The sequence below is a fragment of the Eschrichtius robustus genome, chromosome 10, assembly GCF_028021215.1.
Source record: "Eschrichtius robustus isolate mEscRob2 chromosome 10, mEscRob2.pri, whole genome shotgun sequence".
NCBI lineage: Eukaryota > Metazoa > Chordata > Mammalia > Artiodactyla > Eschrichtiidae > Eschrichtius > Eschrichtius robustus.
In genome coordinates, this window is record NC_090833.1 from 48,276,994 (window position 1) to 49,297,925 (window position 1,020,932).

Sequence of the window (1,020,932 nt, forward strand, 5' to 3'; positions counted from 1 at the left end):
AATGAAATTAGAACACTCCATAACACCATACACAAAAATAAACTCAAAATGGATTAGAGACCTAGATGCAAGACTGGACACTATACAACTCTTAGAGGAAAACATAGGAAGAACACTCTTTGACATAAATCACAGCAAGATTTTTGATCCACCTCCTAGAGTAATGGAAAGAAAAACAAAAATAAACAAATGGGACCTAATGAAACTTAAAACCTTTTTGAAAGCAAAGGAAACTACAAACAAGACGAAAAGACAACCCTCAGAATGGGAAAAAATATTTGCAAATGAATCATTGGACAAAGGATTAATCTCCAAAATATACAAACAGCTCATGTAGCTCAATATTAAAAAAACAACCCAATCAAAAAATGGGCAGAAGACCTAAATAGACATTTCTCCAAAGAGGACATACAGATGGTCAAGAAGCACATGAAAGGCTGCTCAACATCACTAATTATTAGAGAAATGGAAATCAAAACTACAATGAGGTATCACCTCACACCAGTTAGAATGGGCATCATCAGAAAATCTACAAACACAGATGCTAGAGAGGGTGTGGGGAAAGGGAACCCTCTTGCACTGTTGGTGGCAATGTAAATTTATACAGCCACCATGGAGAACAGTATGTAGGCTCCTTAAAAAACTAAAAATAGAATTACCATATGACCCAGCAATCCCACTACTGGGCATATACCCAGAGAAAACCATAATTCAGAAAGACACATGCACCCCAATGTTCACTGCAGCACTATTTACAATAGCCAGGTCATGGAAGCAACCTAAATGCCCATCGACAGACAAATGGATAAAGAAGATGTGGTACATATATACAATGGAATATTACTCAGCCATAAAAAGGAACGAAATTGGGTCATTTGTAGAGATGTGCATGAATCTACAGACTGTCATACAGAGTGAAGTATGTCAGAAAGAGAAAAACAAATATCGCACATTAACGCATATATGTGGAACCTAGGAAAATGGTACAGATGAACCAGTTTGCAGGGCAGAAATAGAGACACAGATGTAGAGAACAAACGACACCAAGCGGGGAAAGCAGTGGGGGGTGGTGGTGGGGGTGGTGGTGTGATGAATTGGGAGATTGGGATTGACATATATACACTGATGTGTATAAAATGGATGACTAATAAGAACCTGCTGTATAAAAAAATAAAATTCAAAAAAAAAAAAAAAGGAATTATGAGGCACAGAAAATAGTACAATTCAGGAGTCCTGGCATTTGCTAGAGAGATAAGGAACTTGGGCCAATTATCCTGCATATTCTCCCTTCCCCTCTACTTTGATATCAGAATGCTGAAAAAAATCCAGCTAAAACAAATTTAAAACATGAAAAGAAGTAAAAAAACTGACGATGTTTACCCCACCACATTGGCTTGGTTGTGATGGAGGCAAGGAAATTGTGGGTTGAGGTACAATAAGAGCCCTCAGTTATTTTAAAAAATAATCATTGGTGGGTAGAGCTGCCACCTCCCCACCAACTGCCTCCATGACTCATGGCCCATTCCCCATCAGCCCTGGGGAGCAAGTATGGGGGTGGCTGGGTGATAGACCTTATGTAGTATTCAGTTGTTAGCTTACAAGTTTGGCTAGAAATCCACCTGGTGGGAAGTGTTTCCCAAAGCACTGAAATGCCTGATAATGTCATCCTGGATTAGGCCAAAATCAACAGCAGATAAAGTAGTAGAAACTTATACAAATAAGCATATTATCATCATTATCATTCATAACCCCTAGCACCATCACTGCTGTTGTACTGGAAATGAGAAATCAAGAACTGGGTGGCTTTTCTCCATTAAATAAATTGCCAGCATTTGCCTTACAGCAGTTTAAATATGTATATTTATATCTGTTGCAACTATTTTCCTCCATACTCTCACAGGGCTATTGGGAAAACTTGAAATTGATTTTGTAATCAAAAAGGGAAACAATATACAGGTGCCAAACATTATTTTAAAATGTGGAGATTGGTTCAAGACTGGAGAGTAGAAGGACATGCACTCACTCCCTCTTGGGAGAGCACCGGAATAACAACTAGCTGCTGAACAGTCATCAAAAGTAAAACACTGGAACTCACCAGAAAAGATGCCCCACCTCCAAAGACAAAGGAGAAGCCCCAATGAAATGGTAGGAGGGGCACAATCACAATAAAATCAAATCCCATAACCGCTGGGTGGGTGACTCACAAACTGGAGAAGAATTATACCACAGAAGTCCACCCCCTGGAGTGAAGGTTCTGAGCCACACGTCAGGCTTCCCAACCTGGGGGTCCGGCAACGGGAGGAGGAATTCCCAGAGAATCAGATTTTGAAGGCTAGGCGGGATTTGATTGCAGGACTTCAACAGCACTGAGGGAAATAGAGACTCCACTCTTGGAGGGCACACACAAAGTAGTGTGCACATCAGGACCCAGGGGGAAGGAGCAGTGACCCCATAGGAGACAAAACTAGACCTACCTGCTAGTGCTGGAGGGTCTCCTGCAGAGACGGGGGGCGGCTGTTGCTCACTGCAGGAACAAGGACACTGGCAGCAGAAGTTCTGGGAAGTACTCTTTGGCATGAGCCCTCCTGGAGTCTGCCATTAACCCCACCAAAGAGACTGTAGCTTCCAGTGCTGGGTTGCCTCAGGCCAAACAGCCAACCGGGAGGGAACTCAGCCCCACCCATCAGCGGGCAAGCAGATTGAAGTTTTACTGAGCTCTACCCAACAGAGCAACACCCAGTTCTACCCACCACCAGTCCCTCCCACCAGGAAATGTGCACAAGCCTCTTAGATAGCCTCATCCACCAGAGAGCAGACAGCAGAAGCAATAAGAACTAAAATCCTGCAGCCTGTGGAATGAAAACCACATTCACAGAAAGATAGAAAAAATGAAAAAGCAGAGGACTGTGTACCAGATGAAGGAACAAGATAAAACCCCTAAAAAACAATAAAATGAAGTGGAGATAGGCAACCTTCCAGAAAAAGAGTGCAGAATAATAATAGTAAAGATGTTCCAGGACCTCGGAAGAGGAATGCAGGCAAAGATTGAGAAAATGCAAGAAATGTTGAACAAAGACCTAGAAGAATTAAAGAACAAACAAACAGAGATGAACAACACAATAACTAAAATGAAAAATACACTAGCAGGAATCAGTAGCAGAATAACTGAGGCAGAAGAACAGATAAGTCACCTGAAAGACGGAATGGTGGAATTCACTGCCACAGAACAGAATAAAGAAAAAGAATGAAAAGAAATGAAGACAGCCTAAGAGACCTCTGGGACAACATTAAATGCACCAACATTCGTATTATAGGGGTACCAGAAGGAGAAGAGAGAGAGAAAAGACGTGAGAAAATATTTGAAGAGAGTATAGTTAAAAACTTCCCTGTGTGTCCTCGGAAAGTTGCTGAGGCTCTCCAAACTGCAGTTTCTTACTCTTTAATACAGATGAGAGGATGAGATTAAGCGTGTGCTCAGCTGTGCTTTGCACTGTGCCTGGTTACATAGGAAATACTCCATGAATATTAGTTGTTTACTATTGTTATTGGTTATTTTTGAATTTTTCAGGTTCTTATTAGTTATCCATTTTATACATATTAGTGTATACATGTCAATCCCAATCTCCCAATTTATCCCACCACCACCACCGCCCCCACCACTTTCCCCCTTTGGTGTCCATACGTTTGTTCTCTACATCTGTGTCTCTATTTCTGCCCTACAAACTGGTTCATCTGTACCATTTTTCTAGGTTCCACATATATGTGTTAATATACGATATTTGTTTTTCCCTTCTGACTTACTTCACTCTGTATGACAGTCTCTAGATCCATCCACGTCTCTACAAATGACCCAATTTCATTCCTTTTTATGGCTGAGTAGTATTCCATTGTATATGTGTACCACATCTTCTTTATCCATTAGTCTGTCGATGGGCATTTAGGTTGCTTCCATGACCTGGCTATTGTAAATAGAGCCGCAATGAACATTGGGGTGCATGTGTCTTTCTGAATTATGGTTTTCTCTGGGTATATGCCCAGTAGTGGGATTGCTGGGTCATATGGTAATTCTATTTTTAGTTTTTTAAGGAGCCTACATACTGTTCTCCATGGTGGCTGTATCAAGTTACATTCCCACCAACAGTGCAAGAGGGTTCCCTTTTCTCCACACCCTCTCCAGCATTTGTTGCTTGTAGATTTTCTGATGATGCCCATTCTAACTGGTGTGAGGTGATACCTCATTGTAGTTTTGATTTCCATTTCTCTAATAATTAGTGATGTTGAGCAGCTTTTCATGTACTTCTTGGCCATCCATATGTCTTCTTTGGAGAAATGTCTATTTAGGTCTTCTGCCCATTTTTTCATTGGGTTTGTTTTTTTAATATTGAGCTGCATGAGCTGTTTATATATTTTGGAGATTAATCCTTTGTCTGTTGATTCATTTGCAAAAGTTTTCTCCTATTCTGAGGGTTGTCTTTTCATCTTGTTTGTAGTTTCCTTTGCTTTCAAAAAGGTTTTAAGTTTCATTAGGTCCCATTTGTTTATTTTTGTTTTTATTTCCATTACTCTAGGAGGTGGATCAAAAAGGATCTTGCTGTGATTTATGTCAAAGCGTGTTCTTCCTATGTTTTCCTCTAAGAGTTGTATAGTGTCCGGTCTTACATTTAGGTCTCTAATCCATTTTGAGTTTATTTTTGTGTATGGCGTTAGGGAGTGTTCTAATTTCATTCTTTTCATGTAGCTGTCTAGTTTTCCCAGCACCACTTATTGAAGAGACTATCTTTTCTCCATTGTATATCCTTGTCTCCTTTGTCATAGATTAGTTGACCATAGGTACATGGGTTTATCTCTGGGCTTTCTATCCCATTCCATTGATCTGTATTTCCTTTTTTGTGCCAGTACCATATTGTCTTGATTACTGTAGCTTTGTAGTATAGTCTGAAGACAGGGAGTCTGATTCCTCCAACTCCTTTTTTTTCCCTCAAGACTGCTTTGGCTCTTCAGGGTCTTTTGTGTCTCCACACAAATTTTAAGATTTTTTGTTCTAGTTCTGTAAAAAATGCCATTGGTAATTTGATAGGGATTGCACTGAATCTGTAGATTGCTTCAGGTAGTATAGTCATTTTCACAATATTGATTCTTCCAATCCAAGAACATGGTATATCTCTTCATCTGTTTGTGTCATCTTTAATTTCTTTCATCAGTGTCTTATAGTTTTCTGAATACAGGTCTTTTACCTCCTTAGGTAGGTTCATTCCTAGGTATTTTATTCTTTTTGTTGCAGTGGTGAATGGGAGTGTTTACTTAATTTCTCTTTCAGATTTTTAATCATTAGTGTATAGGAATGCAAGAGATTTCTGTGCACTAATTTTGTATCCTGCAACTTTACCAAATTCATTGACTAGCTCTAATAGTTTTCTGGTGACATCTTTAGGATTCTCTATGTATAGTATCATGTCATCTGCAAACAATGACGGCTTTAATTCTTCTTTTCCAGTTTGTATTCCTTTTATTTCTTTTTCTTCTCTGATTGTCATGGCTAGGACTTCCAAAACTATGTTGAATAATAGTGGTGAGAGTGGACATCCTTGTCTTGTTCCTGATCTTAGAGGAAATGCTTTCAGTTTTTCACCATTGAGAATGATGTTTGCTGTGGGTTTGTCGTATATGGCTTTTATTATGCGAGGTAGGTTCCCTCTATGCCCACTTTCTGGAGGGTTCTTATCATAAATAGGTGTTGAATTTTGTCAAAAGTTTTTTCTGCATCTATTGAGATGATCATATGGTTTTTATTCTTCAATTTGTTAATATGGTGTATCACATTGATTGATTTGCATATATTGAAGAATCCTTGCATCCCTGGGATAAATCCCACTTGATCATGGTGTATGAACCTTTTAATGTGTTGTTGGATTCTGTTTGCTAGTATTATGTTGAGGGTTTTTGCATCCATATTCATCAGTGATATTGGTCTGTCATTTTCATTTTTTGTAGTATCTTTGTCTGGTTTTGGTATCAGGGTGATGGTGGCCTCATAGACTGAGTTTGGGAGTGTTCCTTCCTCTGCAATATTTTGGAAGAGTTTGAGAAGGATGGGTGTTAGCTCTTCTCTAAATGTTTGATAGAATTCATCTGTGAAGCCATCTCATCCTGACTTTTGTTTGTTGGAATATTTTTAATCACATTTTCAATTTCATTACTTGTGATTGGTCTGTTCATATTTTCTATTTCTTCCTGGTTCAGTCTTGGAAGGTTATACCTTTCTAAGAATTTGTGCACTTCTTCCAGGTTGTCCATTTTATTGGCATAGAATTGCTTGTAGTAGTCTCTTAGGATGCTTTATATTTCTGCTGTGTCTGTTGTAATTTCTCCTTTTTCATTTCTAATTTTATTGATTTCAGTCCTCTCTCTCTTTTTTTTGATGTGTCTGGCTAAAGGTTTATCAATTATGTTTATCTTTTGAAAGAACCAGCTTTTAGTTTTATTGATCTTTGCTATTGTTTTCTTTGTTTCTATTTCATTTATTTCTGCTCTGATTTTTATGATTTCTTTCCTTCTACTAACTTTGAGTTTTGTTTGTCCTTCTTTCTCTAGTTCCTTTAGGTGTAAGGTTAGATTGTTTATTTGAGATTTTTCTTGTTTCTTGAGGTAGGCTTGTATTGCTATAAACATCCCTCTTAGAACTGCTTTTGCTGCATCCCATAGGTTTTGGATCATCGTGTTTTCATTGTAATTTGTCTCTAGGTATATTTTGATTTCCTCTTTGATTTCTTCAGTGATCTCTTGGTTATTTAGTAATATATTGTTTAGCTTCCATGTGTTTGTGTGTTTTACGTTTTTTTCCCTGTAATTGATCTCTAATCTGATAGCGTTGTGGTCAGAAAAGATGCTTGATATGATTTCAATTTTCTTAAATTTACCGAGGCTTGATTTGTGACCCAAGATGTGATATATCCTGGAGAATGTTCTGTGTGCACTTGAAAGTTTTACCTGCTGTTTTTGGATGGAGTGTCCTATAAATATCAATTAAAGCTGTCTGGTCTATTGTGTCATTTAAAACTTGTGTTTCCTTATTAATTTTCTGTTTGGATGACCTGTCTATTGGTGTAAGTGAGATGTTAAAGTCCCCCACTATTACTGTGTTACTGTCGATTTCCTCTTTTATAGCTGTTTGCAGTTGCCTTATGTATTGAGGTGCTCCTATGTTGCGTGCATATATATTTATAATTGTTATGTCTTCTTCTTGGATTGATCCCTTGATCATTATGTAGTGACCTTCCTTGTCTCTTGTAACATTGTTTATTTTAAGGTCTATTTTATCTGATATGAGTATTGCTACTCCAGCTTTCTTTTGATTTCTATTTGCATGGAATATCTTTTTCCATCCCCTCACTTTCAGTCTGTATGTGTCCCTAGGTCTGAAGTGTGTCTCTTGTAGACAGCATATATATGGGTCCTGTTTTTGTGTCCATTCAGCGAGCCTGTGTCTTTTGGTTGTAGTATTTAATCCCTTGACGTTTAAGGTAATTATTGATATGTATGTTCCTGTTAACCATTTTCTTAATTGTTATGGGTTTGTTTTTTTTTTTAATTTTTTTTTTAATAGTAATCTTTTATTTATTTATTTATTTATTTTTATATTTATTTTTGGCTGTGTTGGGTCTTCATTTCTGTGCGAGGGCTTTCTCTAGTTGTGGCAAGCGGTTGCCACTCCTCATCGCGGTGAGCGAGCCTCTCACCATCGTGGCCTCTCTTGTCGTGGAGCACAGGCTCCAGACGCACAGGCTCAGTAGTTGTGGCTCACAGGCCTAGTTGCTCCGCGGCATGTGGGATCTTCCCAGACCAGGGCTCGAACCCGTGTCCCCTGCATTAGCAGGCAGACTCTCAACCACTGCGCCACCAGGGAAGCCCCTATGGGTTTGTTTTTGAAAGTCCTTTTCTTCTCTTGTGTTTCCCACTTAGAGAAGTTCCTTTAGCATTTGTTGTAGAGCTGTATTATTGTTATTGTTGCTGTTACTGTGAAGAAGTCAGGCTAACTTGAGGTTAATCTCAATGCTGCCACTTAAAAATTGAATAATTTGGGCCATGTTATTATTGTCCTGTGAAAGTCTCTTTTTTTCTCATTTGCAAAATGAAAATAACATTTCCTACTTTCTAGGGTTACTGAGAAGATTAGGGATCTCATTCAAGACACTCAGCACAGTGCTTGGCACAAAGGAAGCAGTCCCTATCAGGCAGTTATAATCACTCCCTCCCTCTGTCTGCTTACTTGCACATAGTTACATAGTGGGAAAGTGGATGGGCTCTGGAGCCAGACTCCCTGGGTTCAAGTCTAGGGTCTGCCACTCACTCTCTAGTTATATAACCTTAAGCGATTTGTTTAGCCTCTTTTGCCTCAGTTTCTTCATCTGTAAAATGGAGTTACTGTGAGAATTAAATGAATTAATCCACAGAGAGGGATGAAGCCTGGCACATAGTAAGTGCTTAATAAATGTTAACCATTTTAATACGATTGTTATTAGTGTTTTAGTTTCTCATATGCTACTTGGACTTTTAGGGACACTTTTGAATACTACATGAATAAATTGTTGACACTTGAAACTAAAATTACTGCCATGATCTTAATCAGTGTGTTTACTTTACCTCATAAAGTAATTTGGAAAGAATGTGGTCATGACAGATACATAGATTTCTATACATGCATAGAAAAGCTGGCTAGAAACTTTCAACCATCTTGCAAAGTTGTTCACACAGGTGAACGGTTTGTAGCATCCAACAGAATCTGTATTAGTGGGTATGATGGAAGTAATGAACAGGAGTGCTTCATGTGTTTGCCATGACTCCACGTTAGGTCTGGTTGAAAAATACTGGTAGAAAGTAAAGAAAGTGAAGCTAACTAACCAGTGAACAAATACTGAGGCATCATATTGTTAGAGATCTTAAAAATCACTTAAATGTTCACCTTTAGGTAAAAGAAACATTTGTCAATAAAGCCTTAACAGAAAAGAAGCGTTTAGAGCACTATGACTTCCCCATTTGCATTCTCATTTTGGTTAAATTTTTATTTTAACCAGTTTGGCATTGCTTTACATCTTATTGTGGTTTTAACACTGATGAATTTTGTTTTCAAGCCACCAAACTGGACATGTAAGTTCTTTCATTGTTGCAACATAATTCATACCTTTCAGCCAGTCAGACCAACTTTCTTTTCAGCTAAATGGCACAACTCTACATAATTTGGTACATGTATTTCTTTTAACCCAATTTAATACAAACCATCTTTTAGTCTCAAGTGTTATAGTAGGCATTGGAGTATCTACTGAACCTCTTAAGAGCCCATTCACCAGGCAAAGATAATTTGTAATGGAATACATTGTGTTAATGACAATAGCTTGTCTCATTTTTAGCATCTTGTTGTTGGCTTTGTTTCTTTTGTGGAAGTCAAAGGAGAATGTGAAGCACTTGAGAGTTTTAGTTAGTTCATTGAGCCTCTGCCTTCAGACTCTTCTCAAACCCCCATAATGATTTTGCATGAGTTGGAGGAAATTAACTTTGAAATACATCAAAGATGAAAAGGTAGCTAAGCTGCTGTTTCTTGTTTAACTAATTGCTTTCACTTCATTCACCTTTATACTTTGGGGGGGGGAAAAATGCACAAATTTGTTCTGTTTTGAGTAGTGAAAAATGCTTAATAGGATTCTAATTAATATGCTCAAATTCAAAAATCACATTTGAATAATTCTTTTCCAGTGTGAATAGAAATTGTGACTTTAAGAAATATGGGAGTTTTGCATGGTCAGTTACATGTTCCCTTTTCACTCTGTTTTGTATTGGAGCAGATGACATTACTACTTGTCCTTCTTCAGAAAAGGACAAAATTGCACAAAATTATTCAAGTGGACAGTTTAAAGTTTTAGTTTCATAAAGCCATTTAATACACTTACATTTAGGAAACTAAACGTGTTTAAGTGCTGGACCTAACTGTTTAGGACATTACTGAATAGTTTTATTTACCTTTGTGGTGCTTTTAGATATTCATACTTTCTTAAAAATTAAAAAGGAGAAAAAGTAAAGTCTTCCTCTAGTGATTAGACCCTGTGTTCGTTTTGAAGATGACCTTTGATGTTTTCCTGCTCTTTATACTGGACAAACAGAAATAACTGGACTTTAGCAGAAATGATTGCCTTCTGTTTTAGTGGTCTAACTCAGGAGGAGGAAGGAAACAATAGTTTCCCTTTAGAAACCTCCAGGTGCTGCATTCTGTACCCACCTTATCACATCTGTGTTGAGTATCCTTCTCTCCCAATCTCCTGGAGTTCTTGCTACACACCTAAAAAAATCTTGACTTTAGAAAGGTGCTAATGAGTGATAAAATTTAAAGGATTACTCATTGAAGAAGGAGTGACATTTTTAAAGAAGAAAAGTAGTGGAATTACAAAGGTTCAGGTATTCATGATGTCAGAAAAGCAGTTTGAGAAAACATGTGTCCCTTCTAGATGGGTAGCAACCAATTTCTTTGACTGTCAGCAAGACCAGTTCCTCCTGGGGATAGCTGCATCTTCTATCAGTTGAAAAGTCAGTTAAGCTTAAACAACGTATTTTAACTTAAAACATTATATTTATTTACTATTTTTGATATAAGGATAAAGTCTTTTCTTTGACAATGGTACTAGTCATTGAACCTCTGATTTACCTCTTTACATAAACCACATCCATCATGTAGCATCTAATTTCCTGTTTCATTTCTTTAAAATAGAGATATTAATGATAACTGTAGAGCAATCTGGTGGAAGTGAACTTTTGTATTTTTTCTACTTTATTATTCTTATTTTTACAGTTGTCTACACTACATTATTCTTATTGCTTCATCCATGGTTTTGCATGTAACAGTGGTTCATTCATTCTTGTTACTGTATACTATTCCAAAACTTATATATCCATATTTATGCTGATGGGCATTTGTGTAGTTTCTAGTTTGGGACTTTTACAAATAGTGCTTCTGTGACTATTTTTTCAGTATTTTATTGATCGTATGCATGCATTTCTGTTGGGTGTATACCTTGGAGTAGAATTGCAGCGTCATAGTATGTATATCATCAGCTTTAGTAGACAGTGCAAAATAGTTCTCCAAAATAGTTGTACCAGTATACTCCCACCAGCAGTGTGAGGGTTCCAGTTGCTCCACATCCTTGGCAACACTTGGTATTTTTTTGTCTGCTTAAATTTTCTATCTACAGAATTTTAGCCATTCTGTTGCTAGTATTATATTAATATTTAAAAATCTTAGACATTATTTTATAATAGATAAGAATTTAGTTCACTTACGCTTTCCTTTTTTTGTTCTCTCTTCCTTTTTCCCCAGTTTTAATCATTAAATTATTTTCAATTCTATTAATTTATTTTTATAATCCTTATACAACTTACTTTAGTCATGATCTTTTAATTTTGAAATAAAATTTTTAAAAACCGTGTAGATTTAGAAAGAGGGAAAAGTGTTAAAATTTATGCAAATACATCAATGAAAGATAAAGAGGGTTTATACTAAAAATTTCTACAAATCATAATGTGTTTAGTGGGCAATTGGAGGATTTTGTTTTATGTTGAGGGAATGGTCTACAGAAAAGTTAAAAATAGGAAGGAAGGAAGGGGGAAAGGAGAGTGGAAGAGAGAGAGGAGAAAGAAGAAAGGAAGGAAGGGTTGGAGGGAGGAAGGAAGGAAAGAAAGAAAAGAACAGTGCAGATATGCAGCTGGATTCTCTGACCTGCAATGACTCCTGCAGGGAGGACTTGGGTGTGTACCAGCTGTATCAGCTGGTATTTCAGGAAAGATATGACATTGTTTTCAGGAGGGGATCCCCAGAGAATTTCATCCACACAGATGGCAAACTTATATAACCAGGATAAACCTACTGCTCCTTTTCTTCATTAACAGTCGTTGGGAGATCTTTTTGCTCGAATTACAGGAGTAATTGTGTCAACTCTCACATTTGTTTGGCTTGTGTGAGAATCAGCCCTCATATCTACTGAAGGAAATCTAATCATAACTAAACACATCCTATCTCCTGCTTCATGGGTATTGACTAATCCCACTTCACTGTGAGTCCAGTCATAGTGATTAAGCTTTTAGTGAATTCACAAAGCAGTTGGCCCCAAATTCATTTCACACTCACCATTTTCAAATTTCTTAGTATGCTAGAATGCCAGTTCTGACTTTGCTCCTCCATGTGTGTGAGGATGTGACAAAAGGAACCAGACATTGTTTAGCTTAAGAGAAGATAAAAGTTAGGAAGCTTGTAAAGGCCATCTTCAAGGACCTGATGACTATCATGAGGAAAAGAACATATGTTAAATTAGGGTGACTCTAGAATTTGAAATAAGCATAGAAGGCATGGGTTTCAGCTTAGTTTATAAGGATGAGCTTCTAATGCTTAAAATTGTTTAGTAAGGAAATGTCCTGCTTATGAGAAAGAAGATATCTAATGCTGCAGACTGAATGTTTAGGCAGAGGATGAATGATAGCTTGTTGGGTTTCTAAGGACAGACCTCTAAGTGTCTATCTCACTCTAAATCTCTATGATTCAGTAAAACGTATTATTCTGAATTTGAGATACCATCTATTATAAAAAGCATCCCGATTTCAGAGAGGTTAAAACGTAAAAAATTGAGAGTGTTAAAATTGACGAAATATGGTTCATATTCTCTTATTTTGTGAGGAGAAATTGTGGATCAAACATGGCTTTGTAGTTTTTGTCACTTTCTCTATGTTTACTCTCCCCTCTCACACTTTGCTTGAGTTAGTCCCAGGGCATGCCTGTGGGTTTACACGTACTAGAAATAACCAAAGGAAAATATATTTACTGTTAACTCTCCTGCAATACAGTGCATGGCCATGTGACCCAGAGCAAATGGGATTTGGAGAGAGTTTCTTCTGATTATAGACTCATAATAGACTCAACAGGCTAGTAGGACCATGTGAGTTCATAGAGTACCTAGGGCTAACAGAGGACCTTTGGCATCTAATGTTTTCTTGAAAAAAAATTTTTTGAGTCCTACTTGAAGTTCACTTTCCAGAACACTTCACAGTATTATATTTTGATTGATTCATGCATAAAATTTTTAAAATTTTATGTAGAAAATCTATTATTTAACAATATAAGTAATTTTGCCTTAATCTTTATTTATATTAACATTCTTTAATGCCAAGAAACAATGGAGAAAAAAAGGTTTATGTCATACTTCCCGTTTACCTTTTTAATGTATTAACATCCACCTTTGTAATTGTGGTGACTCTTCCAGGAAAGTTAAGGTGCTCTGGAAATGGCTTCTAAGCCTGCTCCCAGAATTTCAATGCTGGTGATTTTAAACATGTTCTTAGTTTTGATGCTGCTATGCTCTGCTAAGTTTGTGAGAAATATGATAGACATTTAACCTAGTTTTCCAGTTCCCGGCTATTAGGGAACTTGAAAAAAGACAGATGAACATCAGAAGAGGAAGGGGTCGATTTTCTGCTTGCTTATAATCATGTCTAATTTAGCCTCTTGTACAGTTCGCAGACATTTTTGGTCCTTGTCAAGTGCAAAAAGAAATGCAGAGATGGTCTTCAAACAAGGCTTTAAAAATATTGCGCTAAGATAAGGGCAATTGAAAGCTCATTTTCAGACCAAACAGCTAAAAAAAATGACAAATGCAATCAAAACTCATCATTAAATTTTTCTAAGTGTGTTTAAAAAACTCATCAGTTGCTCTGAGTGCTCATGGATGTGCTGGTACCATCGTTCATGACAGATACCATTGATTGATAGCAGGGTTATTTTCCCCTTCATAGGCAGATGCAGGTGAGCCAGGGGCTTGTGGCTCTGTGAGCTGAGCATTCTTGGATTTTATGTGCCTTGATATATCTGTGAAGGCCCCTCGTAGCTCCTTTTCAGGGATTTTATCATTACACCTAAAGAATGAACTTTCAAGTCATCCAAGTTGGCACACAGGCTTTTCATCTTCTAGGGAGTTCTCACCTATATTTCCCTTCACTGACAACTAAAGGAAAAGGTAAACATTTACTTTATCATAATTTGTTGACTTTTATTCTACACCCTAATTGGTATTTAGTTCTCATACTTGTCTAATTTGTAAACTAAGCATAATCATTTTGATTTGTTTTTGTCAGGGGGAAGAATCTGGGCTGAATTATTATATTTCCATGAAATGTCACTAATAATTTCAAATCCATGAACCTAGATAGGAAGTGTGAAAACGCAGAATGGAGCCTGTGGTTTTCTCATTAAATGGCATTGTGTGTTGCAAACATTGTTTAGAGTCTCATTTTGTTTAATATGGGTGTGTGATTTCTGGACACAGAGGATTGTTTAAAAAGGTAGAAAGTATGCTCTGTGAGTCCCTTTGCTTAAAATGACAAGATTAATATTAATGTAGCACTACATACAGGTGCACAGCTGTGGGATATTAGGGCTCTGTATTCCATTCCTGTGAACTAGCCAATTCCAAAACCTCCGCTTAATCAGACTGACCACTGACAAATCAAATTATGCTTTTCATAACTGGCACCACAGCACCAATTTTCCCACAGCATTTCTCACTCTCTCTCCTTCCCTCTTATTCCCTTTTCACCTTTTCCTCCTGGGAAGACCTGGAATTACTCAAATAGGAGGGAGAATGCTGGATTTCAGAAAGAAATGAAAATACATCTGTTGCCATTGCAACAGTTAAGCAACCAGACAGCCCTTTTCAACTAGGAGCGAGTTTAGGTCTCCTTCCCTTTAGTAATGAGTAAGGTCATTGTTTCAGTTTTTGTAAATTTATGATGCCCCCTACGGCCTTCTCTCATCTGATCAAGGACATTTCTGAATACGAGGACAGCTCAGTCTGGTAAAATAACTAACACAAAACCGATGAAAGCCTGCCGGCTTTCCTTCTGATGAGCAGAAGGCAGACGCGTGAACACAGGCGGAGGTGGAGGTGTCAAAGAATGTACAACAAACAGAAGCTCAAGCATCATCCTCACTGCTTAACGGCTGTACCACCCTTGCCCCAGGAGTGAAAGGGTAAACTGAATACCCATTCCTACCTCGGAGAGAGAAGTGTGTTGATTTAAGAAGTATCAACCCTCTTTCCCTTCCAAGGATCCTCCTCTGCCCTGTCCCTATAGCGCAGGTCCTTGAAGGCTCTTAATTGCGGTTAGAACAGCAAGAATCACCCGGGGAGCTTTTAACTATCCTGATTCCCAGGCTACAGCCAGGCCAATTAAATTAGACTCTGAGGAATATCAGCATTAAAAAAATTTTTTTTCCTTAGCTAACTCCAGTGTGCAGCCAAGTTTGAGAACAAGTGGGTTAGTCTGACCAAGCGTGAGAAGGAACTAGCGTGGCGTCTGACAAGGGGACGAAGCTTTACTTTCCCCAAGGATACTTGGAAGACAGTTGTTGCTGCACAGGGGAGAAGGGGAAGAAAGAGAAATGGAAGAACAAAGTTATACGTTTCCAGTCTTTCTCCAAGCCAACTGGAGTCTCCACCCACCCAGTGTGGGTAACCCGGGCTTGCACCTGCAGCTCGTGGTGGGGTGAGGTTGATCTCCAGGCCTGGGGGACTGGGCGGGGTGGGGTGACCGGAGGTAGCTACTCAGCGGCGCATCAATAGCCCCAGGTGTGGGCCGTGCCCTCCCTCCCCCCAGGGAAGGCGGCGGCCGCGGGTGGAGAGCAGTTTGGGGGGCGCAAAAGGAAACTGTCTTGGGCGCAGGTGGCGCTCGCAGCCCCAGCCCCCAGTTTGGCCAATCACGGGCTCAAGCGCAGCCTGGTGGCAGCGGCGGCGGTAACGGAGTGCAGCAGGGCTGTGGCCGGAGCCGGCGGAGGCAAAAAGGCGGCGCCAACAGTGAGCTACGCGCAGGCGGGAGTGCGACCCGGCGGCTTGAGGAGCGAGCGAGAGCGCTCGGCGCCGGGGTGTTGCCCGGCCGAGCGAGGCGAACTTAGCATGGGGAAGAAGTGGAGAGACGCGGCCGAAATGGAGCGGGGCTGCTCGGACCGCGAGGACAGCGCGGAGAGCCGCAGGCACAGCCGGAGCGCCAGCCGGGGCAGGTTTGCCGAGTCGTGGAAAAGGTTAAGTTCCAAGCAGGGATCCACCAAGCGCTCGGGACTCCCGTCGCAGCAGACGCCGGTGAGTGGCTGGGGGAGAGCCCCTGGTGTCTTCCCCCCCGTGCACGCGACTCGAGCCCTTTCCATGGTGCTGAACTTGCCTCCTTAGAGGCTCAAGCCGGGAACTTGTGGAGCCGCTTCTAATGAAAGTGTTGGGGGCTGTGAGGAGGGGCAAGAAGGAACGACTTTCCTTTCCTCAGCTAGGGGAGGGTCTCCTGACGTCTCTGGTGTCTCTGCAAAAAATGGAAAACATGTTCGAGAGGCGAGGGCTCACTGTCAGATCATTAGAGTTTTGCAATTAGCGGGGCGTGGGAGATGTTGTCGAGTGTGTTGTTGTGACTCGCATACGTCCCGAGGGTCTGCCTGTGCAGCGTGTTCAAAGGTACTAGGCATCCGCTGAATGAGGGCGGAATAGGGAGGGCATGCCATATTTTTACTCTTAACACTGGCTCTTTTCCATCGCACACCCCCACTATATTAATAGGTGCGTTTAGTTGTTTGCAGAGTCATTTGCACGCAGAGAATAGCAAGAATATCCCAGGTGTTTATAATCCGACTGTTAACATATACAGCGTCCAGAAAACAGTTTTCCCATGTGCCAGCTCCTTTTCAATGTCTAATTAGTGCAATAAAAGCACTCAAGCGAAATTAATATGGGCATCGTATGTGTGTAGAGAAGTACAGTTGATAAAAACTTTAGCCGCATTTGCATTTTTAGTATTTAAATATTATGTTTTCCTTCAGCCTAGAGGGAAAGAACTCTGTTCTAGAAGAGAGTGCAGAGCCCTCCTGTTGCTCCTAGGGAAGAAGGGTACACCACTTTAACTTCCAAGACATCACTGAGAACATCAGTGTGTGTGTATTTATGTTTTACATCCAGAGGAGTTGACAGCAGAGACTGTACAGTGAAGAGAAATTGAATTCATTTTTTTAAAAAAGGATGGTACATAAACATTGTATAGCACGAATAATGTTACCCTGTTCTGTTTTTGAAAGGTCATCACTGCAGGACAAAAATTAATCCCTAAAAAGCAGGATGTCTAAAATATTCCTTCAAAAGAGTAAAATATAAATGCATACCCTTTTTTGGTATTTGTGTTTGTTTTGTTTGCTTGCTCACAAAAACTACTAGCAGAAAATGTTATTAGATATTTATTTGAAATATTTTAATATTTAGTGTGTTGAATGGGTAGGTTTTTAATTAAAATATGGATATAGAACACTTAAAATGCAATTAATTTTATTTCAGCCATTGAAATATTATTTTTCTAGAAATGTAGACTTGAAAATATTTTAAAAAGGAAAATATTCTGAAGATAGTTTTTTTCTGAAATAAATTATGTAGAACATATAAAATTGATGACTTTGGTTTCTATCAATTATGTGAACTAAGAATTAATTTTATCCCCTTTTTAATAAAAAGTCTAAATATCAATTTAAGTAACTTCTTGTGCTGCTTCTTTGATTTTGTTCAACAGGTACATTCAGAGTCTATATCAGGAACATATAAAATCTTCATAAAACTGTAAGTTAGATTAATAAATAGCTTGCAGGTCTGTTAGCTAGAATAAAAATGTGAGAGAAAGAGGACATAATAGATACCATGACAACCAGAAGACATCTGGAAAAGTAACCATGTCTCCTGTTTACTAAGGGTGATGATGGTGCTGTATTTCTCTGTAGTACTTGTTAATTGCAACATTAGTAATTCAGCTAAAAACAAGTTATGGCAAAAGCCTGTGCTTATTCTCACATTGCATGGCAAGTTTGATATTGATTTTGTTCTGAAAAAATCTAGTAAGTGCTCCTAGCCATGATTTTAATTATCAGAATTTTTTAAACAAATATAATGAGGTTTTGTAAATGTTGGAGCTGGGATGATGGTTTTTAACCAAGGTTTGATTCCATTAATACATAACAAAGACTTTCTACTTCATTTGTAAGTAAGACATCCAACTTATTTATGCAAACAGGAGGGAAGCAATAATAATGTTTGCAACAGATATGCTTATAAAAGTTTTTAATCTTTAAGGTAAAATGTTTTTCTCCCTCTTAAAGTGAGCTGGTGCTATTTTCAACTTTCACTGTATTTCATGTAAAAAATAGCTTAAATTATAGAGATTAGGAAGAGATTAAAGCAGTTAATTTGATTAATACTGCTTTTTATTTATTCTTATGAATAAATAAGATATTCTGTGATGTGGCTTTGGATCTTATTCATTTTGTGTTGTACTCAGAAATATTGTGGCATCCATCCTGATAAAAATCGTATAAGGATTTTACTCTTTCCTTTGAAGACAAAATAGATAAATGGGGAAAAAATTAGTTAATAGAACATGGAAGCTTTCTAACATCTTTTTGTCTTCTTTCTTTTGAGAATGTAAAATGATTATATAGTTGTTTTAATAACGTGGCCTCTGTTAACTCTCTTCTCTGCTTTAGTTAGAGTCTTGAAGTCACTTCCAGTTAAAGTTATTCCCAGGGAATGATACAGCCTATGAGACTCTGTCCCCAGTGGGAATGATTGCATTATTTTTCATTTTCACTAACAACAAAGCAGACATACATCATGGATAATGGGGGAGATTTTCTTCAGCAAAGAGAGGTCTGCCATATTCTTGGTTATCCAGAAGTACTTTTCTTCTGTGATCTGAGCCATGGTGATTTTGTGTGTGAAGTATAGAGGAGGTGTGTTTGAATCAACCTTGGCAATTAGATTTCCTACCTATCACTAAATATGCTGGGGTTTTCTTAGAAATATCTTAGAGGCTGGGGTAGTCCCATGATTTTAATGCTGCTATTAGAAGTCAAAAAGTCACGTTCCTGGCAATCCCTTTGGTACTCAGAAAATGATCTCCTGATAGTCTTTACAGAGTATGGCAGGCCCACATTAGGACAATGTGTGCCATCCCTGCCCCATCTCTCTGGGGTCTGCTTCTGTTCTGCAGAAGCAGCACTACCCTGTGCAATAGCTGGAAGAACAGGCAGCCGTTCTGAGTCCTAACAGTGGCATTTAAAGGGCATGTTTTCAATTTCTGGGCCACAGTCCTAGGTGTGTCTGACAAATCAATCCTTGCTGATTTGAAAAGTTTTTTTTTTTTTTTTCATTTTTCTAATTCAAGAAACACTCTCCTCTCCGCTTATTTTTAGTCTTCATGGTTGACAATGAAAGCTTTAATCCAGTAATCTGCAATACTCAAAATGTACCCCAAATCATAAAATTCTGATAGAGTGAAGTAGGATTTAATCATATTCATTCCTTGGAATTTGTTCCTCTCTGAAAGTGCATCATGGATTATTTTTTAAAATCTAAAAATACTGAGTTTTTTTTTTTTTAGTAAATGTAAAGGAATTTTATATCAACTTTACAGTTAAATTAATATGAAAGTTATATATTTGAATTTTGGATATGAAATGAAGTTTCTGGATATTAATGTTTTATGTAATGTCTCTGTTGAATTGGTTAATAAGCATAAAAGTAATTTAAAACTTCTTTGCCTCCATTCTGTAAGATCTGGATTTCATATTTCTCCTTGAAGTATTGTTCTTGTTATTACTATTATTTGTTTTAATTCCACCCACACAGAAATATTTGGAAATCTATTGAAAGCTGAGTCAGCAAGTGCCGTCTGGTGTTACGATATCAAATGTTCACCTGTGCATATAGTACTTTTAATTTTGAAAGGCGATTTCCTCCTCTAGTCCATTTATACAGCTATTTAAAGGCTTGTTTTCAAATAGATGCAGATTTAATTTAATCTCTGAGTAACCTCTGTGCAAAAGAAGAAGAAGCAGTTCTGAGGGAGTCAAATGATGGAGTTGTTTTTCAACCTTAGATGTCATGCTTGTTTCCACTAATGCTGTAATTACCCTCATCAGCAGGTGCCCACCACAGAACATCACACCTTGTGCAGACAAGAGGGCAGCTAAGAGCGTATAGAAGCAGCAGTGAGTCTATGAAACAGCAGTCCTGCGAAGTAGATGAGACCCGTTCAGCTGGTCCTACATTCACTCCTCCCACAGCTGTTTGAGATGCTGTGTGCGCAGGGGGGATTCCATGAGCAAACCTGGTCCATTTCCGAGGCTGACTTGTCTCTTTTGGAGCAAGTGACTTCCAGTTGTTCCTGCCAAAAGCTGGGTTCTTCAAGATCTTAAAATAAATGAGAGAAAGCTGAGTCAAAGGCAGGACTAAAGTCAGAAAAACTCATTTCCCAACCGATTGCCCATTTGAGGATTGTGTGAATGGTAGATCCCATGGTGGCCGTAGAAACAACAGCAACTTGGTGAAAAGAATCCTTGTTTCCTTTTTCAGTGTCTAATATGCTATTGCAGTGTCATTAAACCCTTAATAGTTTGTTCTTGTTACACAAAGGGCTCGCTGGTGAAAGCAGAACAAATCCCCTGTAGTGCTAGTCCATTACTGAATAAACCATTTCTTGACAGGTGATTTTGTCTACTGCCTTTTACTCCCTGTGTTGAAAAAATAAAAAAAGGGACAATGTTGTATCATTTAGGAATATGGCTGTATTTTCTTGATATTGTGATTTTTTTGATGGGGAAAAAAGCCATTTTCTGATAATCGTCTATTTTGCTTAAGCATTTCTGAATTCTTTTTCTAGTAATTAATATAACTAACAAGCTTTTTCTCATCAATCACAGTGAATTAAAAATTTAATTTAATTTAGTTTCATCTTTAATTTGAGGGCCATGGTATTAGGTGGCACGTGAGTAATTCAAATATTTTAAGTTTTGAGGAGGAAAAATATCCTTGTATGGGGATGGTTTTAAACATGGTTTCAGTTATTCCCAAATATATTACAGCAGTTTCTTCTGCCATTATTTATTGAGATCTTGAAAAAGAATTGAATCATTAAAAATCATTTATAAATAGTAGCAAAACATATTCATTTGTTCTGACCAGCTGTGCTGGTCTGTGCATTGGCTTTACTTTTTGTTTCTTTCATTTGCAAAGCCAAATGGGGGGCTGGTAGAGCAAATATGAAAGGATTATAGAGAAGAATGTTTAAAGAAACTTTTATTCCTCTAACATTCATTGAGTACTTAGGAAGTGTTAGGCACCATGGTAGGTACTGAACAACTTCCTCAATAGAACTAATGGTTTAACACAAGACAGAGATATGCAAAGCAACAAGACAGGGTTATACATAGCCTAGCTTCATGGTCAGAATACAGTGGAGCAAAGATGAAAGTAGTCAATGCCTCTTAATGGATGGTGATGGAAAATTTAGATAAGAAGCATCCTAGACTTGGTGCCTGATTCTCAAAAGATGAGGAAGAAAAAGAGTTGCTTGGCTTTGGCAATTTGGAAAGAGGGCAATAATTCCTTTCTCAGTCATTTTAACAGACTCATGAGGGTCGATGCCTGACTGCACAGCAGATGAGACAGAGAAGTAACAGCGATGACAGCAACAAGGCAAAACACGTAGGTAGGACTCAGTATGTGCCAGCATCACAGAATTTATTATCTATTGCCTGACTTCAGCTAGACTGTAAGCAAAAGTGGGGATCTTTGTTTTGTCCACTGATTTATCCAGATGCCTTGAATAGTGCCTGGTGTATAGTAAGCACTCAAATATTTGTTCAATGAATAAGGTGACTAATTAATTGTAAAATGGTGCTTTTTGATTAATGTGAGGTAGACTTTAGGTTCTTAGCTATGAAGGAAAAAAGAAATATAGGCAATTTTTCTTTTTTTTTCAAGATGGGAGAAATTTGAGCTTTCTATTTGCTGGGTGAAGAACCTATTAGAGAAGGAGGGTTTAAACAAGTAGGAAGAGAGAAAAGCAATGAAACTAGTTTATACATCTGGAGGAGTTGGGATTTGTTTAATGGGAGGGTTAAAGATCTGTTTTCCCTCATGTTCAATCCTGGCTCTACCCTCTTTGTCTTAGGGACTTGCCTGGTGGAAATTGGACCCGATTGTTGATTATTTTGCAGGTTTTACTTAGTACATATTTAGTCTATAGTGTTAGTGAATAATTCAAAATTATCACGCAAATATATGTATTTCTGGGAAACTATTGTTTGTTAATAATTAATAGATTGCTGAGATGCTACTTTGTATCTTTGACCTCTCTAAGTACCTGAATTCTTTGATCTCACCAAATACCTCAAGAGATGTGGGAAATTCCTCAGATCTCAACAAGGTGGGAATCAGTACTTCAGTTTTCCTGAGGATGGTTATCTTAGTTGAGTTGACATGGCAAGCTGCCAGTCCCTGCATACAATGTCATGGGATTATATATTTATTTAAAATGCCTCTGTAGAATACCAGAACTTCAACCACAAAATAGTCACACAAAACGGAACACATTCACAGTGATAATCAGTAGGTTTTGTCCTCCACAAGCGTTGATTTTTCTAGGACTTCCTTGGGAATGAACTTTATAATGGTGAGATTAGGAGGGACAACTCTTTTGGGTAAGTGTTCCCAACAGGCTCAATTTGAATGCAGTTCATCTCTACTTGGAAAGTTCTATGGACAATCTGAATTGATTTTAGAGAACAGTATGGTGGCTTTGGAAGCAAGCAGATCTATATTGGAACCCTGGCCTCTCTCAGTTTTCTCCCCAGTTCTATCAGGAGGATTCTGTCTTCCTTTCCCACTGTTTAAGATTCACTGGTGTTCTTTTTTTTTTCCTAATAAAGAAAAAGTAATTATTGTATTTATTTTTATTTAAAATTTAAATTGGCCCAAATAGGCAAAAATAGAAAATACTATGAAAAGAACTCACATACTCATAATACACATTAAACCAAGGTTAACAATTTGCCGTATATTCTTTATATCTTTTTAAGAGTAAACTGCTACAGACACAGCTAAAATATCCCCTTACCATTCTCTTGATTCCTTCCGAAGGTAAGAATTATTCTGAACTTGAGGTTCATTCTTCTCATATAGGTTTATTTAAAAAAATCTCTACTACATATTTATTTATTCATAACTATGTATAAATAGTATGGTTCTGTATGTTTAAAAATTTTTACGTGAATGTATAGTATACTTTTGCAATTTGCTTTTTTTCATTCAACATTGTATTTTTTGAGGTATATCAAGGAGTTAGAAGTAGATGTTGCGTATTATTTCAGTATGTTTGTACAACAGGTAATTTAGTCATTTCTCTACTGGCAAAATTTTAGTTTATTTCCTTATTTTTTTTGGCTATTACAAACAATATTCAATGATAATCTTTGTACTTGTCTCTTTGGTCCTTAACTTGCAAAAATAGGATATAAACTCAGGAACTGACCTCGCTCTTTGGAATATATAAGGACCAGGGCTTCTTCCCTAGAGAAAGTTCAAGCTTGTCCAGCTCCTAATCTCTGAACAGATCCAAAATTTGCAAGGAGCTGAAGGGGAATGGTGCTGGCCTTCTTTAATACTGGATTGACATTCAGATCAGACAGACTTGATTTCCAGTCTGGCTCAGGTCATTAACTGGTTTTGCAGCTTTATCTTTCTGTGTCTCAGTCCTTTATAGTAAAATGAGGATGGGAATACCTGTCTCCAGGATGAATTGTGAATGTTAAGTGTATTGATGTGTGTAGGTATTTCAGTGTCTGCAAGAGCTACTTGTTAAATGGATGTTACCTAACTCTTGGTATTAATCAGAGGTCTTACAACAAATATAAGAAGTTGCCTTTGTTTGATGGGGAAGTGTTTATAATCTTTAATTCTTTTGAAATTAAAATGTTGGTTACAGACAAGAGGTAATATAAGGCTAATGATCATTTGTATTGGGCTTCTGGTTTTGAAAGTGCTTCGGAAAATAAAGTCAGCTTGTCTCCTCCAAGGTGATTGTTTTCCACAGTTGATTCTGGTCCTTGAAATGTCCATTATTCTATGTTTTTACTGAAGGTAAATTTATTGACATTTTTAGAAATAAAATGTGAAATCTGTACCATATTGAAATACAGGATACTCTTTGCTTTTGGTATTTTTACCATTGGGTTCTTTATGTTTTGAAATAAATTATGATTATAAAATTGTTATCTTCATGAACCTCAAGATTTTTGGGAAAGAATGCTTTTTAAAATACCTTTATTAAGGAAAATCCAAACATATACAACACTAGAGGGAATAGTGTAATAACCACATTTACCCATAATCCAGCTTCAACAATTGTCAAAACATGACAAATCGTATTTCATTTGTATACCCCTATTTCCTGTTTTTTCCCTCTTCATTAGATTATTTGCAAATTCCAGATATCATATTACTTCTTCTAAAAAATATCTGAAAAATAAGGACCCCTTATCAAAACAAAACTGCAATACTATTATGAAGTTTAGACAAATTAATAATTTCCTAATACCCACATATATTAAATTGGGATCACATTTCCTTAATGATCTCACAATTCTGTTTTCTACCCACGGTTTGTTTGAATCAGAATACAGCTGTAATTTACACATTACAGTTATTTGTGTTTTTCAGTCTATAAGTTTCCTGTCCAGGTCTCCTTTTTTTCTGTTGAAAATTATTTTTCAAAGAAATTTATTTGTCCTATAGAGTTTCCTACATTATATATTTTGCAGAATACATCCCAATGGTGTTAATCTTACATGTTCCTCTGTCCATTGTATTTCCTATGAACTGGTAGTTTGCTCAGGAGCCTTGATCGGTTTTGATTTTTTTGGAGAGGATACTGCATAGATATTCTGGTTTCCTCTCATTTTAGGTATTAGCTACCATTGATGATCATTGTCTAGAGCAGGTGTTGGCAGACATTTTATGTAAAATCCAAATAGTGAACATTTTAGGTTTTGTGCACCATAAGGTCTCTTAGAACTACTCAACCCTGCTATTACAGCCTCAAAGGAGCCATAGACATTATATAAATAAGTGGACATGGCTATGTTCCCCAGCAACTTTATAAATAAACACTGAAATTTGAATTTCATATAATTTTTTACATGTAATGAAATATTATTCTTCTTTAATTTTTTTAACCATTTAAGAATGTAAAAATCATTCTTAGCTCACAGGCTAAGAAAAAAACAGGCCACAGACTGGATCTGGCCCTTAGCTGGAGTTTGTTGATCCCTGACTAAGATCCATTGCTTTATTAGGGCATTGCAAAATGATAATATACAATTCTGTCTTTCCTTTTTCATTTATTAGCTGAAATTTTATAAATAGGAACCACTGCATCAATGATTTGCTTACTTTGAGTTATAATTCATACCATAAAGTCAAGATAAATATTTGGGAGAGACAGTTTTAAAAAGCTGAGCTAATAATAATAATAGGAGCTATGTGGTGGCATTGATCTCTTAGTTTACTGTCAAGCCTTAGATTTTAATTGGGTCACTGTGTTCAGTTAACCATCAGAAAATATTTGGCCCTTTATTATGGAGACCCATTAAACTGTCATTAAGAAATGGAATATGTAAAAACATATTGTCAAACTATTTCTGTATTAAGGCTTTTGCTCTCAGTATTTAAAAAAACCCTGGGCATTGTGTTAGGTTTCTGCTGCTGCCATAAAAAATTACTACAAACTTAGTGGCTTAAAGCGACACGAATTTATATTATCTTATAGTTCTGTAGTTCGGAAGTCTGATATGGGTTTCTCTAGACCAAAATCAAGGTATTGACAGGGCTGTGTTCCTTTCTGTAGTCTCAAGGGGAGAATCCATTTCCTTGCCCTTTCCAGCTTCTAGCAGATACCAGCATTCCTTGGCTCCTGGCTCCTTTCTCTTTCATCAAAGACAGCAAAGTTGTCTGTCATTGACCCCTGCTTCTATTGTCACAATGCTTTCTCTGACCCTCTCTTTTGCCTCCCTCTTCCATGTTTGAGTCTTATGAGTACATTGGACCCACCTGGATAATCCAGAAGACTCTCTTTAAGGTCAAGTAATTAGCAATCTTAATTACCCTTTGCCAATGGAAAGTAACATATGTATTCACAGGTGCTGGAGATTTAGGATGTGGCCCTCTTTTGGAGGCCACTATTTTGCCTATCATGGGCATTAAGGTATCGTTGTTTGGTTTGTTAAATCTTTACTAGACAGGTTTTTCTTTCTATTTTAAAAAATTTTTGTTGGGGTATAGTTGCTTTACAATACTAGAAAGTTTTGAAGGTGGTGGTGAAAGATCCTCTCTGAGGTGCCTTTAAACCCATGATAAATACTCATCTCCTCAGAATGATGTTCTGCTGGCAAACAAAGGAACAGAATAGATAAGAATTTACTGCACTCTTTTTCTCCCCTATTTTTCCCCAGCTTTGTTGAGCTATAATTGACAAACATTATATATATTTAAAGTATATAACATAATGTTTTGATATAGTATACATTGTGAAATGATTACCACAATCAAGCTAGTTAACATATCCGTCACTTCACATAGTTACCTTTCTGTTTTTGTGGTGCGAACATTTAAGATCTATTCTCTTAGCAAATTTCAAGTACGTAATACAGTATTGTTAACTATAGTCACCATGCTGCACATTAGATTTCCAGAGCTTATTCATCCTGCATAACTGAAACTTATACTCTTTTGTTTTCTGAATGTTGAATTCACAGTGAAAACTGTAGAAGTGAAAATTACCTTTCCTACCAGTGGATATTCAGTAGATTTGGCGATATGAATGTTTTGTTTTGACATACATTTTAATGAGCACCCACTCTATACAAGGTAAAGTCTCAAATGCTACAGGAGAAAGAAATGTGAAAAAGACTTCTGGAAGACTTACTTGTGATTGGTGGGAGGGATGAAACTATAATTTGGCATATAACATGATATATTTACTGTGACATATTAGGTATATAGTTAGCAATTATACATAAATGATATATTTTGACTATTACTCATAAGTATCTTAAAATTGCCTTAATTATATTATTAGTCTGCTAAAAAGCTTGGTAAGACTTGTCAAATGGTTGAGAAAATCAGTTGATTGGACCCATGGTGGAACTTTCAGTTTTTGATCCACAGACTTGAAGCTGTACAGGTAAAATGATTTTTTAGGATATCTTTAATTAGTATTTTCTTTAAAAATTTTTTTTAAACTTTTATGCAATTTTTAAAGGTTACTTTCCACTTACAGTTATTACAGAATATTGGCTATATTCCCTGTGTTGTACAATACATTCTTGAGCCTGTCTAACACCCAGTAGTTTGTACCTCCCACTCCCCTACCCCTGTATTCTGCCCCCCCAGCCCCCCCCCATAACCACTAGTTTGTTCTCTAGATCTGTGAGTCTGCTTCTTTTATGTTATATTTACTAGTTTGTTGTATTTTTTAGATTCCACATATAAGCGATATCATACAGTATTTATCTTTATGTCTGACATTTCACTTAGCATAATACCCTCCAAGTCCATCCATGTTGCTGAAAATGGCAAAATTTTTTCTATGTAGATGTTTCAAAAAGCAATTTTTACTAGTTTGTAAATATTTTATTGATTTTTTTAATGAATGAAAATAACCCTTAACTTGAAATTTTGAATTACAACTACTTTTTAAATAGGGCTCTTAATGTTTTTTCCCGTTATTTGAGTACATCTGATTATTCATATAATTGCTTGTCTCCTTTATTCAATAATTTTAACAATAGATAATTATTATAAATCACTGTTAATAGAAAAGAAAGAAGGATGAATAATTAGCACCAAGTGAGGACATAGCAATAGATAGAGTCTTCAAAATGCTAAGGTCAAATAGGGTGAGAAATTGAGTCTCTCTTTTTAAAAATGTTCCTATTTCTTTTTTTATTGAAATATATTTGACTATAACCTTGTGTACATTTAAGGTATACAACATGTTAATTTGATACATTTATATATTGTTATACGATCACTATAAAAGGCAGAAGGACCAAGATGAAGACAAAAGATCTGGACCTTGACTCAAGATAAAGACATTTCCTTCTATCATTCCTAACTAAGGGTTTTCCTGTGGTTATAGCTACGTATTATTGTTACTATTAATTATTACAACTTATATGTGTGATTAGGTTTAAGGTAATATTGGTGAGTAAACTCCATTTTATTCCCTTTTTCTTGACTTTATAAAGTCTGTCATAAAATAAAACCTTCAGGAATTATTGAGGGGAAGTAGCAGAATTGGACCTGACAGACATTTGTCACCAGCCCATTGTCCATTGTGGGTGCCAGTTTCAGAATAAGATCTATTTCCATTTGTTTGGACTTTATATCACAAAGTTGACCCCCCATGTAAAGACACATTTTTAACAAAAAGATAAAGTTTAAAATTGCTTTCCTTTTTTCGGAGTTATTGGCAACCATTTAGTGGGAATATGGGTTTTTAAGTATTTAAAAGTGTTAGATACCCTAGCACTAAATGAAATTAGTTTTCTTTAAAAGATAAACAATAATGATTCAAATTACTAGAGCCTAGGACAAAGTGGGAATGATTTGGATTACAGCTACAAAAAGAGCTCATTGTTTAAAAGGTGTATCACGTTATCGGATGTAACTATAGAACGCAGTGGTAACAGTAACTAAAACAAGAGCTTAATTCATGTTATGAAAATCACATACTCCAGGTGAATAGACTTTGAAAAAATGAATGCAGAAGGAACCAGTGATAAATAATGGCTAAGTCCTGCTTTTGTCTCATTACCCATTAAGTACACTTAGGGGAGGGGAGGGAAAAAAAATGTGTGACTATACTGTACCTTGTATAATTGGTGCCTTTGGGTCCACTGATGGAGATAGACGACTAAGCTGGTATGATAACATCATGGTCCTGCCTTGATCTGGGCAGTGAGGTAATTCACAGGATATTGTATTACTGCATAGTTTGTGAATCCTACACATTGTAAAACCTTTGGATAGCTGGGCATTATTTCTTCTTCCTGGGGAAAATGTCTGATTGTCAAATATAATCTTAAATGTACCTGGAGTATAATTTAGTCCTTTGGTTTAGGATCTCCTTTAGGATGAGGTTTGTATTTTATTTACCAGTGTAGCCCCACATTTTGCACAGTGCCTGGCATGTTGTGGAAACTCAGTACTTGTATGTGGAGTAAATGAGAGAACATAGTGAAAATGCTCTAGACTTAGATGTTTCATACCTTGGACAGATAAAGGGTGAAGAAAGGAAGAAAAATAAACATTATTTTGGTATTTTTAAATACCAGGCACTTTCAGTGATCTCTTACGTAATCTTCTGTACACTATTCTGATGTAGGATTGATTTGGATGCCCAAAGCACAGATGAAGAAGCAGAATTTCAAAGAAGTCAAGTCAGTTCTTACCAGGGTAACTGGGAAATGGTAGAGATAGAATTCAAATGCAACCATCCATTAATTTTTTTTCAATACTCTGCTGACTTGTGAGCTAGGGATAAGATGATTTAAAAAGCATAAACAAAGTTTATGTATGTCTCTTCCCTCACAAAGGTGGTTTGTTCTTGGAGGTGGCTTAAAGGTCACTATGGGTAGTGAGACTAAATCAGAGCAGCACTGAGTAATGAAAGCAATTAAACTGTATTGTCAACAGTCCTGCCAACAAGCTTAGTCCCAGGAATAAACTATTGAATGGAAAAACAAAAACATGGTAACTTGTTATTGCTGCTACTTCTCTTACTGTTGTTGGGTGAGAATAGGGCAATATAGTTGCATTTACATGATTGTGAGACTTTATTTCCTTTATTTTAAAAAATATGTTGAGTCATTTACTTATTCTTTCAAGTTTTAAATAAACTCTGGTTATTTCATTTTTGTGATGTCAAACAGAACCAGATTTAGAAAACTATAATTTCAAGTGAAACTTGAGTATAGAACCCTTGTTAAATAGGTTCTGTGTGTGTGTGTGTGTGTGTTAGAAAAATGTGACAAATAAGAGATAAATAAGAACCTTTCCTGGGAGTTTAATTTGAGAAAGTAATTACCTTGGTTTGTCTTGAGGTCAGAGTAGAGTCAGGCCAATATACCGTATCATTAATATCTTACATCAAATGGAATTGGTGTCCATAATAATGACCCTGAGCCAAGGTGTTGTACTCAGACATAAGAGAAAGATGGGTTTGTGTCCCGTGCTTCCTACTTACTAAGGCGAGAAGCTGCATTAAGATCAGGAAGAGAGATGTTCAATAACAATGGGTGAAAGAAAATGAGTTGTTGATTAACTAGGAAAAAAACAATCAAAAGAACCCTTTTCACAAGCATTCTTATTTAATCGTACTCTGTGTGCGTGTAAGAAGTATATGCCTATATTTTCACAACCAAGGGTGTTTAAAATCTAATTAGGATATGCTGACATTTGCTGTAAATCTAAATAATGACCATAAAATTGAAGTTTCCATCCATTCTTCTCAGGTCTCTGGGATACTCATTGTGGGGGATGACGGTGGTGGTAGAGATACAAGAGAGGCAACGTGCCCACCCTCTTTACTTGTTATCATGAAGAATGGGAGAAAATGAACATTTGCTGTATGCTCAGCACTTTGTTAGGCTTTTTTTTAATATTTATGAAGGCTTTATATTTTATACATGCTATCTCATTCAGTCCACACAACAACCTGATTAGGTAAGCATCCCTCCTGGAGCTTATATTCTAGTGAGGGCTGACAGAAGATACACAAACAAGCACGTGAATATGTAATAAAATGTCTAGTGATTATAAGTACTATGAGGAAAGATAAAACAAGGCCAGGAGGTAAAGAATGAGCGAGGGTGCTATTTTAGCTAGAGGGGAAGCCTCTCTGTTTGGTGCTATTAGGCAGATGTCAAGATGAAGTGAGGAAACAAGCCATGGAGATACCTGGGGAAGAACATTCCAGGCAGAGAGAACAGCAGGTACAAGTGTCCTGAGGCAGAGGAATGTCTGATGTGTTCAACCAAAGACGCTGGAGCAGAATGAGCCAGGATGAAAGGGGAAGGAGATAAAATCTGATTTGAACCCAGGTCTATCTGACTCCAAACTGATGTCCACAACGTTCCTCTCACACCATGAATTGGGAAGATGTGTAGCACTAGAGAATGACACAGGAAATTGAAAACAATTTGAGACTTTGTAGTATGGACTGTAACTATTGTAGAAAATCAGGAATAGGACGGCAAGATGTTTTGTTGGAGGCAGGGTGACATGGGCTTGGGCTCTAGGATACACATAAATGTGGGCTTGCAGATTCAAACTACAAAGAGCAGATTAAAATGAAAAGAGCACTGACATGGGAATGTTAATAACAGTTACACATGTTGAATTTCATGTGCCAGAAACTGTTCTGTGAGACTTACATGTATTGAATAATTTTCTCCATATAACAACCTCATTGTACCCATTTTATGGAAGAGGAAACCGAGTGACAGAGATATACAGTAACTTGCCCAATGCCGTGGAATTTAGGTTTGAAATCAGGATGCCTGGCTCTGTATTCTGTACTCTTAAAGAATGGTGAGATTGAAAGAAAATGTGGAGCAATTTTAAAAATTCTTTTTTAAATCTTCTCCCATCACTTTCCTGAAGTATGGAACAAAGATTGACAGATGACCTATCAGAAACAAAGTTTACTCTTACCCTTCTGAAAAATATGAAAGGAAGTTTGGGCAGAATCAGTTGGGGAGGATGGTGAAGATACACATTAGTCAAAGTATTTTCTCATCTCAGTTTTCCTCTGGCTTTTGGCTAGGGTGAAAAGGTGATTAGCCAGTGAGGTACAGTACTGTGCACATAGTTGTCCTCAATAAAGAGCTCATTAAATCTGCTTAAAAATATTCTTTATATTATTTTTTCTTTTTTAAAAAATAATCTTTATATTAAATGAAGAAGCCAATTTTTGAAACCTGGGGCAATTGGCTGATTATAATGTATTAAATATGTGCTCAAGGGTTAAAAGAAGCCATGAGACAGTATAAACTTGTTTTCATTATTGCTTTTGTTTTTTTTTGTGTGTGTGTCTGTGTTTTGTGTTTTTCACTGAGCAAGACTTTTAGGCTTGTTTCACTTGTAAATCGGCTGCTGAAACGTGCCAGAAGCATCAGAGCAAGTAGTTTTAGATTAAATTTGTCAAAAGCTCTGTAGAGATACATCAGTGAGATTTAAAACAAACAAAAAATCTATCCAGGAATTCTGAAGGAACTTAACTATGAAATAGGAAAACGGTTCATTGAAATGTGTAACTGATTGTAAATAGCCACAGCATTGGAGAAGTGTTCGCAAATCTGCTGGCCATTGGGATCACCTGGGAACTGTTTGAAACTATAGACTGCTAGACTGGCCACACCTTGCCTGTGGACTTAACATCTCTGTGACAAGGCTGGAAAAACTACAATTTGACGAGATCCTCACGTGATTTAGATGATAACCCATATTTGGATACTACTATTTTTACAAGTATTATCTGTGATGGTGGGTCTCAATGTTAGCACATATCAGAATCACCTGGAGGGCTTGTTAAACCACCTTCCTGTGGGCTCTAACTTCCAGTGGGCCTTAACTTCCGGTGTTTCTAAATAAATAGACCTGAGGCGTGGTCTGAGAATTTGCATTTTGAACAAGCTCCCGGATGTAATGGCCGCTGCTGGTCTGAGCATTGCACTTTTGGAGCCATGACTTATAAGAACTTCAGAGTAGGATGTGGGTGACAGCCGGACAGGTAAGCAATATGACTTTCATTAATGGGATCTGGAAGACTTCATGGTATGGGATAGAATCAGTGACCACTTAAAAATAAAAAATTATAGTGAGTAAGGCAACGTTATTGCTCTAAGGTATATTCAACCAATTCAGTTGTTTGTGTTTTTAGTAAGTTTGTGAATAATGGCTTAACAAGGACAATATAATTTATAAGCCAAAGATTAAGAACTTCTAAAACAATCTAGTTTCACGGAATTGGAAAAAGTGGACGTGCGAAGGAAATCTTTTGTTCAAGGATGAGATCAGATTTAACGACAGACGTGAAAAGGAGATTAGCAAGCATTTTTAAAGACACAGAAAACAAAATAGTGAATTACCTTTGGCAATAGGTCTGGGAATTTCTTTAATGCTAGTAAATGTCTTACAACTGTGAATACCGTGGTAAATCACTCAGTGTACTTAGATCCTAAATTCTTCCCAGTAAGAAAATGCCAAGCTAGTAGAAATAAATTTAGGAATCTCTTCACAACAAAATCTGTGGTACAGGCAGGAGCAGCTGCATAATTTGTGGAGCCCAGTGCAAAACGAAAATGTGAGGCCCATGTTCAGAAATTACTAAGATTTCAAGACTGTGACAGGAAAGTATTAAACGAAGTGTGGGACCCTGTGAGACTAACACGGTCTCACATCCATGAAGCCAGCTCTGGGTATAGAGTCTAAGGGGCTTCAAGAGATTTGGAGCTAGAGCTAGATTTGAATTCCATCCCTGACACTGTGTCATTTTGAGTGATATACTTTTGCTCCTCAGTTTCTTGATATGTACAGTTTGTTGAATAATTCCTACTTTGAAAACCCATTGAGAAAAACAAGTTAGGGAATAGATGAAACTCTCTATGGCAGCACATGGCATAGGGCAGACAATTTTGAAAAATTCTAAATAAAAAAAAGAGTTGGGGGCTTCCCTGGTGGCGCAGTGGTTGAGAGTCTGCCTGCCAGTGCAGGGGATACAGGTTCGAGCCCTGGTCTGGGAAGATCCCACATGCCACGGAGCAACTGGGCCCGTGAGCCGCAGCTACTGAGCCTGCGCGTCTGGAGCCTGTGCTCCGCAACAAGAGAGGCCGCGATAGTGAGAGGCCCGCGCACCGCGATGAAGAGTGGCCCCCGCTCACCACAACTAGAGAAAGCCCTCGCACGGGGACGAAGACCCAACACAGCCAAAAATAAATAAATAAGTAAATTAAAAAAAAAAAATTAAAAAAAAAAAAAAAGAGTTGGTAGGGCTGGAGAGATTATTGATCTCCCCAGTATGGGTGTGTCATCTCTCATATTCTTATAAAACTGACAAATTCATTAAAGGTTTGTTGACTGCTTATAAAGTGCTAGGCAGTGTCCTAGGTGCTGGTGTTTGTGCAGGTCACAGTCTAGTGGGAGACACAGCCAGTAAACAAGTAGATGAAAACATACTTGTGAAATGCAAAGTGCAATGGAAGGAAATAACTGACACAAGAGGTATGGCCTTGGAGGGAGGCCAGGGAAAGCCTCTCTGAAGAGGTGGCATTGAAACTGCTACAATCTACAGGTGAGGAAAATCTAGTTAGGAGACGAGAAGTCAAGTTGGAGAGAGCAACACATGCAAAGCTTCTTAAGCAGGAAAGACTTTGGTGTGTTTCAGGAACTAAAAGAAGACCAGTAAGCCTACTAGAGAATGAGGTAGAGAGTGGTAGGAGATGAAACTGGGGAGGAACATAGGACCAGAACGTAGCCCTTTGTGGGTGAGAGTCAGAAGTCTGGATTTTATTCTAAGCGTGATGGGAAACCATTGAAGACTTTTAAGTAGGGAAATGATGTGCCGATGGATATTGCTAAAATATCTCCAGATGCTTTGCATATAATAGTTGGAAGAGGGACAGAAGAGGAAGTGAGAGGCTATTGTGCAAAACCCAGTGAGAAACGATAATGGCATGGACTAGGTTTGTGACAGTGGAGGTAGGAAGAAATTGACTGAGTTTCTTTCTAATGTATTCTGGTGGGAGGAGCAATTGAATTTGCAATTGGGATTTGTGTGAGTGTGAAGAGAGACAGATGAATCAAGAATGGATCCGAGGTTTCGGGCTTGGGCAACTGGGTGGATGGTAATATTCACAGAAATCATGAAGACCTGGAGGAAAACAGGCTTTGGAGGAGAGTGAGAAGTCCAGTTTTGAACATGCTGATTTTGAGATGATAGTATCAAGTTGGTTAGTTGAATATATGTGACTGGAGTTTAGAGGAGAGGTCAGAATTGGAGATAATCCAGGTGTTATCTGTTTATAGATTATATCAGTATTAAAGCCCTGGGAATGAATGATGATTAGCATGACAGTACATAGATAAGGGAGTCCAGAAAAGACCCCTGTGGATCTATTTAGTAGAGGGACCATCCAAGGAAACAGAGCAACCTCTTATGTTACAGAGGCCAAGAGAAGATCTTTCAGGAAAGGAGAAGTGACCAAGAGGGTTGAATGCAGCAGAGATTGGTCAAGGAAGATGAGGATACCAAAGAGCCCATTGTATTTGGCAATTTAGATTCTTGTGAATATGCTAAGAGCAGTTTTGTTACAGTAATGGGGACAGGAGCCAGATTGGAGTAGGCTGAGGAATGAGGTGTGAAGTAGTGGAGACAGGGTGTATACTCAATATTTTGAGAAGTTTAATGTACAAAGGAGTGGGAAAAAAAGGGGATGAGCATTTAAGAGGGCATGTGCAGTCAAGGTACTTTTTTTCTTTTAGGATGAATAATACCAGGGCATGTTTGTGTGCTGACAGGAATGATACCACATAGAGGGAAAGAATAATGATGGAGAGAAGGGATGCTTGTTAAACACAAAGTCATAGAGAAGGCTGAGGGGATCTATAAAATTATGCAAAAAAGCAGAGTGACTCACTGAGAATAAGTGGCCAGTAGGGTAAACCTAACATTTGAACTATGTCCTGCCTTATGATATTGCTTGTATTTGAATTATTTAACCTGTTTTGTATATTTATTTCTCTCCTTGGCTTGTCAGCTCCCAGAGGAAGAGGACATGCCTAATTTACCTGACCTCTTGCACAGTATCTTGGCATGAGTGTCATCCAGATGAGTTTTCTAAAATGTTGTAGTGGGGAAAATAATGGAAATTTGAACCAGCTATCTTAAGAATTGGTAGATGGTTTGCCATAAGGCACAAAATGACTGTTTCTGAACAGTATAGGAAGGAGTGCAAATGCACATCAGACCTAGGGTTGCTGAATTGGGATAAAAAACAGTAAAGAAATGAGATTTCTTCACAGAAGACTGTGTATTGAATTATCTATAAGACACCTTATGATGTTGTAAAGTTGACGGTGATCTATAAGGCCTCCTTAAGAATGCAAATGATATGAGCTCTGGGTGGAAACCAAAAGGCAGACCCTGGAAAGCTGGAAAACCGTTGAGCTGTACTTACTCTCACTGGGAGCACTCAATTCCAGAAGCTCAGCCAGCCCGATTTCATTCAGCCCTTTCTGTCACCTTGTCCCAGACAAGGTGGAAACATTACTGGATTTGGAAGAGAGGCCGATGAAGGAAGTAGGTTAGTTACATGAAGCCTTGGTTGACATTTTAATAATTTTAGCCTCATCAGAAAAAAACATTGTTTCTCTGGGTTAAGAAATTGGGGGCTGAGGCTAAGATTTAGGAAGAAAAACTGTCAGAAATAGCAGAAAAATATTATTCAATGGCTTAGGCAAGGCTGTCATTGCTCTATAATGTTAACATCCTGAATTATCCTTTGAGATTTTTTCAAATATGTACTTCTTAAATTCCATAGCCAAAGATATAAAAAACAAAACATTAAAAGCAAAAACATTGTTTGTTTTTATTTCTAGAAGAACATGATACTGTTTTCTATTCACAAAAGCTCAGTAATGAGCATAAAATATTGAGAGAAAACAAACTTAAACTATTTTTATGGTGCCAGGCTTTAGTTCTGGAAGACTGTTTTGTAGAGAATGGTGACAGTAAATAACTCCTAGAGAACAAAGGAATGGTTACTCAAAAATGCCAGGTTTATTTATTTATTGCTTAGATGCAGTGTTTGCTTCTCCTGTATTCTGGTCACATTCCCAAATAGTCTGAAAGGATGAATCTTGAAAACAAAATGGCAAATTCCGATTGGTTTTTAAAGGGTAGTTCGTAAAAAAAAAAAAAAAAAAAAATTATAATAATAAATAGAAAATTTAAAAAATCCTATTGTAAGAGTTTTATGGCCATCCTTACTGGATCTTTCCTGTTTATTTTGTATAATGTTAGTTTAAAGTTGTCTGTCAAAGAGTGAAAATCTGCTATGAACAGAAGTAAATTTAATGGTAATGAAAGTGACTTGCTCACAGCAGGGAATGGAGTTTTGCTCCAGGTTTTTTGCTTTAGTGAGCAAGTGATGAGAGACTGAAATGAAAGTGCTAGGAACTGAACGAAACTCTTAATCAGCTATATAGAGGATTGTCATAGAATTCATTTGTTCAGTTCACTGGGATGGGAATTAGAGCAGTTTTTGCTTTGTAGATATTGCATATTGATGTGGTAATGAATGTGGGGGGCACTTCAAAGGTTACCCATATCACTGGGTATGTGGGGTGAGCTGATAAAGCCAAAGGTTTAAAGATTATTCTTAAATCTCCACTGAACAAAAACTTATGAGTTGCTATAATATGTAGTTGTCTCAAAGATTCGGAGATACTGGAAAATTAGTATTTTATCAGCTGAATAATCTTCAAAAGCTAACTGTTTGTAAGAAGTCAAGCATAGCAATATGACATGGGTTCAGCCAAATGTGTCTCATTTGGACTCCCTTTTTAATTTCAGTGATCATGGAAATGTTTTTAGCTCCCTTGAAGCCTTTGGAGATATGCTACTAGAAAAATCTTCAAATTATGTTACCTAAAGTATAAGGAAACTGATTTTTTTTTTTCCAAACTACTTGGTGAAATCCCAGGTTTTCATAAAATGTCTGTTGGGATTCCTTGGGGAACTAGGCGTGTGGTCATGCGGTCATAACTTTTGCCACTGGGTCCAGTAGTGAACGCAGATTGAGGGGTCTCATAGGCAGAAGGTGACCCAAGTCAAAAGGATGGAAAACCGTTGCCTTAAATAATACATACAGATGGCATTGCTTGCTGTGAGTGTCTATTTATAAGTGTGTAGATAATCTGCCACATTTTCCTTCAGCATCTGAGATACTGATTCCTTTTTTTCATATTTTCCTTTTAGTATGATGTCAGAATGGTCATGGTTCCTTCCTAAGTTAGTAGTCATATTATCATACCTCTGTGATATTTGCTTCAGTACTCCCTTCAGAGTCTGTGCTTGACATATTTGCTCTAAACACCATCCTGAAAGAAAAAGGGGTTTATATAAGACACATCTGTTCAGTTAATTAGGCGGCCCTTTACGGGAGAAAGTGGGCAATAGAGCAAGTCCGTGTAGCATTCCTGTCCTTGGTTTTTCTTCAGTCACCTCTCTAATTCTCTCCTTTTCCAGTCCCCTCCTTACCAGACTTCCCACCCACACCACCCACCTGGTGATGTCTCAGATTCCTGCAGGTTCTCTCCTCATTATGGCTCAGATTCCTCAGATTCTCTCCTCATTATGAAGAGTAATGTAAGACAAAGATGGTAGCTAATGTTTATGAAGATTTTAAATATGGAAACTATGAAAACTGTTATTTAAAATGACGCGCAGCAGAACACTTTATTTTATTTTAATTTTTATTTTATATTAGAGTATAGTTAATTTACAATGTTGTGTTAGTTTCAGGTGTACAGCAAAGTGATTCAGTTATACATATACATATATCTATTCTTTTTCACATTCTTTTCCCATATAGGTTATTACAGAATATAGAGTAGAGTTTCCTGTGCTATACAGTAGGTCCTTGTTGGTTATCTACTTTTTTAAAAAATAAATTTATTTTATTTTTGGCTGCGTTGGGTCTTCGTTGCTGTGTGCGGACTTCCTCTAGTTGCGGCGAGTGGGGGCTACTCTTTATTGTGGTGCTAGGGCTTCTCATTGCGGTGGCTTCTCTTGTTGCGGAGCACGGTCTCTAGGCACACAGGCTTCAGTAGTTGTGGTGCGTGGGCTCAGTAGTTGTGGTGCGGGGGCTTAGTTGCTGTGCAGCATGTGGGATCTTCCCAGACCAGGGCTCAAACCCGTGTCCCCTGCATTGGCAGGCGGATTTTTAACCACTGCACCACCAGGGAAGTCCTACTTTTTAAAAAATTTTTATTGGAGTATAGTTGATTTACAATGTTCTGTTAGTTTCTGCTGTACAGCGAAGTGAATCAGTTATATTGGATTGGCCAGAAAGTTCATTCGTGTTTTGCCATAGGCTGTTAAAGAAAAACCTGAATGAAGTTTTTGGCCAGCCCAATACATATATCCAATCTTTTTTAGATTCTATTCCCATAAAGTTCATTACAGAGTACTGAGTAGAGTTCCCTGTGCTATACAGTAGGCCCTTATTAGTTATCTATTTTATACGTAGTAGTGTGTATATGTCAATCCCAGTCTCCCAATTTATCCCTCCCCCCTCTTTCCCCCTAGGTAACCATAAGTTTGTTTTCTACATCTGTGACTCTATATTTCTGTTTTGTAAATAGGTTCATTTGTACCATCTTTTTAGATTCCACATATAAGTGATATCATATATTTGTCTTTCTCTGTCTTCACTTAGTATGGTAATCTCTAGGTCCATCCATGTTGCTGCAAATGGCATTATTTCATTCTTTTTAATGGCTGAGTGATATTCCATTATATATATGTACCACATCTTTATCCATTCCTCTATCAATGGACATTTATGTTGCTTCCATGTCTTGGCTATTGTAAATAGTGCTGCAATGAACAGTAGGGTGCATGTATCTTTTCGAATTATGGTTTCCTTTGTATATACGCTCAGGAGTGGAATTGCTGGATCATATGGTAGTTCTATTTTTAGTTTAAGGAACCTCCATACTGTTCTCCATAGTGGCTGTATCAATTTACATTCCCACCAACAGTGCAAGAGTGTTCCCTTTTCTCCACACCCTCTCCAGCATTTACTGTTTGTAGACTTTTGGATGATGGCCATTCTTACTGTTATGAGGTGATACCTCATTGTAGTTTTGATTTGCATTTCTAATAATTAGTGATGTTGAGCATCTTTCCATGTAGCAGAACATTTTAAATGTAAGAATGTATAACCAATTGGACTGTGATTGGTTGACTATTTTTTTTTTTAATTTTATTTTTTGGCTGTGCCACGTGGCATGTGGGATCTTAGTTCCCCTACCAGGGATTGAACCCATGCCCCCTGCATTGGAAGCGTGGCGTAGTTGTGGGAAGTCCCAGTGATTGGTTGACTATTAATAACAATTCATAATTTGATTTAAAAGAATAGCTTTGTTGGATTTCATTGAACCTTAGGAGCTTTAATGTTTGGTGAGTATCAGAATTATACCTTAAATATGTATCTGAACCAAGATATGAGCATTTGTTTTCCTTATTCTGACCTTCATTATAGAACAGAAACCATTAGTCTCACATATTATGGAAAGGAAATAAGCCAAAATGAGATTTTTTATATCAACTTCTTAATGTATTTTTACTTTATTGTGGTAAAATATATAACATAAAATTTATCATTTTGTCACTTTTAAGTGTATAGTTCAATGGCATTAACTACCTTCACATTGTTATATTAGGACTTTTTTTTTTTTTTTTTTTTTTAATTTATTTAGTTAGTTAGTTAGTTTTGGCTGTGTTGGGTCTTCGTTTCTGTGTGAGGGCTTTCTCCAGTTGTGGCAAGCGGGGGCCACCCTTCATCGCGGTGCGCGGGCCTCTCACCATTGCGGCCTCTCTCGTTGCGGAGCACAGGCTCCAGACGCGCAGGCTCAGCAGTTGTGGCTCACGGGCCCAGCCGCTCCGCGGCATGTGGGATCTTCCCAGACCAGGGCTCGAACCCGTGTCCCCTGCATTAGCAGGCAGATTCTCAACCACTGCGCCACCAGGGAAGCCCTGTTATATTAGAACTTTTAAGGAAACACGTTTTGTGACATGTATTTCTGGTTATAAATTTTTTTTGCAAATGTTTTGATCTCTTTTGCTATTATCCAATTATGAAAATTAAGAGAATTCAAGATTTATGGCCAAAATAAATAAACTGACTTGATACCTGACTGATTTTTCAACATGCTCAGAAATAAATTATTCCTCAGGCAAAGAGAAGCCTACCAACATACAAACAAACAAAAACACCACTGGTATATACACTGGACACTTCTCAATCTTATCTAAACTGTCATTGGATTTCTTGGTCCTTTGGGAGAAATTTTTTAATTCAAAGTCTTTTTATAATACAAATATCCACACATTACTACTACCATAAATAATTATTGTACTGCATTAAATCCTGTCAATAAGACCTTTTCTATTATGAGTTCTATAAGTTATTTTGGAAGAAAAATTGCCCTAGGAAGTAGGTGCTATATTAAGATGAGCAAAACCCATAATAGCTCTGAGGTTTTACATTTTATGATAGATTTTTAGTTTTATTTCCCTTAGGTTTCCATTCACTGCTATGTGTTTTCATATGTCCTCTTTAAGTTCATATCAGTGTAATGAAATGTTAACATTTGCTAGGTGCCTATGGTTTTCAAAGCACTTATGTACATATATTATATTATTAGAGCCTTTTAGGAACCTTTCAGTTGGGGAGGAGGGGCCATTCTCAGAGTTTTATAGATTGAGATATTTAACTTGCCTGAAGTCATTAGTGGAGATTGATTAGTTCCTGAATGCTCAGGACCTTTTTCTCTTTCCTAACAACACATGAATACCCTTTCCCCCTAGATACAGTCACCTAGGGCTCTAGTGAGGGGCCCACCAATACCTGGTCGTGGGGGCAGGTATGAGACCTAAAGCACAGGCGGTTAGAGGCTCCCTTTTTGGAGCATGAACAATGAGATTGCTAGAGGTTGAGGTTACTCCATGTCATCAGAGGCATGTCTTGATGTGACTGTTCCTGCTGAGAGCACTGCAGAGCTTCCAGCTTCCTCAATCTGAAGTGGCCTTGCTTCCTCTTTTCCAGGTTCTGAAGCCTCCTGGAGACGCTGGGAGTCCTTGATAACCTTTCAGTAAATTCCCTTTAGTTTGAGTTTGCTGGAATCTTTTTCTGTTGCTTGCCACCCCAAAACCAACACAAGATCATTCCCAGTGTCGGTGTGGTAGAAATCATTGCTTGGACCCAACTATTCCCTCATGATGTTCCATCAAATATTGGTTCTTTTAAAGCATATTATTAAGGCTAATTAAAACAATTGCTCATCCTTTTAAAAAAAGATTTCCAATTACTTTAATGTTTATTCCCATTCCTTTTCCCCCTTTCCATATGCCCTTCTCACCAAAGAAAAGTTTTTAGTCTTTTTAGACTTTTTAGAAACTTAAAATTTTTTTTTTCTTCAGGCCTTTTGCTGACAGTGACAGAGCATGATAAAGAGAAATGGTTCATCTAGTGCAGGCAAATAATGTGTTTTGAAGAGAAAATAAAAAAATCTTACCTCAAAGTTGAGGTAACTCAATGGTTAGATAGAGATGGGTGTGAAATTGTTTGATATTTGGATTTCGAAGTAATCACGTCTCCTCCTAAACTATGAAGTCATTTTCTTAGAGTTACTTCTTGTTTACATGTCTATGTGAGATAGTAAAAGAACCCAGCATGCTGTGTTCTTTAATATTTCCATTTTGTTGGCACTTTACTTCTTTTATGCCCTCTCACATGTGTTTCTAATACCAGTTTCCTGTAGATTCTTTATCCACTAACTTAGATTAGGACATTAATGTCATAGGATTATGAGATAATACTTCGGAATACCAAGTCATTTATTCAGTCACTATTGAGTGTTTATGGGGTGGGCATTGTGTTAGAGTGGGTAGATATCTTTCAACAAATGGACTATTCTCTGAAAGATTTGACCAGGGACTTCACAAAGGAAGATATAGAAATGGCCAATAAACACACGAAAAGATGCTCATTATCACTAGTTTATCCGGAAAATATAAATTAAAACCACAATGAGATACAGCTACACACCAAACAGAATGACTAAATTAAGATTGACAATACCCAATGTTGGTAAGGACGTAAAGCAAGTGAAACTCCCATATTTGTTACTGAGAATATAAACAGATACAACGCTTCAGAAAACAGTTTGACAGTTTCTCATAAAATTAAACATACACTTACCATATATTGCTGTCTTCCCTACAAAAATATCACCACCCAAAGACTATCACTTGAATGTTCATAGCAGCTTTATTTGTAAGAGCCTTAAACTGGAAACACCCCCAAATGTCCACTAATAGGTGAATTAATAAACAAATTGTGGCATATCCATATAATAGAATATTCAACAATAAAAAGAAATGAACTGATATATAAAATTGCGTGGTTAAATCCTAAAAATATGTTGAGTGAAAGAAGGAGAGAACAGAAGAGTACATATCGTATGCTCTCACTTACATGAGATTCCAGAAAAAAAAAAATCTATAGCAGAGCAGGGATTGCCTAGGGGTGGGAGTTAAGGTGTTTGGGAAGGGGCACAAGGAAGCTTTTGGGGGTGATAGAAATGTTTTGTATCTCACGGTGGTAGTTTCCCAGGTGTATAATTTTGTTAAAACTCATTGACATGTACTTTTAAAATGAGTGCATTTTATTTTATGTAAGTTATACCTCAATAACACTGGCAAAATGTAGGTGGATACTGTCTTTTTGTTTTACAAGCCAATTTGAAATATGACTGTAATTAAAATGGAAACATCACAAGGCACTTAATTGTTATATTTTTAAAAGTATAGTGCTTTTTTGAGAATTTTAAATAAAAATTCCCATCTATTTACAATAATATAGGATGGGGAAATTATCCAAGAAACCAAATATATTTTCCACTATTAAATAATCTTTTATTATGGAACAAGAGTTAGACAAGTCCTCATATCTTTAAGTAGCTTGTGCTACTAGTTTGGGGGAAAAATGTTAAAACAGCAACAGCAAAAAAATTTAGGCTAGGTGGTAATAAATTGTCAACCAATCCAAACTGATTTATCAAATATAAAAAATGATAATTTTAACATACTTAACTCAATATTTTATTATGTTTTATTAAAATTGTAAGAAACCATGTGTTAACTTCTCCCCTGCTTTCTTAAACACCTGCTTTAAGTTATATGTTGTGAAATCATCTCCATGGACATGTATCTTTTAACAGGTGCCAGACAAAACCCAAGCAATACTTTGATTCTGTAGGTAAAATGACTAGGTTCTTTCTTTGTGAAATAAAAGCATATTAAAAACTCATTTATTGGTATGGTGATACTCAGCCTTCCGGTCAACTAATAGAAAGTAATACCTTACCAAAAAAAAATCATTGGGATAGTATAACAGGATTATTAAATGTTTTCCTGAGGCCTCAGGTAATAATAGAAATTCAGTGTTCTACCATCTGTTCTTTTAATGCAATTTCAAAGTAAGTTTTTCAGGAAACAGTCTCCTCACAATTCCTTTAAATTTTTACTTTTCTAACACTATTTCATTTTTTAGTGCTTATATTTTTAAAAAATCCATTTACTATAAATATAGAGAGGCTATTATAGGTGAGAACCTCACAAAGAGTCTCTTGGATACCCATTTGGAGAGGCAGGGTATAGAAAACTCTCCCAGTGAGGCAGCAGTAGAAAGTAGGTGAAGCATTTTATAAACTGGAGTCAATCAACTTCCACATTAAGAGTTTAATGGCCATACATAGCAGTGGAGGTTTATAATTTAAGTCTGTTTGCATTTTTTTTTAATAGTTCTGAAACTTGAGGGTTTACCTCCTTAAAAGCATATTTTGGTAGCACCCTTAATACTTCTATTTATAATTTAGGAAAAAGAGTTTTTCTTATTAGGTTGTCTTTAACAGGTCTAGATAAGTAGAAAAATATTTTTATATGTATTTGAAGAATAATAATTAGATAATTATATCATATTGAAACTTAATTATGACTGTATCAGTTTCCTATGGCTAATATAACAACCACAAAGGCAACAGAAATTAATTTTCTTGTAGTGCTGGCGACCAGAAGTCTGAAATTAATATTGCTATCTGAAATCAAGGTGTCAACAGGGCCATACTCCCTGCAAAGTCTTTAGAGGAGCATCTGTTCCTTGTCTTTTCCGGGTTCTGGTGGCTCTAGGCATTCCTTGGCTTGTGGCCACATCACTCCAATCCTTGCTTCCATGGCCATGTTCTCTTCTGTCTAGGTCAGATATCCCTCTGACCTAGACAGACTTGTGACTTCATTTAGGGCCCACTCAGATAATCCAGAATCACATCTGCAAAGACCCTTTTTTCAAATGAGGTAACATTTACAGTTTCCAGAGATTAGTTAGGACCTCATATCTTTGAATGTCATTATTCAGGCTACTGCAAACACCTAAAAAATGAAGCTTGCTATGCTGATTACATTGCTCTTTTTCCTGTCATTTCAAAGCACATATGGTCTTTCCTACACATTTAGTAGTTTAAATATATTACTTATTTACCCCAAAAAAGACTATTTCTGTTGTATAAGACACTGTCTGTTGTCATTTACAATAATCAGAAGAATCTTAGGTTTTCTCTGCCTTATGAGTTAGTGTCCTGTGTCTCCATTACAGTAGTAAAGATTTTGAGCACAAGACCTATGTGATACTATGCCGTGTACTGTGAACCTGAGAATTTCACTGATAGTATTAATTTAAAATATTCAGTCCTGTTGTTAACCAATGTGTTTATTACATGCTAAATTCTTGATTCAGAAAATGTGATTGCTGTATACAGACCATCTGATAGAGTAGGACTTTTAAAAGTATCTGTTCAAGAGAATAACGGCATTTCAGTTTTTTAAAGCTAGTTCACCATATCCCACTTCTATTTTTTTTCACTTTGGGAAAGGAAGTAAAAAGGTAATCAATGAATAAGCTGTTAAGAGTGGCAATATCAAGTCTGTTTCACAACATAAAATTATGACAGCCTATTGTTATGATGAAATGATTCTTGTAATAAGGCATTGATGTAGGAAAAAAATCCATCATATTAAAATTTCATTTCCATGGTTTCACTTAGATGCTGACATCTTCCCTCAAATGGTGTATATTTTTTTCATTTTAATAGTATCTTTTAGCTTTGTAGGCCACAGAACATGCTGCTTCTGTGTGAGAGGTCAGAGCTACCCTATACGTCATAAAGAATGGAGCTACAACAATTACAGTACAATAGGACAAATTAAATTTTATTTTTACACAGCACAATTAAAAGGTTATATTTCAGTTTAGCCTGATGAATATTACAAAGCAAAGGGTCATTCTTGGGAAGCCATTTTTAGAATAGTGTCCATCAATGAGGTGTGGTGAAGTACAGAAGAGTGAAAAGTGAGTAGACAGTATACAAGCCAGTGAAGAGTATGCACTATTCATTCATCCATTGAGCAAATATAAAGAGCCTGTACAAGGTTGAGAGGCTTGTTAAGGGTGTAGTTTGGGGGCCCTGCCCATATGCATACAAATCACATTGTGACCACTTACTAATTTTATGACCTTGAGAAAATTATTTAATCTCAGCTACCAAAGTCTATTTTCTTCTCATCTATAAAAAACGGATGAAATAGAAATTATCTCATACTTTTAAAAGTTAAGTTAGACGAACTGTAAGAAGCACTTAGGACTGGCACATACTAAATGTTTAACAATATGAATTACTGATTTTCAGGGTCTGAACTAGATATAAAACCATATAGGAGATAATAGCCAGTTTGATGAATTTAAGCCATGACCACCCTCATCCAAATTAATAAGTAGGCCATATTCAATGCATATGACCAACAAAAGTTTTTCCTTCAGTATGGATCAGAGCTTCTTTGCAACTTCCAAACTGGCCCTCAAATTCCCCACATCAAACCTAATCATTACTCTAAACCTGCAGCCCTAAAGTCTGAGTTCTGAGACTCCAGACCACTTTGTTGTCTTTGAGTTCAGTCCTTGATCCCTCAATCAATACCATTATTTCCATTTTTAAAGAGGACTTAATACCTCGAAACAAAGTCCCCTAATCCAATGGAAACTGTTTGTTATGGTTCATAAAGGCAGTGACACAAATGACATGACTGTAACAAAGACGATTGGAACAAAATAAACACATTGGGGTTGGGTTGATTTCAGGTCACTCTAAATATCTGGAGAAGTTTCAGCTACATTTTTTCCATGGACAGAATTTCCATTTTCTCTATGTCAAAACAAAACAAAACTAATTTTTGCTTCCTGTGTATGTGTATTTATGTGTGGTGTGTGTTGTGTTTTTCTCTTGGTAAATTGATGTAAATGGTTTTCATATTTAGGAAGGCAGGCTCTAGCTAAATGCTGATGTTGGAAATGTTTAAGTTAATTCTCAGATGTTTTCTTCCCTTGGAGTTACTCCTTTCTAATATATCTGAATGTCCTCTTATTCCTTGAGGAAAATTTTGGTCTACTTTTACTTACTTTTTTCTTTTCTACAAACTGTATCTCTGTAGACAGAGGCCATATTGTGTGCCTTCTTCCATGCTCTACGTTCATCTCTTTAATTCAACAAATAGTAAGCACTGCCTATATCCCAGGCATTGTGCTAGGTGCTAGGAATACTACAGTAAACAAAATAGACAAGGTTGGATCTTTTTTTATAAAGGGAGCTATTTACCAACTTCTTATTGTTTTAAAATAATGACACTGTATTCAGTAATGGAAGGCTTTATTTTTCTTGTTTTACTCTGTTACCTTTTGAGTATTTATGCACTTAGGTGTGAGGCAATGAAGAATAGGTGTGAGGCAACAAAGAATAGGTACAGAGATGTTTTCTTAGCCTTTGGCATCCTTTAAAATATATTTTCATCTTGAATATGTATTAGTTGTGATCTGCCAACTATTAATTACTGTTCTTTGAAGCATGCCTGGTACAGAGAATAAAGACAAATAAGAGTTGATAATTTTGCATAGCACTGTGAAAAAAGGAATCATCAGGAGGAGATGAAATGCATAAAATGACATTTTTGTTACCAAGCAATTATAATTAGATCTCAATATGTACAAAGCAAACAAAATTTTTCCAACAGAACTCTCTGAACTTACGGTGGTTAGAGTGGTTTAAGCTTACTTTTGTCCTCCTCTCATTTTCCAAAAGGAAAAGACACAAATCTATTTGTATAACATTGACAAGCAGGAAAAAAATCCATATTTATGGTTGAAGTTTCAGGTCTTGTTTACATGGAAAGAAAACCTACCAATTATCTACTACTGTTGAACTACCTCTGGGAATTAGGAGGATGTGGGCAGCTGGTTTGTGTCTCTACCTAATCTAAACCCAATGTCTAATGATTATTTGTGCCCTTTCCTAAATTCCTAGAATTTAGCACAGGAGGAAAGATCCTATTTCTTTTTGACTTTGTATATTCCACTGGGCACAGGACAGGGCCATACATATGGTAAGGAAGTGCTAAATTCTAATAGACTCAGAATGAAGTTGTTTTTATATGATGGTAGAATCTATGGAGACAGTAAGACAAGGAGTAATTATCACTACATTTGCCAGTTGACAAATATTTACTAGTAATTAGATAAATATACCAAGTGTGGAGGATATGAAGTCAAATGAAAAGAAACCTCCAATTTAGAGGTACCCACAGTTTAGGTGTGACCCATGCATGTTAATTATAGTACAATACAGGAATACCAACATGTAGGTATGTACAAAGTACTGCAAGAGCTGGAAGGGTCATGTACCAATGCTGCCTGGATAAGTTGGAGGGCCTTACAAAGCACAGAGATATTTGGTTTAGGCCTAGAAAGATTTTCTAGGTGTCGAACAAGACAAGGGCCGATGAATCTGGTTTGTGGGGAGGTGGCAGAAATTGAGGCAGGATAGTTAGATGGGAGCCAGGTAAGGATGCATCTTGGGGGTTGTGTGTAAAAGTTCAGAATTCAGTCTCCATACAATGAGAAGCCATTGGAGGTTCTAAGACGACCAGTGGCATCATTTTAAGACCCCCATTGGTCAGTTTCGAGAACAGCTTGGAGGAGAGGAAGAGACTGACACAACTAAAGCCTTCAGAAGGTGATAGCACCAGTGCAGTCAAGAGATGACCAGGATCTACCTGACATAAGGACAAGAAAGGGAGGAGAGATTTAAGATTTCATAAGGTAGCTTTGAAAGAAATTGGTGAGTAATTGAATTGTAGGAAAGGGAGTGATGAAAGATGGGTAAGAGAAAGGCAGCTGGAATAATTTCAAATTCAGAATATTCCCATGTTATGCTACATTATTCAAGTGGAATGCATCTGATTAAGGTTGATATTAGCTAAATTTATTTCCTAATGAAAGTCTATTAATGTAACAAACAATCATTGAACACCTGTTTATTTCTTATGTGTTGGACACTCTTTTATCCTTAAAAATCCAATAACAAAAACTAGCATTATTGAGCTACTACTTTGTGTTAGGCATGGTGCTGCGCACTTAGATGTTTCTGTCTAGATATCTTAGATATCAGATGTTCTATCATCCTCACAGTAACCCTGGGATGTGTGTATTACGGTCCTAATTTTATATATGAGGATGCTGAAACTCTGGTATCTAGTTTTCTGTGTAATTGAGCTTATAAGAGGTTTACTAGTTGAACAAAAACTGGACATTTCTGATTCTAAAACTCTGCTCTTTTCATTAGCTTACTCTGCTTCTGTATGTCAGAATTTCATATACCCTGCATTTTCAGGATTTTGAAAGGAGAAATATTCCTAATTGGTCATTAGGAAGCACCAACTTGTTGACATCCTCTGAATTCCTTTAAGTCTTATTCCTGTGAGTTCCTAATTCTCATTAGGAAAATGCACATGTCCTTTATCCTATAGGAGTCTGTGGGGTTCCGTAAGTCCTACCTCTTTGGATGGCATCTCCCGAAGACTTTGTGGTGATAACTGCTTCATACTTGCCTTACTAGTGGTATAGCGCATAGGAGTTATACCGCCTGGGTTCAGACCTCTCCTCTGTCATTCATTAGCTATGTAACCTCACTTCCGTTCTCTCTGCATCCATTTACTCACTTATCAAATGAAGGTTATAGTTTTACTTCAGAGGACTGTTGTGAAACTTAAATGAGGTAATGAATGTGAGAGGATTAGTAGAGTAGTATCTGACAAAAAGCAAACACTAAAAAATGGTAGTCATTATTAATCTTTTTCAACTACCTACGCATGAAGTGCTTTGTAATCTGGTCCATGGTTATCCCTTTAGCCACATTCCTCCCCACTCCCCAAGCACACTGTGTGTTCTAGCTACTCTGAGCCACACACAGTTTGCTTTGAAACAACCAATTTTTTTGTCACTCTGCTATCTTTGCATGTGGTTCCCTTCCAGGATGGCCAAATCCTATCTCCAAATCCTCCATTGACTCTTTCTCTAGAACAAGAGTTGGCAAGTTTTTTTTGCTTTTGTTTTTTGCAAAGGGCCAGACAGGGCCTATTTTAGGGTGTGGTATGTGGTATCCATAGCAATTACTTAATGCTGCCATTGTACCACGAAAGCAGCCATGACAGTAATTGAAGGAATAATTGAGGCTATGTTCCAATAAAGCTTCCTCACAAAAACAAGTGAGCTGGTTTTACTTGCAGGCATATTTTGCCAACCCTCTTTCTGGAAAGTTCTCTGGAAGCTCCCAGTCTGAGGTGGGTGCTCTTCTAGATGAGCCTTTACCCACTCATGCTACCTGTAACCAAGCATTCTTTACCCCCAGGAAATTATTTGTCTCTCTGTCTCTTATAAGACTGAGAAATGTGAGAGCAGGGATTGCATCTTGTCTTTTCTGGCTTTTTATACCTTTCCAAGGGGAGAGAAGTCTCATTAATGTTTCTTGTGGAAATGGATGAATCTCATTAACAGGATGCTGTGCACTGACTTTGTGATTCATTTGCTCTTTACAAAATCTGGGTTAACCTGATAAGATTAGTGGAAGGTTCAAATTGAGGCCAAATCAGCATGGCTCATACTTGCAAAAGGTGTGGCCTCTCTGTCTCATAGATAACATGAAATCGGCATATACCACTCCTTTCTGTTTGCTTTAAAGTATTTTCCCTATAAAAGAGTACAACTTTCAGAGGCCATTGAAGTGAAACAATTTAATAAAAACTGTTCGTTCATTTCTTAGTAATGGGATGATTCAGTTAAGTGCAATTTTAAATTTAATGATGTGGGGAAAAATTTGGAAAGGGAGTGTTGATTGTATGCTTTGGAAGTACCTGTCCTATAAGATTATTGAAGTAGGTAGAAGAAATACCATGGACCTTTGATACATCCATACAAGCCCTTAGGGTGTCTTCAACATAGCTGAGTAGGGAGGAGGTTAAAGATAGGGGTTACCAAAATTATCAAAGAAGAATTATCTGGAGAAGATGGCAAACCAGATATCTTAAATTTGATAATTTTCTATCATCTCTTCTCCAATTTCGGGAGATTGTGTACATTTCTTATTGTTGACTACTGAAGCAGCAAGGTTTTGTGGCATCTTTTCGAATTTTCATTAAGTTATCTTGACACATAAAAATGAATCCAATATCTAAAATAGCTTTGGATTTAAATTTATTTTGGCATGTGTAAGCAGCAAAGTGCCAGGCTATGTAGACTTGCGTGCTGATTCTAATTTGTGACAAGCAGTTGATGACAATTTGTTTGAGTGTTCATTTCTCCATTTCAACCTTGCTGGCTAAAAGGTGGCAGAAACAATTCTGGTATGTAGGCTAGCCGTAACTTTATTGCTTACATATTGATCATGAATCGTGTGCCCTTTTAGAACTCTTTCTCCTAGTAACCCATGAGAGTGATCTGAGGAGATAATATTAGCTTGAAATTTCGATTTTTGCCTCTTCCTAACGGCTGTTCAGCTGGATAAATCATTTACTTGAAATAATTCTTCAGTTATTCAATTGTCTGTGGTCAGATTTGAGTCTAAGCTTTATTTTGACTTAGCCTAAGGAATCTTAGGCTGTGTCAATCTTTTCAAAGACTGTTTTGAAATGACAAACAGGGGCTTTGCCTTCCTCCCCATTGTCATCACTCAAGTTCAGCTCTTTAGCACTTCAGCCTTACAGCTCCTTTCCCATTCTCTGATTACTCTCTAACCACCCTGTGTATTACTTCTGCTTTCAGGAGATCATTCTCTGTTCCAGAATATTCAATGAATCCTTGCTATGCACATCATCAAGAGCAAACTCTTCAGCTCTGCTTTTAAGACTGCTAAAATCTAGCTCCATCCTGTCTGTCCAACCCTCAATTTTCTCTTTCACCTAACTTAAAGCACTATTTTTATATCTCAGCTATTGTGAATAATGCTTCAGTGAACATGGAGTGCAGATATCTGTTGTCCAACTCATAGAAGTAGAGGGTAGAATGGTAGTTGCCAGGGTTGGCGGGGAAAAGAGAAAATAAGGTACAAAGTTATACAAGAGGAATGAGTTCTGGAGATCTAGTGTACAGCATGGTGAAAATAGTCAACAGTACTGTATTGTATACTGGAACACACACACACAATTGTAACTATGTAGAGGTAATAAGTTACTTAGCTTGATTGTGATCTTTGCACAATGTATGCATATATCAAAACATTGTTATATACCTTAAATAATACAATATTTATACGTAGAAGATATAATAAAGTTGTTTTTTAAACCCCACTATTCCCAACAGATGAATTATTTGCTGCCCCTTAGGCCTGCCAGAACCATGTCCCCCATCTGCTTGCCTTTTCTCTGTCTGCTCGTATGAATCCTGGGGGCCCTCTGAACCCCTTCAGTTCCCCACTTCCCCTAACTACCCCAGCCTACTCTGATATCCTTTTCTCATCTTTATCCTACTCTATGTCCATTTGTTTCAATTAAATGGAACTCTAAGTTCCTTGAAAGCAGAGGTTAGTGGCTATATCACTGATTCTTAATGAATATGTGATCTTTTTTTTTTTTTTAAACATCTTTATTGGAGTATAATTGCTTTACAATGGTGTGTTAGTTTCTGCTTTATAACGAAGTGAATCAGTTATACATATACATATGTTCCCATATCTCTTCCCTCTTGCATCTCCCTCCCTCCCACCCTCCCTATCCCACCCCTCTAGGTGGTCACAAAGCACTGAGCTGATCTCCCTGTGCTATGCTGCTGCTTCCCACTAGCTATCTTTTTTACATTTGGTAGTGTATATATGTCCACGCCACTCTCTCACCCTGTCACATCTTACCCCTCCCCCTCCCCATATCCTCAAGTCCATTCTCTAGTAGGTCTGTGTCTTTATTCCCGTCTTGCCACTAGGTTCTTCATGACCTTTTTTTCCCCCTTAGATTCCATATATATGTGTTAGCATACTGTATTTGTTTTTCTCTTTCTGACTTACTTCACTCTGTATGACAGAATCTAACTCCATCCACCTCACTACAGATAACTCAATTTTGTTTCTGTTTATGGCTGAGTAATAGTCCATTGTATATATGTGCCACATCTTCTTTATCCATTCATCCGATGATGGACACTTAGGTTGCTTCCATGTCCTGGCTATTGTAAATAGAGCTGCAATGAACATTTTGGTACATGACTCTTTTTGAATTATGGTTTTCTCAGGGTATATGTCCAGTAGTGGGATTGCTGGGTCGTATGGTAGTTGTATTTTTAGTTTTTTAAGGAACCTCCAAACTGTTCTCCATAGTGGCTGTATCAATTTACATTCCCACCAACAGTGCAAGAGTGTTCCCTTTTCTGCACACCCTCTCCAGCATTTATTGTTTGTAGATTTTTTGATGATGACCATTCTGACCAGTGTGAGATGATACGATGATATCTCATTGTAGTTTTGATTTGCATTTCTCTAATGATTAATGATGTTGAGCATTCTTTCATGTGTCTGTTGGCAATCTGTATATCTTCTTTGGAGAAATGTCTATTTAGGTCTACTGCCCATTTTTGGATTGGGTTGTTTGGTTTTTTCTATTGAGCTGCATGAGCTGCTTGTAAATCTTGGAGATTAATCCTTTGTCAGTTGCTTCATTTGCAAATATTTTCTCCCATTCTGAGGGTTGTCTTTTGGTCTTGTTTATGGTTTCCTTTGCTGTGCAAAAGCTTTTAAGTTTCATTAGGTCCCATTTGTTTATTTGTGTTTTTACTTCCATTCCTGTAGGAGGTGGGTCAAAAAGGATCTTGCTGTGATTTATGTCATAGAGTGTTCTGCCTATGTTTTCCTCTAAGAGTTTGATAGTGTCTGGCCTTACACATAGGTCTTTAATCCATTTTGAGTTTATTTTTGTGTATGGTGTCAGGGAGTGTTCTAATTTCATACTTTTACATGTAGCTGTCCAGTTTTCCCAGCACCACTTATTGAAGAGGCTGTCTTTCCTCCACTGTATATGCTTACCTCCTTTATCAAAGATGTGACCATATGTCGGTGGGTTTATCTCTGGGCTTTCTATCCTGTTCCATTGATCTATATTTCTGTTTTTGTGCCAGTACCAAACTGTCTTGATTACTGTAGCTTTGTAATACAGTCTGAAGTCAGGGAGCCTGATTCCTCCAGCTCCATTTTTCGTTCTCAAGATTGCTTTGGCTATTCAGGGTCTTTTGTGTTTCCATACAAATTGTGAAATTTTTTGTTCTAGTTCTGTGAAAAATGCCAGTGGTAGTTTGATAGGGATTGCATTGAATCTGTAGATTGCTTTGGGTAGTAGAGTCATTTTCACAATGTTGATTCTTCCAATCCAAGAACATGGTATATCTCTCCATCTATTTGTATCATCTTTAATTTGTTTCATCAGTGTCTTATAATTTTCTGCATACAGGTCTTTTGTCTCCTTAGGTAGGTTTATTCCTAGATATTTTATTCTTTTTGTTGCAATGGTAAACGGGAGTGTTTTCTTAATTTCACTTTCAGATTTTTCATCATTAGTGTATAGGAATGCAAGAGATTTCTGTGCATTAATTTTGTATCCTGCTACTTTACCAAATTCATTGATTAGCTCTAGTAGTTTTCTGGTAGCATCTTTAGGATTCTCTATGTATAGTATCATGTCATCTGCAAACAGTGACAGCTTTACTTCTTCTTTTCTGATTTGGATTCCTTTTATTTCTTTTTCTTCTCTGATTGCTGTGGCTAACACTTCCAAAACTATGTTGAATAATAGTGGTGAGAGTGGGCAACCTTGTCTTGTTCCTGATCTTAGTGGAAATGGTTTCAGTTTTTCACCATTGAGGACAATGTTGGCTGTGGGTTTGTCATATATGGCCTTTATTATGTTGAGGAAAGTTCCCTCTATGCCTACTTTCTGCAGGGCTTTTATCATAAATGGGTGTTGAATTTTGTCAAAAGCTTTCTCTGCATCTATTGAGATGATCATATGGTTTTTCTCCTTCAATTTGTTAATATGGTGTATCACGTTGATTGATTTGCGTATGTTGAAGAATCCTTGCACCCCTGGGATAAATCCCACTTCATCCTGGTGTATGATCCTTTTAATGTGCTGTTGGATTCTGTTTGCTAGTATTTTGTTGAGGTTTTTTGCATCTATGTTCATCAGTGATATTGGCCTGTAGTTTTCTTTCTTTGTGACATCTTTGTCTGGTTTTGGTATCAGGGTGATGGTGGCCTCGTAGAATGAGTTGGGGAGTGTTCCTCCCTCTGCAATATTTTGGAAGAGTTTGAGAAGGATAGGTGTTAGCTCTTCTCTAAATGTTTGATTGAATTCGCCTGTGAAGCCATCTGGTCCTGGGCTTTTGTTTGTTGGAAGATTTTTAATCACAGTTTCAATTTCAGTGCTTGTGATTGGTCTGTTCATATTTTCTATTTCTTCCTGGTTCAGTCTCGGCAGGTTGTGCATTTCTAAGAATCTGTCCATTTCTTCCAGGTTGTCCATTTTATTGGCATAGAGTTGCTTGTAGTAATCTCTCATGATCGTTTGTATTCTGCAATGTCAGTGGTTACTTCTCCTTTTTCATTTCTAATTCTATTGATCTGAGTCTTCTCCCTTTTCCTCTTGATGAGTCTGGCTAATGGTTTATCAATTTTGTTTATCTTCTCAAAGAACCAGCTTTTAGTTTTACTGATCTTTGCTATTGTCTCCTTCATTTCTTTTTCATTTATTTCTGATCTGATCTTTATGATTTCTTTCCTTCTGCTAGCTTTGGGGTTTTTTTGTTCTTCTTTCTCTAATTGCTTTAGGTGCAAGGTTAGGTTGTTTATTCGAGATGTTTCCTGTTTCTTGAGGTAGGCTTGTATTGCTATAAACTTCCCTCTTAGCACTGCTTTTGCTGCATCCCATAGGTTTTGGGTCGTCATGTCTCCATTGTCATTTGTTTCTAGGTATTTTTTGATTTCCCCTTTGATTTCTTCAGTGATCACTTCGTTATTAAGTAATGTATTGTGTAGCCTCCATGTGTTTGTATTTTTTACAGATCTTTTCCTGTATTTGATATCTAGTCTCCTAGCATTGTGGTCGGAAAAGATACTTGATATGATTTCAATTTTCTTAAATTTACCAAGGCTTGATTTGTGACCCAAGATATGATCTATCCTGGAGAATGTTCCATGAGCACTTGAGAAAAATGTGTATTCTGTTGTTTTTGGGTGGAATGTCCTATAAATATCAATTAAGTCCATCTTGTTTAATGTATCATTTAAAGCTTGTGTTTCCTTATTTATTTTCATTTTGGATGATCTGTTCATTGGTGAAAGTGGGGTGTTAAAGTCCCCTACTATGATTGTGTTACTGTCGATTTCCCCTTTTATGGCTGTTAGTATTTGCCTTATGTACTGAGGTACTCCTATGTTGGGTGCATAAATATTTACAATTGTTATACCTTCCTCTTGGATCAATCCCTTGATCATTATATAGTGTCCTTCTTTGTCTCTTGTAATAGTCTTTATTTTAAAGCCTATTTTGTCTGATATGAGAATTGCTACTCCAGCTTTCTTTTGATTTCCATTTGCATGGAATATCTTTTTCCATCCCCTCACTTTCAGTCTGTATGTGTCTCTAGGTCTGAAGTGGGTCTCTTGTAGACAGCATATATATGGGTCTTGTTTTTGTATCCATTCAGCCAGTCTGTGTCTTTTGGTGGGAGCATTTAATCCATTTACATTTAAGGTAATTATCGATATGTATGTTCCTATTCCCATTTTCTTAAATGTTTTGGGTTTGTTATTGTAGGTGTTTTCCTTCTCTTGTGTTTCTTGCCTAGAGAAGTTCCTTTAGCATTTGTTGTAAAGCTGGTTTGGTGGTGCTGAACTCTCTCAGCTTTTGCTTGTCTGTGAAGGTTTTAATTTTTCCATCAAATCTGAATGAGATCCTTGCTGGGTAGAGTAATCTTGGTTGTAGGTTTTTCTCCTTCATCACTTTAAGTATGTCCTGCCACTCCCTTCTGGCTTGCAGAGTTTCTGCTGAAAGATCAGCTGTTAACCTTATGGGGATTCCCTTGTGTGTTATTTGTTGTTTTTCCCTTGCTGCTTTTAATATGTTTCCTTTATATTTAATTTTTGATAGTTTGATTAATATGTGTCTTGGCGTGTTTCTCCTTGGATTTATACTGTATGGGACTCTCTGTGCTTCCAGGACTTGATTAACTATTTCCTTTCCCATATTAGGGAAGTTTTCAGCTATAATCTCTTCAAATATTTTCTCAGTCCCTTTCTTTTTCTCTTCTTCTTCTGGGACCCCTATAATTCGAATGTTGGTGCGTTTAATGTTGTCCCAGAGGTCTCTGAGACTGTCCTCAGTTCTTTTCATTCTTTTTTCTTTATTCTGCTCTGCAGTAGTTATTTCCACTGTTTTATCTTCCAGGTCACTTATCCGTTCTTCTGCCTCAGTTATTCTGCTATTGATCCCGTCTAGAGTATTTTTAATTTCATTTATTGTGTTTTTCATCATTGCTTGGTTCCTCTTTAGTTCTTCTACGTCATTCTTAAATGTTTCTTGCATTTTGTCTATTCTATTTCCAAGATTTTGGATCATCTTTACTATCATTATTCTGAATTCTTTTTCAGGTAGACTGCCTATTTCCTCTTCATTGGTTAGGTCTGGTGTGTTTTGACCCTGCTCCTTCATCTGCTGTGTGTTTTTCTGTCTTCTCATTTTGCTTATCTTACTGTGTTTGGGGTCTCCTTTTCACAGGCTGCAGGTTCGTAGTTCCCGTTGTTTTTGGTATCTGTCCCCAGTGGCTAAGGTTGGTTCAGTGGGTTGTGTAGGCTTCCTGGTGGAGGGGACTAGTGCCTGTGTTCTGGTGGATGAGGCTGGATCTTGTCTTTCTGGTGGGTACTTCCCCGTCTGGTGGTGTGTTTTGGGGTGTCTGTGGCCTTATGATTTTAGGCAGCCTCTCTGCTAATGGATGGGGCTGTGTTCCTGTCTTGCTAGTTGTTTGGCATAGGGTGTCCAGCACTGTAGCTTGCTGGTCATTGCGTGAAGCTGGGTCTTGATGTTGACATGGAGATCTCTGAGAGATTTTCGCCGTTTGGTATTACGTGGAGCTGGGAGGTCTCTTGTGGACCAGTGTCCTGAAGTTGGCTCTCCCACCTCAGAGGCACAGCCCTGATGTCTGGCTGGAGCACCAAGAGCCTTTCATCCACATGGCTCAGAATAAAAGGGAGAAAAAATAGAAAGAAAGAAGGAAAGAGGATAAAATAAAATAAAATAAAATAAAGCTATTATAATAAAAAATAAGAAAAAATTATTAAAAAATTTATTAAGAAAAAAATTTTTAATTTTTAAAAATAAATTTATTTTTTGTAATAAAAAAATTATTAAGAAAAAAATTTTTTTATTTTTTAAAATAAAAAATATGAAAAAACTTATTAAGAAAAATATTTTTTTTAATTTTTAAAAATAGAAAATAAGGAAAAAGTTATTAAGAAAACATTTATTAAGAAAAAAAAATTTTTTAAGTTAAAAAAAAACAGACGGACCGAACCTTAGGACAAATGGTGAAAGCAAAGCTATACAGACAAAATCTCCCCCAGAAGCATACACATATACACTCACAAAAAAAGGAAAAGGGGAAAAATTAATATATCCTGCTCCCAAAGTCCACCTCCTGAATTTGGGATGATTCGTTGTCTATTCAGGTATTCAACAGATGCAGGTACATTAAGTTGTTTGTTGAGTTTTAATCCGCTGCTTCTGAGGCTGCTGGGAGAGATTTCCCTTTCTCTTTTTTGTTTGTACAGCTCCCGGGGTTCAGCTTTGGATTTGGACCCGCCTCTGCATGTAGATCGCCTGAGGGCGTCTGTTCCCCGCCCAGACAGGACGGGGTTAAAGGAGCCCCTACTTCGGGGGCTCTGGCTCACTCAGGCGGAGGGGAGGGAAGGGTACGGATGCGGGGCGAGCCTGTGGCGGCAGAGGCTGGCGTGACATTGCACCAGCCCGAGGTGCGCCGTGCATTCTCCTGGGGAAGTTGTCCCTGGATCACAGGAGCCTGGCCGTGGCGGGCTGCACCGACTCCCGGGAGGGGTGGTGTGGGGAGTGACCTGTGCTCGCACACAGGCTTCTTGGTGGCGGCAGCAGTAGCCTTAGCGTCTCATGCCTGTCTCTGGGGTCCGCGCTGATAGCCGCGGCTCGCGCCCGCCTCTGGAGTTTGTTTAGGCGGCACTCTGAATCCCCTCTCCTTGCGCGCTGCGAAACAAAGAGGCAAGAAAAAGTCTCTTGCCTCTTCGGCCACCGCAGACTTTTTCCTGGACTCCCTCCCGGCTAGCTGTGGTGCGCTAACCCCTTCAGGCTGTGTTCACGCCGCCAACCCCAGTCCTCTCCCTGCGATCCGACCGAAGCCCGAGCCTCAGCTCCTAGCCCCCACCCGCCCGGGCGGGTGAGCAGACAGGCCTCTCGGGCTGGTGAGTGCTGCTCGGCACCGATCCTCTGTGTGGGAATCTCTCCGCTTTTCCCTCCGCACCCCTGTGGCTGCGCTCTCCTCCGTGGCTCCGAAGCTTCCCCCCTCTGCCACCCGCAGTCTCCGCCTGCGAAGGGGCTTCCTAGTGTGTGGAAACCTTTCCTCCTTCACAGCTCCCTCCCACTGGTGCAGGTGCCGTCCCTATTCTTTTGTCTCTGTTATTTCTTTTTTCTTTTGCTCTACCCAAGTATGTGGGGAGTTTCTTGCCTTTTGGGAGGTCTGATGTCTTCTGCCAGCGTTCAGTGGGTGTTCTGTAGGAGCAGTTCCACGTGTAGATGTATTTCTACTGTATCTGTGGGAAGGAAGGTGGTCTCCACGTCTTACTCTTCCGCCATCTTGCCCCGATCTTTTTTTTTTTTAATGAAAATTAGAAACCCCTTCTTTGAATGTATTTTTATAAAGTTTGTCTTTTTCCTTGTTAAGACCTCTGGCAAATAAAGTGTAGGAGTAAAATTAACACCTGTTTTCTAATTATCTGAAGATAACATTGTTCTCACTTTAGATTTCCTTGTAGTCTTTGTTTGAATACATATAATACATAACATAACTACAATCACTGTGACCATATGAAATCTACAATTTATCTCATTATTTCCACTTAGACTCTAAGCTCCTTGAAGCAGGGAGTTTGTCTGTTTACTCTCCACTCAGCTCCCAGTGCTTTGAAAATTCTCAGCTGTATGCTGGGTGTTGACAAGGACAATCCCCTCTGCTTATTTCCACATTAAATAGTCTTCCAAGTCCTGATGGTTAATGGCTTCATTATATTCCTTCTTACAATTATACTATATTATTTTAACATCCCCTGTTTTTGTGCATTTAGGTTGTTGCCATATTTTTCCTTATAAAATTGCTGCTATGAAGCTTCTTTTTTTTTTTTTAATTAATTAATTAATTTATTTATTTTTGGGTGTGTTGGGTCTTCGTTTCTGTGCCAGGGCTTTCTCTAGTTTTGGCAAGCGGGGGCCATTCTTCATCGCAGTGCACGGGCCTTTCACTGTCGCGGCCTCTTGTTGCGGAACACAGGCTCCAGACGTGCAGGCTCAGCAATTGTGGCTCACGGGCCTAGTCGCTGCGTGGCATGTGGGATCTTCCCAGACCAGGGCTTGAACCCGTGTCCCCTGCATTGGCAGGCAGACTCCCAGCCACTGCGCCACCAGGGAAGCCCTGAAGCTTCTTGAACACAGATGTTTCTGTACATATTTGGGTTTTCTTAAATGGTAAATATTATTGTTTTAGAATTGAGGCAAAGCATATGGCCAAAATTCTTCTATTTAAAGGCAAATTATGGGTATTGTTAATGCCCTTGATAAATATTATCACTTTTGAGATTGTTCTCTTTCTGTTTAATGATTAAAAGGAGAATTTTAAAGCCTGCATTTCTCTTATTTATGAAATTGAACAGTTTCCTAACATTTATGGATTATATTATCAGTTGCCTGTTCATGCCATGTGGCCTTTCTTTTATGAGGACGCTCCTCACATTTCTCACTTTACATTTATATAGTGATTTACAGACTCAAAGTACAGACGGTCCCTGGCTTATGATGGTTTGACTTACAATTTTTTGACTTCACTGTAGTGAGAAAGTGATACGCATTCAGTAGAAACCGTACTTCAGATTTTGGATTTCGATCTTTTTTTCAGGCTAGCAATCTGAGGTACAATGCAGCTTCCAGTTAGCCAGTGCTATCATGAGGTCAACAACTGATATTTAGAATCATTCAGGGACTTCCCTGGTGGCCCAGTGGTTAAGAATCTGCCGGTCAGTGCAGGGACACGGGTTCGATCCCTGGTCCTGGAAGATCCCACATGCCATGGAGCAACTAAGCCCACGTGCCACAACTACTGAGCCTGTGTGCCACAACTACTGAAGCCTGTACGCCTAGAGCCCGTGCTGCACAAAAAGAGAAGCCACTGCAATGAGAAGCCTGCACGCAGCAATGAAGACCCAATGCAGCCAAAAATAAAATAAATAAATAAATAAAGATTCATTACTATAAAAAAAAAACATTTAGTTTTTCCCTTTCAGTATAGTATTCGCTAGATTACTTTCGATAGTCAACAGTTTGTTATAAAGTGAGCTTTGTGTTGGATGATTTTTGCCCAACTGTGGCCTAATTTAAGTGTTCTGAGTGCCTTTAAGGTAGGCCAGGCTAAGGTGTGATGTTCAGTAGGTAAGTGTATTAAATGCTTTTTTGACTTTATTTTCAATTTATGATGAGTTTATTGGGATGTAACCCCATCTTAAGTCAAAGATCGGTACACATAGCACCTTATTTACTCATTGTAACAACCTTCTTGGAGAATAGGGCCATGTATGAGCCTTATTTTATATATGAAGAGAGACTCAAAAAGCTAAACTGCTTGCTCAGGGTAATGGGCTAACAGATGCAGCTGGGACCAGAACATGCCTTTTTACTGTTATCCTAAAGCTTTTCCCTCAATAGTACTCTGGCCTAAAGGAAACCTTTTCAAAGGAGAGATCCTTGAACTTGTAAAGAAAAATTAATACTATATGAGAGTATCAAGTGTAATTAAATAGATGTATCATGAAGCTTATCACGACACAGACCAGTGTTGGTCAACTCAACAGTCCTATGCCAGTGCCCGACACAGGCGATGCACTTCATACATGGTTGCTGAGTAAATAAACGGGCAGAGTCTATGTTGGATAAAGTGGATAAAGTTGCTGGGAGCGTGCATGTTTTGATTGAAAATCTAACCTGTTTGGATGGGAGTTTGTCTTAGTAAAGAATCCATTCTATTTATCAGGCAATGTTCAGACCTACATTTGAAAGCAATTTTTGCCAATTTAAAGAACCTCTAATGTGGAGTTGATGAGGTTTGATGGACTCAATATTTCTGGAGTATATCATATAGGTTCCCCATCTTTTTCAGTCTTTTTCTTTACGATGTAAAAGTGAGTTCTGAAAATGCATTGTAATATTAGACTCATGAGTTCAGGTCACTGTATTTCAAATTGCATAATCCTCGTCTACAATTTCATTTCAGACTCCTCTGCTTTAGGTGGGCAGATTTTTTTTTTAAATTTTTAAATTTATTTATTTTTGGCTGTGTTGGCTCTTCGTTGCTGTGCGCAGGCTTTCGCTAGTTGTGGCGAGTGGGGGCTACTCTTTCGTTGCAGTGCGCAAGCTTCTCATTGCGGTGGCTTCTCTTGTTGTGGAGCACGGGCTCTAGGTGCGCTGGCTTCAGTAGTTGTGGCACATGGGCTCAGTAGTTGTGGCTTACGGGCTCTAGGGCGCAGGCTCAGTAGTTGTGGTGCACGGGCTTAGTTGCTCCACGGCATGTGGGATCTTCCTGGACCAGGGCTTGAACCTGTGTCCCCTGCATTGGCAGGTGTATTCTTAACCACTGCACCACCAGGGAAGCCCCTGGGCAGATGTTTAATGCCAGGGATTTAACTCTTTGTCATTCCTTGTGCTTCTGAAAAAAGGTATCAGAGAACTATGGGGGACAGAGGGTAAGCCCCAACTTTTCCTCTGTAAAGTTTGCATTTTTTGGGTTTAATCTAACAAACATTCATTGTGATGTTGTATGTAATGATCAAGAGACCTTAGGGTATCAGGAATCAGAGTTATTAAGATATGGTCTATAAGTTTGTTTGATTCAGAAAGACTATACTTTAGAGTAAAAAGGAGAAGCAAAAATCGAAGAGTGGTTATACTTAAAGGCCTTAAAAAACAGACAGTAGAATAGTATTAGAAAATATATGCCTTATAAACAAAACCTATTATCCCTGGCCAATACCCTCCAGATAAAGGCTATACTGTTCTGGCTGTAAAGAAATAATAGTAGCTTCAAAAGTGGTCCTTCTCTAAATTGAGACACATTTCATCATTGGACGGGCATGGTTTTATCCTGGTTACCAACTGTACTATTTTATTTAGAAATATCTTATTGTACTACATGAATGTTATTGAATTTTCTACATTGGAGACACAGCTTCTATTTTATTTGTGATATGAGACTATTTTTCCTGCCTAATAAATTAACATAATTAGATATAAACATCGGCAAAACAAAGCTTGTGTGTGTTTTTATTCAACTGTATATGTTGTATTCTTTTTCTTACAGAATTTTTTTCCAAAGATTGATTTTAATTTTCCTAGACATGGTTCTTAAACATCTATCTTCTGAGCTGATACTCCTATGATTGGAATTTCCCAAGTGTAAGGGCATAATAGGATGACTCACATATAAAACTGGCCCTCTGACTTTAAAATATTCTGTCCCGTAGCAACAAACCTATTGCTTTAAATGAAAACTAAATCAAAGTTTCTGTAAATTATGATTGTTTTACAGCTGTTTAAGACCAAACTGTGTCACTCTCTAGACTCTTAAAAGTTGTTAAATAAAACTGTGCTTTGATAACCGTAATCATTACTGATGTATAAACGTGTACATCAAGAGTATCTTTTTAAACAATAGTTCTTAAAAACAATTTATAAAGTTAAATATAGAAAAAGTATATCTGTTAAGTAGTCTGTGATAAATTCTAAATATCATGAGCCAGAGCAGAAAACAATTTGCAAAGTTATTTCTATTACCAGCCTGCTTGAATCCATTTTATGGCTCTAGGAGTTGTTTTCCACTGGTCATGGAATTAAGACCAAATTACCAAACTCTTCTTCAATGTAATCCTCTTACTTTTGTTAACTTTTCCTGTTTTCATTTTTTTTTCCATTTTAGCTTTTCTAGGTGGTTTTCCTGAACATTTTCTTCACTTGATTTTTTTTTTTTTTTGGTTCCCACTCTTAACCTTGTTCATTCCCCAAATTCACACCCAGTGGAAATTGTTCCCCCTGCTTTCAGACTGTCAGCTCCTAAAAATTTACATTAATTCTGTAATTCCATTTCTCCCACTAAATCTTTACCTGTTAAAGAGGGGCATTACTTTTCCCTCCAGCTGTGTCTTTTCCAAAGCATGCAATTTCTTCTTTGTTCACATCTTTTGCTTCAAGGCTCTCTCTCCTTGACCCCCTACTAAAAAACCTTAGGTCAATTTTAATTGGTATGAAGCTTGCCCAGCACATGAATCTAATAAGTTCTTTTGATCATAATGATAAAGAATGAACTAACCTAGAGTTTAAGACCTTAGTCAAGATGTCTAATCCAAATGTTGAAGTAAGATTTCATTAATTTTCTAGCAGCTAGAAAAATCAGAAAGGGAAATAGTTAATGTTTGATCATCTACTGTGGTACCAATATTGCCTGAGCACAGTACTGCTATTGTCAGTTATACTAAGTTAAGGTTCAGTTCAGCTCAACATGTGCTTGTTTCTTTAAAAATAACTTTCCCTAGAAAGTCTGAAGTTTTTGCAATATCTGACCTCTTTCTATATAACCTATTCTGATTTGTTGACATAGAGCTTAGCATTTCCTAGATGATAGTACTCAGAATTTTCCTAGGTGACCACACACTCAGGACCTCAAGGTTCTGTTGAGGAATGCAAAGCATTTATATATGAAGTTGTTAATCCTTATATAAAAAAAAACATAATTAAGTACCAAACTGAGTTCAAGAGATGGAGATACAGAGAAGGGATGCGATGAAGTGTTTGGGGGAAGTTTCATAGAGAAGATGGATTTGGACTTGAGCCCCATAGGAGAATAAGAGCGTATGGCAAGAACACAGACAAAGGCTCAGTGCTTCTCAGTAGAAGTGCTGTTGGCATTTTGGCAGTACTGCTCTTCATCATGAGGGACTGCTCTGGTCATTGCAGGATATTTAGCATCCCTGGTCCTTGGGTACTAAATGACAGCAGTATTCCAGTTACAGTGTAATCAAAATACCCTACACAGGTCCAAAACACTTGCATGGGTGCTGTGCTGCCCTTGGTTGGGAACCACTGTGGAACATGCCATCCTTTTATGGAGTCCTGATTTTGGCTTTTCCAGGCAGAGTTTATGATGCCAAGTAACAGGAAGTAGAGGTTTATTTATTCACACTGTAACGTATTTTAGAAGGTGTAGACTTGAGTATTTTTAAAGGATAGGTTGGATTTTTCTTTTGAAGTTATTTCGAAATGAGTTTTTCAGTCATCCAGGAGAAACCTTTTTGTAGGTTAGAGAAAATCATGTGTGAGATAGGTAGATCATACATAATTAAAAAGACTGGGATGTGTGAGGACAACATAGGCACCAACAAAATATAATTTTCTGAAGTTGGTGAGTCTCCAGAAAAATTTGGGACTGGTCACTTTTGGCTGACTGATACACCTACACAGGGAAAATATCGTCACATTTAATTCTGGAAGCCTGTACTCTCCATGTATCTTTATAAATTATGTATACATATACAGATTAAGTCTAAAAAGGATAAAACAATACATGCTTATTTAAGAAAATTTAGTGGACACCAAACATTATGGGGAAGAAAAACTAAAAATTATAACCTCAATAATGAGGGATATTTTCTCAAAATGTTTTCTATGGTTCATACATACAATGTAGTTTCCTGCTTTTTTTCCACTTAAAGTTCTGATGAAAGTATTTTACATATATATTGAACTCTTCATAAGCATATTTGTCATGCATCAATAGAATATTTAATATGAATGATTGAGTCAGTTGTAGTGTATTTTGTCTATTATCAGTTCTATGAAACCTTTCATGTTAAATGAATCCTGGCAAGTAGGTGTCATTGATTTTTTTTTTCTTATCTTTTAGCAATGGTTCTTAATTTCTTGCATCCTACATCTCTTTGAGGGCCTAAGGAAGTCAGTGGATCTCCCGTCAAAAAAAAGGCATATATGTATATGCTCAAAAAATTTCTAGACCACCTGAAGACTCTCTGTGGATCCTTTAAAGAAATATAGATCTTGGATTACAAACTCTTATTTTTCAGCATAAACTTTCTCTCAAATGCGGGAAATGTCAGGGGAAGAATGAATGCCACTGTTGAGATGTCTGTCACTTGGTGGTCTCTGTGGAACTTAATGACATGAGTGTGCTGTGTGGTATGCTGTTGCCAACTGTTCTGAACCCTGAGGCCATCTAGAGTTCGCTTATTCCAGGCCGTTGTACCAGAACCTGTTTATTGATGGAACTGGCTGTGTAGTGTTGGAAGGGATATGAAGAGTCTCTAAGTTATTAACATAGGAAGAACTGATGTCCACATTTCCAAAGAGTCTAGAGATAAGGCTTTTTCTCTGAGCACTGCTGATTTGCTGCAGAACTGGGAAGTATCCAGATTTTTGTTGGTGACTTCCCACTTTTCCTTCAGGTGTTTTTATTCCTTCTGTTTGATATTGCATCCTTAAGTTAAGCTCTACTGCCACTCTCCCCCACAAGCACCCTTAAGTAGCACTTATCAGCATCTCCTTTTTCATTTCTTGCCCCATCACAATCTCATCTGTTTTATTCTTTTCAACCTAGGCCAAATTCTGGGACCCAAGAATGAAAATGGATACCTTTTTCTCAATACGTGGAGCATTTTACCCCATATTATGCTATTCAGTATCTATAGAAATACCTAGAAAGTGGTGTTCTCAAACTTAACTCTGTGCTTCCCCTTGGCTGTTTTATTGCCATAGAAACTTTAACAGGTTTAAAAGTTAATTCATTTATCTCACTCCCTTGGCTTGAATCGGTCTCTCCTTTTCTTACTGCTACATTATTTCAATCCCCCCAGACTCAACTGCCCTGTCATCTTTGACATCTTCATCTCACTGGCCGTTTAGAACTATGGTATCCTAATTCCTCCTAGAAAACAAATCACTTCCTCCTTTTAATTCTGACTACTACTGGCCTAATCCAGGACAATAATTTATGTCCTAGATTGGTTTCCTTTCTGTATTCTATATTCCTACCAAATCATGTTCTAGAATATTACTTTGACCACATTACACATGTACTCTAAAACGCTTAATGGCTTTCCCATTTCCTAGAGGGTAAAGTGCTTTCAAGTGAACAGTTATTCAACTAACATGTCTTAAATGCCTTTCTCCATGCTGTGTAGCGTACAAATGTGATTTAGATATAGTCACTCAAGAAATTGTTCAGTAGGAAAACCAAGATGGGCATAGTTAACTATAATGCTAGATAGAAGGTGCTCTAAATTTTGAGAGGTAGGAAGTTATAGTGAATTTGAGAGGAGAGCGATGATGTTTCCCTCTGACTGAGAGAAGTAAGGAAGGCTTGTTAAAGCCAGAACTGAAAGAATGAATGGGATATAGATGAGGGAGAAATGGGGCAATAGGCTTTGAAAACAGGGAGAATAAGAATAAAGACTGACACTGAGCCAAGGCACATTTGGGGAAATTCAAGTTGTAGTTTAAACTTAGTCTTGCATTGAGGGCCTTCCAGACCTTGGCTCAACCTTCTTTCTGGTTAACTTAACTCCTTTCATGTCCTTAAATGCACCCTTTGGTCTAACGAAATTGGCCTATACTTTCTCCTCTGACAAATGCCTTGATTTCCCTGTCTTCATGTCTTTGCCTTTGTGTTTCTGTTAGTAGGCTCTTTCCCATTTTCTCCATAACCAAAGTTCAGACTATCAGTTACAGGTCCTGACTCACTTCTGAAGATATGTCTTGTTAACAGGTACAATGTTTGTTTTTAAATTAAATTTGAATGCCTGAATGTGGGGCACATATGCTCTCATTCACCACAGTTCCCCTAAATTCTCTCATCATATTTTTTTAAAAAGGCTTTTCCTTTTAGTTCCCACCCAGGCCCTTGTCAGCATTTGAGTTTGCAATCCCTATGAGCTTGTTCAAATCCTACTGAATTTTTCTTTAATGATTTTCCAAATCACTCTAGCCCATGGAAATGACTTCTATCTTTAAATTCTCTTCCTTCTCTGAACTTACTGTTTTATCTCCATCAGTTGGAAATTAGGTACTGCTTTAAAATGTCTATGGGTTTAATGATTAAATTTGCAAAGATGTTTAACTATTATACCCGGTATCTTCAGCACCAGATATGTGGGAGCTAGAAATGTTTTACAAGTTCTTCATGCCACAAGAATGCCTTACATTCAGCATGAGTGCAACAAATATTAGGTTGAACCATATGAAATTGTTATTTGTGTTGGTGCAAATGGTTGAATATTAACAATTTCAAACAGTTCAACATAAGAAAAATCAAATTTGATTTTTAAATTTGCAAACTTATGAAACTTCCTAAAATGAATTTTTTAATTGTATGAGTAGAAGTTCATTTATTTAGCATCCTTCATGTGGAAAAATTCCAGTAACATTTAATAAAGTTTGACCATTATATTCATGAATTAGAATTTTAAAAAGTCATTTTAATCTAAGTATATGAATAATAACCATTATTAACCTATACTTATAATAGGAAAAGTTTTGAGAAAAGGTAATATCTTAGGAGAATCACTTTATATATTTTACCTATGTATAAATTTTTTTTCTTCAAGAAATAAAGAGGTAAATAGATGTAGTTGCTTTTGTATTATTGTAGAATCAGTTATCTGAACTTGATTTCTGGTTCTGAACAAGTCACTTCATCTTTTTAACCTCAGTTTTCTACTGTATAAAATAGAAATAATGGTAATAATACCCCTCACAGGTTTGTTGGGAGGATCAAATAAGATAATATACATCAAGAGGCCAAGGATGGTGCCTAGCGTGTAATAGATGCTCATGTTGGTTTCCTTTCTTTTGATCTTCAGGCAGGGATGGTCTTAGGGAGTATGTTGATGATAAATGAGGGTAATTTGTAGTCATCAAGGCTATGGGGAATGTTTGCTTTTTTATTTATTCATATGTTATTCATTTGGATTTGCCTAATCTCTCTGGCCTTGTGTTCAACACCTTTTACCTCTTCATTATACTGCTGTTCCCTCAGTTCTAGCCAACTCGAGGTTATCTTTTAATCTTTGCTCGAACTATAGTCTTCCCCATACTCATGAGGACAGTTCTCCCAGGACTCTGTGCTTTCTCCCTCGTAGCATGTAACCACAACTGCAGTGAAAAGCAACCATGTACTTCAGTGTTTATTATCTTCTCCTTCACTAGATTAAAATCTCCAATACAGTGACTATGTCAGTTTAATTTACTGCCATCACTACAGGGCCAAGCATGGTACCTGGTCCATAGTAGGGTAGGGTTCAGTGAATGTTTGCAGAATCAATGACTGACTGACATCTACTTAGTGAATGTCTAGATCTAAAGTGGTGCATGTACAATCAGGATGGAGGAAGAGTCTGTTAGGTGGTCACCTCAAGGTAATTTGCCAGCTTAAACTGTGTCTAAAAGAGGACTACTGATTCTTATTTATGGAGCTGGTAGAAAGGAGAGTCCTGTCTTTAGCCAAACCAATGATTGTGTTCTGCATTTAGAATGGTCAGAATTTAAAGATATGCAAGTGACTGAAGCTGAAATTTAGACAACTCCTAGAAATATAAGTGCTGCTTAGATGACAACAGCCAAGTTCAATTGTTGATTGAGATGAAGAAAGTTATTTAGTTGTTTGTTATGCACATAAACAAGGGAAACTTAATACTCTGGACATAGTACACTCATTCCTTTCTCCAGTACACTCATTCCTTTCTCCCTCTCATTTCCTTTCTTCCTTTAAATAAATGGGCTCCTAATAGTTTTACCTCTTGTTCTTTTCTATGTGCCAGTGAGATCTATTTATCCATCTCATATGGAGAATGTAGATGAATGTATGTTATGTGTGTATACATGTCTATCTGTGTGTGTATATATGTATATATGTGTGTGTGTGTATGTATGTATAGTCAATGCTGTCTTGTCTAAAATATGAAGTCTTCTAGATGGGTTGTTTGAATTTTATATAGGGTTGAGATTATCTCTTATTTTTATCACATAACATTTTGTTCTCCTCTTTTTGCTCTAAGAAGCTGTTGCTTTGCTATAGTTCTTACAGCACGATAAGACTTTTCAAGTGGCCAAACCTATTCACAGCAGTTCAAGTCCCCAGAATTCTCATTTTGATTTCTCTGAAAAACAGTAGAGTGTTGATCCCTGGGCTCTGGACTGCAAATGTGCATTTCCTCAAACTGTTGAGAGTAATCTCTCCTGGGGAGCTGAAGCCACATTAGGGAAATTAAAGACAAAAATTATTTTTTTGTTCTTGAGTTTTAAATGACTTTGCTCTGAAGATAAAGTCTTCCTTGACTGGTATATGTAGAGAATTTAGAGGCTAGTAAAATGTGCCTGTAGACCCTAATATACTATGTCAGCTATTCTCTAGGCTGAAATAGGTAGATCGGGCAGGAGCATGGATTAATTTCTGCTTCAGCGGCAAATGACTTACATGTTCCTTAAGGGATTTTTCATACTGCCATTGGCTTTCCTACACACATCCCATATTATGAGGCCAAGATAATATAGCAAGTGCCATGTATGTACTCTAAGATTTTATCTCAGAAACTTTGTGGGGAGGGATTTGTGGCAAGCTTTCCTTCTCATTTGTTCAATTTTTATTTTAAGTCCTTCTCATAGCCCAGACTTAATTTGATTCTCTCAGACAGACATAATTAAATAGCCAGATTTTATACTTTTCTTGAAAAAAGATGATGCACTTTGACTTTTTTTATTCCTCTAAGTTTTGTGTACCTATGTGTGTTTCTGTGTAAGCTTGTAAAAATTAAAAGTATGAAAAAACAAGCCCAAAGGCAAGGTTTTCCCCTCCTGGTTCTTCATGTAGAAGGTGGGTCTTCTTTTTCTCGTCTAGCTATGTAAGATGGGTGCTGCCAAAATCTTCCAGACAGTGGCACAGAAATCTCTGACTAATGAGCCCTTGATTTCTGTGGCTTCTTTGAAGAAAGGAAAAGAATCCTTCAACTTCTTAGAACTGGAGCTGTCCAAAGAATATTATTTGGCAATGGAAAAGTTTTTGGAGAATATAGGTGAGTATATATGTGTATGTATATATATGGAAAATATGTTTACAATGTAGGATTGAGTGGAAAAACATTTTACAACATAGTGTCTAAAGTATGATCTTATTTTTATCCAATGAGAGAAGAGTTATATGTGTTTGTATCTGTGTGTGCCTGCATGTGCATTTCAGTGCTAGTAGCAGTTATCTCTGGAGACGGTGCTTTGGTTTTTAGAAAACTTTTATAGTAGAAGTAGCTACTGGTAGGTAGTCTTGACTACTATGTGTCAGGCATTGTTATGCCTTATCTAATTATTTCGCTTCTCATATTTTGTAATATTATACATATTTTAATAAGACACAAGTAATATTTAATGAAAACAATAAAAATTAATGTTTCTAAAGAATGCTACCTTTTTCTTTTCCCTATTTTTCCAACTATACTAAAAGTGATGTATATAGTTATCAAATATTTAACTTGGAAAGTTGTGGCACTAACATTACTTTTCATAAGGATTCAAAGCCTATCCTATTTCCTTGTAGTTTAAGAACCCTCTTCATAGACTCAATTTATGGATGTAAAATACCATGGTTATTGGCAAAAATAAAGATGGTATTTAGAACCCTGTCACTTCTACTTATCTTTGGATCTGCCCACACTGGGTCCTTCCCTGATAGATATCCCCCACAGATAATTTGTTATCAATCAAAGATTAGGTTCTAATATCTGATTTCATGTGACCATGAAGACTTAGAATTCAGAATCATGTTCAGCATCATGTTTGGCAACTGTCAGCTCTTTGGTGTCTGGTGGTCTACAATGTAGTGGTTGCTGAAGCTGTTTAGGAAGCTTCTTAACTGAGTTTAGTCATATATTCAACCCAGATGGTCTCAACAACACCTTATTCTTTCAAGGCTATGTCCTTGAAATGGCTGCTGGCATGGGAACAGTAGGAATATATATCCCAAGGACAAGTGATGGGGTGAGGAGCCTCGATTGCCAGAGTCCAGCTCGTGGGTCAACCAGTAGTCACGTCCTCTTGATGACCTCCTCCAACACTAGTCATTCTGATGTGTAAGGTAACCTTAATGAGTGTAGGAACCATCAGTTGAGTAAATGCTCTCTCTGGGAAAAGCAGCCTACAAGTACATTTTCCAGTATTCTGATTGTTATTCAGCTGTGTGCTCTCAGTGCCACTGGAGAAATGGTGCTCTTACTAGAAAAGTAAATGTTTTTACTTTATGTATATGTCCGTCAGTCAAGCCACATGGTCAACTAAGAATCAAACTGAATTTATAGAATATTTTCTATAAATTTTCTATTGTCATTTTCTTCAGAAATTCTGTTAAGTTCCCAGGTTTTAAAATATTTAAGTTATTCCTATAAACTGAGTCCTTATCCATGGCTTAAGCTACAGGCCAAGTATATATTGAGTGATAGTATCACGATGTACAATATTATTAGTAAAATTTTCTAGGGATTACCATTACTAGCAGCATGAAAATTAATAAAGGTTAGCTATATATACACACACTCCCAATATCCAATTGGCTACCTGATGTATCTGAACCTCAATATTGCATAGGTACTATAAAGCCAATGATTCTAGATTTATGCTCATTAATTCTGCTACCTCTGCCCCTCTGAATGTATCCTCTTCCTGTATTCTCTATTTTAGGTAGTAGTGTACCACTCTTCCCCTTTATCCCCACCAACCCAGAAATCTCAGTCATTCTTAGTTCCACTCTTTCCCTTGTAAGTTCCAAGTGGTGGTAGTCCAACCAACCACCATTTCTTACTGATTTATATGCCTGTATATTCTAAGAATTATTTAAAAATAACAGATAATCTGTGAATGTCAGTGTAGTGACTAGTATGTTTTTATTGTAGATAGGGCTAGTCATTTAACTTGAGCATCACAGTTTGGTTGTAAAGTGATTGGGAATGGCAGGGATTGTGGCAAACTGAATAGTAGCCATGAAGAAGTGCAGACTCCGAGTTTTCAGATATTCCAGTATTTTAAGAGAAGCTGGAAATCTGAATCTTTGTGTCAACTCCTGATTTTTAAATGTAAGCTTCTAGTTTAAATAAAGAATATGCCAGGCTAGTTAATAAACTCTATAAATCCAATTTACCCTCTGGGTTGCCACCTTTAGATCTATGCATATAGATCATGTTGGGTACTATGTTTCATATACATTCAAATTTTTTTTTTCCTAAATAGTTATTAAAGAAATAACTTCTTTTTCAGAAAAATTGATTTTTCTAGATTGATATTTTGAGAATACTGAAGAGACAAATGTGGAGATAATATTCTACCTCCTTATATTCTGGAACCATTCTCTGGGACTTCAAGGACAAACTTTCATAATCCAAATTTAGGGCTCTCCGTGTGCTGCTCGAAGTTTTTAGATCTTTTCTTTGTCTTTCCTTTTATCAAGGGAAGAGTTTAGTTTCACTCTCGAAATGGAATGGGAGGTAACTGTGTCCCCATTATCTCAGGAGATTCAAAATTTTATAATTCCTTGGTTACATTTTGCCAAAGGGGTTAGACTTCAAAGTCTATTATATTAACTTTTCTTCTCCATTATTTGAGAGATTTTTATTAACTGAAGAATTAATGCCTTTTATAACTGTTGATTCTTCTTAAATGACATTATAAATCTTGTATTTAACAATATTGAAAGCTGAGCAGTTTTCAGGCTCACCTGGGATTGTATTAAAATGAATTCTTGCTCATACTGTGTTCATTGCACAGCATTCGATGACTGAAATTGTTACATTTAGGTACAAGATACCAACAGTTTTTTTTTCTTTGTTTGTTTTCTTTTTGGTTTTTTTTTTTCTTTCTGGCATTGCCAGAAAGCCCTGAGACTGCTAAAGCCTAAGAAAATCATAGCGGAAAATTCAGCGGTATCTATGGGAGAGTCAAGGAATAGAAAGGCTAGTGACTGGCGGTTTCCATGGCAACAACGGAATTTTCAGGCTAAAAAGATGTGTAGGTTACACCATCAAATGTGCCAGAGATTGGTCTCCATGACGACAGCACTGTGAATGGGGAAATGTACGCTCATGAGATTTTGTTTTAAAAGCCTGTTGGGTTATTTTAGAAGAAAATCCTTGCCAAATCAATATTTTTTTCTATTATTATTTCCCTAAAAACTACATAGTCAAAATAAGGAATTCCATTTGTTCCAATATTTGAGAAAGTAGCATTCTTGAATATTTGTTACAAAAGGGGTTACTGACTTACAAATAACTCCTTTGGCAGCATGTCTGAGATAAAGAACCCAAAGAGTACAGATTTTTAAAATGTATTTACTTTTAAATTTCAACATTTATTTCAGAGAGCAGTGCCTCCAAATGTGAAAATAACTACAGAGTTATTTAACTTATGTTTCTGAACATAAATCAACAGCCAGAATGCATGATGTATTAAAGCTTTACTCCTGTTGTATCAGAAAGACAGGATTTATTACAGCAGTCATAGAATAAAAGAATGCTCAAGACTAATTACTACTCAAGTTCTTCTTATGCTTCGATTTCTAAGAGCTCTTGGCGAATTTTCCTTACTGCTGCATTTTGAAATCTCTAATGTAAGCACTAGGGAAACAGACCGTGCGGTTAGTGTGTTGTGTGCATAATTAAGGACTCATATACATAGTGTTAGTTAAGGATCGATTCAACCATAGAAATAAACACTGGCTTTATGCCTAAGGTTTAAAACACTTGGTGAACACATTTTGTTTTCATTTCATGGGCAGATGCTTGTGTAATCATTTTTTGAGACCTGCTTGGTAAGATTGATTTGTTTGTATTAGTGAGGAAATGTAAAATTTATGAAACTGTAAACAGGGTTGAGGAAAAAGGGATAGCATCCTCTGGGGTGGTACTAGCTGGAAGCATTTAGGCTAACCAGGACAAGAAGGCAATCCCAGAACTTGGAGAGAGGAGCTGCTGCACTTTTGTAGAGGGACACAGATAACTAACTTGGAGCAGCCTAACAGAGCAGGAGCTGAGAGTAAACACCCCAACCACATTTTCCACCCTTCTCAATCTCTCATTGGTGTTTCCCATCGGCTGATCCCAACAGAAGTCAGAAGGCAAAGAAGCAAATAGTCTCTGAAGGTCCATTGCCAAGGGCACAGAACAGGGAAAAGAAGGGTGGAAAATGAATCTAGAGGGGCAAATACAAGATATCCAGCACTACCAGAAGTGAGACATTTAAAAGTGTCAAGAATAAAAATTAGCTTGATTTAAAAATATCACATAACATACGTGTATGTATAGTAGTTTGGGTTAATAGTGTTGTAAATATTGATGTAAAATGTTAGAGAAATCTTTTTATGCTCTGTTTTTTTAAAAAAAAGCAAAACTGAATAGTAATACAGAATATTGACAAATGTCGTTTTAAAATGAGTTCTATTTCATCTTTGTTCATAGTCATTTATCCAGTATCCATATATAATATACAGTATTATTTGGGGTTTATACAAAGTAAGCTAAAAAAGTCCCCTTTTCTAAAGATCAGTACTGTAGACCTGAAAAGGATTATCAGACGCTATTTTCATGTTTGTTCTCTACTTTGAGACAATATGTAATATCAACTCTCAGTGAATTGATAAATAAAATGCATATGGTGATTTCTGAGTAAAGGTGAAAAAGGAAGTATAAAACATTGCTCTGCCCTTTAAAGAGCTAAAGATTTAATTGAGAAAGAAGAATGTGTATTCGAGAGACTGAAGGACATTAAAAGCAATATGGGATAAACTGCAAAAACTATGGCTTTACAGACATAAAAGTTCTATAACTGTTTTGAGGTGGGTTTTTTTTTTTTAAGATTTTCAAACAAGAAAAATCAGGATATCACTCATTTCAGGGTTCATCTGGTGCTTTTGCTGGGTCTACGCAAGGCAAGCATTTTCTATTAGTTCTCCCTTATATAGTCTTATGTGTGGATGTTTTTCCCCCTCTCTTACTGTTTAAATTCAATTCTAAATACCACGGTACTTAGAGTAAAAAAAACAAAAACACAAATTCACGTCTTGGTTTTACCATTTTCTAGTAGTGTGGTTTGGATTTTTAACATTAGCGCCTCAGTTTCCTTATCTGTAAAATGTGAACTTAGAAGAAAATAATAAATGGAAAGGTTTTTCACATGCAGCTGCTGCACAGTAAACCCTATAAATGAAGTGGAGCCTGTCCTTTTATTTATCAGTTAAGCACTCAGTCAGGTTTTTATGGAGGGTTAGAGAAGTAACCATTTCAAAAGTTTAATTAACTAAAATTCTCATTGACTTTTCTAGTCCATGACTCATTTCCCCCTAGGTGAAACTAGTAGTTCCTTTCAAGGACTCAGTTTAATAACTGAATCTTTAGATTGGCTCCATGAGTTATACATACTTAGCTTCTTGTAAACTTATACAAGTATTTCAAGTTCCAAGTCTATAGATACTATGAATTGGTTTTCTTGAATTCACTGACCGATGTGGTAATTGTATACATTCATGAACAGCAAGAAAGGAGGACATTTGTTCATGTTCAAACTTGTTAGTGCTTGTGCCTAGTGGCATGGAAACGCAGGTCTGTCTAGACTTTAGACCACAGGACACCACCACTTCTAACACCAGAATGACAGCAATTTATTGAGTGCTTACTCAATGTCAGATACTGCACTGAGTGCTTTACATACATGACTTCACTTAACCTGAATAGGGACCCTGTAACTCCTAGGTCTTATGATCCTCATTTTATGGATGAATAAACTGGAGTTTTGAGAAATTACTTACCCAAGGCTGCGTAGGTAATAAATGACAGAAGTGGGATTCAAAATAAAGTCAGACACTAAAGCAATGTTCTTAACCAAAACCAGTTTCAAATACTTAATTGTGTTAAAGGGCATGCATTTATTTATCCATTCATTTATTCAATCAACCGTGGCATGCGTCACAGAATACTGTGATTGTTTATTTTCTCCTCTCTCCCGTGGGATCTGTCAGCACTGTGAGGTCAGGTCTAAGTAGAGAGGAGGTGCTCAAAAACTGTAGAATCACTCAGTATTTACTGAACCCAGCCTCTTCTCTAGGTGTTGGGGACAGATAGGAAGAATGAGGAACTTAGAATATTTAATAATCCCTCTGTCCAAGAACTAAAGCCCTCCCAATATTAGAGAAAACCATGTAACATAATGAATTGTGTGGGCTCTGAAATAGAGATACCCACTTCCACATTTTAATTTGCTTGTTAGAGTGAATTTGCTTGTTTCTGTGAGCCTCAGTTTCCTTACCTGTAAGTTGTGGTTAATAGTGGCTACATCATTATGCTGTCCTGAGCACTTGTATGCTGACAAATATTAAACATTCAATAATAATAATACTTTAGTGCCATATATTTTTCAATTCAGCCACAAATATTTTTTCAACTTTGAACTTGGCAGTTGCCTAGAGTCCCACTTAATCACTGAGAGTACTAAATGACACATGGGGCCTTACCTAGTCATTGAAATGGCCAGGTTCTGACTTGACCATACTTACGGGACTCCTATTTCTTCCTACTCTGTTTTCTTCGGGGATGTACTCACCTGCTCTCTTCTACCTCTGTGGTTTTGATAATATTCATCCTTATGTCTGGGATGATCATCTTCTCTGTTCCCCCATCTGACTGTTACTAGCTCTTTAAGATTTAATTCCAACTTTCATTCTTCTAAAAAGTTTTTTCTATCCTCTAGTGTTTATTGATGGCTGAGTGTTCTAGTCTCTACCACATAATGCAACACTATTTTATGCTGTCTGAGGTCATCTGGTATCATTCCATATGCATGAGGCTTAAGGGCAGTGATTATGTCTTATATTTCTTTAGTCGTGGTTGGTCCTTATTTCAACCTGGGGACTGACCTGACTCTGCTTATCTAAACCTGTGTGTGTATGTCTTTCCAGTGGGTTACAAGATAGTTCCAGCTTTTCATTCTTCAATCTTCTACTCCCTCGTACCTAGGGGCAAGATGCATAACTTCTTCCCTCGTAAGTTTTAAGCAGTTCTGAGTTGAGATGTTGAGTGCTTCAGAGTCGTCTTGGCCAAAGATCAGGGGAGTGCATTCTCCCTGTCAGGCCCTAAGTTACTAAGTAGGTTTTATTTATGATGTAGTGAGTGAAAGATTTAGAAATCCAAGAGACAAAACTCAGGAAGAATGGATTTTTTTTTTTTAGTGAAGTCATTTATTTTTTATGTAATAGAATGTTCAATAATAATAACCAGATATTGGCCATACAGTACTGGTTTCTCATCTCTTTGCTGATGAAGTTTCTTTCCCTGGGAAGAATTGTCTTTCTTAGAAGGGGGTGCTTTAGGGAGGTTGATCCATGTTTCAGCCCTGTGGATTGAAGTTGGTTACTGCTTCTCCAGGGTCAAAATGACCTGCCTCCCTCCTTAGGCAATGAAATGATTGACAAAGATGAAATAAAGTTTCAACTTTTCCGTTCTTAATTGTGGTGCTGAGAGTTGGGATTCTTTGTCTTCTAGTTGATAATATTACAAAATCACAAGCATGCATAATTTCTCATAACATAGGACAAGATTTAAAGTGTTTACGTGCTATTTCATATATTTGTTCTTCTTCTGCCTTGTATGTATTATCCTTTGGGATTGGAATGGCCAAGGACTTACTGTATCAAGCACAAAGAACATCAATGACATTTTATAACCCTGTCTTTTCCTAGAAAGAAGAATTTCCCTAGGCAAATAACCAAGAAGACCACTGCACATTGAGGAAAAATGGCAGTCCTTTCTAATTTTGGGACTGTTGGACACTAACCTTTTAAATCAAGATTTGTACTTCTTGAATCTACACATATTAATAAATTGACTATGTTGAAGGATTGTGAAAGCAGTGAAAATTAATGCATTGCTTTTACAAACCTGGGCAATCATTTTCTTGTCTTAGAAAAATTGATAATATTTAAAATATTATTCCAAATAATGCTCTTTATATTTGCATTAACCTGCTTGAATAATGAAGATCTGTTCTGTCATGTCATAAAGATATGATTAAGAATTTATATCATTTATATTCTCTTATAAATATGCCACTTGATATTTTACATTTATCTAAATTGATACAGCCACTATGGAGAACAGTATGGAGGTTCCTTAAACTAAAGTAGAACTACCATATGACCCAGCAGTCCCACTACTGGGCATATGCCCTGAGAAAACCATAATTCAAAAAGACACATGTACCCCAACGTTCACTGCAGCACTATTTACAATAGCCAGGACATGGAAACAACCTAAATGTCCAATGATAGATGAACAGATCAAGAAGACATGGTACATATATACAATGTAATATTACTCAGCCATAATAAGGAACAAAATTGCGTCATTTGTAAAGATGTGGATGGACCTAGAGTCTGTCATACAGAGTGAAGTAAGCCAGAAAGAGAAAAACAAATATCATATATTAACACATATATATGGAATCTAGAAAAATGGTACAGATGAACCTATTTGCAGGGCAGGAATAGAGATGTAGACATAGAGAACGGGCATGTGGACAAGGTGGGGAAGTGGAGGGTGGGATGAATCAGGAGATTAGGTTTGACATAAATACACTACCATGTGTAAAATAACTAGTGGGAACCTGCAGTATAGCACAGGGAGCTCAGCTCGGTGCTCTGTGATGACCTAGATGGGTGGGATGGTGGGGTGGGGTGGGAGGGAGGTCCAAGAGGGAGGGGATATAGGTATACATATAGCTGATTCACTTCATTGTACAGCAGAAACTAACATAACATTGTAAAGCAATTTTACTCCAATAAAAAAAGAAAAGAAAAGAAAAAAAGAAACAATGTGCTTAGTGATTAAAATACAAAACAAAACAAAACTCCAACATTTTGAAAAAAAATTAAAAAGTCAAAATATTATTTAAGTATTATATGGTAAAGAAAGAGAAACATGGTCTTATTTCCATGTCCTTTAAGTCACCCCAAGTAGTTGTAAAGTTCTGTGATGCAATACTGTACCTAAAATGGAATTTAAAAAATAAGACAACAATTATTTTTGCTACTTAAAATTTATGCTCCTTTAATATTAATATCTTCACACTCATATCACATAGCAATTCTCATTTTACTATCATTAGACTTTTAAGAACAAAGATATATCTAAATTACACCATTGGCTGTTTCAGCGATAGTTGTACACACTGTATATTATTATTCAGTAATATCTAATGCTATAATAGTATCTAAAGCAAAGATGGACATGCTTAGGTTCCAGCAAAGGGAATTTTTTAACAAACAACTTGTTAAAATTTTACATAGTTGGTATTTGAAGATATTCACTCAAAAGGGCATCGTTAAAGTTATAGTCTAATGTTTTGATAATTTGAATAATGACAACATAGAAACATCCCCCAAAGGTTCCAAGGGGCAGCAAGAGGAAGCATCTCAGCATGAAAATATGAGGGAAGAACTAAGTTGGAGTCTTATATCCTCAGAACCTGGTACAATGTCTATGGCTTATTAGGTATTCAGTAAGTGTTTGACTGAATAGCATTTCCATTTTGCCCGAATCAAGAAAATTACGGCAAAGGTTTTCAGTGCCTTGGATGGCTCTAACTGTAGCATTATTAAATAAGGAATATTACAGATGGTGCTACTATGAACATTTTTGCTAAATAGTTTTTTAAAGTAGTTACACCAGTTTACAAAGTGGTTGTATCAGCAGTGTGCCTAAATTCTAATTGTTCCATTTTCTCGCCAGTACTTGGTATTTTCAGTTTTTTTCCACTTTAGCCATTTCAGTCTGTATATAGTAGTATCTTATTATGTTTTAATTTGTATCACCCTGATGCTTAGTGAAACTATAAGTCCTTTTGACATGTTTATTGACTATTTGCATATTTTAACTACCTGTTTCAAATCTTTTGTTCGTATTTCTATAAGGTTATCCTTTTATTTTTGATTTGAGTTATTCATATATTCTGGATATGAGTCATTTAGACATGTGTATGGCAAATATGTTCGCCCACTGTGAAGCTTGCTTTTTATTTTTTGAATAGTGTCACCTGACAATCCAAATGTCCATTAATAATAAAATGGATAAATATATTGTGGTAATTTCATACAGTTGAATATTATATAGCAACGAAAAAAATGGGCTACAGCTACATGGACAACATATTGGGTTGGCCAAAAGGTTCGTTCGGTTTTTTTCCATAAGATGGCTCTAGTAGCACTTAGTTGTCTTTAATTTCATTCGAAATAATTTTGTTAGATTGTATGCGACTGCTGTCATATCAGTGTGCATTTAAAAAAAGACATTGAAATTGGTGAATTTTTGTGTAGCCATTTTAATACTGAAGATGGAAGAAGAAAAGCAACATTTTCAGCATATTATGCTTTATTATTTCAAGAAAGGTAAAAATGCAACTGAAACACAAGAAAAGATTTGTGCAGTGTATGGAGAAGGTGCTGTGACTGATCGAACGTGTCAAAAGTGGTTTGTGAAGTTTCGTACTGGAGATTTCTCACTGGACAATGTTCCACGGTCGGGTAGACCATTTGAAGTTGATAGCCATCAAATTGAGAACAATCAACGTTATACCACGGGAGATAGCCGACATACTCAAAATATCCAAATCAAGTGTTGAAAGTCATTTGCACCAGCTTGGTTATGTTAATTGCTTTGATGTTTGGGTTCCACATAAGTTCAGCGAAAAAACCTTCTTGACCATATTTTTGCATGCGATTCTCTACTGAAATGTAATGAAAACGTTCCGTTTTTAAAATTGTGATGGGCGATGAAAAGTGGATACTGTACAATAATGTGGAACGGAAGAGATCGTGGGGCAAGCGAAATGAACCACCACCAACCACACCAAAGGTCGGTCTTCATCCAAAGAAGGTGATGTTGTGTATGTGGTGGGATTGGAAGGGAGTCCTGTATTATGAGCTCTTTCCAGAAAACCAAATGATTAATTCCAACAAGTACTGCTCCCAATTAGACCAACTAAAAGCAGCACTCGACAAAAAATGTCCAGAATTAGTCAACAGAAAATGCATAATCTTCCATCAGGATAACGCAAGACCGCATGTTTCTTTGCTGACCAGGCAAAAACTGTTACAGCTTGGATGGGAAGTTCTGATTCATCCGCCATACTCACCAGACATTGCACCTTTGGATTTCCATTTGTTTCGGTCTTTACAAAATTCTTTTAATGGAAAAAATTTCAATTCCCTGGAAGACTGTAAAAGGCACCTGGAACAGTTCTTTGCTCAAAAAGGTAAAATGTTTTGGGAAGATGGAGTTATGCAGTTGCCTGAAAAATGGCAGAAAGTAGTGGAACAAAAGAGTGAATACGTTGTTCAATAAAGTTCTTGGTGAAAATGAAAAATGTGTCTTTTATTTTTACTTAAAAACTGAAGGCACTTTTTGGCCAACCCAGTAGCTGTGTCTCACAAACAAAATGTTGAGTGAAGGAAGCCAGATACAAAATAGTATGTGAATGTTATATAAATGGTCTGATACAATGCAAACAGGCAAAAGTAATCAATGGGAGACTAGTAATGTTCTGTTTTTATATCTAGGTGTTGTTCACATAAATATTGGTTATGTTGGTGTGTTTACTTAGTTAAAAATAAACCTTATACTCTAATGATTTGTATACTTTTCTGTATATATGTATGCTTTTCTATATGTATGTTATACTTCAATAAAAACTTTACATAAAAAAGATATAGACTAACCCCACTTACAGAAGGATAATGTATCAAAAATAGAAACTCTTTAACAGAAGATGAAAAGTAAGGGGCATGGTGATTTATTATAGATCTACCTTATGATGAGCTGGTTCTGGTCAGGGTCACATCAAAATTTTGGCTACTGAATACGAGCAATTCAATGGAACCAATATTTCATATTAAGCTTAAACTTGAGATTTGGTCTAAAGAAACTTAGATGAGAGCCTCCATATGATTATTTCCTTCATGTCAAATGACTCAAATGATTATCTTTGGATAGTGGTTAATACTCCATCTCTGAGGTTAAAGAATAATTAGAATGTTTTAATGCCCATATATCTCAGGTTTATTATAATAATCTGTTACCAAAATATCTTTGGTTAATAGGAATTTCTAATAAATGGCTATTGTATTTAAATATTTTATCCATACGAGGCAGTAAAGCAGGGTGGAAATAAAAAAATGACTTGGCATCTCCAAAAAGTGGTTTGAAACTCATTTCGGTCATGTATCAGTTGTTCGCATTTGTGTAATTTCCTTAATTTTTGAGCCATTTTTCAGTTGTGTAGTACTCAGAGAAACACTTTCATAGCAAATAGTAGATACATGATAATTGGTAGCTATTATGCAATTTTTATAGACTTTTGAATTTTAAATTCCATTCTTTGAGAGCATCTTAATTGCAGTGATATAGATGAAGATTACATTTCATAAATAGCATTGAAAATAGGAAACACTTTCAAATTTAACTTAAATATTAAGCAGATATATAAATTTTCAATCCATGATTCACTGTGCCTTTGTGAATAGAAACACAGAATTTCAAAATTTTCGGTTTTCTTAGCATGTCATTAAATTCGAATAGCACTGAATGTAAATCATATTACTTATTTTTGATGACTAGAACGTGGATGTATGCATTTAATATGGAAAAAAGGAGTTATGATTCTAATGATCAAGATGATAATGATGATGATAAAATACGAAGCAATTATTGAGCCCTTACTATGTGGCAGGCACTGTTTTACTAGTTCCATATGCATTTTCCTATTTAGTCCTAACAACTTGGGTAAAATAGAACGTTTATATTCCTACTATACTGACAAGAAATGAGTAAAGTTAAGACATCATTTAAAACATGCTACAAATATAGAACTCTTGGAAGATTACTTATGTAACCATTTACTGATAATTATGAAACACAGTGTTGTAGATTTTAAATCTTACTCTATTAAGGAGTTTCATGTAAATCACTTGGAGGGGAAAGTTGTTTTCTCAAAGTTGCAAGAGTTGGCCTTAGAATTCAGTCATATTTTGTCTGATCTCCCATAATCCTAAATGAAAATGAGATATAAAAGTTTATTTTTTCCAGATTTTATTTAGTTTAATTCAGATTTTTTTACTATAACTCCCACCCCCTCACCACTCAGTGTTAGAAATTACTATCTATGAGTTTGGGGAAAGAGGTTGCACTCTCGTCAGGAAGTATCTAGTTACATAATTTTTTAAAGAAATGTTTTATTGCAGTATAATATACGTGAACAAACAACAGATTATAGGTGTAGAAACTGATTGAATATTCACAAAGAACACATTTGTGTAACCATAACCCCAATCAAGACCATTATCAGCAAGTCAGAAATCCCCCACTAGCCTCCTCTAGATGTAGCACTAGTATATCCCCCTAGATGTAGCACTAGTATATTGTCTGTCTTCATTTAGTTTCTCTAAGTTTTGATTTTTTTAAACAAATGTGTCCTTTTATTTATATTTTCAAGTGTATTGGCATAAAGATCATAATAGCCTCTTATTTTTTAAATGTATAGAGTATTATCCCTTTTTAAATTCCTGGTATTAGAATTAGTATTTTCCTTCTTTGTCTTTTGATCAGCATTACTAGAAATTTTATTAGACCTTTCAGAAAAACAGTTAACTTCTCTTTTTATATGTTTATCTTCATTTCATTCATCTGTGTTCTCTTTCATTTTCATTATTTTTTTCCTTTTACCTTTTTAAAGGATTTAATTTGTATTTCTTTTTCTAAGTTAAGATGGATAGTTTATTGATTTTTAGCTATTTTGGTAATATATATATATGCTTAAGACTATATCCCCAGTAAGCATGGTTTTTTCTATATCCTACATGTTTTGGTATGTCCTATTTTTATAATTCAGTTTACCGGTTTTTAAATTTCTGTTGTGATTTCTTTATTGACCTGTTTTTTGGGGGGAATTGCTGCTTGTCATACATTTTATTTTCACTTAATATTTTATTCTGCAAAATTGAGTGGATTCAACAGAAGTCCATTATTACAAATTGTCTAGCTTGCTTGTTTTAGTATTTATCTAGTTGTTTTGTTATGGATCATATAGAAAATATTTGATTCTTTTCATGAACCAGAGCCAAAGCATTTTGTTTATTGCCTAAACTTAGGTGTGAAAGAACATTTCAGAACAGTAAATCACTAAAAATTATTCCATGCAATTATATTAAAGCTAGAGACGATTATACAACAAAGGTATTATAAATAATACCACATATTAAGCATTACCTATTTTGATTTGTTGTTTTAGAACCTTAATACTAATATAGAATAATGGAAGATTAAGCTCATCTTAGCCTGATATTGAAATTGGTGGATATTTGGAGCTCTGCTTAGGGTACTAATGAAATTTAATTTATAAGGGACCAGAAAGAAACTTTATTTCAATGCTATGACATTTAGAAAAACATAGATTAAAATTAATATGTCATCTTTAAAGTGCTATTTAAATTTTACTAATTAAGTGAAACTTTTGGCCCAAAAAGACAGAGTGTTGAAAGTTATATTAAATGCTTTAGAGGAGCAATAATAACAGTAATTGGTGAGTCATGATCTTATATTTCTACATATCAAAGGATAGTTTAATGATTTTTATGAGGCAGTAGCATTTCAATAGTAAGAAAAATCTTAAAGGTAATCTAAAATCTTGACTCAATATCTTGTATCATATTATATATTTTGACCTAAAGTATACAATGCCTACAATGAAGAGTAACATCATTGTTAGGAAGAAAAATCAGAGGATCCCTACAACAGGGTAAAGTGATAAGACTCTAAAAACAGGTATATGGATATTCCTATAACAGCTGCATGTAGTGCATTTTCCAGTTCCTGGTGAGGAATTTGTGAATGTTCCCAAAGCAATACTCTAGGTATATGAGATAATAAAGTATACGGGAATTTTAAAAGTTGCTACTTGAGTAAATGAAAATCCTTTTTATTTTTTAAAATTTTTATTTATTTATTTATTTTTGACTGTGTTGGGTCTTCGTTTCTGTGCGAGGGCTTTCTCTAGTTGCGGCAAGCGGGGGCCAGTCTTCATCGCGGTGCGCGGGCCTCTCACTATCGCGGCCTCTCTTCTTGCGGAGCACAGGCTCCAGACGCGCAGGCTCAGTAATTGTGGCTCACGGGCCTAGTTGCTCCGCGGCATGTGGGATCTTCCCAGACCAGGGCTCGAACCCGTGTCCCCTGCATTGGCAGGCAGATTCTCAACCACTGCGCCACCAGGGAAGCCGGAAAATCCTTTTTATTTTAAAAAATGTGATGTTTATTTGTACTGTATTACCAAACCTAACGTCTTTAGAATTTGATAATTATGCCTTCTTTTCTCTTAGCTTGAAATTATTGCAACTTTTTGTTATACATTGTTAAAGGGACTTACTGATATGTCTATGCAGGTTGTACTGTAGGCTCAGTGGGGTTTTTTTGGGGGGGAAGGAGGAAATTTCTTTAAAAAATTAGAGATTCCATTAAAATAAGAGAAGGCTTCTGTGAAATAAAACACTTTAGCTTGTACTTAGCATGTATGAAAGTGGGAGGTGGGACCTTATAATCCTCATACTGTGTTACTTTTTCCAAAGCACTTCTTGGGGTGACCAACTATGATTTTACTTTGTTGTGTTGTAGTGAGTTGGTTTCTTCATGATGAAATGGCTTCAGTTAGTTGAACTTGTGATTCTTAAACCTCTTTTAACTTTAAATTTTCTTCTAGCTTTAAGATCCTAGGAATTAATGGGTAAAAAAAATTTTTGTCAGACCTTATTTCCCTTTTTTAAAGGACAGTGGATTAGTAAATACTACCTGAAGTCTACAAATATGAAATTTTAAAACCTTTATTTACATGAGAATGTGGTTATAAATATGGTTATATAGGTTTTTATTCTCTGGCTGCCATTAGATTGTATTCCTGTGACTACTGCAAGCAGGCATTATCTAGATAGCCAATGAAATAGCAAGGTAACAAATCAACCAGCAAATTTAGCTACTGAAATTCTTTTCGAAGAGAAAATGAAAGTGAAAGTGAAAAGAAGAAGAAAAAATAGGTGAATCAGTTAAACTAACAGTGTGGTTTAAAGTACACAGGGCCACATATGTGTATATTTTGTGGCACCTCTTGCTAAAGATGCACATCATGTCTGCGATATGCAGTGTAAATACTCATGCTTCCCATTGTAGTAGGTTACAACATTATGCGATTTGATTAATGCTATTAAGCAGGAAACTCCAGGACACACAGAACTTAGGACAATTGAGAGTTGTAGGAATTCCTATGATTTGTGTCTCTAAACGTTATTGGAAAAAGTCATAGCATAGATAATAAAAATATTCATGTATTATTTATGAATTACCCTAGAGTACATATGGGACTATAATATTTCTTTGCCTTTTTTCCTTTTTTTTTAGACTCAACTTACGTACTTTCAGGAGCTCTGCATAGTGTAGATGCAAAGGACCCTTCGCCTAGATATACATACACATTTTATTGCAGGTCTATTCATTTATTAATTTAATAAACATTTTCCAGACCACATCACTAAATGTAGGCCTTCTGTTCCCCACTGGGCAAACACAATTAAACAAGATAGACAGGGTCCTTGTTTTCAGGGCTTTCCATCTACTGGTTGGGGCACTGCTTTACTCCTTAGGTACCAAAAAAAAATCCAATGATGGAACTTTTTTCCTATAGGCCTTGGGATAAGACTTTGGGATAAAAATTTCCTTGCTGTCACTAGGGTTCACATGGGAGTTCAGGCCTGGAGTTTGGCCAGCTGATTGAGGATTATTCTAATCCTCAGTTTTTCAGTAAAAGTTTCAAGGTAGCAGTAGCTCCCCTGAGCTAATGGATAAACTCTGTAGCTGTCAAACAAGTAATCAGAAGCTCTAAATCAGCTTCTACAGTTGTACTCACAATCAGAGGGAATAGCGCTGTTGGGAGTCTTCATCACATTTTACCAAAGAAAATTATTTTAAGGTCACTGTGGCACATCTAAAATCTTGGTCCTCTCTTTAATGGTTGCAGATCCGTCCCTGGTTACTGATAGTTCTTTAGTCAGTTAACCTAACACACACACAGACACCCCCACACACACACACTCAGAGGAAGATACTATGACAGCCAGTAGAAAGACCAGGTATTTAAGACATTCAAAGTAGGAGAAACATACCTATTAGGAGGATGGCAAAAAAGCAACCTCAGACCATCCTAAGAGTAACTGAACATTTGCCCAGGACCTGGGAAGACACTAATAGCACATATTCCCCAGGAGAGGTGACAAATTCCCCATGGGTATTCTGCCAGTAACTTAGCAACATGGAGAAATTGCTAATTCCTCATGTCTGTCCTCATCTGTTTACAGAGCACTTTTGCCTTTATCCTTTTATTTAATGGTTTTGGTGAGTTTGTACCTGCACTAGATCTTTTTGGATGAGAAAACAGGCTGGGGGAGAGTAGTGAAACTATAACTAGAGCTCAGGTCTTCTTTCTCCTCCTATTACTGTTTTTCTGCTACATGACTGTCTCTGATCAAAACGTCACAAAATGTTATACTTATAAACTTTTATTGTGTAAACCATAGACAGCTTGTTGAACTTCAGAAAATCTCCATTTCCCTATCTTCCAAATGGAGATGAAAATAAAATCTTCATCATTGAGTTCTCCTGAGGATTAATGGCCTTATCCCCAGCACCTCTAACAGAGGCAAACACTCCAGAGGGGTCAGCTGTTATTATGCAACACGTTCCAAAATGCTTTACTGTGTGTAGTCTCTTTTCATTGTTTATACACATCCTTTTCGAATTGTGCTCTTAGCCTGGGGTAAAGCATTGCTAATATCCCCAGATTTTTCAAACTGTTGTTTTAAGGAAGAAAATTTGATTCTGAGATTGCACTGAATGTTTTTCTTATGATCACTGTATTTTGTTTATCCATCTTGTTAGAACAAGACAGTTCTAAAAAAAAAATCTGCAGGAAATCCCTTATTAATTCTATTTATCATATACAAGTTAATGCCCTCTGTCTGCCTGGCACTTTGAAACAGTCAATTAAATAGGTTCATTCGCCTTATGAAAATCTTCCACTTCTTTCAGTTGGTGGAATCTCATCTATATTTGAATTTGAATTTGTAATGATCTTTTAAATTTCTGAATGTGCAGATTCATCACTGCCAAATTATTTCTGCTAGAGAGTAATCTGCATTAGAAAGAAACTCTTCTTCTCATGTCCCACTGCCCTATGGAATAAATTATTAGTAGGAGAATGCTCTCTTGGAGATAATATTTTAAGATAGCACCTGGCCCTGTGCCCTTAAAATACAAAGAGAATTACAGTGGCTCTATAAGGTCAAGTCCTAAGCAAGTTGGTCACATAGGTGGGCTCAGGTGTGGACCCCATATTTCCTTCTCTCCTTCCCACGCCACCTCAGCCTCTCTTCATGCTTGTTCCATGAGACTCCAGGCTGTCTGCTGGCTGCTGAGCCTAAGATGGCCCTTCCCTTCCTCGGCCAGTGTGTGTCTCAAGCCCCATCCACCTCCCTGCTCTTCTCCCTGGTACCATCACAAAGTGTCATTCCTTTAGGTTCTCTAACTCCATTTCTCCTGTTTTGCAAGGAAACAGTAAGAGGATAAAACTGTCCATGGTAAGGTGCTTGTGTGCGCTTTTGTACAAGTAATAACACTTGTGTATTTTAATAACATGGGCCTTAATAGAAAAGAAATAAACTTACAGTTTTGTTACGACACCTACTGTGTTTGAGTGCTTACTAGGTGCTAAGCGTTGACTGTACTAGTTCCTTTATTTGTAAAAATTTGTATAATGGTTAATCTTTGGAAAGCTCTTTTAACAGCCTTCATCTCACTTTATTCACATTATAGTTCCAGTGTAACCTCCAAAAGACCTTCCAAAAGATTTTAGATAGCATGGCACCCTTTATCCCCCTTTTCTATTTCATTATGTTTTATATCATTTATCACATTGGTGTTATATCCAATATTGATCATATGTTTGTTAATATTCTGTCACCTCAACTAAAATGGTAGTCCCATGAGGGTATGACCTTTGTTTAGTTTGCCACCATTTCCCCGTATTTAGAACAATAGGTATTACATGCATATTTGTTGAATGAAGTTGGACATTATCCCTATTTCCACAGTTGAAAAAAACTGGGCTTAGAAAAATAAGCTCAAAGCCACACACTTAGAAAGTGCGTGGAAATGGGTGGGAATCTAGGCTTGTTTGGGCCCAAATCCTCCATGTCTTATTTACATCACGGTGCAACTTTTCCCACCCCCACATACCAACAAGAGATCCTAACTAAATAAATGGCAGATGCCACTAGCTCTTCAAGAGACAGTTCTTTGTTAAGTCACACCATTCAGAATCCCTAAAATCATAATGCTTAGGTTGTTATCAATTCTACCCATATAGCTAGCCCAGTTCATGTTTCTATCGGGGGAATTTTAGACTCTAAAGTGATGTCTTGAGTGAAATGAATTGAAAAGTAACATTACAGGATGAGAGAAATAATATGAAGATCAATATGTCACCTGGACATTGAAAATAGAAAAAATATCCCTATGGCCTCTACATGGGGTCTGGGGTTTGCTTAGTAGGAAAACAAAACTCAAAACCGTGCTGTTTCTCAAGAAAGAAAAACGGAGCTGGAGGAATCAGGCTCCCGGACTTCAGACTATACTACAAAGCTACAGTAATGAAGACAGTATGGTACTGGCACAAAAACAGAAATATAGACCAATGGAACAGGATAGAAAGCCCAGAGATAAACCCACGCACATATGGTCACCTTATCTTTGATAAAGGAGGCAAGAATATACAATGGAGAAAAGACAGCCTCTTCAATAAGTGGTGCTGGGAAAACTGGACAGCTACATGTAAAAGAATGAAATTAGAACACTCCCTAACACCATACACAAAAATAAACTCAAAATGGATTAAAGACCTAAATGTAAGGCCAGACACTATCAAACTCTTAGAGGAAAGCATAGGCAGAACACTCTATGACATAAATCACAGCAAGATCCTTTTTGACCCACCTCCTAGAGAAATGGAAATAAAAGCAAAAATAAACAAATGGGACCTAATGAAACTTAAAAGCTTTTGCACAGCAAAGGAAACCATAAACAAGATGAAAAGACAACCCTCAGAATGGGAGAAAATATTTGCAAATGAAGCAACTGCCAAAGGATTAATCTCCAAAATTTACAAGCAGCTCATGGAGCTCAATATCAAAAAAACCAACAACCCAATCCAAAAATGGGCAGAAGACCTAAATAGACATTTCTCCAAAGAAGATATACAGATTGCCAACAAACACATGAAAGAATGCTCAACATCATTAATCATTAGAGGAATGCAAATCAAAACTACAATGAGATATCATCTCACACCGGTCAGAATGGCCATCATCAAAAAATCTACAAACACTAAATGCTGGAGAGGGTGTGGAGAAAAGGGAACCCTCATACACTGTTGGTGGGAATGTAAATGGATACAGCCACTATGGAGAACAGTATGGAGGTTCCTTAAAAAACTAAAAATAGAACTACCATACAACCCAGCAATCCCACTACTGGGCATATACCCTGAGAAAACCATAATTCAAAAAGAGTCATGTTCCACAATGTTCATTGCAGCTCTATTTACAATAGCCAGGACATGGAAGCAACCTAATTGTCCATCGACAGATGAATGGATAAAGAAGATGTGGCACATATATACAATGGAATATTACTCAGCCATAAAAAGAAACGAAATGGAGTTATTTGTAGTGAGGTGGATGGAGTTAGAGTCTGTCATACAGAGTGAAGTAAGTCAGAAAGAGAAAAACAAATACCGTATGCTAACACATATATATGGAATGTAAAAAAAAAAAAAAAAAAAGGTCATGAAGAACCTAGGGGCAAGATGGGAATAAAGACGCAGACCTACTAGAGACTGGACTTGAGGACATGGAGAGGGGGAAGGGTAAGCTGGGACAAAGTGAGAGAGTGGTAGTGTATATATGGGCATATAAACACTACCAAACGTAAAACAGATAGCTAGTGGGAAGCAGCCGCATAGCACAGGGAGATCAGCTCAGTGCTTTATGACCAGCTAGAAGGGTGGGGTAGGGAGGGTGGGAGGCAGGGAGACGCAAGAAGGAAGAGATATGGGGATATATGTATGTGTATAACTGATTCACTTTGTTATAAAGCAGAAACCAACACACCATTGTAAAGCACTCATACTCCAATAAAAACGTTAAAAAAAACAAAATAAAACCATGCTATTATGTGATTTAATATAAAAAAGCAATTCATTAGGAACCAGTGGTGGGACGTTTGTGGTAGACTCCATTTGCTCATTTATTCCAGGGACCCAGGGTCATGGAATGGAGTGGGAAGAGGGGTCTTTGCCTGTTGTCTACAGTGACCTCAAGGAGTAATCAGCTCTTCTTCTCTTAAATCCCCTATCAGTTAGCTTATTTCCTTCTGTACCTTTTTTTTTCTTTTCCTTTTCCTTTCTGACCTGGTGTCACTAATACCAGGTCTTTCTTTTTTTGTCAGTAGGTCTACATTGTTAAAATGAGCAGATTCTAGTGAGAAACAAGATTGTATCTTATTATTCTGTTTCCTTTCTGAAAAATAGATTCTTTTCCCTCAGGCAAATGTCTATGAACGTTCATGTGATTATTCAGTTAAAAAGAAGAGGGATGTATTCCTGTGTCTGAGTAAATCTTTAGTGATTCACGGTTCATGGTTTTCTTAATTGTAGACTTCTCTGTCGTCACTTTTAGTACCCTGGATCAGTAACTTCAGTCACCCAGGATGATAAAAGACATTTTATTTAATGAGACACACACACTACTCTCAAGCTGTAGGTATAAATATTCTTTTATTGTCTCTCATCCATAGGATCCTTACCACCTCCCCTCTCCTAGGATTTGTGAAGATTTTAAAATCACTTCTTTGTCCCAGTTTAGCTCTGAACCTCAGGTTAAACTCTAAGAGGATTTATAATTTTTTATAGTCATTTGGAATAAGCAGTCAGTTCTGCGATAAGCAAACAAATTAGCCAAGCTTCTTCTAATGACTCTCCCTTTTGCACTGACACTGCCGAAGGCAGATGTGTTAAGGTAATCTGCCCACCACACACGTTTTACCCCAACCAATTAGTGGCTGAAAATGTTCAGAAAAATATCCCATTTAATTAGGCAAAGATAAATGATGACTGCATGTGTCTCATATCTTTGAGTGCTCAAGTTTCCTTAAGTGATTAAGGAATTAGTTTTCAATATTGTTTTTGGAATTGATGTATTCTAATAGTGGTGAACAGAAATATTAAGGCTGCCCCAGGAATGGGCGATGTTCTCTCTGTATATGGGAGCCCAATACTTTATTTTTTCTTGGTCATATTCCATGTGCTCTGTTTCTTATTTATTTATTTATTTTTTGCATAAAGATGTCTTACTCTCCTACTACGAGATAGCACTAAATCTTTTTTCCAGTCCTATTATTTTTCCTGGTTGGCATTAACAAATAAACAGCTTTCAAGATTCAAATGAACTTCAATACCACAAGCTTAGCATATTATTTCATCCATTTATTTCATAAATATTTTTGTACATTATTGTACGTGCTAGGCCTGAGCACACAGTGGGGTCTAAGCCATGTTCAGGGTCTACTCTCAGAGAGTAGCACTTAATTCTAGTGTGATGTATTCTGGTAGTGCATGGGAGCTATGGGAACATGTGTCAGGGTCCTCCTGTTCAGGGATCAGGAAAGAATTCCCAGAGGAGGATATGTTGTAGGCTGAGAAGTGATGGGTGAGAATAAGTTAGCTTAGAAAAAGAGATTTTTACAAAAATACATTTTTACTTTTTATGCTTATGAGCTTCTAGTTCTGACAGATGTATTTCATGAAGATGGCTAGGGACAGAAGGGTTGTTTCAAACGAAAAGCAACTCATTGAGTTGAAAAAATAAAACAGATAATGAAACCACATGGGGCAGTGTGGTGACATGAAAATGGAATGACATTAAAATGATGGGGACTTGGGTTCAAATCGCACCTCTGCTGTTTATTAATTGTGTGTCCCTGGACACATTAGTTAACTATGCCAACCCTCAGTTTTCTCTTCTCTACCTAGGGTTTGTCTGGATGAAATAATGAGGTATAAAGTATCAGCATACAGTAGCTCCTGTCTAAATAGTATCATTTTTGTTACTGATTCAGGACTCAAAGCAATCTATCACATTAAACATTTGCAAATAGGGTGAGCAAATTAGTCAACTGAAAGGCATTTGATTTGAGTGACCATTTTTGCTCTCTTATTCATGACGTGGCATGGGCACCTTTTTTTCAGGATAAAATTTACCCAAGCCAGGAAAGATGGTGATGATCATTGAAATTTTCTTCAGTTAGTAGTGAATACAAATGAAGTTAGCTTTACAAACACAGTGAATTTTATATGTTCTTACTGGACTTAAGAACCTATGCCAACATTTTGGAGTCACCATTGCTATGTGGTTTTCTGGAGCACAACTTTGGAGTTCTGTGTTTTATTCCTTTAATTTAAAAATAGATGAACTTGATGGAATTAAGAGTATTTATTTAACAAGCTCTTAATCCAGATTCTGTGGAGAGCATTTTCATGGCACATTACATTTAAGCAATATGTGTGGGCATCTGCATGAGAAGCAGTCACTGTAGTGGCTGGGGACCAAGATTTCAGAGTTACCCTGACTGTGTTCTAGTTCTGGCCCTGCTACATACTAGCTTGTACAAGTAGATATCACCAACCCTCTCTTTCCCCATCTCTAGAGTAATAATTATTATAATAATAATAGCCATCTGATAGTGATTTCTGGATCAATTAAGATAATGTAAGCATATACTACATGCTTAGCATAGAGCAAGGGCTCAGTTAATGGTAACTATAATCTCTCAGCTTGGTTTGTAACATAAAAATAAAAAACACAACTCCAGGTCTGTTGGCTGGTGGACTGCTTATATATCTAGTATAGGCAGGACTTAATACAAAATTAGTTATTCCATGATCATACCAAGAAAGGATGGTAGAATGGTGTTATTAACCTGGGAGTGATGGCAGGTATCCTCTTATTTAGCTGAGTGTTTCCCTTGATATACTCTTAACTTTCCAGTAGTTATTTAGGTTCTAGCAGAACCCACATGCAGAAATGTTGCCATATGAAAATTTTATCAGAATGATCCCTCAGGAGTAAGTAGTACAGGTGGTAAAATGAATAAAATCAACATTTCTGGTTTCTCAATCGTAGTACTGGCAAGGCTTCTTGTTTTCAAAGTATTGTTCTGAAGAAGATTTTGCTTTTTTAGTTTGCTTGTTTTAAATGAAAGAATTGCTCTTTATGATCTTAAGCAATTCCAATGAAATGCCAGTGTGTTTCCCCAAACCCATGCTTACTAAGCTTAATTCCTAAGATGGTTATTATTATTATCTTTATAAGTTCTGGCCTAAATTTTATGCAGTTGTTAACTAGAGCCATAATCTGTGTTCCCAAGTCACTCAGCTTTAGTAGATACAGGTACTGTTTAATTTGAAACTTTAGATCTAATTTATTATGTTAGAAGAAAATGTATTTAATTAAGTTTCAAGAATTGTTATCCATTATGTTCAGGAGGTTTATCTGTAGTCATAGAGACAGGCAGTAATATTAAAGAGAGGGGATCATTCTGGATGTTGGTAGTTTGAAACTTTAATTTCAACTCGTATTTTTAGAATGTGTGAGTACAAGGGCTACCCTTGCTGAAATTTGCTTTAAATAGGTAAGAGTAAAGTCCTTCAGGGCCAGCCGCAGGGGAAATCGTCAAGTTGACGGTTTTTCTTGGATCCAGTCACAGCTTCCTGTTCCACAACTCTCCTTGCTGTTCTGAAGAAAGCCCTGAAGTGAGCACTTTTGACTTCCTATTCACTGGACCCTGCCCTTCCCAAGGTCAGTAGCCTTTGTTCTGGGCTGACTGTTAATGGCTATGGGCACATCTCCTCCGAGGGGAACAGGGTTTGTAATTCTTTATTCCTGAACAAGGCAACCTTTAAGAAGCCTTCTCTGCAATGAAAGATGTTCAGGCTGTGAACAGGCCTAGACGGGGGATGGAGGAACCTTGCCTGAAGTTCCTCCAGTCACCCATATATACGTGCGTGGCCTTATCCATGGGCATCATTCATGCGGTGAAGAGCACTAGGGGAGTTTGTCCAAGGCCCCATCCCAATGTGGCATTAAGTAAGGTGTGATGATCTTGAAGCAAATCGCCTCCTAGCTGAACCTTGGATCTTTTGCCGGCAAAATGAAAAAGCTTCAACTTGAACATCCTGTGATTCTGTAATCTCTTTCATGTCTTTTTGCACACTTGCTTCCATTGGACTGCAGGAAAAAAAACAATGGAAAGGTTTTATTTTTCAAATATATTTGAAACTAATTAGGGAGAAATGACTAGTCTTTCAACTCAGCAATAAATCCAGTTTAATTACTGTCAGCTTTTGGGTAGAAGTCGTAGAGTAGTGTAGACTTTGAAAAAAATTGGAAGAATTTCATACAGAATAATTCATAGGCACTAGAAACAATGAAAGCCATTTTTACAAACCAGAATTTCTCCATTGCTGTGGCAGTGCCATAGGAATAACCACCAATAAGTAAGCAATCTGGTCAAAAGAGTGAGCTTGGGTGCAAACACATATGCAAGAGAAAAACTTGCTCTCTTTTCCAGCTAGCTTGCTATACCTGAGCCCCTCGTATGTAAAGCTTCTATAGCTACCACTGTCTAATCAACAATTTTGGTATGGTCAACCACAAGGACTGCACATGAACCAATTCCTGCCATAAGTATTTCCACCTCAGCGAGGTAGTGTTTTTGGATAAATTTTTCTCATCCCTTTTGTTTCCTCTGTCTCTAACTTGTCCCTTTCATTTTCCTGAAGATCTTTGATTGAGAGTTAAATTTATTATTCTGTGATCTTTCAAAACATCATAGGGACATTCTCATATATTTATCAGTTTTTGGAAATGCAAGGCTCATTTCAAAGTTACATTAGAGTTAAGATTTATCAATGTCTAATTTTTAAAAAATTAGTATAAAAAATTTCTAATATACCCAAAAGAAGATAATATAACTACTCCTCACATATCTATCCTCTAGCTTCCACAATTTTAAACATGTTGGCAATTTGCTTTCTTCCTGACTATTTTTCTGGAGCATTTTTCTACAAACTCCACTGCTACAGTTAAAAGTGTTGTGATATAAAACGATGTTGTGCTGGGCTCTGGCTATTGAATCTTCTAAACTAGAAATTCTTCTAAATTAGAAAAACTCTGAATGTACAGAAAACTACAACTAGGCTGTGTTGTCTGATTCCAAAGAGATGATGTTATGATGACGCTATGCAATCATACAGTCTCTCAGAGTTGGTATATGGAAACTATCTTATTAGCGAATCATCTACTAGAATGCAAGTTTGTGAGAGCAACTTTCTTTTTTTTTTTTAAAGTGAGTTCACAGTATTTCGACTGTGGTTTTCAATTTAGATTAGAATACCTTAGAAAGTTAGAAATTGAATGAGCTTTTGTTACCCTTTTGCATCCAACTATAATACGTAATCCAACAATTTATGGTGAAATTCTAATTTATTTTAAAGCTGATTTCAGTGAAATTAAGATATCATTTTGAAATTCTTAACATTTTTATTCATTGTTTTAGCTCTTGTGATCTTTGTACCCAGAAATTTTTTTTTTTTTTTTTTAATTTATTTATTTATTTTTGGCTGTGTTGGGTCTTCGTTTCTGTGCGAGGGCTTTCTCCAGTTGCGGCGAGTGGGGGCCATTCTTCATCGCGGTGCGCGGGCCTCTCACTATCGCGGCCTCTCTTATTGCGGGGCACAGGCTCCAGACGCGCAGGCTCAGTAGTTGTGGCACACGGGCCCAGTTGCTCCGCGGCATGTGGGATCTTCCCAGACCAGGGCTTGAACCCGTGTCCCCTGCATTGGCAGGCAGATTCTCAACCACTGCGCCACCAGGGAAGCCCCCAGAAATGTTAATAGCAAAACTGTGATATTTATCATACCATTCTATCAGTTCATTGATTACCAAAATGGTAGAGACTTGTCCAAGGTTGAATAATTGTATGTGGTTGAGTTAGAACTGGACTCCTGATCCCTGACTCTTCGGCCAGGACATTTACCACCAGCTCATAGTGCTTTCTAAAATCCAGTGGGAAATTAGAGGTTAAATAACTACCTTATGGTTACACAGCTAGAAAGTTAAGATTAGGACAAATATGATGATAAGAACAATACTGATGAAAATAACAACCAACAATTATTCTAGCTATGTGTCAGCTACTTTTCCACCAACATTGTTCATTCTTTCTCCTTTATTTAATAAATGTGTATTGAATTCCTACTAAGTGCCAGGTACTGTTCTAGCTGCTGGAATGTAGCAGTAAGTAAGGCCCCAAATCCCTGCTCTCATGCATCTTATCTTGTAGTAGTATTCTATGTAGATCATTCTATTTGAATTTATACAGCAACTTTACAGATAGCTACTCTTTGTTTTCCCCATTTTATTGTTGGGGAAATTGAGTCACAGAGAGTTGAAGTATCTTAAACTCCAGGTCACACAGGTAGGATGTAACACGCAGAATCTGAATACAGATGGTTTGGTTTCAGAAACCATTATTATAAGCATCATGCCCTATCGTCTCCATATTGAGCTCCAAAGCCTTTATTTGTGATCACTCTGCTATGCCGCACCTCTAGTTCTGCATTTCTTACTGAAGTTCTTACCTTTATCCTAAAAAGTGAAACATGGACGGCAAACAGATTTTATATCCCTGTGATTCAACCTGTTTCCAGGGAACTTCTTTTGGAGGCAAGGGGACAGTTGTATCTCCGTACTTGTTCAGTCATTGGTATGTTAGGTAAGATCCTCAATTGTGATTGTGATTTTTCTGATGGTAACACAGAGGGCTGGCTTCTTTCAAAATCTGAGCAGCTTTTTCCCTTGGGATCAATCTTTGAGCTGCCCAGCTGAGATGCCCTAAGTCAGTCAGTATAAAATTGGATTTAGAGGGAAGGAAAATGGACTTCTTAAAATATCATTACCACATTTTAAGTACTTTTTTTTATTTCTAAAAGATAGCTCTTCTATGGGAGAAGAAAGTAGGAAATAAGAAGAAATATAGCATATTTCTAGTATTGACTCATCAAGAATATATCAGAAAGCGAGAGACGTAGTAACCAGCCAAAGACATGAATTAAAGCAGCCAGAAATTGACAACATGGAAATTAAGAATTTGCTTTTAACAACAAAAGCATGCTCTTATAGTGTGCCTAGAAAATATGCCAACTGATGAGATGTTTGAATTTTTTTTTTAACATCTTTATTGGAGTATAATTGCTTTACAATGGTGTGTTAGTTTCTGCTTTATAACAAAGTGAATCAGTTATACATATGTTCCCATATCTCTTCCCTCTTGCATCTCCCTCCCTCCCACCCTCCCTATCCCACCCCTCTAGGTGGTCACAAAGCACAGAGCTGATCTCCCTGTGCTATACGGTTGCTTCCCACTAGCTATCTATTTTACGTTTGGTAGTGTATATATGTCCATGCCACTCTCTCTCTTTGTCACATCTTCCCCCTCCCCATATCCTCAAGTCCATTCTCTAGTAGGTCTGCGTCTTTATTCCCGTCTTGCCACTAGGTTCTTCATGACCTATTTTTTTTTTCCCTTAGATTCCATATATATGTGTTAGCATACTGTATTTGTTTTTCTCTTTCTGACTTACTTCACTCTGTATGACAGACTCTAACATACAGAGATGTTTGAATTTAAAAAGTAAAACAAAGGCCTTCAGAATCGAAAGTTAGGTTTGTTTCCCTATTAAAGGCTTCATACAGAGTAAGGGTAGTTTCCCTCCTTAATGTGAGCTATTAAATATAAGTGTTAAGGACATTAAGTTGGGTCTCAAAGGCCCTAAATTGCAAAGGCTTCTATGGAAGAATCCATGGGTAGAAATAGCCATGAAGAGTTCTGAAGTGGATTAAAACCATTAAGACATCGAAGGCATTTGTGTTGTGACCAAAATCGAGGGTGGTGCTTAATTTAAAATTTTAACATCTTTCATGAGCCATCTTGACACTCTTGCTTAGGACCCAAGAAATACTCCCTGTGTGCCCCTTCTATTAGCCTGAGTCCTGAAAATAATGAAATTTTCTTCTTAATGTGAAACTCCAGGATGGAAATATGCACCCAAAGAGAAAATTATTAAGAATATACAAGTTAAAAATTTAAATATTGGCATAATAAGAACTATGGGAGGTTAACCATAAAATTTGTCTCCAGCAATTAAATTGACAAGTTAATGCAGTGGGTTTAAAATTATTTATATCTTAGAATAATAGCATTTACTTAGGTGCATTTTAGAATTTTCTGTCAAGGTTTCAGTGACTTCTGTTCCAGATTTCCTTTCTTCATGGGTGCAGCTCTACTTGATCACAGATATAGCTCACAAAACAGGCATGTTTCCCTTTTTCCTTACTAACCACTTCTTGGCTCTTCACCAAATGGATTGTTTAAATTCTAACAGATTTATTGCCTCACATTCAAGCTCTAAGCCTCCTCTTTCTTCTACATATTGATTGTTATCCCCTAATTCTATCTCTTTGGGTAGAATAGGATAATTGATATAATTAATCCTCCCCTAACCCCAGTTCTTAACATCTAGGTAAATGACACCTAGCCTTCATTTCAAGGCTCAATGAGGCACCGTATCATCAAAAGAAATATGACTGAATTCTTAAACAAATGGTCAATAGAGTGATTTAAATTTATTTTGATGTATAAAAGTCATAAATTATTTTTAGAAAAATTTAAAAGGCCTGAGGTATAACTGCTGCTGGCAAGAAGTTTGGGAATTACAGGCTATATCTGTTCATTCCTTTAGCAGTAGCATCTGTGTGTTACAAGCCATGATAATTCCCAAAAGTATGCAATTTCCATAAAACTTAACCTATAAATGTTCTTCTTAATGACTTGTGCATTACAGGTCTGCTTGAAGAAGTCTTTGTGACACCAAAGTCACAAATATATTCTCCTACATTTTCTTCTAGTAGTTTTTATGATTTTTTTTCCCCTTCCACATTTATATCTTTGGTATATTTGGATTTAACTTTTGAATTTGATATGTAGTATTAATCTAATTTTATGTTCTTCTATATATAGAGCTAATTTCCCCAACACTATTTACTAAATAGTTCATTCTTTCCAGATTGACACATTCTAAGTTCCCGTGTAAATGCTTCTGTTTCTGTATTCTCTACTATATTTCCTTGTTCTGTTTATCTGTTATTGTTCCAGAACTGTGCTCTTGTAAATTCTGTGGATTTGTTATATGACTTCACATATGATAGGGAAAGTCTTCTGCGTTTACTCCTCTTTGAAAAATTGTTTTATCTCTGTATTGAAAACTTTGTTCCTCCATGAAAAAAATTCTAGATCTGTCAGTTTTATTTCCTTCCCCTATGATCAGATACTTGGTAGAAGAGAGATGTCACATCCCAGTTTTAAAACTTCTGCTGACTTCCCCATTCACCTTGCTTTGTTATCTGTTCTTTCTGGTCTTCTGACCACACCCTATTTTCTATTTTCAGTACCTTTACATTTAGGATCTGAAATTTGAAATATCTTGTGATTAGAGGCATTGTCAGTAGATTGTAAAACATTTCGGTTTATGGTCCATTTAATCTGAAGAGAACAGAAAGCTTGAGCAAATAGGGATGCTTGGAGCCCTTCATTTTGGAGTATATTCTAACCCACAATCTCTAGGATAGACTCCTTTAGTTTTTTTTTTTAAATTAATTTTTATTGGAATATAGTTGACTTACAATGTTATGTTAGTTTCTACTGTACAGCAAAATGAACCAGCTATATGTATACATATATCCCCTCTTTTTTGGATTTCCTTCCCATTTAGGTCACCACAGAGCATTGAGTAGAGTTCCCTGTGCTATACAGTAGGTTCTCATTAGTTACCTATTGTATACATAGTATCAGTAGTGTATATGTCTCCTTTAGTTGTTTTGCCTTACTGGTGGTGGGTTGTATTTGTCTAGCTGTGCATCTCACTTGGCCATGCCGGACAGATAATGCACATTTTCTAAAAGAGTGTTTTAGGCTTAAGTGTCTGTGCTCTTGAAAGTGATGTAGAGTTAACAGATCCATGTGGGGATTGAGCCTATAACCTTGGCCTCATTAATCCCTACCAATGAGTGAATTGTTTAGATAAAGCCAAGAAGAAAAAGAGAAAACAACAATAACAACAAACACTGTTGGGAATGATAATGTTTGATAACAAATTAAATGGATGTTCTGGTAATTACTGAACTTTCAGACTGTTTTGCCGAAAGTGAGATTTGAGCCCAAATTTATCTAGTTTATTGAAGATAAAATGCCTGCTACCTTCTTGTCAGTAATTAGGTTCTGTTGAGGAAGTATTATATTCTCTTAAAATACAACAAATATTTTACCTCCACTGTATTCATTTGTTTCTACACTTTTTCCTACTCCCCAAGGCCCTTGTTGCATTAGGATCTGGGACAGAAATGTGGAGTGAGTAATCTAGCCCATTTTGATAAACTGAAATTTGTTTGCAACAGAGTATTATCTTTCAAATTGCTTTCCAGATGCTTTTGGAATCACTTTCCTTCATCACAGGTTCATGGGAAAAGCTTTAGAACTGAATAGTTATTTGACTCTGGATCTCTTTATAATGATTAAAAAAATTTTTTTTCTTTCAAAGATAGCATATCACTTGAGTATGAAGCAGTTAAGCCTGCTTTGAGCCTAGTTCCAGTGAACTGAGGGCATGATTTGTATTTCAGAGAAGGTCAGTCAGTTTCGGTGTGTGACATCAGACAGGGTTCCCAGTTCCAACAAAACATCTGGCAAATGCATACTGTTGTTAGAGATTACGCCAGAAAATGTTGATGGATGCAAATTCAAGCCAAAGTGAGCGCACAGTAGCGCTGTCTTTGTGAGTGATAGAGTTGTTATGAATGTCAGTACAATAAAACGTGTCTGCTTAGCTTCACGTTTGGAACTCCTGAGCTTGGTTCATTGTCACGTTACACATCTCTCACTGTTTGAGCAAGTGTCACTTGAAGAACGTGAACGTGCTTTTTAGGAAATATTACATTTTGGTTTGAAGATAAATGACATGAAATTGTATCTTTACATGTACCATTTGCTTCTTTAGAAATAACAGACTACACAGAAAATATTGGTAATGCGGCAAGAAGTAAAGCTTGCGATGTTTGAAAATGAGTCAAAGAAATCAATTTTAACTGAGTAGTGTGTTCATTTTTTAAAAACAATTTCCTCCCATAGCAAACCTAGCATTGTGGTAACCCTAAGTGCAGTGGTATGCTGGAGGGTGGGCTCTCTGTTCATATACATCCTGTTGTTCCTTTTCACTATTTTGTTTTTCACGGGTGCCATCAACAACATGGTTTGCCCACTGCTCTGGAAGAATTTTGTCTCCATTTGGTCCAATCGTGTGGTTCCTGCCCTTCCACTGGCCTCTCTCCTTGGGGCTCAGGGTTGGGATACAGAAGGAGTAAGAAAGATTAAGAAATAAATATGCATAATAAACAAAGTGGTAGAAAGTCTCTGGGTTTTGTGCTACTATGTCAAAAAGTTACATTGTTCATAAATAACAATTGAGCGTCTCAAGCATCGACTGAGAATCTACTATGTGCCGGACACTGACTCAAGCAGTTCCCATGGATTATCTCATTTAATTCCCACAGCAACCTAATGACATTGTTATCCCCATTCTATAGCTGTGAAAACTGAGGTCTATCCAAGTGAAGTAACATGCCCATAAAGGTGGAAAGAACCTGAGATTTGAATTCACGTACATCTTCCTAATCACTTCTCTATGCTACTATCTTATAGTATAGACACATTAACCTCTGAATGTCCTGGGTCACAGACCTGCCATGAAAAGAGTTCAGTTAAAAGTACATGATCTTCTGGGCCAGTCAGTGTAGCTGTTTTCATTGGCTGAATGGGTAGTCACTTACTTGGCATGATTTCATGTGTGGCAGAGAGACCCACCTGCTGGTTATTGCCTGAAAGTTCACAATTAGGGGTTTTCTCCAGGAGTGAGAACACATTGATGCCTAATGAGCTACTAACCGGCAGATTTTGTTTTTCCTAAAGTGTGCTTTTTCTAAGTGCCATAGTTTAGATCATTTGGACTTCAATGTGTTAGCTCTCCATTAAAAATCTTAATTTTTTTCAGTGTATTCTCTCCTTTCAAAGGCTTATATATAGCCCCTAGGAAAACCAGGATGGACTGCATTATGCTGTGATAAAAATATCCTAACTATAAGTGGTTTGCAGAGACAAAGGTTTTGTTTAGCTCATGCTGTGTGTCCATGTCCATTGTAGGATTTTAGGGACCAATGTATGAGGGAATGAGAGATTCTGGAGGGTCTCACATCAGCAGTAAATTGCTTTTCCTGTAAGTAATGCAGGTACTTCTCCTTATAGCTTATTGGAGAAAAATAGTCATATAGCCCCAAATAGCCATAAAAGGGCCGTATTAGTTTCCTACGGCTGCCATAACAATTACTACAAAGTAGGTGGCTTAAAGAAAGAACAGTTTACTCTCACAGATCTCGGCTAGAAGTCTGAAATCCAGGTGTTGGTAGGATTGGTTTCTTCGGAAGGTCTGAGTAAGAGTCTGCTCCATGCCTCTCGCCTAGCTTTTGGTGCTCACCAACAATCTTCTTCGCTTGTAGAAACACCACTCTAATCTCTGCCTCTGTCTTCACATGGGATTCTTCCCTGTGTGGGCCCAGAATCTGTGTCTAAATTTCCCTTTTCTTATAAGAACAGTAGTCAGTGGATTAGTGCCCGCCCTAATCCAGTATTACTTCTGCGAAGACACTTTTTCCAAATAGTCACATTCACAGGTGCTAGGGATTGGGATTTGGACATACCTTTTGGGAGGATAAATTCAACCCTCAACAAGGGCCATGAAGTACAATTAGACCATGGCGTTAGAAAGGAAGAGACATGGAAATATATAGCAAAGGGCACTAGTGATGGCTGCACCGCTCTTTGAAATTTGAAGAGGAGACACTTCTTTTCAGAAATTGCTAGGAGTTTAAGAAAGGTTAGCAGCTCAAAGAACTAAGACTTGACTACGGATGTTAACCAAATAGCCTGACCTGCTAAGAATGTATGAATAGCAGAGGGATACTATTTGGGAAGGGAACACAAAGATATTATTTATGGTCTCAGTAGTTTGATGGCCCTGCATCTCTACCTATCTCTGCCACCTCATGGAAGGAAGTGAATCAGGGCTTTTGTGAGCATAGGGGCAGAAATAAAAACGAAGTCTTTTACCTAACTGGAGCGTTTTGTGTAGGATATGTGTATTCTCTTGGTGGTGATTATAACAGAAGATAAATTAGAAATAAGTAAGATAAGACATTTTGGTGCCAGGGATGTCTCAAGGTTGAGGATTTACTACAAAGAACACAGTTTAATTACAAACAATGACTGTATAAACTAATGATAAAAAAAATTCAGGATTAACTGAAAAGTTGACAAGCTGTATCTTTTGGTTAATTAATACTCAGGTATCTTTTAAAGTAAAATTACTTTGTATTTAAATTCTGCAGTTTAAAAATGAATTATATTTGGATAAATAAGCTGTGGGAAATGCATAGAAATAAATGCCTTTGGGGTTAAGAAGGAGGCCCCATCAGAAGCTTGTTTAAAGTATCCATGAATCAGTTCCATGGGGTTTGGGTCATGAGTTTAGTGTAAAGGATGACACTGAATCCATAAATCAAAGTGGTAGCAACTGATCAGCAAGAAGTGCTGATATGGGACCGGGTACAGTTAAGAACGTGTGTTTATGTGTGTGTGTGTGTGTGTGTGTGTGTGTGTGTGTGTGTGTGTGTGTGTGTGTGTGTGTGTAGGGAGATCATCCCGGAAGTAACATTCAAGTTGTACCTTGACGGATGCACACCAGTGAAGGGAGAAGAAAGAAGGTAAAGAGAGAAAAGTGTTTGTAGCAGAGAGAACAAGTGAGAAGAATCTAGAGCTAGCACTTAAACTTTGGACAGGTGCTGACGTAGCAGCTTAAGTTTCACTTGAGATTCTGGTTTGGCAGGTGTGGGCCTGGGCATTTATATTGTGAACAGAGTGGTTTGAATGTCAGGCTGGTTTGTGAACCCTGAGTTTTAGGTTTTTGGCTTCAGGAACCCCACATATTCTAAGGTCCTTCCTGGAGGTTCTGAATCATTTTGGAAAAGGACAGGAAAAGAACCTGGTTGGATGCCAGAGATTACAACCTCCAAGGGAGCTTCCTGCTCTGGGTGGATTTGGGTGGTGTTTGAGACAGACAAAGGCTGGACCTTCTGAGGGCATTCTGGGAGTGGCTTGGACCAGCCAGGGGGCATAAGTTCAAGGAGTTGCTGAAGTGACATGAGAGGACCTATTTTCTTCTTGTTTGAAAAACTGTATTTGGGGAAGTATTTCATTCTCAAAGACTTGTGGCAGAGTTAAGTCACATGACGAGTGGTGTTCATTCAGGTGCCCTCTCTCACGTGTGAACCATGTGGCAAGTGTCTGTTAGTTTTGTGCCAACATTTGTAGATATTTTGCATTAATGTCATAGGCCAAATGCTGTGATAGCTTATCCCATTCTTATCAACAAAAAACCGTAAAGGAATATAAATGGGACCATCAGTTTTGGTTGTCTCAGTGACATCTTTATGCTATTCTTTCTAGGAAAAAGGTTAATTATGTAATCTAGTGAAAAATATCTCTGAAGTTATATTGTATTTGAGTCACTTTCAAAGTAATCACGAGAGAAGTTCTTAAGTCAGTTTTCTTTAAAAATCTTACAGATTTTTTCCTTTCGTATTATGGAACTTTTCTAATATATAAAAGGGTAAAAAGAATAATATAATGAACACCTATATGTATCCTATTCACTTTAAAAATCTTCCTGATTTCCCTTCCTTCTCCCTTCTTTTTATCACCCAACCCCTCCCATAACACTTCTTATTGAACTTGGTGTTCAGTTTCAGTTGGTGTTCAATTTAGATAATGTTTTAAAATGTCCAAATTACTACATATTTTAGAGTTATACCCTTACATAGTAAATGATAACATCTAGGTCATTTAAAAATATTTTTCTATGTAAGTGTATCACCCTAAAAATATATAGTAATTTGGACATTTTAAAACATTTTTAAAATCATAGCTTCCTCTACATATCTTTCCACAACTTTTTTTTTTTTTAGCCCAACATTACACTTTGAAGATCTATCACTATTGGTGTGTATCACTACTTCATTCATTTTCATTGCTTTATAGTATTTCACAATCTAAAAAGACCATGATTTATTTATTCTCCTATTGATAGGCATTTAAATTGGAAACAACCTATCAAGTTCATGACTAATTATACCTATAACTTAAATTATTCAATCTTTGCCATTTATAGCTGCCTCCTTCCTCCATTTTTTCAATGATCATCTAAGGTATACAGCCATTTTTCAGGAAGATTAAAGAAAAACAGACAACATTGCAATAACTAAATTTGTGTGAATCTAATTACAGCGTGAACACTATGTGCCTAAGCTTACAATTGGAACTAATGGTGACTTTCTAAATGGAGAGGAGCCAGTGAGCCATAATAAAGCTGAAGCTCTGGTCATACTCCCTAACTTAATATTTTCTAGGTCCAGTGAATTTGTTAGAGACCAGTAAATTGGTAGGTATCTACAGGAAAATATTTTCATATCAGCTTCTTCAGGATTGCCCAGCAGATTCACCTTTAAAAGAATTATTTATTGTAAGAAATGGTCACCCAATCAGATCCTGTCACACTCTGGGTCTTTTCGGTCTTGAATTCTAAATTTTAAAAAGGCTGTTTTTAGCCATTCCTAATTCAGAAAATTTTAGAAATATTTGTTTCATGAGCATGGAGATAGCTCCATATGGTGATTAGGCCATATCGATAGCTATCATCCTCTCCCCAAAATATCTTCAATATCAGTTATCAGTGATGTTTCAAATGGTCTCACCAGAAGACACATCCTTTCTGCTGTATGAATAAAGATAGCACTTGTTAAATTTGGGTGACATAAATTTTGGCAAATGATTTGTAGGTTAGATGACAGAGGTGGTAACTTCATGCCCTTGAAGGAGAAACCCAAGTCAACAAAATAAAATCCCATTTTTAAAATTGCTTTGTTTCTTTTCTTATTATTGAATTTTGAGAGTTCTTTATATATTTTGGATATATGTTCTTTGTCAAAAATGTGATTTGTAAGTATTTTCTCCCAGTCTGTCGGCAGCCTTTTTCATTCTCTTAATATGGTATTTTTTGCCATGTGAATCATTTTATTTGTATATAGTAGTCAAGGTTATCAATCTATAATTTTATTGAATATAGATTTTTGAGTTATAGTTTGAGAACTTTTCTAACACTTAGGTTACAGAAGAATTCACTCATTTTTCCCCTTCTAATATTGGCAGTTTTATTTTTAAAGTTTAGATCACTTATGTTTGGAGTTTATTCTAGTATGTGGTATGAGGAATTGATTCGGTAGACCCAATGTTACCTTTTTCCAAATGGCTATACAATAATCCCAATACTATTTACTTGAGTATGTTTTGCCCCAGTGGTTTGAGATGCGACCTTTATAATATGCTACATTTCCATAAGTTGTTAGGTCTATTTCAAGGCTTTCTGTTCTGTTTTATTGGTTTGTCTGTTCATGCACCAGTACACACACTGCTTTAATTTTGGAGGCTTTGTAGTATGCCTAAATATCAGGTAGAGCTAGATTTTCCTCGGAGCTCTTTTTTTTCACTGTTTTCCCAGTTTTTATTGCATATCTGTTTTTTCCACTTAAACTGTAGTGTCAACTTGTCTAGCTCCAGGAAAAAAAGATTTTTATTGTGATCAAATTAAGTTTATGAATTAACTTTGAGAAAACTTACATCCTGATGCTGTTGAGACTTTAAAACCAATAAAAGGGATGTTTTCCATTTACACAAGTCTCTGTTTATATGTTTTATGGGTGATTTTATAATTTACTTCATAAAGGTTTTGAAGTTAACTGGCTAAGTTCATTTCCGAGTATTTATCTTTATTGTTGCTACTGTGAATTGTTTTCTCTTCCATTTTATCTTCTAACTTGTTATTTGTTATATAAAGGATATTGATTTTTGCTTGCTAATTTTGTATCTGCTACCTTGTCTAATTCTTTTATAATTTGAGTTAGTCTTAACATTGATTCTCTAGGTGTTTCTTGGTATAGTGGTATGTTACTTACAAATAAAGACAGTTGTATCTCTTCTTTTCTCTTGTCTAATTGCATTGGTTAATACATCCAGTACAATGTTAAATAGTTTTGGAGATAGTGGGTATTAGAATCCTTGCTCTGTTATTGATCTTAATGGGAATGTTTATGCTGTTTCCTCGTCAAGTAAAATGCTGACTCCAAGACTGAGGTAGGGATGGGTGTATGTGTGTGTGTGTGTGTGTGTGTAAGAAGGTATCCATCCATTCTTCATCAAGGGTTTTATTAGAAATAACTGTTGAATATTTTCAAAGGCTTTTTGGCTACCAATTAAATATTTTATTTCAGACAGTGCTTTTTTTTCAGTTCTAGGATTTCCATTGGTTTCTTTTATAGTTTTCATCTCTCTCCTGAAATCCCCATCTCTTTACGCATAAATTCATCTTTTCTTGGAGTTTAACATTGATCAAATGTTCTTTTTTGTTTTCTGATTCTTGTGTGTTAATTCCAAAGTCTGCCTTGTCAGTGGATCTGTTTATATTGACCTTTTTTCTCTTGACCAGGAGTCGTATTTTTTTCTCTGATAATATACAGGGCATTACATATGACACACTGAAGAGATTTGGGTTCTGTCATATCCCTCTGAAGAGTGTTGAGGGTTGTCTCGCAAGCCCTTACATTACTGGCAGATCACCTTTATTTTCTGGAGGCTTGGTTTCAGGTTTTGTTGGAGTGGCCCTGTATCAGTTTTTCCCTTAATCTAAGCAACATCTTAGTCATGGAATATGATTTATACTACTCAGGTAGACTGAGACCTTCAGTGGAATGGCTGAGGTGTTTACTAAGCCCCTCTGACTTAGTATAGTAGTTCTTTCAGTATTCTGTGTTTTTTTTTTTCCCTTGGGCTGTTTGGGGTCTTGCCTTTAATCATGTGCAGTGCAGTTAGAAGTCACCCAAACATCCTGAGAGAAAATTTTATGCAGATTTTGGGACTCCCTACATTTTAGCTCCCTCCTCTCAGGGAGTTTCCTCCTTGATTTATAGTTTTTCTGGCAACCCCAAACTCTGACATTGGCCTCCTCGCTTCATTAAGATTACCGTTTTCTGCTTGAGTTCTAGCCCTTGCTCTGGAACGAATGGACTGTGCTTGCAGAGGAAAAGCTGTATTCATGTGGATCTCATTCAGTGTCATTTCTTTTTTCAAGGGATGGATTCTGTCCAGTTCCTATCTATTTTTCAGTCACTTTCCAGTACCTCCAAACACGTTAAAAATATTTTACTTAGTTTTTTTATTGTTATCGGCAGGATACAATATAGTCTTGATACAATGACTCTGCCATTACTTGAATCCAGAAGTACAGAACCAAGATTAATCCCAGTGGAATTAACTCCACAGTGTATGCTCGTTCCATTTTACCACACTTCCCTACCTACTTTATTGGTACTCCCTAGGTGTGAGAAATGAGTTTTATTTTTTCAAAGCCAGATTGCCAGAAGTAGTCTTCTTGGAGTGAGGTAATAAGCCAACAGTTTGGCTGGTTTTTTTTTTGTTTTTTTGTTTTTTAATTATTTATTTATTTACATTTTGGCTGTGCCGGGTCTTAGTTGCGGCCTGTGGTCCCTGGTCGGGGAACTAGATTCCGCATGCATGCCACAACTAAGAGTTTGCATGCTGCAACTAAGAAGCCCACACGTCGCAACTGAGAAGTCTGCATGCTGCAACTAAGTTTGGCTGTTTTTAATGAATTGATCGGTAGTTTGGAGGAGTAACTACCGTGACTATTTTCTCCTGTACTGATCAGTCTCACTGAACCCATGATAATTTGCCTGACTTTGGTAAACCCCTCTCTTGATTTTATGTTGTTTATATGCAGAATCTGAAGTCAAAGAGTACCATATCTTGCCACTTCTAAAAGGGTTAAAGATATTTTATATTGCAACCCCAAACTAGTTTACGAATGTTATATTTGTTAGCGTCTACTTGATAATAGACCTTTCCCAGATGTTCCTCATGTTTATAAATTTAATGTGAAGATTTGGAAAGTATATCGTATGTCTGTAAGAGAGAAACTCATTTAAAAAATGGTTATTTGCTTGTTCTTTCAAGTAACCCAGTTTATTGGTCCTAGAGCATAATACAGACTAACTTATGATTTCTTTCTCATTATTTCAAATGGAAAAGTGGTGAATGTAATTTTGGCAGTTGTCTTCAGAGTTGTTTCATGTCAATGGTGAGGAGATACTTTCATATGCAGCTTCATCAAGTTATAAAATGTTGGTATGAGTCATATAATGGGAAGATTATAAAAGGTGTGTTCTATTTTAAGAGTACTCAGTATTTGAGAATTTAACTACTAGTTGTTAAGTTTAAGAATGGCTACTCATTTTGTAAAGCATTATTTCCTTAATGTTGGTTTTGTAAAAGTGGTCTTCTGATATAAATAAAATGTAATCTAAAAGAGTTTGATTTGCCAAACTTCTACCCAGGGTTTTAGGGGAGGGTTTAGGTTCACTGAAATCTGTGATAATCTATGCTAAATAGCAAACCTTGCCAAAAAGGAGAGCTAACTACAAGTCCCCAGTGAGCCATGACTATGAGTCATGTCTACAAACTTATTAATATGCTTTCATGTCACTAAAATTGATTATAGTTGCTATTATCCATAATTTTTGGTTATCCATAATCTCCTTCCTAATATCTTATAGTTCATTTCATCCCGTTATGGTGGTTAAAATTTCAGTTGTGATTGCATTTTGTAATGTGGGGCAGAATTCTATCATATTATCATCAACAATTGATATTTTATTCAGTGACATTTTAAAGAGTTTGATATTGGTATGTATGTATAGTATAAATTAATAAAAGGGTGAATAGTTGGAAAGAAAAAGATGAATAGAAGAAAATGACATAGTAATTAGGGTGTTAGTTGGTGAGGGTTTGAACCCGCCGTCATTCTTGTAGAAATATAAAGGCAGTAATGTTTAAGATAATTAGATTAAAGAAATAAAATAAAGAATATCTAATCCGACTTGGTAACTGGATGAAAATGGCTATGGTGGAGCAGTGCAGTGGGGAGGCAATTTGAGGAGAAAAATGAGTGCTGAATAAGAAATAGAATAGCTAAGAGAAAATACAATTTGAGATAAAGGATTGTAGTTTAAGAATCTGGCCAGGGATGAAATGCATATTTGGGATTCATGTTCATAGAAGTGATAGATGAAATGTTGAAAGTGAGTAAAATGGGATTAGCCATCATCCGTATGAAAGCAGATGATGCTATGGTAATTCTGTGGCACAAATTTATAGAAACATTCTGTCTTAAAATATTTTAGTATGACTTATATCCCTAAGTACATTTCTATATTAGAAATTGGCCTCTTTTTCCTAGCAGTTAGGAACTCATGTATATTAACCATAGTATAGGTTTTTAAATTTAAAAAGGAAAAAATAATCTCTTGGGTTTACTTTGCTGCTTGCTTATTACCATTTGGTAGAAACACATGAGCCAAATGTTAAGCAGCTTTAATATTAGAGCTTTGATTGATTCAAGGTCTCTGGTGAATTGCTCAGTTAGTTATGATTTTTTTCTTCTACTTTTATTACTGATTATCATACATCCTTGAAACAGGAACTTCTTACCTTTTAATATGTCATCTCTGTTGTCATGTTATACTTCATAACTGGAAGAAGAAATAGTTTATTATTTTAGAGGACTTTATCCTCATTCCCATGCTTATCAATGCGTGTTCACTTTTGGTCATCATCTCTGGCATTTCCCTTGTTAGTGTATCAGAAACTGGAAATTTGTAATCCCCTTTAGCATTCAGATGTGGCTATATATTTATCTATTAAATGAATTGGCTTTCAAGTTTTAAAGGTTAGGAGATTTCACACACCTGAATCTGAATTTCCAGCTACTTTGGAAAAATTGGAAAATCTGGTGACACTCTGCATTAGCTATCTACCACTTAACACAACAATGTTTGTTATGTCAGTTTCTGGGGGGTCAAGAATCCAGGTGCAGCTTGACTGGCCCCTCTGGCTCAGGGCCTCTCACGAAGCTATACTCAAAGTGTGTACTCGGATTGCAACCATTGTTAAGATTCCACTGGGAGGATCATCCAAGCTCACTGCCAAGGTGGTTGGAAGCATTCAGCTCCTCAGGGGATGTAGGTTTAAGGCCTCCCTCGGTTCCTTTTCATGTGGGCATCTCCATAGGGCAGCTCATCACACGGCAGTTTGCTTCATCAGAACAAAAATGAGACGAGACAGAGAGAGTACCAGCAGGACTAAAGTCACAGTCTTTTGTAACCTAATCTTGGAAATGCCATCCAGACAATTTTGCTGTGTTTTTTTCCCCATCGGACACAAGTCACTAGGTCCAACCCATGCTCAAAGGGAGGGCATTACCCAAGGGAATGAATGCTGTCACGAGCTGTTTTAAAAGTCATCCATTGCTCCCTGTTCACGAGTTTTCACAATACAGGCATGTGTTAGAGCTGAGTCACGACGGGCTCCTTATGAGTGGGTCATGAACTCTCTGGTCCAGAGCTGACCTCGTCCAGTCCCCTTAACCTTTTTATTATGTTCCCTGCTGGGATTCTACATGCAGTTGAGTTAGTGACAATGACATTAAACAGGAATCACAATCTTTTTTGTGGAGATGTTTTTCCACAGTTCCAAATTCTTCCCTTCTCTGCTCTGTGGAGACAAAATAACCACATGAAGTCAGAATAGTAGATTTGAAAAGGACCAGATTTAATATAGACTAGTTGTTTAAAATATACCACTTAGTTTTTCAGAAGTTCTTTAGGTATTCTCCAAATTTTGAATTAAACTTTATTAATGCAGATATTTCAATAATTTAAAAACTGTTTAAGTAAACCCACTAGAGGTATTTAGTAAAAGTTGTCACACTTAGAAACCAGCAAAGCTTCATTTGCACATACATTTTAAAGTATTCTAAATGTGTTATTAATTAGAAGCTTGTGACACTGCACTGATTTTTTTTTAAAAAGTTCTATGAAATTCTGCATGAATGCTCAGTGGTATGAAGCATTTAGGTAGAATGGTATGAAGCAAGTTCTTCATGAAATTGTGTAACTAAAATGAAATATATGAATAAATTGATGATGAAGCTGATATAACACTGTAACTTTAATACTCGGATTTCACATTTTTCGGTTTATCAGATCAACGTATCAATGTATTCTCATTGACTTTATAAGTAAATTTTTTAAAACATGAACTTACGTTAATAAAATGCCACTTTTAGCTCAATTGCAGTACTGTGTAAGAATTCACTTGAGCAAAGAGTTTCACTACTAAAAAGCATAAACAAATAACATTCAAAGCTACCGATCTGGAATAATTTTCTTTTAGGTTAAAGAAACTTTAGCAAGAGATATTTCCAGTAAAAGCTGTATTATTCCTAAACAAAAATCATAAAATAGCCATTTAGAATAAAAGATATAGTGGAGCGGCATATTTAAAATACAAACTCTGAGGTGCAGCAAATTTCTGAAGTGTCTTTTTTAATCTCCAAGATTTAATATTCAGAGTATAGTTTACACCTTGAAGAGATTATCAGTTACCCAGATGTATTATTGTGTTACCTGACTACCATATTCAATTAACCAGAATTTGCTATTCCCTGACCTGCAGAGTTTATTTTATAAACACTATGTCTACACAGTAACCTATCTAAATACTTATTTTATTTACCATGTTTATTTATTACTATTTTTAGGATATCACTTTAATGATAAGAAACATAAAACGTATGCTTAGATCTCCTGAGATTCCTCTTAGGTATTTATCCCCCCCTCTGGGTAGAATTTAGTAGAGAATTGTGGCAGCTATATGTAGTAACAATGTTAGCAAATCAAATGTTAGTTAATCATATTTATTATAAGTCTACATTCTTCAAGGATATTTATTACTTATGCATTAAAATAAGTATGTGGCTAGTTTATCCGAACATTAATGAAAAGTTTATTGTGCTTTTAAACATAGATATTTTAAGAGTTCACAATATAACTTTTTTTGATGCATTTCTGTTGCATAGTATTTGTTTTTATTTCACCCCATTTACCACTCCAATATGGAAATGGCTTTATTGTATTATCTATAGATGTGCCATGTGGTTAAGGAACCTGATACCCAAAAGAATTTGCCTCATCCCATCTTTCATGCTAACCCCCTCCTGACACTCATAAAAAGCCCCTCAGGAGGAGGCCACCACTAGAACTGGGGGTATTAGCAGCCTCCTGGTTGAAACTCTCGAGTTCTATCTGAAATGGCAGATAATTAGTGACAGGCATTTGTACATGGATATGGGAATCCAACTACCATTTATAATCCTTTGCTACAGTAAAGTATGTGCTAAATGCTAGCTTAGAGTTGAAATTTTAGAAGCCCACCTATTAAAGTTGAAGACTTGCTGGTACTCTGGTGTTCAAACAGGTGTGTTATTATCTCGTCAATCAATACTTCTAATACAGGCGGAATCCTATTCTCAGATTTCCCTTTTCCAATCTGAATATAATATTTGTTTTTATAAGAAATTTTATAAATTCGCCTATTTGGATGGATAGTTGCTGGGATGGTTTTCTTTCTTCTCACACTTCCCCTCCACATCCTTGTATCCACTGCAGCCTTTAGCACATGCCTCAGTGTTAGCTTTCGAGATACCCGTCACCTTTGTTCTTGCTTCTCTGAGATGGAGAAATCAGAAATGTATTCTGGGCTGTTTCTATTACACCATATTGAGAATTTCCCAGTATTACAAAAATATTGACAATAATAAATTCTAAGATTTCCGGGCTGGTTGTGATCATTAGTAATATAATACCTGGTAAGTGACTGGTATTCAGTAAATAATGCTCATTACCCTTCTATTAGTGCAACTAATTAGTATAAGATTCTGAATTTTGGGAATGCCATTTATGTATGAATTAATACAATGACTATAAAAAACATTTTTCTCTCATTAAAGCAGGTCCCACACTGAACTAAAAACCTTTTGTTAGCCTAATTGAGTTACTGTGTGTCCTTAAGTAATTACACTACATAACATAAAAAAATTCTGTAATTTAGTTTTTCAGAAATCCAGACTACAATTATTGCTCTGATTAGCCAACATTAGTGAGATGTTCCTCTTTGTGGTCTGACAGATGTGAGTTGCCTGCATGAAGGATGCACTAGGACTGTGCATAAAGAATGTATTTTTGGGTGCTATGTTGGGAACTGTGCTACAGCTGCTACCAGGCTATGATTTGTGAGGGGTTAGCTTTCTTCTATTGTCTTTCTAAATATGGGTCTTTTTTTCTCACTATTTTTTTCCTGGTGTGCCAGCTTACCTCCAACAACTCCTTCAAATTAAAACTCGGAATATGATGCTTCCAAAAAGTTTTCTATATTTGTATAAAGGTTTATGAATACTTGTGTTTGAGTTATTGGATAATCAGCACATAGCAGGTGCTCAGGAATTCTCCTTTAAAAAATTCAGGACTATAAAACACATTTTTACCTTTTTATATAGGGAGACAGTATCCCTCAAATGCTGGGGTCATGCATATATCTCTTTTCCTCAGAATGCAGGAAGAGTATAGATGATCACTCTAGTATTTAGAGATAAGTGGTTTGATGCAAGATATCTAAGATGTGTATTGATTTGTCTTTAAGGTGGCATATCATTTTGATTACCCATGGCAATGGTTTTCAACTCCTCTTTAATTCGGTCCCTTTTACCCAATTTCAATTTCATTCAGATCTCCAAGTTATAAAGCATATAAAGTAAAGCTTCTGTAGTTGAAGTTGTATCTCCTTGGCCACTTTGAGCCCTTTGCTGTATCCCCAAGGCTCGGCTCAGCTATATGGCTTTGGGAGACTCTGTACCCAACTCTTCTTGACCAATTGACATATTGAAGAATCATCAGATAATTAAAACTTTTTTATTCTGACTACTGTATGCTTTAAATCACATTAGATGCTGTACAAAATATAGAAAATATAGTCATGTTTCTCCAGATGCTGACTTAAGAGATGAGATAAACATACATGAAATAAGGGTGAACAATCAAGGCAGTAGAAATTAAGAATAACTTTATCACAGTTCTGGGGGTTCTTGCTGTTGATACTCTTCATGGATGCTGCAAAACCCAAGTTAACAAATAGTGGCTAACTTTTATTCAATAGTGTCAGGTACTTTTCTTGCCTTAACCTGTTTTATCCTCATAACAGCTCTGTTGTCACCCCTCTTTTACATATGAGGAAACTGAGGATCAGAGAGGTTAATGCCTTGCCCATAGGCACCAGAGCTGAGTTTTGAAACCTGCTGTGTTCAAACTATTGATAGTTACACTTTGCTGGCATTTAGAGTTGTCCATATGTGAGTATGGAAGGTCTTGGCCTCTGGGGCATGGCGATAGGGATGCATTTCTTAGTCTGACAGCATTCAAGGTAGCAGTTAAAATATAAATGAGATCTGTGCTATAATGCAATGCATGAGACACAATAAAAATTACAAATCAGCTGAATAATCTTTTGCATTTTGAAAGCAGCTTTTTATACATTATCATAGATATGAATTTTTCATGATAAGCTAATGTTGTAACAGGTTTTGCTATGCACATTGGAAAGATGAGGAAATATACCAAAAGATCTTAAATGACTTGTCCTAGGTTACCGGGCTAGGAATAGATCTAGCAATAGAAATCAGTATACTGGACTCCTTTCCACCAAGGTTTTCTTCAGAATTGGGAGACAGAGTAAAAAATGGATATTTTTGTGGGCTGCCTGAATATTTTTACTAATAGCAATTTTCAGTCTGTAACAATGATTCTTGTTTGTCAAAGCAGTACTGGGTGGGAATTTAACATTAATTGCTTGGACATGGATATTTGATTCATACCTATTTTTCATTTTTTTTTTGCAATCTTTCAAATTCTCCTGGAATTAAACTTGAACCTCTTAATTATTTGATCATATTCTGCCCCAATAGCAATTGTAGAGGAATTCAAACCTGCTTGCGTGAAACCCAATTGCAGTCACCCAGACAGTGGTAGTTACTGGTAATCGTTAGACTCTTGTGGTCAATCAGTTCTTGAGTATTAGTAAATTAGTTAAAAAGACTTTTCCCCTTGGCTCAGAATTTCAGAGAAACTCCACCTCAGTCACATGTTGAGCTCTTGATCATTTGATACCCCATGGCCTGATAGAGGTGAGGAGAGAAGATCAGGATGAAATATGAGGTGTCCTAGTTAGACACCCTACTCACAAACCCGAGAAGTTGGGCTTCCAGAGAGGTAGCAAAGATGAAAGAGAAGCCAGAATATAGATAGGGGATTGAGGACCCTTTGGCCTCTTCATTCTGGTCACTTAGGTAGTTTTTACTCAGCAAAGCATATCTTTTCCTTGGCTAATGCCATCTGTAGTCATTCCCACTCTTTTTGATATTCAGAGACTCATCATCACTCCCAAATGAATCCACCTCAGCAGTGCTGTAGAACAGCCAGCACAGCTTCAGACAGGAGGACTGCTCCTTGAAGGGCTACATTCCCATTGTGCTACTTAATGTTAAATACCACACGTAGCTGGCACTCATGAACTGATTCCCCTTACATCCTTTTTGGAAGCAGGGAAGAGATAATGATTAATACATTACAACATTTTTAAAACATTGGTAGAACCTCTTAGGAAGATGTTAGTAGGTGCAGATTGTTTCCAAAGCAAAGCTAACTTCTGATAGGAATTCAGAGGTTGTTGGAGAGATAAAAGAAGAGTTGAGGGAACCTAGGAACAGTGTGTGTTTTCTTTAAGATACACAGAATTAAAAACCAGGCTACATTATTTAAACCTTTTGAAACACTGATTTATAGCTTTTGGTTTGGAAGCCAGTGGGTGACTCGTTCTGCAGTCTTCCATTTGGTTATAGTGTTAATATCATATTTCATATTTATCTGGTGAATTTTGTCTCAGAAGCTGTCAATGTGACTCTTATTGCACATAAAAATTCTTCTGTATCCCTGGAAAGCCAATACAGCTCTGCTGGAGGCAACATTAGCTGGAGAGGCAGAGTGTATGGTGTGGCTGATCAGTTAGCTTGTTGTAGCATGCTAGGTGCTTAGACATCCCCAGAAGTACTACCATTGGATGGTTGTCCATTGCTCTCCACACTCACCTTTTTTTCAATGATCTTTTGACCCTTGTAACATTTAAACAAAATCCCAACTTGATAGCAAATCTTCGGCATCCCCTTAATAAAAGCTGAGACCTCCAGCCTCAGTACCACAAGAAAGTAAATGCTGTGGTCCAAGGAAGATGGAGTAGTAACATAACTACAAACAGCAGGTCCTAGTCTAAGTGTAAAATCTTGGATCTGTAACTGAGGAGAGTTTTCCATAGTAGTAGATGCTCTGCCAGTAGCACACACAATTGGTCTGGCCATGCAGCCTTATCTAGAGAGGCAGTCCTGATGTCATCATGCCAGGTGAATTCATCATCAGTGTGTTGTGCACCTGGAGTGAGAGAGTTGTGGACTTGGGAGCCACACCAGGGACACTAGCCCTGTTTCTTGTCTGCTGGGTCAGAGGAGGTCATGAGAGGGGACCCTCATCCATTACCAGGGCTCAGAGTTACTAAGGATGTGAAGATATTTCTGGGTTTGGAAAAGCTCCAGTTGTCTATTTCTCCTGTTGATCTTCCCTGTCACAAAAGAGTGTTCTTGGGCTGCTTTGCCAGCCAATCAGAAACACACCGTGGCAGCGTCAACCATGGTAAAAATTGCATTAAAACAGCAATCATCTCCTTATTTGCCTTTGCTATAACTCATGCTTGAGGAGTTTGAGTTGCATTTTACAGATTCTTGACTCATTCAAACAATACTTAATAGCACACTCATGCTGAGCCAAGTAAGTTGTTGGGTGCTATGGATACAAAATGAGTGAAATGCATAGTCCCAAGCTCATAGTCAGCTAAAGAAATAATTGCAATGTTAAGAGCACCTGATAAGCATTACCAACCTGCCGGTCACCTGGGAAAGCTTTATAGTTTCCTCATCTAAAATGGAAACGTTGTATAAGATGGTTTCTTGGTTCTTCTCTAGTTGGATGTTCCATGATTCCTTCTGACCTGTTATCAATAAATGTCCTTCTTAGGAATGCAGAATATTTTGTTTGATAGCCTCAATTTGTTGGTTCAATTACTACATGTGCTCTTGCCCACAGTTACCAAATACTTGAACAACAATATTATGGTAATAAAATACAACGACTATATTTTAACACTTTAAAACCTGAGAAGTAAAGATATTTTCTCACATGGGCAAGTACTGTTGAACTGAAGGAAATATATAAGTCAAGTACCATGCAATATTTATCATATGGCTGGAATCTGATCTTTAGAATGGACTTCTGCTATAGTAGAAATATCTTCTGAACTGATAGTCTTAGATTCTGCCCAAGCTGGCCACAAATGTGTAAAATCCCTAGGTGAATTTGGTTATGATTAGCAATTAAAAATATAAGCAGAGTGAGAGAAATAAAATCCCCAAGGAAAATCATCAAATTACCATGCCCATTTAATGAAGTATGCGGCAGCATCTGGCTCACTGTGTGCATGTGTGCGTGCATGCGTGTGTGTGTGTGTGTGAGAGAGAGAGAGAGAATATGAGAATATGGCCGGCATCTTTGAGAACAAAGAAGGGAGAAGTTGCAGCTTTGTTGACTTGGTTATTGCCATGATCTTTCTGCCTAAGCAATTCTTCCATTCATTAACAAACTTAATTACCTGCTATGTGAAAGGCAGTTCTTCAAAAATGTGTCTTGTCCTCTCTCACATACGGGCAAAGATGTATTTGAAGTTACGTGATGGTTTCTTCAATTCTTAGTTTTATAACTTAAAATTTCTGTGAGTCTAGACTTGGCATTTGCTCTCTCTGAGCCTCAATTTCCTCACCTATGAAATGGGGGACACTTGCCTCACAAGATTTTTATGAGGATTTAACAAGCATATATGTGGGAAAAAAAGGTCACACATATGCCAGTAGCCTTCAAAGATGACATGTGATAATAAACTGGTGCTCGAAGACATGTCAACACCTTTTCTTACCATATCAGCTCTGTCGATGAAAAATTAATCAGTCAATCTAAGAAAGAAATAGAAAATTTTATTTGAGCCAAATTGAGGATTATAACCCGGGAACAGCCCCTCAGAAAGCTCCAAGAACTATTCTACCCATTAGAAGTCAAAGCACAGTTATATAAGTTTTTCGAGACGGAGGACTGTACGTTAAATGACGTATTATTGACAGTTTACACAATCCAGATCTGCAAGTACAAAGTGGTAGGTCATGTGACCCCTTACAAGATCAAGAAGGAACATTATCTTTAAAGGAGTTGTCTTGTTGGTGCTAGGAGAATGTTGCTCTTTATGGTTGAGCAGGTATTTCTGCTGATGGGTAAGTTTGGTTGATGCGTAACGCAGATATGTGACGCACGGTGAAGGGGAGAGAGGAGGCCAAAGGGCAGAGAAAATTTTTTGTTTAAATTTTTCTTGTCTTGCCATAAACTATGAATTTTATTTCACAGCTCTAAATGTAGAAATTGGCTTCTGTTGATATTAGTCCTGTTTCACAGTCATGTGGAAGCCTGTTTTAAAATTTTGTGCTAGGGAAGGTCTGCATTTATGGTTTGGGTTGCAGAAAATTCCATGAGTTTGGATCACGTATTCAAGAGACCTGTGTTTTCCAAGACTCTTTTCATTAACACATTTCCCCTAATTATTTCCCAATTATTATTTTCCTAATTATTTATATATATGATAATTCTATTATATTTATAAATAAAACAACAATAAATCTATATATCTCTATATAGAAATTGAATAGAAAGTTATACCAGTGAGCACATTCTGACACTATTTAAGGCTATCAAAGAAATAGATTCTATAAAGAAGAGCAAATTCACAATTTTGTGCATGACAAAGAACTGTGGGAATAAAATCCAGAGCATGATGGTTCCAATTAGGTCTCTGTTTTTTAGTCAGGGCAGTTTGGATTGTGACAGAGCCCACTCTAGCTAGCTTAAGCAAAGGCATTCATTGTCTCTAGTAGTCAATTTCATTGTCATCCAAGATCAGGAAGTAAAGTGCAGCCAGACCTCATGGGAATCAGAATTGGAAAGCCAGGTACAAAATTCTTTATCTCTTCTAGGTTGCATGGCTCCTTTCATGTTGTTTTCTCTCTGATCTCAGTGTGTCAACTTCATTTTATTTTCTTAACCAGTTTCTTTGGCTTGCTCATATTTCATATGGCTTAACAAAGTCATTTTTTCATCCCTCAGACTACAGTGTGGCCTTTCATTTTTGATGCTTACATCCAACTGACAACAGTCTCTTTGTATCTTGGTTCAAATTCTCAAGACAATCTCATGGGTTGTTCGGGGTCAAATATCCATGCCTGATCAGTTTAGTAGTTTTGGTTGGGAAGGGTACAGACAGCAAACCATATCTAGTAAAACCGTTACTAGTTTAGTAAACTTGGATAAGATTCAGATAAATTTTGTCACCTGAAAAAATGTGAATAACACTACTTCAAAGTATAATGTGAGAATCAAAATCAAATATTGATAGGTAAAGTGTAAAGACTTCTGTTTAGGGGTTAACGGATATTGGGTAAGTTGAAGTGTTCGGCAGCTAGTATTCCTGAGTCTACAGCTATTCCCCTTTACATCCACTCCAACTCATTTCAAGGACTTAAGTCCCAATCGTGCTATAAGACATGAAGGCTGATGAAATGGTATCTCTGAAGAATGAATAGAGACCACGGTGTGTTTAAATTACTGGGGTGTGAAAACAGGACAGATTAGCTTGAACTGCAGAGGAGAAAAAATAACTGTGTTCCCAAATGTTGAAATATATTTAATATCCATCGAATCTTGACATTTAGAATGTATCAGCTTTTTTTTTAATTATAAAAGGCAAAAAAGACTTAGAAATATTGCAAAAAATGTGAATGGAATGGCAGATCTTTTTCTCAGCAAACACACTTTTTAAGATGAACTATTACCTTGAACTTGAACTAACTACTTTTTGTCAAGTCAATGTGCTTAATTTGTGGTTTGCCTTAAGAACATTTTTTTTTGTTGTTTTTTTGGCTTTTTTTGTTTGTTTTTTGTTTACTTTGGAAATGATGGAATCTGGGAAGAATTGCTTAACTGTGCAACTCATCATTTAGAAAATATATCAGAACTTAGAGATCGGCCAAAAAATAAACAAAAAATAATTAACTGGTTGATATGGTGCTTTTACATGAAATCCTGGGCTAAATATCTAGTGTAGTTTATTTTTTAATTGTCTCCATTGACGTCATAAAATATAAATTGGAAAAAACTAACTGCTTTTTTTATGCCTTGTTCCTAAAATGTTGTTCATGAGAGAGGACTTGACATTTTCATTGTAACCACCTCACTCACACAGAACATGCTGGCATAGTCTAACTCTGCTGTAACCTGAGGCAATATGACTGGCTGAGATGTCATTTGTAGGGTTATATATCAGGTTGAATAGCTAGTTATATATGAAGATGCTTAACGAATTTACTGCAACCTTACAAGAAATATTTTGAATAACAGTATTTCATCCCAACAACTATGACATCATCATCTGATTGTATGAATCATTTGAATGATTTCTCCAGATGTGAAATATCTGGGCAAATTCACAGGCCAACATTCATTTAACATACCAGTGGGGTCTCTCCTGCCCTCTAAGATGGCTTATGGCCAAATGAATGATGATTTTAATAATCTAAAATATTTAGGGAATTAAAAACTACTAAACATTATGAATCTTAAACTAGATTAAATATATGGTATACCATTATTCCTCACCATCACAAAAAATCCAAGTTGTCTTTACAACCAAAAATTATTTGATGAAAGCTTCCATAAATCAGAGTTCCTGCCCCAACCCATAGGCTACTTCATCTACAACTTCTTGCTAAACATTTAGATTTCCTACTTCTGTTTATTTCCTACAAAGCTTGTATAAACCTATTAATCTCTTTTCCCTCACCTCATTTTTTCCTTCTGTCATATCTTCTGGTTGCATGCATTTAAACTTTTTGTTATATGTTAGTTACGTCTCCTCAACTAGATTATGAAGACCCTGCGAGTAAGGATCATTTCTTACATCTCTGTACTAAAAGTTGCTCATCAAATTAATGTGCATGTACTCAATAAATATTTTCTGAATAAGTAAGAACTTTTCTCTTTACAGACAGCAGCCCCAGCTCAGACCCCTCAACAGCTCATAGGCACTTTTAATCTCTCATGTCTAATATATTTACCAGGAAGTTCTTTTTATAGTAACTATTAACTTTTTTTTTTAACATCTTTATTGGAGTACAATTGCTTTACAAAGGTGTGTTAGTTTCTGCTTTATTACTATTGACATTTAGTGGATGAAACATGTATGTAAAACAATTTATATCTTGTTAGCCAATGCATAAGTGTTTTAACTTTATTTTATTTTTTAACTTTTTATAACATCTTTATTGGACTATAATTGCTTTACAATGGTATGTTAGCTTCTGCTTTATAACAAAGTGAATCAGTTATACATATGTCCTCATATCTCTTCCCTCTTGCATCTCCCTCCCTCCCACCCTCCCTATCCCGCCCCTGTAGGTGGTCACAAAGAACCGAGCTGATCTCCCTGTGCTATGCGGCTGCTTCCCACTAGCTATCTATTTTATGTTTGGTAGTGTATATATGTCCATGCCACTCTCTCACTTTGTCCCAGCTTACACTTCCCCCTCCTCGTATCCTCAAGTCCATTCTCTAGTAAGTCTGTGTCTTTATTCCTGTCTTGCCCCTAGGTTCTTCATGACCATTATTTTATTTTATTTTATTTTATTTTTTTAGATTCCATGTATATGTGTTAGCATACGGTATTTGTTTTTCTCTTTCTGACTTACTTCACTCTGTATGACAGACTCTAGGTCCATCCACCTCACTACAAATAACTCAATTTCGTTTCCTTTTATGGCTGAGTAATATTCCATTGTATATATGTGCCGTATCTTCTTTATCTATTCATCTGTTGTTGGACACTTAGGTTGCTTCCATGTCCTGGCTATTGTAAATAGAGCTGCAATGAACATTGTGGTACATGACTCTTTTTGAATTATGGTTTTCTCAGGGTGTATGCCCAGTAGTGGGATTGCTGGGTCGTATGGTAGTTCTATTTTTAGTTTTTTAAGGACCCTCCATACTGTTCTCCATAGTGGCTGTATCAATTTACATTCCCACCAACAGTGCAAGAGTGTTCCCTTTTCTCCACACCCTCTCCAGCATTGATTGTTTGTAGACTTTTTGATGATGGCCATTCTGACCAGTGTGAGATGATATCTCATTGTAGTTTTGATTTGCATTTCTCTAATGATTAACGATGTTGAGCATTCTTTCATGTGTCTGTTGGCAATCTGTATATCTCCTTTAGAGAAATGTCTGTTTAGGTCTACTGCCCATTTTTGGATTGGGTTGTTTGTTTTTTTGATATTGAGCTGCATGAGCTGCTTGTAAATTTTGAAGATTAATCCTTTGTCAGTTGCTTCATTTGCAAATATTTTCTCCCATTCTGAGGGTTGTCTTTTGGTCTTGTTTATGGTTTCCTTTGCTGTGCAAAAGCTTTTAAGTTTCATTAGGTCCCATTTGTTTATTTTTGCTTTTATTTCCATTTCTCTAGGAGGTGGGTCAAAATGGATCTTGCTGTGATTTACGTCATAGAGTGTTCTACCTATGTTTTCCTCTAAGAATTTGATAGTGTCTGGCCTTACATTTAGGTCTTTAATCCATTTTGAGTTTATTTTTGTGTATGGTGTTAGGGAGTGTTCTAATTTCATTCTTTTACATGTAGCTGTCCAGTTTTCCCAGCACCACTTATTGAAGAGGCTGTCTTTTCTCCATTGTATATTCTTGACTCCTTTATCAAAAATAAGGTGACATATGTGCGTGGGTTTATCTCTGGGCTTTCTATCCTGTTCCATTGATCTGTATTTCTGTTTTTGTGCCAGTACCACCCTGTCTTGGTTATTGTAGCTTTGTAGTATAGTCTGAAGTCTGGGAGCCTGATTCCTCCAGCTCTGTTTTTCTTTCTGAACATTGCTCTGGCTATTCGGGGTCTTTTGTGTTTCCATACAAATTGTGCATTTTTTTGTTCTAGTTCTGTGAAAAATGCCTGTGGTAGTGTGTTAGGGATTGCACTGAATCTGTAGATTGCTTTGGGTAGTAGAGTCATTTTCACAATGTTGATTCTTCCAATCCAAGAACATAGTATACCTCTCCATCTATTTGTATCATCTTTAATTTCTTTCATCAGTGTCTTATAGTTTTCTGCCTACAGGTCTTTTGTCTCCTTAGGTAGGTTTATTCCTAGGTATTTTGTTCTTTTTGTTACAATGGTAAATGGGAGTGTTTCCTTAATTTCTCTTTCAGATTTTTCATCATTAGTGTATAGGAATGCAAGAGATTTCTGTGAATTAAGTTTGTATCCTGCTACTTTACCAAATTCATTGATTAGCTCTAGTAGCTTTCTGGTAGCATCTTTAGGATTCTCTTTGTATAGTATCATGTCATCTGCAAACAGTGACAGCTTTACTTCTTCTTTTCTGATTTGGATTCCTTTTATTTCTTTTTCTTCTCTGATTGCTGTGGCTAACACTTCCAAAACTATGTTGAATAATAGTGGTGAGAGTGGGCAACCTTGTCTCGTTCCTGATCTTAGTGGAAATGGTTTCAGTTTTTCACCATTGAGGACAATGTTGGCTGTGGGTTTGTCATATATGGCCTTTATTATGTTGAGGAAAGTTCCCTCTATGCCTACTTTCTGCAGGGCTTTTATCATAAATGGGTGTTGAATTTTGTCGAAAGCTTTCTCTGCATCTATTGAGATGATCATATGGTTTTTCTCCTTCAATTTGTTAATATGGTGTATCACGTTGATTGATTTGCGTATATTGAAGAATCCTTGCATTCCTGGAATAAACCCCACTTGATCATGGTGTATGATCCTTTTAATGTGCTGTTGGATTCTGTTTGCTAGTATTTTGTTGAGGATTTTTGCATCTATGTTCATCAGTGATATTGGCCTGTAGTTTTCTTTCTTTGTGACATCTTTGGTCTGGTTTTGGTATCAGGGTGATGGTGGCCTCGTAGAATGAGTTGGGGAGTGTTCCTCCCTCTGCAATATTTTGGAAGAGTTTGAGAAGGACAGGTGTTAGCTCTTCTCTAAATGTTTGATAGAATTCGCCTGTGAAGCCATCTGGTCCTGGGCTTTTGTTTGTTGGAAGATTTTTAATCACAGTTCCAATTTCAGTGCTTGTGATTGGTCTGTTTATATTTTCTATTTCTTCCTGGTTCAGTCTCGGCAGGTTGTGCATTTCTAAGAATCTGTCGATTTCTTCCAGGTTGTCCATTTTATTGGCATAGAGTTGCTTGTAGTAATCTCTCATGATCGTTTGTATTTCTGCAATGTCAGTGGTTACTTCTCCTTTTTCATTTCTAATTCTATTGATTTGAGTCTTCTCTCTTTTCCTCTTGATGAGTCTGGCTAATGGTTTATCAATTTTGTTTATCTTCTCAAAGAACCAGCTTTTAGTTTTACTGATCTTTGCTATTGTCTCCTTCATTTCTTTTTCATTTATTTCTGATCTGATCTTTATGATTTCTTTCCTTCTGCTAACTTTGGGGGTTTTTTTGTTCTTCTTTCTCTAATTGCTTTATGTCTAAGGTTAGGTTGTTTATTTGAGATGTTTCTTGTTTCTTAAGGTAGGATTGTATTGCTATAAACTTCCCTCTTAGAAGTGCTTTTGCTGCATCCCATAGGTTTTGGGTCGTTGTGTTTTCATTGTCATTTGTTTCTAGGTATTTTTTGATTTCCTCTTTGATTTCTTCAGTGATCTCTTGGTTATTAAGTAGTGTATTGTTTTGCCTCCATGTGTTTGTGTTTTTTACAGATTTTTTCCTGTAATTGATATGTAGTCTCATAGTGTTGTGGTCAGAAAAGATACTTGATATGATTTCAGTTTTCTTAAATTTACCAAGGCTTGATTTGTGACCCAAGATATGACCTATCCTGGAGAATGTTCCATGAGCAGTTGAGAAGAATGTGTATTCTGTTGTTTTTGTATGGAATGTCCTATAAATACCAAGTAATATTTTATTTTATTTTTTTGGTTGTTTTTCCCCACATAATTTAATTTATTTATTTATTTATTTATTTTTGGCTGCATTGGGTCTTTGTTGCTGTGCGCGGGCTTTCTCTGTTTGCGGTGAGCCGGGGCTACTCTTCATGGCCATGCGTGCGCTTCTCATTGTGGTGGCTTCTCTTGTTGTGGAGCATGGGCTCTAGGCGCATAGGCTTCAGTAGTTGTGACACACGGGCTTAGTTGCTCCACGGCATGTGGGATCTTCCCGGACCAGGCATTGAACCCATGTCCCCTGCATTGGCAGATGGATTCTTAACCACTGCACCACCAGGAAAGTCCCTTAATTGTTTATTTTTGTGTTCTTTGTGTCTTATGACATTATAGGAGGGGGAAGTCTCATGAATGCCTCTTATGAGATGAAGTATATTATGCATATTCAAAGTTACATGTTAATGAATTTTCTATTTGTATGATTTCAACTAAGTGGTTTAGGCAAGGGAGAGATTAAAATCTTCTGCTTTAGAAGAATCAATTTGACTGAACTTGTAAAACAGATCAGGGAGGCAAAGGCTGTAAGTTAAGAGAATGGTTTCAAAGAACAATTTCAATAATCTAGGCAAGATATGATGATGATGATATCAGAGTCTAGTTGTGAGTGACTTTGGGGGTCGAGAAAGGTGGGTAGATGCAAGGGATATTTAGTAGGTATAATAAAAAATTTTGGTTGAATTTCAGATAGGGTGAGGGGCAAGAGGGGATGGTTTGTGTTTTAAAAGATCCCTCTGACTGAATTGCAGAGACTAAATAGAGGAGGCTGGAAGAAGTATGGGTTGACTTGTTAGGGAGTCATTGCTGTTGTCCATGATGGCAGTTTGGACTAGGACGAAAGCAGGGTGAATGGATAGAGGTGGACTGATTTAAGAGAGATACTGTGTTTAGAGGGTTAAAAACAAGAATTGATGATGGCTTAAATATAGGAGGGGGATAAGGAAGAAGGAAGGGTCAAGGATGGCCCTGATGTGTGGGTAGCTCGATGAATCATTCACTGAGTTAGGGAATTGTTCAAGAGGATCTTGTTTGGGAGGAAGATCAAAAGTTTATTTTTGGGATGTTGATCTTGAGATGGCTTTGGAACATTCAAGAAGATTTTTCAAGTAGATGAGTGAATATGTATGTCTAGAGCTATGAAGGGAGGTCTTGGCTGGAGATACACTATTGTGAGTCATCATGTATAGGTGGCAGTTAAAGACATTGCAATGGATGAGACTGTCAGAGAAAAAAGAGGGGTCTGACAGTTGAGCTCAGAAAAACTTGAGCATTTACCCACTAGGTCGAGGAAGTTACACCTGAAAAGGAGATAGAGGAGAAATTGTCAGGGTTGGATTCTGCTGGGCTGGAGCAATGACAGAACAAGTGATAAAGAGTGTACAGGATATTAATAGAAGAGGGTTTTTCCCTCTCTCGTCTCTGACTGGCATTGATATTTTCTTATTTCCACACTATCTATGTTTGTCTGATTCATTTGTGGAGACTGTTCTGATAAGCAAAGAATTCTGTTTCATGAGCAACTGCTCAGTGCTTAAACCATAGAAAATATATTTGTTTTTCTTTTTAATTAACGTTGCAAATATGTTCGCAACACCAGAATGCAGGAAATATAATTCCAGAATTAACATCACACTATCCTGCTGCTCTTTTTAATAGAACATTCACACTTTAGGGAAGACAGATAGTTTTCTGGAATGATTATGGCCCGGAAGACAGCCCCCCTCTCCCTTATTTAAATCCCGATTCTTCTTTTAGCTTTATAGGAAGTTATCTTTTAACTGCTCTTTGCTCATATGTTCTAATTATAGTAGCACAATTCTGAAAATAACAAAGTTATTTTAACATAACATAATAAAAATGTTTTCTCAAACTGGGATTTTGTAATTCCTCCTTTCAGGCATCACAGGAACCAGCAGTAATGGCACCTGGAGCGTATGTTTTCCCCTCTCCAAATTTCCTTTCCATTTCGTGCAATAATAACCATTTGCTAAGGACCATTTGCTTGTTGCCAGAGTAATGGAATGTCTGAGGCTGAGGTTAACATTTTTTAATAGTAATATTACATTAATTTAATAATATTATATTGCAAAGTGCATGTAGCATTTGGCCATGGAGAAAACCGTGAATGCCAGCTCATTAATTTGTCCACTCAGGGTTCATTATATGAATAAAAAAATTAGGCATACTACTCAGAAATAAAAAGGAAAGAACTATTGATATCAGCAAAATGGACGAATCTCAAAATTATTATGCTGAGTGAAAAAGAAGTTGGGCAAAAAAGAATACATGTTGTATGATTTTATTTTGGTAAGATTTTAGAAAATGCAAATGTATCTATAGTGGCAGAGGAGGTCAGTGGTTGCTGGCGGCTCGGGGCTGAGGGTAGAGCAGAAGCCTAGGATGGATCATGAAGGGGTGGGAGGAAACCTGAGTAGCTAATAGAAATATTCATTATTTTGATTGTGGTGATGGTTTCAAATGTCAAAACTAATCAAATTGAATACATATTTAACGTTTATTATACTTCAGTAAATTATATTTTAAAAAAAACTAAGTGACTCAAGAAAAATCAAATTTAATGTCCCTTTGAACTCTCACTTTCTATGTTCCTCTTATTTTAGAGGTGAGCAGATTGAAAGTGGACAATATATTTTATGAAAGTTTCTCTGCCAAGCATTAGGGCTAGTTGGTTATGATTAGATTGCAATTTCTCAACAACTGCCCTTCCAACAGAGCATCTCCTCCTTCTCAGAACCTTATCTACTGAGAGAAAGAGGCTCTGAAATACTAACATCCTTGATGGTTGAACGAGAGCTGTGCATGTTGTGAACACAGTTACTGAAAAATGAAACACTCTACTTACCACTCAGATGTCCTTTAGTTATATGCTGTAAAACCTCATTATCAACGTAGAGTTGTGGAAGTTCCTTCCAAATTTGTAATGAGTCAAAATTTTACATTTTTAAAGAAAAATGTAATTTTAGTTGTCAAAGATAGTGCTGTATTAATGGAACATGATTGTATTTACAGTTAAACCTCTATTATATAATGGCTCACATTTTAAAACCTCTGATTTTGACTACTTTTTAATAACTTAGAATTCAGTAATAATCAAATACATTTCTGAATTGTTACAAAGTCTGTATTAATAGACGTCTCTTAGAAAGATTCAGTTTTTCACAGTCTATTTAAAATGTTGAAACCCAACATTCTACCTGCAGTTTTTCTAGGATGAATTCAAAAGATGCATTTTTGTTTGTGTTTTATGGATGGATCAAAATTGAATGAACAAGATTAATGTTATTTTTGATAACTTCTGAGTACTTTCTTAAAAATAAAAAATAGTTCATTAAGTGAGAGAATGAAAAGAATAGCAGTTCAAAAATGTAATTAGAATTAAGATGACAGGATTATTTTGCCATTGTATATTTTGAATAATTTATTTTCTTGACCCTATAGAAAACACAAAAGTTGTTTATATTTATCAATCATCATTTTTTACTTAACATGACATCGTTATCATTCCAGCCAAGATACTCACCATTCCTTTTCCAGTAGAGAGAGTTGATTAATCTCTCTTGTGCATTCATTTTTTGAGCCTTTAATCTCAGCATTCATGGGGGTGATGCAGTGCAGATGTCATATGACAGGACAGAATTACATCCTGGTTGTAAGAGTGCATCATTGACATCTTCTGGGGAAGAGAGCAAAACAGTGACAGAAACCGAAAAGCACAGGGAATATGGCTTATGTATAACCTCAAAGTCATCCATGTCCCCCAAAGGTGGGGATTCAATATGTATAAATTATCTTAATAGAAAAAAATACTTTAGAAGTGATAGTGTAGACTCCTGAATGACATTATTTGTCTGAAAAGCATAGTAGTCAGTTGGCCCACAAGACTTTTTGTCCTTTACAATAAGATTCATTCTTGTAGGTTGTATCAGTTTTTTTCTTAATTTTTATTTTATATTGAACTATAGTTGATTTACAATGTTGGGTTAGTTTTAGGTGTACAGCAAAGTGATTCAGTTATACATATATATATTTATTCTTTTTCAAATTCTTTTCCCGTTTAGGTTATTACAGAATATTGAGCAGAGTTCACTGTGCTATGCAGTAGGTCCTTGTTGGTTATCTATTTTAAATATCATAGTGTGTATATGTTGACCCCAAACTCCCAATTTATCCCTCCCCCCACCTTTCCCCTTTGGTTACCATAAGTTTGTTTTCTATGTCTGTGAGTCTGTTTCTGTTTTGTAAATAAGTTCATTTGTATCATGTTTTTTTTAGATTCCACATATAAGTGATATCATATGGTATTCGTTTCTCTCTTTCTTACTCACTTCAGTCAGTATGACGATCTCTGGGTTCATCCATGTTGCTGCAAATGGCATTATTTTGTTCCTTTTTATGGCAGAGTAATATTCCATTGTATATATGTACCACATCTTCTTTATCCATTCCTCTGTTGATGGACATTTAGGTTGCTTCCATACCCTGGCTATTGTAAATAGTGCTGCAATGAATATTGAGGTGCATGTATCTTTTCGAATTATGGTTTTCTCTGGATATATGCCCAGGGGTGGGATTGCTGGATCGTATGGTAGTTCTATTTTTAGCTTTTTAAGGAACCTCCATACTGTTCTCCATAGTGGCTGTACCAATTTACATCCCCACCAGCAGTGTAGGAGGGCTCCCTTTTCTCCACACCCTCTCCAGCATTTGTTGTTTGTAGACTTTTTGATGATGACCATTCTGAATGGTGTGAGGTGATATCTCATTGTAGTTTTGATTTGCATTTCTCTAATAATTAGCGATGTTGAACATCTTTTCATGTGCCTCTTGGCCATCTGTATGTCTTCTTTGGAGAAATGTCTATTTAGATCCTCTGCCCATTTTTTGATTGGGTTGCTTGTTTTTTTGATATTGAGCTACATGAGCTGTTTTTAAATTTTGGAGATTAATCCCTTGTTGGTTGCATCATTTGCAAACATTTTCTCCCATTCTGTGGGTTGTCTTTTCGTTTTGTTTATGGTTTCCTTTGCTGTGCAAGAGCTTTTGAGTTTGTATCAGTTTTCTATTGTTGCCATAACAAACTCCCACTACCTTAGTGGCTTAAAACGATAAAAACTTATTATCTTAGGGTTCTGTAGGTCAGAAGTCTGATGCTGGTCTTGCTGGGCTAAAACCAAGGTGTTAGCAATGCTGTGTTTCCTTCTGGAGGCTCTAAGGGAGTATCCATTTCCTTGCCTTTTTCAGCTTCTGGAGAGCTGCCCTGTATTCCTTGGCTTATGTCCTCCTCCCTCCATCTTCAAAAATAGCAAGATAGAATCTCTCTGTAACCTCTGACTCTTATTTCAGCCAGAAATGTTCTTTTAAGGAGTCATGTGATTAGGCTTGAGCCCACCTGCATAATTTAGGATAATCTCCCTTTCTCAAGGTCCTCAACCTTAGTCGCATCTGCAGAGTCACCTTTGCAACTAAAAGTAGCATAGTCACAGGTTTCAAGGATCAGGGCATAGACATCTTTGGGAGGCCATTATTCTGCCTCCCATATGGGTGAAATTCTAGAACAGTTAGGGACTAAAACAAGGGCAGGGAGAGATTGAATTAATGGATATGTTTTGGAGAGTATCTGTTGGTGTGGTCTTCAACAGAAGAGTCAACAAACAAAAAAATTATCAACAGAAAGAAAATCAGGCATCAGGATAGCACTTTGAGTTATGTACGAGTTGCCACACTTTGCACGTAAAAAGCAATCCTCTTTGTTCAGTCAATATTTAAATAAGCTAATTACACGAATGGGCCTGTTCTGTCATCTGTTTTTCAATCTGGTAGCAGATACAACTCCATCACTTAGGTACTTGAAGTTCTGTAGCAAACATTTATGAGAGTGAGTTGACAATTATTACTGTAAAAGAAAAGCTAGGTTAATACCATTTTTAAACCTAGAGTTTCTTGCTTAGGATGTATTAAAGTTAAGGAAGATAAAACATTTAGAAAATGTTTTTTACTTAAATAGATAAAACTGATATCAATAGGAGTGCAAGATTAGTTCTAGCTTTTAAATTAGCAAAACAAAAAAATTCCAGTTTTCACAAAACTTAGTTGATAAGGAAAGGCAGATTATACTTCAGGCATCTTTTAAAAACACTGATGGATAATCTTTTAAAAACACTTCTTTTTGTTTTAGTTAATTAAATACCTTTAATTCCTTACAGAATCCTTTTAAACTGTATTTTTTTTTTTTAATTAATTAATTTATTTATTTTTGGCTGTGTTGGGTCTTTGTTTCTGTGCGAGAGCTTTCTCCAGTTGCGGCGAGTGGGGGCCACTCTTCATCGCGGTGCGCGGGCCTCTCACTGTCGCGGCCTCTCCCGTTGCGGAGCACAGGCTCCAGACGCGCAAGCTCAGTAGTTGTGGCTCACGGGCTTAGTTGCTCCGCGGCATGTGGGATCTTCCCAGACCAGGGCTCGAACCCATGTCCCCTGCATTGGCAGGCAGATTCTTAACCACTGCGCCACCCGGGAAGCCCTGTATTTTTCTTTTTTAAAATTGATTTTAATAAATGGGCTGGATAAAATTAATATTCAATTGAATCTAATAGATAGCTGCAAATATAGCTGGATTTGATGGTCTTAAAATTAATTGTAGTTTGCAATTTAGAGCTCAAGCAATAAAATCAGTGACAGGTGAGTAAAGCAGAGATCCAGACAGAGTGGGAAGATAATTTTGTGTGTCATGGGAAATTCCTCAGCTTTAAATATGTAGAACGTTTAAAAAATGCTCTCTGATCTTTATAAGGAAAAACTGGTTTTATATATAACAAATAGCTGAACTGTGCAATAGGATTATTTGGTCTGTTTTTTAAAGTTAACTCTATATAGTTGTAAATTAACACCATATTTACTTGTATAATTCTCTTATTCCACCTCCTGGAGTGGGCTAGACACCTAGAAAGAATCCAGACTTTGCTTGATTTCACTCTTCCTTGAGCCTTGGAGGAGAAATGAGAAAGATTGAGTGAAGTGGAGGCCATCTGGAGGCAGGGAAGGGAATGAATGCTTCTTACCACCAACTGTGTGCTAGGTACACTGCTTCATGCTTTACACGCATTGCCACAACTTTAGTTATTATCCAAGAAAGAGAAATGAAACTTACAGTGGCCAAGAATTTTGTCAAACATACCCTAGGCAATAAAGCCTGACTTGAACTCACGTACACTTGACTCCAAAGGTTTGTTCTTCTCATTGTCTCTATGCTTCCTTCCTGAACCTTGAGACCCATTTTTCTGATTCCTCTCCTTAAATAGAAGGCACTGTGTACTGAAAAGAAAGGCGGGTCCCTCAAAACCGGTGACACTGACAGGTTTACAGGATTCCCCAAAGTATCCCAGGGCCCCAAATCAGAAAAGCCTTCAAGTCAAGGAGCCATTCTTGTTACAGTTGTGTGAGCCATCTACTCCTTTAACCGAAGGCCTCACTTCCAAGTTATGAATCTTCTCCAGGAACAGATGGACTATGAAGTCAGCCATGCTCTCTGCATGGTGACAGGGCATGGTTATACTTCAGCTCGGATCTTCCTGTCTTATTGACTCACATGAGATTGCTCGGAGGACTCCTGCTTCCCTATCTGTTGCTCCCTTCCTTATACACATCAGGGGTTAACAGGATAGAATGTGGGACCCAAATCATTTTTCCTTATTTTAAAAGAACTTCAATAATGTGGACTGAAGTTGAAACTAGAGAATAAAAGGAATTATCACACAGGCTACTGAAAGGGGAAAAGAACCTCATACGTGTTGTGGAGTAAGGAAGGCAGGAATACGTGGAAAATATGATGAAAAGGATGCAGATCTATGTGATCTTTGTATGTGATAAAAAATAATATAATTGTGTTCATGGTGTATTTATCACAGATATATTTTATCTTTAAGGCCAGTATGGTATCATTTAGAAAAGCACCTATGGGGGAACTTAAAATATAGGCAGGCTTTACTGTGAAAAGGTGTTGATTACATCATAATGCCCAGCAACAATAAAATGATTGTACCTCAATGTGATATCCTTAGTCTTTAACACTGATGTTTATAAAGAATTAATAGTGATACAACAAAAAACCTTTACAGTAATATTTTAAAAACAAGATGGAAAGTTGGGGATATGATTTTTCTTAATTATGAAATCGCATAAAATTCTAAACATAACTGCTAAAATGTTAACAGTGTTTGCCTGGGGAATTCTGGTTTATTGCTGTTTTGTTTTTTTTTTTTTCTGCTTCACTGTATTTTTTCCAACACTTACAAGCAGAAAAACAAATAAGGTTCCATGATGAGAAAAACAAAAAGCAGAAGATTTTATGAGTATTCTCAAGTGACCAGTGAGGAAACAAAAGATCTTCCTGGCCAGATGAGACTTAATATTACTGCAAGTTAATTGATTCAGTGATCCTTCTGTTTAGATTAAAGCCAGTAGAAATCAGATGGTGACTGTACACCTAATTATCATGTTATTTTAGCAATAGGAAAAAATAATAAGAAAAGTTGTGCAACAATTTTTCAACTATAATGAATCAAGAAAAGGCGTGTCAAGAATCATATAAGGCACATGTTTTAGGCATTAAAATGTTGTTTGTAGAAACAATCATAAGTCAATTATACAATTTTGAAGTAAAATACAAATAGTATGTTAATGCATTTGCTGTGTTCTACTTTTTGTAATTTCCTTTGATATAAGATTAGCTCTGTCTAAAGAACCACACAGGTCATGTAGAAATTTGGAAACCAGCTATCAGGTATCAGTTCATCCTTTTTAAAGTTATTAAAGTACTATATTTGGGGATTAACATCAGTAAGCAATGAGTTAGATTTATGTAAATTCATAAATATATTACTTTTTAAATTCTTAGTGTTTTATTTCTTTTAAATAGACTTTATCAGAGCAGTTTTAGGCTCACAACAAAATTGAACAGGAAGTACAGAGAGTTCCCATATTTCTTTATACCCCTTTCCCCCACATAAATACAACCTCCCTCTCCCCGCCATCATCATCCCACACCAGAGTGGTACATTTGTTACAATCGATAAACCTACATTGACACAACATTATTACCCAGAGTCCATAGTTTACATTAGGGTTCAATCTGGGTGTTGTACATATATATAATGATATGTATCTACCATTATTGTATGCAGAGAAGAGTTTCACTGCCCTAAAAATCCTTTGTGCTCTGCCTATTCATTGCTCCCTTTCTTTAACCCCTGGCAAACACTGACCTTTTTACTGTCTCCATAGCTTTGCCTTTTACAGAATGTTATATAATTGAAATCATACAGCATGTAGCCTTTTCACATTAGTTCTTCCACTTAGTAATGTGCACTTAACATTGTTCCACGTCTTTTCATCGTTTGATAGCTTGTTTCTTCTTGGCGCTGAATAATATTCCCTTGTCTGGATGGACCACAGTTTTTTTGTTTGTTCACCTACTGAAAGTCATCTTGGTTGCTTCTAAGTTTTGGTAATTTAAAAAAAAGCTGCGGGGCTTCCCTGGTGGCGCAGTGGTTGAGAATCTGCCTGCCAGTGCAGGGCACACGGGTTCGAGCCCTGGTCTGGGAAGATCCCACATGCCGCGGAGCAACTAGGCCCGTGAGCCACAACTACTGAGCCTGCGCGTCTGGAGCCTGTGCTCCGCAAGAAGAGAGGCCGCGATAATGAGAGGCCCGCGCACCGCGATGAAGAGTGGCCCCCACTCGCCGCAACTGGAGAAAGCCCTCGCACAGAAACGAAGACCCAACACAGCCATAAATAAATAACTAAATAACTAAAAAATAAATAAAAAGCCAAAAAAAAAAGAAGTTAAAAAAAAAAAATTAAAAAAAAAAAAAAAAAAGCTGCTATAAATGTGTGCAGGTTTTTGTGTAGATGTAAGTTTTCAAATCTTCTAGGTAAATTCCATGGAGCATGATCACTGGATCATATGGTAAGACTATATTTGGTTTTATAAGAAACCGACAAACTGTCTTCCTAAGTGACTATCATTTTGCACTCTCACCAACAGTGAATGAGGGTTCCTGTTGCTCCACATCCTCATCAGCATTTGGTGTTGTCCATGTGTTGGATTCTGGCCATTCTGTTAAGTGCGTTTTAATTTGAAGTTCTTTATTGACATATGACTTGGTGCATCTTTTCAGTAAGCTTTTTGTCATCGCTATATCTTCTTTGATGAGGTGTCCAGACCTTTGGCCCATTTTTAATTGGATTGTTTGTTTTCTTATTGTTGACTTTTAAGAGTTTTTGTGTATTTTGGATAATGGCCTTTGATCAGATATGTCTTTTGCAAATATTTTCTCCCAGTTTGTAGCTTATCTCCTCATCCTCTTAGCAGTGTCTTTCACATAACAGAAGTTTTTATGAAGCCCAGCTTATCAATTATTTCTTTCATGGGTCGTGCCTTTGATGTTGTATCTAAAAGATCATCGCTGTACTTAAGGTCATCTAGATTCTCTCCTATGTTATTTTCTAGGTGCTTTATGGTTTTGCATTTTACATTTAGGTCTATGATCCACATTGAATTTTTGTGTAAGGTATAAGGTCTGTCTAGATAGATTTTATTGCATGTGGATGTCCAATTTTTCCAGCACCATTTTCTGAAGAGGAATATCTTTTCTCTATTGTATTGCCTTTCCTCCTGTCAAAGACCAGTTGACTATATTTATGCAAGTCTATTTCTGGGCTCTCTGTTCTCTTCCACGGGTCGATTTGTCTATTCTTTCACTAATACCACAGTGTCTTGAAGAGATACTACTTTGGAAACTAAAAGAAGGTATTAGAGTTTTTTTTACTTGACTGTGATACATATTTTCTAAAACATAATTGTTCTTGTAGAACATGTTTCTCTAATGTTGAAATTAGTTCTAATATCCTAAAGAGCTTAAATTGTGTTGAAAAAATGAATTTACAGAAAAATACACTTTCCTAGTGACAATTTGGTTTCACTATACATATTTGCATACAAGTTTTAAACTACTCATTTGTGCAAGGATAGACATGAAGTAATTATCAGAATGACATTATATTTTCTTTTGTGTGTGTGTGTTTTCTTTAAAGTCACTGTCCAAAAAGTATGTAAGGAAAAAGAGATGAAGAAAGAAAAAGTATAACATTGTGATTTCTGTTCACCACAGTTCTAGAGTAATTTTTCTAATAATTTTTAGTAGAAATTTATATTGAAGAATAAAACTCAATAGAGGAACAGATTGAGAAGTTAAATCAATATCAGATTAGAAACTGTTTCAATGATTTATTATAATTTCTTAAAATTTTGAAAATTGTATCTCTTATTTCACCTCTTATTTGACTGGCTCTGTGATAAAAAAAAAATACATCAAGCTGTTTCAGGTTTAGCCTTCCTTGGTGCCAACATTTTGGTAAAGAAAGTTATTCAAAATATTGTTCTATGCTTGAAATCTCAGAGCATGTCTGTTCAGCTGGAGGTGATACAGCCTGAAAGATTGATTTGTATTAGCCAAAGTCACAAGAGAATGATTTATAAGTCTTAATGCCCACTCATTAATTTACAGTGGGAGCTACATTTAGTACAATAACTGGATCAGTTATACAAGACACTCCCATTGGGTGAGTAGATGTACTCTAGTGGCCAAACTATAGATAGAAAACTTGCTTGGAGGCTATGAAGTTAGACCAGTGGGAATTGAATATTAATAGATATTTGTTTCCAGCCAGAGGAGCCTGATAATTTGTCCTTTGCCCCTCTAGGAATTTTTCTATTATAATAAGAGATGTTGCTCAGATCTTTCCTTAAATTTTTTTTTAACCTACCACTCCTTTCTCTAGATTGTATAAGGTTACTGAAACATACTGTCATGAAATCATCCTTCATGAAATGTTGGTTTCTATTTCCAAGCTTATAGTATGTTTCTCACTTGTTTAATTTTACTATGAGTTAGTTCTGTTAACTCTTGGAGACAGATCTTCCTCTAAAAAAATGAACTATCTGAAAATAATGGTATAGTTTGCAATGAATTCCAGCTATTGTATGTTGATTCTTACCTCCATTAATTTCAGAGATTGCCATACTTTGATTTAGGGTTCTACCTTATTCTTTTGGCTTTTTTTTCTTTCCCTGTAGCATATTGAATGATAGGTTATACCTATGGTCTGAATTTTAATTTTATATTTTATTTTGATAGTTACAAATATCAGTAGTATAGCATTTTTGCTATCTACCTTAGTATATGTTATACTCTTTCTTTTATGAAAGAAATTCTTTTTAAAGGTTTGTTCTTCATTATAAAGTTCTTTCATAATTTGGTTTATGGGCTGAATGATAGAAATCCTTCATTCAATTTTAAATTCCATAAATCACCTTCAGAAAGTAAAAAAGTATGCTGAGGGAATTTTTGCTGTAATTTTTGTCAACTCTGCCATGATATTTTCATGATATTTTGATGAAAATGAATGTATATTTTAGTTGCAAATTAACATGTCAGTATAAAGGTTGTAGGAAGAATGTCATTCTAAGAAAATCAAAACAATGAATTAAATATTCAAGTTGTGTTTTCCCCTGAAGTATTATTAAATACAGTGTGTTTGTTATTCCTTTGTACATTATTTCAGAATTACAGAGTTGTAAAATCAAGAAAATAATGACAGATCCAGCATTCGAAAAGTGAAGTTTGGTGGATCTTGCCAAGCATACTTTATTTTTGAGTGATATGTGTTTACAGTGATGGCTGGAATACTTTGCTTGTGTCTACTAAGTAATTAAAATGAATCTGTCTTTAACAATTTGTGCTGGGAAATGTCTATTTTGCATGCATTGAAAATGAAACTATTACATTGGTATCTTTATGGAAAAAATATGAAAAATGTTTACTATTACTTTGAGCCTGTTTGTATTAAGACTATTCATGAAACAAATAGAAATTTTGCCACGAATATAACACAAAAGTGGAATATTTATTAAACTCACCTCAAAAAGTCTAGATGTCCTAAAATTATAGCTGTGAGGAAATGGGCAATAGCCTAGAATGTTTGTTGTGGTCCTTTTGAAAAGGATACGTAATCTGAAGAAGCTATGTTATTCAATGCCCATTAAAAAATTAAAAGTGAGTTTCAGATGTTGATGTTTCTATCTCTCACACTAAGTTATGTTTCATAAGGTGACTCCTGTGATGCTTTGGAACATGTAGCGTAGCAGGATCTTCAAATATTGACCAGACAAGAGTGCCAGTCAATCTTATAGTACGATGTCACTTGATGCTAGAACAAAATAGTCTCTGGTAAACTTGAAAGAGAGATATTTAGGGAAGTATATAATTTAATACCAGTACAAGATCTCAGTTCATTAGAATTGGCTTCATAATCTTATGTTCCTAAAGACTGGGAAAATCGGTGTGAAGCCCGTTGGTCTGTATATATTTTCACTGAAAGTTTACCTTGGTTTTCTGCTTCTGTGGTTTCATGGTCTGTCTTTGAGCTTCAGTTACAGAGCACAGCAGTACTGTTTATGTCAAAGCCCCCCATTACTTTGCTGAAGTGTAAAATAATTTTTATTCTGAGCCAGAACAAGTCCTACCTAATCTCCAACTGGCCTCAGAAAATAAAATGACTAAGTTCTTTAATTTAAGGGTGTTAAGTACTACCTTTAGGAGAGGCATTTTAATGAAATAACTGATCATTAAATAGTTATGACAACTATACATTCTGCCTGAATTGCTAATAAGACCAGATAAATGTAGTAATCACAAATTGGTGTTTAAATTATATGTATAAACAACCTTATTAATCTTCCCCTCGGTTCTCCTGGATTCATGCTGAGAAAATCTCAAATAATTCTCTATGCCCAGACGATGACAATGTGTAAAAACAAGTAATCTTTTTTTTTTTTCCTGAGATAAATATTTCTCAGTTATCGTACTTTCATATAGACTGTAAGTATAAATTATTTTTATTAATTTTGAGAGGCAAGGATGTTAAAGTATATTGAGGCTTACATAAACCTTAAGCATTTAATTATTAAATATGAGTAAAAGTTTTGGATAAAAACAGTTTTAAATAAATGGTGGTCAGTTCGGGTGACAAATTTAGTTAGATGCACATTTTATACAATTTACTACAATAATTTCCAAGGAATTAAATTATAATAAATACATAAATGAGAAAAAATAATAAAATTGAGTGTTAGCTCTCAGTTGAAAAAATAATCTGAATTTAAAAGTGCCAGAAGAAGTTTAAACGGAAAAAAATTAACAAATTTAATTAAATAACTTTTTTAAAAAGGTAGGCACCCTAAGGAACCAAAATAATTAGGTAACTAAGTACAATACTTGAAAAATGTTAAGAGGAAATAGAATTTTTCAAAAGACAATGTATTTATATCAGTAATATATAAATGTATAATGTATTTATAAAATAAATGTATGATGTAAATATGTAATTTGGTAAGAAAAGTATTAAGTAGATAAAGGACCAAGTCTAATGTAAAATTCATAAAAGAGGGGCTCTATTGATAAATAAACATGAAAACAGAGAAAGATCAAAGCATTATTATGTTAGGAAAAATTAAAAGAACAAAGCTAAAAGAAATTTTTTTAAAAAATAAGAAGAAAATGGTTTCTCCTGATGAGGTTGCCATGAAACCACTAGTCCCATGTACTGCTGCAACCAGTCCACATAAAACTAACTTCAGGGGCTTCCCTGGTGGCGCAGTGGTTGAGAGTCTGCCTGCCAATGCAGGGGACACGGGTTCGAGCCCCGGTCTGGGAAGATCCCACATGCCGCGGAGCAACTGGGCCCATGAGCCACGATTGCTGAGCCTGCGCGTCTGGAGCCTGTGCTCCGCAGCAAGAGAGGCCGCGATGGTGAGAGGCCCGCGCACCGCGATGAAGAGTGGCCCCCACTTGCCGCAGCTGGAGAAAGCCCTCGCACAGAAACGAAGACCCAACACAGCCATAAATAAATGAATAAATAAATAAAATTTTAAAAAAAATGCTGACAACTACCACAAACACCACACAATCCAGAAAATAAAATATTTAAAAAAAAAAAAAAAAAACTAACTTCAAAAATTATCAATATTCACAGAAGTGTTCCTAGCCTTTGGCCCAGTAATCCCACTCTGGCATCCCAGATTAATCTAAATGATGATAAAGCCAAAATCATTAGGCTTAAAGATGCATGAAATGTTTAGCACAGCAGCATTTATTCTAGTAAGAATAGTGGTAGCAAACTAAATAGTGAACAATATCTGAATTGTTAAATTATGTTTCATTGTAATGTCAAGGGAATCTTTTACGGACAGTGACAATGATACAATATGGAGAATATCAAAATATCCTTGAACAGATACTTGAAGTTTTTTTTTAACTACCTCTATATTTGAAAAGAAATATAGAGAAAACTTAATAGATAGTAGAATAGTGCTTATATATATATCCCACTCTGTTTGCCAAATTGGATTTTGTAATATAAAAAGAATAAACTTTAAATTGAGAGAAAAAGGGAAACTTTCCATATTGACTATATCTGTTTATTACTTATAAAAATATGAAACTAAGAGCAAAAAATGAAAAAAAGTGTTCATGTGGATGTTCCTCATTCAATTCAGGTAGGGTTTTCGCTGCCGAGTGGTGCCAGTTACAAATGCAGGCCCTGGAGGCCAACAGAAGTCATGGTTGTTGAGTCTAGCAAGAACTTGTAAGAAAGGAGAGGTGGTCCAGTCATGTAACTGGAAAGTTAACAGATCTGCATGGATTTCCTGTTCAGTCCAGAATTTAGACTGCAGGATTATGATAAGATCTCAGTAACCAAAATGTTTCTTTCTACCTTCTAAACTATAACGGACCAAATATGTTTATGGTAATAGCAAGTAGCAAAGCAAGGCCCCTGTGCGTTTTTGCTTAAGAGCCTATGCACTTAAAACAATTACGTATATGCATGACAATCAAACATCCTTTTTATTAATGGCAACCATAAAGCCCTACAAGAGAATCAAACTATCAACTTGAAATGCAGAATAGGAATATCTAGTGTACATGAGCCACTTTTCTTGGATGTTCTCCTTACAGTTAGAGAAAATTGCAAAGAAACATTCTGATCAGGAATAAGCCATGATTGCGTAAAGAAATTTCCAAAAGAAATAATTCTGGCATACATAAATAAGGTAAATCCTCGTAATAAGATGATACAGCTGTGAAGAATAGGCACCATGATCTAAAGAAAGAGAGAAAGCAGGACAACACTAGCTCTTTGGAATTTCTAAAACCTAGTCTGAGAGCTCATATTCTATGTCCTTCTCACGTATTCTGTAGAGTGAGTCTCAAGCCTGGCTGCACATGAGCGTCACCTTAGAGTGCTTAAGAATTCCTGACACCCAAGCCATGACAGAGCAATTAAAATGGAATCTCTGGAGGTGGACCCAGGCATCATTATTTTTAAATCTCCACAAGGGATATCAATATGCAGCTAAGGCTGAGAACCAGTGCCTTAATGAAGTGTCAGTGGTTTAAGACAGTTATGTTTATTTTCAACCCCTATTTTATGAAATATCTATGGGGTCCTGATAGGTAGTGCAAATGAGTAAAGCTGACCAGGTTTTTTTTTCATAGTTGTGTCTTCAGTAGTATTTTTTCAAAGCAAACAATTTGCTTACACATTAAATGTATAGGAATGCTTTGTTCTTCCACCCACCCCCCGCCCAAAAAAAAAAAAGTGTTTTCCAAAATACATTTGGGTCTGTTTTTGGCTTGGGCCTATCTTTGGTTTGGCCAATTTTGATAGAGCTCAGCACAAGAAATATTTCACTTTTTACTTTATTGTGTGAAAACCTAGCACTAAGGTGATAATAAAAGACAATCAACATTTGTAGGCTATACCATGGCAGCTGCTCTTCAACCTTGGCCTTTGGTTACCATGCAGGAATGTAGATCCAATCATTGCCATATTTTTCGGATATTTCAGAAGACAGAGATTCAGATTTGTGTATGAAGTCACTCAGTATTTATATATTGGCAATTCAATTTAAAATAAAAAAACTCAGTGTACATCAACATTGCAAGCCAAAGAACACATCTGTGGGCTTTTTCTGCTCACAGACTAAATCTGGCCAGCAGGGTGGCAGTTCATATGTTTTGGTCTAAGGCAAATCTACTGAGGCTGCATAACCAGTTGACCTTATTGCATCATTTCAGAAAGAATCTGTTATTGGCTATAAAATAAGCAGGGTCCAGATTCAGATACAAAAGATGCTTGTCTCAAAAATAAGGTCAAGGCACTAGACTTAAGGCATGTGGTCAGATTTAGACTACTGGCCAAAGAGATTTGATAATGAGGTACTCTATAGTAACATTAAATCGGCTCTTACCAGGGGCAGGGCATATTCTATAGACTCTGGCAGGGCTTAGTGGGGAAGATGAGAACTGTAGGAACTAACATCAGTCAAGTCTGAGGTGTTGGAACAGATCTTTGCACTGTTGACCCATCCTGTGGCTTGCTGATATGGAAATGTTGTCTTCCTCTTGTTACCACCATGATCTAAACAGCTCACATAATCTGCCATATGGCCTTTTCACCAAGTTGGTTCTTGGAGAGAATTTGGGGAGAAAAATATGTTCTCCTTTGGCTGGCTAGACAAAAGATTGATTTTATATCTGGAGAGCAGTGATTCTCAAACTTCAGTGCACATCAGAATCATCTGGGATGATTTGTTAAAACACAGATTGCCAGGCCCACCCCCAGAGCTTTTGATCGGTAGGTAGGTGTGGAATGGGACCTGAGAATTAGCATTTCAAACAAGTTCCCTGCTGGTGTTGATTGCTGCTGGTCTGGGAACTACATTTTGGATCCTCAGGTCTAGGATCTTTAATTCTCATTTTCCCACTAACCTATTTTTGTACCTTTGTCTCTGATAGTGGGAAATGATGTTCTTTTGGTGTGTGTGTTAGAGTTCTCCTTTGAATAAAATAAAATACAAATGTTGAATAAATATTATAAAGTATTTCTTCATAGGGCCAGCACTAATCTTCAGGTTCTATTAATTGACAATTGTAGGAGCCACTTGAGATCCTTATCCTTTTAAGTTTTCTGTGGCAATCAATGGAAGCCGTTTCTGTACTTCCAAACTTCCTGGCATGTTGACGGGGATGGTGACTGGGGAACCCCAGAGCCCGTACCTCATATAGTCCAAATACGGGTTCTTGGATTGTCTGGTTGAAAGTGTGGTGTCTGTCTTTTCCTTGTCTTTGTGTATCTGGTGTTATCTTCTAAGACAGTTGAATCATGAGGCCCATCCTGGAAGCTGCTTATGATTTCCTTGTTATTATGATGTTAGTTACTGGAGCTGCCATTTGTCAGGCATGGACCTAGTAATTGAACTCTCTGGAGGTCAGAATTACTGAGAGAGGGAAAGCATAAGTATATTCAGTTCAGCCAGATATTTTTTCTGTATTATTTTCTGGGAAGGATACCATTTGGAACAAATCTTCAAAGAAACAGGCCAGTGATTCTCAGCTGTGGATGAGACATCAAAAAATCCTAGGCAACTTCGAGGTGAGAGGCTGAATGCTTCGACCCCCAACTCCCACCCCAGACTAATTAAATCTGATGCTCCACGGTGGAGCCTGGTCTTGTTATATTTTCAAATCTCCCTAGGTTAGTGGTTCTCAAATTTTGGCCTGCATCAACATCACCTGCAAAGCCTGTTGGAGATTGCTTGGTCCCACTGCTAGAATTTATGATTGAGTAAGTCTGGGTTGGGGGCCTAAGAATTTACATTTCCTACAGGTTCCCAGGGGAAGCTGATGCTACCGGTTTTGGAACCATGCTTTGATGATTACAGTGTACAACTCTAGATAGCATGGCTGCTCTGGGCAGAGGTTGCCTTTTCTCTGAGCTCAGCTGTTAGCTACTTCATTAACCTCGGCTTCCCTAGCAGGCTAAATAATAACTCTCAAATCCACTGTGAACCTTTTTTTTTTTTACAGACTAAAGTATTTTGGGAGGTTGTGCTCTTAGTTACATTGGAGCCCATTAAATTATATGGCAATTTAATTTTGTTAAACAAAACTATATTTGTATCAAATATGTCACTTTAGTCGCTTCTAGCTGTATCAGTCAGCTTCAAAGAGCTCTATCTTTGCTGATATTTTTCATTATATTTTCCTGTAATTTTATTTACCAGACCCTTAAATTGAAGAAAAATAGCAACCACAACATCAGCAGGCCTAAAATAAATTAGATCTATATGGGCAGTTTTCTGCATTATACTCCCCTGGTATGATAAATTCAGTCATTATTTTATGAGGCTCACCATTCCTGGAAAGGTTATTTTTTACCAAAAATGTCTAAAGAGCATCTTCAAACCCAGTGAACCTTAGGAGTTTCCAAATCTTGGTTCTTGACCTGATCCTGCAGATTTCTGAATGTATTTTAATCATAAGTATACCTTTTAAAACAGGTATGTACATTGGCTTTCTCACTGTACCAAATGTTCATGCCTCTCTTGCTCGTGTGATAAGAAGAGCAAGGCCTTCACAGACATATCTGTATTAGTATTACCAGCAGAGTAGGTTGGGCAAATTACTTGCTCACTCGCAGCCTTAGTTTTCTTATCTGTAAAATGGTAGGAATAATCCCTGTCTCACAAGGATATTGCAAGATCAGATATGAGGAGACCCAAGTCCCCAGCACAGTGCCTGCTAAAAAGTGCTGTATAAGTGGGAGCTGTTTTTTGTGGTGTTGATGGGGCCTAAGAAGATCTTGGAACCCTCTGTGTGGGGAGAGGATGCCATGGTCAAAACTGGATATTCACCCAAGCCACAGAACCAAATCAAACAAATCATATGTAACTCCATTGTGTCTACACATGAATTCACCACGTCTACATTACTTTTGTACTTTATTCTAAAGTATTAAAATGTGTCAGTGGAGAACATTGCAGGTCAGAGTCCTGCTCTAAAAAAAATAACTTGTGCAAATATGATTGTTGACCTAGTTTTTAGTACTGTCTTTCATTTTTACATGGTGGCGTCATATGTCTGTTAGGCACTATTTTTAATGTGGATTCTTGGCAATAATTCATTTAGGCTTAATTAAAAATGGAACTTGATTTAATTAAAGGATTACCTTCACAATAAAAGCTAGGGTGGATTTCTTTGAAGTTTGTAAATCTTCATTCTAATGATCATATGGCTGATGCCTTGTGAGACTGTGCTTATTTACAGCTTAAACCAGTCCTTGCAATACAGACTTCTCATTTCCCTGAACAAAAAGGGTTTTGGAACTTTACCCTCCATTGAATGAGGTGGGTGCACCAAGCAGGCTACTGTAGTTTTTCAAAGTCAGCACTAGTTTGGAAGAAATGAAGTCCATGTGAAAAAACAAAACCAAAATCAAAACCACACCTGGAGAACTCTAATTATTCTTATCTTGATATGTTAATTTAACAAGGTTATGATATGATTATATAACTATATGATATCATTATGTAAATGTATAGTTTATTTTAAGTCCATTAAGCTCAACTTGTTGCATCAATTATGTGTTCAGTTTCTTCAAGTTAGGAATTTTCTATACTGGTTCCCAAAATGTGTGTGTCTCAGTCTTCACAGGTGTGTTGACGTGTGTGTTTTTGTGTAGGTCTGTGAGCATTTTGTTTGGTTGTTTTTATGATGCACAAAAACAACCCTTGAATAATCATTGTAATATAATGACCATAAAGCATAATTTTGCTTTCCTTCAGTATTTCTGTTAAAAACCCATTTAAAATAATATAAAAATCGTTATGTTCTACCTTTTCTCTTGAAGTCTTGATAATAAAAATTTCTGTCTCTTTTTATTTTAATAAGCTAGTGAAACAAGCTAGGCTCTTAGATTTAATTTTGCCTAACTCTAGGTAAGGGTTGAGCTTTCTTCTATAGGGTGACCATTCCTCTCCTCTCTTCCTCAAGGAGCTCATCTCTTCTTCTCACTGCTGAGCTAAAAACTTAACAATAGTGATATGCCAAAAAAAACATGGGATTAAGACCCCTGGATGAGGACAGTCCCCACATCTTTTATCTGTATCCACTGGGCTTCTTGCCAACCTTCTACTTCTCTAGAGATTCTTATTGAACATTTCTGCTTCTCTCTTCTGCCAGTGTTCAAAAGTTAACCCCTAGGAAAGCACTGTCATCTATTGGGATTTACACTGTAGGATGTACATGTACAGAAACTTGACTTTGTTTTCTGTAATTGAACTCAACTTGATCATGAGCTCCCATTTCTGCTGATGGTGGGGGAAAATAAACTTTTACTTTTTCAAAGTAATTTGTTTTCTTCCTTTATACAATTTTGTCTTTAGATAAGGCAGTGGGTCCTGGATTGTTTCCTACCATCCCCTTTCTCTTTCCTTGTCTTGAGAAAGAGGGGAAAGCTTATCGAACCTTATAGTAGTGAGATGGAGTGGGTGCTCAGGATGTCCTCAGTCTCCTTCTGGCCACTGTGGGTGAGGTAACCAGATTTATTCACCTCTGAGTAGTAGTCAGCACCACTGCTAGTGTCCCTGGAGTCTGTGATAGAATCAGGCCTCAAAGTTCAGCAACTCTGTAAGCGTCTACTTTAACTTCACTGTGGCCACCAGGTATTCTCCTCTCAGAGCCCCAGATATGAGCCAGGGCACAATCCCTCTCTAACTTCCCCTTCAGTCTATCTGTAGTTTATACAGTTTCCTCTTGGACCCTCATCTTCACCCCAGCCAGGGTTTCTCAGGGACACAGGCAGTATCTTAATGCTAGACTTCTCATTTTACAGTCTCTTCATTCTGCAATACAGCTTGTAAAGGGCTTTTAAAAAAACCTTTTTTTGGTGGAAAAAAAAAAAAAATTCTTTTTTCCCGTATTCTGCAGTTGACCTTATTTATCTCTGTGTCGAATCTTCCAGCTTTGACTCATTGGTCCTCTGAATGCATCCTTGCAACAATGCCTGGCTCTTACAAAATAAAAGCTTTTGTTCTCACAAGTGTCGTCTTTAAAATGGACATTAAGAGCCTTTATTTGGAATTCAAAAGTAGAGTATCATTTTATTTTCTCTGCTGGATTCTGCCTTTCTCCTGAACCAACCGATACCTCAACTTCAAGGAGCGCAGACTAAAGGTTAGCAATAATTAAATAAATGAAATTATATCAAATAACATTTCAGAATTATTTGATATTACCACTTCAAATAAGCTTATGTGCTGCAGATCTTACATAATGGTTTTGTCCAGTATTGTTTCAGAGACTATTTTGGTGGGTTTTGGACTTTCACATGAATTAGATAGCCCTATTTACTCAAATAGTCTGTTGGCTTTTCAATTTGATCATAAAATAGTATATAATGAGGATGCATAAAATATTTATTGGCAAATTTCTATGATCCTAGACATATTAAGGAGTATCTGCAATGACCCTTATTCTCACTGTGTGATTTAAACAACTATGGTTTATTTTTTAACTGTGTAGGTTTTTAAAACTACGGTTACATAGAAAGCAATTTAAAAACCTACTGTGTAGGAGTTGATTGTGACACTAAATTATATATATAAAACAAAAAAAAAATGTATATTTGGAGTTTGCTCTATTATTCCAAAGCTACGGCAATTATCTCTAATGGTTCAGAGTAACGAAGGGCGGAAACACACAAGCCATTTCTTTTTTATAAATTTACTTATTTTATTTATTTATTCTCTGGCTGCGTTGGGTCTTTGTTGTTGTGCACGGGCTTTCTTCAGTTGTGGCGAGCAGGGGCTACTCTTCGTTGCGGTGCGTGGGCTTCTCATTGCAGTGGCTTCTCTTGTTGCGGAGCACGGGTTCCAGACACGCGGGCCTCAGTAGTTGTGGTGCACAGGCCTAGCTGCTCCGCAGCATGTGGGATCTTCCTGGACCAGGGCTCAAACCCATGTCCCCTGAATTGGCAGGCAGATTCTTAACCACTGACCCACCAGAGGAGTCCCCACAAGCCATTTTAATAAGGTTCATTCAACGCAGAATTGGTAGGGAGAATAACTGATCAGATTTTACAACTATTGAGAAGACCCCTTGAGGGCAAATCCGTGTTTCCACAGAAACATAAAGGGAATTAATATTTATGAAGCATCTACTGTATGCCAGGTACTACACTAGTAGCTCATATGTATATGATGTTTTACTTAGTCTCTATTAGGTAGGTAGTTCTTATAGTGAAAGAAGCATTTTATAATGAAGCAACTGGCACATGGCCAAGCTGGAATTAAAAACTAGGTCTCTCCCCTACAACCCATTGCCAAACACTAAAATCAGCTTTTATAATCTTCCTCTCTATTAGATAAGCAGTAGGTGACATTTGAATAAGGTAATTTTTTTTAAAGGAATTCCTTTATTTTTTATTATTTATTTATTTATTTATTTATTTATTTATTTATTTATTTATTTATTTTTGGCTCTGTTGGGTCTTTGTTTCTGTGCAAGGGCTTTCTCTAGTTGCGGCAAGCGGGGGCCACTCTTCATCGCGGTGCGTGGGCCTCTCACTATCGCGGCCTCTCTTGTTGCGGAGCACAAGCTCCAGACGCTCAGGCTCAGTAGTTGTGGCTCACGGGCCTAGTTGCTCCGCGGCTTGTGGGTTCTTCCCAGACCAGGGCTCGAACCCGTGTCCCCTGCATTGGCAGGCAGATTCTCAACCACTGCACCACCAGGGAAGCCCCAAGGTAATATTTTTAAAAGATAGTCATTCATAGAAAAAAGTTAATCGTATAATTATAAAATGATTAAGAACTTTTAAAAATTGAAGTGTAGTTGACTTACAATATTATATTAGTTTCAGGTGTACAACATAGTAATTCAATATTTTTATAGATTATACTCCATATAAAGTGATTATGACATATTGGCTATATTCCCTCTGCTCTACATTATATCCCTGTAACTTATCTATTTTGTGCCTAGTAGTTTGTACCTCTTAATCCCCCTTACCCATTTTACCCTTTCCCTACCCCTCTCTCCTCTGGCACTAACCAGTCTGTTCTCTATATCTGTGAGTCTGTTTCTGTTTTGTTATATTTGTTTATTTGTTTTATTCCTTAGATTCCACATATAAGTGATAACGTATAGTATTTGTCTTTCTCTCACTTATTTCACTTAGCCGAATACTTTCTAGGTCCACCCATGTTGTTGCAAATGTCAAAATTTTATTCTTTTTTACACCTGAGTAGTATTCCATTTTATATATATATATATATATATATATATATATATATACACACACACACACATATATATACACACCACATATTCTTTATCCATTCATCTGTTGATGGACACTTCAGTTGCTTCCATATCTTGGCTTTTATAAATAATACTGCTATGAACATTGGGGTGCATATATTTTTTTGATTTAGCATTTTCATTTTCTTTGGCTAAATACACGGAGTAGAATTGCTGGATCATGTTAGTTCTGTTTTTAATTTTCTGAGGAACCTCCATACTGTTTTCCACAGTGGCTGTACCAATTTATATTCCCACCAACAGTGCATGAGGGTTCTCTTTTCTCCACATCCTCACCAACGCTTGTTATTTGTTGTCTGTTTGATAATAGCCATTCTGACAGGCGTGAGGTGATATATCATTGGGGTTTTGATTTGCATTTCCTGATTATTAGTGATGTTGAGCATCTTTTCATGTACCTGTTGGCTATCTGTATGTCTTCTTTGGAAAAATGCCTATTCAGGTGCTCTAACCATTTTTAAATCAGGTTGTTTCCTTTGATGTTGAATTGTATTAGTTCTTTATATATTTTAGATATTAACCCCTTATCTGACATATCATTTGCAAATATCTTCTCCCATTCAGTAGGCTGCCTTTTTGTTTTGTTGATGGTTTCCGTCACTATGCAAAAGCTTTTAAGTTTGATTGGGACCCTTTTGTTTACTTTTGCTTTTGTTTCCCTTGCCTGAGGAGACAGATCCAAAAAACTATTGCTAAAACCAGTGTCAAAGAGTACTGCCTATGTTTTCTTCCAGGAGTTTAATGGTTTCAGATCTTGCACTTAGGTCTTTAATCCATTTGAGTTTATTTTTGTATGGTGTGAAAAAATGTTCTAATTTCATTCTTTACATGTAGCTGTCCAGTTTTCCCAACACCAATTATTGCAGAGAGCGTCTTTTCCCCATTGTATATCCTTGTCTCCTTTGTCATAAATTAAATGACCATATGAGCGTGGGTTTATTTTTGGGCTCTCTATTCTGTCTCAGTGCTCTATGTGTCTGTCTTTGTGCCAGTACCATGCTGTTTTGATTCCTGTAGCTTTGTAGTATAGTCTGAAGCCAGGGCACATGATATCTCCAGCTTTGTTCTTATTTCTCAAGATTGCTTTGTCTATTTGGGGTCTTTTATGGTTCCGTACAAATTTTAGAATTATTTGTTCCAGTTCCCTGAAAAATGTCATGAGTATTTTGATAGGGATTGCATTAAATCTGTAGATTTCTTTGTAGAGTATGGACGCTTAAAAAATATTAATTCTTCTAATCCATGAATATGGGATATCATTCCATTTATTTGTATTATCTTCAGTTTCCTTCTTTAACTTCTTATAGTTTTCGGAGTACAGGTCTTTCACCTCCTTGGTTAAAGTTATTCCTAGGTATTTTATTCTTTTCAATGTGATTGTTTTCTTGATTTCTCTTTCTGATAGTTCATTATTAGTGTATAAAATTACAACAGATTTCTATTACTAATCTGGTATCCTGCAACTTTACTACATTTATTTATTAGTTCTGATAGTTCTATTGTAGAGTCTTTAGGATTTTCTATGTATAGTATCATGTCATCTGCAAATAGTGAGTTTTACTTTTTCCCTTCCAATTTGGATGGCTTTTCTTTTTCTTGTCTGATTGCTGTGGCTAGGACTTCCTATATAATATTAAATAGAAGCAATGAGAGTGGGCATCCTTGTCTTGTTCCTGATCTTAGAGGAAAAGCTTTCAGCTTTTAACTGTTAGTATGATGTTAACTGTGGGTTTGTCATACATGGTCTTTATTATGTTGAGGTATGTTCCCTCTATACCAACTTTGTTGAGAGTTTTTAGTCAAATCTTTAAACATTGTTTTCACATAAAGTATAAACATTTACTCTAACTCTTATTTATTGATTCAGTTTATGACTTTGAAACTGGGTGTAAGTGATTTTGAGAACAGTTGGACACAGTAGTTTGGCACAAGTTCACTGACTCTAGGGAGCTGGGAATAACTAATCAACATAACATATAAAGCATTATTTCCCCTCCTGGGAATTATTTTAGAAATAGAAGGATTTCCCGTTTCATGCTTTGTCGTATCCATAAAGTGAAAAATTACTCATCATCACATGCAAGTCCCAAACATTACTTGGGTGGCTGTGGGCAAGGTACTATACCACTCACTCAGAAAACAAAGATGTGATCTCTTACATGTAATCAGATGTCTACACTAAATTAAAAGGTTTTTGGCACATGTTGCCCTGAGATAGTTCCCGGGAGCAGGTGTACTGTGTGTGTGTGTGTGTGTTTGTGTATGTATTTTAAATGTCGTATGTGTAAGAAGTGCCCTATACATATTCATTTGATGGTAATGCAATGAGATCATGGTTAAAAGGAGCCTCAGTGTAGTGGCATGGAGTTTAGCACATATTAGCTATTCAATATGTATTAATTACTTTAAAGTGAATTTCAAAGTACTACTTAGACTTGATTGAGGGTCCAATCTGATTCTGAGAACATGAGTCATTAGCTCATGTCCTTCTAAGCTCCGAAATCCCATATATCTTTTGGGGACATCATTAGCTTTCTTTTCATTTCATAAGGAAAAGATCTTTGAACTATATCATCTAGGAATTACACAACTTGGAAAAAACTGTCAGGGCTTTTCTTACTAATGAATGACCTTGGGTTAAGGATTCTAAATTGGGAAGTGTGAGAAAATTTATGACTTAGAATTCTGTTTAAATCAATATGATCTTTAAAAACAAACATATATTTTAAAAGGCCTTGCTGTATTCATCATTCATACAGTCATTCTGACTTAACTGTACTGAGTTGAAAGTGTTGAATATGTAAATTGTGGTTAAGTGTGTAGGTCCTAACACTTACACCTTCACTCTACATTTTGGCAAAATAGGATCCTTAGGAAGTCACTAAGATACCTTATGTAAGCAAAAAAAATGCATATACTTTACAAATAAATGGAAAAATAATCCAATTAAATAATTTGCTATCTCATTAATAGGCAGGCATCTCAGTTCTGGGCTTCCATGATAGTACCATGAAAACCAGCTTGCAGCTTCATGCATTTTGAAAATATTTTGACCACCAGTGAGAATATATTTAAATTAAATTTTTATAAAGTTAATATTTAAGTTACTTTTCCTTTGATTGTCTTATGATTAAAAATATTTCACTATAAAAATATTTCATTAGAGAGTTCCTTTTATCTTTAAGAGCCATGAAATGAGGGACAGTGCCAGTGATGTCTTGTTTCTTTATTGCTCCAAGCACAGGAAGAGAAAATTTTCAATTAGAAATTCCATTTTCTCTTTATATATGGGAAATAGCACATAGAGGCAGATGAGACATTGGCCTAGCTAATTTTTTTTTAACATCTTTATTGGCATATAATTGCTTTACAACGGTGTGTTAGTTTCTGCTTTATAACAAAGTGAATCAGCTGTACAGATACATATATCCCCATATCTCCTCCCTCTTTTGTCTCCCTCCCACCCTCCCTATCCCACCACTGTAGGTGGTCACAAAGCACTGAGCTGATCTCCCTGTACTATGTGACTGCTTCCCACTAGCTATCTATTTTACATTTGGTAGTGTATATATGTCCATGCCACTCTCTCACTTCGTCTCAGCTTACCCTTCCCCCTCCCTGTGTCCTCAAGTCCATTCTCTACGTCTGCATCTTTATTCCTGTCCTGCCCCTAGGTTTTTCAGAACCTTTTTGTTTGTTTGTTTTTAGAGTCCATATATATGTGTTAGCATATGGTATTTGTTTTTCTCTTTCTGACTTACTTCACTCTGTATGACAGACTCTAGGTCCATCCACCTCACTACAAATAACTCAGTTTTGTTTCTTTTTATGGCTGAGTAATATTCCATTGTATATATGTGCCATATCTTCTTTATCCATTCATCTGTCGATGGACACATAGTTTCCTTCCATGTCCTGGCTATTGTAAATAGAGCTGCAATGAACATTTTGGTACATGACTCTTTTTGAATTATGGTTTTCTCAGGGTATATGCCCAGTAGTGGGATTGCTGGGTCATGTGGTAGTTCTATTTTTAATTTTTTAAGGAACCTCCATACTGTTCTCCACAGTGGCTGTATCAATTTACATTCCCACCAACAGTGCAAGAGGGTTCCCTTTTCTCCACACCCTCTCCAGCATTTATTGTTTGTAGATTTTTTGTTGATGGCCATTCTGACTGGTGTGAGGTGATACCTCTTTGTAGTTTTGATTTGCATTTCTGTGATGATTAGTGATGTTGAGCATCTTTTCATGTGTTTGTTGGCAATCTGTATATCTTCTTTGGAGACATGTCTATTTAGGTCTTCTGCCCATTTTTGGATTGGGTTGTTTGTTTATTTGATATTGAGCTGCATGAGCTGCTTGTAAATTTTGAAGATTAATCCTTTGGCAGTTGCTTCATTTGCAAGTATTTTCTCCCATTCTGAGGGTTGTCTTTTTGTCATGTTTATGGTTTCCTTTGCTGTGCAAAAGCTTTTAAGTTTCATTAGGTCCCATTTGTTTATTTTTGCTTTTATTTCCATTTCTCTAGGAGGTGGGTCAGAAAGGATCTTGCTGTGATTTATGTCATAGAGTGTTCTGCCTATGTTTTCCTCTAAGAGTTTGATAATGTCTGGCCTTACATTTAGGTCTTTAATCCATTTTGAGTTTATTTTTGTGTATGGTGTTAGGGAGTGTTCTAATTTCATTCTTTTACATGTAGCTGTCCAGTTTTCCCAGCACCACTTATTGAAGAGGCTGTCTTTTCTCCATTTTATATTCTTGCCTCCTTTATCAAAGATAAGGTGACCATATGTGCGTGGGTTTATCTCTGGGCTTTCTATCCTGTTCCATTGATCTATATTTCTGTTTTTGTGCCAGTACCACCCTGTCTTGGTTATTGTAGCTTTGTAGTATAGTCTGAAGTCAGGGAGCATGATTCCTGCAGCTCTGTTTTTCTTTCTCAAGATTGCTTTGGCTATTCGGGGTCTTTTGTGTTTCCATACAAATTGTGAAATTTTTTGTTCTAGTTCTGTGAAAAATGCCAGTGGTAGTTTGATAGGGATTGCATTGAATCTGTAGATTGCTTTGGGTAGTAGAGTCATTTTCACAATATTGATTCTTCCAATCCAAGAACATGGTATATCTCTCCATCTGTTTGTATCATCTTTAATTTCTTTCATCAGTGTCTTATAGTTTTCTGCATACAGGTCTTTTGTCTCCCTAGGTAGGTTTATTCCTAGGTATTTTATTCTTTTTGTTGCAGTGGTGAGTGGGAGTGTTTTCTTAATTTCACTTTTAGACTTTTCATCATTAGTGTATAGGAATGCAAGAGATTTCTGTGCATTAATTTTGTATCCTGCTACTTTACCAAATTCGTTGATTAGCTCTAGTAGTTTTCTGGTAGCATCTTTAGGATTCTCTATGTATATTATCATGTCATCTGCAAACAGTGACAGCTTTACTTCTTCTTTTCCGATTTGGATTCCTTTTATTTCTTTTTCTTCTCTGATTGCTGTGGCTAAAACTTCCAAAACTCTGTTGAATAATAGTGGTGCGAGTGGGCAACCTTGTCTTGTTCCTGATCTTAGAGGTAATGGTTTCAGTTTTTCACCATTGAGAATGATGTTGGCTGTGGGTTTGTCATATATGGCCTTTATTATGTTGAGGTAAGTTCCCTCTATGCTTACTTTCTGGAGGGTTTTTATCATAAATGGGTGTTGAATTTTGTTGAAAGCTTTTTCTGCATCTATTGAGATGATCATATGGTTTTTCTCCTTCAATTTGTTAATATGGTTTATCACATTGATTACTTTGCATATATTGAAGAATCCTTGCATTCCTGGGATAAACCCCACTTGATCACAGGGTATGATCCTTTTAATGTGCTGTTGGATTCTGTTTGTGCCTAGCTAATTTTATTAGACTTTCCTAGAAGACCTCTACCACAAATCTCTCCCGTATAAATGTGCCCTTCTTGGGGATTTTTATCCTATTTTCCCTCTCCTTTACATTGCAGTGTGACATATCTCTTTGAATTCAGGTGATCTTTGCCCACTTATCTAGAGTTTGCTCCTTAATAGTTATATTTTTTCACAATTTTTTTTCAGTTTTTATGTTTTAAATGTGTTCAAGACCATTTTAAGGGAAGGCATGCAGTCTTAGTCACAACTCCAAGAACTTTCTAGGTAGAAAGTGTTCTTTGGTTTTTTTTCTGAGAACTGCGAGGCACATTTTACACTAAAACTAATACTTGAATAATGTTACAGTTGGAAAATTGAAATAATTTCTCCATTACTGTAGTCCTTCCTTCCTTTTTTGCTTCCTTCCTTTTTCTTTTTCTCTTTTCTCTCCCTTATTCCCCCTACTTCGTATTTCTTCTCTTTCCTTCCTTTCCTAGCATCTTTTTATATCTATTTTACTCTTTAACTTTTTACACTTTTATTTTGGTATAGTTTTAGATTTATAGACAAGTCATAAAAATAGTATAAAGAATTTCCATATACCATCCATCTAGCTTCCCCCAAAATGAACATGTTTCATAACAATGGTGTATTTATAAAAACTCTTTCTTTTGTATCTTTCATGTACATCAACCGTCTATTGCAATACCTGTCAAGCACTGCTATGTAATAGGACTGTCTTATATCAGTGAAAATAATGCATTTTTAAAAAATAAATTTATCTTTTTTTCTACTTTTGGCTGTGTTTGGTCTTCGTAGCTGCGCGCGGGCTTTCTCTAGTTGCGGCGATTGGGGGTACTCTTCGTTGCGATGCACAGGCTTCTCATTGCCATGGCTTCTCTTGTTATGAAGCATAGGCTCTAGGCATGCAGGTTTCAGTAGTTGTGGCACACGGGCTCAGTAGTTGTGGCTTGCGTGCTCTAGAGCGCAGGCTCAGTAGTTGTGGTGCACGGGCTTAGTTGCTCTGCAGCATGTGGGATCGTCCTGGACCAGGGCTCGAACCTGTGTCCCCTGCACTGGCAGGTGGATTCTTAACCACTGCATCACCAGGGAAGCCCAATAATGCATGTTTCACAAGGATACAGTGAAATAACCTCAGCCCACATCCTCTTTTTTTCCCTCTACCACTTATCCTTATTTACGCTGTGATAGTGTATTTTTATGAATGATTTAAAAAAAATTTTCTCTAATATAATAATCTCATTAAAGAGGCTGTTTCAGAGCTTTTCTGTGGTTTGATATCACCCAGAATTTACTCCTGGAATACTGAAGCCATATCTGAACTATTCCATTTGTCTCCAGTCTTGGCATCTCCATCCTTTCTCCAGCCAGCTGCCAGGGTGATCTTTTTAGAGAGTACACCAGAATCATGTCATTCTCCTGCTTCACATCTTTCCATGGTTCCTCACTGATTATAGCTGTGGTTCCCAAACTGTGTGCTAGGACACCCCAGGCATGGCAGTTAACTCACATCAGTACCATGGGATATTTTAAATATTTGGGGGAAACAAAGCAATCTATCCCTTAAACACCCTCTGTAACAGCTTGAGGTAGTTCAGTTTCAACATTAGATTGGCTCCATTCCTTCTGATGATGTCATATTTTACAAAGCTGAGTTTTCAGTGGTTGCTGTGATGAAAAGCAAGCATTGTGTAAAAAAACAATGTAAAACAAAAAAGGTGGCAGTGTTCAGTCTGATTCCAAAATCTGTGAAGATGTGCAGTGCCCAAGCAAGAATGTCCCATTGGTAAGTAATGTGGCTACTTAAGGATGAAATAAAAATGTTAATTTTCCTTTAAATTTATGTGTATTATGTTTTCAAATGGTTACTAAGTTTTAAGACATAAATATTTATTGGTGTTTTTTAGACATAACTACTTAAAGAGAACTGTTATTTATCTCTTTTGGCCTAGAGTCTCAATGAAAATAGTACTGACACTAAGAGTGCTGCAAACCAAAAAAGTTTTCAAATGTCTGGTCAAAAATTAAAATTCAAACTCCATGGCAAGGTATGGCAGGCACAGTCCTTCAAAATCAGTTTTCTGACCTTAAAATGAGGAAGTAGTACCATTCATGCTTACATTTCTAGGTTTCAAATTCCTTATCTATAAGGTTGGGATAGTATTAGTACCTAATATATATTAAGAGAGTTGTTGATATTAAATTAACATGTACTGGCACTTAGCACAGTGCCTGGCACATGGTAAGTGTGCAGTGAAGTTTTGGTGATTAAATTAAGCACAATGATATTTGCTCTTAAAATTAACATCATCTCAGTCAAAACAGATACAGACTTAGAATCTGAGAGCCCTAATAGTCTTAAGAGTCCTAGTGTTGGTTAACTTGCTTAAGGTAGTTCAGCTAGTTAGTGGCAATGTGAAAACTTGAAGTCAGATCTTTTGGGTCTGTCTCATCAGCCTTTCCTCTACTCTGCAAGCAAGATCAGTGGTTTTCATCCTTCAAAAGGTGTGCATTACGAAGTAACAGTCATGAGTAGAAACAAGTTTTCTAAGTTCAAGGAGGACATTAAGAAATCAAATCCAATAGTGTCTTTTTATTTTTTACTTATCTTTGGACAAAGATTTATCTGGTATTACATTTGTGAAAATGGGAAGAATAAAATACTGAGTTGTTTGCCTTACCTAGAAAAGTAGGACAATGTGGGCTATATAATTTGAATTGGTTCTTATTCCCATATTGCTTTTTTGCTTCTGTGTCTTTTTTTCCTTAAAAGGGAGGGTTCTATAAAAATACTCATATTTATTCTGCAAGTGCAAACACCTTGCTTTAGTGACGCAAGTACCCTGAAGGAGGCCTGTTTTGAGCTAGAGGAAAGTGTAGAGAGATCGTAGAGGTGACATTAGAAGGTCTTTCCTGTGTTGCTACCTGCAGTTTGGTCTTGGGCCCTGGCCAAGCAGTGATAGGACATCTGTTTAGGCTTTGAATTCCTAATATTGAGAGAAACAAAACTAAAACAAAAAGGAGTAGATGATGGTCTCAGGATTAGTGAAGTACCATACTAAGCATTACTGCTGCTGAACAAACTTAAAACTGTGAACCCTGATTTCCTCATCTAAGTAAGAAAAAAATATTTCATCAGATTATTTCTAAAGTCCTTTCTTGTGCCATGATAATTTGGAGGATCAAATTTATTGTTCACAGGGCCATAAACTCATATTCTGCCCCTGGGGCTTAGAAAGGTCACTTAGCTCAGTGCATGAGCTTCCTGATCTGTTGGACTGATCCAGCTGGGTCTACGGATTATATTTCCTGATATCATGCAAAACAAACAAGCAACAAAACCAAACAAATCCTTATTCTAGATCAAATAAGTTCAGCATATAATACATCCTATATTCCTCTTAGAGATTCATAATACACATTATTATAAGACTCAAAGTATCCTTCAGTAAAGATAGATTTATTTGACTCACTGTCTTAAAAGAACTTTTTTGGTGACACAGTTCATTGACATACCATGGACTGACCACTCAGGACTAGAGTATTTCTAAATCCCAACTGTAAACATTTCGACTCTATGTTTCCAAAAAATAATTTGAGATCAGATGAGTTGGTAGCCAGCTCTCTAAGTCTACTGAGCTATGCCTTTCACCTTTTATTATATATGAGGGTCAATTACATTCTGGGCGTGCTAAGTAAACCATGAAATTATTGCAGTCAAGTGGTCCAGAATAAAGATAATGGAACCAGACTGCTTGGATTCAAAATTCAAGCCCTGCCTCTGCCACTTACTCGCCTTGAGGAGTGGGACAAGTTAAGAAGCTCAGTGCTTCATTTGCTATCATCAGTTAAATGGACATGATGATAGTACCTACATTGTAGGGTTCAGACCAGGAGCAGGGCCTGGTACATAATAAGTTTTCAATAAACGTTAATACTACTATGATGATAGTGATGATTGCTAAGGGAACCTGCAGACTTCTCTCCTGGAGATATTGAGAAGAAATGGAAAGAGTCTCATCTCAGGTTCACGCATTGTTAAATTTTTATCTCCTTAAAATTTCTCCTCTCCATAGTGTTTGCCATCTCAGTAAATGGCATTAGCCTTCAGTCAGTAGTTCAGGCCCCAAACTTAGGAGGCCAATTAGTAAGTTCTTTGTCCTCTACCTTCAAAATATCCTTCAAATTATATCTCAAAACCTGTTCTTTTGAGATATTTATTAATATTATCACAGTGCAAGCCACCACCATCCCTTCCCTGGAATCCTGCAATAACCATCTAATGGTTTGTGATCCCCCATAGTCCCTTTATCAGTAGCAACTAGAGTGCTTATTTAAAACTTACATCAAATAATTTGCCTATGGCCCCATTGCATTAGAATAAAATCCAGACATCTAACCATGATCTTCAAAGTTCCTAGCTGCCTCCCTAATCTCATCCCCTTCATTCACAGTGCTTTGGACACCTTGGCGAAACACAGAAAGTTTGTTCTTACCTTCGTCTTTTGTATTTGATGTTCTTTTTGCCTACAATATTCATTCCACAGATTTTTATAAACCTGGTTCCTTCTCTCTCTTCTGGTCTGAGTCCTTCTCTCTATTCTGGTCTGAGTCCCATGTTACCTTCTCAGAAAGACAATCTGCCATCACTGTAGTAGCCCCCAACACACTCTTATCTGAATTTTTAAATTTGTTTATGTGTTTATTTTTCTATCCTTTAACTAGAAAGTAAAGCTGTGCGGGGGTAGAGATCATGCAAGTCTTGTTCATGGGCATTGAGAATAAATTTTATTATTTCCATTTAAGTATATATTTAATGACTGAATGAAGTTTTGCTTGAGGGTCTAATGGTCCCCATCTTGCAAGCTTGTTTTGAAGGTTAAAAGAGAAACTACACATAAAGCAGCTGAATTCAGTACTTAGCAGATGGAAGCTGCTTAGTATCTGTCCTTAGTATTCCTTAGTATTTTTATGCCACTTCCTCATTTTCCTGTTCTATCCCCTCAAAGGTACTGAGAAAGAGGCTCAAGAGACTCCCCTTCCCCCTAATATCTGGAGGGTGCAAAGAAGCAGAGTCAGGGCTGGAGCCTCCATCTTTGGGCCTTTTTTTGGTCCAGGATGTCTCTCACTATGTCACCCAACTTCTATAGTAAAATTTATTCAGCATTTAAGTTTTAAGAGAAATTATGTATATTTTCATACTCCATACAAATAATTCTTTTTAAAGAGAAAGGAAACCACAAGAACAAATTTGAACCCATGATGGAATTAATTCATTATCCTGTAATCATTTAAAATGTTTAAGATATAGCTAATCATCTATATTTTTTCACCTCTGCTAAGATTCAACATTTGGAATGAGTTCTCATTCTATAGTGTTATACTCAGTCTACTTTAAATCCTAATGTAATTGAAATTTTTTATTTCCAAGCTGTAAGTGCTGACCATAATTATTTATCATTTTCCATACCTAATCCATATTCTACCCTTCTGAGTTTCATGTTATTTGCATACTGAATTAGCAAGGTTCATATTCAGGTACCTATGTTACTGATCAAATTGTACACATTGAAAAGTATTGAGATATATCATATGTACAAATGTGTGTAACATGAGCATTTATATACATATATACACATGTATATATATATATATATGTATATATATAGTTTAAACAATAACAAATAAGCATCTCTATTCACCATCCAGGTTGTAAAAATAGAACATGATCAGTACCATTGACATTCCCTGTGTGCCGCCCTCTATTTACAGAATTTGGTAATAATCATTTCTTTACTTTCCTTTATATCACTAAACAATATAAGTTTAGTTCTGCCTATTTTTGTTCACTTCATACAAATGGAATCATACTGTATATATTGTTTGGTGACTTGGCTTTTTCACTTTATGTTATGTGTTTGAAATTCATCCATGTTGATGAATACAACTGTGATTCAGTCAGGCTCACTTTAGTACAGAATTCCATTGTGTGAATAAATCACAATTTATTTCTCCCCCATCTTGTTGATTTGAACTGTTTACAGTTATTTGCTATTATGAACAGTGTTGCTGTGGACAGTTTCTTATGCTTGTTAGTACATATGTGCAAGGGTTTTTCTAAGGTTTATACCTAGAATTGGATGACTCTGTCATAGGATATTCTCATATTCAGCTCTCCTGTGTAATACCAACTTGCTTTCCAAAGTGATTATATCAAGTTACATTTCCCTCCAGTGGTACACAAAAATTCACGGGGCTTTCTATCTTCCTGAACATTGTTAGGAAGACTGTCAGGCTTTCAAGTTTTGCCAGTTTGGCAGGTGTGAAATGGTATCTCCTTGAGACTTTAATTTGCATTTCTTTGCTTACTAAAGACACTGAGCATCTTTACATATATTTATTTGGCATTCCCATTTTCTCTTCTAGGAAATGTTTATTCGTGGTTTTTTTTTGTATTTGTCTTACTGATTTATGAGTTCTTTTTACATATTCTAGGTACCATTTTGTCTGTCATATGTACAACAAACACCTTTTCCCAATTATTTGGATTGTCATTTCATGATTCCTTTTGATATACAGAAGTTTCAAATTTTAATATCGTTGAATTTACCAGTATTTTCCTTTTCTAAAAATTGGCACATAAAACATTCTCCATATTGATGTCATAAAGATATTCTCCTACCTTTTTCAAAAACCCTTAATGTTTAACTCTTCACATTAAAGTCCTTGAATAGATTTTTCAAGGAAGGAATATTGTGTTTTCATGTGAATTTGTAATTATTCCAGCATAATTTATTGAATAATGTGTCCGTTTCCCACAGATGTGCATTACCACCTCTATCATATATCAATTCTCCAATTATGCATGAGTCTGTTTCTGAGCTCTCACTCTCATTTTGTTGGCCTATTTGTCTATCCCTGGGATAATACCATAGTTTAAAAATTGCTCTAGCTTTATAATAAGTCTTAATAACTGGTAGGGCTAACCTTTTTTTATCATTTTCTTAACTCCTACATGAAGATATTTAGAATCATTCTGTCAAGTCCTATAAAACGTCCCATTGGGATTTTTATTGAAATTGCATTGAAAGTGTAGATCAATTTGGGGAAGGGGGTTGATACCTTTACAACATTGGGTATTTCTGTCCATGAAAATAGCATCTCTCTCCATTTATTTAGCTCTCCTTTAGGGTTTTTCAATAAAGGTTTGTACTTTCTACATAAAGAATTTGCACATCTTTATATTAAAATTATTTCTAGGTACCTCATCTTTTGGATTTGTAAATGATGTGTTTTCAAATTGTATTTTCTAATTTGTTCTATTAAAAAGCAATGTACTTTTGGGACTTTCCTGGTGGCGCAGTGGTTAAGAATCCGCCTGCCAATGCAGGGGACACAGGTTCGAGCCCTGTTCCGGGAAGATCCCACATGCCGCGGAGCAACTAAGCCCGTGCACCACAACTACGGAGCCTGTGCTCTAGAGCCCACAAGCCACGACTACTGAGCCCACACGCCTAGAGCCTGTGCTCTGCAACAAGAGAAGCCACTGCAATAAGCCTGCATACCGCAATGAAGAGTAGCCCCTGCTGCCTGCAACTAGAGAAAGCCCGCGTGCAGCAATGAAGACCCAACGCAACCTAAATAAATAAATAAATAAATTTATTTAAAAAAAAAAGCAATGTACTTTTATTAATTTTGATAATCAGGAAATGCTTAAGTTTTCTATATATACAATGATGTTATCCTGAAATAATAGAAGTTTTATTTCTTCATTTACAAACCATTTGTATGGTTTTTTTTGTTTTTTGTTTTTATTCCACTGATTCAAAAATCAAAGGTAATGTTGAATAGAAGTGATAGTGGGCATTTTTTAAATGTAAATTCAAAAGGAATGATTTTGATATTTCACCACTGAATGAGATGTTTGCTCGAATTTTTTTGTAGGTACACTTTTCAAGATAAAAAAGTTCTTTGATTTCTAGTTTTTAAAGAATTTATTATGAAGGGATGCTGAATTTTATAGAATGCTTTTACCAGTTAATGAAGATGAATATGTAGATTTTTTCCCTTTGAACTGTTAATATGAAGTACGTTTCTGATTTCTAATGTTCAACCAACTTTACATTCTTGAGATAAACACAATCTGGTCATAAAAATTTAGGGTTTTTCTGTGCATTGCTGTGTTTTTTGTCATACTATTTTAAATACTTTTATTATTTATTTATTTACTGAAGTATAGTTGATTTACAATGATTAAGGTTTACAACAAAGTGATTCAGTTTTATATATATATGTTTGTGTGTATATATTCTTTTCCATTATAGATTATTACAAGATATTGAATATGGTTCCCTGTGCTATACAGTAGGTCCTTGTTTATCTGTTTTATGTAGTAGTGTGTATCTGTTAATCTCAAATTCCCAACTTATCCCTCCTCGCCCTTTCCCCTTTGGTAACCATGTTTTCTATGTGTGTGAGTCTATTTTTGTCTTGTAAATAAGTTCATTTGTATTATCTTTTTTTAGACTCCACATATAAGTGCTATCATATGATATTTATCTTTTTCTGTCTGACTTCACTTAGTATGATACTCTCTAGAATACTTTTATTTCTATAATTAGCATTGGCCTGGTATTTTTCTTTCCTATCTGCTTCTCTGGTTTTAGTGTCAAAAGTTACTCATAAAATTATTTGGAGATTGTTTCTTTCCTTTCTATTACCTAAGATTAATAAATATGAGATTATTGATTCCTTGAGGATTTGTAGAACTTGCTTTTAAAATGCCCTGGTTATAATGTTTTCTTGAAAAGAAGATTTTTTTTTATAGCTGTCTTTTTTTTTTTTTTTTTAAGTGTTATTAGCATTCAAATTTTCTCTCTTCTTGACTCAGGACTAATAATTTGTACATTTCTAAGACTTTGTCCTTTCTACTTTGTTTTCATATTTAATTGTATTTTGTTGTTTGTAATGTCCTCTTATCTTTTAAATTGTTCCTTTTAGTCCTAAAATTGTTTATTTGTGCCTTTCTTTCTTAAAAAAAAATGTCTTTTTCTGGAGATTACTCAGTTTTTTTAGCCATTAAAAACTAAAAAAATTGACTTCTCTAATCTTTCTCCTGTATCTTTGTTTTCTATTTTCCATTCTTTATTTTCTGTTTCTGCTTTTAATTATGTTGTTTTTTTACTGCCAGCTTTAAAAAATGACTTCCCTTTTTTACACCTTAAATGCCTTAGCCTATTTTAACCATGTATATGTGTACGTATATGCATTCTATACTTTTCCTTCTAAGTGTACTTTATAAGTTTTGATACATTGTATTTTTATCATCTTCGAGTTTTAAGCATTTCTTTATTTTCATTATGCTTTATTTTATACATGTGCTATTTAGAAGCGTATTTCTTTAATTTCTATTTTTCTTTCTCCTCCTTATTCTGTTTGCTCTTTTTGTCTTCCACCTCTTTTTATCTCTTCTATTATTTGTTTCTACCTTGTTTATAATAAGAGAACATGATCTATATGACACTGATCCTCTGAATATGGTGAGATTTGCTTTGTCCTACATTGTGATCAGTTTTCCTTAAATGCCCCATGTGAACTCGAGAATACATACTCTTCAATTAATGATTGTCCATCAGATCAAGGTTCTAATTATGCTATTCAAGTCTTTACTGTTTTCACCAATTTTGTTAACATTCCTTTATGGTATCAGTTATTAAGTGAAGTATATCAGAACTTCCCACTGTCATGGCAGATTTATCATTTTCTTGTTTTTATATTTTTCCTTTTGTGTTTTTGAGGTTCATAGAAATTTGGAATTGTTATACATTCTTGGTAAGTTAAACAACTTATCAATAGATGGTGACAAACTTTTACCTCTGCTAAGATTTTACCTTAGTCTATTATGATTAGTAAAAATAAATTGCATTAGCTTGGTTCAAGTAGTATTTTACTAATATAACTTTTGCTGCCTTTTTTCTTTTAACTTTTTTTGTCTTTGTAAACACATATGTAAATTTTATCTTTTTTGAATCATCTGACATTTTTTATTAATTGGAGATTTAGTTCATTTATGTTGAATATTTCAGGTGTATTTGTCTTCATTTCTAACATATTATTTGTGTTTGTATATATTTTTTTACTTGTCTTTTTTTTCCAGAATTATTTTCTCATTCCATTATTCTCTTCCTTGAGTTTAGAATTTATGTATGCTTTGTCTGTTCTTTTAGGCTCAATACACTTTAAATGCATATTTAACTTATCAGAGTCTAATGTTAATCCATATTTTATTATCCACCCAAATAATAAAAGGATTTTAGAATGATTTAGTTAGTATTTCTTTCTGACTTGTATAATTGTCCTAGCTTTTATCTATATCTAGATTCTTTTAACACCAGAAATAAGGCATGTATTTTTTTTTTCACTAGCTTAATTTATTTATTTTTTAAAGGGATCAATATTTTGATTCTTCCTTTTTTTTAAGGAATGTATTATTATTATTATTATTATTAATTATATATAGTGTCACACATATGTTTGCAAATTTCCTTTCTTCATCATTTCTTGAATCTTATATATTCCTTTTGAGATCATTTTCTTTTTTCTAACATACAAGCTTTAGAAGGGCCTATAGAGAGAGTCTCTTGATTCTAAACACTGTTTCTATCGATTGGTCTGTAAATCTTTGTTCCACCCTCATTACACTGGACATTCTTGGTTGACTTTTTCTCTCTCAGTATTTTGAAAGTATTATTCCAACTACTGGTTTCCACTATTGCATGTAAAAATCATCATTCAATGTAGATTTTTATTTTAAATCTATTTTCTTTGTTTATGGTATTCTGAAATTTCACTATGACATATTTAAGTACGTATCTCTTGTTGTTTATTCATGGGATATCTTGAACTTCTTAAATATATAAATCACTATCTTAGAAATACTAAGTTATTATCTCTTCAAATATTGCCTCTGTCCCATTTTGTCTTTCTTCTTTTTTGTGAACTTTGACTAGATCTGTGTTGCTGTTTCTCATTCTATTCTCTAGCCTTTTAGCCTCTTTTATATTTTGCCCCTCAGTGCTACATTAGAGTAATTTCTTTAGATTTATCTTTTAGTTTCACAATTTTTTTGTCAGCTTTGCTCAACCTCCTGTTGAACTCATTTATCAAGCTTTTGATTTCTATTATAGGTTTTTATCTCTAGAAGTTTTATTGCTTTCTTTTGCAAAACTCTGAGGTTTTTTTTTTTTTAATTAATTAATTAATTTATTTGGCTGTGTTGGGTCTTCGTTGCTGCGTGCAGGCTTTCTCTAGTTGCGGCGAGTGGGGGCTATTCTTCATTGTGGTGTGCGGGCTTCTCATTGCGGTGACTTCTCTTGTTGCGGAGCACGGGCTCTAGGTGCGTGGGCTTCAGTAGTTGTGGCACACGGGCTCTAGAGCGCAGACTAAGTAGTTGTGGCACACAGGCTTAGTTGCTCTGTGGCATGTGGGATCTTCCCGGACCAGGGCTTGAACCCATGTCCCCTGCATTGGCAGGCGGATTCTTAACCACTGCGCCACAAGGGAAGCCCTCTGTGGTTAATTTTTGAAGGTCTCTTTTTCCTTTGAGGTACTCTCAGTGTCATCTTCTATTTGTTGCACTGAAAGCATTTATAGATACTAAATATTTCTGGGTTTTACAGGACTGCCCCTGCAGTTTGTGTTTTCTGCTGACTGTTTGAGTCCACTGCTGCCTTACATGTTTTGTTAACTTTTTTCTTATGAGCTTCTGTTCCTTGGAACTTCACCTGTGGAAATTCTTTCAGGCCTGGTTTTACAGTGTGTTCCTCTAGAGAGGATTTGAGTTTGCTTTGTGTTTGGTGTTAGAGACACTACTCATCCGTCCCTCTTTAAAGTAAATGTGTACATCAGGGATTCTTGAGCGAATCAGGTTGTACAATAGGATGTGGGATTAGAAAGTCTCAGGGAAAAGTTTTTCTCTCATTCCCACCTATAGTCAAGAGCATGAAGGGATGATACCCACTGTTGCCCTCTGCAGGAGGTTTTATTTTTCTCTCAAACACTTAAGAGATTCCAGCTGTATGTACACTGGTCTTCTGTCTGACCTCCCATCTACTTGGGCCTTAAGCTTTGCCCCCCTATTTTCTGGTCATGCAATCTTAAAAAAACCAGGCTCTAGGGAACTATGGTTTGGCTGATACTCCCAGAGTAAACACTGGCTTCAGTGCTATTTTACCTCTCTGAATTCATCCTTTCTTGTCATTTCTCTCCTCCAACGAATTCTCTTCATTTCTCCATCAACTCAGCCCTGCATTGAAATTAATTTTTAAAAATCTATCATTTTTAGTTCTGTATTATAAAGATGTCTGTGTGTGTGTTTAAAACTAGCCTGCCATACTACTGGAAGGTAAATGTGCATAGTTTTCACTAGAGAACTTTTTTTTATATTCAGATGAGCCTTATTTTTATTGTCTGTGTGTTTGTGCCTCTCTGCATATACATGTGTTTAACATATACAAATATATGTTAAACAATTGAAAGCTATGGATAAATAGCATCATAAATTTTTATTTTGCTAATAATCAAACAATTTTAGCTCTACATACAGAAAATAACATATACTATGGATGGCATTGTAGATTTAGAAGTTGTTCCTATGCAAACATGTCTTCTCCTATCCCCAAGGTACCTCTTCTTTTGATGTCATAATTTAGATAAAATTGCAGGCATTTAGAATGAGGAATGATGGGGGGAAAAACCCTTCACTTTCAGGAAGTAGCAAATCTTATAAAGTTTCCCTCCAGCCAGCAAAGGATAAGCCAATTTAACAAATACTTAGGATTGGACTTGGTCACAGAAAGCAGACAGTTAACATAGGCCTTCTATCTTCTAGAAAGTTTAAGTTCAGGGCCATAGGTACCCGTCCTTGGCAGTACCTGTAAATAAGCAAATTGGCAGAGGACTTCTCAGAAATGTGACCTTGCCTGCAGAGCTGGCTTCTAGAGTTAAAATGCCAGTTCTTATTATACAGGTGACATTGGATGCCTTTCTTAACCTCTCTAACCACCACTTCCTCATTTATTAAATGAATTTAATGAAAATAATAAATGTGTCTGTCTCATATAGCTGCTGTGAGAAATAAAATAGTTTATTCAGTTGGATATACAGTTTGTGATTAATGTAAAGTATTAATAGGCCAGTCTTATTTTTCTGAGTCAGTGACAACATGTTCTATGATTCTGAAATTTTTGCCTTTTTATGCACTGAAATCCAGCAACTGAATTTTGAAGGCCTTCCTGCCTATCCCCCAAATTGAGAACCTACACTTGTCATGTTCCCACTTTTCTGAAGTTGATCAGCATTCAAAAACATCTTGTCTATTGCCAGGAGCACATGTAGATTTTTGTACCCAGGTTAGTGTTTTTTCTATACTCCACATAAGGTGGAGTTTGTGTGCCAACCCTATAGTGACTTCCGGTTTTAAAATCTGTTTGATATGCAGCCACGAAAGCACATTGGTGTATATTCCAAGATTTCTGAGACTCAGGAAGGAAAGGCAAGTCATTGTCTCTTCCCTGAATGCCTATAATTCTTCCTCTTGGCATTTGTACAATGCATCCAGGTATTGTTTTCCTCAATACTGTATTTCTCAAATTAGGTGGTAAATCTCCAGAGGGTGGGTATCCTGAAATGGTTGTCTTATGTTAATTATTCAATATATATTATTAAGTTTTTGAGAATAATCGTATCCCTAATTCATTCATTCACTCATCTAACAAGTATTCATTAAGCACCTAAAAAAAAAAAAAGCACCTAAAAGAAAAGTTCTAGGTCCTAGGGTATGCATGTCAGTGAACAAGAGATACAAGGCCCTGTTCTCATGGAATTTACATCTGCTTAAGAGAGACTGGAAAATAAACAAGTAAATTAAAATGGATTATAAATAGTGGTAAGTGCTATGCAGTCATAATGGATGTGGGATGGGAAGGATCACTTTGGCTAAGGTGGAGGGAAGACCTTGGTAAGAGGTGATATTCGAGCTTTGAATTAAACAATGAGGAGAAGCCAAGCATGTGAGGATATGAGAGAAGAACAATCCAGGCAGGGGAAAGAGGTTGGCATTTTGAAAAACAAGAAGAAGGCCATTGTAGCTGGAACATAACAAACAAGGCGCATAGACTGGTACTAGATGAAGTCTGAGAAGCTGACCAGGGCTGGATCATTTAATATGTGATTTTTACTAACAGTATTCCAGATGCAATTGAATAGGATTTACCATATTGACTTCTGTTTCATTTTGTTTCTTCTCCCTGTAAACTTGCTGCTATTCCCTTTGCTTAAGCTGTCGATGCCAGTGAATGTCTCTTTTCCTGTCTCAGCCTTCCACACTCATCATAACTCAAATGACCACAAAAGCTAGTTTGATTAGTAAGGGATTAAGGATTAAATGTATTAAGGTCTGGATTCTCTGGGAAGAGATATTCCCTCTGAAAAGTGAGCTTTGCACATGAAGGGCAGATCACAGCAAGATTCTGGCTTCTTGCAATAAACAGATCACAAATCTGAATAAATTACATGTCCTCCCTTGGCTTAGCTTAATTTGAATTAGTGTTGTCTAATATGAGTTTCCTGAACTGTTAATCATGATTTATCAACAAGTTGATCGTGAAGCTATTAAACTATCTCTAATCTGATGACACAGCATTTCAGTGGTTACCACACCTTCCTACCCATAGGAGGAGCTTATGAAAGGGGATTCTTAGGAGCTTAGGGGACATCGTTAAACCTTCTCACAACCTTCTTGTAGATGCGGGGCCCTTGGTCTTGTGGCTTACAGGTCTCTAGCAGTGTTGACATAGGGCCATTCTTTTCTGACAGTTGCATGGCTTTTTGCATTGGAAGAAATAAGTATTTGAAGGAACATTGCAAGCAAATATGAATAATTTTGTGGCATTATCAATCTTCTGCTTTTGTAAAATGGATATGTTTACTATTTTGAAATTATGGGGCATAATGGTAATTTGCACCTGCAGGGTGACTGTCAAAGGGAGTCTAGTTGGCATTGCTCCGTGAGACTTGATTTTGAAATTTGGTACAAACCCCAGCTGGGAAGTTAGGCTACAGAAAGCAGCAGGAGCAAGCTAAATGTGCATAGAAACTGGTGGTGTTGGCGCTTGTTCTCAGCAGAGAGAGCCTTGTATGATGTCTGAGCACTTGAGAGACTTGGACCAAACAGCACTGGCATTATTTGATTTTGACTAAGTAGCCCTGGGATGAAATGGCCTTTCATTCAACTTTGTTAAACTTAAGGGCATGCTGGGCCTTGCTTCACTCTGAGTTTGCCAAGGACAGGGTTGGCAGCTGCAGAACAGAGCAAGACATTTCTGCCACATCAATCTTTTGATGGCAGCTGTACGCAGTACGGGCTAATAGGCACCTTTTCAACTCTGAGAGTTAGACTGTTTGCTCAGTGTTTCCTTGCTTGTCTGGGTACACAAAAAAGAATAGAAAGACAAGAGGCACAGAGCCTCTTTTTACATAACGTAGCTGGCGCCCTCTAGTGGGGGATGGTAAGTATGCAGGTAATTTGAACTGCAAGTCTGGAAAAATAGGATTATTTCTAGCCTTCAGATAAATGACGCATACCCAGGCAGGATTGGGTTTGGGTTAGTGAGGCCTAAAGCTTATACAATTTAGGGGTCCCTTTTAGAAAAAAATGCAAAATATCTTATTTAAGTTTTACAAAAACGGGCAAACATGTAAACACAACTAGGATTCCTCCCTTATCACCTAAACCTCATGAAATTCATGGTAGATCCACCTCTGGATTTACTGGATTCTGTTTTTGCTGACTTTAAATAAAATAGAAATTATGGAGAATATTTTTTTTTAATGTTTGGGAATTACAGCTTTTTAGTCTATAAAAGTTTGGACAAAATTATAATATAGTTTTTAAGTACAATACAAAATTCAGACTTAACTTAATTCTTTCTTTCTTAGAATTAGTTAATCCAGCCTTTATAGCATTTCTCAGAATGACTATTCTTCTATTCCCTAGCTGAGTTCAGAACTGTATGTGCTAAGTAATGTATAACACATTAGTCTTTAACCTATAAAATCTTACTTGAGTATGGTAAAGTACAAAGTTAGTAAAGGTTAGTAAATAACTTTGCCTTCATTAACCTGAGGAGAGTATTTTAGTGATCAGCATATTCAACTTTGCTTATCCATTGGTAACTCTAGAAATAGATGAACCTCATAAGCAGAAATGTTGGAATTTGCAAATTGGCTTGAAGATCTGCAAAGTGGGAGCCAGAACCTGCCAAGTATGATGGAATAAGATTGATTCAGTCTTGAAGTGCAAAAACATTAATGAAAGACACTTCCCACTCAAACTAGGGCCTTAAAAAGTCCATTTTCTGAAACAAAATAAGCAATCCAGTTTTGACTGTTTCCTTGAATTAAAGGGGATATAGATTTGTGGTTTTGTGCTCAATTACAAGCTCTTTCTTAAAAATTAAAGTTCCAAATAAAGTTACTAAGTCACAGAGTTTTCTCTACTAAAAAGCTCCTAGATAATGATTTATAGATGTTTCCTTTTTCAAATAGTTCAATTTGTGAATGGGTTTTAAGCATATAATGTGTTTCTTTATTGCCAGAAATATGCAGTCTCACCACTCAAAAGGACCGTAGGCTAATAAAACAGTACAGAGTTTTTTGGAATCAGATTCAGAGAGACAAGAGCTGAAAAAGAACTTGTAAGGCCGTCTCGTCCAGTCTCCTTTTTCATTAGACAGGTCAGGAGTTGTGTTCTTCATGTTTTCTTCACACATAAGGATGGCTGATTTTAAAGAAAAACTTAAATTGAACTTCTCTGTCTTCATAAACATTGAGGCAAGCTACCTGAAGTATTAAAAACCCTGGACTTTTAACCTGAATCACTAGCTATTTTTATATAGAAATATAAGTTGATTTTATTTTCTCAAAGATAATGTATTCCAATTTAAAATCTAAGGTAATAATGGCTAGCCTTTTTGTTTGGTTTTTAATATATCAGGCACTGGTCTGTGTATTACTATAGTGCTTATGCTTCTCGTGTGTTATTTCCCTTTTATCCTTACGACAACCCATTGAGGCTGGTGTACTGCAGATGAGAAAACTAAGGGCCGTAAAGGTTAAAGAAATTGCCCAGGGTAATTTAGCTAGCAAGTGGCAGACCAGGGCTCATACCCAGGCAGTCTGGCCTCCTGATATATTATCTCCCTGTTAGAAGACTTTGAGGAACCCACTGGAGCATGTGACAGATTAATGCATTAAAAAAGAAGGAATACAGATTGGATTATAAAACACAAACTTCGGAAGACAATAACTGTACTCACATAGATGTTGGTGTATTAGAAAGTGCACTCAGCTTGGAATCTTAAACTTCTGAATAGTGGTGGTAGTTAAAAATGGAGTAGACAGCCATAAAAAAAAGATGAAACCTTGCCATCTGTGACAACATGGATGGACCTTGAGGGTATTACGCCAGGGTGAAGTAAGTCAGACGGAGAAAGACAAATACTGTATGATTTCACTCGTATGTGGAATGTAAGAAAACAAACAAAACTCCCAAATAAATGAACAAACCAAACAAAAACAAACACATAGATACAGAGAACAGAGTAGTGGTTACCAGAAGGAAAGGGGTGGGGTGGGAGAGGGCAAAATGGGTAAAGGAGTTCAGCTGTATGGTGACAAATGAAAACTAAATTTTTGGTGATGAACACTCTGTAATGTATACAGAAGTAGAAACATAATGTTATGCACATGAAACTTAGATAATGTCATAAACCAGTGATACCTCAATAAACATTAAACTTTAAAAATATAGGAGTAGATACAATTTCCCAGACAGGAATTCTTGCTAAAAGTGGAGGGGTCAGAATGTGGAAGCTTAGGGAACACCAGAGAAGAGGAAAGGTGGCCTGAAAGTGACACGACAAAGGAATGGTCAGTGGGGTGGGAGAGCTGCCGTCTGGCAGTGCCCCGGGGGAGGGAACAGACAGTCTCACCAGTTGAGGGTAGATGGCAGTGCTGGTCATCCAACACACCACACACCGCCTCCTTGAATAAGAACACCTGAAGCTGACCTAAAGGTGTCTGGTCACATCAGCCACATTTAGAGTCTGATTATACCCTTATAATCAGACTGAGTCTTATACTCAGTCTGAAGTACCTGAGTTACTTCACAGGGGGTGGGGGCAGGGTGTTAGTATTCCTTAGACAAGAACACTGATCCAAAGGTTTTAAGTTATCCTGCTGGTGAGCCTCAAACAAGAAAAAGCAGGCTGCTACTTTTGATTTTGAATTGCTATACAGATGGTGCTAACAGATGTTTCCAAGCAACAGACTTCTAAAAATCACAACTCTACTTGAGGCTTCAAACACAAATACACACAGACTTTGTAATGCTTTGGCATACCTCTTGTTTTAAAAATAGTACCACACTCTCAACCCCTTGGGGTGAGCGGAACTCTGTATAATTACCCTTTTCACATTTAGATGTACCTTACTATGGTTGAGAATGTCCATGTACGCTTAAACGTGGTTTTCCTGTCCTTTTAATGGTTTTAACGGGATAGGAACAATATGATGGCTCATAGATCCAGCAAATTCTAGAATAATATGAAAAGCACACTTCTCCAGCTTAGAAAACTACAATCAAAGAGATGTAGATAACAAAAGTGACAATTAAAAAAGAATTTTTTTTAAACCCCCAGCAGCAGAAATCATGCAATCATTAAATATTTGAGTGCATACCAGTTATTTATGTGGGGAGACAGCAATGGAGAAATGCATTCCCCTGGAGCCTTATTCTAGAAAATAAAATAGGTAAATAATGGATGGTATGCTAGGTGGAGGTGAGTGTTTTGGGGATAAGGGGACCCAAGTTTGTTCCTGATCCTTTAAGTGTCTCAGGGTGCTTTAGTACTCTTTTTAAAGGTCATTCTGGTTCTATCACTGTCCCTGCTGAAGTTTGCCTCTCCTCTGTCCCTTGTGTCCTGAGTTGCTGCTGCCTTCTTGGCTTCGTGTATGGTGTAGGTTAACCTGGTAGGGTTACAGCAAGCCAGGATAGGTCTTTATCATATTGATACACCTCTCAATTTCTCTTTTGGGGTCCTGATTTTGTCTGTAGTGGTGCTTCTTCCTCCAGTGTATTCACTGATCATTTCAGCAGGTCTATATTGAGAACACATTATATGTCAGGCACTGTGCCAGGGGCTTGGGGGCACAGTGGTAAGACATACATGGTCCTTGCCTGCATGGAGCTTACTGTCTAGATAGGGGGAAGAAAAACAAACAACATAAAACCTGTAAACACTCAAGTGAATCGGATAAGTTCTACGAAGGAAGCGAACAGACTTTTGAAATAGAGAATAGTAAGACATGGTGGTCAGGGGACTCCTCCTAGAAAGTGTACCATTTAGGCTGAGATTGGAAGAAGGAAAGGAATCAGCCTTTTAATTTATGTGTTTGTGTATTTGTGTGAGGGGAAGATGGAGGGTTGCTTTTCAGGCCGTGAGAACACCATGTACAAAGTCCCTTAGCCAAGGGGAGTAAAATCTGGCGCCTTCAAGGATCTGCACGAAAGCTTTTGCAGGACTGAGTTGGAAGTGGAATACTCAGTGCCCTGAATCTGTCTCTTAAAAGCAAACCGGATGGTAAAATTTGACTCCATTATTTACTTTTCCCTACACACCCCTCTTTCAGGAACTTGGGGATTATTTCCATCCATGCTGGGTATTAGTGCATTTGACAAAGTATGAATCAGCACTGCTCCCAGAACCACCTCTCCCTGTCTACCTTGAGTCCCACCACCTAGACTCCGTTCTCAGAGATTGTTTTCTGAGCATCGGGGGGACCAGTACTTAAATGTTCCCACCGCTGTTCTTCCTAGGATGTCACAGAGTCCCTGTCAGTCTCCCATGTCATACCAGACCTCCTCAGAGGCTTGACACCCTTCTGAGACACCTGTCACCAACACACGTTTGGTAAAAAGATACAATTTTAATTTTTTTCAATTAGATAAAAAAGTTTTCCTTTTAAGTCTAGATTTTGTTTTTCCTTTAAAAATACTGTATTTTCCTAAAGTTCCAGGTAGACAAATATTTAACTACACTCTGAATTGCCTTGGTAAATCTCAATAAGCCAACATACCTTTGAGCTCTGTTGTGTAACTGTCCATATTTGGGTTTTTTTTTTTTCATAGTGTATTTTTTACCCAGTGGGTAACACTCCAGCTGTTGATACTTTCACAGGAAGGGGTTGCCCTCCTCTGCCTGTGTGAAAATTTCGGGCTTAGTAGCTGGGGCAAAGGAAATACTTGTGGTAAAGGACAATCTGTTAAAGAAACTAAGTTACTTCCTTTCATTTCCACTATGGGGTATTCAGCAATTTGGAGAAACTGGAAGAAAATAATAAGCAGAAATGGTCATTGGGTGTTTTTTGTGCTGAAGCGGGATAAGTTTAGTGAGAAGAGAAATCGAGAAATAAGTGTAATCTTTGCCAGTCTGATGTCCAAAAAGTAGCATCTTACTGTTTTAACTTGCATTTCTTTGATTACTATTGAGATGAACTATCTCTAGGTGTACTTGGTGTGCATTGCTTCTTCTTGTCTCTTAGCCATTTTTCTTTTGAGGTTTTACTTTTCTTATTGATAAGTAAGATTTCTATATATGTCACATACGGATATGTTAGTATGTAATCATTAACGCTCTTGTCATATATGTTTCCAGGTTCTTATTTCTGGTCAGATCTGTCTATTTCTTTATATCATGTTGAACCATATGCTGTTGCTGTTTCTGTACTTCAAACATGGTTAAAAAAATAATATAGAAATTACAAATGGTTCAACCTAAATAGTTTATGACTTAGAGTTTGTACTCACCCCAGATTATATTGTTTCATATGTACTTTTTTTCTCATGCCTAATAACCTATATAATCCTTTAAGAGTTGTGTTTCTTTGAAAATAAGTACTTTATTACTCCTTAGTGTATTAAAAACACTCTCTTCTAACATAGTCTGCTTTTATCTGATTTGGTGCCTTTTGCTTTTGTTCTAATACAGTGGTGTTCATACCCTGCCTTAACTCTTTTTAGCTTCAGGTCAGGAATTGCCCCCTCTGGGAAGCCTCCTCTGAACCCCTTAGCTTGGTTTGGTGCTAATGTTCTGTGCTTTGGTGGGACCGTGTATATCCTTCTCCCCTGGAATTTACCACATTTACTGGGATTGTTGATTTCTCCACCTCCAATCTGGGACCACATTTTGTTTACTTCCAAGTCCTAGGATCTAAGATACTGGTTGCCTCATAATAAATTCCCAATTTATGTTCCTTTTACCTGAATTAAACTACTTGAGCAGGAGTTTCCCACGGATCAAGGAATAGAGTCGTTATTTTTATAGCTTATGTGATATACATGCAAGTAACCTTTTCAGCGCAGCACTGATACACATAATAGGACCATGAGAACAAAATGTGCTGAATTGCATTGTGATCCTACACTCTTTCTAATTAGATCTCTCTTCCTTTTTCTTTCCTTCTAATTTATTTTCCTTTTTATATTTTCAAAATAACCTCCTTCCTTACGTTTCTAGTCTCTGCATCCTTTTCCTGAAACCCATCTGTTGAGTGCAGTGTTTAACTATTTCATGTACATGTGTATTACACCATGATGAAGTGTTTTCCTATTTGAATATTTTACTCTTCATTTTACTTAAATATAGGTTAGACGTTTGTTGAAAAAAATGTAATTAGAAGAGTCATATCATTATATTCAGGCTGGACTGTAGGCACTTTCTATTTGGGGAGATGCTCTGCATTTTACCTGATCATGAACATATTGTAGGCCATTAACCTCATTCATAGACTTTAGAATTTCCCACTTTGTACTATTCTTTGCTGACCACATCTTTCTTTTTCAAGCCTGTGTTAAAAAAAAAAAAAATCACCAAATCCAGTCATGCTACTGTGATTTATCACACTAATTTTTCCAAAACTTTCCCCTCATAAATGTTGTCTTTTACATCAAGTATAAATAGTTCATCATAAACTCTTTTTATTTATTTATTTATTTTTCACATCTTTATTGCAGTATAATTGCTTTACAAATAAACTCTTTTTAGAAAGCAAAAATGAAAAAAGATTGTTATTGAGGAATAATGACTACATATGAAAAGGCACAGGAAAACATGAAGTTTAAATCAATAAAGAAATGCATATCTCTATATACTTAAAGCAAGAAATTTATTTACCATTTCACTCTCATCTTTTTTCTGTGCAGGCCTTTGTGGGGAGGGTCATTATCCTGAATACTATTGTGTTAATTATTCCCTTACTTTTCTTGATAACTTTTAGAAAACTTTCTAGGAATTCTGACATATTATATTGTTTAGTTATCTGGTTTTGTAATGTAGGTAATTACAGTAAAATCATACCACATGAATTTTTAGGTGATTTGATTCTATCATTCAACATTGTACTTTTGAAATTTATCTATTTGAAGAATGCAACTTTCATTCTTTTTCATGGCAACATAGTATTTCATAGTATGGATATATCACAAATATTTTTCCATTTTCTTTTGAGGAACACATAGGGGTTTTCCAGTTTTATTGCTATTTCGAGCAGCATAATTGTAAATATACGTATTCCCTGGTGCACATGTGTGAGAATTTTTTCCAGGATAAATACCTAGTAATGACGTTTCTGAATCATAGGCTAGGCAACAAGTTCAACTTTCCTACATGATTTTCCAAAGTAGTTTTACCCATTATCATACCTAGTTTCAATGGATGAGAATCCTCTGTGTATATTCATGGCAACACTTAGTATTACCCTACATTTACATTTTTGCCAACCTTGTGGGCATGAATTGTATCTCATTGTGCTTTTAATTTACACTCCCTTGATTACTGAAAAGGTTAATATCTTTCAATATGCTTTGGGGCCATTTGTTTCTTCTATTTTGAATTCATGTTCATTCCTCTTTCCCATCTTTCAATAGTGTTGTTTGACTTTGTCTTATTAATTCATAGAGTTCTTTATATACACTGCGTAGTAACCCTTTGATTATGTGTTTTAAGTGTCTTATCCAAATTTATAGCTTGTATTTTTATTTATTTATTTACATTATTTTATTTATATATTTATATATATTTTATATTAATTAAATTTTGTACTTCTTTTAAAAATATAATTGCATTTACCAATTTTTCCCTTCATAATTTGCCCATTCTATGCCTTGTTTAAGGAATAATTTTCTATCTCCCAAGGTAAAGAAGAAATAAATCTTTCCTAAATTGCTTCTAAAATCTTGTCTTTTACATTTAAATGCTTAATTCGTCAGGAATTGATTTATCTGTATGGTCTAGAAGGGGATTTTTTTTCTTCCCACATATGTAGTCAATTGTCCCAGTACAATTTATTTTAAAAAGTTCATTCTTTCTCCACTGATCTGTATTATAATCTCAGTCATATATTTTGACTGTGCAGTCATCATTGTATTTCCAGGCTATTTTGGTTCGTTGCTCTATTTATTAATCCCTGTTCCAATACTTGACTACCTTTATTAATATGGCTTTATAATAAAGTTTAGTATCTGGTAGTCAAGTCCCATGATATTATTCCTCTTCTTCATTTGTATATTAGCAATTATTGGAACCTTGAAATTCCTTATATATTTTAGAATCAGTTTTTCAAGCATCACATATAAAACACACACACACCCCCACAGAGTTGGGACTTTGATTGGAATTGAATTTATAGATAAATTTTTGATCAAATAATATTTTTGTAATACTGAGTATTCCAGTCTGTTAATATAATATTTCCACTTTTAAAATTATTCTTTCATGTCTTTCAATAAAATATTATAATTTCCCCATAGAGATTTTGCATGTGATTTTTTATGCTACTCTAAGTGGTGACTTTTTTTTAAGTTGTCATTTTCTAAATTTTGTTGCCAGTGAATAGAAATACAAATTTTTTTGTGTGCACTGATTTTTATATCTAGTAATCTTGCCAAGTGTGTTAAAAGTCAGTAATTTATTGTTTGAATCTTTTTTTTATTGCCTACAACCATTATCATATCATGGTGAATAAAGATAATTTTGTTTTTCCTTTTCTAATTCTTATGCCTTTATTTTTTCCTTGCCTTACTCTATTGGCTAAGAACTTCAGAACAAGGGCAAACAGAAGGGGTGATAACATGCATCTTTGCCTTTCTTTGCAAACTCAAGAGATACTTTCAGTATTTCAACATTGAGAATCAGATGGGCTCTCTCTGTCTGCACTAGATCTTAATATTGTGTAGGCCCCTAAGTTGAGATAAATCACTGGAGGCAAAGGAGAGAGTGCCAGCTTAAATTTATATTTCTGCCACAAAGCATATTAGGATCTTAAAGTAAAAATTAATTTCTATCAGAGAAAAATAAAATGATATTATTTCTTGTACACCTAAGTTTGTAGACTAAGGTACATTCCCACTACATAGTGAATAGATTCAAGAAAATGACACTTTTTCCAGTAAGGAAAATATCGTCAGAGCATTTTCCAGCTCCCTCAGTGGACAATTTCTTAAGGAATTCCTTTGCAAAAATTCTCCCTATTAGAGAGCAACACAGTGGGTGACAGATTAACTAGTCATTGCAGCATTCTCTGGAGGAAGGGAAGGTGGCAGGGTGCTTGCAGTTCCATTTAACTGTCCCAATAAGTATAGGAGGGACCTGGTGTGCTCTTTCACCAGTACTTTACTGGGTAAGTGTAAGTGATGGAAAAAAAACAGGACAATTGTACTACACAGCTGTCTCATTCTAAAAAAAAAAAAAAAAAAAAAAACAGAGCCTCTGAAGTCTCACTCAGTAAAACCACTCAATTCCATCCCAAATAAAAACAGAATACTTGGTGCTGGTCCTGACATAAAGAAGGCTTTCTGTGTAGTAGACATTCATCCTCCTGAAATCCACTTGGAGGCTTTAGAAGTCAACCCCAGGCATAGCAAATCTAAGAGCACCTCTGGTTGACACACCCCTGTCTCAGTGAAAGTGCCCTGAGTCACAGGAGCAGCCTGTTGCTTGGGTGAATATGGACAAGGGAGATAGTTTATTCACAGCTCCAGGGAAGGAGAGAATGAACATTATACAGAAACCACTGGTCACAGATGAAGAAATATGTGGATTGTATCCATGGGCATATGTTATTCTTATACAGTTGCTCAGAGATAAGAGATGGCATATCCTATATTGTCAGGAACTAGAGTTGAGACACACAGGTTAACTCAGGGAGGAGCATCTTGGGGAACAGTGTGTAGGCTATAACTAGGATGTTGGTTGGCCTAGAAAACATGTTTCATTAGGCCTAGTGGACATGTCTCTTGGGCAGAGTAAGCCAGGCTTTGCTCCGAGCACAAACATGAAAAAGATGCAGAAACTTGAAATGTTTTTTAGAGATTCATCATCTCCCCCAAAAGTTCCAAACCCATTATGGGCACAACATGCTTAATTGGCACTTTAAGGAGTAGATTAATAGTAAACATTGTAAAGTTCCCAGAATTACATAAAGTCTTCCTTTTGGTATTGTAAACTTAATTTATAACTTTACTGACATCCTAATGACAGTGCTAACAGGGAAAAATGCAAGGCATAGTGATACTTTATCAAGTTATCATTTATTGATATCAACTTGGCTTGCCAATGCTATCTCCCTGTTCCTGTGATAAGAGATGAAAGGGAATAGAAGACAGGAAAACAGGATTGGTGGTGAGAAGTCAGATGGCAGGGCCATCCTTCCTTTCTTCTGATAACGTGTTGTCATGTTTGTTGTCAGTACCACAATGCAGTGATTGTGGCTTTGCTCTAGTAACCACTGTTGAAGGACTGTATAGATGGAACTGAAAATGTCTCTGATGGTGAAGGGGGACATAGAACAAGTCAGATTTTGATTTTTCCCTTTTAACTTTAAGATTCTGGTCATGTAAAATTATTGTTAAGGAATTAAACATGCTTCAATATCATTTCTATCTTATAAATTCATGTAAATTTTTTAGATCCTGGCTCTTTGCTTTCCTAGAAATGTACATCTGAGCTCTCTCTACATAGAGCATAATTATGAATAAATACTATAACCCTATAATAGATGATCATATAAAATGATAAAATATATAATATGAAATTTTAAATTTGTATGATTCCTATTACAAATGGGCTAATTTCACTGTGTTAGACTTGAGGAATAAACTATATTCAGGCATGTGAGCTTGGTCTGCTGGATACAGGTGCATTTAATCTTTTCATCAGATTATAAACTTCTGAGTCTGTTTCATCTTTGTACTTCCCAGGCTCCTTAAGTACTTATTGAATGAATAAATACATGGATGAGTTAGTAAATTAATAAATGAGCTAATACGTAAGTACATAAATACATAAATACTTGGTATTTCTCTAGGAAAAGTGGTTAGTACATATTGGCTTATTTGGGCTTTGTGCACTATATTGCCAAATAGACTTTCATTATTTTTATACCCCTTACATCAATGTACAAGGTTTTGTATTTTTAACTTAAAAATTTTTTGTTATTGTTTAGAATCTAGCTATGTGAAATTGTAATCACCTTTTAGAAATGTCAGTTTCTTTCTATGCCACTTCTACTTTCTTGATGTCTTCATCATTGAAAATTAAAAAAGAGAGAGAGAGAGAGAAAAATCAAACACTTCTCTTCCATACCCAGGCACTGTTTGAATAGGATGCTCTCTCATTCAGTTTACTACCTGCAGGGTTCATTTGCCAAGATTCCTTCGAAGCACAACTCTTAGCTTTCTAAGTTTTGAATTAAAAGGTATTCCCTCTATTACCCAAAATTATGTCTCAGATGATCCAGCTGGCAAAACAAGGCTGGGATAAGTGGTACAGGTCTGCTCTTCATAAGACAACGGATGAGAGCCACTAGTTTGGCCCCCCAGGGATAGAGAATGAATAGATCTTTATCCTTTTCCTCCTCCCATCACACTCCTGTTCACCCCTTTCTCTCATGTCTTTTGATTGAAGGAGACAGCTTCTGTTACTGTTCATCAAGTGGAAAAATGAGTACGTGTGTTTGGGACTTCGTTTCTAGGGCTCCTGGAGACAATAATGACACCTCCCATTGAGAGGTGTGTTTGCCAGTTTAGTCATTTTCCAAGTCAAACCAGGTCCCTCTGGGAGCCCCTTGTGATTCTTTTATTTTATTTTTAACTTTTGCTTTTGTTTTTTCTACAACCAGACACTCTTCTTCTGCCCCTTAAGTGGAATTTGTGTTCCTGACTTATCATGGTCTCTCAGAAGCCCACTCTCCTTTTCCTTGTTGTAAGAATGATCTACATTTCCTTTACCCATGACCATGATAAGCTGGTGCTAAGTTGCATCCATGGTGGAGAAATCCAGAAAATATATTAAGTCAAAAGATATGAGACCCTTTCCAACTGTGATTCTCTTAATTCAGTAGTTAAGGTTTGGAACTAAAATAGGCTTAATAATTTTGAATATAGGGAAATTCTTTGTCAATTTTGTTCTTAGGTAGGAAAAAGGGAAAAATACTCACACTTTTTTATACTTGTCAACTGGGACTCATTTTATTACTAGCACTTATTGTAAATTATAGGGTTAATATGTTTATTCAAAACTCCAATAGCTCCACTCCCTGCAAAATTTCTGTCTTAACTGCATGGAAAATACTCTCCACATCAAATTTAGGAGACCTGTATTTTATTTCCTCTTAAAATTTTGATTGGAATTAGACACACTGGATGGTTTGTGTCTTTGTAGGTACACGAATGCCATTATACTTCCCACTGCAGCACGATTGGGAAGTCACACTCACAGGAATGCATTGCAAGTATGTGAGGGTGTGAGGGGGTATAACGTTGCTTCATTTTTGAGAGCTCTGATTAAACAGACACCTTCTGCGGCTGTGACTTTGTACAGATGGCAAGACTAAACCAGAGAGGCTGAAAGCGCTTTCTAAAATGAAGCCAAGAAACAGATCTAGTGTTCTCCACTGAAAGTTTGGAGAAAACCACATAAAGTACATGCTATTTGCATGTCCATGCATGCTGGATGTGTGTAGATCTTTTACCCCTATTTTTGGTCATGGAATTGTATATGCCACACCTGCTACCTACTGGTGAAGTCTTAAACCATATACATATTATGTAGAAGTTTTAAAAATGTATGTTTTATTTAACAGAGAAAGTGGCTGGATATAGAGCAGTTTTCCATGCCTTGGATCTTTGAAACTGCTTTGGACAACTTGGGTACAAATCTTTTAGAAGGTCTAAAGACAGCCAAAAGATTACCTCTATTACATTTGTTTGAATTGTTTTCCACCTCCTCATATTTTTCTTTTTCCTTTTTTCTTTTTCTTTTTTTCTGATGATCATCTCTTCTACCTTAACTCTGGTCCCCTAATATTTTCCCCAGTTGGTTCTTGCTTTAAAAAAAACTTCTCTACATCATGTACATTTCTACTAGATCTCCATATTCTCTGCCCTAAAATCTTCCCTAAATAATAGTGGCTCTCACGCAAAACAAGACAAAACAAAAAATTTTACCCTTTCTGCAGTTCAGAACATGCAGTTTTGCTCGAGGGATAACTGAGCCCTGGTTCCTCTTCTTGTCTGGGTTCAAATACTTCTCACTCTTGGATGGAATCTGAGCCACCACACAGGTTGGGAGAAGGATTCAACTCACCATCCTCATATGCCTTGGAGAAAAAAGTGAAATCAAATTTTCACAGAGTGCTAAGTTATTCTCTCCACGGGTATCTATGGAGCATCTACTCTAGTTGACCCAAGTCTTGGCATAAACATTGGTAAATCGGGCAGATAAAGTTTCTGCCTTCAAGAAGCTTACATTCCAGGACTTCCCTGGTGGTCCAGTGGTTAAGACTCCCGCTTCCAGTTCAGGGGCCGTGGGTTCGATCCGTAGTCGGGGAACTAAGATCCCTCATGCTGCGTGGCGTGCCACCCCCCCAAAAAAAAAACTGAAAAAAAAAAGCTTACATTCCAGTGGTGGGGAGACAGACACTAAACAAAATAAAAATGAACAAGACAATAAGCTATGGATAAGTGTAAGAAAGAAAATAAAATGGAGTAATTTCATAAAATGTGACAGGGTCTTAAAATGTAGCGTCTTGGATTATATGTCAGGGGAGACCTATATGAGAAGACATAATAGTTATTATTGCTGTGTAACATATCACCCCACATCTAACAGCTTAAAAACATTTATTGTATCACATGATTTTTGTTAGACAGGAATCCAGTGGTGACTAAAATGGGTAGTTCTATCTCAGGGTCTCTTAGGAGATTGCAACCATCTGAAAACTTGACTGGTGCTAGAGATTCTGCTTCCAAGATAACTCACTCCCACTATTGTTGGCAGGAGGCCTCAGTTCCTTCCCCCGTGGATCTTTCCATAAAAGCACACGAGTGTTCTTGTGACATGTTGACTGATTTTCCCCAAACAAATGATCCAAGAGGGCAAAGCAGAGTAGCAATATATTTCTTAGCCTTGGAAGTCGCATGATATCACTTTCTGTGCTGTTGGTCACACAGTTTAATGCTGGTGCAAGGTGGGAGGACACTACTACAAAGATGTGAATACCAGGATGTGAGGATCATTTGGGGGGTGGGGGGACATTTTGGATGCTGGTTACCACAGGAAGGGTTAGTTGAACTCAGGCCAGGATAATTAGAAAAAAATCTGTTAGGTGAATGCTCAGGGGAAGGGCATCCCAGCTGGCAGGAACAACAGTTCGTATGACACTGAGGCAGGGAATACTTGGTATTTTCAAGGAATCGATACAAGGCTGGATTGAGTAAATGAGAGAGTTGCATAAGATGAGTCCAAAGAGCAAGGGCCAGATTACACAGGACCTTACAGGGGTTTGGAATATATTCTGAACCTGGGGAGAAATTGTTGGCAGGTTTTAAGCAGAGGAATAACCGAATCACATGAGTACGTGTTGAACCAAAGTACACTTTGAAGAACTGAATTGGACCTGAAAAATTGTAATACTAAAGAGAATGAGTTTGACTAAGACTTTTGACTTTGACTCTTGATGGTCAAACTGTGCCAACGCATCAAAGATGTGACGTGTATTTATTCAACTCTGTTGAGTAATAGAACAAAATTGATCCAGAGATTTAAGCATAAAGTGTGAGCGTTTCTGAATTAGCCCTAACTCCCTATTCTGTCATCAAAAGGGGGCTGTACTTTTGACCCCGACCATTTATAGGAACCAAAACCCGCAGGGAATTTCAGGCAGGAATATACCTATTGAGGTATTTTATAAATGTTTCAAAGGTCAGATTGAATTCCTGCTGAAGCAGTTGGGTGTTTTCCCCTTTGTTTGCCAGATAGAATGTCATTCACTCCGATTTCTCCAGTTCTTTTTCGTGCTGTTAAAAGGCAGGAAAATTTTCTACAAATGTTCTCATTTTTAGAAAATTCACTTCAGACGTAAAAGAATAGCTCTTTCTTCTCTTGACACCATGCCCCACCCTCTCAGCTCACTGACCAGTGATGTCTTGCCCTTTAGAAGGTGGTTCTAACCTACAGAGAAAACGCAGCATTTTACTTTAAATGAGATTATTCTGCTCTGTTGCTCTGTGCAGGTGCTGAGATTCTGGCCATGGTTCACTGACTTGGAGGAGGGATGTATTCAGTTTTTCTCTTAACTACCTGCCATACCCCTCAAAACATTTCAACAGTAATAGAATGTATTTTATGCACATAAAAATGTTCATAGTCTCTGATCCTGATCATGTACACAAAATTAACCTTTGCTCCAAGTCTAATGGTTTGATGTGACATTCTTATCTCTTCACTGCTTACATTTCCTTCTTTTTACTTAAGAACAGGAACATTTGACTTGCATATCATGTACCAGCTCCTCAAATACAAATCTACTAAATTTTGTGTGTCTTTATTATTTAAATATTTCTAACAGTTGGAATGTACCTGCATTGTAGAACTGAAAACCCATATCTTGGTTCACTCTCCACCTGTGCCCACACCCTACACCCTATGCTGTTAGTCACCGATGAGTATGCCATGTACTTGTCTGTCTTCACTCCTTGTTCATGTGGTTTGCTCTGCCTGAAATGTCCTCTAACCTTACTTCTCTCATGAACTTATATTTCTCTTTCAAAGTTCAATACAAATATCACTTCCCCTGAGAAGCCTTCTCTGATGCCTATAAGTAGATCTATCTCCACTTCCCACCATAAACCCATGCTAGGACATTCAGGTCTCTGCAAAGAGCATTTAGTTCTAAGTACCATAATTGCTTAATGACATAATTCAATTCATAGTCTCTGATATATCATAGGCTCATAAATATTTATCTTAACCAGTCAGCCCAAAACCATTTTAAGTAATCAATATAAAGTATTTCAGTGTTATCAAGCAAATATGCTTCTGTGTCCTTTGCTCATCAGAATCTTGTAACAGCTTCAAGAAAAGGAACAACTTCAGGGTGACTGATCTCAAGGGATTTTAAATCCACTGAGATGGAAAGTAATTCCTGACTTTTCTTATACACCCTAGAAGCTTTGGTAGCAACAGTCAGGAAGATCAGAGGTTCATATTATTTGTGTGATGATTGTTCTCATCATTTATCACTCACTGGGAACATTATCAAACATGATACTCGCAAGTTCATCGTCTGTCATGTCCATTTATTTAGATTACGTGGCAGTAAACAAATGCCGACTCACATCTCTGGGCATTCTAAAAAGTAAATATAATTAACAATCACACAGAAAGAGTGAGCCTTGGCATTTAAAGTGGGATACGGGCTGTGGAGTTTTAGGTCCTCTGAGGGAGGAATGGCAGAGATGATGAATAGAGTCTGAGTGAGGAGCCTCCCTGGGACTTGTGAATTTCTCTGTGCCTGGGGGAGTGACAGGAAGGAGCTGCAGTACAGAGTCCTTAGGGAAATTATCATCTGTTTACTTACCTGTGTATGTGTTTATTCATGAATTCAGCAATCATCTATGGAGCTCTCCCAATGTGAAGCCACTGTGCTGGGTACAGTGAAAAATGAGACAGAAGCATATTGCCCTCATGTTGCTTCCAGTCTAGAAGGGAAGACAAACATGATTACATGAATAATTTGTCTACTATCCTTCTGATAAATACTATAAAGTAATATTCTGGGTTGTTAGAGCATGTAATAGTGGGTAGGGTGTTAACTTAGTGGGGGCCCTTAGGAGGCCTTCCTAAGGAGGTGACAGTTAAGTTGAATTTTAAAGGATAAGGTAGTCAGGCAAAGAGAATGGGGCATGGGGAGAAGGACAGGTAGGCCAGGATGGGGGAGAGAGATCAAGCTCCAGGTGGGTAGAACAGCCCCTCGGGCACTCTCCATGGATGAATTTGCCATAAAAGATGGACAGAGTTAGGTTTCTTGCTTTTTTTTTAAAGTTTGAGTTATGTGGAATTAAAATTTACTTTTGACATGACTTTTTTTTGGGAAGGAGAAAGATATGATATTCAAAGGATTCAAATTTTGTTCATTAATAAAAATACAGAACACACTAAAACAATTTTTGTTTATGCTTCTGTGCTCATTCTGCCATTTTTGGAGAGAGTTAGGAAGGGAGAGAAAGAGAGATAAAAGGAAGGAGAGGACTCCTAGAAGGAATTACTGGAGGGACAAAGGCAGAGAACGAGAAAATAGCAGAATAAAATATGAATAGAGTGATGCATTGTTTGTATCAGCTATTAAAAAATGATTTTGTCCTTTCTTGCTGGAACATCAAGGTTTAGGTCACTATCTTTTTTCATTCCTTCATGATATAAAAGTTACAAGGTTAGTCTGTGTTTATTTTGACATCTTCAAATAAATTATTCTCCAGGTTTCAGTGCCCAGATCGCCTAATTTTGAGAGCAGGACAAAATGGAGGCAGGGCTCTAGATGGGCTTCAGTTCACTAGTCCTATCAGTGGAATTCAAAGGGGTGAGCTAGAATATGAAAATGGCCAGGAAATAGCAAATATCTTAGGATTCTGTGTTTGGCTGCAGTAGAGTCCCTAGGTTTGAGAGGCCTGACATGCCTCAAGCACTCACGGTGCTGGCACTGGTGAGAGACACCCACTCCCTTTCTCTAGCCTGAGAGGGGACAAGCGCAGCAAGTTGGTTGACACTGAATGGTATGATAAGTTACTTACATTCAAAGAGAAATCAGGGTGCAATATAAGTTGATAATAACCGCAACAGTTTTGAGTTTTAATTGAGTGGGTCACTTGAATTTAGCATATGGGGAAGAAAAGGTGAGAGGGGAAGAGAATAGTCACTGCTTAGGAGAGGTGACCATATAAGGGAAGAACTACTACAGTAAATAGCCAATTAACTCAGCCAACTGTTGGACATTAGAAAGGAAAATGTGAATACACAAAAGATGTTGTTGTTTTTTAATACCAAGGGGATTTGTCCTTGATGCTTGAGCACTTGTAATAAACTTATGAATAGCCCTAGGCTACATATCATGGAGGAGTGAAATCAGTTAAAAGAGCTTTGAGCATCTTTTAAAAACAGATGTTTGAAAACATATGAGGTAGGTGAGGAGGGATTAGAAAATTAGTGAAACTGGAATCAAAGGTGTCTTGAACTCAGTTAACTTGATGTATGTATTCAGACAGGACAATAAAGCAATAGCTATTTAGCACACACGTTCACTTACACATCCCCAGATGTCACCCATTTCAAAGAAGGCTTTTAAAAATCAGTCTTACTAATTTATAGTTCCATCTCTTATCCAAATGATTCTCTCTTCTAAAGGATGTGAGAGAAAACAAGTTTAATAAGCTGCATGAGGAAGTTAATGTCAGAAAGATAACCCAGGATGATAGTCTATGTGACTACCGTAGGACATCTCGGTATCATTATGCTCAAAGAAAATTTAAAATTACAAAATAATTTTTTATATTTTAAAGATATTTTGTAAGTAACATACGAGAGTGGCTTTATTAACCTTTTTCTTTGTGTCAGAGAAGTTCTAATTCATCTTTTCCCTTAATTCATATTGAAATAATAAAGATCCCACACTTGGATTTAAGAGAACCGAGTGGGTATTGCATATTATAAAAATATCTTTCTTTGCTATCATCCAAATTAAATGTATTTCTTTGTTAAAACACCTTGTGGTAAGATTTAAACATTCTTTTCTCTAGTATTAATGAGAAATTATACACCCACACACAACCAACTTACTTCTAAGAATTTTTTTTTTTTAATTTGGAATTAAGTGGATTTTCAAAATATACCTTACCATAAAAATCTCTGCTTTGGGACACAAAGGCTAGAAGATGGAACACTTTTATAATGTGGGAAGAAAGGAAGGCAGAAATGAAGCTTAAGGAAAGACAGAGAGGCACGATGGATATGTGTGCAGCTCTGAAGTACACTTGTCTGGATTCTTACTGAGGCTCCATTCAAGGGCAACCTTGAGCAAGTCACCCAAACTTTCCTAGCCTCAGTTTCCACATCTGCAAAATGGGCGATAGTGGTTCTCCCCTCATAGGGGTTTTGTGAGGATCAAATAAGTGAATGCAAAGCTCACATAGAGACTGCACATGGTACAGCCTCATCTACTATAAGCCTCATGTATTATTTTCTTCTAAGAGGAGGGCTATTCCTATGCTGATTTGGGGACTTTCCTTTGGGTCACTTAATGTGACCATGGAAACAGCATTCACTTTGTTGTTCCCTGGGGATATCAGGCAGTAGAGAAGGTAAGGGAGGTCAAGCCCACTTTTAGCAACATGAGTTCTCCTCTCTACCCTCTAGACCAGCATACCATCCCACACTGTTGTTTCCTTATTCAGCTCTTTACCCTTTTCTTTGTCACTTTTGTTTCCTTTCCCTTCTGCTGTTACTTCAGAATCTTAACAGTTGGATCAAAGGTAACAGCATTAATTGTGTGAGCCAGAACAAGGAGTTAGGGATTAGTTCAAATTTGAACAGGGGGAGAGGGTTGCATGTTTGAGATCTGGGGTGGTTATTCCCTTGGCTGGTTCTGTCACCCTTGTACATATTCATGGGCACAGTATTTCTGGACTCACTGTGATTATGCCTGAATTAACACACAGCTTTGCTTATCTCTTCTATGCAGAATAATCTAAGTGCTAAGAGTATAGAGAAGGTAAATAAGACAAGATCACTTAGCCTAAGGAATGTGTCATCACAGGCATACATGTTAACTGACAGTGCCATGGAGATCTGTGATAAGGGCCATGAGAGTTATGGCTCAAAGAATTGAAAGATGAAATAGATAGTTGTAGGCCCAGAAGTTGTCTTATATTTTGGGATTTTTTTTTCTCATGCTCTTGGAAATAAATTTCGAGCAAAATAAACAGTCTTTTGACTGTATCATCTCCTGCTCATTTTTAAAGTCTAATTTATAGAATTAACCCCAAAGAAGAAAAAAATATGCATAGATTTGGTTACTGTAACTTTTATTTTTTATTTAAAAAATTTTTTTTAAACATCTTTATTGGAGTATAATTGCTTTACATTGTTGTGTTAGTTTCTGCTGTATAGCAAAGTGAATCAGCTATACGTATACATATATCCCCATATCCCCTCCCTCTTGCGTCTCCCTCCCACCCCCTATCCCTCTAGGTGGACACAAAGCACTGAGCTGATCTCCCTGTGCTATGTGACTGCTTCCCACTAGCTATCTATTTTACATTTGGTAGTATATATATGTCCATGCCACTCTCTCACTTTGTCCCAGCTTACACTTCCCCCTCCCCATATCTTCAAGTCCATTCTCTAGGTCTGCGTCTTTATTCCTGTCCTGCCCCTAGGTTCATCAGAACCATTTTTTTTTTTTTAGATTCCATATATATGTGTTAGCATAGGGTATTTGTTTTTCTCTTTCTGATTTACTACACTCTGTATGACAGAATCTAGGTCCATCCACCTCACTATAAATAACAATTTTGTCTCTTTTTATAGCTGAGTAATATTCCATTGTATATACGTGCCACATCTTCTTTATCCATTCATCTGTCGATGGACACTTAGGCTGCTTCCATGTCCGGGCTATTGTAAATAGTGCTGCAGTGAACATTGTGGTACATGACTCTTTTTGAATTATGGTTTTTTCAGGGTATATGCCCAGGAGTGGGATTGCTGGGTCATATGGTAGTTCCATTTTTAGTTTTTAAGGAACCTCCATACTGTTCTCCATAGTGGCTGTAGCAATTTACATTCCCACCAACAGTGCAAGAGGGGTCCCTTTTCTCCACACCCTCTCCAGCATTTATTGTTTGTAGATTTTTTGATGATGGCCATTCTGACCAGTGTGAGGTGATACCTCTTTGTAGTTTTGATTTTCATTTCTCTAATGATTAGTGATGTTGAGCATCTTTTCATGTGTTTGTTGGCAATCTGTGTACCTTCTTTGGAGAAATGTATATTTAGGCCTTCTGCCCATTTTTGGAATGGGTTGTTTTTTTGATATTGAGCTGTATGAGCTGCTTGTATATTTTGGAGATTAATCCTTCGTTAGTTGCTTCATTTGCAAATATTTTCTCCCATTCTGAGGGTTGTCTTTTCATCTTGTTTATGGTTTCGTTTGCTGTGCTCTTAAGTTTCATTAGGTCCCATTTGTTTATTTTTGTTTTTATTGCCCTTTCTCTAGGAGGTGGGTCAAAAAGGATCTTGCTGTGCTTTATGTCATAGAGTGTTCTGCCTATGTTTTCCTCTAGAGTTTCATAGTGTCTGGCCTTACACAAAAATAAACTCAAAATGGATTAAAGACCTAAATGTATGGTGTTAGTAATTGTTCCAATTTCATTCTTTTACATGTAGCTGTCCAGTTTTCCCAGCACCACTTACTGAAGAGGCCGTCTTTTCTCCATTGTATACTCTTGCCTCCTTTATCAAAGATAAAGTGACCATATGTGTGTGGGTTTATCTCTGGGCTTTCTATCCTGTTCCATTGATCTATATGTCTGTTTTTGTGCCAGTACCATACTCTCTTGATTACTGTAGCTTTGTAGTATAGTCTGAAGTCTGGGAGCCTGATTCCTCCAGCTCCGTTTTTCTTTTTCAAGATTGCTTTGGCTATTCAGGGTCTTTTGTGTTTCCATACAAACTGTACAATTTTTTGTTGTAGTTCTGTGATAAATGCCATTGGTAGTTTGATAGGGATTGCATTGAATCTGTAGATTGCTTTGGGTAGTATAGTCATTTTCACAATACTGATTCTTACAATCCAAGAACATGGTATATCTCTCCATCTGTATCATCTTTAATTTCTTTCATCAGTGTCTTATAGTTTTCTGCCTACAGGTCTTTTGTCTCCTTAGGTAGGTTTATTCCTGAGTATTTTATTCTTTTTGTTGCAATGGTAAGTGGGAGTGTTTTCTTAATTTCACTTTCAGCTTTTTCATCATTAGTGTATAGGAATGCAAGAGATGTCCGTGCATTAATTTTGTATCCTGCTACTTTACCAAATTCATTGATTAGATCTAGTAGTTTTCTGGTAGCATCTTTAGAATTCTGTATGTATAGTGTAATGTCATCTGCAAACAGTGACAGCTTTACTTCTTCTTTTCCAATTTGGATTCCTTTTATTTCTTTTTCATCTCTGATTGCTGTGGCTAAAACTTCCAAAACTATGTTGAATAATAACAGTGAGAGTGGGCAACCTTGTCTTGTTCCTGATCGTAGTGGAAATGGTTTCAGTTTGCTCCATTGATAACGATGTTGGCTTTGGGTTTGTCATATATGGCCTTTATTATGTTGAGGTAGGTTCCCTCTATGCCTACTTCCTGGAGCGTTTTTATCATAAATGGGTGTTGAATTTTGTCAAAAGCTTTTTCTGCATCTATTGAGATGATCATATGGTTTTTCTCCTTCAATTTGTTAATATGGTGTATCACGTTGATTGATTTGCATACATTGAAGAATCCTCGCATTCCTGGGATAAACCCCACTTAATCATGGTGTATGATCCTTTTTTTTTTTTTTAAACATCTTTATTGGAGTATAATTGCTTTACAATGGTGTGTTAGTTTCTGCTTTATAACAAAGTGAATCAGTTATACATATACATATGTTCCCATATCTCTTCCCTCTTGCATCTCCCTCCCTCCCACCCTCCCTATCCCACCCCTCTAGGTGGTCACAAAGCACAGAGCTGATCTCCCTGTGCTATGCGGCTGCTTCCCACTAGCTATCTATTTTACGTTTGGTAGTGTATATATGTCCATGCCACTCTCTCACCCTGTCACATCTTACCCCTCCCACTCCCCATATCCTCAAGTCCATTCTCTAGTAGGTCTGTGTCTTTATTCCCGTCTTGCCACTAGGTTCTTCATGACCTTTTTTTCTTTTCCCTTAGATTCCATATATATATGTTAGCATACTGTATTTGTTTTTCTCTTTCTGACTTACTTCACTCTGTATGACAGACTCTAACTTCATCCACCTCACTACAAATACCTCCATTTCATTTCTTTTTATGGCTGAGTAATATTCCATTGTATATATGTGCCACATCTTCTTTATCCATTCATCCGATGATGGACACTTAGGTTGCTTCCATGTCCTGGCTATTGTAAATAGAGCTGCAATGAACATTGTGGTACATGACTCTTTTTGAATTATGGTTTTCTCAGGGTATATGCCCAGTAGTGGGATTGCTGTGTCGTATGGTAGTTCTATTTTTAGTTTTTTAAGGAACCTCCGTACTGTTCTCCATAGTGGCTGTATCAATTTACATTCCCACCAACAGTGCAAGAGTGTTCCCTTTTCTCCACACCCTCTCCAGCATTTATTGTTTCTAGATTTTTTGATGATGGCCATTCTGACCGGTGGGAGATGATATCTCATTGTAGTTTTGATTTGCATTTCTCTAATGATTAATGATGTTGAGCATTCTTTCATGTGTCTGTTGGCAATCTGTATATCTTCTTTGGAGAAATGTCTATTTAGGTCTTCTGCCCAGTTTTGGATTGGGTTGTTTGTTTTTTTGTTATTGAGCTGCATGAGCTGCTTGTAAATTCTTGGAGATTAATCCTTTGGCAGTTGCTTCATTTGCAAATATTTTCTCCCATTCTGATGGTTGTCTTTTGGTCTTGTTTATGGTTTCCTTTGCTGTGCAAAAGCTTTTAAGTTTCATTAGGTCCCATTTGTTTATTTGTGTTTTTATTTCCATTTCTCTAGGAGTTGGGTCAAAAAGGATCTTGCTGTGATTTATGTCATAGAGTGTTCTGCCTATGTTTTCCTCTAAGAGTTTGATAGTGTCTGGCCTTACACTTAGGTCTTTAATCCATTTTGAGTTTATTTTTGTGTATGGTGTCAGGGAGTGTTCTAATTTCATACTTTTACATGTAGCTGTCCAATTTTCCCAGCACCACTTATTGAAGAGGCTGTCTTTTCTCCACTGTATATGCTTGCCTCCTTTATCAAAGATAAGGTGACCATATGTGCGTGGGTTTATCTCTGGGCTTTCTATCCTGTTCATTGATCTATATTTCTGTTTTTGTGCCAGTACCAAACTGTCTTGATTACTGTAGCTTTGTAATATAGTCTGAAGTCTGGGAGCCTGATTCCTCCAGCTCCATTTTTCGTTCTCAAGATTGCTTTGGCTATTCGGGGTCTTTTGTGTTTCCATACAAATTGTGAAATTTTTTGTTCCAGTTCTGTGAAAAATGCCAGTGGTAGTTTGATAGGGATTGCATTCAATCTGTAGATTGCTTTGGGTAGTAGAGTCATTTTCACAATGTTGATTCTTCCAATCCAAGAACATGGTATATCTCTCCATCTATTTGTATCATCTTTAATTTCTTTCATCAGTGTCTTATAGTTTTCTGCATACAGGTCTTTTGTCTCCTTAGGTAGGTTTATTCCTAGGTATTTTATTCTTTTTGTTGCAGTGGTAAACAGGAGTGTTTTCTTAATTTCACTTTCAGATTTTTCATCATTAGTGTATAGGAATGCAAGAGATTTCTGTGCATTAATTTTGTATCCTGCTACTTTACCAAATTCATTGATTAGCTCTAGTAGTTTTCTGGTAGCATCTTTAGGATTCTCTTTGTATAGTATCATGTCATCTGCAAACAGTGACAGCTTTACTTCTTCTTTTCCAATTTGGATTCCTTTTATTTCTTTTTCTTCTCTTGATTGCTGTGGCTAACACTTCCAAAACTTTGTTAAATAATAGTGGTGAGAGTGGGCAACCTTGTCTTGTTCCTGATCTTAGTGGAGATGGTTTCAGTTTTTCACCATTGAGAACAATGTTGGCTGTTGGTTTGTCATATATGGCCTTTATTATGTTGAGGAAAGTTCCCTCTATGCCTACTTTCTGCAGGGCTTTTATCATAAATGGGTGTTGAATTTTGTCGAAAGCTTTCTCTGCATCTATTGAGATGATCATATGGTTTTTCTCCTTCAATTTGTTAACATGATGTATCACGTTGATTGATCTGCGTATATTGAAGAATCCTTGCATTCCTGGGATAAACCCCACTTGATCATGGTGTATGATCCTTTTAATGTGCTGTTGGATTCTGTTTGCTAGTATTTTGTTGAGGATTTTTGCATCTATGTTCATCAGTGATATTGGCCTGTAGTTTTCTTTTTTTGTGACATCTTTGTCTGGTTTTGGTATCAGGGTGATGGTGGCCTCATAGAATGAGTTTGGGAGTGTTCCTCCCTCTGCTATATTTTGGAAGAGTTTGAGAAGGATAGGTTTCAGCTCTTCTCTAAATGTTTGGTAGAATTAGCCTGTGAAGCCACCTGGTCCTGGGCTTTTGTCTGTTGGAAGATTTTTTAATCACAGTTTCAATTTCAGTGCTTGTGATTGGTCTGCTTATATTTTCTGTCTCTTCCTGGTTCAGTCTCGGAAGGTTGTGCTTCTCTAAGAATTTGTCCTTTTCTTCCAAGTTGTCCACTTTATTGGCATAGAGTTTCTTGTAGTAATCTCTCATGATTCTGTGTATTTCTGCAGTGTCAGTTGTTACTTCTCCTTTTTCATTTTCTTCTTTTTTTCTTGATGAGTCTGGCTAATGGTTTATCAATTTTGTTTATCTTCTCAAAGAACCAGCTTTTAGTTTTATTGATTTTTGCTATTGTTTCCTTCATTTCTTTTTCATTTATTTCTGATCTGATCTTTACGATTTCTTTCCTTCTGCTAACTTTGGGGTTTTTTTTGTTCTTCTTTCTCTAATTGCTTTATGTGTAAGGTTAGGTTGTTTATTTGAGGTTTTTCTTGTTTCTTGAGGTAGGATTGTATTGCTATAAACTTCCCTCTTAGAACTGCTTTTGCTGACTCCCATAGGTTTTGGGCCATCGTGTATTCCATTTGTTTCTAGGTATTTTTTGATTTCCTCTTTGATTTCTTCAGTGATCTCTTGGTTATTTAGTAGCGTATTGTTTAGCCTCCATGTGTTTGTATTTTTTACAGTTTTTTTCCTGTAATTGATACCTAGTCTCATAGCATTGTGATCAGAAAAGATACTTCATACAATTTCAATTATCTTAAATTTACCAAGCCTTGATTTGTGACCCAAGATATGATCTATCCTGGAGGATTTTCCTTGTGCACTTGAGAAGAAAGTGTATTATGCTGTTTTTGGATGGAACGTCCTATAAATATCAATTAAGTCGATCTTGTTTAATGTGTCATTTAAAGCTTGTGTCTCCTTATTTATTTTCATTTTGGTTGATCTGTCCATTGGTGAAAGTGGGGTGTTTAAGTCCCCACTTAAATTATTATTATTATTTTTTTTTTAAACATCTTTATTGAAGTATAATTGCCTTACAATAGTGTGTTAGCTTCTGCTTTATAACAAAGTGAATCAGTTATACATATACAATATGTTCCCATTTCTCTTCCCTCTTGCATCTCCCTCCCTCCGACCCTCCCCATCCCACCCCTCTAGGTGGTCACAAAGCACCGAGCTGATCTCCCTGTGCTATGCGGCTGCTTCCCACTAGTTATCTATTTTACATTTGGTAGTGTATATATGTCCATGACACTCTCTTACCCTGTCACATCTCACCCCACCCCCTCCCCATATCCTCAAGTCCATTCTCTAGTAGGTCTGTGTCTTTATTCCCGTCTTGCCACTAGGTTCTTCATGGCCTTTTTTTTTTTTTTTTTTTTCCTTAGATTCCGTATATATGTGTTAGCATACTGTATTTGTTTTTCTCTTTCTGACTTACTTCACTCTGTATGACAGACTCTAACTCCATCCACCTCATTACAAATACCTCCATTTCATTTCTTTTTATGGCTGAGTAATATTCCATTGTATATATGTGCCACATTTTCTTTATCCATTCATCTGTCGATGGACATTTAGGTTGCTTCCATGTCCTGGCTATTGTAAATAGAGCTGCTATGAACATTTTGGTACATGACTCTTTTTGACCTATGGTTTTCTCAGGGTATATGCCCAGTAGCGGGATTGCTGGGTCGTATGGTAGTTCTATTTGTAGTTTTTTCAGGAACCTCCATACTGTTCTCCATAGTGGCTGTATCAATTTACATTCCCACCAACAGTGCAAGAGTGTTCCCTTTCCTCCACACCCTCTCCAGCATTTATTGTTTCTAGATTTTTTGATGATGGCCATTCTGACCGGTGTGAGATGATATCTCATTGTAGTTTTGATTTGCATTTCTCTAATGATTAATGATGTTGAGCATTCTTTCATGTGTCTGTAGGCCATCTGTATATCTTCTTTGGAGAAATGTCTATTTAGGTCTTCTGCCCATTTTTGGATTGGGTTGTTGGTTTTTTTGTTATTGAGCTGCATGAGCTGCTTGTAAATCTTGGAGATTAATCCTTTGTCAGTTGCTTCATTTGCAAATATTTTCTCCCATTCTGATGGTTGTCTTTTGGTCTTGTTTATGGTTTCCTTTGCTGTGCAAAAGCTTTTAAGTTTCATTAGGTCCCATTTGTTTATTTGTGTTCTTATTTCCATTCCTCTGGGAGCAGGGTCAAAAAGAATCTTGCTGTGATGTATGTCATAGAGTGTTCTGCCTATGTTTTCCTCTAAGAGTTTGATAGTGTCTGCCCTTACACTTAGGTCTTTAATCCATTTTGAGTTTATTTTTGTGCATGGTGTCAGGGAGTGTTCTAATTTCATACTTTTACATGTACCTGTCCAATTTTCCCAGCACCACTTATTGAAGAGGCTGTCTTTTCTCCACTGTATATGCTTGCCTCCTTTATCAAAGATAAGGTGACCATATGTGTGTGGGTTTATCTCTGGGCTTTCTATCCTGTTCCATTGATCTATATTTCTGTTTTTGTGCCAGTACCAAACTGTCTTGATTACTGAAGCTTTGTAGTATAGTCTGAAGTCAGGGAGCCTGATCCCCCCAGCTCCATTTTTCGTTCTCAAGATTGCTTTGGCTATTCGGGGTCTTTTGTGTTTCCATACAAATTGTGAAATTTTTTGTTCTAGTTCTGTGAAAAATGCCAGTGGTAGTTTGATAGGGATTGCATTGAATCTGTAGATTGCTTTGGGTAGTAGAGTCATTTTCACAATGTTGATTCTTCCAATCCAGGAACATGGTATATCTCTCCATCTATTTGTATCATCTTTAATTTCTTTCATCAGTGTCTTATAATTTTCTGCATACAGGTCTTTTGTCTCCTTAGGTAGGTTTATTCCTAGATATTTTATTCTTTTTGTTGCAATGGTAAATGGGAGTGTTTTCTTAATTTCACTTTCAGATTTTTCGTCATTAGTGTATAGAAATGCAAGAGATTTCTGTGCATTAATTTTGTATCCTGCTACTTTACCAAATTCATTGATTAGCTCTAGTAGTTTTCTGGTAGCATCTTTAGGATTCTCTTTGTATAGTATCATGTCATCTGCAAACAGTGACAGCTTTACTTCTTCTTTTCCAATTTGGATTCCTTTTATTTCTTTTTCTTCTCTTGATTGCTGTGGCTAACACTTCCAAAACTTTGTTAAATAATAGTGGTGAGAGTGGGCAACCTTGTCTTGTTCCTGATCTTAGTGGAGATGGTTTCAGTTTTTCACCATTGAGAACAATGTTGGCTGTTGGTTTGTCATATATGGCCTTTATTATGTTGAGGAAAGTTCCCTCTATGCCTACTTTCTGCAGGGCTTTTATCATAAATGGGTGTTGAATTTTGTCGAAAGCTTTCTCTGCATCTATTGAGATGATCATATGGTTTTTCTCCTTCAATTTGTTAACATGATGTATCACGTTGATTGATCTGCGTATATTGAAGAATCCTTGCATTCCTGGGATAAACCCCACTTGATCATGGTGTATGATCCTTTTAATGTGCTGTTGGATTCTGTTTGCTAGTATTTTGTTGAGGATTTTTGCATCTATGTTCATCAGTGATATTGGCCTGTAGTTTTCTTTTTTTGTGACATCTTTGTCTGGTTTTGGTATCAGGGTGATGGTGGCCTCATAGAATGAGTTTGGGAGTGTTCCTCCCTCTGCTATATTTTGGAAGAGTTTGAGAAGGATAGGTTTCAGCTCTTCTCTAAATGTTTGGTAGAATTAGCCTGTGAAGCCACCTGGTCCTGGGCTTTTGTCTGTTGGAAGATTTTTTAATCACAGTTTCAATTTCAGTGCTTGTGATTGGTCTGCTTATATTTTCTGTCTCTTCCTGGTTCAGTCTCGGAAGGTTGTGCTTCTCTAAGAATTTGTCCTTTTCTTCCAAGTTGTCCACTTTATTGGCATAGAGTTTCTTGTAGTAATCTCTCATGATTCTGTGTATTTCTGCAGTGTCAGTTGTTACTTCTCCTTTTTCATTTTCTTCTTTTTTTCTTGATGAGTCTGGCTAATGGTTTATCAATTTTGTTTATCTTCTCAAAGAACCAGCTTTTAGTTTTATTGATTTTTGCTATTGTTTCCTTCATTTCTTTTTCATTTATTTCTGATCTGATCTTTACGATTTCTTTCCTTCTGCTAACTTTGGGGTTTTTTTTGTTCTTCTTTCTCTAATTGCTTTATGTGTAAGGTTAGGTTGTTTATTTGAGGTTTTTCTTGTTTCTTGAGGTAGGATTGTATTGCTATAAACTTCCCTCTTAGAACTGCTTTTGCTGACTCCCATAGGTTTTGGGCCATCGTGTATTCCATTTGTTTCTAGGTATTTTTTGATTTCCTCTTTGATTTCTTCAGTGATCTCTTGGTTATTTAGTAGCGTATTGTTTAGCCTCCATGTGTTTGTATTTTTTACAGTTTTTTTCCTGTAATTGATACCTAGTCTCATAGCATTGTGATCAGAAAAGATACTTCATACAATTTCAATTATCTTAAATTTACCAAGCCTTGATTTGTGACCCAAGATATGATCTATCCTGGAGGATTTTCCTTGTGCACTTGAGAAGAAAGTGTATTATGCTGTTTTTGGATGGAACGTCCTATAAATATCAATTAAGTCGATCTTGTTTAACGTGTCATTTAAAGCTTGTGTCTCCTTATTTATTTTCATTTTGGTTGATCTGTCCATTGGTGAAAGTGGGGTGTTTAAGTCCCCACTTAAATTATTATTTAACACAATACTATTATTGTGTTACTGTCGATTTCCCCTTTTATGGCTGTTAGCATTTGCCTATGTATTGAGGTGCTCCTATGTTGGGTGCATAAATATTTACAATTGTTATATCTTCTTCTTGGATTGATCCCTTGATCATTATATAGTATTCTTCTTTGTCTCTTGTTATAGTCTTTATTTTGAAGCCTATTTTGTCTGATATGAGAATTGCTACTTCAGCTTTCTTTTGATTTCCATTTGCATGGAATATCTTTTTGCATCCCCTTTCGGTCTGTATGTGTCCCTAGGTCTGAAGTGGGTCTCTTGTAGACAGCATATATACGGGTCTTGTTTTTGTATCCATTCAGCCCGTCTATGTCTTCTGGTTGGAGCATTTAATCCATTTACATTTAAGGTAATTATCGATATGTATGTTCCTATTACCATTTTCTTAATTGTTTTGGGTTTGTTTTTGTGGGTCTTTTCCTTCTCTTGTGTTTCCTGCCTAGAGAAGTTCCTTTAGCATTTGTTGTAGAGCTGGTTTGGTGGTGCTGAATTCTCTTAACTTTTGCTTGTCTGAAAAGTTTTCAATTTCTCCATCAAATCTGAATGAGATCCTTGCTGGGTAGAGTAATCTTGGTTGTAGGCTTTTCCCTTTCATCACTTTAAATATGTCCTGCCACTCCCTTTTGGCTTGCAGAGTTTCTGCTGAAAGATCAGCTGTTGACCTTATAGGGATTCCCTTGTGTGTTATTTGTTGTTTTTCCCTTGCTGCTTTTAATATGTTTTCTTTATATTTAATTTTTGATAGTTTGATTAATATGTGTCTTGGCGTGTTTCTCCTTGTATTTATCCTGTCTGGGACTCTCTGTGCTTCCTGGACTTGATTGACCATTTCCTTTCCCATATTAGGGAAGTTTTCAACTATAATCTCTTCAAATATTTTCTCAGTCCCTTTCTTTTTCTCTTCTTCTTCTGGGACCCCTATAATTTGAATGTTGGTGCCTTTAATGTTATCGAGAGGTCTCTGAGACTGTCCTCAATTCTTTTCATTCTTTTTTCTTTTTTCTGCTCTACAGTAGTTATTTCTACTATTTTATCTTCCAGGTCACTTATCCATTCTTCTACCTCAGATATTCTGCTATTAATTTCTTCTAGAGAATTCTTGATTTCGTTTATTGTGTTGTTCATCATTGTTTGTTTCCTCTTTAATTCTTCTAGGTCCTTGTTAAATGTTTCTTGTATTTTCTCCATTCTATTATCAAGATTTTGGATCATCTTTATTATCATTACTCTGAATTCTTTTTCAGGTAGGCTGCCTATTTCCTCTTCATTTATTTGGTCTGGTGGGTTTTTACCCTGCTCCTTCATCTGCTGTATATTTCTCTGTCTTCTCATTTTGCTTAACTTACTGTGTTTGGGGTCTCTTTTTTGCAGGCTGCAGGTTCGTAGTTCCCATTGTTTTTGGTGTCTGCCCCCAGTGGGTAAAGTTGGTTAAGTGGGTTGTGTAAGCTTCCTGGTGGAGGGGACTGGTGCCTGTGTTCTGGTGGATGAGGCTGGATATTGTCTTTCTGGTGGGCAGGACCAAGTCAGGTGGTGTGTTTTGGGGTGTCTGTGGCCTTATTATGATTTTGGGCAGCCTCTCTGCTAATGGGTGGTATTGTGTTCCTGTCTTGCTAGTTGTTTGGCATAGGGTGTCCAGCACTGTAGCTTGCTGGTCATTGAGTGGAGCTGGTTCTTAGCATTGAGACAGAGATCTCTGGGAGAGATTTCGCTGCTTGATATTATGTGGGGCCGGGAGGTCTCTGGTGGTCCAGTGTCCTGAACTCGGCTCTCCCACCTGTGAGGCTCAGGCCTGACACCCAGCCGGAGCACCAAGACCCTGTCAGCCAGACGGCTCAGAACAAAAGGGACAAAAAGGAAGAAAGAAGGAAAAATAAAATAAAATAAAGTAATTAAAATAAAAAATTTTAAAAAATTATTAAAATTAAAAAAGTAATAAAAAAAAGAGAGCAACCAATCCAATAAACAAATCCACCAATGATAACAGGCGCTAAAAACGAAACTAAGATAAACATATAAATCAGAAACTAGTCAGTTGCATACAGCAAACCCCAAGTCTACAGTTGCTCCCAAAATTCACCACCTCAATTTTGGGATGATTCGTTGTCTATTCAGGTATTCCACAGATGCAGGGTACATCAAGTTGATTGTGGAGATTTAATCCGCTGCTCTTGAGGCTGCTGGGAGAGATTTCCCTTTCTCTTCTTTGTTCACACAGCTCCTGGGTTTCAGCTTTGGATTTGGACCCGCCTCTGCGTGTAGGTCGCCCCCTGGTGTCTGTTCTTCGCTCAGACAGGACGGGGTTAAAGGAGCAGCTGATTCGGGGGCTGTGGTTCACTCAGGCCGGGAGAGGGTGGGGTACAGAATGCGGGGTGAGCCTGTGGTGGCAGAGGCCAGTGTGATGTTGCACCAGCCTGCGGCGCGCCATGCGTTTTCCCGGGGAAGTTGTCCCTGGATCATGGGACCCTGGTAGTGGCGGGCTGCACAGGCTCCCGGGAGGGGAGGTGTGGATAGTGACCTGTGCTCACACACAGGCTTCTTGGTGGCTGCAGCAGCAGCCTTAGCATCTCATGCCCGTCTCTGGGGTCCACGCTAATAGCCGCGGCTCGCGCCCATCTCTGAAGCTCATTTAGGTGGTGCTCTGGATCTCTTCCCCTCGCACACCCCAAAACCATGGTCTCTTGCCTCTTAGGCAGTTCCACACTTTTTCCCGGACTCCCTCCCAGCTAGCTGTGGCACACTAGCCCCCTTCAGGCTTTGTTCATGCAACCAACCCCAGTCCTCTCCCTGGGGTCTGACCTCTGAAGCCGGGGCCTCAGCTCCCAGCCCCCGCCTGCCCCGGCGGGTGAGCAGACAAGCCTCTCGGGCTGGTGAGTGCTGGTCGGCAGCGATCCTCTGTGTGGGAATCTCTCCGCTTTGCCCTCCGCACCCCTGTTGCTGCGCTCTCCTCCGTGGCTCCGAAGCTTCCCCACCACCACCCCCATCTCCGCCAGTGAAGGGGCTTCCTAGTGTGTAGAAACCTTTCCTCCTTCACAGCTCCCTCCCACTGGTGCAGTTCCTGTCCCTATTCTTTTGTCTCTGTTTGTTCTTTTTTCTTTTGCCCTACCCAGGTACCTGGGGATTTTCTTGCCTTTTGGGAAGTCTGAGGCCTTCTGCCAGTGTTCAGTAGGTGTTCTGTAGGAGCTGTTCCACATGTAGGTGTATTTTTGATGTATCTGTGGGGAGGAAGGTGATCTCCATGTCTTACTTGTCCATCATCTTGAAGGTCCTCCAGCTACTGTAACTTTTTAAAAGTATATTTTAATTGTGAACAAACTAAGTCCAGATGTTTGGAAGAAAGTTAACTAAGTTATAATGTCGACTAAGTGAAATAAGATGTAGCCATTAAAAATGATAATTATAAAAACACATGACATAGTGTTAAGTGAAATCAATATTATAATAGTTTTAGAGAGAAGAGAAAAAAGACAATGCTAGTCAGTGTGAAATGTAGGATTATAGTGATTTTTAGTTTTTTCCTCTTTTCCTTAAGTCCACTAAAGTTCTTACAAATGTAGTTTTAAAATAAAATTGAGGAGGTCAGGTACCCAACTACAAGTATCACCAGGAAATAAGTTTACAAAGCCATCTTGATCCCTAAAATAGTAAGAAGTCTGTAATTTTTTAAAATTGCAGTATACTTTGTTTACAGTATTGTGTACAGCATAGTGATTCAGGTGTAACATGTATAGCATAGTGATTCATTTTTCTTTGCAGATTATATTCCATTATAGGTTATTACAAGATGTTAGATATAATTCTCTGTGCTACACAGTAAATCCTTGTTGCTTATTGTCTATTTTATATATAGTAGTTTGTATCTGTTAATCCCATACTCCGAATTTGTTTCTTCCCCTCTCCCTCGCCCCTTTGGTAACCATAAATTTGTTTTCTATGACTGTGAATTTCTGTTTTGTATATAGATTAATTTGTATTATTTTTAGATTCCACATACAAGTGATATCATGTAGTATTTGTCTTTCTATGTGACTTATTTCACTAAGCCTAATATTCTCTAGGTCCATCCACCTTGCTGCAAATGGCATATTTCTTTTTTATGGCTGAGTAATACTCCATTTTATATACATACACACACACATACACCACATCTTCCTAAGCCAATCGTCTGTTTATGGGCACTTGGGTTGCTTCCATGTTTTGACTATTGTAGATAGTGCTGCTATTAGTCTGTAATTTTTAAGAGGACTACTTTCTGGATGCTGAGACCAGGGAAAATTTCTTTACCCCTTTGATTCTTAGATTTCTCATCTCTAAAATAATCTGTGGATGTTGGGAAGATTAAATATGATGATGCATGTAATGCAATTACCATGGTACCTGGCAGTCAGCAATCACACAAAGATCTTAATGAGTTGGTATATTTAGAAGTATTGATGTAATTAATTAAAATATAAAAACATTACTTCAAGGGATAGAAATTTAAAGTGAAAGTTCTACAAGGTAAATACCAATTTATCATTATCATGAAAGTCATTTATTTTTGAATAAGAAAATAAGAAATAAGAGGAAACTTTTTCTCAATGTAAAAAGTCCAGATCATGGATAGATACAAAGTCTAGACGGATAGATTTCCTACAATAAAAAGAATTCATGGGAACAGTGGGGACACCTGCTTTAAAGGTTAATGCTAGACAAATACAAATAAGTGATGGCCAGGAGGTCAAGAGCTCATACTCTTAGCCAGTTTGCCTGGGTTCACGTCCCAACTTTGCTGCATGAACTTGGACACCTTACCTAACTTCAGTTTCACCATCTATAGAGCAGGATTAATAACAGTGCCTACTTGATACTGTTATGGTAGGAATTAAATGAGTCAATACGTGTAAAGATCCAAGAGCAGCACTTGGTACATTAATGAGTGCCATGTAATTTACTTAGAAAATGTGATTATGAAGTTTTAAGCCTTATTATAAGTTTGTTCCCATAATTTTAGCCATTCATCCAATTTTGATTTGATAAGAAACCACTTATGATATTAATAAAATAAAATATCATTCTTGGAAAATGTAAGCCTTAATGCTTTTAGATGGTGAAAATCTTCAGATGTGTGTTCTCGAGGTGTAAATACTTATTGAATGAGTATAAGCAAATCATTCCATAGAGCAATTTAACACCTAGTGACCATATTACCCTACCCCCAATTTTATGTCTCTTATAAAGAAATATCACTTCGTTCTCAGGAAGTGAAGCCATAAGACCTCTGGATGAAAATTAAAACAGTTCACTCAGTTATTAGGATATTAACTGGAATGGAGGAGTATTGACTGTCAAATGATATTATCAGAAGACTCACCAGCACTCTGCTTATCTCAGATTTAAAAATCAGCAAGCATTCAGATGCAGAGTTAGTACAAATGCATTCATTTGTGATTATAGGTTCTATGAAAGTATTTTCCTGAGGATTTCTATAAGTAATTTCTCTTGGTGTAAATCAACTCCATTTAGATAAGTTGGTATATATAAATATGTAAAGAAAATATGTCTCAAATAGCTCAATCAGACCCATACCTTTGCTATTATGATGAAACATATTTCATATGTAATACTTTAGTCATCACTGTCACATGCTATTATTGACCAGCCATTGAGCCCATGGCATGAAGGTTTTCACCACATCAGCACAAGATCATTATTTGCTCCCAACTTGCTCTTATTTCCCTCTTTTATCAGATGACCCCACCATGTATTAAGTTACCCTGTTTGATAACACAGGGTCCATCTTCTCCTCATCTTCCTTACACAGTACCACCTCCCATCCAGTCAGTTACCACACTCTCAGAAGTCTCTCCCCTGGGAATCTTTTGCTATCCTATTAAAGAACTTGTCGTCTTCATCTGTACCATTATAGCACTTTCCTACCTGTTTCTTCCTCTTATGTCTATTAAATTACTTTAGAAGATGACCTTAAAGCAACTCTTCTAAAATGCAAATTTAATTACAGTGCCAGACACTTCCCATATTGCTCTGCAAATATTCATTCTGCAGGATGTTAAAGATGTTACATTTGGGAAATTCTGGGTTAAATCATGTTAAAACATGATTCTTCATTGTAAGACTTATCAGGGCTTTTGGGATTTATACATTATGATGTCCAAAGGGTGGTTTTTTTTTTAATTTTTAATTTTAATTTAATTCAAAAAAAACTTTTGGCCTTCCAGCATGTGGGATCTTAATTCCCTGACCAGGTATCAAACCCACGCCCCCTGCAGTGGAAGTGCAGAGTCTTAACCACTGAACCACCAGGGAAGTCCCCAAAACGGTGTTTTAATATGTAATTTTTCCTAAACTGTACTGACCAAAAACTTTTTTGGGGGTGGGGTGGGGTATAGTACAGAGAGGGCTGATGTCCTTCGGAATGCACTTTGTGAAATACCATTTTATTTGCCTCTCCAAATCCACATTAACCTGTGAGATAAAGCACAAATTCCTTAACATAACTTATAAGAACTTCTGTGGTCAGCTTCCTGGTATCACCTTAGCCCCATTTACTGCTCTTGCACACACACCTTTTGTTCTGATCCTGTCAAACTATATTTAGACCCAATGTCCTGTATATTGTCATGACTTACATGCACTGCTCTCTCTCTACCTGAAATATTTTCTCTTACCTTGTCTGCTTGATGAACTCTTTATCCTTCAAGATGAAGGATGGGGTACAAATGACACCTACTTTGTAAATGTTCCTGGACCGATCCAAGCAGTCAGTCTCTTTCTCCTCCATACTTGCTGGTACTTACCTCTCTTGTAGTTCTAATCAAATTTTATTAAAAATAAAATATTTGTATATAGTCCCCCTTCTGTGCCAGACTAGGGGTTCCTTAATGGTCAGTATTCTTTGATCCTGTGTCCTGGCATCTGGTCCATGATTGATGCTCAGTAAGAAAAGGAGTGGTGCTTCTGTAGAGGTAAATGGACACCCTGTTGTCAGAGGAGAGACATGCAGTGTAATCAAGTTAAGACTCTAATGAAATCACAGAGGCAAGACTGCGTTTGCTAATTAATACATGGCAACTTCAGACATGAAAACATTTTCAGCAGAAACAGCTTCTGAATACCAGTGCCTTTGTCTACTAACAACGATGTCCTCAAATCAAATGGTGAGCATTTGTAACATTGAAGGTTACTTCCTACCTTTTTTTCTGCTTTCCTGATCACCATATCTCTGAATAAAAGAGAAAAGAACAGAATGGCCTTCAGAGAGGCTGGAATCATTATTGAATATGTCACATCTCAGATCTTGGAAAGAGATCAAAGGAGAAACAATAAATAGGGGTTCCCCCCTTTTAATTTAACCACTCACTCTTGCTTAGCTATATAGATCATTCATTTTTGAAATCAAGATAGTTGTGGCCACAGCTCTCTGTAAGAAGCAAATAGCAGAGTCGGCTTTATCTCAGGACAAAGTATATTCAGAGAGTAAATTTACTCAGAATAATAACATTAGAGTTTTTACAATTAAAAGGGGCAAATAGAACCCATATTATTACACGTAAGAAAATGATGCTGGAACAGGGTAAAAGACTTGCCCAGGGTCACGAGAACTTACATTTTCTAAGTTGCAAAGGTATGTTTTTAGTCATGTTTAAAAATACAACTCACATAAGACTAGAGAAATAAAGCAAAGTAGACTTTAAGATCAGCAGGCAAAATCTTATTGTCAAGCTTTTGTCTCTTTATCTTTCATTTGTGTAGAGCATATGTCTTTTAAGTAATTTTTACACTAACTGATGTTTTACAGAGATACATGGAGAGGGTATCAAGGAATGATTTAGGAAGAGACGGGTGGTGTTTGTAAATTGGGGCAGGGTGGGCGAATGCTTGGCCAGCCAATGGGAGTGATGGTGGATCACCATCTTGTAAAAGTTTTGCAAGATGAATCTAAAGCATTCTTCTTAAATTTTCATTCATTTTTGTTTCCTAGTACAAAAGACCACGTATTATTGACTCACCACTTAGCATTTTCTTTAAAATGAGCATTTAAAATTTTGTTAAAAAACAACAGAAAATTTTACCGTTTATGGAAGCAGGTTAACTGAGAGATGAGGCAATGGGAAGGCAGACGTGAATAGAGATGGTCACAGTAGTAGCTTCTGGTCGTGTTTGCTTAGAGCAGGCCCAGCGATGGACTGGTGGTAGCTGTAAGGACTTTGTCGTAATCCTTTTGTGGACTCAGTTGGGCTGGCTAAAGGAAGGACACAACTCCAGGGCTACCGAAATCAGCCAACAGGGTGTGCCCTTGCTGGGATGAGGGCTATCTATGAAGGAGGGAGGGGCTTTCTTTTGATACTTGGGAAGCTTCAGCCAACCTTATCTGAAGGAGAGGTAGGAGGGATAGTTTATCTTTTCTCCTTGCCCTTACCGCCTCTGCACTTTAGAGGCTGCATGAGATTTGATCTTACCATTGTCAAAAATCCAGCAACAGTAAAAATTAAAACCAGATCAGTAAAATAGTATTTGTTAATAATTTATTGTGCACATAAGAAGAGTTCATGAACTGGGAGCTTTCAAACCCCAAACTGATGTGAGGCTTACAGAATGGCTTGTAAAGTGAAAATGAGGAAGTTGGTTAACCTTTATAAAGATTGGTTATTACAGTGGGGATTTCTAGAAGGAAGGAGATTGGTTAAAAGTGTTTATCTTATACTTTAAGGAAGATGACTTTAATTTCTTTTATGATGGCCAGAAACATTTACCAGCATTTACCTAAATTAAATTTTGCTTATGATTTAGTTTTGCTTACATGGCTTAAATGGTTTGTCTGCTCAGGGAGTATTCAAGTTGAGTCTCCACTTTGTATTTTACTTTAGCACCATCCACACATAAATCTTTACAAACTATCTAAGGATATACAGGGCCAGAATGCTAAAGTGCTTTTGCATTCAACCTCTTAAAAATACTGTTTTGATAGATCATAAGACTTTGGATAAAACCAAAGCAGTTTCTAGTAGGATAAATTTGGGGGCTGCTGTTTCATTTTAATATGTGTGAAAAGTAATAGAAACCTTAACCTAAAGGAGGATGTCTCAGTCTTGGCACTATTGACATTTTGGACCATATAATGCTTTGTTGTAGGCGGCTGTTCTGTGCATTGCATAATGTTTAGCAACATTTCTGTCCTCTACCAACTAGATGACAGTAACACAACCCCTGGCCCACCCAGTTGTGACAACTAAAAATATCTCCAGATATTGGCAGATGTTCCCTGGAGGCCAAAATTGCTCCAGGTTGAAAATTACTGACCTAAAGCACAATGTATTGTTTCCTGCTTACTATGAAGTGAAAACTTGCCTTTGAGTTAGGAAACTTTCAATTAGTGCTGAAATCCCTTTTTCTTTATCCATCACACCTGTGTTGAACATATTACAATTAATCAGATCCTGGGGATACAAAAATAAATAAGAAATTGCCCTTCTGGACTTACATTGTAGTAAGGAAGACAGGTATATGAAATAAATCATTACTGTATAGGGTTCGAGTGTAATTTTGTAGAGGTAAGTCCATGGTGCCATGCAAGCTCCGAGAATGCAGAACCAAGTTCGGAGTGAAGAACTCAGGGAAGTTCTGTAATGAAAGGCATCTCTGGATTATTTCAGAGCTGTTTCTCCCGTGTTAGATACATTCCCTGGGAGATGAGGCCCCTCTTAGCCCCATGGATGCAGGAAAGTCATTGATTTTAGTTATAAGAACCTGCTCCCAATAAAAATTGCACAATTTTATGCTGGAAGAAGTTGGTCCTGGTGTGCGACTTTCACAGCACTGTTCTGTGTTGATGTGGCGAGTCATTGTGACAGAGGTGGTCGATATCACAGACTTCCATCATTTTGAGAAATGTGAAATGAGCAAAGTCCACATCAGGCAAACAGTGCCATCACTTTAAAGACAATGAACTGAACTCAGAATGTCACATAAATTCCCAAGAAAAACTATTGTTACCCTAAAATGCTGTGTTTCCCTTGTTTAAAGAGCCGAGCAGTAGAGTTAATGAAGAATCATGTATTCTACCTCCATTGACTATAATTAGAATATGTGAAAGAATAATGTTTTTCTTTTAGGTTAGAAAAGCTAACAGAATAAAGAAACTCAAAATTAGCTTGTATCTGAATTTTCCTTTGGGGAGGCGAAGGTTCTAATTTTAAAAATTAAATTTCTCTGTTACAATGAATTAGTATTATACGTAAAATTTTATTTAGTTAAGTATTTATTGTATAGCTACCAAGTATAAAGTACAGTATTGTGGGACTGTAAACAATGAAGAAGACAGTGTTTACTCTCAAGCACTTATCGTCTTGTAGGGAAGATGAGCACTAAATAACCAGGCTAATTCATCAGAAGGTAAGATTAGTGCTGTAATAGGGGAGTTCAGATGAGAAAGGGAAGAATTATAACTGGTGAATGAAGAAAAATGAGCATCAACTCTTTGTCTTTCTGATTTCCTGAGCACAATAATATATATCAGGAATATTTGCAGGTCAAAAGTTTCATCCTCTAGTATTAAAAAAGCTGGTAGAAAGCTGTGATATGGTTTTAGTAGCTTGTTCTCAAATTCAGTTTTCTCTTCAAACAAAACAGTAAAAGGAAACTTTCTCTAAAAATGCAAGAATACCCTCTCGTGTCTTCCATCCTTCCTTCCAGTTATTCTGCCTTTTTCCCTATCTTAGGACCATTACATATGCACCTTCAATTCTGTCCCTCTGCTCTTGGCTCCTGCACGGCACTCTGCTGGCTCCTTCTCATGTTTTACATCACAGCTTAAATGTCACTGCCTAGAAAAGGTCCTTATTTACAACATTTGTTCACTTCCTCCATTACACTTCAAAGCATTACGTGAAAGTAGGATCCTTGTCTATTTTGTTCACTAATATATCCCTGAACAAGGCACAAGAAATAGTGTATACTTAATATGTATACTTTGAATGTGTAGACAAATACCTCTCTTCAAGTGTTTATCCCTACACTAGATTACATATAAGCTTCTTAAGGGCAGGATAAATGTCTGTTTTGCTCACCGTCGTATAACCATTACCTAGATCAGTGCCCATTTCAACGAAGATTTTAAAGAAATATTTTTTTAAAGATGAAAATGAATTAATCAAGGTCTAGTTAAGGTAAAAAGCAAAAAAGGAAAACAAGGGCAATAACAATAACAAAAACATATGATCCTACCAATAGCTTGCCAATAGGTATGGGAAGGAAAAGTAAACATTTGATGAGTCAATTTTAAAAAAGTATAGCTTCAAGGTTAAATACATGTAATCATCTTCTCAATTTGAATTTATTATGGTAAAATTCCTTAAACATCATTTACTAAACCAAATGTAATAATTTTAAACATACTCCCTCTCCCCCATAGAATTGCGGCTGATAATCCATTATTAACATTCCTTATGAATCTGTCATTACTCTAAGTTAAAGAATAAGTGTTGTTAATGGGGTTTACTCTGTTAATGGCAGTGGGGAGTTACCAAGCCTTAAACTATGGACCACGTGGAAGACCGGTATTCACATTGTATAGTTTTATCAGTCTAAAATGATTCTCAGTATTGGCCACCAGATGGCAGTGTATGGGAAAACTTTCCCAATTCAAAAAGAATTCTTTCTTCAGCCACTTGATGGCATCTCCTCATTGTTTTCAAGAACTCTTGACCCACTCATCTTGGTTCCTTTTGTGTTCCCTGTCTGCACCGCTTTCCTCCTGCAGTTCTTCCCTATCACATGGACTCCCACCTGCAATGCCAGTCATGCATACAGTTCCCTAAAGAGAAGGTCTTTAGGACATTCCTTTGAATGTATTCATTGTGAAAAATTTCCACTCTAATTGTTTAAAATGTACTTTAAAGAAGAATTTTTTTCTTGTATTTTAAAGGCAACAGAAAGCTGCATAGGATTCTTTAAATATTATGATAAAATTATATATACATATATATATACACACACACACACATTCATATTTATAATGGAAAAAATGTGTGTGAGCGAGTGATGTTTTTGTTGAAAGGGTTTATGATTAGCTTGTACAATAGCATCACGTTGTTGAACTATAATATTATGATTCCATATAGGGAGCTTTAAGCTCTACTCTTCATAGGAAGATATAGACTATTTACACCTCTTTGGCCTATTAAAAATTCCTGATTAAAAAAAAAATTAGGGTAAAATATAGAACCACATCAGCATTCCAGTGTAATTTAGACTTTGATTTTATAGTGTTTGCAGGCAAATTAACCTTTTAAAGTATGTATGTATATGTGTGTGTGTGTGTGTGTGTGTGTGTGTGTGTGTGTGTGTGTATGTATTTTTAAGGGCTGGTAATTTTTCCTCTCAGGATATTATCTCGTTAACATATTTGACTTGTCAACCAAAATTCTCATAAGGCCATTATATAAAGTGAAGCTTTGGGGGATCATACTTTCAGGGGTCACTATTTCAAGCATTTTAAAGATACTCCACAGGAGAGGAGAGGAGGGCATTTGCCCCACCCACTCGAGCCCAGGAAGCCTGCTGGGCTCCCAGGTGAGGTCCCCCACCCTCTGAGACCAGGGGTAGGGGGCACACCTGGGCCCCTTCTGTTCCTTGAGCCTAAGCCCCACCCCCCACAGCCCCCAGGGCCTTTTCCAGCACTGTGGGTCCTGAGCATTGGCCCTGCCCACCATCCAAACCTCGCCCTTGCTTAGGCCCCGCTCTCCACAGCCAAGGCCTTTCTACCCCCCCCCCTTTTTTTTCCTTCTCCCTCCTCCTCTTTCTTACTATGGTGGTACTGTTGTACCTTCCAGTTGTTGATTCATCTATATTTTTATTTTTATATTCTTTCTAACATATCTGTTAGTTTCCTAGTCTAATTTTATTTTTTTCTTTGTTATTGTCTCTCTTTTTTTTTTTGCTACCCCACACGGCTTGCGGGATCTTGGTTCTTGAGCCAGGGCTCAGGCCAAAGCTCCTGCAGTGGGAGTTCTGAGTCCAAACCACTGGACTAACAGAGAACCTCATACCCCAGGGGATATCCATCGGAGTGAGGTCTCACGGAGGTCCTCATCTCAGCACCAAGACCCAGCTCTACCCAACAGCCTACAAACTCCAGTGTTGAAAGCCTCAGGCCAAACAGCGAGTAAGACAGGAACACAATCCCACTCATTAAAAAAAAAAAAAAAAAAAATGAGACGGCAAAAAAAGATGTCACAGATGAAGGAGCAAGGTAAAAGCCTACAAGACCAAATAAATGAAGAAAAAATAGGCAATCTACCTGAAAAAGAATTCAGAGTAATGATAGTAAAGATGATCCAGAATCTCAGAAATAGAATGGAGGTATGGATTGAGAAAATACAAGAAATGTTTAACAAAGATCTAGAAGAGAACTAAAGAACAAACAGACAGAGATGAATAACACAATAACTGAAATGAAAAATGCACTAGAAGGAATCAATAACAGAATAACTGAGGCAGAAGAACAAATAAGTGAGCTGGAAGACAAGATGGTGGAAATAACTGTCGAGGAGCAGAATAAAGAAAAAAGAATGAAAAAAATTGAAGACACTTGGGCTTCCTTGGTGGCACAGTGGTTGAGAATCTGCCTGCCGATGCAGGGGACACGGGTTCGAGCCCTGATCTGGGAAGATCCCACATGCTGCAGAGCAACTGGGCTTGTGAGCCACAACTACTGAGCCTGCGCGTCTGGAGCCTGTGCTCCGCAACAAAGAGAGGCCGTGACAGGGAGAGGCCCACGCACCGCGATGAAGAGTGGCCCCCACTCGCTGCAACTAGAGAAAAGCCCTCGCACAGAAACGAAGACCCAACACAGCCAAAAAATAAATAAATAAATGTAGTCATTTAAAAAAAAAAAAGAATTGAAGACAATCTCAGAGACCTCTGGGACAACACTAAACACACCAACATTCGAATTATAGGGGTCCCAGAAGAAGAAGAGAAAAAGAAAGGGACTGAGAAAATATTTGAAGGGATTATAGTCGAAAACTTCCCTAACATGGGAAAGGAAATAGTCACCCAAGCCCAGGAAGCACAGAGAGTCCCATACAGGATAAACCCTAGGAAAAACACACCTAGACACATGTTAATCAAACTAACAAAAATTAAATTCAAAGAAAAAATAGTAAAAGCAGCAAGAGAAAAGCAAAAAATAACATGCAAAGGAATCCCCATAAGGTTATCAACTGATTTTTCAGCAGAAACTCTGCAGGCCAAAAGGGAGTGGCAGGAGATACATAAAGTGATGAAAGAGAAAAACCTACAACCAAGATTACTCTACCCAGCAAGGATCTCATTCAGATTTGATGGAGAAATCGAAAACTTTTCAGACAAGCAAAAGTTAAGAGAATTCAGCACCACCAACCAGCTTTACAGCAAATGCTAAAGAAACTTCTCTAGGCAGGAAACACAAGAGAAGAAAAAGACCCACAAAAACAAACCCAAAACAATTAAGAAAATGGTAATAGGAATATACATATCGATAATAACCTTGAGTGTAAGTGGATTAAATGCCCCAACCAAAAGACACAGACTGGCTGAATGGATACAAAAACAAGACCCATATATATGCTGTCTACAAGAAACCCACTTCAGACCTAGGGACACATACAGATTGAAAGTGAGGGGATGGAAAAAGATATTCCATGAAAATGGAAATCAAAAGAAAGCTGGAGTAGCAATACTCGTAACAGATGAAATAGAATTTAAAATAAAGACTGTTACAAGAGATAAGGAGGGACACTACATAATGATCAAAGAATCAATCCAAGAAGATACAACAATTATAAATGTTTATGCACCCAACATAGGAGCACCTCAACACATAAGGCAAATGCTAACAACCATGAAAGGAGAAATCGACAGTAAAACAATAATAGTAGGGGACTTTAACACCCCACTTACACCAATGGACAGATCATCCAAGCAGAAAATAAATAAGGAAACACAAGCTTTAAATGACACAATAGACCAGATAGATTTAATTGATATTTATACAATATTCCAACCAAAAGTGGCAGAATACACTTCTTCTCAAGTGCACAAGGAACATTCTCCAGGATAGATCACATCTTGGGTCACAAATCAAGCCTTGGTTAATTTGAGAAAACTGAAATCATGTCAAGTATCTTTTCTGACCACAATGCCATGAGACCGGATATCAATTACAGGAAAAAAACTGTAAAGAATATGAACAGGTGGAGGCTAAACAATACGCTAATAAATAACCAAGAGATCACTGAAGAAATCAAAGAAGAAGTTAAAAAATACATAGAAACAAATGACAATAAAAACACAATGACCCAAAACCTATGAGATGCAGCAAAAGCAGTTCTAAGAGGGAAGTTTATAGCAATTCAATCTCACCTCAAGAAACAAGAAAAATCCCAAATAAACAGTCTAACCCTACACTTAAAAGAACTAGAGAAAGAAGAACAAAGAAAACCCAAAGTCAGTAGAAGGAAAGAAATCATTAAGATCAGAGCAGAAATAAATGAAATAGAAATGAAGAAAACAATAGCAAAGATCAATAAAACTAAAAGCTGGTTCTCTGAGAAGATAAACAAAATTGATAAACCCTTAGCCAGACTCATCAAGAAAAAAAGGGAGAGGACACAAATCAATAAAATTAGAAATGAAAAAGGAGAAATCACAACTGACACCACAAAAATACAAAGGATTATAAGAGTCTACTACCAGCAACTATATGCCAATAAAATGGAAAACCTCGATGAAATGGACATATTCTTGGAAAGGTATAATTTTACAAGACTGAACCAGGAAGAATTAGAAAATATAAACAGACCTATCACAAGTAATGAAATAGAAACTGTAATTAAAAATCTTCCAGCAAACAAAAGTCCAGGACCAGATGGCTTCACAGGCGAATTCTATCAAACATTTAGAGAACTAACACCCATCCTTGTCAAACTCTTCCAAAAAAATTGCAGAGGGAGAAACATTCCCAAATTCATTCTACGAAGCCACCATCACCCTGATACCAAAACCAGAAAAAGTTATCACATAAAAAGAAAATTATAGACCAATGTCACTGATGAACATAGATGCAAAAATCCTGAACAAAATACTAGCAAACAGAATCCAACAACACATTAAAAGGATCATATACCATGATTTATGGGATTTATCCCAGGGATGCAAGGATTCTTCAATATACGCAAATCAATCAATGTGATACATACATCCGTAACAAATTAAGGAATAAAAACCATATGATCATCTCAATAGATGCAGAAAAACTTCTGACAAAATTAAACACCCGTTTATGATAAAAACTTTACAGAAAATTGGCATAGAGGGAACCTATCTCAACATAATAAAGGCCATATGTGACAAATGCAAAGCAAGCGTCATACTCAATGGTGGAAAATCTGAAAGCATTTCCACTAAGATCAGGAACAAGACAAGAATGTCCACTCTCGCCACTCTTATTCAACATAGTTTTGGAAGTCCTAGCCATGGCAGTCAGAGAAGAAAAAGAAATAAAAGGAATAGAAATTGGAAAAGAAGAAATAAAACTGTCACTGTTTGCAGATGACATGATACTATACATAGAAAATCCTAAAGATGCCACCAGAAAGCTACTAGAACTAATCAATGAATTTCCTAAGATTGCAGGATACAAAGTTAATGCACAGAAATCTCTGGCATTCCTATACACCAACAATGAAAAATCAGAAAGAGAAATTAAGGAAACATTCCCATTTACCATGGCAACAAAAAGAATAAAATACCTAGGAATACACCTGCCTAAGGAGGCGAAAGACTTGTAGTCAGAAAACTATAAAACACTGATGAAAGAAATCAAAGATGACATAAACAGATGGAGAAATATACCATGTTTTTGGATTGGAAGAATCAATATTGTGAAAATGACTATACTACCCAAAGCAATCTACAGATTCAGTGCAATCCCTATCAAACTACCAATGGCATTCTTCACAGAATTAGAACAAAAAATTTCACAATTTGTATGGAAACACAAAAGACCCTGAAAAGCAAATGCAGTCTTGAGAAAGAAAAACAAGAGTTGGAGGAATCAGGCTCCCTGACTTCAAACTATACCACAAAGCCATAGTAATCGAGACAGTATGGTACTGGCATAGAAACAGAAATATAGATCAATGGTACAGGATAGAATGCCCAGAGATAAACTCACACACATATGGTCACCTAATTTACGATTAAGGAGGCAAGAGTATACAATGGAGGAAAGACAGCCTCTTCAGTAAGTGGTGCTGGGAAAACTGGACAGCTACATGTAAAATAATGTTATTAGAACACTACCTAACACCTTACACAAAAATAAACTCCAAGTGGATTAAAGACCAAAACGTAAGGCCAGACACTATAAAACTCTTAGAGGAAAACATAGGAAAAACACTCTTTGACATAAACCACAGCAAGATCTTTTTTGACCCACCTCCTAGAGTAACGAAAATAAAAACAAAAATAAACAAATGGGACTTAATCAAACTTAAAAGCTTTTGCACAGCAAAGGAAACCATAAAAAAGACAAAAAGACAACCCTCAGAATGGGAGAAAATATTTGCAAGTGAAACAACAGACAAAGGATTAATCTCCAAAATATACAAACAGCTCATGGAGCTCAGTATAAAAAAACCAAACTATCCAATTAAAAAATGGGTGGAAGACCTAAATAGACATTTCACCAAGGAGACATACAGATGGCCAAGAGGCACATGAAAAGATGCTCAGCATCACTGATTATTAGAGAAATGCAAATCAAAACTACTATGAGGTATCATCTCACACCAGTCAGAATGGCCATCATTAAAAAATCTAGAAGTAATAAATGCTGGAAAGGGTGTGGAGAAAAGGGAACCCTCTTGCACCGTTGGGAATGTAAACTGATACAACCACTATGGAAAACAATATGGAGGTTCCTTAAAAAACTAAAAATAGAACTGCCATATGACCCAGCAATCCCACTACTGGACATATACCCTGAGAAAACCATAGTTCAAAAAGAGACGTGTGCCACAGTGTTCACTGCAGCACTATTTACAATAGCCAGGACATGGAACCAACCTAGATGTCCATTGACAGATATATGAATAAAGAAGATGTGGCACATATATACAATGGAATATTTGTCAGCCATAAAAAGAAACGAAACTGTGTTATTTGTAGTGAGGTGGATGGACCTAGAGTCTGTCATACAGAGTGAAGTAAGTCAGAAAGAAAAACAAATGCCGTATGTTAACACATATGTATGGAATCTAAAAAAAAAAATGGTACTGATGAACCTAGTTGCTGGGCAGGAATAAAGATGTAGACATAGAGAATGGACTTGGGGACACGGGGTGGGAGGGAGAAGCTGGGGCGAAGTGAGAGTAGCATCTACATATATACACTCTACCGAATGTAAAATAGCTAGTGGAAAGCAGCAGCATAGCACAGGGAGATCAGCTTGGTGCTTTGCAATGACCTAGATGGGTGGGATAGGGAGGATGGGAGGCAGGCTCAAGAGGGAGGGGATATGGTGACATGTGTATGCATATGGCTGATTCACTTCAGCGTACAACAAAAACTAGCACAGTATTGTGAAGCAATTATACTCCAATAAAGATTTATTTAAAAAAAAAAAAGATGCTCCAGATAAGTTTAGCTATTAACCAGCAGTTTGCAAATAAATGACCAAGTTTTGCAAATGCTGTTTTTAAGTCAGAGAGTATATTCCACATGAAACATTGTTTGAGTTACCTACTGTTTAAAAGCAAATCATAAACATCTTAAAGCTCATTAGAGTTGATCTGCTTTGCAAGAAATCTGTTTTCATATTCTTCCCTCATGAAAATTTTATCTGTGTATCCTCAAATGGCTTTTCTGTGTACTTTGTGCTATAAGGCTCTTTTTTTCCACAATTCACAGAACTTATATTTATGATCTTGTGGGCTCTTTCAAAATGTTGGTGTTCAGGGAAGTTGACAACCCTAGGGAGCTATGTAAGTGTATAACAATAATTGGATGTGCATTATAACACAGACCAGGGCTCTGTTAAAAGTGCCTTGGGGACTTCCCTGGTGGCGCAGTGGTTAGGAATCCGCCTGCCAATGCAGGGGACACAGGTTCGATCACTGGTCCAGGGGGATCCAACATGCCGCGGAGCAACTAAGCTCGTGCACCACAACTGCTGAAACCCACGCACCTAGAGCCTGTGCTGCAGAACAAGAGAAACCACTGCAACGAGAAGCCTGCGCACCACAACTAGAGAAAGCCTGCGCGGAGCAGTGAAGACCCAATGCAGGCAAAAAAAAATTTTAAAAAAAGTGCCTTTGTTGAATGGGAGAATCAGTCAGAAAATGAGAGACATTGGTAATTAGCTGAGAATAGGAGCTTTCTCTTATGCTGCCCCCCTTTTAAATCAGTTAAGATGGGATTTGCTCCAACTAGCAACAAACAAAAACTTAAAGTAACATGTAAGAAAAGTGTGTTATCTCATATAGAAAAGAGGGCTGAGGTGTGATGTTTCCAGGGTTGGTTAACATAGAACCTGACAGATATCCTTTCTGTCTTCCCCTTCTAGCATTCCCAACCTGTCAGCATTGTCTTCTGGCTTGTCCACTCATGGTTAATGGATGATTGTATCTTTCCAGAAGCCACATTCAGATACCAGAATGTCCAGAGAAAAAAAGATAATGTTTAACCATACCCAGAGGCCGTGCAGGCAACTCCCTCAGGTCTCATTGGCCAGAATTTGTTGTATGTATACTCCTTTCTAAACCAATCCATTCCTGCTATTTCCTCTGCAAAGCAATTTGATTTCCATGATGGCTCAGACTATTTAGTTTACCACTGAGTCACATAGTGGAGGGGAGAATTTTCCAATGAAAAACAGCCAAGAAGGGTGGATGGGCTTAGGGTAGACACCCAATAATTTCTGGTGCCCTACCTTTTTCTCACTCGGTGGAAGTGTGGGAGAGCTTGGAAAAATTCGGTAATGAGAATTTGCTTAAAATCTCAGTAGTTGTAATGTTCTTGGCTCGTGGACCCTTTGGGAATGATGATCCGTTAGCCTTTGAGATTGTGCTGTCAGCTCAGGAAAAACTGATCTCCTATTTATTCCCTCAAATATTTCGCTCTTATATCAGCTTTAAAACCTTCACTCTAGCTAGTAAAATAGAGTATTTATAAAATGAAGACTTGGGGTCCTGGACCTCCTTGTTTTAAACCCTAGTTCGTAAATGTTGGATTTCATATTTCTGCCAGGAATGGTGATTCTAGACCCTCAGTGATGATCAGGCAGGAGAAGGGAATCTGTCCTGTATTCCACTAGCCGGTTTCCCACAGCAGCTGTTCCCTCACACTGGGCTGATTACCTTGTATCCCTGAGAAAATAAAGGTCAGTGCATAGGAATCACATCAGTTGGTCTTCCCTTTGTCATTTCTGAGTCTCTGCTCCTTCCCTCTCATTTTCAAGTATGGAATACCTCTCCTCCCTTCCTATTTCCTCCGCTAGTGTTTTTGATTCTTTTCTTTCCTGACTCCTTGAGCTCTGTCATCCCAGTCCTTCTCCAGGTCACCTGGGCTGTACACTTTGGACTTTGACCCCCACATGCAATGAGGTGCCAATTTCTATTCTTCCTCTCAGGTGTCACTCATTCCTTCCTGCTGCCACTGTTGTCTCATACTGAAATAATTTTAGGTTCTTGGAGCTCAGGTTATGCTCCTTTAATCGAGATGTGCAGTAGTCTGGCATTTGAAATAGAGTTTCTATTTTGCTATTTTTTATCTTCATTAAGTATTCTGAGAGGTAACCTTTTGGTGATCTATATTTGCTTTGCAGTACACTAGAATTGCAGGATGCACATAAAGCCTGAAGAGGCTGAAATGGTAGCAACTAACTACCAAGTACAGAGAGAGCACTAATTAAAGTGTCTTACAATTAAATCTTCCTTATATTAGGATAGATAAATTAGAGCTGTGTGAATTTACAGGGGCCAATTTTGAGATGACAAAATAAATCCCATTATTATTTACTCCCTAAAAGTAGATTGATAGTATTGTAGGCAAATGTCAGTTAGTTTTGTGAAACCAGCTATTTGTATAAAATGGCTATTAATTAGGGCCAATTCAATTCTGGGTGCTTTTCATTAAAGCCATTGTTTACTTTTCTTTTTTTCCTTTTAGTTGAAAATCTCAATCCATTTTATATTATCGCCAAGACTGAAGGGCTTGGTGAAACATCTCATTTTCCAGAACCATATGCTAAAAAGTGTAAAGCGGGAAGCACCTTAAGTAATTTTATTTAGTTTGTGCACAACACTCTGTTCACTGTTCTACTCGTTTTCATTGATTTCATCCATTCACAAACCCAAAATATGATCAGTCTTATTTGCAGGCATGATAAACATGCCTTTTTTCTAATTGTTTCTAAAATATAAATACTTTGAAAATTTAAAAAAAATCATTTAAGCATCTACAAACTCTAGAGAAGAACATAAAACATTCTGGCAAAACCATTTTAGTGTTAGAACTTTTATTGAATTTACTTCTCCACCTATCAGTGGATCAAGTAAAGGGTACATTAGGCAACCAAATAAGGATCCAAATTATTCAGCAATCCATTTCCCAAACCTCATTCAAGTCCCATAATTTTAAAAGTTTTAAAACTATTTAAAACCCCAGCCCTACTCTAATCTCTTCCTTCTCAACTGATGATCTTGGATTCTGCTTCACTGAGAAAATACGAGCCATTCTTTATTAACTTCATGAGATATCCTTACCACTTCTTTTCTGTAAATCTCTTTTCCATTCTTTCCCTCTCTGGGGCAGTTGAGCCCTCCTCTTTTCCAACATAAACTCCAAACCCATGTATTTGATAACATTTATTCCTGTCTCCCGAGCCTTTAGCCACTATCCTTCTAGTTGTCCAGGCTACACACTTTCAAATCATTGTCAGCCCCTATTGGGAGCCCCTTATCAAGTGATTACTCATCCCAGTTTATTCAACTTCTCCATAATTCTTCTATCAAATTCTTTGCATTTCCACCACTACTGCCCTGTGTAAAACCCAGCTCATCTGCACATCCTTGGCACTACTAATTTATTCTTCTTACGAATTCCTTCAGCTATGTTCTCAAAACAATTAAAATTACGTTACTCCTTGCCTCAACAAAATTCATCAGTGCCTCCCTGTGGTCTAAAGATAAAATTCAGATGTCTTCACATTTCATTCATACTCTTGCTTAGTCTGACATAAAACTACTTTTCCAACATCTTCTCCCAGAGTATTCTTCATTCTGCCCACCTTGGACTTGCCCACGATGTACCAGTCACTCTGATTGTCCTGCCTCAGCTCAAGTTGTTCTAGCAACCCAGGAAGTCCTCCCCACCAACCTGAACTACTGAAGTCCTACTTATCTTTCAAGATCCACTTCAAATGCCATCTGGAGTTTCATAAACTCCTTCTCTTGATCCTTCGTTGAGAATTAACCCAACATTCCCTGTACACCTAAACTAAATTTCTTATAGTGCTATCAAATCACTTCACTTATCCTGCTTTTTATTCTATCCAATAGTACATTTGCATTTTCCTCCACAAATGACACATCTTTTGAAGATGGTGACTATATCTTATTTATCTTTGTAGCTATTCTCACTTCCCTGCCCCAAGCACTTAGCAGAGTGTTTTGTACAAAGCAAGAACTCAGTAACATTTGCTGGAATGAAATTACCTGTTATTCAAATAGTCTGGCTTACATTTTGATGTGATCTTTATAATTTCATGGCATTTACAATGAAAAGTAAAGCACAGTGTTCAACTTTCTAGTGTTCAGTGCAGTGGTTTGCCGCAAATGATCTTTGATATGTCTAAATACTGATCCTCTTAGCATTCAAGGCAGCATGACAGGGCTTAGGGTACCTTGAATGATTTACCCCAATATGCATTACAAACATTGTCATTTTCTATGTTAACTGATTTGAAAAGGTTGTCAGAGTGCTTAAAAGCATGGGTATTGGAATCAGAATGGCTGGATTTGAAATCAAACTGCCACTCACTCTTTTAAGGCTCCAACTTTTGGGTCTTAGTTTTAGTTTTAGACTCGGGTGAAAGGGGTCCCTGCTTTAGAAAGCTCTGGTTTTCCTCTGGCCACACCTTTCTTCACAAGATGAAGAGTTCATGCCACCAAAAGGATGTTCTTACCTGGAGCCTGTATCTCCACTTTTAGAACATGCTTCTGGATTCCTGAGGCCTTTTGTGCACATGACCTTGTACCCACTTCCAGGTCCTGCAAAGGCCTCTCTCCTCACCTGTCTTCCCATGGGTAGACCACAGGAACAAAGTGTCCTCCAGGGAGAGCTATTTGATGGGGCAGGGACTGAGCTTGGACATGGGAGCTGGGCTGTCCACAGACTCTACACAAGGTCCCTCGCAGTGTGGGACATGGCCTAGGGTGGGAGATAAGGGAGGTAGGCGGCGGGGGGGGGGCGGTCCACAATGATCTTTTCCCATATCTCTGCATCCTTGTGTGGAATCCGAGGAATTAAAAAATTCAAGCCTGATCTTACGTGTTTTATGATGTTTTATTGCCAAGATAAGAGTAGAGAACGTATTTTATGTAACAGTTTCTTAGCTTGGTTTATAACTTTTGAGTATTTGGACTCAAAGTGTCTGGGTCCCCATTTGTCCTCCTCCCTAAGCTTTGCATATGTTATAGGCTATAAAACTGAGATGATTAACACTTCTTTCCCTTACAGTCTGACACTGCAGATTAATTATGATAATGTAATCACAGCACATCGGTTCTTAGTAAGTGATCAGTAAATACAAGCTCCCATTAATAATGATTTATTCCTCCACTTGTTTGTTCAAAATATTTTTATTGAGTACTTACAATGGATTAAGCACAATTTTACGTGAAAACAGACAAGATTCCTGCCCTCATGAAGTTTACATCTTAGAGAGACAGTGAAAACTTGAACAGAAAAATTGCAAGTTATGCCAAAAGCAATAAAAAGATGAGATGATAATCTAGAGAGTGATAGCACAGCACTGGGCATTCAGGAAAGCACTCCATCAGGAGGTGACAGTTGAACAATGGAGATGACAGTAGCTATCAGGAAGCGCCACACAAAGGCTGGGGCGTGAGAATTCCAGGTGGTGGGAACAGCAGGTGCAAAGGCTCTGGGACCCAAATTAGTTCGGTAAGATTGGGGTCACTGAGGGCCAGTGTACAATGAACTGTGCCTTCCGCTGTACCCCAGCTACACTAGTGTGGTATGAAATTGGTAAACAGGGATGAGATTATTCATGTTTAACAGGATCAGCAGCTTGCATTTTACTTTGAGCAGATGGGCAATTACTGGAGGACTTTCAGCAGAGGTATGATAAGGTCTCATTCATACTTTTTAAAATTTTTTTTGAATTTTATTTTATTTATTTTTTTATACAGCAGGTTCTTATTAGTTATCCATTTTATACATCTTAGTGTATATATGTCAATCCCAATCTCCTAATTCATCACACCACCACCCCTACCCCACCACTTTCCCCCCTTGGTGTCCATACATTTGTTCTCTACATCTGTGTCTCCATTTCTGCCCTGCAAACTGGTTCATCTGTACCAGTTTTCTAGGTTCTACATATATGCGTTAATATACGATATTTATTTTTCTCTTTCTGACTTACTTCACTCTGTATGACAGTCTCTAGATCCATCCATGTCTCTACAAATGACCCAATTTTGTTCCTTTTTATGGCTGAGTAATATTCCATTGTATACATGTACCACATCTTCTTTATCCATTTGTCTGTCGATGGGCATTTAGGTTGCTTCCATGACCTGACTATTGTAAATAGTGCTGCAATGAACGTTGGGGTGCATGTGTCTTTTTGAATTAGGTCTCATTCATACTTTTGAAAGCTCAGTCTGGTTGCAGTATGGAGAATGGATGATAAAAGTGATGAAGGCAATGATGGATAATGAAAGTATTAGAGTAGAGCTAGTAAAATTAGTAGGGAGGCTATTACAGAAGGCCCAGGCAAAGAGTGGTTGTGGTAATGATAACAATGGTCACAGTAATAGATGTAGAACTAATAATAATTATAAAAAGTAACATCAACATTAGTATCAGTAATAAGAGCAATAAATAACAGCAATGATGATAATATAGAATTATCTTTCTTTGTCAGGTTCTGAATTGAATACTGTAGAATTAAATTTTTAGATAGCCAACTTAAATTGATTTCTGTTTTTATTGAAGTATAGTTGATTTACAATATTAGTTTCAGGTGTACAGCATAGTGATTCAGTGCTTTTACAGTTTACACTCCTTTGAAAGTTATTACAAAAAAATAAAAGTTATTACAAGATAATAGCTTTGATTCCCTGTGCTGTACAGTATACCCTTGTTGCTTATCTATTTTATATACAGTAGTTTGTATCTCTTAATTTCATCCCCCTGTCTTGCTCCTGCCCCCCTTCCCTCTCCCCACTGGTAACCACTAGTTTGTTTTCTATATCTGTGAGTCTGTTTCTGTTTTCTTATATAAATTCATTTGTATTATTTTTTAGATTCCACATATAAGTGATATCATACAGCATTTGTCTTTCTCTGTTTGACTTACTTCACTAAGCATGATATTCTCTAGGTCCATCCATGTTGCTGCAAATGGCAGAATTTCATTCTTTTTTATGGCTGTGTAATATTCCTCTGTGTGTGTGTGTGTGTGTGTGTACACCACATCTTCTTTATCTGTTCATCTGTCTGATGGACATTTAGGTTGCTTCCACATCTTGGCTATTGAGAATAGTGCTGCTATGAACATTGGGGTGCATATATCTTTTCGAATTAGCGTTTTCATTTCTTTTGGATATATACCCAGGAATGGAATTGCATCAAAATCTAAATTCCTTCATTGAAATGTTGTTCTGTTAACAAAAGTCAATCTTAAATGAATAGGTTTTTCTCTATTTAACCCATTAAGGACCTAGACTTTTCAGAGCAGGGCTATAGAGTTATAGAGGGTGTTTGGCTGCGGGGAATCAGACACTTCCTCAGCTAACTGATCATTTCACAGGGTCAGCCTTTTAGAGCTGAAAGTCATCCTCTGGATCCTGTGGATCGTTTGCCAGTGAAGAAACTGCCTCTGAGGATTTAGTGACCTAAGCTGGAGATGCCTCAATTTCTTTGTGGCTTCTAGTCTGTATCACAGCCACCCTCTGCACGTAGCCCAGTACCTTGTGCTGCTAAAGGACAATGGAAACTTATGCCTGAAATATTGCTTTCCACATCTGTCTGCCACAAAAAAACTATTTAAAGCTGTTGCGAGGCAGTGATTTCCCAAGTTGACACATATGCAAATGTGACAGATGCTTTTGTCTTAAAGTCTCCTTCCAAAAGCAATGTATATCTGAGTCATCCTGATTCTGTGTGCTCACTGTTGAAATGAGCATTGCTGCTGGATGTCTGATGAAATGAATGTCCTGAATAAAGTCACATGAGATGGATTTTCGCCTAAGAATATTTTAAATCAACACTAATTTGCACAAAGTTGGTTTCTTAAACCTTTACTTTTAAAATGAGTCTGCACACATAATGTTTATTTCTATAACTTGTTTTTTTGCCAGTTGAGTTTAGATTTCATAGCATATCAAATTAGTAAGCTTATGAAGCATTCATACATTGCATAATAGAATTCCAGTATATTCTGTAAAGCATTTTTACATGAACCCAGGCTTCCAACCAGGATTATTTTTAAAGTGTTGAACCAATTGAATTTTTGGCTAGATACGGTTAAGAAAAGGCCACCAGAACTATAGTGAAAAGAGCTATGAGGGCATAAGCAGGAAGAGCTCTAGCAGCTTTGCCATCATTACCACTGAAAAGGATTTTAAATTTAAAGGTGTGAAACAAGAGAACTGGTGAGTGTGTGATTGCCTGAGGTTCAAGGTCTGTTTGAAGAACTGTGCATGTAGGTGAAGGAATGTATTCTACTATTAACTTTAAATCTTACAAAGTGATCATTTTGAGGTATTTTCCTCCATTTGCATTTCTCTTGGAATCTAAGAAACTTAGAGCATTTTTAAGGCTTTTTATATCTTTGGAAATAAAAGAAATAGTTTAACAAGGACACAATGTTCAGAAAAGTTCTAATGATCAACTAATAATATAAAGCAGAATCTACATTGTAGGAAATTTTCAACACAGAAAATTTGGTATCCTTCTAGGAGCCAAAAACGTTCAATTAAAATGTTATTCCTGGCATGACCTAGATACTACTCTGAATTCCTTGTAGCAGACCTAATCCTACAATGGGTAGACTACAGACTTCTGTTTTATTTTGCTTTTTCTCAAAAATGTTGGTATTCCTCTCTCCCTCTCTCACTCTTGTGTCCTTTCTCTCTCTTTTTTCTTTTCTCTCTTCCTTCTCCAAATCTACCTTAAACACTAAAAATGCTTTTGTAAAAGCATTAAACACAAGAAATTGTTTTTTTCAAATTTCCTTTCTTGGTTCCAAACATGAAAAAATACATTTGTTGTTATTGTTGTTGTTTAATTCTGGGTGTTTAATGCAAACATTTAAACTTATATTGACACTTTCAGAAACTATCTGTATTAGAGTAAATGTAGACTTAGATAAAAGATGTTAAACTAATGGGTAAAGCCATATGGTAAAAATAATGCATCCCATTGGCTAAAAGTCATGGCTAGATTTACAATGCATTTACTCGTTCACTCATTCAAGATAACACTTGTTATTGCTTACTCAGTAAATGGGATGCCAGGGATAAAAAGATGACTATGACCTAATTCTTGCCGTCCAGGAATTTGTAATCTGGCCAATCTCTTTTCCCCTGATGGTCATTTTGAAGAGTATGACAATAACTTAACATTTCCCTAAAAGAATCCAAATAATTATTCAGTGTCTATGTAGAAAATTATTTTTAAATTTATAAAATAAATTTCCAATAAAGAATCTGAAACAGGTGCAAAAATTGGTATATGTAAGGCTCATCCAGTTCCAATGGGAAAAAAACTTTACATTTATGTAGTGAATTTCAAGATGCACTACATTATTCCTCTGAGCTATATTTAGATGCTATAAAGTTCTCTTCAGCTAATCCTTGACAAAAGAATGAAACCTTTTAAGCAAATAAATTCTTATATAGCAAATGTGAATAAATTCCACAGGCTGCCCAAATTAATTCCGTTTTCTAAATACAATGAAATCCCTCTTCTAACAAAGATCTAAATAGGCAAAGTAATCTTTGAAAACCCCAATCCATGAGGCTGAATCTTGGTGATATTATAGTTTCAGTGCATAACTTTTATATTTGGCATATTTAAGGACTTGGAGTTGGTTAATTGCATGAAAACATATTTTCCTCATTCCTATTTAACTAAAAAGAAAAAAACAGGCCGTCAATAACTTATTCTAAGAAATGCATAATATATTGTCATTCTAAGGAATGAATAAGTATATTATATTTCCTGTTGAATTATATTCTGAGTTTATATCAAAGGAAACGTGCAAATACTTTCTGTAACTAATGCAATCCCTCTTTTGATTCATGACTTTTGATGTAGAAAGGTGATTTTGTTTTAAATTTATGCTACTTTTTTGTGAAGTTATTTTCTTCAAAATATTTATTTGATGATTTTTGAATGACAAATTCATGGATCAGTGTGGTTGTATGTTTTCCTATAGAACATTGAACTATAGTGATTGTAATTTAATATCTCAGTGATTTAGAAGTGCCCTGAAGATATTTGAATTGCAAGAGCTGTGCACTTTGAAATGTTTATCTGTGAGAGACTTTTCAAAATATACCAGTAGTAGTGGTAGTAAACCTATTCTGCCATTCTGGTATGAGAAATGCTATAAATAAAAACATATTAATATGGTTAAATTTTACTGCATGAAATGTTAAAAATTCCACATTGGATTTGTAGCACGAGATTTGTAAAATTCTGTCATTTTATCCCTTCTTCAAGGGAAGGAGGTAGGGAAGGCCATCTCAAGAAGAGAAGTGCATTTGACAGAATACAATCATATATATTTTGGAATATTCTAATCTGAGATATTTTGTACCACATTGCACAGTTGGTAGGGGGCCATGTCAAAGAGAATATTAATATCTCTTAGAATAAGTGTTGCAGTTTTTCAAAAGTGTTCTTCAAAAGTAATGTTAATACTTTTGAGGTGTGCTAGGGAAAAAGAGAGCCCAATACCCTTCTACAAGGAAGAGTAGATGACTGTTTGTGAGTTGTGATTTAAGTAGCACCAAGAAGAATCCCCTTTCCCTAAGTTTTCTTGACAATCTCACATAATCTCATTGCTTAAAGTTCTACTGATTAGAGGTACATTGAGTTTATGAGTAAATGGCCCTTGAAGAATAAAGATGTGTAATGCCAAATTTTATATTCATGGTACCTTCATTTAATCGTAACTCCAGAAAGAGGGCTTCCTTAAAAAGTCAGTAGATATTGGAGCATGGGAACTTAAGAACTGAAACCCAAGAAATAAAGGAGCAAGATGGTCAGAATTAACTGAGGACAAAATAAAGGAGGACATCAGAGCCTGGTTTCACTTTGAATGTTTTTCCTGTGGTTGAGCTGATAATTTAATTTACATCATTGTGTAACACTTGGATAGGGAGAGATAATTGTCATTTTACCTGACTTTAGGGAATGATATATGGAGAAGGAAGCCAGACTGACTTCCTGAAATACTGGGCATCATCTTTGGCAGACATTGTTCATGATCCATGTGAGATGGAATAAAAGTAGGTTTACTGAGGAGAAAATGGTTATATTAATAATTTAATGCTGCTACTGCTTTTATTTTTCATAGAAGTGTATTATGGATATGCAGAAAATGTGTTACTTTGAAAAACATGTTGAATTTCTGCTAATCCTTCATTGTAATGAGCCATTAGAAATTTGATAGGTATAACCTACATGCCCCAATGGGGAATATGAAGGTGAAAGATCTGCCAATCACTTTTTGGTAGTCTTCTAATCTTTTGCTTGGGAGATTCATTTTTATATTGAAAATGGCATCAAAACCTAAAGAATTAAATCCTATCAGAAGTGCCTAAAGACTTTACAATGGAGTTCATCTTCCAGACCACCTAATAAATAAAAGTATAAAATTTGGGCTTTCTATTGCTACCCATACCTCTTCCCCCAGCCGCTTTGTAAGAAATTGAAGCAGGTTTCTGAAACAGTGTACCTGGATGAAGAAAGACTACCTAAAATCCCAAGAAGGAAGTATTTTGAAAGGGTATGGTTTAGACAAATGTCAAAGTCATATTGGACATGCTCTAGAACTATGTTCACACTATCATCACCTCATTCAGAGAAAAGCAAAGAATATTTGATTCACGAGTATACTAAGAAGACTTTAGATAGGTCAAGTTCATGAATCAGGAAGTGTGAAAAACACACAGCCTAATTGTACCCATTTCTGTTATAGCTCAGAATTAAACTATTTGAACATTTAGCAACTTTTATGTACAGAATTTTTTTTTTTTTTTTTTTTTGCTCGGAATGTACAAAAAGTTTTGCACAAAACTTGCTGTAGGGAGAAACACATTGGCATATTGTGAACAATTATTGAGCATTCTAGTTAGGTAATTGCTGTAAGACATAAGATATATTATCCTGCCTCTGTCCTGAGGGGACTTAATTAATGTTTGTGACTAGGGTGTCTTATATGTGGAGAGTTCAAATTATGAAAGTCATCATAGCTAATTGAATGCCACCTGCCTTTGTTTTAACAGAATTAATAGTGCTGCTTATTTTCCTCCAATTGAACAATCAATAGAATTGTGTATTGTATGACTACTCTTATGACATGAAGTGTGATAACTTAAACCTCCAGAAAATCTTCTAGAGATGAATTGGGAACAGCAGTTGAGGAGGAATAAATAGTACCTTTCTTTTGATTATTATTAAGTGAAATAAGATTATTTGCTTATATACCACAGCTCTAACTCAACTTTTCCAGTTACTTCTTTTTATTTATAATGCAAATCTGAAGGTAATTTATTACATAACGATAGATAATTAGTATAATAATTAAAGGGAAGAGGACTCACCAAGATAGCTATATTCCTTCTTGTGAATCTCAAACTTGATCAGTGGGGTTTCATTCAGTCTGAATTAAAGGAAAAGACTTTTGAGCTTCACTGCAGAAGAAATCCCAAGCCTAGAATGACATTTAAAAGGGCTAACTGAATATTTGGCTAGGATCTTGAAAGTTGGGGTTCTTAAAAACTCTGAAAGACCTTCTAATGCTAATAATAACACCTACAGTGTATTACCTGTAATTTAAAACACATGTTCACATGAGTTTAGTTTAATTTGGAAGGTGGCAATTATTTCTGCAATTTCCTAGAATTTGCATAGTGCTTTTCCAAAACTATCAAGGCTGCTTCCCCATGGGATGATGTATACGATGATGGTTTTGTTTTTATGGCATAAATGATGCCTTTGCAAAGTAAAATAAGACTCTCTCCCATTTTAACATGCCTTTTACTTTTGCATATACTACTTATACCAAGAAAGGAGCAAATGAAGATATCTGCATATAATTAAAGCAGATATGTTGACTGAAATATGAGTATTTGGTATTGAAACTCAACCTTAATTATCAAATTGTAATTTGGAGACAAATGAGATGTCTGTTGACTATAAGTGATTTCGGCTTTTATAAAATGAAAGCGTGGAGTCTGATAAAGTTAATATGGATTGATAATGCTCCTTTTGAATTTTTTTAAAACATCTTTATTGGAGTATAATTGCTTTACAGTGTTGTGTTAGTTTCTGCTGTATAACAAAGTGAATCAGCTATATGCATACATATATCCCAATATCCCTTCCCTCTTGCGTCTCCCTCCCACCCTCCTTATCCCACCCCTATAGGTCATCACAAAGCACTGAGCTGATCTCCCTGTGCCATGCAGCTGCTTCCCACTAGCTATCTGTTTTACATTTGGTACTGTATATATGTCAATGTTACTCTCTCACTTCATCCCAGCTTACACTTCCCCCTCCCTGTGTCCTCAAGTCCTTTCTCTACGTCTGTGTCTTTATTCCTGTCCTGCCCCTGGGTTCATCAGAACCATTTTTTTTTTAGATTCCATATATATGTGTTAGCACACGGTATTTGTTTTTCTCTTTCTGACTTACTTCACTCTGTATGACAGACTCTAGGTCCATCCACCTCACTACAAATAACTCAATTTCGTTTCTTTTTATGGCTGAGTAATATTCCATTGTATACATGTGCCACATCTTCTTTACCCATTCATCTTTCGATGGACAGTTAGGTTTCTTCCATGTCCTGGCTATTGTAAATAGAGCTGCAGTGAACATTGTGGTACATGACTCTTTTTGAATTATGGTTTTCTCAGGGTATATGCCCAGTAGTGGGATTGCTGGGTCATATGGTAGTTCTATTTTTAGTTTCTTGAGGAACCTCCATACTGTTCTCCATAGTGGCTGTACCAATTTACATTCCCACCGACAGTGCAAGAGGGTTCCCTTTTCTCCATACCCTCTCCAGCATTTATTGTTTGTAGATTTTTTGTTGATGGCCATTCTGACTGGTGTGAGGTGATACCTCTTTGTAGTTTTGATTTGCATTTCTGTGATGATTAGTGATGTTGAGCATCTTTTCATGTGTTTGTTGGCAATCTGTATATCTTCTTTGGAGAAACGTCTATTTAGGTCTTCTGCCCATTTTTGGATTGGGTTGTTTCTTTTTCTGATATTGAGCTGCATGCGTTGCTTGTATATTTTGGAGATTAATCCTTTGTCAGTTGCTTCATTTGCAAATATTTTCTCCCATTCTGAGGGTTGTCTTTTGGTCTTGTTTATGGTTTCCTTTGCTGTGCAAAAGCTTTTAGGTTTCATTAGGCCCCATTTGTTTATTTTTGCTTTTATTTCCCTTTCTCTAGGAGGTGGGTCAAAAAGGATCTTGCTGTCATAGAGTGTTCTACCTATGTTTTCCTCTAAGAGTTTGATAGTGTCTGGCCTTACATTTAGGTCTTTAATCCATTTTGAGTTTATTTTTGTTTATAGTGTTAGGGAGTGTTCTAATTTCATTCTTTTACATGTAGCTGTCCAGTTTTCCCAGCACCTCTTATTGAAGAGGCTGTCTTTTCTCCACTGTATATGCTTGCCTCCTTTATCAAAGATAAGGTGACCATATGTGCGTGGGTTTATCTCTGGGCTTTCTATCCTGTTCCATTGATCTATATTTCTGTTTTTGTGCCAGTACCATACTGTCTTGATTACTGTAGCTTTGTAGTATAGTCTGAAGTCTGGGAGCCTGATTCCTCTAGCTCCATTTTTCTTTCTCAAGATTGTTTTGGCTATTCGGGGTCTTTTGTGTTCCCATACAAATTGTGCAGTTTTTTGTTGTAGTTCTGTGAAAAATGCCATTGGTAGTTTGATAGGGATTGCATTGAATCTGTAGATTGCTTTGGGTAGTAGAGTCATTTTCACAATGTTGATTCTTCCAATCCAAGAACATGGTATATCTCTCCATCTGTTTGTATCATCTTTAATTTCTTTCATCAGTGTCTTATAGTTTTCTGCATACAGGTCTTTTGTCTCCTTAGGTAGGTTTATTCCTAGGTATTTTATTCTTTTTGTTGCAGTGGTAAATGTGAGTGTTTCCTTAATTTCTCTTTCAGATTTTTCATAATTAGTGTATAGGAATGCAAGAGATTTCTGTGCATTAAGTTTGTATCCTGCTACTTTACCAAATTCATTGATTAGCTCTACTAGTTTTCTGGTAGCATCTTTAGGATTCTCTATGTATACTGTCATGTCATCTGCAAACAGTGACAGCTTTACTTCTTCTTTTCCAATTTGGATTCCTTTTATTTCTTTTTCTTCTCTGATTGCTGTGGCTAAAACTTCCAAAACTATGTTGAATAATAGTGGTGAGAGTGCACAACCTTGTCTTGTTCCTGATCTTAGAAGAACTGCTTTCAGTTTTTCCCCCTTGAGAACGATGTTGGCTGTGGGTTTGACATGCTCCTTTTGAATTTTAAAAGAAGGAAATAAAGTTGATTTGATTTGAAATCTTATCTAGGTTTTATAGGTTTACTAGGTTTGTTAATTCAATTGTCCTATGCTCTTTTAGGTAAGGATGATGTATACTGTTGGAAAGTAAAGCAGGATGGTAAAATGAAGTCTCTGGCTTGCCTTTTCTGGGCTACATATGGCACTTACAAATGTAACCCCAGATGGAGTCTGGGGCTGGAGGCAGGTCGCTCCTTGATAGAGGCTGAAGACAGATGGCTGATAGAGCCTGCTCATGGAAGCAAGGTGAACCCCATGTTCCCCCAACACAGTGGTGTGATAATGGGGGCTAGAGAGTTAGCACACCAAAGCAGAGGGGCAAAGACAACACAGTGCAGGGAGAAGAGACACAAACTTAAGTTGTGGGCCAGGAAGAGAGATGGCAGAAGTTAAAGGATAGGTACCTTGACACTGAATCCAATTTATATATGCATTAGAATATGCATCAGTGAATGGACAGGGTAAGGAAAATGAACAGACAGTCTTCTCATGGTGAGTACATGGGAAGCAGGATGGTAGAACATTGACAACATGCACATTGGTAACCTCTGGTTCCACACTTTACTAATCAATAGTGTGATCTTGGCAGGTTGTTATACTAGTGCAACAAGATACCTAGCACAGGCCAGACTAACATACAAGAGGTACAAACAATGCTGGTTCTAGTGTTAGTCTAGATTGGAAGCACAGATTCTTTATATTTGCTATATTCTTTTCCTTCTTAGAATCCACTCCACTTGGTATCAACATTTGCTTGAAATCCTGTTCTCTAAGGCTATTTATTTTTAATTTGTAAAGTATGGTAGCTTATAGCTACAGACATCTTTTAAGTCTCCAGTGGAACACAGTGCCTTTGGAGCACTTTGAGTTGAGCTCCTTGAAAGGACTAATCTAAATGTAACATTTAAATAATACCTGATTTTTAAATCTATTATTCAAATGTAATTGTGTTTATATAATATGTGTGTATTAGTTTCCTATCCCTGCTGTTTGACCACCAACTTAATGGCTTAATGTCTTGCTTTGGACTACTATTTGAACGTCAAGAAAATTTAGTGCATCCATTGGTAGTGGTCCAATAATACATTTAGTTAAGACAAGATCAAAGCAAAAAAAAAAAAATTAACTGATTGCTTCTTGAAGGAATCTCTTAAGCTGAAAAATAAGAGGAGTTAAAAAGTTCTATAATTCCATGAATCCTAACATTAAACTCGTGATCCTGGGCATAAATGAATTGCAAAGCGGAGCCCCCAGTTTAACTTAACTTTGGAGGCTTTCACAGAGGAGGCGACAGAGAATGCCTATTGTAATAATACAAACAGATGCCAGGAAACAATGGTATTTGTCTTCACTGTTGGTTTATTGGCATGCTTTTTTCAAATGACTGCTTTTCAATTGTCTGCTCCATATGCAAGCCAAATTCACTGTCTTAAGATACATTAAGAAGTAAGGTTTTTTTAAAAATGTTGCTTTCTAATGAAAATATGAGCTATGTTCAGGGATATTAGTCGTTCAGCAGATACTTTATGAACCACAACTTTTTGTCAGGCATCTGTATTAAGCATGAATAAGGCATATTTCCTATCCTCATGGAGCTTACAGTTTTGAGGGTTTGGGGTGTGTGTGTGTGTGTGTGTGTGTGTGTGTGTGTGTGTGTGTGTGTGTGTGTTGGCAACAGTGGACAGATAAATAACAATAAAATCTGTCATAAAGTAAACAATGATAGACCTATGACCGTCATGAAGAGGCCAAGCTGTAGAAAAGGAAAGGTTTTTAAAGGTGGAAAGAGGTTGAAAAATAGGAAGTTATTAGCAAGGAATGCATTCTTTCAGGGAAGGTCACCCTCCAAAGGGGAACAGATTATCCTTACTAGTGCTGACTAGGTAATTCCAGGTTGATGGGTTAAATGTTACATTCCGGGAGGGACTGCAGTTAGGTTAGATATTAAGTCTTTGTTTGCTGACGTGGGATTTAGCACAAGTGACTCCATTTGGGGCCTGCTGTCTCCTTTTTAACAAGACTTAAGTTTTCAAAGTAAATATAAATTTGCACCAGGGTCTACTGTGGCAAACAGGTTCCATTGTGTGTTTGTGGTATCGGAAAAAATTAGGTGTTCTTGACTTCTGGTCAGAATTTAAAAGTTGGAGATCTTTGTAATATCTCTTGAACGCACTCCCACTTCCTAGTAGCCTCAAGAACTGATGTTTCCCATCTGTAGGGAGATGCTGTAGTGCCTAGTTTAGCAGATATCATAAAAATATTTAGAGATGTTATTTTGACCATGAAATGTCATATTCCTTTATGTTTATAATAGTTTATAATTCATGTTTATAATAGTTATTTATTCTGAGCTTAAATGTCATAAACCAAAGAAAGAAATAAAGTGAATATCTAGTTTAGTGGTCAGCAAACTTTTATCTGTAAAGGCTAAGCTAGGAAATATTTTAGGATTTGTGCACCACACAATCTTGGTCACAACTGTTAAACTTTGCCATTGTAGTGCAAAAGCAGCCAGAGACAAAATGTTAACAGATTTACATGGCTGTGCTCCTATAAAACTTTGATGGACACTGACATTTAAATTTCATACAATGTTTGTGTTGTGAAGTATTCTTTATTTGATTCTTTTCAACCATTTTAGAATGTAAAACTCATTCTTATCTCATGTGCATACAAAAACAGACAGTGAGTTGGATCTGGCCTGTAGGCAGCAGTTTGCCTCCTCACCATGGACAGTTCCCCTCCTTCTCCATCATCTGGTGCTCTTTGCCTCTCCCACAACTTTTGCCAAGCTCACTATTGTTCTTTGTGCGCCAACAGTACATATTTGGTAGATGTAGGGGAGCAACTAAGATGGGCTCCACTACCAGGTATTGTTTTGCTTGAGATTATTTTGAAAAAGTTTTTTTCTTTTTGTCCAGTCGATTTATATTCATGTTAGAGGAGGCAACGTGTTCTTGAGATTGACAGGAAGACAATGTGTTCTTGATTCTCTTGTTCAAGAGCATCACATTCTCTTCCTCTCCTCTCTCCCTCTTTCTCCTCTATCTCTGTCCCTAACTCTATCTCTGTTTCTCCAGTTTAAATTCCCTTGATTTGGTTAGATGTTTTAACTCAAAAAATCACTTTTGGAACTGGCTCCCTTAGACACGAGTTAAAACTTAAGAAATGAATAAATTTTGCTTATGAAAATGTGAATGTTCACTTCCTAATATTGAGAAATTATAAGCTTACTCCTTAAAAAAGCAAGCAGTTAGTTTTAGCAACCATTATGCAAAATAGAAATGGGGCATCAATTTGCTAATTATTCTTTCCCACTCTAACATCAGCTGGAATTCAGTTTCTAGCTATGGCATATGAATAATTAAAAGGATTGAAGTTTCATGATTTACGTTATGTCTGGATGGGCTAAGATATATTCATTTAAATTCTTCACAAGAAAATAGTTTCAGGGACCACTACTAAAAGTCTTGATATTTTCACAACTGGACATATTTTAGGTTTACTAGGGTTTCCAAGATATGTAATAAAACTTCATAGTAACTTTTAAATCCCTGAGGGTTACATTTATGTTTATATTTTCCTGGCCATTTCTATTTTTACCTTGGAAAATAGGACAATAAAGGGAGAGCTGTAGTGCCTAGTTTAGCAGATATCATAAAAATATTTAGAGATGTTATTTTGACAATGAAATGTACTTCTATGATGGTAAATATTTCTGATGAGTTAATTTAAAAAATTTTCATGTTAATTATAGGATGCTTTAATTTGATTGACTTCAAAGACCCAAGTAAATTCTTGGTTCTTTCTTGGAAACTGACCTCACAGTCAGTGTTAATGAATGCAAACCAAATTAGGCCTTTATAAAGCAATTTGAACTATTTATTCTTAACACATGCACCACCACCACCAAATGTTTGTATATCTTCTACTGCAGGAATGTTTTCTATTGACTTTTATTCCAGGTTTTGGGTAAAGGATGAAAGTCAAGGTCTAGCATTTCACTCAATGTTTCCAAAACTTTTTAATACCTAAATTATTGCTATATTTTGTGAATGATTTGTTTAAAATGAAAATTTTAAACTGCAACAGTAAATTGTGTTCTCACCTTTCCCCTTACCCCAGCAATATAATTTTGCGCTATTATTCAGTGGTCAGTTCCAGTGAAGGTCAATATCAATTACTGGTTGGATAGGCATGCCAGATCAAATTAATTAGCTTAAAGTACAAATGTGTTCTGTCTATGCTGTTTTTCTGGAAAAACACCAAAATGCTTTTTTCAGGAGCTCATTCCTTGTCCTTTTCAGGGCTAGAGATGGAAGAACAAAATTGAAATAATTTTGGCCTTTTCCTGTTTTGTTAACTGCCCTCCCTCCTCCTTACCCCTTCTGATATAAGATGCCTTACTCTATTGGTCAAGTGTGGACCTAAGAAAGGGAGGCTTTGGTAATAAGGAAACAATTCCTATCAAAGAATGGATCAGCATAATTTTGGAGCAGTTAAGGAAAAATAAAAATTTAAGCTATATGGAGAACTGATGAAAATTTAAAACACTTGACATACATCAACTCTTTTTGTTCTTTCATATTGATTTTTTTCAAAAGGGCAGTGAAGATCTGTTGAAAGGCATTAAAATAGACCAACCGGTTTTCTGTGACATATTTAAAAATACTTTAAAGTTCATTCTCATTTTGAACAATAACTGATTCAGGGAGTTTCTGTGATTACACTATCCATTACTATATGGAAATTTTATAGTACCACACTATAAAGTGCCAGATTTCCCACTGAAGAATTAACCAAATGGTATGTAATATTTATTACAAAATATATGTTGAATATTTCACATTTATCTCTTTATCTTTTATGCCAAAAATCAATTTAGGGAATAATGACCGATTTGACTTAATTGGGCACACTATTGAAGAATCTCAGTATATTTTTTTCATTTAAAAGAGGTAAGATACATAAGAGATGTATTATTTATTCCAGAAAGTAGGTCTGTAATTGTTAATAGCATGTTAGATGTTTTTATAGTGTCTTAATCCTTTTACTTAAGAAAAAGAAATTTTAGTAGAAATCAGCTGCTTCTTCCATAAAATTTCAAGGAAGAAAGCTATCATTCCTAATCAGTTTCCAGGTATATAGCATGGATTTAAAAGATCAACACTTAATTTTATACTGGTAGCTACTTCTTCAGTCTTCTTGTTTAACTTCTGTACCCATTTCAACTGCTGAAAAGAAGAACATCCCAGTAAGGCCATCTTTGAGATAGCTTCGGGGTCATGAATTATTCTTTGAGGTAAGTTAGAGAAACCTTTTGGTACCTACATAAACCATTTTTGCCCTACAAGGCTTTTGGCAAACTTGTGTACATTAGTTCCCGCTTATCTGCGGGGGATATGGTCCAGGACCCCCAGCGGATGCCTGAAACTGCACATAGTACCCAACTCTATACAGGTGACTCTTGAACACTGTGGGCGTTAGGGATGCCAACCCCCAAGCAGTCAAAAATCCCTGCATAACTTTACTGTCAGCCCTTCATATCAGTGGTTCCACATCTTCAGACTCAGTCATCCACACGATCTGTGGATTGTGTAGTACTATAGTATGTATTTAGTGAAAAAAAATATGAGTATAAGAGGACCTACACAGTTCAAATCAACGTTGTTTAGACACTGTGTATGTTTTTTTCCTATACATACAAACCGATGATAAAGTTTAATTTATAAATCAGGCACAGTAAGGGATTAACAACAGTAACTAATAATAAAATAGAACCATTATAACAATATACTGTAATAGAAGTTTGTGAATGTGGTCTCTCTCTCTCTCTGTCTTTCAGAATATCTTATCATACAAATGTAATGCCTTTTCCATCTTAACTAAGCACTTATCACACACTGTGGCTGTAACTTGTAGTTTGAGGTGTGACAGCAAAACTAACACAGTTTCACAGATAGAAGATTCATTCTGACCCTAGATCTTAGCAACCTCAGCATACGATTTTTTTTTCTTTCCTTATTAAATCAGGAACTTCCATCTTTTCACTTAAAGGAAGCACTTTACTGCTTCTCTTTGGCATATCCGAACAGCCAGCATCACTACTCTTGCGCTGTGGGGCCGTTATTAAGTGACTTGAACACAGGTACTGTGATGCTGTGACAATGGATCTGATAACCGAGGTGGCTACTAAGTGACTAATGGGAGGGATAGGCTGGGCAAAGAGATGATTTCACATCCCGGGCATGACGGGAGTGTGACTGCGCAAGATTTCAGCACTGCTACTCAGAACAGTGCACAACTTAAAGCTTATGAATTGTTTACTTCTGGAATCTTCCATTAAATATTTTCAGATCTCAGTTGACCATGGATAACTGAAAATGCAGAAAGTGAAACAGTGGGTAAGGGGGGACTATTGCATTTATTTTACTTGGTAAGCTTTTTCTTTACCCCAGCTGTCCAGTATCCTTCATCTTAAAACTCCATTTTCCTTTCAAGTTCCTGAAAGAGTGTTCTTAGAATGGAAGCCAAGGCTTCGTTTGCTGTTTCCTTCCCCTGAGGTAACTCTTTCACACTCTTATTTTTACTGAAACCGTAGTGCGCAAACACAAGGATTCCTGTCATTTCTCATGGAAACTACCAGGAGATGGTTCAGTTTGTTCATTTGCAGTCTTAGGCAAGAGATACTTATTAATTCACGTGAATTAATCACTTTTAATGCTACATGAAATGTGAATTTGAGAAGGATGAGTAATTACTTCTTGAGCTGATATCATTCAAACTACATAGTATATAGTTCAAAATGTATCAGCATATTTTTTTAAGAAAATGCATAATTAGTGATATACTTTATTTTGTCCTCAAACAATCCCTAGTGTGTTTTAATGTTTCACACAGCATTGCATATAATTTTATTTTAAAAGTGTTTGCCCAACACACTTGACATGGGTGCCATTCCATCTTCCTCACCCTCCCGTCCAGCCCTATTCCTCCTCAACCACTGTCTACCCCACTGAGAAAAACCTGGGCAGGGCACTCATAAATTCAAGCAAAGCAGAACAAGTTAAATTCATTTTGAACTCAATGAGTAGCTTTGTTTTTAAGCTTTGAGAATAAAGACTAATATGTATTTTCATAGAGGTAATCTTTTTCCTCCTTTTATACTCAAATCTTTGAAATGGTATTAGTAACAATTCTACTGCTATCTGTGGCACCAAATTGCATTTAGGATGATGATAGTTGATGTTAGCTGATACTTCCATAATGCTCTTCACACTGTACCAAGCACTATCCAAAGTACCATAGGTGTATTAATTCCTTTAATCACACAACAGCCCTCAGAGGTAGATACAACTATAATTGCTGTTTTACAGATGAGGAAACTGGGACACAAAGAGGTCAAGCAACATGCCCAAGGTCACACAGCTAATATAGTTGATAGCAGAACTGGGATTTCAAACCAGACAATCTGTCTCCAGGGTTATTCTGCCTTTCTAATATCATTAGCACTCAGTTTTACCCAGCCCCTACTGAGACTTTGAGATGTAATTCTGGCTGAATAAACATGAGAAGATAAACGCATAGAGTGGAATTTGTGTCTGTTGCATTTTGGTACAAAATTAGGAATGGTAGGTTTGGCTACAGCTTACTGAAACATGTTAAAAGGGAAAGGTGGGGGTAACAATAATATTGAATATGCATTAGGAGCCACGATGGTCCAGTAAGGGGGATATTTTTCAGATTTGCAGATAAGGGAGAATGAAGCCAAGAAAGGTTAATAAATGTGCCCAGAGTGACACTAAAGTGGTGAAGCCAGCATTCTAAACAGCTCTGTCCTGCTCCAAAGCTTCTCTGCTTCTCTGGAACTAGACTTTCCTCAGAGAGTATGTGTCAGTGTCAACCAGAGAAGCAGAACCAGCTATATATCTATACTGGCTAAACCAAACACTTCTGGGGGCCAACCTGCAGGCCACCAATTTGTAACTTGGCTTTAAATAATTGATACTGTTTTCATACAGTCACTGCAGTGGGCATACCATGGTATTACTTGCCTATTTGGGGATTTCTCTTTTACAAAAAGAAATGCATAATTCAATATTTTAAAACTTTATTTATTTATTTATGGCTGTGTTGGGTCTTCGTTTCTGTGCAAGGGCTTTCTCTAGTTGTGGCGAGCGGGGGCTACTCCTCATCGCGGTGCGCGGGCCTCTCACTGTCGCGGCCTCTCTTGTTGCGGAGCACAGGCTCCAGACGCGCAGGCTCAGCAGTTGTGGCTCACGGGCCTAGTTGCTCTGCGGCACGCGGGATCCTCCCAGACCAGGGCCCGAACCCGTGTCCCCTGCATTGGCAGGCAGACTCTCAACCACTGCGCCACCAGGGAAGCCCCATAATTCAATATTTATAATGTCTTTGCTTAGAGAACATTTTTCTAATACCTACTATGTATCAAACACTGTTTTAAGCTATTCACATACATTTTCTAATTTAACCCTCACAACACATTTATGAGGTCAGCTATACCATTAGGTTCATCTCACAAATGAGGGTACAAAGGAGGAAAGGACATTGTCAGTGGCATAGCTGGCATTCAGATCTGAGCAGTCTGGCTGCACAGTCTGAGCTCTTAAAAATGACTCTTTGCTAAAGTGTTACAACCAAGAACTGACACATAATCCTACATTGTCCAACTGAGTACCTGGGCCCATGGGTCTTCCCCATGAGGCTTATATGTACCTGCCACGCTATACCTGGAAAGACGCTCAGAGTAAGCACAAAGCAAAAGTCAGAAAGTGTTAAAAATAACAGCCTGGGATCTCTATCTGCCTATGAAGTCTGTGCCGGAAAACTCTATAACAAGATCCTTTTAAAGTGTTAATAATCGAGTTCTCTTGTGAGATGTACACAAGGACCTAACCTGTGATCCATTCTGCCTCATAACAAATAGTGCTGTGCAGTGCCACCTGTATGCATAAACAATGGTGTAATCCCCTGTTCATATCTTAGTTTTCTTTAGAAATATATAAAAGTCTTATAAGTATTACTAAATAAAATTTAAAGAAGAGAAAAGCTCCCTTTTAATGCATCTGATACTTATTTGGTTTAGCAGGAATTTAATTGCCAGGTGTCAATGAGGAAACCAAATATTGGGGATGATTTGGGGTGGAGGTGTGGGGTGAGGTGACAGCAGCAGGATAGGTCAATATATAGGGGAAAAGGAGGCAATCTGGTGAAATACACATGACATTTGTAAACAGAAAATGTAGACTATAAAACTCTACCTGTGATACTAGGGTAAAAATGTAAATACCAAATATGCACATGAACAAGGACCAAAGAATGATAGATTTTCAACAATGCAATTGAGGATGTGAGTATGAAGTAATGTTTTTTTTTTTTTTTGCTTTCTGTTATTTCAATACTATCTGAAATGAAGTATTAAAAAAGAAGGGAAAGAAAACAATTAAAAAATAAAAATAAAATAAAAGAAGGGAAAGAAACATATATTAAAGATCAAGAAATTGGGAAGCCAAATAAATACACCACAAGTAGAGCAAATAAGATACAGAACACTATTTTGTGGGAATTTTTTAAATGCATATATCTTTTATAGTAGTCTTTAAAGTGACAGTCGGTGCCTTTTATAAATTGCTTCTTTTTAGTTAACTCAATGAAATAAGAGATAGGGTGTCAGTGTTTCTATGGGTAATATACATGTCATTGCTCCTAGTGAATTACTTACTGAGAAATTGGTTCAGGGTGATTATTCTTGGTGGTTTTTATTTGTTGTTTTGGGGTTTTTTTTTGATGTTGTTGTATACAGTTTGGTAACATTTGATCCCCTTTTCAAGTCTAGCTGAGTTCTCAGAACTAATTGAAATCAGTGTTTTCTTTTTTTTCTAAGTAACTTCAGCACACTTCCAACTGTATACTTTTAATATGATCCATATACAACTGGTCCTACTCTAAAAATATTTTCTAATGCATGTATATTAGTTAAGGTAAAGCTTGCTGATGTGGCAGATAAATTTAGTGGTTTAGCACAATAGGAGTTTCTCTCTCATACGTGTCAGAGTTCAGTGAGGGTGTCCCTGGTTGGGTATCTCTTCTCCAAACAGTAATTCAGGGCCCAGGCTCTCTCTGTCTTGTGATTTCACTGTCATCAGTTTGACACCAAGGCTCACCTTGGGGGCCATATTCATTCCAACCAGCCAATCACCTGAAGGGGGTTTTCATGGACTGACAGGGTCTGGAAGTAGAATGCATTCTTTTGCCCAATTCTGTTAGCTAGAATTCAGCAACAGGGCCACACCTAACAGGAGGTTGGGAAACATGGTGTAGCTGTGTGTTTGTTAAGGAAGAAGAGAAGGATTTAGTGAGCACATAGTCTCTGTCACCATTGACCCTCTTGGTCACCATATCTCTATTTCACTCTTCCTCCCATACATGGAACATTCTCACCCCCTTCCCATGAGAAATCCTGAACTATTAGAGCCAAAAGTCACTTACTAAAAATTCCAGTGATCTGTAATTGTAAGTTCAATTTTCTAATTTAGCAGAAACAAAGTGAGGGAGGGGGGAACCTGATTCAAGCTACCGGTTACAAAAATCACAAAATTACAACTATCAAGTTACAAAAATTGCAAAAAATATCACCCCTTCAATAAAGTGAAACAACTTCAGCATCAACTATACTTGTAAAATATATCTATTCTTTTTCACAGTCTTTTCTATTATAGGTTATTACAAGGTATTGAATATAGTTCCCTGTGTTATACAGTAGGTCCTTGTTGGTTATCTTTTTTATATATAGTAATGTGTATCTGTTAATAACAAATTCCTAATTTTTCCTCCCCCCCTTTCCCCTAAGTTTGTTTTCTATGTCTGTGAGTCTATTTCTGTTTTGTAAATAAGTTCATTTGTATCATTATTTTAGATTCTGCATATAGGCAATATCATATGGTATTTGTCTTTCTCTGTCTGACTTCACTTAGTATGGTAATCTCCAGGTCCATCCATGTTGCTGCAAATAGCATTATTTCATTCTTTTTAATGGCTGAATATTATTCCATTGTATATATGTACCACATCTTCTTTATCTATTCATCTGTCAATGGACATTTAGATTGCTTCCATGTCTTGGCTATTGTAAACAGCACTGCAGTGAACATTGGGGTGCATGTATCCTTTCGAACCATGGTTTTCTCCAGATATATACCCAGGAGTGGGATTGCTGGATCATATGGTAACTCTATTTCTAGTTCTTTAAGGAACCTCCATACTGTTCTCCATAGTGGCTGTACCAGTTTACATTCCCATCAACAGTAGAGGAGGGTTCCTTTTTCTTCATACCCTCCCCAGCATGTCTTGTTTGTAGACTTTCTGATGATGGCCATTCTGACTTGTATGAGGTGATACCTCTTTGTAGTTTTGATTTGCATTTCTCTAATAATTAGCAATATTGAGCATCTTTTCATGTGCCTATCGGCCATCTGTTATAAATTCTTTTAAAGAAACTTTCATTCATTTATTAGTCTCCTTTAGCCTGGACCTTAAACTGCCAAATTGCTTTCAGAGACCGAAACCTCATGCCTTATTTCAGCCCCATCCCCACCCTGAAGCCTAGATTTGGGAGAAGAGAACATTAAAAATGCTCTAAAAAGGAGAGAATCACAATGATACCCGTTGGAATTTCTGTTCAATAATTTGTGCTTTTGCTATATTTACATAGAGATTAAAAAAATAGATTTAAGACAGTGTCTTCCTTTAGCTTAGAAATAAGTGTTACCGTATATTAAATACATTTTTCTTAAAAAAATTTTTTTTATTCCACTACTGAAAAGTTAGCGCAATAAAGTAACAAATCTATCAGAATGTTGCATTCATTTCTATGTGAGGGAATAAAGCAGTCAAAGGCACCTTCTCACCAGCTCTCCAGGTCAGAAAATGGAAAAAGGTATTGTGTCTCACAGATACTGTATTACCCTGAGGCCAAGGCTCCCAGCAGCTGAATTCACACTTCAGTTCTCTGATCCTTGATGATGTGGTGGGTTCAGAAATTTGCTATTCAGTTGTTTCTTAAGGAAACAAATACAGATTAAAGTTAAAATAATAGTTTGTCCATAACAAAGGATACAATGTTTACATTTGAAAAAGAAGTGCTCCAAATTGTCAAAACAACAATACTTACAAACAGTTTTTATCTCATAGTATTACAGGCAAGTAGTCCAGCACAGAAAATGCCTGTATCCGTTATCACTGGGGACCAGACATTAAGCTAGATGGTGTAAAGAATTCAAAGTTTAAGAATTAATGAGACCATGAGAATAAAAATAAGTGAAACAGAAGGACAACAAATACATAAATGTTACAGGGAATTTGGGTATTAATTATGATTTTCTAGTATAGACCATGAATTAAGGAGAGATTGAGGTAAGCTGCTAAGTCCAGTCATGGAAAGCATTATGGAAGAATGTGAACTTGAGAAAGGGGTTGAAGGTTGTAGGTAGGTAGATGGGCATTTTCAACATAGTCAAAAAGCAAACAAACAGACAAAACCCACAGGATCTTGTTTTATTTATTCAAAAAAAATTTATTGAGTGATTACTATGTACCACGCTGTCACTGAGGATAGAGACAAGTGTTGAAGTCAGAAATTACAGGCCTGTTCAATACAGCTTTAGGTTTAAGAAGGCTTGGAATAAGTGTTCAAACACTGGCTATGTTATTTTTACTCTGTATGGCCTTAGAAAAGTTACCTTATCATTTTAGGCTTAAGTTTCCTCATCTCTAAATATTAAAAAAAAGAAAGAAAAAGGCTCCCTCGCAGGGCAGTTGTAAGGAATAAATGAGAAGAATAAATGAGAAGATTTATCTCCGCTATTAAACAGTTCAGGGTGTGTATGTAATAAGAGCTCAGAAAATGAGAATTGCTCTTCCCTGGATTGAAGCTTATATTTAGTGGAATAGTAAGAAATGTATCCAGGTGCTTGGTTGGGAGACAATCTGTGAAAGGGTTTCAGTGCCAGTCTGGGAATTTGGGCATGTTCTATAGGTTGTGGAGAGTCCTGCCCAGGGAATATCTTTTTTCTTTTTCTTTTTTTTTTTTTTAAATGGATATCTCTGGTAATAGCCCTCTTCCTGGTACAGGAGGCTCTTCTAATGTAAATTTCTTTCTTTCTTTTTTTTTTAAAATGATACCAACTATCATTTTACCATATTCATTTTTTTTAAGGAATTCCTTTATTTTTATTATTTATATATTTATTTATTTTAGCTGTGTTGGGTCTTCGTTTCTGTGCAAGGGCTTTCTCTAGTTGCGGCAAGCGGGGGCCACTCTTCATCGCGGTGCGTGGGCCTCTCACTATCGCGGCCTCTCTTGTTGCGGAGCACAGGCTCCAGATGTGCAGGCTAAGTAGTTGTGGCTCACGGGCCCAGTTGCTCCGCGGCATGTGGGATCTTCCCAGACCAGGCCTCAAACCCGTGTCCCCTGCATTGGCAGGCAGACGCTCAACCACTGTGCCACCAGGGAAGCCCCCAGGGAATATCACAATCACTGTGGTGTATAGCAGGTGGACTAGATCAGAGGGGCAAGGTGGCTAGCTGGGTGGCTTGGCTAGCTGGGTGGGTTTTTTTCAAGCTTGATGTCCCAGAAAAATGATATTGTGGTCTTCTGTGTTTAGGTAGATGTGGAGACTTCATAAGGAAGTGCGTGTTATAAATGTATGGAACATATGACGTTACCTGTAGGAGTTTATAAACTGTTGAACATTCCCTTTACCCAGTCCTTCATTATCCTACCCATCCCCTCTTATAGAGAGGCCTCAGATGCCTGGAAGACTTGAATGTTTTCAGATATTTCATACATTAAATAAAATAATTGGATGTGCAAAGAGGATTGTTGTCTTTGAGCTAATTCCATTAAATCTCTGTGGCAAGAGCTTCTTCAGTTTGATACTCGGATATGTGTGGGAGTACCTTCGTTGGTGAGAATATGAAAAGGATGGGCATTCACTCAGCAGATATTAACTGAAGGCTTAGTACTTAGATATTTGTGCAAGTTCTTTAGAGGTAAGATGGACTGAGCTGCTTTGTTCAGCATATTAGATATCACTTGTAGATCCCAAGTCGAATGGGATTTCAGTACCACTGCTACCTTGTTTATATTGAGCAACTGTGCAAAATGACATGATGTGATTACTGCTCCTGCTTTATGTACTGAACTGTCAACACAGCCAAGCCCATGTACCTTTAATACAAAAGTCAAGGCAAAGGGCAAGGTGTTAGATTTACTCTTTCAAATTCTTACATCCCTGATGGCCATTGGGGAAATCAATTTGTAACTTAAAGTGTATAAAAATGACACCAAAATCAGTCAAGAGGAGAAAAAAATCCTCTGCTGATTTTGCAAATTCTTTCCTAGTTACTATGGGCCGCGGATGGATTTTTATATGAATAGTGCATGGAAGTGGAAGCACTATATATGTCTGTTGATATGTAAACTCTTGGAGATAAAAGATTTAAAAATCCTGGACACCCCAGGAATCCCAGAAATCATGGACAACAGAGAGAGGCTATTGCGGATTACCTGATTTTTGGAAGCATCCTTACTGGCATGGTGTTGGCACAGATTGATTTGAAACCACTTCTAGGGGACTTCCCTGGCGGTCCAGTGGTTAAGACTCTGTGCTTCCACTGCAGGGGGCACGGGTTTGATCCCTGGTCAGGGTAAGATCCCACATTCCACGTGGCGCAGCCAAAAAAACAAACAAAAAACAAACAAACAAAAAACACTTCTAGGTATTACATGCTCAAAGTTTGGGGAAGAGAACAATCAGTCTCTTCCTTTCTTGAATTTGTAAAATAGGTCCTTTTTTTCTTGGTGGACACGTGTGCAAAAAAAGCACAGTAATATAAAAATATCAATTTTATACATTTACTGTATGCCAAGTGCTGTGCCTATTACTTTGTATACATTATTTATTTAATTTAACATAAATTTTAAGAGATAAGTATCATTTATTATCTATAGTTTACAGAAGAAAAAAACAAAGCGTAGGGATGTTGAGTAGCTTGCTCACTGGCACAAAGCTAGTGAGTAGCTACATAGATTCATGTGCAGGTGAGGTAGCATGGTGGCTCCTGGGTCACGACGGAATATACTGGGGTGTCTGCGGACCGTGCTCAGAGGTGGGCTGAGAGCAGTTCTGTAGGTGTTTGAGAGACAGGCACTTTTCCCCTAGCTCCTGGGCTCTCTAAGATCCTGTCTCCCAGCGCACTTCAAAGTCTACAATTAGGAGTTTCTATTATGCAGCGTTATAATAATAAATATCACATGGTAACATCAAAAGTATCATCCAGCAGATTAAACAAGGAGAGAAAATATGAAATTGCTTGTACAGTCTTGTTACAGGGATAGAAACTTATCAAGGGACATGGTTGGCCTATGCATGTCAACTATAGATGGCACTGCTGTTGTGTCGATATGATGTTTTAAATTAAGAACTTCCCTTTTCCTGATCAGATTGGAAAAGATAAAGATGTTGATGGTACCTGGTGTGGGCAAGGATGTGGGGGAACGTGCACTCTCACACTGTGCTGCCAGGAGTGTAAACTGGTATAGCTTTAGAGGTTTCCCATTAAAATTAAAATGGTGCAAAACTTTTATTCAGTACTTCTTTTTCTAGAAAGTTATTGTATAGGTATACTTGCATTTGTGTCCAAAGGAAGGTGTATACGGATGTTGATTGCAGTGGTTTATAATAGAAAAAATGGAAACAAACTAAATGTTCGTTGAGAGAAAAATGTTGAATTATTATAACTATATAATTGAATACTGGTTAACGTAACCATATCTCTGTCTATGTATATGTAAAGGTTTGTGTGTATATGGACGTGAAGAGAGATGGTATGTTCAGAGAGGAGGGTATTGTAGAATAACATGGAAAGTATATTCCTTTTTGTGCTGTAAAAAGTATGTGCCCTTGTATGATCTTATATTCTTGGAAAATGCCTGAAGAAATAACAACAAAATTAGGAGTGGTCCGCTTTGGGTAATGGGGAAGCAGGGAGGGGAGCTTTTAAGTTTTGCATAATATTCTTCTGTATCGTTTGAGTATTTTAACTTTATGAAGAGCATGTTGCTTTTTTTTTTTAATAAAAATGAACATTAGGTTTAAAAAAATCACTTGATTTTGTTACAGTTTTCTCCCTAAGATGATTCTGTGTTTCCCACTTGCGTTAATGCCAGTCTTCCTACCCTAGTCTCCCAGAAATTTCCTGATGGAGTGAGTGGTACAATGTGTATATATGCCTGGTTAGGATGACCAACAGAGCACATCTTTCCTCCTTCTCCTTCCTTCCTTCTTCTAGCCTGTAGGCCTAGAACAATAAGAGGTGGAATAAGAGGTGAGCAAGAATTTGTTGCTGTTGTGACTGGGAATTTCCTGGAGGGAAGAGGAAACTTCATACTGTGTGTTGAAAGGTAGTTCAGTTGGAGCAAACTATGTGGAAACAAAGATTGCGATGCCAGCATATAACCTCTTGCATGTAGATTGACTAATTAGAAATGAGGGAATAATTTAACTTAAATTGAACTAAAGTTTAACTTTATCTGATCTATGAGAAGAGATTTGCCGAGCACAATAGTACTGTTATAAAGATAGCCAAAGGCTTGTTTTATCTGCTCTATAGGACTCCTGTTAACAATAAGTGAGCTAATTATTGGTATGCAAAGGTACTAGTAATTTTAAATCAACCTTATCTTTCAATTAAAACTGGCCCAGAACTGTATGCTCACATGATAAAGTATTATGCACTATTGCAGATGATTTTTAAGAAGAGTTTTTAACTGATAGGGGAAAACATGTTTATGAGATGTGTTTAAAACCCTATGGCATTCTCAGATTTGCTCATAGACCCAGCTGACGTAGAATGAGATGGTTAGACTTTTGCTAGCTCATCTTATACAAAGCATTAGTCAAGCAGCAATACATGCGAGAAAGGCTTAAAGATTTTATAGACATTCAAATCTATTATTTTTTAAAGGAGCTAAGTATACCAATTAATAGCAAATTCTGCCCTTAATATATTTCCATTTAGGAATATTACAAATTTTTATAGAATTCTAATAGATGTCATTCCTAATCTTAGTCTGGGCTGACCACATATTTCCATGATTCATTTATATATTCTCTCAGTCAGACATAGTTCATCATTGGACATTAATCAGTTGCCTTTCTGAGGGATAATTTGCAAACAGAATGCCTTGGAGATAGGAAGTTAAGGTAGGCATAGAACTTGCCCTCAAAAAACATACAGTCTAAAGACAGAGAGGATATGAATTTAAGGAGAAGTAGAGGCTTGGGTGGCCTTTATAATATAATTACTTAGATTTTTCTAAGTTTGCAGTTAGAAAATAGTTTAAATTCATTGGTTAGTTAATCTCTGCAATGTTGTTAGTATAGTAAATAACCTAGGAACTAAAGCATTTAATTAGAATGATTTGCCCATGAATGTGAGATTGTGATGCTTTTCATATGCACGTGCTGTTTTCTCTGCAAAGTTTTCCTGATACCCAGAGTGGTTAGTGATCCCAGGGATGAGTTACCTTATCTCTATGAGCCTCAGTGTCCTAATCTGTAAAATATTTAGACTAATACCTAATGGCGTATTAGTCCACACATGAAACACGGAGGATGGAGCCTGGCACATAATGGATGCTTCAGAGGTACATGTGAATTCTCATGCATTCCCTCTCTGTGTGTTGTGCAGGGCAGAAGGTTACTCCCCAAGAGCCTTTGTCTGAAGTCTGTCCTAATTAGTGTCTGAGTAAGAGAAGCCAGGTCTGTGTCAGTGATTGGGTTTACTCCCCACTGGTCCAAACAGCTTAGCAGGAAGCATAGAGGGTCTATCTACTTCTAAAACAAGGTGCTTTGGGTTTTGTGTTGTTGTTGTTGTTTCTGTTTTTTGTTGTTGGTGGTGGCGGTGGTCATTCCACATAAAATATGTAGATACTTGTGGAATTTCTACAGGTTAATATCTTTGCTTTAAGTCGGATAGGATTATGCTTTCAGTGGTGAGAAGCAGGGAAGTAAAGGGTAGAAATGAAACAGCTGTGGTTGTTCTAAGTTTTGTACCCAGGGTTGCTCTGATTTCTTTCATAATATCTCCTCTTTCCTTACGTGTACCAGTTGTACAATGAATTTTTATTACTGTAGTTGTAGCCTCCCCAAAGCAAGTTTTCCACCCCCAAAAGTTCCCTGTGGTTCGTTCGAGAGCACAGTCTTTGAAAAGTCACTTGGTTTCTCTGAACATTTGTTTAGCCATCAATGTATGGACTTTCATATCTGCTTGTTACGAAAGACCAACAAATCTTAGGGCAGTCATCCTGTATCTTGATAACTGCTGTTCTAATCTCTGTGTGTGTGTTTGTGTGTGTGTGTGTTGACAGTCTTTTACTTTCTCCACTTTTTTGTGTGTGTGTGTGAGAATGAAACAAACTTCTTCATTAGAAATAGGACCTAAATGTAGATTCTTCGGGAATGAGCAATGCATGGAATTAATTGGATGAGCATGCAAAAGCTGGTGTCAGATCCTTACTTGCACTAGTGATTTTTTTTAATGGATCAGAGACTGAAGTAAGCATAAGGATAAAGATTGGGTCAACAAGACAGGAAAAAAGGCAAAGACTGAGGCTGCTTATGAGAATTCTTTGCCTTCTTCATGATTTTGCCCAAGGCTAGTTCTAGGTTAATACTTCACAACAAGAAGATTGTCTGCCTGCTCAATGCAGATACAGAATCTGCTCAGCTGGCATCATTGCAGAAAACAATTATGGAATGAATGGAGGATGAGCAGATATCAGGAGAGGCCCAGCCCACGTCTATTTTTCAGGGCTTCAATAATTTTGAAAAGAAAAGAGAGAAGTGCCAAGTCAGGTCACAAAAACTGTTCTATGGTTTAAATGATTACATTCAAAAAGTTAACACTTCTTTCATTTACAGAGAAAGCCAGGAGTCTAGATTGGAGACCCTTACTAAGAATGAGCATTGGGCTGAGTGGTCCTCTTGGAGCCCCCATCCCAGGCCCTGGCATGGACTGATACCATTAGTTATCCTTTGATCCATTTCCACGTGGAGTGTTTGAGATCAATTATTCCTAGTTAATAGCAAGATACCTCATTGTCAGAGGTGTTTTTCTCTGATGTCCACACCCTGAGGACATCTGGAAGAAGGTCCCCAAAAACTGCTCCTGAAGAGTTATCTTAAAAACCTGGCTACCTGTGTAGCTGGAAACCTGTCGTGATTTTGGCTGAGCTAATGGTAGGAACTGACGATTCCTGACAAGGGTATGAGACAGGATGTGGCAGAGCTGTGATACTATTGCTCACTATTTGTCAGTGGGGCCCTGACTGAATTGCTGTTGAATTATCTACTCTGTGTACAGTAATGGGTGTATGAGTGAGGCCTGAAAGCTGTTAATTGTATTTTCTTCTTCTATTCCATAGCCTGTATTCCACATAGTGGAAACATCCCAATGCTTTTTATTTCTAATGCCCCCATAGGTTACACTGTGATAGATATACTTGTTAAGGAACAGAAGACACTGAGAAAATTATACCACTTCTATCATTCATGTTATTAGTGTGTTCAGTAAGCAGTGTTATTAGCTGTAGTGATAGCATAGAAGCTCTAGAGGGGAAGGTTTTCCTAGCTGTATGTATTTCGATGTGAAAGTGCTCTAGATAAATCATATTAAATATAAATTCTGGAATTAGCATGAAATTGATAAGCAAAGCTTAGAAAAGAATAGGCTGGTATATAATGAAAAATATTATGCAATGCAACTGTGCTTGGCTAGGACTGTTTTCGGAGTAGTTGCCGGAGAAGGAGCCAATAATTGTAATAAGACAGGAAATTAAAGAGCAAAAGAAGAAAGGCACTTTCAAAGGGGCTGGATGGCAAAAGGGAGAAATGCCTCCAGCTGAGGAGAGCTTCCAAGAGAAAGATCTGATTCAAGTGAGATGTTTTTCTTCTCTGTTTGCCTACTTTTATTATCCTTAGAGAATCTGGGAGAAGATGAACAGGTGGTGCTGAGAATGAGAAAGCACAGTAAAGGCCTTGGACTTGACCTTGCAGGGCTGGTGGACTGTGCCGATCTCATTCAGGTGCACATTAATAGGTCCTGGATCATGAATACTTATTTGATTTTGGGTCACCCAAGTGGTGAGTGATGGATAATCTCATAATATATCCTTCTATTTACTAAATTCCCTATTTACTGCCTTGCCAGGTACATTCCATCTGTAATGTCACCAGATAAATGAATGTCTTTTTTTACCCCACTTGAGGAATGAGTAAAATCATTCGATTCCTTGATGGAGTGAACTGCTTGTTTTAAAAATTTTCAGTAGTGAGCATTTTTGGTCATATAAGTAAGCCATTATACTATTTTGTGTTTTGTTATGTTTAATTCGATCAAATAAGATTCAGAGTTGCTAAAAATATCTTTTAGGACAAATTGACTCCTTTATGTTTTTGATAGATATGTATAAATTTAGGACCATTTTCTTCATTGAGGTTTACCTGCCATGTTAAGATAAATTAAAAAAAAAGAAATGATCAGATTTTACTTGGCCATGTAGAAATATTTAAAGATTCAGAGGAATCCAGATTCCTTTCAAACCCTTGGAATCCTGGAGAGCTACTCTTCCTCCTGTGACTACCTTTTGAGGAGGGAAATTCAATGGGTCAGGAAGTATTTACATCACTATTATGTGTGGCCTGATAGATTAGCAATATTTATCACACAACCCCCCTAATAATTGTTTTCTTTCCTATTCTCTGCTATGACTTCAACTTAATCATCTCTGAAATCTTAGTACCAAATTATATTTAGGTGTAGAAAGAAAAACAAATGAACGTTTATTTAACACACACTCAAAGTGCCTGTTATATGCTTGTCTGGGTCTGGTAAAATATGGTCCATATAAAAAAGAAACAAGAAAGCTGAGGATGATAGGCAAAAGGGAGTACAGGGCATGAATCATGTAGATGTTGTGGATTTCATCATTCAGTGTGCTTAAAAATGGCCTGTGGGGCTTGCCGAACATGCAGATCTCCATGCCCCCACTGATTCTGGTTCTGTATGAAGTGGCTCAGGAATTTGTACTTTTACAAACACATTGGGTGATTATGATGCAGGTGGTACAGGAGACACTGAGAGGGTAATCTTAAACCTGTGCTTTATGTTGACCACTGTGAGATAATCTTTAAATTGTTACCTGGGGCCAGACATTTGAGCAAAAGTTATATCTAAGGATTACTCAGCAGCTAGTTCAGCTATAGCAATCCCACATGAGTGAGTGTGTATGGCAAGATACAAGAACACAGAAGTGAAAAATGACCTCTTATTGCTAAAGGACAATGGTAAGTTTGACATTTCGTTTGTAAGTTTCAAAAAGAAAAACTGATCTGTAGAAATGCAATATTATAGTATTTATCTCATAGGGAGGATTAAACATGATAGTGATTGTAAAATACTTCATATAGTATTTCACATAATGTCTAATACTAAGTTTAATAAACACGATGTATTCTTCTTGTTATCGTTTAGTTATTACTTAAGCTATGCATTTCCTATTCTCTGCTTTATTTTTATTTTTTATTTTTTAAAGATTTATTGATTGATTGATGGATGGATTGATTGCTATGTTGGGTCTTCGTTTCTGTGCTAGGGCTTTCTCTAGTTGCGGCAAGCGGGGGCCACTCTTCATCACGGTGCGCGGGCCTCTCACTATCTCTTGGCTTCTCTTGTTGCAGAGCACAGGCTCCAGACGCGCAGGCTCAGTAGTCGTGGCTCACGGGCCTAGTTGCTCCGCGGCATGTGGGATCTTCCCAGACTAGGGCGCGAACCCGTGTCCCCTGCATTAGCAGGCAGATTCTCAACCACTGCGCCACCAGGGAAGCCCCCTCTGCTTTATTTTTAGTAAAGTAAGTTGACCTAAGGGCTTGTTTGTCATCTTGTGGTTTGAAGAGCTAGGTTTTTTCTGCATCAAAAGAAAATAGCAGTTACCGACTCCATTATTCTTTTGAAAAATAACAAAAGTATTTTGATTAAAACAGGAGTTGGAGTAGAAAAAATGCTTACATGCTTTTACTTATAGGGTTCAAAGTTGTAGAGGGATGTGGTAATACAAGATCAGTTTCCATCCAATTTAAAAGAGAACCTTAGATAGTCTGGTGAATGACTGGGATAATGCCTTTGTTCTCAGGAAGGTCACAAGATCTTTCTTGCTCTATAAAGTAGGAGTATTAAAAAAAAAAAGGCACATTACATTAATTTTAATGGAAATGAATCCAATTTCTGAAGCATCTGGGTCCTCAGGTAAGGGCAGTCTTGTCAACCCCCTGTGACTAAATTTGCATGATGGAAGTAAACACTAGAGCCTTTATGAACTGCTTGCTTCTATTCTAGCAACTTAATTCACAGAGGACTGAAAGGCCAAACCTTTAAAGAGTACTTTTATCCTATAATTAGAAAATCCAATATGCCAGAATTTGGGGGGAGATGAAAGGCCTCTTTAGAAGAACTATTAGTCTTTTATTTACTCTAACTGCCTAATCTTGGGATTTAGACGTTTTAGCTGGGGTCAAATTGTTCAAATCTTATTTTACACAAGAGAGAAATTCCTAGGGATTTATGCTTTCTTCTTTTTGGTAAAAATTTTCAGAATTCGTTAGGCAACAAAGAGAACATGTGGTCTAGGACAGCTGCCACTCACTACTAGTTTTAGTGGGGACCATATAGCCACTCTGCCTCCTTCCTTTGTATCCAATAGGACATGTTTTCAGAAATTAATCTGACCTTAGAATGTCTGTTATGGATTCCCATGTGAGGTATTGCAACTCACATTTCTCACTAAGTGTAGTACTTAACAGAGTATATGTTTCTTTCTATTGATAGAAATGGGGTCAGGTCATGGCCCACACACCTTAGGGAATTATATCCAGGTTAAATTCCTGTTCAGATGAACTGAATTTGAAATACATTGTAAATGATGTCCCTTTCTAAGAAAGATGGATGATAAGGATCTCCCCTTCTATTGTGTAATGTAAAATCTATTATATTCTACTGAGAGAGAAATGATTTCCAACATGGTAGTTCCAACAAAGCAATTTCCTACAACGATGAACACCAGCATCCGACACACATTAATGCCATATGGTGAGTCCTGCTGCTATTGCCAGGTGAGCCACTAAAATTTACTTCCTATTCTGGGAGGCAGATTTGATTAGGAAGTCTCATTATGATTTTAAAATTTTGTTTACAGAGGATGCTTATGGAAAAAAATATTCCCCAAATTGGAATATATGTTGGTTATGTTTAATTGGTATGACAAGTAAAGCACTTCTAGATCACTACAAATCACAGCTGTCTTCAGCTAAGTCAGCATCCTGCCCCTTCGGAAAAAGTGTAGAGTCTGGTTTCCTTACTGCCTTGCCTCCTTCAGGACAATTTTGTTTTATGCTTTCAGTATTTACTAAGTAGATGCCATTAAAAACTGACTTGTTCAAAATTATCTAAACTGATCAAATTTACCAAAAATTAGCAAATCCTCCATTTTATTTCACATAATATGCATTGGGATTTGGTTCTTAATAAAGCAAAGCAACATCAAGAACAAAAAACAGGAATATGGGGCACTCTCTTTGCCTGCAACTTTGGATGTGGTGTACATTTTGCTATTTTGCTGGACAAATAAATGTTTGATGTCGAATAACTCCCTTTAGAATCATGAATGGTGTTGCCTCCTGCCTTTCCCTCTCCCTCTTGATAATCAGCTCATCCTATCACTTCTTTTAGGCTCAGTCTAACTAGTCCAGTCCAGGCCCTCACTTTGGAACTAACAATGCATGGTTAGCTGGCACACTGCATTTCACATCAAATTGTTCTGTTTCAAGTGTGTTCGCTTTTTCTCCTAAACTGGGTTATCAATTCCTTGAAAGCAAGGGAAATGCTGGGATTAAGAACTAAGGAAAATCAAGGTTCAATATCTTCTGGAAGTTCTCCTTTATCTAGTTCATCATTCTAATGTATGAAATTTCTATTAATAAAAGTTTAAACTGTCCTCTTAAAATGTTTTTAAACAAAAGTTAATTTTTAGAATCTAGGCTCTACGGCAGCTGCAGTGTCACTGAGGGAATAAAATAGGTTAATTACCTTGACTTCCTAGAAGTAATTCCTTTAAAGTAAGAAAGCAACCTCTGCCTATCAGGGTTTCAGAGTGAAGGATGAAGGCATTTTTAACAGCAGATTGGAATAGCAAGGACAAGGGGATGATGACTCTGATATAGTTACGGGTGCTATAATATTTATGTCTTGTATTTAGTTGGGAAATATTCTGAGAAACTGAATGAATCTTATAAAATTGCTATTTCCTCTTCATGCATATTTTCATCTTATAATTTGCCTACTCTTAAGTGATTATTTCTTTAAATACTATCTTCTAAATACCAGTAACATAAAGATAATGTCTAAAAAGAAAGGGTGCCTACAGTCTCACAGAGTGAGAGAAATTATATTTTGTTTTTACATTCCTTTTGATTTTATTTATTTCCAGCATTATTGACATATAATTGACACATAACATTATGTAAGCTTAAGGTATACATGTTGATTTGATACATGTAAATGTTGCAAAATGATTACCATCATAGGTTAGTGACCACCTCTACCCCCATCACATAGTTACCATCTCTTTTTCCTCATTTCATTATAAATTGCCTGGGTGTGTAACCTACTCTATACAGAAGCTTTTATATTAAACTACTACGAGAAACATGTTATTATGTTTACACTACCTAAAATAAAACATATTGAATTTACGTACCCACTTTCTGTAATATTCTCCACTCTGTTGTATTTTAAGCTGTAAATATGTATAACACATGCATAAGAATTCCTCCTTGCAAGTCTTATCAATATAAATGCAATAATACACTGTAAATCATATATTACCCATTGCTACATTTGCCATGTGTAGGTTTATTGCACTCTTTCTACAGTGTGGCTATATGATAAAAATCTTATCTAGAGGAAAATGAATTCCAAAAATTACCAAGCTGAATAATTCTTATACTGAGTTTAAGATCATATCTTGGTTTAATATAAAACATTTTCTGTTAGCAAAGGCAGGTTCTTTAGAAGCATTTTTGTTCCAAACTATCCTTTCCATTGTGGTACAAAAATACAATCTCCCTGTTAGCTTCAGGAACTTAAGGCAAACAAAAAATGAAAACCTCATAAAAGTCAATTAGGATAACCCTATGTGGTGCTTCCATACGGCTAAAAACTAAGCCTTAGTGTGCTAGTCCCAGAGGCAGAGGAGGCAAGAGCTAAAAGTCTAAAAACCCAGTGACATTTGGGGTCCAGGTTTAGTAACTTTAAGAATATTTATAATATCGTTTGGGTCTTTTTTAAGTTGAGTATTTGTGTGTGGCAATAGCTGGGTTTCCTAATGCATGAATGACACTGAATCCTGTCTATGTTTGTGAAAACTTGGGTGTTCAGTGTGCTGATTGCTTTTCATACCTTCCAGTATTTCTCCTCATGGCTTAGATTTTTAATGCCTCTCCTATCCGTGTCCTTTACCTTTTGATGATTTCAATTTCTATGTTAAAAGCCATTTGTTTCCTCCATCACCTGGCTTTATGCCTTCTTTGATAGCACAGCTACTTAGCAGCAGCCCAGACACTAAGTACAATGAGTATTGCTTTGCTTCAGAGATCTCTTCTTGGTCCTCTTTCTTTCCCTGTTATACCATCCTCACACCCTACCACCACTGAGACCAGCCTGCCTGTCACATCTACATCACTGGCTGCCTGCCAGCTCATCACACTCCTCCCTCTCTTTTACCTCTAGTCTTCATTATATTAGAGATTTATTTTTTCTACCCACATTTCCCTTGGTCTGTCTCATTGTTTCCCAAACGCACTGATAACGCTTGCAACTGTTTCAGCTTATGTTCTCTGCTCTTCTGCTCCTCAACTGCCAGGCTTGATGGGAGAGAAGCATAGAATTATACAGGCCGAGCCTATTCCAGGTTCACACAAATGCAGTTTGGCTATCATTGCAGCTCCGCAAACCATTTACTTCTCTTCTGTGCAATCCGAACCTTACTCTCCCAGAAGCTACTTGTGACCTTTTTTCTCTTCTTTGAATCCAAATCCTGCCTTCCCTCACTTCCAAATTCATGGCTAAGATCATTACAGTCTGGCAGGAGCTGCTCTGCATCTTCGGTCATGTTTACCTCCATCGGTTGCTTCCTTCCTCCCAGTCACCTTCTCCCTAAACTCCCTGCCCCCATGGTATTTGGCCCACCTGCCATTCTCTTTATGACTGCTTCAAGGCTCTCGGTCTCTCATTCAATTCCAGTAGCCCCAGCTGCTCCTCTTCTACTTTTAAGCAAGATTAGCCCTCAGTATCTGAAAACAAAACAGCCAAATGTGTTTTTCTTGGCCTCATTCTCTAATCTTATTACTCAAACATGGCTTTGTCCCTTCTGTTGAGCTGTTAGAATGTGTGGTCCTCACCTGATGGCTGCATCACCTTCATCAGCAGCATCTCTTAATGTTCTCGGACTCTGACTTCTAAACTTGCTTTATCCAGATTCTGCCCAATACATAGTCCTACCCTGTTTTCCTCCTGTTACCTGATAGCTCCTTTTTACCCTTCAGACTTTAAATATATTTTTTAAAAAGTTTATCCTTGATACTTTTCCCTCCTGCTTCTTTGCTTGGCATTCCCCAGTTCCAACTATCAACTGTATTTTCATGATGCCCCAAGATATGTCTCCACATGAATCTCTCTCTAGAATTACAACTCTATTTTCAAAGGCCTACTGGACATTCCAACTTAATTTTCCTATGATTGCTTCCATTTAGCTTGTCTAAAAGTTCATCAGTTATCTTTCTCCAAAGCCTTTCCCCTTTGACATTTTTTTCCAAATGCCTTTTCATTTCCAAATTTATTTTATTTTAATTTTTGAGGGAAGAAATATGATACTAGCGGAAACATACTCTTTTGACTTGGCGCTAAAATAATCATATGCAGACTCAGTTATCACTTCTGTAGATTATGAAATATTTTCCTTCATAGGAAGTACATTGTATTGCAGATGATTATTGTGATCTGGTTTATCTTGGAGTGCAGTGAATGTAGAATGATTTTATTTTTAGCAATTTATAATGTAATGCAATGCCCAGATCATGTCAGTTATTTGCTGATCAAATTCATTGTATTTTTACAAGTAAAAACTCACAAGTAAGAACAGTAATTTCAGGGAATAAGTTGGTCTTCCTAGGTAGTACATCTAAAAACAAATTAAAAGTTGACTCATGCTGTCCTCCGGCCATTTCAATATCATTCTTACCTTGAATGAAGGTAGAAAAAAAACATTTGGACAATTTGTGACATGCTTGTCTCCAAAGCTGGTTTACAGGCAGGTAGTAATCTGTCTCTCCCCTCAGCCCCCCATGGAATTTTCCATAAAGAACCCAGACACCTCCATCAGTGCACAGCCATGGACCTACCTTCTCCCAAATGTAGGGAGATACTTGCCAACTACGTTTTAAGGAATAGCATTTTTGCAAAGTATAACTTGTTTCTTTCATCACCACCAAATGTAAGATTCTAAGGTAAATATACTGCCTTTCCATATATGTTCCATAGGAGGGGAAAAAGTTTTCCTCTTTTCTCTTAGGGTTCCTGGCTAGGTCTGAATATTAAACTGGCAAAGACAGATTAACAGGAGAAAAGCATGCACATTTATTTAATGTAAGTTTTATGTGACATGGGAGCCTTCATAAGGAAATAGAGACCCAAAGAAACAATTAGCCCTGAGTATTTTTATGCTAGGTTTGATGAAGAGTGGTCAGATGTGAGGAGATATGGTAGGTCAAAGAGTATGAGGTAAGTGTAGTAATCTGGGGAAAAATTAGCAAGACCTGTTTGTTCGGGTTCTTCTGGGCATCCTTTGTCTCCAGAGATAAGGATGCTCCTTTCCTGGTATAGAGGAGCATCCTTATCTATACCTCTCACATGTGAGGTTCTGAAGTCACAACCTGTTTCAGGGGAGAAGTTGTAGGGGAAGGTCAGAGTGACCTTCCTGCTTCTACTGTTTTCTTAAACTCCTTCAGCTTACAATATTCAGCATACTAAGGTGACATATTTTGGGATAGTATGTCCTGAACCCCATCATTTACAGTTTACCTCCTGCATTCTTTGTTTCTCTAGCTGTCCTTATTTTTCTGTAATTAGGAAAACTTACTTATAAGACTCTACCAAGGAAAATGGGTGTTTGGAACAAGAAAGTCCTTTTAAACTGTTCCTAAGTGTTTGTATGGAAATTTGAAGAATCTGGGGCAAAGTTAAATTGCGATGCATAAGAAAGTGGTAACAGTATTAGGGGCAGAGAAGGAAGACCAGGGAAAAATGATAAATATATTGCCCCGGTATATTCCCACAGTGTGGGAAACCCCAGTAGGAGGCTGGGTGAAGGGACTGCAGGAAAAGGAACATGTGAAATGAGGAATTAGGAAGTGGGCTGTAGGGAATAAGACACAATGCCTTTCTCCAGTTATACTATAATATGTTCAGGGAAGTCAACTTTGATCACTAATCCTTTTCAGTATAAGTAGATGCTTTCTGGAAATGCAAAGACTCCTACACACTGATGGCACTCCTAAAGACTGCATGGTGGTGGCTGCATAGGGTGGTGTTACAACTCACATAGCAGAAAGCAGTTGTGATGCCATTGTTTTCTACTCATATTCGTCATCAACATATATTCATGGCACGGGTTGATGCTCGAGGCACTATGGAAAATGCAGTTATGAGACAAGGCACTTACAAGTCTAGTTATGAAGAGAGAACAACAATTATAAAGGCAATTGGGTATCATTGACAAGTGGGTGGTCCAGTCAAAAGGTGTTCAGAGGAAGAAGACATGGTTTGCAGAAAAACCATGTCTACCAGCTGTTTCTTCCTTCCCACATCTATGTGACTTTCTACTTTGTCATGTATTAATATTTTGTAAATGCCTTTGCCCTTTAGATACCTCTGTTTTCCATGTATGATGTCCTTGTGAAACTTTACACCATCTTTAATTTTTGTGTTTCTTTTTTTTTTTTTTTTAAACATCTTTATTGAAGTATAATTGCCTTACAATGGTGTGTTAGCTTCTGCTTTATAACAAAGTGAATCAGTTATACATATACAATATGTTCCCATTTCTCTTCCCTCTTGCATCTCCCTCCCTCCCACCCTCCCCATCCCACCCCCCTAGGTGGTCACAAAGCACCGAACTGATCTCCCTGTGCTATGCGGCTGCTTCCCACTAGTTATCTATTTTACATTTGGTAGTGTATATATGTCCATGACACTCTCTTACCCTGTCACATCTCACCCCACCCCCTCCCCATATCCTCAAGTCCATTCTCTAGTAGGTCTGTGTCTTTATTCCCGTCTTGCCACTAGGTTCTTCATGGCCTTTTTTTTTTTTTTTTTCCTTAGATTCCGTATATATGTGTTAGCATACTGTATTTGTTTTTCTCTTTCTGACTTACTTCACTCTGTATGACAGACTCTAACTCCATCCACCTCATTACAAATACCTCCATTTCATTTCTTTTTATGGCTGAGTAATATTCCATTGTATATATGTGCCACATCTTCTTTATCCATTCATCTGTCGATGGACATTTAGGTTGCTTCCATGTCCTGGCTATTGTAAATAGAGCTGCAATGAACATTTTGGTACATGACTCTTTTTGACCTATGGTTTTCTCAGGGTATATGCCCAGTATTGGGATTGCTGGGTCGTATGGTAGTTCTATTTGTAGTTTTTTCAGGAACCTCCATACTGTTCTCCATAGTGGCTGTATCAATTTACATTCCCACCAACAGTGCAAGAGTGTTCCCTTTCCTCCACACCCTCTCCAGCATTTATTGTTTCTAGATTTTTTGATGATGGCCATTCTGACCGGTGTGAGATGATATCTCATTGTAGTTTTGATTTGCATTTCTCTAATGATTAATGATGTTGAGCATTCTTTCATGTGTCTGTAGGCCATCTGTATATCTTCTTTGGAGAAATGTCTATTTAGGTCTTCTGCCCATTTTTGGATTGGGTTGTTCGTTTTTTTGTTATTGAGCTGCATGAGCTGCTTATAAATCTTGGAGATTAATCCTTTGTCAGTTGCTTCATTTGCAAATATTTTCTCCCATTCTGAGGGTTGTCTTTTGGTCTTGTTTATGGTTTCCTTTGCTGTGCAAAAGCTTTTAAGTTTCATTAGGTCCCATTTGTTTATTTGTGTTCTTATTTCCATTTCTCTGGGAGCTGGGTCAAAAAGAATCTTGCTGTGATGTATGTCATAGAGTGTTCTGCCTATGTTTTCCTCTAAGAGTTTGATAGTGTCTGCCCTTACACTTAGGTCTTTAATCCATTTTGAGTTTATTTTTGTGCATGGTGTCAGGGAGTGTTCTAATTTCATACTTTTACATGTACCTGTCCAATTTTCCCAGCACCACTTATAATTTTTGTGTTTCTTATGCTGCACCCTGATTCAATCCGTTTTAGTTCAATGAGAAGAACCTACTTAGCTATTCTGTTTGGGGAGTTCTTTTACATACAACACATTCAGTAAATCTGGGCTACAATGAGAAAGCTTTGATTGTTCCTCTCTGAGACCTCACAACTAAAGATATGACTTATTATTTGGTGGCAAATGTCCTTTAAGCATAACAATGATGAAACTCTTAAGGACTTGTAGTCTATTTTTTTTTTTAACACATTCATCTCACAAGAATGAGGTCATCCCTGTTCCCCTCCCTCTCTCTCCCAACAAGTATCTGTGTAGCTAAATTCTTCTGATACTTTTAAGACTCACGCCAGAAGCAACTTCCTCCAAAAAGCCTTCTATGATGCCAAACTATTCTCATTTTGATGTTAGAAGCTGCCACGTTATGCAGTTCCAGGGGACGCCATTTACTTCCAGTCTATGTGAGTGACACCTCCTGGATTTACGCAGCTCACAGCCTGAGCAGCAGTACACAGCAGCCTTGGGTGCTTCTCTCATAGTACCCTATGCCTCAACTATTACATTATTGTTCCTTTCTATTTATGATTCTGTCCCCTAACACACTAAGTATTTTAGAGACAGAAACTGTAACTTAATTCTCCACCTATAGTAATTACAGAGTAAAGGTTTATTTTATTAGTGAAAAGGAAAGAAAGAAGTTGAATGGAATCTCTTTGTAAAATTCATACCTTAATGATGTCTCTAAAGACCTATGCTTAATTCACACTGTTGTTACATATTCTGACTCATAGGTGTAGCAGTCCAGACTTTCTCCCCAATTCTGACTCCTGATCCAAAATACCGAGGTTTCCATTTTCTAAGAGCCTTGGTCCCTTCTGACCCCGTCTATTCCGCATCCCTTTCTCTATCTGCTGTAATCTTGTTCATTGGCCATTATCACCTTATTCCCCTGACTCATTAACTTTATGGAACAAGTACTGGAGAATCTTTTCTAAACTCTACCAACTCCAGTTTCTCCTCCAGGTCTTTCCCCCTCTTACTTCTGTTGTGCATCTCTCCCATCCTCCTCCACACTTGCCATCAAAAGTTAGAAATTCAGCAATAAAGGTCGAAATTAGATTTTTATATCACTGTATATTTTTCTTCTCTGCCTTCCTCCCAATTGGGAGGAAGGCAGAGAAGAAAAATCCATAGGTTTAGTAATATCAATTAGATATCAAATCTGTTTGTCTAACAGAATAACTGATTAGGGTGCATGCCTCTTAAATAGGTTAAAAATATTTTTTTATTTTTAGAAATAGGTTTTAGGTGACTTTCCTAATCCACCCTTGATCTGCATGCGTGGCCTCATTCTGCACATCATTTGTCTATTGCATATAAACAACATTCACCTACATACTCTCCCCTTTCAAGTCTGCGTTTCCAATTTTCTCTTACATAGAAGAGATCTGGGGGGTCCTGTTTCCAGCCATGGGTGAGCATGAAGAGCAAGCCTTGCAAACTGGGAACTTTGACCTGCAGATGTGCTTTATTTAGAAAGCATACTACTTGGAAAAATTACTTTTTATTTAACAAATGAAACTGGAAGATTTCACATAAGAATTCAACTTTACAAGTTTTCTTTAAAACTTGTTTTGAAATCCAACAGATGATCCGCTTTACAACATGGTAAAAATCAGTGGGGCTTAGTAGCAATTACTTCATTTATACAGATATCCACTCCCCATAGACCACAGTCATCACCACTCCTTATTGTCTCCCTAATGTGGAGGTCCAATGCATCTCTGCTCTTCCACTGTATTCTCTTATTGTGGAGAAATACTTCCTTGTATCCCTGGTTTTGTCAATTATAGGAAAATGAAAAATGACTGGAGAGGGCAGTTTATTTCATGCAAAAAGTGGAAGTAGCTCATTTCCTTGTGCCAGTGACACATATTTTTATATATCAAATGCAAAAAAAAAAAAATGTGTTTGTGGAACTTTAACCAGGCATCTTCACTCATTTAAGTTACTTTCTTGTTCTTGTACTCATATTCTGTGACCCTTGAAAAATAAAAAGAACGATATTATTAAAATAATAACAACATTCCAGGAAGTAACTCATTGTCAATGGCATAGGAGAATCCATGTAGAAGGAAGGTCAGGGTTAAAGGAGGGTGTTGGAGATGTTGAAGTGGCAAACAACAGTGAAGCAAGGCTCTGACTTAAACTCTTGCAACTCTAGATCACCATGTAACACCCACTGCTGTCTCATCCTCTCCACACAAGTGGAATATGGGGCCTGGATTGGGAGAGGACAGACAGCGTAGGATCTGTCTTAATTTACCCTCTGGATACTTAGAAATCCAAATGAGTGAAAACTAGACCACAGGGAAGACAGCACATAAGTTTTATTTTCAGAGTCATTGTAGTCTGTATGCCATTTGGAAGCAGAAGTGTCTTGGTGGCTTCAAAGCCATACAAACACCACCAATAAATAGTATACAATGATGGGTGGTAGCTGTTAATTTGGTTTGCTTTGCCCATTAAAATACCATTTTTGGCAATCTATTTTTGTATTCTCTGTAAGATGATAACAATATTTTTTCCTCTAAATGAGGTATGTCATAGTCCACTTATTTTCAGCTTCAACAAAAACAATTCCATAGCAGTCTATTTGTCATGGTATTATGCAGCTGTTGGTGCGATAACCGTGTACCTAATAAAAAGTATTGTTTTATTTCCTCCATTCTCCCACATCCTGCCCTCCACTTACCCCTTCTAATTTCTCAATTTTTTTTTCTGCAGAGTGAAGCTAGAATGTTGTTAGAGTTTTAAAAAAAATTATGCTGTCATGATTCCCTCCATAATTAGCTTATTGGGAAAGTTTGGGTAAATATCTCATAGCTCAGCAGGGAAAACATTAAAAAAACAAAAACAAAAAACTTTTACTCAACTTGTGCAAGGGGTGAAGTTACTAGGGAGTTTTAATTGAAACCTCAACCATGAGCGTATAGTTCTCAGAATTCTGAAAACTGCTAATTAGGTTGAAAATTAACTTCTGCATGGAATAGAAGACTATTGAATTTAGGAATGTATTATGACTACGTGGAAAAGTGACATCTATAAATAATCCAAAATGAAATGTGTCATGAGAGAAAGAAGTGTGTGTATGTTTTTTGTTTTTTGTTTGTTTTATTTTTTTGGCAGGGGGGCAGGAAGTAATTGGTTCTTTCATTGGTTTTATTGACAAAGGAGGTATTATTCTGGTAAGTTCACTCTTGTGTTCTAGAATAAAATATGGGGATAGCAGAGAAAAATAACAATGAATTTTAAATAAAAGATAACATCTTTATACCGTACTTAGTGTTCTTGAGGAAAAACACGTTGAGGGAGGTAAGATAAATAAATGAGGAAATCATCCAGGTAGGTCAGACTGAAACGAATACGTCTTTTTTCAGAATTATCTGGCTATTGTTCTACTGCCTTTTGGTCAGTGGCTTTATAACAACCACTGACTAGCCCAAATAATGTCTTTCATTTGACTCAAATTTTTGAAATAATGGCTGTAATAAGTAAATTTTAGTTTTGCTTTTCTTTTTATTTTAGATTTGTTTTATTCCTTGTGGTGCCAGATATTTGAGAGAGCCTAGTACATATGTATTGGTTGAGAAATATAGTTTGGCATAAGAGAGTAAAATGATGATCTCTCTGATATAAAGGGGAAACTTGAAAAAAAATCATTGAAACAGCATAAAACATTTAAAGAAAAAATGTGGACCAACTATATTTTAGAGACCATCTGCACTGATACTTACTTGGTATAATATTGGAATATTCAATGGAGTTCTTGAATCCCTTCTGCAATTTACCTCATTTTTCTTAAACAAGATGATAAGAGATTAAAGTGATGTGGACAGTACCTGGGGTATTTCCATGTTATTCACCATAATTCCTTTAATCAATTTAAATTAATCAGTGTATGATTCCAGTCATTTGTATGAACTTTCAATCTGTGCAACACATTATTTTACATTGTTGCTGTCTTAAATAGTCAATTTCCAAATATTTTATGCTTGATAGTATGGCTAAATTTACCTTTTTATGATGAAAGATATATTTAAGTTTCACTTTTGCACCTATATATTGATGGTCCATGAGTCCTTTTAATTCTTCTCTTCAAAACACTGTTTTAAAGAATATACAGGGCTTCCCTGGTGGTGCAGTGGTTAAGAATCCGCCTGCCAGTGCAGGAGACACGGGTTCAAGCCCTGGCCGGGGAAGATCCCACATGCCACAGAGCAAATAAGCCTGTGCGCCACAACTACTGAAGCCTGCGCGCTTAGAGCCATTGCTCCGCAACAAGAGAAGCCACGACAACGAGAAGCCCATGCACCACAAGGAAGAGTAGTCCCCGCTCACGGCAACTAGAGAAAACCCGCGCTCAGCAACGAAGACCCAATGCAGCCAAAAATAAATAATAAATTAAAAAAAAAAGAATATACTAACATGGAAACATTATATTTTTATTTCTTTAGACACAGCTGTCAACCTACTGTGTTTGTTGAATTTCCTGTTTCCTTCCAGTCCATTTTGGCCAGTCACCGTAACTTTCTGGTCACTTTGGTTTATTATAATTAGTCTAATCCTGTTTAACTTCCGATATCATATCTGATTTCATTGTTTTCTTCCCTCCCCCCAGCTGTAGACTGTGATCTTGGCTACTTGGACTTTGGAGAGTAGGAGGGTCTGCCTTTTAGATCTTCATTACCTCTTCCTTTTCAAGGTCCAGTCTCTTGAAATAGGGAGAGAGAGGAATAGTGGAAGCAGAGCTTGTCTGTAACTAAGCTGCTCTGATTCCATCTGTGATCTACTCAGAGAATGGTCTTCGTGTAGATGTTACATTTGGGTGGGGGTGGGGGAGTGAGGGCTTTGTTCATCCTCCTTTTGATGACCTCTATTGCTGACAACTCCTGCAGAGAAAGACAGCTAGTTTCCCGTGAGTCCTTCCAGAAGGCCATGCTCCCAGTTCCTTCTGGTACTTCCTCATCTGTCTCTGCCCTTCCTCTGTCTTCCTTGCTCCTTCATATGGGGCCACAGGAGTCATAGGAGGCTTCTTCTGTCCCCTCTGATGGCCTCTGGGAACTTAGAAGGGGCTGCCCCACCATTTTTCTTCACAAGTGTAATGGACATTAGTCCTTTTAAGACTTGGCTGACAATAGACTACTCTGAAGACCTTTCTGCTTTCAGACAACCCTAGCCCAGAAATGGGCACCAGGTTCTATATTTATTATTATCCTACATTTCAGGGGGTGGATGTTAACCTCACCTGAGAACTTTCTCACTGTTCTCAACTCCAGCTCAGGAATCAGCCAGCCAGGTTTCCTCACCCACTGCTGTACATGAGTCTCCTCCTCCCCTGACATGCTTGGCTTTAGCAAAAAATTATTCTTGCTTTCTTTTATGGTTGGGACAGGGATGAGTAACCTCTCACCACAAAGAGTGCATAGCCATTAAGTCTAAGGCTGACCCTCAGGATCGTTCATCTGCGCACTTGGGGGAATAGAGGACAGAGAAAAAGTTAGTGAATGGGGGCTCTGGTAGCTGCTTCTGCCTCTCTGAGAAGAGGAACATATCTGGGGGGCTTGTTGTTAGTACAATATTGCGCCCTCCCTGTTATGTAAAAGGTCCCTCTCTACATGCTGTTGGGGGTGTGTGTGTGTGTGACAGCCTCTCTCTTCCATGGATTTTAAGCTACTTTGAGACAGAAACCATATATTGCAGCTTTTTCATCCTTCTAACTACTACTTTAACAGTAAAATTGATATCAAAATGGTAATAATAATAGTAAAAATAGTAAATGGTGCTTTTTAGGTCAGGCACTGTTCTAAAAGATTTATATATATTTATGCATTTAATCCTCACAAACCCTACGAGGTCGGTATTGTTATTGCTGCAATTTAGCTTGTGAAAATAGGTTATGGAGTGGTTAAGTAACTTGCTGAAAGTCACACAGCTGATAAGCGATGAAGCTGGGGTTGGAACCCAGGCAGCCTGGCTCTGAGGTTTATCAATATTGATTGTCCTCGTCACAAGCATATGGCCTTACTGTGAACAGGTGTTGGTAAAGTTAATTAGAAACGGATAATTTGCTCAGTCTGATTTAGTATGTGAAGGAACATATTAAATTTTAATTTAAGTGAATTATTTTACTTAAGAGAAAAATCAGATTATTATTATTTATGCATGCAACTTCATAAATTATTGTTGAACTCAGTGAATATGAAACTTTATAGATTAAATGTAAGCCAAAAATTTGTCCCGAAAGAATTGAGAACATTAAAACAATTCCTTCTAAAGATGAGTCAAAACAGTTACTTAATGAGTGACTGTCCCTGAATATATTAGATATGTTTTTAAAGGTAAGTTTAAAAAGTTCAAACCATATTGGTTATCTAGTCTCAGACACTATCTGGTATCTCTTTGTAGATAAGAAAATAAAAATCAGAGTTCAGAACGATGAAGTCCATTGTTCTCACCTTGCATCTCCTTAAAATCACTGATGATCTTCTCCCAGATTTAAACAGATGCTTTTCAGACCATATCTCTCATACTTCCCTTCCCTCTCCTCCTCTGTCTCGAGCTCTGCCCCTTGTTCTCCACCCACTCATTTTCCCCTCAGTCTGTCCACTGCACCAGCTGTGAGATGCACTGAGTCTCCTCTCTGCTCTCTTCCTGCTGTGCGTTCTTTGCCCTCTGCCCCTTCTCTGGCCAGCTCCCTGCAGTTCTGACAATGGGTATCTGGGGCAAATTCAGCTCTCTTGACAATGCTCTAATGGAGAAAAAAAAAAAAGAAAACTGGTCAGCTAAAACATGGCATACATTTTTCACAAGCTCTTATCTCTACCCCATCCAATACACATTTCTGTAAACCATTTCAAATTGTTAAAAGAAGCAGGTATTTCCCTTTCTGACTTACTTCACTCTGTATGACAGACTCTAGGTCCATCCACGTCTCTACAAATGACCCAATTTTGTTCCTTTTTTATGGCTGAGTAATATTCCATTGTATATATGTACCACACAAATACCATATATTAACTCATATATGTGGAATCTAGAAAAATGGCAGATGAACCTATTTGCAGGGAAGGAATAGAGAATGCAGATGTAGAGAATGGATGTGTGGACGTGGGGAGGGGAGGGGGGAATGAATAGGGAGATTGGGATTGACGTATGTTCACTGCCACGTGTAAAACGGATAGCTGGTGGGAACCTGCTGTATAGCGCAGGGAGCTCTGCTTGGTGCTCTGTGGTGACCTAGATGGGTGGGATGGCAGGGTGGCGTGGGAGGGAGGTCCAAGAGGGAGGGGATATATGTATACATATAGCTGATTCACTTCATTGTACAGCAGAAACTAACACAACATTGTAAAGCAACTACACTCCAATTTAAAAGAGAAAAAAGAAACAAGTAGATTCAGTGAACTTGTTACTTGGTGGATTGACTTTCAGCAATCCAGCCTTAAGTGAAGTGGCCATTCAGTCAGCTGGTAAAATGGTGAATTGTCTTTTGGGATATTGGCCCTGAGGCTGCCCTGGTTCCTGCCTTTCTGGTTGTTCAGCTTGTGCTTTGATACCATGACCTATCCCAGCATGCTTTGTGCTTAAGCTGGTTGGCCTCTGTGACTTGATGGAAAGAACCCTGACTGTTTTGAACCTTAGTTCAGCTAGTCTCTGAGCAGGTCTGTTGGGAGTGGCAGAAGCAGAAAGCTCTGGGGCCATCTGGCTCTCCTGTTTTCAGAGTTCCTATGATCACTTGTGGTCTGTGCACCTGTCTTGCTCACAGTATAAACCTGGACTTTTTAATATGTATATTATATTGTAGATACACACTGATGGGGTTAGGATTAGGGTTAGAGTTACGGTTATGGTTAGCTTAGTGCTGGATTTTGGATTCTCTGGTGAGATTCCTCTGGTCACAGAGACCATTGACCTCCATATGGCCAAATCCAGTAGCTACAATTTTGTCATTATATTTCCTGATAATCCTATTGATTTTTGCAATGTTGACCATTCTCTGCTACTTAAAATCTTTTTCTTTTGTTTCCAGAATCCTTCTTTCCAGGATTTGTGGTTTCTCTTTTATTAATAAATAAAAATTTATTTTTTAAATAAACTGTTATTTCTGTCATCTTTACAAATCTGTCTTTAGCCACCCACTCCCTTTAATAATGTGTTTCTTCAGGACTCAGGCTCTGACCCTCTAGTTACCTTACCTTACATTCTTTTTTTTTTTTTTAATATTTATTTATTTATTTATTTACTTACTTACTTACTTATCCGGCTGCACTGGGCCTCAGTTGTGGCACGCAGGATCTTTGTTGCCGCTTGCAAGATCTTTGTTGTGGTGTGTGAGATCTTTTTAGTTGCAGCATGTGGCATCTTTTTTTTAGTTGCAGCGTGTGGGATCTTTAATTGCGGCATGCGGGCTCTTAGTTGCGGCATGTGAGATCTAGTTCCCTGACCAGGGATCAAACCCGGGCCCTCTGCATTGGGAGCACAGAGTCTTAACCACTGGACCACTAGGGAAGTCCCTACCTTACATTCTTAAACATGCTTATCCATGCCCATGACTTCAACTGATGCATCTCTACTTAGAATCCCCAAATTTCTATCTCTTGTTTTGGCCTCTCTACTGGTCTCTAGACACATAACAACTGTTTACTCATTTCCATTTGGTTGTTTCACAAGCACTTCAAACTCATCATCATCCTTCTCCAAATTTTCCTCTTTGACATTGCCCATCTGGTAAATGGCACCACTGTTTACCCACTCCACCTAGCCTTCTCTGTCATCCCATTCAGTCACCAGATCCTACCATTTCCACCTTCTAAGTCAGCATCAACCACTCTCTCCCTCTTTGCTTCTCCCTCTCCTTTTCCCCCTCTGTCTTTCTTTTTCATCACCATTGCTCCTGCCTTAGTGCAGAGCTGCATCTTTTCTCTCCCAAATCATTACAGCTGTTTCTGAATAATTATTTTCTTTCCAGTCTTATCTCCCTCCAATCTGTCCTTCATACTGTGGCCTTGGAGGGAGCTTCTGAGGTGCTGTTCTGATCATATCACTTCTCTGGGTAAACCTTGTCATTGATGTCCGTTCCCTTTAGAACAAAGAGTTATCTCATTAGCATGAACATGTAACCTGGTAACATGTAACATGAAACCTTGTAACCTAGCCTCTGTTTAGCTCTCTATCATTTATTCTTTTGCCTTCTAACATGTATTCATCACTCCAGCAATAGCAAACATGGCATTTCCTAAATGTGCCATGTACCTTAATGTTTCGCACCTGTTTGTAAGACCCATGTGAAGCATCTCCTCCCCAAAGAAACCTTCTCTGACCCCTCAGCTTAACATAGATGCTCTTCCTTTGTGTTCCTACAGCCTCGAATACACACATATCTCTGCCCTAATGCTTATCATACCCTTCTGGAATAGTCTGTTTACTTTTCTGTCTCTTACACTAAGTCCAAACCTATTTACTTTATCTCCCCCAAACCTAGCTCAGTACATAGGAGGTAATCAATAATTGTTTATTAAATGATTAATATATTAATGAATGGGTGAAATATAAGAAAATTAAAACAGAAGAAGTTTTCTTATTTAAAAATACAGACGATTCCTCTGAACAATTTCATTTACGTAATGTTATTTCTATTTTAAAATACTCTTTTGCATGTTTGGAGGGCAGTTGCATTCTTGCTAATTACATATTTCAATTAATATTGTGTAAAGCTAGTTATGCCATGTAAAGTATGCCCATTCTATTGAATAAGAATATAATAAAATGCATGCTACAAAATATTGTAGTCCAAATGATTCAGTCTACATTGTTTTTCTGTCCTTTATTCATTGTTATGACTGTCAATTATTATTATACAGTAGATAAGGGACCTGTAGGTTATGAGAAAGTCAGAAGTATTATATTTTATTATGAACTAATCTTGCTCTAATCCCCAATGCAGCTACTTCCTTTTAATAACATTGTTTTAAAAGATCTTCTGACATCTGCATATACTCAGTAACGTGAATATAGCAAACTTTTAGGTATTTCACTCATCTCTGTGCAACATATTAAATTACTAAGAATGTCCTTTTGGAATCATTTTCCTGGGATATAGTATCTTTCTTAAAGTCTAAGGCTTTTTCCTAAAACAGTCTCCCTTTCCCCTAGAGGCTGAGTAATCAGAGACTCCCCTATTCACCTTCTCCTTAGCATGGTACCAGGTACTCAGCAAGTTCTCAGTGACTGTTTCTTGAGTCTACATCCTTGAAACTCTTCTTCCTTTCAGTTTTACCACATTTAGAGGATTTTCAACCCACCAAAGCCCCTAATATATTCTCTGAAAAGCCAAGGGTTTATTTAAGGGTATAATACAGCAGGGAACAGGAAGTAGAGTGAGTGTTTCTTCATCTCCTTGGAACTGTGGGCCCCTTGAGAATCTGATGTAGTCCTCTCTCAAGGAAAATGCACATACTCATATACTCACAAATGTTAAAAGTTCAGGGGGTCATAGAGCTCTAAAAGGATTTCATTGACCCTCCTGGGTCCATGGAACTCAGATTAGCTCTGAAATCAGGTTTGATTATGGCTGGAGTGAAGGATGTTGTGTTAGGACATGGTAGAAGATGAGGCGAAACCAGAGGTAACCAAGAGATGGAGAAGGACTTGGATTCCATGAAAGCAGTTGGGATTCCTTCCTAAGAAAGCATTAAAACTCATGATAACTAAATCGAAGGATATTTATAAAACCGAGACTACCAAGCCAGAAAGTAAAATTTCCATTTATTTTATGGGGAAGATAAATATAATTTTGCATAAGCATCAAGGGGGAAATACTGAGTTCCTAGTGTTGCCTCTTTGCTCAGTAAAATGCCACTAAGTTGGAAATCTCATATTTTAGCAGACCGAATCTATTTGCACTGAGTTGGCAGTAGTTAAGTACCTTTCTCTACAAAGTATAAGGCTTACTTATGTCTAATATTTTGTCTAGTAAAAAAACAAAACCAGAAAGTTATGGCCAATTCACTCTCATACATATAGTTGAGTGACTATAAAGGGTCAGGCACTATGCTAGGCTCTAAGAGGAATATATAGACAATTTTTAGAAGACTAGAGCTTCTTGAACAGCTTGAAAAAGAGATGCACAAATAAGGTGAATGCTATAACTAAGGTCCAGTTATAATGGGAAAGAAGAAAAGAGGATTTGATCCTCCCTAGTGGAATCTGGGAAGACTTCACAGAGGAGGTGGAACTTGAGCAGGCTTTGAAGACAGTTGGATTCTGACAAGTGGAAGTGAAGTACAGAGACCACTGTAGTTAAAATATGTTCAGAGGGAAAACATGGAAGTTAGGGAGAGCAAGGAGAATGATGAATCATCTCCTTGGGTTGGCACAGAGGTGGCATGATGCACGGTAAGGAAATGCCCTATGTGGCAGAACGTGCTCTGTATTCCACATTCAACAAACCTTGAGCACGTACTATGTGCAAGTGGAGAGAGAGAAATGATAAGCCATAATCATAATAGGAAAGTTTTAAAGGATTTTATAAGTGATAATGTGATTAAAAATAAAAGAAAAAATAAAGCAGGGTAAGGGGGATTGTAGTGCCTTATAGGACACAAGTTAACATTTTAAATAGGGTGGTCCAAACATAATTCATTGAGAAAGTGACCTTTGAGCAAAGCCTGGAAAGGGATTAGGGAGAGAAACATTCAGATATCTTAGGGGAGAATGCTCCAGGAAGAGAGCGATGAGGCCAAAGTGTGCTTGGTTTGTTCAAGGAATGACTTGGACACAAGTATAACTGGAGCTGAGTGCAGAGGAGAGAAGTAGAAGACACAGTCAGGTAAAGTGGTGTGTGATGCAGGTGGGGATGTGTCCTATAGGGTCTAATCGAAGGTTTAGGACCTTTCTTGCTTCCTCTGCCAATATTTTCCCCGAACACTTTTAACAGTTCCACAGTTTTAGAATCTCAAAGAAAACATGGAGGCAGTGTTACCTGGAAGGGATGTAGTGATTCATCTATTCATAGCACAGTGTATGGAATCAACATAGTCTATTTTATTTCACATTTTTTGACTCAACCATACAGATCTCTGGAAGGGAGATGATTTTGCTAGACTTCAAATAGTAAGGAAGCAGTACTTCAGATTGTTACATGTCCCCCATGATTGACATGGTTCTAAGTACTTTCACTGCAAGCATCTTTGCTGCAATCATTTTCACCACATAACTAATTGGCTGTAAGGCAGTTTTTCCATAAAAGATACAGTAACAAAAAATAAAAGAGGCACATTTAAAAGGACATAATGAAATATGAGAAATGAATAACAAAATTAGAAAACTATTGTGAAATACAAAATATTTGATTACATTTAAAATGTGTTGATTCATGGCAGTTCTGCATAAATAACTGATTTTATTTTGTGGGTTGTACCTAAGCACTTGTCTTCCAAGTATTTTCTCCTAGTATTTTCTTCCTTTCTTTTTTTTTTTTGCTTGTTGATTCATGTCCTTATTTGGCATCACACTTTTTCTTTTTTGCGAAAATTCTTTCATTAAGAGAGGTATCAGTTTCCAAATACTAGGATGTATATTCGTACCTGAGCTTTGTATTGCATGTGAAAGCCTTCTACACTGTTGTTTGTTATTGGCATATTGTCACATGTCCGTTGACAGACATTCCAAAGTCCTGTGGGAATGTGCATTCAAGTCTGCACCTTGGAGGCCCCGGCCTCTTTCTCCTCCAATGTAGTGTGTTTCAAAATAAGAAACCAACTCTTGAGGCAAATCATCCTCATCTGTCAGCTGGACAAAGCCATCAGTAACGTCGCTAACTGGAAGAAATGCTAATGTATTTCAAGCAGTTGAAACCAAACTGTTGAACCAAAAACTATCAACCAATTGTATCTTTCACGGCAAAATTGCCTTACGGCCAATTAGTTTTGCGGCAAAATGCTTGCGGCAAACATTTACGGCAAAGAAGCTTATGGAAAAAATACCGGATTCTGAGGCGCTCGCGTGTTGCCTTCGATATAACAGGTAGGAGTTATTTTTCACTGGAAAGGTTTTGACTTCCAGAATATTCAAAGGGAATTTTTAGAAAGAAAGACGGTAGCTATGAAATAAGCTTCTTGGGACTTCCCTGGCGGTCTAGTGGTTAAGACTCCGCGTTTCCACTGCAGGGAGCGCGGGTTCCATCCTTGGTTGGGGAACTAAGATCCCGCGTGCCAAGCAGCTCAGACAAAAAAAAAAAAAAAATTCTGTTAATAAGTTTCTTAAAAACGAAAGATGGAGAGAAAATATGTTTGTAGGTTTTAGGTTCATTAGGATTTTTTAAAAAACGTATATGTGTTTTTTTTTGGCCAGATATTGAAGTATGCATGCTTGATATGTTTTATTCAACATAATGACATTTGGGTTTTCTCTTTAATTAACATAGATGATGTAGCCAAGCATTATTTTTTCACATGACTCTATCTACAGCAAGGATGTACAAAAACATAGTTTTTGTGTTAATGGCCCTCTCTGGCCCATTGTGTTCACTACTGTTTGCACTATACTTTATTTCCTATCCTTACAATGACTCTATAAGACAGAGATTTTTAGTCAAATTTTCAAGAGAGTTACCTGAAGCTTACAGAGGTAAGCTAATTTTGCCCAAGTTACACAGTCTATTTGTTGTGGTGCTGTAATATTAGTTCATATTGCTCTGACCCCAAATCCTTTGTAATTTCCACATGATTGAACTGTCATCTTCCTTGTAATTCCCTTTGAACCATATGTAGCTAGAGTCCAGAGAAGGAATAAATTGTTAATAGGGTAGTAGCTACTGGGTGTTTATCTCTGCCCGATGCGGTGTCCTAGACTAATTTAGGTAGTAGGCATTTAAAAGTCCTGGATTCAAATGCTACTTTCCCTCTATGAATGGTATGACTTTGGTCAAGTTACTGTACAGTTTTGAGCTTTCATTTCCTGATCTATAAAGTGAAGATTCACGCCTACCTTGCAGAGTTGTTGGCAGAATTGAATAAGGGCATATTTTGGACTAAGTAAGCTTTCCGTTTTTGCTAGTTGAATATAGTAAGACCTTTTCTTTGTGTGGTTGGCAGAGCATATTTTTATATCAAGAATTAGTAGTCCAAGCTATGTCACAACTTTAAGATTGCATGTAATGTCGTTCCCTGTGTAATATTATAATAGGTTTCAATTAGAAAAGTTCACGGCCAGTCTTGCATGGCAAGTTGTGTTAACCTCATTTAACCCAGTCAAATGTTCTGTGGTACCAAATGCAAAATTTTTTTGACAATCTGTCCTCATAGTTTTTGAAATAATTTAATTATTTCAGTTTCAACAATCTGTGTGCTCTTCAGCTTAGGTCTTCTCTTACTAAGCTACTTGATTCCTCCTATCCATGAAAGAATAACTAAAAATAGCATATCTTTAACCCAGTTCCTTTATTACTTGCTATCTACCCTCAAATATTGTCGCTTAAATATTAGGCCATCACAGATCTGTAGTTCTTGTGTCCTGGTCACACTTAAAAACAATAATGATGTAGCAAAGCATTTGTAAGCTAATAGCTTGGCTAATTACTGAACTTTGATTAGAGTTTTAAGTTTCTGAAAAAATGTATTAATGGAAAATCAGAATGGCTTTTCTTTGACTTATAGATTTTAATTGATATTATCTTTGTAGTGTAATAAGATTCCTTAGAGGGTGCCCTTGGTTTAATTTTATCTTGCTCTGACTATGAAAGAGGCAAGAGTTGGGCAAATGATACTGTAGGATACTGTAGGTAGTAGAAACTAACATTTTTTGAAATTAATAGCTATAGCTTTTAAAACTTTTTGAAATAAAAAGTAATACTTTTAAAGATGTTTAGATAGCATTATAGACAAATTTATGGTAATTTGCTTCTGATATTTTTAAGTTGTGATACTTTGCTATTTGTTTAGGCAAAATATTCTTTGCCTTCAGAACTGTAACATTTGTTAGCTCAGCAAACCAAAATGTTCCCTCAACATTGTGTAGGTGTTATGCTTTTTGTTTATAATGTACTATTATTCATCTTCTATTAATATTTGGAAAATAAATCTGGAGTCTAAGAAAGTGTGTGTCCAATGTGGATTATTGCAGTCAGGGAAGCCCTCACTCATCCATGTGTGTGGGAAGCAGGCAGAAGTCAAACATTTAAATATTTGATCAAATATCCTTTATGGAAATTATACTGGACTTTGACATTCTTGGACACAATTTTCATGGAAGCCCCTTTGTAACAAGGGTTATGACCTAGAGCACTTTCAAGTGATTTGGTCTTAGAGAATGACTGTCATGAAGATGCTTATTATGACATCAAGTTGTGATCATTTTTCTTTCCAAAGCAATTTGGAATGCTTTCACAAGTGACATCTAGCATTCTTTCATAAGCGTTTGCAAATTTTTAACAGGGTGAAATTTTCCTGATCCTATATTAAGAATAAGTCTACAAGTCTCTTAAGAATCCTGAAGAATGCTTATTATAGCAAGTTTTCCTAAGTACGGTCATGAGTAATTTAGAAATATAAGTACATTTTTGTCTTTCTCATAACTTGAAAAGCATTTATAGCATCATATGGGATTATATGGGTAGCAACCTAAGCACAATCAGTTCTTCTCATTTAAATCTTTAAAAGAGAGCAAGAAATTTGATTTGCTGTAAAAAAAAAGTAGATTAAAAGACTAGGCTAATCATTTAATTATTAATAATCATAGTTGGTATATACTGATCAGTTACTATGTATCTGGTGCAGTGATAAGCTGATGAACAATGTATATACTGGTGGTATACTTATATTCTGTATAAAGAAACAAAGGCTTAAGAATTTAATGACTTGCCCAAGTCTGATGACAGTATTCAAACCAGGAATGATCTGACTGCAGAATTCAGGACCTCAACCAGCAGACGCATGGCCTTTCTCAAACTCCCGATGTACCTGAACTAACAAACATCAGCCTAGGGTTGACCACTAGGGAGAAGAATCCCAACACACAGTCTGGTTACTAGAATATGGCAGTTTCTAGATTAACTTAGAACAATGGCTTTCAACTCTCATTTTGTATTAGAATCATCTGGGCAATTTTAAAACATCCTGAGATTCTGATTCAATTGGTCTTGGGTGAGACCTGGACACTGGTATTTTTTTAAATTGCCCTATAATTGATGTTAATGTGTAGCCGAGATATAGATGCATTTATTTAGGGCAGACTGTGTCTTGTAAGACAGCAGCATTCAGTGGAAATACTTCAAGTTTGTTTCAAGTTTAATTTTTAATATATTTGAACTATTAATTAATTAAAATAAAATATACAATCAGATGTTTTAACTACAAACGTTAAATCTCAGGATGAGCCAAGCTCATTTTAGCCTCAGGGTCTTTGCAGTTGGCCTGCAATACTTTGAAGCTTTGCCTGGATGGTTTCTTCTCTTTATTAAGGTTTCCACTCTGTTGTTCCTTTAGAGAGACTGTCTATGAGTGTCTCCCAAAATACCTCCCCCGATTTTTTATCTCATTGTTTTTAAAGGTTTTCATTAAAACACTTTTAATTTCCTGAAATTGTCTTATTTTTATTTGTTTTTTGTTGGCTTCCTTGCAAAATGTAAACAGAGATCTTGTCTGTCTTGTTTTAATATGTGTCTATCCCTAGCACAAGGAGTGGAGTTTGGCTCAAGTACTCAATAAATGTCTGTTGAATGAATGAATGAACGGCGAAAATTTAGCATAGATTTTTGGTTAGTCCATCTGCTTATAAGCTAAACTGACTCTCCCAACTTTGAACACAAATTCTGTGTACCTTACTTCCTAGATAACTGGAAAAAGAACACACCTGGTACACAGGTAGAGGTATTCTGAATTCAGTTTAAAATTAAGGTGATTTGATAAAGCCTTCATTCGTAGCTGGGATTGTGACTCTTACTTGATGATAAAACCATGTTTCTGGAAAATATTAATTGTGTTACAATAAATTGACATCTCTGATATGTAGCAAGTCTAGTTTTTTAGACTATCCAGCGAAAATAAAGGTCTAAGGTAATGCTTTTCGAGTATGTCATTAGTACACTGGATGTAGTTCTGTAAGTCTATACCATTTTGAAGGGAATCTTGATTTTGAATTCTAGACTGTATCATTCTTTTCTTTGATAACCTTGGCACAATATTCTTTGGATAAAATAAAACTATTAATATTTGGGAAAGTTGAGTTTCTAAAAATGGGAACTTGGATAACAGGGAGTAATTAAAATACCTCATAACTCTTGGTCTTTGTCTGCTTATTCAGGATGGCAGTTCCTAGAAACCGCTGAAGCAAGTTCATAGAATAATATAAAAGAAAGCTCACTTCTTGATTGACATTGGCTTAGTACTTAATGTGAGATGGGGAAGTTTTCTTCAGTTAGAATATTTTGAAGGAGGGAGGTCAGTTGGGTTTCATCCCGTGCAAGTATCTTTTGACCTGCTGCTGATTAAAGTTTGTTAGCTTGCAGAGTAGCAATAGACTTAAGAATCTTTAAATGTGAAGAAGACTTACATACCATTTAGTTCAATCACTTTATTTTACATCAAGGAAACTGGGGCCCAAATAGGAGAAGTAAATCTGGAACTCTGTCTTCCCTCAGTAATTGCAGTGTAGCCACATGCTCTGCCTTTCTAGCAAATGTAGTGAAAGGTTTGCTCTTGTATCTTCTGGTGTTTTTTCGAGAAGTGTTTTGCTTTGTACTTATAAAGGCTAAAAATACATGTTTTAAATATATTAACAATTATATATGTATAATATAAATGCAAAATATCACTGGATAAGAGACCTAAGGCATAAGCAATCATTTGAAGTGCCAATTTGAAGCTAAAGTTTTTCTGTGGATCTATCTAAAATAGAATAACATTTACTTGGAGAATTCAAGGAAAATAAGCTTCAAAGTTTTTTTTGTTTTTGTTTTTGTTGTTTAAGACTTGAACTTTGCCATTGCAGCTTCCCTCAGGTTCACTCTCACAGTGCCAAACTAAATTTACTCCTGGTGTTTTTAACATTGGCCTTACAGAAAAATGGCTACGTAAACCTCAAATTGTGAAACATTAAAGGAATGTGAAAGAAAATATTCTATTTGACTATGTGCAAGTAAATCAGGTTGCTAACTTACAAGAAAAAATGAAGGTGCTCATTATACTTGTTGGGTCCCATTTTAGGGGTATAGAATTCCAACTCCTATGGGAATGTAGTGAAAAAGCACAGACTTCAGTCAGGTCTAACAGGGTACAAGTCTCACTACTGCTTATGAGCCAGGGCTCTAGGGCAAGTGACAGAATATCCCTGACCCTCCTTTGGCTTAGCTGCAAAATTACCCTGAGATAAAAGTACAGTGAAGTGAACTAAACAGGGAAGGGTGTGTCCCAAGGCACCAATGTTAAGGGAGTACAAACCTTTTAAAAATTGAAATTTTAATGATGTCGTTTAAAATAACGTAACATTTGCATATTGACAGCATATGCACTGAGCTTAGTACCTAATTAGCAAGAAAGAGTAATTAAAACAGGAAGCTACCATGTGACAAGTATTGTTACTGATACCTACACCTGAGGCACATTACCAAGATGATCTGATGGTTCTACTTTCTGTGGGCTCAGTATTGCCAGTGACTGCCCTGATAATGCCAACTTCACAAGGGCGTTATAAAGATTCCATGAGGTAACATGCTGCTATGACTGTATAAATGGTAGTCATTGGCCATTGTGACAGGAGCTCTTTCTCAGGTTTCTAAGTTTGGTATTATGTTGACTTTCTTATCAACCTGATATCTCTTTTAGTAGACTTTCTGCAGGGTAAGGTCATTGCACTGTTTTATTCTTTGAGTCTACCAAGTAAGTGCCTGATGTGGAATAGGTCCTCTTTGAATAGTTCAAATGAATGTATACAGTCATCTAAAAGTTACTTAACTGGGGATCTTGTTATCATTTTGAGAGCTCTAATCTCTGTCCTAATAGGACAGATGAGCTAATAAAGGAGAGTTGAGTACCAGTTCTACTCCCCAGATGGCCTCAACCTTCTTGGGCAGCAGTAAGGCCAGGAAGAGTCAGTGGTGATCACTCCATTGTGAGGACAGACTATATCTAATTCTGCTGGCTCTCCCCTCTGTATTTCCATTCATCTGAAATATAATGGGTTGGAATTCATAAAATAAAATTCTCACTTGTTTATATTACTTTCATTGGACATTAATGATCCAGTTAAATGGAAAATAGAACTTTTTTGAGCGGGGGTATGTTAAAGCTGTATTTGCTCTCCCATTTAAGTATTTCCTTGAGATTGAAACCTTTTAATAATGATTTACTCATATAAGTACAATACTATTATAAAGAAATTTGTTAGGTCATTAAGTTCTGAGGAGCAAGGTACAAGGCAGTCAACATCCAGCCCCTTTTTTGAGAATACGTAACATATACCCTCTAAAGTGACTTGGTTTTTTAGCCTTGGCCTTGACTTGAGAAATAAATCTCCAAGTTACTATGCAGTAAACTTCAGAATTATTTCTCTTATAGTTTATAGCAGAGCAAGTTGAAGGTGATAAAATTTTTATCAACAAGGAGTTCACAGTTTTATATGTGATTAAGAACATGTACTTCTGGTTATTTATAATATGTGTCCAGATTTTAAAAACCCACATTACCATAAAATCAGCTATGACATATAAATTGACTGAAAAACAAGCCATGGTTCTTATACCTCTTTTGAAAGGAAAGGCAGATATATCACAGAGTGGTTTTTATAATGTACATTTTTCAGTTGTTGATGGCAGATAGTTGAAGCAAAAACCTCAGAACGGTCCCACGAGAGTTTAACGCATAATTTTGTAATAACGGAAGCATGGTTGTTTTCAACCTTTTTTTTTCCCACTGGGAGCCCATTCCATATTAGTGTGTATAGAATTGCCTTATACTTTTTAAGGGATACTAAATTCCTTTTATTTGGATTTATATAATGTAGTCAACCATTCTCCTATGGATGGAAATTATGCTGTTTCCAAACTTTTGCTGCTATAAACAATGATGCAAAGAATGTCTGTGTCCATGTCATTGAGCTTTTGGGTGAATACTCTGCAGAATAAATACCTAGCAGTAAAATTGCACATTTTATTGCATTTTTTATTTTTGATAAAGATAGCCAAATTGTCTTTCATAGAAGTTGTATTAATTTACACTCTCATCAGGGGTTTGAGAAGATACATAATTCTTCACATCAAGCTTTTAGATCTTTACCAATCCTGATAGGTAAAAAATGGTATCTGAACACGTTTAATTTACACAGCTCTTGTTACAAATAAGAGCATTTGAAGTTATTTATATTTCATTTTCTATGAACCCTCTGTGTATTTTACGTTCTGTTTTTAAATCTTAGATTGTTCTTTTCTGATTTGTTGAAACTCTTTCCATATTGGAAAACCTATGCCTTTGTGATAGGATTTGCAAATATTATTTTTCCTCATTTGTCATTTATCTTGAAGCAGTTTAGTATATGTTTTGTCCTGAAGAAAATTTAGATTCTTTTTTACCTATTCAATTTATGAATCTTTAATTTGATGACTTCTCATTGCAAATTCTCCCCCCTCCCCCAACACACACACACACACTCTCTCTCTCCTTATTTGTTTGTAGGGTTTTATCTGGAATTTATTTTGTTATGAGATAGATATCCAACCTTAGTTTTTCCCAAATGATTTCCCAGTTGTCTCAGTTTTTAATCTAGTTCTCCTACATGCCACTTACATCATAAACTGAAGTCCCACATTTATTTGGTTTTATGTATAGACTCTGTTCTGTTCCATCTTTCTTTCTTTCTTTCTTTCACCACAATATTTTAGTAGCAGTAGATTTATAATAAAACTAGTTTTCATTCCACCCCCTCTTCTTCATTAGAATTCGTTTCTAAAAATTTCCTTTTTGTACACATTTATTTTCCACATGAATTAAATAAACAGATTGGTATAGGTCTAAAAAATATGTTACAATTGTATTTAAGATTTGTGCATCTATTTTCTTAAGTGTTATTCATTTGTGATTTTAGTGGGAGGCTATTTCATTGGATTTTGGCATCCATGTTATACTAAATTCATATAAATAGTTTAAAAGATTTTCTTCTTTTTTAATGCTTTGGAACTGTTTCAATAGTATTGGAGGTATCTGTACTTTCAAATTTGATATGGTATCAGAGCTGTTTACTCTTTATAGACTTTTTTCTCCTGGGAAAATCTGAGACTTGTGCTTAAAGGTATAAGAGGGGGTAGAGGAATCACTCTTCTAGTGTTTCCTCGATTTTATTTTCACCAATTAGGATATTTATATATTCTGCTTATTTAGGTCAGTGGTTTTATAAAGCCTTTATTTTTTTAGAGCAGTTTTAAGTTTACAATAAAATCGAGAGGATGGTATAGAAACCCTCTGCTCTCATACACCCATAGCCTCACCTGTTAACAAGATCATTCACCAGAATGGTACATTTTTTCACCAAGGATGAAGCTACATTGATACAACATCATCATAGTTCACCTTAGGGTTCTTGGTGCTGTACCTTTCAGTGGGTTGGTGCTGTACCTTTCAGTGGGTTTGGGCAAATGTATAATGACATGTATTCATCATTATAATATTACACAGAGTATTTTCACTGCCCTAAAATCCTCTGGGCTCTGCCTATTCATCTCGTACCCACTCTAGCTCCGTTTTTGTAAAATTATATTTTCCTAGTTAACCATACATTTTATACAGATTTTCAAATTCATTTTCAAATTGCTGAAAATAATAGCAGTCTCTTCTTTCTTCTAATTTCCTCTGTTGGGATTATTTCCCCTTTCACTGTGTGCATGTATGTATGTATGTGTGTGTCTCTATCTCCCACTTTTCCTTGCTTGTGTTTATTGTTTATTCAACTGTATTTTTAAAAAAGACTCTTTTGTATTTTACAACATTTCTTTTTTTTTTAATTGTATTTATGAGCAAATATCATGGCCTTCCTTTTTTTTTTAAATTTATTAATTTATTTATTTTGGCTGTGCTGGGTCCTCATCTCCGTGCGAGGGCCCTCTCCAGTTGCGGCAAGCGGGGGCCTCTCACTATCGCGGCCTCTCCCGTCGCGGAGCACAGGCTCCAGACGCGCAGGCCCAGCAATTGTGGCTCACGGGCCCAGCCGCTCCGCAGCATGCGGGATCCTCCCAGACCAGGGCTCAAACCCGTGTCCCCTGCATTGGCAGGCAGACTCCCAACCACTGCGCCACCAGGGAAGCCCCTACAACATTTTTGTATTCTAATTATTTCGTTTTCATTTCTCTTTACTGTGTTTTTTTTCTTTTTTGTATTGCTTAGTTTCATTTTCCTCTTCTGTTTGAAAATTCTTGTGTAATACGTGGATAATTATTAATCAGCGATTTTCTTTTTCATTATTACATAAATATTTTAAGACTAAATTTTCTCTTAAACCTGACTTTAGCTATTTCTTGCCATTTTTAAGATAAATTTCATTATCTGTGTTTGCTAAGTATTCTGTAATTTTTAATTTATTTCCTCTTTAACTCACATGTATCTGTACTAATTATATTTTGGGGAGATTTATTTAGGTTTTTTAAATGGCCTAATACTTGGTTTATTTTTTTGTGGCTATTCTATTATTACTTCAAAAGAAGTTATTTTGTTTGTTTAAAGATTATAGAAATTTATATCAGTTACCTTGTTAATTTTGTCCCTTAAGTATAAGAAGACCTTGTTTATTTCTGTTCTACTTGCTCTTTTGTGAGTGGGGGAAAGAGGAATTCAAATTCCCTATCACTGATGTTTTTCCATCTATATCTCTTTGTTTCCACTAGTCTTTGCTTTATGAATTTTAATGTTATTTGATTCACAGATATCATAGCTGTAAACCTTCGTTGGTTGAAATCATTATCACCATCATTGAATGCTTTCTTTGTTTTTATTTAATGTTTATGGCCCTGAATTTAATCTGTTTGGTATTAGTTCATAAACCCTTAAACCTCTTTTGTTTACATTTCTTCGAATACCTTTGCTCACCCTTTCATTTTCAACCATCCGTAATCACCTTGTTTTAAGTGTATCTCTTGTGTACCACATATAGCTGTTTTGCTTTCAAGAATATCTGTCTTTCAATAGACAAGGAAATTCTTTTTGCAATTATATATAAGACCAATTTGTGTGGCCTAATTCTGTCGTTATATTTAGTGCTATATGTGCTCCTTCTATTTCTTTAGACAATTTATAGGCCCTCCTCTCTATGTGGTCTTTAAATTAGTATACTTTCACTTTGTCTCATTTGCCTTCCCTCCTGTCTTTCCCTTCACAATTTTGGGTGATTACATTTTTTTTTTTAACATCTTTATTGGAGTATAATTGCTTTACAATGGTGTGTTAGTTTCTGCTTTATAACAAAGTGAATCAGTTATACATATACATGTGTTCCCATATCTCTTCCCTCTTGCATCTCCCTCCCTCCCACCCTCGCTATCCCACCCCTCTAGGTGGTCACAAAGCACCGAGCTGATCTCCCTGTGCTATGCGGCTGCTTCCCACTAGCTAGCTATTTTACGTTTGGTAGTGTATATATGTCCATGCCACTCTCTCACCCTGTCACATCTTACCCCTCCCCCTCCCCATACCTCAAGTCCATTCTCTAGTAGGTCTGTTTCTTTATTCCCATCTCGCCACTAGGTTCTTCATGACCTTTTTTTTTTTTTTTCCATAGATTCCATATATATGTGTTAGCATACTGTATTTGTTTTTCTCTTTCTGACTTACTTCACTCTGTATGACAGACTCTAACTCCATCCACCTCATTACAAATAACTCCATTTCGTTTCTTTTTATGGCTGAGTAATATTCCACTGTATATATGTGCCACATCTTCTTTATCCATTCATCCGATGATGGACACTTAGGTTGCTTCCATGTCCTGGCTATTGTAAATAGAGCTGCTGTGAACATTTTGGTACGTGACTCTTTTTGAATTATGGTTTTCTCAGGGTATATGCCCAGTAGTGGGATTGCTGGGTTGTATGGTAGTTCTATTTTTAGTTTTTTAAGGAACCTCCATACTGTTCTCCATAGTGGCTGTATCCATTTACATTCCCACCAACAGTGCAGGAGTGTTCCCTTTTCTCCACACCCTCTCCAGCATTTATTGTTTCTAGATTTTTTGGTGATGGCCATTCTGACCGGTGTGAGATGATATCTCATTGTAGTTTTGATTTGCATTTCTCTAATGATTAATGATGTTGAGCATTCTTTCATGTGTCTGTTGGCAATCTGTATATCTTCTTTGGAGAAATGTCTATTTAGGTCTTCTGCCCATTTTTGGATTGGGTTGTTTGTTTTTTTTGTTATTGAGCTGCAGGAGCTGCTTGTAAATCTTGGAGATTAATCCTTTGTCAGTTGCTTCATTTGCAAATATTTTCTCCCATTCTGAGGGTTGTCTTTTGGTCTTGTTTATGGTTTCCTTTGCTGTGCAAAAGCTTTTAAGTTTCATTAGGTCCCATTTGTTTATTTGTGTTTTTATTTCCCTTTCTCTAGGAGTTGGGTCAAAAAGGATCTTGCTGTGATTTATGTCATAGAGTGTTCTGCCTATGTTTTCCTCTAAGAGTTTGATAGTGTCTGGCCTTACATTTAGGTCTTTAATCCATTTTGAGTTTATTTTTGTGTATGGTGTCAGGGAGTGTTCTAATTTCATACTTTTACATGTACCTGTCCAGTTTTCCCAGCACCACTTATTGAAGAGGCTGTCTTTTCTCCACTGTATATGCTTGCCTCCTTTATCAAAGATAAGGTGACCATATGTGCGTGGGTTTATCTCTGGGCTTGCTATCCTGTTCATTGATCTATATTTCTGTTTTTGTGCCAGTACCAAACTGTCTTGATTACTGTAGCTTTGTAATATAGTCTGAAGTCAGGGAGCCTGATTCCTCTAGCTCCATTTTTCGTTCTCAAGATTGCTTTGGCTATTCGGGGTCTTTTGTGTTTCCATACAAATTGTGAAATTTTTTTGTTCTAGTTCTGTGAAAAATGCCAGTGGTAGTTTGATAGGGATTGCATTGAATCTGTAGATTGCTTTGGGTGGTAGAGTCATTTTCACAATGTTGATTCTTCCAATCCAAGAACGTGGTATATCTCTCCATCTATTTGTATCATCTTTAATTTGTTTCATCAGTGTCTTGTAATTTTCTGCATACAGGTCTTTTGTCTCCTTAGGTAGGTTTATTCCTAGATATTTTATTCTTCTTGTTGCAATGGTAAACGGGAGTGTTTTCTTAATTTCACTTTCAGATTTTTCATCATTAGTGTATAGGAATGCAAGAGATTTCTGTGCATTAATTTTGTATCCTGCTACTTTACCAAATTCATTGATCAGCTCTAGTAGTTTTCTGGTAGCATCTTTAGGATTCTCTATGTATAGTATCATGTCATCTGCAAACAGTGACAGCTTTACTTCTTCTTTTCTGATTTGGATTCCTTTTATTTCTTTTTCGTATCTGATTGCTGTGGCTAACACTTCCAACTATGTTGAATAATAGTGGTGAGAGTGGGCAACCTTGTCTTGCTCCTGATCTTAGTGGAATTGGTTTCAGTTTTTCACCATTGAGGACAATGTTGGCTGTGGGTTTGTCATATATGGCCTTTATTATGTTGAGGAAAGTTCCCTCTGTGCCTACTTTCTGCAGGGCTTTTATCATAAATGGGTGTTGAATTTTGTCGAAAGCTTTCTCTGCATCTATTGAGATGATCATATGGTTTTTCTCCTTCAGTTTGTTAATATGATGTATCACGTTGATTGATTTGCGTATATTGAAGAATCCTTGCATTCCTGGAATAAACCCCACTTGATCATGGTGTATGATCCTTTTAATGTGCTGTTGGATTCTGTTTGCTAGTATTTTGTTGAGAATTTTTGCATTTATGTTCATCAGTGATATTGGCCTGTAGTTTTCTTTGTGACATCTTTGTCTGGTTTTGGTATCAGGGTGATGGTGGCCTCGTAGAATGAGTTGGGGAGTGTTCCTCCTTCTGCAATATTTTGGAAGAGTTTGAGAAGGATAGGTGTTAGCTCTTCTCTAAGTGTTTGATAGAATTCGCTTGTGAAGCCATTTGGTCCTGGGCTTTTGTTTGCTGGAAGATTTTTAATCACAGTTTCAATTTCAGTGCTTGTGATTGGTCTGTTCATATTTTCTATTTCTTCCTGGTTCAGTCTCAGCACATTGTGCATTTCTAAGAATTTGTCCATTTCTTCCAGGTTTCCATTTTATTGGCATGGAGTTGCTTGTAGTAATCTCTCATGATCGTTTGTATTTCTGCAGTGTCAGTTGTTAGGTGATTACATTTTTGCTAGTCCTGAAATTTAAATTATATCTTCAAATATCCTCTCTTTCTGTTATTTGATTTATCAGCTGTATATGATGCATTTTGAATCTCCAGCTCTAAAAAGAGAGAGTATCAGCATACATCCACTACCGTCTCCTTCTTTCTCATTTAAGTTTTGGTAGTTATATTATTTTTACATTTCATATTTCTATTACCATAATGGCCCCAGGGTTGCATTTTTTTTTATCCTAGAATTAAATGACTTCAGTAGCCTTTGCATTTGCTGTTCTTACTCCATTTTCCTCTTCTTCAGCTGCAATTTAGCTTCTGACTTTCAAGACATTTCAAACTCCTTCAAGAAAGCTTTCTGGGAACAATGATCTCTGAGTTCTTATATGTTCAAAAGTGTTTTTCTTTGGCCTTTATACTCAAATGATTGCTTATCCATTCATCCGATGATGGACACTTAGGTTGCTTCCATGTCCTGGCTATTGTAAATAGAGCTAAAGTGAACATTTTGGTACATGACTCTTTTTGAATTATGGTTTTCTCAGGGTATATACCCAGTAGTGGGATTGCTGGGTCGTATGGTAGATGTGGCACATATATACAATGGAATATTACTCAGCCATAAAAAGAAATGAAATGGAGTTATTTGTAGTGAGGTGGATGGAGTTAGAGTCTGTCATACAGAGTGAAGTAAGTCAGAAAGAGAAAAACAAGTACAGTATGCTAACATGTGTATATGGAATCTAAGGGGGGAAAAAAAAAAAGGTCATGAAGAACCTAGTGGTAAGACGGGAATTAAAGACACAACCTACTAGAGAATGGACTTGAGGGTATGGGGAGGGGGAAGGGTAAGCTGTGACAAAGTGAGAGAGTGGCATGGACATATATACAGTACCAAACGTAAAATAGATAGCTACTGGGAAGCAGCCGCATAACACAGGGAGATCAGCTCGGTGCTTTGTGATCACCTAGAGGGGTGGGAGAGGGAGGGTGGGGGGGAGGGAGATGCAAGAGGGAAGAGATATGGGAACATATGTATATGTATAACTGATTCACTTTGTTATAAAGCAGAAACTAACACACCATTGTAAAGCAATTATACTCCAATAAAGACGTTAAAAAAAAAAATGATTGCTTAGTTGGGAGTAAAATTCTTGGTTCATGCTTTTCCTAAGATCTTCCCAGGCATCACTCTACTATGTGCTAGTTATATATTCTGCTCCGGAGAATCGTGTGAACAGTTGACAGAAGAACAAGAGAGGAGATTTTTAAAAATCATAAAAATCTAAAATAAATCCCCTCCATAGCAAAGCATTTCAAGACAACATCCAGTACACCTCAGTTGTATCTAAAAACATTATTGTAGCATGTCATGTGATAATGATATACATTACCATGTCCCAGGGTGTTAAGAAAAATGTAAATTACTTTCAATGTTATTTATAAAAATTCAGGCAAATGTAAATTTGTTTATAAATATCCCTCTACTGATTAATTATATTAATTAGTATTAATTATATTAGTCTAATATTTTAAACATCTGGTAATTTTAGCAGATTAAAAAGTTTAGTTCTGTGAAATTACTTATATCCTAAGGACTCAAGAAAAATATGGTACTTCTGCCTATAACAGTTTTTCTCAAATGGGAGTACAAATGGCATATTTACTTGAGAAGATTTTAAAACATTAGACAATCCCACCACTCCCTGTCATTTCTGTTTGAGAATCGGTAATTTAGTACCAAATGAAATATGGTAGGGAGAAGCAGAAGGGAACATTGTTAGACTAAATTTTTTAAGGCAAGCTTCTTGATGAGGTGACTCTGGACTTGTATAGATTTTTGTCAAGGTAGAGGGAAGGGGAGCATATTTGTAGATCCCTGGAAAATGAAATGCTGGTCAGAAAGTGCCACATAATTAGTACCGCTTGTAAGGGCCCTGTTTATAGTGTTGCCACTTTTTCCAGCTGGTCTAAGATATGAGTCGTGTACCTACCTTTGTCCAGAGGCAGCATTTTCTGTCTCTGAGAACTTGAATCAGCAGGATTGGCAGCAAACGAAGTTATTTTTTCAGTCAATTATGTGATTAGAGCACTTGAAACAGGCTAAATTCCAAAATGCTATCTTAACCTAATTTCCATTCAGATTGGAGGTTGGTTGAAAAGAATCACTGAGTGATTCTCAATTCAGATCTCTTGAGGGTTTATGTCAAGTATGGGCCTAGGACTTCAGAGAAGCTCTGGGAAAAAGTTCCATTATGAGGAAAAACAGTTGAATTTGCTTTCCATTAACCAGCCAGCACTATTTTTATTGTTCTGGGTGTGTGTGGGGAGGTCAGGGGGAGTATTTAATGACAGGTATGTATTTTGTTTTAAAGAAAAATAGTTATCTAAACTGTGGTACAGTTATATTTTAGTAGTTCCTGTATGGAATTTCTGTTCTAAAGGTTCCAAGGTCTATTTTTAACACATGAAGATTTTAAAGCAGGAGCAAATTAACCCATGCCTTTCAATACACTGTGAATCTTTACAGTAATTTCTAGGCTTTTCTGTTTCCTAAGGTACAGCTAAAGGTATGTTACATATTTTAATTCTTTATTTTATTCAACAAACATTTGTTGAGCATTGTGAATTGGAGAAACACAGATATATAAAATACCTCCCATGCCTTCCAAGAATCCATGGAAGCAGTTGTCTACAGAGACCAAATTCATGGGAACTTTGGGAAGTACATGGAACTAAGTGGGGGCTCTGTGGCGTGTTTGGCATTTCCTGGCCTTAGGGATTCTTAAGCATCCAACATCCATTACCCAAAGTCTGTGGCCTCCCTGTGACCATCATTAATAAGTCAGGCCTGTGGCATGTCCTTCTTGCTGCACCTTTACTTTCTAATCAGTTCTCACTCAATACAAGAAAATTTTAAAATTCTCATTTATTCTAGGTGTAGTTTATGAAATGTTTATAAACTTATGATTTGTAGACAGAGATTAGAGACAAATTGCATCTCTGAGCCTCATTAACTATGTGACATTAGGCTCTTAATCTGATCTGTAAAATGGGAACGATGTGAAGGGTCCTTATGAAGATTAAATGAGGTAACATAGGTAAAGGACTTAGCAAAGTGCCTGACATATAGTAATTTGTCAATAATTATGTGTATGTGATATATATTCCTCTCACGATTATTGTTTTCAATAAACTATGAACTCCTTAAAGGCATGAAATAAGTCTACTCAGTTTTTCTATCTGAGAATTAGGAACAGTGTGTTGCATGAGACAGTAATGAAACAAATGTTCATTATGAAGGAATATTAATAAATTATGCAAGGCTTCCAGCTGCTGAGATCTTCAAGAGAAAGCATGTTATTTCAAGGTTCCAGGGACATGGGTGATGCCTCATTTCCTATAATCAGCAGTGTCCTCTAGGATATATATAAGTCAGGTGCTGAGTTTGAAAGACCTGGGGTTGGTTGTTACTGTATCATTGTGTAGATTGTAAAAGAGAAAAGAAAAAAAATCCATAGAATTATAAAAGAAAAAAAGAAAACTCATCCATAGATGAATGATGATACATCCACCTCAGTGGAACTATTTAGCATTTAAAAACAGATGGATCAATATATCCTGACACTTTAAGGAGCACTACAACGTATTGATAAGCAAGTGGAACATGATGCAAACACATAAAACCATACATAAAAGGATTCAGTTATTTTAAACTATATATAAACTACTTCTGTGTCTATTCATTTACCCACATATCCACTCATCAATCTGTTATTTTTATACCTACCTCTGTAGAAGAGGCTATGTATCTACCTATTCATTCATCCATCTATCCATTTACCCTCTCTCCATCTTCTCTTTGTAAACATGAAGAAAAAGGAGTTCTGAGGATACAAACTAAACTGATAAAAATGGATATGGTGGCTGTTGGAGTGGGCAAGGGAAACTTTTGCTCTATCTGCAACATTGTAATGTCTTATAAGGAGAATCCTTTAATGAATTTCTTGTTTTTAAGCTCTGTTGAGTATTAAATAGGAAATCATGGAGTTATCTCCTTGTTGAAAATATTGTATCCTATGTCAGAAGATGTTTTGCCTGTGTTCTCTTCTAGGAGTTTTATGGTGTCATGTCTTATATTTAAGTCTTAAAGCCATTTTGAGTTTATTATTGTGTATGGTGTGAGGGTATGTTCTAACTTCATTGATTTACATACGGCTGTCCAAATTTCCTAACGCCACTTGCTGAAGAGACTGCCTTTTCCCCATTGTATATTTTTGCCTCCTTTGTCTCAAGTTAATTGACCATAGGTGTATGGGTTTATTTCTGGGGTCTCTATTCTGTTCCATTGATCCATATGTCTGGTTTTGTGCCAGTATCATGCTGTTTTGATTACTGTAGCTTTATAGTATTGTCTGAAGTCTGGGAGGGTTATGCGTCTTGATTTGTTCTTTTTCCTCATGATTGCTTTGGCAATTCTGGGTCTTCTATGGTTCCATATAAATTTTAGGATTATTTGTTTTAGTTCTGTGAAAAATGTCATGGGTAATTTTTTTTTAAATTAGTTAATTTACTTATTTTTGGCTGCATTGGGTCTTCGTTGCTGTACGCAGGCTTTCTCCAGTTGTGGCGAGTGGGGGCCACTCTTTGTTGCGGTGTGCGGGCCTCTTATTGTGGTGGCTTTCTCTTGTTGCAGAGTACAGGCTCTAGGCGTGTGGGCTTCAGCAGTTGTGGCTTGGGGGCTCCAGAGGGCAGGCTCAGTAGTTGTGGCGCACGGGCTTAGTTGCTCTGTGACATGTGGGATCTTCCCGGACCAGGGCTCGACTCTGTGTCTCCTGCACTGGCAGGCGGATTCCCAACCACTGCCCCACCAGGGAATTCCTGTCATGGGTAATTTGATAGGGATCACATTAAATCTGTAGATTGCTTTGGATAGTATGGCCATTCTAACAATATTAATTCTTCCTCTGTTAGAAAATTTTAATCTGAAATTTAAATTCCATATTTTTAAAATTAATTAATTTAATTCTGGCTGCATTGAGTCTTTATTGTTGTACGCAGGCTTTCTCTAGTTGTGGCGAGCAGGGGCTACACTTTGTTGTGGTGCGAGGGTTTCTCATTGCGGTGGCTTCTCGTTGCGGAGCACGGGCTCCAGGTGCTTAGTTGTGGCACGTGGGCTCAGCGGTTGTGGCTCCCAGGCTCTAGAGTGCAGGCTCAGTAGTTGTGGCACACGGCCTTAGTTGCTCCACGCCATGTGGTATCTACCCGGAACAGGGCTCGAACCCATGTCCCCTGCATTGGCAGGCGGATTCTCTACCAGTGTGCCACCAGGGAAGCCCTAAGTTCCATATTTTAAGCCATGTTTCTTTCAATGCTTTTTCTGGTATATTACTCATAATAATATATTAACAGTAGTATACTTTTCTTTTTTGATTACACAAAACTAAAATTAGGATTTTACATGAAAAAATAGACTTTGGAATGCTCGTTCTTTCCATTCTTCATATTATGTCTATTTTCTTTTCCCAGAAATGCAGCTTTTTCCTGCAGGGCACCTCCAGGCTTCACAGCAGTTTACTAGGGCTCTCAAAGTTGGCTGAGAAAACAACAAAATCATGACGTGGTATTTAGTGCTTTCTTACTTATAGAGTATTCCAGAATCCATTCTCAAAGTCCCATATCTAAAGGAACCTACATCTCTTACTAGAAAAAGGAAAGAGTAGCAGAAGTCCTTGCCTGAATGCCCACATTCAGTCATTTTTCTATTGTTATTCTCCTCTGGAGTGTATCACCTCTAGGGAAGTTGCCCTATCAGATTTCCAAATGGAGTTCCATCTGGTATCTAAGATAGCATTTACATTTTCTCATATTTTCATATCCTTTTTGACTTCACAGTAGTCTGAAGGATATGTGACCCTTGACTCTTTGGTCTTCATTATAATTATGATATTAAACAGCTTTTCTAGTTTCTCATGAAGAATGATAATCAAAACTTTTCATAATTTTGATTTGCTGTAAAATTGTTTTGCTGGACTATTAGCTAATGGATGTTTATGGAAACATAATTTTATCTTATTACAGTGTTTTAAATAATTTACATATTCCTGGTAACATAGCTATTTGAAAGTCAAAAACGTAAACGTGGGTTGTCATGGATACGTACATGAAGAAACTTACTTCATACATTTATTACAGAACTACCTGTTTATTTTTAGTATGTAATGTAGTGTAATCCAAAAAACTGCTGTTGTAATTGAGGTTCATTTTCGTTTTCACTAAGGTTATTTTATTAAGCATATTGCTCCTTGTTTTTCTTTCGATTTTTTTTTTTCTCTAAAGACATTATATTGCCAAAGGGCACAGTTTAAACTGTGTGTCAAAATGACTGATCAGCAGTCTAGGTTGACTTCTGCTGCCTTTCCTTTCTCCGGCTGATATGTCAAGTCAGGTCTATATATAACTCTCTGAATAATGCTTATTATAATGTGTTAGACCAACTCACTAGGGAGCTCATAGAAATTTAATTGACCCAGAGGGGAAAAAAAAATAAAACCCTAGCTCGCCCTAAAAAAAGTCAGCAAATCTCCCCGTGCTTTGCCTTTTAAGGGTACAATAAAAAAACAAAAGGGTACAGTGTGCAAAAAACATATTGAAGCAATTATATTTTTGGGGTTTTTTGTTTGTTTTGGCCATGCCATGCGGCATGCGGGATCTTAGTTCCCTGACCAGGATTCGAACCCATGCCCCCTGCATTGGGAATACAGAGTCTTAACCACTTGACCACCAAGGAAGTCCAAAAAACACATTGATACCTAAGAAAGTAGGGGAAAGAGAATGAATGGATGGGTAGGTGGAAACAGTATAGGTCAGGTTGCCCAGGAGCAAAGAGTTAGATTAAAAGAATTGGGAAAGGTTTTTTTAGTTTGTTTGAGTAGACCAAGATTGGGTAAGACTAAAATTAAAATGATCAGATGAAACTTTGTTAAAGTAACTTGCTTGGATAAAACATACTGCTGCTAGGTACACGGAAGTTTAAAAATCATGAACCTTATGAAATTTAGAACTCTTACTCATTTTTGTACTTTTTTTCCCCACAGGGTTGGCCATAAAGTAAGGGATATTTTGGTGAAACATAACAGAGAAAATACACATTTTGTTTGATAACTGACAAATATGAAAAGAAGTTTAGAATATATATTTTTAAAAGCCAGCTCTATTAACTAATATAATAGCTAATGGGACAAGGTGCTACCAGTGGAAAAATACAAAACTGCTTTGAAGATTGTGTACTATTTATATAAAGTAACAGAATCTGACAGTGCGTGAAAAATGCATCTTCACATAGGCAGAAGAGACAACTTTAATATAAATTGCAAGGCAAGCTTCTTTTTTATAAATTATCAGTGAAAAATAAATCTGAGAATGTTACCTTTGTTAAAGTTAGTGTGCTCAGATTAACTTGGTTGGTGTTTTTTGATAATATGATTTTAATATTAAAATTTAAACATCTGATTTGATCTCAGGTTAAATTATACATATAAAATATATAGAAAAATGGAAAAGTCTTAAACAGCCCAGAGCCTTAAACATATTAGGTAGACATTCAATATATGCTTGTTGGAGCTGCTACTGCTGGATGAATTTTCCAGCGTGGCTCACCAAGTTTTTGGTGTTATGAATTTGATAACAACATTAAAATGTCAGCATAAACTGTTCCACTGTTTCAATGTCTAAATAATTTGAGTTACAGCGAGGGATGGCTATTTGGCATAAACAACTGTAGTCATTTCTGCATGCTCTGTTTCCTCACAGAAATGCGATAAGAGACAGCTTGGTGAATGCTAAATTTTTACAAAAGAACCACAGGCTTACCCAATAGCATTGCTCAAATAGATGTAGGTAGACTACTAGGCTAGAGATAGAAAGAACTTAGAGTTTAGTGGAGATAGGCATGCAGTGCAATCATTCCTATAATGATGTATGTGGTACGACAGAGCTCGGGAGTCAAGGGAAGCTGTGCACAGATGATACAACATTTGAGCTAGTTCAGAGGATGATCACAAGTCTGCCAGGTAGATTGGGAGAGGAGCGTGGGAAGGAGTGGTGTAGTAGATTCCACCTATGTCCTTTCAACCCATTTCAGTGCACTTTGCCTCAACATAAAATTCCTCACATCTGTATCTCTTTGCTTGATAATGCTGGCTTCTAGAGCCCTGCATGGCAGTCTGGAAGTGCTGGTGAATAGAACTCTCCCCTCTCAGTAGCCCCCAACCAATGACTGACAGGCGTTGGTGTACGAATGCCCTGGCTCCCTCAGCCTTTGGGTAGGATAACTCTGGGAAGCAGGTTCAACATCATACAAAGCATCCCAGTGAAATGAAGCTCCAGGTACTCACTGTGATAACTTAACATCCTCATTGTCTTTCCCCTAACTGGTTTCAATTCTTCCTTTCCTTCTTTGTTTCCTGGGATAACTACCAAACAAACTGCTAGGGCTCAAATTCTTGTTCCAGGGTTTGTTTTGGAGGGAGTTCAACCTCAGATATTTAAGACATTTCAGAACAAGTGGCCACCATGTCCAAAGGCATTTTAGAGATGCTCTGTCAAGGAATTTCCCAGCTTAAGCTCTTCTCTTGAGAAATAGGAAACTGGAGGTCTAGAGAGATTGATGCCTGGTCCAGTGTCACAAACATTAAAGAAAGAATTCTACCCTTTGGGCTCCAAATTTAGTGTTTTGACACTAGTCAACATTAAGTTTTTTTTAATATATATATAACAAAGGTAAAGCTTAAGATAGAAATCCTGCAGCGGTAACAGAACCCTTTCTGCTCAGTTTTGAAAACATTCAGATATTATATACCGGTGTTTTCGATGATATCCTTCACAGATATGGTCCTTGACTGTATTGCAGACCCAGTGAATGGAATTTCAGAAACCATCAAAATACAAGTATAGTAACAGGGTATTAAAGATGTTATTGTGGATGAAGCAGCTTCATTTCATGGGAAATCAAAAGGTCATGCCAACATAATTGGGATTTTGCAGAAGAGCAACTAACAGAATTACAAACATGAGTGAAAGTGATATATAAAAAAATGTAGTCAGCCTATGAAATGTAATAAAAATTTATTTTAAGTGGTAGTAATATTATTAATTCCATTGTTCAAGACCTCACAGATAATGCTTCAAACACTGTCATGTTTTATTGCAGATTCAGACAGTCAGATGTTGTCCATGTAATCTCATTAACTCAGAATATTCCAGGTTTGTGTTTGAAAAGTCCCTTTAACTCAATAAATAACGCATGGAAAAAAAGGATGTCTTGGAACTAAAAGATGAGTGAAGAAAGACCTACTTGAAATCATCGGAAAAAGAATAGAATCAGAATCAGAGGTCAAAAGGCAGTTATATCCATCCCCAAATTAAAAACTAGGTGTTCACAGTTTGTTACAATCATTTTGAACATGAAAATCCATCTTAAATATGAGTTTTAGTATTTTTTGTGTTTATATTAAGTACTCAAAGTATTTGTAAAATGTGCAAGGATATCAGAATCCCAGTCAACTAGATGCTATTTATAAAGATGTCTGAAGCTAAGTGCATTGGTAAATTATAGTACTTTTAATACAACTAATTAAATTATTGAAAGTAGCAGATTAAGAACCAGAAGCTTAAGAACATGCTAATAGTCTAGCTTTCTTAGGTTTTTGTGGAAATTTTAATTTTACATGTCAAAGTTAAATGTATCATGTTCAGTGTACTTGATTTTGGATCTTGTAAATATAAAAAGGTAAAAATGGGATATGCATAATTTTTACATTTAAACATTACTGAACACATGACAGATGAGTTCGACATTAAGGGTATTATCTGCATACTTCCGAGCATAGAAACTAATTATACTTGAATATGATATAGTGCAGCTCAAGCACACCCTCTTGAACCCCTGAGATGACCCCAGACAGAGCCAGTTGCTTTATTCCTCTGCTAAAATCATAGATTGTTTACATTTATTTTATTATGCTTTTCATTGTACTCTGTTTATACAATATGTTAAAATACAGTATTTTTCTGTATAAGTGCATGTATGATTCAACTGTTAGACACTAGTCCTGTTACTTGTACCTCAGGGCCAGGCACATAGTGGAAGGTCAGTAAATGTTTGGGTGGATTGATGGATAGATGAGTGAAAGAATGAAAAATATGCTAATTTAGAGCAGTCATTGAGGAAAGTTATGTGCCTGTTGGCTTTAAAGGTACCATAACATTAAAATACTTTCAAACATTATTCTAGGGTGGCACAAAGGACCAAACTTGAGTAGATGTCAGGATGCCATATTGAGGAAGAAGAGGAGATTAAAAGAGGTAGAATTGGAAAATATTAGGAGGATGAAGAAGGAAAAGGAAGTAACTCTGTTTTCAAACACTGTGCAATTTCCTTTGGAAATGAAAGATGTTGTAGAGCGGGGATTTAAGACACTGGAGACAAACTGCCTGGGTTGAAATCATGTCTCTGCCACTTCTTAGGTGTGTGACTTTGGGGAGGTCAGCTTTTCTGTCCTTCAGTCTCTTCATCCATAATTTGCCTCATAAGGCTGTTTATCCTAAAGCATAAAGCTGCAAGTAACAGAAGACTTACTAGCTGCTTAAATACTAAAAGCACTTAATTATATTGTATAAGTAGAAGTCTCAGAGGTGGTAGATTGTAGGTTGGCTCAATAGCTCAGGATATGAGGGCACTGGATGCCATGTCTGTCTGTCTTTTGACCTCTCACTCATGGCTTCAAGCTGATTGTTATAGCTCCAGGCCTCCCCTTCTCAAATGACAGCATCCCAAAGGTAGGGAACAAGTAGAGGGACGGTAAGTGGCTTGGCATGGGGGCTGCAAGAGAACTTGGTGGCTTTCTTGTTTTTCACGAAGGGAAATCTTTCCCCTAACCCGCACATCAATTCTTTCCCTTTTTGACTAGAACTAAAGGTGAGGGAGGCTTAGAAATCAAGTCTTAGCCTTTCCAGCAGAAGGACAAATAAGAAAGTGGTTAAGAATGGGAGCTGACTTGCCAGCAAGAGTATATGTCACTTTTGTTGTAAGGATTATTACTGCTTAGCACCATGCCTGGCACAGATTTGATGTTGTTATTATTACTATTATTATTGTTATTATTATTGAATACTTATTTGATACATACTACAGTTATTATTTTAACTACTCTGGAATGCATTGAAGAGAATAAATCCAGTATTAGTAAAGGTTTTCCAAGGGAATATAGACTCCTTTCTACCACTTCCAATTATTTTTATAAATTATTTACAAACTCAGACATTACTATTGTTCTCCTCTTAGTATTATCTCTACCCCTACCCTTTCTTTATCACACCTCTACTCTGATTTGTGTAAATTGCCAACTAAGAGAAGTCATTTTTTCCTGTTTTCAGGACTGAAATGTAAACAGTAGTTTTTCTAACGTATCAGTTAAGATGAGTGGAAACTTTTGTTTTAATTATTTTTAATATCGTCAGGAATTAAGGTTGAATTTTACCTCAGAGCTTCACAACTAATAAAATTTTCATTGCAGAGAACCTCTTGAGGTAATAACTTGCCACACAGCCATTTCTATGTGGACTATTTAGCTAATGGGAAAATTTATCTTATATGCTATTCTCATCAATGTAATCTTTGAGGACATCACTTATTTCAGTTATAACATGAATTGTAGTAAGAGAGGACAGCATTTGGGGAAGATTAAAAAGCATGTATTCAGGGAATCAAGTAAGAATACCAAAGAGGTAAACAAAACAAACAAAAATGAAAAATGACCTCTAGAGAAGAGACAGAAAGATGAAAATAATAAAATCTACATCACAGTTTTTATGCTAGCAAATTAGGAGACCTCTTTCAATGTACTAATCACTAGTCTTTTATATTATACAAGTTATATACTAGTATAACTTGCAAAGTCAGAAGCCTTGAACAATAGTATTTTTATGTTTCTAAGTAGAAAAGCAAATAATCACATTTTAAAAATCAATTTTTATATTGGAGCAAGCAGAAACATACATGACTATTTGAAATATATGTCACAGATATACTGAAGGATCAGAAGCCCAATTAGAGAGAGAGTATCTCCCCAGGGAAACCTGATGTGATTTCCGTGTAATAAATGGTTGAAGTATTGGGAAAATGGCACTAAAACCCAGACCTATTATTGTTTGTATGCTGTATTCTGTTTCTTTTTTAAAAACAGTTTTATTAAGATATAATTTTTATACCATAAAATTCACCCGTTTGAAGTATACAATTCAGTGGTTCATTCTATTATTTTTAAGTGAAGCAAACTGAAAAAAAAAAAAAAAAAGATAAAAGATAAAGAGAGAATGCTTGGAAAATGCTGATTTCCAATTAGAAGTTTATGTAAGTACTAAAAAATCAATTGGAAGACAAATTTTTCATTTAAAACCCCAGAACAAATTAAAAGTAATATTTATGCATTGCATCATTCTCTGTGTCCTGAGTTCAGGCAACCTTAGTGTTAGCACAGGATCACCTGCCTGGGAACAGAAAAGCACCAGCTTTTCTCCTCAGATGACTGGGAGCAAATATAAACAAAGACAGAGAAAGCTGGGAGGAGAAGGAAATTGGAGAGACCTTTGATGTGGAACCAGGTGTGTGAGTTTGACAAAGGAGGTTTTTGTTGCCATGCTTCATTTTTATTTTTTCTTGATTTCTAATACTTTCTCTTTCCAAAGTTTCGTTGTCTATTTCTAATTGCAAAAGTTCCTTGAACATAGATTTTCAACTGTTTAAATGATGTAAAAAGGTTACTTTCCTAAAAATAATACTTGAAATGTGTCGTCCAAGCCTGAAGCTTCCTTTTGGACATTTTGCAGAACTTGAATCTTTTGCATATGAGTCCTTCAGTGACATGTCAAAAGTAAGGAACTGATGAGGATTACAGCTCAAAGTCATGTGCTCCTCCATGTGGAAAATTAAAGAGAAATAAGATAAGAACCATCTTTTTGAAAAAAGGATTAAAATAATTGGATTGCTTAGCCATTTTACCAAAGTTTATGTTGACACAATTGCCAAATATGTATATTGTCTGTAATCCCACTAATGAATCTTCAAAACTCAGTTATCATTTCTTCATGTTACTGTGTTATGCTCAGACAAGCTTGTGTTAAGTATTTACTTAAGTGCTTAAGGTCATCTATTCACTTGACATTTGTTAGACTATTAGATTTTTATTTGATACTCGTTTGTTTTTTTTTAACAGAGGAGAGGCTATATCAAATGTAATAGAATTTTGCCTTAGTCTGAAGCTGTGAAAATGGGGGCACTTAATCTTTATTTCTTTGAAGTAATATCTTTGTCTATTTTGTGTGAATTTCAATAGTTTTTTAAATTAAGTTTTAAGGAAAAGCCACAACATAAAGAATAACTTTTTGCATTATGAAGCACATGCTTGGAACATTATGTTTACCTCCATTCTATAAGAAAATTTTACCTTTGGGTCTAGAAGTTGAAGGAAAATTTGGTATCAACCACTAAAAACTGAAGAATTAATAATTTTCTATAATTGACATGGTTTGCTTTCCTTCCTCTTGTTTTGCCCCACTCTGATCTACTTTCTACAGATAGTAGAGTCATTTTCTAAAACACAATCCTGATCACAAAACCTTAAAACCTCTCCCACCCCATCCAGTTTAATGATACAGTTGAAACATCTTAGTTCAAACTGTCCCTATCCACCCCCAGCCTATTGTTGTGCTATACAACACTTCTTATATTCAGAAAGTACCATGGGTCCTCTTACTTCTTTGCCTTTACCAGAGCTGTTCTTACTATCTAGAGTGCTATCTTACTCTCATATCTGTGGCTAAATTTGCCAAACTCTTTTGCTTCCAGAAATTGCATTTCTCTCTGTGCTCCAGACTGAGAGGACACCCCGAGATGCTCCCCTTCCTGTGCTCCCTTTAGCATTTTGTGTGTAGCCCTGTCTAGATCTGGATTAAGGAGCAAACCTGGGAGTCCCTACCTGGTCCCTGCTCTGTGATGGGCATTTAATTTCCTTAGACATACATAACACTGGAAATGTCCCAAGGAGGAGGGCATTACATTTATTAGAGCTCATTTTAAGGAGACTAAGGTATGTGGTTGGGAAGATTTGATTGAAAAGTAAGTAGGATTGAAGAGTAAAAATCCCCAGGACGTAGATTCCAATCACAAGGTGGTCCTAGTCCCAAACTACCTTCTCAGGTATATGAGTCTAGTTACCTGTGACACTTTTGCATTACCAGATGGAGTATCCATATTTGGTGTTAGAGCTGAACGACTCAGGGCAATAGAGGAGAGGCTGGGCCTAGCGATCTTAAATCATTCCCCACGTGACACTCACCTTACTCCAAAGTAAGGTTTAAATGTAGCCCTTCTTGAGCCACTACGTAAAGAATTTGTGTCTTGAGTTTGTCTAGGAGGCTGTCTCTGTCCAGTCTTGCCTTTAGTCTGGCACTTACCATGCTATGTGAACTGCTTGTTTTCTCAAGTAATGTGCTTGTGTGTTCCATTATTGTGTGGACTATATACTAATCGTTTTATATCCTCAGCACCTGGCATAGTTCTGGGCACATAGCAGACATTCAGAGGGTGGTTAGATTAACAAATCTGTCCAGTGAGTTGGTAAATGTTAATTACATCACTTTTAAATGGTGTCTTCATAAATTTGCTAAAATCTTAAATTCAGGGTTAGGCTGCAAGTGTGGCACCAAACAAATTCTAGACCTAGGGATAGATATTTATGTAATTCCTCAGCAAACGATATGTAGTATTTGTATTATGTTAACAGCCCTTAAAATTCTACTCTATTTTACTGAGAAAAATTAAGGCACATCTAAAATTTGCTGATGTTTTTCTTTTTTCCTGAAGATAAGCATATGCTGAGGTATATCTATCTGGCCCAGATATTTCATAGCATAAACTCCAGTAGAATAAAACTCTCCAATTACATCTGTGATGCCAGTTGGCTCTGGGTGAGTTTATGAGGCTGTCCTATTACACAGACCCTATAGTAAGTGTTAGGCAGTATTCACTTTTTATTCAAAATGGGTAATGCTGAAAATGATTTATTTGTGGCACAATGAAATAGATGGAAACTATCTAGGAAGGAATTAGTATTAAAATCTAAAATGTTAGCTCTGGAAAAAACTCAGCAGAGCATCAACATCACTCTTATTATATTTTAAAATTTATTTTATTGAAGTATGGTTGATTTACAATGTTGTGTTAATTTCTGCTGTACAGCAAAGTGATTCAGTTATACATACGTATATATGTTATTTTCCATATTCTTTTCCATTATGGTTTATCACAGAATATTGAATATAGTCCCCTGTGCTACTTCCTTGTTGTTTATACATTCTATATATAATAGTTTGCATCTGCTAATCCCAAACTACCAATGCATCCCTCTGCCATCCACCCTCCCCCTTGGCAACCACAAGTCTGTTCTCTATGTTTGTGAGTCTGTTTCTGTTTCATAGATAAGTTCATTTGTGTCATATTCTAGATTCCATATATAAGTGATATTGTATGGTATTTGTCTTTCTCTGTCTGACTTACTCACTTAGTATGATAATCTCTAGGTCCATCCCTGTAGCTGCAAATGGCATTATTTCATTCTTTTTTATGGCTGAGTAATACTCCATTGTATATATGTACCACATCTTCTTTATCCATTTGTGGACATTTAAGTTGCTTCTATGTCTTGGCTGTTGTAAATAGTGCTGTTATGAACATAGTGGTGCGTGTACCTTTTTGAATTATAGTTTTGTCCGGGTACGTGCCCAGGAGTGAGATTGCTGAATCATATGGCAACTCTATTTTTGTTTTTTTGTGGAGCCTTCATTCTGTTTTACATAATGGCTGCACCAATTTACATTCCCACCAACAATGTAGAAGGGTTTGCTTTTCTTCACACCCTCTCCAGCATTTGTTCTTTGTAGATTTTTTTAATGATGGCCATTCTGACTGTTGTTAAGTGGTACCTCATTGTAATTTTTATTTGCATTTCTCTAATAGTTAACAATGTTGAACATCTTTTCATGACCATCACCCTTATTTTATACCATTATCCTGGGCCCAGAGGAGGGAGGTGCCATCACAAAATTCCCCACTCCTGCTTAGTGGTACAGCCTGGAGAAGAATCCAGCTGCCTTGGCTTCCATACTACTCCCATTCTACATAATCACGTCTCTATGGCTTCTGCTTGTCGCCCTCCTCTCTAACCCCAATCAGAACTGGAGGTGACACATGGCAATTTGTGTTGCAGAGGGAAATAGGGAGCTAAAGGGTGACTGAAAATTTGCTGTCCAGTGTATGGGAAAGATGCCAACAGAATATGACCTTACAGTAGGTCCAAAAATAAGTTTTGGCTCCAGGTGAATGCTTAAGGAGTCACATAATTCGAAGAGACTAAAAATTGTCATAATTGATAATTCCAGAAATTTTGGATTTAGCTAAGTATGTTTTTATAAGGTTGTGTTATGATGAGTTCCTTTTGTTGACTTTCTTCTTTGTCATTTTGCTTCTTGCCCATCTTTCCTATCGTTAAGGTTTATTGAGTTTTCAAGTTGGATTTTTCCCCAACTGGTTTGCTACCAGTTGACAGCTCTTAGAAACAGATGTTCTCCATTTTCTGGCTACTAGTCCAGAGAGCTTAGTTTAAGGTATTGACTCTGATCCTCGAAGTCTCTAGTAGCTTAAGTTCTGGCAAACTCAGAAATCCATGTTACATTTATTCAGTAGCCAGACAATAAGGTACATTCAATCACTCATTGCTTTTACCAGTCATTTTTGTGGCAGAGATCATAGCCACATCGAACCTGCAGGATTGCATCTCTCAGAGACTGAGATGACAGAGATTTCATGGCATTTGGATCCTTTTATTCTATGGAGATAGTGATTGTGGAAGAGAAAAGAAGGCTTAATACTATTTGAAAATATGAAGCAATAAGCTTTATTTAGAACAGATTGTGGATTATATCATAGAACAGAAGATCCCTTTAGTCACAGTTGCTGTTCAAGGAATTTTATCACACCATTTGGATGGGCCTTTAATAAAAAGGGTGATATAGGATTGCAGTTTGGTTAAGTATCAGCAAAGAAATGTTAGTCCAAATAGTTTAAATATAATGAGAAAGAAAGAGAGAATTTGAGACAGGTGTGCATGTGTGTGTGCACGTGCACACACACACAGCCTTTTATAAATAGTAGGCAAAATAATGAAGTCACAAAGGAAGGTGAATGGACCAGAGATGGTGCTAAGAGATGCTAACGGACTATGGAACAGCTATAAGAATATATAAATGAGTATTTATTGGAGCCTGGGTCGGGGATGGCCTTCCTTTAGCTTAACGTGTATGATGGGAGCTACAAAGGAAATGACTGCTAGATTTGAATGTATAAATGTTAAAAAAAATTTTATAAATTAACAAAAAGAACATAAACAAAAGACAAGTGGAGGGACTTCCTGGCGGTCCAGTGGTTAAGACTACATGCTTCCACTGCAGAGGAGTGCGGGTTCGTCCCCTCGTCAGGGAACTAAGATCCCACATGCCTCGTGGCACAGCCGAAATATATTTAAAAAAAAAAAAAAAGTGGAAAACTGTAAAAATACTAACAACTCATATGACGATGGGTTAATACCTTTAGTATAAAAAGAGCTGTTATGGATAAAGAGGAAAAATAAAACTCTATTACAAAGAAGAAGCAATTTACTAGAAGAACTACAATTGGCAACAGGAAAAATGGAGCTTTATAAGTTACTCAGTGAGTGCACAATACATTTCTTTTTCTGTGATCGACTTGGCCAGAAATTAATTTAAATTAATGATATACCTGGTTTTGTAAATGATTCAGTAATAAGGACATTTTTATCTATTGTTGAGGGGCATGTAAAATGGTACATTTTTCTGAATAACAATTTGGAAATACCTATCAAGAACCTAAAAAAATATTCATCACTTATGAACCAGTTATCCTTCAACCTAATTGTATCTTAAGGAAATGAATCAGAGATGTGCACAAAAATGTATGAGCAAGTTTATCCATAGATAGTATTATTTATTACAATGAAAATGGAACCAGGCTGATAACTTGCAGTGAATAAAATAACACAATAAAATTCTATATACCGGGCTTCCCTGGTGGCGCAGTGGTTGGGGGTCTGCCTGCCGGTGCAGGGGACACGGGTTCGAGTTTTGGTCTGGGAGGATCCCACATGCCGCGGAGCAAGTAGGCCCGTGAGCCACAATTACTGAGCCTGCGCGTCTGGAGCCTGTGCTCCGCAATGAGAGAGGCCGCGATGGCGGGAGGCCCGCGCACCGCGATGAAGAGTGGCCCCCACTTGCCGCAATTAGAGAAAGCCCTCGCACAGAGGCGAGGACCCAACACAGCCATGAATGAATAAACAAATAAAATAAAAAAAATTAAAAAAAAAAATTCTATATACCAATTTAATATTATAATTTCTAAGAATATTTGATAACATGGAGGTCAATTTATGATATCATCATATTAAGTTATATATAAAGTATAATTCCTAAAATGCTTGATAAAATTTCTTAAGTCACATGAATAGTTATTTATGGGTAGTGAAATTATAGGCATTTTTAATTTTTTATACTCCTATGAATTAATAAAATTTTGTATTGAAAAGTTCTTTTTTATAATCAGGGAAAAAAATATATTTTCCCCAGCTTTATTACATACAAAAAATTCACTAATTGTATGGTTTGATGAATTGCAGCAATTATATGCAGTTGAGTAACTGGCATTACATTCAAGATACAGAACGTTTTCATCACCCTAAAAAATTCCTCATGTCCTTTTGCAGTCAATTCTATCCTCAAACAATTACTGGCAGTCTCTGCTCTTTCTGTCACTATTGTTTGTCCTCTCTAGAATTTCATATATCATTTTGAGATCCATGCTGCTTATATATGCCATCTTTTTATTCTAAGGATTTTATTTTGAAAGAATATTCAGTATGTGGCTCACTCCAAGAATTAACCCAGGAGTGAAGAGGCGATGGGGCATAATGAAAAGAAGAAATACTGAGGCTGGAGAGTCTGGATAAGTCATCTACATCTTCTGATTCTCAGTTTGCTCATCTCTAAGATGAGGTTAAAAATAACATTTTCCTTACCCATACTTCAGCATCATTATGGGTAACAAATTAGAATATGCTTGTTAAACCACTTTGTGAAGCATGTGTATCAATTTCTGTCTTAATTATTATTGTGAGTATGATTATTATTGCTGATGTGTAGGTCAGTGTACCTATCCCCTTCAAAAGGAGATTTGCCTTTATGTGAAATAGAGAACTGCCTTCGTAAAGGTATATTCTGACATTAAGTTAAGTCCTAATAAATTGTTATCATGGGAGATGTTTGAGAATGGACCAGACTGTCACAAGTGGTAAATGATTGAATTCTCTAGCATGAGTTATTTTCAGATTCAGGTTCTGATATCTATACTTTCCCCCTTTCCTCTTTCTCTTTTCCAAATCCCTCTACATTTAGAGCTTGGTCTCTACTAGCAGGTTAGAGTATAAGAATGTACTCCTTTTATTAACTTTTAAAATATCTAATAAGTAATTCTTAGACTTTTCAAGGGAATGGAGTTAAGATTTGGAGAAACAAAAAGGCAGTGAAACCCAATAAATGTTCAACCCAGTTTGCAGATAAGCACCATGAAATAACTTTAAATAACTTGAAAGGATACAATGAACATGTCTAGGTCATTCATTCATTATTTATTCATTCTACAGTCACCAAATTTTGATTGAGTTTCCATCATGTTCTAGACGTTCTGTAGGACCTGGGATATAGTTGGTAATTGTCCTAATAGAAATTACAATCAAGTAGGAGACGAAGACAAAAAATAAATCATTAAATAGTTACAAATTCTGATAAGGGTAAAAAGAATTCAAACAAAAACTGCAATGGGTGATGGAGTGTAAGGCTAGAGAAATCAAGAAAGGAATCTCCAGGGAGACTACACTTAAGCAAGACCTGAAGCATGAGAAGGAGCTAATCTTGGGAAGAGCTGGAGAAAGAGCATTAGGAGGAGAAGAAGAAACACTACGTGTAAATACCCTGTGACAAGAAATACAGGAACTAAAAAAATCAATATGGCTGACACACGATGAATACGGAAAGGTCCATAGTTGAAGCCGGAGAGTTAATAAGCAGGATCAAATCAGACTGAGATGAAGACTTTGGGCTCTGTCCTAACTCCCTGGGGAGAACTGGATGGTTTTACTCATGGGGGTGCCTTAATCTGTTTTAATCCTGAGTGTTTTCATAAAATCGAACTGATCATTCTCTCATCTGATCTGTAACCAACCGTTTAATTGCAAAGAATTTAATTAAGATGCAAAGAAAACTTACACATATTAAAGCTTTATCTACCTACTTTCTTTTGTTTTTTTTTAATGGTAACTATTGTTTTTATTTATTAAAAAAATTTTTTAAATTTATTTTTGGCTGTTTTGGGACTTCATTGCTGTGTGTGGGCTTTCTCTAGTTGCGGTGAGTGGGGGCTACTCTTCATTGTGGTGCATGGGCTTATTGCAGTGGCTTCTCTTGTTGTGGAGAACGGGCTCTAGGTGCATGAGCTTCACTAGTTGCAGCACGTCGGCTCAGTAGTTGCGGCACGCAGGCCCTGGAGTGCACGGGCTTCAGTAGTTGCGGTGTGTGGGCTCAGTAGTTGTGGTGTGTGGGCTCAGTAGTTGTGGTTCACAGGCCCTAGGGCATGCGGGCTTCAGTAGTTGTGGTGCGCAGGCTCAGTAGTTGTGGCTCGTGAGCTCTAGAGTGCAGGCTGAGTAGTTGTGGCACACGGGCTTAGTTGCTCCATGGCATGTGGGATCTTCCTGGACCAGGGATAGAACCCGTGTCCCCTGCATTGGCAGGCAGATTCTTAACCACTACACCACCAGGGAAGTCCCTATCTACCTATTTTCTAAAATAATAATTTAAGATTTTCGCTTGGAGATAATTTCAGGTACAATAGGACATTATAGTTCTTTCCTCTATTATCATCTCTCCACTTCCTTATTGGGGAAGGCTTCCCAGGAACACCTGGGGGTCCCATGCAGTCAACCAGATACCCCATGCCAACACATGTATTGTTTAGGCTCCTGTGGGTGGCTTTGGCTAGATTTAGAATAACAACAGTCGGAATCTGATTTATTAGCCAATTTAGAAGCTATTGTAAGTCAAATTTTTCTTTGCTACCTAATTTTCTAGTTTAACAGCTTCGGGTCAGTAGTAAAGTTTTGATATTATTTTGTTTTCTCCCCAGATGCTTTTGTACATTTCATACGAGGGTCAAGTAACTTTGAATAATCACCATAATTTTATATGATTACACAGATACCTTTGGTATTTACTTACTATGATAGTTATCAGGCCAAGTGTATTTTTTGTGTAATTGAAACTTCTTGTTACCCTAGTAAGTATCTAGAATATTGTCTTTCAGTCATGAAGACTGCTGGTTTTATGAGCTATCTAACTAAAGTATATGAAACTAATTCTGTTGCCTTAAAAATAGATTTTATTTTTATTTTATATATTATAAAACATTACACAATATCTCAAGTTTATATTTGAATTAAAACCATGGCTCTGAAACTTACTGTATGAACTTGAATAAGTATTTAACCTTTCTGTGCCTCCATTTTCTCATCTAGAAAATGCATGTGGGGATAAAAGTGGGGTAGTAATGAGAATTAAATGAGTTCATATGTGTATATGTATATATATTCAGTATATGGAGAACTTACCCCACATTTGCAAGAATCATGTGAATCCTTCAGAAAAATTCATTTTTCCGCTTCTTAAATACTGTGTCCCGGGCCTTGTGTTAAAAATATTGGCATACCAAATGATTAAGGAGAAATCATTGTCTCACCAGAGAGACCTGAGCTTCTAGCCCAGGACAGGCTGCCCCAGCCAGATGGAACAGGAGAGTAGGGAAGGGATGTGGATGTTAGCAGTAAGAACATACGAAACCCAGAGCCGGGAAGATCCCACATACCGCGGAGCAGCTAAGCCCATGCACCACAACTACTGAGCCTGCGCTCTAGAGCCCGTGAGCCACAACTACTGAGCCCGCGTGCCACAACTACTGAAGCCTGCATGCCCAGAGCCCGTGCTCCGCAACAAGAGAAGCCACCACCATGAGAAGCCTGTGCACCACAACAAAGAGTAGCCCCTGCTTGCCACAACTAGAGAAAGCCTGTGTGGAGCAACGAAGACCCAACGCAGCCAAAAATAAATAAATAAAAATAAACTAATTAATTAAAAAAACAAAGAAAAGAAACCCAGAGCCATTGGGAGAACCATTGGTCCTCCTGTGCTCTGCAGGATTCTTATGTTACGGTTAGATGCGCAAGTTACTTTTTCTGTTTTCAGATTGTGTCAGTGATCAAATACCACCTTCCTTTTGGAATGCAACCAAAAACTTGTATAAATCTTTTTGTTTTTAATTGTAGTGGTGTAGTGTGAACAGCACAGATTATAGAACCAGATGCACAGATTATAGAATCAGATAGACCTGGATTCAAGTCCATTTACTACCCATGTGACTGTTGACAAAAATAATAAATAAACAGTCAGTAATAAGAATAGGAAAGGGTTTTATTTGAGCCAAACTGAGGACTAGCCTGGAAGCGTGCTTCCCAGATTACTCTGAGAAACCGCTCCAGAGAAGCAGGGTTTTCAGTACAGTTTTAGGTCTTGTCAGAACACAGAACATTAAACATTTCTTCAGGGGTTACATTTCTTCAGGGTTTCAAAAAAAAAGAACAGACCAGCATGTACACAGTGAGTCAGTATGGCCTTGGCACCTGGGAAGGTAGCCTTATCATCAGAGGAGTACCAGTGTTGGCATTCTAGGAAGAGGGGCATTTAATCTTTATTTTTAACATGGATATTCTTTATTTCTGGTCAATGTGCGCTTTTCTTTCATTAAAGCAGATGTACAGTGTGTGTTTGATAGGCCACAAACAGACTATTTTAGTTAGCATAAAATTCAAATTAATTCATGTATAAGTCAGAGTGAGTTCCCTGTACCTCAATATGTGAAAATTTCTTTTATTATGACTTACTGCAAGTTTCTTAACTTTTTTGAGTCTTTGGTTTTCTGAGACTATTTCCCCATCTGTAAAATGAGGATAATAATGCTACAAATCTCATAGGTCTGTTGTGAAAACTAAATGAGCTATGCACTTAGAAGGATTAATGCACTTTAGCATATAATAGGTGCTCAAAGTTGTCAATCATCATCTTAACATTATTATAATTAACTAGTATGTTTATTTTAAAGATGAGGATTCATAAAAGTTGTATAAATTGCCCAATGACTTAATGTGGATTCAAACCCAGTTCTTCCTGATTTCAAAATCCATGTTTGCATTGATTTTATGCCGCCTCATAAGAAAAGCAAAACAAACAAAACAAAAACTGGACCAATCCCTCAAAAACTAGAATCGTGTAATCCCCACCACTATTGTTAATTAAAATAAAAATGAAAGGCTCATGGTTGTTAAAAATGTGATATCAGAATAAGCATCAACAGTGATACATTTTATGGTAGGCTGACAAAAGTAGATAGCAAGTATGGTTTTCATTAGCTTTCTTTGTTAAAATCCTCTTTTGTGCAGATCTACTGCTTTGAGGATTTTCCAGATCACAGCATGTCTGTTTCCCAGGTGAGCACACCTTATGGTTCAACACAGTGGTAGCCATTAGTGTCAGAAGCCCAGATGCACAAGGTGGAGTGTGCAGCTCAGGCAGTTTCTCTGCTCTCATGGGTGGGCGTCGGATGGTGTTTGAGAAGGTATATGTGAGGCATGAGCTTGAACTTGTATCTTATTTGAGCATGCGTTAGTCAAAAGATCAGATTTATGCTGCACTGTTAGCAACGAAATATTGAGCTTCCCTCCAATTCACACAGTTTATTCAAGCAGTAATTGGAGATTCACTGCTTAAATCTCCCTCCCAAAAGATGTTCATTCACAACTTTTGTACCAAGTTGGCCAGATTTGTGGTTTTCATAATGGAGAAGTCTCTAAAATACCTGTATTCTCTCTGTGTGTGGTACACTTGAGCGTGTGTGTGTGTATGTGAGATGTCTAGGCTCAGAATAGAGACTATCTGCAGTAATCAATAGCATTGCAAGTATTAAAAGAATGCAAATATTAAGCGGTTTAGAAATGCACATCTCAAATTCCTGTAGTTTTAATAAGCCTCCATAGACTCATTAAAATTTTCGGAATTGTACAAAAAAGCAATCCCCTTTGTGAATGAAAGTATTAGGGTTTCAAAGCTTGCATGAGGATGTATTTTAGCTCTTGGCCTTTGAATACTTGTTATACGTGTGTGTGTGTGTGTGTGTGTGTGTGTGTGATTTCTATTTTTGATGAAACAGAAACTGCTTATATACCTTAATGTTTTCCAATTGAAACATTTTATATATTAAAGCTTTGTACTCTGTTAGTGGAATATATGATCCCCTCCCAGCTGCAGAGAGGAAAGCAGTAAGTAAAGGCAGGTGTGGTTTTCTTCTGTGTTCTCTGAAGCTTATCCTCTTACTGGAACAAGCAAAGGAGGAAATGAAGGCGTTTTGCTTTGCTTTTCCTAGAGCAGCAGCTTTGGGAAAGACAGCACATTTGACTTCATATTATTAATAATCAATTACTAATATTTTTTGAGCTTTTACGATGTGCTGGTTCCTCTTTTGAGGGTTCTGCATATATTAGCTAATTACTTCACAATATTCCTTTGACATCGGTAGTAGTATTATCCCCAAGTTACAGATGAAAAAACTAAAGCATGGTAAGGTTAAGAAACTTCCCAAAGCTACATGAAATGGTAAAGTTGGGGTTCAAATCCAGGCCATTGGCTGTATGGCCTGTGCTCTTAAGCACTGTGCCAGTGTTTCCAGTGAAAGAGATAACAATAATCATCATCATTCATCATAATTACACTTAAATGTGTGTTTACTATATAAGCACTGTGCCAATTGATTTTAATCTTCACAAACATCTTGAGGTGGAAACTGCTGTGGACCCCATTTTACAACATGGAAACTAAGACTCTGGGAGGTTAACCGGCCCAGGGCTACACAGCTGTGAGAGGTGAGACTTGAGTTTGAATTAAATCTGACTGCAAAGCTAGCAAATAGACAGGGAGAAGGAAACACAGACCAATCCCTGCCCATTTCTAGATAACATGGCTTCTCATTAGCCAGAGCTTATCCCTACCTCCATTACAGGGGCAAAAAAGAGGAAATTACATGCACTTCAGGCTTCAGATACAGTGGAGGTCACTTTGTAACAGAGGTTCTATATGGCACACTTCACTTAGGGAGAGAGGGGGAGTCAGTTATTAAACTGTATGTTGAGTAAATTAATTAATTCATGAAGAAAATTTTTTAGAGAAACTACATTATTAGTGAGTTTGCCCTCAGAGCTCCCTACAGGACCTTTATGAGAAGTAATTCAAGGGACATAAGAGAATTAGACACCATTATATTTAAAGTGCCCTATGACATAATATTGACTATAACCATGAAGAGGGTTTTTACATAAAGATACTCCATCATGTGAAGAAGGATCAAAGGTCCAAGATGTCCAGTATGGAGAAGAGGTTTGAGTGGAGCTTGTTGCCTGTCTTTATACTTTTGGAGAACATTCTCTGGAAGAGAAACTCGACTGGGAAGTTCCAGGGAGACACATTTTATCTTAGTTGTAGGAAGAACTTTCTCTCAACTAGAGCTGTCCACCCATGGACTGGGGTGCCTTAGAAACACACCCGCTCCCTGCCACCGCATGCAGAGGGGGGGATAGCACTCAAGGAGCCGGGGAGAAATGGAGTAGACAACTATTCTAATTTTGAGACCTTTTAATTTTATACAGCATAAATGTTGTTTAAGCTACTTAACTGAGTGAGTCATGGGTTTTAATAGATTTTAATGTATGTTAGAATCTGTTATCTATAAAAGATACCAAAAGGGGAAAAATAAGTGTAGAAAAAAATTATTTAATCTATTTGGAAAACATATTTGAAACTAAAGTAAGAACTGTTCTGTATCAATGGAATCTATAAAGAGATTTAACACCTTAGAAAATATTGTTGAAGGATCTAAAATTTCTAAAAATTTTATGGCTGTATTTGAGCGCAGTTAAAGCGAAGAAAGAGGAAAAGCATGGTTTTTTGATAAAAATGATAAATTGCCAGTGCTTACAACACAAATGTTTTTCTGATAAAAGTGATGAATTATCAAACACAACAAATAGGGTGATGATATTGAAATTACAAAATATTAAGGCAAATGAAGTTATCTTGCAAAGGCTCACCTTTGGACTGATTTCTGCTATTTCACTGGGATGCTTGAGTATCGTCCTTCTGAACTAGGTACACTACATTCACTGTGAGAGCCTCGAAATATCTGTTCAATTAATGTCAGATACGTATGAATTTCCGTGTTTTAACAACATTGTGAAAAATTATATTGGAGCATTTTTTAAAAAACACATCTTAGGCGGCAGATTTGGAACACTGAACCACCCGTATACTGTGTCATTTCCTTTCTGTTTTCTTAGGTTTTCATGGATCAGCCCCTTGTATATCTAAGAAGTATAAGGGAAGACAGTGTGCAAAGTGGAGCAATGCTATGTAGAGGATGCCATGATTTTTTTAAGGAGAGGGAATGTGGTTGTCAAAAGGAAGGCAGGCAGCCTGTCTGTACTGTGGCTCGTCATCAGCATTGAGACAGCTCAAATCTTATCATAATTCCTAAATTTAGCATCATTAAGACAGGAAGTAAAACACAAAGATGATCAGTGGGAAGTGGGCTTACATAGCATAGGAGAAAATTAGTTCAAAGACAGGCTTCAGAGAGCAGAGATTTGATGTGCTGGGCTTGCTATTTTGGGGGATACTGAAAGCTGATGTGGTCATGTCAGGCTTTTAAGTCTGTTGGTATTTATTGTGTAGCTTTGTAAACATCCACATTCATAAAATTGGTAAACAGGCATTTTGGATTTATGAGATGCAGACGTCTGGGGCTGGGCTTGCTCCTCTCTGCTCTTTCCTCATTAGACTCCTCTCTAAAAGCCAGGAAGACATCATTCCATGTGAAAATATCATTTCTTGAAGCAGGGCGGGATCCTGAGAACTGCTTCAGATGTTGTGATAGCAAACAATTGTGGCCCAAACTATTCCAACAATGGAAGAAAAACCTCCTCTCAAGCACTGTCATTCTTCTTTGATCTTTACTTCTTTTGTGGTGTAGTCTCCAATTCTCTAGAGGTTTTGTGCTCTCTCCTCTAATTGCCATTATAGAGGGCTGTGAATCCTCCTACTTCTCCATTCCGCGGAGTTCCAAACTATTCTCTTTGACCAAAGTTATTCAGTAAAAATTAAGGGGGCTAGGAGGATCAAAGGCTGTGTGTTTTCAGAATGATGCTGTCCTTTGTGTGGGGTCCTTAACAATGAGGGACAGTGGGGGCAAGGGAGAGGTAACTGCAGTGTTTCAGCATTTTAACCGACCACTTAATAGCATTTAATAACTTACGGAGGTTGGTGCCTGGTAGCCTAACCAAAGGCAACATCTTGCAATCTGATGAATACCACTCTGCAGTATAGCATGAGGAAATCCATACTGCTGTCTTAGTTTCCCACTTTTCTCCTTACCCCATTTATTAATCTCATGGTAACTCATATAAGAAGCTGTCAGGTTTAATCTGCCTTGCTTGACTTCATTACCTGGTACTAAAAGTGTATATACTTGTGCATGCTTAAGGAAATCATCAGCAGGTTCCCACCTCAGCATCAGTGCTTGCTACCTGGAAGATAAATCATGGTATAAGAGACTCAGTATACGCCAGGCACTGTTCTAAGTGCTTTACTGATCTCTTAGCTGACTTAGTCTTCACAGCCTTAGGTGTGTGGTTTCATTTTTATCTCCATTTTACAGATGAGGACTCTAAGGCACAGAGCAGGCCGGTAAGTTGCCCAAGGCCAGGGTCAGAATTAGAGTTTGAACCATGCAGCCTGATTCTAGAATTCATGGTATTTACTATATCAACGTCAAACCAAAGAAATAATTTGAAACAGATGCTGAGCATTTTTTCTTCATGGTCTTTTAGCTCAACTCTTATGTAGGGTTAAATCACCAGAAAGCTGAAGCAGTAGCTTAAATGCTGTGGCTGCCATAACTATGAAAGAAATAGGAAAGAAGATAAAGCTTGTCTTTATAGTCTTGTAGACTGGTTTCAGTCTAAATCCCAGTTTTATTAGTTATGTCATTACTAATTCTCAATTACTCATTACGAATTTCTCAAGACCTCAGTCGCTCAATCTGTGAAATGTGGATATGACAGTAGCATGTACTACATAGAGTTATTGTTGACATGAACTTACATAATGCATTTAGAGTGCCTAGCACAATGCTTGATACAGACATGTTAGCTGTTACTGTTTTAAGCTGCCTTTAATCTTTGGTGGAAATAGAATGGTGGCAGATAGTGAACCAACTGTGTGTGTGTGGGGTCTATAAAGTGATATTGGTTAATAGAAGGAAATCAGATGCATGAATTTTATTACACAAGGCAAGTCAGTAGTCTGGATTCTACCCATGGACTAGATTTTCTATAAAAAAATCCTTAGTGTCTTTAGATCTGTAACACAGGACCACTGTGAGGGAAATACAGTTGTAATGTGGTGTGTCAGGTATTTATTACACTCCAGGGAGGATCCATGTTGCTCCAAATTCTGAATTACAGCAGGGTCTCTGTGTATCACATCTGCTCTCACATCTCCCGTTTCTGCTTCAGAATGCATAATAGTCATGGAGCTGGGATTTACCATTCTCTTCTAGTTAATTCAAAATTGAAAATCAGTCCAGTCATAGGGAGGGACATAAAGAGGAAGAATAAGATGGAAATGCTCTAAGGATGTGAGGGTTCTCCTGGGCAGCCGTCAGTCAACTGCACTCACTGACGTCTGATTCCTCGGGATGGGGGCGTTTACGTGGGGCTTGTGACTTCCTCTTCCCAACCACCTCACTGCCTTCAACTGGAAGAGTTCCCCTTTGTGCTTTCTCACCACAGGAGCCCTAAAGACTATTCACACCAACGCAGCAACTCTCTCTTAAAGCTTCCCTTAGGAAATGGTGGGGGTGGGTATCCCCAATTCAGGAAACTCCATCTTTTATAGAAAGCATTCCTTCCATGTGGCACCTTAAGGGTTAAACTTTTGTTGCAGATAGAGTATCAAGTGGCTTTTCAGGATGGGATAACCCCCAATTTAGAAACAGCTGTTTCTAAAAGGTAAGCCAAAGATACATTAGTTTACACTGCTTTCTATGAAAGGAATAACTCACCGCTCCCTCTGTGTGTGTTAGTTTGCTTCTCTCTCTGCCGTCTGCCTCCTCTAATCTATATAATGTATACATCAGGGTGAGGACTGTCAATCACAGTTAATAAAAAACCCAGAACATGACAGAGATCCCTTTTATTGTAAATCCATTTTACAGTAGCTCTCAATTTATTGTCACATAAATCAAAAGTGTTTATCTTATCATTCGGAGGCATTCCCTTTTCCTTCTGTGTCCTAGCCCCTCCCCCCGTGCCAGTTTCCAGCCCCTCAGAGATGCTTTGTACCAGAAAGTGCAAGTTCCCTGTTCTGGCTTTATTGATGTTCCCTTTTGCTCTCCTCCTGGCTCCCCCCCAAACCAAGTGAGCAGAACAAATGGCCAGGGTTTTCCCCCAATGCCTGACCTGCGTTTACTGGGAGGAGAGTAGGAGAGGGAGCACACATTCTGAGCAGGCTGCTCTGACTCCGACCGCTGGGTGTTCCGTGCAGGCTGTCCCTCTCCTTCAAAACCGTGCATCCCCTCCCCGAAGCAGCAGGCAGTGTGCCTCCATTCAGCCACATTTGGTATGCATGAGCACGGCTGCAGGGAGAGGGGAGGTGGCTTTCTTAAGAAGGTTCAGTGGCTAAGGCAACGCCACTTGACTAGTCTCCCAAGTTGCAGGAAGCCTCTGCCCTGATGGAATTCTCAGGTGTGGAGATGACCATGGGATGCCAGGGCTGTGGAGGACCGTTTATTTTCTAGGCACTGCTCAGGTTTGCGGCTTCTGGTTTTCCCGGTGGAATTTGGACGGGGTCATGAATCAAACTGATGCTCCTCGACCCCTAAACTGGACCATCCGGAAGCTGTGCCACGCAGCCTTTCTCCCATCTGTCAGACTTCTTAAGGTACTGTAACTTGCTGCTTTGAATGGCTCTCATTGTGCTTTGCAGGTCTAAATACCCAACTTTGCACTTGGGCTGGGACACACCTTTTGGGGAGTATAGATGCCTTGTAGTACTGGCTCTGTTGCCCATGGCTGGAGAGAGGTTCTAAACGCCCCTCACCCCATGGTGTCAGGGAGGGAGGATGGTCTGAGCCACATTTGAGAATGAGATTGTGGTGGTATAGAATGGGCTGCCTGAGTGCTCCCCACCCCCAAAATCCCTAAAATAGAATTAATTAACTTCTTTGGGAGGGTGGGAACAGTGGTGGGAGTGAAATCTCTTACTCCCCTGTGTTTGGCTCCTGGATTCTTTTCCCTCCCTGGGGAAGCCTTTCGACCCAGTTTTCCTTTAAATGGAACCTGGGAGAACAAAGGATTCTCCTTATTAGTTTAAAAGCCCTGTGTCCTTAGGTGGTCTCTCAGATAAAGACAAAGAACAAGCCTCATCAGATTGTGACTTTTTTGGTGACTTTTTTTTTTTAAAGCCATGATAATTTTAGTCTCTTAAGTGAAGTCGGTAGTGGGAAAGTATTGTTAAATATATACCGAGTGTGTGCCTCTAGCTTTCTCTCTAGCTGAGTTACACAAAAGAACTATACCTGAGCTAGGATGCTACCTGGTGTCTGCAGCACTCCTCTTTCTAGAAGCAAATACATTAAAGATACTGAGAAATTCCCTACAACTTCATAATAATTCATCTTCATCATCTGCCTTGTAGGGAAGGAAATACAAGTAAAATTTAAAAGGTGCAGAAAACAAGTATTTTCCCTCAGAAAAGAGAATGTGGTAATACTTATTTGGGAAAAGTGCATATCTCTGGATGTTCCTCCCACATCCATGTGGAGTTAAAAAGGCAAGGTGAAGTTCTTAATTCTCTTTTCCATATTAATATGATACTGTGATATAATGACCACTGGAACTTGAGTCCAGTGTCACAATAGAGGATTAATAAGTTAACCCTGAATAAATTACGCTTGCAACATTTTTTTTTTTTCTGAGGCTGTGTTCTAGTTGGGTCAGATTTGATGTGGACCATTAGTTCTGTACAGCTAAGTGGCTTCTTACAGTGGAGTATTACCTTGTCTGAGTTTCCTTTATTCTGTTCAGCACAAACTGAGATTAACTTTCTCAAAGGCTACCCTCACGTACTGTTCAAACACCTCTCATATTGTTGTTATGATGGTGGTTTGCTTCCCTAAAAGAGTATTTTGGAGGAAAAGCAGGTTTGAGAGTGGGAGAGAAGCTTCCTTGGATATAAGGGCTTTTGCTGTATTGGAACAACATGCGTGATAGGGCATGAAAAAGAATGAGGCCAGGGAACTAACAAACAAATGTAAATTGTCTTCCAGAATTACTCCTGAATCCAGGGTCTGGGGCGAAGAGTGTCTTGTCAAACCTAACTATGACTGAGAAAATTGACTTTAGCAATGCCATGTGCAATAAGAAACATTTTTCAGTTAAATCATTCATTGGCTTTACCCCAAAGTAATGCTTTTTAACTTACATAATGATTTTTTAAACAAGTGTGTGTATACCACCTTCAATATATTATTCATTAATACTCTCATTTTTTTAATGGAAATGTTATTTTTCATTTGCTAGTCACAAAACCAGCAGAGAAGCATCTCTTTGAGGTACATTACTTATTTTTAGAAGAGCTCTCATCTTTTTTAGCTGAAAGTACCATCCATGCTATATACCAGCAGACATTGTCAATACTACACCAATACCATGGTTGGCATACAGCTCGGTCTTACCATGGTTTATTAACATGGTGCTTTATAACAATTCATTCTAATAAAGTGCATTCATGAGTATCCTTCCAATTCTCTCAATATCTGAAAGATAGGATTTGTTTTACCTGAGAACTTTCTTTCCAAATGACATCTGTATTTTTTGAAAGATTATACCTATCCTAGGAGACTTCAGATATTGAGCACATTTCAAACTAGAAAAAAAAGTGCTACCAAATTCTTTCAGCAATATTTGGAAAGAAATAAAAGCTGCTTCTGTATATGAGTTATTGTATTATCAACATTCTGGATATCAATGCCATGTAATTTTTTTCCCCTCTAGATTGTTGCTGTCTTGTCTTTGCTTTCCTAGTCCCTGTGTGTTCTTGCTCTGCTTTTACATTTTGAGTAAAATCGAAGTTTCTGAGTAATCATTTGCAACTGTTGCTCAGTGTTCTTCCTGGTTTAGTCTATAAATTAAATATTTAATAACAGCAGTCCTACTGTTCTTTCCGTACTTTCTGCTGGTTCTCTCCCTCTCCTCCTCCTCTCTCAGTCTCTTATTCTGTCCCCCACACTACCACAACCGTGTTAGTATAACGGATGGATTCTCTGTTGTCTATTGAAATTGTAAGTGAATAAACCCAGTTCTCCTATTCAATAGGTGATGTTTGTTCCTCTTTCAAGCTTTTCTGGTGTGATATGCCCTTTCCAATGCCCTGACTTGTCAGTAAATGCAGTTTAGGACATGATGGCATGATTAGATTTAACTAAACTCAGATGGCTCACCGTTTCTGACAGACAGGGCTCAAGCCAATTTCCCTCCCTATCCTTTCCTTGAAAATGTGTGTTTCTTTGCTAACTTACTTCAGTACCATGCTAATGTTTAGAAATGGCTTCATAATCCTGTTTCCTGTATTTCCCATTTCCTGATGAAAACAGGATACTAAAGAATTAGAAGGGAAAGGCCAGCATCTGAAGCATGAATTAAACCCAATGAGTGTTGGAATATACTTATTATTCCTTCTGAAAACATCTCATTTGTTGTTTTGTCCGTCTCAGAGAAAATTTTGAACATGCCAGCCAACTCACATTTTGAATTTGGGATTGCATTCGGAAATATCATTTGAAAATGAATTTTTGGACAGGCACATGACCATGATAGCCAAAAGTCAGAGGCTGTTTTCAAACGGATACATTTCAAATGGGACCCTTACCAAAATGTTTCTCTTCAGTTGTCATTTGCTTCATTCTCATGTGTTTCAAGATTTCATCTTACTATTAATCTCCAAAAGTATAATTTATTTCAGTGATAGAATGTTCTTAGCATATTTTATATTCATTATAAGGTCTGTCTCTGACGTTGTTTTATTTAGGAGATTTTATTTTGGTTACTTCTGTTGAATTTGAATATTAATTTTAGAGCAGAGAGCTTTTTTTTTTTTTTAAACATCTTTATTGGAGTGTAATTGCTTTACAATGGTGTGTTAGTTTCTGCTTTATAACAAAGTGAATCAGTTATACATATACATATGTTCCCATATCTCTTCCCTCTTGCATCTCCCTCCCTCCCACCCGCCCTATCCCACCCCTCTAGGTGGTCACAAAGCACAGAGCTGATCTCCCTGTGCTATGCGGTTGCTTCCCACTAGCTAGCTATTTTACGTTTGGTAGTGTATATATGTCCATGCCACTCTCTCACCCTGTCACATCTTACCCTTCCCCCTCCCCATATCCTCAAGTCCATTCTCTAGTAGGTCTGTGTCTTTATTCCCGTCTTGCCACTAGGTTCTTCATGACCTTTTTTTTTTTTTTCCCCCTTAGATTCCATATATATGTGTTAGCATACTGTATTTGTTTTTCTCTTTCTGACTTACTTCACTCTGTATGACAGACTCTAACTCCATCCACCTCACTACAAATAACTCCATTTTGTTTCTTTTTATGGCTGAGTAATATTCCACTGTATATATGTGCCACATCTTCTTTATCCATTCATCTGTTGATGGACACTTAGGTTGCTTCCATGTCCTGGCTATTGTAAATAGAGCTGCTGTGAACATTTTGGTACGTGACTCTTTTTGAATTATGGTTTTCTCAGGGTATATGCCCAGTAGTGGGATTGCTGGGTCGTATGATAGTTCTATTTTTAGTTTTTTAAGGAACCTCCATACTGTTCTCCATAGTGGCTGTATCCATTTACATTCCCACCAACAGTGCAAGAGTGTTCCCTTTTCTCCACACCCTCTCCAGAGCAGAGAGCTTTCTTTGTATTGATGTCTTGGTAGACTTAGTAAAGGGGCTTCTGAAAAATGGATTGCTTTGGGGAAAAGGAAAATCTGCACTTGTAACAGACTTTGGATACACATGTTTAAGCTAGTTTCTTAATGAGGACCAAATGGTCTGTATCATTTTATGATTTTCAAAGAAAGAGTATGACTTTGCCACTTTGAGTAATGTCAGAAAGAGATTAAAGAAATTGTACTTTGGACAGTTAGGCCTGAACACTGGGTCCTAATTCCTTCATGTTCCTAATCACCTGTGTGACCTTGGGAAATTACTTAACCTCTCTGTAACTTGGTGTCCTTCTCTTTAAAATGAAGAGTTTAGGTCTTGACTTAGATTCAATGCTTTGATTCCTTGTGGTGAAGGCTGCCATGCTCTGTGGGCCTGGAAGAACAGAGTCTATTGAGGCTAAAAGTAGCTAAGCTGGATTGAACATTAAACTGGAAGGACTAGAACAGTCAGCAGAGTTTAGATCATAAGGGGCCTTGTCTGCTAAGCCAAGGCAGTTGACAATGATCCTGAAAACGAGGGAGGGCCATTAAAGGGGTCTTAGCAAAGAAGCGATTGCTAGATTCAGCTATTAAATAGATTGCTTTGGCTGTAGTGTCTAGAGTGGATGGGAGATGGTAGGATTGGAAGCTGAGAGATTAAATTAGAGGCCTGAAGAATTCATGAGGACCAGGGCTAAGGCAAAAGTAATGAAGGTAAAATAAATAGGGACTTGTTAAATCAATTAGTTGTGGTGGAAGAAAGAATTTAGGATACCTTCAGATATCCTACTTTGCTGTCTGATGGTCCCAGTGGTGGTGGTTCCAGTGTCTGAGAATCAGGGTCCTGAGAAGGAAAGACAGAGCTTCTTGATTGGTGGTTCTTTGGTGAGCTAGAAAGGGTATGCCAGTTACTAATTCTAGTGGGACTGAGACAAAAGTAAGGCATGTAACTTCATGTCATTGATGAGTAAGAGCCCCATTGGAAGCCTGATAGCAGAACTCTTTGATTAAGTAATATACAATCAGAAATATCACTTCTAGTTTTCTTAGATTGTTTTTTTTTTGCTCTTATAAAACAATGCATAGTAAATTCCCAATTTTTTGAAATCCAGTCAAAAAGCTCAGAGTTTCATTTCATTTTTCCCCTCCTTTCCCTCTTTTATGTTATTATGCAAAGAGGGATAAATGAAGGTGAACTGGGTATGACACAAGAGAAATAATTGAAAGAGCAGTGATCAAGTTAGGCTACCAGATCACAAATTCTGCCCAAGTACCAATGTTTTCTACTCCTATAATTTCATGTCATGGTAACCAATGTCCATTGTATTGTCTCTGAATCATAGCAAGATCCTGATGACAAAATAAGTTGGGTCTGTCTTCTCCAGTTGATGCCAGGCATTCCAGAAACTGACTTCCCTTTGCTGGTCTCAAACTCTTAGAAAACAATTATGTTGAGATTCATTTCAATTTGTGTGTTAAATTTATTACTTTTAATGTCTTCTTTTCACATCTAAAATTCTGAATCTTTACATGGCAGGTAGAATAATATTAATACACCAGAGCTTTTCCTTAGCCAGGACAAGGCACTCCTAGACCACATGCTGGTGAGTAGCCATTAATTTCCCACAGGAAGAGAGGAAACATACACCTATTATATCTAGACATGTTCATGAATGGTGGTAAGTGAGGTCAGGGAACTTGTTATGGATCAATTCCACTAAGCACCTTAAAGATGGGAAACTTGAAGAATAAATTGCTTTTAGGAAAATGCAGTGTGTGGTTAGGCAAATTTTAAGGGCTACTAATAAAGAAACTTCTGTCTTTCCATCTCAGCATGCCAGCCTCAGATTCCCTTTAAGAAAATAAGAAAAAGAAAAGAAAATGTGCCCAAACTAAAACCCAGGAGAGACAAAATCTGTCTGGTGTGTTTCAAGTGGTGGCTTCAACTCAGACTGCTGAACAGTGACCATGTGATTTGCCTTTTTGTGAAATGTTCCTCGGGCAGCCTGAAGGAAATTCCTGAGGCAACAAGAAACCTGTCTCTCTGGAGAGCTCTGTCTTCTGATGCCCACCATTGTGGAGTAAAGAATGAAAGTGTGTGGTCACTGAAGAATGAGGAAGGGCATAGCTGGGATGTCCAAGCTCAGGGCCATCTGGTTCTGGGATGACTTGTGGAGTCACAGTAAAATGGGGCAAGGTCTGTGTCAAGGAAAAGGGTTCTGCCTTCCCTGTAGATGACTTCCTGCAGGGGGCAGGTGGGGAGGCGTGGGGGGTGGCAGGAACACTGCCTCTCCAGCAGTGGCTTTACATCCTCCCCCTCTCTCAGTCTGTTGGTATAATCTCAACTGGCTCCAAGCTCATCTGTGGACAACTAGATCATATCCTTTCTCCATTTCCATTAGCTAACATGAAAAAGAGTTTTAAAGACTGTGGCTCACAGAAAGTATTCCGTAAATGTTTATTGAAAAATAAATGAGTGAAGGAACATGTGAATGATACATGATATGCTAAGAATGCTTAGGAATCACTTGGGGAGCTTGTGAGCAAAGCAGATATTCATGTCCACCCCTTGGGGGTGCTGACTCAGTAAGTAGGTTGTCGGCCCAGGAATTTTCATTTTAACAAGCTCTCTCAGTGATTCTGGTATGAACACCCCTTAGAAGGACCGCACGCTGAGAAAAACTGCCGTAGATTCAACTGAGCTGGAGGGAAACTCAGTTAAATGCCCTCTCTCTTTTGCTGGCATCTGGGCAGAACAGATTATGTGTTAGTTAACAGTGGGAGCAAAGGGTTTTAAGTGAACAGTTCACAGGTTTTCAAAATTTTTAATCATGAAAGATCATTTATATAGAGAAGTAATTGAGTTCAGCTGCCCCGTTTTGGTTTGTAGATGATATAACATCATAAAGTGAAGGAATGTTTGTCCCTATTCTTTATCTTTTTCATTTATCTATTTGAGATTTCTCTGTGTATTATTTTCATGATGTTTTTCAGGCAATGACATACAATTTTAGATTTTTCTATCCTACTGAATTTATATAGAGGCATGATTGTGAACCAGAGCTCCCAAAGGTAGTGTCCATCGTCAAGATTCTGGAGCATCCTGCTTATGCCCCCTTTAAACTTCCCTATGATGGTACTTGGAATTGCAGTGGTCACTCAAGTGCATGTCCCTTAGATTCCAGTAGTATGTGATAGTACCAACTGAGCAGTGGTCAGTTCACTTCGGGACCAAGGCCAAAGCAGCCATAACTGATGACTACATTAGTAGAGATAATACCCGCACCCCTGCCCCCTGTCTGCTCTACCCTACATCCTTCAAAAACTAAGGAAGAGATTCTGGACAGGGAGGGGGAGGAATGGAACATCCAGGGCTTTCATTTGAAAAAGCATGTTCAAACTCAAAATTAATTTTATATTTGATTTTTTTAAAATGATGCCTGGTATTAAATATTAAATGTGGAAAATTGAGCTGAACAAAATTTTCTTGGCTCCTGAGCATGTGAGAAAGATACAAAGCTATAATTGCTTGGGTAAGGTGGGGGCAGGTATAACAAAACCTCTAAGAGGGAGATATTTAATTTTTACATTTGTCTCACATATAATTTATGTTTAAAGCATTTGGGAATTTTGTTCCAGCCATTGGCTCTTCTCTACTTCCATTTTCAGGGGCACATGCATAGAAATTTGAAGTTTAGGGATAGCATTGATAACTTTTGCTTCTTTTCCCCCAAATAATTAAAGAATTTCTAAGTTTAATATATAGAAAGACAGACAGATAGGTGACAGTTAGATGATAGATAGGTGATAGACAAATAGAAAGATAGATAGATAGATAGATAGATAGATAGATAGATAGATAGATGGAAGGAAGGAAGGAGTGTTTCTCAAAGTGTGGTCCAAGACTGCCTGTTGTTAAGTCTGACTGAGTCTAACTTCTGCCCTAATCATTCAGCCATTGCTGAAATAAGCAAGCTCCCTCACACCTGCTCCTTTTCCTCTGTTTTCTCCCAATTGCTAGAATCACCCATTCACCAGGTTGCCCAAACTGGTAAACTTGGGCTTATGCCTTTTGCTTTGTTTGCTCTCATCCCTTACATAATCAGCCAATCAGTTCTGCCACGTATTCTCATACATATGTCTCTGATCCACCCGCTTCTGTCTATTCCTAGTTCCCAAGACCAGTCTCTCTTTTTCTTGGGCCCAAAATACTGCAGCTGTCTACTTCAAATTGATCCTTTCCACAGCCACCAGAATGGTCCACTTAAAATGCAGGTAAGACCAGGATACTGCCATGTTTGACATTTCTTGTAGAATAAAATCCTAAACTCCTTGGATTGGTATATAAGACCCTCTGTGATCTGTCCTCTGCCTACTTCTCTGCCTTTATACTTTGTTTTTCCCTTTCTCAAATCATGAAATTCCTTTTAGCTGGGCTTTTTGCACAAGCTATTTCCATTGCCTGGAAAATCTGAACCACATCTTCTCCTACCTGACTCCTGCCCATATTTTAATACTCAACTCAAGTGAGTTGGATGAGTTCAAGAAAAATTTCCTGAATCTCTAAAGCTAGATTAGGCTCTTCTTTTATTCTTAAAAAAATTCATAAAAATCAGTGGGTATTTCTGTCTTTGCTTTTAGCATGTTGTAGCATTATTAGCTCTTTCATCTCATTCTGAAGAGCTTCTTAAAATTAGGAACCATATCTTAGACAACTTCCTGTGTACATCATTTAGCAGAGAGCACGGGATAATTGGGGTGCTAGATGAATAGGTAAATGTTGGAGAGCGTGGATAACTATGCTCTTGATGCAGTGCTCTGAAGCCACTGCTTAGAAGAACCAAATGGTATTATAGGGTCTTGGCATTTTTGTCTAGTTAAAGGATACTTTGAGCTTGAGTTGATATACTTCATATGTTCCCCAAATTGGAAGATTAGTTAGGGAATTGAACTAATAATTATTACTCAGTAAAAGTGATGCATAGTAAAATATTTACTCAAGGAAGAAACTGTAAGTAGGTAGCACCAGATGTCTGCTTTCAAAATATTTACTGAAAGTGAAAGTGAGAGATTGAAATTACTTCATCTATTGCTTATGTTGGAGAAAGGGCATTCCTTAATTTAGTGATCTAAGAGACTTTAATATGTTACTTTCAATAATGTTGGCTGGGTTACACTGTGAATTAGAGAAAGTACTATTAGAAGAAAAACTACACTGTTAAACTCAGGCTATTCTTGCTTTAATCTTTAAATATGCCATTGGCTAATGTCTAGAGATAATTATGTAGACAGTTATATTGAAGTATTTTGTCATTTTCATTTAAAAGCAAATGTGGCTTAGGATTTGTTTTTCTGTTAGCATTAGGTTATTTAACTGTATCAGGTATCATGGATAGAAATATTTTATTATATCAGGTATCACGGATAACTGGTATAAAATAGAAGTTTTAGTTTATCCCATTGTGACAACCAAAAATGTCTACACACATGGTCAAATCTCCTTTTGGGGGCAAAATCATCCCCAGTTGAGAAGCACTGCTTTAAACATTTCCTCTTAAAGATGGAGGGTAGGTAATTGATTACACTGGAAACCCAACAGATACATCCTAGTGATGTAAAAGGGATGCTTTAACTTTAGACACACTTCCTTTTTCATTTTATAAAAGACTGAAATTTACATTTACATTTACATCCCAATTTACATTTGGGAAATTAGCTAGTCAAGTTCTAGTCACTAAACACAGGAAGGCTAAGGGATTATTTTCTCATCTTATTGTCAATCATCTCTTGTAAGAAAATTGAATGTGGCCAGTTTCTCTGAAAGTGTTTGAATTTCCATATATTACTGCTTTATGAATTACAAGCAGAGCATGTGTCAGTTGATTGATGTGTTAAGCAAAATATTTAATTTTTACCATTATTTTATTCTACAGTAACTTCTACTTAGAACTATTTAAGAATAATACAATATAAAATTCATTTCAGTGAATAAATGAAGAAAATATTTTACTTCATCAAGATGAATTTTTTGTATAATGTTAGCTTATGTGAGCAAAGATTCTGAGATAAATCTAGTAATTAGCACAAGGAGGCTACATAATTTAAAGATGAGTATAATTAAAGCTAATTTTTAATCGTTAAATTGAGCATGATCAAATGGACAGAAATACTAGGTTTTAGCCCTAATTCTGATTAATTAATATCCTAGCTGAGTTACCTAGAGTAAATAGTTTTATCTTTAGTTTTCTCCTCTGTAGAATGACAGGATTGGGTTAGATAAGGGTTGGCAAACTTTTTCTATAAAAGGCCAGATGGTAAAGTGGCTTTGTGGGTCATATAGTTACCCTGTCTGTCACAACTGTTCAGCTTTGCCATTGTAGTTTGAGAAAGCAGCCACATACAATACATAACAAATGAATGTAGTTGTGTTCCAGTTAAACTTACTTATGAACACTGTGCTATGGTCTGAGTGTTCATGTGCTGAAAGTCCATGTATTGAAATCCTAACCCCAAAGGTGATGGTATAAGTAGGTGGGGCATTTGGGAGGTACTTCAGTCATGAGGGTGGAAACCTTATGAATGGTATTGGTGCCTTGTAAAAGAGGCTCCAGAGAGCTCGCTATCCCCTTCCAGCAAAGAGAAGTCTGTGCCCTAGAAGAGGGCCCTACCCTGACCATGGTAGAACCCTGATCTTGAGCTTCCAGCCTCCAGAATTGTGAGCAATAAATTTCTGCTGTTTATAACCTGCCCAGTCTGTGGTATTTTGTTATAACGGCCTGAACAGACTAAGACAGATTGAAATTTGAATTTCATGTAATTGTCACATGTCATGAAATATTATTCTTATTTTCATTTTTTCAACCAGTTTTAAATGTAAAAACTGTTGTTAGTTTATCGGCTATACACAAACAGAGGGCAGGTGGTCGTTGGCCTGTGGAGTGCAGTTTGCCAATCATGAGATGATTGTTAAGTTCCCTGATAGCTCTAATATTCTTGGATTAATTCATAATAATAGAAAGCCATTTCATGCTCCTGTTTATTTTAAAATTAGTTTGATATTTGAAAGAGCTGAGAGTAAATCATTTATTATAATAATGTTATCTCATGCTCACTGGAGAGCGGTGTGGAGTAGACTTACTGTCTCGTGATGTAGCTCACATTTAGTAAATGTTAGTAGGGAATGCTTGTTTTCTATCTCCAGCAATCTGAATGTCTCTGTCCTTCAGAAGATGTCATTATTCACAAACTATTTTGAAAGGTGCAGAGACTACAAGTGAAATGATATTAAAACTTAACATTTAAAAAGTCCTTTTCAGTTTACAGAGTTCTTTGCTTTACATCAAACAAACTGAACTTCATAGCAACCCTGTGACACAAGTATAGAAAACACGGCTATCCCTCTTTCGAGCTGAAGAATTGACCCACCTAGGTTACCCACATCATTGGACTTTGCTGTTCCCGAGCTCAGAATTCCCTCTGTTGCACGCTTCTTACATCTGCCCCATCCCCACCACCTTCACTCTCTCTGCATCTGAAACCCAGCTAGATGATAGCGTTACTCATGCATTGATAATACACACAAGCAGATCATTTGGGTACTTGCTACCAAAATAATTAAATGGCATATTCTCAAAATTATCATTGACAAAATAGGAAAACTTCTCCAAATTTTAATTTCCTTAATTATAAATTAAATAAAAATATTGCTTTATGTTCAGAAATTAATATGTTTGGTGTCGGCATACTCTATAGCCAGTATTCAGTTAATATGAGTTCCTCCCTTCCAGCCTAATAAAACAGAAATGGTGCAGTGCAAATGAACAAAATTCAAGATGTCTTTTGTAATAATTTAGGTTTAGGGAATACATACTATTCACGTGCAGCTAATTACACTTTGTAGTTATTGTAGGTTGTATTAGTTAGGGTTCTCCAAAGAAACAGAAGCATTTGTGTGTGTGTGTGTGTGTGTGTGTGTGTGTGTGTGTGTGTGAGAATAAAAAGATTTATTTTAAGGAATTGGCTTACATGATTGTGGAAGCTTGGCAAGTCCAAAATCTGATGATGGACACTGGCAGGCTGGAGACTCAGGAAAGGCCTGCAGTTTTAGTCCAAAGGCAGTCTTCTGTAGAACCAGGAATCACTGATGTTGCCGATGAATTTCAAAGTCAGTCTTCTGGAGAATTCCATCCTGTTTGGGGGAGGGTCAGCCTTTTGTTCTATTCAGGCCTTCAACCAACTACATGAAGCCCACTCACATTATGGGGGGCAATCTGCTTTACTCAAATAGCACTGATTTAAATGTAAGTCTCAGCCAAACACACCCTTACAGAAATATCCACAATAATGTTTGGCCAAATATCAGAGCACGGTGGCCTAGACAAGTTGACACATAAAGTTGGCCATTGCATAGATCATTGTTGCAGTTAAAGTTATTATTTTAGATGTAACAACATGGGCTTGAACTGTGCAGGTCCATTTATATGTGGATTTTTTTTTTCAATAAATATATACTGCAGTACCACATGATCTGAGGTTGGTTGAATTCAAAGATGTGGAACTGTGGATATAGACGGCTGGCTTTAAAGTTACATGTGGATTTTCAACTGTGTGGAGAGTCATTGCCCCTAACTCCTGTATTATTGTTCAAGGGTCAACTGTACTTTGCTTGCAAATAACAGAAATCCACTCATGCTAACTTAAATAAAGATTTTCTTCTAAGGCTAATCTCTGGGATATCTAGCAACTGGAATGGAAATACATCCCGACAACACAGGGACCCAAGCTTCACTGTAATGGGGCCCTAGAATCTCTCATTTTGGCTTCTCTTAGCCCATCTATTCTGTATTCCCACTTTTCTTTGTAGACTAGCTTCCTCTATCACTCTATATTTCTCTCATACTTGCCACAGTGTGCAGTTCTATATGATCTTGCTGTTGCATTCCTTACATCTTACCAATTTATCTCTCCCATTCTCCTAAGGAATCTCCCTGACTCAGGTTTGGTCAGATATCCATCCTTGCCTACATATCTTTGGTCAAGGAAATTGAATCACCTGATATAAATATGGCCACCTAGACACATTCTTCTAGTAGGTGATGTGGGCAGGGGCAGATCCTCTTAGCAAGGATATAGGCACAATGCTTCACTAATTCAATTAGCATGAATCCCCTACACACACAATAGCTTAATGTTTCTGGAAGCCATCCAGGCCCAAAAGTTACAGCAAGCGATCCAAAACTAAAGTTTCATTCTGCAAGTGCAGATAAACAATCTGCACCTTTTTGCTAATATGTAACAGGAGGAAGTGGATTCCAATTATAGAACCTGATTTTAGGTGTACTATAAAGACAATATTTCTGAGGAAGGGGCTTAGAGAACCAGGGAAAATAGTAGGCTCCCTCCATTAGAATCAAGAAGAAAAAGAAGAAATGCTTTTTAGAGTCCACTACAAGATGGCATGGTGGGCTCCAGTGTCCCCTTAAATGCCTCCTTGAGTTCTCCCATTTTTCATGGTTTCACCACTGCTGAAAGGTCCTATGGAGCTTTTAATGGGGTTTGTCAGCTCTTCTGACTGAATGAAATTGCACCATCCCAAATGTATATCCCTGAGAAAAGCAAAATAGCACATTGTTTAGAAGTAGTAACGTGATGGTGAACTAGATATGAGAAAAGTTTTATGTTTTTAAAAAATTAACCATGCTAAAGGAATTCAGTCTGAGAGATTAGTGTTTTAGTCAGAATATTCCTGTTTTCCTCAGTGTTCGTGTGAACGGGAAAAGTTCATAGATATTTAATGCTGTCAAAGAGAGTATTGTTTTGTTTCTAGGTGTACAGCAAGCAATTCACAAATCAAAACAGGAATATAAAATTAGCTTTTCTCCCCATTCATTTATTCATTCCTCACACTCTTATTCATTCTACAATTATCTATTGCTATGTGTCAGAAACGTGCAAAGGTATTAGAAATTCAGAGGTGAAGAATAACTAGGCTCCCCATCAAAAGGAGATAAAATGAAGTTAGGGAGACAGACAAGCAAATTGGAAGGGATACTGTGGTTTGATAATTGGTGAACATAGATAAGGGGCACCAAATAATAGCCTGGAAGGTACTAGAAAAGGTAACTCCTGAACTGAATATTGAAAGAGATACCTATGGGAAGTTGGGTAGAAAGAATATTCCAGATAAATAGAGTGGCATGTACAAAGGCAAGGCGATCCTGGAGAGTATAGCTCATGGAGAGCACTCCCATGAGGGAAGCTGAAGTATCAAGTGTAAAGGGATTGTCATGGAGAGAAGTGGGCCAAAAAGAGTGCCATGTAGCTAAGGGACTACTTCTGGTGGTGGGTGTGGGGTGTATTTATATTGCTCTGGCGTGTACAGCTCGTACTCACTTGACAGTCTGCCCAGTTTAGGCTGCTCACATTGAAGTGCAAGCTGCCACCTCCTCACCCTCTGCCTCAAAGAAGCTCTGTAGATAGTACCACTGCCCCCAGCTGCGCAAATGCAGAGACGAACTCAGATTCATTAATCATTAAATGTTGGAATTGTTCAGCAGCTGCAGGATGCTCTATTAAGAGTGTTACACTGTAGGAGAGCTCTTCATTTTTCTTTTCCTTCTTCCTTTTTTTTGTGCCCCTGGCAAACTCACTTTGCCTCATCATGGAGAAATGTTTTGTCCTGTTTTATACATTTTAAAGTGTCTTCATCGAGAGTGATAATGGCCTTATGAAAATTATAGTAAACAAAAGCTACGGCACAGAACATCTTTCTTTTGCTCTGGACAGCTATAAAATATTAGGCACAGGGGATAATGAGCTTACTGTGTAGTTGTCAATAACGGCATATCACTGAGTAGAGGGAGTAGGTGTGCCTTCAGATGTGTCCCCATTTAGCAAACAAGTGAACTCTGGACATCAAAACTGTTTAAATCTAAACTGACTTCTCTGGGATTTCAGTCATCCTCCATCATCCTGTAAAAGCCTCTACCAGGTGAACTACTCAAGTGAACAGTTAAACATCATCAAGAAGACTTTCTACAGTTGAGGTAAACTTACATACAGTAAAATTCATGAGTTTTCATTCTAAGCTCAATAACTTTTTGGAAATGACCTGTATGAGCACTACCCTTATCAAGGCATATTAGTTTACATCACTCCAAAGAATTCTTGGTGCTCTTTCCCAGTTAATACCATTACAACCAGCACTACCCAAGGTAACCACTGTCAAGCTTTTATCACTCTATATTAGTTTTGCCTGACTTAGAATTTTGAATAAGTGGAATCATACAGTGTGTACTCTTGTGTCTGGTTTCTTCCACTCGACATAGTGTTTCTGATATTCATCCATTTTGTTTTGTCTATCATTCTGTGTAATATCACATTGTATGAATACTATAACTGGTTTATCCTTTTTCTTCTTAATGGACATTTGGGTTCTTTCCCACTTTGAGTTCCTATGGATAAAGGTGCTGTAAACATTCTTGTGAACCTATGCACTCATTTGTGTTGGCTATATACTAAGATTGGAGTTGCTGGGTTATAGTGTAGGCATATATTTGACCTTAGTAGAAACTGCCAAAGAGTTTTTCAAAATGGTCATACCATTTTATACTCCCTTTTACACAATATGTGAGAGTTTCAGTTGCTGCATATTCTCACCAAAATTAACATTGTCTATCTTTCTTTTAAAGTTTAGCCATTCTGTTGGGTGTATAGTTGTATCTTACTGTATTATAGTTTTCATCTCCCTGCTGAGTAACGTGATGTTAAATTTCACATGTAAACATATTAAAAAAAATAATAACAATAGCAAAAAATGTATGGATAAACCTAGGGAAAGGGGAGGAAAATTAATTTTTATTGAGTTATTATGGTGGCTAGAAACCATGATGCATGATTTATATCTTGCCATTTAATCTTTAATGAGGTATTATTATCTCCAGTTTTTAGGCAAGGAATTTATGATTAAGAGACATTAAATAAAGCAGGGATAGTTATAATATTAATTACTTTGCAATATAGTTGGAAGAAATAAATGAATCATACACATTTATACACATTGTGTTGTATATTCTCAAGTACTGAGAATAGTGCTTGGCATATGAGCAGCACTCAGTATGTTTTTGCTGTTTTGAAACATAGTGCTACAAATTGTAAATAAAAACCAATTAGTTTGTGGTTTTTAAGGAAAGTCAAGATGTGGTAGGCTATAGATCTACCCATCTGAAGTCAACATGAGGAAGTTTCATACAGTGTTGGCTGTGCTACTAGGGATGTCTCAATATTAGTAGTGATGGTCACCCTTGAAGAGTTGCTAAATGGGTCTGATTATTCTGAGCTATAGTTATTCCACAGAGCTTGGTTTGGATGGAGAGTGTCCACGTTTCAGAAGGAGGGCATAGGATGTCATTAGTTGAGTGATGTATTCACTGCTTCCACCAAACTTGTCAGGTGCCTCCTACGCATGGGATGTCATACTGAGTGCTGGAAATACAAACTTGTATAGTGATTATAGTTATATTTCATGGAGCTGAAAAGAAGAAAAGACTATCTTTCCGAGTGTACTCTATTTTCCCAGCCCATCACATCTAGTTCCTTAATCAGTTACATTTAGACCATGTCAGGTGCTTTTGAAGACTTAACAGCTTCCAGGACTCTGCAGTTAGAAAGATCTTTGTGTTTGGGGCAGGCTTTTGTTTTTGGTTTTGTTTTTAGTTTTGTTTTGAGGTCCCTGTAAATAAATATCAAAGATTACAGTGACCCAAATGACTGTGCTAGTATTTCATAATTTTTTATTCAACTTTGACTTCTGAAATCTCACCTTATTTGGAAGGCTTCTCAAATAGCCATATTTTGACCTCGGCAGCTTGAAAGACTAGTTTTCATAGGATACTCAGGTGATAAGAGAGAAGATACTCATCAGTTTGTTCTAAGGTTCCTATTTCACTTTTTCTTTTTAGTAATTCTCATTTTGTAATAAAATTTAATAGGGGTATTTACATTGGTTACAATCAAGATTCAATGGAAAAAATAGTACAGGTGTTTGAGAAAACTTCAAACAGTGCAATTCAGCATGTGATTTATTAGGGATAGGTATCTTTAAATGACCAAAGCTGTTATCCTCTTTACTTACTTACATTCCTCTTACGTCGAAGAGGATTTGAGGTAATAATATCTTTACTTAAAACTAAAATCTTCTTTGGCTAGTTTTTAAAATTTTTTAGTCATACCTCAGAATTCTGTTAAAACACAAATATTGGGAGGGGGAGAAATGTCCTAGTTTGTCAGAAGGGGCAAAGCATATGTGCTGTTCTCATAATTTCAAGTCAATTCAGTAAATATTGTTGAGCATTTCCTATGTTCCACGCTCCATGCTGAGTGTTAGCAATACGAAGATGAAAATGACATACTCTATACATTCTAGGATCTGAACAACTTATGGGAGAAATCCACATGAACAATTAACCATAATGCTTTCTAATAAAAAATATAATAGAAAAATGTTCCATGTATTAGAAGAGAACACTGTAAAATAACTAATTTTTCCTGAAGAAAAAGGCATCAAAAATGGGTTATATTGGGCTCATATGAATCTTAAAAGTTGATTTCAACATCTTTTAAGGAGGGCAAGGACATTCTGGGTGGAGAAAAGAGTATGTGGAAAAGCATCGTGGTGGGAGTGAGTATGGTGTGCGTGGTGATTTGAAGTTGATCAGTGATTTGAAGTTGATCAGTGTAGCTGAGCAAAGTGGGCTGGAGGGAAAAGGAGACATTGCAGAAGGAACTAGGGCAGGAAATGAGAAGGTTTTCATGTGCAGTGTTCAGTAGCTTGGATTTTACATCTGAACTTGTTTCTAAAATGTTCTTAGGGGAAAATGTATTCAACAAATATTTACAGAAATCAGCTGTGTGGCAGAGTCTGAACTAGGCACTAAGAATACAGTAATGAATAAAAATTCATTCCCAGCGCTGAGAAATCCCAAGTAGAGCTAGACCGACATAGAAGTAATGTGGTTGATTCAAGGATAGGTGGTTCTCTTACCTCATGGGAAGAGAGCTGGGAGCAGAAGGGAAGGTGCTTGTTTTGCTTTACTTTTTTTTTTTTTTTAATATATTTATTTATTTATTTATTTTTAGCTGTGTTGGGTCTTCGTTTCTGTGTGAGGGCTCTCTCTAGTTGAGGCGAGCGGGGGCCACTCTTCATTGCTGTGCGTGGGCCTCTCACTATCGCGGCCTCTCTTGCTGCAGAGCACAAGCTCCAGACGCGCAGGCTCAGTAGTTGTGGCTCATGGGCCCAGTTGCTCCACGGCATGTGGGACCTTCCCAGACCAGGGCTCGAACCCGTGTCCCCTGCATTGGCAGGCAGATTCTCAACCACTGCGCCACCAGGGAAGCCCTTGCTTTACCTTTGAAAGGACACATTCCACTCACTACCAAGACAAAACTGTTTAGGTTATGAACCAAAAGCTTAATAAATCAGTAATGTCATTTCTGATTTTGCTTTGGCATGGAGGGGATGCTTGAAATACATTTGAAAAGAAAAATTTATACTAGAACTCCACTTTCACAGGTTTTGGTTCAAAACACACACATATCCCCCTAAAAGGAAAGCTGGAGTCTTGATTTAATTGCTTCTTCTGAAAGGCCCAGAGAGAAAGCTATTGGGCTTCGCAGGCTTTTAACCAGTTTTGTTATCAATAATATAAGAGATGGGTGCTTAAATGTACCTTTCTCACAGGGGAAATGCTGCCACAGGAGCCAGTGACCTAAATTGTCTTTGAACATCAAACTTCCTAAAGTGAAGAGGACACATCTACCCTTTGAATATTAAACTAGTCACTAAACTGGGTCAGAATGCCTGCGGAGAGTGCATTTACAGTCTTCTCTCTCTCATAGAAAGTAATGTCTTGGGCCTTCATTACCGTGAAGAAAATAATTGTATTTCCTATACAAATTGCTTTTGATGGAACAAGTGTTTTACAATATTCATCTTTGACAGTATAGCCCTGCACCAATTTTTAGATTTTCTTAACTGAGTTTGAACTAATTCCTTGGGAATTACTTATCCCTTGCTACCTGTGTTCTCCACTTTTCTCCTTTATATCTGTCTCAGTTACATATACACACACAATTCAGCCCTCCCTTCAGACATCAGAAACAGTCTTAACAATTGTTTGAGACTACTTCAGCAGTTTTCTTACGTCAGCATCCTTGGAAGGAGGATGTCAGTGAGGACTAAGAAAAGACCCTTGGGTTGAGCGATTTTTAGGGTTCAGGGTGACTCAGTCAGAATCTATGGTAGGGTGTTCAAGGAGCAAAATACCCACAACCATCTCAAGAGCAGAGACCATACCTTTTTCATGTTTCATTGCACAACACCTACACTGAAGTCACGGATGCTTGTATGTTTCCTGAATGGATCAGTAAATGAACAAGTGGGAAGTAGAGGCAGTGGGTATACTATTTCAAGAAGATAAGCAGTGGAGGAGAGGAAACATAGTGAGTTGGCTTCAGGTGGTTACATGGTCCCAAAAGAAAGGTATATTTAGCTTTTAGACACATGACAGAAAGCAAGAAAAAAGATTTAGAATTCAAGCATGATTTAAGAAGAAAAGATGAGTCAAAATCAGAGGCCAGGAGTTTTCCTTGGAGCTGAGAAGTCTAACAGTGGACACACAGTAAATATTTGTTGAATAAATCAATGGGTGAGTAAAGACACTTCATCTTCTAAGACATAAAAAAAGATTGGCTCAAGGTACAAAAATTTTGATGGAGAATAAAAGGAAGTTGGAAACTCTTAAAAATCTAATCATCTAAGGTAATTGTAGTAAAGATTTAAGAAATGATTGCTGTATGCCGGGTGTCATGTTATGTACTTTACATATATTATTTCATTTAATCCTTACTCATAAGCCTACACTGTGAGTGGGGGGTAGTATTTTGGTCATTTGTAGTTAAGGAAACAAAACTTAACCTTATAGTGATCTAGACTTAAGGAACAGTTGTAGCTGAGCTAGGACTTGAACTTAGGGACTCTGCCTCCAGAAGTCACTGCTTCCTGATGGTAAGGGAATGAGGCTGGAGGCTTGAGTATCCTTTGCTTTTTTTTTGTTTGTTTGTTTTTGTTTTTGTTTTTTTTTTCAGTTTTCAAAAGTCTCTTCTTCATCTTACCTTCTCAGACAACTAACTGTTTTGAGATTCTGACATAGGGAGTATCCTTTGCTTTTAATTTTCTGATGGTTTCTCATTTTCTTATGCTTATGTGGATCTTGCTATATGGATTATATATTCATTAAGCGTGAAGACTTGAATTTGAATTTTCTTCAAATTCAAGATTTGAATTTCCTTCAGTGGCTAGCAAAATGCTTGGATTATTGTAGTCAGTTGGCTGCTTGTTAACTGATGTGTTAATCAAAGAAGTTAAATCAAAGAAGTTAAAATTTGGGATATGAAACTTAGGAATTGAAAGTCAGAAAGGAATTAATTTTTATAAAACATGATGAAACGTAGAAATATACCAGTCCCTTGAAGTGTGGCCAATAAGTTCTGGGGCTCTGCTATGTCAGGTAAAATTTCTAAAATAAAGGCATATAAAACTTGTTCCAGTGTTAAAAATAATGGACGAGGCTACAGTGCACTGTCCAGCACATAATAGGCTCAATATACATCAACAGGGATGCAGGATATCATAGGCATTGCTTGGGTCCAAATCTCATCTCAGTCACTGGAAACTTTGGGTAAATTACTTAATCTCTTTAAACCTCAGTTTCCTCATCTGTAAAGGAAATAGATGATACCTCCTTCCTTGGGTTGTTATTAATATTAAACAAAGTAATGCACATAAAGCACTTACTTAAGGCTTTACACATAGTAAATTTTCAATAAGTATTAGAGATTATTATTTGATGTTGAATGAAGGAAAGGGAGCTTAGAGTCATAAGACAAGTATAGCATGGATCTCCTGGAGTCCAAGTTGCATATTCTATCCTGGTATGTATGTAATGGGTACAGTGGGCTTGCCCCAGGCTTTTTGGGAAAGAACTCATCTAGAGGTACAGTCATACATATACTTGGATCATTGAAAAGGCCCCACACCAGAGAGGAGGGTTGGTTGTGATATACAGCATTGTACCTACCCTGTGCATTTCAGGAGACAGGGATTATGAATTAAATATAGTGGGGAGATGGGAGAGCTCTTTTCTGTAAAGTGCCTGAGATATTGGAAGTACCAGCTAACATTGCTTTGGCTTCAGTGTCATGGCATGAGGCCTAAGGAATAGGGAACAGCACTTTCCCCCTCAGCTGAGCAGCCCAGCCTGGTGCCTGCAGCAGCACCACTCTGACAGCTCTGGGAGAGAAGGAAGTAGGGATGCCCAGGGAGGCATGGATATCATTTCCTGAGTGGTAGGTCTGGAGGTGGTGACCCTTGTGAGATGCCGTCATAGGTTTCACCTGGCCACTGAAATCTCCAGGGGAGTCCAAGACATCTTTGGATAAGACTTGAGGAGGATTAGAAATCCTTTGGTTGACGTTAGAGACAGAGAACTGAGCTAAATTATATCCATACATTTACAACTTCCAGGCCATTGTGGTCAGGGGAATAGGAATTACATAGAATTCTAGAGCTGAGAAGAATGTAACCGGTCAGCTGGTTCGGTTTTATCCTTTAACCTGTGGTCCAGAGAGCCTAAGTAATGTTCCCAGGATCACCTGCCATAAGAATCTGTGTAACAAAGTTTGAGTGACAGGGGAGTATTCACCACTGCATATGTCCATTACTTACTAGCATTATGAAAAGTGTGAGTGAGCTGAATATATACGAGAGCGATTGCATTAAACCAGAAAACGCCAGTATGGACAGCCAGGCAGCCTGCTTGGTTTGTTTCCCCACATACATCTGCTCCTTTTGTCTCTCTTTAACGGTTGCTAGCTAACTGATGATGTGAAAACAGACTTCCTTAACTCCTACACACTAAATCAATTAGTGTTGAGGTGCCACTAGGTTCACTGAGAACTGTTGATTTCTACCCTGTTGTTTTAGTTGTTGCTTTTATTCTTTTTCATTACTTTTTGGTTTGGGATTGTGTTAGTAGAGTGAGGACATCTGCGTGATCCATGGCCCTATTAAAGGGACTAATAGGAGATAAGTAAACATATTACAGGTATTCCAGTGTTGACTACAGAGCGATCATTACACAATGAAACTCTCATGGCCTGAGCACACATCAAAGAGGCCATGCTGGTATTGGGTGAATTTTTGCATTTTCTTTTCTTCCTCTTTATAGAAGAATGCTCATGAGAGTCCTGGATGGTTTGAGGAGCTATCTTCTCTGCATCTTTCCCTTCCTGGACTGATTTAATCATATGCCCCTTCCTTTCCCTTCATCTCTAACTTCATGCCATCTGTGATATTTGGCAGCTGCTGGTATATCCAGAATACTTCTTGGCCCCAGCATCTGTTGGTTTGGATGAAGCTGGAAGTATTTTATCTATCGGTAATGTCTTCCAAAACCATAAATGGTTATTTTGTCACCTGTTATGTTGGGATAATCATTTCCTTTATATATGGCACCTTTGGGCACTTAGACCTCTGTTTCTTTTTAGGCCCTAAAATGCAGAGGCACACAAGCTTGAATAATGGGAAATTTGATTTTCCTATGGGGTGTATATTTGGTTCTAGGAGATATTCAGTGGTGGCATTGAGAATAAAGAGAATACAGCGTTAGAAGAGTCAGAAAGTTCCCCGTGGTGTTTTTTAAGCTCAGAAAAGTTTGGAACCAAGAAACTAAAAAGTATATATATATAAATTTATTTTGTGTCCATAATACTAAGTATAAACAAATACCATACAGACATGCAAATTAAACATACCCTCATTTACACCATGTATACATTTGTATATGTATGTGGGTGTGTGTACAAAAAGTGTTGGCCAGTTGTATATGTATGTATATCTGAAGGTGTTCATAATATTACTATATGACAGAATTACAGAAAATTTATTTTTTCTTATATAGTTTCTGGGTTTTTCAAATTTTTAAATGAGCTTGGAGGCCTTTTATAAAAAGGAACAGCCAAACATTGTAAAGCAAATCCATGCTTGGAGTCTTTTTGACAGCACACCATACAAGCTGCCAGAGTCAGGAAGGACATAGAAATTGCAAATGTTCCCTGGGCTCTGGCCAAATAGGTCACAGGAATTGGTCCCCACCCCCCATCCCCACTCCCATCTCCTTCTTTGAGGTCCCAGCTATTTTGAGACAAAACAATATATGTGATCAGTGAGGTGACTGAGATGGTATAACCAAACAGATTACTCCAGCCTCTCTTCTAGAGACAAAGTCTGATTATGTTTGAATTCTAAATTTGTATTTCCTCTCAAATAGTTGCAGAGAGTTCACTCACAGAAACTCCAGAAACAAATTAAGTTGACCACCAGCTGATTTGAAATTTAGCGTTTAGTTATGAAGGACTGTTTTTTTTACAGATAATGATTGCAGCACTCCAGGTACATAAAATCTGCCACTGCCATTGTAGGTTCCTGTACTCCTTCTCCATTTTATTTAATTGGGTGTATGTGCACACAGGGGATGGGGATTCCAGCAGTCAGTGGGAGATCCTGCAAGCTTCTCATCTACTAGGTCCCATTTTCACTCTTAACCTCTGGAAGAGTTCCATAGAGCCCAGAGGTAATGTAGTATGTCGTCTTTGCTTTTTCACAGGTTTCCTGACTGAGGTTATGCTAATGATTTTCAGTTAGAAATTTGACCATGGATATGACTGTTGTCTTCCTTTAGATCCTAGCAGGGTAGTTCCATCAATTTTTAGTAAAGAAAGAGAAAAGCAACTATATCTAAAAATCAGTTGCTATAAGAGTTTACCATACTCTGATGTTTTGATTCTGATAGAAGCATAGCATTTATAACATTATTTGGAATTTACATTTTTTTTCAAACTGCTGATCTATTTTTAGATTGGAGCAAATGAACTTATTTTTGAAACATTAACTTGACTTAAAATCATATTTGGTCCTCCAGAATCAAGAAAGCTAATCTTGGAAAGTTATCCTGCTTGGATAAATACCTTTTTTAAAACTCTTAACTTGATAAAGCCATGGTGGTCTCCAGAAAAGAAAAACATAGGCCCACTTTAATTTTTATGACTGATCTATCTGAAAATGGAAGAGGAGAATTGTAATTCCTTGAGAAGTTATGCTAATGACAATCTCAAGTGTCCATTCCATATCTCTGACAGCTATCTAAGTGAGCAATGGAAATATCCTCATAGCTATTAGAAGAGAATAAACTTAAATGGAAAATTCTCATTCTCCTGCATTGGGAGAGTTACTTTTGTCTTCTGCTTGTTTTAATTTGTGGTTAAGAACTTATAAGAAACAGTCCAAGAGCATAAATAAAGTGTTCTCCCTTTGTGCCCCACATCACACCTCCCTCCAATTCCATGTTCTTTTATGAGAGAAGAAAAAGAAGGGAATCTGGAAAATGGTTCTATCTCTTATACACGATGATAGAGTCAGTTTGACCCCTTCTGTACTCATTTAATAAGCAAATCTTTTGTTAGTGAAAATAGGAGAGTTTTTGTTCACATGAATTTTAACAGCCAAATGTAATCAGAAACTCAGTCCAAGAAGCAAAAAAGGAAAAAGTAATATGTCCTCTGAGCCCTACTCCAGATAAAAGCCAAGGCATTTCCCAGGGCTTGGATTACAGTCCATTTTGTAGATACTCATCTGTAGGGATGATATAGTTCCTCTTTTGAATACGAAGTGGTTGTTTTGGATGGAGTATGCTAAGAGGACTTAGGACCTTCCTGGCTGGAGCCGTGTGTACTTCCGAAACTTGAGAGTTTTATGGCTGTCCTTTTCCTGGTCCTCCCTGTAAACCCTGACTATATCCATTGAGATCAATGTTACATTACTGAGTTGCAAGTCTGTGTTCTATTCTGAGGATAGATTTTTCTCTTTTTTTTTTTTTGAAGTCTAGTTGATTTACAGTGTTGTGTTAATTTCTGGTGTACACCAAAATGATTCAGTTATACACACACACACACACACATACACACATTCTTTTTTATATTCTTTTCCATTATGGTTTATCACCAGATACCAAATATAGTTCCCTGTGCTATACAGAAAGATCTTGTTGTTTATCCATTCTACATATAATAGTTTGCATCTACTAACCCCAACCTCCCACTCCATCCCTTCCCCACATCCCTTCCCCCTTGGAAACAACATGTCTGTTCTCTATGCCTGTGAATGTGTTTCTGTTTCATAGATAAGTTCATTGTGTCATATTTTAGGTTCCACATATAAGTGATATATGGTGTTTGTCTTTCTCTTTCTGACTTCCTTCACTTAGTGTGATAATCTCTAGGTTCATCCATGTTGCTGCAAATGGCATTATTTCATTCCTTTTTATGGCTGAGTAGTATTCCATTGTATATATATATCACACTTCTTTATGAGGATGGATTTTTTTTTCTTTAACAATATATATAATTAAACCAGAGGCAAAGTTTGATTTTTAGAATGTGCCGTGATAGCCACATCTAATGTATCACAGAACAATTACTGTATGACAGGCATGGTGCTTACTATCTTTCATACATTTATCTCTCTCATTTTCCCAACAGACCTGTGACAGAAGATCGTTCTTTCTACATACAGCTTAGAGCATTAGATATTATGCTGGTAGGAAATGGTAGCTGAGGTTTGAACCTGGTCTGTGCTGTTAACTACTAACTGATTTCCTCCTATTATATTCCTTCTGCTTTGCTCTTCTGTCTCTTCCATGAAATACTATGGATTCTCTAAAAAAAATAAAGCATAATACTTAGAAATGGAAGAGAAATAGAGAAGAAGTCAAGCTAATAAAATGATAATATGCAGGCCTGGAAGAAGATGCAATTTTCCAGTCTTACATGTCTGTCAAGAGATGGTTTATACAACAATAAGAACCTTGTCTATTTTTCTTTTTTCATTCTTGCATTCCCTAGCACCTAATACAGTGCTTGGCAAATGGAGGCAACCAAATATTTTTAAATAAATGTTTATATTAAATTTATCACAATGTTTAAAAGATACATTATAATAATGTTCAAGGAGCTGAGGACATTGATTTTATCAATTCAAACACATGCTTCTGTATTGGTCTTAAAGATTCAGAAATTTAGAATCAGGGCAGAAAGAAGTAGAAAACTTATTTTGCCCTTGTTATTCTTAAGTCAGTATTATAGTCTTAAGAAATATACTGACATTATTTGTGGATAACTTCCTAATCAGATCCTGAAATTTCAAATTGAGTCTATTTTATAATTTATAAAATGTTAAGGGAAAGCAGAAAAGTCTGTACTTGGTAAGTGAAGAAGTTAGTCTTATTTCCATTAGGGGAACAAATTTGTGAGAAATCACATTGAAATTTAAATAAATCCATTGTCTCCTTATGTTTATCGTGAAGATAGATAATCAGTGTTATTTTATTTTCTGTAATTTAAAAAGCTTGCTCAGGTTGCTTCACTGCACAACTCCAGAGGGCACCATTCCCAGTGCAGTGACTCTGTGTGAATGGTGCTCTGGGCTAAAGGAGTGCTGTAGTTTCACAGCCATTGACAGCCCTGCCATTCCTTCTGTCCATATAGATGATTTAGGCCTAACCTAAATAGATTCCTATTTGCAAAAACAATCAATTTATCCAGGGATTTTTTTCATATTTGTGTGATGTGATAATTTATTTTAACGTTTATTGAATACCTATGTCAAATTTTGGGCTAGAACCTTGCAGATAAGTAGGACATGATCTCTAAAAGAGATTTACCATCTGTCAGAATGGAAAATACTAAACTGATGTCGTAGTATCTTTATCTACAGATAGACGTGATTGATGGTTAAGTGGTACACATACAGAGGTATAGATGTATAGAGATATATATAATACATGCTTATGCTTGGATAGCTACAGATCAAGGTTATTATGATATTTTAAAATTGGGTCATCCATACAAAATTCTTTATCCCTCAGATACACCCTTGCCATTCGCAATAGCCAAAACTCCCTCTTCCCAGGGGCTTTCTAGTACTAGAAAATGCTTGGAAACTGGCCTTTTTCTAGGGTTTATATCCTTGATTTTCTTTAGCAGTACATGTAACGAGTGATTTCATTTGTATCAGCTGTGGCTCTTTGTGAGCTGAAAATCACAGAAAATGCAATGCCAACCAGTTTAAAGCACAAAGTAAATTTTTTGGGTCCTGTAACTGAAAATCCAAGGAGCTATTTGGCTTCAAGTAGACAGTGTCGCTAGTATTTGGTTTCCTTTGTTCCATCTTTTATTACACTTACTCTGGGTTGTTTCCATTCTCTTGTGACCCAAGATGGTGGCAACAGTTCTGGACTTAATGTGATCGTGTTTCAAAGGCTCTGATCAGATCCTATGGCAAATCCAAACCAACCATTGTTGCAAGGGGAATGTGATGCTCTGACCAGCTTAGACCTACGTTATACGCTCCAACCCTGAACTGGGGTGGATTCTCCAGCTAAAGACTAGTGACTGAGACTGAGAGAGGGGTGGCTCCTCAGAAGTTTGAGTTTCAATTACCAGAAGTGGAGTGAAAGGAATTCTGGAACAATAGATGTCAATCACACAGGCCACAAAGAGAAAATCGACCTTCTTTATCTATCCTTTACCACAATCAACACAAGTTTTGTAATAAAAGCTGCCAATATGCTAAAGAATGAGACGTCCTGTCTGCAAGGGAATGGCAAGCATAGCATTTTTAAGTTTTGATATTTCAAGGTGTTTCTTATCAAGCCAGAGTCAAAAGGTAGGGTCAACAGCCATGAAGCAAAAATTAATTTAGAAAGTAAAAAGTTACAGTAAATTTTTATGACTTGTTAAAAGAAAGGGGTGAGTGGGTGTTAAAAAATTCCTACTATAGATATAAATCAAGAATTTGAAAGTTTTACTGGAGCTTTTAAAATCATTGCACAGTTAGGTACTGTAATACTAACAGTACCTAACGTGTATTTGGTACTTAACTACAAGCCTGACATTATGCTAAATACTTTTAATCCTCACTTAATCTTCTCAGTAATCCCATGAAGTAGGTAGGTATCCTCATTTTACAAATGAAGATGCTCAGGCTTGGAGAAGTTAAATAACTTGTCTAAGATCACAGAGTGAGTGTAGTGAAGCCAGCCCTAAAATTTGGTGCAGTTTGAGAGATAATAACTTAACCTGTGCCTTCAACCCCTTCTAACAGAAACAACCCATAGCAAGAAAAGCCTGCTTTTTGTACTGCTCGGGGCAAACAGGAAGAGCAGTGTAACAGCCTGGGAAGCGTATTTTAGAGGAGACCTTCCTAAACATGAAGGCATGGTGTAGAAGATGGCCAAGATGGTGATGATTCTGGAAATTGGCAGATGAGAAGGTTCATATTGAGGAAAAAGGACATGATGACTTTGCCTCTGTCTTAGTTCAGGCTGTTATAACAAATTACCATAGACTAGGAGACCTAAATAACAAATGTTTATTTCTCACAATTCTAAAGGCTAGAGGTTTGAGGTCAGGGTGCCAGCAGAGTTCTGGTGAGGATCCTCTTCCTGGTTCCCAGATGGCTGTCCTTTCTCTGTGTCCTCACATGGTAGAGAGCAGAGAGAGGGGAAGCAAGCTCTCTCATGTCTCTTCATATAAGGGCACTGATCCTATCATGACGGCTTCACTCTCATGACCTAATAACCTCCCAAAGATGCCATCTCCAAATACTCTCACATTGGGTTTAGGGTTTTAACATATGAATTTTGGGGATACACATTCAGTTTGTACCATTCTACTTCTGAGAATTGGCTCACAGATATGTAATTTTACTTACCCTGCATAGAATGGTTGTTGGATGTTTCAGAAAGACAGTTTGCAGATAAGGTAAGACTTCTTAGCAGTTACCCATTGGCATATTCTGTTACTTCTGTCTACAGTGCTTCTCCATTCTCTTCACATGTCTAGATACAACCCATCCTTGAAAGCTTGAAATGCCATTTATTCCACAAGACCTTGCTTGATTGCCTTCACCACTGCCATCAAGTGAGGTATCTCCTTCCAGTAACTCCCAGAGCACTAAGACACTTGCCTTAGGACCTTGTGCTGTGCTTTATTAATGTAGAGATCTTATCTCTGACTTTAGCCTTAAGTTCTTTGAGGACGAGTGCTTTGCCAGCTTCATCCATGAACCATTCTAGAGTGCCCCATTTGGCCTTGCACACAGCAGATGCTCAGGACACCTCCTGAAATGGCCTGGCTGGTGAGACGGGAGCTCCTGTTCCTAATCATCTTCAACAGAGTGTGCTGAAGACAGTGATTATGGGGATAAATCCCTGCATTAAGTGGAAGGCATATGAAACGACTTCCAAGACCCTATTTATTCTAATAGTCTATGATATTTATGGCATAATTGTGCACTTATTTTTTATTTTTTTCACATCATTGTTGAAACATGACTTTATGCATCTGACAAAAAAAAAATCGTAAATGAATTTCTGGCTCTTAAGTATCTAGATGTCTCTAGCTAGACAGACATATTTTCAGGTCATATCAATATAAAGGAAGATACAGATAACATAGCCATAGTTTGTTACTTTTATCTATCCCTAAGTAGATATATACAAGTTATATGGAGCTATAAATGCCATATTAAGAAAAGTATATATTGTATTTATGTATTCTTGCATGTATGCTATATCCTTGTATAGCATGTTTAGAGTTATAAAACCCTTCTGCAAAAATCATTTCATTTTATAGTTATATAGAAACTATATATACCTATAAACAAATGTTTGTATATATAACGTATATATATAACCATACATACATACATTATATATGTATACATGTATATATACAATGCATATGTATATTATCCACACACATATACACACTTACAGTGATGTATAAACTTGCCTTGATATTTGAGGTTGCCTTTTACCCTGGAAAGCAGCTGAAATAGTGCCGGGATTATTTTTCAGAAAGGATGAACTAGAGAAAGAAGAGAACAGTATATCAGCAGCTGTCTCCTTCCCCCTCAAGTTTCCATTACACCTTCTTCCCACTTTCTTTCCACCTCTCTACTTACAAATCTTATCATCTGGTCTCAATGTACTAGTGCAAATAACAAGTTTGAATGGAGTGAGTTCCAAAATCGAAAGAGCATAAAGAATCTTTCAAAGAGAGGAAAATTGTGTGAAGTGGTGTTGTGGATATTTAGTGCCTTGCCAACAACCACATACCAATTATGTTACCTTGGGCTAGGTGAAAATGAGGAAACCTCATTATGCCTTGGAAATTCTGCTGCTTATACCTAGAAGTGTCACTTGGCTTTCTGGTTAGCACAGAAAATTTTGGACTTTCTGAAATTAAGTAATGGTAGTCAGCTTGAGTCTAGAACAAGACAAAAACGTTGATATATTTGGAAACATTTCGATAACCATATATATACAGTTTAGTTTGTATAATAAGCTATAATTAGATTATATCTATATATTATGTTGCCTTCCAAAGATATTTTATATCAGTCTTTAAAATATGATATAATAGATTTTGGGGTATATCAAACCCATTCAGAACTCCATATATTTCTGTTCTTACTTCGTAGGGTGAAGTTCCTCCCTTGCTTTCTAAAGGTCCCACTCAGAATCTGTTTGAACAGCTTCTATCCTGAAATCCATTTTCTCTTTTCAGCTATAATCAAATGTTCTATCTTCTGTATAACATGGGTTCATAAATGCTTCTCTCTACCAACACTTGTCTCAAACTACTTTTCTTCCACAATTGACTGTGGAGTCACTGTAACCTGATAGGTATAACTGTATCTCATTGTTGACAGGAGATTACTGAAGAACATGTTTTGGTCTTATTTTATTTCTAGCAACTAGTCCAATCTCAAGCATAAGGGAGACACATAGTAACCTCTTGATTAAAGAATGAATAACAGTATAAGGGTTAAGGCAGATCTACTGCCATAGATGCAGTTGCTTTCTGGCAACATTTAAATCCAAAGAACATCATGTCCTAAAGAAAATGTGATATACATGCATATATATACATAATGGAAAAAAAAGATGAAATCTTGCCATTTGTGGCAACTTGGATAGACCTTGAGGGTATTAAGCTAAGTGAAGTAAGTGGAGAAAGACAAATGCCATATGATTTCACTCACATGTAGAATATAATAAACATAAATATAATAAACAAATAAAACAAAAACAAACACATAGATACAGAGAATAGAGTAGTGGTTACCAGCAGGGAAGCAAGGTGAGGGAAAGGTGAAATGGGTAAAGGGAGTCAACCCTATGGTGATGGATGAAAACTAAACCTTCAATGGTGAACATGCTGTAGTGTATACGGAAGTTGAAATACAATGTTGTACACATGGAACTTATATAATCTTAGAAACCAATGTTACCTCGATTTAAAAAAAAGGAACAGCATGTCTACATTTTTTTGAGCTTTTCAAATATTTGAGCTTCCAATACTTATTTGCTTTGTATTTATGCAGTTTGTAATTTTCAAAATACAATTACTCCATGTACTCACCCTGAAGTCATTTATTAGTTATAAGTGTTTTCCTAGTCTTTATACCCAGCAGAATTGGCCTAAACGTGCAATGGCCTATGTTTAAAATCTACTTTGCTGATTAAAAGAAGGAAATGAGCTTGTACTTGGTTGCTTGCTCTCTCCCAAAGTTTATTAATCCATGTACAGTTATTTTACTAAAGAATGTACCCAGTCATGCAGTGAAGTGCAAATATATTGAGTGCCCACCATGTGCTGGATTCTGTGGGAGTACAGAGACAAATAAAATGGACACTTCCCTCCAGGAGTCTAAACGGTATTCACAGAACAGTTATAACTGTAAATAATGTTTTTTATAAAGGATTCCTGAGATACATGCTCTCTCAATGTTGTGAACAAGGAAGGACAAAATTAATTGCTATGGGTGGGATCTGAAAAGGCCTTTCAGAGGAAAGGGCATTTGAATCAAGCTTTGAAGTTCGTTATATAAACATTGTACAGTATAAGCAGTGTGAAGGAAACTTCCAAGAGGAAGAAATGTCTTGGTCAAAGGGCTGGAAGCAACAAGGTTAAAAGCTATTCTTTGGCACAGATGGGATATAGGAGTGGAGATGGGGTATCAGATAAGACTGGAAAGTCAGATTTGGGTCAAAAGTTCTTGGTAAGAGGTGAGGATCTTGCTTTAATTTCCCAGGCAGCAGAGAGAAAATGAAAGTTTTTAAGGCAGAGAAAAGAAGAGACAAGCTGTGATGTTTAAATGTTTTCAAGAATCAGAGGCATCAGAGCCAGTGGCTAGAGAATTTATAAGTAGGAGGAAACCTGATAATCTTCATAAGGAAATAAAATGCCCAGACATTACTCTCCTCTTCTCAAATAAGTGCTGGAACCAGGGCAAAGCATGTGAGGTGAGTAAGGTGTAAATTTATAGGAGGCATTCATTCTTAGGGGCATGAAAGTACATGAAATTGTACCTCTCTCACCTTAATCTAGTTCTGACACTGCCTGGAATATTAAATTGGCATTACTGTAAAAGATACTCGTGACATTTCCTATGAGAACTCGCTTCCTATGAGTACTCTCAAAGTGGTCTATTGGATTCTTTCCTTGGGCCACCATTTTCAGTTTCTGTAAGGGGAGAGGAAGGCTAATTCACATAGAAAAGTTGCACTGCAATGAGATATTACACTGAACCAGGCCAATTAAAAGAAGAAGGTCTTACCTCCATGAGCCTGAAGCTCCCATTTATCCTGACAGGATAAATAATGACTCCCAGGTCTTTTCATTTTGACCTCTTTAATTTAGATTCTCAGTCTGAGGTAGAGAAAAGGACATCGACTGAATGGTGAGGAGCACCAAACTCTGAGCCATGAATTTGTGTCAGTGGTCCATTATGATAATCCAGACTTTCTGCCCATTTTTAAGGTTGCTGAGAAGAGGAGGAAAAAATTAGAATGAATCTCTTCTTTTTTAAAACCAAGAAGTAGGTGACACAGAACATTTGCTTATTTGTGGCCAAGATCCCTTCATGTTACTGCTTGTTCATTATTGATTGCCTATGTGATGCCTTGTACAATCATAGATTCTTAGAGCAGTTTTCATTTTATAAATATACCGTGTGGTCCATTGTTAAAATTAGTGTACACTACATATGACTATCCATTCTACAGTCAGTCAGCCTGTTTCTCACCCATGAGAAACAAAGGAGATATTCAGGAAGCACCTAGCACAACATTGGCACATTGTAGGTCCTCAGTCAAATACTGGCTCATTTTCTTCCCCTCTCTCAAAGATCTCCTTCCTCTGTAGAATCACTCTCTCCCCCACAGACTGGGCCCACATCACTCAACTTCAAGATTCTACTGCTAAGATAATTTTTCTGAAGTATTATTTGAATATCCTATGCCTGGCAATTAATTGATTGGTTTAATATGTTGTACTCCACCACTTAGAAGGAAAGTTGGTTAAAAAAAAAAATATATATATATACACACACACACACACACATATATATATACATACACATGCATGCCCTTCAATGTACAAGTCTACTGAGTCCAAAAACAACACATAGTATGTAAAGTCATAGTCATTAAAAACAGGGCTACCTTAACTTTTTTTATATATGTTCCCATCCATCAAAAAAAGTGCAGTGTGCAGAGCATTGTGATGTTTACAACTTCAGAATACGTAGCTCTTAAGATTGGCTTACCCAGTAAGATTCAGAGAGATGCAGGATGCAGAATGGGAAAGAGCATGGGCTTTAAATCAGGAAGGCTTGGGTTTAAATCTCCTATCTACCAGCCCTGTGACCTTGAGCAGGTGGCTTACCATTCTGAATATTTGTTCAAGATATTAAATTGCCCCCCCTGCAATTCTATAAGTATTAGATGAGATGATATATGTAAATCATCCAGTGTAGTTTCTGATCCATGGTTGACACTCAATAAGTGGTAACAATAAATGACATTGATTACAATTTTAGGAAATTATTTCTGTCTCACACAATCACTCAGCCACTTCAATCCATGTATATTCTAAGGGATTTACTTGGAATTCAGACTCATACCTCCTTTATGTGTTCAGTGGATTCTGTGAAATGCAGTACCTGTCATATGATCCAAATGAAGGCTGTTCTTTGGAACACATACATAGAGATATTTGAAAGATTTCCCTATTCAGGACAAGCTAGACATCTCCATATGAAATCTCCATGTAAAGAATTTTTTCAGATTGTCTTCTAAGATGTTATCTGTCCTGTTCCTGCCTTTTCAATTCCTTCCTGCTATCCCCAAATCTCATACAACAGAAGTAAAATTTAGTACCTTACTGTGTTTTTATATGACTCTTCTTGCCTTTACTACCACAGAGATACTCTTCTTGTTAAACCCACTCTCAATGGTTACATTATTAACCTTTGACTTCTTTTCCCTGACACAGATCATTTTAATTCCAGTAACAACCTGTTCTTTCTTCCTTGATTTGACAGGGTATCAGGCCATGTAAGATCATGTAATCCACTAAGAATCATAGACCATTAGAGCTGGAAGGCATTTTATAGATTATCTAGTTCACTTTGTTCTTTATATACAGGATAAAAGGGAAGTTCTGAGAAGTTAAGGCACCTTGTGAACTATCATTCAATGTCTGAGATTTATGTCTTGAAACCAAACATAGATTCTCTTTAATTACCTGGAATGAAATTAGAACATGGCTCTAACCTGCCTTATGGTCATCCTCTCTTTGCTCCTTGTCTTGGTAGGTATTACATGAGAAGACATGATAGAACAGTAAAATTATGCAGCCTTGTTAATAAGGTAACATTCCATCGATGTCAGGAAAATTGGCATCATTTGAATGGTTTCCTAACTTTTATTTTCGACATCAGCTATTTGGCAGTCTGTACATATACTATTAGGAGCAAGCACTCATAAATCCAAAGCAACCAAATGATCATCAGTAAACACCAAGGGAATTTCCCTTAGCATATTCGATATATTTCCGTGATCCTTGAGATTGGCGCTGGGATTAGTTGAGAGTATACAACTATTAACACACAGTTAACTATATTGGTATTTCAGGAATACTGTCTATTACATGTAAAACATTCATAGCCCGATAGATGCACTTTTTCTGCATTCTTTCCAATAGGATTTATTTTAAAACATCTGTTGATGTTGTTACATCTGTGCAGAGACATAAGGTTCTGCTAGGAGAAAAATTAAAAGATTGGTGGGTAGGCAGATGTGGCTGTTATCTTACTCAGAATCATCCGAAATTATAACTCCACTAAGTCAGTGTGGTAGTACAGCTAAAGGAAGAGCCAGAATGTAAGACAGATGTTTACACTTTTATTAGAACTGCTTGATACCAAATCAAGACTGTGAGTTTGGAAAAACCATTGGTAATCATTTCAGAAATAGCTTACAAAGCATGTAGTTAAACTAAGTCTCTTATTTCTAAGTGCTCCTGTGTGTGTGTGTGTGTGTGTGTTTTCAAATAACAATGACGTAAGGCATTTTCATCTAGATATTCTACCAAAGATCCTTCTTAACAAAAGTTCTTATGTTAAGCTCACAGTTCTTTCTTAGCAATGCCATACAAATTTTCAATAAAGGACTTTTGTCTTGGCACCTTACAAATCTTTCCCCGATTATCCTGAGTCCCTCAAAAACTTCCCTTGTTTGAACCCTTATATTTAACACTGGTGAAGCACTTTTATGTGTTGAGTACTGTTCTAAGCATTTAATCCTTCCAACAGTTACTAGAGAAGTTATTCTAATTATCCTATGTTTAAAGATGAAAACACTGAAATACAGAGGTCAGCTTGTCCAGAGTTACACAGCCTGTGAAAGATGAGGCAGGAGTGGAATCCAGGCACAACCTTCCTAATTACTTCTGTAGATTGCCTCACTTGTTCACTATTAATTACCATTCTCTGGGACATTATATCCTGTCTTTCCAGGTAGTTTGTTAATGCTTTGTAGGCACTGTTCCTCTTTATACTCTTAAAGGCAGAGTAGATTTTGTTTGGTAAAGACCAGTTTAGCTTCATGCCCAGAGAGGAAGTGTCCTGGACTTTCTGAGGGCCAAGCTGGAAGGGGCAGTCTTGCCTCCAACCACCTGGCATTTCTAGTCTCTTCCCTCACTTGCTCCTGGTCCTTGGTTTTATCCTTTGCAGGTGCAGGATCGACTGCAGAATGTGTATATACAAGGGGTTTAGCCACCCTGTGAGAGAAGGGACTTTAGGCACTTCCATGCCTACTGTGTAAACACAAGGCCAGCTACGTAACTTGCTAGGTCTAGTGCAAAATAAAAAGGTGTGACCTTTTATTCAAAAAGCAGGAAAAAGTTTATGCCTTTCTTCTGTGGTCTCTCTCTCAACCTGTCATGGTGGTTTTTATTTGCTATTTAATGTTGTGCTCCCTCAGGCATGGGGAACTCACTAAGCGAATGCACCTAGGGCCCCTGCAGGAGGGAGATGGGGAGAGGGCAATGGCTGAGTGGGGTTGTGGTTGGGAATGACCAAGAGTCCACTCCAGGGAGGCAGTGGGAGATGAGACCATGGTTGAGCCTAGGCTCTGAAGGCCCAGCACATCCTTCATTGTCTCATCAGACATCACAGAACACAAATTCAAAATAAAAGTACTAAGAATTTCAAGATGGTAGCTGCAGAGTTAACCCCCAAGGGTAGGCCCCCCTTTGGAGCACTGGTTGCAGACCAGACCCAAGAAGCTGGCTCTTTATACATATTAATTTGGTTTGACTTAGGGGTCAGAGCTGATGAAGAATATGGCTGAAGCCCGTCTAAGCTGTCTTTTGCTTCTTCCACTGTTAGGGTGATAGCATCTTTTGAGGTATTGTCGTCTCATCCCAATAACTAGATTGTAAATCTTCGAGGGCAAAGCATCTCCTTTGTGTCTTTATGAAGTCTCACAAGGTGACCAGAGGACCACTGGGGGTAATGAGGGCACTATGGGAAGTCCATTTGAGGATAGACAAGCCTGTGCAACCCAACAGAAAGATGACTTGTACCACTTTATGATGGCAGAGAGTCTTCACGTCCACTGGACTCACTGAGAAACATTGTTGACTACTAACCAAGCTTTACACTCCATTGGGAAGACTCTCATGCATTTTTAATGAAGAACCATCTACTTCCCAGCTTATCTCCAAATGGTACAGTCCTGAATGTGCAGACTGAAAGGGACTTTCGAAATCATCCCTTCCCAGCCAGACACTTTACCAAAGAGAAAAATGAGGCCTGGGGAGGTGCCTTGACTTACCTAAGGTCACAGTCCTCCAGAGATACAGTTTTCATTCGGCCTGGTCTTTAACACAGCACACCTTTCCCTCGAAATCTGGCACAAGTTTTTGGAGACAGAAGCCAACTTGAGGGAACAGTCCAGAGTGCTACCCTCTTAATCATTCCTTCACTCCAAACCCCAACTTGTCCGTGTCCACAGATGATAAACTTTTCTTTCCACAGAGAGCACATTCTTTTTTCACCTTGTGCATTTTTCAGGTGTTCTATCCAATGTTTTGTTTCAGGCAAATTATACTCAGAGACTGAGATTGTATTGCCAGTATTTTATTTAACAAAGATTCAGTGTACAAATTATAATTTCACAAGCCAATAGCATACAGGAAAATGTCTCTTAACAAGCCAATAAAGAAGTAACATACTCTAAAACGATGATAATTACACTTCTTCTAGGCGAGGGGAGATGACAGAAATAAAGTCCAAATTTAGTTGAGGTGTACCTTTCTATGAGTTAGTACTCTGGGGAGGCAGCTTAGTTAATCATCAGCTGATGTCCAGCTGCTGGCAAAAACGAAAGTCCCCTGTTGTTGGAGCACGTTGCTAGGGAGTGATGGTGCTGGTTTGGGGGAGATGATCTCCTTCACGGGGCCACTGCTCAGCTTTCACCACTGCCGGTAAAAGAGTGGACTTTACCAAGGGAGGAGCTAATGCCCCAAGGTCTTCCCAGAGCTATTAGATCAGCAACAGCAAAGACCCGCCTTGCCCAGATGGAACACTCTCAGGTGGTCCTCAGAAACTCTGAGTATGTATAGTCTAAATGTCCCATCACCATACTTGCCTCTGTGTATGTTCTTATTAATAAGCCCCAGTGGCGCCCCCAGCAGCTGAGCTACTGAGTGCTCGTCAGTAGTCACACGTGTGGATGACAACATCCCCACATGCAACTTCACTTTTATATCAAAACAACTTATAAAAACAACTTCATTTTTAGACCAAAACAACTTTACTCTTAAAAACAACTTCATTTTAAAAATGAGCCTAGAGTTTTTTGTCATAAAAAACAAGTGGATTTGAAATCCTACTGTCGACTGAAAAAAATGCACAACTTAGAAGTTGAGAGTTATGTTTTATTTGGGTACTTTGCTGAGGGCTATAGCCCAGAGAATCAGCCTTTCAGATAGCTCTGAGGGACTGTTCCAAAGAGGTAAGGGATGAGACAGGATACATAGGCGTTTTTGTTGGAAAAAAGAACATATAGTTGAACATCAAAAGATAACTGCTAATTTACACACAAAAAAACCCAGACATTTCAAGTTAATGATTTTATTGCTTTTCTATATATGGGAAGATGCAAGAGTCTGGGCTCATTGAAATTACTACTTTGATTTGCATCTTAACTATCTAGGTCCAGTATCCTGTTCCCTCCATCCTGAATTACCCTCAGGGCACACCATAGTGGGCTGCTGATGACAGGTAACATTGGTTGTTTACCGGAATGGCAGGCAACATTCTTCGTCTGCAGTATCAAACCACTACACAGCACCCACAAACCCATCACCAACTCTGATGGACACGGTAAAATCTTTCCTCTTCTTTGAGATATTTGGGTTATACAGACAGAGCCCTAGCCAGGCCAGCACAGAGGCTTCTCCTCTCTGCCTCCCCAAGAGTTCAAGGTGGATGTGAGGGTACACTGTTGAGGCCTGATGTGGAAAAACTGGTTTTCATTCTACTCAACTGGCAGTGAGTACCTTGAGGATTCTGAAGTTGACCCAGGGGCTCAGTGGGAAAGTGTACCTTTGCCTTTGGTAGTGGCTTCCTGGGTGCCAGGGCAAAAAGGGTGGTAGTTCTGCCACCTATTTGCTTTGTATTAGCTTCTGTGCTTATTCTGGATTTCTTCCTGGATTTATTATGCTATAATTTGATGTGCTATTGGAAAATATTTTAGCTGAAATTCTAGGCTCATTGATGAACTTTCATAACGGGCTCCTCCATTAGGCCCTGCCAGCAGGAATCCTCTCAGCATATATTTAAAGAAGCAAGATGATTAGGGGAAGAGCCTATTGGTAATCTTAACATTGCAAACTTTTATTTAACAAAATGTTATACCTACATATATGCATGTAAGTCTAAATACTTTAAAACTCTTTTTAGTTATGGTGATTTCTGTTTTTAAAAATTATTAATTGAAGAAGTAATATAGCTTATGGCAAAAATTTTAAAGAGTACAAGAAAAGCATGCAATGAAAAATATTATGACATCTCATCACCAATAATTAATTCCAAATTCTCCATCCCAAGAGGCAATTACTGTTAAGAATTCCTTCTGTATCTTTCTAGAAATTTGCTATATATAAACAGAAGTGTGTGTTTATACACTTGAGAAGATACTTTACATATTATTCTGCATCTTGCTTTTTTTTCCATGTAAAATTATATCTAGGAGGTAGTTACCTATCAGCACAAATAGATCTCATTTTTTTAACATCTACATATATTTCCATTTCAAAGATGTTTTTTAATTTATGTAACAAATCATCCAAAGAGGATGCTTTCTAGATATTTGCAATTACAAACAACACTGTAAAAAACCTCATGACTATGTTTTTGCCCACATATGTACATACATGTATAAGGTGATTTTCTAGAGGTAGAGTTGCTCGCTCGAAAGATACATGCACTTAAAAATTGTGATAAGTGTTTCCAAACACTCTAAGAAGTTTGTGTGACTGGTTAGCATTTGAAAAACCGTGATTGAATAGAAAAAGACAGATATAAAACCAAAGTAGATGACTATGAATTGAATTAATATATTCTACTAAAAGCATAAAGGAAATAGTAATTTAAATGGAATCTAAAAACAATAAGTAGTTTAGTTCAGTTTATCAAACACTTGTGCCTATTGTGTACTGAGCAGTGTCAGATGGATGAGAAGGAGCTGGAGGGCATGGGGAGAAAGGTGTACACAGGTGAGTAAGGCTGCATGCTTGTCTTACCTTGACAGGGTCCCCAGTCCACTAGTGTAGGCAGTTGTGGGTGAAAACACAGGTGTTAGAGAAGCACAGGTGAGAAGGTTTAAGATAGGTGTGGGGTTGGTGGGGAGAGGGCTCATGTTTATAGTACTTTTTTGTACCTCAGATATCTTTCTGCTTCAGCCTATAGCATTTATGTACAATTCAGGAAGAACTGATTTACGGGCTGCTCCCTGTTTAACCATGGGTTGAATTCCAAAAGTTGGGTTTAAGTCCATTTGGAGCTTAGAGGACCTTTCCTCACAGAAACATTGCCATAAATTGTTTCAATTCCTAAACCATATAAAAGCAATCTCTCCCACAGTGTAGCAGAAAAATTGTGCATATGTGGTTAAAGAAGGCAGTAATATTCTGGTAAGATCAGGTAATTAAGCAAAAGACAAAACAATTCAATTTAAATGAGTAGCTTACCATCAGTGCCTGCACTTGAAGACTACTAGGTTTGGTTAGAGGAAGATGAAGAGGTCTGTGGAGATTCTGAAAGGTACCGGCTCTTTCTCTGGAAACTTTCAGGGGCTTTCGGAGCTAGCCAATCCATCCTAATTTCTACTTTTTTGTCCTCTGCACTCCCTTTGTTTTGTAATTCATGGAAATGAGCCAGAGGGAAAGGTTTTCCTGAGGTAAAAAGGAAAGAGTTGGAAGAAAGAGTAGAAAGAAAAATGAATTCAAGTAGGGTGTGTATATCTCCATGAGAAAGAGGTGTCCTGAAATGGAATTGAGGAGTGTCTGAATAGTTGAGTGATGAAGCTTGGAGTCACACAATTTTACAGTCTGCCCAGGAGGTTATGATGTTTGTCCCAAATGCCTTGGCTGGTCTTTGAGAGGGCGGGTGGGCTTGGTAGTGCTTCCTTTAAACCAGTGGTTCTCAAACCTGGAAGTTCTTCACAGTCATTTGGAAATTTTAGAAATGCATACTCCTGGCTCCAATACTGGAGATTTGATAAGAAATTTCTGTTTTCCTGTCCAAGTGCATAATGTGTCTAGGTGATTCTGATATTTAGCCAGGGCTGAGAACCACTACAGGGCTGGACTTCATAGCCTTGGGTGAAAGGGGAGAAAGACTATATGTAACCTGTTGATGGTGTAAAAAACACTTCTTTAAGCCAAGTGATTGTAATGTATGGAATGCTTATTTATATTTCAGAAAAGGGCAGTCTCCTCTTTTTGAAACAGTGGAAGGTACGAATCCTCTGTTCCTGGGGACAGGATGGTAAACAAGATAGGTCCCTGCTGTCTTTGAGTTCATATTCTGGTTTTTACTCTCTTCATTGATTCTGATAAGTGATTCTCAATCACCCTGCACCTAATGCCTGGTCCATTCTTGGATGTGATCCCCTGGTTCCAGGATGGGACTCAAGCATTAATATCTTTTAAAGATCTCCAGGCGATTCTCAACAGTGAAAGTATTGAGAACCTTGTCTAAATTTGCATGAGGTTGAAGAGGGAGCAGTAACCTCTCTCCAGTGTTTCTCCTCTCCCAACTTAGTTCCCCTCTCCTCCAGGATTTCTGGTGTAAGAAAAGATGCTAGTACTGTCAAAAATTTTTGAGATGAGGAGAGAGAGTGTTTTGTTCATCGTACTAAGAGATGGAGAACTCTAAGAGCAGCAGAGCTATGATCTTCAGTGACTCCCAGAGGATTTTCCCGTGTGTGGAGCAACTGTCCCTTTTCCAGCTGATGGTTGATGCAGGGAACTCCCGGCCCAGTCCAAGCATCTGAGAGCAGATAAAAGCTTTTCTCCTCTTCCTAAGAATGGCTGCTTGACCCAGTAGCAAATTAGTCCATTGTTTTTATTGTAAGATTTTGTGATGTGCTAGTGAATGTTTAACAACCGGCTCTGGAAAGAAAACAGAATCCGTGACTGGTAGTGTGTGCTAATTTCATGGTGTAAGTACTCTCCCATGGCTGATTTCAAGCTGACAGCAGTTAAACACCTCACTTGCAAGGTTCCTGAAAGTGGAACAAGTAGCAATCCTGAGCAGTTAGAAGCCAGCACACCACTAGATGTATCTTTCCTCCACCCCTCTGCATTCCAATCATTTTTTATTTTCGATAGTTTCTTTCACATAAATGTACAGTTGGCACTTTATTGTATATAAGTGATATATCAATTAAACAATAAATCAAAAACCAAAATGAAGTATTGAGGCTAAAGTTGTGCCAGTGATTTACATCTCTGCCCTGTTTTTTTTCATTTATAGGGACAACTTATCTTCTTGCTAGTTAATATGACCTCTGAAGACTCTTCATTGACATGAACATCACAATTAAAAATAGTGTACAGTATTTCTTTTCTGAGACATCTTGTTATAAAGCTTATGCCAAAAGAGCTAGTTTTCCTTAAAGCAGAAAAAAATTTTGTTTTAATATTTGCTTCTTTTCAAAGTTTAAATAAATGGCCTAGATATCATTTATGGTTTATTTATGACCCACAAGACACTCATTAGGTGGCTTTATGAGGTTGACTTATAATGTGGAAGTTTTACAGATTTTAAAAAATAAAACAGATGTATATTTAAATTAAGTCTATCAAGTAGTATGGGAGAGCGGGTGGTTGCTTTTTGAACATTTATTATCCAAATCTCTAAGGGAATTAAGGTTGCATAGGGGAGCAAAGTTGAACATATCATAGAAATATTCACAAATGAACTGACCACTTATAAAATTAGCCCCCATTCAAACCACCCCCTCCCCTTGACATCTTATCTATTTAAACACTGAACAAAATGCAACGCAAACTGGCTTCAAAGTGCATTGGAAATTCTTTAATATGAGGAATTTCTTTGAAGGCAGTGTTGGTGAATGGTTTGAATCTTGTGCAGAGCCGTAAACAAATGGTGATCTGATTGAGTCATCTGAATCAAGAGGTGAAGTAGAAAAGAAATCTGAAGATGAAGATAGGATAGGTTTTTCAGAAGTGAATTATTCAACATCAAAATATTGAGAGAGACCTCTGCAAAAATTGATAGACATTTTTGCCAAAATGGCTCTCTTAATTATGGTGCTACAAAGTATCATGTAATTTTGTTAGGAAAGTTAGCTACATTCCCATCCACCAAAAACAAACCAAAAAAACCCCCAGAAAACAAGAACAATTACAGTAGAGCCACTTGTTCTTAGAAACAATAGCCTAATTCACTGTGTACAACAGTACACAGTGGGTGCAATTATAATTTAGTTTTTTGACGTATAACATATGTTATTTTAATAATTTTTATGAATTTATCAAAATCTGCCAAAATTTTATTGTCATTTTTCCTGGGTAAAGTTCCATTCAAACTTCACCCTCATTATTTATAATGAAATGTTTTTTCCTGCTTTAATTAGGGTCATTTCAAGTCAGCCTTTTCCAGGTAATGGTTATCCTTAAATAACCATAATGATGTACTCCTGAATTCAATCCAGAACTTGCCAGGTCCCTACTTTTTTAGTAATAAGGACAACAATAATAATTATTGAGAATATGCTATGTACTATTCTATGCCTATGTGCTATTCTACGTACTTCACAAGTGTCATCTCTTTTAATCCTTACAACAACCCTGTGAGGTAGAAACATTTATTAACAGCATTTTAAATATGAAGTAACTGAATTGAGAGGCTGGAAAGTAACTTTCTATGGAGGGGAAGCAGACACAGGTAATCTGATACCAGAGCCTGCTGTCAGTGTTTACCAGTGACATAATGGCCAAGAAATATTAAAATGCTTAACTCCTCAAATTCTAATGGTGAAGTGACCAAAAGTCATATTCTTATCTACTTTAAAACATAAGATAAATATTATATTAACAGGAGTTAATAAATATCAATACCGGGAAATCCTCTCCCTAATAACTGGCTTATTCACATGTTAATCAGAGTTTGAAATGCTGCAAGAAACAGCTGCACAGACTGCTTGCCCCATAAGCAGAAAAATATTGTGTAATATTTGGACAGTAACTTGAATAAGAGCTAACTATATATACCTTGCCTGTTCTGGTAGTTACTAAAATGGAATTAATTGCAGGCTGTTGAATTATATTGTTAACAGTAATCATGGTGCTGCTAATCTGTTAGGTGAAGAAAAAAAGCATGTTGTAGTTCTTAAAGTTATTTATTATTATTTAAAAGGTCCAAATTAATAGAATCAAAAGATGTATTCTTTACATAGAAGAAAAATGGTACAGCAAAGAAAGTTTAAATTAGAGTAGTTTTGTACACTGGAAGCATATTTTTCTCCTTAGGTTAGTGACTTTCCAACTTTTTAACAGCTCCTTAGGGAAATGAAATCAAGATAATGATACATGCCTTTGTGTCACTATAAAATTCAGCATTCCTTTTTCAACATTATCTCAGCAATATTTTTATGGGTTTTTAAATATTAAATATATTAAATTTGTGCATCGTGGAGTCCCTGCCATATGTAAGCTGCCAGCTTGAAAAGCAAAGCTCTCTGCTTTAATATTATGTGATACAAGAAATAAGATTTTCCAAATAAATTGGTTTATTGTTCATTGATGATTGGTGGAGTGGAATAGGGAAACACATTACATTTTGCTTTAAAATAGAATTCAAGAAAATACAAATGGGTATATTAGAACATGGGCATTAGTTGAAGCTGCATCTCTGGCCAGCAAAATTAAAGCAATTAGATAGTGTCAGAGGCTAATTACTGTTGAGACCTCTGTACTTTCTCAAGCTCAGAACCGGGAAATTAAATGCAGAGCTGAGGATATAGTAAGATACAGCATGTTTCTTTTTGAAAACTGTAATCTTCCTTTTACCATATAGTGAGAACCATGTCATATATTTAATCTTCCTTTTTGTCTTGATCTACAAGAAGTTCAGAGGCACAAGTTTGGCTCAAATACAGGATCTTGCATTAAGCCTACATTTTTGACTGTTAAGCCTCACCTTCCCTCCACTCCTTCATTCTCATCCTTATTATTTCAATTTCCCTTTTTAGCCTTCAGTTCATAGTTTTACTTTTTTCTCATTCCTATGCATTATACTATGTTTTGTTTTAGTTTTTGCAAGTTATTCTGAATCCTTGAAGAGACAGTGTAACTTTATGAGCCCTGGAGTAGGACTGCCTGGGACCAGATCTTGACTCGGCCACTCAAGAGCTGTGCGATCTCAGGCAAACGATTGAATTCATCTGTCATTCGTTTTTCTCATCTGTAGAATTGGGTAATTATGATGCCCGACTCCTAGGGTTACTGTAAGGATTAAATGGGTTAATATATGTTCAGTGCTTTAGAAGGGAGTCTGGCACATGGTAACTTTTCAGTAAGTATTAGCTACTGAAGCGACGGATGGACAGACATGCTCTAGGTGGAAGAGAAATAGGCAAATATAAGATAAAATGCTTTGTAGAGATGATGATAGGTTTAACTACCTGAACTTAAAGGAAAATTAACTGAAGACGACCCTGAAAACAAAATGTGGCCCTGATACTCACCAACTGTAACAGCAAATAGAGAAATCTCAAACAATGTAGGCATTGTCATCAATGAAGGCATTCCATAAACTACTGGAAACTAGATCTGAAATGTTTGGGTCTCCCAAGTCAGACGGGGATATGTTTTGTGACATTAGTGTCAATTAGTTCCTCTCTGAAGTTATGTCTTATAATTCTGGGCCAAAAATCCTAAGATTACTACATTATTAAGAGATTAATCGTACCTAATCAAGAGATCAAATGCCAAAAAAATAAAAAATTGGAATCCCACTTTCTACTCTTTCTTCTTGCCTCCTTCATTCTTGCTTTCCTGGCACTGAGATCTCTGTGATGTCCTTTGAAGGAGTAGAAGAAAGAGGTAAATACACCTGACATTTGTTGATTCCCTGTGCATGAACCAGGTTATCTACTAGAAGCTCTAGCCTGCATCCTCATGCTGCAAGCAGGTATTAATATCCACGCTTACGTTGCAGGTTCAGAGGACTTAAGTGTATGTCCCAACATCTTACATTTAGTGAGTGATAGAGTTGGATTCAAACCCTGGTCTGTATGGTGCTAAAGCCCATTCTCTTATGGATACAGCCTATTCTGTATATCTTATCACTCTACCACAGAGTCTGTGGATAAAGACATAGCTATAATGTGTTAATTCAGTCTTGCTTAATTAGGAATCAGTTGCAGTGGTTGTACAGTCTGGGTTACAATTCGTGTTGTAAATTTTTAAACATTTTTTAAAAAATATTTATGTGTTTATTTATTTGGTTGCACTGGGTCTTAGTTGCAGCAGGCGGGCTCCTTAGTTGCAGCTCCAGGGCTCCTTAGTCATGGTTCGCCAGCTCCTTAGTTGTGGCACACGGGCTCCTTAGTTGTGGCATGTGAACTCTTAGTTGCAGCATGCATGTGGGATCTAGTTCCTTACCAGGGATTGAACCTGGGCCCCCTGCATTGGGAGCGCGGAGTCTTATCCACTGTGCCACCAGGGAAGTCCCTCGTGTTGTAAATTTTTGAAGAGAGGTTTTCCTGGGTAGTTTAATATTGCTTATTTCATTGTCATGATTGAAGTCCTGTGGCTACAATCTTCTAACAACCTCTCATCCTTTATTCTTTGTGATCCTACCCATTCTTGATTACTCATTAGCTAAGCTAATTTCCTAAAACACTCTCCTGTATGAGGTCAGGCTATGCTTTTGTAACCCAAAGACCCAAAACCATAGTGCCTCAAGCAAAAGAGTTTATTTCTGTCTCGTGTAGCAATCCAGGACTAGCAAGCAGCTCTGCCATCCTCAAAACATTGCTTTGAATGTTGCCTCTTTCCAAGAAAGTGGGAAAGAGGTAGGCCAAGGCAAGGAGATAGCCCAGAAATGGCACGTTACTGCCACTCACATCTTATTGGCTCAGACTAATTAATACAACAAAGCTCTCTACAAAACTAGAGAACCCTCTAACCAAGTGACTGTGAGGATAGATGTTCTATGCTAAAAGAAAGAAAAGAAAATATATACTGGGGCACAATCAGTGGTCTCTGACTCATTACCCCCGACTAAAAAACCTCTGAGACTCCTCACTGTCTCTCTGTTATTGAAGCTGACCTAGATTCCAGTGCCCTCTGTGATGACGCCTCACCTTACCCATTCAATTTTTTTCCCTGGAGCCTTGCCAACATAGGGTTATGTCAGCTTTAGAGCTGAAAAGAAATCTTTTAAAGCAACAGTTATGGTTTTGACATATGTAAAAGTCTGTATATCCCAGGCCCATCAGCTGAGTTGGAAAAATGTCCAGCCCCTCCCCAGGATGAAGAGTGCTGCATGTGAGACGGGAAAAATGAGGTTTGTGTTCATATTAACTAGACACGAAGATTTATATTTGTATCATAAAAAGGCAATAACTACACTGCAAAGATAATTTCAGAATTGGATATCTCTTCTTCTCTCCCTCTCCAAACCTCATTATTAAAAAAAAAAAAAGGTGAATATGTTGTTATTTGCATGGGTATCAGTTGACAGTGCGTATCTGGCAACTCAGAGTTTTACAAACGTTGTCCTTATAAAATATCTTGCTGTGGTTTTGTTTTGCTTTGATTTTTTTTTTAAAGAAAATACATCTGATAAGAAATCTGGCCCAAGAGAGTTTAGAGAACAAAGCTTACAGAAATTGCAATGGATTTGTTCCACAACCTGGTGCAAAGCTAAAAGCAAAGTGAAGCATATTTCTCTGCTTTCTAACAGTCTTCTCTGTTTCAATCAGAGTGCAGAGCTGTGTGGCTGAACTTCTTGTAGCACCATGCATCATTCATGACCTGATGGAGTAGACAGAGTGCATAACAATCAGTGCAGAAATCCACTGCATGAATAAGTTCACCAATAGGTTACAGACATCTCCATTTTGTTTTCTGCTGATCTAGGACGTTACCCCCTCCCATTTCAGGAGCAAATTACTGATACATTTTAATCATAACACTTCATCCTGATATGTTTCCTCTTAATTTGGAAGTTGATTTGGGTGATGAGAGTTTTGGCAACTGTTAGAGTGAAATATAATCATTGTATGGTCAACACTCATTAAAATCTAAATTAAACAAAAATGATAACTCAGCATATTAAGTTACTAGACTGGTGACATTAAATCCACTTTTCTTTGCTTAGAATAAATTTATGTTAGGGGAAGAGACTAAGAGGCATACTTTTTAAAAAAAATTAATTTTGGTAAACAGGTCTTCCTGTTCCTCCCTACCTGTCTCTCCCCACCATGTGAGGCCCTATAGTAACCATTTTTATTACTGTCTTTATGCATTTACATATAAATGCAAATACATGTTCCCCTGCCATTCTTATATAAAAGGTATATATTGGGTTGGCTAAAAGGTTCATAAACCCGAACGAACCTTTTGGCCAACCTAATATATACCGTACTACATATACTGTGGTGTACTTTGTTTTTCTTACATAAGACATCTTAGAGAGCTTTTGATATGAGTACATAGACAGCTTCGTCATTCTTTCATTGAGTTGCATCGTTTCTTTTTTGTGGATCTGTCAGAGTTTATTTACCAGTCTGAGGAGCATTGTTTAGTTAAATCCTCAACTCTAAAGTAGGCATTATTAATCTGGATTTTCAGAGAAAACCAAGGCTCTAGGAGCTTCTACAGTGCTTCCACGGTAATCTCTATCTTCCAGGGTTTGGTAGGTGGATTCATATTACATCACCATGGTGGAAGCAATAGTATCAGTTCTTAAATATTGGCTATTATTAAGAAAATCTCCTTCCTTCACATGCTCACAAGTAAGTTTTCCTATGCCAGAGGTTCTCAACTTCAGAGTACAAGAGAATCATTAGCCGCCTTTGAGAATGCAGACTCCTGGGCGGCACTCTCATAAGTTCTCATGAGCATGTCTGGGGTGAGTTGCTGGAACACAGCTCTCCCAGGTAGCCCAACTCCATCATGGCTATTCACATAGAGTGGAACATAGAGGTTCTGGTCTGCAATACTCATTTGAACATATACTCCAGATGGTTTGCGGCAGTGATCCCTGAGCCAAACTCTAACACACAGCTGTAGATAGTCCCTGGGTGTGTATAGTATTTGTGTACAGCATCATGCTTGGTAGTCAGAAGCATTCCCTGATCCCATTGCCACCTGGTTCCCTGTGGTGCTTTGGGCTGGGCTTTGTTCTCCAGCGCACTTTGCACCCTGGCTGTACAGGCTGCCTTAGGTGCCAGTGGGTGCAGCAAAGCATGAGGCTGAATATCTCTCTCTTGTGCCTTTGAGATTGAGAAAGACTCTAGTTCTCTGTAGCAAATTAGCATATAAATAGGTGCTGTTGGAGTCCCAAATCCTGAATGCACCAGGAATTGAAAGTATGTGCAAGGGATTTAATTAGGAAACTCTTAGAACCTCCAATGAGACAGAAAACAGAAATCTTCAGTGAGGAAGAACTGCTTCCTGAACTTACGGTTCACTTCCTTCTTGTTTCCACCATAGTCAGGTCAGGAATTATAAGAATGAGACCATTTCTGTAGGACTGACCACCACAGAATGCCAGAGCTTGAAGAACCATGAGAGGTCATGTAACATGACGATTCTTAACGTGGAGCCTCTAGAAGGGACCCTTTAACTTCCAGAGGTCAGTAAACCCCACAAAATCATAAAGTACTGTGTCAAAGGAGTTTCTGATCTTCTCAAAATGATTAAGGACCACCCATATAGCCTAGCACCTTCATTTTACCAATGATGAAACAATGATCCAAAGAATTGCAATGACTTTCCAAGGTCACATAATTATTTGTGGCAGGGATGGGGCCAGAATATGGGAATCTTCATATCTGGTGATTGATATCTCCAAGACTTTGAAAATAGCATATGAAGGTGGCTTAGTAAGAGCCCTTGGCAAGGAACACGTCATTGCCAGGACTTGCAGTCTTTGTAATAGAAAATGCTAATTGACGGCTTACTTTGTGCTAGCCACTGTTCTAAGTACTTTACATATTAGCTCATCTGAGTCTCATAATCACTGCATAAAGAACACTAAGAATGGATGAATTGTAGGAGTTAACTTTAGAGTACAGAGAGGTAAACAAAGACTGGACATGATGGTGAGATTTAGATGAAAAGGGGGACAGGGACCAGGAAAGACTGGCAGCAGGAAAGCTTTATGATAAGCCACATAGCAAAAGGTGGTCAGAAGAATCAATGATGTTCAGCTGTGATTTTCCCCACCTTAAAAAAAAGTAATTCAATATGTTGTTGTTATCATCCCATTTTATTTATGAGGAAAAGAAAGTACAAATAAATTAATTTATCTGCTACGATTTAAAGTCCAGCAGTTTGGTTCCACAACCATGTTCATCATTACGCTATGCTATTTCTTTCTCTGAAATGATGATTAATGTCAACTGGGAGAATGAGCACCAAATCATTTACAGATCCACATTTTCATGAGACATGAGAGAAGGTAATCTTGGCTCTGTTCCCGCGAACTTCTGCAGTTGAACAGAGCCCTAGAATGAAGAAACACCATTGAGATGCTTTCAATGATAAACGACAAGATGGTTATACACTAAAATGTCCACAGTAGTTATCTCTGAGTTCTACAGTATGCAATTTTATTTTTGCTTGGTGCTTTGCTGTTTTCCCAGTTTTCTACAAAGTATATCTGCCACTTTGATAGTCAAAAAGAAAATAAATATTATTTAAAAGATACTATACACAGTATAAAAAACCCAGAAGTTCATTGCCTCCTTTTTTGTCTCAAACCATTGAAAGGGATCCTTGACTTCTACAGACATTTGCTGTCAGGTTTTGGGCCTCTGGGGTGTATTCTTGTCTATCTTCAGAGTGCTTTTGTACAGTGGGACTTTCAAGGGCTGACAAAACTGCTCTAATGCTTTCCTGGGTTGAAATATGGTACCGCAGCACCAACCCCTAAAAGGAAACAGGTTTCCTTCAAACATTATCCAGAGAACACTTTGAATGGATGAATGGTAGAAGTTAACTTTTGTGTACAGAGAGGTAAACAAAGACTGGACATGATGGTGAGATTAACTGAAAAGGGGGAACAGGGGCCAGGAGAGACAGGCAGGGAGGAAAGCTTTAGGATAAGCCACATACGAATAGGTGGTCTGAAGAATAAATGATGTTCAGCCCTGATTTCCACACCTTTTAAAAAAAAGAGTAATTTAATATGCAACAGCCTTCAGTGCTATTCAGGAATGATCTGTCAGTGTGTGTCTGTTATGCCAAAACTCAGAGTGGTTAATTATAGATAGAGCAGCATGAAATATGGCCTGCTCTGCATATAAGGCCATCAGGGACCCTCTCTGTTCCTTGCTGTCACTAAAGAGTGTCAGCACAGCTTAAAAATGGCACCCTATCTGCCAACACCCCATTTACAAAACATTTTTAGAATACATTTATGGCTGGGAAGGTCTATGTCATGGAGTTTGTTTCAGCTTCAAGTCTCAAGTTAATGGATAATTCCTTGGAAAACCTACATGGAATTCATTTCTTTAAACTGTATCTATTGGTATGAGAATCAGACCCTACCTTAGTCTTTCAGGAAACTTAACATTTCTCAAGTGTCAAGCTGCACCATAAACAAGGTTGCCAATGTTTTAGCAATAAAGTTCACAGAGTCAAGTTTTGCTTAGATATTATTGTCATCAGGATATAAAATATTTCAGCTTGGTAAGTTTTTTCAGAAGACTGAGTTTCATAACTTTAAGGTGTTAAGGCTATTTTCTCTAACTTTAAACACATGTTTTTCTCTCTTAAACATTTCTCAAATATGCGATACATTTCTGTCCCTTTTGAAACAAAGCACTGTACTCTGGGTGACTAGGGGGTCACCACTGTACATGCAATTGATAATTGTCAGACAGCATTGGTGCATATGTAGCAGTCTCCCCCTGCATGTAAGTCCCAGACTGCCTTCTTGGGTCAGTTTGTGTGTCTGCGTTTGAATTTGTGATCTCTTCGCTTACTATCCATCCCACTTCCAGATATCATTTCTTCCTCTTACCAGTGTGCCAGTCATAGACATGCTGTATGAATTTTGATGACTTTCCTTAATCTCCTTGGTTCCAGGATTGCTTTAGGTAATTGAGGTGATTAGACAAATGTTTTTTAGATACGTGATATTTTGCTATGAGCAGCAATAGATATTTTAATGTTTTTTAATGAATTCACTTAATGATACGCTCTCAAAGTATTTAGAATAGGTTAGTGGTCCCATTGTTTAGAAAGGTGGAGTGAGCGACGGAGTCACAGAACTCTGTGTTGGTGATTGGGGCCTAAGACTTAGCCAGTCAGCAGCAGCCCATCAGTAGCAGCACTGATGGTCTCCTAAATCTCCCAGGGGTCAGAGCTCTCATTCATTCATTCATTCATTCATTCATCAAAGTGGTAGTTTAAGCAGAAGGATTAATTTTATACTTGCGTGCAGAATGATTTCAAAGCTATGGAGACTTAAGAGGGAACAGGGCTTCAAAGACGTACAATGTTGAAAGCAGTTGAAGCCAGTTAGAAGCATTTTCAATAACTTAGCATGAAAAGTCACCCTTACTTGACAATCCTACTTGAACATGTTTTCTTCATCCATTAGCTTTGAGATTCTTCAACAACTGTTACCTTTGACAATAAAACTCATTCATATGGTACAGTTCATTATTGCAGAGATTTATACAAATGTCACCTGCAAAATATCATGTAAGATCTGATCTATCAATTGCTTACAAGCCTTACCACCTAAGTGTAGTTGAGTGTGTTATAAATAAGCTACTCCTGCTAGACATTTCACCTCTAATTCACCTTGTTTAAAATTTGATTTATCATATATTTTTCTCAAGTTATCCCCTCGTCCTAATATGCCTATATATTAATTCCAGTTTTTGAACAACTGCAGTATGCCACGCCCTACCCCAGGTACTTGAGACACAATCCCAGCCTGCAGAAATTTATGGGCTATAAAAGAATAACAATAAATCAAATTACACTAACAGTTATTCTGTTACAATTATAATGAAGGCTATGAATTAGAATTTTAGCACATTATATGAGTGTAGTATTAAAACCAACTTTTTAAAACTTTGTTTATGGGACCTTCATATCATAAAGTGTCTCCAGTGCTTATTGGCTGTGCTGTCATTTAGCCTCTCATATCCATTTCTTTTTTTCTGTTTCGCATGTTTGCAAACTAATTCGACCTCTTCTTATTTCAGTAGGCATGCTGTGCTGAAATTTCCAGATTTCTGTTTCAATGATTTACAGCCTCTTTCATACCTCTCTTCAGTTTTGTCATTCTTATACCACACCTCCAGACGAAGCATCCACAAATGCCACATTGAAAGCAAAAGTCCTCTGCTCTGCAGACACCTTTGGTGGTCTTCCCTCACCAGCAAGAGGAATGCCAGCCTTCTTAGACTGCATTCTAGTCTGTCCTCAGCCTGGCTGCAGCTGCCTACCCAGCCTTATTGTGCATTATTCCCTTAAACACAGTCTCCCCTCGGCCACCTTAGTCTACTCATTGTCTCCTGAATGTGCATCTATGCACATTATCAACGCCATCGGAAATGATCTCCCACCTTGGAGCATTGTATACCACCAGACTTCATATTTCAGTGTAGATCCTTCCTGTAAAGATGTTTACATCCTCAGAGGGTTCTTTCCTTTCTGAACTCGTAATAGTAATCTGCATTTCTTACTTAACAACATAGCCTTTCTATTGTTTCATTGGATTGCAGTGTGTGATTACACACCTAAGGCTGATGGTTTCTAGATATCAAGGACTATGTCACTTTCAGGACACAGCACATGTTTTGCATGAAGTAGGTGCCCAGTAAATATTTATTGATTTCCTAAAAGGATTCTAACTGTACTCAGCAAAGGTGAAGGCATTCTATAGATCTATATCAGTGAGCATCTCCATAGGAACAGCATGCCAGGCTCCTCAGAGACGTCAAGTTTGAGAGCTTTCTGACTCTTCCAAGTGGAAGTTCATGGGAGGAGAGTAAGTGCTGTGATAGGAATTTATACTTGCTTTGATAATGTGAGCAAGATGGCCGGATTCCAGAGAAAGAAGACCAGTAGTGTTGTTTGGTTGTTTACTTTAGAAAGCAAGATTTGTCTTCCATGCCAGTTCTTATCTCATCAATATTTTATTTGCTGTTTTCCTCTCCTGAGAATGGAAGAGTAAGTATATTGGATTTTCATTTACTCAAAGAAACAGAAGTATTTAGTAAGCAATATCCAGTTTTAAGCCTTGCTCTACTGGAGATAGTGAAGTTGGCATATATTTTGTAAAATTTGCCTTTTTGGTTTTCGAGTATGTTTGTATTGCTAGTTCTTGCAATTAACAGAGTATAAAGTACAAAGAAATGACCAACTTTCCTAGGTTTTGAATAATAAACTGAAAGTGTAAGAGAAAGAGGCCATTCAGACCGTAACGTTGACTGGCTTAATATAAAGATATAAAATGAAAATGACCTTATTACATTCATTGGCACAACCTGCATTTTAATAAAGGCAGATAAATTAAAGCTATAGAGCATTATGAAATTGGTTTTCTGAACTCCTGAAGGTAAGATGCCATGTTCCTGGGCAAATGCAGGGCAGTGGCACTGGGGATTGCCGGTGGTTGTTTAATATCTATTATTAATCTTTGTTGGAAGTTAGTATATGTCTTTAAATTTTCATTACCCAGCCGTGGCTCACTGTAGACATTTCTAGACCTTAGAGTCGTGAAGCAACTGCCGAGGTGAGAGTTGCCCATTCTAACCCACCTTTGTAAGCCCTTCAGTGGTTGGAGGGGAAGCTTTGATTACATGGTCACTATAGGCTTTGGGGTCAGCAAGGTCACAAGCCCTGTATCAGGGGGCCCTAAGACCACCCTCCCCTGCCCCACTAGGTTTGGTGATTCACTAGGAACACTCAAAAGACTTATACAGTCATCCTCATGGCTAAGATGTGTTACAGGGAAAGGACACAAAGCAAAATCAACAACAGGATGAGATGCATGGGGTAAAGCCTAAAGAAAACTAAATACAAGCTTCTGTGCTTTCTCCCAGTAGAGTCACACAGGACATGCTTAATCCCCCCAGCAGTAGTTGTGAAAATGTTTGTGAAATGCTGTCTACCATGTAAGCTTATTAGACTCTCAGTGCCCAGGGTTTTTACTGCGGACTAGTCATGTAGGCACCCTCTGCCTAGCACATACCAGAATTCCAGACTCCCAGAAAGAAAGCAGGTGTTCAGCAAAAACCATATTGTTTGTACAGTTTAGACACAGTGAGCCACTCTCATCAGTTCTGGGAAGGGTGGGAATCTTCTCAATATCCAGGTGTCCTGTTGCCAGCCAAGGGCCAACCTTGCAAACAGGACTTTTAGGCATAGCAGTGTCAGGTCTGCTGTGCTGTTTGTACATACCACCCAACCTCCATGTGCAACTGCATTGAGGACTATGTGATTGGGATGTCGCAAGCCACCAAGTTATCTCTGTCCTTATGCATTCATTGGTTCATTTAGAAAATTACATATTCTACGTGGCCTTGCATGAAGTGGCTTCTGTCCACCTCTCTGGCTGCATCTGATGCCACTGCCCTCTTTATTAATAAGAAGTCAGGCACCTTGGCTTTCTTTCAGTTCTTCAGTGCTCCAAGTGGTTTCCTATTTCAGGGCCTTGCTATACACTGCACCTGGCTGAGCACTGTACATCCTTCAGCTCTTACCCTGGCAATTACTTACTGAGGGATGTCTTCCCTGACCCTCCAGATGAAATAAGGACCCACCTGTTACTCACTCTCCGAGCACTCTGTTCTCCTTCTCAGCATTGATGACAATTGTAATTAAATACTTATCAATACATTTTTTTAAATGGTAAGTTTTTTTTTTAAAATTTATTAATTAATTTATTTTTGGCTGCATTGGGTCTTCGTTGCTGCACTGGGGCTTTTGCTAGTTGCGGCGAGCGGGGGCTACTCTTCGTTGCGGTGCGTGGGCTTCTTTTTGCGGTGGCCTCTCTTGTTGCAGAGCACAGGCTGAAGGCTCACGGGCTTCAGTAGTTGTGGCTCACGGGCTCTAGAGCGCAGGCTCGGTAGTTGTGGCGCATGGGCTTAGTTGGTCCGTGGCATGTGGGATCTTCCCAGACCAGGGCTCGAACCCATGTCCCCTGCGTTGGCAGATGGATTCTTAACCACTGTACCACCAGGGAGGTCCATCAATACATTTTAATTTAATATTTACCTTCTCTGTAGATGTATGTATCTGATGGGGCTGGGATCGTGTCTATCTTGTTTGTTGCTGTATTCCTGGATGACTAGTACCTGTGATCAACCAGCATTTGTTTCATGAAAGAAGACAATTCTTTCACTTTTAATGCTCTGAAAAATAAAGCATGGCCCCATCACAGATGAATTCACTACATTGTACTCAAGGCAGAGAAACATATAATTAGGGTGCATGTACTAAGGATTGAACAGACAATGACTTGTGGCTCATGCATGAGATTTTGAGTCCTTCTCTCACAGGGTAAGGAGAGTGTTTCCACAGAGAGTTGCCCTCTACACAGTGGCTTCCCAGGGGAGTCTGGGGAGTCAGGTGGGCCTGGGTTTGAAACCTAGCTTTGAAATCTACTTACTGGTTGACTTTGGACCAGTTACTGAGCTTCCAAGAGCCTTATTTTTCCTGTCTTTAAAGTGAGGGCACTAAGGCCACCTTAGAAGTTGGGAGGATGACGTTGTGAAATCAGATATCTAAGTGCTGAGCACAGTGTCTGGCACGCAGGGAAGACTCAGTAAATGGTGGCTTTGATCGGGGAACTGTCAAGCTGGATAGGAGCCTCCAGGTCATACTCTCTCTTCTCACCTAATCAAGAAGAATCTTTTTAAATCTCCTGCCACGTATCACAGTCCTTTTAGAAAGCTGGTCCCTGGGAGCTGATCCAGTTCAAATGGTTCAGTTCTTGTGTTTATTGATCGCCAGTCTGCCCACTGTAACTTCTAACCTTAGGATCCAGTTTTGTATTCTGGGGCAGCACAGAACACGGCTGATCTCTCTTCTGCATTTCAGACCTTCAAATATATGAAGGAAGCTGTCAGATCCCACTTAGACCTTCTTCTTCCAGACTGAATATCTGTAGTGCCTTCAGCCTCTCCTCACATACTGTCATTTCCAGACCTTCCTGGTTTCCAGATCCCTTGAAGTCTTGGCTGCCTCCCTCCCCACACATGCTCCATTTGGGTGGTGTATCAGTCAGGGTTCTTCAGAGAAGCAGAACCAATATGTATTTATTTTAAGGAATTGGCCCATGCCGTTGCCAGCGCTGGCAAGTCCAGAATCTGTAGAGCAGGCCCCAGCAGGCTGTGAAAGCTCAGGCAGGAGCTGATGCTGCAGTCTGGAGGCAGAATCTCTTCTTCCTGGGAAACCTCAGTTTTTGCTCTGAAGGCCTTCACTTGATTAGATGAGGCCCACCCACCTACATTATCAACGGTGAGCTGCTTAAAGTTAACCACATCTATAAAGTACCTTTACAGCGATGCCTAAAGTAGTGTCTGATGAAATAACTGGGCACTGTCATCTAACCAAGTTGCCATAAAAGTAACTATCACAGACGATATACTTAAACTATGATGCCAGAACTGAGCACGAAACATTCGCTCTGACTAGAGTCCAGCACGGGCGACTGTTAGCTCCCTCGATCTGGAAACTACTTTTGTGTTAATGTGGTCTAAGATTTTATTAAATTTTTAAAAAATAGCCAGACCACACAGACTTGTTTGTGCTAAACATATCTGCTGCCCTTGCAAGCAGGAGGTATGGACCCTGCTGCAGAAGCTCCTGGTCCAGGTAAGAGGGTGCCTGACAACAAAGGAAAACCCCAGATCAGAGGAAGTGGGGGGAGGGAGGGATTCTGTCAAGGAGCCTGGAGGAGGGAAGGAGACAGTTTTCTTTGACACAGTCCTACTTTGTTTCCAGTAGCCTTTAACATACCCTTCCCTCATCTCCCAACCAACCCTTCTGTTCACATGTCCCTAACTGCCACCCAGAAGCTAGTAGCATAACACTAGTTAATAGTAACTTACAGTGTTATTTCTCCTATAGGTTATTTATAGCCTAATAGATGACTCTTGAAATTCGAAAAAAAAGTCATAGCAATGTATTTATTGCAGCAGAACTTCAGACTCCAGAGGCAGGCAGGGAGGGAGATATTTTTGGAAACAGGCACAAGATCCATCAGGTGGACCAGCTGCTCTCCATTCCTGACATCTCTTCACTGTCCCTGTCAGGAGGCTGTGAAGGAGGTCAGGAGGCTGACCTCTGCGATAACTGTGTGTACTGGGTTAGCCTTGCAAGGCCACCCCTCCTACATCTTGGCAGCTGTGCTGCCTCTGGCCCTGGGTTGGTTTTCTAATTCCCATATTAATATTAAGAGGGACTGAGCAGCTGACGAATCAGCAGGAGAAAACAGGAGAATGGAGCACGTTACTTCAAAAATATTGTAGCCTGCAATACCCATCAGTCAGAGCTCTGAATTTGAAGCCACTGCCAGGTGGCTGCACAACTTGCTTAAAACATGTATATAGCAGCTTCTGGAAAAACATCAAGGCTTGCACTGGGCTATGCCGTGGGTTATTTTGTTCATAAGTGGCATCAGTTTGTAGTGCAGTATTTCACAGACTATGATACCCATACTCTTGGTGACTCACAGATAATTTTAGGTGGTACATGGATGATCATATTTTATTCTAGATTTGTGTGCTTATTTATTTTAGTATATATTCTTGTGAAATGTGTTGTAAGGTTATATTCATCTTAATGTCTGTTTTAAAAGTATAGTTGTCTCACTGAGCTATATAAAAGTATAGCTGTTGCATACTGCTTAAGACAACGTTAAGGTAAAAATTTGAGGCTATTTAAAGAAAAATGTTCAATAGATAATAGTACAGATAGTATGTAGATATGGTAAAAGTTATGATAGTGACATGAGAATGACCACAGTTAGAAAACACATGTCCAATGAGTAAAGTCTGGGCTTTACTATCAGACCTTTGTTCCAATATCAGTTCCATTATGGCCTCTTTATGGTCTTTTGTGTCTCATCGATAAAATTGAAATGTTAATACTTAACCTTCAGGATAATTTTGAGGATTAGAGCTAATAATACAAAGTGCCAGGCTCATCATAGGTACTCCATAAATGGAAATTATTGCTTTTAGTATTTTAGATCTGTTAGAAGAAAATGGCACAATTATCAAAAAGATGAGATCAAAGGCTAGAGATCTAGCATAAGACATAAAGACAGAAAACTATTTAAATTGTGAGACTGCATCAGTGTAGTAGTTCCTTTAACTGTGTTTAGAGCACTTCATTATCTGACAGTAGCTTCAGATACAAAAGTAGAACATGAAGACACAATCAGGGGAGGCCAGGCTAGACTCTGTACAGAAGTAGACTCAGTGGTATAGAAAGTGTCATGAAAGATTTTTCAGTTAAAGGTTCAGAGAGGAAGGACAGACAGCTCTCTGGCCCTTCAGAGGAAAGGGAGAAAGTGACGTGGACCCTCTGGTCCAGCGGAGGAGCAGTGAGAGGGGCATGGAGATCCAGTTCTGCATCAGGGGTCTCATGAGCCCATTACATGGGTATCTGGAGACAGTAAAATGAAAACAACACTACAGACTGAATCGTTTATCCTCTTCCTCTATTTTGTTGAAACCTAAGATAGGACACTTTGTCACTAAACTCCCAAGCCTCCAAAGCATTTCCTTGTCACTGTTTTGTCCATCTTAGTCAATGCACTAATAAGCTTTTCCTCACAAGGGAGGCCAGGTTCTGGAGTGTGGATGAACCCAAGGATGCTATATTAGTTTGCTAGGGTTGCTGTAACAAAGTACCACAGACTGGGTGGCTTAAACACAGAAATTTATTTTCTCACTCTTCTGGAGGCTGTAATTCTGAGGTCAAGGTGTCAGCAGGGTTAGTTTCTTCTGAGGCCTCTCTCCTTGGCCTGCAGATGTCTGTGTTCTCCCTGTGTCTTCACTTTGTGCTTGTCTGTGCCCAGATTTCCTATTCTTGTAAAGACACCAGTCATACTGGATTATGGTCCTCCCTCATGACCTCATTGTACCTTAAGTACCTCTGTAAGGCCCTATCTCCAAATATAGTCACGTTCTGTGATACTGAGGGTTAGGACTTCAACGTGTGAATTTGGGGAGACACAACTCTGCCCATACACATGTTTGTTAACTGCTCCTGGAAGAAAAGAATTCACACAGTATGACCTGCTGACTAGACCACAAGCTTCATCTTCATTTCAATGAAGAGTGTCTAATTATCTGTATCTTTGCAGTGTTTCCTAAAGATTAGAGTTGAATAATCATCCTTCTCTGAAGTTTTAAAATTAATAAAATCAGATATCCTTTCAACACGTTATGAAGAGATTACAACAAGAGGCAGCACACTGTAATTGGTATCTTAATTTCCATTCACAGCTAATGAGTACTTTGTAAACACTGGAATATAATTTATTCTTCTTCAATTTTTCTAGTCCCAATTCTACACCCAAACATGTTATTTTAATATATCTTTAAGTTTGATTTGAATCATGGCTCTGCCACTAGCTGCTGGAGTGGCGTTGGGCAATTTTGCCCATCTGGGTCACAGTCTATTGCTGTGTAGAATGGGGATGATAATTACCTGATAGGGAAGCTAAGGGGATAACAGGAGATAATGGCTCTAAAGTGCTTTGTACAATGCCTGGCATACAGCAGGTGCTCAGTATGTGATAGGTAGAGCTCTAAGGGTTATTTGTATACAGGGTATATAGAAAGGAGGGTGGATTCTTAGCTGTCAGATTAGGAAGAACTAAAAAGGAAGGTGTGGTCCCCTTCAGCTCATGCTCTCTGTCAAGAACAGAAGCTATTCTGGATTACTACCAAATCATTCAAATCAACATTCATTCACAAGCTCAGAAGGACATGCTCACATTGAACTGTAGTGGCCTCAGCACATGTAATATTATCTTCAAGGAATTGGCATAAAGATCTGAATCCTTATGACTTCTATCTACATTATCCATTCCTTTAAGAGAGCAAGCAGCCAGGCTAGAGATTATATAATAGGTGTCAGAGCAGATAGCACAAAGCAGTAAGTGATACCGCCTGGACAGCCATGCATTTGAATTCTGAGTCATCTGAAGCTGCCTTTTTGGAAAAATGGTCCACTTGGATATAAGAAAGGATGTGTACTGAATGTTTTCCTGCTTCTCACAAGCCCTGACTTTAAAAATATTTGCTGAAAAGTAGGGAATTGGACCCTTTGTCTTTCCTCTCTTGATTCTGTTGCTCAGCCTGAATACTCTACTTTTCTAGGCACTATATTTGAAATCTTGTAGACACCTGACAAGATTATTATTTTTATAACTAGTCTCCTTGACTTTATTCTCTTTCCTCTCCAGTCCATCCACTTACCTGATTAAGTTTCTTAAAATGTGACTCTGTTCAACCCAACACTTGAAAAAGTGAATATTTAGTTAGCAGACTGCCTCCAAAATGGTTTAAGCACAACCTAATCTCTGGCTTCAACATAACTAAACAGCACCTTACCTCCTAACTTGTGTTTCAAATGAACTGGAATCTCCAAATCTGTTCTGAACTCACTACTTAAACTACATATATAGCAAACATTTGTAGATACGAGTGCTTAGTATCTACCAAGCATTGTGTGGAGTGATTTATATGTATTTTTAAATCACCACAGTAACTCTATAGGAAATATTTGTAAGATACTGTTATTATCTTTATTTTATAGGATGAAAGTGGGGCTGAGGAGGTTAAGTGGCTTTCCCCAGGTCACACAACTAGCAGTGATGGAGCTGGGTTTACCTGACTCCAAAGCCTTCCTTTTGCCCCAAACGCTGCTTCTTCACATCTGCCAGTCAGGCCTTTAAGGTACATCTGAAGCATCTCCACTAGTTAAAATTGTAAGTTCCTTTATTATAGGAACCGTGGAGATGCCACTATATGTATGTAAGTATGTGTGTGTGTGTGTGTGTGTGTGTGTGTATATGTGTGTGTGTATATTTGTATATATATTTTGTGCTCATAAGATCTAGCATAGTGTTAGCCTCATAACAGATACTCAATACCTGTTTGAATGAGTGGACAGAACAGATGATTTCAGATAAGGCATAAAACAAAAGTAAAAAGCAAAGTGGTATGCAGTGCTACTGTAAGGACTTACATAAACAAAAGGTGAGCTGAATTAAATTTCATTTCACTTCACAACTACCTCAGTCTGCCTCAAGGGCAGAATAAACAGATTCTGTGAACTTTATGAGTTCATACCTATAAAAGAACATTGCTGATGTGTGGCCTCCTCTGAGAGGGAATAAAGTTTCATAGCAGGCATCCTGAATAACCAAAGATGCAGAACTCTGCACATGGGGAAACATCTTGGCCAGTCAACAAAATCAGGCTGCTGCCTTCCTGGGGACCATTTTGTTTGCTTAGCGTCCACTCAACTTACTTGGTTGTCTTGGGCAAGACTTCACCTCTTTGACCAAGTTCCTCATCTCTAATGCAGAGGGGCTGGTGGAGATGGTAACAGCTACCATGACATAACTAGCACAGCTAGTATGAGCAGAGCTAAGGTTTAAGCTGACTAACTGAATTTAAAGCCTTAATGCTACTGTTTTAAGGCCCCTTGCAGCTCTAAAATTCAGTGAATCTCCCACATGTTCTCTCTGACTCTGAGTTGGTTGGAGGCTCTTGCACTCCCTTGTCTGAAGATCCTTTACTCTGTTTTGTGATGTTTGGTAATGATTTTTATACTTCTACCCCATGCAGGACCTGCTGGAGGGGTCTCAGCCATTATGCAGCTTGGTCTGGCTCACATCTGCTGAGGGCTGCTGGCTGGGGAGGGTGTGGAGGCAGAGCAGACAGTAGAACAAAGCTTCTCTTGCCAAGTCCATGTCACTGAGAGGCAATTCGATACTTAAATTAAAATTTTACATATTTCAAATTTCAGATATTTTCAAATTGTCAGATAACCTCTCTAAAAGAACTGAAAAATAACACATTTTTCAAAATTGGGTAGTGGAATTGTAGGTGGCATCTACACCTCTTTTATAATCTTGTTTTCATACACAATCAGCAGGTTGACCCTCATCTTCTGCCACCGTGACCTTGAAAGAAGACCTGAAATTCTCAGGGCCACAAACTGTGTGTGTGTATTTAACTATAAATCTTTTTACTTCTGGGACACTTTCCCTTCAAACTCTCTGGAGTGATATAAGAGGTACTTAAATGAATGTGAAAGGAAATGAGTGGACAGCACTGTATATTGTGAGGATAATGAGGCAGGATGAGTTAGCTTGAAAGGCCAGCATTGCACAGACATCTGCAGAGGTCAGTGTGGCTCAAGCTTTGAAGAGACTCTTCTTCACCTGGGATTGGAAATAGATGATCTTGAGGTCCCTTCCAGGTTGTTTAATTGCAAGATTTACTGCTAGACTGGAAGATACCTTCCCTCTTCCCTCTCTGCTCAGTTTTTTTTTTTCTTTTTCATAGCATGGTTCTATAAAAAAGGTACATTAGTTTGCTCTGTGTTATAAAACTCCAGATGCATCGCTGATGCCAAGAGAGTTACTGAGATGCACTTTGGGTAGGTGTAAATATTGTTTTGTTATTGTATTTTTTGTAATAGTGTGATATTTTTGCCATGAAAGTACAGCTTCGGACGGTCATTTCAGTAAAAAAGAGAAATAACTACCTCACATGAACTTATGGGAAGTTCATTTTATCTGGTGAAACTGAGTTTTGCTTTGTGCGCTGAAGGAAGCAAATGATGGTACCTTGTTCATTTGCAGCAAACTCTTAGATACCTGGAGTTGTAGGTGTTTTTAGAAGGTTATATGTGTTTTGGCTCAGCTAGTGAATAGAGGTGGAAACAAGCCTTCAGTATGACCTATAAGGTTAAAAATTACTGTAAATTATGATGAGCACTAGTTATTTTCTGCTGTCAATAGGTAGAGTGAAGGTCCTGAAACATGGAGCACTCATGGCCTCACTCTGGCTTGCACACCCGTTGTAGACATAACAGATTGAACTGGCACTCTTTCCTGACTTGGATCAAGACCTCAGAATCCTTTCTCAACACAGCAATTCAGGAAGCTGCTGTCATCTGATGAGAATGATCTAGCACCTAAAACCCAATTGCTATTCCGAGATTCATCCCTGTGGGCATCCAAGAAATAGATGTGGGTTCTAAATACAACACTTTTAATTTAGCTTGATTTGCATTAATGAGTGTGAATTCTTGATCTGCCATTTACTGGCTGTGTGACCTTGGCCAAGTTTCTTAACTTATCTCATTCCTCTAGTATTAAATGGAGATAATAATACGTACCATGAACATATAAACATGGTTCCTTAACATGAAGCCAAATTGTGCCCTAAATTTTCACTCTCCCCCATGATACAGAACCAACCATTTACTGCCTTTAAACTTTCTCCTTCACCCTGCCTGCTTTTCTTCTCCTTCTGATACAGTTATTCCAATGCCAGGAATATGTTTGATTAATAGATATAGTACAGAAGCAGGTAAGACATGCCAGACCTGAACACTAATGAGGATGAAATTAAATGATAATGGATTTTCCCCTCCTATCCCCTAGATAATGATGAGACTGAAATGAACACCAAAACTGTGTTCTTCAGTAATCCATGGTGACAGTAAAAAGAAATGGCCAAATAACATATTGGCCTCAATATTCAGAGCACATTTGGAATGCAGAGTAAGACTGAACAATCCTCCATTTCCCTTTCTCTCTTCTTTTGTGTAGTATAGTCTGAGCAGGTATGTGGGTGAGGCAGTGTGCTCCCCCCAGGTGGGGTAGGGACACTAGGCTTGGGAATCAGAATACTTGTGCTCGGGTGTCAGCTCCGTAACTGACTACCTGTGTATCTTTGGATACATGGCTTCCCAGCTTCCTGATCTTCATAATGGAGGAGAATGATGTTATCGACCTCACAGCAATGTTGAAATGAGATAATGAATTTAGTAATGCATTTTATAAACTGCAAAGCACTTAAACACATTTTAGAGTCTTAGGAGAGATGCTCAAAGACATGCTGAATGAATGCAAATCAGTTAAGCAGTAGAGGCTAAGATCACCATCCTAGTAGATTCTTTATAGTATAATACTTTGTTCAAAGAAAATCTTATTATGGAAAGCCAAGTTTTTGCTGTCTGACATGGCAGGAACTTCAGGACTCATCTGAGAAACACTTCCATTTCTGTAAGCAACATTGTGCCTTATCCCTGTCCTACTGAAAGGTACAAATTGTACTTTTTTCTATTTATTTTTTAATTTATCTGTTACCAAGGTGTATCTGAGACCTACATGAGTCTCACAAAAACTAATTGATGAATCTAATTTATGTGCCTAAATATTAGTTGAGAGCTTCCTGGGTCCCAAGCACCATGCTCTACACCAGCAAAACAATAATGAAAATGTCACAATTCCCATATAACAATTCCCTATATGCATTGTTTTCCTAGCGTTTGCATGACACTGAGGGAGGCACAATTAATAATTATAGGCTACACTTAATAAGGCTCTTGAGCACCTTCTGTGTTCCAAGTCCAGTCGTTACTTTACTTTACAGTATTCCATTTAAGCCTCACAAAATCTGGACGGAGATTTTTTTTTGTTGGCTTTTATTTTATATTGTGGTAAGAACACTTAACAAGAACTATACCCTTTTTTTTTAAATTAATTTTTATTGGACTATAGTTGATTTACAGTGTTGTGTTAGTTTCTGCTGTACAGCAAAGTGAATCAGCTATACATATACATATACCCACTCTTTTTTAGATTCTATTCCCATATAGGTCATTACAGAGTATTGAGTAGAGTTCCGTGCTAAACAATAGGTCCTTATTAGTTATCTATTTTGTATATTTCAATCCCAATCTCCCAGTTTATCCCTCCACCCCCTTTCCCCCTTGGTAACCATATGTTTGTTTTCTACATCTGTGACTCTATTTCTGTGTTGTAAATAGGTTCATTTGTACCATTTTTTTTGGATTCCACATACAAGCGATGTCATACATTTGTCTTTCTCTGTCTGACTTACTTCACTCAGTATGACAATCTCTAGGTCCATCCATGTCACTGCAAATGGCATTATTTCGCTCTTTTTATGGCTGAGTAATACTCCATTGTATATGAGCTCTACTCGCTTAACAAATTTTAAGTGTACAATACATTATTGTTGACTCTAGGTACAGTGTTGTACAGAAGATCTGAAGGGAAGTTATTATTAACCCCTGGGTCACAGATAAGGGAACTGAGTCTCAGAGAGTGGGATAACTTTCCCAGACTCACACAGCTGGAAAGTGGAGGAAATGGGATTTTTAACCTGGGCTGTTGGAACTCTAGAACCTATCCTCTTTTCCATTACACCACAGTGCCACCTCTGCCTTCAAAGAGCGACAGTCCAGCTGGGCAGATACAATCTACCTATAATGACCAGGAAACGTAGAACTGGCTAAGGGCCAGTCGCTTCAAGGACCCTCTCATTCGGCCACTTATTCCCTTCCTCCCTCAAACCCAGGCAACACATATGCCTCCTTACTGGCTTGGGCTCCTTGGGGCCACCCTTTCCTTTCTCCTCTCATGAACCAAATAAAAGTTGGTTAACTTGGTTTCTGCATATAAAATGATGTTTTTAGAAACTAAAACTCACATTTCAGATTGGGACATGCCAGAGCATTATTTTACAGAGTTTTCTCGTGCCCTGAAAGATGAGTACTTAACTCTGGTTATGACTCTGAGCGTTTTGGCTGACGTGGCTATCATTGGGTACAAGACAGGAGCTATGTGCCTGGAGGAGGATCAAGTCATTAAGGCAGGTCAGCATAGCCTCGGAAAGAGGGAGTTAGGGTGTGCCTTGTGATGAAAAGGATAAGTGAGATGGAGTCACTGACAACGACTGTGACACATCAGCAAGAATGGTGCTAAAAATTTAGTGCAGCAAAGATGTGGTGAAGAAAGTGAGGGTCTTCAGCCTGCTCTGGGGAAAGACTCATTTATTGTTATTTCCCTGGAAGTAAAAGATCATGTCAAAGCTATTTTATTTTATAAAACGGCATTGAATAATATGGATTTGAAGGAAATGAGTAACTTTCATCTGATTTCATCTCATAATGGCTAGTGTGGGCCAAAATGGAGCCATAGCTCAGGCTCCTGATGAATAATCATATGTCTCCTTCACATTAGCAGTGAGGGATTTTGAGTCCCTTTCGTTACTTAATGCCCCATGGAAATCTGTCTTGACATTCCTCTCACATCAGCATCAGAGTGAGATTTTTGCTGTCTGTGGCCGTCTCAAAAATTGGCCACTGCTTTTCAGTCACGCAGTTTCTGTGCATGGGTGTGACTGCCTGCAGTTGTCCATCCCTGCTGCAGTGCAAGGCTCAGATTCTAACCCATACATAAAACACGGTAGATTCATGTCACAGAATTGAATGAGGTGAGCAAGACAAGGCTCTCCCTGCTGGTTGGAGCCATAAAGTACCTGGAGAGGAAACAGAACCAAAAGGGAATTGTCCTGATTTTATGGTAGGTGAGAACCATAGTATTGTTGCTGAAAGCACACTCCGACGAGCATTCCTGCTTGGGGAAGGTTGGGTACTTCACGGATGGCTAGTGAGTAAACTGTCCCCAAAGATATAAGGATCTGAGGCCAGTAGGCCTGCCCCTAAATGGAAGCTGACCTTCTGGGCAGTTGAGACTAGAGGAGTTACTTAGTTCTTTGGCATAAAATGAGATAGGTAACTCAATAACTAAATGCTCTAAAAAGTTAAAAGATAGTTTTAGCCATTCTTTCATTTAACAAATATACTGAGCACCTATTCTGAGCAGAACACCAGTCTAGGCTCTGTTGCGGATGGGGTAATGAAAATACTACTCCTCACCTTTCAAAAAAAGTGTCAATAACATATTAGATTAAATATCTATACTAGAGTTGAATGATGATATGGCAAGAGTAGAAAATACGGAATCATTTATTCAGTCAACGAATACTTATTAAGCACATAACCGTGTTCCAGGCACTCCACAAAGCATTGGTGAATCATTGGTGAATGAAAGTCAAATTCTCTGCCCTTGACACCCTTTTGTTCTGGAGGAATGCAACCAGTAGGCTTGCATTTTGAAAGCAGTGATTTTCTCTGGTGATTGAATATCTGTAAACTTGCAGTTGTATAGTTTGTCTGTGGGGCAGATTTAGCCATTGTCAGCTTTCACTGATCATGAAAGAATGAGATTTTTGCATGTGGTGAACCAGAAGACCAGGTCCTGTCTTCTCCAGATACTCTTCAAGTGAAATAATCAGATGAGCAAGATGTTGACTTATCCAGAGGGTAGCCAAAGTTGTAGGAGTTTGGGACAGCCTCCTTTGTATCAGAAGATTTTAGTCCCTACACAAAATCAAGCTACTGATTGAATTCTTTCCAACATTATTTGTGCTGTGCCTAGGTTCTTAATGATGGTTCCTGGTTCTGGGGCATTCGGGTAAAGTATACCATAAGGCTTTCAGGAAAAAAAAAATTATTAAAATGTTTTTACCTGATGATCAGTTCAGGCTAGAACATTTGAATGTTTAGAAGAAAACCAACAAAAACTGGAATAATAGAAAAATAATTGAAAGTCCATGAATGATTAAAGATTATACCATATTTATACATCTGCATAATCAATATATAATAATTCCTATTAATCTCTAATGATCTTGATTCTAAATTGCCAGAAGATCTCCACATATGAACTTTTATCTTGGGTTAATTTGGGACCCTCTTCATCTATTGGAAAAGCATTTCATTAAATGGATTTTACACACACACACACACACACACACACACACACACATTTCTTTCCCTAAAAGAACAGTTTTGAGGAATTCATTATCCTTAAACACTGCAAAGGCAGCTTGCATTTGGCCTTTAAAATATTCCAAGGGGCAGTTCTTAGGGATTACAAGGGTAAGCCTGTTTTGGCATATGTGTGAAAGTCATGTGGTACTTGGTGCTTATTAATTTAAAGTATTATTTTGAACATTCTTAAGTAAATGTCATGGCATTTAGGAAAAAAAATGGGCCACAACTATGAAATATCAAAGACCAGATAGAATATTAACTCTATTCCATTCTGATCAGTTTTTCTGTGCCCTCAGGCAAAATATCTGTTCGATATATATGTTGCTCTAGCAACACTTTCAAGTCATGGTAAACCTATTTTAAATTATGAGTCTGAGAGTTGTATGTGTAGTTAATTTTCTTTTTCCCGCCTTGCTTGGATTGCTAAGAAAATCCCTCCAAACAAACAAAAAAAAAACATGTTTCACAAAGTGGGAATAGGGAAGAGGGGTGGTTAGTGGAGGCTAGAGCTGGAAACAGGCAACAAATAACTGATAGTCTGAGAAATCCTCAGGAGAGGGGACTGTGGAGCAGATAACATTATTTGGATGCTTGAAAGAGAAGTGCCCGTTTTGCCATTTTATGGGCCAGCTAATTTATTTTTTCCATTTCTAAGGTACTGAATATTAGAATTGCCTTCAGTTTCTTATTTAAAAGCTCACAAAGTATCAAGTTGCAGAGGGTCAGTCATGTAGTGTTTCCCAACATGAGTTCCTCGGAAATGCTGTTCTTACAAGATGCTCTGTGATAAAAGACTGTGTGGTCACATAAGTGCAGGAAAATACCACAAGCTGCAGATTCTCCTGGAAAGTCATACATTACTAAATGAAAGATTTAAGAAGTGGTACAATGAAGAATCCTTTTCATTTTTGTGTGTCAGATTTTCTCCAATTATTTGACCGTAGAACCCCCAATTTAAATAGCTAACAGCTACTCATTTTACTCAGAACTAATGTTGCGCAGTATGCTAAATTCTATGGGAAGCACCCCTGTCAAGTATTCTTCCCTAAGAGTCCCTTAGCCTGCAGTTAGCACTCTCCACAATTGAAAACAAATCCACATTACTTCCTTAGATCTCTGCTGGAGGATACTCTAGTCTTTGTTTCTTCAGGTCATAAGACTGCTTGTCTGCTTGCTTTATGTCTCATCTGTTCCTCCACCTTCCTCTTTGGTTGCTTCTTTTATAAGACCCATCAATCATCTCATGGGCAAATTTTAGGCGGAATTTATTCAATTCAAAAATATTTATTAAGCATCTATAGCGTGACAAATTGTGCACTAGGTACTCAGATACTCAGGTGAGAAAGAAAAACTTAGAGACCAGCTCAGTACCTGTCTTTAAGGAGTTTACAGTCTAGCGAAGAAGAGAAGCCATTGTGCACATTATCATAATAACTTACAGATGTGTCACCTGCGATAAGAAGGCTATAAAGAAGGTGAAAATAGAGGAAAGATAATGTCGTAATGGGGGCTACCTAAGAAGGAAACGTGGAGGATAACTGAAATGGTATTCTAGGTTGAGTGAAAGCATTACAAAATAAAATTACAGAAATATTCAAAATAGTGATGAAGCTCAGAGACTCTTTAATGGAGAGTCTCCCAACTTGGCTAGACTATAACAGGGAGCAGTATGAACTAAGCCTGGAAAGGAAGTTTGGAGTTATGTAATGTAATAGATAATCTCATGTGTCAAGCTAATGAATGAAGAGTTTATATGTGAGGTAGTGGCAAGTATTAGAGAATCATTGAATGCCTTTATAATGATACAATCAAAACCTTGAGATTAACTTAGTAGCAATTACTAGAAAAAACTCAGGTGAAAGATGACTAGAGGCTGGGTCTACTGAGAAGTTGATGGAAATGCAAATAATATAAACAGACTCAACAAGACTTGGCAAGTAATCAGTTGTGGAGTGACTGAAAAACAAGGATGAGTCTGAGTCTTTGAGCCTTCTTGTGTGAGAGTCTAGGGAGAGAAATAGGAAAGCTGAAGAGCAGGGGCTTTTGGGGGTGGCGAGGACTGGGTGTTTGGGTTTTGATGTATTCCTTATAAGAAGCCATGGAACACAGAGATGGCATTTCTACTCAAGCAGTTGGAAAGGTAAACTTGGAGACTCTATTCAGATTGAATAAAAGACAAAATTTTTAAAGTCCTGTGACTAAAATGAATGATTGAGATCATAGCGATGCATCAGATTCTCATGGAAGGAAGTTCGAAGTGAAAGGAGGCAAGGTTTAACTATGGAAAACTCCAGATAATAGGGAAAAATGTCAATGAAAGAGATAAAGGAATGGTGTGAGGTAAAAAGAGAATCAGTCAGGGTAGTACAACCACAGAAAACAAGGGAGGAGGAAGTCTCAAGCAGTGATGTGAAATGGTACAGGGATAAAGAAGGATCAGGGCTAGGGTAAGACCCCTAGATTGGGTGAATTAGAGGTCCTTACTGAACTTTGAGAGAGTGGTTCCAAGAGGGCAGTGTTCTGACTGTGGTGTGCATGGGAATCTCTTGAAGGGCTGGTTAGAGATGGCTGTTCAGTTCTCTTCCCTAATCACTCTCTGCCAAAATTTTGATTTTGTAGATCTACAATGAGGCCAGAAATTTCCACTTCTAACAGATTTCCAGCTGATGCTGGTGCAGATGTGCTAGTCCAGGAACCATACTTTGAGAATCACTGTAATAGAGTGATGGAAGATTGTAACAGATGCAAGAGAATAAGGGAATAAAAGATAATCTAGATGTCTGTGTAGCAAATGGAGGCAAGTTCAGAATACTTGCCTATGAATAGAAGATGGGGAAGAGCTGTAGACTGGGGACTAAATCTTCCTCCCATAGCACCCAGCACGGTAGCTCATGTATATTAGGTTCTCAGGGACTAGCTATACACTGAAGATAACCAATAGCCATTTCTTTCTCCTTGCTCTAGTAGCAAAGACTTCTTAAATGTAGCCTTAGGTGTAGTCACCTCTTCTAAACTCCTCCATCTCTTCTTGCCAGAAACTGCCCCCGAATTCTATCTTATGTCCAAAATATACCAGTTGTGTGACAATCACCTCAACTACCAACGTTGGGGGATAGCTAGGTTTGAGGCTCTCTGCAAAGAATTTAGCTATTTAAAGGATAAGGAGAATATGTCAGACATCACTTTAGCCTTGAAAATGCAGCAGTATGTGCATCCTTACATTTATGTGCTTAAAAACTCAAGATCTGTTTTGCAAAGATATCAAATTTTCTGTTTCTCAGAAAACTGCAAGAACTTGGCAGAAAGCCTGTGCTTTGGACCAAATGCAGTCATGCTCGTGTGTAATCCCAAGAAATAAGAATTAATGCAACTCTCACAGTTTAGAAAAGTCATTTCAAAGTCTGTGTAGTGGTTTCCTTCATGACACTATGATTTTATTACCTATAATTTAAAACACCATGGTGCTTCCTGATGAACTGTTTATGGCCCTTTGATTTTTCCCAACTGCCAGGTATGTAATGCTTATTTAAATTAAATTTTTCATCTCCTATTCAAAACCTTTTAAGGACTCTCCTCTTTGCAAAACTGACTCTTACCTGGGTAAGAAGAGAATGAAGAGTTACACAAATGTAATCACAGGCTGTCAGAATGCTGAAGCTTCTATTAATGATTAGAAGTCAGCTTCAGGACATCCAAAGGTCACTTAGTTTGGATGTAAATATTAGATAGAGGAAATTGGAGGGATGACAATTCAATACCACGAGATACTGTAAGAAGAAAAGAAACAGTATAAGAGGCTTAGTGTGTCCCTGCCAGTAATCATGGGATATTTACTGAATATCTACTATTTGCTTAACATGTAAAAGAAACTGAAGTGTAAGGTACATCGAGTTCTTCAAGTAAATACTATCTTTGGGCGACTAAACAAAATTACATAAAATAGCTACAAACAACTTTTTTAAAGTGGCTGTTGAGCGGCATGGTATACATTATGTGGGGAATGCTGTATAATGCATACTACAGAAGAGTAGTGACATAAATTAGCACAGTAGAGGCTGAGTTGATTAATTTCATTTAATGCCATATATCTGAAACATATTTGACCATTGTACTCTCCCCCTTTTTTTTCAAATAACAACTTCAGCATTCTAAGGTATATACTTTAGGAAATGAGAATGGAACAGACAAAGCCAGACAAATAAAAATTTGTCTTAACTTTTGATCTTCAGTTTTCTGAGCTCTAAAATGGGAACAATAATGCCTATCTCACAGAAGATGCAGGAGTTAAATTAGATTCTGTGTGTGTGTGTGTGTGTGTGTGTGTGTGTGTAGTGGCACACTTAAATACTTTACCCTTGAATACTTCAAGGTATTTTCCCCTAACAAGGACATTCTCTTTCATAACAATAGGATAATGATCTAATTCAGGAAATTAACACAAGTACAACATTATCTAATCCACATACCTTATTCAGATTTTGCCAGATTTTTCCTTCTTCCTGGGGAAGTGCCTCAGTCTTCCCTCGTCTTTCCTGACCTTGACACTTTGAAGAGTTTAGGACACTTATTTTGCTGACTCTCTCAATCTTTGATCTTGCCTGATATCTCCTTGTGATTATATGCAGGTTATACATTTTTGCCACAGAAGTGTCATTGTGTCCTTCCCTGTGCATCATATCTGGAGGCACCTGATGCCTGTTTCTCATTGCTGGTGATGTTCATTTTCATCACTAGGTTAAGGCAGTACCTACTAGGTTTCTCCTGTTTGCCTCTGCTTCACTTTGCAATTATGTAAATATCCTGTTACTAATCAAAGTTTATACTACTTGTTTTAGCATCCACTGATGGCTCTTTTTAATCAGTTATAACCATGATGGCTGCCAAATGGTGGCTTTTTAAAGTCCACGTCAAAAGCAATTTTAAAAACTTATGTAATCAGAGAGATGCTACTCTATGTGAATGCCTCTAGTTTACAGAATGCCACCCTGAAATAATGTTTTTTATACAGCATGAGGAAACATCCCTAACACCCAGCTGTGACTGTTAATGTCGTGGGGATAGCACTGCTGAGAAAGTCTGGGAGGTAATATCAGGCTGATGAACAGCTATGCATTTCAAAGCTTCTGTTATAGAGGAAGCTTTGTCCACTAATGTTTATCTATAAAATATATTGAGAAATATTGTGTGCTTTGAGATAAACTATTTTTATGAAGAATTCTAGCTCTGGCCACCAGGACTTGTTGCTGCCTCAAGACGTAAAGAATTTTGTCTTTTGCTTTTACTCAAACAATAAACTTATTTGTAAATGACTGAAAGAATAGAAGCCTTTAAAGGCTTGTTTGTAACAGCTACAGGCTTTCTCTTTCCTGCATACGGACTCCTGCTCCCTTTGCCCCTTACTTGAAAATTATAGCAAAAAATTAATTCTCATAGTACCTGTGAGATGTATTGGAAGAGAAAAAAGTTTATCCACTTTTTAAATTATTGCCCTTATAATAAAATTATCAAGTATTAGCATTTCAAATATTGTATTTTGAAATGTGATCTTTGTATACCATGAATAAAAAACTATAACATCTATTGATCACTTATTATGCCCCAGGTACAGGATATACTAATAGTCTATATATTCTCATTTAATCCAAAACCACTCTCTGAGGTGTTATCCCCATTTACAGAAGACAAAACTGAGACAGAGATTTAAGTGCTCTTCATTTCATTTCCAGTGTTTGTGAGTCCTACTCATAAATCCTGAGAATTAGAACCTATCTTTGTTCATTTGTGTTAATGAGAATAGTCTTGAGATTGAGTTGACCATGCCTGTGGCCCAAAGAGGCTCACTGATATTTTCTACTTTTATGGCCACATGTGGCATTTCCAGACCCAATATGTTTTCTTGAAATAGCACATTCTTTCATCCCTGGCAGTATCTAGCTACAGACTATAGATTTACATTTTTGTAAATCGTTGATATTATTAAAGAGCATCTATTGATATTATGATTTGAAACTTCTACTTTTAAAATGTTACATACCTTTTTACCCACTTACTAAATATTTGTTGAATACTTAATATGCCTGGCACTATGCTGGGCTCTTTACATGTATAACCACCTGGTTCCATACTTCCTGGAGGGTAGTTTTTAATTCTGATTCTGCACGTGAGAAAGCTGTAACTTAGAGATAGAAAGATTTGCTCAAGACCAAAACACCATAAGGTTCAGAGTCAGGATTAAATTCCATGATTTGTCTGATTTCAGAGTCCACAATCCATATAGCACCCTGACAACACTGGCTTTCATAAGGGTGCAGGGATGTGTGGGTAAGAAAAAGACCAACGTTGCATGGTTGAGGTGACAGGGTTTTGACATGATGCAAGGCACATTTTCCTCTATTTCTTTGTTTTTTTAAGTTTACTTCAAAATGTTTATTCCTGATTTATTAATGCAAAGTTCAAAATTATACAGAAATGAAAATATTTTAGAGGAAATTTTGGTCTGGGAATTGGGCCCATGACATTGAAGACAGTCAGATAATACTCTTCTGCCATTGCCTGATGGGTCAGTTTTGCTGAGATCCTCCAGTGGCCTCTTCTGGCAGCTTTCTGCTGTGGGACATTAGCACAAACCATGTCCTCTGCCTGGAATGTTATCTACCCCCATTCTGTGACAGCCTGTCTCCTATCCCTAGGTCTCAGTGTGAATATGACTTCACCAGAAAGCTTTTCCTGACCTGTCCATGTGCCCAACTAGACTATAAGTTCCATGAGGTCAGGGATGCAACTGAAGCCCTAGTCCCTAACCCTATGCCTGGTACATAATAGCTGCTCAGCAAATAATTGTTAAATAGATGGATGGATGGGTGGATGAAAGAGAAAGAGGGAAATGAAAAAGACAAGGGGAAAGAGGTGGAGAGGAAAGGAAGGAGGGAGGAATATTGTTAAAGAGAAAGAGACAAGAGGGAAGGGGAGAGAGAGAGGAAGGCAGAGAGGGGAAGAGAAAAATTCTCATTCACGGTATACAATAAGCATGTTGTAATGCAAAAACTTCCTGGACCTAAGGCCAGTAGAGATGAATTCAGATGCCCCTTTATTCACTTGTTCCATAGCATTGAATACATTATTTCCCCTCTCTGAACTTCTAATTCCTTATCAGTAAAATAAGGATTTGAACTTGAAGACAGGAGGCATCTCAGATCTCTTCAAACTCTGTCATTCTCCAGAATTGCAATTGTTAGTGGATAAGTGTTCTCAAATGCCTGATATGCACTTCTCCTCCAACTCCCCAAAGACTGAAACAGCCCACAGCCTTGAACAATACAAATCTGTTTGAAAACACTTTATGCTCTGTCACTCCAGCTTTTATCTAACTAAGCTAAGACTTCTGAAAATTCAGTAGGGTCATTAAAATCAGTTCGTCGATTTCTTTTCCCTTGTAATCTGTAAGCACTACTATATTTTGACTGAAAAAGACCAAAACAGCGTGTAAAAGCATTAGCAGCAAGAATGATAGGCTGCACCATTTATTTGAATGCATAAATGTCATTTTCTAGGACGACTGATGTTATCCAGGTTTTTCTTGATTAGGATTCGCCTGTGGCATCCACGCTTGATGGAACTGTGTGGGTGGGCAGGAGGGAAGAACAGCAGACTGGCTTGTATTAAACAGGTAGTGGGCTCTGTACATTACTGATTAGATCTGAGGTGATCCATTTCACTGAGAGGCTTCTGCATATGCCTGCCACATCATACCAGTGTTCTGCAGGCTGCTAGCTGAGAAATGAGGTAAACCACACAGTCAGCTAAGGTGGGAAGACTTGAATAAGCAAGAAGTGCAGTTTTGTAACTTCATAATGGACAAGTTATGCTGAGTCGATGGGCAAGGGCCACTTTTCTGCGCATGCACACACACACACGTATGTATGAGCTTGTCTCACTTGAAGCCATACATTTTATGCACACATATCACGTATATACATACAAATGTTTATGAACACATGAGACTCCACTGAGTTTTAGGAAACACTTGGATTCCACCCAGTAAAGTTAAATCCAGTCAAAACACTGGATTTGTGTTACATATTCAAACTTTAAATGTAGTATTTCCCATGGTACCAAAACTTACTCTGAGGTTTAGGGGGTAGCTACTAATTGTTTAAACTAGGCTAGTCTTACATACCTAAGTATCCAAGTGTTGAATTCTCCTCACTATTGTAAGTTGAACATAATCATGATAAGACTTGAACACGGCTGGATGATCAACATACAGTTAATTCTCAATTAACACCCCTAAGAAGAAAATAAATACAGAGTTTATAGCATACCTTTTCATGTGGGACGCTTTTTAAAGTTTTTCATTATTGCTGCTGCTTCTCTTGTTGCTGCTGTCAGTGGTCATGAGCTGAGTATAGCAACTCTGTCTCATATTTCTTGGTATCTCAATCATAGCTTTCTGTCATCATCGATGCTTAATAAATGCTTATAATCATATTGTACTAGATTGTCCTAAATTTTGCATAATTTAAAAATGATCAATCTGTGTTAATTTTGAAATGTGTGTTTTCACTCATATTTGAGTGTCTGTTGTCCCTCAACACCTGTTGAACCACCTAATGACATCCCCAAGGCTCAAAGGAGTTGTCAAGTTCCCCATGCTGCCATTCTTATAAGTTGCTTCATAATGGTAGGCAGCTACTTCAAACTAATGCAAACTTAGCCTTCTTTCAAAAATTCTCTTTATCTGGGCATAGGGCCAAAAACTTTTGTTTCGAAGAGTTTCCCTCAGGCAAAGTAAATTGAGGGAGTTCCCTCATGCATTCACCTGTTCCTTCAAAAATAGTGTGCCAACAAATGTGTAGTGAAGCCTTTGTACTGTTAACTTTTTAGTTAATGCCCAGCAAATGAAAAAGAAGTAATTTAAATGAACTGGGGTCTGTGGAAAAGCCACAAGGCAGTGTAGATAATATACCCACAAATAAGTGAAATTTGGTTGCACTGAGTTTATATGGTCTTAGTAAAAACCATGTCAGGGTGCCTGAGACGTAAGTGCTTTCTGAAGAAAATTGAAGAGGCATAATTTACAGAGATGTGACCTGGAGGTCCCTGCTTCATGCATCCTAATTAAGTAAAGCAGTCACTGAAATTGCTTTCTGTCATCTGGATAAGAAGCAATTACAGTTACACTTCAGTTTGCTGGTTTGGTTAGGGAATAAGGTATTGTATTTAGCTGACTCCTTCAATCAGCTGAGGGTTAATAAATTAATGTCCATAGTTGTGAAAAGGTAATGTGGCAAAGAGGGGAACCTAACTGCTTAGAAGATGGAGACTTTAAAAATTCAGTCTGAAACCTCTTTCCAGATCATAAAATTAGGGTTAGTGGTTATTTTTGTTTTCTCTCTTACAGAAACTGAAAAAAAAAACCCCAAAATTGTTTAAAAAATATTTCCATCACCAAGTTGAGTTTTAACATGGTATACAATAAATTTAATTACAATGGATTTCTGATTTCTTTATAAAACCTCCTGTATAGTTATCTGTATTTAATAAATATTATAATCTGTGATCTGCTGCCAACTAGATGATGAGTTCTTCAAGGGTTGATACTGGAGTTTTTTCTTTGAGAAATCCTAATTATTGCAGGCCCCCATAAAGTTTGATGAAGGAGTAAATTTTTATACTATGTTTTATGAATTGGAAAATTTGTGTCTCCTAATGCCTGTTTTTGAAATATGCTAAGTCTCTAAAAGTAGTTTCTGGCTTGTTGTTGTTGTTGTTAGAATATTTTCTGGAAAGATTTCAAAGTTTGCATTCATTTGTTTTTTGGTAGTTTCATCTTTCTCTTCCTGATCAGTCGGCACTCTCTGAATTGCTGGTTACTTGATGGGTGCAGTTAGCTGAGTGCTTGTTAACCAAGTTTTTACTGATGAAGAAAAGCAAATGAGCTCAACTGCGAAAGCTTTTGGAATAATTCTAATTAACTTCAACAAAAGGGTTGGCCTACTAAAGGAAAGAGTGGGCTGGAATTACCAACAGGTTGAGATTAGTCCACTGTTACCAACTTCCCACTGTAAAAAATGAATAAGCACAAGGAAACTGTTAAGAGATTTTGTAGCTGCTAAAACATATATCTGACCATTTTTTTTTTTTTTTTTTTAGTATCCTATTCTTTTTTTTTTTTTTTTTAATTTATTTATTTTTTATTTATTTATTTTTGGCTGTGTTGGGTCTTCGTTTCTGTGCGAGGGCTTTCTCTAGTTGCGGCGAGCGGGGGCCACTCTTCATCGCGGTGCGCGGGCCTCTCACTATCGTGGCCTCTCTTGTTGCGGAGCACAGGCTCCAGACGCGCAGGCTCAGTAGTTGTGGCTCACGGGCCCAGTTGCCCCGCGGCATGTGGGATCTTCCCAGACCAGGGCTCGAACCCGTGTCCCCTGCATTGGCAGGCGGATTCTCAACCACTGCACCACCAGGGAAGCCCTATCTGACCATTTTTAAATGCATGGGTGAGCTAGAGGAAGATTTAAAGTTATTTTGACTAATTTTCCAGAAATTAAATTTCCAGAATGTGTGCATGCACACACATACACAGACACACACTGAGTAGTGTGCTGATGTATGTTTAACAATGCAAAGCTCTCTGGAAAAAAATAATGATACAAATACCCTGATTTGCAGCATTGTTGATTTCCAGCATAAATTCTCCCATCATGGCCAATTTCAGTCTTCAAAGGTGATGTCACTGAGCACCGTTAGGAAGAGATGTGCACACTCAGCTCTTACACTGAAGCAAACCAGCTCAAACAAACCACTGCACACTCGGCCCCAGTATACCATTTAACTTCTAATATCTCAGGTATTGAATCCTGTGAATCATATATAGAGGTGTGACCCAGAATCCAGTATGAAAGTATCTCAACTGGAAGAAGGAAATATTCGCCTTTCTTTTCCCATGTTTCAGGCAACTAAACAGAACAATGAGGCTTGCCACTTCATGGGAATAAGCTCATTTTGGTGAAACACATTCACTTGATAAATGATCTCTGTCAGCATGAAGCCCTCGCCAAACCTTCTGTCATTTTGCTGATGACCCAAACTTACTGACCCAGCTGAGTGCTGACTGGATCTCTGCTAGTCCAAGCAGAGCTGGGGCATGGCCACCATGAGAACGAGAAAGAGCAGCTTCAGAGTCCTGGCTTTGAAGATATTAAAGGCAGCCTCCCAGTGACCTTGCTGTCAGCCACAGCCTGCTTCTTTGAACAACTCAGTCTGTCTGTTTGGCTTCCCAGCAGTTTAGGACCCCTTCTCCTTATTTCCTGTGTTCCCTCTTGCTTCAGAGACTGCAAGCCCCAGCCTGCTTGAGATGGAGAGATGGCTCATGAATGGAGTATCAGACTGGTGCCAGAAGAGTCAGATGGAAATAGGATCTGATTGTTTGACTCTGCTTAGAATCAGTAATTGGCACTAAGTAAAGCAGGGAGTTGTAATCAAGGTAAATGGGACGGTGATGAATAGATAGCTAAATGGAGTCCAGGAAGTAATAGAGTATAATTCCAAAAGAAAGGTTACATTTAATCCAAATAAGTAAAGTGCTTCTGAGAGGGAGGAAGTTAATAGATAGATACACACCGAGACCGTTGATGGTATGAATAGCTGTGTACCACACAGGAGGAATCTTCATGGAAAAACCGCTATAAAACAGATTTCAAACACACACACACTCATACACATACCCCTTGGTGTTGTGGTAGAAAAAAATAAATGCCACATTTTCAGATGTGAGGTTAATTGGACACAGGTGATTGTTGTTTCAATCTATGGGTCACACTTTTACATCATCCTTACTTAGTTAAAATGTTATTACATTTATGGAGACTTAGAATGACTGTCTTCTTATCCTACCCCTCATCTCTGCAATTTCTTCTCTTCTTTCTCTTGTCCTATTAGCTTGTTTTACTTCTGCAATATTCAGACTGTATTTCAGTCATATGTTGAAATTAATGGTGGGTTTATAACCTGATATTTATTTTTAAAAACCTTGGTGTTAGTAAATACATCAAGGATGGGTCCCAATATCTTCCGTCTAGGTTAATATTTAGGAAGTGTCAAATTTCATTGGTTTTCAAATTATGGTTCGTGAAATATATTTTATGAAAGAATCAGTGGCTAAACATATTCAGGGTAGGATTAGCCCAGTGTCTCCAGCCTTGACCCTCAAGTTAAGATGTTTACCTACGAAAAGGGAGTGTGTAAATGTCTCAGAATCTCAGAAATTGAATGTTTCAAGGCCCTAGGGGACTATAACTTGGCATGGTATTTTGTAATCTGCCTAAAAATATCAACAACAGCCACAAAAATAGTAATAGTGAGTATGCTTTTTTAAAGTATCTACTTTGTGCCAGGCATCTGACTTTCTTAAGTATCACTATGTGCTGAGTATATACTAGGTATTTCATATGTATTGCATTCATTCTATTTTTAAAAAATTAATTAATTAATTTATTTATTTATTTTTGGCTGCGTTGGGTCTTTGTTGCTGCCCGCAGGCTTTCTCTAGTTGCGGCCAGTGGGGGCTACTCTTCGCTACGGTAGGCGGGCTTCTCACTGCAGTGGCTTCTCTTGTTGCAGAGCATGGGCTCTAGGCGCGTGGGCTTCAGTAGTTGTGGCACACGGGCTTCAGTATTTGTGGCACACGGGCTTCAGTAGTTGTGGCTCACAGGCTCTAGAGTGCAAGCTCAGTAGTGGTGGCGCATGGGCTTAGTTGCTCCGCAGCATGTGGGATCTTCCCAGACCAGGGCTTGAACCTGTGTCCCCTGCATTGGCAGGCGGATTCTTAACCACTGCGCCTCCGGGGAAGTCCCTTGCATTCATTCTTGAGAGAAACTTGACAAAGGAGTTAACACTATCCTGTTTTTATAAATGAAGAAATTGAAGCTTAGAAAAGTTTAGAGAGAAATATGAGGGAGAACCAGTATTCAAACTCAGGTCAAGCTGACCATAATTCTGCTCTCTTACTACTATGGCCATCTGATTTTAAGCTCTGAAAGGGCAGAGACCGTGTTGGTTGTGCTCATCTTTCTATCTCTAGCACATAATAATTTGCTTGGCATTCAATGTGTATGTGTGAGTTGAAAGAATAAATGAAATCTCTCATTTAAATTCTTGTTAGCTGTCCTATTTTTTTCCATCTGAAAGTGAGAATTATAATGTTAAAATTTTTTGTTAAACTTTCAGACATTTAATGAGACCATATGACTTAGTGTGGTTGCAGCATTTTAGTTCTCAGCATGCAGCAGTAGGAGCCCCCAAATGTAATCTATGAAACACTACAGAGATGCTGAAATAAATTAAAAATTTTAATGAGTTCAACAATTCAAACTTTATCTCAAATAATTTCTATGGAGATCAATAAATACCCTGTGCCTATGTAATTTCTTTTCATATGTTTCATGTCAATATCAGCATAATAAATGCAAGAATTAAATTCTCTAGGAGAAATAGCTTCAGATTCATTCAGTCTTTATAACCCAGATAAAAAAACTACCAAATAGCTTTGACTACATCCTGGGCATTGAATTCATGAATTAGCTGTTAAAACTTAACATACCCTTTATGTCCAAGTTTGCATTGCTGCACAAGATTCCAAAATGAATAATCTTGTCTATACTAAAATAATGTTTTGTGTTTTTAAAATGCCATTTAGCCTGATTGGTCAAGGAAAACCTGAGTGTCATTTTAGCCATCTAAGCTTCATTAAAATTTATGCTTCTGTCATTAGAAAAAAATTGAATGCATCATGTCAAAGAAGGCATCTCTGTTACCTCTGAAAACAAAATCATGGCAGATTTTTTTTTTTATTTTAAAAAATATTTATTTATTTTTTATTATTTTTTTGGCTGTGTCATGGCTTAGTTGCAGCACGCGGGATCTTCGTTGAGGCATGCGGGATCTTCTTTGTTGCAGCACGTGGGCTCTTCGTTGGGGTGCGCCGGCTTCTCTCTAGTTGTGGCCTGCGGGTTTTCTCTCTCTAGTTGTGGCACGCAGCCTCCAGGGCACGTGGGCTCTGTAATTGTGGCGCATGGGCTCCAGAGTGCGTGGGCTCTGTAGTTTGAGGCACGGGGGCTCTCTCGTTGAGGCGCACGAGCTCAGTAGTAGTGATGCGTGGGCTTAGTTGCCCCACAGCATGTGGGATCTTAGTTCCCTGACCAGGAATCAAACCCATGTCCCCTGCATTAGAAGGTGGATTCTTTACCATTGGACCACTGGGGAAGTCCCATGGCAGATTATTTTTCAATAATTCTAATAACTTTCCCTAACTATAAAATATGTTTACTGAACAAACTCTAGAAAATATGATCAAAAATTTAAAAATAATTATACCTCCTTAGCCTTAGGTGACCACAGTGAATGTTCATTAACATTTGTTTGTGTTTGCTAACAGACTTTATACTTTATTTATAGATAAGTGAGTCAGTAGAAAGGGAACATGTATCAGACATTCTTGTCTTTATAGAAAGCTTCAGCATGTAATTTCAGGCTTTTGGACCCCTGGAGTAGCTTCTTTTAGCTAAGAGTTCAGTCTGTATCCTGGTACATGACTCAAATGATAAAAGCAGCCCACCAAAGTAATGTCATAGCCCTAACTCTACTCTAATTTTCCTACTAAATTTTCTCTCCTGAATTCCAGTTATCTGTCTGACTGTTGTTTATTATCAATATCTATAGTATCTATTGACATTTGAATGCATATCTATGTAAGGATATGGAGTGACCAATGTAGTTTTTTTGCTGAAGGTCTCTCATAACTCATCATTATATACGTTGATTCTTAAAGACTTTCTAATTCCTGAAAGACTGTTCCCCAGAATACATGCATGAAAAATCCGTTGATTTTCCTTTTTTTGGTCATAAGCTTAGATTGTCTAAACTGTATTACGGTATTTCTCTTCCTTTATTATACCTTCACATAGTAATTGAATTTGGAATGGGTAAATCTTGAACTTTTTATTGATGAATATTCACATCTTAATTTGGTGTCATTTTATATTTTGGTCACCTTTCAGTATGCAGCTTTTACTCCATACTGAATTTTGTATATCTTTGGCCCTAGAAATCTGTGAATACATAGAACATGTTAAAAATCCCTCTTACAACTATCAAGCTAATTTCTGATAGTATTTTATTTTTCACTCTCTTTTTATGAGAATATTTGGGTCTTATTATAGGTCAGGAGTTGTTTTTTTTTAATGTTGTGTTTCAGGTGTACAACAAAGTGAATCTGTTATATATATATATATATACATATATCCATTATTTTTTAGGTTCTTTTCACATATAGGCCATTAGAGTATTGAGTAGAGTTCCCTGTGCTATACAATAGGTCCTTATTAGTTATGTATTTTATATGTAGTAGTGTGTATATGTCAATCGCAATCTTCCAATTTATCTCTCTCCCCCACCTTACCCCCTGGTAACCATAAGTTTATTTTCTACATCTGTAACTCTATCTCTGTTCTGTAGATAAGTTCATTAGTCGCCTTTTTTTTTAGATTCCACATGTAAGTGATATCATATGATATTCGTCTTTCTCTGTCTGACTTCACTCAATACGACCATCTCTATCTAGGTCCATCCATGTTGCTGCAAATGGCATTATTTTGTTCTTTTTATGGCTGAGTAATATTCTATTGTATGTATGTACCACATTTTCTTTATCCATTCCTCTGTTGATGGACATTAGGTTGCTTCCATGTCCTGGCTATTGTAAATAGTGCTGCAGTGAACATTGGGGTGCATGTATCTTTTCGGATTATGGTTTTCTCTGGATATATGCCCAGGAGTGGGATTGCTGGATCATATGGTAGCTCTATTTTTATTTTTTTAAAGAACCTCCATACCGTTCTCAACAATTTATATTCCCACCAACAGTGTAGGAGGGTTCCCTTTTCTGCACACCCTCTCCAGCATTTATTGTTTGTAGGTTTTTTGATGATGGCCATTTTATAGGTCGGGAGTTCTTTACCTAGAATCCTCAGACTCCCAGGGGTTCAAGGATTTAATTCATAAGGTCTGTGAACTTGTATTGAAAAACATATACATATGCATATTCACTAACCTCTGACTAAAATTTAGCAGTTTCTTCAATTATAAATGTAGACAACAAACCACAGTACTCTTAGCAATATCTGACTTTGTCACCACTGAAACTCACAGATATTTTCATGTCACTTTATAGTTGCTATAGATATCTTAAAATATCATTACATTCATCACTACTTAGAAATTATGGAAGTTATTAGACCTACTGCTAGATCTTGATATTTAGTGTGTTAATAAGGGCTTGCATATTTTTATAACGAATATCTGGCTTTAATTTTTCAACGACAATATTTAGTGTTTTAGTATTTCAATATAATAGGTTTTCTTTGTAAATAGATGTAGTTTATGCACAAAAAACTGTTTTGATGATGCGACTGTATCTTTCACTTATTTATTTTACTCTTCCAAACATTAGGATTATATACCAACACACAGTGTAAGTGTCTTTCTTGGTACTTAGACTTCAAAAATATCTTTTGATTAGTTTTCATACTTAAAAAATGACTATAGAACTTGGAAGAACTGGATAAGAAAGAAACTTCAAAACAAACAAAAGGGAATGATTAAACGATAGATGGAGAAGAGTAAACAAGGGTGATCCCAGACGATCTAGAAGAGGAAATTTCTTATATTTCTGTTTATACATGATGCTAATTTCATCCAGGTGATGAGCTGCCAGATTAATAAGGATCATTTCAAGAAGGCCTAGTAAGACATGGCAGATGTGCTTTCATAAGGAAAGGTAGTAAATTTGCAGAATATAGTTCTAGAAGGAGGACTGTTAAATCTAGAAGCCGTGGTTGACTGTTTCCCAAAGTGTAGTAGTGTCTGCAGCCAGAGATGCTTCCCCTTTCCCACTCATCTCCACCCTTGCAAAGCTGGTAATCTTCAGGAAAATTTCCAGAAGGAAAAAAAAAAAAATCCTGTGCTGATTATCGTTATACACCCTTGCCAGAGGTATATTTCTGGATCCTGTACTTCCACAAAAGAATAAAGAATATGGAGGAAGTTGAGTGAGTGGTAACTAAAATGATCAGCGGATGGATGTATCCCTTGATTTGAGAAAGTGAGCACTGAACAAATGCAAGGCCTGTAAAAATTTGAAGATTATAAACAAGATGGAGATGGCTCTATTAATCAAGTTCTTGAACATAGAACTCTTAAAAGGGATTTGATTCAAGAATTTGAATAAAAATAAATGACAGAATCACTATATACTGCAAGTAATAAACATATGGGACTGGTAATCTCCAATGGTGGTATTCCTCAATATAAACAAAAAAGGGGGGCTGAAAACAGTTGAGTATGTGAATAGTGGCTTTCCAATGGGATTTCATTAAGGGAATGTTAAAATGATAAACCCACATGCTTAAACTACTGAAGTTATTGACAGGACAACCACTGCATGTGACGAAATACCCTTCAGTGACATTAACAGGAGCCATACAATTGGACTGTATTCTGGTGTTCCCACTGTGTGGTGGTTTTTGTTTCTCTGGCTGCATGTTGTGTATGGTATGCCAACAGCGATGGCTGCTAAGTCAGTGCTTGTCCTTATTAAAGAAGAAATGTGCCAATACCACCAACTTGGTATTTTCCCTGCAAGTGATCATATCCTGGTTCATTAGAAAATATGAGCCTCATATAGTTCATGCCCATAAATATTTATTCCTTTTCTATGCGTCATGTATTCTTGCCAGTAAAGCTCAGGCTCTCGTAGAGTGGAATTCTCACAGCTGTCATCCTGTAGGCTTCAGGGCTACTTCAGCAGCTCCTTCTGCACTACTCAGAGCAAGTCTATCTGTAGGGGATTTAGAGCCAACAAGTTCAGTCTAGATCATTACTGCCTGTCAATCTTCATCAGTCAAGAGGGTTGCAAAATAAGGAAAAAATTTTACCAGCAGGGCTGGAAAATGATGATTACAGTTTCTCTTTGGGGAATGAGTGTTTCATTACTTGTGATGCATTGTACTTCGTCAGAGAATAAATAGGTTGCTTGGTGCTGAGAAGGTGAAGATACCGCAGAATTATCTCTAATTTGTGCTGGACTCACAAAACAAAGATCTTGTTGGAAATCAGTCAGGAAAAGGGGACAGGTTTGAGGGAGATGTATTGAACTGGTTTCCCTCTCCAAGCAACATTGTTTATACTTGGATGGGTAAGCAGCCACCTACACAATACTGTGCTTCTCTGGCCTGCTTTCAAACAGCTTTAGAAATCAGAGATGCAGAGGTGTCAGTTTCCCCAGCTACTGTGGGATAAGCTCAGTTAATAGAAGTATCAAAACACAGTAAGTAATAAGAAAGACACAGGAAAATTATAGCTTATGTTCCCCTGTGATCAGGTAATGATACAATCAGCTAAGACTGAATACCAGGCACTCTTCTAAGATTTTTATATACATTAATTTATTTGGCCCTCGTAATAGGCTTATAGGATTCATATATTATAAGGAACCTGAGGCATAGAGAGGTTTCAGTAACTTGCCCAGGGTCATACTGCTAATAATTGACAGAGTTGATATTGGGTCTCAGGCAGTCAAGTTTAGAGCTCACACTCAACAGTTATATTCTACTGTATATTTTGGATGTATTCTGTTCAAGAAGGCACCACGAGATACTTGCCCTGGATTTTCGTCCCTAGTTAAGTAGAAGCTTGTTACCTCCTCCTTAAAATCTCAGTTTCAGTCTTAACCAATACTTACTTCTACCTCTCTGATACCCTGTATCCAATTTGTTTTTTCTTTTCCAGAAAATGATAACGGCTCAGTTTTTGGTACTCTGCACCTCTATCCTGTGTGTGTGTTGTGTGTGTGTGTGTGTGTACATATGTTTTTTGTTTTTATTCCAGTTTTATTGAGATATAATTGACATACAGTACTATGTAAAGTTAAGGTGTACAGCATAATGGTTTGACTTACATAACATCGTGAAATGATTACCAAAGTAAGTTCAGTGAACATCATTTCATATAAATGCAAAATTAAAGAAATAGAAAAGAATGTTTTTATTCTGATGAGAACTCTTAGGATTTGCTCTCTTAACAACTTTTATGTATAACCTACAGCAGTGTGAATCATGTTTATCATGTCCAGTGCTGTACTGGAAGTTTGTACCTTTTGACAGCATTCATCCAGTTCCCCTCCCCCCACCCCCACCACAAATCTGATCTCTTTTTCTATGAATTTGTTTGTTTTTGAAGTATAGTTTTCCTACAACATTATGTTAGTTCCTGGTGTACAGCATAGTGATGTGGCATTTCTATACACTTCCAAATGATCACCACTATAAGTCTAGTTACCATCTGTCACTATACAAAGACATTACATAATTATCCACTATGTTCCCCACACTGTAAATTTCATACCCATGACTCATTTATTTTGTAGCTGGAAGTTTGTATCTCTTAATCTCCCTCAGGAAAGAAACCTATTTCTTCCCACCCCCCACCCCACCCCCACCGCCACCCCACACCTCTCTGGCAACCACTTGTTTGTTCTCTGTATCTTTGACTCTGTTTCTGTTTTGTTATGTTTGTTCATTTGTTTTATTTTTTAGATTCCACATATAAGTGAAATCATATGGTATTTGTCTTTCTCTGACTTATTTCACTTAGTATAATACCCTCTAGGTCCATCCACTACATATATATTCTTTCTTTGAGTTTATAACAGAGATATATTTTTGTGTTCAATAATTAATTAAACTTTTTTGTTTTGAGATAAATGTAAATTTACATACAGTTGTAAGAAATAATACAGAGAGATCCTGTATCCTTTACCTGGTTTCCCCCCATAGTAACATCTTGCAAAACCACAGTATAATATCACAACCAGGATATTGACATTATCCAGTCCGCCAGTCTTATTCACATTTCCCAAGTGTTACTTTACTCATTTGTGTGTGTGTGTGTGTGTGCATATACTTAGCTCTGTACAGTTCTGTCACATGGGTCTGTTCATGTGTCTGAACCACAGTCAAGATATAGAAGAGTTCTATCACCACAGGATCCTTTGTGTTGCCCTTTTTATAACCACGCCATCTTCCTCCTGTACCTCCCCTTCCCTGTTCCTAAACCTTGGCAACCACTATCCTGTTCTCCATTTCTAAAATTTTGTCTTTCCAAATGTTTATTATAAATGAAATTACCATATGTAATTTTGGGGGATTGGCTTCTTTCACTTAGTGTAATACCTTGGAAACTCTTCCAAGTTGTTGCATGTATCAAAAAATCATTCCTTTTTATTGCTGAGTAGTATTGCACAGTTGGTTTAACAGTTCACGTGTTGAAGGACATCTGGGTCGTTTCCACTTTGGGCTTTTATGAATAAGGCTGCTTTGAGCATTCACACACAGATCTTTGTGTAAACATACGTTTTTATTTCTCTAGGATAAATGTCCAAGAGTATTATTGGGTTATATGGTAGCTGATGCTTAGTTCTACAAGAAACTGCTAAATTGTTTTCCAGAGTGACTCTATCATTTTATATTCCCACTAGCAGTAAATGAGTGAGCCAGGTTTCTCCCCATTCTCACCAGCATCTAGTACTGTTACTATTTTTAATTTTTGTGATTCTGATAGGTGTATAATTATAGCTCATTGTCATTTTAATTTGCATTTTCCTGATGTCTAATGATGTTGAACAACATTTTATGTGCTTATTTGCCATCTTTATATCTTTATTTCTGCTTCTGTGAAATGTCTGTTCATCTCTTTTGCTTATTTCCTAATTGGGTTTTTGTTTTTTTTTTTTTACTGTTGAGTTTTGACAGATCTTTATGTATTCTAAGTAATAGTCTTTTGCTGGATATGTAGTTTGCAGATACTTTCTTCAATTCTGTAGCTTGTGTTTTTATCATGTAGCAGAGTATTTCAAAGAACAAAATTTTAAAATTTTGTTAAGGTCCAAATTATCAATTTTTCCTTTTAGGGATCGTGCTGTTGGTATCAAGACTAAGAATTCTTAACCTAGCCCTAGATCTCAGTGGTTTTTCTCAGTTTTCTTTTCTACAATTTTTATAGTTTTATGTTTTGCAATTTAAGTTTATAATCTGTTTGTGTTAATTTTTATATAAGGTGTGGGTTTAGGTTCAGGTTCACCTATTTATTTATTCATTTTGCCTGTGGATTCCAATTGCTCTAGTATCTTTTTTTTTTTTTAATTTATTTATTTATTTTTATTTTTGGCTGTGTTGGGTCTTCGTTTCTGTGTTAGGGCTTTCTCTAGTTGCGGCAAGCGGGGGCCACTCTTCATCGCGGTGCGCGGGCCTCTCACTATCGCGGCCTCTCTTGCTGCAGAGCACAGGCTCCAGACGCGCAGGCTCAGCAGTTGTGGCTCACGGGCCTAGCTGCTCCGCGGCATGTGGGATCTTCCCAGACCAGGGCTCGAACCCATGTCCCCTGCATTAGCAGGCAGACTCCCAACCACTGCGCCACCAGGGAAGCCCTAGTATCATTTCTTGAAAAAGCTATCTTTTCTGATAAATTGCTTTTGCACCCTTGTCAAAAATCAGTTGGACGTATTTGTGGGGGTCTATTTCTGGGTTCTTTATTCAGTTCCATTAATCTATGTGCACATCCCTTTACAAATACCATATTGTCTTGAGTAATGTAGCCATGTAGTAAGACTTGATTTTGGGTAGAGTGATTCCTCCCACTTTAGTCCTTTTCAAGTTTGCTTTAACTATTTAATATTTAATTTATGATGTTAATTTATAATGAAAAGCAACAGCCCATGCTCCACTTACATTCTTATTCCGACCTCCTGGAGGCAACATCTGTGAAGTAATTGCATTTTAGTTCCTTTTGGTGGTTTACCCTTTATTTCTTAAAAGTATATATTGCTACCTCTTGATTTATCAACTCTTTGATGCTTTTGCATTATTTTTTGCTATAATATATAGTGTCTTAGCTCACTTAAATCAATCCCCACTCCCTCTCCCTCCTACCTTTCGCTATTGTTAAGCCACTAGTTTTAGTTTGTTCACTGGTCATTTGTGTACCTTGAAAAGACATACCTGAACCTTCTTCTCTTGACTTCCCTCTTTGTTAGATGACAGTACTGCTCCCCCAACTCTTTCACCTCATATTGTCTTATACATTGTTGAACTTTTCAACATTTTCATTCTGTTTTGTAATGAATGATAATTGTCTTATTTCTTTATAGTCTGATTTGAAAAGTTGAAAATCAGTAGGTATTATTAGCTTTTTAAAACTGTAAATATTTAATCATAAATTTCTCTACTGTGCCAAATAGTACCCTATGGACCATTCCCATTATAAATGTTCCTAATAACAAGTTGAATAGACTGTCCCCACCATCGTCAAAATTAAGTCACCTTTTAGATTACTTCACACTTGAATGATGCATTTCTTATTATTCCTTGAGTTGCATATTATCAATCTTTTTGGAATAAATTTTCTTATTGAAGTATATGCATACATAAAAAGCAAAGATTATAACTGTATAGCCTGATATATTTTCACAATAAATGGAACATTAGCAGTACCCCCAAACCTTGTTTGCACCACCCCAGTCATCAGTTGTCCTTCCCCAGTCATTTTCCTGACTTCAAACACTGTATGTATTTGTTTTATTTGATTTTGGATTTTATATGAATTGAGAGATACAATATTAATCTTTTGGTCTGGCTTCTTTTACTTAACATTAAGTTTGTGAGAGACATCTTTGTGGTTGCATTCAGCAGAAATTCTTTTATTTTTGTTGCTGTAAAGTAGTTCTTGTAGTAAAATACCGCAATGTCTTTATTCCAGCTCTGATTGGGCATTTTTTTTCCAGTTTGGCTATTGTGAATATGCTGCTTTAAATCTTCTTTTACCTGTCTTTGAGTATATACATACAAACTTTCTGTTAGGCGTGTGTTAGGAGTATAATTACTGTGTTATAGAATATGAATATTTTCAAGTTTAATGAATACTGCTAAACAGTATTTCTAAGTTTATAATCTCACTAACATGTATGAGAATTCTACTTGATCAATTTCTTCACTAACATTTAGTCTTGGCAGTTATTTTAATTTTACCCAGTTTGGTGAGTAGATGTTTTTACCTCACTGTAATTTTAATTTGCATTTTCCTGATGAATAATGAGCTTAAATAGTTTTTCATATTTTTTGGCTAGTTCTTTAAATATTCTGGTTTTGAATCTATTTTTGTTTATTCTGTGGCTTTTCACTTTTTTAAAACTGTCTAAATGAGCAAAAAAAAATTGTAATGTTATCCAGTTAATCTTTTCTGTTTTGGTTAGTGTTTTTTGCCCCATTTAAAACGTATTTGCCTATCCCAAGTTTATAGAAACATTGCATAATATTTTCATCTAGAAGCTTTATTGTTTTACCTTTCTTATTTAGACTTACTGAAATTAATTTTTGTGTATGGTGTGAGGTAGGATTCAAAATATATTTTTCCCATATAAATATCCACTAATTTGGTTCCATTTCTTTAAAAGGCCATCCTTTTCCCAAAGTTCTGCAGTGAAATCTTAGTCATAAATCAAGTGTCCATAGATGTGTGGGTCTGTTTCTGCCCCTCTATTCTGTTACACTGTTCTATTTACCTATCTTTGTACCAGCACACACTTTAGCTTTTTACTGATTCTTGAAATGTGGTTGTGTAAGCCCTCCAGTTTATGATTGTTTTGGCTATTCTTGGCCCTTTGAATTTCCATATAAATTCTAGAATCAGATTATCATTTAAAAAAATTCTCTTGGGATTTTGACATTTATAGATCAATTTGCAGAGATATGACATCTTTACAATATCAGTATTCCAACCTGTGAATCTGATATATATCCCCCCAATTATTTAATTCTTTAAAAACCTCCTCTCAATATATTTTTTTCAGTTTTCTGGGTACTTACACTTCTTTTACTTCTTTTGTTAGAATTATTGCTAGGTATTTGAAGATTTTTTGATATAAACAGAAACTTTTTAAGTTTTCATTTTTAGCTGTTGATGAAATATAGAAATAAATTGATTTTTGTATATTGACCTTTAGGCAATGAACTAAATGATTTCACTTACTAATCCTAAAAATGTATTTTTAGGTTCTTTTCTAGTTACTATAGTTCTTTTAGTCACATAGTACAGGGTGTCAGTTTGGGAGGGTGATAAAAGTTCTAGAGATGGATGTTGGTAATAGTTGTGGAACAGTGTGAATGTACTTAATGCCGCTGAACTGTCCACTTAAAAATGGTTAAAGAGGTACATTTTATGTTATGTATATTTTACCACAGTTTATAAAAGAGATGTTGATGAGATCTGCAGTATACTCACGGTTGGTAATGTCGTCAGAATTTCTTTACCTCCCTCATGATTTATTATTATTACGCTGAAGCAAGTATGTAGAGAACTGTCCAAAACCTGGTCCTCAGTGTGACACATGGATATTCCATTCAAAACAAAAATAGACCCAAAATCTCTACTGAATTAAACTGGACTACTCTGGTTCATTGGCTTTCTTTTTTGCTTAGCAGATTTTCATAAGGAAAGCTCTGATTTAATTGATAGAAAACACAAAACAAATGTAAAAGACCCCAAATGATAAACTCCAGAGTGTAATGGTAAGGGGACACTCTCATAGTACTCTGAAGTACTCTGAACATAAGAAAACGCAAAGAATAAGGAAAATGTCCTTGAACTGCTATGGAATGATTTCCAGGATATACTGTCAAGTGGGAAAAAAAAGCAAGATTCAAAGGATTCAAAATATTTAAACTAAATCTAGTCTTAAAACTATAGTCAGACAAGTCAGTTTGTGGAAAAATCATTAAAGATAACTAACCCTAGGACTCTTTGAAAATGTCAGTATAATAAATAACCAGAAAAAAAAAAAATGAAGGTAATAGACTTATTCTAGATTAAAAGAGATACTAGAGAGACTTGACAACCAAATGCTGTAAGTAATCCTTTAATGAGTCCTGGATCCAACAACAACAATTATTAAAGATATCTTTGGAAAACTTGCATATAGACTATACATTAAATCATACTTTTCCATGTTAAATTTCTTGGTTGAGATATTGGTATTGTGGTTATGTAGGAAAACATTCTTGTTGTTAAGTGATACATGCTGAAGTGTTTGGGGATGAAGTGTAATGATGTCTGCAACTTGCATTCAAGTAATTCTAAAGGATATATGTGGAGAACGGATCTAGCTGAAGATAATATAGAGGTGCTCACTGTACTATTATTTCAACTCAAAATCAGACTTGAAATTTTTCAAGTAAAAAGTTGAGGGACAAAAGGGATGTCCATGATAAAAAATAATTTAAATTAGAGCTATGCCATTTACTTATTTTGTAGTTCATTGCAGTTTGAGCTTACATTTAAGTAACGTTAAATAGTAATAAATTGGTCATCCTAACCAAATAAGCCTTCATTGAATGCCTGTTGTGTCTGAGGTGTGGTAGAGAATAGATATGTATAATGGAAGGAGAAAAGAGTCAAAGCAGAAAAACGATCACCGTGATGGATGAAGTTATAGTGAAGACCTCAGTGTAGAATAATTGTGTTGTGTGTCTAAAAAGTTGGTCTTTCATTTTCTCTGAGACTTCTCATTAAAAAGAAATGTAGTCCCTTGTATTAGATGGTTTCCTGGAGACTGAGATTCCTTTTTAAAGTTTGAAAGCTAAAACCACTGGCTCCAGTTACAATGAAGAGAAGTATTTCTAGCAACTGATGATAGCTTATGGCATATAGTACGTAAAATGACTTAGTACATGGAGTCAGGGAATGCTTCCTTGAATTGATGTCAAAGGTGAACTTTGAAGGGTGATAAGAGTTAACTAGGCAAATGGGATAGATGAAAGTATTCTAAGCACAGGGAACAGCACGTACAAAGAACAAAAACGAGGGGAATGGTGCATTTGGGAACTAAGAGAAGGTCAGTATGCTTGGAGCACGGAAAGGGAAAAGATGAATGTAAGAAACAAGGTTGCAACCCTCCATCTCCCACCCCTTCATTGTTCATTCCTCCATCTCTATTAGCTTGTCAACCACAAGGGGGCTCCCAAGACCCAATACCTGGTCTGTGGCCTGTGTGCCATTCCAAAGGTGTTTCCTTTCTTCCTTGGGGTTATACAGGACCATCTTGAGCAGCTCCCATCTCTTTCACATATGCCCCCGCCAACTGAGTAGCAAAGGGGAAACAAGTGAATAAGTTTCAAGTTACTACCAACACACAATAGGTGCCATGTGTCTCATACTCCCTCTTGGGTTAGAAATCAAAATAGCTGCCTAGACACATGGGGATCAACAATGCAGTCCTCCTTCCGTTAGAATGATGTTTTGCTTTGGATTCTACATCAGAAAGGCTAATTTTTCAGGGTTAGGGACTTGCTGTTTTTATAGGAGGACAAAAAAAGAGGAGAGTGTTTGGTTTTATTTTTTACAATGTCTTTATTGTTCCTGGCTTTTTTGTCCTTAATGGACATTGTATGGCACCAAGGCATTTAGAAGTAACTCAGTATGCCTGTTCAGAAATCATGTAGATCAGTAGGAATATCATAACTTTTGAAACTAGAACTATGAGGTAGCAGAAGTCTTAGGTTTGCTGAGATATATTTAAGCTTAAAATGACCTTAATAGAAAGGACAAATGTAAAAATCTAAGGGAAAATGACATGTGTGTATATATTTTTTTCTTTATCTCTATTTGTTAGTTATCCTAGGGTTGATAAAATTAATCAAAAGGCACAGTGACTACTGAATTGGTTATAGACATAACCCCCACATTGGGACTGCTTTTGGGAAGACCCAAGGGTTCTCATACCACACCACCTACCACAGTCTGGACTCCCAGGTCCGGGCACTGGAGTGGCTCAGAACTGGCTTTGGGTTCCAACAGCACTAATAATCAGAATTCACTCAATCACAGCACTAATAATCAGAATTCACTCAATCACCCATCCACCAACCACCATTCAAATATGTTCTACACCAATGTTTCATCTATTGGAGTGGAAGGCAATTAGGTAGAACTGAGGAAATTCAGCAGGCCAAATCATTATTTTGCATTCTGCATGTAATTTGTTGAGACCCTTCTAATAAGAAAAGGTATTTTGTTTGTTTTCTAGCTAGAATTATATTTATAGGGACAAAACTTACCAGACTAATATCAGTTTCTGCTATGAAAGTGACAGGACTGATAAATTGCAATATGATTATAATTTATCTTGATTTTGTGAAGATTTTTATTCTGTGCATACTAATAAAAAGAACTGGAAGAACAGCCAACCTCCCTTTTCAGGGTGTTGTCAATCCTGTGGACTAAATAGCAGGTTCGCACTTTATTGTCAGCTTCTCATGAACTGTGTGAGGGGTCTAGGTTAATGAGGTAAAGAGCAAGATCCCTTTCCTTTATGATGGTAGATGATTCTGTGATTTAATCAGCGAACTGTGTTTAATTAGCTCTAAAGGTAATAAAACTAGATAAGTTTGACGGCTGGAAGAGGAAAGTCAAATAAATTAAAAAGCAAAATCTAAATTTCTCTGGATCCCAACTAGATTGAAATTTTATTTGGGCTGTATATATACACTTTAAAATTTATTTTTCATGTAAGCACCACAGCTCAGGGGAGTATTTTTACACCATGAAAGCCTGGTCATGGATCTGAAAACCAATTTAGCACTTTCTTTATTTTATTTCCAAAACTTAGCAGTACTTTGGAAATGGCTAAAGAAAAAATAATAACTACAATGAGATGGAATTCAATACTTTAACCTCAGTGTTCAGCCAAACAGAATCTTAAGGCTCTAAATTGTAAACTCATTCCATTTGACTTGATTTTAGGGTCACATGGAGCCAAAACTAATTTATGTGCCTTGAATTCACTGCTTTGAACTGAAAAGTAAGCTATTTACTTGCTCCCAATGGGAATACGTTATGCTGAAAGATCGCTTCCTGTCTGTCCTAGAGGGGTTTCCCTGCCCTGAAAGAAGCCGTAAGTTGGGCCAGCTGTCTCTGCAGGGGCCGCCTCTGACAGCTTTCTCAGGATGAGGTCAGGAAAGCACCAAGCTGTCGCAAGATATGAAGCCAAAGGCTTGGCACAGCCCCGCCCCTCCCTTGCAGAGGGCTCTAAGTTTAAGTGCGGCCTGAATGCTGAAGTCACAGAAAAGGGACACATTTCCCCCAAGTGAATTCCGCTGAACCACACTGTGGATTGTTTCAGATGTTCCTGAAAGTCATTAGGAATGCTGTCCTGCATGGATATTTTAGACCGTCTGTAGGAGGATTGCCCAGAGAGAGTTGCACCTCTCTCTGTGACATTGGAAGGTGCTGGAGAGTAAAAATAATCCTGGATCAACATATGAGTGAAATGCAGTATTTATCCATTCTGCAGTTAGGGAACAAAAACTTAAAATGCCACCTTGCCGAAGATAACAGGCAATTAAAGTAGGCCGAATCCATGATACTACATGTGGTAGCCAAGAAGCATTATTGTAGAGGAATAATTATAATGGGGTTTCCAGTCTTTCATTTACTCTGATATTACCTACCTAACTCTTTACCCTTTTTGCCTTTGAAAAGAAGTGAAGATTTCTTCTGGTTTCATCCAGGGTAGTATCACCACTTCTGCTTATTATTTCTGATCACTGTCCCGGTAAATTCTAAGTATGATGCTAAGTTCTGGCATGAACCACTGCTGGAAGGAGTCCAAATGAAGACGTGTGAACATCCAAAGACTGCCCCATTCACATAGCTGGAAATATCAATTCAATTGAAAGCACAGGTGTGATAGACAGCATATTACCAGGTCAATGCCTTCATAATTCTTTCTTTCTAGTGAGGCCTTGTGGGAGATAGGCCAGATACTCTGACTCATCTTTACTGAGTGCTTTCATGCCAGCGTGCTCCCTTCTCTGAAAGGCAACTGGAATTGAAGGAAAATGGAAAACTCATCTTGAGGTGAAATTGGAAGTGAGCAAGGAACATAAAGAAGGCAGTGATTGTCAATAGGCAGAAATACGGGGCTTTGCTACAATCATGCCTCGTAAATGTGCCTACCTTTCATCACAGTGCCTTATATCTGGCAAGTATGGAACAAAAAATTCTGGAAAGTATGAAAATAAGGAGTGCACTGTGTAGTACTGCAGGGGACCAAGGGGTAGAAAGTAAAAGTTTAAAGAAGATGTGAAGACCATCATTGCAAAATAAATGGAAATGCAGTTCCAGGACTTCTAAAAGCACACTAGTGAAACTGTTGGTGTTGTAATCTGAGTTCTGAGTAAATAACGTATCCTTTTCGTGGGAGAAGTGGGTGGTGGTGAAAGAACACGTACCAGAAAACAACTAAAAAATAGTGATAATGATACAAATAAAATTCAGTAAAAGTGGTTGCATCAGGGTAAGTAAAAAACTGAAACTAAGAAATAGAATTGAAGCATAATATATGGATTATATAAATAGAGAATAAAATTAAAAACAATTTTTCAGCAACAGCGATAACCTGAAAACAATAGAAACAGGCTTCAAGGCATATGGGCAAGTTCTTTCTTTTTTTTTTTTTTTTTTTTTGAATTTTATTTATTTTTTTATACAGCAGGTTCTTATTAGTCATCACTTTTATACACATCAGTGTATACATGTCAATCCCAATTGCCCAATTCATCACACCCCCACCCCCACCCCCCACCCCCCCCACTGCTTTCCCCCCTTGGTGTCCATATGTTTGTTCTCTACATCTGTGTCTCAACTTCTGCCCTGCAAACCGGTTCATCTGTACCATTTTTCTAGGTTCCACATGTACGCGTTAATATACGATATTTGTTTTTCTCTTTCTGACTTACTTCACTCTGTATGACAGTCTCTAGATCCATCCACGTCTCAACAAATGACCCAATTTCGTTCCTTTTAATGGCTGAGTAATATTCCATTGTATATATGTACCACATCTTCCTTATCCATTCATCTGTCGATGGGCAGATGAATGGATAGGTTGCTTCTATGACCTGACTATTGTAAATAGTGCTGCATTTTTGGGGTTCATGTGTCTTTTTGAATTATGGTTTTCTCTGGGTATATGCCCAGTAGTGGGATTGCTGGATCATATGGTAATTCTATTTTTAGTTTTTTAAGGAACCTCCATACTGTTCTCCATAGTGGCTGTATCAATTTATATTCCCACCAGCAGTGCAAGAGGGTTCCCTTTTCTCCACACCCTCTCCAGCATTTGTTGTTTGTAGATTTTCTGATGATGCCCATTCTAACTGGTGTGAGGTGATACCTCATTGTAGTGTTGATTTGCATTTCTCTAATAATTAGTGATGTTGAGCAGCTTTTCATGTGCTTCTTGGCCATCTGTATGTCTTCTTTGGAGAAATGTCTATTTAGGTCTTCTGCCCAGTTTTTGATTGGGTTGTTTGTTTCTTTAATATTGAGCTGCACGAGCTGTTTATATATTTTGGAGATTAATCCTTTGTCCGTTGGTTCGTTTGCAAATATTTTCTCCCATTCTGAGGGTTGTCTTTTCGTCTTGTTTATAGTTTCCTCTGCTGTGCAAAAGCTTTGAAGTTTCATTAGGTCCCACTTGTTTATTTTTGTTTTTATTTCCATTACTCTAGGAGGTGGATCAAAAAAGATCTTGCTGTGATTTATGTCAAAGAGTGTTCTTCCAATGTTTTCCTCTAAGAGTTTTATAGTGGCCGGTCTTAATTTAGGTCTTTAATCCATTTTGAGTTTATTTTTGTGTGTGGTGTTAGGGAGTGTTGTACTTTTGTTCTTTTACATGTAGCTGTCCAGTTTTCCCAGCACCACTTATTGAAGAGAGTGTCTTTTCTCCATTGTATATCTTTGCCTCCTTTGTCATAGATTAGTTGACCATAGGTGCGTGGGTTTATCTCTGGGCTTTCTATCTTGTTCCATTGATCTATGTTTCTGTTTTTGTGCCAGTACCATATTGTCTTGATTACTGTAGCTTTATAATATAGTCTGAAGTCAGGGAGTCTGATTCCTCCAGCTCCGTTTTTTTCCTTCAAGACTGCTTTAGCTATTCGGGGTCTTTTGTGTCTCCATACAAATTTTAAGATGATTTGTTCTAGTTCCATAAAAAATGCCATTGGTAATTTGATAGGGACTGCATTGAATCTGTAGATTGCTTTGGGTAGTAGAGTCATTTTCACAATGTTGATTCTTCCAATCCAAGAACATGGTATATCTCTCCATCTGTTGGTACCATCATTAATTTCTTTTATCAGTGTCTTACAGTTTTCTGCATACAGGTCCTTTCTTTCCCTAGGTAGGTTTATTCCTAGATATTTTATTCTTTTTGTTGCAGTGGTAAATGGGAGTGTTTCCTTAATTCTTTTTCAGAGTTTTCATCATTAGTGTATAGGAATGCAAGAGATTTCTGTGCATTAATTTTGTATCCTGCAACTTTACCAAATTCATTGATTAGCTCTAGTAGTTTTCTGGTGGCATCTTTAGGTTGCTCTATGTATAGTATCATGTCATCTGCAAACAGTGACAGTTTTACTTCTTCTTTTCCAATTTGTATTCCTTTTATTTCTTTTTCTTCTCTGATTGCCGTGGCTAGGACTTCCAGAACTATGTTGAATAATAGTGGTGAGAGTGTACATCCTTGTCTTGTTCCTGATCTTAGAGGAAATGCTTTCAGTTTTTCACCATTGAGAATGATGTTTGCCGTGGGTTTGTCGTATATGGCCTTTATTATGTTGAGGTAGGTTCCCTCTATGCCCACTTTCTGGAGAGTTTTTATCAGAAATGGGTGTTGAATTTTGTCAAAAGCTTTTTCTGCATCTATTGAGATTATCATATGGTTTTTATTCTTCAGTTTGTTAATATAGTTTATCACATTGATTGGTTTGCGTGTATTGAAGAATCCTTGCATCCCTGGGATAAATCCCACTTGATCATGGTGTCTGATCCTTTCAATGTGTTGTTGGATTCTGTTTGCTAGTATTTTGTTGAGGATTTTTGCATCTATATTCATCAGTGATATTGGTCTGTAATTTTCTTTTGTTGTAGTATCTTTGTCTGGTTTTGGTATCAGGTTGATGGTGTCCTCATAGAATGAGTTTGGGAGCGTTCCTTCCTCTGCAGTTTTTTGGAAGAGTTTGAGAAGGATAGGTGTTAGCTCTTCTCTAAATATTTGATAGAATTCACCTGTGAAGCCATCTGGTCCTGGACTTCTGTTTGTTGGAAGATGTTTAATCACATTTTCAATTTCATTACTTGTGATTGGTCTGTTCCTATTTTCTATTTCTTCCTGGTTCAGTCTCGGCAGTTTGTGCATTTCTAAGAATCTGTCCATTTCTTCCAGGTTGTCCATTTTGTTGGCATAGAGTTGCTTGTAGTAGTCTCTTAGGATGCTTTGTATTTCTGCGGTGTCTGTTGTAACTTTTCCTTTTTCATTTCTACTTTTATTGATTTGAGTCCTCTCCCTCTTTTTCTTGATGAGTCTGGCTAATGGTTTATCAATTTTGTTTATCTTCTCAAAGAACCAGCTTTTAGTTTTATTGATATTTGCTATTGTTTTCTTTGTTTCTATTTCATTTATTTCTGCTCTGATCGTTATGATTTCTTTCCTTCTGCTAACTTTGGGTTTTGTTTGTTTTTCTTTCTCTGGTTCCTTTAGGTGTAAGGTAAGATTGTTTACTTGAGATTTTTCTTGTTTCTTGAGGTAGGCTTGTATAGCTATAAACTTCCCTCTTAGAACTGCTTTTGCTGTATCCCATAGGTTTTGGATTGTTGTGTTTTCATTGTCATTTGTCTCTAGGTATTTTTTGATTTCCTCTTTGATTTCTTCAGTGATCTCTTGGTTATTTAGTAACGTATTGTTTAGCCTCCATGCGTTTGTGTTTTTTACGTTTTTTTCCCTTAATTCATTTCTAATCGCATAGCATTGTCAGAAAAGATGGTTGATGTGATTTCAGTTTTCTTAAGTTTACTGAGGCTTGATTTGTGACCCAAGATGTGATCTATCCTGGAGAATGTTCCATGTGCACTTGAGAAGAAGGTGTAATCTGCTGTTTTTGGATGGAATGTACTATAAATACCAATTAAATCTATCTGGTCTATTGTGTCATTTAAAGCTTCTGTTTCCATATTTATTTTCATTTTGGATGATCTGTCCATTGGTGTAAGTGAGGTGTTAAAGTCCCCCACTATTATTGTGTTACTGTCGATTTCCTCTTTTATAGCTGTTAGCAGTTGCCTTATGTATTGAGGTGCTCCTATGCTGGGTGCATATATATTTATAATTGTTATATCTTCTTCTTGGATTGATCCCTTGATCATTATGTAGTGTCCTTCCTTGTCTCTTGTAACATTCTTTATTTTAAAGTCTATTTTATCTGATATGAGTATTGCTACTTTCTTTTGATTTCCATTTGCATGGAATATCTTTTTCCATCCCCTCACTTTCAGTCTGAATGTGTCCCTAGGTCTGAAGTGGGTCTCTTGTAGACAGCATATATATGGGTCCTGTTTTTGTGTCCGTTCAGCGAGCCTGTGTCTTTTGGTTGGAGCATTTAATCCATTCACGTTTAAGGTAATTATCAATATGTATGTTCCTATTAGCATTTTCTTAATTGTTTTGGGTTTGTTTTTGTAGGTTCTTTTCTTCTCTTGTGTTTCCCACTTAGAGAAGTTCCTTTAGCATTTGTTGTAGAGCTGGTTTGGTGGTGCTGAATTCTCTTAGCTTTTGCTTGTCTGTAAAGCTTTTGATTTCTCCATCAAATCTGAATGAGATCCTTGCTGGGTAGAGTAATCTTGGTTGTAGGTTCTTTCCTTTCATCACTTTAAGTATATCATGCCACTCCCTTCTGGCTTGTAGAATTTCTGCTGAGAAATCAGCTATTAACCTTATGGGAGTTCCCTTGTGTGTTATTTGTCATTTTTCCCTTGCTGCTTTCAATAATTCTTCTTTGTCTTTAATTTTTGCCAATTTGATTACTATGTGTCTCGGCGTGTTTCTCCTTGGGTTTATCCTGTATGGGACTCTCTGTGCTTCCTGGACTTGGGCGTCTATTTCCTTTCCCATGTTAGGGAAGTTTTCGACTGTAATCTCTTCAGATATTTTCTCTGGTCCTTTCTCTCTCTCTTCTCCTTCTGGGACCCCTATAATGTGAATGGTGTTGCATTTAATGTTTTCCCAGAGGTCTCTTAGGCTGTCTTCATTTCTTTTCATTCTTTTTTCTTTATTCTGTTCTGCAGCAGTGAATTCCACCATTCTGTCTTCCAGGTCACTTATCCGTTCTTCTGCCTCAGTTATTCTGCTATTGATTCCTTCTACTGTAGTTTTCATTTCATTTATTGTATTGTGCATCTCTGTTTGTTTGTTTTTTAATTCTTCTAGGTCTTTGTTAAACATTTCTTGCATCTTCTCGATCTTTGCCTCCATTCTTTTTCCAAGGTCCTGGATCATCTTCACTATCATTATTCTGAATTCTTTTTCTGGAAGGTTGCCTATCTCCACTTCATTTAGTTGTTTTTCTGTGGTTTTATCTTGGTCCTTCATCTGGTATATAGCCCTCTGCCTTTTCATCTTGTCTATCTTTCTGTGAATGTGGGGTTTTTTTCCACAGGCTGCAGGATTGTAGTTCTTCTTGCTTCTGCTGTCTGCCCTCTTGTGGATGAGGCTATCTCAGACGCTTGCGCAAGTTTCCTGATGCGAGGGACTGGTGGTGGGTAGAGCTGAGCAAAACTTTGATCTGCTTGACTGCTGATGGGTGGGGCTGGGTTCCCTCCCTGTTGGTTGTTTGGCCTGAGGCAACCCAACACTGGAGCCTACCTGGGCTCTTTGGTAGGGCTAATGGCGGACTCTGGGAGGGCTCAAGGCAAGGAGTGCTTCCCAGAACTTCTGCTGCCAGTGTCCTTGTCCCCACGGTGAGCCACAGCCACCCCCCGCCTCTGCAGGAGCCCCTCCAACACTAGCATGTAAGTGTGGTTCAGTCTCCCCTGGGGTCACTGCTCCTTCCCCTGGGTCCCGATGCACACACTACTTTGTGTGTGCCCTCCAAGAGTGGAGTCTGTGTTTCCCCCAGTCCTGTCGAAGTCCTGCAATCAAGTCCCACTAGCCTTCAAAGTCTGATTCTCTAGGAATTCCTCCTCCCATTGCTGGACCCCCAGGTTGGGAAGCCTGACGTGGGGCTCAGAACCTTCACTCCAGTGGGTGGACTTCTGTGGTATAAGTGTTCTCCAGTCTGTGAGTCACTCACCCAGCAGTTATGGGATTTGATTTTACTGTGCGCCCCTGCTACTGTCTCATTGTGGCCTCTTGTTTGTCTTTGGGTGTGGGGTATCTTTTTTGGTGAGTTCCAGTGTCTTCCTATCGATGATTGTCCAGCAGCTAGTTGTGATTCTGGTGTTCTTGCAAGAGGGAGTGAGAGCACGTCCTTCTACTCTGCCATCTTGGTTGAATTCCTGGGCAAGGTATTTCTTGTTATTGTGTGGGCTGTGGGATGTGGGATATTCTATTGTGAGGCTTTGGGAGATCTTGTTGGGTGCTGTGTAAATGGGTATTAGAGGAGTGTTGAGACTTATGAAAGACTCTCAATTCAGAGGAGGTAGACACAGCATATCAGGAAGGGCAAAACAGTTCATTCAAGAAATGCAAAAAAAAAGAAAAGAAAGTTCTAGTAGAAATCCACAGTGGATTATAATTAACATTGATACCCAGGAACCCTGAACACTGAGGATTCTGTCAAATTAACTACAGTGTGTGTGTTCTGAAGATCATCTGGAACTAGACATCAATGATGTGGCCTTCAAAAGAAGCTAGCCTACCTTCTTAAGGGGAAGGTGAAAATCTACTCTGTTTGACTAGATTCCAAAAAGATTGGAAATGATAGTCTGGGAAAGACTGTGCAAGAATCAGATTTTGAAAAGGTAGAAGGAAGCCAAAGAAAGCATTAAGGTTAATGAGTATAAAAATGTGACACAGGGGAGAAAAAAAGAAAAGAAAAATGAATATACATTACTGAAGGTATAAAACAGTTTTGAGCTCTGTAATTGGAAAATATGTTGTCCATCTAGTCCTTCTTAAGGTGCAGACAACAAACCATACTCAGTAGAGCATTAAAAAGATTAAGGCAGAAGAAACCCTAATATGGCCCACAGGAGAAAAACACAGGAGTCATAAACCCCCATTAAAGGTATATTTATGACTGATTATAAGTTTACTCTCATTTATGAAAAAAAATGGCAAACCTTCCCACAACTCCTGAGATCTAAAAAGTGTTCTTCCCATTTACCTGGTCATGGGTGCCAAATAACATCAGAAGAAAGTTAATCCAAATTTCTCGTTACTTTGAGATACTAGGTACTACATGTTAAAGCTTTTGGAGGCAGTTTAACTGGATAATTACCCGACACAACAAAAGAAAACTTGAGGCTACTGTTAAGGTGAAAAGAAAAGGAAATCCCAAATAAACTATTAAATCAGAGAGTATTCAGTACACTAGGAATGACCCAATGGGCTGACCTAAGTGTGAGAAATTAGTGTGATTTAATATTGTGACTTGGCCAATGATTCACTGTTAGCCTTGCATACAATCTGAGTGCTATGGCCATGGGATGTAGATGTAAGTGGAACCATATATTTACCATCCCTGTTTGCTCCGTGGTTCATAAGCCAACATAATGAATGCTCCTGGGTATCTTGTTCACTTGGTTGGACTATCAGGATTTGTTTACAGTAGACATAGATGGCCCAAGTTCTTTGGTGTCATTGTGGAGCAGGGAACAAGAGGACAGAATTCCTCTTATCAGATTCCCCGTGACTTTCAACAGTATTGGATCTATGCGTTTCACCACGTAGGACTTCACTCTCTAGACAGACTGAGCAAGGTGAGTTTGTGTCTATAGATCAAAGTTCTTAATCCCTTCAAATGGTAGGCAGGATTCCATTTCTATGGATATGTGTTTAGTTTTTCTAAGGAGAATGTATCATTGGCCATTCATCTGCCAAAGTTAAGAAGGGCCTTTCATTAATCCAACAATGTATTGTAGTACCTTCAATGTATAAGACACTAGATTCTGTGATTACAAAAGTAAATATGACAGTAGTTGCCCTTAAGCAGTTTTCAGTCCACTGGGGTAAACAAGCCCCAGCCAATTTCAAAGGTGCAGTAAAGACACCATAGAGCTAATGGTTCCAGAGAATTACAGAGGAAAAAGGGACAAGATTAGAGTTTCTTCCTGAAATTGCATAAAATTATGGCAATTAGGAACCAAAGTTGGGACACCAAGATAGAACAATTAAGTAAATGAGTCCAGCAGTATGCATGTGTGTAAATCAGTGTCCGTAGAAGCAGACAGCAGTTGGGTTTTGCAGGGCTTTATTTTGAGCAATTAATTTTTAAGAGCCTGGAATGCTAAATTTATTCATCGTCTTGCCCACACATCTGGAAAGATGCTAGGAACCTCTGACCTAGCTAATTAAAACAAATAGCTCTTGTTGTGGCATTGTGAATGGCTAGGCAAACAACATCGCACTGTTCCTTAGCAGATTCTGCCACACTAGTGGAAGAAAAATGTCAAAAATCCTAGCGGATGTCTTTCCTAATTGATACAAGGACACTTGATGGGCAGGGATGACAAATGCTAAAACAGAAGGAGATATAAAGAAAAATGGATCCAGCGTGTTGGGCTTGGAGATTAAGTTGATGAAAATTTTTTAAAAAGGAATAATCTAATCTGTACACTTTTGCAAAGATAAGAGTTAAAAGCAGCAAGTGATCCATCTCTCTTCCACTTTTCATCTGCCCTGATCTAGAGAAAATTTGCTTGAACTGCTGATTTAAATGTATTTTTTTAGTAAATCCTTTTAGGAAACCCTGATGAGGACAGTTCAAAGAGAGTTAAGTAGATTCCTTAACCTTAGAAAATGACTTTAAAAAATGGTCAGCACCCATGTATTGCACTATAAAGACTCCTAGACCAATTTTCAACCAAATGTAAGACAGAAAAATGTGATGAGATTACACACACACACACACAAACACACATACACATTTACACTCATACAGAGGAGGAAGCAGGAATCGTGGAAACCTACATGCTCTGATTTCTGCAAGAGTCCCCTATACCTGCCTTAGTGGTGGTTGTTCATTAGGAGCATCCACCTGGATCCAATGAATCACCTGTACAAATACAAAGTGGGATGGAGAGCACACTCTGCAGAAAACAAGAAAAGGTGTTTTGAAGATGATCATGCTAGACTGGGTCCATGTTTCTAATTGATCTGCTGGGATAAATTAACTGTCTCCCATCTTTTTTGTTTCTCATATCCACAGTGGTTGAAGATTTATTAAATAGAATGCACAACGAAAGCAGAGTCAGCAGGAATGTAGCTAATCCACATGTTTCACTGCAGTTTGGGAAAAGAACAGTGCTTGTATGCCTTGCTGGCAAGCCCTGCATGCTGAGTAAGCTGGTGAGGTTCCCCTGGAGAGTAAGGTGGGCTGGGAGGAGGAAAAGGGGAAACATTGGGTTTCTCTGGGCACACATTTACAAAGGCCATGTGAAATTACATACTTCCTGCCAGAGAGCAGTAGGCAGAGCCAGTTTCAGGAAGCAGCACCTTCCAATTAAAAAAAAAAAATGAATTAAATTAAAAAATTATTCTTAGGGAGCGTTAGAGAAGTAAACAGAGAAAGAAGGGATAGAGCCAAAATCAGATAGTTCTCAAGCACAGGAGTCGTGGCATGGCACAGCGGAATGATCACAAGCTTTGGAGTTGTGTACACCTGGGTAAACTTCTTAGGCACAGTAACAGGATTACTAACACTGACCAAGGTATTTCATATTAACAGCTAACGCATTTTGGGCATTTACTATATGTTAGGCATTGGACTTGTATCCATTATTTTACTTAATTCTCCTTACAGCTTCACTTACTGATGAAATTTGGGAGACATTAAGTATCTTGTCCAAGGTTATGCAGCCAATAAAGAGTGGAGTCAGGATTTTAACTCAATTCTGTATGACTGTGTACCAATTACATTCTCTGTGAAATAGAGGTGCTGTTACTAATCGTCCAGGGTGACACAGCTAGTAACTGTTGGTTCTCCCCCTCCGTGACTGTAGCCATTTGCTCAGTGCAAAACTCAGAGTACACCTCTGTGGTGTGAACTTTGGGTCACTGATGGTTGGGCCCTTGGAATTTGTCCATTTTGCCCCGAAGAGAAGTGACCCTAATCTAAAGAGAATAACCACTGTGCAGGTGCTGGTCAGCGTACCCAGCCCTCCTGGAGCACTTTCTCTTTTCTGTCTGGGCTCATCCCACAGTTGATTTCATCAAGTCCCTCAGCTTCAAAGACCATTTCTATGCTGCTGCCTCCCAAACCCACATTCGCAGTTCTGACCTTTCCTCAGAATTCCAGACATGACATTTCCACTTGGATGTCTAATAGGTATTTTATACTTGGCATATCCAAAACTGAACTCTTGATTTTTCACCCTTGAGCTGGGTCTTGAATTTACCAGCAGTCAATTAGGGAGAGACTTTTTATCAGAGAGAACAGTGTGCCAGAAATAAAAGAGAACTTTGATGGTTCATTGCATCTGGGAACTTGAAACAGTTTGGAACAGATAGAAAGCAGAGTTCAAGGATCAACGCACAGGCAGCGAGGCAGTGGAAGGAGACATGTAGATCATGGAAGGTCTTCTGTGAAACACGAAGGATTTGGACGCTATTAGGGAGATGGTTTGGTGCCACTGAAGAAGTTTAAGTTAAGGGAGTAACATTATGAAAACGTTAGAAAGATCCTTCCAGAGCAGAGGTTCTTAATTCTTGTATGTGTGCCATGGACTGCTTTAACGGTCTGGGAAAGCCTAGAGATCCCTTCTCAGAAGTGTTTTTTAAATAGATGTATAGAATTTCAAAGGAGACCAATTACATTGAAATACAGTGATCAAAATATAAAAAAGAAACAAATCTGTAATACAGCTATATATGTGCTTCTTTATTAAATGCACTAAATAATAAGATCTAGGAGGAGGTCTAATAACTAAGATAATTTTGAATGGTGGTGCACTTACATGATATTGGGGATATTTGCTGTAACTGTAGTGAGATATGAAAATGTCTGTGGTTATGTTTGGCGACTAACTCACATCTACTACAAATAATACTGAAATTTGTTTCTCCTTTCATCGTAGAAGGAAATGCTAAATTTCGGTTTGAGATTAGTGAAAATAAAGATACTTTATTTTTATCCAAGTTTATGGACCCTGAATTCTATCCATGGGTCCAGATATAGAGCCCCTATTGTAGGTGATACGGAGAATAAACTTGGGGGTGAGAAAGACTAAGGGTGAATGTTGTGAGGCTTGTGATGAGACAGGGAAAGCAGTTAGAAAGATATTACCATAGTTCAGTGAGAGATGAGGAAGCTTGAAGGGAGCAATTCCTTTAAAACAGATGTGGCACAAATTCACTTCCAAAATAGATCATTTAAGGGGTAATTTTTCTGTTAGAAATGATACATCACAAGTCCCTTATAAATAGGCTCCCCCTTACCTTATTTAAGATATAATTTATATTAACTTTGAGATATGTACGTTTCAGAGACACAGTATTTCTGGAGAGAGAAAGTTGTGCTAGTTCTATTTTCTTTTCTTTTTTTTTTAACATCTTTATTGGAGTGTAATTGCTTTACAGTGTTGTACTATTTTCTGCTGTATAACAAAGTGAATCACCTATATGTATACATATATCCCCATATCACCTCCTTCTTGCGTCTCCCTCCCACCCTCCCTATCCCACCCCTCTAGGTGGTCACAAAGCACCGGGCTGATCTTCCCTGTGCTATGCAGCTGCTTCCCACTAGGTGTTTTACATTTGGTAGTGTATATATGTCAGTGCTACTCTCTCACTTCATCCCAGCTTACCCTTCCCCCTCCCTGTGTCCTCAAGTCCATTCTCTACATCTGTGTCTTTATGCCTACCCTGCCCCTAGGTTCATCAGAACCATTTTTTTTCTTTTAGATTCCATATATATGTGTTAGCATACGGTATTTGTTTTTCCCTTTCTGACTTACTTCACTCTGTATGACAGACTCTAGGTCCATCCACCTCACTACAAATAACTCAATTTTGTTTCTTTTTATGGCTGAGTAATATTCCATTGTATATGTGTGCCATATCTTCTTTATCCATTCATCTGTTGATGGACACTTAGGTGCTTCCATGTTCTGGCTATTGTAAATAGAGCTGCAATGAACATTGTGGTACATGACTCTTTTTGAATTATGGTTTGCTCAGGGTATATGCCCAGTAGTGGGATTGCTGGGTCATATGGTAGTTCTATTTTTCATTTTTTAAGGAACCTCCATACCGTTCTCCATAGTGGCTGTATCAACTTACATTCCCACCAACGGTGCAAGAGGGTTCCCTTTTCTCCACACCTTCTCCAGCACTTATTGTTTGTAGATTTTTTGATGATGGCCATTCTGACTGGTGTGAGGTGATACCTCATTGTGGTTTTGATTTGCATTTCTCTAATGATTAGTGATGTTGAGCATCCTTTCGTGTGTTTGTTGGCAGTCTATATGTCTTCTTTGGAGAAATGTCTATTTAGGTCTTCCATCCATTTTTGGATTGGGTTGTTTGTTTTTTGATATTGAGCTGCATGAGCTGCTTGTATATTTTGGAGATTAATCCTTTGTCAGTTGCTTCATTTGCAAATATTTTCTCCCATTCTGAGAGTGGTCTTTTCGTCTTGTTTGTGGTTTCCTTTGCTGTGCAAAAGCTTTTAAGTTTCATTAGGTCCCATTTGTTAATTTTTGTTTTTATTTCCATTTCTCTAGGAGGTGGGCCTAAAAGGATCTTGCTGTGATTTATGTCATAGAGTGTTCTATCTGTGTTTTCCTCAAAGAGTTTTGTAGTGTCTGGCCTTACATTTAGGTCTTTAATCCATTTTGAGTTTATTTTTGTGTATGGTGTTAGGGAGTGTTCTAATTTCATTCTTTCACATGTAGCTGTCCAGTTTTCCCAGCACCACTTATTGAAGAGCCTGTCTTTTCTCCATTGTGTATTCTTGCCTCCTTTATCAAAGATAAGGTGACCCTATGTGTGTGGGTTTGTCTCTAGGCTTTCTATCCTGTTCCATTGATCTATATTTCTGTCTTTGTGCCAGTACCATACTGTCTTGATTACTGTAGCTTTGTCATATAGTCTGAAGTCAGAGAGTGTGATTTCTCCAACTCTGTCTTTCTTTCTCAAGATTGCTTTGGCTATTCGGGGTCTTCTGTGTTTCCATACAAGTTTTGAAATTTTTTGTTCTAGTTCTTTGAAAAATGCTGTTGGTAGTTTGATAGAGATTGCATTGAATCTATAGATTGTTTTGGGTAGTATAGTTATTTTCACAATGTTGATTCTACCAATCCAAGAATATGGTATATCTCTCCATCTGTTTGTATCATCTTTAATTTCTTTCATCAGTGTCTTACAGTTTTCTGCATACAGGTCTTTTGTCTCCTGAGGTAGGTTTATTCCTAGGTATTTTATTCTTTCTGTTGCAATGGTAAATGGGAGTGTTTCCTTAATTTCTCTTTCAGATTTTTCATCATTAGTGTATAGGAATGCAAGAGATTTCTGTGCATTCATTTTGTGAACAGGATTTTATGTATCCTGCTACTTTACCAAATTCATTGATTAGCTCTAGTGGTCTTCTGGTAGCATCTTTAGGATTCTCTACGTATAGTATCATGTCATCTGCAAACAGTGACAGTTTTACTTCTTCTTTTCTAATTTGGATTCCTTTTATTTCTTTTTCTTCTCTGATTGCTGTGGCTAAAACTTCCAAAACTATGTTGAATAATAGCGGTGAGAGTGGGCAACCTTGTCTTGTTCCTGATCTTAGTGGAAATGCTTTCAGTTTTTCACTATTGAGAACGATGTTGGCTGAGGGTTTGTCATTTATGGCCTTTATTATATTGAGGTAGGTTCCCTCTGTGCCTACTTTCTGGAGAGTTTTTATCATAAATCGGTGTTGAATTTTTTTTTTTTTTTTTTATGAAAGTTCATAATAATGCAGTTGACAAGAAAATTAGTTATTTCTGAGATATACATTTTAAAGTAATAACTAGGATTATTACATATAACATTATACCAGAACATATAAGATTTTTAGAAATTTCATGTAATGTCTGAAACATTTATATTAACATATTTCCATACATATTTCCATACAAATACAAATATAAGATTTTTAGAAATCTCATGTAATGTCTGAAACATTTATATTAACATATTTCCATACAAATAACCCAATAAAAGTTTAGTATTAGTTGTTTTGTTTGTTTTTTTATACTGCAGGTTCTTATTAGGCATCAATTTTATACACATCAGTGTATACATGTCAATCCCAATCGCCCAATTCAGCACACCACCATCCCCACCTCACCGCAGTTTTCCCCCCTTGGTGTCCATATGTCCATTCTCTACATCTGTGTCTCAACTTCTGCCCTGCAAACTGGCTCATCTGTACCATTTTTCTAGGTTCCACATACATGCATTAATATACGATATTTGTTTTTCTCTTTCTGACTTACTTCACTCTGTATGACTGTCTCTAGATCCATCCACGTCTCAACAAATGACTCAGTTTCATTCCTTTTTATGGCTGAGTAATATTCCATTGTATATATGTACCACATCTTCTTTATCCATTCGTCTGCTGATGGGCATTTAGGTTGCTTCCATGACCTGGCTATTGTAAATAGTGCTGCAATGAACATTCGGGTGCATGTGTCTTTTTGAATTACGGTTTTCTCTGGGTATATGCCCAGTAGTGGGATTGCTGGGTCATATGGTAATTCTATTTTTAGTTTTTTAAGGAACCTCCATATTGTTCTCCATAGTGGCTGTATCAATTTACATTCCCACCAACAGTGCAAGAGGGTTCCCTTTTCTCCACACCCTCTCCAGCATTTGTTGTTTGTAGATTTTCTGATGATGCCCATTCTAACAGGAGTGAGGTGATACCTCATTGTAGTTTTGATTTGCATTTCTCTAATAATTAGTGATGTTGAGCATCTTTTCATGTGCTTCGTGGCCGTCTGTATGTCTTCTTTGGAGAAATGTCTATTTAGGTCTTCTGCCCATATTTGGATTGGGGTGTTTGTTTCTTTGATATTGAGCTGTATGAGCTGTTTATATATTTTGGAGATTAATCCTTTGTCCGTTGATTCATTTGCAAATATTTTCTCCCATTCTGAGGGTTGTCTTTTCGTCTTGTTTATGGTTTCCTTTGCTGTGCAAAAGCTTTGAAGTTTCATTAGGTCCCACTTGTTTATTTTTGTTTTTATTTCCATTACTCTAGGAGGTGGATCAAAAAAGATCTTGCTGTGATTTATGTCAAAGAGTGTTCTTCCTATGTTTTCCTCTAAGAGTTTTATAGTGTCCAGTCTTATATTTAGGTCTCGAATCCATTTTGAGTTTATTTTTGTGTATGGTGTTAGGGAGTATTCTAATTTCATTCTTTTACATGTAGCTGTCCAGTTTTCCCAGCACCACTTATTGAAGAGAGTGTCTTTTCTCCATTGTATATCTTTGCCTCCTTTGTCATAGATTAGTTGACCATAGGTGCGTGGGTTAATCGCTGGGCTTTCTATCCTGTTCCATTGATCTATGTTTCTGTTTTTGTGCCAGTACCATATTGTCTTGATTACTGTAGCTTTGTAATAGAGTCTGAAGTCAGGGAGTCTGATTCCTCCAGCTCCATTTTTTTGCCTCAAGACTGCTTTGGCTATTCGGGGTCTTTTGTGTCTCCATACAAATTTTAAGATGATTTGTTCTAGCTCCATAAAAAATGCCATTGGTAATTTGATAGGGATTGCATTGAATCTGTAGATTGCTTTGGGTAGTATACTCATTTTCACAATGTTGATTCTTCCAATCCAAGAACATGGTATATCTCTCCATCTGTTGGTATCATCTTTAATTTCTTTCATCAGTGTCTTACAGTTTTCTGCATACAGGTCTTTTGTCTCCCTAGGTAGGTTTATTCCTAGGTATTTTATTCTTTTTGTTGCAATGGTAAATGGGAGTGTTTCCATAATTCCTCTTTCAGATTTTTCATCATTAGTGTATAGGAATGCAAGAGATTTCTGTGCATTAATTTTGTATCCTGCAACTTTACCATATTCATTAATTAGCTCTAGCAGTTTTCTGGTGGCAGTTTTAGGATTCTCTATGTATAGTATCATGTCATCTGCAAACAGTGACAGTTTTACTTCTTCTTTTCCAATTTGTATTCCTTTTATTTCTTTTTCTTCTCTGATTGCCGTGGCTAGGACTTCCAGAACTATGTTGAATAATAGTGGTGAGAGTGGACATCCTTGTCTCGTTCCTGATCTTAGAGGAAATGCTTTCAGTTTTTCACCATTGAGAATGATGTTTGCTGTGGGTTTGTCATATATGGCCTTTATTATGTTGAGGTAGGTTCCCTCTATGCCCACTTTCTGGAGAGTTTTTATCAGAAATGGGTGTTGAATTTTGTCAAAAGCTTTTTCTGCATCTATTGAGATGATCATATGGTTTTTCTTCTTCAATTTGTTAATATGGTGTATCACATTGATTGATTTGCGTATATTGAAGAATCCTTGCATCCCTGGGATAAATCCCACTTGATCGTGGTGTATGATTCTTTTAATGTGTTGTTGGATTCTGTTTGCTAGTATTTTGTTGAGGATTTTTGCATCTATATTCATCAGTGATATTGGTCTGTAATTTTCTTTTTTTGTAGTGTCTTTGTCTGGTTTTGGTATCAGGGTGATGGTGGCCTCATAGAATGAGTTTGGGAGTGTTCCTTCCTCTGCAATTTTTTGGAAGAGTTTGAGAAGGATGGGTGTTAGCTCTTCTCTAAGTGTTTGATAGAATTCACCTGTGAAGCCATCTGGTCCTGGACTTTTGTTTGTTGGAAGATTTTTAATCACAGTTTCAATTTCATTACTTGTGATTGGTCTGTTCATATTTTCTATTTCTTCCTGATTCAGTCTTGGAAGGTTATACCTTTCTAAGAATTTGTCCATTTCTTCCAGGTTGTCCATTTTATTGGCATAAAGTTGCTTGTAGTAGTCTCTTAGGATGCTTTGTATTTCTGCGGTGTCTGTTGTAACTTCTCCTTTTTCATTTCTGATTTTATTGATTTGAGTCCTCTCCCTCTTTTTCTTGATGAGTCTGGCTAATGGCTTATCAATTTTGTTTATCTTCTCAAAGAACCAACTTTTAGTTTTATTGATCTTTGCTATTGTTTTCTTTGTTTCTATTTCATTTATTTCTGCTCTGATCTTTATGATTTCTTTCCTTCTGCTAACTTTGGGTTTTGTTTGTTCTTCTTTCTCTAGTTTCTTTAGGTGTAAGGTTAGATTGTTTACTTGAGATTTTTCTTGTTTCTTTAGGTAGGCTTGTATAGCTATAAACTTCCCTCTTAGAACCGCTTTTGCTGCATCCCATAGGTTTTGGGTCGTCGTGTTTTCATTGTCATTTGTCTCTAGGTATTTTTTTATTTCCTCTTTGATTTCTTCAGTGATCTCTTGGTTATTTAGTAAAGTATTGTTTAGCCTCCATGTGTTTGTCTTTTTTACGTTTTTTTCCCTGTAATTCATTTCTAATCTCATAGCGTTGTGGTCAGAAAAGATGCTTGATATGATTTCAATTTTCTTAAATTTACTGAGGCTTGATTTGTGACCCAAGATGTGATCTATCCTGGAGAATGTTCCGTGCGCACTTGAGAAGAACGTGTAATCTGCTGTTTTTGGATGGAATGTCCTATATATATCAATTAAATCTATCTGGTCTATTGTGTCATTTAAAGCTTCTGTTTCCTTATTTATTTTCATTTTGGATGATCTGTCCATTGGTGTAAGTGAAGTGTTAAAGTCCCCCACTATTATTGTGTTACTGTCGATTTCCTCTTTTATAGCTGTTAGCAGTTGCCTTATGTATTGGGGTGCTCCTATGTTGGGTGCATATATATTTATAATTGTTATATCTTCTTCTTGGATTGATCCCTGGATCATTATGTAGTGTCCTTCCTTGTCTCTTGTAACATTCTTTATTTTAAAGTCTATTTTATCTGATATGAGTATAGCTACTCCAGCTTTCTTTTGATTTCCATTTGCATGGAATATCTTTTTCCATCCCCTCACTTTCAGTCTGTATGTGTCCCTAGGTCTAAAGTGGGTCTCTTGTAGACAGCATATATATGGGTCTTGTTTTTGTATCCATTCAGCCAGTCTATGTCTTTTGGTTGGGGCATTGAATCCATTCACGTTTAAGGTAATTATCGATATGTATGTTCCTATGACCATTTTGTTAATTGTTTTGGGTTTGTTTTTGTAGGTCCTTTTCTTCTCTTGTGTTTCCCACTTAGAGAAGTTCCTTTAGCATTTGTTGTAGAGCTGGTTTGGTGGTGCTGAATTCTCTTAGCTTTTGCTTGTCTGTAAAGCTTTTGATTTCTCCATCAAATCTAAATGAGATCCTTGCCGGGTAGAGTAATCTTGGTTGTAGGTTCTTCCCTTTCATCACTTTAAGTATATCATGCCACTCCCTTCTGGCTTGCAGAGTTTCTGCTGAGAAATCAGCTGTTAACCTTATGGGAGTTCCCTTGTATGTTATTTGTCGTTTTTCCCTTGCTGCTTTCAATAATTTTTCTTTGTCTTTAATTTTTGCCACTTTGATTACTATGTGTCTCGGCGTGTTTCTCCTTGGGTTTATTCTGTATGGGACTCTCTGCGCTTCCTGGACTTGGGTGGCTATTTCCTTTCCCATGTTAGGGAAGTTTTCGACTATAATCTCTTCAAATATTTTCTCTGGTCCTTTCTCTCTCTCTTCTCCTTCTGGGACCCCTATAATGCGAATGTTGTTGCGTTTAATGTTGTTCCAGAGGTCTCTTAGGCTGTCTTCATTTCTTTTCATTCTTTTTTCTTTAGTCTGTTCCGCAGCAGTGAATTCCACCATTCTGTCTTCCAGGTCACTTATCCGTTCTTCTGCCTCAGTTATTCTGCTATTGATTCCTTCTACTGTAGTTTTCATTTCAGTTATTGTATTGGTCATCTCTGTTTGTTCTTTAATTCTTCTAGGTCTTTGTTAATCACTTCTTGCATCTTCTCAATCTTTGCCTCCATTCTTATTCCGAGGTCCTGGATCATCTTCACTATCATTATTCTGAATTCTTTTTCTGCAAGGTTGCCTATCTCCACTTCATTTAGTTGTTTTTCTGGGTTTTTTTCTTGTTCCTTCATCTGGTACATAGCCCTCTGCCTTTTCATCTTCTCTATCTTTCTGTAACTGTGGTTTTTGGTCCACAGGCTGCAGGATTGTAGTTTTTCTTGCTTCTGTTGTCTGCCCTCTGGTGGTTGAGGCTATCTAAGAGGCTTGATGGGAGGCTCTGGTGGTGGGTAGAGCTGACTGTTGCTGTGGCAGTCAGAGCTCAGTAAAACCTTAATCCACTTCGGTGTTGAATTTTGTGAGGAGCTTTTTCTGCATCTATTGAGATGATCATGCGGGTTTTCTCCTTCAATTTGTTAATATGGTTTATCACATTGATTTGCATATATTGAAGAATCCTTGCATTCCTGGGATAAACCCCACTTGATCATGGTGTATGATCCTTTTAATGTGCTGTTGAATTCTGTTTGCTAGTATTTTGTTGAGGATTTTTGCATCTTTGTTCATCAGTGATATTGGCCTGTAGTTTTCTTTTTTCTGACATCTTTTTCTGGTTTTGGTATCAGGGTGATGGTGTCCTCATAGAATGAATTTGGGAGTGTTCCTCCCTCTGTTATATTTTGGAAGAGTTTGAGAAGGATGGGTGTTACCTCTTTTCTAAATGTTTGATAGAATTCGCCTGTGAAGCCATCTGGTCTTGGGCTTTTGTTTGTTGGAAGACTTTTAATCACAGTTTCAATTTCAGTGCTTGTGATTGGTCTGTTTATATTATATTTTCTATTTCTTCCTGGTTCAGTCTTGGAAGATTGTGCTTTTCTAAGAATGTGTCCATTTCTTTCAGGTTGTCCATTTTATTGGCATATAGTTGTTGTAGTAATCTCTCATGATCCTTTGTATTTCTGCAGTGTCAGTTGTTACTTCTCCTTTTTCTTTTTTAATTCTTTTGATTTGAGTCTTCTCCTTTTTTTTCTTGGTGAGTCTGGCTAATGGTTTATCAAGTTTGTTTATCTTCTCAAAGAACCAGCTTTAATTTTTTTTGATCTTTGCTGTCGTTTCCTTCATTTCTTTTTCATTTATTTCTGATCTGAGCTTTATGTTTTCTTCCCTTCTGCTAACTTTGGGGGGATTTTTCTTTTTTTTCCCTCTAATTGCTTTAGGTGTAAATTTCGGTTGTTTATTTGAGATTTTTCTTGTTTCTTGAGGTAGGATTGTATTGCTATAAATTTCCCTCTTAGAACTGCTTTTCCTGCATCCCATAGGTTTTGGGTCATCGTGTTTTCATTGTCATTTGTTTCTAGGTATTTTTTGATTTCCTCTTTGATTTCTTCAGTGATCTCTTGGTTATTTATTAGCATATTGTTTAGCATCCATGTGTTTGTATTTTTTACAGTTTTTTTCCCCTGTAATTGTTATCTAGTCTCATAATGTTGTGGTTGGAAAAGATACTTGATAGAATTTCAATTTTCTTAAATTTACCAAGGTTTGATTTGTGACCCAAGACATGATCTGTCCTGGAGAATGTTCCATGAGCACTTGAGGAGAAGGTGTATTCTGTTGTTTTTGGATGGAGTGTCCTATAAATCAATTAAGTCCATCTTGTTTAGTGTGTCATTTAAAGCTTGTGTTTCTTTATTTGTTTTCATTTTGGGTGTTTTGTCCATTGCTGAAAGTTGGGCGTTAAAGTTCCCTGCTATGATTGTGTTAATGTCGATTTCCCCTTTTATGGCTGTTAGGATTTGCCTTGCATATTGAGGTGCTCCTATGTTGTTTGCATAAATATTTGCAATTTTTATATCTTCTTGCATTGATCCCTTGATCATTATATAGTGTCCTTTTTTGTCTCTTGCAATAGTCTTTATTTTAAAGTCTCTTTTGTCTAATACAAGAATCACTACTCCAGCTTTCTTTTGATTTCCATTTTCATGGAATATCTTTTTCCATCCCCTCACTTTTAGTCTGTATGTGTCCCTAGGTCTGAAGACAGAATTCATACGGGCCTTGTTTTTGTATCCATTCAGCCAGTCTGTGTCTTTTTTTTGGAGCATTTAATCCATTTACATTTAAGGTAATTATCAATATGTATGTTCCTATTACCATTTTCTTAATTGTTTTGGGTTTGTTTTTGTAGGTTTTCCTTCTCTTGTGTTTCTTGCCTTTAGCATTTATTGTAAAGCTGGTTTGGTGGTGCTGAATTCTCTTAACTTTTTCTTGTCTGTAAACGTTTTAATTTCTCCGTCGAATCTGAATGAGATGCTTGCTAGGTAGAGTAATCTTGGTTGTAGGTCCTTCTCTTTCATCACTTTAGATATGTCCTGCCACTCCCTTCTGGCTTGCAGAGTTTCTGCTGAAAGATCAGCTGTTAACCTTATGGGGATTCCTGTGTATGTTATTTGTTGGTTTTCCCTTGCTGCTTTTAATATTTTTTCTTTGTATTTAATTTTTGATAGTTTGATTACTATATGTCTTGGCATGTTTCTCCTTGGATTTATATGTTCTGCGCTTCCTGGACTTGATTGACTATTTCTTTTCCCATGTTAGAGAAGTTTTCAACTATAATCTCTTCAAATATTTTCTCAGACCCTTCCTTTTTCTCTTCTTCTTCTGGGATCCCTATAACTCAAATGTTGGTGCATTTAATGTTGTCCCAGAGGTCTCTGAGGCTGTCCTCAATTCTTTTCATTCTTTTTTCTTTATTCTGCTCTGCAGTAGTTATTTCCACTATTTTATCTTCCATGTCACATATCCGTTCTTCTGCCTCAGTTATTCTGTTATTGAGTCCTTCTAGAGAATTTTTAATTTCATTTATTTTGTTGTTCATCATTGTTTGTTTGCTCTTTAGTTCTTCTAGGCCCTTGTTAAACATTTCTTGTATTTTCTCCATTCTATTTCCAAGATTTTGGATCATCTTTACTATCATTATTCTGAATTCTTTTTCAGGTAGACTGCCTATTTCCTCTTCATTTGTTTGGTCTGGTGGGTTTTTACCTTACTGCTTTATCTGCTGCATATTTCTCTGTCTTCTCATTTTGTTTAACTTACTGTGTTTGGGGTCTCCTTTTCACAGGCTGCAGGTTCGTAGTTCCCATTGTTTTTAGTGTCTGCCCGCAGTGGGTAAGGTTTATTCAGTGGCTTGTGTAGGCTTCATGGTGGAGGGGACTGGTGCCTGTGTTCTGGTGGGTGGGGATGGATCTTTTCCCTCTGGTGGGCAGGACAGCATCTGGTGTTGTGTTTTGGGGTGTCTGTGAACTTAGTAGGATTTTAGGCAGCCTCTCTGCTAATGGGTGGGTTTGTGTTCCTGTCTTGCTAGTTGTTTGGCATGGGGTGTCCAGCACTGGAGCTTGCTGGACTTTGGGTAGAGCTGGGTCTTAGTGTTGAGACAGAGACTTCTGGGAGAGCTCTCACCAATTGATATTACGTGAGGCCGGGAGGTCTCTGGTGGTCCAGTGTCCTGACCTCGGCTCTCCCACCTCAGAGGCTCAGGTCTGACAGCAGGCTGCAGCACCAAGACCCTGTCAGCCACACGGCTCAGAAGAAAAGGGAGAAAAAAGAAAGAAAATAATAATAATAAATTTTAAAAAATTTTTTTAATTATTAAAATTAAAAAAATTATTAAAATAAAAAATTTTAAAAGTAATAATAAAAAAATAGAAGAGAGCTACCAAACCAATAAAGAAATCCACCAGTGATAACAAGTGCTAAAAACTATACTAAGATAAACATAAAAGTCAGAAACAAGTTAGTCGCAGACAGCAAGCCCCAAGTCTACAGTTGCTCCCAAAGTCTACTGCCTCAATTTGGGGATGATTTGTTGTCTATTCAGGTATTCCACAGTTGCAGGGTACATCAAGTTGATTGTGGGGCTTTAATCTGCTGCTCCTGAAGCTGCATGGAGAAATTTCCCTTTCTCTTCTTTGTTCACACAGCTCCTGGGGTTCAGCTTTGGTTTTGGACCAACCTCTGTGTGTAGGTCGCCCTCAGGCCTCTGTTCCCACCCAGACAGGATGGGGTTAAAGCAGAAGCTGATTAGGGGGCTCTGGCTCACTCATGCTGGGGGGAGAGAGAGGTACGGTAGGTATAATTGGAATGCGAGGCGAGACAGCGGAGGCAGAGGCCAGTGTGACGTTGCAACAGCCTGAGGCATGCTGTGTGTTCTCCTGGGGAAGTTGTCCTGGGATCATGGGACCCTGGCAGGGGCAGGCTGCACAGGCTCCCGAGGGGGAGTGTGGTTAGTGACCTGTGCTTGCACACAGGATTCTTTGTGGCTGTAGCAGCAGTGTTAGAGTTTCATCCCCGTCTCTGGTGTCCGACCGAGCTGGTAGCCATGGCTCGTGCCCATCTCTGGAGTTCGTTTAGGAGGTGCTCTGCATTCTATGGGCAGACGGGGAAGGAATCCCCTCTCCTCATGCACCCCAAAACAATGGTCTCTTGCCTCTTAGGCAGGTCCAGACTTTTTCCCAGACTCCCTCCCAGCTAGCTGTGGCGCACTAGCCCCCCTCAGGCTATGTTCACACATCCAACCCCAGTCCTCTCCCTGGGATCCGACCTCCGAAGCCCGAGCCTCAGGTCCCAGCCCCCGCCCTTCCCAGTGGGTGAGCAGACAAGCCTCTCTCAGGCTGGTGAGTGCTGGTCGGCACCGATCCTCTGTGTGGGAATCTCTCTGCTTCGCCCTCTGCACCCCTGTTGCTGCGCTCTCCTCCGTGGCTCTGAAGCTTCCCCCCCACCACCCCACGTCTCCACCAGTGAAGGGGCTCCCTATTGTGTGGAAAGTTTTCCTCCTTCACAGCTCCCTCCCAGATGGGCAGGTCCTCTCCCTATTCTTTTGTCTCTCTTTTTTCTTTTGCCCTACCCAGGTACGTGGGGATTTTCTTGCCTTTTGGGAAGTCTGAGGTCTTCTGCCAGCATTCAGTAGGTACTCTGTAGGAGTTGTTCCACATGTAGATGTATTTCTGATGTATTTGCAGGGAGGAAGGTGATCTCCACGTCTTACTCCTCCGCCATCTTGAAGGTCCCTGCTAGTTCTGTTTTCAAAGCTCATTTCTAACATGGTGGGAAGAAAACTGAATAGTTCTAAATTGTGACTCCAGGAAAAAGATCCCTTCTGTGCATTTTATGCCTTTGTTTTGTTTTTAAACATGTGTGTATGCACGTACACACACACACACACACACACACACACACACACACACACACACACACACACACACACACACACACACACACACACACACACACACACTGCTTAATATCCTGATGTCAGTGACAGTAACAAATAGCCCAGGACCAAGAGAGGTGAATTGTGCCTTCCTTCATTTCAACACAGGCATTTCAAGCACAGGGTGTTTTGGGCCAAGAACATGTTGTAAAGGAACAGGAATCCAAGGAGTCACCTTCAAGACCTATACATCTCATAACTTGAACTGAAAGCTTCTATCTTGTTATAAACTATTAAAGTATACTATCTGTTTTATGGTGCCTTATTGAATTTTTTAGGCTCTAGGCAGAAGCTTTAAAGTAGGCTTTTGTATCCTTCATTTTTCTTGCCAAGAGCAGTAGTGAAGGAGAGGGAAAGGTCTGGACTCAGTTACTGGTTTTTAGATGTTTCCTTGTTTCACGCCTTTGCATTTTGCCTCTCCAAGCAGAGGCACCATTCTTTGACACGAAGGTCCTGCATCTTCTGCTGAAGGCTGCACTTTGCATGCAGTAGATTTGTCGACTAAGAGAAATAATATATCTCATCTCAAAATAGAGTAAGCATTATATACACAACTTTCTGGGTTCCAGCTTCTCCACTTACTAGCTATATGATCTTGGGCAAATTATTTAAGTACACTATATATAGTTTCTGCATTGTACAAAAGGCATAATGTTAGAACTTATGCTACGTTTCTAGAAGAGATGTTATGACAGTTAAATTAATACACTTAGAGTGCCCACAACAGGATCTGGCATACAATTGCTTAATAAATGTTGCGTATTATTGTCTACATGGGAAATGCACACATGTTTCCTACACAAGTAGAAATTCCTATATACACTTGCTTCAGGTTATAAAAAGGGGAAAAGAGATCATTATTCTCCTATTAAATCTGATCTTACTGAGATTGGAGACATGATTTATTTTTACTTGAAATATTTTAGAAGGTAGAGTTTGGTTGAATGTCTAAGTTCCTGGTCTAAATAATCCAAACCAATTGGGATTTAGTTTGAACAACATATAAGGCTGAGTATTCTTACTGAAGTCCCCAGACTTTCAAAAAAAAATCTTGATCTTCTTGATCAGATCAGAAGGCCAAAAGTACCAATTCCCTTCCCCCAACCATATGGAAGGACTAAGAAAATGAAAATTCAACAACAATAACAAGGAAGGAATCTCTTCACAGTTGTAAACCTTTGGGATTTGCTGTTTCTTCAAGTTAAAAGTTCAGTTCCTGTCGCTTCTAGATTCTTAGCTAAGCCTGTGGGCAAGATGGGAACGTTATTTCACTGTAGGGCATTTATAACAAACTAAAAGAGATGGAGTGAAAGAGATGTGCATTTATGTAGTCCTTGGTAATATGTCAAAATAGTGAATATGTTGTTTCTCCTTCCATTTGGCCCTCGGAAGATAAAAACTGTCACTTCGTATTTCTGTTACAGATACAAGCATAGGTGTATGGTGGAAAAGGCAAGAAGAGGAATTTGTTCTTCAAATAATGTTAACTTTTAAAAACAATCATATAATACAATTCTGCTATATATATATTTATTGTCATCTAACAAATTATCACAAACTTAGAGATTTAAAAGAACACTTTATTATCTCGCAGTTCTGTAGGTCAGAAGTCTGGCACAGCATGGCTGGGTTCTCTGTTCAGGGTATGGCAAAGGTGATATCAGGATGTCGGCCAGCTGCATGCTCCTCTGGAGGCTCCTCTAGGGAAGGATCTCCCCCTTTGCTCCTTTAGGTTGTTTCAGATTTCATTTCCTTGCAGTCATAGGACTGAGGTTGACAGTTGGGGACTGATCTCAGCAACTACTCTCAGGTCCTTGCCATGTGGCCCCATAGGCAGTTCACAACATGGATGTTGGCCTTATTCCAGCCCTGCCTAAGTGCATCTCCCTGACTTCCTGTGGGACAACCAGCAAGAAAAATCTCTCTGTTTTTAAAGGGTTCATGTAGTCAAGTCAGACCCACCAGAATAATCTTTCCATCTTAAGATCAACTGATTTGGGACTTTAATTACATGAGCAAAATTCCTATACAGAAATACCTAGATTCGTGTTTAACTGAATAACTGGTGGTTGGGAATTTGGGGAGGACCATCTTAAATGCTGCCTCTCCAGAAATACATATGCAAGGTATATAATGGACACTTAAGTAGCATGGTGAATACTTAACTAGCATGTACAAGGGTATGGTGGAGAACTGATTTTCTTGGGTTTCTTTTCTGGACCAAGTGCTGTGGGAAACTTTCTACTGATTAATGTTTTCATTCTCCTAAAGGCCCAATCATTTTACAGGGGAGACAATGAAGGCTGCCAGACTTTAAAAGTATCTTAGGTTACCCAGCTAGTAAATGACAAGGCAAGATTTCAAACTTTCGAGTATTTGGATTCAAAGTTTGTACACTTTACTCCATACTAGTGGTTCTCAAACATTAGGATGTATTTGAATCAAGGAAAACTGGTTAAACATGTTAATTTCTAGACCCTCCTCCCAGATATTCTGATTCTCTGGATCATGGTCTAGGAGTTACTATTCAAGAAATCTTGCTCTATAGCAGTGTTTCCCAGAGATTCCAAAGAATCTCAGTGGCTAACACAAGCTTGCCTACATAGAGAACAGATATTTTAACCCTGAAAAATTTAGAAGAACATACAGAATAAGAGATAATCTCTTAGGTCCTTATTTTTCACACTTCTCCATAGACTGATAACAAAATTGTCATGAAATTTACTAATCCCAGGTCTGGCATTTGGGAACCACTGTTCTATACCATAGTTGGAGTATTTTTAAATTAGTTATTTACATAACATACAAGTCATTAATTATCCATGAAATAAAATTTTACTATAATTTAAAACATAGGAATATTTTAATATAATGTTAAAATTTTTTAACACTCCAAAGACATTTCAGGAACCAACAGAGAATTAATCTTTGTTGTTCAGTTGATGTGCAGAAGGACTACTTAATGGAAAGTTCCAGCCGATAGATTACTAGATTAACAATATTTTATTCTGTATGTATGACTATAGCCTCAGGATGATAATATGTCAGCAAGAGCCTCTCTGATCTTGTTTTCATAGGTTCTGTTCCCAAAGAGTTTTCATTGCTTGTAAAACACATAACTAATATATGTGTGTGTTGACCCACATATAACCATATATGTGGGAATATATATTCTGACTTATTAGTGACAGTTATTGTATCACATATACTTGTCTCTGGCTTTCAGGTTTCAAAAATACCAGAATTAGTCATTGGACATAATCTCTATGGCAACAAATTGATCATTTCACATCAGAAATAATATTGGTTCTTAAAATATTGGGGAATATAATAGATTTTAGAGATCTTAGAAAAGGACACAAGAAATGGAAGAATTAAGCAGAATTTTCCAAACAGTGAGTATATTACAATTACCATCTACATCAAATATAGCACATGAGAGTTGCATCTGACTCAGAGCCTGTGTTCAGAATTTAGCAGGAAATGCAAAAATTACGTAAAATCAAAATTACCTTTGAAACCAAATAAAGGGATAGAACAGATCATACTTTCTTCAGTTAAGCACTAGTTCAAGTATTTGGCTTAAGTTTGGGGGCCATTTTGTGTTTTAAAAACACATGTTGGTTTTTGTTTTTTGCTTTTGTTGTTGTGTCATCGTTGTTGTGTTGATTTTGCTGAGTCCATATGATTACACTGATGGAGTTTAATGGACATATGATACTATTCTCTTGTAGGACTTTTTAAAGCTTTAAAGCTCTTTGAGTTGGATTTCTATCCGTGACTGACTGGGGGATTCACAGACATGGTGATGTTTAAGCTGAATGCAACTAAATTTGAAAAAGTAGGAAAAGGAGGCAGAGGAAGGAAGAAGAGATGAGCTGAGAATTTAAAAATAAAAAGGAAGTGTCCACATGTATTCCCATCACTGTTTTAAATAAGCATCTTTTGGAAACAGCTTTATGGAAGCTAAAATATTATTTTTCAGCTTTGTTGATAAGGAAACTGAGTGCTTGGGAATTCTTGCTAGGTGTACATTAACAAAGGTTGTGAACCCTTACATTTTTCTTTTTTTCATTAAACTTCCACCTTCACCCATTTCGCCCACTCCTCCCCACCCCCACCCCACCTCTGTGGGTTTTTTTAAAAAAATTCCACATATTAGTGAGATCATACAGTATATATCTTTCTCTGTATGACTTTTTTCTCTTAGCATAATGCCCTCTAGGTCCATCCATGTTGTCACAAATGGCAGGATTTCCTTCTTTTTTATGACTGAATAAGATTCCATTGTATATATACCACATTTTCTTTACCCATCCATCATGAAAGAGATTAATGAGATCTGTAATCTGTTCCTGTACTGTTCAATAAATTAAATGTAAATTAATTAGAATTAAATAAAATTAAAAGTCCAGTTCCTCAGTCACACTAGTTGCATTTCACATGCCCAAGAGCCACATGTGGCTAGAGGCTACCATATTGGAAAGATGCAGCAGAAATATAGAACATTTCCACCATCCAGAAATCTCTGTTGGAATATACTGACCCATCATTGGCTAAATGATGCTCCTAGAAGGTTAACTACAGATAATAAGAGACTGATGTGACCTGTGCTCTTTTGAAGAGTTTTCTAAAACCAGAGATCTGAAGAGGCTCCACTAGATTAAACATCTGTTTTTGCACATTTGCCTGTATTCTGTTTGCCTACATTTTTGGGAAATCACAAATGTTAAAGAAAGAGGCAGAGTAATATAGTAGAAGAATAATAGTGCTGCTTCAAAATCTGGTTAATTCACTTGTAAATGCTGCTACTACAGACCCGTCACCATACATCTGTAGGTCTCTCTTTCCTCACCTGTGAAATAGCATCATAATATTGACCTCACATGGAAATTGTCTGACTTAACTTAGATAGTTCAAGGGGAAAACATCTCAAAGCACCAGATGATTCTGAATCATAACAAACTTCCTCTTGAGATGAATGTGTAGCCAAGTTTTGGGTTTTGGGTGTTTATTAAAATGTAAGTAATAAAATTATAATATTGCAAATAGAGTATGTTTCTCTTTCCCTGTTAGATTATAGGTTCCTTGAGTATAGGGATCATATCTGGCCCACTTTTATACCCACCAGAGCCCAATACAGGAAAAAGTCAGTTCTCAGAAAACACTTGACTCTGGAGCTGAGATTACTAGCAAGTACTTTAGATGGATTTAGAAGCCAAATTTCATTTTTTAAGTAGCATTTTAGTTATAATACTTTTGACCAAAAGTAATAGAATAAATTCCTGACTAAAAACAAATACAGACATTTCATTGCTTGTACAAAAAGAAGTTTGGAAATGTGCATCCCCAGGGCTGGTTCAGAGGCTCAGTGCTGCAAGAGCACTGGGTTGCCCTCTTTAGAATTCTCTTGGCCTCTTCCTCGTGGTTCCAAAATGGCTGCAGAAATTCAGTATGACATGTCCGGACATCAGGCACACCAAGCAGGAAGGGAGGGAAGGAAAGGTCCTCTCTTCATCCATCTCTCTTTAAGAAAAAATTCTTTCCCAGACACTCTACAGCTGAGGTCTTAAATTAGTCAGCACTGGGTATTAGTGTTACTGCTGACATTTTCAGCTTAAGGAATGTCTGGTACTGGCCCTAACAGCCTCTGCCACAGTAAGCTGTCCCTAAGCCCTGTAGATAATAATGCCATAATTAGACCTTCGTGATCTCATTTCATTTTACTTTTTTCTTCTTTTTTCCCATCTGTTCTTTGGCACTCCATGCCATCTGCTGGGTATTGTTTACGTCTGCATCTTAAAGTGTCTTTAATTTGAGATAAAGAACCCAACAGCAGAAAGCTGGAACCTAGGATACAGGTTCAGGAAGCTCCACATGACCCCAAATAATCTGTAGGTAAATGAGACAGTGGATGACATATTAGCGTCCTATTGTTGCTTCAGCAAATTGCCACAAATTTAGTGGTTTAAAACAATACAATATATTCTCTTACAATTCGGGAAGTCAGAACTCCAAAAGGAATCTTAAGCAGCTAAAATCAACATGTCGGCAGGGCTTTTTCCTTCTGGAGGCTCCATGGAATGTTGTTCCCTGCCTCCTCCAGCTTTTAGAGGGGGTTGGCATTTTTTGCCCCGTGGATTCTCACTCCATTTTCTGCTTTTGTTGTCACATCACCTTCTGTTCCATTGACCCTTTTGCCTCCCTCTTATAAGAATCCTTGTGTTTATGTTGGCTTACCCAAATAATTCAAAATAATCTCACAATCTTAAGATTCTTAACACTATCAAGTCCCTTTCACCATGTAAGGTAGTAGATTCCCAGGTTCCAGGGATTAGGACGTGGACATCTTTTCTGGGGGAGGGCAGGGAGAGGGGACATTATTCAGCCTACTACATATAGGAAGTTCCATTGTACACCATCAAAAATATGTGGAAGTAGGAAACAAATGTCTGATCAGGAAACACAACTTATTTGAAGTCTTTATTAATTATAAGGCACTAAATAAATGCTGTTCTTATGGAGTTTTGCATCTCCAAGCAGCAACCTCTTTTCTTTTACAAATAAGGTGACATGACTTACCTGAATTGACTGTTTTGGAATCTAGGGCAGAAAGCGGGTGTCTGAGTCATAATTTTTAAGAAGGATCAGGCAAGAAAAATTACCCCTCAAATGCACCAGTACATTAATGCTATTATGCCTGCCAAAGCAGATTATATGTTATATGCACAAGAGCTTTATTTTTAATGTTTTAAGGGAAAGTTGATCCAGGAGGTCAAAACAGGAAAAACAGAAAAGGAAGCTTCTGTTTCACACTGCATCATGTCTCCTTTCTACTTACTCTAAGTGTCATTCTCATTTATTTTTAAGATGTCAGTTTGATACCAAAAAAAAAAAGTGGCAGTGTGGATACCAGTGCCAATAACAGATAAAGTATGATGTCATAAGAGAACAGTTTTCAAAAGGCCACTTTCTGAAGTCTTTTTCTAGTTTCAAAAGGAAATTTCAAAATCAAGGGCATTTTAAGCATGAGATAAGGTTGTTTTGAGAGATGCCAATAACCACATAACCAGTATTTATTATGCACCTAAGGGCTGCAGAACATTACTGTGCTTTGAAGGAGCAGTTATAAGAATCCTATGAGGGGGACTCATGAATCCCAAACTATGCAAGGAGTTGAAGTATGAATGGAGCTATTTGGGGAAATTTTTCTGAGGATTGCCTGGAAATAGACTTTAAATAAAGGAAGGATGTAATATGGGAGAGAGGAAGAACAACCATAATAGCACCTCTTAGGTACTCTGTTAGGCCCTCTACACAAATAATGGCAAATCCTTACAACCTGCATTGTCCCCATTGTATAGGAAAAATGCTGAGGCTCAGAGGTAACTCCCCAGGGTCATGCAGCTCATCAGGAGCAGGAGCAGGGTGCGAATCAAGATCTTACTTTAAAGTCCATATTCCCTATACTACTCTGCTATGTAGCCTCTAGGGACTAAAACATTTATGCCTTTAGTAGTCGAGGAATCTTTTAGGAAATAAAGTGCTACATTGACAACCCCCTTCTTTTTTAATGTGAAGCAGGGAAGAAGGAATGATCTGCCATGTATCTATGTCAGAATAGACAAAAATCTTCTGTCTTGTTGAGATCATTGTTTACAATGATACATAGTAAATATAAGGATGGAAGAAACTTTCTATGATAGCACATAACAAAAAAACTTGATCTGGACAGGGGTTTTTGGAAAGGTTTCCCTGACAATACCATACTTTAGCTAAAGGATGGGTAGGAGTGAACTCAGCGAAGGAGGGATGGTTTGGATGCATTCCAGATAGATGGTGGGGACAGTATGTGCAAAGGTTCTGTGGTGAGAAGGAGCAAAGTTTATTCCAGGAACTGAAATAAGGTAAGCATGGTTGGAGTATGGGGAGCAAGGGAAAATGTAATGGAAAATAAGGCAGAAGAGCTAAGCAGAGGCCGTGGAAGACTGTTGTAGGCCATGCTAAAGATTTCTATCTTCATCCCAAAAACAAAGCCAGGAAAGGTTTTTAGTTGGGTGGAAACAGAAAGACACGTTCACTGTATGATAAGATTAGCAGTGAGTATTTTCCTGCATCGTGCAGAGGAGATATTATGGTAACTGATAGCAGCGAGGATGGAGAAAAGAGAAAAGATGTCAGTGGTACTGAGGAGATGATGATGGGAAGACTTTGGTGATAGGTTGGGAAATAAGGAGGTGGATAATAGCAACATTAGCTAACGTTTATTAAATACTTACTATGTGCGAGATGTGTTGGTAAATAACTTTTTTGTGGATTATCTCATTTTTCACAGTAACTAAACAGTAACATAGTATACTTTTAGCTTCAAGTGACAGAAATACCAGCTTAACATGTTCTTATGTTGTAGAATGAAAGTCTGCAGGTAGGGCAGTTTTGATGTTGAATTAATTCATCAGCTCTAATGTCATCTGGGACCCGGGTTCATTCTGTGTGTTCACTCTGTCATCTCAGTGCGTACCATAGTGCTTTGGGTAGCCCCCCTCATGGTTGCAAGCTGGCTGCAGCAGCTCCAGCCATCACTATTCATACAGCTATGTCCAAAACGAAAACCTTTCCATCCCTGTCTCCTTCTGTTACCTTCTTTCCTCTTTAGGTAGGCATGTGTTTTAGTTTGGAGGTTATTCTCACACTGTTTCCTTCTGAAAATAAAAACAAATATGTGGATGTATTTATTTCCTCTTTTCTTACAAAGGATAGAATGCTATACACACTGTTCTACCCATAGATTTTTATTGCTTAACAGTATATCCCAAAGATCACTAATGTAAAAAGATCTTCCTCACTCCTTTTTTAGAGGTACATGGCACTAAGTTTATGGCTGTACTAGAATTTATTCAGCTAGTTCCTCATTGATAGACATTTAGATACATTCTAGTCTTTGCTATTACAAGTAGTGTTGTATTGAGCGAACTGTTCATACATGTCATTTCATATTTCTTTTTTTTTTTAAATTAATTAATTTATTTATTTATTTTTGGCTGTGTTGGGTCTTCATTTCTGCGCGAGGGCTTTCTCTAGTTGTGGCAAGCGGGGGCCACTCTTCATCGTGGTGCACGGGCCTCTCACTATCGCGGCCTCTCTTGTTGCGGAGCACAGGCTCCAGACACGCAGGCTCAGTAGTTGTGGCTCACGGGCCCAGTTGCTCCACAGCATGTGGGATCTTCCCAGACCAGGGCTCGAACCTGTGTCCCCTGCATTAGCAGGCAGATTCTCAACCACTGCGCCACCAGGGAAGCCCCATTTCATATTTCTTCCTGTGTATCTTCAAAATAGATTCCCAGAAGATGGATTGCTCTGTTAAAGGGTAAATACATCTGTAATTTCAGCAGTAAACACCAAAATCCCCTCCATAGTGTATGCTGTACCTCTTTGCCTCCCCACTAGCAACATATAAGGCTGTTTGTTTTGTGTTGGCCTGGCCAGTGACGATTATTGTCAGACTTCAGGTTTTTGAAAATCTGATAGATGAAAAGTAGAATCACATTATATTTAATTTTACATCTATCTTATTAGAAGTATGGCTGATCATCTTTTAGTATGTTTAGGACCATTTGTTCTGTGAGCTGCCTGGTCCTATCATTTCCTCGTTTTTCTACTGGGTTGTTGGTCTCTTCTAAATTTTGAGGAAGCTTTTATAGATTACAGATTTAGCTGTTTGTAATTTAATTTGCAAATGTTTTTCCTATTTTGACACACTCTAGGTGGAACATATCTTGGTGTACAGTGTGAGATACCCACCCCATTTTATCTTTTTCCATACTTCTACTCAGTTGTCTCAACTTGATAAAAAGTCCATCCTTTCACTTCACATCACTAATTTGAGAAGTTGTCTTTATCGTATTCTAAATTATCAAGTGTACTTGGATCTATTTGTGAATTTTCTATCCTGTTCTATTGGTTTGTATCTCTCTTCATGTACCAGTGCATACTATTTTAATTGTAGAAGCTTATATAATATTTTAATGTGTTTGCCACCCCTGTCCCCCTTCCCAACATTGATTTTTTTTAAAGTTTTCTTGGAAATTTTGCTTGCTAATTCTTCCAAATTACTTTGTAACTGACTTATCTGGCTCCAGAAAAAAATCAAATGGTACTTTTGTTAGAATTTTATTACGTACATAAACTGACTTCTGAGAATTGACATCTTTTTGATATTGAGTCTTTCTTTCCAAGAACATGTATATCTTTCTATTTGCTCAGGTATACATTTTTTAAAAAAGACTCTATTTTTTAAAGTTTTTGTTGAAGTATAGTTGATTTACAACGTTGTGTTAGTTTCAGGTGTTCAGCAAAGTGAATCAGTTATACATATACATATATCCACTCTTTTTTAAGATCCTTTTCCCATATAGGCCATTACAGAGTATTGAGTTGAGTTCTGTGCTATACAGTAGGTACTTATTAGTTACCTATTTTATATGTAGTAGTGTGTATATGTCAATCCCAATCTCCCAATTTATCCCTCCCCCACCTTATCCCTTCATAACCATAAGTTTATTTTTTACATCTGTAACTCTATTTCTGTTTTTTTAAAGCCATCCAGCTGGACACTTTATTTATTTATTTATTTCTTGGCTGCTTTGGGTCTTTGTTGCTGCACGCGGGCTTTCTCTAGTTGTGGTGAGCAGGGACTACTCTTTGTTGCGGTTTGTGGGCTTCTCAGGGCTTCTCATTGTGGTGGCTTCTCTTGTTGCAGAGCACAGGCTCTAGGCGCATGGGCTTCAGTAGTTGTGGCACTTGGGCTTAGCAGTTGTGGCTCGTGGGCTCTAGAGCACAGGCTCAGTAGTTGTGGTGCAGGGGCCTAGCTGCTCTGTGGAACATGGGATCCTCCCAGACCAAGGATCAAACCCATGTCCCCCGCACTGGCAGGCGGATTCTTAACCACTGCGCCACCAGGGAAGTCCCTATTTCTGTTTTGTAGATAAGTTCATTTGTACCCTTTTTTAAAATTCCACATATAAGCGATATCATATGATATTTGTCTTTCTTTGTCTGACTGACTTTACTCAGTATGACAATCTCTAGGTCCATCCATGTTGCTGCAAGTGGCATTATTTCATTCTTTAAAAATAACTTTATTTTTTTTTTAGAGCAGTTTTAGGTTCACAACAAAATTGAGAGAAAAGTACAGAGATTTCCCATATATCTCTTGCCCTCAACTCATGCATAGCCTCCCCCATTATCATCATTCTCTACCAGAGTGGTACATTTGTTACAATTGATGAACCTACATTGACACATTGTAATCACTGAAAGTCATAGTTTACATGACATTTCACTCTTGGTGTTGTACTTCTGTGGCTTTGGTAAAATGACATGAATCCACCATTATAGTATCACGTGGAGTAGTTCACTGCTCTAAAAATCCTCTGTACTCCACCTATTCATCCCTCCACCCCCCCACCCCCGTCCCCAGCAACCACTGATCTTTTTATTGTCTCCATAGGTTTGCCTTTTCCAGGATGTCACATAGTTGGAATCACACAGCATATAGCCTTTTCAGATTGGCTTCTTTCACTTAGTAATATGTATTTAAGATTCCTCCATTCTTTTCATGGCTTGATGGCTCATTTCTCTTTATCACTAAATAATATTCCATCACGTGATGTACCACAGTTCATCTGTTCACCTACTAAAGGTCATCTTGGTTGCTTCCAAGTTTTGACAATTGTGAATAAAGTTGCTATAAACATTTGTGTGCAGGTTTGTGTGTGTACATAAGTTTTCAACTTCTTTGGGTAAGTACCAAGGAGAATGATCGCTGGATCATATGGTAAGAACATATTTAGTTTTGTGAGAAACTGCCAGATTGTCTTCCTTAGTGGCTTCTATTTTGCATTCTGACCAGCAATGGATGAGAGTTCCTGTTGTTCCACACCATCACCAGTATTTGCTGTTACCAGTGTTCTGGATTCTGGCCATACTTGGGTGTGTTGTGGTATTTCATTGTTGTTTTAATTTGAATTTCTCTGATGATATATCATGTAGAGCATCTTTTCATGTGCTTATTTGTCATCCATATATCTTCTTTGTTGAGGTGTCTTTGGCCCATTTTTTAATCGGGTTGTTTGTTTTCATATTGTTGAGTTTTAAGAATTCTTTGAATATTTTGTCCTTTATAAGATGTGTCTTTTGCAGATATTTTCTCCCAGTCTGTGACTTGTCTTTTCATTCTTTTGATAGTGTCTTTTTCAGAGCATATGTTTTGTATTTAATTAAGTGTACTTATCAATTATTTCTTTCATGAACTGTGCCTTTGGTGTTAATCTAAAATGCCATCACCATACCCAAGGTTATCTAAGTTTTCTCCTGTGTTATCTTCTAAGCATTTTATAGTTTTGCATTTTACTTTAGGTATTTGATCCATTTGATTTAATTTTGTGAAAGTTGTAAGGTCTGTGTCTAGATTCAATGTTTTTTGCATTTGGATGTCCAGTCTTTCTAGCACCATTTGCTGAAAAGACTGTCTTTGCTGTATTGTATTTCCTTTGTTCCTTTGTCAAAGATCAGTTGACAGTATTTATGTAGGTCTTTCTGAGCTGTCTCTTCTGTTTCATTGATCTATTTGTCTATTCTTTCACCAACACTATACTGTCTTGATTCCTGCCTCTTTGTAGTAAGTGTTGGAGTCTAGCAGTTTCAGTCTACCAGCTTGGTTTTTCTCCTTCAGTACTGTGTTGGCTATTCTGGGACTTCTGCCTCTCCATATAAACTTTAGGATCCACATATTAACTTGCTGAGATTTTTATTGGGATTACATCAAATTTATAAATCAAGTTGGAAAAAACTGACATCTTGAAAATACTGAGTCTTCCTCTCCCTGAATATCTCCCCATTTATTTAGTTCATCTTTGGGAGGGTGGGGGGGAGATGCAAGAGGGAGGAGATAAAGGGATATATGTTTATGTATAGCTGATTCACTTTGTTATACAGCAGAAACTAACATACCATTGTAAGGCAATTATACTCCAATAAAGATGTTAAAAAATAAAAAATAAATAAAAAGATTAAAAAAAAGAAAAGGGGGAAAATGAGAAATAACACGCCCACTGAAATATGGCATATATTATATCCTGTTACACAGGAAAGGTCAGGACTCTCTGGTAGAGATCAGTCAGTCATTCTGGTCATCTCTGGTTCTGCCCCAAGGAAGGATCTTTCTTATCTGTTGTCATTCTGAGTGACATCTGAGACATTTATTGGGTAGAATGTCCTTCCTTTGAGCCAATTGTTTTAGCACTATACTTCTTGTAAGTATGAGTGTAGAGCCCCAAAATCACTGTAAGGTTTGTTACAGATTATTTTTAGCCAAGCACGTGGTAAATTTAGCAGTGTAGTACTCAGAAATAAAAAATTATTAGGTTTCCATTCTGGTTTTTTTCCCCACAGGCAGCTCCATGTTGTAAAACCAGCGCCAACAATCTCCTTGTACATAATCCTTAAGAGTATCTGTCTTCTGGTCACTGGCACATTTCCTCTGCTAAACCCAGAGCTTTGATTTTAATGTTAAAATATGGAATAGCATCTTCAGTGATATGGGAACACACCTCCTTTAAGCTTATTTTTGCCATCAGTCTTTTCCCCTTTGTCAAGCAGAGAATGATTAAGATGCCAGGGCCACTGTTTTCTCAAGTGTATATCCTACCTCTCTCTCTCTATTTAATTCAGGTTTGAGAATTCCATTATTCCAACACTGCAAGACTGCAAATTATAGAAGTCTTGGTTAATTTTAATTTCAGGCTATTGGCACAGAGAGCTTCTCTTAGCAAGTTTGACTCTTAAAATACTATACTAAATTCTGCGGGGCTGTAGCTAACACATATGAGTAGGCTGAATTTTCCTTATATTACTATCAGCCTTGTTAGTAAAATTGTCTTCATTACAAGGTAGTAATGCAGTAACTAAACCAAGCATTTTGACCTTGAATGACAAAGCTTATCAACTTCCAATCTAGCAATAGTGGAATTCTCAACACCCTCCATCTCCTTTCTTCCTTCAATCAAATTCTCATTTTTAGGATCTGTTACTTATAATGCACCATTCCTGATTATCACTGGACCAAGAACATAGCCAGTAGTTAAATGTTTTTAACACTTCAGAAAAGTGTGGGTAATGGCTGTTGAGTAGGCAATAACTGTGTCTATGTCAGATAAGTCTCCCATTCTACTAATTTTTAGGTTAAGTAAATGAAAATTAAAACAAAATTTAAGTACCTTGTCCAGAGTTACAGAGCTCATGTGTGGTAGACCTATGAAATATAAACACAGTATAATTCCAGAGCTCACATTCTTATTATCATGCTATATTGCCTCCTTAGTTTCTGGTTTACGAGACCGGACTGAGGGAGTTGAGAGACTGAATATACAAGTGGACAATGGCCAGACCATATATAAAATAGAACTCTGACCCATAATCTGCATCAACCAGCCCAGGAAGTGAACCTCCCATTTATTTATATTTTCTCTAACTGGAGGAATCCAAATATATACCTCTAACCAATCACATAGGAGGCCCACTTCTAGTTAGCCCACGTCCAGCTTTCCCATACCAACAGCCTCTAATCAGGGCATACCTGGAGCCCTTTTTTCTTGACTGTAAAGCATTCCCACTCCTCTGCCTGCCTTTGAGTCTCTGCCAAACACCGGTGATGGTGGCTGACTCCCTTTTTGTGAATAAATAGTCTTTGCTTGCTCTCGTTTGAGTCGTCTTTTTATTTCCACAGAGGTATCTTTCAATGAGAGAGAAAGTGCTGAAATGAAAGAAAATGAATCTTGGATAGTATGTGTTTGATGCTTTTGAAGTATCAAAATACACATGTTAAGTAGGCACTTAGATTTATTGGTCTGAAGGGCCTAAGCTATGAAGGGTGGATAAAGTTGCCTAGAGAAATATACAAAGTGAGAAGATATGAGGTATTAGAACTGATCCTGGAGGAACTCCCACATCTAATGGTTGGAAAAAGCTGTATCAGCCTGCAGAAGAGTATGAAAGGATGAGAAGGGGATAGGAGAAAAACAAGGGCCATGAGGTCATGGATGTCGAGGGAAGAGAGCTTTCAGAAGGAGTTGATCGACAGCATCTAATGCTGATGAGAGTTGAGTGGATTTAGCACCATGGAGGTCAGTGTGCTCCTAGCAGAAATGCTACTGTGATAGCATGGATTCCAGACTTGTGGAGATTGAATAGAAAGAGAGATGAGAAAAGAAAGACCAAAAGTTTAAAGAACTTTCAACAAGTTTGGCTGTGAAGAGGGGGGATGAAAATGTGCTGGGAGCTGAGGTAGAATGTGAGGATCAGAGAGGGACTTGAAAATACCTAAGGTTTGCGCGTGTTTAGATGCTGACAAGAAGGATTCATTTGAAAGGTATTGGTTGATTATATGCGAGGGGAAAATGAATAGTCATGTGTCATGTTCCTGAGGAGACTGGAGAGAGATTAAAGCTTAGGCAATAAAAAGGAAGAACTCCTTTAATCTTAACGGGAAAGACGATGAGGGCTGTTGACTAGGTCAGTGGGTTTGTCATTTTCAAGTGGGTTCCTTTGGAAATCTTTGATTTTCTGAATAATATATAATGATACTAGAAATATTTCAAGTAGTCACTGTGGAAATTAGGCAAGGTAGTTTACCAGGGAAATGATGGGAAAATGCTAGGTATAGTTGAAGGCCCATTTGAAGTTTATAATCTTGATTTTATTGTCACATCAGTAAATTGATCCAAGAATGTGAAGTTGTACAGTACCACTGACTCGGAGGAAATAATCACCAGATAGATTCCATGCTGGGCTGAGAGGAAAAAGAGAATATTCATGATGGGTGAGGTGAAATTAGTCTGGAGAGTGTATGTAACCCAGAACTGAGGATTGGTAAGGTTTAGATGGTGAAATAGCCCCAGTCTTCCAAGGTTTCAGGAAGAACAAGAAGCTTTGCAAGGTTTGCTCGAGTCACACGAGTATATCAAGGCACTTTAGCATATGTCCTCTTGGGACTAGTGTTTTATAAATCTCCTAAGAATACTTTTAGTGCTTTATTGGGTGAAGTCCAATTTGTTTGGAAATAATATAAAGATAATATTTTCTAAGATTAGGATGTTTCTGTGCTTTTGTACTACTTTTTTGAAATTTGTATTACACATCTTAGATGCACGAGCTTCAAATGGAATGGGGAAAGAGATGCTATCATCCTCACATAATAATAATTATTAGCATTAATTGAGTATTTACAGTAAGCCGGACATTGTGCTACATATTTGCCTACATTTCCGCACTCCATCCTCCCAACAACCATGTAATTTAGATAGCATTCTTATCTCCATCTTACAATCAAGGAAACTAAGGTTTATAGAGGCTAAGTGACTTGCTGGAGATCCCCGTACTGGGAAATGATGGAGTCAGGACCAGAACCCAGGACCTTCTCAGGCAAAATTGTGATGTCAGCGAAAGTGATCTTCAGGAAATTCCTGGTTCTCTTCCAGCTTTACTTTCTCAGACCTTGCCTGACACTCCCACCTCCCCAAGATGAGACAGCTTCTATCTCTTTTCCAACTAAGGCAATAAAACATTCTTTGCTAATGGGTTAATCATGTACTCCCAGACATTGTATTCATTATTTATTAGGAAACTTTCTGGAGACACTGGCCTAAATCAGTGAGATCGCTCTAATGTTGCTTTTACTCTCCCATTTTCAAGTCATTCTGTGCTGTAAAACTGCAGAAGAGGTAACTACTGTTTTCATTCAGTAGGGCCCTAAAATCAAGACTCCTGTTGCTCTGGAACAAATCACATTGTCATCTTTCTCAGTAGAAGTGAGTAGGTCTGTGGGGATGGGAGAGCAGAGAAGTGACAGATTGTAGGTTCATCAAAGCTTATGCTAATTAGGAAGCAACTGATTTGATGTGACTCTTGAGCTTCCAGTCACCCAAGGAAAGAGGCATCTTGTGTGTGCATGCACGTGTGTGTGCACTCACATATGTGTGTATTGAAATTGCTTTAGATTTATTTTTGTTTTTTAAAATTTCAGCTTTATTGAGGTATGATTGATAAAGTTGTAAGATATTTGAAGTGTACATTGTGATAATTTGATGTATGTATGCATTTTGAAAGGATTCCCCCTCCACCCATCTAGTTTATTAACACACCTTTTCCGTCACCTCACATATTTATCTTTTCTGTTTCTTGTGGGTTTTTTGGGGTTGTTTTGTTTTTGTTTTCGTTTTTATAAATTTATTTATTTATTTTATTTTTTGGCTGCATTGGGTCTTCGTTGCTGTGCGCGGGCTTTCTCTAGTTGCATTGAGCGGGGGCTACTCTTTGTTGCGGTGCGCTGGCTTCTCATCGCGGTGGCTTCTCTTGTTGGGGAGCACAGGCTCTAGGTGTGCGGGCTTCAGCAGTTGTGGCTTGTGGGCTCTAGAGCGCAGGCTCAGTAGTTGTGGCGCATGGGCTTAGTTGCTCCGCGGCATGTGGGATCTTCCCGGACCAGGGCTTGAACCCGTGTCCCCTGCATTGGCAGGCGGATTCTTAACCACTGCGCTACCAGGGAAGTCCCTGAGATAGATTTCTTAAAACAAATGAATATAATGCATTTCCTGAGTCCTAAAACGTACGGGAGAATGGACAATGGAGAGAAGAGGCCACAGCAGTGTGCCTATCTCTGGTGAAACATCTAGTTAGAAATTTAGGCAAAGAAAGCACAAAGTACCCAAAGATTGAGTTCCCACATTTAAAAAATAGTTCAGTTGATTTTTAATCACTTTTGCCCACTTTTTTTAGAGAGAAGCTCAAGGTAAGGCAGTTGAAGGGGGTATGTGTTGGCAGGGGCCAGGATGCTACCGAACAAATAAATTGGGGGTGGGAAGTAAAGGAGATGGAAACAAGATAAGTGCGTGTAGAGGGATGAGTTAATCAGTCAGCTTGATAGAGACTGGAGCAAAAGAAGAACCTGAAACAGATGCCTTAGAACCACAGGGAGTAGCCAACAGAACTGAACAGAGGGAGAAAGAAAAATGAACACCTACACATAGCCGACATTGATTAGCTTCCTACCTCAGGAACTTGAAGGAAAACCACTTTAAAACCACTTTAGAGGGGCTTCCCTGGTGGCGCAGTGGTTGAGAATCTGCCTGCCAATGCAGGGGACACGGGTTCGAGCCCTGGTCTGGGAAGATCCCACATACCACGGAACGGCTAGGCCCGTGAGCCACAACTACTGAGCCTGCGCGTCTGGAGCCTGTGCTCCGCAACGGGAGAGGCCGCGACAGTGAGAGGCCCGGGCACCGCGATGAGGAGTGGCCCCTGCTCTCCGCAACTGGAGAAAGCCCTTGCACAGAAACGAAGACCCAACACAGTCAAAAATAAATAAATAAATAAATAAATTTATTAAAAAAAAAAAAAAAAACACTTTGGAAAAGCAAAGGGAAAATATGAAAACTCTCCCAGACTGCCCCCTTCATACATCTTTCTTCCTTCTAACACTGATATCTCTCATGCTACCGCTCCTTCTGGTCTTATTATCCTGTGTTATCACTCAAATCTTCTGCCCTCCAAAGATGTCCAGAAATCCCAGTTCCTCCATAAAGCCTTTCCTGGCTAAATGAAAAGAGGTCGCGCTGACTTCTCCTCCCTCCAGCAGTCTGGCAGAGAACACTGCAAGGCCTGATTTAAGAAGGTTACCCTCAGTGTAAATATTTAATGACAAGTGCCCTCACCACAGCATTAGCTCTTGGCTTAGTGTGCTGTGTGTGCATGAGCATGTGCACGTGCTGTGGACTGAATTGCCTACCCCACCAATTGATATGTTGAAACCCTAGCCCCCATGTGACTGTATTAGAGATAGGGTCCTTAGGAGGTAATTAAGGTTTAGTGAGGTCATGTGGGTGGGGTCCTAATCTGATAGGATTTTGGCCTTATAAGAAGAGGAAGAGAGACGTCCCATCCTCTGCCCAACCAATCCCCCACCCCTCACTCCCTGCTACCCCGTGAAGACACAGCAAGAAGGAGGCAGTCTGCAAGCCAGGAAAAGAACCCTCACTAGAACCTGAACCCTGCCTGAACCTTGATCTTGGACTTTTTGTCCTTCAGAACTGTGAAAAAAAAAATTTCTGTTGTTTACACCACCCAGTCTGTTGCATTTTGTCATGGCAGCCCAAGCAGTCTATGGCAGTGTGTGTGGGTAGCGGCAGTTGTGAAGACTGTTAGTTGAATTTAGGTCATCCATTGTTAGAATAAAACTCCCATAAGGCAAGGATTCTCAATTTAACTGTATTTACAATAAGCAAAGTGTTTATATGACGCCAGTACCTAATAAATACCAGTAAATTTCTGCTGTTTCTTTTAATACAGAAATGACAAATGTCTTCTGCCTATTTTTCTTTATGTATCCGTTCGGCTCCCCCCTCCCCTAAATTTCTGTTTACCTGAAACCAGGGACCCAGATATAGCAATACAGGTATTCCTCGTTATATCACACTTGGCTTTACTGCACTTCAGAGATACTGCTTTTTTTTTTTTTTTTTTTTTTGCAAATTGGAGGTTTGTGGCAGTCCTTGTCGAATAAGTCTCTTGGCACCATTTTTCCAACAGCATTTGCTCACTTTGTGTCTTTGTGTCACGTTTTGGTAAATTCCCTCAATATTTCAAATATTTTCATTATTATTATATTTGTTATGGTTATCTGTGATCAGTAATCTTTGATGTTATTACTATGACTCAATGAAAGTTCAGATGATGGTTAGTGGTTTTTAGCAATAAAGTATTTTTTTTTAAACATCTTTATTGAAGTATAATTGCCTTACAATGGTGTGTTAGCTTCTGCTTTATAACAAAGTGAATCAGTTATACATATACAATATGTTCCCATATCTCTTCCCTCTTGCATCTCCCTCCCTCCCACCCTCCCCATCCCACCCCTCTAGGTGGTCACAAAGCACCGAGCTGATCTCCCTGTGCTATGCGGCTGCTTCCCACTAGCTATCTATTTTACATTTGGTAGTGTATATATGTCCATGACACTCTCTTACCCTGTCACATCTCACCCCACCCCCTCCCCATATCCTCAAGTCCATTCTCTAGTAGGTCTGTGTCTTTATTCCCGTCTTGCCACTAGGTTCTTCATGGCCTTTTTTTTTTTTTTTTCCCTTAGATTCCGTATATATGTGTTAGCATACTGTATTTGTTTTTCTCTTTCTGACTTACTTCACTCTGTATGACAGACTCTAACTCCATCCACCTCATTACAAATACCTCCATTTCATTTCTTTTTATGGCTGAGTAATATTCCATTGTATATATGTGCCACATCTTCTTTATCCATTCATCTGTCGATGGACATTTAGGTTGCTTCCATGTCCTGGCTATTGTAAATAGAGCTGCAATGAACATTTTGGTACATGACTCTTTTTGAACTATGGTTTTCTCAGGGTATATGCCCAGTAGTGGGATTGCTGGGTCGTATGGTAGTTCTATTTTTAGTTTTTTCAGGAACCTCCATACTGTTCTCCATAGTGGCTGTATCAATTTACATTCCCACCAACAGTGCAAGAGTGTTCCCTTTCCTCCACACCCTCTCCAGCATTTATTGTTTCTAGATTTTTTGATGATGGCCATTCTGACCTGTGTGAGATGATACCTCTTTGTAGTTTTGATTTGCATTTCTCTAATGATTAATGATGTTGAGCATTCTTTCATGTGTCTGTTGGCAATCTGTATATCTTCTTTGGAGAAATGTCTATTTAGGTCTTCTGCCCATTTTTGGATTGGGTTGTTTGTTTTTTTTGTTATTGAGCTGCATGAGCTGCTTGTAAATCTTGGAGATTAATCCTTTGTCAGTTGCTTCATTTGCAAATATTTTCTCCCATTCTGATGGTTGTCTTTTGGTCTTGTTTATGGTTTCCTTTGCTGTGCAAAAGCTTTTAAGTTTCATTAGGTCCCATTTGTTTATCTGTGTTCTTATTTCCATTTCTCTGGGAGCTGGGTCAAAAAGAATCTTGCTGTGATGTATGTCATAGAGTGTTCTGCCTATGTTTTCCTCTAAGAGTTTGATAGTGTCTGGCCTTACACTTAGGTCTTTAATCCATTTTGAGTTTATTTTTGTGCATGGTGTCAGGGAGTGTTCTAATTTCATACTTTTACATGTATCTGTCCAATTTTCCCAGCACCACTTATTGAAGAGGCTGTCTTTTCTCCACTGTATATGCTTGCCTCCTTTATCAAAGATAAGGTGACCAGATGTGTGTGGGTTTATCTCTGGGCTTTCTATCCTGTTCCATTGATCTATATTTCTGTTTTTGTGCCAGTACCAAACTGTCTTGATTACTGTAGCTTTGTAATATAGTCTGAAGTCAGGGAGCCTGATTCCCCCAGCTCCAGTTTTCGTTCTCAAGATTGCTTTGGCTATTCGGGGTCTTTTGTGTTTCCATACCAATTGTGAAATTTTTTGTTCTAGTTCTGTGAAAAATGCCAGTGGTAGTTTGATAGGGATTGCATTGAATCTGTAGATTGCTTTGGGTAGTAGAGTCATTTTCACAATGTTGATTCTTCCAATCCAGGAACATGGTATATCTCTCCATCTATTTGTATCATCTTTAATTTCTTTCATCAGTGTCTTATAATTTTCTGCATACAGGTCTTTTGTCTCCTTAGGTAGGTTTATTCCTAGATATTTTATTCTTTTTGTTGCAATGGTAAACGGGAGTGTTTTCTTAATTTCACTTTCAGATTTTTCGTCATTAGTGTATAGAAATGCAAGAGATTTCTGTGCATTAATTTTGTATCCTGCTACTTTACCAGATTCATTGATTAGCTCTAGGAGTTTTCTGGTAGCATCTTTAGGATTCTCTATGTATAGTATCATGTCATCTGCAAATAGTGACAGCTTTACTTCTTCTTTTCCGATTTGGATTCCTTTTATTTCTTTGTCTTCTCTGATTGCTGTGGCTAACACTTGCAAAACTATGTTGAATAATAGTGGTGAGAGTGGGCAACCTTGTCTTGTTCCTGATCTTAGTGGAAATGGTTTCAGTTTTTCACCATTGAGGACAGTGTTGGCTGTGGGTTTGTCATATATGGCCTTTATTATGTTGAGGAAAGTTCCCTCTATGCCTACTTTCTGCAGGGCTTTTATCATAAATGGGTGTTGAATTTTGTCAAAAGCTTTCTCTGCATCTATTGAGATGATCATATGGTTTTTCTCCTTCAATTTGTTAATATGGTGTATCACATTGATTGATTTGCGTATGTTGAAGAATCTTTGCATTCCTGGGATAAACCCCACTTGATCATGGTGTATGATCCTTTTAATGTGCTGTTGGATTCTGTTTGCTAGTATTTTGTTGAGGATTTTTGCATCTATGTTCATCAGTGATATTGGCCTGTAGTTTTCTTTCTTTGTGACATCTTTGTCTGGTTTTGGTATCAGGGTGATGGTGGCCTCGTAGAATGAGTTTGGGAGTGTTCCTCCCTCTGCAATATTTTGGAAGAGTTTGAGAAGGATAGGTGTTAGCTCTTCTCTAAATGTTTGATAGAATTCACCTGTGAAGCCATCTGGTCCTGGGCTTTTGTTTGTTGGAAGGTTTTTAATCACAGTTTCAATTTCAGTGCTTGTGATTGGTCTGTTCATATTTTCTATTTTTTCCTGGTTCAGTCTCGGCAGTTTGTGCATTTCTAAGAATCTGTCCATTTCTTCCAGGTTGTCCATTTTATTGGCATAGAGTTGCTTGTAGTAATCTCTCATGATCGTTTGTATTTCTGCAGTGTCAGTGGTTACTTCTCCTTTTTCATTTCTAATTCTATTGATTTGAGTCTTCTCCCTTTTTCTCTTGATGAGTCTGGCTAATGGTTTATCAATTTTGTTTATCTTCTCGAAGAACCAGCTTTTAGTTTCATTGATTTTTGCTATTGTTTCCTTCATTTCTTTTTCATTTATTTCTGACCTGATCTTTATGATTTCTTTCCTTCTGCTGGCTTTGGGGTTTTTTTGTTCTTCTTTCTCTAATTGCTTTAGGTGCAAGGTTAGGTTGTTTATTCGAGATGTTTCCTGTTTCTTGAGTTAGGCTTGTATTGCTATAAACTTCCCTCTTAGCACTGCTTTTGCTGCGTCCCATAGGTTTTGGGTCATCGTATCTCCATTGTCATTTGTTTCTAGGTATTTTTTGATTTCCCCTTTGATTTCTTCAGTGATCACTTCGTTATTAAGTAGTGTATTGTGTAGCCTCCATGTGTTTGTATTTTTTTACAGATCTTTTCCTGTAATTGATATCTAGTCTCATAGCGTTGTGGTCGGAAAAGATACTTGATACGATTTCAATTTTCTTAAATTTACCAAGGCTTGATTTGTGACCCAAGATATGATCTATCCTGGAGAATGTTCCATGAGCACTTGAGAAAAATGTGTATTCTGTTGTTTTTGGGTGGAATGTCCTATAAATATCAATTAAGTCCATCTTGTTTAATGTATCATTTAAAGCTTGTGTTTCCTTATTTATTTTCATTTTGGATGATCTGTCCATTGGTGAAAGTGGGGTGTTAAAGTTCCCTACTATGATTGTGTTGCTGTCGGTTTCCCCTTTTATGGCTCTTAGTATTTGCCTTATGTATTGAGGTGCTCCTATGTTGGGTGCATAAATATTTACAATTGTTATACCTTCCTCTTGGATCGATCCCTTGATCATTATATAGTGTCCTTCTTTGTCTCTTGTAATAGTCTTTATTTTAAAGTCTATTTTGTCTGATATGAGAATTGCTACTCCAGCTTTCTTTTGATTTCCATTTGCATGGAATATCTTTTTCCATCCCCTCACTTTCAGTCTGTATTTGTCTCTAGGTCTGAAGTGGGTCTCTTGTAGACAGCGTATATATGGGTCTTGTTTTTGTATCCATTCAGCCAGCCTGTGTCTTTTGGTGGGAGCATCTAATCCATTTACATTCAAGGTAATTATCGATATGTATGTTCCTATTCCCATTTTCTTAAATGTTTTGGGTTTGTTATTGTAGGTGTTTTCCTTCTCTTGTGTTTCTTGCCTAGAGAAGTTCCTTTAGCATTTGTTGTAAAGCTGGTTTGGTGGTGCTGAACTCTCTCAGCTTTTGCTTGTCTGTAAAGGTTTTAATTTCTCCATCACATCTGAATGAGATCCTTGCTGGGTAGAGTAATCTTGGTTGTAGGTTTTTCTCCTTCATCACTTTAAGTATATCCTGCCACTCCCTTCTGGCTTGCAGAGTTTCTGCTGAAAGATCAGATGTTAACCTTATGGGGATTCCCTTGTGTGTTATTTGTTGTTTTTCCCTTGCTGCTTTTAATATGTTTTCCTTATATTTAATTTTTGACAGTTTGATTAATATGTGTCTTGGCGTGTTTCTCCTTGGGTTTATCCTGTATGGGATTCTCTGTGCTTCCAGGACTTGGTTAACTATTTCCTTTCCCATATTAGGGAAGTTTTCAACTATAATCTCTTCAAATATTTTCTCAGTCCCTTTCTTTTTCTCTTCTTCTTCTGGGACCCCTATAATTCGAATGTTGGTGCGTTTAATGTTGTCCCAGAGGTCTCTGAGACTGTCCTCAGTTCTTTTCATTCTTTTTTCTTTATCCTGCTCTGCAGTAGTTATTTCCACCATTTTATCTTCCAGGTCACTTATCCTTTCTTCTGCCTCAGTTATTCTGCTATTGATCCCATCTAGAGTATTTTTAATTTCATTTATTGTGTTTTTCATCGTTGCTTGGTTCCTCTTTAGTTCTTCTACGTCCTTGTTAAATGTTTCTTGCATTTTGTCTATTCTATTTCCAAGATTTTGGATCATCCTTACTATCATTATTCTGAATTCTTTTTCAGGTAGACTACCTATTTCCTCTTCATTTGTTAAGTCTGGTGTGTTTTGACCCTGCTCCTTCACCTGCTGTGTGTTTTTCTGTCATCTCATTTTGCTTATCTTACTGTGTTTGGGGTCTCCTTTTCACAGGCTGCAGGTTCGTAGTTCCCGTTGTTTTTGGTATCTGTCCCCAGTGGGTAAGGTTGGTTCAGTGGGTTGTGTAGGCTTCCTGGTGGAGGGAACTAGTGCCTGAGTTCTGGTGGATGAGGCTGGATCTTGTCTTTCTGGTGGGCATGTCCACGTCTGGTGGTGTATTTTGGGGTGTCTGTGGCCTTATTATGATTTTAGGCAGCCTCTCTGCTAATGGATGGGGTTGTGTTCCTGGCTTGCTAGTTGTTTGGCATAGGGTGTCCAGCACTGTAGCTTGCTGGTCATTGAGTGAAGCTGGGTCTTGATGTTGAGATGGAGATCTCTGAGAGTTTTTCGCCGTTTGGTATTACGTGGAGCTGGGAGGTCTCTTGTGGACCAGTGTCCTGAAGTTGGCTCTCCCACCTCAGAGGCACGGCCCTGATGCCTAGCTGGAGCACCAAGAGCCTTTCGTCCACACGGCTCAGAGTAAAACGGAGAAAAAATAGAAAGAAAGAAAGAAAGAGGCTATAATATAGTGAAGTAAAATAAAGCTATTATAAAGCAAAGCTATACAGACAAAATCTCACCCAGAAGCATATACATATACACTCACAAAAAAAGGAAAAGGGGAAAAGTTAATATATCCTGCTCCCAAAGTCCACCTCCTGAATTTGGGATGATTCATTGTCTATTCAGGTATTCAACAGATGCAGGCACATCAAGTTGTTTGTGGAGTTTTAATCCGCTGCTTCTGAGGCTGCTGGGAGAGATTTCCCCTTCTCTTCTTTGTTCGCACAGCTCCTGGGGTTCAGCTTTGGATTTGGACCCGCCTCTGCATGTAGGTCGCCTGAGGGCGTCTGTTCCCCGCCCAGACAGGACGGGGTTAAAGGAGCAGCTGCTTTGGGGGCTCTGGCTCACCCAGGCCGCGGGGAGGGAGGGGTACAGAGGAGGCGGGGCGAGCCTGCGGGGGCAGAGGCCGGCGTGACGTTGCACCAGCCTGAGGCGCGCAGTGCGTTCTCCCGGGGAAGTTGTCCCCGGATCACGGGACCCTGGCAGTGGTGGGCTGCACAGGCTACTGGGAGGGGCGGTGTGGAGAGTGACCTGTGCTCGCACACAGGCTTTTTGGAGGCGGCAGCAGCAGCCCCAGCGTCTCACGCCCGTCTCTGGGGCCCACGCTGATTGCCGTGACTCGCACCCGTCTCTGGAGTTCGTTTAGGCGGCGCTCTGAATCCCCTCTCCTTGCACGCCACGAAACAAAGAGGCAAGAAAAAGTCTCTTGCCTCTTCGGCAGCTGCAGACTTTTTCCCGGTCTCCCTCCCAGTCAGCTGTGGTGCGCCAACCCCTTCAGGCTGTGTTCACACTGTCAACCCCAGTCCTCTCCCTGCGATCTGACCAAAGCTGAGCCTCAGCTCCCAGCCCCGCCCGCCCCGGCGGGTGAGCCGACAAGCCTCTCGGGCTGCTGAGTGCTGCTCGGCGCCGAGCCTCTGTGCGGGAATCTCTGTTTTTTCCTCTGCGCCCCTGTTGCTGTGGGGTCCGCGCTGATAGCCGCGGCTCGCGCCCGTCTCTGGAGTTCGTTTAGGCGGCGCTCTGAATCCCCTCTCCTCGCGCACCAGGAAACAAAGAGGGAAGAAAAAGTCTCTTGCCTCTTCGGCAGCTGCAGACTTTTTCCCGGACTCCCTCCCGGCTAGCTGTGGTGTACTAACCCCTTCAGGCTGTGTTCACGCCTCCAACCCCAGTCCTCTCCCTGTGATCCAACAGAAGCCCGAGCCTCAGCTCCCAGCCCCGCCCGCCCCGGCGGGTGAGCAGAGAAGCCTCTCGGGCTGGTGAGTGCTGGTCAGCACGGATCCTCTGTGCGGGAATCTCTCCGCTTTGCCCTCCGCACCCCTGTGGCTGCGCTCTCCTCCGTGGCTCCGAAGCTTCCCCCCTCTGCCACCCGCAGTCTCTGCCCACGAAGGGGCTTCCTAGTGCGTGGAAACCTTTCCTCCTTCACGGCTCCCTCCCACTGGTGCAGGTCCCGTCCCTATTCTTTTGTCTCTGTTATTTCTTTTCTCTTTTGCCCTACCCAAGTATGGGGGGAGTTTCTTGCCTTTTGGGAGGTCTGACGTTTTCTGCCAGCGTTCAGTGGGTGTTCTGTAGGAGCAGTTCCACGTGTAGATGTATTTCTACTGTATCTGTGGGAAGGAAGGTGATCTCCGCGTCTTACTCTTCCGCCATCTTCTCTCCTCTCAATAAAGTATTTTTAATTAAGGTATGTACATTATCTTTTTAGACATAGTGCTATTGCACACTTAGTAGACTACAATATAAAGTATAAACATAACTTTTATATTCACTGGAAAACTAAAAGTCTCATGTGACTTGCTTTATTGCAATGTTCACTTCATTGCTGTGGTCTGGAACCAAACCCGGAATATCTCCAAAGTATGCCTGTACTGGAGCTCTGGATTATACAGGACAAGGTTGGAGTAAAGTTACCTAATACCCCAGAGAATTGAGAGGCTTTGCCAATTAGGTGTAGATCTTTCACACTCTATAGCATTTCTGTTAAATTAAAGCTGTAGCCAGCTGTATGCATTTTTAGTTGTAGAACTCAACTCAGATAAATTATTTCAAGTAAGGACACTGGCAGTTATCAAGAAGTAGGTATTAGATGTCAGCTTAGCTGAAAAAGTGCTTTCCCTACTACCGTAATTATTGTGCTGAAAAACTGCCTAGGAGAAGCCTGCAAGTAATTAGATGCTGTTAAAAGCAGGTGGAGGGACGATGCTTCATTCTCCTCCCTGGGCCAGCACACCCACATGGTAATTTACATCAAGGAATCCTTCCCTCTGACTCAGAAAGAGGGTGATCCCTGTGGGGCTCTCCTCATGTGAGGAATAAATGTGCCCCTGCGAAGTCACCCTTTTTCATCATTAGATACTCCAGTCTAGCAACATGGACCTCAGAAAAGAATATTAGCAAGGTTGGCAAAAAGCACGTTTGCCCTCTATAAGACTTCATTCAGAGCTAGCCTGGAATATGAAATGGCAGTGGCCATTTAGCAGGAAGACTAATTCTGGTTCTCTTCCCATTACAAGGGTCGGGAGGAGGGGGACTATTAAGACCTTCCATTTTCTTGCATCTTTTTTTCCTACATGATACATCAGCACCTCAAAAGCCTTTCTTGCACCAGATTCTGTATGACATATATCAATGAGCAATGCTGATTCCTAACTCTTGCAGGGTGCTGGCCAGTTAGGGGGAGAGGAAGAGAGCCCAGGCTCAACATCCTCCCTCCCACCTCCATCCCTACCCATATCCCCCAACCCCCATGAAAACCAAAAGGGGTCCTAAGGTCAGGAACGAGGACCTGGAACTCTTTCCTCCCCCAGGACCACACATCCTCCTAACTCACATCCCTATGCCCTCTCCTCCCCACAGCACTGCGACCTGGGTGGGATTAAAACCCCTGAGGCCCTAAACCCTGGAACCAATATAGAACCTCTTCTCATATGTAAATCAAAAATGTAAATAAGTCTCAATGGAATAGCCATACACCTTGTCACCCAAACCTGGACACTTGTGAGAAAGGAGGAGCTGTTGACAAATGTCAGGACAGCAGACACAAGCCAGGAATGTCCTGAGCAAATGGGGATGTGTGATTACCCCAACTCAAAACCATAAAAGAGGTATAAGAAAGTTCTTTTTCCATGATGACTAATTTGATTTGGAAATATCAAATTCTTACCCCCTAAATTCTTTCTCTAATATAAGTAGTTTGTTTTTTCTTTTTCGAAAGAGTTGATATTGGGCTGCTTATTGTTAAATCCACTAGTTCTCAAGTGTAGTCCCTGGACCAGTATCATCAGAATCATCCGTGAATGTGTAAGAAATACAAATTCTGAGGCCTACCCCAAACCCACCGGGGGTGGGGCCCAGCAGCTTGTATTTTAACCAGCCCTCCAGGTAATTCTGAGCCATGCTGAAGTTTGAGAAACATTGGGATAATCAGTTCAGCTCTGAAGGCAGCTTGTTAAGGAGGTTCATCAGGGATTTGCTTGAAGTGGTTTCCCTTCCAGTGGAAAAGGAAAATGCCTGGATGGACCTAACCAGCATCTGCTGATAACTTATAAGCCTAGTTGTCTATCAGAGTCTTCACCTGTTGACTAGTTGTTGGATTCTGAAGAAGGCTGCAGCTGCACAGGCCATATCTAGGGTTTTGTAAAATGCTTTAGGTCCTTGGAACTGGATCTCAATATAAAGCATGCAGATATATTGTTTGACTTTCATACCATTGTGTTTCCAACACACTTTCAGAAAATTGTTATGTGTGCCAGAGAGGAATATCTGGACTTCCTAGCTGTGTGACATCAGGCAAGCAATTTCTCCATCTTTCATTTATCAGTCAGAGTAGCTTGGGTGATGCTGTGCTAGCTAACAACCCCCAAATCTCAGTGACTTAAGATGACAAAGGCTGATTTCTTGCTCATGCTTTATATTTATCATGGTTTGGAGGGGTGAGAAGCTCCTGCTCATTGGAGTAACTCAGGGACCAAAGCCACCATCCACAAACATTGCTGATCTCCATATAGAGGCAAGAGAGTTCTAGAGTGTCTCACATCGGCAATTAAATGCTGTAACCTGAAAGCGACACATTGCATTTCGGCTCACAGCTTATTGTCAAAAACTAGTTACATGGCACAACCATGGGGGTATCATATATTAAACAAAAGACATAAGAAATAAGTTACATAATATGTAAGAAAGGGATGAGTGTGATGCAGAAAGAAAACATGGAGCAGATAAGGAGGATGGGATGTACTGGGTAGAGGAGAAAGGGAGGAAGGTTGTAAATTTAGACAGGGTGGTCGGGGAAGACCTCAGGGAGAAGATGACTTTCCAGCAAAGACTTTAAAGAGATGAAGGAGTCAACCATGCAGATACCAGGGGGGAAGAGCATTCCGGGTAAATGAACAGAAGGAACCGCTAATGCCAGTGCAAATGCACACCGAGCATGTTCAGGGCCAGCAAAGAGGCTGCTGGTATGACAGAATGGAGTGGAGAGGGGCTTGGGTGTGGGGCGGGGGGTGTAGGAGGTAAGGTCAGAGAGGGAAAGGGGCCTCATTCTTCCTAAGGACTTGGCTTTTACTCTGACTGCAGTGGTGGTGACCTATTATAGGCATTTGGGAAGAGGACTGATGTGATCTGACTTGCATTTTAAACTGATGCTCTGGTTGCCTTGTTGAAAATAGACTGTAGGAGGGCAACGGTAGAAGGAGGGAGACTTATGGGAAGCTACTGTCATAATCTGGGCTCAAGATGATAGTTTGGGCAAGGGAGGTAACAGAGAGGTTGGAAGTAAAGATCAGATTCTAGATAGGTTTGGAAGGTAGAGACAAGTGAGATTTCCTGACAGATTGGACATGAGGTGTGAGCGAAAGAGAAGAAGAGCCAGGGACCCACTTCGAGGTTTTTTGCCCAAGGAATCAGAAAAGTGGAGTAGCCATCAACTGAGATAGGGAAGTCTGAGAGGGGAGCAGGGTTATGGGGACCAAGAGTTCTGAGTTAGTGTGAAATGTGAGAGAAAGCCTCTTGCAAAAGGCAGCTTCTACTGAAGTGCTATCAGTAGATGTCAAAAGTAAGAGAAGTAGAAAATTCCACATGCTAGCACAGGCTAGCTTCCTTGAATTCACCAATCCAGGCAGATATGAGAGACCTGGGACAATCCTTTTGACAAAAGATGATGATTTTTACTGGTTATCATATGTTTCATAGAGATGCCTCAGAATGCATTAGGATGACTGGGGTTAAAATTAGAAAGTTAACAATACGTCATATTCATCTTTGCATTCATCATGAGTAGAAAATCCCTGGCACATAAGCAAATGATAAATATTTGATAAGTGGATGAATGAAATTACCACACCCACATCTCCCCAAGTCTGAGCAATGGGATGGCAAATGGAGAGGTGTAACAGGAGATAAGGAAAGCCAAGTGAAAGGCGTGGGCTTGAAAAAACAGCCATTTGGCCCAAAGGGGACTTGGTATGTTGACCTGTCACTGGTTTCAAGAAGTACTACACACCTAATCTTAGCAGTAGTTGTATTAGTTGGGATTCTTTTCTGCTCTAGAAAGGTATTCCTTTAAGATGACTCATCTCAAGATATCCACCAGGGCAATAACGTTCAATCTTCCAATTTTCTTTCTTCCTTGGGGGGAAAAGTCTCATTTTAACTTGTTTCTCTCTGGCATTTGCGGAAAAGGTATGAGTGTGGCATTTTGGAACAATTATGTTCACTTCCCTGGAATATGGATGGCATCCAACCTCGAGGTTTTATGTTGAGGACACTGGCAGGGCACCCAGTGAGCATGTAGCCAGGAGACAAACTTCCTGATATAAAACAGAGCCGTCTGACACCAAAACAAATGTGTTTCCATTTCATGCCATTTATGTTTTATGAAGTTGTTTAAATTATGCTGATGGCAAATTAACACTAAGCTTAAATGCCTTACCCCATGATGGGAACTACAATATTTCCTCGTGGAGGCAGTGTTTCAGGAACTTATGATGCAAGCCATGGCATCGGAAATAACTTGAATCCTGATGATGTCTCTAAAGCATTAAAAGCATCTCTCGTAGATGCATGAAATAAATAGGATTGTTGCTGGAAAAAGAGAAAAAAACATAAGTTTTGGGAAGGGAGAAACCTGTGAAGGGATTTTCTGAGCAATTTCAACTGACTGCAAAAGAGTAAAATACACTATACTGACAGATTGTGGAATATGCATGGGGCTGGTTTTTCTTACACTCAGTGGGCTGAATTGCATTTGCTTTGGTCACTAGACATAAATATCCAAGCAGGCAGCTGCCCTGAGAGCATCCAAGACATTTTTCATTTCACCTGTGCACATTAGTCACATGCATTTCTTAAATATTTTTTGACCAGAAACAGTTTAACTTTCTCCATGTTATAAAATTCAGTTATCCATCCTTTCTGATGTTATACTCTCAGGTGTAGCTGAGGGGCAGATAGGAAGAAAAAAAAAATTATTTTTGACCTTCATACTTAAAGTAATGCTGTGCCTTTCTCTTAAAAAAAAAATCCCTGGAATTAAAGGAGAATCACATTATGGTGATTCACAAATAAGAAAATCATGACTCAGAAGAATCTTTCAGAGACTTGCCCACTGTCCATCTGTGGCTGCATCCAGGTTTCTTCATTCTCAGGCAAGAATTTTTATTATTAATAACTATTATTTACATAGGACTTACTAGAATCCAGTAGAGTGATGTATTATCTCATTTAATCCTCACAATAATCCAGTGAGGTAAAAACTATTATTTGTACCTTTTTACAGAGAGAAAATTGAAGCATAGAGTGGTTAAGAGACTTACTTACCCAAGGTCACACAGCTACTAAGGTGAGGAGCCAAGCATTAAATGCAGGCAATCTGGTTCTCAGATTCTTTGCCCTTAACCAGTGCACAGACTGCCTTTTTAAAGACATAAGCACTTTCAGAGAAATGAGCTTTGATTGATTGATTGATTTTTGGCCGTGCCACACAGCATGCAGGACCTTAGTTCCCCGACCAGAGATTGAACCCGTGACCCCTGCAGTGGAAGCGTGGAGCCCTAACCACTGGACCACCAGGGAATTCCCAAGAAATGAGCTTTTAGAAGATGTTCTCAAATTATAGTATACATAAGAATCTCCAGGAACCCTCTGATTCAGAAGGTCTGGGCTGGGGCCCAGAAATCTTTTATGTTCAGGTGCTTGTGGCTGGGCCCGATGCTTTAGAACACCTCTGCTCTCTGGATAAGTGGTATCTGAGATGGGCTGGGATGCTTTTGAATCTCTTGACTTCAGTGTGTACTTTACACATTCTGCCTAGTGACCTGGCCTCGTGAAAACGTTCACCTGGGTGTGGATGTTGGCGAATCAGGTGGAGAAATCACTAGCTGCGTGACCTCCTAGGCAGGAGAAGTTGAGCTTCCCTGTTTTGTGTTTTCTTTCATGGTAGACAAACCCTTCACTTCCTGAGTTTTTAGCTCATGACATAATACTCAGTTCACCCTGCTCCTTCTTGACAATGCCTCATGCTGAGTTGTTCTGCACCAGGAGTGAAGAGCGTGTCTGTGTTCGCCTTCCTCTTATTGTCCAGGAAATTTCACCATGGATAGTCTTCTCTACACTGGAAGCAGACTGATTTCTTATGAAGTAATTGCAATGAAAGTGCATATTGAATACAGTGAAGTGAGAGTCCCCTTGGATTCTAAGGCTGGGAATGGAGATCAGGCTTTAGAGAGCAGGGATGGAAAGAAGGGACACTAAAATATGTGTCCTAGGCACTGTGCTTGATCATTTGGGTCTATGATCTTCAAGGTACCTGTTATCTACATTCTTACAGATGAGGACCCTTGGCACAGAGAAGTTAGGTAACGTGCCCAAGTTTGTTCAGCTAAAAGATTCTGTCCTATCTGATTCCAGAGAGTGTGTTCCTTCCATGATACCATGCTGGCCAAGACAACGCAGGTGGCTAGCTGAAGTAAGCTCCTAGGTGATCCTCACATGCAGCTTACATCTTTAACCTTTGAGCTGAACCTGAGAGGTTCTCCAGGCCTAAGGTCTTACGTGGTATTTATCTACTGCAACTACTTAGAGAATCTTCTTTAGAAATTGTGACTATTCAATGTTAGATAAGTGTACATATAAACACTTATTTTTTTACTGATATGAATCAAAATGCATTCTGGCTTAAGGCCCTGGGTAGTATTATGTATGTGCTCCAAGGCACATAGAGGTGTTCGTAACATTGTAGATGTACAAAAGGTTTTTCCTCTAGGTATTTCCTAGGAATGGCTGTGGTGCAAGTAACAAGTTCTTTTTCCTTTAAAGAATCCTTTATTCATCTCTTATTTCTTACTCTAAAAATACATTTTGAAATAGGAGTAACATGATACTATAAGATGGCTCTACTCAGCAACTCCTTTGCAGAAGTTATCTTTAGCTTCCTGAAGAAATTAATGGTCTTTCATTCTCATGGAACTGTAATCAATTTTGAATTTTTGTCTTTATGTACATTTCTTAACCTTTGTAAATTTCACATTTCTCCTATTAAAAACAAACACAAAAAACCTTTCTCATTTATATCTGGAAATTGTTATATCCATCAAAAAAATTACACATGTGAAAATGTTTCAGTAAATTTATCATGCTGTACAAAGAGAAAGAATTTGCTTTCAAACCATGGTGACTGGATTACTTTTCAGGATTAGCCTGCTGGTTTCTCTGGTTGGTAGGCAGTTAATAGCCTTTGTAAATATCATTCCCTTTTACTTATGAAGTGCGTATGTATACTTCACTTACTATGCGCCAGGCATTTTGTGAATAGTAACTCATCTAACTTATTCAGAATGTTGTCCTTTTAGGCATCAACTACTTTATAAAATTCCCTGTCTGTTAGTGAGGAACTTTATCACAACTTTGAAATTGAGCAATTCTAGGCTATGAAATTTAAAGAACTTTATCTTAAAATTTGTATTCAGTGAAGTTTTTGTTACAGTTGGTAGTCCTTTTTTCAGTGACTTTAGTCTGAATTTTTGATTTTTTTCCAATGGGAGACAGTTTTGACCCAGTGGTGTGCCGTAAATGTTTAATAACCAGATGGATGATGTTTAACAACCAGGTTTGGGGAAGGGATTAAGACCCTAATTTGTATCATTGGCCAATTCCTATGGTGTAACCATGGCTGATTTGGTGTCACAATGTGGAATTGGGAAGAAATGCTAACAAGCAGCTCCTGTGAGTGTGGTCTTTTTATATCTTATCTTAAAGATGCTGTAAATTTGAGTTTAGTGAGAATGACCTAAATTCCTAGATAAGGTTTAAAAAAAAAGTGTCTCATGAAATGGAGGATATTAGTTGCCAGATAGTTACTACCTTCTCATGTAGGTATAGTTGATAAGGTTTGAAATCTTATATAAACACAAACCAGTAGGAAGACTACGTAAGAATGAGTCACTTTTACTAGAAATTAAATGCTTTCACAAATGAATGAGACCTCCTTGCACTTGGGCTAACTCAGCTTAAATAAGCAAAGTAAGCGGTGTCCTTGTCAGTATGATAAGAAGACTAAGGAAAAAAGATCTCTGCTAGTATTAACCACCCACAACCTGTCATTGATGTGATAAAGTCAGTCCTTTGAATTAAGAAATAATTGTACACAGTAAGATGTAAAGAGGACTAGACTATGATTCAGCAGACTCACATTCCATCTATGGAATCTGTCCACATCTTTCTATCTATGTCACTTAAAATCTCATTTAGGCCCCAAATGTTTCATCTTTATATTGGAAATAATAATTATTGAAAGCATAAATACCAAGGTACTTTAAAAACCAAAGGTATTATATGAATGATGAGGCATCTTATGTAGGGGTTAGATTTTTAAAGTGAGGACGTGAGAAGGCAGATCATATGTAACCTCAGTCCATGCTCCCAATCCTTTCGATATCATAGCTTCCACAGAAAATAATAATAGTGGTGGGTCACACTGGGCCCCCAGCTGAATAATGCTTACCAGATGAAACCTTACAACTACTATAAGCCAGATACTGTCTGGGGTTTCTTGCCCCTTGGGATGTAGAAAAAAATTCTGCACTGATACAAGTCCAAAGCCCTCTTCAAGAATCTAAAAAAAAATTCCTAAAGCACTTTTTAAATAACAGCTTTGTTGAGATATTATTCACATACCAAAAAGTTCATCTTTTTTTTTTTTTTTCCTTTTTTGGGCCGCACCGTGAGGCATGCAAGATATTAGTTCCCCAACCAAGGATCGAGCCCATGCCTACTCCAGTGGAAGCAAGGCATCCTAACCACTGGACCGCCAGGGAAGTCCCAGTTCACCTTTTAAAAGTGTACAGTTAAATAGATTTTAGTGTATTCACAGAGTTGTATATCCATCACCACTATTTAAATCTGGAACATTTTCATCATTTCCAAAAGAAACCCTGTACCAGTTAGCAGTCAGTTTCCATTTCCCCTCATCCTACCCCTGGCAAACACTAATCTACTTTTTGTCTCTGTAGATTTGCCTATTCTGAACATTTTATATAAATGGAATTATATATGGCTTTTTATGTCTGGCCTTTTTCACTTTACCATAATGTTTTCAAGATTCATCCATACTGTAGCATGTATCACACCTTCATTCCTCTTTATGGCTGAATAATTCCATTGTATGGTATACCACATCAATTGATGGGCCTTTGGATTGTTTCCATTTTGTATAATGAATAATACTGGTATGAACATCCATGTATACTTTTTTTATGTGAACATACATTTTCAATTCTCTTGGGCATATACCTAGGAAAGGAATCGTTGGGTCATATGGTTAACTCTATTTAGCATTTTGAGGAACTGCCTCCAAAGCAGCTGGACTATTTTACATTCCCACCAACAATGTAGGTGGATTTCAATTTCTCCACATCCTCGCCATCAATTGTTATTGTCCGCCTTTTTCATTATAGCCATCCTAGTGGCTGTGAAGTGGTATCTTAATGTGGTTTTGATGGGTATTTCTCTAATGACTAATGATGTTGAGCACCTTTTCATGTATTTATTGGTCATTTGTAAATCTTCTTCAGAGAAGTGTCTATCAAGTCCTTTCACCATTTTTCATTGGATTATTTGTCTTTTTATTGTTGAGTTGTAAAGTTTCTTTATATATTGTGGATACGAGTTCCTTATCAGATGTATGATTTGAAGATATTTTCTATCATTCTGTGGGTGTCTTTTCACTGTCTTGATGGTGTGCTTTGGTGCACAAAAGTTTTTAAATTTGATGAAGTCCAAAATTATATATTTTTTCTTTTGTCACCTGTGCTTTAGTTATCTAAATATCTGAGATAGATATCTGAGAAAGCATTGCTTAATCCAGGGTCACAAATATTGACCTCTGTGTTTTCTTCTAAGAGTTCTTACATTTAGGTCTTAGGTCAGTTTTGAGTTAACTGAGTTAATTTTTCTGTGTGCTGTGGCACTGATGCTTTTATGGTAACTCCACCCTCAGGCTCCTACTTCTGTACATAGTGTCTCTGTTCTCATATTGACACACAGGAAAACCAGGCCCTTCCTTGATTTCTACACACACACACACACACACACACACACACACACAGATACACATACATACACCTAAACTCCTCTTCTATAAAACATCCCCAGGATAGTGTACTTTACAAAAATTTTAATAGTCACATCATATATCAGACAAACAACCTAAAATCACATTTTAGGCATCTCTAACCTCCAGAGTTCTTTTGGCCAAGGGATATTCACTGTTAATTGTCCCCAGTATGATGCAGTTTCTAAGTGGTTTTTTTCTTTGTTCAGTTCTTCTCTCTCTCCCCTGTACTTCTCTCCAGGCTCTTGAGAACCGAAACGCAAATGTCTCTCATTTTCTCATGTAGCACAGCTTAACTTCTTCATTTCCTTACTTGAGTTCCTCATGGTTTCTCACTTGCTTTTCTGCAAGAATGTATTCCCCTACCCCCCAAAAAGGTTTCTCCCTAATGGAAATTCTGGTACCATTTTCCATACCATTATTCTAAGCAAGTTTTGGTAGAGTAATGGATGGAGAGTGGTCCTAGGAGGGAGTAGAGAGCCCACATACCTGAATAGCAAAAAATAAGAATCACCAAATGAATAAAAGAAAGGCACAAAAGGGGAGACCAAGAACACTATGATGATGAGCTTCAACTATTCCAACATGTTCACAACAGTTGAGGTAGCAGAAAGGGTCTTATAGGTCAGCTCAATACAGTGGGGGAGAGATTAGGTTGTGGAGAGATTGGTCAGTGGAAGGGGGAAGGAAACCTACTTTTAAATATACAAAGTTATAGTGTTTTGATTATACAGATCCACAATACTTTGGGGCAGATATGTTTTATAATTCGGTATTTTTCAGATTTTAGAACATATTACAGTAGGTGTGTCATGTATTATATACAATATAATACCCGGGTAGGGTGAGGCAGCATCCCATAAGCAAACACAGCATCAAAAGTATATAACATGAAGGGGGAAGAAAACTCTAAATAGCTTTATATCGATTATTTAGTCTTGTCAAATGAGTTAGGAAAAAAACTTTCTATTTTTGGTTTTGGTTTTTCATTTATTCTGAATATCATATTATAGAAATATGAGATCTGTAGGTGATAAACCACTATTCCAGTGTTCTCTTTTGCTGAGACTACTCAGCACGGCTAGCGATGATGAGGATGAAGATGAGGATGCTTCCCAAGTGCCAACATTCTTTCTAGCCGGTGCATGTTTTGTAAGTGATTTGCCAGGCAGATCAGCTTTGCTGCTTAAAAGCATTCACTGTAGCCTCATTTCCTCCCAGCTTTCTTTTTAGCTTCAGTCTTACTGCAGTGAATATAGTTGGAACATAAGACGATGAGCAAATGCTGTTCAGGATAATAATGTGAGCTCAAAAAAGAGAGAGAAATCACTACAGCGAGGAGAGTAGCAGGGAAGAAGTAGACTAAAGCAGTATTAGGAAATTGCTACCCACCCCTCAAGGGAAAAAAGGCCTATCAGCTGTAGTAAAGCTCTCTTTGGAAAACCTTGAATGGTAATAAATGAGCACGGGCATCTAGAAGGAGTGACCGGCAGCCTTTGTGGACTTAATGGAGGAATTAATCTTAATTTGCCTTTTGCGTAAAGGAATTCTGATGCAGCTTTGATGCATGAAAAATGCTTAGGATTTGGATTCAAGATACTGGGTCTTAACCAACCTCTTCCTGACTGTGACCCTAACCAGCATCATTTGTTTTCATTAGTGAAGATGACCATTTTGTAAAAGTCACTGTGATCGGGACATTTTACATAAATTAGTTCTAATATTCATAATAGCCTTTCAATGAAAAAATACAGGTCTTAACATCTCCATATAATGGATGAGGAAATTGAGATCTGGAGAGTTTACCTGACTTAACCCAAGTTACACAGTGAAAGATCTGTTCCACTGGGATTAGACACAGTTCTGTCTGATGCTAGAGCTTATGTTCTTCTGTTGTTCAGGATGCCTCTTTAACGGAGACCCTGGTTTAGCACGTGAATACTGATTTTACTGTACAGTGTAGAGACCTGCAGACCTAGCTTCAAATTAAGCTTATTATATACTAGCTATTCAAGCTTGGAATAGTAATAATAGTAGTAGTGGTAATAGTTACCATCACTATGTATCAAGCACTATTCTAAGAAACTTTATATAGATATAGATGTAGGTAGATATTTAAGGGATAAAGATACCAACTTGTTTTCTATGTAGTTCACATGACATAACGTGGATCAGCATTTTCCACGGTTCATTTTAGGAACTACTAGACTCTTGAAATATCCCAAGAGAAGAGGTTTTATGCTAAAACAAATTTGAAAAACCCTGACTATTTTTTTCTTTTATAGGTTCTCAGTGTACATCCACATTGTAATGATGCTGAGAAGTATTTAAGGTTAAAAAGAAATGGTTGAACCTTGTTTAACTCAGGGGTTTCCCCAATATTTTGACCACAGAACCTCTTTATTCAGAGTTTATCTGTTAACACCCTTAACTTCCATGGAACACAGTGTGAGAGATGCTGATATAAATGAAAGTCCTTTGTATACTGGTATAAAGTGATACGATCACTCACATTATTTTGTACAACTAGTATAAGTTTACAAAGTAAACACAGAGTTTGTTTGGGTCAGAACATGTGTCTGACTTTAGCTTCTCATTCTACCTGTGGGCTTTGCCCACTTGAATATTTTTTAAATAAAAATAAATTTTAGGGTTATGTCTTACCATCCAAATTCAAGGCGCTCAAATCCTGGTCAAGGTTTCTCTCTTTCACAGAATCTTCCCAAGCCTCCCTCCCCTCTAGCCCACAGGGATCCCTCTGTTCTCTGCCCTGTCTCAGCACTGATTGTCCCCAAGGAACTGGGGCTTCGGAGTCGTCTCTAAGAAACTAGAATTATGCGGAATTAAAATGTTCTACATTTGATGGAGCTGAATAGGAATAGATTGAAATTTGTGAGAAAGCCACAGTTTTAAAACAAAAGGCAACATTTCCTCATTAGCCTTCCGGAAGAAATTCACAAGGGGAAACTAGCTTTCTTGCTTTCTTTCTTGCTTTCTTCTTTGTGATCCAGTCCTGAGTACACAATTACAAAAATTTTATTTACCAAAAACAGATATTCAGTTTGAGTCTTCTAAACTTGGACATGGATTTACATTTAAATTTCTCATATATCTTTTTTTAAAAATACAACTGCAAAAAATAATGACTCTTCTCCCTGTGTGAGTCCTTGATTGTTTTTAACTTGTAACACTTCCCAGCTATATGGAAATTTGTGAGTCTCTATTCAGAATCATTTTTTTAAAAAAAATGATGAAGTACAACATTCCTAATTGAAATTTAGCACTTTATTTATTATCGGGGACCCCTTTTATTAAAGTTGTGAAATTAAAGTACAGTGTTTACTCTGTTTAAAATGTCCTAAATATGCTCAGTGCTGCTCTTGCAAGAGAACCACCCTTTGGCCCTCTGACTAATGCACCAATGGAAATGTAATCTGTGCTAAAGGGAAATGCCCACGACCTGCTTCTACTATGAATTTTAAAAAATAAAGGATAGCTTGAGGGTGTGGCACTGTAGCTGTCCTTGTGGAAGCTGGAGTTAGGTAGGAGAGGATGATCAAGTGATCAGCCACACCGGGGTGTAGGTACAAAAAGATTGTGTCAGGCACTAGTTTACTGTACTAATTTAAGAACAACCACAAGCTAAATGTGGTGCTCAGTCTACAGGGAGAAAATTAAATTAGGCAGAGAAATAAAGATTGATGTAAATTTCTGTGGCTTCATATAATAGGAAAGAGAAGAGGTTTGATTTTGAAAATGCTCATGCTTCTCTAAAACAGAACTAGCCACCTAAGCAGAATCTTTGGAACACAAAGGGTGATTTATTTGAAATCCTGTGGTTAATTATAATACCATTAGTCAAATTCAAATTATGATTTATGAAAATTAGCCAAGGATAACAATTACACCTGTGGCTCTGACTTAAACTGGTGGTTATTTATAATAATACAGATCAGTTCAGAATATAACTGGAAATTTATCTATGAGTTCCTCAACCACGTTATTCCCACCACACGTACAGAGCCTGGAATGTAGTAACTGCACAGTAACTGGAACAGAATACTTGCTCTCCAGATTAGTCATGTGGGTAAATAAAACAATGAGAGAGATGGAAGCAGCTTAAGTGCCCATTGATAGATGAATGGATAAAGAAGATGTGCAAATATATGCATATACATATATTGGAATATTACTCAGCCATAAAAAAGAATGAAATCTTGCCACTTGCAACAACATAGATGGATCTAGAGCGTACTAAGTGAAATAAGTCAGAGAAAGACAGTGCAGGATCTCATGTATTATACATGGAACCTAAAAAACAAAAACAGACAAAGAAAACAAAATGAAAACAGACTCGTACATACAGAGAACAAAGAGGTGATTGCCAGAGAGGAGGAGAGTGAGGTTGGGCAAAATAAGTGAAGGGGATTAAGAAGTACAAACGTCTAGTTAAAAAATAAATAACCCACAGGGATGTATAAGGAATATGGTCAATAATAATGTAAATAACTTCATATGGGGACAGATGGTAATTAGACTTATCATGGTGATCATTTCATAATGTATGTAAATGTCAAATCACTATGTAGTATACCTGAAACAAACATAATATTGTATGTCAACTGTATTTCAATTTAAAAAACAAAAACCAAAAAATAATTAGGAACCACAAGGAAAAAACAATGATAGTGAGATTGTTGCCTTGACTTAAGAAACACACTTCTGTCATTTACCAAAATGCCTCATAGTTTTTAAACTCATTTTATTCTGTCTCCTCTCTGTTAACTCATTCATTAATTTAAGCATTCATTCATTCACTCAAAACCTCTTCTTTGAGCCTTTTTTTTTTAAAATAGTAATCTTTTATTTATTTATTTATTTATATATTTTATTTTTGGCTGTGCTGGGTCTTCGTTTCTGTGCGAGGGCTTTCTCCAGTTGCGGCAAGTGGGGGCCACTCTTCATCGCGGTGCGCGGGCCTCTCACTATCGCGGCCTCTCTTGTTGCGGAGCACAGGCTCCAGACGCGCAGGCTCAGTAGTTGTGGCTCACGGGACTCGTTGCTCCACGGCATGTGGGATCTTCCCAGACCAGGGCTCGAACCCGTGTCCCCTGCATTGGCAGGCAGATTCTCAACCACTGCGCCACCAGGGAAGCCCTGAGCCTATTCTTTGTTCCAAGTACTAGGTATACACTCTGCCCTCCTAGGGTTTATGGTCTAGCAGAAGAGCCAAAAAACAAGAAAAAATATATATAAAATCATAATTGGGATAAATAATAAGACTAAAAATAATGATGGCGAATACTTCAGTATGACAGGTCTAGGTGAACAGAAATTTCACCTTCCTTTGAGAAATCACTGTATTATATTGATTTGTACTCACTGATTTGCCAGTAAAGCACTTGTGACATTTAAAACAAAGGTTAGAAAGGTCTCTAACCCAAAAAAGACACTGCCAGAGAAAACACATTTTCCAAGGAAAGAATATAAAGTTAACAGGATCTTAAATGTCATAATTGTCCCTCATTAGCTAAAAAGCAACAAAAGAATCTTGCTTTAAAACATTTCTTTCTGACCCCGGACAGAAACTTTCTAGACCAAAGCATGGCCTGCTATTGACGCAAAAGACTCATATTTTATTCACTCTCTTTAAGGGCAGCAGACCTTGGGGAAGACTGTGGATTTTGGTGCCTACACTGAGAAACAAGGGTGTGAATCTGTACTCTTCCACACGTTTTCCATGTGGACATGGACAGATTATTTAACCACTCAGAACCTCATTTTTGTAAGCCTTTTAGTTGACACACAAAATTTGCAAAATATCAATATACAGCTCAATGAATTATCTCCAAAAGAAATCTGTGTAGCCAGGCAAACCAAGATGTGGGCCATTGCCAGCCCATCAGAATCCCCTCTCAGGCCACCTCCAATCACTTCCCCTCTCTCCTCCCAAGTAACCAGTCTTTTAACTTCTTACACTACAATTTAGTGTTGTACTTTCTTTTTTAAAACTTTATGCATATATAGGATCAAATCATACGTATTGTTTGGTGTCTGGCTTCTTTCGCAGAGGCACATTTCTGTATCTGTAAAATGGGGGAAATCATACCCACCTTATACCGTGGTTACGATAATGATATTGGAATTTTGGAGCATGGAAAGTACATGGCTACCAACTAGTTGGGAGAAAAGGGGAGTGGTTTATCCTCCCTAGTTCCATGTTCACAAGCAGCAGGTGAACATGCAGAAATGCTAGTGACAAGGATGGGATGGATTTGGAAGTATTTGATAGACCTGACCTTGCCTTGAGATCTACAGTTAAAACATGAACCTTTATCTTGGCAGTTAATTCTTCTTTTCCTGATGCCATTTCCTCCTGTGGAGTAGCTGTTCCTTCTCCATTAGTCTCCAAACGAGCTCAGGTGGTTTGTGCACCAGACGCTTGTAGAAGTGACCCAAGCAGGTTTTCAGATAGAACAATAGTTATAAGTAGTTTTTCCTAAAGACTCATTATGTGCCAGGCCCTCTACTGATCACTTCACATACTTTATCTCATCTAATCCCACCACAGCCAAATGAGAAAGGTATTCCTATTATCCCCATTGTAGAGATGAGGTACTGAAGCCAGAAAGACTTGAAAGTTTACCCAGCCTCTAGGAGATGGAGTTAGGATTTCAACCTAGGCAGTTCATCTCCAGAATGTTGGCTAGCTGCTGATGTGCAGGGCCCTGGTACAAACAGATCCTGTCATTTTTACTGCACTTCTTTGGGAAAAGTTATCCCATGTAGATTTCAACTTATTGGAGAGATTTGGTTGAAAAAATAATAAGAAAGTGTCTTACACTCTCCCTTCTAACCTTACTAGGAAATGTTCTCAGTGAACAGAGTTTGGAAGACACAGGCCACATATGCCTCATTAAAAGCCCTAAAATTTAAGGCCTAAATCTATGTTTATTGTGTTACCCCTGCACTGGAGCATGTCATGTTATCTAGGAAAGTGCTTTTGGGGATTTTAGTGCCCTCTCTAGTTCTACTACCATTTCCTTCTTTTTATCTCTATAACAGTTTTACGTATTTCTTTATTTTCCATTATTGACCAATAATCACAGCCCTATAGAGTCATTCATGATGCTACTTCAGAAATTTAGAGAGCCCCTGTAAAAACCCACTGCCAGGTTTAATCCTAGGAAGTTGCTGGTAAGACGTTTTGTAATAAATCTTCTTACAACATTATTTAATATGTCAAACCAATACTTATTTAGTATTTTTTTTGTGCACAATACTATTCTAGGGGGGTAAAACAAAAAATTACATGACATAAGCCCCATCCTCAGAGTGCTTGAAATTCAGTTGGGGAAGAGGACAAAGATGTAATCACAGAAAGTTAAATGTTAGTTCAAAGCAGTAGTAGAAATGTTAACTGTAGTGCCTGAGTAAGAGGACATTTAAGGTGGTCTCAGAATAATTACCACAGATGTTCAGAGAAAGCAGGAATCACATGGTCAGAAAAGCAGTGAGATTTTTTTTTTTAACATCTTTACTGGAGTATAATTGCTTTACAATGTTGTGTTAGTTTCTGCTTTTATAACAAAGTAAATCAGCTATACATAAACATATATCCCCATATCTCTTCCCTCTTGCGTCTCCCTCCCACCCTCCCTATGCCACCCCTCTAGGTGGTCACAAAGGACCGAGCTGATCTCCCTGTGCTATGTGGCTGCTTCCCACTAGCTATCTGTTTTACATTTAGTAGTATATATATTTCCATGCCACTCTCTCACTTTGTCCCAGTTTACCCTTCCCTCTCTCCGTGTCCTCAAGTCCATTCTCTCCGTCAAGCAGTGGGATTGAAGGTGCTCCTAGAACATGAATAGGATCTGCAGAGTCAGACCGTAAAACACCCTGGCTGATAAACATGGCTTTACCCAAGGATTCAGGAAGACAAGAAGAGAGAGGGTAGAAGGTTGAGTGCATTTGTTTCCTATTGCTGCTGTAACAAATGACCGCAAACTTGGTGGCTTCAGATAACACAAATGTATCATGTAAAAGTCTGCAGGTCGGAAGTCCAAAATAGATCTATGGCTAAAATCAGGGTGTCAGCAGAGCTGCATTCCTTCTGTAGACTCTAGGGTAGAATCTGTTTCCTTGGCTTTTCCTTGGCTCCTGGCCCCTTTCTCCATCTTCAGAGCATATTATTCCAACTTCTGTTTATGTCATCACATCTCCTTCTGTGACCCTGACCCTCCTGCCTTCCTTTTATAAGGGCCCTGTGATTATGTTAGGCCCACTGGAAATGTCCAGGATTATCTCTAAGTGTATCATCTCTACACTAACTGAATCACATGTGCAAGGTTTCTTTTGCCGGGTAAGATAACATGATCACAGGATCTGGGGGGCAGAACCCGGACATCTGTGGGTGGTGGTGGGGGGGAGGCATTATTCTGTAGATTTAGCTCAGCACCATACTGAGGAGGTTTTTAAGTGATAGGCTTTGAAGTTTACCTGGTGCAACATGAAACCATTGAACATTTCAATCTGGGAAGTGACATGAGCAAAGCACAGAGTAAAAGGCAGAGCAGTGGTTAGAAAAGCATAGAGACAAGGAGACCAGTGCAGAGTGCTGAGTCAATCACTGGACAGTGTGCGTGTGGTGTGTCATCTTTGCCTGTGTGTCAGTCATGCGTGGGTGTGGGTGACAGACCACCCACATGTCCACCTACGCTTGTACTTGTGAACACTGCCTAAGCTTGTTCCAAATGGATATTTGCCTAGCCATGGGAAAGCAGCCACCCGAGGAGACCTGCACCTCTTCCTGCCTCCCAGTATTCCTGCTAGAGCATGGGTGATATGCAGGGATTTTGGTTTCTAAGTAATTGTCATTATACTTCAAAATATGGGACATTCAGAGAGCTGGGAGTAACCTCTCCAGACAACCGACCAGGTGTTCCAAGGGGGTTTCCATACTTTAAGAAGATCTTTTAAAAAGTAGTCTGTGATGGGCAATTATACAAGCTGCAGTGATCTGCCAGAGAGACTGTTTCCTGGGGTGGCAGGGACTGTCACATAGTGGCAGCCAGGAGAAGTGATCTGATTAACAAGAAGTCTGAATGGTGTTCAGAGCAGAGCTGAGATGCTATTCATTAACTTGCCTCTCTATTGTTTTCCCTCTCTATATTGTCCAAAATTTGAAATAAGTTGTCACACACAGTGAGTTTTTGTTCAGACACTGCTTTATTGGAATTAGCTGTAACTATGGCTCTACACGGGTTTGAAATTAGGCAAAAACAAAAAAAACCCCAAACCCCAAGGATCAAATGAATTAGCAGACTTGCAGCAGCCCGAGAAATTTTTAGGAGAATTCTCACTGACATACAGGCAAAGGCTGGAGTTGCCTCTCCGGCCAAACAAATTCAGATAATTCAGGAGTGAGCAAGCCCAAATGGTTTATTAACTCATTTGGGGATCCTGTCATCAGTGTAGTTGCTTATCTAGGGTAAAGCAATTAAGATGGTATCAGATAGCTGCACCCAACTGCCTAGTAAGACTTGATAACATGGAATTTTTGGAACAAAAGCTTGTGTTTTCAGCAACAGGAAAGAAAATTATAATGTTGGTATTCAGACTTTGAGGAATTACAACACAGTCTGAAAGGGATGGATGTTATGAAGTGAACATGTTCCCCCTTCCCAAGGCTGAATGGTATAGCAGAGTTATTTTGGTGACTTATAACTATTACGATGTTCAGTAGCAAAGAAAGATCCTCAGAAATAAGCCCAGAAGTCTCCGAGGGAAAACATAAATATTCAGCTTTGCTTTTAAAGACTTGCTGTTTTCTTTCTTAATTGTGTTTACCTTTTAAACAACAGCAAACAGAAGCCAAAAACTTGGCAGAGGGATGCTTTTTAAGGAGAATGTATTCCTTGGCTGCTAACTGAATATGCCTCTTTTTTTATTTGGTTCTTTTTCCTTTAAAAAAGAAGAAAGGGATACTTCCCATTTTCTTCATTCAAGAACATCTTGCCCTTCAGTCATCAAGAGTGCTCAGACTTCAGAATGGGGTCCCAAGGAGGATAAGTCCAGGGATGTGTTTATCGTTGTTATCATCATTATTGTTATATTGCATGAAATTATAAGACTCAGGGTTTGGAGCATTAGAGATATACTAGATTGATAGAAACATGTGCATAAACAAATAATGACTACACAACATAATAAGGCATTTGTACTTAAAAAATCACTATGGGAGTGTTACTATTTTCAAGAGCGATGACCTCTAGTGAATTCATGCACGTGTTTGCCACCTTTAAAGAGTTCCTCACCTCATATAGCAGAACCAAACAAACTACAAAGCAGTAGCAAACTATCCTTTTTGAACCCGTTTCCCATGCTTGGGGTGTAAGACAGAAGAGGACCATGGCCCTGGAGTCACTGACATTAGGTGGTAGCCACTGTGGTAATCAGGAGAGACCCCAAGAGGAAGGTGACCTCAAGTCGGTGCTCTCCTGCCACCCAGTGTCCCTTTCTGTGCTTCATTGGGAAGTTGCAGGCTCCATGTCTAGTTAGGTGTCTCATACATGGTATTCCGAATTTTCTGGTTGTTAAACCATCTTCCCTGTGCACTCAGAGATTATCTCCATGGAAATGGGTTCAGAAAGTAAACCACGATCTTTTTTACGTAACATCCCTTTACAGAGGCTAAAGCTTGGCAAGAGTGCTGAAAAGAACTAGAGGGGAACTTTTATATCGTAGTAGAGGAAAGTCTGTTTCCTAAATGGAAAAAGTTCTGCCTCTTCTTACTGATTATATTGATGGGGACACCATGGACCAGTTGATGTTTGGGGAAGTTGGAGGAAGGGGGAGCAGGGTAGCTGCTAGGTTTGAAGACTTTGGGCAAAGTATTTGAATTATTGTGGGATTTAGAGAAACTGAGAGGAGTGAGTATTTATTTATTGAGCCTCTGCTAAATAATTTAATATTCATTTCATTTAATCTTAAAACAAAATATGAGGTTTACAGATATGGAAACTAAGGATTTGCAAGAAATTACCCAAATACATTATTGTTCCACAACCACTGAGTGACAAAGCTGGAGTTTGAATTCGGTCCTGCCAGAGGACTTTCCACCTCAACAGTGTAAACACCTTGGGCAGTGGTAATACACTCAGGCCTGCCTCTGAGATGGGTGTTCAGTTCCGGATGACTGCAATAAAGCAAGTCACATGAACTTTTTGGTTTCTCAGGGCATGTTAAAGTTATGCTTACACTATACTTTAGTCTATTGTGTGCAATAGTATTATATCTAAAAAAAAAAACCCACAATGTACATACCTTAATTTAAAAAATATTTTATTCCTAAAGAGTGCTAACCATCATCTGAGCCTTCAGGAAGTTGTAATCTTTTTTGCCGATAGAGGGGCTTGCCGTGAAGTTGACGGCTCCTGACTGATCAGGGTGTGGTGGTTGCTGAAGGCTGGAGTGACTGTGGAAATTTCTTAAAATAAGACAACAATGAAGTCTGCCACATTGATGGACCCTTCCTTTTGCAAATGATTTCTCTGTAGCCTGCAATACTACAGAGCTTTTTACCCACAGTAGAACTTCTTTCAGAATTGGGATTGGTCCTCTCAAACCGTGCCACTGTTTTATCAGTGAAGTCTATGTACTGTTCTAAATCCTTTGTGGTCATTTCAACAATCTTCACAGCACCTTCACCAGGAGTAGATTCCATCTCAGGAAACCACTTTCTTTGCTCATCCAAGAAGCATCTACTCATCTGTTAAAGTTTTATCACGAGATTGCAGCAATTCAGTCACATCTTCAGGCTCCACTTCTAATTCTAGTTCTCTTGCTATTTCCACCACATCTGCAGTTATTTTCTCCACTGAAGTCTTGAACCCCTCCAAGGCATCCATAAGGGTTGGAATCAACTTCTTCCAAACTCCTGTTGATGTTGATATTTTGACCTCTTCCATGAATCATAAATGTTCTAGGATGGTAAATCCTTCCCAGGAGGTTTCCAATAGACTTTTCCCAGATCCGTCAGAGGAATCACTATCTATGGCAGCTATAGCCTTACAAAAAGTATTTCTTAAATAAAAAGACTTGAAAGTTGAAATGACTCCATGATGTTAGCAGGCATGAAAACAACATTAATCTCACTGTACATCTCCATCAGAGCTCTTGGGTGAGCAGGTGCCTCGTCAACGGGCAGGAATATTTTGACAGGAATCTCTTTTTTTGAGCAGTATATATCAACAGCGAGCTTAAAATGTTCAGCAAATCATGTTGTAAACAGATGTGCTGTCATTCAGGTTTTGTTGTTCCATTTATAGAGCACAAGCAGAGTAGATTGATCATAATTCTTAAGGGCCCATGAGGATTTTCAGAATGGTAAATGAGCATTGATTTCAACTTAAAGTCACCAGCTACATTAGCCTCTAACAAGAGAGTCAGCCTGTCCTTTGAAGCGTTGAAGCCAGGCATTGACTTCTCCTCTTTAGCTATGAAAGTCCTAGATGGCATCTTTTTCCAATAGAAGGTTGTTTCATCTACATTAATAATCTTGTTTAGTGTAACCACCTTCATTAATGATCTTAGCCAGATCTTCTGGATAACTTTCAACTTCTACATCAGCACTTGCTGCTTCATGTTGCACTTTTGTGTTGTGGAAATAGCTTCTTTCCTTAAATCTCATGAACCAACCTCTGCCAGCTCCAAACTGTTCTTCTGTAGCTTCCCTTACCTCTCACAGCCTTCATAGAATTGAAGAGGATTAGGGCCTTGCTCTGGATTAGGCTTTGGCTTCAGGGAATGTTGTGGCTGGTTTGCTCTTCTACCCAGATCATCAAAACTTTCTCCATATCAGCAATAAGGCTGTTTCACTTTCTTATCATCTGTGTGTTTACTGGAGTAATACTTATAATTTCCCCCAAGAACTTTTCCTTTGCCTTCACAACTTGGCTAAGAGTTTGGCGCAAGAGACCTAGCTTTCAGCCTCTCAGCTTTTGATCACTAAGCTTAATCATTTCTAGCTTTTGATTTAAAGTGAGAGACATGTGACTCTTCCTTTCACTTGTACACTTAGAGGCCATTGTAGGATTATTAATTGGCCTAATTTCAAAATAGTAGTATCTCAGGAAGTAGAGGCCCAAGGAGTGGGGGATAGATGGGGGAAACAGACAGCTGGTGGAGCAGTCAGAACACACTCAACATTTATGGATTAAAGTTACGTCATATTTGCGCAGTTTCCACGTCCCAAAACAGTTACAATAGTAACATCAAAGTCACTGATCACAGATCATCATAACAAATATAATAATAATGAAAAAGGCTGAAATATTGCAAGAATTAACCAATGTGACACAGAGACACAAAGTGAACCAATGCTGTTGGAAAAATGGTGCAGATAAACTTACTCAATGCAGCATTGCCACAAGCCTTCAATTTGTAAGACACACAGTATCTGTGAAACCAGGTGTTCCTGTACTTCCTAAGTGCTTACTGGTCTAAACTTAACAGGCCAGTTGTTCTGCTCTTAAACTGATGTTGTCATTGCAGTTATACACAAGTGCAGTTTAAAAATAAAACTTCAAAAGTTAGAAGCATTTTTAATGTAAGAAGTAAACCATTAAAACTTTCATTCATTTAGATATGATATACATATAAATGCATACACATATCAATACATCCCTATCTTTAGTCAATGCTAAGTTCTTACAGATTTTCAACATCTTTATCTTTGCATTAAAAGCTTGCTACAACTATTCCATTTGCCTTGCTAATATGTTGCTTTTTTTTTTTTTTTTTTTTTTTTTGGCTGCGTTGGGTCTCTGTTGCTGTGCACGGGCTTTTCTCTAGTTGTGGGGAACGGGGGCTACTCTTCGTTGCGGTGCACGGGCTTCTCATTGGGGTGGCTTCTCTTGTTGTGGAGCACGGGCTCCAGGCACGTGGGCTTTAGTAGTTGCAGCATGCGGGCTCAGTAGTTGTGGCTTGTGGCTCTAGAGCGCAAGCGCAGTAGTTGTGGCACATGGGCTTAGTTGCTGCTCAGCATGTGGGATATTCCCAGACCAGGGCTCGAACCCATGTCCCCTGCATTGGCAGGCGGATTCTTAACCACTGCGCCACCAGGGAAGCCCGCAAATTTATTTTTTCTTATTTTTTTCTATTTAAAATTTACTATCCTTAGGTAGAAATGTTGAATTAATTAACAAACCTTTCTGAAGTGAAAAATGTGTGTTTGTCTAAGTAGAGTCTTGGCTATATTTATTCATGTGACTAAAAAATAAGATTAAATCCTACAAGCTATCTAAATTCTGCATTTATTTATATGTTAAGTATATTCTGTGCTATGCTATTCTCAATATTGCCCAATTTCTTTATCTTTTTATTCTGAAAAGCTTATCTTGGAGTAAGCAAATATGTATATCTTTCTGATTCTCAGTTGGATGCCCTTCAAGTAACACTGTCAAATAGTACAATTAGAATCCTGGGAGTGCCTCTGATATGAAAACTCATTCAGTAGATATTAGACTACTGACTAATTGGCATTGGCCACTGAAAGGTTGTCAGAGGTAATGATATACTGTCACTCTCACTATTGTTATACTTTTCCAGTACACCAAATATATTAGATGCCAATTAATAATCATGGAGCTGCCCCCCAATAATCTTGCAGTTACCCATTGAGCTTGTTATATTAATTTGAAAAATGAGACTCGAAGAATTGACAAAGACTATTCACAGAAAAGAAACATGGTAACTCAGAATTCACGGGCCTCATTCTATAGGAAATTTTCACCAATCATGAAAGATATATGCAGAGTCACCATCTTAGTGAGCTAGTAGAATGCTATCAGACACCCTGGAATAGTAGTGGTCAGAAATCTTGGATTCTGGTTCTAGCATAATCCCTGATTTTCTGTGTGACCTTAAATAAATCACTTCTCTGGGTTTCAAATTTCCCACCTGTTAACTAGGAAGATATAATGCCATTCCATTGTAGGTACAAAAGTACCGTGAAGATCAAGTGAAATAAAATATATAAATATGAATTTAAAAGTATTAGGAACAAGTGAGATGTTTAACTGCTACTGCTACTATAATTATATAGCCATGTGGAATAGTGAAGATATCTAAAGACAGGAGTATGAAGTATAAATATAAATAAGGATAATTATTAGATGAGGTAAGGAACTAAATAAGCCAAAGAATATTCCTCATTCTTCCTGTAATCTCTTCTGCAATGCAGAAACAACCTCCAAAAACAGACTACTCCCTAACTGTTTAAAAAAAATTTGATAGCTAAAGGCAGAGGGATGTTACATAGGAAAAAGAAGAATGTGATTGTCACTTGTTTTCAATCACTCTACTTCAAGCAAAAAAGAATGTAATATAGGGAATTAGAGGCTGATATAACTGTTGGAAGGGCTGCGGAAGCAAAGGTCAGGAGGAGAATGCTGCTGGTTTTCAGGAACTCCAGAAGTGCAGGAAACACAGAAAAGCTGTTGCTGATGATCTTTAATTGCTGGCAATTCCCGAGTGACTTGCCACTGCTCCCATAGTAAGCCCCAGGCAAAATCTGCTCTAGGCATCTGTCAGTGTTCGCCTGGCTGCTGCTGGAGAATGCAGGCTTCTCCTCTTCTGTGCTCCAGCTTTCCTGCAAGGATTCCCACTGGCATAATTCAAATTGGAACCTAGAGGGTGAGGGATCCCAGGAAGTGTGGGTACCAGGCTTCTCCCCAAGGATGGGAGTGATGTGCAGTTGACAACACAGCTGACACACTCCTGCTCTTCAAAGCCATTTCTTTAGTAACACTTGCATGAAAAGACTAGAGTTAGAAAGCAAGGATCTCAAATGTTAAATCAGAATTATTTGAGAGTGAGAAACTAGACTATTTCTGTACTCTCTCATATGTTATACTATTTCCACAGTTCTAAGTTTCCAACAATTAGGAGTTGCACCATTAATTTAATAAGAGCTTTTCAAAAAAAAAAAAAAAAAAAAACAACATAAAAAGTACACATCCAATGGAAGACTTGCCCCCTCCCAAATCACTGTTGTTCATAGTACAGAGATTAGTCTTAGAGACAAGGAAATAGGATGTTACTGTGATATTGGGGGGTTCTAGTGGGAGGAAGTTGGAAATCCCTTATCCTTCTCACATCCTTCTACACACTGACAATTGATCCTTTAATCAAATTGGGTCAGGATCAAGGCATTTTCCTCTACTACCAAAGAGGTCTAGTGGACATGCTCAAGGATATATTATTGGTTATTGAGCTATAGGGGTAATGGAGAGAAAGTCACTGTCCTGGGCAGAGAAGGAAGGGGGACCAGGGGGTGTCACAGTCTCTCCATACATGGACTTCCTTACATTATGCTAGGGAGAAGTAGCTAGTTGTCTCTTTCTCTTTGGTTTCCTTCTGCTCCCTTCTGACCTTTGTCCCCATGTGACCAGGGTAGAGGTGGCCCATTTCCTCCTGGAAGAAGCCTGGTCTTCTCTGTGTATTTCTTTTTGGGATGCTATTTCTTCAGGGATGTTCCTGGTGCCCCAGCCTCAGAAGACCTACCGAAGTTTCTCTAAACTAAATCTACTATAGGCGTTTCAGAAAATGTTTCCTCCATCTTCCTCTCTGAGCTCTTGGGCTGGCTCTGGATGAGAGCCTTTGCAGTGGTGTGGCTGAGATTTGGGCTTGGGCCCAGTGGCGCCCTCTCCTCTGGCTTGTGGTCTTTTCAATCCACCTTGTTTAGGCCATAGTGGTTCTACCCAGGGCCTCTTCCACCTCACTGGAGAGTTCTGCATTGGAGTTTAGTGGTTATGTGTACATAAATTTCCTTTGGGACCTGGTAAAGAGCAATGGCCAATTTACAACCTAGATTCTTGGACTCTTGGCCAAATTCTGTGGTGATCTCACTTTGTATTGAATAATGCCATGTTTATTGCCTAGAAAGTAATTTTAAGTACTTTAGCATATAATCAGTGTTGAGCAACTGGCATATGTTGCCTGTTATCAGAGTAGAAGCCCAAACACTTCCGCCTACTGCATCCTGATATTACAGTTGCCAAGGAAAACACAATGATGTCAAGTACTGGATGGAATAGTGTTTTACTTAATAGAGAAGAGACAGAGCAATACCAGCTGCAGTAGTTGGGCATCCATCACCCATGGTGCCTACATGCACCCCAGTTGTGACAGAGAACAGAAACCCTGTCCCCTCCCTGTAAGGGACAGGTAGAGCTGTGGAGCTGACCAGGTGCCATATGACACATACGCTTAAGCAGAACAAAGGAGTTCACATTGAGTCTGAAACAGAGAAAGATGCTCTTCTTTCTCAAGTCCAACAGAGGCTTTGAGGATTTTTAAATTTTTGGTCAGAATGTATTCTAGGCCCAAGGGCTACCCTGTGCAGCTAACAGGGTTGAAAAAAACTACATATATAGAACTATTTTCCTAACCATCAGGATTTTCAAAAAATGTATTTCCTGATTTCTGAAAAGAGTATATATGTACTCATGATGAAACATTTAAAAATGCTTGATAATGTCACAGATTTTTCTGGAAATGGTATTGTGTCCTACTTTGGTTTTGTTTTTTTTTTTTTTTTGAGACCAGAAGAAGATTATTACCTGCAGTAATCTTCTCCAGGGCTGATTGGTTCACTCTGAACTAGGTTTCACTTTGGAAGAATATCTATGGACACCCTACCCCTATCATAAATGCTAACATGACAGCCTTCTCATCAGCGCCTAAGCTGGTTAGGTGACCTTGAGAAGCAAAAGCACTTTGAAACTGGGTGACCATTACATGAAACATTGTCAGGCAAACTCCCCACCATGGGAAAAGAAAAGAGAATATTTGGGGGTCTGTCATAGACCTTGTCTTTTATTTGTGCCATAGAAGTTCTGTTGAGCAGCAATGAAACATGAAACATTTGGGGTCCCAGAGCTATGGACCAGTATTCAATTTTAGCCAATATATCCTTTTAACCAGAAAAGAAGCACCCCTTTTTGAGGTTATTTCTGTTAATTGGGTCAGTAGAGAAACCATTTTTTTTAGTACTTGGCATGGTTGCAGGAAAAATGGTTTGAATGCTTTATCATTTCTTTGCTGAGTTTAATTCAACTTTGTCACTTCTTTGCTTAAAAATTCCTTCAGTGGCTCTCCCTTATTTTCTGGATAAAGTTCAGATTTTTTCACATGACTTGACTAGGACTTTCAGTAACTGGTTCCTCCTTGCCTATCCAGACTCATCTTCCAATGACCTCCCACAGGCTGCAGCTCCACTACAGCCTGACTAAGCTATTGTCATTTCCTCCGACCTCATGCTCACCTGCTAACCCCTCTGTCTAGCTTCCTATCTCCCCTACTCCCCTCCCTTCCTTCATCTTTCAGATGAATTGCTACTTAACCTTCAGGAGAGCAGACTTTAAGCACCTCCATAGATTGGCCATGTCCTATTCATCTCCAAACTCCTGGTGCTTATCAGAAAATTGGTACATCAGAGGTGCTCAAAAACAATCAGTGTATCTGAAATGAACTTTATAATTGTACATTTTCTGCATGAACTTTATCCCAGTGTCAAGAGTCTTCTGCTTAGGTAATGTGAACGATTACTAGAAATTGCTCATTTAATTTCCGTGACATCTCACTAGCAAGAATCTCTTCATTACCAAAGTCCCTATTAAGAGCTGTATTATGAATTCCACATATAAAAATGTGTCCTAACACACCATTTAAGAATTCAACAAATTGTAGTTGTAGGAGTGAGACCATCCCCTGTCTATGGGCTCAGGCTGTAAGATGAGCAATAAAACTTTGCTGCTAAAGAAAAGTGTGCTTTCATTAGTGCCACAAGTTCATCAAATATTAGAATCTTAGTTGAAAGACTGTGAGCAAATCTTTTAAGGAAGCAGTTTGGGCTCATTGATGGTTAAGAGATGATGCTTTTCTTTTCAGGGCATTGCATTTGTTTTCTGGAGGTAGAATCAAGGCTTCTTGGGTTGTGGATCCCAGGGAGCCTCCTGACCTTGAGCATTTTGGTCTGCCCTAGAGCAGCCATTTTTAGCACGGAGTCAGCCCTTAGGTTTAGGGGAAAGCTTTGTTCAACTGATCAGTAATTCTAGAAGGCTGAAGTGCAGTGAAACAAGTCACAGCTTCTTTGAATGTATATTAGTTGTTTTGCTTGTTTAAATAGAATTCCATCCTCATTACCAAAACATTTGTCATGTTGAGTGCTATTAGGAAACAGAAAAGAACAAGCAGCCCTTCCAGAAGACATTCCTTTAGCTCTGCAAAATCTGTATATCCCTGGAAGTTACTGCAGAGACTCAAGAACAGACTGTATAATGGAAATATTATCAATAAGCTTCACTGCCCTTGGGTATGTAAGCAACAGTACTCACATTCTGTCCTATTTCTCAAATTCTAGAAGGATCATAATGGTTTAATATGCCTGATTTACAGAGTGTGTTTAGTGAGGAGAAGCTAGCAATGTAATAAAATAAAATAGAATATGTTATATTTTAAAAGATTTAGTTTACCTCTTAATGTTGTACCTATATTTTCTTTGATCTTTTACATACATAATATATATTTCATGCTAAACTCCTCTAATCCATAATTTGATTATTTACAGGATAATAGAATGTTGTCAAGTGTACTTTTTTCTTTTTTTTTTTGATTACCTTAGTCATATGGTTCACCAATTTAGAGAGTTACTTACATTGAACTGAAAATTACTCAAGAAGTTTATCATCATTATTTGTTGACATTCTCTCTTTCCACGTATTCAAACATAATTCTTTATTAAGCATCTACTAAGGATGAATCCTAAGATGCAATATCTAGTCATTGTTTCCACAAGCTAAGTTGGTTAAATCATAATATGTTCTTATAAGAGATCAGGAGACCTTGAAGGCTGAATAACTGAAAAATAAATTAAATAAACCACAAGGTATATGTGCTATAAGAAAAAACTTCAGTGCAGTCTGGAGAGGCTGCATAAGATTTAATAGGCCTTTTCAGATTTTTAATTTCAGTCAGTTCATGGGTCATGCTGTTGGCTTTCTTCTCCTCTCTTCATCTTGGTTAATTCCATTTGCTTTAGAACGTGTCTGTCCGGTAACTGTGGAGGAACCCTCATTCTCAGTGCCTCAACTCAAAGAATCCTGTTCCCTGAAAAGGATACCTTTTCCAAAGGATTCCCATGTAATAACAGGTGGTCTCAGTTCTCTTTGTTCTCAACCAGCTTATTTTTCCTTCTGTGATACTGTCAGGAGCCTACAATTAATATATCACCCAAATCCATGAAAATATTGAGGAGGTTTGACCATCAATTTTTGATGGACCAAGTTAAAAACGTACCACAGCCACTTGAAAAATAACACCACGAGTGTGCGACAACTCTTTATTAAGAACAAATAGAGATTTCTTTGAAAGGTTTTTTGAAGCTACAAATCATGTTCTGGTGTGAATTTAAATACATCTGTACTGTGGCATTACTTAAAAAGAAAGCCGTTTTGCTACTTAAATACTTTCTAAATTGTTTAAATAAGGCAGCTTTAGAAGGTTTTGATAGAAATTGCAATACCACATAGACTTTGCCATCTCTATTTAAGAGAAAGATCATGACTGCACAGGGAGCATTTCAGATATTTTTTTTTCCAAATCTTTGTAAACAACATATGAACAACTCATCAGTCAAAGTGAATTGCATTAGTATCCTTCCCAACTGCAGTGCCAAGTTAGCCTTTGGGGAGCTTCCACGTGTCACATGGACTCCGTAACAGGAGTCAGTTTGTCCTATAGCTTAGGCATGGGAAAGAAAAGCAGACCTCGCTTGGCCAAGGCAGTGACTCCCATGTCACAAATGAAAGAGATGAGTCCTATTACTAGAAATAAGAGAATGTTGAATTTTTTCTGGAAACCTGCATCATTCTCTTTTTTTTCACTTTTTTTAAAAATATTGAATTGTAGTTGATTTACAATGTTATGTTAGTTCTAGGTGTATAGCAAAGTGATTCAGTTTTATATATGTATTTATATATTCTTTTTCAGATTCTTTTCCATTATAGGTTATTATAAGCTATTGAATACAGTTCCCTGTGCTCTACAGTAGGTCCTTGTTGTTTATCTGTTTTATATATAGTCGTGTGTATCTGTTGCTCCGAGACTCCCAATTTATCCCCCCACCACTTTCCCCTTTGATAACCATAAGTTTGTTTCCTATGTCTGTGAGTCTGTTTCTGTTTTTTATTTATGAACACACATCGTATCATCTTCATAACATATTTCCTTAAAATCCTTCATTGGCTCCCCTTCATTGTCTTTAGGATTAAGTTCAAACTCCCTGTCATGGCGAAGTCCAAGTCCTTCCAGGATGGCATCTCCCACCCCCAACCTCTGTAGTCTAACTCACTCTCTCTCCCTGAAGCTGCAGCCATATGAATCTTGTGTGTGTCCACACTCACCATGCTCTCCAAATGTGGCTATATCTTCTTAGAACACTGTGCCACCCTACCTAAACCATTCCATTTGTCCCTACCTATTTATCCAGACTCACCTCATGACTCACCTCCTCCATGAAGCCTTTCAGACATATTGGACCACTTCTGGTACCTATAGGACTAAAGTAATATAACTATTACTTCTGTTTATTTCAACTAGATTGTAAGCTATTTATGGGAAGAAATGTCATAATATTTATCACTGTATTCCCAGTGTTCAGCATCATGTTCAGCACAGCATAGTAGAAAAACACTTCTTTTTAAAAACACATTTTGAAAGAACTCCCCCCATCTAGTTAATTAACCTATCCATCACCTCACCTATTTATCTTTTTTTTTTTTTTTTTTGGTGAGAACATTTAAGTTCTATTCTCTTGGCAAATTTCAGTCCCCACAATTTGTTTATTTTATAACTGGAAGTGTGTACCTTTTGACCCCCTCATTTTACCCACCTTCCAAATGCCCCACCCCCATCTCTGGCAAACACCAGTCTGTTCTCTGTATCTACGAGCTTGGATTTTGCTGTCATTGTTCTGTTTCTTTTAATTCCACATACAAAAAATAAGATCACACTTCACTGGAAGATTTTGAAAATAGAAATGCAAAAATGTATTTTTATAAAGGTGAATTAAGTTTTTTAGTTTATTTGATTATAAAAGTAATACAGGCTAATTGTAGAAATGTAATGCAAATAATACTGAAAATAAAAAGAAAATAAAAATTATCCAGATATAACCACCATTAATATTCTCTATTATATTCTCTGTCCTTTTTAATGCAAAGGTATTTTTTTTTTAAAGATTTATTTATTGATTGATTGATTGATTACTATGTTTGGTCTTCATTTCTGTGCTAGGGCTTTATCTAGTTGCAGCAAGCGGGGGCCACTCTTCATCGCGGTGCGCGGGCCTCTCACTCTCGTGGCCTCTCTTGTTGCAGAGCATAGGCTCCAGACGCGCAGGCTCAGTAGTTGTGGCTCACGGGCCTAGTTGCTCCGCGGCATGTGGGATCTTCCCAGACCAGGGCTTGAACCCGTGTCCCCTGCATTAGCAGGCAGATTCTCAACCACTGCACCACCAGGGAAGCCCCTGCAAAGGTATTTTTAAAGAATATATTAGATATGCTATTTGTGTAGTTGTGTAACCTTCATTTTAGACTTCATTATGGTCCACTTTCTCAGTCAATAAATAAATGTAGATGATGATGAAAATTGTCCTTAATGTGAAAAGATACTTTTCGAAGTCTTTTACATATATCAACTCATGTAAATTTCAAAACAGCCCTATTGTAGATTGTCATTATCTTCATTTTATAGATAATTAAAATACAGAGAAATTATGTAACTTGCCCAAGGTCACATAGCTAAGTAGATGAACCTCAGTTTGAGCCTAGACAGTTTTGCTCTAAATCTATGTCTAGAACCACTGGACAACACTATCATCCATCTTCAATCTTATTTTTATGGATGCACAATTTAAAATTGTAAGCATGAACTTTAATTTATTTAACAGTTCCCTTATTGTTAGACATGGAAGCTATTTTTCTAGTATTCAGTATGATAAACAATGCCACAATAAATAGCTTAGTGCAATCATTTTTGTATAATTATCTATTTATTGCCTTATGATAAATACCCATCTTCAATTTGTTCTTTTCTCTTTGGACACTGTACTCCTGCTACATGTGCTTCTTGTTAATTCTGCGGACTCAGAAAGCCCTTCCCTGACTACTGTATCTAACTTAATCCTTACCTCTGTTATTCATTATCATTGCATGCAGTGCATTTCCTTCAAAGCACCAAAGTTCTGATAAAATATACATCTGATAGTCTACATATTTATTACTGTCTCCTTCACCCCCAGTGGCCTATGAGCTCCATGAATCCATAGGTCATGTCTATTTTATAGAACACTGCTTGCCCAGGGTTTGATTCCATGCTCAGCCTATGGTAGGTATTTAAATACTAATTGAAAGAACAAATAAATTTGAGTATAATTGCTGAGTCAGGTAGATGTCATGAAAATTTAAGCTAAGGGCATTACACTTTCTTTCCCTAAAACTACAACATAGAGAAAAATTCCAGAATCAGCAAAACAGTAGATCAGTCTGTAGTAAGGATATAATATGATCATACCTTTGAAGCAAAAAAGTCAGCATCTTCCTGCATTACTTACCACTCTTGGCAATAGGGCAGATGGTTTAAGTAGTTCAGGGAAATCTGTGTCAAAAGTGGCTCCAGGTCCAATGTCATGTTGTGAATTCGCTGGAGGCAGGGATTATCTTTTGGTCTGGCCACTTACCCTGAGTAGTGGCTGGAATACCAACTGCTGAGAGCAGCAGAAATTCTCTTTGCTGCTTGTAAACTCCTAACAGGGTGATATTTGTTTAATAGTCTCTCAACTACCCAAGCCATGTTTTTGAAGACAGTCTCTTCAATTGTTAATATATTCATTCATCTTTAACCTGAAACCCAGCCCACTGGTCACAGTTTCAATTTTTTACCGACGTAACCAAACCAGAAAGCATGTTAAAAAAACTTATTTCAGTCGTCAAAAGGCTCTTTATTTTTCAAGCTTAGTGTTTCATTAGAGAAAAGGACAAGGAATGCATACAGTTGGAACTGTTAAAGTATATTTTGTTTTCTGCAATGTTCACATTGGCACAAATGATTCAAAGTGTACCTCTCTAGTGTTTCCCAAGATAAAAAAATTCTTTTAAATAATTCATATTTGAGAAGGATTCTAAAGGAAGAAAATTCTTTCAAATCCAGGAGAGGAAAAATTGTGTGTGATTTGAACGTAAGCCAAGAACATATATTCATTAGCTGGAACCCTTTTATGAGAATGAAGACCAGTTTAGTGTTCTATCTGAAGGCAAGAAAGGCTTTTGAGGGTGAGAATAAATATGTAGGAGCTGTATCCTGGGTGATACTAATACTGTTATTTATAAAATCAAGTTATGTTAAGGAGTTTGGTGGTGTTTCTGTGCACTCTCATAAGTATAAAGAAAAGCAGGAACAACTTAAGTGTTTACAAGAATTATATCTAATAATACTAATTTTTCCCTATTTACTGTCGCTACAAAAGGCTTTGGAGGAAGTATGGGAGACTTAGGTACACCTGTATGTGCTAACAGTGAAAGTAAAACTTAAAACCCAAGCTGCAATCATGCATTCTCCTGCAAAATACTCACAGATGTGCTGTACTGTCATTATTCTCACACATACACCCAATCTTCCTCCCCGCCACGCACCTCTGGCTCAGTTTCAAACATAAATGTCATGAAAACACCTTGCAGTCACTAAAAACTGTCATGGAGCCTCCAGAAGTAGGTCATCCTTCCTTACTGTCTTCCTCTCCCCCCCCCCCCCACCAAACACTAAGCAGGCCTGCAGAGCCAAGATAATTTTCTAATTCCACTTTGAATGGAAACAAAAGGAAGTGCAAGAAAGTCTTTTATAAAAGACCCCCTTCCTCCCCTCCATTACCAGAGGGTAATTCTCTAAATTACAAAAGAAAAAAAAAGTGAATACAGAATAAAAATAGTGAATGCCCTTGATTTGTAAATTAGAACTTAAAATTCTTTGAAAAGCTTTGGAGAGAGGCAGTTATTTATAAAATGAAAGGTGGGGATATTTATAAAATAAAAAAGAGAGAGCACAGGCTTTTGACTTAGAAAAACCTCAGTTTAAATCTTGGTGTTGCTTTATACAAGATATCCAAATACCCAATAAATAGGTGTTTAATTTCATTAGTCATCAAGGAAATGCAAAGTAAATCCACAATGAGATACCGCTCTACCCCTCCAGAATGGCTGCAATGAAGAAGACAAAGTAGAATTTCCGTATTCTACTCATGGGGAGTACTTATTTACAACTAATCTCTGTTTTACGCTATATTCTAAAGCTGACTGTATTAATACCTTATGAGCCAGAAATTCCACTTGTAGATATATACCAAATAAAAATGTGTATACATGTTCACCAAAAAGCATTGTTGAAAGATTTATAGCAGTACTATTAGTAATAGCGTAAATTTAGGAACTCCTCAAATGTGGATCAGCAGTAGATTGGATATATTAGTTGCGGGAAATTTATAGATAAAATAACATACAACCATGAGAATAAAGGATTTTTATCCACATATAACAACAAGTACAAAGTTTAGTAGAAGAGGCCAGATACAAAATGTTATACATTGTATGATTCCTTTTATATAAATTACAAAAACAAGAAAGACTCTTCTGTGTGTTAGAAGTCAGATTATCAGTTATGAAGGGTGTGGGGATATGACTGGAAGGGGGCATGAGCAGAGCTTTTGGGTGCTGGTAATCTGTTTCATGGTTTGGATGCTGGTTACATGAGTGTTTTCAGTGTGGGAAAATCTATCAAGGTAAACATAAATTTTAATAGCTTTTAGAAATTCTAGTGCCCCCAATAACTAGCTGTGCATCCTTGTATATGATTAGTACCCACTCTTGTGCCAGTATTCTGAGAGCTTTATAAATAGTGATGCATTTAATCATCACCCTGGAAGATAATTATGATTATTATCACCCCGGTTTTACAGAAGAGGAAACTGATGCATGGAAATGTATGTAACCTGCCAGAGACCCTGTGGCTGGTCCATGTTGGAGCTGGGTTTCCGATTCTGCCTGCCTCTCTACAAATTCAGTGTTCTTACCACTACACTGCTCTGCTTCCGTAGGCACTTAATATCTATGAACTACCATTTTCCCTTTTATAATGTCAGCATAATAATACATCAAAAGTTGCACTAAGGATTAAGTAACATATCATTTGATGTAATATAGTCATTCCTCGGTATTTGCGGGCGACCCCCTGCAGATACCAAAATATATGGATGCCCAAGTCCCTTACGGTTGGCCTCCGCATCCGTGGATTCAACCAACCAAGGATCAAATCCATGATTGGTTGAATCTGCAGCCACAGAGCCCTCTGAAGAGGGCCAAATGTATATGACATTTGTCTAGCTCACAAGGTGTTTAACTAACGTTAACTAAAAGCATGTCTGCTCCACCTTTCTGACCAGAGTTGACCCAAGATCTTCCTAGTTCAGGGTCAACAAAGTTTATTATTCACATACTTCTCTCTCCCTTTTCTGTCCCATTGGACCCCGTGTCCTCAACACTCTGCTCCATTTCTCTCTTCTTCTGTACCTCTCCAGCCAGTTCTTACTAACTAGGGCTGCCCTGCCTGAATAGTACAGAACCTCCCTCAATTTTAAATTTAATTCAGAATTACCTTGTTCTGTATTTTAGGGTTGCTAATGGTTGCCAAGTGATAAGAACTCATCTAATTAATATTATTCCACCAAACAAGGAATTTACATTTTAACAATAGTCAGTCACAGCCGAATAAAGGAACCTAATGTTGAAAATTTCAAGCCAGGAGCTATACGGGGAAACATTTTGTGTTGGGTAGTGTTTTGTAGTAATAAGAATAACATTTCTTGGCATTTTACATTATCCACATTAGTTTATGTGGCCATGATTTCATTGAATCGTCACAGCAATCTAGCTGGGTAGGTAGTATTTTGCTCATTGTAAGATGAGAAAGCTGATGTTTAATGAATTTGAATGTATTTATTTGACAAATATATAGAGGGTAACTACCCTGTACCAAATATTGTTCTGGGTCCACAAGATCTTACATTCCTGAGAGAGGAGAGTGATCGTACACAAATAATACACAAGACAAGTATATAAAGATAATTTAAATGGTAGGTTAATGCTATGAAAAAGGAATAAAACAGAATGGTGAGATAGAAAGAGACCAGCAAGGCTGGGGCAGGAACTCTATTTTGTCCTGAGAAATTCAAGGCAGAATCTCCTGGGCCTTCTCACTTCCTTGTAAACAGTGTTTCTCCACTTTGGCTGCACATTAGAATACACTGCGAGCTTTTAAAAAAAGCACCTCTGTCCGTGCTTCACCTGCAGAAAGACTTTAATTAGGCGTAATACCTTTTAAAGCAAAAAACGAATGAGGCCCAAAGAATGACAGCACTAGCTTCTGTTGATGCTTTCAGTTTAATACAAAACATGAACATGCCTACATTGATTTCTGATCCTTCACCTAGTTTTTATTGAGGCTTTTATGTGGGTTTTTCCCCCATGAGCAGAGTAATCTGTCTCTATGCAATGGAAGAAGATAAAACCTTCCCAACATAAATGAGCATAAACATTTCCTTGTAAACCACAAATGATTATTGTTAAAAGTTTAAAATTCAAGGGCTTAATGTCATCTTCCTGAACATTTTAATCAAGAAATCTTTGAAAAGACTGAAGGGAAATATGAAGTTATGTTATAATTTTTCTACTAAGTGTCTCTTAGTCTGCTGCTGGTATATGCTGTCCATATGGAGGAATTTGAATTGGTGTCAAAAAACATTATCATCCACCTTTACCCATTAAGGTATGAGGGGTGTTTGTGGAGAAGGAAAAGGGCAAGTCTTTACAGGGAGAATCTAGAATAACCCTTCACTTATTATCTCATTCCTTGAAGAAAAAAAGAGATAAGAGAAAAAGAGAAAGAGAAAAAGGAAGGAAAGGAATGAGAAAATAAGAGAAAGTGAGAGTGTGGAAATGAAAGGAGGGTTGTGGGCCCTGTGGTCTAAAGTGATGGAGCCGACTCAGAAGTCAGAAGACAAAATAAAGGTACATTAGAGAAACACACGCCTTGCTCCAAGGCTGCTTTTCACTTAGGCTTGTGTCTTCCTTTTTGCTTAATGAAGGCAGGATTGTTCAAGCAGGGTGGTCATTCATGCTGCTGCTGCATGTTTTCTCTTCTCTGCTTTTCATTCATCCACCTCCAGCCCTGCAACTACTTCCTTTTCTGTACTGCCAACTAGAGCAGAGGCCAGATTGAGCTTTCTTCTCTGTTACTTGTATAACTCTATGGAGTCAATTTTTTTACGAAAAAAATTACCTTTAAAATCATTATCACCATTGTAATTACTCATGCACAATAACATTATTATTCAGTATCAGACATTTTTAGAGACTTTGAGGCCTGTACAAAATCTTTTAACCAAATGGTAAGATTTTTGGGGGTTTTTTTGAGTTTAATAGAGTGAAAAAATGGCTTAACTTGGAAGCATAGTTTAGTAACTGTGACCTTTGTTTGCCATTAGCTAGGATTTTGGTCATAAGTTAAGAGGATTTGCACACAGTCAATAAAAATAACTTCTAACCCAGTAAAACAAATATTCCCTCAGTCTTTTAGGGAAAGTTAACTCAGGTTATTGAATGGGTGTAAGAAACCAACCATACAGGAACTATGTGTTATATAATCAAAGCATTTTGTGTCAGAAGTTTTACTGAGTGTCATGGGTAAATGCAGTGGCAGTCATACTTTCAATTTCTACATTCATGATATTTGTGATCTAAGTCTTGAGAAAGTTTTCATGGAGTTAAGCCATGTAAGTTTTGTGTCTAGAAGTTTCTATATATGTAAAGAAATCCAGATGTAGTAAGAGGTTCTTCTTCAGCCAACATCTGTCAGTCACCTCCTGTGAGCCACCTTGTCTCATCAAACTCATGACCCCTTGATGTGGGCATTATCATCCCTGTTTAACAAATGAGGACACTATGGGTCACATAAGTTAAGTGACTCAGCAAAACTCCCACAGTTAGTAGGCAGTAGAACCCACATAGGGATTCAGATCTTGGACTCCACAAAGACAAAAAACGCCTTTCCATTTTACCACATGATCCTAGTTTAAAAACATTTATAGTGGGCCGGGTACTTGTTACATTAGCTTGTCTTTAATCTCCAAAATCAGTGGTTCTCAAACTTTGGTGAATATGAGGATCACCTTGAGAACTTGATGAAAATACAAATACCCAGGCTTTGTTCTCCTTTAATTAGTTTGACCTCTGTGTTCTTCATTAGCTCTCCACTGAAATTTGAGAAACACTGGTCAAAACCTTCCATATTAGAGATGATCTACAGAGGTTAGTACAATAATTTGCCCAAAGGCAATGCTGGAGCCATTGGTGGAGCTCCAAATGGGAGCCAGGACTCAACCCCAGTCTGATCCCAAATCATTGCTTCTGAAATTGAAGTGGGATGCCAGTGGAGATAGAAGGCAAGGAAGGCATATGCTACCTAGAACCAGTCTTTATTACTGAAGAAGGTGGAAAAACATGATATGATCACTGATAAAGAAGAAAATGAATCCCCACCCAGTGAATTTTCCAACAAGGTTTTGATCTCCAAGAGCCAAAGTTGATTTGTAAATAATCTGTGCATTGTGCCAGTATGGTTGTTGAAGGTCGAGATGCTCACCTCTTCTTCCTGAATCTTGCCATCCTTTTCTTTTGCCTCTCCTATTGGACTTCTGTACATTTTTTGGCCTAAATGTGTTTGCCAATCTCTCCTTCGCCTGAGACTCTCTAACCTGAATGGTTAATTCATTTGTCTGTGTATGTATGTGTGTGTGTATACAAACCTACATAACAGCCTGTGTGAGATTCCCAAGTTTAACTCTAAAAAGAATGTCAAAAAATGGTCCTGGTGTAGATTTTTAAGAAGGAAGATTGTCTCTCCTTTTTCAAAAGTCTGTTGCTGGAAACTATCTCAGTTAAAGGTTGGCCAATTGCTCTTGCTAGTGCCTGCTAAACCTGAGCTGCATGATTTATTTGTCTCCCAGATGAAAATCAAATGGCATCCAAAGAGAAGTTGAAAACAGTATGTGGTAAGATTTAAGAGGAAAAAACTTACAGGTTTAGAACAAAATATAAGGGCCTCTACTGATTGTTTTTGGAACCGATAGAGACTGGTTAATTTTTTTTTTTTCACGTAACAGATTTGGGGATAGAAACTACTTGCTGAATTGTGGAGTCAAGATAAACAGTAATCAGATCTATTTTCCAAAGAGTCCAATGAGTTCTCAGAAGGTGCCTGAGATTCAAGGGAACAAAATGTCATCCAGATGCTCATTTGGTACAATTCACTCCCTCTGGGTCTTTTGCAGTGTAAATAGAAAGCTGACAGTTTGCCACCTTTAATAAAATGCCCCTTGCCTTTCTGAATCAGCCTGTGCATCAACAAAATCCACCCAGGGCAGATACCACACTGATACCCTCTTCACATTTTGCCCCGCCCTACACAATGATTTTCAAATTCCATTCTTGCATTCTTATATGCAAACTGTTAGAAATCGTAAAATGTTTATTATTTTAAAGAAGAATCTTAATTAATACTTAAGCTGCAATGATTTCTAAATAGAGAGTTAATTTTGTCCCTCACTAGGACACAGCAATGCTGGTTGTACTCCATTTTTTCAAATACAAACTACTTCTCTCCTCAAGCCCTTGCACACATGCTCCTTCAGCATGAAACACTCCCTTCCCTCCACTCTCCATCCCTGTCCCCAAACTTCTCATTGCTAACTCCTCATCCTTCAGCCTTAGCTCCACTGCCACCTCCTCCGAGAAGCTTTTCCTGGCCACCTTATAGAAACAGGTCTGTGCCTTGGTCTTCTATTTGCTTCACAGTTGTTTCCTTCACACCATTTATATTGTATACCCTTATATATTTTTGTTTACTGCCTTTGTTATATATGTCTTTGTTTCCCCACCATACCATAAGCCCCATAAGGGCAAGGAGTACACCCCGCCTAGCATCACACTTAGCACATAGTAGATGTTCAAGAAATTTTGAATTGGTGGACCACCAAAACTAAGAGATTGAGATTGAGCCACTTTCTTGTCTCCACTCCCTACCGAGTATTCTCTAATCATGCTGTTTTTATATTCCAGTGGAATCCTAACAAAGTTTCAAAGAAACTTAGATAATGTAACTTGATGATGAAAAACACAAGCTTAAATGCCAGCTTTGTCACTTCATAGGTTGGTGAACTTAGGCAAAATATTTTACCTTTTTGTGTCTAAGTTTCCTCTCTATATACTGAAGATAATACTTGTATCTAATTCAGAAGGTTGTAATGAGTCTTACGCAAGTTAACACATTATATGCTTTTTAAAATAGTAGCTGGCAGATAAATTCTGGCCAGAATAGTTTCAAAAGCTCCATACAGGGAGGGGTTCCAACACCTGCAGGAATTCTGAATTGATGACAGGAAGGTTGAAACCACCCAACTGAGAACCTGTGTTGTGTGTTTTAAATACTGAGACATCATCTGGATTCCTCACTTTAGCTTCTTAACTTTAGCTAGAAAGCAGCTTACTGTAATTATAATGGAGAATCTCCCTCATCGAGCTGAATTCTAAAGGACCCTGCCACCTTCACACTTCAAGGAACAACATCTTATGTCATTAGCAGTATTAATTAATTTTACTTTAATAGATGGGTACATTGAGGAGAAGGGACTCCCCAGGGCCATAGAAAGAGTGAATAAAGGTGCTTGGAAAAGGTTACAGCAACTCTGTTTCATAATTCACCACTCAATTCAAATGCTTGAGCTGTCCCTCATTTAGATTTCCTGTTTTCTCTCTCAATATAAATTTTAGTTGGATTTATCTTAGGAAACTTCTCTTTCCAATCTTTCACTGGCAAAATCAACCCTTGTGGGTGTGTCTGATCACTATAACCCAATTAGGGATTTGTTGATTTATCTTAAGAAACTGTTCCTTGAAGCATTAAAGTAAATCTCTCTGCAGCTTTTCAGATCCTGTATTTCTTTAAGCAATTGGGCTGACTAATACTTGCTCTGCTGCTGAAATCGAGTGATAACTCATTAATCTTGCTGAATAATTAACGTATGTGAGAAAAGGGGAGGAAGTACTATCAAGTTCTGAGAGAAGTTTCAGGGACTCTTGGGTAATTAGCAAAGCAGGAGGAGGTGGAAACTCTTGCTCACTTTGAAAAGTTCTATCATCAAGACAGTAACTTTGGTGAGAATTTTGGTAACAAAACTGTAAAGGAAACAAAACTCATTTTAGTGTTCTGTGCCACCCTTTCACTCTTCTCTTCCCCTTCTTACTTAGTTGCTTTGAAATAGCCATTATTTGTGATGCCTCCACCTTTCACAGAGGAGAATGGCTCTGAAAAGCAGGTGTACTTTAACCCATTAGTAGTTTAATAAGGTATCTCTTGCATAAGTTATTGCATTACACAAGGTAAACCATAAAGAAACAAATGTCTGATGGTGGAATTTCAGCTGCTGAGACACCTTGGTAAGAGGGAGAAAGGAGTAATATTATTGATAATTGGCGATATTTCATGATATGAAGGGGGCTGAAAATGGGCAGCATCACTATTTAAAGAATGTTCAGAGGACAGGTAATCTGCAAAGAATGAGAAAGAATCAGCAGAGAGATAGAAGGAAAAGCATGATTAAATGGAGACATATTTACCAAAGGTAGAGAGAGCACCCAGGAGGAAGGTTGCGGTTAGCAGGGGCAGATGTGAGGAGGACTCATAGAAGGTAACTCCCATAAAGCATGCAGGAGTTAGCAACAGAGAGTCATTGGTGCCTTGAGTAGAGTGGGCTCAGGGCTCAGTAAACTGAGAAGGGAACAGAACCTGAGGAAGTGGGAATGACATGGTTACTACATGTTTGAATTGGTGTTTTGGAATCTGTCCAGATCTCTGTATTTTTTGATGCACCCTCACCCATCAATTCAAAACTCACAACACAAATCACAGAGCACTTTAGCCCCTCTGCCCAGCCCTCCCTTACACCATTATAGTGATGCAGCCCCAGGTCCTGTTCCCCACCCCAGAACATTTAGAAGTCCTGAAAGTGGTCTCCAACTACTGCTTACTTACTGGACAGAATATACTGAGAAATTATAATAGAAGAGGTTTCTCATAGGAAAGTAGCAAATTCGAGAACAAATCCTCAGAAATCAACTAAGAGATCAAATTTCTGAACATTATTAAATTGTAAAGGGAGTTCTTTAGAAGCAACCCCCTCCCAAAACGTTGATAGCTTTTAGTCTGAGAGTCTAGTTAGGCTCTCAGCTGATTTCTGCAGGACCTGCGAGAGTGACAAGGGCTCACGGATACAATTGCTGGAGCCCTCCTGCCCCAGGAACTTTGAAAGAGGATTTCGCAGTCCACCCGGTAAACATTCAAATTTCTGTTTAGGGATGGCCACATTTTCAGTCAGTCACACTTTGAGGCTTCTTTTCTGGTGAAGTTTCTGTACAAAAGAGTCAATGGACTATGCTATGTATTCAGTTTCTTTTAACTCAAGAATGTTGTTAGTGAATTTTTTTAAGGGTTTTTTGTTTGTTTGGTTTGGTTTTTTTGTTCACAGGAAAATTTGTAATGTCTCAGTAACTTTGGACATTTCTGTCTGTAATATGTTGCAAAGTTATTTTAGCAAGAATGAAATTAAATATTGTGTTGGCCAAAAGGTTCATTTGGGTTTTTCCATAAGATGTTACGGAATAACATAATATAAAAAATTACCATGTTTACTGATTCCAGTATAGTTCCTACAATTTAGATCCTCAAAAGATTGATTTTAAAGTCATAAATAAATCTTGTCATTTAGAGATGGCTACGCTGAGGGAGAGGTACCTAACAGATTTGCCCAAAGATGATAGTTTGTGGCCAAGCTGAGAAGAGAAACGAGAGAATAACATGAAACCTAAGTCTGATTCCAAGCTCAGTGCCTGTTTCTATGCCTATCTATCCACTTTTAACTAACCACTTTTTAAAACTTTTTCATTTTGAAATGTACAATTATGAAGTTATCTCATCAACTCATGCCATGTGGTGACGGTTCATCAAAATGTATAATAAAACAAGTTCATTAATTCTTTCAAAACTATTTTCAGCTCATGACATATTTCCTCATTGTGTTAATATTGAACAAAAGTATGATAATTGATGCCACAGGCTGATTTGTTTCCGAAGGCTTTTGAGATAGTAGAGATTAAAAACTGGTGATAAGCCGTGTATCTTTTGTATGGTCTGGGAAGCTAAAGGCTGGAAGATCTTGACAGATACGAGTTATGGCACAGAAATCCTACTTAAATTTCCTCTTAGATGCTAAAGCCTGGAGTTAGCTGAGCTGAATACAAATGAGGTTGATCTTAGTTTACTTCACCTATAAGAACAACTCTCCTCCTGAGCAAAGAGTATAGTCATCCCTCGGTATCCGTGGGGGATTGGTTCCAGAAGCCAGTCCCCCACAGATTGGAAGCCACAGATTGGTACCAAAATCTGTGGATACTCAAGTCTTCTATATAAAACGTCTTATGTAGTACTATGAATACAGTTGGCCCTCTGTGTCTGCTGGTCCTCTATCCCCCTGTTCTGCATCCACAGATTCAACCTACCCAGTTTGCAGTTGGTTGAATCCATGGACATGAAACTCTCGGATAATAAAGGTGGACTGTATATCTCATTGAGTCGTAATGAAAATCTATTTACTGAGTCAACAGAACTCTAAGCATAGGAGGAGACTTGTGTGATACAGAAGTCTCATGAACACTTTTGAGGGGTAAAGGTTGTAGCTTTCAGTTCATCTGAACCATTAGGCAAATCACCCAGCAGCCTAGTAGTGATCACACTATTATCAGTTCTGATTTCCACTCCTCCGCTAACCCATTAGTGGTCTCTGAATAAATCAATTGCTTTCCCGCTGAGGTGTCCCATTTCTACCAGTTCAACCTGAATTTCCTTGTCTGATTCCAAAGGGTTAATTAAACATTTTGTCAAGAGCTATAGACTACAGAATCTCATTCTTTGCCAAATTTCACAGAGGATGGACATAATTCTCTCCCTCAGTGGAAAATTCTGTGGCTGGAGGTCTTCATACAGATTTTAGTGAATGGGGTTGAGTGAAGTTTTTGTTTTGCTTTGTTTTAGAAATTCCTAAACATCGAATCAAGGCAAAGCAATACTGTTGTTCACATCTGAAGGGTAGTACAGTTTAGTCATTTATTTACTTACTCATTTACTGCATTTATTGAACTTACAGTACATTTATGCCATACAATCAAGTTTTAAACCCTTGGAGGCTGAAGACTGGAAATTATAGTTACTTCCATGGAGCAATCACCCCAAGAAAGCTCTCTCTCCTATGTTTTTGCAGCCAAAGTTAATCCTATTGCTAAAGCGATGCCAGGTGTCTTTGGCATTAACAGAAAGCTTTTGAAGGAAGGGAAGTGCATAAATGCACAAGTATTTGCAGGCCTTTTGTTCTGTCAATAACTGGACTGCTAATACTCCTTTTCCTAATCTTTGTAGCTTTGAAGCACACTAGAGGAAATTTGGAAATGGGTTACTGATTTGAATGAACAGCATACCTAAAGATATTAGGATGTGGAGCATTTATCATGCTTGGGGGGAAAATCATTTTCTTTTTAAAAAGTTCACAAATATAAACAAGATTATGTTTAAGTCTCATCCAGAAAACATTTAAGTGTCTACCTACTCTTGGAATCAGACTATTAGATATAATTAGTTTGTCAGAGTTCCTATTGGCCAGTGACCCAGACAAATATGTAGGACACACATCGGTGAGGGAAAGATGCAAAGTAGGTGCAAAATGGTAATGGATAATATCATGCATTTTCAGTATGCACAGGCCAAAGTTTAGGTATATGTACAGGCAACCTATAAAGTGTAAACAACTTCCTGTTTAGATGGTATTTTTTTCATTTATATATATATATATATATATATATATATATATATATGTTAGATAATTGTGCAAGTCAGCCTTGCCATTAAAAGTATCCACAGGATTCATTCTTTACTTCATCTAACATTTATTGAGCACCATGGTACCTAGCCTGGAGTAAGCACTAACGTGGTTCCAAAAATGGATTGACTCCTTTGCCCCCTGAGATGCTCAAAGTCTGGTGGGGAAGGCAAATCAATTAACAGACTAATTAAATACAACCCAGTAAGTATTAAAATGGGGGTATGTTCAAAATGTCAGTGTTCTATAAGCCTAGAAAAGATATCTGCCTGGAGAATTGGGGAAATCTTCATAGGAAGGAATATTTCCATTGAGTGGGTGGGAGTTAATGAGGTAGATAAGAGAAGCAGTGGGTGGAAAGGGATGGGATGGGGACTTTGGTGTAGTTGCAAAGTAGGGCACAGGGAAGTGATGGAAGATGAGGTGATGAAGTACGTTGGGGTCCAACTATGAAGGCTTTTGTAAGGATTTGCGTTTCATTTTCTGAGAACTTGATACCTTGGGAAAGGTCTTCTAGACTGCCAATGTCTCTCCTACAAAATTTACAAGCCCATGATTACCCAGTTGTTTTCTCTGGTCATTGTATGCCACAATTCATAAAACCTCAGGTTAAATTTCCCACTAGTTACATGTAAATTACATTTCCCATGTACTTCAGCGGCGCACCGCCTCATTACAAACACACACGGGCAAAAGAAACAAAGATATTTGACATTTATTCTGAGGGAAAGAGGAATTTTATTGTAGTAGTCATTTTACCTACATTATCCTGTTTGATTCTTCCAAGTCTATGGTGGTAGGTATTATTAATACCTCATTTTTAGGATGAAGAAGTTGAGAAAACTGATACTTAGAGTAGTTAAATAGCCCAAATTCACCATCATAATAACTTTGCAAGTTACACTTAATGTATTACAAATGTATTGCAAGTACATTTAATGCATACATCATATATATTTCATATATTGTTTATTTTAATCTTCACAACCATATGAGATCATATTTTATTCCTATTTAGTGATGAGGAAACTGAAGCTAAGAAAGACTAATAAATAAATTGCTTATGATAGAACTGGGGTTTGAACCCAAGTCTAGCTGATTCCAACACCTATTTTTTTCCCCAGTACTGTCACTTATGCTTATAAAGCAAACCTGAAATGCTCTTTGATTTTCCCAGGCATAATTCTAGAATCATCAAATATTATGTTTTCTTACCAAATCCTCTCATTATCCTTCCATACTGTAGATTTTTCAACTGTGCCTTCTTTGTTATTCCTGAGTCTACCTGGGACTCAGCACATCTTGATACTGCTTTGTGTATTCCAAGGATTTTGGTACACTTATGAAAAGATTTTGACAAATACATGTTTTGGACAGCCAGGGGAAGTTTTTTTATTATCCAGCATGTTGGTACAGCAGTGGAAGCCAGGGAATGCAGTTTCGTAGCTTCCGTAACTTTAGGAATTAAGTTTAGTAAAAGAGTTTATGCGGCCTTCCCTGGTGGCGCAGTGGTTAAGAATCTGCCTGCCAATGCAGGGGACATGGGTTCGAGTCCTGGTCCAAGAAGATCCCGCATGCGGCGGAGCAACTAAGCCCGTGTGCCACGACTACTGAGCCTGCGCTCTAGAGCCTGAGAGCCGCAACTACTGAGCCCGCGAGCCACAACTACTGAAGCCCGTGCGCCTAGAGCCCGTGCTCCGCAACAGGAAAGCCCGCTGCAATGAGAGGCCTGCGCACCGCAACAAAGAGTGGCCCCTACTTGCCACAACTAGAGAGAGCCCGCACACAGCAACGAAGACCCAACGCAGCCAAAAATAAATAAATTAATTTTTTTTAGAAGCTTTAAAAAGAGAAAGGTTTATGCATCAAGTAGAATGTTCAATTTTATGCTCGTTATCCTAGAAACTCCCAAATATATGTGATTGACAGACTTCAAGGTTTATTACAAAAATTTGATTTTAAAGTTTTTATACAAATCTAAAAAGCATTGGTGAAACTATTAAAAGGTTTGTCGGGCTTCGCTGGTGGCGCAGTGGTGAAGAATCCGCCTGCCAATGCAGGGGACACGGGTTCGGGCCCTGGTCTGGGAAGATCCCACATGCTGCGGAGCAACTAGGCCCGTGAGCCACAACTACTGAGCCTGCGTGTCTGGAGCTTGTGCTCCGTGACAAGAGAGGCTGCGACAGTGAGAGGCCCACGCACCGCGATGAAGAGTGGCCCCCGCTTGCCGCAACTAGAGAAAGCCCTCGCACAGAAACAAAGACCCAACACAGCCAAACATAAATAAATAAATAATTAAAAAAAAAAAAAAAAGGTTTGTCATTTGGAGAAAATACATATTTCTTCAGAGAGCTCATTTTTCCATTTCTTTCTGATCATTCTCTATGCTGCAAAAAAAAACTATAGCACAGAAAACAAAAAGAGTGAAATAGTGATCAATCCTGCGTTTCACGTCTTTAAATGAAATGTTTTCTTCAAACTTCATTTTATTGTTGTTATTGCTCTTATTGTTGTTATAGCTCTATTTTCTGGGTATTGTCTCCAATCAGTTTTAGTCATCAAGAGCTCACATTTATGAAGCCATTCTTATTTCTTAATTATGGACTTGTTTTCTTTGTGCGTTTTCTTAATGCATTCTGAATACACTGTCTTAAAATTACATAATCTTTGCATTTTTTTATTTCTTGAGTGCACTCACAAAATAGGAGTTTTTAAAATTTACTCTTTTTTTCAAATGCATTTCTAATTATTCTTAAAATATATAACTTATACATGCATTTAAATGCATTTACTATAATTATCATTACACCAGAAACCCTATTGAGCATAAGTTTCTTCAGAGTCTGAACATTGTCTTCCCAAAGTTGCCTTGCTTATTATTATCCTTATAAAACTCATAAAAGGCAGGAAACAATTCTTTACATTAAAAAAATTACTTTTGGGGCAAAGTGAATATTATGCTTCTTTATCCAATCCAGAGCTTGGAAAATATGATTATTGGAGCCCCAATATTCAAAGTTATCTACATTTTCTCTGCTTTGATTATTGCACTTGATACATATAAATGTGTGTGTTGTATTTCTCCCACAGCTAGTTTCCTTTATTCTGCTTTTCCTGCTCCCAACTCCCACATCTCGACCAAACACATTGGCAAGATTTTGTCTTGGTTTTAGTGACTGTTTAAAATGAACAGATTTCTTGCTTTTGCCAAAGTATTTATGGAAACCACTTTTGATATTTAAGTTAATTGAGTTGAAATCATATTTCATTACAAGAAAACAACTGTGCAGTTATGTCACAGGACCTCATTGCTCCTTGATAATCCTGCATTTCATTCCTTAACACCTCCTAATGTAACATTAATAAGAATGTGTGCTGCTCTGCTCTATCCTTAACTTTTTGTTTATTGTGTATTCAAATATTAACACACTGTGGCTTAAATGTTAAGATTTAAATAAATGAAATAAGTCAATCATATACATGTTATTTTTTAATAATCAAAAAACAATTGTAAGAAAATCATAACAATGATAAAAGAAAGTATAAAAATTCACCCAGAGAAACAATTTCCATGACACTGCTGAATCCTCACATAGGAACTTACATAATCTGCATTAAGTGACAACATGGACAAATTGTTGAACTACAGTTTTGAAAAAGATAATACTAAATAGCTACCATTTTCTGTATTCTTTCAGTGTAAGGCATTATGCTAGGTACTTTACAAATGTGACTATATTTCTATCTACTAATTTGTTTTTTCTCACCCCACCCCTATCCTGCATTGTCTCCTGTGGATCTCTTCATTTCTCCCACCACCCTTAAACAAATGTAGAAAGAGAAACTGTGGAAAACCAGGGACACTGCATCCCAACTCCACCGTTTACTATGTTTAGAATCTGTACTTCTCTTCTTACGTTGTCTAAGCCTCAGCTGCTGCACAGGTAAAATGAGAATAAAAATATCTACCTCAAAAAATTGTTGTGAAGAGCAAATCATATGTACACCCAGTGGTTGATACTTAAGTTTCCACAATTTCTCTTGTACCAGACAGACTGAAGAGCTGAAATATTGAGGGCTAATTCTAATTGTATACAGGGAAGAAAGGCTAGACTGAGGGGCTGGGGAGGAGGACAGCAAAAGCGCGTCCTAAAAAAAACAAAACACAAAAAATTCTTTAAGCATGTTCAAGCCCTTGGAGAAGCTCTTGGTAAGATAAGGGTTCTGTGCCAGAAAACCGTGGGAGGAAGCAATTTTTCCCTGACCATATTAACAATAGATTTTCCAGTTATCAATGCCAGCCATAGAAAATCAGCCAGGACCCAGTGGAACATACGCTTTTGGATAGAACTGTCTTCAAGGACCATCCAGAACCTATGATTTTGTAAAACACTATTATCGTATAGCTTAGGCTCCAAGGACATGAAAAAGTATGAGGAAGAATTATATTTAAGAGATGATGCAAAAAAGAAGGCAATGCTTGAAGACTCTTGGAACTTATCAGATACCAACTAAGTAAACCAAGAGGCTACTTTCTACCATTTGTGAATATGGCTGGAAAAACCACAAGGATGTAGAATCCTTTCTTTCCTGTACGTGTGCTGGGTCTTTCCTGGAATGTGGAGGAAGCCATTGTTGGCTGGCCAACTAGGAATCATAGTAATTTTTATCATATATTGTGCTGTGCCAGAACAGGAACTGAGGGCTTTTCTTAGGGACAGCTTGGTTGCAAGCTACTGAAACACATTCAAGCTAGATTCTGTGGGGATGGCTAATTGTCAGGGCAACCTCTCAGATACCCAAGAGCAAAGAGCAAAGGTCAGGCAGGTCTCTCATGAGGTTGCATGATCCTCACTTCATCATCTTTCCACATACCTGCTTTGTTCTCCCACATCTCTCTGAGATCATGTTTTCTCACAGCCTCCTGTCATCCGTGGCTCAGGTTTGCCATGTTTCCTTTGGATCCAGCTGAAAAAATATTCAGCTGCCAGACCCAGTGAAGTAAATAGAGAAGCAACCCCATTTGATAGTCAGTGTCACAGAGTTCCAGTGCTCCATATTGTCTCAACTATATTTGGCCTGTGTGTTTTAGATTGAATTTTCAAGAAAGACACTGTAATAGGCTGTACTTAATCCCTAGGTGTGTTCTCTTGGTGTCAGGTTTCCACATTGCTCTCTCACTTTGGCCAGAGGGTCGAGATCACCTGTATGAAATCCGCCTGTTCCTAGGATCACCCTTTTAGTAAGAATTGAAGAGAGAAGGTGATTTTTTAAAAGGGGTGAGGAGACCTGGTTTATTCAGACAAGTCCAAATATCTCTAATAGAGCTTCAGCCTGCAATCCTGCAGATAGCATTATCTGCAGTTCACAGATGAAGAAACAGAGGCTCCAAGATATTAAAGCTCCTTCCTAATGTCACATACCTAGTAAGTTACAAAAAAAAAAATGGCATTTCATCCCAGTTGTATCTCTCTGACCCCGAAGCTCATGTTCTTCCGATTTTGCCTTAACAGCTAAATATCCAGATGACCCGCAAAAATGGGGGCAATTTGTTTGAAGTCATAAGAACGCAGAAAGAATTAAAGGCTCCAAAATAGTTTCTACACTTCCAAGCAGTGTATTCATTATCTTGGAATTAAGAGATGTCTCAGGAAAGCTCTTCATAAAAAGAAAAATACTGCATTTAAATGCTATTAGAAACTATTAATTAGTGGGAGGTGAGAAAGCTGCTCCCAAGCTAAAAATAGACAAAATAGTCTAAATTAGGGGGGAATGGACGATACCCAAAAGGAGACAAGAGACCCAATTGATTGTGCCTGCTTTTAGCGTTTTGCCCTAAAGCCCTCTGGCTGGCAGGTCCTATCAGGTGCTGTGACATTGCCAAATCTCCCTTTTATGTATAAAGTGGGGCACCTCAGACTCTGTGGCCAAGCCTTGGAGAAACACTGAAAAGAAGAATACAGGAGAAAAGTATTCAGAAAGTCCTTGCGAATAGCAGAGATCATTAAACCAACCATTGGAAGCTGGCAGCCCAAGAAAGTATATAATAAAACATATTTTCTCTATCTCCATGAGAAAACCTTAATGTACTTTTCTAAGTTACAAAATTAAAACGGAAGATTTGGATGCCTTTAAGGTTTTGCTAGTTTCATTGAGATTCCTTTACCTTTTCTCATGCTATGAATTTCATTAAATGTTGTCTGTTGGCCTGCAGAACTGTCCGACAGTTACTTTGTGGACGGCATTTACCAATATCATTCAGGGAGCATTCAATAATGTCTTACCTGCAGCTTAATGTATTTTCACCTCTTATGTGCAGAACATAATAGCATGAAAGTACATCTGAATTTCCATAAAATGTAAGGAGACATTCTTTCTCAAGCTTCCAAATAAGAGAACTTTTCTTTGGCCCCCTCAACATCCCTTGAAAAGAACTAGAGTACAATAAATTCAGATACAAAGTGATGATAAACAGGAAAATGTTTCAGTATGTCAGTAATAACTTACAGTATAAAACCCTGATAAGTAAGACTGAGCCCTTCAACTATGACAGTCGTGGAGAATACTAGAATAAATTTTCATGTTACCTGAAATGTAATTTCCTTAGATATGGTGCATTTTCAGGTTAGCACTTAACCTTTAAGCTGGAAATTTTCCGATTAAATCCAATGCCTGCCGTAGGGAGAGCTGTCAACACAGGTCTCCTCTGGTTGGAAGATTTCGTTGACATGTTCTTGCAGTGTGGGTATTTGCGATCTCAAATCTGCAAGGATGCTGACGACTTTGAAAATTTAGTCCTTAAAATGCCTTCCCTAAGCACACTCGGGACTGATATCTCCCACCAGTTATAGTATGTTTAGGAGCAACACAGCATCAGATGGATGTGCAGAAGACTAAGTAAATTACGACAAAAATTTCAAAAGCTGCTTAAAAATAATAGGTCATAGAAAAATGGTTCTGGTTGTTAACTTCTATTATTGAAGTCCCAGACCAGGATGTGAGTTGTGTTAAAAAGTGCCTCTATGTTTCTTTGAAGCAGTACTACATGAAGAAAAAGTTGTAGCTTTTTTTCCAGGGTGTTTTAAGATCTAAAAAGTAGCTCTGCCTTTGCTATCTACCTGCCTCTTTTTCTAATGCTGCCTTTTGGGAGAGCCTACCTTTCACTTTCTGGTGAGTCTCTCTATGGAATCACATGTAGTCATGTGATTTTGCAGAAGAATATGGTACATACAGTAGTATCTCTGAATTATATAACCACAAACCTTTACAAATAAATACAGATAACTTCATGAACAAATACATTAGTTTGGGCTAGACTTGAAATATTTTACAAATGCTTTGTCTCACTTTGGTCTTGGGGACACCTCACTCTGAAGATCACACAAGCCCCCAAACCCACATTTGTAATTTATTTCCATTTCTTGTCAAGTTACAAATTTGAGAAGGAAACCATTATAGGTGATCTCTTGTCAATATTATTGGCCGGCAGTCTCTATACCAGCAGCCTATGGACCATTTTTGGTCTCCTTGAAAGAAGGGTGACTTTTCTGTGTGTATTAACAATAGTTGTTTGAGATATGCAGATTACAGATTGATTTTTAAAGGTGGGGGGAGGTTGTTTTGTTTCATTTTTTTCAAAGCCTTTTTCTTTTCTAGTTACGAGTGGATCATAAAATGCCTAACTGAAACTGATCTCTCACCTAAACTGACGCTGTTTTCAGAGAAATGAGACTGGCCTTGGTTCCACACTGTAAACAGGAAAGGTGCTGTTCTCCTCCAAATCCTAACTGTGTTGAAGAGAACTTCTAACCTGTATTGACAGTAAGAAATTTATCTCCATTGTGCTGCCTAAAAGGACATATTGTGCTGCTGCTTCCATCTTAACATTAAATTATTTTGGAAAATGAGTCACTGCTAATATCCCAGCCATCCAATCCATATTCCACCAACATTTCTGTGAAGCTATCATAGAAGCAATATAGTCTGTATAATGACTCGTAATCTTTTTATAACTACCCTGTTTAAGACCCACCTCTGACTCCCACTGCCTCCCCAAAAACATTTACCTATGTATCTTTAGGAAAAAGGTCTGGTTTAATACATCATTGCTATTAGGTGGTGAGTCATCGTTTATTTGCCCTCAGTACCCCGGAAAACAGATTTCTTTCAATACTGAGCAAAGACTGGTTTTGTATTTGAAGTCTGTTGTCTCATTTTCAGGTTCAGTTTCGGACCTGTGAGCAATTTCAATAATATCAGTGCGCAAAGTGGACTTCATTGAACAGTCTTAAGCAGGCCTGCTCAAATCAGTCAAGTTATAAATTTGCCGTGTAGCAAATTTAAATGTTGGAAAGACAGCACCATCTGCTGGAAGGGGGCAGGTAGAGAAACACATGTTAGCCAAGTGTTGGAGAATCTGAAGACCAAAATCCCTGACTGGCTCAAGTGTGTGCATATCCATGTTCAAATAATTCATGTTTTGAACTGGCAGTTGTGGTATTTCAATGATAATGACGTTTTATGGTTCAGTGGAAAGAGCACAGAGTGAAAATAGGATTTTGGTCTGGTTCAGCCTTCTTCATCTTTTTTTGTTTTTGTTTTTTTGGTGGTTTTGTTTTTGTTAAATCCATGTAACCTTGAGGAGATCACTTCTTTAAAATAAGAGTTCCTTATATGGGTCTTGGGATGTGTGGCTAGTAGTACCTAAGCTTCCTACCTCACATTAGTCAGCTGAAAGAATGGTTGTTAAAGGGCTTTGTACCCTGTAAGTCACATTAGAGTATAAGATATAAGTGTTAGTGTTAGCATATCAAATTTTAATTCAGCAAGATGCAGTAGAAGCAGAGCAGGCCTGTTGAGTATTCTAATACACTGCTGGAGAGACTGTTAATTGGGAAAGTAATTTGGCAAGAAGAGGAAGAGCTTTAAAAGCATTCATCTAGTTTGACTCAGTAATTGTGCTTCTAGGAATCCATCCAAAGAAGATCATTAGAGATGTGGAAATAGATTTATGGTCAAGAACATTCGTACTAACATTATTTATGGTGTTGAAATACTGGAAATACAAACTGATGAATATCAGTAAGGAGTAAGTCCCATGATAGAATAGTGTGCAGCATTAAACATCCCATTTTGAGGAATAATGATATGAGGAAATATTTGTAATTTAATTATAAGTAAAAAAATATGGGATTTGAATGTGAATGACCAGCGTGATTATAACTTTTGGAAGGAAAAAGAAAAGGGATCAAGAGAGGAAAAAAGATATTGACAGACACTCAGTGATATGTCAACAGCAGTTATCTCTGTTAACACCATCAACACTGTTGACATTGTTGACTATATAATTCTTTGTTGTGGATTTTGGGAGACTGTCCTCTATGTTGGATATTTAGCAGCATCCCTGACCTCTATCCACTGGATGCGATAGTAGAATTTCCCCCAGATGTAACCAAAAATGTCTTCAGACATTGCCAAATGTCCTCTGAGAGCCAAAAATCACCCTTGGTTGAGAACCATTGGTTTAACGGCAAGTAGTAAAAACATTACAAAGTTATTTCTGTGCTTGTACATATACTAAGCCCAGTTTGATCAATAAACTGGTTATAGGAATCAAATGGAGAAAGTGGAGAGTAACTCACTGGCTCTCCAGGATTTTGCCTAAAGGAAGTTCTTGGGAAGTGGATTGGACATCTGGCAAGAAGAACTCATAGGAGATACATATCTATTCACAGATTGAAAAGAAAGATTTTCTGACATATGACCTTTAGGAACTTAGGCCTTTTCCCTTTGTACTAGGTACATTACTTTATGGTCATTTCTTGGCAAAAGAGACTGAGTTCTCATCACTGACAGGTGATGATGAGTAACTTTTTTTTCTTTGCACTTTCTATATTTTACATATTTTTCTACAATTAACATGAATTAACTTGTTATCAGAAAAAGTAAATGTTTTAAGAAACCCTTAGAGCAGACCAGGAAGCAAATGCTTGAATCCTGGCTAGTGTTTTCCTGATGTAATCCTGATGAATTCATCTGCTCTTTGTATCCCTTCCATCATCTTAAAATCGGACAAAACCTGCATAATTGCCATAGTCAATACGAACATGTACTGAAAAGTTTAAAATGCCATGAAAATGAAAACACGTTGTTATCTTAATAACACTTACCTTCAGGTTTTCCTGGCTTCTTCTTCATTAATTAGTTTACTCAAATTGTCAAATTAATAAATCAAGAAATTTTTAGGCTCCAGTTAATTGTTCCTGGATAGGTACCATAGATTATCATAGGCTGAATTGTCTAATCCATTTAGAAAGCCAAAGTCAGAAAGACCAATCACTTTTATTCTTGGTGGACATGATCTTTGCCAAGCAGATCATTTGCACTGTTTCAGCTGAGCTCGTAGAAGGTGAGCTTTTGTGGAATGTGTTTACAGAGTCGATTCTCTTTCCTCAGGCCCCAAATATTACATTCTATATAACATGCTGGTTACCTGCAAAATCTCCCTTTGAAAAATAACCTTTTGGAGATCTAAGCTCAATATGTGGAGAGAAAACGAGCCTGAGACCACTTAGCAGCCCAACAATAACTGAAATCAAATAAAAATGAGCGGGCCGGTTCCCTTTCCAATTTTTCAAAATGAAATTTTCTCAGCAATGCAGTATCAGTGTGTGAGGGTTTAGCCACAAGCTAAGTTCAAGGAGTTGTAATAAATTCTGAAAGCAATGATTTAGTGGAAAAAACGGTAATCAAGGCAAAGTATTACATATCTTCAAATACAGTAGAACGAATAAATATCTGTAGAAGACCTGCAGAGATGCAAAAATATAAGGGCTGACTTCCTGCTATTTAAATCCCTTAACAGCTTTATCAAAGTATAATTTACCTAACATTAAATTAATTCATTTTAAGTGGCTGTTCAATAATTTTTAGGAAATGTGCAGAACTGTGCAGTCAGCACACCAATTGAACTTCTTTTTGAGGCCTAATATTTTATTGTCCAAGTCAAACGTTAATAACATGATGCATCACACATGTGTGAGTGATTGAGGACAGGATTTGGAGAGATGGTATGTATTCAGAATTGAGTCTCTTTTGCCAAGAACTGACTATAAAGGAATGTAGTTAATGCAAAGGGGAAAGGATGCTTAGTTTTTAAGAGTTATATGTCAGAAAACATTTTTTCAATCCATGCATAGACATGTATCTTCTATGAGCTCTTCTTGCCAGATGGCAAATCCACTTCCTAAGAGCTTCCTTTAGGCAAGGCCCTGGAGAGCCAGTGAGTTACCCTCCACTTTCTCCATCTGATTCCCATAACCAGCTTATTGATCAAACTGGGCTTAGCAAGGGAGAAGTACAGAAATTATTTTTTTTACTACTTTCTTTTAAACCAGTGGTGCTCAACTAAGGATGATCCTCCACCCCATCTCAGGGAACATTTAACAGTGTCTCCAGTCATTATTGGCTGTCGCAACAAGGGGGATGCTATTGACATCTCGTAAGGTGGAGGTTAGGGATGCTACTAAACATCTCACATTGCACAGGATATTTTCCCCAGCCCCCCATACACACAACAAAGACTTATTCTGCCCAAACCATCAACAGTGCCAAGATTGAGACACCCTCCTGTAAACTCACTTCATGCATCTGCTAGTCCCCACCGTGGACAAAGTGTCAGGCAGGATACATATCTTCTCATCAGTCATTTTATGGTAATAAAAAGTCCTGTGGTCACTTTCAAGCACTTAAGGATTCACCCTAAGCAAATTATCAAATAACTCCAGTTTCATCTGGTCAAATGTCAAAACTTAAAAGCTTATTTGGAGTGAACATTTTTCCCATGTAGTAACTCAGGCCTGCTGGAAACCTGCAGCAGGAAAGGGGCATGGTTAGAGGATTCTTCCCTCCTATCCTGCCTAGCTTTCTGGTCCCTGAGCTGCTGTTTCTATGCCCATTACAGTCCAGCCCAGGCGGCCAGGGAATTACATGACTGGTACAGTTGCAATTTGGCATCAGTGCTCTCTGGTATAATGCTTGGACAATACAGACTTTTTCATTCATGGGATACTTTTGCTGTTTCTTTAGAGCATACTCTCCACCCCAACTTTCCAAGGTCTTCTCCAACTCCTTTGCTTCAGGCAGTGTCTTTCCTCCTCTGGCTGCCTACTTAAGATTCCCTGCTAGTATCTTGTTCTTCCACTGTTCATCCCTCTCCTGGGGGGTTTCACTCATCAATCCAGATGCCTTCTGCAAGGAGATCCCTTTTTAAGACACTCTCAGACCAGATCCCATTCATGGGGTCCAGAGTTGGTTCCCAAGTGTATTCGTTATCTACGGCTATGTAACAAATTATCTTGGAACTTAGTTGTTTAAAACAATAGCACTTAGGGCTTCCCTGGTGGCGCAGTGGTTGAGAGTCTGCCTGCCAATGCGGGGGACATGGGTTCGAGCCCTGGTCTGGGAAGATCCCACATGCCGCGGAGCAACTAGGCCCGTGAGCCACAACTACTGAGCCTGAGTGTCTGGAGCTTGTGCTCCACAACAAGAGAGGCCGCGACAGTGAGAGGCCCGCACACTGCGATGAAGAGTGGCCCCCGCTCGCCGCAACTAGAGAAAACCCTCGCACAGAAACGAAGACCCAACACAGCCAAAAATAAATATAAATAAATAAATAAATAAATAAAAATTAATTAATTAATTTAATAAAACACAACAAAAAAACAATAGCACTTATTATCTCACAGTTTCTGTGGTTCCAGAATCCAGGTATGACTTAGCTGATTTCTCTGGCTCAGAGTCTCCCACAAAACCACAGTCAAGGTGTTAGCTGTGGCTGCTGTCTCATCTTAAAGCCTTATTGGGAATGGAACCTCATCCAAGCTCTTTCAAGTAGTTGTTGGCAAGATTCAGTTTCATGCTGACTGTTGCACAAAGGCCACTCTCAGTTCCTTACCATATGGGTCTCGCCTCATGGCTACTCACAACATGGCATCTTGCTTCATCAGAGAAAGCAAGAGAGAAGAACCAGAGAGAGAAAGACAGAGCAAGAAGACCTATGCTCTGCTAGTGTTTGAAACAGTCACTCTCTGTCCAGCCTTCCTTCCAAGAGACACTTACCAAACTCTCCTAGTGGGCTGCTCATTGACCCACTTGGATCTATCACTTGGCTAAGGAAAAAGCAACCATCTTTTCCCAGTGGAGAATTGTCAAAGTACCTCATCACCCTCCCCACAAATATTTTGTTTCTTGGACTGTTTAATATTGATCTCCTATGTAGATTGTGATAGTGGGAGGCCTGGATAATTGCTGACAGTACCAATCTGGTGGAGCTTGCTTCTTTGCAAATGCTGTACTGATGAGCTATCATTTTGCTATACAACGTGAAGGAAGTTGGCAATTATTTATAATTCAGCATTTAGAGTTCAGCAAAACTGAGGCAGGAAGTACTCACTTTTAATATCCTGCTACCTTTTAATCTAGAGGTAGCAGAGAATAGAGAAGCAGATTATAAAATTTTATTTAAGTGCATTGTGGAAAACAATTTAAAATGAGAACTGTGATAAAACTGGAAGAGAGACTAGAACATCTTGTATAGAAGAGTATAATCATTCGTTCAATTAATAATAAAATAGGCAAAAAATGATGAGGACACAGGTGTAAGAGAAATGAATCTACTTGTTAATAGAAAATCAGTAGGGAAGGCAATCAAACATTTGGAAGGACTAAGAAAAGGTGATTTGGATCTGTGTTTGATGCCTACTTTTCTCTTACAGCAACACTTCTCTGTCCACAGAGAATAGGAATATTGAACTAAGAGTGTGCAACCTGTATTTGAGGGGGTCTGCTAAAAATGAATCCCTAATATTGGTCTACAGCAAAATTTTCATCAGTTCAGGATGGAATAAGAAGTAAAGATATTATAGTAAGCATTTCATATTTATTCAGTATAAATAAATCTACTCTGGCATTTTATCTTTTATATTTGGGAATATAAATATTTCCTCTTATTTATGAAACTGTTGAGGGTAGATGTCTGATTATTTAGATTGGAGGTTTCATGTTTTTTACTCTTAACCTTCAGAGATTTTTTTTGATGGTGTATTTCATCACTTTTTTTTTTTTTTTTTTGATATTAACGAATATGTAGTTTTAGGAAAATATAGAGAAGCCAAAATCAGCTGTTTTAGCTCCTTGTTAGAGTTCTGGCCAGAAGTTTGATAGAGGAGACTTAAAATTCCAAAATTATTGACATTTTAAAATGGTCTGTCATTTTCCATTATTTTTTGTTTCTATTCTATTACCACATTTCATTATTTCCATTATTCCTATTTCATTACCACCGCATAAAACTAATAGACTTTTCAAAGCCCTGACCCCACTCACTAAATGATGAAACAAAATTTTAGTAAGCACCTACTATGTACAAGGCACATAGGCATTGTGAGGGCTACAAATAAGAACAGGGCACAGTTTTTGCCTTCAAGAAGCTTGTAGTCAATGGGGAAGAAAAGCTTTTATCCCAAGTTTATTGATTTCTCACTAACAAAAATTGAATTCTCTTATAACAGGTACTAGGAACGAAGTAATAAAAAAGACATGCTCCTTACCTTTTTTGAGTAATCACCAAATGATGAACATGGGATAATTTATTATCCACAGTAAATATCTTTGTCTATTATGTCAGTTTTTTTTTAACCTTGGACTTGATGTGACAGATTAGAGAAAGCAAACTGTATTCTTGAAGGTCAATTTAGTTAAACCTGGGGAGAGCCTGTTCTGTACGTTTGACCCCATTTACACAAAAATATCTGCATTAGTTGATGGACAAATGAACACCAAGTTAGACCTTTACAACTAAATATCAGTCATGGACATACATAAATAAAAGATAAGGTAGAATATAAGTACTATAATAGGGAAATGAACAAAATAGCACAGGAGTGTAGAGAGGTGTAAGATTAATTCTGGCTGAGGAAAGTGATGAAAATAATTCTACTTGAGCTAGCCTTCAAGAAACTAACAAACATACATAATGAGGTTTGGGCGGAGAGTAAAAGACCTTCCAGGCCAGGACAGGGTTTGTCCCATTGTGAAGTCACTTGCCGAGGCCGGGCATGTTTCTAGAGCAGGGCTCAGTTTGACTGTGGCATCAGGTTCCTGAAGAAAAGTGACTGGTCAGGCTGGGAGAGCAGATTCCAGCCTGATGATGGAGAGCCTTGGTTGCCATGCTGAGCAGTTCGGACTTGTTTCTTAGCAGATGAGTAGCTATTAAGGGATTTTTCACTGTGAGTGTGATAACCTGGTGCTTTAGGAAAGTTACTCTTTTGGAAGGATAGGTTATAGGATGAATTGGAAAAGGGGAAGGCAGTGGAGAGACAGACAGACAGCTCCCTTGAGAAACTATTGTCTGCTCCATTGAGAGACTATTGTAACCACCGAAGAAAGAGGCAATGAAGGCGCATATTTAATGAGTAGCAATAGAAGTGGAAAGGAACAAAGAGACTGAATAAATTGTGGATTGAATCTATAATATAATTTTTAGGTTTTCTATGGAAAATGCTACATTAATTTGGGTAGAACAATATAAATCTGCTTCATATGAAAAACATGAGCATCATCTTACTGTACAACACTTATTACATATTTGTCACCGTAATTTTTAAGTGGGAACCTAGGAAATTTATTTTTTAAACTCAAAACTGCCCAAATGAATAATCTGTACACCCAAAGCTGACTTTTCTCTCGAAATGTTTGATTTTCTCTTTATCCAGTAGGTGCTCCTCTCTGAGCATCCCCCAAATGGCATCATTTTATGTTTGTACAATGCCCAAGCCAACGTGCTCCTTCATTAGCTCAAGACTAAGGGTTTTACTGCACTGATCTGTCTTTAAAATAAGGGGTTTCTGTTTTATTCTGGGGATGAGGGATGGATGAAAACATATACAAGAAGGAAGAATCACAGGCTCATCCACATCCAAGTCCTAGAACAAAGCAAGTGACAGTCACTTAAATGCTTGAGTAGTGGTGGTCAGTTCCAACAAAATGGCATGAAGATTTCAAAACAAACGCAGGCCCCATTTAACTTGAAACAGGGGTGTTTTTGTAGATGTACCACTTTCTTCAAGACTAGAAATCATTAAAATATATTCTAATGGCATTTCCTTTCTTGAGGGTCTAAATGTTTTTAAAATTACAAAGAAATATGTAAAGTCATTCTTACACACTTTTAAAAGCATAGTCATTATTTAGTTGTAACCGCAGCTTGATCCATGCCCTTTCATCATCACACTGCACATGTCTATTCTGCTTCAGCATCTGTCTCTATAGGAAGTTTTTTTTGACACCGCTTTTTTCTCATTATACCTCCAGTGACTCTGAGAGATACAGATTATGGTGTTTAGCGGCCATCATTAAAGATTGTGATCTAAGTTATTTTGCCCAGGGAACATGATGAGAAATCTGTAACTTTATTTCTCTATTCTTTGACCTGGTCTTTCTCATGCGCAATAGAACATGTTGGTGCACTGGGGTCTAGGTGTGGTTGCTGGCCATCACATAGAGGAAAGCAATGACTTGTAAGCTCGACATGTTTTATGCTTTTAAGACTGATAGACAAGTTAATATTTTACTCCTGGGAAATTTGGGAGAGACAGTTAGATGCTCAGAATACCACAGAGACTTAGGAAATTAGATTTAAACCTAAAAGAGCCTAATTCATCCACTGGTCTAGTAACAGCCTATTGTCTTTATGCTGGTACTACTGGACACCACAGATTCTACTCTAGAACAGTTAATACTTTGTTTATTGAAGTATAGTTGATTTACAAAGTGTTAATTTTTGCTGTACAGCAAAGTGATTCAGTTATACATATGTATACATTCTTTTTTAAATATTGTTTTCCATTATGGTTTATCATAGGATATTGAATATAGTTCCCTGTGCTATACAGTAGGACTTTGTTGTTTATCCATTCTATATATAATAGGTTACATCTGCTAACCCCAACCTCCCACTCCATCCCTCCCCCAGCCTTCTGCCTCTTGGCAACCTCAAGCCTGTTCTCTGTGTCCGTGAGTCTGTTTCTGTTTCATAGCTAGGTTCATTTGTGTCATATGTTAGACTACACATGTAAGTGATATCATATGGTATTTGTCTTTCCCTGTCTGGCTTACTTTACTTAGTATGATAATTTCTGGTCTCATCCATGTTGCTGCAAATGGCATTATTTCATTCCTTTTATGGCTGAATATTCCATTGTATATATGTACCACATGTTCTTTATCAGTTCATCTGTTGATGGAAATATACGTTGTTTCCATGTCTTGGTTATTGTAAATAGTGCTGCTATGAACATAGGGGTGCATGTATCTTTTTGCATTAGAGTTTTGTCTGGATATATGCCCAGGAGTGGGATTGCTGAATCATATGGTAGCTCTATTTTTAGTTTTCTGAGAAGCCTCCATACTGTTCTCCATAGTGGCTGTATCAATTTACATTCCCACCAATGGTGTAGGAGGGTTCCCTTTTCTCCACATCCTTTCCAGCATTTATTATTTGTAGAGTTTTTAATGATGGCCATTCTGACCGGTGTGAGGTGGTACCTCATTGTCGTTTTGATTCACATTTCTCTAATAATTAGAGATGTTGAACATCTTTTCATGTGCCTATTGGCCATTTGTATTTCTTGTTTGGAGAAATATCTATTTAGGTCTTCTGCCCATTTTTTGATTGGGTTGTTGAGTTGTATGAGCTCTTTGTATATTTTGGAAATTAAGCCCTTGTCGGTTGTATCATTTGCAAATATTTTCTTCTGTTCTGTAGGTTGTCTTTTCATTTTGTTTATGGTTTCCTTTGCTTTGCAAAAGCTTTTTAGTTTTATTAGGTCCCATTTGTTTCTTTTTCTTTTTATTTCTATTGCCTTGGGAGACTGACATAAGAAAACATTGGTTTGATTTATGTCAGAGAATGTTTTGCCTAAGCTCTGTTCTAGGAATTTTATGGTGTCATGTCTTATGTTTAAGTCTTTAAGCCATTTTGAGTTTATTTTTGTATATGGTGAGAGTGTGTATTATAATTAAATTGATTTACATGTGGCTGTCCAACTTTCCCAGCACCACTTGCTGAAGAGACTGTCTTTTTCCCATTGTATATTCTTGCCTCCTTTGTTGAAGATTAATTGACCATAGGTGTGTGGGTTTATTTCCGGGCTGTCTATTCTGTTCCATTGATCCATATGTCTGTTTTTGTACCAGTACCATGCTATTTTGATTACTGTAGCTTTGTAGTATTGTCTGAAGTCTGGGAGAGTTATGCCTCCTGCTTTAGAATAGTTAATACTCGATAACACTAAGCTATTCATTTTTTTTTTAAATCATTGATTATTCGTTATTTGTGTCTTTTTCTGCTATAGAAAATCATGGAAATTTTAACAGTGGCTATTTTCCTCTACTCCTTTGAACTTGAACATTGTAAATAAATGTACATGAACTTGATGACCTTTTTTTCTACTTAATATCGCCCTCTAACCCACTCTCAGTGGTGGTGATGTGAAAAATGTGAAATCCAGGGATGATCTTCACCAATCCAGGGAAAAGGAGGTCACTATACTCTGTACTAGTTCTAGCACTGACTTTTGACCCCCAAAGACTTTTTTTTTTTAAATTAATTAATTAATTAATTTATTTATTTCTGGCTGTGTTGGGTCTTCGTTTCTGTGCGAGGGCTTTCTCTAGTTGTGGCAAGTGGGGGCCACTCTTCATCGCGGTGCGTGGGCCTCTCACTATCGCAGCCTCTCTTGTTGCGGAGCACAGGCTCCAGACGCGCAGGCCCAGTAATTGTGGCTCACGGGCCCAGTTGCTCCGCGGCATGTGGGATCTTCCCAGACCAGGCCTCAAACCCGTGTCCCCTGCATTGGCAGGCAGATTCTCAACCACTGCGCCACCAGGGAAGCCCCCCCAAAGACTTTTGACCTCAGAGACTACAGTAAATCATTTCTAGGTAAACCAAATAAGACTATTGGGACACCTCTGTGTACAGGTGAAGTTTATAGTTCATACCTCTGAAACATGTCTAAGAAACAGAGGCCTGGAAAACAAAACCAAATACGTGGAAGTGACTCATTCACAAATTTTGAAAAGGGAAAAAAATGGCTGTTTCTACCATTTTGTTTTGGGTTTGACAATTTCACCATTGGGAGGGTAAACATATGCCTACTCTACATTTATAGGTTGCCCACCCAGCTTTTATTTTACAGGATGCCTTCTCATAAGCAGGATACCCATGTATATAAGTGGTTGCCTGGGAAGGGATGGATTATAAAGGAAGAGAAGGAAACATTGGAGAATGGTTAAGTGTATGTTATCATAATTATGGTAATGGTGTCATGCTTGTATATATATATATCAAAACCCATTTCATGTATGTGTAGTTTATTCAGTGTCAATTGTATTGCAATTACTTTGTTTTTTTTCAAAGATTTATTTATTATTTATTTATTTTATTTATTTTTGGCTGCTTCTGGTCTTAGCTGCGGTACGTGGGATCTTTGTTGAGGCATGCGGGATCTTTCATTGCGGCACGCGGGCTCTTTGTTGTGGTGCGTGGGCTTCTCTCTAGTTGTGGTGTGCTACTGCAATTACTTTGTAAACCTGAAGAGTAGATTGAGAGAGAGAGAGAGAGAAACAGACGGAGAAAGAGACGGAAAGAGAGACAGAGAGAGGGAAACCTAAAATACCTTGCATAATGGGTGACTGCCGCAGAGTTGGTGCCCATTGCATTTCAGCTTGTTTTTCCTTTCCATTATTTATTGTTTTTTCCAGGCTTTCGTTCCAAGTTTGCGATCTCAAACACTTGTTAGGGGGCAATGTCCACATTTGTTTTGGCTTCCCATCAGCTGCTCCTTTCACTGAGCAGTGTTTTCTAAATACTTTCGTTGATTTTCAGATAAGCAGCCCAAACATGTTTTTACATTTACTCTGCTGGGCTGCCCTGGTCTCTCCTCACTCTCTTCACCCACCCTCTATTCTATCTGAGAAATTAGACTAAGAAATTCCAATTTGTTTTAGCTGTTTGAGGTTACTTTGCTTTATCAAGCCTGTTGAGGCAACTATTTAGAATTTTGTAGAACACCTTAGAATTGCTGTTTTTAATTCTTTAACAGGTACCAATGTTTTTTCCAAGCATAATATTTTACCCATGAAAGAGTTGTTTTGTTTTGTGGTTTTAACTTTGAGAAACTGTTTAACCTCTAGAAAACATTCTTAACTTTTAACCTTTGGGATAAAAAATACTAAGTGAGAATTTAAAAGTTCCTGGAAAACTAAAAATTAATATAATGATTCTCAGGGAAGATTGCATTAATCCTTTTAAATATTTATTTGCCTCCTCTTCCTCTCTTTGACTTTTCCTGCCGATATTGGCCATAAAGATTGTCCTGACATCAACTTCTGATTGAGACAATCATGGAGGAATCCACTTTGACTATTCTGACTCTATTCTAACTCTTCTCTTTGGTTAGACATCATTCTGTTTCCTCAAGTCCAAGCCAACTCCTTTATTTTTGTATCACAATCCTCATGCATGGCTACTCAGCCCTTGTCCCTCCAAGCTAGGTCCAGCCATGGCCAGAAGGGATAGAAGGGATGGTGAGGGTGGTGAGGGGTATGCAGGAGATACCTGTTAGTCGTAGGGAAGCAAATGAGGAGACGGGATGATGGGACTTGATGAGGCTTGCTAGGAGGGTGTTGCTGTTGTGCAGGAAGAAGAGATGAAGGTATGAACTAAAACAGTTGCATTGGCAATGGGAACCAAAAGGAGAGGACAGATTCACAACAAATTGAAAAACTAGAATCAGGACTTCCCTGGTGGTGCAGTGGTTAAGAATCCGCCTGCCAGTGCAGGGGACATGGGTTCAAGCCATGGTCCAGGAGGATCCCACATGCCGCGGAGCAACTAAGCCTGTGGGCCACAACTACTAAGCCCACCTGCCACAACTACTGACACCTGCACACCTAGAGCCCGTGCTCCGCAACAAGAGAAGCCACTGCAATGAGAAGCCTGTGCACCGCAGCGAAGAGTAGCCCCTGCTTGCTGCAACTAGAGAAAGCCCGTGCGCGGCAATGAAGACCCAACACAGCCAAAAAATAAAAATAAAAAGAATAAAATTTAAATAAATAAATTAATTAAAACTAGAATTAGTAAGACTAGGTGACTTTTAGATGGTGAGTGGAAAAGTAAACAACAGAGGGGAGACTATTGGCATCCAGGTTTCTAATCCCTGGTGGAATCATGATCGTGCTGCTTACTAATAGAGAATATAGATGAAGCAGGTTTTAGTAGAATCCCATGAGTTCATGTTTGGACATATGAAATTAAAATACCTTTGACATGTCTCACTGGAAATAACTAATAAATAGCTGAATATACAAGTAAAAATGTTGGTATCACCAAATTTTAGATAGTAATTAAGGTACAATTTTGTATGAAGTTACCCAGGAAGGGAGTACAGAATGAGATAAATGAAGAGAGGGCCTAAATGGTGCCGTAGGGAACACCAGTGTTTCAAAGATGGTCAGAAAAACAGGACCTTGCAAAAGAAATCAATAAAGAATGGCCAGAAAATCCAAGAGTAACTGATCTAATAAAATGTTCCCCAAAGTATTGCTGCAGGACAGTACTCCTATGATTTGATGTTAAATGGGGTTCATTTGTCAAATAAATTTGCAAATGCTGCAGGATATATTCTTTCCTGGAAGAGTCCCCATCTGAGGAGTCTTCTGGTAAGGAAAATTGTTCAAGTTATATAATCTAGGAATTTCTCAACATGTTGGGCCACAGGGCACTTTTCAGACACAGTACATCTCATTAACATTCAATACAACTACTACCATTCCTGAAACACACTTTAGAGGTAGTGTAATAGAAGTCTGCATATGAGAACACCAAGGAGGGGGATGTCATCTGTTTCCATTGCTGCAACAAAATCAAGGACAGGTTAGGGCTGAAAGCCATCTATTGCATTTGGCAGTGACTGCAATGGTTAAGAACTCAGACAATACTATTAATTTGTAGAACTTTCTTAAAGATAGAGGGGCTTCCCTGGTGGCGCAGTGGTTGAGAATCTGCCTGCCAATGCAGGGGACACGGGTTCGAGCCCTGGTCTGGGAAGATCCCACATGCCGCGGAGCAACTGGGCCCGTGAGCCACAACTACTGAGCCTGAGCGTCTGGAGCCTCTGCTCCGCAACAAGAGAGGCCGCGATAGTGAGAGGCCCGCGCACCGCGATGAAGAGTGGCCCCCACTCGCCGCAATTGGAGAAAGCCCTCGCACAGAAACGAAGACCCAACACAGCCAAAAATAAAAATAATAAATAAATAATAAATTAAAAAATTAAAAAAAAAAAAAGATAGAAATAGAAAGTGTATGCAAACTGCTGAGAGCAGCTATTATTTGGTAACTCTTATTCATAGCTTGGCAATTTTGGTTGCATTTTATGGCAGAATCTTTATTTCTAGAAGTTAAAAAGTGAGTAGAAAGTGATAAAAGTGATAAAGATTCAGCTTCTAAGGTGTATTTTTCCAATTATAATTTTACCAAGTTTTATTCTTTTTATTTTTAGAAATTTTTAAAATTAAAATATAACAACTAGAAAAGCACATAAACTAAAAGTATATATCTCAATAAATTGATACAAAGTGAACACACCCAAGTAACTACCAACCAGGTGCAGACAGCACACTAAAAGCCCTATTCTTGCCTCTTCCCAGTCACTATCCATACCCTCTTTCCTGAAGATAACCATATCCTGACTTTGAACAGCATGATTAGTTTTACTTGTCTTCAAACTTTGTATAAATGGAATCATGTATTCTTTTCCATATGACTTATTTTGTTTAACATTATATTGGTGAGAGTCAACCATACTGCATGTAGTAGTTTATTCTTTTTCACTGCTGTATAGTATTTTGTTGTGCCAGCATGCCACAATTAATTTATCTGTTCTATAATTAATAGAAATTGGGGTTGTTTCCAGTTTAGGGCTACTATGAATAATGATACTGTGTACGTTGATTTATACATAACTTGGTGACCATATGTATGCATTTCTGTTGCTATTAGCCTAGAAATGGAATAGCTGGGTCATAGGGAATACATATATTCAACATGAGTAGAAATTCCAAGTAGTTATATCAATTTACACTCCAAATTGTAGCAATTTATACTCCACCCAGCATACAAGGGTTTCATTCTCATATCATCATCATCACTCTATATTGTCCATCTTTTTACTTTTAGCCATAGGGTGGGAATGTACTGGTATTTCATTGTGGTTTTAATTTTCATTTTCCTAATGACAAATGAGGTTGAATATATTTTAATATTTATTGGCCATTTGGATATCTTCACAGGACCTCATCAAGTCCTTTGCCAACTTTCCTATTAGACTGTATATTGAACCCAATTTATATACCCTCCACCCAGTTCACTCCTTCTAACCCCAACTTTTTGGGCCCTTAGCTGCTTGATCAATGGACAGCCCAAGCTGCCAATGCTGTTGCTTTTTTTCCTTAACACCACAGGCTGCCTAGGGCTTCCTCAGAATAAGGGCTGGGCTTCAGCATGGCCTCCCTCATGCCCACCTTGCCTGGGGCTACAGCAATTCTGGTTCCCAACCCCAACCCTACCAAACTATGGAGGATCTGGCTTCTCCCACCACCTCCCTAGGGGTTCCCTAGAAAGGCCAAGTGAATTAATCTGGAAATATAAAAATTTGACAGTGAAAGACATGAGCTAGAAGGAAACCAGCATACAAATTATTCCCCTTCCCTCCTTTCCATATACTCTAGGTATTTCTCTATGTCCTCTCTGGAAACTGAGCAATCAGCTAGGTTTTCTTATAAGGCTGTGGGGTAGCTAGGTATTTGCTTTCCCTTTTTCCCTGCGTCTCTTTCCTATTTTCCTTTACTCTTGCTGCCCTGGACTTTTAACCCCCCAATAAAGCATTATCTTGTCTTTCCCTCAGGGTTGATTTTTTAGGGAAACTGGATTATTGATTTAAAAGACTTTATATATGTAAACTTAATTGGTTATGTGTATTACAGATATCTTCTTCATTACGTGACTTCTTATAATGGAGTTTTTTGATTAGCAGAAGTTCATATTTTCAATGTATTATAATGAATCATTCTTTCTTGCTTGTGGTTTATGATCTGTGTTTTAAGAAATCTTTGCTTACTCCAAAGATATAAAGGTACTTGACTGTCTTCTCAAAACTTTATTTCACATTTCACGTTTTTATCTACAATCCAGCTGAGATTGTCATTTGATGATGTGAGATCAGGGTATTTTTTTTCCCATATGGATATGTGGTTAACACAGCATCATTTATCCTTTATCTGCTTCTCTGAGGTGTCATGTTGGTCATATATTAAGTGTCAACATATGTGAGGGTCTGTGTCTGGACCTCTGTTCTATTCCATTGGTCTGTTTGTCTGTGCTTGAGCCAGTACCACATTGCCTTAATTACTGTAGCTTTATAATGAGTGTTCATATATGCTAGTGTGGATACTCCAGATTTGTTCTTCTTCTTCAAGCTTGTTTTGACTATTTGGAGCCCTGGGATTTTAACTGAAATCACATTGAATACAAATCAGCTTGGGGAGACTCAACATTTCCACAAGTTTGGATCATCTAGTCCATGAACATGGAGTATCCCTCCATTTGTTTAGGTCTTTAGTTTCTTTCAGTATTGTTGTGCTTGCTTCTATGGACTTCCCTTTTGTCCTGGACCTTGGCACCACAAGTCCTTGTTACCTTCACAGCTTTCCAATGTCTTCAAAACTTGATGTATATTTTGTCCAGTTCATGTAGTTGTTCTTGGTGGGAGTGTTGCCTGAAGTGAAACTCTCCCTATCTGTATTAAATAATTAAATATTATGTAATCAGTTGATTCTCATTATCTGTAATTATTTTCTGTAAAGTCACCAGGAACACTGAAATAGCAAATATGGGATCATTGCTCCTAGGGGAAATACAGTGTTAGGTTCCTGTGAGCCTCTGCTCATAACATTTTCATCAACTGATCAATACGTAACCTTGATTTATGTGTGTTTCTGTTTAAAGACATCTTATTTAATATATATTGCTTATTCATTAACATTGAATTCACAGCCAAAGCACTATAACTTATATCTGAATGAAGCTTATCTAACACACATTTTCTCTGTAAGGCAAATCACAGCCTTTGCATACTCAAGAACACTAGAAGACACTTACGAATAATGTTAGGGGAATATTTTAAATAAAGAAATCACCAGCAAAAAGCACAAAAATGTAAAAAATGTGTCTAAATAGACCATGAAAAGTATACAGTATGAGAGCTGAAACAAGAAGCCAAGAGTCATCTTGTTCGACCTCAGCTGGGAACACACATGTCAAGCAAGTCAAAGTGTTTGCCCCTCTGCACAGGAATGACTGTGAACACGTGCCATGGGTACTGATTTGGGGTTACAAATAAATTATCATAGGTAGGCTAATTAAAAAATACAGAATCCATGACTAAAAAGAATCAACTGTATTATCCGAGTAAAATTTTATTGTTTTTAATAAGCTCTGCTATAATTAAAGAAATATAAATTTCAAAAGTAAATAGTAAATGTATACAGAACTCATACATTTGGGTATGTTTTAGTCCAATTGAATTCATTATTTATCCCACAGTTACCCTACCTTTCCTGTGTTGTATCTGGACTTTTTTAAAGCATTGTTCTTATCCACTGTAACTGAATATATAAAATCCCCATCTAACTGTTTCTCAGCCTGGAGGATTCTTCCCCAAACTTCCAGAAACTCCCCCAAACTCTTCTGGCATTTACTTCCCTGAAATTTAACAAAGGGATGGCACTAGCTTCACCTGCCAGAGGTCACCAGCCCTCTTCACCTTTGACTTCCACCCTCTCCTCAGAGCCCAGGCCGAGTGAAGAATCATGCAGCTGGCCCCCTCACAGGCTCATGGCAGAAAATGAAACTATGTGCCATTCCCATTTTAAGATTTTCTTCTTTTTGTACCTCTTCATCTCTTTTCTGTGATAGATGTAAACTCCAAAATCCCTGGCTACTACCTGGGATTCTTTGTATACAGTAGGAAAGAGCTACTGATTCACAAGACCTTTTCCCCTAAATATTATTACAGAAATAAATATTCAGAAAAAAGAAGATTCTTTAAGTTATGAAGGAAGAACAAAGTCACAATTGTATTCTGTCTTCCTGTGAGCTGTTATTGTTAGTTTGTTTGTGATGAGAGAAGCCAGAGGATTCTCCAACAAAAAATGATTCCTTTATCAGAATCCAGGTCCAGGAAGTAGAGGATGCTTTGTCTTGGTATTGATCATCCCTTGGGTGTATTTATTAATCATAGAGATGACAAACGCTTATTCATTGCATTTCTAACGTCCAGGTATTTATAAAATGTTGTAGCTTCTACTTATGGCTATAAATCTTGTTGGTCTATTTGCACAGTGGTATGTTACTCTTCCTAGTAATTAAATATACTTTGTTGAGAGAAAATAATATAATTACAGTTAAATAGAGGCCATTCCCTTCAGCTGGTTTTAATGACACTTAGTGAAAATTCCAACACAGGCATTTTGGTACCTTCTGCAAGATATTAAGAGTTGCTACTGGTCTGTAAACAAAGAGGAGAGGGACTTTTAATTTGTTTCGGAAATGTTGATTTAAGCAAAGTTAAACAGCTTGTTTACTGCAGCACTTATGCTCTTTAATATGTCCACGTGTATTGAGCATCTCCAGAAGGAGATTACAGTGTACTGCAATCTTGAACATACTTAACTTCAGAACCATTTTAAGAAACAACTTGTGGGAATAATGCTATGAAAGGCATAAATTTGAAAATACTACTCTAGAATATGACCTACATTATTTTTGTAGACTTAGAAATTCTAGTGGAGGAAAATGGATAATTAGTGATTGGCAGGAACCATGTCTATTTGTTATCGATGCTCTCGAGATGGCTTTTCAGGATTATTATAGCAACTCCCCAGGATATCCTGAAACCTAACAAAACAATTGAGTTTTTGCTTACCTACTTCATTAAACCACACTGTGAATGAAGCAGATGTTATGAGATTCAGGGATCATACAAGGAAAGCTTCCCCAGCCATAAGAAAAATTTAAACTCTGGAATATAAGCAAAAATTTTAGAAAAGCTACCTTCAAATTTTGTTACTCTCAAAAGAAGCCAATTATCAATTAAAAACTCTCCTCTAAGTCTTCTCTTTTTTTTTTGTACTTGAATAGCTTTTTATTTGTTTATTTATTTATTTATTTATTTATTTATTTATGGCTGTGTTGGGTCTTCGTTTCTGTGCGAGGGCTTTCTCTAGTTGCGGCAAGTGGGGGCCACTCTTTATCGCGGTGCGCGGGCCTCTCACTATTGCGGCCTCTCTTCTTGCGGAGCACAGGCTCCAGACGCGCAGGCTCAGCAATTGTGGCTTACGGGCCTAGTCGCTCTGTGGCATGTGGGATCTTCCCAGACCAGGGCTCGAACCCGTGTCCCCTGCATTGGCAGGCAGATTCTCAACCACTGCGCCACCAGGGAAGCCTAAGTCTTCTTTTAAAATGTCTTTAAATTAGCAAAACTTCATTTCAACACCTTTGAAGAGAAAATATTCTATTCGATTACCCTGTGAATATGTGTTTTCAAACTGAGTATGTGAAACCCAATTTAGCCCTTCCTTGAAGGCTGTGTCATTTTGTGACATTTTGTGTTGAAAGGCATTGCTGCTCCAAGCCCATTAATATATGCTGGCCATTTACCCCATCCCTAGATGGGCCCAGGTTGCTCCGCTTTCTGAGATTACTTCTTATCTGCCTCTGAGTTCCTTCCTTCTTACCCCTCTTCCTCCTTCACATTCTTCCCTGGGCTGTTTCTAATCTGCTGGGCTTTTGGAAACCACAATATGTATTACACTTGTTGGTTTAAGTAGTAAATTAGAGAAGGTGGGCCCTTGAGCACCTAATTTGCACTTCGTTGATTAGAAAGAAGTAACTTTTCAGAAAACTTTCTTAGTTTTTTTTTTATCAAACATGTATTCAGCCAACAAATATTATTATGGCTTGGGACTGTGTTTTGGATGGTCAGGTTTGCCAGAAAAGCGAAGAATCTTTATATTTTTATTAATTAATTTCAAAAATAAGCAAAAAAGAAAATATATGATAACTTCAAATCCTACATAATTCTGTATCTCAGAGAAAACATGTTCTCCTTTCTATTCTTGCGTATACACAATGGACTCTTAATTGAACAATATTTAAACAAACTCATTTATCACGTACCTCTTATATATGAAGAACCCTGCTGTTTGCAAACAATACAACCAAAACTGTAGCAAACTATAATAGATCCTTGCCCTAACTGTCTAGTAGTTTTAGCTAATAAACAATATTCTGTAGGTAGAGTTTACCTTAAATCACTCTCTAGTATTTTATATGCACCATTTTGCTTTTTCATTTTCTTCATGATAAATAAACTCAACAAAAAAAGTAAATGTCTTTCAGTTCCCTTGTTAAGGAAAAAAGTATGTTGATTCCTCATTGTGATCTCTTTCTTTTTGCCAAATTCCCCTTTTTTTAAAAATAGTACCCTTTTAATAGGAACACTTTTAACAGAGTACTTTAAGGGAAATTATCTTTTGGGGGAGGTGGATGAAGCCTCCATTCACATTTTACGAGGTCCAGAATGTTAGTGTAGGAGTGCCAACGTGGCATTTCCATATAATGGAGCTAATCCCCACACAAAATGTGTCAGTCATTTCACTGCGTATTAATGCCCCAGCTCTCTTTTAAACAACCAGCAAAGCTCAGATCTTTGTTTCAAGTGCAAAACCCTGCTGATGCGCCAACTTTGTTCAGGCCTCCGGCACATTGTCTGTGCTTCATGACCTGGAAAAAGGACCCATTATATCTGAAAATGTTAACGTTTCAACACAGGAAAGGACAGTAAGGTACAAACCAACACGGAGTCATCTTTCCTTTGTACTGGATTTGGTTTCTGAATTCCTTCCTGGGAAAGAGTTCCGGCTGTAATTTTCCCCTGGCCAGATACGTGGATAACATCTTCACGTCCCCCTCCACTTCGTTTCCTCTTTTACATTTACGGCAGGACACACTATGCTTGTATTACAGCCATCTTATGTGCCTGGGCAACCTCTGCCCAGACTGTAAACTGGAGGCTGGAACAAGGTTATGTCACTCTGCTATTTGTGCCATGACACCGTGAGCTCTTTCAAAAGGTTCTGTGACTTATTCTAGTTACAGTCAAGCCAACAACTTTCTCTTCCCCTGAAACGTCACTAGTGCAAGTCACAGGTACATATTTATTCACTTGTTCATTCATTCATCTAGAACTCCCAGCACCTAGTATAGTGCCTGGGGCTGAAAATGTCCTCAAAAACTGAATCAACGAGTGAATGGCCTGCGTTTTGCTCATTGTAACTTCTCTAGAAGAAGGAAGAAAGCAGCTGACATGATTCTTATTCAAATAATAGGTGAAAGATTGGAAGAAGAACTGAGCTAACCCTAACTTGTCTCATGCAGATGCAATGAATTTGTGTCTCGTGCAAAATTTGAAATGTGTCCCTCCCTTATGCTCCCCGAGATTAAAATAAGTGGCCCCCAGAGTAACAAAATAGATCTTAACCACTTCCCATTCAGTCGTCGGCATTTATTGAATATGTACAGTATCAGGCACAAAAGAAATGAGGCCTCCCAGATCTTGAGTGCAGTGACGTCAAGCATAACCACAGCTTCACAGAGTGTGAGGGATGTTGAGATGAAGGGGCATGCCTGAACTGGAGCTGGAGCCATGACCAACCTTGCAAGATTCTGCTTATTTGCTCCTGGAACTTCTCTCATCCTGCCTTTGCTATGTGTTATTTGCTCGCCAGTGGGGTGAATTTGGTTTCTTATTAGCTAGACATGTTGGAGAGAAGCAGGCCTTGTAAAGGAGAATTACGTAAAAATTGCTGTGTGTTGCTGGCTAGATATTCAGTGTGGACCCTCACATTCTATGTGACTCCTCCCCTAACCACCAAAGAACAAGAATGTCAGAACATAAAGACTGCTTTGTGTGGCTACGGGTGTCTGCCCATGTCATCTTTCCTAATTCTACGACAAGCACAATAAATGACATTTAATAGAAACATAATTATGATGATGAACATCTTCAGCTGGTTTAAAATTTGCAAATATATGCTCTCATGCACTTGCTTATAAATTGTTCTCTGGGATCATTCATTAATTAATAGTAACTTGGAAGTTAATAACTTAGAAACAAAACTCACCTTCTTTTTGTTCTTCTGTGCCATTAAGTAACATTAAACCTTTGCTGCTTCAGATGTTTTAACTTGTCAAAGCCTAATAATTATTCACAACTCCACATATTGCTGCTCCTCTCCTATTATAAACAACTAATTTTTTTTTATTTTTAATGCTTAAATTTTATTTTCAATTTATTTGTTGAATTTATTTCTGGATATATAATAAAATTCCTAAGTATGTTCTTTTCACGGTATATTTCAAATTCCATAAAATGTTTTACCACCATGGACACAACATCTACCATGTTGCTAACCGAAGTCAAATTTTTTAACCTACCTTGTTAAGGAAAAAAAAAAAAAGCTGAATGTTACATCTTGATAATTTTATTCATACAAAGTAAACATGCCTCCTCTTCATATTAGTTGATGGTGTTTGGAGCTGCCTCAGGGGATTTTCTCTCTAAGGACTGACTCTGTAGTATCTGGAAATGCTTATGGGGTCATTAATGAATGTGCCCTTTGAGCTCAATGATCTAGGGTGTTTCCTTTGGTTTTAATTTGTGTTACCATATCCACACTCATAACGATTGTGTAGGTCATTATACTATGCATTTTTACCTAATTCCTGGTTACATTTTAGGTCTCCACCCTTATTTTTCTTTCTTTTTTCATGCCACTTTCATTTTAGTCTATCCTGTTCCTTGTGGAACAAGGTAGTATGTAAATAGTACTGAAACAAAGGACAGTTAAGGCAAACCAATCAGTGATTTCTGTTGAACACAAATGGGGGAAAAGTTGTCCTCTACTTCTCCCTGAGAATATCATAGAAAATAATTTTAAAAGCTCTCTATAAACTTCAAAGACATAAGTATTCATAGAGTCTCTGGCCCAGAAGGGAAACCTCCCTTATGAAAGTAGCGTGGCTGCCTGCCTGTGAGGCCAGACACAGATTCTTCCTCTCGATTGACCCTTCTCACTCATGATCAGGCCTATGACCATGACCACAATTTAGAGCAGAATCAGAAGCCCTGTCAGATTGTATAGTAACTTTGACTTGGAGAAAAATGAAAAGAGTGTTTGCATAAAGGTTGATCCAAGTGAACGATCCACTTATAGTGGGAAAAGACTAGAAATTCTTGCTAAAAGATATTTGTGGATACTGCCCAATTTTTTGCTATAACGTATAGAATGTGCTTTTTGAGGTAAGGTATTTAATTTGCTTCTCTTTTTAATTTTAATAACCTATTTTTATAATGCCTGTGTCCATTTTCTTCTGTTATTCCTTGTTTGTGCCCTTGAATTCCAAATTTCGCCACTCATTTTTTTCTTTTTACTTTCCTAATCTCTGCAAGAAATCTTTGAACCATGACCCACGCTTGTACCTTATATCATTTGATTTTCTAGAAATTTATTTCTTGACCTCCAGTAAGTTTGATTTTATCTATGTCATTAAAGTTATGATTTCCATATTGGAACTTGATTTTTTCTTTTTTGATGAATTTATTGTTAAGGGTCCTTCCACCCCTGAGAGTCTCTGAAATATTTCTTCTGTCTAAGAAAAAAAGGATAATGAGAGTTTATGCAGTGCTAGTTTTTATATTCTTTGCAGACATTTTAAAACAATTTTCATGCTGCAATAGTATAATTAAAACCAGCCTCTTCAAGTATACATTTATCTAGTGATTGGTTGATTGATCCATTCATTCATATATTCTTCAAACATTAAGTGACTTACCTATGCAAACAGGATGCTAAGAACTATTTCTACAGTGATAAAGCAAAGAGGGTTCCTAACCGAGAGAAGTTCACAGTCTTGTAGATAAAAACACACAACTGGGCTTCCCTGGTGGCGCAGTGGTTGAGAGTCTGCCTGCCAATGCGGGGGACACGGGTTCGAGCCCTGGTCTGGGAAGATCCCACATGCGGAGCAACTAGGCCCGTGAGCCACAGCTACTGAGCCTGCGCGTCTGGAGCTTGTGCTCCGCAACAAGAGAGGCCGCGACAGTGAGAGGCCCGCACACCATGATGAAGGGTGGCCCCCACTCGCCGCAGCTAGGGAAAGCCCTCGCACAGAAACTCAACTCGAACAGAAGACCCAACACAGCCAAAAATAAATAAATAAATAAATATTACAAAAAAAAAACCACACACACACACACAATTAAGCAAATGCCATAAAGTGGAATTATTACTACGGTCTAAGCATCTATAGGGTGCATTGGGGCACAGAAGAGTGTGTGATCAGTTCTCCCTGAGGTATAGGTAAGGAAAAGCTTCATAGATGAGATAATGATTCAGCTGAGTTTTTTTAAACTTTTTATTTTATATTGGAGTATAGTTGATTAACAATGTTGTGTTAGTTTCAGGTGTACAACAAAGTGATTCAGTTACATATATACATGTATCTATTCTTCTACAAATTTTTTTCCCAACTAGGTTGTTACCAACAAGGACCTACTGTATAGCATAGTTGAGTTTTGCAAGACAGTAGTAGATTCATAGGGGGGCAGGGGAAGGGACAAAAAGCAGTTTGGGCACAGCAAACAATACAAGAAAAACCAAGGAACGTGAACCAATATACGCAGTTTAGGGTTTTGGAAGTGGTTCTGTGACTCAAGTGTGAGGTGTGAAGTGGAGACAGAGTGGAAGATGAGGAAGGAGATGGAAGAGAGCTCAGATGATAAGAAGTTTGGACACAAATCTGTAGTCAATGAGGATCTGTTGAAGAATCTGATCAGATTGCCTGAGAGACCCTGTTTTAATAAATAAACAGTAACTGTAAGATTACCTCCAGGAATGACAAGTCATCTTTTAAGGCTACAACAAAATGTGGTAACAGGTTTATACTCAGTGATGGTAGTTTGTATTATGCTCTAAAGTTAAATCTTTCTTTCCCTCTTTCTTTCCCTCTTTCAATTTTGGTTGCCCTATTGCTTTCCATTCCAGTACCACTGATGTCTCTGTCTTTGCTCTTGTCTTCCCTGCCCTGCTCCTTTCTCTGGAAGCATCAGATTTCAGGTTCTCTGAACACTTTACACAGGCACTGGCCTTGGCTCTATTCCTTTCTCTGACTGTTTCCTACAGAGGGATAGTACATTTATTTCTATTGTCCAAGCTGCATATTGGTAACAAGCTTGCCAGTTAGGCACACATTTCCCAAAGCCATTTGGACCACCTTCATTCCTAATAAGTCAGTCCAAATTCTACCAGTAGCTTCTGTTCTCCTCAGGCTGCTTTCAAATTGGTAGAAGTAGAGGAAAAAACAAGTAAATCTTTCAAAAACATTTACTTTTAAACTTATTGGGAGCTGTTGAGTGAGAATTCGGGTTCCTTCAATACCAAAATAAAGACTGTTCTAATGAGTTGCTCAATTCGTAGCACTTGTCAGGGATCTTATTCAAGAGGGGTATCCCCAGAGCTAGAAAAGCTCCAGAAATTGAAGTGGTGCTTTATTTTGTCTTGAATTATCTCTGGTTTAATGACAACTACCTAGACAGCTTCAGCCTTGCTGTAATTGATCAGTCTGACTCTCCTTGACCTTCATAAGAGATGCTATTAATGGCCAGTGAGCTGGTGCACGGTAATAAAGAGAATTGTCTTTAGAAGCCATTGTTTAATTTTACAAACCATTAACATACTCTGAGTCTTCCCTTCACTAAATATAATCAGTTCCTTCTCCTATTTGGAGACATTTACCTACAGATTATCTAACTTTTCTAGGAATTTACCTCTGGGAAAATAATTTCCTCTTCAAAACTCAGCCTAGACTTTTTGGAGCTTTTAACCCCAAGACTTACTGGAGCTTTCTGGAGCAACTGTCCAATATAATCAAAGACCTTCATAAGGAATTGTTAAAAAAAAAATTCAATGCCAGGAATGCAAGGATTCTTCAATATACGCAAATCAATCAATGTGATACACCATATTAACAAATTGAAGGAGAAAAACCATATGATCATCTCAATAGATGCAGAGAAAGCTTTCGACAAAATTCAACACCCATTTATGATAAAAGCCCTGCAGAAAGTAGGCATAGAGGGAACTTTCCTCAACATAATAAAGGCCATATATGACAAACCCACAGCCAACATTGTCCTCAATGGTGAAAAACTGAAACCATTTCCACTAAGATCAGGAACAAGACAAGGTTGCCCACTCTCACCACTATTATTCAACATAGTTTTGGAAGTGTTAGCCACAGCAATCAGGGAAGACAAAGAAATAAAAGGAATCCAAATCGGAAAAGAAGAAGTAAAGCTGTCACTATTTGCAGATGACATGATACTATACATAGAGAATCCTAAAGATGCTACCAGAAAACTCCTAGAGCTAATCAATGAATTTGGTAAAGTAGCAGGATACAAAATTAATGCACAGAAATCTCTTGCATTTCTATACACTAATGACGAAAAATCTGAAAGTGAAATTAAGAAAACACTCCCGTTTACCATTGCAACAAAAAGAATAAAATATCTAGGAATAAACCTACCTAAGGAGACAAAAGACCTGTATGCAGAAAATTATAAGACACTGATGAAAGAAATTAAAGATGATACAAATAGATGGAGAGATATACCATGTTCCTGGATTGGAAGAATCAACATTGTGAAAATGACTCTACTACCCAAAGCAATCTACAGATTCAATGCAATCCCTATCAAACTACCACTGGCATTTTTCACAGAACTAGAACAAAAAATTTCACAATTGGTATGGAAACACAAAAGACCCCGAATAGCCAAAGCAATCTTGAGAACGAAAACTGGAGCTGGGGGAATCAGGCTCCCTGACTTCAGACTATATTACAAAGCTACAGTAATCAAGACAGTTTGGTACTGGCACAAAAACAGAAATATAGATCAATGGAACAGGATAGAAAGCCCAGAGATAAACCCACACACATCTGGTCACCTTATCTTTGATAAAGGAGGCAAGCATATACAGTGGAGAAAAGACAGCCTCTTCAATAAGTGGTGCTGGGAAAATTGGACAGATACATGTAAAAGTATGAAATTAGAACACTCCCTGACACCATGCACAAAAATAAGCTCAAAATGGATTAAAGACCTAAATGTAAGGCCAGACACTATCAAACTCTTAGAGGAAAACATAGGCAGAACACTCTATGACATACATCACAGCAAGATTCTTTTTGACCCAGCTCCCAGAGAAATGGAAATAAGAACACAAATAAACAAATGGGACCTAATGAAACTTAAAAGCTTTTGCACAGCAAAGGAAACCATAAACAAGACCAAAAGACAACCCTCAGAATGGGAGAAAATATTTGCAAATGAAGCAACTGACAAAGGATTAATCTCCAAGATTTACAAGCAGCTCATGCAGCTCAATAACAAAAAAACGAACAACCCAATCCAAAAATGGGCAGAAGACCTAAATAGACATTTCTCCAAAGAAGATATACAGATGGCCAACAGACACATGAAAGAATGCTCAACATCATTAATCATTAGAGAAATGCAAATCAAAACTACAATGAGATATCATCTCACACCAGTCAGAATGGCCATCATCAAAAAATCTAGAAACAATAAATGCTGGAGAGGGTGTGGAGGAAAGGGAACACTCTTGCACTGTTGGTGGGAATGTAAATTGATACAGCCACTATGGAGAACAGTATGGAGGTTCCTTAAAAAACTAAAAATAGAACTACCATACGACCCAGCAATCCCACTACTGGGCATATACCCTGAGAAAACCATAGTTCAAAAAGAGTCATGTACCAAAATGTTCATTGCAGCTCTATTTACAATAGCCAGGACATGGAAGCAACCTAAATGTCCATCGACAGATGAATGGATAAAGAAGATGTGGCACATATATACAATGGAATATTACTCAGCCATAAAAAGAAATGAAATGGAGGTATTTGTAATGAGGTGGATGGAGTTAGAGTCTGTCATACAGAGTGAAGTAAGTCAGAAAGAGAAAAACAAATACAGTATGCTAACACATATATACGGAATCTAAGGAAAAAAAAAAAAAAAGCCATGAAGAACCTAGTGGCAAGACGGGAATAAAGACACAGACCTACTAGAGAATGGACTTGAGGATATGGAGAGGGGGTGGGGTGAGATGTGACAGGGTAAGAGAGTGTCATGGACATATATACACTACCAAATGTAAAATAGATAGCTAGTGGGAAGCAGCCACATAGCACAGGGAGATCAGCTCGGTGCTTTGTGACCACCTAGTGGGGTGGGATGGGGAGGGTGGGAGGGAGGGAGATGCAAGAGGGAAGAGATATGGGAACATATTGTATGTGTATAACTGATTCACTTTGTTATAAAGCAGAAGCTAACACACCATTGTAAGGCAATTATAGTTCAATAAAGATGTTTAAAAAAAAAAATTCAATGGATATCAGGTTTGGAACTAGACCTTCTCCCTTGTGCACCTCAATTTTCTCACCTGTCAAAAAAAATTAGAAGGTCTGCTTAGCTCTAAAATGCTCTTTGGTGTTAGGAAGTTCTTTACACTGCTCGGCACGTAGAGCACTATTGTAAACTAGAGGAATTGGTTTTAATAAAACATAAATCTCCTGATTTAGGCATTAGTCCCTACAAATCTCATCATTGTTATTTGTTAGTGGTAATCTTTTAATTAAAATCTGCCTAATTCAATCCAAGAATGATATACAATGAACATGTTAGGCTTTTATTAATAAATGTTCAAATATCTTACTGCACAATGAACACCAGTAGTGATTAAACAGCTCTGTGGGGGTTTTTATGTTTTTTGTTTTTTGTTATTGAAAGTACTCATTGTCTCTATCTGTTCACAAATCGATTAGTACTTTTTGTGTAATAATTCATGCACATTCACTTTTGAGTCCTTTTGTCTTCTAGCATCTGGTTCTTTATTTTCTGTGACTGTCTGTATCTTATAAAAGAAATTGAAGCTATGGCAGCTATCTAATTAGTGTAATCAGTATGTGTAGCTGAAGTAGGAAATTCATCCAGACCCCGGTATATTTTGAAGGGTTTTAGCCTTTGAGTGATCAATTTAGCTAAATAAATTTTAAGATTAAATCACCACTTTCCACTAGGCTATAGAACTATCCTGTGTAGCCTACTCCAGCAGGGCATGACAAGCAGATAGAAGTGAACATCCCTAAAATTTGCCACTGTGCAGACACCTTACACAGCAAAAACATTGTAGTGTGGTAAATTCATTGAAAATGAGGAGTTTTTCCCAAAAGTATAGAGGTTAGCACAAAACAAAAGATAACACCCTAAACCTTTTTTTTAACTAAATCTTTTTTTCCAGTTTTATTGAGAAATAATCGATTGACATACATCACAGTATAAATTTAAGGCATACAGCATAATGGTTTGATTTACATATATTATGAAATGATTACCACAATAGGTTCAGCTAACATCCATCTTCTGATAAAGTTACAATAAAAAGAAAAGAAAAGATAAGAAAAGGAAAAAAATTTTCTCTGGGATGAGAACTCTTAGAATTCAGGATAAAAACTTTCTTATGTATCATAGAGGTGAGTTAGCTATAGTCATCTTGTCGTATATTACATCCATAGTATTTAATTATCTTATAACTGGAAGTTTGTACTTTTTGAACCCTAAACCTTTTAATGAAATGCTGCTGTTCTAATCTCTATCTCTTTTTCTGCGTATTGACCTTCATCTCATCTTTCTCTCCAAAAGTATTCTTAATCTCTAATTATCTTTCTTGTGACTCATCAATTATAATTTTTTTAATTTCTTTTTGATCATTTAGGCCACCTGCTGTCTGACCCATTTGACCAGTAATGCATTTTATAAGAGGGGATGTTTTCCCTATGTGATGAAATTTCACCAGAGCCACTCTCTGGATAATCCCCTCATTCTTAATTTAGGGTTATCTAATACTTTTGCTGTCTCTACTCAAATTTGCTATCTCTTCCAGATGTGTTTCTTATAAGATTATCCCTTTTAGTTTCTGGGGCATTTTGAGGGCTAGTCTATGGTCTGTCTCTTTTTGTAAGGTATAAATATCTTTTAACTTTCTAAGTTTCTTCTCTATCTTTAAAATATATCCTCAGTGCAAATTCCCCCAAAATAGCTTGTAATGTGGTAAATTCATTGAAAATGGTGAGTTTTTCCTAAAAATATAGAGGTTAGCACAATTTAAATATACACAGAAGTATAGAAAGGATTATACTATATTCAATAAGCCCCTATTTACCCATCACCCAGCTTCAGTCTTACCAATTCATGGCCAATCTTGCTTCAATGACTCCACCACCCACTTTCTCCCCTCCTAATATTATTTTGAAACTATCCTAGACATATTTTATCCACAAATACAGTGTTTTTAAAATATATATAAAATATATATTAGAATATATAACATATAGCACATGTCATATGTATGATATATACAACATGTATATAATACATATATAATATTAAGTAGAAAATTGCCTAAAAAATTCTGGGAATTTTCTGTAATCCATTTGTCTATATAAACACTGGGAGTTATCATAAGTCATCTCTAATTGATATGTTTGTAGTATTAGATCATTCTAATTAAAATATCAGATGTGAAGGAGAAGAAAAATTAGAATTCCATCCAGATATTAATTATGTAGTTTCATTTCAAATAGCTTGGGCAGTTAATATGTTCCTCTAGATTTTCCGTGGCACATAAGCTATTTAGTAGATAGAGGGGCCTATTCAGAGTGGGCCAGGTGGTCCTGCCAAGTTGTAGAAAATATTACGGATTTTAAAAACCTTTTGCAGAGTTAATAAGCATTAAGCATAGGAACAAAATTCAAAGTGGTGTACACTGCAGAATTCCATAAAGAACAAAAATGCAGCACTGGATCTCTGCAAAGCTCAGATCTGCCTGTGTTTGGACTGGCATACAGAATTGTCATAATACTACTAATGTTTATATAGCACCTGACACTTTAATATCTCATCTGATGTTCAGTTCACCTTAGAGCTGGGGACTCTTATCATCTTCCCTGGGCTCATGAGGAAATAAAGGCTCTGAAAAGATAAGGCTCTCTCCAAGGCCTGGCCCTAGCACCCAGTAGAGGCAGCTCTCAAGCCGATGTTGTCTGCGACTCTAAAACTTGTGCTCTTTTTCTCATTTAGGATTCTCATGGGTCCTGTTAAACCAGTGTAGCCCTGAGATGTAAGCTTCTTGAAGATATAGACCCTCAAGAAGGTCTATTGTAGGAAGTAGTATTGACATGATGTTACTAACGTTTATGTAGCAAAATGTCAAGTACTTTTATTTAAATGTTAGTAATGTTATCACAATTCTATATGACGGCCCAAACAGATATAGGTCAGGGCCCTGGAGAGGCCTAATACCACATCTTCTATTCTTTACAGAATTCTCAAGTGCACCTAACCTTGTATTTTATTCTCATGTTCAACGTTTTCTTGGTCAATACTATATAACCAAGTTCCTAAAATGGTGTGTGGTACATGGTAGGTGCACAAGGAACATTTGTTGAATAAATAAATGGATGAAAAGTGATGACAGTATCCCTGGCTCTTGTACCAAAGGCACAGACCTTGATTTATAGAGAGATATTCCATGAGTTGCAAACACTGAATATAGCAAACCAAAGTGGTGCAGTCCCAGGAAGCCCAGTTGATGTCCTGTGGTCCCCCTTGCCCAGGTATCCATTCACCCCATAGCCCAGGGCAAAACTCAGCTGGGTCCTAAGCTTGACTGCTCCTAGCTGACAGTGTCACTGGACAACGCCACTGAAAATGTTCCCTTTTGTTTGTTTGTGTAACAGTTACCAAAGTGTCTTCATATACATGGCGTCTGAGCCTCAAAACAACTCTGGAAGGAAAATCCTGGGCCCCTGCACCTTAGCAAGCTCCTTGGTCTCTAAACTCCTTTCACATTCTGGTGCTGTGATTCTGAAGAACTACTCTTTCCTCACTTGTAAATTAGAGACATGTGCTTATCTATCATGAAGTTACTTCCCAACTTTTAAGCTATTGTAAAGCAAAGTAGACTTTTTCTATGGTAATTTTCTGCATATCTTATTTTTTATTTTGGTTTTGGATCATATTCCTGATTGACATGTGTGTGTGTATTCTAAAGCTATACATCATAGTTAGATGACTGTTAACGTGCAAACACAGACATGCATCCACTTCATTTGCACATGATACCATACAAGAAAACTTACATCTTTGTAGCTCAACAAGGAGTACATATCAGTGTTGAAATTTGTTGGGATGGCTTATGAACACTTTTTCATTCTGTCTGCTGTATGTGTTCTCCTCTACGTGTTCCAAACAAGATTCCCAAGTTCTTGGACAACCATGACCCAATTTTCCCTCCAATATAGTGCTATTTCCTATATGTGGGATAAAGCCTTACACATATTATAACTTCTGGTATTTTCCAGGAGAAAAAAAATTGTGCTTACCTCGTCATATTTTTCAACTTCTTTTAAAATAACTGAGAGGCTTAGAATGCTTTGCATAAGACTTCTTTCATATCCCAGGCCTTTTTGGGAGAAAAAAGAAAGAATCCTTTGATGTAAATCTTTTTTGATGTAATCCTTTTCTAATATTAATCTTATTCACTGTGTGTCAGTCTTTAATTACCATTAGCCCTTTAATCTGACCACGTGTGGGATTTGGGGTGGCGCTGGTGGCTTTGCTAGCACAGTAATGTGACTCCAGCTACATGAATTACTTTTCCCTTTTCAATAAATAAGTTTATAGAGCCCTAACTGTTCCATGTCTAAGAGGTGTACTTTTAATCCCAAAGTTATCAAGGTACAACTAAAAATATCCGTAATATACCATAAGCTGCTGGTGGTCACCATGGGGCATCTTGATATTTATGCTGTGCTATTATTATTTGTATTAGTCATATCATTATAACATATTTCTCTGGTACCTTATCATTTATAAAAGAGCTTCCTGTACAGGACACATTCATATTCTTTATTCATTTGACTCTAACAAAAACCCTGTGATGCAAACAGGGATCCCTTTTTATGGATGAGAAAATTTGGGCTAGGAAAGTTGACCAAGGTTCCTTGTGACAAAGCCAGCTCTTTGACCCAAGCCGCTGGTATGGTCTAAGTGACTTCACCAAGCAAATATCGACAGTATGGTTATGCAGCCCTTCCAATCTGGAGGACCTATGGGGAGTAGTTTCATCAGCAAATGTGTTACTGCTATCCCAGGCAATATCTGCATCAATATATTGAAATAGCGATCTGGTACAGGAGACTGTCCTTTGGGGAAATAGATCATCGGTGTTGCCTCTTTTTCAGAATATGTTGTGCAGAGATGGTGCTTTGTGTTTGTTTAAAATGCCATCTCATGTTACAGCATATTAATAACCTTGTAAGTAGTTGCAGTGGGTGGTATTTTCTCAATTTTATTTATTGACATATTTGGTCATGTAATTAAGTGACTTTTCTAAATATGTGAAGGTTACATCAGAACAAGAAAACTATAGTATTCTTTTTTGTTGTTTGAGTTATTTTCTTTTTTTAAAATTTTATTGAAGTATAGTTGATTTACAATGTGTTAATTTCTGCTGTACAGCAAAGTGATTCAGTTATACATGTATATATTCGTTTTCATATTCTTTTCCATTGTGATTTATCATGGAATATTGAATATAGTTCCCTATGCTATAAAGTAGGACCTTGTTGTTTATCCATCCTATATATAATAGTTTGCATCTGCTAATCCCAAACTCCCAATCTTTCCTTCTCCTGCACCCACCTCCCCCTTGGCAACCACAAGTCTGTTCTCTATATCTGTGAGTCTGTTTCTGTTTCATAGATATGTTCATTTGTATTGTATTTTAGATTCCACATATAAGTGATATCATATGGTATTTGTCTTTCTCTTTCTGACTTACTTCGCTTATTATGATAATCTCTAGGTTCACCTGTGTTGCTGTAAATGGCATTATTTCATTCTTTTAATGGCTGAGTAATAGTCCATTGTATATATGTACCACATCTTCTTTATTCATTCATCTGTCAGTGGACATTTAGGTTGTTTCCATGTCTTGGCTATTGTAAATAGTGCTGCTATGAAAATAGGGGTGTGTGTATCTTTTTTGAATTATAGTTTTGTCTGGATATATGCCAGGAGTGGGATTGCTGGATCAAATGGCAACTCTATTTTTAGTTTTTTGAGGAACCTCCATACTGTTTTCCATAGTGGCTGCACAAATTTGCATTCCCACTAACAGTGTAGGAGGGTTCCCTTTTCTCCTTTTTCTGTTCCACCACACACTATGGTTGGAATGACAATTACCAGTTTTAACCACTTATATTTTGGTATTGACTAAGAGTTAGAAGAGTCTCTTTAATTGGAAACCCTTTTGCAGAAATAGATTCCCTAAGTTTAATAGATCCCTTGAATAGATTCCCATCCATGAACATGATAGTTTTTCATAAATGTTTACAGATAGGCTAATTTTTTGATCCCTTTTTTGAAGCCAAATAGGCCAATACAAAGCTTGAATCTAAAGAAGGAACAGTGTATTAATTTGGGATTTTTTTTTCATTTCAAAAGATAAAGGATTGAAGTAACCAGAATTGAATTGAATTGAACCATAGAATTTCTTTCAAGATAATTATTTAAAAAATAAAAAGTGGCACAATCTCAGTAATAGCTAAAACTATTCCCCAGAAATTAATCAAATATCAGAAATTGGCTTTATCTTTAATCTCAAAATTCAAGGTCTGACCCCATTAATGTAAAGGAAGAAAAACAAATTACCCTATTTCTAGATATTTCCACCAGTTTATAGATGCCTAGCTTAATGTCTGACAATCATAGTGCCTTCTTTCTCTGAAAGTTATTCAATATTATTAATTCATTTTACTTTTTATAGTGTATACTACTCTGTTGGCTAAAAAAGTAAATTCTCTACTCCCATGAAAAATTAATTTCTAAATATAGTCTTTCAAAAGTTTAAGACACAAGATGTTAAAATAGTGTGGATAATACATTCTGAAAATAAAGAATCCTCTCACATCTTGCTTTTTTTTCCCTCTTCCTTTATAAATAAATTCCCCCAAAGAAGGATTAAAGTTATCATCTAGATGTCCACTTTATTATGAAACGCTATGAAGGCTAGGAGAAACATGCAGTCCATAACAATTTCCTAGAATCAAGCTTCCATATATAATTAAATGAAACTTCAGAATATGGTGAGAGCATGGAACTCAGGTGAAAAAGGCTTTTGGTAGGGTGTGACTTTGCTAGCCCTCTGACCTTGGACAAGCCTTTGGAACTCAGCCTGAGTTCTCTTATCTGGGATGTGGGGACAAAAATGCCTGCCTCATGGAGTTGTCATTAGCATTAAATGAAATAGTGCCTAAGAGACTGCCTAACACAGGGGCTTGTAATAGATAACACAGGTTTGTTTTAATAACGACCCTGGGGGAGCTGGAAGGATAACAATCCAACCTCCTACTCAAGTTTTATTGTTGTTGTTCATTTAATTCTTATTACATAATTTTATTATATAGCTTAAAAAATAAAATAGAACTACAAGATCTTTAACCCAAAAACTGAGTCCCTTTCCCACTCCACATTCGTGCTTCCCATTCACTTTCCACTCTTTTAGCATCTTTTCCTGATATTTATCTTTGTTTGTAAATAACATGCTTATATGTCTACATTTTTTATTTTTCGTAGTAGATATTTTTACCCTGAAAGATAGGATTTAGCTATTTTACTCTCCTTCCCCAACATACACTTCCTCTTCCCCCTTACTCCCAAAAGACGGTTGATAAATTTTTTTTCAATCCATATTCAGTGTTCTTTATGACTATGCAAACTTTGTTCACTGCCAAGACAAGCAAGATTATTAAACCTCGTTTCCGGAACAGTATTTAAGGTTATCTGTGTTTGTTTGGTTTTGTTGTTGTTGTTTTCATATGCGTGATTTTCTTTGTACTTCTAGCCAGGTTTTCCGGTACCCTCAGCAGCTTTGTAAAATGTCTGGATCCAGTTTTCCCCATCTGTCCTTCTACCCTATTCTGGAATGGTTGGTCCTGTGTGTGCTGTGTAGCTGTCTTGTCAACCTGGCCCTTGGTTTTTCCATCCTCCTCTCACTTCACTCTGCTCCTATCCCATGTTTGGTTCCCTGTTTCTTGCATACCATGTTTCCTCATATTTATAGAGCGTATTTTCCAGTAGCTTTCTGAGAAAGGGTGCATAGCAGGTTAAATTTTGAGGTAGTTTAGATCCCAAAATTCCTTTATTCTATTCTTACACTTGATTAAGAATTACTTTCACTCACAATTTTGAGGTAACCCCCACTGCTTTCTAGATTTCAGACTCTTGATCTTATTTATGAAACCCATTTTCCCCTGTCTGGAGGCTTATAGAACCTTCTCTTTTTCTCAGTCTTTGGATATTCTACAGTGTTATACTGTGGTGTAGGTCCATCTTCATTCACAGTGGCTCCTTCAATTCGGAAATTTATGTTCTGCAATTCTGGAAGCTTTTCTTATATTGATTTTTGATAATTTTCTCCTTCGGTGTTCTCTATTTTCTTTTTCCTGCACACCTTCACTACTGATTCTCTGATCTTATTTTTTTCTCCTGTTTTCTCTTTGTTCTGTTTACTAAGAAATAACCTTACCTTTATCTTCCAGCACTTCTATTTAGGTTTTTTTTTTAAGGTTTTTTGTCATATCTTTAGCTTCTAATAATCCCTTGATGTTTTTGAAATGCCCTTTGTTATAATCTCTTTCCTTTCATGCATGGGGCTTCTTTATCTCTCTGAGACTATTGTTTATACCCATTCTCCTTGTTCTCAACACTGTTTCCTTTGTTGTTGATTTCGATGGTCTCTGTCTTTCATATTAGAGGCTTTCTTCAAGTCCTGGTAACCCTTGGCTGTTATTATATTTAACACTGAGACACTAAAATGCAAATTGGAAATTCTTTTTACTGAGGTGGGATTTTTTTGACTGATGGCCTTTTCAGTGGGTACCCAATATTTTGTTGGGAGAGCCCCTCCCCAAATCAAGATCATTAGGTCTCTGTTTGGTGCTCTTTAGTATTTCCAAAGGAAAGTCCTCCAGTGTCCTGCCTAAAAGTGGGTACAGAATGGAGTAAGAGTGATCAGGGAGGGTGGTGAGGATATTCAGCCAGTCTGCGCATGTGTAGCTGAGAGAGGTAAGGAACTTCTGGGATCTCACTGGTCTGTTTGTACACTTTCACTCAGTATTTTTGTTTTCAGTCTGGTGCCTCATGCCTTGTTTCAGCTCTGCCCCAGAACCCAATCCTCTGAGGTTCAACTTCTCAAAAGAGTAAACCTCTGGTCTTCTGCCTGGGTGGGACAGGGGCAGTTTCCTGGCTCTGTGGAGTGGAGGAGGAAATTTGGCTCCTTCTTTTAAATATTTTCAACTAATTATCCCTGTGGGCTTGGCCTCACAACCCCACCCACATCCCAGCCTTCAAAAATACCCCGATGCCTCTATTTCTAAGCCTGTTTGAGGTTCAGCAGAGTGAATCAGCTTCTTTGTTGTTGGCTTATGCCACCCTTTCCAGTCCCTTAGCTTGGAAGAGTCCCTCATCAGCTAAATCAGTTACCACTCATCTACTTTGAAGCTTCCAAAAATGTTGTTGACATCCTTCATGTGTTCCCACTTCCTTCTCCATGCTCCTGTCCTCATAGGCTATGCCTTTGTTGTTGTTCCTTTACTGTCATTGTAGGAGAATATTTAAGAAGAACCAGGAAAACTGCATATATTCAATCTTCCATGTTTGATCAGAAGAGCTATTGATTCAGTCTCTTCCCATTCCAAAACAGACATCATCACTCCTTAACTTAAGCAAAGGTCAGCCCAAAGGGAACCATATCTCCTTCCTCTTCTCATCCTAGGCCCAGGGGTCAAGTCAGTGTCTCTGCTGAGCCAAAGTAGCTGGACAAAAATGTTAGTGAATTGTCACGACCTTAGAAGGGGAGGGTAAGGTACATCCAGTCCTTCCAGTTATCACGGGAATTTTTTAAAATGGTATGCAATGTACATTAACAGTGGAGGTAAGACAATAAGCAGAAGTTGAAAGCAAAACATGTATTTGTCAATGGCAAAATAAATTCAAAAATAAAATCTCCTAATCAGAGAAATTTTCTGAGAAAAATTTTGGAGAATATATACTATCTGGTTATTTCCAGTTTTATCTTAATTATGCAGAAAATTTTACATCTAAGATTGGATAAGCCACACACACACACACACACAAAAAAAAGCAAAACGTACTCTCTTAACTCCTATTAGCCCAATAAGAAATTTTTAAAAATGAAAATATTGTTATAAAAATTCAAGTTTTCAGGCAACTACTATGTGCTAAGTGGTTATAATAGTTCATAGTAAAGATTGAAGCTAAGCTTCCTTTAGTGATATAAAGCCTCATCATTATAGTGATTTGGGGAAAGCCAAATCTTGTTAATATGCCTTCTTGGTTCTATGGAGCATGCTACAATCTGTGCCAGATGCAATTAAAGAATGGTTCAAATGGCAATCTGTAGAGCTTTGAAGATATCCGTGGGAAATAGGCTGCTTGGCTGTTCATTCCCATTGTAATAGATTAGAAGTGACATCGGTTTAAAAAAAAATAACAACTCATCATTCTGGTCCAGTTGACCAATTAGGGCATTCACACTTGTCATACTGCAGTTGCACAGTTGTTGACATTATTTTTCTTCATATGATGGTTATGGGAAAGGAACACGGTACTTCATAGACCTTTACAATATCTGTGCTTCTGCCCAAATGTAAGTCTTCTTGCATATGAGAGTTAAATATGTTGTGTTTATGTACATAGATAAAATGGAGCAAACCAGTGTCTGGTGATAAGGAATAAATGGATTGATAGTTGAAAAACAGATGTTGAAACACACAGAAAACCAGATATCAATAAAATATGAGATTTGTATGAGCTGCCTCGCTCACCCACATGTAACATAAATGAGAAGAATTAAAATTACTGAAATGGGAAACTTATAGTTTCCTGCCAGAAGTTTATTCTTGTCATTTCAGATATTCAGGAAAACTCTCTTCTGTAATAATTCATAAAAAGAAGGCATCTATATTGACATGAATATTATAGTATAAAATTATACCTATTAGATTTGCATCACTGTATATTCTAAAATGCTCTAAAAATGGAAGAGAACGCATTTTTATATTTATATTCCTTATATTGTTTCTCACTAAGTTTTATTAGCACTTTAGATGAGTAACAATGTAGACAGTGAATAATTAGCTCTTTGAAGATCTTCCCAACACTTAAATAATCTTCCATTTTCCTTTTGTAACTTCAACATTGAAATTAGGAGGAAAACTACGTATAGATGTGACACAATTTGGACTTAATAAGACCTGGAACAATCTAAACTAAGTCACCTGAATTCATATCCTCAGACCCCTTTCTTTCTAAGCAGGAGCCTGATCACTTGGGCACAGGTGATAAGAAAGAACTCCAAATAGCTTAGGAGTTAGGTAGTATATATTGGTAAACTTAGGTAGAATGCAATTACAGATTTCCATTTAGAAGAATGACTCTCCTTTAAAACTTTGTTTTGGTTTTGTCTTCTCCCAGTTATTAGTGATAAAGACACCTTATAGGTAAAAAGAAAAACTCTCAAAGGACCTCCACCACCACCATCTTCCTCAGTAGTCCTCATTTCACCCTTGAGCTGTTGTCCCCATCTCCTCCTTCTGAGTTCAGGGTAGCTAAGGTGGTCAAAATAGGCGCTTTAGATCTGGGCTGAGATTGGATGTTTAGGATCAACTAGATGCATTTGTTATACAACATAAAGTAAGCACACAGGGCAATGAGGGGAGAATGGAGACAAGCTAACTGTTGTAAATTACTGTGATTGTTAATCCATTAATAGAGTAATTCCTAAAACCTAGAACTTCTTGGGAGTTCCCTTTGTAATAATTCTACCAAAGATGCTAACATAGCACCTACTGAATCAATGCTTTTCAAAGGTGATTTGAGGTATAATTTATATCTATTAAAAGCAGGAAAACACTAAAGTGAACATTGCTCATGTGTTGGTTTGGGACTGGTTTTGTTTAATTTTGGGCTGCTTATGAGTAGTTTGGTCACTTTTTCTTACTGATTTTAACTTAACTTTAGTTAAGGACTTACTGCAAATTAAATATTCTAAAATGTTGATGGCTAATATCCTGACTTAAAGTGTAATGCTGTAGGTCTATAGCACACACATTTAATTTTGTTTCCATCATTCTTGGTGAGTCAGTTATAACATATAGATTAAAAAACTTTTATTCTCTGTAGTGTGCTTTAAATGTCACTTTTATTCATTTGCGCAGTTATTAAGGGCCAACTTGTGCTTTCCCTATGCTCAGTGCTAATGAGTTGGGAAGAAATACGTTCTGGTCTTTGCAATTGAGAGGGAAAGAGATGGGCAAAAAATTGGTTGTGGGACAAGTCTGAATGAATAAGCTCTAGATAGAGGCAAAAAAAAAAAAAACAAAACTAGTAGACACAAGGAAGGAGTGGAGATAATTAGGAAAATCAAGAAAACTTTGGAGAAGGTTTATTTTAAGCTAAGCTTTGAAGATGTCAGGTTTTCCTGGGAAAGCAAGCAAAAAAAGAAAAGGATGCTTAAGGCTTGAGAAAAAGCAGAAGCTAATGTACAGAGTTGTGAATATCAATGGTTCTTGATATTGGGTAAACTAGAATGGCCTAGTTCGGTGAAGAGCGAGGATCATTGAGTAGTTTAGCAGTAGGCACGGCTGGAAGCCTGTTTTGGAGGCAGATCACATAGGTATTTGATTGCCATGGTAAAACATTTGGACAATAGAAGAAGAGACCTAAGGTTTAAGAGCAGTGGTTTTCAACCAGGGTCTGTTTTGCCCCAAAGGGATGTTTGGCAATGACTGGAGACAGTTTTGGTTGTTACAACCAGGGATGGGGATGTTACTGGTTTCTAGTGAGTAGAGCCCATAGATGTTGCTAAGCATCCTACAAGGACAGGACAGTACCCACACCCAGCAAAGAATTATTCAGCCCCATGTGTCAACAGTTCTGAGGTTGAGGAATTCTGGTTTAAGAAGATATTTTTTATGGCACTGTGAAGGATGGAATAGGGTGAGAGAGTGGGGAGCAGAGAGGCCTGTTAGGAAACCTAGAGTAATGGTGTTGGAGTGAGAGAGAGGACCTAACCAAGGCAGTGGCAGTGGGTTTGGCATCTTGCAAATAAACATAAATAGCCGACTTCGAGAAACTCAGATGCCAACCAGTGGCCGAGAGGAAATCTTAGCAGTGTTGCTCAGACAGTAGTTCACGGAACTAACTGTGGTTATTATTTAAAAATTGGGATGCTGGAGACCCACTATCACCTACAGATGCATAATCTATGAACAAGGGACCATAATGTACATTTTCCACAAACTCCTGGAACAATTTTTAGCAGGAGTTCCACTTCAAGTCATTGATTCTTAAACTTGTTTTCTAATACATCAGAATGCTTATAATTATCTCCAAGATTATCCTAGTTTTTTTAATCACTTAAATTAGCAAAATACATGTCCCCCAGCTCTGTGAAGCAGGGATATAAATCAACCATATTTAGGATATTGCAAAAACAAAGGCATAGCTGTGTCCTCTGTATACAGGAACTATTTGGGGTATTTGTATAAAATGCCACATCTCTCCTGTAATAAGGAGCACCTTTGCCACATGCCACATGCACACTCTGCCCCATGCTGGGGCCATCACTAGTTCTGCCCTCACATGCCTGATCAGCACATTCTCAGATGAATGGTTAATTCAGTTCTGCATGCTTTCACCAGGTCATTGCATCCCAGGGAGAAATCAGACATTTGCCTTGTAGGCTTCTGGGGTATCCTGTACTTTTCCACCAAGAACATATGCCAACATGCTATCAGAGTTCTCTGTGGGTAGGAGTCAAGATTAGAGGTAACGTATATTTTCTTCTCTTTGTGTAACTGTTTTCCAAAGGATCCTCAGTGAATTAGCACAACTTTTGTAAGACAGAAAGAATGTACAAAATAAGTTGTAAAAAAGCAAATTAAAGAGTTTGCATGTGGGCGTTGTCCCTGCAAGTGATCATTGTAAACCACCCCTAATACAGGAAAACGCCCTAGGAAGCTCTTCATTTCGAACAACAGCAAAGGATGGAGACTGAAAGGGGATGAATCTCACTGTAAATACATGTCCCTAGATTTCTTAAGATCCCCAAAATATGTTTTTCAATATAGCCAAGAAAACAACTACCCAAATGCCAAGAATTATTGGGCTGGCCAAAAAGTTCGTTCAGTTTTTTCCATAAGATGGCTTTAGTAGCACTTAGTTGTCTTTAACTTCATTCGAAGCAATTTTGTTAGGTTGTATGTGACAGCTGTCATATCAGTGTGCATTTTAAAAGAGACATCAAAATTGGTGAATTTTTGTGTAGCCATTTTAATATTGAAGATGAAAGAAAAGCAACATTTTTGGCCTATTATGCTCTATTATTTCAAGAAAGGCAAAAACGCAACTGAAACGCAAAAAAAAAGATTTGTGCAGTGTATGGAGAAGGTGCTGTGACTGATCAAACACGTCAAAAGTGGTTTGCGAAGTTTCGTGCTGGAAATTTCTCGCTGGATGACGCACCACAGTTGGGTAGATCAGTTGAAGTTGACAGCAATCAAATTAAGACATTAATTGAGAACAGTCAACGTTATACTACGCGGGAGATAGCCGACATACTCAAAATATCCAAATCAAGCGTTGAAAATCATTTGCACCAGCTTGGTTATGTGAATCGCTTTGATGTTTGGGTTCCACATAAGCAAAAAAAAAACCTTGACTGTATTTCCACATGCAATTCTCTACTTACATGTAATGAAAATGTTCCATTTTTAAAACAAATTGTGACGGGCAATGAGAAGTGGATACTGTACAATAATGTGGAACGGAAGAGATTGTGGGACAAGCGAAATGAAGCACCACCAACCACACCAAAGGCCGGTCTTCATCCAAAGAAGGTGATGCTGTGTATATGGTGGGATTGGAAGGGAGTCCTATATTATGAGCTCCTTCCAGAAAACCAAACAATTAATTTGAACAAGTACTGCTCCCAGTTAGACCAAATGAAAGCAGCACTCAATGAAAAATGTCCAGAATTAGTCAATAGAAAATGCATAATCTTCCATCAGGATAACGCCAAGACTGCATGTTCCTTTGATGACCAGGCAAAAACTGTTACAGCTTGACTGAGAAGTTCTGATTCATCCGCTGTATTCACCAGACATTGCACCTTTGGATTTCCATTTATTTCAGTCTTTACAAAATTCTCTTAATGGAAAAAATTTCAATTCCCAGGAAGACTGTAAAAGGCACCTGGAACAGTTCTTTGCTCAAAAAGATAAAAAGTTTTGGAAAGATGGAATTATGAAGTTGCCTGAAAAATGGCAGAAGGTAGTGGAACAAAAGGGTGAATACGTTGTTCAATAAAGTTCTTAGTGAAAATGAGAAATGTGTCTTTTATTTTTATTTAAAATACCGAAGGCACATTTTGGCCCACCCATTAAGTTCCTTTAGATGAATCCCAGTAAGGGAAATGTTGGGACATCCAAGACTCATGGATGTCAGAGCTAACACTGTAACTGTTTCCAAAAGCAAAATAACAACTAGGATTATGTCCCTGATACAAGCAGAATGCGTCAGCCTCTCTGTACTTGTCGTACAAATCAGCCCCTTTTCAGAGATGAAAATACTCTGTTTTAGATGCCAGCTGACTCTGCCTTCCATGTGGAGGGGGCAGTGTGATGAGACTGGATTGCACAGGTGTCTGGATCAGAAGAGCTGGCTTTAATTCTGCTTTTGCTGGTTGCTAGTGGTGTGACCTTGAGCAAGTCCTATCTCCCTCTCTGAATGTCAGTTTCTCCCAACATGGAGCTCAGGTAGAGCAAATGAGACACAGCACTTGAGAGTTGGATCTGTGAACTATGAAAAAATAAGGTTTTTTGGTATCTTTTGGCTCATAAGATTTTATTGTTACCTTTCCTAGCTGTTCTAATGAGAATCACTCAAGTCATGTTAGGGAAGAGGAAATTATTGTGAGCCTAGAAATTGACTAGAATTGGAATGGGAAAATCATCAGGAAGCAGGACTACTCTCCCCATCTCTCTGTCTTTCATGGGCTACCTTGTTTCTCTCTCATACACAGCGTTTCTACTTCTAACTGCACAGGCACTATGGAGTACTCTGATAATGCACATGTTCCCCTCTCTGAATTTCTACTTATACCTAAGTGTTGTTACCTAGTTGGAACTTTCTCTGCCTCAAGACTTCTCTGCATTAGTTCCCCATGGTTCCTGGCTTCATTTTCTCTGAGTTTCTAAGTTCAGATTTCCAAGAAAAGGACTATGATTGATCAACTTCTCTTTGGGGTCCTTCATAAGTCAAAGGTAGTGGACAGCCTATGACTTTTTTGCTGTGATGTCAGGCACCACCACTCGTCCACTGGTCTTTCAGTTATGACCATGGTGGGGGGGTAGGTGAGGATATGGTATCACGATAAAAATGGCTACATATGGACAGGCAGGCACTAACTGAGATCTCTAGGAAGCACACTGGTTTGAGTACTTCTTTATAATCCCTGCTTTAGCACTCTTATATATCTATCCTTTTGAGGTTTGTTACTATCGTATTAAGTGTTATAGGGAACATATATGTCTAGGGATGTTGTCTTGAGGAATGGGTCCATGGTTTAAACGGTACCCAGTCTAAAACAAAGTCACCACTCACTCAAATGAAGGACCAGAATCAGGTTTCATTCTTCTCTGCTCTTTATGATGTTGTGAAGTCATTGGGAACAGTTGCCATGGCCTGCAGCCAAACATCCTTGCAAAGTCACTTGCAAGGGAGAATTTTACCAGTAAGTCAAGGTAGACCTCATGTGATCAATAGTATGAAGTGGGAGACATAGGAGTGGGATTAAGTTTAAAACTAATTTTGAGGAAGGTGCTATGTTCCAGAATACTCAAAATGTCTCACTAACTTTGAAGTTCAGGTGTCATTCTGAAAAAAAAAAGTAGCTGAAAAGCCAGTGGAGAAAACAAACCAGCAGTGATTCCTAAGGCCTGAGTCTCCACACCTGCAGTCTTGCTAATAATCTGATATCCAGGAATGGAAGAGAAAGAATACCAAGATTATTTCTAGAAACTTATTTCTAACCATTCCAAACAGCTTTGGCATTTCCTGTTAAGAAATGTTATTTATGTCAGCTCCCCCCAGTATAGCATTTTTCACTGTCTGGTTTGTGACTCTGTTAGAAATATGGCAGACCTAGGAGTCCCAGAGGAATGAGGCCTCTGTCTCTTCATGTTGTGATGACACCAAACGCATGTAACCAAATCAACTAAAGTGAGGACTGGGTCATGTCAAGACACTAAGTTAATTTATTTAGTCGACTAACAGGCTGAATGCTCTGTGTGTCCAAGAATCTATTGGGTAATAAATCATCATTTTACTCTTTCGTACAATCTCTTTCATATGTTGACTCTTAGTCTTTTGGCTAACACAGCAACTTTATACTCTGGCTAAGACTAACTTCCTAGAACTGGAAAACTTGGTGATAATGTTATTTTTAGAGCATACTTTTGATTATTTAAGATAATTCATTGTTTGTTAGGCAAACAGACTGAGTGCCTCAATATGCCAGATATGGTACTAATTGCTAAGGAATCAGATGAGAGACACGGCCCCCACCGTTGAGGTACTTATAATCTGGACAAGGGGGTAGACAGAAAATTTTAGGAAATAGTGGAAAAGTTCTGACTAAGGTAGAGAGAGCACAGCTTGCTCTAAAGTGAATATTTCCATTTGTGGCTCACATTTCATGTAACTAACCTTAATTTCTAAGTAACATAATTCACAGGTGATGGGTTTTGATGTCACTTGAGAGAGATGCGGGAAACTCCAAAGGCAGTGCTCTAAAAGAAACTGCAGAAATGCAGAAATGGCCAAAAGCACCAATGTGATGTCGCCTTTTATTAGTCCACAGAGGAGATGTAATTATTCTGCTAAGTCTTTGTTTGCTATTTGAGAGCAACAAATTAAACCCCACTAATCTACCTCGCTGGATGGTACCTACTGAACCTAAGAGGCTTCAATTATCAACAGCTTAATAAACTTACTAATCTGCATTAAATGAAATCCTTTGCAAAATCACATTGAAACAATGCTTAAGTCATAATCAGCCTGCCTGGTATCTGCAGCCTGCTGTGGCTGAGCCCCAGAATGCACTGTGTAATCAAATTCCATGTTACTTAAATCTTAGAAAATTCCTAATAGTTGGTTGTGTTTGTGTGTGTTGTGTGTGTGTGTTTTGTCACATGAATTCATATAGTGCTTTTTTTAATCCAGAGAAAATTGACATTTAGGTATAAGTCAAGCAAGAATGTAATTTAGAACTGCTTAAATTCAACCACCTATTACCATAAAAAGAAAGCTTAAAAAGAATGTTCTATTCTGCATACAGCAAGCCAGCATTCTGTGTAACAAGTCTTCATATGACACTCAAAGAATCCAAGGTTGTCATCATGTTATCAATCCAGACCACAGTCCCTTGCGAGGTAATAAGAGAAGTATTCTTTAGGTTTGCAAAAGGAGAAACGGAGGCAATGGAATGCTTTGTCCCCAGTCATAGAGGGGAACACCAGCAGGCTACCATTTCATTCCTCTTTCTTTTGCTAAGCAGTCCAGGTAAGGGAGGACTGTTAGAACAGAATCACTAATTGAGTGGTTTAGGATTCACATAGATATTCTCCAAGTGATTTGTATTGATGTCTGGCACAGAAACTCAAGTTGATAGTAACAGTGCCATGAGGAACTCATCAATTAGGTCTTAAATGTTAAATAATGAGCAGTACAGATGAGGGTAGGATTTGTGCACCTAAGAGCAAGGAAAGGGAGCCATAAAAATAACTGAACAAAGCATTTCAGGATTTTGTCCTCAATTTTATGGACTAATTAATCATTTAAACCTGTCCAGGGCACACACATGCAAATGCCAACTAAAATCTATCCGTTTAGGATTCTACTGGCATAGTTTTATTTTTTTAAGGTATAAAATGCAGAATTTTCTATCTGGGTAAAACAGAATCTAGCAAGGACTGTCATTTAAAAGCTACCTAGGTAGTAAAAGTTCTGATCCTCTCTATAATTTTGAATTATGCTGACTAAAATTATTTTTCAGATCATCTCCATCAGCCTGTAGTTTCTAAGACTTGAAAATTTTTGAGCAGAGGGGAGGTATAACGTGTCTAAATTCAGTGGGAAAACATAATTGATGGGCAATTATACTATTTAACAAATGGCTGAATTTAAATAATGACATCTACTGACATTAAGAAAAGACTGCAGACCCCCAAAATAGCATTTGACAATCCAGAACTTTTCTAAGATTTTTATCCTTAGACTACAGAATATTAATTTGAAGGTCCAAGCATTCAAGAATGATCTATGGACCCATTGTCCTTAAAATGCACTAACAAGCTATAATGCCAACAAAAGGAAGGGTGGAGATGAATTACATTTTTATATATTTCTCCGTTTTCAGTGCTTTCCAGCATGTTTTTGTAATATAGAACTGGTAAAAGTAGAACTTGGTGTGTGCCTACCAGATTCCAACAGAAAAAAAGTGTGTGTGTGTGTTTCTGCGCACAAACACGATGTGTGTGGGCATGTGATCAGTGTAATCAGTCAACTCAGTGGCAATGCTTTAAGTCTGACAGTTATATTCTGCTAATATTTTAAGGTTTGACAGTTCATGTTAAGGTTCTGGTGCAGAACGTGTTAGGAAAATAGAGAGCAATGAATATCTAAAAGAATGTTCCACCCGCAGCCGAACGATCTATTTTCTTGGTAACTTTATATTATTTTAACAAAGGTTTATTGAGGTACCAGGCACTTGGGTTTCAAGAAGAAGGTAAAAACGTAAATAGATGTGGTCCCTTCCCTACATGAGCCTGAGGACGTAGGCTAGCTGCACACTATTAGTCAGGACAGAAGGTGTTAATGGGCCAGGAAAGAACAAAGTATAGGGAAGCTCAAGGAAGGAAACAAACACTTTCACTGCAGAGTTGGAAACAGGGGAAATAGGAGAAGAAAGAAAAATTTGAGCTGAATCTAAAAAAGTGTAGAGTTATGAGAACAGGTAATTAAATTGAAACCACCTCCCTGAAACTATGGAAATAGGGAAGGACAAAAGTTATGTAACTCAGCGAAATGCAACCAAAATCATTTAAGTGCCTACTGTATGCTAGGAATGCCAGCTATGTGCCAGACCCAGCTCAAATACCTGTCCTGTCCAAAGTTGACCCTTCCCACATCTGAGCACCCTCTCAGTCAGTCTCAACTTCTCTCATGTCCCTGAAGCTATTCTCATTCCTACATTCTGCTTCCTAGCTGTGTGACATTGAACTAGACGGTTAATCTCTACTGTCTGGTGTCCTTACCTGCAGAATGAGCATAATAAAAGCACTTAACTTCACAGGTTTGTTATGAGGATCAGATTAGTTGATATATGAAAATAATTAGACCAGTGTATGCGTACTTACTGTAAGGGCTGTAAACCTGTTTGCTATTATTGCTATTATTAAATGTTATTGTAATCTTTCATTCGTCTGATTGATTTCCCTGCAGAACAGTGCTTTTCCCCTGTGGATCTTATTAAAATGCAGATGCAGATTCAGTAGGTCTGGGGTGGGGCCTAAGAATCTGCATTTCTGACAGGTTCCCTGATGCTGCTGGTTCATGGACTACTCATCGAGTAGTGCCTTACGGTACACAGACTGGTGCTGGCTCACGAACTGTTTGTGAATGATGAGAGAAGAGCAAAATTGAGAGTAAACATTTGGAAACTTTTAGAGCAACTTGCCACTGCCACAAAATCCAAGTGCATAATCAATTCATGGCATTTTACAGAACTATGAGTTTGTAACCTATCGAAAAAAGTTTTTAAAATGGTCGTTCACCACAAATCATTTGAGAAGCATTGCTCTAGAACACAGCATAAACTTAAAAACAGATAGGAGGTCTTTGTAAAGTTTGGTACCACCTCATCAACTAAAAGAACTTTGTACAAGTTTCGTGTTCAACAGATATTCTTGAATGCTTGTGAGAATTCATTTAAAAATAAGTGAATACAACTCTGATTGCCCGTTTTCAAATCCTCCGTGTGATGGCTGGAGTCAGAGCTCCAGGTAGCATCAACTTTAATGAAGTACAATTAGCAGTTGTACGACTAAGCTTCTGTTTACATCTTATGCTTAATGATTGTTTAAAGACTTCTGTGTTAGAACTGATACGCACAGGAAGGTGTTTTCTCTACTTGGTTCTCTCCTGCGAAATATTAGATTTGTACATTTGTAGACATACATGCCCACTTTCATAATAACTCACTTTCAAATAACTAACATTAGGATCTGAAGAGAGACAGAACACATACACATGTATGTTAATATGAGTCTCATATTTCATCCTTGTTCTTCATCTACTATGGCCTCAGGTAGAGCACTATTTAACAGTAGTATACATATCAGTATGTCAAAGAAAAAAGTAAAAGGGAAAAGAAATACCTGTTTGAACAAAAGAAATATATTATTATTTTGGGTGTGTGTGTGTGTGTGAGTGAAAGTCAGTATTATAGTATATTTTATGCCTTTACCTGTAGTGGCAGTTTTAATGACTGGTCACAGACAGTATTCTAATGAAAAGGATCGCATCCCAGAGTCAGGAATTTCATGTGAATGTGTGTATTTATGATTTTCCTTTGCAGTTATCTCACCAGCTAGAAACAAGGTGTCATTCACCAGAAGAACTTACTTAGTTTTCTACTAAATATTGGAGAAAGGACCTAAGATCTCTTGCAAACTTAGGGTTTGAAGATTAAATTAACAAATGAATTGGGATACTTGGTCTCTGCTCCATGATTTTCCAGTGATTAACGTCTTTACTAATGACTTCCAAAATCATTATCATACTTATCTCTCATGTGCCAAACAGATATCTTAAAATAAACTACATTATCAAATTAAACAAATCTGTGTTACGAAAATTTACATTCAAAATGCGGACGTCAGATCATCCACACCCCCCTCCACCCAGGTCATGAGTGTTATTTGTATCCCCTCAAAAAGGAGTATTCAAATTAAAGAGTAAATTCTATCATGACATTTTTACTCTTCCATCTCTTTTATGTGGAAAAGTTGCAGATCTGAAAGAAGGCTGGTATGGCTTTAGGTAGTGAGTTGGGATGTGACTGTGCAAGGCCTCTGAGACCTGCTAAGGAATCTCGATTTTATTCTGGGAGTCACTGAGTGATTTGTGGTAAGGGAGATGGAATGCCATGAGCTAATACATCATTTTAAATGGTCATCAGTAAAACTATTCTATATTATACTGCTATGATGGATACATGATATTATGCATTTGGCAAAACCATAGAACTGTACAACACAAAGAGTGAACCCTGATGTAAACTGTGGATTTTAGTTAATGGAAATATATCAGTATCAGGTCGTCATTTGGAACAGATGTAGCACAGCAGTGCAAGGAGTTAAATAATATGGGAAACCATGGGGATAAGTGGAGGGAGGGGATATTTGAGAACTCTCTGTACTTCTGGTCAATTTTTCTTTAAACCTAAAACTTCTCTAAGAAAGTCTATTAATTAAGAAAAAAAATGATCACTCTTGTTGCTGGGTGGAGAATGAATTAAAGGGACAAATTAGAAAGCCAGCACAGTCCATTTTAAAAAATTGCTTTACTAATATAGCTTCCTTCAGAAGAATTTTGCTATCAGAATTTCATTTTGGCATCAAATATCCAAAGAATGGAATTCTCTACATCAGAGTAAGGGTGAGGTGGTAAGAAAACAAGAGAAAAATACCACGTTGCCATCCAATGGAATACAACTTGGAAACTAAATCTATATTTTTGCACTACCTACTAACATTTTTTACACCTACTTCTGAATTTTTGTTCGTTTCTATGTGCATCAAATTTAAATTAATATATTTAAAGAAAGCTAATAAATGTATTAGTATCTTCCAGGACCTAAAATCTTTCAGAGAAATTTTTTTATTAACATACTAAGGTAAGAATAAATCAAAAAGATATAGGCTTTGGTAGGGAGTATGTAAGGAAAGGCATTGGCAATATATGGAAGCTAATAACCTTGAACCACTTTAAAACTGTCACATTAGTACAACATAACCAGAGGCTGAATTTATGTGGATGCCTTTATTTTCTACCTAACAATCTAGTAATTTGACAGAGAAAGATGGCTATCAGACAGAAATACATTTATGCTGCATTAACTTAATACCTAATAATTTTTCATTTCCAGAGAGAGATAGGAATAGCTTTACAGTTACATCGCTGGACCTATCTGCTTATAACTTACTTCTGATGATAAAAATGGTATTGATTTGGCCTCAGTTTCTCCAGTTAAGTAATTCTTGATTGTTAGGTTAAAGAAAAATTACAAATCATGGGCAGACTCTGCATATTCTGACTGGAATGACCATCGAGATTTGATTTATCATTTGGTTGGGAATCAGGGCAAGAGAACACCAAGTTCTGGTCTTAAAAACTCTCTCAATAGCAGAAATAGAAATGTCAAGTTATTAATTAATTGCAGTAATGTCTTAATAATACTTGAAGTCTTATTGAAACAGAATTAGGACTTGACACGTGTGCCAGATTGCTAAACCAGGGGCATTCTTAAGAATGGTTGGAGTCTGGGGAGAATTCTTTCAGGGATTATTTATTAGTTCAAATCTCCTTATGTGCTTTGTGCTCAGTAAGCACAAAACTGTGTGCTCTGCTACATTTTTGTTTGTTTTCAGAAGAATAGTGATTTCATGAATTTGTAAAAATTAAAATAAAAATACCCTCTTATTTAAAAAAAGAAAACACCTCTACATCTATTTTGTACACATTAATGAGGAACTAATAACAAAGCTGTCAGGTTCTGATTCCCAGAATCCTCAGCTCTGAGACCTGGGGTTGACCATGAGATCACCAAGATTAAGTCCTCCCCCAAGTTTACACGACTAGGGGTCAACAAGGCATGGCTAGGATGCATATCTTGGGACCCCTAATCAGTCATGCTTCCACTAGGCTCTGCCTTTGAATGGATAAAGAAAATCAGGATTTCAGAAATAAAATCCTGCCCCAAATTTAAGTCTGTACTTTGTGAGGATGAAGAGTTTGAACTGAACTAATCACTCATTGATTAAGATGAGTCTGTTTCTGTACCCAAAATACTTTAAGGTAATTAGGACTGATGATAAAGAAACTAAAAATAATAAAAATGAGAGAGAGAGAGAGAGAGAGAGAGAGACTGATTTCCTAAGCAGTTAATCCTCATTTGAGAACTCTATTACAGATAGAAGTACAGCTACTGATCCATTGTCCCCTTCTTCTTAGCATCTTCATCCTTCCAGGGCAAAAGAGGCAAACAAAGTAAAAATCAGCCTCTGAATCTATGATATCATTTGTCACATAAACTTCACATTTCAACATAACATAGAATGTTCCAATTTCATGACTCAGCACATTTCTTTAGTTCCTGACAAAATCAGAATGATGTGGGAATGAATTGTGAAAGCTAAACAGAATTAAGGACTTAAAGGATGACATTACATTGCCCCAGCTCTGCATTTACTTGACAGAAAACAAGGTTGTATTTCCCATGTATGCGGCCTCCAGGAATGTAGAAAGCCCTCCCGGTGACTTGCTGTACACTGGCATTGTCACACTGATGCTGCTTTCTAACAAATGACCTATCATTTTAAACTTTCTAGCTCTTGAATATGTCAAATCTCAGTCTTATAATTTTGTTAGTCATAATTTTGTCTTTCATTTCCTACTTCTCTGGGTGAAGTTTATCCTATTATTATCTTCCTAAGATGTACACCGGTTTTATAGAGCTGGCTCCAATGTAGGTATGTTTTTTGGTCAATGAAGGCAGTGAAGTCACTAAAAGTATGTGTGGAGCTTTTAAGTTTTTATGTCACCATGTATGGAAATAGCTATTATATTCAAACAGATGTCTAATCCTTGATCATAATTAGGATACTTTTGAAATAGAAGCCTATGTCCTCATTTCAATTTTTCAGCAGTCTTTTAGGCTTGATGAAGTGTGTATATTTTTATTACGATCATAATGATTAAAATGCACTTATCCCACCACAAAGAAGAAAAAGATGACTCAGCATTCCTAAGGTTAGTCATAGCATATAGAGGATGCAGGGTTCTCTGTACCCTATGGAAGCACAAGGGCTTTGGCTCCATCAGGCTAAGCCAATAGCTGATGTACAACTTAGGAATGAGACTAAACCTCTGTAGACCCCAGTTTTTAATTTGAATAATGGAATTTTATAATACCTACCTTACAGAGTTATTGTGAGTATTGCATAAAATACTATGTTTGGAAGCATTTGTGAACTGTAGAATAGTTTATAAATGTAATATATTATTGCCAAGCAATAATTAACTGATTCATAATGAAACAATTTTCCAAAGAAACATGAAATATATTTTTAAATTGTTCACAAAAATTCTATGAGGTTAACATTAGTATATATTCATAGTACATCTATATAAAATTCTGCCTGTATTCTAAGTGTAATTTACATAGCATGACCTCCTGAAAAAAGATGTTTCAGTTATAATTATAAAGCATAATTTATTGAATTTTTTGCAAATCTAGTGATAAAAATATAATCTAATTTAACTTTATGTTAAGGTGTATATGATTTAAGTTTAGAGGCTATAAGGAGAATTTTAGTACAAATAATTTGTATAATTATATACTAATTATAGTAATTAAAATAATTTAGTATAAATAACCCACAAAGAATTATTCCCCAAAGATGACTGACTAGGAGTGAGAAATTGATATTTCTGCAGAAACAATGTTAAAAATAGAAACAGAAGGAGAGTGTCCTAGGCAAGGCTATGAAACTCTAGTTATGCCATGATAGACCCAGAGTACTGTGTGTTTGCAGCAGAAATTGGCAGTGGGTGATTATAAATCTTGAAATGAAAACAAATAATTATAAAATTATATGACTTTTCTTCTAATGGAAGTGTGAGCAAGGTATGGAAGTGGATCAGTAGTTGTGGTGATTCATTCTGTCTGGCAGTGGCCAGCCAAGCTTGTCAAAGAATACAATATTTTGTGCAGTTAGGAAGAACAAACAGGTGTTTGCTAAGTACAGAAGGAGGAACCTAGCATTCCAGGCAAATGGGACAGCATATTCAAAGGTTGAGGAGTGTGGCACAGCATGGTGCATTAGGGAAATAATCAATAATCTAGTGTACTGGAGCATAATGTGTTTAAAGATTTGGAGGGAGATTGAGAGATTTGAACAGATAGTTTCAGAGGCAGATCCTGAAAGGTTTTAAATACTGAACTGATCTGATCTTGTTGGGGTTGGGGAGCTAAAGAAGGGTATTGACCAGGGGGTATCCTGATTGACTGTTTTAGGAAAACCATGTTGGTGGTATTATGCTCCAGAGGCAGCTGGATTTGTCATGTTCCTCTGGCATTGTTTTACTTTATAGGTCAAGGGCAATTCTGAATATTAGAGAACACAATACATTTATTTTCATGCATTAGAATAAAAACAAGGAGCCAAAGGGGCATTTAAGAGGAATTGGTCCTGTGTTTCCCAAACTTCACTTGCTTATGTGGTACCATCATTATCTACAAATCATTTTTAATCTAATTTATTAAATATTTTGGGTGGATTCATTTTTTCATAACTCCACAAAAGAAAATGTATGTCACCAAGCAATAATATTTATTAAATTACAGGTTTAGCCATTGCTTAAATATTATATATTATTATAAATCCAACTGTTAAAAGAAAAATGCATCTGGGTACCACCTCTGGGAAACACAGGTCCATCTGATGTCATCATCTTACAGGTGAGGAATTGATGTACAAGTAAATCAAATGTTGTCCCTAAGTCACCTTTGTATGCTGACCACGTACCAAACACAGTTCTAGGTGCTGGAGTGACAGCAGTAACAAAATAAAATCACTGCCCTCAGGAACTTACATTCTAGTGGAGGAAATAGACAAAAAATAAATACGTGAACACATGGCATACTGCTAGGTAATGTGAAAAATAAATACGTAAACACATGGCATAATGCTAGGTAATGTGAAGGTAATGTGAAGAGGAAAAGAGAGGGAAGTTACAGAGTAGAGAATGATGACACAGGTGTGCCTTCAGATGGAGTGTCCGGGCCTGTCGGTGTTCCTAATGTGCTGATGGAGCAAGTTGTGGGCAATCTGAGGATGGAGCTGTCCAGGTAGAAGGCACAACAGAAGCAAAAGTACCTGAGAACTTGCCTGACATGCTTAAGGAAGAGCCAAGACAAGCTAGTGGTGGTGCCATGGAAGCCTGGTTTTTAGGACCGTCACCCCCCTCCCCTGCTGCCCCATCAGACATACCCCCTTTCTCTATAGCAAGGGCTGATCAGTACACACCAGTTCCAGCCCACTGCCTGTCTTATTGGAACGCAGCAATGCTCATTTGTTTATATATCTGGCCTATGAGCGCTTTTGTGCTGCAACAGCAGAGTTGAATGTTGTGACGGAGACCATGTGACCCACAGAGAGCCTAAATTATTTACCATCCAGCACTTTACAGAAAATGTTTACTGACCCCTCCTCTATATCATGCTCTTGTTGTCATTGTTGTTATTAAATGTGGACATCACAGAAAGGAATGCTTTGGACATCTTTATAAAAATGAATACAAATCATCCATGTCAAAGTCTAGTTTCTACTTGTAGAAAATCTGATTTCATTTTTTAAAATTGAGTTATGTACCAGTGGGAACTTTTTAGTATATTCTATTCAAGTGTGATCTTTTTTCTTTAACGATGAATTGGAAGAATAAGGTAATCTGCCATTACATGAAGATAGGAGTGAAGAATAACCACAGTTCGCATTACACTTGTGGTTTCCTCTTGTTAGTATTCAAAGTATATTCTCTCTAAACTACATCTGAAACAAGATGGTGATATATCCTGTCAGGAGTTGAAGTTGCATTGTTGGGTAATGCATAGGGTTTTTAAAAGATCTGTGTGGACAGTGTGGCCCAGAGCTACAAGTCTCTTTGGAACTAATTACCTTCTCAAATCAGAGTCCTGAAGATCATCTGTGACCTCATATGAAAGAAATGCTGTGCTGATTTTTACCTCAGGCTTCCTAGTTCACATAGACAGAATGCTCGTGGTTCTGGTGGCAGTATTTTTGTCTTTGGTGTAAAGTTCATAGAAGGTGCCTCATATCCTTTTCCCTATCAAATATTTCTCTCTAGGAAGGAAAAATAAGCGAAAAGAAAAACAGCAACAAAAAATGAGTAAGACTAGAGAGAATAAGGCTAAAAAAAACACATGGGCAGGCTTCCCTGGTGGTGCAGTGGTTGAGAATCTGCCTGCCAATGCAGGGGACACGGGTTCGAGCCCTGGTCTGGGAAGATCCCACATGCCACGGAGCGACTAGGCCCGTGAGCCACAACTACTGAGCCTGCGCGTCTGGAGCCTGTGCTCTGCAACAAGAGAGGCCACGATAGTGAGAGGCCCGCGCACCGCGATGAAGAGTGGCCCCCGCTTGCCGCAACTAGAGAAAGCCCTAGCACAGAAACGAAGACCCAATATAGCAATCAATCAATCAATCAATCAATAAATCTTTAAAAAAAAAAACACATGGGCAATATTTAAAAGACTCAGTATGGATCTGATTGAACTCAAGATTTAAAGTAAGTCAGATGAGGAACTGAAGTAGTATCTAGTGAAGTAGATATCAGATCTCAGTATCTCTCAGATGCCTGCCTGTCAGCCAGCCCTCCCCGTCTTCTTCCACCTCCTCCTCCTCTTCTCTGTTCCCTTCCCTGCTCCTCTCTCTCTCTCTCTCTCTCTCTCTCCAGCCTTTATACGCTAGGAAACTCATCCTGTACATTATAGAACTTCCCTTTCCAAATATTAACCACTGAGCCCTCTCTTTTAACTGAGCTCTTCGTACGTCACTTCCTGAACTGCTCTTTCCTAATGACTTCCCATTATCATAAGGTCGAGCTTAACAGCTGGAAAAAAAAATCTGGAAATCTTCTGACCATATAGAATATAATTTCATGACTATAAATATATGGTTACAGAAGAAAACTTCGGAAAATATAAAAAAGCAAAAGGAAGAAAATAAAAATTAGCTACAGTTTCCACTTTAGTATATTCCCAATCATCTCTGTATCTATTTAAAATTTGTAATTATTCTCTACTTAAAATTTTGTCCTGCTTTTCTCACATAACAATGTGAAAATGTATATTTCTCTATGTAATTAAATAGTCTTCTGAAACCTGATTGTGGTCATCAAACAGCATGAACCATAGTTTAATTAGCCTCCCATTAATTTTCATTTGTTTCCAATTTTTCTGAATTATAAATAACGCTGTGGTGAACATCTTTGTGTGCTCACATCTCTGTTGATTCCCTAAGAATAAATGCATAGGAGTGTTACAGCTGCATAGAAGGATAGGTATCCTCATTGTGAAGGCCATCACTACGCATTATTCTGCAGCCAACTCCTGAAGACTGTCAAAGGGACTTCTCCATCTCATGTTTAATGCTCACGCTCAGTCTGATGATGATTCATTTGCATTTTGCTTATTGTAATGTTTCCTCAGTTGAAAGTCACTAAGTAGTTTGTTGCCCCTTGTCTCCGGGGAAACCTTGGTAAGTGAGAGACCAGAAGATGGGGGAGTTTGAAAGAGATCCATCCTGGAAACAGCAGAGAGGCAGGGAGAAGGCTATGGATCTGATCCAAGCTAGAAATAAGTCACCCAGTTCCCACTGTGATTCTCAGGGAGTGCCCACATAACACATACTAGGTGCTTTGAGAGGAGATTGTGGGAAAATGAAGCTCAAAATGACACTGCCCTCAGAGGTTCACAGCCCACAGAGTTGATGATGAACACACCTCTCAGCTCTGACTTCCATCTGCAAGAAAAGATAAGTCTTTTGGAGGTGAAGTGTTCACATAGTCACTTCTTTAAAAGTATTTTTGCCTTGTTGAAAGTTGAGCTCTCTTCTTCCCCAGTTCGTTCACTTATCTAGCTAAGAACTACTATTATCTAAAAAACTTATTCTTGGAAGATATTTGAAAGAGCCCTTTTGTGTTGTGTGAGCCAGAACCTCTAAGTTGCCCTCCACCCGCCCCAGATAAACACATCACAATGCCACTGCTTTCAGCCTGCATCCATGTGCTGTAATAGTCCCAGCTCATCTTTTTTTAATAGGGAAACAGGGGAGTGTAGGTTTCTAGTCACACAGTTACAGTAGTGGGGGAGGGGCTGCAGGATAAGAAGTGTGATCAGTTGTATTATTATTATTTATTGACATCTCAGAAGTTGTGGAAGGTTACTGACAGACCCCAACTTTATTCTCCTTGGGCTCACATTCAGGGACCCAGCTATCCTTTTGAAACATTCAGAGTTTTTAGCAGTTCCTCTTTAAAGAAATGCTATCATTCCATCCTTTGGGGAGGAATGAACAATGCCGCTTGTGTGTTCAAACCACTCGGAGCATTAATATACTGTTTCTTTAGAAGGATTTGCTTTCCAAAGTTGAACTTTTCAGAACTCAGAACACCTTATCACACTTTCACAAGCCTTCTCTCTGAAAATGGAAAAAGAAAAGGGGGGCGAGCCTGTCAGGACTTGTGCCGGTTAAATCCGATCTCTCCGGGGATTTGTTTTTCTTCTGGCGTCAGATTAGATGTTCAAATCAAGCAGTGTTTGAGGGCTGCGAGGGAATGTCCATGGGATTCTTAGTGAGGCTAATCCCAAAGCAGCACATTCCAAGGGGCTAATCTGCCCAAGTTCATTGCTTACTTGAAACGTCTCTTGGGGGAAGAGCAGGGCAAGTGACTTTTTTTCCAGTGGGCGGTCATAAGAGCATTATTAACGGGATGACCAGCCCCAGACGCAGCAAAATGAAAGCAACAAGAGCTGCTCGTGGGACTGCCTTTGCCACCACCCAGAGTCAATGCTCAGGTAAAATGATTTCAGCTCATTTTCTTCTTGTTCAACCTCCCAGTACTGGATCTGGGGATCTAGAGGAAGACCCAGGGAATGCCAGGGAGATGTTGAGGGAAAGCAAAAGGTAAAAATGAACACAGGCATTCAGTACCTTGGGGTCTTTGGTGTTTTGTTCTGATTAGGGCAGAGTGTACCTTTTAAACCTGAGAGTCTCAAAATGAGGGATGTAAAGTTTTGCTCGTAATTTGTTCCTATAAAGTTAGTGGACGCTTTTTCTAATCTTGCAATTACTGGACTGGATTGGTGTCCTGTTAAGTTGCCCTGCTAAAGGGTAGATTGCAATAGCAGTTTCTGAGACTTTCTGTAGACAGATTTAATACATACTCTATGTAAGTACTTGTAAATCATGTTGCCCGGAGAAGGTCTTAATTCTGTAGCTAATGGGGAGTGGGTGGTAGGAAGAGTCAAAGAAGTTTGAGAGACTAATGTTTGTAGCAGAGTCTTTGTGAAAAAGAGTTGAAACCTTGTTAAATGAAACCATTTTTTTTTCTTTTTTCAGTTCCAATTATTTTGATGCTTTATTGACTGTACATTTGACTTTCAAAATTCATACGTACTTTATTCTTTGAGGGTTATTATTATACTTTTCTTGAAATGTGAATGTCCTCATTTTTGTTTTGAATAAGATGTCCTTTAATTATTAGCCTTTGAAAAACAGTTCCCTATTACACATCACACATGACTGATAATGCAGAAAGACAAGAAAGAAAATAGCCCTTTGCCAACTCAGTCATGGTGATGTGACTGTTCTGCCTTTAGAAAAGTGATTTTCTAAGAGCTGATAGAAGCCACCTTTTCTAAGAGTACATGAGCCCTCCAAAGCATATTTAGAAAGAAGAGATTTTAGGGCATGCTGTTGAAGTTTTGCGTTAGAAGAGAGTTAAAGGGTCAGCTAGAAATATGGCATGTCAAAACTGTTTCATGCTTTCTAACAATAAGGATAGCCATTCTGTGCTAACTTAGTTGGGTGTTGCAACCAAGTATAAAGCTTCACACAGAGTAGTTCAAAGCCTTTGAACAAAGGAAAAGGGAACTAGTTTAGGGAACAAGTTAAATCATGATTATACATCAAATATGCCTTCTCCAAGAAAATGATTTTAAAAATCTAATATCCATCCACACTGAAGACTGAATAAAAGCACAATAAAGCAAAGCCCACAATAAAGCATAGTAAATTATGCATGATATTTGGTAGAATTCCTAATTCATGTGCTATACGTGCACTCTTCCTGTTATGTATTATGCTTTTATTCTCAAAAAGAGAATCCGACTCAATTATGAATGATGGAAAGATTTTTTTACATTTTCTCCCCTCCCAATTTTCTATGCCTTTGCAAGAGAAGCTGTTAGTTTGCTAATAATAAGAAATAGAAACTGATCCTCAATCCCTTTGCTGACAGTGAGGTAGCTTTTCACCTTTGAGAAGGTAATTTAGTTGCTAAACTGCACACAAGTCAGTTTACTTAAAGACTAACAAACAAGTTGACAATCCATATGCAGTCATTCTTATTACACACCATCTGTGTAAACCTTCCAGGGCCTTCCAAGTTGAAACCAGGATCCATGAGTGAGAGAAATAATGGAGGTGCCCTTGAAAAGTGTAATCTATTTGTTGTGGCCCCCAGATTCTCAAGTTGGGAGTCCTGTGTGATTACATTTCTTTGGGGTAGCCGTTATAATGATCCCCCCCTTCTTTTACGTCTTTCTCATATTCTGATGTCTGCCTAATGTCCCACCTCAATCCTTGACCCCAAGGAGAGAGGAACAGAGAGCAGAGTGTTCATTACTCCACTTGTGGGGACTGGCAGGGGGAAATAAGGAGGGGAAAGGTGCATGTATGAACTGGTTCCCAGACATGCCTCTAGAAGGCATCCCAGGCAAGCCCAGATGGCACTGCCCAGATCTAGGGTATTTAATACCAATAAAACCTAATTTGGAGAGGCAGTTGAGCAGAGTGGGTAAGAGTGTGAACTCTGGAGTCAGACTGCTCACGTTCAAACTCTGTCTTCTAATCTGCTGCATCTCTGACTCAATTTCTTCATTGGTAAAATGGACATAATAGTAGTACTTCCCTCACGGGGTTCTTGTGCGGCTCCATGGAGATAATACGTATACAGCGCAATTCCAGGTACATGATGAACCCTTAATAAAGGTTAAGCATTGTTATTACCTACTGAGTGCCTACTATGTGCCAGGTGCTTTCTCTGAATCATTTGCTTTGATTAATACAACAACCCTCCAAAGTAGCTGTGGTACCCTCACGTTATAGAAAAAGCTCAGGAAAGTTAAATAGCTTTTCTGTATACCTTGTTTGTGGCCAGCCAGGCCTTCTGAGAGCATATCATCTCCAGTGCAAAGTGAAATCAATTTAGGTCAGATCTGCTACAGCAGTTTCATAGTAATCTCATCTAAACCTTTATCTGAACTTCTAGTACCAGGCCAACCTAGGACCGGTCCCTGTTCTTGAAGTGAAAACTTGGTACCTAAATAATGATAACAACTCTGTGGCAGGCATTATTTTTGTGCCCATTTTATAGATGAGGAAAACCAAAGATCAGAGAAATTATACGACTTTGTCCAAGCTGCAGAATCCCATGCACGACAACTTTTTCTAACTGCAAACGTCATTGTCTACCCATGATACTGCCATTCCTGCTTTCTCTCAATGAGTATTGATCAGAACTCCCTGAAATTCCCAGATAGTGGGCCACAAAAAAAGGGAAAGTATGCTCTCCCTTTTCTGCTCCCCAAGGTGTAGGAAAACTTGGTTGCAGATGTCCAGTGAGGAATATTTTTACCATCTATCTGCCAAGAGATGTTATCAAAGAAAGTATTCAGTTTCTAGGAAAAATCACAGCCTATGAATAGTTTAACTTACAGGCTTTTTACAAAGATCTTTAAAGACTGGTTATCTATGATGCTAAGCTCATTTCTGCTGCAAAGATGTACCCACTAGTTTTTCCTATGTATTTGAGAAGAAAAATCTTTAAGAATAGACACTGGGGCTTTTTCCATGCCCAGATGACAAATGACTGCAAATGTTAGTTTTGTGGTGTGAGGGCGCAGAGGGCCACCTGGACCCAGGGATGTCTGTGGCAGGGTGGGTGCTCCTTTTCACGTGGACAATGTATAAACACTCAGAAATTATGCAACCTGATTGTAACCATGACTGAAACAGGATGCAGGTCCTTTGTTTCCCTCAAGCATCCCCCCGCGTTGCTACTTTTAAAATGTGCTTTGTCATGAATATAAGACAACTGCTTCCTTCTGTGCCACATGCTCGCATAGACTCCACTGTGAGAGAGGAGGCAGGTGCAATATTAAAGGGTTGAGGGCAAACCAGACCTTAGCACAACTTATACAGACATTTGGGTCCCTGGCAGAGTCAATATCAATTACAACCAACAAGCAGGGGCTTTTAACAGTTAACACTGGTCATTGGGACAGGCCAGGTAAACAGCTTAGTTGCGCTTTGGTCCCGTATATTTTAAAAGTAGCAATTTGGTCCTGATGCTGGGTTAGAGAGAAGAGGATGCCATGTAGATACAACATTACATGTTACTCTAGCAACTTCTGTTTTAAACACGCGCTTAGAGAAGGAATCTTCTGAGTAGCTTACTGGATTTCGTAGGAGGCTCCGCTACTGTTTCAAATGCTGCTAAAAAAAGGGATTAAGGGATGAAGGATGGACACTGCTTTGGAACAAGGATGGTACAGTTTGTTGAAACTTCCTTCATCCTTCTGGGAGCCCAATCTCAGTGGCCAGGCTTCTGGGTGGACAGTCCCAACAGTGTTCATTCTAAGAAGCCATGTTTGCTGTGCTGAAAGGCATGTGGGATGCCAAAAAATGTGGTATCTTCCTTCCTTCCAAAGGCATTACCTGTGAAATTTTGGACTGTGATGAAGACATTTATCTTCCTATGTTTCCATTTCCTTTTTTCCCCTCCATATTCAAACATTGCTAATTTGGATTTTAGAAAAAACATGGTGATGGATTAGGGCTCGAATTATGTAATTTCCTCACCGTTTTTCTTTCTTTCTATAAGGAAAATCTAATGGAAGTGTCAGCCATGAAAACCGTATGCTTATTTAGATATATTTCTTCCTACCACTGAATACTTGTTAACTAAAGGGTTATAAACATCCTGCTCTATGGCTTTCATTTTCTCTGTAAATAGCATTATTTTTCTGTTCTTCAGAAGTCATTATGAACTTGTATATAGTTTCATTACTAACATTTTTTATTATGGTCATTTCCTTTAACTCTCATATTATAATGTTAAATAACCTAACCAGCAGATTCTGGTAATAATTGATTTTGTTATATGCATGGTTTATGTGTGAAGTAACCACAATTTCAGTTCAGTTTATGAGACACTAGTCTCTTAAGTGATTATGAAATTTTGCTTTCTAGTCAAAAATACTTAAAGGTTGTGTTCACCTTTCCTCTTCTTTTTTTTTTTTTTTCAGGCTCAGAAGTCCTGGATAGAAAGAGCGTTTTATAAAAGAGAATGTGTTCACATCATACCCAGCACCAAAGACCCCCATAGGTAATCTTGCTGTCTCTATAATGTAGCAAGAACATGAAGTAGCAATTATGGGACCAAAAATATGATACCAATCACTATCCATTGCAAGAGAACGAATGTTAAAGATCATTTTTTAATTGTTGCTGGACATCTTTGAAGCAATCTCATATATACACACCATGTAATATGCCATGCCTGCAGTTAATTGTCTGAGAGCCTGTACAAAATAAAAGCTACACCATTGGGAAGGGAATTCATCACAGTCTATAGGAATGGGATATATATATATATATATATATATACACACATACATACATGAATGGGAGATATATATATTTAGTGTGGTTACTGGTTTTCCCTTTCTAGCATTTCATCAAAATGCTTACTTTTTACTAAAATGCTCTGCTACAGTGAAAAAGAGACTTTTAAAGGAAATACTCCTAGCAGATTACTAATTAGACTGCAGACCTTCAGATTTCTATCCAATCACATTTTTAATATTCTGCTTACCTTCCTGAAGATCAACAGTATATAAGGTGGGAAGCATTTGGGATAAGGTAACATATGAATGTCTGGAAACGCCCTTATGAAAAGGCAGTATAATGGAGTAGTTTAAAATATAGACTCTGGAATCATATAGACCAGCTGTATAACCTTGAACAAATTACCTAACCTTCAAAACTATAATATTTTACCCGTAAAATGAATGTCACACTGTTAGTATTTAATAAATGATAGCTCTGTATCAGCATTATTGCTAATAGTCATAACAGTGCTAGTAGTAAAGTATGAAGGACATTTTCATGGTATGAGGGGTGAATTTTGTTTTCAAATACCTTGTGAATAATTTTTTCATTGTTTCTTCAACAACACTTAAGCTGCAGATCTTCATTCTCAGAATTGGATATATGACAGAGTGTCAATTGGGAAAAGACAAGTTAGGTTGTGACTCACATATGATTGAGAGTCCTTATTTAAATGTACCTGTTAAAATTCTTCCCTCAAAGCTGTTCAGTGTCCTTCGTGCAAGATTTGATAGATGGGAAGAGTGAGAAGTAGAAAAATCTACATGGTGTTCATTCTTTTCGTTCCAATCCTGAACAATGTGGCAGGTGTGAAAGGGGGTAGGTGCAGAAGGATGGGAGGCATGTTACAGCCTATACAGCTAGAGGAAAATGTGGAGGGGCCAGAAAAGAAAAGAAATATATGTCAAGTAAATCCCAAGTTCACCATTTGCCAGGTATGGCCACGTTATGGTTTCCACCTGAAAACTGACTCTCTGGCTTGCTATGGTTTGTAGGTTTACTCCAGCAGGTTGCCTTCAGTGTGTATTACAGTTGTTGCTAATACAAGGGGTTCACTTTGACCTCTTATGTTATAGGTGTTGCTGCGGGCGTTTAATAGGCCAGCATGTCGGCCTCACTCCCAGTATCTCAGTTCTTCAGAATGAGAAAAATGAAAGTCGCCTCTCCCGAAATGACATCCAGTCTGAGAAGTGGTCCATCAGCAAGCACACTCAACTCAGCCCCACAGATGCTTTTGGGACCATTGAGTTCCAAGGAGGCGGCCATTCCAACAAAGCCATGGTAATCAGAAACCATTCAGTCACTTCTCAAATTCTGTCTCAAGTCCTGCAAAGGAATGGTGAAGAGCTGGAGATTTAGTCTTTGGGCTGAATCCCAACTTTGCCAGTTCCTGGCTGGGTGACCTGCTCTAACTGTGCTGCTCCTGTGCAGCTCTGCCCTTCCTCTGTCAAATGGGGCAAAGAAGACCTTCCTCTCTGGATTTTTGAAATGATTAGTATGAGATCAGACACAGTGACTCTTGTTTTTAATAATAATAACAAGTAGCTTTCTACAGTTATCCACTGTTCATTATTTTATTTTCTGGGTCTTATCCATTGAGACATGTTTTTCTAACTCCTTTGGTAAAAAATATCTTAACTTTAGGTCTCTGTTTCATTCTATTGGTAACTAGCATTTCTCTCAATTCAAGGTAGAAATGATCATCCCAGACTATTTCCTTCCCTGTTCTAACAGAGATCTTGTCATCCAAATTGAGTGCTTTTTCTTCAAGCAGCTGTGTTCAATAATGTTCTCAATAGAACAGCTCCATATGAAAAGCATTTTTTTTTTTTTTTTGGAAAGGAGGCAGTAGGAAGTATACAAATTTTACTTCTAAGAGTTGTTGCTTCTAAATTTTAGCTTTCATCATGGACCTCTCCCTACTTGGCTGACAGATTTTGCCAGGAGAAAAGTCTACCATGTGTTTTTGGAAATTCTAGAAATGCTGTATTCCAACAAGCTTGCTTCTAACTGTTGAGAGAGAGTTAGTTAGTTGAGGGTGGAGCAGTTGGAGGTGACTGTTCTCAGGCATGCCACGGAGTTTTCTGAGTTTGGAGAGGAAATTTTGCTTAGAGAAGCATACTGCAAAACGCAGGAGAACTCACTTCACACCAGTTACAGTCTAAAAATGTGCAATAAAGCCACCTCTCTTGTCTCTCTCCTCTTCTCTCCCCTTTCCCCCATCCCCCCCTTCCCACTGCAGTATTTTCTTCACCAAGAGTAGCTGACCAAGCTATTCTCACAGTTCTTCCCTAAGAAAATTAATTCTGAGCAATATACTGAAAAGGAGGATGCTATGTGCAACCCCCAGAAAGGCCTGGGGAAAACAGAGAAAGGGTTAGGTAGTCTTGACCTGGACAGAACCAAGGGAAATGAAGATTTGGTAACTTCCTCATCCACTTAACGGATGGATATGCCCACACAAGATCCTTAAGGGTTCCCAATTACAGTACAGTCCCCATTCACAGTATGAGATTGAACCATATGCAGTGTGGATGCTCTGGAACCGTGCATTAATTAAAAGTCACGAAAGTTCTCCCTATAAGAAGAGTGCTGCAGATGAAGAAGTGGTTTAGCGGTCAATAATCATTATAGAGTAGTATACCCAGTGACTTCATAGGGTGCTTGAATGATGCCTGTAAGCATCATGCCACAAGCCCAGAGGCATATGATAAAGTTTTAGCCGTTATTTCCTTCATTAATATGCAGTATCTGTCAAATATAGAGCATAAATTTGGTCTTAAGTAGAGCATTCCTCCAAAGTCATCACCTAGGGAGATTCTAATTACCGTGATGCATGAGTGCACAGAACGTGTTTTGGGGACTGCTTTCAGACAATTTATAGATCATGAGAGAAAAGCACTCTGTATTTTCTTCAAATGATGTTTTTGATCAGAAGTTAATCCCGAGTACCTAAAATTCAAAAAACTTAGGGCTTTGTCACAAACGGCTTCTGCTAGTTTTTAAAAATCAGGTCTGTTCTCAGAAGATAAAGTTTTCCACCACTAAAAATTCTGGAAGAATGGAGTTCTAGTTTGGAAGTGAAGAATGTTGGGTTTGGATGCAGACAGTCTAAGTTTATCCCAGAACCATCATATATTTGCTGTGTGACATGAGAAACATCAATTAAATTCTCTGGGCCTCAGTAATTTATTCTGTTATCTAGGAATAATAATACTACCATTATAAATGTTAAATAGATGGCATATGTAAGTCATCTGGCACAGTGCCAGGACACATAATAGTTGTAAAATTAATTTTAACTGTTATTTGTACTACTATCATCATTATTATTTGCTTCAGGCTTTGAAAAATTTTTTAAATATTTTGATTAATACTCTGAAGGACATACATTTGGGTGTATATCTTGGTATATTATTTTAGAAAGTCAAATCATAATTTTTCAGTTAACCCTTTAAAATAATTCAAGAAGTTCTGATTTCTTCACCTAGTTCTTAAGCCCCGAATCTGAAACCACATTGCTTTGTTTATAGTCTGGCCTGTCACTTACTGGTTTAAAATCTGGCCCAGTTTATTTAACTTCCCAGTGCCTCAGTTTCCTCATCTGCAAAATGAGGATAGTAATTCCTGCTTTATAGGGCTGTAGCAAGGGTTAAGTGAGTCAATATGTATTAAGTGCTTAGAAGAGTACCTGGTGTTAAAGCTAAATTAATGTTTGCTATGTTATTACTTCCACTAAGTGTTCACTTACTATAGTTACAGGAGAGGCTTTGCAATCAATTAAAATAAAATGCATAATCTTGAAGTCATATAGAACTGTGTCTAAACACTCACTCTCTCTGCCTAGTTAAAAAGTCTTGGCTAAACCAATTAACTTAGCTGAGCCTCAAGATTTCTTATTTATAAAGTGGGCATGTTTTCCTTATGAGATGGTTACAAGGATTAGAGAGAATATAAAATCACCTGGTATACAGCTAGTGCTCAATATATTTATGAAAATCATAGTAATGGCACAGTGAAGCAGCTTCGTTTACTTCCTAGGAATCCAAAGATATGTTAACATATTTCCACAGGAGTACCAGGCTGCATAAGCTGGTGTCAGTGACGGTCACTAACTGGAGGCTACCACTGTGGACACCAGCTCATCAGTGACTGGAGACATGTGGCTTGTAAACCACCACATTATACACTTTGACTTCCGCACTGAGTCAACCTCCTGCATCCACTTACTCTAGCAAAACGGAAAATGAGCTGTTACCTGGTATCCTCTCTACTTTACTCACTGTAGACTTCAACAATTAGACAGCTACTGTGGGTGTGGCATTTGTGCCTTTTATGATGGACAAAGCCAAGATTCCTTCTCATGATACAATTTTCTTCTACCTGAAAATTTTCCCCTCCTAAAAATTTCTAGTGAATTTGAAATTTTTAAGAATCCTGGAGATTGAATCTCCAAATAAATTTACTAGAACATGTGTCCTTCAAAGTATCAATCAAAATACTTCTGCAACTGTTTTCAGGGTCTGTAGCAAATAATAATGACAACTAAAACTTATTAAACATCTACTATGTGCCCAGCACTGTGCCAAGTACTTATCTATGTTGGTATATTTCATGTTTATGACACTAGCATTATTATTCCTGCATGACAGAATAACATACTAAGGCACAGAAAAGTTAAGTAATTTGCCCTGTGTCACACAGCTACTATATGATATGTGTATATTATGGTATTTAACAGTAGAGGAAAAACTTGAAGAGACAGCTAGATCTTTCACTCTGTTCCAGAAGAGTGAACACATAAGGACATTGAACCTTGACAGCCCTCCCCAGGTCCCACATAGCTCTGTCCAACCCAGAGCTGTCTGTTGGCAGTCAGGTTAGGCAAGGTCAACTACATGATTTGTGGAGCCCAGTATAAAATGAAAATGTAGGCCCTCAGCAGGGGTAGGGAAATCCATGCCCCTTTCCCATGACTACAGCCCCAACCCGTCAGTGGATTGCCATCTCCACACTGGGAAGTGCTCAGTATCCAGTGGGGGAGGCTTCCCACAAAGTTGCCCACAAAACCCACCGTGGCACTGCCAGCCCAAGGCAAAGACAGCTACATCCTTACCTGCCCTCAAATGCTACAGGCCACATGCCCGACCCTGCCCCTGCCCTTGCCTGCACCCAGGTACCAGCTAGGGATGGAAGGTAATGATGGAACACGGCCCTGTCCGCTGCCCCAGGCAGGGCTGGGGAGGGGAGGCTAGGCTGGCAGGGACACTAAAGGCAGGAGCGTGTATGAATGAAGTCCCATTCTGGCGAGGCAGCAGGAGGTAGGACGTGGGACTGTAGCGACGTGTGAGCCGAGGCTCCAGGCCCTCTGCACATGCTCCACTGTCCCATCAGGCTTCACTTACAAAACACGGATTCAAGGGTAAATTTGTCAAGAATTTCAAGACAGCACGTGCAGAACATTAAACCCTGAACACTGCCCTTCTGAGCAGTGTGACTGGGCTGGTGGCACGACCATGAAGCCAGCACTGAGGTTAGGTCTCGCCTGCCCTAGGTGGTCTCAGAGCAGTCACTTCAAGGGGAAACCTTTCTTTCTGACTGTAACCTGCCAAATGAGGACCACTTTTTCTTTTTTATTACAACCCAACATTTAACAAGTGGGAGTCCCCACTGTTCATCTAGGCACGATGAGCATTTTGTCCACTTTAGATACTTGGCCTTGAATTATTCCGATTCTCCTGTCTAGACAAAAGGGTGGAGTTATGCATAGGACAGATGACTTGTTTTATCAGGCAGGACAGTCGTTTTGTGCCAACCTGTGCCTTCTTTACCTCTTGTTCTCTCCAACAAACCGACATGCAGTTCATCAAAGGGAAAAATCAGCAACTACTGTCTGTTAAAGAGTGCCAGTCTTTAGATGGGGAAGCCATGGTTAAATATTCACCAAGATTGAAGTGAATCAGGTCAACTAACTTAATATGTCTTTGGTCTCCTTCTCCTGACAAGAATATTTGAAAGTTGAAATGATTTTTAACAAAGTGGTCAAAAAATTCTAAAGGGCAGATTAACTTTGACCTTCATTAATTTTTAAAAATATAAGATATAACATTAACTTTTCCCCTCAAGACAGCCCAAAATAAAGCACTTGGGTCTTCAGAATGCCGATGTGGTCTGGACCCAATTTGAGGCAGAATCTGCCATAGTTTGGTAGAAGATACAGTGGGAGAAAAGGGACTCATTATTAAAATGTGGTGGGCTATGTGAGAACCATATCTCACATATGTATCTCTGTTACCACATAGACAGTACAGCATGGTGTCACAGGACTTTGATCACCAAAGACCCTTGAGGGATCAGTGCAATGGTTCTCTACTTGGAGGCTCACAATAACTTGTGGGGCTACTACCAATGCCCATGCCCAGGAATCATTCCCAGAGAGTCTCCTTCATTGGTCTGATATAGAACCTGGGCATTCAAAGTGTTTTGTTTATTTATTTTATTTATTTATTTTTGGCTGCATTGGGTCTTTGTTGTTGTGCACGGGCTTTCTCTAGTTGCGGTGAGCAGGAGCTACTGTTCTTTGCGGTGCACGGGCTTCTCATTGCGGTGGCTTCTTTTGTTGCAGAGCACGGGCTCTAGGTGCACAGGCTTCAGTAGTTGTGGCGTGTGGGCTCAGTAGTTGTGGCTCACAGGCTCTAGAGCACAGGCTCAGTAGTTGTGGCTCGCAGGCTATAGAGCGCAGGCTCAGTAGTTGTGGTGCACAGGCTTAGTTGCTCCGCGGCATGTGGGATCTTCCCAGACCAGGGATCAAACCTGTGTCCCCTGCACTGGCAGGCAGATTCTTAACCACTGAACCACCAGGGAAGTCCCCAACGTGTTTTAAAAGTTAGCCCGGTTAATCTACTGTTCAGCCAGGCTTAAGAAATACTGAATAATCCCAATCTGTCTACCTATTTTATAGATGAGGCAACTCGAGCCCAGAGAGGTTAAATTATTTTCTGAGAGTCACCCAATTACTTGACAAAGATAGTTCTCAAACTCAGGATCCTTAGCACTCTCCATCAGTTCTGTTTCTTCTCTGTCATGTATTCCTGGTGCAGCCTATAATAGATGTTTTGAAAGGAAGCTAATTACTATTATGTTTCTAACTCTTTATAAGGGTTTTGAAAACTTTCTAATAGAATTATAAAATCTCTAGTATTTGATGAGGTTAATTACACTCAAAAGCTGTGAGCAGGAAGAGCTCTTTGTAAAATTACATCCTAGGTTAATGGAGCCATTTTCTGAGCCCCTCCCAGGACTCTGTGGTATTCTGTCCTCAATTCTCAGACTTGACAAACCCCAGTGAAATAGCAGTGAAATCAGTGTCTCTCACGCTTTACAGAGAAAGAAGTTGTGACACAGAATGAAGACGTTCAGAGCTGACAGTAAGTGAAGGATTCTCGTTCCTCTCTCTTCTCTATACCAAGCCACATCTTACCAAAAACTTCATGGCCCCCAAATCCATTCCTGGGCTGTTAAACAACCTGGCAGTTCATGCAGATGCCTCATAAAAACCAGAACATGAGGACCAAGGAAGAAGGTACTGAGATACTAAAGCTCTGGTTTAGGCATTTTCTTACTAGACTGGGTTCCAGGGAACTTTTTAAAACTGACTGAGAGAGCAATACCAAAATGGCCCAACAGCAGACATTGTTGGGTCCTTTCTCAAAGACTCTTCTTTATCTGGGGCTGAGTCTATTAAATTATTTAGAAAAGGAAGCAGTGCTGGACTTAATTAGACAGACTCTTATTTGCTTACTAATCATCTCTTCCAGTTAATGCTGAGCTGACTTACAGACCAGGTAAGTATAACCTAATTAAGGACTTGTATTTAAACTTCTCAAGTCACCCACATAATTCTCTTTGGGTTTTCCCTTGCTGTTTACTCAGCTTATTAGATCAGGTTGAGCCCCTTATTACAGTTTTTGTATAATTTAGAGAATTATTCCTGTGCTTCATTTTTACACTTAGAGCTGTAACTGTTGAGTCAGCCAGGATGCAAGCCTTCTTCTCTGCGCATTACCAGAGAGTGTGTGAGAGGGAGTAGGTAAAACTGAGGAGATACTCAAGGGGGTGGGGAGGAGGCTGTCAGCTGCTTGACATCTACAACCTTATACTCTTAAAATCCTTTAGGATTAAATCTGATTTTTAAAAAATTATCTTTCTTTGCATTATGCAGATTTGATCTGGGAATCGTTGACTGACGTGCACAAAATACATTAAATAAATCCCAGTTCACAAAACAAAATAGCTAATCACTGGACTATAGCTAACTAAGAAGCTTTATATAGCAAGGTATGGTTTTTGAGGGGTTTTGTAATTGCTCTGTTGCTTTCCAGTTTCCACTTTGAAATCTCTAGACCATTAGACTGGCAGTACCTTTGGAAAACCTTTCTGAAGCTGGGAATAAAACTAGAACGTATCAATATCACTTAAACTTCTGATCTCAATCATAGACCTATAGAGAAGGAAGAACCGACATTCCTCAAGAGACTCATCTTGTTCTAGAAAATTTTATATAAAAGCAATTCTGGCAGAAAATTCATAGAGTACCCCTGCAACTAGGTGATATGCTCAGTGAAGTTTTGTATTATTTCTAAACCTTTAGCTTTGGCTTATCAGCATCCATCACCTGGAAGCACCTGTTATCTAACATTGAAGAATCACAAAAACAATATAGAAGAAATTACAATGGCATTTTCACTCCCAAAGTTTTGTGGGTCATCAAACTAGGAATCCAATAACAGTGACACCTTACATTTACCTTCCACATATTTTCTTTCTAGGGAACTTTTGCATACATTAAACCACCATAAGCATTAAATATTTGGTGCAAAACCAACGGCTCCATGGACTTGGAAAGCTGATATCAGCAAAGTGGTCTCAGCAGTCTGATGCAACATATTCTCCTTGGCCACAACTTTAATTAAAAATACTCATTTAAAATGGGGCTACAGAGAATTAGAAAATGAAATGATGCTTGTCACAGATCTCAACAGAAAAGAAAATGGGACAAATTCCCACTACAGGCTCGGAAGAGAGGCATTGAAAATACTGTTAAAATAGATTTAGCTGTAGTAGTTCCATTACTCAGAAAAAGTACTACTGAAATATACCAATTGGTTATTTCCCCAAATTAAAGATGGCTTCGCAGTGAGAGTTAGAAAGATTTGTCATTTACCATTTCCTAGAGTATAACCAGATTTGTTGTTCTGTAAATATCTTCCCTTTTCATTTAAAAAGCTGGGCAAAATGATGTGAGTAAAAATTTCGGGCTGAAAAGGTGACAGATTAATTATCAGAGACAAATTGCTCCACAGCAAGTCAAGATCAGAATACCAAAGGAAGATTATTATTATTTTTAATTAAACAACCCCAGCCTATTCTAAGTAGTGATGGCTGCTTCTCCACTTTCTGGCCTTCACCCGCCCTGGGTGTTGTAAAGGGAAGGATACTGTCTGGTTTGTGACACCTCTGTACCAGTTTAATGCAGTGAGGCCATAGTAAAGTTGAATTCTGCTTTGACAAGTGAATAGTAACATTTCTAATGATGAAGCAGGCTAGAGTGGCTTTAGAAAAAACTGCAGTGAAATCACCTGCTAAACAAAAATAAATTTAGCAACTGGAAAAAGCAAAGACTCAGGAGTTTTAGTTACCAAAGCCCTCTGCCATTCGAACAAAAGAAAAGCTCTGGTTTGCTATTATAGTCTCACTTGCAAAATTTCATTTGTAAGTTTGTGGTTTGGAATTCAAAGTACGTGTTTTTGTGAAAATCATGCTTGTGTGCATTGGCCTCCAGAGCACCTAGGAATAGATCAAATAGTACAATTTCAAGTAGAGCTAACTTCTGTTTTATACAGTACATTCTTTAGATGCTCTTCTGAATCTCATTAGCTCATCACACAGGCTTTCTGCTGCCAGGCAGGGGCACTAATGATGGCAGTGCAGGCATGGGTAAGTCATTTGAGCTCAATTTATTTCTAGAAATTAAAATTAGGGAGCTCAGGGCATGAGGGAGAAGGATAGGATAGGTAGCCAGACAGAGGTAGCATTTTCCCTCTGGACAGGTACTTTTTATAACTTGCACCAGTCACTCCTCAGATAGCTCAGAGTTGAGAGACAAAGGGCTACTTTGAAGGGGACATGAAAGAGCTGACGGCAAGTTATCTGGACCTGTTGTATGCAGAGGTCATTTATAACGTGAGTGCTCGTAACTCTTATCCAATTTACATATACTGATTTTTCTGCCATTCCAGGCATTTCCCAGAATTTAATCTTTAGTGTTCTGTGTGGGGGTCAGGATCACCCTTATTTCACAAGAGAGGGTCTCAAACTGATCTAAATGACTTACAGTGCCAGTACTGTATCTGATGCTAGAGTGTGATGCCACACGTGATTGGGAAACCTGTAAATAGGAGCACACATCACCACATCAGAGTACTGCCCAGGTAACAAAATTTAATATACACATTAGGAAGATTTCTTGTTATTTGTAAGGTGATCCCTTGGCAATTAATGAGCTCACAAGTGGACAGTCAAAATTGCTTATCTTGACAACCAAAATAGCTCCTAATTTCAAATCACATTGACCTTTGAGCAGGAATGGATTAATTGCTCTGGGTACAACCATTTATGACCTTGAAGCTGCTGATTCGGCACCTGAGTTAACTGTTATATTACAAGCACCGGGAGAATTACTGAATAACCTGATTTTTATGGGTATAAGAATATAATTTAAAAATTGAAATCTCCAGGTAATCATAAAGTGTCATTTTATCCCTTAGTTTTAATTATCCTCTTATCCCTAAACTGTTTCCTTGAGCTGCTAAACAATAACATACAAAAAGTAACAAATTGATTTCATTTAAATGCTTCCTTTTTTTTTTTTTTTTTTTTTAAACAACAGCTCCTGTTTATTTTTTTATTTTTTATTTATTTATTTTTGGCTGTGTTGGGTCCTCGTTTCTGTGCAAGGGCTTTCTCCAGTCGCGGCGAGCGGGGGCCACTCTTCATCGCGGTGCGCGGGCCTCTCACTGTCGCGGCCTCTCTTGTTGCGGAGCACAGGCTCCAGACGCGCAGGCTCAGTAGCTGTGGCTCACGGGGCCAGTTGCTCCGCGGCATGTGGGATCCTCCCAGACCAGGGCTCGAACCCGTGTCCCCTGCATCGGCAGGCAGATTCTCAACCACTGCGCCACCAGGGAAGCCCTAAATGCTTCCTTTTTTAAAAAATCTCTTATTCTCCAAGGGAAGGAAAAAATAAATCTAAAATAATGGCCAACATTAAAGGAACAGGGACACCCAGTATTTCTGTTATTTATCAGTTTCTGGATAATCAGGGATGGGCTGTCATTAATCATGTGTTCCTTTGTATAAGAATTAGTCCTGGTGAAAAAGAATTAGGTAGTTGAAATTGAGTAGCTTATCAGTGGCTGCACTTTCCTACTTCTCATGGCCTGAGTAACTTTCCAGTGTTTCCTCCATTCTTCTCGTTGATTTTCATGTAAAATATTGAGTGTTCTTTCTTCCCTTGGGCCCAGTGATAAACGCTAGACACACCACTTAGAATCTTTGGTCTGGGGAAGAGTTGTAATCCTTGCTACTCCTGTGGTCCCTGGGGAGCTAGTTAGAAATGCAAAACCTCAAGTCCCACCTCATACCTACTGAATCAGAACCTGCATTTTTGAGGTCCCCTGGGTGAGTTTTGCATGTTAAAGTTTGAGAAGCATAGCTCAACCTAGAGTTTCCAGTGTAACAGTAGCTTTAATAATGGGTTAGGTGAGTGGTTAATTACTAGATAACTAATTCTGACTCCCAGTCACTCACCTTCCCTGGGTCTCAGTGTCCTCATCTGTAAAGCAGAAGAACTGAAATAGAGTATTTCTAGTTCCCATGATTGCTAAGATATTTCTAAACTCCCTTTTATTTTTAAGATTGTAACTACATCATAGCCAGTACTGAAAGGCTTATCCAAAATCATAGGTCAGACCAAACATGATCCCTCCACTCAAAGGTCTTGCAAATGGGGAGATAAAACTGACACATACAAGAAACAGCTGGAAAAAAATATATATTAGACTGGGTTTGACTGAGAGTTATACTGAGTCAACATGAGCTTGCATTCCAAGGAGCAGTCAGTAAGAGCCTTTGAAAGACAAGAATGATTTATGTAGATGAAAGGGGAGGGACTGGGTTTTCTAGGACTTGGGGAATAACATTAGCCAAATACAGAGAGAAGTGGGGAAACGCCTCTTAAATAAGTAGGGTAAGGCCAAATTGTGGGGACCATGACAGGCAGAATGGGAGTTTATGTATGATGTAACTATTTGAATTGAGAAATAATAGGATCAAAAAGGAATTGGGGAAAGAAATCTGCCTGTTGGTGTCTCATTGAGAACACAGGGTTAGAGGAGCCAGTAGGACTGTTGCCACAACCCAAAATGACATCCTAGTAAAGAGCATTCTTATTTATTCTTAAAATAGCAACTGAAGCAATAGAAGGAAAGGCCTGGATGAGAGCACCATTTGAGAAATGGATCGTTAGGACTCGCAGACTGCTTGGTTGTAAGTGAAGGAAAAGGAAAAGTAAGGAGAGAGGAGGCATTTATGTTTTTGAGGTCAAGAGCAAGGACGTGGAGTCAGACAGACCTGGGGTGTGGATTCTGTCATCACCACTTAATAGCTGTTGAACTTACTGTTCTTTCCTGTCCCCCGTAAATGTGGATGCCACCAACCTCGTAATTGGGAGGAGTCCATGAAATGATGCATGTAAAGCACACAGTACGTATGTACCTGGAACACAAGGGATTTGATTGTAGGTTTGGGGTTTTTTCTCAGTAGTTAAGAAATTGAGAGTAGAGAGAAATATGCATGGAGAGCGTATGAGCAACATGACCTTACACAGGCCAGACACTGAATACCTCTGTTTCTTCCTCTGTAAGACAGAGAACCAGGGACAAGGTGATCTAAGGTCATTCATTCATTCCCCCACTGGAGCACTTATTAACTGAGTAAGAAGTGTTTCGTGATCACCAGCAAGCTTTTCTTCGTTTCCTAGCTAGGAAAAAGATAAAGCTAGTTCAAAAGGAATTTTAACATATTCACTAGATTCGTTGGTCACTTTCCAGTGAACTGCTCACATGATCAGTAAGTTGGGTTCCTTATTGGTAAGTTGTAACTTTAGAAGCCCCAAAGGGAATTATTTACCAAGTGAGACTTATTCCTAAAAATGCATTAGGATTATTATTACTAATTACTATAAATAATGGAACTCCATAATATGTTATTTTTAAATATTTTTTATTTATTTATTTATTTATTTAATTTTATTTTGGCTGTGCCAGGGCTTAGTTGCGACGTGTGCAATATCTTCATTGCTGGCACGTGGGATCTTTAGTTGCGGCATGTGGGCTTCTTAGTTGTGGCATGTGAACTCTTAGTTGCAGCATGCATGTGGGATCTAGTTCCCCGACCAGGGATTGAACCCAAGCCCTCTGCATTGGGAGCGTGGAGTCTTACCCACCAGATCACAGGAAAGTCCCCATAATATGTTATTTAGCTAGGTTACACATACTAAAATTATTACACATTCTCTGTAGTGATTTAGTATGATTGCCATATCTCTTCATATTGAATTAATTAATAATGTATGTGTGTCTGTTCCCAGACACTACCTGTGGCTCAGAATCTCACATTATTTACCTGGCTAAATGAAACGTGCAGGTGGGGTTGCTCAATGAGGCATCTTGAAGTTCCAAAAGCCATAATCACACTACTTTTCTTGTTTTTCAAAACATTTTACTGTTCTCAAGTAAGCCTTCTCTAATCATTGGGACTACAGCTTTATAGTTCTTCAGAAATTTTAGGAACTACTATCTAGGCTTGCAAGGGGCACGTAATTTTAGAAGGATTTTTATACTTTAGATGTTTGTCTATATTTAGAAATGTAATTTATATCTCACCTTAGAAGAATATGGATTCTTATTTAGTTGGGGTTTTTTGAAGGAATAAGAAAGTGATACTGAAATAAAGTTATTGAATAATTTGAGAAGCAGTTTCTTAGCCTCTCCCACAATGAACATTCTTGGTTTGGAAGCCTTGTGAGTCTCAGTCAGTTCTAGTTTATTTTACTAAATATCCCTTTCTAGAATTATTCAAAATGGTATAAATTTAATCTAGTAAAGCTACCAAATTTTAACATAAATTTAGCATAAATTCAGTGTACAGGCACAGAAAACATTTTATTCTTTTATTTTATAGTGTTCCATTATATAGATAGCTTTCTTATAAACAGTCACTCAATGAGATAATTAATATAACAATAGATAATTTTAAAAGCTTTTAAGAAACCCTTGTGTTTGCTTCCACCACTGCAGTACCCTCTCTCCAGCCCCAAGGCTCCTTGCATGACACAAAAGCACATGTTGTTGAAGATTTCTGCTGATAGATATCTGAAAGTTCTTGCCCTCTACATGAGAGTTTGTGTACAAAATATGCAGCTTCCCACATTGTAAACTCTAGTTAAATTCTATTGATATAAGTGATGTAATTCTTTTTTTTTAACATCTTTATTGGAGTATAATTGCTTTACAATGTTGTGTTAGTTTCTGCTGTACAACAAAGTGAATCAGCTATATGTATACAGATATCCCCATATCCCCTCCCTCTTGCGCCTCCCTCCCACCCTCCATATCCCACCCCTCTAGGTAGTCACAAAGCACTGAGCTGATCTCCCTGTGCTATGCAACTGCTTCCCACTAGCTATTATATCACTTATTTTATACACTACCAAATGTAAAATAAGTGTTGTAATTCTTTTGATATAATGTACTTAGCTAAAATTGCCAACCTTTACTGTTTCCATTCTGGAATTGATTTTTGCTGAGTAGATTAAATCAATATAGAACCAGCTTGTTAGATTCTAACACTTCTTTGGATTTCTAGTATATGTATATGGGAAACTTTAGCTCTTTTGTATTTCTTGATTATGCAGCTTAATTTATCAAGCTACTTTCATATTTTGTATGTTTGTGCCTCACATTTCTGCTAAATATATTTAAAATATACTTTAACAAAAGAATTGACATATAATTTTTAAGGTTTTTGCAACAGTGGGGTCTCCCCGATCCAAAAAATATTACAATAAATTGTCATCTCCTGCATAACCTTTTTTATTTATACATCCAAAAGCGTATGTTTGTATGATTACATGCAAGTCTGTTCTTTTTGTGGTTATGTAACTTCAACATTAATACTTCACAAATTCCAAATTAAAACTTTTCTCTCCCACACAATATATAGACTTTAGAATGCTTTGACTCTAATTACTACTCCCGAATTTATATGCTATATTATCCAGTGCTTTAGTTCTATCCCTTTCCACCATATATTGGACACTATTATCATTTTATATTTTACAACCAGTGCTTTTTAAGATTTACCCTGTATGTGCTAATATCTTTGTTTACCACTCTTTCTTGTGTCTCAGATCATCCATCTGGGATCATGTAACTTCTGCCTGCTACATATATCTTAAAATTTCCTTCAGTGAAGTCTGCTAGAAGTAAATTCTCAGTTTTGGTAGTCTAAAAATGTCTATAATATGCTCTCATTTTGGAAAGATATTTTTGCTGAATTCTACACTGACAGACAATTTCTCTTTGCAAATCGAAGACACTGTTCTGGCATCCATTGTTGCTGTTGAAAGTAAGCCATCAGTCTAATGACTGTTTCTTTGTAGGTAATCTGTCTTTTTTTATAGCTCCTTTTGAAGGCTTTTCCCCCCTACCCTTTGGTGTTCTCTATGAGGTATCTGTGCGTGGGGTTTCTTTTTATTTATCTTGCTTGGGATTCATTGAGCTTCTTGAATCTGAGAATTAGTATCTTTTAGTAATTCTGAGAAATTCCCAACCAATATCTCTTCAAGTATTGCCTCTTCCACATTATCTCTTATTTCTATCTAGAATTCTGATTACATCCTCTAAAATTCTCAAATTTTCTTCTATGTTTTCAATTCCTCTATTTTTCTAGGCTGCATCTGGCTTATTTCTCTGGATCTGTAGTTAACATGTCTGATCTGTAGTTTCATTTATCCCCTGTATTTTTTATTTAAATTGTTATATTTTAATTTCTAGAAGTTCTGTTTTTTACTGTTTTTCAAATGTATGTGATCATTTTTTATAATCACTTGTTCTTTATTCATATGTTCAATTTTCTCATTTATGTTTTTTAACATATTAAATGTAGGTATTTTATATTCTCTGTCTGAGCATTTCAGTATCTTTGAGGATCTTATTCTGCTACCCATTGTGTCTTTTGGTTCTCATTCATGTTGCTTTACTTCCTTTTGTAATTTGTGATTTTATTTTTTTACAATGAAATGCTTATTTTCCCATGGGAATTATTTGAGACCTGGGTTGATGATGTATTCCTCCACAGAGAATTTGCATTTGCTTCTGACAGTTATCTGGAGCCATTACCCCACCAGAACCACCTTATATTAAATACTCTGATGTTTCTCAAACCACACTGAGAGTGTGAATGTGGACCAGAACCTGTATGAGGACCCACTTTTGTTTATAAATAACCAGAGGAGAATTTTTTTTTCCCATCTGCTGAGAGTCAAGGTTGAGGCAGGCAAGTTTCCTTGCTCTGTTCTTCTGACCATCAGCCTTATTTATTTTTCTTCCTTACACTTGAGAGTGGAGCCCTTTGAAGTATCCCCGCTTTATGTGGGGTCTCTCCTTAGGCACTGAGGCACCCCCATACTGCATTAAGCTACCAAAGCAGCTGCTCATGGTCTTCCAGGATTCAGGAGAAAGCCTCAAGGCCAAAGCTTGCTTTGGTATTTCCTTACCTCCTGAGATTCCAGCTTCCACTTTGTTTAGGTATCTGAATATTCTCTCTTTTCATGCCAGCTCAGCAATGCATTTCAAAAGGCTTTCAAGTGCATTTGCCCAGTATTCCAGTTGTTTCCAGCTAGAAATGAAATGTTTATATAATTAAAGACCTAAATGAGTGTGTATATATATATATAGTTATAGTTATATAGATGTTTATCATTATATGTATTTATAGCATTTTATTTATATATACTTATCATAACTTTATTTCCAGTTGCATCTGGTAATACCTTGATATCTGCTATGCACTTCAATTTTTTTCAACTATTCTACAAAAATAATTGGAATGACTTTTGTCACTTTTCTTTGAAAGATAAAGAAAACATTTGGTATGCAGGTATTTTTAGATTTAAATAAATATAATCAGCTGTTACCATATTTTAAAATTCTTGTTACATTATGTAGAACTGTAGAATTTTCAAAACCTCTCAAAATAATAGTCACAGAAACAGTCATGTCTAGGTCCAGTTGGTATAGAGGGATTATTTATATTGAAAATGTTAGCAACATTTGAACTGTTGCACAAATTTTAAGGTTGGTAAAATATAAATATGATTTCCTTTGAGCAAAGAACCCATCCCAGGGAAAGTTGTGTTTACACTGCATTTTAGAAAGTTAAATAATTTAAAAATTTGTAGTCATTCAGAATTTCAAGAAAACCTTTTAAAATGGTGAATCCCTTTGTCTAGAAGGCTCTTTTGGTAAATCAATTGATTTGCCCCTTTTAAAAAATCTAGTTTTTATAAGACGTTTTCTTCAAGTAACTATACATATTATTGCAATCAGTAAAGATAAGCAGTCAGCCCTGCCCTGTCTCCCTAATCAATGGTCGTCCTTCTTCTAGTACGTACGAGTATCTTTCGATACAAAACCTGATCTCCTCCTACACCTGATGACCAAGGAATGGCAGTTGGAGCTTCCCAAGCTTCTCATCTCAGTTCATGGGGGACTACAGAACTTTGAACTCCAGCCAAAACTCAAGCAAGTCTTTGGGAAAGGTCTCATCAAAGCAGCCATGACAACTGGAGCATGGATATTCACTGGAGGTGTTAACACAGGTAATTGGAAGTGGGACAGAGAAGGACAACGTAAGGCCACGAGAATGTTGTGACTAAGATCATTTTCCCCTGAGGTTAAATATATTTACATTCCCCCACCTCATCCCCTACACCTGTGTGTCCACACCTGCTGGTTATTGCTCCTTTCACTGAGTCTCTCTCCTTCCTCTACCTAAATGATAACTGTACTGTCATTTCTCAACCAAGAAGAATTATTTACACTTAAGAAAAGGATTGGGATATTTAATACTTGACTCTACAGAATTTATAAACACGACTAATGGAATTTCACAGGATATTTTCAATACCTCAAGTTGCCAAATAGGCATCCAGTAATTTTTTAAAGAATAACTTTTGCTCTAAATTGGAGACTCTGTTCTTTAAGTGATTTTAAGTTTGATGCAAATAGCTTTAGATTTTGCAGAATGCCCTTTCCATCTGGGGTGACAGCAAAGTCTGGAGTAATATGTGTTTATTACTTAAAGTATTTCATTGAATCAACTCTGCACCAACAGAAGACACACTCCACTCTGAACTCCAAGCGGTCTTTTCTACCTGCCAAATGAGTTTCTATATTGTGATCCAGGCAAGCTGTCAAATCAATTCTTACAAACCCACTTAGAGTTAAGTGCTTATCTGCAGAACATTATGAATGTGCAGCAGATAATGGAATGGATGCTGTAAATGTTTTGATATATTTCCCCAGCCTGAGTCAGAAGTGCCAATTGGAAGAGACAGGTAATGCTGCAGTAAATTAATTCAGACTTGTTTCAAGACTCAAAGTCTGCGCATGTGGACACATTTGAAGTTAGTGGGACATGCTGAACATAACCCTGGACCAACTAGTTTTAAATAGAATGTTATCTCAATGTTGTTTATTCATTTGTTTGTAGTTTAGGTGATATTTGAGTGAGACCTGCACTCAGAATTCTCCTCCATACCTAGAAGTTGGGAACATTCAGCTCACAACAATGTAGGTTCATTTACACAGCGAAATCTGCATATCGCCCGTGCCCGTCGTTGTCATATGAAACCCTGACTCAGTCTGTGTAGTGACATGATCTTAGAATGACCTGCTCAGCCGGCTCTTTACTGTTTACTTTGTGGCGATCAAATATCTACAGAGCAGTTTTCTTCCGTGGCTGTTCAGGCTTTAAGCTCCAACTTTCACTCACAGTTTAACAGGCATCATTTGCCTAGAATTATTCAGTCTTTCGCTTTCCTGGCATAACCTGCATCTCCTGTGGAGATCAACACAAAGGTTTCTAAAAGAAATGCTTACCAATCTTCTGTTTGGGGGAACTTGGAACATTGTTTATTGTTTTTCTTCTTTTGTGAAATGCATCCAATATCAGAAGAAGAATTAACAGCGTAAATGTTGTAAACCAAAGAGTTCACCTCTGCCTCTCTCCAGGCATAGTGTTCAATCCAGCACTCTAAGTGAGGTTTTTTGAGCGTTCGATTGAACGCTCAGCTTGGGTAAAAGGTGAAGGTGGAATTGTGGCAGATGGAGGGAGGGGCTGCCATGAAGTTAACCTTCTTGTCCAGGACTGGACCCCAAATGAGTTTTGCATATAAATAGGAAAAAACTTAACACTAATATTCACACCTTTACTCTTGTAATTTGGTTTTCTTTATCAGTACTTTCTCTTAGAAGATCCATAGATGAGTTAGTAAGTGAAATTGATATTCTTGCCAACGCTCCCAGCACAGCTCAGCATGGATTAGTGGCTATTTACACTACTCTGTTGTCTGATTTTTTTTAAAGGAGGCTCTTTCTGTTTGATCTTAGGAATATTTCAGAATTGAGTTGTTCACACATGTCTGTTGTCTCCTGTGATTAAATTGCCTGGTGTGTTTTGTGTGCTTAGTTAGTTCAGTGCCCAGTTCCTGAGCCCTCACTCTGTGCTGGCACCTGAAGAGAGTGAGCCGCTGATCTCCAGCCTTCCCCTCAGTAAGTTTACTCTGAGCAGAGACATCCTCACATGTGGTTATGAGCCAAAGAAGAATATGTTCAGTGACATATTGAACTATTCAAAATATACAAACTGCAACCCTGTTCAAATGGAGAAGAAATCAAATCCAACTCAGCTTTCATATAGGAGATGGAACTAGGCGTGAGTTTTTCCTTGAAGAATGGGTGGAATTTTCCTTGAAGTATAAATGGAAACATCTTTTCTTAGAGAATGTATTTTATATCTTCTATAAAAATGATCACTTGAGAGAGAAGTTACAAGATTAGAAATTATATCTTCTTTAAATGGTTTATTCAAAGATAAAAGGTAGTTCCCTACCATCTTGTAAACTGGATTTTCTCACTCTTAACTATGGTGAGGAAAGGCGTGGTGATGGGAAGGCCACTATGACAGAAGAGGAAAATAATTAGAATGATGTCTAAAAAGGTGTATTTATGTATTTTTAACATAAATTTTCCACAGAATATATCAACATTTTCTTTACAAGCAGGGTCTCCACATTATGTGTCCATAAATAAGAAGGTGAAATCAAGATTAACAGAATCTGAGCTAAGTAATTACTCTATTTGCTGACCCTAACTCATACACAAACTGTGGTATAGATTTAATATAATATTATTTATGATGCTTTTTATAGGATATTGTCATGTTATTAGTTCTTAGTCATACTAACACATCATTATACTTATAATACAAGAAAAGATTCTCTAAGTTTAAAGTATCGTATTTATTCTTTTTTTTTAAATGAAGTTTTATTATTATCATTATTTTGGCCACGCGGCTTACGGGATCTTAGTTCCCTGACCAGGGATCGAACCCATGGCCCTTGCAGTGGAAGTGCAGAGTCCTAACCACTGGACCACCAGGGAAGTCCCTGTATTTATTCTTTTTATAGATATTGTATACATCTGTTTTTCATATGAGATAGAATAAGAAATGTACTACTAGAGTTCATATACAAGTCCAGCAGATGTATCTGGCATTAGAGCTGCAAGTTTATGTTCTCTCCTGAACACGTGTAGTTCGTGTAGAAATGTGTCAAAACTTTATATTCAGTGCATTTAATCTTAGGAAAAACAGTTACCACAATTTCCTTTAGATCAATGGAAAGTAATTGCTTTAAAAGGCAAGAGTAATACTTCTCTTTTTCCTCTTAGGTGTTATTCGTCATGTTGGAGATGCCTTGAAGGACCATGCGTCTAAGTCTCGAGGGAAGATATGTACCATAGGTATCGCCCCTTGGGGAATTGTGGAAAACCAGGAGGACCTGATTGGAAGAGATGTAAGTCCTGGGAGCTCCCTGTATGTGACTTCTCATAGAGGCGATATCAAAAGAGTAAAATAAAATTAGAATTCAAACTATGCATACTGGATTACTCTGTCAGTCCCCACCTCCCAAAAAGAAACTGATGTTAGGAATAGTTATGGGAGACTGTTTATTTTCCAGTATCTATCTATGTGAACTCCATGTCAACTCTTAGGATTAGGAAAGGTCCTAAGTAAGACTTATCAACTACCCTCTTGGTTTGAATCAAGCAATGGTCTTTTATCACCCATCAAATTTTGCAAGTGCTCTTGGCACAGTTATGTTAAGATTAATTAACAACATGAATTCATTGACTGATACATAAAATGAGGACTTCCCTCACCCCAGGTCTCCAGCTTCTTTATTTGAGTGCCCTTCACCTAGGACAGGAGGCTACAGAGGGAGATTCTTTCCATTCAAACTTGTGGCTTCCCTGGTTGGCCTTTCTTTTGCTAAATGCTTGGGTGAGGAGTGAGCATAGTTGGGATCTTTATTTCCCGCTCTGGAACTACTCAGAAGCCCTTGACCAAACTCAGCAGGTTGTCAACCTCTCTTTCCTGTTCTGATGTCCGAAGCCACACACTGACCAATCAATCAACAGTTTTGCCAGAGATAATTTGGTCCTATTTCTTCCGAGTCACTGTCTTATTTCCAGGGTCTCTTTTTCGTTTGTTTAAAACCACAAACAGGTCATTCCGCACCTCCCTTCTAGGGTTTTTCTCTCCTGCTAACAACCAGGCTTTTTCCCCTATGTAATACTTTCCAAAATTCCACTGGTATGGGTTAAACTATGTACACAGATTGCCATGCATTATTTACTTCTTTTGTCCCCAATAATTTTAGCAATTAATTATTTATCAATGCTTCTCTATATCACATCAATACAATCCTCCATTCCCAATCAAGACCTGCCATAGAGTAATAAATGTGTTTCGCAGTTCTTTCTAAGTAACATGAAGTCTGTCTGAGTTAAAAAAAAAAAAAAAAAAAAATTTTTTTTTTTAATCAACGAGGTTGAGAAGTAACTGGTCCTAAACTGCTTCTTCTATTGTGTTGCAGTATAATGAAACCATCTTATTTCAGTGCAACACAATATGTGCAATTTTTTAAAATGCAATGCAAAATACTTTGAATTTAAAAATCAAAGATCATGAAATGGAAGCAGTAAATAAACACTCTTTGAATCCTTCAGAACTTTATTTAAATGATAAATAACTTTATTTTAAGTGACAAGAAATGTCCATAACTCTGCTACCAAATTACATGTAGAAACACGAATTTATCCAGAATATGTAGAATAAGGAATGAGATAGTTTTATCAGTGTAATATTCTCTTAACTAAAATGTACTTGCTGTTTTGTATCATACAAAAATTGAATATCTCAAGCAGCAATTCCCAAAGTGTTATGTTGGCAGAACTGACTGGAAAAGTAATACTAATTTTTTCAAAGTATCTGGGACTAGTCTTTGATGGAACGTATTTGGGTTAATATTTGCCTTAGATTCCAAGTTGGCTTTTACGTATATATCAATTGCGAACTAGAACAAATACAGTTCTTAAAGAATTAGAATATGCTAAAATGCCCCCTAATACCAAGAGCATCTAATAGTTCATTTTATTAACAAATGAATTAACTATTTAAAATGTCGTGATGATTCAGAAGTCATTTTTAAATGTTCATAGTTTCAGCATCTCTCTTGTAAACCTGAGTTGTTATTATTCAATTTTGGAACTTTCTCATGCAGATGAACTATGAATAAATGAAAGCTGATTATTTCTTTATTCAAGATAGAGTAACCATATAATTACCTCAGTTGCCTAATCATTTGCAGAGAATGCTGGCCTACTGCCTTTCTGTGTCATTTTGTTTGTCTTCTAATTCTGTATGATTGTGGAAGACAATACTTATATTGTACTTACTTGCCTTGCTGGGTTGGGAGAATCACCCCTAATTCATTTTCCTCCAATCCTAGCTTTTTTTCTCTGGTTTCACCTCCACATGTGCTCCTCTTTTTCACTCTTCTTTTCTTTCTCCCTGTATTTCTTACCTGTTCTGTGCCAATAGGAACTTACATATGCCTATGCCAACGGGACTTACTTACATTGTCTGACTTCCCAATAAAAAACTAGTCTTGATCCCAGTTCAGGGGGCAGAAAAAGCCACTTATAAGTTCAATAAAATGTGCACGTTCATTGTCCCTGCTCACAGGGGTCTAATAAAGGCAAGCCATGGCTCACAAAGATCCATGTGAACTTGTGGAGAGACCGAGAAAAGGAAGTAAAATTGGCAGGTTGTAGAGAGCACAGGAAAAACAATTGTATTTTCATTTTTTAGTAAATCTTTGACCAAGATCTATTGAATTTCAACCACTCTGGCATGTTTTTCCCCCAAAATTGGGAAACCAGAATACACATAGGACTTCTCAGGCTCTTATATAATAAGAGTTTGTTTTTCAAGTTGTAAATTATTTGGAGCAAAAGCGCTGTTTTTTTGTGAGGTTTTTTTAATTTAATTTTTTTTTTTTTAATCTGTGTACTGGCCTATTTAGGTGATTCGCTTTCCAATCGTGATTTTCTCTTTCCTATAGATTCTTTCCTCTTTTCTATTTATTTATTTATTTATTTATTTATTTTGCTGCACCGTGCGGCTTATGGGATCTTAGTTCTCTGTCCAGGGATCGAACCCAGGCCCTCGGCAGTGAAAGCGAAGAGTCCTAACCACTGGACCGCCAGGGAATTCCCAAAAGTGCTGTTTTTGGTATACAGGATTTATGACATAGTTTGAGGGACATTTAAATATGTGTTTATTATTCTAATGTATAATTTAAATGATAATTTAAAAGGAATATGATGTTAGGCTGTCATAAAAAGAAGTATTTGAATGAAATATGTAGTCACTGGTGAAAATCTCCCTAAAATTCATTAAAACAGAAGTGCTGTCTGGTAAGCTTCTTAAGTAGTTACAATAATTTTCATAGCTAGCTTGATTTAATACCTTCTATCCTTTTTCTTCCATTTTATATAAACAAACACACATGTAATAAACATCAAAAAGGAAACCTTATAGGATCAGACATCAGGTAGCAGAGAAAAACAACCAACATATTATTAAAAATCCTGATCACTTCAGAATTCTATCAAAATGCAATCATTTGAAAAAATAGGATTGTTGCATTTTTGGTCAAGTCTATGTCTATGTTCCAGAATAAGATTGAAGTGGCACAAAATAAATGTCAAGGAAAATCTAGGAAATTTACTTGAAATAAATAAAAAAATAAGGATAAAAGAAAGGCTTTTATATCTTATGCCAGATATTTTATTACAGTAGATTTATATCCAAACCAATAGAAAATATAGATCATTTTATTTCTGTGGGGCTGGCTCTCAGATGAGCACTTTTAGAAGCTGAAAATTCAAGTACTACTAGAGTTATTTTATTGATAGAAGTAGTAGACATCACAGTTGCTATTCATCTTAGAATTTGAATACACCTTTGGAATGGCACTATAAAGGCAAATACTAGCCCTAAAAATAAAGAAGAAAGATAAATTTGTCCTAGGGTGTGCTTCTAGATATTCTGAAAAATTTACTTCCCTTCAAGTCTGATCTCTTAACTAGACTTTAAAGATATAAGGCATGTATCTTTGGATTCTGAGTTCAACTTAGAGCCACACACATAGTAGGTACTCAGTAAATATTGAGGAGATGGATTGGCCATGATGAAATTCAGGCTTCAGGGAAAATAAACATTATGGAAAAAATATAATGATAAATTTTATCTGGTTCACAACTTTACCACAACTTAATCTCTACTCATATTACAGAGCTTGATCATACTATAGTAGCTATAGTCGAGGGATTTTTTTAACCAAGTATCTGAATATAAAACTATTTTTTTATGTAGCAGCTCAGGTTAGGAGGTGGATGGTGAAGCCTCTACACGTTGGGGATGGAGACAAAGAAATGTGGAATGAGAAGAGGCTCTTCTGTAACCTCTTTGAAAGATGCATGATCCTCCCAACTGAGTGATAGAACTAGCCTTGATTCTTTAAATTTAAATACCTTCAACTCTGTTTAACCAAATCTTTCAATTAATAGATAAAAACAACAGACTTTGGTGAAGAATAATGCTATGAATACTGAGACAGTAACAATCTTTTGCCCTGCCATTAGACCTGAAAATGAATATTGTCCAGCTCTTAAGGTTAACTCCACCTCTGTGATGTCTCCATATTATTCCTACTGCTCTTCTCTTCTATGGCAACCCATAATCCTATACTTCCATCAAACTAAGCTCAAGGCTCCCTTCCACCAAGACGGCTTCCCTGGCTTCACCCACAATATCATATGCCTGATTATAGTTCTCCCACAACTGTCTTTTTCCCCAACTTAATTAAAAACTCCTCAAAAATAGGGATTAAATTGTTTTCTTTGTTTGATGGTAACCACTAACATAATACTTTGCATGAACATAAGGCATTGACATGTCACTTAAACTCTATAAGATTTGATTTCTTCATCTCTAAGTTGACTATAAAACATTTGCTCTATTTTATACAACTTCGATGAGCATAATCATAATAGTAATTGTAATTTATTGAGCTCTTATTTGAGGAAGCTCTCTGTGATTGCATATATTAGCCTGCTGAGATATGTTTTATTCCATAAAAAAAAAAACTAAGCCAAGATCCACTGTCTCCAAAGCCCATACTCTTAACTAGTATTGGGTTGGCCAAAAAGTCCATTCGGGTTATCCCATAAGATCTTATGGGAAAACCCGAATGGACTTTTTGGCCAACCCAATAGTATGCCAAGTGATATATAAGAAAATATTTAATGATATTATGTTTTTATTGTTAGTTGAGATACTGGCAGATATCTTATGCCTGTAAATTGAACTCAAAAGTAGACTCAATGAGAGTGATCTGAGCCCTTTTCTTTGTCGCTAAATACTCTTGATCTGGAATGATGATTATGAAAGTGTCACCAGTGTTAAGTCAAGAAAGAAATTCCAGTGAATTGTGATTTGTATACTACTCATTTCAGACTTAGATTCTTGCTTTAGAAAACAATCTGACCAGAATTGTTTCAAGTAATTGAACAGTTCCTGAAGCCTTTATGGTTTGTCTTTTCCCAAATTTAGATTAACAAAACACATGCCAAATGACAAATCTAGACATGATCACAAGAAAAAGCACTTTTCATTTTAGCCTGAGGATGAAAACACAAGGTAGATTTCCAAAGCATCATCTTATGTGGTTATTAAATTATCTTGACATTCAATATCTTCTGTCTTCCCTAAGCTACATATATATTCTCAGACTATTATAACCTTTAAGAGTTGTTACATTTAATTGGCAAGTGTTCTTTTGAAAAATCAAGTTTAATAATGCAATTGATAATTCTAGTGTAGTTTTCAACTCAATACATTTTTCATTTACTTCAAATGCAAGCCAAATGTGACTTCATATTGTAAGCTCAGAAAACCTCCCAGGAGTGTTCTTACATGGAGTTCATTAGACTTCTATGACTAGGTTAGATAAGATATATTCAGAGGATGTGAGAGGAGAAGTTGAGACAAGGAGACCCACCCAAGTCTTTACAGTCATGAAGGAGCCAATGCTAGCTAATCCTGGACCACACTCAGGTTCAGGGCTACATTCAGTTGCATGGGTAATACAGTTTCAGTAAACACAGTGTTGAGTTTGGATTTGGACATGTTGATTTCAAAGTTCCTTTGAAATATCTATGTGAAAATGTCCAGCAGGACAGTGAGAAAGATCTGGTTACCCACTTAGATTCAGAAGGTGTCTGCATATAGATGATAATTAAAGCCACTGCAGTGGATGGATCACTACATACAGCAGAGTATGTAGAGTGATGAAAAGGAGGGCCTGATGATATCCCGGATCCTGGTGATAGCCAATATTTAACGGTTGAGCAGAGGAAAAGCAGCCTGCAAAGGAGAGCAGAGGAAAAGCAGCCTGCGAAGGAGAACAGAGGAAGGGCTAAGAGGGAGGAGCAAAACCAGGGAGTGTTTTAGAAGCCAAGGGAAGAGTGTGTTTTAGAAGGACTGAGTGAAGGGCAATGCCAAGTACAACTGAGAGTCTAAGGAAGATAAGGACTTGGAAGTGTTCATCCAGTTGATCAAGACAGACATGATTGGTATCACTGGTCAGAGCTGTTTCAGAAGCATGATGGAGGATCAAGCCATATTTCAATGGGTTGAGGAGGAAAAAAAAGAAGTAGAGATGGCAAGTAGAAACTACCTTTTAGAGGTTTGTCTGGGATGAGGAGAAGGGACATGAGTAGCCAAAGGGAGCCATAATTTGAGGGTTTTTTTCTTCAAGATGGGAGAGACCTGAGTTTGTTTATATGTTTATGGTAGAAATGGAGTTAGGGATGGAGAGGAGATAATTAATGAAATAAGTCCTAGAGTGCCCCTGAGGTGCTGGGGTCCAGAGCTAAAGGGGAGATTAACCATCTGTACCCTTGTAACCGAAGGAGACGAGGAAAGAATACGTAGGCAGAGAGTTGATGGCAGGATTTTGAAGTTTAGCTGGAGGTTTATCATTTATCACTGAAATGATAATAACAACAATGATAATATCAACACAATTGTAGAGTTTAATAAGTATCAGCATCCATCTAAGCACTTTACACAGATAGTCATTTAATCCTCATAATGGCACTCAGAAGTTGCTATTTTTAGTATCACTTGTGATCCTTCCCATTTTACTGATGGTGAAACTAAACACAGTGAGATTAAGTAACTTGCCCAATGTTACATAACTAATAAATTATGTAGCTGGGATGTAAACCTAGGCCATCCAATTCCCCAGATCATATTCTTACCTATTATGCAATATTACTTCTTCACATAAGAGCAACTCTCATTTTTTTGAGTTCATATGTGGATCACTTCATGAGTTCTATATCTCATTGAATCCTAAAAATGACCCAGTGAGGTAGTTATAATCATTATTAATCTCCATTTACAAATGAAGACACTGAGACCAGAAGGTAAATAACCTGCCGTGGGTCATCCGGCTGGCAAATGTGTAAACACAGGAGTCAGATCATCTACCAAATGAGGAGAGATAGTGTTTGGGGTCAGACGTATGAGGAGCGTGGAGGATGGTAGTCATAGCCCCAGTGTAGAACAGGAACCAGAACTGATCAGAGCCCAGGGATGGAATGCCAGGCAGCTTAGAGGACTAGAGTGAGGCAGGATGGAGATCATGAAATTATGATGCATCAGTGAATCCAGAGTAGAGGGAAGAGAATACATTTTGAAGTCTCAAAGAAAACGATAATAATGCACTATTATATTAGTTATCTATCACCATATAACAGATTACCCCAAAACTTAACGACTTAAAACATTCATTATCTCACCGTTTCTGCGGATCAGGAATTTGTGAGTGGCCTGGCTGGGTAATTCTGGCTTGGGGTCTCTCGTAAGGTCACAGTCAGGATGTCAGTTGGGACCGCATCATCTGAAGGATTGAATGGGGTTACAGTACCCTCTTCCAAGATGACTCACTCGCATGGCTATTGGGAGGAGTTTTCGCCATGTGGATCTCTCCAGGAGGCTGCCTTATTAACATGGCAACTGGCTCCCCCCAGAGTAGGTGATCCAAGAGAGAGCGAAGAGGGAACCCTCTTATGACCTAGTTTTGGAAGCCACACACCATCACTTCTGTTTTATTCTGCTTAGAAGTGTGTCACTGAATCCAGCCAGACTAAGGGAAGATTTTCGAAGAATTTCTGAACAAATTTTAAAATCACCCCACTGATACATGGTGATTTCTAAAGCAAGTAACCCCTTTCAGAACTCAAGGCCTTTTCCCACAACCAGTAGGCCCTGTATCTGAATGGTACACAGTCCACCTCAGGACAGGGCAGAGGGAGGCGAGCCTATTCGAGCAGAAAGCCTGAAATGTGGACGGTGCAACTCTGCAGCCCGTGAGGTGAAGAACACATTTTCAAAGTGCTGCAAAAAGATGCAGTTGTTTTCCCGTGGATTTTAGTGGGAGTCACGCGGCTCAAGTATCTGGGCATTCTTTAGAGATGGATCCCTGGGTTTGCTGGTTTCTTGTTTGGATTGCTGAGCTGAGAGTCAGCATCTGGGTTTCAATATGACCCTGCTTCATACCTAGACTTGGCAGCTGAGCTGCCTAAATAGGAAACAACAAGCCAGTGTTCCCTCTAGCTCAGGCCTTGCTATGATTCTGAGGATACACAGTGCCTTTCTTTTTTTAATTTCATTCTCTCAGTCCCCTTGTTTCTTTACCTCAGACACAGGTTGTTTCCCACTTCTCTGCAGTATACCCTTATCCCTCCCAGAAACGCATGCCTGATCTGAAGAGTACCTTGCCGCTCCTTTTGTGTCTCTCTCACCAAAGCACAAACCCCGTTTTGCTGCCTGCTGGTGCCTTTCCTGACCTCTTGTCTACTATACAGTTCTGGAGAACTCATCTGGAAATAATCTGATCAGCTGTCAGCAGGATTTTAATGCCCGGCTGAGTCACTGACAAAAATGTCCAGCAGCAAAACCAACCATAATATCCTTTATAAATTTAAAATCAGGCTGGGTCCTCTGTCTTTCCTCTAAATGTCTCCTGCCCTGTAAAGGAATTTAAGGTCTACATGCAATTTATAGGAAACAGTGAGGTTAGTGGGGCAGATCTGGTCAAGACGCTTTACTTCTCTGAGCCTCTATAGTTGTGTCTTTGAAATAAGCATGAAATGGATTAATCCATGTAAAAGTGGCTATCACAGTGCCTGGCATACAATAAGTAGTCAAAGAATGCTAATCTTCTTCCTGCCTAAATTATAATCATGGTGCTATTAGGAGGGAAAGAATGCCTCAGTGGGCTACACATCCCCTACCCTGGTATTGCCTGGGGCAGGTTGACACACACCTCACCAGGTAATAACGTCTGGGATTGCAGAGGACCTGTGATTGATGACTCAGAAACCTGATTTAACTCAATTCAATTCTGTTCAGGAAAGGAGTCACAGATACCCAAACTGCCCTTGCGTTGTGGAAAGCACCACAAAATGGAAGAGACCCCAAGATATGAGCGAACTACTTTTTTTGTGGCCAGCATGCCCAGAAGGTCATTGTTCTATACTAACTTGGAAAAGGCAAATGTATTTTTTAATACAGACTGTTCATACTCAATTTTAGAGGTAGAAAGCCTTCAGAATTTATAGTCAAATCCTCTACCTTACAGATGAGAAAACCACCATCCAAAAAGTTTCTTTCGATTAATATATTTTGAATATTTATTTGAGATATTACTTAGATGCAAGATTATATGTCTCCTCGAGCCAGTCCAATACTTATCACATACATTTCCTAGAGAAATTCTGAATGGGTGTGTGAACGAATGAATGAATAAATTTGAAGACTTGCCCAAGTTCACAAAAGTAATTAGGGGAACTAGAACTTGAAGTCCCATCTCCTGACTTCCTACTAAGTACTCCTGGGTGAGACCAGAACATGCATGAAAATAGCTAGGAAAACTCCAGCAGGTGTCCTAGATCAGCTCCCAAATGATTGATTTCAGCCCATCCAAGTAAAATAAATGCAGCACGCTGCACCAACACACGAACGATGTTCAGTTTCTCCACAGTGTCTCTAGATCGGTTCTCTCCTGGCAATGATAATGGCCCTACAAATATCTTATATAAAGGCCCTCCACCTCATTAACTTCTTGAACAGCTTCTATTACATTCCCTCTTTGTTGCAAAGTCAAGGTACACAGAGGCCTTAGAACCAGAGCTTTACCAATCAGCCAATACAAAATGTGTACAATAGATTAATGAGTGAAATACTAAGTATCTAAAATCCATTTCTAAGCAGATTTCCCTTCTAGGTATAGATACCAAGGTAGTTACCAATCATGAAAGATCACTTGATATGTAGTCCTTTCAGACACAATTCAGTCTTTCTCGACCCAGATTCCTCATTTGAGCTACAAAACACAGAAAACTATTTGAATGACTCTCTTCTCAGTTCTCTCAAGGATGGTACATAACGTGGACCATCCTATATTCTTAGGAGAGAAGGTGATCCATTACATACAACGAATACTGCAGAGCATTAGGGCTTGGTTCTCCCAGGAAACACTGGCTGAGAAACGTGCTAATCTGTATACCTACAGGTCACAATTGTTCTAGCTATGCACACATGCGCATGCACACACACACACACACACACACATACACACATTTCCAAAAAAGTCCTTTTTATGTTATGCTCTTAACAATAAAAGTTTTGCATTACCTCCAAAATTTTGTCAGAAGGAAAAATTCATTTGTATTCATGTGATACAAAGGCATTATTTTTTTCTATTTGAAAAACTTAACAGAAGATCAGCAAATCTTTTGTAGATATGCAAATTGTAAATTGAACAAAAATAGACTGCTGGTATGTTTGTTATGAAGAATATTAAGTGGATTTTGTAGACAAGTTAGACCAAAATGCATTCCTCTGAAGTATTTGGGAAGTTATTTCCAACTTTGCAGTTAATCAACAAATATTTCCAGAAAATCACCGTCTTAAATGACCTAGGAGGACATGCAAAAAAAACCACTTTGCGTATTTTGGCAACTGATAAATTTGTTTTCTCTACTCATATTGATTGATTTAAATCCCTGTGTAAAACAAAAGTGACTGATTTGTCTCCCGTCGTTTCATTTTGGTCACTAGTTTGCAACTGGAAAATCAGTTTATAGTTGTTAAGATAAAGCAGGACTTGAGAAGAAATTCACATTTGTAGATTGCCTACTAGGAGCCAGGCATGGTGCCAGGTACTTTGCACATATAATCTCATCTAACCCCCATGAGGTAAGTGGTTTTATCATTTCCCTTTTACAGATTAAAAATGTGAGACTCAGATTCACACAGCCATTGACAGAACTGGGATTCAAAGAGATTTCCATGCCTCAAACGTTCATGATTGTTCCAGGATTCAGCATACCTTCCTCCAATGATGACTGGAAAATAATTTAGGACATTTAACTTATTTTTTGGATTTATGTCCTCCATTATTCGGCAGAAAAAATCCCTGCCAAAATATAACTACCTTTAACTTACTTTAACATAAGATCCAAAGAAATGGGGAGCAGTAAGATGAAGAAATTAAAATTCATGAGTGACACTGTAAACTTGATCCTCTTATCATGACTAATTCAAATGTACAGTATTTCCCAAAGAGCTGGTGCACCATGTTTCACAAGAAAAGAAGGTCAAAACTCAGAAGGCTGAAGCACCAATGTCCTTAGAATCCTGTGGTGGGGGAAACAGATATATAGAGTATAGTCAGATGATTTAATTATGTTCTTTTATTCTCAGATTGTGGTGATTAAGTCAGATTGACCCAGAATCATTTTCACTCCTTTATTTGTTTGAAAACGTCACTTTCACTGGTGGGCTTTAATTAAGCTCCCAAGAATTAGAAAGCGTGCCCCGTATCTCAGCTAGAACAAGTGTCTGGAGTTCTCCATCACAAATAGTTTAACCTCTAGAAAATCCACTGTCCCATGACCCTCACAGAACTGCTTTGGGGTTCCCTCCTTCTTGGCATGGAGCCTTGGGGAACTGCCGTTAGGAAAGAGAAAACAGTAACCCAAAGCTTTTTCTTTTGTCCAAAAGTACAGTGCAGAGGTACTTTAAGAATAGGAGAAAGTCTTTCTGCTAAGCCTTTTTCAACAAAGCATTAACATTTATTAACTTGCACTCCGTTATAGAATGAATGTTTTATGATCAAAAATGCGTAAGAGCAAAATGGGAATTTTAACCACAAGCGACCTACTCTTCCAGTGATAAAGAACTCAGGATGGGGTTAGCCAACCACTGTCTCTGTAGTTCAGGGGGGACTCTCGTTCACTCATCTAGACAAAGGAGTAATTGAATACTGCTCCATGTGATTACTGGAAACAATAATCACAAATTTATAGGCTTACTTTATAAATGAGAGCCATCTAGAATAAGCTGTGAATTAATGTTATATTAGTGGTATATTAACAAATAGGGGCATTTATTAAAAGGTCTGAAAGATATTTCAAAAGCTCAGAATTACCCATTTTAAATTTAGATTAGATCAATTCCCAAACAATTCAGATAAGAGGGGGTTTTTATTTTTCAACTTTTAATAAAAGCATGTCTGTCTCAAGTCTTTTGAATTAATCCATTCACTATTCATTGAGTAGATGCTGTTTGCCAGGCATACAGAAATGTGGGGTTTTGAATCAGCATCAAGGTGTAAAGTTTGACTTTTATGAGATCTTTTCTACTGACGCTGTCTTTACTGAATCACTTTGTAATTCCTTTAGCAAACTACTCAATCTTACTACAGCTTTGCCTGATGAGTTATTACTTACTTAAAATGAACAAGTGCCTCTCAACTCTATAATTAATGTATACACTGCATAAAGGCCCAGAAATAAAAGTCCCTTAGCATTTATTTCTGTCTTGTCAATTTCAGTGGTACACTACAGAGATAACTGTATGGAGACCGTGTAACAGTGAGTTTGTTAAATGTTCCTTTTCATAGTCTTGAGTGAAATTTCTGCCTAAATATTTTAGGAGTAGATTTCCAACACATCATCTTGTTTCCATTGTGTCTAAGCAGTTTGGGAAAGGAGGAATGAATAAGCATAGATTTTGGAATCAGGCAGACCTGGTTGTGATTTCTGGTGCTGAGCGTGGTAAACTCTTGTAAAACCTACTTAATCTCCATCTCTGTTCCTTCATCTACAAAATAAACATAACAGCATCTACCTTGCAGGATTATTGCAAGGAGTATAGATAATGTATATAAAGCAACTAGCGCACAATAGGCTTTGTTTTTCTTTTCAGATCAAAAGTCTGAAAGACCATACGAAGAATTGTTCTGTTTCAGGTAGTCTGATTCACCATGAAATTAAAATAACACAACAAAAATTTAAGACAGAGATGAACATTGTGAGCCTGATTTTTATTTATCTCCTGATACAGTTATTTTACATTCAGCATTTCCACTTAAGGTGTCTAATAAGACACCTTAAGGTGTCTTAAGGTCTGTTTAAATAACAGACCTTCAGATTGCTGAATGGGCTTGACAAAGAAGATCACCCCTGACCCCATTCTCCACCCTCCACTCCCCACCCTCCACTGTACTCCAGAATCATGATTGCTCTTCTCTGCCTATTAGAGTATGGACATGATGGAGAGGAGAAAGAAAGAAACAAAATAGCTAAATTTAAAAATTATTTTTGGTTCATCAGCATGTGAACAATCAACTTCAAAATGAAACAGACATTCACTTGCCAGTTTTTGAGTACAGTGAAAGCACAAACTCTCATTTCTGTATGAATCCAGAAAATGAATGGAACACTTACTGTAAATCTTGCTTCTACCCAAAGCAGTATTAGGAGGAGGATGTAGACTATCCTTTCACTGTACCAAAGAATTGATTTCCCTTCTCTCTCTCTCTTTCCTGTCTGCCTGGTTCTCCTTTTCATATTTTGCACTCTTTTCTCTGACTTCTGCCCCTTCCTTTTGAAATTCTGCAGGTTGTCCGGCCATATCAGACCATGTCCAATCCCATGAGCAAGCTCACTGTTCTCAACAGCATGCATTCTCACTTCATTCTGGCCGACAATGGGACCACCGGAAAGTACGGAGCAGAGGTGAAACTTAGGAGACAACTGGAAAAGCATATTTCACTCCAGAAGATAAACACAAGTAAGTCGGCTGCTGTTCCCACTCATGCTTCACGGCAAATAGGCTGAAAGTGAGAAAACTTGAGCAAATTTTAAACACAGATCATTTTCTACTGGGCCAGTGGTTAGAATTAGAGGAGGTCATCTAAAGGAGGATGATTGGAGGCGCAATAAGTGTTTACACAATTAGTGGACTCAAGCTCATTTATTATGTGTGAAAAATTCAACCCTGTCTGGGGTTTATAAATGCAGATAAGCTTTTCTTTCCAAACTTTTTTCTACATCTTTTACAATACTCTAAGGAGGAAAAGCACCCTGGAGAATTTTTTTTCTATTTATTAAGCTATTTTTGGTGGCTAAAGAAAAGAAAAAAAGAAAAAGAAACAGGTTTTGATCTTAGCATAGATCTGGCTGTGCAAAGGCATTTCGAGGGAACTGACATTGTCTAAACTAAAGCATAATGTGTAACCATGTTGATGAAACTTTAATTCTGTCTCTTAATTTTATGTATGTATTCATTCACTGTTTCTAGATACCTATATATTTAGATATATGTGTGTATTTATGGGTACCACATAATACTTAGCCCATAGTTACACTGAAATTATCTCTTAAGTACTTATGTGTTCTATGCAGTATTTATTGTGTACCCATTTAACTATGAGAAGGTAGCATTGTAAAAATAGCAACGCTCCCCAGATCACTCAGTGGCTTGCATTTAAATGTGGTAGAGGTAAGAAAATAATCTACTGACCTTCCTCACAAAATAAAGTTCAATTTGTTTTCACAAAGTAACACATGGCTTCGCGGCAGACTCAAGCTTTCTGGTAATTGTATGTTCCATCAGGGAAACTTGGATTTAATTGATTAAACTTTCAAAACCTGCAATTCCAAGTAACAAAAGATTCTCTTTGGCTTGATAAGCTTTCAAAAATTCAGTGTAATATGATTCAACATGTCCAAATGTCTTTTCTCATCTCCAGTCTTTTCTCTGCATCTGTCCCAAATGGATTTTGCTTGCTCTCGCCACCTTCCTCCCAGAAATAGGATATCCAGCCTATCAGACCACAACTTCTCTTTCCTGTACTCTCTTTTCTGGTTCCACCTTTTAGGAGCTACTACTGTTTAAGCAGTCAAGTTTCATACCTTCATCTTTTTCACAGAGAAGTCTGGAATAATAGATTTTGGTGTAGGCCTGAAGTCAACATTGTATTAGAAAACTCTCTTCTAAGAATCTTCAACTATCTTTGGAAAGAGAAAACACAGGATTACCCAAAGGTAAACATCTTTTGGGAACAAAAGAGTAAAAAAGACTAGAAAATCCATCCAGAAACCAGCAGAGATCCAAAGTAACAAAGCACTATAGCCAATGGGTGGTAGGTTTTGTTAAACTAAAATTGAATTTTATTATAATACTTGATAGGAAGGACAAAACTCATATCATTAATATTATCCATTTAGGTTTTTATTGGCTGTAGCATTACTTTTTTTACACCAGCAGGTTAAGAATGAGCCTAAATAGGAGTAACCTGAAAGCTGAAGAAGATGGGAGCAGGGTAGACAAAGAGCAAATGCAGGGTCAAGTTCAGTGCTCAATAGTGAGACCAAATTTGTCCAGACACACAAAGCGTGCCATTGTGCCAGGTCCTGGTGGCAGCTGGGCCAGGTATTTGTTAGTGTTAGGAGGAGAGCTAGGTGTGCGGTTGTGTAAGTTTAAACACCCAGCTACGGTGGTGCCAGCAGGAGTTAAAACCCAGCCAGAGCTCTGTCTGCCAAGCCCTGTGCCTCATAGGCTGCCCAAGGAAAGGATACTCTTTTCTAATTAGTCATCCCAGAGGGGACATCGTTTTGTAACCTTTGTGCCTGGGGAAGCACCTGTCTCCAAAGCTCACAGAGTTGCTATACGTGGGGATTGCCCTGAAGGGGAGGCTCATAGACAGTGGCCAGGCCTCCGTGAGGAGCAGAGCCCAGCAGCATAGAGTCCAGGAGAAGGCCAAGGCTGGTGGTCAGGGCATCAGGGATGCTGGAGGAGCCAGGACCCCAGGCACATGCCTTATGCCACTCGTGTGACGCTGGACCCTTGTGAGCACATCAAGGCAGGTAGCGGCATGCAAACACATTGCCAAGTGGAATCCCAGTCAAGGGTCTAGGGCGCAAAGTAGGGGATAAACACAGACCCAGGTTCCAAGCTGAAGCACCAGGTCAGAGAAGCTGGCTTGAGACTCCTAAAATGTTCCGAGTCCACAAACAGGATTAGGCCTCGGACCTGGGGTAGAGGCTGAGCCCCTAGATTGGGTTAAGTGATAGTAGCTGGAACAGGATGGGGGCAGAGAGAGGCAAATAGTCATTGCAATCGTCATAATTTATAAACACAAGTTTCCTCTTTGTTTTGGAGACTATATTTGAGGCTTAATAGGAATCCACAGACTCCCATTCAGTGCAAATAATTAAATAGGAAGAAGAAGGTTAAAGATGCCCAGAGGAGATCCCTGAGGTCACAGGAAGTTATAAGGCTCAGGGCCAAGAATTTGCCACAAGCTGTAGTGAATGATGCCATGTGTTAGCTCTTCTACCAGTTCTATCCTTGAACTTAGTAGTGGGAGGGTGACCAACTTGTCCCAGTTTCCCAGGGACTTTCTCAGATTTAACATTGAAAGTCCCATGTCCCTGGGCCCCCTCCATCACAGGCAAATGGAGATTGCAGGTCGCCCTCCAAGTCAGACTCAGGAGTCATTAGTTCTACTTCTCTTTTTACTGCATTCACCCCGCAAACCAGGGAAGGAGCAGCGAGGGCCTCAGAGCTTAAGGAGTGGCCCAGGCTCTGGAAGTAGAGCAGGACCTTGAGATCTCCATTCAGTTAGCAGTAAAGCAAAGTGCCCACTGAGAACCTGGAAGCCTCCAGAATAGGACTGAGTGAGAAAAAAGGAGGAAAAGTTGACCTGGTTAAAATAAGAAACAGCAGAACTAAGAATATAGACCTTTAATGTAACTCTCTGTTCTAATCTGAACACTATTTTTTTCTTTATATCATAATTAGTGATAATGTAATTCTTCTTATTAAAATAAAATTTTATTCTATAACAATTCTAAAAATCTCACCTACTTCTTAATTTCCCTCTTCAAAAGTCTAAGAAATCTAAAATACAACAGGGGAACTCAATTTTGGGAAACCTCAATTTAGCCTCCTGAAATTAGACCGTCTACCAGGATACCACAATAATACTATCACCACCTATTACGCTTAGCACGACCCTGGGGGTGTCTGAATACACTCAGCATTTTGCTCATTAAAGTGCCATTCCTCCTCATCACTTAGGGATGACATGCATACCATAGGAATCTTTCCACAAGTCTATTTCTTGCATAAATAGCATAATCTTCTGAAGAATATTTTCAAGAGACCTTTAAGCCCTTTCTCATCAACATGACAATTATGAATAATAAAATATTACAAGCACCAGCATCTTAGACTTTTCTCAGCACTCTGGCATTCATTATCTCAACTCTCCCCTCCCTCCACTCATTCCTGCTGTTAACAGTCCTTCCGGAAGTGTTGTCATTGGTTACTGAAGGACTTCTTTGTTGTTAAAGGAGAATCCTTTCTGACGTGAGCCACTTAGGAACACTTCCATCTGAAATTTTCTAAACTTCAAATTTAACATGCAAAGCCTCAAACAATCCCCATCATGCCTTTAGTAAACGAATATTTCTTGAACTCCTATCATGTACCAGTCATGGTTAAGGTCTAGAAAAGCAGCAGTAGATAATTCATTGAGCTTACGTCAAGAGGGGCAGAGTAATAAGTAAATAAGTAAATAGGCAAATATATGTAGTAAGAGAGCTATTAAGAAAAAGCAGAGGAAGGGATATATGTATGTGTCATGGATACACATGTCTGCATGCATGCACATGTGTGTGATGGGAGGATAGTTTAGATTAGATGATTGGGTATGGTGTAATATATAAGCAGAGACCTGAATGAAGTGAGGGAGCCAGCTCTGAAAAGAGCATTCTGGAGGGAGTGAAAGCAGGAACAAAGACCCAGGTATTTGATGAAGAGTACGACCTTTGTAAAGAGTTGAATTTTATTCTGACAGAGTTTTGATCTGGCAAGTTATAGGATCTCCCTCGTGGTTTAAAACACCACTCTGCTGTTGTGTGTAGAGATCCAACTGACGCAGGGGGCAAGATTAAAAGCAGGTAGATGTTTCAGTAGGCTATTGCCGTAATGCAGGTGAGAGATGACAGTGTTTTGAATTAGGATGACAGCAATAAAAGTAGTAAAAAGCGGTTGGATTCACATTTATACATATCTATTTTCTTAACTGATCTTTCTTTTAATGTGGTAAAATATATATAACATAAAATTTATCAGTTTAACCATTTTTAAGTGTACCGTTCAGTGCTATGAAGTACGTTTACATTGTTATGTAATGATCACCACTATCCATCCCCAGAACTTTTCATCATTCCAAACTGAAACTCTATACACATTAAACGCTCTTATTCCCTCCCTCCAGCCCCTGGTAACCGTGATTCAACTTCATGTCTTTATGAATTTGTTCTAGGTAACCCACATAAGTAGAATCATACGATATTGGTCCTAAGATACATTTTGAAGGTAGAGCTCAAGAGAACTTGCTACTGAATTGAGCATTCAGGGGAAGGAATAGACACATCAAGGATGCTGAACAGTCATCCTTACAGACACCAGTGTATTCTTCAAAGAATGGGGCTAGTGGGAGCCCCTAAGGTGTAAGTTTTTACAGAAAAGGGAGTTGAGGACTAATCTCTGGGGAGTTGGGACAAAGTCCTTGAGAAGGAGGGAGATGATGAGATTCAGTGCACAAATGAAGAATGTGGCCATAGGTAGAACAGGAAGAGTTTCATCCTGGGTAGCAGGAGGGAAGGCAGAGTTTATGTGTGCAGATGTAGGTGGGATGGAACGTTTTCTGCTGGGAAGATCAGGTAGTTCTTTATAGATGCTTTCTATATCTGAAGAAAATAATACAGGAGGTCATTGGCTAAGAGTGTGGAAAGGCAAGAGGTGTAGAAGATTAGGGAGAAAAAAGAAAAAACAAGTGTAGAGCCTGGGAGAGTGAGCTGACTAGGCAAATGTAGGACTGCCCACTTGATATTTGTGGTCATAAATTTGCAGTGGCATGAATCATCAGGGATGTGTGTTTTTTTCCAGGCATGTTCAGCTTGAATAGTAGAATAGGCAGAGACTTGGGTTGAGAGGTTATTGGGATTTTGCTAAGCAAGTAGAAAAGAGGAAGAGAGAGGCAAGGGAGTGAGGCTGTATGTACTCTATATACCTATATCCCAGGAGTATTGTCAGTGTCTGGATGAAAGCAGTGGTTTCCCACCCACATCTGTGCCCATTCACGAGAACATAAAATCATTCATCTAAAAGATCAGAATAAGGTGCAGAGAAGTGATTAAGAGAATTATCAAAGGTGACCCACACCTTTAGTTAGTATTGCCAAGCATTACATATGTTAAGTTCAAACCATTTAAGTAAGCAAAGGTTCATAATAAGCAGTTCCTCATATTTATTTTATTGTTGTTTACATATTCATATAAGTTGAATCAAGTTAGCACAATGCTGGGAACATAGTAGCTGTTCAATAAACACGTGTTACCTGAAAGACTGAATACCAAGGGACTGCTCCAGAAAGTAACATGTAAGTAGCCTGATGAACCTATAAAATCCCAAGCATATTTTCTGCATACATTTTTGCTGTTAAAAAAATTTCCAAAAAAATTAGAGAATGTTATAATAACCCCCGTAACTATCACCCCAGCCCATAGCCAATCTTGTTTCCTCTATGTGTATAACCACCTACATCTTCCTCTGGGTAAGTTTGAAAGAAATCCAAACAGTGTATCATTTCATCTATAAATATTTCAGCACCAAAGCATTTCTTTAACTTGCATGGGCCACACGCAAGGTAGATTTTTAAAGTATTTCCTTAACTTAGGAGCAACATAATGGAAAATACTGATCCAAGAACCCTTTAACAATTCTTTCAAAAAAATAAAAATTAAGAACTATGTTATCACATGTTAAAATTTATCTAAAATTTTGATAATCATTTTTTCTTGTCCCAAATTCTACACTAAGCTGGCCAAAAAACATTTAAAACAAATATTACCTTGCAGTTCTTAAAAAGGAAGATTAGAAAAATCCCCAGCAATTGTGGCTTTCTTTGAATCATTTGAAGGGAAGAATATAACTTTTGGGAAAAAAGGAAGGCTTTGCCTTTTGCCAGTGGTATAAGCTGAGAGAAACAGGGAGACCTGGGGGTTCAGATCTTCATGGCTCTGTGACCTTAGGTAAATTACCGTATTTCTCTCAGACTTTGTTTCTGTGTCTGTGAACCAGGGATAATAATTTTTCACAGTATGGTGATTAAATGAGTCAACCTATGAAAGGATTCTGGCATGTGGCAGTTCAGAAACACTGATTCCCTTCCTGCCTTCTCGGTGGAACAGCGGTCCCCCAGTGGGAAACCATGTTCTGTGTTGATATAGCCTGATGGGCTGCCATAGATTCCAGCCTGAAATCCAGACCTTCATTCGAAGCACATCAGAGTCTAGGGTGTCTGTCAGAATATCTTTACCACAAATCGAACCTGTCTCTGCTTGTTAGGGAAAAGCCATGTATCTCTGGGGTTACAGAAAGGGTCCAAAGAAAAAAATAAGACTCAAAATTGTATTCTGAAACATATTATCAAGCCTCTATTAACATTACTTCTTAAAGAGTAGTTGATTTAAAGTCTTGATCATTGCAGCAATAAACAGAAAACTCTTGTTTTTTCATTATTGTTGAAAATATATTCTAAACTGTAGTTGTTCCTCTTGCTTGAGTGAAGAATATAATGGAGAAAATTTAATATTTCTTTAGAGAGTCAAGCTATTCTAGTGTCTTGGAGCAATCGTTATGAATGTCAGTTAAGTTTGCAGAGAACTCTATTTGGTGGAGGTGTTAGAATTTGGGCTAAATGTGAATTGGTCCAGAATATATAAGATTAGATTTATATGTCAAGTTTAGATTTAGGCCAATATCAGATTTCCTTCTTATAATTTACTATTTTGTTTAAAAAGGAGATTGGAGGAAGAGGACAGAAATCTAGTTGGTTTTGGGCTCTAATTAATGAAAGTGTTACTCCTTTGTGTTTGAATTTTATTTTAGGTTTGGCTAAATGCAAAGTTTTATTTGGATTATATATCTTAATTAATTTGTGAACATTAACTTTGTAGGAAATTTCATTATGAGGCTAGAATTTTCCAACTTTGTCATCTTCATACGATAAAGTGAAATCTATGTCAGACTAAATCTAGTCTAAGGGACTCTGTCCCCACGGCAAGTCATTATAGATACACCCATTCTGCAGTACTAATGAATGGGGATGTCTGAGTAGGTTTAGATTTTTGTAACCATCGCTTTTGCCACCGTCAGGGTTTTCTTGAAAGAGAATTTGATACTGTGCATTTTCTTTGCCCCAGAGTAACAACTGACATTTGAGCATAGCCTCATCTAATGAAGCCACAAAGAATACTTTCTCTAAAGCAGTAGATTAAAATCTGCTTGGCAGTTCTAAGCAAACAAGTAGCAGAAATGATCACAGAACTCATAAAACACAATCAAATTTGGTATTTGAGGATACTGCTATTTAGAATTCTCTGGGAAAAAAGAACAGATGTTTTGTTATGCAGTCCCTAAACCAGTACACCTATTTATATATGATTGTGTGCTTAACTCACACAAACTAACAAAAAATAATAATGATAATAATGTCACCCAGTAGCACCGAATGTCATCCCTGGTAAGTTATGCTTTATGATGGGAACAGATGTTTCTGATTTCCACTGAGTTGTTTGGTACAGGAGTCCCATGAACAGGCTAATCCATAGAGTGATAAAGTCTTATGGGTTCCAGGAGATTTTATTTTAAAAAGATCATGATGCGACACTCATCAATTTTACAGCATTTTGTTTCAGTGAAATTTCCATAATCAGAAAAAATACTCATGACTGTATCCTTGTTCGATTACCACCATTTTTTGGTGATAATTCTTAAACATGGCTGTGGTGGTTTTCAACCAAGGTGACACTGCATCCCGTAGGAGGTATTTTAAAATATCAGAGGGGTTTGGTTGACACAATTTCTGGTGCTCCCAAATGACACAGAGAGGAGGAGGGAATGTTAATATTCTACCTTGTGCAGGACGGTTTCACATGAAGAATTAATTGCCTGGACCAAATGCCAATCCATCCCTTAGGAAACACTACTCTGATTTTGTTTCCTTGAGTTTTGTTTTTCTTTTCCTTTTCTCCCAAATCTTTCCAATAGCCCACACCTGATGTGGTAGGACCACACACTTCCGAGATACTCTGTCCTAGTCTAAAGACGTAGAAGAAGCAGCAATCGTGAGCCAGCAGTGAGATTTAAAATATCGAACAACGTGTGAAGACTTTAGTGTCCTCAATCCACATCATAGGCTGGATGTCAGCCCTGACATGTCCTTCAGATCTTAACATCCCTTGCTGTTGGGAAGTTCTCCCTTATATCCAACTTCATTTGCTCTGAATCCGTTCTCTTCTGGGTGAGGACCAAAGTCATCACCTGTGTTAGAGCTCTCAGCTTATTTGAAAACTGTAAATGGACTTGAATTGACCTTTCTGCCATAATGGCTGTAAGGAAGCTGTTTTTCATTTGAAGAGACACACTGACCTGCTTAACAGGCAGAACTGACTCAAGAAGTAAATCAGAATTTCCATTTCGGCAGCACCCGCTCTTAGCACCACTGCTTTGTATGTTTCAGGCTCAGTGACTCCAGAAATGTGCTCGATGCTGGGGGCTCTACTGTCAGAGTCCTTGATGTTCAGAGAAATCCTACAGTCCACAGTTAATAACTGATTTGGGGGTAGAAACAGAAGCCCAGAAATGTGGTCGCTTTACCTACAGGCCCCTGGAGAGCCTACTAACTAGAATTCATTGCCAAGGGAATATTCTAATAAACCAAGGTTCTAGGAGAATAAAGAGTTGGAAACTGAATACAAAGAGACCTCTAATTTTTAATCTATGTATTACTGAGAATTATGTTGGAAATAAGGGAGCAGGGCGGTAATATAAATCTTGAGTGAATGAATAAATTCATGATGTAAAATGCCATAAAGCAGTGCTTTTTAAAAATTCACATTTAATTTCTAATATATGTCTCTCATTTCCCTGGACTGTAATAGACCCCTTATACGTATTAGTATTTTTCTCTTGTTAAATTATGAAGCCGACTTACCCTGGAAATTTGACATAGATTATCTAAAGAATACTATTGACATCCTTACTATTAAATCCTTACTATTTACCAACCTTTCTGACACCAAAACTAGCGTTAATGTTATGCATAGTAAGTGCTCAATAAAGAGTTGCTGATTTGGTATGAAACAAATTTAAGTGATTTTGACCCAGTCATATTATTATAAGAAATGTGTGAATTTACAGTTTCCAAAAAATTCCAAAGATATTTTAGCAACAGCAGCATTACTGAAATAAGCAGGTAGCTTCCTGGGAGGCTATTTTAAAGGATTGTAGTCATTTATATATAAATAAATAATTTGTATCATAAATACTACATAAATTATTTATTTTTATTCTTATTATGACTGTTAAGTAAGTCTCATTTCTTTGTATTTATACCAAATACAGAGAGACCAAACCTGAGTGTCAACAATAGCACAGAGAGGGAGGCATATGGCAAAGGGAAGGTCTAAGGTATGAGTCACATCAGAGCTTCCTTGGAAAGTTTTCCATTTTGGAGTAAGTTCGATAGCCATACAGTAAGAGGTTAGAGTTGGCATGGAACCATCGGGTCCCTTGCCCACTATTGACATTGCAAACCTAGCGAGACACTTTTCCCACTGAGCCTTGATACAGCTCAGGACCATTTTGCATTCATTAAGACACAGGTTCTGCTGCTGTAACAATGACTCAAAACAATGGATGCCTCAATGAGACAGGAGTTTATTCCTTATGCATGTGTTATTCTGAACATGAGTCCAGGCCTTTTGTGGTAGCCTCACAATGTTGAGGACTCAGATTTCTTCTTTCTTTTGCTCTGCACATCCCTGTTTTCATGGTCTGCGGGAACTCACTATCACATCTACATTCTGCTCAGAAGGAACCAGGAAAAAGTCATAACCTGTTCCCTTAAAGGCACAATGAGGAAGTCATATACAGGATTTTGGCTTACATCCTATGTGCCAATATTTGGTCACATATTCACACCTAGCAAAAGGGAGATTCAAAAATGTAGTCTTTATCCTGGGCATACAGCTAAAGTTCTATCACTATGAAGGAGGAAAATAGATACTAGGGTACAGCCAGCAGTTTTTGCCACACCTTTCCAGCATAGCATTACAGATGGTTATTAAGAATTGGCTGGAGTTGGCACATGAGGTAAAACATACCTGCCATTCATAAGTAAGATACACCTACATGTTCTAGTGTGTTCATTGAGTAGCTTTGTCCATAAATAACTCCTGTAGCATATGCTTCATATCATGCCCTTTCACTCTTCACGTGTGTGTTTCTTAGTCATATGTAGTTGAAGAGTCTTCCACTGGTTCTGGAAATTGTAATTCCCCTTGAAATGGGATTGAGACTAGCTGTCTAAAATTATATACATTATTTTAGACCATCCTGGTTTAGTTAACTTTTTAGGTTAACTCAAACAGATCCTCCTAGCCTCAAAGTAATTGCATAGGCTATACTATGCATAATTTGTATACATTCCATAATGGATCTGTAGCCACATATTTTCTTGCACATCACTTGTAACCTTAAATGCCTAAGTGTTAAAAATAAATAGAAAAGATTCAGTTCTGTGTTTCTATGACATTGTACTTAATATTAATGTTTCAAAGATAAATCCTAGGAAATAATTCTCATGTGACCTACACAGGACTGTACTCTTGGTAACAGGCAGTAGAATGGAGATTGCTCGCCTCTCAAATCCTCCCTGAGGGGAAAAGGTTGTAACTGGGCCTTGGCCCAGTTGGGGAGAAAGGATGAGAAACCCATCTTAGGGAGTAAAAGCAGCAGCGCATCCGCCGACTCTGTTGAGGAAACGTTTGAGGAGACCTGGAAAGCAGATGCATTTGTGAGGGATTTAAAGCTCTCTTATGCCAGTTATCCAGTTTGACATTCCTACATTTTATAACCCCTAAGTGATAACTAATAATTTGGCAAGATACAGCTGAAAGGCTCTTGAAACCTTCTGAATGCCTATAAATATATAATTAAGAGTATTTCCTGACACGGACAGTTATAAGAAGATTAATCAGTAGAACTTCTCTTAACAAATGGTGAACTGGGTCACCTTGTTTTAGAGACTGAGATACATGTGTATCATTGATCCAACCCTAGTTAGTTTTTCTTTTGATTTTAGCTTGTGTTCCTCAGTAAAACCAAAAAGATAGAGCTAAAAGCAGTCGGGGTTTCTTTTCTATCTTAAGTGAATAAAGCCTACGAGGATCTATTGCGGTACAGATTTAATGAAGCCAGAGGCCGGCACTTTAAAAATAAACCTTGCCTTTCCTCTCTGGGTACTCTTTGAATAGAACAGTTTCTTGGCCTTGTTTCTGCCTTGCCTATATCTTTTTCCCTCATCTTTTTATAGTACCAAACTCAGAGGTATTGTGACTTTTCCATTCAGACAAACTAAGTTTCTGTAGAAAATAGATTCAATGTTTAGAAACCCCATTAGAAAATAGTATGAATAAATTCAAAAAACAAATGGGAAAGCAAAGAAAATATTTGCAACCATGACAAAGAGCTCATTTACATAATAAGTAAAGGGCATCTACAAATCCAAAAGGAAAATCCTGTAATAGGCAAAGTATATCAACAGGAAAATCTTGGGGAAGAAAATACAAATGCTCAACTTCACTCAAAATTAAAGAAATGAAAGCTAAGACAACAATGAAATGTTCTTTAACCTATCAAATTGACAAAAAACAAAGTTTAAAAATATCTGGTGTCAATAAGTGTGTATGGAAATCTGTACTGGAGGGTGTGCAAATATGGGCAACCTTATCTGGAAGATAATTTGGCTACCCCTATTAAATTTTAAATGCACATACCTTTTGGCCCTGTAATTTTACTTCTAGGGATTTATTTTATGCATATTTATTGCCATATTGTTTACAGTAATAAAAATGGAAATAATTCAAAGATTCACCAGTAAGTGACTAATTAAATTATACGTAGACATAACAGTGGAAAGACTGTGAAGTTATTATGAATAATGCAATAGCTCTGTTTGGGCTCCTATGGAAAGATACCCAATGGTAGTTTTTATGTCCTTTTCTTAAGTTAAAGCCTGTTGTACGACAGTAGAACTGTGTGTTTATGATCACATTTACGTTTTTTAAAATTATGTGTGTGTGTGTATATATGCTTACAAAATATCTGAAAGGACACAGGTGAACAATTATAGCTTCTAGAGAATGAGACTTGAGGTAAGTAAGAAGTAAGATGAGAACTGACATTTTCCACTAATACCTTTTAAAAACCTCTCAATGTTGTTTTTTGACAATGACCAAATATAGCTTTTATAAAAGGAAGGAAGGAAGGGAAGGAGGGAGAGAGGGAGAGAGAAAAGGAGGGATGGAGAGAGGGAGAGAGGAGGAAGGATGGATGAAGGAAGAAAACTTTTTGGAAGTAGTCAGCCTATCCATGTTCAGTACTTTCTTCCCACAAGTGTATATTTATCATTCTTGACCTGTGGGTAAGGAGCCAACACAGCTGTGTTTGACACACCTTGATTTCTCTTGCCCACTGAGTCTGCTGGCAATTCTTTGCTTCATCTAAGACAAAAGGAAAGAGTCAAGTCAGGAGACCTAAGGGAAGAGGCTGGTTAAAGACACGCCATGGAGAATAATACTCTCAAATCATATAAAGGATGTGTATAAAACAGTAAGACAACATAACAGGTTTGAATCTTATATTTGATGGTGGCTGAAATCAGAACCAAAATTATCTTCCCTGCTTGGAGTTGGTAAATGACAAAATAGCCTAAATTTATTCCCAATCCTTAGCCATAACCAGATAGCCTAGTATAATGGGGCTACTGAAAATGCCCTACTTCTGTATCTCTACCATGAGCACCATTCAGTAGAGCTAAATTATTCATTTTCCTTTTATTAGGCTCTGGGGCTCCCCAAAGTCCAGCTCGCCTCTCCCTGGATCCTACTCCCTGCGATGGAGTCGGCTCACACACAGCTCATTCAACAGCCGTTTCATGTTGAATGTTGTCTACGATGCTCACACTGGACAAAATGGCTCCCACTAGATTCTTGAGTCCACTGTACTCTTAAGATGCTTTGTATGGAGCCAAGATACATGTCAGAAGTTCATCAGCTTTTCTAAATATGGCAAGAGTGAGAACTCAAAATAGCTGTCATCTAAAATAAGTAGTGATCGCTCTCTCTGTTATTTTCCCCTTGACAGTTCTCCCGTTACTCCACCAGTATTTGCTTGTGTGCCTACAATATACAAAGCACTATAGAGGTGGCAAGATAAGACATAGTTGTGCACTTGAAGAACTTAGAGTTGTGCAAATAAGTTAACAATAGCTAGCTCTTGGGTGCTATTCCAAAACTTTACAAGGAATAACTGATTCAGTCCTTACAACGACCCTATGAAGTGAGTACCATTATTATTCCCATTGGCCAAAAAGAAAACTGAGGCACAAAGGAGGTCAAGTAATAACCCCCAAGGTCAGACTGCTAAAAAGTGGCAGAGCCAAGAAGTCTGCCTGCGTCCATGCCTCAACCGTGTGCTCCACGGGCTCTCAGTGTGCAAAGGGCTGCATCAAACAGCAACAAGTGTCAGATGCCCTTGAATGATACGAAATACAACAGGAATTCAGAAAGCATATCTGGATAGAATGTTCATGGGGGCGGTGTAGTCAAGGTATTCTCAGGAAGATTTTGACAGATGGAATGTGGGCAATGGATTGCAAGCCATGCGGGTGAAAGCTTTCAACATTTAGAAAGGTAGTGCACAGCATGTGGTCTAATTACATTTATTTTACTTTCATTAAATTGTTTTTCCTATCTTCATAAGCAAAGTTTCAGCTGCAAATATAAATAAGGTCTACATGTGAACTAAGCTTAGTTTGTTTTTTAGGAAACGCGATCATCAGAATCATAAGGATAAGATATAGATGTTTCATTGTTTCCCTTTTATTGACCCTCCTTAATAGAATGATGTAAAGGTAGAAGATAGTGTAATATGATAAATGAGACATTATTGTGTATACATAGATGTAGATATATAGATGGGGCAGAAGCAGAGCTATTCATACTCATGGGATTCTATATATCTATAACTATATATTATCATTGGTATTTTATATATATATATATATATTTCACCTAGTTCATTGCCTTCATTTTCCAGATAGGAAAGCCCACTTGGAAAAGGTCAATCAAGTGTCCTACCTAAATTCATACAGTGAATTAACTGGCACAGCTTTTACCTGAACTCACGACTCCAAACTCCTAACTGCTACTCTTTGCTCAGCATTGTCACTACCTTAGTTTGGGAGGTACTTCTCTTATTCTATTTAACAAAGCACCAGGGGAACTCAAATAAGAAAAGGTTCTCCAGGCACCTGAGCAAGGAATAAAAGCAGGGCACTTAGGATATCAACGTATTTGATGCAAAATCCTTAGCCCTTTATTCTCCAGTTTTTCCCCTTGAGACCATTTCCTCCACTGCATCTTGAAGGGTAAGCAAGGAAGTATCGAGAGAATTGGAATCACAATCAACAGACACTGGATGTTCAGACATTTCCATTTTTAGCCGTGCAACAAATCGGCAAGAAATCTGGTTGATCTGCACTAAAATGTCATTTAACTTTTGTTCATTAGGGCTTGGTAACTGTGGGGGGAAAGAAAGAAACTAAAAATACCAGTGTGCTGTTCAGTCTGCAGGAAAGACGCAGCTAAGCCAATTTTGTGCTTGGTTCCTTAAACAAGTGCTTTTGTGGTAAATTTCCAGGAGGGTTTGTGTCATCAACTCTTTGAGGTTTTGCTCGTAATATTTAGCAATCTGTCTAATTGTTGCACAAAGTGGTGGAGTGACCTGGGGAGGTGTGTGCTCCCAAGCTGAATTTATGTTCTCAGGAAGGTGCTAATTAGTAACTTTCTGGAAAATGTACAGTAGTTACTCTTGGCTTGTTTTGTTTTTTTTTTTTTTAATTCATGAGATATTTATTAAAATAACACATTTAGGGAAAAAAATCAATACAAATGTATGCATCATTACTGAAAACTGTATACCATCATACAAAAAAGGATTTTATTTTGGGAAATCGATTCCTAATTTATGGCAAGTTCCCCCCCCACCCCCGCTGCTTTGGGTCTTCTTTGCTGTGCACAAGCTTTCTCTAGTTGTGGCAAGCGGGGGCTGCACTTCATTGTGGTGCGCGGGCTTCTCATTGCAGTGGCCTCTCCCGCTGCGGAGCACGGGCTCTAGGCACGCAGGCTCAGCAGTTATGGCGCACGGGCCTTGTTGCTCCGCGGCATGCGGAATCTTCCCCGACCAGGGATTGAACACGTGTCCCCTGCGTTGGCAGGCGGATTCCCAACCACTGCGCCACCAGGGAAGTCTGGCAAGTTTTACTTTCAGAAATAAAACCACAAAACAACACAATCTAATTCAGTCTTAAAGGCTGGCATGCTGAGCAAGGAATGTTCTTATTCTTTATAGGAGCTCCTTCTTTACACTGTCAGGTACCAGGGCTCTGCCTTTTGGTGTGATTTCAGCCACCAAGTCATCAACAGTAATGTGTTCTAGTCCTTTTTCTTTAATTACCTCTTTACAGTGTGCCTTCAACTGATCCTTCCAGCCACATTCAGTTAATTTAGCTCTCAGCCACTCTTTGAGGCATTCTCTTTCTCCAGTTTCTATCAACTTTTGGTTAATTGCTGCTCTCATCTGCGCATCTTTGTTCATCTTGCTAACCACCATCACCGCGGGCAAGGGCCGTCCCTTCCCAGTGACGAAATGACCCTTGCGCTGACGACCGTTACCTACCACACTCTTCGGCTGCCCGGACCTAGACCCTCCTTGGCTTGTTATTTTGCAAACTATTGATAATCCAGAAGAACCAACCCTTATATTTTGTGCTTCAAGTGATATTGCTTTGTGTTTTCCCCAATGAGTACGTTCTTATGAAAAGGCAGCCCTGCCAAGTTATGGGCACTGAGGAATTACCAAGTCATGTTTTATGAAAAATGGGGTGAGACCCTACTATGCCTCTCACCAACCAGCTACCCCCTGCCCAACCAGCAACCAACAACTACCACCCCAAGCTGTGGCTGCGCTAGAAGTCTGGCTTGATCCTGGGACACTAGGGCTAGAAGACCTAACTCAAGGATCTGGGCCCCTCTGTAAATGCTGTTTTAGGGAAGGAGCAAAAACGGGCAGAGGCAGATTCTCCTGAGGCCTAGATTTGAAATGAGATCCTGCCTGAGTCATCTAGCCTAAAACTAGCTTGTTAGTAAGTTAACAATTCCAGAGACATTATTTACCATTAAATTTCTCTCCCAGTTTGGGATAGGATAGCCAGAATTGGTAGGAAACCTATTATAATGAAATGTCTTTGACGACTTTTTTTTGGAAGATAGATAGATAGAAAGGTAGGTAGGTAGGTAGATAGATAGAGGTATATGATAGAGATAATATATGACAGATAGATATAGATATATATGGTTCTATCTATCTATCTAATTGGTCGTTTTCTTGGCCCATGAGAGAAGAGAGGGAAATGCGGGGATCTGTTCAGTAAAGAACATGAGATATGTTGAGTGACACATTGGCATTGGTTTCAGTTCCCTTTTAAAAAGAAAAGTTAAGTACATTAGCCTCTGAAAAAGTACTTCTTTTAGGTCAGAAGTAGCTAATTACCTGAGAATAAGACATGTATCTCTAGAAATCAGAAAAAAAAATGTTTTTAAAGGGAGGGAGGGAGGGAGGAATCCAGTATTTATTCAGCCTTGGAAGACATAATTATTGTTATAATTAGTGTAACAAAAACAAACATTTCTTGAGGATTTACTAAGTGCCAAGCAAGCATTGTTACAAGCACTTAACATGGATTAACTCATTTAACCCTTTAACCACTACAACAGTTATCTAGGCTGAAACAGAATAATGAAGGCTATGTCCTCCAGCAAAGGGAATGTTGATTTTAAGGACCCGTTTATCTGAGGGAGCAATGAGACAAGGCATAGCTGGTACAGAGTGCTGTTTGATGCTTTGCATAGGTCTGAATATGCAATTGGGTTGCCATCACATGTGTAAATTTATAAATTGGGAGATTGGACTGCTTTAATAAAATGTGAATCCAACCATTGGGTTGTAGAAATTTCAAAGATTTTGTTTTTTGACAGGATGCCTGCCGTTTTTCTCTCTTGACTCCCGCTTGTTTTATTCATTTTGGGGTAGTTGCCAATTAGACCCAATTGGTAAGTATAATTAATGGACAACATGAATTTCCTCTTAAACCCCAACCAAGAAAATTAACCATAGAAATAATCATTTCCTTTACAAATTCCTAACACTATCCCTCCCTGTGACTGCTGTTTATCTCTTCTAAGACATCCAACCACACCAGAGATTAATTACTCCCTATTATTTATCATCTTAATAATACCACATAAGACAGAGAAGAGAGAAATGAGTGTTTATTGAGGTCCAAGTATATTCCAGGCACTGTGCTAGCATTTTCATATATACTGTCTCTTTCAATAGTCACAAAAACCCTTCAAAGTAGGAATTATTATCTTCCTTCTTTATAGTAGATGAAATGGCATCTCAGAGTAGTTAAGCCCTTGTTTTATATCCAGTTAGTGGTACGGACAGGTACAAACCTAGGCTGATATGATTCCAAAACCCTTGCTCTTTTCACCCCACATAGGAAGCATTATTTCATTCAAAAAGACACTCCCCTAAAATTTTGTTACCTTGGAGGGTTTGGGGGTCATTATTTCATTCAACAACTATTTGAACACAAACTCTGTGTCAGACACGGGATGAATATTGGTTCAGCTGGGAATAATCATCAGCAGAACTTTGGGTGGAGGACAGTGGTTAGTGGCAAGATGGTAGAGGAATTCACAGGAACAAGATGAGGAGGAAGTAGGACAGGGTGGTGGCATGGGCGGTAGGGGTGAAGGCAAACAGAGGAGCTCCTGATCGTGTGCCCATGGCTACAGTCTTTCTTCATGTGACTCGTGGACTTCCCTTTGTCATCCTATGCCTGAGAATATATGAAGGAGGCTGGGAAGGCAAAGGGACGTTCAATTGTCATCACTGGCATCTTTTTGACCATTGCACCATCATCCAATGCATTGGGATAACCATGACATGAAGTTTTCCATCATTGAGCTCATAATTGTTCCATGAGATAAATAACAACTCTGTAAGTTAAAGGTCATAGCAGAACTTCATCCAGGGAGCCCTGGAAGTAAGAAACAGTGAATTTATATTCTCAGAGACTGACAGGCCTGGATTCAAATCAAGTGACCTAAAAAGGATGTTAAACTTCCTCTGGGCAGGTTACATGTATATCAGGAACATCTCATTGTCTTCCTTGGGTGCCTAATCCAAGACATGTTCAGCCTAATCATTCAGACTTTTTACTACTGGTAGAATCAACCAATCAAGTAGAAGACCATCCAAAATACAAATACCAAATTCATGATCAGTTAACTTTGGACTGTGATAACTTGCCATTTTCCAGATGCTCTCAACTGAATGTGTTGTTTGAAGTTTTCTCTGCCTTTTAAAGAATTTTCCCTTCAAAGGATAGGTTGTGTGAAGAAGACAGTTACAGTTTAAACATCTGCCCTCTCTTCATTTTATAAAATGGCTTGACAGAAGTTGGCTGTGACACTGAACTGTTTGCCATGCTTGTTAATGAAAAGTCACCTTGTCAATCAAGAAAATAAAGGAGTCAAAAGAATAATACTGAAGGAGTAGAACAAATTTTAGTGAAACCTGTTTCTTGGTATTTGCCCGTCTTGTTTATCTGACTTATTTTCCAATTCAAGCTAGGAGCTCTCTCTTTTTTAGGAAGGAACCCCATTCCACACTGGAACTCTCTGTTCAGGGACTGGGACAGTTCCTGTAAACAAATGAGTCTGAAACAGGTAACTGTCCACCATTCTGATAAGACTCTTAGGTTCTTTTACATGTAGGGAAGAATGCTGAGATCTCCTTTCAGATTAGAAAGATTTGGGTTGCAAATGTTTGACTGGCATTTTGGTCTCAAAGTCAGCAACATTTACGGTTGCTGGTCAGAACTAATAGGTTCTTCTGATGGCAACTTTCTGGGTGGGACTCAGTCTCTTCCTCGTTTCACTAACTGGAAGACCTTCCATATCTTCTCATTTGTTGTTTTTCTAGCTTTCGTCTCCTTCCTAATGCCTGTGGACCTTATGTCCCACCCATTCCAAGCTACTTGCAGTTTCTCTTAAAGGACATACCCTGTTCGATGTGTTTTTGTCCCATTTTGACATTTGCTGAAATTCCAACCTCTCCCAACTCTACTTATTGGCAAAAACCTACACTCTTAAGTCTCAGCTTGAAAATCTTCTTTTCTCTGAAATACTGTCAGAAACCATACACACACACACACACACACACCGTGATCCTCTTAGGCTCAGTTATTCACCACATAACCCACGTTCCCACAGCACTCTGTATAAACCTGTGTTGTAGCATTGCCTCTTTGGTAGAGTGGTTGTCTGCCTGCACCTCCTCCCCATCACCTGTAGATTGTGAGCTCCATGTGAGCAGAGCCTGAGTCATACTCACTTTTGTCATCCTGCAAATCTAGCACAGTGCCTGGCACATGCAGGTAGGTAGGTGCTCAATAAATTTTTATTGTAAACATCAGTATATGGTTTTCTGGCCTTATTTTTAACTCTTGTTTCCAGCCTGACGTAAAAATGTAATAGAAGAGTTTAGAAACTAAAAGCTATATAGAAAGGACACATAATAAAACAATAATACATAGTGTCAGGGAGGATAAATAAATAGGAACGTGTACAGGTAAAGACCATCATGCATACTTCCAACTGTCATGGGCATAAAAACGTTTATTCTGGAAATTTGACTGCATTTCTGTTGACTTGTGCTTGTTGTCAAATCATTTCTATCTTGTGGATTTAGAGAGTCTAGGATATACATTTTTGTAGCAGCCAATGCCATCATGGCTTCATTATTTCCATTTACACAGAAAAAGAAATAAGTATTGATTTTTCTGCACTTATCTAAAGTGATAATTGCCCATGGCTGCTTTTCAGTCTAGATTAGGATCAACCATTCAGTAGAAATGCATAGCTAACTTTAGAAAGTTAGATAAACATAAAATAGATGGGAAAACTCGTGCTGACTGAGTACTTTTCTGCCATAATCAACAATTTTACAGTAGGATATATTTGGAGACGATAAGGTATCTCATTCTCTAGGGGTCTTTTAAAAAAGCAGGCTGAGATTTTAATTCACTGGAGATGGGTCAGGCCAGGGCAATTGTCATAGGACCCTTCAAAGCCCCTTCCCAGGATTTAAAATAATTTGCCTATCCTTTGAAAATACTGTTTGGATCATTTCAAGCCATTTAAAGTAGTGGATGTAAGGCTATATTTCATATAGGCTAGGAAAATGACTAGAAGTAGTGCTCCCAAGATGTCAGTAATAAAGTTGTCATAAGTTTTAACAGAATAAAAATCTTTTAACTTGAACCCTCAGCTTAAGATCATTAAGCCCTGAGAAATAGGAGAAAAATAGAGATGTTATGCCCTAATACTGGCCAAATAAGCATGCAGCTTTTTTTTTTTTTTTTTTTTTTTTTTTTTTTGGCATCCATCGCTGAAGCAGCAAGCACTCTTACCCTTACTGAACAGGCTGTCCCTGTTCTGCAAGGAGGCCAGATTTCACAAGCCTCACAGAGTCCCACATGCTGCAACCCGGCAGGCAAACACTCAAGTCCTAAATCCCAGGCAGAGGAATCAACAGTTCTTGTTGGCTAATGAGCCTTGACGTCTCTGGGTCCACATGGGGTTCTGTGGGCAATTCCTGGCGGAATGAGGCAGGGTGGAAAAACAGGTGCACCTTTGCTAAAACAGAGGGATGAGGATTGAAGAGTCAGCTTTCCTGGTCATCAGAAAGATCTGAGCTGAACCCTTCCTCATTAGCAGCATTTCGTCCACCCAAAGGGAGAACACAGGAAGTGCATATTGACTCTGGTTCACATCAGAATTTATTATGAAATCATGGTGGAGTTTGGGGAGAAGTGGAAAGTTCATTATACCCTGTATTTCCATTTTTCTATCCTGTTTTCTTGGTTTGAGTGGAGCAGGGTTTGTTTTGTTCCATTGATTTATTTATTTCCATTATTCAAGTAATAAGAACTGTTGAGTATGAATTATTGTTCATAAACTTAGGTATGTAGGAAATGTCACATAATAACAATTTTCCTTAATTCAAATAAATCCAATTCCAAGCCCCCTTTCCATCTAGTTTTGGTAAATTCAATCTTTATCTATTAGGTCTCTCCCACCCTCTCTCTCTCTCTCTCTCTCTTTCTCCCTTCCTCCCCCCTCCCTCCTTCCCTCTCCCCCCCCCTTTCATTCTTCTTCTCTCCCTCTTCCTCTCCTCTGTCCCCGTATTCCTCTCTCCTCTACCCTTCTCCTCTCCCCTTCTCTCCCCTCCCCTCCTCCCTCCTTCGCTCCCTCCCTCCCCCCTCTCTTCCTCTCTCTCTCTCTCTCTCTCTCGCCTCTCCCCCCACCTCTCTCCCTCTTTCCTCTCCTCTCTTCTCTCCCCACCCCACTGTCCTCTCTCTCTCCCTACCCGCCTCTCTCATGCTTATGGTGTACCTGGAAAACTGAATAAGAGCCTTTTAACCTCCCTCAGCCAAGGTGACCACTGATAAAAACAACTGCCCAAGCCTACTTGGTCCCTCCAGGGTGGAAGGCTCTGGTGCTGCCTGGCCGAGTAAAGCCAGCGGTATCTTTGCTGCAGCTGGCATCCGCGTGCCCAGGGCTCTGCAGCCCCGACTCAGCACCCCAAAGTGCACTTCACAGCAGCCCCCTCAGACCAGATGCCTGTGCTGATCCCACCCTTAAGGAGCTTACATTTGAGTGGAAGGAGACAGAGAACAAACAAGTAAAATACATAGTGTATTGCATAGTGATAAGTGCGGGGGAGAGAGAGAAAGCAAAGAAGGCAGAAAGGCAAGTGCAGGGAAGGGGCTGCAATTTTCAGTAGAGTAGGGGGAGGACTCCCTGAAAAGGGGACATCTGAGTAAAGACTTGGAGGAAATGAGGGAGCAAGTTGTGTGATGTTTTGGAGGAGACCATTTCCAGCAGAGGAAACAACATTAAAAAGGCGCTGAGGTGGGAATGTGGGCAGCATGTTTGAGGAGCATCAGGAGGCCTGTGTGACCAGGTGGGTGGAAGAGTAGGAGAGGAGTGGGGAGGAGGCCAAAGAGGAAACAAGGGCCAGGGCCAGCGAGGACTGTAAGACCTCTGACTTTCACGTTCACTCTTTGGGAGATGGGAGCTTGTGGAGTTTTGAGCAAAGGAATGAGTGGTCTTGTATGTTTCAATAGACTCGCAGTACCTGCTGAGTTGAGAGTCGTCCAAATTGGGAGCAGGAATGAAAACAGAGATGCCAGTCAAGAGAAAATGGCACTAATCCAGGCAAAACCTGATGGTGACTAGACTAGGAGTGGTAGCAGTTGAGGAGCTGAGAAGTAGTCAAATTTGAACTATGATATGAAGGTAGACCAGGCAAGTTTTTTTTTTTTTTAAATGAATTCCTTTATTTTTTATTTATTTTTTATTTATTTCTTTATTTATTTTTGGCTGTGTTGGGTCTTCGTTTCTGTGCGAGGGCTTTCTCTAGTTGCGGCAAGCGGGGGCCACTCTTCATCACGGTGCGCGGCCCTCTCACTGTCGCGGCCTCTCTTGTTGCGGAGCACAGGCTCCAGACGCGCAGGCTCAGTAGTTGTGGCTCACGGGCCTAGTTGCTCCGCGGCACGTGGGATCTTCCCAGACAGGGCTCAAACCCGTGTCCCCTGCATTGGCAGGCAGATTCTCAACCACTGCGCCACCAGGGAAGCCCAGGATTTACCATCAAATTGGATATGGGGTATGGTTCCAGGTTTTGGAGGCTGATCAGTAGAAGAATGGAGTTTCCATTTTCCAGTCTGGAGAAGACTGTGGGGATGGGGATGGCAGGGATGAGACAATATCAGGAACTTAGCTTTGGACATGTCAGATTTGAGAGGCCTCATAGCATGTGTGGAGACGTCGAGAGGGTCACGGTTATGTGAGACTGAAGTTCAGTGGAGATATTTGGCCTCAAATTATAAATATGGAAGTTGTCTGTGTGTCGACAGTATATGAAACCATGTGAGTGGATGAGATCACCAAGGTAGTGTGTGAGGAGAGGACAGGACAGGAGAGAACCAAGAACTGAGCTTCGAGACAGCCCTTCTATCAGAGGAGAGACCAGCAAAGGAGATAAAGAAGGAGCAGCTAGTGAAGTGAGAGGGAAACCAGAGGAGAATGCTCTCTGGAAGCCAAGCGAAGAACATATTTCCAAGAGGAAGGAATGGCCAACTGTGTCAAATGCTGTTGACAGGACAAGTAAGGAGAGACCCGGGAACTGACCATCAGGGATGTTGCGAGTCTTCTCTGCCTGTCCCAGGAGTTGGATAACTTCCTCCCCATCTCATCCGCTTCCACCTCTCCCCATCAAATACATTTGTCTTTCTCTTCCTCCTCTTCAGGGCATCAGCGAGCTTAGTTCTTTAGCAAAAACCATCATGAGAGCTTATCTTCAGGCCACCAACGTAAACCTCTTGTGAGAAAAGACAGCCCAGTGGGCCCTTTTGGAAATAAGGAGAAGAAAAAACGAATTTAAAACGAAATATGAATTAACTGATAACTCAATCAATGATCCTGATACACAGGATTGACTTTTATTGACTTTTAGGCAATGTACCAAGTAGAGAATAAATTAAATGTACGTAATTTCCAGCAGTGCAGTGAAACCCCTGTTGAATTAGGATGAAGTGGTGAGCCATTGGTTTTTAAACGGTTGTAGGGGTTGAATTGCAAGAAGAGTGCATATCTTCCAGTGCGGGCAATAGTCAACCAATCACGTGCAGCTAAAACAGGTGTCAGTGCTTGGCTGACACAGGTTTCCAGCTTGGTTGGTTTCTCATTGATCATAGGCATGCTTGGGCTCAACATACTAACAGATGTTGCAATATATGAATCATATTTCTCACATTAGTTAGACTCAGAGGTTGGCAAATTATGGCCTGTGGGCCAAATCCATTGCATTATTCATCTTTGTAAATAAAGCTCTATTGGAATACAGCCGTGTCCATGCTCCATCTTTCATGCACCGTCTCTGGCTGCTTTCGTGCTACAGTGGCAGAGTTGAGAACTTGCAGCAGAGACCATCTAGCCTGCAAAGCTGAAGATATTTACTATCTGGCCTTTTACAGAAAAAGTTTGCTGACTCCTAGTCAGACTTCAATAGACTGTTAGAAATATAACAGGGACATTTCAGTCCTACTCCATGGGCTTTCATCTTAATTTATTCCAGGGGGCACATCTTAGATTTCACTTCTTTTCACAGGTGAAAAGTCTCCACCCCCTACAGCTTTATGCTAGGGCACTGGTTCTCAGAGTGTGGTCCGTGGACCAGCAACAATAGCATCATCCGGGAACTTGTTAGAAATGCACATTCTCAAGTCCCATTCTAGACCTGCTGATCGGAAGCTCTGAGGGTGGGGCCCAGCAGCGTGTATTTTAGCTGATCCTCCAGGTGATTCTGGAGCATGCTAGGCTTGAGAGCCATCCTGCTAGATCCTAGAGCACACACTGGTAAGAAGAGCTGAGGACTGGAAATGGGCATTTCCACACAGCTCTTCTTGTGATAATTTTCAATGCACAAACTAGTTCTTTGCACATTAGAATCAGGATTTTAAGAGCAGTCCTTAGAGTGCCACGCTCTTCTATGTAACATTAGGGTAACCCATTTACTAGAATGATAGTAGTAGCACTGATTATTGATGTCAAATGACTCTTGGTGGCAGCAGTAGGAATAACTCAAGTGGCTGTTTCACACCAACTCGACAGAGTAGGGTAATGAGGTTAACCGCCCCCATGCCCCTGGGCCTTGACTGTCTCTGATTCCTCATCACGACACTCCAGTGTGCTTAAGCTATAGAATGTAATGGGACATTTATTTATAAGAGAGAAAAGTAGAAGGCATTTATATCCAGCTCCATCAAGGATATGCTAGAACATGAGAAAAACTTTAAATTGATCTTTTCCCCCTACAGGATTTATGCAGGTGCTGTTGTACTGTTGTTGCTATTTTCCTTTGCTTAATGATCTAATCCTTCCCTGGAGCTTCATCCCTCTGTGTGGCTAGAGGAAGAAATATCTCTGATAACAAACAGCTGTGATTTATTTAGATGGAGCTAGAAACTGGATCTCAAGAATCAGGGAGGGGCAACAAGCGAGTCTTAAGCCTTTTTAAGCCAGGAAGAGGTGAACAAAGGAACAGTGAACAAACTCAGGCCCCTTTCTAAATATCCAGAATTGGCATCTATTTTTAAACATCTGCTAGAAACGAGTTTGAGACCCTAGAGTGATCACATGTACAGGTTTGTCCAAAACTAAATAATTCTGGTTTATATTGATGTTTGTCATCCCAGAATAATTATTAATGATGACCCCTTCACTTGCAAGAATGTCCTGGTTTTTGTATGATAAATCACCTGGTCACCCTAGTGAGAGGCAAGCCAGTAGAGTGCAGAGTGCAGGCTCTGAATTTCCTAATAGGTCTCTGAAACCCTGTTCAGACATGAGATTTACTCTCAATGCCTCAATTTATTTAACTGTAAAATGGGGATGATAATACCTCTATCATAGGGTTGGTGAGCAGATTAAGTGAGCATATCCAGCTCGCCTGGCTGAGTGCCCAGCACCTGGTGGGTGCTTCGTAGCCACTACTTCCCCTACAGGAATAAGAAACTGCCTTCAGTCAGTTGGCCGAGTGGACTTCACTACATGAAGTCATTCACTGCAACCCAGAAATTCATAAGCTCCCTTGTTTGGGTTCCATTTTTAATAAGCTTTTTTAAAATCTGTGGCAATTGTTGTTTCCTTTTAAGGAGCTGTAAAGACATTAAGAAAAAATTGTCTTTCAGAAAAGGCCATATTTGTGTCTAAAAAATAAGATCACGTTCACAAACTTGAACCAGAGGTTCAAGTTTGTTAGATGCTGCTGCAACATGAATGCCAGAAACAGAAATGACTGCATTGTAATTCATGGTGTTGGAGCTTGAGGAAGTCCAGTAAATTATAACTCACTCTTGACAGGACAAGATTCAAGTTGAGAGTTGAACAGTGGAGTTATGCAGATGGAGATCAAAATATCACTTTTATTAATGATGAAGTAGTTGAAGATAATGACTTATTGTGAGGGCCAAATGGGTTTGCCTGCTTACCTCAGCCCTCAGACAGGCAACCAGAGGAGAAATTTAGGTCTACAGAAACAATTTTACTAATATCACTGACTGGCACTGGACCATAGAGAAAAACGAAAAAAGATGCTAAATCCTCCTCACTGAGAGACTTTTAGTAGACTAGTCCTATCCAATCAAGAAACATGGACGTTAGTCACCACCAACCAGGTTACTCAATTCTATATATAGAGACAAGAGAAGGACAAGGGGCTAGATGTGTCACATTAATGGAGCCCTCCACATGGAAACTTGACACCAGAGGAAAGAAGGTTTCCCATGACATTGTCACCATATTTCTCACTGAGGATTTAGTAACAGTGAAAATTTGATCAGATTGGACACATTATCTTTTGGAAAAGATGCCAGATAATCAAATAAAAATGTATCGCTTTTCCCAACTGCTGGTCAGAAATTGGATTAAATACCATTACTAGATTCCAAATAATCAGTACCCTTCCTTTGTCTCATACATGATAATGGCAGTCAGTTATTCTAATAACTTAAATAACCTTTGTGGTGAATGAAGGTCACTCCTGGCCTACAGCAAGTTAGCTGCTAAACCATATCCATCACCTCAGAGAGAACAGAATTAGGTTTCTACTTCAGTCATATAGTTCCCTATTTATTTCAACTGGAGGAAATAATAGCTTTCACGGACATCCTTCCAGCAAGGGGAAGAGTGTAAACCTTTGTTCGCGTCTTTCTCCCCAGTGGCCAGGACACGTTGTCACTGCAGCTGCGTCCAATTCTGAGAAATAATAAGGCTTCAATTTAAAAGTACAAGACAGCTGAACTGAAATTGGCTATTCAAGTTCCTAAGAATCTGGACTCTTGCAGACTTAATCCAGATGGACAAGGCAATGTGTGAGCACCCACCCAGGTCACTCAGCGTTTTCTTTTCTTGGTCTCTGACCACCACTAAGGCCAATAGTGAAGGCCTGTAAAAGGACACCAGGGACCACTTAAATGGCTGTCATCTCCACTTTCAGCAGTCCGCATCAGTAGTGTTGAGGTGTGATACTTAGTCCCCTTATAACAACCCATCTATTCATGTCGTTTCAGCTGTGCTAGTCCCAAGGTATAGACCCTAGGCATTGTACCTTCTAATTTTATTTCACAATCATTTATTTGAACTACCTTCTAAGTATGAGGCACTATGGAAACCAGAATTTTGTCTAAGAGGGGTGTGGGTGTTTCTATCCCAAAGAGTTTACCATGTAGTAGATGAAACTTTCATTAAAGCAAGGCAGAATTTAAAAACTGCCAAAGGATATGTAGAAAAATAAATAAATAATGGGACTACAAAGGAATGAATAATTAATACTGCCTGAGGGAGTTAGGAAGGGCCTCAGGAATTAGTAACATTTGAACTGGACTTTGCAGATTGAGTTAGGGTTTCTGAGGGGCTGCAATAAATAGCACCTCTTTTCCTCATCCAAGTTCTAAACACTTTGAGAAATAAAAGAAGTTGTTGATGGAACTCAGAATATCATTTTTAGTTGGGGGACAAGTTAGCAGACATGGCTTTTAGACTGTTGACCAAGTGGGATTATTGACTCCCCAGAATTAGGCAGAATTCCACAGTAAGCCTTCATTCCCCACCCCACCTCATACACCCACAGGGACGGGGCCCTGGAGGAGTTGGGAGATGTCAGGCTTCCGGCAGGCAGGAAGATGCCAAGAGAAAGAAGAGAGAGACTGAGTGGGCAAATCCAGTTATTCTTCTCCAATCTACCAAGGAGTAAAAGTATAGAAAACCCAAGGATCTGCTTAGGAAAAATTCCTCCTCATGAAACCAAGAGTAGGGAAAGATACTCCTCTCTGAAAATTAAGATGGCTAAACGGAAATTTAAGAATAGTCCTAGATGGAGGATAAGGAAGTTAGTCTGGATGAGACTAGAATCAGAATGAACAGAAAGTTCTGGAGAGAGAGATGAGGCTGTGAATAAAGGTTGGGTCCAGAATATGGGGAGCCTTGTCTGTCATGCAAAATTATTTGGGCTTTTATCTATAAGCAATGGGAACCCACTAAATATTGTTACAGAGAAGACTGTATTTACAGATGATGACTAGCAGTTATGTGATGATTGTTGTAGAGGCAGAGAAATCAGTTAGGAAGCAATCTCAGTAGTCCACAGGAAAACCAGTCAGCGCAGAAACCGGGCATTTGGCATCATTCCTGATTTCAGGAGAATTTAAATCAGATCTAAGTGCCCTGGATCTCAGGTCAGTTGATTAAGGGAAAATTGCTTATGTCATAAAACATTTGAAAATTTCTATTGAAATAATTACATTGTCATATAACCTATGAGCAATCAGGATATACTTGAGGTGATTCAGTATCCTGCCTTCCTTCTGTACCCCAGATTTTAGTGAACAACTACTACATGTAGAACACTCTATGATATGCTGGGGATACAAAGATAAACCTACCTACAGAGAAAAGAGATGTCCAAACATGTAATTTAATGAGAGAAAACTTCAAGAGATATGTAAGGTACTATGAGAATTTTTTCCTTGATATCATAGTAGTTGATTGACAAATTTATAAAGTATATTCATTGGTATGGGCTTTTAAGAAAAGTAAATGCTATAAGAACACAAAAGTGAGAATAGTTAATTCTGCCTGGTGGGGGTGAAAGGGAGGGGCCTAAGGAAGACTTGTCTTTGAGCCTGGGAACTGCAGGATGCATAGTAAGTTCTCCAGAAAGAGTAAGTCAGAAAGAACATGCCTTAAAGAGAGAATAGAACTTTTCACATTTGGTGCAGGGAGAAGTAATTGCAGTCTCCTTCAAATGACGCAGAGATTTTTTTAAAAACTTATTTTGGAAGGGCAAATTAATATACAATTTTGCCATTACCAGCAACATTTCCCTCTCTCTCACCATTTACCTCTCCTACCCAGCCGTGCCCTGCACTGTGGGCTAGGTCTTTCCAAATCATAATTCCCCTGGCTGCTCTGCTGCTTACTAATTCTGCCAAGAAGCCAAAGGATCTTGTACGAGCTGTGGACCTAGATCCTGGCACGTTTATAGGGGAGTGTGGGCAAGGAATTATAAAGTAAAATGAGTTAGAATCACTTTGATTACCTTACATTTGAGAAGGCAAGCATGCCTTTTGATGTGGGTTTTGAACAGAGCAGAAACTAAGAAGACTGTAGCTTTGTTTGGGCGAGTTTTCTTGTAGACTTAGATCAGTTACATTAAAACATTCAGCCTGCAAACAGTGGCCCCAAAGAAAAAAACTCTGGCTCTTTCCTTTTATGAGAGTAATACTTGCCTTACAGCCCATGCAATTGGCCGTTCCCTTTCTTTTGAAACGATTCACGTGGAATGTCGCTTGGATGTCCTGGAAACATACGGACATTAATAGCAGAACATTTTAATCAGAGCTGTCTGGCCATGAGGGAGTAACTGTTTTCCATTGATTAATTCAAAAGCTAAGTTTGTTTACTAGCATGTAATATACTTGGAGTCAACTTATGAGTTTTGTTATTTGGCATTTACATCTTTGTCCAACCCACAGAATTCAAAAGACTTAAGCTGATTGAAGCACTGACGAGAGGCCCCTTGGTAGAAGACATCTGGGGAGTGACAAAAAGATCACCTACCCCGAAGCAGAAAGTTTTAGTGTTTTGGATAGGAGATAAAGGAATTTGCCTTCCTAAGCATATTACTGGTCTGCATGAGAGAATATTCAAACTTTGGAAAAGTGTGTTTCAAATTATTTATTTGTCGGAGCATACTTTTGGTTTAAATCCATAAAATGCATTTGTCGTCATGAATCATTTATACAGTTAAAATAGAAACCTTTTACAAACCTAATAAATATATATAAGAATCTTTATATTTGTTTAACCATATAGTTCTCAGTAAGTGCCAGACTCTGTTCTAAGTGCTTGACAAATAACTCATTACTCAAAACAGTGCTATGAATTGTGTGCCAACTCTGTGTGTTAGAAACTGTGTAGAATTCTAAAATGTATTGTTGGTTTATCAATTCATATCAAGATGTATTTATGCCTTTCTAGGATGTGCATAGTTCCAGCTACAATGTTAGTAGTACAATGTCTAGACATGCTGTCAAAGTTTACAGTAGCATGGAGGTAAAATAGACTAGAGTGACCCATGCTGAGTTAGAAAATGGGGGTCAACAAAAAGCAGCAGACAAATGAAGGTAGAGGCAGTCATGGAACTGGGAATCAGAGTCAGAGATCAGAACAGGACAGGTTCAGCCCAGTTCCAGCCAGGCAGCCCATGATCTAAAGAAAAGAGTCATCATCTGAGTGAGACAGGTCCAGGCTTCCAGAGTATAGGGCAGAGATGGTCGTGGTGTTGCATGAAGAAGTGCTTCCGGAAAAGTCCACTGAAATCAAGGCAAAACCCCAGTCTTGGGGCCCACATTGCCAGGGAGGGAGCAAGCAAATGTCCCAGCCTGGCTGGCTTATAGAAGAGGGTGCCACTCTCCAGGAGCTAAGGGTATTCAGAGAGGACAGATTGTTCTCTCTGCTCTTGGGCTTAGAGCTCTCTGAAGACCATCTAAATCCCTTCCGCTGTCTGAGTGAAGTTCCTTGATCGACCACATGAGTGAGTCCTCTTCTCTTTGAGAGAAGCAGAGCAGCTCACCATGACTGGTAACCAGATTTCCCACATGAGCATCAGTTAAGCTTCAAAATGAAGGCCTGCCTGACACTGTGTAGATGGTAGCCTTACACCCAGTTTGGAACTGAATATTGCCTCTTAAAGCCCTACCTCAGGGCTCCCCTGGTGGCGCAGTGGTAAAGAATCCGCCTGCCAATGCAGGGGACGTGGGTTCAACCCCTGGTCCGGGAAGATCCCACATGCCGCGGAGCAACTAAGCCCATGCGCCACAACTACTGAGCCTGCGCTCTAGAGCCCATGAGCCGACTACTGAGCCCTCGTGCCACAACTACTGAAGCCCGTGCGCCTAGAGCCCGTGCTCCGCAACAAGAGAAGCCACCGCAATGAGAAGCCCGCGCACCACAACAAAGAGTAGCTCCCGCTCACCTCAACTAGAGAAAGCCCATGCGCAGCAACAAAGACCCAGTGCAGCCAAAAATAAAACAAAACAAATAAATTAAAAAAAAAAAAAAAGCCCTACCTCAAAAAAAAAAAAAAAAATCTCTGCTATCCTCAATTTTTCTCTTACAAAGAGCCCTCAACTACTCTCTCCCTGTGAGGGTCCTCAGGCTGAGAAAAGAGCATCTGAGGACTTTCCATGTTGTTAAGGACAGGCGAAGACTTCCTTAGGGTCAGCAGAGGTGAGGCTGAGGAGGGGAATGTTTGGTGGCAATAAAGAGAAACTCACTCAAAATACATAAAGGAGTATTTTTGATAAAGAGACAGAAATGTGTTTAGAGGAAGGTTTGCAAACTATGGCCCACCCTGTTTTCATATGGCTCATGGGCTAAGAATGTTTTTTTTCATTTTTAAATGTTTGAAAATAAAAGAATAGTTTTGTGACATATGAAAACTACAGCAAATTCAAATTTCAGCATCCATCTGAAAATTCCATTTTTCTCGTTAGTAGACCTGTAGTACAAAAAAAAAGTATTCAATTGTGTTTTGCAATTCGTCCATAAACATTCTGTATAATTTGTTTTCTCTCTTGTTATATAAGTACGTGCATGATGTCCTCTATTTTGCCCATTGTCCTACAAAGCCTAAAATATTTACTATATAGCCCCTTACAGAAAAAAATTTTCTACCTTTGATCTATAGGGGACTCTGTACAAACTATAGCCAAGTGACTGTATCTTGAACTGAAAAGTCATTAATAATCCAGGCAATAAATCCCTCTCTCTCTCTCCCTCTCTCTCCCTCCCTCTCTCTCTCCCACTCTCACGCTCTCTCTCTCTCTCTCTCACCCCCAAACACACACACTCTTTCCCTCCCTCTCAGGCCACGTGATCTCTCCTCTGTGATGCCCTCTGTTCCCTTCTTCTCTTCCTGCACACAGACTTCTTTGCTTGTTTATTCACCCTGACATGGTCACATCAGAGCCACTAACATTAATAGAGGCTTTACTCCCCAAATACTCATGCCCTCCCAGTCCCTCCCAGTTACTCACCTCAGGTTCAAGGTCTCCATTCAAATTGCAGAAAGGCAAATCTGGCCCACTGCAGGTCTGGAATCTACCACCATTCCGATCAGCTTTGAAAGATGCCAAGTAAGGCTGCCCTTCTGTGCTGCGGACAGCTCAGTTCTCTGATAGGCGAGTGTGGATAGAGAGGACATGATGGGAGTTGCCAGTACACATGCCACAGTGACCTCTTTGGTTGGCTTTCAAGATTTTACATTCAATCCACTCATCCACTCTCCCAGTTCTGGCCTTTGGCCTTCAGTCACTACATGGGAAAGCAAAGCAAGAAGGCAGTGTCCAAAATTATAGTCTTCTGGTGGGGGCTAGTACTAAATTCCTAAGAAAATACCTGCAGCATTGATAATGCGAAAAATAGATTGGTTCAACAACAGAAAAAAATGCATTGGAAACAAACAGAAAAAAAGGGGATTGGCCATATTAATTCAGTAGATTTAACATTCTTAGTCCCCAGGGTAAGAAATGCTATGCACCATCTGTTTTCGGTCTTTTATCATTGTCTCAGAGAGGTGTTTCCATGAATTCAAACTCTATATCTTCAACGTCTTGACAACCTCATATCTTCAGCCAGATTTACTGAGATTTTAACTGCCAAGATAAAATATACATGTATGTTTATTCTGGATTATTGGCACTAGCTTTAAATATGGAAAGATTGTGTATGGATGGGGTCTGTTAAGTTAAATATCGACAAGGGAGTTGCCATAGGGATTGGTGATGATAGGAAAAGACATTTAAGCAATTCTCATTATCTTTACCCCTGCCTAGTACTCCAATGGGTTGGAAATTTATGCCTCAGGGAAAGACCCCAGCCCTCTTTCAAGGAATTTCTTCCCCACTAGAGAACCAAAAGTGTCTAAAAGTGAAGCATCTTGTTGCATGTGGTTTCCTTTTGACTGCTTAATAATTTGTGCAGTATTTTATATTTCCAAATGCTTTTCTAAGCATCCATTTAGGTGCAGAATTATAGTGGCAAAAAAAATGTAGTAAGGATATACATAATTGGTTTGAACTGGTATTGGCATTTACCAATTGAATACATCATCAGGATTTGCTAAAATGAATGGGTTTATTACCCATTTCCAAGTAGGATCAGGCACATTCCAGTAATAGTTCTGTTGTCTTGAATAGATAATGTATTCTATCTCTAAAACATGAAGGCAATATCTAAAACATCTGCTTCCATTGAAGACTGAAGAGACAGTCTAGTTAAAATGAGATGCATTTTTTTTTTCTTATGTCATTCCTAGATATTTTCTTGGGCTCACTCTGTTCCTTAGTAGCTCACAGATTTCCAATCACGTTTCTTTTTGCCAAAAAAAAGCATATTAAAATATTATCTTTCTATACAGTAATATTCTACAGTTGTACCTGAATATTCATGTTCTGGGAATCTTCCTAATTATAAGAAGCGCCTTAAACTAAATAAACAAGAATAGTATCGAGTGTTGTCAGTTAAACACAGCTGATTACCAGCTTTATTTAATTTTCATAAATCCATCCCACAATTTGCAGATCATAGAAGAGATGCATTAAGGGGAGCAAGAACCTAATTCTAAAACTATTTGTGAAAAGCCGTGGCATTATGCAAACTTCAGCCACTATTTCTCAAGTAGAGAGTAAACTGGTGCCCATTAAAATGAGGCAAATAGCTTGACTGCTTCTTCTCCCAGCATTACAGTAATTGTTAATGCCCCCCAGGTCTGTATAAAGTTCTGTTTGTAAAATACAAGATCTTAAGGGGTTAGTGAGTTTTTATGGCCCCATTCTAGTCCAAATACAGGAGATGGTGACCAGTATATCTATTGGTCGAGTCAACCATTGAATCAAAGACCAGACTATTCAAATGAGAAATGGGATAAAGGGGACATGTTCAGTGCTTTTTAATAATATACACATTTTAATAATATAAATTTAAAATTTTGCAACATAAAATATATTGACAAATTCTCACTATATGCACACTTTCAAAGCATATGCATTCTCCAAACAAACTTCTAAATCATCAAGAATCACATAATCCCAGAACTGGCAAAGCCAGTGTGTTAACTGTGTTCATGTTATTGCTAAACAGCTTTAGCTGGTAAACAGAAATGCCTACCCATCACTGACAGACTCATTTTCAAAGTGATTAAGATCTTCAAGAAGTCATCGCTCATGTAAAGTTTGAAGCCTCCTTTCTAAATGACCTGTACTGTAATAATCACGTGATCTGTGGCTTTGATCATTAAGACTTAGCTAAATATCAATCTTCTATGCTCCATCTCCATGTAAATATAAACCGTTTTCCAACAGCAAAAAAAATTATTCCTTAGGCCCACTGGCGTTTTAGATCATATATAATGATGTTGACAGTAAACCAAAGGATTAATTTGGTTTGATCAAAATTCTATTTATCCAAGCATTTCACTACAATACACCAAATATTTTTACAGGTGGCTGAACTGATCGTAGATTATAGTCTCACGTCGGCAGAAAGAGAGAAAAAAAGGGTCTTTCAGAATTTTAAGACATTCTTCTCTCCCTGCCACCTCCCTTCTTTACACCACCCAACCCAATCTTTGTTTACACCAATTTTGACAATATTTGAATTATTGGAAGCCCAGGCTTAACTGCGTAGTGGTCATAACAAAATGGGACAAACGTCTAAGAGGTTATCTTCTGCAAAGGACCATTAACTGGGGTTCAATTTATAATTTGAAAGCCCTAGGTCAACCTGGAATCCTCTAGAATGTAATTGCTAAGTCTATTACTCAAGCTCACGTTTTTGTAGGCTATAATGCTTCCAGTTCCAAAATTACAAAAACTAAAGAGTGTGGCAAACATCTTGCCTCTTCCTGATTAAGCAACTCTGCATTGCTCTAAAATTAAATTCTAATGGAAATCTCTAAGAAGTTTTTGGTTATAGTAGAAAATGAAAAATTATTGCAATCAACTAAGGAATTAGCCTACTTTCCCCAAAACCAAAAGAACAAGTATTGACCAAAAAGATCTCTGAGGGGCCTAGATAAAATGAGAACTTTTTTGGTGATAATAGATAATAGAAGTCATATTTTTTTAAAACTATAAATCTAAACTACTTTTTGTGAACGGTCAGTAGTTTCAGCTGAGCAAGGCTTACATCTGTGAGACTCTTCAAAGGAATTTATGTTAATTTTTTTGTGGGCATAAAGAAAATGGTAGTGGTCCTTATGAATCCAGCTGGATCTGTAGTGAATTCCCAAAATGTTTTCTTTATTTCACTAATAAAGAATATACCATTCTTGTTTTTTAAAATGCTTTTTCTTTACTAATGATGTCATATGCTACAGATTTGTAAATTTGTGGTTTTCTCTAGAGATTTCTTTTAATATCCTACATCCAAAATGTAATTTAGAAAAGAAAATGTGAACAGAAGAAATAAAGAAAAACAAGGAAGAGAGAAAGGCATGAAGGATGGGAGGAGAGATAACCTATAGACAGTGCTTCACCTTGGAAACTTCGGCCAGTCACTATAACTGGGTAGTAATAATGTGATATAGTTTCCCTGGACATAGAGTTTTGTTTGAAAACCCATTCTAGAACCTGTCTCAGAGGCCTCAGTGAGCTTCATAAAAGAACACAAACTGATGCTCTTTGCATATATAGTGGTCCCTCAGTATCCTTGGGGGATTGGCTCCAGCCCTACCCCCACAGATACCAAAATTGCGGATGCTCAAGTCCCTTCTATAAAATGGTGCAGTATTTGCATTGTAGCCTACGCACATCCTCCTGTACACTTTAAATCTTCTCTAGATTACTTATAATACTTAATACAACATAAATGCTATGTAAATAGTTGCCAGCGCCCGGCAAATTCAAGTTTTGCTTTTTGGATCTTTCTGGAATTTTTTTCAAATATTTTCGATTTGCAGCTGGTTGAATTTGTGCATGTGGAACCCACAGATACAGAGGACCAACTGTATATCAGTGTTCTTAATTTAGGGTGGGGCTTTGTAAGGGTCCATTAGCAAGATTTTTATGAATAGGCTTCAGGGATCCATGAACTTTTGAAATGCATAGAAACATTTTTGTGACTGTCCTTATGAGCATTTATTTTTCTGGGAAAAGGATCATTAGCTTTCATCAGATTCACAAAAGTTTTCAAAGATTCTTGTCTCCAAAACATAGGCTAAGAACCATTGCTTTAGGTCATTACTAATTATTTGATATCATTTTCTTTTCTCAGAAAAAAGGTAATATGTGTGACGGGTGTGTGTGTGTGTGTGTGTGTGTGTGTGTTGACAAAAAGGCTTAATGTTACCGTATATCCATATATTGGCAAGTTTAATTTACACAAAGCATATTTTTAGGAACAGCCTGATTCTCTACCACCTATAACTAAGAAAATCAAAAATGCTTTTGTTTTAGGCTATAAGGGTTTTTCATTGTCTGTGGAACAAATTTCCATGTATTATCACTAAAGGAAATGGGAGAGAATTTGGAGGAATAGATATATTGGATATATTCAGTTTATGAAAAAATAGATGATATTTTGATACTTTACTCCATCCAATTTTTAGCCCTGGAATATATATCTGAATTAATGTAGTTCTTTTCATCATTTCAGTTAATTATAGCTTCATTCCAAATATAGGAAATCTGACCATCTAAATGCTTCTGTATTTCTAGAGGTTATAACAATTTGATTTATTGACAAATATAACTGACAGCTTATTGCTCTCAAATCTTCCTATGAAAATTGATCCTTTGCACCTGTGTTTCCTCTCAAAGAGAGGAGAGTTTTCCAGCCATCTTGCCTATTGACTGGTAGACTCTGGGTCACTGGAACATTCTAGAAGGTCCATTCTATGACTTCTTCCTCCATGAGTGGATCACAGTTGGTCTGTGAGTAGGAGTAAAGATCCACTGATAGAATCAGTGCTCAAGAATCAGAATTTGGCCAAGGCCTCTCTTAGAAGATCCTAGAAATAGTCTAAATGATATCATTTGGTATAAAACAGTAGGTATAGCGTATTGTCCCTTGACATGAAACAATATGAGAGCATGTGCTAAAGAAAAGCAAAGGGAAAAACCAAATAGCATAGTATTTTGGAAATACCTTATAAAATCACTTTAAACATTTAAGTTTATGTTTAAACTTTAAACATAAAATACTTTATAAAATAACATTTAATGTAACTTGGAAAAGAGTCTCTTTTCCAAGGCACATTAGAACATAAATCCATATAGGGGTGGGTATTTTTTATGTCAGAAAATTCTCCTCCAAAAGAAGTGTGCTGTATTAACATTTCAAGTTAGCCCTTAATCTTTAACGTGCCTTTCAACAGGAACTTACTTAATCCTCATAAGCAATAGCAGTGGGAAAGTGTCTCCTTCATAGACACCCCAACAGAGCTTTAAAGTGGCCTTTTGTCTGAGTCATTAGAGCTTCTGGGTCAAAGGAGAACAGCATGACCTTTTACTTCCCTCTCCTTGGATTTGAAGGAGTAATTCTCAAAAACTCCCCATCCACAGAAAACTCTGATGGGACTACAGGTCATCTCTCTCTCCCAGTTCCTTCTGGGGAACAAAAAAAAATCTTGGCTTCTTGCCTTAATCAACAATTGTTATTTTCTTACATTTTTTAAATGTAAATTTAAAACAGCACTCTTTTTTTGTGTAACTGGCATTTTGGACCTTTCTTTCCAGATGAAAATCAAACCATGAAAAACACTGACTTAGAAGAGATAAGGCCCTAGGAGACTGATGTACTTATACTTTAGAAGTAAAACAGGTCACACAAGTCTAATAAAATCTCTTACTAATGGAGCAAGAAATCAAACACCAACCTATTATTTCTCATAGGGAAGCAGTTTCTTGATAAAAGATAAAACCATAACAGAAGGAGGAAGAGGAAGGAAGAACTGAGGTGATTAAGGGCTTTTTTCAGTTCATATTTCTGGAAGTGGTACAGAATCTTGACTCTATTTTTTAAGATAACTGCTTTGTGTACCCTACAAAACCCTTTCATTTTTATGGCACTGCCCAATTTCCTAACTATTCTGAGAAGATAGAGTGAGAAAATACAATGTGGTACCAAATTGAGCAAAAAAACTTATTCAATGAACGATGATACTTGAGATGTCACTTGAAAACTAATTTAATTTCTTTCTCATCATGTCTCTCATGGACATTTGTTTTTAATACTTCTCTTTACTATGTTAGGTTGAACATACATAAGTGTTGATGTTAGGGCAGTTTTTACTTGAAAACAGCAATGTCTGTGGCTCAGCATAAATAGCTGAAATCCCTTAATTCAACTGAATTCAGAAAACGTTTGCCCATCATGTGCCTGGCACCTTCCTCAGTAGTGAAGGACACAGTAATGGCAGAGGACAGATGCCATATCTCCTGAGTAATTTAGTATAACTATTCTAGTGTTAAGAATCCATAATCAAGCTTATCACCTATGGTCAGAAATGATAGACCCCTAATTTTGCCACTAGTTGATTCAACAAGTTAAAATATGCCCCCAGCTGATTTTGGTAGTCTTTAATAAAAAGAACCATTTAGGCATTTTCTTAGCACTGTGATGACTTCAGGGAGGTGGCATTTTTTTAACTCCCCATTTTTCATATAGGAAACTGACCGTTGGATCCATATGAGACTTGCTTAAGATCGCATTTAGCTTCCAGTCTTTTGGCTGCTGGCCCAGCACTTCCTCTACTAACCAATTCCTTTCCCACCCTCCTCACTCTACGCCTCCCCTTTGAGGTATAGTCATCAGCGCTTTAAAACCCCAAAACCCTGGGAGTTGCGGGGAGAGGGCAGAGTCGAGTGGACTCTCTAGCGGGAAAATTCTGCTAAAGGGTTTTCTGTAAATTTTCGCTCCGTATGTTAGCCCTTCATATGTTGTTACCTCCCCCATGCTCAGTAATTTTAGTTTGTGCTTTTTGTTTCTCTTTTTGTTTCTTTGGTTTGCTGGCTTTGTGTTCTTTTCTCTTTTTTTCCTTTTCTTTTCCTTTTTTAATGCAGGAATCGGTCAAGGCGTTCCAGTGGTGGCACTCATTGTGGAAGGAGGACCCAATGTGATCTCAATTGTCTTGGAATACCTTCGAGATACCCCTCCCGTGCCAGTTGTTGTCTGTGATGGGAGTGGACGGGCATCCGACATCCTGGCATTTGGGCATAAATATTCAGAAGAAGGCGGGTAGGTAATTTTCCAGGCCCCAGAGTTGACCTGTGAGTGCTAAGCTTGTGTTCCAAGCTTGGAAGAGAGGGTGTGAGTTGATTAATCATTTGGCGTGGGAGGGAGGTGGGGAAGAGCAGGGAAACATATCTACATGTCCTATGAAGTGGGAAATTCCATGAAAGCTCTACTAGTCCACACTGATGCTAAAGAGAACTAGGGGAATGGAGGGGTCATAGGATGTGGTCTCCTTTCTGTTCTCTTCATTCTCCCCTCTTGTCCTCCTCCCACTGAGGAGAAGCAGGAATTGGGTTTTAACACGTGAAGCACAGCTAACCTGGACTATACAGTACAGGTTAGTAACTCGAGAGAAGCTAGGATGTGCAGCTTCCAGGCTTGACCTCCAAACACCACCTTCCCCAAGCTGCCATGTGTGTACAAATGCTAAATGTTTACAAAAGCATTTGGTGGCCTGTCCCATCAGATCCCTCTAGACTGGCTTGGAAAGTAGATTCTCTGCAATGGTAACCACTCTGTCCTGTGTAACCTGCTCTTGACCCCCTCACGCACTTTCCTTGGCCTAGCAACCCCCGGATGCTGCTCTCAACAGTCCAAAGTACCCAACCCCATGGAGGACTTCCTTTCATGGCCCTCCCCCCCAAATCTGAGATCCCCCTCAGTGAATCCTGAAGTGCAGGCACTCCTGCAGAAGATTAGATCAAAGTCATTCATCTGAAGGTGTGAATGACTTTAAGGAAGAAAACTCAAGGGAGCAGTTGAAGTTTTAAATAAGGAACTCTAATCAGTTCTCCTAACACATGAAAGTAGTGGGAGAAAGAAACCCCGAAGGAGTTGGGGGTCTTTTATTCATTCCTTTCATAAATATACAGTAATTGTCTACTGGGTGCCAAGCACTAAGATATGAAAAAGAATAACAAGCTATTCCTACCCCAAAGAGTTCATAGCAAGTCTTGTAAGTAGACAAGCATATCATTATACTAATAGTAATGACAGGTGAGCTTGCCTACTCAGGCCACTCCCTCCTCTACCTCTCTCTCACCCAGCCTGACTTAAAATAGACTCGGCATGGCAGCTCAATACCCTCTCTCTCCCCAGTCTTCCTCTTGTCTTTGCCAGCAGCCCAGCACTCTGGGTGAGCCATTAAATCCGCACACTTCCCTGGTTAGTACATGAACTTAGACATGCGAAAGGAAGACGGCTGGAGACATAAGACTCTCAGCTTAACATTGCAAACATTGACAGTGGCTTTAGGCCCTGTTAAAGCTTTTGATACTAAAAGAAAAAAAGCTAATTTTTGTACGCACCAAGTTGGAGTTTGCTTACTGGCAAATTCAATGAAGTTACTGTTATCTTCTTCTTTAATAGTGAATATCAGTCACATTTGCCTATGTGTCCGCATGTCTGTTACCAAAAAGAGTTCGAGATCCTCAGCTATGCTTTGCTTTTAGCCATAGTTCTCATTGATTTAAATATAGCAATTGGTTCTTTATTCAGAAATAGGTTAGAGAATGTACACAGCTTTTAGCTTTGGTGCTTTTTTTCGTTTTAGTGCTTGCAATTATTTTGCTGTATCCCTAAAAAGTAGATACAAGTTTGCACTCAGAATGCACATTTCGTTTTGAGAAACCTCAGCATTTCAGGTTTCCAGGTCTATATACAGTGAAAGTCTGGACCTAGTGCTTGTTTTTTGTCATTCTCTCGGGTTGGGTACCTTGAAAAATATTAAAATCTCTGTTAAGTTGCTTTTCCTGATTCTGTTTTAATATAGGAGAAATGTTATACATTTTAGAGCTGGGTAAGACTCTATATATTATTTAACCTAGGGGACAGATACACAGAGAAATTAAGTGCTTTCCCAAGGCCACACAGCCCATGATCCCAGGCCATTTCTGGTGTATTATAAAAATTCACTGAAATGTGTTTTGTGGTATGTGCCCTAGTGTTTCTCATATAGTACTTGAGTGATACTATCTTTTAAATATATAGGTGTACTTAAGCTGCCTTCAGTTTCCTCTTTCTGTTATAATTGAATTTTTTTGTTATTCTGTGTAATCAAAGAAAGATAAAATCAATGTATTTCTGGTTGTAAACCAACATCCAAGCTGATCACCTCTACATCATGTAGATTCTTTTCTTTCTCACACCCAGACCATCATACCTCAACTCCAAAATTAAGAGTCAAAAATACCATGCCCTTTCATGCGTGTAACTAGTGTGAAGATAAAGAGTTAAGATATAATTTTTTTAAAATTAATTAATTAATTTATTTTTGGCTGTGTTGGGTCTTCGTTTCTGTGCGAGGGCTTTCTCTAGTTGCGACAAGCGGGGGCCACTCTTCATCGCGGTGCGCAGGCCTCTCACTATCGCGGCCTCTCTTGTTGCGGAGCACAGGCTCCAGACGCGCAGGCTCAGTAGTCGTGGCTCACGGGCCTAGTCGCTCCGCGGCATGTGGGATCTTCCCAGACCAGGGCTCGAACCCGTGTCCCCTGCATTGGCAGGCAGACTCTCAACCACTGCGCCACCAGGGAAGCCCAAGATATAATTTTATATCTTTGGAATTATTAAAATTAAAATTTCAATAATTTTCAGAAACATTTAGAAATGGTTATTAAGAATATAGAAGACTAAAAAGAGCATTATATTTGCCAGTCTAAATATATATATATATATTTTTTTAAGTTATGATAAAAATACGCTCTGCTTCAGGAAACCGGTTATAAATTTAACATGATAAAATGCATTCAGAATGTTTCTGTGTGCCATCTGAATAACTGCCAGAATTAATCATGTTTATTTACCTTGGTAAGAAATTGTCCAGCCACACATGTGCAGCCAATTTTAAAAATCATTAGTGTGCTTTATTATATGCTCCTGAAAAAAATGGCCCACCTGGACTTCATTCATCAAGAAGGATTTCTTCTTTGATTTTCAACAAAGTCCAACAGAGTTGAGACATGTTTCACTGCAAATAGATATAAACGCATAACTATGTGTTCATATAAACAAATCTATGTAAATAAATGTGTGTGATCGTACATATACTGTTGAACATAGGAAACATACATACCCTGTTTATTAAACATGAATCAGGATTTGAAATCACTTATTTTTATTTTTCAGTTACTTTGGTAATTTAAATATGATTTTTTAAATTTTAAGTTCATTTATAGGTTGTTAAATAGTATAGGCCCAAGCACTATAAATTTTTATATTCAGCTGTAAAGCTTTTCAATTTTATAATCCTAGAGGAGTGAATAGAATTTACACACACTTATGTAGTTTAACTTTTGTGAACTTGATATTTTGACTTTAAATTCCCTGTTATCAACTACCTTCCAAGAATATGAATTTGAAGGGGAATCGCTCTGGAAGCAAATTATCATTGGAAATACTGATTAACTTTTGTAGATGAGATTATGTGAGGTAGAAAAAGTCAGACTGTATCTCTCCCAAGGCAAATGGGTTTGGATAGACTAGGAGACTGTATCTCTCCCAATGCAAAGGGGTTTGGATAGACTAGGAGACAATTGCAATTAAATTCTTATTTTTATCTTTTTTCCCCATCTCTGTTCTGTGGACTATACTACCAGAAAGAAATGGTCAAACTTTGTTTTTTTCCTTATTGACATATTGGATTTTCTATTTCTCATCTGTCATAGTTTAGAATGAGTCACAAGTCACTTTCCCTACCTAATTTCATTGCTTTAGAAATATTATGAAATATTATTTCTGAATCACAAATGACTCAACACTGCAGACATAAATAGATTAATGCTGTCTACGTAGCATTAGATTCAATTACCTCAGTTTTTAAATACTAGGATTCCCCTTTTTGCTGTGTTGACTAACCAAGATGACCAGCATTACCCATAGTCAGGAGCACCTTTCCGGCTGTAGGTTTCTGAAGTTGAAGTCGGAGATTGCTTTGCTTGATAATTGTCAACCCAAGTCTCAGATTGCAGAGAAATGTGGTCTAGCCCCTCATTTATCAATTAGTGAGCAATGACTCACAGACGAAAACCGTCAGCATGAAAAAGGCATCTGAATGAATGTGAGTCCTGAGATGATTACCCCCATTCATCCAAATTGTATTATCAATGCTTATGTTTATTTTGACAAGTTTGTCCCAAAAATAATCATCCGGATTTACCATTTTTAGATACCCTAGGCAAGAAGCAGAACTTGCAGTAACAGAAGGCCTTAAAGTTTTAAGTAGTCATAACTTTTGGAAAGTTATTAATGGGGCAAACACCAATAGACTTCACATCCTTATGTGCCAGTGGAATTTGCATCAGGTATTGTGAAGAATAAATGAGCAATGGCTTGCTCTTGAATACGGGAGATAAATATTTTATTTGAAATAAAAGTCTGATTTGCCTGTTTAAAGGGAGCTTAATAGGGTCCCTACATTTTTGGATTAGCTGAAATAAAGGCATAAATGGAACACAAAGTAGAAATGAAGAAGGAAAATTTTGCTGCATGGCTTCAGATTATATAACTCTATCCTACCAGAGATGTGACAAGTTTGTTTCTCTCCAAATACACATCAAAATGACCAAGGACAGGAGAAAGTCACCAGAAAACTAGTCATTTTAGAACCCCAGGTGTAGACTGTATTCCCTAGGGCATATCATTCTGTGCGGTGGCCACTCTTTCCTTCTGCTGCTCAAGAGATTTCCAGCTAAAGCTGAAGGATGCCACAGGCCGATCATTTGTCTCTGTAAGATCTGCTGAAAGAAAGTAATTGATCTCGATGGTTTGTATTCCAGCATGATTTAGACATAATGGGAATGTCAAGTGAAAAGGAAGGAAACCAATAGCAGGCATGCCAACTTCAAGTGTCCATTTTATTTTTTGTTAATTTCATCTTGCCTTGTCTCTTTTCTAGAATTTTCTATAAAAAGCATGTCAAAACTGGATTCTGTTTTGTGACCTCAGAAGGGAAGTAAGAAAAATTGGAAACATCTTGTACAGACACAGAATACTGGTGGCTTTATTTATAAAAAAGTGCTGGTTTTGTAAACTGTTTTCCAAGTTAACATTTAACTGTTAGAGGACGGGCAGGACGTGGCACTGTCGAGGACTTTGGAGATTAAATGGAGACCTCCAACACAGGCATGAATACAGATAACGAGAAGGTCATGTATGCTATGATAAATGTATAAAGTGTTACCAGAGCACAAAGCACTTGAGTGTGGCATTCCTCATGAGAATCTATTCAATGAAAACATTTATGTTAATTATCCCCAAAATGGCAATATTAATAACTCTATTGGTTCCCTTCCCCTTTTCCATCAAAAACTATATCTAAAGTGAGGGTCAGTATGAATGATCAAGGAAAAGCTAACATACAAACCTCTTTTATGCAAGTCAACACAGAAAAAAGAATCAATCTGAATAGGATTGAAGGAAAGCTGGTAAAGGGACAAATTATATGAGACAGTATGGTGTTTTGTGTGGTGGTGTGTGTGTATAGATAGATATTATTAAACTGAATTTATATATGCTCAAATTCAATGTAATGAAGTTAATTGATATATTAATAATAATAATATTTTATAATATTTATAATAAATTCAATAATTTAATACTATAAAATTTAATTTTATATAATTAAGTATATATACTTATATATAAATGATAATAATATGTGTATGTATGTGTGTGTTTAAATTTTAAGTGAAAACTTAAAAGTAGGACTGATAACCTCAGTTTTCAAATCAATCACCAGGTATTTTTTGAATGCTTGTTTTAAGCCTTTCCTGGAGAGGTACAATCTCATTTGAACTAATATAATAGAAAGTAATTTTCAACTAGATGTTAGTTACTGAATTCTAAAAGGCAGAAAGAGGCAGAGGTTGGAGTAGCTGGAGAAAGTTTCATAAAGAGAGTATTATTGCAATTTTTCCCTCCGTGGAATATATAAAGATATAGTTATATGGATACTTAGGTCACTGTATCCAAGTTCCACAAGGCTAGAGTAGCTTCATTTATTTAGGAAGGTGCAAAATAAAATAAATATTTTTTCCTTAGAGTTTGCTATTTGATCCCTCCATGTGTGCCAACATGGGGAGAATGAAGCATTGACTTAAAAAAAAATCTAGATAGTTCATGGAGGAAAGTACCAGTGAAAACTTTTATTTATATAAATTGGCCGATAAGTTCTCTACATTGATTAAATTTACTTTAGAATTGCTCAACTCCAAGTTGGGAAAATGTGGTCTTGAACATAAAGAGCAAACATGAGAAAAACACAGAGCTGGGTAATCCATTACCGTAAAGAAATCCTTTTTAGGGAACCACTGCCCAGAACTTTTAGATAGCCCATCAGTGCAAGTGAAGACTTCAAAGGTACCAGTTGTGTTCCCCTGAGATTTGCTTAGCTAACTCTCGGCCACTTGTTATATAGAAAACTTTCAAAATAAGTATGTGGTTATCACATTTCAGCATGCCTGAGAATCACCTGGAGAGTGAAAGAAAAAGTCCCCTAAGTATCTTGATTCAGTGTAGCTGGGCTGGGGTGCAGGAAACTGTATTTGAAACCAAAACCCCAGATGATTCCAATAAGAGTGGTCCATGGACCACACTTTCAGAAACTTTTTAAAAATTTATTTCATTGAAGTACAGTTGACTAACAATGTTGTGTTAATTTCTGCTGTACAGCAAAGTGATTCGGTTATACATATGTATATACATTCTTTGTCATATTCTTCTCCATTATGGCTTATTACAGGATACTGAATATAGTTCCCTGTGCTATACAGTAGGACTTTGTTGTTTATCCATCCTATATATAATAATTTGCATCTGCTAATCCCAAACTCCCAGTCCATCCCTCCCCCATCCCCCCCCCCTTGGCAACCACAAGTCTGTTCTCTATATATGTGAGGCTGCAGAAGCTCTTTTAAAGTTTATAAAAATTAGATTTCTCTTTATATTTCTCTGGTGTTTCCAAAAACAGCTTCTTCACTTTCTATGCCTCATGTGCATTCTACTCACACAAGTCATTGCATTGTTACCACAAGCACTTTGTACTCTCTGCCAAACTTTGTCTTTGGAACCCAGTTGACTTGAAAAGTGTATTTAGCATGAATCTCCTCATTTCTTTCTTTATCACAGCTGTTCTTGGTTCCAAACATCTGTCAGACTTGAAAATTCTTCCCTTGAAGAGCAAGCTATAGCTCTTCATACAGCATAAAAATACGCATTTAGACAGGACTGGGAGACTTCTCTGTTAGTATTTTTATTTATATGGATTTCTTAAAGCTATTCAGCTCACCTCCCTGCTTCTCTTGAAAATTATTTTCTGAGTAGTTCAAAAGGTATGAACAATTTAAAAAGAGAAAGAAAAGAGGATGAGGAAAGCAATAGTACTTAAAAGTGAAGTAATGCTAGTTGGTTGTGAATGATGGCTCTCAGCTGTTTGAGAAGCCACTGACAGTCACTGGGGCCATTAACTTCAGCATTAGAAGGCATTACCTCACTTTCCTTTAACTTGACGATTGCAATGGATAACCATTTAAGAGTCCCAATTTCCCACTTGCCTCTAGTATTGATTTTCACTTCTTTAAAGCCCCTGGACCCCTTCTCAAATGAAATCTCTGGTAGAAGTGCCATTTATAAAACAGACAAGACACAGGTTTACTCTGTTGAAGCTGGGGTGGAAGGCCTAGACCACTGGTTCTCAATTTTTACCTTGCATCAGAATTACCCAGAAGGCTTCTTAGAGTCCACATGCCACAACTAAAAAAAGATCCAGCATGCTGCAGCGAAGATCCCCCGTGCTGCAACTAAGACCTGGAGCAGCCAAAAAAAAAAAAGATTAAAAAACCATTAGCATTAAAAAAAAACTACCCAGAGGGCTTCTTAAAACGAATTGCCGGATCCATACTTCGAGAACCACTGGCTTAGCCTCCTTCTCTCTGCCTGGTTCTCACCCACTAAAGCAGTTCTGAAGCAGCTCTGGAGCTCATCCTCAAAATTCCAGGGGCTTCTTTGTAGAACCCAGTTGAAGACCATTAATCTACATGTTAAGTCCACGTTCCTTTACTTAAACTCAACACTCTTTGCATTCTGGCCCCAGCCTCTCTCTAGAGCCATCTCAATGAAACTTCCATTTACCTGAAACCCAGCTGAACTGTCCCCCTGCACTGCTCTCCAAGCACAGCATGCTGCCATAGGCCTCTCTGCCTTAGCATGAGATGTCCATGTACATTTCTTTACCCACTTAATTTCTAGGAAATTTTTCTTTCTGAAGTCCAATGCATAGTTTCTCTCTCATGAGAGCTTTAAAACCCACATTTAAAGAGCTTTAAAAATACATTTAAAACTTATCTGGGTGAGGTGCAGATAATAAACTCTCCTGGTATTTAATCCCTCTACCTTAGAGGAAATGAATTCTAAATCAACCTGGCTGACATTAGAACCTGCAGCTGCTAAAAATACAGTGTATTAACATCTCACCCAGTGATCATTAATAATAGATAATGTTTGGAATATTCTTAATGGATTTCCCTCAGATTCCCCATGCAATTCTCAGATGTTGATTATGAGCCACAGGATTTATGAAAACTATTTACAGCAGTAACTACCTGCTTAAAAAAGCTTCTTCATCCAGAGAAACACTAAAGATGCATTAAAGTAGGACTCCAAGGTTAAGTCAAGTTTGTACTTCTGAAAAGTACAAACTAGAAAAGTCTCCATTCAGTTTCAGTAAAGCCTGTCCTTTATTGTCCTAATTGCTGGACAACCATCCTAGAGTTAATATACATGTTCATTGTGTTTTCTGGGTTTATTCAATGTAAATGAAGTGTCCGTCCATGAGCAGTGTCCCCCTAAAGGTCTTAAGTAAGCAATAAAGAATCGGTTCTTCTAACTCCATGGAAACCACAGTTCAGTGTCTTAGAGACAGGCCTAAAATTTGGAGCTCTTTGACCCTATGATCTTATTGGTTTTCACCATTTGACAGTATATTTGAGATTTATTATCTCTGGTAGAGGGATGACAAGTTTTCATCTTGAGTGTCAACGATAATCAACCAGTAGTGGCTTCCTAAGATGATGTGTTGAGAGTGATTCTGAGGCCACATCTGGACTCAGGAAAGATTACTGTGATAGATTAGCAGTGATGCAAAGAAGGAAATTTATAGTCAAAATACCATGGATGTCTATTCTTATTCTTGAATAAAAACAAAATCTTTTAGCTAGCCTGTGTATATCACTACCAGGCAACCATCAAGCAGCACATTGAATTATGAAACCAGGGGAAAAATAAGAACCTTATCTGCCTAAAAGATACTTAGGAACTACTCAGTTTTTTTATCAACACTGTGAAGCACATCAGTCTTTAAATTATCTGATGATATGAGCCTTTTCACACAAGCATAATGCATAGGATATGAGGGACAAGAGGCTCTTTATTGTGGGGTGGTGCTGTTTGGAGCTGGACTGAGGGACAAAGTGCAATTGCTAATGGATAATGTATTAGGAAAAAGAATAACTTTTTCAAAAACTTAGGAACTAATTCATCACAGAATACATACAAAAATAGAGAAAAGTATATTTGCCCCAGCATCTCACAGAGTAGGATATAGGGTTAGAAGGAATACTTTGACAAATTACTTTGAAAGAGAAGTGATATTTACCACTCCTTTTCCTCCACACCCCTGACCCTCCCCCCAATAGCATACTTGAGGAATTGAAATTACTGTTTTTTAAAGCTTCTACATGCAAGAGCCCGATCTAGACACTTTGTTTCATAAATGCTGTGAGGTAACTATGATAATTATCTCAATTTTATAAATGAGGAAATTGAGTAGAGAAAGGTTAGGAAAGTTCAGTATCGCACAGCTAGAGAGTGGTCTGCCTAGGAAGATTAGGGCTGGAACCTCTGCTCTTAGCAGCTGCACCATGTTGCCTCCTAGGAGAATGGGCCCCAGGAACTGCAGGAGGTTTACTTGCCCCAGAGCTGAGTTACTCCGAACAGAGGAAGCTGCACCCAGCTTCCATCTTCTCCTTCTTGTTTCACATGCTGGTTAACTTCTCCTTTGAATTAAATGTTGGACCAATGTTTAAAGCATGTCAGTTGAAGAGGTGCCAGTGTTTTTGCCTGCCCAAGGAGCCTACACATCTCAGTCCAGCTCTGATTCTGTCTCTCATACAGGGCCTAAAACAATAAAAGTTTGATTATTCCTCTTGCCTGGCTATGTGCAATATTCACTGATGGGATTTCACTTGGCATGAAATCAGAGGATGTGTTTTCCTTACAATTTTGGCAGCAGAGAAGCTACCTGACCATGTGGCAGTCCCCATATCCTCTGGCAACAATTCAGTTTCTACTCTTGGGCACATTCATAACCAAAGGCAAAGAGAAGAGGAGGAATTGGAGAGATGCAGCCAACACTGTTCAGGATTTTTCACCTTAAGTCCCGCTAGTCCCTGACTAAGGTGGAGGATTTGGCACCTCTGCCTCAAGAGCAGCGCTATCCACTAGAACTTTCTGTGGTGACGGATATGTTCTGTATCTCTGCCGTCCAATCAGACAGGCACTGAGCTCTTGAATTGTGGCTAGAGTGACTAAGGAATTGAATTTTAAATTTTATTTAATTGTAATAAATTTAAATTTGAATTGCCACATGTGGCTGATAGCTCGCACAGCTCTGGCATTTCTGTAATTGGATTCTACCACACTAGGAACCCTTGAATGTCTGATAGATTTCCAATGTTATTAGAAATTGTTCCCTTCATTTTTAAATTACATTCTTTCATCCAACCAACATTATGTACTCAGTCATTCAATAATTTTGGACACCTACCATGTTCCAGGCACTATTCTAGGTGCGGGCAAAAACACACCTGTGAGCCAAATAGACAAACATTTCTTTTGTGGAGCTTACATTTTAAATTTTAGCAGGGTTAGATAGATAATAAGTAATATACATAATAAATAAGCCTGTAGAACATTTTAGAAGGTGATATACTATGGGGAAAAGGAGAAGGGTGAGGGGAATCAAGATAAGGAGGTAGAGGAAAAGCCTCTGTCTACAGCACATCCATGAACACTGAGAGAAGGAGTACATAAGTAATATAACATGTAGTCCATGCATCCAAGGGGTCAGAGTTAGTGAGGATTTTCTTAGATTAATCTGTCTTTCTTTATGAAATGCCAAATACAAGATGCACAGCACAAAGCTTGTCTTATAATAGGTGTTAACTGCCTCTCTTAGCACCACCCTCAACCCTACCTCACCACCTACCTTCTGTTTCCTTTTGTATGTGTATCTAAGCCTTCTGTTTTACTATATCTGGCTCAGGATTGTAGAGTGGGTTTTAAAAAGTAGATAGATATTAGGTAGGTAGGTAGATAGATAGATAATAGGTAGGTAGGAAGGTAAGTAGAAAGAAAGAAATGTAAGACACATCACTCTATGGTTAGTGGTAGGTGAAATTTGCCAGAGAGCAGACTGTACCATCAAGGTATGTGCATCTTGCCCAATTATAAGCAGCTTCTCTAAGATCCTTCCAACTACCTCACACTGCTAGATGGAAACCCTCAGGAAAAGCCCAAGTGAACAACTTTTCTAGGCCAGACGTTCAAACAAGATCAGAGGTACTATTTCTAACATGTCTTAGCTAATAAAGGCCATTTGTACCTGGAGTTGATCCTCAGTAAAACTTGGGCAAAGTAGTTTGGTCACTTTTCTACATTCCATTCACATCTTCCCCAACTTTCTATCCAACTAGTGCTTCCTGAAAAACATCAACATCAGTCAATTATAGCTAAGTAGTTTAACATGAAATATCACGTTAGGGCTTCTAATTGTTGAGCAAAATAGTTGTTTGCCTTTTAATTAATTAAAAGGAACTTGGGGCATCTGCTAAGTTAAGGGAGTAACTCTGAGAAAGTAGTGGATCCTTGAAATCACATTACTCAGTCTTCTCACATATAAGATATATAACATCCTGTCTCAGGGATAAAACAGAAGAAATCTCTTGTATCCAATTGCTTAAACAAATCACTAACTTTACTACACTGAGCTGAGCCTATATATTTAGGTTAGTATAATTCATTGTCAAAGATTATTCCTTCTTATTCTCTTCTTCTCTTAAGCCCAGCTCTGATGCTTTCAGCTATGTAATCTTTAGCAAGTCAGTTTGCCTGTTCAGGCTTCAGATTCTTCATCTGTAAAGTGGTTGTTCTGAAGTTGTATCATTCCTTTATCCTGAACTTCAAATTCCTCAATAGAATTTTCGGATTAGCACTTTTCCTAGAACACACAGACTCTAGAAATATCAAAATATAAGCTTCAGGAGGAGGTCATAGTCAAGTAACAGTTCTGATACTAACAGCAGTTTGACTTCAGGATGACATAAAATTATCTAGAGTAGTGGTTTTAGGGTATCTTAGGATCACTTGTTTGTTTTTACATGACATTGATGAACATAATACAAGAGCTAATGAACTCTCTTCATTGATACCCTTCTAAGTGGTTTTGAATTATAGCCTCAGGCTTCCCTGGTAGCGCAGTGGTTGGGAATCTGCCTGCCAGTGCAGGGGACACGGGTTCGAGCCCTGGTCCAGGAAGATCCCACATGCCACGGAGCAACTAAGCCTGTGCGCCACAGCCACTGAGCCTGTGCTCTAGAGCCCACGTGCCACAACTACTGAGCCCACGTGCTACAACTACTGAAGCCTGCGTGCCTAGAGCCCGTGCTCCACGAGAGAAGCCACCACAATGAGAAGCCCACACACCGCAATGAAGAGTAGCCCCTGCTTGCCACACCTAGGGAAAGCCCGCGCGTAGCAACGAAGACCCAACGCAGCCAAAAAAATAAATAAATAAAATAAATTAATTAAAAAAAAATTATAGCCTTTCCTATCCCATTCACAGACCTGCTCCATCCAAATTTTATAGAAATACTGCAGTTTTTCCCTCCTGCATAGAATTGGTCTCCTCCAGCTAATTTGCATATTCAGTACCTTGCTTCAGCCCTGAGCTGGGCACAACATTGGGATTCCCTGCAGGTGCGAAAGCCCCTGGGGTATTTAATAATAAGAAAAAACTGCTTATTATTGAACACCTACTACGTACCAAGAACAGTGCTAGGTGCTTTCTATACTTTATCTTTTTCCAAATACATCAACCTACAAAGACATATTCTACCCCCTTTCAACAGATAAGGAGATGGAGGCTTAAAGAGATTGAATAACCTGCCTCAGGTCCCTCAACTAGTAAATGAAAGAACTGGATTCCAACCAAAGGCACCATATCATAGTGCTTTAATTATAACATTCCATCTTCTATAGAAGATTGCAAAACTGACCTCACCCCTTCTATGTATGACATGGAATTAGTTGAAAAAATGTAGATGTATGTTGAGTTGATCTTTTTAATTTTAGTTTATTTTATTGTAGTATAGTTGCTTTACAATTTGTTTAAATTTCTACTGTACAGCAAAGTGATTTAGTTACATATATAATTCTTTTTCATATTCTTTTCCATTATAGTTTATCACAGTGAGTTGATTTTTATGTGATATAATTACTTCCATAAAAAAACAACAAGATCTATGTTAAGGAATTATCTTGATATCACTGAAATCCTTAAAGTCTTTAAACAGTTATTGAGCACTTTTATGGGCAAGACATTGCCCTCAGCATTATGGGGGAGACACAGTGAATATGCATCTCCTCCTGACGAGCTACAAAGCAATTCAAAAGGGGAAAACAGTCTCCAGAAGTAGAACCAAATATAGATTATTTAGTTTGGTGGCCAATTCATTTCTAAATACCCTTTGAGTTTAAAGAAAAACTAGAATATTTCTTAGAGATGGATCTGATTGAATAAAAAACGATCAAGAAAATCAGATTGTTGGGGGATGAGGGGCAAAACCCTATGCCACTTCTCTCATTCTCCCAAAAAGGTTTGAAGTCCATCCCAGCATGAGGAGCAAAGGGGAATGGGGAAGACCACCTGGATAGCTGCCACAAAGTAGCTAATGAGTAGGCAGCTACACATTCACTCAGTCAATCCACAGATATGCTTCTAGAACCAACAATGAACTATGTACTCTTCTAGAGCTTAGGTACAGGAAGTGTTAAGATGCATTCACTCCTTCAAGGAGTTCATAATCTACTGGAGGGAGACATACATGTAAATAAATAATTCCCATACAATATAATAGTAGTAATTAATATGTATCCAGTGCTATGGGAACATCAAGAGAGTGGTAATCAGAGACTTCCACACAGGAGGTGGACTTGGAGCTGAATTATGAATGATGAGCCTGAGTGACGGGATCAGATGTAGAGAGTATTTCGAGCAGCAGGTACAGCAAGTTCAAGGGCATAGAAGCATGCAAGAGTCGGGTGTGTTTGGGTGATAATAGCATTTTATAGAATATGTGTGAGAGAGTTGCAGGGGATGAGCCTAGCTGGGAGAGAGACCATGATAAGCCTTAAATGCCATATGCAAGTTGAGATGTTATCTTGCCCGTGATGGGAAGCTATTGCAGGGTTTTAAGAAGGATATGATAGAATCTTATTTGCCTTGTAAGAGAACCATTCAACCAACACTGTGGGGAATATAGTAGAGGACATAGAGAAGAAACCAATTAGTGATCTGTTGGTACCATTTGCATGAGTCACCTCTGCCTGATTTCTTGGCCCACAAAATTATCAACACAATAAATAAATACTGTTTTACATTGCTAAGGTTGGGGTGTGTTACCTATTAATAAATGACCAGAATATGTTGACACACAATCCTGTGAGTTCCTTGAGGCTAGGACTGAATGGTATTCATCTTTCTACCTCTAGCATAGTGCCTGGCACATAGTAAACACAATATTGTTTGTTGAATGAATTAGTGAATGAATGTTTAGGTGCTGCCTGCATGGGATGTTTGCAAGGCTCCATTATAATTAAACCTCCAAATCTAAGTATCTCTGTCTCAAATGTAAGAAAGAATGGTGATCTCTGACCTCTCTGAAGTCAGAAAGTTATTTCTCCGACTGCATACCTGGCGAGCCCAGTGGTATAAGGATTGGAGTTTCCTTATACCGCTGGGCTCTCCAGGTATGCAGAGCACTGTTGATCCCAGGGGAGAGCTCTGCATTACACACAGAGGCCCTGGCCACTGGTTGTGCTACTTGACAAGAAGGGCTGGTCAGTGATGCTTTCCTGAGGAGCATTGTAGGACTGAGCTCTAATAATAGCAAATGTTTACATAGGACTTGCTGTGTGTCAGGCACTTTTCTAAGCATTTTGCAAAGATTAATCCATTTAACATTCACAAGTCTATAAGTACTATTATAATTCCTATTTTACATATACAAAAAATATGACTTGGAAATACTAAGTAATTTGCACAAGATCACACAGCTAGAAGTGACAGTTGAACTCCAGACATCCAGGCCCTGGTGACCATGATGCTTTTATTCATGATGCTCTCCTGCCTCTCTGGGAAGAATCATGCTGTTACTTGTGACCTCAGCCATTTGGGAAGAACTGATAACTTTTACTAAGGAAGAAAGAGAAGGAGAAATGGAAGAGAAGAAAAGAAAAATACCAGTCTCTGTGACCTTAGACAAGACATGTAAACTTTCTGTGCCCTAATGTTGTATTTAGTAATTTGCTTTGGTTTCAAGCAAATGATAAAATTTCTTTTTTTTAGACCATTAGAGATTCCATGGGAAATGATGTTTTGTAAGTACCAAACAGTGGTATTATTAACAGTCATTTTTATTTATACAAGTAAAATTTCCTCCCATTGTATCTGAATAGGTTAATAGAGAGTGTCTGTGGGGGCATAAGAAGGGCCCCTCTCCTCAAAAGCCATTAGCCTAAGCCTAGCTGTTTGAGTCCCATTGAATTCTGAACGCGTTTTCCAATTTTTAAATCTAGGAACAAAACTCTGATATTGCAGGTAAATTCATTTTGAGAAAAATATGTACATCTGGGTTGAATTGCCAGCATTTGAACAGAATATTAGTAGCAAACTGTGGGAAGTTTTGTTGGTTACTCTGAGCACTGGATGAAACTGACCTATTTCAGATAACTCTGTGACTCATCTGAAAAGCTTCAGATCACAAGTACAGCATTTAAATGGAGACACAAATGCTGTAGTGTAGAGATTTTCCTCACTTCAGTGACTACACTTCCTAATCAGAAAACCTTCTAATTTGAGGTGTACCAAAAATAGCATTGGTACATATGGAACCACAAATTAACAGTTTCCATAAATAGGCACCCCTTTGTCAAAGACCCAATTCTAAAACTAAAATTTTACATAATACTATGACCATGTTTTGGTGTCAAGAAATTTTTAGTCACTATTCTAGTGCCATAAAAAGAAATCTAAAATGAGCTTATTTCTATTTTTTGCTCATGATTAAATATAACAGTCAAGATTTTTAAATCATTCCAGTGTTGTGCAGAAAAAAATATGTGAAGAGCTAGGAAAGTAATAATTTCAAGAAAGTAGGCCTCCCAGTATCGTAAGGAGTATAGTCACAAAATAAGAAAGGTGCGGTGGAGAAGACAGAGTAAGAATTTGTGCCAAATGGAAATCATCTAGGTCAGCATAGAAAATACTTGTGGAAAATTAGAAGCAAATGTAATCTTCAGTGTACTAAATGCACTTTGTCGTTGTCCTCATTTACCAGTTTCCCCTTATCTTCTCCAAACGTGTCTGATTTCCTTCAGATATTTTCCATGTAACTAAAACGAAAAGCAATTTCCTACAACACATACATGCAAATGTCTACCTCCAGTGCAGATGAGTAGGAAACTGAAAGGCATATTTATAGATTACAATCAGGAAAAGCAACACCATGGAAGGAAGGCTGAATTCAATAGACCCAACTGAAGCACTAAGATGATCAAGCTTTGTGACTTTGCACACATCATTTCACCTCTTTGGGCCACAGTCTCCTCTTCTGCAAAATGGAATGCATACCTGCTTTTCTCACAGACTGTTATGAAGAGCAAATGAGATTATCTCTGTGAAGCCCATTGTGTGTCATAAACACTGCTGCACTATGAACACATCAAACCATTATACAGTATCTTTTTAAAAACAATATTATTAAACTCTCTGCAAAGAGTATGGGACCTAAAACCTGTCATTTCTCTGTCAAAAGGGGGGATTTGTAAGTGTTTGTGAGCTGTGAAAGGCAAAGAAGCATCAAAAATGAAATTTTCCTCTTGATGCAATCAGAAGGACAGAAAAAGAAGTAAACCAGGAATAACAGTTATTTAATGTTTAATGAGTATAACCTAATGCTTTGAAAGGACCAAATCACCTTTGTTCAACCTAAATTCATCTCAGCTCCAAAAGAGACAGTTTTCCTACACTCTGGAAAACACCAACCTAGAGAATTCTTGTACTTCTAGAAGTAGAGTCCATGGTTTTTGTTGCTAAATGATTTAACCAAGGCCACAATTTCAGTCAGTTGCATAATTGGACTAAAAAGTATAAGATGCTTAGTGTCTTTCAGCTCTCCTAGCCACTGAAGCCCACAATCAGCTAAGTTGTACATCATTTCTGAATTTTTACAAAGTGACAGACTGGGTACAAGTGACAGACAGATCCCTCAAACAGTTAATGACCTCAGGGAACTGGGATTTCATTACAGATGGTTGGCAATAGAAAACAAATTTTGAGTTGTCAAAATTAAACACCTGCAGATGAATGATTGGATCTATCAAGTGGCTAATCAGGAGAGTCTTTTCTGTTGTTAATCATGTACAACCTTTATGTACACTTGATATTGCAAAAACCTCTAGACTGTCAAGTAGACACATGCCCAGGTATGAGTGCTCATGTCTTGACTCTTACAGAAAATTAATTGGCAACACAAATGTAATCATGTTACTCTCCAACTTAAATCCTTCAATGGTTCTCCTTGCCTGGGGGATAAAATCCAAAATCTCTAACACAGTCTTGAAAATTTCCCATGATCTTGCCCTTGCTTACCCCTTCTGCAGCCTCATCTTGTTCCATTCTTTCTTTTGCTCTCTGTGCTCTAGCCGTACTGGCCTTCTTTATTTTCTCCAAACTAGGCCTAGTCATGCTGTTTTGTTTGCCAAATATGCTCTTACCGAGGCCCCAGCCCCATCCCCATCCCACCCGCTTCAAGTGCTAATGCTCCTCCATTCTTCAAGTCTCAGATAAAAGAGCACTTCCTCAAAGAAGTCTGCCCTGAACCCCTTAGATTAGATTGTATTCAACTGTCACAAGCTTCTCTACTTCTTGACCACTGTAAATTATAGTTGAATTGCTGGATCGTGTCTTTCTATTCCACTGGTGTGTAAGCCCATCGAAGGCTGTGAGTGTGTATATCTCATCTATCCCTGTAGCCCTGGCATGCACCACAGTGTCTGGCACTAAATAGACATCACTAAGCAATTGCTGAATGAATGAATGAATGGATGGTTTCAGAGTGGTTCACAACTAAGAGTACAGAGTCCTCCAGAATAATTCAGTAATCTTGAGAGGATTTGGTGTCATTTTTCAACTTTATCTGGATCATTCTCTTTTTCTGAATGTATATGTTCATGATATAAATCTTCCTGGAGGGCCAGAAGGGTAACCCAATCCTCCATCAAGGTGAGTGACATTCCAGGATCCTTGGTATAATTCTATCATGGGGAGTGCACCTGCCTCAAAGTAGGGCCACCATAATATGCAGCCTCGTGGGTCTAGGTGAATCTTCACACAGTCCTGGGGCACAGCAGGTCAGTGATATGAAGACATTCTCAAGCCTCTCATCTTGCTTTCTTTTAAGAAACAAAATTTGTCCTGCTTTCACGTAAAGGAAATTTTATAATTTCCTGCTCAAGTAGCCACAGTGATGAAGAGAGGCAGTGGTGTATTGCGAGGTGTAATACGAGGCAGCATGGTGTAGTGGAAAGGGCACTGGACAAGGAATCAGAAGAACTAGGTTCTGGTTTTGACTGTGCCACTTGTTTTCTGAGTGACCTTAAGCATCTGGCTCTTTCTGGCTAAAATATCCTTCCCTTTTGAATTGGACAGATCTCTTGTCTATCAAGTTTCTGTAGGCACCAAATGAGATAATAATTATAGTATACTACTTTATCTAGGAGTTGTTGGTACTTCATATGTGAAGGCAATTTGTAGACTGTAAAATACTAGGCAAATTATGATAATTTTGTCATTAGTCCTTAAGAGCAGTTTTATCTTCCTGATTTTGAATAGTATCTATTAATACAAAGTGAATTTTCATTCCTGCTATTTGATGGCTGATAGAGATAGACCAGTTCTCACCAGGCTAGTGATAAAGGAGTTAAAATTAATTGTGATTCGTCCATATGCAAGAGATAATTGAGCTTTAACTTGATATGATGCACCTTCCTTGTTTTAATTCACTCCTCTATAATACGAAAACTATCTTTAAATAAAGTAGTCAATATAATACCTCTTTATGGGTCAGACTCTTGTTGGCAAACAACACAGCAAAAGTTCAGCATAAATAGTGAGGACCTGAATTGTGGGCCAGATCAGCTACTACCTTCATGGAATGATTTTAGAGGAAACATAAGTCCTATTTCTCCTCATTGATACTCAGCAATCCCTTACTGAGACAAAATTTTTCTTTCCACAGTTAGACATGAAGCTGAAATTTAAATCTCCTTCAAATTAGTAATATATTAATAGTAAATTTTTACCAAGATACAAAGGATTAATTGAAGGTATTTTTTTGATAACAGCACTTGAGCAAGAGGGCATTAGACATATGCCATATAAAAGAAAAAAGAGAGAGCCAAAAAAGAACTAAATCCATCTTCTTCCTTTACTCATTTAGGTACTGAGATGTTGAAATGGATTTATTTTTAAATGTACTTTTAAAAAAAAAAATTATCACAATCCAAATAACTGCTATGGAAAAAAAATATGGGACGAAATAACTCCTATCTAAAGTAAATCCTCATAACGCTTTCTCATGTTCTATGTTTGTCAGAAATATGTACTAAATAGGAGCTGAGTTAACCCGCTTTCAACATTTTTTCACTGCAGACTTATAAACGAATCTTTGAGGGACCAGCTGTTGGTGACCATCCAGAAGACTTTCACATACACTCGGACCCAGGCTCAGCACCTGTTCATCATCCTCATGGAGTGCATGAAGAAGAAGGAATTGGTAGGTAACAGTGTGTCCGCGGGTGGCAGAGACCTCCCCACGTTCCCTCTGTGTGTTTAACCATTTTCTTGAATCACACACCCGCTGTTTCTCCTTTCTGGCCAAGCTCACAACCATCCTCAGCCTCCACTGGCCCCTGTAGCTTCCTCCCTTCAGTAGCTAAGAAACTTTTCTGCCTGGATCTAATGAAGTGTGGGCAGCAGGGTTCTAGCATCATTTGCTATTGAAGCTCACCTGAATGCTCCGATTGCCTCAACCCAATGAGGTGAAGAGAACACGGGTTTCGTCTTGGAAAATGCTTCAGTTGATACTCTCTTAGGTTTGGAGTTTCACTTGACTTGTGAGTCGTGAATCACTGATGTGCTTAGTATCAATGATCTTAGTGACACAGGGTCCAGGCTAATCTGTTCATCTGTACAGGTGGAAAATGGAGAAACGTAGCCAAGGAAGGGTGGGAATTTCTGTAATTTCCGAAGTGTCCTTCAATAACTACTGAAACATTTCTTACATCTGGGGAAAATGTCTTAGAAGTGTGTCAGCACAGAGACCTTCTGTTAGGGTGCACAGAAATAACCTGAGCTAACATTGAAGGAGTAGGCAGAGTGCCAGATCTTTCCATATATTAGCTCACGTGATCTTGGCAACTGTCCCAATGTGAGAGGTACAGTAATTATCCTCACCTTACAGAAACCCAAAGTCACCTGATGAGTAAATCAGGAACTAGACTAAAAAGCATTGGTACTTCATCTCTGTGAGAAGTATTTTTATTCAGAAATTGTCTCATTGAAGCAAATGTAGTGAATCGTCCACTCTGGGTCGATTTGAGGTGGGTCCCAGTGAGAGGAGACTATTCTCAAAGGCCACGTGAGCCCACCTGCTGATGCGGAGGCAAAGGAGCAGTTCAGACCTGAGCAGCAGCCTCACTCAGGCTTTGACGATCTCAAAGTCTGCGTAGGCATCCTGGAATGATTATCTCCGGAGACATAGGGCGGCACTGCTCCTCCAGAGGGGCACCAGGGCCAGACCCTAAAAGGCTCAACCACAGGGAGGTAGGTGGTGAGGAGAAGAACTCAAGAGAGCTGCCTGCAGCCTGCTCCCCACTAGACTATAGCTCCCTGGGCCCGGGCTGGAACTGTCTTGCTCATGATGGTGTCCCTATGTATGTGACAGTGGCTGGCACGCACAGGTGCTCACTGAGGCTGCCAGGAGGGAGGGAAGGAGGCAATTTCTGAGTTTAAGGAACTAAATATTTAGAAAAAAAAAGATTTGATTCAAATAAACAAGATCCAACTCCAGAAAGCATCACACAGCCTTTGTGAAAAGCCTTTCAGCTGCTTCTAGGTTTGGGATGAGAGAGAGGAGTGAGGTGAGGAGAATGGGACAACACCTCTAATCCTTGAGTATCCAACCTAAGTAGTCTGGCCGCCCTGCAGAGGGAAGCCCACGTGCAGACTGGGTTCACAGTCATGACTGCTGGTGTCCCAGCAGAGCCTCTGTCAATCCTGAAAGTGCCACTGGCGTCCTCCCATCTCGGAGGCAGTTAGCTCACAGCATTTCAGCCCATGTGCTTCCTGCACTCCGAAGGAGGGCATGAAACTGAGTTTCTGCATGCTTGCAGCAGGGATTTTCTCCTAACTGAGGATTAATGATTTTCCAACGCTAAGGCCAATGACTGTGAAAGTTTACCAGAACTATGCATTTCAGCAGTCCTGCAAGTTTCCTAGAAAGGCAGTCAGGCTCAAAATTCTAGGAACCAGTTAGAAGTCATAAAATCAAATGAGGTTGAATGTACTTTTCTGGGTATGTTATAGGGCTGTTCCCTGGGATTCTTTCTGTCTGATAATTATCTTGTTGCTTAATCATGGCCCCTGCTGTAAGGTCAGCTGCATTTTCACGCGAGATATTTATTCTAAGAAACGTAAGGTATCCCTAGATCTAGGCTAAGGACATGTGATCTTAACAAGCAGTAAATTGTCCTGATTTCCATCCACATCTGGACAGAAATTAGGATTTTTTAAATCATAAATGTAATTAAAATAATTTCCATTTTTGAAGGACTATGTGTGTGGACAGTACTAGATGCTTTAGAAAGGAGGTGGAAGGAGGTAGGCATTATTCTTCTCCTTTTGAAAGAAACAGGGGAGGGAACTGAGGAGCCACACCAGGTCTGTCCTGCTGCAGAGCCCAGGTATCTTTTCCATGCCGCCTGGCTTAGCACACACAACAGCATTGCACAGGGAGCCCCTCTTCACTTTTACATCCTTCAAGTTGCTTTTTTTTTTTTTCTTTTCTCAATTAGGTAGTCTAGAGTTTTTATTCCCCCATTGGAGATTTAATCCATCAAGTATTAGGTACAGAGTTTCTTTGCAACTTTTTTTTAAATTGAAGTACAGTTGATTTCCAGTGTTTCAGGTGTACAGCAAAATGATTCAGTTTTATATATATATAAAGAATTTTCAGATTCTTTTCCATTATAGGTTATTACAAGATATTGAATATAGTTCCCTGTGCTATACAGTAGGTCCTTGTTGGTTATCTATTTTATATATAGTAGTGTATATCTGTTAGTCCCAAATCGCTAATTTATCCCTCCTCCCCTTTACTCTTTGGTAACCATAAGTTTGTTTTCTATGTCTGTGAGTCTATGTTGTTTTTAAATAAGTTCCTTTATATCATTTTTTTAGATTCCACATATAAGTGATAGCATATGGTATTGGTCTTCCTCTGTCTGACCTACTTCACTTAGTATGTTATTCTCTAGGTCCATCCATGTTGCTGCAAATGGCATTATTTCTTTCTTTTTTTATGGCTGAGCAATATTCCATTGTGTATGTGTGTGTGTGTGTGTGTATATATATATATATATATACCACATCTTCTTTATCCATTCATCTGTCGATGGACATTTAGGTTGCTTCCATGTCTTGGCTATTATAAATAATGCTGCTATGAACATTGGGGCGCATGTGTCTTTTTTAATTAGTGTTTTTGTCTTTTCTGGGTATATATGCCCAGGAGTGGGATTGGTAGATCATGTGGTAACTCTATTTTTAGTTTTTTAAGGAAACTCCATACTGTTCTCCATAGTGGCTGCAACAGTTTACATTTCCACCAATAGTGAAGGAAGGTTCCTCTTCAAGTTTCTTTTGATTTCCTTTACAAATGAAGTGGGATGTCATATCCTGAGGTCAACCTAACCATTCATTGCCAAGTTCAACTTAGGGATTTGGTTCTAGAGCTGATCGTACATCTTTCTCATCCCAGCATCCTATTAACTATGTCATAAAAATCTGCACTATAGATGCTTGTGAAACCCAGGCCTCTGGGCTGTGTGGCCTTATGGAAAATACGCATTGATGGGCCCTTTGTGTGAGTACTTTCTACTAACTTCATATTGTTCTTGAAGAAATTCACTTCTCCTCTGCTTACTTCCCAACTTGGGTCAAAACACCTGAAATCCTGTCATCTTCTGAGAAGATATATCCCCCTAGACACCAAGCCATGAGCTAAATTCCATCATTGTTATTCAGGAAAAAAATAAAAATAAAGCAATAAAAACTGTCCACAGCCAGTATAGTAATTTGGGGGCAAATGTAAGGGATCAGTGGCCCTCCACCTCCTTCCTCTCAAGAGGGATCTGGTCATAAAGCACATCAGGACAGGAAAAGTGGCATAGCATACTCTGAGGCTGATTGCGTGTGTAGAAACCATAGAGCCTTTTAGTTCCAGAGGACAGTGCCACCTCCTGCCTCTTGGAGCTCCTGCCTGCCCTCTGAGCTCCTGCAGAAGCCTCCCCCCATCACCACTTCCAACCCACCAGTCCCAGGCTGGGCAGTACCTGTGCTCCTGACACTCTGTAGTGATGGGGTACTGGTCAGACTCAGCAATGTAAGCCCCATGGTACGTGTGGCCCTAAACAAGTCATGGTGGAGGATGGCACCCACCTGGCTCCTAGTTCACTACTTCCATTTACACACTGATGGCTCCTCTAATTTGCTACCCTTCTCTCCTAGCCGTTGGACCTCCTAGGGGCCAGTGCTGTTCATCTGGCTACCACTTCCCAGTCACACCTGAGGATCATGTCTCCACTCAAAACTGATGCTGCTCTAAAATCCAAGACTTTAAATTCCATTCTCACCTCCAGATACAGTCACCCTCCCCTCCCCCCACCACCATCACTTTATTCATATCAAACTTGAATGCCAAGCTTTTCCATAATTTGCTAGTCTGAGATCAAATTCTTGAGATCATCCATGTGGAAGCATATTTTAAAGTGTGGTTTTCTTTGTCCTCCTAGTTGAGAGTCCAAGCCATCACTCCCAAAGCTGAGTCATTGGTTCTAATTCAGTTAGGTCTTCAGTCATACTGGGCAATCTCTTTATTCATCTCTAGTCAGTTCAGGATGTACAGGAATGAAGATAAACTGATTTTTAAAAGGCATCAGATGTCAAGAATCTACCAAGGATGTCTACAGGTATACAGAAGAGGTAGTTTGGGGAGAATTGGAGGGCACCTGGTACCCACCTTTCTTTGGAAAATGATGGACACATGCAACCTGAGAAGCTAAATTTAAGGAATAGGTCACTATTATGTCCTAGCAGCTGAAGCTATAGCATCTCAATATCATCACATTCTCACTTGGGTAGGGCACCTTAAGGCAAGGAAAAGCCAAGGACATAGAAATGTGCTAATGGAATAAGCTGAAGCAAAGATATTAGGTCATCAGGTTTGTGTCCTTTTCAGTAACTTCTCTGTAGCATTTGATGCTGTTAACTCCTCTTCCCTCTTCCAAGTTACATTCCTGAGGAGTCAATGATGTTAGACTCTGTAGATTCTGTTTCCTTGCCATTTCTCTTACAGTTCATTTATCTTTCTATTGCTAGTTCCCCTTCTTCCTCCCCATACTATAAAAAGATGTTTATCAAAGATCAGTTCTTGGCTCTTTCCCCTTTCATTCATTATTCTGACTTCAGTTATCATTTTGAGACAATTCCCAAATTACACATGTTAAGCCTTGTCTTCCTCCAGGCTCCTTCATTTCCAAAGTCCATGCTCTCAGACATTCCCTCATTCTTCCTTTCCGAACCTATCACTCTTCCCTATTAACATGGCTTCCCCTAATCCAGTATCCCCCCAACAATCCATTTTATACACTGCAGAGGTTGTCAAACTTTTTTCTGTAAAGAGGCAGATGGTAAGTATGTTAGGTTTTGTGTACTACATACAGTTCTGTCACATAATTTTTCTGTTTGTTTGCTTATTTGTTTTTAAACCACCCTTTAAAATATAAAAACCATTCTCATCTTCCTGGCCACAGAAAAACAGGCCATGGACCAAATTTGACCCACAAGCTGTGGTTTGCTGACCCCTGCTATATAGTAATGCCAGATACTCTTGCTGGAGCAGAGAACCAATCACATCAGTCATTTGAATATGAAGTATAACATTTTGCCTATAGTTCCAGTCTTACATTCCATCACTTTTTTATGGACCCCTTACACTAACCAAACTAATCTTCTTGCAGTCATTTTTTTATTTCCTACTTCCCTGAATTTGTTCAAGTTTAGAACCCTCTCTTTAGCCATAACCAGTTGCCAAACACATGCAAATACACATGCATGTACATGCACACGTGCACACACACACCTAGAAGACACCTCACTCCTTTATTTGTAACTCTCTTGTGGTACTTATCGTTTATATCTTAAGTTATTTATGTGTATCTCTAACTTCCCATGTAAACTCTTAAGAGCAGAATCTCTGTCCAATTCGTTATTCTCACTCATCCCTAGTTGTACTTAGTAGCATAGCATATATGTAGCAGATGCTCAATAAATCTTTGTTTAATGGATGAGTGAGTGAATGAATGAATTCAGATAAATATACATTAAGGCAGAAAGATACATATTCAGTATCCATAAATTGCCCTAGAATTTTCATTAACACAGCAGCATGTCTCCTTAGGGCGTCGTAGATTTGGTTTATGGACGTAGATTTGATTCAGGGCCATCTGCTTAAGTTGCTCTACCTATGGGAGGTATCCCAATGCAGTGGTTATGAGGAGCAAGCTGTAGAAGCAGACAAGTCTGGATTCAAATTCTGGCTTCAGCACTCAAGAGACTTAACTTCCATTAAGCCCCAGGGCCCTCAGCTTTTAAAGAGAGTGATAATAATACCTATGTGTTCCAGGATCTGCCACATTTAGAGCTTCTTCCTTACTGGTACAGATTATGCTTTGATTCTTTTTTTTCTGACCACGAGACAAATGTCACAATACCAAAAGATTAAAACTGGCACAAGGATTTCACATGCCCTATTCTATGCCCTACCAAGTCCAAGGCCAAGCAGTACCCAGACGTCACTCACATGGCTTCTTGTCCTCTGCTTGATGGTCCCAGGCTCCAGAGCTGATGAATATGCGCTAGACACTGGGGAAGGCAACAGAGGGGTGTTTTCTGTGCCTTACAGGTGAGTCTTTGGAGGCCCAACTCTGCTACCTTCCAATGCAGGGAGATGTATTACTTTTATGAGGGCATATGTAAAGCATATGCTGATGTCCCATCACAACTCTCTAACCACATTTGGGAAACTGAGAGACAACTCTCTACTTGTCATTTCGTAGATTCATAAAAACCAAGCAAGCATGACTTCTAAACAAACAGGTTTCCTCTCCTTTCGCAGATGGGTATCCTGTACCTGAGGAAGAACCACAAAGTGCAAGATGTTCCTTGCTTAGAAAAATAGATGTTTGTAAGACTCTTAATACCATAGACAGGAGCAGTTAGTGTACCTTGACGCATTGATATCTTAGCATCATGTAGGAGGTATTCCTGAAGATCCCAGTTACCCCTCCACCACCCTGGGATACTGGGAGAGTTGTGCAAAGAATGTTGGCACAGTTTGTGGCTCCTAGGAAATACTCAATAACCTCAGCTATCATTACAGTTATATGACAAGTCACTACAGATGCTAATTAGAGTACAAGTACAGATACCTGCTCTTACCTTTGTTTTTTCCCTAGTCCTATAGATAGTTATAATTGTTACTGGGGCACAGTTTGACTTGAGTCACTTGTCATCCATCTTCATGTTCCGTCTTCCTTCCTTGCTCATCACCATGGACAGAGAGGACAGACAAGAGGAAACATATTTATAATGTAAACTCCCATGTGATAGGAGAGGAGTGAGCCTGCGCCTTCCCTGTTTAACACCAATGGCCAAACAAGTGCAGTAGATCTCGTGTGGTCATGAAGGGAAAAAAACCTCTTAGAGCTGAAGAAAGGCTTTTTAGGCCAAACGGCTGAAAGTCATAAAGTCAGGTATCAAGTTTAGAAAACAGTTCTCTCTAACACAGTGTATGGGGAGAAATAGAAATGCTCTTTGAGATCAATGCTGAATTGTACCTAGCTCCTTTTAAGTTCATTTGACTATCATCGTAAGAATTTAAATCCAAACGTCTTAAATGAGATGGAAAGAGGATAGAGGAGAAATATTGTTCCATTAAAAATGTTTCCATATTAGTTCTCAAAACACACTGAGTTACTGATTAATTCTTGGAAGTTCTGAAACTCTTTTAGGTGATAGAATATCACTATTCTAGGAATAAGGATGATGAAGGCTTTGGAGTCAGTTTGCCTGGCTTCAAATCCCAGATCTGTCGTTTAATACTTGGCATTAGCAAGTTATTTAATCTCTTTAGTTTTCTCCTCCAGAAAGTTGAGATAATAATAATATTTATGTTATGGGGTTAATTATAAGGATTAAATGAGTTAATATATGTAAAGAACATAATAAGCATTCAATAAATACTTTTATTGTAACAATGATGATGATGTCTATATAGCACTTTATCTTTAACAAAGACAATTTTCTTGTCATCTTATTTGATACTACAATCAACCTTGCTAAGGTCAGTATTAGAATCTCCATTTTACAGAGAGAAACCAAGACTCAAAGACTTAAGTGACAGGCCCGACGTCGTGTAGCTTAGTCAGTGGCCACCCCAAGACTGGAACCAAGAACATCTTTCTGCAAGTCCTCTGCTCTTTCCACCATATTTCAGCTGATTCTATATTCAAAATATCAGGTATGACCAAGTTAAAATGACTTTAAAGTAGGAGTCAGTTTTCTCTTTCATTCCTGGAATAATCTGAACAAATATTTATTAGATTTTTAGAGTCCTGGAAGGAAAAAAAAGAATACGTTGTTGGTTGATATTCCTGGAATGCCCTCTGCCCCTGTAGCCATTATATTCCTACAAGGAAAATGTAAGTACAATGTCCAAATCACTTGAAATTTCTACATCAAGGGCAAAGTGAAATTATTCTTTTCCAGCATAATATCTTAATCAGACCAACTAGAAGTCCCAATTAGTGATCAACTCTCCTATGTCTTCTCACAAAATATTCATTGAAATAAAAAAGAAATTTGAAGGAAATGTCATTTACACAATTCCTTGCCAAGACAGCTGATCATAACACCTTTCATTTAATGATGTATAATAACACTTTATAATAGACAAAGGTCTGTTGCACTCCTTGTGTCATTTGAGCTGCACAACAATGGGACAAGAATCATGTCTATTTTTCAGCTAACCAGAAAAATTAAACAAATTGGGAAAGACCAGAGAAGTATACAGAAAATGGCCATCTGATTTTCAACCCCACTATGCAGGTCTCACATTCTCTCTCATAACCAATAAAAATGCATAGAATTTTAATGCTTCTGACTTTTTTCAACCATATTCATTAAATATTAGTAGATTAAGGCAAAGGGAAAATATAGCAAGCATTAAAATATAAATAATTAAATATAAATAATGCACAAAAATAAACATATTATTGTATTATTTTATTCCTTTAGGGGCTGACTTACTAAATGGTTTACATGACAATTGGTTTGAGTTCCAACTCTAGGAAGACTCCATCTCACCTCCAATCTACATTTTCCCTCTGCCTCCCTGGTCCAGGGTCTCACCATGTTCACCTAGACCATTGGTGTCTGCTTGGTCTCAGCACCGCCAGGCTCTCCATTCCAACTGACACTCAACTGCTGAAGGATTCCTTTCACAGAGCATCTCTCATAACATAACCTCCCACCCACTCAGAAGTCCCCATCACACTCTCTAGTGTTTCCCAAAGTGAAGAATACCTACTGCTGATTGCATGAGATCATTTCAGGTAGAATGCAAATTCATATTTTTATTTTAGGAGATACAGTTTTTTGCATATGTATTTGAAATGATTACAATAAAATGCAAAATATAAGTGTATATTAAGCCTTTAAAAATATAAGTTTTAAAGGGGAATCAGTTTGAAAAAAAGATCTAATTGTCATGTTGGGATATAGATATGGCAAAAAGATGAAGATTGTACAAGGATGACTGTAGGCTGGAACATACTGGCTTTCAGAATTAAGTTGCAGTTTCTTAACCTAGCATTCAAGATCCTCCGTGATCCAGATCTAGTCCTCCTTTCCAGTCACAACTACCAGTACTACTACTCTTGTCCCTTATACTCTAGCGTCTCCATACCTAATTTTCTTTGAGGAAAAAGACTATGCCTTATACATCTTTCTGTATTTTGTGCAAGCTCTTGAATCCTCTCTCAAATGTTAAATGCAGTAGGCTCTACAAGCACCAGGATGGATTCTTCACCCCTACCCTACAGCCTATTCCCAAATAGGAATTTTACTGTTGTAAATAGAAATACATGGGCTAGCGTTTTCCCTGAATTCAATAGGCTAACAATTCTTAGCCTAGTGTTCAAGAACATCTAGAAGTCTCTAGGGAGTTCTGTGAATCCCCTGAAAATATACATAAGATTCTGTGTGTGTGTGTACGCATTTCATAGAAAGAATGCATTCAATTCTCAGATTCCCCAAGGTACAAATAACCCCAAAGAGTTAAGAACCACTATATTAGAGACCTCTCCATGGCAGCAACCACATTAGAATCATGGGAGCCATAAACATTGTCTCACATTCCTTTTAGTTCCTCAGAGATATCCCATTTGGATAAACATTTAAACTCTGAGCAATTTTTAAATGTGTGAACCTCCACATTTCTCAATAAGAGTTTTGTACACGTAATTTCTTCCATGCTAAACAATCATGCATCTCAGGAAATCATCAGCTTATAAATGGGCTGTGATCCAAGGATCTATTTACAACCCAGAATCCATTTTCTCATAAAGAAATGTAAATAATTTAGCAAAATTCTGGTTTGCTATGAAGAGTCTGAGAGCAAGAAACCAAGAAATGTAGTAGGAAAGAAGGAAAAGATTGTCATTCCCTTCTTTGGGACATCCCCATCTTGTTCCTCCAGTGTTACCCATCTCCCACCTCCTACAATTCCAAGTCCTCCCTGCAGAGCATCTTGTCTGGGAACCTGGAATCCCAGCAGCAGGAGTGACAGCTCTTTGACCTCCGTAACATACTTGAGCTTCCAATAGAGGAAACTTATTGAACCAAAGGAATTATTGATTAGGGGACTTTAAGGTAGTATAACAAATGAAGGGGGAAATACAGGTGGGAAGGGCAATGAAGAGGTAGGATGCTGAGTCTTTTTTGGAAATCTTCTGATGTCAACTGTCATATTCAAACCATTTCCAAACTCTGCTTCCTACAGCATCTTCATGATGGGTAAAGGCAAGGATAAAAAACATGCTGAATATGACAGACACCAGCCCACCCTTTCTCTGTTTTAAATTCATCTTAGTCTGTAACCCGTCTCCAGTAACAGTTCATTCAACTAAAGATGGTAGGACTAAAGTTTGAAAATCACTTCTCCAAGATAGGTGTTTCCCAGCTTATTCCCTTCTTCCACTTCTTTTTTTTCATAGCTCTTTTTTAAAAATTTTATTGAAATATAGTTGATTTACCATGTGTTAATTTCTGCTGTACAGCAAAGTCACTCAGTTATACATATTATATGTATACTTTTTCATATTCTTTTTCATTATGGTTTATCACAGGATATAGCATATAGTTCCCTGTGCTATACAGTAGGTCCTTGTTGTTTATCCATACTATGTATACTAATTTGCATCTGCTAATCCCAAACTCCCAGTCTTTCCCTTCCCCACCTCACCTCCCCCTTGGCAACCACAAGTCTGTTCTCTATGTCTGTGAGTCTGTATCTGTTTCGTAGATATGTTCATTTGTGTCGTATTTTAGATTTGACATGTAAGTGATATCATATGGTATTTGTCTTTCTCTTTCTGACTCAACTTCACTCAGTATGACAATCTCTAAGTCCATCCATGTTGCTTCAAATGGCATTATTTCATTTTTTTTATGGCTGAATAATATTCTATTGTATATATATACCACATCTTCTTTATCCATTAATCTGTTGATGGACACTTAGGTTGCTTCCATGTCTTGGCTATTGTAAATAGTGCTGCTATGAACATAGGGGGTGCATATGTCTTTTCAAACTATAGTTTTGTCCAGGTATATGCCCGGGAGTGGGATTGCTGGATCAAATGGCAACTCTATTTTTAGTTTTTTGAAGACCCTCCATACTGTTTTCCATAGTGGCTGCACCAATTTATACTCCCACCAACAGTGTAAGACGCTTCCTCTACTTCTGATTCCACAATTTTACTCAAACATGTAAGTTTTGTTTTTTACCCACAGTGTTTGCAGGAGGAAGAGGGGAGTGGAGGGTTGGGGTGGGGGAAATAAATGGGAAGGAGCTAGAGAGGCTATTTATATGCATGGATTATTTGTAAACCAGGTTTCTGAAACCAGATACTTTCTGCTTTCTCTTCCATGCTAATCAGTGTGTATAAAATACCTTCTATCATTTGATCTCATTCACCCACACTTCCTTCTGTATTAGTATTTATGCTGCTTCTTATTAGATGTGAGGCTCAGTAAATGAATACATTCATCGAATTCCAAGGTTTCAGGCAGGGCCATTAGCCTGGTGTTGATCACATGTTGCCCAACATATCATTCTCCCAATTCATGATCTGCCTTCCCCAAACCCAAACCTTGACCTGAGAAAATTTTTCCCAGTCGGAAGACAAACATACACTGCCTAAAGAGCACTCCTGCTACTATTATCTCTATCATTTATCTTTGGGTTTTTACTTGACCATCTTCTCCCTCAAAGGGAATTTAAATATTTTACCCACTAACCTCCTCCTTTACATTAAATAATATTTCCTTTCTTTTTCCTTCTCATTTGGCCTTTGTATTTTCTTTATTCTCAGCCCACTTCTACTGTTTGTTATCAGCACGTGGCTATCAACCGTAGGGCCGGTGCTCAGGCCTTGTTCTGGAGCTGGTCTGTCATCTTCATTCCACAGTGTTGTGACTAACACTTCACTCATCCCTGTCCTTGTGGGCCTTAGCATTGGCCCATGGCAGCCACATTAGTTTCCTTCCCCTACTTCTTCTCGTTTTTAATTCCTAGAAACATAGATACATAGTTCACAGAAGTATAGAGCCTTGGGGTGTTAAGAAACCACTTAATAGTGATTCTCAACCTTGGCTGCACATTAGAATCACCTGGGGAGTTTTAAAAACTGCTGATGGCTGGACTCCACCCCTGTGAAATAAATTAAAAGTTAGCTTATGTGAAACTCCTCCTTTTTCAAAGATACCAGCAAATGAAGTATCCTGATACAATGAGAGCAGGCCTGGTGGGGGGCTGGGCAGAGAAAGAGCATTATTAAGTAAAACTGGCCCCAAACTGACTTGATTTTAAATGTTGTGATCGCATCCTCCTCCACGCGCTCGGCCATGACTAATTACAGTGGTGAGAATGACTGTTGGGGTCTCACACCACATCGTGGGCTCTCTGCACATGCCAGCGACGAGCCATTCAGTGATAAAAGACAAGAGGCTCAAGGCGTCGCCGACTGGTGGAGGGAAGGGAAGAAAGGAGGGAAGTGGAAGAGGAGGGAAGAAAGGGAGTAATTCATCCCTAGCTTGCCAGTTGCTTTTTGCAATTTTATCTTCCCTACAGCAGAGGCAAATAATGCCATCCCTATTTTTTTTTTTTTTAATTTATTTATTTTTGGCTGCATTGGGTCTTTGTTGCTACGCGCAGGCTTTCTCTAATTGCGGTGAGCGGGCTTTTCATTGTGGTGGCTTCTCTTGTTGCAGAGCACGGGCTCTTGGCACGCAGGCTTCAGTAGTTGTGGCTCACGGGCTCTAGAGCGCAGGCTCAGTAGTTGTGGTGCACGGGCTTAGTTGCTCCGCGGCATGTGGGATCTTCCCAGAGCAGGGCTCGAACCCGTGTCCTCTGCATTGGCAGGCGGATTCTTAACCACTGCGCCACCAGGGAAGCCCCATCCCTATTTTTACAGACAAAAAAGTTGCTTGGAGTGACTAGAGGTCACTCAGCTAGCGAGTGGTCTGATCAGGCTTCCTCCTACCACTCCTGCCTTACTGTCGTCACCTGTTCAAAGTCTACTGCTCTGGTTTTGAAGGTCAGGGAACACAGACCCTCCAGATCTGAGTGAAATAAAGTTCCAGGTGGGAGGAAGGGCAGTCTCCACCCAGCGGGAGGAGCATTACAGCTCTCAGCCCTCTGGGTGGAGGCAGGCTGACTTGGGACCCAAGAAATGGAGTTTGAGTTTTTCTGGCAGTGGTTGGCCTCCAAGGGGACCTGGGTCAGGGGAAAAACAAATTCCACCAAGCAGGTTCCAGCAGGCGCTACATGAATGCAAAGTCTGGAGTATGAGTCCTTTTGCCAGGCTTCCCCAGGAAATGGGCTGGAGGACTTCTGTTATTGAGCTAATGGGGGGACAGTTTTGTTTGTTGTGGAGAACAGCAGAGCATAGAGTATTCACAAAACCCCACCATCCTCTCACCTAACGACACTAAGAAACAGTCAAATACTAATGATTCAAACATTTGGGCAAACCTGCACTTCAACCAAGTGGCATTGTTTTGTTTCCATACTTATAGAGGACAGAATGATAACCAAAGGGAGAAATCTCTTACAACACAGCATTTAGGGGCGGGAGGTGGCCAACTCTCAAAAAAGATTTTCCCGAGGAATGACTACCAATATTTTCACCCTGTTTTTCTCTCCTTGCTCTAGCACTGGTCTCTCATCTCAGCCACTCTGGTCTTCTTTCAGTACCTCAGACACCCCTGTGTCTTCTTTGGTCTCAAGACATTTGCTTATATCCTTCCTTTTGCCTGAAACCTTTCCCTCCAGTCTTCATGTGGCTGGTGCTTTCTTATTCTTCATTCTCAGCTTGACCATCACCTCCTCCAGGAAGCCTTCCCTGAACACCCTGTATAAAGCAGTTCCCCCTTTCATTCCACTATGTTTCCTATTAGCATTTATCACACTTGACAGTTCTCTCATTTATTTATGTTTGCATGTGTTTTTGTCTATCTGCAGCTTTAGCGTCTACGAAGGCATATCCATCTTGCCCAGCGAGTCACACATTTTTAGATACAACATAGATGCTCCATTTAAATGTTTGCTGAATACATTAGCAAACAAAGCCCACGTCTGCCATGTCTGATGCTGTATTTTCTCCCCCTACCCTTTTTTATAACTTTTTTAACTATTTAGGGTGGGCTCTATTTCAAACCCTATGCTAGGCACTTTGCTCATATTTCATTTAAGACTCAAAACAATCCTATGTGATAGATATTATTTCTCCAATTTTACAGATTAAGAAATTAAGGTTTGAGAAATTAGGTTTCTTGCCTAAGCCAGCATCATAACTGAAACAGTCAGGATTCAAGCACAGATGTATCTAATTCCAAAGCTTTTGCTCTTTTCACTCTGTGACACTATCCCTAAGGAAAAAAGAGGGATTATTGGGGTGGATGAATAATCTTTCCAAAGAATTGAACAACAGTGCTTCTCACTTATCTTTCTTCCTCTCCTTTTATTTGTTCATTCCTTCCCCCCATGCCCCCATTTCACATTGCCAAAAACATGCACATCCATTGGCAGGAAACACAGGGAAGTAATCCCTGTCCCAGATAGTGCCTTTAGAAACACTGAAGTCAGAAAGCCACTTTGAATGGCAAGCTCCTTTTCCAGTCATGGAAATCTCCTCTTTTAGTACCTATATTTCTAGAGCCTCAATGCAGCAGACCTCAACGCACCATACTCAGCCCCTGCAACTTCAGAGAGATGCCCTTGGAAGGGCTGAGTGCTCTGGGGAAAGGGTACAGGGCCCAGATAACACCCCCACCAGCATCCCCAAAACTCAGGGCTTGCAAGAACCAACTTGCAAGTTCTACTGTGGACAAAAAAAATGGATCAGGGTGTGAGAAGACCCCAATCCTGACATAGATAAAGTTTGAGATTGCTAGGACTGTCACTAGCCTATGCATAGCTTTAAATGCCCATGTTCCAACTCAGCCTAAGACAAAATGTTTCTCAACAACTCGATTCCTAACCAGACCTCAACCATCTGCCATCCATGAGCCATAAGCTCTTTGTCTTCCTCTTTCATTGGTCCTCAGAAGCTCTCCATTTCCACTACAGCTGTTTTATCTCCTTGTGTGGGTTCATTCTGTCACTCTGCCAGCTTAGGAATACTTGGTAGCTTTCTCATCCCCAACAGGATAAACCAGAGAGCTCAGAGAGGAGAATTTCTAACCCTTGTAACATGCCAGTCAGCTCCCAGATGCCCTGTGGGCACAGGCACACGGAGGGCCAGGAAGCAGAGCAGATGCCAGGCACAGCACACATCATATACACATAAACATGGGCATTTGCAACTGAAGCTCACTGCAGAAAAATCCAAGTGGGAAATGCATCGCTTTTTAAAGCCAAATCATTACACATGCCAACAAATTATAAGCACTGAACAGAAGTCCAGAATGTGCTCAGGAACTGCTCACGGCATCCATGGGGTGGACTTCAGCTTGGAACATACGTTCACATTCCCCTCAGGGTATCCTTCAGGGAAAGGCAGTCTGTTGTTACCTGCAATCGTTTTTTGCTCAACAGACTACTTTTGCAGTCATTCATTCCACTAACCTTTATTGTGCGCTTGCCACATGCCAGGCACTATTCTAGGGGCTAGGGATACAACAGTACCTGCCCTCATTTCAGCCCACATTCCAGTGGGGAAGAAATAGTAAAGAAATTGGTACTGACCCTTTCGAGTCTGGCCCCAGCAAAGGTCCTCCTGCCCAATGTCATTTAAGCCAATACAACGAGACCGTGTTCAGTGCAGAAGCAAAGCAAAGTTTTATTCTTTGATCAGAGAATGGAGAGATGTGAGCTCACGCTCTAGAGTACACGGTCTCTTGACAGGCTGTGGGCGGAACTCCTTTATAGGGATCGTGTCCTCTGGGAGGGAGGGGAGTTCTGGTGGGTGGGCGGGGCTGTGCTGTTCTGGCTCCAGATGGCAGTGCCGGGCGCAGCGCCTCTGCACAGAGCCCACTGCCGCCATCTTGAATTGCAGTGTCGGGCGCAGCGGCTCTGCACACAGCCTGCCCGGCTGAGGCGTCGAGGCGTCGAGGCGTCAGCTCAGGCGTTTGGCGCTAGGAACTCTGGCCTGAAGGGCCAGGCGCAAGGCCTCTGCAGGCGGCACCCTATGAGCAAGTGACACTAGACTAAGCACAAAGGAAAAAAAGGTTAGATTTTATTACCCAGATTCTATTTTTATTTCCGGGGACTTGTTAATGGGCTTTGCTGGTGACAAAATAAAATAAATACATGGAAATATATATTATCATAAATATATCTTGTGCATTTGACGCATCAAGTACTGTAAGTATTAAAAATCTGCGACCAGATTTAGCAAGATGGAATTCATTGGTGGCCTTAAGGAGCATGGTTTTGGTGGTGGTGTGGGCAAAAATCCTATGAATAGGGTACATTCAAGAGAGAATGAGACTGTAAGGAATGAGACAGAGTAGAAACTGCTATGTGAGGAATTTTGAAATAAAGGAAAAGAAAAAGTGGGGAAGAGCTGGAGGACAATGGAGATCAAGAGATGATATCACAATAACTTGTCCATTAAAAAAATATTCCATGACCTTAAATATTTATCCTATCCAGTACCGGAGACACAGGACAGAGATTTCAGTACTTATCTTCATTCTCTTCTAAACCCAAGAGAAATGGCTTCAAAATACTTCCGGCCTGGGGGCCACCGAGGAATCAAAGAAGTAAAATAATAATGATAATGTTAAAAGCTGCCATTTTGAGGGTGCTTTAATGATTAAGCAATTATATACGTGTGTGTATAGATATTTCCCTCTATTATTTAAATCTGAAAAACACAGTAAGAAGTTGACATTATTGTCAGCTTCCCTCTCTAAAGTTGAGAGAGGTTAAGTAATTTGCCCAAGGGACACAGAGTTATGGAACAGCATTAAGATTTGAATCCAGACTTGTTTGAATAAAAATCTTGTGTTTTTTCTTCTTCTCTCTTCTAATGTGAGAATAACAGGCTTTCAACTCTCCAGCCTAAAAATCTCACCTTGAAATGACCTGATCAGAGGGAACACACAATCTAGATGATCTCTAGGGCCCTCTGGCACTGCTTTTCTTTTATTCTGTGATTCATTTACAAAGAAAGACTTTTTCATATATCAAATTCTTTTTTTTTTTTACAAATTAATTTTACATCTCTCAGTGAACAATCATCTTAAACTTAATTTTTAATGTAGTTTTGATTTCATTTATTTCTTCCATTGGGAAAGTAATATCTGCTGATTGAAAATATGTTTTTTATAGAAAATTTAGAGACCACCAAAAAAATGAAAGGAGGAAAACTATCACCCACAGCCCCACAAGCACCAGTGACTTTTGTTTCCTTCTGTTTTTTCTATGTGTAAATTTTTAGATTTATTTTGTTTTAAATACAGTTGTAGTTAAGCATATATTTCTAAAGTGAAATTTTTCATTTAACATTAAAATATTTGCATTTTTCATACCATTCATAAGTATACATTTTTAGGATTAAATTATTCATTATGTTACAGTGAGATTTCCCCACTGAAAACATTAGGTTGAGTTTTATTGGGAAAAGATATGAATAGTGCACTTAAGTCCCCCCAGCCATGCTATTAGAAAAGAATAGATGTCTGGTTATAAGGATACATGACTCAGTACTACTAGCAGCTTCTTCTACCATGGTTCTCCACCATGATTCTCAAACCTACTTTCAGTAGGGGATCTGCCTTGGCAAGTATAAATTTTGGGGTCATCCTGTTAATCAGTGTTATGACCCTGCTGAGAACACTTGAAAAAACTTTGGATTAAGAAACATGCCAACCCCACCTCTGCTTAACAAAGCCCTTCCTAACCATTAAAATTGCACATGAATGCTGTTTATGATCATGTACTGAATATTCCAGCATTTGAACAGAGGATAATGTAGAGACGACCTTTACTACTTGTCCCTTTTCACTCTTGAAGTTTATATAATACAATTAATTTGAATTCACTTAATGTCCAAACAGTTTATTGGGCAATTTGCAGACTTGGTGAGTGTCATGGATTCTTAGACGTTATGGAATACAACCTACTAGAGAACCTTCGTCCCCTAAATAGACAGTCCATGTGAAGGAGCCACAGCATAACAAGAAATGGCATGACAAAAAGAAATATGAAGACCCAGCTTGTACTTGACATCTGTGATGAATGCAGCCTTTCACTGATGTACTCCTGCCAGTCCTACCTTGTTTGATTTTGCATTCTCCGTGAATGTGGCTATAATGCTGGCCCTGGTAAAAGTTCCATTGTAAGCTTCCTGTTTCCTGGGTATTATACAGCCAGCAAGCTTACTTACATACCAGCTATTGACTAACAAAACAATGACCTATTATTGAAGAGGTCTTGGGTCACTGTGCAGTATATTCTTTATGTTCAGCGAAAGCTGTATCAGAGACAATGTTAGAAACCAGTTCGAACCACCAAAGAGAATCCCCTTTCATTCTTTCTCTCATATGTGCTCTATTTATCTTTTTGTCTTTCTTTTCCTTTTGTTTTTGCAAGGGGTATTTCCAGTAAATCTATGTCTGATCGGAAGTGGTTCATTTTGTAAAATGCCATTGAAATCAAACTACTGATGAATAGCAATTTTTTTTTTCTTCTCTGGACTATTGTTCCCTAGAAAAATTGTACCTTCCTGACTGCTTTGTCTCTCACCAGAATTTTTTAATACTTTTTTTTTAATGCATTTGGGTGCAGTAAATATAGCCCTTGGATTTTGGTGGAGCCTAAATACAGGGAAATGTAAGGTAAAAAATCTCTTTTTCAAAAGAGGACATACTCACTAGCTCAAAGCCTAATTGTAAGCAGCTTATAGCCCCCATGACTAGCATTTATTCTGCATAGGAAGATATTTGAGAAAGAGAGCAACCATTTGGGGGAATGAAGGATTTATAGTAGCAGTTGTTGGAACAACTGGCCGTCAGCCTGTCCAAACATTCTCCCAGATTTATAAAATAGAATTACCGTATCAGAACAAGCGAGCCTCCAGGGAGCTAAAACAACCAGTTGACAAGCTGTTCTACTCCCTGTTAAGGCTGAGCTGGGCCTCTCTCCTTCTGGATCCCAAAGCATTCAAAGCTAGGCCAAGTTTTTAAGCCCCCAGGAGAAATTACCTGCTTATTATCATTGCATCATTCTGGCATTATAAAAAAACAAACAGAAGGTATTTGCATGGAGCAAGACAAAACAGTTATTCTTATGCTTCCATTTGCTGCCATGAGCTCTTAATACCTCAGGGTAAATTTTCATTTGTGTTAAATGTTAACCTGATCCACTGATTTAGGATATTGGTCCCTCCATAGAAAATTGAAGGACTTTAACAGAGGTCACCAAAACAAAGAAACTGTAGGGATCGTCAAGATGAAATCCACCCATCCAGTTTACAGATGAGGAAACTAGGACTTTAAATAATAACAATAATAATAACAATAATAGCAACAGCATTTACTGAGCACTTACCTTTTCCCAGGTGGTTTGGTTTTTTTAGCTCACCTGTAAAGCCAGTTCAGTTTCTCCAAGAATATGCCAATTTCTTTTCTGACTGCTTTACACGTGTTAATTCACTTTTCCCACAACAACCTATGAAGATGATATTGTTAGTGTTGTTGTTTTGTAAAAGTTAGGTGACTTGCTTGAAGCCACAGAGCCAGTTAAGTGACCTAATATATTATGTGGGTGTATACCATTATATTACAATGTCTATAACGTTATTTATATGATAACTGTCAAATGTCACAATACAATGATGTTATATAATAATAAATGTTATTATATTATATGTTGAAACTTACAAAAATCCATTTTCCTGCAAGGTTCTGCGCATTTTGTTTTTCATTGAAGAGGGCTGCAATAAGTCCATTATGTGCCGGTAAAGAAAACCAGGAAAAAATAACATGCCATATCCCACGTAATAAAGGTCTTCTGATTTCACTAGATATTGAATTAAAACACCAACCTTGCATCTGAAGAAGGTGTTCAGAAAATATCTGTTGACTCAAAATCTGACTTTCTCTCTTGGAGTCGTAATAGTGGATAATATGGGTCCAGAAACCATATTTTTAGAACTAAAATGTAGACAGGGTGGCCTTGGATGTGAGCTATAAACTGGGCAGAACATTTGAAATAGGGACAGTTCTGGAAAATTCCATGTGCATAGTGAGTGTGTGTGTTTAATATGTGTACTTGGTGTGAGTGTAAAATGTAGGATGCCATTTTTCAACTTCTTTTGTTTGACGCCGAGTAAAAAATTTGTAAATTTTTAAAACCTGGCTATTTTAGAAACTGTAGGTAAAGCCTGATAAAAATTTGAGTTAGAGAGTAGGAATGTCCAATATTCTCTCACAAGTCAGCATAAGTAAGTCACCAAAGACAAGGAGGACGTCTTCTCCCTCGATTTTATCCCAGTTCCAGAAATGCCTCCTTTCCTTGTCCATATCAGAAAGTATAGGATCAGTCACTGTAAAAAGGTATGTTTAGGATGCTTGATTTAGAAAGCTGCTAAAATGTGCTTTTCCTTTAAGGGACTTTCCAGTTCTCTGCCAGCCTTTGTCACACTGGTCTGGGTGGTTCTGTGATTGCTGAGTGTGCTCAGTGAAGCAGTGCTTGAAAAGCAATTGAAACCTGAAGTTGACTGGGCCCATAACAGCAGCCAGTCTACTTGAAAATACACACTGGACTCCTTGAAATGGAACTTGTCATGCCCAGCAAAGCTGGTGACTGCCTGTCAATCTGGGAATTCTTGGAGGAATTGAACTAGCCTGACAGATAGACTCAAAAAACCAAGCAACCTGGAGAAAAGTTCCTGAGCTGCCCCACCTTTGCAACATCAGGCATGCTGGCGGCTGTGGGCTGTCTTCCTCATTAGTTCCTAGTAGCATGGTGGTCATGTTTCTGGTGGCCTTTTTTAAAAGATGATGAGATACTTGATAAAATATTGTCTTGAGTAACGAAAGGATTTGTCATTCACATGATATTTCTTCTTTTGGAAAAAAAATTCTTCCTGTTGCCCAATTTATTTTAGGGCTGCCACAGTTCTATCAACTCTTAGACCCATAGAATTATGGTATCTCTATATGGGGTAAACTTGGCCTTACATGCTTTTTCAGATTGATGATATAATTATGGAGAGCCACTAACGGTGTCATTCTCTCAAACACACTCTACTACTTAGTTAAAACTAGGTTTTTCTTTTCTGAAGGGTGAATAAAAAGAAAACCTGCTTTCTTTTCAAGGGATTAGCATTATCCATTGTATCTGGTATAAACCCACTAATTTCCTTTTTATTCAGAATTTCAGAGACCCACTGAGTAGTACATAATTGTGTAATTTTTTCACATCTAAATTTAGCTTCATTTAGCTGCTAATATGTTATATTGTTTCTTATTTTAAACAACTATGGCCAGATAAACTCAGGTGCACTTTTCTCATCATCTAAGAACTATATTTGCTTTTTTAACTAATAAAATTACTCCTTTGATGCAGTTTTTAAGGTTATAAATTTTGAACTGAGCTTCACCTAGCTACTGTTCCTATTCCATAGAAACAAATCTCTATCTAGAAAATATATATATGTGTGTGTGTGTGTGTGTGTGTGTGTGTGTGTGTCCCTGCACAGTGCCTGGCCCTTTAAAGGCTCCTAGTTAATAATTTTGGAAGCAAAGAAGGAAAGGAGAGAAGGAATGAGGAAGAAATGAGAAGGGGAGGCTAAAAACATAACTGAAAGAAATGCAGTGTTTGCATGAGAGAGGGACTCAACATTTGGATGTTTCTTGAATGTTCCCATGCATCTCTCCATACATAACTTTCAAGCTAAGGGATGTTCTGCTGCAGTTGAATGATAAGGAAAAGATTAAAAAGGAGAGAAATATTTCTCACTGATGTCCAGAAATGAATAACAAAGTGACAGACTCAAAGACAGGTGCTGGACAGAAAATAATTACATTCTACTTTGCACCACTGTTACTTCAGTTTAATGCAGTAGCTTTATAATTGCCAGCTAAAAATATATGCCTTTCCATGCCATTCTATCAAACCTATTTTTGGGAACTTGACTTTCTTTAGCAGCTTGCTTTATTCCATGTTATTTCTACTTTGGGGCATCTAGGAAATTCTCTATTTAAAAAGCAAAGTCTAAAAGAGCTGATGATAAATGATAAGAATCTGTTTGCATATCTGACAATCAGTAAGTGCTCTTGGCAAAGCAACAGAGAGGAGGTTCAATACTGAATAATAATGCTGTCTCTTTCATCAACATCAAATATGGACACTACCTCTGACCTCAGTGCAGCTTCCATTCATTCTCTTTCTGTCCCTCCATAAAACCCAGGGAACTCTGATGAATCATCCAGCAGAATGAGCGGGGAGGCCTTCAACAGTAGTGTTTGAGCACACACCATGAGAATCCCAGCTATGTGACTTTGAATTAGTTACTTTACCTTTCTAAGCTTCAGGTATCTCTACTGGAAAATAAGAATAATAATACTGAGGGTCATTGGGAAGATTAGTGAGTTGTACATGTACAATGTTTAGAGGAGTGCTTGCACACTACAGCTGCTAATATTATGAGTAAGAGCTCTCTTCTATTCTTACCTTAGGCAGATGTGCTAATGTCACTTAGCAGCTGCTCTCCTTAAAGAGGCTAGACATGTTCAATTCTTAACTCCCTAGTAAGGATTAGCAGAAAGAGTTCAAATAAAATTAATTAGAAAAATTTCCTGCTAAAAGTATGACAATGTCTAATTTATCTGAAGATCTCTTATACAAAAACCTCAACTATGCAGACCAGGAAATAAGAAATGAAAAAAGAGAGTTATTTGAACGCTGTCATTAATATCAGACAATCTGGCACTAAATCCCACACAGTCAAAAGCACTAAATGCCACAGAAACCACCACTCTTTTGTTCAGTTTTGGTCTGGTACTCCTGCCCTTTATGCCTCAGGGATGGTTTTGAGAAGAGTTAGTCAGACTGTAGAGTGAGGAACCAATAAATAGCAGATACATGAACTCTGAACATGAACGGTCTGAGGTCATTTCGATAGGACAAAGTAGTCCTACCTTCCTGACAGTCAATTAGAACATCACAAAGTCACACCAAAAATAAATGGATTTTCATTTTATTTAATGTTGTCTAAGAAGACAAATGTGTCTATTCCATTTTAGAAAAGTTTCCATCCAAGAGAACTAACTTGTTTTCAATTGGTGTCAAGCAATAACTCATACTTAACTAGAAAATTCACCTTTATAGAACAATTCATCATTCTTTAATATCTCCAAATAAGATAGACATCATCAAATAACTGTACAATCAATGTAACAGGAATATGTAAAAAATGCAAGCATTTGATGAAAGTGGTAAATGTAAAGCTGAACATTTTTCTGAGGGTTCTTTGTGGGAAAGGCGATGCTGGTTGAAAGGTACATTCTTCCATACAAGAGAACCACACTCAAATTGTACAGAGTTGCTTTCTGGGGCGGCGGTTAGCATATTTAATATTGCCAAGTCATGTGACTCACAAAACCACTGTGTGTGTGTATGTGTGTGCACGTGCACATACCTCCTTATTGTTGTGATAGGATGTAAGTAAAACATGCCTCCAATTTTGCTCCCTAAAGAGAGCAACTTGATGAGAGCTTCTGTTTTCTCAGTCCTGGGTATCTCCACATACATACACATTGCTCTGTGGCAGTTAAAACCTGAAAAGCTGTTGACAGCCTCAAGTTTTGCCAAATCCTTCCCTTTCCCTACTCTTCAGGATCTCCCCAGGGCTTTGGTGTAGCTCTAGTCAAAGACATTTTAACAAAGAGCTCATCTTTTTGCTTACCAGTGGGAAGATTTCGAGGGCGTATGGGCAGCAGGGATTCTACTCATTTTGGTTTCACTGCCCGGCAGAGCGCTGTCTAAAATCACCCCCTACCTTGTAGTGTGCTGCCCTGGGCCAATACTCAACTTCTGAGTCAAAAAGAATAGAAGTTATGGAAAACTCTTCACTTTTCCTGGCTTTTCTGTTTCTCTTAAGAGCAGCCCCATGCTCTCAGCACCAAGGCTGAAAAATTGAGTCATCTTTGATTCCTTCCTGTCTCTTGACCCCTGAAAATCAACCCACCTTGTGATTCTTCTTGATGTTCCTCGCACAGAGCCTCTTCTCCATCACACAGCCATGTCCTAATCCAGGCCCTTGTTACTTCACCTTAAACCTGCTGCAACAGCCCTAAAGCTGGGCCTCACCTCCAATTTGTACCCTGAGATTAATTTGCATCCAACAGTATTTGACTTCAGCAAGATAGCCTAGCAGGCTAAGAGCATAGCCTTTAGAGCTGAGCAGATCTGAGATCTAATCTTGACTCTGCCATTTACCAGCTAAGCGCTGTTGGGTACTTATCTAATCTCGGAGCCTCACAGGGTTGATGTGAAGATTCACAAGGTAATATATATAAAGTGCTTGGCACAAGGCCTAGTACATAGTAAATTATGTCCAAATTCCTTGACACTGAAGATGGTTCACAACTCGGCCCCAACCTTCCTTCATTAGTTACCTTCCCTTTACACAGTGCTCCAGCCAAATGAATATGTAATGCTTTTATTCTTTTTTATTTATTTATTTATTTATTTATTTTAAGTTCTTATTTCGTTTTATTAGCTTCCTCGGAAAGTGCAAACTTAAATAGCCATATGTGTTCTCCTGGGCAACACCAAGTCTCTCTCGTGTCTTACTTTTAGTCTTGACAAGAAAACTGTCTTTGCCAATTTGCCTCAGAACAGGTGATGGATGTAATATTTATCCTCAAAGAAAGGAGTAGCAAGAAAAACAATAACCTGCATTTATACAGTGCTTATACATGTTTTATATCATTTGATTTTTTTTCTTTTTTTTTAAATTTAATATCTTTATTGGGTATAATTGCTTTACAATGTTGTGCTAGTTTCTGTTGTATAACAAAGTGAATCAACTGTACATATACATATATTCCCATATCCCCTCCCTCTTGCATCTCCCTCCCACCCTCCCTATCCCACCCCTCTAGGTGGTCACACAGCACTGAGCTGATCTCCCTCTATTATGCAGCTGCTTCCCACTAGCTATGTCAGTGCTACTCTCTCACTTTGTCCCAGCTTACCCTTCCCCCTCCCCGTGTCCTCAAGTCCATTCTCTACATTTGCGTCGTTGTTCCTGTCCTGCCCCTAGGTTCATCAGAACCATTTTTTTTTTTGATTCCATATATATGTGTTAGCAAACGGTATTTGTTTTTCTCTTTATGACTAACTTCACTCTGTATGACAGACTCTAGGTCCATCTACCTCACTACAAATAACTCAATTTTGTTTCTTTTTATAGCTGAGTAATATTCCATAGTATATACGTGCCACATCTTCTTTATCCATTCATCTGTTCATGGACACTTAGGTTGCTTCCATATCCTGGCTATTGCAAATAGTGCTGCAATGAACATTGTGGTACATGACTCTTTTTGAATTATGGTTTTCTCAGGGTATATGCCCAGGAGTGGGATTGCTGGGTCATATGGTAGTTCTATTTTTAATTTTTTAAGGAACCTCCATACTGTTCTCCATAGTGGCTGTATCAACTTACATTCCCACCAACAGTGCAAGAGGGTTCCCTTTTCTCCACACCCTCTCCAGCATTTATTGCTTGTAGATTTTTTGATGATGGCCATTCTGACTGGTGTGAGGTGATACCTCATTGTAGTTTTGATTTGCATTTCTCTAATGATTAGTGATGTTGAGCATCCTTTCATGTGTTTGTTGGCAATCTGTATACCTTCTTTGGAGAAGTGTCTATTTAGGTCTTCTGCCCATTTTTGGATTGGGCTGTTTCTTTTTTTGATATTGAGCTGCATGAACTGCTTGTATATTTTGGAGATTAATCCTTTGTCAGTTGCTTCATTTGCAAATATTTTCTCCTATTCTGAGGGTTGTCTTTTCATCTTGTTTATGGTTTCCTTTTCTGTGCAAAAGCTTTTAGGTTTCATTAGGTCCCATTTGTTTATTTTTGTTTTTATTTCCATTTCTCTAGAAGGTGGGTCAAAAAGAATCTTGCTGTGATTTATGTCAGAGTGTTCTGCCTATGTTTTCCTCTAAGAGTTTTATAGTGTCTGGTGTTACATTCAGGTCTTTAATCCATTTTGAGTTTATTTTTGTGTATGGTGTTAAGGAGTGTTCTAATTTCATTCTTTTACATGTAGCTGTCCAGTTTTCCCAGCAACACTTATTGAAGAGGCTGTCTTTTCTCCATTGTATATTCTTGCCTCGTTATCAAAGGTAAAGTGACCATATGTGCATGAGTTTATCTCTGGGCTTTCTATCTTGTTCCATTGATGTGTATTTCTGTTTTTGTGTCAGTACCATAGTGTCTTGATTACTGTAGCTTTGTAGTATAGTCTGAAGTCAGGGAGCCTGATTCCTCCAGCTCCATTTTTCTTTCTCAAGAATGCATTGGCTATTCAGGGTCTTTTGTGTTTCCATACAAATTGTGAAATTTTTTGTTCTAGTTCTGTGGAAAATGCCATTGGTAGTTTGATAGGGATTGCACTGAATCTGTAGATTGCTTTGGGTAGTATAGTCATTTTCACAATGTTGATTCAAGAACATGGTATATCTCTCGATCTGTTTGTATCATCTTTAATTTCTTTCATCAGTGTCTTATAGTTTTCTGCATACAGGTCTTTTATCTCCTTATGTAGGTTTATTCCTAGGTATTTTATTCTTTTTGTTCCAGTGGTAAATGGGAGTGCTTCCTTAATTTCTCTTTCAGATTTTTCATCGTTAGTGTATAGGAATGCAAGAGATTTCTGTGCATTAATTTTGTACCCTGCTGCTTTATCAAATTCATTGATTAGCTCTAGTAGTTTTCTGGTAGCATCTTTAGGATTCTCTATGTATAGTATCATGTCATCTGCAAACAGTGACAGTTTTACTTCTTCTTTTCTTTTTTTTTTTTTTTTAAATTTATTTATTTATTTATGGCTGTGTTGGGTCTTCGTTTCTGTGCGAGGGCTTTCTCTACTTGCAGCAAGTGGGGGCCACTCTTCATCGCGGTGCGTGGGCCTCTCACTATCGCGGCCTCTCTTGTTGCGGAGCACAGGCTCCAGACGCGCAGGCTCAGTAGTTGTGGCTCATGGGCCCAGTTGCTCCGCGGCATGTGGGATCTTCCCAGACCAGGGCTCGAACCCGTGTGCCCTGTATTGGCAGGCAGATTCTCAACCACTGCGCCACCAGGGAAGCCCTACTTCTTCTTTTCTGACTTGGGTTCCTTTTATTTCTTTTTCTTCTCTGATTGCTATGGCTAAAACTTCCAAAACTACGTTGAATAATATTGGTGAGAGTGGGCAACCTTGTCTTGTTCCTGATATTAGAGGAAATGGTTTCAGTTTTTCACCATTGAGAACAATGTTGGCTGTGGGTTTGTCATATATGACCTTTATTATGTTGAGGTAAATTCCCTCTATGCCTACTTTCTGGAGAGTTTTTATCGTAAATGGGTGTTGAATTCTGTCGAAAGCTTTTTCTGCATCTATTGAGATGATCATATGGTTTTTATCCTTCAATTTGTTAATATTGTGTATCACATTGATTGATTTGCATATATTGAAGAATCCTTGCATTCCTGGGATAAACCCCACTTGATCATGGTGTATGATCCTTTTAATGCACTGTTGGATTCTGTTTGCTAGTATTTCATTGAGGATTTTTGCGTCTATGTTCATCAGTGATATCGGCCTATAGTTTTTTTGTGACATCTTTGTCTGGTTTTGGTATCAGGGTGATGGTGGCCTCGTAGAATGAGTTTGGGAGTGTTCCTCCCTCTGCTATATTTTGGAAGAATTTGAGAAGAATAGGTGTTAGCTCTTCTCTAAATGTTTGATAGAATTCACTTGTGAAGCCATCAGGTCCTGGGCTTTTGTTTGTTGGAAGATTTTTAATCACAGTTTCAATTTCAGTGCTTTGTGATTGGTCTGTTTATATTTTCTATTTCTATTTTGTTTCGGGGTGCGCAAGGAGAGGGGATTCAGAGCACCACCTAAAAGAGCTCCAGAGATGGGCGTGAGCCGCAGCTGTCAGCGTGGATACCAGAGGCGGGAATAAGACGCTAAGGCTGCTGCTGCAGCCACCAGTAAGCCTGTGTGCAAGCACAGGTCACTATCCACACCTCCTGTCCTGGGAACCTGTGCTGCCCGCCACAGCCAGGGTCCCGTGATCCAGGGACAACTTCCCCAGGAGAACACACGGCGTGCCTCAGGCTGTTGCAACGCCACGCCAGCCTCTGCCGCTGCAGCCTCGCCCCGCAGTCTGTACCACTCCCTCCCCCAAGCCTAAGTGAGCCAGAGCCCCCTAATCAGCTGCTACTTTAACTCCATCCTGTCTGGGTGGGGTACAGACACGCTCAGGCAACCTACATGCAGAGGTTCGGCCAAATGCAAAGCTGAACCCCAGGAGCTGTGTGAACAAAGAAGAGAAAGGGAAATTTCTCCCAGCAGCCTCAGGAGCACCAGATTAAATCTCCGTAATCAACTTGATGTACCCTGCATCTGTGGAATACCTGAATAGACAACAAATCATCCCAAAATTGAGGCGGTGGACTTTGGAAGCAACAATATATGTATTTTTTCCTTTTTCTCTTTTTGTGAGTGTGTATGTGTATGCTTCTTTGTGTGATTTTGTTTGTATAGCTTTGCTTTCAGCATTTGTCCTAGGGTTCTGTCTGTCCATATTTTTTTTTTTTAGTGTAGTTTTTAGCACTTTTTATCATTGGTGGATTTCTTTTTTGGTTTGGTTGTTCTTTCTTTCTTTTTGTTAATTTTTTTTTTATTTTAATAACTTCATTTTATTTTATTTTATTCCTTCCTTCCTTCCTTCCTCCCTCCCTCCCTCCCTTCCTTTCTCCCTTTTCTTCTGAGCCGTGTGGCTGGCAGGGTCTTGGTGCTCCAGCCGGGTGTCAGGCCTGTGCCTCTGAGGTGGGAGAGCCGAGTTCAGGACATTGGTCCACCAGAGACCTCCCGGCTCCACATAATATCAAACAGCGAAAGGTCTCCCAGAGATCTCCATCTCAGCGCTAAGACCCAGCTCCACTCAATGACCAGCAAGCTACAGTGCTGGACACCCTATGCCAAACAACTAGCAAGACAGGAACACAACCCCACCCATTAGCAGAGAGGCTGCCTAAAATCATAATAAGGCCACAGACACCCCAGAACACACCACCGGACACAGACCTGCCCACCAGAAAGACAAGATCCAGCCTCATCCACCAGAACACAGGCACTAGTCCCCTCCACCAGGAAGCCTACACAACCCACTGAACCAACCTTAGCCACTGGGGGCAGACACCAAAAGTACGGGGAACTACGAACCTGCAGCCTGCAAAAAGGAAACCCCAAACACAGTAAGTTAAGCAAAATGAGAAGACAGAGAAACACACAGCAGATGAAGGAGCAAGGTAAAAACCCACCAGACCAAACAAATGAAGAGGAAATAGGCAGTCTGCCTGAAAAAGAATTCAGAGTAATGATAGGAAAGATGATCCAAAATCTTGGAAATAGAATGGAGAAAATACAAGAAATGTTTAACAAGGACCTAGAAGAACTAAAGAGCAAACAAACAATAATGAACAACACAATAAATGAAATTAAAAATTCTCTAGAAGGAATCAGTAGCAGAATAACTGAGGCAGAAGAACAGATAAGTTACCTGGAAGATAAAATAGTGGAAATAACTACTGTAGAGCAGAATAAAGAAAAAAGAATGAAAAGAACTGAGGACAGTCTCAGAGACCTCTGGGACAACATTAAACGCACCAACATTCGAATTATAGGGGTCCCAGAAGAAGAAGAGAAAAAGAAAGGGACTGAGAAAATATTTGAAGAGATTATAGTTAAAAACTTCCCTAATATGGGAAAGGAAATAGTTAATCAAGTCCAGGAAGCACAGAGCGTCCCATACAGGATAAATCCAAGGAGAAACATGCCAAGACACATTAATCAAACTACCAAAAATTAAATACAAGGAAAAAATATTAAAAGCAGCAAGGGAAAAACAATAAATAACATACAAGGGAATCCCCATAAGGTTAACAGCTGATCTTTCAGCAGAAACTCTGCAAGCCAGAAGGGAGTGGCAGGACATACTTAAAGTGATGAAAGGGGAAAACCTACAACCAAGATTAGTCTACCCAGCAAGGATCTCATTCAGATTCGATGGAGAAATCAAAACCTTAACAGATAAGCAAAAGCTAAGAGAATTCAGCACCACCAAACCAGCTTTACAGCAAATGCTAAAGGAACTTCTCTAGGCAGGAAACACAAGAGAAGGAAAAGACCTATAATAACAAACCCAAAACAATTAAGAAAATTGTAATAGGAACATACATATCAATAATTACCTTAAATGTAAATGGATTAAATGCTCCAGCCAAAAGACATAGACTGGCTGAGTGGATACAAAAACAAGACCCGTGTATATGCTGTCTACAAGAGACCCACTTCAGACCTAGGGACACATACAGACTGAAAGTGAGGGGATGGAGAAAGATATTCCATGCAAATGGAGATCGGAAGAAAGCTGGAGTAGCAATTCTTATATCAGACAAAAGAGACTTTAAAATAAAGACTATTACAAGAGACAAAGAAGGACACTACATAATGATCAAGGGATCAATCCAACAAGAATATATAAAATTGTAAATATTTATGCACCCAACATAGGAGTACCTCAGTACATAAGGCAAATGCTAACAGCCATAAAAGGGGAAATCGACAGCAACACAATCATAGTAGGGGACTTTAACACCCCACTTTCACCAATGGAAACAGTAGCAAAGATCAATAAAACTAAAAGCTGGTTCTTTGAGAAGATAAACAAAATTGATAAACCATTAGCCAGACTCATCAAGAAAAAAAGGGAGAAGACTCAAATCAATAGAATTAGAAATGAAAAAGGAGAAGTAACAACTGACACTGCAGAAGTACAAAGGATCATGAGAGATTACTACAAGCAGCTGTATGCCAATAAAATGGAAGAAATGGACACATTCTTAGAAAAGCACAACCTTCCGAGACTGAACCAGGAAGAAATAGAAAATATAAAGAGACCAATCACAAGCACTGAAATTGAAACTGTGATTAAAAATCTTCCAACAAACAAAAAAGCCCAGGACCAGATGGCTTCACAGGCAAATTCTATCAAACATTTAGAGAAGAGCTAACACCTATCCTTCTCTAACTCTTCCAAAATATAGCAGAGGGAGGAACACTCCCAAACTCATTCTACGAGGCCACCGTCACCCTGATACCAAAACCAGACAAAGATGTCACAAAAAAAGAAAACTATAGGCCGATATCACTGATGAACATGGACGCGAAAATCCTCTGCATCTTTGCCAACACCAGGGGTGGTAGGAGAAGACGACTCTGCTTTTCTTGTTTGACTTTTCTTTTTTTCTGAGAAAGACATATAAATTGAGTAATTGATATTTTTTAAATTTTAATTTCAAATTTAAAAGTTTAGAGTAGTGGAGACATAATATCTCAGGTCAACTCAAGGGAAAATTATGAAATAAATTTCATCTTTGGATCCTCCAGCCTCCCTTTGGTGCTTCCTCTCCCTCTTTCTAGGATCCTTAGGTCCTTCAGTCTAAGCACACCATGGGGATGGGGTGCCACAGACAGGTGGACAGCCATCCCCTCCACACCAGTTTTCCAGAAAATCTGTGAAGCCCCAGAGTACAATGCTATTTCAGGCTCCTGGACAAACAACAGCACACATATCCGCATCTCCACCACCCCCACCCTGAAATCCTTTAGCAGCTCCACACTGTAAACCTTCCTTTCCCCTCCTCAAAGCTGTTCCTAAGAAAACCTGATAATCTTATATTTCAGGGTAAATTTATCTATTTGCTACCTTGGAAGAATTTGCATCTGAAATGGGATCTCTAATTAGGCAGTGAAATTTAGGCATCTGCAGAACAAGTAGGTCAGATGTTTAAGGAATTCCGTTTGATGCCTAATTTCTGAATTCTTCTAAAACAATGAGAGATGTTATCCTGGTAGTCCGCAGCTTGCTACCAGCTCAGCACACGGTAATACCTTTCAAACCCTAGCCAGCCCTGGCTTAAAAAGTTGAAGATTTAGCCAAAATTCCACTTCTGCCCCTTGGTTCTTTCTCCAGTGGACCTGAAGTTTTCTTCCCAATTAAGGCACTTCTGAGTTCAGAACAGAGAAGAACTGCCTCTCATCTCTGTTCTTGATTCCAGTCACAGCTGTTCTTCTAACTTGATGCTGACCATAAGCAAGTTACTCTGTCTCTGGATAGTGGACTAGAGGATTTCTAAGGCAACCGACAGTTTAACAGTCTGTGATTCTAGGTGCCTGTTCTCTTCATCATGGTGGCAAAACTTAGAATTATACATGAGCAAATCCTACAAAGTTTACTTCCTATGTGGTTAGAAACAGGGAAGCCCTATTATTTTCCCATTTTACAGATAAAGAAACTTGAAGTCTGAAGCAGTTGAGTACAGTAGTAATTCAACCAATGTATATATTCAAATAACCTTTTGGCTTCCTTAAGTAGCTTCCATCTGACTTGGAAAAAAAAATCTTCATTATCGTTAAGCATGATGTGGGGACTTCATATTAATCCAACATGTATTAACCCTTCACTGTTACATCTGTACTCTCCTCCCCATCATTCATCCCCAGAGAATACTTTTCTTCCCAGATTTAAGAGGAAAAAAATGTTATTTTATTGTCTGCTTTTTCATTCTTACAACCTGGATACTGCTAAGTCATTCTCAAGAAGGTTTAAGGTTATTGAGAGGACTGAAGGATCTAGAGGCATCACAATATTGAAACCCTTGAATAACTATTGCTGGGGAGAGAGTGTAGTGATGGCTATATTGCACACGTGCATATACACAAAAACACACATGGGCACACATGCATACATAGTGGGGCCACTCACTGAAGGGCATACTAACTAGCTATTTTTAAACAATTTCTCAACTCATAGTTTAAATTATGGCTTACACATTTTTGCAAATCTGGCAAGTTTTAATTCTAAAACTGAAATGGTAGAAGGGGACATTTTCTTTGGTCTCTTGTTTCAGAGATTGTAACCATAATCAATGAATTATCTAAGTTGGTTTCTGTTTGGAGGCTACTGAGGCATCTTCCTCTTAATGAGTTGCAGACCCCTCTAATTGAATTCTTGCTATGCATGCTTTCTCTGTGGTTAAGAATCTACCTTATAGATATTAAGATAGTCTGTGTTCAAATATGGTCTCATTGATTTAATTTCTCTTGAGAGAAAAAATGCATTGCTAATGGTCACCTTGTCTCAAATTTCAGATTACGGTGTTTCGGATGGGATCAGAAGGACACCAGGACATTGATTTAGCCATCCTGACAGCTTTGCTTAAAGGTAAAGATTTTCTACGTCCAGAGAGTGAAAAAATAATTTAAATGGATTAACACAGTAACCTTATGTCTCCTAAGAGTTGGATATAATTCCAAATGATACCATGACACATCTAATTATTGATAACATAAGGGCCTCTGTTGTAAGACATTCTTAATGCTATTAAATTCCCCTATAATAGACCTCTTACAGTGTGACTCAATTTCATGAAATTTAAATGTACTGCAATTCATCCGTGTCCATTGAATCATAAAAATATATTAATTAAAAGGCTAATGTAATATGTAAGAAACTAAGTTACTAAGGTTAGTTAATAATTATTACCCTGCCTACTCTCAAAAACCATTTGATATGGCATAGATGATAGATAGATAGATAGATAGATAGATAGATAGATAGATATGGAGATATTATAATACATTAAAAATGAAAATCAAAACCATTGAGAAGAAGGGAGAAAGAAATAAAACAAAAAAATTGGGCTACTGTATTTGTTATAATTGAGCATTAAATTTAAGCTTCCTAGAAATTCAGATAAGACTAGAAATGCCCTGGGTTGTATGATTTTCCTTTATAAGGTGGGCATTTGTCCTGTTTTCTAGTCCTAATATCATAAAGAGGTCCTTATCCTTGGAACCATATCCAGGAGAAGACCATTTTCCTCCAGGCTCTGCAGATCAGATTCTGCCCTTAATGTCCCTTAATAGGTATATTACATTTAACTAATAATTTTCACTATTAAAATAAACAAAAGGAAATTGCCTCTGTTTAGCACTGAAGTGAAAACAGGAACAATAAGAAAAAACAAAACCACAAACCTTGTTGACTGTGGTTCTGGGTTAGAGCTATCTCCTACATTCCCGCTAAGCCCAATAGTTTATGCCTGCTGCAGCATTTATCACATGGCTGATTACTGCCTGTTTGTAAGTCTCCATTAGACTATAAGCCCTGCGAGGGCAGAGAATGTGTCTTGTCCATTACTGCTTTCTTAGCACAAACAGTAGCATTTAATCAATTTTTGTTGAATAAATGAAGGAATGAATGGATTACTCAATGATTCAGTGGTAGACTCAGCATCCCAAATTTTAAACTCAGAATAGCAGCCATTGTAATCTAAGTTCCATTCTACCTACCCTTATTCCACTATTAATAGTTTCTTGAGTACCCATCATGCGGCAGCCACTATGCTAAGAGCTAAGCTTTTTACAAATACTGTAAACATTAATTACTCCAAAAACTACATCACGTTAGAGCTATTTTTAATCCCCATTTTACAGCTAGAGTAAGTGGAGCTACAAGAGATTAAGTAACTTGCTCAAGGTTACTGTGCTAATTAATAAGCCTGGACTTAGATCCAAAGTATGTCTAGTTCTTCACTGTACCACGTGTGACCCCTTTGATACTAGAAACTGTCTATCCTCTCCATTCATTCCCAAAGGTACATGTGCACATTCATTCAGGATCCTGATCACATTTCGGAAGTTCACAATCCGATGAAGTGTATCGTGTGTCCCAAGTTGAGCATTTCATTCTAATGAACTAAAGCATTTCATTCTAACGAACTAAAGAATATATACATGCAGAAGAATTAAGGAACCATGCATGGGTTGAGCCACAAAGCATCTTCAGGGCCTAATCATAGCAACCAGAGATTTCCACTGGAAAGGGCCCCAGACTTGCCTTAATATACTATCCAGTGCTTATCAACCTGCTCTGTCGGTCACCTTATCCTATCTGCATCCCTCATGCAGCAGTATAAACCTCTTGCTCCAGGTTCAATGAAGCCAGAAAACATCTACTCACAGTAGATGAAGTTATTGTAAGTGGTCCCTTGACCCTTTCTGTGCATAAAATTACTCCAATTTTTTCGTCTTTTCTCATACACCTTGGAGGTTAAATCGTGTGGGTGTATACTCTTTCACTTCTGTACATGCACTGAAGTGTAATATGTGATTATAGCTATCCTCCGTAAATGAGGAATTCTTTTTCTTTGGGTTTAATCTTCATTGGTAAAGAAGTTCACCTGTGGCATAAAGAGAGAATAACTTTTATTGCTTATTTCTTTTTCTGGAAGGTATTTTAAAAGAGAGTGCAAAAATAATAGATTCCTCCTCAAAAATGTCAAAATCATCAAAAACAAGGGTAGTCTCAGAAATTGTCATAGCCCTGAGGAGCCTAAGGAGACATGACATCTAAATGTAATGTGGTTTCCTGGATAATATTCTTGAGCAGAAAAAAGGGGCATTAGGTTAAAACTAGGAAAATCTTAATAAAGTATGGACTTTAGTTTGTTGGGTTTTTTAAATGTTAAGGGAAAAATAAGAAATTTATGCTATCATATATTATGTATCTGAGGAGGAGACATACTGTAGCCAAGAAAACTCCACACTTCTTTCATGTCAAAGTGACAAAAAAAGGAAAAAGCCTCTTATGGGATTAACTGTACAAGTCAAGTACATATATAATCAAAGTACTATAACATGCGTAGGCAGTATTTAATATAAAGAATCTATATAAATCACATAGGCATGGATAATAGCTGATCACTACTGATGTAAGAAACGATTAAAAATACCACTGGGGAATCTAAGACATGTAATGAATACAGAACTAACAGAAAACAATTCGTAGGAAATCAAATGTCCTATGGACTTATACAATCATTTCAGAGATAATTACCATTTTATTTTATACAGTTCACTTCTTCAGACATAACTAATGCTATCAGTAATTAATAAACTAATTAATTACTTACCTATTCTTAAGCAGAGGAAGAAAAACTCTTTTTAAGATATGTATTTGTTAATTTGTTCAAACTATAAAGAAGAAAGTTTACAATAAAAATTCAAATGCCAAAAGAAAGTCAGTATGTTCTAAGTTTAGAAAAAATTTCTAGTAAGAATGCTATTGATTAGATTAGATCATACAAAACAATGAAAATCACTGTTTTCAGAGTCATTTTCCTTTAAAACTATATCTTTAGAAAAAACCCTAAATTTGAAATAAAAGTGGGTAAAATCTAATGTTTTTAAACTACTTCTGAATGCATGCCCCTCCAACTCTATTAACCAGAAAATGCAGAATTATTGTCACAAACTAGTACTGATATCAATACACAATTAGTCTTGCTAAATAACTCATTTTTAAATGGCTTAATTAATCCTTGATAAAACAAAAATTTTGACATATATTCTAAAGTAGTTTCTGTCCAATAATTCTCTGCACCAGATACATTTCATAAGTAACTAACACCCTAGAATGTTTACTGAGAAGCTGTCTTTGCTTAAACTTGGATGATTAATGAATAGGTTTTATGGGAATTTACTGTGGCTCTGCTTTGAAAATTAAAAAATTATTTCTAATTATGTGTTCCATCTTTCCCACCCTTTTTTCTGTGTGTAGGCAGCTTAATATAACACATGCATGATTGCTTTCTTTTTAATATTGTTTTTTTTTTAACCCAGAACTGTTTAGATAGCTTTATTAAGGCCAAAAAAGACATTCATGTTGACACTTTCATCGTTTATATGCAGTGCAAAGTTATTAAATATTATGCAATGGAAATAGATGAAATTTTGTCCAAAAGATATCTCCAGAGTCGAAATGTGTGGCATATTTATTTTAGGTTTAAAAGGGCATAGGGGGTAAACTGTGGGAGAACAGTGAAATATTTCAGGTAGAGATAAAATTCACCCAGTATTTTTTACAGTGTAGATTCTTAACAAAAGTATTATTAAGCCCTTCTCTGTATGAGACCACTTTTAATCTTCCTTGTGTCCTTTGACTGTAAATCAGGCTCCCCCAAATGCACTTGTTTCCTGATGGTTCATTTTACCTCTTTAGCCAAATCTTTAACTCAGATGTCATGGAGCAGATTGGCCATGAGCATTAGAACCTTAGCATGGGCCCCCCAGACCTATGTCTGCTACTGGCCTCTTATTATTACTTCATCCCAAAGCCACCCTGAAGCCACAATACCCTCTTTCACCTTGCTACTCCCTTGCATTTTACAAACTTGGAAATTGAGGCCAAAGAGTCTAAAAGACATTCAAGATCATTAGGCAAATCAGTGGCAGAGCCAAGGCTTAAACTCAGGTCTCCTCACTTCTATTGTTTTCTTTACATACATGTATGAGTCTTTGGGGCATCCAGGATTTCTTGGCTCTACACTGCCACAGAGATTTCAGGCATTTGCCCCTTTGACTCCAGGGGTATCCGAGTGATAACAGATCAGGACATCTACTTCCTTAAAACTATCAGAACACTTACCAGGGCCCTCAGCTGCCAGATGATCTTAGCTGCACACACAATATCTTAATGATGAAACTAGAATGCCCACAATTTAACCTAATGTAATGGAAGAAAAAGTATAGTCTGACACTTGTTTTATTTTTAAAGATTAGACCTCTGGTGAAATATTGACTTAACCAGGAATTTTTTTAGTTACATGTGACAGAAACACAGTTCAACCTAGTTCAAACAAAAAGAAATAAAATGGTTCACATAGCCAGGAAGTCTGAGGGTAAAATGAGTTCAGGCAGAGTAGCATGCAGGACTCAAATCGTGTCATCAGGGTCTATACTCCATTTCTTAGACGTTAGTCTGTACACTTGTTATGCAAAACAGCAATCAGCAGTGCCAAGCTCACATCCAATCCACTGAGCAAACCCCAATTCAAAAGAGCCATCTTTCCTCGTACTTAACAATGAGAAGTCCCAGGGAGCATTTGGATTTGCTTGCCTTGGTTCAGTGCCCATCCCTGAATTCATCACCGTGGCAAAGAAGATGGGAGAATCCCTATAAGCATGAAATACAAGATGGGATCAGCTTCACCTGAGTCTCAGAGTTATAGATTCCCAACAACACATAAAAGAGGTTCTGTAGCCAGAAAGCAGAGGAGGAAAGAGTGCTGAGAAGACCAAAAGCAACTAAAAAATATACACGTCTCTGCAGTTGTATTAAAAGAAGTACTGAGGGTCAAAGAGTGTCAGATTTACCTCACATGCTGGCACCTCATGCACCTTAGTGGAATAAATTCTTCACTCAGCAGACAAAAATGGGAACTAGGTCAAATGAATACTAATCAGGGTTCAGACATTCTCCCAAGGCATTCTCATACACTTCACTTTAGGTAGACCTAAATATGCAATTTATGAATATTATTTACTATATATTGTTATATATTACTATAATCATTATTACCCTTTTCAATTTTAATTGTCTGTACTTGATTATTTCTGCCAAAAATTTTAAAGGAGATTACATTCTTAACACTTTTTCCCCAAGACCAAAGTCTGTCCCTTAGGAAAAAATGATTCTGGGAAGACCAAATCGTCCCAGGCTTTCCCCACTAGACACCATCCACCCCATCCTCCACTACCACCCCAACCCCTCAGAATAGTACTTACCACAGTGAGACCACTAGTAAAGGGCCTTATAATGTTAAGAATTACAGCCATACTCAAAGCATCGCTACTCCCTGATTGAACAAATTGCTTTACTTCATTGAGGCTTGGTTTCCCAATCTGTAAAATTGAGATAATTATCATACCTCACTTACAGTCATTGTAACAATTGTAATTAATAATGCAAGTAAAGCACTTAACAGTACCTGGAAAGTTCTGTTTAATAAATGATGGTTGGACAGATCATGATGATGATGATGCCAAACTAGAAATGAGGACAGGGACCACATCCGTTTTACTCATGATGATATACACATATACACAGTGCCTGGCACACCGTCAGTATTCAGTATGTTATATTTGTTGGATGCGTGAATAAATGATCAACAGGCTTTGGGATAAGATGAGATATATACATATATATACATATATATATATATATATGTATGTATATGTATATGTATATGTATATATATGTATATGTATATGTATATATCTCCTAGTTCTTTGCTGGCTGTAGAATTGACCAAGTTATTTAACCTCTGTATGCCTCAGTTCCCTTAACTGTGAAAAGGGAAATTGTACCTTTCTCATGTGGGTTGGTTTAAAAGGGCCGCATGAGATGGTTACACTGGAAGCTCTCTGAGGGCAGGCACTCTGCCTTCTTCGTGGTAAATACTGAGCACTTAGTGCGTTGATACTCTTCCCCTTCTAAGACAGGCTTTAAAAATTCCTAGGGGATTAGGATGTCCCCCATGTCCAAAATCCAACAGCATCATAAAATGTTAATTTTGAAAGGACACATAAATTTGAAAAAACAACAACAAAACCCTTGAGCATACATGTAAAGAAACAGAACAGACCACAAAAAGAAATTTAATCTTGAAAATGGTTGAGCACATGCTAAGCTGCCTTAAAATGAAGTTAATTTTCTGGCAAGTTTATTTTCTTGCATATCCAAGTAGATCTCAGAGCAATAATAGAGACCATGGTAGAGAGCAATTTTGGACACTTCTGTTTGTCTCTAATAGGAGAATGCAATAAAAGAACTTAAATCTCTTAATCTTTCTATTTGTGTAATGTTTTACAATTCACAAAGCATTTTCACGTAAATTTTATCATCTAATCTTTATAACAACTCTGTGGAATGGTTGCCAGTTTATTTATCTCCAAACTGGGCCTTCTGGGGCATGAAAGTGGGAGGTATAGATAATTATGACAGAACAAGTAGAATGAACCAAGAATGTCCAGGTAAACTGGGAAGAGTGATCATCCTGATTCCAACACCCACCTTCCAATTAGGAAGTTTCCAGAAGAAAAGTATTATGTCTTCTTTGCCTTCATATCCCAATACCAGGAAAAATGCTTGACATATGCTAAGCATTCAATAAATGTCCACTGATTGAAAGAAGTGAAGTTTAGTCCCAAGCCCATCAGTCACTGGCTAAAGTCATATAAACAACCTAGACATAAACTGGGCCTCCTTACCCCTTGAGAGTTCATTGAGATGGACTCCAGCCTTTCAACTCAGTGATCCACAGTAATGCAAATTCCACATCCTCCCCAGGATTTCTGCAAATTCCTGAAAGATGTAAGTTCTCTTGGTCACCCCTGCCTTCAGGTTCCTGATTCCATGTGTGATATTTCTGTTTCTCATCACAGAACGCAAAATGTAAAACTCAGCCTTGCCACAATTTCAAAACAAAAAACAAAATTCACTTACACAAAGCTTTTAACAGACGTAGTAGACTTTTCTAAAAAAGTAGGTAGGGATGGAAGAGAAGTTTACTTCTCAATAATGCACATAGCTTCTAATTGCACAGCAGGCATCTCCAATGTTGACGTCCTTTGGCTATTTCACACAGGGACTTCCCATGGATCCTTCACCCTTGACTTCCCGAATGTCACACTGTCTCACAGTCTTCTCCCCCTCTTCTCCCACTGTTCTCTTCTTCATGCTCCCCTCTAAGAGTAAAACAAAGTCCTTCAAACAGAGCATTTCATCCCTGTTCTCTGACATTTTGGCCCTGGCCCTGAAGGGCTCATCTACCCTAAGCAGCTTTGCAGGGTATTTTTACAAACAAAGACAGCCTCCTTCCTAAGCAGAGTTCTGGTGCCAATGCATAGGAGAGAGTGATTCTTCAGCTCCTTTGATGTAGGTAGTAAGTGAGAGAGTGGGGCTTGGACTTATGTCTCTAATCAGAAGATGAGAGTATGATGTTCTTTGCTCCAGGGCCATAATCACCAGCAGTAAAAGTTACAATGTGTAGGAGACTCAAATGCTTGCAAGAACTGTGAACGTCGGTCCCCAGGTCTGCAGCCGTGGATGGGCCATTTCTAGCAGATTTTCAAGATTATGACCATGTCCATAAGATTGTCTCATTGTAGAACTACACAGCTGGATAGAACCGTAAAGGTCTAGGGTAGGGAGAGGCCTCTGCTGATGCTCAGACAAAGGGGAGCTGGAATCCAGGTCTGCAGATGTCCGGGTCTGTTACTCCTTCCCTGCATCATGCAGCCAGTGCTGGTGGCAGATGTGGTCATCCTTGGCCTCTTGTTACACAAAAGGTAAACACCTTTCACTCTGCAGCTCCCTCATGCCTCAGGATTGGCACGGGAACAATGCCATGTGCACATTAAGCTAATTGCGAACCCAAAGCTCCTGAGCAGATCTCAGCTTGTGAAGACATCATCACTGCCGACTGCCCAGCAGTGCTGTAGAATTGTACCTTTTCTTCTTTGACTTGCCTGAGAGCAATGAATCAGCCATCAGTTAAATCAAGTATTGAATATTCTGAATTACATAACCATGCAGATTGGTAAGAGCATGATTCCAAAATGAATAGTTTACATTAATAACAAAAGTAATAGTGATAACAATAGTAAAACATGTAACAATAACAACTAATATGGCATTTACTATAGTACAAGCATTAACTAATTTAATTCTCACACTACTCCAATGGGGCAGGTACTATCAGTATTAGCCATTTTACACTTGAGGAAACTGAGGCACAGCAGGCTGCCTTGGCCAAGGTCACACAGCTAGAAATTGATGTAGTCTGGACATGAACTCAAGTTATTTGAGTCCAGAACACTTGGTCTGCATCCTAAGCCTCTATGGCCAGAATCAGATATTAAGGACTACCCCCATTTTTTACATGTTCTGAACAATAAATGGTGGCTAAACTTTCCTTGATGTATAAAAAAAGAAATACAGATTCCTAGTTAAATATGGTCCACTGAATACGTGGATCTACTATTATTAGTCCCACTGAATCCCTCTAAAACAAGAGTAAATGGTTATTTATTAAAATATTTTTGTTGTTGGAGTAGAAACAATATTTTGTGTTGGAGCAGAAACAATATTTTGTGTTCACCACACTGATTTCTCTTCTTGCACACTGAAGATTAAATATCCTAGCCTTCCTTCCAGAGAGGTTGGGACCATGTGACTGTGCTTCGACCAAAGGGATGTGATCAGAAGTGGTGTAAGCCATTTCTAGACCTGGAAGATGAAAAGCCAATGTAAGAATGGAAAGTAACATACCAAAGAAAACTGAATACTAAGCTGATACCAAGCTGACTTACACTTCAAAATGCTGAAAAGGCCCAGAAAGGTGGGGTACACGGAGTCTTTTTAAAGAAGTAGCCAGAATGCCATATCCACTCCCCTAGACTCCCCTACACTCCAAAACCCTCTCCAATCAAAAAGCAAAGATTTATTCTCTGAAGAGGGTAAAACATATTCTCTGCACCAGGAGACACCAGGTGCAAGGTGAGGGCTAGGCTATAGAACTGACAATGGGCGTGCTAAATAAATTAATAGATATCAGATGCTGAGACCCCAGCCCTTCGCCCTCCACTTGGTTCCCAGCATGCTGGTGGCTGGGGTCTTCATCCTCCAGTGAGGAGACTGGAAGATCCTTTTTTGTAAAACCACTCTTAACACCCATTGGCAACTCTGACATATATATAAGCCCTTGATAATTTAGGGACCTCAGTACTTATTTCTGAGAATTACTGTTCTCAGTAATTACTGAGAATTACTGTTTCACTATACAGTTGGTATTCTGTGTGGTAATTGTTCTCCATCTAGGAGTGTCTACATGGCAATGGCATTATTAACCTGATAAAATTATTAAAATAGTATTTTTAACCTGGTAAATTTATTGTCGGGAACGTGTAAGACACTCAAAATATTTGCACAGTGCTTTAATTTAACAAAACAATTTTTTCATCTGTTATTCTATTTAATCCTCAATCCCTTGAGGGAGATCTTGTTGACTTTGTTTTACGTGAAGAAACTCGGTCTTGGGAGGATAAGTAACGTTTCCAAGCCCCCCAGGTAATATCAGGGATAAACAACCTAATCGCTGGGGCACCTACTATAAGGCATTATCTTAAGTGCTGCAAAGTCTTCAAAGTCTTAAAATATGGTAGAGTACAGACCCCAGTGTAAAATGTAAACAAAATGCTAAAAAAGTGCAAATGAAAGAGACTGCGTGTCCAGGGGAAGTTTTATTATAGAGGCAGCATTTGAAATGCACCTCTGCAGTTCAGAATACTAAGCCTATTATATTGAATAAACAGCCTAGAGAAATCCAAAATAAATAGTATGCCAATTATTTTTTCAGAGGAATTTAAAATCAAGAAGAAGATACTTGTTTGTTTGTTTTCTTTTTCAAATTATTTTCCCATTTAGGTTGTCACAGAACATTGAGCAGCGTTCCCTGTGCTATACAGTAGGTCCCCGTTGGCTACCTATTTTAAATATAGCAGTGTGTACATGTCAATGCCAAACTCCCAGTCCATCCGTCCCCCCGCCCTTCCCCTGTGGCAACCACAAGTTTGCTCTCCCAAGTCTGTGAGTCTGTAAGAAGAAGATACTTTTTAAAAAAGTCTTATTAAGACTGAAAATCAGAGCCTCCAAATAAACAGGATATAAGAATGTCCAAACAGGGTTTCTTTTGCCTGTACAAGTGTGCATCATTTTATCCAATCAGTACCTTCCTTAAAATGTATTTGTAAATTGTATCTTTTGAACTGTATCATACTTTAGACACACTTGTAAATTCCTAATTAAGGAGAGAATAAGTCCTTTTGCAAAAGAGAATCCTTCTACAAAAATATCACCTAAGTCACTGTTCTGTAAGTATTCACTTTTACAATATTGTTACCAAAAGTGGGGTCAGGCTGCTCATCCCTCTGAAGCCGATAAAGAGGCAAGGCTGGTGGAAAGGAAAGTTTGCTTTATTTCAGAGGCCAGCAACTGTGGGGGAGGGTGGAGTCGTGCCCAAAGGCCAACTCCTTGCAACTGACAATCAGTGGGCAAGAGCTTTTATGGGCGGAGGGAGGGGGCCACATGCAGAAACAGCACAGTCAGCTCTGCCAGTCATCTTGAAGTTGGTTGTGTGGTGGTCTGATCAGTGTCATCTTGATTGTTTTCAGTACAGTTAGTCTTCAGTTCCCGGTCAGTTTGTTCCCATTTCTTTGAGGCCAATTCTCAGAATTGTGGCAGCTTATGTCATGCTACATCCTGGTCATCATGTAGTTCACTTCTTCCACCTGGTGGGGGTTTTAGTATCTACAAAACAGCTCATAGGACATGGCTCAGAATATTATTCATAGCCCTTGAGGAGGAACTAAAGGTCCTTGACTTTGCTTAATGACTAAACTTTTTTTTTTTAATAAATTTATTTATTTACTTTTGGCTACTTTGGATCTTTGTTGCTGTGCGTGGGCTTTCTCTAGTTGCGGCGAGCGGTGTCTACTCTTTGTTGCGGTGTGTGGGCTTCTTATTGCGGTGGCTTTCTTTGTTGCAGAACACGGGCTCTAGGCAAGTGGGCTTCAGTAGTTGTGGCTCGCGGGCTCTAGAGTGCAGGCTCAGTAGTTGTGGCACACGGGCTTAGTTGCTTAGTTGCATGTGGTATCTTCCCGGACCAGGGTTCGAACCCATGTCCCCTGCATTGGCAGGCGGATTCTTAACCACTGCACCACCAGGGAAGTCCCTTAATGACTAAATTTTTATTATTTTGTCCTGTTTGACTGTTTTCCTTTGCTTCTGCATTTTCTCACTTCTCTGATTAAATTTATTCTTTGACTAAAGTTTTTCTACAGACGAAAGGCAGGCAGTGGACGTGGTGGGGAAAGGACCATAGGGTCCTGCTCCGTTTCAGCATGAGACTTTCAAATGGAGAACTCCTATTTATGACTATCAGGAAGGGGTGGCAGTAGAGATGGGATAATTGAAATGAATGGAGCTGGTAGGGTAGAGTGGATGGAGCCCAATTTAGGACCAATCTTTTCTGTTCCAAAGGAAATGAAGAACACTGAATTCATTTTGGGTCACTTCAAAAGCTGGCATAGACTCTTAGGTAGTCGTCTAAGGACTCTATCCAAAATAAGAGACTCAATAATAGAATCCAAAGGAGGACTCGGGAGATTGCATATATATTTATTTTATTTATATTTATATTTATTTTATATATATATATGTGTATATATATATATATATATATATTTTTTTTTTTTTTTTCCTTTGAGAGTAGAAACTTTGGTTCAACCTTGTTTTCCCCAGGGCCTAAAAGAAAGGCTGATGGAGAATTGGAATTCGATAAAAATCTGTTGAGTAAATGAAAACAGCTGGGGATCCAGCTCTCTTCTCTAAAGGCAGCCCCTAGAGGCAGTGAAATGAAGACATCAAGAATTTCAGCAAGGAGTGGGAGGTGGGGGGAGGTGAAATGGGTGTATGAGGTCAAAAGGTACAGACTTCCAGTTATAAGTAAGTTCTTGGGAGGTAATGTATAGCATGGTGACTTTAGTTAACAATGCTGTATTTTATATCTGAAAGTTGCTAATAGAATAGATCTTGAAAGTTCTCATCACAAGAAAAAAATTTGTAACTATGTGAGGTGATAGATGTTAACAAAATTTATATTGTACACCTAAAACTAATACAACATTTTATGTCAATTATATCTCAGTAAAACTGGGGGAAGATGTTTTTAATAAACAAATAAAACCTCAAGCCCAAATGGCTTGACTAATAATCATAATAATAATTAAAGAAGCTGATATGTGAATTTTAGGTAACATTTTACTGTCAATTTTGGACCTAATCATAGGGCATTAGAGAATATTCTGGCTTACTTCATTAATGCAATGTGGGTTATTTTGTGATAAAGGAAGCAAAAACCTGTTTGCCTCCTTCCCTTTTTGTTGTAGGTATGATGTTCTAAATTTCTATGAATCAGAAAAAAAAAAATTTCAGCTCTTAAAACCAGATTGCCTGAGTTTGAATCTCATCTCTGAACCTCTTAGCCATCTCACCTTGGGCAAGTTTCTGTGCCTCGGTTTCCTCATCTGTAAAATGAGGATAATGGCACCTCAGAGCTTGTTGTGAGAATTCAATACATTAACACTTAGAAACAGTGCCTGGCACAAGCTAAGCATGAAAGAAATATTAGTTATTATTATCTTTCTTATTTACTAAAGATAAACCAAGAAAGAAAACTCCATCTCCCCACAAAGGGCTCTTTCACTCAGCTGTCTGGGTTTTCTCTTACAAGCCAAATCTGAATTTCTTCAGCTAAAGTTAATCCAATTTTTCCTGATTCCTTTTAACTTTCTCCTGGGAGTCTACCTGAAGTTATTTTTACCAAGAGGAGATAGTTATCGTTCAAGGTAAGAAAATAGAGCAAAGAATAATTATCCACAGACCTCACATACTTTGTATGTGTGTGTTTCAAGCCTTTAATTTGTTTTTTCTCAACATAGCAGCTGCATTCCTAAGAGAGGTTCACAAGGCTAGGTCATGTCTCTGCTCTGAGAGGTAACTGAAGGTGTATCCTAGCAACCAAGTCACATGGCAGGGCCTTTCAACTACTTTCCTTCCACCTTTGTGGTTTTCATGTAGGTAGAGAATCTGAAGTCTTTAAATGAATGGATGGATGGGTTTTCACTGACTTACTGCATTTAGTTGCAAAACTTACCAGTAAAGTAAATTGATAGAAATGAATAGAATTCCTGAGAAGAATATTTAATCCAGACAAGGTTCTTTAGATAAGACAAGGAAAGGCCCAAAGATCCCAGCAAGAAGAAATGTTCCTCAGTTAATTAGGGATGGGCGGCATCATCCTATATATCACAGAATCAATGCACTACTAAGACCTTGCAAGGTCAGTACCTCCTGCCCTCTCCCCCCACCACCCAGTCCATCAAGCAAGATCATGCTTAACTATCCAGGTCAAATGACTCACCCAACTTTTTTATTTGGAAACTCTCCCAAAGAGGGTCCACAGCTCTATTTACAACCCATTGAAGTGTTTAGTGACCCTCAGGGTAATAAAAAACAAAACAAAACATAACTTTCCCTAATAGTGATGCTCAAGTCCCTAAATAAATATTGCCTGCAACATGTACCCATTGGTGCCATGACATATTTGGGATGCCTTACCTCAAGTGGGCTCTAACTCTGCTCCAAAACTGCTTCATACTTTAAGCCTCAGCCTCAGACACATTCTCCCTGTTCCTTCCTTCAAGTCCCCACTTCCTCTCACTCCCAGCAGATGGTATCCCCTCTTACTTAACTTACAATATTTAGGTTCATCTAAGCTCCCTTCTTTTCCTCTCATGAATATGTTTCTTCACTCAGCCTCATTGCTTTTCCTCCTCTCCCTGAAGACCCCTCTTTGCTAAAACCAACTACTCCCTGGCGTCCATTCGCCAGGATCTCAACCATCACGCACTTGCTCTTTCCTTTTACATTTTCAATGCCTCCCTCACCAGTGGCTTTTTCCCTTCTGCTATAAATACGCTCCAGGTACTTGTCACCTAAGGAGACCTGGCTCCTCTCCACCAGGACCCTCAAGGAAGCATCCTCCTTTTCTCATCTTAACCATCAAACTCTGAAAGGTAGCCTGCCTTTCTACCAGCATTCCTCACCCTCCACTCACTCTAAATTCTTGACTCACTTACTCACTCTGCAAATTCTTGCATTCCATATTCTATCCCAGCCAATTTATTCACACAGCTTTCAGTGACTTGATGATGTCGTCTTTATCCTCTTCTTACTGCAACTCTTTTTTATTTTGAGGGAAGGCCTCAATTTAAAGCCTCGTTCTACAAGTTAATCCACCTCTCTGAGCCTCTATTTTCTTTTCTTTTTTTTAAATTTTATAGTTGCTTTATTTAACAAAATTTATGCCCACTTCTCTATCTACATACATATGTGTTTCAAAATCAGAGCAGGAGACACACAAACTGTTAACACAGGCCTTATAATAATGCTTAAAACATGTTACACAATGTTTTGTTTTCAGATCATACTGACATTGACAGATTCAAAATTATTCCAAAGGCTGAGCAGCATCATGTCTTTATTTTCTCAGGTGGTTTATATGGTATGTCCTAAAGAAAGAGGGATGGAATTTTTGAGGGTTAATACATTGCATTCAGTTTAGTTCAACCAACAGTTCTTGACCCATAAGAGGGGCTCACAAAGTGTTTTGGACTGGGGAGAAAAATTTGAATAAAATAGAATCTATTTGAGTATACTTTAAAAAGCTTTTTTCACTGTCATATCGTAAATATAACAAGGTCATCTTGTTTCTGATCCCCCAAAGTAAGAAAATCTATTTTAAAAAATAAGTTAAAAATGATTTTAGTAGTAAGTACTATGAATAACATTTAGTGAGTAGAGATCCTTCAAAATCAAGGTAAGAAAGAGTAGACAGATACTCAACACAGTTTTGCCCCTTCCTTCTCCAATTTTGTTGGAAATATGTTCGTTTCATGACATGAAGCTACATGTTGACAAGATGTTTTCTAAAGTTCTTTATATGGGGAAGACAGCCATTTTCTGCTTTCTCATTTTTTTACAACTTCCAGGAGCCCTCTTAATTCCTTAAAAAGTAAGTACTATAGTTCTGAAAATCTCAAAAAGCTTAGCTACATATTCTACTCACAAAATTTTTGAGCCTCCGTTTTCTGATCTGCAAACTGGGGATAAAGATATTCACTGTACAGATCTTTGTGAGCATTAAATGAGATAATACATGTAAAATGCCTAGCATGTAATTGTATGTATGATGGCAATTATTTTTATTTTTCATTGGTGTCAGAGATACTGAATATTCTGCCTTTCTGACTACTCCTTTGTTTCTTTCATTAAACTCTCTTACTTCTTCACTCTGCCTCTGTCAAACTTTAAAAGTACCATAACTTTAAACAGCACATCTGCATGAATAACCTCCAGACTCACCTCCAACCCTAGCTTCCCTCCCTGCTCCCTTTTCTAATTGCCTACTGGATAACTCCCTTGGTAGTCAAATTCAATCAAATTAATTATCATAAAAATAAATATAAATAAATGAAAATAAATTCTTTGCCCAAAAAGCTGATTTCTACCATTTATGTTCATATAACAGCCATCCTTTTGGCTATCAAGGTTCAGAGCCTTCATCAAGTTCTTCCTCCCTTTGTTTGAGCAAATTCTTGCTAATTCTGGGCATTTTTACCACCATAATTTCCTTTATGTCTATCCCTTCTTTCCCCTCCTTGCTCAGCATCATTAGACCTTCAGGACTTTTGATCTGAATTATTGCAGTGGCCTCTTAAGGGATCTTCCTGCTTCTTGTTGAACATATTCCTATCCATCTTCTATGCTTCAGTTAGAGGAATACTACTAGTGCAAAGATCTGATCAAAACACTCTTCTACCTACAAAATCCTTCAGGATTTCCAGTATAGACATGGCAACATAAATGTATCTTTCTCTTCCTAGAAAGCTTCAAAAATCAATAATGAAAAAGGAAGACAACAGCAAGCAAACTCCATTTTTGGTAAACTAGGAAAAATTCCAAAATATTTGTATATGTGGGACATCTGTAGGAGGAAAGGGTGAAAGCTGAGGAGAGACAAACCAGCAGTGACAGTCCTCAGAAAGCACCAACAAAAATGTAATTCCTAGATGTGAGGAACACCCTAAGGTACAAAGTTCTCTCCTTTGTCTGGAACAGCATGTGCAAGAACAAGAGGGAGTTGGATGGTGGCAGGAGACCCTCCTGTTCCTGACTTAGTACATATAAGTAGAGGAGGTGAGCCACATATGGAATTATTCAGATAAGCCATGTTTGCAGGAGAGAGTTTTCCTTCATGGTAGCTGGGAAGAAAACCTTCCAGCTGTGAGTAAGAACTAGCCTGGAATGCTACCCTGGGCCCATTATAACCCAACTCACTAAATGATAAAAAATAAAAAAGGAATTAGCACACAGATTTATTCTAAGAAAAAAATAACAAAAGAGCAAAATGTATTCACAGAAGACTAATACTCTATAAAAATGTTTCCAGGGAACAGATGAACATTATGAGTAAATACTTTACCATGAACTTTAAAAAAATTAAATCTCAATGAAGCACTTACCTATGAAGAAATACTTCAGAGTTGGAATACCAAAGTTCAGGTAAGAGTAGGTGAGGCAGCAAGAGGAGATAAAATGTGAATAGCACTCAGGAATAAAGTAAAGGGGGAAAAAATAAAATTATCACAGAATTGCAGAAGAAATGGAAAATGGTACAAGATCAAATACACATTGTGAAAAACCCAGCGCAGGACACAAAGAGTAGAAATGAGGAAAATAAACAAAAATGAAATGAAACAGAGTTAATTGGGATTAAAGAGAAGTTATATTTATAGAAGATAGAAAAGAGATCCAACATAAACATACTTGGTGACTCCAAAGAAGACAACCAAAATAACGGATCAGAGCAAATATTTTGAAATATAATTACATAATTTAAAAATATAATTTAAGAATTTTTATTCAAATTTTTTAAAACTTTGACCTGGATATTGAAAGGGACACGTAATGCTAGGGAAAAAATGGATTCAGAATCCTCAACACCCACACTTAAAATCCTAGTAAAGTTACTGAACGTCCAAGAAAAATAAAAGATACTTTGGGCCACCAGGAAAAGTAATCAAGTCTTTTATGAGGTGAAAATCAAGCTGGCCTCAGACCTTCTTACAGTAACATTCAATGCCAGGAGTCCATTGAGGAACAGATTTTATACTGAACCAATGTCATTCAGCTACAATGACTACTGAAAAAGCGAAACAAAACAGTTTAAAACAGTCGAGAACTCTGGCAGTATTGTTCCCTTAAGTTCCTCTTGAAAAAAACTATTGGAGAATTCAAGCTACCAACCAAGAGATGCTTCGTTGGTAAAATCACTAATTGTGAGCATTGATACTAGAATCTAATAGAACTAAGATTTAAAATAAAAATGGGAATTTGAGTAACAGAACAGAATGTAAATGTTACTTGCCATTTACATAACAACAGCAAAAATTAACAGGAGGAAAAAGAGTGAAGGTAAAGTTGGTAGGCTTTTTGCCCATTATTATATCTATGCCTTTTGCCTAAGGAACATAATTTAAGACACAATTCAAGTATTAGTAAAAAGAAATATAAGCATATTTGACAGCACAGAGTAAAACACTAAAAATACAATCTTATATTCTAAAATTGAATGGTGGCGGAAAGGGAGAAAGAGTACATGCACTTAATTTTATCATGATTGCAATAGAAAACTAATTAATGCTTGCTGTCTAGAGAAACATAATTAGGAGCCCACCCCAGACCAACTGAATCAGGATCACCATTTAAACAAGATCCCCAGGTAAATGATATGCACATTAAAGTTTGAGAATTGGTACCATAACAAATTACCACAAACTTAGTGGCTTAAAATAACAAAAATTTACTCATAATTCTGGAGACCAGAAGTCTAAAATTAAGGTGTTAGCCGGCTTATATTCCTTCTAGAGGCTTCAGAGGAGAATCATGTCCTTGCCGTTTTCAGCTTCCAGAGGCTGCCTACATTCCTTGACTTGTGGCTCTTACCTTGCATCAATCCACCCTGTTGCTTTCATTTTCACATGTCCTACTACTACTTTGATCCCCCTATGTTCCTCTTCTAAGGACTCTTGTGATTACATTGCATTTGGCCCATCAGGTAATCCAGGACAATCTCCCCATTTCAAAATCTTAATTACAGCAACAAAATTTTTCTGCCATATAAAGTAACAGCTTCACTGGTTCCCAGGATCAGGACATTGACATCTTAGAGAGATGGGGGCATCACTCAGCCTACCACAAACTCCATTTGTTCAAGTCTCCCTCATCCTTCCCCATCTCTCAGAAAATTCTACTTCCTCCTTAAAGTTGCTCTGACTTAACTGACAGGAAGTGCTCTAGACTTATTTGTGTAGCTTCTACAGAACTTACCACTTTGTTCTTTGATACAGTGATTTGTATACTTGTCATATCTCTCCTTTTATTCCATTCCACCTCCATTCTTATTAGATCACACTTTCCTTGAGGGAAGAGTTAGGAGACATGCTTCCATTCCCGTACTCTGCTGACAGTACACACACTGTTTTCATCAAGGACTTCTTAATTGCCAAATCCAGTGCACACTTTTGGGTTCATTTATTCATTCAGCAAATAGTTATTAAACACCTATTATGTGCCAAGCACTGTTTTGGACTCTAAGAATACAACAGTGAATAAAGAAGACTCAGTCCCTGACCTCTTGCAGTTTACATTCTGGTGAAGGAAATAAGTAATAAACTAATAGATGCATAAGCTGGTGCTCAGTAATGAGAAGAGTTGTAAAGAAGGAAGACCAGTCTTTTCACTTGCTCTTTTTGCAGAATTTGCCCTATTGACCACACCCTCTTTCTTGAGAACCTCTCTTTCCATAGTTTAGGACACCATGATCTCCAGTTCTCTTCCTATCTCTCTGTTTTTGTGTGTGTGTGTGGTTTCTTTCTAAAGATTTGCTTTACTTTCATACTTTTTAAGTATTGGTTTTTCACTTACCCATCTTCTGCTCTCTTCTTCTTGTCACCTTCATGCTAATGTTTCCCAAATCTGTTTCTCCAGGCCTGACCCCTCCCCTGCCCCAGACCTCAATATCTAGTGGCCTCTGGTCATTCCCACCTGGACATACCACAGGCATTTAAGCTCAACATCTTAAAGAATGAAATTTTTCTGTCCCCAAATGCTTGTTTTATCTTGCATTGCCAATCTCAGTTGGGTTCCCAAGCTGGAGACAGGGGATCACATTTGACTTCTTTTTCTCTCTTGCTCCCCACTTTAAATCTCACCCAAGGCTATCAACTTTGCTTTCTAAATATCCCTCCATCCAAGCTGCTTCTTCAGGTGCTCATTTTCCCTTTCCTAGAATGCTGCAGAACTTTCCTAACTGCTTCTCCAGTGTACTGCTCTTCCAATCCATCCTTCACACTGCTCTAGTGATTTTCCTAAGTCATAAATCTGACTGCGTTGTTTCTGAGACAGAGTCCTCCAGTGGTTTCCTCATGACTTCAGGAAAAAACAAAACTCCTCCACATCATTTATAAGTCTTTCTATTCTAGCTTCATCTCTCTCTGCTTCTAACTCACACTATACCCCAAGCACTGAATCTTCAATGTCTTCCCATGAATTTTCCAAATTCACTGAGTTATTTAACTCCCCAATCTTTGCATATATGATTCCCTTTGCTAGAACACTTTTCTTCCTCTCATTTGTCTAGTGAACTAATCCCATAAAACCAAGTGTGGCCATTACTTATGCAGGGAAGATTACCTGCAGAAAGAGGAAATAATAAAACCATATTTTAATGTCTTATACCTACTTGTTTTCATTTCTACGTCAGGACCTTTGCACTTGATGTTTCCTCTTCCCAGAATGTTTTCCCCCCACTTCTTCACACGATGGCTTTTTCTAATCATTTAGGTCTCGGTTCAAGTGTTACTCTCGGGGGGGGTCTCCTGTTCACTCATTTTAACAGAGCAGCTCCACCACCCTGATCATTATCAGTACCATCCTTAGACCTTTGCTTTCAAGGGCCTTCTCCATGGCCACCTGGGATCCCACACCAGCTAGGGCTGTAGTACCATATGCTGGGGAGGGCAGGGACTGAGCTGACACGAGGACCTGCATAGACCCCAGACCCATTTCAATAATTCAGGGCATTTTTGAAACTTCTGTTTCCCACACGGGATCAACCAGATGCCCCAAAGTATTCCCAGACTTGTGCTATGAGGTTATCCAATGGCTCCATGTCCAGCCTTGGTTTCAGGAGGGCAGCCTGGCCAGCAGATCACTCCAGCTGACTGGCACAATACTTTTGTCCTGGGATCATATGAAATGGGTTGCCAGAATGTTGCTGCCACTTTGATTTGGAATGACTCAAATTTTTTATATAGACACAGGTCCCATATATCCTGGGAATGACACTGCTCCTTCATAGCACTTACACGTTCTGAAAGTATACTGTTTATTAATTCATTTATTCATTTATTTTCTGAGTGCCACTCCTCCACTAGTAGAAGTAAGTAGTAAGCTATGTGAAGAGTGACCTTAGCTATCTTGTTCACCACCAGACATTCAGTGCTGAAACAGTTCCTGGCACCGAAGGTATTCAATAAATATCTATTGAGCAAATAAATGAATGATTGCATGAAATAGTGTATTTAATTACAGACCTCTCTCCTTCTCTAGAATGTAAGCTCTCAAAAGACAAAGGATTTTGTCTTATTCACCTTGGTCTTCATACTGGCATAGTGCCTGCCATATGAGAAGGCATGAGGTCAATATCTTTGAATGCATACATAAATAAATAAATGAGTGAATGAATGACCATATAATATCTAGACTCGAGGTTCTTAACCTTGTCTTCACAATTCTAATGTGTAAATGAGGTTAAGAACCTCTAGTTCTTAAAAGCTGTTAAGAATCTCTAGTTCTTAAAAGCTGTTAAGAAACTTCTAAAACTGCAGTGCTCAGGACCAGTTAAATCAGAGTCTCTGAGGATACATCCCAGGCATGAGTATATTTTAAACTTTCCAGGAAATTTCAGTGTTCCACCACAGTTGAGAATAGGGTGACCAGCCATCCAGGTTTGTGCAGGACTGAGGGGTCTCCCAGGATTCAGAAATTTCACTGCTAACACTGTGACTATACCAGGCAAACTAGGATGGTTGGTTACCCTAGTTGAGAACCACTGATTCGAACTGTCACCCAGCACCAATCTTGAGTGATATATTTTCAATTTTTGAAAAGTCAAGACTCATTAGTTTCGTGCTTTCATTTGACACTTACCTAATTACATTCAGGCAGTTCACATTGACCTCAATGACTGCTTTCTGCTATGTGTTCTTGTTCAGATTTGTGTGGCTACTATTGACTTGGGTGACATACAAATTTGTGGCATACAAATGGCAAAGGGAATGATTAAACCATTACAGCAGGTCAGCAAGGACCAATAGGGCAGCTAAGCTTCCTTAGCTGGAAGTTAGCCTAAAGTGCTACCTTTCCAAATGCAACTCCAGTGAGCCTTCACTTTTCATTCTCCTTCAAAATGTTGACAGTACATTCTGACACGTTCCTATTTATCACTTATGTACGTCAGTTACCCTGGTATGAGCTTGCAGTCCCTGCTGTTATCTGAGGAGACAAGAAATACTTTTCTTAATGGAAAACTCCCTATGTAAACTGAATTAATATTTATCATTCCAATTAATTTAATTCCTAATTAATTTACTACAAGTATGTGATTTATACTGAACCCATCAATATCTGGACACCAGAATCAGAAATGCTCTTTGACCTATGAAGGGAACATAGCACCACAGCTCTCTAGGGCCTTGTTATTCAAAGGGTGGCCCTAGATCATCAGCCTCAGCATTACCTGGGAGCTTGTTAGAAATACAGAAACTCAGGTCCCACCCCAGATGTACTGAATCAGAATCTTTGGAGGTGGGGCCCAAGAATCTGTGTTTTAAAAAGCTCTCCAGATTATTCTTATGCATGCTCAAATTTGAGAAGGGGTCATCTAGAGAACACTTCACTTACCTAATTCTTCACATCATTATCTCAAAGCCCAGAGAGAAGAGGTAAGGGTAAGCAGAGGAAAGAAACATGTGGCACAGTGGTCCCCAAACTCTGCTGCACATTGAAAACACCTGGAGATCTTAAAAACTATCTGCGCCTGGCTTGCCACCCAAGGCACCGTGATACAATTGGTTTGAGGTGCAACCTGGGCACAGGGCTATTTTAAAAGCTTCCCAGGTGATTCTAATTTACAGCAGAGATTGGGAATCACTGATACAGCGGCCATATCCCCAGCTCCTTGCTTTGGGCTTCCACTGATGAAGAACCCAGAGGAATGGGCAGCATCAGCATTTTCTGTCCCTCCTTCCTTCACAAACATCAGAATCAGCAGGGACAAAGTGAAGGGAAAACTCTCTGAGTCTGAATCTCACCTCTGACATAATGAATGCTTATTCTGTTTACCCTCTGTTAGTAGCTGTTCGATCTTTAACCTCTCTGGACCTCAGTATCGTCTGTCAAATGGAGACAGTAAGACCAAATTCCCAGGGTTATTTGAGACATTACATATGATAACATGTGGATGTGCCTAATACTTTGCCATTCGAAAACATCTGATGCAGGAAAGAGTGTCCTCTCTTTATCCTGCTCCCCTGGCGGTGGGACATCCAGCAGCATGAAGTCTGGCAAATATTTAGGGATGTCTCTTGCTCAGTACATCAAGGATATTGATGAATTGAAATAACCCTGTTCACGTGTGAGTTCATTTGTATAATCCCATTTCAGTCTCACATCTCAGCTTGGTAAACAGGATAACTTTTATTGTCCCCATTTTACAGATGATAAAACAGTGGCTTAGAGAGGTCCAGTGCCACACAGCAGTGAAATGGCAGACTCAGATCCTCTGACTGTAGCCCTTTTTTCTCTTCATTCTCAATCTCACATCCCGCTGCTTGGCAGGTTGCATTTATGGACAGGATACATTGATTTAGACCAGCTCTGTCCCAGTAAACCCGTCTCTGTGTTGATGGAACTGTTCTGTACTTGCACTGTCCAATTCAAAGGCCACCAGCCACGTGCGACTATTGAGCACTTGAAATGTGGCTACTATGAGTGAGGAATTAAAGTTTTAATTTAATTTTAATAGTTTAGATTTAAATAGACAGTGCAGATCTAGCGACAGAGTCTGGAGAATAATGGGAAACTGAAAAATTGTTCAGTGGTTTCTATTCACAAATCGAAGTAAACCTCAGCCATTTGTTTGCCTTTCTCTTAAAAGATCCTCTTAACTCTTTTTCAATAGAGTGTTAAAGCTGGCTCACTTTTTTTTTTAATTAATTAATTTATTTATTTATTTATTTATGGCTGTGTTGGGTCTTCGTTTCTGTGCAAGGGCTTTCTCCAGTTGCGGCAAGCGGGGGCCACTCCTCATCGCGGTCTCTCTTGTTGCAGAGCACAGGCTCCAGACGCGCAGGCTAAGTAGTTGTGGCTCACGGGCCCAGCTGCTCCGCGGCGTGTGGGATCCTCCCAGACCAGGGCTCGAACCCGTGTCCCCTGCATTGGCAGGCGGACTCTCAACCACTGCGCCACCAGGGAAGCCCCCTGGCTCACTTTCTTGACAAGGGCACCATCACCATGCAATATATAATTCAAATGATGCCTTGAAACCAGTGATTGGCCAGCAGAAACAAAATGTGTTGTAGAGCAGGCTTCTCAAACTTCAACATGTATAGGAATCACCTGGGATCTCGTTGACATCCGGATTCTGATTTAGTAGGTCTGGGGCGCGGGCCTGGGATCCTGCCTTTCTAATAAGTGCCCGGGTGATGCTGCTGCTGCTGCCCTGTGAACCACACCTTGACTAGCAGAGCTGTAGAGCAGCAGTCGGGTTAATATTGTCTCCCTTCACTCCTGGGGGCGTTTGGCAATGTCTGGAGATATGTTTGATTGTCATGGCTTGGTGGGGGAGGTGCTATTGGCAGCTACTGGGTCCTGAGATGCTGCTAAATATTCTACAATATGTAGGACATGATAATTATCCTGCTCAAAATGGCAATAGGGCCAAGTGTGAGAACCCCTGCTGTACAGCCAAGTCTGCTCTCCAGGAAGAGGGGGTGGATGGGAGAGCGATGGAGTGGGTCTTCTTGGTATAATAACTGAGTGCTGTTTTCTCTCTCTCATTCTTCTCTCCTACTTATCCACACACAGGAGCCAATGCCTCGGCCCCAGACCAACTGAGCTTAGCTTTAGCCTGGAACAGAGTCGACATCGCCCGCAGCCAGATCTTTATTTATGGGCAACAGTGGCCGGTAGAGTATATGTCGTCACCCCTGAAAAGCCCACTTGCTTGGGCAAGGGTATTTGTTTAAGGAAACTCTGAGAGCGGCTCAGGAAAGCGCTGCTTTTTCTTTAGGGTAGAAACGTTCCTTTGTAACTGCCCTCATTCTCAGCTCCCTTTCTTCTATTTAGGAAAACACTGTCATCTGGTGGAAGATATGACAAAGCCCAGCTCCAAATGTTCCAAACATTTCCATCTCTCTGAGTGGCCTTTGATAGCAATGTTTAGCTGCAACTAATGCCATTTCTTTATATGCCTGAAAAAATATATATAAGACAAAATTGTGTTAATTAAAACTAAAGAAGGAGCAGAGTTAGCAGTTTGTTTCTGGTTGTCCCGGAGGTTTCTGCTGCCATGTGGTGGCACCCCATGCTGGTGTGGGGCTGGGTCGCACCTGAGTATACAGAATTAGCAGGCTTCCACGTGCCGGTGCCATCTGGTCCTGGAGGCTGAGCACAGGTCCTCCCTGAACCCAAGAACAATACAGAGGCAACCAAAGCTTTATATAACTGTTCTTGGTTTGTTTCCGTCAACTGGCTCTACCAAAAATAAAAACTTGGAAATTGGCCATTGGGTAGTGTATGCTTGTATGCCCAGGAGGCAGCCAACAGTCTGGGATTTGATTTCTGTGCCTGGAATCAGTGCAGGACACCCTTCATGTACAGGTCTTTTTTAACCCTTCCTCTGCCCCGGAGAGCTTCTGCCTAGGATTGAAACCCTGGCTTCATTTAGTGCAAATGAATTGCTAGTGTGGAAAGATTTGTCAAGGAGTCTGGACACTGGGAAATTTTTGTGAAAGAAATTAAATAAAACCCTAGTAAACAGACCAAATGACCTAAATAGTTATTGGGCCTCCGTGTAGAAATGGGCGAGGTGGAGACAAGGTAGTATCACTTAACTAAAAAAAAAAAGAGCAGCCTTCTTTCTGGTCTGTTTACTAGGATCCCTCCTCTCAGGTCAGCCAGGAGTCCAATTTAGAGCCTAAGGAAGATGACAATGAAGACAGTAAAGTACTCACTTTGGAACTTCACTGGTTTTGTAGAAGTATGGTCAGAGAGTTGGAAGAGGGAAAGCCTTTTAAACCCGTGCACCTTCTCAGAATCTAGAACAAAAAAAGAGATTCAAGGAAGAAATGGCTTTTGGAACTAGAGATCCTTGTGTTCTGTTTGCAAAGACAAGCCCCAAAACACAGGAGAGAGTGTGACTGTCCCAAAAGTGGGGTTGGGAAACTCTTGCTAGCATGTTCTTGGAGGTGCTGAAGGTTTACCAGATGTCAAAGGCATCCATTTCTAAACTATTCAGGAGAATGCCAGAGAACTACATCCTTAGACCCTGGGTCAGACTAACTCTGACTTGATTTGCAGGTGGGGTCTCTGGAGCAAGCCATGTTGGATGCCCTAGTTCTGGACAGAGTGGATTTTGTGAAATTGCTCATAGAGAATGGAGTAAGCATGCACCGTTTTCTCACCATCTCCAGACTAGAGGAATTGTACAATACGGTAGGACCAAGCTAAGGCACATTTTATTTTCTCTACTTTTTTTGTTTGTTTGTTTTACCTTCTCCTGCCCCCCACATGTCTGTGAGTCCCTGCCCTCCCCTCCAAATGCATGGATCATTTTCCACAAATGCTCCCTTAGACCTGTACAGACAACAAACACCAAGTCACCAAGAATCCACTTGTTTTAACTGCTCAGTTGTCAGCATCTAAGAAGCAGAAAGTTACATGATCACCAAAAGTTAATGTTCTCAGGTTCTTACACAAAAGCATATGGCTCTGGAAATTAGAACACACTTTATTCTGTAAGCCCAGAGGGTGTTTGAGGCAATCAGCAGAGGAGGATTGATTTAACTCCAAGCATCAAAGGAGGCCCGATTAACTATCCTGCACCATCTTGTTATCCTCAGAGCTATGAAGTTCATTCATTCCACTATAATAGGATAAAATGTAAAAACCTCTTGTTTGGAGTTACCCAGAAAGATTTGTTTTGTTTTGTTTTATAATGATTTGTTAATTCATTCACTAGGGATACCAAGAAGTAATCAAAAGAAAACCTACTGTTTATGAAGTTGTTGAGAGTATCCAGTGAGCTCTGAGCTGATACTCACTAAAATACAATACATCAGCTCTGAGCTGATACTCACTAAAATACAATGAAGTTTAAAGAGTAGATATTGTTTTCCCCATTTTACAGATGAGGAAACTGAGGCCAAGAAGAGAATTGGCTTATTCAAGATCACAAAATTTCTAAGTAAAGACAGAAGCCAGTACTGAACCAAAGCTTCTTTCTCAGAGACTGTTTTTCCCCTCATTTGTCACAGTGCCTCTTTGTCCCACCACCCACAGCACTAATGAGATGGAGCTTGTTGACCTGTCCCCAGCCAGTGATAGGTATTAGCTGGTGCCACCCTGGCTCTGTAACATTCCCACTGCTGGAAGTAGAAAACAAGTTAGCGGAATGACCCCACGTTTCTGTTTTCTCTGCAGATTTTTCTCAGTTCCACATACTAAGACTTTCAGTAACAATACGCCAGAATGGCAGAGTGGGAGACCCAGCCTCTATCCGCCCCCCCAACAAAGATCAACAATTAGACAGCTATCCACAGACAAAGACAGCTCTAGGAGAGCTCAAGAGTTCAATTAAGAAACTTCAGCAAAACAGTGGAACAAAAAATATCTGAAAATAACCACACAAAAAGGAGAGGAAGAACAGCTTCATTGTGTCTGTATCACCCTGTCCCCTGAGGCCAGCACAGCTCTGTGCCAAGAGGAAGCTCCTCAGCTAGAAATAGTTCCCCTCACTGGAAAAGAGAGAGCCAGTGAGCCTTTCAGGGCACTGCACAAAGGACACACTTCGGTTTCACCCCGCCCAGAGACCTGCAAAGCTGAGACATACTGTGATAGCTAGGAACACAGTATCAGCCAGGCTGAAGGCTGAGTAACCATGGTTCCCAGAGACCTGCTCTGCAGAGGACCCCGGCATTTTTCACCAGTGAAGAAACCAATAACCAGCACAGCTGCCACAGACCCCTGCAGATTTCACTGGCTTTTGCTCTACAGATATTTGCGTTCATAGACACCAGTCACCCAAGCCCCTCACCACTCCCTCTCCCCTCACCCCTGCTGGTGCCTGGGGTCCACACCAGCAGCCAGCCCAGGCCTCTGTGGCTACACGATTGCAAGAACCCAGCCTAGAGCCCCATGGCTGACCTCCACTGCTGTGCACACTCTGAAAGCTAGCACCTCTGGCTGTGCACCTGTACACTGCTGGCCTGACACACACCGCCACTGCTGCGGAAATGCAAGACCCTAGAACTGCAAGACCCTGCAGCTACATGAGTACACTCCATCAGCCAAGGCTGCATGTGGACCAATAGCAAGTAAGGAGATTGAATCAGGAATCAAAAACCTCCCAACAAAGAAAAGCCCAGGACCAGATGGCTTCACAGGTGAATTCTACCAAACATTTAAAGAATTAACTCCAATTCTTTTCCAATTCTTCAAAAAAAATTGAAGAGGAGGGAATGTTCCCAAACTTATTTTAGGAGGCCAGCATTACCATAATAGCAAAGCCAGATAAGGACACTGCAAGAAAAGAAAACTACAGGTCAATATTCCTGATGAATATAGATGCAAAAATTCTCAACAAAATACTAGCAAACCAAATTGAAGCACATTAAAAAGATGGTATACCATGATCAAGTGGGAGTCTTCCTAGATGCAAGGATGGTTCAACATATGCAAATTAATAAATGTGATACATCACATTAATAGAATGAAAGACAAAAATCATATGATCATCTCAGTGGATGCAGAAAATATATGTGACAAAATTCAACATCCTTTCACGGTAAAAACTCTCAACAAATTGAGTATAACAGTAACACACCTCAATGTAATAAAGGCCATATATGACAAACCCACAGCTAACATCATCTCAGTGGTGAAAGATTGAAAGCTTTCCCTCTGCGATCAGGAACGAGAAAATTGTGCCCACTCTTACCACTCCTATTCAACATGGTACTGGAAGTCGTAGCCAGAGAAATTAGGCCAAAAAAAAAAGGAGGAAAAGAAATAAAAATTTTTCATCCAAATTGAAAAGGAAGAAAGAAAATTGTCTCTGTTTGCTGACAACAGCATCTTGTATACAGAAAATCCTAAAGACTCCACCAAAAAATCTATTAGAACTAATAAATTCAGTAAGTTTCAGTATACAGAGGCAACATACAAAAATCAATTGCATTTATGTATGCTAACAATGAATTATCTGAAAAAGAAATAAAGAAAACAATTCCATTTACAACAGCACCAAAAACAATAAAATACTTAGGAATAAACTTAAAAGATCTTTGAGATCCTAAAAGATCTTTCAAAGAAGTGAAAGATCTTTGACCATATATCAAAAACTATGACATTGATAAAAGAAATTGAAGAAGGCACAAATAAATGGAAAGATATCTCATGTTCATGAACTGGAAGTGTTAATATTGTTAAAATGTTCATGCTACCCAAAACCATCTATAGCTTCAATGCAATTCTGATGGCATTTTTCACAGAAATAGAAAAAAACATTCCTACAATTTGCATGGAACCACAAAAGACCCTGAATAACCAAAGAAGTCATGAGAAAGAAGAACAAAGGTGGAGACATCACACTTCTTGATTTCAAACTATATCACAAAGATACAGTAATCGAAATAGTATGGTATCAGCATAAAAACAGACACATAGACCAATGGAACAGAATCAAGAGCCCAGCAATAAACTCATGCATATACAGTTAACTAATATTAGACAAGGGAACAAAATATAGGAAACAATATGGAGGTTCCTCCAAAAAATTGGGGCCGAGGGGCGGGGGAAATGGGGAGATGTTGGCCAGAGGATACAAACTTTCAGTTATAAGATGAATATGTTTCAGGGATCTAATGTACAGCATTGTGACTGTAGTTAACAGTACTATATTGTATACTTGCAAGTTACTATGAGATCAGAGCTTTAATGTTCTCACCATAACAACAACAAAATGATTATTAAGTGAGGTGAAGGATATGTTAACTAACCTTATTATGGTAGACATTTCACAATATATACGAGCATAAAATCATCACATTGTACACCTTAAACTTACACAATGTTACATGTCAATTTTATCTCAATAAAACTGGGGAAAAAATAATAATGGGGTTTTCAGTAAAATAAATAAATGAAAACACAGAGTTGAATGACCTTCATATAAATTAGAGAATCAAGGGAGTAGAGTGATTTATTCCAATGATTGGAAAGAAGTAAGTAGGAAAGTTATAGATCAAGAAAGGCCAATAGATTTCATCACTCCAGTCAAGTCTAATCAACATTCCCTAGAGTACTCTCTTGAAAAGGATTATGGAACAGTGAATGGCCTCAGTGATAAGAATTGCTAACATTTTCTAAGCACTATTTTAATAGTTTTATAAACATTTCATCATTTAATCCTCACAACAGCCCTACCAGATAAGTGGTAGTATTATCCTCATTTTATAGATAATAAGACTGAGTCACGGTTAAGCAGCTTGCCCATGGTCATAGCTGGTAAGCAGCAGGGTCAGGTTTGGAGCCAGGCATTCTGACTCCAGAGTTTGCATGTTTAATCCCGACACAATACTGCATCCCTTAGTGGAAAAAGAGTTCTGATGAGTATGTCCGCCTGAAGGGGCCAGTGGTTGAGGCGGTACACAGGGATTGTCTTGAATACTTGAATTTGTTCCAGCAGTGCTTAAGGATTTGCCATCACTGTTCAGGATCTTCCCATACGGTCACCAGATTTAGCAAACAAAAATACAGAATTCCCAGTTAGGTTTGAATTTCAGATAAAGAGCAAATAATTTTTAGTATGTCTCAAATATTGCACAAGACATACTTATACTCAAAATTATTCATTGTTATTGGTCAAAATGTACAAAATTCCAAATTTATTTATAAAATAAATGTCATGAGGATGTAATATACAGCACAGTGACTATAGCTAATAATATTGTATTGCATATTTGAAAGTTGCTAAGAGAGTAGATCTTTAAGGTCCTTATAACAAGAAAAAAATCTAGGAACTATGTATGGTGACAGATATTAAATAGACTTACTGTAATGATCATTTTGCCATATATACAAATATCGAATCACTATGTTGTACACCTGGAACTAAAATATGTCAATTATACCTCAATTTAAAAAAGATGAGGAAACATAAAAACAAAAGAAGCTGTAAATCAAAAGATTAAGAGATACAGTTACATTTAAAACTTTTAATTTGATACATAAAAAATACATGAATACTAAAAAGAAATACAAAATAGGCCATCAGGGCTTCCCTGGTGGCGCAGTGGTTAAGAATCCGCCTGCCAATGCAGGGGACAGGGGTTCGATCCCTGGCCCGGGAAGATCCCACATGCCGCGGAGCAACTAAGCCCGTGCACCACAATTACTGAGCCTGCGCTCTAGAACCTGCGTGCCACAAGTACTGAAGCCGGTGCGCCTAGAGCCCGTGCTCTGCAACAAGAGAAGCCATGACGATGAGAAGCCTGTGCACCGCAACAAAGAGTAGCCCCCGCTCGCTGAAACTAGAGAAAGCCTGCACACAGCAACAAAGACCCAACACAGCCAAAAATAAAAACAGATTAAAAAAAAAAAAAAAAAGTTCAACATTAAGCATTAATAAAATGAATGAAAATTAAAACAAAAAAAGAAGTTATTCATTGGCTGTCTGGAATTCAGATTTAACTAGGCATCCTGTGTTTCATCTGATATTCCTATTCCTGAAAGGCAAGAGAATGGCAAACCACTTCACTTTATTCTTACCTTAAGCAAAGGTAAGGATCTTTTGCACAATGGCAGAGTTGAACAGTTGCGATGAAGACTGTGTGGCCCACAAAGTCTAAGATATTAACCATCTGGCTATTTACAGAAAAAGTCTGCCAAACCCTGCTTTAGCCAGTTTCTCATTCATTATGGGTAATAAACAAGTTGCGATTGGCAGTGTGCCAAATTGTAGTTCTATTGCAGTAAACTGGCCCTTTTGTCTCCCCCTGCTGCACAACTAGCCTCTTGAATGATGTTTTGGCCCAGCTGTCAACAGAGTTGATGGCCTCCTTTGCAAAGTTTGAATCTAGAACCTCAAGTGGTTTTTCTTGAGGAGCCACAATCCAAAAACCTGCCACTGTATTTGTTTAGAAAAGACAGGTACAACTGAGCAACTAGAACAAGGTTCATCTTAATGAACTTCCCCTCCGCCAGCCAGAACCCTTCCTTCCAGATCCTTGTTGCCTTGCCAATGAGAGCCCCTGACTAGCAAAACCATTTGATTCTTCTTTATTGTTTTCAGAGACATGGGCCCTCAAACACATTGTACCACTTGGTCAGGGATGTCAAAAAGGTAAGCACCCTCTCGACTGCAGGTCGGAGGCCCTGTCTTGACTGCTTCCTGTGATTAGAAAGTGCCTGTTTTGCATGAGCTGCCAGAGTATTCCTGTCCCTGCCAGACCCCCTCATTTCAGGACACAGTGTGCGTGTATGTCTTTTAACTTTGACATCTCTGCTTATGATGCAGCTGCGGTTTTATCGCCAGTCTCCATGGTTTTAGAGGCTTTCATTGGACATAATGCTTTCGGATAGTGGAACCCTAGGCTTTCCCCCCCATGCCGTGTGGATTTATGCCATTACCTGTATTTTTTCCATGTGCTCCTCACTATTTGGGGAACTCGTTTCCATGCTATCCAACTGACCATGAAAGGTATATTTATTTACTAGCTCCTGATACAGTGTATCACTGCCACGTCTAGCATGACACAGAGCATATAGTAAGTGTAGCTCAAAAAGTCTCAGAGAAACAGAGACTACAACATATATATACATTCCATTCTGCTAACACTTTATTTTCTCCAATATATTTTTTCACATCATCAAATTTGATGGGGGAAAAAGCCAGTTGGTTTGGATCTAGTAGATTTATGCCCAATTTAAAAATGAGGAGGTTGAAACACAAGGAGGTGAGAACTGTATTGAGTGGTTAGTAAGGAGCTAGATTTAGAACTCAAATCCTTTAATAATCATAATCATAAGTAATGGTACCTAGGATTTAGTGATGACAAGGTATGTGACACTAATCCTTCTATGTGTCTTAGCTCATTTCATCTTCACAACAAATATATGAAGTAGAGTTATTATTTTATTTTTTTTTACTATATAGTGTTATTCCCATTTATAGATAAGAAAAATGAGGCACAGGGAGGTTACATTTAATCTTAACCAAGTGCTTGTTCTGCCCCATACAATCTCTTTCTGAGGTAGCTTCAGTTCTGAACCCTTGGCAGGGTTCCCAGAAAGTGATGTTTTAACACCAAAGGATAAAATAAATGGTGTCACTTCCCCTACCACATACACACGTACACACACACACACATACACAGGTATACCCACCTACCAGTTGGTAGCAATTCTTTACCAAAGTCCATAGGACATACTCGGAGAAAGCTACAAAGTGAGGTAAAAAGTAGAGTGCCATTCCTTCATCTCATAGGAAGTCATAGGCTAGAACTACCCTTTAGGTGTCCTGTAGCCACTTACTAATTTTTCCTTCAAAAGGCCAATCAAAGGCCCTGGGACTGATTATAATGTACCTATTAACCAGCTGGACCTTTGCTGATAATGAGTAAAGAGTACTAAAAAACCTCCTTCTGTAGGCCCTTGGGAACTTTACTCCCATCTCTGCACAACCTTACTGAAAAATTTCTCATCCGTGTGAGTGAGTGAAGCCTGTAGTTCTTTCAAAGCAAGGGAAATAGATGCTACGCCATCTGTATATTTTACCAAGATCACACCTTTCCATGGTCTGCCTCATTTCAAGCCATAAACATACCTGCCCTCAACAAACCCATTTCTCTTTTCCTCAAGTCTTCCTATTTTGTTTAATTTATCTTGGCATAAAATTGCCTGGAAACTAAACAGAAGTATCTCAGAAGATTAGATGTACACACCCAGCATGTATTCTTTGCCAAGATACTTGTTGCTCATGTTCAAAACTCAAAATGTTTTGAGTTTTTCTAAAATAATAAGTAAAATATCCCCCTCACCTTAATCTAGTCTGTGTCACTGAAGGAATTATGAGGCTTTCTGAAGAGACAGCTGTGTGTCTTTTCCCTTAGTCCCAGCCACTGGGCAGGCCAAGCCTTCATATAAAGTCACTCATCTACCTCCATCACCAAGTTTCTCAATGTCCTGCCTGATTTTCAAAGAGATTTTTGCAGTTAGATTTTAATGAATATAAATGATTGAAATCCCTCCTAATAGGTTCTCTTCCTCGTAGGACTTTGCTTTGCATATCATTTTCTTTTTTCTGAAGTTCCATTAGCTGCCTCTTACATTTGCTTACATTTAGTGGAAGGCATGTAGAGTATTTTTAAGGTAGGGTTTTCTTTAACTTCTTAGCTAAAGGTATACCTCAAAAATAATGTAGACTAACAAGAAAGGACAGGATGGTAACAATTTGGGAGGACTATCAGTTAGGAGCAGTTTTATTTTTCTTTCAAGTGTGATCCAAATACCAGAGCAAGAATATAGTTATATAAGGATTCATTTACTTACTAATTTAGTAACGGGAAAAAAATAAGAAATCACTCAGGATAGTACTGAAATGGCTTAGGAAAAATTTATCCTTTTTCTTGAGAAAAGAGACTGCCAGTCTGGTTGGGAGAAACAAAAGCCTATGTTTAGTTTCTTCCCTTGGGAAGAAATAGGGGCAAGAAATGCAGACTCCATTTATTTCTATGATAAAGGTGAGTGTCTGACTATTGGAGAGCAAGAAAGAATAACAGTGGTAGCCAAAGGAGCTGTAAGTGTCTATGTTTTATGGATGAAAGTAGCTAAAAATTAGGTTTTTTTGTTTGTGTTTTTTTAAGAAGTGAATGAGAGAGAAATTAATATTGGTAAACATCTTCCTCAGATGGTTCCAGATGACTTCCATCAATTTATGCCAGTAAGATATACAAAATCTACAAAAACTAGGTTTAAAATGCTAAGAAAATCTTGGGCAGTTTAAACAGTTTTCAAAATTAAGGAACATAATAATTAGCATGTGCTTTGTGCTTTATGATTATAGGACTTTATGTACATATTAATTGATTTAATCTATGACAAAAGTTAATCAGTAAGTGATAAGCCCTAGTATGAAATGAATGCTGTTCAAAAATTAGAAACACAGTTCGGGACGTTAAACGTAGTGTTTGATAATATGTCTGTAAAATAAAATGTAAATAACTCTTATGAACCCAGAGAATGCATTTAGGAATTATCAGACCATCGTTAAGTTAACCAGCATATCTCCAAGTCCAACTATCCTTTGAAACCAACAGAACTGAACGTGGAGAATTACTCCCAAGCTGGTTTCAAAATCTTAAATTATTTATATCAAGGGAGAAATCTAGGAGCAATGAGGTAGAGTTAGTATCAATCAGAAATTTAAAATATCACCCAACCCAGTTCCCTGAACCTTTCTCGTGCATAAATCCATTGGATGTACCAATGCTCTCATATTAAACCAGAGTGGCCTGAGTCTGTCCGCTTTTCCATGAAATCTAACTTGCCATTTTAGTAGCTAACTGTCTGCTCAATTTGTGCCTCTGTATGTTTTAAAGTAGTAGTTTTTCTTTCTTAAATTAAATGTACTAATACTTTAGATTGCCTCAATTATCCCTCCCCACCAAAGAAGGGTGATATTTGACTATTATGTAAGAGTAGTGGTGAAATTATTATAACTTAAAATTCATTTATATGGGAATCAAGACCCAGAACTTTGCCAAATTTTAAAGAAAAAGCATTTCGGACACACTTCGGGTAAAGAAAGGACATTTTCATAACTCCATCTGCTAAATTCATGCAAATTTGCAAAAGCATTCTTAATTTTTAAAAGATTGGTTGCCCAGTCTACTGCCATGCCAAACACTGAGGGAATGTCCTCTTTTCTCATGAATTTTCACCAGGTTGGTCTTTTCCCCACTCTCCCTTGGTAAATATGACAACCAGCTATCATTTTATACCTTGCATACATCAGAAGGAAACAGTATTCTTTGAAGGCTTGTTATGAGTTTCAAAGAAAAAAAAAAAGTTTCCTAAACAGCTGAAATCTGATAGTGATATCATGAGCTGACATCTGAAAAACAGAGTGCATTTAGAAGAGCAGATCTAATAAGTAAATTTAAGTTATTCTTTTAATTAAAAGACATCCTTAGGCATGGCATGGATTAAAATTTAGCCTCAGAGTAGTATCTCATGGCATGAAAAAAAAGGAGACGATGTTTTCAAGTTGTAAAATTTACCTACCCATGGATCCAAGCCTCTCTATTTTACTCTGTGGATCAAATTATTTGAATCCTGTGGCTTGCTATGTGTTGTTAAGGCATGAAATGGGAAATAAGTGTTCAGACTTTACCAGTTACCAAAGTAATTACCAAAAAATGGGAGCAGGGAATAACAGAAACAGCAGGCAGAATGAATAATTACTCCAGTATATTGACTTCCTGTTCGAAAAGGAGCCAAGCAAAGGAAGACTCCTCCAGAGGTTTTTGGACATTACCTGTGGAATATGAGGGGGCATTTTTCTCTGCTTTTTTTTGAAGGAGGTGGATGTTATGAGCACAAGCCCATCCCTGTCTAACCCTTTACCCTCCCTTTTCTCTAAGCCTCCATCTCTACTAACCAAATTCCAGCAGATTATTAGAAACTGCATCAACTCTGGAAGCTCTGGACAGGGGTCTTTGCCCAGGGACCTGGCAGCATAGAAATAAGAGCAGCCTTCCAGGTAGTGATCAAACTGGACCTTTAGAAACAGACAGGACCTTAGAAGTAACTATGTCCACATTGCCTGTTTTCAGAGCATGAATTGAAGTACAGAGAGAGAACCCTCATTGCCTTGTGTTAGGTGACCATTGCCCCCGTTGTAGTCAAACAGAAATCAGACCAGTTCCTTTCAGGCCGTCACTCAAAGCTCAGTAACCCAGAATGGTCACAGAATCTTTTCTCCTACTTCAGACCAGATCATACAAAAATCACTCCAAAATAATCAAGCTTTATATAAGAAATTTCTAGGAAAAGAAGATTCCAGCACCTTCTTTGGTAGTATGTAAGCCTATCAGCCCTTTATGAATTTGCATAAAATTTTGCAAAACAATGTTGCCAGTGTTTGCTGAACGTTTGCAAAAAGTGTTGCCCCTCTAAAATTTTTGTTTATTTTGAATTTTACTATTATCACTTTCCTGACAACCCACTCTTACAGAGACCTCAAAAGCATAAATATTGCCATTCAATATTGGCCTTCAGGCAATATTGGTTCTTCTTGTTAGAATTCAAACTGATGTTCACACATAGGTTTCTCAAAAGGAAATATACAGGTGTTAGGCTCACTATTACCCACGTTTTAAATTTGGAAAATCGTTACAAGACTAAAAATAGGCACAAATTCATAGACCCACTATGATTGTTGTTCAGTAGCATCACAATAAACCTTCTGGGGATTTTTCTGAAACCTGGTACTTGAGCATTACAGGCCATAAAGGGCATGGAGTTCAGCCCCTTTTACGGGGAAGAAAACTGAGGCCTTGAGGGAAAGTGGATGATTTGTGAAGGATGGACAGAGTCCAGAGCAACTGACTCGCAGCCAGTGCTCTTTCCCCTGCCAGCTTCACAGTGCCAAGGAAAATAGCCCAGATGGGGTGAGCCTCCTCTGGAGGTCATCCGTGTAGAAGCAAAATGCACAGGAGATGAGGCTGACCCAGATGTGCCCAGAGAAGCTCTGGGGCTCTTCTAGTCTTGAAATAATAGCCTCGCCTAACCGTCCAGTAAGAGCCGGACAATACAGAAAGTGCAGTCTTGTTAACCTGCCCAAAATAATGGAGAAGAAGTGTTGCACAGGTAATATTTTTAGATTCAGTTTAATGTTTATGGAAAGGACAATACGTAAAAAGTTACTACCTTAAAATAAATCTCTAAGTTCCCTTTTAAAGAAGTCAGACAATTGGTCTTTCTTGATAACCTGAGGATAGCTGGGGCTTTCCCACCCAGGAGTGACTCATAAACTGTAACTAGTTAGTTGTTACTGAGAACATAATACTGAAGAACCCCAAACTGAGACTTGATCCCAAATACATTGATTAATTTCAGTGTTTTACTTATTCACATTTTTAACCAAAAAAAAAAAAAAAAAATCTTGAATGCCTACCATACACCAGGCATTGGGAATACAAAGATAAATAAAACCATTAAAAATATGAAGTTACAGGTTTGATGGCAGGATACAGTGGGCCACCTGTAATCCTGAATCCCTTTCAAGTGATTGCTGTTGACCATAGGAAAGCTGATAAGGATAACTGAAAACCTACCTTCAGTTAATAAAACTACGTAAGCTAATTTCCTAGTGATAATGATTACCTTCATACACTATGAATTTCCCAATTCTGCTGTGTAATCCCACCTGAACTTTATTTAGTAGACCTCAGAATCACCTGGACAGCTCACAAAGTGCATAGAGTCTTATACTCGAAGCAGGATAGGGTCCAGACCTTTGCATTGTCACCAAGTTCCTCAGATGGTTCAGATGCCACAAAGTTGGAAAACCACCACTGTTATGAGCCACTTCTGTGAAGTGGCAGGAATCTCACACAGCATCCTGGATGGATCCTCCATTAAAGACAAACCCCAAAGTGGACAAAGCCCTCAGGCCCCTCCAAAATGTATCTAAGAATGCAGTGTGCCAGGCTTCCAACACGGTGTGGTACCCCTGCCATTCATGGTATAGAGCACACTTCTGCATCAGGGAACTAAACCAGACAGTGAGACTTGATCAGTTGTACCCTTTGGAACTCACTGTGAGCTCAGAATTTCCCACAAACAGAACTAATTCTTCCTTGACCTAACAAAACAAGGATTTTCCTCAGACCCTGTAGAGCTCCCTTTTGAAGTAGAAACCAGTAATGAGCAGATAATAATAAAAACTCTTGTTTTTGCATCTATATGTACAACATTAAACTTATACCATAGCTCTAGGTCCTTAAGAAGCACTATTCTCTGAAAGAAAATATGAAAAACCTCTTTAATTCTGAGAAAATAAACATTCCGTTGATAAAACTTCTCTTATTTCACCCCTCTTTCTCTTTAAACACAGGGGATGTTCATAAAGGGCTTTGTCATGACATCCATCCTGATCTCCTTTTATTAAAAAGGTGCCAATTTTTAAAAAAAGTTTAATAGAAGTTTTGTATAAACGATATTTGAGCTCTCAGCATATTTCACCTGATGCAGTCCCTGGTAATCACAATCATCTTCTGGAAGGAGTCTTCATTTAGTGAGTGTGAAGAAATAAATGATCAGCAAGAGGACAGTAACAGGCCTGGGTCAGAGGCAGAGCAGCGAGGGGGTCCAGGGGGAGTATCTGGGGAACATAGTTCCTAGTGGCTGGGAGTGGTAGAATTTGCCATGTCTAGCCTTGTGTTTCTTTCTGCTACACTGGTGTTTTTTTCTCCCCAGCTGAAGACTTGAATAAATATTTTGATTTTCTGTTATTGCCGACGATTACTGCATCTTCTTATTTAACTTATGTCTTCTTTCCAAGCGAGAATATCCAGGTTTCGGTTGGATCTATTTTAAGGTGAATTGATTAACCAGAATAATAATACATTCATATGTTTCTTTTTTAATTATTATTATTATTTTACTCTAAAATAGTTACAAAACACATGGAATAGAATCCCTAGTAAACCACGCTGTCTTTTGGATGTGTCTGTTTGTTCCGTTCTTCCCTGATAGGGGAACCTGCCCCCAGACTACAGAATCAGCCTGATAGACATTGGCCTGGTGATCGAGTACCTGATGGGAGGGGCTTATCGCTGCAACTACACGCGCAAGCGCTTCCGGACGCTCTACCACAATCTCTTTGGACCCAAGAGGGTGAGGCTGGCAGCAAATTCCATTTCCTGGACTCCGGGGAGGACTAGTGTGCAGTAGATTTGGAGTGTGGCTACTTTGTCATCTCCAAGGGGGAGATCAGATGACAAGGCAGTTGCCCTGCCTCTTCTTCCCTCTGCCATCAAATCTGTTTAAAAAAGAAGAAAGAAAAAAAGGATTATACTGGGTGTTACACTTCTTTCTTTTCCTCACTAGATCCAATTCAAACCAGAAACTGGCATTGAAAGTGAACCTTTTTTAGCTTTTCTACATGCTATGAATTGAGATGACATGCTCAACTTCTAAATAAGTCATTTTGTATATTAAAAAAGTAATTTTTCTCATTTAAAAAAAGTGAACCTTAATGGTCAGAGAATAGTAATTATATTCAAATAATCTTATTATCTACCTCATCAGTTTTCAAGGTTTTTGGTCTTGGGATCTATTTATACCTTTAAAAATTATTGAGGACCCCCCCAAAGCTTTTTATCTATATGAGTTCCATCTTGTTCTAGAATTTGCTGAGTTGCCTTCTCTTCCGTCTTGGTCTGTGCCTGTTTTGCACATCCCCGGCGTCTCCAGTGGTGCTACTGTGTGTGCTTACACTTTCCATGCCATTGAGTGCCTTTTGCCGTCAGCACATGCCCCTCTGGTCCCACTCACCCTGCTCTACTGGACAGCAGCAAAGAGAGATAGCCAGCATGAAGCATCTCAACATATAGTATTTCTGAATAATATCCCAAGTCTCCAGATAATAGAGGTCTTTCAGAGGTTTGGGAAACATCTCATGGTTTGACTGAATGTCTCATTGTTCACTCAAGTGCTTGATGTCATGGAGAGGTCGGCCTAGCGGGATGGTTTTAGGATGATGGAAGAAATCTTGGTCCACAAAAGAGATTATAAACCTGCAGGCTCTACCCTTGGGCAATCTCATTATGCCTCTCCGGTTTCCTAATTTTCTGTAATTCACCAAAATCACTAAATCTCTAATTCTTTTAGAATTTCTATAAAGAGTTTCCCCTGTGGTATTTTATTTAGTGAAATGAATAAATGCTGTATGGTACAATAGATTTGTTCCATTACCTGTTTAAGATACATTAGGATTCTTTTCTTACCTCTGTAAAGAAAGATCTAACTTTGTGCATAACATTTTTTTAACAGCCCAAAGCCTTGAAACTGCTGGGAATGGAGGTAAGTGCTTGCTCAAATTATTAGTGTCAATTGTTTATTCTCTTTATTAAACATTTCAAAATGTATATATAAGTTCATTCCAGTGGTAGGGCTTAGTACATGTTTCTAAAATAAGGAGGTGAAATTTTTTCCAGTGTCGAGGGGGCAGGTCACAGTAGCTTTGAAAATTCTATCATGGGGTTATATTAGCAATGCAAACAAAAAAATAAATCCTATTTGAAGTACTGACTTGAAAACCAAGAAAGCATATAAATTCCAGTAAGTGAAATCTATTCATGGGTGCTTACAAATGGCAACAGATCCAAAGACCAGAAATTCTCCACAAATGCATCTAATGAAGTATTCAGAAACTCAAGATAGATTATCTGTCTCCCATCTTCTGTTCATGTGGTTATTATCGTATATCCAAGTGCAAGTATAGGATGTCCTTGTCCTTTCAGCAGAAAGGGTAGTGCTGTCCATCATGAGGTACAACTAACCCTACTTGTAGAGGAAAAGAATGGACAAGAGTTAAAAAAAAAAAAAAAGCCCATTAAAAAATACTGTTCTAAAATTAAAGTATAACACTGACATGTTCCCATAGGACTGTGCTTATGCATTTATTATAACTTGTTTTAAAGTTAGGCATGCAGGGGCTTGTGAGTTCTTTTAGAATAGAAGCTAGGAAAAGATAGTTCATTTTTTCTGTATCTATCCCAGAGCTGGGCCAGTAGTAGACATCCAAGAACTATTTACTGAATTGAATGGATTCATTTCTAACTCCATCTCTATGTTTTTTCCCTAAAATTACAGGATGATGTTCCCTTGAGGCGAGGAAGAAAGACAACCAAGAAGCGTGAAGAAGAGGTGGACATTGACTTGGATGACCCTGAGATCAACCACTTCCCTTTCCCTTTTCATGAGCTGATGGTGTGGGCCGTCCTGATGAAGCGGCAGAAGATGGCCCTGTTCTTCTGGCAGCACGGCGAGGAGGCCATGGCCAAGGCCTTGGTGGCCTGTAAGCTCTGCAAAGCCATGGCCCACGAGGCTTCTGAGAACGACATGGTCGATGACATCTCCCAGGAGCTGAACCACAACTCCAGGTTGGACAGCCTAGCAAATGGCGTGGTCAGGGGAAGAGAAGGGAAGGTGGTCCCCAGATACAGGTTTTTTGAGCTATCCAATACTTCAAGGGGAGACAGAATCAACCCAATGGTGCACACAGAGGGTGGACACAAACAGTTAACATTTACAGTGCACAGTGCTAGATACAGAGGTACATACAGATACATAGATTTCATTTCACCCTCTCAACTGCCTCAAGAGGTAGGTCCCTTATGATGCATACTTTACACCTGAAGAAAATGAGACTCAGAGAATTTAAGTAACCTGTCCAAGATCACACACTTGTGGTTGACAAGGCCCAGTTCGGAACTGAGGTCTGTCACACTTAAGAAGACATACTGCACTCTGAGTTTTGGGTCTGCCTTCCGCATCCATATGCCTTGAACTGGGGGCCTTGAGTGCAGGGATTGTGCTTCATTTGACTTACACCCCCAGTTCTAAACATGGTATCTGGCACACAGTGGGTGTTGGGTGTTGGCTGAATGAATGAATGAACAGACTAGACCCCATAAGGAACAACTAGACCACTCAGCGACCACCCTTTGTGGCTTGGCCAGTGGGTCCCCACTTTCATCATCTAAGTCTCCAAGATGGCCAAAAGACAGTTCCTCACATTCTCTCATTCAGGGACTTTGGCCAGCTGGCCGTGGAGCTCCTGGACCAGTCCTACAAGCAGGATGAGCAGCTGGCCATGAAACTGCTGACGTATGAGCTGAAGAACTGGAGCAACGCCACATGCCTGCAGCTCGCAGTAGCTGCCAAGCACCGTGACTTCATCGCACACACATGCAGCCAGATGTTGCTCACGGACATGTGGATGGGTCGGCTCCGGATGCGCAAGAACTCAGGCCTCAAGGTCAGTGAGTCCAGAAGGCCCTGTTGGCTATGAGGACCAGAGGGCTGGTGGGAGCTTTCCGAGCCAAATCTGCAGTGGTAGTAGGCATTCTCTTAACTCGGGAGGGTGGTTCTAAGCCCCAACTGTGCATCAGAATCTTCTGTATAATGGGTTGTTTTTTTGAATACAGAGACGAGGGCCTACCCCAAATTCTGCTAAATCAGAACCTCTAGAGATGGCATGCCTAGACAGTAATATTCTCAGAAGATCCAAAGGTGATGGTCACACACAGGTACCATAGGAGGTATCATTTGCTCTGTCACAAGCCATGCTGCACCAGGAGACACTTAACTTAGGCAACCTTTCACCTCCATGCGAGCCTGAACGCCTTGGCCCCTCCTTGGCACCATAAAGAGACATTGGCTCTTATCAGCTGTACTTTAGAAATTTTTTAAATGAAATAAAAATGAGATAGATTTATATGTAAAGATGTTGCTAGGTAATCCTGCTCTATTCTTCATTGAAGGAAAACAAGTTGCAGACAAATATGTAGAGCCTGAGTCCATTTCTTTGGTTTTTTTTAAAGCATGTACATGTATAGTTCTATTTGTACAACTTCATTTTTTTTAAAAAAAAATAGAAAGGATACACAGTAAATTGTTTGTAGTGGTTATCCCTGGGGTTGAAAGTATAAGAAATAGGATAATAAGTGGCTTTTGATTTTTTGTTTTCTTCAGTGTTTTACAAGGAAAACATTAAACTGAGAGAATTGTTTAAAAGGCAAAAAAAATGGGAAGGGAAGATGGAAAGAATGTTTTTAAATGCTCTATCTGTTTAGAGTCTGTGGCTGTTACAACTGAAGCCAGCCAGGCTTATACTTACCTAGAACTACCTGCTCTAGGTAACTCTGAGGTCAGCCCAAAACAAAAGGGCCACCAGACCAGAGCAATCTGCTGAGGGCACCCTGATTGAACCAGCAACCCTCCCCCACTCCACCCTTTCCGTGGGCTCTTGGCCCAGAGTCACAGAAGGGTTCCATGAAGTGGGTCATGGGCATTCCATCACTACACTGCAAACAACGCCAAGCCTGGCTCTCAGCTCTGAGGACAGGGTGTCATGTCCCCTGAAGACTGCCAGGCATGCCACCTGAGCGCTCCCAGGCCTGCCAGGCACCCTGAGTCAGGGTTACCACTCTCCCCTTTCCCTTAGCTGCTCTCAAGTCCCTGGGCACTCGAGCACAGGCTGTCCCTGCCTCATTACTTGAGGATCATTTTTACTTATCCTTCATGGCCTCTCTTAGCCCCTCACCTTGGTATACTTTCTTCAGGGAGGGTTGTATTCAGAAGCCTTGTACACAGAACCATTTTAGGACTGAGGGAAGAGGTGAGAGAAGATTTAGAGAACACAAATCAGATGTCAGTATTATCATTCAGAAACTTGGTCCCTGGAAATAGAGAATGAAATTATTGCCCTCTCATGAGAAAAGCCAATGAATTTAGTGTCATCACGTGGAGATTTAAGCACGTGGTTTATAATGAGAGAAATACAGTGCTGAGCCTCCTGGGGCATTTGTGCAGAGGGATTCTCATAGTGATGCAGAGCCCACGTGTGTGTGTGTGTGTTCCTGTTGGATAGTAGCAAATGCTGAGGGATGCTCTAAAATGAATACCATTTTCCTACATGGACTTTCTCAAGGTCAACTTAGGACAGTATTTTTTACAGAGATAACCAGATGACACATAATCAATTCCACTTGGCATATTAATAAATAAATGCCAATGGACATAAGTATGAACTGATTTCACAAAGTGCCATCAAGTGACTAAATGGGAATCTGAATTTTTTCCCATTTTTGCCTTGGGTAGAATCTTTTTCCTCCGTTTCCCTCATGCAAAGTAGGTGTTAATTGGACAAGATGTATTTGGGTGAGATGCTTTGTTTCTCCAAAATCAGACTGAGCGACTGTGAGTTAACAGTTAACAGTTCCCAGTCACGTGGGCAGAAGTGACCCTCTTAGCATGGATGTTCTTAGTTACTCAGATATGCAGGTCCCCACGGTGGGCACAGCCAACACTCATACACCCTCACATCACACACACGCAGACCCCACCCCCCAGGCTCTCTGATTCTAAGCAACCAACCTTATCTTAATCCTTTAAATGTGATTATTATTATTATCATTATTATTACTTTAGGTAATTCTGGGAATTCTACTTCCTCCTTCAATTCTCAGCTTGGAGTTCAAGAACAAAGATGACATGCCCTATATGACTCAGGCCCAGGAAATTCACCTCCAAGAGAAGGAGCAAGAAGAACCAGAGAAGCCCACGAAGGAAAAAGACGAAGAGGACATGGAATTGACAGTAAGAAAAAACTATGCAGTTATTGTCAGAGGGGAGAACCCCTAATCCACCTCTCCCATGGATATGGCTTAAGATTTAATAACTCTTGAGGTCAGCCTCCCACCAGGTACTTTCATTTAAGTATTGAGACCAGGTTATTATAAAAGTGTCCTCTCGGGGACTTCCCTGGCGGTCCAGTGGTTAAGACTCTGTGCTTCCAATGCATGGGGCACGGGTTTGATCCCTGGTCGGGGAACTAAGGTCCCACATGCCGCATGGTGCAGCCAAGAAAAAATAAGTGTCCTCTGTGTACACAAATAACATAACTAAAGGGACTGATTCTAATCCTTCAGCCAGGTAAGTGGCACTCAACAACCCAATGAAATTCAGAAGCAAGACACCCTGAATTTTCCAAACAGGCGATACTTTATAAACAACAGGTGATGTGGCAGTCTTAGCACACTAAGAAGGAAAGGGAATCTGATTTGGGAGCAGCTGGCTCCACTGAGCTGGAGCCGTTGTGCTGATCAGAAGCTAAGCCTTTATCTGTCTTCGAGGTCAGGCTCACAAATACAGCGCTAATTGAATTTGGGGGTTTGTATGGAAGGCTTTTATTAGCTCTTCCTGGTATAATTATAGAGCATGGATGGTTTGTTCTGTAGGGGGAATGGGGCAGCTGGGCATATGGGACAGCTTCCTGCAACCCCTGCTGGAGCAGCATGACTACCACTGGATTGTATCCAAAGTCTAAAAACATCACGTGCTATTAAAGGGACAAACAAGGCTTCAGAGCTTTGGAGACATAAGGCAACAGCTCCATAGGACTTCCTGGGTACCCCCCACCCTCCCCACCACCCCGACCAATTACCGTGATGAGCCAGAAGAAGCTGTTTGGGGAAAAAGCAAAACATTGGTTTTGCTCAGGTGACAAAAGGCCTTGGCATTATTATCCTAAGTGGGACCACCCTGCGAATTTTCTTTCCTCCAGATAAACACTATTTCCTTCAGTAGGTCCTTCCTAAAGATCTATTTGCAGGCACATTCCCAGCCCCAGGTACAACAGGGGGCATGCATCGGGCCACTCTTTGGATTGATTAATCATTCACTGCTTTTGACTCACTGAGTTCAAGTCCTATGTTTGCTTTCAATTTCAGGATCCTTATATAAATTAGTGGAGGAGTCGGCTTCCCTCTATGACAGGATCAAATGACTGTCTTCCCTAAAGAACTTACCACAATTTTGGCCTCTGAACCCCTTCAAGGATAGGAAATGATATTTTGATCATTAGCAGAAACGTTGGTAGTAGTAGTACCAAATCTTTATTGAATGCTTCAGCAGAGGGGTAAAGAGTGTGCGCTCTGGAGCCAGAATCCTGCCCTGTCACCTACTTGCTGTGCAACCTTGGGCACAGTTTCTTAACCTCTAACATGGGAATAATGACATTATTAGTATTACTAGCTGACAGGTACATGTAAACTATGTAAAAAGTGTACATGTAACTAATGTAGACTGGTGCCTAGCACATGGTAAATGTTTGCTAATATTGCTATAATGGTGCTAAATGCTTAACCGTACACTTACTCATGGAATCCTCACAACAGGCCCACAAGGTAGATACTATTGTTATACCATTTTATAGATGAGGAAGCTGAGACTCAAGAGAGGTTAAATGGTCCAAGGTTACCCACCTAATTAGTTGCAAAGCTGGGATTAGAACCCAGGCATGCAGACTCCACTGGCCATGCTTTTACCTGATAAACCTAAGGGATGCAAAGAATTTCTTCCTAGTCTCAAATGTAGGAGCTCAGCTGGTTTGGTCCACCACGTAGTAGGAAGAATCCAATAGGGATGCGTGGGCCTCCTGTGTCAAGTATGACATGGCCTTGACATTGGTGTACATCCTAGGAAGGCTCAAAGAAGGAACCTAGGAAGGTAGCCAGAAGCTAAAGCAGTATTCTTTCTGGTTGGGTCTCAAGGAAGATAACAAAAGAGGCAGCTGCCTCTCCTGCTTGGTCCAGAGTTTTGAGGATCTGATCTTTCAAGAAGCCACAATAAAAGATGCATCTCTGGACTAAGAGCAAAGTCTGCTTCCCAAAGAATAGCCCCTGCCATTGTCTACTGAGAACCCAAGTAGAAGACACCACAACAGCATTACTGCCTGAGCTGATTCTCCACAGGCTGAAACAGCAGGGAGAAGGAAAGGAAGGAAAGGACTTATGGGCTGGCAAAGTCAGGGTTGGACAGCACTTGTTTTTAAGGTGGCACTTTCTTTGACCCTAATGACAAGTTCTGTTACTGCTGGACCACTGGTCTCAGCTCACCCCAGACAGGATTGGAGAATGCAGCTTGTTGACAACTCCACTCCCTTCATAGCATTGATATTTGAGCTTCTGTGTTAAATCAGTATATCCTCTCTTGGAATGGAACATTTTCCCTTGGCCCTTCCAAAATTATACATGAAACATCAGCCTCAGTTTGCTTCACTTTAGTAGCCTTTAATAGCTTAGTTCACCTCAAAGGATCTTTCCCGGACTTGACATCTGTGTCTAGCCAGCAAAGATTCTGAAATCCATATTGTGCAGTCATGTCTGTATTTGACCCTGTTACAATCTGCTTTAAGAAATGTAGGCTAAGGAAATGTTTGACTACTGGGAAGAGAAATCAACAAAATCAGCAAGTTAAGCTGGAATTAATGAAATGTCGAAAATGCTTTACTTAAACCATGAAAGACAAGCCTCTTAAAAATGCACTCACTTTGAAATATTTTTGAACAATAAAGGCAAAATAGATTGTTCTGTTTTTCCCTTTGTTTTACCTGCCTTGCTAGGTAAGTGTCTTGAATTTTGCCTAATAAAGCCTCAACACATCCACAGACCCAGGGCATTGTTACAACTCTGTTGGGAAAGCCACCATCCCTAGAGGTTACCCCAAGATGCCATTCTCCAAGATGCCTAAAACCCTCCAAGCTGCATTTACTCTCATCTAATTGTGTACCCAAATGGTCTTGTATTATTGAGCATATAAATAAGCAGAATAGAAGTAGGATAATTATGTTACATATATTATAAATTATAGAAGATAAATATCATGAACTTCAGAGTTTCCTGAGGTCGATGATCGATATTTATAGAACCCTATTGCTGTCTAGTGTGCTATATCCATCACAAAGATTGACTCAGCTCACTGATCAAAATAAATTCTTAGATAGGCCATAGTATGGAATCTTACCTATTCATTAGTTCAAGGTACTTTTCCAGCCAGAGAGTCCATAAAGGAATGGAAGTTACCCTTTCCCGAAATCCAGTGGTTACAGGTAAATCATTTGTGATTGTTACATATTTGAGTAAAGTGGATATTTGAGGCAATGACAAAAATAGTTGAAACTAATATATCTATATTGTGGGTAAGGTAGTTTGAAACCAGAATTATCTAGTGGTTGTCTCTGTTATCAACTTCAAGGTAAATTATTTTGGTAATTAGATCTGCAACTTTAAACCCATATTCCTATACTTTTTCTTCCCCCAAATCCTTGTCTGTCTTCAGTAGTTATAAGGTTTTACCCTGTTCTCACACTTAATAAAAATTTCATTTCCCAAACATTGTAAAACTAACCTTGCTTAGAACAATATGGAAAGAATTAAAGCCAAGAAATTATGCTGTAATAGGTGCCTAATATCACACTTCTTTTTTTCTTGTGAGAGATCCCAACTAGATCATTTCAGTCACGAGTATCCGAGAAAGTCTTAGTTCACTTTAAAGACCAGCTCATCTTTACCGAGCACTTATTACGTTCCAGATGCCGATTGATTTGTAAACCAACCCTCTGTCAGGTGCTATTACTTATTTTACAGTTAAAGAAACTAAGTCTCAGAGAGGTTAAAAGAGTTGCCCAAGGTGCCACAGATTCTAAGTGTCCAGGGTAGGACCCAGTCCCTTTCTGAGTATGTACGCTTTTTCTCAAGTTCTGCCTTTTTTGTGATGTTTAATTGTTGTTGCCGCTTCTCCTGTCAGAAATGAGGAGGAAATAGTGAATTCTTAAGGAGATCTGCAACAACTTGGGAGATGAGGGCCTTTTCTGGTCAGGCCTGACTTCCAGTCCCATCTGGTTGACTCTGCCATGCAGAGGAAGGCCGTGTGCCCAGGAATCACCAAACTAGCACCAGCAGTAATTCAGGCTTTACAGGGTTTGAGATCGGGGAACCGAGGCATATGCCTAAGAGTTGGGTAGATATTCCTAAGTTCAGGCACTACAGATAACTTAACCTCTTGAATATTCAACACCTTTGGATAAATAAGGTATTACTAGTCCAATTTACCCTTGACTTAAGAGTCGTTAGCATGAGTAGAGAACCCAGACCTGCCTGTTTCACAATATATAAAGGGAGAGCGGGGTTGGGAGGAATGACAGATTCCTGGCCTCTCCAGGTTACGCTCTTTCTCTCAGAACTCTGGGTATCTTCCAACAGCTCATCTTCCCGAGGTTCCAGGCTGGAAGAGAAGAGAATGGTCAAGAAGTATCCCTAAGGCCTTCCCTCCCAGGGAAAGGGTACATAGATTCTATGTATAATGCAAATGCACACTTAGGGAAGGCACAATCTCTAAATCTCTGGGGGCCCTGAACAAAGCTCTTAGGTTCTATGAACACACTTTCCCCATCTATAAAATGAGATACATGTTGAAACATGTTCTGCAGAACCCTGCTGTGATGGTATCGGTTCTCTTCCACTGTAGGCAATGTTGGGACGAAACAACGGGGAGTCCTCCAGGAAGAAGGATGAAGAGGAGGTTCAGAGCAGACACCGGTTAATCCCCCTGGGCCGAAAAATCTATGAATTCTACAACGCACCCATTGTGAAGTTCTGGTTCTACACTGTAAGCATCTTTCCTTTTCTCCTTTTCTTAAAGGAGACAAGGCCACAAAGAGCCAATGTCAGTTTCTCACACACCTGGGTGGTTTCTTCTACAAGTCATTATATAAAGACCATACAGGCAGGAATAATGGCTCTATGACCTTGCTTTTTCCTATAGCTTTGCAAGATTTGTGGAGTTTGTGAGGCAGCTTCCACAGCTTCTACATTTCTCCTCCTTGCAGAAAATAAAGGAAATGGTAAAAGTGAGAACTAGCAGAAATAGAGGTGAGATGAATATGAGTCTAGTCTAGAAGGGAAATAGAGGTCCTTCTACAAAACGCTTCCTGTTCTGGATGGACGAGCAATGGATCAGAGTTGCCCATTTTAGACACCAGTCCTGGGTTTGGGGGGACATTTGGTGGGTAAGGGCTGAGCAGAGTGTTAGAAGGAAAACCACTAAAGATGGGGATCAGAAGTGTGTAATTACTCCCAATCCGGTATGTCATCAAACAACCTTTCTTGCTCTGACACGGTTAAACAACATGCTAACCAAAGCAGCAAAAAACATGCAAAGCAACCTACGATCACAGCAAATACTGTCCAGTAAGCACACCCTGCAAATATTTTCTGCCCACAAGATAAAAGATTATCCCTGAAATAGCCTCCTCATGTGGGAGAAATGGCCTGTCTGCCCCTGTTTTTCATGATATTTTAAGCTTACGGTGAGCTTTGACCCAGGTCGTCTCTGCTGCTCTCCAGCCAACGGTGGAGCTGTGCCAGATGAAAGATAGTGCATCTGTATTTTTGGCCTTTATCACAACCAGCTCCACACCAGTCACTTGAGTCAGCAACAGGATAATCTGAGTCTGAGGCCGAGATGACGCAAATGACCAGATGAGGTCCTTTTTGTGTGGTCCTGTATGCTAACACTCGACGCTGGCTTTCAGCCAGGCTTTCCCAACCTCAGCACTCTTGACATGTGGGGCGGAATAATTCTTTGTTGAGGAGGGCTGTCCATGCACAGCAGCATCCCCGGCCTCTGTCCACTAGAGGCCAGTAGCAGTGTCCAGCCCCCAAGGAGGACAACCAAAATGTCTCCAGACATTGCCACATGTCTCCTTGTGGGGTAAAACTGCCACAAGCTGAAAACCACTGCTTCAAAGTTTGTTCTTCAAAGAGGATGGGAAATTATTAAACTACAAATATGACTCTTTTAGTGAGGTGAAAACTTAAATAAGTGTAAATTTATTAACATTAAAAAAAATCCTTCCCCCCCCCCCAAAAAAAATAACTAAGGCATACAGAAATCATTTCTATTTATCTATTGCATGCAGATATACACTATTTTTACCTTGCAGAAAACAACGGAGTGGTGGCAAACATGGACTTTGGCGTCAGACAGCCTAAGTAGAAATCCTGTCTGGGCCTCTTTATTATTGTGTGACCTTAAGCAAGTTACTTTAGCACTACGTTCCCAGTTTTCTTAAGATGGGGATAGTAATAGTACCTACTTTATAAGGTTTGGTAAAGATTAAATGTGTTGAAATATATAAAGCACTTAGAACAGGGCCTGGAACACATAAGCACAATATAACTGTAACTGTTGTTATTCCTAGGCTGGTCCCATTGCAGAGCAACGGTCAGTGTTTTACTCATCCACCCAGTCAATAATGATAAACTATCATTTACTGAATACCTACCTTTCTCTTATATTAGACTGCTTTAATTGTCTAGGACGGAGCGAGGCAAACTAAAGCTCACAGGCCAGACCCAGCCCACTGCCCATTATTGTGGCCTGTGAGCTAAGAATGTTTTTTACATTTTTAAAGAGTTGAAATAAAATCTACTGAAGACTAATTTGTGACACGTGAAAATTACATGAAATTCACATGTAATTCATGTGTCCATAAATAAAGTTTTACTGGAATACAGCCAAACTCATTCATTTACCTATAGTCTGGGTGCTTTTGTGCTACAACTGTTGAGTTGATTACTTGCGATAGAGACCATCTGGCCCACAAAGCCTTAAAAATTATCTGGTCCTTTACAGAAAATGTTTACAGACTCCTGATCTAGAGCATGAAAGAAACCAGTAGTAGTATCAGGAATTATCTATCACCTTTACAAATAGAATACTAGCTTCTCTTATCCTTCCAAGGCATCTCTTTTTTTTCTTTGTCTGAGTTCAGTATTAATTTTACTTCCTTGATTCCTCTAGTCCCCATTTACTTAGTTGAGGCAGTTTGTTAGCCAAGAATGTTTTTAAATCACAAATGCCTTGGCCAGTGGTTCTGAGCCTTGGCTACGCATTAGAATCACCTGGAGTGCTTAAAAAAAAAAAAAAACTGAGTTCTATTTAATCTATATGTTTATCTACTTAAAAAGATGCCTGGGTTCTTTTCCCGGAGATTCTGTTGACATTGTTCTGGGGCACAGCCAGGACATCAGGATATTTCAAAGCTCCCAAGTGGTTGTAGTGAGTAGCCAGGGATGAGAACCACTGCCCTAGACAAAGGGCTGAATTTTCAGCCTGGTATTTCCAAAACTTCCACGATGATAAGGGATTGTGTTAGAAATGCAAATTCCTGGCCCCATCACAGACCCACTAAATGAAATCTCCAGGGAGGAGCCCGAGTGGTTGTGTTGAACAAGCTTCCCAGGTGAGTCTTGTGGTCTGGGAAGCTTGGGGCATACTGCTTTTCTTGTACCATATACTGCAGGTTGTGAGGCTGTCCCTTTGAGAAGTGGGGCCCACGTGTCCAGCTCCCTTCTGCATGGCTGACTGGGTTACCCTCCACAGACCCATCAGACTGGATGCTCCAGTCATGTCTGATTGTGTTTCCACAGTGATTTTCAGAAATCCATATGTATTGACAAAGCCTCAAAGAAGTAAATGGAGATGCGGAGTGTCAATCTTTAAAGTCCCCAGAGATGCTTCACAGTAAAATGCAGCTTTAGATCAAAGGGCCCATTTGCTTTTGGTTGTGTTTTTTTCTGTAAGAGTAGTTCCCACCCTGATTTCCCAAAGTATCCCCTTCTGCACTCCCAAGGTTCTGAAAGGTAGGACACACCTCACTTCCACATAACCTCACTCCCATATCTTAGCAAGTTTCCAGAGGAGCAGGTTGAGTCCTCTTCTGTTCCAAGAAGAAAGGAGGCAGGGATCCAACTGGCTCCAGACCAGTTTGTGGTGAGAGCCTGTTTCAAGTGCCCAGCTGGAGAGGATGCCAGTTCAAGGTGCAAAGTGGTGCCGGGTCAGAGGGCACCGGGTGTGCTCTGGGCTTCTCCAGCAGGAACAGACTCCTTCCTCTGCTGACACGATGGGCCCCTCCACGCTCTAGTGGCAGTAGGAAAAGGCCTGGGAAGAAGCGAGGAATGGCCAGGGCCCACCAGGGATCCCCAGGCAGCTTCAGCAGGCTTTGGCGCTTGCATTTCATACTTTAGGAGTCATGCACCTTGGTTAATGGTAAATTTATAAAAATATATAAGCAAATAAAATACAAATTCTTATAGGATTCCCACTAACTTAAGAATCACAAGGTTCTGTTTCTTTTCAAAGCTATGGCATTCTACACACAGCTTGTTAAAGCTTACAGAATATATATGTGTGTATATATGTGAATATATATTCACACACACACACACACACACACACAATTAAAGCATGTCATGTTAGGGTTATCTGCAGCAAGGCCCCATGAATGTTAGCGAGTTCTAAGATAGGTTTCTTCCAAGGCAGCATCCAGTCCTCTGTTGTACCACTGAAACATGTTTAAAGCCCTATTTTGGAAGTCCGTATTTTGAGAGTTGTCCCAAAATATTATATTGTAGCTTGTTTATGGAAAGAAAAGCATTGTAGAGTAACTGATTTAAAAAATAGGCAGGAGCTAAAAAGGATGGTCGTGGAGGAAGCATAAGCAATGAGGTCAATTTAAAAAAGAAAAAAAAGAAGAGAGGTATGAGTAGTTAAGGGGGGTAAAAAAGAAGGAAGGACTGAGATAAGAGGAGGCGAGAGGCGTAGAAGTTTCTTGAAGAAAGAGGTGTATAATAATATCAGTCACCATTCATTGGGCCTCTATACTGTATCAGGAGGTAGATGCATATTCCCCTCCCCCATCCTTCTGAAAGCTCTACAGGGTCGATAGCAAACATCTCCATTTCACAGAAGGGAGGCCCAGGCAGGCGAAGTGATTTTACACAAAAAGATACAGCTGGGATGTACTTGAGCCAGGATTTAAATCCAAGTTTCACTGACTTTGCGTCTGTATTCCTTCCACCAAACACTAGTCCTTCTGCCAAACAAGTACATTAGACCTGTGTTCAGAGGAGAGAGGCAGATTGAAGGAGTTATTTAAGTACTAAAAGGAAGAGGTTCTGGAAGAATTGTGTGTGTGTCACTGGGCCTACCTGTGACAAGAGAAGATAATGCTTTGGAATGTTTTGTAATGAACTGAGTAAAATGACAAAACCTGGGCAGTTAACAAGGCCCACCAGAAGCAGTGGAATTTGGTCCAACGAGGAGAAGGAAGCAACTAGAAAGAGGGAAGGATTTCAGGTCAGAAGGAGGCTAAGAGCATATTTCACCGTTTATCCACTGAAGTCCTTTCCTTGTGTTTTGTAAAATACAGAACTCACAGGGACTAGAGACTGGATGCCAGTGTATAATAGTAAACAGGAACCATATGAAACAAATTACACTCTAAACACCATCCTACACGATTTCACGTTGAGTAGACTCTTTTCAGGTGAGGTTTTTCACACCGTGCTAATGATCCCGAAGGGGGTGGGGTAGGAACTGAGGCATGGTTATAAATGGTGGTCCTTGGGCGGGGCGTATACCAAAGCGAATCTCGGAGGAGGAGGAGGAGGAGGAGGGGGAGGGGGAGGGGGAGGGGGAGGGGGAGGGGGAGGGGGAGGGGGAGGGGGAGGGGGAGGGGGAGGGGGAGGAGGAGGAGGAGGAGGAGGCCTGCTGATCCTCCAGCATCTATGCAGCTGCCCTCTCACTTTCATACGTGATCTCATTCAACTCTGACATATGCCCACCCTTCAAGAGATGAGAAGTTATATTGCCGTGTCTGTAAATCCGTCAATGTAATAGGGTCTCAGAAAGTACCTTTGACTCATATCAAGGACCTATGTATTCATTTATTTTTTTAAATGAGAAGGAAGAGGAATAAAAGGAAAAGGGGGAAGAAATAAGAAAAGAAAAAAAGGGGGGGAGGATAAAAAGGAAAGAGGGTGAGAAAAAAGAAAAGGGATAAACAAGGAAAGGGAGGAAAGAAAAGGGGAGGAAGAAAAAGGAAGAAATAAAGGGGGAGGAAAAAAGGAAAAGGGGAGGGTAAAAAAAGGGGAGAGGATAAAAAGAAAAAAGGAAAAGGGAATAAAACAGGAAGAAAGGAGAGAAGAAAAGAAAAAGGGGGATGAAAAAAACAGGAAGAAAAAGAGAAAAGGGGAGAGAAAAAAGAAGGGGAAAAAGGAAAAGGGAAGAAAAAAGAAAAAGAGAAGGAAAGAGGTCCGTTAGTAGAGAAAGCAGCATTTCTCTAGCTCTGCAGGGCTGCCCGTTCCCCTGTCTCCCAGCCAGGCTGCATCTTTCTCCACCTTCTAAGCTGCCCTCCTGGGCTCCGGAATCATGCGGTATCTCCAAAATTCTCAAGGTCTCAATCCTTTTGCCCACACCGTATCCTATTCTTTTCTACCTAAGCTCCAAAGAGTGCAGATTTCAATAAATGCACTCTTAGTTCCTATTCACAGCCCCTGAGGCCCCTAAAGGCAGCAGGTACCTTACTCGACCTGAAGCCTTGCCTAGAAAAGGCTTAACTTCTATGCCATTGCCCCTAGGATGAGTTTTTTTCTCCAGAGGCTCCTCAGCCCCTTATGTAAGAACCTCACTAGCCCTCCTATACTTCACTCATCTACACATACCTGAGTCGTCCAGTGACATTCACCAAACCTGAAGCCTGAGGAGTTTTCCTGGGACACCCAGCAACTCAGCTCGTTCCATCAGGGCTCAACCTCCAGTGCTAGTGCCTCCTGAGGATTAAACCTTACTCCAAGCCACAGTAGGCCTCACAGACTCATTCTTTCCTATAAATTGCTTGTCTTCTCTTGCTTTGTTCAAAGAAGCAGAAACCAGGAAGGAATATCCCAGCTTGGATAGGGCAGGAAAGCAGTGCCTGGGATAAGAGGTAAAACCTTCCCAGGGCACCGCCAAACCAAGCACATTAAGATAGGGGAAAAAAAGAAGACATTAACATAGAAGAGAATTAAAGTGGGGCTCCAAGAAATTCCGAGCTATTATTTATGTCGGTTTGACCAATTGACACGTATAGCATGTGTCTGCCTTTCCTTCTTACAGACATTTAATCTACCTGGTATTCGTTAGGCAAAAATTCACTGTGCTGTCCTAGTTCAGGGACCCAAGACTCATGCATGAGCAAGAGCAGCCCCTGAGAGAAGAGGTTCCATGTTTAGCCAAGAAAATACGAGAAACGGGGAATTGCAAAACAAAACGGTGCATCATGACACATAGGTACAAGCAAAGTACTGGGACGCAGAGACACGCAAGGATCAAAAGGAAGATTGTATATCAAATTATTTCAAAATTACAGTCTTTTAAAATTCTTTTGATCGTTTAGAGCCTAGAAGTTCATTTCGTCGTGAATTCCTAGTCCTGCTTGCTGACCTTGTTGTGTCCTAACTCACAGTGGCCTGGCCCAAGGGCAGGGCTCCCAGGTCTTCGCAGCCAGAGCACTGTATTGTGTTTCCTTACAGCTGGCGTACATCGGATACTTGATGCTCTTCAACTATATCGTGTTAGTGAAGATGGAGCGCTGGCCTTCCACCCAGGAATGGATCGTCATTTCCTATATTTTCACCCTGGGAATAGAAAAGATGAGAGAGGTAACTGCTTTCATAAAAGAGAACAGAGGAGAAAGACAGTGGTTAGTTACATCTGTGGATAGAGGGGATCATGGAACACTCGGGATCCAAGTTAAGCCAGAAACTATTTCTCTAACACTGCCCCAGAAATAAAGGACTTGGCTTCCACGGCTGCTGACAGACCTGGGAGGCTTCAGTGTGTGTTTATAGGGTTGTCAGTCCATGCATGCTTGGGATCTAGTCTATTTTCTGCTAGAGTTATCTCTTACCCCCAAGAAACCCTCCAGTTGTCTTCAACAGTGTTTACACCTGTCTTTCCTCGTCCTGATAAACATGACTTTAAATTTTTTTCTACTTTAAAAAAGTTTTTTTTAATCTTTAAATTTTCCACTTTTAACTCCCATTGCAACCCGTTACTCTGTGTCTCTTTGGACACAGTCCACCAATACCTGTGATTCTGCAAATGCATTTCAGCAGCTCTAGGAGGAACTATGCTTTCATTCGTTAATTTATTCCCTAGTTTATTCCTTCTCAACATTTATTATGTCCCTGCTGGGCGCCAGCCTCTCTCCCAGCCCTAAGTGAATTGAACATATTTCTTGTCCTTCAGGTTGAGGATGTGGGTCCCTCTCTTCTCCCCCCAACGCCATCGCATAAAAGGGGCCATCAAAATGCCACCTTCCTGTGACTTGAAGTCAAAGCTAGCCTCGGGTCATCAGATTCAGAGCCATTAGAATAAATGTAGTCAAGCAATAATCCACCAGAGGGCTCTGCAACCCTGCCCAACAAGCTCCCAAAGCCCATTCCCAAGCCCACAGGGGAGGCAGGCTTGTAAGGTATGATGATTCCTCTGCATTTCCCCCTGGAACTACAATCAGCTGGAGAGGTTTTTCTGGAAGAATTACTCCCTGTCAAGTCCACTGCATTCTCGAGAGCTCTGGAACAACCCTACTTGCTGTACTACAGTGAGTAGGAAAATATATTGAGCTCCATAGAAAAAAGGATTCCTACAAACCCACAAATTCACCCTTGCCTTCATTACTAAGGTTAAAAGGGCCTTACTATCTTAGGGCTTAGCTCTAGAATGTTCTCCAGAGAAAAAGGGGGATCATTTTTTTAAAAAAACAAACGTATAAATATTTAGAGCCCTTCCTTGGGTTTTTTAACTGCTTTGGGGATATTTAAATTCTAACCAGCATGCCCCTATCCTGAGAGTCCCATTTTATAAGGGACTGGATTTTTTTTTTTTTTTTTTTTTTTAAGTGGCTGCCTTTGCCTCATTCCAGCTAGTTGTCTCCTCTTAGGCTTTCCCATTCATAATGCCTTCCACTTCCTGACCACTGTTGTGCATTTCCCGTTTGTAAACTGAAAACAGTAATAAATTCGCCTTGGTCTTTGTGTAGCTCTCTGAGAACTGAGGCCGCGACTGCTGCGGGCCCTGTTGCTGTGCAGCGCCAGCTCACTGGCTTTGTGATTTAAAGCCCAGATGCCTATTCCTTCCCCAGGACAAGCAGAAAAGGGAGAGACTTGAGCAGGGAGACTGGAATCTCTCCAGGGACTAGACTGGAAGAAGACAGGGAGCAGTCTGTACTCCACGGACTGTTCTGGAAGAGGCTGCCAAGCCGGCGGGCTGCCAGGAATCTCCAGGCTGGCTATCCATTTCTCCTGAGGCGGCATATAACAGCGGGGAGAGCAGGCTTTGGAGCCTGGGGTCAGCGGGGGGTCAACCAAGAGTCCTTGTTTCCGAGGAAGCTGTGGGCGGGAGGCACTGACCACCTAAGTGTCTGACCTTCTCTTCGGCCCAATGAGGTTGCCCCCTGGCCCCTCACCCCACGTCCCTGAACCCATTAAGGACATGCTCAGGCGCCGAGCGTCCCGCTCGGTGCCTCCTCACAGCACGCGGGCCCTCCAGACCTCAGACGCAGGAGCCTGAGAACAGGGGAAAGGCTGTAGGCTTCCGCGCCCCCGGGGGCATAGGCGGGCTCTGTGGTTTCTCCCTGGGCCCGCCCCTTCCCGGCACACTTGCTTCTGCTCGCAGTCGGCCAAACAAGCCCGGTCATGCCGTAAGAGCCCGTAACAGCTCCCGGGTGCGGTTAGACAGCTTCTCACGCGGGGCCTCCTCCCCGCGACTCGTGAGGTAGGTGGCGCGCTGTGACGACATCTCCACTGCACAGGTATGGGAACCAAGACCCAGGGATTGAGCAATTTTTCTGCATCCCACAGCTAGAGAGGAGAGCTGGGTCTTAAACCCGACTGACCCGGCCCGAGGCCCACGGCTCTTTCCACTTCCCGCGAGGTTGCAAACTGAGACGCGCCCCGGATCCCTGGGATCCTAAGAGAGGCCTCACCCCAGCCACTCTGCTTTTATCTCTTTTTATGTTGAGATTTCAGAAAAATACTTTAACTGTTTAAAATATGTATACATATATGCTAAAAACCTTAGGCGAGTGTGGGCAAAGGGTTAGAGAAACTCTAAGGCATTCCCCACCCCACCCCAGCACGTACGCTTGTGCACAGACAGGTTTTTTCCCCTAGTTAAGGTGGAGCCTGGGTGGGAAGCCATCAGGACAATAGCTGCTGCAGGAATTCCTCATAGGTAGGACAGTGGCTCCCAACCTGTGGTCACCAGCATGACCTGGGAGCTTTTAGAAATGTAAATCCTCAAGCCCCACACAGGCATACTGAAGCAGCAACTCCAGGACTGGGGCCCAGGCAACCGAGTTTTCACCAGCCCTCCAGGTGATTCCGATGCATGCTAAGGGCTAGGGTTTAGGAATGAGGCACTAGAGGATGAAGAATGAGGCTACCACGTGGCTCCTGGTATCTTGCTCAGCCTTCCAAGCCCCAGTCCTGACTCACTAATAAAACCTCCCTTCCTTAATATTTCAGGCCAAGGCAAGCTAGTAAAGGCACCGTGAGGATTCAAATAAATAGCTGTAGATTAGACCTGGCCCCCGTCTTTGCACTCCTCTCCTTTGAGAGGTCCTGAGTCGGGAAAGGGGTGGGTCATGGCTTGAAGAGGTGGAAATCTCAGAGGCAAACACAAGTGATTCGTGAAGGTGGCCCTGCTGTATAGCCTCACCAGGTTCCTCACATCCTGTGCTGCAGAATGGGTGTCAACTCCTACTGTCCAACTGTTCATTTATAGAGTGTGGAGCAGCAAAAAACCCCTCTAGATTGAAGATAATTCAGAGTACCACCCAGCAGTTACGATATACAAGGGAGTGGAGAATTGCTATGAGGTGTCTCTGCAACAATCAGTCAACACATGAGTGTCTATTATGTAGCAGGGCCTGGGAAACAAAGGGTCTGTCCTCAAAGTTTACAGTTATAGATGAGAGGAGAGATGGATGGATGTTGAGAGGGATGCATAGATAGATGATAGCTAGCTAGCTAGACTGGCATGCGTACGTGTACGCACACATATACATGCATGCAGAAGATTTCCATATAGTGATAAAAATCTTCAAAAAATAGAGTAGGGTAATGTATTAGTGGCTTGGGCATGTGGAGACCACTGCAGGGAGGTGGTCAAGGAAGTTCTTCCTAAGAAGGGGAAATTTGAGTGGAGACCTCGAGTATAAGGAGAACCCAGACATGTAAAAATCTGGGAGAAGAAAATGCCCAACAAAAGGAACAAGTGGGGCTTCCCTGGTGGCACAGTGGTTGGGAGTCCGCCTGCCAATGCAGGGAACACGGGTTCGAGCCCTGGTCTGGGAAGATCCCACATGCCGCGGAGCAACTAGGCCCGTGAGCCACAATTACTGAGCTTGCACGTCTGAAGCCTGTGCTCCGCAACAAGAGAGGCCGCGACAGTGAGAGGCCCGCGCACCGTGATGAAGAGTGGCCCCTGCTTGCCACAACTAGAGAAAGCCCTCGCACAGAAACGAAGACCCGACACAGCCATAAATAAATAAATAAATAAATTTATTAAAAAAAAAAAAATGCATCCCTTTAAAAAAAAAAAAAAACAAAAGGAACAAGTGCAAATGTCCTGAGTATAGAATGGATTTGTTATGCTTAAGAGCAAACCACTACGGCCTCAGGGTAGTGAACGGGGATAATATGGTGGGACATGAAATGAGGCCACCGTAAGGAGTTTGGATCTTTCTGTATTCATAATGGAAGCCATCAGAAGGCTTAAATATTCAGTTATCACAATTTACTTCAGTTTTGCTGTTGTTCATATGTCTCTCAAGTCTCTCTCTTTTTTAAATTGAGGTATAATTCACCGGTAAGAAAATGAACAACTCATAAGGGTAGAGCTTGATGAGTTTTTACCTACCCATACAACTGTGTAATCACCACCCAGCTCACAGCTTAGGCTTTTAAAGGTCTTTCTGTGTGCTGCTCAGAGAATACACTGAGGCTGGTCGGGCAACAGTGGTGGCAGGGATACCAGTTAGAAGGCTGTTGCAATCATCTGGGCGATGTAATGGGGCTTAGGATAGAGTGGCGACACTGAAGGTGGTGAGAAGTGGTTGGACTAGGTCGTATTTGGAAATATAGGTAAGAGGACATGTTGATGCAGAGGATATGGGTATGAAAGAGGAATGAAGGAGTCCTCCTAAGTTAGTGGCCTGAGTAACTCAATATGGTGATACCGTTTACTGAGATGAAGGAGGATTTTGGAGATTTGCAGGGTATTAGGAATCAATAATTTTATAGCAAAACCCTAATGCGTGTCTTAGAATTGTAAGGCGTCCGAAAGGATCAAACTTATTGCTTATATACAACTGAGCTAAGCTTAGGCTACCCAGATGAGTAGATACAGGTAGACAAAACAAGCTACTGTTGTCAGCTAACAGACCAAGCACTTTCCAACTGGGCTGAAAATATAGACAGAAATCAAACCTAACCCCACTCTCTTTCCTGACTTTCAGATTTTGATGTCAGAGCCAGGGAAATTGCTACAAAAAGTAAAGGTGTGGCTGCAAGAGTACTGGAATGTCACAGACCTCATAGCCATCCTTCTGTTCTCTGTTGGAATGATCCTTCGTCTCCAAGACCAGCCCTTCAGGAGTGACGGGAGGGTCATCTATTGTGTGAACATCATCTATTGGTACATTCGTCTATTAGACATCTTCGGCGTGAACAAGTATTTGGGCCCATATGTAATGATGATTGGAAAAATGGTAAGCAGGGTCCTCTGATTCCATGTTATAAGTTCTCAGGGAAGGAGTGGTTATCATAGGAAGAGGGAAATCATTCATTTGGGTCTGCTATCAATGTCTGAGATGGCCCTGGGGGTGTTTTATTTTTTAATTCCTTTTGAGTGTTCAGAAGTTTGACTATATCTATATATTATTAATACATAACTGGAGGATTAACTATCACTCACTCACTTACTGACAAATATTTATAAACATCATCTATTTTGTGCCAGGCACCTGGGTAGGAGTTGGGTATGTAAGGACTCTCATTTAATGAGGTAGATGATGAGAGAAAGAGAGAAGTGATTACCATACAGTGTGAGAATGCTGCAACAGAGTTGTGTATAAAATACCTCAGGAGCATAGAAAAGAGACGGTTGGTCAGGGAAGCCTTCACACAGAAGTTACATTTTATATCGGAGAAGGTATGGATCTCCACTGTAAATTTTTAACAGATTCCTTTTTTCTTAATGAAGTTCTAGAAAAACATGTTTCCCTACGCAGAGGGGGAAAAAAACATAGTTTATTTGAGTTGAGTTAGGTTGAGTTTGAGCTGAACATTAAGTTCTGTCAATATATTATGTGTTTTGTTACATTACTGGAGAATGATATCTGTTGAAAACTGGGTTCCAGAATGATGCTCCTACTTATCTTATTCTTTTTAAAAAAGAATCCCAAGTGCCAAGTTAGTATGCTTCCCCACATATGGCTGTGGACTTGTTCCGGTATTCCTGGACCATACACTAGTTTCCAGACTTTCTCCATAAAGACTGAGCCCTCACAGGACAGCATCGGTGTAACCCTGGGAATGCACAAGTAAATCAGCCCCCTCTCCAAACTTACTAGAGGAAGAATCAGAGTCTGATGCTCAGAAACTGGGTACTTTTTATCAGTTACCCCACTTTTCTAAGTGTGTCCCCTTACTTAACCTTTACAGGGCATATATGGAAAAGCCAAGTACATCCATTTTACTGTGGCAAACAGCTCTTACTGAAAAATCTCATTCCTAATGTCCTCCACTCTACTCCCATTGTATCAGCTCTTGAAACAGTTGAACAATTGGTCAACAGATATCTTTCATCATTCTCACTCAAGTTTTACTATTTACATCATTACTGCTTACCTTTCAGTCAGCAAATCAATATTTATTATTATTATTATTTTGTGTGTGTGTATGTATGTAACTCTACTAAAATGAGTCTTAAATAACAAAAACTCTTCCTACAAAAGCACTGGCAAACTCATACAAAGAGAGGGAGACTGAATCTAAAAGGAAAGGGTTATAATACCTTGAGCAATTTATTTAACCTCTTTGAGATGCAGTTCACTCATTTCCAAGTAGTAATAATAAATGCATATCTCGTCAGGTTGTGGTGATAATTAGAAATAACACAGGTTAAGTGGTCAACAATGTCTGGCTTACAGTAGGTAGTTGATAAATTATATCTGTTATCATTGTTAAAGTACAATGGAAAAAGGAAAAATTGGTGAGCATACTTATTTGCTCTATTCCTAATCCTTTTGTACAAAAGCTTGGTGTTTATAAAACCAGCATTGTTTAGGGAAAATATCACAAAGCCCACTCTAGGGTGGAAAAACTTGAATTCAGTAAGCTTGAGTTACTTACCCAAAGCTGAATCCCAGTTCATTTGGGGGGGTTTTTGAGTAGGAAACAAATGCGTATCTTACTGTATAACACTACCTCTTACATCATCTTTGTACTTTAGTGATGAATTTGAGATGGTGGTGAAAATTTCCACATCTAAAAGCAGAGTCTCCACTTAGTCTATGGAAGAGGTTTAGGAGAGAGGATCTGTTGGCTTTCCACACAATTTATGTATAAAAATGTGTAGATGTATGAATTTTCTGGACAGAGGGGACAGACCATCTATGAGATTCTCAAATGTGAAATTCTCAAATATATTCTCAAATAGACCCAGTGAAAGTGAAGAACTATAACAGCTGCAAAATTAAGCCAAGTTTTCTCATTCTTGACACTATTGCTATTTTGGACTAGATAATTCTTCGTTGGGGGGCGGGGGGCTGTCCTGTGCATCATAGGATGTTTAGCAGTATCCCTGACCTCTACCCACTGGGTGCCAGTAACGTGTGTGCATGAGCGCATGTGTGCACGCATGCATGTGCACACACACGCACACACACACACACACACACTCACAACAACAAAAACATCCAGGTATTGCTATATGTCCCCTGTGGAGCAAATTGCCCTCTGTAGAGAACCAGTACATTAGGTGAATACATTATTTGATTGGTTGTTTTTCGTAATTGATCATTACCTTATTTCAATAAATAAAATTGGGAAAGACCCAAGCAAGCCAGATATATTAGTTTTAAGAGGTTGAGTCACATTTAAATACTTGAAATAACTAAAGTCACACTAATGCAGTAAGATGATTTTCTTATTTATTTATTTATTTATTTATTTATTTATTTATTTATTTATTTATTTATTTATTTATTTATTTATTTATTTATTTATTTATTTATTTATTTATTTATTTATTTATTTATTTATTTATTTATTTATTTATTTATTTATTTATTTATTTATTTATTTATTTATTTATTTATTTATTTATTTATTTATTTATTTATTTATTTATTTATTTATTTATTTATTTATTTATTTATTTATTTATTTATTTATTTATTTATTTATTTATTTATTTATTTATTTATTTATTTATTTATTTATTTATTTATTTATTTATTTATTTATTTATTTATTTATTTATTTATTTATTTATTTATTTATTTATGGCTGTGTTGGGTCTTCGTTTCTGTGCGAGGTCTTTCTCTAGTTGTGGCAAGCGGGGCCCACTCTTCATCGCGGTGCGCGGGCCTCTCACTGTCGCGGCCTCTGTTGTTGCGGAGCACAGGCTCCAGACGCGCAGGCTCAGTAACTGTGGCTCACGGGCCCAGTTGCTCCGCGGCATGTGGGATCTTCCCAGACCAGGGCTCGAACCCGTGTGCCCTGCATTAGCAGACAGATTCTCAACCACTGCGCCACCAGGGAAGCGCAGTAAGATTATTTTCAAATTCATATCTATCTTTTTAATAATGGCATAATTATACCCAGTTTTGATGAGAATGAAACCTTACCGTGGAGTGAGCAAGAGAGATTGTACTGCAGTTTTTCTACATTCTAACTTATTCTTGACTGATTAGTGAAGTCATTCATAAGTAGAAAATGAGTATATTTGGGGGCTTTGTTCGCTTTCATGGGGCTTTTAAGATAATTAGTAATAGAGTCACTGATCCAGAAGGTAGGTAAACTATGCCTATAGAAATTATCAGTGAGCTGGATGGACTGCCAGGATGGAAGCTTAACAAAATATGCCCAGATGTGATTATACCGAAAGCCCCCAATATTAGAGAGCCCCTGTTTAGTACTAAACAGCCAAGTAACTCACTATGCCCTGTGGTCTAGGGACTGCAGGCTGCTAAAGTACCTGGACTCAATACTGATCAAGTATGATTCCAATTAATCTTCAGATCCAGGATCACTTAATGGAATTCCAACCCCTTTTCTTCATATTCCACTTCTCAATGGGTCTCTGAACCTAGCACTAAGCTCACTTATATAATGTGGAATAAAAACAACAATAATAGGTTTCATTTACTATGTGCCTAATACCGTGTCAGACATGTCAATCATCATTACAACCCCATGAAATAGGTTTTAGTATTTTCATTTCATAATTGAACAAACTGAAACTAGACAAGGAACAAAGGAAGGATTCAAACTCCTGTCTATCTGACTCCACAGCCTGACCTCCTTTCAATTCTAATAATAAACTTTTCCTGAGAACTACCCACATTGTTTCACACGTTATCTCATTTAATCCTTACAAAAATAATATAAATTATTATTATTATCCCCACTTTACAAATCAAAGAAACAAGACCAAACAACGTGCCCAAGATTACCTAGTTGTTTTTACTACCAGAGTCAAGGTGAAAACTCAGGTAGTCTGACACCTGAGGACACATACTTAACCGCTACAGTATGTACTCTCCTCTATAGAAACCAACCAAAGGGTATTTGAAAGAATGAGACACAATCAGCTCTCTTCATATTAAACCACTTGGACAACTTAGCTTTAAAAACAGAGGTAGCCAGGGCTTCCCTGGTGGCACAGTGGTTGAGGATCCACCTGCCAGTGCAGGGGACACGGGTTCGATCCCTGGTCCGGGAAGATCCCACATGCTGCGGAGCAACTAAGCCCGTGCACCACAACTACTGAGCCTGTGCTCTAAAGCCCGTGAGCCACAACTACTGAGCCCGTGTGCCGCAACTACTGAAGCCCGCCCGCCTAGAGCCCGTGCTCCGCAACAAGAGAAGCCACCGCAATGAGAAGCCCACGCACTGCAATGAAGAGTAGCCCCCGCTCACCGCAACTAGAAAAAGCCCGCACGCAGCAACGAAGACCCAACACAGCCAAAAATAAATAAATAAATAAATTAAAAAATAAATAAAAAATAAAAATAAAGGTAGCCAGACCTAGTTCTCACTAATAATGTCCTGTTTCTGCAGTTCACTGCAACAGATATCAGTATTTGTATGGAAGCTAAGACTCCTTTGAAATATATGAAGTTGAGTGTTTGGGAACAATGTTTCTTTGATTGTTTTGACCCTTTGAATAGATATTACAATCAAGCTGAATGAAAACAGTCCTGAGAAATTAGATTAGAACAGTTGCTGTATTTACTGGCTGAGTTTTCTTGGGTCAGACTAGTTCCTAAGTCTCATAAGTACACACCTTCCTCTCCCCACCCACCTTTTCATCAGTCTAAATAAATATAACATGAAGGACCCATTTGTGTTTTCTCACTAACAGAACTTTTTGTAAATAAATGATGAAGGAATTTTATGAGAGAGAGAGAGGATGAGAAATAGACCCACATTCCCTATAAAACTGTTTCAGCACAGCTGGCTTGCTCACTTTTAAGAGAGTTCTGAGGCCACTAAGTTGTGAAAAGAATAATTAACCAGCATATATTTTTAAGGACAGTGAACAACTACGAATGAACGTCAAATTTTGAGAGATTCTTATTTAGATTCAAAGTCAGACAATACTTGAGAGATTTTTAAGTTGCCTTGAAAGTTGATTAATTTGCCTAAAATGTATTGAGCCCCCAGTGTCCTAAGGCATACAGGAAGGCTGTAATGTTTTAATTCCAATAACTGGCACCATGAAATGTAGTCTTGCAAAATAAAGTTTTAAAACTAATTTAAAGCCTTCATTACCATTTATAAAATTATCATCAGTTTTTCTTTGTGGATGGGCATTCCTTCAGGAAATTTGGTATCCAAGAAAAGATAGCCTTTTGTATTAGGTGGTTTTATGTAAGGGATAGAAACCAATCTCCAACTAGCTTAAGCCCAGGAGGGGTAGATTGATTTACAGCAGGGCATGATGGAACTGGGCTTAAAAGCTACTGCAGCCAGGCCCCCAACTACCATCACAGCCCACTCTTTCTGTCTGGAATAGCTGCTTCATTCACTCTGGTCAGTTTCACTAGTGGGAGACTCAGCCTCAGACACTCTGAATTCACATCATTACAGAGAGAGTAAGGGAGCTTCTCTCTCCTGCTTCAGTTAAAAAAAAAAAAAATCCAAAGAAGGGATTCTGGTTGGCTTGTCTGTGACGCATGCCTACCTCCTGTCACTTGCCAGAGGGCAAGGTACCATGATTAACCCAGCCTGGAAAAGACACCTACCTTTAGGGCCAAAATGGGTGGGAACTGTTTCTGAAAGAAGGAGGCAGTGGGTTCTGGCCAGGCAAAATAATAGTTAGTACATCCTCATCTACTTTCGGTGATAAAAGGAAAGTAATTTGGCATGTGAGAAACAGATCCCAGATAACATGTATCATGAAAACAAGCAAAAAAGAAAGGAATAAAGAGGGATAAGAGATAACACTGTACTTAAATGGAGTCGAGAATTTTATAAACATGTCGAGATGAAAATCCAACATTTCAACAGCAAACACTGGAATGGGCCATTAGGCTACCTGATTCTAATGCCTACAAAAACACGCTCCGTAACTGATAGGATGCACTGCAGAAGAAAGCACAGAAGAAGTGGTTCTCTGAGACTGGTTTGTGGTAGAATACCATTCAGTGAGGTAGGGGCCACAAGGATAAGACAGTATAAGGTGGATATTTGGGTTGTCCTAGCCTTGTTAACAAATGATTTTCTTGAGCTTTTCAGCTCTCCATAAGCCTTTCAGAATTTAGGGAATTTACAGCATTGCAATAGTTGTTGAAATAGTTCAACTATCTCAATTCCAATTTTGCTAAGAAGAAAGAGACCCAGCAAGGGCATTTGCCTTTCCCAGGAGCAGAAAAAAAGTTAGTACTGCATTAATATAAAGACTCAAGCCTCTGTGTTATATGACTCTCATGCCTAGTCTTGACTAGGTCCCACAGAAAATAATGAAAGATGAAGGGGTTCCATTGTGCATGTGCTTTCTTTTTTTTTTTAAATGATTTTTGAGTTACTGACAAGCTTGTATGGACATTGGCTTCAATAGACCAGGTGTTCTCTTACCTGAACACAGCTCCCTATGTCAACATCCCTTATCAGCAGTCTCAAAAGTGCACCTCCTTCAAAGGTTTCCATCAATGTCAGCACCACAGGAATACTCAGTCATTCTGGTTTTCTTTTGTTTCTCCCTCTGCTTCCCCACCGTTGCAGATGATAGACATGATGTACTTTGTCATCATTATGCTGGTGGTGCTGATGAGTTTTGGGGTCGCCAGGCAAGCCATTCTGTTTCCCAACGAGGAGCCATCATGGAAATTGGCCAAGAACATCTTCTACATGCCCTATTGGATGATTTATGGGGAAGTGTTTGCAGACCAGATAGACCGTAAGCAAGTTTATGATTCTCATACACCAAAGTCAGGTATTTAACTTCATTTGGGTCATATCTTTTCCAAGTTCATTTGTTTGTTTTCAATAAATGGCTCAAGATAGAGGACTGATTCCTAGCTTGCTATCTTGGAGAAAAAAAAACAATTACAGAAGGTGAATATACAATTTTAGCAAAGTAGTCCTCGGGTGCTTTTTTCAGGTATGTCCTTTCTGTGACATCTGATGTGCCAAATTTGATCAAGAATGAACCATTTAAAAAGGTCTAAATTCTTTGGGGATTCAAGATCCTAGGGCCATGTGTTGAATATTTCAATATTAGGAGTATATTATGTCACTACTCCCCACCCTACCCCAGCCCCCAGCCTTTAAAAAATAAATTCCTTGGGTTTGACTTCAGAACAAATAAACAATTCTCAATTTCGCCATCAGAATTCAAGAGTGAGGGCAAACATCTGCATGTTTTCCTTGCACTGGAAACTATTCTCCAGCTCCTTTTCCCACTGTCTTAAATTATGTGCTGTTGAGACTCAAAAGAAGCTAGTATTCATTGCCTGGAAGTATGGAAAATGCCTTAGGTTATAAAATGAGTTGCTTGCTTGTAAATGCCAGAAAAAAAAATAGTATCTATATCATGAAGTGATTCATTGTGAGGAGCGAGTGCCAGCAGGCCCCCGATGTTTCATGCCCTAATAGATGCTGATTCTCTGTAATAAACACCCTTCTTGTATAGAGTTTGAAGATAGTTGTGTCCTAGGAGTCTGTTCCAGCATTTTATTTGGATAAAATGTCAGGACATACCAGGCACTGGGAAATTATTTGGGAAGAAAGCATCAGGAAAGAAATATCTTTCAGTGTGGAGGAGTTGAATCCCGGGAGCAACCATTTCTCGTTTTCCCTGAGGAGTTTAACTCTAGAAATAACATCCTTCCAACATTGTTGAATTAACATTTTTCTAACGTTTTTTGCTGACAGGCCAGCCATCTGAGCTCTGGACTATGGACATGGATTAGGGTTACATAACTAGGTAGTATAGCTTATTAAGAACAGGAGCAAAGACTAGTCAGCATCTCCCCCACCCCACCCCTGCCAGTCCCAGGTAGGACTGAGAGCAGGAAAATAAGGACAAAGCACCAAAAAGTGTGAGTCCTACAGGCCTGTGAAGAGCATGTGTACACTGGCCACAGGACACACCAGTCTCTCATTTTCCCTTCCATGATGGGTTTTGAACAAATACTCTTTCCTTCTCACAGTGAGTTATCTGAGGCAAGAAGGTTTTTTGGAACACCTAATTGGAACAAATACTCATTTCATGAGACTTAGCCATCTCACTGAGCAAGAATTTTAACTCCATCTCCCAGTTGGAATATCTTTGACAATGTGCAGCCTTCACCAAGACAGCTTTCCAGGGACTGGGGAAAACTCTTTTGAATTCCTTCTTTCAGATGGTCCCTAAACACAAAACAACACTTAAAAAGCCCACCTATGATCATTCTCCTCAGAGATTAAATGTGCTATTTTTCCCCAAGAAATTGCTTTTCCGCTTACATTATTTTACTTTTTCTATCTTTCCTTTCTTTCCCCAAATGAAATTAAGCCCCCATGGGTCTTTTGACAATGCAACATTTTGGGATGGGAGAAGGAGGGAGGTGTAGGTGTGCTTTATGAGTGGGATTCTGTCCGTCCGTCTACAAGTGGCCATTTATTGATGTTGTACTATGAACCCAGCCTAGTGCAACAAACACCACCATCTGGCTGAATCAGAGGTTCTATTATTGTTATTTTGAAAGAAGGGCTGATTGTAGTTTAGAACTTGAAAAAACCCTGGAGATGGAAGTGCAGTGTTTTGTGTGAGTGAAGTATGAATACAGATTTCCCACATTGTTAATTAGATCTGTGGTGCTCTATGTGTGTGAGAATAAATTTCTACCCCATATCCCACATATCCCAGTATGTAGCCAACTCAGCCTTGGATGGATGTAACCTTCGTGACACCCTTCCCCCGACCACTTACCTTCCTTTTTGATATTCTGAAATTGGCTGCAATGGTGGCCACTGTTCTAAGCTAAATCAGCCAGTTTTCTGTCTAGAGTGTTAGAGTATCTGTCCTTTCTCAAATGGGCATAGAACACTGCCCCCAAATCTGTCATTACACTTGGCCAAAGTCATTGAACATCCCTGTCCTCTAAATGATTTGGTTCTCATGTCATGGCATTGAGTGGGCCAAAGGGGGATTGGGTGATGGCCCTGCCCGGACATTCAGAACTGTCCAGGAGACCCAAGTACCGAGCTATTTGAGAAAGGTACAAATCGTTTATGCTGCCCTGCGGTGTCTTGCCTACTTTCCGTGCCGTGTCCAGGTCGGTTTGTGAAGCATGTATTCAGGCTGATTGGATCTCATATCCACCTGGACCCACAGCCCTGCCCAGGGTCCACCAACCCCATCCTGTGGATGTGCCCTGTGGGGACCTCTCCAAGTGCTGCTCATTCTCGCACACCTTCTCAGAGCAGCTCATTTCTAACGTAATGCACGCGCTCCATGTCTAACTCTTTTTGTTTTTAGCTGCAAAATTGTTAAACCTATTTCATGTTTGCAGAAATAATCTTTCTTAATTAAGATGAGTGTATATGGCTGTATCTTGGGGCCCTCGGGGTGGGTTATTAACATCTGTCTCACACCTCAGAAGGGAGGACAGCTTTAATGCCCTCACTTCTGGGAGGCAATATTACCCAACTACAGATTTTTAATATACATTCCATTTTTTTCTTGTAGTTAGTCCTAAACCCAGAGACTATCAATAAGGCCAAAAAAGCTAGAATGAGACTTCTAAGGTTACTTTCCAAATGTGCTTAAAGACTAAAAGCAAAAGGAAAAAAAGAAGAAAAAAGAATGTAAATTTACAAAATGACATATACTTTGACCTCTAAGCCAAGTTGGGTTAACACAAACGATAGTCCAGCATTAATCTCAATTATCTGTAGAGGCTAAAACATGTGCTTTGGTGTTGGGAGCAGAAGAGAGTGCAAGAACGTGTTTGGAAACAGCAGATAATGAAACTCAGGAAGGAAGAGTGATGATCTGCTCGTCTATACACTTTGCCTAACACCCTGATTAATGGATGGGAATTGAACCTGCTGTCATTGTCTGATTGGTGGGTTTCTGGTTTTTGTTTTTTTTCACATAGCCCAAAATCATCTCAGGTATTTATGTTATATATACTAGCTCTCTAAGACCCAATCTGTGGGCTACCGTGAGGGGACTTGGGCTCCAGGTTGCTAAAAGCATTGCTACCGAATGATGATATCCTTCTGGGCATCTCATTAAATGACCCATGTTGCATGGCTTCTGAGAGCTGGTCAGGATCCCACTGGAGCCTGAGGGGAAAAAAGCCACTTGAGAGTAGAGGAGCAGCAGAATAAATTTCCAGCACATTCATGCCAAGGCGGGGGCAAAGCTAAAATTAGATGGATTTTCGCCAGCTAAGAAATCCGGTTCTACGTTTTTGTGTGTGAGGTGCTTGGAAGTTCACCTCTGTTGGCAGAGAAAATGGGGTGTCTCTAGCTTCCTCGAGCCTCTGAATGAATGAGACTTCCCTTTATTTACAGGGCATCCTTGTGTTGCCTGCCATACACACAGATTCCCCAGGCTGTACCAGGGCAGGGGGAAAATGAATCATGCTCTTGAATACATTAAATCAACATCTAAATTTAGTCCTTTTTTCTGTCTCTCTGAGTATTTTCACAAGTTTGGTTAGTAATGTGGAAGCAGAATGTCCAAAACTTACTTTCTACCATGACAACTTATTATTTAGCCGTTTCTATTCACCCTAAATTAACTATCCAACCTACTTAATGCATGGATCACATTTTATTTCCCTTATTGCCTAGGGCCTTTCCATCTGAAAGTAATAGGTTATCTGGAGTAAGAGGGATATTTGTGTTGTTGTTTGGTTTGATTTGGTTTTGCTCATTTATTTATTTAGTACTGAAGTTTTGCTGTTCAAAAACTCTATAGGCCTGTTGTCTCTGTGATGTTGACTGGATTTAAAGTGTTGTTTTTGTCAGGAAACAAGGAGCATGCATGGGCATGTAAAGCTCAGACATTCTCCTGTATTACTTTTCTGTCTCAAATCATTTGTTGCTCACTTCAGGTGTGGATAGCTCAAGGCCAGTCTCTAAAATATGCCTACTTATGGTGAAGCTTAGAACAGCAAGAACAGAGAAGATGACTATTGTTATGCATTTCAATCCATAGACCCCAGTTCTGGAAACTCAGGGCTCTGCATCTGTTTGGTATTCAGGACTGACCTTCTCTAATGGATTCAGAGCACACTATGCCTGACAGTTGTGGCGTGGGGAGTGTTCCCTGACGAAAGAAAGTATTTTGGAAAAGACAAACTCGAGCCTGTGCCAACTTTTGGGAAAGGGGGTATTGTTTTGCTGGGTTTTGTTTTTGCAAATTGCTAAGGAAGCAAGCCAATATGAGGCACCACCCCCATTTTCTGTCCCTGAAAGTCAGCTTACACTCTAGAGAATCCCCACCCGACTTGTTTACTAATGCAACCTGAGGGTTAGCGGGCTTACAAACAGCAGAACTATCTGCAGACAGGCCATTGTGATGATTCATTTCACTACTGTAACCAACATTTGTTCCATTGTCATCATACTGATTTTAGCCTTTGCTCACAGGTTAGGCTCCATTTTTAATTTGTTCATTTCTCAGTCAATGAATATTTGTTTTGTTCCTACTATGAGCTGAGCATCGAGGTACAGAGATGCATGTGACAGAGACATTGTCTTCAAGGAATTTACAGTCCAGGAGAGGCAGACTGACGTGGTCCATATATGTGGAGATGGAGCCCCAGAAAGAAAGTAGTCAGTTCTTCCTGGGGTGAAAGGAAGAGCACAGTAGATGAAGCCTTGCAAAGAGTGGGAAGGTTGAGCTGAGCCCTGAAATTTAAGTAGATATTTGCTAGACAGATGGGAGCAGGGGGGTGTGAAGGAGAAGAATGACATTCCAAACCGAGACTTAGCATGGAAAGTTCCAGGCACAGCAGGTAGTTTAATATGGCTGACTGCAGGGTGAGAGGCAGGAGGCAGGAAGCAGGACAGATGGGTCTGAAGAGAGACAGGAGTATAGATCTTAGCGGAGTTATACTCCCTGCTCAGGGTAGTACCATGATGTGATATATGTTTTAGTTGGAGCTATCAAGCAAAATGTAAAGGGTCCATAAAAGGGATGGAGATGGAAGGTGGGAGGACATTAGCTAATGCAGTAGCAGTTGGGATGGAGAAGATAGGCAGCATGAAACTTCAGGAAGGTAAAATCAGAAGGACCTGGATAGAAGTCAGATGGTGCAGAAGGCGGGAGTGCAGGAAGTGGATGAGGATTTAAGATGGAGGAGATGAAGTTCACTCCAAGGTTTCTGGCTCAGTCTAAACAGTGCTGTCATCTACTGAGATAGAGGAGCAGGGAGGAGGAACTGTGGGGGGAAGGGGACTTGTTCACTTGGGCTTGGATGGAGCTTGAAGTTTCCATTGGAATTCCAAAAAAATTATGAAGAAGACTATTTTGTTTATAGAACTCTGGAGCTAAGTAGAAAAAGCTGGACTGGAGATATAGATTTGGGGGTCAAGAATATAACCACCAGTCAAAGCCATGGGAGTGTGTGAGCTTTCCAGAGAGCACAAGTAGAGAGAGAAGAGAAGGCCAGAGCAGAACACTGAGAATGGAGGAGTCAACAGTATCAAATGCAAGAGAAGAGTGCAACCAGGTGAATATTTAAAAGAGTCCATTCAGTTTGACCTTTAGAAAGTCACTGGTGACTTTGGCCAGAGAATTTGCATTTCAGTGGGGAGTGTAAAAATCAATTACAGTGATTTAAGAGTAAATGAGTAGCAAGGCAAAGCATTTACCAGGGAAAAGGGAAGGAGACAAGTGTTGTATGTGTATGGGGCTGGGGGTGTCAATGCAATGAGGCTTGGAAAAGAAGAGTATCGTTTTGTAATCACCCCTCAGGAAAGTCACTGACCCATACATATCAAAGAATTGCCTAGGGCTGCCTCTTTGCATAGTTAGGTTGTCTGTTTTCTCAGTCAAGACTCAGCAGCCCAGATTAGGAAAAACAAATAGTTGGATTCAGTCAAGATTGAAGATTTGTTGTGCCATTACAGCAGAAAGAAAGGGGCCTAGGGATTTTGAAGAGGCTTGCAAGGGTTCTTAAAATTATGCATTATAAGGTCTAGGATGGAGGGTGAAGAAAATAAAGGTACAATGTTGGTAAGTACCTAGGAGGAAAAAAGAAAAATCAAAGGACTAGAATTCTAACCTGAACACCAAGGACACTGAGAACTAAGGATCCTGAGAGTAGTGATGATAACGTGCTGTGGTCAGAGAATGGTAAACTGGCCTTCAAAATTGAGAGGTGGAACAATTTAGGATAATGATAAGGTCCAGGAGTGGCTATAAGGATGGGTTCTAGGATATGCTGGAATCAAGGTCACACGTCATGAAGCTAGGTTCTTCTGTGTTTGTCACTTACAGATGTTGAAGTGTCCATGATAATGACAAGAGAGGGGAAGACTTTGAGCAGGATGACCTGAAACCCAAAGGAGAAAGGGCTTTTTGCACAACAGTGAAAAGCAGTGGTTTAGAAGAGGCAAAGAGTATCAGCGAGAATGCAGACATTACTTATGGGAACCACACTGGCAGATGAGCAGAAATGTGGGATTTCCATTTGAGAAGGTTACAGGGAGGTGGTGTCTTCCTACAAAATGGGTTTAGCTAAGCCAAGAAAATGGGGTATTGTTCTTATGATAAGTGTAAGAAAGCAGAGGAGTTTGTGTTCAGTGGTAAGGGTTTTCCAGAAGGCTCTGGGGAAAGGGAGGAAAGGGAGAAATGGGAAAATTCAGTGGGCAGAAAGCACAACATCATATGAGGACAGTAGCATAAGGCAGGATAGTTAACCAGAGGAGTTTGCATTGCAGATATAGAGGATCATAGGTAAGAAAGGTATGGTGGGAATAACTTTTCCAGAGTTTTGAGGCAGCTGGAGACTGGAGCCCTAGTAGCATAAGAGGCCAGATGAGGCTGATGAGATCTAGGTCTCAGAGGCAGACTAGAGTGGTCATTGCTCAGGTTTCCAAAATTGTGTTGGGGACAAATTGCTCTGGTGCCTGAGGAATGGGTGTGGCTCCCAGATCACAGACGCAGAGGCTGCCAGAAAATCAACTTTTTTTTTTATTATAATTCTGCTTATTTCTCTTTTGAACACCTACCCCCTTATGCTGGGGGAAAATCATGACCTCAGGCTCAACCCTCTTTACGTTCCCTGAGGTGGGTTAATGTTGGGGGGTGGGAACAGGTTGTAGTTTTGAGTAATCTGTCCACACAGTTTGCTGCTAAAATGTCCATTATGCCTGTCAGTGTGACCCTCCAAGTGTAGCTGACTTATGAGGTCTCCCCACAGTCCCAAATCCTAGACACTTGCTCCCTCTGGGGCCCTGCTACCCACAAAAGAACTGCCAGGAAAACCACGCAGCCTGAGCCCACAAAGCACATGCAAGCTGGCGTTCACTCCCAAACACCCTCACACGTATACACAGACAGACATTTCTTTCCTCTCCCCTCCAGTCTTGCTCCTGCCAGCATAATTTCATCTATTCCCAAATTCCTCTCTCTGTTACCCCTTCTACAAATGCTTGAAAGTCCTGAGAGCTTGTACATCCTGACCACAAAAGCAGCCAGAGACTCAAAGGCTGTCTCTGGGTTGTGCCTTGCAACCCCTCCTTCCCTGATACAGAGCCATTACCTGCTTGCAAAACAAGCAGGAAATGTGAATGAGTATTTCATAGTGCTATCCCACCACACTGATTTAACCATCTTGTAAGTAAAAACAGGATGCCCCAAATAAAAATAAACTTATTGGCGCCAGGCATGCTAGATGTAATCTCTGTGTTTCAAAGGGAATGTGAAGGAATCATAAATCGTCTCATGGTGTTGCTGCGGGCATTTCCTAAACTCTGAGAATGGTAGTAGGTCTTGCAAATTCTTCTAGAATAGCCCTGTCCAGTAGAATCTTCTGTGATGGTGGAACTGATCTAGTCCTGTACTTTTAGTCACACGTGGCTAGCGGGCCCTTGAAATGTGGCCGGTGTGAATGAGAAACTGAATTTTTGTTTAATTTTAATTAATTGAAGTTTTAATTTAAAGGGCTGCACATTGCTAATTGCTACCCTATGGGACAGCTCAGTTCTAGTCCTTCAGAACACCAGCTCTGTGAGAGCTGGAAACACATCTGCCTTGTTCCCTACTGTAGCCTCAGCATCTCAAACTGTCTGGCACAAAGTAGGTGCTCAGAAAACAGTTGGTGCATGAAATAAACCCCTTGACGTAAGGAATAGAAAGAAAGTAAGGTTGTTATCTGCTTTACATAGTTTAAAAAAAGAAGATTTCAATGATACACATAAAGAAATTTGAAAATTTTCAATTGAGAGGGTGAAAAGTTTATTATAAAGGAATTTAAAATTTGGGTTAAGTCAAATGTAGTGATCATGGATTCATACTTCAAACACACACACACAGAAAAGTGAACTCAAATGGGATCCTAGAGTTGATAACTTCCTGCAATTTAGCTGAATTTGTATTCAAGAAGAGAATTACAGCCACATTCAAGAAATATTTATTGAACAAGTCATCATTCTAGACTATGTGCAGAGATTGATTGTTGGGTAGCTAGAAGAGAGGAAGGAAGAGAGGGAGAGAAGGGAGGAGGGAGGGAGGGAGGGAGGGAGGGAGGGATGGAGGGAGGAAGGAAAGAAGGGAGGGAGGGAGGGTAGGCATTTGGTTGTTGAGGGCAGCTGAGGAAGGAAGAGAGAGCTGTGTGAGCCCAGCAGTGGGACTGGATGAGACCCAAACAGAGAGCCCTGCCAGCTCCACGTTGTGCCACACTGGAGGTGCTTGCCATGCATCCTGTAACTACGGGCCTTTCCACAGGCACAGTGTTCTGACCAAATGCAACGAGGCAGATGGCTGATTTCCACTCAAAGCAGAGCAGAGTACATCCCTTCTGATAACGTGGCAAGATTTTAACTGACCTGTATCAACAACAACCAAAAAATAGACTGACCTCCACACAGGTTAACTATTAACAGACAGGGCCAGCAAGATTCACATGTTAATTGTTTTTTCTCAAATGTGACAAGAGTCCAAATAAGCCTGCAGCCTCAGTGAGGAGGGGGAAGTTAGGTGCTCAAGATCTTTTACAAGATACTGTCCAGTGGAGTGAAGAGCTTCCTGCCGCTAGATTTCAGACTCTGTCTGGCAAGTGACATTTGACTGAATCGCTTGGCCTTCAGCCAGATACTTGGTGTCTAGAGTATCAGGCCTGAGGTTCAAGATGAGGGCATGCTTGGCAGAAGACACCAGTAACTTCAGATCAGGTATAGAATTGTGAGTCCTTGCCATGGTGACACACCCAGTTCAAGTACATGACATCCACTGATGGATCAAAACCTGAGGGGCTATCTCTTGACCTGGGTTGTCGTTACATGGGTTTTCATTTTACACTGGACATATATGTTTTATGGACTCTTCTGTATATATGATGTATCTCACAATGTAATATAAAAAGGAATAAAGCAGACAGGCTGCTATCACATTTTCTAGGTTCTAGTTAGAATGGATTCATTCATTCAGTGACATTTACTGAGCGCTTCTGTGTGCCAGGCACTGTGCGAGGAGCTGGGGAGTAAAAAGAAACATACGTTATTGCCTTGGCTTCGAAAAATGTTTAATAGGGATGATTGACAAGTAAACAAATCAGTATGATATATATTTCCATAGACGTGATGTATAAGGACTTAGCTCAAAGGAAAGAACATACTTTTATTTGAGGGTGGGTGGGGTGAGGGGGACATGTTGAAGCGGAAAAACAAGAGAAGGCAAAGTACAGCCAGAGAAATTCTCCTGGAGGTAACAGTTAAGCTGGATCATAAAGGGTATTAAGAGTTTCCCAGACAGATCATAAAGAGGGCATTCTAGACAGAGGGACCATCATGCACAAAGCTAGAGAGAGGTGACAAGGTATGCCAGGTGTAGGCATGTGGAGACAGCACAGAAGTGAGACTCCCTCCCTGGACCGGTCAGTTAGGGTTAATCCCCCTTACAAGGTGCTCCCAAGCCTCCTTTACCTACCCTGGGTTAACACATGGCACCATATTGTTTTTTTCTGGTTTCTTATGTGTATCCCCCACTGGACTATATGCATTTTGGGAGGGTGAAGGCCGGGGTTCGTGTCCATCTTTTTCACCATATTTGAGTCAATGAATGGAGAAGAGGTTAGAAACGTAGATTGTAAAGCCTTTGTATGCCAGGCTAAGGAATTTGAATCTTTTCTTATGGGAAAGGTACAGCTTACCTTGTGTGGAGCTCATTTCTAAGTTAAGGCTGTAGTTTATGGAATTCGCAGGTTGTGAATGCCGAGTGGGGATATTGTGGCTGGAAAGTATACAACCATGATGCTCATTTCAGGGAAGCTCGGTGAGCCATAGAAAAGCCCTTTGTTCCAAAATGTCTTTTAAAAGAGAAATAGCAAGTTTTGAAGAGTCAAAACATCCCCTGAATGGGTTAAACCTACTGACTGTTCTCCCCTTAGTGTGAAGTATTTGAATCTTTCATCTTAACCCCCCAAAACAGCTGAAATCATCATTCAGGGAAGGAAAGTTAAAATGGGGGCAGGTCACGAAGGAAGCAGATGGCTCCAGCGGAGGGTGAGGCAGACTTTGAGCAGCCAGAGGGCATCATGAGGCGACTGTGTGCCTGGAGGGCAGGGAAAGTGAGACGGGGTGTGGGGAAGGTTCGGAAAGAGAGCTGGTGGCAGAAGCAGCTATGCCTACCTTGCAGTTTTGCCAAGGGCCCTGGCAGATGCCCGGCTTGCCTCCAAAAACCATCTTCTGTGCTGTCTGCAATAAATTGCTGATGCCTGAATTTAAATATCAGGACTACTTGAAGTTCTAAAAGCCTCAGGCTCCCCCCAGTTCAGGCTGCAGGTGCTGGAGTTCCCAACTCCTGCTTCTCCAGTTCAGCCAGGTTTCTCCTCACCTACACCCCGCCCCTTCCTGCTAGGAGACTAACAGATGCAAAAGAGAGAGAGGAAGACAGAGGGGAGGAGTCACATGCATTCAGGTACCACCCTCTCTCACCTTTTCCTTTAGTTCATCCTTTATTTATTTTCAGGTCCATTAAAAATCTATTTCCCAGGAAACTCAAAGGTCTAAAAAAGCCCCGGGAAAGCCAGCAGAAGCTGGAATACCTTCAAAGAAGTTTTCTTGTGACCGCAGAATCTCCCACAGTTAGGTCTGCCTCACTGGTTCTCAACCAGGGGCAATTTTGCCCCCCAGCCCCACCCCCAGGGGACATTTAGCACTGCTTAGAAGTATTTTTGTTTGCCACAACTCGGAAGATGCTACTGGCATCTAGTGGTAGAGGCCAGGGATGCTACTACACAGGGCAACTTCCCAAGCAAAAAAAACCTTCCAACCCAAAATGTCAGTAGTGCTGAGGTTGAGAAAACCTGGTTTATTAGAATCCAAAATTCAACTTATTGTTGCTTCTCAAAAAAAATGGCACAAGGTAGTTGCCGTCAACATCTGCAAAGTCCTAAAGGACAGATCTGAAAAGATCCCAAGTCCTCACTACCTGATGCCAGGAACAGTGTTCTAGGCCCCCATCTGCCATTGCTTACAGAGTTTCACATCTTTCTCCACTCTGCTCACTCATTTGATCTTCAGACCAAAGACCAAGTTAGGACATCATGCAGTTATGGTGTCAGAGTGGTCAACATGACAAGCCACTTTTAGCAAACACCAGTAGGTCCCATCACCTGTTCTTGGGGACCAGTTTTGGATGGAATAAATCCAGCTACCATTGCAGTGAAGAATGAGGAGAACCCAGAGGTCTTAACTTATCATTCAGAATTCACCAAATATTTTGCTGATCCAGGTAAAATCTAGCAAACACTTCCCAAGTTTTTATCTGAGAGATGTCAGTGATTTTTTAATAGGAAAGGATCATCCTGCATGACCAGAGAAAGTGGCTTCAGTGACCTCAGAAGTCCTGTGAAATTGTCCAGTTCAATCAGTCTAGCTCATCATCTGAGATGAAGCAGGAAGGAGAACCACACTCCCCATAATCAGACTCAATAGTTACAGTTACTGACCAACTTAACACCACTGGACCAAATCCAAAACCGTTTTTAAACATTGTGCTGGAGCCAGTGACTCTCTCCTGAGTAGACCACAGGATCCAGCTTTACAAAATCACAGTCCTTGAAGCAAAGGAATAGAGTTTGTGGCATGCCCTTTTTAATATTCTGAACAAGGGCTTTAGAAGTAAAACGCCACTGTGAACTAAGTGGTTGCAGTACTGTTGCAGGAAAGCCGGTTGCTGACAAGTACTTCAAAGTCACGGATGCCACCTGAGGAACATAGTGTTCAACGACCAGAGGAACTGTGTATGGCACATGCGGTTCTATTATACAGCGAGTAATTGAATATACAGGGTGGGGGACATCTCCATCAAACAGGTCAGGCACTAAAAGACTAGATTCTTTTCAGTGGATTTAAGATTATACAACCTGTCAGGAGTCTACATAAGATAACCAAATGTCGAAAATGTCACTGCTTTTTGAAAAATGTACAGCAGTTGCCCTTAAGCAGATTGTACTAAATATAAGGATGCCTGAGTGCTTTATTAGCTGTCAGGTGTGTTACAAAGGCTGTGTCATGAGTTTCATGGGTTTCTTCTGGCATTTCTAGGCGAAGGGAAGTCAATTAACATTTGTTGAGATCCTATTACAGTGGCTGGCACCAGACCAGGCACAGGATATACTGCAACCCACTTAATCCTGATTTACTGTTGATGTACAGAAAGAGCAGAGATTAAATAACTTCCTTCGGGCACACAGCCAGGGTTGCAGAGGCGGAATTGGAACCCAGACCTGTCTAACTGCTAAGTCAGTGCTCTCATTTCTACACTGTAACAGAAGGCTGCTTCCATCTGATTCCACAGGCCTTCTTTCTCCCCTGCACCTTGCTCCAGTGACTGGACCACAGTTATGCATTCATTTACTTAGCAACTACTTATCAAGTGCTCTACTTGGCCCTGGAGAGAAAGTGGTACACAGGAGAGACCTCATCTTTCCCTTAGTGGGAGTTATAGTCTACTGGGGGCAGGAGGGAGGTAGACAATTAGTAAACAAATAAATAAGATACTTTGGGATAGTAATAGGTTCCATAAAGAGAATAAATCCAAGTAGTAGTCTAGGGAGTCATTGGGGCAAGGAATTAGGGTACAATTTTACATAGAATGGTCAGGGGAAGACCTTGAAGTGATAAGGTTGTATTGAAATATGAATGATGAAAACAAGTGTGGCAAGAACTGGAGAAAGAACATTCCAGCAGAGGGAACAGCAAGGACAAAAGCCATGTGGTAAAAATGATCTATTAGTTGTGCTTAACTAGGATCAGAAAGGATACCAGTGTGACTAGAGTTTAAGATCTAAAGCAGCTCAGGTTGGTATTAACATGCCATAGTGGAAATCCTGGGTGCAAATGTGTGGCTTAATTCTAAGTTAGGGACTGGATTTAAGAACAGATCAACAACTCTGCAGTCATTCAGGAAACAGCATGCCACCATGTGCTGATAGGAGGGTAGGGAATCTTCCAGAAGCCGGTGGCTTCCAGGATCAGGAAGGGAGCTGCCTCCACTGTTGGAGCCATCCTGTGGCCTCACTGAAGGGTTCCTTCGACACTGGGATGGTGATACTTTGGACACTCTCAGAAGCACCCATCATGGATGAATTAGACACCCACATGAATAACACATTGTACCTCCAAAGAGGAGATTTACCTGTCGCTATGAGTATCTCAGATAGCATCCATCATCAAAACTGTGAACATCTTAGTAATGTAAACAAGAATACAGCACTTGTAAATGAGACGTGTTCACAGATGGGTCAGAAGATTACAAATTGGGAAGAGGCAGCTAAAAAGTGTTAGCCCTGAGATACCAGCACTGTGCACTGGGTATAACGTACTCAGGGAAAAAAATCTTACAGAAAAGTTTGCTTTGGGGAGTGATCATTAGTCCCGTAGCAGTTCACATTTACAAATGAGTGCCTGGTATGCATGTAGAACTCAGTTAAGAATGGTTTGAGTTACTGTAGCAGGGACAGCCCATGATGGAACCAAGAACCAGGAACTCTGAATCCCAGTTCTGTCACCTCTGATAACTCTGTGACCTTGAGCAAGTTAGTGAACCTCTCTGTGCTTCAGTATTCTTAACAAATTAAGGACAGTAAGGAGGTCTGGCTTGGTAAACCTCCCCCCAGGAACACTGTTAAGAAAAAGAGCAGTCTTTCCCCAATGAGTATAATAAGCCCAAGAAATACAGGAGTTCATGCATATTAGTGTTTATGATGAAGCTAAAATCTGCATCAGTGTCAAGGTGTGATGTGTTCAAAGAAAACATTAATGAATAATAACCCTGGTGATGTGCAGATGTGCCAAATTAATGAAAGTGATACCCAAAGGACTGGAAGTTTGGGAAAGAATGAAACAAAATTTGCACTTTATTTATTTATTTACTTATTTATTTATTTTTGTGGCTGTGTTGGGTCTTCGTTGCTGCGTGCAGGCTTTCTCTAGTTGTGGCGAGTGGGGGCTACTCTTCGTTGCGGTGCATGGGCTTCTCTTGGGGTGGCTTCTCTTTGTTGCGGAACACAGGCTCTAGGCACGCGGGCTTCTGTAGTTGTGGCACGCAGGCTCAGTAGTTGTGGCCTGCGGGCTCTAGAGTGCAGGCTCAGTAGTTGTGGCGCATGGGCTTAATTGCTCCGCGGCATGTGGGATCTTCCTGGGCCAGGGCTCGAACCCATGTCCCCTGCATTGGCAGGTGGATTCTTAACCACTGCGCCACCAGGGAAGTCCCAAAATTTGCACTTTAAAAGGCACAATACCAAGGACTAATCAGAGATAAGGTGTTATTGGTAGTAAACAGGGAAAGGATGAAGTGCGGTTGCTTGTAGGGTTGAGTCCTATAAAGCCAAAGTTTGCAAATCTGTTGCTTGAGCCTCTGTTCCCTTCCAGCAGGGAAGCCAGCTCCAAATAGGTGCAGGAGCCTTGAGTCATCCAAACAACAAGGTGCTTTCCAGCATCCTCTATTCCACTGTGTTCTTTTCAAACAAAGCCCATTGAAACAGTTAAGCCAAAACAATCTGTCTCAAATAATAGTATGCCTCTCTCTCTTTACAGCAAAACAGAACCAAGAGTCTGTTGCTGCTGATCATAATGAAAAACGACGATCTTGTTTGCCCTATTGTGTCTGCCTTCTAGCCAACCCAAAAGTCATTTTGGACAGCTAACACAATTTCTCATCCATTCATGGATTCAGCAAATGTTTAGAACCTACTCTGTTCCAGGCGTTATGATGGGTGCTGGGGGTACAGTAATGAGTAAAATCTGAGTGGGGGCATCAGATAACAAGCATAGAATCACAGAGATACTTAATCATAAGCTCTGTTAAGTGTGTGTTCAAGAAATAGAGGTGATATGAGAACATCAGACATGGAGACTCAGGGAAAGGCTTTCTGAGGAAGTGACTTTTTGAGCTAAGCTATGCAGAATAAGTAGGAGTTTGCCAAGCAACGAGCAGGAGAAGAACCCAGGGAGGAGGAATAGTCTGTGCCAAGGCCCTGAGGTAGGAAGGAGGTAATTCTTGCCAGTAACTGGGAGAAGACCAGCATGGTAGAAGCATAACATATAGGGGAAAATATAGTTTGAAAAAAAAACTGAAGAGCAAATGAAGGTCAAGTTGTCCAGGGCCTTCTAGGCCAGTGTAAGGATATGAGTTTTCTCTTACATTTAATGGAAAATCTTTGAAGGGTTTGGTACAGGAATTTAGCTATAGTAATGACAGTGGTGGTTGTGGTGGTGTATATATGTGTGCATGCTTATGTAAGTGTGTGTTGGTGTATGTGATGTGAATTGCATGATTTGATCAATCAGCCTCAATCCAACAGTTACCATGGGTACTGTTGAGGGCTCAGCAAGCACCAAATCATGCAGGATAGGAGCACAGACCTGAATTTCAGGCTAAGTTTTGCCCTCGTATGCTGGCTACGTGGACCTAAACCCAGCCCCTTGCTGTGGAGTGAATTGATTGGACTTAAACTAGATGAGTGGTGGTCTTGACAGGGCAGCATGGCCTCCATATTTTGGAAATTTTATCTTGAAATTCGAGGAGTGTTTTTGCTTGCCCTCCCTGATTGGGAGGGACACTGGCATTCAGTAGGTGGAGTCCAGGGAGGGCCCCTGTCCTGCTATATACAGGCCACTCCCACAATCAAGCATTGTTCTCTGTCCCACACAGCTTTCCAGAGTCCCTGCAGGCATTCATGTAGGTGAAAAACCTGGTTATGATTATCTGAGCCTAGCTCTGTTTTACATTTAAAGATACAATATTTTTGCATGTTTTTAATAAGCAGTAAATTTTTCCAGGAATGAAACCACCATGAAGATTGACGGCAGTGGTATTTTGTTTGCTTTGGAACTTTCCCAAGGGTTGTTCACCCTTTTAGAAAATCAACTCACCAGTGACCATCCTGCCCATTATACTTGAGTCTTCTGTCAGTCTGCATTTGTGTCTCTCTCATACGTGGAGATTCTTCATGTAGGTGTAAGCATCTGACCACTTCACTGTGGCTTGTGGAATAGTCAGACCTGAGCATTTATATATTGAAATATTTATTATTATATTATAAATCACTGGCCTTTTTATTTTCCCTTTATTTTAAAATTAGGACATTATATTGATTTTTCTGGTTTTTCTGATTATGCATACAGGTAAATTATGCCATCAATAATTTTATTTCAGAACAGTAAAGGAGGCAGTAGAAAATACTTACTATAAAAAAGAGGTGTTGGGTCTGATAAGGTTGATAACAACTGAACAAGCATGTTTGGTAATTCAAAATACTGTGATTTTAGGAATCTTGCTACTTACTATCTCTGAAGAGTCTCTTGGGAACTTTAATACGTCGAGAGTTCTATGTAAAAATTTTACTTTGTTAAATAACCCAGGGAGGTATCAAGGTTGACACCAGCAGTGAGAAGTCATGTGGGTGTCATTTACCCTCAGTAGAATATGATGAGACAGACATTTGACCTTTGTGGTATTCGTCCCTAAATTTCATAACCCCAGTCTAATCATGAGGGGAAAAAAATGCGACAAACACAAATTGAGTGATATTCTTCAAAGCACCTGACCAGTACTCCTCAAAACCTTGTCAAGATCATGAAAAACAAGGAAGACTGAGAAATTGTCACAAACCAGGAGACTAAGGAGACTTGATGACCAGATGCAACGTAGCATCCTGGATGGGATCCTAGAAGAGAAAAAGGACATTAGTGGAAAACTGATTAAGTATTGACTCAAGTCTGGAGTTTAGTTAACAGTAATATACCAATATATATAAATTTCTTCATTTCAGCAAATGCACAATAGTTGTTTAAGACCTTAACATTAAAGGAGACTGAGTAAAAGGTACACAGGAATTCTCTGTACTACCTTTGCAACTTTTCTATAAACCTAAAATTATTCAAGTTTTTTTTTTCAGGTTTCTGCTTTATTGACCAAGGTAGATCTAGGGATCAAAATAAGCAAGGAGCTATATTTTTTTAATCTGCGTATAATAAAATTGGCTTTTGGTAGTGGTGATTGTATACAGGTCTGTGGGTCTTAATACATGCATAGATTTCTGTAACCACCACCACAATGAGGATACAGAGTCATTCCATTACCCCCAAAAAACTCCTTTGTATCAGACTCCCCCTGACCCCAATCCCTGACAACTATATTCCAGAATATCACATAAATGGAGTCGTATAGTATGTAACCTTTTGAGACTGGCTGTTTTCACTCAGCAAAATGCCCTTGAAAGTAAACCATGGTGTTGCATATCAATAATTTGTATTATTAGTTCATTCTTTTTTATTGCTGAATAGGATTCCATTGTATAGATGTATCACAGTTTGCTTATTCACCTGTTGATGGATATTCTGGTGGCTTCCAGTTTGGGGCAGTTATGAATAGAACTGCTGTAAACATTCACGTGTAAGTTTCTGTGTGAACATAAATTTTTATTTCTCTGGGATAAATGCCTAGGACTGAGATTTCTGGGTCATGTGGTAATTCTATGTTTAACTTTTTGAGTAACTGCCAAACTGTTTTCCCAGTGATCGTACCATTTTACATTCCCACCAGCAATGTATGAGAGTTCTGATTGTTCTACATCCTCTTTGGTATTGTCACTTTTGTTGTTCTTCTTCCTCTTTGTTTCGTTTTTATTTTGGCCATTCTGATAGGCTTGTGGTGATATCTTGTTATAGTCTTAATTTGCATTTCTCTAGTGCCTAGTGATGTTGAGCGTCTTTACATGTGCTTATTTGCCACCCATAGGTCTTCTTTGGTGAAGTGACTTCAGATCTTTTGCCCATTTTAAATTGACTTGTTTGCTCTCTTGTTGTTGAGTTTTAAGAGTTCTTTATATATTCTGGACACAGGTCCTTTATCACATATATCTCTGCAAATATTTTCTCCCAGTCTGTGGGTAGTCTTTCCGTTCTCCTACCAATGTCTTTCTTAGAGAAGAGTTCTAAATTTTATGAAGTTTAGTTTAACAGTTTTTTTTCTTTTATGGGTTGTGCTTTTGGTGTCATTTCTAAGAAATCTTTGCCCAATCCAAGGTCACAGAGATTTTCTCCTGTGTTTTCTTCTAAAAGTTTTATGGTTTTACATTTTACATTTAGATCTGTGACCCATTTTGAATGAATTTTTCATAAGGTGTGAGATTTAGGTCAATGTTTATTTCTTTTGGCATGTGGATGCCCATTATTCAAGGGTTTTTTTTAAGTCTTTTTTAAAAAACACAGGAAGACATTAGGGGTCCCACATTTAAAGATCACTTAATTTTTCTAAAGATATAAAATAATCACCACATGAAAAGATACAATTAAAACAGGAGAAATGTCATAACCTTCCTGGACCCTCACACTCCAGGGTCAATATATGAAGAAGACAAAGACAACATGGGAACCACTGTCAGCTGATGTAAAATAACTTGTCCTTAGTGAATAATCAAATGCCAAGAGACATGGCAGAAATGGAATAGAGTGGGGGAGTCGATCACATGAATTGAGACCAAGCTTTGAAGGAGAGAGAGGGGCATTGCAGGCAAGACAGAAAGGCTGATTGACAGAAGCAGGCTATCCTTGGGAAAAGTTTGTGTCAAGCAGTAGTGAGATGTGAGGGTAATAAAAATGATAATAGTAAATACTTAAATAGCACTTTCTGTAATCAGGCATTGTCCCACATGTTTTATGAATGCTTACTCATGTATTCCCCATAACAATCCTATGAGGTAGGGTCATTGCCTCTTTTTTAAATTAATTAATTAATTAATTTATGGCTGCATTGGGTCTTCGTTGCCACGCACGGGCTTTCTCTAGTTGCAGCGAGCGGAGGCTACTCTTCATTGCTGTGCGTGGGCTTCTCATTGGGGTGGCTTCTCTTGTTGCAGAGCATGGGCTCTAGGCGTGCGGGCTTCAGTAGTTGTGGCACATGGGGCTTCAGTAGCTATGGCTTGGAGGCTCTAGAGTGCAGGCTCAGTAGTTGTGGCGCATGGGCTTAGTTGCTCCGTGGCATGTAGGATCTTCCCAGACCAGGGATTGAACCCGTGTCCCCTGCATTGGCAGGCGGATTCTTAACCACTGCGCCACCAGGGAAGCCCATTGCCTCTATTTTTAATGGGTAAGGAAACTGAGGCACAGAGAATATTATGTTCGTGTTAGGTTCAGCCCTGTGAAGCTGCCGTTTTTGTAGGTCAAAAATGATCTACTCTCAGAAAGTTCATATGGTCTGACCTAATAAGTAACTTGCCTAAAGTGTATGGCTATTTTGAGAGGCAGAGCTGAACTTTGAACCCTGGCAGCTGGGTCAGGAGTCTAGACTGGAAGACTACCAGCTAGAGGGCCTCTTATAGAAATGGCCAGCACTTACTGAATGCACACTGTGTACCTGGCACTGTCTAAAGTTTTACATGTATCAGCAACTCATATATCTTTGCGTCAGTACTCTTGAGGGTAGGTATGATAATCACCCAATAATCTGGAGAGGAGAGGCTTTTCCTGTCAAACCTCAGTACAGCTGCTAGGGGCTTTGCATTGGAAGGACACACAAGAAGGGGACATTGTATTTTCTGGCCAGCTCAAAATGAATGACATTGTTATTCTGATGGAATAGAAAATTGACCTCATAATCTCTTCAAAAATAAGGAAGTAAAAGAGAGAATGAATGATAATGGAACAGACTGAGAGAAACATAATGTGAAAGACTGGAAGATGGACTATAGAAGGTATTTCAGATGTTTCTATGCTGGAGATATTTGGAATCAAGTATTTTATTTGCAATTGGCTAGCTTCTTCCTACTCTTAAATGATTGGCTGGCCATTCAGTGGACATCTGGTGCTTGGATCTACTCTATCGAACAGTTAGTAGTCATGTCATAATGGCCCGATGTTCAGTCTACTTAATTTACACCCAGATTCTCTTAGGCAGAGAAGAAAAAAGTACCCAAATGTTGCTCTCCAGCAAATTAACTTTTTAAAGTATCATTTAATAATATGACCTAAAACTCTGCTAAGTTTAACTATCAGATGAATCAAATTAGAAAAAAAAAATCTGAATTACAGAATATTTTAAAATGCAGTTTTATTATTTTTCATGTACAATATCTTAAGTTAGGCTAGCTATGGATTGCCTAGCAAGATGATTCTACACGAATAAAGAGTCTAAGAATCTAAAGTAATTTAAATCTTGAGCATTACATAATTCAGATCACCAAATCTACAAAAATATGGAAACATCCTTAACTTTATCTCTTTAAATCTCAAAATAAAATAAATTAAGTCCCATGAACCATTGTTTGTGGGTCAATATTCTGGGTCAGTTCTGCGGAAATATAACTTAGACTAGAGCCAGGCCTAAACAAGGCATAGGTATTAAAAAATAATTAACTAATTCATATGAACATTTAATTAATTAAATGAAAGCGACTGCAAGGACTGTATTATTGGCACCCCTCTGCCCACTTAGCCCTGTATACCTGCCATACAGTGGCAAGTCTCTTGCATTTTGAAGCACATAAACACGACTGTGAACATCTCTGTTGGTCTCAGATGCTGACACACAGACTTCCACCAGTTAGTAAAGCCAAACCCCTTCATTTGATATTCCTCGACTTGACATCACTGGTTCCTATTGTAATGTGGGACCAGCTGGAGCAGTGTATATCCGTGGCAACTGTCAGTATAGCCAATTCCTTCACTCACCTAGTAATATGAAATAATAGTCTATTCTTTATAACACATAGCAAAACAAGATTTGGTTTTGTTCCTCGATTGTACACTATTTTGGTCCTCAGCCTCTTCTCAACAGAGATCCTACTGCAAACCCAACACTACTATGTTAAATGAAGCTATCAGTCATGGTGGGTGTAAACAGCTGTGCCTAAGCAAACTGCTTATTCTTGGGCCCATCTACACACTCTAGTGAAATAGAGAAATCTCTGTTTCCATGGGTTAAAAACAGACTGTTTACACAGTTAACCGGGGTAAATGAGACCCAAGGAGGGCTTAAATCGAGTCTTCAAGCCTGTGGGATGAAGCGCCTTGCCCAGGGCACTCTAAATGATATTTCCTGGCCTGGAATTATTCATACCCCTTCCAAAGAATATTAGTTTACTCATTTTCAAAGGCACCACTGGACAATAAATAAAATAAAAACTGGGCTTTTAAATTTCTTTCATTATACTTGTGGTGATAAATATACATTTTCCATTTACACTGAATGTATTATCCACACAAATGTGGTTCTAAAGTAAGCATGTTGGCCAAAAATCACTTCTGGTCCAACTTACTCTCAAAAGTCTTTATATCATGGAAAGAGTATTACTTATGGACATCACCACTTGAGAGCCACTGACCCAGACAAAAGAATGAAACACAAGGGTAGTCTAAATACAGATGTCTGGACATTCAAACCTTCATGACTCTAATGTAACTTTCAACTCCCTCACCGTGAGAAAGAGCACAATGCGGTAGTTAAGATGATGGAATCTTAGGTTTGAATCCAGGCTCTGAGGTCTCTTTCTCTTACTAGCTGTGTGGCATTGGGCAAGTTACTTGCCTATTTGTGCCTCAGTTTACACACCTCTAAAATGGACATAATAGAATCCACCTGTTATGGACTAAATTGTGTCCCCCCAAAATTCATGTGTTGAATCCCTAACCTGCAGTGTGACTGTGATGGGGCCTTTGGAAGGTAATAAGATGAGATCACAAGGGTGAGACACTTATAACGAGAGACAGCAGAGACCTTTCTTCCTCTCTCTCTGCCTTATGAGGACACAGTGAGAAGGTAGCCATCTGAAGCCAAGCTGAGGACTCTCACTGGGGAACCAGATCAGCTGGCTGTTTGATCTCGGACTTCCTAGCCTCCAGAATTGTGAGAAATGTCTGTTATATAAACCACCCAGTTTATGGTATTTTGTCTTATGGCTGTTTGAGCTAAGACACCACCTTATTTTTTTTCTCATATTTTTATGAGCTGAAAGTTATAAAGCATGCAGAATAATGCCTAAAATATAGCAAGTGTTTTATTAATTGATTGTCAAATGAAATTTTTAAAAAATAAATGAATGGGTGGGAAATTCTAATGTGTTTCTTGCAGGGTTTCCACCACTTTGTCTTATGATCAGCCTCCATAATCTTAATAATCTTTTTAAAAATGTGTTTGTTATCATGACAAATGAGCTAATATATGTGAAGGCATCTGGCATAGAATCTGATACACCCATCTCTAGGGTGTTTGTAACCACAGTTGTTTGTTGTATAATTATAAATGTTTGTTGTACTTGAGTTTGCAACTTGTTTCATCAGACCCATATCAACCCTGTTCTTTGCAAAGTTGTAGTGAAAAACCTGGCCGTCTGCCTTATGTCTGTCCAAGTCCACATGTCCTGTTGTGGCCCCAAGGAACAGTGATCACACTCAATCCACTGGACATTGGTTTTACGTCGACTTAAGTAGAATTGCGTCTTGCACTGGGATTTGATTGTAGTCAGGTCATACATTAAATGCGTATAGGAGACTGTTCCTTCACATCTTGTTAGCTAACTTAGCAATCAAGCTGGATTTTACCCCATAACTTTCTTTTAGCTTTCCTTCCTTTTCTCTCTGCTCTCTCTCCTGCTGGGGGTGGGGTTGTGTGCATGCATGTATGCTTGTCAGCATTGAGCATGCAGCCCAGAGCCTGCATGTTAACCATCCTCTTTTTACTAAATAGTTGTATAAGATACGGAGAAAGGAAGGCAGAACATTCACTTACAAACTCCCCAAGTTTGCAACCCACAAGCTGGTCCACCAGAGCCCAAAGAACAGCCTTTGTTTCACAATTAGGCAAGGGTTATAGTGGAAAAAGCCCAACTTGTTTCCTTTCTATGTAGGACCCAGAAACTAGCCAATTTTATACTGCTTTTTGGTTTAGTTTTCAGATTTTCCCACAGGTCTATTCAGACCAACTTGACCAAAGGAAATGCCACTGCACAGCATTGCTTAGAGTAGAGCTGCATGAGGCATAGGCTTATGAAAATTGGGAAAGACTTTTAAAAAATATGTGTGTGTGTATGTATATGTATGTCGGCTTTCACATGTCACTAGTTTGTACTTTGTGCAGTGACAAAGTGAAGCCATCCAATTTTCAAATACATGAATCAACATGGTCAACTCAGTTGATCATTTGTGGAAAAAAGCAACATCTTTGTATGTGTGAGTTTTGTCCAGTTACAGGAGAAAAATACAGATTTTGTATAAACCATCTATTTTCACTTTAAAAAGAAGTAACAACCTTCCTATCTTCACGAAGAAAAGAAATGAGAATTTAAATCCACCCTTTCTCTGCATATACTTTGTGGTGGGTAGGCACACTGTTGAATAAAACCGTCTAGAAGTTTTTCAGACTAACTGCTGGCTACAGCCTTTGCTTAGGTTTCCTGCCTCGGGAAAGGTTAGGATACTTAAGGAACAAAGGGGCTTTGCCTGTCCCTAAGCTTACTGTTCTTTGACACACCAGGTACAGCAAATAGTTTGCACTAAGCAGCAAGCACTGAGGAGTTTAGCAGCAATGAGAAAAGCTGGATTGTGCTGTAAAGTCATTAGTAAGAACCTTGTTCCCTCTCCCAAGCCTCATACTGTGAGGACTTCTTCTATTTATAAAAGTTGATTTTGCTCAAATTAGATTAGAAATCAGCTTTCCCTCAGCAGGCTGCTTGTTTGGCCGATAAAGGGAGGATAGCTGTTGATGTGGGTAGGATTGAGAGAAAGAGCGAGCCCAGGCACCTGTTCTCATTAGCCTTCCATCTCTTTATGGTAGGTGGACGCAGAGGGAGTCTGAGAGCTACCGTTCATTGCAGATTGTGGAGAACCAGGATTCAGCTGCCTTCAGTTCACCACCAGGGGACAGAGTGTTGGTCCCTATTTCATTTAGGGGCATTGGGGGTCTATTGGGAAAAACAGAAATAATGAAGAGAGGGCTTACTGAGTAAATCAAAAAACCGTCCAACAGGAGCTGGAATGGATGAAGAGGAATTACTCAGCTTCTTTAATAAAGCCAGTAAGGATTACAATAAATAGCAATGCCTTATTATCTGACTGGGTCCTGGGAGGTCCTTCCATAGGCCCCACATGAAGTTCAACTTCCCTCCACCCCTTAGCACTCTTTTTTTCTTCTCTGCTCTCCTCTGCATTAAGGCAGACACAGAACACAGCAGGAGCACTTCTGCCCCAGGGCCTTTGCCTTAGCCCTGCCTGCAGCTTCAAACACCCTTTCCCCAGATTGCTGCTTGGTTAACTCCCTCATCCAAGACTGGAGTCTGTTCCCGTCTCACCTTCTCATTGCTGTTCCTAGGCATCCACACGCCCGCCTGATCCTTCTTGCCCTGCCTTACTTTTCTTTTCTTCTACAGCACTTATCACCTTCTAACACACCACTTAGTTTACTTATTTATGATGCTGTCGTTTACTTTCTGTCTACCCACCTCTCCCAATGCAGGCTGAAGAAGAGCAGGAATCTTTGATGCGTCATTCACTGGTGTATCCCAAGCACTTAGAACAGTGTCTGGCACATCGTAGGGGGTTCATAAATACTTGTTGAATGAATGATGAGGGAATCTGGGCGTGTATCATCATCATTATTAATATTATTTCTATTACTACTATATTCTATTAACATTACTGTTATTTTGTCAGGCTTAGACATTTTAATTGACGTGCTCTATGACGTGCACAGATGGCAAATGTCAGGTCTAGGACTCAAACTGAGCTCACTAAGATTAGTAGCTTGTGTCTAGTGACTTCAGAGAGTGATTTAATAAGATGGGTCACTTATGGATAGATCCCCAAACAGGAAATGTACAACAAGGAGATTATTTAAAATATTCAAACCACAATTAACAGCGAAGTGCCTTTCCCATCTTGCTCCTTTCTATGCCCCCCACCCTGCTTCTCCACTTGATTGGCACCTGAGTTTCTAATTTTTAACAGATAAATCTTTCAAGATAAAAGTGTTTATTTTATTTTCACTGACATTTGCTAACATTGCTCTGGGAAAGAAAAAAGTTGGTAGTCCACTGTACGAGGGTGTACTGTCACCCAGTCTTTTGTTATAATAATAATAATGTTTATATTCCGCATACAGTTGGACGCCTGTTCACAACATGACAGTAAGTGATGTCATGATGTCAGTAATCTGAGCCCGCCCGTGAACTGACTATGGTCCAGATTCTTTGCTGTGTGAAGAGCAGGAGTTGAAGTGTGAAAAGCTCACATTTTAGCAGTAAACAGAGACAAGTGGGCAGAGGGGCCTTAAAGTAAAAAGAAGAGGGCGGAGAGAACAGAGCCTGGGATCTGGAGGGGGCAGCAAGGGGAGGAGAGACCCCAAGAGGGCCGTGTGCCAGGAGACTGAGCCAGGAGCGTGAGTTCTGAGTACAAATGGATTTCCTGCGTTATCTGTCACTTACCAGGGGATTTGTAAATAATGTCAGCAGGAGCTTGTGTTTGCTTACCAGCACATTCCTGAATATTAGGGGCCACATTGATTGTTTCCCTTTATGTCCTATAATCCCGGGGGCGCAATCCAATGGGAGCTGGCAGGAGCTGTGGATCATTTCCGTGGAGCTGGTCCAGCCTAGTTTCCCTGATGTACATCCGCACACAGATATACATAGCCTGGCTCGCTAGACTGATCCTTCTCAGCACAAAGAACCCTGATGTCAGCTTGCTAGTTTCTTTTCATGAGACACTCCCTCTCGAAGAAGGCCCTGGCTCCTCCCTCTTCATACAGCCAGCAGGACAGATGTATGGGTTTCTGAAAAATTATGCAGTCCCTTTTTAAACAAAAACAAGAAGCATGTTCCTTAACGTGAGGCATGGTGGCTCAGGTAGAATGGACCCACAGGGGAAGCCTTTCCCAGTTAAGGCAATGAGAAGGGAATCACGCTCCCTGCACCTGGGATGGAAGGGACACCTGTTTCTGCCCTTGTAGCTCTGGAGAGTGTATTCTTCCAACATGAGGAGTTGGTACAAGAACGTCATAGTCAAGAGTTACAGTGGAAGTGGACATAGCACAAAATCTGGGAGAGTAAATCATTTATTTGACTTCTTCTCTGAATGTTTGTTTTTGGTTTGAAGCAGAAAAAAGCTTATCTAATCCTATTTTGCTTAGGCAAATATCAAAAGGAATGAGATGAGCCCTCAGTAAAATTGTAAGTTAAATGCTTTTTATTCCCATCCTTCCGACCCTTCCCTGGGCCCCTTTCCCCCGTCCCTGGCCCCCTCCCTAATTGCCATGAGTTCCCAGCCTGCTGGATCTTGGCCTGCTCTGATGAAACTACCAGCCTGAGAAGCTGATTCTCTCTAAGGTGTTAATGGCTGTGCCCTCAACTAGAGAAACGTTGCTTGCAAGAAAACAAAACCCACTCAAACTAGATTAAATAAAGAAAGATTGACTGTAAGTGTCTAAGAGGAAACCTCAAAAACATTCAAAGACAGGAAGCAAAGCATGACATAAACTGACTGGAAATGAAGCTGGAAGTTGTTTTGGGAAGCCAGAATCTGAAGACATGACCACTCGTCTGCTTTTCTTTCTACTTCTTTCCAGGCTCAGTCAATCAATCATCTCTCTTGCTCTCTAGCTCTCTCTCTGCTTTCCTTCCCTTCCTTCCCCTCTCCTCTCTCAGATGGCTTGCTTTCCCTTTTTTTTTTTTTTTTTCTTGGCAGTGTTGGATCTTCATTGCTGCCTGCAGGCTTTCTCTAGTTGCAGAGAGTGGGGGCTACTCTTCATTGTGGTGCGCGGGCATCTCCTTGCGGTGGCTTCTCTTGTTGTGGAGCACAGGCTCCAGGCGTGCGAGCTTCAGTAGTTGTGGCACGTGGGCTCAGTAGTTGTGGTTTGCGGGCTCTGGAGCGCAGGCTCAGTAGTTGTGGCACGTGGGCTCAGTAGTTGTGGTTTGCGGGCTCTAGAGTGCAGGCTCAGTAGTTGTGGCGCATGGGCTTAGTTGCTCTGTGGCATGTGGGATCTTCCCAGACCAGGGATCGAACCCGTGTCCCCTGCATTGGCAGGCGGACTCCTAAGCACTGCGCCACCAAGGAAGTCCCTGGCTTTACTTTTAAATGACCTAACTTGGTCTGATTCTATATGATCGTCAATTAAGTACCTGCCATCACCTAACTAAAGTCTCTGCATCTCAGTTTAATTTCTAAAAACCAAGTCTGATTAGCCATTGGTCATTCAATGGATTTGCTCCTCGCTCCTTGGGTAATGATGGGATTTGACCTGAATTGAGGGGGGAGGATGAAGAAATTAGGAAAGGGTGTGTTAACCTGTGAGACCTAGGGTTGCCCTAGAAGAGGGCTACCTCTTCTAGCTGTGAGCAGGGCAAGGGAAGTGGAGTATGTATATCAGGTATCTTTGACATACACCCCAGAAGGCAGTGGCTTAACGCTGTCAACATTTATTGAGCTCAGGAGCCTGTGGGTTGCCTGGATGGTTCTTCTGTCTTGGCTGGGCTTGGGCATATGCCAGGGAGTCAGCTGGCTGTCAGCTGATCCAAAACAACCTTAGCTCACACAACAGAAATGACTGGGAGCAGAGGCTCCCGTGTTTCATCCTCCAGCAGACTAGCTCAGGCATGTTCCTCGTGGTGATGGCTGAAGTGGAAGAGTGGAAACAAAAACACTCAAGGTTTTTTCCAGGCTTCTATATGGGTCACATTTGCTAACATCCCCATTGCCAAAGAAACTCACATGGCTAAACTCAGAACCAAGGGGCAAGGAAATAGATCCTGCCTGTTTATTGAAAGAAATGAAACTGTCAACTCACATGGCAAAGGAGGTTGGATACAGAGAGAGAAATAGGAGCTATTAATGTAATCAATTTGCTGCATCATGGCAACAAATTCACTGACATGTACTACAGGCTAGTATAGATACACATCCTTTGCTGGCAAAATTTGCATAGGATCTTACTGATACTAATTCCTGATCCCAAATAATGAACTCCCAAGGTTGGAATTTTGAATCCTTCTCAAATAACAGCAAATAAATGACAGGTTTGTCTCTAAGTAAAACTAGAAATTAAGAATAACTAAAACACAGAACGAAGATAACAGAGGGAATTGGATGTTCTCCCCTTCCCCCCTCCCCCGCCCACAATTCACACACAACATACCTAGGCTTATAACATTCTGCTTTATATATATATATGTATGTATGTATGTATGTATGTATGTATGTATGTATGTATTTCTTTTTTTTTCGCGGGGGGCGGCTGCGTTGGGTCTTCCTTACCGCGCGTGGGCTTTCTCTAGTTGTGATAAGCGGGGGCTACTCTTTGTTGCGATGATGCCTGGCTTCTCCTTGTGGTGGCTTCTCTCGTTGCAGAGCACGGGCTCTAGGCATGCAGGCTTCAGTAGTTGCACATCCTGCTTTCTGATTCACTAGATTAAAAAACAAAGCTTATTAATTTAATTGTGCTTCCTAAATAGCTGAAAGCTGAGCGTGTGTAACCCTAACCCTGTGAAGAGTTAGAGGCTCTGTCATTGGTGAGTTTTTTCCCCCTTGGTGGTGGCTGGATTCTCTGTTGTGCGGTGGGGGCTAGGTATTTGTTTGCTTTTCTGACAGGAATAAAAAGAATACAGCTTTTATAGGTGACCTACAGTTAGCTCCTGGGATGGATAATCCAGCCTGGGGCTTATTCTGGTCTTCTGCTCCTCTTCTTAGATTCATAGAGTAATAAAATGTCTGGACTAGATGGGGCTTAGAGATCATCTAGCGTTTCCCAACCTTTAGTTAGTCACATAAACCATTCACTGTTTTGTAACATCTGTCCACTCTTTAATGTTTTTAGTTAAATTGGCTCAATTTTAAAACCTAAATTAATTTATTTTTAAAAATTTACATCATGGCCGTAAGTTGAAAAATCAGTGTGATTTGATGTAATAGAAAATGAGCATAAAATAAACAGAATGAAAACACCGCATTGTTAGGAAATTCTGTCCAGATGCTTGAGCCTTCAGCCTGCCCAGTCTTTACTGAAAAGGAAGTTTAGCAGATGTGAAGGAAGTGTTAAAGAAATATTATCCTTAAACTGACGCATTCTCTCTGATGGAGTCAGGAAGATGGAAAGAGGCTTGAAAAGGTCATCACTTTCTCACTGTCCAATTCAGTGCTGCTTAGTGAGCTGTGCCTGTATCCCACAGTCATCTTGGGCTTCCTGAGTTGTGTGGGCAGTGCACTGTAGGGGGTATCAGTAGTCCAAGCCCCTCTGTTCACAGACGGAGGAGCTGAGACCTCTTACTCCTTTCTCATGGTTGCCTTTTGTACCATGTCACTACCAACTTGCATCTTGCCCAACACTTAGGATAGGGGAAGGGAAAAGAAATGAACTACAAAAGAAGTAAAAGAGCTGGTGGGTGATGCTTTCGACTCTACAAAGTTGGAGCTTACCTGGTATTCAATTACCTCTGTTCTTCCTGACCTCCATTCCTAGAGGACATTGACTATAGCCTATTAAAAGAAGCAGAAAGACCTCCTTACTTACATAAAGAAGACTTCTGCCTGGATGTACTGTTATGCAGGACTCTTAGATCAGGAGCTTCTAGATAGATATAGCCATACAAAAGGAGGCATCTCCAGTTCTTTTGCCAAGGAAAGCAGTGTGTCAGGAAAAAGGCCAAAAAAACAGAGCTATCTAAATCTGGTTCCTTGGAGTAAGCTATAGGAGCTGTGTAATGGCATTCTAAACCCTCCATGGCAAACTGTATGGATTTTCAAAATGAGGTGGGGAAATCCTCTTTGTCTCCTTTTCAGGATGGATTTTTAGTTGAATATCCTTTGTTTAAAAAAAATAGGATAAATGTAGTCATATGTTTAACTAAGCTCTTTATTCCATTGCCTGTGATTTGGAATATGCTATTGAGACATTTCTTCAGCCAGGTGAGGAAGAGATGATCTTCTGGAAATATCCTTCTTCTTCATATTTTTAAAGATGATGCTCATTGTGTCATATATTAGTGTTTCATTTTTAATCTCTCATGCTTTTTGGAAACAGTATGGTATGCGTATTAAGTAAACAAATGTTTCTTTTCCCCATGCCTTATAGGATAAAATCAAAGGGGCAAGTGTCTTAATCTTTGGGATGTGGGTTCCTACACCTGGTACCTGTTATATGAATCAAATTTCTTTCTCCACACTTCGAATTTTAGTGTTCTATACATTTGTACATGATCTGAACAGCTCAGGCTTTACTCGTGTTGATGGAAACAAGAAAAATTCAGATGTCTATCAATCTGTCTTTACATTTGTTCATAGTTGAGATTCCTCTCAACCCCATGTTGGCTCTTTCTTCAGAGGCACAGAGAAAAGATACTTTATAGTTGAACAGGTTTGCATGGACATCCTGATTCTGTTCTTACTGTCTCTGAAATACTGACAGAGATACTAAAATTTTCTGAGCCTCACTTCTTCACCTTTAAATGGGGCAATAAAATCGATCGTGTCAAAGTATTATAAAGATTAAAATAAGGTGATACAGGTACGGCTCATAGCACAGGGCCTTACACTGAAGCTTGCGATTGGTAGTCACTAGCAATATTACACTGGAAAGGCTGTATGAGATAGAGAGGCATACGTACAGGCTTTGGGGTCAGAGAGGAGGAGGACCCATTTCTGCTTCATTCATAAGTGCATCTCCAGAGCCAATTCCCACTGGCACATAGCAGGAACTCATTATTTTTTGGATGGATGAATGAATGGTTCTGGCATATTCCCTTATTAGTTGTGTGATCTTAGATAAGGCATTGCACCCCTCAGTGCGTGTTTCTACAACTATGAAGCAAGGATAATACATTTGTTATGGAGTTGCAAGGAAGCTTAAGTGCAATGGCTGATGTGAAGTACACAGCACAGAGACTGCCACATGCTATGCTTTCCACAGTTGTTTATTCCAAATCTCTACTGTCCTTCACTTTAGTGGATCCCAAATAACAAACTAGGATCAGCAGTTCCACTAGAAGTATCCATTTTAATTTAGTTTTTTTTTTGTTTTTTTTTTTTTTTTTGTCTGTGTTGGGTCTTTGTTGCTGCGCGTGGGCTTTCTCTAGTTGCAGCAAGCGGGGGCTACTCTTCATTGCGGTGCGCGGGCTCTAGGCACACGGGCTTCAGTAGTTGTGGCACACGGACTCAATAGTTGTGGCTCGTGGGCTCTAGAGTGCAGGCTCAGTAGTTGTGGCCCATGGGCTTAGTTGCCCCACAGCATGTGGGATCTTCCCGGACCAGGGAATGAATCCGTGTCCCCTGCATTGGCAGGCGGATTCTTAACCACTGCGCCACCAGGGAAGTCCCAGAAGTATCCATTTTAAAAGGTATCTTTTAAAATGGGCAGTGGGCAGTGTCCAGGAGCCCAGGACGTATGTAGGTGGCCCTTCATCAAAAACGTCAGGGTCTAAGAAAAGCAGGATGTCTAATTTGACCCTTTTTTGTTCCTGGGCAACTTCAAGGTAGTATAGATTGGGCAAAGGCCAGGCCATGTGGGCATAAGGAGGATCCTGAAAAGAGGTATAGAAATTATCTTTCACCGAGACCTCATGTTCTCATTTTTGAAAGAACTAAGAAAGTTTCCATCTCTTGTGTCAACTTCAGTTGGTTAGTCGTGCTTTGGGGAGTTGTGTGGTAAAAAGGATTCCAAGGCTACAACCTGACAGAAGAGTGTAATGATTGATTACCAAACGTCTGCCGTGAGTTTAACATGGGGTGTTATGTCTGGTGTGCCATGGAGATTTATGCAACAGCATTCAGAAGGGAGATTTTCTATAGCCTTTACCAAAGCCAGGCATGTTCCTTTACAAGTTAATTGCAAAAACAAACAAATAATCAAGAATCTATTTTTTCCCCTCTTTCAGATTTTTGCTCTTACAGGAAACATCTCATATTAGCAGGTCATGGTGGCACTTAAGATCTTGAAGTAAATAAGAAAAGAAACACTGACCCCAGTGAAATTGATCGCATGTAACCCTTACAGAAATGCCTGACATTGCAGGTCAAATGCACAGTATGTGATATTCCTGCCTGCATTCATTTGGCAAGTATTTATTGAGCATCTGCTATGTGCCAGGCAATGTTATAGCTGTTGTTTCTTTAGTGAACAAAACAGACAAAAACGCTTTTCCCCACGAAGCTTACGTTCTAGTGAGGGATTCTGTTGACCCTTATTTTAGTTATTATAAAAATTTATTTATGATAAAAATTCCAACCATTGGAAGGCTGCTCTCCAGAACATGTACAGAAAAGGGAAGACTTTCTTACTCTGACCTGCATAATCTGGCTGGATTATAACTGCACAAACCTATCATTGTTCTAGAGCCCAGTCTTCCATTTCACTTCTACTCGTTAATGCACTTCCAACTTTCTGCCTTGTGATGTGTCATTGTGACCCACGTAGATAAACCGTAGAGAATCTGAATTTCCAAATGTTTGATCCCTTCTCATTTGGCCATAATTGCATAGATGTAGCCTTTACACTCTGTACCCGCACCCCACCCCCCGGGGCTTCTTTGGCCTAATCTATCTATGATCAGCTTCTAGAGCAAGGTTTGCTTCACTTTGGGAGTAGCTGGAAACTTTGGCCAGTTTCCCAAGTGTGTTTACCCTGCTGACTTGATAATAAGTGAAATCTGTATCATTAGTTTCTGAGTCAGAGGACAGTTGAGCTTTGAGCAGTGTAGACCCCTTAAGTTCTTCTATGCTTGGGGAAGAAAAAGAGCAACAGAGCCTCTGGCTCCTGAAACCCTGAAACTGTGATTCAACCTTGATGTCAGGTCAGATTTCACATTGCCAGTTGCCTCTTCCAATCTCTTCATGCTACCCCAAGGCTCCAAATGTAGCCTCCCAGGAGTGGTATAAACAAAATACCAACATCCTTAATGACCGTGGACAGGGAACAGGGAGGCAAGGGTGATTGTATTAGCCAGGACTCACTGCAAGTGATAGAAACCCAATTCAAATTGACTTAAGGAAAAAAGGAATTTTATGGTTCATATAACTGAATAATTCTGGTTTTAGGCATGGCTGAATCAGGAATCTGTTTCTCTTCTCTGTGATGGAGTCACTCCTGGGCAGGCTCTCTTCGCTTGGTAGACTTATATCGCATTGTAAAAAGAGCTTCTTTTTAATACGAGTTCTAGCAAAAGTCCCAAGCTTTATGCTCGTTGGCTCTGGTTGGTCAGGCTAGGATCACATGTCCATCCCTGAACTAATCACTGCAATCAGGAGATAAAATACACTGATTAATTTCCTCAATATGGAACTGCATGCAGCTCATTTCGCCCAAACTTCATGGACTGAGAGTAGGGAGGGACAGTTCCACAAAGGGAAACCAGCATGCTCTTAGCAGAGGAAGGGGAAATGTATATACTAGGCAGGTGGAACCACCAAACATCCACCAGAGGCACTCTGCACTGACTGTCACCGACAAAGAGGGAGATGACAACATGTCACTTGGTATAAGGGTGGTAGTGACTGTGCATTTACTTCTTGCAGGAGGGTTGGGAGAAAAACCACTCGTGTCAGGTTCCAAAGCAGGGAAGGAGGAGGCGCAATGGCCACCAGCCCACACGTTCCTAAACATCCACCCGTGTGCCATCTTGGGTCTGTGTGCCCTGGAGTATTTCCCTGGGAATATGAACCCCCAGATACTGGTTGGTACCATTCGACAGTCCAGATAACTTATCCCGCAACCTAAAATCTGCTTGTCAGGGCTTTAAGGCACCCAGTTCATCTTCATCAGTGGTAGACATCTGTAAGTTTGAGTCATAGCACTTTCTAGTGCAGATAAATGCTCTGAGCAAGGACACGGCTAGGAGCCATTACAAAGCAATGTTTTGCACTAACTGCTGCATATAATATCAGGAAACTGCCTCTTTGCTGATATTACCAAATGAAGGCTGTTTCTTACTGATTCATTTTTATTATCATTATCACAAGGATCATCTAATTCATGTATACTGCGCTTGTTGCTGTAGAGTCTAGATGGCAGTCCTCAAGGCTAATCCTGACTACCAGCCTGCTCAGTGTGACCCAGGCTAGAAGGACTGCAGCAGTTATGCTGTGCTTCTTCAGAGCCCCCAGCAGAGCTCACATCACCCGTTAAATGCGATGTTCTCTTCCCTTTCTGTGCCCCCTACTAAACTGCGAGTTCCGTAGCAACAGGGACTGTCTCTTTAATCCGCAGCATCTCCTGTACCCAGCATATTATAACCACTAAATGAATGTTTGTAGAATAAGTGCTATGCTCAGTGATTGTAAAATAAAGAGGAATAAGACATAGTCCCTAACCTTGAGACGCTTCAAGTCTACTAATTACAAAATAACAATACCAATCATGACACCAACTAATGTTAATTAAGTGCTGTATGCTAGATACTGAGCTAAGTGCTTTCCATGCATTATCTCATTTAATGATCTTGACAGTCTCCCCCCATATATACTATTACTACCCCATTTTACGGATGAGGAGGCTGAAGTTCATGGAGTAAGCTAATGTCGCATCATTTGAAAATGGTGGAATCGGGATTTGAACCCAGGTCTGCCAGATTATAATGCATGTTCCTAACCACTAAAGTAATACTACTTCTATAAAGGCAGGATGAAAAAAAGGTGGGGGAAGGTGGAATAAATTAATACCCAAAGAATTGGCAGAGAGTTCCCAGAGCCAATCATGATGACATCAAATCAAATCAAATCAAATCTTGTATAAAGGTAATGAGTTGGTCCAATTTTCCAGCTAGTAGGGGAATAAAGCAGAGATCTAGAGACATGTTAATGACACTATCTGAAGACCCATGGAAATGCGCAGGGGCCACTTGAAACTAGCGAGCACCTACTATTCTCCCTGGGTTTTTCTCTAGGCTGGAAGAAGGTTTCTTCTCTAGTGGAGGAAGTGTCTGCATCTTCACTAAATACGGGGTCAAAAGCTGGATGAGCTCTGCCCCTCACAAGTTTATTTTACGTTCTCCCAGAATGTAAAGAGAAATCTCAGAATGACATCATTAAATGGAGATCAGGGATCACACCTGTAAAAACTGTGTGCACTTTGTACCCCACCCCAAGCAGTTCTTTCTCCCGCTCTTTGTCGGCTTCCCCATAGAGATCTGAGCAGGAACCAAAGAAAAGGGCAGCACAGGAGTGACAGCCCCAAGGGAGGTCAACTCAGGAGGAAGCGGGTAGGGTGGCTGGGCAAGCTTCGCTGAGGAGAGAAAAGCAAAGTGAGCTATTCCATGAGGCCTGCAGCCAAGTGGGTATCAGAGACCCAGGCATCTGTTTGAGCATGAGAAGCCTTCTTGCCAGACCAAGGGCAGGATTTCTTGAAAGAATCTAAGGAAGGAGCCAGCAACTGCTTAGAGCTAGAACTATCCATCATGAGTAGGCCTGCAGAGCTGTGGTGAATGTTAGTGCTCAACAACTAAATTGTGTTTAATGATCTTTATTCACTCAACAGTTTTCATGTGTGGATATTTGTGTATGTGCTGTGTGTACGCACTGAGGCAGGTAATTGGAAACCATGAAGAGACATGTTACCACTGGAAATGTTACGTAGGACACAGAGACCAGTAAATTGGCAGCAGTGATACGGTGTTGAGAAACCCCCCAAAGGGGCAAGCAAAGGGAGTTCTGGGATTATATGGAAGACAAAATTACTAAAGAAAAAATTATTTGTTAAAGAAAAAATTATTCATGACATTTGGTAAGAATGGTAAGGAAGACTTTGTTCAAGGGGAGCTACTGCGGTGGGGTTCTGTAATAGGAGAGAGAGATTGGGCTCGACTCTGAGTGAAGAAAAAAAAAAAAGGAAATTTATAGCCAGGAGCTGGGTGTGGGTCAGTGGATGGAAGATCACTAAGAGGAAACATCAGGAGTAAGGGGGGTTCTGGCTTACCTGACGTAATGGATTCTTACTGAAGACAGACCAGTGTGATCAGACTTCAGATGGAGGATGGTGGAGAATGAGGAAACTGATTAGATATCGATGGTGATTAGAAATTGAGGATGGGGATTCTGGCTAAACGTACTTAGCAGGATTCTTGCTAAAATTGGACAAATGCAGAGACAAGCATGGAAGTCCACAAGTTGAGGCCACAAAAGAGCTCAGAAGAGCCTGAGTGGAGTTTGGTCAAGCAGAGGATCTTTGTCAATACCTGTCCCAGTCCCAGCTGGAAAGGAGCAGAAAGTTAGCTGAAAGCTAAGTGAGCACTGAAAAGTGAATAGGATTTATCCAGGTAAAGCATGGGAGTGGGAGCAAGGTGTCAGAGGTGCCTTCTGGAAGCGAAAGAAGAAGCATGGCTCAAAATCAGGAAGTAAGAGAGGGCATGACAGTTCTAGGAACTGCAAGAAACTTGGTCCAGTTTGTGCTCAGAGGGAGATGTGGGAAGTAGCAAGAGATGGCACCAGGCTAGCTACCCTCAGAGTTTGGACCTCATCCTGGCGTCAGTGCGGGCTCTATCACTGGGTTTTCCTTCCAAAGGAGGAAATGATCAGAACCTCCTACAGGGCTGTCTTGGGTGCATAGTGCCACAACTGCCAACAACAAAAAAGATGCCGGCTCCTTGAGAACATCTGAGTCCATCAACACCTGATCATCTTACAGGCAGGTCCAAAGGAAGCACTTTGGCCATCTTTTTCTGGCCATAAAAACAGAGTCTTGGTGTCCCGATATTACTAGAACCCTCATAAATTGAGAAGATGTATTTTGGACTTCAGAGCATGTCAAAGATCACATAATGTTTCTAGCCTAATTCTAGTTCAGTAGACTCATGTTAGTGGCACCTGAGAATTACCTGGGAAATTTTGAAAGAAATATTGATGCCGGGGCCACCCTCAAAGATTCTGGTTCAATTGACTGGAGTGGAGCTGGGCGTTGGCAGTTTTTAAAGATCCCCACATGGTCCCCTGTGCAGTCAGATGTTTTATTTTTCTCTGTTTGCCCATTTATTCAATGCAGTTGGGTTTTGTTCCCTGTGCCCTGAGAAGCACATTTTTGGAATGGAAATGCTGCTGGAAAAAAAACAGGTGGCTCCAGGCTCCAGGGTCCTGGCCCATCTCCCCTCATTGCCCCTCCCCATGAAATGCCATCCATCAGGAGCACTGAGCTACAGTCCCCCTAAATACTTCCCAAGGTGCTGCCCTGTTTCGTTCCTTCCACACTGAGACAGCAAATCGTTGACTCAGAGTCCCTGGGTTGTTTCTTGAAGCAATTAACAGCTGCCCCGGTGTTAATTCCCAGTCAATAGCCCCTCCATGCTGCTGCTCTTACAGCTGTCGGCTTCTGTCCTCCACAGCACATTTTGAAAGTAACTTGATGGGGCAGTGAGACTCTGCCCCTCCTGCACTCCCTGGGAAAGCCTTCACCAGGCTTCCTGGGGACACCAAGTGCCCCAGGGACTCGGCAAGCCAGCAGGGGGCTCCACCCACCTCTTTCGTGTCAGAGGACAACTTGGGAGACTGTCGGAACCAACTCCCCTCTGCAGAGACAGCCCCTAGAGATATTCATGAAGCTTTCGTTTGTTTGTTTTGGCTTTTCTGGAATTCTTTTTTTCTGTTTGTTTTGAGATGGCTGTATTTTTCCTTCATCTAAAAACCCCTCCTTCAACTCAGTCTGTGATTTCAATCACAGAGCCACACGATTTCTCACATCTTGCCTGTGCTGCTTCCTCCAGCTCCCTGTGGACAGAATGAGACTCGAGAGGATGGTAAAATAATCCAACTGCCTCCCTGCAAGACAGGAGCCTGGATCGTGCCGGCCATCATGGCCTGCTACCTCCTAGTGGCAAACATCCTGCTGGTCAACCTCCTCATCGCTGTCTTTAAGTAAGAGGGTCCTTCTTCAGAGCCCTTGGAAGTAGGGAGACTGAGGCAGGAGCGGGGCATGACGCTCCAGAAAGCAGGGGTGTTCCTCACTTGATTCTCTCTGGTCTCTATTTCAGCAATACATTTTTTGAGGTAAAATCAATATCCAACCAAGTGTGGAAGTTTCAGAGGTATCAGCTCATCATGACTTTCCATGAAAGGCCCGTCCTGCCCCCACCTCTGATCATATTCAGCCACATGACCATGATATTCCAGCACCTGTGTTGCCGATGGAGAAAACACGAGAGTGACCCAGATGAAAGGGACTATGGCCTGAGTAAGCTTTGAGTGACCACCCCCCGCAACTACAGAGCAGAAATCCCCACCACGTCTATAGGTGGTCATGCAGGACCACTGGGCACCTGGTTCCTCCTACTTCCTGCCCACAGCTCCGAAGACCTGGGAGGGATGGGAGGGTATGCGTGATGAGAAATGGTGCTGGAAGGAAGACAGGAGAGGCTGAAAGCGAGCATTCTTAGCCTCACACCTTTCTTAGTGAGATAAAACCAGGCTCTAGCAGGGCTGTTTTAGCACCTTCATAGGTTCTAAGCTTCTTACTTTACAGACATCCCACCACAAGATATATCAACCATGTTAATATGCTCCCAATGCTGCAGTATATATAATTTAAGTATCCTGACATGAGTTGAGTTGTAGGTGACTAAGTTTGATTTTCCATGGTCATTTTTGGATCTATCATGTTTTTAGGTCTTAAACATTTCCCAAGCCTTAAGGGTTGTGCCTATATGGCTTCATGAGGAAACCAGTCCTGCTTTCCATGATTCCAAGGACAAAAAAAAAAAAAAAGACCCTCCCACCAACCACCTTCTAGCCCAGTGTTTCTAGAAGGAGATTAGATTGACATTGGGGTGGAGCAATTCTTCATTATATAGGATTGTTCCACATATTGCAGGAGATTTAGCACATCCGGCCTGCACACATTGAATACTAATAGCTCCTGCAGATTCCTAAATGTCCCCTGGGTACCACCCACAGTTAAGAACCATTGGGAATCCAGCCCCCATACAAGCAACCTACCGTGATTTCTCAAAGTGTGTCAAATAGACCACCTACACTAAATCTACTGAACCAGAGCCTCTAGGATTGTGGCCCAAGAATTACCTCCAGGTGATCACTAGTGCAACTAAAGTTTGAAACCAAAGCCACTTAATAATCAACTGCTTCTCTAAGTCTGAAGCTTTTAACAACTTCTCTGACACAGCAATGCCTGACTTCTTTCGAGACATTAAAATTGGAAAGTTGGAGAGGGGTTAAGAATTCCAAAATTCACTGTTTCCATTTGAAACACCAATTTAGGCAAGTAGAAAGCTCAGGGGGAGAAAAGGTTCAGATTTCCACTGGGCTCTTTCTACCACTGAATCAGTTATGAATTTGTTTACCAGCTATAAACAGAAAACCAGACTAACAGTAACACAAATATGTAAGGTTTTACTTTTCTCACACAACAGAAAGTGAAACGGTAAATAAATAGCCCAGAGCTCAACAATGACTCACTGAAGTCAAAGACCCCAAGTCCTATTTTTAGGCTCAGCTGTTCCTTGTCACACTGTCTTGTCTCATGGTAGCAAAATAGCTGCTGCACTTCCAGTCATCACATTCATGTTCAGGGCAGAAAGAAGCATGAAGGTGAAAAAAGGTAGAAAGAAGCAGCCACATACTTATAGTTTATGAGGAAAGCAAAATCTCTTCTCAATACACAACCCTTTCCTGCAGCAGGTTTTTTTTGTTCCTTGAGCCAAACTGGGTCTCATGGTTGTTGCTAGCTTGAAGGGACACTGGAAACATGTGTATTTGGCTTTCCAGTCTCAGTAGTGGGAAAAGGGAAAAGGGAAACTGGGTTGCAAAGGGCCTTTAGTAAGGTGAATGAACAATGTCTTGTCTGCCACACTCCTCAGCCCAGAAGCTGAGTTTTTAAGAAACCTCCATGCTCTGCATAGCTCCCCTTTCCTTTACTTAGCTACATTCTTGTCCTTACAATATATATAATTCTAACTGGTCTCTGCAGTAAACCAGGTATACTCAGGTGAGCTTCAGAGACCCATAATGAATCTAACACACAGAAAGAGGACAGTGACACAAGTTGCCTGACCACATTTGGATTTAGTTTGAGACTCAGTGAAGAATCTGGGCCCCATTCCCTAACCTTGAGTTAGATTAGGAATGTCATTAGACCCACAAGTCAGGTGCCATCGCTTTTACTTCTCTGCCTCATATCTCTCATTTCTTTTCCACAGAGCTCTTCATAACTGATGATGAGCTCAAGAAAGTACATGATTTTGAAGAGCAGTGCATAGAGGAATATTTCAGAGAAAAGGATGACCGCTTCAACTCGTCCAATGATGAGAGGATACGAGTGACTTCAGAAAGGTGTGTTCCCACGGGCACATGCCTCCTGGGGATGTTTTATACCATGGCATGCCTTATTAATTGATTTTGTTTGCAGGGCTGCAAAAAAACAGAGACCCCATTGTGCTTATTTTTATTGTCCAAGAAATCATCGAGCTTATGAGAGAACAGAATGTTGTCTGAAATGTCTATAGATCAAAGTCCCAGACTTATAGACCCTAGGCTTCTCCAGCAGGCAGTAGCAGCCGCCTTCCTGGACACTAGAGATTGTTGAGTCCAGGACAAGGCAAGAGTTGCTGGCTCAGACCAGAAATTGGAAAGTTCTGACACAGACATAAACCAAGAGAGACCCAGCCCAACTCAAGGCTCTCCATCAAGTTTGTGTTTCATATAGATCACTGAGCTTCTTCTCCAAAGGTGAGGATGGTCCTAGTGCCTGGCTTATATGGGTGCCCAATACCTTCTGAATAAACAATAGCAAGAGACTTGTGAATTAGTTAGAATAATGGTTGAGGGTTTTTTTTTTCAATCGTTTTGTTTTTTCTTCTTATAGAACAAGATAAAAGCAAAGAAATAAAAGCAGATTTTTTACTTACTTATTATATAATTTTAGATCTCATTGGCCAAATAGTTTTGTAGACCAGTAGGGCTGTAAGAAGAAAATCTCAAAATGAAGAGAAGAGAATCCTTTAAAGTTAATAAATATAAGTTTATGTAAATGAACTTACATTTTCTTATTTTCCCCATTTTGCTGTAGACTAATACAAACTTCATTCCAGGCTGGCACTCAGAACCCAGCATTTAGGAACTACTCTTCTAAAGAACACCCCGAGTGTTACAAAGCATTAGTGTAACTTTAAATTTTAAGCACTTTCAATATAAAGATGGCAGAAGCAAATTATAAATAATGGGAAAAGGATGGTATACTGATGACTTCAGATGATATATGACTCAGACTACTAAGATTTGAGTCAGTTGCCTCTAGTTTTCATGAAATGGCATTCTGTCTGCTTACCCATGTCATACATTTTCTCTAGTGGCTCTGTAGAAATTACACAAATGGCATTTTTCTGTCCCTGGCCCTTTATTTCTTTAAAGAGTGCAGTCTAGATAAGTGAGTATATACACATATGCCATTGAGTGATTGTATCCATAGGTACTCAGCCAATATTAATAAAGTTTAAAGCCATGGACAGATTTTATACACATCTGTCATTGCAAAATAGAGCATTTTATGATGATATGGTGTGAAGCAATTTTCCAGCAAACAGAGGAAGGAGCTGCAAATCTAAAGATCTCTCTCATGCTGAGGCCTTGAAAAAGCTATTTATTAATGGACATACAGCCACGTGGTTCCCAGAAAATTGTGCCCTGTGCGACACATTGTCCATTGCTCAGACATATTTCCAAAGCATATGTCCAGGGGCCTTTGAAATGCTTTTTGGATTCAGAAAACCACAGACCTGGGAGGAAAGAAAGGTAGGGGAAGGAGTGTTAAGATGCAAGGAAGTCTTTGTCTTTCTTTCTGGGGAACTAGAATGAGAGGTACAGACGCCAGGGCATGTAAACTGTGACCTTGTCACCAATTCCTTTTGGATGGAAACATAAAGGAACTATAGCACCTCCAACTAAGGCTCTTACCCCACACCTACAAACGCTTCCAGGAGACTTCTTCCCCAAGGCCCTATTCTTCTGTGGGTGGTTACAGAGCCCCACCCTTCAGAGCGTGACCAAGATGAACAATTCCCAGAAATCAGGACAGCGTGCAGGCCCACCCCCCCTGTGTCCCAGGCGTTAGCTGACCTCCTGGAGTAACATTGGCCTAGAGGACCAGGACGAGTTCTCAGCCAAGCCCAGGTGCCAGAGAAGTGAACTTAAGCCCAGGCCTCATTCTGCTTCTGTTGCTTCTGTCTGTGTTTATTTGAGGTTTTGCTTTTGTTGGTGGTGGTGGTAGTTTTGGTTTGTTTTGCATTTGTAAATGTACCCGAAAATAACATCTTTAAACACTAGGATTATACTCAGCACAATAGAAGCACCACGAGGTGCATAAGGGAATCAACCAAGGGAAGAGTGGGTCCATGTTACCAATCTCACACATTCTCTAGGCCGTGTCCTTTCTAAGTGGAGTGGCGTGCGAAATCACCTGTCCTGTTTTACATTAACTAGCTAGATGGATAGATGGATAGATAGATGGTTAGAAAGTGATAAATAGATAAATATGTATAAACACACATTTGAATACATATGTTAAATTTACATAAGTTGACTGTGCACATTCTATATAGTATATAAAATATTTTATAATTTTCTCTTCATATTAGATAACCTCAATACAGAGATTTGAAATCAGAAAAATTAAGAGCTGGTTCTTTGCTCTACTAAAAACTTGGGAAAAGGGTTTTTTCACGTAGTGAGCCCCATGCTTCTCCCCCTGCTACTGCCTTTAGAATACAATTTATTTATACTTGTTCTATTTGCATGAATCTTTTTAGAAATACAAAGATACTTCCATAATTGTCCATTTAAATGGATCATTATTAAATCATATTTTTGTCACCAAATGGTATGTATAGGGCTCAATACAATATTCAGGAGATCATTAACACCTTGGAGGAACTTGATCCTGAAAACTCCTTGGCTTTCCCATTTTTATATAGCAATGACCATGATGTATCTAAAGCAGTACTGTTCCAGAATATAATGAGCTAATTGATTGTAATCAGTGCCCTCACTTATTTGGGACAATATCTAGCTGGTGATAATTATATTAAAATAACCAAATTTTTAAGCTATTAAGCAACATTGGTGACTGGCTTCTTTTCTGAGGATTTTTTGACTATTGGCTGAAGATAACCAATCCTTGGAGTTTGTTCCATCAAATTCTGTGCTCATCATCCTTTAACTAGTTCAGTTCTGTTTCAGTACATGCATACTGGACCTTTACTGTATACCAGACAATAAGGCAGGACCCTGTCCTCAAAAAACACAGTCTCATTGAGTTCCAGTGTACACCCAAGGCAGGAACAGCCAGAAACATCTAACTCAGTGTTGTCAAACTTTAGAAGGCCTGAAAATCATCTGGAAGGCTTGTTACTACACAGGTTGCTGGGCATCCGTCCCCACTCTGGGTTTCTGATTCACTATGTCTAAGGTGGGGCCTGAGAATTTGCATTTCTAACAAGTTCCCAGGTGATGCTGATGCTGGTTCTGGACCACACTTTGGGGACCACTAATAGAATACGATGGACAAGATAAAAGTTAAAGTAGGAGAGGACGGTGGAACGTACAAAATTCACTGTGGAACATACAAAATTCGGCACCTTACATTCAGAATAAGTTCGGGAGGTCAGTGAATACAGATTACTTGTACCCAAAGCAGTGTTTCTCCCACACACCTGACCAACAGCACTTTGACAAGCATGTACTGAGCAGGGCCTGTGTTAGGGGTGGGGATATAAGGACTTTGCTTTGAAAGAATGCATAGTCGTTACACTCAGCCTCTATTTGAGCACCTCCTAGAAAGAGGAGAAATTGCCTTAGATACCAGCCTTATGAATAAATACAGAAAAAAATTAAATTCATTTCTCTCTGAGAAAGTATTTTACATAGGTGAAGATCACTATCATCTCCCCACTTTGCTTTGTCTTTTCTAAACTAAATATCCCAAGATCTTTTAACCACTTACCATGCATACAGCAGGTCTCCCACTACCCTGCTTACTTTCTCAGTATGCACTTTAAATTGTCAACGTCACCCTTTAAATGTGGTCTCTAAATGGAACTTAATTCTGTGTTTTAGTTAGAGCCTAGATTCAATTCCTTTATTCATTCATTTACTGTTTTTATCATCTACTATATGCTAGGCTAATAATCATAGAGTACAATAGAACAAGCAGTTCTTTTCATGTTACAAGAGAAGGAACACAGTATAATGGAAAGATTTTAATACTAATTCTGCAGTAACTAGCTGTGTGACCTTGAACAAGTTACTTAACTTCTCTGAACCTATGTCCCCATCTGTAAAATGAAGTATTAATACCTAACTGTAGAATCTTAAAAGTTATTGAGATAACATATATGAGATATTATGCTTTCAGTAACTGTTAGTTATTGTTTGATCCATACATTTTATTTGCTATGAGATTGCATTACAATCATAGCAGCCAAGTCATGTCTTTGGTTCAGAGTGAGACTACAATTAATTAAAACCAGGGCTTTTTCACGTGAGCTAATTCAACTATCCTCAAACCTCTTCTTGTGTAATGTTTGTTTTTAACCTAAAATCAAGACTTAACATCCATCGCTGTGAAATTTTTCTTTAATTTGTTCCCCCTTTGGCTCATTATTCTAGCATTTTTAAGGACAACTTTGGATCTTGATTTTATCATCAGTCTATTAATTTTTCATCCTATTCTTTTTATATCATTGTTTGCTTGATAAGCATACCTACTATGCCTTCAACATAATCCACCAAAATGTCACCAGCACAGATCAGGTGAACCAAGACAGAACTAAGATATTGCATGACTCCAAAAAATACCTCTCATGGCGACATCGGCCCATTGGTTAATCAGGCAGCCAGGTGTCCACATTTCTTTAGTCACTCCAGTGTGTCAACCTCCCTTCTAAAATCACAATGTACTTCATCAAAAGTATTGTGCATCTGTGTCTCTCTATTAGTCTAGACTATCAAAAGAGAGACAAGATTAACATTGTAATCTTGAGCCCATGTAGTCTCGTGTTAACTAATCCTATCTCTTTAAAGTACTCAAAAGATACCATCTGCTTAATTACCTATGACTAAGCCATTCTGTAATGCTGCCTAGAATTGATGTCAAACTCCCATAATTCCTAGAATCCAGGAATGTTGAATGTCAGGAAAACATTTCCTATCTGCAGTCTCCTGGCATTTCTTTTCTTTTTTTTTTTTTTTTAAATTAATTTATTTATTTTGGCTGCGTTGGGTCTTCGTTGCTGCACGCGTGCTTTCTCTAGTTGCTGTGAGCAGTGGGCTACTCTTCATCGCAGTTCGCGGGCTTCTCATTGCGGTGGCTTCTCTCGTTGTGGAGCATGGGCTCTAGGCGCACAGGCTTTAGTAGTTGTGGCACGCGGTCTCAGTAGTTGTGGCTCATGGGCTCTAGAGTGCAGGCTCAGTAGTTGTGGCCCACGGGCTTAGTTGCTCCACAGCATGTGGGATCTTCCCGGACCAGGGATCGTACCCATGTCCCCTGAATTGGCAGGTGGATTCTTAACCACTGCGCCACCAGGGAAGTCCCCGGCATTTCTTTTTACTTCCCTTTGGTTTTTAAGGGTCACGTACATTTTCTGTTGATCAGAGACGGAAGTTCTTTGCTGGTTCTTTTAACTCATTTAAAGCAGAATTTGCAAACTGGTTGCTCGTGGGCAGCATCTGCCCACAGAGGGCTGTGGTGTTGAGCTTGCAGTGATTGTTAAAATTCACTCCGAATGCCTTTGGACTGGGTGTGCTCTCTGCTGCCACAGAATCCTTGCCTCTGTTCTCTTATGCCTTGCCTGCTTCACCTACTTACTTGATCTGCCCTTCTATAGGCATTTGATTCTCAGACCCCTAACTTAAAGCTTCCAGTTAATCCTCACCATCACCCCACCCGTAGGGCCCCACCTGTCAGAAGTTTCAGTTTGAATTTTCTCCTTGACAGTAACAATTTAAGCAAACTGGGATATACATTATTCCTTGTTGTCATCTTTTAATCTAACATTATCTTTCCCAGACCAATGGGCTCTATACCCTTTTTTCACTTCACCTAGATCCAAAAAGTATTAGACAATGACTGTTAATAGTATATGCAACTTATAATTTTTCATAACAAAGAGAGAGGAATAACTTAGGATATATGAAATTTATAAATAATCCAAAAATAATGTAAGCCAAAAAAATGAGCTTCACCCACTTGCCACCATGACGTTTTCTAAAACTGATCTTTGATATCTCCATTGATAGAACCAAGTTTAAACCTTTCTCCCTGTTTTTGGTTAGTGAGAAGGATAATTGCCCCAAAGGGAAGGGTAGGTGACCCTAAAGGACTTCAATAATTCACAAATTAGGTATCAGTCTGTGGATAAAGCAAGAGTTAGCTTTAGCTGCTCTGCATCGTTGCCTTTGATCTGAAAACCTGTGTCAGTATACCCTTTTCCCCCCCGCAAGAGTCCCCACAATTGGGTTCATGTGTTCTGGGGTTGTTTTTACTCTTCATCCTACACCCATTCTACTGCTAGCGCTCCAGGGAATATTTGATATTTAGAGCAGGCATGGTCTGCCAATTCTCTTTTTCCTTTTACCATATTTGCTTTAACTACATTTTGAGGTTATCAGAAAAGAAGATGAATTTCTGGAAGGTAATACAATAATCCTTAAGAAATTACATATTGAAGTTGAAATTTTCTGTGCCACCAGAATCTTCTTTTGAATGCCCTTTTCCTTGTCACACTGGCTGTTAGAGGCTGGTTGTTTTACTACCTGGTTTTTGTTTGTTTGTTTTACCAGCCTATTGAGTCCTCTCTAATGGGCTCCTTGCTGTCACTTTCTTGGCCTCCCGGGAACAGGAGCCACCTCACATCTTTCCAGGGTTCTGTTGGGTCCCTATTGTGATTGCCTTGTGAGTTATTCTGAAATAAGCCATGCAAGGTCTGGAGATTTGAAAGAGGGAAAGAAAAATAAAGTGTTCCTTCATACAACATCTTCCTTTCCACAGTTCCTTCTTCTTTTCTTACTTAGTCACTTCCCATATCTACCTCGTTAAGGATTCTTATTGATCCTTAAGTTCTTATAATTCTTATCTCCATTTTATCTCCTGATTTATTTGACTGGAGTCAGCTCCTAGAAACTACAATCATGACTCGAAACTCTCGGTTTGTTCCTCAGACCTATTTTTATCTGTGATGCGTGCCCATTTGCAAATAACTTTTCAAGAATTCTTTTTTAAAGATTAAGAGAAGTACTCTATTTATGGAACAAGCATATGTAAACTTGACTCTAGGAAGGTTTATTCTTTTATAACTCCTACATTAAACCCCTATCAGTTATATCCGTGCTCTAATTGATGATATAATTAGGTGGTTAAACACATCTAGAATTCTGAAAGGAAATGGATCAAACAGTCCTTTTTTTTTTTTCTTTTTTAAATTCAAATCTTACATTCCAAAGCACCTCAGAGCCCACAGGAGAGTTAAGATTTGGTGAAGAATAGCTCCTTGGCCCTGTTCTAGCAGGCTTCCCTCCCCTACTTCCATCCCCTGGAGCCATGCTTCTTTATCTTTGCTCTTGAGGCTCCACTGGGCACCTCCTTGCTTTCCTGGACGACCCTCTTCCTCCTTGTACCTCCTCTCTCTTCCTCCCATCCCCTTGGGCTCCTTAGTTTCTGGGTTCCATTTATTCCCCACAACCAAGTCCTTAGTCTTCAATTGCCTCTTGGTGCCTTAGCTTGGCCTCTCACCTGCTAGTTTTCTCTGCAGTATTGGATCCTGGGGCTAAAGCGAGGTGGGATGCAGGGAGGGGAGGGTCCCACGGTGCAGGGAGATAGCTCACCATGCTCAAACCAATGATCGCATGCAGTTATGCTCAGAGAGCATCTTTATTTCTTTCCATACCGACCTTGTATACACCAGACTCCAGGAAAGGGCAGGAGAGGGAGGAAGAAAACTATCCTGCCTTTTGTTACTCTGCCAACACTAAAAAGCTAGGTGGACCCAGTACCTAGAGTATCCAAAACAAAACTCCTCATTCTATAGAAATGTACCATCTGTCCTTCTCTTGACTTTAATGAAGAAGTATTTTTGTCCACTTACGCAAAGCTTATTGAATTACAAAAAAAATGAAATTGTAATACTTGAAAACTCCATAGGCTAGATGGTGAAGAAGTGAATTGTAAGTCTGTAAGACACACAAACTTATTATTGTAAGTAATTTGTTTCTCAGGCTATGTTTATACAACAAAACAAAGTGAAACAGAGGAAAGTTGAATTTTCCTTCTGAATCATCTGTGTTAGCTGAATGCATAACATTGTGTTTGCCAGACACAGAATTGCTCGATTTATAAGTCTTCTGGAAATACACCTGGGCATGATGGCAGAGTGTGCCTGGACCCTGGGAGGCTCTGGATTGGCTATGGAGCAGCAGGAAGGAGCAAAAGAAAAAAATGTTCCCAAAGCAGGGCTCTTGAAAACAGTCCACAACCTTGGACCAGTGAAGGGAAGCTGAGAGGTAAAAGAGCAGAGTAGGTAGAGTCAGTTGGGAGGTTGTTGCTAAGAGAGGCAGAGATGGGCCCCAAGGCCGCAGCAGCAGAGAAGGAGGAGGAGGCTTTTAAAAGGCCTCAGGTCCCTCAGCGAGGGAGACCACATGCCTCTCATTTCATTCTGGCACTGAAACGTATAGTCTTCTCTGATAGAGGCACTGCTACTGTCAACCCACCGTCACCATCACCACCACCACCACCCCAGCTGGAGGGACCCAGGTCTGATGCCCACCGCTCTTCGTAATGCATGCAGCCATGTTCCTTTTCAGGGTCAGCAGTCAAGTGATTAGCTGTGCATACTGGAAGTATTGGAAAAGTATCTTTATCCTCCCCAGAAAAGTTGTGAATGGGTCTTATTTAGACTCTCCAAAAGATTTGCCTTTGGGCATCTAAAAGTGAAAGTTTGAGCTCAAACCAAAACTTGGCTTTGGTTTGTCCTTTCCAAGTTAATTTGAGCAGGTGAAAATGTGGCACAATTTTATTTTAAATGTGTGGTCTCTGTCTTTATAAATAAATGGCCAGGCAACCTATTAGACAGTTGAAATCAAGTTCATCACAGTGATTGACTCAGTGAACCTTTATTGACACCTGGCACGTATTGGGCTGGCAACACGGAAATGGGAACAGGAATATGAGGCAGATCACACGCCTAAGAATTTCCAGTAGGGAGGGTCAAGACCTGGAGAAATAACTGTAATATAAAGCATCTGTGATCAGCTACCCAGAGAGACAGAGAGGAGTAGGACTATTCATTTATTGATAGCCACTCCAGAGTAATTTACCATAAATCACTCTGTAATCTTGGCTGAATTTCTTGATGTTTGATTTTCCTTTATTAATGAAAGGATTTGGTTAAATTAGATCAGCTCCAGGTGACTCAGTAACAGTACTATATCAGTTCCTCTGGAGGCACTCCATTCTAAAAGGATTGTTGTGAATAACAACAACAACAAAAGATTATTATATAAAGGCAAAATAAACATAATCCCAGTCCATAGAATACAAATTTAAATGTACACTGCAGTAAGAACAGCTACATTCTGCAGTTCCACTGCAAAATTCTGGGTAAAGTTATCCAAATGTAACATTCTCATTTTGTTGGTGACTGATAAGCCAACACCCTAATACTTATTTAGGTCATTGAACCCTGCCCCAAGCCACAGCAAAGCCAGGAGGGTGAGAAAAGGTGGGACTTTGGCCCACTTTACTTCAAGAAGAACTACTCAACTTTGGTGTTTATTTATTGGGATTGAGCATTAATTTTCACTGAGGGAAAAGGGGATTAGTAGCTAAAAACCGCTGGATTCAGTAATCTCTAAAACCTCTTCCAGCTCCAGAAGATGGAGATTCTGTGATTCTCAGTGGCAGGGTCACTGCCATCCTCTCCTCCCCACCCCCTTTAGTTTCCCTCCAGTGGGACAGCGAGGGCACCGAGTCTGGGCGCAACTGTGATCCCCTCTGTGCTCTCCAGCCTCCCACAGAGAAACCAGCCCCAGGTGACTCTGGTTCTCTTTTCCCTCCCAGGGTGGAGAACATGTCCATGCGGCTGGAGGAAGTCAACGAGAGAGAACACTGCATGAGGGCCTCGCTCCAGACCGTGGACATCCGGCTGGCACAGCTCGAGGACCTCATCGGGCGCATGGCTACAGCCCTGGAGCGCCTGACGGGTCTGGAGCGGGCCGAGTCCAACAAAATCCGCTCGCGGACCTCCTCAGACTGCACAGACGCAGCCTACATTGTCCGCCAGAGCAGCTTCAACAGCCAGGAGGGGAACACCTTCAAGCTCCAAGAGAGTATAGATCCTGCAGGTGAGGAGACCTTGTCCCCAACTTCTCCAACCCTAATGCCCCGTATGCGAAGCCATTCTTTCTATTCAGTCAATATGAAAGACAAAGGTGGGATAGAAAAGTTGGAGAGTCTTTTTAAAGAAAGGTCCCTGAGCCTACACCGGGCTACTAGTTCCCACTCTGTAGCAAAAGAATCCAAAGCTCCTGCAGCCCCTGCAAACACCTTGGCCATTGTTCCTGATTCCAGGAGACCGTCTTCATGTATAGACATCTATGTCTCTGCCATGGATGAGCTCCACTGTGATATAGACCCTCTGGACAATTCCATGAACATCCTTGGGCTGGGAGAGCCAAGCTTTTCGGCTCCAGTACCTTCCACAGCTCCTTCAAGTAGTGCCTATGCAACTCTTGCACCCACAGACAGACCTCCAAGCCGGAACATTGATTTCGAGGACATCACCTCCATGGACACTAAATCTTTTTCTTCAGACTACACCCACCACCCGGAATGCCAAAACCTGTGGGACACTGAGCCTCCGACGCACCACACCATTGAGCGTTCCAAAAGTAGCCGCTACCTAGCCACCGCCCCCTTTCTTCTAGAAGAGGCCCCCATCGTGAAATCTCACAGCTTTATGTTTTCTCCTTCGAGGAGCTATTATGCCAACCTTGGGGTGCCTGTGAAAACAGCAGAATACACAAGTATTACAGACTGTATTGACACAAGGTGTGTCAATGCCCCTCAAGTGATTGCTGACAGAGCCACCTTCCCGGGAGGTCTTGGAGGAAAAGTGGAGGACTCATCATGCTGCCATCCCGAACGAGAAGCAGAACTGAGTCACCCCAGCTCTGACAGTGAGGAGAATGAGGCCAAGGGCCGGAGAGCCGCCATTGCAGTACGCCCCCAGGAGGGTGATAATTCAGACAGAACCCTGTCCAACAACATCACAGTTCCCAGGATAGAGCGTGCCAACAGCTACTCAGCAGAGGAGCCAAGTGTGCCATATGCACACACCAGGAAGAGCTTCTCCATCAGTGACAAACTTGACAGGCAGCGGAACGCAGCAAGCCTGAGAAATGCCTTCCAGAGGAGTAAGTCCTCCAAGCCAGAGGGCCGAGGGGACAGTCTGTCCATGAGGAGACTCTCCAGAACATCCGCTTTCCACAGCTTTGAAAGCAAACACAACTAAACCTTCTAATAAGCTTTGCAGGAGGCTCAAGAATCCAGCCCTAAAACTCTCCCCAAAATTCACCTGTTCCCCTTCCTTGAAACTTATCTGCTTTATTCTTAGCTGAGCAAAACAAATATTGCCTTGGGAGGTATTAACTCAAAGGTGACTTCTGGCCAGAGATCAAGAAAGCATTTGTTCTGGCCCAGTGCCAAACACGGGATTTAAGTCATGTTCACACTTGATGGGCAGGGAGGGGAAAGAGGGAGAAGAAGGGTTGAGGTGAATGTGTATCACTAGTCACTTCAGAAAGCCATGAGTTCTGGGAATGAATGGGGCTTCAAGCACTGTCCGTGCCAGGAGGCATCTTTCCATTTCTGACCATTATCAAGAGTTTTAGGATGCAGGGCTAAATTGCAAAAATAAAATAAAATAGCCAGCATACAAATGAGATATTCTAAACTTTCAATTCTGTTTTCTTTTCACATTGGCTCCATCACTGGTGACTGATGAAGAGCATCCTTTTTATTCAGTATAAGCCGGCAGCAAGCAGTTCTACCTAACGTCCCACATCCTTCTCATGCCAACACTTCTGTAATTGATCATTATAAAGAAAAAACAAGGTAACAGTCATAGTTCACCTGTCTCTTATATATTCGTTTCTGGTGCCACAACTTTTATCTTTTTTGAAGAAAATAAAGGGAAAAGAAATGCCTTTTTGTATTGCAATCAAAATGAAAGAAGAATTGATGTTAAAAACAAATGTCAAGTGGTTTATTATAAACAGTGGGCATTCAAGCATAGTCAAGCAAGCTCAGGATGAATGTAATTAAATAATTTTATATTTTTTAATTTATTTTGTATCTCACCTGTCTTCAGTGAAGTCACTCACTGAATATGTAATAGTGAACTTAAAAAAATAGTAGGCAGAACTCACCTAAAACTGCCATATGAGATACTGTTATCTTCTCACCATCCATGTCATGTGTGATGCTGCTGTGTGACCTTCATCATTTGTATGAGTCTACCATGTCTTCTGAACGTCTCCAGGATGTAACTGCCAATTTCCTGCACCACTCATCACATGAGCATTTTGTATATGAATATCTGGTTACATGTGGATATTTTCATACCTAGAGTTTTGCCATTTAATCTGAGCTCAGCATAAATTTAATTGGAGTTTTTCAAGGGCTGGTATCTTTTTTATGGAATGTTCCAAAGCACTTTTTAAGGAAGTTTCAAAACCATAAATAACCTTAGAATTGACTGGGAGTTTGGTATCAACCCAAGCCATCAGTTGCAGGCATACCATGAATATTTTTCTTATACACAGAGTTATAAACAAGATACAGTAGACTAAAATAGAAAACAAACATGTAAAGAGTTCTGTAGTATATGCTGCTTATATACATATATATGCATTTACCCAGGGAGACATGTTAATATATAGTATATAAACAGACATATAGAGCTTTCTTAAAAGGCTTGGACTTTTCTATCACCTTGAGATATAACCAGGATTTTTTAATATCCAAGGAGTTCCATTGAAAGAGTTCATTATATTAAATTTTGACAGATGTTGAAATTATGAATTTTTTAAATCCCTATGACCTCAGCTTTTCCTTGTACCAAACTAGAACATGACTCACTGCCTTCCCTCTGCCCCTTTTTGTGCGGAAGCACTTGCTGTCATGACGTCTCATTTAGTCTGGTTTCTCCTACACAAAGCGATTATGCCAAGTACAATCAGAATAGACATGCCAGTCTAAGCCAGATAGTATTATGGACTCGAGAATACAGGCATGTGTTTCTAGATCCGAGTCTGGATTTCAAGTGGGATAAAGAAATCTTGGCCCTCAAATCTTCGGATTCCTATTTGGATCACTGATTTCAAAGCGAATCAAGATCTTTAAGGAAAAAGACTTAATGTCTCTGACCCCAAATACTACCTGGCTCTTTTGTTTCTCTGTAGTTATGAACTCCAAATTGTCTCACTATGTGAAATCAAGTAAGTACGTGGACAAAATCTCTAGCCTTTAAATATTTAAACAAAACCCAAAACCTTCTGCACAAGCTTTTCAGTTGTAGAGATAATGATGTGGCCACATATAAAGAATTAAAGAATTCCTTCTTCACTCCTTGGATTTAAGTGAATAAGAAATAAGTCACCAGAGTCCCTCATATATAATTGCTCTAGAAACATTTAATTTTTATTGAACTCCATATTGGCTATTTCCCCCTCAGCAAACACACATTTGAGAATAGATCAGTTGCCCTTAAACTTCCTTGAGTCACGAATCTCTATGAGGATCTAATGAAAGCTCTGGGCCCGCTTCCCAGAAAAAAATGTACATACGTGCAAAGTTGCAGTATACCTTAAAGGGTTCATGCACCCCTGGTTCCATATTGATTGATAATGAGGAGGAGGAACCATGTTTGTTCATAATCAATGCAGTTGTAATAGGCACTTTACATTTCAAGACCATTTCTCTGTGACTCTCAGGAAGGCCAAGTCTCAGCACCAGAGTTTGAACCAAGATTTTGTTATTTTTGTTCCTTAGATTAGCTTTTGCTAGTCTGACGTACTTACATCCTAACACTTTGATGGTTTTACGTATGGAGCACATTTACAAAGCCAGAAGCCTCTCTAAATCTGTAGAGGAATCTAAGAAGGAGGTGAAATCATTATTCTTTGACCACAGAGCAGGATATCACAGCACCTCCAGAGCCTCATTCTGGACCAGATTGAAAGTAGGGGAAAGAAATTATGAGCATGCGTGTTTCCATTCATCGTGATTTCTGGAGAGAACTGAGCGGAACCTGGGAAACAAAGTATTTAACAGCCCTGACCTTGTGACTACCTGGTCCTTTTGTTGTGCATGAAAATGAAGTTCTTACATCTTTTGTGAAGTGTGTGAAATATATAAGCCAAATTTAAGTGACTTTAAACACAACCTGTGTAACTTTCATGAGCCATTTCTTTCCTCTGCACTTACATGTGTATTATGTTTCCACCCATTTCTTTCCATTTCTGGGTGTTCTGCACACCGACGTGGCATTGGTTCTGTGGCCTTGTACAGTCAGCTTGTGTCCAGCTCATTTATTTCACCATGTCCCTGATCGAGGGGACATTAATTACCTGTCTCTGTGAATTAAGCAGCCCGTGAGCAGCAAGTTACTGAGGAATGTAAATAAAGTCATAGAGCGCTCAAGGAAGTAATAGCTTTGGTTTAATCATATGCTTCTAAGGTGCCAATTTTTATATACTACTATATGTAATGATTTGTCCTAAATTACTCAGTCCTTTTGAAAAAAAAAAAAAAAAGTAAGGATGTCTAATGAAAATGACCATGGAAATTCCTGATTAACTAACATACTTTATACTTATACTTAGAAACTCCCTCCTTAATGGATTTCAGTGAAGCTGCAAAGCTTGAGTGTAATTGTCGTGACTAGTCTGAGTATTTCTCCAGCCAGAAGGTGTATTAGGGGTCAGAATGCAGCACTTTACAGAACTGGATTTTTTTTTAAGTCTAAGCTTCCAGGTCTAGGATATTATATAGCACTTTGAAAGTTCCCCCTTTAAAAAATATATATCAGAATAATCGAATGAGAAAAATGTACTTGCAAGAACACAAAATGTGTTTCTTCTGAATGTTTCAAATGTATTCTAAAAGATGGTTTCTATAGATAATATTATGGTAGATAACTGGATAGCACATTTTTTCTACTTTCTGAGGCTGTACAGTCTAATCTTTCTGAATGTTTGGGCTGTTTAACTTCTGTAATGATAATAAATATTATCCAGTCATCGATCATGCTATATCTATAGGCTATACCATTCGATGTGTGTGGGGCAATGCTGTATTATAAAACACATGTAAACATATATGTAACCTGTGTTTAACTCAGCATAGTTGTAGCATGTGGTTGTATTAATGAACGTTACAGGACAGCTTTATAATCATTTACAAATCTGTAACATTCAATAAAGAAGCACATGTTGCAAGGATTAATGATGTTCCCAATTCCACGTTATTTAGCATCCTCGTGAAATGGGCACTTTTGTTCCTGATCTGCTTTATGTCTTTCACATTCCCGTAGACCACTGTAAAATATTCGTATAAGCTGATGTGCATCTTCTAACCAGCCCTGCGGGCTGTGGTAGGCAAGTTGTGATTCTGTGAAAGACAAACTGGCATGTTATACGAAAGACTATATGACAAATGAACTGAAAATAGTATTTTAAGCTCCAGTTGAATTAGCTGTTTGTTTACATCTGCTAACCCAACGTGGAAGCAGTGTACAGTATTTTATAAATATGTTCATGTAGTAACACTGATATGTTTGTCTCTAGATAAAGTGATGCTAGTGTGTAGGTGGTTATATCCTTGTTCTAGATATTGCATTATAGCTCACTTTTCTTTAATAATAGTAATGTGACTTAAATGAAGTAATCCCGCTCCAAATCCAGTCTTAATTTTGTGGCAACAAAATGCATGCACTGCTTTATGCGTTTCTTTTGACTTTTTAAAGGCACTTAACATTTTACTGTTGCCTGCTGTGACACTTAAACCAGTTAGGAACTCACTCAAAATGTCGGGCTTCTTACACTGTTTGGGGATTATGTCCAGTTTTTTAAAATTAAAAACGAAAAAGCAACCAAGTATTTTTTATTATTTTTTTAAGCTCTGCACAAATAATATGGACTAAAGTATTAACCACAGGGCATATAGCCATGCGAGACCCGGATGTAGCTAGCCAATACTAAGGTCTAGGTGTTGGTGCATCTGTGATATATGAAAGACATGTTTCTGATTCTTTAGGGCCATTAGGTGCAGATTGCTAAAACAGAGATGAGAGGGAGAAGTCCATTCGTGACAGTGTAGAAATCCACATATCAGTATGAATGAATCCAGTGGACAACATATGACCACGCTCCTGCCTTGGGGCTTTTTTCACCTTCTGTGTGAGCCTGGCCCAGGGGAGGGCGAGAGATGGGTGACTGGGTGTGTGATTGAGCACTGGGTGACTCTGAAGAGTTTGCCTTGTAAGGAAATCACCATTTCATTGTTAGAAGCCATTCAACATCTGGACAAGAGAGGAGCCAATTTGCACAATTTACACATCTTACAAATGATGGCTTCTCAACGAGTAGAGAGAACTTTTCTCTCAGCCTGCACTGGCCTAAGCTTTCTCTCCTTTTTACCTGTCAAACAGTCTCTTTCTCAGATTGGAGTCAGCCAAAGGAGGGGTTGGTTCTGATTTAAGGAAAACAAGATTTTTTTTCCTTTTCTTTTGTAATTCGTTTGAGAATGTAGTTGTGTTACCTTTTCTCTGATGAATTCCTTGCACTGATCGCTGCTAATGAAATCAAGACATGACCGTGTCTACATGTCATCTAAGAGAGGAATTCGGTGGCCAAGTAATCCCGACGGCGGTAAGAGTGAGGTGAATTTTCCCTCCCCTAACTTACCTAGTCTACTGGCCCCATTAAACCTTCAGGCCATTGCCTATTTACACAGTGTTGTGTGCTGGGAAGTGAAAAGGACATGTGTGGCCATAAGGCCATAGGCTTTCTGATGAACATCAATGCCAACCTTGACCCAGGCCTTCCTCTGGAGCAGGCAGGCTGCTGAGAGCTGTGGGACACAGAGGGGAGTTCAACCTTGTGCCTGGATGCACAGCCTTCTTCACCCCTTTAACTTTCTTCCTTTCTCTTGACCCAGCACAAGGTGTTTTTTGCCAGACCAGTTGACTCTTGCTCCTATTACCTCAATACCCTCTGGACACTGGCACAGTAAACTGAAACAGTGGTTACAAACATTCAGACTTTGTCCAGCCCTCACCTTCCCACTGGCTTTTCATCCTCCCCGCAACTCTACCCCACATGCTCCTAACTTGGCTGGTGTTTGCATCAGCCTCATCAGTTCTTTGCCTGTCTGAATCCCAACCCTCACATCTTCACCCCAGCTTCTCACATGTCGTCAGCACCGGCCATCTGCACCTAGATTGTGGGGTTGCAAACTCAAATATGTGGAGAGGCTGGATCCAGAACACAAATGTGTCAGTTGGGCTGGCGAAAGACAACAGGAAGAAGTAGGGTTTGTAGGGCACGAGAGAACATGTGTCCCGCTGCGAAGACATTCACATTCAGATGTACAAACACTGTGCTAGCCAAACAAACGTGTCTGCCAGCAGCTTTCAGTCCCAGAGGCAATAGTTTGGGACCTCTGAATCAGAGCCAACCAGGATCATATTCTTGATTCCAACTTACTGAGTATATACACAAAATACACTGAAAATGGAGGCGGGAGGGAAAGAAACTCACCCTATTCAGGGTTCCTCCTGTTCTCCCAAATGATATGTGCATGTATATTTGCTAGCTGCATCATTCTGGACCTAAACTCAGGATCTTTGTGAGGAAGATTCAGAAGAAGAGGACCGTAGCATTGTATCGAGGCTTGTCCGCTTCCTGTCACTACAGTGTCTGACCTGAGTTCTTACTGCTGCTCCTGCCGTGCAGAACACTCCATGCAGTATACTGTACTCATAGCCGTTTCATAACACAGAACTTAGCCCCTCATTTGTAAACGTTCTAACCATAGTTTATAATGGGGAAAATTATTCAAATATCATTTTTAAATGAATTCCTATAAACAATTTTGCAGTTGGGTTTCTTAAAGACATATACATCCTTTCGTTCTTTGTGTATAGACAGACAGTGGTTTGCATATCTATCGACATTATAAATATATATAAAACCTTAGAGGAATTGTTCTTTTTTAAAGGTCTCTTATTGGATTCACAGTGCACTTTGAGCTTGTTCGTTTAGATATATAATTCAAAGCAGAAGTTGGCAGATACTACGGGAGAAACTTTCTGAAATTTCTGTAACAAATGTTTTGCAATAAAAAAAAAAAAAAACTCAGTAGTTCAAAACATGACTTGGACTTCCTTGTGCATTTATTTGCCACCATGTGATCTCTACCATTCTCATGCCAAGAATTGTTGGGGTACAGAGAGACAATTGCCTTGGGCTCCATAAATTACTTGTAGAGCAGAGGCTGCAACTGGTGGTCTGTGGGTCATATCTAGCCAGCAGAGAAGGGGTGTTGTTGTCCAGCACAAATGTTTTCACTTCAAATAATAGTGGGAAAAGAAATTGCAGAACACATATATGTACAATCTTTTATTTTAAAAAATATTTGTTGAGCACCTACTCTGTGCCCAGTAGTGTGCCAAGGTGAATAACGCAGGCAAAGGCCCTACCCCTGTGGAGTTTTAAATCTAACTGTAATAAAGTGTAATCATATATAGTTTTGTAATTACCATTTCGCCGCCTAAGAAATAGAGCATGAAAAGTAAGAATCTATAGGTTCAGAGGAGTGACAGTGCTCTGTGTCTCAGGGCAAGGAAAGCCCTATGGGGTAGGCTACACCAGAATGTGCCCTGAAGAGCAAGGGGAGTTTAACTAGCCGATACGAGGAGGACATTCCACGTAAGGGGGACATTTTTTTTTTTAATTGACGCATAGTTACTGTACAATATGGTATAAGCTACAGGTGTACAATATAGTGATTCACAATTTTTAAAGGTAAGGGGGACATTAATTTGATAAGCAGCCAAATGTTACAGTGCTTCATCCTGGTTAGAACCTCTAAGCAGCCCCAGCTTCACGGGCTGCATCTCCAGCATGGACCCTGATGTTGAGAATGAGGCTTTGTTCCAGTGAGCACCTTTATCTTTACTTTTCCCACTGGCTCTGTCTAGTCAATTTTTTGAAAATGGAATGGCTGGCATAGCTTTCTGCACATTTATGTAACACATACAATATTCAGTCATGTGCCCTCAGATTTCCTGTAAAGTCAGGTCAACCATCATTTGCTGCCAAAATCTCAGATTTAGACCAACATGGGGCTTCCTTGAAGGACGTATTAATGGAGGTAGAGAAAGACTAAACTCTCTAGAGATAATATATCATCATTTCCTTTTTTACATTACCCAATTTGATTAAAAGCCGGAAGACAGCTTACCATAGAAAGGCCTGGTTTACCACACCCTTGTCTGTGGAAAGTTCTCAGTAATTATTTCCTTTTCACCATGCCTGATCTCTGGTCGTTAACTTGGCCTCTGCCCTAACGTACAGCACATTACTTTTTTATAGTATGAACCATTTCCCAGAAGCCTTGGGCTGTGTCACAGTCATTATCTTACAGTATATCATCAGATAGACATGATGACACAATGCGGACACCCTAGAAAGGCCTTCACTCAAAATCATGAACTGTTGTCCCAATATTCTTTACCTCAGGCACTAAACAATTTTTTTTTTTACAGACTGTATTAATCTGCTAGGACTGCCCTAACAAAACAGCACAAACTGGGTGGCTTAAACAACTGAAATGTATTCAATCTAGACCTGGAGGCTGGAAGTCCAAGATCTGGTACTGGCAGAATAGGTTCCTTCTGAGGGCTGTGAGGGAGAATCTGTTCCAGGCCTCTCTCCTGCTTCTGGTGAGTTTCTGGCAATCTTTGGCATTCCTCTGCTTATAGAAGCATCACCCTGATCTTTGCCTTCATCTTCACATAATGTTCTCCCTGTGGTTTGTATTCAGATATTCCCTTTTTATAAGGACACCAGTATGGGGCCCATCCTACCCCAGTATGGCCTTACCTCAACTAATTGTGTCCACAATGACCCTATTCCCTAATAAGGTCAACTTCTGAGGTACTAGAGGCTAAGATTTCAACATATAAATTTTGGGGTGGCAAAATTTAACCCTTAACACTGGGTGAATTTGTGAATAGGAGTGTGATGGTCACACTATCACACACACCTGTCTTTTTAATATCTTTTAAGGTAAATCAGAATTCAAGAATCAATTAGAAATATGTTGATCAATAGGAGAAAAATACAGATCAATTGTGCCACCGCATGGAGCCATTAAAAATAATTAAATCTTTGTACATTGACATGAAAAAGTGTCATTGGTATATTGTTAAGTCTTTTTAAAAGGAAATACAAAGCAGCATAGAGTGTAATCCCAATTTTTATAAAAACTAAACCAAGTGTATAGGTATGGATATATTTGTATATAAATAGTAAAAAGACTGGAAGAATACACCAAAAGGGAGAGAAAGGAGTAAAAGTTTTGCAGTAGAAATTTTTTTTTTCAAAAATTCAAATACTGTTTAAGAGTAATCTAAAGTGGCCTAAGTGAAGTTGGTTTAAGCATCAATAGACATCAACCAGGGACTTCCCTGGCGGTCCAGTGGTTAAGACTCCACGCTTCCAATGCAGGGGGAGTGGGATTGATCCCTGGCTGGGGAAGTAAGATCCCACATGCCATGCACTGTGGCCAAAAAAAAAAAAAATAGACATCAATCAAGAGGGTTTTCTTTGCCTTCTTTCTGCTCTAAGCATTGTCACAATAATCACAAGCCCTGTAATGGCAAGTCCTCTCCCCCCAAGAAATGGTAAAGGTGAAAGAAAAGAAAAGTGGTAGCAATGGTTTAACTACTAATGTCATGAAATTGTAGGCACAAATACAATCAATGCCTTTCCAGCTGGTACTGTTCCTCTGGAAGAACTGAAAATTTTATTAAAAAGGCAAGACTGTCGTGACTAAAAAGATAATTACATATTGCAGTTATTTAATTAGAGCTGCTGAAAAAATGGGATGAGCAGCCCAAGTTTAGCTCATCAACACTAAAAGTGTTCATGTAGAAGCAACATGGCCACCAGGAAGGCAACGTGTGGATGGTTTTCACATTCGGGCAGGAAATTGGGCTATTGGGCTACATGATGTACTCTGACACTCTGCATAGAATAGAGGAGAGACGCCCTTAGAAGTAAGAGGTAAGAATGAGTATTTGTAGCCTAGCAGGGCCCTAAGTAATATGCAGGACTGAAAAGATAGGAGGTGAGGGTCAGATATTTCCAAGGCTGGAGTCCCAGGCAAAACAAACGCATAGCCGTGAGAACACATAAGGCACACTGGGAGAGCCCTGGGCAGCCAACCTGAAAGGGCAGAGGGTTCGCGCTGGAGATTTGTGGGAAAGGATAACAATCCCTAATATTCACTTAATCTTCTCAGTACATCAGTGAATTTGGCATTATTATTCTCCTGTCCCAAATGGGGAAAAGGTGACTTGGCATTTTATACATAAATGCCAGGTTAGAGTTTGGACTTTATTCTGAGATAAAGAAAGTGCCTGAAGAATTCTGGGCGAAAATGTGACATGTAAAGATATGGCATGGCCGAGGAAGGAGAGGTACAGTCAGAAGAACTGCAGGATTCCAGGCAAAAGGAGATAAAAGCCCCTGGATAAAAAGACACTTTGAAGAAATTTCACAACTCTTCCTAATTCCAGAAACATTTCATGGATACTCACTATTTGAAAAACACTTGACCAAGTGCTGGCACATTCTGTTTGAAATGTCAACCTCTTACTTAATTCCCTGGTGAATAACTAGTCATCCTTTCCAGAGGATTATTTTTTACTGTGTGCCCAGCTGAGCATCCTTTGAGATGCCTCCTTGCTGGCAGTTGTTTTATACAGTGTGGAAGAGCTGTACCCTTTCCCTCAGCCACAGTTTTGGCTACATCTTTGGCGAAAGGTGACATTGACCCAAGAGTGCCAATCAGAGCTTTTTCCTTGGGAACTTGGAATAGAGGTAGGGGTGGGGACAATCTCTGGCTACTGAAACCATAACTTACGGACTTAGGAACTGTCTACCATCATGTTCCTACATATGGCTGAGCTGCAGAGGAAGTCAGTCTGAGGAGAAAGACAGAAACAAGGAATACAGAGACAGAAGCAATTATGGAAAACAGAAAAATTCTAGACTCTTCCTGGGACGTGACTGTAGTTCACCTTTGGGGTCTAAAAACATCAGTGTCCTTAAATTCCTTGTGTGGTAGGCTAAATAGTGGTCTCTCAAAGATGCGCACGTCCTAATCCCCAGAACCTATGCGTATTACCTAATATGGCAAAAGAGGCTTTGCAGATGTGATTAAGTTAAGGATCTTGAGATGGGGAGATGAGGCAGCCTCAGGACCCACCAGACCCTTCTATACAGGACCCAGATGCATAAAGCCTTTCAAAAATTACTTAAATGGCATTGCTCTTAGTTATAATTATTCTCCAATAATTCCCCCCACAACACACACACTCCTATCCTTCTCAGTGTTTAATTAAGACACTTTCTGTCTTATCTTACTTACTTGGTAAGCACAGCAGTGCTTCATCAAATAGAGTGCTGTCTCTGTTTCAGAAAGAAAACTGAGGGACTTCCCTGGCGGTCCAGTGGTTAGGGCTCTGCCCTTCCACTGCAAGGGGCACGGGTTCAATCCCTGGTCAGGGAACTAAGATCCCACATGCCACGTGGCAGTGCAGCCAAAAAAAGAAAAAGAAAATCAAGCTCTCTTTTGCCTCTTTTGTGTCAATCCTGCCAAGGGACCCACATTTTTTTAAGACAGTGGGTGAAGGGGCCATGTGGGAAAGGAGGTGGGTGGAGGGATGGAATTTGTTGACAGAGATCTTTTTTAATGATATTTTCTCTCAGAGATCAAATGTAATCCACACAAAAGAACCTAACTGGTCTCCCCCATGACTCTGGCTTCCAGAGACTGCAGGAGCTGCTCCTAAATTATGTTGCCTTCTTAAGGTTTTCGACCAGACTTGCCTCTGCTATTTGGGATCTCTATGCTGACAGCAAAAGCTCCCTAGTGGCTCTATTTCATTCAACCAATTTTACCGGGCCATTAGCTCAGTCTGCAGCGGCAGAAAACCAGGTCAGTCCTATAAAGTATACAGACTTTCCAAAAATTTTAATAACTGCTTCTTTTCCTAATTTGTTCTCTCGGTTTCTCTGTCTGTTATGTGGGGCTTAGAAGTTGGACCAGATCAGTGGCTCTTAAATTTCTTGAATTATAACCACTTATGGGATCTATTGAAAGCTAGGAACCCTTCTTAGGGAAAAAAGCTTAGATTTGGGAGACTGTTTAAAGGGGCTCCTGGAAGCCCTGAAAGCCATCCAGTGTCACCAAGGGAAGACTCTGAGAAACCCAGGTTAAGAACCAAATGTCTCTCCAGCCCTAGAGTTCTGAGACTCCATGGAGCCTGGCAAAGCAGAAAGCACAGGGTCATTTTGAAACATCTGTCTGCAGAAGAAATCAGGCTGACAGCTGGATGAGCCATGATGCAAGCGTCAGGCGCTCACCCGTCCTCCTCCACAGCTGCTGAACAAATGCACGGAAGTCGATACAGAAGGATCCCGAATTAAGTCAGTCAGTCTATTCCCGATGAAGGCGATGTGAACCATCTGTGCACTTTCAAGTCTCCAGCAAACCACAGATTCCCCAGCCCTCCAACTGGAAGCTCTGCCTGCAAATGAGGGTTAACCAATAGTCTCCTCAATTATCTCAGTATGTCTTGAGATCAGGCTTCCTGCCTGCATCTCATGAAGAACTGTCTGCTGATGAGAAAGCCACCCCTATCTAAGCACCCAGCCTTTCTCATCGTGACTTTATGGGGTTGACACATAACTAGATTTCCTCTCTGTCACACCGGGTATGCTAAGTGAACAGGCTTCGTCTGCTATTTTTTTTAAAGCAGTATGAGCTGCTGTTCCACAAACATGCAGTACAACTATTGTCATATCTCTTTGAACCCTCACATCTTGTTAGCTGAGACAAGTTACAGCTCTTGAGTCTCCCACTCCCTCTTTTTTCCCTCTAACTCTTAACTATGAAAATTTTCAAACATACAGAAACATTGAAAGTACAGGACAATGAAGACTTTCATACCCTCTACCTATGTTCAATGATTATTGACATTTTGCTCTATGTGCTTTCTCTCTGTATATATTTTTCTCCAAAACTGTATGAAAGTAAGTTGCAATAATTGAAACACTTTACTTACGCATACTTCAAAATTTATGTCCTAAGAATACTGATATTCTCCTCCATAACCACAATGTCATTATCATGCCTAAGAAAATTATCAATAATCCTTAATGCCATCTAATATCTGGTCCATATTCAAATTTCCCCAGTTGTTTCCAAATTACTTCTGTGGCTAATTTTTATTCCCCAAATCATAACATTTGGTTGACATATCTCTTTAGCCTTTTAGCCTAGAGCAAGGCCCCAGCACACACTAATTTTTCACGACAATGACTTTTTAAAGAGTCCCGGCCAATTGTCTTACAGAACGCCCCACACTCTAAATTTGTATGATTATTTCCTTTTGTCCTGTTCATGCTCCTCTGTCCCCTTTATTTCCTGGAAACTGAAAGCTTGGTCTAAAGACTTCATCAGATTCAGGTTAAACATTTATGGCAGGAATACTTCACAAGTATCTTACATACTTTCACACCACACCAGGAAACGCATAATGCCAGGTGTTTCTGCTAGGAATAGTAGTGCTAAGTTTGACCACCAGATCTCTCCAATGTAAAGATATATTTTACCTCCACAATTCATACACCACCTGTGGGGTGATACTTAGCTAACACGTGAATGTGCCGTTCCCCCACCGACCTTTCACCTAATGGTTTTAGTAACCATTGATACAGCCCTTGACTGAATCAATTATTACATAGCGGATTGCAAAAAGCACCCTCCCTCCCTCCAGAATTACTCAATCCAAAGGATCAGTCCTACTTTCACATTCAAGTGAGGCGAGGATTAGGTCTGATCAGTCTGCCGCTGCCATGACTTCTTGTTGTCACAGGGTGTCACTGTTGAACACTGGCCCTGCACAGCCTCAAATGTCTGGCCCAGATCAGACCACTTCTCAGATCTCTGCCTACCATATTTATTTATATAAAGTACTGTAAAATAATGTTTAGTTTTAGACAGTGTTTATCTTCTCCAAATACTTTTGTGCCAAGAAAGTCGGTTTTTTAAAGCACCCGAATAAGGCACTTTTTGTGTTAAATTTAAAGTCAATAAGTAAAACGGGAGAGAGGCCTGGAGTCATAAATATCTATTTCTTGAGCTTGCTGTAAGCTAAGTTGAAATGCTTAAATGTTTCCCACTTCCACATCACAAAAGAATGACCACAACATCCCATTGCTTTCTATTTTGACAATATGTAATCCATCTCATCCAACTCACCTGTTGGAAGGCAAATGGCTCCACTAAGCAAGCCAGAGATGATAAATGGGGAGCAGAGTCTTTGCTGGCTGTGGTTCATCCATGATGTCTCCCAGGAAGTGAGACTCAGGGGAGCAGATATGAGTGAGGAGACCTCCCATGTGGCCGCCAGGAAGGAAGAGGCCACCAACATGGCATCTCCATACCTGCTCAGCTTCAGGATACAGCATTGCCAGATTGCTTCCCCTCTTATTCAGCATCTGAGTCCTCTAATCTCACTCCTCTGAGGCAGCACCCCCTCTCATCAAGAGACACACAAAAAAAGACAAACTTTCCATGTGCTGTCTTTCAGTTCTCTATTTGCCCACTTTGATAAAAGAGAAGAGGGCTGGTGTTTACTGAGTGCTGGCTCTGAGCCAGCCAGTTTGACACATGTTTACATTGAACAGCTACCACAGCCCTAGAAGGTGGGCATTATTATCCCCCTTTTAGAGAGATTATATCTCTTGCTCAGGGACACGCAAATATCACATAACAGAGTTGAGAAATAATCCCAGGTCTGTGTGGCTGGTTAGTCTGATAACTCTTGACCCTCCTTCTAAGTATGTCCCTCTTCTGTTCTTTAAGAACATGTGTCAACAGGATGGGCATCAAACACTGTTTTAGCCTCTGGAGACTTTGAGCTGAAAGAGAAACTTACTAAGCTACCCACTTTCAATGGCTCTTTGCCTCTCTTCTCTGCTATGATGACTTATGCTCCCTGGGCTAAGCCATTCTGTGCCAGCAGTAGTCTCATTCAAGAAAGCACATCAGAACTCAAATGAGTTGAGTGACATTATGATAGGAGACAGTGCTAAATCTGCTTTCATTTTTTTATTAAGTAAATGTGTACAAACTTTGCAACTTTATTATTTTATCTTTAATTACTGCTATACGTATTATTATCTATTATTCTACCGTAATCCTGGGTTGAAAATCCTGATCTAGTTCAACCAACAGCCAAGGAAAGTAAAGCCCCAGTGAAGATAAGTGATTTGCCCAGGTCACACCACTTCTAAGTGGCTTTGCTCCAGCAGGTCTTCTGAACCAGGTCTTGATTCCTGCCACTACATCACAATATCCAACTATCAGTCCTGGGCAAGGGCAAAGTCTTTTTTTTTTTTAATTTTTATTTATTTATTTATTTATTTTTGGCTGTGTTGGGTCCTCGTTTCTGTGCGAGGGCTTTCTCTAGTTGTGGCAAGCGAGGGCCACTGTTAATCGCGGTGCGCGGGCCTCTCACTCTCGCGGCCTCTCTTGTTGAGGAGCACAGGCTCCAGTCACGCAGGCTCAGTAGTTGTGGCTCACGGGCCTAGTTGCTCCGCGGCATGTGGGATCCTCCCAGACCAGGGCTCGAACCTGTGTCCCCTGCATTGGCAGGCAGATTCTCAACCACTGCGCCACCAGGGAAGCCCAGGGACAAAGTCTTGTTCCTAGTTCTTCCTGACTCCCCTCTCTGTGCCCACTCCTTCTCCTGAAGACCATGCTATCTTCTCATTTCTAAGTCTGCATTCTCCATGGACAAAGACCATCTTTCTCCCCACCCCACTCCCATACCCAGTGCCTTTCTTGACTGCTATCTCAGGAAAAAGGAATTCAGCTGACACTCTGATGAAGATGGCTAGGCACCACACTAGCTATGCCACAGAACAGTGGTTCTCAGATGGTTTGATCTCAGGATGCTTTACGCTCTTCAAAATTATCGAGGACTCCAAAAAGCTCCAAAGCGAAAAAAAAAAAGAGAAAAAGAACAGCGTTGTTTTATGTTTGCAAACTTCTTTAATGTCTAGCTTAAGAGAAGGCAACTGGATTCTCAAATCTGCTTCTGCATTTGATTCATTGTGATATCACCTATCATGTAGCCTCTGGAAAACACCATACAATCATGAGAGAATGAGAGTAAAAAAAGCAAATACTGTCTTAATATTACTATGAAAATAGTTCTGGGACTTCCCTGGTGGCGCAGTGGTTAAGAATCCGCCTGCCAGTGCAGGGGACACGGGTTCTAGCCCTGGTCTGGGAAGATCCCACATGCTGTGGAGCAACTAAGCCTGTGCGCCACAACTACTGAGCCTGTGCTCTAGAGCCCGCGAGCCAAAGCTACTGAGCCGGCGTGCCACAACTACTGAAGCCCGCGCACCTAGAGCCCATGATCCGCAACAAGAGAAGGCACCACAAGGAGAAGCCCGCACACCACAGCGAAGAGTAGCCCCCGCTCGCCGCGACTAGAGAAAGCCCGCGCGCAGTAACGAAGACCCAACGCAGCCAAAAAATAAATTAATTAATTAAATAAAATTTTTTAAAAGTATAATTTAAAAAAAGAAAATAGTTCTGATTATACAGATCAACTGAAATAGTCTCCAGGACCCCCAGATGTCCCAGGATCATACACTGAAAATCACTGCATGGAGCAATAAACTTGGAGTTAGAGGAGCTCCAATCCAGGTGACCGCTTACTAGCTATGTAACCTTGGGCATGAATTTATGCATAAGAAACAGCCTGGCACATACAGTAAATTTTTTTTTAAGCTTTTTAAAAGCTTCTCCATAAGATATTTATATAAGAGGAGATATGCCTAAGGATAGTGCCTGAATACAAAGAATGACTCTAATGATGGGATGTCAGTCAGGCAAGGAAGCAGAGATAGAAAGTGAAATTTGAAACCTGGTAGTGGTGGTGGATATCCCTTGGATCATCTCTTCCCGACATCCTTAGGTTCACATAATGCACGCGACCACTTTTTGGAAAAAGTCTAGCTATAGTTGCATGTGTTCTACTTAGTCCAGCCACATCTGGGTCTTTCAATTTGCACTGACTCGTCTGAACCCACCTCCGCCCACAGCATAGGATAGGAAATCTTCTGAGAGATTGCCCTGCAGAAATGAGTCCCTTGATTGAATGACCTATCTGAGCCTATTGTTGGGCCTCCCTTTCTCCTGACAGAGACCACCTGGGGAGCCCTCATCCTCCCACCCCACCATCCCCATGCCATAGGCATGGACGGCATCTGGGACGCATTCTAATCGATTTTCTCACTAGATGAGCAGGAATTCTTAATTTGACTTAGTTTTTTGGGAATTGTTTCTGTGGGTGTTATAAATATTAGAGAGTGGTCTGCATTCTGAATTGTGAAAATTATTTTTGGCGGCCTGGTGCACTCTGCTATTCCTACTCATCTTTCACAGCCACATAGGACCAAGAATGAGCTCTAAGGTCATATTCCTGCCACTGAGGAAGCAGGGTCTCTAGGACCTTCCAATCGTAATTTTAATTGAATCACACTGTCCAACCCCCACCCCCACCAAAACACAAAGACCTAAGGAAGGATGGTGAGGCCCTAGCTGCCCTGTCTTGCACATCCTTTGAGTTTCAATTTGAATTTAGTTTGGAAACACATGACTAAAACGTTTAGAGGGAGGAAAAGGTGTTAGGGGGAAAATACAAATGCCATTATCTACTGCCCTAAACTAGGCATTACCAATCTGATAATCAGGGAGATAACGTAAATAAGTGGCACTGTCAGGTGGGGACTGTGGTTAGCAGGAGAGCACATGTTCCACCTAAAGGGGGCAGCACCTCCAGGCAACGGCTCTCCACCTCGCTATACCGTGGGCCCCGTGGTACCAAAGCTTTTCTCTCAAATCTCTCTTTTCAAGAAATTCTAGAAATCTGGATTTTTTTTTTTTTATGTGAAATCTTCCAACACAGATGTTTATACATTTTCGAATAATACATTTTTTTCTTTCAGTTTTATTGAGATATAATTGCCATACAGCACTGTGTAAGTTTAAGGTGTACAGCATAATGATCTGACTTACATACATCATGAAATGATGACCACAGTGAGTTTAGTGAACACCCATCATCTCACATAGATACAAAATTAAAGAAATAGAAAAAAATATTTTTTCCTTGTGATGATTTTTTCCTCTTAGGATTTACACTCACCAACTTTCATATATAACATACGACAGTATTAATTATATTTATCATGTTGTACATTACATTCCTAGTACTTAGTTATCCTATAACCGTAAGTTTGTACCTTTTGACCACCTTCATCCAATTCCCCCTTCCCTCTTTCACCCCCTACCTCTGGTAACCACAAATTTGATCTCTTTTTCTATGAGTTTGTTTCTTTGTTTTTGAAGTATGATTGACCTACAACATTGTGTTAGTTCCTGGTACACAACATAGTGATTTGATATTTCTATATAATATTTCAAAATGATCACCATGATGTCTAGTTACCATCTGTCACCATAGATACTATATACTTATTGACGATATTCCCCACCCTGTGCATTTCATCCCCATGACTCATTTATTTTGCAGCTGGAAGTTTGTACCTTTTAATCTCCCTCACCTATTTCTCTGATACTTAAATGTTCACAAATTTTTCAATAATACATTTTTTTGTATTTTTCAATAAAAATTCAACAAATTCTTTTTTCGAAATCAGTTTCAACAAAAAATGTCTGTGGGCTGCCAGTTTGTGTCCTGTAGCTCTGAATCTCATTTCTCATGGTGTAAGACTGTTTCTCCCAACCCAAAACACTGTGGCTCCTGCCTAACATTGCCCAGGGCTCAGTTTTTGTTTCTGTCTTCTATGATGATGAAAACTTGCACTTTACACTGTCATAGAACATATAACACTGTAACTGATATTTCACAATTTCAGGAGCTGATTTGGTGTACTTTTGACAGATCTGACCATGCTTATACAAGAATATTCTTCCTTCTGGAAAGTAGCAGAGGTAACCAAGTAATTATGGCCTTGGGGTTCTTTCTTACTTCAGCTACCATTGTTGCCTCCCCCTGGTCCCCCAGGGTGCATTGCTGCCCAGCATGGTCAATACTTTTTTCTTGGTACCCATTGGCACAGATGAGTCAAAGTGAAAATATCAATCAATCAATCCTAAATCATCGGGGAAAGCTGAAAGGCAAGGTAGAGCAATAAGCAGAGAAACAGAGAGAAAAACACTATAAAACCACTTCAATTTACAAAGTACAACTCTCTGTTTCCTTCTTTCATGGAAAAAAAAGACCTTTATTCATGTTTTAATACTGTTACTATCTATTTATGTAGCCATACATGACACACAGTACTGTTTTATAGATTTCAATTTTTCATAAATGATGTTACTGGATTCATTCTGTAATGTTTTTCTTTAATTTAATATTATGTTTTTGAAATCTTTGTTGTTATATATTGACCTAATTTGGGTCCTCTCTCTTTTCTTCTTGGTGAGCCTGGCCAGAGGATTGTCAATTTTGTTTACCCTTTCAAAGAACTAACTCTTGGTTTTATTGATTTTTTCTATTGTTTTCTTAACCTCTATTTTATGTATTTCCTCTCTGATCTTTATTATTTCCTTCCTTTTTCTGACTTTAGGTTTTGCTTGTTCTTCTTTTTCTAATTCTTTTAGGTGGTAGTTTAGGTTGTTTATTTGAGGTTTTTCTTGTTTTTTGAGGAAGGCCTGTATCACTATGAACTTTCCTCTAAGAACTACTTTTGCTGCATCCCATAGATTTTGTATGGTTGTTATTGAACTAGTTCATTCCTTTTCATTGCTATATAGTTTTCTATCACTTAAATATATCATGATTTAATTTAGCCATTCTCCTTTTGATGGACATTTAGGGTTTTCTTTTTTTATTCTCACTATTACGAACGATGTTGTACACCTTCAATACTAAGTTTCTCTAGAAAGAGAATTGGTGAGTTATAGCCAGAACACTTTTGTCTGTTCTGGATTTTGCCAAATTGCCTTTCAAAGTGGTTGCAACAGTTGACAGTTCCAGCAATTGTGTATGGAAGGTTCTTCTAATAGGGTCTGGTTTTTTCCTGTGTGGTTCTGAAGACTGTTAAGATTTGGTTAGTACATGAATACAGTGGAAAATATGCCCTTTTAGGAATGTGGAATGTCTGTATATGCTACTCAGAATAATCTTCAAGATAGATTGTTAAATACAAAAAAAACAAGAAGGGGAAAAAGTGTGTATTGTAGACTTAATTTATCTAAGAAGTAGGAGGATATAAGTAGATATATTCACATTGCTTATAATTTTTAATGGAATAATAAAACAATTTTTTAATGTTACCTATAGACAGAGGAGAAATAGGTAGAGGGAACAGGAAAAAGGCTAGACTTCTTTGAATATACCTTTGTTTTGTAGATTTAACTTTGGAACTATTTACTATTTTGCATAATTACAACAAAGTTAATATAATACAAAAACAACCTGAGAAGTCAGAAGCGGAATAAAACAAATAAACCTAACCATATGTCTAGTTGGTGGCAGAACCACATAGAGATGAACTAATCTAAATCATTTCATGATATAGAACTGCAAAAAAAAAAAAGACCCTATTTTAGTCATTAAATTATTGGTTGTGGTGTTGGTATTTTTATTTTTAGACTGAGAGGGGCAAGAATAAAGCAATTTAGCAGTTATATTGTATCATTACAAATCATAATTTTTAACATGAGAGAAAGGAGATACAGACATAAGGCTGATAAATTAAAACCCTGTAGAACTAAATTTAAATTTGAAATTTCACTTTGAATTCATAATGTATCTTTAAAACAGAAATTAAAATTCCCTATCTCTGTCTCTTAAAAAAACTTTGAAACAATGACCAGGCCAGTGTTAATGAACTCCTCTGGCACCCCTGACGGTAAAGTCTAAAGATCATTTTCCACTATAAGGAACCAGGCTGACTTAGAAAAATTGCTGATTCTGGTCTGAAGCCAAAAGTGTACAAGACGAGCCTAGAACATTTTGTCATATCTGAAAGCAAGGAATTTCCCAAAGATCACTGGGATCATACCAAAGACTCAGGAACCAGCCTATTGGTCAAAAATGGGAAAACTTGGCAATCAATAAAGATAAAGATACTAAGAGATTGAAAACACAACAAATATGTTTATATCTATATTTTCATAGTGACTTTTTTTTTAAACATCATCATTGATTACTTTTGGAAGATGCTAATGAACCAACTCATTATCTTGAAAAATAACAAATAGAAGGAAAGAATCAAGCATTTATTCTGCTTTCCAAAGGAGCTGTATGTCAAGGCAACCAAATAGTTGACGTGGGAAAGTTTCTCTTCATAGATGTGTTCCAGCCAGTAAAGAAGGATAAAATTAGACTGCTACCATCTTGCAACCCCAATGAATTAATGCATCCAGGCAATCAATATCAATGGCTCAAACCCTAAGGGAGAGATAACCAAACAGAAATACAAGAACAATTCTGAAGTCTTAGCCAAGAAAAGGAGGAGGGGGAAGAGTGGGAGCCGGGGGGTAGGGGTGAGGAGGAGAATCTACCCAAATGTTTGTGTCTAACTATAAATTTTCACGCACCATGCACCACAAGGGATAGAGAAATGCATTAAGTGGCACCAGGGGAAGATGTGAAACAGGAGTGTTGCAGGTTACTAGGTTGCTCTTGGATTGACATCGCTGTCAAACTGCTAAAACTCTTAATGAGTCCTAAGGATTATTGACAATGTGTCCATTTTCAGTGAAGCTGAGCCACCTAACTGCTCAGATTGTTCCACCTCTTCTTGACTTCCACAATCATATCCTCAAAATAAACCCTGAAGTTTCTGATCATGTCTTTCTTTCATAAGGAAGCATCTTACACAAGCATAAGGAAGGACAAAATTCCCTCCCTAGCCCTTATACACAGGTGTATAAATAAATAAATAAATAAATATATATATATATATATATATGTATGTATGTATATACTTTCCACCATATTTCCACTGATGCACCCCCTGAATTTGGATAATACTTTGAACCTGTGTTGAATGGGAGACAGAGGAGATTATGTCTAAAGGGGTCTGATTCCTTAAAGATGAAAGATGCTGTGAAATGTCCATTTCTATCATTTCCATGTGTTGGACAACACCCAGACCATTAGAAAATATAAATTATAATTCATATATATTCTTTATATAAAAATATATAAATCCTTTGTCTAAAATATATATAAAAATATATACTCTTTATATAAAAATGGAAGCTCAGAGAGCATCTCCAGAAACTGTGACCATGCCAAGGGCTGTGACTTTTCTACAGGGACGGGATTTCGGATATATTGTGAACACAGCATTAAAGGGATGAAATGATTTCTTAAAAGAAGGACTAAAAAAAGCAGAACAGCTCCCCTGCTTCTCATGGTGTCTCAATGTTTTCCGTATTTAGTGAGTAAGAGTCAAAAATATCAAAACTCCTGGGAAATTCTCAGTAAAAGAAGTTATTTTTGCTCAGCATAATTTAGTTCCACTTGTGACTTTATCGTGCAAGGCTCAGGATCCCTTATACTTAGAGAGAGAGAGAGAGAGAGAAAGGTTGGAAACAGGATGATCCATGATTGTCAATCAATGGTCCAAAGATTCCTTTTTCATTTGGTCATTTTCTAGCACATGTATATGAAATTAAGAAAATGGGATCAAAAAGAACAAGAACGTGGCCTTAAATAACAAACAATCCTTAGATGAAGAACACTAGGCTGTGATTTCTTCAATGATAATAGAGATCTTATATCATCTATGACCACAGAGTAAAGGAAGCAAATTTATTATGAACAATACAATGCAATGAGGAGGATGTTGGTTTTAATTGCTCTTAATTTATTCTGCAAGTCAGACACAAGGCAAGGCTTTAGAGAAATGAATGGTTCATTTTTAAACCAAAACCCTGACATTGTGGAGTCCATGAGGACAGAGAACTGGGTTCTGCTTGAGTCATCCTTTAAGAAGACATTTTTCCTTCTTCCCAAACAGCTTCTATAGCTACTATCCTGTAATATTGGCCTATGTCAAAATCTTGGACCTGGAGAAAGACTTGCAGTTACTGTGAGTGTAGGATTCCAAGTCTCAGCTAAGAAGGGAATTCAGTGCCATGTAGCTGAAGCAACCAGATTTTTTTTAAGGTGTAATACTTGCTCTAGGTGTTTGGCTATGCTATTTTAGTCCATTTGTAATGGCTGATTTAAAAGTTAGCACATCCAGACTGGAATGAACCTTGGGAATAAAAATTACACCTGAATGACATATCTGCTTGCTATGGACTAAACTGTGTCTGCCTATGTTCGTATGTTGAAGCCATAACCCCCAATGTGACTGTGCTTGGAGATAGGGCTTTTAGGAGGTGATAAGTTTAAAAGAGGTGATAAAGTTAGGGTCCTAATCCAATAGGACTGTGGAGTTATAAGAAGAGGAAAAGGGAAATCTCTCTCTGTCTCTCCATGCCAGCACACTAAGGAAAGGCCATGTGAGAACAGCAAGAATCTGGGCAGTCTGCCAGTCAGGAAGAGGGCCCTTACCAGAAACCAAGTTGGCCAATACCCAGAGTTTGGCCTTATAGTCTCCAGAACTGTGAGAGATAAATTTCTGTTGTTTAAACCACCCAGTCTATGGTATTTTGTTATGGCAGCCCAAGCAGACTAACACACCGCTACTTTTAAAGTTGCCATGCAGGTGCTACAGATAAATCCATCATGTTTGATGATCTCGGGTTTCTAATATAGTATACAATCATACAATTGGAGAATTTTTTGAGTTTAACAAAATTCTAAAAAATGTCTAGTCCTGGGATGTATTGTATCATGTCACTGGTGGTATGTCTGGGGCACTGTGTTCAGGACTCTGGTTAGGGTTGAGCTCAGTGGGAAAAGAGAGCTGAGATCAACTGGGGCTGCAACTGCCACCTCTCGGCCCCTGGAGTGTGTCTGGGGCGGGGACAGAGGGAAGGGAGGGATGTGTGGATTACACATAACACAGATTTGCCACCCCTGCTCAAGACCAACAGCCCATTTGGAGGCAAAAGACCCAGATCTACTCCTAAACTCTTCCACTAGCTGGTCCGGGCCAGGAACATTAGAAAGCAAAAATAAGTCACCTAAAATATTTGAGCCAGGGTTTATTCATCAGCAGTCAAATGAGGATAGTCATTAATGATACTGCTGCAGCTCTCGGAGAAGCCAGGCGATGAGATCAAATAAGAGAATGTCTATGCAAAGGCTTTGTAAGCCCAGAACACTATGCAAATATCAGTTTGATTTTTTTAAAAAAAACTAATCACCCCATATAGATGGCTACTTATCTTTCACTCAAGTGTAACCGCTCCTAGCTGCAATCCACACATGGGCATTCCAATATAATTGGGAAATAAAATCAGATGGAACCATTTTTAAGCAATGTGGGTTTTTTTTAAAGGGGTGAATATTTTGAAAAGTTTCCATTTATTAATTACATGTATTTCTATATCCCTTCTTATCCTCAAAAGCCTTTGAGTCAGTGTACATACCGTATAAAAGTACATACAATACATGATTAATAGAAGCAAAGGCAAAGGGCACGAGACTGTCAGACAAGATGGAAAGTTTGAATCTGAGCTTCCTGGCAACCAAGGAAAAATAAAACAACACAGTTATATAATTCTCATTTTCAGAAAGGAGAAAAAAGTTTTACATAGGAATTGTAATGAAAAGAAACTTTCTTCACCGTACAGATAAGCCAGTATTTTTCCATCAAGCCCCCGTTTGCCCACGTAAATGTGGATGCAGCTAACAATGTCTCTCAGGAGAACTGTAAATATAAAGGAGTCCGTGTCCCCAAGAGTGAGGATGTGCTTTGACCCTGGCACAACATTAATTTCAGGAGCGCAGGGCCGTGCCCCTGAGGCCCCACAGAGGCCTGTTAAGAATATGGAACTGAGAATCTAAATCTGTTCCAGCCCCAGTCTCCCCATCTCTTGGCTGGGTGGCCATGGGCAAATACTTTAATCGAGAGAGTCCCGATTCTCTCTCCTCTGAGAAGGAATAATTATACCTACCTTGGAGAACTGTGATAAGGAAAACGCAAAATCTATTTGGCAAACACTTAACTTGTAAAGCACTAATGACACGTTTGTTGTCATTAACCCTTGTGTTTACAGCCCATGAACGTACCTAAAAGCAATGCCCAGCATGTATTGAATGCACGCTAATGCCACATCTTCCCTCTTGGAGATTTAATGTATCCGTCAGCATATTGCAGGCCTGAGAAGCCCTACAAATAAAATGGTCTGTTTAGCTTGTTTTCATTCAGCATTTCCAGACTTACTGGACTATAGACCCCACTTTCTTTTTGTATGACCCCCTAGTCCATGTCCATTTGAGGAGAACATTAAACTAATCCACTGGGGGCAATTTTGCACCTTAGGAGACATATGGCACATCTGAACACATTCCTGGTTATCAGAACAGGGGTGGGGTGGGGGAGGAGCTCCTGTCATCTGATGGGCAGAGGCCAGATATGCTGCTAAACATCTTCCAATGCTCAGGACAAGAATCCCCACCCCAAACAAAGAATTCCCTGACTCAGAATGCCAGTAGTGCCAAGGTTGAGAAACCCTAAATTAACCCCTTCTTTAAAATATTTATATCTCCAACCTGCCTATTCTTACAGGGCTAACAGGCCCAGAAATATACTACCTTCTGTGGGCCATAAAATCTTTCCTTCCCTCCGATCTTATTTAGTTGGCCTGGTTTATATATCTACAGTGCTCCAGGAATTCACGAACAATCCATGGGGCCCTCATGGATTAAATCCTCACCTTGTCGACTCTCATTAAATCTCCTATCAGCGCCGTGCATTCCAGGCCACAGTCGTAACTACACAGCTGTATCGGGAGTCAGCACTGTCCCCGCCCACTTTCCTGCTTCTCTCACCGCTGCCCATCCCTGCATCTTCTCCAAGGCCGTACAGCCGGTCCTTCCTGGAGTGCAGGACCAGATCCACAGCCAGTACTACAGATACAGGGGAGCCTTGCCGTGAGCTGGACGCTTCCTACCAGAGACCACCGGTATGTTTCCCAGGCCACAGTCAAGAGCCAGAAAATGTCACCTCCTCCTCATTGTTTGAGGAAAGCCTTTCTATGTGTAACGCATACAAATAGCAGCTAAACTGTGCCCACAGTGTATAATAGCTCTCTTTTCTGTGATTAAGTTCCCCTTTTCAGCTCCCACTCTGCTCAGTGGCAGAACTTTAATCTCAGTAAGTTCAGGATTCCTGGAGATCCCCATTCCTTCAGGGCTCCCAGGATTTCAGGGGAAGGCGTCGCCAGGTCCTCCGTGTCGTCATCCACCGTGCTGGCATCACAGAGGGGTCCCCACCCCCACCGTCTTCTGCCATATTGTTCTGGTCCCCCCTGCTCACTGGCTCCCTGAGCCTCGTCTATGCTACTCTCAGAAGCACAGGGTCCAGGCTGCAGTTCTCACACTATCCTGGACTTCAAGAAACTCAGAGGGTTTGTCTGAGGACCTTCATATTCCATACTCTGCTGGGCACTTCCTTGGGCTCAACCTTCATGCCCTGTGCCTCAGTTTCTTAAAACTACCTGGGGTGCCATCATTCCTCCCCCAGACTTGGGCCAAGGCCATGCAGGGCACAGAAATTCTTCCCAAAGGCCCACCTCCCCATATTTCTTCTCCCCACTCTGACTTCCACTCTTGAAGAGCTTTTCCCTTTTTGCCTGTTTTCTTTCTTTTTTTCTACTCATCATATATTTTCTGTGCTCTGAGTCCCCTTATGACACAATGCTTTTGAAACTCCAAAACTTAAGCTTTTCTTTTTTTTTTTTCTCAAAGTACCATCTCTGCCAGGAGTTTCAAAAGTCTGTTTAGACTCTTAGCTCTCTCTCTCTGCATTTTCAGAGTCATTCATTCACCAAGAGACTAGAAGCAGAATGTCATTAGCCTGAATTCAGGGAAGGACTAGGGGCATAATGAAATGAGGGGGAAAACTTTGGTTAAACCTCAAAATAATACAATTATCCCACAATAGTGAGCCCCTGGCCACTTGTGGGTCCACTTTAGCGGCCTGTCCGTGTCTTTTGTATCCATCTTGACAAGGTTTAAAGTTTCACTCCCTGGAAGAGCTGGGTGTAGGGGTAACAGATTTCGTCTCACTTGCTAAGTTCAGTTGATTGGTAGGGGCTGCCTACAGTAGTGTTGAAAAGGTTTTTTCAGGCCTCCGTTGGGCTTACTGGGCAAATGTGGATTAGTCACATCTGCTATGGGTAGGGGAGGAGAAATGTGATAGCATGTGTGCCAAGAACTAGCCATCACTGGCTTACTCTTATCTCATCTAGAACTTCCCTTTTTCGGTTCATATAAGTAATGTTGTTAGAGGGCCTGATGGAAAGTCTAGGATAAGAGGGGGTCCCAAATATAAAGGGTGTTTGGCTAAAAGGCAGGAGCATCCCAGAACCAGCACCCCAAGTGGCACCCCTCAGAACTGGGAATGGGATATGACATATTGTCCCTCCTTCTCCCCAGCTCCCAGGCCTGCACTCAGGGAGGGGTGGCAGAATTTATGGGGTTTGCACCCTCTGGAGTTAAGCACAGGATACCTTGATTACACAGACTAATTATTTATACCACAGGCAATAAGAGCCACTGATGGTTTTTGAGTGGAAGAATAACAAGATACACGGTTTTAGCAAAATGAATCTAGCAGCCACAGAGAGAATGGATTGGAGGGGAGAATTTAGAGGAAGAGAGCTTCTTGGAGAGTTGCCATAGAGGTCTAGGTGAGAAGTCTTTGTGAAGGGGAATAATGTTTAGCATTATTGAAGTGAAGTGAAGAGAGAATGTTTAGACAACAGGGCAGTGGGCCGCCCTCACCTGGATGCAAGCCAAGTCATAGGCCTTACAGAAGCCTGGAGTGTTGCGAACTTTCTTGAAACACCTTGTGCCTCTAGCCTCTGCCTTCACTTTTAGGGGAGCAAGGGATTTGCAAAAGTCAGAGTGCCTCAACACAGAATGCTGCCAGCCTGGTCTGATGTAGGGAGACCTAGTTGGCTAGTTGGAACCCTAAAAGGAGACAGAGTGCAGCCGGCCCCTGCAGGCTGTGGGGCAGCAGGCACTGGGCATGCCCACTTCCAAGTGCCTGCATGACCAAGGGCAATTTCTGGTCTAGGGTGGCTCTAGGCCGTCCTGAGAAAGGTCAGACTGCACTGGGATGTGGCCATAGCTCTGGGCTAGGCATTTCTCCTGGGCTGGGAATAATTCCTCCAAGGCACAAGTCAGTCCCTCCCACTGAAACGAACTAAACCAGACACACAAAAACAAAGCTGGGCACAGCACACAGAGGCGATTGCCAAGGAAGAATACACTCTGGGCTGGGGCTGCTTTTTGACCTATCCTATTGAGGATAACTGGGGAAGGGGGTCAGGGGTGGGGGGGTAAAGAGAGCCTTGAATGCCAAGACAAGCCTTCGGAATTTCTCCATTCATAATAGTGAGATATGGAAGGTCGTGGAGCGAGAGGAACATTATCAAAATAATGTATAAGAAGATATCAAACTAGGGCCTTTCTTGTTGCAGCAGGATTGGCGCTCGGACCACAGCTAAAAACAACAGCAGTTAAGTAACACATATTGTGAAAAATAAAGGAAAAAAATGGGCCAGATAACCACACTCTTCCACAGCTGATTAGCTGTGGCTCCACTCTAATCCCCCCACTTTGAAGAGCTGTATAAGCACTTCCACTGGGGAGGGGGTGGGGGCCAGGAGGGGTGGGGACACAGTGGCTTTGCCTCCTCCGTGTAGCAGGGACACGCCTTCTTCGCCGCCCTACCTCCCACCGGTGTCTGGGAGGGATTCCCATAGAGACTGAGGCACCTGAAAGACAGGGAGGCAGCCATCCTTTGCCTGCTTAGGCAGCAGGGTGCTGCTCTCCCTCTGAGCCAGGGAAAAGGAAATCTGAGTGACAGCAGGTGGAGAGAGAAGGCAGCTGTGGGGCACCTGCACAGCCACCATTTGGTACCACAGTTCTGCCTGGGCTTCTCGTGGTCACCAGGACACCTCAAAAAGTAGCTGTGCTTAAGACACAGAAGGTCACATAGTGTATGGGTCCATGTATGTGAAATACCCAGACTAGGCAAATTCATAGAAAGCAGATTAGTGGTTACCAAGAACTAGAGGATATGAGAAATAGGGAGTAACTGCTTAATGGGTACAGGGTCTACTTTTGGGGTGATTAAAAGGTTCGGGAACCACGGCAAAAGAAATCATAAACAAGACGAAAAGACAACCCTCAGAATGGGAGGAAATATTTGTAAGCGAAGCAACTGACAAAGGATTAATCTCCAAAATATACAGGCAGCTCATGCAGCTCAATATCAAAAAAACAACCCCAAAATGGGCAGAAGACCAAAATAGACATTTCTCCAAAGAAGATATACAGATTGCCAACAAACACATGAAAGGATGCTCAACATCACTAATCATTAGAGAAATGCAGATCAAAACTACAATGAGGTATCACCTCACACTGGTCAGAATGACCATCATCAAAAAATCTACGAACAATAAATGCTGGAGAGGGTGTGGAGAAAAGGGAACCCTCTTGCACTGTTGGTGGGAATGTAAATTGATACAGCCACTATGGAGAACAGTATGGAGGTTCCTTAAAAAACTAAAAATAGAACTACCATATGACCCACAAATCCCACTACTGGGCATATAGCCTGAGAAAACCATAATTCAAAAAGAGTCATGTACCACAATGTTCATTGCAGCTCTATTTACAATAGCCAGGACATGGAAGCAACCTAAGTGTCCATCAACAGATGAGTGGATAAAGAAGATGTGGCACATATATACAATGGAATATTACTCAGCCATAAAAAGAAATGAAATTGAGTTATTTGTAGTGAGGTGGATGGACCTAGAGCCTGTCCTACAGAGTGAAGTAAGTCAGAAAGAGAAAAACAAATACCGTATGCTAACACATATGTATGGAATCTAAAAAAATGGTTCTGAAGAACCTAGGGGCAGGACAGGAATAAAGATGCAGACGTAGAGAATGGACTTGAGGACACGGGGGAGGAGGGAAGGGGAAGCTGGGACGAAGTGAGAGAGTGGCATTTACATATATACACTACCAAATGTGAAATAGATAGCTAGTGGGAAGCAGCTGCATAGCACAGGGAGATTAGCTCGGTGCTTTGTGACCACCTAGAGGGGTGGGATAGAGAGGGTGGGAGGGAGATGCAAGAGGGAGGGGATATGGGGATATATGTATACATATAGCTGATTCACTTTGTTATACAGCAGAAACTAACACAACATTGTAAAGCAATCATACTCCAATAAAGATGCTTTAAAAAAAAGGTTCGGGAACTAGATAGTGGTGATGGTTGCACAGCACTATGAATGTACTAAATACCACTCATTTGTATACTTTAAAATAAATTGGCATATTTCATGTTGTATATTTGACCACAATACTTTTCTTTAAAAAACAGTAGCTGGGCTTCAGCCATCTTGTCAGTCACCCAGGGCTGCCGGTGAGGAGAGGAGATCCAGAAGGAAGATGCCATGGAACGTAATACTTCCAGTAACGTGAGGGGAGGGACAGTGGTCTTCAGCCAGGAGTTTGACCTTCCTTGCCGGAGACGGAGGCCATGCTGAATCTTCTGAAGAACTCACACGTGTGCCCTGTTGTAATCATCAGTGCTGCTCCCAAATGTTCAAATGTTCAGAGCACTCCTTTTGGGCACATGGTAAGATTGTACTGCCTGTTCCCATTCTGGTTGGGTGGGGCCACATGACCAGTCCTGGCCAGTGAGATGCAAGTAGAAGTCATTCCAGGCCTCCGGATTCAGTCCTGGTGTAAGATCTTCTGCAAGCTCTTGTTCCCTCCGTAGGGTCTGACAATGTTGGAGGTGAGGGCTGTCCCATGAGCCTGAGTCCGAGTGATCCGGTGAGCAGAGCTTCTCGTGGCCTGCAGTGGACATGTAGCGTGAAAGAGAAGTAAGCCTTTAATGATCTAAGTTACTAAATTTGGGAATGATGTGTCACCACAGCATAACCTAGCCCAACCTGCAAGAATCAGCATGTGAACTCTTGCTCCATAGACAGCCTCCATTAGCCAGAGACACTAGCAGAAAGACGAAACTATCTCAGCAGCTGGTTATGAAAAGAGAGACCTGTACCTTTTCCTCATCCTTTCTCCAGCACCTGCATACAGGGGATGCCTGGCAGAGGCGGCAGGAAGGGAAAGAGTACACCATGCCTTCCTCCTCAGGTCCCTATTCCTGAGGGGAAGAGAAGAGATCAGAATTAAGTCAGAGATGAGATTAAATTTCCAACCAGACTGGACTTAAGTGGTGATAAATTGAAATGACCAGGATACAATGAGAACTCCCTAAGTGATAGGAGAGGGAAAGTCTGCAGAACTTGACTGACAGCAGTGATTGGGGCCTCAGGACCAGTCAGGGCCCCAGCAGGAAGCACATGGTACCTTCAAATGGAGGTAACTTAAGAGAGTTTAATAGGACAGGACTATTTACAAGTGGTGGGCAAGTTAAGCCTAGCAGTAGTAGGAAGATGCTAGCAGCCCGAGGTCCAAAGGTGAGAAAGTAGGTGTGGCTGTAGAAAGGGCTACCCAACAGGAGCTGTGGTCTATGTGAGAGAAATGTAGCCACTGCCGACCCTCTGGCCATCTGGGAGGCAGCCTAGGAGATGAATACCCCAACCTTATCTTCCTCCTACCCTTAAGAGTCCTTGCCAGTGCTTCTTAACTGGCTGAGCCCAATGGAAGGCTAGAGGACAAGGGAGCCCTTTGATACCTCCCTAAAGGTGTGTCTCCCAGGACTCAGGGCATGATGGAGAAGGAGGAATTGATCAAGAGGGGCAAATGGAAGCTCTCCAGAACCTCTCCGTCCTGAGTGAGACTGCTGCATAAATTGTTTCCAGGGGTTTTGGGAATATTATTTTTTTAATGGGTGATGTTCCAGATAGGGCAGGATGGAATAGAAATTAGAGGACCACTTAAGAAACAATTAGAGTAGTTCTTGTCAGAGAATGAGTGGAAAGGTAGAAGGAAAGGAGGATAGAGTAGCATCTAGGAGAGGAGAGGATAAAGAGGAAGAAATAACCTGAGCACGAGGGGTTAAAAAGAAGAGCAGGGAGGTGTTCTTGGGTACTGTTTTGCGTGTCCCTGGTGACCAGCCAGGGAGCTCTTCCGGAAGAGTGGCGAGGATGAAGGCTGTATAGTTAGTGTCCTGGCAGGAAACAGATGGACACTCAAAAAAGTTGGACTCTAAAGACTTTCACGAAGGGACTTTATAAGGTGTAGGCAGGATTAAAGGAGCCAGAAAGAGATAATGAGTCACCCAGAGACTCATGATTGCTGGAAGCTGTTTCCATCCTTGTGCCTGAAGGAGCAAGAGAGGGGGTGGTGACACTGGAGCCATGGAGGAACCCCTCCCACCAGGAACTGGGGCTGCAGAGGAACACAGCCTCTACCAGAGCCTTCATGAGGCTGCCGTGGAGGGTCAGAGGCAGTCCACACCTCATCCCACAGCCCTCACACCCTCCAGTTTCCTGCCATGCCTCCCATTGGGTGAACCAACCAGAAACCCCAGAGCAGAGGAGCCCAAGAGGGGCAGAGAATGGATCTGTGGAGAGAGGGAGACAAATGGAAAAACCATCTACTTGGAGGAAGGAGGAAGTAAGAGGCAAGGAGACAGTGAGAAAATGGCAGATAGCGCACCAGGCTATTTTCTGGGGAAAGAAGAAGAGGGATGAGGGAAGAACAGCAGTGTCAAGCAAAGGTGTTTTCTAGGCAAAAGACACCTGAGCATGCTTTAAACTGAGACCCAATTTACCTAAGCCACACCACCGATGTCATGGTGACCGGTTACTCCTGGCTCACATCGCGTTGGAAAGTTTCTGTAATTTCAGGTGCCCCAAAAGATACCAAGGTTGAAGTGAAAGGGGCAACACGGTCGCAACAACATTGCAAGCTCGTGCTGGCTCTAACTATCCATCTTTCACACAAGAGAAAGATAATCTTTTAGAATAGGAAGACCTTCACTCATAGTAACACAAAGGCTACTATATTGCATTCCCCAGCTCCCTGGAGGCTGGCTGGATCTAGTTCAAATAATTTCTTTCCGGAGTTGCTGTTACCAGGAGGATTTAGAATAGCAAACAGGGGTGGTCAAACTAGGTGAAGCTGCGTGTGTTTGCATCCCGTCTTCCTGAGCAATTCGGAGAAATCAGCATCTGACTTTCCAGCAACAGACAACTGTGGGCAAAGAACGTGCTGTGCTCATTTTAAAGGCTTAGCTATCCTCTGCAACATCCCTCATCAGGACGGTTTAAAAGGAAGGATTCTCTTCCTTGCAGTTGGAGTGGGATGCGGTGAGCATCTGAAAAGCCAGCAGAATCTGGATTGCTAGTGGGTAGTTAACTAAAAGAGACAGCACAGACGACTGCTGCATTCAGCATGAAGTGAAAATGTGCAGAAAAGGGGAAATTGATAAATGGTCTTAGAAGGTTAGGTGAACTTTGCCAGGAAAATGAGGAGTTAGGCTTTCAGAGTTCAACCTCCTCAATGGTTCATCACCAAAGTCAGGTCCACAGGGTACAGTTGTGCAGGTTGTGCACTGCACAGAACAACCCTCCACCCTTGCCTGCCCGCCCTCCTGTCAATGGGGCAGGGACAGTTGAAATCCAGTGTGCTGTCCCCTCACCAAGCCATGCAACCTAGCATGCAGGTGTCTACCTAGAGGAAGGGGTGGCTTTTTCTCTGCATGAAGATCCTATTCCCCTGCCAAGCCATGTTCCCTGGAAACTGCACCACTCAGAGATGGAGGGAAGGGTCTATTTCTGATTCTCACAGAGATTGTATATATGCTTATAGCAACCCTGGCCAAATTCTTTCTAGTTGCTGATGATGCATTTACTTTCCACGCCTTGCCTGAAAGAGCATTGCATCATAATCAGAGCATGAGTAGGAGAAATTCAGAAAAGATGATACTAGTAATAACAACTACAATCCCTCATTTGGATTTAGCCCTTAACATTTATTATAAAAGTACTTTCCTATACAGGATCTCATTCAAGCCTCAGGACAACACAGGGATCAAATTGGGTAAAGGTATTCTCTCCCATTTAACAATTGTGGAGACCAGAAAGACTCAGAGACCCGGGACTGAAATATCCATTTTTCTGATTTCAAATTCTCCGCTCTTTGCACAATATAAACCAAAAAAATCTACACATTTAGAAAAGCTTCCAGGTATTGAGTTGGACAGCGAGCACCTACTCGCACGTCTTCTGGGTAAACAGAACAGTAATTTCCCCCCGGGTTAACTGCTGCCATTCTCAGTCCACTTTCTTCAATCCAGGGAGAGACTTGTAACTCAGGTCCGGCTATTCAGGGCACTGCCCTAGTGATTGGTTCAGGAAGGGCATGTGATCCAACCAGAGCCAATGAGAGTCAAGAATATATTTGCATAGGGGCTGGGTTTAAGATGGCGAAACGGGAAGACCTGAACTCGTCGCGGACCCACCAAATTCGAAGTTTGGAAGGATTTCCTCCGAGAAAAACTTAAAAACTGGCGGAGCGACCCCTTCACATCGGGCAAATGAGAGGAAACTCGCCTGGAAGCAGGTAGGAAACGCTGAAACACAGTCTCGCCATAAATCCCACCCCCACCCCCTAGCACCGCGACCCGCCGCAGGACGGAACTCAAAACTCGGAGCTTCTCCTTGAGGAGCGAAGGGTTCCTACCTCGTACTGGGCACTCCAACTTTTAAGACATTTGCCTCACCTGAGACTGGAGAGAGACCCATCTCTCTTCCGTTGGTCCTGAGCAGGCGAGAAGGTGTGCCTGGGGGTTTTGGCTGCAGTCTTGACCCCGTGTGGAATGTGGGAATAAATAAAGACAATGTGAGTGATAGGACAGCCAAAAAGTGACTAGAGGCAGGGTCCTAGTGGCAGCATTTGAGCCTGTAGGTGAGTCACACGCCCAAGATCCTTTTTATTTACTTAAGCCCATGTATTTCTTTCATTATTTAGACAGCTTGAATTGCATTATGTGTCACTTGAAACTAAAATATCTTGGCTAGTTCAGGTAGTTTCTTCCTCTTTTGTCCCTTAGCCATATGCAAATGCAGGCAGTGCCATTCACAGCACTGGGGACCAGCATAAAGTTTCAGTGGCCAAAGACTGAACTACAGAAATTCCCTCAGTGCCATTCTTTGGCTACTCACCACCTCTACTCAGCAGCCTGGAAAAGTTGGAAAAATTCCTTTTGCCCAGATGCCAGCAGAGTAGCCTAAGCTACTAGTAATTGTGAGGCAATTGTGTGGTACAATGAGCAGACTCACTTAGTAGAGGTTGAGCCGTGCTCTAATTGTGCTTGGACACCTGCATCAGATTGATCCCTGATGGTGAAAAGTTGCCTCTCAATGGTAATGGAGGCTACATGCAGGAGAAAGAGTCTTCTCCCCCAAGCAAAAGACATAATTTTTCTCCTTCAGTCTTACTGGTCCACCATAGGTCATGTACTCCACTCTGGATCAGTAGTGGTTGCCAGGAGCATGCCATGCATTGATTGATTTAGACTAACCAAGGTCTACCCTGGATCTGGAAATGGTGTCACATTGGTTGTCCCTGAGTCACACTGGGGAAAGATAGATGCCAAAACTGGAATTCTGTTGAAAAGAAAGAAGTAGGGACTAGATGTTGGGTAAGACCAAGAGTGTCATTATAGCCACTACTTGATCATGTGACCCTGGGCATATCTCTCTAACTCTTTGGGCCTCAGTGTCCTTGTCTGCAAATTGAAGAGGACAGAATGAAGGATATCAACAGTCCCTTTCTACTCTAATGTGCTATGACTCTATTTGACTCCAAACACAAAATAGAAAACCCACATAGTATGGTGTGGAAAGGAAATTTGATGATGGTGGTAATTAATTACTCGTGTTCATTCATTTCAAAGTCACTTCACTTTGGGGGAGAGGTGTTGATAGGACACAGGTGTGTCCTACCTTAAGCAAACCCAAAATCAGATCCACAAAACACAAAAACTTAGGTGAGACTACACATGCTATTGATACATTTGCTTTACAAAGGGATTAACCACAGTAAATCCTCTTTCCTGAATTCTATTTATTTCTAGATATTATGATGATATGATGTCTTAAGCTTGAAGAAATTGCTTTTACAACCTTTTGATATTTCTTTGGTTTTTGTTTGAGGAGTTCTGCTGTTTCTCCACACTCGAGAGGGCTTACAAGCAGTCTTGTGCGACGAGTATGGGAAGGAACTAAGGAGACTTTCAAAGAAAGTGTGGGAAAACAAGCTTCAGACGGTGTGGTTCAGTTCAGTATAAATCAGCTTAACATTTGTGTTTTAATAGCTTCTCATATCACTCCTGAACTCTATTAAGGACATTTATGTCCAAACAGTGGTTTTCTCCTTTCCCTCTGCATGCTCCAAAGTCATAAAAATGAGGGAGCACCATAGGTATATCAACTGGTTCCACAGGCAAAATTTCATCTCAAAATCTAGCAGCGTCTAAAGCATGAAGACAAATGAGTCTCACTCAAATCTAACTCTCAGCACCTCCTTTTCCCGTGACAAAATTCCAGTCTCCTCTCAGTGACCTCCTACCTTTGACCTTAAATACTCTACCTGGTGCCTCTCTTTTCTTTTTAAAATTAATTAATTAATTTATTTTTGGTTGCGTTGAGTCTTCATTGCTGCATGCAGGCTTTCTCTAGTTGCAGCGAGCGGGGGCCACTCTTCGTTGTGGTGTGCGGACTTCTCATTGCGGTGGCTTCTCTTGTTGCGTAGCATGGGCTCTAGGAGCGTGGGCTTCAGTAGTTGGGGTTCGCGAGTTCTAGAGTGCAGGCTCAGTAGTTGTGGCGCATGGGCTTAGTTGCTCAACGGCATGTGGGATCTTCCCCGACCAGGGATTGAACCCGTGTCCCCTGCATTGGCAGGCAGATTCTTAACCACTGCGCCACCAGGGAAGTCCCCTCGTGCCTCTCTTGATACTGTTTACTGGACACAAGCAGGGCCATGGTGAGCAGGACCCGTGTTCCTCCATGACACTCCCCTCCTCCCTTTTGCCTCAAGACCCATCCCAGGGACCCTGACCCAGCCAGCTTCGTTCAGAGGTTTGCCAGACTACTGAAAACCACTTAATACAGCAGGTGCGATTCCTTCCAGCTCAGAACTCTTTCCCAGGCCATCTTCCCCACCTAGCATGTCAACTCCTTAAAGCTTAGGAAACTCCCAAAGAACAAACTAATATGTTTTCTAGTGCCTGTGAGAATAGAGAATGCTTCTTCCCCTAGCAAAGCAGCCTATAGAGGAGTCCATCCATAAAACAATGGGAATAAAAGTAAGTTTTAGAAATGAGTGATTTACTAAAAAACAAAAAACCTGATTTTAAACAGGTTCCCACCTCTGTACAGTTTCAGAGTTCATAAAATGATGATCTGGTCCTCAAATGTGCTTCTTGGCGCTCAGTGTTCTTAACACTGAGAGATTCTGCATACAAATACTAATGTGTATATTCTCCCCCAAAGTTGTGGCAACATTAAGACCAGATTCACTTGTCATTAATCAGCCAGAGTGGGGTCAGTGTCTCCCTTGAGAAAGGACTCCTGCCTCAGCCCAGGCCTGTGCTCCTGGCTGCCTGGTATCCTGCGCTTCGCTGGCACTTACCTGCCTTTCCCCAGCCCCAGGCAGGTGTGTGAGGTTGCAAATCCCGGTTTACAGAGCACTGCTCCCCGCACCGCCACTGCTTCATAATCTCACTTAGGCTACACAGCAGTCCTGTGGAACGGGCAAGGTGAAGATGTCCCCCCCTCCTATGACAATTCAAAAAAACAAAAAGTTTTTCCAAATTTCTTTATTATAAAATCATATTCTATGGCATATAAAAAGTAAATTCTAAGCAATGATAACCTGTTTAAATAAAGACTGGATTTAGCTTTTTTTTTTTTTTTTTCCTGGACCTGGTCAGATCATACAAACTACAGCACATTATAAGTACTTGGAAAGTTGTTTGGTTGTTTTTTTTTTTTGCTTTTTAAAAATTGAAGTATAGTTGATTTACAGTATTATATTAGTTTCAGGTATACAGCATAGTGTTTAATTTTTTAAGATTATATTCCATTTAAAGTTATTACAAAATAACGGCTATATTTCCCTGTGCTCTACAATATATCCTTGTTGCTTATTTATTTTATACACAGTAGTTTGTATCTCTTAATCCCATACCCCAATCTTGTCCCTCCCCCCTTCCCTCTCCCCGCTGGTAACTGCTAGTTTGTTCTCTTTACCTGTAAGGCTGTTTCTGTTTTGTTATATACATTTGTTTGTTTTATTTTTCAGATTCCACATGTAAGTGATAACATAGAGTATTTGTCTTTATCTGACTTATTTTACTAAGCATATACCTTCTAGGTCCATCCACATTGTTGCAAATGGCAGAATTTCATTCTTTTTTATGGCTCAGTAATATTCCTGTGTATGTATGTGTGTATGTATGAGACATTTGTATAGTTTGCATATTAACCACTTGTTGGTCATGTCGTTTGCAAATATTTTCTCCCATTCCGTAGGTTGTTTTTTCATTTTGTTGATGGTTTCCTTTGCTGTGCAAAAGCTTCTACGTTTGATTAGGTCCCATTTGCTTATTATTGCTTTTATTTCTTTTGCCTTGGGATGAGGGAAGGATTTATACAGGAAAAAAGGCAGTGTTCCTCTATGCCCAGAGTCTTGCTAAATCAATAGATTCACTTTGATCTGACCCTCAACCCAACCTAAACTGGAATGGGAATCAGTCTAGGCTAATTAGGGAAACCTTTTTAGTTGTAGATTACAGAATCTTAACAGAAACCGACCTAAACGAGATAATTTATTACGTTAAGGTACAGTAGTGGCTGGATCTAAGCACCTCAGAGATGTTATCCAGAATCAGTCGCTTTCCATCCCTCCACTCTGATTTCCTCCGTGTTGGCTTCATCTTCAGACAGGCCCTCTACAAGTGGTGACAATAATAATTGCCAGAAGTTCCTGGCTCAGGTTCAGCCAGCTTAGCGTCCTCGGATAGTTCTAGCAAAAACCTGGGGCTAATTTCCATTGGCCTAGCCAGAGTTACATACCATCTCTGAACCAATAACTATGACCAGGGAAATGCAGTTCTCTCACTGGCCTGGCCTGGCCTCTGTCATATGCCCACTCCTCATTCAAGGTGGGGAGGTCAGCCCTGCTCATCCAACATGGACCAATACTTCAGCGGGTGCCCAAAAGATAATTGGATTATTTTCCTAGAAGGTGAATGGAAGCTGAGTATCAAAAACAACAACTCTGGACTATACTCTGCTGGCCCTGTTTGTGGATGCTGGAGTTATGACACCTCTTCTGACCTTCATTGTCATTGAATTTCCTGTGTCTGAAACTTAATAGGCAATTCAATAATAAATAGTTTTAAAATGAATAAATGAGTGAATCTGGATGACAGTATAAACATGAATCATTTAAATAGTCTACAGTATTTAGTGATGTTCCTAAATGGATGATACAAAAGCAAAGAGGCAAAGATAAAAGAAGAGATCAGGGGAAGAGGCAAGATCTGAACTGGGTCTTGAAGGATGGATAGGTATAGAGAGGGGGAGAGGTAGAGGTGCATTCCAGGCAGGGGCACAATGGGGGCACAGCCACTGAGATCAGACAAGCCCCATGCATCCAGGGACAGAGAGACAACTTGCCAGACTGAGCTTTGTGTGGGGAAGTAGTGGGTGGGGCCAGGTGCAAGTCTGGAATGACCATCTGCAGAGTAGACACAGGGTGGGGTGAGAAGGGTTAGCATTGAAGGGTAGCGCTGAAGGGAGGGAGGAAGCATTCAGTTTGGGACAGGATGAGTTGGCAGTGTCAGCAGGAAGCATGAAGCAGGATGACAGTGCTGCTTTGGAAAGATAAGCCTGGTGGAGATGGGGAGGGTGGAGGGATTGTCAGAGGTGAAGATGGAAGCGGGGAATTAGTCCAGACACTGTCGCGCCAGGTAAAGGTGATGAAGGTCTGGCCTCTACCCTTTCAGATAGCTGTTTGCAACCCAGCCTCAAAAGTCCATTCATCAACCTGCTCCACCCTTCCTCTTTATCTCTTGCTACCTTTCCTGCCTGCACTTCCTGAATGCATGTCAGATATTTGATTATATTCAAGAAATTTGTAAACGCATGGAAGCTCCACTGAGAGGAGTAACGAGTGCCATGAGAAAAGACCAAGCCCTGCCACACAAGGGGCTGATGGCGATGACATGGAAGCCCAGGTGGACCAAAGAAGATATAGCTTACTGTCACTCGCTATTCTGCAAGCTGAGTTTGGATCTCAGCTTCACCATTCACTGGCTGGATGATCAGGGGCATATCTGGGGCATATCTCCCTTAGCCTCAGTATTTCTCATCTGTAAAATGGAGGTAACAATTGTACTTTCCTCAGAGGCTGATTATGAGAATTGTGTTAACAATGTTATGGTTTCCCTGGTGGCAGTGTGGTTAAGAATCTGCCTGCCAACGCAAGGGACACGGGTTCGAGCCCTGGTCTGGGAAGATCCCACATGCCACAGAGCAACTAAGCCTGTGTGCCACAACTGCTGAGCCTGTGCTCTAGAGCCCACGAGCCACAACTACTGAGCCCACGTGCCACAACTACGGAAGCCCACGCACCTAGAGCCCGTGCTCTGCAACAAGAGAAGCCACTGCAATGAGAAGCCCGCGCACCACAAGGAAGAGTAGCCCCCGCTCGCCACACTAGAGAAAGCCTGCATGCAGCAACGAAGACCCAACACAGCCAAAAATAAATAAATAAATAAAATAAATTTATTTTTTTTTAAATGTCATTATTATTATTATTATTAGCAACAGCAGCAGCAGCAGCAGTAGTAATAGTAGTATTTGCATCTGGGAACAAAACAAGCAACACTGCTGGTAGAACCCACCTAGGCTTCCTCCCAAAGCTAAAAATCCCTACAGGAAAGGGAGGCCTTTGGAGATGGAGTTAAGCTTTTCTCCAGGGGTCTTCAGGCTGAGCTGAGACTAGTAAGCTCTGTTCTCTCCTGAAAGATGCCAACCACTAGAGGGAGAGTGGATTTCTAGAAACCACAGCCCCTTAATCCCCATGTCTTTCACACTGCAGTTAGCCACATATTAGCAGTTGTGATATCAACTTACTGGGACACAACCAGCCTTTTTTTTTTAATGGAATAGAATAAAATTGAAAATGGCATTAATTGCAGAAGATTCAGGCAGATATTGTTTCATAAAGCCCTTTGTTTTAGTTACATAATTAAGTATGTATGTGTAAAATGTATTTCTTATTGTGGGACATGACCAGCCAACAGTAGTGTAAGAAACACTGCCTTAAAGGATATGCAAGAGAAAACTACCTTTTTTCTTTAATTCTCAGACAGACACCAAACAAGTAACATTCAGGTGAGTCACTTTTCTGTATTAAAGAAGAATCAGATACAGGAGTAGAAGATTAAACTAATGGTGCCCCATATTGTTAAAAACTTGTGTTATAAAGCAGAAACTAAACACACCATTGTAAAGCAATTATACTCCAATAAAGATGTTTTTAAAAAAAGACTAATGGAATTAAAAAAAAACAAAACTTGTGTTATTTCTTGGATGCTTTTCCTCTGGTGTAAGCATCTCTCAAGGTATAATCAGGCCCTCTTTTCCACAGGTCTGTAAATGACCTGCATAGCTCTTTTTCTAGGTGATAACATCGACTCCCAAGGCTTTCAGTGGTTCCTTTAATGTGGCTGAATCCTGAATTACTTCTTTAGCTCTTAACTCCAGACATGTATTTCCAAATGATGGCTGGAGTTCTCTCCATAAGATGTCCCATATCCCTCAAATTCAACCTATCTGAAGCATAATGTATCATCTTCCCTTTATTTAAAAAAAAAAGTAAAAAGCTCTTCCTGTATTCCTTCTCTTGGCCCCTGTCTTAGTCTTAGTCTGTTCAGGCTGCTATAACAAAATATCACAGGTTGGATAGTTTATAAATAACAGAAATATGTTTCTCACAGCTCTGGAGCCTGGAAGTCCAGGATCATGGTGCCAGCATGATTGGGTGAGGGCCCTCTTCCAAGTCTCAGACTTCTTGTATCCTCACATGATGGAAAGGGCTAGGGAGCCCTCTTGGTGGTGGTCACTTTTCTAAGGCACTAATCTCATTCATGAGGGCTCCACCCTCATGACTTAAGACCCCATCTCCTAACACCATCATTTTTGAAAGCTAGTATTTCAACATATGGATCTGGGGGGACACATTCAGACCATAGCAGGCTCTTGCCTCTCAGTAACCCAATTGAGAAAACTCAGTATTGTCAAGTCTTCTTTCCCTCCTCTATCATCACCAAGTCCTATCACTTCTACCTCCCCAGTGTCTCATCTGTCCAACCCACTTTTCCCTCCCACTCACACCATTCTAGATGATTTGTGTAGTCTTCTTACTGGTCTCTCGTGGTTTCTAGTCTCACCTTTCCCAGGGATCCTTCCCATTGCCATCAGCTACCTTACAAAAACCCAGGTTGAATCATGTCATTGACTCAGATCATCTTGATTCTTAGAAACACGCAGTAACTCCCCAAGAACAACAAAATAAAATGCAAATGTGTAAGGATAGGATTTAAGGCCCAAGCAAAGAATGACAGATGGTTTTATCTCAAGTGCCAACCCCAGCTGATTAGTGGTGGCTTTTTGGGGAATTGCATTGAGAAAGATTCTGAAGCTTCATACAAACTCAGCAAGAAAGACTAGCTGTGGGCATAAGATGAAAAAGTAGACATCCCCAATCTAGGCTCAATCTATTTTTTTTTCTTCTTCCTACGTACTCTAGCAACAACTGCTCAGCCACAAGAACTACTCATTACTACCCAAATAGCATACACAATTCTATTAACCACAAAGACCATCTCTCTTCATGATTTGTTTCTTTTTTTAATTTATTTACTCATTTTTTTATACAGCAGGTTCTTATTATCTATTTTATACATATTATTATATATATGTCAATCCCAATCTCCCAGTTCATCCTACCACCACCACCACCCCCCGCCCCACTTTCCCCCTTTGGTGTTCATATGTTTGTTCTCTACATCTGTGTCTCTGTTTCTGCCTTGCAAACCAGTTCATCTGTACCATTTTTCTAGATTCCACATATATGCATTAATATACGATATTTGTTTTTCTCTTTCTGACTTACTTCACTCTGTATGGCAGTCTCCAGGTCCATCCACGTCTCTACAAATGACCCAATTTCATTCCTTTTTATGGCTGAGTAATATTCCATCGTATATGTGTACCACATCTTCTTTATCCATTCGTCTGTCGATGGGCATTTAGGTTGCTTCCATGACCTGGCTATTGTAAATAGTGCTGCAGTGAACATTGGGGTGCATGTGTCTTTTTGAATTATGGTTTTCTCTGGGTATATGCCCGGTAGTGGGATTGCTGAGTCATATGGTAATTCTATTTTTAGTTTTTTAAGGAAACTATATGCTGTGCTCCACAGTGGCTGTATCAATTTACATTCCCACCAACAGTGCAAGAGGGTTCCCTTTTCTCCACACCCTCTCCAGCATTTATTGTTTGTAGATTTTCTGATGATGGCCATTCTAACTGTTGTGAGGTGATACCTCATTGTAGTTTTGATCTGCATTTCTCTAATAATTAGTGATGTTGAGCAGCTTTTCATGTGCCTTTTGGCCATCTGTATGTCTTCTTCGGAGAAATGTCTATTTAGGTCTTCTGCCCATTTTTTGATTGGTTGTTTGTTTTTTTTAATATTGAGCTGCATGAGCTGTTCATATGTTTTGGAGATTAATCCTTTGTCCATTGATTCGTTTGCAAATATTTTCTCCCATTCTGAGGGTTGTCTTTTCATTTTGTTTATAGTTTCCTTTGCTGTGCAAAAGCTTTTAAGTTCGATTAGGTCCCATTTGTTTATTTTTGTTTTTATTTCCATCACTCTAGGAGGTGGGTCAAAAAGATCTCGCTGTGATTTATGTCAAAGAGTGTTCTTCCTATGTTTTCCTCTAAGAGTTTTATAGTGTCCAGTCTTACATTTAGGTCTTAATCCATTTGGAGTTTATTTTTGTGTATGGTGTTAGGGAGTGTTCTAATTTCATTCTTTTACGTGTAGCTGTCCAGTTTTCGCAGCACCACTTACTGAAGAGACTGTCTTTTCTCCATTGTATATCCTTGCCTCCTTTGTCATAGATTACTTGACCATAGGTGCGTGGGTTTATCTCTGGGCTTTCTATCCTGTTCCATTGATCTATATTTCTGTTTTTCTGCTAGTACTGTATTGTCTTGATTACTGTAGCTTTGTAGTATAGTCTGAAGTCAGGGAGTCTGATTCCTCCAGCTCTGTTTTTTTCCCTCAAGGCTGCTTTGGCTATTCGGGGTCTTTTGTGTCTCCATACAAATTTTAAGATGATTTGTTCTAGTTATGTAAAAAAGGCCACTGGTAATTTGATAGGGATTGCATTGAATCTGTAGATTGCTTTGGGTAGTATAGTCATTTTCACACTATTGATTCTTTCAATCCAAGAACATGGGATATCTCTCCATCTGTTTGTGTCTTCTTTGACTTCTTTCATCAGTGTCTTATAGTTTTCTGAGTACAGGTCTTTTACCTCCTTAGATAGGTTTATTCCTAGGTATTTTATTCTTTTTGTTGCAATGGTGAATGGGATTGTTTCCTTAATTTCCCTTTCTGATCTTTCGTTGTTATTGTAGAGGAATGCAAGAAATTTCTGTGCATTAGTTTTGTATCCTGCAACTTTACCAGATTCACTGATTAGCTCTAGTAGTTTTCTGGTGGCATCTTCAGGATTCTCTATGTGTAGTATCATGTCATCTGCAAACAGTGACAGTTTTACTTCTTCTTTTCCAATTTGTATTCCTTTTATTTCTTTTTCTTCTCTGATTGCCATGGCTAGGACTTCCAAAACTATGTTGAATAATAGTGGTGAGAGTGGACATCCTTATCTTGTTCCTGATCTTAGAGGAAATGCTTTCTGTTTTTCACCATTGAGAATGATGTTTGCTTTGGGTTTGTGGTATATGGCCTTTCTTATGTTGAGGTAGTTTCCCTTGATGCCCACTTTCTGGAGAGTTTTTATCATAAATGGGTGTTGAATTTTGTCAAAAGCTTTTTCTGCATCTATTGAGATGATCATATGGTTTTTATTCTTCAATTTGTTAATATGGTGTATCACATTGATTGATTTGCGTATATTGAAGAATCTTTGCATCCCTGGGATAAACCCCACTTGATCATGGTGTATGATCCTTTTAATGTGTTGTTGGATTCTGTTTGCTAGTATTTTGTTGAGGATTTTTGCATCTATTTTCGTCAGTGATATCGGTCTGTATTTTCTTTTTTTGTAGTACCTTTGTCTGGTTTTGGTATCACGGCGATGATGGCCTCATAGAATGAGTTTGGGAGTGTTTCTTCCTGTGCAATTTTTTGGAAGAGTTTGAGAAGGATGGGTGTTAGCTCTTCCCTAAATGTTTGATATAATTCACCTGTGAAGCTATCTGGTCCTGGACTTCTGTTTGTTGGAAGATTTTTAATCCCAGTTTCAATTTCATTACTTGTGATTGGTCTGTTCCTATTTTCTATTTCTTCCTGGTTCAGTCTTGGAAGGTTATACCTTTCTAAGAGTTTGTCCATTTCTTCCAGGTTGTCCATTTTATTGGCATAGGGTTGCTTGTAGTCTCTTAGGATGCTTTGTATTTCTGCGGTGTCTGTTGTAGCTTCTCCTTTTTCATTTCTAAGTTTACTGATCTGAGTTCTCTCCCTCTTTTTCTTGATGAGTCTGGCTAAAGGTCTATCAATTTTGTTTATCTTCTCAAAGAACCAGGTTTTAGTTTTATTGATCTTTGCTATCATTTTCTTTGTTTCCATTTATTTCTGCTCTGATCTTTATGATTTCTTTCCTTCTACTAACTTTGGGTTTTGTTTGTTCTTCTTTCTCTAGTTCCTTTAGATGTAAGGTTAGATTGTTTATTTGAGATTTTTCTTGTTCTTGAGGTAGGATTGTATTGCTATAAACTTCCCTCTTAGAACTGCTTTTGCTGCATCCCACAGGTTTTGGATCGTCGTGTTTTCATTGTCATTTGTCATTTGTCTCTAGATATTTTTTTTTAACATCTTTATTAGAGTATAATTGCTTTACAATAGTGTGTTAGTTTCAGCTTTATAACAAAGTGAATCAGCTATACGTATATCTCCATGTCTCCTCCCTCTTGCGTCTCCCTTCCACCCTCCCTATCCCACCGCTCTAAGTGGTCACAAAGCACTGAGCTCATCTCCCTGTGCTATGTGGCTGCTTCCCACTAGCTATCTGTTTTACATTTGGTGGTGTATATATGTCCATGCCACTCTCTCACTTCGTCCCCGCTTACCCTTCCGCCTCCCCGTGCCCTTAAGTCCATTCTCTACGTATGTGTCTTTATTCCTGTCCTGCCTCTAGGTTCTTCAGAACCATTTTTTTTTTTTTAAGATTCCATATATATGTGTTAGCATACAGTATTTGTTTTTCTCTTTCTGACTTACTTCACTCTGTATGACAGACTTTAGGTATTTTTTTATTTCCTCTTTGATTTCTTCAGTGATCTCTTGGTTATTTAGTAACATATTGTTTAGCCTCCATGTGTTTGTGTCTTTTACATTTTTTTCCCCTGTAATTGATTTTTAATCTCATAACGTTGTGGTAAAAAAAAAGATGATTGATATGATTTCAATTTTCTTAAATTTACCACAGCTTGATTTGTGACCCAAGATATGATCTATCCTGGAGAATGTTCTGTGTGCACCTGAGAAGAAAGTGTAATCTGCTGTTTTTGGACGGAATGTCCTATAAATATCAATTAAATCTGTCTGGTCTATTGTGTCATTTAAAGCTTGTGTTTCCTTATTAATTTTCTGTCTGGATGATCTGTCCATTGGTGTAAGTGAGGTGTTAAAGTCCCCAACTATTATTGTGTTACTGTCGATTTCCTCTTTTATAGCTGTTAGCATTTGCCTTATGTAGTGAGGTGCTCCTATGTTGGGTGCATATATATTTATAATTGTTATATCTTCTTCTTGGAATGATCCCTTGATCATTATGTAGTGACCTTCCTTGTCTCTTGTGACATTCTTTATTTTAAAGTCCATTTATCTGATAAGAGTATTGCTACTCCAGCTTTCTTTTGATTTCCATTTGCACGGAATATTTTTTCCATCCCCTCACTTTCAGTCTGTATGGGTCCCTAGGTCTGAAGTGGGTCTCTTGTAGACAGCATATATATGGGTCTTGTTTTTGTGTCCATTCAGCCAGCCTGTGTCTTTTGGTTGGAGCATTTAATCCATTCACTTTTAAGGTAATTATCAATAGGTATGTTCCTATTACCATTTTCTTAATTGTTTTGGGTTTGTTCATGTAAGTCCTTTTCTTCTCTTGTGTATCCCACTTAGAGAAGTTCCTTTAGCATTTGTGGTAGAGCTGGTTTGGTTGTGCTGAATTCTCTTAGCTTTTACTTGTCTGTAAAGCTTTTGATTTCTCTCCTGAATCTGAATGAGATCCTTGCCGGGTAGAGTAATCTTGGTTCTAAGTTCTTCCCTTTCATCACTTTAAATATATCGTGCCACTCCTTTCTGGCTTGTAGAGTTTCTACTGAGAAATCAGCTGTTAACCTTATGGGAGTTCCCTTGTATGTTATTTGTCATTTTTCCCTTGTTGCTTTTAATAATTTTTCTTTGTCTTTAATTTTTGTCAATTTGATTTCTATGTGTCTCGGCATATTTATTCTTGGGTTTATCCCTGTGCTTCCTGGACTTGGGTGGCTATTTCCTTTCCCATGTTAGGGAAGTTTTCAACTATAATCTCTTCAAATATTTTCTCGGGTCCTTTCTTTCTTCTTCTTCTGGGACCCCTATAATGTGAATGTTGGTGTGTTTAATGTTGTCCCAGAGGTCTCTTAGGCTGTCTTCATTTCTTTTCATTCTTTTTCTTTATTTTGTTCTGGGTCTGTGAATTCCACCATTCTGTCTTCCAGGTCACTTATCCGTTCTTCTGCCTCAGTTATTCTGCTATTGATTCCTTCTTGTGTATTTTTCATTTCAGTTATTGTATTGTTCATCTCTGTTTGTTTGTTCTTTAATTCTTCTTGGTGTTTGTTCTTTAATTCTTCTAGGTCTTTGTTAAACATTTCTTGCATCTTCTCAATCTTTGCCTCCATTCTTTTTCCAAGGTCCTGGATCATCTTCACTATCATTATTCTGAATTCTTTTTCTGGAAGGTTGCGTATCTCCACTTCATTTAGTTGTTTTTCTGGGGTTTTATCTTGTTCCTTCATCTGGTACATAGTCCTCTGTCTTTTCATTTTGTCTATTTTTCTGTGAATGTGGTTTTCATTCCACAGGCTGCAGAATTGTAGTTCTTCTTGCTTCTGCTGTCTGTCCTCTCATGGGTGAGGCTATCTAAGAGGCTTGTGCAAGCTTCCTGATGGGAGGGACTGGTAGTGGGTAGAGCTGGGTGTTGCTCTGGTGGGCAGAGCCCAGTAAAACTTTAATCCGCTTGTCTGCTGATGCGTGGGGCTGGGTTCCCTCTCTTTTGGTTGTTTGGCCTGAGGTGACCCAGCACTGGAAGCCTACAGGCTCTTTGGTGGGTCTAATGATGGAATACTGGAGGGCTTACACCAAGGAGTACTTCCCAGAACTTCTGCTGCCAGTGTCCTTGTCCCCGTGGTAACCACAGCCACCCCCCGCCTCTGCAGGAGACCCTCCAACACTAGCAGGTAGGTCTGGTTCAGTCTCCTATGGGACCACTGCTCCTTCCTCCTGGGTCCTGATTCACACACTACTCTGTGTGTGCCCTCCAAGAGTGGAGTCTCTGTTTCCCCCAGTCCTGTCGAAGTCCTGCAATCAAATCCCACTAGCCTTCAAAGTCTGATTCTCTGGGAATTCCTCCTCCTGTTGCCAGATCCCCAGGTTAGGAAGCCTGGCATGGCGCTCAGAACCTTCCCTACAGTGGGTGGATTTCTGTGGTATAATTGTTCTCCAATTTTTGCGTCACCCACCCAGCGGTTATGGGATTTGATTTTATTGTGATTGTGCCCCTCCTACCCTCTTATTGCGGCTTCTCCTTTGTCTTTGGATGTGTGGTATCTTTTTTGGTGTGTTCCAGCGTCTTCCTTTCGATGATTGTTCAGCACTTAGTTGTGATTCTGGTGCTCTTGCAAGAGGTAGTGAGCACACATCCTTCTACTCTGCTGTCTTGAACCATATCCTATCGTCATTTCTTATTTGATAATCCATGATTTCTTTCTTTTGCTGTCTAGACTCCACATGACCCAACTTCCACCTATTAGAATCCTCATCTTGTTCCTGTGATACTCTACATTCACAGTTTATAGCCTTGTCCTTCCATTGGACATACATCAACCTCCGTTGTATCACATATGTATACAGTATTATGTGCGTGTGTTTGTGTGTGTGTGTATTTCTGCCTCTCCCAGTGGACAATAAACTCTCTGAAAGCAGTGAACATATCTTACCCATCTCTCAACCCCTAAGTCCCATCTAATAACTTAAACATACCAAGTATTCAATGGCAGTTTTTATAGAATGTATGAACTAATCAACCAAAATTCTGATGGCATGTTGACTTTAAAAAAAAAAAAGATCACAGGGACCCTCCAGGAACTAGAATCATTTCAGAAGTAAAGACACTCTTGTAGGAATCTCCCAGTTGCCAGCAGTGAGCAGTGAGCAAGATCTACAAGACAGCAGCCCCTCAACTATGAGGTAGGTGGTGGAGCTGTGAATGCAAGAGAACGTCTTTCATTGGCATAACAGTATGGCACTGGACACTTATGAATGACTTTGTAAGTACACAAGAAAAGCCCCTTTCACCAGCTGAGTTTTACAAGGCATGACTTGACCAGTATCACATGTGCACGCATAAGTAGAAAACTCAGGGCTTCCCTGGTGGCGCAGTGGTTGAGAATCTGCCTGCCAATGCAGGGCACACGGGTTTGAGCCCTGGTCTGGGAAGATCCCACATGCCGCGGAGCAACTAGGCCCGTGAGCCACAATTACTGAGCCTGCACGTCTGGAGCCTGTGCTCCGCAACAAGAGAGGCCGCGACAGTGAGAGGCCCGCGCACCGCGATGAAGAGTGGCCCCCACTTGCCACAACTAGAGAAAAGCCCTCGCACAGAAACGAAGACCCAAAACAGCAATAAATAAATAAATAAATAAATAAAAATTAAAAAAAAAAAAGAATAGAATAACTATAATCAGAGGTAGCAAAATATGCAGCATCTTTAAAAAAAAAAAAAGAAAAAAAAAAAAAACTCAGACACGCAGCTCTCACAAAATTGTACTCTTCTGCTTCACCAGTGAGTTTTGGTTAATTATAGCATAAAGAAAGGAATCTACTGCTATTAAAAAATAGTAAGTTGGAAAACTACTGCTGCCTATCCTATAGAGGTCTCACATTCAGATCCTCCAAGCAGACCCCCTAAACCATTTATCAATGTGCCCCCAAATTGGAGGCTCGGCCCTAAGACTAGGCAAAGATTGTTTTCAAAGAGAAATTTCAGACCACCTTACCAAGCATTGGTTGTGTCTCAAGTTGGTGATTTATGTGGAGGCAAATGACTCAGAACCCTTACTATCGATTCTCTCAGGCCATAGAGTAAATTGGGGACCACTGTTTGTAACATCATGATAGCCTGAACACCTGAAAGAAGTCACAGGCATTGGAGGCCTTTCCTTTCCCTACAGGAAAATATCTTTTATTGTTGTTGTCCCTTGAATGCCTAAGAGGAAAAAGAGAAAGAAAGAAAGAAATCTAGGAGAGATGGTGACAGACTTGTTTCTTTCCAAAGTGGAAGCTGGAGTACTGACTCAGAGAAAGGACATCACAGGCATTTTGTTCTTCCGAGAACTGTAACGCTTGGGATTTTTAATTTCGAGCAGTGAAAAGCAAATGATCAGGGCCAAAATCAGAGAGAACACAACGATTTCAACAATTTGGGGGTTATCTTCCCTGTTTTTTCCCCTCTGTGTCTGTATGATTCCTCAAACAAAGTGGGTTGGAAAAGTTCAAGCTCAGTTCACAGAAGAGAACGTTCTGTACTCTTCACAACAGGCTGGGCTGCTCTCTGTAAAACAAAATCAACAGCGTGATCTCAGCCACCGCGGCGGCAGGCACTGCGCCGCCAGCCTATGGCCCCAGCGTTTGAATAGACAGGCTGTCAAAGGCACCCCGTGGACAGGACACGCAGAAGGTGCAGCCACACGCGCATGCGCCCCCCCCTCCACACACACACACACACACACACACACACACACACACACACACGACTTTCTGTCCAATTGTTATTTCTTCTCTCCAGAGGGTCAAGAAAGTTGTTTGGGTATTTCTCTTTGGAGAGTTATTATTTCCAAGGAAACAGCCCCCTGCGTGTGCACTTCTGCTCTGGCATTGATTGGAGCTTTTCAATCTGTTTGTATGTTACTGTAATCAAATGACAGCATTAACACTGAATAACGTGGCTGCTTCCCTACTAAAGGGGAGGGAGGCGAGGAAAGGAAAGAGTCAAGTTGGTGTTTGCACCCCTCCCCCACCCCCTCAGCTTTTCAGTTTTCTTTCTGGATCCGCAGCCTTTTCTTCTTTTGTCTAGAATTTAGCATGCAGTTCAGTAAATATTTATTGAGTGCATATTTGGTGCCAGGGACTGTCTACAGAATAATACCTGTAGCAAGGTTTTTCTCGTGAAGTGAAAACCTGGCCTTGAAGCCAGTCAGCGGAGGAAGAAAAGAGAAGCTGTATGTGTCAGCAGTGGAAGGTGGGAGGGGAGGAGAGGGGCTTCTCCAGGAGGGCTGAGGGGCTGAGGTACTAGAAGGCCCTGAACATGGGTGGGTGTTCTTCAGGATGACAAAGCAGACGTCTGGAATGGGGCTGCTAACCCAGTGCTCCTTCCATGCTGGATTCAATCCTGTTTGCTAGAGGAAGAAACAAAGAGAATGCACAACTGCCCGCAGCAGGGGAGTGGAATCGCTGCCCCATGCCTCCTTTAAAGTCACCCTTTCCTGCAGACGCTGCAGGACCCAGAGATGGGGAACTGGGCAGGGGTTGGGGGAAGAAGCGTAGAGAAATGGCAAGTGGGAATGCAGGGGCTTCCGTGCATGTGAGGGGTTTGGAATCCTGGCTTACTGTCTGTGTGGTCTCAGATGAGATTCTCAGACTTTGTGCCTGTGAGTCTCCTCCGCTGTGCCCTCCGTCAGCTGTTAACTGGGGAGAGAAATCCCTGTTTCGTAGAACTATTGACTATTGTAGAATTTAAGGAAGCAATATATGCCTTTGCTTGGCATAGGCTAGGTACTTAATAAATAGTAACCATTGTTATTATTAATTTAAGTACTGTTCAGAGAAAGCTGTTAACTGGGGTGTCAGTTGAGAACTTCCACCAATGTGTCCTCTCAAATGTTTTCATGCCCACGTAGTTCACAATTTATTGACTTAACTGGGTGCCTGTTGAGCACCTATACCCAGCACTGTGCTCTGTGTTAGGCAGCGGGCACCGGGCCAACAAAAGACTTGTCCTCAGGAAGCTTCCTCCCCTGACCAGGGAGGGAGTTTACACAGGGCAATGGCCGCCCTGGGGCTTGATGGATGCTTCCTCACAGCCGACCTTCCTTCATGTTCAGGCTCGTTTCTTCCATGTCCCAGACCACCTCTGTGGCTATCACAGCCATCCCACAGAGAAAGCTGCTGGGGGGCGGGGACTGGTCGGTTTGATGCAAGACATTTCTTGAGACTGCTCTTCCAGAATGTAAACACCCTTTCTCACTGCAGGACCAGAGCTCCTGCCAAGACTTTGAAAAACAGGTTACACAAGCACCTTTGGTGTGGTTGGTCATGCCACATCACGGCTTCTACTTGGGAACATGGGGGAGGGGGGTGGCCTCAAGGACTCAGTCAGGTACAGTGCATAAACCTGTAAACACAAGGCTGGCTCACTGAGCCAGGAGTTCAAGAAAACACAAGCCCTTGGGCACCACAGCAAGCCCCGGCATGGGGAAGGAGTCAGTCATTGCAGATCATTTCACAGACTTCCCTGCTGCCATCACTGAAACAATCCCAGGGTTCAGTAGAAGAATCATCTGCCATTAGAGCCAGGCCTAGGCCAAGGTGGGGCTTCCCTGGAACTGCCTACCATGACGTCTTGAATTCTCTCTCCCCCACAGAGATCACCTCCCTGACTATACCCACCACACCAAGGGTCCTGTTTAACATTTTCGCAGCAGACAGCCTGTCACAAAAACACTTCCCCCACTGGACCTCCTTTGCCAAGGGCTCCTGCCAACTCCAGCTATTTGCAGATGGACTTTCTCAAAAGGGCAGAGTGTGCATGGGACAGCAAAAGCAAAACCCTGAGGATCTGAGGTAGACCAAGCTAAATCAATCCAGGGACTTAGGCAAGTAACCAAGATCTCAGAATAAATGAAGGGAAGTGGTTCCAAGTTCATACCCACCCACACACACTTGATGGGAGGAGAGCCTAAGAGAGTGACATTAGTTGACCATTTATTAAATACCAGGTGCTTTACACACATTCTCTCATTTAATCCCCACAGTAACCCTGTGTGGTAGTTAGTGATGTTATCCCAGAGTGAAAGAGCTTAAATAACTGGCCCAAGGTCATGCAGCCAAGTATATGGTAGAGCTCGCACTTGAACCCAGGTTTGTCCAGCTTGAAAGCCCAGGTTCCTTTCATTATACTAGTCTGCCTCCCTGTATGCAAGGATCTTTTTAGAACACTGTTGGAAGCATCTTGTACATCGATTTTGGTTTTTCAGAGACGGAAGTCTCAAAGTTCTGACACCAAGTCCTACTCTTCAACTTCTGATATTTTACTTTATCTCAGTATATAATCAGTCAGCAATAATTATTGAACATGCATCGGGCATTGTGCTGTGCTCTCTGGGGGATAGAAAGGTGAGTTATGCATGAGTGCTGCCTTCAAGGAACGTATAGTCTGGATAGGATAGATTGTGCTGCAGTAACACACAATTATTTAATTTTTATTTATGTTATTAATTATTCAAACAACCTCTGAATCTAAATGGCATAACACAGTCAAAGTTTAGTTCTTACACCACATACCCATGGTGAATCAGCTGGGTCCTCTATCAGACTTCCAGGACAGTCCACTAGATATCTCAGTCATTGCCAGCCACCAGTGTCGGGGGGAAGACCAGTCACCAGCTCTTACTACTTCTTCCTCTGAGAGCTTCTTCCCTAAAGGGGCTCATGTCAGTTCTGCTCACATTTCTTTGGCCAAAGCAAATTAAACAGCCACACATAACTTCAGAGGTTAGATAAGTACAAACCTACCAAGAGTCTGGAAATGGAGAAAAACCTGAAAAATCTGGTATGTAGACCTGTTAATGACCACATTCTAAGAAGAGGAATGGCCTTAATGCTTCATGCCCCAAATTCCAAACAATGAAAGCCTGAAAGATTAAGTGCCATTGGCACGGATGCATTCAAGACATGTCCTAAGGACTCAAGAGAGAATTATGCCTGGACCGGAGACCTCAGTGAAGTATCCTTAGGAAGTGAAGACCTGCATTGAACCTTGAAGAGTGAAGGCCTTGGATGGACCCACAGGAGCAGACCAGTTGCATCCACCTTGGCCTTCAATAGGGTGATGGTAATGCACCACTAGTCATGCTCATGAACTGCATAGGTAATTCCAGGCCTGGAGAGACCACCGAATGAGTGCCTGAAGGCGAGAATATGCGCGGTGGGGCTTGAGGGGAAAGGGCCCATCACAGCTGGGCAGAGTGCTCAAGTCAGGGAGAAATGGCAGTTGGCCAAAGCATTGCTTTGAGAAGGCATGAAAAAATCTTTAAACAGGAGAAAAACCATGATTACAGTGGAACTTTTTGGATTTTAATCTATGGCTATATTCTTTCATTTCACAAATATTTTAAATATTTTGCATAGGAATTGCAAAGGTAGATAAGGCTTGATTCCCACCTGTAAGTCTTTAGTGGAAGAAGAAATGTGTTTGGTTTTTTACCATTGCCTTTTAAGAGAATTGATCTCAAAGAGATACTTTGTTTGATGAATAGGATCTAAAATTTCAAGGATGTGCATTTATGAAGCAGAAAGGGCTAAAATGGCTAGTCTGCTAAATGGAATTGGGATGGTGGTGAGGAATCCAGGAGTGGGAGGAGCGTGGAAATGGAGGAGACAGAGGAGATCAGGCAGCTGGCAACGAGGAGAGAAAAGGCTTTGGGAATGATGGAGATTTTTAATGGGGATTTTTATGAAGTTTCACCATATGGTGTTCAATGTAAGCCCTCCACTTTTCTCCCTTGTGAGCATTTCTGTAAAATATATATTACTCAAAATACTTTGGGAGGTGACTTGAGAGGTCACAAGGGGGCAATTGAGTAGCAATGAAGTGTTGATTGTGGCCTCAAACTGTGCAGAGTGTGAGCCAGAACTTCTGAAGTGAACCCAATCGTGTTTGTGTTGAATAGATATGTGCAATCACATTTGTACAGGATAAAGTGGCAATTCTAGCTGTGGGAGAGTTTGTCAAGAAGAGCTTCATAAAGGAGATTAAAGGAGATCCTTTAATCTGGGGCCAGGTGTTGAAATATCAGAAAGTGTCCCCGGCCCACCTGGATTAGTGAAAAGCATTCCAGTCCAGTCACAGAGAGCAGCAGGTGCAAAGGTACTGGGGTGTAGAACAGCCTGGTTTATTGGCACTACTCTGAGCAAACATTGATGGGTAGGATTTTGAGGGATAAGGTGAGAGGGAGCAAGTCCAGTAATCTCATCCAGTTGTCAGTGTTTGTGGAAATAAGGACATGTGTTTACCATCAAAACTATTTCTTCAGCATTTGACTCTCAGATACTTTCCAGCTTTTATATTGTTGCAAAACTATTTTGTTTTAATTTGGCCAAAAAAACTGGGGAACTCATGATTTTCTATTTTCTTACCTATTGGTGAGACAAAAGGTGGATCCAGAGATGAACTTTTCTAAGGATATCCTGAGTTGTTTATATTCACTGCTCATGCACAGCATGCCAATATTTACCTGGCTGCTAAGCATCCCCTCCCCATGTGCAGTGCAGAGAAGTGCCAAGATCCTTCAGGTCCTATGTCCCAGGAGGTGAAGGATTGCCTGAGACAGCAGCACACAGAAGCAGAGAGCTGGTGACTGTTAAAACACACTTCTTGATTTACAGTCACCTGTCAGGTAGGAGAATTTATCCCTGCTGATCAGAGCAGAAAGTACCCTGAGTGTGGGGTGTGAGTGTCTGTGTGTGCCTGGGTATATTTAAGTATCCACATGGGAAATCTCTAAATCAGCATCTATTTCAATAATCTTATACATTCATATGACACCTTTCTCCATAAATGCTTCCAAAACAGTTTGTAAATTTTATGTAGCAGGGGAATCATCACTGCTGGAGTAGAAGGAAATAGATGCTTATCGGCTTCCTAATGAGAACTCGGGACTAACTGTACTTTTGTTAAGAAGTACAGAGATCCAAGAATGTGTGTGTTATTAAATGACATTGTATTTCATTAAAATAGTATTCAAATTTCCTCTGAATAATTCATTCAAATTCTACCTAGCCTTCCAGGCCCACCTCTAGATTCAACTCTACAGTTGATGCTAAATTTTGGTCCCCTAGAGCAAAGTACTCTCACCTTGCCCTGGATATGGCTCTTCCCTCAGTACCCAGAAGAACAGAATTGGGCGGGAGACCTTCGTCACTCTTAACGTTATACGTTATGCTTTTCTGGCCCATTAGGAGGATGAGCAGTATCTGAGAGGCCAGGTAGCATCTGAAAGGAACTTCAACTCATTCATTCATTCAGTAAATATCTATTGGACCATTATTATGTTCTAGAAACTCTGCTAGGGTGCTGGAGATAAAACTAAGAACACCAGAGACAGGGCCCCTGACCTCCTGACCTGGAGCCAGCAGTTTGGCAGGGGAGGTGGTCATTAGTGAAATAATCACACAGATCATTGTAAACTGAGAATCAAGATAAGTGCTACAAAGGATGGTTCTGAGAGCATAAGCAGGGAACTTCACCGAGACTGGGGAGTCAGGAAGGCTGCCTGAGAAAGTGAAGTTCAAGGCTTCAGCTCAAGGGTAAGTAGGAGATAGCTGAGAGAGAGAGAGAGAGAGAGAGAGAGACAGGGAAACAGACAGAAAGGGGGGGGGGAAGGGAGGAGGGGAGGGAGAGGAAGGGAGGGAGAGAAGGAAAGGAGTGTGGATGGTGTGTGTGTATGTGACAGCCTCAGTTTCTTCATTCGTAAAACAGTGATAGTAAGTTTTACAGTCTAAGTTTGGGGTCCCCAAAAGCAGATCCTGAGATAAGGACTCATGTGAACGTGGTTTATTGGGAAGTGTCCCCAGGGGAAACTGCTAGAGAAGCTGAAGAATGGGAACATGAAGGGAAGGAGGCCAAGCAAGGTTGAGAAGGAAGCAAAATGCCATGGAGGGGAGAACTGGAGACAAGATAGGTGCCACTGGGAGCTGGGGCACTTGTCCCCCTGCACTGTTTCGTTACCAGTAAGATCCTAGGCACTTATGCTCTCCGGGCTGGGAAGCAAGAGTGGCTCCAGTAGCTCAAGGACTGTCCCCCAACACAGAGCCAGGGTGCTGGCTGCTGGGAGTATAGTACATGGTGATAAGTGTGCAGGAATACGGGGAAAGCATGTGAAGGGATGCGGGCAGAGCACCGGCAGCCTTTGCCACACAGGATACAGGGACAGGTTAAAGGAAGCAACACATATAAGGAACAGAGCGCAGTGCCTGACATGTAGTAAGTGCTCAGTAAATACTCTCCTTGTAAGTCTTGTTTATTGACTAGGCATTGATGTGGCCTGGAACAGGCTTCCTCTGCCCAGTTATCTCTGCCTACTCCAATCCTGAAGGAAGCACTACCACCCACCACTCCCCGCCAGGTCTCCCGAGACAAACACATGTATAAATATAGCAGTATATATTTATATTTCCCAGGATTGTCACACTTCGCTGAGCTCATAATAGAACTGAACAAATAGCCCTGTCATCCTCTGTAATACGTCCCATCATTCACTGAGGCCGCATCTCTCCCGGTCCTTCTGGACTCCTGGTGCTCAGAAATTCACGTGCCTGGCTACTTCTTAAATGTGATCTGTACCAGCCTGATGCAATTCTCAGGGCTGCGTTTCCCAGACAAGTTGATAGGATTTTTATACCAGAGGGACTTCCTAGCTATGCTCATCTTCCTAAGTGGTACACTGAACAATTGTTTGCTACTTCAAAAAGCAGCATTTTAAATAAAAAGGAATGAACTATGGATACACTAACAAGAATGAATCTCAGAACCATTATCCTGGGTGAAAAAAGCAGACGCAAAAGAATGTGTATGGTATGATTTCATATGTTGGAAATTCTAGAACAGGCAAAATTAATCTGTGGTGACGGAAAGCCGGTCAGCGATTGCCTGGGGCAGGGGCTGGGGCAGCTGCAGAAAGGCGTGAGGAAACTTTTGGGAGTTGAAAATGTCCCATGTCTTGATTACACCAGTGTATACATTTGTGAAAACTCACAGAGTGGTATACTTAAAATGGGTGTGTTTTACTGCATGTAAATTATACCTTAGTAAAGTTTATTCAAAATCAAATAGGCGTTTTATTGCCTGACCAGGAGATCAGAAGTAGATCCAAGACCAGTCTCAGGGACCTCCATGTGGCCAGACACGCAGATGCCTTTGTACTGTTCCCCATCCCCACCCCCTATTTTTTTCTTTTGGCAAGAAGTTGGTCATTATTATTTGCACCAATGGAGGGGAACAATGGCCCAGAGAATCTAAAAAGGGTATAATCCACGAATCATTTACATCTGGTGGCTCCAGGATGTGTTTTGTTGCCTATCTGGTATTTGAATAGAGATGTGCCTGCTTGACCTCCTGAAAATACACTTCAGGTGAAATAATGAAGTTCCCTATAAAGACCTGAATTGTTGGAAGCTTGGGAAGCACTTCACTTTCCCTGCCTGACCTCCCTTCTCCCTTCTCATTCCAAGCAGGAAATGCAGTGTTTCACCTGGGCCCAAACCTTCCTTCAGACAAGTTCTCTCTCAGTGGGTGCCTCTACCTTGTGAGATTTGGTGCCTCTGTGTTAACATGCAGTGTAGCTAGAGGGAGCTGAGATACTCAAGCCATTGAAAAGCAGGCTTGAAAAAAGTTTTCTTGCAAACCAAGTGGAATCATCTTTTTGCGTGCAGATAATTGAGAACAGATTCTATAAAAATTGATTTCTTATATTTAGGATACAGTTTAGCCAACTCTGGCTCTGTGAAGCCTCTGGCACCCCCCGCATCCCCGCCCCTCCCAGCCCTGCCACTCCCAAGGCTGGGTTCGCAGCCCCTGCTATTTGTACCGCACCTCCCACCTCCAGCACCCTGGACTTTGTCCTTCATGGCACTCACCACGTGGAGGACAAACGCCTGTTTACTAATCTGTGTCCTGGACCCGACTGAAAGCTCTTTGAAAGCAGGGTCTGCTGAGGTCACCAGTGTATCCCCAGCTGCTACAACAGTGCCAGGCTCATAGTAGGTGCTTAATAAATAGTTGATGAGTTGTTATGATTCTGAACACATCACAACAGAGTTTATTTAAGGCTTTCAAAATCAGCTGCACAGACAGGAAAACTCTGGTGCTTCCAAAAAGAGCTCCACCCAGACAGAGCTCCAGCAGGAAATACCAAAAAGTCAGTATCTAGCACAGAAATCACTGTGTGTGTTTCAGGGCAAACTCGTGTGAGCTGATCTCTGAGAGGCTGTGGAATAGTCTGGAGAATCCAAAGCTTTAGGAACTCTACATAAGAATTCTCCTCCAGGGCTTCCCTGGTGGCACAGTGGTTGAGAATCTGCCTGCCAGTGCAGGGGACACGGGTTCGAGCCCTGGTCTGGGAAGATCCCACATGCCGCGGAGCGACTAGGCCCGTGAGCCACAACTACTGAGCCTGCGCGTCTGGAGCCCGTGCTCCGCAACAAGAGAGGCCGCGATAGTGAGAGGCCCGCGCACCGCGATGAAGAGTGGCCCCCGCTCGCCGCAACTAGAGAAAGCCCTCGCACAGAAACGAAGACCCAACACAGCCAAAAATAAATAAATAAACAAATAAATTAAAAAAAAAAAAAATTCTCCTCCAAAGCAAGTGACAGTCCCTAAGTGGGGGTGGAGGGAAGAGAGGAGAGGCTCCCAGGAGAACACCCTGCGACTCTAGAGAAGCCCTGAACTTGGAGCCAGTGGACCAGGCTGGGCACCGAGACTCTTAGAACCTCTGTAAATGACAGTAATGACACCTCCCACAGAGTTTCATCTGTAAGTCTTTAAGGATGATACACATTTTAGCTGCCTGTATTATCAGGAAAAACAACAAAATACACCTAGGACTTTAAAATCGACAGAACAAGAAGAGGAAGAATGAGGAAATTCTAAATAAAAGTCATAAGTTACTCATTTTTCAAACACTGACTTCCAAGATATAAACCACCCCAGTCCTTTCTTTCTTCCCCATGGCCTCCTGGGTGCTCACCTTGAGCTCATTCATTCCACGTGAGTGAGGAGAGAGCCTGGAGAGCTTAAATTCACTCAGTGCTGCTACATATTATCCACGTTAGAATTGGGAAAGGAACAGTGAAAATGAGCATTTGAGAGTATCTGAATGCCAACTTTCCATAAATTCACCTTGGTGGGCACCTAGGTCTCAACATACAAAGAGTTAAATTCGTTCATTGATTGATGGTGCCTCTTTCACTAAAATGCTTAGTTAAGAAGCGACTTCATGAACTTACCAGAGTTCCGTGACTTAGACCCATCAGATAACTTACCTTGAATTTAGATAATGAATCATGCCAACATTTGGGGGAAACCAAAAGAATTGCAGAACATCAACAATCAGGTCAACTCCTAGTGAAAGTCCAGCTGGTGCATGTCGTGATATCACCAGTCATCCATTCATTAAATCATTCGTTCAATAAAGGAAAAGATCTTCGAGTCTGGTCTGAATACTGGCTCTGCCTTTTATTAGTGATATAACCTTCATCAAATTGGGTGTCCCTTCCTTTGTAGATTACAGGTCACAATTCCTACCTTGGGGATTTGCCATGAACATTAAATGAGTAGTTTTAATTAGTAATAATAGCAGCAATAGCTATGGCTCGGAGCATAATATGTGCACCAGGAACCTAGAGCCATTTTGTTTCTCCCACTTTAAGAATGTTCTTTCCAGCCTTAAGGCCTTAAGTGGGTGTCCTTGCCCTCATGCTTACATTCCACTGGTAGACAGTAAAGGAAATCTTATACAAAGCAAGCTCTGCAAAGTGCTGTGTTTCTAGTAAGACAGTCACAGTTCCATCAGACTAAGCCATCTGAATGTTTTTGGAGAAAGAGAAGGCTTGGATGAGTAGGAACTGGAAAACAGAAAGCACAAAGGGTCAAGGTAAATACATAAGAAACGCAGTTTAAGCATCTCAAATCAGATCTTTCTAGCAAAGAGTTGCGATGAGCACAGAAGCTTCTCTAAGTATGTCCCTGCCTAACCACAATTCAAGTGCAATGTTTTGTAAGTAATGTGTGCTGCCAGTACATGCGGTAAATATTCATCATGCTTCTGTGGCATAAGCAAGGTGAGAGAACCAAACATGAATTACATGGGGCCCTCCCCTGAAGGAATCTGACAGGTAGATGCTTGTTGACTGAAAAAGAAAGTTTTATATTTCAGTTCTAGTTTATCAAATTCCATAGCACTTTACCTGTCCCACTCTTAGGGAGCAGTTTCTCCTGAGCCTATAGCTGACCTCCCTTGCCAGAGAAGGCAAGCAGTTGGGATGGGTCCATGGCTGGTCCACCACTGTGTCCCTCACAGTATGCAGAAGGCTGCCATATAAAGGCTGCCAAACATATGCCAAACAAGCATATTTTCTCCTCTCTCTCCCTCCCCCACACTTGCTCTCCCCCCTGCTCCCTCCCTCCTTCCCTCCCTCTCTCCTGCCACCCCCCCCCCTCCACAGTACTAACTCTGTTTACAGCTGTCACACCTATAAAGGCCTTTCTTTTGAAGGGTGCAAAACTGACCATAGTTTCTTATATCATTCTTGCGCTGATTGATGAGATGGGCAGTGCATTCAGTTGGAATGTCTGAACCCCTGTCCTTTGCCAGTTGCATAACACATAGCTCTCCAGTGAATGAGGACTATCATATTTCCTATTTCTTCAAACCTCACCACCTTCTCCCTCCAATCATGTCTTCCTCTGGCTACCTGTAAATCATTGGCTATTTGGAGTTAAAGGAGCCAATACAGCACAGCCTCCACCATACTTACTATGCAGTGAAATCAGGTAGTGAAGCAGGAGGGTGATGCCCCAGGTCATACAGCCAGTGATGTGGTCAGGAAAAGGACCTGGCTCCTTAACTTCTTGTCTTCCGTATACTCCCTTTCCAAGGAAATTAAATTCCAATTTGGGAGAGAGGCTTGATTCAAAGAGCTAACCTGGAGGGCAGCAGAAATATGGAAACAGTCCCTTCCTTACCTTTGTTGACTTTGAATTTTAAAGGCTATTGGGGAAGAGCTGTTCTATTATATGTAGCAAATGTATGTGTACACACATATGTCTTTTTGCATATATATATTCATCTGTAGCATTAAATCCTAAGATATATGTGTATATATAGCATTATTGTATATTATTATATATATTATATATAGCATTATTGCATATATATTTCAGATTCAGACATGGCCCGTTCAGCTATTGAGATTGGCTCCAGAAGATTTTTATTTGCATGTAGAACCAAGATGCCTTATGGGAAAAATTTAACCTAATGAAACATGAGTCTCAAAGTATCTGCTTTGTTGAAGAAGAGTCAGTTTGCCTTAAAGAAGGATGCCTAGAGGGCTATTCCTTGGAGTGCTTCTGCCCATTCTTCCTGCTCTGTGTTCCTAAAGTTCCCCCCTCTCTTTGATGATGTTATCATATGGTGGATGCTGGGGAAAAAATGTCTGCAGCAGCTGCATCAGAACAGCAACAGTGGAGTGTTACACCTCATGTAGGGGAGGGAGTGACAACTATAGGAATGTGCTATAGCAGTCTTGGATGCAGGCACACAAAGAAAGAAAATGGGATTTGTTCTATGCAAACTGGTCAAGGACTGAACCAAAGAAACACTGTCTGCTTGTCCCTGATCCTTTCAACCACATCAACACCCCTATACCCAAATACTAGACCTCAGCTGTTGTTATTTGAGGGAATCCCTTCCTCACCCAAGTTTGGAACCAATCAAGAAGAAGAGGAGTGAGGCAGATGGAGATGAAAATACCATCTTTATTGCTTGCTATAGGCTGACTATGTGCCCCCAAAATTCACATGTTGAAACCCTAATCCCCAATGTGATGGTATTTGGAGATGGGGCCTTTGGGAGATAATTAGGTCATGAGGGTGGGATATAAGATGGGATTAGTGTCCTTATAAGAATAGACATGGTAGAGCTTGCTTCCTCTCTCTGCCCTATGCCATGTGAGGACACAGAAAAAGGACAGCCACCTGCAAACCAGGAAGAGGGCCCTCACCAGAACCTGACCATGATCTTGGACCTTTCCAGCCGCCAGAACTGTGAGAAATAAATGTTGATATTTGTGTCTATGATAATTGTTATAGCAGCCAAAACTAAGACATTACTCAGAAAGGCTGGGTGGCAAGATGTGTCTGGGGTGTGCAGTAATAATGAGCTTTCTAATGCTGAATCCCAGAATTAGGCAGACTTAACTCACCCAGTCATAGGCAGCACTGAATGATTACAAACCCCAACCGAGGTGAAGGCTGCTCTGTGTAGACGATGCAGGAGCAGAGCAGAATGGGGGCTCTCTGCCGGCCGGCCAGTCCCAAGGATAGGGAGAAACTGAGCCACAGGACTCAATTCATTGTCTCAAACTCATCATTCTCTTATGTCACCTAGCCTCTCCTGGGAGGGATGAGTAAAAGGGTATGGAAAGGCCAGGAATGTTGCCGTAATAAAAGGCCCTCCACATGGAAGGAACATCATGAGTAGGGAGTAAGCATTCCCCAGCATGAGCCAAGACACAAGCCAGGCTTCAGGTAACAGTGGAGGTCCCCAAGAATGGCTCAGAAATGGTGCTTTTCTTCCAGAGTCGTCTTCTTTCCTAACTTTCTAGTTTCACTTTGTTTACAGCCCCTTGGGCCACTCCTCTGGATTTTGAGTCATGGCACTCTTGCATGAGGGAAAGGAATAACAATTAAACCTAGGGGGTTTTTTTTGTTTTTGTTTTTCACTTCAGTGACTTGGCTGGAGTGGCACTTTCCAAGGAGAGAGAATGGGTGGGGAGGAGCAGGTCAGATTGGTGTGTTGGTGAACAGTGCCTCTGCCTGATAACCTTTTCCCCATCTTCCAAAAAGGATGCAGAACATAAGCAAAATTACTCTGAAGTCATAGCCTTGCTTTATTTTACTGTCCAGAGCTAGAAAGGAATCAAATGAGTCGACCTAAGAGCAGACTTTTGGATTTACAAAGCTCATTAGTTCCCAGTAATATTTACTCATGTGTTCATTCAGCATTTTTGTTGAGCACCTAAAAGGTATGAGGCACTAGGTGCGGGGGACACGGGCACAATCCAAGCCCTAATGAGATTTATATCAATCCATTAGTCAAATAAGAATTTATGAGCATTTATTATGCACCCCATTGTGCCAGACATTCAGCAAACCCCTGAGATTTGCCCCCGCCGACCTGCTGAATGTGGCAGTGGAAAGCGCTTACCTGAAGTGTCCAAAAGTACGGTTTCCTTTGGGGAGAGGTTTCTTCAGATTGCCTTGAGAGTGGTGGAGGGTTTAGAAAAACAAAGTAAATGGCTGATTCAGTTAACTAAAATTAAATGTCTCTCGTGGAAGACTGCACAACTTCTGAAGAAGGGCTAGTGAGCATTACTCTTGGGTAGGTAAAACCATTCTAAAAAATAATGTGGTGGCTTTAAAAACGTTAAAGGGTTGAGAGTCTGCATCCCACCCTTGATGGAGGTGTGACTGCTGACCTGACCATGGCTCTTAGAGAGATGGATTTGTACATTTTTAGACACCATAGATTTCTTTCTGTCTGGGTTTCTTCTGAGCATTGTACATTTGGTAAAATTTTAAAACAACACAGCAGGTAAAAGAATAAAGGCCTTTCTTTCCTTTAGTCTCAGTATAACTGTGTATGAAGGGCAGAGAGCCAAAAAGTTCATGTCCAGAAACTCAGGTGCTATTTATAGCTTTCTAATAAGCAAAACTTTTGAGGCTATTTACTCATTCATTCATTTTGTTATTACAAAACCTAACGTGAAGATAGGCACATAGTAGGTGTCCAGTGAGGGCTTATTGAATGAATGAATGTCCAGAGATCAAGCCACAGTCTGTCCAGCTTTCCACAAGCACAGAGTGACTTTGGGACTGGCCAGCGGTAACTGCCATGTTTATACCCCCCCAGGGACTAGGAGCAGAGAAGTTCTCACACGCTGACCCCTGAAAGGAAAAAATGAAGTAGAGAAATAGGGTGGGCTCATTCAGAAAGACTGCTGAACCCAAGACATAGAGAACTAGAACACTGGAGAGATGAGAGGACTGGGGGATTTATAGATCCAATCTTACCAGCCATTGCTTGAGCGCTGTTAGGGGACAAGAGCGTGTCTTCTGGGGCCCAGATTCCTGATTCCTCAGAAACTGTGAGAAAATAAACGTTTGTGGCTTTCATCCACTAAACTTTGGTGGAATTTGTTACGTGACATGGGTAACTGATACAGTTGTGATAGCATTGGAAATCCACTACAAGGTACAAATTATTTTTGAGCCTAAGATACTGTGTTTCTTTAAAATGAGCTTTATTACACAAGGTGCAACTACTCTCCTGACCCACGTTTATATAAGTGCCCCAAAGCATAACATTCTGTTCTTTCACATCTCCCCACCCCATCATGAATATTCAGACCAGTTCCCTGACTTTGGGTAAGTAAAAAACCAGCAGCTTCCCAGTGGGAAGTAGTCCCTTCCTTTTCTGCCTCCACCAACCCTAGTGTGGAGCAACCACTGATGATGGCTATGACCGGTGTAACAGCCGATCACAATCTCACAGAATCGTATCATCAAAGAATCATAAGGTTAGGAAGAGCCCCAATGAGATTTCTTTACTCTAAATTTAATAAAGGTAAAAACTGTATGCCCAATTAGAGAGGAAATCCTTAATACCTTTTCCCTCCCCTACCAAAGAAAGTTAACAGGGCCAAGAGCCCACTGAGTTCTTTCACTTTTACCTTTGCATAATGGAAATGTTCAACATAGAGAAGTAGAGAGAATAATACAATAAACCCATAACTCTTGCATCCATCTCTCATCTTCAACAATTATCAACTCAAAGCCAACTGCATTTCATGTCTTGCCTCCCTTACTTCACCATACACTTAACCCTCACCCTGACCCTTTGGGTTATTTTAAAACAAATTGCAGACATCGTATCATTTCATTTGTATACACTTCAGTACATATCTCCAAAAGATGAGAAGTTGAGAACTCTTTTTATTTAACATAATCATGATACCATTCTCATGCCTAAATTTTTTTTTAAAGAATTCCTTACTGTCATCAAATATCCAGTCACTGTCTTATTTCCTCCAATTGTCTCATGTTTTGTTTTACACTTGGTTTGTCCAAATGAGGATCCACACAGGGTCTACACATGGCATTTGGTTGCTATGTCTCCTAAATCTGTTCATTCTTCCTCCGTCTGTCACTACTCCCCACCTGCCACACCCTGCACTAGCGGTGCATTTTGAGGCAATCTTTCTAACCTTAGTGAACACTCTATTTTCTGATTTCCACTAGTGACTCATCTCTCCTGATCAACAAATAGCAGCACACTGGACCCCCTTCTTTAAGGTATAACTTTAAAAGGTACGCTTGAACTTGGGTCCATTTTAAAGTATCAAAATTTATCAAGGAGAGATAGTCTGATTACACATCATACTGGAGGAGATAGAAGTCAATTTCACACTGCAGTTGATATAACACTTTTTAAAAATGCTACTCTTGGGGGATGTTTCACGAAAGTCAATGAATATTTTGGTCCATTGACGCTGCCCTTGCCATAACTTTTAGATAATAAATATGAAATCAGAAAGTATTTCAACAGCAGTACACATCACTTACATCAGGTGGCCTTTCTTCTAAACCTCCTTAAGATTTTTCTTATTTTCTCTGAAGTGGGATAAAACTAATAGCTTCACAGGAAAAATCTCACTGAGGCCTCTTCCCAAGTTTTTCCCAAGTGGAGACGCATCTGTGGAGAGTTGGTGTGAAGTGAAAACACGGGGAGTAACTGATATCTGTGAGTTTATTTGGGACATCGTGATGCTATTAACTGCAGGGTTTTGACAGGAATGCTGTGAAATCTCCTCCCAAGCTTGGTGTCGCTTAGGACCCAGGAGGAAGCACATTCTCAGGGCCTGTTTACTCTTCAAACCCGTCACCCTGGGCTCGCACTTCACCCCTGCACTTAACACCTGACCAGACAGAGCTGGGCACTGCAAACTTGGAGGTGTGAGCCTCATTATGGCTTTTCCTATGGTGCATGCCTGGGATTTGTCCAGCCTTGGAACAGGCAAGAGTTCAAAGCAGATGGCACCTTTTCATGACTTGAGTCAATTAACAAGTGATTCCAAGCCAGCCTGGAAGGCCTGGTTGCCAGAAGGGCCCTGGAGCAACAGCTGGAATAAAACTAATAAAAACAACTGCAGAGCAATTTGTGAAAATGTCAAGGCCAGCCCAAACGCACTGACCCTCGTAAACCTTGACATGAACTTGGAAGACTGGCCCAGCCTGCCTTCAGGATGGCAGAGCGGGTAAGGGCTGCTGCCTTCTTGCCAATTCTGGGGTCTTTCCAAATCTTCCTAATGCCTTGCTCCACTGCCTGACCCTCTCCTGATATGGCTTGCTCCAGTGGACCAAAGATCTGCGCCGTCCACTCTTTCCCTCTAGGTAGACCCTCCATACAGAACTCCCTCTGCAATGAATGAAAGTGTCGGATGTATCAGCGGTGGCTGGAGCTGGTAATTCTAAGAGCCTGTTAAAAAACAAAGCAAAACAAAACAGCAGCTCCTCAAGCCTATAAAGACACTCAGAACCTAAATAAGTAAATGTTAGGATTCCGGCCTTCTTTTCTTTTCTCCTCCCTCCCTTTAAATGGTTCGGTACTCACCACTGTTTACACAGAAGCAAATGCCTCTCTCAAGATAAATGGACTTTCTGTAAACTCACAGCTGTATCAGCTACAAAAAGTTACAGAGGTGATTAATTGATCAAGACCACAGCTTAGCTTATATAGACACAGGGCAACAGGCAGCCCAGATCACAATTTTGCAGCTACTGTAGGTATTGAACCAAATAACTGTTTCAGGACCCCTAAAGTCAGTCAGACTAAGGTGAAGAAAAATTAACCTATATTGGAAAAGGGAAAATAAGATTTGCTTTTATGTCATATTAACTTGCAAATGTGTGTTTTTTTTTAAAGTACTTTCATGAGGAGAGTGGTTCTCTTTGCGGGGGAGGGTGGTAGGTGGCAGGACAAGAGGACATGAAAGGGGCTGCTGGGGTGCTGGCGGTGTTGCCCAGCATCATGGCCACATCAAAATTTGCTTTGTGATCAGTCACAGAGTTTTCATTCCTATTTTGTATGCTTCTTAGTATGTGAGAGTGCTTCACAGTTATATATGTATTTTGTTTTCAAGATTAATAGACAGTCCAAATAATGCACAGTCCCTAAAAACAGTTTACAAAAGTTTAGTTTTAAGTACTTTCTTCTTATGGGCACTTCTAAGAACTCCCTGTACCTTAAACTGTGTCCCTCGACTGCCTGCTTCTGAGTTATATGGGATGATTGTTATAAAAGCAGAAAGTGGGATCCCACCCAGCCCAACTGATACAGACTTAGGGGAGGGAAAGAAGGAGGGAGAGAAGTGGTTTCTCCAGAACCCATTATCCAAGCCAGAAAACCGAGAATGAGCCTTTGTGCATCCCTCTCATGCACCACCCACATCCAGACAGCTACCAGATCCATTCTGTGACCCAGTACAAAATTGACCAGGCTCTCTACTGCTGCCTTTCTTCCCTGACCTCCTAATATGTCTTCAGGTTCTCTTCTTGCCCTCCACCCCCTCATCCTCTGTATTGCTTCCAGAACAATATTTCTGAAACACAAACATGACTATGTTAAGAGACCCCCTCTGCTAAAGCCCCCCTCCACACACACAGCCCAGCTCCTTAGCTGGGTCTACAACTATACCTCTCCACCCTCCTCTTTACCGAGTGTACCTAGGGCCCCAGCACCTCCAACCTGCTCACTGCACCTTCTTGCCTTTGCTAATTTTGTCTCCTCTGCCTAGAAGGCTGTCCACTCCCTTCTCCAGGCAAAGTCCTACTCAGATGTCACCTCATCTGCCTTCCTTTCCTGCTGCCTGAGACCCTATAAGCTCCTGCCTTGCCATGGCTTCACCACTAGAATGATATGTATGTCTGTTCTTATGGAGAACTTCTCTACAAGGTTATAAACACCTAAAGAAAGGGACCCTGCCTTGTTTCTCTTTGAATTCCTGAAACCTGGCACAGTTTGAGACACATAGTAGGTGCTCAACAGATGTTTTCTCCATTGAATTTAATTGACTCTAACAAAAACCCTGTAAAACCTATCACTTGCCTCCTCAGCCTGGGCTCTCTTACCTAAACTGTTCTCTTTTGGTTCATTTCCAGTCAGGGTGAACACTTGATCATTTCTGGCCTACCAAGATGCTTCTCCTAATGCAAGTCTCTCTCTACTAAGCCTCCTCTCATTGGCCAAGCTTGGGCCTGAGCAGCTAACACTGGTGCCAGCAACTATAACCATTACACGCTTTTCCTGCCAAGAGCAGCCATGACCCAGGGGTAAGATGAGCATGGTCACTGGAAAGCATTCAGTCTTTGCCAGTTGATGGAACCTTCTCTGGTCACCTTCTGAAGCAGCAAGCAGCAGATAGAATTACCCTCACCTGAGGCAGAGGTGTGTCTGGAAGGAAGGATACTTACCTTTCTCCAAACCAAACCACTTTTTCTTCCAAATGCCTCTGCAGTCTAGGCTTCTGCCTCCCTTCCCTGGAACTTGCCTTCTTGGAGGTTGATTTTCCAGCCTAAGGTGGCAGAAAGTCATCTTAGAATGCTTTGAGTTCTATGAGCAATTGCACTGACTCAGAGGCTGAGCACAGCTTTCATTCAGCTGCTCTGGGACACCCAGGACTGAAAACAGTTGGACAAGCACTGAGTCCACAAAGCATTATATTAAAAGATTAGGATACTGGACAACATTTAGAATTATAGCGTGTTCACATCGAAAAGGACATTAGGTGAATCTCAAAATGTCGTAGGAGCAACTTAGAGATCAACAAGTCCATGGTCCCATTTTACATATAGGAAACTGAGGCACAGAGAGGGGGAATGGCTTGCCCATATCACACAGCCGGTCAACGCTGAGCCTCACTCCATTTGGGGCTCTTTTCAGCATCCTTCCATACTTAAGTTGGAGGACTTACTGGCAAAAACAGACTCCAGGGTTTTCCACACCTCTGCCCAGTCCATCTTTCATCTGCTCAGTTGCTTTCAAATGGGTTGCATTTCTGATCCCCTGCTTATTTATTTACAGTGCACATTGACCCCCAGCAGCTGCAGACCATGTCCCCTCTCCTGTGCACTTGGAGGGCTTCCACTTAAGCCATGGTTTCTAAACCTGCACCAGACTACCTGGAGTGATTTTTTAAACATAGAATTCTGGTCCTCATATTGGTATTTTCCATTTCAGTAGGATGGGCTCAAGAATCTGTTTTGTTTGTTTGTTTTTAAACTCCTTCACTAATTCCCCTGTAAGGCAAAATTTCAGGACCACCCTGACAGCTGTCCTTTTTAGGTCCTTTCCAACCTGGAGGTTCTGTGCTTAAATGTCATATGGAATCCCTCACCTCTGATTTACTGGCAATCCATCATTCCTAATTTTAAAAAAGAAAGATACGATCAGAAGTATGGGTTTGTTGTCCAGACTTCTAGCAAGAAAATGAGCATCCAGAGAGAATGAAAGTCGCTCAAGGTCACCAACAGACTGCCTGCCTCCGTAGGAGAGCCCAGGAGTTTTAACTCACTGACCACGAGGTGATGCTGTCCTATAGAATAAGCAGCAAAAAGGAGACCTGTGACCCTGAATGACTCAGCCATTGCCCTGCAAGGTGAAAGTCAATTAATGTCTGTGCACCATTTCTTCATCCATGACATGAGAGTGATAATGCTTGCCTCTATTTCAGGTGACAGAGATGGTTATAAAACACCAAAAGGATAAAAGTGTTAAGCGAAGACAGACTGTCTTTTTAAAATAACTCACATACTATTCCCTCTTAAGTGGCTGTGTTGAGTAAAATTTCCATTAGATCCAGCATGGAAATATGAACTATGAGAATACTGACATCTTAAACCACTGTTCATATAACTTGGGCTGCATGGGTGGCCTCCTTGTGGCTACTTCAATTTATAATTTATTGAAATCTGCCTAACACCAAGATAAAATTTTATCTGGTCAGTTGATTCTTTTAGTCTCTAGTCAAATCCAAAACCCCATTATAGATCTTGCAGTATGGAAGGTGCCTCCAAGGCAAAAGTCATAAACCTTTCAACTGTAAACACTAGACTCAAGGAGCTAGAAGCTAAGAGCTGGCTGAAGACCATTGCTTACTGATCCAAAGAAGATTCCTATAATCATTGTAGATCCCTGGGAGAACCTCTATATTAGCCTTCTACTCCATCTTTGTCCCAACTCCCACTAATCTAATGAACTGATGGGAAACACTTAGGCCTGATCAGTAGAATGCCTTGGATAGAACTGAAAGCTTAAGAAAGCCTTGAGGGACTTCCCTGGCGGTCCAGGGGTTAAGACTCTGCGCTTCCGTTGCAGGGGGCATGGGTTCAATCCCTGGTCGGGGAACTAAGATCCCACGTGTCAGTCGGTGCGGCCAAAGGAAAAAAAAGAGAGAAAAGAAAGAAAGCCTTGAATAAAATTTCACTTAGATATATGGAATTTCAATGGCTACTGTCTTAGAGGATTTAAGATTCTACAATGCTGAAGTTGTTTTGCAATTTATTGTGATCTTCTACTTCTGTCCATGTAATGCTCATACTCAGAGATTCCTATGGTTTTCCCATTGGTTTGTGGATGGGGAACTCTCACCAGTCTTCACATACATGTATTGGGAAACTGCAGAGGGAACAAATGGGCAGAAATACGAGGAAACAGATCAGAAAAAATGGAGCACTGGGACAGACCAGAGAGAGCAAAGTGGACGCACAGTGAAACAATAAGGTCATGTGTGGAAACTAGAGAAGCAAATGCAAAAACAGAGAAGGGAGAAGAAGAAAAGGCAAAGAGGGGAGAATAAGATATCTACCTTTCAAGGAATCCACATGCCAGGTAGATGGTAGATGCAGAAGGAGACAGTTCTCTGTTCCAGATTGTTTTGAGCTGAGGCAGTAGGAATAGAGATGGGAGGTGACAGCAGTTTTGTTGGCTGCAAGGAGAGGAAAGTCATGTCAGCCCGTGTGCTGACCATAGCAACACAGCCCTGGGCCAAGGAAGCTACAGGGAGATCACATGAAGGCCTTCTGGACTGGTGTGCAGAGCAAGTCCTCAGGATGTAAAATCAGACCACCTGCCAAGGTTCTCTGCAGAGCCTACACCTCTGGGAGAAGTCAGGTCTAGAGGAATCACAGGTGTCCACTTGTCTGAGTCAGCTCGGGCTGCCATAACAAAATACCACTGACTGGGTGACTTAAAGAACAGACATTTTGGACTTCGCTGGTTGCGCAGTGGTTACGAATCCGCCTGCCAATGCAGAGGACACAGGTTCGATCCCTGGTCTGGGAAGATCCCATATGCCGCGGAGCAACTGAGCCTGTGCGCCACAACTACTGAGCCTGCGCTCTAGAACCCGCGAACCACAGCTACTGAAGCCCGCGCACCTAGAGCCCATGCTTCGCAGCAAGAGAAGCCACCGCAATGAGAAGCCCATGCACCGCAACAAAGATTAGCCCCTGCTCGCTGCAACTAGAGAAAGCCTGCGTGCAGCAGCAGAGACCGAACGCAGCCAAAAATAAATAAAATTTTAAAAATTAAAAAATAAAAATCTGTTTAAAAAAAAGAACAGACATTTTTTTCCTCACAGTTCTAGAGGCTGGAAAGTCCAAGATCAAGTTGCCCTGCTGGCCAGTTTGATTCCTGGTGAGAGCCCTCTTGCTGGTTCACAGATGGCTGCCTTCTTGCTGTATCCTTACCTGACAGAGAAATAGATCATCTCTGTTGTTTCTCTTCTTGTAAGGGCACTAATCACATTCTTGAGGGCTCCACTCTCATGACCTAATTACCCCCCAAGACTCCTAAGTCCAAATACCATCACACTTGAGTGTAAGGCTTCAACATATGAATTTTGGGGGGACACAAACATTCAGTCCATAGCACCACTAGTATTTGTTTTTTTCTAATTATGAAAAATTTCAAACCACAGGAAAGTGTAATATAAGCCATAGTACCCACCACCCAGACTTAATAAATGTTAATACTTTACTGTATTAGCTTTAAATCTTTATTCTAAATGTTACATCTACACTTGGAAACTTATCCGGACCCTTCTCTGATCCTGTTTCCTGAGAAGTAACCACAATCAGGAAAATCGTGTTTACCCTTTAAATCTATCTTTTTATTTATTTATTTTTTTACTACATCTATATGCGCCTGTAAACAGTAGCTGGCATTGTTTGAGGGTGTTTTTAAAATTTGCATAAAAGATAGTACATAGGATCCTGAAACTTGCTTTTTAAAATTTAAACATTATGCTTTTGAGATTCATTTATATTGCTACTTACAGGTCTAATTTATTCAGTTAGTTGTTGTATGCTATTCCCTTATCTGAATAGCCCTCAATTTTTAAATCATTTTTCTTTTGATAGACTTTTGGTTTTCATTTTTTGCTGCTACAACACTGCAATAAAATCCTCGTGAGAGTTTCTCTAGGATATATGCTTGGTGGTAGAGTATATATATCTCCAACTTTCATAGATATTACCAAATTATTCCTATAACAGTCCTCCCAATTTATGTTCACCAGCACTGTGTGAGGTTTCCTTTTTCTCCACACCCTCAGTATAATTGTTGACTTCTACTTTTCGTTGATGGGTATGAGATAATATCTCATTTTAATTTTACTTTGTGTTTCGATGATGACTGGTGAGACTGAGCATCTTCCCCTTCAGGTCAGCATCTTCTATGAATTTCCTGTCTGTATTCTTTTCTTGTTTTCCATTTTCTTTGGTTAGTAGGTTTTTTCTCAAGTATTTAGAGGAGTTCTTTGTGTATTCTGGATGCTAATCCTTTGGGGGTTTTTTTTTGTTTGTTTCTGGGTTTTTTTGTTTTTTTTTTTTGCTAATCTTTTGTATATTGTGTGTAATGCAAAGTCTTCTCCCAAAATATAATTGTATTTTAACTCTGGTGTTTTGGTGTCTTTTATCACTTAGACTAAGTTTCTTCTTTTTCTTAGTATAGTTCATTAATTTTTCATTTATGGTTGCAATTTTTGTTTTGTTTAAGAAATTCTTCCTTATCCTAAATGATAGTCTGCTATAATTCTTTTTAAAGTTTTGCTTTTTATATTTAGATCTTTAGATATTCTAGAATGTATTTTTTTAGAATGATGGAATGTAGAGATATATTTTAATTCTTTCTCATATAAGATATCCAAGTGCCACAGCAGCAACGTTGAATAGTTCATTTTCCCTATTGATTTGTAATGCCCCTTTATCATATATTACGTTTTCATGTATGTTTGTGTGTCTTTATGGTCTCTCGGTTCTGTTCTATTAGTCTTTTTGCTTTATTACTCCACCAGTATCATACTGTTTTGATTTAATAGCTGTATAATAAGTCTTGATATCTGCTAGAGCAAGTCTCCCCCAACCCACCTTCTTTACGTTTTCAAAATTCTCTTAGCTTGTTCTTGGCCTCTTCATCTTCCAAATTAATTTTCAGATCAGCCTGTCAATTTCTATGAAATGCCTCTTTGGGACTGCATTAGTTAAGAGTTGCATTAATTAGGAATTGATCAGAAACACACAACCACTATGAATGATATAGAATAGGGATTTATTTTAGGGCTGTGTCTGGTGTTGGACCTGAAGTCAACAAGACCAGTAAGAGGGAAACAAGAAAAATAGGGCAGAGCAGAGACAATTAGGAAACCACAAGGGCAAACCTGTGTCTTTCTCTCATTGCCCCCAACCTCCATGATACAGATGATTTTCAGGATAAGCTGGCACCCTTCACCATAGAATTGTCACACAGACGTGGTGCAGCTGCTGCCTCATGAGTTGCAACAGGGCCTGGCCCTAGACAGAACTTCAGAGCATAAAAAATTACTACTGCTTTACCTCCACCTTCCAATCTTCACGCAAACTTTTCCTATGGTTCATCCTAACCTAGGACCGTTCAGTGAAGGTAAGTCTGGGTAACAGAGTTCCTGCCTAGCTAAATTGGCACTGTTCAAAGCTACCTCAGGGATTTTATTTGGAATGGCTTAAAGTTATAGAATAATTTAGACTAATTGGCATCCTTACAATATTTAGTCATTCCATCCATGAAACCAGTTTATCTCTACTTTTATTCAGATCTTCCTTTATGTGTCTTGAAACATTTTATAAATTTCTCCAGAACAGTCTTGCGCATATATTGAACCTTAAGTACCTTACAATTTTGTTTGATATTTTGAATGGAATCTTTTAGTGTTACATATCTTAGCTGATTACTAATGATTTATAGGATTTGATTTCTGTAAGTCTGTTGAAAGTATACCTGCTACTTATAGAATTTCACCACTAAGTATCATGTTTCTTACAGATTTTTGGAATGTACTTTATATTAATGTAAAAACTTTTCCTTCTATTCCTAATTTAAGTCTTTTATCATGAACATACTTTAAATTTTAACTAATGTTTTCGTTTCATTTATTAGAATAATTATGTATATTTTCTCCTATATTCTGATTGTGGTAGCCAGACTCCAAGATGTCCCCAGTAATCCTCACCTCCTGGTATTCACACCTTTGTGTGATGCCTTCCGTTAGTGTGGGCTGGACCTAGTGATGTACTTCTAATGGGAGTGTGGCAGATTGGATGGTATGTCATTTCTGAAATTAGGTTTGAAGATATTTTTTCTGGTTTTAAGAAATGAAGTAGTCAGTTTTCTGTCTTTTGCTGTTCTGTAAAACATTTGTACAGGAGGAATTATCTGTTTCTTAAAGATTTGTGAAACTTTTTTGTAAAATTCTCTGGGTTTAGTGTCATTTAAGTGAAGATTTTTAAAATTACTAAGCCAATATCTTAAATAGTTACTGATAATTCTTCCTGATTCACTTTTTGGTGAATTATATTTTTCCAGCATATTGCCCATTCCATTTAAGTTTTAAAATACAGTGTCATAACCTAGTTCATATTCATCACCTGTGAATTTTTAAATCTATAAGTGGCTATAGCTATGATCACAATACTGTTTATTTATACATTTCTCTTTTATCCCTTAATTAATCTTGCCAGTAATTTGACTATTTTATTAGACTCTTCAAAAAATCAGTTTTGGGTTACTTCCCTGGCAGTCCAGTGGTTAAGACTCCACCTTCCAATGCAGGGGACGCAGGTTCAATCCCTGGTCAGGGAACTAAGATCCTACATGCCACGCAGTGTGACCAAAAAAAAAAAAAAAATCAGTTTTGGGCTTTTTTGAGACTCTCTATTGTTTCTTAGTTTTCTATTTTACTTAATTTCAGTTTTATAATTACTATTTTCTTGATTCTACTTTATTTGGATTTACTCTGTTATTTTCTCTTTACCTTCTCAAGTACAATATTTAATTTATTTTGAGCCTTTCTTCATATCTAATAAGTGTGTTGAATGCCCCACTTCAAGCAAAAACTTTCTTCACTGCTTCTGCCTGATTTTGGACCCAGGGCTTGCTGCTTCAGGCCTACTCACTATTTGTCTTTCTGCTCCATTTCTGATCAACAAATGTTTATCTTGCCTTTGAGCATGGCTATGTAGTTTTATTTTCTCATTTTATTTTTTTATCATCAGTATCATTGGAGCAAAGATGCTGATTGGAGGATGAACTTACAATACAATCTTGACAGAAGTCTCCAGCTAATTCTTATACCAAGCCTCAAAACACAAAAAGCCTTTGTCTACATGGAAAAATTTAACCTTTATGGAAGGGACAGGGATGTTGTTCCAAATGTTGATTCAAAATCTGTGTTTGGAGGCCTGCAGGTTTCTTCTTGTGAATTTTATTTTATTTTTCCCCATCCCATATGCTCTTTTTTAAAAATTTTTTAAAATCGAAGTATAGTTGATTTACAATGTTGTGCTAATTTCTGCTGTACAGCAAAGTGATTCGGTTAGGCATTTACATACATTCTTTTTTTTAAAATTCTTTTCCATTGTGGTTTATCATAGGATATTGAATATAGTTCCCTGTGCTATACAGTAGGACCTTGTTGTTTATCCATCCTATATATAATGGTTTGCATCTGCTAACCCCAGTCCCCCATTGCATCCCTCCCCCTTGGCAACCACAAGTCTGTTCTCTATGTCTGTGAGTCTGTTTCTGTTTTGTAGATATGTTCATTTGTGTCATATTTTAGATTCCACATATAAGTGATATCATATGGTATTTGTCTTTCTCTTTCTGACTTATTTCACTTAGTATGATAATCTCTAGTTGCATCCATGTTGCTGCAAATGGCATTATTTCATTCCTTTTTATGTCTGAGTAGTATTCCATTGTATATATACACCACATATTCTTTATCCATTCATCTGTCGATGGACATTTAGGTTGTTTCCATGTCTTGGCTATTGTGAATAGTGCTGCCATGAACATAGAAGTGCATGTATCTTTTTGAATTAGAGTTTTGTCTGGATATATGCCCAGGAGTGGGATTGCTGGGTCATATGGTAGTTCTATTTTTAGTTTTCTGAGGAGCCCCATACTGTTTACCACAGTGGCTGTACCAGTTTACATTCCCACCAACAGTGTAGGAGGGTTCCTTTTCTCCACACCCTCTCCAACATTTTTTTTTTTTAAAGAGTATTAGTCATTTTATTTTTATTTATTTATTTATTTATTTATGGCTGCGTTGGGTCTTCGTTTCTGTGCGAGGGCTTTCTCTAGTTGTGGCAAGCGGGGACCACTCTTCATCGCGGTGTGCGGGCCTCTCACTATCGCGGCCTCTCTTGTTGCAGAGCACAGGCTCCAGACGCGCAGGCTCAGTAATTGCGGCTCACGGGACCAGTTGCTCCGCAGCATGTGGGATCTGCCCAGACCAGGGCCCGAACCCGCATCCCCTGCACCGGCAGGCAGACTCTCAACCACTGCGCCACCAGGGAAGCCCCCTCCAACATTTTTTATTTGTAGAGTTTTTAATGATTGGAGGCCCACAACTTTCAGTGTTGTCCCACATATTCTCCCTAAATTTGGGTATGTGTGTGGGGGTGCATTTGTTTAGCCTTGCCAGTAATTGTGTTCCTGATCAACATCGGAAGTGATAGTGGCCATCACAGGGTTTACCCCAGGTGCCCCACTGCTTAACGATCCCTTTGTTTGGTAGAGAGATCCTCCCTGAGGTTTCCAGTCAAAGAAAGAGTTTACATACTGTTGGTAAGTAAACACATGTTTAAATTATTAAAACAAAACTCCAAAGATCAATTTACCCTTGAACTCATGAGGATATGCACCCTAATTAGGAGTATGTGGTCATGTGGCAGTGATGGTGGTGGGAACTACACGTAAAGCCACTGAATAAGTACTATACAACCAGCCTCTCTGGGGGGACAATTTCACCATTACATTTGGGTAAGAAGAAAAAACTTTTATATTTTTATATTAAAATACATATAGATATGTAGCATCAATACAAAATTCCTGAGTCGTTATAATAAAACACCAGTCTTCAAAGAAATGACAAGAAATTGCTGTTTTCCTTTGTGGCAAGCCCTTAGAATCTCAGCGGTTCACTGTTCTGGCCTTTTAGGATATTTTGGTAGAAAAGTTGGAGAAGAATCATCATAAGTGAATTAAGTAAAATATAAGGTGGAATGAACCCACCATTCCTTACTCATTCATTCACCTCAGATTCCTGTTTTCCTAACTTTGTAACCAAGGAGGCCAGGACTTAAGGTAAGAGTCAGTGGTTAGGATGTTGTTTAAAGCCTGAGAGTTTAGTCTTCTTTACTTCAAACATTTCTAGTTAATTCTGAAACAGACACAAAAACTTGTGTGCATAGCAGTAAGTACACCCCATAGTTAAATATTCTACCCCAAAGTATACCAGCCAACAGTTGTTTCCTTCCTTTCTTTCATTCACACCAAAAAATTATTTTGCCCTGTCCCAGGTCTTTATAGTCTCCCTGTGAGCACCATATTTTCCAAAGTATGAAACACATGATCTGACAATAGAACAAAATATTTGAAATTAATACTATCCTAGAAAATATTTGATTCATTGGAATTATACTACTGAAAAAGGCTGATGATTGAACAGTATACAGCTTTCCACAAAATGACAAGATGGAAGAATGAAGTCTCAAATGAGATCATCTTGTCACTACACCTAACATGTACTAAATGGTCAATAAATGGTGGCTGGAATTCTCCAGGTTCCTCTGGGCATTCCTTCACCTCCTCCACCATCGTCTGCTCCCCAGTGTTCTCAGGCTTCTCTCATACAACAAGGGTTCCTACTGACAGAGAGCCTTACAGTTATTCGTTTATTCATTCAACTTCCATGTTTTCTTTTACATATTAACAACTTTTCACCATCCCAGCCTTTGAAAAGTTATACCACTTTATTTTTTTTCCTTTTTTTAATTTATTTTTTATACAGCAGGTTCTTATTAGTTATCTGTTTTATACATATTAGTGTATATATGTCAACCCCAATCTCCCAATTCATCCCACCACCACCACCCCCGCCATTTTCCCCCTTGGTGTCCATACGTTTGTTCTCTACATCTGTGTCTCTATTTCTGCCTTGCAAACCAGTTCATCTGTACCATTTTTCTAGATTCCACATATATGCGTTAATATATGATATTTGCTTTTCTCTTTCTGACTTACTTCACTCTGTATGACAGTCTCGAGGTCCATCCACATCTCTACAAATGACCCAGTTTCATTCCTTTTTATGGCTGTGTAATATTCCATTGTATATATGTACCATATCTTCTTTATCCATTTGTCTGTCGATGGGCATTTAGGTTGCTTCCATGACCTGGCTATTGTAAATAGTGCTGCAATGAACATTGGGGTGCATGTATCTTTTTGAATTATGGTTTTCTCTGGGTATATGCCCAGCAGTGGGATTGCTGGGTCATACCACTTTATTTTTGATATAACAACTTTTTCACTCAAAACCTCACTAAATAAATAATGAACAAGAAGTAATATTTCTTCGCTGGGGTTTCAAGCAAAAAACCCACTCACCAATTTTCTTGACACAGGTTTATTGTAGGGAATATTATTTGGAACCAATTTAAATTGTGAGCCATGTTTATATAAACCCCAAACATTTTGTTTTGTGTACATGGGCCCAATGAGAGGACTGAAGAGGTCGTGGCATCTATGGCTCTTTGACCTGTTGAGTGCGTGCACTATTTCCGTATATTTCGAAGCACTCTCATGTTTAACTTTTATTTTGCCATAGAGGTATTCTTCTGTGCTATAATTTTATTTTTAACCCCGTGTAAGTGCAAAAGTCTCCAAAGTGTTGAAAAATTGAACAAGAAAGAAGAAAAAGAAGTATAATAAGCCTTTAATACATTGTTTTATGTATAAACTGTATTAATTTAATTTTCAAATTGCTGTTTATTACTTAACTAAATTTATTTTCATTGTTCAAGTCATATATTTTTCTTTATCTGTAAAGTTGTTTGGTATCTTGGGATGGGCTACAACACAATTTTTTCTGTTAAAATGAATAGAGATTGTTTTTCATGTAATAGCTTTTCACATAGTAGCAGAATTTTCAGTACAAATTAAAGTCATTGAGTGAGAGATGGATATATCCTGTTCAGGGCACCCTATAAGGCATTGGAAATCCAAAGATGAATTGAACAGAGATCCTGCCTCAAACTCATAATCTGATAAAAGACACTGGTGAGTCAACAGACAACTTGGAAAGCAATGAGAGAGTGCTATACTAAAGATTCAGGGAGAAAGTTTAGGTAAACCAGAGGTAGGAGGATGAACTCTAGGAGGGCATATGAATTTGAGGTAGGAGATAGTTCAGGGCTTTTACTTAGCCCTGTCTCCTTCAGCAAAACAAAAATACTTGCATCCTATTCCTTTAGAACTTTTAAGTTAACTAGGTTGTTAATCTGTAATAAAGTAATTTAAGGTGAGGAGTTAGTGGCTAATAATTAGCCAGCTGTCTACTAGGCTTGTCCACTGGACTGTCCCACAGACACTGCAAAGTCAGCTCCTCCAAAACCTAATTCTTTATCCTCACCTACAAATCTGCTTTCCACAGTTGTTGAATCCGTTAACCTAGGAGACATCCTTACCCTCTCCTTTGCCCTTCTCCACCAAACCTGATTCCCAAGCCTTGTCAATTTTTCATCCTAACTGTATCCAGAATCTGCCTACTTCTCTCCATTCCTTTGCCACAGTCCTATTCCAAGCTACTTCCATCTGTTCCCTGGACTCTCATTTCCATTCCTCTAATCTTGGTTCCTTTTGATTCATTCTTTAGACTGCAGGCAGAGTGGTATTTCTAAAATTCAAGTCTATGTCTCTTTCCTGGCTAGAGACCTGAATGGCTTGCCATTGCCCTTAGGATAAAAGTCATATGGGTATTCACATTTAAGATCTGACCCATGCCTTCCTTCCCAGCCTCACCTCTCTTCACCCCTGCCTTCCTAGGCTACACTACTTTCAGTTCCTTATATGTAGCCTGATCTCTCACTTCAGGACCTTCGTACTTGCTGTTCCTTCTTCCTAGAACGTTCTTCCACCCAGTTCCCCTCCTTGCTTGCCTAAATCCTACTCAGCTTAGCTCTCAGTCCTTCCCTGATGCTTTGACAAGGTGAAGGACCCCTATTATGTTTTCTTTGTAGCACCCTTTAATCCTCTTGTCATAGCATTAATTACACTGTATTGCAATTGATTATCCCGCTCTCTCCCCCCACTTCTAGAACATAGGATTGGGAAGACAGTAGTCATGTGTGTTCTGTTCACCATTATATCCCTTGTGCCAATGCTGGCATATATGGAGGCCCAATCTATTGAAAAATAGATGAATGATGAGTGAATGACTTGTTTCCTTTATGAGTAACTGTAAAAACTTATGGGCTCCATGCTCTAGCTCAGGAAATGGATTGTTAAGGAGGACATTACAGACAACTGTAGCAGGTATGGTAGTCCCCCTTATCCAAGGATTCACTTTTCATGGTTTCAGTTACCCACGGTAAACTGGGGTCCAAAAATATTAAATGGAAAATTCCAGAAATAATTCACAAGTTTTAAATTGTGTGCCATTCTGAGCAGCGTGATGAAATCTTGTGCTGTCCCACTCCATCCCACCTGATTCGTGAATCATACCTTTGTCCAGAGTATCCTGCCGTCTTGGTTATCATACGTGGTATCTCAGTGCTTGTGTTCAAGTCACCCTTATTTTACTTAATAATGGCCCCAAAGCACAAGAGTAGTGATGCTGGCCATTCGGATATGCCAAAGAGAAGCCATAAGTGCTTCCTTTAAGTGAAAAGGTGGAAGTTCGTGATTTAATTTTTAAATAAACGATTTTTAAAAATCGTTTGCTGAACTTGCTAAGGTCCACGGTTGAGAACGAATCTTCTATTCGTGAAATTGTGAAGAAGGAAAAAGAAATTTGTACTAGTTTTGCTGTTGCACTTCAAACTGCAAAAATTATGGCCACAGTGCATGATAAGTGCTTAGTTCAGATGGAAAATGCATTAAATTTGTATAGTAAGATAGGTTGAGAGAGAGGCCACATTCACATATGTTTTATTAGAGTATATTGTTATCATTTTTCTCTTGATTTGTTAGTTATTGTTAATCTCTTACTGTGCCTAATTTATAAATTAAACTTTATCATAGGTATGTATGTACAGGAAAATACAGTATATATAGTGTCTAGTACTATCCACAGTTTCAGGCATCCACTGGGATCTTGGAATGTATCCCCTACAGACAAGGGGAGACTATAGGGGGGGTATACTGAAAGTGTCTTATCCCAAAGTGGCCTCTTCTTGGTCCCTAAAGGGCTGGAGCATTGGTTCTGAGCTCCTTGTGAGGTCCCTCTACTTCCTCTCCACATCACCTGCCCACCTCTTTCAGTGACATGGCATGCGCTGGTCATTGCTGTAATGTAACTACCAGAGCAAAATCTCAAGGCCCTTCTCTGACCACCTCCCCCATTCCCATACTGTTGCTGGGTTATTCAGGTCCAATGTGCAGACTGCTGTCTGCGTCCAGGAGCATGTCCAGAGGCTCTGCATCTGGAAGTCGGCCTGCTGAGCCTCACAAAACCCCAAGTGCTGCTGAGTATCTGACTCACCCTTTTCTCTGCTCCAACAAGACATAGAAAGAGCAATAAAAGGTAAATGTAATGATAGACCAGATATGCAAATACAAAAGCAATAACATAATGAATTTTATCACAGTCAACACATTCCCCAGTCAGATCTGTTTCCTCCTTGAAGGGGTGAGGTAGGGAAATTACATACCAAATCTCAAAGAGGGTTACTAATCTGACTCTCTTGAGTTGAGAGGCCAGAGAACTAGTTCAACAACTTTTCTGCTTTTGGAACTGTTAGGAAGTGCTTAGGGGAAACCTTAGGAACTTGCCTATCAGCACTGTAACTAATTGATGGTTGGTTTCCCAGACATCTCTTTACAGTACTAAGTTCAAATTGATATAAACTTGTGGAGAGCAATTTGGCAACACATAGCAGTCCTGGCATTTTCCTCTTTGCTGTCAGCTCCATTTTTGCCCATCCGTGCTCTGTTCTGCAGAACCAAATCCATAATTTGCAGGGTCAGTGCAAAACAAAAATGCTAGACTGTTTGTTCAAAACAAATTTCAGAAGAGTGACAGCATGGGGCTCTTCTAAGGATGAAGCCCTGTGCAACTGCACAGATGGAATGGCCATGAAGCTGACCTTGCTTGGCCTTGTGTCTCTGTATCGCACAGAGCTGGACTCTGTCAACTATTTTTCCAGACTTCTTTGCCGTCTTGCTTCTGATTAGGTTCAGTCAATGGGAGGCATTGGCGGGGTGGGAGGGGCAACTGAAAGGCAGGAAGGAAGAAGGCATTTGTATCCCCCTCTGCTTCTGGCTCCACCTCCAGAAGCAACGGAGCATCCTTTGGTTCCAGCAGCTGCAGTGGTGGTGACTGTGGTTCCCGCATCCTGCAGCGACTCTATCAGTAGCGTGAGTGGTTTCAACGGTTAAGTACAAGTCTTCACCAGTGTCCGCAGTGAGAGTGTCCTGGGTTCTGGCAACACTACTTCCTCCTGTTTGCTCCTATAATCCTAGTGTTGGTAATGGCTTCTTGCAGTTACTAATGTAGGGGTTATCTCACCTTCCCCTTTTTGCTTCTTCAGTCCTTCCGACAATAATAATTATTCCTTAAATTAGGTACCCTGATTGAAACAATTACCATGGTTTTTATTTTCCTGATGGGACACTGGTTGAAAAGTAGCTAAATTCTTAAAATTATATCTACCCCTTGACCCAGCTATTCAACCTCTAAGGACTTACACTAAGTGTATAATCATGGAGTGGGAAAAGATCTAGCCAAAATACTCTTTATTACAGCATTGTCTGTAGTAGTAGAACCCTGGAAAAACCTAATTCCCAAATATCCAACAATGCATCCATTAATGATAATGAGGTAGGAAAGACAAATATTAATGAAACAAAATGTAACATAAAATCCAGAAATGGACTCAAACATTTATGGAAATTTAGTATATGACTCAAGTGGTATCTCAGATCAATACACAGCAAGGACATTACAGGGAAAGACCAGTAGGAGGGATACTGATCAATATCCCTCATGAAAATAATATGAAAATCCTTAACAAAGTATTAGCAAATAGAACCAAGCAATATATGAAAAGATAATAAATTATAACCAAGTGTGGTTTATTCCAGAAATGCTGTTGACTTAACATTCAAAAACAAATTAACATAATTCACCACATTAACAGAATAAAGGCCAAAAAAAAGCACACGATCACCATAGATATAGAAAAAGCACTTTTCAAAATTCATGATAAAAACTCAACAAACTAGGAATAGAAGAGTACTTTCTCCATCTGATAAAGTGTATCTACAACCTACAGCTAACATCATACTTAATGGTTATGGTTTCCTAGGCAACTCCATACACTGCAGAGTAGTTCAAATTGTCATAAACTTTGTTTATGCTTTGAGAGCAGTTTGGCAACACAGAGCCAGCTGGTCCTTTACCTGTTTGCTCTCAGGTAAGATCAAGAGCAAGGCAAAGATGCTCACTCCCCCTACTTCAGCCAACATTTTACTAGAGGTTTTAGGAAGTACAATGAGGTAAGAGAAAGAAATAAAAGGTATGAAGCTCAAAAAAGAGGAAGAAAAACTGTCTTTATTCAGAGATGACATGATTATATCTTTAAAAAAATAAAATCAAAACATAGGATTGGAATAGCTAGATATCATTTGGAAAAAATTTAATTGGGTACATACTTCACAAAGTACACTGGAAAAAAAAAACATTTAAAATAGATCAGTGAAACCATAAGGGCTTTAGAGGAAGCCATGGGACAATTATTTTATAATACGAATGGGGAAGGACTTTCAAATTATGAAATAACATCTAGAAGTAAAAGAAACTGATAAATATAACAACAATAACAAAAAAAAAACACTTCTGCATGGCAAAACCACAATAAGCAAAGATAAAAGGCAAATGACAAATTGGCCAAAAATATTTGTGATTCATACCAAAGACAAAGGGCTAATATCCTAATATAAAAAGACTCTAGAGGGAAAAAGCCTACAGTCCAAAAGAAAATGGACAATAGCTATGGGTTAAAAAAGGAAACATCCAAAGCTCTCAAACACATGAAAAAGTTCTCAACCTCACCTCTAATGAGAGAATGAAAATTTAAAGGCTGAAATATCATTTTTATCAATCAGAATGGCAAAGGTCAAACAGCTTTTTAACCAACTCATTGATGAAGATGTGGAGAAACAGGCACTTTTATACATTGCTAGTTTATACTTCTATACATTGCTATACGGAGTTTGTACATGTACATGGTACAAACTCTAGGGAGAGCAGTTTGACATCTATCAAAATCACAAATGCACGTAGCTTTTAACCCAGAATTACACTCTAAGAAATTTATCCTTCAAGTGTATTGCTCCAAAGTGAAAGAAGGTTATTTAAAGTAGTCTTTTTTGAAATTCCAAAAGACCCAAAGTAACCTAAATGCTGAGCAGCAGGGGAGTCGTTAAGGTACATTTGTATTAGAATTCTATGGCAGTCCTTAGATGTGAGGAAACTGTATGTATTGGTCTGTAGTGATCGTCAAGATATATTATTAAGTTTGTAAAGCAAGATGCAAACACTGGTATGATACTAATCATTTGTGTAAAAATGTGGGCAAGATATGTGTATTTCTTGGATATATATAAAATATCTCCGGAGGGATTTAAAAAAAAAAAACTTAGTTGCTTCTGGAAAGGGTAACTAGGTAGCTGAAGGACAGGGTTGGGGAAGAGATTTTTCATTACATATCCCTTTAAACTTTTTAAATTGAACCATGTGAATGCTTACTTATTCAAAAGATAATTCTTTTAAATAATAAGGTAGAAGAATGTAAAACAATGTGGAAAACATTCATAGAATTGTTAGCTGAAATTGTTCAGCTGACTTGTTAGCTGAAATTGTTCAGCTGACTTGTTAGGTGAAAAACAGGTTATACAAAAATATGTACGGCCTGATCTCGCTTTTATTTTATTTTTTTAATGTATAGTTGTGCATAAAGAGGACAAAACCAATATATCCTGAACTATTAACCACGGTTACCTCTGGGTTTGTGGGGTATGATTAATTTTTATTTCTTTTCTTTGAGTTTATCTGTATTTTTTAACTCTTTTACAATGAAAGTATATTCGTTTCGTAACAAGAATAAAAGTTATTAAGAAAGCCCCACAATTGCATGGTTTACCATCTCAGCTGGGCAGCTGTTGCTGTTTAACGATCCTATTACTCATATTGAGTCAATTCATTCTTCCAGCAGACAGAACCTGCCATGTGCCAGGCACGGTGCAAGGAGATATAAATAAGGTGGCTTATTCTGATGACAGGTGTTCCAAACCCTTGCCACTTTCCCCGTGGCCTCTGTCACATTCTCCATCATCTCCCTTGCACAGATTACCTTGTTTCTACTTCACAAAGAAAACAGGCATGAACTCCCCAGGGCTTTCCTCTTTCCACCTCCAAACTTCGCATTTCAACCAGGCTCACAGTCTTCTTTCTGCCTCAAAGGAAGACAGAGCTTTCCTTTTTCCTTCTGGGCTCTCGAGACACTTTTCCCTTCTGTGCCTTGTTTTATCGGTGATCTCCTCCTTCATATATTTTAAATTTGTGCCTAACCACTCCCTCCTTCTCCTCGATGAAACGTATTCAAGTATTTGCAATCTAGAAAAAATGTCCCGATCATCTTTCCTTCCCTCCATATACCCCTACATCTGCTTTTCCCCTTAACCTTCCAACTTCTTGCAAAACCACACCATAGGCTCTGATGATATGTGTTTACCTATAGTTCAGACCTCAGCTCATTTGAGTTTGATTAATGTGCCCCTAATCTATTGAAACATTTCTTGCTAAATGTGTCTGTTAGGCTGCAAATAACAGAGCATCCAACTGGCAGTAGCTTAAACACAAACACTATGATTTCTCCTCATAAACAGGCCCAGAAGTAGGTCACTGCTAGCAATTCAGCACTTAACCAATTACAGGGCTCTGGTTTGGTCTCAGATATCCTCTTGGCCTTCTTCTCATGGTCATAACAGATCTAAACATCCTACCCTCACACAACTGTGTGAGGGGATCTGAATGGCTCAATGAACAGAATTTCTCCTCCTGTGCCTGCCTGTCAGCAAACTTAGCCTCCTTACACCCAGTTGTCAGAACTGAGTCACATGCCCACCTCCAGAGCAGAGATAGGCCTACTTTTTCTGAGATCAAGGGATCTCCGCCAGAAAGGAGAGGGGAGGGGTAGTTTTTGTTTAGGAAGTGAAGTGTCTGACTCACCAAACTGCCCCATCACCTCTTAATTTTTAAATCCAGTCCTCATCCTATTTGACCACGGTCAACAACTCCCTTTCTCTGGACCCTCTCTTCCTCTGGCTCTTTTTTTTTTTTTATTCATTTTTATTTTTGGCTGCATTGGGTCTTCGTTGCTGTGCGCAGGCTTTCTCTCTAGTTGAGGCGAGCAGGGGCTACTCTTTGTTGCCTTGTGCGGGCCTCTCATTGCAGTGGCTTCTCTTGTTGCGGAGCACGGGCTCCAGGTGCGCGGGCTTCAGTAGTTGTGGCTCGCGGGCTCTAGAGCGCAGGCTCAGTAGTTGTGGCGCATGGGCTTAGTTGCTCCGTGGCATGTGGGCTCTTCCTGGACCAGGGATCAGACCCACGTCCCCTGCACCGGCAGGCGGATTCTCAACCACTGCGCCAGCAGGGAAGTCCCCCTCTGGCTCTTGAGATACACCTTTTCTCCTGTTCTCCACTTCAGCATGTACACCATCATTTTCTCTTTTCCCTTGACATTTGCTCCCTGGACAATCTCATCCACTACCATAACCCCAGTATCAACCTAGACAGATAATTGACTTCTCTAAACCCTAAGACTCTTCTGAGATCCAGTCCTATCTTTCCAAATGCCTACTGGCCATCTCTGTCTAAATAGATCAGTTGTGCTCTTTGTGTTGCAAACACCATAACAAAACTGGCTTTATAAAATAGAGTACTTATTGGTTCACATACCATGAAAATTCACAGGTTGTATAAGCTTTAGGGTCAATTTGAGTCATTAACTCACTGGATCAAAGACCCCAATTCCTTTCCAACTCTCTGATCCAACTTCTGTCTATCCAGCTCACCCTGTGGCTGGCTTCCCTCATGGTCACAGAATGCATGAAGATCTTCCAGACTCTGCCATCATATATTACTACCTCATCCAAAAGGAAAGAGTCAAAAGGAGCTTCTTTTCTAGAAGCCCCCAGGAAAGTGTACAGGTTAACTGATCTAAGATGGATCGTGTATGCATTCTTTTTTTTTTTTAATTAATTAATTTATTTATTTTTGGCTGCATTGGGTCTTTGTTGCTGCACACAGGCTTTCCCTAGTTGCGGTGAGCGGAGGCTACTCTTTGTTGCAGTGTGCGGGCTTCTCATTGCGGTGGCTTCTCTTGTTGCAGAGCATGGGCTCTAGGCATGCGGGCTTCAGTAGTTGTGGCACGTGGGCTCAGTAGTTGTGGCTCTTGGGCTCTAGAGCGCAGGCTCAGTAGTTGTGGCTCACGGGCTTAGTTGCTCCGTGATATGTGGGATCTTCCCGGACCAGGGCTTGAACCTGTGTCCCTTGCATTGGCAGGCGGATTCTTAACCACTGTGCCACCAGGGAAGTGCAAGTTCATGCATTCTTAAAGTACCAGAAGATTAAGTTTTTCTGAAAAGCTTACGTTAAGTAAAGCAAAATGCCCAACTTCCATATCCTGACATAGAGTTCAGATTTCCCAAAACACTTGGACTGCCTAAGGAGGCACTGGTACTCAAACAGAAATCAAAGCCAGCTCCCAAGAAATGGGAGAATTGGTGTTGGGTGGACACCCAATGGCCCTCAGGCTCATCACACTCAAGGTGTCAAAACTAAGTTAATTACTCCAGTCCCTGCCCCCGTGTTCAAATTCACTCCTCCAGTGTTTTTTTGCTATCTCAGTTAATGGCACCAGTCCCCACATTCATAAACCTGGGGCTTACTGTGGACTCCTCCTAATATTCAGTTGGTTACTAAGCTTGGCTGATGCTATTTTCTGACCATCTCTCCCATCATTCCCTCATCCCCAGTACTACTGCCATAGCCTTTGTTCAGTTCCTCGTCATCTTCTATAAGGAATTTTGTAATCACCTCTCAATTAGTTTCCTGCCTCCAGGTTCTCTCTGCCTCAGTTGATCCTCCATATTTACCCTACAGTTTTCTTTGTCTTTGAGGCCCTTCTTGACAGGTTCATAGTTCCTGCCACTCCCAGAGGAAGAATTAGATGACTCTTGGTGCCCCAAACACATTCTGCACCATCTTGCCCTCACATCTATGCCATGTGTGGGATGCCTTTCTTCCTCTCGTCTTTTAATCATCCTTCACAACCCAGCTCAAATATAACTTCTACCATGAAGCCTTTACTTATCTACCCCCCAAGGAGGGCTAATTACTGATTCTCTGGAATCCCAGAGGTCTTTGTCTTTGTACAACCTGTTTTGTTTGCACATACCACACTATGTTGTAATTTTTTGGACATATGTCTTCTTCCACCATACTGTGAACTCTTTGGGAAGGTATACCATAGTAGTCATTAATTTCCTGTACATCAGTATATCTGCTTAGAGTTAATATTATACCACTTCACATAAAATTTAAAAATCTTGTAATATAGAGGTTCACTTACCCTCCCCCATCTTTTATGCTATAATTATTATATGTAGTACACATACATTATGGTGAACTTCACAAGACAATGTTATAATTTTTGCCTTAAATAGTTAATATGTATTTTAAAGAAATGTTTTAAGTCTTTCATATTTACCCACGTATTTGCCATTTCTGATTCTCTTTATTCCTTCCTAAAGAGCTGAGTCTCTATCAGAGTTCATTTTCCTTCATCCCAAAGAACTTCCTTTAGCATTTCTTGTAGTGCTGACCTGCTGGTGGCAAATTCTCTTGGTTTTCTTTCATCTGAAATTATCTTTATTTTGCCTTCATTCTTGAAGGATATTTTCACTAGATATAGAAATCTGGTTTGACTGGAGTTTTTTTTTCAGTACCTCAAAGATGTCATTCATTGTATTCCAGTCTTTATTGCTTCTGATGAGAAGTCAGTGGCATTCAAATCATTATTCCTCGATATACAATATGACTTTTTTCTGGCAGCTTTTATGATTTCCTCTTTGTGTTTATGTTTCAGGAGCTTGACTATGATGTGCTTAGGTGTGGTTTTCTTTGTATTAATGCTGCTTAGTGTTCACTGACCTTTTTGAATATGTCAATTACGTCTCACTATTATTTCTTCCAATATATTGCCTGTCCCATTCTCTCTCTCTCTTTTCTCCTGTGACTCTAATTACACATGTATTAGATATTCTGATATTGACCCACAGGTCCCTGAGGCTCTTTTTTTCCCATTTTTTTCTCTCTGTCTTCTGATTGGGTAACTTCTATTGATATCATCAAGTTCACTGGCCCTTGTCATTTCCACCTGCTGTTTTTAAATTCTATAAATTTCCACTTGATTTTTTTTTGTTTGTTTCAATTTCTCTACTGAGACCTCCTATCCATTCATTACAAGCATATTTTTCTTTCCACCCATGAGCATGAGTATAATGGCTGCTTTAAAATCCATATCTGCAATATGCAACATCTGAGTTATCCAGGGGTTGTTGTCCGTCGACTGTCTTTTATGATGTGAGTGGGTCATATTTTTCTGTTTCTTCACATGTCAAGTAACTTTGGAAAATGCCCTGGATACTGTGGATAACAGGTTGTAAAGACTGTGGATTCTGTTATATTCCTCTAAAGAGTATTGATTTTTTTCATTTAAGTGAACAGTTAACTTGGCTGAACTCAAATGGCAAAACTCCATTTCCCCTACAGTGAGTGGCTGCTCAAATTTCAGGTCACTTGTGTCTTCTTACCTGGGGTGCTTGGAGTCTGTCGCATGCATGTATGATTCAGCGATCAGCCAGAGATTTGGGCAGAGTTTATACCTAGAATTTGGGGCTCCTCCTCTCTAGCTCTGTCTTTTCTGGATTTTCTTCCCTTATTTACCAGCATTTGTGGGTGCCCCAAAACTTACCCCCTGGCTCTTTAAGCCAGTAAGATTGTTGCCTTTCTGTCAGTATTTTAGCCATTGTAAATGGTACAAATTAGGACCTACACGCAAGCTAAAAGCCATAATAAACAGGAAATTCTCCTCATGTCATTCCCTTCTTCCAAATGTAACTCCCTTCCACTATCTGCCTGCTTTTGTTCACTCTTCAGGAGCCTCAGGTAATTTTATCCAGAGTTATATTTTATCCAGAGTTATAGTTGGTATCTATTAAGAGGGTTGGTCCAACAAGAGCATAGTCAGTAATACTGGACATGGGCCCAACAACTATTTCTAGCTCTCTGCCATCTGGGCACATGGAAGGATTGTGCTTCTTCTTGTTCCCTTTATGGATGAGATAGCGACAAATGAGATGTAATTAGAAACTATGACTTGAATGTTCCAAATAGTGGCTGTTCCAGCAACCTGGGTCCTGAATTAAAAGAGACTCCAGCCAATCTTTGTTCAAAATATATGGTGAACAAGAAACCAATCTATTGCACCATGCTGCCTCTGTTCTACAAATATGCTCAGCATCTTCATAAGTAGCCAAAATATTGTAGTGCAAGCTAAATACATGGCCATGTCCTTGCCCATCACCCTCACCCTTTCTTCAGCATGAGCGTCTAGAGTAAGGGAAGGAGCCTGTGTGACCCACCTTGCTGCCACACACTCAGGTGACATCTGCACACGTCACAATGTGCTTCACCACAGCTGAAAGAACTCACTGTTGCCTTACAGCTTCCACATATACAGGGGCACAATAATAGAGTGCTAAAGAGCACGGGCTCTGGATTCAGAGTACTGAGTTAAAATCCTAGCTTCGCCACAGTGTGAGCCTGGATTTGTCACTGATTCTCTCCTAACCTTAATTTCCTCATCAATAAACCGGGAGTACTAAGACCACACAGAGTGTATTTTGGAGTGCCTGGTATATAGCAAGGTTCAAACATAATTACAGCTGTTTATCCCGTTTACATTCAGCAGAATTTACTGAGAGCTTATTATCTGCCACTCCCTGTTCTAGACGCTAAGAATACATCAGTGAACAGCTTGTATTTAGTAGGAGACAGATAACAAACAACAAATATAACAAATAAGCAAAGTATGTAGCATGTGGGAATGATAAGTGCCATGGGAAGACAATGTAGAAAAGGGCAACTGCAGGCGTTGCAACTACAAATAGGACAGCCGGGGCAGACCTTGCTTAGAAGGGGACATTGGCGCCAAGGCTTGGAGGAGGTGAGGGAGTGAGGCAGGCAGAGATCTCGGAGAAGAGGGTCCAGGTGGATGGGAGAGCCATTGCGAATGTTTTAAGGAAGGAATGTGGCTGGAAAGTTCCCAGGTGAGCAAGGTGGGCAGGGTGGCTGGAGCGGAATGAGGCAGGGGGTGCAAGAAGGAGAAGAGGTCAGACAGCCACCTTTCAGGTGGATGGTATGGGCCCTGTCCCCATGGTGAGGACTTCGGCAGTCACTCTAAGACAGGAATCACTGTGGAGTTTTGAGCAGAGGAGAGATGTGACCTGTTGTGTGTGTGTTTTTTTTTTTTTTAAGGGATGAGTTTATTATCCACTTTTTTAAAAAAATTAATTAATTTATTTATTTTTGGCTGTGTTGGGTCTTCGTTTCTATGCGAGGGCTTTCTCTAGTTGCGGCAAGCGGGGGCCACTCTTCATCGCGGTGCGCGGGCCTCTCACTACCGCGGCCTCTCTTGTTGCGGAGCACAGGCTCCAGACGCGCAGGCTCAGTAGTTGCAGCTTACGGGTCTAGTTGCTCTGCGGCATGTGGGATCTTCCCAGACCAGGGCTCGAACCTGTGTCCCCTGCATTGGCAGGCAGATTCTCAACCACTGCGCCACCAGGGAAGCCCAACTCCTTGGTTTTTGGCCTGAGCAATCAGAATCACAGGAGTACCTTTATCTAAGATGGGGGGGTCTTTGAATTGAGCCTTTTGGGGAGGAAATTATCAGTAGTTCAATTTTATTTCTTTTTATTGAAGTATAGTTAACTTACAATGTTGTGTTAGTTTCAAGTGTACAGCAAAGTGATTCAGTTATACATATATATGTATATACTTTTTCAGATTGTTTTCCATTATAGGTTATTATAAGATATTGAGTATATAGTTCCCTGTGCTATACTCAGTAGTTCAGTTTTAAAATGTTAAGTTTGAGATGCCTGTTAGATCTTCAAGTGGAGATGAGGAATAGATGGTTGTCAAGTGTGATGTTCGAGAGAGGTCTGGACTGAAGATAAAAATGTGGCAGCCACTGGCATATAGAAGGTATTAATGCCTTCAGGGTGGATTAAGTCACCAAGAGAGTGAATATAGATGTAGAAAAGGGCAAAGGATAGGGCCCTGGGGCACCCCAATTCTTAGAGAGCCAGGAGAAGAGCTGAAAAAGAGTCCAGCTAAGGAGACTAAGAAGGAATTAATTAAACTCTTTTCCTTGAAACAATTTCTCTTGGCTTCTAGGATACCATATTTTCCTGTTTTCCTCTTACTTCACAGCCCACTCTTTCTTAGTCTTCTTTGCTTCGAGGTGGATGAAGTGAAGTAACTGTCCAATAGATTTCATAGGATGGAGGTCATTTGTGACCTTGACAAGAGTGGTCTTGGTGAACTGATGGGGGTGAAAGTCTGATTGCCATGAGATCAAGAGACAATAGGAGGTGTGGGCATACAGGCAACTTTGAGGTGTTTGCAGCCAAGGAGAAATGGCAAATTAGAGGGGAATATGGGGCTAAAGGGACATATGTGTACATATAAAGACAGGAGGGTGTACACCATGTTTTTGTGCTGAAGTGAATTATTTAGGAGAGGACAATTGATGAGCAGGAGATGACGAGATAATTTCAGGAGCAGTCATTAAATAGTCAAGAGGGGAAGGGACCACGGTGCCAAATGGAAGGGCTTGCCTTAGATAAGAGCAGGGACACTACATACATGAGACAGGAGGGAAGGCAGAGTCGAGCAGAGAGGCAGGTAGGGTGGAAGCCATGGGGTGGGAAGATGAGGTAGTTCTTGTAAAATTGCTTTTATTTTTCTCAGTGAAATGAGAAGTAAAGTTTTCAGCTCAGAGTGGGGAAGGGGAGAGGTGTTGATATTTGAGGATAGGAGGTGCAATGCAGTCATTTCAGAGTGTGGGAAAGTAAACTGACTAGGGAAATGCAGAAGGGCAGTGTTGAGAGTGCACTTGAGATTTATGATCATAAATTTAGTGACAACAGTTAGCACTGTTATTTTTGTCCAGCGTGTTAAGCTGGACAGAATCAGGGTTTTGCCTGGCAGGTAGTCCCAGGAACAAGGAAGTGAGGAGTGTATGCAAAGGGATGATATAGTGATGACTATGAAATCTAATGTGCGTAGGAGAGATATGAGAATATAAGGGCAATGAAGAACAGTGGGAAAGTAGATTAGAGGTCAAAATGGGGGCAAAGAATCGTTCAAGTGGGGTTATTAGAGTAAATAAGCTGGAAGGGAAAGACATGTTGATCAGGGAACAGGATGCTTGAAATGAAAAGTTCAGCGGTGGTGCTGTTATTTGGCAATGCAAAGGTCCAGGGTACCCACATGACAGTAGGGTGGAAGGGGATATGGCTGCAGTTTAGATACTAGGGTTTCAGTTGGGTCATTACTCTACAAGGATGCTAAATTCACCAAAGATGTCAGCAGGAATGAGGTGGAGGTGGGGAACTCTGCTGTCAGATGCTAGCATCTCCGGGAATGGGGGGTGGTGGGGTGCACAAGAGAGAGATGTGGCAGAACACAGCAACAAGCAGGGCTTGGTATGGTCTTATGGCAGGTACTTCAGAGCAGCTGGGGGTCTTACAGCTGGAGGGCAGAGGGGAGAACTAGTCTAACTTGGGTATTAATTCTCTGGGTGTAGGTGGACCTGCTCTTCTGAATTCTACTCTCTAGTATCTCAGTAAGCTCCCTTCCCTCCTTTGGCTCTGAGAGGCCATCCAGGGTGAGGGATTTATTCCGGGTTACAGGGTCAGAAGGAAACCAGGGAACTGCCAGGATTTTCACTCTCTCTTCTCTGCTACCAAAATACCAAGGCAGTGTTTTGGATATTTAAAAGAACATTTAAAATGCCGTCATTTGTTTCTGCCTCTGTGCAACATTTGTGCTGCGGAAGGACAGGGAACTGGTAACCATGGTAGTGGAGCAGAGGGGTGGTGAAGAGGTGGCTTTTGAATGGGGTGAACTTCAGGCAGGCGGCACCCAGAGCTCAACCCTCATGGCCTCCTCAGAGCTCTTTGTTCTTTCAGCTTCCTTAGGGAGAGAGCTTGAATTCTTCCCTGCTGGGAAGCAAGCTTTGAAAGGAAAGGTTTTGCCAGATTCCCTATGGAGAGGGTGTGTCCCTGGGAGCAGGTTTCGGGGATCTGCTTGAAACCTTGGTCAGCAGGGAACTTTGGGCACCCTGTCATGAACGGGGGAGCCTGTGATAACAAGTAAGCCAGCTCTGCGGCGTCCTGGATGCCGAATTCCTGCACACGGTCAGCTCTCTCACTACCTGTCCCTGGACAGGTGGCCACTCATGGCAGTGGCCCAGAGCCCTGGCCCAAAAGGCAGCCCGGCAGGGCCCCCACAGGACGATACCTGGTGCCAAGAGGGGAGAGGAAGAGGGAGGGAGGGAGGGAAGGAGGCCTCTTCCACATTCCTGGATGGGGAGCCCCAAGGGCCTTTCCAGAACAAAAAAGTGCCCCAAGTGGACACAGGGCAAGGCAGGGCAGGGCAAACCCAGGCCGCAGCTCGAGTCCAGGGAAGTCTCATGACTGCAGTGTTTTGCTGCAGGTTTCCCAGCTGCTCGGGGCGGGAGGCGGCGTGGGGTGGTGGGGGCGAGGAGGAGGGAGGGGGAGAGGAGGAGGGAAGTAAACAGAAGACCACAGAGAGAGCCAGTTCCCTGCGTTCAGAGAACACCAGCCGCCTCCGGTCCCCGGTGGGTGGCTGTATGTGTGGAAATGAAACTGGGAGGGGAAGGGAGAGAGGGAACAGTAAGCAAGCGCTCCTCGGCTGTTACCCACCCACCTCGCCTTTCCTGACCCACCAGCCCACTCCCCCTCTGGGGTGACGGGGTGGGAGGGAGACGGTTCACGAAGCGCCCACCCCCAAGTACTCGTAGCTGGTTCAGCTGTCGGTGAATCAGACACTGTCTAAGCAGCTGTCGCCTGCACTCAGGAGGGGAACAGGGGGCGGCCTTGGGAAGGGGTAGGATGGGTGAGTGGATGATCCAGTACTGGCCTGGGCGTGGGGTGCCGCCTGGGGCTGGGAAAAGGGGTGTCTACCTTCCAACATATGCACATTTCTCGACCCGGTCCCCACGACACGGGCGTATCGGGGGTCGGGGGGTGGGACGAGGGCCTGGGGACACAACTTAAGTGGGAATTGGAAGCAAGGGAGGGGCTGGGAGGGAGGTTGGAGTGTACTGCGGCGGGAAGCGCTGGGGTGCAGGGCTGGCGGGGGCCGCGGGGCAGGCTGCTTCCCGCCGCCTGCCCGCGCGGGGTTATGCGAGGTAACCGCGAGCGGGGAGGAGGAGGAGGGAGGCGGCGGGGGCCGCGGGCCGGGGTGTCTAGCGCTCGTTGGACAAAGAGATGATGAAACGTGAGCGCTATATTTACCAAGGGGGTGGAGACCAAGCGGGGGGGGGGCGGGGGGCGGGGGGAGGAGGGCGGGGGGTTAAAAAGGACAAACTGTTCCACAACAACTACAGGAAACACAGCCCATCTGACTCACCGGGAGGGCCCGCCGACCCCCTCTCGGGCTTAGCCTGGAGGCCGGCGCGGGGCTGGAGGGCGCGGAGGGTCCCCGGACCGACCCAGCCGGACGCTACAGCTACAGCTGGGGGATGGGTTGATTTATATAAACAAAAGCAGCTTAGATCCAAGGGCTACGTGCGTGCGTGCGTGTGGCTTTTGTGGGGCAGGGGAGAGCGCGGAATGGCACGAATGTTTCCTAACCCCGTGGCCCCAGCATCCAGTGGCCCGACCACCGCGGGAAAGGCTTGCCTGCAAAGTCCGTGAGCACGATTCCTGCAAAGTCATCTCCTCCCGCACAGCCCGGCCAGCCGGCCCGCCCCACCCCGCCGGCGGCCGGCAGCACACGCCTCCCCCGCTGTCCCCCCTCCCCCGCGCTAGCCCAGCTCGCGGCGCTGAGTTGGGGTGCGGTGCGGGATATGTTTAGAAGCTGATGTCATCCGACACCCTACTCCGCAGTGTTCCCAAGGGGACCGTAGGGCAGGTTTTCCTCTTCCTCGCGGGCGTGGGTGATGGAGAAGGTGCCTCCTCCCCCCAGTTCCCCCACACACACCTGTCTTCCCCCAGGGAATTTTTTTTTAAAAATGCAACCCCGCCAGAGTTATGAAACGGGGGCCGTACGCACAGAGGGCGCAAACCCTAGGGCTTGGGCCGCGAGGGGCCAACGAGCAGCCTCCGCCCACTCCCACCCCTTCCCGACCGGGTGCAGGGGCTAATTTCAAGGTTAGCTCACGCGGGCGCGGGCGCCCCGAGCTTCTTGCACGAGTTTGGGGCGGGTTCCTCATCCCCTAATCTAGGGCAGTTTGTTCAACTGCAGTAAAGGGAGCTTGATGTTCCAGCAGGGAAGGGATTTCTGAGAACTGGGACTGTCCTCAGATGAACTCGCCTCCTCAGGCTGCTGCTGCGGCGGCCGCCCGCGGAAGACTTTTTAAAAGGGCGACGCCAGGCCGGGGCGCGCGGCCGGCGAGTGGCTGCGCCGCCCGCCAGTCTGCGGCCCCAGCCGAGCGCCCGCCCACGAGCTCGGGTGATTCACCGTGCGCGGCGTGGGGCTCCTCCGAGCGCGCGGGGCTGAGAGCTAAACTTATCCTCTTGCATATGCATGAACGGGTGGTCTTTCGGCTCGGCAAAGGAGAGGCCTGGAGTTTTGCGGAAGGCTGCTAAGTGGAGCGAGAGCAAAGTAGGGCGTCGTGCAAGTTTTCGCGCGGGCCGGAGGCCCTCCTCCCTCTCCAGCACCTGCGTGTTAACTGTCGTTATGGCCACGGGCATTTCAACAGATAGGGAGGGCTTTACCTGATTGCATTTCAAATCCAGGCACACCGCCATTCTTGGAAGCTCGATCCCTTCAGCCCCTCTTCCCTCCTCCCCAAACTTGCCACCTTCCCCTAATTACGCAGCTTTCACTAAAATAAACACTGCTTCTCCTCCTGCACCCCCGCCCCCCAATATGCCCTGTATGCCTTGGTGGGATCAATGAAGCCGAAGGACCTGGGTCCTGAAAGAAGTCTGGATCCAGCCCAGAGTGAGGTCCGAGACGTGATCCCCTACCCCCAGCGGGCCATCTGTTCTCCTTCCTTCCAACAGGGAGGCTGGCAGCTCTGCCCAGCACCGTCCACGCCTCCCAGCAGGAAAGAGGGAGAAAAGCCAGCGTTGGAACCCACTACCTACAGAGTGCGATTTTAACCTAAAAGTCCCTGAGCCTTGGGCAAGGGTGAGACTGGGCAATGTGTATTTTAGATTAAGCTCCAGGTGATGAGCTCCCCCCCCCCCCCCACCCCACCCCGGGAGTTGCCGTGGGCTCCATTTGAATTAAAACCTCCAGGGAAGGGGCCTGGGAATGGGTTGCGTGTGCCTGGAAATACCTCACTAAGAGCTGGGGTGGAAAACTGGCCTAGGAAAAAGGGTGGGTTTCTGTGACCTCTCCCCCGCTCCGCGCGCTTCCCACAAACTAGTTTGAAGAAAGAAGCAGCACTATAACAAGAAACTAAGGAATAAAGGATTTAAGGGATTTGGAACGAATTTATATTTGTGCCTGCTATCCGATTAAATATTGATTTAAGGTATTCTCACCTTCACTGTCCTAAAGAGCTGCATTTGTAAATGCACAGCAGATGAGGTGGTGTTTAAAAAACCCAAGTCTTGCCTAGAATTTTTTGGTTGGTGGGAGGACCCCTGGAGTATTTGGAGTTTGGAAGGGAATATAGAGATGTATTAATCTAATCCCATTAATTCACAGATAAGGAAATAGCTTTAAGAGGTTGCCTAAGGTCACACAGCCACCCTCAGGCCCAGGAGGCCAATTCCCTGCCCCATGCTGGCCTGAACTGAAAATCAGCTCACTGTAGGCACTGCCTCTTAGGAGGGGTGATAATGAAAATAAAAACTTTAGGAAAATCAGAAAATCAGACTTAGACGTTCTTGCTACAGGCCATTGTTCTTGAGAACTGGGAAAATAAAGCCAAGGTTTAGGCAGAAATTAGGGAGGAAAATGCATACTTACAAACTGTAAGCACAGTTCTAGTCTTTGAATGCTCGTGCTCCTCCCAGTTGGTTTGTGTGGATTTGAAATGTGTATTTACAAAGATTAACTTGGGGGAAAACAGACTTCTTATATTTATGTGGCATAATATATACTTTACTATAAATTATTCATTGCAATTTGGAATGATTCACATTGATCTGGGATAATTTATTTTGCCAGAATTTTAATTGGGACAACCACATGCTGGCAAAACAGCATTAATTGGTTTTCACTATAATATGCACTCTAGCACAGAAAGGAAATCCTATTGTTGAAAACACAAGAAAAAATCCTGATGTAGGAATTATTACTTGTGAGATATTTATATCTATCTATATCTATAGTTGTTTTTAATATATAAGCCTCATTGAGGACAGACTGTCTTTTCATTTCTGTATTCCCCCATGCCTAACTCATTGACAGAAACATAAATATATGGAGAGTGGATACGTGGAAGAGGAGAAAAAGGAGAAAGCAGTCTACACTTCTAGAATTGTTGGGTTTAAAAAGATACTCTAAATCAAGTAGTAGTTATGTTTGTAAGTGTGTGAGAGAAATTCATGTAAATGAAATCTGAGTTGTATTTTATTACTTTCTTGTATAGCTCTGAAATGAATGAGTTGGAAGAGTTCAGGGTTTATGTCCAGTCCAAACAAAATTAAATTAGAGGGAGTTAAAGAGAAGAGGGCAAGAAGTAAGTCTATATAGAAAAAAACCAAAAAACACAAAAACCTATGATGATTGACTTATTCAGGTTCCTGGATTACAATCTTCAAGGAAAGATACAAACTTTCCTTCTTTTCTGGAATAACCCCGATGTTAACTATAGGGCTTTCTGCTATCTGAAGGTGCCCACTGCAATGCCAGTTACAATGCAAATCTGAGAGACTGTATAGGCCGTGATCATGGGAGTCCTGGAGAGATCCTGCTGGTATTTGTGGTGGACCTTAAAGAGGCAAGCAAATGTGAAAGTTCTAACTGATCTTGTATCCTTGGGGACAGAGTTTGTCCCAGAAAAATCATGAAGTAGGCAGACTCCCTTGGGCTTCAGTGAATTCTTTTCTAAAATTAAGGGGATTGGAATACAAGAACTCTAAGATGGCTTCACTTTACATGTACCTACCACCTACCTTAGTAGAATGGTGATGATGATATTCTTAGTTGACCAGCACCCCCTTTCTAAACTTCCCTTTCCTGTGTAGTCACCTACTGCAGTATCTTTCTGTACCACTTTAAAAGCAAAGTCGAAATAAACTACCGTAGACTTTAAACTAGAAGAGTAAATTTGAGACCCTTCCTTTAGAGACCAGGAACCTGATGTAACTTTCCCAAACCTTAACAAAGGCTAATAGCCAGTGGGGGGTATGGTTAGACCTCACTGGATCTACATCACATAGAAACAGGTGTCCCTCACACCCACTTAGGAAAATAAATGTATTTTTAATCAATTCTGTGGATAGTACACCTCCTGGAAGAGACATTGGCCCTAGATTCTTTTATCAGCTATCAAGGTGAAAAACAACCCCATCATTCCTACAGAGGGAGAGGCAAACATAGTTAATCAGACTCTAAGAGTCATACTAATTGTTGATCAAGTAATGCCACAATATTCAATGGCTAAGGACCTCTGGCTGGTTCCAGTTCTTAAGAATCTGTTAAGCAGAGTTAATATTTCACAAAACCAAAGAGTTCAGTTGTGAAGCCCGAAGAGCTAGGAATCAGATTTATGTTTTCAATGGAGTTCTGTCACAAGTCACTTCCTTGCATCTCAGTCTTCAGATCTGTTAAGTGAGGGAAGGGATACACACCCTAACATCCCACAGGAGTCTGTGGAAAGAAAATGAGCTAAGAATGTTGTTGTTTTTAAAGTTTTAAAAGTTATGCAGGGATTTTTGTCTCCATTTATTTTAGAGAGGTTACAATAGCTTCAAAACAAAACGAAAATAGCTTCCTTAGAATAAATTGCACGAGGGAAGGAGAGGAATTGAGGTATCACAAAAGAAAAAATGAAGCGTTTCAAAGTAAGACTAGCCAGACAGAAGAAGGACTATGCTTTAAAACAGAACTTTTGTCAGCTCTGCATTTTTAAGTTGAATTAGTCATAGTTAATGTATTGGGTGGAAGAATTACTAAAAATCTGCCCCAAAGTATGCTGCATCCTGAAATGGAAAAACGAATTGATGCTTTGTCATTTGTGTTTATTCTTGAGCAACTTGGCCTGACATATTTAGTTGTTTTTTTAAAATTATTGACTCACTTTGCATTTATTTATCACCACTGCCCTCCCATACATATCTCGATTTTACCATCAGCAACACAAAGTACAAGGATGTGTTCAGTTTCACTACAGCTCTTCGCGTTTACAAGTGTGCAGCGCTGGCCTTCGGAATGCCCTTCTGATTGGCTGAGCCAATGTCAGTGACATCAACCAACTTACTTTTGATTGGAAGGCTGGTTGCTGGGACTGTAGCGTTTGCAGGAAGTCACTTAACTGTTTGCGAGCTGGAAAATGAAACTGAAGTTCTCTTTTGTCATAAGAAGGAACGCAACCGAGTAGGGAAGGTGTATCCCACACTCCGCAAGCTGGAACGTGAGCCAAGAGGCCTAGACCGGCTAAGGGATTGAGAGACACTCCCAAAGATGCGTGGCTGCTCCTTTCCAGCCTCCCGGCTGTTACCCTTTTAAATGTCGGCGTTCGAGGCTGTAGAGGTAGCACGAGGCATCGAAACAGAACTGTCGGATTGGCCGCACGCCTCAGTTCTAGACGCACCTCTCCACCGAAAGGCTGTTCTGACTGGCAGGGGAAGAAAGTAAACAGAGTTGAATCACCCTCCCCACTGGCCAATTGGAGGGGGTTTGGATTGTGACGTGATGGGATTCTGCGAAATTGTTACTGAGCGAGAGAATGCCGGAACGGTGCGGACCGGCAAGAGCAGGGGCTCAGAAGCCGTCAGTGGACTGGGGGAAAAGTGTCTCTTAGACCTGGCGCTTGGTCCGGCCCTTGCCACCCACGTCCGGGTGGTTGGGTGAATGTCCTGGGGCTTTGGCTCGACTGAAAAGGCGGCCGAGGGCGTGTACCTCTCTTGCAGTTTCCTCTCCCAGCGCCTCGGGGGCGTTTTCGGTCGAATAAACTTGCGACCGCCACGTGTGGCATCTTTCCAGGGGAGCCGGCTCGGAGCAGACTGTGCGCCCGTCGGGGGGATTGCGCCCGGCTCTGGGCACCGGAGGCGGCGAGAGGCGGCAGCGCGGCGCAGCCCAGGGCCGTGGATGCTGCGTGCGGAGGCGCTGCCGGTTACGTAAAGATGAGGGGCTGAGGTCGCCTCGGCGCTCCTGCGAGTCGGAAGCGCCCCGCGCCCCCGCCCCCTTGGCCGCTGCGCAGCGCTGCGCCGCGCTCATCGTCCGAGGCCAGGGCACGGCGAGCCGAACCTCCGCAGCCACCGCCAAGTTTGGCCGCGCCTCCGGGGCTGCTGTCGCCCGCACCATGTCCGCGGCCGCCTACATGGACTTCGTGGCTGCCCAGTGTCTGGTTTCCATTTCGAACCGCGCTGCGGTGCCGGAGCATGGGGGCTCTCCGGACGCCGAGCGGCTGCGACTACCTGAGCGCGAGGTGACCAAGGAGCATGGTGACCCGGGGGACACCTGGAAGGATTACTGCACGCTGGTCACCATCGCCAAGAGCTTGTTGGACCTGAACAAGTACCGACCCATCCAGACCCCCTCGGTGTGCAGCGACAGCCTGGAGAGTCCAGATGAGGATATGGGATCCGACAGCGACGTGACCACCGAATCTGGGTCGAGTCCTTCCCACAGCCCGGAGGAGAGACAGGATCCTGGCAGCGCGCCCAGCCCGCTCTCCCTCCTCCACCCTGGAGTGGCTGCGAAGGGGAAACACGCCTCCGAAAAGAGGCACAAGTGCCCCTACAGTGGCTGTGGGAAAGTCTATGGAAAATCCTCCCATCTCAAAGCCCATTACAGAGTGCATACAGGTTAGCGGCGTCTCCCTCTCCCACCCAACTCTCGGGTTAGTTAACCTTTGGCCGGGCAGCCTTCCTGGGCGTTAAAGGACACCACGCTCGGCCGAAAGGGTGCAAATACTTAGGATGAGATGCTGTTTAACTCTTTAAACTGATTGAACCGGGTAGAGACGGAAAGCTCACTCCTTAATCGTCCCCAGCCTCTAGAAGCCACGGAGAGCCTTAACCTGGCGGGCAGAGTGAGTGCCGAGTGCCAGCCGATGTGCGTGGCTTCATGGGGAGTGGTGCCGCCCCTCCCCTGTCCCGCCCCGCCCCCTCCCAGGACTCCCGCACTCGGCGACTCTGGGGCCACCCCACTTGGACAGACGCTGGCGGGGGGTTGGGGGGCACAGTCAAATGGCGTATCTTTTATTTTACTGTTTTGGGATTGCCGCGAAGTGGCCGAAACCTGGAGAGAAGCGGCGCACATTATATGGAACCTTTTAGGGATGACTAAGGGCTCGGTTAGCTGTATGCTTGCTACTTTTCAGGGCTTGCCAAGGTGGTTTTAAATTTGGCCAAGAATCCCCAGAGAGGTTTAAAATAACACTGCTTCAGGCAGCAGAGAAGTTTGATCAAGTGATGGTTGGTTAACTTCACAACTAGTTAGCCTTTTTAATGAGATTTCAGAGTGGATTTTTTCCCACGTGATTTAGGTCGCACCCTCCACCCTGAATAGAGCAGTTAGTGAGGAGGTGTGGTTCTTGACGGAGGTCAAGGCTGATAACAAACGTTGGGATGTTCTGGAGGCCCCGTGGAAGGGTCTCTCCCAGGGAGAGCCAAAGGCAGGGCTGATCAGATGCATGTGGCTGGTAAGACATCTGCAGTATAAAATGGGCTTTGGAGACTTATAGGAACCTTGGTCAGCCAATTCTGTTGGTTCTGTTTAACATATTCAGAAAAAGTTGGAAAGCATTCACACTTGACCATGCTGTCTCCCCATCTTTAGTAAGGTTCCTTTACAGCTGCTGTTCTGATAAGGAAGCACAGTGCTTGGTCCTCTCATGAACTCCTTTCCCTCTGTCCTATAACACTATGTTTAAGAGGAGCTTGTTGGAATTACTTGGAAAGTATTGTCGTTTTTTGGTGTAATTGTTGGTACTTTTAAGATGAGGCCCTGGGCCTGTGGTTTCAAAATGATCATTGGCTGGTTTGGTTTGGTTTTGCTTTTTTTTAAAAAGGCCACGTAACTGCATCTCATATTTTATTTCCTTTGGAAAGTGCTTCTTGTGGAGGTGGCTGCTGGCACAGGAGTAAAGCTGAATTTCCTCCTCGTGGTTAATGCAGAATCAGGTTCTGTTTGCGGCTGTCATCTAGGTTGCCATAAAACAGCACATTTTAAAGTTTGTGTCTGTTAGGTTGCTGTGCCTGGCTTGGGGGATGTGACCTTTAGCGTGGCTCCCAGGGTGAAGTAGGGGTATAATAACCAGAGGGTGTTACTCACCAACAGCTGCTGGGCGGGCCTGGCTGTGTCAGCCATGTTCCCGGAGTTCAGCTCACAGGGACACCCACTGCCACCTTGAGCAAAGGCACTTTCTCCTTCAGGGAGCTGCCCAGTTGTGCAGTTGGGGAGGCCTGTGGAGCTTCTCTGTGAGCTCCCTGAGTCTGTCCAACTCAGAAAAGCATTCTGGACCATTCTGCTGAGTGATTTTCTCAGGCATTTATAGCAATGGCTGCTTAGGTGTGCGTGGATGCATGCTGCTCTTTAATTCTCCATGAGGCAAGTCAGCTCGGTTGTTTCAGGAGAACCTTTTACACAGTCCAGAGTGGAAAACGAAGTGAAGTGTTAATCCCATTTTATATGCTACAGTCAGTCTTTTGAAACTAGTGATGTGGTAATTGCGGGTGTCTTATTTATGTTTGGGGGCTCTGTAATGCTAGGACATGGTTGGACAAAACCCTCAGCCTCTGTAAAGACTGTCAAAAGTGTACTCCTGCTAGAGAAGGTGTGTGCAAAGGATACTCTAAATAAGAGACTCGTAGGAGGCCTCATGCATTTGGAAGTTTCCGATTCAGCTTCCAGTTAGGTAGCATCTTGATTTTAAAAATTTTTTTTAATTTTTTAAATTTTTTGCTGGTATTAAACCCAGAAGATGGCCAAGAGATAGCAATTGGAATGTCTGTATTTTGTGAAGACTTTAAGAAGTAAAATTCCAGCCACACCCCCCCTGCCCAATGTGGCCCAACCAGAATCCCTCCTGCTGCTTGCTCCTCTCCTCCTAGAGCCTCATACAGCTGCCACTTTTATAGAACCAGTGGCTTTATTTATTTATTTATTTGTTTTGGCCACGCTGCGTGGCATGCGGGATCTTACTTCCCTGACCAGGGATCGAAGCGCAGAGTCTTAACCGCCGGACCACCTGGAAAGTCCCAGAACCAGTGGCTTTAGAAGTTGAGCCACTTAAACAAAATTGTGTTTAGTTCAGTGCAGTTATTTCTGGAGTATCCTAGGAGAAAAGACCCCTTTGAGGTGGACTGAGGTGGGTTCTCATTTGTCCTACTGTTTCCCAGTTGTGAGATGTTAACCTAGTTCCTTGAAGTCAGAGCTTGTAAACTAGAGGTCTGCTGCTGAATTTGCTTTGCTAATTTGTTTGGCTTGACCAGCACAGGGTTTGTAAAGATTTTGTTACTAACATGGAAAAATCAGGATTTCCACACAAACCCAGATTTCTGGCTTCTCTGGAAAAATCGAATGAACTGGCAATACTGGGTCTGAATTCCTGCCCAGCAACAATTGGCTTGAACTGACCGTTCTTTATATGAGGCAGTGTCCCTTATTTTAATCATTTACATGGTCTCTGTTGGCATTTAAGTTTGCAGTCTCTTCTCTATTTGAGCCTCAGTTTCTTAATCCACAAGATAGGGTACTATCTCTGAACTTGGATTCTTGTGCAAATATAATAATTTGTGTGTAATGGGCCGAGCTTAAAATCAGGAAACATAGGAGAAACTTATTTTTAAGTAGTACAGTACTTCACATTTTCTAATACTATGTTCAGTTTGTTTTTCTTCACCCTCTAGATCAGATATCTTCTCAGGTGATGTACCTATAAAATTTAAGCAGTGGATCCATGGTTAATCTGAAAAAAAGTACAAGGAATATGAGCTTTTCTGTCTCCAGACCTTTTGGACACTTTAGAGTGTATTTATTGTTTCTGATTAAGTATTAGACCCATTGGAATACTTTGCCTGAAAACACGTTGAGCTTATTATTTGAAAATGCAACCAACTTTAAGTTTATCTTGGCACACCCCACATCCACACGCCGCCCCCCACATCTGAGCACACACCCCAAATTGGCCTCCACAAACCCACACCCAAACCCACTGACTCCCCAGACCCTCTCCCACGTCCCCTCAGCCTCTCTAGGACCGTGAAAAGAAAAAAGAAAAAAGGATTAACCCAAGTTTCCTAACTTTGTGGTCACCCTGCACATGCACACAGGCACACCCACACACTCATACACACACGGGGGTATCTTTTGGAGAGGTAAACAACTGCATCCAAATTCCAGCTCAGAAGTCATCAGAACCAGCTGATGTAGAGTCACGCTAGGTTGCCATCGCAGTGATAGAAACCTTAGGCCTTATTTCCATGCCAGGTGCAATTTTACTATCTCTTTGGAGGGACTTAAATCAGCTGTCCCCAAATGGTGACAATGGGTTGAGCTTAAGGGCACTGCTTACAGGATTCTGAAAACCAGAAAGCCCTAAATCCCAATCATCACACCCCAGTTTTGTGGGAAAAATTTTAAAACAATGTATTTTTTTAATAGGGCAGAAGGAAGTTCATGAAAAACAAGGAGAGACAAGAGCTGCAAAAGCAGCCAACAGTGGCTGCTTCTGTTTCTCTTTGTCCTGTTTGAACATTTCTCTGGGCTACCTAGAATATCTGGTGGAGGGGACCTGGGTAGCTCCCACCAGGGAAGTTATCCTCCAAACAGGAAATAGATTTTTCTGGCCTCTCTAGGAACACCCATCACTGGCTAGCTCTCACTCAGGCGGATTTCCTTCCCTGAGACTAAAGTTTTAAAAGTTTGCTTATACAGGAGCCAGGCCTGCTCTGTGCCTCATGAACCCTTCTTCCTTAATTGCTACAAAAAGCTTTGGAGTCAACTTTTTGGTTCAGGAGAGTCTAGCACCATCAGAGGTATGAGGAGGACCCACTTCCATTACCCAGGAGGCAGGGGTTGAGGGACAGGGCAGGGTGTTGACATGGCCTCTGGGCAGCCCATTAATTAGCCCCTGCCCAGTCTTTCCCACTTGCTCTTCTTTTCATGAGTAGAAGGGAGGCCCTGTGCCTTGATCCTTAAGGAAACCTTCTCTCTGCCCCATTCTTCTTTCCATAATGCTCCCCAAAGTGATGTAGAGTGGTATTTCATAGCCTTACATGCTTCATCCAAGATATACTTACAATTAAGTCTGAGTGGGGCCTGCATAGATCATCGTTTTGCCACCTTTTCTTCCACTTTCTCTCCCCTAAGGAGATTAGCCATTTTTTCCCCTATAATTGTCCTCCCCGTGACATTTTAGTACCACAGATATACTGTAGAGCTGCTTATGTACTGTGCCCCTTTATAAGGTCACAAACCATTGTAATAACTAAGACTTTTATAACCTGCCAAAGATCCAGTCTTTGCCCTGTGGCGGCGATTTCACCCCCATCCCCATCCCCAGTGAGGCTGTCTAGACCCAGGCTCATGTATCCTGTCGGGGAAAAAATGAGAGCAAAGGACTGCAAACGGGCTCTAGCTGTGGAGGATGATAGTAGCCTAAGAATTGCAAGGATGTCCTGTAGGGTTTGTTTCTGGGTTTCAGACAAGAGGCTAGAGACTCCCTTGCTTCCAAGGAAAGATGGCCCACAGCTGCTTGAGCCCCAGCTCACTGCTGGAATCTCACCCTGGGGACTGAGGCCTGTGAGGGAGCCTAACAGCTTGTTATTCCTGGTCCTGGAGGTAGGAAGGACCAGTTGCTCCCTCCTCACTTTCCCCCCGTCCTTCATCATCCTGCATCTAGCTGCCCTAGCAAGACAAAGCAGGGTTGCCTTAGAAGAACTGCTGCTGCTGGCAGGATTACTGTCTCACAACAGAACATACAAGTGGAGTAGAATTACAGGGTAAAACCATTGTTTCCCGTGATTTTCCTCTCAAATCTGTGAGTGGTGAGAAGAGAGAGGGGAGGAATGCAAGTGGAGCCTGGGTCAGGGAGGGGGAGGTACTGGAGTCCATAGCGTGCTGTTTTGATGGTAACACCCCATTACCTTCAGACGCAAAGATGTAACCTGAGGGAAATCAGTTCTTGAGACTCTGAACATAAGGGTCAGATATACATCCCTGGCTCAATTGTTGACACTTATCCTAAGAACTAGTCATTCTGCAACGTCTGTGGGAAATTCCCCGATTGAACTTCCCAGGGAGAAACATTGTATGACATATTGGAAAGCGGCTTACAATGGTCTTCCTTAATAAGCTCATTGAGAAGAAAAGTGGGTGGGTGATTTCCCAGTATTCACTCGTTCAAGAGCCCCTAAAACAACCTGACGTCGTGCCCTGGTTAGAGTCGGATTTCTTGACCATCATTTTGATTTCTGAATGCCTTATGATCGTGAGCATACTTGATTTAAAAAAAAAAAAAGCCAGCTTTGTCAATTTTGTTAGTCTTGACTTCCAAAAATTTTTTCCAGTTTCTTTTTTAATTTTCTTTCCTCCTCTTGTCTGTTCTCAGGCTTGGAGAAAGAGCTTGCAGCATTCCAGGCCTCTGCTGCTAGAATCCTCCCCCACGTCCGACCCTCCCACCTTTTCCTAATGTTTCTCCAGCAAGCCGGGTGCCCACTGAAGAGCGTAAATTAGTGCCTAGTAATTGGTACAAAGGCACTTTCTGTTTCTATGCAACACATGCAAAAAGGAGGGGTAAAGGAAGGAGAAAAGCCCACAGACAGTTAAAAAGGGAAAGAAATAGGATCCTCTGCCGTGGTCTTTGAGCAGTCCTGTCTCTTGCTCTGCCCCACTTTTTGTTGGGAAGTTAGTCACAGGCCTAAGCCCAACTCAGAGCACTTGGTGGCAGCAGTTGTTAGTATCAAAAGAACAGAATTTGGAGGTTGGAAGTGACCTTGAGAGGTCATCACATCCATCATTTTGTCTGTAAAAAAGTGAATGCTTTTTTTTTTTTTTAACCCTCTCAGATAGATGAGGATTGTTCCATTGAGGCATTAGGGGTGCTCTGGAGGGTTTGGAAGCACACCACCAGGGTTCAAAGGCTGGCTCTCTGCCTTGGCAGGCACGTAACGTTGGGCAGAGCGTGGAAGCTACCAGAGCCTCAGTTTCCTCAGCAGCACAATGAGGACATGGGGTCCTTGGAAGTTGAAGTGCTCCAGGCCGGAGCTTAGCCAAATGGAGATCTTCCTTCACTGTGAATTCTTTGCAGTTCTTAGATTTGGATTCCTTTCCCCCATGGTCTCCTGAGGATTTCAATCTGGTTAACATTTTTTTGTTTTGTTTTAACCTTGGTTTAAAGAGCTGCTTTGCATTAACCAAATTAACGGAGTGAAGGGGCAGAGGTGGAGTCAGTCGGGGGACCTCTGCCCTTTTATTATGGGAGCAGCACCCTGAAACAGTCCAAGGCCATTGCTTGTGAGATTTCCTACTCCTCCCTTCCTGGAGCCCTCCCGAAACTTTAATACCTTTTTGGTGCATTAAGGCCAGGAGTAGACATTTGTCTTATCCCAGCCTCAAACAGTCCCCTCAGCAAATAATAGGACTAACGTTATTATTCATAGAGAATGCCTTTCCCACTAAGGGAGTGAGAGGCATCCATTTTTCATGCGCGGGATTTTCCAAGGCATCCTTTCCATTTGTGCTTAAAGCCCATGTTTACAATGGTGCACCCGCAGGCTTCCCTTGTAATCTCAGTTTGTCAGCCTTTCGAGTCCTGAGATGAGAATTGAACATCTGGATCTGAAATCTAAAGGTTCTAGAGCTGCAAGAACCAGTAAGCTCACCATCTAAGCCCAGGACCACTGGGCATTTGAATTTTTTTTTTTAACCAAAATTGAAAATGATCGCAAATTTGAACAGCAGAATGGAATTCAGCCCTGATTGAGCCCCCTTTTTTTTTTTAAAGTGAGGACTTTATTTAAATAGATTAAACTAAAGAGATGGGAGCTTAAGTCATACAAAATTAATGACAAGGATTTGAAAAGCAGGCAGCAGTATTTTGTATTAAACAAAGTGTGAACGTTTTTCCATGGCAAGTCTCCGTTGTTTTAGAAGTGCCTCCCAGAGGACCTGACTTGAACCGAAGTGGGGCAGTGAGGCAGGCAATAGACAAAAGCACAAAAATTCTACCTGAGAATTATGGACATTTAAGAACTGGAAGGAATCTTACAGATCCTCTTTCATCAAAGAGATGGAGGTTTCACCATCTCTCCCTTCCAGGGAGCCAGCTTTGATGAGACGGAGGCAGTCAGAAAAGAAGAGTAAGGCCTGTGAGAAGGAAACCATCCCACCCTAAGGAACTTGAATATGAGGGGTCTCCAGAGAGGTCTCTACCTTCAGCAGGGAGGCAGTAGGTAGAGCCAGTAGAACACGGGCTTAGGGGTCCCTCAGACCTGTGTTTGAATCCTGCCTCTGCCACTTTCTAATTATGAGAACTCTCTGAGCCTCAGTTTTCCCATCTGTAAAATGGAGTTCAGTAATTATATATTCATAGAGTTTTTATGAAACTTAGTTCAGATGAGGTATTTAATGCATTTAGCACAGTGTCTCCGTATACTAAGTATTACAATTAAAAATAATCTACATGTGTTGGCCAGAAGCCCTTGAGGTGCTTAGAATTTTTGTTTACAGTTCCACATTAATCCAGCAGCAGCTCATTCATTTAAATAATACTTGTTATTGAGTAACTGTTACATGCAAAGAGCTGTGCTAGATGTTGACAGCAGGTACTGTGAATGTTGTGGATAATAATAGTGTTGGTAGTAATAATAGTTATAAATTATTAATACTAGTAATAATGCTATTAATAGTGATACTAATGAAGCATCCAGCATGTATTACACTCCAAGTTCCAAGCCAAATGGTTTACACACATTGTTACATTTAAACTCCCAGAAGTCCTATGCGATAGGAAGGTACTCTTATTCTCATTTTATAGGAGGAATTGGAGTTAGTTAACTTAGTCCAAGGTTACTCTGAAGTTTTCCTAGTATGTTTCTAGGTGCTTGGAGTTGCACCATGAATGGTTGTTGACGAGGACTCCTTGGGTTTTTGCCAGTGGTAAGAGACCCTGTGTTTTGCATGGCTCTCTTGGATTTGGCCCCAAAGCCACCATTGTCTCTACTCTTGGGTTCTAGCTCTGGCTTCTGGTTTGTTTTTATGAAGCTTGGTGAGGAATACCTTCAGAAATCATGAACCTGGCCAAACCTATCCTGTATTTTCCAGTAGCTATCCAGAACCTTCATCCTTCCAATTGAAAAAGATCCCAGTTGTGGGTCCACAGCTGTTTTAATCAAGCCTCTTGGTTGTAAGGAACAGAACCCAAACTTGGACTGGCTTAGTAAAAATGAGAACTTTATAGGTTGCCATTTCCACCACCTTTGGGGTAGCTCTGGTGTTAGGGATCTCTGGATACAAGTGGTCAGTGCCTTCCTCTCTCCCTGGCCCAGCCTTGCTCTCCTCTGCTTTGGCTTCATTCACCGGCAGGCTGTCTCTGAAGGGTGGTAAGATAGCTGCCAGCAGTTCGGACTCCCATCCTGCTAATTCAGCAAGCCCTGTGGAAAGACAGTTCCCCTTTCCTAATGATTCCAGCAAAAGTCCCAGGCTTCAAGCTTCAGAACACAGAATTTTGTGCCTGTCCCTGAACTCAGTCACTGTGGCACAGCTGGGTCACATCCAACCTCTGGGCCTGGGGTGTGGGGTCGCCCGTCTGGAATTACGTAAACTCAGAGTGAGGAAGGAATGGTTTCCAAAAGGAAATTCAAGGTGTGCTGTTTATTACCCCAAAGAGGCAATAGGTGCCAGACAGGCAAAACCAACAGCTGTTCATTCGATCCACCCATTTAGAACTACAGACAGGATATTCCCAAAAGCAGAGTTTGACAAAATGAGAGACAGGTTGGTATGACAGTAATTTTTCTCATTTTTCTCCCCTTTGAAGAGAAAGAGCTCTGAACTCTCTCTGGAGTTCAACCTATAAGATAACTGTATACTAAATGGTCTTTGTAGAAGATAGATTATTTCAACACGTATTTCTTATGGTCAGGCTCAGCCCCATAGGCCCTGCTCAGTGGATGTTCTAGAAGCCAGTACCCAAAGCCTCACACGGAACACGTATAGCGGCAACAATGTGATCAGCGGCACCGTTCACTTGGTCTTAATTCCAGCCGTCTGACTGTTTTAATGCCCAGAGAAATGACTTGTGTTTACGTGTACATTTGTCACCCTGTGTGCTGATAGAGAGGCCTTGCCTTTACAAAGACGGGCTGTTTGTATGGTGGTTCCCACTGGGATTCAGAAATCTACCCGGTGTACATGATGCCCAGCAAAAACACCGCAATAAATCGTAAGAGGCAAAAATTAGATCTTAAAAATAACTTAAAAAAACATACAAAAATGACTTAAATCCCTACGCTGTCATAATTCTACAGTAGTTTTGTACCATTGCTGTTTTAATGAAAATAAGCAGAATGACAACCAAACAGCTGCTTTCCCTCTTGGGTGTTGCAATTCATACCCACGGCCAGCCACAAGATGCCTGTCTGCTGAGCATTACCCACCGAAGCGGGGGTTCCCAGTGTGAAAGAGACACAGGCTGCACCTCTGACCTGAGTCATTTTTTCCCAGTGCCCTGCTTGCTCCCAAACTTCAAAGCGCTGTCCAGGAACGCCTGCCCCAGGAGGGCTGGGGGAGTCAGGCAGGGGCTGTTGGGTAAGAGCTGGACAGCTCAGCCCTGCCGTTCTTCGTGGTCTTTGGTGACAAACACCAGACTGTATGAATCAGTGGCTCACTCTGTAAAAGCTGGAAAAATGATGTGAGGATGGCGCACGTGGCGTGTGTGAGTAGGATCTGTGGTCGTCGCAGCCTTACTGTCGTGCCAGCCGTGTACAGAGGCTGAGCCCAGAGAGAAACAGCTGGAAACCTGATGCTGGAGCAGCGCCACTAGTCACTCTGGGTCACTGCCGTGAGTGCCGTGACCTGGGTGGCAGGTAGAGGAGGCATGCACTAACCAGACGACAGTCTCCTGTGTTTTCCTGGTTTGCTCATTGTCTTTTCCGAGCCAAAGAGGACTGAGTTCTCTTGAGCCCCCCTGCCCTCCCCACCATTTCTGCTGTTGGTGGACAAACTTCGTCTTGGCAATTTGGGGCCTCTCGGTCTCTTTTGTGTTCAGTTTTATTCTCCTTTGGGTACATAGTCACAAAATCGGAGTTCTCTCTGTCTCTCCTTTTGCCTTTCTTTCTCCTGGGAGTGATCTGCTTAGTAGGCAGGAGCCTCATCTCTTCTTCCGGCATCATGGAAGGGCTGTCCATGTTGCGTGCCATCCTCTGACCTTGCTGGTCTCCCCCAGGGTGTCATATACCAGCTTGGGTCCTGGTCCTCACATGCGACATTAGGAGGGGTGGAAACTTAGGCAGACACTTGAGACCCCTTTCTCAGCGTGGCTACCCAACTCCTCAGGTGCCCTGGTGTGTGTGGCGACTTCCCTAGAGAGGCTCAGACAGGCTCCAGGCATGCCGTGGGCCAGGCAGCAGTGGTCGCGCCTCTGGGACTGCCCAAGACTGCTTCTAATAGGAGAGTCCAGAACGCTTGCACTTCTCAGACCTCTGCATCTGTTCCCTAAACACAGCTCCTCCAATTTCTCTCCCTGTAGCTCAGGTGTTGCTACGAAGCTCTGGCAAATTAAGAGAATTTGAGGATTTCAGGGTCTGCTTTACATTTTTAAAACTCTATTTTGAAACCTCAAGCTTAGCAGCAACTTACTCGTTTTAAACTGTCTCTTCCCTCCCCGAGGCAATGCATCTGGAAAGGAGGGCCTGGGAGTAAGAGGATTAGAAAAACACAGGAAAAAGGCTGTCTCTACATTTAGTTAAGGTCTGTGTTCTGCTCTCACCTCTAACCTTGTTCTGTGCTCAGAACTGAAGCAAGAATTTGAAAACCGGTTCTAAGGATGTCCTTGGGCGAGTCATTGGCTCTCTGAGTTGGCTTCATCTGAAACAGGATGGGTTTGAATTAGGTGGTCATAAAAATAACCCAGAATGCAAAGATTCAAAGAATCTACGTTCTCAGCATAGCTTTGCCCTCAAGCTTACATATCCTGTTCAATGTTTAGTGCCTAGTAGGTTATTTATTTACTATTTCTCTTTTCCACAAAGAACTGGGCAGAGGCAGTACAGGCTGGGGTGGGAGGAAGAATGCAGTCGTGGGGATTGGCTAATCTGGGCCTGGACCTAGGTGTGTGGACGTGGGGAGGTCACATCACCTCTCTGCCATTTCAGAGTTGCTGAGCTGGGGGCCAGGTAATGGAGACATCAAGGCATAATGATATATTTCTTGCTGGGTTGAGAACCTAAAGAGTCAAGACTCTATTGTCTGTCATCTTCATTTCTGAGGTCCTGGCACATGTGCCACCTCACAGATCAGTTGAGGTTGGGAATGTGCAAGCAATATTCGGACAGGCTTGCTTCCAAATAGCTAGGCACCAGCTTCCAGTGAGGAAGTACTGCATGACAGATGTTACAGACACCCACTTCCCAGTTCAGAACCTCAAGTATGGAGACAGGCTGCTTTCCACAGATAACCACAGGGACCAGGAAGTAAAATCTCACATCCAAACTCTATAGTGACTCTGTTGTATCAACAAATGAAATATAAAAGGAAACCAAATCACAAGAAGGATTCAGAGAGAGAGGCCAGGAGCAAACCATAATGTGATGGGATGGCATTCAGGCAGGATTCTTCTAAAGCTATCAAGAATTTTTATCTTTTTAGGACATCTACCTGTGTAGGTAGTAGCAACATTTCTGGCGAACAGGAGGCTTTTAATTTCTTGATTTTTGAGTTTGATATTAATTGGAACGATTTATGCAGGGAAATGTAGAATTGGCTGTACCCAGACGATGCAAGTGTATGGGTGCTTCTGCACTTGGGTGTGGAAGTGAAGAACAGTAAAGCAAAGCTCACATCTTGTACCTGCAAGTTAGCATGGCTCTCCCATGGGGAATGAGGACCGATGATAACGGACAATGGGGTGTCAATGGCTTCCGGTTGCGGCAGTTGTGCGGGCTGGTGCTCCACCAGGAACACTGCACTGGGCTCTGGGCTTTGTGTGTCTGCGCCTCTTTCTCCCCCTGCCATCACTGCCTGTGTCACTTGGTATCTGAAGGGAGATTCCTGTCTCTTCTCACGGGCCATTTTCCTTTCGCATACGGAAAAAGGAGAGGAGGAGGTGGGGGAGGAGTGAGAAAACACATGTAGTTTACTCTGAAAGTTTCTCACTTTCTCACAGTTTGAGAAGGAAGCAGAAGGATTCTTTGCCTTTCTTTGGTCTTGGACCCTGGAGTCTATTTCTCAATAGAGTGTAAACCACCCACCCCTCGAATGGAATAGGATCTTGATCAACCCATTGGTGGAAAAATTTGAACTCATGTGCATCATCGTTACCTTTGTTTTGTGTAAGACTTTTCTGACTTCTCATTATAAAAGAAATTTGTACTCGCTTAAAAAAATCAGAAAACATAGGGGAAAATTACAAAAAGAAGTAGAGGTTATCCCCTCACCTGTAGATAAATATTGTTCGTATTTTGCATATATTCTTCCAGGGTTTTTCCTCTCCTTAGATGTTCACACACATACACAGCAGATCATGCACTGCTCTTTTCACTTAGCCGTGTATTGCTAACATCTTCTGTATAGAATAATCTAGTACCTTTTTAACAGGCACATATTATTCCACTGTATGGAACGCTGAAGTATTAAACCAGTTCTTTATTGTTAGACATTTAGGTTGTTACCGAGTTTTACCTTTTATAAACAATGCTGGTATCCTTGTATATTTTTGTGTTGCCCCCTAATTGTTACCACAAATAATTCCTGGACAAATGTATTGCCAGGTGATCCTGGAACAATTATAATTTCCACCCATGCCTATTTCCTCATGCCACCATCAATGATAGGTATATGAACATACTTTTTAACACTTTTACCAGCCTGATGTGTATTTCATTGGTGTCTTGATTGGCATGTTTTGATTACTTATGAGATTGACTATATTTTCATATATTTATTAATTGGCTGTTGGTATTTCTTATTTTATAGATTACTTATTTGCATCCTTGCCCAATTTTATGAAGTTGGGCTATTCATTTTGATTTGCTAGTGTCCTTTCTGTACCACAGATTTTAACCTTTTGTCATAGGCTGCAATTTCCTTTATTCGTTCACTGTTTTAGTTCTTAAATTTTTTTACTTACATGTGCGTGCGTGTGTGTGTGTGTGTGTGTGTGTGTGTGTATGTATATGTATCTTACCATGCAGAAGTTTAACATTTTTAAGTATTTTAAAACTATCCTTCAAATAGGATACTGCCTTTGATTTCATGTTTAGGAAGTCTCTCCCTATTCCAGGATTCTAAAAATATTCACCTATATTTTCTTTTACCTTTATGGTTTTATTTTTTACATTTACGTGTACAGTAAATGTAAAAAATTCCATTTGGAATTTAAGTGTAAGGTATAAGGGTAGGAATCCAGATTTAATTTTTTTTTTTTTTTACCAGATATCTATGCCATTTATTGAATTAAACATTCTTTTCTTCACTGATTTGAAATGCCCATCCCTATAGTCCTGGGTTTATCTTCAGACTTGACTCTGCTCCACTGATTTGTCTTTTCCTGTGCTGGTATCACACTATCTTAATTTTTGCAGCTTTAATCATACATTTTAATAACTGGTATTGCAAGCGCTCATTTATTATTGTTCTATTCCAGAATTTTCTTGGCAAGTTGAGCGTATTTATTCTTCCCAATGAACTTTAAAATAATTTTGTCAAGTTCAAGAAAAAAGAATGTCTATGGTGTGTGTTAATTTCATAGATGAATTTGTACAGAATTGCCATATTCAGAACACTGGGTCTTATCATCCAAGAACATGGGAAATGTCCCATTTATTCATTTCCTTTCATATCGTAGTTTTATGATTTTCTTCATGCAGGTCCTGAATTTTATTGGTAGGCTTACCCTGACTGACTGTGGTTACCATATAAGAAAACCATTGTTCTTTTGTATATTTACACCTATGAATGCATTTTTTTCTCCAATTTTTTTATTGAAGTATAGGTGATTTACAGTGCTGTGCCAATCTCTGCTCTGTGTTTTTAATTTTTGTTGTCTTAGACTTTCCAAATAGGAAGTTGTATCAGTTGCAAGTAATTCTTATTTTGCCTCCTCCTTCCCACAATTTACTTCTTAATTTGTTACTTACTTGCAGTCACTAGCATTTCCTGAACAGCATTAAATAGCTATAATGATTGGGGCAGGAGTCCATTCCTGCCTTGAGCTTGACCTCAGTGGGAATGCTGCCTTCATTTTACTATTGACCCTGCTGGGGAAAGGTTTGAATCTATATTTTCTATCCTGTTAAGGAACTATTTTGTTTTCCTAAAAGCTTTTATTAGGGATGGATGTTGAATTTTATCAGATATTGTTCTGCATTTATAAAGGCAAGATATGAGTGTGGGTGGGGGTGAATTTAACCTATTAAATGACGTGTAATATCATTATGATTTTCCAATATCAAATTATCCTTTTATCTCTGGAATCCTAGTTGCTTTTTTGTAATTAAGAAAAACACTATTTTTCCTCAAGAAACAGCCTTGATTTTGTACATCTGTGCGAAGCTATGATTATTAATTGACATTTTTAGAGTTCTATTTTGAAAAGGAGGCCCAATTCCCTTAGATTTGTTTTACTAGATTGGGTTACTTACTTCTGCTCAAAGCAGTGGAAGCTTCAGAGTTGGTATTTTTAACCCTCTTAAACCCAATTAAGTTTAGCCCATTTGGGGCTCTTCCGTGGAATTGTGGGAGGGGAAGAGAGAGAATCAGAGGGGGGAGGGGGAGGGTCTAGACCCTAGGCCAAGACTGCAATGGCTGTCCATCTGAGCTCTGGGGAGCTTGGACAGGGCTGGATATATCCAGTTAGCAGTCCCCGTACTTGTCCTCGTTCTCCCTCTATATGAAAAACTCACCACTGTTCATTTCATGACTTTACCGAAAAGAATAAGCTTCACTTGACATCATCAACTAATCACCGGCTAGGGTGGAGGCTCCTTAAAAGCAATGAGCCATCAAGTTAGCGAGTGCATAGCCAGAAGGCCCCCCCCTCCACTTCTCTTGAACCCACTGGAGACCCAGGAGAGTTCTGGAGACCTGACCTGTCTCTGCAAAGAAAGCCTTTTACACGTTTGATGCAGTGTTCAGTAGCCGTTTTGATCCAGTGTGTTTTATACTCAGAGCTGAGTCTGTCAGTGAGAGGCGCTGAGCTTGTTGCTGAAGGGGAAGGGAAGTGGTATATAAATAATGAGAATGCACAGAAACTTGTGCTGTTACCAGCTCTGCTCCAGTAAAGCAGACTTTATTGTGTCACTGCTTCTGGGTGTGTTTTCCTGTGAAGGCCAGAAATAAAGCACAAGTACATGTCTGTTCTTTTTTATTTATTTTTTTCCCCCAGGAGGATGGTAACTCTCTCATTAATACGAAAGACAAGTTTAAATATTCCTTAATTGATAGTTGCTTTACCATATGATTTGTTCTGTATAAAGAAGGTTAACCATTCTTTTGGGGGCCTTAGCCTTGAGCTAAAGGAAGGGCCTGACTTGATTTACCCTCGGCTGCAGGATGAAGAGCAAATCCCAGCCCTCTTAAGCCCTCTCTTTTCCACTCTGCACATCATCTCTGGTCCCATTCAGCCTGAAAATCTCTTCCCTCTCTACATATGATTTCCCCATTCCATACTTTGTTAGGTTCAAAACACGTATCTTTTTCTAGATACCTTAATATGTGTCTATCATTAACTAACATGTGGAAATGCATCCTATTGTAGGTTGTACGCAAACTCTCCACTGGGTTAAAGAGGTGGATGATTTCAAAGGGCTGCAAATTGCAAATCCCCAAGAAGAATCCAGGTCCCCTGAACACACACTGCTTGGCTGGCACGGTGTTTCATCAGGTGTTGAATTTGAATGCCTTTATGTGTGGAGAGCACTCCCCAGTTGGCCCCAGATTCCTCTGCAATCCATGGTCTAATATACTTGGCATTTCACCCACTTTTATTATGTGTCTGGCTCCTATAGACATTTGGATTTACAAATTCTGGTGTACACTAGATAGAAATTCAGGCCTGCAGATTGAGATCAGGGGTCAGCCAACTTTCTATAAAGGACCAGATAGTAAATATTTTAGGTTTTGTGGTCCGTACGATCTCTTATCACTACTCAACACTGCTGTTGTAGTGAAAAGGCAGCCATAGGTAATACATAAACAATGAGTATGATTGTGTTCCAATGCATCTCTGTATGCGGACATGAAAACCTGAATTTCATATAACTTTCTCCTGCCACAAAATATATTACTGTTCGATTTTTTTCAACCATTTGGTAAAAACTAAGTATAGGAATGGTGTTTATTCCAGCAGGTGAGATTTGACCTATGGTCCATAGTTTGCTAACCCCTGATTTAGATCATTGACCAAAAGCCCCTAATGCTTTTCCAAAGGATCCGAGAAAACTCAAAATGATCCTAGAGCTTTTAGACCAGCAACTCACTTCCAAGTAGATCTATTTTTAAACGCTTGGAAACTGTAAGCTTGAATTATACACGTTATATGAATCTAACAAAGGCTACTGTTGGCTCTTATTTGCTCTGGGCTCTGTGGGTGGCCCTGTCGTCTCTGAAGCACTCAGGGAAAAGGATGCTAAGTCAATGACAGCACCTGGATTAGAAGCAATGAGAACAATCACATGACAACTATGAGGGGCAGTGAAGAGAGTGTAGCCATAAGCTAGACCGAAAGTGAATCCAATGGGAATGGACCCTGATTACACTTGAAATCTTTGTAAATCATAAGCGTAAATACTTAATAGCTCTCCAGTACATGCAGCTGATTCAGGCTTCATGACGATTTTCCACTGGCTATCACTTCCATCTTGTTGAAACAAGGGGTGCCTTATTTCTTTTCCAGTCTTAGCACACAGTAGAGTGGTCTTCTGACCCATTTTTCCCACAATGGACACAGATCCGTTCAAATAAATTAATCTCCCCTCATGAGTCGCTTGAAAGAAACATGTGCCAGTGAATAACTAAACCACATCACCACTCCTTCAAGGAAACCGCCTCTGATGGGTGTTTGTCCTAACAAGTGTTGAGAAAACACGGAACTTCTCCTTGTCATCGCTCTCCTCCCCACCAAATCATCAAGCAGTGGAGAGAGGGCTCCAGGAAAGGGACAACAGACAGGGGTTTTTGGTCTGTTTTTTTTTTTTTTTTTTTACAACTTATCACGCTATGAATTCTAACGCTTCATTATATTTTTTAACATAACATGTTTAAAGAACACTTCTCCCATAGATTCTTCGTTTGGGTTAGTGAGGACTTGGCTGCAGTCTGATTCAGAAATAGCCCGGAAATATTCCTGTGATCTGGGAACTTCTGAGCAGGATTTGGTCCCCTGCGCGACCTGGAAGATGAACACACACGCACAGAGTTGAGGCATTTACTAAATGCTTGACAGACAGGTAGCACGGAGGTCAGACGGGACGTTGTCCTTGCCCAGGGAAGCTCAACCTTGTTGGGTTATGATAGCCTGCATTTCGCCTTTTGCTCAGAAGTTCTGCTGAACTGGGTAAAAATGCTTTTTAATCCAACAGAAGTTGCAAAAGTGTAGTTTTCAACTCCATGTCATTGGATTTTTCAGAGGGTTCAGTCTGAAGCTCTTCTTTTCCCCTCTCTCTCTCTCTTTTTGGCCCTGCTGGAGACTCTGAGCGTCCTCGTTCATCATACGTCTTGGGTAGGGCTCAGGATTCACTGGCTTGCTATTGCCTTTTGCTGCTGTGACTTTTCAGCTTAGAGCTCAGCGAGGAAGTATTTATACTTAGACCTGTGTATAGTGAATCTGTTTATACAAATTTGTTTTGCCCACATCAGGTTTCCCATAAGAACAGGTAGGTTGTACATGGCGTGATGGCCATACCTCTGCTTAGAGAACAGCAAATAAAACCTTAGTCACGAAGGTGATAGAGGTATTTTGTTGTTATTATCTTTATTTTCACATCTCTGGCACAGGTTAGGAGAAGCTGGGGGAAAAGAATCATTTTTGGATGACTCAGATGCACCACGCTGGGCAGCTCCCAGCCCTTTGAGCCTCTCTCTGGGTTCCAGGAAGGTGGGGACAGGAGTGAGAAAAGATTCACTCCTCACACCTACCTAAGGAGTGTCTGGAGAGTTCTGTGGAAACCAGAGTCTGTGCCCTGAGTCTGTGAAGCAGCTGCTTTGGGCTGTGCTTGGAAAGGTGTGAGGAGTAGGCAGGCAGGTGCTCAGAGCTGGGGGGTGGTGACAGTCACTCACAAGAAGAGCAAGCAAGACTCTGATCTTAAGCAGCTCTTTCTGCCTGTCTGCTTGTGTGTGTCCTGCCCAACAAACATGGACACAGACTCTCCCCTGCCAATCCAGGGGTCAGGAGGCCCCCAGTGCTGGCCTGATCGTGTCTGGAGGGCGGGGCTTAGCTGCGTTTTAAGTGGGACAGGGAGGCAATAGCGTGCATCTGAGGAGAGCAACCGTATGGGAGGGATGTGGAAACCCTGACAAGTGTTAAGCCTCATCTGTAAAATGGGCCGCCTCCGTGGGGTGTCCTGTAAGAAGTCAGTGAGATAATGCATGTGAAACCCTTAGTGCTGTGCCTGCGCTTATGTTATTTTAGAATAATGTGAGTTCTTCTTTTATGAGAAATATGGAAGAAACTGGGATTGTTTCAACTAGACCAGAAAAGATTAGAGAATGGCGTGATAGCAGTCTTCAGATAGTTAAGGGATTATTAGGTGGCAGAGGGAAAAAACTAATTTTTAGTGTTAAGACAATATAACTTACAACATGGCCTTCGCAGGAAGGCAGGTTTCACATCAATAAGAGTGTTTATTACAGGGATGCTCAGAAACAAGCAGGCTTCCTCGGCAGGTAAGGGGCTCTGCCGCCGGAATTGCTCAGGCAGAGGCTGGGTGGCCAAACATTCAGGAGCTTAAGGGGAGATGCCTGCCTCTGGTGGGAGGTCGGTTGGATTAGATGCCCCAGTTCTCTTCCATCTGTACGATGCCAGGAAATTTAGCAAAGGACTAAGGTTTTTGACACCTCGGAGAGAACTCGTGAAACCAGCAACCGCGTAGACAAAAACTGGAAAATATAGTTTCCAAGGCTCTTGGGGATCCATTGGGTACAAATAGCAAGCTCATTTACCTAGAGAAGACGATTCTCAGCAATTTCTTCGTGGTATTACTTTGTTAGGGCTGCCATGACAAAGTACCACAGACTGGGTGGCTTAAACAACAGAAATTTATCTCTCACCGTTTTGGAGGCTGGGAGTCCAAGCTTAAGATGTTGGCAGAGTCAGTTTCTTCTGAGGCCCGTCTCCCTGGCTTGTAGCTGGCCATCTTCTCCCAGCAGCTTCACACAGCCTTTCCCCTGCGAGTCTGTGACCTAATCTCTTCTTATAAAGATACCAGTCATTCGATTACATGACCTCATGTAACCGTAATCACCTCTTTAAAGACCCTATCTCCAAATACAGCCACATTCTGAGGTACTGGGGGTTAGAACTTCAGCCTGTGACTGGGGGGCACACAATTCAGCCCAGAACACAAAGGAGTTATTTTCTGAGTCATGGGGATGGTTGACCAGGACCAGCCTGGAGAATTTCAGTTACACGTTCTTTAACCTGTATCCCTGATTCTCTTCTCTTAGGTGAACGGCCCTTTCCCTGCACGTGGCCAGACTGCCTTAAAAAGTTTTCTCGCTCCGACGAGCTGACCCGCCACTACCGGACCCACACGGGGGAGAAGCAGTTCCGCTGTCCGCTGTGTGAGAAGCGCTTCATGAGGAGCGACCACCTGACCAAGCACGCCCGGCGGCACACGGAGTTCCACCCCAGCATGATCAAGCGATCCAAAAAGGCGCTGGCCAACCCTTTGTGAGGTGCTGCCCACCAAGCCAGGGAGGGACGGACCCGGAAGGACGAACTACTCCCAGCGAACAGACAGACAGGTGGGAACCACGGCCCAGAAGAGGCGCGCTGCCAGCACAGGAAGTCGCTGTTCTTTGGTCACTAGTCTAATTTTCCTCTCCCTGCGTTGTTTTTAAAAAGCACATTGTAGCCTAAGATCAAAGTCAACACTTGGTCCCCCTTGCAGAGGCAACTCTGAACCGTCTCTGACTGTTGGAGGGAAGACAAATGCTTTTTTTTTTTTTTTTTTTTCCTCTCCTTAATTTTCTTTTGGGGGGGGGGTGGAGGGGTGGCAGGTGTGGGGAGGGGGTTAAAGCCAAGACTGGGGTAGAATTTTAAAGATTCAACACTGGTGTACATATGTCTGACTGGGTGAGTTGACTTGTAGCATCACGCAGTGATTCTGGGCCCTTTCTGCTTGCTCTCTCTCAGAATTGTTTTCTTACCTTTTAATGTAATGACGAGTGTGCTTCAGTTTCTTTAGCAAAACCACTCTCTTGAATCACGTTACCTTTTGAGATACGAAACGCCATAGCACAGCTGTCTTTATGCAAGCAAGAGCACATCTACTCCAGCATGATCTGTCATCTAAAGACTTGAAAACAAAAAAGTTACTTATAGCCAATGGGTAAGCAGTATGAATTTATACTAATCAAGACACACCTTTGAAAGGTTACTGTAAGTACAGAACTTTCAAACCTTGCTTTGTATGAATTGTACTTTTTGAACATAAGCTGCACTTTTATTTTCTAACGCAGAGGATGAATAAGTTAAATACATGCTTTAAGGATAGAAGCAGACATTCTGTTTGGAACCACGTTATAATCTGCTTATTTTACAGTATACACATTTCCCTATGAAATCATGGCAGAGATGTGAGGGCAGAATATATACAACAGATGCTGAAGGAGAAGGAGGGTAGTATATATATTTTTTAATTTAAAAAAGAACAGACAATTTTAACTCTATTAACTTTTCCAAAATTTCCTATCCTTTTAATTAACCTCTTCTTATTGTACCATAATGCCACGAAGGGCGAGGGCTTTGACTCTGTTGGGTTTTATTTGAATGGGTGCATAACAGTAACTAGCTCTGGAAACGTTCATTCTTCGGGGAAAAGGTTTGTCGGTTACCTTCCCATGTTCCTACAGAACCCCCAATAACAGGTGCAAGAGTTACATAAAAGGAAAAGGGAGCTGAAATGTGAAAAGAAAAATAACATACCCCTATAAGTAGTGAGCGCTAAGGGAAGATACCACGATGATTTCAGAGGAGACTGTGCAAAATCATCCCTTTTGGAGAAGGAAGGCACATGGAACATAGAGGAATGAAAACACAACACTGTATCTTTTATATCAGTAGCCTCACCACTATAAGATCTCCTATCCAGGGGTCTAAAATGGCCTCAACCACTATATGCATAGTATACCATTTACCTGAAAACTTAATTTTGGCCTTTACGTGGTCAGAAAAATGAACCGAGTTTTCATCGTTGAGAAGAAACCTCAAATAGGGGAGTCAGCAGTGATCATGGGGGAAATGTTTACATATTCTTCTTTTTCATCAGAAACAACGTTTTCTGACAATTTTATCTGATATTTAAAACAGGGAGTTATGGTGCACTCTAGTTTATACGTGTGCTATGAGACGTGTTGTGTAAACCTGGGGTGAATTCATCATTTCACCTGACACATGCTTGTTTCCAGTTCAGAACCAGTGTGGGCTCCTGCAGCAGGCATGGGTCACAGCTGACTCCAACTTCCAATACAGTAGCCATCACTAGCACGGTGTTTTTCTTTTGTTTGTTTAACCAGCGTAGTTGTATCAGTAGTTCTGGAAAGAGAACTGCTTTTAACATTAGGGACTGGGAGCAGTCCATGGGATAAAAAGGAAAGTGTTTTCTCACGGGAAAACATGTCAGGAAAAATAAAGAACACTTTCTACCTCTGTTTCAGATTTTTGAAACGCTTATTTTAAACCAAATTTTAATTTCTGTGTCCAAAATAAGTTTTAAGGACATCTGTTCTTCCATACGAAATAGGTTAGGCTGCCTGTTTCTTACTGAACTCACGGAATGGTTCTGCTTGTGATCCTCTGCATGCTGCCTTTTAGTGAGTGAGGAGTTTGGCGTTGCCTAGCAACCCACTAACTTGTACAAACTCATCTTTCCCTCACAGAACGAAATGAAGGAAAACCAAGCAAAGTCAGTGAAAGACAATCTTTGTAGTTTCAGGAGTAAATCTACATGTGGCTTTTGTCCAGCACTTCGATGGATGTAAATGCAGCAACTTGTTTTAAAAAAAAATGCACAATTTACTTCCCCAAAAGAGTTGCTACTTGCCTTTTCAAGTCGTTGAAGAACACACATTTGATATTCTCTTATATGTTATAGTAACATAACGTATAAACTCAAGGCTTTTTATTCCTTGTGATAAATCCTGTTTTAAAATGTCACAAAACAGGAACCAGCATTCTAATTAGATTTACTCTATCAAGATATGGTTCAAATAGGACTACTAGAGTTCGTTGAACACTAAAACTATGAAACAATTACTTTTTATATTAAAAAGACCATGGATTTAACTTAAAAAAATCCAAATGGAGGATAGTAATTTTTGTTTACTTTTTTAACCAAACTGAATTTTTTGCAAGACTATTGCAGGTGTTTCAAAAGAAAGAAAAATTGTTTTATCTAATACTGTAAGTAGCTGTCATATTCTGGAAAATTTAATAGTTTTAGAGTTAAGATAACTCCTCTCCTTGGTTAGGGAAGAAGAAAGCCCTTCACCACTGTGGAACGATGCCGTGGCTTTAAGGTGTAGCCCTACATCATGCTTCTTTTGAGAATTATATTTGGTATAGTTATAATTACAGAAACTGACTCGTTGTCAGTTTGCAGGTAGATTAAGCACAGTACTCATCACTCTGGATAGATTGAGATGTTCTTTCACAACAGATGAATGATCTGTAACACTGTAAGATACTTATCTTTACAACTGTTTAATCAGTTTTATTTTTGTACAGTATTAGTGACCTAAGTTATTTTGCTGTCCCGTTTTTGTAAATCAAATGAAATTATAAAAGAGGATTCTGACAGTAGGGATTTTGTACATATGTATATATGTTGTCCAAATAAAAATAATAAATGATAAAGATTGCATTGTTCCAGCCATTATGTGTTGTAAAAGGGGCATGTTTTTGTCATACTGGGGGTTACTTCTTTAACTTGTGATGAGTGCAAAGATGATTTACCCTAGGCCTTTCAACATGTGAGATATTTGTGTAGACCTGTGTGTATTTACTATTCACAGACCTCTGGGGAAGTAGATGGAACGGAGGCCACGTGAAATCGCTGTATTATACTGGAGGGGAATATTTATATTTTCAGGTAAATCACTTAAAGAGGTTTATAAAGCTCATAACTGTGCTGGTGTGTGCCAGGAACTAGTCAGAGGATATTACTCAGATTGTTCTCTTGAGATATGATATTGATAAGAACACACAAGTTGAAGTCTCAAAGGCAAAACAGTAGACCCATTAAACCAAGTGATGATGAACACCAAAGTGTGTGTGTGTGTGTGTGTGTGTGTGTGTGTGTGTAATTTAGTCTAGAGAATCTAAAACCTATAATTGTAGTATAATCTAGTATAGATACATACTAGCTAGCTAGTGTTTGTTAAGGTTTTATTGTATGCTAGTCACAGTGCCAAGCGTTTAGGACTTTTTTCTCATTTTATCTTTACAGCAGCTCTGTACAGCTCCTTACAGAAGATACCATTGTTATCCACATATTTCAGATGAGGAAATTACTAACTTGCTAAAAGACACATCTAGTAAGTGGTATAGACCATATTTAAATCTGGATCTGCTGAATCCAACCCTCCATCTGTCTATGCCTGCAGCAGGTTATTTGCATTTGACTCATTTTATTGAGCAACTGTTAGTGCCACACATTGTTGTCACTGAGGACAGGAAGGTGACAAAAACATACCAGCTCTCTGCATTCAAGGAGTTTTGTGTTAGTGGATGGAAACACATAAGCAAGTAAACAAATTATCCATGTGATTTCGGATGGTGATAAGCATTATGATGGAAATAGAGTTGGGTGACTTGAGTGTTGGGGAAAGGCTACTTTAGATTGAGTCTCCCTGAGGGGACTTAAACATTTGAGCGGGGACCTGGGTGACACGGAGGAGCCAGGCCTACAGATGTAGAGGGAGCGAGGAGAGCCAGTGCGAGGAGTTCGGCAGGACGGTGTTCAGGATTTTGGAGGAACCCAAGGAAGGTGGGGTGGCTGGAGTATAAACAAGGAAGATGAGAGGGGATGGGAAGTAGGGGTGGTTGGCACGGGCCACATCACGGGGCCTGGTATTGCAGGTTAAAATGTGGTGTTTGATTTTGATTCTAAGGGCAGGGCAGGGCAGTGTTATGGAAGTTTGCAAGAGAAGAAGGTTATGATCAGATATATATTTCAAGAAGCTCTTTCTGGGTGCTGGGTGGAAAATGGATTTTAGAGGGGCAAGAGTGGAAGAGTGGAGACTAGCGTTTGTCCAGGCAAGAAATGGTGGTTATTTGGATCAGTGGAAGTAGGAAGAAGTGAATAGTTCCAAAAACACCTCCGAGGCAGAATCATCGGACTTGAAGATGTTAGGATGTCAGGGGTGAACGATGAAAAGGTCCCGTCATGACCCTCAGGTTATTATGGCCTGAGCAACAGGTTAGTGAAGTCTGATAAGGTGGAGGAAAGGAGAAAGCTGGTGTGCAGGAAAGTCATGGACTCATCCGTGGACACGTTGAGGTTGATGTGCCCGTCAGACATCACGTGGACATGTTGAGAGAACAGCGATTGTGTATACTAGTTTAGAGCTCAGAAAAGTTGTGTGGACTGGAGATTTGGAAGTCACAATCATGTCTGATGGTAACTGAAGCCACAGAAATGGGATCACCTGTGGTAGAATAGAGAGAGAGGGTTAGAGTCTAGAACAGAGGGGAGGGGGGATAGAAAGTTGGCTCAAGAAGTAACAAAACTTAGAAAACTGCAGGGTCCTAGGATAAGGGGCAGTCGGGGAGGCAGAGTAATCAATTATGTTGAATGTCACTGGGGTCTGGAGTAAGACTAGTACTGAAATGTGTCCACAGTATTTAGGTATTTGAGGTTATTGGTGCCTTATTAGAGCTACATTAGAATAGTGGAAATAGACCGCTGGTTGGGTAGGGGGAAGAGTAATCAGGAGGTGGAAAATCATAAATAGAAAGTATAGTCATTTCTTGCACAATTTGTAGAAAACGAAACAAAAACTGCCTTGATCAATACGTAGCACAAGATAGGAAAAAGAAAGGAGACACAAGAAAACCAAACAAAATAAGAAGGAAAGTAGAATCCACGTGTCACCTAAATCTCCTTATTTAAAGTTAGATTTTTCAATTTGGATCAAAATATGAAAGTGTGTGTGTGTGCGTGCGCGCGCGCGCGCGTGCGTGCATGCATATTTCACTAGAGGCTCACCTAAAATGAAATGACAAGGATTATCTTTATCTGGTAAAGATAAACAAGGCAGAGGCCAACAAAAAATAATTCAGCAGTAGTCATACTGAAAACAGAAACGAATAGAATTTAATGTAAAAAAAAACTGGATGAAAGAGGAGATTACTTTATACGGGCACATTCTATGTTGAAGATGTAACAGTGGCTAGTAACATTCCATCAAAATACATAAAAAGAAAAATAAAAAACAAACAAACAAATAAAAACAGCAGGAGAATTTCATGAAAACTACAGTCTTACCCAAAAAAGAGAGGATTTTGGTAATGTGCATATTCTTTTCAAATATTTGTGGAATGTGTACAAAAATATGATATAATAAGACTGTAAGTAACAGAGACTACATTTTCTAACCACCAGGCAATAAAGTGAACAATTCACAACAAAAGGATAATTTTTTAAATAGCAGCAATTAAAATATTGTCCTAATTCTTAGATCAAAGAGAAAATACAAATTATAATCAGCATTTTAAGTCAATAAAAATAGAGAAAGCTGTATATCCAAGATATACCCAAAAGCTTTACTTAGAAGAAAAATTCAGAGCCTGATATGTTTTTATTATTATCCATGAACAAATAAACCAAGCAATCAATTCAAGAAGCCAGAAATTGAACAAAATCTGAGAAAAGCATGAGGAGAGAATAAAATTAAAGTGAGATTGACATATAAACCCAAGAGGTGGATCTTTGAAAAGACCAATAAAAGTTAATTTTGACAAAGCAAAACAAGAAAAATAGAAAATCTAAATAATGCATGATATTACGAATGAAAAGAGAGATTATAGATATAATGATCTAATAATTTTGGACATTTTGATTAAATGGCTTTCCTAGGAAAAGAACAATTTTGATGAATAGCACAGTATAGACCAAAAACTATAAAAGAAGTTGACAAATGTCAGAGAATTTCAGCACCCAGATAATTTTATAGGCAAAATCTTTCAAATCTTTAAGGACCCAATATTTTCTTTAGAATTTAAACTGTTAGAACATAAAGCATAGAAAATGATGGGAAACAACTCAATTCACTGTAGGAAGCTAGTTTAACCCTGACTTACAAGAATAGTCAAGAATATTTTGTGAAAGAAAAGTGGGAGAATTTGCCCTACCAGGAATTACAGCCTGTTTTAAAGACATAATACTTTAATATATTTTGTAAGAGTGACATTCCAAATCAATGGGGAAAGCAGGAAGTATCCATTGTGTTTAGCCAGTTGATCATCTGAAAAAAAATCAAGGTACATCATACTATATACCAAATTAACTCCTATACCGATTAAAGCTTTAAATAAAATGATTAAATCACTTGAAGAAAATATAGGTGAAGATTCATAAATTATGATTTGGGGAAGAACTCAAATATACAAATCTAAAGGTGGAAACCAATAACAGAAAGATTAATAGATGTAACTATTTAATGTGAAACTATTATTAATGAAAAATTAGCCTAAACAAAATTAAAAGGTACAGATATGGAAAAATGCACTTCAAAAGGGTTAGTATTGGGATTTCCCTGGTGGCACAGTGGTTAAGAATCTGCCTGCCAATGCAGGGGACATGGGTTTGAGCCCTGGTCCGGGAAGATCCTTCATGCCAAGGAGCAACTAAGTCCGTTTGCCACAACTACTGAGGCTGCACTCTAGAGTCCACAAACCACAACTACTGAGCCCACGTGCCACAACGACTGAAGCCCGCGTGCCTAGAACCCGTGCTCCGCAACAAGAGAAGCCAGTGCAATGAGAAGCCCGCATACTGCAACCAAGAGTAGCCCCCGCTCGCTGCAACTAGAGAAAGCCCACGCGCAGCAACAAAGACCCAATGCAGCCAAAAATAAATAAATAAATAAATAAATTTTTTAAAAAAGGGTTAGTATCTTTAATATATATAACTTCTTACAGGTCAATATGAAAAAAACACTTATTTAGAAAAATCCAGCAAATGATATGAATTGACACTTTATTTATTGACAAATAAAAACAATCAATAAACATTTTAAAATGTTCACCCTGCTTTCAATCAAAAACACAATATAAAAAAAATGAGGTAGTTATATTTGCCTATGCATTTAGTGAAGATTTAAAAAATAAAGCACTCATTTTGTCAAGAACTGGGGGAGATGGGCATATTGTTAGTGGGAATCCAGATTGGTGCATGTTTTCTAGGAAACAGTTGGGCCATAAGAATTTTAAAACTATAAAAATTTCTTAAGACTTTAAGAAGAGATGTCTGGAAGGGAGGTGGGTATGAGGCATCCATGCTTCCTATATTGTCCCTCTTCCTCTTCACTCCAGCTAACTCGGGCTCCCATCATCTCTCACCTGTATTCCTTGAATAGCCTCCTAACTAGTCTAGTTTCCTCCATGTTTTCCTCTTTTAACATCATCTTCCACTTTGCAGTGTCAGTGTGCCAAATATAAACTGTCCATGTCCTTCCTTTCACAAGGACCGCCCATGTCCCCATCACTTACAGGATTAAGGTCAATCTTCTTAATATGGCTTTCAAGGTTCTCCATGTTCTGACTCCTGCCAAATTTGCTAGGCACACCTTTTTTCTCCACTATTTTGCCATCCATTCATAATACCCGTCTGCTTATAATTTTTACAGATGTGTTACTTCTGTTCATATTATTCTTTAAATTTAAAATTCAGCCCTGTCCTCCCCTTCCTCCATCACTCCTCCAGTCCTTTGCAGTGAAAGCTGTACCTTCCCCCAGGAAGCTTTCTATGACTTTCTGGGCTGGGTTAGGTACCCCTCCATTTGCTCCCACAAAACACGTTTATCTACTGACTCTGCATTATGTTTATGAGATTCATTCGTGTCATTGTAAGTAGTTGTAGTTTGTTCACTCTCATTTCTGTATTCAATTATAAGAATATTCCACAACTCTTGTTGAATAATTTCTCCAGGTTTTGGTTAATATGAATAGTGCTTCTATTAGCAATCTTGTGCATGTGTTTTGGTGAACATATGTACTCATTTCTGTTGGGTATATATCTAGGACTGGAACTGCTGAAGTCATAGGAGGCGGTCAGCAGAATACTAAAAATAGCCCCCAAGACTCCATGCCCTAATGATAGATTTTCCAGGTGGGCTTTATTGGGAGATATCCAGGTGGGCCTAATATAATCACACCAACTGCTTTAAAAGCAAGAGTTTTCGCCAGCCGGGAGCAGAAGAGTTAGTCAGATTCGAAGTGCAAGCGGTCCTTGCTGCATCGTTGGGGGCTTGATGATACAGGGATCCACATGTAAGGACTGAAAAGTAGTCTCTAGGAGCTGAGGGTGGCCCTCAGCTGATAGCCAGCACGGAAACAGGACCTCAATCCTACAACCTCAAGGACCTGGATTTTGCCAACAAATAGGATATGGCTTTCTCCCCAAAGCCTCTTGATGAGGATGCAATCCTCCCAACGCTTTGATTTCAGCCTTGTGATACCCTGAGCAGATAACCCAGCCACACGGGTCGGACTTCTGATCTACAGAACTGTGAGCTAATAATGACTTTGCTTTTAAGTTTGAGGTAATTTGTTATATAGCAGTAGAATACTAATACATAGAGTTTGCATGTATTCATTTCAGTAGATGCTCCCAACAGCCGTATATGAGAGTTTCAGTTGCTCTGTAAAATCAATACATGTTGCTTTTAGCATAGTCACAGAATATAAAGTATCTAGTAAAAATTTGCCTGATTAAATGTCTAAGTATTAATCATTAGTGAAATAAAATTAGAAGTGAAATGTAGCATTCACTTTCTCATGTAAAACAAAATTCTATAAATGATAACATCCATTTCTTAAAAACTATAAAAATGTTCATATCCTTGACCAAGCAATTGCATGTCCAAGGAATTATCATGAAAGTCTGCAAAGATTAAGTTGCAAAAAGGTAAATGGTATTGTTTATAATAGTGAACATTTGAAAACAATCTCAATATTTACTTCTAATGAACCGTTTTTTTTTGAAATTTATTTTATTTATTTTTGGCTGCGTTGGGTCTTCATTGCGGCGCTCGGGCTTTCTCTAGTTGCGGTTAGCGGGGGCTACTCTTCATTGCGGTGCGCGGGCTTCTCATTGCGGTGGCTTCTCTTGTTGCGGAGCATGGGCTCTAGGTGTGTGGGCTCAGTAGTTGTTACTGTCGGGCTCTAGAGTGCAGGCTCAGCAGTTGTGGTGCACGGGCTTAGTTGCCCCGCAGCATGTGGGATCTCCCCAGACCAGGGCTCGAACCCGTCTCCCCTGCATTGGCGGGCGGATTCTTAACCACTGCGCCACGAGGGAAGCCCTCTAATGAAACCTTTAAATAACAATGGAATATGATGCATCCATTACAGATGATATAGAACAGCTTTTCACCAAAGGATATTCTGTAGAACATTAATTTTCCAAATGTTACATTATAGAAGGATCCCATGATTAAATAAGTTAAATAAGGGATACTCTGGGCAAGGTGAACCAGGTTTCTCCACTGGAGATCTGTGCAAGCCTTTGCTCTAATCAAACAGGCATTGTTAACATCTGAGGCTCTGACACTGCAGAATTGCACAAACCTATTTGATTATGGTCAGTTTGCTTTGTCTTGGGGGACATTTTGCAAATTAGACTTCGAGAAATGACACAGAAACATGTTCATGATATATTTGGTGCAAAGTGGTACGAACAGCATAGTCCCACTTTAAAACATAAAGGAAGAAGACTAGAAGAATTTAAATTACACAAAAATGTTAAACGTGATTATCTCGATGGGCAGTTTTTATATTATCTGTATTTTTCTAAAGTTTCTATAAAGTAAATATAGATTACTGTTGTAAAAAGCAGCAACATTAAAGCCCTAGCTCTTCAACTGGGGTTAACTTGCTATATGGTCTGGCCTTAATTAAATTATATTTGTTAATGGTCTGCTTCTGGGCTGCCTCTCTTACCATGGCAGGCCAACCTGGGGGTCACATCCTCCAGTCGGTTTGGGTTGATTTGGGGTGGCCTCTGGAGCTGCTGTGCTAGCAGAGCAGCGAGTCCTCACATTCTCTCCTCTGGGCTCTAAATTCAGGCTCCATCTCGTCACCCCGGCATCGAAGCTCTTGCTTCTTGAGCTTCATCTCTTCCGAGTGCAGCTTCTGTTCTTCCCATCTTCACTATCAACTCAGTTCTTCCCAGGTCACAATACCACATTGAAGCTTTTCTGAAAAGACCAATGCATGTTCAAACCCTACCTGGGAACCAGGTGGAGGCAAGGCACTTAAATTTTCTGAGTCTCACTTTCCTCAACTATGAAAAGTGTGCATGTACATGTAATACTATAGTATTAGTAGTACATTAGTACACACAATGTAATAGTATTGTTGTGAGCAGTAAATCAATAAGACTTAAACACAGTACTAGGTTTTCAAGAAATATTTGTTCTCCATCTCTCACCCCTAGAGTTAACGTGGCCTTCCATTAACACTAGGAGTTACCACCTGGTTTCTCTCTCGTGGGTGGGTCCCGTTTTCTTACATCAGGCTTTGTTTACGAAAGAGTGTGAAGTGGAATGGGCAGGTGGTGTTTGTGTGGCGGCCGGCAAACTATGGCACCTGGTCAAATCTGATCCACAGCCCGTCTTTATAGAGTCAGCAAGCTAAGAATGGCTGCTACGGTTTTAAATGGTTGAAGAAATCAAAAAGAATTTTATATCAGACACCTGAAAATGATTTAAAATTCAAATTTCAGTGTTCATAAATAAAGTTTTATTGGAACACAACCACTCACTTATTTGCATGTTGTCTATGGCTGCTGTCACACACCTTCAGTGCTGAGGATTAGTGACAGAGACTGTACAGCCTACAAAGCAATTATTTCCCATCTGGCTCTTTCCAGAAAAAGTCTAGGCTCTAGACTCTAGGCTAGGCTCTTATCTAGGCTCTAGGCTATTTCTTATTTAAGTATTTCTTAAAGACCAGCTTTAAATATGAGACCTGGTGCTCACTGGATTGCATTTTTTAAGTAATCAAAATGAATGTCTCTTGAAGGCTTGAGTTTTGAAGTTTCCATTTCCACCCTTTTTCTTTAACTTCAGTGAAGTCTGTGATAGGTTTGAAATGCAAGCCTGACACAGCTAAGGCTGCATGTTTCTTTCTAGATGCTCTGCCTGTCTGTTAGTTAAGAGCCAGCAGGTTAGTGGTCAAGACTAGGTTTTAGGGTTAAGCTTTTAGGTTATATACCTATTTTTAAGTAATTATTTCAGATTTGTTTTTTATCATAGGTTTTAATTGATATTTAATCAGCAATGCCTTAGAACACTGCCTTTGTCATTGGCCTCCCTTGTTATTTAATTTATAAAAAAGCATCTGAGGAGATGCTGCCTTCAAAGGACCCTGTGATCTCTTTGTCATGTGAGGATTCCTACGCAGTGAGACCACTGTCACCACTGTCACGTTTCTCTGTAGGTGAGATGTTCAGATACTAATGGTAAGTATTCTGTTGCGTAGTGCAAAGGGCAGTCCCCTAACAGGGACAGTAGGGTGTCTTGGGTAGAGCCTCTGCAGATTTTTTTTTCTCCTTTCCTCTCTGAGAATGGGTATTTTGGTGGAGACTGTCTGCAACCTGGCCAGCTCTGGCTGCGTAAGTTTTATAAATAGGTACAATGAGCCTAAATAATTGGAGGGTGAGTCCAACATATCGTCCATTCTGTTTATAGTTCTTTCATAAAGTAAAAATCTATTAAATGCACCTAACTAAGCAAAATGTTACACACGTGAGCAGGATTTAAAGGGCCACAGCCCTGTGTTTGAGTGATAATAACAAAGCCAAACCGAATTCGATTTGCTTATTCTGAGAGACCTTTCTGTTGTTCTCAGGCAGAAATACCACACAGCCTGGAGACTCAGAGCAGGCAGGTTTTCTTCTGTTGCCAGCTCTCAACAACCATATTTGCCCAGTTTTAGAATATGCTTGCTCTCTGTTACTCCTAGGAAAAACCTTAGGATCTTGTATCTTCTTTGCACTTTTACTAGCTGCAAACCAGCAGTGTTTGCAGAATTTCCCCATTTTCCTAAAGCAACAGGATACCAGCCCTTCCCTACTCTCTTTAGCCCCTTGATTTCAGCGCCTTGTCTCTACTGCGGTCTTTTCCTAGTGGTTCCTGCAGATTTTAGACCCCTGCCGAAGCCAGACTTTTTACTCTTTTGCATAACAGTTCTAAATAGACAGAGATCTCCCAGAGAGGAAGTGCTAAATCGTCTATAGCTTCTCCAAGCTTTTATTATTTTCTAGGATGCGTTCATTAATTTCATTATGTAGTGTTTATGCCGCCCAAGATTCCAGCTAACTTCCCCCATTTCTAAGGGAGCCACGGATAAATGAATTCTAAACGGCTTGTTCTCTATCTTTCTGGGTCGAGATCAGCGTTGACGTGAAATGTACTGTTCCTAAGTACCTCTGGTAATGGCTAAAAATGTTTTCTTTTTCTGTAGAAATCAAAGTCACTTTGAAAAAGCCTATAATCACTTTCTGTGTTTCTCTGCTGGTCTTAGGTAATCAGCTTTGGGCATCCTAAAAAATAATTTTCTGTTATCACCACCCATGGAAATCCCAGTTGGCCTCTGAGGAATTTACCTAAATGAGTCAGCCTTTATGCGTGTTTCAGTTTTATTTTTATTATCAAGTCTTATCATTTTTTTTTCTCTTCAGAATCCTATGAAGGAATGTCTCAATATTTAAATATTTACGTTTTGTGTCCTCCAATTTAAATATCTGAGAGTTTACATGTACTCCAAAAGTCATTTCAAAATGAGGCTGCCTGAAGTTTACTTTTGAAACTGGCATTTATTTAATTTTCCTGGTGCTTCTGTGCTCCCCCATCACCCCAAAATACTATTTGAAATCTTGATGATAACGTATACAGAAACACAATTGAAACAATAAGGTCAACATATTCTGGGGAAATAGACTAGAAAACGTTGCTCGTTTGAAAGTCAGAATAAGCTTCTTTTATTTTCTTGAGATGGGGGAGTGGTGGGTGGGAGGAAGGTGGGGAAAGGGGCTGAGTAAACTACTATTCAGTTTTTCATGAGAAAATGTTGCTCTTAAGAGAATTGAAGTATAAAGGTCAAAAGACTCTGCATTTACTCAGATGAGGCAACATTGATATTAACCATGGAAGGTTGAGTCCATTTTTAAAAACAAAGATTTGGTTGCTCATTCTTCTGGGCTCCTGAGCACACAGCATCATGAAATTACAGCTTTCTGTTTACTCTTGTCTTTGCCACGAAGCTCTTAGTACCTTGACTGTGTAACTTATCTCCAACCCCATCCTTTGAGGACTTCCATGCCCTGTCTCTCCCAGATATTCAGATTGGCCCCAACAATGTTGGGGAAGAAGTGTGCTTGTCTGCTGCATTTGCTAAGTTGGACTGTATATGAGTCTGGGACGGCGAAGGGCCATCTTTCCTGGCTGCACGAAAAAACTGTGTGTGCAGGAGAAAAAGAGGTAACGTACAGAGGATGAAGAGCTCAGAAGCAGAACCTGAGTGAGCCCTGAGCATATGTGAAACCTTGGATACAGCTGAGCCTGTTTCGCCCTGTACTTCCCAACTGTGTGTAAGTGAATTGCCTAATTTGTCTCAGCTAGTTTAAATTTGGCTTCTAATGATATAACTTTGTCAACCTAAATAAAGAGGTAAACTAAGGCAAACTCGAATTACCAGAAATTGAGTCAGGAATAGCAGAGGAACTGCAATTTGGGAAACGCACGCTCCAGCAAGCTACAGGCCAGTCCATTGAGGGTTAGGGTGGGCTGTATTTATGGACAGGGAGTGCAAAGAGGGGGCATCCAGCCAGAGTCCAAGCAGTGAGTTCATTGCCCTGAGGATGGAGAGAGATTCTTGGTGGATGTTCATTGGTCAGGAGATACATCTCGGTTCTGTGAATCAGGCATTTATGGGAAATCAATCTCTCAGTTCTTAAGTTTCCTTCTTCAGAGCGCACATTGGTGAGAGTCTCCATTTCGCATCTTCCAGGTATATTTCACATTTTTTTCGACTGTGTTACTTAGTTTATCTATTATAAATCAAACAGCATTGCAGTGTTGCATTGACCAACGGTTCTTTTGGGGTCTGTTTTGTCCAGAATGAGAGGGAGTTGGGGACCCAGGTGGTAATTTTAATGTATCAGGGATTCCCTCCCAGACTTTTTTGTTCCTCTCAATCTGATATATTTGAGTTGTTTTAAATTGTTTATACCTATTCTGCTATGTAAGCAATACTTTCATTGTTTACAATTATTAATCTCTAATTCCTAGTAAATTGTCCAAGAGCAAACTGGTAAACAAACAAAACACTGTCTCCTACAGTCAATTCACAGATAACATCTGTTCATTCCAGGGAGCTTTTACAAATTAAAAAATTTTAAGCAACTGCTTTGTTCTAAAATACTTAAAATTTTTTTCAGTCAGGGATGCCACTTTGCCTGTTTGTCAACACGTTCCACATTTTCTATTGGGTATTTCTCTCATGTTTAAGCAGCTTTTCTTCAAAACAGAAAACCCCAAACCTCTAATAGGATGATCAGTTTTTATGGCGTATTCCTGAAAAAAGCAAACAAAAAATTTTATAAGCATCAGAGTGTAAAAGCAACATGTGAGAAGCATTGCATAGATTATTTGTCATAAATTTAATCTGCTATAAAGAAAAGGTTGGAAAGAACCTAAATATCCATCACACAGCCTCAATTAAAAACATTATGACAAATTTAGAAAATGGAATAAAATTTGCTGTTAAAAAGAATGAGGTAGAACGTACGTGTGATATGGGACACTTCTCAGGATAGATGTTGTGAATAGCATTATTCATTTATTCAAAAACTATTTATGAGTACCTTCTAAATGCCAGATAGTGTCTGAGCACTGGGGACACAGAATTTAAGATAGACAAGCTCTCTGATTCTCATGTCCACATTAGTATCACATATTTCTATTTGTGAGGTTTTTTTTAAGTGTATCTATAAGTATATATAAAAGTATAATTTAAAAATATGCTTGTATGTATACGTACATATATATACATGTACATATACACATACACACATATATGCACACACATTTATATATGTACATATAAAATGTTTGCTTTGCAATCTTCTGGAAGTATACCTAATAAAGTGTTACAGTGATTGCCTCTGGGGAAGGGGAGGGAACTCTGAGGTAAGAGGGAGCCTTCCTTGTCTACTATTTGTGTACCATATACATATATTACCTTTCTAATTGAAAGTAAATGACTTTTAAAGTATAACTTTCCAATAATTATAGGCAGTATTTGTAACCTTCACTCTACATATATAACCATTGTTTGTTAAGGTAGAATAGTCATTGCTGGTTGAAAAATTGTGAAACCATGACTGGAAATACTCATTTCCCAATAATTCTGTCTGCTTCTGTATGATCACGTCTGGCATTCGATAATACTTGTGGAAGTGAATGAAGAGTACACTACAGAAACTGGAGCAAGAGGCAACCCAAAGTAGAAAAGCATAAACACAGAAGAAAGGGGGAATAATATTAATAATATTAAAGAAGTACAAAATAAGGAATGGGTTGGTGAGAATTTTTGGTCTACACTAAGAAAACAAGGGGAAAAAAATCAGGAGATATACTGAGCTCAAGGGAGATTTAAGAGTCAGCATTAGAACAGCAGTGAGGCAGTCGAGCAATTTCTGGGTACCAAATATTATAAGGTAGCAACCTCAGAAGGCGATTCATGAGAGGAAGAAGAACAAGGCTTCCTTCAGTACAAGGTGCTGTGGAGACTCTGCAGGAACAGAATGGACCCTCTGCCCCAAATTTGGTTCAGACGTTAAGATTAATGATGCCTCCACCACACCAAGAGGTATGGAAAGGTTTATTATTCATATAACAAGACTTTCTGGAGAGGGCAGAGGAGGCCCCAAGTTTATTCAAAATGGCTTGAGAGCAAGGAGAGGAGAGTGGTGTGGGTTTTATTGCGGTTAGGGGCTGAGGTCAGGGTGAAGCTTTCTGCAGGTGGGTAGGGGCTTGTGAGGTTTGAACCACCTGCTCTCATCGAAGGAGGGGGCACCTGAGCTGTCTGTCAACTTGCCCAGATGTGGGGCACAGGAGGAAGAGGCTTATAAGCCTCAGAAGTCAAATATCAACAACTCAGTCAGGCTCTATTGCACAAGGTCCGATGAATTTAGAATAATTTTCCATTATTCCATTTCCATGTGAAAAAGATAGAATGGGAGAGAAAATTCTGAATTTCTACTGCCTATGTTTTAAGATTCGTAAGGAGGGAGTATGGCTCTGGAGAGAAAAAGATACCCAACGGACAAAGACAGTGTGAAAAAGGCATGGGAAGGATGATACAAGGAATTTAAAATGCCAGGCAATCTCAAAGATGATTTAAGGAATCAATGGATTTGCAGGCAAGATTGCTACAATGTCAGAAAGTGGCTACAGAATTCAAAGTTAAAGATGGGAACTCATGGGGCAGGTTTTGTACCAAAAAAAAAATTTAATTTCAGTATTAAATTTGTTTATATCCATTTTCGCTTGGCAAAATATTTGAGGTGATAAGACCAATATAAAATCAAAGTTAGAAAATATATCTAAAAAAGAACAAGAAGGAAAATATCTCTCCAAAAGAAGGATATGGAGGTCAGTCAGATACAGAAATTCAGCAAGAAGGCAGTCAGTAGACCAGGGCTCGGGCTCTGAAACAAGACAGGGGATGCTCAAGCCTCAGTCCTGCCCCTTACCCACTGTGTAACTTTGAGTAAACAAGTGACTTGATTTTTTTTTTTAAGCCTTAGTTACCTCCTCTGCAAGCTGGAGATGATACCAGGACTTATATAGTGGTTGTAAGGATTAAATAAGATAGTATATATAATCTACTGAGCACAGGGTGTGGAGTTCAGCCAGTGCTGGTATTAACATATTAATATAAAAAGATTGTGAGAGTACTTGGCAAAAAGGGAGGAGTGAGGGTGGCTCTGTTTTGGAGCATGCATCATCTCATTTAATCCCCATAACAACCCTGTGAGGTGGATACCATTTCTATCTCCACTTTACAGATGCTGAAATAGAAACAGAGGTGTTCTGTCACTGGTCCAAGGTAGGCACTGGAGCCAGCATCCAAGTACAGGTCTTCATGGCTCCAAAGCCTCCAGGCTGTCCTATTCCAAGATGCTTTTCTTTGCTACTCGTTAATGGATATTTTTCAAGTGAGAGGAGAGGAAGAACAATGGGTCTTAGAAAGAATAGCAATGTGAAAGTCTACAAATGAGTATGAGTCAGAAGAAAGGAACCAGGATGTAAAATACATTTGAGAGTAAAAAAAAAAAAAAAAAGGAAAAGTAATGGCTATATGTATATTGTGTTAAAAAATACAATGTTCATGGAAAATTTCTTGGCTAGGTGATGGAGGAAATTGTATGTAAATGTGTAAAGTGTTAAGATAGCTTTTATAATTAAAACCTGTGAGAAAGAGATATGAAATTGCTTTGGCAAAATTAAAGGTACTTTACCAATAAGATAGTATTAGAAATGAAGTATTCTTTAAATGCTTCTTGGTAATGTTCTAACTAAGGCAGGTTTTAATGGCCATAATCTTTTAACTGTTTTTTAAAGTTGAGTTTGGGGCACAGTAAGTGGAAGGAATGCATTTATCCAAACAGCTCTGCATTTCCATGTTCTTGTTGTTTGTTGATTTAGGTGGGGGTGTCTCTCTTAACTTCAAATGAAAGTTCCAAGACAGCCTCAAAGGGTGGCATTATTATTTGGGTATACATACAAAATTTATGCCAATAGCAACCAATCCTGGTCCCAGTTATTAAGTTTTTAACATTCCATGCATCTCACAGGCTGCTTCATTCAGTATTCTCACTTTAAATTCGTTAACATTTAGCTTCTGAAGAGCCAGAATGTGTGGAACTGAGCAGCAGAAAGAATGTGATGAGAATATCACAAGATAAAAACAGTAATTGTATACTACAGTTCCAGAATACTATAAAGAACAGTCAAATAGCAAAGTCCAAGCAAGAGAACAAGCATTGGTGTCCTGTCCTCTTGTTCACCTGCCTTTCATAATTCTGAGACATAAGCCAGCCATCTCTCTATACTCCTCCCTTGTGTTCTCCTTAGACCCAAATCCAACAGGAAACTGTACTCCATGGTAACGCAGCCTCTCTATAAAGACTTTTCATCCATTTGGAAGCTATAGCTGAGGCAAGAGGACAGATAATGAACAGAAGCTCTCCACCTGAGCTCTGTGGGTTCCAAAGTCTTCCTACTTATTTCTGTAAAATGAATCCAGGTTTCTACAGAGTAGTTTTATATTTCCACATTAGGTCTATTTCTTACTCTTTTATATTCTAATCTCCCTCAGAAGACACAATGGTAATCCATTTATCAAGCTGGGCAGTCTACTTCCCTTGTACTCAGTAACGATTTTTAAGACTAGACTTTGGCTATAACTTCTGTCAATTTTAATAATATGATAGCTATTTTACCAGCAAAAGCTAGTTTATTCAGGGGCAGCCAGAGGAATTGGATTCAGAATATGCGAACTATGGTGGACAAGAGGCAAATCCAGAAACAAGGAAGGGAAACTTGCTTTTATAGGAAAAAGGAGAGAGTTGGAGCAGCTGTAATAAAGAATCCCTTGGAGGAAGTTGGGAGTCCAAAGTATGAAGGCTTCCCATTGGTTGGGTTGCTACAGTTTCTGATTGGCTGGACTGTCCGAGGGTAGAGTTTTCTTCTTCCTGCTGAATAGTAATATAGGTAACACTTTCCTGTCGGAGTTTGTATACGTAGGTTTCTTCCTGTTTGGAGTAGTTGATGATGCATGGCACCCATGACAGCTCCCCCTACAGGCTTGTCCCGACTCCAACTTTAGCTGAGGTTTCTTTAATTCTACAGTTCATAACAAGTTTGGGTTATAATCAGCCGAGAAACTCTTCTTCTCCCTCTATAGTGATGACAAATGAGTCATTTTTAATTTTAAAGGAGAGAATTTTTGCTTATTCTATATCAAAACCCTCTTTTGGAGACTCCAAGGAAGTAGTATCAACAATAGATAAGGCAAAACAACCAACAAACATAAACAAGTAGGCAAGACTCTGCAAGAATTAACTTTCATGCTATGATTTGCTCTGGGATGAAAGTTTCTTTATTATCAAAGTCTCTTTTTATCCCCCAGTCTGTCTGTCAGATTGATTTTTTTTTTTAAGTTCTCAATATTTTATCAAATCAATGATTTTAATAGCTTTGGTGAGTTAGGATTGACATACAAGAAACTGCATGTATTTAAAGTGCACAATTTATTTTGACATACGTATACCCCTCATGAAAACCATCACAATCAAGATAAACTTATCTATCAGCCTCAAAAGTTTCTCACGCCTGCTTATAATTGCTCCATCCCATTCCTTTCTACTCACCTCTGCCACATACCCAGGCAACCACTGATTGTTTTCTAACACTAGAAATTTGTTTTTATTTCCAAGAATTTTATATACATGAAATAATACAGTTCTGTTTATTTTGGGGTGGTGACTATGGCTTCACTTGCTCAGCATAATTATTTTGAGCTTTATCCTTGTAATATTCCATTGCACGGATATACCATAGCTTGCTTATCCTTTCATCTATTGATGGGCACTTGGCTATTACAAAGACAGCTTCTATAAACATTTATGTAAAAATCTTTGCATGGACATGTGCTTTCAATTCTCTTGAAATACTTAGGAGTAGAATAACTATCATATGGTATGTGTATGTATAACTTTTTAAGAAACTGGCAAATTGTTTTCCAAAGTGGCTATGTCATTCTACTTTCCCAACACTTGTAGGAGAGTTTCAGTTCCTCTGTGTCTTTGTTGACCCTTGGTACTATATCTCTTTGATTTTAACCATTTCAGTGAGTGTGTAGTTGTATCCACTAGTAGTTGTATGATTTTAATTTGCATTTCTCTAATGACTAATGATGTTGAGCACTTCATAATGTGCTTATTTGCTTGCATATCTTCTTTAGTGAATTTTCTGTTGAAACTTTATGCCCATTTAAAAAATTAGGTTATTTTCTAATTTGGAAGTACTTTACATAGTCTGGATATAAGCCCTTTATCAGATATATGCCCTGAAATTATTTTGTCCAGTTCGTGACTTGTCTTGTCATTTTTCTTTTTCTTTTTTTGCAAATGTCAGATGGTTTTTAATTTTTTAATTGAAGTAAAGTTGATTTACAATGTTGTGTTAATTTCTGCTGTACAGGAAAGTGATTGTCATATATATGTATATATACACACACATTCTTCTTTATATGATTTTCCATTATGGTTTATCACAGATATTGAATACAGTTCCCTGTGCTATACAGTAGGACCTTGTTGTTTATCCATTCTATATATAATAGTTTACATCTGCTAACCACAAACTCCCACTCCATCCTTCCCCCACCCCACCCCCCTTGGCAACCACAAGTCTGCTCTCTCTGTCTGTGAGTCTGTTTCTGTTTTGTAGATAGGTTCATTTGGGCCATATTTTAGATTCGGGCCATATTTTAGATTCCACATATAAATGATATCATATGGTATTTGTTTTTCTCTTTTTGACTGACTTCACTTAGTATGATAATCTCTAGTTCCATCCATGTTGCTGCAAATGACATTATTTCATTCTTTTTTATGGCTGAGTAGTATTCTATTGTATGTATGTACCACATCTTCTTTATCCCTTCATCTGTTGATGAACATTTAGGTTGTTTCCATGTCTTGGCTATTGTGAATATTGCTGCTATGAACATAGGGGTACATGTATCTTTTCAAATTATAGTTTTGTCTGGATATATGCCCAGGAGTGGGATTGCTGGATCATATAGTAATTCTATTTTTAGGTTTTTAAGGAACCTCCACACGGTTTTCCATAGTGGCTGTACCAGTTTACATTCCCACCAACAGTGCAAGAGTGTTCCCTTTTCTCAACACCCTCTCCAGCATTTGTTGTTTGTAGACTTTTTGATTATGGCCATTCTGACTGGTGTGAGGTGATACCTCATTGTAGTTTTGGTTTGCATTTCTCTAATAATTAGTGATGTTGAGCATCTTTTCATGTGCCTATTGGCCATCTGTATGTGTTCTTTGGAGAAATGTCTATTTAGGTCTTCTGTCCATTTTTGGATTAGGTTGTTTGCTTTTTTGTTGTTGAGCTGTATGAGCTGTTTGTATATTTTGGAAAGTAAGTCCTTGTCGGTTGCATCATTTGCAAATATTTTCTCCCATTCTGTAGATTGTCTTTTTGTTTTGTTGATGGTTTCCTTTACTGTGCAAAAGCTTGTAAGTTTGATTAGGCCCCATTTGTTTATTTTTGTTTTTATTTCTATTGCCTTGGGAGATGGACTTAAAAAAAAGTTGGTGCGATTTATGTCAGAGAATGTTTTGCCTATGTTCCCTTCTAGGAGTTTTATATCATGTCTTATGTTTAAGTCTTTAAGCTATTTTGAGTTTATTTTTGTGTGTGGTATAAGGGTGTGTTCTGACTTCATTGATTTACTTGCAGCTGTCCGACTTTCCCAACACCACTTGCTGAAGAGACTTTTTCCCACTGTATATTCTTGCCTCCTTTGTCAAAGATTAATTAACCGTAAGTGTGTGGGTTTATTTCTGGGCTCTCTATTCTGTTCCATTGACCAATATGTCTGTTTTTTGTCAATACCACACTGTTTTCATTACTGTAGCTTTGTAGTATTGTCTGAAGCCTGGGAGGGTTATGCCTCCTACTTTGTTCTTTCTCCCCAGGATTGCTTTGGCAATTCTGGGTCTTTTATGGTTCCACATAAATTTTAGGATTATTTATTCTATTTGTGTGAAAAATGTCATGGGTAATTTGATAGGGATCACATTAAATATGTAGATTGCTTTGGGTAGTATGGCCATTTTCACAATATTAACTCTTCCAATCCAAGAACATGGGATATCTTTCCATTTTATTGAATCATCTTCAATTTCCTTTATTAATGTTTTATAGTTCTCAGCATATGTGTCTTTCATCTCTGTGGTCAGGTTTATTCCTAAGTTTTTGTTTGTTTGTTTGTTTTTGGTTAGATTTTAAAAGGGATTGTTTTTTACATTCCCATTCTGATATTTCACTGTTAGTGTAAAGAAATGCAACGAATTTCTGTATGTTACTCTTGTATCCTGCTCCTGTGCTGAATTTGTTTATCAGTCCTAGTAGTTTTTGTATGGAGTCTTTACGGTTTTCTCTCTATAGTATCATGCCATCTGCATATAATGATACTTTTACCTCTTCCCTTCCAATTTGGATACCTTTTATTTCTTTTTCTTTTCTGAGTGCCTTGGCTAGGACTTCCAATACTGTGTTGAATAGAAGAGGTGAGAGTGGGCATCCTTGTCTTGTTCTAGATTTTAACGGGAAGGCTTTCAGCTTTTCACCATTGAGTATTATATTGGCTGTGGGTTTGTCATAAATGGCTTTTATTATGTTGAGATATGTTCCCTCTGTACCCACTTTGGTAAGAGTTTTTATCATAAATGGATATTGAATTTTGTCAAATGCTTTTTCTACATCTACTGAGATGATGATGTAGTTTTTGTCTTTTGTTGATGTGGTATATCACACTGATTGATTTGCATATGTTGAGCCACCCTTGTGACCCTGGGATGAATCCAGCTTGGTCGTGGTGTATGATCTATTTTATGTGTTGTTGGATTCAGCTTGTTAATATTTTGCTGAGAATTTTTGCATCTATATTCATCAAAGATATAGGCCTGTAATTTTCTTTTTTCATGGTGTCTTTGTCTGGTTTTGGTATCAGCGTGATGGTGACTTCATAGAATGTCTTTGGGAGTGTTCCCACCTCTTCGTTCTTGTGGAAGAGTTTGAGAAGGATGGGTAAAATTTCTTCTTTGTATGTTTGGTAGAATTAACTTGTGAAGCCACTTGGTCCTGGACTTTTGTTTGTAGGGAGATTTTTGTTTTTTAAATTACAGATTCTATTTCACTTCTAGTGATCGGTCTGTTCAAATTATCGATTTCTTCTTGATTCAATTTTGGTGGGCTATATGTTTCTATATAGAAACTTGTCCATTTGTTCCAGGTTATGGAATTTATTGGCATGTAATTGTTCATAGTATTCTCTTATGATATTTTTGTATTTCTGCAGTATTGGTTGAGATTTCTCCTTTTCGTTTCTTAATTTATTTACTTGGATTCTCTCTCTTTTCTTCTTGGTGAGCCTGGCTAGAGACTTGTCAATTTTGTTTACCCTTTCAAAGGACCAGCTCTTGGTTTGTTTTTTTTTTTTTTTTTTTTAATGAGCTTATTTATTTATTTATTTTTATTTTTGGCTGTGTTGGGTCTTCGTTTCTGTGCGAGGGCTTTCTCCAGTTGCGGCAAGCGGGGACCACTCTTCATCGCCGTGTGCGGGCCTCTCACTATCGCGGCCTCTCTTGTTGCGGAGCACAGGCTCCAGATGTGCAGGCTCAGTAGCTGTGGCTCACGGGCCTAGTTGCTCCACGGCATGTGGGATCCTTCCAGACCAGGGCTCGAACCCGTGTCCCCTGCATTAGCAGGCAGATTCTCAACCACTGCGCCACCAGGGAAGCCCTTTAATTAATTAATTAATTAATTTATTTTTGGCTGTGTTGGGTCTTCATTTCTGTGCAAGGGCTTTCTCTAGTTGCGGCAGGCGGGGGCCACTCTTCATCACGGTGCGCGGGCCTCTCACTATCGCGGCCTCTCTTGTTGCAGAGCACAGGCTCCAGACGCGCAGGCTCAGTAGTTGTGGCTCACGGGCCTAGTTGCTCCGTGGCATGTGGGATCTTCCCGGACCAGGGGTCGAACCCATGTCCCCTGCATTGGCAGGCAGATTCTCAACCACTGCACCACCAGGGAAGCCCAGCTCTTGGTTTTACTAATTTTTTTATATTGTTTTTAATCTCTATTTTATTTATTTCCTCTCTGATCTTTATTATTTCCTTCCTTCTGCTGACTTTCGGTTTTGTTTGTTCTTCTTTTTCTAATGCTTTTATGTGGAGGTTAGGTTGTTTATTTGAGATTTTTCTATTTTTTGAGGAAGGCATGTATCACTCTGAACTTCCCTCTAAGAACTGCTTTTGCTGCATCCCATACTTTTGGTATGGTTGTGTTTTCTTTTTTTTTTAAATATATTTATTTTTATTTTTTAAATTTATCTTTGGCTGCATCAGGTCTTTGTTGCTGTGCACGGGCTTTCTCTAGTTGCGGTGAGTGTGGGCTACTCTTCATTGTGGTGTGTGGGCTTCTCATTGTGGTGGCTTCTCATTGCAGAGCAGGAGGTCTAGGCACACGGACTTCAGTAGTTGGGGCATGCAGGCTCAGTAGTTGTGGCTTGCGGGCTCTAGAGCGCAGGCTCAGTAGTTGTGGCGCACGGGCTTCGTTGCTCCGCGGCATGTGGGATCTTCCTGGTCCAGGGCTCGAACCTGTGTCCCCTGCACTGGCAGGCGGATTCTTAACCACTGTGCCACCAGGGAAGTCCTTGGTTGTGTTTTCATTGTCATTTGTCTCAAGGTATTTTTTAATTTCCTCTTTGATTTCATCATTGACCCATTGGTTTTTTTAGTAGCATATTGTCTAGTCTCCATGTAATCGGTTTTTTTTCTCATTGTCTTTTCTGTGGTTAATTTCTAGTTTTATGCTGTTGTGGTCAGAAAAGATGCTTGAAATAATTTCTGTAGTCTTAAATTTGTTGAGGCTTGTTTTGTGCCACAGTATGTGGCCAATTCAGGAGAATGTTCCATGTGCACTTGAAAAGAATCTGTATTCTTTTTTTTTTTTCCTTTTTGATGTATTGTCTTTTTATTTTTTCTTTTACCAGTCCTTTACATGAGCAAACGTTTTAAACTTTGATGAAGTCTAATTGAAAAATTTGATATTTTATAAATTGTGTTTTGGTCTCATAGCTCAGAAATATTTGCCTAACCCAAGATCACAAGAGTTTTCCCATTTTCTTCTAGAAGTTTTATGGTTTGGGATCTTATATTTAAGTCTATGATCATTTTGAGTTAATTTTTTGTGTATTGCAAAATATGGATCAAAGTGGGTTTTTTGTTTTTTTGGTTTATTTGCTTTGTTTTTTTTAATAGGACTGTTCAGTTGTTCCAGATGAAAGGCTATCATTTCTCCACTAAATTGTCATGGCAATTTTGTTGAAAATTCGTTGTTGTTTGTATGTATGTGTATCTATTTATAGACTCTTTATTCTGTTCCATTGATTTATTTGTCTATTTTTATTCCCATAGCACACTGTCTTAATTACTTTACATTTATAATAATTATTGAAATCTTCTGGTGTTAGCCATCAAACCTTGTTTTTTTTTTTTCAAAGTTGCTTTGAGAATTCTCAGTCTTTCAAATTTCTATATGAATTTTAGAATCACCTTGTCAGTTTCTATAAAAATGTCTGCTAGGGTTTTGATTGAGCTTGTGCAGAATCTAGAGATCAATTTGGAAAAATGATAACAATACTGAGTTTCCAGCTTCTGAACAATATGTATTTCTCCATTTATTTAGATCTTCTTTAATTTCTCTCAGCAATGTTTTGTAGTTTTCAGTGTATGTCTTTCACATTTTTTGTTAGATTTATCCCTAAGAATCCTGGGTTTTGATGACATTATAAACCATATTTTTAATTTCCAATTTCTGATTCATTTCTAAAATATGGAAATACAACTAGTTCTTTTTATAAAAAATTAATTGAGCTATAACTGACATAATATTATGTTAGTTTCAGGTGTACAACATAATGATTCCATATTGGTATACATTGTGAAATAATCACTACAATAAATCTAGATTACAGCTGTCACATAGTTAAAAACAATTTTTTTATCTTGTGATAACTTTCAAGATCCACTCTCTTAGCAACTTTCAAATAATTAATACAGTATTGTTGACTGTTCACCATACTGTACATTATATCCTTATGACTTATTTATTTCAAACTGGAAGTTTGCCCCTTTTTGATGCCCTTCATCCATTTCTCTCACTTCCCAACCCCCCAGCTCTGGCAGCCACCAGTTTATTCTCTGTATCTGTTAGGTTAGTTGTTTTTTGTGTTTTTGTTTTTGTTTTGTTTGCATTGGATTCCACATAAAAGTGGGATCATATGGTATGAACATCCCCCTTTAAATGCTTTCGCAGCAACCCATAAACTTTGCTATGTTGTATTTCCATTTTTGTTTGTCTCGAGAAATTTTTAAAATTTCTTATTTGATTTCTTCTTTTTTAAATAAATTTATTTATTTTTGGCTGCATTGGAGCTTCATTGCTGCACGTGGGCTTTTTCTGGTTGCAGCGAGTGGGGGCTACTCTTCGTTGCGGTGTGCAGTCTTCTCATTGCAGTGGCTTCTCTTGTTGCGGACCATGGGCTCTAGGCACGTGGGCTTCAGTAGTTGCAGCATGTGGGCTCAGTAGTTGTGGCTTACAGGCTCTAGAGTGCAGGCTCATTAGTTGTGGTGCACAGGCTTAGTTGCTCCGTGGCATGTGGGATCTTCCTGGACCAGGGATCAAACCCGTGTCCCTTGCATTGGCAGGTGGATTCTTAACCACTGTGCCACCAGGGAAGTCCCTTTGATTTCTTCTTGAACAACACATTGGTTGTTCAGTAACGTGTTGTTTAATCTCCACATATTTTTGGATTTTCCAGTTTTTTCCATGTAATTGATTTCTAGTTTCATACTACTGTGGTCAGAAAAGATGCTCAATATGGTTTTAGTCCTCTTGTGTTTATCAAGACTTGTTTAGTGGCCTAACACTTGATCTATCCTAGAGAATGTTCCATGTGCACTTGAAGAATGCATATTCTGTTGCTTTGGGGTGGAATGTTCTGTATATATCTGTTAAGTTCACCTAGTCTGTTATTTAAGACCATGCTTTCTTCATTGATTTTCTGCCTAGACGATCTATCCGTTGATATAAGTGGGGTATTAAAGCCCCCTACTACTATTGTATTGCTGTCTATTTCTCCTTTTAGGTCTTTAATATTTGCTTTTTACATTTAGGTGCTCCTGTGTTGGACGCATATTTACAAATGTTATATCCCTAGTTGGATTGACCCTTTTGTCATTATGCCCTTCTTTGTCTCTTATTACAGTCTTTGTTTTAAAGTCTATTTTGTCTGATATAAGTATAGCTACCCCAGCTTTTTTTGTTTTTATTTGCATGGAATATCTTTTTCCATAGATTCACTTTCAGTCTCTGTGTGTCCTTACATTGGAAGTGAGTCTCTTGTAGGCAGCCTATAGGTGTTACTTGTTTTTTTTTTTTTTAATCCATTTAGCCATTCTTTTCTTTTGATTGTAGAATTTAGTTCATTTACATTTAAAGTAATTATTTATAGGTAGGGACTTACTGCCATTTGTTCATTGTTTTCCTGGTTGTTTCATAGTTCCTCTTGTTCCCATCTTCTCTTCCTCTTTCCCTTTGTGGTTTGATACCCTTCTGGTATACTTAAATTCCTTTCTCTTTATCTTTTATATATCTACGATAAGATTTTTCTTTGTGTTACCATGAGGCTTACATATAATAAGAATCTTATTTAAGTCAATAACAACTTAAGATTGATCTCATTTTAAAGCTCTACATTGTTACTCTATTCCATCTGACTTTCATGGTTTTGATATTACATTTATATCTTTTTATCTTGTGTGTTACTTAACTAGTTATTGTAATCATAGTTATTTTTACCACTTTTGTCTTTCAACCTTCATACTAGCTTTAAAAGTGATTAATCCACTACCTTTTCTATGTTTGCATTTCCAGTGAGATTTATCCTTTCATATGTTTTCTTGTTTCTAATTAATACCCTTTCTTTTCAGCTTAAAGAAGTCCCATTAACATTTCTTGTAAGACCAGTTTAGTGGTGACAGACTCCTTTAGTTTTTGCCTGTCTGGAAAACTCTTTATCTCTCCTTCACTTCTGATTGATAACTCTGTCAGGTAGAGTATTCTTGGTTGGAAGTTTTTGTTATTGTTGTAGTTTGTTTATTTTCTTTCAGCACTTTGAATATATAGTGCTTTTCCCTTCTGGCCTACAAAACTTCTGCTGAAAAATCTGCTGATAGTCTTATGAGAATTCTCTTGTACGTAGCAAGTTGTTTTTCTCTTATTGCTTCTAAGATTCTCTCCTTGTCTTTAACTTTTGACATTTTAAGAAAATGTGTCTTGGTGTGGATCTCTGGGCTCCTCTTATTTGGAACTTGGATCCTGGGCTTCCTGGATCTGGATGCTGTTTCCTTACCCAGTTTAGGGACGTTTTCAGCCATTATTTCTTCAAATAATTTTTCTGCCCCTTTCTCTCTTTTCCTTTTGGGAGCCCTATAATGTTAACCCATTAATGTTATGAATGTTAGCCCATTTGATGGTTTCCCATAAGTCCCTTAAGCTATCTTCTTTTTTATATTTATTTTTTCCTTTTGCTGCTCTGATTGGGTGAATTTTAGTGCCTTGTCAACAAGTTAACTGTTCCTTTTTTCTACTTTGTTTAGTCTCCTTTTGAACCCTGTAGTGTACTTTTCAGGTCAGTTATTCTTCAGCTCTGTAACTTTTGTTTGGTACTTTCTTATATTTTCTATCTCTCTGTTGAATTTCTCACTGTGTTCATTTATTTTACTCCCCAGTTCAGTGAGCATCCTTATAACCATTACCTTGAACACTTTATCAGGTAAATTACTTACCTCCATTCTATTAAGGTTTTGGTTTTTTTTTTCCTGAGCTTTTATCTTCTTTTGTTTGGAACATATTCATCTGTTTCTTCATTTTCTTGACTCCCTGTGTTGGTTTCTTGCAGTAGATAAAACAACCACTTCTCTCAGTGTAAAAGCAGTGGCCTCGTGTAGAAGATGAATCTTGTTCAACCCTGCCCTAGCCTCTGGTTGTCTCTCAAACCTTTGTGATTGTCCAAGCAGCCTATTATACTTTTAATAGCTCCCAGTAGTTAAAGGTGTGCCAAGACCTGTACACGTCCCAAAAGGGGAGGCTCTCAGTCAGCACTTAGATTCAGACAGATTGGAAGCCAAACCCTCAGACAGCAGATTTTAAAGTATGCAAAGATCTACAGTCCTGTGGGACCACAGGCATAAGCCCCACCAGCCACCAGAGCCAGGTGATCTGGAGGTGTCCCCTCGGCAGAAGTCATACAAATCAGGGCTCCAGACAAGAATATAAGCTCTTTTCTGGGGCGTACCACTGAGCCTTAGTGAGAAAGAGGGAAAGTGCAAGGATGGCATCCACTGGCCTGTGTTCCCTGAGATCAGCTCCATAGACCCCCTAGATGTGTGCCAAACCTGAAGCTTCCCCTCAGGCCAAAGCTCCAGGAGATTCAATTAGGCCTCTTTCACAGAATGACCATGGGTGTGTTTCAGTCTGCAGTCTGCGCAGTGTCCTGGATTTGGTAGCCTGCCAAGAACTACCTCTCCAGTCCTTACAGTCCCTTGGGACCCAGGAACACAAGACCCTCTGGCCACCAGAGCAGAGGCAGTCAAGGTACGTCCCCTTGTTGGTAGCTGCAAAAACCAGAGCACCAGATGTAAAAGCCAGGGCACCTGACACATGTGAGAGCTCCCCTCTGGGAGATGCTGGTGTTCCGGAGGATGGCAGAGCCCCCCCTTCTGAGGTCTGTGGAAAAGATTACCATCAGCCCTTAGATGTGTGTTTAATTAGAAACTTGCCCCTCAGGCTGCATCTGTGATGATTAGTTAATAGGCCTCTTTCACAGAGAGATTGAGCTCCTGGGTCTCTTGCTCTTGCTGTGCCCTGGGAATGTTAGCTATTTAAGAACTCTTTTCCTTTGGTTATAGTTCCACTGGCTACCAGAGCCAGATCATGTGGAAGTGTCCCTTGGCAGCATCTACAAAAATTAGGGTGCCAGACAAGGGTATAAGCTCCTCTCTGGGAGATACTGGTGAGCTGGTGAGGCAGAGGGAGAGCACAAAGATTGTGCCCACCAGCCTCTGTTCCCTGAGACCGCTTCCTTAGGCCATTAGTTGTGTATCAAACCAGAAGCCTATCTCTTAGGCCAAAGCTCCTGGACCAGCAAATAGGCTTCTCTCACAGAATGACTGGGATGGTGTTTGAGTCTGCTGGCTGTGCAGTGCCCTGGGCGTGGTAGCCTGCCAAAAACTGCCTCTCTGATTGTTACTGTCCCAGGGGACCTAGAAATGCATGCTCTCCTGGCCTCTAGAGCCAGGCAATCGAGGGGCAACCCCTAGGCAGTAGCTGCAAAACTCAGGGCATCAGACACATGTAAAAGCTCCCTTCTGGGAGATACTGGTGCTCTAGATCACAGCAGAATTTAGAGCATGAAGATGGTGCCCACTGGCTGTAGTGAGGAAGAGGGGGAGCATAAAAATGAGGCCTATAGGAATAAAAGGGAAAGAAAAAGAGGGCGTCTGTTGGCTAAGCAAGGCAGAGTGACAGCACATAGATGGCACCCACCGGTCTCTGTTTCTGGAGAGTGTTCCAACAGCTCTTAGATGTGTGTGTAAAAATAGATGCCTGCCCCCCAGGCCAATGCTTTAATATATGAAAACGAACCTCTTTCACTCAAAGTCTAAATGCAATCTGCTGCCTCTGAGCTGAGCCCTGGGGAGGGTGAGTCTAAGTGTGCAAGCCCTTCTAGAGCCATTTCTCAGATTGCTACAGTTTTGTGGATCTTGTGGATGTGAGCCTGGTTGGTTTTCAAAGCTAGGTATTTGGGGGTTCATCTCTCAGGTGCAAGTATTAAAAGTTGGAGTGCTTGATGTGCGATTGATACCCTTCAATCCTCAGGGAGAAGCTCTGGGTTTTGAGTTCCCTCCTGATTTGGGGTCACTGTACTAACAGTGGTATGTATAGCAAGATTGTGTCCCAGCCATTCCTACCCCCTTTCTAAAAAAATTTTATTTATTTTATTTTGGGCTACGTTGGGTCTTTGTTGCTGCACGCGGGCTTTCTCTAGTTGCGGCGAGCGGGGGCTACTCTTCATTGCGGTGCACGGCCTTCTCACTGCGGTGGCTTCTCTTGTTGCGGAGCACAGGCTCCAGGTGCATGGACTCAGTAGTTGTGGCTTGCAGGCTCTAGAGCGCAGGTTCAGTAGTTGTGGCGCATGGGCTTAGTTGCCCTGCAGCATGTGGGATCTTCCTGGACCAGGGCTCGAACCCGTGTCCCCTGCATTGGCGGGCAGATTCTTAACCACTGCGCCACCAGGGAAGCCCCGCTACCCATTTTAATTTGGTTTTCTTCTCATTTGCCCAGTGTAGTCCATGCTCAGCCAACATTTAAGTTTTTTCCAGAGGAAGTTGTTCATATGTAGCTGTAGACTCGGTGGGTCTGTGAGAGGTGAGTTCAGGATCTTTCTATGTCACCATCTTGAACCAGAAATCTAATTCTTATATAGTGATCTTGTATCCTGTAAATTCACTTAACTCACTTATGGGCTCTAATAGAGTTTTTATAGATTTCATCAGATTTTCTACATAGGGGAGCATGACATTTGTGAAAAAAAGGCAGTTTTACTTCTTCCCTTTCCGGTACAGGTGGTTTTTATTTCTTTTCTCTTGACCTTATCGCACTGGCTAGAATCTTTAATGTTGAGGTTTGGCATCCTTGTCTTCTTCCTGATCTTAGGGGAAAATTGATTCAGTTTTTCACAATTTAGTATGATGCTAGTTGTTAAGATTTTAAGTAAATGCCCTTTAATGGGTTGAAGAATTTTCCTTCTATTCCTACTTTTCTGAGAGTTTTTATCAGGAATGGATGTTGGATTTTTTCAGATGATTTTCTGCATCTATTGACATAATCAGAAATAATTTATGTATTTATGTATATATTTATAGATGAATATTCTTTCGTTTGTTAATATGATGAATTACATTGATGGATTTTTCAAGTGTCAAAACAATCTTGCATTCTTGGGATAAACTTCACTTGGTCAAATGTATTACCCTTTTTATAAATTTTGGATTCAATTTGCTAAAATTTTTGATATCTATGTTGATATCTATATCTATAACATAGGAATATTGGTCTGCCATTTCTCTGTAATATCTTTGTCTGGTTTTGGTGTCAGGGTAATTCTGTAATCATAGAATGAGTTGGGAAGTATTCTCACCTTTTTAATTTTTTGAAAGAGTTCATGAAGAATTTGTAAATGTTTAGTGGAATTCACCTGTGCTGCCCTATGGGCCTGCAGTTTTCTTTGTGGGAATGTTTTAAACTACAAATTCAATTTCTTTAATAGATAGGCTCTTCAGGTTATATATTTCTTCCTGGGTAAGCTTGGGTAATTTGTGTCTTTCAAGAAATTTGCCCATTTTATCTAAGTTGTTGAATTTATTAGCATAAGGTTGTTCATAATATTTTCCCAGATTATTATTATTACACTTATGTGAAAAATGTCATGGGTAATTTGATAGGGATCACATTAAATCTGTAGATTGCTTTGGATAGTATGGCCTTTTTTTTTGCACCAGAGTCCTCTGAGGCATTTTATTTGCATGTGTATATTACATCCCTAGAAAAGGAATCCAAGTATTTTCCCTCCAGTGTGTTTTCGTCTTGCTTCTTCATGGTCCATGATGCCAGCTGAGGTTGTCAGTACAATGAAAACAAACTGACGGGACGGGAGCACGTTATTCTGACATTTTTCTAGATCTTTGAGTTGCACATCAAATCTGGGGCTGATCACTCCACAGTTATTTAGCCTGCCTGTGAGGTTCACAACAATTTCCCCAGCCCTGTGATCATCGATGATTTCAAATTTGCCAATGTAACCATGATTCATCATCACAATTAGAAACCTGATGATGACTTGGGAGCACGGCCTAATAAGAACCTGGCGTTTGCCTCTTTTTTTCGCATTGTTGATACTCTTGAGAGCATCAGCCAGGACATTCATGCACACCATTGTGGCGGCACAGAAAGATGGTGGAAAGAGCAGTATGGCCATTTTAACAATATTAATTCTTCCAATCCAAGAACATGGGATATCTTTCCATTTCTTTGAATCATCTTCAATTTCCTTTATTAATGTTTTATAGTTCTCAGTATATAAGTGTTTCACCTCTCTGGTTAGTTTTATTCCTAAGTATTTTATTTTTGGGGGGTGCAATTTTTTTTTAATATAAATTTATTTTATTTATTTATTTTTGGCTGCGTTGGGTCTTCATTGCTTCGTGGGCCTTCTCTAGTTGCGGTGAGTGGGGGCCATTCCTCCTTGCAGTGCGCAGGCCTCTCATTGCGGTGGCCCCTCCTGTTGTGGAGCACGGGCTCCAGGCACGCAGGCCTCAGCAGCTGTGGCTCGTGGGCTCCAGAGTGCAGGCTCAGCATTTGTGGCACACAGGCCTAGCTGTTCTGCAGCATGTGGGATCCTCCTGGAACAGGGCTCGAACCCCTGTCCCCTGCATTGGCAGTCGGATTCCTAACCACTGCGCCACGAGGGAAGCCTGGGGGGTGTGATGTTAAAAGGGATTCTTTTTTTACATTCCTTTCTGATATTTCATTGTTAGTGTAAAGAAATGCAACCGATTTCTGTATGTTAATCTTGTATCCTGCTACCCTGCTGAATTCATTGATCAGTTCTAGGGTTTTCTATCTATAGTATCATGTCATCTGCATATAATGATACTTTTACCTCTTCCCTTCCAATTTGGATACTTTTTATTTCTTTTTCTTACCTGAGTGCCTTGGCTAGGACTTCCAATACTGTGTTGAATAGAAGAGGTGAGAGTGGGCATCCTTGTCTTGTTCCAGATTTTAACAGGAAGGCTTTCAGCTTTTCACCATTGAGTATTATATTGGCTGTGGGTTTGTCAAAAATGGCTTTTATTATGTTGAGATATGTTCCCTCTATACCCACTTTGGTAAGAGTTTTTATCATGAATGGATATTGAATTTTGTCAAATGCTTTTTCTGCATCTACTGAGATGATGGTGTGGTTTTTGTCTTTTCTTTTGTTTATGTGGTGTATCACATTGATTTGCATACGTTGAACCATTCTTGTGAACTTGGGATGAATCCCACTTGGTCATGGTGTATGGTCTTTTTTATGTGTTGTTGGATTCGGTTTGCTAATATTTTGTCGAGAATTAGTAATTTAAAAACTATGGTAATAGACCAATGTAACCCAATACAGATTGGGGTTTTTTTAAAAAATTTATTTATTTACTTATTTTTGGCTGTGTTGGGTCTTTGCTTCTGTGCGAGGGCTTTCTCTAGTTGTGGCAAGCGGGGGCCACTCTTCATCGTGGTGCGCGGGCCTCTCACTATCATGGCCTCTCGCTGCAGAGCACAGGCTCCAGACGCGCAGGCTCAGCAGTTGTGGCTCACGGGCCCAGCTGCTCCGCGGCATGTGGGATCCTCCCAGACCAGGGCTCGAACCCATGTCCCCTGCATTAGCAGGCAGATTCTCAACCACTGCACCACCAGGGAAGCCCCAGATTGGGGTTTTTAATAGATGATAAAGATGGAATTTCAAACTAATGGAAGAAAGGTGGACTATTTAGTATACGGTATTGGCACAACTGATTGGGTTTTTTTGGGGGGGTAGGGGTGGGGCTTGATCCCTCCCTCATTCTTATATCAAAGTCAATTATAGAAAAAACAAAAATTTAAAAGCAAAACTATAAAAATAATGAAGAAAATATGAGTAAATTATTGATATCATCTAAGAGTAGGAAAGACCTTTCTGAAAATGACATAAAATACCAATTGAAAAATCTGATTAAAACAAAATTGAAAAAAAACCCCACAAAGCCAACAAATCTTATCTAGAACAACTAAAAACACCATAAACAAAATCAAAAGGTATATTGGGAAAACTATTTATAACTTTTTAAAACTTATATCATGGGAAAATGGAGATTATATATATATCTACCTATATATAGATAGATATAGATAGATAGATAGATCTCCTAAAAATCAGAATGAAAAAGCCCCTAGTAGAAAATAATGGGCACAGAACGTGAACAGATAATTTAAAGAAGAGATACAAATGATTGAGAAACATAAATATAGGCTCAACCCCACTAATATAATGATGGTTCAAATTAGAGCAAAAATAAAATACTATTTTTCTTGCCTACCAGATTTATGAAAATTAAAAAGATTTGCAATATCCAATAAAGTCAGCCCTTCGTATACTTGGGTTCTGCATCTACAGATTCATCCAACCATGGATCACAAAAACTCAGGAAAAAAAAGTCCCAGAAAGTTCCAAAAAGCAAAACTTGAATTTGCGATGGGCTGGCAACTCTTTACATAACATTTACATTGTACTTACAACTATGTATTTAGTATTTGCATTGTATTATGTGTTATAAGAAATCTAGAGATGATTTAAAGTATCAGGGAGGACGTGCATAGCTTATATGCTAATACTACACTGTTCTATATAAGGGACTTGAACATCCAAGGATTTTGGTATCCACAGGGATCCTGGAAACAATCCCCCTGAGGATACCGAGGGACAACTGTATATGGGAGTGTGATAATTCTGTACTACTGTAACAGAGACAAAACAAAGTGGTTTAACAAAGATGCTCAAAGATGATCTGTCTTCCTGCTCGCAGGGCTTTTGCAACTTTTGCTCCATAATGCCAACAGCCCTTTCCAATTTATGTCCTGTCTTGCCTTACATTGTGCTCTCCCAGGCTGGTCTTACTTAAGTCATGCCCAACAAGGGACAGAGGTTTCTTGTCTGAATGGGGCTGCTGTTCTCATGTTGTACATGGGCCCCTTGCTTCTCCTCCTCTCCGGGCAGTAGTGTGTGGAAGGCAGGGGTGTGGTCAACAGAGAGTGAGAACCTGGTCTAGGAATGCAGTGATTCTGACCTAAAGAGCTCAAGAGAAGTCACTGTTGGAAAATCTGTTGTTCTATTTTCATGCTATAAAATTCCAAACGGTAAATTTTACATGACTAGAAAATGAATGATGGTTCTTGTTTTCCTGCATACTCAGGGTAAGACTTGCCCTCATCATCAATGAGCACAGTGTCCCTCTCTGACAGTCACTGGAAGTCGCTGGATGCTGCGCTCTAGGGAGCAATAATGTACCCAGCATTAAATAAGTGGTACTGGGAGACTGCATAGGTGAGATGACCTATAGTGTTTCAATATAAACAAATTCCCAAGAGTTACGGTATTTAAAGTAATAACACAGTTGCTACTTTTTTCTCCAGGTGGGATATAATATTAGCCAGAAAGGGTGATTTGTCAATAAAGAAGAGCTAGTTCCTGGACCTGAACAGGAAAATATGATGCACTTATTGAACAATAAACAAATATTTAAGTACTTTCTACTCATTATTCTAAATCTTCATCAATAAATCACTATACCTTACATGGACCAATAAATTTTCTAATTCATTTAAAAGTTAAATTGTTTACTTTGTAACCAGAAAGAAGTACAGGTTTTTTAAAAGACTAGGAAGAATTACACCAAAGTTTTATAGTGATTGTGTCTTGAGTGTTGGCTTCTTAAGAGACTTTTTGGTTTCTTTTTTATATGTTCTATAATGCAGTCATAATAAACTAGAAAATAATAACTTGGACATGGCCACATAGCTAGTTAAGTAGAAGAAACAAATTCTCCTTGAGTCCAAAGTCCATACTCTTTTTTTCTCTTAAAAAAATTTCAAAAATAAGTAATAAAATGTATATAATCCAAAACATACAAAAGGACTGGTGAGAAATAAATCTTCCTCCCAATCTGTTGTTCAATTATCTAGCTCCTTCCCTCAGAGGCAGCCACTGTTAGTTTCTTTGTATCCTTCAAGAGAGAAAATGTAGCTATGTGTGTGTGTGTATTTTTTCTTTTTAAACACGAATGACAAATACACACACACACACACACACACACTCTTCAGTACTTTGCTCTTTTCATTGATACATCCTGGAGATCTGATCATGTCAGTATATAAAAAACAGACAACTGTACATTATTATATTAAATGGATATTTGCACCATGATTTATTAACTCATCCTCAACCTACTGCTATTTCAAAGAATATTGAACTTAATAATATTCTCACACATGCGCTTAGAAATACATGTGAGAGTATATAGGTGGGATAAATTGCTGTAAGTGGATTTGCTAGGTCAAAGGGGATACTTATTTAAAGTATATTGCTAAATTACTCACTTCAGAGGTAGTCCCAGTTTTACACTTTCACCAAAAAAGCATGTGTATCTTTCACCCCAAGCTCGCCTACTTCCTGAGCTTTGCCATTTCCCATGCTCTTTCCAGTGTAGCACATTGCCTGGCTCTGAGTCCCAATTCTAGCATTTACTAGGTTTGCGACTTTTGGAAGTCAATTTAATGTCTCTGAACCTTCATCCTTAATGAAGATAATATCCATTTTCCATAGTTTCTATCAAAATTAATGGTCATATGTGAGAGACCAAACATTACACACATGGTAGGCAGAATCAGTATTTTTTATATATTCTATATATAAATAGCTCTTGTACTTTTCTTCCACTTTTCCACTTCTATTCTTAGCCCAGCAACTGTTCCGGCTTTATTATTCACCTACTTGCTTTCAGTATCTTTTTCACATGTCCTCCCCCCTTCCCCCAAATCTGATGGTCAAATGAATCTTCCTGAATTCAAGTTCTAGTTGTTACTCCCCTGCCTTAAAAAACAAAAACAAAGCCAAAGCCAAACCTGTATAACTAAGTGGAAATTCTGTACCTTATTCTCCATTATCTAGCCCCACTCTACCTTCCTAAGTGATTAGAGAGGTAGCTATCACAAGTGCATCTACTATCCATATATTGATTAATACCAGACAGATGCTTTGCTAATTAGTACAGCAAATGTCAGAAATGGGTTTTTATTAAATTGATGGCCTGTAATTAGCATGATGAATGTTAGAAATGGACTCTCACTGAGAAATTACAGATATTCAAGATATGTATTAATAGATTGGCTAAAATGTTCAGACGCTCCCCATTATTTTGTGAACTGGGTGTAAGTTCTATGTGCTTTACCCTTAGAGGTGGTTCCCAAATTTTGAACACCCAGCAGTTCCATGGCCAGACTTCGGGTCTAACGATTTCTAGTTGTTTCATGTCCATTTAAAGGAATATTATCACATCCGGTATGAGTGAACCTGTCATGCAAAGTGTGATCAAATCACCCAAACTGGTAAAGAGCAGGACTTCATCAGAGTTACAAAACAAGTTGTATGGACAGTTTTGTGCTTGCTTGTAATAATGCTTAACAAAGGTGTGAGAGGCAGAATTTGATCTAAGACTGACTTTCATCGTATCCTGTTAAACAAGGGTGTGGGGGAATAGCTAACTCTCATCCATGCTAAACTTTTTTTGCCAGTGAAATCCATAAGAGTTGTACATGACGACATTATCTTGGATCAGTTGGGAATAATTGGATGTACATTTATAACATCATGAACTCCCCTCTCAATTCCAACAGTATTAAATCTGCATATCACTTAGTACATTTCAAAATTTGTCTTTGTGGTCCACTGTATACCACTGGTAGACGAAATTTCTTAAAAAAATTAAAAAAAAATTTTTACCTTTTGACCCCCTTCACCCATTTCTGCTACCTCTTCCCCCAACTACCCCTGGCAACCATCAATTCATTCTCTGTATCTATGAGGTCGGTGTTTTGTTTTTTTGTTTGTTGTTGTTATTGTTGTTAGAGTCAGTATTTAAGAGAGATCATGCAGTATTTCACTTGACATAATTCCCTAGGGGTCCATCATGTTGTCACAAATGGCAAGATTTCAATCTTTTTAAAAACTGAATAATATTACATTATTCCATATATATATATATTCACATTTTCTTTATCCATACAACTATTGATGGACACACTTAGGTTGCTTCTATATTTTGGATATTGGAAATAACGCTGCAATGAATATGGGGATACATTTATCTTTTTGAGTTAGTGTTTTTATTTTCTTCAGATAAATACCCAAAAGTGGAATTGCTGGATCATATGGTAGTTCTATTTTTAATTTTTTGAGAAACCTCCATACTGTTTTTAATAGTGGCTACACCAATTTACATTCCCACCAACTGTGCACAAGTGTTCCCTGTTATCCATATCCTTGCCAACACTTGCTATTTTTTGTCTTTTTGGTAATAGTCATTCTAACAGGTTTGAGGTAATAACTCATTGTGGTTTTGATTTGCATTTTCCACATCATTAGTGATGTTGAGATTCTTTTTAAAAAAATTTTTTTATTGAAAAACATAGTTGATTTACAATGTTGTGCTAGTTTCAGGTGTACAGCAAAGTAATCTAGTTATACGTGTGTGTGTGTGTGTATATATATATATATATATATATTTTTTTTTTTTTTACATTCTCTTCCATTATAAGTTATTACCGATATTGAGTATAATTCCCTGTACTATACAGGGAATCCCTGCTATACAGTAGGTCCCTGCTGGTTATCTATTTTATATATAGTAGTGTGTATATTTTAATCCCAAACTCTTAATTTATCCCTTCCCTCCCCTTTGGTAACCACAGTTTGCTTTCTGTATCTGTGAGTCTATTTCTGTTTTGTAAATAAGTTCATTTGTGTGATATTTTAGATTCCACATATAAGTGGTATCATATGGTATTTTTCTCTTTCTGACTTACTTCACTTAGTATAATAATCTCTAGGTCCATCCATGTTGCTGCAAGTGGCATTATTTCATTCTTTTTTATGGCTAATGTTCCATTGTATATATATACCACATCTTCTTTATCCATTCATCTGTTGATGGACACTTAGGTTGCTTCCATGTCTTGCTATTGTAAATAGTGCTGCAATGAATATTGGGGTGCATGTATTGTTTCAGATTATGGTTTTCTCCAGATATATGCCCAGGAGTGGGATTGCAGGATTATATGGTAGCTATTTATTTATTTTACTTCTTTACTTACTTACTTTACTTACTTACTGCACCACGCAGCATGCGGGATCCCTGTTCCCCGACCAGGGATTGAACCCATGCCTCCTGCACTGGAAGCACAGAGTCTCAACCGCTGGACCACCAGGAAAGTCCCGGTAGCTCTATTTTTAGTTTTTAAAGGAACCTCCTTACTGTTCTCCGTAGCGGCTGTATCAATTTACATTCCCACCAACAGTGTAGGAGGGTTCTCTTTTCTCCACATCCTCTCCAGCATTTATTATCTGTAGACTTTTTTTTGCACTGCACTGAGCAGGCTGAGGGATCTTAGTTTTCTGACCAGGGACCAAACCTCTGCCGCCTGCGTTGGTAGCGTGGATTCTTAACCACTGGACTGCCAGGGAAGTCCCTAGACTTTTTGATGATGGCCACTCTGACCAGTGTGAGGTGATACCTCACTGGAGTTTTGATTCGCATTTCTCTAATGATTAGTGATGTTGAGCATATTTTCATGTGCTTTTTGGCCATCTGTATGTCTTCTTTGGAGAAACGTCTATTATTTTTTTTGGCTGCATCAGGTCTTTGTTGCAGCTTGCAGCCTTCTCTCTAGTTGTGGCGTGCGGGTTTTCTCCAGTTGTGGTGTGTGGGCTCTGTAGTTGTGGCACACGGGCTCTCTCATTGAGGCACATGAGCTCAGTAGTTGTGGCATGCGGGCTTAGTTGCCCCATGGCATGTGGAATCTTAGTTCCTTGACCAGGGATTGAACCTGTGTCCCCTGCATTGGAAGGCAGATTCTTTACCACTGGACCACCAGGGGAGTCCTGAGAAATGTCTATTTAGATCTTCTGCCCATTTTATGATTGGGTTGTTTTGATATTGAGCTGTATGAGCTATTTGTATATTTTGGAGATTAATCCCTTGTTGGTCGCATTGTTTGCAAATATTTTCTCCCATTTTGTAGGTTGTCTTCTCATTTTGTTTATGATTTCCTTTGCTATGCAAAAGCTTTTAAGTTTAATTAGGTCCCATTTGTTTACTTTTGTTTTTATTTTCATTACTCTAGGAGAAGACAGATCCAAAAAGATATCTGTGATATATTTCAAAGGGTGATCTGCCTATGTTTTCCTCTAGGAGTTTTAAAATATCTGGTTTTACATTTAGGTCTTTAATCCATTTTGAATTTATTTTTGTGTATGGTATTAGAGAGTGCTCTAATTTCATTCTTTTACACATAGCTGTCCAGTTTTCCCAGCACCACTTATAGAAGAAACTGTCTTTTCTCCATTGTATATTCCTGCCTCCTTTGTCTTAGACTAATTGGTCATAGGCGCGTGGGTTTATTTCTGAGCTTTCTGTCCTGTTCCATTGATCTATATGTCTGTTTTTGTGCCAGTACCATACTGTTTTGATGACTGTAGCTTTGTGGTATAGTCTGAAGTCAGGGAGTCTGATTCCTCCAGCTCCATTTTTCTTTCTCAAGATTGCTTTGGCTATTCAGGGTCTTTTGTGTTTCCATACAAATTAAAAAAATTTTTTTGTTCTAGTTCTGTGAAAAATGCCATTGGTAATTTGATAGGAATTGCAGTGAATCTGTAGATTGCCTTGGGCAGTACAGTCATCTTGACAATATTATTTCTATCCAAGAACACAGTACATCTTTTCATCTGTATCATCTTCGATTTCTTTCATCAACATCTTATGGTTTTCAGAGTACAGGTCTTTTGCCTCCTTAGATAGGTTTATTCCTAGGTATTTTATTCTTTTTGATGCAGTAGTAAATGGGATTGTCTCCTTAATTTCTGTTTCCAATCTTTTGTTGTTAGTGTATAAGAATGCAAGAGATTTTTGTGTATTAATTTTGTATCCTGCAACTTTACTGAATTCATTGATGAGCTCTAGTAGTTTTCTGGTAACATCTTTAGGATATTCTATTTATAGTATCATGTTATCTGCAAACAGTGACAGTTTTACTTCTTCTTTTCCAATTTGCATATTAATTTTTCTTCTCTGATTGCCATGGCTAGACTTTCAAAACTATGTTGAATAAAAGGGGTGAAAGTGGGCATCCTTGTCTCGTTCCTGATCTTAGAGGAAACGCTTTCAACTTTTCACTGTTGAGAATGATGTTATCTGTGGGTTTGTCATATATGACCTTTATTATGTTGAGATAGGTTCCCTCTTTGCCCACTTTCTGGAGACATTTGTTTCTTTGTTTTTTTTTTTTTTTTTATCATAAATGGATGTTGAATTTTGTCAAAAGCTTTTTCTGCATCTATTGAGATGATCATATGGTTTTTATTCTTCAATTTGTTAATGTGGTGTATCACACTGATTGATTTTCAGACACCAAAGAATACTTGTATCCCTGGGATAAATCCCACTTGACCGTGGTGTATGATCCTTTTAATGTATTGTTGGATTTGGTTTGCTAGTATTTTTTTGAGGATTTTTGCATCTATGTTCATCAGTGGTATTGGCCTGTAATTTTCTTTTTTTGTGGTATCTTTGTCTGGTTTTGGTACCAGGGTGATGGTGGCCTCATAGAATGAGATTGGGAGTGTTCCTTCCTCTGCAATTTTTGGAATATTTTTAGAAAGATAGGTGGTAACTCTTCTCTAAATGTTTGATGTAATTCGCCTGTGAAGCCATCTGGTCCTGGACTTCTGTTTGTTGGGAGTTTTTAAATCATAGTTTCAATTTCAGTAGTTGCGATTGGTCTGTTCATGTTTTCCATTTCCTGGTTCAGTCTTGGGAGATTGTACCTTTCTAAGAATTTGTCCATTTCTGTTTGGATGTCCATTTTATTGGCACATAGTGGCTTTTAGTAGTCTCTTAATGTCTTTTGTATTTCTTATAACAACATTTTTCATTTCTAGTTTTATTGATTTGGGCCCTCTCCCTTTTTTTCTTGATGAGTCTGGCTAAAAATTTATCAATTTTGTTTATCTTTTTCATGTATCTGTTGGCCATCTGTATGTCTTCTTTGGAAAAATGCCTATTCAGATCTTCTGCCCATTTTTAAATAGGTATATGTATTTTTTCCTATTAAGTCATATGAATGCTTTATATATTTTGGATATTAATCCCTTATCAGATATATTATTTGCAAATATTTTCTCCCATTCAGTAGATTACCTTTCCATTTTGTTACTGGTTTCCTGTCCTGTGCAGAAGCTTTTTAGTTTGATCTAGTCCAACCTGTTTACTTTTGCTTTTGTTGTTTTTGCTTTTGTTCTTAGATTAAAAACATCATTACTAAAACCTGTGTCAAGGAGCTTACCACCTATCTTTCTTCTCAGAGTTTTGTGGTTTCAGGTCTTATGTTTAAGTCTTTAATCCATTTGAGTTAATTTTTGTTTATGGTGTAAGATAGTGGTCCAGTTTCATTATTTTGCATGTGGCTGTCCACTTTTCCTAACATCATTTCTTAAAGAGATTGTTCTTTCCCCACTGTGTATTCTTGGCTCCTTTGTCATAAATTAATTGATCATATATGTGTGGGTTTATTTCTGGGCTCTCACTTCTGTTCCATTGACTTGTGTGATTGTTTTTATGCCAATAACGTACTGTGTTAATTACTATAACTTTGTAATATAAGTGGACCCTTGAACAACATGGCTTTGAACTGCATGGATTCACTTATACCTGGATTTTTCACTAAATACATACTACAGTACTACACGATCAGTGTGAAACTGCAGATATGGAGGGCTGACTGTGAAGTTATACACACAGATGACTGTATGGCGGGTTGGTGCCCTTAACCCCTCCATTGTGGAAGAGCCAACTCTAGTTTGAAATCAGGGAGTGTGATGCCTCCAGCTTTGTTCTTCTTTCTCAAGTTTGCTTTGGCTATTCAGTGTCTTTTGTGGTTCTATACAAATTTTAGGATTGTTTGTTCTATTTCTGTGAAAAATGTCATTGGAATTTCGTTAGGAATTGTATTGAGTTAGTAGATTGCTTTGGGTAGTATGGACATTTTAACAATATTCTTCCAATCCATTAGCACAGGGTATCTTTTTATTTGTGTTGTGTTCAGTTTCTTTCATTAACATTTTGTACTTTTCAGTATACATGTCTTTCACCTCCTTGGTTAAATTTATTGCTAGGTATTTTATTCTTTTTGATGTAATTGTAAAAAGGATTGTTTTCTTCATTTCTTTTTCTGATAGTTCATTATTAGCATCTAAAAATGTAAGAGAGTTTTTGCATTGATCCTGTATCCTGAAACGTTACTGAATTCATTTATTAGTTCTATCAGTTTTTTGGTAGAGTCTTAAGGGTTTTCTACATATTGTATTATGTCATCTGTAAATAGTGAGTTTTAGTTCTTTCTTTCCCATTTGGATGCCTTTTATTCCCTTTTCTTGCTTGATTGCTCTAGTTAGGACTCTCAATACTATGTAGAATAAAAGTGGTGGAAGTGGACATCCTTGTCTTGTTCCTGATCTGAGAGGAAAAGTTTTCAGCATTATACTGTTGAATAAGATGTTAGCTGTAGGTCTGTCATATATGGTCTTTGTTATGTTGAGGTATGTTTCCTCTATCCCCACTTTGTTGAGTTTTTATCATGAATGGATGTTGAATTCAGTCAAATGTTTTTCTGCATCTAATGAGATGATGGTATGATTTTTACCACTCATTTTGTTAATGTCGACATTGAAACATCCTTGCATCCCTGAAATAAATCTCACTGGATCCTTTTAATGTATTGTTGAACTTGGTTTGCTAATATTTAGTTGAGGATTTTTACATCTGTGTTCATTAGGGACATTGGCCTGAAAATATCTTTTCTTGTGGCATCCTTGTCTGGTTTTGGTATCAGGGTAATGCTGGCCTCATACGTTGAGTTTGGAAGAGTTTCCTCCTCTTCTGTTTTTTGGAAGAGTTTGAAAAGGGTTGGTATTATTTCTTCTTAGAATGTTTGGTAAAATTCACCAATGAAGCCACTTAATCCTGAACTTCTGTTTGTTGGGGAGTTTTTGATTACTGATACAATCTTGTTACTAGTAATTGGTCTGTTAAGATTTTCTATTTCTTCACAGCTGCCTTGAAAGCTTGTATGTTTCTAGTAATTTACCCATTTCTTCTAGATCATCCAATCTGTTGGTGTATAATTGTTCGTATTGGTCTCTTCTAATCCTTTGTATTTCTGTGGTATCAATTATAATTGATTATATTATATAATTGATACCACTTTCATTTCTGATTTTGAGTCCTCTTTTTTCTCTTGGTGTGTCTAGCTAAAGTTTTGTCAATTTTATCTTTCCAAAAAGCAGCCCTTAGTTTCCTTGATCTTTTTTTATTGTCTTTTTAGTCTCTATTTCATTTATTTTTGCTCTTATCTTTGTTATTTCCTTCCTTTTACTAACTTTGGTCTTTGTTTGTTCTGCTTTTTCTAGTTCCTTGAGGTATATAGTTAGGTTGTTTGAGACTTTTCCTGTTGTTTGAGGTATGCATTTATAGCTATGAACTTCCCTCTTTAACTGCTTTTGCTGCAACCCATAAATTTTGGTATGTTCTGTTTTTTTTTTTTTTTGGTCTCAATGTATTTTTAAAAAATTTTTAAATTTTAATCTTTATTTTTGGCTGCATTGGGTCTTCATTGCTGCACGCAGGCTTTCTCTAGTTGTGCCAAGCGGGAGCTACTCTTCATTGCGGTGCACGGGCTTCTCATTGCAGTGGCTTCTCTTGTTGCAGAGCACAGGCTCTAGGTGCACGAGCTTCAGTAGTTGCAGCACGTGGCCTCCGTGGTTGTGGCACATGGGCCCTGGAGTGTGTGGGCTTCAGTAGTTGTAGCACGTGCACTCAGTAGTTGCGGCACGTGGGCTCTAGAGTGCATGGGCTTCAGTAGTTGTGGCACATGGGCTTAGCTGCTCCATGGCATGTGGGATCTTCCCAGACCAGGGATCGAACCCATGTCCCCTGCATTGGCAGGCAGATCCTTAACCACTGTGCCACCAGGGAAGTCCCTCAAGGTATTTTTTTTCTTTTGACTTCTTTGACCCATTGATTGTTCAGTAGTATCTTGTTTAATCTCCACATATTTTTGCATTTTCCAGTTTTCTTTGTGTAATTGATTTCTAGTTTTATACTGCTGTGGTCAGAAGAGATGCTTGATATGACTTCAATTCTCCTAAATTTATTAAGACTTGTTTAGTGGCCTAACATATGATTTATCCTAGAGAATGTTCCATGTGTACTTGAGAAGAACGTACGTACTACTGCCCTGGGATGGAATGTTCTGTATATATCTGTTAAGTTCACCTGATCTAATTTGTCATTTAAGGCTGTGGTTTCTTCGTTGATTTTCTGCCTAGATGATCTATCCATTGACATAAGTGGGGTATTAAAGCCTCCTACTATCATTGTATTGTTGTCTATTTCTCCCTTTAGGTCTTTAATATATGCTTTTTACATTTGGGTGCTACTATGTTGGGTGTACAAATATTATGTCCCCTAGTTGGACTGACCTCTTTATCATTTTGGAATGCCCTTCTTTGTCTCTCATTACATTCGTTTTAAAGTCTATTTTGCCTGATATAAGTATAGCTACCCCTGCTTTTGTTGTTGTTTTCATTTGTATGGAATAAATACCTTTTTCCACTGATTCATTTTCAGTCTGTGTGTGTCTATAAATCTGAAGTGAGTCTCTTGTAGACAGTATATAGATGGGTCTTGTTTTTCTTAATCCATTCATCCACTCCATGTCTTTTGATTGGAGAATTTAGTTCATTTACACTTAAAGTAATTATTGATAGGTAGGAACTTATGGCCACTTGTTCACTGTTTTCTGGTTGTTCTGTAATTCCTCTCTGTTCTCATCATCTTCTCTTCCTCTCCTCCTTTATGGTTTGATGACTTTCTTTACTGGTAGACTTAAATTCCTTTCTCTTTATCTTTTATATATCTACTACAAAATTTTGCCTTGTGTTACCATGAGGCTTACATATAACAACTTATATCTGTAGGAGTCTTATTTAAGTCAATAACAACTTAAGACTGATCTCATTTTAAAGCTCTCCATTTCTACTCTATTCCAACCAACCAACTTCTATGTTTTTGATATTACATTTATATCTTTTTTTTAAAAAATTTTATTTATTTATTTATTTTGGGCTGTGTTGGGTCTTCGTTTCTGTGCGAGGGCTTTCTCTAGTTGTGGCGAGCGGGGGCCACTCTTCATCGCGGTGCGCGGACCTCTCACTATCGCAGCCTCTCTTGTTGCGGAGCACAAGCTCCAGACGTGCAGGCTCAGTAGTTGTGGCTCACGGGCCTAGTTGCTCCGTGGCATGTGGGATCTTCCCAGACCAGGGCTCGAACCCATGTCCCCTGAATTGGCAGGCAGATTCTCAACCACTGCGCCACCAGGAAAGCCCCACATTTATATCTTTTTTATCTTGTTACTTAATTATTGTAATCAGTTATTTTTACCACTTTTGTCTTTTAACCTTTATACTAGCTTTAAAAGTGATTAATCCTTTTCTATATTTATCTTTCCAGTGAGATTTATTCTTTCATATATTTTCTTACTAACTAATATCCTTTCTTTTCAGCTTAAAGAAGTCCCACTAACATTTTTATAAGACCAGTTTAGTGGTGATAAACTCCTTTAGTTTTTGCTTCTCTGGAAAACTTTTTTATCTCTGCTTTAATTCTGAATGATAACACTGTCAGGTAGAGTATGCTTTGTTGGAAGTTCTTTTTTTTTTTTTTTTTTCTTTTAGCATTTTGAAAGAGTGCCATTCCATTCTGGCTTACAAAATTTCTGCTGTAAAATCTGCTGATAGTCTTATGAGGATTCTCTTGTATGTAGCAAGTTGGCTTTCGCTTACTGCTTTTAAGATTCTCTCCTTATCTTTAACCTTTGACATTTTAAGAAAATGTGTCTTGGTGTGGATCTCTTTGGGTTCCTCTTATTTGGAACTCTCTAGCCTTCTTGTATCTGATTGCTGTTTTCTTCCTCAATTTAGGGAACTTTTCAGCTATTGTTTCTTCAAATAATTTTTCTGCCCTTTCTCTCTTCTCCTTCTGGGAGCCCTATAATGTGAATGTTACCCTATTTGATGGTTTCCCTAAGTCCTTAAACGATCTTCTCTTTTTCATTTTTTTCCCCTTGTGCTGCTCTGATAGGGAGAATTCCACTGCCTTGTCTTCAAGTTAGCTGATTATTTCTTCTACTTTATTTAGTCTCTTGCTGAACCCTCTAGTGTACTTTTCAGTTCCGTTATTACATTCTCCAGCTCTGTGACTTCTATTTGATATCTTCTTATGTTTTCCAACTCTTTGTTGAAGTTCTGTGTTCATTTATTCTACTCCCCTGTTTGTTGAGCATCTTCATAATCATTACTTTCAACCATTTATCACATAAATTACTTATCTCCATTTTATTAAGCCTTTTTTTCCCCCTGAGCTTTTATCTTGTAATTTTGTTTGGAACATATTCCTCTGTTCCTTCGCTTTCTTGACTACCTGTGTGCAGTAGATAAAACCACCACTTCTCTCAGTCCTAAAGGAATGGCCTTGTGTAGCAGATGAAAGTTGTTCAACCCTGCCCTAGCCTTTGGTTTTCTCTCAGACCTTTGTGATTGTCCAAGCACCTATTATATTGTTAATAGCTCCCAGTAGTTGAGGGTGTGCCAAGACCTGTCCATGTCCCAGGGGGAGGTTCTCACTACCTAGATTCAGGCTGATAGGAAGCCAGATCCTCAGGCAGCAGCTTTTAATACTATGGAAATATATGTAGTCCTGTGGGATTCTAAGTGTAAACCCTGTTGGCTACCAGAGCCAGGAAATCTAGAGGTATCCCTGGGTGGCAAAAAAGCTGTGGCTCCAGACAAGTGTATAAGCTCTTTTTTGAGAGACACCAGCAAGCAGGAGCAAGGCAGAGGGAGAGCACCAGGATGGCATCCATAGCCTATTTCCCTTGAGAACAACTTTGTGTAGGCCACTCAATGTGTGCCATATTTGAAGCCTGCTTCTCAGGCCAAAGCTCCAGGACAAGTAAAGAGGCCTACTTCACAGAAAGACTGGGGTGAGGGTATACCTCAGTCTGCTCTGTGTGCAGTGTTCTGCCAAGAACCGTCTCTGTGATAGCCACAGTCCTGTGGGGCCCAGGAACACAAGCCCCCCTGGCCATCACAGCCAGGCAATCAAGGGCTGTCTCTTGGGCAGAAGCTGCAAAAAGTGAGGACTGGATATAAAAACCAGGGTACCAGACATGTGTAAAGCTCCCCTCTGGGAGACACTGGCACTCTGGAGCATGGCAATGGGAGAACTTGAAGATAGTACCCCCTCTCCCAGACCTCTGGAAAATATTGACAGCCACCAGATGTGTGATTTAATCGGAAGCTTGTCCCTCACACTGCAGCCATGATTTTTAATAGGCCCTCTGCACAGACTGAGCTCCTGGGTCTGTTGCCTCTTGCCATTCTCTGGGGATGGTAGCTATTTAAGAACTCTTTCTACATTGATTATTGTCCTGTGGGACCCACTGGCATAGGTCCCATGGTTAACAGAGTCAGGTGGTATAGAGGTGCTTGCTGGCAGCAGCCACAAAAATTGGGGCACCAGATTTTTCTGGTGACACTGATTCTTATAGTCCCATGGGACCAGGAACACAAGCTACCCTAGCCTCCAGAGCTGGGCAATCAAGAGGTGTCCTCCAGGCAGCAGCCAGCAAAATAAGGGCATCAGATGCATGTGAAAGCTCTCACCCGAGAGACACTTGTGCTCTGGAGCATGGCAGAGGGAGAGCATGAAAATAGCACTTGCCAGTCTCTGTCCCCAGAATGTCCTAGCCAGCTCCCAGATGTGTATGTCAAAGTAGATGCCTGCCCTCAGGAAGGCTGATGCTTCAATTCAAGCAGGTGAGCCTTCTTCACTTTACGTCTGGGTGTGGTATGTTGCTTCTGAGCTGGGCCCTGGGGTTGGTGAGTTTGAGCACACCAGGCTTTTAAGAGCCATTTTTCAGATCACTACAGTTTGGGTCTCGGGACATAAGCCCCAATGGTTATCAAAATTAGATGGTGGCTTGTCTTCCAGGTGTAGGTCTTAAAAGTTGGGGTGCCTGATGTGGGGTTCAAACCCTTCACGCCTCATCAAGAAGCTCCAGGTTTTGAGTTCTCTTCCAATTTGGGGCCTGCCAAGGGTGGGGTTTATGGTGAGTTTGTGTTCCAGCCTCTCCTACCCTCTTTGATGTGATTTTCTTGCTTGCCTGATGTGTAGTCATCACTCAGCCAGCCTTTAGGTTTTTTTTAAGAGGAATTTTCCATATGTAGCTGTAGACTCAGTATGTCTGTGGGAAAAGGTGAGTTCACGATCTTCAAGATGGGGTTTGCCATCTTGAACCGGAATCCCCACCCTAAACTAAGTTTCTTGACAGTGGAATCATATGCAGGCTATATTTTTTATTCAAAATATACAGCATAGTGCTTTCCCAGTGGTACATGTAAATAAGGACTGACTACATGAATAATGGAATAAATATGCTCAAAT

General features: G+C 39.0%; 4 protein-coding genes and 1 pseudogene across 21 annotated transcripts; 2 read left to right on the forward strand and 3 right to left on the reverse strand.

The window, feature by feature from the left end:
- Positions 1-15,977: 15,977 nt before the first annotated feature.
- TRPM3 (transient receptor potential cation channel subfamily M member 3) lies at positions 15,978-845,732 on the forward strand. Of its 18 annotated transcripts, XM_068553763.1 has the most exons (28): positions 326,406-326,582; positions 594,625-594,704; positions 596,065-596,269; positions 612,773-612,986; positions 616,120-616,244; positions 629,839-630,010; positions 647,461-647,535; positions 669,747-669,921; positions 689,960-690,083; positions 723,887-723,959; positions 748,473-748,573; positions 749,967-750,101; positions 755,959-756,009; positions 763,234-763,269; positions 763,428-763,568; positions 764,727-764,756; positions 765,549-765,838; positions 766,488-766,716; positions 768,891-769,058; positions 773,769-773,909; positions 780,659-780,787; positions 785,650-785,901; positions 792,647-792,821; positions 831,256-831,406; positions 831,523-831,722; positions 833,701-833,833; positions 843,606-843,889; positions 845,553-845,732. In XM_068553763.1, exons 1-28 carry the CDS (start codon positions 326,406-326,408, stop codon positions 845,573-845,575), a joined length of 4,089 nt encoding a protein of 1,362 aa, XP_068409864.1. In that variant the 3' UTR covers positions 845,576-845,732. The 18 variants fall into 18 exon arrangements, with proteins under 18 accessions (XP_068409851.1, XP_068409856.1, XP_068409854.1 ...); XM_068553745.1 differs by having other exon boundaries at positions 843,606-845,732; XM_068553764.1 differs by lacking the exon at positions 647,461-647,535.
- On the reverse strand, positions 645,708-646,326 carry LOC137770569 (transcription and mRNA export factor ENY2 pseudogene; annotated as a pseudogene).
- A 102,213-nt stretch (positions 845,733-947,945) lies between the features above and the next one.
- On the reverse strand, positions 947,946-949,325 carry LOC137770624 (uncharacterized). Its single transcript, XM_068553409.1, has 2 exons — positions 948,817-949,325; positions 947,946-948,532 (listed from the first exon to the last, which is right to left on the reverse strand). Exons 1-2 carry the CDS (start codon positions 949,219-949,221, stop codon positions 948,083-948,085), a joined length of 855 nt encoding a protein of 284 aa, XP_068409510.1. The 5' UTR covers positions 949,222-949,325; the 3' UTR covers positions 947,946-948,082.
- Positions 948,972-970,258, forward strand: KLF9 (KLF transcription factor 9). Its single transcript, XM_068553410.1, has 2 exons — positions 948,972-949,724; positions 969,745-970,258. Exons 1-2 carry the CDS (start codon positions 949,220-949,222, stop codon positions 969,972-969,974), a joined length of 735 nt encoding a protein of 244 aa, XP_068409511.1. The 5' UTR covers positions 948,972-949,219; the 3' UTR covers positions 969,975-970,258.
- A 32,807-nt stretch (positions 970,259-1,003,065) lies between these two features.
- LOC137770426 (small ribosomal subunit protein uS8-like) lies at positions 1,003,066-1,003,465 on the reverse strand. The gene has a single exon (XM_068553129.1). The coding sequence runs from the start codon at positions 1,003,460-1,003,462 to the stop codon at positions 1,003,070-1,003,072; it is 393 nt and encodes a 130-aa protein (XP_068409230.1). The 5' UTR covers positions 1,003,463-1,003,465; the 3' UTR covers positions 1,003,066-1,003,069.
- Between the last annotated feature and the right edge of the window lie 17,467 nt (positions 1,003,466-1,020,932).

Coding starts and splice junctions, on each gene's coding strand:
- KLF9 (XM_068553410.1), top strand. CDS start 949,220: ATGTCCGCGGCCGCCTACATGGACTTCGTGGCTGCCCAGTGTCTGGTT. Junction 949,725..969,744: donor CCATTACAGAGTGCATACAG/GTTAGCGGCGTC, acceptor CTCTTCTCTTAG/GTGAACGGCCCTTTCCCTGC.
- TRPM3 (XM_068553745.1), top strand. CDS start 326,406: ATGCCAGGGCTGTGGAGGACCGTTTATTTTCTAGGCACTGCTCAGGTT. Junction 723,960..748,472: donor CCTGACAGCTTTGCTTAAAG/GTAAAGATTTTC, acceptor ATCCACACACAG/GAGCCAATGCCTCGGCCCCA. Junction 763,270..763,427: donor TCGGTTGGATCTATTTTAAG/GTGAATTGATTA, acceptor CTTCCCTGATAG/GGGAACCTGCCCCCAGACTA.
- LOC137770624 (XM_068553409.1), bottom strand. CDS start 949,221: ATGGTGCGGGCGACAGCAGCCCCGGAGGCGCGGCCAAACTTGGCGGTG. Junction 948,533..948,816: donor GAGAGGAAACTGCAAGAGAG/GTACACGCCCTC, acceptor TTCCCCTGCCAG/TCAGAACAGCCTTTCGGTGG.
- LOC137770426 (XM_068553129.1), bottom strand. CDS start 1,003,462: ATGGTGTGCATGAATGTCCTGGCTGATGCTCTCAAGAGTATCAACAAT.